The sequence below is a fragment of the Bombina bombina genome, chromosome 4 (genome assembly GCF_027579735.1).
Source record: "Bombina bombina isolate aBomBom1 chromosome 4, aBomBom1.pri, whole genome shotgun sequence".
Classification (NCBI taxonomy): Eukaryota; Metazoa; Chordata; class Amphibia; order Anura; family Bombinatoridae; genus Bombina; species Bombina bombina.
The window spans coordinates 286183439-287298073 of NC_069502.1; the positions used below are offsets into that span (position 1 = coordinate 286183439).

The window sequence follows — 1114635 nt, forward strand, 5'->3', positions numbered from 1 at the left end:
GCTGAACTAGCTGTGCTCCGGAGGGTCGGGGATCCGCTCCGGAGCTGCATAGCAAGAGCTGGGGACAAACACTTATCTGCGTCACGCAGATAGGTCATCGTGAGACCGTTTCTGAACAGCGGCGCCCGGCCTCTAAAAACAACAGCGCACTGGGCACTTGTTGCCTATCACCCAGCTGGTTAACCCAATAGGCGATACAGAGGCTGCCTTGGAGGGTGGCGGTGGCTCTGGTTACTTACCAGCATTCTCCTGAGTGACATTTGGGCCCTGAACCACGCAGATACATTTGTGGCACGAACGGCCGCCATCTTTACCGGGCCTATTTCGGCAGACAAGTAACCTGACAACTTGCACTAGAAGCATCCGATGAGTGGGTAAGCTCGCTTTGACCTTTTGCTACACTTCTTTTTCTTGGCCACTTTTGACTGGGAGAACTTTGAGAGGGGCTAAAGGCTATTCACTAACATTGTGAACAGTAGTAGAGCCATCTTTAGCTACGCACTACACGGATAACTCTTATGCCTACCTTGCTGCTATACCCAATTTATATGATCATTGTGCAGTAAAATTGCTTTATTTACACTACCAAGGAAGCACAGTATATGTGCAGCAGCTGTAACTAACCTATAATTATTCCACTCCTAAACGTCAGGGCTTGAAGTGATCTGGCCTTTGGTGGAGGGCCTAAGCCCACAAATTTTTCATAGCCAGCGGCAAAGTGAATTTCCCCTTACACCCTGCGCAGTGGTGGAGAGGACCTACTTTTGAGTATTTGCCCACCGGGTATGTATGCTGAACTGTTGTCTACGGGGTCCCTTACATGCTGATAGGGGTGACCCAGGCTCCCAGTACATCAATCCAGTGAAACCAAGAAATGCCAACTCTGGAGTACACTCTCTCCTATTAAAAGTGACATCTTTTTCTTTTTTATGGTTTTGTACTTAGTCCTGATACATATTGAAACACCTGCACTGTGGGCCCAAACTAGTCTTATATAAAGAGGGAAAGAGAAGAAGAATCTCTTGCAATTTTTGATGAACATTGTCCTAATCTACAAATGAATTGCTAACTGCACTACATGTGGGGAGGGGGAGATCACAGGTCTCTGGGCCCTACTATATACATATTGCACTGACTTATCTCTCTAGTCTAGCCTGTTCCTTTTTGGCTTTGGCTCTGGTCATTCATTGTGTTCTTCAAATCTATATTAATGGCACAGGCAAATAAAAGAAAACCTAAGCTACCTGTGGGTCCTAAGAGAACGGTGGCGGACCACTTTAACCCTATTTCACCATCTACAAATGAAGACTTGCAGGACAGCTCAATTATCTCTACACCTATGACAGATACGGTGGCCACTACTCTCCGGGCCCTCCAGGTTGCTGCTCCAGCGACTGTGACACCCACGTTTATCCTAACATCACTGCAATCTCTGCTTGAGGCGCATCATTCCTCTTTTCAAACTCAGATAACTGCCTCCTTGGCAGATCTGCGGCGAGATCTAACCTCTACATCTGAAAGATTGGATACTGTTGAGAGGAAGCAAGAGGACATGGTGGTTGAGCAAGCTAATGTTCTTTCATATGCCCAAAGCCTGGCGGAGCAACTTGCTATGCTAGAAAACAAAGTGGCGGATGCTGAGGACCGATCCCGCCGTAATAATTTACACCTGCGAGGAATCCCTGAGAGTGTGGCTCCGGGTGACTTGATTACCTATTTGTCTGAATTCTTTAACCACCTTGCACCACCCTCGAATCCAAATGAGGGGCTCATCGACAGAGCACATAGGGCCTTGCGCCACAGAAGCTTAGCTACTGACAAACCAAGGGACATTATTGTGAGGTTACATTTCTACACCTATAAGGAACGGTTGGTTAGAGCTTTTTTAACTAAACCTACACTGCCAGATCAGTTTAAGGACATTAACATCTTTGCAGATTTATCCCACCACACCCTTCAGCAACGGAAATCATTTGGAGAATTTACTAAATTTCTTAGAGCTCATAACATAAAGTACAGATGGGGTCATCCGACCAGACTTTTTGTTCTAAAAGACAATCAACACTATATTGTCACCACAATAGAACAGAGTCAAGGCCTTTTGAAGTTGTGGAGCTCTACACCACCGCACCCCATCTCAAAGCTCATTGAATCCGCCGGTTCCACAATGGGACCCGCTTCCACAAAGACACTCCAAGGACTCAGCTACTTTGAGCCAAGCTCAAGAGGAGGATGATGGATGAACATGGAGGGTAAGGAGAGTGATGGGCTCACACCCATCTTCTCTCTATCTTGACACTCAAACTGCAAGTCATTTTTTGGCAAATGGAGACCTATTGCTCCTTATTTTTTTTTATGTAATGGCTAAATGAGTCAGTGTAAATGTATCCCCTTTCCTTCCTCTCTTCTCCCCCCCCCCCCCCTTCTTCCCCCTTTTTTTTTTTTCTTTCTGCCCCTAACTATCATGTCCTCTTTCACCTAATATATGTGTTAGTACTATATATGTTACTTTGTGTAGTTGTTATTGTGCCTTGCCCTATCTTGTAAGATTTCAACTTAAATGTGGAAGATGTATATTTGAAATTTACTCGTGTGGTTTGTCAATGGTTTTTTACCTCATTGCCAGTGTTATACTGCTGGCTTTATTTGCCCAATAAATGGGCTATCTGCTGCACATTGTAAGTCATAATGTTATGATACACTTCTATCTTAGGAAGTGTAACTACTGCTCGTGACCCAGTTATTATCATTACCATATTGATGCACTGCAACCACTTTTGTTAATAGCACAATTCTTTCAGACAATTTAACACCTTCTCCCCTCCCCCCCCCCTTCTTTTTTTTTTTTCTCTTCTCTCCACTTGTCCTTAACTGTTATATTTCCTTATATCCAGTTTATGGTTTAGTGATATATTCGTAACTCTATGTCAATACTAGTGTGCTTTGACTTCTACCGATATGGACCTGGGCGTGGAGGATGCATATTTGCAGTTTGCTACCATGTTTATTACTGGGGGTTTTTGTCCTCACCTGCAGTGCTATATTGCTGGTTTTATCCGCTCCACCACTGGTTCATATGCTGTACACTGTGAATTATTATGTATATGTCACTGCTATAATATATAATGTCAGTTACATTGTTATGCTGCTGGTGTTGTCTGCCCCAATTAGGTTCATAGACTGTACACAGAGATTTATATTGTTAAGGTATAATTTTATCCTACAAGTTTATTCGTCATTCCTGTTTTAGTTATCATTGTTATTTTGATGTAATGTAACCATTGTCACTGACATGACTCCTACAACCAACTTTTCTAACATATAGTTTGTGGTTTAGTGCTATACTTGTAACTCTCTGCCAATACTATTGTGCTTTGCCTTTTCCTATAAATGTGAACCTAGATGTGGAGGATGCATTTTTGTAGTATATCTCTATGTTTGCTATTGGTTTTTTGACCTTACCTGCAGTGTTGTATTGCCGGTTTTCTCTGCTCCATAACTGGTTCATATGCTATACACCGCAAATGAATATGTATGTGTCATTGTTGTATTGTATAATATCATTTATATTGCTATACTGCAGATGTTATCTGTCTCTCATAGGCTGCATGCAGCGATCTACAATGTTAAGGCTTAACTTTATCCTACAAGTTTATCTGCTATTCTTGTTCTAGTTATTATTGTTATTTAATGTAACCATCATAATAACACTGCCACGACTTTTACTACCCACCAACTTAATCCCCACTTCCTTTCCCCACCCCCTTTTTTTTTTTTTTCTCTCTCTTCCCTTTCCCTCTTTCCTGGTCCAGAGATTATGCCTCTCCCCTCCCCTTCTCCCCTCTCTTTCTTTTTTTTCCTTTGTGTGTGTGTCTCTCTTCTCCTCTCTTGTTGTTTCTCCTTATCCTTCTTTTTTGTTTCTTTTACTGCTTAACTAATAACTACTACTGATTACTACTACTGGTTACCCCCCCCCCCCCACTTAACGTACTCTGAAATTGTGTTTCAGAGGCTACATACGCGGTTTATCTCTTATTCATACCGCATTCATTTATCCTCCTTATTGTCCATACCATTGTTTTGGAGACTGGGCTGAGTGTATTTTGACTCTCTATTTTTTTTTTCTTTCTCTTCCTCTTCTCCCTCTCCCTCCTTCCTATGCCCCTTTTTCCTTCCCTTTCGAGCCCCATCCCCTGCCCGTTCACCCCCATTCTAAACCCTCCCCACGGGAGGTGGTAACATAAAGAAATCATGCCATATTACTGCGTAACCCATAATGTAAGGGGTCTTAACTCCCCAACCAAATGCAGCATTTTTCTTCGATCCTTAGCTAAATCTAGAACCCATCTGGCTTTTATCCAGGAAACTCACTGGGTGAAGGGTGCAAAGCTACCTATTCAATCTAAACTGTTCCCGGTGGTCGAGGCCGCTAGCTTCTCTCAGAAATCTAGGGGAGTGGCTATTCTCATTCATAAGGATGTCTCCTATGAGAACATTCTTGTTGAGTCAGATCCTCAAGGTAGATACTTAATTCTTATCTGTAGGCTGGATGGTGTTACCTATACACTGGCTTCTTATTACGGGCCCAACAAACAGCATATCCGCTCACTACGTAAATTTCTCCAGAAATTGGAGGCTTTACGCCAAGGTCTCTTGCTACTCGCCGGGGATTTCAATATTGTTTGGAACCCCAATCTGGATAGGCGGTCGGATGTGACTCGTAAATTAGTTAAACCAGCAATTGAACTCTCACATAAATTCCGGAACTTGATCTACCAGTTCAATTTGTTTGATATTTGGCGTGCCCTTAACGCTTCTGCCCGAGACTATACCTATTTTTCCTCGGTACACCGATCATATTCGCAAATAGATTTCTTTTTTTGTGACCCAGGTCTTTTAGATAATGTGACTCGCGCCTGGATTCCCCCATGTTCATGGTCGGATCACGATCCTGTCCACATCACTGTACGTTCTTCGGTGGAACTACAACGTTCCTCTACGTGGCGATTATTTCCCTACTTATTTACATCTCCCGGGACGGCAGTTTCCATTGCCAAAGATCTAACAGAGTTTCTACTGATGAATGACACAAGCGAGGTAGATGATTTTACGCTGTGGGCTGCGCTGAAGGCGTATATTTGGGGTTCATTTATAAAAATAGCAGCAGCAGAGAAAAAACGTAAGGGGGAAACTTTAGCACAGCTCCTTACGAGCCTTCATAAGATATCGGACGAGCATAAAACAAACCCCACAATCACATTATCTAAACAATTAATAGACCTCAAAACGCGGATAGTCAAGTTAGAAAATGAGCGGCCAGCAGCGAGGCTTCTCAGGCTTAAAGAGATTTATTACCATAAAGGCAATAAAGCCGATAGACTGCTTGCCAATAGGTTGCGGCAGAAGACGGCAGTGGCACATATTCCTATGTTGAAAGTAGGAGGACAACATGTTACCAGGCCAAAAGACATTGGGAATGCTTTTGCGGAATATTACACTTCCCTGTACAATCTAAAACAGGATGACTCATTCCCCCCCCCCAACTCCCGATGTCATCGACTCATTTCTTATTACCTTAAACCTCCCCACAGTACCTCAAGACCGCACAGATTTTTTACAAAACCCCATCTCGGCATTAGAGATTAAGATGGCGATTAAGTCCCTTAAAGCTTTCAAATCACCAGGGCCAGACAGCTTTTCAGATCTATTTTACAAAAAAATTCAAACACAACTGATTCCCATCCTAATGCGCTTTTTCACACTGGCAAGTTCCCGGGGGGCTTTTCCGGCTGAATTCTTACAAGCCACTATTATCACTCTCCCGAAACAAGGGAAGGACTCGACGCTTTGCGGGAGCTATAGGCCTATATCGCTGTTGAATCTCGATGTTAAGCTATATGCCAATTTGTTTGATATTTGGCGTGCCCTTAACGCTTCTGCCCGAGACTATACCTATTTTTCCTCGGTACACCGATCATATTCGCAAATAGATTTCTTTTTTTGTGACCCAGGTCTTTTAGATAATGTGACTCGCGCCTGGATTCCCCCATGTTCATGGTCGGATCACGATCCTGTCCACATCACTGTACGTTCTTCGGTGGAACTACAACGTTCCTCTACGTGGCGATTATTTCCCTACTTATTTACATCTCCCGGGACGGCAGTTTCCATTGCCAAAGATCTAACAGAGTTTCTACTGATGAATGACACAAGCGAGGTAGATGATTTTACGCTGTGGGCTGCGCTGAAGGCGTATATTTGGGGTTCATTTATAAAAATAGCAGCAGCAGAGAAAAAACGTAAGGGGGAAACTTTAGCACAGCTCCTTACGAGCCTTCATAAGATATCGGGACGAGCATAAAACAAACCCCACAATCACATTATCTAAACAATTAATAGACCTCAAAACGCGGATAGTCAAGTTAGAAAATGAGCGGCCAGCAGCGAGGCTTCTCAGGCTTAAAGAGATTTATTACCATAAAGGCAATAAAGCCGATAGACTGCTTGCCAATAGGTTGCGGCAGAAGACGGCAGTGGCACATATTCCTATGTTGAAAGTAGGAGGACAACATGTTACCAGGCCAAAAGACATTGGGAATGCTTTTGCGGAATATTACACTTCCCTGTACAATCTAAAACAGGATGACTCATCCCCCCCCCCAACTCCCGATGTCATCGACTCATTTCTTATTACCTTAAACCTCCCCACAGTACCTCAAGACCGCACAGATTTTTTACAAAACCCCATCTCGGCATTAGAGATTAAGATGGCGATTAAGTCCCTTAAAGCTTTCAAATCACCAGGGCCAGACAGCTTTTCAGATCTATTTTACAAAAAATTTCAAACACAACTGATTCCCATCCTAATGCGCTTTTTCACACTGGCAAGTTCCCGGGGGGCTTTTCCGGCTGAATTCTTACAAGCCACTATTATCACTCTCCCGAAACAAGGGAAGGACTCGACGCTTTGCGGGAGCTATAGGCCTATATCGCTGTTGAATCTCGATGTTAAGCTATATGCCAAAATACTAGCTTTGCGCCTTAACTCTCTGTTACCTATATTAGTCGACCCTGATCAGGTGGGTTTTGTCTTAAGACGTCAGGGGCCTGATAACACCAGAAGACTCCTGAACATCTTCTTTGAGGCCCATAGAATGCAGCTACCATGTGTCACCCTGTTGTTGGATGCTGAAAAGGCCTTCGACAGGGTGGACTGGGGATATATGTTCGCTGTGCTATGGAAGTTCGGACTCCCAGGACCTTTTATCACATTGATTGCTGCGCTCTACTCTAATCCATCAGCAGTGGTCAGGGGTCTGGGATTTTGTTCTGAACCCTTTTTAATAACGAATGGTACGAGACAGGGGTGCCCGTTGTCCCAGCTCATATTTGCCCTTATGATGGAACCGCTAGCCGAGGCTATTCGATCTTGTCCCCAGATCAGAGGGGTCGATATACACCATACAGAACAGAAAATAGCACTATTTGCCGATGACTTGACAGTACTTATATCTGACCCTCTTACTTCCCTACCTCAGCTGTTTTCCCTACTGGAGAGATTTGCCTTAGTCAGCTACTACAAGCTTAATGTTCTTAAAACAGAAGCTTATACAATAAATATCCCGGTTGAAACTCTTGACACACTTAAGAATACATACAAGCTTCTGTTGTCCACGTCACACATCAAACATCTTGGTGTCTGCCTGTCTCATAACATACCAACTATGATAGACTTAAATTTTTCCCCTTTGCTATCAGACATTGAAAAATCCACTGAAACATGGAATGTTCCCTCACTGTCTTGGCTAGGACGGATAGCAGCATTTAAAATGAGCCTTCTCCCCAAACTGACCTATCTGTTTCGTTCCCTACCTATCCCAATTCCCAGATCCATGATCCATAAATTCCAACAGCTCTGCAATAAATTCATCTGGCGCAATAAGGCCCCGAGACTCGCTACTAGTATCTTGCAGCAGCCGGTATTGGCTGGAGGGGCGGCTGCTCCCAATATCTTGCGATACCATGAAGCTGCTAGATTATCCCAAGTGACCCTAAGGGGCTCCACTTTACAGAGCAGATGGGCCGAAATTGAACAGGCATCTCTCCCGGTCGGATATGCACTGAGGGATTTGCTGTGGATTCCTAAGCATTCTAGACCACCTACCCTCTTTGTTAACCCTATAATAAAATCGAATTTGAAATTTTGGGACAATATTCACAATTTGCCTTCTGTTGCGCCTCACCCCTCACCAGTCCACTCTCTGAGAGGGCTGCTATTATCTCTGCCTGACACTCACCCGAATCTTTGGTCTTGTTTGGGTTTAACTAAGGTAGTAGATCTCTTCGTAGGAGATAAGTTACTTACCTTTCAAGGTTTTCTCCGGAAGTTCAACCCACCCCTTATCCTTCATTTTGAATTTTGGAGACTACATAGTCTTCTAACATCTTGGGGCTTTGATAAAGGCCCTCTGAGAGCCAAGACTGGGTGGGAAACGAGATGGGATTCACCGTCCCCTCCTGCAAGGCTATTGTCTCTTTCATACCTTGTCATTAAGGACCCCCCGGTTTTCTATAAATCTCCTCCCATTAAGCATTGGGAAGCCTCCTTAGCTATCTTGCATGAACCACAACAATGGAAGAATGCAGCACAACTTACTAAAAAAGCTATCCATTGTACAACCTTGTACGAGTTGTTTCTTAAAGATTTGCTACAATGGCACATGACGCCTATCCGTCTGCCAACTCCCCCAAATGTTGGAGGGGATGTGAGGTGCTGGGGACTCCTCAGCATATTTGGTGGTCTTGTCCACAGATCCAGACGCTTTGGCAAAAGGCACTCCAATATTGCACCTCGAAAGGCATTCAAATACTCACGTCACCAGGCATCTGCCTATTTCACATTCTGCCTCCGCACCTGACTCTACCGCAGAAATTATTCTGTGTCTACCTATTTTTAGCAATTAAATTGGCCATAGCCCAAATGTGGCTTCAGCGGGTCTCGCCCTCTTGGGAACAGGTGGTTGACATTTTAAGTTTTGCAAAGACAATGGAGACATATGTCTCCCACATACATGGGTCGGAAGACCTCCAGATTATGACCTGAGCATGTGGCCCAGAATAAATTTAGCTGTGTATCCCGCTACGCCCCACTTTCACTTTGTATCGTCCCATGATTATATGAATAACCCTGCTCCTCCCTGTCCCTATCCTTTCCCTAATATGAAACCGCCCTCCTTCCCTCTTCCCTACCCCCCCCCCATCGCCCTTTTCCCCCTTTTTTTTTTCTCCTCTCTTCTAATTTTTATACTCGTCACAGATCTCAAAAGAATTTAATAGTCTTTATTTAAAGCATACAATGGTTACCTTATGATGTTGGTAAGAACAACTATGCTATGGTCTTATGTATTTTCTGTTAAATGCTGATCTGCTCAGACAATCGGACATGAGATTGTCTATCCATAGAGGTCCGGTCTACAGCACTCCCACCCGGATAGGTGGGGACAGATTGGAGACTCAAAGACAATAGACCTTATTACTCAGCATTTTCTTCTCTAGATATATCCACTTTACAAAATGTGATACATTGAAAATACTATGTTATGTACCGATGTTATTTATCTGCCTGTTTTTGTTGTTCTCATTGTCATTTACCTAAATAAAAAAATATTTAAAAAAAAAAATTGTAATTAATTGTATTTAGTTTAGGTAATTTATTTAATTATAGTGTAGTGTTAGGTGTAATTGTAACTTAGTTTAGGTTTTATTTTACAAGTAAATTTGTCTTTATTTTAACTAGGAAGTTATTAAATAGTTAATAACTATTTAATAACTATTGTACCTAGTTAAAATAGATACAAAGTTGCCTGTAAAATAAAAATAAACCCTAAGATAGCTACAATGTAACTATTAGTTATATTGTAGCTATCTTAGGGTTTATTTTATAGGTAAGTATTTAGTTTTAAATAGGAATAATTTAGTGAATTGTATTAATTTTATTTAGATTTATTTAAATTATATTTAAGTTAGGGGTGGTTAGGGTTGGGGTTAGACTTAGGTTTAGGGGTTAATAACTTTATTATATTGGTGGCGACGTTGGGGGCGGCAGATTAGGGGTTAATAAATATAATGTAGGGTTCGGCAATGTTGGGAGCATCAGATTAGGGGTTCATAAGTATAATGTAGGTGGCGGCAGTGTCCAGAGCAGCAGATTAGGGGTTAATATTATAATGTAGGTGTCGGCGATGTCGGAGGCGGCAGATTAGGGGTTAATAAGTGTACGATTAGGGTTGTTTAGACTCGGGGTTCATGTTAGGGTGTTAGGTGTAGACATAAAAAGTATTTCCCCATAGAAATCAATGGGGCTGCGTTAGAAGCTGAACGCTGCTTTCTTGCAGGTGTTAGGTGTTTTTTTTTTCAGCCGGCTCTCCCCCTTTGATTCCTATGGGGAAATCGTGCACGAGCATGTTTTACCTGCTCACCGCTACCATAAGCAGCGCTGGTATTGAGGTGAGATGTGGAACAAAATTTTACTCTTCGCTCACTTTTTTGCGGTTAACGCCAGGTTTGTAAAAACCTATAATACCAGCGTTGTCTGCAAGTGAGCGGTGAGGGAAAACTGCTCGTTAGCACCGTACCCCTGTTAACGCAAAACTCGTAATCTAGGTGCCTGTTTGAGAAACCTATTATTTATGTTTTTCAGATTTTCACTCCACTTCTTATTTTCCTTGTAGTGCATCCCAAATATTGGGCCCCACATTTGCGGGTTAACACATAAATTACAAAGCTATTGTTGTAAGTTATATGTCCCAAAATTTTAAAATTTTGTCCGGTCACTGTCGATCTAATATACTGTGCTCTATGTGTAATGTATTTACACATATGACATCTAGGGTGATTACAATTAAATGCCCCATTGTTGCCCATGTTTGTATTCTTAGAGATGTTTTTATTAGAAATGCGTTTGGAAAAAAGGACTTTACTAGGTGCTAGTTTTTGTTTTATAGTGGGTGCTCTTCTGAATGTGAAATGTAGAATGTGATTAATAGTGTTCTTAAGGATTGGGTCTTTAAGAAATAAAGGCCAATGTTTACCTATTATTCTTTTTATTGTTTTATGGTTGGAATTAAATTGAGTAGTGAAACTGGAACAATATTCCTTATTGTTTACCTCAATTGTTTTACTTCTTTTTTCAAACTTCAATGTGCGATCAAGATCTCTACCTCTCTGAAAGCCACTTTCTATTATTTCCAATGGGTATCTTTTATTTATAAAGCTTTTCTTGAAGATCTTACTTTGTTAATCAAAAGATTGTATGGTTGGGTTGTACAATTTCGGCGGATTCTCCGAAATTGGCTATAGGGGATGTTAGTTTTCCGGCTTAGAAGATGGTTGTTGCTATCTACTTGTTTAAAATATGTAGAGGATACAAAGTTTCCCTCTTTATCCTATGAGAGCGTTACATCTAGAAATTCTATGCTCTCCTGTTGGATGTTTGATGTGAAGGATAGCCCTAACGTATTGTTGTTCAGATGTTCAATAAATGATCATCAATATATCTGCCATAGAACACCAGGTTGTGCTCCCAGTTTGAATTATATATATATATATATATATATATATATATATATATATATATATATATATATATATATATATATATATATATATATATATATCTTCAAAACCCATATATATATATATATATATATATATATATATATATATATATATATGCATCTTAAAAGATTGGCAAAACTGGGAGCAAACCTGGTGCCCATGGCAGTGCCCTTAATTTGGAGATAATTCTCATCTGGAAATTTAAAATAATTGTGGTGTAAAATAAACCAAATAGATTCCAATATGAATTGCTTCTGTTGTCTTTATCTAGAAATTAATCTATGGCCATCCCGCCTTCTATGGCCTCTAGTTATCAACGTGTCTACTTACCTGCATTCGCCGGCCCCAATACACTCACCTAAGCTCGCCTAACATCGCCGCCACGGACCTGAATACGCTTGCCAAAGTTTTCAAGAAAGCTGTCAAAAAGCCGCGCACCAAGTATGGTGAGATGAGCAGCGGACTGTTGTTAACTGACAGTCATCGATCTCGCTGCTCATCGGCTTATTCGCAGCTTTCTTGCTAGCCTGTAACTAAGCACCCACACTATACTATACTGTTTTACCCCCTAAACTGCCGCTCCCGGAGCCCCCCGCACCTAAATAAAGTTATTAAAACCTAAACCACCGCTCCAGGACCCCTCCGCAACTATAATAAATATATGAACCCCTAAACCGCCGCTCCTGGACCCCGCCGCCACTATAATAAATATATGAACCCCTAAACCACCGCCCCCGGACCCCACCGCAAATAAATTAATTGTTTATCCCCTAAACCGCCGCACCCGGAGCCCTCCGCCTCCTACAGTACATTTATTAACCCCTATCCTGCCCCCCCTACACCGCCGCCACCTACAGTACATTGATTAACCACTAATCTACCCCCCTACACTGCCGCCAATATATTAAATGAATTAATCCACCTTTCCCGTCAATCTGTATCTGCTGCACCTCTCTGTGAGTCCCTTCATTGGCTCCCCATTCACAGCAGAATCAAATTCAAAATTCTCACCCTTACATACAAAACTCTCACCAACGCCGCTCCCCTCTACCTATCCTCTCTAATACACAAGTATACTCCAGCCCGTCCACTAAGATCCAACAATGACCTGCTCCTTGCATCCGTAACTATCACCTCCTCTCATGCTAGACTGCAGGACTTTTGTCGTGCAGCACCTACCCTCTGGAACACTCTCCCTCGTGCTGTCAGGTTTTGCCCTAATCTTTCTTCCTTTAAATGTTCCCTGAAGACTTTTCTGTTCAGGGAAGCCTACCACCCAACTCAATAATAAATTAATTTCACTTACCTAACATTTTCCTCATCTAACTCTGTATTAACATCTTTCTAAATCTTGCAGTCCTCACCTCCTGTTTCTCAACCTACTACCCTTCTAGATTGTAAGTTCCCACAGGAATAGGGCCCTCAATCCCTCCTGTATGTGTTTGTAAATGTTGTCCTGTATCTTACAAGTCTTGTATTGTTTTATTTAAATGAATTGTATCCATGGACAGCACTGCGGAATATGTTGGCGCTTAATAAATAAAGTATAATAATAATAATAAAATAATAATAATAATAATTAACCCCAAAACCTGAGTCTAACCCTAACCCTAACACCCCCCTAACTTAAATATTATTTAAATTAATCTAAATAAATATTCCTATAATTAAATAAATTAATCCTATTTAAAACTTAATACTTACCTATAAAATAAACCCTAAGATAGCTACAATATAATTAATAATTACATTATAGCTATTTTAGGGTTTATTTTTATTTTACAGGCAACTTTGTATTTATTTTAACTAGGTACAATAGCTATTAAATAGTTATTAACTATTTAATAGCTACCTAGCTAAAATAAAGACAAAATTACCTGTAAAATAAATCCTAACCTAAGTTACAATTACACCTAACACTACACTATCATTAAATTAATTAAATTAATTAACTACAATTACCTAACATTAAATAAAATTAACTAAAAATAACTAAAGTACAAAAAAAAACCCTCTAAATTACAGAAAATACAAAAAAATTACAAGAAGTTTAAACTTCATCCTATCCGGGCAGAAGAGGACATCCGGACCGGCAGACATCTTCATCCAAGCGGCATCTTCTATCTTCATCCATCGGACGAGGAACGGCTCCATCTTGAAGACCTCCGGCGCGGAACATCCTTCTAGGCCGACGACTACCCGACGAATGGCTGGTCCTTTAAATGACATCATCCAATATGGCGTCCCTTGAATTCCGATTGGCTGATAGGATTCTATCAGCCAATCGGAATTAAGGTAGGAATCCGATTACATCAGCCAATCGGATTTTTCCTACCTTAATTCCGATTGGCTGATAGAATCCTATCAACCAATCGGAATTCGAGGGACGCCATCTTGGATGACGTCATTTAAAGGACCAGCCATTCGTCGGGTAGTCGTCGGCCTAGAAGGATGTTCCGCGCCGGAGGTCTTCAAGATGGAGCCGCTCATCGCCGGAAGGATGAAGATAGAAGATGCCGCTTGGATGAAGATGTCTGCCAGTCCGGATGTCCTCTTCTGCCCGGATAGGATGAAGACTTCTGCCGGTCCGGATGTCCTCTTCTGCCCCATCGGATGACCACTGGTGCCCGGCTGGGTGAAGACGGCTCAAGGTAGGGTGATCTTCAATGGGGTAGTGTTAGGTTTTTTTAAGGGGGGATCGGTGGGTTTTAGAGTAGGGGTGTGTGGGTGGTGGGTTGTAATGTTGGGGGGTATTGTATTCTTTTTTTTACAGGTAAAAGAGCTGATTACTTTGGGGCAATGCCCCGCAAAAGGCCCTTTTAAGGGCTATTTGTAATTTAGTATAGGGTAGGGCATTTTATTATTTTGGGGGGCTTTTTTATTTTATTAGGGGGCTTAGATTAGGTGTAATTAGTTTAAACTTCTTGTAATTTTTTTTATTTTCTGTAATTTAGAGTTTGGTTTTTTGTACTTTAGTTATTTTTAGTTAATTTTATTTAATGTTACGTAATTGTAGTTAATTAATTTAATTTATTTAATGATAGTGTAGTGTTAGGTGTAATTGTAACTTAGGTTAGGATTTATTTTACAGGTAATTTTGTATTTAATTTAGCTAGGTAGCTATGAAATAGTTTAATAGCTATTGTACCTAGTTAAAATAAATACAAAGTTGCCTGTAAAATAGAAATAAACCCTAAAATAGCTACAATGTAACTATTAATTATATTGTAGCTATCTTAGGGTTTATTTTATAGGTAAGAATTTAGTTTTAAATAGGATTCATTTATTTAATTATAGGAATATTTATTTAGATTAATTTAAATAATATTTAAGTTAGGGGTTGTTAAGGTTAGGGTTAGACTTAGGTTTAGGGGTTAATTAATTTAATATATTGGCGGCGGTGTAGGGGGGGTAGATTAGGGGTTAATCAATGTACTGTAGGTGGCGGCGGTGTAGGGGGGGCAGGATAGGGGTTAATAAATGTAATATAGGTGGCGGAGGGCTCCGGGGTGCGGCGGTTTAGGGGTTAAACAATTCATTTATTTGTGGTGGGGTCCGGGATCATCAGGATAGGGGTTAATAACTTTATGTAGGTGGCGGCGATATAGGGGGCGGCAGATTAGGGGTTAATAGGTATAATGTAGGTGGCGGCGGGGTCCGGGAACGGCGGTTTAGGGGTTCATATATTTATTATAGTGGCGGCGGGTCCGGGAGCGGTGGTTTAGGGGTTAATAAGTATAAAGTAGGTGGCGACAGTGTAGGGGGGCAGATTACGGCTGTTTAAACTCTGGGTACATGTTAGGGTGTTAGGTGCAGACACTTCCCATAGAAATCAATGGAATATCGGGCAGCAGCGAACATGAGCTCTCGCTGCTGTCAGACAGACCATTGATTTCTATGGGATCCGCCGCCTCCAGGGCGGCGGATTGAAAACCAGGTACGCTGGGCCGGAATAGTGGCGAGCGTACCTGGTTGTTCTTTGATAACTTCCAAAAGAAGTTAGATTGTGCCGAACTTGCGTTCGGAACTTCTGTAGTGACGTAACCATCGATCTGTGTCGGACTGAGTCCAGCGGATCGTATGTTACATCACTAGATTCTACTTTTGCCGGTCTGTAGGGCTTGATAACTATGGCGAATCAGCCTCGCCACAAATACGCTGCGGAATTCCAGCGTATTTGCGGTTGACGGCTTGATAACTAGAGGCCTATGTGTGGGATATTGGAGTATAGGGCTCCCACATCACATGTAATCCATAGATATTCCTGTTTTCTTTTAAAAACAGATCATTTTGATAAAACATCGGTTGTGTCCTTAATATATGACTTTAAATTTACGACATGTTTCTGTAGAAACCTATTGATATATTTGGACAGATGGTCAGTAAGGCTGTTAATACCCGCTATGATGGGCCTACCTGGGGGACTACTAGTACTTTTACGTACTTTGGGTAGATGATAATAGAAGGGGGTATCTGGATATTTAATTGTTAGAAAGTTTTCTGTCTTGTTTAAAATTCCCTCGTTTAAACCCGAATTTAGTAGTTCATCTAATTCCTTGGTGTATTGCAATGTAGGATCCCCTTTTAGTTTAACGTAATAGGTCTTATCCAAAAGGATGCGGTTTGCTTCATTGACATAGGCACAATAATCCTGGATCACAATCCCGACCCCCTTGTCACAATATTGACGTTTGTACTTAAATTCATCAGAGCTTTCCTTTCATTAGGCCACATATTATTTTTACCCATAACGTGTTTCGTAATGATCTCAAACTTTGAAAAAGATCAATATAGGTAATGTCATCTCTATGGGCATTAAAAGATGATGGTGGAGCCAAATCAGTGTGAATATAAGTTTCAAATAAATCTTCTGTTAGATCAGTGGGATCCAAATATATCAGATCTTCCCCAGTACCAAATTTATGTCCCATGGTATCTGTCAATATAGGTACCCCTGTTATTTTCTGGGACTTTACATTTTTACTTGCAAAATATCTTTGTAGAGATAGTTTTCTTGTAAACTTATTTAAGTCAACGAATAGATCAAATACATTATGAGTATTCGATGGACAATAGGAAAGGCTTTTCCCTAAGATTCTCACCTCATCATTAGACAGGGAATGGGAAGATAGGTTAAATATAGCCTCTTTTAATTTCTGCAATTGTTCTTTTTGTGAGGTTTTCCCTCTCCCTCTTCTTCCCCGTCTGTGTATGGTCTTTTTGTGCCAGTGTTTTTCTGGTGTTGGGGGGGATTTTGTTGGTAAGTTTGTTTGTGTGGATTGTGATTTTGGGGAAACATTTGTCCTTTCAGGAGGTGATGGTGATGGTCTCGTCTCCATAATGGAACTAGATTGACTCTAGTAGTGGCGTATATGTGTTGGAGGTATTTATACTCCGATTTCTATCACCATAATGTGTAGAGGTTTGTGTTTCTCTAAAGTTTTGTGCACTATTATTTCTACTCAGAGAATGACTATGATCATCGTTCTGTCTATGGTTATGTCCTATGTGCTCACTCCTATGTCTATGATTGAATTCTGTGTACCCAGTGTGTGTATACTGATTTTTATGGTGGCTGTTCATTTTGTTTTTATTTTTATTCTTATTATTTTGAACAGTGATCCACTCATTTGTATTCATTCTGTTATAGGTAAAGACTTCCCCCTTAGAGTAGTCCTCTTCATCCCTCTTATATTTTTTGTTTTTTCTAGCAATAATCTCCTCCTGGTACTCATCAGTTATTTTTATAGTGTGTTCATTTAATCTGATGTAATCAGTGTGGTCTTTCCAAGTTTCTAGCTCTTTTTGTGTTACCTCAATGTTATTACCAACTTCATCTAAAAGATTTTGTCTATAAGAGATGAGGTCAATTAATCCAAAAGAGCAATAATTTAGTATGCTTTGCCATTTTTCTGCGAGATCTTGATCTTCCTTAAAAGAGCAGTTTTTTAAGATTCGTAAACCTTTTGTATTTATTTCTTTTCCTTGTATTTTTTAAGGGTATCAAGATCCCACCAGAGGCAGTGTTCATTTTTAAGTAAATCTTCTAATTTTAGGAATAATTCTTTTATAGTTTTCTTATTAGTAACAGACCCTGTACACTCATCAGCAATATTGTCATCAGTATTCATAGAGTTCCTCCTATTATTTCTTTCTAAGGTAGATAACATTATTGCTGAAAATGTATATATACAATCAAATACAATATATTGAACAGGTAATAACAGATAATAAAACAAATATAATAATAAGGCAGCACTCCTGTGACTTGACAAGCAAGAAAAACAGCACAAACCTAATTGGTACTATTAGTCCAGATGAACAGGAGGAGCCACAGAGTCCAGCAATATAGTGAGGATAAATGAACCAAATCCAGACGAATGAAAAAAGTCCCAAGCAAAGAGACCCAAATGAATAAGTGGGCAGCTCTCTCCAATCACACAGATATGTGAAGATTTGAAAACAACCTCCTTCTTTTAAGACAAAAGAAGGAGAGGTGCTTCCTTGTGTATATCAGCTGGATACAAACAGATAATAAGCTAAATAGCTATATACTCACAAAATGAGCAGCACCCAATTGTGCTATCAGAGGCAGACTGGAGTCTCACATTGCTCCAGCTAGCTGACACCGTGGCTCATTAGCACATTAGCGAAGTGATAGGTATGTATGTCTGATGAAACGGTCAGTGGACCGAGAAACACATAGCAGATCACACTAATGCACTTTTGAGTGCTACATTGTTTTACAAAATGTTATTAAAGTGTGTTTTTACCTATCACTTGGCACTGTTTGATCTCTATCAACCACCGCTCATCACCCGCCAGCCGGCATTGGTGTTAGGCTATTGGTGACGTTTTCTAGGATCGAGCTGTGTCGCAGCTGTTCTCTTCTGAAGTGTGTTGTGTCTGGATCCTTTGAGCCACGGTGTCAGCGAGCTGGAGCACTGTGAGACTCCAGTTTGCCTCTGATAGCACAATTGGGTGCTGCTCATTTTGTGAGTATATAGCTATTTAGCTTATTATCTGTTTGTATCCAGCTGATATACACAAGGAAGCACCTCTCCTACTTTTGTCTTATAGATGGAGGTTGGTTTCAAATCTTAATGTATCTGTGTGATTGGAGAGAGCTGCCCACTTATCCATTTGGGTCTCTTTGCTTGGGACTTTTTTCATTCGTCTGGATTTGGTTAATTTATCCTCACTATATTGCTGGACTTTGTGGCGCCTCCTGTTCATCTAGACTGATAGTACCAGTTAGGTTTGTGTTGTTCCCTTGGCAGAATGACTGGGGAATGTCTTTTTCTCCTCCTGGTGGCCAGGTTCTGTATTCCCACAAGTAAGGAATGAAGCCGTGGACTCTCCTCTTACAGAAAGAAAGGAAATTATCAGGTAAGCATAATTTATGTTTTAAAGAGATAGAAGATAAGTCATTATTCAAACTGACTTGCAATAAGAAGAAATCTTGGAATTCCAAACGAATGCCAGCTAAACCCTAGTTTTTAAAAGCAGGAAAGAAATAACTTTCCAAATCATTTGAAATAAGGTGTTAAATACAGCATCAATGAAATCTCTTTGTTATAAAAAAATAGCTATACAATAGCTATACAATCTCTAATCATTCAAGATGAAAGACTCAATTTTTGATGATTGGAGAAAGCTTGACATCTGAATCAGTTCTGTGGGGCTTGACTGGAGCATTCAGATTAATGAAGAATGCTCTATCCAATTTGTACTATGACACTTGGAAACAGAGTTAATCAGGTCTATCTCTGGGAAACCACACTGTTCCACAATCTAATAGAAAACTACTTGTAGGAGAAAATGTTGCTGTGGGAGGGATTACGTAATAAGAAAATGTGCAAAAATGTTTTGTGTGCAATCTGTCTTAATACAAACTCAAATACGTTTCTCGTTTCGGAAGTGGACAGCTCTGAAGGGACCTAAAGAGTGCCAGCTAATTATTGGCAATCTCGCCTCCTAAGGAAACAAAACTCTCTGTGATCTGCTGGACCCCCAGACTGAACTCCAATTCCAGAAAATGGTGTCTGCAGACATTATCTTCTAATTTGGGCAAATAAAAGATGCCTCCACTAAATTACTTTGGAAAACTATCCACCAGAACAGAGCTCTTCTCGCTGCAAAATCTAGGAAGGATTCTATGAGATAGTTGAGTGAAATATTTGCACCATTATCAAAGCATGCAAAGTTATAGAGGTCTCCTATGGAACCAGACATGTGGAAGAATATCTGATGTTGCAATCATCAGACCTATAACTTCTATACATAGAGCTACACATGGGTTGGAAATTTAGTGTATTTGTGAGCAAACTGACTGTAACTTTGATTCCTGATCCGTTAGAGAAAGGTGCAAAGTCACTGAGTTTATAATGGCTCCTAGAAAAGAGTAGACAGTTTGTAAAAAATACAGCTGAAGGAAAAAAGGAAGCCTGAACCAATATATTGTCCAGGTATAGACCTACTGAGCTATATTCTTATTACAGATAAAAGAGCACCTAGAACATTCATAAAAATTATGGGAGCTGTAGATAGACCAAATGGAAGAGTCACAAACTAAACATTTTTTCCAGAAAGGCAAATCGTAGAAACTGGAGATGGTCTAAGTATAGGAAGGTAGGCATCTTTCAAATTAAAGGATGACATAAATTGACCATGTTAAATAAGGTGTAGAATCAGTGGTGTATTTAGGTTTTGAGCTGCCCTAGGCACTCACAATTCTGCTGCCCCCTAACCCCCCGCCTCCCCCCAAGTTTTAAGTCTTTTTAGGCCATAATTTTTTTGGACAGGGTGTAATGTGACATGTTTTTTGTAAATCATTTCCATATAAACTGTTCACCAGGGTTTGCAAATATATGATATATATTTATGAAGAATGGAGAAAGTCTGTCACTGTTTATAAACAACCCAAAATAATTGATAACCGCTTATGAGTGAGGAGGGTAGTGTAATTATCAGTATGCCTGTGTCAATTAACTAAAATATATTTTTCCTGATGCAGAGCTATCCCTGATACACTTAAAATAACAGCATTAAAACAATGAAAAAATTGCTCTGCGCCAGAGTAATTAGATGCCATGTTTAAAAACATATCCATGCCATTTGTAGCAAATTCATAATTTATAGAATATATACATAATTTAAAGGGACATTCCTAGCCTCACATGTTTATATTCATGTTAAACAGGTTTACATCTTATATTACTCATTTTAATGTGCTGTTTTTATATTTGATCCAGAACATATTTCCGTTATACCATGAACCTAAACAGAGGACATTTTTTTGCTTACTATCACTAACACATAAATCAGAAATCTAGGTGACATTTTGCATTGAACATAAAATGCCTATATATTTTGGTACAGTTTCTAACAAAACCACAGTAGTATTTTTCAGTTGAAGATATGGGTAACGGTTTACATTGGATTAAATAAAAACTGCTTTTCAAACACAAACATATTTGTCACTATTTTACGGTTTCAAATTTTGATCACTTTTGATGGTGTAAACTGTAATTTGGCATTGCAGGCATGTTAGTAAAGTGTGCCTATGTCTTCCTTATTTATGTAAGACAAATAAGCTACCATAATTAGCCAAAGATACCATAATAATCCAGCAAGAAAATACCTAATGCAATAAGGACACATATGAAGATTGACTAAATTTACAGAATTGTTTATCCATATAACCTAGGTACAGTAGGTTATCAAACAACATTCTCTGTAAATAACTGTTAATAGCAGCAACAGACACAGCATGTACTGGTATATGCAGCAATTAAATCAGCCATTGAACTACATTTTATATATTGCACAGTGTTGTTGGGTTTTGTTTTTAAAGTAAAAAGAAGCTTAAAACATGAAAATATGTAAAAAAACAAACAAACCAAAATGCATAGACAGTCAGACACACACACAACATGGGCTTACTTAGTTTCACAATCACCATTTTTCCAGGGTCCATGTTTTCAGAAGAAATCCCATGAAGGCCTGAATAAGACCCCCTGATGCTGTACACAGACTCCACCCCAGTGCCCAAATTTTAGTCAGAAGTTAAAAGGGGGCTTGTAACAACATGATCATTGTGTACACACATGTCATGCAGGGAAACAAAGGGCAGGTGCCAGGTGGTGTAGAGACAAGCACACAGACTATGGGACTGGGGAAGGGGCAGAGATTATAACATAGATAGACTCTTTAGACATCAAAACTTATAGCCAGGGAGTCAGGACACAAGGTGCACATTATAAAATACTGGGAAATCTTATTAAGACTAAATGAAACGAGACAGACTAGAAGACAGGGAAGCAAAGCTTTAGCGAAAAAGTAAGAGAAAGGGAAAAAACAACAAGCTGACACAGGCTATGAAAAGAGGGGGAAGAAGTTACATTTATGAGAAATTAGATAATAAGGCACTCAAGTGATCAGGACAGGAACTGTTGAGAATTAGCAAAAACACTGACTAAAGCACCGGAGTATAGAAAAGAGAAGCAGTAAGAACAGGCTGGGATGTGCTATAAGTATGGCACAAACTGATGCAGGGGCAGCCGCACAAGATCTGATGCAACAGGGATCACACTCAGGCTCAGCATCAAACGATGGGCAGATGGTGCTGAGAATCTACAAGCAGCAGTCACACCACACACCTGGGAGAGTGCTCAGGTCAGGGCTAAAGCTCATAGATCAACGCTCAGCGAGGGAGGACAGCATACAACCGGCACAGACACAGGGATGACAGACACTGTGAGAAAGTTATTTCCTGCTAACCTCATAACTGCCACGCTAGGCATGATATAGCGCAGGAATTAAGAGATGAGAGCAGCAAATTACTTTCTCACTGAACAAGTGGTAACAGTGATGTGAAAAAGTGTCGCCCCCTCCATCTGCCGCACTAGGCCCGTGCCTTGTTTGCCTAGGCGGTAATACGCCCCTGGGTAGAATTGTCCAGATTGTTACTATTTTGAATATATGAACTCTGAAAAATTTGTTTAAAGTCATTGAGTCCATATTTGGTCCAAAAAATCCCTCTTTCTTGGGAATAATAGAAAAGGATCGAATAAAAACAAACTACAGCTAATTACATTTGGAAAGTATTTTGGAACGTAAGACAGAAAAAGACCTTGATTTGAAACCTATTCAGTAGTCCTGGGTAACAATGTTTAGAACCCAGAGATCTTGGACAGATAGTGGTAAGCATTCTAAAAAAAAAGTGCAAACTTTTCTATACCAGAAAAAAATCTGGATTGGGGCCGTACCTTAATGCTGATTTGGAACAGGAAGAAGGTTTATTGAATGCTTGGCTTTCTTACAAATGGTCAAAAGATTCAGGTCATTATAACAAGGAGGAATATTTTTTTGGTAACTAGACTATTTGTTCTATTTTCCCCTTAGACTTCTTGTCCTGAGGGAGAAAAGTCTTTTTCTCCTCTAGACACAGTGGAAATGAGAACATCAAGGCCAAATCCAAATAAATTCATCCTTGAAAAGAAGAGATAAAAGTCACTCTTTGGATAGCCTGTTTGATAACTATGACTTAAATCAAAAAGCCCTTTTGGTGAGCACTGCTAACTACTTAGTATAAAATCAACTTATGTCAACAATGGGACCACCAGTGCATTAGTCGATTTTAGAAGTTTCAAACAATTTTGAAAATCTTTATCCACCGATTTAGTCCATACGGTTCCTGAAAAATGTACTATCCTCTAAGGGAATAGTGGTGCATTTGACTAAAGCGAATAGCACCATCCACAATTGGAAAGATCAACAGTAGAAGTCAGTAAAGAGAACATCCGATTACATTTAGAGGATGGAGTAAAAGAGGAGGCTTGGTTCCCTCTCTGAAAATGATTCTATGAAGAGCCTCAGGAACAGGAAAAAACTTTGACCTAGATTACAAGTTTTGTGGTATGGTGCGGTACGGCTATACCGCTGAAAAATGGCAGGTCTCCTGTATTACAAGTCGAGGCGGTATAGCTATACCGCAAGCGTTTTTAGCCTGTAACGCAACTCACCATTCCGCACTTTAAAAAAATTACTTTTGAGTGCGGGATTTTCATAGCATTACAGGTTGTGCGGTCCGGCTAAAATGCTTGCATTATGGTCTATACCGCCGCGATCCATGACCAGTAGTTATGGATTTTGTGAAACAAAAATGTTTCACAAAACTCATAACTAAAATGTTACAAAGTACACTAACACCCATAAACACTACCTATTAAACCCTAAACCACCACCCTCCCACATCGCAAATACTATATAAAATGTATTAACCCCTAATCCACCGCCCACCCACATAGCCAACACTATATAAAGCTATTAACCTCTAAACTGCCCCCCCCCACATCGTTACTACTATAATAAACCTATTAACCCCTAAACTGACTGCCCCCACAACGCTAATACTAAACGAAACCTATTAACCCCTAAACTGCCGTCCTTCCACATCGCAAATCACTAAATTAAACTATTAACCCCTAAACCTAACACCCCCTAACTTTAAATTCAATTTACAACATAACTATCTTAAAATAAATAAAAACTTACCTGTGAAATAAAAAAAACTAAGATTAAACTATAAATAAACCTAACATAATTATTTTAATAAAATAAAATATACTACAAATAAAAATAAACTAAATTACAAATTTAAAAAAACCTAACACTACGAAAAAATAAAAAATCTAACATCACCAAAAAAAACAAACACTAAATTAATAAAAAAATAAAAAAACACTAACGGCTAGATTACGAGTTGTGCGTTAGGGTAAAAAAAGCAGCATTAAGAGGTCCTAACGTTGCGTTTTTACGCCCGCTGGTATTACGAGTCTTGAAGGTTTAGGGTCACCGCACACTTCTTTGGCCTTACCGCAAAACTACTTACGTAAACTTTGTAAAGTCTTTTTTCTATGGGACTTCCATAGCGCCGGTATTACGAGTCTGTCCTGGGAGGCCAAAAAGTGAGCGGTACACCCTACCCTGTCAAGAGTCCTAACGCATTTTAAAGTCAGTAGTTAAGAGTTTTATGGTACAATGCCGTAACATAAAACTCATAACTAAAGTGCTAAAAAGTACACTAACACCCATAAACTACCTATTAACCCCTAAACCGAGGCCCTCCCGCATCGCAAACACTAAAATAAAATTTGTAACCCCTAATCTGCCGCTCCGGACACCGCTGCCACCTACATTATATTTATGAACCCCTAATCTGCTGACCCCAACATCGCCAACACCTACATTATATTTATTAACCCCTAATCTGCCGCCCCCAATGTCGTTGCAACCTACCTACACTTATTAACCCCTAATCTGCTGCCCCCAACGTCGCCGCCACTATAATAAACATATTAACCCCTAAACCGCCGCACTCCCGCCTCGCAAACATTAGTTAAATATTATTAACCCCTAATCTGCCGTCCCTAACATCGCCGCCACCTACCTACATTTATTAACCCCTAATCTGCTGCGCCAAAGTCGCCACCACTATACTAAATGTATTAACCCCTAAACCTAAGTCTAACACTAACCCTAACACCCCCTAACTTAAATATAATTACAATAAATCTAAAGAAAACTTACTATTAAAAACTAAATACTTACCTATAAAATAAACCATAAGCTAGCTACAATATAACTAATAGTTACATTGTAGCTATCTTAGGGGTTATTTTTATGTTACAGGCAAGTTTGTATTTATTTTAACTAGGTAGAATTATTACTAAATAGTTAATAACTATTTAATAACTACCTAGCTAAAATAATTACAAATTGACCTGTAAAATAAACCCTAACCTAAGTTACACTAACACCTAACACTACACTATAATTAAATAAATTAAATTAGCTAAAGTACAAAAAAAGTCCACTAAATTACAGAAAATAATAAACAAATTACAAGATTTTTAAACTAATTACACCTAATCTAATAGCCCTATCAAAATAAAAAAAGCCCCCCCAAAATAAAAAAAAAAACCTAGCCTAAACTAAACTATCAATAGCCCTTAAAAGGGCCTTTTGCGAGGCATTGCCCCAAAGAAATCAGCTCTTTTACCTGTAAAAAAAAAAATACAAACAGCCCCCCAACAGTAAAACCTACCACCCACACAACCAACCCCCCCAAATAAAATACTATCTAAAAAAAACCTAAGCTCCCCATTGCCCTGAAAAGGGCATTTGGATGGGCATTGCCCTTAAAAAGGCAGTTAGCTCTTTTGTGGCCCAAAGTCCCTAACCTAAAAATAGGGGCAGCGGTATAGGGGTTAATTGGTTTATTTAGGTGTTAGAGATTCCACGATCGCAGGTGTTAGTTTTTTGCTAATACTTTCTCTCCATTGATGTCTTTGGGGGAAAGCGTGCACAAGCATGTAAAGTCAGGTCTTGGCTTTTGTGCGGTATAGTGCTTATCGCACCATATCGCACAACAAAAGAAGGTTTTTCAGTAACTTGTAATGGCAGCGCTATAGAGAGTGCGATACCGCTAGTGTTTTTGCATTATTTACGCACCCAGTTTAGCACACAACTTGTAATATTGGTGCTTGTGACTTAACAAAAAGTTTAAAAATCAAATACAGTTTTGAAGGTTTTTTCCTCAGATGATTTTAGGCTCTTGGACGCCTAAATTACATAAAAGCTCTTTAAAGGGACAGTCTACACCAGAATTTGTATTGCTTAAAAGATAGATAATCCCTTTATTACCCATTCCCCAGTTTTGCATAACCAACACACAGGGCTGGACTGGGAATAAAAAGCAGCCCTGGAAAATTTTGAAGACCAGCCCTATTTTCTGTTGAGTTTGTAGAATGCACACTCCCATTTTTTTTAAAGGGAATACTGAGGTACTCCTTCCCACCATTCATTTTTTTCAGACATAATTATATTAGTTAAAAAAATAAAAATAAAAAGGGATCTAAGGAATTAACTCGGTTTCCATGTATTCATATTCCTGATATGAATTTAGCATACATATTGCAAGTGAATAAATTATATATATATTAATTACTGTAGTGTATTTTACCACATTTCATCTTTAATTTTCCTATTCACTATCTGTCTCTCATTCTGAGGAAACTATTTACCTACTATTTACCTAAAAAAAGATATTGCAGAACTAGAAAAAGTTCAGAGAAGGGCCACAAAGCTAATAAGGGGATTGGAGAAATTAACCTATGAGGAGAGGCTAGCCAAACTGGGTCTGTTTTCTTTAGAAAAAAGGCGCTTGAGAGGTGACATGATTACTTTATATAAATATATTCAAGGCCCATATACAGAGATGGCAGAAGCTCTGTTTATTCCAAGAAAATTGTTTCTGACAAGAGGTCATAATTTAAGGTCGGAGGAAAGGAGATTTAATCTCCTGCAAAGGAGGTAGTGAATGCCAATACCATAGATACATTTTAAAATAGTCTGGATACATTTCTGTATATAAACAAAATTCATGGATATGATTGCTAGTATTAAATGGGTCACCTTTTAGTGGGGTTATTTAAGCTTAACTGGAGCTTTTTGTAAGTATTTTAGATTTGTACGAGGATGAACTCGATGGACTTCAGTCTTTTTTCAACCTTATCTACTATGTTACTATGTTACTGAATTGCTATTTACCAGTTATCATGCCCCCTAAGCATTTATGTAGCAGCTCCTGGGGTGATCCATACACAAAATATACAAAAAATAGAAGATACTGCTACAAGACTTAATTGCTTTTATTTTTGTACTTAATGCAAAGAGAGCATTTAGAAATAGGGAGAGGTGCAGCCTAACAAATCTGCTGCTTTGAACCTATAGTGCACTGTCAACAGAACGTGTGTTAAGTCATCTGTCAAGAGGCATAGTACTCACTGCTGGCTGTTAATCTCTGTCTGGCTTGGCAATCAAAATCCTGTGCTGCCAGTTCGAGGAGGACCGCTTTGTGGTACAGCTCCCTCCGGTCACGGTCACTAGCGTGTCAGCCGACCGCAGCTGATGACATCACTCTGGGAAACAGTGCACTTCTCCATGATATGACTGTGCTAGCATAATGGCACTGGTTAAGGGTGCCAATAGCAGGGGAGGACAAATAGTTTTCAGCCTGCTTTCCCCATTCTATTACCGCCGGGTTTAATAATCTTTTATTCAATCTTAAAACTTGCAGGGCCAGGTGGTGCAGCCTCTCTGTCTATGTAACGTCAGGTCTTACTTTTCAAACAAATCAGCTCCCAATAGAGAATAAGTTGTAGCATATGAAGTCATAACATAAATAAGTTAAGAACAGGTATTCTACTATTTTGAACCACAACTGCAGAGCCTATAGTTTCTAATGTTGCTTGTGACAAGAGAATATAAAGAATGCTCAGATGAACATCATTTACAGGGAGTGCAGAATTATTAGGCAAGTTGTATTTTTGAGGATTAATTTTATTATTGAACAACAACCATGTTCTCAATGAACCCAAAAAACTCATTAATATCAAAGCTGAATAGTTTTGGAAGTAGTTTTTAGTTTGTTTTTAGTTATAGCTATTTTAGGGGGATATCTGTGTGTGCAGGTGACTATTACTGTGCATAATTATTAGGCAACTTAACAAAAAACAAATATATACATTTCTGACATTCAAAAACAAAACAAAAACAAATCAGTGACCAATATAGCCACCTTTCTTTGCAAGGACACTCAAAAGCCTGCCATCCATGGATTCTGTCAGTGTTTTGATCTGTTCACCATCAACATTGAGTGCAGCAGCAACCACAGCCTCCCAGACACTGTTCAGAGAGGTGTACTGTTTTCCCTCCTTATAAATCTCACATTTGATGATGGACCACAGGTTCTCAATGGGGTTCAGATCAGGTGAACAAGGAGGCCATGTCATTAGATTTTCTTCTTTTATACCCTTTCTTGCCAGCCACGCTGTGGAGTACTTGGACGCGTGTGATGGAGCATTGTCCTGCATGAAAATCATGTTTTTCTTGAAGGATGCAGACTTCTTCCTGTACCACTGCTTGAAGAAGGTGTCTTCCAGAAACTGGCAGTAGGACTGGAAGTTGAGCTTGACTCCATCCTCACCCCGAAAAGGCCCCACAAGCTCATCTTTGATGATACCAGCCCAAACCAGTACTCCACCTCCACCTTGCTGGCGTCTGAGTCGGACTGCAGCTCTCTGCCCTTTACCAATCCAGCCACGGGCCCATCCATCTGGCCCATCAAGACTCACTCTCATTTCATCAGTCCATAAAACCTTAGAAAAATCAGTCTTGAGATATTTCTTGGCCCAGTCTTGACGTTTCAGCTTGTGTGTCTTGTTCAGTGGTGGTCGTCTTTCAGCCTTTCTTACCTTGGCCATGTCTCTGAGTATTGCACACCTTGTGCTTTTGGACACTCCAGTGATGTTGCAGCTCTGAAATATGGCCAAACTGGTGGCAAGTGGCATCTTGGCAGCTGCACGCTTGACTTTTCTCAGTTCATGGGCAGTTATTTTGCGCCTTGGTTTTTCCACACGCTTCTTGCGACCCTGTTGACTATTTTGAATGAAACGCTTGATTGTTCGATGATCACGCTTCAGAAGCTTTGCAATTTTAAGAGTGCTGCATCCCTCTGCAAGATATCTCACTATTTTTGACTTTTCTGAGCCTGTCAAGTCCTTCTTTTGACCCATTTTGCCAAAGGAAAGGAAGTTGCCTAATAATTATGCACACCTGATATAGGGTGTTGATATCATTAGACCACACCCCTTCTCATTACAGAGATGCACATCACCTAATATGCTTAATTGCTAGTAGGCTTTCAAGCCTATACAGCTTGGAGTAAGACAACATGCATAAAGAGGATGATGTGGTCAAAATACTCATTTGCCTAATAATTCTGCACTCCCTGTATATTCAGATGTAAATAGACATTAGTATATCATTTGTTACAGTCACAAACACTACAGCTAGTAATTGTTGGTAACGCAGCTCCAGCAGTGAAGTGAGAAACAGCGTTTCAGGAACAAACCAAAACTGCAGGGAAAATAGTATTTGGTGAAGTATGTGCACAATAAAAGAAACTGTTTAAAAAAGGGATTCCCATAAATATAGAATGTGGCTTACCGCAATCTGAATATCCCTGAGGATGGGGAAATATTAGTGTGGAAGTTTAACAAGCGAGTTGGAAATTGACAGGCAAGAGTCCAAGGCTGCAGATAGAGAGGAAGTGGCAAGCGGCTCGATCTGGTGACATCACCGACTACGGGCGAGATTGAAGTTAGGGCTCAGAGGAATCCAGAGTAATAACAAGCAGGAAGGATCCAACACAACCATAAAAAGGAACAAAGAGGCAAATGTCATCATCATATTTGGAGCCGGAGCACTAAGCAGCCGTGAGCCGCAGCGACACTGCACAGCACTGCCGCATCCTGAGCAAGTGAGAGCAGCTGCTGCCAGCTGCTTGAGTGAGTCTGCCTGCAGCCTGGCTCTGGCTGTATCATCATGATGATGTGTGTCACAACTCAAACTCACTGTGCCCAATAAGCAGAGCGGCCAGCGGCCATTCAGTCTCACTCACCTATGTGAATTTTGATGAATGATGTAGTGACTGACTGTGCTCTCCTCTACTGCTTGTCTGGTGCGGTGCAAGCTGAAGCTGCCGGCCCACCAGTGGGCCCTGATGGCCCGGCAGCCCAATCCGGCCCTGCCAACACAGTTATATTAATATACGTTTTACCTCTGTGATTGCCTTTTATCTAAGCCTCTGCCGACTGCCCCCTTATTTCAGTTCTTTTGACAGACTTTAATTTTAGCCAATCAGTGCTCACTTGTACATCGTATCATGTCCGCTTGCACATTAATAAATTGGCCCCTAATAGTTTAATTTAGTGTTTTGCGATGTGGGGGGCCATCGGTTTAGGGGTTAAAAGGTTTAGTTTAGTGTTGGCAATGTGGGGGGCGGCGGTTTAGGGGTTAATATGTTTTTTATAGTAGTAGCGATGTGGGAGCCAGCGGTTTAGGGGTTAATACGTTTTTTTTTTAGTGTTGGCTATGTGGGTGGGTGGCGGCGGATTAGAAGTTAATACGTTTAATATAGTATTTGCGATGCGGAGGGATGGCAGTTTAGGGGTTAATAGGATAGATTATGGGTGTTAGTTTACTTTGTAACATTTTTGTTATGAGTTTTGTGAAACATTTTTGTTTCGCAAAATCCATAACTACTGGTCTCAGATAACGGAATGGATCGTGGTGGTATAAACTATAATGCTAGCATAATAGCCAGACCGCTCAACCTGTAATACGGACGCAATTAGAATCCCGCACTCAAAAGCCATTTTTTGAGTGTGGAATGGAGCGCAAAGGCTAAAATGCTAGCGGTATAGCTGTACCGTCGCGACTTGTAATACGGACGCAATGGCCAATATTTCTGCGGTAAAGCCATACCGCAACACTTGTAATCTTGAATGTAAGTTACTGGGGTCAAATTTTAGTATGCTCCATGAAAGAGTCCACAAACAGGCAAATAAAATAAATGAAGACAACCACCAATGTATTTATTTTTTACTGTAAATACATGAAAATCAGTAAATAAAACGTTTGGAACAATTTAACTTACATGAGACAAGACAACCTTGGACAATAAGTATTAACCACTTAAAGGGACAGTCTAATCAAGATTAAGCTTTCATGATTCAGATAGGGCATGTAATTTTAAACAACTTTCCAATTTACTTTATCATCAAATTTGTTTTATTCTTTTAGTATTCTTAGCTGAAAGCTAGGTAGTTAGGTAGACTCATATGATAATTTCTAAGCCCTTGAAGGCCGCCTCTTAACTGTATGCATTTGACAGTTTTAACAGCTAGAGGGCATAAGTTCATGTGTGCCATGTAGATGACATTGTGATCACGCCCGTAGAGTTACCTAGGAGTCAGCACTGATTGACTAAAATGCAAGTCTGTCAAAGAACTGAAATAAGGGGGCAGTCTGCAGAGGCTTAGATACAAGGTAATCACAGAGGTAAAAAGTATATTAATATAACAGTGTTGGTTATGCAAACATGGGGAATTGGTAATAATGGGATTATCTATCTTTTTAAACAATATCAATTCTAGAGTAGACTGTCCCTTTAATGTACCCTGTACATCCCTGGTCTTTCTATGGGGCTTGTTTTTTCCAATATTTAATCTTGCTGCTGGTCGGCGAGACCTGCACTATAATAGGCAGAATTGTGGTCGTTAGGGGTTAAAGGGATAACATCCTTGTGTAATAACAGTAAATAATAATAATGCACTGCATAATGATCTAGCCCGGCATAATACTTAATACAAATATCTGACTCTTCAGTAATAAGATATTTGAGAAATGGCAAGTGCACTCAGAAACAAAGAAGCAGTTGAGAAATTTTTATAAAGTGAGGGAAATTTCTCAGTTACTAACTGGGACCAGTCCCTGCGACACCTGTAGCTGGCTTGTGACTAACTCATTTACTGGGAGTGATTGAGTCACTACCTAATACTGGGCCTGAAATCAGTTTGAAGACCCCTCTCAACAAAGAATCCAGAGCACCTCAATTCTTCAACTTCCTCCTGTGAGGCATAGAAAAGACTAGAATATCAGAGAGGTGGGAGGGACTCTCACCACCTTATGAAATAAATGACTACCTAGGTATTGATATTTTCATGTTCATAAAACTAAAGATGCAATCTCCAATAGATTTAAAGGAACAGACAAATAGCAGATAACAGGCCATTGTATTTAACCCCTTAGTGACCACAACACTTTTCCATTTTCTGACCGTTTGGGACCAAGGCTATGTTTACATTTCTGCGGTGTTTGTGTGTAGCTGTAATTTTCCTCTTACTCATTTACTGTACCCACACATATTATATACCGTTTTTCTCACCATTAAATGGACTTTCTAAAGATACCATTATTTTCATCATATATTATAATTTACTATAAAAAAATGTATAAAATATGATGAAAAAATGGAAAAAAACACACTTTTAGAAATAACCAATGTTTACATGTTCTTTGCTTTTTTTGCAAGTTATAGGGCAATAAATACAAGTAACACTTTGCTATTTCCAAACCATTTTTCTCTTGTTAAGTGTATCCAGTCCACGGATCATCCATTACTTGTGGGATATTCTCCTTCCCAACAGGAAGTTGCAAGAGGATCACCCACAGCAGAGCTGCTATATAGCTCCTCCCCCAGCTGTCATATCCAGTCATTCTCTTGCAAGCCTCAACCAAGATGGAGGTCGTAAGAGGAGTGTGGTGTTTTATACTTAGTTTATTCTTCAATCAAAAGTTTGTTATTTTTAAATGGTGCCGGAGAGTACTGTTTATCTCAGGCAGTATTTAGAAGAAGAATCTGCCTGCGTTTTCTATGATCTTAGCAGAAGTAACTAAGATCCATGGCTGTTCTCACATATTCTGAGGAGTGAGGTAACTTCAGAGAGGGAATGGTGTGCAGGTTTTCCTGCAATAAGGTATGTGCAGTTAATATTTTACTAGGGATGGAATTTGCTAGAAAATGCTGCTGATACCAGATTAATGTAAGTAAAGCCTTAAATGCAGTGATAGCGACTGGTATCAGGCTTATTAATAGAGATACATACTCTTATAAAAATGTAATATAAAACGTTTGCTGGCATGTTTAATCGTTTTTATATGTATTTGGTGATAAAACTTATTGGGGCCTAGTTTTTTTCCACATGGCTGGCTTGAATTTTGCCTAGAAACAGTTTCCTTAGGCTTTCCACTGTTATAATATGAGTGGGAGGGGCCTATTTTGCCATTTTTTTGCACAGCAAAAATTACAGACACAGACATCCAGCTTCTTCCTGCATGATCCAGGACATCTCTGGAGGGCTCAAAAGGCTTCAAAGTCGTTTTTGAGGGAGGTAAAAAGCCACAGTAGAGCTGTGGCAGTTGTTGTGACTGTTTGAAAAAAACGTTTTTGTCTTTTATTATTCCGTTTTGGGTATTAAGGGGTTAATCATCCATTTGCAAGTGGGTGCAATGCTCTGCTAACTTGTTACATACACTGTAAAAATTTCGTTAGTGTAACTGCCTTTTTTCACTGTTATTTCAAATTTTGACAAAATTTGTGTTTCTTAAAGGTGCAGTAACATTTTTTTTATATTGCTTGTAAACTTGTTTTAAAGTGTTTTCAAAGCTTGCTAGTCTCATTGCTAGTCTGTTTAAACATGTCTGACACAGAGGAAACTACTTGTTCATTATGTTTGAAAGCCATGGTGGAGCCCCATAGGAGAATGTGTACTAAATGTATTGATTTCACCTTAAACAGTAAAGATCAGTCTTTAAATGTAAAAGAAATATCACCAGAAGATTCTGACGAGGGGGAAGTTATGCCGACTAACTCTCCCCCCGTGTCAGACCCTTCGCCTCCCGCTCAGGGGATGCACGCTAATATGGCGCCAATTACATCAGGGACGCCCATAGCGATTACCTTGCAGGACATGGCTGCAATCATGAATAATACCCTGTCAGAGGTATTATCCAGGTTGCCTGAATTAAGAGGCAAGCGCGATTGTTCTGGGGTTAGGAGAAATACAGAGCGTGCAGATGCTGTAAGGGCCATGTCTGATACTGCGTCACAATATGTAGATCATGAGGACGGAGAGCTTCAGTCTGTGGGTGACATCTCTGATTCGGGGAAACCTGATTCAGAGATTTCTAATTTTAAATTTAAGCTTGAGAACCTCCATGTGTTGTTTGGGGAGGTATTAGCTGCTCTGAATGACTGTAACACAGTTGCAGTACCAGAGAAATTGTGTAGGCTGGATAAATGCTATGCGGTGTGTACTGATGTTTTTCCTATACCTAAAAGGCTTACAGAAATTATTAGCAAGGAGTGGGATAGACCGGGTGTGCCTTTTTCCCCACCTCCTATATTTAGAAAAATGTTTCCAATAGACGCCACTACACGGGACTTATGGCAGACGGTCCCTAAGGTGGAGGGAGCAGTTTCTACTTTAGCAAAGCGTACTACTATCCCGGTTGAGGACAGTTGTGCTTTTTCAGATCCAATGGATAAAAAATTGGAGGGTTACCTTAAGAAAATGTTTATTCAACAAGGTTTTATTTTACAGCCCCTTTCATGCATTGCGCCTGTCACGGCCGCGGCGGCATTCTGGTTTGAGGCCCTGGAAGAGGCCATCCATACAGCTCCATTGACTGAAATTATTGACAAGCTTAGAACACTTAAGCTAGCTAACTCATTTGTTTCTGATGCCATTGTTCATTTGACTAAACTAACGGCTAAGAATTCCGGATTCGCCATCCAATCGCGTAGGGCGCTATGGCTTAAATCCTGGTCAGCTGACGTGACTTCGAAGTCTAAATTACTCAACATTCCTTTCAAGGGGCAGACCTTATTCGGGCCTGGTTTGAAGGAAATTATTGCTGACATTACTGGAGGTAAGGGTCACATCCTTCCTCAGGACAGGGCCAAAGCAAAGGCCAAACAGTCTAATTTTCGTGCCTTTCGAAATTTCAAGGCAGGTGCAGCATCAACTTCCTCCGCTTCAAAACAAGAGGGAACTTTTGCTCAATCTAAGCAGGCCTGGAAACCTAACCAGTCCTGGAACAAAGGCAAGCAGGCCAGAAAGCCTGCTGCTGCCTCTAAGACAGCATGAAGGAACGGCCCCCTATCCGGCGACGGATCTAGTAGGGGGCAGACTTTCTCTCTTCGCCCAGGCGTGGGCAAGAGATGTTCAGGATCCCTGGGCGTTGGAGATCATATCTCAGGGATATCTTCTGGACTTCAAAGCTTCCCCTCCACAAGGGAGATTTCATCTTTCAAGGCTATCTGCAAATCAGATAAAGAAAGAGGCATTTCTACGCTGTGTGCAAGACCTCCTAGTTATGGGGGTGATCCATCCAGTTCCGCGGACGGAACAAGGACAGGGTTTTTATTCAAATCTGTTTGTGGTTCCCAAAAAAGAGGGAACCTTCAGACCAATTTTGGATCTAAAGATCTTAAACAAATTCCTCAGAGTTCCATCTTTCAAAATGGAAACTATTCGGACCATCCTACCCATGATCCAAGAAGGTCAGTACATGACAACAGTGGACTTAAAGGATGCCTACCTTCACATACCGATTCACAAAGATCATCATCGGTTTCTAAGGTTTGCCTTTCTAGACAGGCATTACCAATTTGTAGCTCTTCCCTTCGGGTTGGCTACAGCCCCGAGAATCTTTACAAAGGTTCTGGGCTCACTTCTGGCGGTTCTAAGACCGCGAGGCATAGCGGTGGCTCCGTATCTAGACGACATCCTGATACAGGCGTCAAGCTTTCAAGTTGCCAAGTCTCATACAGAGATAGTTCTGGCATTCCTGAGGTCGCACAGGTGGAAAGTGAACGAGGAAAAGAGTTCTCTATCCCCACTCACAAGAGTCTCCTTCTTAGGGACTCTTATAGATTCTGTAGAAATGAAAATTTACCTGACGGAGTCCAGGTTATCAAAACTTCTAAATGCTTGTTGTGTTCTTCACTCCATTCCGTGCCCTTCGGTAGCTCAGTGTATGGAGGTAATCGGCTTAATGGTAGCGGCAATGGACATAGTGCCATTTGCACGCCTTCATCTCAGACCGCTGCAATTATGCATGCTGAGTCAGTGGAATGGGGATTACACAGATTTGTCCCCTCTGCTAAATCTGGATCAAGAGACCAGAGATTCTCTTCTCTGGTGGTTGTCTCAGGTACACCTGTCCAAGGGTATGACCATTCGCAGGCCAGATTGGACAATTGTAACAACAGATGCCAGCCTTCTAGGTTGGGGTGAAGTCTGGAACTCCCTGAAGGCACAGGGATCATGGACTCAGGAGGAGAAACTCCTTCCAATAAATATTCTGGAGTTAAGAGCGATATTCAATGCTCTTCTGGCTTGGCCTCAGTTAGCAACACTGAGGTTCATCAGATTTCAGTCGGACAACATCACGACTGTGGCTTACATCAACCATCAAGGGGGAACCAGGAGTTCCCTAGCGATGTTAGAAGTCTCAAAAATAATTCCCTGGGCAGAGTACCACTCTTGCCACCTGTCAGCAATCCATATCCCAGGCGTGGAGAACTGGGAGGCGGATTTTCTAAGTCGTCAGACTTTCCATCCAGGGGAGTGGGAACTCCATCCGGAGGTGTTTGCTCAATTGATTCATCGTTGGGGCAAACCAGAGTTGGATCTCATGGCGTCTCGCCAGAACGCCAAGCTTCCTTGTTACGGATCCAGGTCCAGGGACCCAGAAGCGACGCTGATAGATGCTCTAGCAGCGACTTGGTTCTTCAACCTGGCTTATGTGTTTCCACCGTTTCCTCTGCTCCCTCGACTGATTGCCAAAATCAAACAGGAGAGAGCATCGGTGATTCTGATAGCGCCTGCGTGGCCACGCAGGACTTAGTATGCAGACCTAGTGGACATGTCATCCTTTCCACCATGGACTCTGCCTCTAAGACAGGACCTTCTGATACAAGGTCCTTTCAATCATCCAAATCTAATTTCTCTGAGACTGACTGCATGGAGATTGAACGCTTGATTCTATCAAAGCGTGGCTTCTCCGAGTCAGTCATTGATACTTTAATACAGGCACGAAAGCCTGTTACCAGGAAAATCTACCACAAGATATGGAGTAAATATCTTTATTGGTGTGAATCTAAGAGTTACTCATGGAGTAAGGTTAGGATTCCTAGAATATTGTCCTTTCTCCAAGAGGGCTTGGACAAAGGATTATCAGCTAGTTCCTTAAAGGGACAGATTTCTGCTCTGTCTATTCTTTTGCACAAGCGTCTGGCAGAGGTTCCAGACGTCCAGGCATTTTGCCAGGCTTTGGTTAGAATTAAGCCTGTGTTTAAACCTGTTGCTCCCCCGTGGAGCTTAAACTTGGTTCTTAAGGTTCTTCAAGGAGTTCCGTTTGAACCCCTTCATTCCATTGATATTAAACTTTTAGATTGGAAAGTTCTGCTTTTGATGGCTATTTCCTCGGCTCGGAGAGTCTCTGAGTTATCTGCCTTACAATGTGATTCTCCTTATCTGTATTTTCCTGCAGATAAGGTAGTTCTGCGTACCAAACCTGGGTTTTTACCTAAGGTGGTTTCTAACAAGAATATCAATCAAGAGATTGTTGTTCCATCATTGTGTCCTAATCCTTCTTCAAAGAAGGAACGTCTTTTACATAATCTGGACGTAGTCCGTGCCTTGAAGTTTTACTTACAAGCTACTAAGGATTTTCGTCAAACATCTTCCCTGTTTGTCGTTTACTCTGGACAGAGGAGAGGTCAAAAAGTTTCGGTAACCTCTCTTTCCTTTTGGCTTCGGAGCGTAATACGCCTAGCCTATGAGACTGCTGGACAGCAGCCCCCTGAAAGGATTACAGCTCATTCTACTAGAGCTGTGGCTTCCACCTGGGCCTTTAAAAATGAGGCCTCTGTTGAACAGATTTGCAAGGCCGCGACTTCGTCTTCGCTTCACACCTTTTCCAAATTTTACAAATTTGATACTTTTGATTCTTCGGAGGCTGTTTTTGGGAGAAAGGTTCTTCAGGCAGTGGTTCCTTCCGCTTAATCCTGCCTTGTCCCTCCCATCATCCGTGTACTTTAGCTTTGGTATTGGTATCCCACAAGTAATGGATGATCCATGTACTGGATACACTTAACAAGAGAAAACATAATTTATGCTTACCTGATAAATGTATTTCTCTTGTAGTGTATCCAGTCCATGGCCTGCCCTGTCCTTTTAAGGCAGGTCTAAATTTTAATTAAACTACAGTCACCACTGCACCCTATGGTTTCTCCTTTCTCTGTTTGTTTTCGGTCGAATGACTGGATATGACAGCTGGGGGAGGAGCTATATAGCAGCTCTGCTGTGGGTGATCCTCTTGCAACTTCCTGTTGGGAAGGAGAATATCCCACAAGTAATGGATGATCTGTGGACTGGATACACTTAACAAGAGAAAAATGGTTTGGAAATAGCAAAGTGTTACTTGTATTTATTGCCCTATAACTTGCAAAAAAAGCAAAGAACATGTAAACATTGGTTATTTCTAAAAGTGTGTTTTTTTCCATTTTTTCATCATATTTTATACATTTTTTTATAGTAAATTATAATATATGATGAACTGGATACACTACAAGAGAAATAAATTTATCAGGTAAGCATAAATTATGTTTTTTTTTCAAAATTAGCGATAGTTGCATTGTAAAACTGATATCTGTCAGGAATCCCTGAATATACCTTGATATGTACATATATTTTTTTTAGTAGACAACCCAAAGTATTGATCTGGGCCCATTTTAGTATATTTCATGCCACCATTTCACCGCCAAATGCGATCAAATAAAAAAAACCGTTCCATATTTCACAAACTTTAGGTTTCTCACTGAAATTATTTACAAACAGCTTGTGCAATTATGGCACAATTGGTTGTAAATGATTCTCTGGGATCCCCTTTGCTCAGAAATAGCAGACATATATGGCTTTGGCATTGCTCTTTGGTAATTTGAAGGCCGCTAAATCCTGCTGCGCACCACACTTGTATTATGCCCAGCAGTTAAGGGGTTAATTAGGTAGCTTGTAGGGTTAATTTTAGTGTAGTGTAGTAGACAACCCAAATTATTGATCTAGGCCCATTTTCGTATATTTCATACCACCATTTCATCGCCAAATGCGATCAAATAAAAAAAATCGTTCACTTTAACACAATTTTAGGTTTCTCACTGAAATTATTTACAAACAGTTAGTGCAATAATGGCACAAATGGTTGTAAATGCTTCTCTTGGATGCCCTTTGTTAAGAAATAGCAGACATACTGTATATGGCTTTTGCATTACTTTTTTGGTAATTAGAAGGCTGCTAAATGCCGCTGTGCACCACACTTGTATTATGCCCAGCAGTGAAGGGGTTAATTAGGTAGCTTGTAGGGTTGATTTTAGCTTTAGTGTAGAGATCAGCCTCCCACCTGACACATCCCACCCCCTGATCCCTCCCTGGCCCACCTCAAACAGCTCTCTTCCCTCCCACACCTCACAATTGTCACTGCCATCTTAAAGGGACAGTCAACACCAGAATTTTTGTTGTTTAAAAAGAAAGATAATCCCTTTATTACCCATTCCCCAGTTTTGCATAACCAACACAGTTATAATAATACATGTTTTACCTCTGTAATTATCTTGTATCTAAGCTTCTGCTGACTGCCCCCTTATTTCAGTTCTTTTGACAGACATGCAGTTTAGCCAATCAGTGCTCAGTCCTAGGTCACTTTACGTGCATAAGCTTAATGTTATCTATATGAAACATGTGAACTAATGCCCTCTAGTGGTCAAAATGTATTCAGATTAGAGGCAGTCTTCAATGTCTAAGAAATTAGCATATGAACCTCCTAGTTTTAGCTTTCAACTAAGAATACCAAGAGAACAAAACAAAATTGGTGATAAAAGTAAATTGGGAAGTTGTTTAAAATTGCATGCCCTATTTAAAACATGAAAGTTTTTTTTTGGACTTGACTGTCCCTTTAAGTACTGTCAGAAAGTCTGCCAGTACTAAAATTAAAGGCATTTATTATTATTTTTATATTTAGTCTGTTAATCCCCCCTTAGCCCCCAACCTCCCTGATCCCCTCCACACAGCTCTCTAACCCTCCCACCTCTACCTATTTGCCATCATCTTGGGTACTGGCAGCTGTCTGCCAGTACCCATTTTGCCATAACAAAATGTTTTGTTTTTTTATATTATTAAGTATTTTCTGTAGTGTAGCTGCCCCCCGCCCCCTCCCAGATCCCTTGTCCAACATTTATTCCCCCTCTCCCTCCTTCCCATACATTTACAAAAGATGTATGTAAATGTGGCTCGCCCCCCACGTCCACCCGGCCGCACTCCAGCTGCATTGTGCACACGATCCCGATCAGGAACCAAAGATGGGCTACCCACCCGCCACCCTGCTACAGCTCCCACCAATGATAGGCTCCATTGATGGCCGATGCAGACTCTGTGGCCCTCTCTGCATCGTTGGGTAAAAAAGGGTATTGCCGTGATGCCTCAATATCGAGGCATCACTGCAATACCCTGAAAGCATCTGGAAGCGATCACCATCACTTCCAGAGCTTGAAACCCCAGAGGACGTGTCAGGCACGTCCTTGGTCCTTAACTGTATTTTTTTGTAGGACGTGTCTGAAACGTCCTTGGTCATTAAGGAGTTAAAGCTGGTGCAGGAAAACCTTTAATAAGGAACTGGGCTCACTTTCCCATACCCACTAGGAGGCTAATTTCTTCTGATGACCCTTGTTACATAGCTTTCCTGTAGCCATTACTGCAATATTGACATTATTAGAAAAGCTGGTGGTTTCAACAGGAAAATTAGCTGCTACTTCAAATGTCAAAATAAAGGTAAAGGAATTCTGTGGAATTAATTTAAATGACATGGGTTAATGGGAACACATTAAAATGAAAAAAAAATACAGTACGCTGTACTTTTAATTCTATGTGGCTGCTATAAAAAGTAATTGAGAAAACTTCAAAAGAGCAATCTACCCAGGTAAGTAGCTGAATAGAGTTCACTGTATTCCAATAACTGGGAACAAACTCCCACTAGGAGGATGATGATTTTTGTTGCTGTTTCTTGTTTATGTAGCTTTTCTACAGATAATGCTGCAGTATTTTTATTTTTAGCATATAGAATAGTTACAACAGGTAAAAGCAACTATTTCAAATGACAAAATAAGGTAATGTAGTTATATGTAAAGGTCAGCAGTTAAATTTCTTATTGTAACCATATTAAATGGGATTAAAAACTACTATACAAGGTCTCTTTAAGGCTTCAACAATTGCCGGAATTAGATGTACACAAAAATTTGTGCATGTGAAAAATGTGTTCTTGCATGCATATTCATTTTTGTGGTATGAAACAAATGGAGAATATATTAAGAAAGACGAGGCAAATGCCAATGTGTGTTTTTGTGTGCCGACTTGCTTTTTGTATTCAGATATGACACAATTAAGATGGAAATGATTATAAAGCAACTAAATAGGATGGGAAAATTAATTACATACTTCACAGCTTTAAAGTGAAAGAATAAAGATTCTTGAAAATTGCAAGTAACCCTACCAAAATTAGACTATTGAGCACAAATATCACAGTTCAAACAGTAAAATGTTATGATTTACACAAAATAACACCATTCCACTGTAAGTGGGATCTGTCTTTATTACACATAGAAATAAAAATAATATAATAAAATAACATCTTATATAGGGCTTTTCTCCTGGTTGGATTCAAAGCGCTTTACATAAGATACATTTACATATGAGGGTAAAGAGGCTTAAGTCTTGAAAATCTTGTGTAAACAAGTCTTAAGTCTTTGGGGCCGATTTAACAAAGTCTGGCGGACATGATACGCTGCTGCGTATCATGTCCGCCAGACATTGCTGAATGCTGACAGTGTACGCTGTCAGAATTCAGCATTACAAAGGCAGTTCTAGTTAACTGCTTGTGCAATGCCGTCCCCTGCAGATTCACGGCCAATCGGCCGCTAGCAGGGGGTGTCAATCAACCCGATACTATTCGATCGGGTTGATTGCTGTATGCTGCTCATAGGCGGCAGATCCAGTTAAGGAGCAGCGGTCTTAAGACCGCTGCTTCTTAACTCCTGTTTCTGGCGAGCCTGAAGGCTTGCACGGAAACAGGGCGAGTTGGCCCCATTCGGGGCATAGTAAATCGGCCCCTTTGTCTTGAGTCTTTGTTAAAGAGTGTCTTGAGAAGAGGCTTCTTTTACTGCGTTGTGGAGGGTGTTGCATAGAGATAGTGCAACATGGCCAAAACTCAAGTATCATATTTCTGGTGAATTACTGGAACATTTAGCTTCAGGGCATGTGCTGATCAAAGGGTGTGAGTTGGGACAAAGGGCATCAGTAATTTAATAAGATAACTTGGTCCTTGACAGTGCAAATCTTTGTAGGATAGCGGGCCTTTCTTGAATAATATGTCCCATTATTTTGACATGATGGATGGATGGATGATACATGGCAAAATCTTGACTGGCCAGTTAGCAGCGGTGCTGCACCGCTTTGTACCAACTGAAGGTGATTGAGTAGCTTTTCTGGGAGACTATAAAAAACTGCATTGCAATTGTCTAAACAAAATGTCCCCAAAGCATAGAAGATTGTGGAAAGATCCTCTTCAGGAATAAGGTACATGCCCTGGCTCTATTCGTTAAATGAAGAATGATGTTTGGGGGCATATTTATCAAGCTCCGTATTGGCTCGCCGGAAACAGATCACAAGAACTGCTAGTGAAATGATAAATGCTGACAGCGTATGCTGTCAGCATTTATCGATGTGCAGCAGACATGATCCGCAATATCGGATCATGTCCGCTAACACCATATTAAATAGGCCCCATGGACTGTATATAATGTTTCAGGGAAAGTTCACAATTAAACATAACACCAATTTTTCTTACTAGGTCTAAGTTTTAGTTATGTTTTGATCCTCCATGTTCTAGACCATTTTGCTGATCTTGTTGGAGCTTAGTTGTAATCATGCAACCTCTACCCACCATTTTTGTCGTAGTTTAGTTTCAACCAGCTGTCATTCATCCACCCCAGGACTGGAAAATTTTAGCTTGGCTTGAAAAAAGATTTATATTTATGTGTCGTCTACATAACAGTTTTACAGGCCATGTTGCCTTATGATATCTCCCATTGGAAGCATATACACCGCAAATAATATGGGAGGCAAGATGACGCCCTGTGGGACACCGTACCCCAAGAGGACAAGTGCAAAGAAGCATACTCTGGATGACACTCTCTGGGTTCTGTCAGGAAGCATTGATTGGAACCATGTTAGAACTGTACAAACCAGTACACAAAAATCCTGGTGTAGTCTGTTTAGTAAGGTGTCATGGTCCACTGGGTCAAATGCAGCAGAGTTTGAGGATTAGTATTAAGCACTCACCTTTGCCATCAATAGCTTGTTTAGTACCCACACCAGACAGTTTCAGTGCTATGCCTTATCCTGAAACATGACTGGAATGAGTCATTAATGTTGCTTGCTGATAGCCATGCTTCTAGTTGAGCTGCAAAAACTTTCTCTTCCTAGAAAAGGAAGGTTTAGATATACCTGTAATTCTCAAAGCAGCCTGGATCCAGAGAGAGCTTTTTTGCAGGAGAGGAAGGAGAACTGTTTGTTTAAATTAAGTATGAAAGGCCCCTGTCTGCTAAAGATTGTACAATGAATCTGTGTTTACATTTTGTTCATCACAATGCATATTTTAAATGAATGCATGGCATGATACCGTGCCATTGCAATACACCAATTTGGCCTGTTGCTGAGATCTGTGCGCTTTCATGTTGGGACATTATGCTATTGCCACATTGTCGTCTGATCCATAAGCTAGGATTTATTTTTTTTACATGACTACATTTGCACTCTATGGTTATAAACAATGGTTCCTTAAAGGGATATGAAACTTTTTTTTCCTCATGATTGAGATAGAGCATTCAATTTTAAGCAACTTTCTAATTTACTCCTAATGGCCCATTTTTGGTTCAGAGCCCTGGGTAGTGCTTGCTGATTGGTGGCTTCATTTAGCCACCAATCAGCAAGCGCTACCCAGGTGCTGAACCAAAAATGGCCAGCTCCTAAGCTTACATTCCTAGTTTTTTTTAAAAAGATACCAAGAGAACAACGTAAAATGTATAAAACTAGTAAATTAGAAAGTTGCTTAAAATTGCATGCTCTATCTGAATCATGAAAGAAAAAATGTGAGTTTCATATCCCTTTAACAATTCAATTCCAATGAAGCTGTTATACAAGGATTACAAATTAATGCTGAAGCAATCCTCCCCCAGAGTGGAAGCCAAGAAAACCAGATACTAGGTACATGAAGAAGTAGCATATAATAATAAACATCAGAGGATATTTTTGCTTTGGTTAAAGCCATCTTCAGAAAACTGAAATGATAGCTGAGAGGAACTAAGCATGAGCTTTGTGAGCTCATGTGCTGGGCAGAAAGAGCACGTAGAGCTCCTGCCTGTCACATTTCTATAGTTGTGGCCAATAGAATACATTAAAAAGTAAGTACATTTACTACTTGTTGTCTCAACAAAAAAACACTTCTATCCTTTTTATAAATTAATAATCATAACATTATACAAACAAAAAATATAATGTATACTTACCTGATAAATTAATTTATTTCACGGTGGTGAGAGTCCACACACCATTACTCCTGGGAATTCTATTCCAAGCCACTAGGAGCAAGCAAAAATTTCCAAAACTCCAACAGCCCTTAAAACCCTCCCACCTCACTGGTAAACTAGCCTGAAGTATAGCCAAGCAAGAAGAAGAAAGGTAGGAAAGGACAAGAACAAGAAAAAAGAAGCAGGGAAAAAAGAGGTGCACACTTAAACTGCTGTCAGAAAAAATATATAATTAAAATCTAGGTGCGACTCGTGGACCTGCTAAATTAATTTCTTTCATGGTGGTTATAGTCCACATGCCAGTTTTTTTTAATTAAATCAAACCCCTATTTTTTTTTAGAAAAAATAAATAAAATAATATATATATATATATACACATACATACACAGTACTGTGCAAAAGTCTTAGGCCACCATTAGATTTGTGGTTTTAGCAAAGTTTTAATGACCATCCATATATTTTTTTCGGTCTCTTTATTAAGATACAAAAAGAAAATACAGGAAATATGTACACACAATATATTTAAAAAAAAGGGCTTCTTCAAGCAAAATTTTGTATATAGTATGCCCTCCCTTGGCACTAAACACATTTTGAACTCTTTTGGAGAGACTGTCCTGAAGTAATCTTCTGGTATATTATTCCAGGCTTCTTTCAGCACTTCCCAGAGTAAGATTTAGGTTGTCTTTTATTTCTTTCTCTGTCCAGGTGATCCCATACTGTCTCTATAATATTCAGGTGTGGACTCTGTGGAGGCTACTCCATGACTTTCAGTGTTTTATTAGCTGATTTTTCTCCAAATATGATTTTACTGCATAAGCAGTGTGCTTGGGATCATTATCATTCTGAAAAATTAAACCATGCCCAATCAGGCCCTTTCCAGAAAGAATTGCATGATGAATTAAAACCTGTCTGTACTTTTCAGCATTCATGATCCCATCAATTCGGACAATATCGCCAACACCACTGGCAGAAATGTAGCCCCAAACCAGGACAGACCCTCCACCATGTTTCACTGAAGGCTGCAAGCACTCATTTTTCCATCTCTCTCCTACTCTTCTTCTCACATATTGTCGATATTGTTGGACCCCAACATTTCAAACTTAGATTTGTCACTCCATAATATTCTTTTCCACTGATTTTCATTCCAATCTTTGTGAGCTTTAGCATATCTTAGCCTTTTCACCCTGTTCCCCTTCCGAAAAAGTGGTTTCTTGGCAGCTACCCTTCCACAAAGACCATTCCTGATCAAGCTTCTTCGGACTGTAGAAGGGTCAACTTGGCATCCCGATGAAGCTGCCAGATGCTGATAGCTCTTTGCTGGACTTCTTCCAGTCTCTCAAAGAAGAAACTCTGAGAAACTTCTCATCAGATTTTGAAAGTTTTCTTGGCCTTCCAGTCCTTTTTTTCCCCTTGACCTCTCCTGATTCTTCAAATTTCTTTATAACCGCTTAAATACCACATCTTAAATATCCAGTTTGTTTGTTGGCATCCCTTTGAGAGTGGCCTTGCTGATGAAAAAGTGTGATTTTACGTCTGTCAAATTCTGTGATCTTTGGCATTTTGAATGGAATAATGTGATTGAAAATTGGTCTAATTAGCAAGCTTCCAATGAATTAAACTCATAACATATGTGTATGTAATGCTCAAGCATGTCTTGCACAACCCTGGTTTAATAGACCTTTTTCAAAGCAGTCATTTTGACATGAAATAGTAGGACAAATACAGGTGTTAGCAATGACATTAATTAGGGTTAAATCCCATTAAGGTTTATGAGAGCCAGGTTCCTGCTATTGCTGAAGTGTAAGGGGAGGTCACACACTAAATACATGCCACTTAGGCTATAGAAGCAGTTTTTTCTGATTTTTTTTTCTGTTTTTTTTAATACTGCATACAGATATCCTGTATTTTAATTTTGTATTCTAATAAAGAGACAGATAAATAATTATATATATTGTCATCATACCATTGCTAAAACAACAAATCTAATCTTGACCTAAGACTTTTGCACAGTACTGTATATATATATGTCTAATGTCCAAAAACGATTGCTTATAGAACTTTTCTTCCAAAAGCCACTTCAGAAAAAGCAAAAACATGAAAAAGGAAGAATTTTTTAAAAGATATGCAAAAAAGAACCAACAACCATAACTGTGCTCAAGCATGCAACCTTTATATTACCCGCTAGGCAACAATGGCATGGACCCAAGCCCTTGAGACAGAAGGTTGTGGTGCAGAGGAAAAGGCTATGGAGGACAACTGGACATCTTCAACAGATCCGCAAACCAAGTACTGCGAGACCAAGCTGCAGAATTATTAATGATACTTCCTGCTTGAATTTGGCTATCACCCTTGGTAACAGAACAAAGATAGGAAGATGCAAACCAGACAAACCAGACAAAACAACCAAGGAGCTACTAGAAAAAACACAAACTCCCTCTGAGGACCTCTGAACTGCTCAAAATATCTGGGCAGCTTATTATCCAACCAAGAAGCTATCAGATCTATTTCTGGAAGACCTAATTGATCCATAATCTGATCATAATATGTATAGATACAGATACCACTATTCCAGAGGAAAAATAGTCTGAATTGTCTCCATCTTGAAAAAAAGAGAAACTTGTTTAAAGTCTTTAAATCCAGAACTGGCCTGTGAGTTCCTTCTTTCTTGGCAACTATGAAGAGGTTGGAATAAAACCCCTGGCCTTGTTCCAACCTTGGAACTGGGATTATAAATCCCAAATATTCCAGATCTAAAACTGACTAAAAGAAGGCTCTACGGAACAAAAGACAGGAAAATAAACTTTTCCTTGGGGAACTTGATTTGAAATTAAATTTGTATCCCTAGGGAACTATATTCAAAACCCATGGATCTTAACAGATTGAAACCAAACCCCCTGAAAATGGCATAATCTACCCCTATCAAAAGTTCTGTATTGGAGGCTGTACCTTCAAGGTGACTTAATAGAGAAGGCATGTTTCTTAGACTGTTTATAAACATCTGGAAGAGTTCTGTTTTTAGGTGGAAGAGGAGGACTGAAGGTTCCTAGATAGACAAAAGGAACAAAACTGGTTAGAAGAAAAAAGCTCATTTACCTCCAGTGACAGTAGGAAAAATAGTATTCAGAACAGGTCCAAACAAAATTATTTCCTTAAAAAAGGAACAAAAACCTAGACTTCAAAACCATGTCTTATTAGAAATCAGCAACCTTAGCTGGATTTAAACTCTCAACCCTCTGGTTGCTAGGTGCCCCTCCCCCATCCTGGTAAAGACTGCTATGCCATGATTTTGACAATAATCTTAATAATTTCAAAAACAGTGTCACAAATGAAAGTATTAGCTAACCTTAAGTCTTAACTGATTCAAAAACTCTACACCAGCAGAATCATCAGAATACAGCTCAAATAATTTATCACACCAAAGAGTATTGGCTGCTGCAGCAACACAATCAATACTAATTAATGGCCTAAAATGGAAACCCGTTTGCTGAAAAGCCTTCATATGAAAAGACTTTAACTACATATTCATATTGTCTTAAAAAAGAAGTACCATCCTGGAGATGAATAGTAATACTGTAGAAATAGCCACAACTACCTTAGGCATAGTTTCCCAAAGGTCTATGTCAAAAAAGGAAACATTGTTTTAAATATTAAAGGTAGAATTAAAGGGGATACCAGGCTAGACCACTCTTAAAGAATATTTCAGAAATAGCATAAGGGAGCGAACCCCCCGCGACAGTAGGTTTAAAATCAAAATAAAATGCATAACAGTCCTTACCTCAGGAACCTTGAACAGGTTTAAACAGAAAAAAGTATGATTCTGTATCTTGATCAGAGACTCATGATCATCTGAAAATACCTCACCCCCTGAGGACAAATCAGATAAACCAGGGTCTGAAACATGCATCTTAACAGACATTTCTATTAAAATCACATAAGTTAAATGAGGGATTATCAGAAACCAACTAAATATGCTTACTTTGAGAAGGCATAAATGCTAACATTCCAAACACAGTAGAGCATACAAAATCTTTAAATCCTTGAGCGAAATCCAAAGAACTCCCCAGCATATAAAGGACAGATACCTATAGAAGAAAAAGCAGCATTAATCTGATTAGAATGCTTTAAATGATCCATAAAGAATTGTAAATCTGAGCAGGGGGCATACTATCAATAAGCTCAGTGGATCTAGCTTCTAAGGAACTAACATTTAAAGTAGTGACGGCAGAATGCTCCAAAACCACAGAAAATAAAAACAATGTGATAGGCAAATGATATTAAATGATTTACATAGAAAATCCTAAAGGAAAATAGGCAGGTAAATACATAAGCTTAGAACCTTACATCCCAATAATGCAGCTCTTAACAGTATTGAAAATCCTACCCCCTCCACCAGAAAAAAAGCCAAAGCAAATAAAGGAGCATTATGCATCTATAAAGCAATGTGCACTAACCTGACACAACATGATAGCGCAGGGGGCAAAGATCAAAGAGCATATACTAAAAGCTCACAGCAGAAACTGACAAACAGCCGATTCATGCTAACTAAATAGCCTACATGCATGAAAACGGAGCATGCTAAAAAGCAGACACAAGCATGTCTGAGCAGCTCACTAAACAGATAACACTACATGTATGCGTACGCAAACAAGAACTGACATGCATTAAACATTCACGTATGAACAGTGCATAAAACCAATATCGCAAGAGAACCTGCAGTCCGTATTTATCAATCAGTGGTTATCAGACCGCTGCTTTCTTAACCTTTCAACCACCTCTAAGGTGGCTAATTTCAATCTCCCCGGTTTCGTCCGACCGAGGAGATTGACAGCTCCTGCCCGCGTGTGATTGGCTGGGCGCGGGCAGGGGGCGGCATTGCATGTGAGCGCAAAATAGCACTCGTGTGCAATGCTGAATTCTGCCAAAAGCGAGCTGTGGCAGACAGGGGCGCATATGTACGCTCCTGTCTGCATCAGATTGATATATTGACCCCTAATTATCTTGTACTTGAGTCAACCTTTTTTAATTGAGGCAACTGTACTAGTGTAAAATATATACACATTTTATCATTTATTTGTAGACAACCAACAGATTCCGCAGTCAAATAAACATAGCTGCAATACACTATGGTAACATTATTAAGAGGCATTATAAGATCAGATGAACGGGTAAAGGGTCCTACCTGTGTATTGACAGATATTGTAGATCACCTTGCCTGAAGGTGATTTACAGGATAGCTGGGCTCAAGAGCTTACATGCTAAGGAATTCATTTAGACTTCAGCCCATGCCATCCCTACATGATTAGAAGAAAATGTGAAATCACACAACAGCCTTGTAATTTACTGGTACACACTTACAGATCTATAGCTACATCATAATGTACCTTTTGAGCACAACAGTTTTAAACTAGAGGAGATATGACACAGTACTTGTCACGCTGCTACTGGTTTGTGTAGAAAGGGCATTAAAAAAACTGACCACAAGCTCCATTGTATTTGCTTCTAAGATATCAATAACAGTTTTAGGATGTACAGTTATACAAATTGAGCATGTACCTTTATTCAATCTGAAAAAAGGAAAAACTGATGCAGAAAGCAGTTAAGTACCTTCATGAGGAAGTTAAAAGGTGAAATAAAATTACTAAAGCATTTCCAAAAAAATAGATATCGCCGATGATTGATGAGAATGATCTGCACTGGTATTAGAAGTTGAGCGCAATGCAAACGAGACCTCCCGTTTGCATTGTTTGGAAGCTTTGCGCTCATTAGAGCGCACTTCCTTTGGGTCCAATGGGAGACTCTTTTTCATGCCGTTAGTCATGATAGTCATAGAGAAAATAATGCAGTGAAGGGGGAAAGTTGTGCAGCGATGGGCAGCAAAGTTTAAATATATATTGAAAGGGAAAAGCGAAAAACTAACAGAGGGATAGTTAGACTCAAGAATGATGATAGAGTAGTGGAAGAAGATAAACAAATAGCAAACTGTTTAAATGATTACTTTTGTTCAGTCTTTACAACAGATGGTAAAGATAGTGAGATTCTATTAAGGGATGTTACTGTAAATAATAATGTGAGTAGTACTTTTCTTTTTACAGAGGAAGAAGTTTCAAGGGCTTAATCAAAAATAAAAGTAAGTCTGTGCGTCCAGATAATATTCATCTAATGGTTCTAAGAGAACTTCAATCTGTAATAGCTACTCCATTAGCTGATTTATTTAATCAGTCACTTCTAACAGGAGTTGTTCCAAAAAACTGTAAAATTGATAATGTAGTCCCTCTTCATAAAAAGGGTAGTAGGGAAGATTCTGCTAACTATAGGCCAGTCAGTTTGACCTCAATTGCAGGGAAATTAATGGAAACTCTTTTAAAGGAAAGACTTGTATCTTTCCTTCAGACAAACAGCTTAGAAGACAAAGAACAGCATGGTTTAACTGCTGGAAGATCATGTCAGGCTAATCTAATTGATTTCTTTGACCATGTACCTAAAATAATAGACCAGGGAGGAGCCGTAGATGTTGCATATCTAGACTTTAGCAAAGCATTTGACACCGTCCCACACAACAAACTTATTCACAAAATGTATTGCCTTGGAATAGATGCTAAGATTGTTAAGTGGGTACAATGCTGGCTTAAAGATAGACGACAGAGGTTTTCAATTAATGGAGTACATTCAAATGAGGTATCAGTTACTAGTGGTGTTCCCCAAGGGTCAGTTCTTGGGCCTGTTTTGTTTAACATAAGTGATATTGGAAGTGGGCTTAAGGGGAAGGTTTGCTTGTTTGCTGATGATACTAACATTTGTAACAGGGTAGATGTTCCAGGTAGGGTTGATCAAATGAACAGTGATATGAAAAAACTAGAGGACTGGTCAAATAAATGGGATCTGAAATTTAATATTACCAAGAGCAAAATTATGCACATAAGATCCAAAAACCCAAAGGCCAATTATAGTATCAATGGTACATTACTGACTGTAACTAAAGAAGAAAGGAACTTGGGAATTATTATTTCAGATTATTTAAAATTTGGTACACAATGCAGCAGTGCAGTCAGTAAGGCCAGTCGAATACTTGGTTGCATTGGAAGAGGTATTCGTAGCAGAAATAGCAAGGTTCTTATGCCACTTTACAGATCATTAGTTAGAACAAATCTGGAATACTGTGTACAGTTCTGGAGACCATATCTTCAGAAAGATATAAACTAGAAGTTGTCCAAAGGAGGGCTACTAAAATGGTACATGGTCTAAAATATAAAACTTACAAAGAAAGACTCTATGATCTAAATATGTATAGGTTCAAGGATAGAAGGGAAAAAGGTGACATGATAAAAACCTTCAAATATATGAAGGGACTTAAAAATAGAAACCAAAATATGGGGTCACAATCTAAAGTTAGAGGGTAGCAGATTCAGGAGAACCTTGAGGAAGCATTTTTTTACAGAAAGGGTGGTGGGTTCATGGAATAAACTTCCATTTGAGGTGGTAAACACAAAGACTGTAAAGAAATTCAAAAATGCCTGGGACATGCATAAGGCTATCCTAAGGAAAAAGTAACAATGTAATATGGGTAGACTTGATGGGCCTTTTTGTTTCTTATCTACCGTCAAATTCTATGTTTCTATATGTATATGAATATATAAATATATTTGTGTTTATATGTGTATATACACTTTAACACATAAATATATATGTATATAAACATATACATATATATTTAGAGAAATAACAGTTCCTGTAGACCACAATGTAAAGGCACTTTTCAGTGCCCCACATTTGCCCGTTTATGGGCGCACGTTAAATTAGCGCTCCACTTGTAATCTAGCCCAATATGTGGTATGGATTAAATTATCTAAACATTTGGAATTAGCACTATATAAAGCTAATCAGTTTTCAACTTTAGATCAGTTCCTGTGTGAAATGGTGGTTCTGAAACATAGTTCTGTTTTAGCAATCTAGTGAACTTAAAGGGACAGTAAACTTACAAAATAATGTTATATAACTGCACATAGTGCAGAATTATATAACAGTATCTTAGCAGCAGCTTTCTAAATCAAAAGCATTGGGAGATTTTTGCTTTCAAAGTTGGACTTTCCTGGTCTCTGCTCCAGGCTCTACTGAGCAGGTCTTGCTTTTCAAAAGCGCTTCGTGGGCATGAGCTACATTCACGAGAAAAAAGGAGCAAGGAAAACAATGGCACATGTGTTGTTGCCTAAAAAGCTATATCAATGTTTCGTCCAGTACTAATGTTTATTGGACTGTATCTGAATATAGTGTAAAGCTGGTGCTGTACATGGGAAGAAATTAGTTGCAGGAGGAACCAGTGAAACACTGGAAAAGAATGTACATACATAGCACTCAACAACACTTGGATGGAATAAGTACAATAATACCAGTGGAGAAAGGATGTTTATAATATTATCCGGATTAGAGAGGTTAAAACTTAACTTTTATTAATTACAGAAATTAAAATGTAGTTTAAACATAAAAACACAGTGTCGAACCATCCTGTACATCTCAATCATGGCATTGCTGTATTATCAGTTGTAGTAATATTTTATATCAAGATTGAGCTATTGGAAAAATACTAATATTATAATGTCCAATACTGGAGGGTATAGGCTATTGTGAGTTATATTCCCAGAGTTTGGGAGGTATGCTAGCCACAATATTGTGCTCACCTGAGGTGGTACACACACACTCCTAGGTTTGACGGAGTTGATAAATTATTCTATACTAGTCCTAAAGACCATGTACACGGGCCAATTTTTTTAAATACCACGGTTCCAACCCTTGCTCTCTCTCCCCCCTCTCTTTTGAGCTCTCTTTTCCCCCCTCTTTTGCGCTCTCTCTCCCCCCCTTCTGCTCTCTCCCACCTCTTTTGCTCTCTCTCTCCCTCTCTTTTGCTCTCTCCCCCTCTCTTTTGATCTCCCTCCCCCCCTCTTTTGCTCTCTCCCTCCCTCCTTTTTTGCTCTCTCTCCCTCTCTTTTGCTCCCCCCTCCTCTCTTTTTGCTCTCTCTCCCCTCTCTTTTGCTCTCTCTCTCTCTTTCCCCTTCTCTTTTGCTCGCTTTCTCTCTTTCCCTCCTCTCTTTTGCTCTCTCCCCCTCCTCTCTCCCTTGTTTTGCTCTCCCCTCTGTTTTTCTCTCTCACACGACCATGCTGCTGCCACCACGGCTGCTCCTGTCGGCCACGCCCCTTCATGCATGCTCCCGCCTGGCCACTCCCCTCGTCACAACCCTATCATTGCACACCCGGCCACGCCCCCATTATAGCATGCCCGGCCACATCCCCACCAGGCAGCTTCCACAGTGCGCACTCCTCTGCTGCTCAAGGCCAGGTATATTTGTCCTTGTGCAGTCTCTACTGCACATGACTGCATCTGACAAACATACCTGGCCTTTTATTATATAGGATGAGAGTACATGCTCACATTCTAATATTGTATTTATTGGTACCTACTGGATGTAAGTTAAGACCCTGAATATAGGGAAAATAACTGTCGACCAAAAGTACAATACACGTGGCTGTTACATATTAATAGCCTGTATTAAACTAGCACAAGAAATTTATATCAAATATGTTGTTACTCAGTATAGTAGTAGGCCTATATTAGCATATTCGTAATTATCAGGTATGTGTACCACTAAAAATGAAAGAGTTAAATGATTTTAACATATTACTTTCAACACATATATCATGTGGCAGGATTCCCTACTTCGGTATGAAAAATGAACGTTACTGAAAGCAGTATAACGGGGATCTCCCAATATGCGTGTACCAATGTTTGTATTACATATGAAACTGAATGCTATACTGTTCCCAAATGGACACAGAGAGTAATAATATGTATAGTTATTTGTAACATTGTATAGCACTTGGAAAATAAGTAAGGGAGAGCACAGCTAGCAACAATAATGTTAATATCTGAGCTGGGAATGATTATTGTGTGGCATAACCTCAGTTCTATATCTCATAGCTAGTCAGATTGACAGTGAGGGAAGGATCCCAGGATAAGAAATTGCACGTTTTTATAATTATACACAGACTGAGATAATAGGTGGTTCCCTGTTATACAGCGACACCAATTGTCTGCTAGCACTATATTACTGTGGGTAAAAACAGTAATTTATTTGTAAGTATGATTATACACTCTCCCAGGATACTACAGCCAACAGCATAAATTATCACTACAGCAACACCATTAGTCTGCCAATATAAGATTACCATTAACGTTTACAGCAAATTATTTACAACAAAATATTCAGGATGAACTACAACTGCTAGTTACAATTGATTGGAGAGAGACTGCTACGTCCCTACTCCCCCTAACATGTTTTGCACTATGGCTTTCTCAATGGTGGGGCGGCCGCCTCTTCTCTGGACTTTTATAAGCTGAAATGATATTCAGCATCAGCTTGGAAGTGTGCTGGCTCTGGATAGGTCAGTTAAGGGGGCGTGATTGTCCTATTGCGATTGGGCTTTACACAGGGCGATAGTCGGTTGCTTGGTTACCATAGTTATGTAAACATGTATACATTTACAATGTAATTAGAGGGAGATCAAAGTGGTGATCGCCTTATACAAATAAGGATGAATGTTATTAATCATGCGGCAAGAAAGAATTCCCTACTGATCAGATTATAACAACGTAAATGTAAGCAGCACAATACATTTAACACTTCTGCATGATGTTTTACAGGGCATATGTGTTTAGTAAATGCCTAAGATTAGATTACTATAATAGAATGGGATATTTTAGATACATGTGGTGAGTATGAGGGGATATGAGAACCCAGAATAACTCTAAATGAACGGTCATTCTGGGTAAGAAGTAGTGTGAATTACAAGAGACTAATAATACAGTGAATAAGGGAATTGATGATGGTGTAGTACCATAAGATATAGAACTAATAATGCAAGGAGAAAGACCAGTGTGACAGTGGTGGAATGGGCGTACAAGGGTGAATTAGGTGGCAACACATGGGAGGGATGGGAAACAAAATTTAACTAATAATAAGTTTTGTGCTGCAATGTCCAGGATTGGATTGCCATAATTCATCTGGAATGCTGATATAATAAGTGTATGTGGTGAGTGTGTGCCTAGGTGTATGATACGGGAAAACCAAGGTTTCAAAAATGAGAGTCAAAACTGAACAGTGGATGAATGTAACCAACAAATGAAATAGTGGTGTCAATTATGCAAAACAGATGATACAAAAAAATCAGTGAATAGAAGAAAGGATGATGTTAAGATATCAACGTGTGCTTGCAAAATAATATCCAGCACACAACAAATTGTGTGAGGATAAACCAATGTGACAATAAGTGAAGTGGGCGTGTGAGACGCAATGGGGTGACAATGCTTAAGAGGAAAGGGTTAAGCAATTTAACTTATAGTATACTAAAAGCATTGTGCTATCTCTGTATCGGCCGGTACGTATATGTGATTCACTATATTGGTTCCTGTTATGTTCTAACATATCACAGAAAGCAGCAGAAATTGTTTTGCTCATTAAGCCCCTTGTGGTGAACAGAATCCAATAAATAGATCCACCTACATTCAGCCCTGAGGAGGGATTGTTCGAGCTTGCCCCCTCTTATGTCTAACGAGATTTTCTCAATCCCTTGGCATTTAATATCTTGAGGATTGAAATTGTGATACAGTAGAAAATGGGATGCAACAGAGGTGAGCGTTTTGCCCTCTTCTTGGTCTTTAATTGCATTTTTGCACTTCTGACATGTTCTTGAAGTCTGACACGTAGTTTTCAGCTTGTCATACCCACGTAGATCTTGGAACAGGTACAGTATAGTGCATATATAACACTATTTGTAGTGCAACTAATATAACTTTTCATTCTGTGCGTTTGCCCAAAACGGTCTTGAATGCTATTGATCTTTCTGATATAGTTGCAACTGGAACAGGACCCACATGGGAAGGAACCTGGTACAATAGAGGTCTTAGTTTTACCCACTTGGAAGTGGCTACTAGAGACCATATTTTTGATGTTTTGGGTTCTTCTATACCCCACCTTGACTGAATCACCCACAATGGATTTTAGATATTGATCTAATAAGAGTATATTCCAATGTTTGTTCATGATTTCAGTGATTGAGTTAGGGAATTATATGTGAGTATAAGTCTGGTTTGTTCATCTTTATCTTTCTTCTTTTTGAGCAGGTCAATATGGTTGGTATTTAGAGCTCTGGATTTGGCTTTTTTGATCCCTCTTCTGCTATATCCTCTGTCTAGTAGTCTCTTCTCAAGATCTTTAGCTTGTAATTTAAAGAGTGTAAGGTCACTACAGTTTCTCCTAACTCTAAGGAATTCTCCTACCGGCAGGGATTTTGTAGTGCCCGGAGAATGGGCGCTGGTTTTATGTAATAAACTATTAGTAGCTATTAGTAGCAGTGGGGTTTTCTGAAGAGGTCAGTATTAATTTTGCCCTTTTCATCTTTAAATATTGTCAGATCCAGAAACTCTATTTTTGATTGACTCATGGTATACGTTAATTTAATATTCAACGTATTGTCATTTAATTCTCCCCAAAAATGACTCCAATTCCTCCTGTGTTCCCTCCCATAGAAACATAATGTCATTTATGTAGCGAATCCAAAGTGGTATTAAGTTGTTATCATCTATAAAGGTGTCCGAGAATACACATTGTCTCTCCCACCATCCTAGGAAGAGATTGGCGTATGTGGGTGCACAAGCAGTGCCCATCGCCGTGCCTTGTGTCTGTAAGTAGAATTGGTTGGCAAAAGTAAAGAAATTGCATTTAAGTACAAATTCTAGTAATTGAAGAATGAAGTGATCATGTATGGGTTCTTCCTTAGAACCTTCTTCTAAAAAGAATTTTGCCGCTTGAAGTCCTCTGTTATGCGCTATAGATGTATATAAGGCCTCAACATCCGCGGTTACCAACCAAGTTTCTTTCTTAACAGTAATGTTGTCAAGTCTGTGAAGTACTTCCATGGTGTCTTTGACAAATGAAGGGAGGGCCACTACGAATTCCCTCAACCTATGATCGACATACTGGCTGGCACGTTCAGATAAGCACTCATTGCCAGATACAATTGGTCTACCCAGAGGGATATCAATATTCTTATGTATCTTGGGGATGAGGTAAAACGTCGCGACTTTAGGTTCTTTAACAGTGAGAAATTTGGTTTCATCAGAATTAATTATCCCCATATCATGGGCTTCTTTTATAATCTTGTTGTAGATTTCAAGATATGCTTCACTGGGATTGCTAAATAATTTCGGATAGCATTGTTTATTTTTCAAATGCTTCTCAACCTGTTTAATGTACATTATTGTGGGCCAGATAACAATATTACCCGCCTTGTCAGCTTCTCTTATTATTACATCATCCCATTTTTGTATCACTTTGAGTGCCAATTTCTCTTCCGGAGTCAAATTATTAGGTGGGGGTTCAGTTTTAATCTGGGAGATTTCTTGACAAACTACGTGAGCTACATTCACTTCAATGGCACGCTGTGACTAGACAGCATGCCCGCAAAGTGCTTTTGAAAACCAAGACACGCTCAGTAGAGCCTGGAGCGGAGACCAGGTAAGTCCAACTTTGCAAAGCAAAAATCTCGCAATGCTTTAGATTTAGAAAGCTGCCACAAAGATGTTATATAATTCTGCACTATGTGCAGATTAAGCCTGATGAAACAGTCACCGGTTGACTGAGAGACACGTTGCTTGTTTTTATTTGTTTTAAATAAAGTAAGTTTTGTACTTACTGCTTGCTGCTATACCATTTATTCTGATTTACACCTTATTATATGGGGTACCATCTTATGGGATATCGTATCCTGATATTGGAGTTTGGACCACACCGGAGGTCAGTCTGCTGGGTGACTGTTTGATTCCAGCCTGCTCTATTTACACCAAGATGGGTGCTCCACCAAATGTGAGTGTAAACAATCTATGCACCATTTCACACGAATATATTCAGTGATAGGCTATGTGGCGCTTCTGTTTCTTTCTACTCTCTATAGATTGCTGATCCTGGATCTTGGACTTTGATCCTATCACAGACAGCTGCCTGGACCTGGATTTATCACATACACCTGGGTTGTTCTATTAATACCCTGCTCTCTGATATATGGGACTTAAGTTATTACTAGTTTTGTGCCATACACACATACTGTGCATACTTGTACCAGTATTCAAACACCATGCCAGCTCAGAGATTTAACATTGCCTTGTATGATACAAATTAAGTATTCACAGTCACAATAATCACCACAGCCAGTTATCTGAGCTTGAGCTCTGACCTCTTAAGATCATTATTATCAAAGATTTAACAAGTTATAGCTCTTACAAGCTCAACAAGTGAGATCCTAATATAAGAGAAAGCCTGTCTGTGTCTTCCCCACTGCACAGGCATCTAGCAGCACGGCTGCTGACAAAAAATCAGGAGAAGTAAAATTGTAAAAGTTGGTTAAGCAGAGGTATTAGAATCCTCATTTTAGGATTATTAGTACTAATAGTGATATAGTGTGTAACAGCTTAAGGCTATATGTGATGCATAACAGCTTTGTGGAAGCTATAGTAATTAGTAGTCAGTTAGCAAAGATTTGCAATAGTATTGGTCCTAGACCTCTCAATGGATAAATATTCTGATGTAAAACCAGTAATAATAATAGTATAGTACTCTAACTCTCATTTTGCTTATATTATACAAGGAACAATAAATAGGCAAGTGCTAGGCACTCATAAACATAAGGCATAAGAAAACACATCCGGTCTAATGGATAAATAGAAATAGCACTACCGAAGCTGGAACCTGTAGAGACTCTCTGATATATCAAAAATATTGCTAGGTGAAGGGGGGGCGGAGCCAGCTTTGTAGATGGACGGTCGCATACTACAACAGCTCCGGCTGTATTCTTTATAAAATACATTGCTAGCGATCGTCCAGACTTATTCTCACAGATATTTTTGAAGCTCAGAAAGCACGTTTGTCCCTGATTACTTACTTTTACAAAGAGGAACCTCTCTTGGACAGATCCTCACTATCCTGATACGAGTAACAACAGGCTCCTAAGCAGCCATCTTGAGACCTAAGCAACGCACACGGAGGGAAAGGAGACAGGCCAGAAGCTACTATTTTATTCCCTAGCTGGAAGCCCAACACCCTGCCTACTCATGGAGATGGCGGACTGTATTCTGGAGGAAATGCATAGCCTGATTGATGGGTGCAGAGAGATGTTCGAACGCTTCCTTTCTATGCCGCCCCATCAGACCGCAACGGAGGTTGCAGCATGCGTTGCCAACTTACTTACTTCTGCAACTGCTCCAAGGAAAGTGGGCGCCTTAAATGCCAAGCACTCACCACCAGCCTATCATCAGTTGCGGGGTGCCTTTAAAGTAAAGCAGACTTCAGATATGGCCCGCGGAAAAAAGCCGGGCACTGCAGACAAACCTAGTGCGGCAGTTCACCCAAAGATTAACATACCCCGCATCCATGCTGCAGAACGCAGTCTCCTAGCGAGAAATCAAGCTTTCCACACTTTGACCTGCAGCCGCTCTTGCATTCAGCTATGTGAGGATTGGGCTAGTGGGGTGGCACATTTAAATGTCTTAATAGCGGAAGCGGGCTACCTTGGAAGCAGAAGCGACAACTTGACATGTTTAAATTTTTGCCTTAGCCTCTTTGACACAACGCACCATGACACAAGGCGCCTTGAACACATATCAATCTGGGCACAGGAAGGCCTTAAGGTGGGCATTGGTTAAGCTTACTAATAGCCAGCATGGAGTCGGGGGACAGACTTGGGATCCAGGACTGCCTGCTTATATCAGTCTCCCAAGTATGCCCTATGAAGAAGGAGTGGGTTAACTCTACCTCATTAACTATCGCATTGCAAGACTGCATGATTTAAGTTTCTGAGTCTAGATCAAAGACACTGTTTTATGATTCCAAGTTAGCTATATTTCCCAGTTCAGGTTTGCCCTTTACCTTTTTTACCGCACATACTGCAGGATGTATTTAATCGCTGGTTTGCTCAGAGATATTTAGCCATGTTCTCATGTATTTATTCTAGCCGGGGATGTAATCATCTTTTGACTCATTAGCCTTGATCTTATCATAATGCAGTTTCTATAGCGTAGAATGCCTTACTTATATGGATATTTTACAGAATAGTCCCTCCTGCATATGTGCTATGTTTACTAGTATCAACCTCTAAAGAACTGGATGTTTTACTGTCCTGAAGTTCAAAATACTAAAAATATGCTTATTTTTCATTGTTTGCCTGACTGTATTAATGAGCCACATGTGAATGTTTGAAGTTAAGGTGATATAGGACATGTTGATGCTATTTTATTCATGCCTTCAAAAACGTCAGTTGGTGTGTTCCTTTTTAACAGGGAGTTTTGTCTCTAAAGATTTAAATCCTAATGTTTATGATCCCCTTAACCTGTGACTCCTGTAAGAATTCATTCTTATAACTTTTTACAGATGTTTAATTTACCATGTATCTCTATATGCTCTTTGCTTCTGGTTAGAATTAGCTTTTACCAGCAGATTAGAATCTCTCTGCAGCTTACTACCCGTTGATAGCTGGTTTGTAGTAACTGTAAGTACCCAACCGTGCCTTTGGAAACATATTCATATTTTGATATATAGATAGTAGATGTGCATATGCAACAAGTTCTATTTGTGATGTTTAGTGGAATTCTAACGATATGCTTCCCCCTACTAAAATGAGGCCTATTTTCTACTACTATGTCTGCTGTGACTTATTCATTTACTGCAAAGGCGCTGCCTGCGGCCGAGGCAGCTCCCTAATACACACAATGTCCAGCAGTACAGTCACTCTATATCATATACTTTTCTTGGCTCTCTTCCCTTAATGATGATACTCCATTACTAATACCTATGCATGCAGATTGGGTCTCCACTAGGTATCCTCTCTCTTTCATAATTGTATGGACCCTGTGCCCAATTTAAGAGGCATAGTTTGCAATACTCTTCATATGGTGTGGTGGCCATTGCTACATATAGTTTCATATACCTGCTACTGGTGCGGGCTGGTCCTGCCCGACTGTTATTACTCAGTATCTTATTGTACATTATACCTTGAATGAGCTACATACACCAGGTTAGTTCCGTAAAGTTTAGAATTTGGCTCCATTATGCCAGACATACCACTAATCCAATATGTCACTAATCCACCCTTATTTTTCTCTTGCTAATGAGATTTTATGTATGACCATGTCGCCCTGTAACACTACAGCCTGCCTACTTAGCACGTGCTACCTATAACATTTCTTTAACAGCTCTCCCTTAACCCACAATGAGCCTCTTAGTTCCTAAACTATATATTTTACTCATTATATTCACTTTACCACCTCCCCCCCCACTCCCTCCATAATAAACCTCCTTATGTAGGAGGGCTAACTACGTGGCCTATCTTCTATGTGCCGCACCCCAACTATACTTACATACTCTACAATGCTAGTTACAACGCATAATTATATTCTCACTATTGCTATCATTTAAAAAAAAACAACTAACTACTAAACTACTTTAAGCTTATAATATATAGCGCAATAATAATAAAATCTGAGGTTTTCAGTATGAGGCCCATGAGAGGCCTCTTACCTTTGGGGTTACCTTCTGCTATAGTTGCTTAATATTTTTGTTATGAGGTCCAAGAGTGGCCTCTTAGATAAATAAGAAGGTTCTAAACTTTGATTGGCATTTTCTTGAATTGTTGTTTATCTCTTTTATTCTTGCAAAAGGTGATTATATTTTATTTTCTTTGCTCAGCTTAGTGCAACTGAGATCCCGTGTAATGATTGTTAATATGCAACCTACACATTGTACCCTGTTATAAGCAAATTTACATTTTTATTGTGTATTGCTGCAATTTTGTGTTTATATGCCAAATTATTACCTCAATAAAAAATTATATATAAAAAAAAAAAAAAAAAAAATATTGCTAGGTAATTATTGGACAAAATAGCATACTTTAAATACAGTATGAGAAGATAACATATGAATTGTATATATAGTCAAATAAACTATATCAAATAAATTCTAAAAAACTAAACACAGTTTAATATTATATAGCTAAAGAAAACCCATTATAACATAAAATTTGGCAAAAAGGTATCTATCATATCAAGGTGCATACAAGAACACGACTAGTAACCAGGAATATTGATCCAATTCCCCTTCTAATTAAGAGGTTTTGGTATTGGAATCACTTGTAGGCAAATCAGAGTTCGAGGATCATTTGTAGAGCAGACGGATCCTTGACTTTATAATAGGAATTGGTAACATGTGTGACCTCGGATGCTGTTTTAGACTAATGCTATTCTGCAGATTAGTTGATCTTCACCAAGAGCCTCTGATAATGCTGCCATACATGGCCGCCGCCCCTTATAATTCTTTTTTGTCACTAAAATATTATTTTTAACTATTTGCTTTATGATGTATTATTTATATGGCACAATCTTTATTTCACTTTGTTTAAATAATAAATTTTTAATCTCTTTGTTCTGTATTTCAAGTGGCTGGTTCTAGATCGCAGCTAAAATCTGTTTTTTTCTGAGCTATGTATTAGGTGACACTATATAGATATAGGTCTCTATAAAAAGTGCTCTCTACAGAAAAAAATCATCTGTCCTCTTGTTCTACCTATGAGAAAATAAATGTAGTGCCATGGGTGTCCACAAGGGGGGGGGGGGAGAGAGGGCATCTGCCCCCCCCCTCGATATTCCTCCCCACCAGGAGTAAAACTGCAAAAAAACAAAGACAATTTAATGTCCATTTCTATGTATTGTAATCCTCTTAATGTAGTTCAGTTTTAGAGGAAGAAGCACCGCATTCTGGGAGTTACAAAGCATTCTGGAATTTATAGTTCACTATTTCCCACTCAGCATTGTGCCACTGCAGATTTGGACTCTAATTCCCAGCATGCATTGCACAGTTATTTTCTACCCTTGTTTAAACTCTACAGAGAAGGAACACTTCATAGCAAATGGATGTGTAAGCCTGTTCTTATATAACATCACTGACCATGTTGCTCTTTACTTAAAAATAAATTTGCATTTCTGAGATATTGCTGGAAATAAGCATAAATCAGACAAGCAGTCTGTATGTGTAAGGAACATGCTTTACTGTCTTGATTAGTGTTACTTGTCTTGCAGTTTACTTTTAATAGTATTGTTGTGCTGCACTTGGCTTGGTAACTGCTTCATACCTCTGCACATATTTATATGAGTGTTCATGTGTGAAAACACATGTAGTGCCATGGGAGAAGCCAGCAATGGGGAAAGTCAGATAATTTCTAAGTTATAGCTACCCATTTTGTAGTTTTTTTAAAGGAAAGAGAACTGTCTGTGATTGTGACCCTTATTCTAGGCTGGGAATATTGGTCCTCAAATCCTCTTGCCTAGCTTTTTACATACTGTGGTACTCATCTGTGCTCTCTTCTGATATGCTTCCCGTCTTTTTACATGGAGTACTTGTCTTGCACCCTTGCTGTCTCTTTAAAATTTTACTAGTTATACAATCAGGAGGAGCAGCATTCAGCAATGCTGATTGACGCCAATGAACAAGCAAAGTATTGCTTAATACTGCTCCTACCAGTGTAACTGATAACAATAAGCTCCAATCAGGGAGCACAATGTGTACAAAGTATAAGTAGAATGGCAGGCAGCTTGCAAGAGGAAGGGAAACAAAGCCAGGGCTTACAAAAAAAGAAAACTAGGTCTGCCTAGTATGGCTTCTCTTGAGTCCACCATTCTGTGTGTGCATTATCACTTAACCACTTCTTAGACTATACAATTCTGGGACTTCTGCTATTTACAGTTAAATAAAAACATGCTGCAGGCAACAATTAGCAGGCAGTATGGTGGTTGTGATGGAGACTAGGGTGCAAATCCATTCTCCATGATATTTTTTTTTTAAAGCACCACTTGCACCCTGGTGCATATGCGGCTGAGTATAAAGTGAAAGGAAAAAAGGTTAATGTGTCTATATGTGGATTATTTTAGCAGATTACATATTTTCAAGACATATGAGCATGAGTATGTGCTTGTGCTCACAGGATTCTTTAATAAAAAAACAATACATATTTATTATGTAGGCAAATCATTCAAATATTGTCAAAACTTAGCTCCAAGCCAATCTCACAATATTTCCTGCTGCACCAATATAAATTCCCTTCCATTTTTATTTCAGCTTGTGTGTGTTTTATTGTGTGTCAGTATGTGTGAGTGACATTGTGTGTGAGTCTGAATGTGTCTCTGTCAATGTATCTGAGTGCATACAAGAAGTTTATGAAAGTGCATATAGTGACTTCAAAATGTATAGTGTACTCAAACTAGGACTAGTAGTATTTTGGGATAATTTTCAACCCCTGATTTAAATATATATATATAATTGGGGGGGGGGGGGCGGAGCTAACCGTCAAGCAGGCAAGACGTGCTTAGAGAGAGCTCTGCAAGCTATATCATAAGAATAGAAAATATATTTACTATCAGAGCCTGATTTATATAAAAAACAGAACTTTATATACAGCCAGGGATCAACCCTAAAAAACAAGGAAGATTTTTGCTAAAAGGATGTATTAAGGGACTCCCTCGGATCCTCTATCTGAGGTGTGACACACAACTCAACCCGGAGGACACCCATAAACCTACTATCCGATATCTAACTTCAGTGAGCCTCCTATCCCTTCATCACTGCTCTCCGGAAGGTCGGGGCTCCGCTCTGGAGCAGCAGTTTGCCACCGGACAGCAACCAGGAGTCATAGGAGACTTCCCAGATTCAGAGACCCTGCACCTGTGCTGGATCTATTGCCGGGTGGACCCCACCGCAGGAGACCTATCCCACCTAACACCCGGGATCGGCCGGGTCCTTCAAGTACCTTTAGAAGAGGCTTTGGGACTAAAGGGCGCCACTCCGCTTTGGGCGCGAAACTCTTCCATTTTACATACCAGTCCTCCGGCATAGTGAAGGCCTTCACATCAGGAGAGAGCGCAGACACACCATATATGTGATTCAAGGAAATGGAACCCTCCGCTGCAGCAGACCTTGATCCTGTGGCCCCCATCTCCTGTAACAGTTGTGCGGCTGAGGCGGATGGACCATTAACCTCCCGCTAAAGGTATCTGGGGTTTTCTCACTAAGCAGCTTCTTGGTGGGGGCGCGGGAGTCCGCCATCTTAGACCTAGGAACCCTTACACAAAAAGACAGTTAAAAATCTACTTGTGCGCTCCTTTGGTATTGATTGGCACAAAAGACAGGAAAAGGAGCATAGATCAGAGCTGAAAATCTTTATGGTCTATTAGTATATACCCCAGCATATGCCACTAATTAAATAAACATCTTAAACCCCCCGAAATACAGATACAACAACTCAGTGTGTTATTGCAATTAGCTTCCTAAAGGGGTATTGAGTAATAAAATGTGAGACTGTGGCTGAATGAGGAAGGCATCTACGCTGGTATATCGCTGCTTCTGAGACACAGCAGGCCGCAATTTTCTTGGGACTATGGGGGAAGCTATCAGCGCCATGCTACAGATCCTATTTGCTGAATACGAGACACGGATCCTAAACAGATTTGATGACTTGCTCACAAAGATTGAAGCAGCACACCCACCAGGGAAACGTTTACTAGCTGCTAAGATAACCGATGGTGACCTTTGTATTTTACATGACCACCCTGAGTTGGAGCGACTGCAAAATGGAAGTGTGGGAGGTCATGTTGAGACCTGTGAAGAGCCGGCCCTGCTGAAGCGCAATGTGCTGACCCCTATGAGAGCTGACTGTGAGACCGGGAGGCTTCCCTCCGTTAGAGGCGAGTTGGTGAGTCATTCTGATGGTGGCTCCGGGAGGTGTCTCTTGACCACTGCCACGGGGTTTAATGCAGGCGAGAGTACGGCTGATTTCTGTAAGGGCGCTCCTGCTGATACGTGTGGACTACTGGCGGCCTCATATCATAGCACTGCCTTGGAGTTTTTCATTGACTGGGGCTCGGTGAGATTCCGCGCTGGGGTTCTGTCTATGATTCTTACCTCTCTCACGATAACCATGCAGTGCGAAGGTCTCTGGCCCCCTGAGGCAAATATAAAAGCTGGAGTAGGGTGACATTTTTGTTGTGGTGGTGGTTGCTGAGGGCTCACACTGCTATCAAATTTGCTAATGCCTGCAGTTCAGCTCACAGATGTATTCAATAATTCTACTATACCTGTGGCTGCAAAGTCTACACTTATGAAGATCGTTATCGGAGACTGTGTGGATTTTGGGACTGGGACCGTGTGCAGGACTGTGGGACTTATGTGTAATAATTTTTGCGTTAAGTGCTTGGTTAACTAATTACAGCAATGTTTCTTCATGGGTTCACTAATGTTTTTTATCTTTTTTATTTTTTTTTCTCACATTGCTATATGTTTTATGCTATGTTATAAGTTATATGTTGCTATGTGTAGTATGAAGTCCTTGGGCTGATTCAGTAATGTAGCTTTTTCACTGGGTAATATGAATACGACATAATCTAGATCACAGTAACTAAATCTATGAACATAAGGGTCAGTCTAGTGTTTCAGTCACATCCTCATCTCTGGATTGCTTTGCGGTAGAACTTCACTTATAAATGATATGTGTATGTAATTGTACTACTAACTCCCAGTATGTTGTAGGCCTACCTCTTATGATCTTTTAATGTGTGTAACCTGAGCGCTGGAGAGAGCGATGCTTTTATAGCATATAATCTAGCAATATTGAACTACCTAGTTAATTATGCCATGTGCACAGATCACCATTAAACCTATTGACCTTAGTGCCCTATTAAATGTTTATTTGTGATCCCTTCTCCATATATACCCTGTAGAAAGTCTGCCCCCTTATCTCTATTGTGGTCCCCTCCCGAGACTATACACTGGCGAGGAGGAAAGTATATACATCTAAATATAGCTTAAGATCCATTGCTTGCCCACCATGAAAGACTTTGTTTACATTCTAGACTTCGCACCCCCCTCCCTATCCACCCTTCCCCTCTACTTTCCACCTTCCCCCTCCTCCCTTTCCACCCTTCCTTTCCATCCTCCTCCCCTCCCTTTCCATCCTTCCCTCCTACCTTTCCATCCTTCCCCCCTCTCTTTCCATCCTTCCCCCCCTCTCTTTCCATTCCTCTTCTCCCCTTACCATCCTATTTCCCCCCTTTTCTCCCCTCTCCAGTACCCCTCCTTTCCCTTCTCCCACCCTCTCTCCCTTCCCTCTCTTTCTTTTCCCCTCCCCCCCCTGCCCTCTTCCCCCCTTTCTTCCTCTCCCCCCTCTCTCCCTCTTCCATCCCCCTCTCACAAATGTAAGGTAAGGGATAACTAGCTTATCCTCCATACTCCTTTTTGGCAGAGTTGTGTTGTCTCTGCCCTGTTCGTAGAACCAATGTAGTGGTTTCTGTTTATATAAGCGAAAAAAGGGTTCTCCGGATTAAAAATGAAGAGATTTATTATGAATTATCCTGAGTTCAATGTCTATAGACTGTTTATCACCATAATTTTAGTATTGATGTTAGTTCATTTATGTATCATCTATCTGTTTTCCTATGCATGCGTGAAACTGTCTATGGGGTTATTTATCTCTGACACAGCGTTTGGTAATTGTATCTTTAAAGTTCTTATCCTTAACTGCAATATCTTCCCTCAATGTTATTATTAGTCTTAGGGACCTACCCGTGGTCCTAGCTGTCATGGGAAGAAGCCTATAAACTGCAGGCCTTTTCTAGGACTGCATTATTAAAAACCCCTCTAAGTAGTTCTTTTAATACAGGGGTCCAAAAGTGGCCCCAGTAGTATTGGAGGGAAAAATGAGGGTGATATCAGGTTTGCTTTTTAATCTTCACACCTTTGACTACATTTCAATTTGGGTCAGCTATATGAATATTGTGTTAAGGGTACTATCTCTGCATATGTTGTTATGTATCTTTTATTTTTTTCTTAGACATGCGATATGTATCTTACCATGTATTTTGAGCCATATGTTTGTATGCGCAAACTGTATTTGTCTTGGAAATTGTTATTCCCTCAATAAAAATACTCTAAAAAAAAAAAATATATATATATAATTATCTGGGTATACAGTTGTGCTCATAAGTTTACATACCCTGGCAGAATTTATGATTTCTTGGCCATTTTTCAGAGAATGAATGATAACACAAAAACGTTTCTTTCACTCATGGTTAGTGTTTGTCTGAAGCCATTTATTATCAATCAACTGTGTTTACTCTTTTTAAATCATAATGACAACAGAAACTACCCAAATTACCCTGATCAAAAGTTTACATACCCTGGTGATTTTGGCCTGATAACATGCACACAAGTTGACACAAAGGGGTTTGAATGGCTATTAAAGGTAACCATCCTCACCTGTGATCTGTTTTCTTGTAATTAGTGTGTGTGTATAAAAGGTCAATTAGTTTCTGGACTCCTGACAGACTCTTACATCTTTCATCCAGTGCTGCACTGACGATTGTGGATTCTGAGTCATGGGAAAAGCAAAAGAATTGTTAAAGGATCTGCGGGAAAAGGTAGTTAAACTGTATAAAACAGGAAAGGGATATAAAAAGATATCCAAGGAATTGAGAATGCAAATCAGCAGTGTCCAAACTCTAATAAAGAAGTGGAAAATGAGGGGTTCTGTTGAAACCAAACCACGGTCAGGTAGACCAACTCAAATTTCAGCCACAACTGCGAGGAAACATGTACGGGATGCAAAGACAAACCCACAAATAACTTCAGGTGAAATACAGGACATGTGGTGTGGCTGTTTCAAGATGCACAATAAGGAGGCACTTGAAGAAAGATGGGCTGCATGGTGGAGTCACCAGAAGAAAGCCATTACTACACAAATGCCACAAAGTATCCTGCTTACAATACGCCAAGCAGCACAGACACAAGCCTCAAACCTTCTGGCACAAAGTCATTTGGAGTGATGAGACCATAATTGAGCTTTTTGGCCACAAACATAAACGCTACATTTGGAGAGGAGTCAAGAAGGCCTATGATGAAAGGTACACCATTCCTACTGTGAAACACGGAGGTGGATCACTGATGTTTTGGGGATGTGTGAGCTACAAAGGCACAGGAAATTTGGTCAGAATTGATGGCAAGATGAATGCAGTATGTTATCAATCAGAACCCCTCATTTTCCACTTCTTGATTAGTTTGAACACTGCTGATTTGCATTCTCAATTCCTTGGATACCTTTTTATATCCCTTTCCTATTTTATACAGTTAAACTACCTGTCAGTGCAGCACTGGTTGAAAGATGCAAGGGTCTGTCAGGAGTCCAGAAACTCATTGACCTTTTTACACACACACTAATTACAAGCAAACAGATCACAGGTGAGGATGGTTACCTTTAATAGCCATTCAAACCCCTTTCTGACAACTTGTGTGCCTGTTATCAGGCCAACATCACCAGGGTATGTAAACTTTTGATCAGGGTCATTTGGGTAGTTTCTGTTGTCATTATGATTTAAAAAGAGTAAACACAGTTGTTTGATAATAAATGGCTTCAGCCAAACACTAACCATGAGTGAAAGAAAAGTTTTTGTGTTATCATTCATATTCTCTGTAAAATGGCCAAGAAATCATACATTCTGCCAGGGTATGTAAACTTATGAGCACAACTGTATTTCACTTTTTTGCCCCCCTTGAATTTTTTTTGTGGATGCCTATGTTTAGTGCATTTCGATCCATTTGGTTTCTACACAACTTTCTCAATTTCTTCAAATAACAAACAGGTATAAAGAAAGTTAAAGTGTGCAGTTTATCATTTCAAACCCCTCTTTCAGGTACATTTCAGTTTATTCGTGTGTGTGTGTGTGGGGGGGGGGGGGGGATATGTATCCACACCATAGACAACTTATTAGTTGTGTAGTTTATTGAACATCACAACTTTTATAACAATATCTTCATTGTATACCCATTGATTTGTACTAATACTTTTTGGTAACATAATAGTTATGCAAATCAAAAAGAGTTGGCAGATTTTAAGTAAGCAATTTTCTTTGGTTTAGAAGATAAGGCAGGAAAAATGCTGCAGTTCCGTCATCTGGCAGCACATTCAGAAAATCCTGGAGATCTAGTTCCATGGAAATCACATCCAAGGTGTCTAAATAAAAAGAGAATAAAATAACTGTCATTACATACACAACATAATTATAGAAAAAATTGTTATTTCCATAAAAATATTAGCTCTCTCTTATTTGAATGGAAAGTGTTAATTTCAAAAGTGACAAGGTCCGTAGCCAGCAACTCCAGCATACAAACCCCCAACCGGATCCGGAACTTCAACAGGCATCACACCAACAAGCTCAAACTCCTGGAGTGCCGTAGCCAAGATACGGAAGAACCACTCCACTTCAAAGTCAGGTAGGAAGAAAGTAGCAAGCACTGCCACAGGTGCTACAAAAAATCCTTAGTTTATTGAAAAAACGTCCAAATACAACAGAAGTGAGACAAAAATAAACAAAGGGCACAGGAAGTGCAGTTTCAGACAGACATGGGGTGGACAAAGACAGCCGTCTGACGCATTTTGCGCCCCCTACAGGCGCTTACTCATAGACATAACACATGAGAACAATGTAGTGCTATTTATACACCAAAACAAAAATGTTTAACCCATACAGGAGAGAAATAGTGGATTAAAATAGACAGGCTATAATGGCACTATCTGGATATGTTAAAACAGCATGCTAAATGTACATGTGAAGAATGACCTTATAAGATGGAATAAACTGCATAAATACATAAATGTAAACACATATTACAATTGTGAAAATATGTAAAAATGTAAGTATAGTGTAAACATTACCATAAATAAGGAAAATGAATATGGAAAATGATGATCAATAATACAAAGCTCAAACAACAGCATAATAACATAATAAATACAAATGTCAAAGAATATATTGAATGTAACAAAAAGGGACTTAAAGAGACAGCAGCAGAAACAAGTGTGGGAACAGTTAAGGCCCTAGAAAGTTAAATTGGGCATGAAGGGGAAGATAACAAACGTACCTGCCTAGACAAGATATATTTATCAATAAAAAAATTGATGTCACATTCCCTATTCATGTCCAATGGACTGCGGGTCTTTAATTTCAGTATCCAAAAAATTAATTTTCTTTCCAAAATGTTATTTCTGTTGCCACCTCTTGTCGGTCCCACTGCTAAATCTATAACTTGAATGATTACATCAGCAAAACAAGTAAAGTGATAGCTATTGAAATGATTTGCAACCGCAGATTCTTTTACATAGTGAGTGACATCACGTACATGTTCTCCTAAGCGCTTTCTGACCTCTCTAGAGGACTGACCTACATATTGGCTATTGCAAAGGTTGCAAGTCAAGAGGTAAACGGCAAATTTACTGCCACAATTGGCATAGTGGTTGATATCGTAGCTTTGTTTAGTACTGCTACTGGCAAATTTATTCCCTAGACCAGTGCTTTCCAAACTGTGTGTCGGGACACACTAGTGTGTCGGCAGCAGTGTGTAGGTGTGTCCCTGCTTCAGCACAATTTTTTTTAAATTTAATTTTTAAAAATTTTTTTTTGGGTTTCTGACTTTCCGCCTGCCTGCTACGCATATCACATGGTTGACACGTGATTGATACCTAGGGGGTCACAGATCATCTTAACCTATTGGCGCAGCTCAGTAGAAACTGAAACTATTCCCATTAGCAGGTTTGACGGCACATTGGCTCCTGACTGCATGTGTAGTCTCCTTAATTGGCTAGTGACTGCATGTGTAGTCAGTGAGTGGGACAGCAGTGTGTTTGCAGCGTGGGCAGTAGTCAGTCAGACTCGAGGAGCTCTAAGGGCGGCAGCTTAAACACTGAGCTGAAGTCAGAAGTCAGTGGGTTTTTTTTTTGCAACTAGCTCCCAGTAGTGCATTGCTGCTCCTGCTCTTGATATATGGATAGGAAGGGGAAGCTTAAAAATGCTTGATGATGAAATGCGAGCGTCTTTATCTAATATTCCACCAAATATTCAGAAATTGTGTTCATCCCATCAACCTCATACATCCCATTAAAATAGTAAGTAGCTATTGGTGTTATTAAACTTTTTTTAAATTCTGGCACATACTGTACATACTGTTACTTGTAAATACATTTTGTTATTATATAATTTATGTATGTGTCCGTATCTCTTAAAACAAGTTAGTTTAACCTCCTGTTTGCCAGTACAACTGAATTACTGTGTCGCAAAATGATGTAGGTCTAAAAAGTGTGTCACCAACATGAAAAGTTTGGAAAGCTCTGCCCTAGACCAATATGTGCACACATGTGGCAATTTCTACTCATACATTTGAAGTTGCCTACTTTATTTAGCCAAGTTGTGCCCATAGTCTTATCCTTCAAGAAAAGAAAATTGTGTTTGAAACAATTATTTTCTCTCTCCAGTAATGTTGATGGAGATTCCACTGATTTTTCTGATCCTTCTTAAGATACAACACAGCAACCTTTTACTGAAACACATGTTACTTTCAGTGAAGCGTGTTCTGTGGTTAATCTCACTGAATTATATAGTGGAGACAGAAGAGAAACCCTGCCTTGTGAACTATCCAAACCTAATAAATGTGGATCAAATTTATATCCGGTACATTTTAGGGGTCCATATATCAATGCCTACCATAGGATGGTTCAAGAAGACATCCTTAAATTAGAAAGTAATCTTGGTCATGCTGCTGCCACCCTCAATCTGAACTACAAAGAATGAATGGTGGTCAAATCCTATAGGATAATCCCCACATAGTAATCAGGAATTCGGATAAGGTGGTGCTAGATAAGGATTACTATTTCTTGGAAGCAAATAGGCAGTTGTCATATAGTAAAGTCTATCAAAAACTTTCATTTAACCCTACTATGCAATACAAGGTAGAACTCAGAAACATTTTGTTGGAGGGTGTTCACTTAGGGGTGTTTAAGGAATCAGATTTTGATATTCTTTTACCTCAAAACCCCTTAATTCCCATTTTCTACCATGTCCCCAAGGTTCATAAGAATTTACTACACCCCCCAGGCAGACCCATTGTCTCTGGTGTGGGGTCTTTATTTGAACCCTTGGGGGCATGGTTAGACAGTATACTACAATCCTTGGCTATTAAACAGTTGTCTTACCTAAAAGATAGTTCCCACCTATTACAGACTTTGGAAACCCTAACTTGGAAAGTAGAATACAAATGACTTGTGGTGGACGTCACATCCTTGCATACTTCTATACCCCAACATTTGGGTATCCAGGCGGTAAAATTCTTTTAGAAAGAGAACTACACCTGGAACTTGAAATACAGAAATATATCGGAGATGTTCTTAGATTTCTCCTGTCCCATAATTTCTTCATGTTCGATGGTAGTTTCTACCGCCAAATTTGTGGCACGGCCATGGGGGCAAAATTTGCCCTGGTCTTTGCCAATTTGTATGTTTCCTGGTGGGAACTCACTTATATCTATAGTACACTAAATCCATGGCTTGAGGATATACTACTTTTTGTCAGGTATATTGATGACCTGTTGGTCATCATGAAAACACCGATTGATGATGAGATTTTTAATAATTTCCTTCTGTTCCTTGACAATAATTTCATGAATTTGAAATTTACAGGAATATATAATCGTACAGAAGTTTGCTATCTAGATCTGTCCTTATACATAACTGATAATCAGATCATGTCCAAAACATACCGCAAATCCACAGCAGGCAATACAATATTACATGCCACGTCCCAGCACCCCAGTCATCTCATTAAGTCTATTCCAAAGGGACAGTTTAGCAGATTAAAAAGAAATACTAAGTCTGAACAAATATATGACGAACAGTCCATAGATTTGAAAAAGAGATTAATTGCACAAGGCTATGAAGCCAATACACTGGAAACATGTTGTAAAGATGTGAAAACACATACTAATACTCTAGTTACCCAAAAATGTGCTATGGACTCTAATGATGCTTTCAGGAATTCAATAGTGTTTACTACTGAATATTCTAGTCAATATTCAGAAATAGTCAATATCCTTAAGAAGCATTTACACATACTGAAGGGTGATGAAAGTCCTTAAACCACTATTACAATCATGCAAATTTGTACCTAAGAAACCAAAAACTTTAGCAAGGAGTCTTTCCCCTAGTGTTATAGTGAAGGATACGACTATGGGCACAACTTGGCTAAATAAAGAAGGAAACTTCAAATGTATGAGTAGAAATTGCCACATGTGTGCACATATTGGTCTAAGGAATAAATTTGCCAGTAGCAGTACTAAACAAAGCTACCATATCAACCACTATGCCAATTGTGGCGGTAAATTTGCCGTTTACCTCTTGACTTGCAACCTTTGCAATAGCCAATATGTAGGTCAGACCTCTAGAGAGGTCAGAAAGCGCTTAGGAGAACATGTACGTGATGTCACTCACTATGTAAAAGAATCTGCGTTTGCAAATCATTTCAATAGCTATCACTTTACTTGTTTTGCTGATGTAACCATTCAAGTTATAGATTTAGCAGTGGTACCCACAAGAGGTGGCAACAGAAATAACATTTTGAAAAGAAAATAATTTTTTTGGATACTGAAATTAAAGACCCACAGTCCATTGGACATGAATAGGGAATGTGATATCAATTTTTTTATTGATGGATAAATATATCTTGTCTAGGCAGGTACGGTTGTTATCTTCCCCTTCATGCCCAATTTAACTTTCTAGGGCCTTAACTGTTCCCACTCTTGTTTCTGCTGCTGTCTCTTTAAGTACCTTAAGCCCTTTTTTGTTACATTCAATATAAGGCTAACTGTTTCTAATAGTCAAACAACTGTATATTCTTTATATTGGTTAGTAATAAGTTACTCTCAGTCAGATTTGATATTCTTTGACATTTGTATTTATTATGTTATTATACTGTCATTTGAGCTTTGTATTATTAATCATCATTTTCCATATTAATTTTCCTTATTTATGGTAATGTTTACTTACATTTTTACATATTTTCACAATTGTAATATGTGTTTACATTTATTTATTTATGCAGTTTATTCCATCTTATAAGGTCATTCTTCACATGTACATTTAGCATGCTGTTTTAACATATCCAGATAGTGCCATTATAGCCTGTCTATTTTAATCCACTATTTCTCTCCTGTATGGGTTAAACATTTTTGGTTTGGTGTATAAATAGCACTACATTGTTCTCATGTGTTATGTCTATGAGTAAGTGCCTGTAGGGGGTGCAAAATGCGTCAGACGGCCGTCTTTGTCCACCCCATGTCTGTCTGAAACTGCACTTCCTGTGCCCTTATTTGTTTATTTTTGTCTCACTTTTGTTGTATTTGGACGTTTTTTCAATAAACTAAGGATTTTTTGTAGAACCTGTGGCAGTGCCTGCTACTTTCTTCCTACCTGACTTTGAAGTGTTCATTTCAAGCCTACTTGGAAAAAACACAAAACCCATGACTTCCCTTTTACTACATCACTGCATGCTCCAGGTCATGTTTTACCTTTCTGTAGAGTGGTGATTGCTGTAAGTGTAAGTGTAAAAGAAACAAAACCCTGTTTATGCTGTGTGGTATGTCACTGTCCATCAAGAGAGCTGTTGGGTATTGCTTGTCAGCCTGTGAGATTCTATCCCAGTACACAATGATAAACATTCAATTAGTTTCAAAATCAAAATAAAATAGCATTAATGTGACCTTTCTGCACAAAACCTTTCCTATTCATGACAATTCTTAGTAATAACATAATAGATGAGGTTGAAAGAAGACAGAAGTCCATTGAGTTCAACCTTTACAGATCCTACCTGATTTACAATATAAGTTCCAATTGAGCCTAACTTAATCAATTTAAAAAGGTGACTCATTTAACATAAGCAATCATATCGATGAATTCGGTTTCTAGACAAGAAATGTATAAGCCATTTTTATGTTTGAATATTTTTTTATTAATTTTAATAGTAAACTATTACAAAAGTAAACATACCTTTCTCTCCGTTGACCTCTATTATCTGGTGTTTCAGGGAGAAGGTTTACAATATCATATTATTATTCAACTTTTGATTCAAATTAAAAAAATTGTAGTAATCTTATTGTATTCCAGTTGTCTTCACATAAACCTTTTCAAATCAACAACTAGTGGGTAATAACAAAGTCCTGTAGTCACCAAGCTTTGACGATGTTTAGTCCATAGCCCTGCATTACTGCCGGAGCTCCTCTTTATTTTTAAGAAGAATTGTGCTTTTGTAGTGCCTGGTTTTATGGTTATCTCATATGAATATGTAACAAAATAAGACAGTAAATCTAAGAATGACTGCTCCGTCTATAGGCATTCTGGATTAGATGGGACACCATTGAGAGAAGGTAAATTTAAGTAAACTGGGTTAAAGGAGGATACAAAGGGGTAGGGAAGGGGATGGGGAGTGACGACATATCCTTTTTTAGTCTGTGCTATATGTACATTAATAGGTGAAGATGGTTGTAGTTATATTGACCACTTTGGGTTACAATTCCCAATATTCCTGTATATTTAAGGTTCATTTACTTATCCAGTAGTACCATATTGCTTGGACCGTTTCTTTATTATCTAGAGTACTCGATGCCAACTCATACATAGTGTATGTATGTTGAATTTTATTATGTATTTCTGTCCAGGTTGGGCTCCCAGTTTTCCAATGTCTGGCTATGCATGTCCTTGTGACTGTGCATAGGATCTTAATAAATGTGTTAATATGTTTATTGTATGTGCTAATATGTTCATGTAGGAGGGCCTGTTGAATTGTGAGGTTGATATTTTCGTCCAGGATTTGACTGAGGAAGGTAGATAGTTGTCTCCAAATCCCTGTGATTTCCCTACAATCCCACCACATATGCCTGTATGTTCCTATTTCTCCACACCCTCTGTAGCAATATATACTTCCCTGTGTGTGCATATGAGCAGTTCTCGTGGGTGTTAAATACCAGCGATAGATGGTCTTAATAACATTTTCTTTAAGGTCAACACTTATCAGCCCTTTCTCTGCATTTTGAAATATAGTTTCCCATTCTTTGGTGTCTTTATAGATAAGTAGTTCCTTTTCCCATGCCAACATAGTTGTTGTTTTTGTATTGACCTGTGTAGCTTGTATGGCAATATATAAGATAGAAATGGCGTGCTTGTTGCGGTCTGCTGTTTTACAAAAGAGTTCTATTGGAGTGGTGTTGCTTTCTCTCGGGTTTCTCAGGTATGTTTGTATAGCTGACTGTATTTGTAGATACATGTACCAGTGTAATTTCAGTGGGCTTATTTTCATTTGAAGTTGATTAAATGAAAGTGTATTTCCACCCTCTAGATAGTCGGCCACTCTATATAAACCCTTATTTTCCCATTTTTTAAGTTGAGTCCTGAGTTCATTAGGCATTATAAATCTTATCGGCATGTATAAAGAGTATTTTGGGATTAGTTTGTATTTAGTTCTTGCTATTTTCCATGTAGCTACTGTGAGATTTGTGGTGTAAGGCTCAAGTGTCCCTTTATTAGTGTGTGTTCTCTCTGGATCCCAGATGATGGTATCACTCTCACCCCACCCACCCAAATTTGCCTCTAGATTAGGCCATATAATCTCTTTAGATCTCTTCAATAATAGGATGTCTTGTGCCAATCTGGCAGAGTTATAGTAATCTATTAAATTAGGAGCCCCAATGCCTCCAAGTTTCTTGTGTCTATTTAAGATCGATTTTGCTATTCTGTTTGTTTTATTACCTCTAATGAAGATTTGAATCTCTTTTTGTAATGTTTCTAAATCTGCTTTTACGATTTTAATGGGTAGGGTTCTAAATAAATATAATATCCTTGGTAAGGCATTCATTTTTACCGCCGCCGCCACTCTATCCAGCCACGAGAAATTAAAACTTTTCCATTTTGACAAGTCTTTTTTAATTTGTTTAAATAAGGGGGTATAATTTACTCTGTATAGCTGCGTTGGGCAACTTGGGAGGTGAATTCCTAGGTACTTTAGGGATTGTTTCATCCATTTAAAGTTAAAGTTAATGTTTGATTCTAATAGCGTCTGGGTCTTTCTGGGGATCGCAATGGAGAGGGCTTCGCACTTTTCTGCATTTATTTTGAAACCCGAGATGGTAGCAAAGGTCGTTAGGGTTTGGTAAAGATTAGGCAGCAATATCATTGGGTTCGTTAAAGTCAGTAGTATATCGTCCGCGAATAGGGCCAATTTAAATTCCACCTTATTTATCTTAACTCCTGTTATGTCTATCTGCGAGCGAATTTTGGCGGCAAGTGGCTCTATGCATAGGGCGAAGAGTAGCGGTGTCAGGATCTTGTCCCACGTCCTGTGTTGTTACTAGTGAGTAACGTATAATACAGATCACAATTGGAGACTGATCTTATGTTTGTACCACTCAATGATTTACTATCAATATTGAGGATCAATAGCAATTATAGGAGTGGAGTTTATTCAGTAATGGATAGATTGAAATAAGATAGTTATTCAATCTTAAGGCAGGCTGTTGTGGAGATTCATAGAGTTATGGATTCTAGGTGAGAGAGTATCAGAACAAACTTCCGTTATGATACAGAGAATTATAGTTATGTACTCTTGCACAGTTCAACTAAATACTGCCAATAGGTTATTTCACTTGTAAGTATTTCAGCTGAGGCACTTAAGAGTGAAGAAGGAGCAGGTCTTGTGAGGAGAAGAAGTAACCGTGTTGCTTGACTGATCAGCGAGGTGAGAGGCTGTGATCAGTTTAAACCGCTGCTGCAGTTTTCCTATGCAGAGCGGAGGCTAGTGGGCGTGAACCATCTGTGTCGGCTAGAGTGACAGATGAAGTCACAAGCCGAACTTCGCTACAAACCAGGATTAAATGTTGCAAGTACAAAGTCCGGTTTGGAAATAATTGTAATCCAATATTAAATGTAGATGGGGAGACTGCTGAAACGGGAGATGAGTGTTCTGTAATTCAGAGAAGGAAGTTTTTTGGATGATGTGGAAAACAGATTGGTTTTGCAGGCGAGTAATCCACTTGAATCCGTTTCTCTTCAAAGTAGGTTTACTGAGATGATTAGGATAGCAGACAATTGTTGAAGGAATAGATCCAATATTCATATGAGGATAAATGAATGATAGGAATTACATATAGAGAGCTCAGGTACTAGAGACTACTGTGTGCTTGGAGTCTAAATTACTAAGCACTAGGAACAGAGCATAGTTAGTATTTAAAGGGTCAGAATGAGGCTGATGTCATAGGTGGGAGGAAATAGAGAAAAATCCTGCATCCCCCCCCCAGGGAAGACAATAGACGTCAAGGACCCGGCCGATCTGGATGACGCCGATGGAAAAGAGAGACTTTCCGAGGTGCATGCACTTGATCAGAGGGTTCCCATGAGTCCTCATCAGAGGAATAACCAAGCCATCTGACAAGATATTGTAACTTCCCTTTGTGGACCCTTGAATCCAATATTGAAGCTACATCAAATTCCTCAGGAGATGGAATTGAAGGTGGGGGCAGTATCACATCCTGATTCCTCATAGGTCTGTAGGGTTTGAGTAGAGATACATGAAAGGTTGAATGGACCTTCATGATGTCCGGTAAACGAAGGGTAACTGCGTTTGGATTAATGATTTTGATAATTGGGAATGGTCCAACAAATAACCCACCTAGCTTTTTACTTGGAATGCTTAGTTTCAGGTTCTTTGTGGAGAGCCAAACCAAATCTCCAATCGAGTATGTGGGAGATGGTCTCCTGCGTAAATCATAATAATGTCGTTGTTTATCTTGGGAGTTAGAAATGGTTTCCTTCAATCTGTTGGAAATATTGCGATGGTTGGCAGCAAAATCTATAGCACTCGGACCATCTGACGAGGTTGTATCTGAGATGCCTAGAGTAGGGTATGAATTAGGATGGAAGCCATATGTGGCCAAAAATGGTGACATTTTGGTAGTGGAATTTTCTGAATTGTTAAAGGCAAATTCTGCAGTTGGTAAATATGTTAGCCAATCTTTTTGTTGATAAGAACAATAACAGCGAATGTATTGCTCCAGCCATTGGTTCACCAGTTCAACCTGGCCGTTTGTTTGAGGATGAAATGCTGTGGTGAAACGGTGGTCAATCTGCAGAAGTGTAGTAAGTGACCTCCAGAACCGGGAGGTGAATTGGGTTCCTCGATCAGAAGTCATAATCTTTGGTAGAAGGCGAACTACATTTGTGAGGAATAATGTAGCAGTTTCGGAAGCTGTTGGTAACTTATGAAATGGTACGAAATGGGCCATTTTGGAGAAGAGATCTACTACCACCATAACGGTATTCATTCCGGAAGAGACAGGAAGCTCTACGATGAAGTCGAGTGAGATGTGCTGCCAGGGATGAGACGGAATAGGTAGAGGAATGAGAGTGCCATAAGGTGCTGAACTTGCTTGCCTTGGATGTGGCACAAATAGTGCAGGTCTTTACATGATTCTTTATCGATTTTGCCATTAATGGCCACCAATATGACCTGCAAATGGTTTCCCTTGTTCTTCTTTCTCCTGGATGTCCAGCAAGGGGTGTCTCATTATGTAGTTGTAATAGAAGTGATCTTAAACTCTCTGGTACATATAATTTATCATTATGGTAAAACAACCCGTCTGAACTGGGTTGGAGGTTGTGGAGATGGAGATTTCCTTCAGTGATGTAGGAGTCTTTAAATGCTTTTAATAGGTAGGGAGTTAGTCCAATGAATCTATCAGTGGGGATTATTGATGTGGACGCAGGAATTAATTCTGGAGGGTCATCTTTTCTTGACAAGGCATCTGCTTTTCCATTTCTGGAAGATGGCCTGTAAACGATGTGGAAGTTAAACCTAGTGAAGAAGAGATTCCATCGCATCTGTCTAGCAGAGAGTGTTTTATTACTTTGTAGATAAGCAAGGTTTTTGTGATCTGTGAAGATGATAATGGGTAATTTGGTTCCCTCTAATAGATGTCTCCAGTTCTCTAATGCCTTTTTTATCGCCAATAGTTCCTTTTCTCCAATAGGATAATTTCTTTCTGGGGAACTCATGACCTGGGAAAAAAACGCAACTGGATGCATTGGTTCAGTAGGAGAGGACTTCTGGGAAAGTATTGCTCCAAGGGCAAAGTCAGAGGCGTCGACTTCGAGGATATATTGATAATCAGCGTTAGGGAAATGGAGGATTGGAGCAGTTGTGACTTTCTGTTTAATTAGATCAAATGCTGATGATGCTTCCTTGGTCCAATGGAATCTGGTAAGGGTACTTGTAATCTGAGTTAAGGATTTGGCAATCTTAGAAAAGTCTTTAACAAACTTCCGATAATAATTAGCAAATCCCAAGAAACGTTGAAGCTGTTTTCTGTTTTTGGGGGTAGCCCAATTTTTTATGGCCTCGACTTTATCCTCCTGCATACTGATCCCACTTGGAGAGATGTTATATCCAAGGAAGGAGATGGTATCAGTATGGAACTGACATTTTTCAAGTTTTGCATATAATCTATGGGTACGTAGTCGTGAGAGAACGCGACGTACATCTTTTACATGATCGCCTAAAGAAGTTGAGTAAATGAGAATATCGTCAAGGTATATGACTAAACACACATCAAGCAGCTCTCTGAAAACATTGTTAATGAAGTGTTGGAATGTTCCTGGGGTGTTGCAGAGCCCAAACGGCATAACAAGATACTCAAAGAGACCATACCTTGTTCTGAAGGCGGTCAACCATTCGTCTCCTTCACGAATTCTGACGGGATTGTACGCACCTCTCAAATCGAGTTTTGTGAATATGGTGGCATGTTGGAGACGTTCTATCAATTCAGGGATCAGTGGAAGGGGGTACCTGTTCTTTATAGTACGAAGATTTAGTTCCCTATAATCGATGATAGGTCGTAGTGATCCATCCTTGTTTTTTACAAAAAAACATCCCTGCACCCGCAGAGGAAGTTGAAGGACGGATGAAGCCTTTACGAAGATTCTCGTCTAGGTAAAGTTTGAGATGTTCCAGTTCTGGAGTGGATAATGGATATAAGCGACCGTACGGAATTGTAGATCCAGGTTTAATGTCAATCGGGCAATCATATATTCGATGGGGTGGTAGTGATTCTGCCTCTACTTTACTGAAGACGTCTTTAAAGTCAGAGTAAACCTCCGGCAGTTGAGGTTCATCTGGCGTCACCGAAAAGAGGGTGGTTTTCGAAAAAAAAATGTTGTTGACAGAACGCAGAATTTAAATCAACCTTCAGAGTACCCCAATCTATAGTGGGTTGATGTTTTCTGCACCAAGCTAAGCCTATAACAATGGGAAAAAGTGGAGACGGAATAACATCAAACTCAATCAATTCACTATGACCAGTTCATGTGGAAACTAACAAAGGAATGGTCTGATGTGTTATCGGACCACTTGCAATGGAGGACCCATCAATGACTCGAATGGCAACTGGAGAATGCTTAATCACACATGGTATTTTATTACTTTTTACAACAGCTACATTGATAAAATTCCTGTAGGCTCCTGTGTCAATGATAGCTTCAGAGTGTAGGCTTTGTTGCTCCCACTGTAAAAAGATAGAAAGTTTGCAGTAAGTGTGTGTCACTACTGAAGTCTGTGTAGTTGATAATGAAAAACACTTACTTTTCTTTGACTTTAGAAGCAATGGACAGTCCGTAACAGCATGGGAAGCATTGGCGCAATACATACAGAGCATATTTAATCTCCTCCTGGTCCTTTCCTGCAGAGTCAGAGGAGCTCTTGCTAGACCAACTTCCATTGGTTCAGGTCCTGGTCTTGATGAGGAAGAGGAAATTGGAGTTTGTATGGGTTTTGGAATCTGGTCAGCATGTCCCCTTTCTGATCTCCTCTCTCTTAAACGTCTGTCTATCTGGATGACAAGAGTCATGAGTGCTTCTAATGTTTTCGGTAGATCTGTTCGTGCCAACTCATCTTTAATCTTCTCCGCTAAATCGAGACGAAACTGGTTACGGAGAGCTATGGGGTTCCATTGAGAATCCCTAGCATACTGACGTTTCCCTTGTTTCAAGTTTCTCATTGAGGTCTCAGCTGAGAGTTGAGCATCAGAGTCCAGATACAGTTCATCCATCTGAGTGAAGAAATCATCCAATGAAGCTAAGATAGGTTGATTTGTCTCAAAAGAAGCATCTGCCCACACACAGGGTTCACCCCGAAGGAAAGAAATTACAGTGAGGACTTTAACCCTCTCGGTACAATAAGTCTTTGGTTTCAGCCCAAATAAAAGTTGACATGCAGTCTTGAACTGGCGGTACTGTTTCCTATTCCCTGAAAAGGGTTCTGGCATTGAAACAATTGGTTCAGGGATTGGTTCAGGTTTTGGAGCAAATGAATCACGAATGATTCTTCTTAGGGATTGATTCTCCAGTTCAAGTTCTCTTAGTGTTATGCCCATTTGATCAACTCTCTGAGAGAGGGTGTAGACAAATTGAGGTAAGTCTACTGGATCTGTAGTCATTTTGGCTTAGTAATATGTCAGGATCTTGTCACACGTCCTGTGTTGTTACTAGTGAGTAACGTATAATACAGATCACAATTGCAGACTGATCTTATGTTTGTACCACTCAATGATTTACTATCAATATTGAGGATCAATAGTAATTATAGGAGTGGAGTTTATTCAGTAATGGATAGATTGAAATAAGATAGTTATTCAATCTTAAGGCAGGCTGTTGTGGAGATTCAAAGAGTTATGGATTCTAGGTGAGAGAGTGTCAGAACAAACTTCCATTATGATACTGAGAATTATAGTTATGTACTCTTGCACAGTTCAACTGAATACTGCCAATAGGTTATTTCACTTGTAAGTATTTCAGCGGAGGCACTTAAGAGTGAAGAAGGAGCAGGTCTTGTGAGGAGAAGTAACCGTGTTGCTTGACTGATCAGCGAGGTGAGAGGCTGTGATCAGTTTAAACCGCTGCTGCAGTTTTCCTATGCAGAGCGGAGGCTAGTGGGCGTGAACCATCTGTGTCGGCTAGAGTGACAAATGACGTCACACGCCGAACTTCGCTACAAACCAGGATTAAATGTTGCAAGTACAAAGTCCGGTTTGGAAATAATTGTAATCCAATATTAAATGTAGATGGGGAGACTGCTGAAACGGGAGATGAGTGTTCTGTAATTCAGAGAAGGAAGTTTTTTGGATGATGTGGAAAACAGATTGGTTTTGCAGGCGAGTAAGAATCCGTTTCTCTTCAAAGTAGGTTTACTGAGATGATTAGGATAGCAGACAATTGTTGAAGGAATAGATCCAATATTCATATGAGGATAAATGAATGATAGGAATTACATATAGAGAGCTCAGGTACTAGAGACTACTGTGTGCTTGGAGTCTAAATTACTAAGCACTAGGAACAGGGCGTAGTTAGTATTTAAAGGGTCAGAATGAGGCTGATGTCATAGGTGGGAGGAAATAGAGAAAAATCCTGACAAGCGGAGACAGGGGGCACCCCTGTCTGGTCCCGTTACGAATTGGGAAGGGCTGAGATTTATATCCTGCCGATACTTGTGCTCCTGGAGAGGAATAAATAGCTTTCAATGCTTTAATGATTGCTCCTTCAAATCCCATTTTATGTAATATCAGGAAAATATAATCCCAATCAATTCGGTCGAACGCCTTCTCCGCATCCAATGATAGGAGCAGAGAAGGCGTTCGTGTTTGTTTCAGGGTTTGAATTAAGTTGGTGACTCTACATATATTATCTGGGGCTTCCCTACCTTTAATAAAACCCACTTGATCTGGATGGACCAAGTGGGGAAAAATATGATTAAGTTGGTTTGCTATTATTTTCGTAAAGATTTTGAGATCTTGGTTGATTAGGGAAATTGGGCGGTAATTTTGACATTTTTTGTGGTCCCTTCCAGGTTTGGGAATTACTACTATTTTGGCGGCTAGTAATTCAGATGGAATATCCCCTCCCTCCATGACATAGTTACAAAATTTAACAAGGTGCGGGATTAATGCTGCTTTAAAGAGCTTATAGTATTCGCCCGGAAAACCATCCGGACCCACTGCTTTTCCTGGTTTAAGATCTTTGATTGCCCCTAGTACTTCTATAGTGGATATGGGAGCATTTAGTGTTTCCCTTTGTTCGTTAGATATGGTTTGTAGTAAGTTGTGGGTAAAGAATGTTGAGGTGAGTGTTTCCGTCTCCGTATTATGTAAGACCTTTCTCCCGTCATATAGATCGCCATAAAATGTCGCAAAAGTATCTACTATTTCCTGCGGGTGTGAGGTCACTTTGTTGTTTGGTGTTTCAATGAGGGAGATCACTGAGGCCCTGCATCGTTCTCTAATTTTATATGCCATATATCTGTCTGGTTTGTTTGCGAATATAAAATATTGTGCCTGAAGTTTCTGAATGGCTTTAGTGGCTTGCGATTGAAGGAGTGTAGCTAATGCAGTTTTTTTAGATCTAAGCCATTTTTAAATGTATCTAAGTTCCACAATTTGATTGCTCTTACAATGAAAAAAAAAAGTTTATGTTGCTGGAGATTAAATCTCATTCCTCCAGCCTATAAGAGACTGTAAAAAAACTTTCCCGATTCAAATAGGGCATGTATTTTTTCAATTTACTTTTATCACCAATTTTGCTTTGTTCTAGTTATTCTTAGTTGAAATCTAAACCTAGGAGGTTCATATGCTAATTTCTTAGACCTTGAAGGCCGCCTCTGCATTGACAGTTTTTCACCACTAGAGGGCGATAGTTTATGTGTTTCATATAGATAACATTGAGCTCATGCACGTGAATTTACTGAGGAGTGAGCACTGATTGGCTAAAATGCAAGTCTTTCAATAGAACTGAAATAAGGGGGAATTCTGCAGAGGCTTAGATACAAGGTAATCACAGAGGTAAAATGTGTATTATTATAACTGTGTTAGTTATGCAAAACTAAGGAATGGGTAATTAAAGGATTATCTATCTTTTAAAACATTCTGGTGTTGACTGTCCCTTTAAATTGTTATTTCACAAACAGAGCTTCCGCCAACTCTGTATATATTTATATAAAGTAATCATATCACCTTGGCTAACTTTTCCTCATAGTTTAAATTTGTCATTCTCATTATTAGTTTTGTGGCCCTTCTCTGAACTTTCTCTAACTCTACAATGTCTTTTTTTGAGATTGGTCACCAGAACTGCACTCCATTTTCAAGGCCAGGTCTTGACATAGTGACAGAATTATGCTTTCTTCCCTTGCATCGATGCCTCTTTTAATACATGCTAGTATTTTATTAGCCTTAGAAGTCACTGCCCTGCATTGTGCACCAATTGTTAGCTTGTTAGCTATTAGTATGCCCAAATCTCATCCTCCTATGTTTTGCTAAGTCCAGTACCATTTAAATAATAGGTTGTCTGCTTATTTTTACTTCCAAAATGTAGAACCTTACATTTTCCTATATTAAATCTCATTTTCCATTTACCAGCCTATTCTTCCAATTTCTGTAAATCCTCTTGCAAAGCAATTTCATTGTGCACTGACCTAAATACCTTACACAGCTTTGTATAATCTGCAAAAATAGAGATATTGCTATTTAATCAATATACATTAATACAAATATTGAAAAGAACAGTACTGATTCCTGGGGGACTCCACTGATTAACGTAGTCCAATTTGAGTATGATCAATTTACTACTTCTCGTTGCTCCCGGTCTTTTATCCAGCTATTTATTCATGAGCTTTTCAGCTATTCCCAGTCCCTGAATTTTGTACAATAATCCCTTGTGGCACTGTATCAAAAGTCTTTGCAAAATCCAAGTATATCACATCAACTTTAAACATATTGATTAGATTTGATGTCCATGTAACAAAACAACATTGAGGCAAACAGTACTTCTTGTTAAATTGCTTTAAAACTGTTATAGTTTATTGCTTTGTAGCAGCTATTTTTTTTATCTTTATTAAAATTTGACACAATATGATTGAACTTGTTTCTCAGTCAGCAACACACACCAAAGACGGTACTCACACTTTCCAAAGCACTGTCAAGAAGTGCTAATCAGGCAGTCTGGGTAGCTTTGGAGCTCCCCAGCTAGTTCTCTCCAGTCCTTACTGTCAACACCTCAAACAATTACTTAAGCGTTAAAAAATCCAAGTGCATTCAATAAATATAAATCCCAAACATCAATCGGGATATTTATTGAAATAATAAAATGTAAAACAATTAAAAATCACTTAAAAGTTTGCGACGCGTTTCTCAGCGAAGACTTATGTCTCTTGGGGAGAAGACCCAGCCGTTGGTAGTTTTAACATATGAAATACCTGTTGTGTTCAATACCGCAACTTAGAGGCCAGTAACTTATCAGCCCTATTTCCCTTGTTGTAATAAAGTGGTAGAGAGATTGTAGCTTTTCTTGTATCCTCCCTTTTTCTCTAGCAGAGATTTCTTGTATAATATGGACTACCATATAAGCAATAGGTTGTATTGGGTCATTGTAGCAGCTATTTTGTTTTTTCTATTTGGTAAAAAAAAAAAAAAGTTGCAAACTATAGTTTTGCCCCCAATTTGGTTCCATGTGGGTTAAGTATCAGGAATGTTATAATTACTGAACAGTGTAACAGTTTAATCCACTGTAAATTTATATGAATGGCAGCCAAGGGTTCTGTTATAGTGCATACTCTACACGTGTAAAGTGAATTTTTTGTTACATTTTTTTCTCCTAATTTTTTTTTTTTAAATCATCCTTGAGACTTAGTGACATAATAGAAAAAGAAAACTGCGTTCTACCATTTGAAGGAATCTGGAAAAAATATAAGAAAAAAAATATGCAACATCCACCTTGCTTTATCGCCAAACCAAAATATAAGACAATTTGCAGGTTATACTGACTAATTTAAGAAAAAGGAATCATTACCTCTTAAGGATGAGATGAACACTTTGTCGTCTCTTCCAGTCCTTCGAATTCTAACATATAGTTCAGGCAAAAGCTTATTCCACCAAAGAGCCTATCAAATTAGATAAAGAAATTAGAAAGAGAAAAGAATAAAATATGAAATGAAACATATACAGAAGTGAAACTACAGTACACAATTATAGCTAAAAATATATATTTTTTTATAAACAATGGTGACTATAAAAAAGATGGGAAAAAAACTGCATATTGCAAATATAAACAAATAATGAGTTATCTAAGAAGAGCACATTATACAGTGATGATTCATTATAATACGTGGGAAGGAATATTCTAGGCTCCAACGGTATCGGAAGCAACAGAGAGTGACGCAGCAAAATTCACTGACTCAGTCACCAGAGAGACGGCTATTTAGGACTGAAACAATCCTGAGAGCCGAACGGACCCGCAAGTCCTCTTGAGAATGCTTAGCCGAAACTTGTAAACTAAATAACAAGAAAACATAAATAATACTAATAGCACTCGGCACCCCAACCTGACCAGCAAGGTATTATAGGCATCACGTGTCTGAATAAGCCGCGAGACAGAAGATCTGAACCCAAGCAGGACCAGCCTGCAACCAGGGTCATAACTGCCAAGCTCGCTAAATCCGCCCTCAGAGAGGGAGGAAAAAAACAGACAAACATGGGACTAACGTGTCCCAAACAACTTCCGTAGAAGCAAACAGCAAGTATCGATCCCAGAGAAAGTTCCCGCAGGAAACATAGTATGAAAAGGAAAAATAAAATTACTCCTAACTGGATAAAATAAAATAACATAACGCCCAAGAAGAACTGAAAAATCTGCAGGACCAGCCTAACGGAAACCCTGTTTTTCCAACAAAACGGAAGGATCTCAATAACAAGACTTAAAGGAGATTACTTCATCCCCCCACGTCTAACGAGGTGAGCCATTCGACAGAGGAGACTGATGAGTCCCATAACTGAGGATAGGGTCCCCAAACAGCTCAAAAACGTGTCGGAGTAGAACACGAAGGCGGGTCACCCTGTAACGAAAGGAACAACACTCAGGAAGAGTTACACCTGCAGGGAACTGCACATACCCTCCTGTGGCCGAGACACCAGGGGCACTTGGGCACGAACACAATCACAAATAAACATCTGGACTTTGTAGACGCTCAAGCGCCAAACATAGGTAAAAGCGAAAACGTGCCACAACTTCTGGGGGTAACAATCCACCCTCTGAGGAGGAAAAAAACACATAACTTGGGTTACCCGCATGTGTAGTAGTAGGGAGCGGTAGGGAAATCACCTCCCAGAGGACAGGGCCCCCCGAGGCGGATGGCTCAGCAGTCCCTTAAATCCCCGAGCCCGAGGAACAAGGCGCTCTAGAACGGCCTAAAGAACATAACTGACTGACAAGAGTCAATGGGGCCAATTCGCATCCGTCACAGGACGAAAAATCTGAATCAGAAAGTTGAACAAACTCAACATCAGTATCCTCTATAACTGGATAAAGGATAGCAAAAAATGGACTAAATATAAAACAATTTAAACGGCATCTGACACCCACAATGGCTGGGGCACTCACCACCACCTATGAACCAGACACCAGTAGTCTAGAATTCTCCGTCGCCACACAGTCAGGAATGCGGAAAAGGGAGACCAGAACGTAAACATGCCTGGTCACAAGGTGAACCGTACAGTCCAAAAAAAGCGCGCCCGACCGTAAGGTTGCGTCACTTCGAAAAGGCTGTTATGTTCAAAAAGCCACAAGCCCAATTAACACTACACATAAGCAGATTGAATCACATAACAAACATGATTAAAAAAAAACCTGTTCATTAATCCCCCTCAGGAGATATTAACCCTTGATTCCAAGATACTATAAGGAGTCCCACTGAGACCCTTGTATTTTTTATGTAAGTTCGCAGGACAAATGAATTACAGTACATTCATGAAGAAGTAAAATGAAACAATCTTGCCAGAATCTACGCCGTGGAACAGTAACACGGCCCTTCAAGTGTGACGGATAGTAGCATCGCCTCCGCCATGGACTTGAGAGAAGGAAGCAGGCAGCGAAGCGAAGTTCGACAACGCCGATTGCTTGTGGAGTTATTAAAATGAATCGGGATGGTTTCGCAGAAAGACTCTTCCTGCATTTCCAGACTCTACAAAAACAAACTTCTGACACTTCTCTACCAACTTCCTGGGACAAAAGGCAAAGAATGACTGGGGGGGTGAATGAAGTGGGAGGAGTATTTTTTTTTTAATATATATACATAATTAATACACAATAAAAAAAGAGTTTAGACAACATCCATACATTTCGTGTGTTTTATAATTTTGCTTTGCATTTCATTATTTCTGACAGTTGAGGTCTCTTTGTAAATTTATATACCTTATTTTCTATAATTTCTAAATAGGTTTTAGACCTGTCAGCTATTGGGACATTCCTCTTTCTCTCCTCAATTCTAATATATATTATAAGAATAATTAGGCGATGTTACTCCAATCTCCCAATATTTGTGACTCTATAAAGTATTCTGTGTTTTTAAAAGAGTTTAGGATTTCTTTTTGATTAGCTTCAGGCATGGTTTTTATATATTGGGCTCATTTTTCAAAAAAGATTTCAGTTCTGTTGTTAATGTTGGCTAAATCATCCTTTTTTTTTTCTATATTTATCTGATGCCCTATACTTCCCTTTAATGTTCTGATAGTTGTTTTTTCTCTCTCTAGTCATAATTTGAATATAAGCTTTCTTGCCAGTAGGATAATCATTATGATGAATCTTTTTTCTTTCTTTTTAATTTCTCTTGGTAAATCTAAGAGCATAATATTATTCAGTTCTAAGTTGAGTTTTAGCCTTGTGATTTTAGATAATAGTATCAATACCTGGTGCCAAAATTGCCAGATTTTTGGGCAAAGCCATATATAGTGGATTACGTCTGGTGTTGTTTTGTTACATTTTATACATACTGGGTCAATACTATTGTCCCATTTTGCCCGTCTTGTAGGGGTTATATAATCTAAATGTAAAAGTCTCATATAGGATTCCCTTATTGCCATGTCTAAAGTCGTATATTTCACCATTTTAATGCAATTAAGAATCCTATCTTCCGTTATGTATATATATGTTCCTTTATACCAGTTGCCTGATATTTCTCTTAAGCTTATCTTAGATTCCTTTCTTATTAATTGCCTGTATATGACTGCTAATTTATATTTCATTGTTGTGCTTCTCTCAATAATATTCAGGATTATATTTTCTGAATTTAGTTTTTATATCTCTGGTTTTTCAGTTTGAATATAATGCTTAATTTGTAAATATGGAAGAATCTGATCTTTAAAGTTATCAAACTGTTTAGAGTATGTTTGATGACTGGAGTCCCTTCTCGTGATACAAAGGGAAATTGATTCCCTGGCTTAAAGTTTGGGTTGCCTTGTATTGGCAGATGTAGCTTAAGCTCCGATCCTGATTTTAGCAGTTTCTTTACTTTTTTCAATATCCATATTGTATCCTTTATTAAAATGTTATTTTTTTTACTTATAGTTAATTCCTTATGTACTGCGTATGGAAGATAGGCTAGAGCCATGGGACCTGCCATTTTTTGTTCTAGTTCTTTCCAAACACTCTGTCCATTACCCATGATCCATTCTATTGCATAGCGAATCAGTAGTGCCCAGTTGTAGTATTGGATGTTTGGTAATCCTTAGCCTCCTTGTTCTTGAGGGGGTTGTAGTTTATTTAAACTTATTCTGGGTTTTTTGTCTTTCCAAATTAATCTTATTATTATTCTGTTTATACTCTGTAAATCAATCTTTTTTAATAATAAGGGTAACATCTGCATGGGGTATAGTAATTTTGGCAGGACTACCATTTTTATTAACTGGATTCTTCCCGTTAGATTAAAGTAAAGATTACACCAGATCTTTAGATCTCTTTTAATTTGTCTTATCAAGGGATGGTAATTTAACTTATATGTTTTGAATGGATCAATATTTATTTTTATACCTAAATATGTTATGTACTCCTCTTCTACTTCAAATGGGTATTGAACATTATCATTTCCTTTTTGTAGCCAATAAATTTTAGATTTAGTAATATTTATTTTATAGCCTGATATCTCCCCAAAACTTTCTATATTTGCAATTATCTCATTTATATATTTTTGTGGATTTTCAACAAACAACATCAGATCATCTGCATATACAGCTGCTTTTATTTCTAGATTCTCTATTTTAATGCCAAATGGAATTTGTTTCAATAAATAAATGAACGGTTCTAATGATAAATCAAATAATATTGGTGACAGGGGGCAGTCTTGTCGAGTGCCTCAATGCGTCCAGGGACAGCAGGAAGGCCTCCGGCAGAGTCTTGCCACTCTCTGTCCCCTTATTCAGTCTATATTTTTCTATAATTTGTAATATGGTTCTCACATGTGTTGTTGATGATAGGGTCCCCAAACAGCTCAAAAACGTGCCTGAGTAAAACACGAAGGCGAGCCAGCCTATAACGAAAGGCACAATACTCAGGAACAGTTACACACGCAGGGAACTGCGCATGCCCTCCAGTGGCCGAGAGACCTGGGGCAATCGGGCACGAGCACAATCGCAAATAAACATCTGGACTTAATAGACGAACAAGCGCCAAAAATATGTAAAAGCGAAAACGTGCCACAACCTTTGGGGGGGGGGGGGGGGGTGAACAATCCACCCTCTGAGGAGGAAAACACATAACCTGGGTTCCCTTGAATCCCAGAGCCCGAGGAACAAGGAGCTCTAGGACGGCCTAAAGAACATAACTGACTGAGCTGAGTCAATGGGGCCAATTCGCATTCGTCACAGGACGAAGAATCTGAATCAGAGAGTTGAGCAATCTCAACATCAGCATCCTCCATAACTGGATAAAGGATATCAAAAAAATGGACTATATATAAAACAATTTAGACAGATACGGATAGGGTATAGCGCTAGACCAAAACCCTACTTAGCCTCACTAAAGGTTATTGTCTCCTCCCTAGACAATAGAGAATCAAGAATGTAAAATCAGTGGATAAAGGAGGCGCTATAGAGCCGTAGGATATATAGATATAAATAAATGTAAAATTCACTGTATCGTGACCAGTTAAAACATTCAAAAAATTAAAAATCCAAAAATCCCAATGACCCTTAAGGGATACGTTAAAATACTATTTATGTGCAAAATCTGTGATAAAAAATCGGTGATAATTGAAAATAAATGAAAATATCTACGTACATATATATATAAAAACAATTTATCCAAGTGAAAAATCAAAGTGAAATAAATGCAGTATATCAAAGTGCTACCAATGATCAAGTGACAATAATTAGTAAAACACAGATGTGATTTTTAATAAGTCAATGCATAAAAGGTTGACACAAACAATCCATATAACAATCAATCATACATAAAATAACGTGAAACCGGTTTAAACATACACACTATGCATAACCACTCAGATTCCCCAATTCAAATGGGGCTGGCGGAGAACACCTATAATGACTGTGTTCTAATCACCAAGATTAGAACACAGTCATTATAGGTGTTCTCCGCCAGCCCCATTTGATTTGGGGAATCTGAGTGGTTATGCATAGTGTGTATGTTTAAACCGGTTTCACGTTATTTTATGTATGATTGATTGTTATATGGATTGTTTGTGTCAACCTTTTATGCATTGACTTATTAAAAATCACATCTGTGTTTTACTAATTATTGTCACTTGATCATTGGTAGCACTTTGATATACTGCATTTATTTTACTTTGATTTTTCACTTGGATAAATTGTTTTTATATATATATGTACGTAGATATTTTCCTTTATTTTCAATTATCACCGATTTTTTATCACAGATTTTGCACATAAATAGTATTTTAACGTATCCCTTAAGGGTCATTGGGATTTTTGGATTTTTAATTTTTTGAATGTTTTAACTGGTCACGATACAGTGAATTTTACATTTATTTATATCTATATATCCTACGGCTCTATAGCGCCTCCTATATCCACTGATTTTATATAAAACAATTTAAACGGCACCTGACACCCACAATGGCTGGGGCACTCACCACCTCCTATGAACCAGACACCAGCGGACTAGAATTCTCCGTCGCCATACAGTCAGGAATGCGGAAATGGGAGACCAGAACGTAAACACGCCCATTCACAAGGTGAACCGTATAATCCAAAAAAGCGCGCCCAACCGTAAGGTTGCTTCACTTCGAAAGGCTGTTATGTTCCAAAAAGCCAAAAGCCCAATTAACACTACACATAAGCAGATTGAATCACACAACAAACATGATTAAAAAAACCCTGTTCAATAATCCTCCTCAGGAGATATTAACCCTTGATTCCAAGATACTAAAGGAGTCCCACTGAGACCCTGTATTTTTCATGTGAGTTCGCAGGAACAAATGAGTTACAGTACAATCATGAAGAAGTAAAATGAAACGATCTTACCGGAATCTACGCCATGGAACAGGAACACGGCCCTTCAAGAGTGACAGACAGTAGCCTCGCCTCCGCCATGGACTTGAGAAAAGGAAGCAGGCAGCGAAGCGAAGTTCGAGAACGCTGATTGCTTGTGGAGTTGTTAAAATGAGTCGGGATGGTTTCGCCGAAAGATTCTTCCTGCATCTCCGGACTCTTAACTTTCATCCAAGCCTTTACTAAGAGACATACAGGATTACTTAAAACTCCCGTCCCATGTCGAAGAGTACTACCCTCCATAAGAGACGAAAACAAACTTCTGACACTTCTCTGCCAACCTCCTGGGACGAAAGGCAAAGAATGACTGGGAGATGAGGGAAGTGGGAGGAGTATTTAAGCCTTTGGCTGGGGTGTCTTTGCCTCCTCCTGGTGGCCATGTTCTTATTTCCCAAAAGTAATTTATGCAGCTGTGAACTCTTTCCATTTATGAAGAAAAAAAGTTTTATGTTCCAATGAAAAGGGACAAAACACAAATCTGAGCTTAAAATATACTCGGCAACCTAACTCAAGACACCATAGAAATAATGGAAATCCAAAAAAGAACCAAACAAAATCTTTCTCTGTAAAGAAATATATCACAGTTTGGAATTAGAAATCATGTCAGCATGTGGTGGAGACTGTACGCCACGCTTCAGCCCTTGTCTCAAATCCCTCGGGCCGGGCACAACAGCACCCTTAGCACACCTCTGGGCCTCTCTGTTGGTTCTGCAAAGGTAGACGGTGGAGTGCAACACTAAAGGGGGAAACAGCAGTGAGGCCCTATCGCCGGGCCGTGGAGACCCCGTGCTGACTCAGTAGCAGCACAAGGCATTTCATCCTCTCCTTCCCACCCCTGACTTTGGGAGCTACCCCCAGCTGAGTGCTGTAAGCAAGTGGAATTCCACGGCGAAGTCTCTATTCTTCAACTTATGCTGATGTTGTTTGGCTGCAGCCAGGAATTGGCTGTGTTTTCTTCGTCAGCAGACTCCATCTCTGGAAGAGATCTAGGTGAAACCAGCACTTTTTCTTATTTCTATGTTTGCACAGTCGGTTTGCTGGTCAATGAGTCTGGGGAAAGATTGCCTAATTAAGCTATAACATACCCCTCTAGCTACGGCAAGGGACCTTTGGCTTCCAGCTGCACTAATCCATCTACTCCAGTGAAGACACCAGCAACCTAGCATACTGGGACTGTTTAATATCATTAACTATTTAGCCCCACCAATATTGCGGTTCTCTAATAAATGGGATACCATTAATGAAAGAAGAGGAACAAAGTAAAGAAGAAAAGCAGGGGGGGGGGGAAGAGAGGTTTTGCCTTACCTTGAACAGCTCCTTACACACTATTAACTCTTCATTTCTGAAATAACTAAGTTTCCTAATCTTGAAGGATTAACTCTAACCCTGCTTGGAAATTTCCAGCCCTATACGCTTTGCAAAAAAAATCTATATTATGCAAATTAACCCCTAAAGGAAAAAAGGAAATTTTCTAACTCCTATGTCAAGGAAGAGCCCACATGGTTGCTTTATAAAGCCCAACTTATATATATCCCTACTGGTATCACTGGTTTTGAAGCTTGGAGCCTGACCCCCTTCCCTCTGGACCTATATCTCTTACGCATTTAAAAATTGATGCAATTAACACTTTGAGCACTTATATTCTATGGAGAGTTTTTATCTAATTTTTCTATTTACAGCTGTATACCTCTGTGAAGCTCCATCTCCATATTGCTATACCAACAATAAGGCCTGCTTAGTTGTTGGCTTGTAGCGAGAGTAAATAAGTGTTATCACTGCTTAATCTTTGAGTTTGCTTTTTTTTTTTTATTATTTCACATCATTAGTATTTCATAACAGTTGCTGATACAAACCCTACTGCACCTTACTAACTCTGAGCTGATATAGCCTTCTCTAATGTAAAGCAAAGAAAGAGCAAAGGAAAGTGCTGATTTGTGCTTTAATGTTTTTTAAATACTCCATATTATTGATACACCAGAATATGTGCTAACTACTATTCTAGCTTTAGGGAGTATGCTATACTTTTCCTAGTTATACTGAGGCTCTCTACTTCCTAGTATTGTATTGGATAATCCCTATAATAGTGATCTTTTGCTATTTAATATATTCCTGAGATAAAACATATCCCCCTTGTGAAAAGAAAAAAGTGTTATCTTGATTGGTTAGTCAATTATTCACATTGCTCATTGTCTCATATTTCCTGGGCACTTTACAACATTTGCTGACATACACTTACATTATACCTATACACCTATATTATAGGAAGCTTCCTACACGATCGTACCTACTTTGAGGCCTATTATACCTATTTTTTGTCCTGAGAACTACCAGAACAGTGTATTTCTGCCACTACTATATCCATGAGATAAAATTTAATTCCTCCCCCCCACCGTACTCTCACCCTCATCTTTTCCCCCTGTTTTTTTTTTCTGCCACTTCTTAGGCTCTCCTATGGAGAAATGTATCACTAACACTAAACCTAAATCATCCCTAATGGCTGCGAGGGACAGGAAAAGAAAAGCCAAACAGGCTCAAGAGTCTTCACAAAACAATATAGATGATGGTTCCTCATTTCCATATAAAAAGAAGACCAACAAGACTTTATTAAAAAAATCTCAGGAGTTAATTCTATAGGTCAGGAAAGATCTGGCCTCCCTTTCGAGCAATGTCAAACAATACGCCAATAGGCTTACAGAGGCGGAATCACATATTTCTGATCTTGAGGATCAGTTCCTTAATTTCGAATCGCTCCAAAGGGAGGACAACAAATAACTAATTGTGAATAATAGGTCTCCCTGAAACACAAGAATATGATTAACTTTTTCACTTTGTTACTTTAACTCTTCCAAAACTGCTAGACATACCACTATGTGACCCCCCCCCCCACCCTTAGTTGTTGAAAGGGCCAACAGAATAGGGACTATCATGCATAGAAAAGAGGCTAGGCAATGCCCCAGGCTGGTTATCGTAAAACTTTGAAGACAAAAGCAAGATTATGAGGTATTTTAAAAAGAAAAGAGATCTGCCTGTTGCAGACAACAAACAAATCCTTATTGTCCAGGATTTCTCTGCCGAAACCCAAAGTAAAAGAAAGGAGATACAATAACTATGTACACATTTTATTAATAAAGGTATGCAAGCTTTCATAATTTACCCAGCTAAACTTAAAGTTAAAAGAGAGATGGAAGATTTTCTCCTCCCTGAGAGAAGTCCAGGATTTCTCCAAACAAGTACAATAATTCAAACGCTGTTTGTAGAATTTCTCTATGCTGATTTTATTTTCCCTTTTTCCTCCTTTTTTTTTTCTTCCCTCCCTTCCCTGTTACATTTTTGCCCCCCTCAGCAGTCACTGTGCTTAGTAATGTTTGCATTTCCCCCCAGGATTTTTAATGCATGGATGTAACTGGATATTTGAAGTTATTACAGCTGATAGTATAGGGAGGAAGCGAGAAGGTAGCAATTCTAAGTAAAAATCTATCCTACGAACTGAAACATGTTGACAAAGATATTAATGGTAGATATGTTACAATTAAATATTCTAGGCGTCCCCTTTGTAATATGTAACATATATGGACCCAATAATTATGATCTGGATTTCTGGAACTCAATGAAAATTAAACTACTACGATTTACAGATCCAAATGAAATTGTTGTTGGCGACCTGAACATGGTGGCTAAAATCCCGATAGATAGAAGTAAAGTCTGCCCTCATCGAACCCACAAGTATAAGATAGAAACTACCCTTTTTAAGTCATTTAGAGATACCCTTAAAATTAAAGATATATGGCAAAACCTTCATCCTGATATCAAAGCTTATACTTGTGAATTTCGCACATATAAAGGATTTTCTCGACTGGATATGTTCTTGGTCTTGGAGAAAATGCTCTCTATGGATTTGAAAGCTGACATTAAAGACTTTCTTATTTCAGATCATGCCCCGATTACTATTTCTATACACAAAGCAGCTGATAAAAACTGGGTAGCTAACAACTTTTTCTTCATGATAAATAATGAGAAATTCGTACACTGGCTGAAAAATAAATGGCAAGAATACTCATACTCCATCAATAATCAAAATTATATTAATAAACCTGCAATTTTTTGGGAAGCAGCAAAAGTCGTTTTAAAAGGCGAAATTAAAGCATTTATGAATAAATTTAAGAAGAAAATGTTAGCCAGGAAAAAACAGCTTTCTAACCAAGTAGCGAATGCATATAATGCTTACTTAACCTCTTCCACCAGGAGTAACTGGCTCAAATATAGGTCAGCTAGTGAAGAAAAACTTAAATTATGCTTACCTGATAATTTTCTTTTCTTCAGATGGAAAGAGTCCACAGCTGCATTCATTACTTTTGGGAATTCAGAACCTGGCCACCAGGAGGAAGCAAAGACACCCCAGCTAAAGGCTTAAATACCTCTCCCACTTCCCCCATCCCCCAGTCATTCTGCCAAGGAACAAGGAACAGTAGAAGAAATATCAGGGTGAAAAGGTGCCAGAAGAATACAAAACCAGAAAAATATGGGCGGGGAGCTGTGGACTCTTTCCATCTAAAGAAAAGAAAATTATCAGGTAAGCATAATTTAAGTTTTTCTTCATAAATGGAAAGAGTCCACAGCTGCATTCATTACTTTTGGGAAAACAATACCCAAGCTATAGAGGACACTGAATGCTAAAACAGGGGGTATAAGAGGCGGCCCATTCTGAGGGCACCAGGCCTGAAAACCCCTACCCAACAAAAACCCACTTCGTCCGAAGCCAAGAAAACCTTGAAAGAAGGAAGGAGCCCCAATGACTCTGACCCACAGATAGTCCACAAGCCTTGCTAGAGACCGCCCCGACTTGGAGACCTCAACTTCCATAGTTGGAACAGAACAAGCCCCGGAACAGCAGACCGCTATCCCCTAGCACCTGTTCCAACCTCCTGCACACAGGGCAGGTCAACGGCCCTCCCGAGAGAAGAAAATTCCACCTCTTAAGAAAGGCAACTACCCCCTCAAAGGGGAGAGCACAGATAAGGGACAGCGCACATGCCCAGAAGATGTCATGTTCTGCCTCAGGATATTTTGTTGGAGCCTCATTGTCTGGAACATTTGTTTTAAATGAAGATTAGTAGAAGCCATATAGATTGAAAAGATATCAGATTTATTTAATTACAAAATACTTTGAGCAAATACTTGCAGGGTATTTTAAATATATACTATTCAGGTATGCTATTTCCACATAAGCCAGGAGTGGAAAGGAACAAACAAGTAAGCAGAGATACAGATTCAAAAGGAAAGTCTTTCACCTGGTAATAACTGAAGTGCAGGATTTGCACAAAGCAGGAAACAACCTTGTAAACAGGTAACAGGTTTAAAGGTAAAGTCTTTCTCCTGGCAATTACTGAAGTGCAGGATTTGCACAAAGCAGGAAACAAACTTGTAAACAGGTAACAGGTTTAAAGGTAAAGTCTTTCTCCTGGTAATAAATGAAGTGCAGGCATTGCTCAAGGCAGGTAACAAACTTGTAAACAGGTAGCAGGTTTAAAGGTAAAGTCTTTGTTCTGTTAATAACTGAAGTGTAGGATTTGCACAAAGCAGGAAACAACCTAGTAAACAGGTAACAGGTTGAAAGATAAAGTCTTTGTCCTGGTTATAACTGAAGTGCAGGAATTGCACAAGGCAGGAAACAAACTTGTAAACAGGTGCAAAGGTGAAGTCTTCCTCCAAAATGTACTGAAGTACAGGAAACAGGTTCTGACTTGTGACAAAACAGAAACAATGTGAAGACAATGTGCAGCCTAACAGCCAGCCTTAAATAGGGAGGTTTTGCACAGGATTGGTTCTGAGTAAATCCAAAATTGAGAGTACCTGTGTTTTGCACAGGTGTAATTACAAGTAAGACAAATACTCATTTAACAGATATTTTAAGTTGCTTTTGAAACTGATCTGCTAGAACTGGCTGTGGCTCAACATACAAGCAAACAGGATAAATAAGGACAGAGCCACAAGTTCAAATCCCCACACAGCCATTTCGAGCAGAATGCCTCCCAGACCTTTTCTTTTTAGCCTGGAGGTTGGTTCGTGACAGAAGACAAGAAAGTCATAGTCTGATCAAACCATGGACCGAATAAAATTCATCCAGACACCACTGTCGATCCCACAGAGAGAAAACTCCTGAACACACTCCGTAAAAGTCCATGTGCAAACTGATGTATTACAGAACCCACGCAAAGTGAAAGGACATATCAACTATCAGCTTACAAGCCAGCAAAGCCTACAACTAAACCATTGCAGGACCTTTCCAAGGACCAAACAGTCCATAAGGAACATGTCAGCAATCAAAGGTGAACGCAAATCCTGGCTCAGCTGCTTGCAGGCTCAATGAGCTAGTCTTAAAGCCAAAACTTGTGTTCACTGGACCAGTCCGCAGGATCATAGTCTCCAGACATCCATAAGGATCCAAAACAAAAACCCTGGGCCCGGGCCCCAGATTGTTTACAACACCCCAGGGAACACAAATACCTTGTCTGAAGGAATCAAACCTCACAGAGGAAGATAACCAGACTAAACCGGAGAATGGGAACAAGACTCACTCGCAATTCCCAGCCCAAGGGAAGAGACACCCCTAGCAGGAGTCCAACCTCCAAAAATAAGCTAGGGCGCGACAGAGTTGCACAAATACTCTAGAACCCAAGGGCCTCGAGGACAACACACAAGAAATCCAAGACCAAGGGAAAGCAACAAGGACAGAGTCACCCAAAGATAGAGAGTAGAACAAAGGCTAGACTCCATAGTCCTCTTAGGATACATAACCAGAGGACCACACCCAAGGAAAAAGAATGCAGAGCATCCAAACCCCCAGTAGAAAAACCTAGAAAAACCTCTAAGCAAAGCTTGGAGAAGGAGACAACACAGCATATCGTCCCTGATATGGAGACGACTAACTCCCGGAAGTAGGAAAACACGGCCCTGACTTCCTAAATTAAAGTAGACAAGACCAAAAGGGGCAATTTCAAAGAACCCCTGAGGCAAGACCGCTGCCAGAACCGGAAGCAAGGAGGACGGAAGTCCTCCCAACCTCCAACCCACGCAGGGAAGGAGACACTCTAAGACCCGACAGAAAAACGGATCAATTGAGTGTGTCGCAGTAGAAATCCTAGTCCCAGACGACCAACATCAAAGGCTAATGAGGACTGAACCAATCCCCCCTGCCTCACAGACCCTCAGGTCCTCTCAGAATGCTTAGTTGAAACTTGTTAAAAAAACCAAGGAATAACACATATTAATTTGAAGCACTCGGTGCCCTTACCTGACCAGCCAGGCAAAATAGGCGCCACGTGTCTGATTAGGCCTCAGGACAGAATATCTGAACCCAATCAGGACCAGCCTGAAAACAAGGGCCCTCACTGTCAAGGCCACATAGGACTAAAATTAATCCAGAACAAACTTCCTTAGAAGAAACAGTGCAATCAAACAATTGCGAGTATTGACTCCAGATAAAAACCAACATGAGCTTTAAACCAAATAAAAACAATCCTCACTGGATAAAAATAAAAGATAAGGCAACCCGCAGGTTATCGCCTAAGAAGAACAGGCGCACCCACAGGACCAGTTCAACAGGGACCCTATTCTCCCAAGCTCAGAACTGGAAAGGATACTCAATAACAAGACTATAAGAAGAATACTTAATCCCCTTAGGTCTAATTCTGTAAGCTATTCAAAGAAGCAGACTGACAATTCTCAGATCCATAAAGGATGGGATCTTCCGACAACGCCACAACGTGCCTCAATAAAACACGAAGGCGCGCCAGTCTATACTGAAAAGCACAGGATACCCCAGCCGGAACAAAAGAAGACTCCGGCACCGAAGGTTGACCCCCTGAAGTCTTGTGGACAGTCGTTCCACCCGAGAGCTGAACAGGCCATCCCATGTCTGAAGGGCTCTGGATAACAGAACTCAAACAATATCTTAAGCCAACTTCTGGAAGTTGCAGATTCGGCAGTGCCAAAATTATGGACATGCGACATCGTGCCGAACAAGCCACCTTCCAGAGAAGGATAAGCAAAGTCTGGGTTACGTGCATGCGTAGTAAGCGATGGTGGAAGGGAACTCGCCACTCGGAGGACAGAAGCCCCAGAGGCGGATGGCTCAGCGGCCCTTTGATTCCCCGATCCCGAGGAATTGAGCACTCTAAGACGGCATTCAGAACATAACTGATAGGCTTGTATCATCCAGGGCAATACGCATTCAGCGCAAGGAGAAGAAAATGAAACAGAGACGTCTGTCTCCACAATATCAGACTCCTCCATAACTAGGATATTGATACAAAAGATTGGACCAAAAATCTAAAACGGCACCTGACAACCACAATGGCTAGGGCACTCACCACCACCTATGAACCTGACACCAGCGGACCAGAATTTCTCCGTTGCCACACAGTCAGGAATGCGGAAATGGAGGCCAAAAACGTGACCACGCCCGGTCACCAGGAGAACCGTATAGTCCAAAAAAGCACACCCGACTGTAAGGCCACATAACTTTCCAAAAGCCGTTATGTTCCACAGCCATGAGCCAAATACACTACACATAAGCAGGTAGAATCACATAACAAACATGATTAAACCCCCCCTGTTCAATAACCCCCCTCAGGAGATATTAACCCTTGATTCCAAGATACAAAAAGAGCCTGACTGAGACCCTGTGTTATAAGTTAGGCCCGCACGCTGGTAGCCCCTCGGGAAAACATCTGTAATACAGTACATTTCATGAAGAAAGTAAAATGAAATGATCTTACCAGAATCTAAGCCGTGGACTAGGAACACGGCCCTTCAAGTGTGACAGATAGTAGCATAGCTTCTGCCATGGTCTTGAAAGAAGCAGGCAGCGAAAATCGTCAATGCCGATTGCTTGTGGAGCTGTTAATACGAGTCGGGACGGTTTCACAGAAAGACTCTCCCTGCATCTCCGGACTCTAACTTTCACTGAAAGGCTGACAGGATTACTTAAAACTCCAGTCCCATGCTGAAGAGTACTACCCTCCATAAGAGAATAATTCTGAAACTTCTCTGCCAACCTCCTGGGACGAAAGGCAAAGAATGACTGGGGATGGGGGAAGTGGGAGAGGTATTTAAGCCTTTGGCTCGGGTGTCTTTGCCTCCTCCTGGTGGCCAGCTTCTGAATTACCAAAAGTAATGAATGCAGCTGTGGACTCTTTCCATTTATGAAAAAAATGACCTTTTTTTAATCCAAACCTCTTGTAGGGAAGAGTTAAGGAAACAGAGCTTTTTTTTTAAGTTTGGAAATAGATCTGTCAAGAAACTTGCTAATATGACATAAGAAATCTAATTGGATAGACCTTATTAAAATTGGGGCTGTATCTCTTTCTGAGACCCAGGATATGTGTAACAAATTCTATAAATACAACCAGAAAGTATACGAGAAGGATAGAGTTGATACCCAAAATAAAGAGGACCTTTGGCACCAAATTTGTACCCCTAGGATAACTTTACAGGAATGACTAGCTCTCAATGAACCCATCACAGAACTCAAGATAATGACGGCTATTAAGGCTTTATCTCTAAACAGCCGGCCCAGATCAAATACCCAATGGATTCTATAGAATTTTAGTTCCCAATATTGTTCACACTATACTATATTTATTGAATGACTACTACTCTCATGGAAAGATACCATCCTACTATTTCAAGAAAGCTTTCAATTATTGGATTGCGTCTGGGGGGCGTCCCCACAACCTTAGGAACGCCCTCCAGACCGCGATCAAATACTGAAAGCATAGAAGGCTTCAGGACATCCGTTAGCTATGACGTTCTATTCCATCGTAACGGCTTTAAAGCCCAGTGTAATTATGACGGAACAGAACGGCGTAACGGCATTAAAAGGTTAAACTTTCCACGTCAATTGATTAATATTGATTCTAGATCAATTAAATCCTACCAGGATTTAAAAGTAGAATTTGATTTAGAGGACCAGTATTTATTCGCCTTCTTACAAGCCAGGCACTATCTATTGAGTCTCTTCCCTAGAAGTTACAAAGATGACTGGTATCCTTTATACTCCCCTTTATACTCATGTTTAAACATTTATAAACAGGGTAACCACCATCTATCATATTGGTGCAAGACCTTGCTAAAAAAAAGGAGAAGAAAGCATCCAAACCTTAGCAGAAAAGTGGCAAGATATACCCTATTTAATATATAATTTTGTGAAGGCTACCTGCAGAGCAAAAATTTACTCATTAGTGATGTTTTTTTTTTTTATGTGATTCTGCTCTCGAAAATTCATGATTATTATATTTTCTTTTCTATTGTTTTGACAAATTGTATTGTGTCAAATATATACCCATATTACTACTGTAAATCTGATCTATTTATTTTTTTGTCTAAAGATGCCTTTTCTAAGGAATTTCAATTTGTAATATCATCTCTTGCATGAGACCTTGTTTGTTTTAAGCCTCTGTCAAAGTGTATACTATTCTATTATTCTTCAATAAAAATAACAAAGGAAATCATGTCAGCAGACAAGATTCTAATTATAATGCACTTCTAGAAAGAACAGTTGAAGACATTAGTGAGTGACAACAAAAGAAAACTTTTGCACATTTAAACAACATAAGATGCTTAAAAAAAATCCTACTGGAAGAATAAAAAAAAAACTGCACAGAAAGACAAAGTTCAAGCAACAGCCATATCAGCAATATATACTACTGGGCTTAAAATATATCTTGCTTGCAAATAAGCCCTCCTAAGGAAGGAAATAAATGTTCTAACTAAAGGGACTATAAAGGAAGAGCTATCTTCCAGATCTTTAAAAGGAATGCTATAACATATAGCCAGAGTAAAAATTGCCTCAACCATTTTGAGAATATTTTCCAAAAGCTCAATAACAGAAGCATGAAAAGGATACAAATTCTTAAACCTTAAGAAGAAATAAATACAATTCTGGATATAATCTCAGAAACTGCAACAGGGACAAGAAACATACCAAGGGATTAAACAGTATACATAATTTAACTGGTATATCCCCATCTATTTAGGATCATGTAACCTCTAAAGTAAGTAAGAAAGCAAAAATTCCCTTAAAAAGAGAATGAATATGCTTAACATAAAATGAAATAAAAGGATGAAAGTAAAATGATCAGATTAAGACTCTTGATCAACAAAGTAGTATATTCTTCCTGTAAGGAACAAACAAAAGGAGCAATAATACCATTTGAAACAAAAACAGTACTAGTAATGATCAGAATGCATTAAAACAGTAATACATTTATTGCATAAGATTTATGAAGGAAATTTAATACTGGTAGTAAAATGTTCAAATGACCCAGCTTCAAAGGTAGATTAAGAGACAGAATTACAAGGCTCCATAACTGCAAAAAAAACCCTAATAATAAAGACAACTGATATTATCCCCATTAGAAGAGCTCTTGAAGAAAGAGAAAAGCTTACCCCTTATGAAAAACACTTTAAAAAATTGTATGCACACTAACATGCCGATGTGCACAGACCCAAAGGCCAACATACGTCACAAAAATCTACACGCACGGAAAATCTATGTCACTTCCATTATTTCAAATACATCTCTCCAACAAGCAACTTGTACTCTGAGGAGAAATGGGACTCAATTTGATCTGAGAAGCCCTCTATCTGAAGAATCAAATGCACATCTTCATTCTTCGACCACCTCCAGTGTAGGCAAAGACAGGACTGAGGTCTTGGTGAGGTTGGAGTGGTTTTATAGAGTTCTTTTGGTTTTAAAATCTTTGCCTCCTCCTAGTGGTAGGGAAGAGTAATTCCCAGGAATAATGGATTGTAGACTTTCACTACCTGTATGAAAGAAACACAGGCTTGACTAACAGTAAATCGACTGGTATAACTTATAGAAATCTATTATAAAATATAAAGTAATACATAACCAATCTCCAGTCTTGTATTGTTCAAGAAGTAGAAATTGAAATCATCAACTTGGCTTGTTAATGCACTATTCTTATACAAAAATAAGACATCATAAATAAAGTGAAAATAAACTGGTATATTTCCAAATATCAAATGTAAGGTCTGATCCCCATATAAACTGCATTTCCATCTAAAGGGGAGGAGAGTCCACTGCTTCATTCATCACTTGTGGTAAAATAAGAACCTGGCCACCAGGAGGAGACAAAGACACCCAGCCAAAAGCTTAAATACCTCTCCCGCTTCCTTCATCCCCCAGTCATTCTTTGCCTTTCGTCACAGGAGGTTGGCAGAGAAGTGTCAGAAGATTTGGAGTAGTCTCTTATGGAGGGTAGTACTCTTGGCAATGGGACTGGAGTTTTAAGTAGTCCTGTCAGCCTCTCAGTGAGAGCATGGGTGAAAGTTAGAGTCCAGAGATGCAGGGGGAGTTCTTCTGCGAAACCATCCAGACTTAAATTAACAGCTCCTTAAGCAATCAGCATTGAGAGAATAAAAGCAGGCATCGAAACTCATCAAGTCCATGTCAGGAGCGACGCTACTAACCTGTCACACTTGAAGGGCCGTGTTCCTGTTCCATGGCGTTGATTCTGGTAAGATCGTTTCATTATATATATATATATATATATATATATATATGTGATAACGCAAGAGGACAGGGTCACAGTGTGACTCCTTTTATCTGTATGGAATCTAGGGCAATACCCTCGGAAGGGGGTTATGGAACAGGGGGGATTTTAATATACAAAATAAAGTTTATTCTGTTTTTTGCTGTACTTGTGTGAGATGAGGCTCTGTCAGTGTGGAACAGTTAGAGAGAGATTGAGGCGGGCTTTTTGGCGTGTCTCTCGCTCAATGCAGGGGTGGTCCTGCATGGCACTCCATGTGACTGTGTGGGGCCTCAGTAACTTCCTCTTTCTCGACCTGTGTTCAGAGGAGACGAAAGCTGTTTCTTGTAGTCCGGGTCATAGGAGGTGGTGAGTGCCCCGGCCATTGGGATACAAAGGTGCCATTTAATCTATAATCAAGTCCGCAATAAAGGCACAAGCTATGGAGGACTCCGATATGTTGGAGGATACTCCTTCCGTTACAGCTCTGTTCAACATGCTATGACAATATTACTACTTCTAAAAAGAATAAAAGTATATAGTACAACTGAGCCGTCCACCTCTGAGGGTTCTCCGTCCCGCGAGGTGCGTTCCCTACAAGCATCTGCGATTACACAAGCAGTTCCCCAGGGCACTACTAACCCTCCAGCTGGAGGGGCCCTTTGGCGTCCAGACTTCGTCGATCAGTTGCAGACGGCGGAAGGTCTTCGACTAAGCGTAAGCGGAAGGTACGGCACTGCTATTCGTCTCAGGGGTCTTCGACTCTGCTGGATATCTCAGACAGATTATCCGCAGAGGAGGACAAATCCGGCTTATCGGAGGATGTCGCTTCTGAGTCGGAATCGGCTACTTTTAGGCCTCCGTCCGCGGAGGAACCAGATTTCAAATTTAAGGTGGAGCAGTTGCGTTTCCTGCTGAAGAAAGTGCTTGCTATTCTGGAGGTTCCAGAACCGAAACTACCGGAGGAACCTTCGATCCCTAAACTGGATAGGGTTTACAAGGGCAGAGTAGTGCCACAGGCCTTCCCAGTTCTTATCAAAATAGCAAACATTATTAAAAATGAATGGGAGAAACTGGGTTCGCCCTTTTCTCCCTTGTCTTCTTTTAAGAAGCTTTTCCCCATTCTGGACACGCAGCTTGAACTGTGCGGAACTGTCCCTAAGGTGGATGGTGCTATCTCCACGCTCGCTAAGAGAATGACCATTCTGCTTGAGGATAGTTCCTCTTTTAAGGAACACATGGATAAAAAGATGGAGTCCATGTTGCGGAAGATGGTCCAACTGACGGGGTTCATTTTCCAACAGGTGGCGGCAGTCGCTGCGGTGGCTGGTGCGGCTACATATTGGTGTGACGCACTTTCAGCAATGGTCGAGGTGGAGACCCCCCTCAAGGAGATTTTGGATTGAATCAAAGCCTTAAGGGTAGCGCATTTGTTCATTTGTGATGCTAACATGCAGATTATTCGCCTGAATGTTAAGACGTCAGAGTTTTCTGTTTTAGCTCACAGGGCTCTGTGGCTAAAATCGTGGTCTGCTGACATGACATCTAAGTCTTGCTTGCTTTCCCTATAATTCAAGGGGAAAGTTGTGTTGGATTATATCATATCTACAGTCACGGGTGGCAAGGGCGCCTTCTTAACTCAGGATAAGAAAGTCAAACCTAAGGGCTCCAGCAGCCTTCCGCAAAATCTGAGCAATCCAAGGGATCTTGGAAGCCAGCAAACTCTTGAAATAATCCAAGCAGAACAAGGAGCCTGCCGAGTCAAAGTCGGCATGAACGGGCGGCCCCCGACCAGTGTTCCCCCTAAGGCCAGTTTTGCTCTAATTAACTAACTGTTTCACTGCTGGGCCGCTCACAAAACTAGCCTTAGAGGGAACAGTGCCCCCAAACTCTTTTGTGGTCCCAAAGAAGGTGGGCACATTTCATCCAATTCTGGACCTAAAGGCCCTAAACAAGTTTTTGTCAGTCCCATCGTTCAAGATGGAGATGATCAGGTCAATTTTGCCCCTGGTTCAAGAGGGGCAATTCATGACGACTATAGACCTGAAGAATGCTTATCGTCATGTTCCAATCCACAAGGATCACTTCAAATTTTTAAGGTTTGCCTTCCTGGACCAGCACTTCCAGTTTGGGGCCCTTCTGTTTGGTCTGGAGACAGCCCCAAGACTCTTTACAAAGGTTCTGGGAGCTCTTCTTGCAGGGATTGCAGTGGATCCGTATCTGGACGATATCCTGGTCCAGGCTCCATCTTACAGTCTGGCGGAGGATCATTCAAGAGCTCTCCTCCTTCTACTTCGATCTCACGGGTGCAAGATAAATGAAGGAAAGAGTTCATTGGTCCCCAGCAACAGGGTGGTGTTCCTGGGTACTAGATTCTTCTGCGATGAAGATATTACTGACAGACCAGAGACGTTGCAAGCTTGTGTCCCACTGTCTAGCCCTGCAGACATCCTCCAGGACATCTGTGGCCAGGTATATGGAGGTAATCGGGCTGGTAATCTATGCTGGTATCCAGCATAGATGTCATCCATTCGCCAGGTTCCATCTCAGATCTCTGCATGTTGAGACAATGGAACGGCGATCATTCAGATTTGTCCCAACAGATATCTCTGGACAGACTGGTGAGGGAGTCCCTGTCTTGGTGGACCCGACCGGGCTAGTTGTCCCAGGGGACTTCCTTCCTGAGACCATCCTGGGAGATTGTAACCACGGATGCGAGTCTATCAGGATGGGGAGCCGTTTGGGGTGCCAGAAAGGCACAAGGCAGATGGACTCAAGAGGAATCGAGTCTACCTATAAATATTCTGGAACTTTGAGCGATATTCAACACTCTGAAGGCTTGGCCCCCTCTGGGGTCGTCCCAATTCATCAGATTATAATCGGACAACATCACCTCTGTGGCTTACATAAACCCCCAGGGGGGGACGAGAAGCTCCCTAGCAATGAGGGAAGTATCTCAGATTCTGGAATGGGCAGAGACTAACAATTGTTTGCTCTCAGCGATCCACATTCCGGGTGTGGACAACTGGGAAGCGGATTCTCTGAACAGACAGACGTTTCATCCAGGGGAATGGTCTCTCCACCCTGAGATGTTTGTGGAGATCTGCAGCAGATGGGGACGCCGGAAATAGATCTCATGGCGTCCAGACTCAATTGCAAGCTACCCAGATATGGGTCGCGATCCAGGGATACCCAGGCAGAAATTATAGACGCTTTGGCGATACCCTGGGACTTCAACCTAATCTACATATTTCCACCGTTGCCTCTTCTACCTCGAGTCGTGGCCCATATGAAGCTGGAGCAAGCTTCGGCTATTCTGATTGCTCCATCGTGGCCGTGGAGGACATGGTTTGCGGATCTAGTGGCAATGTCGTCATATTCGCCGTGGAAGTTACCTAGTTGCAAGGATCTGCTAGTTCAAGAGCCTTTTCTACATCAAAATCTCGATTCTCTGAGGCTGACTGCGTGGAGATTGAACGCCTAGTCTTAGCCAAAAGAGGTTTTTCAGAAAGAGTGATCGACACTCTTGTCCAGGCCAAGAAGCCGGTCACTAGACGCATCTACCACAAGGTGTGGAGGACCTGCTTGTCCTGGTGTGAGGAATGAGGACACCCATGGCACAAGGTCAAGGTATCCAGTATTTTGGCCTTTCTCCAGGATGGTCTGGAAAAGGGTCTTGTCACCAGTTCCCTAAGGGGACAGATCTCGGCTTAATAGGTACTGTTGCATAAGAAGCTTGCAGAGCTTCCTGACATTCAGTTCTTTGTTCAGGCTCTGGTTAGGATTAGACCGGTCTTCAGGAATCTGGCTCCTCTCTGGAGCTTAAACTTGGTGCTTAAGGTTTTGCAGAGGGCCTATGTATTATTACTATGGACATTAAGATTCTCTCATGCAAGGTCCTGTTATTGGCTATTGCATCAACATGCAGAGTCTCTGAGTTGGCGGCCTTACAATTTGAGCCTCTTTACTTGGTTTTTCATGCTGACAAAGCTGTTCTGCGAACCGGTTTGGGATTTCTTCCCAAGGTAGTGTCGGGTTTAACCAGGAAATAGTGGTTCCTTCCTTGTGTCCTAACCCTTCCTCTTCGAAGGAGAGGTTACTTCATAATCTGGATGTGGTTCGGGCCTTGAAGTTTTATCTTTAAGCCACGAAGGAGTTCAGACAGACGCCGTCTTTATTCGTTGTGTATTCTGGAAGGCGCAGGGGGCAGAGGGCCTCTGCAACGTCTCTATCTTTTTGGTTGAGGAGTATGATCCGTCTGGCTTATGAGACAGCGGAACACAAGCCTCCTTAGAGGATTACGGCTCACTCGACTAGAGCTCAGGCCTCTTCTTGGGCCTTTAAGAATGAGACTTCTATGGAGCAGATTTGTAAGGCAACCTGGTCATCCTTACATACTTTTGCAAAATTTTACACATTTGACATTTTTCCTTCGGCGGAAACAGCTTTTGGGTGAAAGGTTCTACAGGCTGTGGTGCCCTCAGTATAGGGTCCGCCTCCTTTTCCCTCCCGTTTTCTTCATTCAGTGTCCTCTAGAGCTTGGGTATTTGTTCCCACAAGTGATGAATGAAGCAGTGGACTCTCCTCCCCTTTAGATGGAAAACATAAATTATGCTTACATGATAATTTAATTTCCATCATGGGGAGGAGAATCCACTGCACCCGCCCGTTCTCCGGTGGGCGGACCTAAATTTATTTTTGTTCTTCTGGCACCATTTATACCCTGATATTTATCCTACTGTTCCTTGTTCCCTTGGCAGAATGACTGGGGGATGAGGGAAGTGGGGGAGGTATTTAAGCCTTTGGCTTGGTGTCTTTGCCTCCTCCTGGTGGCCAGGTTCTTATATGATGAATAAAGCAGTGGACTCTCCTCCCCACGATGGAAATTAAATGATCGGGCAAGCATAATTTATGTTAATTCTAAAATAGCTCACAACTAAGTATTTGTGTAAAAAAAACAAAAAAAAAACAACAGAACTCCCATGTTGCTAAAAATTCTTCTTTTGATTTTGTATCACTGACTAAGCAAGCTCCCGTTGCTGTACAAACCATGGAACAGGTTTGTTAAAGTTATAAAACGACTGGTGCAATTCTGTGTGTTAGAGGGTAAGAATAATATACTTATTTAGGACTGAACATAATAAGCTAGATACATATCTCCACATATATGATACAATGGGCATCTTTACGGACTGCTCCTGGTCTTGTGTCTTGTCACCAATGTAGTGTACCCTTTCTCTCTGTTATAGCACCATGACCAGATAACTGAAGGTGATAGAAAAAGGGGAGTAAAGCCCATTGAAACAAGTTACCACGTAGATATGCAGATGTGGAAAAACAACAGGACCCAAAGGCATTTATTGGGCTATAGGTGATCGTTTAAAATATCCAAAGAACCCAGTATTTGTGAAGCCTTGTCCTAGAGTGTGTCCCAGAGAAGGACTGGACCATCTGGATGAGCATATAATATACAGTAATGAAATCTTGATGAATAAGCAAGGAGGTGCCTCAACTTAAAGAACAAAACAAATGCTACTGGGAATATTTCTTCAAATATACAGGAGTGTCTATGTGACAGGACCTACATGGTCACCAGAGTCAAGGACAATAGTCAGGAGGAATGAAGCCCTCAGAACAACTAAGCATGCTGCACCAAGATGGGGTTACACCTGCTTTTTTCATCAATACAAAGAAAAAAAAAAAGGGGGTTTCATCAGCAGATTATAAGTGAATATGGCTTTAGTGGATAAGAGAAACAATATTATTTTATACAGAGAATCTATAGAGTCAAAAAAGACAGCCTCATACATATATATTTAAAAACAAATTACAATATTACATTTGGAAGGGCAATAATCAGGTAGTACTGTGGCACAAAGAATGTTAAATTGTCAAAGCATGAACAGTGTTGCTTAAAGGGACATTCTGGTCAAAATTTGAATGCACATAGATTAATTACATATTTGAATAGAAACATATTTGCAATATACATATATTGGCAAAAATGCTTCTAGCAAAAGTTATCCCTGTTTTAGTGTTAACAATTTTCTCTGCACGTGCATGCAAGGCATAGCCAGATATTTTCAGTGCACCAGCATTATAAATACTGCAGCTGTCCAGAGCACCAGTGGGGATTGTTTAATGTTATCCATTTAAAAATGGAGTCATTACCAGTTAGTACAAGCATCTTAGGTTCTACAAAAATGTTTCTATTCACAACTGAAATGCATTCACGTGGAATCCAATTTTGGCTGTGATGTCCTTTTAGGTATATTGCACTGTTGCTTGCATATGACTATTTGTTTAACCCCTGCAAAAGGGTAAACACAGAGCAGCAATGCACTACTGGAACCTGATTGACTTTAACTCTGTATATAACTATTTTTCAGGGGTTAAACACATGGTTATATGCAATCAATAACACTATAATAAGATGCTCTAACACATTAGAGCATTTGATTTTACACTTTTGTGCATTTTAAATACAATGGCAAAAATCTATACATTTTTCTATCAAAATATGTTTTTGTGGTGTCGTTTAAAGTATTTCCCTAAGAAAAAAAAAAAATCTAAAAAAATGAGTTACCTTCCTTCCTTCCTTGATTTCATGCTTTGCGTATGATATCACAGCCTCAGGACACCGATCTAGAAGTGTGTCTATTGATTTCTCATAATCCATCAGACGGGTTGCACATATGATGTGGATGCTTAAGGAGGAGTTGCTATCTTCTGGTATAAAGTTCAAAAAGGGGAGAAATGACTCAACTTCCATAGAAGGCCCACAGAGAAGAGACTGTAAAAAAGGACAACACAGAAGTAAATCTTCTATTGTGTATATGAAATAGCTGAATTAAAGCGCCATTAAATATGAACAGTACATTATTTTCTGACAATTGTCAGTTTTTTTCAATTACCCTGCCCCTTGTATAATGTGACAGCCATTAACCAATCACAGACTGATATACAAAGAAAGTAAGCATATAAAAAGATTGCTAAAGGAAGTAAATTGGAAAGTTTTTTTTTTCTCAATTGCATGAGGAATCTGACTCATGAATGTTTCGTTTTGACTTCAAGTTCTTTGACTTTGCATGTTTCTGAGCAATGATCTTCAATTATTTATTTGCAAATAGAGATAACTCCCTCTCCTCTATTTGTGGTCAGAAACAAACTTTCACATGTATAAAAAAATGTAATATAGTAAAAACAAGGACATTCCATACATTTTAAATACATAAATTATGCTTACCTCATAATTTCCTTTCCAACTGTATGAGGAGAGTCCACGGCTTCATTCTTTACTTGTGGGAATAGAGAACCTGACCACCAGGAGGAGGCAAAGACACCCCAGCCAAAGACTTAAATAACTCCCCCACTCCACGCATCCCCCAGCCATTCTGCCGAGGGAACAAGGAACAGTAGGAGAAATACCAGGGTATAAATGGTGCCAGAAGAACAAACAAAAATTTTTGGTCCGCCAAACGGAGAAAACGGGCGAGGGCCGTTGACTCTCCTCATACAGATGGAAAGGAAATTATCAGGTAAGCATAATTTATGTTTTCCATCTTAATATGAGGAGAGTCCACCACTTGATTCCTTAATGGGAAACATAAACCGAAGCTCTAAAGGACACTGAATGTAAAACGGGAGGGTAAAAGAGAGGCGGACCCTATTCTGAGGGCACCACAGCCTGCAAAACGTTTCTCCCAAAAGCTGCTTCACCGAAGTAAAGATGTAAAGTTTGTAAAACTTTGAAAAGGTATGTAAGGAGGACCAGGTAGCCGCCCTACAAATCTGCTCCATAGAGGCCTTATTCTTGATGGCCCAAGGTGAAGCCACAGCCCTAGTTGAATGAGCTGTAATCCTCTGAGGAGGCTTATGTCCCGCTGATTCATATGCCAATCGAATAATGCTCCTCAACCAAAAGGATAGGGAAGTGGAAGAAGCCTTCTGCCCTCTGCGCTTTCCAGAATAGACAACAAACAATGCAGAAGTCTGTCTAAAATCCTTCGTGGCCTGAAGATAGAATTTCAAAGCCCGAACCACATCCAGATTATGAAGTAATCGTTCCTTCGAAGAAGAAGGATTAGGACACAAGGAAGGAACCACAATCTCCTGATTGAAGTTGCGATCAGACACAACCTTAGGGAGAAAACCCAACCCAGTGCAAAAAAACAGCCTTGTCAGCATGAAAAACTAGGTAAGGATGCTCACATTGCAAGGCCTGCCATCTCAGAGACTCTGCGAGCCGAAGCAATAGCCTATAGTAAAAGAACTTTCCCAGACAGTACCTTAATGTCAACTGAATGCATAGGCTCAAAAGGAGCCCTCTGCAAAACCTTAAGAACCAGATTTAAACTTCAGGGAGGAGCAGAATGTCTAAACACAGGCCTGATTCTAGACAGAGCCTGAACAAAAGACTGTATATCCGGAAGCTCAGCGAGCCTTTTGTGTAATAATACAGATAGAGCCGAAATCTGTCCCTTCAAGGAACTAGCGGCAAGTCCCTTCTCCAGCCCATCTTGGAGAAAGGAAAGAATCCTGGACACCCTGACCTTATGCCAGGGGAATCCACGCTCCTCACACCAGAATAAGTTGGTCGTCCACACCTTATGATAGATGCAACTAGTGACCGGCTTTCTAGCTTGAATGAGAGTATCAATCACTCTCTCAGAAAAACCTCTCTTGGCTAGGACTAAGCGTTCAATCTCCACGCAGTCAGCCTCAGAGAATGCAGATTCTGATGAACAAAAAGGACCCTGTTCCAGCAGATCTCTGCAACAAGGTTACCTCCATGGAGGAGATGAGGACATCCCCACCAGGTCCGCAAACCACATCCTTTGTGGCCACGATGGAGCAATTAGAATTGCCGAAGCTTGCTCCTGCTTGATGTGGGCCACTACCCGAGGAAGAAGTGGTAACAGAGGGAAAATGTAAACTAGTTTGACCCTCCAATGTACTGCTAATGCATCTATCAGCTTCGCCTGTGGATCCCTGGACGACGACGGCGATTGTTGATGTAAGCCACCGAGGTAATGTTGTCAGATTGGAATCTGATAAACTGGGACGAACCCAGAAGAGGCCAAGCCTTCAGAGCGTTGAAGATTGCTCGAAGTTCCAAAACGTTGATCGGGAGAAGAGATTACTCTTGAGTCCACCTGTCCCTGTGCCATCCTGGCACCCCAAACAGCAGCCCATCTTGAGAGACTTGCGTCCGTAGTCACAATCTCCCAGGATGGTCTGAAGGATGTCCCTTGGGAAAAGCGATCTGGACAGAGCCACCAAGACAGCGATTTTCTTGACCAGTTGTCCAGAGAGATCTGTTGAGACAGATCCGAGTGATTGCCGTTCCAATGCCTCAGCATGCACAGTTGAAGAGGTCTGAGATGGAACCTGGCGAATGGAATAATATCTATGCTGGACACCATGAGCCCAATTACCTCCATACACTGGGCCACAGATGGCCTTAAAGAGGTCTGGAGCACAAGACAATTGGAAGTAATTTTGCAACGTCTCTGGTCTGTAAGGAATATCCTCATGGATATGGAATCCATTATCGTGCCCAGGAATTCCACCCTGGTACTGGGCACCAGAGAACTCTTTCCTAAGTTTATTTTCCATCCATGAGATTGAAGAAGAAAAGCTCTGGAATGGTCTTCTGCCAGCCGGCAGGACGGAGCCTGGACCAAGATGTCGTCCAAGTATGGCGCTACTGCAATACATCTGGACTTCGCCACAGTGAGCAGAGCCCCCAGAACCTTTGTAAAGATTATTGGAGTAGTAGCCAGACCAAAAGCAAGAGCCACAAACTGGAAGTGCTGATCCAGAAAGGCGAATCTTAAGAACTTGAAGTGATCCTTGTGTATTGGCACATGTAGGTAAGCATCCTTCAAGTCTATAGTAGTCATGAACTGTCCCTCTTGAACTAAGGGCAGAATAGACCTTATCGTCTCCATCTTGAACGATGGGACCAACAGGAACTTGTTTAGGCACTTTAGGTCTAGAATTGGGTGAAACGTACCCTCCTTCTTTGGGATCACAAAAAGTAGTACCCTAGACCTCTCTCTGATAGAGGTACCGGCATAATTACACCTAGAGAGGAGAGATCCCTCACGCACCTTAAAAAAGCTTCTCGTTTTTCAGGTCTTGAAGACAGGTTTCATAAGAGGAATCTGCCCCGGGTGGATGAGATCTGAAAACTATCCTGTAACCCTGAGCGATTACCTCTAGAACCAAAAGGGTCTTGCACGTCCCCCAACTAAGCCTCCACAAAGAGAGATAGTCTGCCCCCAACACGATCCAATGCCGACATTGTTTTGGCGGGCTTCTTGTTCTGCTTAGATTTATTCCAAGACTGAGATATTTCCAAGTTCCCTTGGACTGATCAGGCTTTGTGAAGGGCTGCTGGTGTTGGGATTTATCCGAACGAAAGGGACGAAAATTAGAACCTTGTCCTTTAGGTTTATTCTTTTTATACTGCGGTAGAAAGGCACCCTTGCCCCCAGTGACCATGGAAATGATAGAGTCCAGGCCTGGACGGAAAATAATCTTCCCCTTGAATGGAAGGGAAAGCAATCTAGATTGTGAAGTCATGTCTGCAGACCAAGACTTCAGCCAGGGAGCCCTACGGGCTATAACAGAAAAACTGATGTTTTTGCATTCAGGCGAATAATCTGCATGTTTGCATTACAGATGAAAGAACTAGCTACACTCAAGGCCTTAATTCTTTCCTGGATCTCGTTGAGGGGAGTTTCCACCTCTATCATCTCTGGTAGCGAGTCGCACCAATAGGTAGTGGCTCCAGCTACCGCAGCAACCGCTGTTGCAGGCTGAAAGCAGTACCCAGTGTGCTGAAACATTTTCCTTAATAGAGTTTCTAGTTTCTTATCCATGGGCTACTTAAACGATGAACTATCCTCAAGCAGGATAGTGGTGCGTTTAGCCAGTGTAGAGATAGCTCCATCCACCTTAGGTACAGACCCCCACAACTCTAATTGAGAGTGTGGAATGGGGAACAATTTTTTAAACAAAGAAGGGAAAAAAGAAGATCCAAGTCTCTCCCATTCATTCTTAATAATATTTGCCATCTTTAAAGGAACCCGGGAAAATCTGTGGCACCACCCTGTCCTCATAAACCTTGTCAAGTTTAGGAATAGAAGGTTCCTCTGGTATTTTAGGTTCCGGAACCTCTAACGTACCCAACACTTCTTTTAACAAAAAGCGTAAGTGCTCGATCCTAAATCTAAAATCTGGTTCCTCCGCAGCCGGCGGTTTAGAGGCAGCAGATTCCGACCCAGAAAGAGCCTCCTCTGAACTATCAGATGCGTCTTCATCAGTGGATAATCTAGTATCAGATAAATCCAACAAATTGGTAGATGACCCCAGGGAAGGATAGCAATATTTAACCTTTTGCTTGCGCTTAGCAGGGCGAGGTAAAGCACTGAAGGCCACAGACACTGCCGTTTGTAACTGTTCAGAAAAGTCTGGCGGTAAAAGGGCCCCTCCCAAAGGTGGATTAGCAGTGCAATAGGAGGCTGCATGTGTAGTAGGAGATGATTGCAGGGAACGCACCTCACGGGACAGAGATCCCTTAGTGGTGGACGGCTCAGTGGTAATAAACATCTTTTAAGATATAACTACCTTATCGAGGCATGTGGAACATAATTGAGCAGGAGTGTATACAGTAGCCTCCTCACAATAAAAACAGGCATTAGCTTTAGGAAAAGAGGGAGTTCCCTCTAACGCATCAGAGTCCTCCATAGCTTGCACTTTTACAATGGACTATAGAAGAAGTAAATGGCACCTTTATACCCCCCAATGGCCGGGGCACTCACCACCTCCTATGACCGAGGCCCCACAGAGAAACTGCTTCTTTTCCTCTTTCCTGACCATGTGGTTTACAGGAGGTCAATGAGACTACACCCGGTCACGTAGAGTGCCATGTAGAACTGCCCCTGCTCCAAGAAATGTACCAAATAACAGACCTCGCAGTTATCTCAAAAAGGAAAGTAAAATGTTCCACACCTGCCTGAGCCCGATCTCACAAATATCGCAGCATAAAACATAATAAAGCAAGTTATGTTTAAATCCCCTCTGTTCAATAACCTCCTTCCAGAGATATTAACCCTTGATTCCATACAGATAAAAGAGTCACACTGTGACCCTGTATTCTTTACGTTATCATATGAGATAAAATGAAACGATCTTACCGGAATCTCTGCCGTGGAACAGACACACAGCCTCTCAAGTTTGACAGTCTTGTAGCATTGCACCTGACATGGACTTGAGTAACAGAAGCAGGCAATGAAACTAATCAACACAGATTGCTTAGGAGTTGTTAATACGAGTCTGGATGGTTTTGCAGAAAGACTCTCCCTGCATCTCCAGACCCTAACCTTCGTCAATGTTCTCACTGAGAGGCGGACAAGACTACTTAAAACTCCAGTCCTATACCGAAGAGTACTACCCTCTATAAGAGACTACTTCCGAATCTTCCAACACTTCTCTGCCATCCTCCTGTGACGAAAGTCAAAGAATGACTGGAGGATGAGGGGATTGGGGGAGGTATTTAAGCCTTTGGCTGGGGTGTCTTTGCCTCCTCCTGGTGGCCAGGTTCTGTATTCCCACAAGTAAGGAATGAAGCCGTTGACTCTCATATTAAGATGGAAACACATTTTAAACACTAGCTCATGGACTCTTGCCAATTACATGAAAGAAAACATAATTTATGTAAGAACCTTACCTGATAAATTCATTTCTTTCATATTGGCAAGAGTCCATGAGCTAGTGATGTATGGGATATACAATCCTACCAGGAGGGGCAAAGTTTCCCAAACCTCAAAATGCCTATAAATACACCCCTCACCACACCCACAATTCAGTTTAACGAATAGCCAAGTAGTGGGGTGATAGAAAAAGGAGTAAAAAGCATCAAAAAAGGAACTGGAAATAGAATTGTGCTTTATACAAAAAAACATAACCACCATAAAAAGGGTAGGCCTCATGGACTCTTGCCAATATGAAAGAAATGAATTTATCAGGTAAGTTCTTACATAAATTATGTTTTCTTTCATGTAATTGGCAAGAGTCCATGAGCTAGTGGCGCATGGGATAGTAATACCTAAGATGTGGTACTCCACAGAAGAGTCACTAGAGAGGGAGGGATAAAAATAAAAACAGCCATTTTCCGCTGAAAAAATTAAATCCACATCCAAAAAAATAAGTTTTTCTCATAATTGAAAAGAAAAAACTTAAAACATAAGCAGAGGAATCAAACTGAAACAGCTGCCTGAAGAACTTTTCTACCAAAAACTGCTTCCGAAGAGGCAAAACATCAAAACGGTAGAATTTAGTAAATGTGTGCAAAGAAGACAAAGTTGCTGCTTTGCAAATCTGATCAACTGAAGCTTCATTCTTAAAAGCCCACAAAGTGGAGACTGATCTAGTAGAATGAGCTGTGATTCTTTGAGGCGGAGCCTGACCCGACTCCAAATAAGCCTGATGAATCAAAAGCTTTAACCAAGATGCCAAGGAAATGGCAGAAGCTTTCTGACCTTTCCTAGAACCAGAAAAGACAACAAATAGACTAGAAGTCTTCCTGAAATCTTTAGTAGCTTCAACATAATAATTCAAAGCTCTTACAACATCCAGAGAATGTAAGGATATCTCCAAAGAATTCTTAGGATTAGGACACAAAGAGGGAACAACAATTTCCCTATTAATGTTAGAATTCACAACTTAAGGTAAATATTTAAATGAAGTCCACAAAACTGCTTTATTCTGATGGAAAATCAGAAAAGGAGACTCACAAGAAAGAGCAGATAATTCGGAAACTCTTCTAGCAGAAGAGATAGCCAAAAGGAACAACACTTTCCAAAAAAGTAGTTTAATATCCAAAGAATGCATAGGCTCAAAAGGTGGAGCCTGTAAAGCCTTCAAAACCAAATTAAGACTCCAAGGAGGAGAGATTGATTTAATGACAGGCTTTATACGGACCAAAGCATGTACAAAACAGTGAATATCAGGAAGCTTAGCAATCTTTCTGTGAAATAAAACAGAAAGAGCAGAGATTTATCCATTCAAGGAACTTGCAGACAAACCTTTATCCAAACCATCCTGAAGAAACTGTAAAATTCTAGGAATTCTAAAAGAATGCCAAGGCAGAACATACAGTGATCCGAGATGTCATCGCAGAAAATGCAGCATGTCTGCAGAACGAACAGAACCCATGAAGGAACTGTTAGACATAGCGCTTTAACTTTGCAGCTCTGTTCTTCAAACAGAGCTGTGTTCTGGCTGCACTGTTTGTGTTCCAGAACACAGTGCATCGATAGCAAAGTGCTGTTTGAAGTTAACAGTCAAATCTGCAGTAGCACTGTAAAGCAGCAATGCATTGATTATTAACTGGCTCTGAGAGTTTTTCAAATCCTCCCCTAGCCTTTCTCAGTCTGCAAAGCTGTTTGTTCTGAATGTAAGACATTCTTATGAGCATTGCACCTTTTTATTACTACATTTACATCTATGTTAGACCAAGAGAAAAGGAAACAAATTTATTCAAGAGACATTTTACAATTTTTTTTTTTTTTTTGTCTGCAGCTAATTTGCAATGCAATTTTCAACTACTGTGCTATATTATAAAACATTAACAATGGTTTTATTCTTTAGTTAACCAACACATTGCAATTAAACTGGTGCTTTAGTGTAACTGCCTAATTTAAAATTTTATTTTATTTAAAAATGGCCTGCAGAAAAGTTTTCACAAAACAAATCTCATCGCAGAAAGTGAAAAAAATTCCTGCCTCCAAGAGCATTTATGAGAACACTATGAAATATAATTCTTCCAAACTCGATAATAAATCTTCCTAGAAACAGATTTACAAGTCTGTAACATAGTATCAATCACTGAGTCAGAGAAACCTCTATGACTAAGCACTAAGCGTTCAATTTCCATACCTTCAAATTTAACGATTTGAGATCCTGGCGGAAAAACGGTCCTTGAGACAGATGGTCTGATCTTAAAGGAAGTGGCCAAGATTGGCAACTGGACATCCGCACAAGATCTGCATACCAGAACCTGTGAGGCCATGCTGGTGCTACTAGAAACACAAATAATCAGTTCAATCTATCCCTGCAGTTTTAACTAAGCTTAAAGCCTATGGCAAATACTCCAATTTTTCTATAAATCATTCGAAATCAGAACTTTTGAATTGCGGACTAGATAAAGATAAAGCTAATCTTCAGTTAATTACTCAAAACACTAATTTAAAAATAACTTCAAATACCATAAAATATTTGGGAATTACCATAGCAAATAATCAAAATGAACTAGTTAAACTAAACTATGACAAATTGTTTCAAGAAACTCAGATGGAAATAAACAGATGGAAAAATAGACCTCTCTCTTGGTTAGGTAGAATCCAAGCCGTAAAAATGACTATTCTACCGAGACTACTATACTTATTTCAGACACTGCCAATCCCTCTATTTACCTCTTATATTACTAAGTTTCAATCTCTATTAAATAAATATATATAGCATGGAACTGCCTCAAGAGTATCTAAAATAACTCTTTACCTAAGGATAAAGGGGGGCTGGGGGTACCCTGTTTATTGAAATATAGGAGGTCATCAATGCTACAAAGAATAGTCGACTGGTGCAAGAATATAAAACAGAAAGAGTGGTTTCAATTAGAGCATAATTTAATAAAAGTTAGACAATTAGGAGGCAACTGCTGGTTACCAATAAAAACATGGCCTAAAATAATGAAAGAATACCCTATTTTAAAAGAACTGCTACGAACATGGAAAACCATTCTTAAATTTAAAAATCCAATTTCAACAACTCCATCCCCACTTACACCTATTATATTAGATGAATCTTTGTCATTTAGTGAATATATATAGGAGAAATCAATATACGAACATTGGAGGACTCATTACCATTTTATGTATTTTTGAATGGAAACACTCTAAAGTCAAAATTAGAATTAACTAATATCGGGGTGTAGATATTTAACCCTTGGTTTAGGTATTTTCTGCTTAAATCTTTTTTTACTACACATCCAAAGAAACAGGATTTAACTAGACAAAGGCCCCCTTTTGAATTATTTTGTTCAGGAAAATAACCAACAAAAGGCAAAATAATAATGACAGCTACAACTTCTGAGTTACCATCATACACTAAAGTATGGTCATGAGAACTTATAATACCCCCTACAAGGAGAGAATAGAATATAATTTTTCAATGTCATGCCAAAGCTTCAATATCAAGAAACAAATTATAATTTATTGATGAGGTGGTATTTAACCCCTAACAGGGTTAAAGCAATATTCCCTAACTCCTTGGAACAATGTTGGAGAGAATCTGGAGAGATAGGTACGTTGTTATACATATGGTGGCTATGCCCAATAATATCTAATTATTGGTCGTTAATAATAACAGAGATAAATAGATTATCATCAATACAACTACCTTTAGAACCGACAACAATTTTATTGTATAAACCAACACTAAAATTATCAACAGTATATGACAGAGCATTGCATATCCTTTTGAATAGTGACAAACAGATAATACCAAGACTTTGGAAACAGAAAAGAGCTCCGACAATAACAGAATGGCAATCACAAATACAATACTCAATATCAATGGAAAAGCTACATTATCAATTGATGGATCAGATGGATATATATTATAATATATTAATGTTTTACAAATAAAAGTATAGGATCACATTAGCGGTATTAGATCAAAATGAGCATAGAGAAAATATGAAATGTGAAGGAGATTAACCCGAGAGTATCCGAGAGTGCTAATGACGGCTCTGAGCCATCACAGACTTTCCCATTTTGGTGCTAATGACGGCTCAGAGCCGTCACTAGCACTCTCCCAACTTGAGGGAGATCTGGGGGCTCCCACCCGCTCCTACCCCGGCAATCTTGCCTGTGAAGTGACAGGCATCGCTGGGGCATCACATTTTGTGCGGTGACGTCACGCGCAATGACGTGATGACGTCACCGCCCAACTTTATTAACAATTTGTCAATACAAAGTATAGGGAAAGGGGGCATGCTGCTTAGAAGCCTGCATCTCAGGCATCTAAGCAGCTACAGACCCCCAAGACCCACCATTGGAAAGATATTCGCCTAACCTTTCCAATGGTCACAAAATAAAAAAATGAATTAAATCAGCTTAGCACCCAGGTGGAAAAGTGCTTAGCACTCAAAGGGTTAATTAAAATTATATATTGCTGAAGATGCTATATTATTAGTTCATTTTTTCTACGATTATAAATATTCAGAGTTATTTTTCGTTAGGCTTTATATATACACTTTATAACAATAATGCATTAATTAGGAATTTAAAGGAAAAGCTACCAGATGACAGCAATGGATTTCATGGAAATTTATGGGGTCTTTTTCTTTTTCCTTTTGTGGACTATCAAGAACTTTAATAATTTAAAAATAAGGAAAGATACCTGGTGGATACCAGAGTTAAATTTGACTCATTATGTTTTGTGCTGTTTATCTCTATTATCTATATGTTAAAGTGTTGAATAAAGCCTTAAAAAAAAAAAAAGAAACACAAATGATTGTTCCATGATGATCTTGGAGACCACTCTTGGAAGAACAATTAGAGGCGGGAAGATATAAACAGGTTGGTAAAACCAAGGAACTGCTAACGCATCTACCGACTCCGCCTGAGGATCCCTGTACCTGTGAAGTTTCTTGTTTAGATGAGAAGCCATCAGATCTATTTCTGGAAGACCCCACATCTAAACAATCTGAAAAAACACATCTGGATGGAGAGACCACTCCCCCGAATGTAAAGTCTGACGGCTGAGATAATCCACTTCCCAATTGTCTACACCTGGGATATATACCGCAGGAATTAGACAAGAGCTGGATTCTGCCCAAGAAAGTATCCAAGATACTTCTTTTATAGCTAGGAGACTGTGAGTCCCACCCTGATGATTGACATATGCCACAGTTGTGATATTGTCTGTCTGAAAACAAATGAATAGTTTCCTCTTCAACAGAGGCCAAACCTGAAGAGCCCTGAAAATAGCACAGAGTTCTAAAATATTGATTGGTAACCTCGCCTCTTGAGATTTCCAAACCCCTTGTGCTGTCAGAGATCCCCAGACAGCTCCCCAACCTGAAGGACTTGCATCTGTTGTGATTACAGTCCAGGTTGGACGAACAAAAGAAGCCCCTTGAACTATATGATGGTGATCTAACCACCAAGTCAGAGAGAGTCGAACATTGGGATTTAAGGATATTAATTGTGATATCATTGTATAATCCCTGCACCATTGATTCACCATACAAAGCTGAAGAGGTCTCATATGAAAACGAGCAAAGGGGATCGCGTCCAATGCTGCAGTCATGAGACCTAATACTTCCATGCACATAGCCACTGAAGGGAATGATTGAGACTGAAGGTTTCGACAAGCTGAAACCAATTTCATTCGTCTCTTGTCTGTTAGAGACAGAGTCATGGACAATGAATCTATCTGGAAACCTAAAAAGTTGACCCTTGTCTGAGGAATCAAGGAACTTTTCGGTAAATTGATTCTCCAACCATGTCTTTGAAGAAACAACACTAGTTGATTTGTGTGAGATTCGGCAGAATGTAAAGACTGAGCTAGTACCAGGATATCCTCCAAATAAGGAAACACCGCAATGCCCTGTTCTCTGATTACAGAGAGTAGGGCACCGAGAACCATCGAAAAAATTCTTGGAGCTGTCGCTAGGCCAAATGGAAGAGCGACAAATTGGAAATACTTGTCTAAAAAAGAGAATCTCAGAAACAGATAGTGGTCTGGATGAATCAGAATATGAAGATATGCATCCTGTAAGTCTATAGTGGACATATAATGACCTTGCTGAACAAAAGGCAGAATAGTCCTTAAAGTCACCATTTTGAAAGTTGGCACTCTTACAAAACGATTCAAAATGTTCAGATCCAGAACTGGCCTGAATGAATTTTCTTTCTGTGGGATAATAAATAGATTTGAATAAAACCCCACACCCTGTTCCTGAAACGAACTGATATGATTACCCCTGAAAGCTCTAGATCTGAAACACACTTCAGAAAAGCCTGAGCCTTCACTGGATTTGCTGGAACGTGTGAGAGAAAAAATCTTCTCATAGGAGGTCTTACTCTGAATCCTATTCGATACCCTTGAGACAATACTCTGAATCCAATGATTTTGGACAGAATCTGCCCAAATATCTTGGAAAAAGTTTAATCTGCCCCCCACCAGCTGAGCTGGAATGAGGGCCGCACCTTCATGCAGACTTGGGGGCTGGCTTTGGTTTCTTAAAAGGCTTGGATTTATTCCAAATTGAAGGTTTCCAATTGGAACCAGATTCTTTGGGGGAAGGACTGGCTTTCTGTTCCTTATTCTGTTGAAAACGATTAGAAGCTTTAGATTTAACATTAGATCTTTTATCCTGAGGCAAAAAAACTCCCTTCCCCCCAGTGACAGTTGAAATAATGGAATCCAACTGAGAATAAAATAAATTGTTACCTTGGAAAGAAAGAGATAGTAATCTAGACTAAGATACAATGTCAGCATTCCAATATTTAAAGGGACACTGTACCCAAAAAAAATTCTTTTGTAATTCAGAAAGAGCATGCAATTTTAAGCAACTTTCTAATTTACTCCTATTATCAATTTTTCTTCGTTTTCTTGCTATCATTATTTGAAAAAGAAGGCATCTAAGCTTTTTTTTGGTTTCAGTACTCTGGACAGCTCTTTTTTATTGGTGGATGAATTTATCCACCAATCAGCAAGGACTACCCAGGTTGTTCACCAAAAATGGGCCGGCATCTAAACTTACATTCTTGCATTTCAAATAAAGATACCAAGAGAATGAAGAAAATTTGATAATAGGAGTAAATTAGAAAGTTGCTTAAAATTTCATGCTCAATCTAAATCACGAAAGAAAATTTTTGGGTACAGTGTCCCTTTAAGCTACAAAGCTCTTCTAGCTAAAAACATAGATTTAACATCAATTTTGATGATATCAAAAATAGCATCACAGATGGGGGGCGGAGCCAAGCTGTGCTGGGACATGGCTGTGAATTTGTAGAGCTCCGGTGATGTTACTGCTCACTTAACATAAGACTCACAGGTGGAGACCCTAACTTCGCTACACTGGATCCCTAAAACCTTCTGACGGGCACCGTGAGCTTTAGGAAGACACTCTTGCACTGTATAAGAGAACGGCTAGATCTTATTCATAACGGAGGTCCGGTCGCCATCTTGGATTTTCCCGGGCAGGTCTGGAAACATTCCTGCTTGTTTGAAACAAGCCCAAACTCTGTAGGAACTGAAAGGAGGTGATTACCTTCGGACCTCCAGCCAACGAATCAGCCGCTGGTGACCCGTTAAGGAGAGGAGCAGACATAGATCGACCGCAGGCTCACTACACCGGGCCACGCGGTACACCCGCTCACATAAGGTAAAACTGCACCGCAACTTTCTATAACTGTGGGAGAGACTGTTCATATAGGAGGCCAGGTCTAGCTTCTAAGACACCCAAATCTGATCGATACCTGGCTGTCCCTGCCTTAGTCATAACATGGGAGAGTGAGGTGCGTGTCAAATCTTGCTAATACCCTATTAACCCCTTAATTGCTGCACGCCAAGCTCCCAGAGGCATCTGATACCTGGGCTACAGGAGGTTCAGCAGGGTGAGATCAGGCCAAAACACAGGGAGGATACTGTAAACTTGGAAAAAGAAAACAGCTTTTCTACCCTGTTCATACCTGTCAATAGAAGTGTTTTTTATTATCAACTGCAGCAATTTTAAAAGCCTGAGAGGGTGCTTCAATTTGGGCATACCGTTGTGGGAAGATCATATTGCCTAAAACTGATCTGTTTGCTTTGGGGGCAGTGATTTCTGTTGCTCCTGCTGGGACTCTGTAGCCATTTCTTTCATATACGGCTGACCATTATCTGACCTGCCTCCATAAGACTTTTGCATAAGAATCTGTCCTACCCTTTTAACACGAACTACCATTATGTCCCAACGCAAGGGTCCTAAGACAGACAAGAGCAATAAATTACCAGTGACCACACCATCTGTGTCTGCATTCTTTCACTCTACAGACTCAGGCCTCTCAGAGCAATTACAATCGCAAGACAAACCTACAACAGATATGCAGGCGGAATCCCTGCCCTTGCAACATAACTCTCTATTGGCCCTGCAGTCACAGATTGCTGAACTCCCTTCCAAGAATGACCTTGAATCCCTTAAATCTTTCATCAAAGGCAAAATGAGGGAGCTCAGGAAGGACATTACTGAAATGGGCTCTAGACTGGACTACCTTGAGGAGGGCCAAGACGCTCTTAACACCATGGTAAGCTCAAATACACAACAACTTTCAATACAGGATTCCATGGTGCAGTCTTTGCAGGAGAAACTTGAAGATCTGGACAATCGTGGAAGGAGGAATAACCTCAGGATCAGAGGTATTCCTGAAGATGTCCCACAGGATCAGTTGAAAACATACATCACAGATTTGTTTCACTTTCTAACACCAAGGTCACCACCACTCCAAAATGATGATATCGAACGGCTCCACAGAGCACTCAAGCCCCCATCTAAACCACCATCTCCACCACGAGATGTGATTCTGAGGTTTCTAAGGTACACTACGAAAGAGGAGCTGTGGCAAGCAGCGAGAGCAAGGAGAACCATCACATTTAAAGGCCACAACATACAAATTTTCCAAGACCTTAACCCGCAAACCATCCAGCGGCGCAAAGAGATCAGATTGCTTACCAAAAGTTTGCAAGAAAATAATATTACATATCGGTGGGGATTTCCATTTAGTTTAATCATCACTCACAATGGTTCCCAGATTATTTATAAGTCCTTCCAAGACCTGGACAACTTGTCCAAGAAGCTAAAGATTAATATTGTTCCTCCTGAAGAGGACGTTCTGGAACTTTCATCTTCAAGACAGGACAATAATCGAGACCCCCCAAGGGAACAGCGACTGCAGTGGATCAAGTCACAGTCCAAAAGAAGGAAAACGGAACCATCTACATCAGACACTCCTTGAATCTATTGCAGATGATGTGTGCTAAGAAGCCTAGACTTTGCTATTTTGGACTAAACCCATTCTGCCTATCAGACTTTAGCTCGATCATGTGAGGTCGTTAGACTTTCAGTAATCCTTTTCTTCCACGAGGACTCTGAACTTAGGTAATGGGTAAGAACCAAATGGCTTACACACAGCTTAATATAGTATTAATAAATATGTTATGATGTATTGCTTGCATTTTAGTCCCTAAATGTTTGGGTCAATCATAGTTAGCGAATTGTATTAGAGATTGGGGTCATGTCTTTTTCCCACCCCCATCCCTGTTTCACACTCACCATAAGTCTCCACTTTGTGTCTTTATATAGCACTTATATTGCTACCAAGAGCGTTAAGTAACACCGTTTACCCCCCTGCCAAGATGTGTTTTCTTTGGAAGATCACAAGATCTTGAGTCAGAAATATATCCCATAACTTGGTCAGACCACTCCATGATTAGTTGTACCTTTAACTTTCATATCAACACCTCTCAGTCGAGGATCTGGAGACTAGACGAATCTCTCCTCAAAGACCCCTTAACCCAGATCCAACTTACTAAGTCCATTGAGGAATATTTTGAACTGAATGCTAACTCCAATAGCTGCCCACAACACATCTGGAATGCCCATAAATGTGTCCTTAGAGGAGAGCTGATAGCAATTAAGGCCGCTAAAATTAAACAAAATCAGAACTGCTTAGCCTCACTGTTAGCAGATTTAAAAAAACTTCAAGATATTCACAAAAGATTTCCCAAAGATCGCTCCCTCCTTAGCAGCTTAGAACACAAGCGAGCACAACTTAACCTGTTTCTGGGGGTTGAGGCCAAGCGCAATGCGCTATTTCTTAAAAAACATTTCTATGAAGTAGCTAATAAACAGGGCAAGCTGTTGGCAAGACAGTTGAGGAAAAAAGTGCTCAACAGGTATATTCTACATATAAAAGATGATAAGAGGAAAGATTGGTACACATCAAAAGACATAACATGCAATTTCAGACAATACTATGAGTCACTGTATAACTTAGACCGGACTACCCCTTCTCCTTCCCTCACAGACATGCAAAACTACCTGAATCAGTTACACATCCCGGGAATATCCGAGGAGCAGAGGGACAACCTAGATGCACCCTTCTCAGCTGAGGAAATTAAGCTAGCAATTAAATCACTTAAAAAAGGGAAGTCTCCGGGTCCAGGCGGCTTTGGTAATGCTTACTATACCACATTCAAAGACCTCTTAATACCACATCTCCTAACATACTTTCAAAGCATAGATGAAAACAAAGCGTTTCCCCCTCTAGCACTACAAGCTCATATAACTCTGCTCCCAAAACCAAATAAACCTACTACATCAATGCCAAACTACAGACCAATTTCTCTGTTAAACACAGACATAAAGATTTATGCTAAGGTCATAGCCAACAGGCTTAATCTGATTCTGCCTGAGATCATACACCAAGATCAGCTTGGTTTTGTCCCTCATCGCGAAGCTAGGGATAACACTGTACGCAATTTACACTTGATGTGGTATGCCAAATTCAAAAATATCCCCTCTATCTGGCTCTCTACTGATGCCGAAAAGACCTTCGATAGAGTCGGATGGACTTTTCTAGAGATGGCGCTACGAGCCTTTGGGCTCAGCGACAAGACACTACATAGAATTTTTGCACTTTACAATAAACCTAGCGCCAGGGTGGTCCTTAACGGTGTCTTATCAGACCCGTTCTGCATCACAAATGGCACCAGACAGGGTTGCCCCCTGTCCCCCCTGTTATTTACATGCCTCATTGAAACCCTGGCGATTAAAATCAGATCAAGCCCAGGGGTACAGGGATTAGTGGTGGGGGGAAAGGAATACAAGATGTCACTCTTTGCAGATGACATTCTCTTTTCCTTAATAAACCCAGTTGCAACAATTCCATCCCTTATGAAAGATCTGGAATCATTCTGTAAACTATCTAACTTTAAAATCAACCATTCTAAATCCGAAATATTAGGTGTGGCCATAGACCAACAAACAGAAACACTCATAACCAAAATATGTCCATTTAAATGGAGTGGGGAATCCCTGGGATACTTGGGAATACAGCTAGCTGATAGCTCTGACAAGTTATTTAAATTAAATTATATCCCAATCAAGAACATTCTCACGAGAGACCTGTCTTCCTGGACTAGAAAACACCTGTCTTGGCTGGGCAGGATTAACATTGTAAAAATGAATGTGTTTCCACGCTTGTTATACATCATGCAAACCCTCCCTATCCAATTACCCAACGCTTACACTTCTCAAATGCAACGGCTATTCAGTTCTTTTATTTGGAATAGACGCCCCCCTAGGATAAACAAATCCACTATGACAAGACCTACAGCCCAGGGAGGCCTAGGCGTTCCTGATATAGATTCCTATCGTAGATCCATATTTCTCCAAAGAATTCTTGATTGGAGAATACACAAAAATCACAAGAGATGGATTCTATTGGAAGAAGACCTGAATCCTGACACTGACCTGCCTTCCGTGTGTTGGCACCCAAATTCCCAAGTGTTGGGTAGACAGGTAACCAATCCAATCACCCGAGAGACCCTTAAAATATGGGACACCTCTAACATAGTGAATCCATACATTTCCTCATGCCCAGGCCCTTTAACATCGCTTTTACACAATAGCGAGTTTTCCCTGCTATCTTTGATTAAACCCACTGAAACACAGGTTAGTAGTTACGAGGTCTCAGTAACACAAATTATAAATAATGAGCGATTACTCACTCGGGAACAATTGGTTGATGGGGGACATGACTGGGCTACTAACTGGTTCTCTTATAGGAGAGTACATCACTATATCACGACACATCACCAACATGCAAACCTGGTACGCCCCCTAACAAACTTGGAACAGCTATACAACTCCTCACCCCCAATCAAACATAGTCTCTCACGTATTTATAATATTATTACTCAAGCACCCCCAGGTAATTTGCCGCGCTCCATGGAAATGTGGGAGAAGGAGTTAGGGATAATTATTACCCCTCAGACTGCAACTAGCATTTTCCACAATACCAAATCTGTTTCTACATCCGCCTCCATCAAAGAAATAAATTACAAAATATTACATGGCTGGTATCTGACTCCTAAAAGGTTATATAAATTGTTCCCAAAGACCAGCAATCGCTGTTGGAGATGTGGACATGTAGGCAGTAATATGAGCCACATGTGGTGGTGGTGCTCTCAGATTAACACGCTATGGCGTAATATAATTAGTGAAATTGAGAACATCTTCCAGAATCTTCTCCCTTTAGATCCCTTGGTTTGGCTGCTGAATAAGCCTATTAAGCTACCGCAGACACACTTTAAACCACTATTGAAAATTATGATAAATAGTGTTAAGGTTTTGATAGCTCAGAACTGGAAATCACACGAGGTTTTCTCTGTGAAACTCTGGCAGAATAAAGTCACAGATATGATAGAAATGGAGGAGTATGGTTCATACTAGGGTTGCACCGATACCGATACTAGTATTTGCATGAGTACTTGTACTCGTGCAAATGCACCGATACTTAAACCGATACCTCCACTTCCTACCCATATGCTATCTTGTGGTGTTTTTTCAAACTGCATGTTGCCATTTCATTTTAAACTGAAGTGGAGACTAAACTAAAAATTGTTTACTACTGTTCTGCCAATACACATTGCTGTTATTTGTATTATTGTAGTAGAGATCACTGTACCTCGTTCAGACAAACCCCTGAAGTACTGGGCAGTTAATAAACAGATTTCCAGATCTTGCTAAAATGGCCCAAAAATATCTTTCTGCACCTTGCAGTAGTGTGGAAAATGAGACTGTTCAACTTAGAGTCGAACCTCCATACAAATGTCAGATTGATGTTATATAACAGCCCTACAACCCAATTGTATCACCCCTTTAAATGTAATATTTTATTGTAATATTTTTTATTTATAAACATGTTCAGTGAACTTTGTGACAAATAAAACTTTTATTATTTCATAATGTATTTTGAATTACAAACCTTTATAATTATAAAGAAGGAATCTTAAATAATTAGTCTGTATTGTGCTTGGTAAACTGTCACAGGACATTAAAAAAAAAAAGTATTGGTAATTGGTATCGGCGAGTATTTGAAAACAAGTACTCGGTCATAAAAAAATGGTATCGGTGCAACCCTAGTTCATACCTGTCTGGCAATAGGGAATGTTTTATTGAAGCTCAACAAACCTGGGAACAATATATTAAGAGAATTACTATTAGAAGTCCTAATCCCCCCCTTGACATTAAATGAGAGCGTATATACCGTAGATCATAGCCATTACTGGCTTACTTTGAAGACTGGTACAGCTATTAAGCTTTCGAATTACTAACACATTGGATTATTTACTAACAGATTAGGTTTATCAAAATGGACAGACATTGAGACACTGAAGTTCTGTTAAAACTAATTTATAAAAGGTTAAAATGAGAATCCGTGATACGTGTTTAATCATACTTGATTGCTTTATTCCTTATAGCAATAATGTGTATTATAATGTTTGCTAGACAAATGTCATTTGTCATTACTGTATAATTATGCATTATCTTGTATGTTGTATTACGGATCCTTAATAAAAAGATTTTGAAAAAAAAAAAAATAGCATCACAGTTAAAATGATTAGCATATTGAAGAAAGCGAACAATGCTAGATAAATCAGAATCTGTTTCCTCTTGCGCTAAGCTTTCCAACCAAAACTTGATGCAGCTGCAACTTCAGCCATAGATATAGCAGGCCTAAGAATATAGCCATAAAATAAATAAGCTTTCCTTAGATAAGATTCAAGTTTCCTATCTAAAGGATCCTAAAAAGAAGTACTATCTTCCATAGGAATAGTAGTACATTTGGCAAGAGTAGAAATAGCCCCATCAACTTTGGGGATTTTTTCCAAAACTCCAATCTAGCAGCTGGCAAAGGATACAACTTTTTAAACCTAGAAGAAGGAATAAAAGAAGTACCAGGCCTATCCCATTCCTTTGAAATCATATCAGAAATAGCATCAGGAACTGGAAAAACCTCTGGAGTAACCACAGGAGGTTTATAAACAGAATTTAAACGTTTACTAGGTTTAGTATCAAGAGGACTAGATTCCTCAATATCCAAAGTAATTAACACCTTTTCTAACAAGGAACGTATATACTCCATCTTAAAGAGATAAGTAGATTTGTCAGTGTCAATATATGAGGTAGGATCTTCTGAATTAGATAGATCCTTTATCAGAGGAGGATAATTCAGTATATTGTCGGTCATTTGAAAATTCATTAACTTTATGAGAAGTTTTAAAAGACCTTTTTACGTTTCTTAGAAGGCGGAATAGCAGACAAAGCCTTCTGAATCGCATCAGCAATAAAATCATTTATATTCACAGGGATATCATGTACATTAGATGTTGAAGGAAGAACAGGCATTGTACTAGTACTGATGGATACATTATTTGCATGTAAAAGCTTATGATGACAACTGTTACATACTACAGCCAGAGATATAATCTCCACTAACTTACAACAGATACACTTAGCTTTGGTAGAACTGTTATCAGGCAGCAGGGTTCCAAGAGTTGTTTCTGAGACAGGATCAGATTGAGACATCTTGCAAATGAAAGAGAAAAAAACAACATATAAGGCAAAATGATCAATTTCCTTATATGGCAGTTTCAGGAATGGGAAAAAAATGCAAACAGCATAGCCCTCAGTGCATAAAAAATGGCAAGAGGCATATAGGAAGTGGGGTTTAAATAATTAAATTATTTGGCACCAAGAATGACGCACGACGCAAACTAAAAAATGTTGGCGCTAACAAAATCCGGAAATGACACAACTCGCGTCATGGCAGACGCAACCTTGTGCAAGGAAACTTGGCGTTAACTAACATGCCAGAAATTACGAATTTGCGTCACCGAACATACCTTTGCTCCAAAAAAATTCTCGCACCAAAAATGACACAATAAATATCAGCATTTTGCGACCTCGCAAGCCTAATTGTGCCCGCGAAATTTAATGAAAAAAAAAATAGTCAATTTGAAGAAAAGACTATACCCCAGGTAAGAACTTTCAAAATATGTTTCCCAATTTTGAAACTGATAGTCTGCAAAAGGAAACATACATAAACCTGACCCATGGCAAATATAAGTACAATACATATATTTAAAACTTTATATTAATACATAAAGTGCCAAATCATAGTTGAGAGTGTCTTAAGTAATGAAAATATACTTACTGAAAGACACCCATCCACATATAGCAGATAGCCAAACCAGTACTGAAAAAGTATCAGTAGAGGTAATGGAATATGAGAGTATATCGTCGATCTGTCTTAAGTAATGAAAACATACTTACTGAAAGACACCCATCCACATATAGCAGATAGCCAAACCAGTACTGAAAAAGTATCAGTAGAGGTAATGGAATATGAGAGTATATCGTCGATCTGAAAAGGGAGGTAGGAGATGAATCTCTACGACTGATAACAGAGAACCTATGAAAAGATTTCCTGTGAGGAAAACCATAGAATCAATAGGTGATACTCCCTTCACATCCCTCTGACAAACAGTGTACTCTGAGAGGAATCGGGCTTTAAAATGCTGAGAAGCGCATATCACAGAAGAAAATCAAGCACAAACTTACTTCACCACCTCCATAGGGAGGCAAAGTTTGTAAAACTGAATTGTGGGTGTGGTGAGGGGTGTATTTATAGGCATTTTGAGGTTTGGGAAACTTTGCCCCTCCTGGTAGGATTGTATAGCCCATATGTCACTAGCTCATGGACTCTTGCCAATTACATGAAAGAAAAATACTTTAATGTTTTAAATAGCCAGGCTTGTTGAGCCTCAAATCTTTTTATTGTTTTGTAGAAGTGTAGAATATCAGATAACAAAAGAATCTTGACACCGTTATATAAAAAAGCCTGAACTTTACAAAGGAGAGATGTATTGTATGTTAAAGTCCCAAACAGTGTGAGGATATATGCTATCTTGGTCACATTTTATGCATTATCTTTGCTGTTAAAGGGACATAATACTCATATGCTAAATCACTTGAAAGTGATGCAACATAACTGTAAAAAGCTGACAGGAAAATATCACCTGAACATCTCTATGTAAAAAAGGAAGATATTTAAACTCACAATTTCTTCAGCTCACCAGAGTAAGTGCTCAAATTTCAAATGAACAGTACATTATTTTCTGCCATATGTCAAAGTTTTCTTCAATTAACCTGTCCCTTGTACAATGTGACAGCCATCAACCAATCACAGACTCATATACAAAGATTGCTAAAGGAAGTAAATTGGAAAGTTGTTGTTTTTTTCAATTGCATGAGGAATCTGACTCATGAAAGTTTCATTTTGACTTTAAGTTTTTTGACTTTGCATGTTTCTGAGCTCACCAGAGTAAGTGCTGTGTAAAAAGTTATACTTCAGCTGCTGTCTCGTTGCAGGTTAAAAAAGAAGAAGGAAGAAATGAACAGCAGCCAATCAGCATCAGCAGTGCTGAGGTCTTGAACTGTTTTACTGTGATCTCATGATTTCACTTAACTCTCGTGAGATTTCATAGGAAACTTCTTTAAACTGAATAGGGTAATAACATGAGTGTGCATGAGGTACGTCCCCTTGCAGGTCCCGGGACAGGCATACTGATTTGCTGCTTAAAGGCCTTTACAATGGGGTGTGAATACTTTTTGAGGTAAAATATTAATATTTTTTTACATAGAGATGTTCAGGTGATATTTTCTAGTCAGCTTTTTACAGCTATGCTGCATCACTTTCAAGTGTTTCAACATTTGGGTATCATGTCGCTTTAATTTAACATAGCGGTCTTACCTGTAATTTTAACAAATCTCCACAAGTCTCACATGACAGACAATCAGATGATGTCATTTTTGTTATCCATGGGCTGATTAATCCAAAGTGGCTGCAAGAATTTCTCTAAAACATAAAATGTTATATCTGATAGTGAACATATGAAATACAGCAATCATTTTTTGTTGTGTACAAATAAATCTCTCAAATTTCAATGACAGCACAAGGTAGTAAGTCCTTACTGATTACACATGAGCCAAGGTATTAGGATTTTTGCAATCAAAGCAATGAACGAAGCTGCTACTGGCAGTCTTGGTATGTAAAGTGGTTCCAGGTGCTAGACCCGTGTGTTGTGAGGTGTGGCGCTGCGACAGATGGAGAAGGCCATCAAAACAATAAACAAATGCAGTGGCACTCACGAGTGACTAAGCACTCGTAACGGCACAAAAAGCATCAGGTGGATTGTCATTTCTCATAAAGTGCTTTTTTAAGAAGCTAAAATAAAGATAAGATTTTTATAATGCTGTTTCATCTCAAACTCAAATCTCTATTACATGGAATGGAAGCTACTGGAGAGTGTTTTGTGAAAAAAACAAACAATGTTACATAAAGCTTGACACATGAATTGATGGCTTTAACTATTAAATGCATTAGTGATGCAAATGTAAAACTTTAAGACAGACAGAACACTTAGCCATTAATCGTAAACGTTAGCAGAGGGCTTTGCACATTTTGTAAGCTAGGGAGCCACTTATTATTCTACATATTTCTTTCAGCAAACACTAGTTTTCATATTAAAATTGTATGGTTGGCTGGTTAGCCTGAGTAAGCTAATATTAAATCTATTTTTTTTCAAAAACTAAATGTAATTCTCCACAATATATGCAGGAACTGGCTTAGCCCCTATACAAATGATAGGCTTAGTCAGTGTGTATTAATAAATACTTTTGGACAAGTTTAGCAGTTTATATATAATATAGATAAAAACTTTTTCTTGCAAACATTTGTTTAACTAGTGCCATTTTACATTTTATTCTTACAGAGAATATGCTGCATATGTCCAGGACAGCGCACATGAACACTCTCCTCCTGTCTTCACAAAACAGCAGCAGTCTTCAAGACCTTTAGAGCTGCTCCTTATACATCTTCCCTATCTTCTCTGTAAAAGCCTGCACATTGGCTTTTAGAGAAAGAGAATGGTATTTTAAAATAAATACTGGTACTTACACCAGTGTTAGGTCGGTCACTCACTGTGCCTGGGTTCAGTGCACCCACAGAACTTGCCTTAGTGCAACCCTGTGCTACTTGCTCAGGAGGCCTTAAAAAGGTTGTGCTAAAAAAAAAATAACTACTGCACCACCTCCCACTTCTCCCGTTACCTGTTCTCGTGCCCTCCCTGGGGAGGCATGGCCCACTTTTTGGTAAATTTCAGGCCACCAAATGCGATCATATAAAAGAAAATTCACAAACTTTGGGTTTTGCACTGAAATTATTTACAAAAAAATACTGCCACCATAAGATAAATTGTTGTAAAAGCTTTTCTAGGATGCCATTTACTAGGGATGGGCGAATGTTTCGCAACATTCGAAAAATGAAACGAATTTTAACACATTCGTTCAAATCGAATTTCGAATGTTTACATAACATTCTAACGTTCTATTATCGAATGTTCGGTTTCGAATTTTACGATTACAATAGAAAATATTTGTTTTGAAAAATTCAAAATTATATTTGTAATAGTATTTCTAATGCTTTCTTTAAATGTAATATTCGAATTATGCAATATTCTAATTCAAATTTATATGTTTGTAATAGTATTTCTAATGCTATCTTTAAATGTAATATTCGAATTATGCAATATTCTATATAGAAACATTTGAAATGATATATTTGTATCTATTATGTATCAATTTACTAGATTCCCTCCCTACCACATGAACTATTGAACTTCTGAATGGTATTTGTTAAATAGAATGTTAAATTCGAAATTTCGAATGTGGACATTCAATATAATTATAAACATTCAAATTCGAAAGTGACATTCGAAAACTGTAAATAGCATTCGATTATAGAATTTTTAAGAATATTCGTTCTTATCAACATTCGGATTTATAATTCGAATTTCGGTAATAACATTCGTTCTAACATTCAAATTCGGAAATTTACACATTCACCCATCCCTACCATTTACTCAGAAAACAGAATTTATGTTTACCTGATAAATTTCTTTCTCCAACGGTGTGTCCGGTCCACGGCGTCATCCTTACTTGTGGGATATTCTCTTCCCCAACAGGAAATGGCAAAGAGCCCAGCAAAGCTGGTCACATGATCCCTCCTAGGCTCCGCCTACCCCAGTCATTCGACCGACGTTAAGGAGGAATATTAGCATAGGAGAAACCATATGGTACCGTGGTGACTGTAGTTAAAGAAAATAAATTATCAGACCTGATTAAAAAAACCCGGGCGGGCCGTGGACCGGACACACCGTTGGAGAAAGAAATTTATCAGGTAAACATAAATTCTGTTTTCTCCAACATAGGTGTGTCCGGTCCACGGCGTCATCCTTACTTGTGGGAACCAATACCAAAGCTTTAGGACACGGATGAAGGGAGGGAGCAAATCAGGTCACCTAAATGGAAGGCACCACGGCTTGCAAAACCTTTCTCCCAAAAATAGCCTCAGAAGAAGCAAAAGTATCAAACTTGTAAAATTTGGTAAAAGTGTGCAGTGAAGACCAAGTCGCTGCCCTACATATCTGATCAACAGAAGCCTCGTTCTTGAAGGCCCATGTGGAAGCCACAGCCCTAGTGGAATGAGCTGTGATTCTTTCGGGAGGCTGCCGTCCGGCAGTCTCGTAAGCCAATCTGATGATGCTTTTAATCCAAAAAGAGAGAGAGGTAGAAGTTGCTTTTTGACCTCTCCTTTTACCTGAATAAACAACAAACAAGGAAGATGTTTGTCTAAAATCCTTTGTAGCATCTAAATAGAATTTTAGAGCGCGAACAACATCCAAATTGTGCAACAAACGTTCCTTCTTTGAAACTGGTTTCGGACACAGAGAAGGCACGATAATCTCCTGGTTAATGTTTTTGTTAGAAACAACTTTCGGAAGAAAACCAGGTTTAGTACGTAAAACCACCTTATCTGCATGGAACACCAGATAAGGAGGGGAACACTGCAGAGCAGATAATTCTGAAACTCTTCTAGCAGAAGAAATTGCAACTAAAAACAAAACTTTCCAAGATAATAACTTAATATCAACGGAATGTAAGGGTTCAAACGGAACCCCTTGAAGAACTGAAAGAACCAAATTGAGACTCCAAGGAGGAGTCAAAGGTTTGTAAACAGGCTTAATTCTAACCAAAGCCTGAACAAAGGCTTGAACATCTGGCACAGCTGCCAGCTTTTTGTGAAGTAACACCGACAAGGCAGAAATCTGTCCCTTCAGGGAACTTGCCGATAATCCTTTTTCCAATCCTTCTTGAAGGAAGGATAGAATCCTAGGAATCTTAACCTTGTCCCAAGGGAATCCTTTAGATTCACACCAACAGATATATTTTTTCCAAATTTTGTGGTAAATCTTTCTAGTTACAGGCTTTCTGGCCTGAACAAGAGTATCGATAACAGAATCTGAGAAACCTCGCTTCGATAAAATCAAGCGTTCAATCTCCAGGCAGTCAGCTGGAGTGAAACCAGATTCGGATGTTCGAACGGACCCTGAACAAGAAGGTCTCGTCTCAAAGGTAGCTTCCAAGGTGGAGCCGATGACATATTCACCAGATCTGCATACCAAGTCCTGCGTGGCCACGCAGGAGCTATCAAGGTCACCGACGCCCTCTCCTGATTGATCCTGGCTACCCGCCTGGGAATGAGAGGAAACGGCGGAAACACATAAGCTAGTTTGAAGGTCCAAGGTGCTACTAGTGCATCCACTAGAGCCGCCTTGGGATCCCTGGATCTGGACCCGTAACAGGGAACTTTGAAGTTCTGACGAGAGGCCATCAGATCCATGTCTGGAATGCCCCACAGCTGAGTGACTAGGGCAAAGATTTCCGGATGGAGTTCCCACTCCCCCGGATGCAATGTCTGACGACTCAGAAAATCCGCTTCCCAATTTTCCACTCCCGGGATGTGGATAGCAGACAGGTGGCAGGAGTGAGACTCCGCCCATAGAATAATCTTGGTCACTTCCTCCATCGCTAGGGAACTCCTTGTTCCCCCCTGATGGTTGATGTACGCAACAGTCGTCATGTTGTCTGATTGAAATCGTATGAACTTGGTCCTTGCTAGCTGAGGCCAAGCCTTGAGAGCATTGAATATCGCTCTCAGTTCCAGAATATTTATCGGTAGAAGAGATTCTTCCCGAGACCAAAGACCCTGAGCTTTCAGGGATCCCCAGACCGCGCCCCAGCCCGTCAGACTGGCGTCGGTCGTGACAATGACCCACTCTGGTCTGCGGAATGTCATCCCTTGTGACAGGTTGTCCAGGGACAGCCACCAACGGAGTGAGTCTCTGGTCCTCTGATTTACTTGTATCTTTGGAGACAAGTCTGTATAGTCCCCATTCCACTGACTGAGCATGCACAGTTGTAATGGTCTTAGATGAATGCGCGCAAAAGGAACTATGTCCATTGCCGCTACCATCAACCCGATCACTTCCATGCACTGAGCTACGGAAGGAAGAGGAACGGAATGAAGAATCCGACAAGAGTCCAGAAGCTTTGTTATTCTGGCCTCTGTTAGAAAAATCCTCATTTCTGAGGAATCTATAATTGTTCCCAAGAAGGGAACCCTTGTTGACGGGGATAGAGAACTCTTTTCCACGTTCACTTTCCAGCCGTGAGATCTGAGAAAGGCCAGGACGATGTCCGTGTGAGCCTTTGCTCGAGGGAGGGACGACGCTTGAATCAGAATGTCGTCCAGGTAAGGTACTACTGCAATGCCCCTTGGTCTTAGCACCGCTAGAAGGGACCCTAGTACCTTTGTGAAAATCCTTGGAGCAGTGGCTAATCCGAAAGGAAGCGCCACGAACTGGTAATGTTTGTCCAGGAATGCAAACCTTAGGAACCGATGATGTTCCTTGTGGATAGGAATATGTAGATACGCATCCTTTAAATCCACCGTGGTCATGAATTGACCTTCCTGGATGGAAGGAAGGATAGTTCGAATGGTTTCCATCTTGAACGATGGGACCTTGAGAAATTTGTTTAAGATCTTGAGATCTAGGATTGGTCTGAACGTTCCCTCTTTTTTGGGAACTATGAACAGATTGGAGTAGAACCCCATCCCTTGTTCTCTTAATGGAACAGGATGAATCACTCCCATTTTTAACAGGTCTTCTACACAATGTAAGAACGCCTGTCTTTTTATGTGGTCTGAAGACAACTGAGACCTGTGGAACCTCCCCCTTGGGGGAAGTCCCTTGAATTCCAGAAGATAACCCTGGGAGACTATTTCTAGCGCCCAAGGATCCAGAACATCTCTTGCCCAAGCCTGAGCGAAGAGAGAGAGTCTGCCCCCCACCAGATCCGGTCCCGGATCGGGGGCCAATATTTCATGCTGTCTTGGTAGCAGTGGCAGGTTTCTTGGCCTGCTTTCCCTTGTTCCAGCCTTGCATTGGTCTCCAAGCTGGCTTGGCCTGAGAAGTATTACCCTCTTGCTTAGAGGACGTAGCACCTTGGGCTGGTCCGTTTTTACGAAAGGGACGAAAATTAGGTCTATTTTTTGCCTTGAAAGGCCGATCCTGAGGAAGGGCGTGGCCCTTACCCCCAGTGATATCAGAGATAATCTCTTTCAAGTCAGGACCAAACAGCGTTTTCCCCTTGAAAGGAATGTTTAGTAGCTTGTTCTTGGAAGACGCATCAGCCGACCAAGATTTCAACCAAAGCGCTCTGCGCGCCACAATAGCAAACCCAGAATTCTTAGCCGCTAACTTAGCCAATTGTAAAGAGGCGTCTAGAGTGAAAGAATTAGCCAATTTGAGAGCATTGATTCTGTCCATAATCTCCTCATAAGGAGGAGAGTCACTATCGAGCACCTTAATCAGTTCATCAAACCAGAAATATGCGGCTGTAGTGACAGGGACAATGCATGAAATGGGTTGTAGAAGGTAACCCTGCTGAACAAACATCTTTTTAAGCAAACCTTCTAATTTTTTATCCATAGGATCTTTGAAAGCACAACTATCCTCTATGGGAATAGTGGTGCGTTTGTTTAAAGTAGAAACCGCTCCCTCGACCTTGGGGACTGACTGCCATAAGTCCTTTCTGGGGTCGACCATAGGAAACAATTTTTTAAATATGGGGGGAGGGACGAAAGGAATACCGGGCCTTTCCCATTCTTTATTAACAATGTCCGCCACCCGCTTGGGTATAGGAAAAGCTTCTGGGAGCCCCGGCACCTCTAGGAACTTGTCCATTTTACATAGTTTCTCTGGGATGACCAAATTTTCACAATCATCCAGAGTGGATAATACCTCCTTAAGCAAAATGCGGAGATGTTCCAATTTAAATTTAAATGTAATCACATCAGATTCAGCCTGCTGAGAAATGTTCCCTAAATCAGTAATTTCTCCCTCAGACAAAACCTCCCTGGCCCCCTCAGATTGGGTTAGGGGCCCTTCAGAGATATTAATATCAGCGTCGTCATGCTCTTCAGTAACTAAAACAGAGCATCCACGCTTACGCTGACAAGGGTTCATTTTGGCTAAAATGTTTTTGACAGAATTATCCATTACAGCCGTTAATTGTTGCATAGTAAGGAGTATTGGCGCGCTAGATGTACTAGGGGCCTCCTGAGTGGGCAAGACTCGTGTAGACGAAGGAGGGAATGATGCAGTACCATGCTTACTCCCCTCACTTGAGGAATCATCTTGGGCATCATTGTCATTATCACATAAATCACATTTATTTAAATGAATAGGAATTCTGGCTTCCCCACATTCAGAACACAGTCTATCTGGTAGTTCAGACATGTTAAACAGGCATAAACTTGATAAGAAAGTACAAAAAACGTTTTGAAATAAAACCGTTACTGTCACTTTAAATTTTAAACGGAACACACTTTATTACTGCAATTGCGAAAAAACATGAAGGAATTGTTCAAAATTCACCAAACTTTCACCACAGTGTCTTAAAGCCTTGAAAATATTGCACACCAATTTTGGAAGCTTTAACCCTTAAAATAACGGAACCGGAGCCGTTTTAAGCTTTAACCCCTTTACAGTCCCTGGTATCTGCTTTGCTGAGACCCAACCAAACCCAAAGGGGAATACGATACCAAATGACGCCTTCAGAAGTCTTTTATAAGTATCAGAGCTCCTCTCACATGCGACTGCATGCCATGCCTCTCAAAAACAAGTGCGCAACACCGGCGCGAAAATGAGACTCTGCCTATGCTTTGGGAAAGCCCCTAAAGAATAAGGTGTCTAAAACAGTGCCTGCCGATATTATTATATCAAAATACCCAGAATAAATGATTCCTCAAGGCTAAATAAGTGTTAATATCAATCGATTTAGCCCAAAAAAAGTCTACAGTCTAAATAAGCCCTTGTGAAGCCCTTATTTACAATCGTAATAAACATGGCTTACCGGATCCCATAGGGAAAATGACAGCTTCCAGCATTACATCGTCTTGTTAGAATGTGTCATACCTCAAGCAGCAAAGGACTGCAAACTGTTCCCCCAACTGAAGTTAATTGCTCTCAACAGTCCTGTGTGGAACAGCCATGGATTTTAGTTACGGTTGCTAAAATCATTTTCCTCATACAAACAGAATTCTTCATCTCTTTTCTGTTTCTGAGTAAATAGTACGTACCAGCACTATTTGAAAATAACAAACTCTTGATTGAATAATGAAAAACTACAGTTAAACACTAAAAAACTCTAAGCCATCTCCGTGGAGATGTTGCCTGTACAACGGCAAAGAGAATGACTGGGGTAGGCGGAGCCTAGGAGGGATCATGTGACCAGCTTTGCTGGGCTCTTTGCCATTTCCTGTTGGGGAAGAGAATATCCCACAAGTAAGGATGACGCCGTGGACCGGACACACCTATGTTGGAGAAATGGCACACATGCATCACCTTGTCATTAGTTTTTTGTAATTAGAAGGCCACTAACTGCAGCTGCGCACCACACTTCTGAAATTCCCAACAGTGAAGGAGTTAATCAGTTAGCTGTTAAAGGGACATTAAACACTAAATATATTTAATAAGCATAGTATCAAGGATAATCACCGCCTCCTGCTAGTCATGGATACTGCCGTGTTGAAATTTACCTTTTAATGCATAATTTTCTTTTCTTCTGACGGGAAGAGTCCACAGCTGCATTCATTACTTTTGGGAATTCAGAACCTGGCCATCAGGAGGAGGCAAAGACACCCCAGCCAAAGGCCTTAAATACCTCCCCCACTTCCCTCATCCCCCAGTCATTCTGCCAAGGGAACAAGGAACAGTAGGAGAAATATCAGGGTGAAAAAAGGTGCCAGAAGAACAAAAATGTACTGCCGCCCCATAGTATAAAACGCGGGCGGGAACTGTGGACTCTTCCCGTCAGAAGAAAATAAAATTATCAGGTAAGCATAATTTATGTTTTCCTTCTTAAACGGGAAGAGTCCACAGCTGCATTCATTACTTTGGGAAAACAATACCCAAGCTAGAGAACACTGAATGCAAACAAAGGGTGGGTACAAAAGAAGGCGGCTCCGTCGAAAGGCACCACAGCCTGAAATTACTCAACACCCTTCAAAAAACTACATATGACAGGGGAAATACCGGTAGCCTGGGTGACCCCTCATCAGTTACACAACCTGCAAGCCGTGCTAGAGACCATTCAGATCCAGAGTCTGCTGAGCACAAGGCCTCCGGGGAGTCAGCCCTGTGGAACTCAACTCCCTAAAAAAAAGTCTCTGACCTAAAACCAAAAAGAAACCCTCTATCAACCCCCGAGAGGGAGAGTAGAGGAATCCATAAGAGATCTGAAGGACCATCCAACACTGGCGTCAAGTCAAACTGGTCAAAAATCCCTATCTACCCCGAGAGGAAGAATAGAGGACCCCATGAGATATCTCAAGGACCAAATCAACTTAGAACAACCCGAGGTTGTCACAGGACCACTGTCCAGGGAAACAAACTCTCTAGGAGGACAAGGACCAGAAGATAAGTCCATAGTCAGGAGAAAACGTCACTAGGATAAAATGAAGGCCACCCTCATCATCCCGACACAGCACCATACCAACTATGGTGTTCCAGAAAACCGTGAGTTCCCCCTTGCAACCTAGACAAGTCAAAACCCATCAGGCTAGACAAGCATAAACAAGTAAGGACCGAAAAACAGCCCTAGCAGCTTAAAAAGAGCTCTCCAAGAGGTCACAGAACCACCTGTGAGCAAAACTCGCGATGACCAATCAATAGGCAGCAAGCTGTCCTAAGCCATCGTAGGACTTATCCCACCGAGAAGTGCCGAAAAATCTTGACAACAGCTCCTGACCAGAAACTTCCGGAAGCCATAGAGCGATCCGTCCCAGCAGCAGCCGACACCAGAATAGAGATGGGAACGAAATGTCCCCCCCATCAAAGGGGAGGACAGATGCAATACAAGTAAATGGTCCATACTGCAAAAGCAGACTAATCCCAGGCCTTCCTTCCAGGATAATCGGTCCCAGCCCAAGGCTAGTGAAAGACCGACGACAAGAGTCTCAGACCTTCGGAAGAAAAAAGGATGGATCTGCGAGGAATTGAAGTCCCAGAGTAGAACTCTGACCGCTACTAAAAAATTGGCATGTTAAGCTGAACCATGACAGGAACCTCATGCTTGGGTCCAAGGACCCCTACACTGCAGCCTTCCATAAGACGACTCTGACCCACAGCATTCTGATACCAGAATTCAACTTTAAAAGTCTGGGAGGCAATCTGCTCGAAAGAGCCGAGTGGGTATTTGAACCTGGCTCTGTGCTTACTACATTGTTTGCTTGTGTGTTGAGCCACAGCCAGTTCTTGAGAATGCAAGAGAGCGAAAGACCCTACGAGGCGAAAAAAACAAGGACCCACAGCCCCTTCACAGATACTGAGGTACCTCCAAATCAAGGAGAAAATGTAAGAACCCCTTCCCCACCCTAGGTGAGAAAAAAAAAGGATTAAGCAAAGGTAACCACCCTACCAATAGAGGCAAAACCCCAATATTATCAGTCCAGTTGGTAAAGCAACAGAAGTCTACCAGGAAGCATCAAATGCCCCAGCAGGCAAGTAGGGATCCGTCAGAAACCTCAAACTGAAGCCTCAGGCTGATATAAATCTCCCCATGAGAGTCAGAAAACCCCGCCCCCGGGGGAACCAAACCCTAAGATTAAGCAGGACCGTCCATACCTGTTCCAGGCAAGAGACATGGTCCTAAACCGGAGTCCTCGAAAACAGAACCGATCTGAAGATCTAAAGTTCCTGAGGAGCCCAGAAGTCCTGTGGTTAGGAGCGCACCCGGACAGTACCTTCCGCCATCTAAAGTCTTCAGATGTAAAGAACCAAGCAACATCCACAACCTCAAGAGTCTGTAAAAAGACTCCCAACCAGTTTAGGAAATGGGCAACCAGTACCCCTGGATCGCAAGGTAACTGGAGAAGATCAATGGTCAATTTCCTGACCCCAGACAGGCGAAAAGACTGTAACTGACCCCAGCCCTCCTACCCTTACGCCAGAAGGGCTAAATCTGCAATAAGATTGACGGCTAGCATCCGCGAGTCTAAAGACCATGAGGTGAAAAGGAGCAGTTCTTATCTTTAAAAGACGACAGTCTCCAGAGATCCTTGCAGGATCGGTCTCCCAACATCCTTGAAACAGGATAACAACAGGAGCCTCCTGCAATCTACGTGCTAGAGCAAACAAAACACTGAGAAAAGGAAGAAGGACATGCCCGCACTTCCAGAACAAACGATCCAACCCAAGGCGGGAGGGAATGAAACATCGCCACCGCAAAAAGGATGCGACTAGACCAGAGTCGTCATCCGGAGATACCACAAGAGAAGACGCAAATCATCCACCAGATACAAGACCTCCGGAAGTCAATTACATCTCCAGGCTCCAAAGGAATGGAAAAATACAGTTCCGAGTCCCCAGGGACCCTAAGAACCACAATGACATCTGAAAAAGTTGGTCACGCATCTCAAGTAATAATGCCAGAAAGAACAAACTTATATCAGAGCTCACAACCTTCCTACCAGAAGCATTGGATCTACGTCCCAGGCCCCATACGTTGTAGAAGGATCCAAGCCGGGAGTCCATAACACTAGGCCATAAAAGACATTTTTTTTTTAGAATCTGACAGGATAATCAGCACCACGAGGGTGACATGAACCCAAGAAAACAGCAGACAGCGCCCGACCATTACCTGCCTGGCACAGGAACACGGTCTAAGGTCCAAGAAAAATCGACCTGAAGGTTCGATAATATGAACTATAACCTTGGTCTTAACCAAAGTGCGCAACTTCCGAGGAAGTGCCCATGCAACCACAAAATCGCAAGTATCAGTTCCAGAGAAAAAACGTTTCCCAAAACGGAAGTTATATCAGACGTGAGCTTATACAAACAAATCAAATACATCCTATTCGGATCAAAAATAAAGTAATGCAGCACCCTCGGGTGAACGCCAAAGGAACAAAGGTACGCCAAGTGGACTAGCCGATCAGAGGCTCCTTTCACCCAAGCTCAGAACTGGAACTGATACCTAAAAGAAAGAAAAAACAGAGACGTCAAGGAGATTACTTCATCCCCAAGCGTCTAACCCAGTTTGCCATCCCGCATCTAAGGCCTCTGATCCCTCGGCCCACTAGGGCTGGGATCCTCTAGCAATGCCAAAACATGTCTTAGTAGGACACGAAGACATGCCAACCTATAACGGAAGGCAAAATTATCCATCGCCGGATCGACAAACGACTCCGGCCCTAAGGTTGGTGCCCCGGAGGCCGAACTGGATCAATCTCACACCCGACAGGCCCTGGTTGACAGAACACGGACAGTATCTTAAAAATATTTCACTTGGGAGATACAGATGAGCCAGCGCCATATATATGGCCATGCGGAACCGTGCCGTAACGTCTGGAGGAAACAAGCCACCTTCCGGAGGAGTAAAGGCCATAGGGACACCTGCCTGCGTAGCAAAGGAATTGTCTGGGACCGGCACTTCACAGGACCTAGAATCCTTGGGGTCGGATGGCTCAACGCACACTGAGGACCCTGGATTGGGAGAAGAGATTACTCTAGAACAACAATCGGAACATAACTGATGGGCATGGATAACCCGGGCCATTTCATATTCATCACAAGACGCATTCTCTGCATCGGAGATATCCGCATCTAAAAAATCAGAATCCTCCATCTTGGGATTACAAAAAAGACAAACAGGCACCTTTGCACACCCCCAATGGCTGGGGCACTCACCGCCTCCTGTAAACCAACGAGCAGACTCTAACTGTCGCCACACAGTCAGCATACGGAAGTGAAAAACAACGTAACCGCACCCGGTCACGAGGTGCACCGTGCAAGTCATAAAAAGAGGACACAAATCTAAAGATCACGCCAATTGATAAGGCCGAAATGTTCTGAAAAGCCATGAGCCTAAAGTATTACTACACATCAGCAGATAGAACCACATAACAAACATGATTAAAGTCCCCCCTGTTCAATAACCCCCCTCAGGAGATATTAACCCATGATTCCTATTTTAAGATAAAAGGAGTCCCACTGGGACCCTACCTTCTCGTTAACATCACATTCTCATAATCTTACCAGAATCTACGCCGTGGAACAGGAACATGGCCCTTCAAGTGTGACAGATAGTAGCCTCGCTTCTGACATGGACTTGAATGAATAAAGGCAGGCAGCGAAACTGATTGCCAAGGAGCTGTTAATCTGATTCGGGAAGGTTTTGCAGGAAGACTCTCCCAGCATCTCTGGACTCTAACCTTCATCCATGCTCTCAATGAGAGGCTGACAGGATTACTTAAAACTCCAGTCCCATTTCGAAGAGTACTACCCTCCATAAGAGACTATCTCGAACTTCTGACACTTCTCTGCCAACCTCCAGTGACGAAAGGCAAAGAATGACTGGGGGAAGAGGGAAGTAGGGGAGGTATTTAAGGACTTTGGCTGTGGTGTCTTTGCCTCCTCCTGGTGGCCAGGTTCTGAAAATGTTAGTTTGTGGATAAATAACTGGATAAAAGATAGGGAGCAACGAGTAGTAGTAAATGGATCATACTCAGATTGGACAAAGGTAATCAGTGGAGTACCCCAGGGATCAGTGCTAGGCCCTATTCTTTTTAATATTTTTATAAATGAGTTGGAGCTAGGATTAAATAGCAACATCTCTATTTTTGCAGATGATACCAAGTTAAGTAAGGTTATTAGGTCAGAGCAGGATGAACTTTTGTTACAAAGGGACCTGCAAAAATTAGAAGTATGGGCAGGTAAATGGAAAATGAGATTTAATACGGGAAAATGCAAGGTTCTACATTTTGGAAGTAAAAATAAGCAGGCAACGTATTATTTAAATGGGACAAGACTTAGCCAAACACAGGAGGAAAGGGATTTGGGAGTAGTAATAGATAACAAGCTAAAGATGGGTGCACAATGCAGGGCAGCAGCTTCAAAGGCTAATAAGATACTAGCATGTATTAAAAGAGGCATTGACTAAAGGGAGGAAAGCATAATTCTGTCACTATATAAAGCCCTGGTAAGACCTCACCTTGAGTATGGAGTGCAGTTCTGGGGACCAATCGCAAAAAAAGATATTGCAGAACTAGAAAAAGTCCAGAGAAGGGCCACAAAGCTAATAAGGGGATTGGAGAATTTAACCTATGAGGAGAGGCTAGCCAAACTGGTCTGTTTTCTTTAGAAAAAAGGCACTTAAGAGGTGACAGGATTACTTTATATAAATATATTCAAGGCCCATATACAGAGATGGCAGAAGCTCTGTTTATTCCAAGAAAATTGTTTGTGACCAGAGGTCACAATTTAAGGTTGGAGGAAAGGAGATTTAATCTCCTGCAACGGAAACGTTTTTTCACTGTAAGAGCAATAAAAGTGTGGAACTCATTACCAAAGGAGGAAGTGAATGCCAATACCCTAGATACATTTAAAAAATATTTGGATACATTTCTGTCTATAAACAAAAATCATGGATATGATTACTAGTTTTAAATGGGTCACCTTTTAGTGGGATTATTTAAGCTTAACTGGAGCTTTTTATATATATTTTAGATTTGTATAGGTTGAATTCGGACTTCGGTCTTTATTCAACCTCATCTACTATGTTACTATGTAAGTAATGAATGTAGCTGTGGACTCTTCCTGTTTAAGAAGAAAATCTATTTAGTGTTTAGTGTCCCTTTAAGGGAAATATTTATTGTAGTGCAAGGATTACCCTTTCACCATACACCTACCACCTCCCTGATCCATCTCAAATAGTTATCCCCTTATTGGTCACTGACAGTTTGCCAGTACCCAGTGTAAGGTCTTTTTATTTATTTTTCTGTACTATAGGAATCCCTCCTTACCCTTCCACTGTCCACGCTGACAGTGAGACCGCAACAATATGCTGGGCAAAGTACTGTGTGATGTAGTACCTACGTCTATTGGGTGCAAGGGGATAATAGCTTACCAGATCCTCTGGGCTCTTCAAGGGTGTAACACATGAATGTTGAGGATTACATATTTTCCACACATAATGGGATGTAAGTTTGAATAGGATGTCCTGTAATATGGATTCAGGAGGATATGTAGAAAGAAGTGCTTCCCAGAAATCAACAAGCAATTGGGGAACATTATCTGTACTGTCTTTTTCGCAAAGAACCTGAAAAAAACCCAACCATACATATCTTTTAGATATTTATGTACCAAGAGTTACAGCTATTGGTAATAATAATTGCTAAAAAAGACAGTAAATGTTACATCACAAGCAAAAACAATTGTATTATATATTGACTACGAAATGTACACATTTCTATAAGGGGAAATTAGCTTTAGTGCTTATAATATAAACGTTTTATAATCCCAGCAAAACCAACAAAATTAACACGTCAGCAGATTTAAAGATACTAGCACAAACTTTATATATCCCACTGCATGAACATATATCACTAATGAAGTCACACAATTTACTACTGTCATAATTCAGATACTAAGAAACAACAAATGAGTCATCTTGCTTGTATCTGCTTACCTCACTCTCCATTATATATTACATATTTTATTATATATACAAAACTAAGAACTATAAGAAAACAAGGCTCAATAGCTGTACAGAGCCCTTTTGGAAATTCTTCCATATTTGCTTATATTGGGAAAAGTATAAGATGTCAAATGTATACTCTCATACAGTGGTACTGAATGAATTTTGAAGCACAACAGAAAATTCCTCAACAACCAATACAATATGCTAAAATTTCTATTTAGATATAAACTAGATAATATTAGGATTTCAGAAACTATAATAAATGAAAAACCTTAAAAAATCTCTCAGCTTCTTGCAGATTAATTTTGCTATTTTCATGCAGGGCCACTACTGAAACTACAAGTAATCCAGGCATAGTATCCATTAAGTGAAAAGCCATCTCTGTTGAAATGACATCTTTGCTTCTGAACTTTATCAGCAGTCTTGGCTCATCCAGAAAACCACATAGTAACTGCATCTGCAATAAAAATAAGTAAAACATTTAAAGCAAAGTGTAACAGCAAAATATTTCTGAAAGTTATTGGTTTATTGATGCACATATCCTGTTAGGGCCTGTGCACCAGTAATCACACACCATAATTGCTCAGAAAGCTGGCTGTGGTGTGTATTGCTTCTGAAGAAATCATTTGTGTTATACAAATCACTGCTGACTCTCTAAAAAGGCATGGTGTTGAATACTGGTGTATGGCCCTCACAGGATATGTGCATTGCTGCAGAAAAAAGTAATAACTTTTACTAGAAGCATTTTGGCTAATGGAAGTATATGGCAAAAATGCTTCTATTTCAAATTGAAATACTCCCATGCACATTTCATTTTTGACCTGTCTTTCCCTTAAAAGGGATAAAATAGTTTAATAATATTTAATGGGCCTGGGGCTTAAATACAGGGGTCTTTACTGATACCAGGGCTGGTTGATGATCAAGCAGAATTAGATTTCAGAGCAGCTTGTTATATGGCTGCAGTTATTATAATCACCTTGCATATAAACTTGTGGTGACTGAGAAACATCAGGGGGAGGTGAGGGTTGAGAAGGCTTTGCCCAGAAAGCTGGCGTAAGTGTTTTAGTGTTTAGTTTTTCTTCTTGTTGTGTTTGTTAGGGTGTGTGCTAGGCTGTGCATCTACTCCCTCTTATTTATTTCACTTTAAATAAATCAGCCTAAGCTCAGTACAGAGTAGCTGATTATGTGTGCATGTTTGTGTATGCGTATGTATATGTGGGTGTATGTGTGCATGTGTTTTTGTGTGTATATGTGTGTGTGCATATGTGTACATATGTGTGTGTATGTGTTTGTGTGTATATTAAGTTTAATAAAAAATACAAATCAATACAAACAAACTGATATTTCCCTAGATAATGTCCTTAAACACAAACTCTCACAATATACTTTGTGATTGGGTAATACACCCAGATATATACTGAGATGGTGACAATTATCTTACAGTAGGAATACGGAATACATATTTGAATGCCAGGGTACTTCTGATTATCATAGTGTCCAGCGAACCTCTAGAATGGGTTGTAGGCTGTGACAACACAGAATATATATACACACACACACATATATATATATATACACACACACATAAACCGGACAACTTAGAAATTTGACTTTATCCTATCTTGAGTGGACAACTAGCTTTTTCCATCTGGGCTGGTAGCTTTTAACCCCTGACTAGTAAGTAAATCATAGTGATATGTATATGTATATATATATATATATATTTTTTTAATAAAATTAACTATGCTTTGAAATGGTGTTGATGGTGCCACTGCCACAGATTTTGCACTGGGGCCCAGTGAGTTATAGTTACGCCTCTGTAATGGGCTAATGTGTTAGTGCTTTTTATTAACTGCACAAATGCTTGCCTCTATGAGGGATATTTATCAAGCCGTCAACCGCAAATACTGTGGAATTCCGCAGCGTAATTGTGGCGAGCCTGATTCGCCCCATTTATCAAAGCCTACAGACCGGCAAAAGTTGGAATTTGTGACGTAACATACGATCCGCGGGTCTCAATCCGACACAGATCGATGCTTAGGACATTACAGATGTTCCGAATACAAATTCGGCACTATCTGACAACTTTTGCCATGTATCAAACTTCTAACAGGTACGCTCGCCACTATTCCGGCCCAGCATACCTGGTTTTCAATCTGCCACCCTGGAGGCCGAAGATGCCATAAGGAATCAATGGGAGTCTGAAAGCAGCGAAAGCTTATGTTCGCTGCTGCCCGATACCCCATTGATTTCTATGGTAGAATAAAAGTAATGTTTACACCTAACACCCTAACATAAGCCCCAAGTCTAAACACCCCTAATCCACTGCGCCCGACATCGCCGCCACCTACATAAAATATATAAACCCCTATCCCGCCGCTCCCGGACCCCACCGCCACCTACATAATGTTATTAACCCCTATCCCGCCGCTCCCCTACCCCACCGCAACTAAATAAATGTATTAACCCCTATTCTGTCGCTCCCGGACCCCTCCGCAACTAAATAAATGTATTAACCCCTATTCCGCCGCTCCCGGACCTCTACGCAACTAAATAAATGTATTAACCCCTAAACCCCTGGCCTCCCACATCACTACCCCTTACTAAACCTATTAACCCCTAAACCGCCAGCCCCCTACATCGCCATAAACTAAATTAAGCTATTAACCCCTTAACTTTACATTATAATTACCTCATCCCAATCTTATAATAAATTTAAACTTACCTTTAGAATTAAAGTAAACTATATTAAACTATTAATTAATCTACCCTAACTATTATCCTACAATTACATTAAACTATATTAAACTACTAATTAACCTACCCTATTATACTAAAATTACATTAAACTAACAATTAAATTAACTATATAACATATTTAAAAACCTAACCCTACTCAAGTTATTTAAATCTACTATAAAGAATTACTAAGTTACAAAAAAATAACAACTAAGTTACACAAAATAAAAAACAATAAGTTACACAAGATAAAAAAGAAATGATCAAATATTTAAACTAATTACACCTAATCTAATAGCCCTATCAAAATAAAAAGCCCCCCAAAATAAAAAAAAACCTAGCCTACAATAAACTACCAATGGCCCTTAAAAGGGCCTTTTGCGGGGCATTGCCCCAAAGAAATCAGCTCTTTTACCTGTAAAATAAAATACAAACATCCCCAACTGTAAAACCCACCACCCCCACAACCAAATCTATCTAAAAAACCTAAGCTCCCCATTGCCCTGAAAAGGTCATTTGTATGGGCATTGCCCTTAAAAGGGCATTTAGCTCTTTTTCAGCTTACAGTCCCTAACCTAAAATTAAAATCCACCCAATAAACCCTTAAAAAAAAAAAAAAAACTAACCCCCGAAGATCCACTTACATTTTTCAAAGACCGGACATCCATCCTCATCCAAGCGGCAGAAGTCCTCAGCGAAGCCGGCAGAAGTCTTCATCCAAGCGGGCCGAAGTCCTCCTCGAAGCCTTCATCCAGACGGCATCTTCTATCTTCATCCATCTGGCGCGGAGCATCCTCTTCTTACGACGACACTTGCAGAATTAAGTTTCCCTTTAAATGACGTCATCCAAGATGGTGTCCCTTACATTCCGATTGGCTGATAGAATTAAGGTGGAAAAAATCCTATTGGCTGTTGCAATCAGCCAATAGGATTGAGCTTTCATCCTATTGGCTGATCGAACCAGCCAATAGGATTGAGCTCGCATTCTATTGGCTGATTGGGATAGCCAATAGAATGCGAGCTCAATCCTATTGGCTGATTGGATCAGCCAATAGGATGAAAGCTCAATCCTATTGGCCGATTGCAACAGCCAATAGGATTTTTTTCACCTTAATTCCTATTGGCTGATAGAATTCTATCAGCCAATCGGAATGTAAGGGATGCCATCTTGGATGACTTCATTTAAAAGAAACTTCATTCTGCAAGAGACGTCGTAAGAAGAGGATGCTCCGCGACGGATGTCTTGAAGATGGAGCTGCTCCGCGCCGGATGGATGAAGATAGAAGATGCTGTCTGGATAAAGACTTCTGTCCGGTTGGATGAAGATTTCTGCCGGCTTTGCGGAGGACTTCTGCCGCATGGATGAGGATGGATGTCCGGTCTTCGTAAACTGTAAGTGCATCTTCGGTTAGTGTTAGTTTTTTTTTTAAGGGTTATTGGGTGGGTTTTATTTTTAGCTTAGGGTTTGGGCTGAAAAAGAGCTAAATGCCCTTTTAAGGGCAATGCTCATCCAAATGCCCTTTTCAGGGCAATGGGGAGCTGCAGTTTTTTAGATCGGTTTTTATTTGGGGGGTTTGGTTGTGTGGGTTGTGGGTTTCACTGTTGGGAAGGGGGGTGTTTGTATTTTATTTTACAGGTAAAAGAGCTGATTTTGTTGGGGCGATGCCCCGCAAAAGGCCCTTTTAAGGGCCATTGTTAGTTTATTGTAGGCTAGGGTTTTTTTTGGGGGGGGGGATTTTTTATTTTGATAGGGCTATTGGATTAGGTGTAATTAGTTTAAATATTTGATCATTTCTTTTTTATTTTGTGTAACAGTGTTTTTTATTTTGTGTAACTTAGCGTTTTTTTATTTTGTGTAACTTAGTTGTTATTTTTTTGTAACTTAGTAATTATTTATAGTAGATTTAAAAAACTTGAGTAAGATTAGGTTTTTAAATATGTTATATAGTTAATTTAATTGTTAGTTTAATGTAATTTTAGTATAATAGTTAGGGTAGGTTAATTAATAGTTTAATATAATTTTAGTATAATAGTTAGGGTAGGTTAATTAATAAGGCAAGAGGGGACTCCAGATAGTGCAGAAAAAAAGCCCTTTAACAGCGGTTGTAACCTCAATTTACCCGGAGTGCCATAGCAAACGGCGGATCAAGCCAGGAGATAAGACAAAAGTACAAAAGATAGCAGGCACTGCTGAGTTAGTAAAAATAAAAAGTATATATTTATTGGTTCCACATAAAAATGAAGAGCTCCCAGACAGGGGACAATACAAAAGGAATGTCTTACGCGTTTCACGCCCCCTAGTGGCGCTTAATCATAGACTGCAGGTGCAGTTATGAGGCCACCTATTTATGCAAAGAGCAGCAACAGGTTAACCCCTAACTGACCACAAAAAAAGTTAAAAGCATACTCAGTGCAGAGTAAGGTATAAGAAAGCAACATTGCTTGTACAATATAATAACAGTGATATGGGGGCGTGAAACGCATAAGACATTCCTTTTGTGTTGTCCCCTGTCTGGGAGCTCTTCATTTTCTGTGGAACCAATAAATATATACTTTTTATTTTTACTAACTCAGTAGTGTCTGCTATATTTTGTACTTTAGGTTAATTAATAATTTAATATAGTTTAATGTAATTTTAGTATAATAGTTAGGGTAGGTTAATTAGTAATTTAATATAGTTTATTTTAATTCTAAAGGTAAGTTTAAATGTATTATAAGATAGGGATGAGTTAATATTTAATGTAAAGTAAGCGAGTTGTTAGGTTTAGGGGTTAATAGCTTAATTTAGTTTATGGCGATGTGGGGGGATGACAGTTTATGGGTTAATAGGTTTAGTAAGTGGTAGTGATGTGGGAGGCCAGGGGTTAGGGGTTAATACATTTATTTAGTTGCGGAGGGGTCCGGGAGCGTCGGGATAGGGGTTAATAACTTTATTAGAGTTGCAGAGGGCTCCGGGAGCGGAGGTATAGGGGTTAATACTTTTATTTAGGTTGCGGTGGGGTCCGGGAGCGGCGGGATAGGGGTTAAACATTTTAGTATAGTTGCGGTGTTTAGCGACAGGGTATAAATAAAGTTGGTGAGATTGATGACTGTTAGTTAACAACAGTCAGCTGATCATCGCCCCGTACTTGGTGCACAGCTTTTTTGATAAATATGGAGAGCGTATTCAGGTCCGTGGCCGCGATGTTAGGCGAGCATATTGGTGCGGGCGAATGCACCATAGTTGACGGCTTGATAATTCGGCCTCTATGTATTCAAATCCATTGAAAGTGGTAAACGCATGGCTAGAGGCTTTAAATGTTTGGCACTCAGAGAGGGCCACGCAGCATTTCTATACAATTTGATGAAAACCTTTACGCAACCAAGTAGGTAATAACCATGCCCATGATTCAATAAAACCCCCCATAAATTATGCTTACCAGATAATTTAATTTTCTTCTGTATAAGGAGAGTCCACGGCATCATTCCCTACTGTTGGAAAATACTGAACCTGGTCACCAGGAGGAGGCAAAGACACCCCAGCCAAATGCTTAAATACCTCTCCCACTTCCCCCATCCCCCAGTCATTCTGCTGAGGGAACACGGAACAGTAGGAGAAATATCAGGGTATAAATGGTGCCAGAAGAAAAATACAATTTAGAGGGCCGCCCATCGGAGAACACGGGCGGGGGCCGTGGACTCTCCTTATACAGAAGGAAATTACATTTTCTGGTAAGCATAATTTATGTTTTCCTTCTCAATATAAGGAGAGTCCATGGCATCATTCCTTACTGTTGGGAAACTTATACCCAAGCTCTAGAGGACACTGAATGATAATTGGACAAAAAGAGAGGCGGACCCTAATCTGCGGGCACCACAGCCTGCAAAAACTTTCTCCCGAAAACTGCCTCAGTCAAAAGCTAAAACATCAAACTTGTAAAATTTAAAAAAAGTATGTAAGGAGGACCAGGTAGCCGCCTTACAAATCTGATCCATAGAGGCCTCGTTCTTGAAGGCCCAAGAGGAAGCCACTGCTCTAGTAGAATGAGCCGTAATGCTCTGAGGAGGTTTATGTTGCGCTGTGTCATAAGCTAAGCGGATAACACTCCTTAACCAAAAAGATAAGGAAGTCTAAGAGACCTTCTGCCCCTTATGTTTCCCGGAATAGACAACAAACAAGGAAGAATATTTTACATGTACCAATTTTATTATGTGCTTGTCAACCCTGTGCAATAAAAGTTTTTAAATTTGTTTTAACCTAACTTGAGCCTGGAGTTTGAATACAAGCATACCACTACCAGACAGTCCATCATACAGGAAAGCCGCCATTTCTAGGAAAGAGCCGGAGAGAGCCAGCTGGTCAGCTCTGAGTACCAGCCCGCTTCCACAAGCACACTGGTGTGCTGTGCTAAATTGTGAGTACCCTGTGCACACAATACTTGGAGTGTATGCCGAGTTTTACCGATTGATACACACATTTGTGCGCCTCTCTTCTTTTATCTCATCTTTCCAGCTAACACGTTTTCCTTCCTGGGATCGTTGTGGAGAGTGCAGCCGTGGGAAAGTTTCCCTAGCCTTGGACCGATTTGGATCTATAGGACCCCTAGGAATCTACATTCAACATCACCAACCACATATGGACATTGAATCTAACGCCATTTAATGAGGTTCCCCTTTCCATTATTATTTATTGTTATTGCATAATTGTTTGATTTTATAGCAGCATTTATACGAACATTATTGTCATAAGTTCATGTTGTTAATTGTTCATTCTATTTCATATGTTGTGCATAGTGAGCGCCCTCTGGTGACCTAGGTCATTTATCTATTTTTAAACAAGGAAGAAGTTTGTCTAAAATCCTTAGTATCCTGAAGATAGAACTTCAAGGCACAAACCACGTCCAAATTATGAAGCAGGCGTTCCTTCGAAGGAGGAGGATTGGGATACAAGGAAGGAAACCCAATCTCTTGATTGATGTTGCGGTCTGACACGACCTTAGGAAGAAAACCTAACTTAGTATGCAGGACAGCCTTATCAGAATGGAACACCAGATAAGGAGGCTCACATTACAAGGCAGCAATCTCAGATACTCTGCGCACAGAAGCAATAGCCAGTATAAAAAGAACCTTCCAGGACAACAATTTAATGTCAATTTCATGCATAGGCTCAAATGGAGCCCGTTGCAAAACCTTAAGAACAAGATTTAGACTCCAAGGAGGAGACTTAGATCAAAACACAGGTCTGATCCTAGTCTGAGCCTTAACAAAGGACTGTACACCTGGAAGATCCGAGAGCCTCTTGTGCAGTAAAACAGACAGGGCCGAAATCTGTCCCCTCAGTGAATAGGCAGAAAGGCCCTTCTCCAGTCCATTCTGAAGAAACGATAGGATCCTGGCAACCCTAACTTTATGCCAGGAAAATACACGTTCTTCACACCAGAATAAGTAGGTTCTCTAAATGTGACGAGTAACCGGCTTACATGCTTGAATGAGAGTATAAATAACTCTCTCAGAAAAACCTCTCTTGGCTAAAACTAAACGTTCAATATACACGCACTCAGCCTCAGAGAATCTAGATTTTGCTGAACAAAAGGACCTTGTTCCAGCAGATCCCTGCGACAAGGTAACTTCCATGGAGGAGAAGACGACAATTCTCTCGACGTGTTGTCCAGAAAGATCTGTTGAGACAGATCCGAATGATTGCCGTTCTACTGTCTCAGCATGCACAGTTGCAGCGGTCTGAGACGTAACCTGGCAAAGGGAATGATGTCCATGCTGGACACCATGAGACCAATTACCTCCATACACTGAGCCACAGAGGGCCTTAAGGAGGTACAGAGGGCAAGACATGCCGAAGCAAGCCTGCAACGTCTCTGGTCTGTTAGAAATATCCTCATGGATATGGAGTCTATTATAGTACTCAGGAATTCTACCCTGGTGCTTGGAATAAGAGAACTCTTTTCTAGGTTTATTTTCCATCCATGAGATCGAAGAAGAGAGAGAAGAGATTCCGAATGGTCCTCCACCAGATGAAAAGATGGTGCTTGTACCAGAATATCGTCCAATTAGGGAGCTACTGCTATACCCCGGGTTCTGGCAACGGCTAGAAAAGCCCCTAGAACCTTCGTAAAAATTCTTGGAGCAGTAGCTAGACCAAATGGAAGTGCAATCAACTGGAAGTGCTGGTCCAGGAATGCAAACCTTAGGAACGGGAAGTAATCCTTGTGGATTGGAACGTGAAGGTAAGCATCCTTCAGATCTATAATGGTCATGAACTGTCCTTCCTGAACTAAGGGAAGGAAGGACCTTATCATCTCCATCTTGAACGAGGAGATGTTTAGAAATTTGTTTAAGCACTTTAGGTCCAGAATCAGGCGGAAAGTTCCCTCCTTCTTTGGGACCATAAAAAGGTTTGAATAGTATCCCAAACCTCTTTCCCCGATAGGTACCGGGACAATGACCCCTAAGGAGGACAGATCCTGCAAGCACCCCAACAGATCCCGCAAGCACTTTCCTCTTTTCTGGTCTGAAAGACAGGCTTGAGAGGAGAAATCTGCCCTTGGGTGAATGAGACTTAAAACCTTAATTCTCTGAGCTATGACCTCCAGGACACATGGATCCTGCACGTCCCTGAACCAAGTTTCTGAAAAAAAGCGATAGTCTGCCCCCTACACGATCCAGCGCCGGATCGGGGGCCGCCCCTTTATGCCGATTTAGTCTTGCCGGGCTTCTTGCTCTGCTTGGATTTATTCCAGGACTGAGCCAGCTTCAAAGTACTCTTGGTTGCTCAGGCTTAGCGGAGGGCTGCTGTCGTTGGGATTTATCAGAACGAAAGGAACGAAAATTAGAACTTTGTCCCTTAGACTTGTTCTTTTTATCTTGCGGTAGGAAGGCACCCTTGCCAGTAACCGTGGAGATAATGGAATCTAGGCCTGGACCAAATAAAATCTTTCCTTTAAAGGGAAGGGAAAGATGTCTGGACTTAGAAGACATATCCGCAGACCAGGACTTCAGCCAGAGCGCCCGACGGGCCTGAACCGAAAAGCCAGAAACCTTAGCATTTAGGCAAATAATCTGCATGTTTGCATCACATATAAAATAATTAGCAATTCTCAAGGCTTTAATTCTTTCCTGGATAACGTTGAGGGGACCCTGCAACTAGATCAATTCCGATAAGGAAACGCACCAGTAGGTAGCTGCTCCAGCAACTGCAGCACCGGTTGAAGAGTTCCATCTTCTTATCCATCGGCTCTCTGAACGACAAGCTAACTTAAAGCAGGATAGTAGTACGTTTGGCAAGCGTGGAGATGCGCCATCCACCTTAGGGACGAAACCCCACAACACCAATTAAGAGTCTGGGACCGGGAATATTTTTTTAAAGGAAGACGAAGGGGAAAAGGAAGATCCAATTCTGTCCCATTCGTTCTTAATAATGTTCGCCATCTTTACAGGCACAGGTAAAGTTAAAGGCACTACCCTGTCCTCGTAAACTCTGTCTAATTTAGGAATCAAAGGTTCATCAGGCAGCTTGGTCTCTGGAACCTCTAATGTAGACAGGACTTCCTTTAGAAGAAAACGGAAGTGTTCAATTTTAAATCTAAAGGCTGGTTCCTCCGCAGCATGAGGCTTAGAGGCAGCAGACTCCGTCCCAGAAAGTTCACCCTCTGAAGCCTCAGAGTGCGACTCATCCTCGGATAACTGAGACAAAGCAGAGAAATCCAATAAATTAGATGATGACCCCTGGGCAGGAGAGCTATGTTTAACCTTCCGCTTGCGTTTAGCAGGGCGAGGTAAAGCACTGAGGGCCTCAGACACCGCCGTTTTTAACTGCGTGGTAAAATCTGATGGTAAAAGGCCCCCTCCAGAAGGAGGATCAAGCGTGCTATGGGAAGCTGCGTGTGTAGAAGGAGATGACTGTTGGGTATGCACCTCACGGGACGGCGAGTCCTCAGAGGTGGATGGCTCAATGGTACTAAAGAGGTTAACCTTCTTTGACCTAATAACGTTGTCAAGGCATGTGGAACATAGTTGAGAGGGCGGGCTTACCAAGGCCTCCTCACAACATAAACAGGTATTACTATTTGGAATAGAGGGAGTACCCTCTAGTATCTCAGAATCCTCCATAGCTTAAGTTAATGACAGTAGGACACAGAAATTAAACGATCTTTATTTCTCAAAAAACGGCACCTTTATACTCCCAATGGCTGGGGCACTCACCACGTCCTAGACACAGACAAAACAGAGAAATAGCGTCTTCTTCCACAGCCAGCTTGGTCAGGAAAGAGGAAATGAAAGCTAGACCAGTCCCGGTCACATGGTGCGCAAGGCAGGACCGCCCCTGCTATGAGAAAAAGCGCACCAAGGTACAAGCTGAGCAACACTCAAAGTGAAAGTAAAAGCCTGTGCTTTCCAGCCCTATAACAAACAGCCTATGAGCCCAATAAAATCTCGCACATAAAGCAGCATAAGATCAAAGCTTCACATTTGATTAAACCCCACTGTTCAATAATCCCCCTCAGGAGATATTAACCCAAGATTCTATTAAGATAAAAGGAGCCACACTGTGACCCTGTCTACTAATGTTTTCAACATATGTAAAAATTGAAACGATCTTACCAGAATCCATGCCGTGGAACAGAAACACAGACTCTCAAGTGTGACAGTCTTGTAGCATCACTCCTGACATGGACTTTAATGAGAAAAACAAGCAGGCAGTGAAACTCGTCAACACTGATTGCTTAGGAGCTGTTAGCAGGCAGTCTGGATGGTTTCGCAGAAAGACTCTGCCTGCATCTCCAGACTCTAACTTTCATCAATGCTCTCACTGAGAGGCTGACAAGACTACTAAGGGCTAGATTTATTAAAGTTGAGGCATACAGGGGCGCGTATACGCGCCCCTGTACGCCTCAGCTCGCCTGTGGCGGGGCGAAAATACCCGCAGGTATTCGGCATTGCACACGAGCGCAATTTTGCGCTCGCGTGCAATCCCGCCCCCTGCCCGCGCACAGCCAATCACGCGCGGGCAGGAGCTGTCAATCTCCTCGGTCTGACTAGACCGAGGAGATTGAATTTCGCCAGATTAGAGGTGGCGAAGAGGCTCAGGAAGCAGCAGTCTGGTGACCGCTGCTTGATAAATGACGGTGAGCAAGTTCTTGAGAGAACTTGCTGCCGTATGGGCTTAATAAATCTAGCCCTTAAAATTCCAGTCCCATATCAAAGGGCAGATACCCCTCCTAAGGAACTACTCCGAATCTTCTGACACTTCTCTGCCATCCTCCTGTTAAACGAAAGGCAAAGAATGACTGGGGGATGGGGGAAGTGGGAGAGGTATTTAAGCCTTTGGCTGGGTTGTCTGTCTCCTCCTGGTGGCCAGGTTCAGTATTTCCCAACAGTAAGGAAGGATGCAGTGGATTCTCCCTATATTAAGAAGGAAATAAATATTTCCAATTTACTTTTTCTTTAAAATTTACTTTATCGTCCTCTTAGTATACATTGTTGTACTTTACATCTGCGCATACCTAGGTAGGCTCAGAAACATGCATGTGTCTTAAGCAATATATGGCATCAGTATTTGCAGCCATGTTTGTAATATTTTTACACATTGTTGCAGAAACCGCAGTCATAGTGCTCAAGAAATGTGCAGGCAGCTGAGCCTACCTCTATTTTCTATTATGGAAAGGGGCTAAATTTCAACATAGGACACTTAAGAGAAAAAAGTAAATTGGATTTTATTAAATAGCATGCATGCTCTATCTGACTCAAATAACTTTTACATTTTGACTTCTATGTCCTTTACATAATTTGATATAAAAATAGCTGTCACCTCTGAATGGCGTTGTAGCTCAGCTTCATAAGTCTTGCAATCCTGCATTTTCAGTGCCATAGTAGCTTTTGCAAGAGAGACTAAGGCTGAAGGCCCGCAAGGATTTAAATTTTGTAGATAGTCCATGGCCTTTTTCGGGCACACATTTTTCATGCAAGGACTGCACAATACATGAGGCAGTTGGCTTTGGTCCATTGTTTTAAATATGTGCAGTACTTTCAAAGCCATTTCCTATAAAAAAGACAAAACAGTGAAAAACAACATTTATGCTTACCTGATAAATTTATTTCTTTTGAGGTGATGAGAGTCTATGAGTTCATTACTTCTGGGACACAACTTCTAACCACTAGAAGAAGGAAAGATCCCTAAAACTCCAAACGTATTATATCCCTCCCAGCTCACTGATTGCCAAGTATTATGTATAGCAAAGTACGGAAATGGAGAAAGGTAGGTAAGGATAGAACAGGGAAATGAGGTGCAAAACTAGAACTGCCGTCAAAAAAATTAAAAATTTAAATATAAAGGGTGGGCGCCACATGGACTCACCACTTCAAAAGAAATTAATTATTCAAGCAAGCATAAATTTAGTTTTCTTCCATACGGTGGTGAGAGTGCATGAGTTCATTACTTCTATTTTATTATTATCAGGTATTTGCTGAGCGCCAACAGATTCCGCAGCGCTAAGAACATAGGTGGTATACAAAATAACATTTACAGTGGTCAAGTGAGTACAGGGCCCTGCCGAGAGTTGCACTGTTGTAGTCGGCTCTTATGAATGTGAACTACAAACACCTGGGCTCGTAGGTGCTATAGAGTTTAAGGGGATAGCAGTGGAGATAGGAAGGTTATTGTAGGTTGTATGCATCCCTGAATAGTAGAGTCTCCAGGGAGCGCTTGAAGCTTTTAAAACTAGGGGAGAGTCTTGTGGAGTGAGGCAGAAAGTTCCATAAGATGGGAGCCAGTCTGGAAAAATCTTGTAAACGGGAATGTGAGGAGGTAACAAGAAAGAAGGAGAGTAGGGGATCATGAGCGGAGCGAAGGGGACAGGAGGGAGAATATCTGGAGACAAGGTTTGAGATGTAGGGGGGGGGGGGCAGTGTAGTTGAGGGCTTTGTGTGTCAGAGTGAGAATTTTGTGTTTAAAGGGCCACTAAACCCAAAATCTTTCTTTCATGAATCAGATAGAACATACAAATTTAAACAACATTACAATTTACTTCTATTATTTATTTTGCTTCATTTTTTAGATATCCATATTTGAAGAAAAAGCAATGCACATGGGTGAGCCAATCACATGAGGCTTCTATGTGCAGCAACCAATCAGCAGCTACTGAGCATATCTAGATATGCTTTTCAGCAAAGAATATCAAGAGAATAACACAAACTAGATAATAGAAGTAAATTAGAAAGATGTTTAAAAATGCATTATCTTTCTAAATCATGAAAGAAAAAATGTGGGTGTCATGGCCCTTTAATTCTGGAGGCAAGAGGAAGCCGGTGAAGGGAGAGAGGTTCAGCAGATGAAGAGCGACGTGTAAGGAAGATGAACCTGGCAGAGGCGTTCATTATGGATTGTAAAGGAGCTAGGCGGCAGCAAGGGAGACCAGAGAGGATGGAGTTGCTGTAGTCGAGGCGGGAAAGGATGAGAGAGTGGATTAAAATCTTAGTTGTGCCTTGTATGTCTAATTTTAGAGATGTTTTTAAGGTGGAAGCGGCAGGCTTTAGCCAAGGACTGAATGTGAGGAGTGAAACATAGGTTTGAGTCAAGTGTGAACCCAAGACATCGAGCATGTGGGGTTGAGGTAATGATGGAGATCAAAAGTTATAGAGAAATGGGGGATGGAGATTTTGGAAGAAGGGAGGAAAATAAGGAGCTCAGTTTTGGAGAGATTTAGCTTGAGGTAGTGAGAGGACATCCAAGATGAGATATGAGAGAGACAGTTGGTGACACGGGTTAGCAAGGAAGGAGATAGTTCTGGTGCAGAGAGGTAGATTTGGGTGTCATCGGCATACAAATGATAATAAAACCTGTGGGACTTTATTAAGGAACCTAATAAGGACGTGTAGCTTGAGAAGAGGAGGGGACAGAAGACAGAGCCTTGCGGTACCCCAACAGAAATAGGTAACGGGGCAGAGGATGTCCCAGAGAAGGCTACACTAAAAGTATGGTTAGACAGATAGAAGGAGAACCATGAGAGAGCTGTGTCGCAGATGTTGAAGGAATGGAGGGTTTGGAGCAAAAGAGGGTGGTCGACAGTATCAAAGGCTGCAGACGGATCAAGGAGGATAAGTAGAGAGAAGTAGCCTTTGGATTTGCTGTAAGTAGGTCGTTGGTAACCTTAACAATTGCTGTCTCTGTGGAGTGTAGGGGGCGAAATCCAGTATGCAATGGTTCAAGGAGGGAGTTTAGTGTAAGGAAATGGGATATATGTGCATATACTAGCTTTTCAAGAAGCTTTGAGGCAAGAGGGAGTAGGGAAAAAAATAGGGCGGTAGTTGGATGGGGAGGTTGGATCGAGAGAAGGTTTTTTGAGGATAGGTGTGACCAGTGCATGTTTAAGAGATGAGGAAAATATACCAGTGCTGAAATCTGCAGAGGTACCATGTCAGAGAAGTATGCCAGGGCTGAGGATGAGTGTATAATTTCCAAGCTATGGTAGATGGGGCGAGATTGTCAACGACCGATGTAAGGGTGGAGTTGTAGTGGCAGATAGATTCATCAGGGCAGGAAAAGGAGGGGATGGAAGAGAGGAGAGGTTCGAGAGCTAGCGAGCTGTTGCTGATCTAATGACTTGATTCTTCTGTGAAGTTTGGTGTGAGGGGTAGCAGGAGGGAAAGTTGTAGGGAGGGAAGTGATGTTACAAGTGAGGAGGTGATAGTCAGAAAGAGGAAAAGGGGAGTTTGTGAAGTTCTTCTAGGAACTAATACCACGAGTAATAAAGGTGGGATAAAATTTTGAAAAGACAGGCACCTAATTTCCAGACACTGCAGCCTGGAGAACTTTCCTACCAAAAGCCCCTTCTGAAGAAGCAAAAGCATCAAAATGGTAAAATTTATTAAAGGTATTAAAGGATTACCATGTTGCTGCCTTGCAGATTTGTTCAATACTCCAGGAAGTAGAAACTGATCTGGTAGAATGAGCCGTAATGCATTTGTGCATTTAGAGGGAAGCTTTTTCCGCCTCCAAGTAAGGCTTGCAAATTAAAGGGACACTGAACCCAATTTTTTTCTATCGTGATTCAGATACAGCATGCAATTTTAAGCAACTTTCTAATTTACTCCTATTATCAAATTTTCTTCATTCTCTTTATCTTTATTTGATAAGCAAGAATGTAAGTTTAGAAGCCGGTCCATTTTTGGTGAACAACCTGGGTTGTTCTTGCTGATTGGTGGATAAATTCACCGACCAATAAACAAGTGCTGTCCATAGCCTGCACCAAAAATTGGCTGACTTCTTAGCTTAGATGTCTTCTTTTTTAAATAAAGATAGCACAAGAACGAAGAAAAATTAATAATAGGAGTAAATTAGAAAGTTGCTTAAAATTGCATGCTCTATCTGAATCATGAAAGAAACAATTTAGGTTCAGTATCCTTTTAAGACTTTTAACCAAGAAGCCAAAGTAACAGCTGTGGCCTTCTGGCCCTTATGTGGTCGCGAGAAATTAATAAAGCTTGAGCCTTTTCTGGATTCTTTGGAATGTTGGACAGTAGAAACCTTCCTCTAGGAGGCCTTGATCTGAAACTTATTCTGTACCCCTGGAAAACAATGTTCAATACCCAGAAAAACTGTTGTAACACAAAGTAAGAGGCTGATGCAAAACATGCAATACTAACAGCTGGTATGAATAAGAAAGGCCTTGTTGAAAGGCCTTTTTGTCAAAAGATTCAAATTGCCTGTCCATGGGATCCTTAAATGAAGTACTATCCTTTTAGGGAATAGTAGTTCCTTTAGCCAAGGTGGAAATAGCTCTGTCTACTTTGGGAATAGTTAGGAGGATGGTAATGGAAACATACTCTTAAATTGTGAAGCTGGATTATAAGGAACACCAGGCCTAGACCATTCCTTAAGGGACACTGAACCCAATTTTTTTCTTTCGTGATTCAGATAGAGAAGGCAATTTTAAGCAACTTTCTAATTTACTCATATTATAAATTTTTCTTTGTTCTCTTGCTATCTTTATTTGAAAAATAATTCAGAACTCTGAACAGCACTTGTTCATTGGTGGATGAATTTATCCACCAATCAGCAAGAACAACCCAGGTTGTTCACCAAAAGTGGGCCGGCATCTAAACTTACATTCTTGCATTTCAAATAAAGATAGCAAGAGAATGAAGAAAATTTGATAATAGGAGTAAATTAGAAAGTTGCTTAAAATTGCATGCTCTATCTGAATCACGAAAGCAAAAAATTGGGTTCAGTGACCCTTTAGTAATTATCTCAGTAATTGACTCAGTTACTGGAAAAAACGCAATAGCTTTAGGGTTTGAAAATTAGATCCAATTGCTTAACTGACTTTTCCTAATTTGGCTTAAGATCCTGAACTCTTAGCGTACATAAAATTTCTTTTTGCAGAGTACAAATGTGTTCCAGCTTGAACATAAAAAAGTAAGAATGTGAGTCTTGTTCAGGGCTGGATCCCTGATCATCAGAAATATATTCATCCTCAGAAGAATGATCTAAGGAGTCAGAATCTAAATCCTTGCAAATATTTTTCAATTTAAAGGGACATAAAACAAGTTGGGAAAGAGACGCAATATAATATGTACTTTATTACTTTACCTGCAAATTTATACTGCAGTGCCTTGCCATTAACCCTTTCTTTTTAGTTTCTGAATGGTAAAGCTCTAAATCCCCCCACACATTTCCTTCTATGGCTGTATCTATATCTATTGTAGTTTTGGTAGAATGCTAAAGTGCATAGGGATTATCTGATGGAGCATGCCTAGAAGCTGTGAACTCATGCACATATCTCAACCTGTTTTATGTCCCTTTAATATTTTGTGAGCCAGAAGGGGAAGACAAATCCCCAGAAGGATACGTCAGACTTAGATCTTTTGTGCTTACTTGGAGGAGGCATTGCCACCAACAATTCAGAAACAGTAGAACGCTCAAAATCTTTGAATCCTGGAGCAAAATCTGACTAACTCCCTTGTACAGTTTAAACAGAGAGAGGACAGACTTCTTTAGAAGCAAAAGCAAAACATTTTTTTGTGATTGGCATGAGTCAGGTGATCCAAGCAAGTGTTGCAAAGCTGTGCTGGAGTACACTAGAAACAAGTTTTCACATTAAACACTTTAAATGTATTGCAAAATCTGCAAATCTACCCTATAAAGGATCTAAGATACCAGACAGTTCCAGTATGCTCCTACTGCAGACACATGAAGTGATAACACAAGATAGTACACCACATAAGATTCAGTATTGTATGCAGAGGGAAATAAATTATTCAGGGATCTTTACAGTAAGAGAATAAGAGGAGCACAAATAGAAAGGGAAAGTATAAGAGTCAACAAAATAGGAGCAGGGGAAAAATAATGTGAGCAAAAAAGAATAAAAACAACCCAGAAAAACAGGATGGGGTGTTGTGGACTCTCACCACCATGAAATCCATTACCCCCTGGGTACTAATACCCAAGCTGTGGAGTCCATGAGAAATAACAGAAAATGATGGGATCTAAGGAACACCTTTGTTCCACGAGAAACTAAATCCTTAACTGGGAGATTCTAACGGCTAGATTTAGAGTTTTGTCGGTAACGACCCGCGTAGCTAACGCTGGCTTTTTTCCCCCCGCACCTTTTAAATAACTCTGGTATTGAGAGTCCACAGAATGGCTGCGTTAGGCTCCAAAAAAGGAGCGTAGAGCATATTTAACGCAACTTCAACTCTTGATACCAGAGTTGCTTACGGACGCGGCCAGCTTCAAAAACGTGCTCGTGCACGATTCCCCCATAGGAAACAATGGGGCTGTTTGTGCTGAAAAAAAACCTAACACCTGCAAAAAAGCCGCGTTCAGCTCCTAACGCAGCCCCATTGTTTCCTATGGGGAAACACTTCCTACGTCTGCACCTAACACTCTAACATGTACCCAGAGTCTAAAGACCCCTAACCTTACACTTATTAACCCCTAATCTGCCGCCCCCGCTATCGCTGACCCATGCATATTATTATTAACCCCTAATCTGCCGCTCCGTAAACCGCTGATACTTACATTATCCCTATGTACCCCTAATCTGCTGTCCCTAACACCGCCGACCCCTATATTATATTTATTAACCCCTAATCTGCCCCCCACAACGTCGCCTCCACTTATTAACCCCTAATCTGCCGACCGGACCGCTCCGCTATTATAATTAAGTTATTAACCCCTAATCCGCATCACTAACCCTATAATAAATAGTATTAACCCCTAATCTGCCCTCCCTAACATCGCCGACACCTAACTTCAAACATTAACCCCTAATCTGCCGACTGGAGCTCACCGCTATTCTAATAAATGTATTAACCCCTAAAGCTAAGTCTAACCCTAACACTAACACCCCCCTAACTTAAATATAATTTAAATCTAACGAAATTAATTAACTCTTATTAAATAAATTATTCCTATTTAAAGCTAAATACTTACCTGTAAAATAAATCCTAATATAGCTACAATATAAATTATAATTATATTATAGCTATTTTAAGATTTATATTTATTTTACAGGTAACTTTGTATTTATTTTAACCAGGTACAATAGCTATTAAATAGTTAAGAACTATTTAATAGCTAAAATAGTTAAAATAATTACAAAATTACCTGTAAAATAAATCCTAACCTAAGTTACAATTAAAACCAACACTACACTATCAATAAATTAATTAAATACAATATCTACAAATAAATACAATGAAATAAACTAACTAAAGTACAAAAAATAAAAAAGAACTAAGTTACAAAAAATAAAAAAATATTTACGAACATCAGAAAAATATTACAACAATTTTAAACTAATTACACCTACTCTAAGCCCCCTAATAAAATAACAAAGACCCCCAAAATAAAAAATGCCCTACCCTATTCTAAATTACTAAAGTTCAAAGCTCTTTTACCTTACCAGCCCTGAACAGGGCCCTTTGCGGGGCATGCCCCAAAGAATTCAGCTCTTTTGCCTGTAAAAAAAAACATACAATACCCCCCCCAACATTACAATCCACCACCCACATACCCCTAATCTAACCCAAACCAACCTTAAATAAACCTAACACTAAGCCCCTGAAGATCTTCCTACCTTGTCTTCACCATGCCAGGTATCACTGATCGTTCCAGGCTCCGAAATCTTCATCTAAGCCCAAGCGGGGGCTAGACATCCATCATCCGACGGCTGAAGAAGTCCAGAAGAGGCTCCAAAGTCTTCATCCTATCCGGGAAGAAGAGTAGATCCGGACCGGCAACCATCTTCTTCCAAGCGGCATCTTCTATCTTCATCCGATGAGGACCGGCTCCATCTTGAAGACCTCCACCGCGGACCCATCTTCCTCTTCCGACGACTTCCCGACGAATGACGGTTTCTTTAAGGGACGTCATCCAAGATGGCGTCCCTCGAATTCCGATTGGCTGATAGGATTCTATCAGCCAATCGGAATTAAGGTAGTAAAATTCTGATTGGCTGATGGAATCAGCCAATCAGAATCAAGTTCAATCCGATTGGCTGATTCAATCAGCCAATCAGATTGAGCTCGCATTCTATTGGCTGTTCCGATCAGCCAATAGAATGCGAGCTCAATCTGATTGGCTGATCGGATCAGCCAATCGGATTGAACTTGATTCTGATTGGCTGATTCCATCAGCCAATCAGAATTTTCCTACCTTAATTCCGATTGGCTGATAGAATCCTATCAGCCAATCGGAATTCGAGGGACGCCATCTTGGATGACGTCCCTTAAAGGAACCGTCATTCGTCGGAAGAAGAAGATGCGTCGGCGGTGGAGGTTTTCACGATGGAGCCGGTCCTCATCGGATGAAGATAGAAGATGCCGCTTGGAAGAAGATGGTTGCCGGTCCAGATCTACTCTTCTTCCCGGATAGGATGAAGACTTTGGAGCCTCTTCTGGACTTCTTCAGCTGTTGGATGATGGATGTCTAGCCCCCGCTTGGGCTTAGATGAAGATTTCTGAGCCTGGAACGATCGGTGATACCTGGCATGGTGAAGACAAGGTAGGAAGATCTTCAGGGGCTTAGTGTTAGGGGGGTTTGGTTTAGATTAGGGGTATGTGGGTGGTGGGTTGTAATGTGGGGGGGGGTATTGTATGTTTTTTTTTACAGGCAAAAGAGCTGAATTCTTTGGGGCATGCCCCGCAAAGGGCCCTGTTCAATGCTGGTAAGGTAAAAGAGCTTTGAACTTTAGTAATTTAGAATAGGGTAGGGCATTTTTTTATTTTGGGGGTCTTTGTTATTTTATTAGGGGGCTTAGAGTAGGTGTAATTAGTTTAAAATTGTAATATTTTTCTGATGTTTGTAAATATTTTTTTATTTTTTGTAACTTAGTTCTTTTTTAGTTAGTTTATTTCATTGTATTTATTTGTAGAAATTGTATTTAATTAATTTATTGATAGTGTAGTGTTAGGTTTAATTGTAACTTAGGTTAGGATTTATTTTACAGGTAATTTTGTAATTATTTTAACTATTTTAGCTATTAAATAGTTCTTAACTATTTAATAGCTATTGTACCTGGTTAAAATAAATACAAAGTTACCTGTAAAATAAATATAAATCCTAAAATAGCTATAATATAAATATAATTTATATTGTAGATATATTAGGGTTTATTTTACAGGTAAGTATTTAGCTTTAAATAGGAATAATTTATTTAATAAGAGTTAATTTATTTCGTTAGATTTAAATTATATTTAACTTAGGGGGGTGTTAGTGTTAGGGTTAGACTTAGCTTTAGGGGTTAATCCATTTATTAGAATAGCGGCGAGATTCGGTCGGCAGATTAGGGGTTAATAATTGAAGTTAGGTGTCGGCGATGTTAGGGAGGGCAGATTAGGGGTTAATACTATTTATTATAGGGTTATTGAGGCGGGAGTGAGGCGGATTAGGGGTTAATAACTTTATTATAGTAGCGGTGAGATCCGCTCGGCAGATTAGGGGTTAATAAGTGTAGGCAGGTGGAGGCGACGTTGAGGGGGGCAGATTAGGGGTTAATAAATATAATATAGGGGTCGGCGGTGTTAGGGGCAGCAGATTAGGGGTACATAGCTATAATGTAGGTGGCGGCTCTTTGCGGTCGGCAGATTAGGGGTTAATTATTGTAGGTAGCTGGCGGCGACGTTGTGGGGGGCAGGTTAGGGGTTAATAAATATAATATAGGGGTCGGCGGTGTTAGGGGCAGCAGATTAGGGGTACATAAGTATAACGTAGGTGGCGGTCGGCAGATTATTGGTTAAAAAAAATTAATCGAGTGGCGGCGATGTGGGGGGACCTCGGTTTAGGGGTACATAGGTAGTTTATGGGTGTTAGTGTACTTTAGAGCACAGTAGTTAAGAGCTTTATAAACCGGCGTTAGCCCAGAAAGCTCTTAACTACTGACTTTTTTCTGCGGCTGGAGTTTTGTCGTTAGAATTCTAACGCTCACTTCAGCCACGACTCTAAATACCGGAGTTAGAAAGATCCCATTGAAAAGATAGGATACGCAATTGACGTAAGGGGATCTGCGGTATGGAAAAGTCCCGGCTGAAAAGTGAGCGTTAGACCCTTTCCTGACTGACTCCAAATACCGGCAGTAGCCTAAAACCAGAATTAGGAGCCTCTAACGCTGGTTTTCACGGCTACCGCCAAACTCTAAATCTAGGCCTTAGTACGTTTTTAAAAAAGGTTTTATACTGGATTTTTATCTGTGCATATTCTTCTTTATAGTAGTCTCTATTACATGCAGTTATATGAAAATTGGTGAATACTGTCCCTTTAACCTTAAAGGGATACTAAACCCACATTTTTATTTCATGATTCAGATAGAGCATGCAATTTTAAACAATTTTCTAATTGACTCCTATTATCAATTTTTCTTCATTCTCTTGCTATCTTTATTTAAAAAGCAGGAATTTAAAGCTTAGGAGCCAGCCCATTTTAGATTCATCACCATAATAAAGCTTGCTTATTGGTGGCTACATTTAGCAAACCAATAAGCAAGCATAACCCAGCTTCTTAACCAAAAACGGCCAGCTCTTAAAGGGACAGTCTACACCAGAATTGTTATTGTTTAAAAAGATAGATAATCCCTTTATGACCTATTACCCAGTTTTGCATAATATAACACAGTTATATTAATACAATGTTTACCTCTGTGATTACCCTGTATCTTAGCTTCTGCAAACTGCCCCCTTAATTCAGTTCTTTTGACAGACTTGCATTTTAGCTAATCAGTGTTGGCTCCTAGGTAACTCCACATGCGTGAGCACAATGTTATCTATATGACAAACATGAACTAATGCCCTCTAGTGGTGAAAAACTGTCAAAATGCATTCAGATAAGAGGTAGCCTTCAAGGTCTAAAACATTAGCATATGAGCCTACCTAGGTTAACTTTCAACTAAGAATGCCAAGACAACAAAGCAAAATTGGTGATAAAAGTAAATTGGAAATTGTTTAAAATGACATGTCCTATCTGAATAATCAAAGTTTATTTTGGACTAGACTGTCCCTTTAAGCTTTACATTCCTGCTTTTTAAATAAATATGAGAACAAAGAAAAATTGGTAATAGGAGTAAATTAGAACGTTTCTTAAAATTGCATGCTCTATCTGAATCATTAAAGAAGAAATATGGGTTTAGTGTCCCTTTAACAGGCATATAAAAGAAATTAAATTCTGGATTGACCTTTTACGCTTCATTGAAAGAGGCATGGCTACCATAATTTCAGCACGGTTGTTGAAATGAAATTCATAATTTCAGGAGAAAGAAGTATATTCTTCCTGTAAGGAACAAGCACAAGGGGCAATAATACCCTTTAAAGCAAGAGCAGTAGTAGTAATGGGCAGAATACATTAAAACATTAATACATTTATTGCATAAGATTGCCGAAGGAATATACCTTAGCATTTAACAATAACATTTTTTATTAATGGTTGTAAAATGTTCAATTGACCCAGCTTCAAAGACTTAGATTAGGTAAAGAATTATAAGACTCCATAACTGCAAAAAAACGAAATCGAATATTGAAGTTAAATGCAGAAAACATTAAAAGAGATCTTGAAGAAAGGGAGACACCCCTTACGAAAAAAACTATTAAAAACTTGCAATTTGAAAAATCCCTAATACAAGACAAGTACATCTTGCATCCAGACAACACACTTGTAAAGGTAAGCGCGCATCAAACTTATGTCATATATAATGGAATATAAAAAGCACACTATATCTAATATATATGCACACTGTGACGCCGACACATGCAGACCCAAAAGCTGGCGTGCGTCAACGTGCATTAAAAAATGTACACACATGGGAAAAAAAACTAGCTTGCATCAAAATATGCACGTGAAAATGCTGAAGCATCAAAAAATGTACGCAAATAAAAATAAACATATTAACACTTCAAAAGGGGAAATATCAAATAACATATATTTAACTGTCCAAGACTATGCACATATATAAAAAATATATATATAGTGATAACCTAAACGGCTTATCGAGTGCCAAGTAGAAAAAATATATAGTACTTACCCAAAGGCACTCTGCTACTGGAGGAAACCAAGACCAGTGTTGAAATATAACAGCAGAGGAACTGGAATAGGAGTATATTTACGAACCAACAGGCAGAGGAAAAGTCCCTGCGACCCCCAAGGTTTGTGACTAAGGGCTCCATGTACTAAGCAGTCAGCGAGCTACCCGCAACAAATCTCGCGTCAAAATTCGCAAACTGATATGTACAAAGCCGTCAATTATGTTAAAACTCGCATCTTTAAAATTGCGAGCGTACTTATCCGCCAAACCTCGCTACCGCTCCATTTTTCACTGTAATTAGACACATTTGACCACCAACTCGCCAAAAACGAATGTACTAAAAAATCTATTTGTCCGCTCGCTACAATTTCCGCTCCCACCTCGTTATTTTTGCCTCGCCACCTTTTAGGTGGCGGGCAAGGTACAAAACAATAGGAAAGTCAATCTAGACGCCAGTCTAGACATATATAAAAGGCAGTAATATCAGCATTGTACAGCATAACTGGCGTCTAATTTGTCTCTCATTTCCATGTACATAAATTGCGCCAAATTTGTCGACTGTAATTAAAGAGTAATCTATATTTTAAATTTGTATTGTATAGTTGTCAATCTTTATAATTATTTTTATATTAATATTTATATATTATCAGATCCAGATGAAGCCATATCCAAATTGTAAATAAATATTACAAAAATAACGCTGTTATCACTCTTCAAAAAATTTAGAACAATAATAAAGTTGTTTAGATAAGTTGAACTTTTATAGGAGCAAAATTCTATTCCCGCGACTACTATGATGTTCGTGACACCTTGCATGTCACGTGTTAATAATTGGCCAGACAATTCAACTGAAAGTTAAAAGTACATCAGCTTAGTCGCGGCGAGCGAGACGTCAAATTTATCAATAATCCGCCACTGCTCGCGGCGGGCTAGACTTGTCTATTTATTGGGGGATTATTAGTACATAGTGACAGCGGACACCATTTCGCCCGCGGCGAGTAACGGCGAGTTTATCCGCGTCTAAAATGACGGATGAATTGACGGCTTAGTACATGGAGCCCTAAATCCCCACTTCCAATATTCCAAAAACATCCCTCTGACAAACACTGTACTCTGAGGGTAAACAGGTCTCAACTCGATCTGAGAACCCCTCTTACTGAAGATTTAAATGCACGTCTTCATTTTTCAACCACCTCCATTGGAGGTAAAGACAAGACTGAGGTACTGGTGAGGTGGGAGGGGTTTTAAAGAGTTTTTGGGGTTTGTGAATCTTTGCCTCCTCTTAGTGGTAGGGAAGAGTAATTCCCAAGAGTAATCGATTGTGGACTCTAACCACCTATATGAAAGGAATAAATCCCACAGTTAAAATTATAATACTTTTATCTTCACCCCAAACGATAATAGAAATAACTCTTGGCAATATTTGGGAATAATGAAAAAGAGATGCCGTGCAGGAGCTAAGATCCAACTGTACTAAACTACCTTACATCATTAGCGTTGTCATCGTGTAGGCGGGCTAGAAGCGTGGGAAATTAAAATTAATTATAGCGCTGCCAAAAATGTATCTCCTAACAAAAGTAACACGCTCCACATGGAAATAAGTTTAAAACACTAAAAGTGGGCTACTCCAAATCGGCAGTGCAGCGCAGTAGCGTGCTTTGTAAAACAAAGCTGCAGGGGGGAAAGGAGCGTGCAGAGGAACTTAAAGAAATAGCACTCCTGCCTTGAACAGTGCTAATGCTATAAAAAACTTAAATTATGCTTACCTGATAATTTTCTTTTCTTCTGACGGGGAGAGTCCACAGCTGCATTCATTACTTTTGGGAAATACAGAACCTGGCCACCAGGAGGAGGCAAAGACACCCCAGCCAAAGGCTTAAATACCTCCCCCACTTCCCTCATCCCCCAGTCATTCTGCCAAGGGAACAAGGAACAGTAGGCTAAATACCAGGGTGATAAAGGTGCCAGAAGAATAAAAAATACGGTCGCCCCATAGATAAAAACGCGGGCGGGGAGCTGTGGACTCTCCCTGTTAGAAGAAAAGAAAATTATCAGGTAAGCATAATTTAAGTTTTTCTTCTTAAACTGGGAGAGTCCACAGCTGCATTTATTACTTTTGGGAAAACAATACCCAAGCTATAGAGGACACTGAATGCAAAACGGGCGGGTACAAGAGGCGGCCCCTTCTGACGGCAACACAGACTGAAATCACCCAAAGCCCAACAAAAAAAACTGCTTCATCAGAAGCAGAAGGACCAAACAAAAATGGAAAGGACCAAGTAACTGCCAATCAGTTACGACCAACAAGGCCCTTGCTAGAGACCTCCCAGAATCACTAGACTCCACTGAGCACAAAGGCCTCTGAGTAGAAAAAGTCCTGCAGGCTCCGAGTCCACACAGAAATGCTCTCTCGACCCGAGGGAAGGGGGGACCTCCCCATTCTCCCAAAAGGGAAGAAGAAGAACTCAGATACAATAGTCCAATAAAGAACCCCGAACATAACTCCCAGAGCGCAACCACGGTTGCAACCAGACAAAAACCACATAGAGAACGAACCCTACCGACCAAGCAGAGATAGGGGAGGAAAAATCCCAGACCCCTAGTAACGCCCCAATTTTGGAAACCGAGAGGGACAAGATAGACCCCATTCCATACATAGGGTGCAAACCCGCACTCAGGATAGAGCGACAAAGGAATAAAACCACCACCAGGAACGGCTAAAAACAGCACCATAATATCTAAGTATACTCCAGGTGAAGCCACAGGCTTCCCTCTGCAAAGAGGTCTCAGTGAACGCGAACCGTCAACACTAGCTAAGCAATGCTAGGAATCTGCACCAGGATTCTACCAGAGGAAAAGGACAAGGGAATGAAAAGTTCCCCGAACCACCAAGACCCTCAGGAATGAGAAGGAGGGGATCCAGACCCCCAAGGATGAGCTCGGGTTCCAGAACTCAGACACAGCTCCCTTCCCAATAGAAGGGGCACTCCCAAAAAGGGAAACCCCATACTGAGACTACAGAAACGGCATGCCACCAGAATCCAACCCGTCACATAACATCCTGCACACAAGACAGGGAGGACCCCCTGAAAAGAGGAATCGAAGGACCTCCGGGGGCCCCAAGCGGATACTGTGGTATGCCCAGTCTTCCCCAAAAGGAGGGGAAACGCAAACATAACCGCTCACCCACCCAAAGGCATGGAGTGTAAAGCTGTAGACTGAAGTCAAAAGGACAATACCGATTGACAGGAACCATCCAGCCACCATAGCCGGCCCAGAAGAATTCCAATTCTCAGTTAAAAGAAGAAAACCCTGCCAAAGATACAAGAAGACATTCTGGAACACGGAAAACCGGCCGTCCAGATCCATCTAAGAGATCAGGACACAGAAAACCCCCAAAACATCCTGTCAAAGACAAGGATCAGGGCCATAAAACTGAACACCCGGATCCCAGAGCCGACTTCAAACTAATAAACCCTGAGGAACCCACGGGTTACCACATCAGGAGAAGAACTTGCACCATAGGAGATACAAGCACAGCCGCATCCAAAGGACCTTGAACACAGAACGTTCACGTAAGTAACCCAGATACAGGGAGCTTGACCCCTAAATGCTCCAGGGACAACAAGTTTTAAGTACTAAGGAGAACAGCGCTCAGAACCTAGAAATCTAGATCGAGAAGATTAATAGTCTCCAAAAATCCTCTCAGGATCAATATCCCGGAAAACCCCTACAGCTCAAGGACTTTACGAGTGAACGAGTATTCCAAATACTAACCATGCCCGACTCTGCTTATCTCCCGAGATAAGACGAGATCGGGCACATTCAGGGTGGAAAGGCCGTAGGCAACCTAAACGCCAAGCAGGGGCAACCGCAGGAAAAAGAGATGACGCAATCTCCAGAGCTTCAAAAATATGGAAGCAGCCGAGATATTGAAGGGGGAAACAAAGGTCCAAAAACCCAAACTTCCAGAAAACAGATGACCAGAAACCCAGCCCCAATGGAGGGGAAAAAAGCGGCACATCAACCTCTATCCCATAAGGAAGAGGTATAGTTGACAAGGATTCACAACAGATAATCCAAAAAAAAAAAGAATACCAAAAGAGGAGACGAGAATCGCCACCTAACCGGGTACCACGGATATCCAAAGAGTCATCTGAACTTGCAACCTATCAGGAAGAAAACCTCAGGAACCCCCAGAGTAAGCCTTAGCAGGATCTGACCTCCGCCAACAATCAGGAACAGGACATTGAGGACTGAACCCAATCCCCTCTGATGCCCCACCCAAAGGAAAAAAAGAGGACCAGCCTAACGTCTAAGAGCAAAAGGCCTCCTATAACATATAAAATCAAGAGAAAAAAAAAACAACTCCTCACCAGAGAGTGAGCAAACTCGGCACCCCAACTGGGCCAGCCAGTGATAACGGGCACCACGTGGTTTATATAGACATCCAGGAACAGAAAAACTAGTGCCCAACCAGGACCAGCCTGATAGTAGGGCACCACGGAACTGTCCAAATCCACAGAAAAGTCGAATCCCTAGTAGGGATAAACAAACAATAGACATAACAATGTCCTAATACAAAATATCAAACTTCTGTGGAAATCGCATGTATCAAATTCCAGAAAAACATAATTTATGTAAGAACTTACCTGATAAATTCATTTCTTTCATATTAGCAAGAGTCCATGAGCTAGTGACGTATGGGATATACATTCCTACCAGGAGGGGCAAAGTTTCCCAAACCTTAAAATGCCTATAAATACACCCCTCACCACACCCACAATTCAGTTTAACGAATAGCCAAGAAGTGGGGTGATAAGAAAAAAGTGCGAAAGCATATAAAATAAGGAATTGGAATAATTGTGCTTTATACAAAAAAATCAAAACCACCACAAAAAAGGGCGGGCCTCATGGACTCTTGCTAATATGAAAGAAATGAATTTATCAGGTAAGTTCTTACATAAATTATGTTTTCTTTCATGTAATTAGCAAGAGTCCATGAGCTAGTGACGTATGGGATAATGATTACCCAAGATGTGGATCTTTCCACACAAGAGTCACTAGAGAAGCAGAAGATTCAAACTGAAACCACTGCCTGAAGTACGTTTCTACCAAAAACTGCTTCAGAAGAAGAAAACACATCAAAATGGTAGAATTTAGTAAAAGTATGCAAAGAGGACCAAGTTGCTGTTTTGCAAATCTGATCAACCGAAGCTTCATTCTTAAACGCCCAGGAAGTAGAAACTGACCTAGTAGAATGAGCTGTAATCCTTTGAGGCGGAGTGTTACCCGACTCAACATAGGCATGATGAAATAAAGATTTCAACCAAGATGCCAAAGAAATGGCAGAAGCTTTCTGGTCTTTTCTAGAACCGGAAAAGATGACAAATAGACTAGAAGTCTTTCGGAAAGACTTAGTAGCTTCAACATAATATTACAAAGCTCTAACAGCATCCAAAGAATGCAATGATTTCTCCTTAGAATTCATAGGATTAGGACATAATGAAGGAACCACAATTTCTCTACTAATGTTGTTAGAATTCACAACCTTAGGTAAAAAATTCAAAAGAAGTTCGCAGCACCGCCTTATCCTGATGCAAAATCAGAAAAGGAGACTCACAAAAAAGAGTAGATAATTCAGAGACTCTTCTGGCAGAAGAGATGGCCAAAAGAAACAAAACTTTCCAAGAAAGTAATATAACGACCAAAGAATGCATGGGTTCAAAAGGAGAAGCTTGAAGAGCCCCCAGAACCAAATTCAAACTCCAAAGAGGAGAAATTGACTTAATGACAGGTTTTATACGAACCAAAGCTTGTACAAAACAATGAATATCAGGAAGATTAGCAATCCTTCTGTGAAAAAGAACAGAAAGAGCAGAGATTTGTCTTTCAAGAAACTTGCGGACAAACCTTTATCTAAACCATCCTGAAGAAATATAAGTCTTCCAGACTCTATAATATATCTCTCTAGATACAGATTTACGAGCCTGTCACATAGTATCAATCACAGAGTCAGAGAAACCTCTTTGACCAAGAATCAAGCGTTCAAACTCCACACCTTAAAATTAAGGTTTTGAGATCCTGATGGAAAAAAGAACCTTGAGACAGAAAGACTGGTCTTAACGGAAGAGTCCACAGCTGGCAAGAGGCCATCCGGACAAGATCCGCATACCAAAACCTGTGAGGCCATGCTGGAGCTACCAGCAGGACAAACGAGCATTCCTTTAGAATATTAGAGAATACCCTTGGAAGAAGAACTAGAGGCGGAAAGATATAGGCAGGATGACACTTATAAGGAAGAGATAATGCATCCACTGCCTCCGCCCGAGGATCCCTGGATCCGGACAGATACCAGGGAAGTTTCTTGTTTAGATGAGAAGCCATCAGATCTATTTCTGAGAGTTCCCACATTTGAACAATCTGAGGAAATACCTCTGGGTGAAGACCATTCGCCCAGGTGCAACGTTTGGCGACTGAGATAATCCGCTTTCCAATTGTCCATACCTGGGATATGAACCGCAGAGATTAGACAGGAGCTGGATTCCGCCCAAACCAAAATTCGAGATACTTCTTTCATAGCCAGAGGACTGTGAGTCCCTCCTTGATGATTGATGAATGCCACAGTTGTGACATTGTCTATCTAAAAACAAATGAACAACTCTCACTTCAGAAGAGGCCAAGACTGAAGAGCTCTGAAATTGCACGGAGTTCCAAAATATTGATCGGAAATCTCACCTCCTGAGATTCCCAAACCCCTTGTGCCGTCAGATACCCCCACACAGCTCCCCAACCTGTAAGACTTGCATCTGTTGAGATTATAGTCCAGGTCGGAAGAACAAAAAAGCCCCCTGAACTAAACGATGGTGATCTGCCCACCATGTCAGAGAGTGTCGTATAATCGGTTTAAAGATATTAATTGAGATATCTTTGAGTAATCCCTGCACCATTGGTTCAGCATACAGAGCTGAAGAGGTCGCATGTGAAAACGAGCAAAGGAGATCGCATCTGATGCGGCAGTCCTAAGACCTAAAATTTCCATGCATAAGGCTACCAAAGGGAATGATTGTGACTGAAGGTTTTGACAAGCTGATATCAATGTTAAACTTCTCTTGTCTGACAAGGACAGAGTCATAGACACTGAATCTATTCTAGAAACCTAAAAAGGTTACACTTGTCTGAGGAATCAATGAACTGATTGGTAAATTGATCCTCCAACCATGAACTTGAAGAAACAACACAAGACGATTCGTATGAGATTCTTCGAAAATGAGAAGACTGAGCAAGTACCCAGATATTGTCCAATAAGGAAATACCAAAAAACCCTGTTCTCTGATTACAGAAAGAAGGGCACCGAGAACCTTTGAAAAAAATTCTTGGAACTGAGGCTAGGCCAAACGGTAGAGCCACAAAACTGGTAATGCTTGTCTAAAAAGAGAATCTCAGACACTAAAAGTGATCTGGATGAATCGGAATATGTAGATACACATCCTGTAAATCTATTGTAGACATATAATGCCCTTGCTAAACAAAAGGCAGGACAGTCCTACAGTAACCATCTTGAATGTTGGTATCCTTACATAACGATTCAATATTGATAGATCCGGAACTGGTCTGAAGGAATTGACCTTCTTTGGTACAATGAAGAGATAAAATAAAACCCCAGCCCCTGTTCCAGAACTGGAACTGGCATAATTACTCCAGCCAACTCTAGATCTGAAACACATTTCAGAAATGCTGAGCCTTTGCTGTGTTAACTGGGACACGGGAAAGAAAAAAATCTCTTAGCAGGAGGCCTTAACTGAAGCCAATTCTGTACCTTTCTGAAACAATGTTCTGAAACCAGAAATTGAGAACGGAATTGATCAAAATTTCTTTGAAGAAAACGTAATCTGCCCCATACCAGCTGAGCTGGAATAAGGTCCGCACCTTCATGGGTACTTAGGAGCTGGCTATAGGTTTTCTAAAAGGCTTGGATATATTCCAAACTGGAAATAGTTTCCAAACTGATACCGCTCCTGAGAATGAAGGATCAGGCTTTTGTTCCTTATTGTGAGGAAAGGAACGAAATGATTATTAGACCTAAATTTACCTTAGATTTTTTATCCTTTGGTAAAAAAGTTCCCTTCCTTCCAGAAACAGTTGAAATAATAATTTATTACCCTGGAAAGAAAAGGAAAGCAAAGTTGACTTAGAAGACATATCAGTATTCCAAGTTTAATCCATAAAGTTTTTCTAGCTAAAATAGCTAGAGACATATACCTGACATCAACTCTAATGATATCAAAAGATGGTATCACCAATAAAATTATTAGCATGTTATAGAATAATAATAATGCTATAAAATTATGATCTGTTACTTGTTGCGCTAAAGCTTCTAACCAAAAAGTTGAAGCTGCAGCAACATCCGCTAAAAATATAGCAAGTCTAAGAAGATTACCTGAACATAAGTAAGCTTTTCTTAGAAAGGATTCAATTTTCCTATCTAAAGGATCCTTAAATAAATTACTATCTGCCGTAGGAATAGTAGCACATTTAGCAGGAGTAGAGACAGCCCCATAACCTTAGGGATTTTGTCCCAAAAAAACTCTAATCTGTCAGATGGCACAGGATATAATTGCTTAAACGTTTAGAAGGAGTAAAAGAATTACCCAAATTATTCCATTCCCTGGAAATTACTTCAGAAATAGCATCAGGGAGATTAAACACTTCTGGAATAACTACAGGAGATTTAAAAACCTTATTTAAACGTTTAGATTTAGAATCAAGAGGACCAGAATCCTCTATTTCTAATGCAATTAATACTTCTTTAAATAAAGAACGAATAAATTCCATCTTGAACAAATACAAAGATTTATCAGCATTAACCTCTGAGACAGAAACCTCTGAACCAGAAGAACCATTATCAGTATCAGAATGATGATGTTCATTTAAAAATTCATCTGAAAAAAGAGAAGTTTTAAAAGACTTTTATGTAAACTAGAAGGAGAAATAACAGACATAGCCTTCTTAATGGATTTAAAAAATAAAATCTCTTATGTTTATCAGGAACACTCTGAAAATTAGATGTTGACGGAACAGCAACAGGTAATGTAACAGTACTAAAGGAAATTTTATCTGCATTAATAAGTTTGTCATGACATGCAATACAAACAACAGCTGGAGAAACAGATACCAAAAATTATAGCAGATACACTTAGCTTGGTAGCTCCAGCAGTAGACAGCGATTTTCCTGTAGTATCTTCTGACTCAGATGCAACGTGAGACATCTTGCAATATGTAAGAGAAAAAACAACATATAAAGCAAAATTGATCAAATTCCTTAAATGACAGTTTCAGGAATGGGAAAAAATGCCAAAGAACAAGCTTCTAGCAACCAGAAGCACTGAAAAAAAAAAAGACTTAAATAATGTGGAGACAAAAGCGACGCCCTTATTTTTTTAGCACCAAATAAGACGCCCACATTATTTGGCGCCTAAATGCTTTTGGCGCCAAAAATGACGCCACATCCGGAACGCCGACATTTTTGGCGCAAAATAACGTCAAAAAATGACGCAACTTCCGGCGACACGTATGACGCCGGAAACGGAAAAGAATTTTTACGCCAAAAAAGTCAGCGCCAAGAATGACGCAATAAAATGAAGCATTTTCAGCCCCCGCGAGCCTAACAGCCCACAGGAAAAAAAGAGTCAAATTTTTGAAGGTAAGAAAAAATGATTAATTCAAATGCATTATCCCAAATATGAAACTGACTGTCTGAAAAATAAGGAAAGTTGAACATTCTGAGTCAAGGCAAATAAATGTTTGAATACATATATTTAGAACTTTATAAACAAAGTGCCCAACCATAGCTTAGAGTGTCACAGAAAATAAGATTTACTTACCCCAGGACACTCATCTACATGTTTGTAGAAAGCCAAACCAGTACTGAAACGAGAATCAGCAGAGGTAATGGTATATATAAGAGTATATCGTCGATCTGAAAAGGGAGGTAAGAGATGAATCTCTACGACCGATAACAGAGAACCTATGAAATAGACCCCGTAGAAGGAGATCACTGCATTCAAATAGGCAATACTCTCCTCACATCCCTCTGACATTCACTGCACGCTGAGAGGAAAACCGGGCTCCAACTTGCTGCGGAGCGCATATCAACGTAGAATCTAGCACAAACTTACTTCACCACCTCCATCGGAGGCAAAGTTTGTAAAACTGAATTGTGGGTGTGGTGAGGGGTGTATTTATAGGCATTTTAAGGTTTGGGAAACTTTGCCCCTCCTGGTAGGAATGTATATCCCATACGTCACTAGCTCATGGACTCTTGCTAATTACATGAAAGAAAGAAATGTTTTCCAAAAGGAAAAACTATAATAGACATAAGCTTCTCAAAATTAAATTAAATACATCCTAACCGGATCAAAGTAAATGAAGGCAGCACCCACAGGTGAATGCCCAAGAAGAATGGACACACTAACAGGACCAGTCAATCAGAGGCCCAATTCTTCCAAAGCTCAGGACTGGAATAAGATACCCCACAAAAAGAAAAATGGAGACAACAAGGATATTGACTTCATCCCCGTGCGCCTAACCCAGCTTGCCGTCCGAAACAGAAGACAGAGGATCTAACGAACCATTAGAACTGGAATCCTCCAGCACTGCCAAAGCATGTCTCAGAAGGACATGAAGGCGCGCCAGTCTATAACGAAAGGCAAGACTTACCTCCAGTGGGGGAACTGATTACCCCGGCCCCGAGGGTTGGACCCCTGAAGCCTCAGAGGAAACCGCTTCCCCAGAGGGCTGATCTGATCCAGACGATCCCACGCCTGACGAGCCCTGGTTAGCAGAACATGGACAGTATCTTCCAGGAATATGTAAATGTGCCAACGCCATAGATATGGCCGTACGAAACCGTGCAGTAACTTCTGGAGGAAACAAGCTGCCTTCCGGAGAAGGGGTAATGGCATTTGGGACACCTGCTTGCATAGCAAAAGAAGGATCCAGGGTGCGCAACCCGTGGGATATGGAATCCTCAGAGGCAGATGGCTCTGCAGACTCTAAGTTCCCCGATTCGGGAGAAAAGAGCACTCTAAAGCGGCATTCAAAACAGAACTGATGGGCATGGATTACCCGTGCCATTTCATATTCTTCGCAAGAAGTAGAATCTGAATCAGAGACATCTGTTTACCCAAAATCAGAATCCTCCATAACTTGGTGATTGAAATTATGGATTAAAAATAAACGGCACCTAACACCCCCAATGGCTGGGGCACTCACCACCTCCTATGACCCAGACAACTAGCGAAACAGACTCACTCCGTTGCCACACAGTCAGTAATACGGAAATGGAGAACAGAAAACGTAACCACGCCCGGTCACAAGGTGCACTGTGCAGGCCAAAGAAAAGGCCGGTATGTTCCGAAATAGCCACGAGCCCAAGCATCACTAAACATTCACAGACAGAATCACATAACAAACATGATTAAAGTCCCCCCTGTTCAATAACTTCCCTCAGGGGATATTAACCCTTGATTCCAAAGAACCGCATTTTGATTGAACGCATTGTTAAAAACAACTGGTACTTATTGAAACAAGATAATGTGTTGGGTGAGAAATTAAGCAATGCCCCTAAATTTATCTATCGAAAATATGAAAATTTGATACTAATATTAAAGGGGAGAGAATGAAAGGGTTCTTCCCCTGTGGATGGTGTAAGGCGTGCCAACATGGGATTAAAAGTGATACGTATAAATCTAATAACAGCAAAGAGGTTTTTAAAATTAAAGATATTATTCGCTGCCAAGACAAAGGGTTCATCTACCTAAGTGAGTTTGGCTGCGGCCTCCAATATGTAGGAAAGACCACACGCAGCGTTAAAGATAGAATTAGGAAGCATCTATTAGCCATCAAACACAATAGGGACGATGTCCCATAATATGAACACTTTCAAGAAAAGCATGGAGGCAAAAACACTAGTCTCAAATATATAGGCATTTGTAAAGTACCAAAACCTTGGAGAGGAGGGGATTATGGTAAAAAACTATTGTAAGCTGAAGCGAAATTGATTTTTTATATAGATTGTGTATATCCACAAGGTCTTAATGCCAATATTGAGGTTTTCCATCATTCATAGCTTTTACTTATAGAATTTTTTTATAAGAATTTTTTATAAGAATTTTATAAGAAACTTTTATAAAAGAAATGTCTTTTTATAAATGTCTTTTAAGAACTGTAAGCAAGATTTTTTCACAAGTGAATAAACTTTTACAATTGAGTATCATTCTTAACATGTACACTGCAAAATCAGTCATCGATACTCTTATTTCCGTTGGTTTTAATCATATATTAATTGCTCCTATTAATGCTTTTATCATATAATAATTGCTCCTACTAATGTTTCTATTGTCTCTTTTTTAAGATGGTTTTAAGATTGCCAATGTCATTAATTACATTTTTTATCTATTAATTACTATAAATATTTCTGTGCCAATTGTTTGCAAATTCATTTTACGTATAAATGTCATATGTTGACACACAATTGTTTATAACATTGCTTAAGACTCGAGCATACTAATAGATATATAATCCCAATAGATACAATGGCCTAGATTACGAGTTTTGCGTTAGAGGCTATGCGGTGCTAACGAGCAGTTTTGTCTCACCGCTCACTTACCTACAGCGCTGGTATTACGAGTTTTCAGAAACCAGTCGTTAAAAGACAAGAAGTGAGCGTTGAGCAAAATTTTGCTCATTACCGCACTCCAATACCAGCGCTGCTTAAGTCAGCGGTGAGCTGGTCATACGTGCTTGTGCACGATTTCCCCATAGGAATCAACGGGGAGAGCCAGCTGAAAAAAAGTCTAACACCTGCAAAAAAGCAGCGTAAAACTCCTTAACGCAACCCCATTGATTCCTATGTGGAAATAAAAGTTATGTCTACACCTAACACCCTGACATGAACCCCGAGTCTAAACACCCCTAATCTTACACTTATTAACCCCTAATCTGCTGCCCCCGACATCTCTGACACCTACATTATAATTATTAACTTCTAATCTGCTGCTCCGGACACCGCCGCCACTTACATTATATGTATTAACCCCTAATCTGCTGCCCCCAACATTGCCGACACCTACATACTATTTATTAACCCCTAATCTGCCGTCCCCAATGTTGCCGCAACCTACCTACATTTATTAACCCCTAATCTGCCGCCCCCAACGTCGCCGCCACTATATTAAAGTTATTAACCCCTAAACCTAAGTCTAACCCTAACCCTAACACCCGCTAACTTAAATATAATTACAATAAATCTAAATAAAATTACTATTAATAACTAAATAATGCCTATTTAAAACTAAATACTTACCTGTAAAATAAACCCTAAGCTAGCTATAATATAACTAATAGTTACATTGTAGCTATTTTAGGGTTTATTTTTATTTTACAGGCAAGTTTGTATTTATTTTAACTAGGTAGAATAGTTATTAGTTATTAACTATTTAATAACTACCTAGCTAAAATAAATACAAATTTACCTGTAAAATAAAACCTAACCTAAGTTACAATAACACCTAACACTACACTATAATTAACTAAATTAACTAAATTAAATACAATTACCTAAATTAATATAAATTAGCTAAAGAACAAAAAAAAAAACACAACACTACATTACAGAAAATAATAAACAAATTACAAGATATTTAAACTAATTACACCTAATCTAATAGCCCTATTAAAATAAAAAAGCCCCCCCAAAATAAAAAAACCCTAGCCTAAACTAAACTACCAATAGCCCTTAAAAGGGCCTTTTGCGGGGCATTGCCCCAAAGTAATCAGCTCTTTTACCGGAAAAAAAAATACAAACAACCACCCCAACAGTAAAACCCACCACCCACACAACCAACCCCCCAAATAAAATACTAACTAAAAAAACCTAAGCTCCCCATTGCTCTGAAATGGGCATTTGGATGGGCATTGCCCTTAAAAGGTCAGTTAGCTCTATTGCTGCCCAAAGTCCCTAACCTAAAAATAAAACCCACCCAATACACCCTTAAAAAAAACTAACACTAACCCCCTTAAGATCGACTTACCAGGAGAAGTCTTCATCCAAGCCGGGCCGAAGTCCTCAACAAAGCCGGGAGAAGTATTCATCCAAGCCGGGCGAAGTGGTCCTCCAGATGGGCGGAAATCTTCATCCAGATGGCATCTTCTATCTTCATCCATCCGACGCGGAGCGGGTCCATCTTCAAGACATCCGACGCGGAGCATCCTCTTCATCCGGAGTCTTCTTACTGAATGAAGGTACCTTTAAGTGACGTCATCCAAGATGGCGTCCCTTAGATTCCGATTGGCTAATAGAATTCTATCAGCCAATCGGAATTAAGGTAGAAAAAATCATATTGGCTGATGCAATCAGCCAATAGGATTGAGCTTGCATTCTATTGGCTGATTGGAACAGTATTTATAATTGGAACCACAGGATACAACTTATGTGGGACTCACAACATTAGGATACTTCATTTGGACACTATTGGAGATAATCATTAAGGACATTTATCACATATCACTGGACACTACTCTTTTGGACACTTGTTATTTAATACTTGAGGACCCAGAGACAGAACTTTTTTTCACTTTCTGCGATGAGATTTTTTTAGTGAAAATCTTTCTGCAGGTCATTTTTAAATAAAATAAAATTGTAAATTTGTCAGTTACACTAAAGCACCAGATCAATTGCAATGTGTTGGTTAACTGGAGAATAAAGCAATATTTAAAGTTGTATAATCTAGTGCAGTAGTTGAAAATTGCATTGCAAATTAACTGCAGACAAAAAAAGTAATTGTAAAATGTCTCTTGAATTAATTTGTTTCCTTTTCTCTTAGTCTAACATAGAACTGTAGCAATAAAAAAGGTGCATTGCTCATATGAACAGCTTACATTCAGAGAAAAACAGCTTTGCAGACTGTGAAAAGCTAGGAAACGAGCTTGCAAAAATCGACAACAATCAATGCACTGCTGCTTTGCAGTACTACTGCATATTTGATTGTTGTCTTCAAACAGCACTTCGATATGGATGCACTGTGTTAAGGAAAACTTATACAATGTAGCCAGAGAACAGCTCTGTTTAAAAAGAACAGCCTAAAGTGGAGCAGCACTGAAAAGTTAAAGTGCTAACAGTTCCTGTTCTTTCTGCAGACATGCTGCATTTTCTGCGATGACATCTCAGATCACTCTATGTTCTGTCTTGGGGCTTGAGGATATCACTCAGTAAACATTGGCCATTTTTTTCTGCTATAATTGAGCACTTTACTCACTCTGAGTTTTGCATTCACTTTGAGTTTAACATTAACTCTGAGTTTTGTATTAACATCTGTGACTTTTGTTTTTTATGACAATTTTTGTTTATAGGGTACCCTGTTATATGTATGTTTATAATAAATGTTAATTTTAACTAATGTTAATTTTAACAGTTTACTATTGATCATACTATATACCTAGATTTTCTTACTATATACCTAGATTTTCTTACAGATTTATTCTGATATTTTACCCACGTAGTCTAAATAGATATTTTAGCTTATAGATACTTTAGCCTATTTGGCGCTCCCTCTTTATATATAACTATAATCATTTTTTTAGTTTTTTTAGGGATCTCATTTTGGGAGCTTGTATCTTTTATGTTGGCGCTGTATATAATCCAATTTCTCTGCAGGAGGAGGCTAAGGGAATGGTCCAAGCTAAACATGTGGCAGACTTGTGACTAACTCCTACACCGGTGGTAATAGTGTCACTACCCTATACTCCAATCTTCCCTTTGACTTTCTGTAGCAGTTCTTAGAGGGAAAAATGGGCCTCAAATCGGTATGATGACCCCTCTCAAGGAAGAATCAGGACCACCTCAATTCTTCATCTATCTCCTTAAAGGAAAAGATTACACTGGCTAATTACTGAGGTGGGAGGGATAGAATATATTTGGAGTTCTAGGGATATTTGCTGAGTGATCAGGAGTTGAGTCCCAGAATTAATGAATGAAAGAAAATATATTTCAATATTTCTACACTAGTTTTAAGAGAAAGCATCAAATATAATTGAATGTGGGCTCACGTTCCATTTTCAGCATAATTATAATACAAAGTTTTGTCCAGCTTTGCATTGTGAAACAACCAATTACAAGCTGCATCCTGCAAGCCATTAAACTAAAGCCTATTAGAGGTCACTCGCAGCAGATCAATACTGTGGGTGGATGGGGCTGCGAGAGATTGAATTAGTTACCTGAACAAAACTGCCAGTTATGTTAACAATTTACAAAAAATGCAAATACATTAAAAAATAAATAAATTGTGAAGTAGCAAGAGATGATAGTCACTGGTCTGGGAGTGATATTACAGTTTAATGGTTTAACGCAATAGAAATCAACATGCTTGAGCACAAATGTTCATCATCTGGTACTATTCCACACCCTCTATCCTCACCAACTCATTTTCCTTAAATCTCAGCATGTTAAAGGGAGCTAAATGATCATTTTCCATTGTTTCCCCTGAAAGGGTGTTTGGTATTCAGCAGTGAAATGGTTGGTTGAAAGTTTTCAAACAGCAATGCTTTAAAATATCTCTTTCAGGGTCGATCCAAAAGGGTTTTATAGCTCAACAATGCCCTATATATGAGCTTCTGGGTATATATATATATATATATATCTTTATGCGACTTGAAGTTAAAGGGACAGTAACGTCAAAGTTGAACTTTAAGGATTCAGTTACAACATTTAATTTTAAACAACTTTCCAATTTACTTGTCTTATCCATTTTGCTTTTTTTATCTATATATAATTTGTTAAAAAAAAGTATACCTAGGTAGGCTCAGGAGCAGCGATGCACTACTGGGAACTAGCTGCTAATTGGTGTCTGCACATATATGCCTCTTGTTATTGGCTCATCCTGTGTTCAGCTAGCTCCCAATAGTGCTCAGACAACGGATACCAAGAGAATGAAGCAAATTTGGTAATAGAACTAAGTAAGAAAGTAGTTTTAAAATTGTATAATCTATCTTTATCATGAAATAAAATGTTGAGTTTCCTGTCCCTTTAAGTACCACATGAGAATAATTTTGTAATTTAGCTTCAGAATTTGTGAAGACTAGGAGGACCCGCTAGTAGGTTTAAACAGTGTGTGCCAATCTTTTTTTTCCTACATAGTTTGTGTTGCCACTGTCAGGTCTATGGGGGGAGAGATGAATCTATATAGTTAATTAGAATTCTGCATGAGAATGCCAGTGAAACTGCCAGTGAGTTTCTGACTGGAGTTTTTAACATATGCTTTTAAAGGGTGTAAGGGGTATGGTGAAATACCTGTAGTATGGGGAGACCTGAAGGAAATGGTGGACTTGAGCATATTTTAGCCATATAGCAAGAATGGCTCCAGTTATTTTAGTCACTACCTCTATTTGTTTGAAGTGTCCCTAATCTAATTGTTTGCATCTAGGTATTACTTATCATAAACCTGTTTCATGGCTAAATTGCATTTCAACCTCACTAGGTATTTAGTGTTGTGTGCAATAGAAAACATGGGAGATTTAAGTATTGATAGACCTTTTGTTGTTTTGATTATTCTATCCGAAGGCCTAAATCTTTGTTTATATATGTTAAATTGAGGTGGCCTGTGATCTTGAGGAACCCAACAAAGCAAGCTCACTTTTGTTATTTTATGTATTTGAGAATCAATTGTGACCCATTGTTTTGTTTTGCTTTCCCTATGCCAGTCAAGCACTTTATAGTAGGAGGCCTGGCTTACTCAGCGCCCTGCCTCCAGCCTATAATACAAGGTAGATCTATTAACTTTGGGTTTGATCCTAACCAATATAAAACAATTTAAACAGGTTTGTAGCTTAAATATGATCCCACCATAAAATAGTGTTTTTATGTATTTTATTAGCCTTTCGCTATGCTGTAAGAGTGGGGCTTTATTCATTAAAAACATAAATTATGCTTACCTTATAATTTCATTTCCATCTGTATGAGGAGAGTCCACAGCTTCATTCCTTACTTGTGGGAATACAGAACCTGGCCACCAGGAGGAGGTAAATACACCCCAGCCAAAGGCATAAATACCTCCCCCACTCCCCTCATCCCCTAGTCATTCTGCCGAGGGAACAAGGAACAGTAGGAGAAATATCAGGGTATAAATGGTGCCAGAAGAACAAACTAAAATTTCGGTCCTCCCATCGGAGCAAACGTGTGAGGGCCGTGGACTCTCCTCATACAGATGGAAATGAAATTATCAGGTAAGCATAATTTATGTTTTCCATCTTAATATGAGGAGAGTCCACAGCTTCATTCCTTACTTGTGGGAAACATATACCCAAGATCTAGAGGACAATGAAGGAAAAACAGGAGGGTAAAAAGAGAAACGGACCCTATTCTGAGGGCACCACAGCCTGCAAAACCTTTCTCCCAAAAGCTGCTTCAGCTGAAGCAAACACGTCAAATTTGTAAAACTTTGAAAAGGTATGTGAGGAGGACCAGGTAGCCGCCCTAGAAATCTGCTCCATAGATGCCTCATTTTTGAAGGCCAAAGAAGAAGCCACAGCTCTAGTAGAATGAGCCGTAATCCTCTGAGGAGGCTTATGTCCTGCTGTTTCATATGCTAAGCGGATAATGCTCCTCAACCAAAAAGATAGGGAAGTGGAAGAGGCCTTCTGCCCCCTGTGCTTCCCAGAATAGACAACAAACAATGCCGAAGTCTGTCTAAAATCCTATGTAGCCTGAATATAGAATTTCAAAGCTCGAACCACATCCAAATTATGGAAGTAATCGTTCCTTCGAAGAAGGATTAGAACACAAGGAAGGAACAACGATCTCCTGATTAAATGTTGGGATCAGACACCACCTTAGGATGAAAACCCAACCCAGTGCAAAGAACAGCCTTATCAGCATGAAAAACTAGGTAAGGAGGCTCACATTGCAAGGCCGCCATCTCAGAGACTCTGTGTGCCGAAGCAATAGCCAGAAGAAAAAGAACCTTCCAAGACAGTAACTTAAAGGGACACTGAACCCAAATTTTTTCTTTCATGATTCAGATAGAGCATGCAATTTTAAGCAACTTTCTAATATATTCCTATTATCAATTTTCTTCATTCTCTTGCTATCTTTCACTGAAAAACAAGAATGTAGGTTGTCCTTGCCGATTGGACAGCACCAATAAACAAGTGCTGTCCAGGGTACTAAACAAAAAGTTGTCTGGCTCCTTAACTTAGATGCCTTTATTTTCAAATAAAGATAGCAAGAGAATGAAGAAAAATTGATAATAGGAGTAAATTAGAAAGTTGCTTAAAATTGCATGTTCTATCTGAATCATGAAAGAAAAAACTTGGGTTTAGTGTCCCTTTAATGTCAATCGAATGCATGGGCTCAAACGGAGCTCTCTGCAAAACCTTAAGAACCAAATTTAGTTGAAATATTTTTTATTGAGTACAAATCATAATAACAGAGAAGTAAGAAACATTTCCAAACATTAACACTTAGTAATTCCCTCAGCGTTGGGTATTCTGAATTAATAAATTTTTGGTCTTGAATAGTCCCATATGCAGCGAGAGGGAGAGATTTCAGAAACATCTCCAAACTCTGTCGCTTGATATTCCCCCCCAACATAGGTCCCAAGCAGAAGATAGTCTCTTTGTGATCTTGGTGGGTCCTTTATGTGGAGTAGTGTCCTATTGGTTCAACTGATTATAACTCATTTTACAGAAAAAGAAAAAAAGAATTTTCAATATAATATCCATAGGATTGTCCATGTAAGAAACCTCTTGTAAGTATATAGTAGCTGGATATATAAAGAAAAAGGGAAAAAAAGAAAAAAAAGAATTGTTCCCAAAAAAAAACAGTACTTAACAATATTGGCCGCTGTGTTCCCAGTCCCCCAGTTCACATTTATGTATTATCTCAATTACCTCTTTCCCCTTATCTACCCAGAGCCCTCAATAATTCCAAACCTAATTGCTGTCGTAATTAGCCCCCTCCATTATCCAATAGAACCATATTTTGCCATAAGCATCCGTGGTGTTTTGTAAGTGGGCCACTGTCTCGTACATTGCACATGTGTGTTTAATTTTAAGGATAATCTCTGACCACTCTGGGGCCCCTGTCTTCCAATATTTAGCGATGGAGGTCCTAACAATAGTGTATATAATCCTAAGGAATGTATTGATAGGTGCATTATAAGTCTTGTTTCTGACGTGCAGTAAAGCTTGAGGGGCCGTAACTCTTACCTGATCTCCCAATAGTCTGGACAGAAGGTCTGATACTCGATCCCAAATCATCTTAACCCTGGGACAGTCCCACCACATGTGCATGTAGGTTCCCTTGTCTTTACATCCCCTATAACAGGTGTTTGATCTTTCTATAGCTGAGTGTGCTGTCCTCTCCGGTGTCAGGTACCACCGGAACGTTGATTTAATACTATTTTCCCTTAAATCTGCGCTTAATAAACCTCTACTGGCCTCATTCGCGTTTGATTCCCATTCTTCCTCCGAGATGTCTAGTTCTAGATCTGCCTCCCACCTATTAATAATAGTAGATTTGCCTTTGATTTTGGATGACTGGATAGCTAGGTACATGTTGGATATTGCTTGTTTGGGCCTAATCCCTGCACTACATTGCTTCTCAAGTGTTGTGGTCTGGGTTCTAGGTCCCTTTTGAATGTAATTACGAACCGCAGACAATAACTGCAGGTACAGGAACCAGTGCAGTGAAAGCGGGTGTATTTTTTCCTGCAGTTGAGTAAAAGTGAGTGGGGATCCTCTATGTAGGAAGTCAGCCACTCTGTAAAGGCCTTTGTTTTCCCACTTGTCAAGGATGGTACAGCTATCCTTCGGTATAATGTATTTTAGTGGTCGTATGTTAGTGTTTGCTGGGATCAGTCTGTCTATAGTAGTTGATCTATTCCATTGCTGGTGTGCTAGTATGAGGGCTCGCGGTTTGTATCCCCCCCCAGCTCCACCCAAGTCCTTCCTCCATAGGACATCCTCTGGTGAAGTAAGTCCTCCCATTGAGGCTTCCAAAGTGGGCCACACTATATCACTACTCCGTCTCCCAAGTATTGAGTTTTGCGCTAGTCTAGAAGCTTGGTAATAATCCCATAAGTTAGGGAATCCCACTCCCCCCAACCTTCTGTGTCGTGTAAGAATTTGACAGGGAATCCTAGCATGTCTATTACCCCGAAGATAAGAAAGGAGCGTTGCCTGCAAGGTATCTAAGTCCTTTTTATGAACTTTAATCGGCAGTGTCCTGAAAAGATACAGCAACCTAGGTAAAAGGGTCATCTTAACCGCAGACAGTTTCCCATACCATGAAAAGTTATATTGTTGCCATTTAACAATCTCTTTTCTTATATTTTTAAAAAGTGCTAAGTAGTTAATTTGGTATAGTTTATCATAATCCGGCGTCAGCTTAACTCCCAAATACTGTATATGGTCTTTCGCCCACCTGAAGTCAAAGTTGGCCTCAATAAGTTTAACCGTATGGTTAGGAATATTTATAGGAAGGGCCTCACATTTGTCTGTATTGATCTTGTATCCTGAGATGGTAGAAAATCTGTCTAAGATGTGATATACTACAGGTAGGGATGTCAGTGGCTTGGTCAAGGTCAATAAAACGTCGTCTGCGAATAGTGTTATTTTATAAGATTGTCCTCCCACCTCTAAACCCTTGATGTCTGTCTCTTTGCGGATATATTCAGCTAGTGGTTCCATCCATAGTGCGAAAAGCAAGGGAGACAGTGGGCACCCCTGCCTGGTACCATTTAATATACTAAAAGTGTGTGATTGGTGACCGATCACTCTGACAAACGCAGTGGGGAAGGAGTACAGCGTTTTAATTGCAGACACGAAAGGACCATCAAATCCCACCTCTCCCAGAACCGTCAACATATAATTCCAGTCCACTCTATCGAATGCCTTCTCCGCATCCAGTGATAGGAGCAGAGAAGGCACCCCATGAGCCCCAAGATAGTCCAATACCGACACCATCCTTCTAATATTGTCTGGGGCCTCCCTATCCTTAATAAAACCCACTTGGTCAGGATGTATAATAGTAGGGAGAATCTGTTTTAGTCTGTTTGCTAATATTTTCGTTACAATTTTGATGTCTTGGTTTATGAGGGAGATCGGTCTATAGCTTGAACAGTATTTCGGGTTTTTCCCCGGTTTTGGGATAACAACTATTTTGGCTTGGAGTAGATCTTTGGGTAAGGGACTGCCCTCTAGGATGTGGTTTGCAAATTTGGTAAGATGTGGGACAAGGGAGGCCTGCAAACAATTTGTAATATTCCCCCGGCAGCCCATCTGGACCCGGTGCCTTCCCAGGTTTAAGGTCCTTAATAGCCTGGGAGACTTCCTTAGTGGTAACAATGGCATTTAACTGATCTCTGTCTGAGTCCGCTATTTTCTTTAAGTTTGCCTTGGCTAGAAAGTCCTCGAGTAAGTCTCTAGTGGATGAAGTGTGGTTTACTTTTTTGCCATCATAGAGCTCTCCATAATATGAAGCAAAGGCATCAACTATCTCTTGTGGGTGGGATGTTTCCACTCCATCTGCTCTGCATAGTACAGGAATGGATGTGGCCATATAGTTATCTCTGATCTTTTTGGCTAGGAATTTGTCAGGTTTGTTGGCATATAAAAAGTAGTGTGTTTTCATTCTATGGGCATATTTTACCGACTGTTCTCTAAGTATCGTGCCAAGCTGTTGTCTTTTTTGTTGTATCTGTTTCAAAATGGGTGGCGCCAGTGTCAGTTTGTGTTGTTTCTCCAGTATCTCAATGTCTTTTGTGAGGGAGTTAATTGTAGAGTTTCTTTTTTTAATAAGTGTCGATTTCTCTTTTATTAGTAAACCTCTAAGTACTGTCTTATGTGCCGCCCATACCGACACTGGGCTTACAGTAGACCCCAGGTTAATATTCCAATATTCTCCCATAGCTTTAAGTGTGTTGGTTTTAGTCTGCGGGTCTCGGAGGCACGTAGGGTCATATGTCCAGGTCTTAGTCCTGTCTCTGTCTTTTACACTTTTGAGTAGAATCTGCGTGATCGAGTGGTCTGACCAAGTGCAAATGTGGATGTTAGCTGATACTAATAAAGGGCATAGAATCTGGCTGATCAGAATATAGTCTAACTTGGAATAGCTGTTGTGTGCCGTTGAGAAATATGTGGTGTCGGATGTGGTACCATATAGATATTTCCATGTATCTGTGAGGGTATGTGGTGAGAGAAGTTGTAAAACTGTATTAGCCATTGTTCTTGCCCGGGTTTGTTTTTTGGATAGGTGCACGTTTGTCCTGTACTTAAGTGCCTGTAAGTCAATGTTGAAGTCCCCGGCTAAGATTATCCGTGTTTGTGACCAGTCTGTTAGCAAGTGTGTGATTTCCCTAAAGAACACGTCTTGTCGGTCATTTGGGGCATAGACATTACAAAATAACACATCCACTCCCTGCATCCGGCCCTGCACCAACAGGTATCTACCCTCCTTGTCTGCAATAGTTTTAGTGTGTGTAAAGTGTAGTGAAGAGTGTAGTAATATTGAAACTCCCCTTTTTTTTGTGTCTGCTGTAGAATGGTAGGACTGCTGAAAGTTCCTGCCCCAATATTTAGGTATGTGTGGCTTGGTGAGGTGGGTTTCTTGCAAGAAGATCACATTTGCCTGTAGTTTTCTATAGTGATTAAATGCGGTGCGTCTTTTACAGTCTGAGTTCAACCCTCTCACATTGTGTGAGACTAAATTAAGTGTTGGGATAGCCATGTACATGTAAATATTTCCCCAGTAGATGTCTTGTACCTGATCTCTGTAATCGAAGTGTGCAAGTACAAAGGTCTTGGCAATATAGAAGCATATACCCGTAGGCATAACCTAAACCATTCACGGGACTGGGCAAGGGAGCAAAGGATGGGGAACTGTTCCCACAGCGACCAATTCTTATACTATAGTAAATCAAAATTAAATAAAACATATATACATATGAAACTGCAGTGCTAGTCCAGGCATCTAACTGCCCAGACATGTAATGAAATTCCATATAAATAAGTGCAGATGATTTAAATAAAACATATAAAGCAACATTTTGATATCAATAATGCTAACAAGTTTAAATCAATGTAAAGACTAAACCCTAGCCTTTAATTAGCTTCTTGGGTTCTTATATTTTTCCACACACAATATTACCCAGAATGAACATTCAGGTCCTGAGTTTTTTCTTGTTTGAGACTCTTGTCCATCTGGATTTCCGTGCAGATGCTTGTGGGCTCCTAGAGCCAAGTTGCGATGGAGGAGAGGAATCTTGTCGAGTCTCTGGTGGTTCGATGTTCAGGTAACTGCAGATCTCCGGGATATCCTTGTCAGATTTGAGAGTGAGTACCCTGTTGTTGTGAGAGATATGCAGGGCGAAGGGGTACCCCCATCTGTAAAGAATTTTCTGTTTCCGCAGCAGAGAAGTGAGAGGGCGGAGGGCATATCTCCGTTGAAGAGTGCGTATGCACAAATCTTGGAAAAACTGGATAATGTTCCCCTTGTATTTGATGGTTTGATGTTTTCTGGCAGCTGACATGATGGTTTCTCTATCTGTAAATCTCAGCATCCGAACTATGACATCCCTAGGTGGGAGGCTTTCTTTTGGTTTAGGCTTCAGGGCCCTGTGGGCTCTTTCTATCGGGAATTCTGGGCCCCCCTCATCTCCCGTGATAGCTCTGAACAGGTGGGTGAGGTAGGAATGTAGATCAGTGGCTTATATAGACTCTGGAACACCTTTAAGTCTGATGTTGTTTCTTCTGTTTCGATTTTCAAGGTCCTCCATCTTGTCTTGGAGGTCCTGAATTTGTTGTTGGTGTTGTGAAACGTTCTCAGTGGTTGTTGCTATGTCTTCTGCCAGGGTTTCATGATCATTCTCCACCGCCTCCACTCTATCCCCTAGATCAGATATGTCCTGTTTAATTTCGGCTAAGCTGTTGGTAACCGAGGTATGGAGGTTATCTATTTTGCTCATTAGCTTTTCGAAGCTGGCCGTCATATCAACCTTTGAAACTAGTGCCTGAAGGTCAGCCTTTGTGACAGCAGTCGAGGCCGCTGCAGCATCCTGCTGAGTGTCAGCTAGTGTATTAACCTCTTCACCTTCCCTCTCCAGTGTCTCTGACATGCTAAAACTTTTAGATTGTTTCAAAAAGTTTTCCATAGCCGTAGTTTTTATCCCTTTGTCTGATTTAGTGTTCTTTCTGGCTGACATATCTGTGATATTATAAGCCTAGTCGCCACGTGTGCCGCAATGTGTGTCCTGATCTGATGTAGAGAAGATATTAGGCCTTGTCCCCAATAAATGCACCTCCTCTTAAGTGGGGAGTTAAAATTCTATCTCAAATATTCCTCAGTCAAGCGGGCCTGGCAGTAGTTAACTCTGCGCAGTATTATATAAGCTACCTCCGTAGTTTGGGGTCTGTTGATTTTAGGTTATTAACCACCTCCCCAGGCCTTTTTTCAAAAATAAAATGTCCGGTAATCTGTTATCTAGCTTTTTGAGATCCGAATAGAAAATGGGAATATTTGTCTATATCAAGTCATGCTGTGCGAGTCGGCTATTATAGTGGTATCAGCACTACCGCACTCATTTCCTCTATCATGGGCCTTTAAGCTTTACTTTGTCACATATGGCTTACCATCTTGTTAATGTCCATCTTCGTTTCTACCACACCGCTTGCCAGCCTTACTGTGTCCCTTACTGACACTGCGTGTCGGTAGCAGCTAGAGGAGTGAGCTTGATCGTGCAGGGAGTGCCTCCTGTTTGGCGCGTATTAACTGCTACGGAGGATTCCGCCGTTGTTAGGCCTCTGAGTCCGGACCTCGGCACTTGCGTGTAATGTTGCACCAAAGTTTGCCATCTGGGTGACCACTGCCTTGTCAAAGGTGTCGCTGCTCAAGTTTTGCTTGTTAGCTGGTTATATGAACAAGTTTTGCTAAATGTAGCTCATATTCTGCACGGAGCTCCCAAGCTAAGCTGCCATGCTGGAGCTCAGTCAGGCTCTGCCCCCTAAGAACCAAATTTAAACTCCAAGGAGGAACGGAATGTCTAAACACAGGCCTGATTCTACACAGAGCCTGAACCAAAGACTGAATATCAGGAAGCTCAGCGAGCCTCTTCTGCAATAGCACAGAAAGCGCCGAAATCTGTCCCTTTAAAGAACTAGCGGCAAGTCCCTTCTCCAATTCATCTTGAAGAAAGTAAAGAATCCTGGACACATTGAACTTATGCCAAGGGAATCCATGTTCTTCACACCAGAATAAGTAGGTCCTCCACACCTTATGATAGATGCGACAGGTGACCGGCTTTCTAGCTTGAAGGAGAGTATCAATCACTCTCTCAGAAAACCTTCTCTTGGCTAAGACTAGGCATTCAAACTCCACGCAGTCAGCCTCAGAGAATCTAGATTTTGATGAACAAAGGGACCCTGTTCCAGCAGATCTCTAAAACAAGGTAACCTCCATGGAGGAATTTTGAAAAGGAGTTAGAATCAGCGCTTATTTCTACCTAAGCCAAATACATAAAAGGTCCCTCTCAAAAAAGACCAAAGGGTGAGGTTAAGAATAAAAGGAATAGTACTGGCGCTTACAGCTGAGGTAAGGTGATCACAATAAAAGAGTAATTCTCAGTATGGTTTAAATGTGGTTTCTTTTTTTAATTATGTTTCTTTTTATTTTCAATTTTCAACAAGGAAACAATGCGAAATGAATAGACGGTTCAAATACAAGACTTAACATAGGCAGATGTGACAGAATGGTACCATGATAGAACAACAACATATGTGAGAAGAGAAAAAACCCTTGTGTCCTAAATAACCCATCAGTCCAATGTTCATATTTGTTTCATCCAAAGCTAAGACAAAAGGGTTCCAAGAAGTAGAGGAAGTTAGAAGAAGTTATGCACATTGGAACCCCAAATTTTCCAAAAACCGGACTGTTGGTGATCTTCTCTCGGTCTGGGTATTTATGTGAGTTCTTCTTTGTAAATTGAATTATTGGCATCATCTGAATCCATGGTACAAAAAGAACCTATCTCATATATAACTTTAAACATATGTTATAGAAAGGGGGAAAGGAAGAAATAAATGGAATAGAGGAGAAATGAAATGGAAAAGAAAAGAAAAAAAAAAAAAGAAAAGGTATCTGTGGTAGTAGAGTGATAAGGTTATGGGGTTTTAGGTTTTATGTTTACGCTCACGCCTCATTTGTATGCAATATACTCCCTTCTCAGGAGAAGTAAACTCAGTTTGGGATCGTATTACGTCAAGGGGGGACTGGGACTACTCCTGTGTAGTACTAAGTGTGAGCCATAGACTGGTTTATGCCTGCCTATCTGTGAATGTGAAGGACTCCCATAAAAACTGCATATCTTGGTATAGGGCGAGTTGGCCTAACTTAAAATAATGCAGTCGTTCTAGGAGGAGGTTTCTGTTCACTAGCGCTTTCCATTCTTGTGTGGAGGGTATCAGCGTGGATTTCCATTTTTTAGGGATTAACTGATTCGCTGCATTTAGCATTAATTGATAGAGGTGTTTTCGTATTTTACAAGTGATATTAGGGGATTGGCGTAGTAGAATCAAGTCTGGGCTGGGAGATATATTTGTGTTTAATACTGTGTTGATGAGTTGGAAGATTACTGACCAGAAAGGTCTTATGAGGTCACATTCCCACCAAATGTGGGAGATGTGGGCTTCTTGCTTACAACCCCTCCAGCATGAAGTTGTTGAGTTTTTATATATGAATTTTAGCCTTGTTGGGGTCAGGTACCACCTCATCATAATTTTAATGTTGGTCTCTTTTGCTTGTATTGAGTGTGCTGAGTTTTTCAGGTTACCAAATCTGTGCGCCCAAGTTTGGGGAGAGGTATTAGTCTTAAGTTCTAGGTCCCATCTTTTCGTGTATGAGGGAAGGAGCGGGAAAGTGTTTGAGAGGATTAATTTGTGGAGTTTAGATATTGTTCCTGGAATAAATTCTCTGGCTATACAAATTTGTTCAAAGGGGGTAGGTGTTCGTGTTAAGTCTTTAATGTGCTTGTGTGTAGCTACATAGTGTCTCACTTGGTGTAACCGCAGCCATGAGGATAGAAATGGATGGTTCAGGGTTTCTAATTGACTTTTGGTTTTAAGAACGTGAGTGGTGTCTGTTAGGAGGTGCATAGGGAGAGCTTTAATGGGGTACAATGTTTGTGAGGGGGCAGGGGTGTAGCCTGGTAGGAATTCTGGATTGTTAATAATTGTGGTTAGGGGAGAGTATTTGGAAGATATTTTGTTTGGGCTTTTACAAATCAGTCTCCAATCTGTCCAAGTTTCATTTGTTATTGAGGAGGATGATATAGCGCATTTATTAAAATGTGCCGGGTTCCAGCAAATATCATCCAATTTATGAGAGAATGATAGCGCATTTTCAATTTGAGCCCATTTTTTGGGGTTTGGCCCTTCCAATCTGCACCACTCAGTAATTCTTTGTAGTGAGATTGCAAGCTTATAGGATCGAAGGTGAGGGACTCCCAAACCACCGTCGCTTGGGGATTTATAAAGCGTGTTCTTATTAATTCTCGGAGGTCTACGTCTCCATATATAGTCATTTATGATTTTTTGCAGTGTATCTAAATCCTTCTGAGTCTCTGGGATAGGGATTGTTTGAAGTAGGTAAAGTACTTTTGGGAGTAGCGTCATTTTTGTGACATGAATTCTACCTAGCCATGATATGTTTTTGGGGAGCCAAGTATATGTAAGGGATCTGAATGCTGATATTAAGCTGCTGTAATTATGCAAGCGAAGATCTGTCATATTGGGGGTGATACGGATGCCTAAATATTTCAAGTATTTTGTCTGTTGCTTAAGGGGGCAGGTTTGTCTTAATGAGTCTAGGGATTGGCTGGGGAGATTTATAGGCAGATATTCTGATTTTGTCATATTAACTAGGAAGTTAGAGACATTACCATAGAGGCCTAGTTCTGAAATGGCTGAGTGGAGTGAGGACAAGGGGTTTGTGAGAGTCAGGAGTATGTCATCTGCGAAGATTGCTAATTTATGTGAATCTTTGCCAATATCAATTCCCTGGATTTGATCATTATTTCTTATCTTAATGGCTAGGGGTTCTAGGGATAGAATAAATAGGAGAGGGGATAGGGGGCACCCTTGTCTAGATCCATTTCTGATTTCAAAGGGTTCAGAGAGTGTGCCGTTCACCCTAACTTGTGCTGTCGGGTTGGTGTATAATGCTAGTATTTTATGAATGAAAGGGTCTGGGAACTTGAATCGGGTCAGGGTTTCTTGAAGGTAAGTCCAGTCAAGTCTGTCAAATGCCTTTTCGGCGTCGGTCGATAGGAAAACAGTCGGGGATTTAGTCTGTGAAGTGAACTCTAAAAGGTTAAGGACTTTAACTGTGTTATCTTTGGCTTTTCTTTGTGGCACGAAGCCTACTTGGTCTTGATGGATCAAAGATGGTAGGAGATGGTTAATTCTAGTGGCTAAGATCTTTGCATATATTTTAAGGTCCACGTTTAGTAAAGAGATGGGTCTGTAACTGGAAGGGGAGTCAGGGGGTTTGTCCGGTTTGGCAATAACTGAGATATTGGCCTGTAACATACTATCAGGAAAGGGCTTCAAAGTCGAAGTTGAATTAAATAGAGTTGAGAGATGTGGGATTAGTAGGCCAGAAAATGTTTTATAATATTGGCCCGTGAACCCATCAGGGCCAGGGGCTTTACCTAGTTTCAAATGTTTTATTGCATTTTGTATTTCCGCTGGTTGAATGGGTTGTTCCAACATCTCCGATTGTTCAGGTGTAATGTGTGGAATTGGAACCTTGTCAAGGTATTGTTTGCATAGTTGAAGGTGTGTTAGTGGATCTCTGTTGGGATATAAATTATAAAGTTTATGGTAGTATGTTTTAAACTCGTTTGCTATGGAATTGGTGTCTTCAATATTTTTACCTTTGGTTGATTTTATGGAATGTACGTATGTTTTTTTCTGTTGCGTTTTTAGAGCCCTTGCTAGGTATTTTCCTGGTTTGTTGCCCTCCCTATAAAAATTTTGTTGAAGAAAAAGCAGTTGCCTTTGAGCTTTAATTTGGAGTATGGAGTTTAGTTTGTCCCTTTTTACTTTAAGTTCTTCTAGTACATCACTGTCTGTCGGGTTGATTTTGTGGGCATAATCTAGGTTAGATATCTCTGTGGAGAGCAGCTCTATTTCCGCTCTGCTTTTCTTTTTGATTTGGGCCTTAGCTTTAATAAATTCTCCTCTTATGGTGCTCTTGTGAGCTTCCCAAATGGTCGCTATGTTCATCTCTGGTGTAGTGTTGTGCGCAAAATAATCTGTAATATATTTCGCAAAGCGTTCAATCTGGGGTGGGTCTAGTAACATAGAGTCATCAAGCCTCCACTGATAGGTCCTAAGGGGGGCTGAAGGCCATTTAATCACGCATGAGACAAGGGAGTGATCCGACCAGGAGGTATGCTTGATCTGCGAATGTTTAGAGTGAGAAAGAATTAAATGGTCAACTAAGATATAGTCTAGCCTAGAGTAGTTGCGTTTGGGATGAGAGAAGAAAGTGTAATCAAGCTTTTGGGGGTTGAAGTATCTCCACACATCATGTAAACCTAGCATTTTAAATTTCCGCCATATTTTGGTAAGGTTTGGGGTTTTGGCTCTAGTTTCTGGATTCGAACAGTCTACTTTGGGATCTAAAGGAAAATTAAAATCACCCGCGACAATGAGTGAGCCTTTTGTTTCTTTCACAATTAAATCTGACATAGAGTTTATAAACTTGTCTTGTTTGGAATTGGGAGCATATGCGTTTACTAGAGTTACAGGCTTACCATATAATAAACCTTTTAGGCAAATGTATCTGCCTTCCCTGTCTGGGATACAGCTTGTCTTAGTAAATGGTATTGATTTATGAATCAGAATGCTGACTCCATTAATTTTCTTGTTGGGATTGGTGCTATGGTAATGTTGTGGATAGTGCGGTGAGAAGTATTTGGGAATATTTTTGGCTTTGAAATGCGTCTCTTGGAGCATCAATATGTGTCCACCTTTTTTTTGGAGATCATTAATGGCCAGTCTCCTTTTATGGGGGCAGTTCAATCCCTTAACGTTTTGCGTGAATATGACTAAGTCTTGAGGTGTGTGGTTACCCATTTAAATGAATTGGAGGTGTAAGCTGTGTCATGTCAAGTGAAGTAGGACAGGTTATATGAATCGAAGCGTGAGCTACCCACAGATAAAAGAAACATGAGAAGGGGAGGAAGTTATAGAAAAAGGAAGGAACAAAGACAAATTCAAAGATAAATAATAAACAGAGTACAATCTTTGCTAGTAACATGTAAAACATTCTTAACTAGAAGGAGATAATCTCCCAACTGAATGAGAACAATAATAACACATGGTGATACTTAACAGTCAACTATCAGCTTTCGACAATCTATCAGGCTAATATAGTTATTGCGACCTTAAGATAAAACAAAAAAAGAATAAAAAAAAAACAACAACATTTCATTGCAAAAACAGAAACAACTTTAGTTATTTTGAACTGAAATACTTGTTGTTAAAGTAGCAAGTGCCACTTCTAGGTATTATGAAAAATTTAACGTGAAACAAGAGGGTTACCAGGACTGTCCAAAGTCATCCTTTGTCGCCCACAGGAAGAAGTTGAGAAGAAGAGGGTTTTTGTGACCTTCTTTGGCGAGCTGGAATCCATTCTTTTCTCTGTGGTAGGGGTAGGGATTCCTTGGATTTTTGTGCTTTGTCATGTGCAGGGGTTGTGTCATCTAATTGAGGTGGTGGCAAGTCCAAATCCCTGCAGATGGGTGGAATATCCTCAATTGAAGAACAGGATAAGCGTCTACCCTGCCACATTATTATCAAGTGGAAGGGGAAACCCCATCTGTAAGGTATATTTCTTTTTCTTAGGAGCAGAGTGAGTGGCTTGAGGTCTCTGCGTTTAGACAGTGTTCTTTGGGATAAATCAGCAAATACCTGGATCTCTACATTTTTGTGCTTGATGGGTTGATGTTCCCTTGCGAGTTTCATCAAATCCTCTTTTACTTGATAATTAGTGATTCGCACAATGACGTCCCTCGGCGGTTGGTCATTTTGTGGTTTAGGGCGGAGGGCTCTATGGGCTCTGTCAATCTCAATTTTCGTTGGGTGTTCTTCACCCTTTAAGGCACTAAAGAAATCCTGTAGGTATTGATCCAAATCTTGTGGAGAGATATTTTCAGGAATTCCTCTCAGCCTTATGTTATGGCGCCTGCTGCGATTCTCTGCATCATCCAGTTTATCTTCGAGCTCTGAAATATTAGCTCCTTGTCGCTGGATAGTGGTGTGAAGTTCAGAGATAGCTTCTGCTTGGGCGTCTTGGGCCCCTTCAAGTGATTCGACTCTGTGACCTATCTCTGATATATCTTTCTTGAGGTCTGAGATTTCGTCCCTAATGCATTGTTTAACTTGAGTTATTAACAAAGTAAAGTCCTTTTTTGAGGGAATCGAATTAAAAAGAGCTTTAGGTATTGTGATGTTTTCAGCCGCTTGCTCGCAGTCAGATTCTGAAGAGCTTTGACATGTCTCCTGCTCAGGTGGGTCAGTTTCCTCAGCAATGTTGGTTTTAGCTTCTAAGGCTTTGAAAAAGGTGTTCACTGTATGTGATGTAGGTTTCAGCTGCTTAATGGTCTTGCTAGGTTTGTTGCCTTTCTTTGGCGACATTTTTATTAGGTCTGAGCCCACGTTCAGGTGTATAGTGGAATACTGACTTTTATGTGAGTAACAGCAAGTAATAAGCAGCTTCCTCCACTCTATTTATTATTTAGCTTTGTCCCAACTCTTTTCTTTATCAGGGAGTTATGACAGTCTCACCCAGGCATATTTGTTTATAGCTTGTTTATGTATAGCAGTTCATATGTATATAGTGAGCTAGGTAGGGCATCTCTATAGCATTTCCTTCATACATGTGCTAGGGGTGGCAGTGTAAGGTCGCTTGCAAGGTGGAATAAATCAGTTTTATTGTGGAATAAACCTGCTTGGTATTTACAGGCAGCTCACTGACAGTTCATTGACCCCAGGGATGTTAGAGTGTTAGAGATGGGCTTTTAACACTGCACGCCTTAGTTGCTATTGTTCGTTACCCCTTATGTGATCTGCGTGATCAACTTTAATGCAGGCTTCGGCCCACGACGGAACTCACCTCCGCAGTTGAATAACGGAGCACTTAGTTTCACTCTGCCTTTTCTCCACCGTATCACTCAGGGTCAGTTAGGCAGCTGGTATGCGCTAGTCCGGTGGTCTCGTTGAGGCATTTCTTAAATGTGCGCTGTAGGTGTCTGTAAGGAGGCCGCAACAACGTGATGCGCATTTAAAATCTAGAAAGCAGCTTGCGATTTGAAGGAGAATGCTCTCCGTGTGTTCCGCTCTAAGTCTCTCACATTATCACCTAATTTTGGCTGTTATTTGATGTTTGGCAGTAGCCAAAAGACGTTCTCAAACAGATAGGGCTCAGGAGCTCTAAGAAAAGGCAGCCATCTCCTAGGCTGGCTAGCTCCGCCCCCCCTAAATGTGGTTTCTATGGTGGCTCATGCACAACAGAAGGTGAGAAGGAAAATATATATCAGGTAACAATGGTCAGATATCTTTGTGATTCAACCACATGTGGTTGCGCTATTACATATGTATAGTGGCTAGTAGATACCAAAATGCAATGAGGAAGCTATATTGTGTTTAAAGAAAGGTAAAGGTCAAATATTTTTTAAAAACATACACATTTATTAAATACAATATGGAGTATAGGTCATAAAATTCTAAATGGTAAAAAGCACAAGTGTACCAGAAAAAAGTATCTAGTGTAGTGTAGTAAATTAATTGATATAACAGCCTAACTCTAAGGATGAGCTCAAATAAGCAAATTACAATAGGTAGGGAGTTAAAAAAGTGTCCTATACACTGATAAAGCAACTTTGTCACTAGGCTAATCCTTGAATCAAATAATTGCGGTAACTGTGCTCTTAGTACAGATAAAAGATAACAATCAAGGTATAAATAGAAGAATAAAAATACAAATAAAATTAAATGCAATGCAAAGAGCTAGCTAACTGGACGTCCAGTATTACCACATACAATTGTATCATTAAAATACAGTGGGTTATTACTGCTAAAAATCTAATACACAAAGGTCAAATGAACAGATAGATCAATTTAACAATAAAACCGGTAAGAGAGGAATTTGTAGTTGGTGATAACCAAAACAATATTGCTGGAGGTAGTGGGAACGTTTCACTCTCATATGAGTTTGATCTTGCTCTCGCGATTATTGGATCACACTGTCATATGAGAGGGGTACCTGCAAGTTGCCGGCTAAATGTCCGTGTGGAGCGGTGGCTACCAGGAGCCGTTTACTCCTCTCTGTAATCAAGTGCTGTGGGTGATTTCCTTGACTTTGCTGGTATCCTCTGGGTCCTTCGGTCCAATCCCAAACCGCTTGTTTTTAGCTGCTGTCTTCTCAGCTATCGAGTGCGGCACAGGTCACTAGTACTGCTCCGATTCTTCTGACTGTGTAGATGACGTCTCTGCTCACGTGTTGTTAATTTACATGCGGACGTCTACAGCTGGTCTCAAAATTGGAGTGTGTCCAAATCTTCCGCTCAAAGTTCAGAGCTCGCCAGGCGTATTAGCATTCACGCCTGGGTTGTGGCAGTTCTTTCTTTTCTTAGAATAAATAAGTGAGTACGTTTGTCGGCCAACTTCAACGCGTTTCCCCCCTTCCTCTGGGCTTTTTCAAGAAGTATCTATTGTCAATCCAGAGTTGTGTTAAATACCCCTCCTCTGGTATGTGATAGGTTGGTCTCAATAAAGGGGTGTGTACATTTCCACACTGACTTCTTAAGGTGGTCCATGTTGATACACTATTTTCATAGCAATAATAGTCCTTTCTTAAGGGGTATTAATGCATTAGATAAAATACAATAACAAAAGAAGCTTTAATATTATGCATTTAGCACATTGCATACATATTTCCCTGCTAAGGAATATTTAAGGTGAAAAAATGTCAATTGGGTTAAATCCAACTCTTTTCAAAAAATGATAGTTATACTCTCTTAAAGGTGGCGGTTTCTGCCATATATAGGGAAATCTGTAAACGAAACCTCTTTCACAGGTGAACACAATACTAACATATTCCTTTGCAAAGGAGCATGTAGGAGTACAATCCCAAACTTGTCTTTAAAGTGAGTTTTTCTTCTTTTATAACACGCTACAAGTCTAAGCCTATATAAGAGATAACAATAATGATCAAAAATAGTGATCAAAATGAGGTCAGCATAAGTGTCTGGACTTTTATACATATGTTAGTATGCTCTAATAAATGCCCTATCAGTCAAACATAAATGGTGTTATATCTAATTCTGAGTTAAGCCCTGAGGGGTGTAATGTTTTCATGTTGTATATTAATTCTGCCTCTTTTTTAAGTAACTTAGTATCAAAATTGCCTCCTCTCCAATCAGGTTTCACTTTCATTATACCTGATTGGAGAGGAGGCAATTTTGATACTAAGTTATCGAGGCATCACTGCAATAACCGGAAAGCAGCTAGAAGCGAGCAGGATCGCTTCCAGCTGCTTTCCACACCGAGGACGTGCAGGGTACGTCCTTGGTCGTTAACTGACTTTTTTTAGAGTACGTACCCTGCACGTCCTTGGTAGTTAAGGGGTTAAATCAAAACAGCCTTAACATACAAATATTCTTTTAAGTCATTGACGTGTATAACATACATTTTATAATTTAAAGTCTTTTTAACGCTCTCATAATCATAAGTCCTGTTTATAGGGAAAGAAAAAAGACAGGTATGTTTCCAGTTTAAAGGGACAGTCTACACCATATTTTTTATTGTTTAACCCTTTGAGTGCTAAGCACTTTCCCACCTGGGTGCTAAGCTTTTTTAAGTTTTTTTTTTTTTTTTGAATAAAATGTTTTTAACTTTTTTTTTTCAGATCCCAAGACTTACACTGTTGGAAAGGTTAGGCGATTACCTTTCCAACGGTGGGTCTTGGGGGTCTGTAGCTGCTTAGATGCCTGAGATACAGGCTTTTAAACAGCATGCCCCCTGCTCCTATACTTAACATTGTTAAGTATAAATAAAGTTGTGCAGTGACGTCATCACGTAATTGTGCGTGACGTCACCGCGCATAACGTGAAGCCCCAGCGACGCCTGTCACTATGCAGGCCGGGGTAGGAGCGGGTGGGAGCCCCCAGATCTCCATCAAGGTGGGAGAGTGCTAGCGATGGCTCTGAGCCGTCGTTCGCACCAGAGTGGGAAACTCTGCAACGGCTCAGAGCTGTCGTTAGCACTCAAGGGGTTAAAAAGATAGATGATTCCTTTATTACCTATTCCCCAGTTTTACATAACCAACAGTGTTATAGTAATATACTTTTTACCTCTGTGATTACCTTGTATCTAAATCTCTGCAGACTGCCCCCTTATCTCAGTGCTTTTGACAGACATGCAGTTAAGCCAATCAGTGCATAACTCCTCGGGAGTGCGCACAATGTTATCTATATGACACGCATAAACTAGTACTGTCTAACTGTGAAAAACTTTCAAAATGCTCTGAGCTAAAAGGCGGTTTTCAACAGTTTAGATATCAATTTGGGCCTACCTAGGTTTAGCTTTTGAAAAATACCACCAAGGGAACAAAGCAAATGTAATGATAAAAGTCAATTCGAAAGTTGTTTAAAATTGCACGCCCTATCTGAATCATGAAAGTTTAATTTTGAGTAGACTGTCCCTTTAAGCATACATACAGGCATTATTTCACTAAACTCGCGAGAGAAATGCCAGAACAAGGAAGGGAAATTTAATGTTGTACAAAGGCACTTAAGTAATGATTCCATTATTTTTATTTTAACCTTCAGTTGTTACTCTACAAAGATATATAAATTCTTGAGAAAACATACAACTTTAAGATTAAAAAAAAAAACACTTTAAAAATTCAGTGGTCTATAGATAACAAATAATGACATTCATACCTCACTGAGCTCATCATCCAGGTCTTCAAAAAGTGAATGCTTGAGGTAAAACATAAACCCCTTGCCGTACTCCTTTAGTAACTCTGAAGGAATGACTCTGTTTATGATGTCAGCCATGGATAGGCAGGACATTTTGTAGTAAGGCAGGGCAAGGTGAGAATGCTGTGTGTCCAACCTAGATGACCATAAAAAATAAAATTTATATCTCTCTCTCACCACTTCCAAAATACCAAACTATCACAAAAAAAAAAAAAAAAAAAAACACCTGGCTGTCGGAAATTCTAGCTTTTTAAAAAGGTAACCAAAACAACCGAATACATAAGCAAAATGGAAACAAAACAGGAAAATAAAACCAATCTAACCGAAGATTACATACAGCTTTATTAAATGGCCATTATAGTAAAAAATTACATGCTGTCATTCATTAGAGTATGTAAGTTTGTCACTATCGATACTGCAAATCTATGAGTTTAACCCTTGCACATAGGTAAAGTACAGCTTGGGAGAACTAGTGGTACTAACTGGGTCAGCGGCAGTTTCTGCTTGGGACCAACGGTTCTCTGTAGCTCCAGAGCGGTGGGGATTAAACACATAGCTTTGGAGGGTGGACAGTGATAAAATAACATGCTCTATCAAATGAGAACTATAATAGCCCTTTAAAGGGACAGTATACACAAAAACGAATATGGGCTAATTTAATAAAGCTTTTGGTTTACATAAAGTTTGCAATTTACATGCATTAATTATTTTGCTTCTAAGTAGTTAAAAATGAGGAATAAACTTGCAATGTATTCACTGCATATAGAGACTATCGTCCTGCTGGAGCGATCTGTGTAATGAGCTATGTGCAGTACTATGTGCAAAGTCATAAACTATGCAGATATACACAGAAGCTGCTAAACTCACATCTTATTCTCCCTTCTGTCCTTCATTCTAACTCTCCAGGAATTCCATCCCCCCCCCCCCCCCCCAGGTTACCAGGAATTTAATTAGGTTGTGCAGAGACTGGAGAATAACTGTTTGTGTTAGAACAAAGGACAGATGGGAAAATAAGCTGTGAGTTTAGCTGCTTCTGTGTATATCTGCACCTTTTCTGACTTTGAACATAGTACTGCACAAAGCACATTAAACAGATCTCTCCAGCAGGAGGGCTGTCTGTAAACACACTAGTTAGGGAGTGAGGAAAAAACTCTAGCTCTCTAACTAGTGTGTAGGATAATAGTCTCTATATGCAGTGAAAGCACTGCAAGTTTATTCCTCATTTTTAACTACTTAGAAGCAAAATAATTAATGCATGTAAATTGAAACCTTTATATAAACCAAAAGTTTTTTTTAAGTTAGCCCATATTTGTTTTTGTGTATACTGTCCCTTTAAATAGATCACAAAGTGGGGGGAAAAAAGCAATTTATGCTTAACTGATAAATTAATTTATTTTATGGTGTTGAGAGTACACGACCCATTACTCCTGGTAATTACTCTTCCTGGCAAAGATTCCCAAACCCCACAATCTCTTTAACCCCTCCCACCTCACTAGTAACTTGTCTGATGTATAGCCAAGCAAGAAAGGTAGGAAAAGAAATAAGAGCAAAAAGGGAGAAGATAACAAAAAAAGAGATGCAAAAAATCAGAAAGAAAATTCATTTATCAGGTAAGTATAAATTATGTTTAATTGCATACAGGTGGTGAGAGTCCATGATCCATTACTCCTGGGGAACTAAAACCCAAGCAGTGAAGTCCACTAGTAATGAGGACAGGAGAAGCATGACAATGGTAAATATAGCAAAAAGTATGCAAAGGCGGCCAGATAGAGGTCTAATACATTTGGTCAACAGAAGGTTAACTCTAAAATATCCAAAGCAACCGACCAGGAAAAAAAGGGCTAGAGCTTTAAAATCAAAAGCTGTCCTGAAAGTCCATTCCCTTTTTTGAACAAATGAGAGATCTGAATGAAATTCCCAACCCAAATTCCAAAACTCAAAACTAGAACAAATACATCCATGGATCTCATATCTGAAATAGACTGATAAAAGACCTTTGCTTTCTTAGGATCCTTTGTAATACAGAACAGAAAAAAAATATTTCCCTCGAAAACCTCGTCCTAAAGCCTATTCAGTAACCCTAAGAAACTAAATTTAGAACCCAAGAGTCATGGACAGAAACAAAGCCTCCTGAAAAAAAACGTAACCTACCCCCTATACCTGAATCGGGGGCCACATGATGAGAGAAAAGGTTACTTAGAACTGAACCAATTTGAATTATCATTCCATCCAAAAAAGGGAAGATCTTTGTTTCTGAGAGGAAAAAAGAGGATTACTGGAACCTAAGCAGCAAGTAAAATCCAAAAGTTAAACAAACAGATATCATCAGAAACCTTAGGATCTTGAAATTCCAAAATACCCAATAACTCTTTTTTTTAAAAAAAAGAGAATGAAGATGTTCATCTTTAAACAAAAAAAGATCAATATTCTATATCCTGACCAGAGACAGACACTAGATCACCAGATAAAAATCTCACCCTCCAAGGATAAATCAGCTGAACCAGTATCAGAAACATTGTATAATACAGACTTAGAATTAGTAAAAAGTAAAAATAGAAAAGCAGGATTAGACTGATCAAAACGTATAATAACATTTTAACAAGGCCTGCACAACTAAGATGAAGGCAAAATATCAGTAAGTTTAAAATATACACACTTAAAATTAGTATGAAAGTCTTCCAAGGATCTAGTTTTTTTTAAATACATTTTTTATTCATTTACAATACTGTGAGATAAATAAAAAGGAGGAACACCCTCCATTGTTGCTCAAAAACTCTGCATATTATACAAGAAAGTGAACATAAATAAATGTACATACATTATACCAGGCCGTGGACATTTTAAACTTCTAAACAACAATTAGAGCAGAAAAAACATATTGGTCTTTTGTATTACAGAGACCTGTAAAAAAAGAAAAAAAACCCCAACATATAACGTCCCACCTCCATATCTCTCGTCTGCTTCCCCCCAACTCCTCAATGTGTTTGTTCTTCTTACAACATTTGGGAAGATAGCCATCGTAGACATTCTGTAGGACATATTCTGTGTTACTGAAAGGTTTAACTATTTGATACTGGACATTTTCTGGAAGTGACAATGACTATTATCCATTTATTAAAAAAGCATTGGATCTGTGGATTAGTTGGATACTGCAAATAAAGTTGTTCCAATGTACATTGTGTTATTAAGGCCTTTTTGAACTCATAAAATGTTGGGGCTCTGTGAGACTTCCAGTTTTTAAGGATAAGATTCATATTTAATAATATAATTGTATTAAATAAATCATTGTTCTTATATTGATTGGAGTATTTAATTAAGAAAATAACATGCTGTGCTGAAATCTCATTTCTTACTTCCAATAATTGTGTTAGCCAATAATTGATTTGAGCCCAAATATGTAATTTTTGGGCATTACCAGAAATAGTGGAGGATGTCTGCTGCCTGTGAACTACATGTAGGGCATAATTGATTCCTCTTATACCATTTCTGAAGATTGTCAAGGAAGTCCTTTTGCCATTTATATTGAATCCCTTCAATTTGCTTATTATTCAAATTAGAATTAATTAAGTTATATAGATGGGAAATCGAATATAATCCCTCCTTATATAATTTGATTCTAGTAATCATTGGTCCCAGCGACCAGTCAGGAGTGTAATTTTTTTGTAATTTATTTATGTAATGCCTAATTTGTAGGAAGGCAAAAAAGTCTTGCTTGGGAAGATTATATTGCGAGGAGATATTTTGAAATGAATTAATGGATAAATCTGGGGATAATATTTGTATAATTTGTGAGAGGCCTTTGTCCTTCCATTGTAAAAAGATCCTTTGTGAAAGACCTGGCTCAAAGTCGGGATTTCCAGTTATTGTTAGAAATTCTGTACAGAAGGGATTAACATTGATTTCCAAGCAATATTTCTGCCAGGCCAATATTATGTTTTTGAAGGAGATCAAATTGATGATTTTATTCGGTAATTTAGAAGGTGGACAATGGAAAATAGCTTTGAGATCAAATGGAGCTATCATAGCAGCTTCAAGTTGAATAAATGAAACATATTCTTGTCCTGTGACCCAATTTATTGCAAATTTCACCAGAGCAGCAAGATTATAAAATTTCACATTAGGGAAAGCTAGACCAGCGGCTTCCTTGGGCCGCATCAATTTGCTTAAAGCAATTTGTGATCTTTGGCCATTCCATATAAACTTTGTACAATTTAGATTAAAACTTGTTACATCTGTCTTACGTAAAACAACGGGATGTTTTGAAGAAGATATAATAATTTTGGAAACAATATTGTTTGAATTAACATTACCCTGGCTGTAATGGAGATAGGTAGACTCATCCAGTCTGCTGTTTTCCTCTTGCATTCTACAAAAAATTTAACAAAGTTCTGATCGTACCACTTTAATGGATTTCTGGTTAGAATGATTCCAAGATATTTAATTTGTTGGACCTCTCTAAAGGGGTGTTTAAAGAATAAATTGGACTGGTTTATTTAACCAAAGCAGCTCCGATTTCCCTATAATAATCTTGTATCCTGATATAGAACCAAATCGTTGGATATCAGCCATCAAAATTGGTAGAGTATCTTGTAAGTTACTTAAATACAATAAGACGTCATCAGCATATAAAGACAAAAACTCCTGGCCGCCTATTTGGATACCTTCCAGATGTTTTCTTAATAAAATGGCCAGAGGTTCCAGTAAAAGGTTGAATAGAAGGGGGGATAGAGGGCATCCCTGCCTAGTACCACGTTGGAGTTTAAAGCTGTCTGAGATCACTCCATTTACTATCACTGCTGAAGTTGGTTTATTATAAATAGATTGGATAAAATTAAGAAAATTTCCTAAAAAGCCATATTCCTCTAAAGTAGTAAACAGGTGGTCCCATTTTATATGATCGAAGGCCTTTTCGGCGTCTACAGTTAGGATTGCTGCATTTTCCCCTCTACGGGGTTTTACCTGTCTATACTTGTTCCAATAAAAGTCTAAGATCAACATTGTTTTACGTACGTTTTTGACCGGATTCCTACCGGGCATGAAGCCAGCCTGATTTTCGTGAACTATTTTATGTAAATGGGGTTTCAATCGATTGGCAATTATTGCAGTTAAGAGTTTGTAATCGAAATTGAGTAAAGCTATAGGACGACACATTTTTGGGGTCTTTATCCTTTTCGAGTATTACAGTGATATTTGACGCTGCATAGTTGGGTGAGGGTAATTTTCCTTTATCAAAATAACTATTAAACAAGTTAAATAGGATGGGAGTTACGTGTTCTATGAGAATTCTGTCAAATTCTGCTGGTAAAGCATCTGTGCCATGTGCTTTGTTTAACTTTGTCGCTTTTATCCCATCCATAATTTCCTGCATCGATATTGTACTATTTAGTTGCTGTATAACCTCGTATGGTAGTCTAGGTAACTTCATGTCTCTCCAAAAAGCTTTTTTAAATTCTAAGGGTGTTTACTTTTGAAAAAAAATTATTTTTAATCTCTATACTCATCGTATATCTCTTTGAGTCTACCTTAATTGCCTCAACGTAGTTATTTGATTTTTGCTTCGTAATTCTAGACAAATATTTAGCTGCTCTTCCCCTATAGCCCCCATATAGTGCTTTTAATCGTAATTCTTCTTGCATTACACTTTGTTTAACAAAAAGATCCCTCTGTGTTTTACTGTTTACATAATTATCCCAATTGCATTTTATTGGAACAGCTAGATATCTATATATATAAAAATGCAATGAAGGTTGAACTCCCAGGGCACCGCTAAGGCATCTATCAGCTCTGCCTGGGGATCCCTGGACCGTGACCCGTATTTGGGTAGCTTGAAGTTGAGTCTGGACGCTATGAGGTATATCTCCGGCGTCCCCCATCTGATGCAGATCTCCGCAAACACCTCAGGATGGAGAGACCATTCCACCGGATGAAAAGATTGTCTGCTGAGAAAATCCGCCTCCCAGTTGTCCACACCCGGAATGTGGATTGCTGAGAGCGAACAATTGTGGTTCTCTGCCCATTCTAGAATCCGAGATACTTCCCTCATGGCTAGGGAGCTTCTCGTTCCCCCCTGATGGTTTATGTAAGCCACCAAGGTAATGTTGTCCGACTTGAACCTGATGAGGGGCCAAGCCCTCAGAGCGTTGAATATCGCCCGGAGTTCCAGAATATTTATTGGTAGAGTCAACTCCTCTCGAGTCCACCTGCCCTGTGCCCTTCTGGCACCCCAAACAGCTCCCCATCCTGATAGACTTGCGTCCGTGGTCACAATCTCCCAGGATGGTTTCAGGAAGGATGTCCCCTGGGATAGTTGTCCCGGGCGGATCCACCAAGAAAGGGATTCCCTCGCCCGGATGTCCAGAGATATCTGTTGTGATAGATCTGAATTATCGCCGTTCCATTGTCTCAACATGCATAACTGAAGAGGTCTAAGATGGAACCTGGCAAATGGAATGACATCTATGCTGGATACCATGAGCCCAATCACCTCCATACACCTGGCCACAGATGTCCTTGAGGAGGTCTAAAGGGCAAGACAGTTGGATGCAATCTTGGAAGGTCTCTGACTTGTCAAGAATATCTTCATGGAAATAGAATCTATTATCGTACCCAGAAATTCCACCCTGTTGCCGGGGACCAGAGAACTTCCTTCGTTTATCTTCCATCCATGGGATCGAAGGAGAAGAAGAAGATCCCTAGAGTGATCCTCCACAAGACTGCAGGACGGAGCCTGGACAAGGATATCATCCAAATAAGGGGCCACTGCAATACCTCTGGCTCTCGCAACCGCGAGCAGTGCTCCCAGAACCTTCATAAAGACTCTTGGGGCAGTCGCCAAACCGAACGGTAGGGCCACAAACTGATAGTGTTGGTCCTAAAATGTGAATCTTAGGAACTTTAAGTGGTCCTTGTGGATTGGCACATGAAGGTAAGCATCCTTTAAATCTATTGTCGTCATAAACTGTCCCTCCTGAACTAGGGGCAGAATCGATCTTATCGTCTCCATTTTGAACGATGGGACTGACAAAAACTTGTTTAGGCACTTTAGATCCAGAAATGGACGGAACGTGCCCTCCTTCTTTGGGACCACGAAAAGGTTTGAATAATACCCCAGACCTCTTTCTGCTAGAAGGACTGGGGCGATAACTCCGAGAGAGGGGAGATACCTCATACAACTTAGGAAGGCGTCTCTCTTCTCTGGTCTTGAAGATAGATTTGGCAGGAGGAATCTGCCTCTGGGTGGATGAGACTTAAATCCTATCCTGTAGCCCTGAGTTATGACCTCCAAAACCCAAGGGTCCTGAACGTCTCTTATCCAGACTTGCCCCCTACACGATCCTGAGATGGATCGGGGGCCGCCCCTTCATGCCGATTTTGTCTAGGCGGGCTTCTTACTCTGCTTGGTCTTGTTCCAAGAGTGAGCTGGCTTCCAAGATCCCTTGGACTGCTCGGATTTCGCGACAGGCTGCTGGCGTAGAGACTTGTCCGAACGAAAGGGACGAAAAGTAGAACCCTTCGGTTTATTCTTCTTATCCTGCGGTAGGAAAGCACCCTTGCCCCCGTAACCATGGATATAATAGAGTCTAAACCTGGACCAAAGAGAACTTTTCCCTTGAACGGGAGGGAAAGTAATCTCGACTTGGAAGTCATGTCCGCAGACCACGACTTTAACCACAGAGCCCTATGGGCCAAAACAGAAATGCCTGAAGTCTTGGCATTCAGGCAAATAATCTGCATATTTGCATCACAGATGAACGAATGAGCTACCCTTAAGGCCTTAATTTGTACCTGTATCTCTTTGAGGGGGGTCTCCACCTCGACCATAGCTGAGAGAGCGTCACACCAATAGGTAGAAGCTCCAGCCACTGCAGCGACTGCTGCTGCTGGTTGAAACACGAACCCCTGTGAGTTGGAATATCTTCCTTAACATGGACTCCAATTTTTTGTCCATGGGCTCCTTCAACAAAGAGCTATCTTCGAGCGGGATAGTTGTTCACTTAGCGAGAGTGGAAATAGCACCATCCACCTTAGGAATGTCCCCCCACAGCTCGAGCTGTGAATCCGGAACGGGGAAAAGCTTTTTAAAAGAAGAAGAGGGGGAAAATGACAAGCCAAGTTTCTCCCATTCATTCTTAATCATTTTAGCCATTTTAATGGGAACCGGGAAGGTCTGTAGTTCCACCCTGTCCTCGTAAACCCTATCTAGTTTAGGGATCGAAGGTTCCTCCGGCAATTTCGGCTCCGGAACCTCTAATGTAGCTAGCCCCTCTTATAGCAGGTAGCGCAAATGCTCCATCTTAAACTTGAAATCTGGCTCCTCTGAAGACGGAGGCCTAGATGTCGCCGATTCCGACCCCGAAAGAGCATCCTCCGAAGAGATGGAGTCGCCTTCATCAGCAGATAATCTGTCAGAGACATCCAGCAGAGTCGATGACCCCTGGTACGGATAGCTATGATTCACCTTTCGCTTGCGCTTAGAAGGGCGTGGATGGGCATTGAAGGCCGCAAACACCGCCGTCTGTAGCAAATTCTGGCGGGCAAAAGGCACCTCCCGCAATAAATTGCGATCGGCCTGGGGAGCTGCATGTGCAATTGGAGATGAATGTACGTAGGGAGCACTCCTAGTGGGACGTAGAACCCTCAGAGGTGGACGGCTCAGTTGTACTAAATGCCTTATTCTTTTAAACTATTGCAATCTTATCAAAGCATGTGGAACAGAGTTGAGCAGGCGGATCAACCGGAACCTCCTCACAATAGACACAGTTGTTAGGTTTAATTAAAGAGGGAGTACCCTCTAACATATCAGAGTTCTCCATAGCTTGCGCCTTTATTACGGACTAGATATAAACTAAATGGCACCTTTATATCTCAATGGCCAGGACACTCACCAACTCCTATGACCCGGACAACAGAGAAAACGCTTTGTCTCCTGCAACCACCGGTCAAGAAGAGGAAGTTGACAAGGCCACACCCGTTCACATGGAGTGCCATGCAGGAACCGCCCCTGCCTAAAGAGAAAACGTGCCAAAAAAAGCTGCGCTGATATCTCAAAAACCTAACTGTTCCACATGATAGAGCCTCATCTCACACATGTCGCAGCATAAACACAATAAACAGTAGACAACATAGTGTACAAATCCCCTCCCCCTGTTCAATAACCTCCATTCCTGGGGTATTAACCATTGATTCTATACAGATAAAAGGAGACACACTGTGACCCTGTCTTCTTACATTATCATATGTATATAATGAAACGATCTTACCAGAATCTACGACGTGGAACAGGAACACAGCCTTTCAAGTGTGACAGGTTAGTAGCGTCGCTCCTGACATGGACTTGAGAGCAGAAACCAGGCAGCGAAACTTGTCAACGTTGATTGCTTATGGAGCTGTTAATCTGAGTCGGGATGGTTTCACAGAAAGACTCTCCCTGCATCTCCGGACTCTAACTTTCACTCATGCTCTCACTGAGAGGCTGACAGGACTACTTAAAACTCCAGTCCTATTGCGAAGAGTACCTCCCTCCATAAGAGACTACTCCGATCTTCCGACACTTCTCTGCTAACCTCCTGTGACAAAAGGCAAAGAATGACTGGGGGATGAGGGGAGTGGGGGGGTATTTAAGCCTTTGGATGGGGTGTCTTTGCCTCCTCCTAGTGGCCAGGTTCTTAATTCCCACAAGTAAATTAAATTACTCTCCTCCAATTCAGATGGAAATACACTGCTTGGAAATTATCCATTTTACAGATATTATTGGGCATACACAAAGAACAGACACAAAAGCATGTCAACCAAATGAACACATTTAAATATCATAATTATCAAGTATAGAACAACTAAGATAATTAATTCAAACCCTTGCAAGTTTGTTTTTGCACATGGGACTCAGTACACATGTACTAAGTAGTGTATTCTGCTTTGGAGCTCTTGCAGTGCTTTGCAACCTCTGCACCTGAGATTGCAGAGATAAATTTCCCCAAACTAGCTTGTTCAGGGTGACTGACAGGTAGCGCAAGATCAAGGGGTGAAAATGCTTGTGCAATTCTACATGTGGGCAGCGGAAGTACAGTGTCCGCTGCAAAGATAGACAGACAAGTTCTGAAGTAGGGAATCTTGTACTCCCAAAGTATAGTACATGGGGCCCATGGTGTTTATATGCCATGTACACACTTCCTAATGATTTTCCTGGCAAACACAGAGGGGGCACTAACAACAGGATTAAAGGTCAAATTGGAAGGACATTATTGCTTTCTGAAACTGGCAATTCACTTCCTGTATAGTTATATGTTATTACTTAAGACCAGAGGTGCCTTTTTGTTCTATTTCACATACATAGGGATTTTTAGTATCCTGGTTTAGCACCACGGTAAGTCATCCCTACAACAGTAATAGTACAGGGCCACTAGAATTAAGTTTTTTATATAGACAGATGCATTCTCAAAAAATATATGGCTTTTATATTATGTGATCTTAAATCGATAAAGCAATGCAAATGAAATAACTCAAGGACTTAAATATAATATTATAGAGAGAGTTCTTTACATAATGGCTGGGGGGAAAACGTGTCTAAATCAACTTTTTTATTGAAAAAATAATAAGGCAGTAAAACTGGCTATTCATTTCACTTGCAGTGTGTACTTCTGAGTGGCTTGGTGTGATAACTTAGTAGCACAGTGTAGTATTCACCAATAGACTCTCTAGTATTGCATAATGACAATGCATCACACAGTGGCATAATTTACCAGTATACAATCATAAAATACAGAGATATCTCAGACACTGGTAACAAGTTATTGCTGCTACATTTTGTTGCTTTTAAAAAATAAACCCAAAACACACTGGCTCATCTTTTAAAGGGTCAGTAAACCCACCAAATAATGTTATATAATTCTGCATATAGTGCAGAATTATAAAACATTAGCTTAGCGCCATCTTTCTAAAGCAAAGGATTGTACAGATATTTTCCTACGAAAATTAATTTTACAGAACGCCGCTCCTGGTTCTACATAGCGGGTCTTTTTTTTTTCTAAGCGCATCTGGCATGCTGTCTAGTCACAGCATGTCCGATCGCGCCATTAAACTTAATGTAGCTCGCTCCCACTACCAGACCAGAGCGGGAGCGAGCTACAGTCAGTTTAATGGGACGATCGGGCGCGCTGTGACTAGACAGCGTGCCCGATGCGCTTAAGAAAAAAACAGACCCGCTCAGTAGAGCCAGAAGCGGCGTTCTGTAAAATTAATTTTCGTAGGAAAATATCTGTGCAATCCTTTGCTTTAGAAAGCTGGCGCTAAGCTAATTTTATATAATTCTGCACTATGCGCAGAATTTTAGAACATTATTTGGTGGGTTTATTGGCCCTTTAAGTCCAATGGGGCACTGCTATTGGTCAGATATTTACTTGCTATAACAGTCTGCCAGGTAGGCACAGCTCTCTCTGAAGGCTGCTTCAAGCACTCCTTTCTCTGGCAATTCTTTAAAGTTTGGATCCATAAGAGCTGCTCTCAGTAATAAGTGAGCTTCACTTAGGAGGTGTATACTGCCCTGGCTCATTACGGTCTCATATCTCTTGCTGTATTCTACCTAGGAAATGAAAGATAAAAAAAGTTAATTATCTGTGTGGTTCACCAAACTCCCAAGTGTTTTAAAGGGACATTAACATCCTTGTTTAATCTACCTGCAAAATGTTTATTAAGGAACACTGAACAACACTGCAGAATAAATTCATTTATTTTGCCTGCTTTTGCTATAAAATATTTCACAAAAAGTGTGATTGTTCCACTTCCTCCAGAAAGGCTGGAGTGTCTTCATCATACTTTAGCATGACAAAATGTATATGACCCTTTAACATTCCACACAAGCTCCTTTATACGTTTACCTAACTTGCCACAGCAACCAGAAACATGGATTACAACAGGCTTTTTACGGGGTCTATCATAAACTGCTCTTGATTTGCAAAGCCTTGTAAACAGTGTTTACAAAATGACAGTGTGAAATTCATTTATAACATTATTTCTGCAATGCAGTGCTTAAAGGGACATTATACACTCATTTTTTTCTTTGCATTAATGTTTTGTAGATAATCTATTTATATAGCCCATAAAGTTTTTTTTTATTTTTTATTTTATTTTTGCTTATTTTTTTAATAAAATTGCTCTGATTTTCAGACTCCTAATCAAGCCCCAAAGTTTTATGAGAATACCGTCAGATACCTACTCCAGCTTGCTCCTGTTTGTGTAAAGGGTCTTTTCACATGCAAAAGGAGGAGGGAGTGTCGTATTTCCCACTTGCAGCGGGCTTTCCAGCTACCTTTTCAAAAGAGCTAAACAGCTTCTAAGTAAGTTTTTAAACAGTTTTATACTGGATTTTTATATAAGTATCTGTGCATCTTATTCTTTATAGTAATATCTATTAGATGCAGTTATATGAAAATTGGTGTATACTGTCCCTTTAAAGGGACACTAAACACTAAACAAAATGCAAGACTAGGCAAGAATAGCTATTGAAGAAAAAGATGTAAAATTTGTATAATTTGTATAAAGAAATGTGCACCTCCACCTTGTAACAAAGTTATCCTAAGTTTAAAAAGCCTGTTTTTATATAATATCACTACTGAAATTAGGGGCACTTATAAGCAAGCTTCCGAAGAGTTCAGCCTCCCTTTAAATTGCTAATATATGCTATGGATTGTATGTCCATTTAAAAGAACATGAAACACATTTCTTTTCTTTCATGATCCAGAGAGAATACAATTTTAAACAATATTCCAATTTACTTGTATTATCTAATTTGCTTCATTCTTTAGGTATCCTTTGCTGAAAAAAATAGCAATGCACATGGGTGAGTAAATCCCACAAGGAATCTATGTGCAATCACCAAGCCTATTTAGATATGCTTTTCAACAAAGGATATCAAGAGAATGAAGTAAATTAGATAATAGAAGTAAATTGGAAAGTTATTTAAAATTACAAGCTTTTTTTAAAACATGAAAGGGAATATTTAGGTTTCATGTCCCTTTAACACTAATAACAAAATAATTACTCCTCCTATCCAACAACAGTACTCCAGAATGATCAGACCAAGAGCACAGCAAAGAAAAAACATAAACTATATACAAGAATTGTATTCTAAGTCAAGGATATTTAAACATTAAAAAGAATACCATTTCTTTGTAGAGATGAATGGTGGGGGTAATGCTCACAGCATACAGATTCCAGCTGGGATCAGTGTCAGCAGGGGGCTTCTTTTTGACACTGCCATAATTTTTAGATCTAAACATAAAAACAAAAACACATTAAGCTCATATGTTTCCAGCATAACAAAACTTAGCAGATAATAGGGTTCAGAGATAGAATAGTGATACAATAAATAAATAGTAGGCAACAAATGTACAGCATTAGTGAACACACACACATATACATATATATATATATATATATATATATATATACATACACACACACACACACACACACACACAGGATAGCACAATCCCACTCGCCAAAGTCCCAAGACCAGGGTGCATAAATCTTCAAATAGAGCACTATGAATATGCACTCACTGGATTTAAAACACAACACTCTTTATTATGTAGTGACGTTTCGGGGCATTCACCCCTTCCTCAGGTGAATGCCCCGAAACGTCACTACATAATAAAGAGTGTTGTGTTTTAAATCCAGTGAGTGTATTTTTATAGTTCTCGTTCTCTCTCTCTCTATATATATATATATATATATATATATATATATATATATATATATATATATATATATATATATATATATATATATATATATAAATATAAAAACACATTTATTTTTTGAAACAAACAAAGGAGGGACAACTTACGTTAACCTTTTGAGATATTTTCCGTTCTCCGGCATATCCTCTATATTTGCCTTTGTAAGAATTATAATGTGATTTTTACAGTAAGCAATAGCTACAAGGCCTATAAACAGCTGCATTCTTAGTGTGCAGATATTCAAGGACACAGGTGGGCATGTCTGCAAATAAAATTAATGTAAAAAGAAAGGGAAACAGAGTCACATTCACCATATAAGAAAGAAAAATCTTTGTTACTGAGTATAACTAGAGTGAGTATTGTTATTAATGACTGACCATTTTGTTTAGATTCACCAGTATCTTATTACTATTAAACATCAGACTATTTGGTACTTATTTTAGATTCAGGGAAATGAAGGAAAGACAGGGAAGGAAGAAAGAGCAAATTTAATGTCAGCATTACACCCTGATTCTGTGACTGGTTTCTTCACCTCATACTAAATCATTTATTTGGTAGTTGCAGAAGAGAGAGAATAATCCCCTGGTCACTGTCATTTAGCAGCTCCAGTGTTTCCCACTCTGAAAATACACACACACAGCAGCATTGACTGTCCCCAAGCTTCAACAACTCGTGGGTATGAACTATTCAACTACCTGCATTGTCACACAATGTGGTTTCATAATAACTGGTCAGAATAATAATAAGATTCCACTGGCTTGTCAAGTACACATTACACTCAGTGTTAATTTGCTGTGCACCAGAAGGTCATTTTAAGTCACTAATATCGCTTTCAGACTGGCATTGGTCAAGCCCTGGCTTAAATCAAAAGTATGAGGTTCCAAGAATGTTTAGCTTTATAGAAGATACAGTTCATAATTTTACTGCCATGATTTATAACACGTAAAGAGCCACTATGATTTTATAACAGACACTTAAAAACCAGAGAGATACAACAACATTACAAAAAAAATAAATTGTAATTTTATCAGAAATTAGTAAAATATTACACTGAAGCTAACACTATGTGCAACAGAAATAGGGAATTCAATAAAAAATTGTTATATATATTTTTTTGCTAGTCAGATATTTTACATTATTACCACTTATCAAAACAATGTTTGATAAGATTATCAGCTGTCTAGAGAAACTTTACCTTCATGGTAGTATCAATATAAGGATCTTCCTCGCGTGCTGCAATGGCACTGCACCTTACAGTGAAACACTGCAAGTTGTTACTGCAAAAGTGGTGAGAGCACAATAGAATTTGTAAGTAATTATTCAGTTTGTCTTCTGCTTCTATACATTTTTATCTATGATCTAAAATCAAATGTTCTTGTAGTATGTATAATAATATCTATAATCTAAAATCAAATCTTCTTGTAGTATGTATAATATGTAGTATGTATAATAATATGTAGTATGTATAATAATATCTATAATCTAAAATCAAATCTTCTTGTAGTATGTATAATATGCAGTATGTATAATAATATCTATAATCTAAAATCAAATCTTCTTGTAGTATGTATAATATGTAGTATGTATAATAATATGTAGTATGTATAATAATATCTATAATCTAAAATCAAATCTTCTTGTAGTATGTATAATATGCAGTATGTATAATAATATCTATAATCTAAAATCAAATCTTCTTGTAGTATGTATAATATGTAGTATGTATACTATTTGGGTTAAAGGGAAATTTAACTCAAGTACCATACAACATAATATTTTTTTATGAAAAAGTGAAATTAATGCTGTTCGTTTTGTCTTTGAAACCAACAGGAAACTTCTCTGTGGGATATGAGTAGATTTGCCGACCCTCCCTTATTTCCAGGGATCTTCCTTACTTTTTTCCTATAGTTTCCCAGGCTCCCTTATTTATCTGCTCTTAGAACATTTTTCTCCCTTATTTTTATAACATATCCAATTTTATTTTAAAACAATTAATATTGTACTCTTATTTATGTAATCATGTTGATGTATCTGACAGTTTAATGTCTTTACCCCACTGAGCCTTAAATGAGAATTAGATTTCATGGATTTGCAGAAAGTTGTTGAATGTATAAAGCTAGACTGTGTGAATGAAGATAATTTGTATGAAGAATTTAGGTGCAACAAACTGTATCAAATTGAAATATAAAGTAATTTTTTCAATAACTACTGTATAATTTGCCTATTTCCTACATGAAATTTGTTGATTCCTTAACCTCACTTACTTACATCAAAAAATGTTGGCAACCCTAGATAGAAGCTCACTATGTTCCTCAAAACATGGATTAATTTTTCATAAAAAATTAAACATATACATTTTTAAATTCCCCGTTTTTTATTGCAAAAATGGAAAGAAAAAAAGCTTTATTTGCGCTTTAAGGTCTGCATTATCACATTACTAGGGGACTTAAAACAATTTTAATTACAAGATTAAGATAATAGAGGATTAATTAAGCTGTGTTTACAGCTTTTCCGGCTATGTAGCGTAGGTTCACATACGTGAGTCTGCTGCCACATATTTAATAAGCAAAAACTGCTTCTTTTTTCCACTCCGCCACCTCAGAAGTGGCGAGAAGAATCACCCTGACACTCGATTGTTTGGGGTGATTGACATTCTGTTCTCTAGAGCAATCGGTTGTGCTGCAGCAGGCGGCGGCATTGTTCAAGAATCATCTTGTGCAATGATAAATTTTGCTGTGCAAGCGGCGATTGCAGACGCACAGGTTCACTACTTGCGAATCTGTCCGCCTGCAGGTATGGTAAATTTACCCTTTACTCTTTGCTTGCTTCAATTGTTTTTTTTTAAATATCCAAGCTTCCCCAACCACTTGCCTTATGTAGAGAATCTAAAGCGGACATGATTTGTTGAAGCCTAAAATAGTGAAAACATGACTCGCTCTCATATCTGTTTAACCCTCCCACAACATATAGCTAATGTCCGACTTGCCGCTGCAAGAACTAGCTCTACCAAGCTGAACACAGCTGGTGATTGACAGGATTGTGCAACACCTACTGCCATTACTCCCAAACAGGACTTAAACTATGTGTGTAACCTTGTTAAATAATGACAGCATGCAGTTTTTGCACTAGAAAATCCCTTTATGTGTTTAATCTCTTTGCAGAGGTCAAGCACAGTTATATGCAAGCAACAACCAATAATAAAATGCTCTAACACCAAAGGGAATTTTCTTTTTTTCTACTTTTATGTTTTGGTTGTGAATCTTATAAAAAAAAATTATTTTGCGTTAGTAAATTGATGTATAGATTATTTGCACTAATAAAATCACTTATTTTAAAAGTAGTTCATTAAAGGGACATGAAACCCAAAAATGTTTTTCATGGATCAGATTTAGCAAACAATTTTTAAAAACTTTCCTTTTTACACCTATTATAAAGTTTGCTTCATTCCTCTGGTATCCTTTGTTGAAGGAGCAGCAATGCACTACTGGGAGTTCGCTGAACACAACGGGTGAGCCGATGACAAGAGGTATATATGTGCAGCTACCAATCAGCAGCTCCCAGTTACACTGCTGCTCCTGAGCTTAAAGGGACACTGAACCCAAAATTTTTCTTTTGTAATTCAGAAAGAGCATGCAATTTTAAGCAACTTTCTAATTTACTCCTATTATCATTTTTTCTTCGTTCTCTTGCTATCTTTATTTGAAAAAGAAGGCATCTAAGCTTTTTTTGGGTTCAGTACTCTGGACAGCACTTTTTTTTTATTGGTGGATGAATTTATCCACCAATCAGCAAGGACATCCCAGGTTGTTCCCCAAAAATGGGCCGGCATCTAAACTTACATTCTTGCATTTCAAATAAATGAGAATGGAGAACATTTTATAATAGGAGTAAATTAGAAAGTTGCTTAAAATTGCATGCTCAATCTGAATCACGAAAGAAAATTTTTGGTTACAGTGTCCCTTTAAACATGCTTTCAAGCAAAGGATACCAAGAGAACAAAGCAATTTAAAATAGAAGTAAAATTGGAAAGTTCTTTAAAATTGCATGATCTATATGAATAATGAAAGTTTAAATTTTGACTTTACTTTCCCTCTAAGCAAGCAGCATATGTGCTAATACACCTTAAATGAAGACGTTAGACTAGTAGTTTGACATCCACAAATGCAGCTATTAAAATGGGACAGTACGATTTCCTCCTAGTAATGACAAAATAGCATGTGATGTAGGAGTTTTGCCAACACAAACATGAAGAATATAATAATAATGACATATGGATAATGAATGGAATCTACCTGGTGATTACATGCAACAACTGAGGAGTCAGGACTGCCTGCTGGGACTTCTCAGGATATTGATAGACAGAGATAAGCTCTGTTCCATTCCCAATTGTGTATAGGAAGCCATTCTGTGGCATTGAAAAGAAACAAAACAAGCTCAGAAATTCTTTGGTGCGAGTTTTGGAATCTGTGGATACATGATTTGCTGTTGGGACAAAAAATAAAAAAACATGAATGTATTTACTATGTTCACTTACATAGTAACAATGAAAAATCACACCAGTCTATAATAATAATAATAATAATAATAATAATGTAAAAGTAAAACCCACATGAACAGACAGACATGGAAAATATACAATTTAAAAAATGATCCCAATCATCAATTTAAAAGCAATATTTCTGTGTATAATGCCCTATTTTAAAGGGACATGATACCTAAATGTTGAAGCACTGGAAAATGATGCAGCATAGCTGTTAGACGTTCCTGAACATCTCTAAATATTCCTCTGTAGCCACATCCCATTGTAAAGGGACTTTAAGCATACAATCAGAATGCTAGTCCCAGGACTTGCAAGGGAGCATGCATCTGGCATGTGCAGGTACAAACATGTTATTTCCCTTCTCAGTTTAAGGAAGTTTACTATGAAATCTCATTCAATTTCAGTGAAATTAGATCACAGTATGTGACACAGCACTGATGAAACTGATTGGCTGTTTTTTCCATCAACATGTAGCTTACAGTAGTTGAAGGGATAACTGTTCATAGAGCACTTACTATTGTGTGCTGAATTTTTTGGAGGTAAAACATCTTGCTTTTTTGCCTAGAGATGTTCAAGTGATGTTTTTTTAAAGTTATGATGCATAACTTTAAAATCATTTAGCATATAAATATTATATCCCTTTAAACAAGAGGTCATCTGCCTCTCTAAGATGTAGCTCCATTAAATCAGTGATCACATGCCCAATAGAACCTACATCATTTCTAATGGTGGGGGAGGGGCTATTATATAGTGCCTATCCCCCTCTTTTTTATTTGAAGGGCATATGACCTTTTATGTGATACAGGGAATTTCCCTCATTTTAAATAAGGGTTTACATCCCCTCTAATTGTCAGGTGATCACTTGACCAAATTAAACTCCAATGCAGTGTTTGATCCCCCCATAAAACACAGAGGTATATGAATCACCTACCTAATGTACCTAAGGGGTGAAATACCTAAAGAAAGCAAAGCAAACAATACCGCTCATGTGAAAGAGAGGATTACGCACTTTCAAATGAGGGGTCACACGCCAAAGTGGCTAATAGATGATTCCCATTGCGCTTTCAAATAATTAGTCCTGTGCCAGTCATAATAATGAGAAACACCTCAGAACATTGGTTCTATTATGGGGGTTTTGACAATTTTTTAGAGACCTTTATTAACACATCACAAAATAAAAGACTTCTCATTTAAAAGAGTCTGGTCCCACAATACAGATAAGGGGTCTGAACTCTGTATAACAGATAGCAATAATAATCACCTAACAGCAACCACTAGTCTCCTTCTGTTAAAGGACCAGAAAACACAGTAGATTTGCATAATCAACAAATGCAAGATAAAAAGACAATGCAATAGCACTTAGTCTGAACTTTAAATAAATAGTAGATTTTTTTTCTGACAATTTTAGTATATTTTTTTCCACTCCCCCTGTACCATGTGACAGCCATCAGCCAATCACAAATGCAAACACGTACCATGTGACAGCCATCAGCCATTCACAAATGCATACACACTTATTCTTGCACATGCTCAGTAGGAGCTGGTGACTCAAAAAGTTTAAATATAAAAAGACTGTGCACATTTTGTTAATGGGAGTAAATTGGAAAGTTGTTTAAAATGGCATGCTCTATCTGAATAATGAAAGTTTAATTTTGATTAAGTGTCCCTTTAATGTCAGGCTTGGAGCCCCATTTTTCTATGAAGTGATAAAACAATAACACAAATCAAAATAAATGGGAACATTGAGTGGGTGTAAAAGAATTTGGTATTTTGTCAAATTCTATATATAGGATGCTTTTTGGTAAACCAATTTTATGTTTGGTTGGGCTTTTTTAATGTATATTTTTGCTATACTGAGCAAGTTTTGACAGTTTGAGTGGTGGGAGCATGAATACTTTGTCAAAGTAGGTTAAAGATCCTGCTGGGAAATCAGAATTTTTTGTAATATAAAAAATGTATCTAACTTTTGTGGTTTGATATTTTATACCTACTCTATTTCTGAATAAACTGCAAGATGGCGCAATAACAAAAAATTAACGCACTTTGTTTTGTCATTTACATTTATAATTTTTTACATAACAATATAGGTAGACAATCCTTTATTTTGGTGTTATAGGAAAGTGAACTGATGCTAAACGTGGGACCATGAGATGTATATTTGTAATATTTAGGAAATGATTACTCCTGTGCTAGCATTTACCATATACTCCCAAGTCGGTTTTTGTTTTTCATATGGTGGGTTTTCCCATATAAAAAGGTATTTTGGTAAACAAGATATTTTGTAAAAATGCTTCTTCTTAAAAAATAAAGAAGTTTAAAAAAACAGCTCTAGCACTTGTCAATTGCAGGGATAGGAACCAGAAGAAAAGGAACGGTGCTTTGTGCTGATTGCAGGAAGTGAGTTGATATGATGAGTGTTTTACCTGTTTTATACATTGGCAGAAGTTGTAGTGAATGTAATCTTGTGTGTTCAACATGGATTCCTTCAGAAAAGTCCGGTGCAAACCGCCTACAAAAATAAATATAAACCTTTGCATTATTCACAAGAACAAATATTTACTATAAATGAAAACATGAGAAATTGTATTTAAAAAACAAAAAAACAAAATTAAAATAACGCTCACATACAGAACATATAAATCTATGTGAATAAATGATGACATAGTAACTAAGGGATTTACGATGTAAAAATACTCATTTTGTTAGAATGGATAGCATGTGGTCTATTTCTACTAAATCTAAATCAGATGTAAAGCAGAGGTCTCCAGCCACATTAAAGGCACAGTATAGTGTAAAATAGTTTTCCCTTAATGTATTTAAACTGACTTGTTATACCAGCTGAACATAAAAAAATATATGAGAAATAGCTTTTTCAGTTTTTTGTGTGTGTATATGACATAGCTGGTTTTGTGCTTTGAAACCACAACCTATTAAAATGTGTTGAGCTTGTAGGTAAAATCAGATCTCTTTACTGCATCACTTTGTGTACACACACATGCTTCCTTATCTTATATATTTCTGTAAACCAAAGCCCAATACTTAGGTGCTGATGGTTGAACATGCCACAAGGCAGCAAAATATTCCAAAGGGATCCTCTGCGATGCTGAGCAAGCCGGCAAAATATTCCAAGCTTCCGTCATCATTGATAAAAGGCCGAATCGCTGAGAAGGGTTTTACTATACAAACAAATGGGTGGCGATGCTGGCAATATATTCCAACTAGTGTCACCACCAACATTGACAATGTATAGTAAATAATTCATTTGAAAAATAACACAGAGTCAAATAAATATACATATTTACCCCAAAGCCGCCACAAGCCCACCAACCACCCCTACTTAACCGCTAAACCGTCACACCGCAATCACTCCTAACCTATTAACCCCTAAACTACTACACCACCAAAAGCCCAATGCCAACATGCCTACTCTACTTAACCCCCTAACAGCAAAAACTAATATTAAAAAAAAAAACTACCAAAAATAAAAAACAGTAAGGCCTATCCTAAAACTAAAGTCTCCTTAAAAAAAAGCCCACCCCAAAATAAAGCCTATACTAACACTATAACCTACTCTAAAAATTGCCCTGAAAAGAGCATTTTGTAGGGCATTAACCTACAGTGATTTAGCTCTTTTACTTGGCAAAAATAAATCCCTATTCTAAAACCAAAGTTACCCCCCAAATAAGATCAAAAGCCCATCTTAAAAAGCCTAAAATAAATATTGCCCTGATAAGAGCATTTGGTAGGGCATTGCCCTAAAGTGATTAATAGCTCTTTTACTTTAAAAAAAATATATATTTTTAGGATATTGTTTTTATTTTAAATTAGGTTTTTTTTTTAGGATAGGGCATTGCTTTTTCTTTCAGGGGTTTAATTACAGTTAGGTATGCATTATTTGAAGTGTTCCAGCACAGAAATCTCTTTTTGTTTCAGTGAATGCACTTTCTGTGCTGTGTACACTTTAAACACAGTCGGCGGACTTTTGATGACATAGTAATCCCCATTATATCGTATGGGAGAAACATTTGGCAGTTCGCATGCCAGCCCCTTTGTTTAGAATATATCGACAGGTCGACAGACTGCAAGCCTGGCGAACCCAAGCAGGCAGTTTCTCATTGGTCTGTCAATGTTTTGAAAATCAGAGCCTAAGAGAGAACAATAGAAAATTAACATTTTCATACTTGCGTCTTCAGCACCCCACAGAGCATGTGTAATTTCTTCTGCTGGTTTTGTCAATAGCCTATACAGTACTTAAGTATAGAAACTTTCAGTATAGGTAGGGAAAACACAGGCTAAATGAGCGGTTTCAAAAAATAAGAGTAAAAGGAGCTACGCTCCAGCAGGTAAAATGGATCATTGGGAACAAATTAAAGCGTTTTCTATTATAAAAAGGCATTAAGTTCATTGCACTCTAGCAGGGAACTGAGCATAGCATATGTAGAATACAAATCCTCTGGCTTTTATGTAAGGTGATAATCTGCATTAAGGTAAACTAATAACATGCACTATAATCAAATGTATTTAACATTAAACAAATGTTCTCTTCCAACTGTGTGTTTAAAGGGAAAAGAACCCCAACATTATTCTTTCATGTTTCAGATACAGTGTAAAATAAATAAATAATAAAAACGTTCAAAACTTATCTTTAATATCAAATTAGTTTAATTCCCTGTACATCACTAGATGGTGCTTGTTTTTTTTAATTGTGCGTTGTCGCAATATTACAGGAGGCCTGTAAGAGGGAGGGAGGGTATAATAGACTTACGCTATTATAGGCAGGAAAGCCCTTAACGACCAGCGATTTACAGGGTACGTTGTGGTCATAAAGGGGTTAAGAGAATGTCTAGGTAGTTAGTGTGTCTAGAACACTATAAGGAAGCAATTTTACAAGAATACTTTAATAATGTTATACATTGTGCAAACACTGCTGTCATCTAGTGCTCAAAAGTGTATAACTGTTAAAACCATTCTTGCAAAACTGCTGCTATAAAGTTTTCCAAACACGTGCACACTGTCTACCTAGGTATTCTCTTCAACAAAAAGTGCCATGAGAACAAAGTGAATGCGCCAATAGAAGAAAGTTTGCATCTTTTAAATTGTATGCTCAATCTGAATCATGAAAATTTTTTTTAGAGTTTCATGTTCCTTTAATCCTGCAAAGAAGATAAATATAAAGTCCTGAACCCGGCTAGCTCTTGAGCGGTTCCTGGACAGGACATGACTGCTGACAGCATCAAGTGTTTGTCACCCTTGATTGCTTCATTGACTGTGTCTTGCTCACAAACAGCAATGCATTGCACCTTCAATTTTATAAAATAAGGATATCAAACCATAGGGCATTATTTTGAATCTGATCCCTAGTAATCATGCATAGAATAGTCTAATGCAAAACATTAAATACCCTAATTTGTTATAGCGTGTTTGTTTTGCATTAGAGTCCATTGCTACTATGTGTTTAACCCCTTTTACTGAAACAGAATATATACTTCAGAACAGACTTCAAATGTGCTACATTTTTCCAGGATACAAATAACTGCTTTTAGGCAGTGCATGAGCATAGGTGTGTCAGAGAATTACAACAAAAATAATTTACTACAAGATCACACAACCTGACACTATGCATATGCCAAGATTGACAGCTACATGTGTATGCCTTACTTTACCTATGTGTTTACGTTTTGTAGGTGTTAAAATACACAGTATGTGACGGTAATGTAAACCTGCATGCTCAAACACAGTGCTCAACAAACTCCGGAGCCTAGGTGCCCATGGCGCCTGGTTTTGTGAGTCCTGAAAGTCTGCCAAAACTGTCCTGTAGTCTGCTATGGTACAATACCAAGGGGGTGTACCTGAAATGACATTAACTGCAAGAGCCGCTATTAAACAGTAACAGGGCCCATAATGCTTTAGAAATGTACAGTTGCTGTTAAACATCAGTGCTGGTGGTCCAGCTTAGTACAGGTCTGCAATGCAATGTACTCAATGTCTCTCTGCCAACAGATCTGGTGCCTTGCGGTACTACTTGGTGCATTATTTTCCCAGCAATGCCAATCTGCCTGAAGTCCCAGTAATATTCTGCTGATTAAGGCCCAGCAATGACAGCAAGACTTGAACACTTACAGACAACAGCTGCTTTCTAGATAATAAGCCTGTTGCTTCATCACGCTACCCACACTATTAGTTTACAGTAAATACAGTAAAGAACAACCTAAACAGAAACATCCAATAGTACAAACAAGCAGTTAACAGTGGCCTGTCAAAAACAACACTGAGCACGTGCACAAAAAACTACCAAGTGAACGGGCACGTGAGCTGGGGCACTGTCGTGCATGCAGACTATGTCTTTGCAAAATTTGGTGTCTTCAGTGTCACCAGTTGTTAAACTTGTTAAACTGCGCTCAATAGCTAGCAAAACCTTCCCCAACTGGTTAAGTACAGTATGTTGTTTTATTGCACTTCGCTTTATTGCTCTTTTTACAAATGGAAGGTTTGTGGCAACCCTGTGTCGACCAAGTCTATCGGTGCCATTTTTCCAACTTATACACATAAATACACAAATATACACACCTATATGTACACTCCACCAGCAAAAAGATTACAACTCCCTGAAGGCTCAGATGATGGTTAGCATTCAATAAAGTATTTTTAATTAAGGTGTGTACAGCGTTTTTTTTAGACATAATGCTACATAAGACTACAATATAGTGTAAATATAACTTTTATATGCTGGGAAACAAAACAAAAACAAATTAGTCTGACTCACTTTATTGCTATATTTGCTTTGTTGCGGTGGTCTGGAACCAAACCTGCAATATATCCGAGGCACACCTGTACATTGCTGAGATGTCTTTTAACCCCCCCAGATTTATGATTTACTGTCCCTACAGCCTCACAGGGTGCATAAACTGCCTCCCTATGACCCAGTTTAATTTTGTCAAAGCTCTGCTCTGTAGCCTTACCAGGTTTATAAATGAACAGACTGCTTAGTACCATGTAAAGCTGTGCATTTTTCCTCCCAGGGTCCCTGTATTTAAAGCCGGCCTGGTGGCTCGGCTGCTTGCTGTGCTCTGCTACCCAGTGCTGAGTGGCACTCTGTGGAATTTTTCTTTAGTCTAATTCTAAGTCCCTGCACGGCCTCTTTTACAGGGACCAACACATTAACTCTTTGCATTAGCTAGCAGCAGAGCTTATTAACCATTTGGTTATACCACACATTTATGGCGTCAATTATTGTAATGTGAGTGACAGAGAAGGGGTTAATAATCACTTTGGTCTATATGGGCGCCATATCTGCATGTAAGTCTATTATATATAATTCCAAACAGAAAAAACAGCAGCACTTAAAGAGGAATCAGAGGGCTAATATAAAAAATATTCCATCTTTATTAGACATCCATTTAAAAGCCGTACAAGGTTAGCAAACACCCTGACTAGTTTTGTGCTCCATTGAGCACTTAATCATAGGGTAAGTTTGCTAGGTGCACACTCCCTATTTAAAGGGAAAGTGCACCTGTTAATAAATCAATTCATCAATTAAAAAAAACAGTACAATAGTATCTAAAAATGTATACAACAAAATTGTTAGTTCTTAAATACAAATGCTTTGACACTGGAAAACAAGAACAATAATAAATAAAAATGAAAACATTGATCATATAATGAAACAAAAACCTATTTAGAATTTATGTGAAGTATGCTAAATATGTTATATATGTTATTTGTATTATTTGTGGAAAAAAAGCTTCTGAAATACCATCATCAGTTATACCAATGACATCAAAAACATCAAAACTGATGTAAAACCAGAGAATATATATACCATATCATCCATATATAAATGTACCCACACTTATTTAAAAAACAAGTGTTACAAAAATTAGATAAAGTAATCATTGGTTGAAAAACATATAATAAATAACCTATAATAATTCATTACTTCATTAACACAAAGAACTAAAAAAAAAAACTAAAAAAAAAAAAAAAATCTATCTATTATATATAAATAAATCATTCTGTGTCCTGAATTTGGAACACATTTTTTTGGTCTACAATGTCCCTTTTACGCCTATGTCTAAAACATGAAATTATTTTTTAATCACTGAGGCTGCATAGCATTCAAACTGCATATAGTATGTGCAGCATGAGGTTGTGTAATCTTTTACAACACATCTCTACCCGTATGCAATACCCATTTAACCCTTCTGGCACTTGTACAAGCAAAAGCAACGTCTTAATCCCTGCTCGATGTCTATTCAGAAGTACTGTATATAATTTCGGTTTTGTTTAATAGGGCTTTCATTCCCCCCCCCCCCCCCCCCCATAGGCCTTGCACTTAATAACCTTTAAAAAAAGATCAGTTGGGCGCACCTAATTTAAGAAGGATAGACACTTCTGTAATACATTTAAGTGACATTTAAAGGGGCAGTGTTAACATCCCAAATTGTCATTTGCATATATTCTAAATGGTTCACCAAAACAGGCAAATAGAGAATATTTTTTTCCATCCTCCCTCTTGTTTATAAAATTGATTTTTGCCAAACAAAGATACTGCTAGGAACTGGGAATAATGTTCTTAAAAAATTTAAATAGAACATATAAAATTCTTTTTTGTTTGTTTTTTAAATTATTTTAACCTAGTGAGAGAATTCTTTGTCTTTCACATCCCAACACAATTAATTTCATCACACTACACTGTTTGAAAAACAAACAGCAATTCCAGAAAAGCACACATTTCACAGCAAACTACAAGATTTTGGTTAACAATTTTACTCAAACATTTTAGTATCTGAAGCTCCCAACGAAACATGATCTGCCTATGGATTATATGCGAGGTATTAAAGGGACACTACACCCAAATGCATGCAATTTTAAGCGAATTTCTAATTTACTCCTATTATCAATTTTTCTTTGTTCTCTTGCTATCTTTATTTAAAAAGCAGGAATGTGGTGCATAGGAGCCGGCCCATTTATGGTTGAGAACCTGGGTTATGCTTGCTTATTAGTGGGTAAATGTAAGCCTCCAATAAGCAAGCGCTATCCATGGTGCTAAACCTAAAATGGGCTGGATGCTAAGATTTACATTCCTGTTTTAAAATAACGATAGCAAGAGAACGAAGTAAAACTGATAATAGGAGTAAATTAGAAAGTTGATAAACATGTCATGCTCTATCTGAATCATAAAAGAAAGAATTTGGGTTTAGTGTCCCTTTAAACAGAATGTTTTATTTTAAAACATATTGTGTAGCTGCTCCCTGAAAAATATGCTAGATTATCCCTAAAAATGTGACACATGACCCATATCATATATCGGAGCAAGTCACATGCCTATGCCTTTGCTGGCTGCATGTGTGGAAAGCTTGGGACAGTAGGTGACCTCAGCATATGGGGTAAATATATTAAGCTGTGTTTGCAGCTTTTCTGACTACGTGGAGCAGGTTTGCATAAGCAAGCCTGCTGACACATATTTAAGAAGCAAAAACTTCTTTTTCATCTCTGCCACCTTAGAAGTGGTGACATCAATCACTTTTAGACACTCGCTCGTTCAGGGTGATTGACAATCCCTGCTCTAGTGCAATAGGCTGAGTCGAAGCAGGGGGATCCATTGCACAAGAATCCTCTTGTGCAATGATAAATTTCGCTAGCTATGTGTCAGATTTGGCTTTTTTTCCTCCACTTTTTTATGTCATACAAATACTAACAAAAGAAATAAACATGAGAATGCCTAAACATTTGTAATTGCAACAATTTTCTGGGCGAAGTGGTGCATTATCTGACAGTAATGCAGGGTGCCAATATTTTTGGCCATGACTGTATGTATGTATCTGTATGTTAAAGCCCTTTGCAGTCTTTTTTTTCTAACACCTGAAATCTCATATGTTTGAGCCCTTATAACTTTTTTGTGCATTATTTTTTTAAAATATTTTTTTATTAGATAGTATTATGAGTGTAACTGTACTTTGAATTATTTTGCAAAACAGTTAACCAGAGATCTGAGGTTGCCGTAATCATTTTAGCTTAAATTGTGATTGCGCTCACGCATTTGATTTAACTTTCAACTTGTAATAGAGGTGCAATTTAACTTATGCGCAAACCCAATAGCGCTCCACTTGTAATCTGGCCCATAGATAAAGCACACTTGCCCCTTACACTATCACTCTTATGCAATCCATCAGCTTAATAAATTCTGAAAACTCTATTCCTTCTGTTTCCAATAATAAAGAAGCATGCTTCTATATAACCAGCAAAATACTTGATTTAAAAAATTTCACATTTTGATCGTTTTCTCTACAATTATCAAACACACAAGCAACGTTACAGTTTAAAGCATCTAAATTACCTATACAGAATATGATGCACTTGTGAAGGATACTGAAAGTCTGTTGAGAGACCAATGGATTCAGTGGTCACTGTGATGCCACAAAAATTACATTCCCCTCCAACTAGTTCTATGGGTCTCAGACACATAACAAAGTCATCAGATTCAGCAGGGTGGGATGATGGTAAATCCATAAAGTCTAAGAAAAAGAAGATACAGTATTTAAGCACCACTTTCATATACTGAGTACAAAAGATTAAAGGGAAAAAAAAAGTACCTTTTTGCTTTGAGGGTTGCTCTTCAGTCTGGATTTGTGGTTCAATAGCATATCCCTCTGATGGTTCTCCATTCAACCTAAGCACAAAGACTTCTAAGTCATTTAAAATGGCAATATAGCCAGCACAGAACGAAACCTGAAGAGGGATAATGCCTGCAACATGAATTATAACGGAACGGTCAAAATCTAAGACTGAAAAATCATTGATGGAAAGGTACTTTAAGCAGAAGATCATAAGTTTAGTTTCACAGCCAACAAGAAGGTCTCCTCGAATGGGACAGCATGAGATACACTGCGGTTTTTCAGAAAGAGGCATTTCTATAATTTCCATCTGATCCTTTGAGGCTACTGTATGAGGTGATTCAATGTTAAGTCCAATCATTCTTACACTGACTCTAGAATTCCCTGAAGACTCACATCTCCAGTTTGTATACGCTCGTAGAGACGAAATGTTGTTTCTTTCCTCAATCGTAACCAAGTAGTCACCTAAGAAAACAAACAGTGTCTGAGGGTATAGGATTGAGTTCAGGACATGAAAAAGTAGACAGAGTATTCGCTGCCTGGGACTTTTAAAAAAGGCCAAATTATATGCACCTAGAGCCCTTGTACAGTAAAAGGAGTTCCATGCCCATTCAATGGGATACAAATGTACACATTTTATTAAAACATTTTCCAGTCCAATTAAAATAACCAAATGTTAGGGAGCATCCAACTAAAAAAATATTATACATTCAATTTATACACATAAAGAATGTTCCTGAAAGATAACAGCTTATCATATATAAATTCATAAAATATGAAACAAGATCAGAGTCTCTCTCTTTAAGGCTATAATCAGTTTATAAACTTAACAGCCAATTAAACAGACATCCATAAATCAAAGCAGAATGAACAGCTTTTGGTGATTAAAAAAAAACAACACAATTGCAGGAAGATGAAATAATTATCTTCACTGATAGTACATTTGTCCATCTTAAAAATACATTTTTTTTTTTCAGGATTTAGATTAGGGGTTTTCACAAACCTGTCCTCAAGCCTCCCTAAGAGGCCAGATTTTTAGGATATATGAACTGAAGCACAGGTGAAATAAATCAGCTGATTAGTAAACATGGTTATTAACTTGCTCTCACCCAAGTTAATCCTGAAAATCTGGCCTGTTGGGGAGTCCTGGGGAAAGGTTTGAAACCCCCTGATTTAGAAAGAACATTACAATTTGAACAACTTTCTAATTTACTTCTATTATCAAATGTTCTTCATTCTCTTGTTATCGTTTGTTGAAAAGCAGGATATGCACATGTATGGAGCACTATATAGCAGCAGTTTTGCAAGAATGTGCACCAAATACCTACCTAGGTATCTCTTCAACAAAGAATACCTGTCAAAATAGTTGCCTTAGCAGAGTTTGACTGGTAGTTTATGCTGCCCACAAGAAGTGCACAATCTTGTGATATACACCCGTGTAGCGGATGGGTGTATATCACAAGATTGTGCAAGCAATTTCAAACACTGCAAAGGCAGGCAAGCACTGTATTACAGTTCTTATTGTCAACTGATTAAAAAAATGTAAAAAATTTGTACGGACATTTATTTTTATTTTGTCTTAAAAGGATGATGTGGGAAATTGCCATGAGTTCTTGAGTTTAAAAAAAAAACCTCCTACCATCAGAGCAATATGAATAGGGCCTGAAGCCAGTCATATGAGCATGCTTTTGAAATTATAAAGCAGTCAAGAAAAGAAAATATTTTCCAAAGTTACCTTTAATGTAACGTTTCGGGGGGATAACCCCCTTCGTCAGACAATACAAAATAACAATGTTATTTTGTATCCCCATTCTTTACTATATATATATATTCCAGCAAGAACGAATCCTCCATTCAGATACAGCCACCTTGGTGCAAATATAGCCAATAGTATACTTTCAAAAAATAATGCACTCTCAGGACTTAATGAACAAAAAAGTCAGCTTTAATAGATGACGTTTCAGGGAACTTAAGTCTCTTTCACCATCAGATCTTTTTGATCTGATGAAAGGGACTTGAGTTCCCTGAAACGTCATCTATTAAAGCTGACTTTTTTGTTCATTAAGTCCTGAGTGCATTATTTTTTTGAAAGAATATTTATATATATGGCAACAAGTAAGTATGGCTGAATTTCTGTGCATACTAAGTGGGTACTTTTACAAGCAGCTTACAAGAAAAATTAACCTCCATTTTTTATACAAAATTAATTATTTATTCTAAAATGCTGACAATACATCAATCATGAGCATCTCTAGACTTACCAACTTCACTGTAGGTCATGTGTACCACTTTGCCCAGTGTGTTAAAACTGCATAAAAGCTGACAAAGATCCTGACACACAGTAAATACTTCAACCTTGCATCCTCCGGCACAAGTCACAAACACACAGTCCTGGCCACAGCAGAACAGCTCGGGCATCTGCTTGGTGGGCACAATACGCTGTGACCCAAATGGGTGGCAGTTATACAGCTGCACCATCTTATATTTCTTTTGAGTGAGCAACCAAAATTCAGTGGTTCGAGTTCAGTATTCTTTTCATTTGTTCAGTTCATAGATTTAATACTCTATAGGTAAATAAGGGAATGATCCAAGTGCCATTACTAAAGGGAGATCCTGTGGTATAGCGAGGCAGGAAGAAGAAGATTCTGCATACAAAAATAATAGCAAACATAATTTATGTTACATTTTTATACCCCAACATTTTATTTTATGATTCAGATAGAACAAACATTTTTAAACAACTTTCCTATTTACTTATATTATCAAATTTGCTTCATTCTCTTGTTATCCTTTGCTAAAGGAGCAGCAATACACTACTGGCAGCTAGCTGAACACATCTAGTCAGCCAAACACAAGAAACAAATGTGTGCAGGCACCAATCAGCAGCTAACTCCCACTAGGGTAGGATATGTGCATATTCTTTTTTAACAAAGGATACCAAGAGAACAAAGCATATTTGAAAATAGGTCATTTAAAAGTGTCTTTAAATTACATGGTCTGCCTGTATCATGCAAGTTTAATTTTGACTTTACTATCCGTTTAAAGTCAAACTGCAGTGATATAACATTAAATCATAAACAATAAATTAATGTAGAAACAACACCGGTAAACGTTATAAATATCAGTTTTAAAATTAAATAGAAACCTTCCCCTTCTGTACACGTTGCCTCTGCTGCTTTTAACTTGCAATTAGAAATAAAACAAAGCCATATAAAACTTCCTTTATATATAAGCTATGTTCTATCACTTGTAAAGGATTTATTACATTATATCAAACAGCAGATTTCAGTGTGCATGCATGTCATGTGCTCTGTAGAGCTGTGATTGCTTATCTGCCTCTTCAGCTTAAAGGGACATGAAACCCAACATCTTTCTTTAAAGATTCAGATAGAATAAACATTAATTGTTCAAATTTACTTCTACTATCAATTGTGCTTCATTTGCTTGTTATTCTTTATTAAAGGGACACTGAACCCAATTTTTTTCTTTTCTGATTCAGATAGAGCATGCAATTTTACACAACTTTCCAATTTTACTTCTATTATCAATTTTTCTTCGTTCTCTTGCTTTCTTTATTTGAAAAAGAAGGCACCTAATCTATTTGTTTGGTTCAGAACCATGGAAAGCACTTTTTTATTGGTAGGTGAATTTATCCACCAATCAGCAAGAACAACTTAGTGTTCACCAAAAATGGGCCGGCATCTAAACTTACATTCTTGCATTTCAAATAAAGATACCAAGAGAATGAAGAACATTTGATAATAGGAGTAAATAAGAAAGATGCTTAAAATTGCATGCTCTATCTGAATCACAAAATATTTTTTTGGGGTTTAGTGTCCCTTTAAAAGGAGCAGCAATGCACTACTTGGGGCTAGCTGAACACATCAGGTAAAACATTGATAAGAGGCATACATGTGTGCAGCCACCAATCAGCAGCTAGCTCCCAGCTCCTGAGCCTACCAAGGTATGCTTTTCAACAAAGTATACCAAGAGAACAAAACACATTTTGGGGTTTCATGTCCCTTTAAAAGGTACCACTGCACGAATCTAGTCATGGCTATGCACTCACATTCAAGCTTTTTTTCTGTCTGTGCCCATCAGTATTTGTGCAAACTGTGCCCTTTTTTTTAGTAACGTGATATTGAGACTGTCTAGCTGTTTAATTGTCATGGTATAATTCAGAATGCCTATATACTTGTCATGTCATGAGTTTCCATCATGCATACCAACCACTTTATGCACCTGTGTCCATCTAGCCTCATTCACTGCTTTTAACTTGTCTAGCTCTATTTCCCCCTCTGCATTTACCTTGGACAACACAATGACCATTTAAAGGGTCAATCTAATGATATAATTACATTAAAGGGACATGAAACTAATTTTTTTACTTTTTATGATTCATACAGAGCATAGGATTTATACAACTTTCCAATTAAATTCTATTTTCTAATTTGTTTTGTTCTCTTGGTATCCTTTGTTGAAAAGGATACCTTGGTAGGCTCTGGAGCTGCTGATTAATGACTGCACCAATATACCTCATGCTATTGGCTCCCCCAATGCATTCAGCTATCGCCCAGTAGTGCTTTGCTGCATCTTCAACAAAGGATACCAAGAGAATGAAGCAATTAAATATAGAAGAAAATAGGAAAGTTGTTTAAAATGCTATTCTCCATTTGAATCATGAAAGAAAATGTTGGGTTTCATATCCCTTTAACATTAACAAATTTGAATATGTATTTTTTTCTATTAGAATAGCCATTGTTTTTGCACTATTGATATAGTTATATGCCAATGTGTGTAGTTTAGTGTTCTTGACTCAGTGTCCCTGTGTCTAATTCCATGTGCCAACAGAGCGCCACTGCCAGTATAACTCTCCGCTTTTCTGTGTGCCTATACACCAGTCTCTTTGAGCTCATGTTCCAGTATACATGGCACTGTGTTCTCATCTAGTTCTGTATGGACTTTTGTCTGTTTATATATGTTTGTTACAGCCTTTTGGTGTTTCCAAGTAGCCCTGAGTGGCACTGTGCCAGTGAAGCATATTGCAGCCACTGTACCATCAATAAGTATTGTATGCCTGGGCAGCTGTGTGCTTTGTCAGTTTATTTGTGGTCATCAAGCAGCCAAGTCTAGCTATTGTTGGTTAATGTGTCTTGGAATTTGGCTGCCTGTCTCTTGAGTGTTCATATCCTTTACCTTCTGTCAAAAGGCCAATTTGTGTATAATAATGTTTCAGTTTCTCTATAACATATGTCAGTGTGATTTATTGGTTGTGTAAATATAGCTGTCTTTATGTGCACACCTATGGTTTACAACTGTGTGTCACACAATCTAGTATGTGCCACTAGGTGAATGTGTAGATCTGCCTTTTAGCTCGGTTAGTTTATCTGTACATCCATTTATCTTCCTGTCTGTGAGATCCTGTGCTTGTGTATCTCGATGTTCTACTACATACGTATTTACCTCTTTGTGTTTCTAGAAAGGCTGTGATTGCTTAGCTCAGCATCTTCTTGTGTCGCTGCTTTTCGACGTGTTGTCTGTGTTGGATCTATACCCGTGTTTGGTCCCTCGGTTCATCGGTGTTGTTGTCTCTACTTTTTTTTGTCCCTATTCATCCTCACCCAGACCGCTACATTCACAGATCACAAAAAGTAGCAAAAGCTTACTCGTTGCCATCGGGACATTGGACAATACAGTGTTATTTTCCTTACAGCACACTTCCTCTTTGCAAAACCATCATGTGACGCTAATTACCAAATCACATGCTACTAGGGACTGGGCGAGTATTGTGGGGAGTCAGTGCTGTGCTGTCCTGTCGCTGGCGTGCTACGGTATAATGTTGTGTGTTGCAGTGTAACTAATGTTCTGTACTGTCTGGCAATTAAAACAAAAAGTTGACCCATAGGCTGACAGTGACCGCCACAACTATATATGCAGCACACTGACAGTCAATCTCAAATGTTTGTTTAATCTCTTATTTGATTTGTGCTTTAAAGGGACATCAAAACATTTTTTTATTTCAAGATAGAACATACAGACCAACCCCCCACCCCCTACCTGATCGTTTCTAAAAAAACAATACAGCTTTTTTTTTTTTCCCCCCACTTTTCACAAGAAATTTGCTGTAGTGTAGCGGTTCCCACTCGCTATCTCCCCGTGCACTGTGCGCCCCGCCCTCGCATGCATGCACACGTCAGTGCGCACCCCGTCTACCCCGCCCACAATCCTGCCCCCCTCAACATCATAGGGCCCATTGATGGACGCCCACCCGCCTCCCATGTCGGCTCCCACCAACCAACGATACCGACCATCGATGTCCGGTGCAGAGAGGGCCACAGAGTGGCTCTCTCTGCATCGGATGGCCAAGGGGTGTTATTGCAGGATGCCTCTATATCGAGGCATCACTGCAATAACTGGAAAGCGGCTGGAAGCGATCAGGATCACTTCCACCGCTTTCCCAGACCGACGACGTACAGGGTACATCCTCAAACCCAAATTTTTTTCTTTTGTGATTCAGATAGAGCATGCAATTTTAAGCAACTTTCTAATTTACTCCTATTATCAATTTTTCTTCATTCTCTTGCTATCTTTATTTGAAAAAGAAGGCATCTAAGCTTTTTTTTATAAGTTCAGAACTCTGGACAGCACTTTATTATTGGTGGATGAATTTATCCACTAATCAGCAAGAACAACCCAGGTTGTTTACCAAAAATGGGCCAAAATCTAAACTTACATTCTTGCATTTCAAATAAAGATACTAAGAGAATGAAGAAAATGTGATAATAGGAATAAATTATAAAGTTGCTTAACATTGCATGCTCTATCTGACTCACAAAAGAACAAATTTGGGTTCAGTGTCCCTTTAACTGTATTTTTTTAGAGAATGTACCCTGCACGTCATCAGTCATTAAGGGGTTAAACAATAAAAATTCTGGTGTAGACTGTCCCTTTAATGTATATATGTTGTCCAGCTATAGAAAGACAAATTTTAGCATGTAAAATGAATTAAAATGTCCCTTTAAAAGCACATCAACCGAAAATGTTTCTTTCATGATTCAGATGGAGCATACACTTTTAAACAACTTCTAATTTACTAATATTAACAAATTAGCTTTGTTCTCATGGTATTCTTTGTTGAAGAGATGTCTAGATAGGTAGCATGCAGATGGATTGAGCACTACATGGAAATAGTGCTCTTTTAAAAGGATAACATTCTTACTAAACTGCTGCAGACAGATGCATGCTTCTGAGCTTATCTCTGGTTTTAAACAAAGAAAATTTGCAACCAGAAGTAAATTGGAAAGTTATTAACATTGCATGTTCTATTTGAATCTTGAAAGAAAAAAAATGAGTTTTATGTCCTTTAAGTTGAAACGTTTCCATGTTAGCTCCTGTTTTATAACATTTATAACTTTGTAATAGTTAAACAAATTTGACATTTTACCATACAAGATTTTTTTAAAAAAATGTGAAAATTGCTGCACCAAGCTTCATGAACATTGTCATGGAAAAAGATTTAATAAGTTTACCCTTTAACTTTAACCCCTTAATGACCACAGCACTTTTCCATTTTCTGTCCGTTTGGGACCAAGGCTATTTTTACATTTTTGCGGTGTTTGTGTTTAGCTGTAATTTTCCTCTTGCTCATTTACTGTACCCACACATATTATATACCGTTTTTCTCGCCATTAAATGGACTTTCAAAATATACCATTATTTTCATCATATCTTATAATTTACTATAAAAAATATTATAAAATATGAGGAAAAAATGGAAAAAAACACACTTTTTCTAACTTTGACCCCCAAAATCTGTTACACATCTACAACCACCAAAAAACACCCATGCTAAATAGTTTCTAAATTTTGTCCTGAGTTTAGAAATACCCAATGTTTACATGTTCTTTGCTTTTTTTGCAAGTTATAGGGCCATAAATACAAGTAGCACTTTGCCATTTCCAAACCACTTTTTTTCAAAATTAGCGCTAGTTACATTGGGACACTGATATCTTTCAGGAATCCCTGAATATCCATTGACATGTATATATTTTTTTTTAGAAGACATCCCAAAGTATTGATCTAGGCCCATTTTGGTATATTTCATGCCACCATTTCACCGCCGAATGCGATCAAATAAATTTTTTTTTTTACTTTTTCACAAATTTTTTCACAAACTTTAGGTTTCTCACTGAAATTATTTACAAACAACTCATGAAATTATGGAATAAATGGTTGTAAATGCTTCTCTGGGATCCCCTTTGTTCATAAATAGCAGACATATATGGCTTTGGCTTTGCTTTTTGGTAATTAGAAGGCTGCTAAATGCCACTGCGCACCACACGTGTATTATGCCCAGCAGTGAATGGGTTAATTAGGGAGCATGTAGGGAGCTTCTAGGGTTAATTTTAGCTCTAGTGTAGTGTAGTAGACAACCCCAAGTATTGATCTAGGCCCATTTTGGTATATTTCATGCCACCATTTCACCGCCAAAAGCAATCAAATAAAAAAAAATTGTTCACTTTTTCAAACTTTAGGTTTCTCACTAACATTATTTACAAACAGCTTGTGCAATTATGGCACAAATGGTTTTAAATGCTTCTCTGGGATCCCCTTTGTTCAGAAATAGCAGACATATATGGCTTTGGCGTTGCTTTTTGGTAATTAAAAGGCCGCTAAATGCTGCTGCGCATCACATGTGTATTATGGCCAGCAGTGAAGGGGTTAATTAGGTAGTTTGTAGGGAGCTTGCAGGGTTAATTTTAGCTTTAGTGTAGAGATCAGACTCCCACCTGACACATCCCACCCCCTGATCCCTCCCAAACAGCTCTCTTCCCTCCCCCACCCCACAATTGTCCCCGCCATCTTAAGTACTGGCAGAAAGTCTGCCAGTACTAAAATAAAAGGTATTAAAAAAAAATAAATTTTTTTTAAGCATATTTACATATGCTGCTATGTAGGGTCCCCCCTTAGCCCCGAACCTCCCTGATCCCCCCAAAATAGCTCCCTCCCCCTCTGCCTTATTGGGGCCATCTTGGGTACTGGCAGCTGTCTGCCAGTACCCAGTTTGCAAATAAAAATGTTTTTTTTATTATTTTTTTTTATTTGTTTCTGTAGTGTAGCTTCCCCCCCACAGTCCAATACCCCACCAGCCAAACCGATCAACAAATAAATATATAAACCCCTTTGATCCCCACTTCTAAGAAAAAACTTTCTGTAGCGTAGTGGTTCCCACCCGCTCCCTCCCCGTGCACGCGCCCGCCCTGCCTCTCCGTGCGCGTCCCCCCGGTCGTCCCCGACCCCGATCCCGCCCCTCTCCGCATCACAAAGGCCATCGATGGCCGCCACCCACCTCCCACACCGGCTCCCACCCACCAACGAACATAGCCGTTAATGTCCGGTGCAGAGAGGGCCACAGAGTGGCTCTCTCTGCACCGGATGGCTAAAAATGGTTATTGCAGGATGCCTCGATATCGAGGCATCACTGCAATAACCGGAAAGCAGCTGGAAGCGAGCAGGATTGCTTCCAGCTGCTTTCCACACCGAGGACGTGCAAGGTACGTCCTCAGGCGTTAACTGCCTTTTTTTTGAGGATGTACCCTGCACGTCCTCGGTCATTAAGGGGTTAACCAGGTTATCACCAGTTTATTTTACAGCCACGTCACTCCAGGCGAGTCTGTGACTTAGTTCAGTGGGTGCAAGGGTTTACAAAACACCCTCTAGTCTGTACTAGTCCCAGAAAAATTCTCAAAACATCCCTTTATTGCCACGCACACTAAGCTATCTCTGCTGCCATCACTTAGAATTATTATAGTTGAAATCCCAGACTAATAGATTACCAAAACCAAAAACACAATTTTGCAAAAATCAGTCTAAAGCACAATACTGTTAATAGTCTCTTTGGTAACGTGGTTCAAATATTAGGCAAAACTTATTAAAGGAATATCTATTTAGAATACAAATAGCCACAGTGTATGTATATATAAAAAAAAAAAAGTAACGCATTTACACAAAGTAAACAGATTTAAAATAAAAGGAAAAAAATAACAGAACATAATAGAGGATGCAGCTACGCACAAGCCTAAAAAAACTAATTAACCCCTTAATGACCACAGCACTTTTCCATTTTCTGTCCGTTTGGGACCAAGGCTATTTTTACATTTTTGTGGTGTTTGTGTTTAGCTGTAATTTTCCTCTTACTCATTTACTGTACCCACACATATTATATACCGTTTTTCTTGCCATTAAATGGACTTTCAAAATATACCATTATTTTCATCATATCTTATAATTTACTATAAAAAATATTATAAAATATGAGGAAAAAATGGAAAAAAACACACTTTTTCTAACTTTGACCCCCAAAATCTGTTACACATCTACAACCACCAAAAAACACCCATGCTAAATAGTTTCTAAATTTTGTCCTGAGTTTAGAAATACCCAATGTTTACATGTTCTTTACTTTTTTTGCAAGTTATAGGGCTATAAGTACAAGTAGCACTTTGCCATTTCCAAACCACTTTTTTTCAAAATTAGCGCTAGTTACATTGGGACACTAATATCTTTCAGGAATCTCTGAATATCCATTGACATGTATATATTTTTTTTTAGAAGACATCCCAAAGTATTGATCTAGGCCCATTTTGGTATATTTCATGGCACCATTTCACCGCCGAATGCGATCAAATAAAAAAATTATTTTACTTTTTCACAAATTTTTTCACAAACTTTAGGTTTCTCACTGAAATTATTTACAAACAACTCATGAAATTATGGAATAAATGGTTGTAAATGCTTCTCTGGGATCCCCTTTGTTCATAAATAGCAGACATATATGGCTTTGGCTTTGCTTTTTGGTAATTAGAAGGCTGCTAAATGCCACTGCGCACCAACCGTGTATTATGCCCAGCAGTGAATGGGTTAATTAGGGAGCATGTAGGGAGCTTCTAGGGTTAATTTTAGCTCTAGTGTAGTGTAGTAGACAACCCCAAGTATTGATCTAGGCCCATTTTGGTATATTTCATGCCACCATTTCACCGCCAAAAGCAATCAAATAAAAAAAAATTGTTCACTTTTTCAAACTTTAGGTTTTTCACTAAAATTATTTACAAACAGCTTGTGCAATTATGGCACAAATGGTTTTAAATGCTTCTCTGGGATCCCCTTTGTTCATAAATAGCAGACATATATGGCTTTGGCGTTGCTTTTTGGTAATTATAAGGCCGCTAAATGCTGCTGCGCATCACATGTGTATTATGGCCAGCAGTGAAGGGGTTAATTAGGTAGTTTGTAGGGAGCTTGCAGGGTTAATTTTAGCTTTAGTGTAGAGATCAGACTCCCACCTGACACATCCCACCCCCTGATCCCTCCCAAACAGCACTCTTCCCTCCCCCACCCCACAATTGTCCCCGCCATCTTAAGTACTGGCAGAAAGTCTGCCAGTACTAAAATAAAAGGTATAAAAAAAAAAAAAAAAATTTTTTTTTAAGCATATTTACATATGCTGCTATGTAGGGTCCCCCCTTAGCCCCCAACCTCCCTGATCCCCCCAAAATAGCTCCCTAACCCTCCCCCTCTGCCTTATTGGGGCCATCTTGGGTACTGGCAGCTGTCTGCCAGTACCCAGTTTGCAAATAAAAATGTTTTATTTTTTATGTTTTACTTTTTGTTTCTGTAGTGTAGCTTCCCCCCCACAGTCCAATACCCCACCAGCCAAACCGATCACCAAAAAAACCATATTAACCCCTTTGATCCCCACTTCTAACATAAACATTTTCTGTAGGTAGTGGTTCCCACCCGCTCCCTCCCCGTGCACGCGCCCGCCCGGCCTCCCCGTGCACGCGCGCGCGTCCGTGCGCGTCCCCCCGGTCGTCCCCGCCCCCGATCCCGCCCCCCTCCGCATCACAAAGGCCATCGATGGCCGCCACCCACCTCCCATACCGGCTCCCACCCACCAACGAACGTAGCCGTTAATGTCCGGTGCAGAGAGGGCCACAGAGTGGCTCTCTCTGCACCGGATGGCTACAAATGGTTATTGCAGGATGCCTCGATATCGAGGCATCACTGCAATAACCGGAAAGCAGCTGGAAGCGAGCAGGATCGCTTCCAGCTGCTTTCCAAACCGAGGACGTGCAGGGTACGTCCTCAGGCGTTAACTGCCTTTTTTTTGAGGACGTACCCTGCACGTCCTCGGTCATTAAGGGGTTAAAGGGACACTGAACCCAAATTTTTTCTTTTGTGATTCAGATAGCACATGCAATTTTAAGCAACTTTCTAATTTACTCCTATTATCAAATGGTATTCGTTCTCTTGCTATCTTTATTTGAAAAAGAAGGCATCTAAGCTAAGGAGCCAGCCAATTTTTGGTTCAGACACTGAACAGCACTTGTTTATTGGTGGGTGTTCACTAAAAATGGGCCGGCATGTAAACTTACATTCTTGCTTTTCAAATAAAGATACCAAGAGAAAGAAGAAAAATTGATAATAGGAGTAAATTAGAAAGTTGCTTAAAATTGCATGCTCTATCTGAATCACAAAAGAAAAAAAAATGGGTTCATTGTTTCTTTAAGCAGCTGCCAACTCTCCATGATGCTATGCAGACAAGGTTCCTGAAAGCAAACCTTGTCCTCCCACCAATTCATAAATGGAGCCCATAGTCTGCTCAAAGTACAGTCAAAAAACATAAATTGTGCTTACCTGATCATTTTCTTTTCTTCTGACGGGAAGAGTCCACAGCTGCATTCATTATTTTTGGGAATTCAGAACCTGGCCACCAGGAGGAGGCAAAGACACCCCAGCCAAAGGCTTCAAATACCTCTCCCATTTCCCTCATTCCCCAGTCATTCTTCCAAGGGAACAAGGAACAGTAGGAGAAATTTCAGGGTGAAAAAAGGTGCCAGAAGAACAAAAATTTACTGCCGCCTCATAGACAAAACGCGGGCGGGAGCTGTGGATTCTTCCCGTCAGAAGAAAAGAAAATTATCAGGTAAGCATAATTTATGTTTTTCTTCTTAAAGGGACAGTATACACTCATTTTCATATAACTGCATGTAATAGACACTACTATAAAGAATAAGATGCACAGATACTGATATAAAAATCCAGTATAAAATGGTTTAAAAACTTACTTAGAAGCTTTCAGTTTAGCTCTGTTGAAAAGGTAGTTGGAAAGCCCACTGCAAGTGGTAAATAAGACACTCCCCCCCTCCCCCTTCTTTTGCATATGAAAAGACCCTTTACACAAACTGGAGAAGGTAGCTGACGGTATTCAAATAAAACTTTGGGGCTTGGTTAGGAGTCTGAAAATCAGAGCAATGATAATTAAAAATAAGCAAAATTATACATTTAAAAAACAAACAAACTTTATGGGGTTTATAAATAGATCATCTACAAAACATTTATGCAAATAAAAAATGAGTGTATAATGGCCCTTTAAACGGGAAAAGCTGCATTCATTACCTTTGGGAAAACAATACCCAAGCTAGAGGACACTGAATGCAACAAAGGGTGGGTACAAAAAAAGGCGGCTCCGGGGGGCGGAGCCAACTTCTGCCATAGCAGGACGCAACTTAGGGGAGCTCCTGAGCTAAACTTGGAACTTTTAGTTAATACCTTGATCTATCTATCCCCTACATGGTACAACTTGCGTCTCAACAACTAGACTTTCTATGCAAGGAGTGAGGGGCTTCTGAAAACGAAAAGTTATAATGCTAGTTTAACTTGAATCTAACTGAACAGCCACGCGGGAGTCTACTACCTCAATATGGCTGCCCTCTTACAAGCCTGACCTGTTAACTCTCCAGTCTTGGAGCTCTGCTGGGATGAACTGAAGATTGCTCATTAAGGACAACTTTGCAATCTGCTAAATAACGGAGATAAGGTACATCAAGCCACTCTATCACTACTTTAACCCAGCGAGAGACACTACCTGCATTACCGAAAGAAGCAACACCTCCCCCTTTAACATGGCCCTAGCGACATATATCCTTGCCGAAATCAGCTCCTTACTTGAACAGTACCAGACCAATTTTGACAACACCCTAAGAGCTGTACATGCCGATCCTCCCAGGGTTAACCTCCCTCAGGATTCCCCAGCAGCGCGTACAGGCACTGAGGACTGGTGTCCGCCACAAGCACTGTTAAGTGCAGCTACCACCGCACAGTATATCACCTCTCCTGAGTGTCAGGAACCAGTGGGGCATAAATGTGAGACCTATGGTGCTATCATGGTTAACAAAGCATGTACCCCGTTCCAGATGGGAACCTGTAGAGGACGCCTGCTGATTGTTAGTGTTCCACATCTTAATGCAGTACCTTTATGGCCTCCATCATGTAAGCTGAGTTCTCCCCTTGCAATACATACGGCTGGGTCCTATTCACCCAGGGGGTCTTTGGGGGCTTTCCCTTTGTTCCGTAATGCAACTACTGAAGAGAGTGAGCCTACATCTCATGTCCTCACTACCGGTCATGAATTGAATGATGACCCATCAGAATGCTCATTAGAGCGGATACTGCAGCTGGACACAGATGTCATGATCCCTAGAGGCATTGGATAAGGGGTCAGCTTTAAATTTTACCAAGTCCATTTCATTTACTGTGGACCTCTGTGTGACTTTGATTATGGTGACGGCGTGCTTGCCTATTTCTGAACTGTCCATCATGAGTCTACACTTATATCTGTTTTGTTCATTATTAAGCAAAGTTTGCTTGTTCATATTGTTGACATATTATGTGAAGGTGATAGTGCAGTTTATTTTGTGCCGATATACTTCTCTGCCTGCAGTTCTCTCCCCACCTGGAGCAATCATATGGAAATTGTCTTTGTTAATTTGCTCTTCCTAGCTTCATAGCCCTTAATCATTTAAACCATCTATATTATTATAATACACTACACTCCGAAATTTTAACTAATATCTTTTTGATGGCTGATGTAGATTCCACTTTCTACCACTGGAGGGGAGTAGAGATTTGCTTTTACTTTAAACACAGCAGATACGTGTCTAATCTTGGTTTAGATTTCATGTCACTTGGGACTGCTTCAAGATGCCTAATAATATATATATCGAGTTACCCCCTGCAGATTTTTTATTTATATACATACAGATCATAACCAGGTAGCTATACATTTTTCTTTTCAGCCTCCTTCTGACTAAAAGAGCTAATGCTACCAGCAGAGGAATGATGACTGTCACTGTCTCTATTATCTATGCTACGCTCTGAGCTTTAAGTGTGTTCACAGATTTAACAGTTAAAAGTGGATGAGACATACTGCAGTCCAGTGCATCTTTTCCTACTAAAGACTTTTTTGCATGTTCAGCGCACGCAGTTTCTAATGTTTAGTTTTACTAGTTTTTTTTTTTTTTTGCTTTATCTATAGTCCAATTTGGCACATATTTTATGTTCCTGTTAATTAGGACACGAGGCTTAAATCCTAATGCATTGCATGTATATCCATATGCATATTGTGTTCTACTGCAGCAATGCGCCTAGGAATGAAATCACTGTTTAATTGCTGGTTACTAATGTATAACTGTATTTTATTCTTACAAGCAACCCTATAATATTACTAGTGAATGCAACTCTGTTCTACCCATATGGTTTAATTAGATTTGTTTTCTCCTTTCTAATGTTCCACCAAACATTTAAGACTATCTCCAATATTTTGGGTGTGAGTAGCTCCTTGGAAAAATTCACAACTTACCACTAGACTAATTTAATTGTTTTGCCCGTCGCCTGGACATAGGGCCCGTGCCCAGGGGGCGGGGATAGGTTACAAGGGAATGTGAAAAACTGTTTACTTCTCATCATAGCTCCGGTCCCACTATGCTCTAGTTATACATTGATAAATATCTGATATGTTAGGTGCTACTTTAGCCAATTCAGATTCATAGATCATATAGAGAGAGAGATCATTCCCATATTTGCTGTGATTCCTACTCATTAGTCTATAGTCATCCTACCATGAATCCAGGCTAATAAAAAATTTTTTTCTGATAGGCTGGTCCTGCGTTCATCTAGATAGGCAAGGCCATAGTATGCGCTACATAAAGATTAAACTAACCGCAATAGAGCAATTTTGAGGACTCCAGATTGGGCATCCTCGCATATAAGAGCCTTCATTAGTTCAGAATACACCTAGCTTACTTCTTTTAGTTATTCGTGTACTCTTTAGTTTATATATTTGGCTCCTAGCTTACTTAATTACCACCTCCCCCCCCCTCTATATAATACACCTCCTATAACAGGAGGGTTAACTAGGCGGTTTCTCTCGCCAATACCGCACCCTAGATATATTCTTCATTATCTATTGCACTATAGCTATATATTTTACCCCACAACTTTACCATATGACAGACTGTTAAAAAAGAGCCTCTAACTCTCATATGCTTATTTTTACTCTTTCCTCTAGTTGTTGAGAGGCCAGAACTCAAAAAAGGGAAAAAAAAAAAATTCAAAATTTGAGGTAAACAGCAATAGACCCACGAGTGGTCTTCCCTATTTCAGGTAGCCTTCTACTATTGCAAAAATCCCATTCGGTTAGGGGGTCCAAGAGTGGCCCTCGATTAAACGAGAAGGCTTCAGCTTGTATTGACGTAACTGAATTATGTTTCTACATAGTATTCTAAGCGTTCCTTAAGTTTGTTATCTCGCTAGATGATGTTATTAATAATGCTCGCATTTATATTAACACTCCTTGTATTTGCAGCTTTGCATTATGTTTCTGGTGATGACATTTATGGTGTGTTTTAATGATATCTCTGTATGCCATCTTTTACCTCAATAAAAAAAAAAAAAAAAAAAAAAAAAAAAGGCGGCTCCTTCGAAAAGGCACCACAGCCTGAAATTACCCGACACCCTATAATAATTACAAACGACACGGGGGAAAAAAACAGAGGCCCAGCTAACTGCACATAAGTTACATAACCTGCAAAGCCATGCTAGAGACCACTCAGACCCAGAGTCTGCTGAGCACAAATCCTCCAAGGAGCCCGCCCTGCGGCTCTCGACTCCCACGAAAAGTACCCCCGACCTAAAGGTCAAGAACCTCTATCTACCCCCGAGAGGGAGAATAGATGACCCCTTAAGAGATCTAAAGGACCATCCAACACGGGTTCAAAGCAAAGCAACCCAAGGACCAGAAAAGAAGTCTATAACCAGGACAAACACGTCACGAAGATAACCCAAGGGCCACCTTCATATTCCTGACACAGCACCATGCCACATAAGGTGCTCCAGAAAGCCATGAGCTCCCTGCTGCATCAAAGACAAGACGAGACCGTCAGGCTAGACAAGCATAGACAGCAGCGACAGGATAACTATCCCAGCAGCTAACAAAGAGCTCTCCAAGAGAACACCGAGCCACCTGAAACAAAAACTCACGATGACCAGCATCCAGGCAGCAAAGCTGACCCTAAGCCATCGTGGGACACAACCCACCAAGTAGCGTTGAACCATCTCGACAACAGCTCCCGAGCAGAATCTAAGGAGTGTCCCCTCCCAGCAGCAGATGCCACCAGAAGAGAGATGGACAGAACCCCTACACAGCTGTCTTCCATAAAGAGGAACACTCCCAAGGGAAGAGAGTACTCAGACCCCCAGCCTCCAAATACTAGAATCCAGCATATAACAGGAGCCTCACCTGGATTCAAACCCACAACCTCCTGCGTCAGGAACGGTGGAGCCAACTACTACTCCACATCTCCCTATCCCAGGATTCTGAGGACGCAAGTAAGTGAAAAAAAACCCTACAAGACAAGAAAACAAGGATCAGCACAGATACCGAGGTATCTCCAAAACACAAGAACCCATCCCCCACCCTATGTGAGAAAAAAGGGAACTAAAGCAACAAAACCACCCTACCAATAGAGGCGAGACCCTTTGGCCAAAATCGCCAGCCCAGTTGAAACGACACCAGGAGTCTACAAGGAAGCATCAGATGCCACAGAAGACAAGTAGAGACCCGTCAGAGAGACCTTAAACCTAAGCCTCAGGCAGATCTGAATCTCCCATGAGAGATAGAAACTCTGCTCCCTCAAAGAGACACGCGGGAACCTAAGCCCTAAGGTTAAGCAGAACTGTCCATGCCCGATCCAAGCAGACACATGGACCTAAGCCAGAGTCCTCAGAAAAACAGAATCGATCGAAAGATCTCTCCTTAAGAACCCTAAGCTGCCTCCTATGATTAGGAGTGCACCAGCTAATGTCCGTAGACTTAAAGAACCTAGCAAACAGTCTCAAACCCAAGAGTCTGAAAGAACTCCTGACCAGTTTAAGAATTCAGCACCCAGTGCCCCTGGAACGCAAGGTAAACCCTCGTAGGCAGGCTAAACTATTTATGAAGGGCTGAATCGGCCCTGCCCGGATTTAAAACTGTGACCTATGGATCTTTGAACAGGCTTTTGTAGTCAGGGTATTTAACCAACTGTGCTACCTCACCGTCCTCCTGATACACCCACTGGTGAGGATAAATGGTCATCTACCTGACCCCAGAAAGGAAAAGTCTGTAACTGACTTCGGACCTCCACTCTCAAGCCCGAAGGCTAGATCTGCAACGAGGTCGAAGGATAACACCTGAACGTCGAAAGACCATGGAATGACCAAGGGTAGGTCCATATGGAGAAGACAACAGTCTCCAGAGATTCTTGCAGGACCGGACTCCCGAAAACCCTTTAACAGGGCAAAGACTGGGAGCCTCGCAGCTCCTCGCAGAAGGCAGGTAAACCCCTGCACTCCACATACTAGAGCAAATGCAACGCTGAGCAAAGAAAGAAGGACATGCCCGCACATCAAGAACAGATGACCCAACCCAAAACGGCAAGGAAAGAGACTCTGCCACCACAAGAAATGCTATTAGGCTAAAAGAGTCAACATCCGGAGAGAGCCTCAAGTGAGGACGCCAAACCGTTCACCACTCAGAAAACTAGACCACGGAGGTCATCACATCTCCCAACTCCAAAGGAATGGAAACTACGGTTCCGAGTCCCTAGGGACCTTTAAGAACTATGATGGTGTTTGAAAAAGTCAGACCCTAATCCCAAGCGAATAGCCAGAAAAGGCCAAGCTAGATCGAAACTCACACCCCTCCGTCCAGGAGCGTTGGATCTACACACTAGGCCCCATACTTCGAAGTAGGATCCGAGCCCGGAGTCCATCTCAATAGGCCAAGTGTGATATACCTTTAAGGTATATCCCGCCTACCTTTCCTCCACCCTATATCAGGCACACCTGAACCATCATTCCTTGCCTGAAAATTGTTTTCTCTTTGCAGCTTATCTGATCGCATCCTACTGCTGTGATTCTACTTTTGATGATATCTAACTTGCGTCAATTTCTTTCTCTCTGAACAGGAGTAGTAAGCTAGGATATTTTGTTGTACACTTTACTTTCAAAGTTACTTTCTCATTCTACCGGAATTCTAATTTTTCTTCAAACCGAATCAAGGAGCACCGGATCTACTTGCAGCGTTCCGGAAGCCGCACTCACACTAACGCTGTATACCGGTCACAGAGGTAAAACCGCACTCTTCAAACTTAAGGTAATATTTAATCCATTTACAAAGGATCTGTTCTTACCTTGTCACTCTCTGGAAAACATCCGCATTACCTTGCTGAAACTACCGGTTTCTACCATAGTCTGTCTGTGCTGTATATATTTTATATATGAGTGTGTGAGTGCGTGAAGTCATTTCTGAGAATTGCTACAACAAGAATCAACTACTGATGCTTTCACAAAGTGTATCAAAATACATATTACCTTTATCATTATTCTGAACTGTTTGCTTTATGCTCCTTACTTATATTGCAACAATTGTTTCTACTCAAATATTCCTTGCTTCTGTTTGGCATCTACGAAGTTTTCTATCAGTAAAAGTCTCACCAATGATCTAACAGGTAGTTCAAATAATACTGCCTGTTTTATTCATTAAAAGAGCAACAAACCCTTAATTTAAGAACACTGCATAAGTTCCTGCATAAAACAGGACATCACATAATTTTCAGGCCACAGTGTTCTAAGGGTTTGTTACTGGTAAACAAAACTTTGTTATCATGGATGCAAATGAAATTAAAACTGAGTTCTCTAACATACAAAGAAAATTAGATTATCTTGCACAAGGTTTAACAGAAGTACAAGCAGATAATACCGCATTAAAAGCTATTGTTAAGGAATATATGACTCATAAAAGTACTGATGTACCGGAACCCCATATTCAATACCCTCAACCTTTCACTGGTAAAAGACATGAATTCAGAGATTTCAAGACTGCTTGTAAACTTCTTTTTACCATGAGACCCCGCACATATTATTCAGACCGCATCAGGGTTTGCACCACTATTTCATTTCTACAGGGAGAGCCTAGAACCTGGGCTAACAGGTTTTATGAAAATAATGACCCAATTTTGGATTCACTACAGGATTTCTTCCAAGCTATGTCTAATTTATATGAAGACACAGATACACAAATCACTGCAGAATCTAAACTACGCGCACTCAAACAGGGTAAGCGCACGGTGGAGGAGTACACAACTGAATTTCAAATGTGGGCAACAGACTCACTATGGAACCAAGTTAGCCTTAAGAATCAGTTTAGGCTGGGCCTATCTGAAAACCTTAAGGATGAACTGTCTCGCCAGGAAATGCCTGATACTCTTCCAGCACTTATAAAATTAAGTACATCCATAGATAGAAGACTCAGGGAACGGCGAGCAGAGAGATTCACTTCAGACACAATACCCAGGCGCCAGGTTACCTATCCTACAACTTCTGAGAAACATCAAGGTAGTGTAACCCCTATGGAGATAGGCACTATCAAGGGGCCACTAAGTAATGAGGAAAAAATGAGAAGAAGATTAGAAAACTTATGTTTATACTGTGGACAAAAGGAACATAACGTCTCAAGCTGTCCTTCATTACAAAGACAAAAGAAGGGTAAGAAAACAGGTTATCAAAACATATATCATATCTCAGATACAATGCAATTGACTTTACCTCTCTCTTTGCAGTGGGATCAGGAAAATATACACTCCAAGGCATTGATTGACTCAGGTGCATCAGGGAACTACATTGATTCTGTATATATTGTAAATAATAAAATTCCTCTGGTTTGCAAGCAGAACCCTGTGTTTGTTAAATCAATTGATGGTACTTTAATAAATAAGGGACCCATTACACACCAAACAATACCTTTACTTACAATGATAAACAATGGGCACGCAGAATATATTACATTTGATGTGATCCCCATATCACTACATACTATTATTTTAGGATATAGTTGGCTGCAAAAACATAATCCCAAAATAGATTGGGAACATTCAAAACTTACACTAGACTCAACATATTGCCTAAACACCTGTTACCCCCATAGTATTTTATCATCATCTGAGACAGGGATACCAGGGATATATCAGGATTTGGCAGAGGTCTTCAATTTGAAAGAAGCAGAAAATTTACCACCCCACAGAAGCTTCGATTGCCCTATAGATATAATTCCAGGGTCACCAATACCACATGGGAAGATCTATCCTCTATCACAAGATGAGTTAGTGTATTTAAGGTCCTATTTGGATGACAACCTGAGAAAGGGATTCATATCTCACTCCACATCCCCTGCTGCAGCAGGCATGTTTTTGGTAAAAAACAAAGATGGCACTCTAAGGCCTATAATTGATTACAGGGCTTTAAACTCCATAACCATAAAAAATAATACCAGAGATAATAGAACGGTTAAAAGGAGCACAAATATTTACTAAATTAGATTTAAAAGGGGCATATAACCTTATCAGAATGAAGAAAGGTGACGAATGGAAGACCGCTTTTCGGACTCGATATGGGTTATACCAATACAACGTAATGCCTTTTGGATTGAGCAATGCTCCAGCCACTTTCCAACACTTTATTAATGAAATCTTCCGAGATCTAATGGATATTTGTGTTATAGTGTATTTAGATGACATTCTAATTTATTCCAAGACAGAACAGGAACACGAAAGACATGTACGTTGGGTCTTAATGCGATTGAAGGAACACAAGTTATATGCCAAACATGAAAAGTGTTTATTTCATGTGAACAAAATCAAATTCCTGGGATACATAATAACTCCTAACAGGATCCAAATGGATCCAGATAAAGTTTCATCTGTACTAGAATGGCCTACACCAAAATCAGTTCGTGCACTACAACGTTTTATTGGCTTTGCCAATTACTATCGAAAGTTTATAAAAAACTTTTCTGATATAGTAAAGCCCTTAACTCAGTTGACTAGTAAGAAACAAAGATATAAATGGACCGAACAGGCCCAATTAGCTTTTGACTACTTAAAGGGGCAATTTTCCAAAGCCCCCATTTTACACATGCCCGATCCTGAGCTGCAATATGTGTTAGAGGTAGATGCCTCAAGTTCAGGTATAGGAGCAGTTCTATCTCAACAAGTAGACAATAAATCAGAATTATTCCCTGTAGCTTATTATTCAAGAAGATTCACACCTGCAGAAAATAATTATAGTATAGGAGATAAAGAACTCCTTGCTATCAAAGTATCCCTCAAACAATGGAGGCACTTACTGGAAGGTACACAAAAACCATTTAAAATCTTCACAGATCATAAGAATCTGGAATATTTGAAGAAAAGTAAAACTCTAACTTCCAGACAAGTAAGATGGTCTTTATTCTTAGATAGGTTCAATTTCTTGATCACTTACCGACCAGGAAGTCTGAATACCAAGGCTGATGCATTATCCAGAGTACAGGAAATGACACCCCAAGAGACCATGACTCCAATAGTACCAATCGAAAAATTTATTGGAGCCCTAACACCTCTAGAGGAAGAGATTAAAAGGGCACAAGAAAAAGAAACCAATACACCTAAATCCTGTCACAAAAACTTAAATACTGGTTTAATAAACCATAAAAATCAATTGTATATACCCAGTTCATTAAGAAAACAAATATTGAAACACACTCATAACGAACCTTTATCTGGTCATACCGGAATACAAAAAAACATTGAAAAAACAAGAAGAAACTTTTGGTGGCCCCAAATGAATCAAACCATTCAAGATTATGTCAACTCCTGTGACATTTGTGCTAGAAATAAAATAGATCATAAAGGGCCCATCGGATTGTTGACCCCATTGCCAGTTCCGGATAAACCCTGGTCCATGATCTCGATGGACTTTATTGTAGAGCTACCAAAATCAAGGAACTTTAACACTATATTAGTTGTCATAGATCATCTAACAAAGTTGGGACATTTTATACCCCTAAAAAGGTTACCTTCAGCTTTTACTACAGCTAATGTTTTTCTTAACCACATAGTGAAACTTCATGGACTACCCACTGATATTATAACAGATAGAGGTACACAATTCACCTCATCATTTTGGAGATCATTATGCAAATTATTAAAAATTACACCAAGATACTCAACAGCTTTCCATCCCCAAACCAATGGGATGACTGAGAAACTAAACCAAACATTAGAACAATATCTTTGTTGTTACATTTCCCATTTGCAAGATGATTGGATAGATTATTTATCAATGGCGGAATTCTCTTACAACAATTCAGTATCATCCTCAACAAAAATGACACCTTTCTATGTAACCTATGGCTATCATCCGACAACTTTGACACTATCTAAAACTGACGTAAACTCACCAGCTGCTAAAGACTATTCTTTACAACTAGAAGCAAGACTAGCCCTAGTCAAAAAACATTTATCTGACGCAAAGAATTACCAGAAAGCTTATTATGATAAACGTCACAGACCCAGTCCAGTCTATAAAGTGGGTGACAAAGTGTTACTATCTGTAAAGAATCTAAAACTTCATGTACCCTCTAAGAAATTGGCAAACCAATACATTGGACCTTTTGTAATCAATAAAATTTTGAACCCTATGACAGTATGTTTAACCCTTCCTGCAGCTTATAGGATTCATCCCACTATACATGTATCTCTGATTAAACCTTATACTTCTACTGTACAATCCGGTCTTCAGACTCCAACTGCGTTACAAATAGATGACCACGATGAATTTGAGGTGGAACATATTCTAGATTCTAGGATCAAGAATCATCACTTAGAGTACTTGTTAAAATGGAAAGGTTTTGGTCCTGAGGACAATTCTTGGCATCGTAGCACTGACATTTCTGCTCCCCGTCTAATTAGATCTTTTCATCGCAGGTATCCTTTGAAGCCATCCCTCTCGTCAATTGGGGGACCCCTTAGTGGGGGGAGTGTGTGATATACCTTTAAGGTATATCCCGCCTACCTTTCCTCCACCCTATATCAGGCACACCTGAACCATCATTCCTTGCCTGAAAATTGTTTTCTCTTTGCAGCTTATCTGATCGCATCCTACTGCTGTGATTCTACTTTTGATGATATCTAACTTGCGTCAATTTCTTTCTCTCTGAACAGGAGTAGTAAGCTAGGATATTTTGTTGTACACTTTACTTTCAAAGTTACTTTCTCATTCTACCGGAATTCTAATTTTTCTTCAAACCGAATCAAGGAGCACCGGATCTACTTGCAGCGTTCCGGAAGCCGCACTCACACTAACGCTGTATACCGGTCACAGAGGTAAAACCGCACTCTTCAAACTTAAGGTAATATTTAATCCATTTACAAAGGATCTGTTCTTACCTTGTCACTCTCTGGAAAACATCCGCATTACCTTGCTGAAACTACCGGTTTCTACCATAGTCTGTCTGTGCTGTATATATTTTATGTATGAGTGTGTGAGTGCGTGAAGTCATTTCTGAGAATTGCTACAACAAGAATCAACTACTGATGCTTTCACAAAGTGTATCAAAATACATATTACCTTTATCATTATTCTGAACTGTTTGCTTTATGCTCCTTACTTATATTGCAACAATTGTTTCTACTCAAATATTCCTTGCTTCTGTTTGGCATCTACGAAGTTTTCTATCAGTAAAAGTCTCACCAATGATCTAACAGGTAGTTCAAATAATACTGCCTGTTTTATTCATTAAAAGAGCAACAAACCCTTAATTTAAGAACACTGCATAAGTTCCTGCATAAAACAGGACATCACACCAAGTGACATTCAGAACCAGACAGGATTTAATCAGCACCACGAGGGTGGCATGGTCCCAAGTGACAGCAGAAAGAGCCCGACCAGTACCTGCTTGGTATAAGGACACTCCAGAACTGTCCTAGGTCCAAGAAAAATCGACCCTAAGTTTCGATAATATGAACTAGAAAACATAACTCTGTTATTCAAAAGTACGCAACTTCCAGGGAAGTGCCCACTCGACCACAAAATCACAAGTATCGGTTCCAGAGAAAGAACGTTCCCAAAAACGGAACTATATCAGACATGAGCTTAATAAAATCAAATCAAACACATCCTATTCGGATCAAAAGAAAAGTAAGGCAGCACCCGCTTTTAGGTGAATGGATACGCCAACGAGACAAGCCAATCAGAGGCCCCATTCACCCAAGCTCAGAACTGGAACCGAAACATAAAAGAAAGAAAAAAACGGAGATGTCAAGAATTAGCTTCATCCCCATACGTCTAATCCAGCTTGCCATCCAGTATCTAAGGCCTCGGATCCCTCGGCCCACTAGGACTGGAATCCTCTAGCACCGCCAAAACATGCCTTAAAAGGACACAAAGACGTGCCAGCCTATAACGGAAGGCAAAATCATCCCTCGTTGGATCAATAAATGACCCCGGCTCCGAGGATGGGGGCACTGAAGCTTCAGAGGCCAATGCTTCCCCAGGAGGCCGAATTAATCAGGCGATCCCACACCTGACGGGCCCTGGTTAACAGAACACGGACAGTATCTTAAAAATATTTCACTTGGGAGATATAAATGGGACAGCGCCATAGAAATGGCCATGCGGAACCGTGCCGTAACCTCTGGAGGAAACAAGCCACCTTCCGGAGAAGGAGTAAAGGCTATAGAGACACCTGCTTGTGTATCAAATGAAGGTTCTGGGGCACGCGCCTCTAGGGACATGGTATCCTCGGAGGCGGATGGCTCAACGCACTCTAAGGTCCCAGATACAGGAGAAGAGAGTACTCTAGAACGGCAATCGGAACATAACTGATGGGCATGGATAACCCGGGCCATTTCATATTCATCACAAGATGCATTCTCCGTATCGGAGACATCCGTGTCTAAGAAATCAGAATCCTCCATAAACTTGGGATTACAAAAATGACAAACACTAACTGGCACTCTTCTTACACCCCCAATGGCTGGGGCACTCACCACCTCCCATGAACCAGACAACCCAGACTCTCTCTGTCGCCACACAGTCAGCATACGGAAGTGGAAAACAACCGCACCCATCACGAGGTGCACCATGCCAGTCACAAAAAGGGCATGCATCTCAAGAGATTGCGCCAATTGATGATAAGGCTGTTATGTTCCAAAAAGCCATGAGCCTAAGTATTACTACACATTAGCAGGCAGAACCACATAACAAACATGATTAAAGTCCCCCCCCCCCCTGTTCAATAACCCCCTCAGGAGATACTATTAACCCATGATTCCTATTTTAAGATAAAACGAGTCCCACTGGGACCCTATCTTCTCTCGTTAACATTACATTCACATATTGAAATAAAATGAAATGATCTTACTGGAATCTGCGCCGTTGAACAGGAACACGGCCCTTCAAGTGTGACAGATAGTAGCCTTGCTTCTGACATTGACTTGAGTGAATAAAGGCAGGCAGCGAAACTTGTCAACGTTGATTGCCAAGGAGCTGTTAATATGAGTCGGGATGGTTTTGCAGAAAGGCTCTCCCTGCATCTCCGGACTCTAACCTTCATCCATGCTCTCACTGAGAGGCCGACAGAATTACTTAAAACTCCAGTCCCTTTTCGAAGAGTACTACCTTCCATAAGAGACTATCTCAAACTTCTGACACTTCTCTGCCAACCTCCTGTGACGAAAGGCAAAGAATGACTGGGGGATGAGAGAAGTGGGGGAGGTATTTGAAGCCTTTGGCTGGGGTGTCTTTGCCTCCTCCTGTTGGCCAGGTTCTGAATTTCCAAAAATAATGAATGCAGCTGTGGACTCTTCCCGTTTAAGAAGATAATATAGCTATAAAATGTAGCCCTTTTTAAGACCTGAAGTAAACCATAGTTATTAATTGTGTAGCACAGGACAACATAAAAAAACTCCACTAGTTGCTCACTATCGGCTTAGCGCTCGAGAGCTATCTGGTATTAATTTCACGGCAAACCCCCAAATATAGGCTGTAAAACTATGAAATGTTAAAGTTTCAATCAAAATACATTGTCTAAAACTTTATCAGCATCCAGGATTATAATAATAACATTTCTATGTGTTTTGTTTTTTGTTTTTGTTTTTTTACATTTTACAATCACCACTAGGGTTTTTCATATAGTGGTAACTATTTCCTGATTTGTTTTTTGTGGGGGTTTTTTCCAATTGTATTTATTAGTGATATAGTTGCAATACAACGATGGAATATAACACATACAGAGTACAATCACCATGCCAAGAGACTTAGGGGCCGAATTATCAAGCTCCGAATGGAGCTTGATGCCCCTGTTTCCGCACGAGCCTTTAGGCTCGCCGGAAACAGCAGTTATGAAGCAGCGATCTAAAGACCGCTGCTCCTAAACTGGTCCGTTTGCTTTGATGCTGCGGTCTGCAATCTGCCCAATCCTATTTGATCGGGCTGATTGACACCCCCGAGATTGTACAAGCAGTTCACAAGAATGCTGTCGGCATTTACCGCTGAGCGGATCCGGTCGGACAGTCCGATGATAAATCGGCCTCTTAGGATCAGCATTGTAAAGAGTCCTGAGGTAAATTATAACAGTAAATAATAGATTTTTCATATCATCCAGGAGGATCATTTCAAATAACAAGTCATGTAGTATTCATTATCTTTACCATCAATCAGTAGATGGATCCATCAACTTATTGTGAGTTGTATCCACTGTGAAAAATAAATCCCAGTCTGTGTCTCCATTTTGTTATATAAATATATGCATAAACAGTAGAAAAAGAACAAGCGGAACTACATAATGCAACATTCAACAAATAAAACTATTCAGCAAAACCATGACTTTTTTGTCTTAATTTAAATGGACACTAGTAGCAAACCACAAAAGTTTGGGGGGGGGGGGGGGGCTACAGTCAATCAAAGAAGCAAAATATACACATGAAATGCAAAAGTAAAACATGGCTGCTAAGTGATTTAATACTGCTGATTACCAACTAAAATGTGTGAAAGCATTGCATTTACAAAGGGATGAAAACCTTAAAGCTCTAATATAATGGACTAGATTACAAGTGAAGCGCAATTATAACCGCTAGAAGCTCAAACACCATCACAAGGTCTCAACGTTTTTACCGCGAGAACCTGTATTAAAAGTAACGTGTGAAAAATATTTGTGACCTCACTTGAGTGAACTTGCATTAACTAACGCTCCCTATACTTTCAACAACCAGCGCAATGTGGAAAATCACGCTTGTATTACAAGTTCAGCCTTCTACTCGAGTGATAATCACATTCATTCAAGAAATATTAACCAAAGTGAAAAGCTGTGATAAAGTCACTGGACTCTTAGGTGTTTACAAAGAACATTCCTTTTGTCCATAGACAAAACAGACTAATGCCATTTTTTTTAGATATAAAGGGACAGTGTACTGAGAAAATAGTTTCCACTTTATGTGGTTACAATGAGTTCTTATACCAGTTGCTTATACCAGTTGCAGAGTTTAAAGGGACAGTCTAAACCTTAGTCATCTTAAATTAAAGTCTTACCTTAGATTAAGCTGTAAATAACCTCCTGAACCCTCTTGTATATCATGCAGCAGGAACAGTAAACAAGTTATTTTAAAATGAATAGTGTTTCTGGATAGTTTGAAATGGCTGCCAAGCTCAGCCCACTGATGACATTATGATATGGGCTGCATATAATGGCATCCAATCACAAAAAGCTCACTAGTTGTAATCAACAGACTGCAGTCCAGATTGTGATGTTATCAGTGGACTGAGCTTGGCAGCCATTTCAAAGTGGCCAGAAACAATATTAATTTTAAAATAACTTTTTAACTGTTACCGCTGCATGATATAGAAAGGGTGCAGGAGGTTATTTGCAGCTTAATCTAAGGTAAGACTTGATGACTAAGGTGTAGACTGTCCCTTTAACTAACGCACCCTATACTTTCATCAACCAGCACAAAGTGGAAAATCACACTCGTATTACAAGTTCATCCTTGTACTCGTGTGATAATCACATTAATTCTGGAAATATAAACCATGTATGGAAATTGCTCATTTTAAGTATATTTCAAATATAAAATACCTGTCTCTGCCTAAGTAAAACCACAACCTAATCTGAATCTTGGCAGACCAGAGAGCTTTAGATAATCAGGCCCTTAGAGACAATATCATTATCATGTATCAAAACTGTTCCATTCTCCTCACTCATCTTCATTTGACTATTCAGGTCCTGGAGAACATTGGGTTCCTTTTCAACAAAGAAAAACCTGTTCTCTCCCACACTCAAAACCTTAAAAATGAGCGTATTAGTCGTGGATCTCTCCCATCCACCTGGTGGTTACCACTTCTGTTAACGGAGTGAAGTGTGATCTTCCTGCTAAATGAGCGCTCTCTGGAAAACTGTGGAGTTGTGCTGAAACAAAGATAGCTTTAGATCGGGCCTGCACGGCCTGCAAATAGACCCCCTTTCTCTTTACAGTTTATAAGGGGCTGAAGGATTACATTGACTTGGGCTGCATACGGTCTTTGCCCTACTGTCAAGTCTATTCATAAGTGGGGTGTCAACAAGCAATTCTGTTGGATTTTATGGCAATTTTCATTATCAAGCTAAGTGTCTTAGCTTAAACTTGGTTTACTATTATTTATTTTAGATATGTAACTGTGTAAAAACTTTCATCTATATCACTGGGTGTAATTTCCTCTATATTGGGAAATATACTATCTGTTCCGTCTCTGTGTTTTTTATAGAGCTGTTTATTTTATAGACACAAGCCCTGCAAATGATAGGACCCAGTGTATATATGCAAATTGCTGGGATGTGCACTCTCACTTATGAACTTGCTGCCAGGGTGCTAGTAGAATTAATAGTAACAATGAAGAGACTTGCACTCACTGGTCCTTTACAAAAGTATTTACTGTGACAAAAGTGTAAAGTTTTGGGGTTAATGTATCTTCCTAAGACCGTCTGAGGAAGGTGATGATACATTATCCCTGAAACGTTACACATTTGTCACAGTAAAGACTTTTGTAAAGGACCAGTGAGTGCAAGTCTCTTCATTGTTAATATATATATATATATATATATATATATATATATATATATATATATATATATATATATATATATATATATATATATATATATTATATAAATATAAGATGCTCAAAAAACAAAGTATTACAGTAGTTAAATTTTATTAACCCCTAATCTGTCATCCCTAACATCGCCGACACCTACCTACATTTATTAACCCCTAATCTGCCGCCCCAACGTCGCTGCTACTATATTAAATTTATTAACCCCTAAACCTAAGTCTAACCCTAAGTCTAACCCCCCCTAACTTAAATACAGTATAATTTAAATAACACGAAATAAATTTAGTACTATTAAATAAATTAATCCTATTTAAAACTAAATACTTACCGATAAAATAAACCCTAAGCTAGCTACGATATAACTAATAGTTACATTGTAGCTATCTCAGGGTGTATTTTTATTTTACAGGCAACTTTGTATTTATTTTAACTAGGTACAATAGTTATTAAATAGTTACTATTTAATAACTTCCTAGTTAAAATAAGTACAAATTTACCTGTAAAATAAATCCTAACCTAAATTACAATTACACCTAACACTACACTATCATTAAATAAAATAAATTACCTACAATTAACTACAATTAAATTAAATAAACTAAAATAATAAAACAAACACTAAATTACAGAGAATATAAAAAAATAATTAAATTTTTTTAAACTAATTACACCTAATCTAATCCCCCCTAACAAAATAAAAAAGCCCCCCAAAATAATAAAATTCCCTACCCTATACTAAATTACAAATAGCCCTTAAAAGGGCCTTTTGCGGGGCATTGCCCCAAAGTAATCAGCTCTTTTACCTGTAAAAAAAAAATACAATACCCCCCCAACATTAAAACCCACCACCCACACACCCAACCCTACTCTAAAACCCACCCAATCCCCCCTTAAAAAAACCTAACACTACCCCCTTGAAGATCACCCTACCTTAAGCCGTCTTCACCCAGCCGGGCACAAGTGGACCTCCAGAGGGCCAGAAGAGGACATCCAGACCGGCAGAAGTCTTCATCCAGGCGGCATCTTCTATCTTCTTCCATCCGGAGCGGAGCGGGTCCATCTTGAAGACATCCGACGCAGAGCATCCTCTTCCATCCGACGGCGACTGAAGAATGAAGGTTCCTTTAAGTGATGTCATCCAAGATGGCGTCCCTTCAATTCCGATTGGCTGATAGAATCCTATCGGCCTATCGGAATTAAGGTAGGAAAAATCCTATTGGCTGATGCAATCAGCCAATAGGATTGAAGTTCAATCCTATTGGCTGATCCAATCAGCCAATAGGATTGAGCTCGCATTCTAAACCGAGGGCCACCTGTACTTATTTTAACTAGGAAGTTATTAAATAGTTAATAACTATTTAATAACTATTCTACCTAGTTAAAATAAATACAAAGTTGCTTGTAAAATAAATATAAATCCTAAGCTAGCTACAATGTAACTATTAGTTATATTGTAGCTATCTTAGGGTTTATTTTATTGGTACGTATTTAGTTTTAAATAGGAATAATTTATTTAATTGTAGTAAATTTAGTTAGATGTATTTAAATTATATTTAAGTTAGGGGGGTGTTAGGGTTAGACTTAGGTTTAGGGGTTAATAAATTTATTATAGTGGCGGCGACGTTGGCGGCGGCAGATTAGGGGTTAATAAATTTAATATAGTTGCAGCGACGTTGGGGGGCAGATTAAGGGTTAATAAATATAATGTAGGGTTCGGCGATGTTGGGGGCAGCAGATTAGGGGTTCATAAGTATAATATTAAGGGTGTTTAAACTCGGGGTTCATGTTAGGGTGTTAGGTGCAGACATAAAATTAATTTCCCCATAGGAAACAATGAGCCTGCGTTAGGAGCTGAACGCTGCTTTTTTGCAGGTGTTAGGTTTTTTTTTTCAGCCAGCTCAGCCACATTGTTTCCTATGGGGAAATCGTGCACAAGCAAGTTTTGCCAACTTACCACTATGGTAAGCAGTGCTGGTATTACAGTGAGATGTGGAGCTAAATTTTGCTCAACGCTCACTTTTCTGAGGCTAACACCGGCTTGAAGAAAACTTGTAATACCAGCGTTGGCTTAAGTGAGCGGTAAGAAAAAAAGGCTCGTTAGCACCGCACAGCCTTACTGACAAAAACTTGTAATCTAGCCGTTTGTTTTTTGAGCATCTTATCTACTGGACTAACACGGCTAATCCAATCTTCACTACTATATAAATATATATTTGTATATATGTTTGCTTCTTTAACAGCTCAATCCTTCATTTGTTAGGCCACAATGGTAATTAATGTTTATGCAGCTATTGATATCAATCCAAAGGAACATATCTGTCAGTAATAAACTACTGGAACTGTTGATGCATGAGTCTGTTTCAGATTATAAGACTTTATAATACCATCTACAGTTTATTTTTTCTAATTGGACTATAATAAGAAGAGAAAAAGTCATTTCTTTCATGTAATTAGCAAGAGTCCATGAGCTAGTGACGTATGGGATATACATTCCTACCAGGAGGGGCAAAGTTTCCCAAACCTCAAAATGCCTATAAATACACCCCTCACCACACCCACAATTCAGTTTTACAAACTTTGCCTCCGATGGAGCTGGTGAAGTAAGTTTGTGCTAGATTCTACGTTGATATGCGCTCCGCAGCAAGTTGGAGCCCGGTTTTCCTCTCAGCGTGCAGTGAATGTCAGAGGGATGTGAGGAGTATTGCCTATTTGAATGCAGTGATCTCCTTCTAAGGGGTCTATTTCATAGGTTCTCTGTTATCGGTCGTAGAGATTCATCTCTTACCTCCCTTTTCAGATCGACGATATACTCTTATATATACCATTACCTCTGCTGATTCTCGTTTCAGTACTGGTTTGGCTATCTACTATATGTAGATGAGTGTCCTGGGGTAAGTAAGTCTTATTTTTTGTGACACTCCTAGCTATGGTTGGGCACTTTGTTTATAAAGTTCTAAATATATGTATTCAAACATTTATTTGCCTTGACTCAGAATGTTCAACTTTCCTTATTTTTCAGACAGTCAGTTTCATATTTGGGATAATGCATTTTAATTTAACATTTTTTCTTACCTTAAAATTTGACTTTTTCCCTGTGGGCTGTTAGGCTCGCGGGGGCTGAAAATGCTTCATTTTATTGCGTCATTCTTGGCGCGGACTTTTTTGGCGCAAAAATTCTATTTCCGTTTCCGGCGTCATACGTGTCGCCGGAAGTTGCGTCACTTTTTGACGTTATTTTGCGCCAAAAATGTCGGCGTTCCGGATGTGGCGTCATTTTTGGCGCCAAAAAGCATTTAGGCGCCAAATAATGTGGGCGTCTTATTTGGCGCGAAAAAATATGGGCGTCACTCTTGTCTCCACATTATTTAAGTCTCATTTTTTATTGCTTCTGGTTGCTAGAAGCTTGTTCTTTGGCATTTTTTCCCATTCCTGAAACTGTCATTTAAGGAATTTGATCAATTTTGCTTTATATATATGTTGTTTTTTCTCTTACATATTGCAAGATGTCTCACGTTGCATCTGAGTCAGAAGATACTACAGGAAAATCGCTGTCAAGTGCTGAATCTACCAAAGCTAAGTGTATCTGCTGTAAACTTTTGGTAGCTATTCCTCCAGCTGTTGTTTATATTGATTGTCATGACAAACTTGTTAAAGCAGATAATATTTCCTTTAGTAAAGTACCATTGCCTGTTGCAGTTCCTTCAACATCTAAGGTGCAGAATGTTCCTGATAATATAAGAGATTTTGTTTCTGAATCCATAAAGAAGGCTATGTCTGTTATTTCTCCTTCTAGTAAACATAAAAAATCTTTTAAAACTTCTCTCCCTACAGATGAATTTTTAACTGAACATCATCATTCTGATTCTGATGATTCCTCTGGTTCAGAGGATTCTGTCTCAGAGGTTGATGCTGATAAATCTTCATATTTATTTAAAATGGAATTTATTCGTTCTTTGCTTAAAGAAGTCCTAATTGCTTTAGAAATAGAGGATTCTGGTCCTCTTGATACTAAATCTAAACGTTTAAATAAGGTTTTTAAAACTCTTGTAGTTATTCCAGAAGTTTTTCCTGTCCCTGATGCTATTTCTGCAGTAATTTCCAAAGAATGGGATAATTTGGGTAATTCATTTACTCCTTCTAAACGTTTTAAGCAATTATATCCTGTGCCGCCTGACAGATTAGAATTTTGGGACAAGATCCCTAAAGTTGATGGGGCTATTTCTACCCTTGCTAAACGTACTACTATTCCTATGTCAGCTGGTACTTCGTTTAAGGATCCTCTAGATAGGAAAATGGAGTCCTTTCTAAGAAAAGCTTATCTGTGTTCAGGTAATCTTCTTAGACCTGCTATATCTTTGGCTGATGTTGCTGCAGCTTCAACTTTTTGGTTGGAAACTTTAGCGCAACAAGTAACACATCGTGATTATCATGATATTATTATTCTTCTTCAACATGCTAATAATTTTATCTGTGATGCCATTTTTGATATTATCAGAGTTGATGTCAGGTTTATGTCTCTAGCTATTTTAGCTAGAAGAGCTTTATGGCTTAAAACTTGGAATGCTGATATGGCTTCTAAATCAACTTTACTTTCCATTTCTTTCCAGGGAAACAAATTATTTGGTTCTCAGTTGGATTCCATTATTTCAACTGTTACTGGTGGGAAAGGAACTTTTTTACCACAGGATAAAAAATCTAAAGGTAAAAACAGGGCTAATAATCGTTTTCGTTCCTTTCGTTTCAACAAAGAACAAAAGCCTGATCCTTCATCCTCAGGAGCAGTTTCAATTTGGAGACCATCTCCAGTCTGGAATAAATCCAAGCCAGCTAGAAAGGCAAAGCCTGCTTCTAAGTCCACATGAAGGTGCGGCCCTCATTCCAGCTCAGCTGGTAGGGGGCAGGTTACGTTTTTTCAAGGAAATTTGGATCAATTCTGTTCACAATCTTTGGATTCAGAGCATTGTTTCAGAAGGGTACAGAATTTGTTTCAAGTTGAGACCTCCTGCAAAGAGATTTTTTCTTTCCCGTGTCCCAGTAAATCCAGTAAAAGCTCAAGCATTTCTGAAATGTGTTTCAGATCTAGAGTTGACTGGAGTAATTATGCCAGTTCCAGTTCCGGAACAGGGGTTGGGGTTTTATTCAAATCTCTTCATTGTACCAAAGAAGGAGAATTCCTTCAGACCAGTTCTGGATCTAAAAATATTGAATCGTTATGTAAGGATACCAACGTTCAAGATGGTAACTGTCCCCAAGGCAGAACATACAGTGATGTGAGATGTCATCGCAGAAAATGCAGCATGTCTGCAGAAAGAGCAGGACACATGCAGGAACTGTTAGCGTTTGAACTTTGTAGTGCTGCTCCAAATTAGACAGTTCTCTTCAAACAGAGCTGTGCTCTGGCTGCACTGTATACATTTTCCTTAACACAGTGCATCCAGGGCAAAGTGCTGTTTGAAGTGAGCAGTCAAATATGCAGTAGCTCTGCAAAGCAGCAGCGCATTGCTTGTTAACGGGCTCTCAGAGATTTTTTTCTCTTAACCTTTCCCAGTCTGCAGAATGTAAGAATGTAAGAGCACTGCATCTTTTTATTACTACATTTCTATGTTAGACCAAGAGAAAAGGAAACAGATTTATTAAACAGACATTTTAAAATGTCTTTTTTTTTTGTATGCAGCTAATTTGCAATGCAATATTCAACTACTGCACTATATTATAAAACATTAAAAATTGCTTTACTCTTCAGTTAACCAACACATTGCAATTTAACTGGTGCCTTAGTGCAGCTGTCTAATTAAAAATTGAATTTTATTTAAAAATGACCTGCAGAAACATTTTCACTAAAAAAATCTCATTGCAGAAAGTAAAGAAAAGTTCTGCCTCTGGGGTAACTGTAAGGACTATCTTACCTTTTGTTCAGCAAGGGAATTATATGTCCACAATAGATTTACAGGATGCATATCTGCATATTCCGATTCATCCAGATCACTATCAGTTTCTGAGATTCTCTTTCCTAGACAAGCATTACCAGTTTGTGGCTCTGCCGTTTGGCCTAGCTACAGCTCCAAGAATTTTTACAAAGGTTCTCGGTGCCCTGCTGTCTGTAATCAGAGAACAGGGTATTGTGGTATTTGCTTATTTGGACGATATCTTGGTACTTGCTCAGTCTTTACATTTAGCAGAATCTCATACGAATCGACTTGTGTTGTTTCTTCAAGATCATGGTTGGAGGATCAATTTACCAAAACGTTCTTTGATTCCTCAGACAAGTGTAACCTTTCTGGGTTTCCAGATAGATTCAGTGTCCATGACTCTGTCTTTAACAGACAAGAGACGTTTAAAATTGATTACAGCTTGTCGAAACCTTCAGTCACAATCATTCCCTTCGGTAGCCTTATGCATGGAAATTCTAGGTCTTATGACTGCTGCATCGGACGCGATCCCCTTTGCTCGTTTTCACATGCGACCTCTTCAGCTCTGTATGCTGAAGCAATGGTGCAAGGATTACACGAAGATATCTCAGTTAATATCTTTAAAACCGATTGTTCGACACTCTCTAACATGGTGGACAGATCACCATCGTTTAATTCAGGGGGCTTCTTTTGTGCTTCCGACCTGGACTGTAATTTCAACAGATGCAAGTCTCACAGGTTGGGGAGCTGTGTGGGGATCTCTGACGGCACAAGGAGTTTGGGAATCTCAGGAGGTGAGATTACCGATCAATATTTTGGAACTCCGTGCAATTTTCAGAGCTCTTCAGTTTTGGCCTCTTCTGAAGAGAGAATCGTTCATTTGTTTTCAGACAGACAATGTCACAACTGTGGCATACATCAATCATCAAGGAGGGACTCACAGTCCTCTGGCTATGAAAGAAGTATCTCGAATTTTGGTTTGGGCAGAATCCAGCTCCTGTCTCATCTCTGCGGTTCATATTCCAGGTGTAGACAATTGGGAAGCGGATTATCTCAGTCGCCAAACGTTGCATCCGGGCGAATGGTCTCTTCACCCAGAGGTATTTCTTCAGATTGTTCAAATGTGGGAACTTCCAGAAATAGATCTGATGGCGTCCCATCTAAACAAGAAACTTCCCAGGTATCTGTCCAGATCCCGGGATCCTCAGGCGGAGGCAGTGGATGCATTATCACTTCCTTGGAAGTATCATCCTGCCTATATCTTTCCGCCTCTAGTTCTTCTTCCAAGAGTAATCTCCAAGATTCTGAAGGAATGCTCGTTTGTTCTGCTGGTAGCTCCGGCATGGCCTCACAGGTTTTGGTATGCGGATCTTGTCCGGATGGCCTCTTGCCAACCGTGGACTCTTCCGTTAAGACCAGACCTTCTGTCACAAGGTCCTTTTTTCCATCAGGATCTGAAATCCTTAAATTTAAAGGTATGGAGATTGAACGCTTGATTCTTGGTCAAAGAGGTTTCTCTGACTCTGTGATTAATACTATGTTACAGGCTCGTAAATCTGTATCTCGAGAGATATATTATAGAGTCTGGAAGACTTATATTTCTTGGTGTCTTTCTCATCATTTTTCCTGGCATTCTTTTAGAATACCGAGAATTTTGCAGTTCCTTCAGGATGGTTTAGATAAGGGTTTGTCCGCAAGTTCTTTGAAAGGACAAATCTCTGCTCTTTCTGTTCTTTTTCACAGAAAGATTGCTATTCTTCCTGATATTCATTGTTTTGTACAAGCTTTGGTTCGTATAAAACCTGTCATTAAGTCAATTTCTCCTCCTTGGAGTTTGAATTTGGTTCTGGGAGCTCTTCAAGCTCCTCCGTTTGAACCTATGCATTCATTGGACATTAAATTACTTTCTTGGAAAGTTTTGTTCCTTTTGGCCATCTCTTCTGCCAGAAGAGTTTCTGAATTATCTGCTCTTTCTTGTGAGTCTCCTTTTCTGATTTTTCATCAGGATAAGGCGGTGTTGCGAACTTCTTTTGAATTTTTATCTAAAGTTGTGAATTCCAACAACATTAGTAGAGAAATTGTGGTTCCTTCATTATGTCCTAATCCTAAGAATTCTAAGGAGAAATCGTTGCATTCTTTAGATGTTGTTAGAGCTTTGAAATATTATGTTGAAGCTACGAAATCTTTTCGTAAGACTTCTAGTCTATTTGTTATCTTTTCCGGTTCTAGAAAAGGCCAGAAAGCTTCTGCCATTTCTTTGGCATCTTGGTTGAAATCTTTAATTCATCTTGCCTATGTTGAGTCGGGTAAAACTCCGCCTCAGAGAATTACAGCTCATTCTACTAGGTCAGTTTCTACTTCCTGGGCGTTTAGGAATGAAGCTTCGGTTGACCAGATCTGCAAAGCAGCTACTTGGTCCTCTTTGCATACTTTTACTAAATTCTACCATTTTTATGTATTTTCTTCTTCTGAAGCAGTTTTTGGTAGAAAAGTACTTCAGGCAGCGGTTTCAGTTTGAATCTTCTGCTTATGTTTTTCGTTAAACTTTATTTTGGGTGTGGATTATTTTCAGCAGGAATTGGCTGTCTTTATTTTATCCCTCCCTCTCTAGTGACTCTTGTGTGGAAAGATCCACTTCTTGGGTAGTCATTATCCCATACGTCACTAGCTCATGGACTCTTGCTAATTACATGAAAGAAAACATAATTTATGTAAGAACTTACCTGATAAATTCATTTCTTTCATATTAGCAAGAGTCCATGAGGCCCGCCCTTTTTTTGTGGTGGTTATGATTTTGTATAAAGCACAATTATTCCAATTCCTTATTTTATATGCTTTCGCACTTTTTTATCACCCCACTTCTTGGCTATTCGTTAAACTGAATTGTGGGTGTGGTGAGGGGTGTATTTATAGGCATTTTGAGGTTTGGGAAACTTTGCCCCTCCTGGTAGGAATGTATATCCCATACGTCACTAGCTCATGGACTCTTGCTAATATGAAAGAAATGAATTTATCAGGTAAGTTCTTACATAAATTATGTTTTTTACAAGCATCTAAGGATCCACAAAGGATACATTGGGTACAGTTTTATCTTTAAAAATAAAAATGTAGCAGGTCTGCATAAAGGAAAAATCTTGCATTGGATGGGGCTTAATTTCTTACAGATACTTAGTGGTTGCTTTTACCTACACTTCTGAAATAGTACTTGATGGATAGAACTGATCTTGAAACAAATTGTGCCTAAAATATATGCTGTTCTTAAAGTCTCTAGGCTCCCATTTCAAGAAATCCAATTTGTTAAATTGGACTGTCTAATATTCAGCCTAATGTTTATTTTTCTTATCTTTTTTGTTGTTGCAATTCTCTAGTCTGCATTAGAGTAAGTCTTTTCCCTTCTTCGTTTCCTCTCTGGTTTTCCTCCATTTCCCCTCTGGCTCTGCTCCAGTCTTTCTGCCCTTACCAGCCTGAGCTGATGTTATCACCAGTCATCTTAGGGAGGTCCTTTATTTTCCCGCCATTTTTCATAATGGCTTTGAAATTTCTCCGCCTCACACAAGTTTTTCTCCTCCTCCAGCAGCTTCTGGTTACTTTGTAAGGAATTGTTTAATTGTTCATTGTTTCTCCCCTGCAATAATTAAAATGGCCTCTTAGTGTCTCCATTGCTTAATTTGTTCCACAGGTTGCTTCAGCTAATAATCTCCACAAAAAAAAAGTTTCTCCAACATAGGTGTGTCCGGTCCACGGCGTCATCCTTACTTGTGGGATATTCTCCTCCCCAACAGGAAATGGCAAAGAGCCCAGCAAAGCTGGTCACATGATCCCTCCTAGGCTCCGCCTTCCCCAGTCATTCTCTTTGCCGTTGTACAGGCAACATCTCCACGGAGATGGCTTAGAGTTTTTTGGTGTTTAACTGTAGTTTTTATTATTCAATCAAGAGTTTGTTATTTTAAAATAGTGCTGGTATGTACTATTTACTCTGAAACAGAAAAGAGATGAAGATTTCTGTTTGTAAGAGGAAAATGATTTTAGCAACCGTTACTAAAATCGATGGCTGTTTCCACACAGGACTGTTGAGAGGAATTAACTTCAGTTGGGGGAAAAAGTGAGCAGACTTTTGCTGCTTGAGGTATGACACATTTCTAACAAGACGATGTAATGCTGGAAGCTGTCATTTTCCCTATGGGATCCGGTAAGCCATTTTTATTACATAAGAAAAAAAAAGGGCTTCACAAGGGCTTTTAAGACTGTAGACATTTTCTGGGCTAAAACGATTGATATATAAGCATATTTTATACTTCATAGCTTTGAGGAATTATTTTATTCTTGGGAATTATGTAAAATAACCGGCAGGCACTGTATTGGACACCTTATTCTCTAGGGGCTTTCCCTAATCATAGGCAGAGCCTCATTTTCGCGCCTCTATTGCGCACTTGTTTTTGGGAAGCATGACATGCAGATGCATGTGTGAGGAGCTCTGATACATAGAAAAGACTTTCTGAAGGCGTCATTTGGTATCGTATTCCCCTTTGGGCTTGGTTGGGTCTCAGCAAAGCAGATACCAGGAACTGTAAAGGGGTTAAATATAAAAACGGCTCCGGTTCCGTTATTTTAAGAGTTAAAGCTTTCAAATTTGGTGTGCAATACTTTTAAGGCTTTAAGACACTGTGGTGAAATTTTGGTGAATTTTGAACAATTCCTTCATACTTTTTCACATTTGCAGTAATAAAGTGTGTTCAGTTTAAAATTTAAAGTGACAGTAACGGTTTTATTTTAAAACGTTTTTTGTACTTTGTTATCAAGTTTATGCCTGTTTAACATGTCTGAACTACCAGATAGACTGTGTTCTGTATGTGGGGAAGCCAAGGTTCCTTCTCATTTAAATAGATGTGATTTATGTGACACAAAATTTAGAGAAAATGATGCCCAAGATGATTCCTCAAGTGAGGGGAGTAAGCATGGTACTGCATCATCCCCTCCTTCGTCTACACCAGTCTTGCCCACACAGGAGGCCCCTAGTACATCTAGTGCGCCAATACTCCTTACTATGCAACAATTAACGGCTGTAATGGATAATTCTATCAAAAACATTTTAGCCAAAATGCCCACTTATCAGCGAAAGCGCGACTGCTCTGTTTTAGAAAATACTGAAGAGCATGAGGACGCTGATGATATTGGTTCTGAAGTGCCCCTACACCAGTCTGAGGGGGCCAGGGAGGTTTTGTCTGAGGGAGAAATTTCAGATTCAGGGAAAATTTCTCAACAAGCTGAACCTGATGTGATTACATTTAAATTTAAATTGGAACATCTCCGCGCCCTGCTTAAGGAGGTGTTATCTACTCTGGATGATTGTGAGAATTTGGTCATTCCAGAGAAATTATGTAAAATGGACAAGTTCCTAGAGGTCCCGGGGCCCCCCGAAGCTTTTCCTATACCCAAGCGGGTGGCGGACATTGTAAATAAAGAATGGGAAAGGCCCGGCATACCTTTCGTCCCTCCCCCTATATTTAAGAAATTGTTTCCTATGGTCGACCCCAGAAAGGACTTATGGCAGACAGTCCCCAAGGTCGAGGGGGCGGTTTCTACTCTAAACAAACGCACCACTATACCCATAGAAGATAGTTGTGCTTTCAAAGATCCTATGGATAAAAAATTAGAGGGTTTGCTTAAAAAGATGTTTGTTCAGCAAGGTTACCTTCTACAACCAATTTCATGCATTGTTCCTGTCACTACAGCAGCGTGTTTCTGGTTCGATGAACTAGAAAAGGCACTCAATAAAGATTCTTCTTATGAGGAGATTTTGGACAGAATTCATGCTCTCAAATTGGCTAACTCTTTCACCCTAGACGCCACTTTGCAATTGGCTAGATTAGCGGCGAAAAATTCTGGGTTTGCTATTGTGGCGCGCAGAGCGCTTTGGCTAAAATCTTGGTCAGCGGATGCGTCTTCCAAGAACAAATTGCTTAACATTCCTTTCAAGGGGAAAACGCTGTTTGGCCCTGACTTGAAAGAGATTATTTCTGATATCACTGGGGGCAAGGTCCACGCCCTTCCTCAGGATAGGTCTTTCAAGGCCAAAAATAAACCTAATTTTCGTCCCTTTCGCAGAAACGGACCAGCCCCAAGTGCTACATCCTCTAAGCAAGAGGGTAATACTTCTCAAGCCAAGCCAGCCTGGAGGCCAATTCAAGGCTGGAACAAAGGTAAGCAGGCCAAGAAACCTGCCACTGCTACCAAGACAGCATGAGATGTTGGCCCCCGATCCGGGACCGGATCTGGTGGGGGGCAGACTCTCTCTCTTCGCTCAGGCTTGGGCAAGAGATGTTCTGGATCCTTGGGCGCTAGAAATAGTCTCCCAAGGTTATCTTCTGGAATTCAAGGGGCTTCCCCCAAGGGGGAGGTTCCACAGGTCTCAATTGTCTTCAGACCACATAAAAAAACAGGCATTCTTACATTGTGTAGAAGACCTGTTAAAAATGGGAGTGATTCATCCTGTTCCATTAGGAGAACAAGGGATGGGGTTCTACTCCAATCTGTTCGTAGTTCCCAAAAAAAGAGGGAACATTCAGACCAATCTTAGATCTCAAGATCCTAAACAAGTTTCTCAAGGTTCCATCGTTCAAAATGGAAACCATTCGAACAATTCTTCCTTCCATCCAGGAAGGTCAATTCATGACCACGGTGGATTTAAAGGATGCGTATCTACATATTCCTATCCACAAGGAACATCATCGGTTCCTAAGGTTCGCATTTCTGGACAAGCATTTCCAGTTTGTGGCACTTCCGTTCGGATTAGCCACTGCTCCAAGAATTTTCACAAAGGTACTAGGGTCCCTTCTAGCGGTGCTAAGACCAAGGGGCATTGCAGTAGTACCCTACTTGGACGACATACTGATTCAAGCGTCGTCCCTTCCACAAGCAAAGGCTCACACGGACATTGTCCTGGCCTTTCTCAGATCTCACGGGTGGAAAGTGAACGTAGAAAAAAGTTCTCTATCTCCATCAACAAGGGTTCCCTTCTTGGGAACAGTAATAGACTCCTTAGAAATGAGGATCTTTCTGACAGAGGCCAGAAAATCAAAACTTCTAAACTCTTGTCAAATACTTCATTCTGTGCCTCTTCCTTCCATAGCGCAGTGCATGGAAGTAATAGGTTTGATGGTAGCGGCAATGGACATAGTTCCTTTTGCGCGAATTCATCTAAGACCATTACAACTGTGCATGCTCAGTCAGTGGAATGGGGATTATACAGACTTGTCTCCGACGATACAAGTAGATCAGAGGACCAGAGATTCACTCCGTTGGTGGCTGTCCCTGGACAACCTGTCACAGGGGATGAGCTTCCGCAGACCAGAGTGGGTCATTGTCACGACCGACGCCAGTCTGGTGGGCTGGGGCGCGGTCTGGGGACCCCTGAAAGCTCAGGGTCTTTGGTCTCGGCAAGAATCTCTTCTCCCGATAAATATTCTGGAACTGAGAGCGATATGCAATGCTCTCAAGGCTTGGCCTCAGCTAGCAAAGGCCAAATTCATACGGTTTCAATCAGACAACATGACGACTGTTGCGTACATCAACCATCAGGGGGGAACAAGGAGTTCCCTGGCGATGGAAGAAGTGACCAAAATCATTCAATGGGCGGAGGCTCACTCCTGCCACTTGTCTGCAATCCACATCCCAGGAGTGGAAAATTGGGAAGCGGATTTTCTGAGTCGTCAGACATTTCATCCGGGGGAGTGGGAACTCCATCCGGAAATCTTTGCCCAAATTACTCAATTGTGGGGCATTCCAGACATGGATCTGATGGCCTCTCGTCAGAACTTCAAGGTTCCTTGCTACGGGTCCAGATCCAGGGATCCCAAGGCGACTCTAGTAGATGCACTAGTAGCACCTTGGACCTTCAAACTAGCTTATGTATTCCCGCCGTTTCCTCTCATCCCCAGGCTGGTAGCCAGGATCAATCAGGAGAGGGCATCGGTGATCTTGATAGCTCCTGCGTGGCCACGCAGGACTTGGTATGCAGACCTGGTGAATATGTCATCGGCTCCACCATGGAAGCTACCTTTGAGACGAGACCTTCTTGTTCAAGGTCCGTTCGAACATCCGAATCTGGTCTCACTCCAACTGACTGCTTGGAGATTGAACGCTTGATCTTATCAAAGCGAGGGTTCTCAGATTCTGTCATTGATACTCTTGTTCAGGCCAGAAAGCCTGTAACTAGAAAAATCTACCACAAAATATGGAAAAAATATATCTGTTGGTGTGAATCTAAAGGATTCCCTTGGGACAAGATAAAAATTCCTAAGATTCTATCCTTTCTTCAAGAAGGTTTGGAGAAAGGATTATCTGCAAGTTCTCTGAAGGGACAGATTTCTGCCTTGTCTGTGTTACTTCACAAAAAGCTGGCAGCTGTGCCAGATGTTCAAGCCTTTGTTCAGGCTCTGGTTAGAATCAAGCCTGTTTACAAACCTTTGACTCCTCCTTGGAGTCTCAATTTAGTTCTTTCAGTTCTTCAGGGGGTTCCGTTTGAACCCTTACATTCCGTTGATATTAAGTTATTATCTTGGAAAGTTTTGTTTTTGGTTGCAATTTCTTCTGCTAGAAGAGTTTCAGAATTATCTGCTCTACAGTGTTCTCCTCCTTATCTGGTGTTCCATGCAGATAAGGTGGTTTTGCGTACTAAACCTGGTTTTCTTCCGAAAGTTGTTTCTAACAAAAACATTAACCAGGAGATAGTCATGCCTTCTTTGTGTCCGAATCCAGTTTCAAAGAAGGAACGTTTGTTGCACAATTTGGATGTAGTTCGTGCTCTAAAATTCTATTTAGATGCTACAAAGGATTTTAGACAAACATCTTCCATGTTTGTTGTTTATTCTGGTAAAAGGAGAGGTCAAAAAGCAACTTCTACCTCTCTCTCTTTTTGGCTTAAAAGCATCATCAGATTGGCTTACGAGACTGCCGGACGGCAGCCTCCTGAAAGAATCACAGCTCATTCCACTAGGGCTGTGGCTTCCACATGGGCCTTCAAGAACGAGGCTTCTGTTGATCAGATATGTAAGGCAGCGACTTGGTCTTCACTGCACACTTTTACTAAATTTTACAAATTTGATACTTTTGCTTCTTCTGAGGCTATTTTTGGGAGAAAGGTTTTGCAAGCCGTGGTGCCTTCCATCTAGGTGACCTGATTTGCTCCCTCCCTTCATCCGTGTCCTAAAGCTTTGGTATTGGTTCCCACAAGTAAGGATGACGCCGTGGACCGGACACACCTATGTTGGAGAAAACAGAATTTATGTTTACCTGATAAATTACTTTCTCCAACGGTGTGTCCGGTCCACGGCCCGCCCTGGTTTTTTAATCAGGTCTGATAATTTATTTTCTTTAACTACAGTCACCACGGTATCATATGATTTCTCCTATGCAAATATTCCTCCTTTACGTCGGTCGAATGACTGGGGAAGGCGGAGCCTAGGAGGGATCATGTGACCAGCTTTGCTGGGCTCTTTGCCATTTCCTGTTGGGGAGGAGAATATCCCACAAGTAAGGATGACGCCGTGGACCGGACACACCGTTGGAGAAAGTAATTTATCAGGTAAACATAAATTCTGTTTTTGTGCTTAAAGTGAAGGTAAACTTTGATAAATGAATATCCGTTTTTTTAAAATTACTATTAAAAACAGGGGCACTTTCATTCATTAAAGTTTACAAAGCCGCCATTTTGATTAAAAACTTACCTTTGTTTTTTTCACAGCCAGAGCAGCTTCCCCCTCCTGGAAATCCTCTCTTCACACGTCAGCAATGACTAATCCGGCTTCCTCCAATCACAGCATGACCTCAGGCAATAACCACCCTGCTGTGAAAAGAAAAAAAGGTAAATTTTTAATCAAAACGGCTGCTTTGTAAACTTTGATGAATGAAAGTGCCCCTGTTTTTAATAGTATTTTAAAAAAACAGGCTTTCATTTACCAAAGTTTACCTTCACTTTAATTGTTCTCAAACTTTTAACAATATATATTTTTTTTCAATATTATTTTTATTAAGCTTAAAAAGTAATGATAACATTACAAACAGTGTTTCAAACATTCACGTCATATTTGAACTAAAGTATACATAAAGGTTATAGACCTTTCCCCTCCTTTTTACAATATATTAGGCCACTTTTGGACCTATGAAACAATGAGAGTCCAATTCCGAGGGGTTATGATTTCAAATAAATATATATATATATATATATATAAACAGTTAAAGAGGATTTCCGTCTAAAGAAAAACAAGAAGAGAGGGGGAAAGAGAGCAAAAGAGAGGGGGAGAGAGCAATAGAGAGGGGGGAGAGAGAGAGCAAAAGAGGGGGTGGGAGAGAGAGCAAAAGAGGGGGGTGAGAGAGAGAGCAAAAGAGGGGGGTGAGAGAGAGAGCAAAAGAGAGGGGGGAGAGAGAGCGAGAGCAGAAGAGAGGGGGGAGAGAGAGAGAGAGCAGAAGAGGAGAAAGAGCAAAAGAGAGGCGGGGAGAGAGAGCAAAAGAGAGGCGGGGAGAGAGAGCAAAAGAGAGGCGGGGAGAGAGAGCAAAAGAGAGGGCGGGGAGAGAGAGCAAAAGAGAGGCGGGGAGAGAGAGCAAAAGAGAGGGGGGAAGAGAGAGAGCAAAAGAGAGGGGGTGGAGAGAGAGCAAAAGAGGGGGGAAGAGAGAGAGCAAAAGAGAGGGGGAGAGAGAGCACAAAAGAGAGGAAGGAAAGAGAGAGCAAAGAGAGGGGAGAGAGAGCAAAAGAGAGGGGGAGAGAGAGAGCAAAAGGGAGGGGGAGAGAGAGAGCAAAAGGGAGGGGGAGAGAGCGAGCAAAAGAGAGGGGAGAAGAGAGAGAGCAAAAGAGAGGGGGGAAGAGAGAGCACAAAAGAGAGGAAGGAAAGAGAGAGCAAAAGAGAGGGGAGAGAAAGCAAAAGAGGGGGAGAGAGCACGCAAAAGAGAGGGTGGAAAGAGAGAGAGCAAAAGAGAGGGGGAGAGAGCAAAAGAGGGGGGAGAGAAAGCAAAAGAGAGGGGGAGAGAGAGCAAAAGAGAGGGGGGGAGAGAGAGAGCAAAAGAGAGGGGGAGAGAGAGAGAGCAAAAGAGAGGGGGAGAGAGAGAGCAAAAGAAAGGGGGGGGAGAGAGAGCAAAAGAGAGGGGAGAGATAGCAAAAGAGGGGGTGGGAGAGAGAGCAAAAGAGGGGGTGAGAGAGAGAGTAGCAGAGAGGGGGGAGAGAGAGGAGAAAGAGCAAAAGAGAAGCGGGGAGAGAAAGCAAAAGAGAGGCGGGGAGAGAGAGCAAAAGAGAGGCAGGGAGAGAGAGCAAAAGAGAGGGGGAAGAGAGAGAGTAAAAGAGGGGGGGAGAGAGAGCAAAAGAGAGGGGTGGAGAGAGAGAAAAAAAGAGGTGGGGGAGAGAGAGCAAAAGAGAGGGGTAGAGAGAGAGAGCAAAAGAGGGGGGAGAGAGAGCAAAAAAGAGGGGGGAGAGAGCAAAAAAGAGGGGGGAGAGAGCAAAAAAGAGGGGGGAGAGAGCAAAAGGGGGGGAGAGAGCAAAAGAGAGGGGGGAAAAGAGAGAGCACAAAAGAGAGGAAGAAAAGAGAGGGCGGAGAGAGCAAAAGAGAGGGGGGGAAAGAGAGAGCACGAAAGAGAGCAAAAGAGAGGGGAGAGAAAGCAAAAGAGAGGGGGGAGAGAGCGCGCAAAAGAGAGGGTGGAAAGAGAGAGAGCAAAAGAGAGAGGGGGAGAGAGCAAAAGGGGGGGGGGGGAGAAAGCAAAAGAGAGGGGGGGGGAGAGAGAGCAAAAGAGAGGGGGTGAGAGAGAGCCAAAGAGAGGGGGGAGAGAGCAAAAGAGAGGGGGAGAGAGAGAGCAAAAGAAAGGGGGAGAGAGAGCAAAAGAGAGGGGAGAGAGAGCAAAAGAGGGGGTGGGAGAGAGAGCAAAAGAGGGGGGTGAGAGAGAGCAAAAGAGGGGGGTGAGAGAGAGCAAAAGAGAGGGGGGAGAGAGAGAGAGCAGAAGAGAGGGGGGAGAGAGCAGAAGAGAGGGGGGGGGAGAGTAGAAGAGGAGAGAGCAAAAGAGAGGCGGGGAGAGAAAGCAAAAAAGAGGGGGAAGAGAGAGGAAAAGAGAGGGGGGAAGAGAGAGAGCAAAAGAGAGGCGGGAAGAGAAAGCAAAAGAGAGGGGGGAGGAGAGAGAGCAAAAGAGAGGGGGAGAGAGAGAGCAAAAGAGAGTGGTGGAGAGAGAGAGCAAAAGAGACGGGGAGAGAGAGCAAAAAAGAGGGGGAAGAGCAAAAGAGAGGGGGGAAGAGAGAGAGCAAAAGAGGGGGGGGAGAGAGCACAAAAGAGAGGAAGGAAAGAGAGAGCAAAAGATAGGGGAGAGAGAGCAAAAGAGAGGGGAGAGAGAGAGCAAAAGAGAGGGGGAGAGAGCAAAAGAGAAGAGGGAGAGAGAGCGCAAAAGAGAGGAGGAAAGAGAGAGCAAAAGAGAGGGGAGAGCGCGCAAAAGAGAGGGGGGAGAGAGCGCGCAAAAGAGAGGGTGGAAAGAGAGAGAGTAAAAGAGAGGGGGGAGAAAGCAAAAGAGAGGGGGGAGAGAGAGCAAAAGAGAGGGAGGAAGAGAGAGAGAGAAAAAGAGAGGGGGGAAGAGAGAGAGCAAAAAAGAGGTGGGAGAGAGCAAAAGAGAGGGGGGAAGAGAGAGAGAGCAAAAGAGAGGGTGGAGAGAGAGAGAGAGCAAAAGAGAGGGGGGAGAGAGTAAAAGAGAGGGGGAGAGAGGGGGGAGAGAGAGCAAAAGAGAGGGGGAGAGAGCAAAAGAGAGGGTGGAAAGAGAAAAAGAGAGGGGGGAGAGAGCAAAAGAGAGGTGGCGGAGAGAGAGAGCAAAAGGGAGGGGTGAGGGAGAGCAAAAGAGAGGGAGGAGAGAGAGCAAAAGAGATGGGGAGAGAGAGCAAAAGAGAGGGGGAGAGAGAGATCAAAACAGAGGAGAGAGAGAGAGCAAAAGAGGGGAGAGAGAGCAAAAGAGAGGTGGAGAGCAAAAGAGAGGGGGGAGAGATAGAGCAAAAGAGAGGGGGTAGAGAGAGAGCTAAAGAGAGGGGGGAGAGAGAGCAAAAGAAAGGGGGGAGAGAGAGCAAGAGAGGGTAGATAGAGCAAAAGAGAGGGTAGAGAGAGCAAAAGAGAGGGGGAGAGAGAGAGCAAAAGAGAGGGGGAGAGAGAGAGCAAAAGAGAGGGGGGAGAGAGAGCAAAAGAGTGGGGGGAGAGAGAGCAAAAGAGAGGGGGGAAAGAGAGAGCAAAAGAGATGGGGTTGGAGAGAGCAAAAGAGAGGGGGGAGAGAGAGCGAGAGCAGAAGAGAGGGGGGAGAGAGAGAGCAGAAGAGGAGAAAGAGCAAAAGAGAGGCGGGGAGAGAGAGCAAAAGAGAGTATGAGGTCAGCAGCATTATTGACTCTCGTATGTCCAGGGGCCGTGTACAGTATTTGGTTCACTGGAGGGACTACGGTCCGGAGGAGCGTTCTTGGGTTCCCTCCTCTGATGTTCATGCTCCCGCCCTCCTCCGTGCCTTCCATGCCTGTTTCTCCAATAAGCCTTTTGTCCTCCCGCGGGGGAGGGGTCGTTGAGGGGAGGGTACTGTCAGAGTTTTTTCCCTGTTTTGTTTGCCATGTGCTGCTGGCAGCCATTTTACTCACCTCTCTTCCTGACTATGGTGCATTGTGGGGGATGCTGCTCATTTCCTGCACTTCCTTTTATGGCCAGACTGGTGTGCATCATCCGTGTGAGACAGGATGCAGTCTCAGAATTGTGATGTCATCATTTATTATTTAAAGGGCCTCTGTTCAGTATGCTTTGCCTTTGCGTTGTCTCAGACCTGTTTGTGAGAGTTCCTGTGTATTACCTGGCTGCCTGATGTCCTTCCTGGTTCCTGATCCCTGGCTTGTTCCTGACTCTGCTGTTTTCCTTGTTCCTGATTCCAGCTCATCTCACTATTCGCTTTGGCTCCTGACTCGGCTCGTCTGACTACCAGCTCTGGTTTTGACTCCTGTCTTGTCATTTGACTTGTGGACTTTTTATTATTTTTTACTATTAATAAAGGTGTGATTATTTTTGCACTTCTCGTCTCAGTCTGATTCCTGACACCCTGACACTGACACACAAGATTCCAAAGACTAGTATAGTATATGGTTTCTATTTTCTTCTTTTTATTTTAACCTGTTTGCTTGTGTGTAATTGTATTTGTAACAGCTTTTTATTAATAATGCATTGTTTATAATATTTTTGGCATAATAAATAATTCCTTTATTAAGCTTTGGCCTTTGTCTAAAACCGGAGTATTAGATCTGTATATTTTAGGTTATTTTCTGCTAAATTGCATTCTGAGAGTTAATGTGTAAGTCTGGGTTTTTCTTTAGGATCTTCCCTTTAATAAATCATAAGTGGTGGCAGCATAGTTAGTTTAGTGTGGGTGGCATTAAAAGGGAGTTTTGGGCATTTCTTTTAAGTCTAGTACAGACTAGAGAGTGTTGTTAACCCTTGCACCCACTGAACTAAGTCATAAGCTTTCCTGACCTGGCCAGATTGTGACATATTAGTGACAGTAGAAGGTGTCTGATAACCCTTTCTGTGCCAAACAAGTGACTGGCACAGGGTTGGTTAACCTTGGTTGTCACGAATTGGTGGGCAGCGGTGTAGATAATTTTTTTATTAGATTTTAGTGCTTGTGGATTTGCTAGTGTGAAAATCCTGGTACTAAAAAGAAATTGTGACTCACAATTTCCAAAGGCTAAAACTCAGTGCAATATATAGTCACATATTGCAAACAGTCCCCTCCCCTATTCTCTGTTTTTCTATTTTATTTTTACTATGGAGGCATATCAGCAGCAGACCAAGGAAATGATCGCACTGATATGCCAGGAGCGAGATATCCCATCTCGTGGAAAGAACAAGGAGGGACTAATACAACTTCTTACCGTATATGATAACAGCCAGGCCACACCAGCTGAAGCCTCAGGAGAGGTGTCTGCAGCTGTGGGCAGTGATTCATCAGGATCTGGGGATCCATTGGACTGTTATTTGCAAACTGTTTTGAAACATATGGGCTCAGCGGATGCAAGTTTGAGCATGGAGCTAATTGCAAAATTTTATGAGAGACAAGCTGCTGTAGCGGAGAGACAGGTTACTGTGGAAACAGCTGAGAGACAGGCTGAGAGAGAGTATCAGCTACAGCTTATACGGTTGGAGAGAGGGATCGTTTCACCTGTTGTTAGTGAACCTATAGACCCACCTGTTCCTAGAGAGCGTGCAGAGAATTTTCCCATGCTGGAAAAAGATGGTGATGTGGATGTATTCCTTTGTAGCTTTGAGAAAGTTTGCAGACAGTTCCAGCTGTCAAGGGAGCAGTGGGCCAAGTATCTTACCCCTGGTCTGAAAGGTCCTGCACTGAAGGCTTTTGCAAAACTACCCCCAGAGGTTGATCAGTACTATGATGCCATTAAAGCTGAACTGCAGAGGAGGTATAATCTTACTCCTGAGGTGTACAGGAAGAAATTCCATTCTCTGCAGAAAGGTAGGTCAGAGAGCTATACTGCAGCTGTTGGAAACCTGATGACAGCCTTTAAACAGTGGGTCAGAGGGATAAAGATTGTTACTTTAGAAGAGCTGGAAGATCTGATAGTGAAGGAGCAATTTATGCAGCTGTGCCCAGCAGAAGTCCAAGAATGGCTTTTGGATTGTAAACCCATAACCGCATTGGAAGCGGGTGAGCTGGCCGATTTTTACACAGCCAACAGGAAATGGGAGAAAATCCTTTGTTAAGGGGGGATCCACCTGGAAAGGAGCTGCTGCACGACCCCCTTCATAAAACCTGTTGTGCCTTTGTTTAATGTGTCTGCTCCCTCTGGGAAAGGAGGGGCAAGTGCTGCACCTGGGCAGGGGGATACCTGCCCAGAGAAGATTAACTTGGTGCAATCAGCTGGAGGGGGTAATCGCTCAGAAGTACCAGCATCTGTTTTGTTCGTTACACGTCCAGAGGAAAGCAACCAGGAGAACTTGCAACCTGTGCTGGTTGGAACTAAGGTAACACTTGGGCTTCGGGACACAGGTGCTGCAGTGACTCTTGTACGCCCAGGGCTGGTGAGCTCTAAGGACATTATTTCTGGAAGGACTGTAGCAGTTAAAGGGATTGGGGGAATGCAACTTGCAGTGCCTATGGCACGGGTATATCTTGATTGGGGAGCGGGAGAGGTTTATGAAATGTGGGGGTATCTGAAAATATTCCTAATGATGTTTTACTGGGTACTGATCTGGGTAGATTGTTATCTCTTTATGTGCCTGACAATTCTATATGTCACCTAGTGACATTAGTTGTGGACCCTTATATGAAAAGGGCTGTGTGTAATAATGCTCAGAGGCATTCTGACCATGAGGGTGGAGAGAGTGCATGTGTGCAAAGTGCTGTGCCTGAACTGGGAGTGTCTGTGCTGTGAACCTGTAAGAGGAGAGACTGACTGGGGAGAAAGATAGATGGTGTGTGTCTTCCTGTGATTGATTCAGTGGATTCTATAGAAGGAAGTGAGGATATGGGGGGAGAGAATGACTGGGTGACTGGGCCGCTGGATGATGTGTGCCAGAACCAATTGAGTCCCCTGTGGAAAGACAGGATATATGGGATAAATGGCAGAATGAAGATATGTGCTTGTCTGCACCAGTGTCAGAAGGGTCCCAAATTCTGTGTGAGGATGTGAAGTGGCAAACTGACTGTGAGAGAGAACGCGGGGAGAAGGTAGCGCCCTCTATAACAGAAGCAGCAGAGCCCCAGAATCCAGAGTGTGTGGGGGAGGAGGGTACAGGATACTATTTGAGGAGCCCCCAGAGTGAGTGTGAAAGATTGTGGGTGACAGAGACCCCAGTAACCTCAGCTGTGACCTATAAACAGACTGCACAGACTAGGGGACAGAGACTGACACAGACTGCAGACACAGGGGGGAGGAGTACAGAGAAGTGCATTTACACAGGCAAAATTTGAGAGATGAGCAATGGCACCACTCATTACTTTGAGGGAACACTTTATTTAAATGTATAGAATATAATCTAATATACTATGTAATTGTGTATAGGTGCTGAGTATCAGAGAGAAACATATACAAGAACAATTCCAGCAAGAGAGCTGGACAGGATACTAACCAGAAAAGCACTCTACCCTCATACGTATGGGCTTAGTGTATATAGGATTTAAAATATATCAACTTTATTAGTTTTATTTAAAAAGGGTTACACACAATAAAAACAGTTGCAGCAAGTAAAAGTGGTTTTCAAACTAATGTAGTGAAAATGGTGGATAGTTACAAATTCTTATCCTGAATTGATATCATGGATAGTAACTCCAACCTAAAGAGGATTTGTGGTAAACCTTAATGGTAAAGGTATGTTTATAATCTGCTGTGGGCTAACACCCCTGCAAAATTGAGGCCAACCTGTTAGGGGCCACTAATCAGTCAAAGTGTGTACCTCACTGAGTGTTATGTGTACCTCACTGAGTGTTATGTGTACCTCACTGAGTGTTATGTGGATACTAAAATAAATTGTACCCATATGTACTCTGTGGTAGAGTACTGCAACAGTAGTAGTATGGCTAGGTATTTATACCTTGTAGTTACGTGTAATTTGCACTTATATATACAAATTACTTGTTAGTGTGCTGTGGGTCACAATTAAAATATTAGTTGCTCCACAGATTAGAGGTATATCTCCGCCATCTGAGATATACCTCTAATCTGTGGAGCAACGTTTTATTTTAACCTGATTGCTTGTGTGTAATTTTATTTGTAACAACTTTTTATTAATAATGCATTGTGCATAATATTTTTGGCATAATAAATAATTGCTTTGACCTTTGTCTAAAAATGTAACCACTTTACTGAAAGAGACTGGAGTATTAGAACTGTATATTTTAGGTTATTTTCTGCTAAATTGTATTCTGAGAGTTAATGTGTAAGTCTGGGTTTTTCCTTAGGGTTTCCCTTTAATAAATCATAAGTGGTGGCGGCATAGTTAGTTTAGTGTGGGTGGCATTAAAGGGGAGTTTTGGGCTTTTCTTTTAAGTCTAGTATAGACTAGAGAGTGTTGTTAACCCTTACACCCACTGAACTAAGTCATAAGCTTGCCTGACGTGGCTAGATTGTGACATATTAGTGACAGTAGAAGGGGTCTGATAACCCTTTATGTGCCAAACAAGTGACTGGTGCAGGGTTGGTTAACCTTGGTCGTCACAAGGAGCGACTCAGCTGCTCTGTGTAGTGTTCAGCGAATTCTCTGTATCATCATCTAGGGAGCTGTGTCGTATACTGGCCTTGCCAGGAACTCCCATTCACTGCTTGGAAGTTGGCTCGGTGTGAAGAAATTTCCAAGACGGCTGTGAGTCTAAGCTCCTCCTCCTGGTTGACATCTGAGAGGTATGGTAGGTGCAGATGTTGCCGGAGGAACACAAACAGGGACGCTACTGTCGGGAACTGGAGCTGGATGCTCAAAATGGGATTCTGGTCCTCAGGGCTGGCTCCAGGGCCGCCACTAGAAATTTTGGGGCCCCTGACCTGACCATTGATCAGGGCCCCCCCCCCCCCTTGACATGTGCAATTTTTGACCAAGTGACTAAAACGTATATGCACTTTATTCTTAAGTGTCTATTTAAACTTGGAAATGTTGTAAAGGTAGTAACATACACACACACAGACACACTCATACACTAAAACACACACTCACACATAAGGATTCACATATAGATACTCTAGCAGACACGCAAAGAAACACACAAACACACTCAGACACAGACACCCACACAGACACTCAGCACTTGATTACATTGACCTGACAAGTAATGAGGTAGGCTACAGTTTTGTAAAAAAAGGAGATTTAGAAAACAAAATATGGAGTTCTGATTATCTTTTTGTAAAGGAAGATACCAACTAAATGATGACAACAGCATGCAGTGGCTGAAAGGAAGGGCCCTGAACTGCCTAAACAATAATTTAAAGGTTAAATGGTGGATTGGTGACTTCCGTAAAGGTCTCATTAGTCTTATAGTCTGTAGAAAGATGTGAATAATCAGTAGTACGGTAAAAATGTCCTAAAAAGGAACAGACAATGGACACACACAAACTCAAACTTGCACATACACTCAAGGAAACACTGACAGAGACAGCCTCAGAAAACACACAAAGACATACAAACACACACACAGAGACAACCACATAAAACACAGAAAGACATGCATACACACACCCTCACTGAGACATCCACAGAAAACACACACCCTCACTGAGACATCAAAAGAAAACACACAAAGACATACACACACCCTCACCGAGACACCCACAGAAAACACACACCCTCACAGAGACATCCACAGAAAACACAGACATACATACATATACACACACACACCCTCACAGAGACATCCACAGAAAACACAGACATACACACCCACCCTCACAGAGGCATCCAGAGAAAATACACAAAGGCAAACATACACATACCCTCGCAGAGACACCCATAGAAAAAACTCAAAAACACACCCACCCACCCACAGAAAAAAATACATACACACTCATAGAGACACAAACCAAAGCACAAAGACATAAACACAGACACCCATAGAAACACTCACAGGAGGAAACATTTATGCACCTTGCGTCCCCTAAATCAACAGTGTGTAACATGCATGATAAAAAAAATTGCAGAAATTAAGAGATCACTTTTTAAAGAATCATTTGTAAATGTGTAAGCAAAAATAATTCTGTGAATTCAAAATTGTACATTAATGATCTGGGTAGATGGCTAGATGAAGAAAAGTACTTTTAAAAGGTTGACATATGTTTGTTTTTTCCCCAACCAAGAGCACCACTTCAAATATAGTGTACAAATGTTCCCATCTGTCAGCTGTACTTATGGATTTTGAAAATGCTGTACTCTATATGATCTTGGTGGAACCATAAGCTGTGGTACTCATACCATTAGATCTGGTTAAATGCATAATTTAGGCTTGTTGGTATGTATTTCAAAATAAAGTCAGCTGTAGTGTAAACTGAACAGTTTTAAGTTAACCTGACTCATTTCAAACACTGAGCAATCTAAGTCTGAGAGTATAACATTTTATGCAGATGTAAAAATCTTAGATGAAATGCCTCCTTGCATCTGGAAAGTCCTTGCATAAAGGGGCAGTAAAGTGTAATGTTTTATAAAATACACTGCTGCTAAAAAAAATGTTTTTATGGACCCCTGGCCCCACCATACAACTACTACCACACTGAAGTTACAATCCGAAATTGCACAAAGAAATAAAAAACATTTGCTAAGTAAGTCATACCTCCTCTGCAAATGAAAGTTATCTGCAGTCTGACTCAGGCACACACTGTACAAACAAAGTCTGTCTCACACTGTGCATAGTGGTTTAGTACACTCAGAAATCCTCTCAAATGCTAATACTTTACTCCTTGTAATACCATTTCCCATGCTCAATTAGCACTCTGCTGTAGTACCCACTGGTGGCTGCCAAAATTTAAAAAAAAAAATTTTTTTTTTTTAGTTCTTGCCTCATGGGGCCCCCCTGGCCCATTGGGCCCCTGACAGGAGTCACCCCTGTCACCCCCTGATGGCGGCCCTGGCTGGCTCAGCCATGAACACTGAAGCAAACAAAGACTAGGACTCCCAGAATCAATAACCATAGGTGGGTTATTCAAGCTTGCAAGTGAAGCACATTACTGTGAACAGGACAGGTGCAGGCGGTCTGATGCGTTTCGCGCATGCTCAAATGCGCTTCATCAGAGATCAGAGATAGGTCTCTGATGAAGCGCATTTGAGCATGCGCGAAACGCGTCCGATCGCCTGCACCTGTCCTGTTCACAGTAATGTGCTTCACTTACAAGCTTGAATAAACCACCTTTGGTTATTGATTCTGGGAGTCCTCGTCTTTGCTTCAATCTAATATATATATATATATATATATTCAGCAAGTCATTCAAAACAATTTATAATCTGCGAAGGTAATGTACATAATCTATTAAAAGAGAGGGGAAATATCTTCATCAGTCAGTATCTGGCTCTTGTATTAAATTATTGAAACCTTGACCTGTAACATTGTTCATCAAATATCAGTAATCCCATACTGTGGGCAAAATTTATCAAAGTGAGAATAAGAAAATTCTCACGTTTATCATCAAAAAAACCCTCACAAATGATATCATCATATTTATGAAAGGTTATGCGCCAATAAAGTCGCAACTTTTCATATGTGAGAACAAATTGACTCATGACCATTCGCAGGTCTTAAATATATGCAAATAAGTTGTCTGGAAATGCCTAATTCTTGTATTAATCTCTCTTGCCATTTTAAAATGCCCATATATATTCGCAGTTCTCATATATTTATTTAAAGTGGTGCATGCAATATTCACTGTTTTTAATCTCGCCAATTTGTAGGTTGTGAGGATTGAAAAATAAAGAGCGATATTGTTGTTTGTCTGGAGGGAAAATGGAAATGTCTTTTTCTTGCTGTATCTAGGGTTAGAAATTGCCCACAACAAGGCACAGAACCTGAATATTAATAATTAAAGGGACAGTCCACACCTGACACAACAGGATTCCATTTTTTTGAAACGCTAACGAAGATCCGGCTGCACCACCTCCCTTCTATATTACCTCTATCCTTGTCCTAGTAATCCTTCCAAATACATTGGTTAATCTCCACGAAATATGGCCGCCAAACTCCCCCCACCGCTACGTACTAACCTTCTCTTTCAAGCCATTCGCCAATCAGAATGTAATCCTCGGTCAGATTCTTCAAACTCGTTCACTGTGTTTAGCCCATGCGCGATTCAATAGGAACCAAAAAAGCAGAACGTTATTCTCCACAATTGTTTTTGAGAGCTAAGAAATGAATTTGCTGCGACAAGTCCGATTGCTGTTTCCGATCTGACAGAATTACAAATGCGCATGCACAATGACGTATCGAGCGCGTCATCAATCCCTACATGAACGAGACTGAAATGGAATAGACATTGGGAAGGAGGAGGACGGGGAGGAGTTTGGCAGCCATATTTCGAGGAGATTAACGGATGTATTTGGAAGCATTACTAGGACAAGGATAGAGGTAATAGAGAAGGGAGGCGGTGCAGGAGGATCTTCGTTAGCATTTCAAAAATATGGAATCCTGTCGGGTGTTGACTGTCCCTTTAAATAACAAAAAGGTATACACAAATTTATAAAAAAGTAAAATAATTCAAGTGCAATTGAAATAAGTGTATTAAAAAGAACAAAGATATGCTCCAAAAAGCAGGCAACTTTTCTCAATGAAAGAGAGCCAAAGAAGGGGCAAAATAAAAATACCTTTAATATATAAGAAATAACATTCTTACAAACGATCACTTGATTAAAACAATAAACCATTTACTGGTGTCTAAAATTAAGATTGATAAATAAAGTGAAAATTATATTTTCGCAAGAAAATTAGGATCAACCATTCGATTGACATAGCAAAAAAGTTTTGCCCCAAAAATGTCTTTAGAATTTTGATACTGGCAACATTTTTGACCACACATTGCAAACTATTGTGGAAATAATCGCGACTTTTTAGGCACATTTTTTCAGGGCTTGATACATTTTGCCCTCTGGGTTACTTCAGATCCATGGTTCCCAAAGATTAGGAACTGACCTTTCATATCTGATATTAAGGGCAAAATGTATTAAGCCCTGAAAAAAATGCGCCTAAAAAGTCGCGATTATTTCCGCAATAGTTCGCAATGTGTGAAGTCAAAAATGTTGCCAGTATTTATCAAAATTCTAGAGACATTTTTGGGGCAAAACTTTTTTGCAATGTCAAGCGAATGGCTGATCATAATTTTCTTGCGAAAATATAATTTTCACTTTATTTATCAATCTTAATTTTAGACACCGGTAAATGGTTTATTGTTTTAATCAAGTGATCGTTTGCAAGAATGTTATTTCTTATATATTACAGTTATTTTTATTTTGCCCCTTTTTTTCTCTCCCTTTTCATTGAGGAAGGTTGTCTGTTTTTTTTTTAGCTTATCTTTGTTCTTTTTAATACACTTATTTCAATTGTACTTGAATTATTTTTTTTTTTTTATAAATTTGTGTATACCTTTTGTTATTTAATTATTAATATTATTCAGGTTCTGCGCCTTGTTGTGGGCAAGAAAAAGACATTTCCATTTTCCCTCCAGAAAAACAATATCGCTCTTTATTTTTCACTCCTTGAAACCTACAAATTGGCGAGATTAAAAACAGTGAATATTGCATGCTCCATTTTAAATAAATATATGAGAACTGCGAATATATACGGGCATTTTAAAATGGCAAGAGAGATTAAAGTGAATGTAAATTTTGATGCTTAAGTGCCCGGTTTTAAAAAATTTGATTAAAAACAGGGGCACTTTAATTCATCAAAATTTACATTTCCCTCCTGTTGTGAAAAAAAAATTACCTTTTAAACTTGAGAGCTTCTCCAGCTTCTCCCGGTCGTTGCAAACCATTTCCGACGTCAGAAATGATGGATCGGTCATTCTCCTCCAATCATGGCTTCCCCCCCGGGGGAATCAGTGTCTGATTCAACGCTGTGATTGGAGGAAGCCGGATTCATCATTTTAGACCCAGGAAGAGGCTTGCGACGGGCGGAGGAAGCTGGAGCGGCTGTCAAGATTAATAGGTAAGTTTTTTTTCACAACAGGAGGGAAATGTAAATTTTGATGTGCCCCTGTTTTTAATCAAATTTTTAAAAAGCGGGCACTTTAGCATCAAAATGTACATTCACTTTAATACAAGAATTAGGCATTTCCAGACAACTTATTTGCGTATATTTAAGACTTGCGAATGGTCATGAGTCAATTTGTTCGCACATATGAAAAGTTGCTACTTTATTGGCGCATAACCTTTCATAAAAAAATATGGTGATATCATTTGTGAGGGTTTTTTTTTATGATAAATGTGAGAATTTTCAAATTCTCACTTTGATAAATGTTGCCCTAAGAGTCCATATAACTGGCCATGTAATGGTGCTTGCTCGGATGAGAGCTGTATTTAGATGGCAAAAACACTGCTAAATAACGGAGATGTATGCTTCCAAATATTTATACATTTACAAGCCCACCACATATGTAAATATGACCAGCTCTCTCCCCAGCCCTGAAAACACATACTACCATTAGGGTTTTTACTGATATGTAAAATCTTTTTGGGATTTAAGTACCATCGGAACACAACTTTTAAATCTCCTTCTAATTAGCGCTATTGGAAAAGGCTCTTGTCAAAGTTTCAATCTATTTTTCATAGGCTTTTAGATATGAAGGCATAGACAGCTGCGCGCTTCAGTGAAGGGTGCAAAATCTGATAGGCAGCGTGTCCCTGTCGGATTTTACAACTGTCTGTTGGCAACTAGCATGTGTCACAAGTTGAAACCACATGTGAATAGCAGAGATGGCTTTAGTATGGTGCGATTCACCCATTCAATTCATGCCGAGACCCTCTCGTTCTTGTACAACGCATATGAGATCGAGATAAGCCGACAAGTTTGACTGACCAGTAGACTGCTACACTCATTCTAATTGGTCACCGTGTGGTAGTGTGTGCTTATTGGCTGACTAAGATGTTGTTTAGCTTGAGCGGCATTTATAGACGGTCTTCTGTGGGTGGGGTAGAGGGCGGGTTAGTGTTAATATTGTGCCGCTATAGGCTTGTTTTGTTTTCGCCGTCATTACCCTTGTGTTTTAGGGGAAAGCGGAAGTTTTTGTAGTAGTGGTCTATTGGTCTTTCTTGGCGCGCGCACACAAGCTCTTAACCCCAGGCCAAGATGTCCTGGATGTTAATGAGGTAAGGGCTCTTGTGTCAAGTCATCCTGTGGTTGTTGCATTAACTGTAATAAAAACATATTTTTTTTCAAAGCGCTTCGTGTCTCTCTACTGGGATGCGTGAGGTTGCCATTTTCAAAATTGGACTCTATACTATGGTGATAAATAAAGTTTGCTGTATTAATAATTTGCTGTATTGTATAATTTGAAGCAGCGGTTTGCGTTTTGATAATTATACATTCGCTTGTGTTTCCAGCATGGTGTTGGGAAAGTTTTAGTGAATATATTTATTAATTTGTAATGTACATATTAATAACCCCGCCCCCAAAAAATAATTAAACGCGGCGACCAAATACTGTATGGTTACATCAAGGCATCCCGGTGACCGATTCTCAAGTGTTCCATAAGTTACATGCAGCGAATTGTACGTAAATAAGTACTAGTGCTACAGTCAGGCATCATTAAATAGCTATTGCGCTTCACGAACAGTCACCTTTTATTTGAATGGAATAAAGCCTAATAGGGTATGTGTCCTAAACGAGTAGCAACCTATCTTCCTATCTCGTTGCTGACAAAAGAGTGAAACACATAATTGTAATATTGTATCAGAAGGGATGCTCAATTTGCTGATCTTATTCCAATGTGAATGCACACCTGACCTGCATAAACCTCATGTTAAAGGGACATGACACCCAAATATTTATCTTTCATGTTGCAGATAGAGCATACAATATTATACAACTTTCCAATTTATTTCTATTTTCAAATTTGCTTCATTCTCTTGGAATCCTTTGTTGAAGGAGCAGCAATGCACTACTGGGAGGTAGTTGAATCCATCGGATGAGCCAATTATAAGAGGCATATATGTGCAGCCACCAATCAGCAGCTAGCTCCTAGTAGTACATTGCTACTCCTGAGCCTACCTAGGTATTCTTTTCAACAAAGTATATCAAGAGAATATATAAAGTTAATGCAAAACTAGGAACAATATAAGAGGTTGTATGCAAAATACTGAGCCATTAAAATTTGAAGGACAAACCAATATATATATTTATTTATTTTCTTTGGCTATTTAGCAATCCCCACCCTAAATAACCCCCCAAAATCCTAAAAGTACCCTTAACAAGATATTAAAGGGATACTGAACCCAATTATTTTCTTTCATGATTCAGATACAGCATGCAATTTTAAGCAACTTTCTAATTTGCACCTATCAATTTTTCTTCATTCTCTTGGTATCTTTATTTGAAAAAGCAGAAATGTAAGCTTATGAGCCAGCCCATATTTGGTTAAACACCTGGGTACAGCATGCTGATTGGTGGTTAAATGTACCTACCAATCAGCAAGCACTAGTCATGGTGCTGAACAAAAAAAATGGTCCGACTCGCAATCTTACATTCCTGCTATTTCAAATAAAGATACCAAGAGAATTAAGAAAATTGACAATAGGAGTAAATTAGAAAGTTGCTTACAATTGCATGCTCTATCTGAATCATGAAAGAAAACATTTGGGTTCAATATCCCTTTAAAGATAACATATAAAGTACATAGTCAGAAAATTTCAAAGTCATAACTCAATCTTAATTTTCATTTAATTTAAAGGGACAGTCTAGTCCAAAATAGACTTCCATGATTCAGCTAGGCTGTGTATGTAATTTTAAATGATCCAATTTACTTTTATCACCAAATTTGCTTTGTTCTCTTGGTATTTTTAGTAGAAAGCTAAACCTTGCTAGACTCATGTTAACTTATTACAACTTGAAGACTATTATCTTTATGCATTCTGATAGTTTTAAACAACTAGAGGGCGTTAGTTCATGTGTGCCATATAGATAACATGCTCACCCCATGTAGTTACCTAGGAGTCAGCACTGATTGGCTAAAATACAAGTCATTCAAAAGAACTGAAATAAAGGGGCAGTCTGCAGAGGCTTAGATACAAGGTAATCACAGAGGTAAAAAATGTATTAATATAACTGTGTTGGTTATGCAAAACTAGAGAATGAGTAATAAAGGGATTATCTATCTTTTTAAACAATAACAATTCTGGTGTAGACTGTCCCTTTAAATTTACAATAAATCAAGAGTGTGTATGTAGTCTAAGGCGGACCATATAACAGGAACACATTGCAGACATACGCCATCAAGATTTTAATTCCTAAAACAGCTTGTAAGACTTCAGTGCCATGAGCAATAGTGACTGTTAAACGGACATTAAAGGGACAGTCTAGTCCAAAATAAACTATCATGATTCAGACAGGGAATGCCATTTTAAACAACTTTCCAATTTACTTTTATCACCAATTTTGCTTTGTTCTCTTGGTATTCTTAGTTGAAAGTTAAACCTAGGAGGTTCATATGCTAATTTCTTAGACCTAGAAGCCTGCCTCTTATCTGAAGGCATTTTGACATTTTTTCGCCACTAGAGGGTGTTAGTTCATGTATGTCATATAGATAACACTGCTCGTGCATGTGGAGTTACCTAGGAGTCAGCTCTGGTTGGCTAAAATGCAAGTCTGTCAAAAGAACTGAAATAAGGGGGCAGTTTGCAGAGGCTTAGATATAAGATAATCACAGAGGTAAAACGTATATTAATATAACCGTGTTGGTTATGCAACACTAGGGAATGGGTAATAAATGGATTATCTATCTTTTTAAACAATAAACATTCTGGTGTAGACTGTCCCTTTAAACACTAATTACATTTCATGCACCTCCCTCTAATCATGGATGCTACCTTTATGGATCATGCAGGTATCTGAAAGAGAGTTGCTGCACATGTGCAAACTTGTCAGAAATGGAATGTAGTGAATTATAGATTTCAACATGGTGGCAGACGTCACTAGAGGGAGGTTGGGAATAACCTCAGTATTATGCTTATTAAAGGGGTACTAAGCCCAAATTTTTTCTTGCATGATTCAGATGGAGCATGCAATTTAAAGCAGCTTTCTAATTTACTCCTATTATCACATTTTCTGTTCTCTTGCTATCTTTATTTGAAAAAGTAGAAATGTAAGGTAAGGAGCCTGCCCATTCTTGGTTCAGCACCTGGGTAGCGCTTACTGATTGGTGGCTACATTTAGCCACCAATCAGCAAGTGCTACCCAGGTTTTGAACCAAAAATGGTCCTGCTCTTAAAGGGACACGAAACCCAAAAACTTTCATGATTCAGATAGAGAATACCATTTAAAACAACTTTCTACTTTACTTCTATTATCTAATTTGTTTCATTCTCTTGGTATAATTTGTTGAAGGAGCAGCAATGCACTACTGGTTTCTAACTGAACACATGGGTGAACCAATGACAATCAGTGTATATATATATATATATATATATGCAGCCACCAATCAGCAGCTAGAACCTAGGTTCTTTGCTGCTCCTGAACTTACCAAGATAAACATTTCAGCAAAGGATAACAAGAGAAGGAAGCAAATTAAATAATAGAAGTAAATTGGAAAGTTGTTTAAAATTGTATGTTTTATCTGAATCATGAAATAAAAATTTGGTTTTCATGTCCCCTTCACCAGACTAAGTAAAAAAGTGAACAACAAACAGTGTATTTAACAAGTGTTAGCCCCACCCCTAATCAGAGAAGAACCGCCCATATAGATCGTCATGTGAATCATGTATACAATACACTAACAAATAATATATGCTTTTTACCAATGAATATAGTACATAGTAGGTGAACAAACTTAAATATATATATATATATATATATATATATATACCTGTATATATATATATACAGGTGGCCCTCGTTTTACAACGGTTCAATTTACACCGTTTCAGAATAACAACCTTTTTTTCCAGTCATGTGACTGCTATTGAAAAGCATTGAGAAGCAGTGCATTTATTAAAATAGCCAGTAGGTGGAGCTGTCCGCTTGTGTTGCAGCAAAGCCAAGCAAGCTGAAATTAATAAGTTTAACCAGACCTGAGCTATCGAGCAGATTTCAAAGGAACAAGATCTTCCTGTCTATAACTCAGTCCAGATTGGAATGCATAGAAAGAACTGTTTGCAGAAAAATGCATGTGAAGTCTGTGTTGTGTGATTATTTTATTAGGTTTATAATGCTGTTTAGCAAATGTTTTTGTTCATTTAACTTAGTTTAATTATATATTCTGTGTTGTGTGATTATTTTATTAGGTTTATAATGCTGTCTAGCATTTAAAGTCTTCATTTCAAAGCTTTAAAAATAATGTATTAGGTGTTACTTATGACAATTTTGAGAGGGGCCTGGAACCTATCTCCCTCACTTCCCATTGACTTACATTATAAACTGGGTTTCAATTTACAACGGTTTCGATTTACAACCATTCCTTCTGGAACCTAACCCCGGCGTAAACTGAGGGCTACCTGTATGTGTATATATATATATATATATATATATATATATATATATAATCCGGCAGCTCATCATAATAGAAATAATACAACTTTCATAGCAAGCCATCATGTATTAATACCAACAAATCACTGGTATCAATATAAAAACAGATATACCAGAGTACCTAGGAAACCTGCAGAACCATATGATGAATATAACACCTGATACTATAAATATTGACAAGAAGCAAATGTATTCTATTACAATAAGAATTTATTGGACTTCTGATTGGACATGGTATTGTGTTAGGACATTGTTATGTGGACCGGCACTGTATAGAAACACTGATATTACACAAAAACAGTACCAGTACTACAGAGAAGAAATCAGTGACCAGTTGGCTGATCCACTGGTCTATCGAAGCTTGGACAGAAATCACACCAAGATATTCCAAAAGACCATTGAGGGGATGTTGAGAAAAGCACTTCAAGAGGGATATATCAATGATAACATCTTCAAATACCTGTATATGGAGAACCCCATTTCCCGATCCTATACACTCTACCAAATATACATAAGTCTTTGGATAGACCACCAGGTCGTCCAATAGTGTCCGCTAGTGACTCAGTACAATGACCTCTTGCCAAATATGTGGATTTCTTTCTGCAACCCTGTGTGACGAGGATGTCCTCCTTTTTGAGAGATTCCTCTCAATTAATTGAAGAGTTGTTAAAGTGTCAGTATACACTGGAATCAAACAGCCTACTTGTAACTGCAGATGTTTGTATACTATCCTCCCGCGGTGCAAAAATCTCTACTTAGAACACCATAAATTGGTCCTCTTATTGATTTCCTCTTGGAGATTATGAGATTTTGCCTACAGATGAACTACTTCAAGTTTGAGACAAAATACTACCTTCAAAACTTGGGAATGGCGATGGGGTCGAACATGGCCCCATGTTACGCTAAAATTTTTATGGAGGAATATGAGGTTGAAATTATGAAGCTCATGGATAAACCACAGGTATCTGAATCGGCGATACATAGGTGACCTGTTTTTCATATGGAATGGGTCTCCCCATGAAATTGGAGAGATGGTTTGAAGAACTAAACGCACTTCAACATCCAGTTAAGTTTAAACTTAAACATCATGGAGAATACATTGAATTCTTGGATCTAGTGATCTATATAGATGCTGAGAAATTAGCTACTACATTATATTCGAAGCCTACAAATAAAAACTCCATACTATATGCTAAAAGTACCCATTCAAGAAGTCTCATAAAATCCATCCCGAAGGCACAGCTATTAAGAACAGTACGCAACAATACAGACCCTAGTAAGAAACAGACCCAGGTGGAAGACATGGGTAAGCGCTTTATTCAAAGAGGATACTCCAGCAAAGAGAATGTTGCATTATGCAAAGAGATGCAGACATTAACACATTTGGATGTGTTATCGGCACAGGTGACAAAGAAGATGGATGCTGATCGTCATGAAAAAGAAGAGAGAGAACATTTATGATGATCTTAAACGCCATTGGACAGTTGTTAATACTGATCCAACACTACCCTTCAATGATTATGGACCGCCCAGGATTGCATTTAAGAAAGGCAGATCTCTTAGGGATCAGCTAATGTTGACAGACCCGGATCATTGCTACCAACAGAAAAATTGGCTACAAAACAAGAAAGGGTGTTTCAAATGCCTAGGATGTACAACGTGCACTTCTATGATCCAGGGAACCCATTTCAGACACCCACACACCAACCGGAGATTTGACATCAAATTCTTCCTCACATGTACCACCACACATTTCATTTACCTTTTTGAACTGTACATGTGGTTTGACTAGTGATACCACCCGTACCCGGATGGCTAACCACAGACATTCGATTTGTGAAACCATTGGCAAACAGAAAAGTGAATTACCTGTGGCCAGACACTTCATGAAACACAAACATTCAGTGAGTGATCTAAGATTTATTCTTATTGATCACGTACCGCCCCTAAATAGAGGTGGGGATAGAAATCAGCGCCTTCTACAAATCAAATCGAAATGGATCTTCAAATTAAGAATTCTATACCCCAATGGACTGAATCACCAAATAGATTGGTAATGTTTTTTTGTAATATCAGTGTTTCTATACAGTGCCAGTCCACATAAAAATTTCCTAACACAATACCATGTCCACTTAGAAGTCCAATGACTTCTTATTGCAATAGAATACATTTGCTTCTTGTCAATATTTATACTATCAGGTGTTATATTCATCATATGGTTCTGCTGGCGTCCTAGGTACTCAGGTATATCTGTTTTTATATTGATACCAGTGATTTGTTAGTATTAATACATGATGGCTTGCTATGAAAGTTGTATTATTTCTATTATGATGAGCTGCCGGATGACCACCCCATCCTCAGTCACTTTGGGGCTTTGGCATTGATAATGCACGCTCCTTAGTTTGGCTTTATGATAGAGAGTGAGAGGGGGTGAGTAAATCTGCACTCTGTATAATAAATATTAGTTGGTGATTCTTTATGACATGGTGTATCACCCTATTTGGTGTATAATTCTCCATTGTAAAATGCACCCTGGTATAGCCCTTTGCCTACCTATTTCCTCACATGTATAATGTGCAGATATTTGACTGATTCAGCTTAAGATGGACAATCTATCATTTTCTATGCATATTTCTCACATGTATTGCGTGCTTGTTATATTCTGTCACCCTTTGTTTATACATGTGACTTATCATCCTTGTGAATGGCCACATCACCTTATGACGTTTTTTGAGCAATGCACACCTTTTATACTATTAACGTCTTTTGCATAACGTAGAGTGGACTGCGTGTGCATGTTATTTATGTATGCTGTTTTTTTTATTTATGCCCAAACACCTTAGACACTGATCTAGTGGCTGACCCATTTGAGGATGTATGACGACCATGCCTGTCACGCTCACTACCCACACTTAGTGCACTGCTATAATCCGTGTAGCGTATCAACACTGTGATTGGCTGATTTAGTTTTTGATGCTTGATGACCCTGTGATGACCATGCCCCCTTTTGCATATGTGTGGCGTCTTCAGCGTTACATGGTGCGGTCGGAGTACGGTAGGATTTCTGTATCTCTCCTATGTAAAGCACATTTTATTGCCTGAATTCTAGAAACAATTTTTAGATAGAAATGTTAATAGCTCAAACTGCTATATATTTGGCAGTTATTATTAATACTGTGAAATTAAACAGGCATAAGGGAGAAAGCTCCTGATTATGGTTTATATGATCACATCAATAATTTATTGTGCACGTATACTGCCCATTCTATATATATCAGGTGGCCCTCGGTTTATGCCGGTTCAATTTGTGCCGTTTCAGAATAACAACCTTTTTTTCAGTCATGTGACTGCTATTGAAAAGCATTGCACTAATTAAAATAGCCAGTAGGGTGGAGCTGTCGCTTGTGTTGCAGCAAAGTTATGCAAGCTTAGCAGGTCTGAAATTAATCTGTGTACACAGAACAGACATTAGCTATCGAGCAGCTTTCAAAGCAGCAAAATCTATCAGCCACTTCCTGTCCAGCTGCTTGAGGTGAGGGTGCATAACTACTTAATCAGTCCAGATTGAAATGCATAGAATAGGTGCAATATTATCTAACATGCTAACAATGCAGAGAACCGTTTGCAGAAAAATGCAAGTAACAAAATGTTTTTGTTCATTAAACTTAGTTTGATTATACAGTCTTTTGTGTGATTATTAGCAAATGCTTTTGTTCACTGTTGTGTGATTATTTAATTAGTTTTATACAGGTAGCCCTCAGTTTACGCCGGGGTTAGGTTCCAGAAGGAATGGTTGTAAATCGAAACCGTTATAAATTGAAACCCAGTTTATAATGTAAGTCAATGGGAAGCGAGGGAGTTAGATTCCAGGCCCCTCCCAAAATTGTCATAAGTAACAAACTTAAATATAAATATATATACAGGTAGCCCTCAGTTTACGCCGGGGTTAGGTTCCAGAAGGAATGGTTGTAAATCAAAACCGTTGTAAATTGAAACCCAGTTTATAATGTAAGTCACATGGGAAGTGAGGTAGTTAGATTCCAGGCCCCTCTCAAAATTGGCACAAGTTACACCTAATACATTATTTTTAAAGCTTTGAAATTAAGACTTTAAATGCTAAACAGAATTACAGGTGGCCCTCGTTTTACAACGGTTCAATTTACACCGTTTCAGAATAACAACCTTTTTTTCTGTTAATGTGACTGCTATTGAAAAGCATTGAGAAGCAGTGCATTTATTAAAATAGCCAGTAGGTGGAGCTGTTCGCTTATGTTGCAGCAACGCCAAGCAAGCTGAAATGAATTAGTTTAACCAGACCTGAGCTATCAAGCAGATTTCAAAGGAACAAAATCTTCCTGTCTATAATCAGTCCAGATTGGAATGCATAGAAAGAACTGTTTGCAGAAAAATGCAAGTGAAGTCTGTGTTGTGTGATTATTTTATTAGGTTTATAATGCTGTTTAGCAAATGTTTTTGTTCATTTAACTTAGTTTAATTATATTTTCTGTGTTGTGTGATTATTTTATTAGGTTTATAATGCTGTTTAGCAAATGTTTTTGTTCATTTAACTTAGTTTAATTATATATTCTGTGTTGTGTGATTATTTTATTAGGTTTATCATGCTTTTTAGCATATAAAGTCTTCATCTCAAAGCTTTAAAAATAATGTATTAGGTGTTACTTATGACAATTTTGAGAGGAGCCTGGAACCTATCTCCCTCACTTCCCATTGACTTACATTATAAACTGGGTTTCAATTTACAACGGTTTCGATTTACAACCATTCCTTCTGGAACCTAACCCCGGCATAAAATGAGGGCTACCTGTATATATATATTTATATTTAAGTTTGTTCATTTACTATGTACTATATTTATTGGTACTAAGCATATATTATTTGTTAGTTTATTGTATACATGATTCACATGATGATTTATATGTGCGGTTCTTCTCTGATTAGGGGTGGGGCTAACACTTGTTAAATACACTGTTTGTTGTTCACTTTTTTACTTAGTCTGATGAAGGGGTGATTGGTCCCCGAAACGTCACTGTTTTTCTGTATGCCAATAAAGCACCTATTTTGCACAAACACGGTGAGTGCATGTCTTTTTTGGAATATATATATATAATATATATAATTATATATAAAAAATACAAATTGAAATCAAACTGAAGAACTCTTACACCTCTTTAGCTGTAGTTGTATTACAAAACAAATTCCTGTCTCTTCATGTTTTAAAATCGTGTTAATGGTACTTTTTTTGTTATCTTTTTTAGAGGCTCTGCTTGGAGATTTTTGCAGTCTGCTCAATATCAAAGAAGTGACAACACATCACAGATTTCTTCCCCTAATATATTTTTCAATTCAGAACTGAATGAAACATTCTCAGGAGATGACTCGTCTTCATCTATTGAGGAGGATATGGATTCTGCAGTTTTATTTGGATCCCTGAGAGGGAATGTTGTTGGCTTACGCTATTATACAGGAGTGGTATGTCTGCTGAAAAGTATAGCACTAAAGAGCTATATTGCTAATGAGTTGGATGTTATAATTGTGCAGAGCAAATTGAGTTCATAATGGTCATTTCTTTTCAAGCATTACTGACACTTGTTGATGTTGGATTTTTATTATAATTTAAAGATACACTAAACACATGCTAGGCTTAACTATGAGTTTGAAACAAATATTAGCTTGAAAATAACTCAGATATTTTTTTATTATTTAAAGAGACAGTAAACACTCCTTATATATTTTCCTTAATCAAAAGTTGTAAAGCTGATGATACGTTTGCAACCTTTGAAATATAATAGTTCCCATCTTATTGTTTTGAATTCTGAGTTAAAATGTTCATCCAGATCGTTAAAAATGTCCCCCAAACTCTGCCCCTAAGGAGATATTTGAATACCTTAATTCCATATGCCCCTTTAGTAAGCAACTCGCAAATCAGTTTACCTTTCTCTGCACAGACAGTTGCACCTACGTGATCATATCAAATCACACGTGACGCGCCAAATTTGCACATGCGCAATGTCTAAGGGGAATGAAAAAATCTGAAACTATTAGATAAAAACCTTTCTGTGCTTTTTTTTTTTTTACGGACATTGAAGAAAAGTACACAGGGTATAAAAGTACCGTTTATTTTATTACATTCTAAAATTAGTGAAGATAAATTTTAGAATGAGAATTACATTGATTTTTAAACAAAGTCCAATTATAGTAAGGGGCTTTTAATATATGAAGAATATATATGTGAACACACTGGAGGCGCAACTGATGGAGCAGGAAGTTTAACGCTTCAGAGTCTGCTACTGAATGCGTTCCCTCTGCTCATCAGGTAATGAAGATCGGGAAATTCATTGCGGTGCGCATGGACATGCGAGTAGCGTTCATATGTCATCTTCACTGTGTGATGAAATAGTTGAAAGCCTTGTGAACGAGCAGAGGTATTGAAAAAAATATTGAACGATGATGAAGAAGGTAAAGGGAGGAGGAGTTGGGGGCCATTTTGGAGACCTATATTTAGATGATTACATTGCCGATATTTATGGCTGATGAATATGTGAATAATGGGGGTATGTGAATAATGGTTGATTGGTTATGTATTTTGGGAATAAAAAGAGTTCTTAGTGGTGTTTACTGTCCCTTTAAGCACTGATATAATTGTAAAAAAGGGAAATTTTTTCTTACCTGATAAATTTGTTTCTTTTACGATACGATGAGTCCACGGATTTCATCCTTACTTGTGGGATATCGCCTCCTGGTCACCAGGAGGAGGCAAAGAGCACCACAGCAGAGCTGTATATATAGCTACTCCCTTCCCTCCCACTCCAGTCATTCGACCGAAGTTAGGAGGAGAAAGGAAAAGCCAAGGTGCAGAGGTGACTGAAGTTTAACAAAAATAAAGACCTGTCTCATAAAAACAGGGTGGGCTGTGGACTCATCGTGTCGTAAAAGAAACAAATTTATCAGGTAAGAATAAATTTCCCTTTTCTTTTACAAGATACGATGAGTCCACGGATTTCATCCTTACTTGTGGGATACAATACCAAAGCTATAGTACACGGATGAAATGGGAGGGACAAGACAGGAACCTAAACGGAAGGCACCACTGCTTGAAGAACTTTCCTCCCAAAAACAGCCTCATATGAGGAAAAAGTATCGAATTTGTAAAATTTGGAAAAAGTGTGAAGAGACGACCAAATTGCAGCTTTGCAAATCTGTTCAACAGAAGCATCATTTTTGAATGCCCATGAGGAAGCCACAGCCCTAGCGGAATGCACCATAATTCGCTCAGGAGGCTGCTGTCCAGCAGTCTCATATGTAAAACGGATGATACTCTTCAGCCAAAAGGAAAGAAAGGTAGCCGTAGCTTTCTGATCCCTACGTTTCCCAGAAAACACAACAACCAGGGAAGACGATTGACGAAAATCATTAATTGCCTGTAAGTAAAACTTCAAGCCACAGACCACGTCCAAATTATATAACAGTCGCTCCTTCTTAGAAGAAGGATTAGGACACAAGGAAGGAACAACAATTTCCTGATTAATATGTTTACTTGAAACCTTAGGAAGAATACCAGATTTGGTACGTAACACCACCTTATCTGAATGAAAAATAAGATAAGGAGAATCACATAGTAATGCCGAAAGCTCAGATACTCTGTGAGCAGAAGAAATAGCAACCAAAAATAAAACTGTCCAAGATAATAACTTAATATCTATGGAATGCATAGGTTCAAACGGAACTCCTTGAAGAACTTTAAGAACTAAATTCAAACTCCAAGGAGGAGCAATTGGTCTAAACACAGGCCTGAGTCTAGGCAGAGCCTAACAAAAGGATTGAACATCTGGAACATCTGCCAGACGCTTGTGTAACAAAATAGACAAAGCAGAAATCTGTCCCTTTAAGGAACTAGCTGACAACCCTTTCTCCAATCCTTCTTGGAGAAAAGACAAAATCCTGGGAATCCATATCCCACTCCATGAGTAGCCCATGGATTCGCACCAATAAAGATATTTACGCCATATCTTATGGTAAATTCTTCTAGGAACAGGCTTACGTGCCTGAATCAAGGCATCTATGACCGAATCAGAAAAACCTAATTTAGATAAGAGTAAGCGAGGCTGGACGGAATGACTCGACATGTATTCAGTATTCTTAACTTTCTGACCTTCAATTGGTCTAAACACAGGCCTGAGTCTAGGCAGAGTCTAACAAAAGGATTGAACATCTGGAACATCTGCCAGGCGCTTGTGTAACAAAATAGACAAAGCAGAAATCTGTCCCTTTAAGGAACTAGCTGACAACCCTTTCTCCAACCTGTCTTGGAGAAATGACAAAATCCTGGGAATCCAAATCCCACTCCATGAGTAGCCCATGGATTCACACCAATAAAGATATTTACGCCATATCATATGGTAAATTCTTCTAGGAACAGGCTTACGTGCCTGAATCAAGGCATCTATGACCGAATCAGAAAAACCTTGTTTAGATAAGAGGTAAGCGAGGCTGGACGGAATGACTCGACATGTATTCAGTCTGACCTTCAGAAAGATCTTCACAGAAATAAAACGAATACAATTCCCAGAAAGGGCATGTTCCAGGTTTACCTTCCACCCGTGGGTTCTTAGGAAGGAAATCACAGTTGTGGTATAGGACCTTGCTAGCAGTATATCATCCAGATACGGAGCTACTGCAATGCCCCATGGCCTTAGAACCGCCAGTAAAGACCCCAGGACCTTTGTGAAGATTCTGGGTGTTGTGGATAGACCAGAAGGAAGAGCCACAAACAAAAAGTGGTAGTCCATGAGTGGAAACAAATATTGCACAATACAGGTGCATTTAATGCATGCATGTATTGGGAACTTGTAAATCACGGCTAATCACCTAAAAGGGTCTCAAGGCGCTGCTCATTTTATCGATCTCAAAAGGATGAAAGGCTGATTGGACCTCGCCGGGAATTGAACCTGCAACCCTTGGGTTGCTATAGAACTTAGCCATAGCGCCTTTAGCATGCTGAGCTATCCGCCCGGCTACTCTCAGGAATTTGAAATGATCACAGTGGATGGGAGCATGAAGGTATGCATCCTTTAGATTCACTGTCGCCATAAATTGACCCTCCTGGATCAATGGAAGAATGGTACGAATAGTTTCCATCTTGAAAGACGGATTTCTGAGTAACTTGTTTAGACTCTTGAGATCTAAGATAGGTCTGAAAGTTCCCTCTTTTTGGGAACTACAACAGATTTGAGGAAAAAACACTGTCCCTGCTCCTGAATTGGAACAGGACGGATTACTCCCAAGGAGAAGAGGTCTTAAACACAGCGTAAGAACGCCTCTCTTTTAATCTGGTCTACAGATAATTCGTGAAAGAAAAAACCTTCCTCAGTGGAAAGAATTTTTGAATTCCAGATAGTATCCCTGAGACACAATATCTATTGCCCAGGGATCCTGAACATCTCTCATCCAAGCCTGGATGAAAAAGACAATCCGCCCCCCTGCTAGATCTGGTCCCGGATCGGGGGCCAACCCTAAATGCTGACTTGGGAGCCACAGCAGGTTTCTTGGATTGTTAATCCTTGTTCCAAGACCGGTTGGGTCTCCAGTCTGGACTTGGATTGCGGATAGTTCCCTTTCTGCTTAGAATACGAGGAAGAGGGAGTTACCTTGAAATTCCGAAAGGAACAAAAGGAACTCTGTAGACCCCTCTGATTGGATCTCTTATCCTGAGGGAGGAGATGACCCTTTCTCCCTGAGAAGTCAGAAATAATTGCCTTCAAGTCAGGTTCGAACAAGGCCTTCCCCTTGTTAAGGGATAGCCAAAAGATTAGACTTGGAAGAAACATCCGCAGACCCAGATTTCAACTAAAAAGGGGGCTGCATGCTAAATGGAGAACCCTGAACTCTTAGCCGCCAATTTGGTAAGTTGCAGGGAAGCGTCAGTAAAAAATGAAGTAGCTGACTTAAAAGCTTTAGTCCTATCGGGTATCTCTTCCAAAGAAGTCTTGGCCTTAAGAGACTCTTCCAGAGTATCAAACCACTTGTACTGTACCAATGCAAACTGCCGGCTGCAATAGCAACCCTTGATGAACAGAGATTGTCATAAAGAGACCCTCTAATTTCTTATTCCTCTATTCTTGAGTACATTTGTTGCATCCTCAGTCACAAAGGCTGAACCAACAAACAAACAGCTGAAAGGCATCTATTCTAATATACACAGAACAAAACGTTACTGTCTCTTTAAATCTCAAAGTAACTTATTTCTCTGTGTTTTTGTACCATCCTATGACACAAAGGATGAAGTAACAAATAAACAGCCTCAATTCTTGTAATAAAGTTTACACAGTAAAAATTTTACTGTCCCTTTAACTTCTCTTCAGAAAAAATCCAATTAGCATGTTAGCCTTGCTGGAAGTAGACGTTGCTATGTACAGTAAAGCAACCATGTAATGTGCCCACAATTCCATAAGAAAAGTGCAAATTTATGCTAGATCAGAACAGCCCTCAGCAATATCCCCTTCTGAGTATGATGTTCAAACCTGGAACCCCACCGCAACAGGGAAAATTAGGACACAATCCGACTCATTTCTGTCAGTAATTAAGCCTACAACATATCAAAATATGTGTTTTAGGACCCTTCCCTTCTGTTATAGAGAAGGGAGAAACAGGACACTCTCAGAATGTATCAAACATATCTCCCGGTTGGCATATAAAAAACCACCGGGAGAGACACTGAGTACGCCATGCACCTCCCAAGGACCGCCCATCATAGGCGGAGACATGACAGACAACTCCCGGGCGGCATGTTGGTGAACCGCCGGGAGATAAAGAGGACGTTGCATCTCAATATACATTTAATATAATGCACACTCTCCACTGTCCCTTTAAGCCTTTTGCGGACATCGCCGCAGCAGACATCTCCCGGCGTCATGTCTATGATGTAGCAAAAAGCCGGGAGATAAATCAGGCGCGCAAACGCACAGTGCGTCCACAAGGACCGCCCTTCGTGGGCGTATGTTCCTAACAGCCAGAATCATACAGTCATCTCCCGGTCGCCATGTTTAATCGCCGGGAGATGTAGCAAAGTGCCCAATACACAGATTGTCAGTAACATGCGAGCTGTATAACTGAGACCTTGATTTCTTTAAATTTTAAAAAGAAATAAACATGCGCTCAAGTAACCCCTTAGCTTTGTAACCTAGAAACATAGGGAAAGGATAGCTGTGACGCACAGGCATCTCCCGGTCGGCATGTCTCTTGTTTTATAAAACCGCCGGGAGATGAGAGTAACAAGAGGAATTCAAAGCAATTACAGTTCTTTTACCCTTAGATGCAAATAACCCTGAGAGAAAACATAAACACAGTCTCCCGGGCGACATTATGAAACCGTTGGAAGAGAAGGTCTTTTTACAGATCCGAGTAGAAAGCCTTACTGTCTATTTCCATGAGCTGTCTAAAATTGTCTCCCCTGAAAGGAGAAAAAAGTATACCTGAATAAAGAGCCCCCTTTCTAAGGGCTGTTATTCCCAAATTGAGTGGCCACATCTTCTGAGCCCTTGTCTTCTTCTTAAGCCCAGGAATAAAAAATGACACTTACCTCCCAGCTGTCGACAGCAAAGGCAGTTCCCAGGCGTGTGAAGTCCTACGGCTCACATGGACCTGAGGAGAACAAGGAAACTCTGAGTAAGATCCCTCAGATTTTTCCCCGAATAGGGCAGCAACAGTATATGGGAGGTGCAGTGAGAATAATGTCCCACCAGTTCTCATTGCTTTAAAGCCACCAAATGCTTCTCTGTTTACTGTAGAGACTGATCTGGTCTAGGCTACACCCAAGCACAAAGTAGCACTCTTTGGCACTACTTTAAAAATAATAAACTCTTGATTGAAGAAACTAAAACTAACACCTCACTTTACCCCTTCCTATCACTATCACAGGCAAAGAGAATGACTGGAGTGGGAGGGAAGGGAGGAGCTATATATACAGCTCTGCTCTGGTGCTCTTTGCCTTCTCCTGCTGACCAGGAGGCGATATCCCACAAGTAAGGATGAAATCTGTGGACTCATCGTATCTTGTAAAAGAAATACAGTTGTAAAATGTTAGTTTCCATAATTTAATGGGCATCATGTTGTAAACAATGTCTGGCTTAAAAAATTGTATCTGCTCTGCTGTGGGCCTTTAATATCTGAAATTTAAATCTAGATTGTTTTATGCAAAACTCATATGTTGCAAATCTATAGTGAAACCATAACTGTTACAAATGTTACATTTAAAGGAATACTAAACCCACATTTTTTCTTTCAAGAGTCGGATAGAAAATGCAATTTTATGGTAAGACAGGAGGGTTTATATTTTGCATCAAATTTTTTCTGAATCCAAACAGCAGCAAAGTAAACATACAGAGAAAAAATAAATAACATAGAAACAAGACTGCACCAATCAGCACACAGCAGCCTAATAAACTGTAATGAACAAGTCCCGCACTTCCTCTTTTCTCTGCTGCTTCCAGACAGCAGGTCATGTTCATTTTTCCCCTCAAATTTTAATGTTTTTTGATTCTTGGATCTGTTTATCTTTGTTTAAGAATACTGTAAATCACTTATATAGGTTTCTTTCCTAAGTTCAAAAACCCTTTTATCATTAACAATTCTTATGTGGTAATCTGTGCTTTCATCTTCTAAAGCAAATAACATTTTACTTTTTTCATTTTCTATCTCTTTTGTTAGTTCTATATTTTAGCTTTGTCTTAGATTGTAAATTTCTGTGTCAATTTGTGTTTCTATACTTTTGTTGATGATATCGTGCGTGCAGCGACTGTATGTTTTATATTGCTGCATGAGTTTTGCTATTTTACCGGTGCGACCCGTTATACTATACAGGCCACTCCGGATCTCTTACATCCTGTTTTCGGAATCGTTAGCATGAGATCTTTGGCCTGTTATCAGATGCATTTGATGCCTTGGCTGCTTTTGGCCTTCTCCTAACAATCCTGGCCTGAACTCCAGGCTGCGCATGTTTCCGGCATGTACTCCAGGCCGCACCAGATCCCTCTCCTCCCACCGCTTCCAGTATCGTTAGGAGGTGTCTTACCCAGCTATCAGATGCATTAACACTCTGGCGTCTCATCCACCTCAGGCGTCCTCCTATAGTTTGTGCATAGCGTGTTGCCCCTCTCTCCTCTGGCTTCGGCAGACACGCATCATGCTGTAGTTTGGTGACAGCAGGCTGCGCAAGTTGCCGGTGGTTGGATTCTAATGTATGTGGATACTTTTTAGGAAATATGAGTTTTCTTCACATTCTGAAAAATCTGATAATTCCCCATGTTACTCGAACATCATCCTAATAATATAATTAAACTTCAATGCTGTACATATCTTTTTAGGATATATTATCCTATATTAGGCAAGTTTATATAATAAACTGTGTTTTAAGGTGATATTTAAAATTATATTAGCCTTCATCGTATATATGAGCCTGGTTTAAGGCTATTTTTTAATATAAGTATTTTTTGCCTACATGAAACTTTTTTATTTTATAAACCTTATAAGTGTAGGTGCATATATGCATGTGCCGTGTATGTGTATATTTACATGTCTAGGTGTATTCATATTCATGTTATGTATGCTTATATACGTGTATGTGTGTGCATGGGTGTATATTGACACTGTGGTGCTTGTTTAGGAATCTGAAAGTCGGCGCAATGTTATTTACCTATAAATTATAAATTTTCTTTAAAATTCTTCCATATGGGCTATATTTATGGATCATCTACAAAACATTTATGCAAAGACAAATCTAGTGTACAATGTCCCTTTTACAGATTTTTCTTATTGACGTCTGTAGAGGAATCCCTCTCTATTCCTTGATCTCTCAGACTGTTACAATTCCCCGTCCTCCTAAAGAGGATTTTTTGCTCATATTAATTTGGCCTTTCCTGTTGCACTAAAGGAATTCTATTCCCCCCTTCTTCTGAGGCAGATCAGAAGCCCACTCTGATACACTGCAGAGCCGTCTACCATGCTTCAGACTCTTTCAACCCAGAATCAGTGTCGCTTTCGCCCACAAGCGGCTTTGGAAGACCTCACGCCCCTCTCCCCCGGGCGTCTCACTTAGGGGTACTGTTTAATCTTTTCTGTAATAACCAGCTTCTTTCTTAGTACTTCTCTGAACTTTGTATCTGTTCTTTTGTTCATCTGAATCTATTTTGTCTATCTCCCTTTGTTTCCCTCTAGTTTTGCATATCCATCTCTGTTATATATTCTCTGGGATTTTTCTTCTATCTCAATCTCTGCAGGTTTCTCCCTTGTCTCAGTGCTTCTAACAGAAGGACGAAATTGTAGCATCCTAGGTCCTGAGTTTGTTTCAGAATTTAATCTGTATCTGTCAGAATGCACAGAGATAAGCGGAAGTTCATTGGCTTAGATATTAGCTTGTAAGCTCTCCTAATTTTGCCTTCCTCTTAGTTTTCCTATTTTAAGCAACTTTCTAATTTACTCCTATTATCATTTTTTCTTCATTCACTTGCTACCTTTATTTGAAAAAGAAGGCATCTAAGCATCTTTTTTGGTTCAGTACTCTGGACATCACTTTTTTTATTGGTGGATTAATTTATCCACCAATCAGCAAGAACAACCCAAAAATAGGCCGGCATCTAAACGTACATTCTTGCATTTCCAATAAAGATACAAAGAGAATGAAGAAAAATTTGATAATAGGAGTAAATTAGAAAGTTGCTTAAAATTTCATGCTCTAGTCTATCTGAATCACAAAAGAAAAAACTTGGGTTCAGTGTCCCTTTAAGCCATCTTCAGAGGTATCCCTTAAAACCAATGAGGCTCGCTGTAACCCTGCCACCCTGACGTCTACCTCTCTAGCTCAGTTTTAGAGTCTCTTATCCTCGTGTTTGACTTGGGAAGGCCCTATCTCAACCAGTCCCACATAGAGGCATAACTTTAGCCCGATGGCCGATAGCCCCTCCCCCGGGCTTTTCAGGGTGATAGAACCTCCTCCACAGAGGTAAAATGGGGTTTAAAGAACCCTCCCCCAGGGTTTTCAAGAGGGACAAATTTTTAAATGAAATATTTTGTTTTAAAGTTCTTCTGTAGGTGCTTTAAAAATGCAAATATGAAGCCTCCTGTCTTACCATTAAATTCAGATTATTTTAGCCTATGATGACTAAATAATCTTGATTTTATTAAAGACAGGAGGCAAATATCCCCCCCCCTTCTGTCCCTTCCCATGATGTGTTAATAAAGATTTTGTTTTCTGGGGTTTCATCTAAATTATGTTATTGCTGTTTTTCTGGTATTAGTTGTTACTTTTTGTTTTTTCTCTTTCGGTGACTGTGGGTTTTATTTCTTTACTTATGTACGGACCATATCATCTGTTGTTTTTCTGTTCCTGGGACTCGCTGTTCATTTTGGTCTATGATGGATATTCAGTGGAGTTTGTTTTCTTCCTGATTGGTCCCGCTGTCTTATGGTCAAAGAAAAGAGGAAGTGCTGGAGTTGTTAATTACAGTTTATTAGGCTGCTGTGTGCTGATTGGTGCAGTCTTGTTACTATTTTATTTATTTTTTTCTCTATGTTTTCTTTGCTGCTGTTTGGATTCAGTAAAGATTTGATGCAAAATATTCATCTCCTGTCTTTTATAAAATCAAGATTATTTAGTCACCATAGGCTATAATAATCTGAATTTCTCCAACATAGGTGTGTCCGGTCCACGGCGTCATCCTTACTTGTGGGATATTCTCTTCCCCAACAGGAAATGGCAAAGAGCCCAGCAAAGCTGGTCACATGATCCCTCCTAGGCTCCGCCTACCCCAGTCATTCTCTTTGCCGTTGTACAGGCAACATCTCCACGGAGATGGCTTAGAGTTTTTTAGTGTTTAACTGTAGTTTTTTATTATTCAATCAAGAGTTTGTTATTTTGAAATAGTGCTGGTATGTACTATTTACTCAGAAACAGAAAAGAGATGAAGATTTCTGTTTGTATGAGGAAAATGATTTTAGCAACCGTCACTAAAATCCATGGCTGTTCCACACAGGACTGTTGAGAGCAATTAACTTCAGTTGGGGGAACAGTGAGCAGTCTCTTGCTGCTTGAGGTATGACACATTCTAACAAGACGATGTAATGCTGGAAGCTGTCATTTTCCCTATGGGATCCGGTAAGCCATGTTTATTACGATCGTAAATAAGGGCTTCAAAAAGGGCTTATTAAGACTGTAGACTTTTTCTGGGCTAAATCGATTGATTATTAACACATATTTAGCCTTGAGGAATCATTTTATCTGGGTATTTTGATATAATAATATCGGCAGGCACTGTTTAAGACACCTTATTCTTTAGGGGCTTTCCCAAAGCATAGGCAGAGCCTCATTTTCGCGCCGGTGTTGCGCACTTGTTTTTGGCATGCAGTCGCATGTGAGAGGAGCTCTGATACTTAGAAAAGACTTTCTGAAGGCGTCATTTGGTATCGTATTCCCCTTGGGGCTTGGTTGGGTCTCAGCAAAGCAGATACCAGGGACTGTAAAGGGGTTAAAGTTCAAAACGGCTCAGGTTCCGTTATTTTAAGGGTTAAAGCTTCCAAATTTGGTGTGCAATACTTTTAAGGCTTTAAGACACTGTGGTGAAAATTTGGTGAATTTTGAACAATTCCTTCATGTTTTTTCGCAATTGCAGTAATAAAGTGTGTTCAGTTTAAAATTTAAAGTGACAGTAACGGTTTTATTTTAAAACGTTTTTTGTACTTTGTTATCAAGTTTATGCCTGTTTAACATGTCTGAACTACCAGATAGACTGTGTTCTGAATGTGGGGAAGCCAGAATTCCTATTCATTTAAATAAATGTGATTTATGTGACAATGACAATGATGCCCAAGATGATTCCTCAAGTGAGGGGAGTAAGCATGGTACTGCATCATTCCCTCCTTCGTCTACACGAGTCTTGCCCACTCAGGAGGCCCCTAGTACATCTAGCGCGCCAATACTCCTTACTATGCAACAATTAACGGCTGTAATGGATAATTCTGTCAAAAACATTTTAGCCAAAATGAACACTTATCAGCGTAAGCGCGACTGCTCTGTTTTAGATACTGAAGAGCATGACGACGCTGATAATAATATTTCTGAAGGGCCCCTAACCCAGTCTGATGGGGCCAGGGAGGTTTTGTCTGAGGGAGAAATTACTGATTCAGGGAACATTTCTCAACAAGCTGAACCTGATGTGATTGCTTTTAAATTTAAGTTGGAACATCTCCGCATTCTGCTTAAGGAGGTATTATCCACTCTGGATGATTGTGACAAGTTGGTCATCCCAGAGAAACTATGTAAAATGGACAAGTTCCTAGAGGTGCCGGGGCTCCCAGAAGCTTTTCCTATACCCAAGCGGGTGGCGGACATTGTTAATAAAGAATGGGAAAGGCCCGGTATTCCTTTCGTCCCTCCCCCCATATTTAAAAAATTGTTTCCTATGGTCGACCCCAGAAAGGACTTATGGCAGACAGTCCCCAAGGTCGAGGGAGCGGTTTCCACTTTAAACAAACGCACCACTATACCCATAGAGGATAGTTGTGCTTTCAAAGATCCTATGGATAAAAAATTAGAAGGTTTGCTTAAAAAGATGTTTGTTCAGCAGGGTTACCTTCTACAACCAATTTCATGCATTGTCCCTGTCGCTACAGCCGCATGTTTCTGGTTCGATGAGCTGATAAAGGCGGTCGATAGTGATTCTCCTCCTTTTGAGGAGATTATGGACAGAATCAATGCTCTCAAATTGGCTAATTCTTTCACCCTAGACGCCACTTTGCAATTGGCTAGGTTAGCGGCTAAGAATTCTGGGTTTGCTATTGTGGCGCGCAGAGCGCTTTGGTTGAAATCTTGGTCGGCTGATGCGTCTTCCAAGAACAAGCTACTTAACATTCCTTTCAAGGGGAAAACGCTGTTTGGCCCTGACTTGAAAGAGATTATCTCTGATATCACTGGGGGTAAGGGCCACGCCCTTCCTCAGGATCGGCCTTTCAAGGCAAAAAATAAACCTAATTTTCGTCCCTTTCGTAGAAACGGACCAGCCCAAAGTGCTACGTCCTCTAAGCAAGAGGGTAATTCTTCTCAAGCCAAGCCAGCTTGGAGACCAATGCAAGGCTGGAACAAGGGAAAGCAGGCCAAGAAACCTGCCACTGCTACCAAGACAGCATGAAATGTTGGCCCCCGATCCGGGACCGGATCTGGTGGGGGGCAGACTCTCTCTCTTCGCTCAGGCTTGGGCAAGAGATGTTCTGGATCCTTGGGCGCTAGAAATAGTCTCCCAAGGTTATCTTCTGGAATTCAAGGGACTTCCCCCAAGGGGGAGGTTCCACAGGTCTCAGTTGTCGTCAGACCACATAAAAAGACAGGCATTCTTACATTGTGTAGAAGACCTGTTAAAAATGGGAGTGATTCATCCTGTTCCATTAAGAGAACAAGGGATGGGGTTCTACTCCAATCTGTTTATAGTTCCCAAGAAGGAGGGAACGTTCAGACCAATCTTAGATCTCAAGATCTTAAACTAGTTTCTCAAGGTTCCATCGTTCAAGATGGAAACCATTCGAACAATTCTTCCTTCCATCCAGGAAGGTCAATTCATGACCACGGTGGATTTAAAGGATGCGTATCTACATATTCCTATCCACAAGGAACATCATCGGTTCCTGAGGTTCGCATTCCTGGACAAACATTACCAGTTCGTGGCGCTTCCTTTCGGATTAGCCACTGCTCCAAGGATTTTCACAAAGGTACTAGGGTCCCTTCTAGCTGTGCTAAGACCAAGGGGCATTGCTGTAGTACCTTACTTGGACGACATTCTGATTTAAGCGTCGTCCCTTCCTCAAGCAAAGGCTCACACGGACATTGTCCTGGCCTTTCTCAGATCTCACGGATGGAAAGTGAACGTGGAAAAGAGTTCTCTATCTCCGTCAACAAGGGTTCCCTTCTTGGGAACCATAATAGACTCCTTAGAAATGAGGATTTTTCTGACAGAGGCCAGAAAAACAAAACTTCTAGACTCTTGTCGGATACTTCATTCCGTTCCTCTTCCTTCCATAGCTCAGTGCATGGAAGTGATCGGGTTGATGGTAGCGGCAATGGACATAGTTCCTTTTGCACGCATTCATCTAAGACCATTACAACTGTGCATGCTCAGTCAGTGGAATGGGGACTATACAGACTTGTCTCCGAAGATACAAGTAAATCAGAGGACCAGAGACTCACTCCGTTGGTGGCTGTCCCTGGACAACCTGTCACGAGGGATGACATTCCGCAGACCAGAGTGGGTCATTGTCACGACCGACGCCAGTCTGATGGGCTGGGGCGCGGTCTGGGGATCCCTGAAAGCTCAGGGTCTTTGGTCTCGGGAAGAATCTCTTCTACCGATAAATATTCTGGAACTGAGAGCGATATTCAATGCTCTCAAGGCTTGGCCTCAGCTAGCGAGGGCCAAGTTCATACGGTTTCAATCAGACAACATGACAACTGTTGCGTACATCAACCATCAGGGGGGAACAAGGAGTTCCCTGGCGATGGAAGAAGTGACCAAAATCATTCAATGGGCGGAGACTCACTCCTGCCACTTGTCTGCAATCCACATCCCAGGAGTGGAAAATTGGGAAGCGGATTTTCTGAGTCGTCAGACATTTCATCCGGGGGAGTGGGAACTCCATCCGGAAATCTTTGCCCAAATTACTCAATTGTGGGGCATTCCAGACATGGATCTGATGGCCTCTCGTCAGAACTTCAAAGTTCCTTGCTACGGGTCCAGATCCAGGGATCCCAAGGCGGCTCTAGTGGATGCACTAGTAGCACCTTGGACCTTCAAACTAGCTTATGTGTTCCCGCCGTTTCCTCTCATCCCCAGGCTGGTAGCCAGGATCAATCAGGAGAGGGCGTCGGTGATCTTGATAGCTCCTGCGTGGCCACGCAGGACTTGGTATACAGATCTGGTGAATATGTCATCGGCTCCACCTTGGAAGCTACCTTTGAGACGAGACCTTCTTGTTCAGGGTCCGTTCGAACATCCGAATCTGGTTTCACTCCAGCTGACTGCTTGGAGATTGAACGCTTGATCTTATCGAAGCGAGGGTTCTCAGATCCTGTTATCGATACTCTTGTTCAGGCCAGAAAGCCTGTAACTAGAAAGATTTACCACAAAATTTGGAAAAAATATATCTGTTGGTGTGAATCTAAAGGATTCCCTTGGGACAAGGTTAAGATTCCTAGGATTCTATCCTTCCTTCAAGAAGGATTGGAAAAAGGTTTATCTGCAAGTTCCCTGAAGGGACAGATTTCTGCCTTGTCTGTGTTACTTCACAAAAAGCTGGCCGCTGTGCCAGATGTTCAAGCTTTTGTTCAGGCTCTGGTTAGAATTAAGCCTGCTTACAAACCTTTGACTCCTCCTTGGAGTCTCAATTTAGTTCTTTCAGTTCTTCAGGGGGTTCCGTTTGAACCCTTGCATTCCGTTGATATTAAGTTATTATCTTGGAAAGTTTTGTTTTTAGTTGCAATTTCTTCTGCTAGAAGAGTTTCAGAATTATCTGCTCTGCAGTGTTCTCCTCCTTATCTGGTGTTCCATGCAGATAAGGTGGTTTTACGTACTAAACCTGGTTTTCTTCCAAAAGTTGTTTCTAACAAAAACATTAACCAGGAGATTATCGTACCTTCTCTGTGTCCGAAACCAGTTTCGAAGAAGGAACGTTTGTTGCACAATTTGGATGTTGTTCGCGCTCTAAAATTCTATTTAGATGCTACAAAGGATTTTAGACAAACATCTTCCTTGTTTGTTGTTTATTCCGGTAAAAGGAGAGGTCAAAAAGCAACTTCTACCGCTCTCTCTTTTTGGATTAAAAGCATCATCAGATTGGCTTACGAGACTGCCGGACGGCAGCCTCCCGAAAGAATCACAGCTCATTCCACTAGGGCTGTGGCTTCCACATGGGCCTTCAAGAACGAGGCTTCTGTTGATCAGATATGTAGGGCAGCGACTTGGTCTTCACTGCACACTTTTACCAAATTTTACAAGTTTGATACTTTTGCTTCTTCTGAGGCTATTTTTGGGAGAAAGGTTTTGCAAGCCGTGGTGCCTTCCATTTAGGTGACCTGATTTGCTCCCTCCCTTCATCAGTGTCCTAAAGCTTTGGTATTGGTTCCCACAAGTAAGGATGACGCCGTGGACCGGACACACCTATGTTGGAGAAAACAGAATTTATGTTTACCTGATAAATTACTTTCTCCAACGGTGTGTCCGGTCCACGGCCCGCCCTGGTTCTTTTAATCAGGTCTGATAATTTATTTTCTTTAACTACAGTCACCACGGTACCATATGGTTTCTCCTATGCAAATATTCCTCCTTAACGTCGGTCGAATGACTGGGGTAGGCGGAGCCTAGGAGGGATCATGTGACCAGCTTTGCTGGGCTCTTTGCCATTTCCTGTTGGGGAAGAGAATATCCCACAAGTAAGGATGACGCCGTGGACCGGACACACCGTTGGAGAAAGTAATTTATCAGGTAAACATAAATTCTGTTTTTAAGCAACTTTCTAATTTACTCCTATTATCAATTTTTCCTCATTCTCTTGGTATCTTTATTTGAAAAAGCAGGAATGAAAGCTTAGGAGCCGGCCCATTCTTGGTCCAGCACCTTGGATAGTACTTGCTGATTGGTGGCTACATTTAGCCACCAATCAGCAAGCGGTACCCAGGTGCTTGTATGACACACATGATATCTTCAGAATTATTACACACCACTGCCACCTCTCTGAGCAGGCATGGTGTTTTGAATACTTGTGCACTGGCTCTCACAGTATATCTGCATATGCCACGGAAAAACAGTAATAACTTTTAATGGACATATATTGCAAAAATGTGTATATTTAATAGTTGACCTTTTTATCCCTTTAAGTGCAATTAGTTAAATCGACTTATTAGTGGTTTTTATTAGCATTTTAATACCATTGCAAGCATTTTGGGAATATACTTAACTTTTTCAATAATTATTTTGTTAAAGTTATGACTGCCAGATTGATAAAATGCATGCAACACTTTGTGTACATTTGTCTGTCATGCATGCTGCATGGTCTTGTGCAGGTTAAAAGTTATCAGTCCAGCGGTAACTAAAACATTTTTTTGTAAACACAGCAATATTGGAAAAAATATTTTAATGGTATCTGAAAATAAAAATAGTACAGAGGACAGACCATGAACAGTTATGTTACTGAAAAAGCTGAAAATCATTTCAGGTGAACAATAATGAAATGGTAGCACTTCAGAGGGAGCCCAGCAATCAATATGATAAAAATGCAGTCAAAGTAAATAATGTCAATGGGGAACAAGTTGGTCACATCAAGAAGGAACTGGCAGCCGCTTTGGCCTACATTATGGATACAAAGTTAGCAAAGGTTGAAGGGTGAGTACATTAATCTTATGCTTGTATCAGCAAATGTAAGAATAAATTCCAGAGGGTGGAGTGGGCACAATGTGAATCGTAGTGGCTATTATATATCATTTTTAGAAGTACGCTTGCTAAATAAACTGTTTGTATTAAGTCCTTGTTTATGAGCTTGGTTAAGTTAACTTAAAGTGATTGTAAAGTTTCTGAATTTAATGCACAGTATATTCAAGTACTCTTCAAAACAGAGGCACTTTCATTGATTAAATGTTTTTAAGACGCTTTATTTGTAAAATATTTACAATTTTGTGATGGTAAGCAAGCGATGCCGAATCCGGCTTCATGCAATTGTTGCATGCACCACAAGCTAGATGCCATGTGGGGCACGCAATGATTGGATGAAGCCGGATTCGGCATCGCTCAGCTAAATGAAGTATGAGTTGTGGGTGGAGGAACAGCACAATGTTTACTATCACAAAACGGTAAATATTTTCCGAATAAAGAGTCTTAAAAACATTTAATCAATGAAAGTGCCCCTGTTTTGAAGAGTAATTGTATATACTGTGCAATAAATTCAGAAACTTTACAATCACTTTAAGTGATTGAACTAGTTTTTTGTACATCTGTTTAGAGATCAATATATCCTGTCCTGTGTGCACCGTTGAAGTCTGTATTTGCACACCTTTGCACTAATCAAATGATTTATTGAAATGGCTGTGAAAATAAGCCTTTTCTTCAGAGAAGTGTAACTCTTATGTTTGCCCCAAATATGGCTGAATTAGGATTGTTTGTGTACAAGCTTCCAGATGTGGATATACTTTGAAAAAACCCCCCTGCAAAACAAGTGGAGTCTTTTCCTGATGCTTTACTTTTACTGCTTGTCAGTGAGTGGAGGTGTGAAAAATTATAGACAACAACAAGACTAGCTGCCTGTCTGCTCTGGCCAGTTACATAACAAGTAACCAGACAGATGCACCTGGTTTTAGATGTGGTAGGAAAAACATGGTGCCCAAATTACAAGTACACTGCAGTTATATATAGGCTGCTTTTTCAGTAAACATTCAATGAAATATTTTCATCTTAATTTACAGTTTTGCTCACATTTTTGCTGTGAGAAACTTTTTTTAAATTAACAATAATAAGTTTTTCTTATTTCTAATCAGTTTATACATAAACTGCAGGCTAGTCTAAACAGATATTTACTTTCTCCTTTTTTAAAATGCCTTAGAAAACACAGACATAACATCTTACATGTTGCTGTTTTAGTGTAGTATGTTAGACCAAGTGGTAACTTTAATTAGGTAACTAAAAAGTGTTAAAAGAACATTTTTTTATTTTAAGAATGTCATTGATTGTTATAAATTGTACATACACCAAAACCGGGAAATTTTGAGGAGGAGAATGTACTGTAGTTTTCTGTTTTTCTTTTTAAAGCCCAGGAATAAATATGTATATTATACACAAATTCACACACACACATATATATATATATATATATATATATATATCTATATCATGATTTTAAAATAATAATTTACAAAGTCTGGAAAAGAATAAATGCTTTACATGTTGTAGGGAGAAGACGATCAGCTTGAACATGAAAACCTTCTCCCGCTCTTATATCCCATCCTTGTGCTACCCTTAGACAGTCAACCACCCTTACCTCCACCTACCAGTCCCTCTTGCACCCTGCAGATGCCATTGCACTTTTATGTGCACCCAGCTCTCCCACTCCTTTATGCACCCATCATTTGGACAAATAAATAGTTTTTAAATTTGCTTACCCATTTGTGAATAATCTTAAACATTAGTGTATTGGAAAAATGAACCATAATCTCTACCTTTAAAGTTGAATAATAATTGCATTTGCATTCAATTTATAATGCTAGCCAGAAGGCATCTTTAAAAATATAATCTTGGTAAATCTCAGACCAGCAGTATTTTAATTGAATCTATTCTATTTATTTCTTAGTGTTGTACCTTATGGAGCTCACAATGCCTTTACTATGCCAGTACAACTGAGTTTCTGGGGAAGAGAAGAAAACAAGCAAACCGTGTTAGACCACATGCTGTTTCATGGATTTAAGCTTGCTCCCCTAAAGAGTGAGTATCGGAGTATTTTGTGTATTAGTTTAAATATCTAACATTGTTTTTGATTATTCTTTCAGTAACAAATACGTTTTAGAAGTTTAGACTTTTCTCACCTAGAAATAAGCCGTGATCCCAAATGTTCTAAGAGCTCACTACTTTGGACAGCTATCTGGGCTCTTTCTTGGTATGACCATTATTTGTAAAATAAATGTATATTATTTATAAGGTAAATTTGTAGTAACAAAACGTTGTAATATACTGCCATTATTTATTTTATCTAAAATTGTGATTTCTTCTGTTAAGTGTGATCAGTCCACGGGTCATCATTACTTCTGGGATATTAACTCCTCCCCAACAGGAAGTGCAAGAGGATTCACCCAGCAGAGCTGCATATAGCTCCTCCCCTCTACGTCACTCCCAGTCATTCTCTTGCACCCAACGACTAGATAGGAGGTGTGAGAGGGCTATGGTGATTATACTTAGTTTTATATCTTCAATCAAAAGTTTGTTATTTTAAAATAGCACCGGAGTGTGTTATTACCTCTCTGGCAGAGTTTGAAGAAGAATCTACCAGAGTTTTTGCTATGATTTTAGCCGGAGTAGTTAAGATCATATTGCTGTTTCTCGGCCATCTGAGGAGAGGTAATCTTCAGATCAGGGGACAGCGGGCAGATGAATCTGCATAGAGGTATGTAGCAGCTTTTATTTTCTGACAATGGAATTGATGAGAAAATCCTGCCATACCGATATAATGTCATGTATGTATACTTTACACTTCAGAGAATTACACTGTAAGAAGTACATAAAGCTGTTTAATAACTAGAAATTATGTTTAACGTTTTTGCTGGAATGTAAAATCGTTTTCATTTGCTGAGGTACTGAGTGAATAAATGTTTGGGCACCATTTTTCCACTTGGCAGTTGCTTAAATCTGTTTTTTTCTGTCAGTTTCTGTTCTCCCTCACTGCTGTGTGTGAGGGGGAGGGGCGGTTTTGGCGCCTTTTCTATGCATCAGTTTTTTTCAGTCAGCAGCTCATTGTATTTCCTGCATGATCCGGTTCATCTCTACAGAACTCAGGGGTCTTCAAACTTATTTTGAGGGAGGTAATTTCTCTCAGCAGAGCTGTGAGAATTATAGTTGACTGTGATAAAAAAAAAAAAAAAAAAAATGTTTATTCTGTAATTGTTTCCTGCTTTCAGAATTTGTTATCTTTGCTATTGGGATAAACCTTTGCTAAAGTTGTGTTGTTTACAAGGATTGAGGCTATAACTGTTTCAATTTATTAATTTTCAACTGTCATAGATTTTCTGTGCTTCTTAAAGGCACAGTACGTTTTTAATTGAATTGTATTCCAAGTTGCAAGTTTATTTGCTAGTGTGTTAAACATGTCTGATTCAGAGGATGATACCTGTGTCATTTGTTGCAATGCCAAAGTGGAGCCCAATAGAAATTTATGTACTAACTGTATTGATGCTACTTTAAATAAAAGTCAATCTGTACAAATTGAACAAATTTCACCAAACAACGAGGGGAGAGTTATGCCGACTAACTCGCCTCACGTGCCAGTACCTGCATCTCCCGCTCGGGAGGTGCGTGATATTGTAGCGCCGAGTACATCTGGCCGGCCATTACAAATCACATTACAGGATATGGCTTCTGTTATGACTGAAGTTTTGGCTAAATTACCAGAACTAAGGGGTAAGCGTGATCACTCTGGGGTGAGAACAGAGTGCGCTGATAATATTAGGGCCATGTCAGATACTGCGTCACAGGTTGCAGAACATGAGGACGGAGAACTTCATTCTGTGGGTGACGGTTCTGATCCAAACAGACTGGATTCAGATATTTCAAATTTTAAATTTAAACTGGAAAACCTCCGTGTATTACTAGGGGAGGTGTTAGCGGCTCTGAATGATTGTAACACAGTTGCAATACCAGAGAAAATGTGTAGGTTGGATAAATATTTTGCGGTACCGACGAGTACTGAGGTTTTTCCTATACCTAAGAGAATTACTGAAATTGTTTCTAAGGAGTGGGATAGACCCGGTGTGCCGTTCTCACCCCCTCCGATATTTAGAAAAATGTTTCCAATAGACGCCACCACACGGGACTTATGGCAAACGGTCCCTAAGGTAGAGGGAGCAGTTTCTACTTTAGCTAAGCGTACCACTATCCCGGTGGAGGATAGCTGTGCCTTTTCAGATCCAATGGATAAAAAATTAGAGGGTTACCTTAAGAAAATGTTTGTTCAACAAGGTTTTATATTGCAACCCCTTGCATGCATTGCGCCGATCACGGCTGCAGCGGCGTTCTGGATTGAGTCTCTGGAAGAGAACATTAGTTCAGCTACTCTGGACGACATTACGGACAGGCTTAGAGTCCTTAAACTAGCTAATTCATTCATTTCGGAGGCCGTAGTACATCTAACTAAACTTACGGCGAAGAATTCAGGATTCGCCATTCAGGCACGCAGGGCGCTGTGGCTAAAATCCTGGTCAGCTGATGTTACTTCTAAGTCTAAATTGCTTAATATACCTTTCAAAGGGCAGACCTTATTCGGGCCCGGGTTGAAAGAGATTATCGCTGACATTACAGGAGGTAAAGGCCATGCCCTGCCTCAGGACAAAGCCAAAACTAAGACTAGACAGTCTAATTTTCGTTCCTTTCGTAATTTCAAAGCAGGAGCAGCATCAACTTCCTCTGCACCAAAACAGGAAGGAGCTGTTGCTCGCTACAGACAAGGCTGGAAACCTAACCAGTCCTGGAACAAGGGCAAGCAGACCAGGAAACCTACTGCTGCCCCTAAAACGTCATGAATTGAGGGCCCCCGATCCGGGATCGGATCTAGTGGGGGGCAGGCTTTCTCTCTTCGCCCAGGCTTGGGCAAGAGATGTCCAGGATCCCTGGGCGCTAGAAATAATATCTCAGGGATACCTTCTGGACTTCAAATCCTCTCCTCCAAGAGAGAGATTTCATCTGTCAAGGTTGTCAACAATCCTGACAAAGAAAGAGGCGTTTCTACGCTGCGTACAAGAGCTCTTGTTAATGGGAGTAATCCACCCAGTTCCACGATCGGAACAGGGACAGGGGTTTTACTCAAATCTGTTTGTGGTTCCCAAAAAAGAGGGAACTTTCAGACCAATCCTGGACTTAAAGATCCTAAACAAATTTCTAAGAGTTCCATCGTTCAAGATGGAAACTATTCGAACAATTTTGCCCATGATCCAAGAGGGTCAGTACATGACCACAGTGGATTTAAAGGATGCTTACCTTCACATACCGATTCACAGAAATCATTACCGGTATCTAAGGTTTGCCTTTCTAGACAGGCATTACCAATTTGTAGCTCTTCCATTCGGATTGGCTACGGCTCCAAGAATCTTCACAAAGGTTCTGGGCACTCTTCTGGCGGTACTAAGACCGCGAGGAATTTCAGTAGCTCCGTACCTAGACGACATACTGATACAAGCTTCAAGCTTTCAAACTGCCAAATCTCATACAGAGTTAGTACTGGCATTTCTAAGGTCACATGGATGGAAGGTGAACGAAAAGAAAAGTTCACTCGTTCCACTCACAAGAGTTCCCTTCCTGGGGACTCTTATAGATTCTGTAAAAATGAAGATTTACCTGACAGAGGACAGGTTAACAAGACTTCAAAGTGCTTGCCGCACCCTTCATTCCATTCAACACCCGTCAGTGGCTCAATGCATGGAGGTAATCGGCTTAATGGTAGCGGCAATGGACATAGTACCCTTTGCTCGCCTACACCTCAGACCACTGCAACTGTGCATGCTAAGTCAGTGGAATGGGGATTACTCAGACTTATCCCCTTCTCTGAATCTGGATCAAGAGACCAGAAATTCTCTTCTTTGGTGGCTTTCTCGGCCACATCTGTCCAGGGGGATGCCATTCAGCAGACCAGACTGGACAATTGTAACAACAGACGCCAGCCTTCTAGGTTGGGGTGCCGTCTGGAATTCTCTGAAAGCTCAGGGACAATGGAGTCAGGAGGAGAGTCTCCTGCCAATAAACATTCTGGAATTGAGAGCAGTTCTCAATGCCCTCCTGGCTTGGCCCCAGTTGACAACGCGGGGTTTCATCAGGTTTCAGTCGGACAACATCACGACTGTAGCTTACATCAACCATCAGGGAGGGACACGAAGCTCCCTAGCTATGATGGAAGTATCAAAGATAATTCGCTGGGCAGAGTCTCACTCTTGCCACCTGTCAGCAATCCACATCCCGGGAGTGGAGAACTGGGAGGCGGATTTCTTAAGTCGTCAGACTTTTCATCCGGGGGAGTGGGAACTTCATCCGGAGGTCTTTGCCCAAATACTTCGACGTTGGGGCAAACCGGAGATAGATCTCATGGCGTCTCGACAGAACGCCAAGCTTCCTCGTTACGGGTCCAGATCCAGGGATCCAGAAGCAGTCCTGATAGATGCCCTGACAGCACCTTGGGACTTCAGGATGGCTTACGTGTTTCCACCCTTCCCGATGCTTCCTCGATTGATTGCCAGAATCAAACAAGAGAGAGCATCAGTGATTCTAATAGCACCTGCGTGGCCACGCAGGACTTGGTATGCAGATCTGGTGGACATGTCATCCTGTCCACCTTGGTCTCTACCTCTGAAACAGGACCTTCTGATTCAGGGTCCCTTCAAACATCAAAGTCTAACTTCTCTGAAGCTGACTGCTTGGAAATTGAACGCTTGATTTTATCAAGACGTGGGTTTTCTGAGTCAGTTATTGATACCTTAATACAGGCTAGGAAACCTGTTACCAGAAAGATTTACCATAAGATATGGCGTAAATACCTATATTGGTGTGAATCCAAAGGTTACTCTTGGAGTAAGGTTAGGATTCCTAGGATATTGTCTTTTCTACAAGAAGGTTTAGAAAAGGGTTTATCCGCTAGTTCATTAAAGGGACAGATCTCAGCTCTGTCCATTCTGTTACACAAACGTCTGTCAGAAATTCCTGACGTCCAGGCTTTTTGTCAGGCTTTGGCCAGGATTAAGCCTGTGTTTAAAACGGTTGCTCCACCATGGAGTTTAAACCTTGTTCTTAATGTTTTACAGGGCGTTCCGTTTGAACCCCTTCATTCCATTGATATAAAGTTGTTATCTTGGAAAGTTCTATTTTTAATGGCTATTTCCTCGGCTCGAAGAGTCTCTGAGTTATCAGCCTTACATTGTGATTCTCCTTATTTGATTTTTCATTCGGATAAGGTAGTTCTGCGTACTAAACCTGGGTTCTTACCTAAGGTAGTTACTAACAGGAATATCAATCAAGAGATTGTTGTTCCTTCTTTATGCCCAAATCCTTCTTCGAAGAAGGAACGTCTACTGCACAACCTGGATGTAGTCCGTGCTCTAAAATTTTACTTACAGGCAACTAAGGAATTTCGACAAACGTCTTCTCTGTTTGTCGTTTACTCTGGGCAGAGGAGAGGTCAAAAAGCTTCTGCTACCTCTCTTTCTTTTTGGCTTCGTAGCATAATTCGTTTAGCTTATGAGACTGCTGGACAGCAGCCTCCTGAAAGGATTACAGCTCATTCCACTAGAGCTGTGGCTTCTACTTGGGCCTTTAAGAATGAGGCCTCTGTTGAACAGATTTGCAAGGCTGCAACTTGGTCTTCGCTTCATACTTTTTCCAAATTTTACAAATTTGACACTTTTGCTTCATCGGAGGCTATTTTTGGGAGAAAGGTTCTTCAGGCAGTGGTTCCTTCTGTATAAAGAGCCTGCCTATCCCTCCCGTCATCCGTGTACTTTTGCTTTGGTATAGGTATCCCAGAAGTAATGATGACCCGTGGACTGATCACACTTAACAGAAGAAAACATAATTTATGCTTACCTGATAAATTCCTTTCTTCTGTAGTGTGATCAGTCCACGGCCCGCCCTGTTTTAAGGCAGGTAATATTTTTTAATTTATACTTCAGTCACCACTTCACCCTTGGCTTTTCCTTTCTCGTTGGTCCTTGGTCGAATGACTGGGAGTGACGTAGAGGGGAGGAGCTATATGCAGCTCTGCTGGGTGAATCCTCTTGCACTTCCTGTTGGGGAGGAGTTAATATCCCAGAAGTAATGATGACCCGTGGACTGATCACACTACAGAAGAAAGGAATTTATCAGGTAAGCATAAATTATGTTTTTCCCAATTCTTGTTAAAGTGCAGACTCTGGACTTAGCATTGTAATATTCTTCACAGTCATTGGCTGCACACTCTTGTGACCTATTTATTAATTGCCCAATTGGGCTTAGCAGAGAAGTAAACTAGGTTTCAACATCTTGACACTCATTGCTTTATGAACTGTAAAACATTACACTTTTAAAGGAACATAAAAGTCAAAATTAAACTTAAAGTGATGGTAAACCCAAGCGTATTACAAACACTAGGATTTACCATCACTAAAAATAAACATTATTTTCTGTCATTGTTTGAAAGTGGGAGGGCATCCTCACTAATGATTGCGGGGAGGTAGGGGGCACCACTACACTATAGAAAAAATGATCAATTAATAAATAAATACAATAAAAAAAAACATATAAACTGGGTATTGGAAGACAGCTGCCAGTACCTAAGATGGCCCCCACTAGTAGGAGGGGGGAGGGTTAAAGAGCTGATGGAGTACTTCAGGGGGGTGGGAGGGTTGAGGATGGATCACTACACTGAGAACAAAATAATAAAAACAAGAATATTCTAAGACTAATCTTTGCTTTTAATACACCATTATATCCATTATTTGTTTGCTGTTTAATATCCATTTACACCCTTCACAATGGCCACACAAACTCCACCCACCATGTACCTTATTTGAATGAACAAATCTGGATTTATTGACAAGACTTGCTGCTATCATTTTCTTAGTAAAAATGGCATTGTTTGCTGTGTGTCTTATCTAATTCCCTCTGTTAAGGGAAACCCACAACTCAGAGTTACAGGAAAACAGGGAGAAATAAAGTGTTTTGCTAAAAGGTTTTTTTTTTTTTAAATAACATTTTATATATATGTTGCTTAATTAGTGATCAAATTATACTAGGGAAGAACCCTTTGGTGTGGATCCCACAACACTGTGTTCCCTCATTGTTTATAGTTTATAAAATAATCAAGGATTGTTTAGATTTGTGGCATAAACTTAGAAATCCTTCCCTGATACACATGGTATTAGAGGCCTTTAACGTGGAGATCAGGAATTAAATCCTAGATATAGTCTACTTAGTCCTCTTATGGGGAACTAGTTCAGTTTTAGACAAAGAATTATAGTGTTCTGCGCCTCGTGACACGACCACACAGGCTCACTAGAGGTGAACGATAGCCCAACACAATTGTTCCTAATATAAATATACAAAGTGCAAAGTAGGAGCGCCGTCTTCATAAGAAGAGTGGCTTAAGTGCGGCGTAGAAGTGTATTATATATGCTGGTGTAACTTTATATAGAACATGCATACATTACCAGGCAATATGTCTGACCATGTGCAGTTACAGGATGCACAAATGTTATCAGTTATATTCAATTATAAGCAAGAGCACGTGCTTGAGAAATTAAAAAAAAAATAAACAATAGAGAAATAAATCATAAAGGCTCCACTGTGTACGATCGTGCACAATGTGCTAGAAATATGTGGTTTGTGAAATAAATGTGACTAATCTAGAAATCAAAACATTATAGCTACTTGTATATAAAAAAGTAACATATATAAAAAGGAAAGAAAGAGAGTGCCTTAAGGCTACTTTGTAGCAATGTGAAAAATGCAACACTGTCTATTGTAGATCACTGCATGTGCTAACAAACATATAATGTTATAAGAAATATAATGTAATAGGAAATAGTGGCTAATAAGACCTGAGATGAGAATAGAAAATCGAAAAATAATAAGGCGTGATGTCTAAAAGAGTGTAATGTCTCTTGATCTAATATTTAATAATTGAGAATATCAGTCTTGGCAGATATCTGATAAACATACATCTAGTAATACAATAGTTTACTCTTAACCCTTTATTGGATAAAATGCAGAATGAGTATGATATATCTCATATGTCTCATATAAACATATTGATGTAGTAGAACGTATTAGAATGTAATAGCGTACAGTTATATAACAGAGCATATAAAAATGTGATAACATATGAATGTATTATAAAATTATTATTATTTTTATTATCAGGTATTTGTAGAGCGCCAACAGATTCCGCATGTATTAAACGTGGTAATTGCTGCAGCTATAAAAACGACTCGGAGCATAAAAAATAAAAAAATGAAAAAAATGCATTATAAAAATGCAAATTCAACAATAAAAAATATAAAAATGCCAAATGGAGAGAACAAAAATTTCTGAACAAATCCAAATGCTGAAGGCTGATCTGTAGTAGAGAATCAAAGGTAATTTGGATCCGGATACCTAAAAGGAAACAAGAAATACAACCAGAAGTCTGCTACTACGACAAAGCTTGTAAATGGAAATGTGCTCACCGTATGTCATTCTGGTATGTCGAATGTGGGTCTGTCTACGCGTTTCGGCCTGGAGGGGCCTTTATCAAGACTATACAAGCGTGCGTATCTTTGAAGTATTTAAAGGCTACTTTAGCCTATCAGAACCAAGGGGAGGTGACAAATTTTGCCGCCCTTAGAAATATGGGTGTGTGAGGTTTTGACCAATGAGTAAGTATAGAGTAATGGCGGCCATTTATAATATGGGCAAGGTTATATTTTAAGTAGTCCTTTAGTGTGGTTTATAATAATATATAGATCTAAGGTTGTGGCGGCCATCTTTAAATGAGATCATAGTGGCCATCTTTGAAATGGGCAAAGTGACATTAGTGTGGGTAGTTTACTGAAATACATATCTGAGAGCAAAGTGTTGGCGGCCATTTTTAAATGAGGTCATTGCGGCCATCTTTGAAATGGGCAAATTGACATTAGTGTGGGCAGTGTACTTAAAGACATGGCTAAGAGCAAAGTGTTAGCATCCATCTTTAAAGTGGGCGAAAAGTTATACTAAACTAAAATTTAAATGTAGAGTGGAAGAGAAGAATATAAAGAATATATATAAATCCTAACATTTAGATATGTGTCCACAATTATGTGGATCAATCTATCATTAAAAATATAGATATATAGCTGGAAAAAGATATTTCTGAAAGAGGATCTTATGACTTACAACTGAAATATCAGATATAGACAACACCCTATATTTTACAAAAAATATATACTACATTCATCTAAGGGGATTTAGATGGGTTTAGATAGATCCATGTATTACGGGCACTTTTTAGACCTAGCCTGAAAGGTGAGACACACTTTTACTAATTATACTGAGCCTTTCATTATAAGTAGAGCATAACACTATGCTATACTTGTACATAAAAAATAATAAATTAAATAAATACATAAGCTGATTACATAAAATAAATACATTGGAGATATGTATTTGCAGACAAGCGTAAATATAATATAAAAATAATTAAAAAATATGTATTTCAAATAAATAAACATATCGATAAACATATTAACCATACTTGATTAAGGATCAAAATGATAGAAATATGTAGAAGAATATATATAGCTGTCTAGCCTAATGCTTGCAAGGTGTATAGGCGTTCTTTCTGAAGTGATAGAGCATTTGATGGTGCTTACATGAAAGGAGAGTATAATAAACCTATGTGTAATGTGAACTGCTTACCATGGGGATGGTTCTAGTAATAGAATAAATAAATAAAAAAAATGAGAAGACAAGGTGTATAGGCGTTCTTTCTGAAGTGATAGAGCATTTGATGGTGCTTACATGAAAGGAGAGTATAATAAACCTATGTGTAATGTGAACTGCTTCCCATGGGGATGGTTCTAGTAATAGAATAAATAAATAAATAAATAAAATAAAAAAAATGAGAAGACTGCCTCTATGCTGATGGTCAATTGCATATAGGTGTTTTTTGTACTTCTATTGAGTGTTACTGAAGATGTGCCACTTCAAAGTCTGCATTTAGACCCTTAGGGTACAGACAGTCTAGTTTGAAGATCCATCTATTTTCATTTAATAGAAGAATTTTCTCGAAGTCTCCTCCTCTCCAATTTTTTTGTACTTTTTGTAACCCTGTATATTTGAGAGCCTTAATATCACCGTTGTGTTCATCTCGGAAGTGTTTATATAAAGGTACTACATCTTTACTGCCTTCTATCTTCAGGATATGTTCTCTGATTCGATCTCTCAAGGGCCTGCAGGTCTGACCCACATACTGCAGGCCACAGGAACATTCTAGTAGGTGAAAAGTACCTTTGTCCTTACAGCGAATCATCTGCTGGATTTTGAACTTTTCTTTTGTGACATGTGACTGTACATTTTAAGAGATCGAATCAGAGAACATATCCTGAAGATAGAAGGCAATAAAGATTTAGTACCTTTATATAAACACTTCGAGATAAACACAACGGTGATATTAAGGCTCTCAAATATACAGGGTTACAAAAAGTACAAAATAATTGGAGAGGAGACATCAAGAAAATGTATCTATTAAATGAATATAAATGGATCTTCGAACTAGACTTTCTGTACCCTAAGGGTCTAAATGCAGACTTCGAAGTGGCACATCTTCTGTAACACTCAATAGAAGTGCAAAAAACTCCTATATGCAATTGACCATCAGCATAGAGGCAGTCTTCTCATTTTTTTAAATTTTATTCTATTACTAGAACTCTCCCCATGGGAAGCAGTTCACATTACACATAGGTTTATTATACTCTCCTTTCATGTAAGCACCATCAAATGCTCTATCACTTCAGAAAGTATGCCTATACACCTTGCAAGCATTAGGCTAGACAGCTATATATATTCTTCTAAATATTTCTATAATTTTGATCCTTAATCAAGTATGGTTAATATGTTTATCCATATGTTTATTTTAAATACATATTTTTTAATTATTTTTATATTATATTTACACTTGTCTGCAAATACATATCTCCAATGTATTTATTGTATGTAATCAGCTTATGTATTTATTTAATTTATCATTTTTTATGTACAAGTATAGCATAGTGTTATGCTCTACTTATAATGAAAGGCTCAGTATAATTAGTAAAAGTGTGTCTCACCTTTCAGGCTAGGTCTAAAAAGTGCCCATAATACATGGATCTATCTAAACCACCCTAGATGCATGTAGTATATATATTTTTGTTAAATATAGGGTGTTGTCTATATCTGATATTCAGTTGTAAGTCATAACATCCTCTTTCAGGAATATCTTTTTCCAGCTATATATCTATATTTTTATCTATATTTTTAATGATAGATCGATCAACATAATTGCGGACACATATTTAAATGTTAGGATTTATATATATTCTTTATATTCTTCTCTTCCACTCTACATTTCAATTTTAGTTTAGTATAACTTTTCGCCCACTTTAAAGATGGCTGCTAACACTTTGCTCTTAGCCATGTCTTTTAGTACACTGCCCACACTGTCACTTTGCCCATTTCAAAGATGGCCACTATGACCTCATTTAAAGATGGCCGCCACAACCTTAGAACTATATATTATTTTAAACCACACTAAAGAACTACTAAAAATATAACCTTGCCCATATTATAAATAGCCGCCATTACTCTATACTTACTCATTGGTCAAAACCTCACACACCCATATTTCTGAGGGCGGCAAAATTTATCACCTCCCCTTGGTTCTGATAGGCTAAACTAGCCTTTAAATACTTCAAAGATACGCACGCTGGTATAGTCTTGATAAAGGCCCCTCCAGGCCGAAACGCATAGACAGACCCCCATTCGACATACCAGCCTGACATACGGTGAGCACATTTCCATTTACATGCTTTCTCGTAGTAGCAGACTTCTGGTTGTATTTCTTGTTTCCTTTTAGGTCTCCGGATCCAAATTACCCTTGATTCTCTACTACAGATCAGCCTTCAGCATTTGGATTTGTTCAGAAATTTTTGTTCTCTCCATTTGGCATTTTTATATTTTTTATTGTTGCGTTTGCATTTTTATAATACATTTTTTTTTTTTCATTTTTTACGCTCTGAGTCGTTTTTATAGCTGCAGCAATTACCACGTTTAATACATGCGGAATCTGTTGGCGCTCTACAAATACCTGATAATAAAAATAATAATAATGTTATAATACATTCATATGTTATCACATTTTTATATGCTCTGTTATATAACTGTACGCTATTACATTCTAATACGTTCTACTACATCAATATGTTTATATGAGACATATGAGATATATCATACTCATTCTGCATTTTATCCAATAAAGGGTTAAGAGTAAACTATTGTATTACTAGATGTATGTTTATCAGATATCTGCCAAGACTGATATTCTCAATTATTAAATATTAGATCAAGAGACATTACACTCTTTTAGACATCACGCCTTATTATTTTTCGATTTTCTATTCTCATCTCAGGTCTTATTAGCCACTATTTCCTATTACATTATATTTCTTATAACATTATATGTTTGTTAGCACATGCAGTGATCTACAATAGACAGTGTTGCATTTTTCACATTGCTACAAAGTAGCCTTAAGGCACTCTCTTTCCTTTTTATATATGTTACTTTTTTATATACAAGTAGCTATAATGTTTTAATTTCTAGATTAGTCACATTTATTTCACAAACCACATATTTCTAGCACATTGTTCACGATCGCACACAGTGGAGCTTTTATGATTTATTTCTTTATTGTTTAATTTTTTTAAAGTCTCTCAAGCACGTGCTCTTGCTTATAATTGAATATAACAGTTATAATTGAATATAACTGATAAAATTTGAGCATCCTGTAACTGCACATGGTCAGACATATTGCCAGGTAATGTATGCATGTTCTATATAAAGTTACACTTGCATATATAATACATTTCTACGCCGCACTTAAGCCACTCTTCTTATGAACTAGTTCAGTTTTGGAATATTCCACCCAGGTTACACTTCAAAGCTCAGATCTTTCTCACTCTACTGCGAGATTGTGTTTTTTTCTTTAAAGAGACACCTAGGTAGCTATCTCTTTGGAAGACGGGGTCCCAGGAAGGGAGACTTCTGAAATTCTCGTTAGTGAAGGGGTTAATTAGTTATCTGGTAAGGGTAAAAGTTTTAATGTAGAGGTTACCCTCCCACCTGACACTTCCCACCTCCCTGATCCCTCCTAAACAGTTCTCTCCCCTCCCACACCCACAATCCTGACCACTATCTTAAGTACTGGCAGTCAGTCAGTCAGTTTTTTCTTGTTGTTTTTTTAAAATAAAATTATTATTTTTAAAACAGCTTTCTAACCCTATTCCTCCTAATGGTGTCCACCAGTAACCTGTTTTTAGATTTATTTAGATTTTTTAAATTTATTTATTAACTATTTTATGTATTTTTCTGTAGTGTAGAGGTCCAACCAACCCCCCTCTGATCGCTAATAGAGGGTCCCCCCCACCCAATTTCATATTTTTTTTCTGTAGTGTAGTGTCCCTTTCTCCCATCCTCACTTATTTTAATTCAGTGTAGGGTCCCGCCCCTTCCTCCCAATCCCTCCCCCACTCCATTGCTGTACCGAACACCCACCTCCCTCCCTAACCTCCCACCTGCACAAACGGATGTTCGTTACAGACAGTGACAATGACTGTGTCATTTTCTGTAACTGCCTTTATATGGAACCAGAGCACCGATCATGTTCCACTTCCATATGCAGACAGATGCCTGCAGCTCAGGGACAGCAGCTTTCAGCTGTAACTTCCTGAAGCAAGGACGTATATATAAGTAATGCGGTATGATCGGCAAAGTACCACATTACGTGTATATATATATATATATATATATATATATATATATACATCCTTTTGGGTCAAGGGGTTAATAAATAAGATAAGGTGGACTTTGTATAAATAATTTGATAAGACAATGAGATATTCTCTCCCTGCATTATAAGCTCATTTAAACTGTAGTTAGTATTATAAGTAATTGGAGACATAATTGGAGTAAAACAATCTTAAAATACGTTTTAATTTTAAACCTTTTTTTTTTTAGGTTCTCCATCTAAATTTAACCTCATATCTGGGAGGGCTGGGCCAAGTTATGCCGCCCCAATACTTCCCGCTGTGCAAATGACAACAGAGCAGGTATGTCCCATTATTTACGACAAAAGAATAAAAATTATAGGGTAGTCATATAAAGATGTGAAAACCTTGGAATATAATTTGAAAAAAATAATTGCTATTGCTTTATCATAAAGTGGCCATATCCCAGGTATGTTCTGTTGCACTAAATACTCTCAAAACACTGAGCCATTGAGGAAATGTCACTATATAGAGTGCAAACTGGCACACAGGTAGTGTAATTTATTTTGCACAATATTAACTAATTAAAACATAACCTTTCATCATCCACCATTAAAGAATGTTGCTAGGAATTGAATAGCTGTACAAATACACATTTAAAGGGACAGTCTACACCAGAATTTTTATTGTTTTAAAAGATAGATAATCCCTTTATTACCCATTCCCCACTTTTGCATAACCAACACAGTTATAATAATATACTTTTAACCTCTGTGATTATCTTGTATCTAAGCCTCTGCAAACTGCCCCTTTATTTCAGTTCTTTTGACAGACTTGCAGTTTAGCCAATCAGTGCCTGCTCCCAGATAACTTCACGTGCACGAGCACAGTGTTATCTATATGAAATACGTGAACTAACACCCTCTAGTGGTGAAAAACTGTTAAAATGCATTCTGAAAAGAGGTGGCCTTCTGGTCTAAGAAATTAGCACATGAACCTCCTAGTTTAAGCTTTCAACTAAGAATACCAAGAGAACAAAGCAAAATTGGTGATAAAAGTAAATTGGAAAATTGTTTAAAATTACATGCACTATCTGAATCATGAAAGTTTATTTTGGCCTAGACTGTCCCTTTAAAGAAGTACACTTCCAATTAATTTATTTTAGCAATATTGGTATTTAATGTAGGCAATAGTAATACAGATTGGATGTATTAAGTTGTACAGGCATTATGAATATATATAATAATTTCCCTTAACCCTTTGAGTGCTAAGCACTTTCCCACCTGGGTGCTAAGATTTTTTAATGTTTTTTTTTTTTTTAACATTTTTTTTTAACTTTGTATTTATTTTTCTCAGACCCCCAATACTCACACTGCTGGAAAGGTTGAACGATTACCTTTCCAATTGTGGGTCTTGGGGGTCTGTAGCTGCTTAGATGCCTGAGATACAGGCTTCTAAGCAGCATGCCCCCTGCTCCTATACTTAACATTGTTAAGTATAAATAAAGTTGCGTGGTGACGTCATCACGTTATTGCGCTTGACGTCACCATGCAAAACGGGAAGCCCTGGCGATGCCTGTCACTCTACAGGCACAATCGCCGTGGTAGGAGCGTGTGGGAGCCCCCAGATCTCCCTCAAGGTGGGAGAGTGCTAGCGACGGCTCAGAGCCATCGTTAGCACCAGAGTGGGAAACTCTGCGACGGCTCAGCGCCGTCGTTAGCACTCAAGGGGTTAATAGGGATTTTCATTGTGAATAATATTAGACCAGACCAGCTTTCCACGTATCCCAATCCCTGTGTATCAGGGTTCCCAGAAAAAGAAAATAAAGGTTTCAACAAATAATTATATTTCATTTTAAAGAAACAATAGTGAGCAGGTTAATTATTTTTGTTTTTAGATTTCTTTTTATTAATACTTTTTCTTTTGACAATACAACAATAGATTTGAGGGAAAAAATTAAACAGAAAAGAAAGAACAAGAATTATAACAATGTTACAATTCGGACAAAACTTATTTCCTTCCAACCATTCGTCCCAGGTGATTTAATAACGCATTAAGTAATCCCTTTGGACATTTCACATTAATCTAATGCCCTTATGATTCATACACTTGTTAATATTACTAATTGAAATAATATATTCTAAACAAACATTGTATGTCACCGACTTAACAGTACATAATCACGATTAAATATTCATTCCATTAAACAATTGTACTGTAGTACATATAAGCTAATACAGAAATTAGTTCGTTCAATAATTATAATCAAATGAATACTCTCAAAAAAAACTCCAGACAAAAAAAATTATTACATCCAGCTAATTAGCCCATATTATGGGGAAATTACCATTGAGAATGTTTAGTTGGAAAAAAATGGATTGACTAAATGGATAAACCAATTGTTTTTGTGCCCGCACTAGCATTGTCTGAATAACCCTACTCCATTTGGCAAAGAAAGATTCTGTTTTTCATTGCAATTCGGTTCAATATATTGTTCTATTATTATTTATGTCTCTATTCGCTTAGAAAACTCACTAATGCTTGGCGCTCATCTAGCTTTCCATGTTTCTAATATCAGAATGCGTCCAATCATAATTGCAGTATTAATTAAAGGAGTATTCTTAAGCTTTTTATCTTGTTTTACTAGAGTAAAAATCTGTTGAGTTTTTAACAAAATCTTAAAATCCAAGGGTCTGTTAAGCAAATAATTAATTTTCGACCAGAAATGCATTATTTTCGGACACCACCAAAAACAGTGCAAAAGATCAGCTTTATTAGAACTATATCTAGAACACAAGTTCCCTTCTAAGTACCAACCTGACATTTTTTTGGCGTAATGTAAGTCATATTGATTAATTTGAATTGTGATTCCTTACATGCGTTGGAGGTTTTTTGTTTTCTTAGTTAATAGGAAACTTGATTGAATATCCTCCAAAGTTACCTCTGGAACAATTTATTCCATTTAATCAATAGAACATTTATATATTGCTGCCCCTTATGATGAACCAGGGTGGCATAAAACTTTAATACCGTCTGCTAAATTTCTGAGTGTCCAGTCCGTGCCATGTTTTGTTTTGTCGCAACTGGAGGTATTAAAAAAAAATCAGATCTCGGAATTCCATATTCTGTCACAATCTGGTAAAAAGGTTTCATGTGACAAGTTAATGGTTCAACCACCTGAGAAATATATACAAGCCCTTGGTTATTCCACTCTAAAAAAATTGATCGCCCTAATTCGGCTAGAAATACATATGGTATATCATTTATTTATGCACATATTTTATGCTAACAAATTATGTCATGCTGATATTAGACAGTAATTTAGATGGGGGGCAGTGTAGAATCGCATTTAAAGAAAATGGAGAAACTTAATCTGATTCTATTTCCCGAAAAGTAACATATTCTTTCTTAGTGATCCAGTCCAATCAGAAACTTAATCTGATTCTATTTCCAGAAAAGTAACACATTCTTTCTTATTGATCCAGTCTACTGCGTATTTTAACAGAGATTCACAGTTATAGTATCGGATATTCGGAAATGCCATTCCAGCAGCATTTTTATCAATAGATAATTTCATCATAGATACTCGTGGTCTTTTGCCTTGTCATATAAAATAAGAAAATAGGCAATTGAACATACTTATATGTTTCCTAGATAATAAGAGCGGCAGATTTTGAAGCAGATATAATAGTTTAGGGAATAAAACTACTTTAATTAGTACAATTTGTGCTGAGAAAGGGAGAGGTAAATTCATATACTGCTCTAATTTTTTTTTACAATATTCAAAGAAACCAGGAAAATTAAGCGCGTACCACTGCGATGGATTTGTACTGAGAATTTTACCTAAATATTTGAAGACTTTTACTTCCTTGAAAGGATGACTTTCTATACTAGAAGGAGTTCTCAGATCCAAAGTAGCTCTGATTTTAATACATTAATTTTATATCCTGAGATAGAACTATAGATGTCTATAATATAAATGAATTGGGGAATGCTCTGAGCAGTATTCCTAAGAAAAATAAGTAAGTCATCTGCATAAAGTAACAGAGTCATAATATTTTTCCCTAAATAAATACCTTTCAATTCCTGTTTTAGGAATATTGCTAACTGTTCCAATGATAAATTGAAAAGTGGCGAAAGGGGGCATCCTTGCCTAGTACCTCTATTTAACCTAAATCATTCAGTTATTTCACCATTAATAATTAGGGAAGAAAAAGGATTCTTGTAAATAATATCAACAAATTGCTGAAATTGGCCTTTAAACCCAAATTGGTCTAGCGAAGTAAACAGGTGATCCCAGATTATCGATTTGAATGTCTTCTCGGCATCAACTGTAAGAATTGCTAAGTCTTTTTTTTTTTATATGATTTCTTGGAATTGAATTTATTCCAGAACCAATCCAGCAATACTGTGAGTTTACGCAAGTTTTTCACCGAACTTCGGCCTGTCATGAAACCTACCTGATCATGGTGAATTAGAGGATCAAGACATTTTTGTAGTCTCTTAGATAGAATAAATGTTAACAACTTATAGTCTACATTAAGTAACGATATCGGCCTATACGAGGTAGGATTTTCTGGATCTTTGCCCTTTTTTAAAATCAGAGCAATATTTGAGGCAGCAAAATTAGTATAACATTCTTTTTTTTTCCTGATAATATTCATTAAACAATTTATGTAAAACTGGAGTTATTTGTTCTTGCAGAATTTTTATAAAATTCGGCTGGGAGAGAATCAGGGACTGGGGCTTTGTTTAATTTAGCGGTCTTAATACTTTCTTTAATTTCCTTGATAGAGATAGATTGATTAAGTTCGGCTAATTGATCCAGAGGTATCTTTGGAATTTTGATATTTTGCCAAAATAAATTTTTATTTTCAAAATGAACCTCTCTTTCTGCATAAAACTTTAAAATCTGAACTTTTAGTAAATCTCTGAGATTTTGACTTAACCGCCAAAATCCTGTTGTCTGATCTTTTCTTAGTGACCCGTGCTATTTATTTAGCTGAGTGTCCTGTATAGCCCCCATATAGTGCTTTTGTCTAATTTCACCAATAGCTGTTTGTTGTTTTAAAAATATCTCTCTCTGACTTTGCTTTGATATGCTTATCCCAATTTTGTTCACTTGATGTTAGGATATATGCTTTATAACTATTCTTGAGACCATTGGCTAGTTGGAGCTCCCTTTGTTTATTCTTCCGTTTCCACTTGCACATAAACGCTTTAATTTCTCCTCTAAAACAACATTTTGCAGTCTCCCAAAAAATGTCTTATTAAAATTATGGAATTCAAACCACTTGGATTGGAGCTAGGTTTTAAATTTAATATTATGTATCAAGTGTTTAGGAAAAATTGTTTGGTTCTTTTCTTAAAGTGAATGTCAATTTTGATGCTAAAGTGCCCGGTTTTTAAAAATTCGATTAAAAACAGGGGCACTTTAATTCATCAAAATTTACATTTCACTCCTGTTGTGAAAAAAACTTACCTTTTAAACTTGACAGCCGCTCCAGCTTCCTCTGGTCGTTGCAAGCCTTTCCTGACGTCAGAAATGGATAGATCATCCTCCAATTACGGCTTCCCCCCGGGGGAATCAGTGTCTGATTCAACGCCGTGATTGGAGGAAGCCGGATTCCTCATTTTAGACCTATGAAGAGGCTTTGCGACGGGTGGCGGAAGCTGAAGCGACTGTCAAGTTTAAAAGGTTTTTTTTTTCTCAACAGGAGTGAAATGTAAATTTTGATGAATTAAAGTGCCCCTGTTTTTAATCGAATTTTTAAAAACCGGACACTCTAGCATCAAAATTGACATTCACTTTAAGTTAGATTTGATAACTAAAGTTAGAATAGCATGATCTGATAGGACGATATCTGCAATATCTGTTGCTACCTCTAACCCACACAGTTTGTCAGAGATCAAGAACAGATCAATTCTTGAGAATGTTTTATGGCTTTTGGATTCACATGTATAGGTTCTTAAATCGAGGTTTTGTATGCGCCAAATATCTTTAACAGCAAGTGAATTACAGAAGTTTTGCAATATCTTGGCTTCTTTAGTTTTCTTATTCTGAGATCCTCTTTCAAACCTGTCAAGCTTAATATCAGGGGCCATATTGAAATCCCCAGCTATAATTACATTTTCCTCTGTATATTTTGAAAGTTTTGCACTAAGATTATCCTAAAATTCCCCATCTAAGGAGTTAGGGCCATTGACATTACATAAAATTAATGGTGAATTATTGATTTTGATTTTTATTATTTGGAATCTTCCTTCGGGATCTCCCTCAACATGTAGAATATTATACGATAGGTTCTTATTAATTAAAATAGCCACCCCTCTCTTTCTTTTGCCATATGGAGTCGCTACAACTTCACCAACCCACTGAATCTTTAATTTAGGTATTTCTGGGGCTTTAAGGTGAGTTTCTTGCAGGCAAACTATATCAGGATTAAATTTCCCAGCCTGTCTTATAATAGATTTCCTTTTAATGGGGGAGGTTATACCTCTCACATTCCAGGATAACATTTTTATATCAGAACAAGCCATATGTTAGAAAGTCAGAGAATAGGAGAATCTTATGTTGATCTATCATAAACTGATATTTTTTCCTATAACATCTAAGAAGATTGATTTTAGCCTGGAATTTTTTTTATTTTATTAAAAATATTTTTATTGAAAATTTTTCAAAATTGAACAGGTGATCAACATATACATATTACATGAATATTCAATTAACAGAAATATAATCATCTAATATATCAGTATATAGAAAATCACATTTAGGTATAGTTCCTTAGGTACTTTTGTCATACCAAAACATTTAGTATTCACCAATGGTATGTCATATTAATTGAAAAAAGTGGTAGCACATCTAATCAAAATACTTCCAATATGTTTTTCAATTGTTTTTACGGTAGTGGCAGTCCAGATTTGCTAAGCAATTAACATTTAAACGATATGGGATCTGTGTCTGAACCATAGGAATAGGGATAAGAGGGAGTGGGTAGCAAAAGCGGGGAGAGGGAGAGTATGAAAGAGGGGAGAGGAGCAGAGAAAGAAAAAAAAAAAAAAGGAGGGGGGATGTAATATTTTTCCCCCCTTTTTCTCCCTTCCCTTCCTCCACTATAAATATTCGTCACCAGTATAATAAAATGTTATACTTCTATTTATAAAGTCTAATGTGGGTTATAAAATAATCATTATTTATGAAGCCATGTGTCCCAAATTAGCCAGTAGATGTCCATTTAATCAACCAAATTGAAAAAATATCTCTCCGTTAGCCATGTAGTCTATTACAGTTTTAATCTCTGAGAGGGGTGGAGGTTCAAGAGTTTTCCAAGCCCTAGCAATGCACAACTTTGTTGCAGTGAAAATATAGACCAGTAATCTCCTCAACATCTGTGGTATGTCAGTTGCTATAACATGTTGCAGTGCATTAGCAGGCGATATATCAGTGATAAGTTTCAGAGAGTTACACATGCTGTCCACATAATGTATTAAGTTTTGGGCATTCACACCAAATATGCAAGTCTGATCTTGTTCCGCCACAACCGCGCCAACATAAGGATGAGATCTCAGGGTACGTTCTGGCAAGCCGTATCTGGGTTCTATGCCACTTCAAGAGTACTTTTATATATGCTTCCAGCATAGTAACACAGTGTATGGTCTTTTTAGTGAGTGTGATCGCGCACTCCCATTCGCTATCCGATATATTAGTGCCTAACTCTCTAATCCATGCTTAATATTGCCATGGAACCCCAGGGGTGATGTCCGACAGTAGTAAATTATAGTGAATTGTGAGGGGTTTGGGGAACTTAATCCCACTTTTCCATCTGGTCTCCCATGGAGTCGATCTCCGAATGGGATTTGTGAGGAATCCCCAAGATTTCAAAAAGCTCTGAACTCTAAGAGATTCAAATGGCAGCCAAACAGGACAAGGCTCGAATTTACTAGATATTAGAGACAAATCAGGGGTTTGATTTTGACCAAAAAAATCTTCAACAATTAAGAATCCCTTCTGTTTCCACTCACTGGAATGAGTATTTTTAAGATCCCAAAATAAACTTGCCATGGATGAGGAGCGATTAGTGATCTATTTCTCAGAGATTCCCATGTTAATAAATGATGTATCACAACATTAGAAATATGAGGGATGAGTTGCCTAACGTTAGGGACCCAAATTAACCCCTTAACGACTGAGGACGTGCAGGGTACGTCCTCAGAAAAAAGGCAGTTAATGCCTGAGAACGTACCCTGCACGTCCTCAGTGTGGAAAGCAGCTGGAAGCGATCCTGCTCGCTTCCAGCTGCTTTCCGGTTATTGCAGTGATGCCTCGATATGGAGGCATCCTGCAATAACCTTTTTAAGTAATCCGGTGCAGAGAGAGCCACTCTGTGGCCCTCTCTGCACCGGAGATCGGTGGCTACCTGCGTTGGTGGGTGGGAGCCGGACCGGGAGGCGGGTGGCGGCCATCGATGGCCATGTGGATGTGAAGGGGGGCGGGATCGTGGGCGGGGGTGGCTGGGGGCGCGCACGGGCGCGCGCGCGTGCACGGGAGGGTGGGGGCGGGCGCGTGCACGGGGAGGGAGCGGGTGGGAACCGCTACACTGCAGAAAATTTGAAAATAAAAAGATAAAAAATATCGAAAATTGTAATAATCAGCAAGGTGGTGGGGGTTTGTCTGTGGGGGGTGGGGGGAAGCTACACTACAGAAAAAAAAACCAAAGACAAAAAAAGCACTTTTCTCCAACATAGGTGTGTCCGGTCCACGGCGTCATCCTTACTTGTGGGATATTCTCTTCCCCAACAGGAAATGGCAAAGAGCCCAGCAAAGCTGGTCACATGATCCCTCCTAGGCTCCGCCTACCCCAGTCATTCTCTTTGCCGTTGTACAGGCAACATCTCCACGGAGATGGCTTAGAGTTTTTTAGTGTTTAACTGTAGTTTTTCATTATTCAATCAAGAGTTTGTTATTTTCAAATAGTGCTGGTACGTACTATTTACTCAGAAACAGAAAAGAGATGAAGAATTCTGTTTGTATGAGGAAAATGATTTTAGCAACCGTAACTAAAATCCATGGCTGTTCCACACAGGACTGTTGAGAGCAATTAACTTCAGTTGGGGGAACAGTTTGCAGTCCTTTGCTGCTTGAGGTATGACACATTCTAACAAGACGATGTAATGCTGGAAGCTGTCATTTTCCCTATGGGATCCGGTAAGCCATGTTTATTACGATTGTAAATAAGGGCTTCACAAGGGCTTATTTAGACTGTAGACCTTTTTTTGGGCTAAATCGATTGATATTAACACTTATTTAGCCTTGAGGAATCATTTATTCTGGGTATTTTGATATAATAATATCGGCAGGCACTGTTTTAGACACCTTATTCTTTAGGGGCTTTCCCAAAGCATAGGCAGAGTCTCATTTTCGCGCCGGTGTTGCGCACTTGTTTTTGAGAGGCATGGCATGCAGTCGCATGTGAGAGGAGCTCTGATACTTATAAAAGACTTCTGAAGGCGTCATTTGGTATTGTATTCCCCTTTGGGTTTGGTTGGGTCTCAGCAAAGCAGATACCAGGGACTGTAAAGGGGTTAAAGCTTAAAACGGCTCCGGTTCCGTTATTTTAAGGGTTAAAGCTTCCAAAATTGGTGTGCAATATTTTCAAGGCTTTAAGACACTGTGGTGAAAGTTTGGTGAATTTTGAACAATTCCTTCATGTTTTTTCGCAATTGCAGTAATAAAGTGTGTTCAGTTTAAAATTTAAAGTGACAGTAACGGTTTTATTTCAAAACGTTTTTTGTACTTTCTTATCAAGTTTATGCCTGTTTAACATGTCTGAACTACCAGATAGACTGTGTTCTGAATGTGGGGAAGCCAGAATTCCTATTCATTTAAATAAATGTGATTTATGTGATAATGACAATGATGCCCAAGATGATTCCTCAAGTGAGGGGAGTAAGCATGGTACTGCATCATTCCCTCCTTCGTCTACACGAGTCTTGCCCACTCAGGAGGCCCCTAGTACATCTAGCGCGCCAATACTCCTTACTATGCAACAATTAACGGCTGTAATGGATAATTCTGTCAAAAACATTTTAGCCAAAATGAACCCTTGTCAGCGTAAGCGTGGATGCTCTGTTTTAGTTACTGAAGAGCATGACGACGCTGATATTAATATCTCTGAAGGGCCCCTAACCCAATCTGAGGGGGCCAGGGAGGTTTTGTCTGAGGGAGAAATTACTGATTTAGGGAACATTTCTCAGCAGGCTGAATCTGATGTGATTACTTTTAAATTTAAATTGGAACATCTCCGCATTTTGCTTAAGGAGGTATTATCCACTCTGGATGATTGTGAAAATTTGGTCATCCCAGAGAAACTATGTAAAATGGACAAGTTCCTAGAGGTGCCGGGGCTCCCAGAAGCTTTTCCTATACCCAAGCGGGTGGCGGACATTGTTAATAAAGAATGGGAAAGGCCCGGTATTCCTTTCGTCCCTCCCCCCATATTTAAAAAATTGTTTCCTATGGTCGACCCCAGAAAGGACTTATGGCAGTCAGTCCCCAAGGTCGAGGGAGCGGTTTCTACTTTAAACAAACGCACCACTATTCCCATAGAGGATAGTTGTGCTTTCAAAGATCCTATGGATAAAAAATTAGAAGGTTTGCTTAAAAAGATGTTTGTTCAGCAGGGTTACCTTCTACAACCCATTTCATGCATTGTCCCTGTCACTACAGCCGCATATTTCTGGTTTGATGAACTGATTAAGGTGCTCGATAGTGACTCTCCTCCTTATGAGGAGATTATGGACAGAGTCAATGCTCTCAAATTGGCTAATTCTTTCACTCTAGACGCCTCTTTGCAATTGGCTAAGTTAGCGGCTAAGAATTCTGGGTTTGCTATTGTGGCGCGCAGAGCGCTTTGGTTGAAATCTTGGTCGGCTGATGCGTCTTCCAAGAACAAGCTACTAAACATTCCTTTCAAGGGGAAAACGCTGTTTGGTCCTGACTTGAAAGAGATTATCTCTGATATCACTGGGGGTAAGGGCCATGCCCTTCCTCAGGATCGGCCTTTCAAGGCAAAAAATAGACCTAATTTTCGTCCCTTTCGTAAAAACGGACCAGCCCAAGGTGCTACGTCCTCTAAGCAAGAGGGTAATACTTCTCAGGCCAAGCCAGCTTGGAGACCAATGCAAGGCTGGAACAAGGGAAAGCAGGCCAAGAAACCTGCCACTGCTACCAAGACAGCATGAAATATCGGCCCCCGATCCGGGACCGGATCTGGTGGGGGGCAGACTCTCTCTCTTCGCTCAGGCTTGGGCAAGAGATGTTCTGGATCCTTGGGCGCTAGAAATAGTCTCCCAGGGTTATCTTCTGGAATTCAAGGGACTTCCCCCAAGGGGGAGGTTCCACAGGTCTCAGTTGTCTTCAGACCACATAAAAAGACAGGCGTTCTTACATTGTGTAGAAGACCTGTTAAAAATGGGAGTGATTCATTCTGTTCCATTGAGAGAACAAGGGATGGGGTTCTACTCCAATCTGTTCATAGTTCCCAAAAAAGAGGGAACGTTCAGACCAATCCTAGATCTCAAGATCTTAAACAAATTTCTCAAGGTCCCATCGTTCAAGATGGAAACCATTCGAACTATCCTTCCTTCCATCCAGGAAGGTCAATTCATGACCACGGTGGATTTAAAGGATGCGTATCTACATATTCCTATCCACAAGGAACATCATCGGTTCCTAAGGTTTGCATTCCTGGACAAACATTACCAGTTCGTGGCGCTTCCTTTCGGATTAGCCACTGCTCCAAGGATTTTCACAAAGGTACTAGGGTCCCTTCTAGCGGTGCTAAGACCAAGGGGCATTGCAGTAGTACCTTACCTGGACGACATTCTGATTCAAGCGTCGTCCCTCCCTCGAGCAAAGGCTCACACGGACATCGTCCTGGCCTTTCTCAGATCGCACGGCTGGAAAGTGAACGTGGAAAAGAGTTCTCTATCCCCGTCAACAAGGGTTCCCTTCTTGGGAACAATTATAGACTCCTCAGAAATGAGGATTTTTCTAACAGAGGCCAGAAAGACAAAACTTCTGGACTCTTGTCGAATACTTCATTCCGTTCCTCTTCCTTCCGTAGCTCAGTGCATGGAAGTGATCGGGTTGATGGTAGCGGCAATGGACATAGTTCCTTTTGCGCGCATTCATCTAAGACCATTACAACTGTGCATGCTCAGTCAGTGGAATGGGGACTATACAGACTTGTCTCCAAAGATACAAGTAAATCAGAGGACCAGAGACTCACTCCGTTGGTGGCTGTCCCTGGACAACCTGTCACGAGGGATGACATTCCGCAGACCAGAGTGGGTCATTGTCACGACCGACGCCAGTCTGATGGGCTGGGGCGCGGTCTGGGGATCCCTGAAAGCTCAGGGTCTTTGGTCTCGGGAAGAATCTCTTCTACCGATAAATATTCTGGAACTGAGAGCGATATTCAATGCTCTCAAGGCTTGGCCTCAGCTAGCGAGGACCAAGTTCATACGGTTTCAATCAGACAACATGACGACTGTTGCGTACATCAACCATCAGGGGGGAACAAGGAGTTCCCTAGCGATGGAAGAAGTGACCAAGATTATTCTATGGGCGGAGTCTCACTCCTGCCACCTGTCTGCTATCCACATCCCGGGAGTGGAAAATTGGGAAGCGGATTTTCTGAGTCGTCAGACATTGCATCCGGGGGAGTGGGAACTCCATCCGGAAATCTTTGCCCAAGTCACTCAACTATGGGGCATTCCAGACATGGATCTGATGGCCTCTCGTCAGAACTTCAAAGTTCCTTGCTACGGGTCCAGATCCAGGGATCCCAAGGCGGCTCTAGTGGATGCACTAGTAGCACATTGGACCTTCAAACTAGCTTATGTGTTCCCGCCGTTTCCTCTCATCCCCAGGCTGGTAGCCAGGATCAATCAGGAGAGGGCGTCGGTGATCTTGATAGCTCCTGCGTGGCCACGCAGGACTTGGTATGCAGATCTGGTGAATATGTCATCGGCTCCACCTTGGAAGCTACCTTTGAGACGAGACCTTCTTGTTCAGGGTCCGTTCGAACATCCGAATCTGGTTTCACTCCAGCTGACTGCTTGGAGATTGAACGCTTGATTTTATCGAAGCGAGGTTTCTCAGATTCTGTTATCGATACTCTTGTTCAGGCCAGAAAGCCTGTAACTAGAAAGATTTACCACAAAATTTGGAAAAAATATATCTGTTGGTGTGAATCTAAAGGATTCCCTTGGGACAAGGTTAAGATTCCTAGGATTCTATCCTTCCTTCAAGAAGGATTGGAAAAAGGATTATCGGCAAGTTCCCTGAAGGGACAGATTTCTGCCTTGTCGGTGTTACTTCACAAAAAACTGGCAGCTGTGCCAGATGTTCAGGCCTTTGTTCAGGCTCTGGTTAGAATCAAGCCTGTTTACAAACCTTTGACTCCTCCTTGGAGTCTCAATTTAGTTCTTTCAGTTCTTCAGGGGGTTCCGTTTGAACCCTTACATTCCGTTGATATTAAGTTATTATCTTGGAAAGTTTTGTTTTTAGTTGCAATTTCTTCTGCTAGAAGAGTTTCAGAATTATCTGCTCTGCAGTGTTCTCCTCCTTATCTGGTGTTCCATGCAGATAAGGTGGTTTTACGTACTAAACCTGGTTTTCTTCCAAAAGTTGTTTCTAACAAAAACATTAACCAGGAGATTATCGTACCTTCTCTGTGTCCGAAACCAGTTTCAAAGAAGGAACGCTTGTTGCACAATTTGGATGTTGTTCGCGCTCTAAAATTCTATTTAGATGCTACAAAGGATTTTAGACAAACATCTTCCTTGTTTGTTGTTTATTCAGGTAAAAGGAGAGGTCAAAAAGCAACTTCTACCTCTCTCTCTTTTTGGATTAAAAGCATCATCAGATTGGCTTACGAGACTGCCGGACGGCAGCCTCCCGAAAGAATCACAGCTCATTCCACTAGGGCTGTGGCTTCCACATGGGCCTTCAAGAACGAGGCTTCTGTTGATCAGATATGTAGGGCAGCGACTTGGTCTTCACTGCACACTTTTACCAAATTTTACAAGTTTGATACTTTTGCTTCTTCTGAGGCTATTTTTGGGAGAAAGGTTTTGCAAGCCGTGGTGCCTTCCATTTAGGTGACCTGATTTGCTCCCTCCCTTCATCCGTGTCCTAAAGCTTTGGTATTGGTTCCCACAAGTAAGGATGACGCCGTGGACCGGACACACCTATGTTGGAGAAAACAGAATTTATGTTTACCTGATAAATTTCTTTCTCCAACGGTGTGTCCGGTCCACGGCCCGCCCTGGTTTTTTAATCAGGTCTGATAATTTATTTTCTTTAACTACAGTCACCACGGTACCATATGGTTTCTCCTATGCTATTATTCCTCCTTAACGTCGGTCGAATGACTGGGGTAGGCGGAGCCTAGGAGGGATCATGTGACCAGCTTTGCTGGGCTCTTTGCCATTTCCTGTTGGGGAAGAGAATATCCCACAAGTAAGGATGACGCCGTGGACCGGACACACCGTTGGAGAAAGAAATTTATCAGGTAAACATAAATTCTGTTTTTATTGTAAACTGGGTACTGGCAGACAGCTGCCAGTACCCAAGATGGCCCCCAATAAGGCAGAGGGGAGGGTTAGAGAGCGGTTTTGGGGGGGATCAGGGAGGTTGGGGGCTAAGGGGGGGATCCTACACAGTAGCATATGTAAATATGCTAAAAAAAATTTCATTTTTTTTTTAAAACCCTTTTATTTTAGTACTGGCAGACTTTCTGCCAGTACTTAAGACTGCGGGGACAATTGTGGGGTGGGGGAGGGAAGGGAGCTGTTTGGGAGGGATCAGGGGGTGGGATGTGTCAGATGGGAGGCTGATCTCTACACTAAAGCTAAAATTAACCCTGCAAGCTCACTACAAACTCCCTAATTAACCCTTTCACTGCTAGCCATAATACACGTGTGAGGCGCAACAGGATTTAGTGGCCTTCTAATTACCAGAAAGCAACGCCAAAGTCATATATGTCTGCTATTTCTGAACAAAGGGGATCCCAGACAAGCATTTACAACCATTTGTGCCATAATTGCACAAGCTGTTTGTAAATGATTTCAGTGAGAAACCTAAAATTGTGAAAATTTTTAGTTTTTTTTTAATTTGATCGCATTTGGCGGTGAAATGGTGGCATGAAATATACCAAAATGTGCCTAGATCAATACTTGGGGTTGTCTACTACACTACACTAAAGCTAAAATTAACCCTACAAGCTCCCTAAAAGCTCCCTAATTAACCCCTTAACTGCTGGGCATGATACACTTGTGGTGCGCAGTGGCATTTAGCGGCCTTCTAATTACCAAAAAGCAACGCCAAAGCCATATATGTCTGCTATTTCTGAACAAAGGGGATCCCAGAGAAGAATTTACAACCATTTATGCCATAATTGCACAAGCTGTTTGTAAATGATTTCAGTGAGAAACCTAAAGTTTGTGAAAAAATTTGTGAAAAAGTGAACAATTTTTTGTATTTGATCGCATTTGGCGGTGAAATGGTGGTATGAAATATACCAAAATTGGCCTAGATCAATACTTTGGGATGTCTACTAAAAAAAAATATATACATGTCAAGGGATATTCAGGGATTCCTGAAAGATATCAGTGTTCTAATGTAACTAGCGCTAATTTTGAAAAAAAGTGGTTTGGAAATAGCAAAGTGCTACTTGTATTTATGGCCCTATAACTTGCAAAAAAAGCAAAGAACATGTAAACATTGGGTATTTCTAAACTCAGGACAAAATTTAGAAACTATTTAGCATGGGTGTTTTTTGGTGGTTTTAGATATGTAACAGATTTTGGGGGTCAAAGTTAGAAAAAGTGTGTTTTTTTCAATTTTTCCTCATATTTTATCATTTTTTTATAGTAAATTATAAGATATGATGAAAATAATGGTATCTTTAGAAAGTCCATTTAATGGCGAGAAAAACGGTATATAATATGTGTGGGTACAGTAAATGAGTAAGAAGAAAATTACAGCTAAACACAAACACCGCAAAAATGTAAAAATAGCCTTGGTCCCAAACGGACAGAAAATGGAAAAGTGCTCTGGTCACTAAGGGGTTAAATCAGAAAGCTCTAAACCGTCCGGTACTCCCGAGGCCTCAAGGCGGTACCAACCTGGCCTACCTTCTCTGACGCCCCATACTGTAATATGTGATAGTCTTGCTGCCTCATAATAAGTAAAAATGTTGGGAACCGGTATCCACCCATGTGAGTATGGTCTCTGTAACGTGTTATAGGCTATTCTTTGTGCTTTGTTTTGCCAAATATAATGAGAAAATAGTTTATGAATTTGAAATAAGATAGAATGTGAAACATTAAGTGGAATACAACGAAATAGATACAATGCCTTCGGAAGCAAGGACATTTTAACTGAGGCGACGCGCCTAACCAGGATTTTAGCCTGGAAATTTAATAGCTTAACTATTACTGCTCTTGGTCTAGAGTTCCCCTCTTTACTTGTACATAATGGGCCCACTCTGTGTGCTCGCTCCACCATTAGTGGACTATTCATTTGCAGATTCAATAAATCTGGAAGTACAGAAGAAGCAAATACAATTAAATCTTGGAACTTATCCGATTCGAGCAGGTTAATTATTTTAAAAAACAGTGGACCCCAAATAAGGAGGGGTCAAAAAGAGCAAGTCAGAAGAGCAAGCCAAATATTATACTCTAAGTACAATAAGTCTAAAATAGTTCTCAGCCCAGATAGTCCATTAAATAGCACACCTAGAAATATAAAATTATTTTCTCCAACATAGGTGTGTCCGGTCCACGGCGTCATCCTTACTTGTGGGATATTCTCCTCCCCAACAGGAAATGGCAAAGAGCCCAGCAAAGCTGGCCACATGATCCCTCCTAGGCTCCGCCTACCCCAGTCATTCTCTTTGCCGTTGTACAGGCAACATCTCCACGGAGATGGCTTAGAGTTTTTTAGTGTTTAACTGTAGTTTTTATTATTCAATCAAGAGTTTGTTATTTTAAAATAGTGCTGGTATGTACTATTTACTCTGAAACAGAAAAGAGATGAAGATTTCTGTTTGTATGAGGAAAATGATTTTAGCAACCGTTACTAAAATCCATGGCTGTTCCACACAGGACTGTTGAGAGGAATTAACTTCAGTTGGGGGAACAGTGAGCAGTCTCTTGCTGCTTGAGGTATGACACATTCTAACAAGACGATGTAATGCTGGAAGCTGTCATTTTCCCTATGGGATCCGGTAAGCCATGTTTATTAAGATAGTAAATAAGGGCTTCACAAGGGCTTATTAAGACTGTAGACTTTTTCTGGGCTAAATCGATTCATATATTAACACATATTTAGCCTTGAGGAATCATTTAATCTGGGTATTTTGATAAGATTATATCGGCAGGCACTGTTTTAGACACCTTATTCTTTAGGGGCTTTCCCAAATCATAGGCAGAGCCTCATTTTCGCGCCGGTGTTGCGCACTTGTTTTTGAGAGGCATGACATGCAGTCGCATGTGTGAGGAGCTCTGATACATAGAAAAGACTTTCTGAAGGCGTCATTTGGTATCGTATTCCCCTTTGGGCTTGGTTGGGTCTCAGCAAAGCAGATACCAGGGACTGTAAAGGGGTTAAAGATAAAAACGGCTCCGGTTCCGTTATTTTAAGGGTTAAAGCTTCCAAATTTGGTGTGCAATACTTTTAAGGCTTTAAGACACTGTGGTGAAATTTTGGTGAATTTTGAACAATTCCTTCATATTTTTTCGCAATTGCAGTAATAAAGTGTGTTCAGTTTAAAATTTAAAGTGACAGTAACGGTTTTATTTTAAAACGTTTTTTGTACTTTGTTATCAAGTTTATGCCTGTTTAACATGTCTGAACTACCAGATAGACTGTGTTCTGAATGTGGGGAAGCCAGAGTTCCTTCTCATTTAAATAAATGTGATTTATGTGACAATGACAATGATGCCCAAGATGATTCCTCAAGTGAGGGGAGTAAGCATGGTACTGCATCATTCCCTCCTTCGTCTACACGAGTCTTGCCCACTCAGGAGGCCCCTAGTACATCTAGCGCGCCAATACTCCTTACTATGCAACAGTTAACGGCTGTAATGGATAATTCTATCAAAAACATTTTAGCCAAAATGCCCACTTATCAGCGTAAGCGCGACTGCTCTGTTTTAGATACTGAAGAGCATGACGACGCTGATGATAATGGTTCTGAAAGGCCCCTACACCAGTCTGATGGGGCCAGGGAGGTTTTGTCTGAGGGAGAAATTTCAGATTCAGGGAAAATTTCTCAACAAGCTGAACCTGATGTGATTACATTTAAATTTAAGTTGGAACATCTCCGCGCTCTGCTTAAGGAGGTATTATCCACTCTGGATGATTGTGACAATTTGGTCATCCCAGAGAAACTATGTAAAATGGACAAGTTCCTAGAGGTCCCGGGGCTCCCAGAAGCTTTTCCTATACCCAAGCGGGTGGCGGACATTGTAAATAAAGAATGGGAAAGGCCCTGTATACCTTTCGTCCCTCCCCCCATATTTAAAAAATTGTTTCCTATGGTCGACCCCAGAAAGGACTTATGGCAGACAGTCCCCAAGGTCGAGGGAGCGGTTTCCACTTTAAACAAACGCACCACTATACCCATAGAAGATAGTTGTGCTTTCAAAGATCCTATGGATAAAAAATTAGAAGGTTTACTTAAAAAGATGTTTGTTCAGCAGGGTTACCTTCTACAACCAATTTCATGCATTGTCCCTGTCGCTACAGCCGCGTGTTTCTGGTTCGATGAGCTGGTAAAGGCGGTCGATAGTGATTCTCCTCCTTATGAGGAGATTATGGACAGAATCAATGCTCTCAAATTGGCTAATTCTTTCACCCTAGACGCCACTTTGCAATTGGCTAGGTTAGCGGCTAAGAATTCTGGGTTTGCTATTGTGGCGCGCAGAGCGCTTTGGTTGAAATCTTGGTCAGCTGATGCGTCTTCCAAGAACAAACTACTTAACATTCCTTTCAAGGGGAAAACGCTGTTTGGCCCTGACTTGAAAGAGATTATCTCTGATATCACTGGGGGTAAGGGCCACGCCCTTCCTCAGGATCGGCCTTTCAAGGCCAAAAATAAACCTAATTTTCGTCCCTTTCGTAGAAACGGACCAGCCCAAAGTGCTACGTCCTCTAAGCAAGAGGGTAATACTTCTCAAGCCAAGCAAGCTTGGAGACCAATGCAAGGCTGGAACAAGGGAAAGCAGGCCAAGAAACCTGCCACTGCTACCAAGACAGCATGAAATGTTGGCCCCCGATCCGGGACCGGATCTGGTGGGGGGCAGACTCTCTCTCTTCGCTCAGGCTTGGGCAAGAGATGTTCTGGATCCTTGGGCACTAGAAATAGTCTCCCAAGGTTATCTTCTGGAATTCAAGGGGCTTCCCCCAAGGGGGAGGTTCCACAGGTCTCAGTTGTCTTCAGACCACATAAAAAGACAGGCATTCTTACATTGTGTAGAAGACCTGTTAAAAATGGGAGTGATTCATCCTGTTCCATTAGGAGAACAAGGGATGGGGTTCTACTCCAATCTGTTCATAGTTCCCAAAAAAGAGGGAACGTTCAGACCAATCTTAGATCTCAAGATCTTAAACAAGTTTCTCAAGGTTCCATCGTTCAAAATGGAAACCATTCGAACAATTCTTCCTTCCATCCAGGAAGGTCAATTCATGACCACGGTGGATTTAAAGGATGCGTATCTACATATTCCTATCCACAAGGAACATCATCGGTTCCTAAGGTTCGCATTCCTGGACAAGCATTACCAGTTCGTGGCGCTTCCTTTCGGATTAGCCACGGCTCCAAGGATTTTCACAAAGGTACTAGGGTCCCTTCTAGCGGTGCTAAGACCAAGGGGCATTGCTGTAGTACCTTACTTGGACGACATTCTGATTCAAGCGTCGTCCCTTCCTCAAGCAAAGGCTCACACGGACATCGTCCTGGCCTTTCTCAGATCTCACGGATGGAAAGTGAACGTGGAAAAGAGTTCTCTATCTCCGTCAACAAGGGTTCCCTTCTTGGGAACAATAATAGACTCCTTAGAAATGAGGATTTTTCTGACAGAGGCCAGAAAAACAAAACTTCTAGACTCTTGTCGGATACTTCATTCCGTTCCTCTTCCTTCCATAGCGCAGTGCATGGAAGTGATAGGTTTGATGGTAGCGGCAATGGACATAGTTCCTTTTGCGCGCATTCATCTAAGACCATTACAACTGTGCATGCTCAGTCAGTGGAATGGGGACTATACAGACTTGTCTCCGACGATACAAGTAAATCAGAGGACCAGAGACTCACTCCGTTGGTGGCTGTCCCTGGACAACCTGTCACAAGGGATGACCTTCCGCAGACCAGAGTGGGTCATTGTCACGACCGACGCCAGTCTGATGGGCTGGGGCGCGGTCTGGGGATCCCTGAAAGCTCAGGGTCTTTGGTCTCGGGAAGAATCTCTTCTACCGATAAATATTCTGGAACTGAGAGCGATATTCAATGCTCAAGGCTTGGCCTCAGCTAGCGAGGGCCAAGTTCATACGGTTTCAATCAGACAACATGACGACTGTTGCGTACATCAACCATCAGGGGGGAACAAGGAGTTCCCTGGCGATGGAAGAAGTGACCAAAATCATTCAATGGGCGGAGTCTCACTCCTGCCACCTGTCTGCAATCCACATCCCAGGAGTGGAAAATTGGGAAGCGGATTTTCTGAGTCGTCAGACATTGCATCCGGGGGAGTGGGAACTCCATCCGGAAATCTTTGCCCAAATCACTCAACTGTGGGGCATTCCAGACATGGATCTGATGGCCTCCCGTCAGAACTTCAAAGTTCCTTGCTACGGGTCCAGATCCAGGGATCCCAAGGCGACTCTAGTAGATGCACTAGTAGCACCTTGGACCTTCAAACTAGCTTATGTATTCCCGCCGTTTCCTCTCATCCCCAGGCTGGTAGCCAGGATCAATCAGGAGAGGGCGTCGGTGATCTTGATAGCTCCTGCGTGGCCACGCAGGACTTGGTATGCAGATCTGGTGAATATGTCATCGGCTCCACCATGGAAGCTACCTTTGAGACGAGACCTTCTTGTTCAAGGTCCGTTCGAACATCCGAATCTGGTCTCACTCCAGCTGACTGCTTGGAGATTGAACGCTTGATCTTATCGAAGCGAGGGTTCTCAGATTCTGTTATTGATACTCTTGTTCAGGCCAGAAAGCCTGTAACTAGAAAAATTTACCACAAAATTTGGAAAAAATATATCTGTTGGTGTGAATCTAAAGGATTCCCTTGGGACAAGGTTAAGATTCCTAAGATTCTATCCTTCCTTCAAGAAGGATTGGAAAAAGGATTATCTGCAAGTTCCTTGAAGGGACAGATTTCTGCCTTGTCTGTGTTACTTCACAAAAAGCTGGCAGCTGTGCCAGATGTTCAAGCCTTTGTTCAGGCTCTGGTTAGAATCAAGCCTGTTTACAAACCTTTGACTCCTCCTTGGAGTCTCAACTTAGTTCTTTCAGTTCTTCAGGGGGTTCCGTTTGAACCCTTACATTCCGTTGATATTAAGTTATTATCTTGGAAAGTTTTGTTTTTGGTTGCAATTTCTTCTGCTAGAAGAGTTTCAGAATTATCTGCTCTGCAGTGTTCTCCTCCTTATCTGGTGTTCCATGCAGATAAGGTGGTTTTACGTACTAAACCTGGTTTTCTTCCAAAAGTTGTTTCTAACAAAAACATTAACCAGGAGATTATCGTACCTTCTCTGTGTCCGAAACCAGTTTCAAAGAAGGAACGTTTGTTGCACAATTTGGATGTTGTTCGCGCTCTAAAATTCTATTTAGACGCTACAAAGGATTTTAGACAAACATCTTCCTTGTTTGTTGTTTATTCCGGTAAAAGGAGAGGTCAAAAAGCAACTTCTACCTCTCTCTCTTTTTGGATTAAAAGCATCATCAGATTGGCTTACGAGACTGCCGGACGGCAGCCTCCCGAAAGAATCACAGCTCATTCCACTAGGGCTGTGGCTTCCACATGGGCCTTCAAGAACGAGGCTTCTGTTGATCAGATATGTAGGGCAGCGACTTGGTCTTCACTGCACACTTTTACCAAATTTTACAAGTTTGATACTTTTGCTTCTTCTGAGGCTATTTTTGGGAGAAAGGTTTTGCAAGCCGTGGTGCCTTCCATTTAGGTGACCTGATTTGCTCCCTCCCTTCATCCGTGTCCTAAAGCTTTGGTATTGGTTCCCACAAGTAAGGATGACGCCGTGGACCGGACACACCTATGTTGGAGAAAACAGAATTTATGTTTACCTGATAAATTACTTTCTCCAACGGTGTGTCCGGTCCACGGCCCGCCCTGGTTTTTTAATCAGGTCTGATAATTTATTTTCTTTAACTACAGTCACCACGGTATCATATGGTTTCTCCTATGCAAATATTCCTCCTTAACGTCGGTCGAATGACTGGGGTAGGCGGAGCCTAGGAGGGATCATGTGACCAGCTTTGCTGGGCTCTTTGCCATTTCCTGTTGGGGAGGAGAATATCCCACAAGTAAGGATGACGCCGTGGACCGGACACACCGTTGGAGAAAGTAATTTATCAGGTAAACATAAATTCTGTTATTTCCAATGCGATTAGTAAATAGAGTCAGGAAATTAAAGGGACATAAAACCAAACATTGTTAAAATAATTCTTGCAAAACTGTGCCATATAATGCTCTAGACATGTTGACACTCCTGAGTGTATGTAGCTGCTTTTCAACAAAGGATACCAAAAGTACAAAGTAATTTTGATAATAGAAGTAAACAGCAAACTTTTTTTTTAAATTGCATACTCTGCCTGAATTATGATTTTTTTGAGTATTATGTCCCATTAAGCAGACTTGCACTTATAAAATTAAATAGCCTTTAGTCAATTTCAATAGAAAAAAGATTATTTTACAGAGGTTACAGTGTTACAAGTACAGCAGCAATTAAAGGGAAATGAAACCCAATTTTTTTCTTCCATGATTCAGATAGAGCATGCAATTTTAAACAACTTTCTAATTTACTCCTATTATTAATTTTACTTTGTTCTCTTTGTATTTTTATTTGAAAAGCAGGAATGTAAACTTAGGAGCCTGACCTTTTTTTGTTAAGCACCCCGGGTGCTAAATCAAATATGAAATTTGTCCCATAAGATATATAGAATATGATCATATAAAGCAATCTACAAGAAATTAAATATGTAAAAAAAACAGTATAAAGAAGTACAAGATTGAAAACTTAAATGTAGTAATGTAATCAAGTCATAAAATACAAATTATGCAAGTTATCATAAGCAAATAATATGTAAATATGATCCTTGCATACATTTTATTAGGTGTATTTTATTTTTAGTTTGTTTCATTGCATTTTCTCAACTCACTCCATTTAGCCTGTTGCATTTGAAGAAACCTTTTAAATAGCTTTGTAACCAACTTTCTTTATTGTTAAATTACTAGGGGCAATTACTGACCTCTACATCAAAAGCAGGTGTGTCAGTCACGTGATTGCCTTTCCTGGTAACAAGCAATAATTCCGATGTACTTTTCAACTTCTGTTAGTGGCCTTTTCAAAGATATAATCTGTTTCCATCTTCAAGTTTAAAAAGACCTGATTGGTTGTTTGCGGTTCATTCTCCACTAACTCTCTATATCGACAAGTATTTTATTTGCCAAAGAGAGGTTAAACAGATAAGATTATTTTTATGCGCTTCATAAAATTTAATTTTTTTATTAATTATTATAATTAATTTTAATATTCAATACAATGTCAAGGAGAGTTGGGAGCTGAAACCCCAGAAGTGTTAATGTAATTACTGTTAAATTATATGATGACATATTTATATCCATGACTTCAAGCTTACATTTTTATATGTAGTATCAAGAGTATCTAGTTTTTTAATTCGTATAAAATGTCTTCATAACACAAATGTCTGAATTTAAACCACCTGCTTATGCTTGTTCTTATTTAAAGTTATTGTAAAGTTTAATGAACAAGTGCCCAGTAACTAAAAGTAATCTTAAATACAGGAGGACTTTTATTTTTTTAAACACTTACCTTTGCGTTATGGTAAACATAATGCCGATCCTCCGCCCGCATCTCCTGCTTTCTTTAGCATATCGATGATAATCTGGCTTCCTCCAATCGTGTGCCTAACGAGCTGAACGCTAAAGGGGGCACACAATGATTGGAGGAAGCTGGATTCATCATCGATCTGCTAAAGAAAGCAGGAGTTGCAGGCGGAGGATCAGCGTTATTTTTACCATAACGCAATGGTAAGTATTTTTAAAAATAAGCATCAATGTATTTAAAGGGCCATGATACCCAAATGTTAAAACTCTTGAAAGTGATGCAGCATAACTGTAAAAAGCTGACCAGAAAATATCACCTGAACATCTCTATGTAAAAAAGAAAGATATTTTACCTCAAAAGTTCCTCAGTAGCCACATCCCATTGTAAAGGACTTCTAAGCAGCAAATCAGTATGTCTGTCCCGGGACAGCTAAGGGATTGAGCCTCGTGCACTCTCATGTTATTTCCCTATTCAGTTTAAGGAAGTTTACTATGAAATCTCATAAGAGTTAAGTCAAATCTTATGAGATCACAGTAAAAGAGTTCATGACCTCAGCACTGCTGATGCTTATTGGCTGCTGTTCATTTCTTCATTTTTTTTTTTACCTATAGCTGGGCAGCAGCTGAGTATAACTTTTTACACAGAACTTACTCTGGTGAGCTGAGGAGATTGTGAGGTAAAATATCTTCCTTTCTCCAACATAGGTGTGTCCGGTCCACGGCGTCATCCTTACTTGTGGGATATTCTCTTCCCCAACAGGAAATGGCAAAGAGCCCAGCAAAGCTGGTCACATGATCCCTCCTAGGCTCCGCCTACCCCAGTCATTCTCTTTGCCGTTGTACAGGCAACATCTCCACGGAGATGGCTTAGAGTTTTTTAGTGTTTAACTGTAGTTTTTCATTATTCAATCAAGAGTTTGTTATTTTCAAATAGTGCTGGTACGTACTATTTACTCAGAAACAGAAAAGAGATGAAGAATTCTGTTTGTATGAGGAAAATGATTTTAGCAACCGTAACTAAAATCCATGGCTGTTCCACACAGGACTGTTGAGAGCAATTAACTTCAGTTGGGGGAACAGTTTGCAGTCCTTTGCTGCTTGAGGTATGACACATTCTAACAAGACGATGTAATGCTGGAAGCTGTCATTTTCCCTATGGGATCCGGTAAGCCATGTTTATTACGATTGTAAATAAGGGCTTCACAAGGGCTTATTTAGACTGTAGACCTTTTTTGGGCTAAATCGATTGATATTAACACTTATTTAGCCTTGAGGAATCATTTATTCTGGGTATTTTGATATAATAATATCGGCAGGCATTGTTTTAGACACCTTATTCTTTAGGGGCTTTCCCAAAGCATAGGCAGAGTCTCATTTTCGCGCCGGTGTTGCGCACTTGTTTTTGAGAGGCATGGCATGCAGTCGCATGTGAGAGGAGCTCTGATACTTATAAAAGACTTCTGAAGGCGTCATTTGGTATCGTATTCCCCTTTGGGTTTGGTTGGGTCTCAGCAAAGCAGATACCAGGGACTGTAAAGGGGTTAAAGCTTAAAACGGCTCCGGTTCCGTTATTTTAAGGGTTAAAGCTTCCAAAATTGGTGTGCAATATTTTCAAGGCTTTAAGACACTGTGGTGAAAGTTTGGTGAATTTTGAACAATTCCTTCATGTTTTTTCGCAATTGCAGTAATAAAGTGTGTTCAGTTTAAAATTTAAAGTGACAGTAACGGTTTTATTTCAAAACGTTTTTTGTACTTTCTTATCAAGTCTATGCCTGTTTAACATGTCTGAACTACCAGATAGACTGTGTTCTGAATGTGGGGAAGCCAGAATTCCTATTCATTTAAATAAATGCGATTTATGTGATAATGACAATGATGCCCAAGATGATTCCTCAAGTGAGGGGAGTAAGCATGGTACCGCATCATTCCCTCCTTCGTCTACACGAGTCTTGCCCACTCAGGAGGCCCCTAGTACATCTAGCGCGCCAATACTCCTTAATATGCAACAATTAACGGCTGTAATGGATAATTCTGTCAAAAACATTTTAGCCAAAATGAACCCTTGTCAGCGTAAGCGTGGATGCTCTGTTTTAGTTACTGAAGAGCATGACGACGCTGATATTAATATCTCTGAAGGGCCCCTAACCCAATCTGAGGGGGCCAGGGAGGTTTTGTCTGAGGGAGAAATTACTGATTTAGGGAACATTTCTCAGCAGGCTGAATCTGATGTGATTACTTTTAAATTTAAATTGGAACATCTCCGCATTTTGCTTAAGGAGGTATTATCCACTCTGGATGATTGTGAAAATTTGGTCATCCCAGAGAAACTATGTAAAATGGACAAGTTCCTAGAGGTGCCGGGGCTCCCAGAAGCTTTTCCTATACCCAAGCGGGTGGCGGACATTGTTAATAAAGAATGGGAAAGGCCCGGTATTCCTTTCGTCCCTCCCCCCATATTTAAAAAATTGTTTCCTATGGTCGACCCCAGAAAGGACTTATGGCAGTCAGTCCCCAAGGTCGAGGGAGCGGTTTCTACTTTAAACAAACGCACCACTATTCCCATAGAGGATAGTTGTGCTTTCAAAGATCCTATGGATAAAAAATTAGAAGGTTTGCTTAAAAAGATGTTTGTTCAGCAGGGTTACCTTCTACAACCCATTTCATGCATTGTCCCTGTCACTACAGCCGCTTATTTCTGGTTTGATGAACTGATTAAGGTGCTCGATAGTGACTCTCCTCCTTATGAGGAGATTATGGACAGAGTCAATGCTCTCAAATTGGCTAATTCTTTCACTCTAGACGCCTCTTTGCAATTGGCTAAGTTAGCGGCTAAGAATTCTGGGTTTGCTATTGTGGCGCGCAGAGCGCTTTGGTTGAAATCTTGGTCGGCTGATGCGTCTTCCAAGAACAAGCTACTAAACATTCCTTTCAAGGGGAAAACGCTGTTTGGTCCTGACTTGAAAGAGATTATCTCTGATATCACTGGGGGTAAGGGCCATGCCCTTCCTCAGGATCGGCCTTTCAAGGCAAAAAATAGACCTAATTTTCGTCCCTTTCGTAAAAACGGACCAGCCCAAGGTGCTACGTCCTCTAAGCAAGAGGGTAATACTTCTCAGGCCAAGCCAGCTTGGAGACCAATGCAAGGCTGGAACAAGGGAAAGCAGGCCAAGAAACCTGCCACTGCTACCAAGACAGCATGAAATATTGGCCCCCGATCCGGGACCGGATCTGGTGGGGGGCAGACTCTCTCTCTTCGCTCAGGCTTGGGCAAGAGATGTTCTGGATCCTTGGGCGCTAGAAATAGTCTCCCAGGGTTATCTTCTGGAATTCAAGGGACTTCCCCCAAGGGGGAGGTTCCACAGGTCTCAGTTGTCTTCAGACCACATAAAAAGACAGGCGTTCTTACATTGTGTAGAAGACCTGTTAAAAATGGGAGTGATTCATCCTGTTCCATTGAGAGAACAAGGGATGGGGTTCTACTCCAATCTGTTCATAGTTCCCAAAAAAGAGGGAACGTTCAGACCAATCCTAGATCTCAAGATCTTAAACAAATTTCTCAAGGTCCCATCGTTCAAGATGGAAACCATTCGAACTATCCTTCCTTCCATCCAGGAAGGTCAATTCATGACCACGGTGGATTTAAAGGATGCGTATCTACATATTCCTATCCACAAGGAACATCATCGGTTCCTAAGGTTTGCATTCCTGGACAAACATTACCAGTTCGTGGCGCTTCCTTTCGGATTAGCCACTGCTCCAAGGATTTTCACAAAGGTACTAGGGTCCCTTCTAGCGGTGCTAAGACCAAGGGGCATTGCAGTAGTACCTTACCTGGACGACATTCTGATTCAAGCGTCGTCCCTCCCTCGAGCAAAGGCTCACACGGACATCGTCCTGGCCTTTCTCAGATCTCACGGCTGGAAAGTGAACGTGGAAAAGAGTTCTCTATCCCCGTCAACAAGGGTTCCCTTCTTGGGAACAATTATAGACTCCTCAGAAATGAGGATTTTTCTAACAGAGGCCAGAAAGACAAAACTTCTGGACTCTTGTCGAATACTTCATTCCGTTCCTCTTCCTTCCGTAGCTCAGTGCATGGAAGTGATCGGGTTGATGGTAGCGGCAATGGACATAGTTCCTTTTGCGCGCATTCATCTAAGACCATTACAACTGTGCATGCTCAGTCAGTGGAATGGGGACTATACAGACTTGTCTCCAAAGATACAAGTAAATCAGAGGACCAGAGACTCACTCCGTTGGTGGCTGTCCCTGGACAACCTGTCACGAGGGATGACATTCCGCAGACCAGAGTGGGTCATTGTCACGACCGACGCCAGTCTGATGGGCTGGGGCGCGGTCTGGGGATCCCTGAAAGCTCAGGGTCTTTGGTCTCGGGAAGAATCTCTTCTACCGATAAATATTCTGGAACTGAGAGCGATATTCAATGCTCTCAAGGCTTGGCCTCAGCTAGCGAGGACCAAGTTCATACGGTTTCAATCAGACAACATGACGACTGTTGCGTACATCAACCATCAGGGGGGAACAAGGAGTTCCCTAGCGATGGAAGAAGTGACCAAGATTATTCTATGGGCGGAGTCTCACTCCTGCCACCTGTCTGCTATCCACATCCCGGGAGTGGAAAATTGGGAAGCGGATTTCCTGAGTCGTCAGACATTGCATCCGGGGGAGTGGGAACTCCATCCGGAAATCTTTGCCCAAGTCACTCAACTATGGGGCATTCCAGACATGGATCTGATGGCCTCTCGTCAGAACTTCAAAGTTCCTTGCTACGGGTCCAGATCCAGGGATCCCAAGGCGGCTCTAGTGGATGCACTAGTAGCACCTTGGACCTTCAAACTAGCTTATGTGTTCCCGCCGTTTCCTCTCATCCCCAGGCTGGTAGCCAGGATCAATCAGGAGAGGGCGTCGGTGATCTTGATAGCTCCTGCGTGGCCACGCAGGACTTGGTATGCAGATCTGGTGAATATGTCATCGGCTCCACCTTGGAAGCTACCTTTGAGACGAGACCTTCTTGTTCAGGGTCCGTTCGAACATCCGAATCTGGTTTCACTCCAGCTGACTGCTTGGAGATTGAACGCTTGATTTTATCGAAGCGAGGTTTCTCAGATTCTGTTATCGATACTCTTGTTCAGGCCAGAAAGCCTGTAACTAGAAAGATTTACCACAAAATTTGGAAAAAATATATCTGTTGGTGTGAATCTAAAGGATTCCCTTGGGACAAGGTTAAGATTCCTAGGATTCTATCCTTCCTTCAAGAAGGATTGGAAAAAGGATTATCGGCAAGTTCCCTGAAGGGACAGATTTCTGCCTTGTCGGTGTTACTTCACAAAAAACTGGCAGCTGTGCCAGATGTTCAAGCCTTTGTTCAGGCTCTGGTTAGAATCAAGCCTGTTTACAAACCTTTGACTCCTCCTTGGAGTCTCAATTTAGTTCTTTCAGTTCTTCAGGGGGTTCCGTTTGAACCCTTACATTCCGTTGATATTAAGTTATTATCTTGGAAAGTTTTGTTTTTAGTTGCAATTTCTTCTGCTAGAAGAGTTTCAGAATTATCTGCTCTGCAGTGTTCTCCTCCTTATCTGGTGTTCCATGCAGATAAGGTGGTTTTACGTACTAAACCTGGTTTTCTTCCAAAAGTTGTTTCTAACAAAAACATTAACCAGGAGATTATCGTACCTTCTCTGTGTCCGAAACCAGTTTCAAAGAAGGAACGCTTGTTGCACAATTTGGATGTTGTTCGCGCTCTAAAATTCTATTTAGATGCTACAAAGGATTTTAGACAAACATCTTCCTTGTTTGTTGTTTATTCAGGTAAAAGGAGAGGTCAAAAAGCAACTTCTACCTCTCTCTCTTTTTGGATTAAAAGCATCATCAGATTGGCTTACGAGACTGCCGGACGGCAGCCTCCCGAAAGAATCACAGCTCATTCCACTAGGGCTGTGGCTTCCACATGGGCCTTCAAGAACGAGGCTTCTGTTGATCAGATATGTAGGGCAGCGACTTGGTCTTCACTGCACACTTTTACCAAATTTTACAAGTTTGATACTTTTGCTTCTTCTGAGGCTATTTTTGGGAGAAAGGTTTTGCAAGCCGTGGTGCCTTCCATTTAGGTGACCTGATTTGCTCCCTCCCTTCATCCGTGTCCTAAAGCTTTGGTATTGGTTCCCACAAGTAAGGATGACGCCGTGGACCGGACACACCTAAGTTGGAGAAAACAGAATTTATGTTTACCTGATAAATTTCTTTCTCCAACGGTGTGTCCGGTCCACGGCCCGCCCTGGTTTTTTGATCAGGTCTGATAATTTATTTTCTTTAACTACAGTCACCACGGTACCATATGGTTTCTCCTATGCTATTATTCCTCCTTAACGTCGGTCGAATGACTGGGGTAGGCGGAGCCTAGGAGGGATCATGTGACCAGCTTTGCTGGGCTCTTTGCCATTTCCTGTTGGGGAAGAGAATATCCCACAAGTAAGGATGACGCCGTGGACCGGACACACCGTTGGAGAAAGAAATTTATCAGGTAAACATAAATTCTGTTTTTTTACATAGAGATGATCAGGTGATATTTTCCTGTCAGCTTTTTACAGTTATACTGCATCAGTTTCAAGTGATTTAGCATATGAGTATTATGTCCCTTTAAGATTACTTTTAGTTACTGGGCACTTACTCATTAAACTTTGCAATCACTTTAAATTGGAACAAGCATAAGCTTTCATGTCTTGTGAGAAAGCAGGTAGTTTAAATTCAGACATTTTTCTAAAGTGTTAAAAGAATAATAAAATAATCACTTACTACACTTTCTGTAATTATTTATTTATTACAGTTAAAGACTGAGTTTGATAAATTATTTGAAGATATGAAAGAGGATGACAAAACTCGAGAGATGGAACCATCAGAGGTAATATTTTGTATTATTATTAACGTCTCCAAAAACAGTACAGTGAAAAAAGACAGTTTACAAAGACACAGAGCATAATTAATACCAAGCAGCAAGTTCTCAACAAAAAAACATTACAAATACGAATACTATGAACAACTAATTGTAGTTGTGGCTTAGAAGGATGTGGAAATTGTGGAAACCAGATTTTGTATCTATGTATTTTCATGTATTTATTTTTGTTTTAAAAAGTAAGTATCAGACTGAAAGGTACTAAATGAAAGTAAATGTCAGCTACTCTATAATACATTAAAAAAATATTTTAAATATCCTTTGCTCTCAATATCTGTATTATAGAAAAGGAGCGAGAATGATCACAGTGCTTAGCTGTGCCTTGGTCAGAAAATTAGGGGGAACTATACTAATTAACCATGGATGCTTTATAGACTCTAACACACCCACAGGGCTGGAAGGTGTGAAGGCAGGGTATTTAAATATCCATCACCTCATTAATTGCAAAAAATATAAACGTTTCGCAAGAAAAGAGTCAGCAGAAGTGGTCAGAGTTCTGTATTTTCCATCTCAATGCTATAATGTTAGGGTGGGTTGTACAATACAAATCTCTTATGGACTCACCAGGAATACAGGATACACAGGATACAAAGAGCCCCTAGCAGCAAACCCCTTTAGTTATGCAGTTTTAAAAGATTTAAACTTTGAAGAAAATATAGTAATAAAGTGGAATATTATAAGCGGTTATGGTACATAAAATATACACTATCAAAGTTAGATACCATACCATGAGACCAACTTCATATATTATGTAGGTACATAAGGAAACAAACATAAAAAGGAAAACAAATTAAATTAATTCTATTTTTCACCCAGTTGCATCCAAATATGGATAAAAAGACTCCTACAATTTCAGTAATAGGACTAAGCTATAGCATATGACAGATTTAAAAACTAAACATATAGTGCAAGATACTAACGCTCTGCCTCTTTGTACTGGGGGCTGCCATCTTGGAGGTTAGGTATTCTCACAGAAGCTGTGCACACTCACAGATCAGTAATATTGCCTATTTTGTTTTAGTTGTTCGTCTTAAACTAATGAAATCACTAACGAAAGTTGGATGACCCAAAAGGGTATAAAACTAATGATTTTGTCTGATGGCCATCTGGTATAAATCTTATATTTTCTTGTTGCACTGCATTATCTGATAATTGTTAGTATATGTTCACACTTAAAAAAAATGTGCAAAACATTTCTTTGTTGAGAGAGTACACTTTAGGCAAATCGAGGGCCAGGTAAAATGCATTTAAAGAGCCACTTTATGGAACACTCTTAAGTTTATAACATAAAAAATATTGAAAAATGTTGTGGTGTGAAATATTCCATTGGAAAGTTACTTGTCTTTTATAACTATTCTAGAGACGTCTTTTTAATATCTTTTGTTCGCTACAGACCAAAGGAAATTTTCTGTACTAAATGAAAGATAACTACAGTTAGATGTTTCTAAATAAAGTTTTCATTTAATTGCAGGCAATGGGAACAGAGTTACTTCCTCACCAAAAGCAAGCATTGGCTTGGATGGTTTCACGTGAAAATAACAAAGATTTGCCACCGTTTTGGGAAGAAAGAAATAACTTTTTTTATAACACACTTACTAATTTTGCTGAAAAAGAGAGGCCAGAAAATATCAGAGGTGGAATTTTGGCAGATGATATGGGCTTGGCAAGTATCCTTAAATTGCAATATAATAAACAGTCTTGCACTGATATATTCTTAAAATGCAAGCGGTTTTAAACTAAGAGAAATGTTATTTAAAAAACACCCTATTGCCTATTGTGAAAATACATGCAGTAGTTGATTAGTTAATTCTACTTAAATTTAGGAATAGTTTTGGCTTATCTGAGCTCGAAAATCTAAGAAGGGGCATTGTACTGTGGGGCCAACTATAAATGGTTACTACTCAAAAAGCGCTGTTGTTTTTCTGTTCTCTGCCTGCAACTCTCTTTAAAGGGATATAAAACCTAAAAAAAAGTTCACCAATGCAGTTTATTAATTGAATAAAATATTGTCAAATACCTTCTATTAAAACTTCTCTCTCCTTTCGCTGCTACATACCCACTGTAGCACTTATTATACGAGTCCTATCACTCTGGGCTAGAAGTTGTGCCATGTTTTCTGTGAGAACTCAAACAAAAATAAAAAAGATAATCAGGGCGCCAACGGTCAAATGACTGTTGTGTATATATAACAAAAATAATAATAACTAAAATAAGTGACTGTCAAAGAACACTTATTATATGGCAGGAACTAAATAGGATTGCTCCTATAAAGATGATTAAAAGGATAAAAAAGTGGGTTATAGAAAACTCATTACCGAATAAGTTGTAAATGGCAATGAGAAACAAAGTAAGAGTCGTATAATAGACAAAGTGTTGTTATAGTATATAAATGAGACAGTCTCAAACACAAAGTCCTAGTATATTCAATGATAATATGGATAGTCTCCAAATCACAGATGGCAAGCAGCTTCTTCAAACGAATGCTTTTGGTGACCCAGGGCGAATAACTAGATAGAAAGTGAGATAAAAGAAGGCGCCAACATAGTGCAGAAATCAATGGGGTAGGACACGCAATAAATGTAAGTCGATAATACTCACAAGATTTCAGACACTTGATAAGTGTCACAAGAGCCTCCTGGACCCTCAGAGTCGTCCAGCTAACTCCCACTCCAACATGGTAAGGTGAATCCGCTCGTATATACCGGCTGTGATGGCTCCAATAGTAGTCTCAGCTTCAGACAGTATTTCAAACTGACAAACCTGTAGCCAGCTCAGGATTCAAATATGCGGTCAGTGGTCACCCATTGAGAGCCAATAAGCAAGACAACTCAAAGAAGGGTGATGAAGTAGTAAAATAAAGGTTACCAGTTAAGAATAAAAGTTTGTGGCTAAAATCTTAATAAAATAAATAAGACTTTATTGGGCACAACGTTTCTCGGTCTGTACGTGACCGTTTCCACTTTTGCACCTGAGGAAACGGTCACGTACAGACCGAGAAACGTTGTGCCCAATAAAGTCTTATTTATTTTATTAAGATTTTAGCCACGAACTTTTATTCTTAACTGGTAACCTTTATTTTACTACTTCATCACCCTTCTTTGAGTTGTCTTGCTTATTGGCTCTCAATGGGTGACCACTGACCGCATATTTGAATCCTGAGCTGGCTACAGGTTTGTCAGTTTGAAATACTGTCTGAAGCTGAGACTACTATTGGAGCCATCACAGCCGGTATATACGAGCGGATTCACCTTACCACATTGGAGTGGGAGTTAGCTGGACGACTCTGAGGGTCCAGGAGGCTCTTGTGACACTTATCAAGTGTCTGAAATCTTGTGAGTATTATCGACTTACATTTATTGTGTGTCTTTTCTGTGAGAACGCACATACCCTCACATGCGCATAATTTAGCTTTTGTGATCACGCATTAGCACTGAGAAAATGATGTATTTACAAACGTCACTGCCATGCCGATACAGCACCTGTGCAATATGCTAATGACAGATCCATAGCTAGTGCGCATATGATTACACGTGTCCACAATGCGCATGCAGTTGGGATTGTTCTTTGGCATAATGAATATGTAAATTTATAGCGCTACCATTGGCCACCTGCTTTTTAAGAGCCAAAACCCTATTTTTCATAAGAAAGAAGCTTCGCTTTGTAAAGAACGTGTGTTTACTTACACTACGATTATCTTTCATATGCAACGGATTTGTTATATGTATTTTTTAATGTGTATTTTCTCTTATTTTCACTCCTTACAAGTACTGGTTAATGAATCTGAGCATCTTCTTAGTGGGTGCTGCTATCTTGGAGCTTCAGTATTCTCGCACCCTGTGACAGCAGTGTCCATACACAGATCAGTGATAGCATTGTCTTTTTGACAAGCTGTATTGTGCAGTTTAGTGTGCCCAGTGCAGAGTATTTCTAAACGCTTAGGAATACATGCCTTCCAAGAAGGCAGCCGCCAGTATGAAGATGTTGACGAACTGGCTCCTGTAATGGATTAAAAAAAGGGTACATAATTTAAGAGAGCTACAGGCACAGGAGGAAAAACTATAGCATGGTGAGTAGTAACCCTGTTAATGTGGTTGTGCCCAGCAGTTTAATTTCCTTTGAAATTTATATGTGGGTTTGCAAGACATTGGTTTATAAACTAGTTTTCTGTATATTTTACTGTAAATTGCTGTTGATTTTATAAGAGCCAATTTAGTATGCAACAGTGGAATAGTACATGGTACGCAAAATGCCAGGAGAAATTTTCTTTCTTAATGTGGTGAGAGCCCACGATTCCTGACTGTTGGGAATTCATTGCCTGGCCACCAGGAGGAGGCAAAGACACCCAATACCAAGAACTTTATTATACCTCCCACTTCCCTGTACCTCCCAGTCTTTCTTTGGCTCTCCAGGATCAGGTAAATATGAAGGTGTTCAGGATTTTATTTACGAAGTTATGGGATCTCTGATCCCATATTCCTTTAATATGGTGAAATTTTGAAGAGAGGGGCATACTGGTTGTGCACTGTAATTCTCCTGTGGGAGTTGTGGTCACAAGCCTCAAGTGTGGTTGGGACTGGACCTTCAGCCCCCTCCTGTTAGGCCATATAAATGCACTCAGAATATCCTCTACTGTTTATTGCAGTACTGGATTGGCTCTCTACTGTATCATCATGTTACATCTGGGCAACCACAGTGGAATGGACATTTGCTGGGTAACTACCTGCATCTCTTACACAGCCCACAGGCTATCAGTAGGTACATATGTAGGTGTACATCATAACCAGAGGTAAGTATGACGATAACACAGCTGAGCTCACAGCCACAACATTGTCATCTCAGGCTGAGCTCCAAGCATCTACACATATTATGTGTACAGTGCCCTCCACTAATAGTAATAATACTAATACTAATAATTGGTACCCTTGGTAAATATGAGCAAAGAAGGCTTTGAAAATTGTCTTTATTGTATAACCTTTTGATCTTTAGTTAGTAAAAAAATACGCACAAATACTCTTCTCTCATGGATATCAAGCAATTGCAAACACAACACAGGTTTATCCAAAAAAAAAAAAATCTTTGTTAAATATATGTGTGGCACAATTATTGACACCCATATGAATTCATATGAGAAAAATATATGTGAAGTATATTCCCATAGATATTTTTCATTTTTAGTATACATGAGTGACTAGGGACAGGATATTGTTCAACCCTGACTTCCTGTTTCTCAGGGGTGTAAATTTGAGGTAATACATAGGCCAAATTCCCTTAGCCATTCATCACAATGGGTAAGACCAAGGTATATAGCTGTGTTGTGCGGCAAAAGGTTGTTGAGCTTCACAAAATGAGATGTGGATATAAGAAAATAGCAAAAGCATTGAAAATGCCAATTTCCACCATCAGGGTAATAATTAAGAAGTTCCAGTCAACTGGAAATGTTATGAATCAATTTGGAAGAGGACGTGTGTCTATATTGTCTCAGCACACTTTGAAGAGGATGGTTCGAGTGGCAAGAATATCTTCAATGATCACAGCTGGAGAATTGCGGAAGTTGGTTGCGTCTTGGGGTGAAAAAGTCCACAAAACTACAATCTGACGTCACCTACATCACCACAAGTTATTTGGAATGGTTTCAATAAAAAAGCCTCTACTCTCATCCAAAAACAAACTCAAGTGTCTTCAGTTTGCCAGACACTACAGGAACTTCAAATGGGATCGGGTTCTATGGTCAAATTAAACCAAAATAGAGGTTTTTGGCAATAAACACCAGGGGGGTATGGCACACACACAGAGTTAGCTGTAAGCAAAAGTACCTCATGCCCACGGTTAAATATGGTAGTGGCTCTTTAATGTTTTGGGGCTTTTTTTCTGTCAGAGGACCTGGACAATTTGTTTGGATACATGGAATCGTTGATAAATAGATATTAAATGAACACATGACTGCCTCTGTGAGAAAGCTTAAAATGGGCCGTGGTTGAATCTTCCAGTAGGACAACGATTCAAAACCTGCATCAAAATCAACACAAAAATGGTTTACTGACCACAAAATCAAGATCCTGCCCTGGCCATCCCAGTCCCCTAACTTGAACCCCATAGAAAACCAGTGAGGTGAACTGAGGAGAATAGTCCACCAGCGGTGACCTTGAGAGATTCTATATGAAGCAATGGTCTCGGATCCCTTGCCATATATTCTCCAACCTCATCAGGCATTATAGGAGAATACTCAGAGCTTTTATCTTGGCAAAGGGAAGTAGCGCAAAGTATTGACTAAAAGGGTGCCAATAATTGTGCCCCACATATATTTAACAAAGATATATATACTTTATTTTTTATAAACCTGTGTTGTGTTTGTTTAATATCCTTGAGAGCAGAGTATTTTTGTGTATTTTTTGAACAAAAGACCAAAAGGTTAAACAATAAAGACAATTTTTATGAGCCTTCTTTGCTCATATTTACCAAGGGTGCCAATATTAGTGGAGGACACTGTATATAGTAGTGCACTGGACAATAGGCTTTAGAGGGGTGCACAATGTTATATGCTTAACTGTTGTGGCCACTTTAAATTGTTGCATCTATGTGAAATTCAAATTTTCTGTGGCAGTTATATGGTTTTTAGTGCATTCCCTCTCTGACTAGATCCAGTAGGGTTCCTTCAGTGTTACAAGGTTTTTATTATTATTATTATTATTATTTATTTATAAAGCGCCAACAGATTCCGCAGCGCTGTCCATGGGTACAAAGATAAAAGTACAGTACAATACAATATAGAAGACACCAAAGTTTAACAAAACAAATACAGGGGGAATTGAGGGCCCTGTTCCAGTGGGAACTTACAATCTAGATGGTAGGAGGGTGAGAAACAGGAGATGGGGACTGCAAAGGTGAGAATGATGTTAGTGTGGAGTTAGATGGGGCAGCAGTTAGGCAGGTAGAATTCATTTTTTACTGATTTAGAGATAGGCTTCCATGAACAGAAAGGTCTTTAGGGAGCATTTAAAGGAGGAAAGGTTAGGGGAAAGTCTAACAGCTCTGGGAAGTGCATTCCAGATGGTTGGTGCTGCACGAGAGAAGTCCTGTAGCCTGGCATGGGAGGAGGTGATGGTAGAAGATGCAAGGAGCAGGTCATTGTTGGATCTTAGGGGGCGGGCTGGAGTATATTTCTTGATGAGTGAGGACAGGTAGGGGGGGGCTACGTTGGTAAGGGCTTTGTAGGTCAGGATGAGAATTTTGAATTTAATTTTGCTGTGGATGGGTAGCCAGTGCAGGGACTCGCAGAGAGGTGCAGCAGATACAGAGCGTCGGGAGAGGTGGATAAGCCTAGCAGAGGCATTTAGGATGGATTGAAGAGGGGAGAGGCGGGAGAGAGGGAGGCCAGTTAGTAGGTTATTACAGTAGTCAAGTCGGGAGATTACCAGGGAGTGGATTAGCTGTTTAGTAGTTTCAGCACTCAGAAATGGACGGATTTTGGAGATATTGCGTAGATGGTTGCGACAGGAGGAAGAGAGCAATTGGATGTGGGGAATGAAGGACAGATTGGAGTCAAGTGTAACTCCTAGGACACGGACTTGGGGTGATGGGGAGATAGTGGTATCACCAACAGTGATTGAAAAGTTAGGAACCCGGGTAGAATTACAGGGGGGGATTAGAAGGAGCTCAGTCTTGGACATATTGATTTTTAGGTGGTGAGAGGCCATCCAAGAAGAAATGCCAGATAAGCAGACACCGATGTGAGCAAGGATAGAAGGAGAGAGTGAAGGGGCAGATAGGTAGATCTGGGTATCATCAGCATAGAGGTGGTAGTTGAAGCCATAGCTACTGATAAGTTTTCCCAGTGAGGATGTATAAATAGAGAAGAGTAGGGGACCCAGAACAGAGCCTTGAGGTACTCCAACAGACAGAGGCAATGGAGAGGAGTCGCCACCAGCAAAGGAGACAGAAAAGGACCTATTAGAGAGATAAGAGTGGATCCAGGAAAGGGCAGTGTCAGAGAGCCCAAAGGAGCTGAGAGTCCGTAGGAGAAGGGGATGGTCAACTGTGTCAAAGGCAGCAGACAGATCAAGTAAGATAAGTATTGTAGTGGCCATTTTTTTTAGCAGAAAGAAGATCATTAGGAACTTTGGTGAGGGCAGTCTCAGTTGAGTGTTGGGAACGGAAGCCAGATTGTAAGGGGTTAAGCAGAGAGTTGGAGGACAAGAAGTGGGTTAAGCGATCGAAGACTAGCTTTTCCAGGACTTTTGAAGCTAGCGGAAGCAGTGACATGGGGCGGTAGTTTGCAGGAGAATTGTTTTTTGAGGATGGGGGTGACCTTTGCATGTTTGAAGGAAGATGGGAATGAACCGGTAGTAAGGGATAGGTTAAATATGTGAGTAAGAGCTGGAGTGAGGGTAGAAGACAGAGACGGTATTAGATGTGAAGGGATAGGGTCAAGTGGGCAGGTAGTGAGATGTGAGGAAGACAATAGGGAACTCACTTCATTCTCAGAGGTAGGGGGGAAGGTGCTGAGAGTGGTGGAGGGGGTTGCCGGGGGCGGAGATGGAAGGTTGCAGACTTGTGTTGGGATATTACTTCGGAGGGTAATTGTTTTGTTGAAAAAGTAGTCTGCCAGGTCTTGAGCACTAAAGGCAGATGAAGGGGGTGGTGAAGGTGGGTAAAGGAGAGAGTTGAAAATGGAGAAGAGACGTTTAGGGTTTGTGGAGTGAGTAGATATAAGAGAAGAGAAATAGGTTTGCTTGGTTAAGTGAAGGGCAGAGGAGTAAGAATAAAGAATGAACTTATAGTGAAGGAAATCTGATTCAGAGCGGGATTTCCTCCAGGCACGTTCAGCAGCACGGGAGCATTTTTGCAGGTAGCGTGTTTGGTTAGAGTGCCAGGGTTGGAGCTGACGACGTGGGGTTTTGCGTATTTGGGGAGGAGCAAAAGTGTCCAGTGCCGAGGAGAGAGTATTGTTATAGTGGGTTGTAGCAAGGTCAGGGCAGGATATTGTGGAAGTGTGGGGGAGGTGTTTTTGAATAAGGTTGGAGAGTTGTAGAGGATCCACAGTGTGCAGATTTCTACAGGTGCGGGGGTGAAGGGGAGAAGTAGGCTTAGCCTGTATATTAAGCTTAAAGGTGAGCAGATGGTGGTCTGAGATGGGAAATGGGAGACAGGTGGCGTCAGAGGGAGAGCAGAGGTAGGAGAATACTAGATCAATAGAGTGTCCGTCGTGGTGAGTAGGGAATATGGTGGATTGTGAGAGACCAAAGGAGTTTGTGAGTGAGAGAAGTTTAGAGGCAGCAGGGGCAGATGGGTTATCAATGGGGATGTTGAAGTCCCCCAGGATTAAAGCAGGTGTGTTTGTAGAGAGAAAGTGAGAAAGCCAGGCAGCAAAGTTATCAAGGAATTGGGAGGTTGGTCCAGGGGGGCGATAGATAACTGCCACCCTGAGGGAGAGGGGGGAGAATAGTCGGATGCAGTGAACTTCAAAGGAGGAAAAGGAGAGAGATGGATGAGGCTGCAGGTGCTGAAAGGAGCAGGAGGGGGAGAGTAAGATTCCAACACCGCTACCATGTCTATCACCTGGCCTAGGTGTGTGGCTAAAGTGGAGACCACCGTGCGTGAGAGCAGCAATGGAAGCAGTGTCAGAAGATGATAACCAGGTTTCAGTAATTGCTAGAAGATTGAAAGCATTAGAAATAAAAAGGTCATGAACAGTTGTGAGTTTGTTACAGACAGAGCGTGCATTCCAAAGAGCACAAGAAAAGAGAGGGGATAAGCGCTGTGTGTTAATAGAGATGAGATTGTTAGGATTGCGTGACCTAGAGTTTTTGCAGTGGGGGACTGAGTGAGAGTGTAAAGGTGTGGTTAATGCTGCAGGGCCAGAGTTAGGAGAGATGTCACCAGCAGCAAGCAGTAGGAGTGTGAGTGACAGAAGGTGAGAGGGGGACTTGTAGGAGCGGGTATGATTAGACACAGGAGAGTTAGATGGGGAAGTATTTCTAATGAGACAAAGTAGTTCATGAGAGGACAGCATAGGGGATGAGAGAAGGGAGGGTGAGATAAGGATAGTGTGTGGGTTATTGTTGCTACAGGGAAGTGCAGGGATTTTTAGGAAAAGGGCAGACAGAGATAGCAGAAAATAAATTGAAAGCATTGTGCAGGTGTATAGTTAGTAGGTTTTACCTGTTAGTGGGACTGCAGTTTCCCCCTCCAGTTTACAACTCCAGTTCTTAACTCGGCACTTGTAACACAGGACACTTAGAAGCACAGGGCACAAAGAGCCAAGGCTTCAGAGAGCCAAGTGTTCACTTATTTCTATATAAATTGTAATGATTTTAATCAGGACAGCTGTGCACAGGCAGACTAGTTAGGAGACTGGAGTTATACACACTTGCAAATTAGATTGGGGGAAGACAAATGGTTGGAAAGCACACAGATATTGTACAAAGGAACTGATAACAAATCTAACAAAAAATCATAAATCCAGACAGCAGGAGAGATGCATACCAGTGTATTTTAGCAAATTAAAGGGATACAGAGGGGCAACCAGGCAGATAAAGGAAGCAGGAGAGATGCATACCAGTGTATTTTAGCAAATTAAAGGGATACAGAGGGGCAACCAGGCAGATAAAGGAAGCAGGAGAGATGCATACCAGTGTATTTTAGCAAATTAAAGGGATACAGAGGGGCAACCAGGCAGATAAAGGAAGCAGGGGAGATGCATACCAGTGTATTTTAGCAAATTAAAGGGATACAGAGGGGCAACCAGGCAGATAAAGGAAGCAGGGGAGATGCATACCAGTGTATTTTAGCAAATTAAAGGGATACAGAGGGGCAACCAGGCAGATAAAGGAAGCAGGAGAGATGCATACCAGTGTATTTTAGCAAATTAAAGGGATACAGAGGGGCAACCAGGCAGATAAAGGAAGCAGGAGAGGTTGCTGGAGTTGAGTTCTATAGAACAGCACGGGTTACATTTCTCTCCGTAATAGAGAACGTTAAGTAGTTCTCTCTCTGTGCTGTCATTTTTGAGTGCTCGCCGATCCTGACAGCCATCGTTGACATCAGAATCGCTGGCTTTCTCTGTTTAGTGGTATCAAGGAGGGGGTAAGGTTCCCTATACCAGGAGCAGGGTTGGTTGTTTTTAAAGGGATACCTTTCATTGCACTTCAGGTTAATTTTTGGAAACATTTAGCAAGCTATCATTGCTCATACATAGTTCACTATGGGCTAGATTACAAGTTGAGCACAAAATATCGCTTTCACAAAAATGTGAGCTGGTAATTACAAGTTAGGTGCAGTGCGAATGCAACTTTGTGTTCACATTGCACGGAAGCTTTGCACTCACGAGAGCGCCCTTCCATAGGCTCCAATGGTAGCCTCATTCTCGTGCCATCAGACACGGCATGAGAACTAAAGCAGCGAAGTAGTAAGTCACACAGTGATGGGAAGCAAATATAAATATATATGAATATATACATATATATTTATGTGTTAAGTCTTTAAAGGGATAGAAAACTCTTTCTTTTCTTCTGCTATCATACTGCATGTTTAATTGAATACTACATTGCCATAGACATCAATTAAATGTAATATACAGTTCTATTGTAATTTAACTTTTAAGATAAATACCTAGCCCAAGCCCCCCAGAATTGAGCGATAACCATCGTACGCACATAATAGCATTTCTAAAGATGGCCGCCTGCGCATGCGCACTTTTAGCTGTACACAGTAATGCTCAAGTAGTTCCAGGCTTGGCATTACTGTGTACCATCATGTCTGCAGGAGGGGCTGTGCTAAGGGGCGGTTACTTGCACAGCTCATCACTCCCTTTTGGTTTACGTAGCTGTGCTATTGATGCCGGAACAGCACTGTTAGTCAAAGCAGTGTTCCAGTACTAATCCATTTGTGACAATTATTCAGGACAATGCACTTAGATTTTTCAACATTTTTATTTTTTAATGTCTGTAGTTTCCTATTTAAAGAAGAGTTTTATTCATTATTTTGCTAATATATATTGCTATTTATTTGTATAATGACTGTTTAAAACTGGAGTAAACTGCATTAAAAAAAAGATCTATGTGTCCTGCTTCCCTAGGAGATACTGTATTTGTAATTAGCATGCTAAGCCACACAGTGACATGGTGGTATGTCTAAACAGTTATCTAGTTTAAAAATAAATGATAAGGACAATGTAAAGTAGGGGTAAAAAGAAAACAAGTATTTTTTGGGGTGCTGTTCACTAAGGCAATAATAAGTATTTGAAGATCCCCCTTCTCCCCTCACCTCCCCCCTCCCCAGCTAAAAATGCAGACAAGCTCCATGGATCAGACCCTTTAGGTAATAAATTAGCTGCCCACACAGACACAGATGAAAAGTTATACTCTCTGCTCTGTGAATTTAACCATATACACTCTGCACAGTTAGTCACAGAGCTGAGAGTGAAACTTTCATCTGCCATTGAGTCTGTGTGTGCAGCTAATTTATTATCTAAAGGATCCTAACCATGGAGCTTGTCTGCATTTCTCAGCTGGGCAGAGGGGAGGTGAGGGATCTGCAAACACTTATGAACAGATCTATGTGATAAATAACAGGGAACTGCTGGAGAATAGAAAACGATTACCTTCTGAAATAAATAAAAAAAATAGTAAAAAAAAAAAAGCAGTTTTAATTAAAAACAAAACAATCTTGGTTTGTTATACGTTTTAGTATCCACATCATAATATGATTCCTTTATTTATCATAAGTTGGATATTAGGCTAGAAATACTTTAAACATTTGTGAAGATTATTTATTATATGTTTTACATGGCTGCATGAATTGTCAGTGTTCTCAGTGGCACTGTGTAACAGCCCTATCAGATGCTATTAGACCGCAAAGCTCTGTCACTCAATTAGGAAAACTAATCCCCATTGTGACACAATCTTGTCACTCAATTGACAAGATTACCGGCCATATTGGCAACGTAATTGAAATAGCTATTGCCCAGTATGCTGAGAGAATTCTACAGTGTGATACGGCTAATGAGGAAGTGAACTTTTATTGGTTAATATACGGAGACTGACAGACAACTGCTTTCTGGAAGGGCGGATCAGACTCTGTAGCGGGGCACTATTTGAGCATAACGACGGTATGATTTTACTGTACTTAGAATATGCAAATTTTATTTTTGACAACGCTGGGATGTTACTCATTTAGAAAGGTTTATTTAGGTATGGAAGTTCAGTATGTTATTTTCTATACCTTTTTTAAGCTTATTTATTTTGTTTTTAGGCAAACGTAAGGGCCAGAAAGCAATATCTGTTTTCTTAACTTCCTGGTTGAAGAGTCTGATTCATAGGACTTACTTGGAGGAGGGTCAGTCTACTCCTTTACTCATTACAGCTCGCTCACTCCACTCGTTCATTGTTTACTTCTTGGGCGTTTAAGAATGATACTTCAGTAGATCAGATTTATAAGGCAGCAACCTGGTCGTTTTTGCATACTTTTACTACAGCTTGTCTATTAGTTCCCAACAGGCAGGAATCATAGACTCTCACCACCTTAAGAAAGAAAACATAATTTATTCTTACATTACAAATTCATTTATTTCTTTGTGGTAAGAGTCCACAAACCCACCCAATTTTCCCTTTTTTTCCTAGTTGGTGGAAGTTCTAATTTACCCTACTGTCTTTCCTACTTACTGTTCTCCTGTTTCTTTGGTATACGATAAACTAGTAGGTACAGGGAAGTGGGAGGGATAATAAAGTTCTTGGTATAGGGTGTCTTTGCCTCATCTTGGTGGCCAGGGGATAAATTGCCAACAGTAAGGAATTGTGGACTCTCACCACCAAGAATGAAATGAGTTTATTGGGTAAGAAGAAATTACAAAGATACCATTCGAAGACTAGAAGGTTTTGAAGCAATTTGCAAACATAATAATAATATTACTCTTTCACTAATAGGTTTATGGGCAAATGCAGTAAGGGAATTGCAAAAAGTCTGATAGGATTAAGGTCATCCTGAAATTAAATTAAAGGGATATAAAATCCCAATATTTTTTTTAACAGTGTTCCAATTTATTTCTGTTATCAAATGTGCTTTGTTCTCTAGGTATCCTTTGTTGAAGATGCTGTAATGTATTATTTGGACATAACTGCACCTAGCTGAACACATTGGATGACCCAATGACAAGAGGCATATATGTGCAGCCACCAATTATTATCTAACTCCCAGTACTGCATTGCTGCTCCTTAGCCTACATAGGTATGCTTTTCGACAAAAGATACCAAGAGAACAAAGCTAATTACATAATAGAATTACATTGGAAATTGTTCAAAATTGCATGAATGAACATTTTTGGGTTTCAATAATTTTGATTAGTTATGCAAAGTATATTACATTACAAAGTAAGTAGATGGATGTAATCATAGTTAGACCCTTCCTTACTCATAGGAGTTCTTTCATATATTTTTCCATATCAATACTAGGCCTTTTTATGGCCTCTCACAACTAGAGTAGTTAGAAATGTTTCCCACAATTTGAAGGTAATTGAAACTCTCGCACCTACATATCCTATTGTACTTCCTGCTTGATTGAGTTTAGTTTTTACCTATGTGGAGTAAGACTAAGCTGGTGCTTAGTCTTCCTACAGAAGTTTTATTTTTCACAGATGAATCAAGAAGTTTTTACCCATCAGCATGTTTACTACTGCAATGGTATAGCAACACTTTCTTTTCTATATTTTCCTCTGCCTTCACTTTTTCAAATGGACACAACATACATTTACCCCTGTACACTTTAGAGCATTATCCTTGGGATTTTCTTAGTGAATTTCTTGAACTGTGGCTAACTCTCAAAGGGTACACCCTGCTTGTTACTGTCACCCATAGAGCATGACCCTGCAGGAGCATGCAGGATATTGTTGGGGGTTCTCCAGATTGTTGGTTAGCAAAATTAATTCTGATATTGTGATTCCTTCATTTGGTCTGAATTCTAGGAAAAATGTTTACATGTTAATAATAATTAAGGTTTTTTATTTGTGCTGATGTCTGTCTGTCTTTTTGGGGCTGGGAGGGTCCAACTACTTTCTTCCTTTCTTCAGAATGTGCGCTTGCCTGGCTTTACATCAACTGACTCAAGCAAGAAAAGGAGTAATTTATGTAGTGGTGGATGTCCACATCCCTCTGATTTTTGGGGGGCATTTGTATTTAATCCCAATCGTTCAATGCCATATTCCAATTAGTCTAATTATGGTTTTAGTGCAAGCATGGAGAAATACGTCTATAAATATAAATCAGCACGTATGACTATAAATACTATTTTTTGCTTTTGTATGCAAAGCTCAGAAATATTTTACATTTGATATTCATTTTTTTTTCTTTCTAATGGTAGTCAACAATTCCTTACTCTTGGGATTACATCACCTGTCCATCAGGAGAAGGCAAAGACACCCTACCAGAGTTCTAATATCCCTCCTACTTCCTCTTCCCTCCCAGTAGTTATTTGCCTTGTGAAGGAGAGGGCAGGTAGAGAGGTGTTTAGCATAAGAAGGTTTTTTTATTGTGTGTCTTATTACTGTTTTTTACCCTCAGTAGATAGTTCCCTGAAGAGAGGGTATGAAGAAACAAGCTGATGCTATGTAAATCCTTTCAGTAAGGTATTTTGCACTATAGCAACCATGTGTTTCCCAAGCCTCCTCCTGTCATGGCTAAATAGTTATGCTTCTCTTATAGGATCCTGCTGCTGTTAGTAATGGTATAGGATTTCAAGGTCCACCATTTCCACTGTGTTTCAGGCTGACTTCGGTAGACAGGGGAAGTATGAAGAGGACCAGGCTTCATTGTAACACGTACTTAGTAAGTACTCTGGTAAGTGGACGTACCAACTTTTATTTCTGCTTGAGTGTTCTTAGATTTGGCAGTATTTGTGTCCTGGATTTGATTTATAGCACATATTTTATTTAGTATATGTAAGGGCTGGTATTTTAACTCCTGGGCAGGGTGTGAGTGTTGCTTTGCTGGTTAATTATCACAAGTCGGTCTACAGACTTGTATTCACTCTGGGCTCTGTTCTCACCAGAATTTTATACTCCGGCTTAAATTTCTTAGATATTTGTTGTGCAATTGCATATCTCTTACTCATAATATCTTTTTCTACATAAGTCTCTGTGTGTGACATAGAGAGGCTTATTGTAGTGTTTACTATAACTGGGGGAAGTTTTAGAAAATGTTATTCTGTTCGTGATCCTAGCACTTTAAAAATCTGAGGATACTCCCTTGGATATTGTTTTTCCAACTAATAAATGTCTGCAATGTCACATTCTCAAGCTCACCTGTAGCTCATTCTGTGGTATCAGGTAATAATGAGGAGTCTAAGTTTGCACCTGGCTTTAAGACTCCTTTGCAATCAGCAGTTTCTGAGGCTCTTGAGGCTTTACTGTCTTCAAGTAAGCGCAATCACAAACAAAAGCATTGCTCTGCAGACTCTAAGGGTAGTGTTGTTTCTGGTCCTGCGCTTATCAGACAACCCCAGGTTTCTGATTTACACCATTCATCTGCCTCCTCTGAGGGGGTGGATTCTTCCTCAGAATCTGATAGAGAACCTGAGGATGTAATCTTTCAGTTTAAATTGGAGCATCTACACTATTTGCTTAAGGAGGTTTTTAGAACTCTGGGAGTGCAAGAATCTAAACCATCTAAGGAAAAACCTCTTCCTAAATTAGATATAATTTTCAGGCCCAGGTCCAAAGCTCCTGAGACTTTTTCTGTACCTTATTTAGTCACTGAGATAATTTCTAAAGAATGGTAGAAACCGGGTGTACCATTCACACAATATAAAACATTTATGAGTCTTTTACCTGTAGCTGATTCAAATTTGGATCTGGGTTACTATCACTAAGGTATATGGAGCTATTTCTTCTCTAGCCAAAATAACTACTATTCCTCTGGAGGATAAAACGTCCTTTAAGGATCCTATGGATAGGAAACTTGAGAGTTTCCTTAGGAAGGTTTTTTTGCAGGAAGGTTTGCTTTTCCAGCCCACAGTAAGCATTGCGCCTGTCGGTAGCGGCTTTTTGGTGTAACTCCTTATCTGATCTAGGTAAAAGGGAATCTCCTTTAGAGGATATTCAGAATCATATACAGGCGTTGAATACTGCACATTCTTTCATTTGCAATGCATTATATAAATTGTCCATATTAATGACAAAAATACAGCTTTGGCTGTCTTAGCCAGGAGGGCTCTTTGGCTCAAGTCATGGTCGGCAGATATGGTGTCCAAATCTAGGCTTTTTTCTCTGGCTGGATAAGACTTTGATCAGCCCTGGCTTAAATTCTATTATTTCCAATGTTACCAGGGGCAAGGGAGCCTTTATGCCCCAGGATAAGAAATCAAGGCCAAAGGGCAAAGCTAGAGCTCATTTTCGTTCCTTTCATCAGAACAAGAATCAAAGATTTTCATTCACTTAAAAGAATGAGTCCTCCAAATCCACTTGGAGACTGAATCCCGTCTGGTCCAAGTCCAAACAGACTGAGGAAGCCCCAATGATGCTGTAGTCACGTGGGGGGTGAAACGCGCGTCGGCAGTGGAGCCTCGAAAAGGAATACATTTTCTATGGAGGACTCAAGGTGGTAATTATACATGCACCTTTCCACAGATGAAACACACAAGTTGCAAATGTTGTGGTGATTGATGGCCTACGATGGAAATATCATCAAAACTTATTTCTGCAGGGAACACTATGCATTAAGTGCCTATCTGTTTACAGTACACTTTATTATCAGCTTATGTCTTATATAGCCTTGTACTGTTAGTTATCTGATAGTATTTGTGGTGCACATAGATCCTTATATTTCTCCAACATAGGTGTGTCCGGTCCACGGCGTCATCCTTACTTGTGGGATATTCTCTTCCCCAACAGGAAATGGCAAAGAGCCCAGCAAAGCTGGTCACATGATCCCTCCTAGGCTCCGCCTACCCCAGTCATTCTCTTTGCCGTTGTACAGGCAACATCTCCACGGAGATGGCTTAGAGTTTTTTAGTGTTTAACTATAGTTTTTATTATTCAATCAAGAGTTTGTTATTTTAAAATAGTGCTGGTATGTACTATTTACTCTGAAACAGAAAAGAGATGAAGATTTCTGTTTGTAAGAGGAAAATGATTTTAGCAACCGTTACTAAAATCGATGGCTGTTCCACACAGGACTGTTGAGAGGAATTAACTTCAGTTGAGGGAACAGTGAGCAGAATTTTGCTGCTTGAGGTATGACACATTCTAACAAGACGATGTAATGCTGGAAGCTGTCATTTTCCCTATGGGATCCGGTAAGCCATTTTTATTACAGACAGTAAATAAGGGCTTCACAAGCGCTTTTTAAGACTGTAGACATTTTCTGGGCTAAATCGATTCATATATAAACATATTTAGCCTTGAGGAATCATTTTAATCTGGGTATTTTGTAAAATAATATCGGCAGGCACTGTTTTGGACACCTTATTCTCTAGGGGCTTTCCCTAATCATAGGCAGAGTCTCATTTTCGCGCCGGTATTGCGCACTTGTTTTTGAGAAGCATGACATGCAGTCGCATGTGTGAGGAGCTCTGATACATAGAAAAGACTTTCTGAAGGCGTCATTTGGTATCGTATTCCCCTTTGGGCTTGGTTGGGTCTCAGCAAAGCAGATACCAGGGACTGTAAAGGGGTTAAAGATAAAAACGGCTCCGGTTATTTTAAGGGTTAAAGCTTCCAAATTTGGTGTGCAATACTTTTAAGGCTTTAAGACACTGTGGTGAAATTTTGGTGAATTTTGAACAATTCCTTCATACTTTTTCGCAATTGCAGTAATAAAGTGTGTTCAGTTTAAAATTTAAAGTGACAGTAACGGTTTTATTTTAAAACGTTTTTTGTACTTTGTTATCAAGTTTATGCCTGTTTAACATGTCTGAACTACCAGATAGACTGTGTTCTGAATGTGGGGAAGCCAAGGTTCCTTCTCATTTAAATAGATGTGATTTATGTGACACAAAATTTAGAGAAAATGATGCCCAAGATGATTCCTCAAGTGAGGGGAGTAAGCATGGTACTGCATCATCCCCTCCTTCGTCTACACCAGTCTTGCCCACTCAGGAGGCCCCTAGTACATCTAGCGCGCCAATACTCCTTACTATGCAACAATTAACGGCTGTAATGGATAATTCTATCAAAAACATTTTAGCCAAAATGCCCACTTATCAGCGTAAGCGCGACTGCTCTGTTTTAGATAATACTGAAGAGCATGAGGACGCTGATGATATTGTTTCTGAAGGGCCCCTACACCAGTCTGAGGGGGCCAGGGAGGTTTTGTCTGAGGGAGAAATTTCAGATTCAGGGAAAATTTCTCAACAAGCTGAACCTGATGTGATTACATTTAAATTTAAGTTGGAACATCTCCGCGCTCTGCTTAAGGAGGTGTTATCCACTCTGGATGATTGTGAGAATTTGATCATCCCAGAGAAACTATGTAAATGGACAAGTTCCTAGAGGTCCCGGGGCCCCCAGAAGCTTTTCCTATACCCAAGCGGGTGGCGGACATTGTAAATAAAGAATGGGAAAGGCCCGGTATACCTTTCGTCCCTCCCCCCATATTTAAAAAAATTGTTTCCTATGGTCGACCCCAGAAAGGACTTATGGCAGACAGTCCCCAAGGTCGAGGGGGCGGTTTCTACTTTAAACAAACGCACCACTATACCCATAGAAGATAGTTGTGCTTTCAAAGATCCTATGGATAAAAAATTAGAAGGTTTGCTTAAAAAGATGTTTGTTCAGCAAGGTTACCTTCTACAACCAATTTCATGCATTGTCCCTGTCACTACAGCCGCGTGTTTCTGGTTCGATGAGCTAGAAAAGGCGATCACTAGTGATTCTCCTCCTTATGAGGAGATTATGGACAGAATCCGTGCTCTCAAATTGGCTAATTCTTTCACCCTAGACGCCACTTTGCAATTGGCTAGGTTAGCGGCGAAAAATTCTGGGTTTGCTATTGTGGCGCGCAGAGCGCTTTGGTTGAAATCTTGGTCAGCGGATGCGTCTTCCAAGAACAAATTGCTTAACATTCCTTTCAAGGGGAAAACGCTGTTTGGCCCTGACTTGAAAGAGATTATCTCTGATATCACTGGGGGTAAGGGCCACGCCCTTCCTCAGGATAGGTCTTTCAAGGCCAAAAATAAACCTAATTTTCGTCCCTTTCGTAGAAACGGACCAGCCCCAAGTGCTACGTCCTCTAAGCAAGAGGGTAATACTTCTCAAGCCAAGCCAGCCTGGAGACCAATGCAAGGCTGGAACAAGGGAAAGCAGGCCAAGAAACCTGCAACTGCTACCAAGACAGCATGAAATGTTGGCCCCCGATCCGGGACCGGATCTGGTGGGGGGCAGACTCTCTCTCTTCGCTCAGGCTTGGGCAAGAGATGTTCTGGATCCTTGGGCACTAGAAATAGTCTCCCAAGGTTATCTTCTGGAATTCAAGGGGCTTCCCCCAAGGGGGAGGTTCCACAGGTCTCAATTGTCTTCAGACCACATAAAAAAACAGGCATTCTTACATTGTGTAGAAGACCTGTTAAAAATGGGAGTGATTCATCCTGTTCCATTAGGAGAACAAGGGATGGGGTTCTACTCCAATCTGTTCGTAGTTCCCAAAAAAGAGGGAACGTTCAGACCAATCTTAGATCTCAAGATCCTAAACAAGTTTCTCAAGGTTCCATCGTTCAAAATGGAAACCATTCGAACAATTCTTCCTTCCATCCAGGAAGGTCAATTCATGACCACGGTGGATTTAAAGGATGCGTATCTACATATTCCTATCCACAAGGAACATCATCGGTTCCTAAGGTTCGCATTCCTGGACAAGCATTACCAGTTCGTGGCACTTCCTTTCGGATTAGCCACTGCTCCAAGGATTTTCACAAAGGTACTAGGGTCCCTTCTAGCGGTACTAAGACCAAGGGGCATTGCAGTAGTACCTTACTTGGACGACATTCTGATTCAAGCGTCGTCCCGTCCTCAAGCAAAGGCTCACACGGACATAGTCCTGGCCTTTCTCAGATCTCACGGATGGAAAGTGAACGTAGAAAAGAGTTCTCTATCTCCGTCAACAAGGGTTCCCTTCTTGGGAACAATAATAGACTCCTTAGAAATGAGGCCAGAAAAACAAAACTTCTAAACTCTTGTCAAATACTTCATTCCGTTCCTCTTCCTTCCATAGCGCAGTGCATGGAAGTAATAGGTTTGATGGTAGCGGCAATGGACATAGTTCCTTTTGCGCGCATTCATCTAAGACCATTACAACTGTGCATGCTCAGTCAGTGGAATGGGGACTACACAGACTTGTCTCCGACGATACAAGTAAATCAGAGGACCAGAGATTCACTCCGGTGGTGGCTGTCCCTGGACAACCTGTCACAAGGGATGAACTTCCGCAGGCCAGAGTGGGTCATTGTCACGACCGACGCCAGTCTGATGGGCTGGGGCGCGGTCTGGGGACCCCTGAAAGTTCAGGGTCTTTGGTCTCGGGAAGAATCTCTTCTACCGATAAATATTCTGGAACTGAGAGCGATACTCAATGCTCTCAAGGCTTGGCCTCAGCTAGCAAAGGCCAAGTTCATACGGTTTCAATCAGACAACATGACGACTGTTGCGTACATCAACCATCAGGGGGGAACAAGGAGTTCCCTGGCGATGGAAGAAGTGACCAAAATCATTCAATGGGCGGAGACTCACTCCTGCCACCTGTCTGCAATCCACATCCCAGGAGTGGAAAATTGGGAAGCGGATTTTCTGAGTCGTCAGACATTACATCCGGGGGAGTGGGAACTCCATCCGGAAATCTTTGCCCAAATTACTCAACTGTGGGGCATTCCAGACATGGATCTGATGGCCTCTCGTCAGAACTTCAAGGTTCCTTGCTACGGGTCCAGATCCAGGGATCCCAAGGCGACTCTAGTAGATGCACTAGTAGCACCTTGGACCTTCAAACTAGCTTATGTATTCCCGCCGTTTCCTCTCATCCCCAGGCTGGTAGCCAGGATCAATCAGGAGAGGGCATCGGTGATCTTGATAGCTCCTGCGTGGCCACGCAGGACTTGGTATGCAGATCTGGTGAATATGTCATCGGCTCCACCATGGAAGCTACCTTTGAGACGAGACCTTCTTGTTCAAGGTCCGTTCGAACATCCGAATCTGGTCTCACTCCAACTGACTGCTTGGAGATTGAACGCTTGATCTTATCAAAACGAGGGTTCTCAGATTCTGTTATTGATACTCTTGTTCAGGCCAGAAAGCCTGTAACTAGAAAAATTTACCACAAAATATGGATTAATATATCTGTTGGTGTGAATCTAAAGGATTCCCTTGGGACAAGGTAAAAATTCCTAAGATTCTATCCTTTCTTCAAGAAGGATTGGAGAAAGGATTATCTGCAAGTTCCTTGAAGGGACAGATTTCTGCCTTGTCTGTGTTACTTCACAAAAAGCTGGCAGCTGTGCCAGATGTTCAAGCCTTTGTTCAGGCTCTGGTTAGAATCAAGCCTGTTTACAAACCTTTGACTCCTCCTTGGAGTCTCAACTTAGTTCTTTCAGTTCTTCAGGGGGTTCCGTTTGAACCCTTACATTCCGTTGATATTAAGTTATTATCTTGGAAAGTTTTGTTTTTGGTTGCAATTTCTTCTGCTAGAAGAGTTTCAGAATTATCTGCTCTGCAGTGTTCTCCTCCTTATCTGGTGTTCCATGCAGATAAGGTGGTTTTACGTACTAAACCTGGTTTTCTTCCGAAAGTTGTTTCTAACAAAAACATTAACCAGGAGATAGTCGTGCCTTCTTTGTGTCCGAATCCAGTTTCAAAGAAGGAACGTTTGTTACACAATTTGGATGTTGTTCGCGCTCTAAAATTCTATTTAGATGCTACAAAGGATTTTAGACAAACATCTTCCTTGTTTGTTGTTTATTCTGGTAAAAGGAGAGGTCAAAAAGCAACTTCTACCTCTCTCTCTTTTTGGATTAAAAGCATCATCAGATTGGCTTATGAGACTGCCGGACGGCAGCCTCCTGAAAGAATCACAGCTCATTCCACTAGGGCTGTGGCTTCCACATGGGCCTTCAAGAACGAGGCTTCTGTTGATCAGATATGTAGGGCAGCGACTTGGTCTTCACTGCACACTTTTACCAAATTTTACAAGTTTGATACTTTTGCTTCTTCTGAGGCTATTTTTGGGAGAAAGGTTTTGCAAGCCGTGGTGCCTTCCATTTAGGTGACCTGATTTGCTCCCTCCCTTCATCCGTGTCCTAAAGCTTTGGTATTGGTTCCCACAAGTAAGGATGACGCCGTGGACCGGACACACCTATGTTGGAGAAAACAGAATTTATGTTTACCTGATAAATTACTTTCTCCAACGGTGTGTCCGGTCCACGGCCCGCCCTGGTTTTTTAATCAGGTCTGATAATTTATTTTCTTTAACTACAGTCACCACGGTATCATATGGTTTCTCCTATGCAAATATTCCTCCTTTACGTCGGTCGAATGACTGGGGTAGGCGGAGCCTAGGAGGGATCATGTGACCAGCTTTGCTGGGCTCTTTGCCATTTCCTGTTGGGGAAGAGAATATCCCACAAGTAAGGATGACGCCGTGGACCGGACACACCGTTGGAGAAAGTAATTTATCAGGTAAACATAAATTCTGTTTTTTCATGACGCCTGTAAACTACTTGATCTTTAGTGGAGCCCTCTGAAATAGTTGTTGTGCATACCCCACATCATTTTGCTCACCATTGATGTTTTGAATATATATTGAACAGTACATCATTGTTTATATCCCAGCATAGATCCTCATGGATACTAAGGTAGCCTGTTTTTCCCTACTGCAGCGAAGCTACCCTCTAGTGGAGGAGTTGCTGGGAATTTCTCTGTGCTTTTGATTTCTTCCTAATCATATGTATTGATACAATGTTGATTTACCTATTAACTCTTTTACACAAGGTACTATGAAATCTAATATAGATACAAGCAGAATACAAAATATGCAATACAAAAGTGTGAGATGGAAACAACACTGAATAACAAAGATAAAAAAACCCAGGAACTAATACTCTCCTTTTAGGTAAGACCGCAGCCTCCTTACAGTCTCTCCTCTATGACTGTCTTAACAAATGGCAGTAGAAAAATAGATGGCGCTGGTCTGTAGAATAATTTTTCTCTAATGAATGAAGAGAAAAAAGGGCTTGAAGTGTATATAGAAACCGATGAATATGGGTGCAGTATACTCACTCCATAGGTTGTAGAAGTTCAGCTGCGATGTAATGTGCCTCCAGGTAATGTGAATCTCCCAGAATGGAGTGTAGGGTTTCAAAATTTCACAAGTGCCTACTGGTGGGCTGCAGATAAATGGAGACTCCAATGACCAAATGTAATCCAGTAAACAAAGAAAACAAAGTGTGCAATGAATTGAATAAAATAAAATATAAAATGTAATCTGTATTGGTGGTAAACTAACTTTGTAACTGAGATATTATAAAATTAAAAATGCTGTTTAAAAAGGTTATTTATAAATTTGACGATTAATTGTATATAGTTTAGCATCAATACGAGTTTTAACCAATCAGAATGTATATTAATTGTATTAGCCAATCAGAAAGATCTCCATAACTAGTCCTCAAACAGGTAGTCCGCGATGTGTAAGTTCCGTTTCAGGTCCGGTGGAGGGTCACGTGATCGGAACCACCAATCCGAGTTGTATTGTAAGGTTGCGAGCTTGTCATCTGTGGGGTAGTTCCTGATAGGTCCATGTCAGTGAGAGGAGTGTCTCTTACAACATTAGGTTAACGTGTGCGTTTCCAAAAATAAGCAAAATTAGATTGTCTGCAAAAAACGGAAAAAAGTGAACAGTATTTGTTCTTCCCCATACGCATTACATTTCAACAAAAATAACGTTCAATATTTGAAATACCCCATTAAGTATGAATATTTGGTAAATCCTGTGCTTAGGATATTGCAGATTTTATTCAGAATATATTATGTTCAAAATAACGAACCTGGGACCCTTATATTAAGTATTTTAAATATTAAACATAGAGACACATCTTGTATGTTTATCATTAAAACAAATTCTGATTACAAAAGACGTGATTAAGGTAAGGGCAATTCTGGATATCCTCAGTATAACCTCTATATTATTGTTTAGTTGTTCTCACTATTAGATGTCACAATGATTAGCCTCTATAATATAGAACCTATTGCAATATCCTCCCTCCCTTTCAAAAAGATATGACAACCTGTTTATTGTAAACTTTATTCTTATCCTCCATATCCAGAATTGCCCTTACCTTAAGCACGTCTTTTGTAATCAGAATTTGTTTTAATGATAAACATACAAGATGTGTCTCTATGTTTAATATTTAAAATACTTAATATAAGGGTCCCAGGTTCGTTATATTTTAAGCATTATATTTTGAACATAATATATTCTGAATAAAATGAGCAATATCCTATGCACAGGATTTACCAAATATTCATACTTAATGGGGTATTTCAAATATTGAACGTTCTTTTTGTTGAAATGTAATGCGTATTGGGAAGAACAAATACTGTTCACTTTTTTCCGTTTTTTGCAGACAATCTAATTTTGCTTATTTTCGGAAACGCACACGTTAACCTAATGTTGTAAGAGACACTCCTCTCACTGATATGGACCTATCAGGAACTACCCCACAGATGACAAGCTCGCAACCTTACAATACAACTCGGATTGGTGGTTCCGATCACGTGACCCTCCACCGGACCTGAAACGGAACTTACACATCGCGGACTACCTGTTTGAGGACAAGTTATGGAGATCTTTCTGATTGGCTAATACAATTAATATACATTCTGATTGGTTAAAACTTGTATTGATGCTAAACTATATACAATTAATCGTCAAATTTATAAATAACCTTTTTAAACAGCATTTTTAATTTTATATCTCAGTTACAAAGATAGTTTACCACCAATACAGATTACATTTTATTTTATTCAATAAATTGCACATTGTAAATCCAACTTCCTGTTTCATACAGGAAATTGGAAGACCAGTACCTCTGTATATAAACCGGCTTGTAGACACAGCAAATATACTCAGCCACTTGCTTTTATTATTCTTATTTTGCTCTTGATAAAGACTTGTTAAAGTTGAAACGCGTTAAGCCAATAAAACATCTTTTTACCAAAGTTGGAAGTTTGTCAATACCCTCCTTTGCTGTGCCAAGCCGGATTCTCCTTTATATGGAGTAAGTTACTACTTTGTTTTCTTTGTTTACTGGATTACATTTGGTCATTTGAGTCTCCATTTATCTGCAGCCCACCAGTAGGCACTTGTGAAATTTTGAAACCCTACACTCCATTCTGGCAGATTCACATTACCTGGAGGCACATTACATCGCAGCTGAACTTCTACAACCTATGGAGTGAGTATACTGCACCCATATTCATCGGTTTCTATATACTCTTCAAGCCCTTTTTTTCTCTTCATTCATTAGAGAAAAATTATTCTACAGACCAGCGCCATCTATTTTTCTACTGCCACTATGAAATCTAAGCATAGATCCTCAAGGATTACTATGGTGTTAATTTTTCGCCTAGGCTATAAAAGCCACCCTCTAGTGGAGGTGTTGCCTAGAATTTTTTTTTCCTGTTCTATGAAGGATGAGCTGCACCACTCTGTGTGCCTGAATGATAGTTCTTTTGTACTTCACAAATTTGGGTCTACTTTCACTACGTATAAACACGAAATGATGTGCACTATATATATAAATCAATTGTGAATTAATAAATGAAATTTGTGTATGCTGAAATCCCTGTCTTTTGTGTAGATACTTAATTTGGTCTCTACTTATTCTCTGTATATGTCAAATAGACAAAGAAGTCCTCCTCTGAATCTAAGACAGCATGAAGGTGCGGCCACTGATCCGGATCTTATTGCGGTAGGGGGCAAATTAAGCCGATTTCAGTAGGCGTGGGTTCAGTCCATTCTGGATTCATGAGTTTTGGAGATCATATCTCAGTGGTACAGAATAGGATTCAAATCTAGGACATCAAGGGGACTGTTTCTTCTGTCACACATTTCCAGAAGGCCTGAAAAAAGACTGGCTTTCTTACAGTGTGTAAAAAAAAATCTAGAGAATATGGGGGTGATTATCCCAGTCCCATTGCAGGATCAATGATCAGGGTTTTATTCAAATCTGTTCATTGTCCCAAAAAAGGAGGGGACTTTCAGACCAATACTGGATCTTTCTTGGGCGGAGATGCATCAATGCACCATTTCAGCCATCCACATTCCAGGAGTGGAGAACTGGGAAGTAGTTGATCTGAGTCGCCGGGCTCTCCATTTAGGGAATTGTCTCTGAATTGGGAGGTTTTTGATACCCTCTTGACTAGGTGGAGTGTTCCAGAAATACATCTCATGGTATCCTATCTGAATCACAAGCTTCCAAGGTACAGTTCGAGGTCAAGGGAACCTCAAGCGGAACTGCAAGATGATTTGACTGCTCCGTGGTGGTATCTTAGAGTCTTACCACATCCTTCTTTTGAACCAATGCATTATTTCGCTGTCAAGATACTGACTTGGAAGGTGTTGTTTTTGCTGTCTATCTCTTCTGCTCGTAGAGTATCAGAATTTACGTCTCTTTCTTGTGACCATCCTTATCTGATTTTCCATCTAGATAAGGCTGTCTTAAAAGGACCGTAAAGTCAAAATTAAGCTTTCATGATTCAGATAGAGCATGCAATTCTAAACAATATAGGCTCACAAGAGCTCAGGAGTGTGCATGTGTCTTTAGTAATCTATGTCAGCAGTGTTTTGCAACATTGTATAACAAATCTACAAATAATGTTGCAAAGCACTGCTGCCATAGAGCACTAAAGACATGTGCAAACCTGAGCTCTTATTAGCCTTCCTAGTTTTACTAAAAAATAAAAGACACCAAGAAAACAAAGCAAATTTGATAACCAAAGTAAATTGGAAAATTGTTTAGCACTGCATGCTCTGTCTCAATCATGAAAGTTTAATTTGGACTTTAATGTCCTTTTAAAACAGCCAACATTGTTGTTCCTTCTTTTTGTCCTAACCCCAGTAATTCTAAGGAAAGGCTTTTGCATAATTTAGATGTGGTTAGGGCTCTAAAGTTTTATTTCCAAGCGACTAAAGATTTTCGTCAGTCTTCCAGTTTGTTTGTGCTGTTTTCTGGTAAGTGTAAGGGCCAGAGAGCTACAATAGTGTCTTTGTACTTCTGGTTGCAAAGTTTGATTTGTGAAGCTTACTTGGTGGCAGGTCAACATCTGCCTTCATGAATTACTGCTTATTCTACATGCTCAGTTTCCACATTCTGGGCGTTCAGGAATGAGGCTTCTGTAGAACAGATATGTGGAGGCTGTTTTTGGCAGAAAGGTTCTTCAGGCGGTGGTTACTAGTAAATAGTTGACTCTTTACTATTTTCCCACCCAAATTTTTTGTAGACTCCACAGCTTGGGTATTGTTTACCATGAGTAAGGAATCACGGACTCTAATTACCATTAGAAAGAAAACAAAATGTATTCTTACCTGATAAATTAATTTCTTTCTTAATAGTGAGAGTCCATGAATCCACCCCTTTCTTCTGGTGGCGGCAGTTCTGGTTTTCACCTCTTTACACTACAGTCTTTCTTACTTTTTTCTCGGCTACAAGCACTCTGCGAGGAAAGGGGAAGTAGGAGGAATATTTAGAACTCTGGTAGGGTGTCTGCCTCCTTCTGGTGGACAGGCGATGTAATCCCAAGAGTAAGGAATCGTGGACTCTCACTAAAAAGAAATTAATTTATCAGGTAAGAATAAATTTAGTTTTTGTATGTGTTGTATAAACTTGGCTTTTGGATATACATGTTTCTATATTTTAATTTCTAATTTTAGGGCAAAACACTCTCTACCATTGCTTTAATTCTTACGAACTTCCATGATGGTCAACCTTTTCCAACTATGAAAATAAAAAGAAAACTGGGAAAGGAGGTAAGGTTTTTAAAATAATCAACATTTTTGTTCTTTAATTGAGTTCCGTGTAAGATTTCACTTCATAGATAACAGGTGCATTGTTATACTGGGAATCAAAACAAGCTGTAGATTATCTTAATTCAGATTATCACTATCTTGCAATTTTCAGTATGATCCCCTGATCTGCCCCCAGTAAGGCACATGTGCAATACGGTTGTTTGCCAGCTTAATGTCAATTTCAATCAAGTGAAGTCAAAAGTCTCCCTGCAAGACCAAGTGTAATTGTTCGTTTCTCATATTTTAAGAGTTCATATCAAACCATATTTTATTGGTTCCAGGGCACCACATTAGACAATGCCTATTAACTGTACACTGTAGGCCTAGATGAGGCAGCATTATGTATTGACAATATAAAAGGGTGGAGCAAGGACAGGGAGGAGGTAGTGAAAGTACATAATTGGTAAATAAAGTGATGATAGCTCAGTCTACTGCAGCACTGTGTACCTTGACCTGACTGTCACATTGTGTTAAGTGTCTCACCAGTAAAGCAAAATATCAAAGAATAACATTTATGCATTGTTCTACGGGGACCAGTGATGGGTGCCGGTACATGAGCTGTATCTTGTAGTTCAGCTTATGGTTCCCTGTAGGGTTCACTGAAGTGGCAGACCTTGGTGTATTTAAAAAGAGATCTGCTATTGTTTTAAATATGCTTTCAGGCATGTGAAATTGGGCCATGTTTCCCTAAGTAGATAAAGTAAACAATATGCATCTGTTTGTCTTTAATACAATTAAGATGCAAACTACTGCATCAAACAGAACTACAATGTGCCCCATGAGATGCATGAAAGCATTGAATTGGAGTCAGAGCTTTAAAGACTACTGTAATTCATTTTGTATTCTGTGTGAAAATTATTTTGTATTGTTAGAATGTGGGTTGAAGACTTTTTTTCTTTCATACAGGTGTTGAGTGTCCACGATCCAATACTCCTTGGGATTACTCTTCTCTACCACTAGGAGGATACAAAGATTCCTAAACCCCAAGAGCCCTATAATACCCCTCCCACCTCACAATACCTCAGTCTTTACATTGCCTCCGCTGGAGGTGGTTGAAGAATGAAGACGTGCATTTGATTTTTTTACAGAGAGGGGTTTTCATTCTATATTAAGGCCCGGTTTTCCCTCAGAATACAGTGCTTGTCAGAGAGATGTATTTGGGGTATGGTTTGCAATTCTTTTTTCACCTCAAATTTTTCATAAACCTTCTATAATTGGTCAAATGGACTTGCTTTTTCCCCCTCCCTTTATGGATCTACAATATACTCCTGTTCCTTAACCTCTGCTGATATGTTTCAGTACTGGTTTTGCCGTCTGCTGCTTATTTGCTGCTGGACAAGTGTCTATTGGCAAGTATCTTTTATTAAACATTTTAGACACTCTATAGCTACGTATTTTATGGGCACTTTTCTAGTTTGAATATATTTGCTTAAATATATGGCCCAGGGACAGAATACTTTACACTATTTTCTTGCTTTATTGTGCACATCAGCCTTTTTTTGCACGCTTAGTTTGAGTTTCGTGCATCGGTTTTAAGGTTTACGTGCATTGCGGTTGTGCATGTAGGGTTAGTGCACGTCCCTTTAGTCTTTCTAGTTCTTTCGAGTGTCAGCATGTACGTTCTCGGCAACGCGGACATCAGGTTTTCGGCGTGCTAAATTCTTTATTGCTGTTAGTTTTTTGGCGCATGTTATTTTTTTCTATTAAGCGTTATCTGCCCTTCAGATGTTATGTTAATGTCTCATGCTTTGTTTTGCAGTTCGGCTTAGCGCACATTGTTCCTTTGAGTTTATTTAAAAAAGATACTTAGAAGTAATTTCCAATCCTCAAGAGCTTTTTAAGGGGGTTATAGTGTTTATTTCATTTCTTTGCCGTATGCTATAACGGACCAGCCTGATTTTGCCCCTAAATATACCCAAGAAACTGAGTCCCCTGAACAGCTTTCTACCATTATTAGGTGTGCTTATTGTAAAAAAAGTTGAGGTGCCTTCTCCAGCTCCTTTATGTGACTTTATGTTTAGAATTATTAATACAATCAGACCGACCTGATGTTTCTTTGGGTATTAATGCACTTTCTGTTTGTTCATTACAGGAGAATACTGACATTATTTCACCTACTCTAAACATGTTTATCAAGGCTGCAGTTTCTGAGGCAGTGACTACTCTCCCGCCTTTAAACAAGCGTAAAAGGGCAGTTCAGATTTACCTTCTACAGGTTCTATGTGCCCTGAAGCCAGGGATACTGTTGTGTCTTCAGATGGTGAAGTTTCCTCTGGTGATGAGGAATCTTCAACTGATGTTGAACCTGATATTTCCTCTGTTTTGTTTAAAATTGAACATATTTGTTCTCTTTTAAAGGAGGTCTTAATTACTTTAGGGGTTGCTGCTGTTTCTACTTACTGGTGGTCTAGCCTTTCAGAACAGTATTCTGATGACTCTGCTAGTGCAAATCTTTTGGGTTTATTCAAGAATGCCAATTCTTTTAATTGTGATGCTGTATTTGATATTATAAAGATTAATGTCAAAAGCATGTATTTGGCAGTCCTTGCCAGGAGAGCCTTATGAATTAAATTCTGGTCTGCTGATATGGTATCAAAATCCAGATTATTATCTCTTTCCCTTCAGGGAAAAAAAGTTATTTGGTTCTGATTTAGATTCTATTATATCTACTGTTACTGGAGATAAAGGGGCTTTTCTTCTTCAGGACAAAAAGTCTAGAAGGAAATCTAAAGCTTCTAATTGTTTTCATTACTTTCATCAGAATAAGGAACAAAAGGTTTATTCCTGTGCTGAGAAGCAAGGCCTAGTCTGGTTCAGTCTGGAGACCTAGTGCTAACTGGAACAAATCAAAGCAGGGTAAGAAATCTATCCTTAGTACCAAAACTGCATGAAGGTGCGGCTCCCAATCCAGAAGTTCTGGTAGGGGGCAAATTTAGCCTTTTTCAGGATGCTTGGTTTCAGTCTGTTCCAGATCCCTGGGTTCTAAATATAGTTTCTCAGGCTGCCAAATAGGATTCAGAACAAGGCATCCCAAAGGAATGTTTTTTCTGTCCAAAGTTCCAAGGGATTCTGTGAAAGCTCAATCTTTTTTTCTAAGTCTATCTCTAATATGGAAGCTATAGCAGTGATTGTTCCAGTTCCTTTGCAGGAACAGGGAATGTGACTTTATTATATCTTCATTGTTCCAAAGAAGGGAGGTACTTTCAGTCTTGTTCTAGATCTAAAAGCTCTGAACAAGTTTGTAAGGATTCCATCTTTCAAAATGGAAACTATTCAGAATATTCTCCTTTTGTTCAGCAAGGTCAGTTTATGTCCACAATTTATCTAAAAGATGCTTACCTTCATGTTCCTATTCAGAGCATTTCCAGTATCTGAGGGTTGCTTTTCTGGACAGGCATTTTCAATTTGTTGCTCTTCCATTTGGTCTGGGTACAGCTCCAAGAATATTCACAAAAGTTCTGGTTCCCTTTTGTCTGTGATCAGGTCTCAGGGTATTGCAGTGTTTCCATACCTGGACGACATCTTTGTTCAAGCTCCATCTTTTCCTTCAACAGAATCTCACACCAACTTACTTGCTGTTTCTTCAACCACATGGTTTGTAGGATCAATTTTCCAAAAAGTTCTTTGGTTCCTCAAACAAAAGTAACTTTTTTTGGCTTCCAAATAGATTCAGTCTCAGTGAGTCTTTCTCTAACAGAGCAGATAAGGTTAAAATTAGTGTCAGCTTGTCTGAACCTTCAGTCTCTCTCTTTTTCCTCTGTTGCTCTTTGTATGGAAGTCTTAGGTGTCATGATTGCAGCTTCAGATGCAATGCCGTTTGCACGTTTTCACATGAGGCCTTTTCAGTTTTATATGCTGCATCAATGGTGCAGAGATTATACTCAGCTGTCTCAAAGATATTTTTGGATCACAGTATAATTCAGTCTCTAACTTGGTGGCTGGATCATCAGTTTATTATTCAGGGTGCTTCTTTTGCTCATCCAAGCTGGACTGTGATCACTACAGATGAAAGTCTCTCAGGTTGGAGAGTTGTTTGGGGGTCTCCGAGAGCACAGGGAGTTTGGATCCTCTGGAGGCAAGGTTACCAATCAATGTTCTAGAACAGACAGGCAATGTGACAGCAGTAGCTTATGCCAACCATCAGGGGGGACGCACAGTTCCCTAGCAATGATGTAGGCGTCTCAAATTCTCTCATTGGCAAAAAACAATTCCCGTCTAGTCTCTGCGATTCATATTCCACGGGTGAACAACTGGGAGGCAGACTTTCTTAGTCTTCAATCTCTACATCCAGGGAAGTGGCCTCTTCACCAGGATGTGTTCAATCAAATTGTGGATCTTTGGGGTCTCCCAGAGACAGATCTGATGGCCTTTCGTTTGAGAAACAAACTTCGCTGGTACTTTGCGAGGTCTAGGGATCCTCAGGCAGAGTTGATGGATGATCTAGGATTATGTAGTTAATTTGTGATTTCAGCTTGCTTATCTGTTTCCTCCTCTGGTTCTTCTTCCCAAAGTGATTTCCAAGATAAGCCTAGAGAAGTCTTCAGTAATCCTGATTGCCCCAACATGGCTTTGCAGAATTTTGTTTGCAGACCTAGTTTAGATGTCCAACTGCCCTCCTTGGCCTCTTCCTCTGTGGTCTGACCTTCTGTCTCAAGGCTAGTTTTTCCATCTGGTACTCAAATTTCTGAACTTGATGGCATGGAAATTGAACGTTTATTCCTTAGACAGGGATTTCTATGATTCTGTGATTGAAAGCTTGATTCAGGTTTGTAAGCCTTTAAAGGGACATTATACACTCATTTTTTCTTTGCATAAATGTTTTGTAGATGATCTATTTATATACCCCTTGAAGTATTTTAAAAAAAAAAAAAGTTTAGTTTTGCTTATTTTTAAATAACATTGCTCTGATTTTCACTCCTAACCAAGCCCCAAAGTTTTATGTGAATACCGTCAGCTACCTTCTCCAGCTTGCTCCTGTTTGTGTAAAGGGTCTTTTCATATGCAAAAGAAGGGGGAGGGGGGAGTGTCTTATTTCCCACTTGCAGTGGGCTTTCCAGCTACCTTTTCAACAGAGCTAAACTGAAAGCTTCTAAGTAAGTTTTTAAACAGTTTTATACTGGATTTTTATATCAGTATCTGAGTGGTGTCTATTACATGCAGTTATATGACAATGAGTGTATACTGTCCCTTTAACTAGGAGAATCTATAAGAAAAGAGAAGATAAAGAGCGCTCAAACTAGATAAATCCTGCTGTTCCTTAGTGACCCCTCTAGATCGACTAAAAAAAGGACAATATCTTAAACCAAGAGTTAGAAACAACGCTAGTATAAGCATGGATTATATGTGTAAATAATGAATATATTAGCAGTATATAAACAATATATTAACAGGATACAATAGCTTAATAGATAGTTAATAAAATAAGATTTATTCTAACAGCATATAAACTCCAACAAATAAGTCATTTGGGACGTCTCCCACATTGCAATATAAAATTACTTCTTACTTGCGTATAAAAAGGCAATAAAAAATGTTTAAAATCACAATATCCGTGTTCCAGCAATGTGATAAAAATAATGTCATAAATGTTTGCAGTGTGAAGATAGCTGATCTTTTCTCTCGAGGGTAAAGTACTGCTTGACTTGATTATTAACTGTAATTTTACCTTGTATATATCAGTTTCCAAGTGGTAGGAACCCTCAGCGGTTATGTACCCGTTTTGGGGAGCAGTGGCCACTCACCGCTCACTTCTCTTTGTTTGGTTCGTCTTTCTCGGCAGTTCCTCCACCTGGACTGGGTTTAGTCTATCAGTGATGAGGGATCTGGTTAGGCTTCAACGGATCTGTATGAATGTGATGCTAGGTCACAGGTCACGAGTGTGATACAAAGTTGCAAGCTGTATCTGCTGATGGTATGTAGCAGCTGGAAATAAACTTGTAAACTTGCATATGTATAGTATGTCCGATTCCAATTGATGCCAATCCTCTATGACGTCTTGATAAAGCCTAGAGGAGGGCGAAACGCGTTGACTAAGACTATTGGCACAACAGCTGCATTCACCTAACTGCCATCTACTCTAACCTATCATGAGGAGTTCAAGTTTAGAACGGAAGGAGGTGAAGCCTTTAACCCCCTAGTGACCACAGCACTTTTCCATTTTCTTACTGTTTTTCTCACCATTAAATGGACTTTCTAAAGATACTATTATTTTCTTCATATCTTATAATTTACTATAAAAAAATTATAAAATATGATGAAAAAATTGAGAAAAAACATACTTTTTCTAACTTTGATCCCCAAAATCTGTTACACATCTGCAATCACAAGAAAACATCTATGCTAAATAGTTTTTGAATTCTGTCCTTTTTTACTAGTTATAGGGCAATAAGTTCAAGTAGCACTTTGCTATTTCCAAACCATTTTTTTAAAAAATAATTTGCATAAGTTACATTTTAACACTGATATCTGTCAGGAATCCCTGAATAACCCTTTACATGTATATATTTCTTTTTTAGTAGACAACCCAAAGTATTGATCTAGGCCCATTTTGGTATATTTCATGCCACCATTTCATCGCCAAATGCGATCAAATAAAAAAAATTGTTAACTTTTTTTAATTGTCGGGCCAGCATCCTACCTTGTTTGTTAGCGCCCTCGTAGTAGATTTTTTTGAGAAACAGGGCTTTATTCTTGTCTTCAGTGCCAAGAAGTAGACGGAGTTGGTCTCTTTTATGTGTAATACTGTCAGTGAGGGATTTATCTGTGGGGTGCGCCAAGTGTAGGGTCTGGAGTTTGGCGATATCTCCCAAAAGGGCGTTGAGGTGAATGTGCTGTTGTTTACGTTTGGCCGTCCTGATTGCAATGAGCTCGCCTCTGAGAACACACTTATGTGCGCCCCAAATATCTTGTATGTCCGTCTCAGGTATGTCATTTCTTTGGAAGTAGTCAAGTAAGGTATTTTGTAATTGTACGATCACCTGAGGGTCTCTAAGGAGGGATTCGTCTAATCGCCATGTAGACTGAGAAGGGTCTGTAGGGCGCCAGCCCAGCTGGCAGCTTATTATAGCATGGTCAGACCATGTTATGGGAAGGATATTTGTAGCAGTGATAGAGGATAAGCTAGGTACATCAGTAAAGAGATAGTCTATTCTCGTATATAACTGGTGGGGGTTGGAGAAAATGGTAAATTCCCTATCATCGGGGTGCTGGAGGCGCCATGTGTCGTGTACGTCCAGGTGTGAGAGGGATTGCCTAACTTGTTGTAGCGTCTTACTGGATGTGGAGGAGGTGCCCGTGGAGCAGTCAAGTGCTAGATTGAAGTCGCCCCCCAGAATCAAGCTACCCCTTGCAATCTCAAGGACTTTGTGACAGAGGTTGTAAAAAAATGGGACAGAATTCACATTGGGGGCATAGAGGTTCACCAGGGTGACGGGTTTGTGGTATAGGAATCCAACTAATATTATATAACGTCCGTCTTTGTCTCTATGGGTAGAGGTCAGGGTGAAAGGTAAGTGTCTGTGGATCAAGATCCCAACCCCGTTGTGTTTAGAGGAATGGGAAGAGAAATAGCCAGTCCCAAATTTCCGGAAGCTAGCTTTGGGTTCAGAGCCCCTGCGAAAATGAGTCTCCTGGATAAAAAGAATGTCCCACTTCTGTCTTTTGTAGTCTCTGAGGGCCATTGACCTCTTTTGGGGACTATTAAGGCCCTTGGTATTATGAGATAGAAACTTAATATGATTTAAGGTATTAGTCATGTGTCTGTGGGGAGAGGATAGCATTAAGTCCACAAAGTTCTGGGTCACCCTGGGTTAGACGGGAGGCAGGAGCCCGCCCCGAGACCGGACAAAGAGAAGAAATAAAAAGGAAATAATGAGGGAACAAAACAAGCACTGTAAACAATACGTTTTGGAAAACATAAAACCAGAGGGAAACAATAACTTTTGTAAGAAGTGTATACATCATTCCGTTGTACACTTTACTAGGGGGGAAGAGTGTCGCCCTTTAAACTCTTAGGTTATAAGTAAATCAAGAAATTATCAGGGGTATATCAAATATAAATTTAAAATTAACCAATGCGGGGGCTGTAAAGGGATGTATGAAATGCCATTTAATTGCGAGATAGTATTAGGTGGCAGCTGGAATACCTCAACCGTGCCCAGCGTCATGAGAGAAAGGCGCGTGGTTTGGGGGGTGGCATTACAGGGCAAGGGGGTTATCTTGTAAGTAGGTACAAATGCTGATACATTACAAGCCCAGGAATTACGCTCTGTTAATGGGTCGAGGCATACACAGAATAATCAACATAAAGATCCAGCCACAGCATCTACTTTTACTGATAATCATAAAAGTAAAAATAACCTGATTATCATCCAGGCTAGAAATAAAGGGGGCCATGGGGATTAATGGTTGTCTAGGACTCATCGAAATTTAATAGGAAATTCTGGTAAAATATCTGGTCGCCTCCCATTGTCATAGTCGAACGGGCAGGCATGGCCTTCGATGTAGGGGATGGATATATGGATTGAGGGGGGTTAACTGGGAGGTAGATCATGGGGTTGTGACACTTCCCACCTTGGGGACATAATATAAAGGGAGGATCATGAGGTATTAAGGGAACACAAATCATCCAAGACAAGCTGCTGGAACAGTTGCATATGTCTAAAAGCCTCGTGGAAGGCAGGCAAAACATTTTTGTACAAAACAGTATAGAATACAGAACATTAAACATAAAGATATTGGCCATATTAGCTCTCTTCTGGATTTAAACACATAAATAAACTAGGTGGCGATTATATTAAGAGAGGCAGGGATAAAAATAAAATTTAACTCAAGGCCCTGAGCGTGATATCTTTGGTATGGAGTAAACAGCAAATCTGACATATAACCTGTAAAGATAGCAGAAAATATACATAACATATGGTGACATAACAATATTAGTAAAGTAAACGAAACATAAGATAAGCGGTAATACAGTAGAACATCTTGCGTCCTGTAATGTAAAGTTCCATAGGGCCCAAAGTGACCGACGGCCACCTAGGGATGAGATATTATGCAAAGCCACTAACTAACTGGTGGGTAGGATGAAAACTGCGTTTAAGGCATGTAATTAAAGTCATATATAACACCATACGTTACCAGCGAGGGGTCAGGAATCTAACATGTCCAGCTGGTGTGGTAGGAAGTGTCTCAAGATCTGCGGTATGAAGCAAATGTGTCGCAAATCAGCCTAGGCGGATGGGCCCGGCCACCATTCAAGAAAAGGGGCGCTCCAACTTTATCAATTGTAGAACAGAAAAGGGAGACCCAGATCTAATTGTGAGGTGAATGGAGCCTCATGAAGACAAAGATTCATTCCTGGGCGGCAAATTGTCCACTTTTCTTCTCTTGGGTTGGACCCTCTGCCACTGTGGTCTTTGCTCCAACGGGCGTGAGGGACCTGGTTCCGCAGCCGCGCGGGGGGGGGGGGTAGGACACCCAGATCCACCGGGTTATTGAATGGAATGTTGAGGGATCTGGATAGCTGGTCAAGGTCGTTGTAGTCCTTGTAGATGATTTGTGAACCATTGTGGTTGATTATTAAACTAAAAGGGAAACCCCATCGGTATTTAATATGATGTTCCTGCAGAGCATTAGTAATGAACTTAATCTCCTTACCCCTCTGAATCGTGTAGGGGCTGAGGTCTTGATAGATCTGAAGAGAGTGACCTCTGTACGATATGGTCTGTTGGGACCTTGCTGCCTGCCATAGGACATCCTTAGTTGAGAATCTTAGAAATCGGACAATGACATCTCGCGGGGGCAGTGGAGGTTTAGGTAGGGGCCGAAGCGCTCTGTGCGCTCTGTCCAGATCTTCAGATAGCAATATCGGTGACTCAGGAGAGAGGTGCTGAGCTAAGCCGATAATATATCTTTTGAGGTGGTCAGGGGTCTCATCTTCTGGGATACCGCGGAACCTCAAGTTGTTCCTACGTCCGCGGTTATCCAAGTCCTCTATTTTATCTTGAAGAGATTGTACTTTTGAATCTTGGATAGAGAGTTGTTGCGTGTTCAGGCTGACCAGGTTGTTCAAGGTCTCCTGACCTTCCTCGAGGTAGTCCATACGAGCCCCCATTTCATTAAGGTCTCTTTTGAGATCCCTCATCTCCTCCTTAATAAAAGATTTAAGAGAGTCCAAATCAGACTTAGAAGGAAGCGTGGCAAGCCTCACTTGAATAGCCTGCAGTGGGTCCTGTTGGTCAATTAGGTTCTTAGTTGGGCTTAGGGGGCTCGACTGTTCCTGCATTGTTTCAGATGTTATTGATACGGTATCTGATGTCTGAAAAAAGGAGGATACCGATGGGGTTTGGGATGACGATTTGGATGGTTTATCAGATCTCTGACCCTTTTTTGAGGCCATGTTGGACATAGATAGAAGGGGGAAGGTTGACAGAGACAGATGTCTTCTGACGTGATAAAAAGGCGGTGGCAGGTAGGCTGAGGTGATTGCTAGCGGGGAATTGGGGTTAACACTATACAGTATGTAAAAACTGTGTAGGGCGTTTCACACACTCAGCAGCAGCTAATTGAGGAGTGGGTGCAATGAAAAAAGGAAAAATTTATGTATATTCTTGTGACCCCTCTATTCTACAGTTGGGAAGAGGTGGTCAGGAGGAAAAACCTTTTGATCAAGTGTGAAAAATGAAAATTGAGCTTAGTTATGTTTTATAGGGAGTCCTCTGGGTGTTTGTTCAAAAGCTCAGTACTAGGTAAAAAGCCACGTGGCTTGCGCAGGCTGAAGGAGCGGTGTATGCTTCTCAATTAAAGTATGGGTATAAAAGTCACTTCCCAGGTTACCCGCAAAAGCCAACCGCCAACCACAGCCCAGCAGAAACTGTAGATACCTCGTTGTTGGGGTCCCGGTAAGGACCGGCGGGCAGGGATGATACTGTGGAAGGAGACTCCCGCCGTGGCGCCAGCTCACGACAAGGCCGCAGCTTTCGGCTGTGCGCAGTAAATTCCAGGCGCACACAAGTAGAAGCAGCCTTCACCGGAGGTACCGGTAAGTCAGTCGGAAGCCCAGGGGCTAGCAGGGTGAGTTTTGAGGGGAGTAAGGCGAACTCGGCTGCTGGGTAAAGTCTGGAGTAGCAGCGCTATGGCTCCAAAGCTGAGGCGGCGGACCCGCAGCTCCCCAAGGTGTTGATTGCGAAGCTGAAGTTAGGGATCCAGAGGCTAGCTTGTAAGAGAGTTTCTCACAGCTCCCGGCATTAGTTAGGTAGAGGTCCTGGTTAAGCTATTGTGGCTAAGAGAAAAGGCCGACACGGAGCTTTACAGAGTTGCGGCCATGTTCCTGCACGGCTTGGCTCCGCCCAAAATCGTTAACTTTTTTTAATAACTTTTTCACAAACTTTAGGTTTCTCACTGAAATTATTTACAAACAGCTTGTGCAATTATGGCACAACTTGTTGTAAATGCTTCTCTGGATCCCCTTTGTTCAGAAATAGCATACATTTATGGCGCATTACATTTTGGTAATTAAAAGGCCACTTAATGCCGCTGCGCACCACACTTTATTATGCCCAGCAGTGAAGGGTTAATTAGGTAGCTTGTAGGGAGCTTGTAGAGTTAATTTTAGCTTTAGTGTAGTAGATAACCCAAAGTATTGATCTAGGCCCATTTTGGTATATTTCACGCCACCATTTCACCCCCAAATGCGATCAAATAAAAAAAAAAAATGTTCACTTTTTCACAAACTTTAGGTTTCTAACTGAAATTATTTACAAACAGCTTGTACAATTATGGCACAAATGGTTGTAAATGATTCTATGGGATCCCCTTTATTCCGTAATAGCATACATATATGGCTTTGGCATTGCTTTTTGGTAATTAGAAGGCCACTAAATGCCTCTGTGCACCACACTTTTGTTATGCCCAGAAGTGAAGGGGTTAATTAGGTAGCTTGTAGGGAGCTTGAAGGGTTAATTTTAGCTTTAGTGTAGAGATCAGCCTCCCACCTGATACACCCCACCCCCTGACCCCTCTCAAACAACTCTCTTCCCTCCCCCACTTCACTATTGTCACCGCCATCTTTAGTACTGGCAGAAAGTCTATTTTTTTAAAAAAATTATATATTTTCTGCAGTGTAGGATCCTCCCTTACCACCCAACCTCCCTGAGCCCCCCAAAACAGCTCTCTAACCCTCCCCCTCTCACTATTTGCCGCCATTTTGGGTACTGGCAGCTGGCACAGTACCCGATATTGAGGTATCCTGCAATACCCTTTCTTAAGCATCCGATGCAGAAAGAGCCACTCTGTGGCCCTCTCTGCATCAGCCAGCGATGATGCCGATCGTTGGTGGGTGGAAACCATTGCAGGGAGGCGGGTGGGCGGCCCATCGCAGGGGAACTTCCGGCCGGTGGGGGATTTCATTCACGGGTGCGGGCGTGACCACTTAACAAGAAAGCAAATTTTATTGAATAACATTTGTAGAGACATTGTTGTTCCTTTGTTATCTCCTAATCCTAAAAATTCTTCAGAGAGCTCTTTGTATTCTTTGGACGTTGTTAGAGTATTTAAATATTATATTGATGCTACTAAAGACTTTAGACAAACTTCTAGTTTTGTTCATTAATTTTTCTGTTTCTAGGAAGAGTCAGAATGTTTCTGCTCCTTCTTTGACCTCTTGGTTGGGGCTTGATTCACAAGGCTTACTTGGAGGCAGGTCAGCCTCCACCGCAGTGGATTACTGCTCATTCTGCAAGGCAGCTTCTTCGTCTTATTTGCTTACCTTTACAAAGTTCTACCATTTTGATGTTTTTGCTTCTTCTGAAGCAGCCTTTGGTATGAAGGTTCTTTAGGCAGCTGTCTTTCTTTGCCTGTTTGATTTATTTTAAGTGCATTTAAAACAAAAAATATTGGGGTTGTGAATTTATTTTCTCTGTAAAAAAACAGGTCTGGTATTAATTCCCAGGAGTAATGGATCGTAGACTCTCACCCACCTTTATGAAGGAAAATATATTTTATGCTTACCTAATAAATTAATTTATTTCATGGTGGTGAGTCCATGGGTTTAATTTTTTATTTAGCACATCTCTTTTTCCTTGCACCTTTTATGGTTCTTATTTCTTTTTCTTACCTCACTTTGCTTGGTTATAAGTAAGACTGAGGTATGTGTATGGTGAGAGGGGTTTTATAGGATTCTTGGGGTTTGAGAATCTTTGTTTCCTCCTTGCGGTAATTCCAAGGTTTAATGGATCATGGACTTTCACCACCATTAAGCATAAATTATGTTTCTCCAACATAGGTGTGTCCGGTCCACGGCGTCATCCTTACTTGTGGGATATTCTCTTCCCCAACAGGAAATGGCAAAGAGCCCAGCAAAGCTGGTCACATGATCCCTCCTAGGCTCCGCCTTCCCCAGTCATTCTCTTTGCCGTTGTACAGGCAACATCTCCACGGAGATGGCTTAGAGTTTTTTGGTGTTTAACTGTAGTTTTTATTATTCAATCAAGAGTTTGTTATTTTAAAATAGTGCTGGTATGTACTATTTACTCTGAAACAGAAAAGAGATGAAGATTTCTGTTTGTAAGAGGAAAATGATTTTAGCAACCGTTACTAAAATCGATGGCTGTTTCCACACAGGACTGTTGAGAGGAATTAACTTCAGTTGGGGGAAACAGTGAGCAGACTTTTGCTGCTTGAGGTATGACACATTTCTAACAAGACGATGTAATGCTGGAAGCTGTCATTTTCCCTATGGGATCCGGTAAGCCATTTTTATTACATAAAGAAAAAAAGGGCTTCACAAGGGCTTTTAAGACTGTAGACATTTTCTGGGCTAAAACGATTGAATATATAAGCATATTTTATACTTCATAGCTTTGAGGAATTATTTTATTCTTGGGAATTATGTAAAATAACCGGCAGGCACTGTTTTGGACACCTTATTCTCTAGGGGCTTTCCCTAATCATAGGCAGAGCCTCATTTTCGCGCCTCTATTGCGCACTTGTTTTTGGGAAGCATGACATGCAGATGCATGTGTGAGGAGCTCTGATACATAGAAAAGACTTTCTGAAGGCGTCATTTGGTATCGTATTCCCCTTTGGGCTTGGTTGGGTCTCAGCAAAGCAGATACCAGGGACTGTAAAGGGGTTAAATATAAAAACGGCTCCGGTTCCGTTATTTTAAGGGTTAAAGCTTTCAAATTTGGTGTGCAATACTTTTAAGGCTTTAAGACACTGTGGTGAAATTTTGGTGAATTTTGAACAATTCCTTCATACTTTTTCACATTTGCAGTAATAAAGTGTGTTCAGTTTAAAATTTAAAGTGACAGTAACGGTTTTATTTTAAAACGTTTTTTGTACTTTGTTATCAAGTTTATGCCTGTTTAACATGTCTGAACTATCAGATAGACTGTGTTCTGTATGTGGGGAAGCCAAGGTTCCTTCTCATTTAAATAGATGTGATTTATGTGACACAAAATTTAGAGAAAATGATGCCCAAGATGATTCCTCAAGTGAGGGGAGTAAGCATGGTACTGCATCATCCCCTCCTTCGTCTACACCAGTCTTGCCCACACAGGAGGCCCCTAGTACATCTAGTGCGCCAATACTCCTTACTATGCAACAATTAACGGCTGTAATGGATAATTCTATCAAAAACATTTTAGCCAAAATGCCCACTTATCAGCGAAAGCGCGACTGCTCTGTTTTAGAAAATACTGAAGAGCATGAGGACGCTGATGATATTGGTTCTGAAGTGCCCCTACACCAGTCTGAGGGGGCCAGGGAGGTTTTGTCTGAGGGAGAAATTTCAGATTCAGGGAAAATTTCTCAACAAGCTGAACCTGATGTGATTACATTTAAATTTAAATTGGAACATCTCCGCGCCCTGCTTAAGGAGGTGTTATCTACTCTGGATGATTGTGAGAATTTGGTCATTCCAGAGAAATTATGTAAAATGGACAAGTTCCTAGAGGTCCCGGGGCCCCCCGAAGCTTTTCCTATACCCAAGCGGGTGGCGGACATTGTAAATAAAGAATGGGAAAGGCCCGGCATACCTTTCGTCCCTCCCCCTATATTTAAGAAATTGTTTCCTATGGTCGACCCCAGAAAGGACTTATGGCAGACAGTCCCCAAGGTCGAGGGGGCGGTTTCTACTCTAAACAAACGCACCACTATACCCATAGAAGATAGTTGTGCTTTCAAAGATCCTATGGATAAAAAATTAGAGGGTTTGCTTGAAAAGATGTTTGTTACCTTCTACAACCAAGGTTACCTTCTACAACCAATTTCATGCATTGTTCCTGTCACTACAGCAGCGTGTTTCTGGTTCGATGAACTAGAAAAGGCGCTCAATAAAGATTCTTCTTATGAGGAGATTTTGGACAGAATTCATGCTCTCAAATTGGCTAACTCTTTCACCCTAGACGCCACTTTGCAATTGGCTAGATTAGCGGCGAAAAATTCTGGGTTTGCTATTGTGGCGCGCAGAGCGCTTTGGCTAAAATCTTGGTCAGCGGATGCGTCTTCCAAGAACAAATTGCTTAACATTCCTTTCAAGGGGAAAACGCTGTTTGGCCCTGACTTGAAAGAGATTATTTCTGATATCACTGGGGGCAAGGGCCACGTCCTTCCTCAGGATAGGTCTTTCAAGGCCAAAAATAAACCTAATTTTCGTCCCTTTCGCAGAAACGGACCAGCCCCAAGTGCTACGTCCTCTAAGCAAGAGGGTAATACTTCTCAAGCCAAGCCAGCCTGGAGGCCAATGCAAGGCTGGAACAAAGGTAAGCAGGCCAAGAAACCTGCCACTGCTACCAAGACAGCATGAGATGTTGGCCCCCGATCCGGGACCGGATCTGGTGGGGGCAGACTCTCTCTCTTCGCTCAGGCTTGGGCAAGAGATGTTCTGGATCCTTGGGCGCTAGAAATAGTCTCCCAAGGTTATCTTCTGGAATTCAAGGGGCTTCCCCCAAGGGGGAGGTTCCACAGGTCTCAATTGTCTTCAGACCACATAAAAAAACAGGCATTCTTACATTGTGTAGAAGACCTGTTAAAAATGGGAGTGATTCATCCTGTTCCATTAGGAGAACAAGGGATGGGGTTCTACTCCAATCTGTTCGTAGTTCCCAAAAAAAAGAGGGAACATTCAGACCAATCTTAGATCTCAAGATCCTAAACAAGTTTCTCAAGGTTCCATCGTTCAAAATGGAAACCATTTGAACAATTCTTCCTTCCATCCAGGAAGGTCAATTCATGACCACGGTGGATTTAAAGGATGCGTATCTACATATTCCTATCCACAAGGAACATCATCGGTTCCTAAGGTTCGCATTTCTGGACAAGCATTACCAGTTTGTGGCACTTCCGTTCGGATTAGCCACTGCTCCAAGAATTTTCACAAAGGTACTAGGGTCCCTTCTAGCGGTGCTAAGACCAAGGGGCATTGCAGTAGTACCTTACTTGGACGACATACTGATTCAAGCGTCGTCCCTTCCACAAGCAAAGGCTCACACGGACATTGTCCTGGCCTTTCTCAGATCTCACGGGTGGAAAGTGAACGTAGAAAAAAGTTCTCTATCTCCGTCAACAAGGGTTCCCTTCTTGGGAACAATAATAGACTCCTTAGAAATGAGGATTTTTCTGACAGAGGCCAGAAAATCAAAACTTCTAAACTCTTGTCAAATACTTCATTCTGTTCCTCTTCCTTCCATAGCGCAGTGCATGGAAGTAATAGGTTTGATGGTAGCGGCAATGGACATAGTTCCTTTTGCGCGAATTCATCTAAGACCATTACAACTGTGCATGCTCAGTCAGTGGAATGGGGACTATACAGACTTGTCTCCGACGATACAAGTAGATCAGAGGACCAGAGATTCACTCCGTTGGTGGCTGTCCCTGGACAACCTGTCACAGGGGATGAGCTTCCGCAGACCAGAGTGGGTCATTGTCACGACCGACGCCAGTCTGGTGGGCTGGGGCGCGGTCTGGGGACCCCTGAAAGCTCAGGGTCTTTGGTCTCGGGAAGAATCTCTTCTCCCGATAAATATTCTGGAACTGAGAGCGATATTCAATGCTCTCATGGCTTGGCCTCAGCTAGCAAAGGCCAAGTTCATACGGTTTCAATCAGACAACATGACGACTGTTGCGTACATCAACCATCAGGGGGGAACAAGGAGTTCCCTGGCGATGGAAGAAGTGACCAAAATCATTCAATGGGCGGAGACTCACTCCTGCCACTTGTCTGCAATCCACATCCCAGGAGTGGAAAATTGGGAAGCGGATTTTCTGAGTCGTCAGACATTTCATCCGGGGGAGTGGGAACTCCATCCGGAAATCTTTGCCCAAATTACTCAATTGTGGGGCATTCCAGACATGGATCTGATGGCCTCTCGTCAGAACTTCAAGGTTCCTTGCTACGGGTCCAGATCCAGGGATCCCAAGGCGACTCTAGTAGATGCACTAGTAGCACCTTGGACCTTCAAACTAGCTTATGTATTCCCGCCGTTTCCTCTCATCCCCAGGCTGGTAGCCAGGATCAATCAGGAGAGGGCATCGGTGATCTTGATAGCTCCTGCGTGGCCACGCAGGACTTGGTATGCAGACCTGGTGAATATGTCATCGGCTCCACCATGGAAGCTACCTTTGAGACGAGACCTTCTTGTTCAAGGTCCGTTCGAACATCCGAATCTGGTCTCACTCCAACTGACTGCTTGGAGATTGAACGCTTGATCTTATCAAAGCGAGGGTTCTCAGATTCTGTCATTGATACTCTTGTTCAGGCCAGAAAGCCTGTAACTAGAAAAATCTACCACAAAATATGGAAAAAATATATCTGTTGGTGTGAATCTAAAGGATTCCCTTGGGACAAGATAAAAATTCCTAAGATTCTATCCTTTCTTCAAGAAGGTTTAGAGAAAGGATTATCTGCAAGTTCTTTGAAGGGACAGATTTCTGCCTTGTCTGTGTTACTTCACAAAAAGCTGGCAGCTGTGCCAGATGTTCAAGCCTTTGTTCAGGCTCTGGTTAGAATCAAGCCTGTTTACAAACCTTTGACTCCTCCTTGGAGTCTCAATTTAGTTCTTTCAGTTCTTCAGGGGGTTCCGTTTGAACCCTTACATTCCGTTGATATTAAGTTATTATCTTGGAAAGTTTTGTTTTTGGTTGCAATTTCTTCTGCTAGAAGAGTTTCAGAATTATCTGCTCTGCAGTGTTCTCCTCCTTATCTGGTGTTCCATGCAGATAAGGTGGTTTTGCTTACTAAACCTGGTTTTCTTCCGAAAGTTGTTTCTAACAAAAACATTAACCAGGAGATAGTCGTGCCTTCTTTGTGTCCGAATCCAGTTTCAAAGAAGGAACGTTTGTTGCACAATTTGGATGTAGTTCGTGCTCTAAAATTCTATTTAGATGCTACAAAGGATTTTAGACAAACATCTTCCTTGTTTGTTGTTTATTCTGGTAAAAGGAGAGGTCAAAAAGCAACTTCTACCTCTCTCTCTTTTTGGCTTAAAAGCATCATCAGATTGGCTTACGAGACTGCCGGACGGCAGCCTCCTGAAAGAATCACAGCTCATTCCACTAGGGCTGTGGCTTCCACATGGGCCTTCAAGAACGAGGCTTCTGTTGATCAGATATGTAAGGCAGCGACTTGGTCTTCACTGCACACTTTTACTAAATTTTACAAATTTGATACTTTTGCTTCTTCTGAGGCTATTTTTGGGAGAAAGGTTTTGCAAGCCGTGGTGCCTTCCATCTAGGTGACCTGATTTGCTCCCTCCCTTCATCCGTGTCCTAAAGCTTTGGTATTGGTTCCCACAAGTAAGGATGACGCCGTGGACCGGACACACCTATGTTGGAGAATACAGAATTTATGTTTACCTGATAAATTACTTTCTCCAACGGTGTGTCCGGTCCACGGCCCGCCCTGGTTTTTTAATCAGGTCTGATAATTTATTTTCTTTAACTACAGTCACCACGGTATCATATGATTTCTCCTATGCAAATATTCCTCCTTTACGTCGGTCGAATGACTGGGGAAGGCGGAGCCTAGGAGGGATCATGTGACCAGCTTTGCTGGGCTCTTTGCCATTTCCTGTTGGGGAAGAGAATATCCCACAAGTAAGGATGACGCCGTGGACCGGACACACCGTTGGAGAAAGTAATTTATCAGGTAAACATAAATTCTGTTTTTTTAACTGCTCCGAGAATATACATTACATCCTTATCTTAGCAAGTTTTATTGACCTGTCTCAAAGATGTAATTGATACATTCTTGGAGACATAGATTATATACCAAAAATACACTTGACCATTTTTTTGAAGTGTTTTTGTTTGTGCAAGAAGTAATAATACTTATAGAAACTGTTGTTTGCCTGCAGCTCAATGGCTAAAAATATTTATCTTTCTTCAGATGGTGAGGGTCTACAAGACATCACATGTGGGAATTACACTGCAGTCCACTAGGAGGATGCAAAAACACCCCTACACCGTAGTTTAAATCCCTCCATAAATCCGCAGTCACATGTTTGCCTCCAAGATGGAATGAGGTGGATTATTAAGTATTAATCTACTTGTCATTGATAGGGGTTCTCTAACTAATCTAAAACCCATTTCCCTCTCAGAAAGCCTACAGGAGTTTCAGCCAGGCAGTGAAAATCGTGCACCAAAAAGTCCACACTAAAATAAAGTAATAACAATACAAAACCTAATAAATAGTGTATACATTGTGCACTTAAAGGGGCATTAAACACCACTATTTTACTTCATAATCATGCTGATCCATTTCAGAGCTGTTAAAATAAAGCATACAACTGTATCACTATTTTAATGGTATCCTTGAAGTGGCTTTCTTCCACTTCCACTAATCATCATATTGTGACTAACTTTCTGACCAATCCAGAGGCCAAGTTGCCTGATGAACCTTTGATTCCTAAATTAGACACTGTGTACAGGGACAGGGTAGCACCACTAACTTTTCCTGTACCTGTAAAAATGGGGAACATTATTAAGAATGAGTGGGATAGAATTGGATCTTCCTTTTCCCCTTCGTCTGCCTTTAAAAAATTATTCCCGGTCCCAGACTCTCAGCTAGAGTTGTGGGGTTCTGTCCCTATGGTAGATGACGCAATCTCCATGCTAGACAAGTGTACTACTATCCCACTTGAGGATAGCTCGTCATTCAGAGAGCCGATGGATAAGCAGATTTTCTCATAAAAATGTTTCAGCATACGAGATACTTATTTCAACTGGCAGATGGAATGAGGTGGATTATTAAGTATTAATCTACTTGTCATTGATAGGGGTTCTCTAATCTAAACTAATCTAAAACCCATTTCCCTCTCAGAGAGCCTACAGGAGTTTCAGCCAGGCAGTGAAAATCGTGCACCAAAAAGTCCACACTAAAATAAACCTAATAAAACAATAAATAGTGTATACATTGTGCACTTAAAGGGACATTAAACACCACTATTTCTTTTGCAAGATGTACCGAGTCCACGGTTTCATCCTTGTGGGATATTATCCTTCCTAACAGGAAGTGGCAAAGAGAGCACCCACAGCAGATCTGTCTATATAGCTCCCCCCTTAACTCCACCCCCCAGTCATTCTCTTTGCCGGCTCTAAGCAGGAAGGGTAAAGTGAAAGAGGTGATAAACTGTTAGTTTTTATTTTCTTCAAGCAAGAGTTTATTTTAAAATGGTACCGGTGTGTACTATTTACTCTCAGGCAGGAGATGGATGAAGATTTCTGCCTGGAGGATGATGATCTTAGCATTTGTAACTAAGATCCAATGCTGTTCCCACAGAGGCTGAGGAGTACAGGAAACTTCAGTGTGAGGAACGGTTTCATGCTATACAACAATGAGGTATGTTCAGTGATTTTTTCTGGAGAGACTGTGATATTTCAGAAAGGCTGACAGTATCCCCATGAGGGTAAGGGTAAGCAGTAATCCTAGACTTATAGTGGCATTACTAAGCTTGCATATAGGGCTAATTGAAATTATGGTTGACACTCAGTTTGAATGATATGAACAAACGGTTGTGTGTACTGGAAGTGCTGTTAATAAACTTTTGAGGGACAACTTTATTGAGGGTACACTTGGCTTTTTGGGGTTTTAGAACCCACATGGCTGGTTAAAACGCTTTGTGGGTTTTTGGAAGGCCTTAGAAACATCGAGTGAGCTTGGCGGGGCCTAATTTCGCGCCTCAGTTGCGCAGTTGTTTTCTCTTGACAAGCAGCAAGCTACAACACCGGAGGGTCCTGGTGAACTTTTTGGGCCAAAACGAAGCTTTAATCCCACATTTCCAATCCCTAAGGGCAGGTAGGCGCCACAGCAGAGCTGTGGCAAGGTGCTGACAGGGTTTTTTTCCGGTTTTTGGCACTTTATCAATCCGGTTTCCATATTTAAGGGTTAAATGTTTCATTTGCTTGTGGGGCAATCTTACTAAAGCTTATTGAATCTGCTGTAAAAAATTAGAAAAGTTTGATGCATTTTTAAGCAGTTTTGCAGATTGTGTATGCCTTTTTTTCTCTTAAAGGCACAGTACCGTTTTTTGTTTTTTTTAAAATTCTTTTTTCACTGAATAAAGTGTTTTCCAAGCTTGCTTGTCTCTTTACTAGCCTGTTCAACATGTCTGACATTGAGGAAACTCCTTGTTCAATATGTTTAGAAGCCATTGTGGAACCCCCTCTTAGAATGTGTCCCACATGTACTGATATGTCTATAAATTGCAAACAGCATATTTTGACTTATAAGAGTTTGGCGCTGGATGATTCTCAGACAGAAGGAAATCAGGTTATGCCATCTAGTTCTCCCCAAGTGTCACAACCAGTAACGCCCGCACAAGTGACGCCAAGTACTTCTAGTGCGTCTAATTCTTTCACCTTGCAAGATATGGCCACAGTTATGAATTCTACCCTCACAGAGGTTTTATCTAAACTGCCTGGGTTGCAAGGGAAGCGCAGTAGCTCTGGGTTAAGAACAAATGCTGAGCCTTCTGACGCTTTAGTAGCCGTATCCAATGTACCCTCACAATGTTCAGTAGGGGTGAGGGATTTGCTGTCTGAGGGAGAGATTTCTGATTCAGGAAAGATGTTCCCTCAGACAGACTCAGATATGATGGCCTTTAAATTTAAGCTAGAACACCTCCGCTTATTGCTCAGGGAGGTTTTAGTGACTCTGGATGATTGTGACCCTATTGTAGTTCCAGAGAAATTGTGTAAAATGGACAAATATTTAGAGGTTCCTGTCTACACTGATGTTTTTCCGGTCCCTAAGAGGATTTCGGACATTGTTACTAAGGAGTGGGATAGACCAGGTATTCCATTCGCTCCCCCTCCTATTTTTAAGAAGATGTTTCCCATATCCGACACCATGCGTGACTCGTGGCAGACGGTCCCTAAGGTGGAGGGAGCTATTTCTACTCTAGCTAAGCGTACAACTATACCTATTGAGGACAGTTGTGCTTTCAAAGATCCTATGGATAAAAAATTAGAGGGTCTCCTAAAGAAAATTTTTGTTCATCAGGGTTTTCTTCTCCAACCTATAGCGTGCATTGTTCCTGTAACCACTGCAGCTGCCTTTTGGTTCGAGGCTCTGGAAGAGGCTCTTCAGGTGGAGACCCCATTATATGATATTTTGGATAGAATTTGGGCTCTTAAGCTAGCTAATTCTTTCATTACAGATGCCGCTTTTCATCTTGCTAAATTAGCGGCAAAGAATTCAGGTTTTGCCATTTTAGCGCGTAGAGCATTATGGCTTAAGTCCTGGTCGGCTGATGTGTCATCAAAATCTAAGCTTTTGACCATCCCTTTCAAGGGTAAGACCCTATTCGGGCCTGAACTGAAAGAGATCATTTCAGATATCACTGGAAGGAAAGGTCATGCCCTCCCTCAGGATAAGTCAAATAAGGTGAGGACCAAACAAAATAATTTTCGTTCCTTTCGAAACTTCAAAGGTGGTCCCGCTTCCTCTTCCCCTGCTGCAAGGCAAGAGGGGAATTTTGCTCAATCCAAGTCAGTCTGGAGACCTAACCAGGCTTGGAACAAAGGTAAACAGACCAAGAAGCCTGCTGCTGCCACCAAGACAGCATGAAGGGGTAGCCCCTGATCCGGGAGCGGATCTAGTAGGGGCAGACTTTCTCTCTTTGCTCAGGCTTGGGCAAGAGACGTTCAGGACTCCTGGGCTTTAGAAATCGTAACCCAGGGGTATCTTCTAGATTTCAAAGATTCTCCTCCAAGGGGGAGATTCCATCTTTCTCAATTGTCTGTAAACCAGACAAAAAGAAAGGCGTTCTTACGCTGTGTAGAATACCTATATACCATGGGAGTGATCTGCCCAGTTCCGAAAACAGAACAGGGGCAGGGGTTCTACCCCAATCTGTTTGTGGTTCCCAAAAAAGAGGGAACCTTCAGAACAATCCTAGATCTCAAGATCCTAAACCAATTCCTTAGAGTCCCATCCTTCAAGATGGAGACCATTTGGACTATTTTACCAATAATCCAGGAGGGTCAATATATGACCACCGTGGACTTATCTACACATCCCTATTCACAGAGATCATCACCAGTTCCTCAGGTTCGCTTTACTGGACAGGCATTACCAATTTGTGGTTCTTCCCTTCCGGTTGGCCACGGCTCCCAGAATTTTCACAAAGGTGCTAGGGTCCCTTCTGGCGGTTCTAAGGCCGTGGGGCATAGCTGTGGCGCATTATCTAGACGACGTCCTAATTAAAGCGTCGACTTTCCAACTAGCCAAGTCTCACACGGACATCGTGTTGGCCTTTCTAAGGTCTCATGGGTGGAAGGTGAACGTAAAAAAAAGAGTTCTCTTTCCCCCCTCACAAGAGTTTCATTCCTAAGGACTCTGATAGACTCGGTGGACATGAAAATATTTCTGACGGAGGTCAGGAAATCAAAAAATGTAGCCATCTGCCGAGCTCTTCATTCCATTCCTCGGCCGTCAGTGGCTCAGTGTATGGAGGTAATCGGACTAATGGTAGCAGCAATGGACATAGTTCTGTTTGCTCGCTTACATCTCAGACCACTGCAACTATGCATGCTCAGACAGTGGAATGGGGATTATGCAGATTTATCTCCTCAGATAAATCTGGATGAGGAGACCAGAGATTCTCTTCTTTGGTGGTTGTCACAGGATCACCTGTCCCAGGGAATGTGTTTCCGCAGGCCAGCGTGGGTTATAGTGACGACGGACGCCAGCCTACTGGGGTGGGGTGCTGTCTGGAATTCCCTGAAAGCACAGGGTTTGTGGACTCAGGAGGAGGCCCTCCTACAGATAAATATTCTCGAACTAAGAGCGATATTCAATGCTCTTCAGGCGTGGCCTCAGCTGGCTTCGGACAGATTCATCAGATTTCAGTCGGACAACATCACGACTGTGGCTTATATCAATCATGAGGGGGGAACAAGGACTTCCCTAGCGATGATAGAAGTTTCCAGAATAATCCGATGGGCAGAGACTCACTCTTGCCATCTATCAGCAATCTATATCCCAGGGGTAGAGAACTGGGAGGCGGATTTTCTAAGTCGTCAGACTTTTCATCCGGGGGAGTGGGAACTCCATCCGGAGATGTTTGCTCAACTGATTCAGCTATGGGGCACACCAGAATTGGATCTGATGGCGTCTCGTCAGAACGCAAAACTTCCTTGTTACGGGTCCAGGTCAAGGGATCCTCAGGCAGTACTGATAGATGCTCTAGCAGTACCCTGGTCGTTCAACCTGGCTTATGTGTTTCCACCATTTCCTCTCCTTCCGCATCTGATTGCCAGAATCAAACAGGAGAGAGCTTCGGTGATTTTGATAGCACCTGCGTGGCCAGGCAGGACTTGGTATGCAGACCTGGTGGACATGTCATCTCTGCCACCATGGACTCTGCCACTGAGACAGGACCTTTTGATTCAAGGTCCGTTCAAGCATCCAAATCTAATTTCTCTGCGACTGACTGCTTGGAGATTGAACGCTTGATTTTATCAAAGCGGGGTTTCTCTGAGTTGGTCATAGATACCTTGATTCAGGCTTGAAAGTCTGTCACCAGGAAAATCTAGCATAAGATATGGCGTAAATATCTTTTTTGGTGCAAATCCAAAGGTTACTCATGGAGTAAAGTCAGGATTCCTAGGATTTTGTCCTTTCTCCAAGAGGGATTGGAGAAGGGATTGTCAGCTAGTTCCTTAAAAGGACAGATATCTGCTTTGTCTATTCTATTGCACAAGCGTCTGGCAGATGTCCCAGACGTTCAGGCGTTCTGTCAGGCTTTAGTTAGAATCAAGCCTGTGTTTAAACCTGTTGCTCCGCCATGGAGTTTGAATTTAGTTCTTAAAGTTCTTCAAGGGGTTCCGTTTGAACCCATGCATTTCATAGATATTAAGCTTCTATCTTGGAAAGTTCTGTTTCTAGTTGCTATCTCTTCAGCTCGAAGAGTTTCTGAACTATCTGCATTACAATGCGACTCGCCTTATCTTATTTTCCATGCTGATAAGGTGGTTTTGGGTACCAAACCTGGATTCCTTCCTAAGGTTGTTACTAACAGGAATATCAATCAGGAAATTGTTGTTCCTTCTCTGTGTCCTAATCCTTCTTCTAAGAAGTAACGTCTGTTGCACAACTTGGACATGGTTTGTGCTTTCAAGTTTTATTTGCTAGCAACCAAAGATTTTCGTCAAACATCTTCTTTGTTTGTTGTCTATTCTGGAAAGCGTAGAGGTCAAAAGGCTACGGCTACCTCTCTTTCCTTTTGGCTGAAAAGCATCATCCGTTTGTCATATGAGACTGCTGGACAGCAGCCTCCCGACAGGGTTACAGCTCACTCTACTAGAGCGGTGGCTTACACATGGGCTTTTAAAAATGATGAATTTTGAACAAATTTGTAAGGCTGCGACTTGGTCTTCGCTTCATATCTTTTCCAAATTTTACAAATTTGATACTTTTGCTTCTTCAGAGGCTATTTTTGGGAGAAAGGTTCTGCAAGCAGTGGTGCCTTCCGTTTAGGTTCCTGTCTTGTCCCTCCCTTCATCCGTGTCCTAAAGCTTTGGTATTGGTATCCCACAAGTAAGGATGAAACCGTGGACTTGGTACATCTTGCAAAAGAAAACAAAATTTATGCTGACTCAGTGATTAATACTATGTTGCAGGCTCGTAAATCTGTCTCTAGAAAGATTTATTATCGAGTTTGGAAGAACTACATTTTATGGTGTTTTTCTCCAACATAGGTGTGTCCGGTCCACGGCGTCATCCTTACTTGTGGGATATTCTCTTCCCCAACAGGAAATGGCAAAGAGCCCAGCAAAGCTGGTCACATGATCCCTCCTAGGCTCCGCCTACCCCAGTCATTCTCTTTGCCGTTGTACAGGCAACATCTCCACGGAGATGGCTTAGAGTTTTTTAGTGTTTAACTGTAGTTTTTATTATTCAATCAAGAGTTTGTTATTTTAAAATAGTGCTGGTATGTACTATTTACTCTGAAACAGAAAAGAGATGAAGATTTCTGTTTGTATGAGGAAAATGATTTTAGCAACCGTTACTAAAATCCATGGCTGTTCCACACAGGACTGTTGAGAGGAATTAACTTCAGTTGGGGGAACAGTGAGCAGTCTCTTGCTGCTTGAGGTATGACACATTCTAACAAGACGATGTAATGCTGGAAGCTGTCATTTTCCCTATGGGATCCGGTAAGCCATGTTTATTAAGATAGTACATAAGGGCTTAACAAGGGCTTATTAAGACTGTAGACTTTTTCTGGGCTAAATCGATTCAATTAACACATATTTAGCCTTGAGGAATCATTTAATCTGGGTATTTTGATAAGATTATATCGGCAGGCACTGTTTTAGACACCTTATTCTTTAGGGGCTTTCCCAAATCATAGGCAGAGCCTCATTTTCGCGCCGGTGTTGCGCACTTGTTTTTGAGAGGCATGACATGCAGTCGCATGTGTGAGGAGCTCTGATACATAGAAAAGACTTTCTGAAGGCGTCATTTGGTATCGTATTCCCCTTTGGGCTTGGTTGGGTCTCAGCAAAGCAGATACCAGGGACTGTAAAGGGGTTAAAGTTAAAAACGGCTCCGGTTCCGTTATTTTAAGGGTTAAAGCTTCCAAATTTGGTGTGCAATACTTTTAAGGCTTTAAGATACTTTTGCTTCTTCTGAGGCTATTTTTGGGAGAAAGGTTTTGCAAGCCGTGGTGCCTTCCATCTAGGTGACCTGATTTGCTCCCTCCCATCATCCGTGTCCTAAAGCTTTGGTATTGGTTCCCACAAGTAAGGATGACGCCGTGGACCGGACACACCTATGTTGGAGAAAACAGAATTTATGTTTACCTGATAAATTACTTTCTCCAACGGTGTGTCCGGTCCACGGCCCGCCCTGGTTTTTTAATCAGGTCTGATAATTTATTTTCTTTAACTACAGTCACCACGGTATCATATGGTTTCTCCTATGCAAATATTCCTCCTTAACGTCGGTCGAATGACTGGGGTAGGCGGAGCCTAGGAGGGATCATGTGACCAGCTTTGCTGGGCTCTTTGCCATTTCCTGTTGGGGAAGAGAATATCCCACAAGTAAGGATGACGCCGTGGACCGGACACACCGTTGGAGAAAGTAATTTATCAGGTAAACATAAATTCTGTTTTCTCATAAATTCTCTTGGCATTCTTTTAGAGTTGCAAGAATTTTACAGTTTCTTCAGGATGGTTTGGATAAGGTTTTGTCTGCAAGTTCCTTGAAGGGACAAATCTCTGCTTTTTCTGTTTTATTCACAGAAAGATTGCTAAACTTCCTGATATTCACTGTTTTGTACAGGCTTTAGTTTGTATTTAAGCCTGTCATTAAAACAATCTCTCCTCCTTGGAGTCTTAATTTGGTTTTGAAGGCTTTACAGGCTCCTCCATATTGAGCCTAGGCATTCTTTGGACATTTAACTATTTTCTTGGAAAGTATTGTTCCTTTTGGCCATCTCTTCTGCTAGAAGAGTTTCTGAGCTATCTGCTTTTTCTTCTGAATCTCTTTTTCTGATTTTTCTTCAGGATAATGCGGTTTTGCAGACTTCATTTAAATTTTTTCCTAAGGTTGTGAATTCTAACAACATTAGTAGAGAAATTGTTGTTCCTCCTTGTGTCCTAATCCTAAGATCTTTACATTCTTTGGATTTGGTGAGAGCTTTGAAATATTATATTTAAACTACTAAGATTTCAGAAAGACTTCTAGTCTATTTGTTATATTTTCTGGTCCTAGGAAAGGTCAGAAAAACTTCTGATATTTCCTTGGTTTGTTGATTAAAGCTTTTGATTCTTCAAGCTTATTGGATTCGGGTTAAGCCCCGCTTCAGAGAATTACAGCTCATTCTACTAGATCAGTCGCCACTTTGTGGGCTTTTAAGAATGAAGCTTCAGTTGTTCAAATTTGCAAGCGGCAATTTGGTCTTCTTTATATACATTTACTTAATTCTACCATTTTGATGTATTTGCTTCTTCAGAAGCAGTTTTTGGTAGAAAAGTTCTTCAGGCAGTTGTTTCAGTTTGATTCTTCTGCTGATGTTTTAAGTTTTTCTTTTCTTTATTAAAATAACTTATATTTTGGGTTGTGGATTAATTTTCAGCATATGGCTGTTGTTGAGTTTTATCCCTCCCTCTCTAGTGACTCTTGAGTGGAGTTCCACATCTTGGACTCTTGCCAATTACATGAAAGAAAACATAATTTATGTAAGAAATTACCTGATAAATTAATTTATTTCATATTGACAAGAGTCCATGAGGCCCACCCTTATTATGGTGGTTATGATTTTTTTGTAAAGCACAATTATTTCCAGATTCCTCTGTTGATGCTTTTTACTCCTTTCTTTATCACCCCACTACTTGGCTATTCGTTAAACTGAATTGTGGGTGTGGTGAGGGGTGTATTTATAGGCATTTTGAGGTTTGGGAAACTTTGCCCCTCCTTCTAGGATTGTATATCCCATATGTCACTAGCTCATGGACTCTTGCCAATATGAAAGAAATGAATTTATCAGGTAAGTTCTTACATAAATTATGTTTTTCCTGCCTCTAGTTCTTCTTCCAAGAGTGATCTCCAAAATCATCATGGAGCAATTGTTTGTGCTGCTGGTAGCACCAGCATGGCCTCACAGGTTTTGGTATGCGGATCTTGTTCAGATGTCCAGTTGCCAACCTTGGCCACTTCCATTAAGGCCAAATCTTCTATCTCATGGTCCATTTTTCCATCAGGATCTCAAATAATTAAATTTGAAGGTATGGAAATTGAACGCTTAGCGCTTAGTCATAGAGGTTTCTCTGACTCAGTGAATAATACTATGTTGCAGGCTCGTAAATCTGTTTCTAGAAAGATTTATTATCGAGTTTGGAAGACTTACATTTCATGGTGTTCTCATATATTCTCTTGGCATTCTTTTAGAATTCCTAGAATTTTACAGTTTCTTCAGGATGGTTTGGATAAAGGTTTGTCTGTAAGTTCCTTGAAAGGACAAATCTCTGCTCTTTCTGTTTTATTTCACAGAAAGATTTCTAAAATTCCTGATATTCATTGTTTGTGCAGGCTTTTTTTCATATCAAGCCTGTCATTAAATCAATCTCTCCTCCTTGGAGTCTTAATTTAGTTTTAAAGGCTTTATAGGCTCCTCTGTTTGAGCCTATGCATTCTCTGGACAATAAACGACTTTCTTGGAAAGTGTTGTTTCTTTTGGCATAGTTTCTGAATTATCCACTCTCTCTTGTGAATATCCTTTTCTGATTTCTCTTGCAAGGTGTATCCAGTCCAAGGATTCATCCTTACTTGTGGTATATTCTCCTTCCCTACAGGAAGTGGCGAAGAGAGCACACAGCAGAGCTGTCCATATAGCTCCCCCCCTAGCTCCACCCCCCAGTCATTCTCTTTGCCGCATTAACGCACTAGGTTCTCTCTCAGGGAGGGTAAAGTGAATGTGGTGTTAGAATTGTAGTTTTATATCTTCAATCAAGAGTTTGTTATTTTTAAATGGTACCGGTTTGTACTATTTACTCTCTAGCAGAAAAGTGATGAAGATTTCTGCTGAGAGGAAAATGATTTTAGCATGTTGTAACTAAAATCCACTGCTGTTTCCACACAGGACTGAGGAGTACCAGAAAACTTCAGTTGGGGGGAACAGTTTGCAGGCTTAACTGCAATGAGGTATGTTCAGTCATTTATTTCTAGACAAGACTGAGATAATGCTAGAAGACTGACAAGATCCCCATGTGGGGAGGGTAAGCTATGTTCTGAGACTTAGTATAGAATTGAATGCTTACATGACAGGGCTAAATAGGCTGGTTGACACTAAGGCAGGGTAATCGATTATTTATTAAAAAATACTCATTGGAGACACCTTTTTAGGCACTTTGGAGTGTTTTACTGGGATTATTATCCACATGGCATAAATTTAGTCACTTAGAAGTGATTTTTGTAGGCCTCACAACTCCGGAGTGAAGTGGGAGAGGCCTAATTTCGCGCCTCAGATGCGTACTTAGAATTGAGAGACTGTTTCATGCTGCTTCACATTGAGGGTCCAGCTGCTGATAGAGGGCCTAGAAGAAGCTTTATTTCCCCAAAACTGATCCCTAAGGGCAGGTAGGGCCACAGTAGTAAGCTGTGGCAAGGTGCTGTAGTTAATTAACCGGTTGTTGGCTTTAGGCTGCTCCGGTTTGGGCATTAAGGGGTTAATCGTTCTGAAACTTGCTGAGCAATCATATTAAAGCCTTAGGTACATACTGTGAAAATTTCAAAAGGATTGGTGCATTTTTCACTGTTTTGTAAAATTGTGTGCTCTTGTTGGCTTTAGGCTGCTCCGGTTTGGGCATTAAGGGGTTAATCGTTCTGAAACTTGCTGTGCAATATTATTAAAGCCTTAGGTACATACTGTGAACATTTCAAAAGGATTGGTGCATTTTTCACTGTTTTGTAAAATTGTGTGCCCTTTTTATTTCTTAAAGGTACAGTAACGTTTTTTTTTTCAAATTGTGTTTTTTATTTGATTAAAGTGTTTTCCAAGCTTGCTTGTGTATGCTTCTAATCTGTTAAACATGTCTGACACTAAGGAAAATCCTTGTTCAATGTGTTTAGAAGCGATGGTGGAACCCCCTCTCAGAATGTGTCCCAATTGCACTAATATGTCTATACACTTTAAAGATCATATTGTTGCTCTTAAAAATGTGGCCCAAGATGATTCTCAGACTGAAGGTAATGAGGATAGTCCGTCTACCTCTCCCCATGTGTCACAACCAGTTACGCCTGCGCAAGCGACGCTTAGTGCCTCTAGTGCGTCTGCCCCTATTACATTGCAACAACTAGTGACAGTTATGGATAATTCCCTTGCGGCCTTTCTATCCAAACTGCCAGTTTTTCCTACAAAGCGTGATAGCTCTGTTTTAAGAACAGATTATGAGCAGTCTGAAGCTTTGGTAGCCTTATCTGATGTACTCTCACAACGCTCTGAAATGGAGGTGAGGGATTTGATGTCTGAGGGAGAAATTTCCGATTCAGGAAAGGTTTCTCATCGGGCAGAGTCAGATTCATTAGAATTTAAATTTAAATTGGAAGACCTCCGCGTTTTGCTCAGGGAGGTATTAGCTACTCTGGATGATTGTGACCCTATGGTGGTCCCAGAGAAGTTATGTAAAATGGACAAGTACCTAGAGGTTCCTGTATACACTGATGCATTTCCGATCCCTGAGAGGGTTGCGGATATTGTTACTAGGGAGTGGGATAGACCAGGTGTCCCTTTTGTTCCCCCACCTATTTTTAAGAAAATGTTCCCCATAACTGACCCTAGGCGGGACTCGTGGCAGACGGTCCCTAAGGTAGAGGGGGCTGTTTCGACACTTGCTAAGCGCACAACCATACCAATTGAAGACAGTTGTGCTTTTTTTTTTTTTAATAACTTTATTTATTATCGGAATCCAATACATACATGGCAGTAGGGCATAAAGAGTCCAATAGAAAAGTACATGAAGCACTACATTGCAAGATCCTTCATACAATCACATAATCAACGACCCGTATGACTCCACCATGTAGAGGTATGGGTTCACATTTTCTTATAAGTAAAATAACAAAAAAACAAAAAACAAGAACAAACAGAAATATAAACAAACAAAAGGTAACGCAGACGCATAATACAAACACATAATAACATACCTGAGCACTCCGGTCTGGTTCACCCCCCATGGACACGCAACAGGAGCAGGAAAGGGAGAGAGAAGTGGTAATAATAGTGACACCATGAAAGAAGGCGTCAGGGTAGGTAAGTTTGTGCACCACCAATGCAGTATTACTGGTTAATTCTGGGGGGCCGGGAAAGACCAATTTCCTTTAAGGTTTTCATTTAAGATAAAAAGACTGTTTCTAAATGGGTAAATGACCCTTTCCCTAACTGCTTCCGGTAAATATAGAAGGTAGGTTCCCCATTTCAGTATGAAACGTTTTACTCGTTTTTCCGGATCACCCTTCACATCTGCCTGTTCTATTAGCATTTGCGTATGTATATTTCTAAGAAGCTTTTGGAGAGGGGGGGTTTTATTACTAGCCCAACCCTCCAAGATCACTTGTTTCGCCAAAACTATTACTGTGGATACTAAGCTGTCATAAGAGGGTGGGTTATCATTAAGGGTTAGGAAAATAATACGTTGAGGTGAGAGAGCTATCTGGGTGTTTGTCGCTTTTGTGAGCCAGTATGATATCTTGAGCCAGAAGCTCTGTAGCTTGGGGCAATTCCAAAGCAAATGCAGCCAGTCTGGTGAAGCCAAACTGCACTTAGGGCAAGTATCACTAGCTCCAGGAACCCATCTAGAGCGTAGGTGCGGGGTTATGTAGGCCTGATGCATGAATTTTAGATGTGACTCCCTCAACTTGGCAGAAATGGTGACTGACTGTATTTTTCTCAGACTTGTGTGAATAAGCTCTTCATTAACTAATAAATCAGTAAAACCGTCCCATTTAGATATAAGCCCGCACATAGCTGAGTTTTCAAAATGTTTTAAGATTAAATTGTATGTGTGTGTGATTTTATATGAACCCTGCCTTGCTAGCGCACATAGGTTATCAACCTGGGTAGGCTCCCTGAGAAGGCGTCCCTCTGTTTTTAACTTAGTGATATAATGTCTGCACTGAAAGTATGCGAAGCGATGGGAGCTTGGGAGACCAAACACATCCCTTAAATCCTGAAAAGGGACAATTTCCAGAGTCAAAGGATTGATAAGCTGTTTAATCTTTGTGAGCTTTTGATCACGCCACTCCTGAAATGCTTTTGTGGTGTATCCAGGGAGAAAATTTAGGTTACCCTGAATCGGCAAGAGCTTACTCACTGATTTGTCTACCCCCCACAACCTGCACAACTTGGCCCAAGCCCTAAGCGGGTCCCTATATAATACGTGAGACTGTATGTGTGAGGGTAGTGAAGTGAAGCTTGCATGGGGCAGGAAGGCCAAGCTTATTGGTTTAACCAAACTATTTTCTAAGGCAGGGACAGTGAATCGATTGTCATCTACAAGCCAATCTAGTATGAGTTTAGTCAGAGTGGCCCAGTTATACCATAAAATGTTCGGGAGACGAAGACCTCCTCTTTCCAGGGGCATCGCTAAGTAATTTTGTCCTATCCTATGTTTCTTGCCCCTCCAGATAAACTGCCCCAGAGCGGATTGTATTGACTTGGTGTCTTGTTTGGTAAGAAGGAGAGGTAACATCTGCAGAGGATATAAGAGTTTGGGCAACGCCACCATTTTAAACAAGTGAATTCGGCCCATAAGAGATAGGGGTAAACTACACCAACCCGAGAGTAAAAGTTTTATGTTGCTTATAGTATTTGACAGATTTAACTGGTATAATTTATTGGGATTCACATGTATATGAATGCCTAAATACTTAAATGAGCCATCTGTCATTTTAAGAGTGGTGTTTGTCAAAGTGGTGTTTTGCTTATTTTGCAGCCACGTGACTTCAGATTTGTTGACATTAATTTCTCCAACATAGGTGTGTCCGGTCCACGGCGTCATCCTTACTTGTGGGATATTCTCTTCCCCAACAGGAAATGGCAAAGAGCCCAGCAAAGCTGGTCACATGATCCCTCCTAGGCTCCGCCTTCCCCAGTCATTCTCTTTGCCGTTGTACAGGCAACATCTCCACGGAGATGGCTTAGAGTTTTTTGGTGTTTAACTGTAGTTTTTATTATTCAATCAAGAGTTTGTTATTTTAAAATAGTGCTGGTATGTACTATTTACTCTGAAACAGAAAAGAGATGAAGATTTCTGTTTGTAAGAGGAAAATGATTTTAGCAACCGTTACTAAAATCGATGGCTGTTTCCACACAGGACTGTTGAGAGGAATTAACTTCAGTTGGGGGAAACAGTGAGCAGACTTTTGCTGCTTGAGGTATGACACATTTCTAACAAGACGATGTAATGCTGGAAGCTGTCATTTTCCCTATGGGATCCGGTAAGCCATTTTTATTACATAAAGAAAAAAAGGGCTTCACAAGGGCTTTTAAGACTGTAGACATTTTCTGGGCTAAAACGATTTATATATAAGCATATTTTATACTCCATAGCCTTGAGGAATTATTTTAATCTTGGGAATTATGTAAAACTTATTCTCTAGGGGCTTTTCCTAATCATAGGCAGAGTCTCATTTTCGCTCCTCTATTGCGCACTTGTTTTTGGGAAGCATGACATGCAGATGCATGTGTGAGGAGCTCTGATACATAGAAAAGACTTTCTGAAGGCGTCATTTGGTATCGTATTCCCCTTTGGGCTTGGTTGGGTCTCAGCAAAGCAGATACCAGGGACTGTAAAGGGGTTAAATATAAAAACGGCTCCGGTTCCGTTATTTTAAGCGTTAAAGCTTCCAAATTTGGTGTGCAATACTTTTAAGGCTTTAAGACACTGTGGTGAAATTTTGGTGAATTTTGAACAATTCCTTCATACTTTTTCACATTTGCAGTAATAAAGTGTGTTCAGTTTAAAATTTAAAGTGACAGTAACGGTTTTATTTTAAAACGTTTTTTGTACTTTGTTATCAAGTTTATGCCTGTTTAACATGTCTGAACTATCAGATAGACTGTGTTCTGTATGTGGGGAAGCCAAGGTTCCTTCTCATTTAAATAGATGTGATTTATGTGACACAAAATTTAGAGAAAATGATGCCCAAGATGATTCCTCAAGTGAGGGGAGTAAGCATGGTACTGCATCATCCCCTCCTTCGTCTACACCAGTCTTGCCCACACAGGAGGCCCCTAGTACATCTAGTGCGCCAATACTCCTTACTATGCAACAATTAACGGCTGTAATGGATAATTCTATCAAAAACATTTTAGCCAAAATGCCCACTTATCAGCGAAAGCGCGACTGCTCTGTTTTAGAAAATACTGAAGAGCATGAGGACGCTGATGATATTGGTTCTGAAGTGCCCCTACACCAGTCTGAGGGGGCCAGGGAGGTTTTGTCTGAGGGAGAAATTTCAGATTCAGGGAAAATTTCTCAACAAGCTGAACCTGATGTGATTACATTTAAATTTAAATTGGAACATCTCCGCGCTCTGCTTAAGGAGGTGTTATCTACTCTGGATGATTGTGAGAATTTGGTCATTCCAGAGAAATTATGTAAAATGGACAAGTTCCTAGAGGTCCCGGGGCCCCCCGAAGCTTTTCCTATACCCAAGCGGGTGGCGGACATTGTAAATAAAGAATGGGAAAGGCCCGGTATACCTTTCGTCCCTCCCCCCATATTTAAGAAATTGTTTCCTATGGTCGACCCCAGAAAGGACTTATGGCAGACAGTCCCCAAGGTCGAGGGGGCGGTTTCTACTCTAAACAAACGCACCACTATACCCATAGAAGATAGTTGTGCTTTCAAAGATCCTATGGATAAAAAATTAGAGGGTTTGCTTAAAAAGATGTTTGTTCAGCAAGGTTACCTTCTACAACCAATTTCATGCATTGTTCCTGTCACTACAGCAGCGTGTTTCTGGTTCGATGAACTAGAAAAGGCGCTCAATAAAAATTCTTCTTATGAGGAGATTATGGACAGAATTCATGCTCTCAAATTGGCTAATTCTTTCACCCTAGACGCCACTTTGCAATTGGCTAGGTTAGCGGCGAAAAATTCTGGTTTTGCTATTGTGGCGCGCAGAGCGCTTTGGCTAAAATCTTGGTCAGCGGATGCGTCTTCCAAGAACAAATTGCTTAACATTCCTTTCAAGGGGAAAACGCTGTTTGGCCCTGACTTGAAAGAGATTATTTCTGATATCACTGGGGGCAAGGGCCACGCCCTTCATCAGGATAGGTCTTTCAAGGCCAAAAATAAACCTAATTTTCGTCCCTTTCGCAGAAACGGACCAGCCCCAAGTGCTACGTCCTCTAAGCAAGAGGGTAATACTTCTCAAGCCAAGCCAGCCTGGAGGCCAATGCAAGGCTGGAACAAAGGAAAGCAGGCCAAGAAACCTGCCACTGCTACCAAGACAGCATGAGATGTTGGCCCCCGATCCGGGACCGGATCTGGTGGGGGGCAGACTCTCTCTCTTCGCTCAGGCTTGGGCAAGAGATGTTCTGGATCCTTGGGCGCTAGAAATAGTCTCCCAAGGTTATCTTCTGGAATTCAAGGGGCTTCCCCCAAGGGGGAGGTTCCACAGGTCTCAATTGTCTTCAGACCACATAAAAAAACAGGCATTCTTACATTGTGTAGAAGACCTGTTAAAAATGGGAGTGATTCATCCTGTTCCATTAGGAGAACAAGGGATGGGGTTCTACTCCAATCTGTTCGTAGTTCCCAAAAAAGAGGGAACATTCAGACCAATCTTAGATCTCAAGATCCTAAACAAGTTTCTCAAGGTTCCATCGTTCAAAATGGAAACCATTCGAACAATTCTTCCCTCCATCCAGGAAGGTCAATTCATGACCACGGTGGATTTAAAGGATGCGTATCTACATATTCCTATCCACAAGGAACATCATCGGTTCCTAAGGTTCGCATTTCTGGACAAGCATTACCAGTTTGTGGCACTTCCGTTCGGATTAGCCACTGCTCCAAGAATTTTCACAAAGGTACTAGGGTCCCTTCTAGCGGTGCTAAGACCAAGGGGCATTGCAGTAGTACCTTACTTGGACGACATACTGATTCAAGCGTTGTCCCTTCCACAAGCAAAGGCTCACACGGACATTGTCCTGGCCTTTCTCAGATCTCACGGGTGGAAAGTGAACGTAGAAAAAAGTTCTCTATCTCCATCAACAAGGGTTCCCTTCTTGGGAACAGTAATAGACTCCTTAGAAATGAGGATCTTTCTGACAGAGGCCAGAAAATCAAAACTTCTAAACTCTTGTCAAATACTTCATTCTGTTCCTCTTCCTTCCATAGCGCAGTGCATGGAAGTAATAGGTTTGATGGTAGCGGCAATGGACATAGTTCCTTTAGCGCGAATTCATCTAAGACCATTACAACTGTGCATGCTCAGTCAGTGGAATGGGGATTATACAGACTTGTCTCCGACGATACAAGTAGATCAGAGGACCAGAGATTCACTCCGTTGGTGGCTGTCCCTGGACAACCTGTCACAGGGGATGAGCTTCCGCAGACCAGAGTGGGTCATTGTCACGACCGACGCCAGTCTGGTGGGCTGGGGCGCGGTCTGGGGACCCCTGAAAGCTCAGGGTCTTTGGTCTCGGGAAGAATCTCTTCTCCCGATAAATATTCTGGAACTGAGAGCGATATTCAATGCTCTCAAGGCTTGGCCTCAGCTAGCAAAGGCCAAATTCATACGGTTTCAATCAGACAACATGACGACTGTTGCGTACATCAACCATCAGGGGGGAACAAGGAGTTCCCTGGCGATGGAAGAAGTAACCAAAATCATTCAATGGGCGGAGGCTCACTCCTGCCACTTGTCTGCAATCCACATCCCAGGAGTGGAAAATTGGGAAGCGGATTTTCTGAGTCGTCAGACATTTCATCCGGGGGAGTGGGAACTCCATCCGGAAATCTTTGCCCAAATTACTCAATTGTGGGGCATTCCAGACATGGATCTGATGGCCTCTCGTCAGAACTTCAAGGTTCCTTGCTACGGGTCCAGATCCAGGGATCCCAAGGCGACTCTAGTAGATGCACTAGTAGCACCTTGGACCTTCAAACTAGCTTATGTATTCCCGCCGTTTCCTCTCATCCCCAGGCTGGTAGCCAGGATCAATCAGGAGAGGGCTTCGGTGATCTTGATAGCTCCTGCGTGGCCACGCAGGACTTGGTATGCAGACCTGGTGAATATGTCATCGGCTCCACCATGGAAGCTACCTTTGAGACGAGACCTTCTTGTTCAAGGTCCGTTCGAACATCCGAATCTGGTCTCACTCCAACTGACTGCTTGGAGATTGAACGCTTGATCTTATCAAAGCGAGGGTTCTCAGATTCTGTCATTGATACTCTTGTTCAGGCCAGAAAACCTGTAACTAGAAAAATCTACCACAAAATATGGAAAAAATATATCTGTTGGTGTGAATCTAAAGGATTTCCTTGGGACAAGATAAAAATTCCTAAGATTCTATCCTTTCTTCAAGAAGGTTTGGAGAAAGGATTATCTGCTAGTTCTCTGAAGGGACAGATTTCTGCCTTGTCTGTGTTACTTCACAAAAAGCTGGCAGCTGTGCCAGATGTTCAAGCCTTTGTTCAGGCTCTGGTTAGAATCAAGCCTGTTTACAAACCTTTGACTCCTCCTTGGAGTCTCAATTTAGTTCTTTCAGTTCTTCAGGGGGTTCCGTTTGAACCCTTACATTCCGTTGATATTAAGTTATTATCTTGGAAAGTTTTGTTTTTGGTTGCAATTTCTTCTGCTAGAAGAGTTTCAGAATTATCTGCTCTGCAGTGTTCTCCTCCTTATCTGGTGTTCCATGCAGATAAGGTGGTTTTGCGTACTAAACCTGGTTTTCTTCCGAAAGTTGTTTCTAACAAAAACATTAACCAGGAGATAGTCGTGCCTTCTTTGTGTCCGAATCCAGTTTCAAAGAAGGAACGTTTTTTGCACAATTTGGATGTAGTTCGTGCTCTAAAATTCTATTTAGATGCTACAAAGGATTTTAGACAAACATCTTCCTTGTTTGTTGTTTATTCTGGTAAAAGGAGAGGTCAAAAAGCAACTTCTACCTCTCTCTCTTTTTGGCTTAAAAGCATCATCAGATTGGCTTACGAGACTGCCGGACGGCAGCCTCCTGAAAGAATCACAGCTCATTCCACTAGGGCTGTGGCTTCCACATGGGCCTTCAAGAACGAGGCTTCTGTTGATCAGATATGTAAGGCAGCGACTTGGTCTTCACTGCACACTTTTACTAAATTTTACAAATTTGATACTTTTGCTTCTTCTGAGGCTATTTTTGGGAGAAAGGTTTTGCAAGCCGTGGTGCCTTCCATCTAGGTGACCTGATTTACTCCCTCCCTTCATCCGTGTCCTAAAGCTTTGGTATTGGTTCCCACAAGTAAGGATGACGCCGTGGACCGGACACACCTATGTTGGAGAAAACAGAATTTATGTTTACCTGATAAATTACTTTCTCCAACGGTGTGTCCGGTCCACGGCCCGCCCTGGTTTTTTAATCAGGTCTGATAATTTATTTTCTTTAACTACAGTCACCACGGTATCATATGATTTCTCCTATGCAAATATTCCTCCTTTACGTCGGTCGAATGACTGGGGAAGGCGGAGCCTAGGAGGGATCATGTGACCAGCTTTGCTGGGCTCTTTGCCATTTCCTGTTGGGGAAGAGAATATCCCACAAGTAAGGATGACGCCGTGGACCGGACACACCGTTGGAGAAAGTAATTTATCAGGTAAACATAAATTCTGTTTTTGTAACCTGTGAAAGTTCCAAAAGTCTTAATTACCTCTAAGAGGGGATTCAAGTTGGTAGCAGGATTGCCTATAAATAACAACAAGTCATCTGCATACAGCGACAGATGTTGCTTATGGTCTAAAACGTCTAATCCCGCACATTTTTGTCGGATGTGACATGCAAGGGGTTCTATGGCTAGGTCGAAGAGCAAAGGGGACAACGGGCATCCCTGTCTGGTACCCCTCTGCAATACAAATGAGGGGGAAAGCTCCCCATTAACTATCAAAGATGCCTTAGGGGCTGTATACAGCCGTTGGAGAAAAGCTGTAAAGTTGCCTGAAATGCCGAATTTTTCTAGTGACGTATGCAAATGATCCCATTCAATCCTGTCGAACGCCTTCTCCGCGTCAAGGGCGAGGAGACAGGCGTCTTGTAGATCTACAGGATTAGAGGAATGGGTGTTATACCAATAATAGGAGGTAATTGCCAATGTTTTCCTGATATTGATCACTGATGATCTCCCTTTTACAAACCCGGTCTGATCTGTGTGTATGATTGAGGGAAGAATCTGGGCCAACCGGTCAGCTAAAATTTTGGTCAGTAGTTTATAATCGCTGTTTAACAGCGAAATTGGGCGATATGAGGAGGTATCTGTGGGATCTTTATCAGGCTTAGGGATGAGACAGATGTTTGCCTCTGTGAATCTGGCATCTATTTGAGAGGAACCCTCCAAGTATGCGGTATATAGGGAGGCAAGAGTTGGGGCCATCTCATTCACAAGAAGTCTATAGTACTCTACAGGTAGCCCATCAGGGCCTGCCGCTTTTCCGAGTTTGGCTCTATTTACAGCTTTAACTACTTCCTGGGGTAGAATGCTGGCGCTAAGTAGTGAGTTATGCTCTTCTGAGAGAGCCGGGATATGTGTAGCATCCCAGAAGCTTTGCTTAGCCTCTAAGCTAATCTCTTGGCTGGTATATAAAGAGGAGTAATATTTAATAAATTCTGACATGATTTCTTTGTTGTTTGAAGTTAGATGTGATTTAGATTTTATGGCCAGTATGTGTGATTTAGGCGTATAGAGTTTGACTAAATTTGCTAGCAACTTACCCGACTTGTTGCCATGCCGAAAGTACCGTCCCTGTCTGTGTATATCAAAATTGATATTCTGCTGAGCTAAGTATGTGTCTCTAGCCATCTTAAGCTCATAATATAGTTTGCTAGATCCAGGAGTGGGGTTAGAGAGGTACTCATTATATGCCTCAGTAAGGTTTGCTAAAAATGTCTCATCAATTTTTTTAATACTTTTATTGTGATGTGCAGCGAAGGAGGTGATAGAGCCCCTCATAACGGGCTTGGAGGCGTGCCAAAACAAGTTGGGGTCCTCTTTGTGCTGGTCGTTATCTGAGGCATAATTTACCCACGCACTTTTCAGATGTTGACGAAAATTCATGTCGTGATATAGATAAGAAGGGAATCTCCAGGATCTACTTGGGGGTCTCATGGGTGTTGGCTGAAGTAAGAAATGAATTGGGGCATGGTCTGAAATCGTTATGTGTTCTATGGTCGGATGCTGGATTTGAGGTGTGATAACAGAGGAGGTGAGGAAATAATCTATTCGTGAAAGGGTGTTGTGTTAGACAGACAGGTATAATCTCTCTCCAATGGGTTTAGTATTCTCCATACATCTACAAGATTTAAAGTAGTCTTTAAGTTATTTATCAATGAGACCTCCCTCTTATATCTTGAGTGTGAGAAACCTGAGGAGCTAGCTGATGCCGGGTCCCTAAACCTGTCCAAAGGGAGGGCCTGGACCAAGTTGTAATCCCCCCCCAAAATGATAGGAGCAGCGTAAGTGGCCAATTTAGCTATTAGAGAGGACCAAAAGAAAGGGCAGAATTCATTAGGACCGTAAACATTACATATAGTATATTCCAGATTCCCTGCTTTTAGAATTGCAATTATATATCTACCGTCCTTATCTATCTCTACTTGTGAAAAAGATACCTGGAGTCCCTTTCTTACCAGGATGGCCACCCCTCTTTTCCTACTTTCAGTAGGGGAATACAGGATATGACCTACCCATCTAACTTTCAGTTTTTCATGTTCTTCAGAAGTCAATTTGGTCTCCTGGAGCAGAGCTATATCAGTATGGAGTTTTTTAAGCTGTTGTAGGATCATACTCCTCTTTGCGGGGGACGTAATGCCCCCAACATTCCAGGAAGTTAGCCTAAGGTTTATGGCCATATGGTATTAGTATAAGGTAAAAGTGGGCTAGTGCAAAAAGTGAGCTGCGCGGTGTGTGTCTTTGCTCTTGGACGACTAGTCTGGGACATATGAGGTCAAAGGCCCTCCACGTGAGATGAAAACCATGTGTGTGGAATTTAAATGGAGATCCAAAAAGTTGGAACCCAAGAGATTGACTCACCAGCGAGAAAGGAACAGGGGCAATGTTCTCTGAATTCGTGCCCATGGGGGGAGAGACCACAAGCGCTCCAGAAATGATCTGAGGACGGATCCAAAAAGAAAACATAGTTATAAGCAGGCACTTTTTGAGATGCAAGATATTATCAAATGAGGCAACCATGTGAATTAACAGATCAGAATGTTTGGTACATAACATGAGTAATTGTAATGAAATTTCAGTAAGATTATACATAACATTGTCTATAGTAAACCAGGAAATCTCTAAGAAATGAGAAAACATGATTGCGTTAATGATACATATGAGGTAGAGGTACATAATCACGGCTGCGCCCATGTCTAGGCTTCCTGTCCTAGAGATAATCTGTTTATAAGGAAACCAGAGGAGTAGTAAGAACACATAACAACAGCAGATATTATGACATCTCAGCTCTAGGAGCCGGCCCATGGGAAGGTGGGAATAGGGTGACAAAGCCATATGAAACCTTAAGGTATATAGTAAAGCTTTAGAGAGAATAATCATACCAATGTTTTGTGCACACAATATGTGCCAGGGAATAGATTGTAGACAATGAGGTAGGGGCGGTGGCGGAGGTGGCGGCGAGTATTGAAGGAATTTGTGCTTGGTATCGATATGGCAGGCCCAAAACAGTACTGCGACATCAACGGCCACTAGTGTCAGAAGGCATGTGGCGAACATAAGGTCCCCACAAAGGTCTACAAGGGGCGAGGCGGGGTTAAAGCACTTAAGGAGGCATAGGAGAAACCAGCAATAACTAAGAATTATCTTGATAGAACCCATACAGAAAACAGGATTAAAGTACACTAAATATTGTTTCCCAACCATAATAATTCTATGTGCAAAAGAACACAAACCTGCATAAACAGTGCAACAGCAAAAATAGCAAATTGTCATTTGCGGGGTCGTGTATCCGGTCTCACACGAAACTGGAGAATACAAGCAGAACCACAGACCCCGCAAGAGCAAGATACACATTATAAGAAACATGATGTGCAATTAAAGAAACTGTGAACATTGATACTTATTAGTGTCTCTTCATCCATTGTCTTGTTTCCGTTCCGATGCCAGGTATGCCTGTGCTGCCGCAGGAGAATGGAAGGTTTTGGGGCCTGACATGCTCTGGATTTTTAGAGTGGCTGGAAACATGAGCGCAAATTTACGCCCCTGGTCATGCAGAGTGGAGCAAATGGAAGCAAAGTCTTTGCGTCTCTTGGTAACCTCGACTGAAAAGTCCTGAAAAAGCAAGATGCGGTGGTCCTCAAAGATAACTTCCTTGGTCGCTCTGTAGGCTCGTAGGATCGCCAGCTTATCCTGGAAATTCAAGCATTTAAAAATCACCTGTCGTGGCCTCTCTCTGGAATTTTCCAAATGCCTGTTGGGGCCTATGCGATGTGATCTTTCTATGTCTAGAGGCAGACAGTCCTGAGGCAGGCCTAAGATTTTTGGAAGGGTCATAGCAGCAAATTCTAGCAGATCCTTATCTTTAATGGATTCAGGGACTCCTATGATTCGGAGGTTATTTCGTCTGCTACGATTTTCCAAGTCCTCCACTTTATCCATTAGTTGCTGATTTTGTTTCAGTAGGCGTTTTAGAGAGATGTCTGATTCATGCTGTCTGTCTTCGACCCCCGAGATTCTTTGTTCCGCAGCTGACATGTGTGCAGAGAAAAGCCTCACTTCGCTGGTCAAGGTGTCAACACCCGTCTGCAAGCTATCCATTTTTGGTAAAAAAAATGCCTTAAGGTCCTGCAGGAGTGAGGAATGGTCTCCTGAGGAGTTGCCTTCAGTATCTGCAAATGGAGGGTTGGCCTGTGTTTCTGATAGAGTCTTTTGTCTTTTTTCCAGGTTTTTTGATCGGTGGCTCATGGTGCTACTTAAAGGCAAGGGCAGCCTGTGGAAATACTCGTCTACTTTCATAGAACAAAATGCAGAAAAGTCTGAAAATATTGTAATATTGTGAAGAATCCACCAGGTGGCGTTGTTGAGCTGTGTACTGCTGCAAATGAGTGGAAGAGATGGAGGGGGAATGGAGTATAGAAGAAAAAGTAAACACAAATAAGATGATTGCAGATATCACATCCCAGGCTGGAGAAGTGAAATGACAAAAATTTAGCTATACCAGCTATGTAGATTGTGTTGCTTCCCTCTCCTTCAAACAGATTTCTCACTCGTAGCTAAGGGATCCCAATTATGATCCTGAAAAAATTGAGCTATACCAGCTGCAAAATTTGAAGTGCTCGGATAGTATGGGATATAGTTGGAGCACAAGTTATTGCACTGCTTAGGGTTCAGACACTGAATATGCACTTAAAAAAGAGAAAATTGTATTGCTTCCTCACCCTCTAGCAGATCTCACACTCACAGCCAAAGAATCCCAATTATGATCTTGAAAGCTTGCACTACAACAGCTGCAAGATTTGAAATACTCAGATAGTTTGAAATATAGCTGTAGCATAGGTTAGTGCACTACATAGAGTCCAGACACTGAATATGCACTTGTTAATGTAAATCACCCCCAGCAGTCACAGGGGCACCAGGAGAAAGTGATAGCTGATGTAGCCCTGGGGAGAATACAACTGCTAGCGGTTTGAGTCCCAAAATGAAGATGTGATGGCTTGAATTATTGGTAATAAGCTGGAGCTAGTTGAAGTGAAAAATGGGTGTACTTGTGTCTGTATTATATCACTCCTTATGCGTGACCAAAGTGGTTAAAAGTCTCTCATGAGTGTGGGGGGAAGTGTCCCTTGGGGTACCTTTTATCCGGGCTCCGGAATGACACAACCTGGGGTGCAGCGGTGCCAAGCGTCAATCCAATCTGCTGCGACGTCCCCACTTCTCATCCACTCCTCCCGGCAGCAGTTCTGAAGGCCGATGTCCTTCTAAGGGCTCCGACTGAGCTATAACACAGAGGAGTCGGGGAGGGCTCCGGCAAGATGGCGCCGACCTGCGCTTGTGTGCGCGCCACGTGGGTCAATTAACTTAGCCTTCCAGGGCGAGGGCGATCTTTCTGCCCTACACGATGCTACTTCGGCCAGCTGGGGTATCTTAAGGGGCTACCCAGCAAGGCAATACCGTGGGATAAGCCGGCCGGCAGCAGTAAATGTCATTTAGGTTAGGCAGATTCACGGAGCTCTTCACTCCTGCTGCCAGCCGCTAGCTCCGCCCACCGGAAGTCGACAGTTGTGCTTTTAAAGATCCTATGGATAAAAAGTTAGAAGGTTTACTTAAGAAAATCTTTGTTCAATAAGGCTTTCTTCTCCAACCTATTGCCTGCATTGTTCCTGTAACTACTGCAGCGGCTTTCTGGTTTGAGGCGCTGGAGGAGTCGCTCCAGACGGAGTCCTCATATGTCGAAATTATGGATAGAATTAAGGCTCTAAAGCTGGCTAATTCATTTATCACAGATGCCGCTTTGCAATTAGCTAAGTTGGCGGCAAAAAATTCAGGCTTCGCCATTATGGCACGCAGAGCGCTTTGGCTCAAGTCATGGTCGGCCGATGTGTCGTCAAAATCCAAATTGTTAAATATCCCTTTCAAGGGAAAGACCCTTTTCGGGCCAGAATTGAAAGAGATTATTTCAGAAATCACCGGGGAAAGGGCCATGCTCTCCCCCAGGACAAGCCTTTTAAGGCTAAAAACAAAGCTAAATTTCGTTCCTTTCGTAATTTCAGGAGCGGTCCCGCTTCAGCCTCTACAGTTGCAAAGCAAGAGGGTAACGCTTCACAGCTCAAGGCAACCTGGAAGCCTTATCAGGGCTGGAACAAGGGTAAACAGGCCAAAAAGCCTGCAGCTGCTACCAAATGACGGGGTAGCCCCCGATCCGGAACCGGATCTAGTAGGGGGCAGACTTTCTCTATTTGCTCAGGCCTGGGCAAGAGATGTTCTCGATCTCTGGGCTTTAGTGATTGTTACCCAGGGATATCTTCTAGAATTCAAGGACTCCCCTCCAAAGGGAAGGTTCCATATTTCTCGTCTGTCTACAGACATGACAAAGAAAGAGGCGTTCTTACGCTGTGTAGATGACCTACATACAATGGGAGTGTTCCACCCAGTTCCAATTGCGGAACAAGGGCTGGGGTTTTACTCAAACCTGTTTGTGGTTCCCAAAAAAAGAAGGAACTTTCAGACCAATCCTGGATCTCAAATTTCTAAACAAATTCCTCAGAGTCTCATCATTCAAGATGAAGAACATTCAGACAATCTTACCTATGATCCAGGAAGGTCAATATATGACTACCGTGGATCTAAAGGATGCGTACCTGCATATCCCAATCCACAAAGATCATCATCAGTTCCTCCGGTTCGCTTTTCTAGACAAGCATTATCAATTCGTGGCTCTTCCATTCGGTTTAGCCACTGCTCCCAGAATTTTCACAAAGGTGCTAGGGTCCCTTCTGGCGGTTCTAAGACCGCGGGGCATAGCAGTGGCGCCTTATTTGGACGACATCTTACTTCAGGCGCCGTCTTTTCACAGAGCCAAGGCTCATACGGAGATTGTATTGGCCTTTCTAAGGTCTCACGGGTGGAAGGTGAACATCAAAAAGAGTTCCCTGTCCCCACTCACAAGGGTTCCCTTCCTAGGAACACCAATAGATTCGGTAGAAATGAAAATATTTCTGACGGAGGTCAGAAAGTTGAAACTTTTAACTACTTGCCGAGTTCTTCATTCCATTCCTCGGCCATCTGTAGCTCAAACTGAGGGCGATATTCAACGCACTTCAGGCATGGCCTCACCTAGCTGCGGCCAAATTCATAAGATTTCAGTCAGACAACATTACGACTGTAGCTTACATCAATCATCAGGGGGGAACAAAGAGTTCTCTAGCGATGAGGGAAGTAACCAAAATAATCAGGTGGGCGGAGGCCCACTCCTGCCATCTCTCAGCAATTCACATCCCAGGTGTAGACAACTGGGAGGCAGATTTTCTAAGTCGTCAGACTTTTCACCCGGGGGAGTGGGAACTCCACCCGGAGGTATTTGCCCAGCTGATTTAGCTATGGGGCATTCCAGAGTTGGACCTGATGGCGTCCCGTAAGAACACCAAGCTTCCTCTCTACGGATCCAGGTCCCGGGACCCCAAGGCGGCATTGATTGATGCTTTAGTAGCGCCTTGGTCCTTCAATCTGGCTTATGTTTTCCCACTGTTTCCTCTTCTCCCTCGTCTGATCGCCAGAATCAAGCAGGAGAAGGCGTCGGTGATTTTGATAGCGCCTGCGTGGCCACGCAGGACTTGGTATGCAGACCTAGTGGACATGTCATCTGTCCCACCATGGACACTGCCAATGAGGCAGGACCTTCTAATACAGGGTCCGTTCAAGCATCCAAATCTAGTTTCACTACTGACTGCTTGGAGATTGAACGCTTAATTCTTTCAAAGCGTGGTTTTTCTGTGTCAGTTTTAGATACTTTGATCCAGGCTAGAAAGCCTGTCACCAGGAAAGTCTACCATAAGATATGGTGGAAATATCTTTGTTGGTGTGAATCCAAGGGTCACTCATGGAGTAAGATTAGGATTCCCAGGATATTGTCTTTTCTCCAAGACGGTTTGGAGAAAGGATTGTCGGCTAGTTCTTTAAAGGGACAGATATCTGCTCTGTCTATCCTTTTGCACAAGCATCTGGCAGAGGTACCGGACGTTCAAGCGTTTGCACAGGCTTTAGTCAGAATCAAGCCTGTCTATAAACCTGTGGCTCCGCCATGGAGTCTAAATCTAGTTCTTTCAGTTCTTCAAGGGGTTCCGTTTGAACCTTTACATTCAATAGATATTAAGTTGTTATCTTGGAAAGTTTTGTTTTTGGTAGCTATCTCTTCTGCTCGAAGAGTCTCAGAATTATCTGCCTTACAGTGTGATTCACCTTATCTGGTGTTCCACGCAGATAAGGTAGTTTTGCGTACCAACCCTGGTTTTCTTCCTAAAGTTGTTTCTAACAAGAATATTAACCAGGAAATAGTTGATCCTTCTCTGTGTCCTAACCCATCTTCGAAGAAGGACCGTCTTTTGCATAATCTTGATGTAGTTCGTGCTTTAAAGTTCTATTTACAAGCAACTAAGGATTTCAGACAAACATCTTCTTTGTTTGTTATCTATTCTGGTAAGAGGAGAGGTCAGAAAGCGACTGCTACCTCTCTTTCCTTTTGGCTGAAAAGCATCATCCGTTTGGCCTATGAGACTGCTGGCCAGCAGCTTCCTGAAAGAATTACTGCTCATTCTACCAGAGCAGTGGCTTCCACATGGGTTTTCAAAAATGAGGCTTCTGTTGAACAGATTTGTAAGGCAGCGACTTGGTCTTCACTGCATACTTTTGCCAAATTTTATAAATTCGATACTTTTGCTTCTTCGGAGGCTATTTTTGGGGGAGAGGTTTTGCAAGCAGTGGTGCCTTCCGTTTCGGGTACCTGTCTTGTTCCCTCCCTTTATCTGTGTCCTTAAGCTTTGGTATTGGTATCCCACAAGTAAGGATGAATCCGTGGACTGGATACACCGCAAGAGAAAGTAATTTATCAGGTAAGCATAAATTCTGTTTTTTCATCAGGATAAGGCAGTTTTGCAGACTTCATTTAAATTCTTACCTAAGGTTCTAAAGTCTAACAACATTAATAGAGTAATTGTTGTTCCTTCCTTGTGTCCTAATCCTAAGAATTCTTTGGAGAGATCTTTACATTCTTTGGATGTGGTGAGAGCTTTGAAATATTATGTTGAAGCTACTAAAGATTTTAGGAAGACTTCTAGTCTATTTGTTATTTTTTCTGGTTCCAGGAAAGGTCAGAAGGCTTCTGCCGTTTCCTTGGCCTCATGGTTAAAACTTTTGATTCATCAAGCCTATTTGGAGTCGGGTCGAGCCCCGCCTCAGAGAATAACAGCTCAATCTACTAGATCAGTTTCCACTTCCTGGGATTTTAAGAATGAAGCTTCAGTTGATCAGATTTGCAAAGCTGCTACTTGGTCTTCTTTGCTTACATTTACTAAATTCTACCATTTTGATGTATTTGCTTCTTCGGAAGCAGTTTTTGGTAGAAAAGTTCTTCAGGCAGCAGTTTCAGTTTGATTTTTCTGCTTTTGATTTAAGTTTTTTCCTCACATTTATGAGAATTAACTTATATTTTGGGTTGTGGATTAATTTTTTAAGCGTAAAATGGCTGTTTTTATTTTTATCCCTCCCTCTCTAGTGACTCTTGCGTGGAGTTCCACATCTTGGGTATTGCTATCCCATACGTCACTAGCTCATGGATTCTTTCCAATTACATGAAAGAAAACAAAATTTATGTAAGAACTTACCCGATAAATTCATTTCTTTCATATTGGCAAGAGTCCATGAGGCCCACCCCCTTTTTTATGGTGGTTATGATTTTTTTGTATAAAGCACAATTGTTTCCAAATTCCTTTGTTGATGCTTTTTACTCTTTTCTTTATCACCCCACTTCTTGACTATTCGTTAAACTGAATTGTGGGTGTGGTGAGAGGTGTATTTATAGGCATTTTGAAGTTTGGGAAACTTTGCCCCTCCTTGTAGGATTGTATATCCCCATACGTCACTAGCTCATGGACTCTTGCCAATATGAAAGAAATGAATTTATCAGGTATGTTCTTAAATAAATTATGTTTTTCTGCATCATGGCTTATGTACCTATATGACATTCACCAACATGAATATGCTCAGATATTTGTCAAGGAAAATAATAGATCACATGCAAAATAAAATCAGAGGCAACATGTGCTGCATTTGAAAGTTGCTTGTTGTGCACAAGCTGTAAATCGTTTTAAGAATGTTTGTTTATTGACATTAAAAAATTGTTTTGGTAGATGCTCATTCTTGGCTATAAAGAGCAAAATTTCAGTTACAAGGGCAATTGGTCCCACCCCCAGGCACCCATACTCACCATGTTCCTCTGCCAATTATGATAAAAAAAAAAAAAAGACAGAAAGACAGGACTTATAGTTTGAGTTTAATGCCCATCCTTTGAATTTAAATCCAATCTTAGTGCTATGTAAAGACACAGACGGAGATATGTAAATGTAGTTTTTACATGTGATTTAATATTTCTTTCTCAATTTCACAGGAAAGTGCTTTGGTTGATAATTCTACAGAAAGGAAGAAGTCAACAAATCAGCATTCCCATAGACAGGGCAAAGGTATGCTTATTTTACTGCAGTTAATAATATATTCTTTTTTTTTGTTTAAGAATAAAAGGGACAGTCTAGACAAAATTTTCATTATTCAGATTTGACTTGTAATTTTAATCAACTTTCCAATTTACTTTTATCTTCAAATTTGCTTTGTTCTTTTGGTATTCTTAGTTGAAACTAAACCTAGGTAGGCTCATATGCTAATTTATAAGCCCTTGAGGACTGCCTCTTATCACATGCTTTTTAAATTGCTTTTCACAACAAGAGACTGAAAGTACATGTGGGCCATATAGATAACTTATTTAACGCCCGGGAGTTATTTAAGATTTAGCACGACACAATACTAAACACAAGTCAGTAGATAATAAACAGTCACTTTCATGTGATCAGGGGGCTGGAAGAAGGTTCTTAGATACAAAGTAATCACAGAGGTAAAAAGTATATTAATATAACTGTGTTGGTTATGCAAAACTGGGGAACGGGTAATAAGGGGATTATGTAACTTTTAAAACAATATAAATTCTATTGTAGACTGTCCCTTTAAAACCATTATTTTCACCATGTTTTAAATCTTGAAGAAATGCATGCATGTTAATTTAGCAATAATTGACACATTAATTTGTCTCTTTTATATTTAAAACAACATGTTTACTGTACTGTGATTTTTTTTTTTATTTCTTGTTCCTGGTTTTTTTTGCTTAAAGGGACACTCTGAAGTCAAAATAAAGCTTTCATTTTTCAGGAAAGCATGCAATTTTAAACATCTTTCCACTACCAAAATGTGCTCAGTCTTTATATTTACACTTTTTTGAGTCACCAGCTCCTAATGAGCATGTGCAAGAAATGACAGAATATACGTATATGCATTTCTGATTGGCTGATGGCTGGCTGGAAATAGACATAACTTCAAAATTTGTCAGAAAAATAAAATCTACTACTCATTTGATGTTCAGACTAAGTACTATCACATTGCCTTTTTATAATGTATTTGTTGACTATGCACATTTATTGTATTTACTGGTCCTTTAAATTAGTTGCACATTTTCCCAAAGTGATAGGCTTTGGATATGTTCTCTGCATCCATCTATTTCTTATTTTTTTCTATTGTAATTTTGTATAAACGATCGACAATAGTAAACCATGAAAGTAAATATGTAATCTGTTATTATGGATTTTTGAAGAGCTGTTTCACTTTGACGCTATATGTAATGGAGCTACGGTACTCAGACTGAATATCTCTGTTAGCAAGGACTTCCTTGGTTACTGCAAGCTCCCAAAAAGTTATTGAAGCTTCCCAAAATTATTATAGCTTTCGGCCAAGCATCAGTCTAGACTCAATGTTTGGTAAAACAGGACTGCTTTATTGAGAACACAGCTCAATATTTTTAAATACACAGGGACCCTCCCCTGGCTCTAGAGACGTGTCCAGGACAGGCAATCCTGGGTCTGTGGACAGTTGCTGTGGACATGTCCTAGTTGGCTGCAGCTATAGCACCGGAGTCCGGGCCTCTTAGCCAGGATCATCAATGGTGTCGAGCCAGGACGACTGTCGTGGGGCAATCGCCAGGGGTCAAGGAATGCTGTGAGGTCCAGCAGGTTCGGTTGCCTAGTGTTGCCGTATTCATCAGCCAGCCCTGCAGCGGCCTCTGCGGTTTAGGGCTGTTTGTCCCGAACCTAGTCCCTCACTTCCATTGACACGCAATTATAAAACTGCTCCAACTGTATTAGCTGCACAGCGGATAGAGTGGCGGCTTGGGACTCCAGCATTTAGTGGTTTGCGGCACCGTGCATTCAGTACACCCACTCGGAATAAGAATCCTGGTCTGCTTTCCTCAGCTCCCGGAATTTGCAATGGTAAGCCTCAGGGGTGATGGCATACCTAAGAGTGCCTCCCTGACCCACTCATAGCACATGCTGTCTTTGTCTGAAACTGCCTGGTATGCCTCTGCTGCCTTCCCTGTCAGCTAGCTGGCCAAGATGGGAGCCCATCAATATCTTCCTCGAGCCCAAAAGTACAGAAGGCCTGAACAGGCAGTTTCTTCTTCTGGCTATTATTATTCTTGGGGTGCCTGCTCTCACTTACCGTTATTGAAGCTCTGCTAGCTGTATCTGATAGGCACGCTCCTTTTCATTTTCTTTCACGCTCTTGATGCTCCCTTTCTTCTCGCTCTTTGCTCTTGCCTCTTCTATTGCTTTTCTCTTTCCAAAGAGACTTCTGCAGATAATTATCGTATCAAATCCAGTGTGGGATGTGCTCATATATGGACTGGTGGTAGGGCTGCACGATTAATCGCATATGCGATTTTAAACCGTGATTAACCGCCGCAATTTAAAAACCGTGAGGGTATGCGATTTCTAACTACGCCCACTATGACATCATTTTGGGATGCGCAATTCCTATGTAGGTAGTGTGAACGAAGTGTGCGAGTGACAACGTAACTTAAAATATTTTTTCCCAGACACAATTGCCCGTATGTTAATATGTGAAGTTCAGAAGTGTTGCCATGTGCTCCTCTATTTGAGGTAATTTATTGGTTGAATGAGTGGGGATAGAAGTTGTCTAATAAAAGTTGTTTTTCAATTATTTAAACCCCAAGTGTGGTATTTAGTGTGAAGAAATAATGATTTTAGTTGAGCAGATTGTTTTGGGTAAATGCATGATAATTATATGGCAGTGTACTTTCTTATTGTTCAGGTTTAAAATAGTTGCTATAGATTCATATGAGCTGAGGCAGAAAGGAAGGAGCAATGTAAAAAGACAGTCATATCTTTGTGGAGATCACTGATCTGCACTAAAACCCACAAAATCTGTTCGCACTTTGTGTATTTTAATGCTCTCAGCCTGTATTGGTCAATGAGAAACATTTAAATTAAAGGGACTGTAAACACCAGAATTTTTGTTGTTTAAAAAGGTAAATAATCCCTTTATTACCCATTCCCCAATTTTGCATAACCAACACAGTTATAATAATATACTTTTTACCTCTGTGATTACCTTGTATCTATGCCTCTGCAAACTGCCCCTTTATTTCAGTTCTTTTGACAGACATGCATTTTTAGCCAATCAATGCTTGCTCTTAGGAGCTTCACGTGCCAGAGCTCAATGTTATCTATATGAAACACACGAACTAACGCCCTCTAGTGGTGAAAAACTGTCAAAATGCTTTCCGATTAGAGGCAGTCTTCAAGGTCTAAGAAATTAGCACATGAACCTCCTAGATTTAGCTTTCAACTAAGAATACCAAGAGAACAAAGCAGAATTGGTAATAAAAGTAAATTGGAAAGTTGTTTAAAATTGCATGCCCTATTTAAATCATGAACAATTTTTTTGACTTTACTGTCCCTTTAAGATTCTGTAGTGTTAAATAAATGTTTTAATGAAAAATTAAGGTGTTATAGTAATTTAAAAGAAAATCAGGATTAAATTGCAATTGCATTTTTTTAAAAAAAAATTCGGATTCCCCCCATATTGCCCAGCCCTAACTGGCGGTCTCTGACCTCCCTGGCAAAGTCACTTTTCCCAGAGGTTATGGAGCTGCAGCTCTTTGAGTGGTTACCAGCCTGATCTCCCTCCATGAGCTCTGCAACTAAGATAGCTTTAGGCTTTTTGCTAAAAAAAAAACAAAACACTTAGGGGGCGCACAGAATAACAATAAAATCTATAATGATATTCTAATTCACAAAGGTGAGAGTCACAATTAAGAACGACTGTCCAAATAGTTCTTATGAACAGTTCATATGTTCCATCAAGGTCGCTCTTCTTAGGGTTAAAAGACTTCACTTCCACTCTGAAATACAGAAACAGAAGGCGCCTCCTAGACTTAGGCTTTTTGCTGGCCACTTGTCCTCTGGATTTCAGCAAAGCTTTGAGGGTGCTTCTCTTTAGAGATGTGTAACGCTGTTCCATCCACCAGACACGAACAGACGAAGACCGAATGCTGCTTTGTTTGTCCCGGTGGTGGTTTGGTAGTTGGCTCAGTTAAGGAAGCAAAACCCCACCCGTTGCCACCAAATGTAATGGAGGCTAAGTTTCTCCGTTAGCAAGGGCTTCCTTGGTTATTGCAAGCTCCCAAAAAGTGATTAAAGATTTCCAAAGTGATTATAGCTTTCCCCCAAGAATCAGTTGTGGCTTGATGTTTGGTAAAACATGACTGCTTTATTGAGAACACAGTATTTATACACACACAGAGTGAGAGACTGGCCCTGATAGCAATCTCCCGCCTTGGTTTTCCTGCCTATAGTGTCCATTGTCCAAGAGTTCCAATGCCCCTATACAATCAGTGTCCCCATTCCTCCTGTCTGCATAGGGACCCCCAAAACCATGGTTTGCCCGGTGCCTCACCTAATTGCCGACAACATCTCAAAAGAGCGACCTGATCCCTTAAACGCTGTTCGATCTGCACCACTTTGAAGATATACAGCACCTAGGCTCACTTCTGGTCTGGCGCTCAATTCCAGAAGCCTGGGTAGGCCGCCGGGGGTGTTACTGGTCTTCCAGCTGCCTGCCGATGGCGTTTACTGCAACTCCCGTGACAATATAGATGATACATTTATGTTGATTTATGTTTGACTTCTTTTGTATTATATATCAACCTCCATCTATACCAGTTTCCCCCTTAGTTTTGCTTTATTTTCACAATTATAATGACATGTTTTCTCACAATTTTGTACAATAATGTACAGAAGGGTTGGGTATGGCTCCTTTCTAGTGTGGGGAAAATTGTATATGTTTTAGGAATGCATTCCCTTTCTCTGTATAAATATCTAAAAAGAAAAATGTGTGTATTTTCCCTGAGCTGATAGAACTTGATATGCTAGTGGGATAAAGGAGGATCCCAAACCTCCAAAAATTGTCAATACTAAATGAGAAAACTAACTAGTAGTAGATTACTCTACCCACAGCGCTAACAGCTTAAATCAGGACACCATAGTGTAAATAAAATAGTGGCAATATGTTGCAAATCAAATACTGCTAGCTCACAGATATAATATGTATCCAAAAATTACAATTTATTAAAATACATAGAATACGCTGATCAGACGTATATAAAAACAAAGACAAAACAAAAATGTGTTAAAAACAATATTGAATAAATGGCAGTAGTGTTGAATATCCCAAAGAACCAATATGGTGATACAAAGTGTAGTATCCAAGATCGTTATGAAGCTGGGATCAAAACCAGAGATCAGATGACTTGCAATACGATATTTCACTTCAACTCAGGATCAGAGCTGGAACACAGATATATTCAAATCAAACGAAGAAAAAGAACCAAGCAAATGGTTTTCACTTTTACTTACACCAGAGGTTCTCTTAGGGCGCAGTGTCTTCTCCTTAAGGCGTATCCCTGTCTGTGCAGTAACCGACTGTGTTAGTGTCCACAGTGATGGTACAAAGTTTGCAGCGGCTGTTAGATCCTTTCTGATACGGATGCCTATGAGGGACAAAATAATGCAACAACAGGAGCAACGCGTTTCAGCCTGTTCCGGCCCTTTGTCAAGCTCCAGATGAGATCAGATAGATGGTTTATAAACCCTAAGAAGGATTTTCATTGGATATTGCGAGAATCAACCAAATAAATTACTAAGTAGATCAAAATTCTGATAGTTATTTAATGATAAAGATAAAAATACAGTTTGTAACTAAAAGTTATAATATATAAGTGCAAAAGGAAAATTCATAATCTTAGAGATTTTTCTTCTATAAGGTACGACGAGTCCACGGATTCATCCTTTACTTGTGGGATATTATCCTCCTGCTAACAGGAAGTGGCAAAGAGCACCACAGCAGAGCTGTCTATATAGCTCCTCCCTTAGCTCCACCCCCAGTCATTCTCTTTGCCTACTCTAAGTACTAGGAAGGGTAAAGTGAAAGAGATGATAAAATATTAGTTTTTAATTTCTTCAAGCAAGAGTTTTTTGTTTTAAATGGTACCGGTGTGTACTATTTACTCTCAGGCAGCAGATGGATGAAGACTTCTGCCTGGAGGATGATGATCTTAGCATTTGTAACTAAGATCCAGTGCAGTTCCCACAGAGGCTGAGGAGTACAGGAATCTTCAGTGTGAGGAACGTTTTCATGCTATACAGCAGTGAGGTATGTTCAGTCATTTTTTCTGGAGAGACTGTGTATTTCAGAAAGGCTGACAGTATCCCCATGAGGGTAAGGGTAAGCAGTAATCCTGAGAGCTATAGACAGGCATTACTAAGCTTGCATAAGGGGCTAATTAAAAAATGGTTGACACTGAGTTTTGAATGTTTGTGGTCAAACGTTTTATGAACTGGGAGTGCTGTTAACGTTTTGTGGGCAATAATGTTTCTCTTGTTAAGTGTGTTCAGTCCACGGGTCATCCATTACTTATGAGATATATTCTCCTCCCCAACAGGAAGTTGCAAGAGGATCACCCAAGCAGAGCTGCTATATAGCTCCTCCCCTCACATGTCATATCCAGTCATTCTCTTGCAACCCTCAACAAAGGAGGAGGTCGCGAGAGGAGCTGGAGTTTTTACTTAATTATTCTTCAATCAAAAGTTTGTTATTTTAAATGGCACCGGAGTGTGCTGTTTTTTCTATCTCAGGCAGTATTTGGAAGAAGAAACTGCCTGCATTTTCTATGATCTTAGCAGGCGTAACTAAGATCCACTGGCTGTTCTCGACATTCTGAGGAGTGGGGTAACTTCAGAACATGGGAATAGCATGCGGGGTCCACCGCAAATGAGGTATGTGCAGTACAATATTTTCTGGGAATGGAATTGACTAAGAAAATACTGCTGTTACCCGTATGATGTAAGTACAGCCTTAAATGCAGTAGTAGTGACTGGTATCAGGCTGATAAATGTATGCACAGTAGAGTTATTTTCTAGGGACTAGAATTTGACTGTGAAAATACTGTTAATACTGAAATAATGCTTAAGCCTTATCTGCAGTGGTAGCGACTGGTTGCAGGCTTAGTGATAACTTTGCATGACATTTAAAGAAGTTTATTTTCAAAACGTTTACTGGCATGTTATTCGTTTTGTGAGGTACTTTGGTGATAAATCCTTTGGGCATGAATTTTTTTCCACATGGCTAACGTATATTTCTGCATAGAAACCGTTATATCAGGTCTCCCACTGTTGTAAATGAGCGGGTGGGGCCTCTTTTTAGTGCCTTGTTGCGCAGTTAAAATTCTAGCACAGTCTTCCTGCTTCTTCCTCCTTGATCCAGGACGTCTCTAGAGAGCTCAGGGGTCTTCAAAATTCGTTTTTTGAGGGAGGTAATCAGTCACAGCAGACCTGTGACAGTGTGTTAGACTGTGATAAAAACGTTTTTATATTAATTTGATATCTGTTTTTTTGGGTACTGAGGGGTTAATCATCCGGTTGCTAATGGGTGCAATCCTCTGCTATTTAGTACATTTAAAGAATTGTTGACTATAACTGAATTATTCTTTAGTTACTCAACTGTGTTTTTTAAAAGCGCTGCAGCGTTTTTTATATTGCTTGCAAACTTATTGAAAGTATTTTCCAAGCTTGCTAGCTTCATTGCTAGTCTGTTTAAACATGTCTGATACAGAGGAATCTGCTTGTTCATTATGTTTAAAAGCCGTTGTGGAGCCCAATAGAAATATGTGTACCAATTGTATTGATGTTACTTTGAAAAATCAATCTGTACCGCTTAAAAAATTATCACCAGACAACGAGGGGGCAGTTATGCCGTCTAACTCTCCTCACGTGTCAGTACCTTCGTCTCCCGCTCGGGAGGTGCGTGAGATTGAGGCGCCAAGTACATCAAGGCCCTTACAAATCACTTTACATGATATGGCTAATGTTATGAAAGAAGTGTTATACAATATGCCAGAGTTAAGAGGCAAGCGCGATAGTTCTGGGTTAAGGACAGAGCGCGCCGATGACACGAGAGCCATGTCTGATACTGCGTCACAATTTGCAGAACATGAGGACGGAGAGCTTCATTCTGTGGGTGACGGTTCTGATTCGGGGAGACCGGATTCAGAAATTTCAAATTTTAAATTTAAGCTTGAGAATTTCTGCGTGTTGCTAGGGGATGTGTTAGCGGCTCTGAATGATTGTGACACGGTGGCAATCCCAGAGAAATTATGTAGGCTGGATAAATACTACGCGGTGCCGGTGTGTACTGACGTTTTTCCTATACCAAAGAGGCTTACAGAGATTATTAGTAAGGAGTGGGATAGACCCGGTGTGCCTTTTTCCCCTCCTCCGATATTTAGAAAAATGTTCCCTATAGACGCCACCACAAGAGACTTATGGCAGACGGTCCCTAAGGTGGAGGGAGCAGTTTCTACTTTAGCCAAGCGTACCACTATCCCGGTGGAGGATAGCTGTGCTTTCTCAGATCCAATGGATAAAAAATTAGAGGGTTATCTTAAGAAAATGTTTATTCAACAAGGTTTTATATTACAGCCTCTTGCATGCATTGCGCCTGTCACTGCTGCAGCGGCATTCTGGTTTGAGTCTCTGGAAGAGACGATTCGCACAGCACCATTGGATGAGTCTCTGAGCAAGATTAGAACCCTTAAGCTGGCTAATGCGTTTGTTTCGGATGCCGTAGTGCATTTAACCAAACTTACGGCTAAAAATTCCGGATTCGCCATACAGGCGCGCAGAGCGCTCTGGCTTAAATCCTGGTCAGCAGATGTAACTTCTAAGTCTAAATTGTTAAACATTCCTTTCAAAGGGCAGACCTTATTCGGGCCCGGCTTGAAGGAAATTATTGCTGACATTACTGTAGGTAAGGGCCACACCCTTCCTCAGGACAGGGCCAAATCAAAGGCCAAACAGTCTAATTTTCGTGCCTTTCGTAATTTCAAGGCAGGAGCAGCATCAACTTCCTCCACTCCAAAACAGGAAGGAACTACTGCTTGTTACAGACAGGGTTGGAAAAGCAACCAGTCATGGAACAAGGGCAAGCAGGCCAGAAAGCCTACTTCCGCCCCTAAGACAGCATGAAGTCAGGGCCCCCTTTCCGGAGACGGATCTAGTGGGAGGCAGACTCTCTCTCTTCGCCCAGGCTTGGGCAAGAGATGTACAGGATCCCTGGACGCTGGAGATTATATCTCAGGGATACCTTCTGGATTTCAAGACTTCTCCTCCACAAGGGAGGTTTCATCTGTCAAGGTTATCAACAAACCTAGTAAAGAAAGAGGCATTTCTACAATGTGTACAACACTTCTTAGTGATGGGAGTGATCCACCCAGTTCCGCGGACGGAACAGGGGCAAGGGTTTTATTCAAATCTGTTTGTGGTTCCCAAGAGAGAGGGAACCTTCAGACCAATCTTAGATTTAAAAATCTTAAACAAATTTCTAAGGGTTCCATCGTTCAAGATGGAAACCATTCGAACCATCCTACCCATGATCCAAGAGGGTCAATATATGACCACAGTGGATTTAAAGGATGTCTACCTTCACATTCCGATTCACAAAGATCATTATCGGTACCTAAGATTTGCCTTTCTAGACAGGCATTACCAGTTTGTAGCCCTTCCCTTCGGGTTGGCTACGGCCCCGAGAATTTTTACAAAGGTTCTGGGCTCTCTTCTGGCGGTACTAAGACCACGAGGCATAGCGGTGGCTCCGTACCTAGACGACATTCTGATACAAGCGTCAAGTTTTCAAAATGCAAAGTCTCATACAGAGATAGTTCTAGCATTTCTGAGGTCGCATGGGTGGAAAGTGAACGTGGAAAAGAGTTCTCTGTTACCACTCACAAGGGTCCCTTTTCTAGGGACTCTTATAGATTCTGTAGAGATGAAGATTTACCTGACGGAGTCCAGGCTATCAAAACTTCTCAATGCTTGCCGTGTCCTTCACTCCATTCCAAGCCCATCAGTAGCTCAGTGCATGGAAGTGATCGGCTTAATGGTCGCGGCGATGGACATAGTGCCATTTGCGCGCCTACATCTCAGACCGCTGCAACTATGCATGCTAAGTCAATGGAACGGGGATTACTCAGATCTCTCCCCTTTGCTAAATCTGGACCAGGAGACCAGAGATTCTCTTCTCTGGTGGTTATCACGGGTTCATCTGTCCAAAGGAATGTCCTTTCGCAGACCAGATTGGCCGATTGTAACAACAGATGCCAGCCTACTAGGCTGGGGAGCAGTCTGGAACTCCCTGAAGGCTCAGGGGTCGTGGACTCAGGAGGAGAAACTCCTCCCAATAAACATTCTAGAATTAAGGGCAATATTCAATGCTCTTCTAGCTTGGCCTCAGTTGGCAACACTGAGGTTCATCAGATTTCAGTCGGACAACATCACGACTGTGGCTTACATCAATCATCAAGGGGGAACCAGGAGTTCCCTAGCGATGTTGGAAGTCTCGAAGATAATTCGCTGGGCAGAGTCTCACTCTTGCCACCTGTCAGCGATCTACATCCCAGGCGTGGAGAACTGGGAGGCGGATTTTTTAAGTCGCCAGGCTTTTCATCCGGGGGAGTGGGAACTTCACCCAGAGGTATTTGCCCAACTAATTCTTCGTTGGGGCAAACCGGATCTGGATCTCATGGCATCTCGCCAGAACGCCAAGCTTCCTTGTTACGGATCCAGGTCCAGGGACCCGGGAGCGGTGCTGGTAGATGCACTAGCAGCCCCTTGGGTTTTCAACATAGCTTATGTGTTTCCACCTTTTCCGTTGCTTCCTCGACTGATTGCCAGGATCAAACAGGAGAGAGCATCAGTGATTCTGATAGCGCCTGCGTGGCCACGCAGGACCTGGTATGCAGACCTAGTGGACATGTCATCCTGTCCACCATGGTCTCTACCCCTGAGGCAGGACCTTCTAATTCAGGGTCCTTTCAACCATCCAAACCTAATTTCTCTGAGGCTGACTGCTTGGAAATTGAACGCTTGATTCTATCAAAGCGTGGGTTTTCGGATTCGGTTATTGATACATTAATACAGGCTCGGAAACCTGTTACCAGAAAAATTTACCACAAGATATGGCGTAAATATTTATATTGGTGTGAATCCAAGAGTTACTCATGGAGTAAGGTTAGGATTCCTAGGATATTGTCTTTTCTACAAGAGGGTTTAGAAAAGGGCTTATCCGCTAGTTCACTAAAGGGACAGATTTCTGCTCTGTCTATTCTTTTACACAAGCGTCTGGCAGAGAATCCAGACGTCCAGGCTTTTTGTCAGGCTTTGACTAGGATTAAGCCTGTGTTTAAAGCTGTTGCTCCTCCGTGGAGCTTAAACTTGGTTCTTAAAGTTCTCCAGGGTGTTCCGTTTGAACCCCTTCATTCCATTGATATTAAGCTTTTATCTTGGAAAGTTCTGTTTTTGATGGCTATTTCCTCGGCTCGTAGAGTCTCTGAGTTATCTGCCTTACATTGTGATTCTCCTTATCTGATCTTTCATTCAGACAAGGTAGTCCTGCGTACTAAACCTGGGTTTTTACCTAAGGTTGTTTCTAACAAGAATATCAATCAAGAGATTGTTGTTCCATCCTTATGTCCTAATCCTTCTTCAAAGAAGGAACGTCTTTTGCATAATCTAGATGTGGTCCGTGCTCTGAAGTTCTACTTACAGGCAACTAAAGATTTTCGACAAACTTCTTCTCTGTTTGTCGTTTACTCGGGACAGAGGAGAGGTCAAAAGGCTTCGGCTACCTCTCTCTCTTTTTGGCTTCGTAGCATAATACGCTTAGCCTATGAGACTGCTGGACAGCAGCCTCCTGAAAGAATTACAGCTCATTCCACTAGAGCTGTGGCTTCCACCTGGGCCTTTAAGAATGAGGCCTCTGTTGAACAGATTTGCAAGGCTGCAACTTGGTCTTCACTTCATACTTTTTCCAAATTTTACAAATTTGACACTTTTGCTTCTTCGGAGGCTGTTTTTGGGAGAAAGGTTCTACAGGCAGTGGTTCCTTCTGTTTAATGTTCCTGCCTTGTCCCTCCCATCATCCGTGTACTTTAGCTTTGGTATTGGTATCCCATAAGTAATGGATGACCTGTGGACTGAACACACTTAACAAGAGAAAACATAATTTATGCTTACCTGATAAATTTATTTCTCTTGTAGTGTGTTCAGTCCACGGCCCGCCCTGTCTATTTGAGGCAGGTTCTAAATTTTAAATTATAACTCCAGTCACCACTGCACCCTATAGTTTCTCCTTTCTCGTCTTGTTTCGGTCGAATGACTGGATATGACATGTGAGGGGAGGAGCTATATAGCAGCTCTGCTTGGGTGATCCTCTTGCAACTTCCTGTTGGGGAGGAGAATATATCCCATAAGTAATGGATGACCCGTGGACTGAACACACTACAAGAGAAATACATTTATCAGGTAAGCATAAATTATGTTTCTCCAACATAGGTGTGTCCGGTCCACGGCGTCATCCTTACTTGTGGGATATTCTCTTCCCCAACAGGAAATGGCAAAGAGCCCAGCAAAGCTGGTCACATGATCCCTCCTAGGCTCCGCCTACCCCAGTCATTCTCTTTGCCGTTGTACAGGCAACATCTCCACGGAGATGGCTTAGAGTTTTTTAGTGTTTAACTGTAGTTTTTATTATTCAATCAAGAGTTTGTTATTTTAAAATAGTGCTGGTATGTACTATTTACTCTGAAACAGAAAAGAGATGAAGATTTCTGTTTGTATGAGGAAAATGATTTTAGCAACCGTTACTAAAATCCATGGCTGTTCCACACAGGACTGTTGAGAGGAATTAACTTCAGTTGGGGGAACAGTGAGCAGTCTTTTGCTGCTTGAGGTATGACACATTCTAACAAGACGATGTAATGCTGGAAGCTGTCATTTTCCCTATGGGATCCGGTAAGCCATTTTTATTCACACAGTAAATAAGGGCTTCACAAGGGCTTATTAAGACTGTAGACATTTTCTGGGCTAAATCGATCATATTTACACATATTTAGCCTTGAGGAATCATTTAATCTGGGTATTTTTTGTAAAATAATATCGGCAGGCACCGTTTTAGACACTTTATTCTATGGGGGCTTTCCCTAATCATAGTCAGAGCCTCATTTTCGCGCCGGTATGGCGCACTTGTTTTTGAGAACAGCATGACATGCAGCTGCATGTGTGTGGAGCTCTGATACATAGAAAAGTCTTTCTGAAGGCATCATTTGGTATCGTATTCCCCTTTGGGCTTGGTTGGGTCTCAGCAAAGCAGATTCCAGGGACTGTAAAGGGGTTAAATATAAAAACGGCTCCGGTTCCGTTATTTTAAGGGTTAAAGCTTCCAAATTTGGTGTGCAATACTTTTAAGGCTTTAAGACACTGTGGTGAAATTTTGGTGAATTTTGAACAATTCCTTCATACTTTTTCGCAATTGCAGTAATAAAGTGTGTTCAGTTTAAAATTTAAAGTGACAGTAACGGTTTTATTTTAAAACGTTTTTTGTGCTTTGTTATCAAGTTTATGCCTGTTTAACATGTCTGAACTACCAGATAGATTGTGTTCTGACTGTGGGGAAGCCAAGGTTCCTTCTCATTTAAATAGATGTGATTTATGTCATAAAAAATTTAGTAAAAATGATGCCCAAGATGATTCCTCAAGTGAGGGGAGTAAGCATGGTACTGCATCATCCCCTCCTTCGTCTACACCAGTTTTGCCCATACAGGAGGCCCCTAGTACATCTAGCGCGCCAATACTCCTTACTATGCAACAATTATCGGCTGTAATGGATAATTCTATCAAAACATTTTAGCCAATATGCCCACTTATCAGCGAAAGCGCGACTGCTCTGTTTTAGAAAATACTGAAGAGCATGAGGACGCTGATGATATTGTTTCTGAAGGGCCCCTACACCAGTCTGAGGGGGCCAGGGAGGTTTTGTCTGAGGGAGAAATTTCAGATTCAGGAAAAATTTCTCAACAAGCTGAACCTGATGTGATTACTTTTAAATTTAAGTTGGAACATCTCCGCGCTCTGCTTAAGGAGGTGTTATCCAATTTGGATGATTGTGATTATCTGGTCATTCCAGAAACACTATGTAAAATGGACAAGTTCCTAGAGGCCCCGGGGCCCCCCGAAGCTTTTCCTATACTCAAGCGGGTGGCGTACATTGTTAATAAAGAATGGGACAGGCCCGGTGTACCTTTCGTACCTCCCCCCATATTTAAAAAATTGTTTCCTATAGTCGACCCCAGAAAGGACTTATGGCAGACAGTCCCCAAGGTCGAGGGGGCGGTTTCTACTCTAAACAAGCGCACCACTATACCCATAGAAGATAGTTGTGCTTTCCAAGATCCTATGGATAAAATATTAGAAGGTTTGCTAAAAAAGATGTTTGTTCAGCAAGGTTACCTTCTACAACCAATTGCATGCATTGTCCCTGTCACTACAGCCGCGTGTTTCTGGTGCGATGAGCTAGAAAAGGCGATTATTAGTAATTCTTCTTCTTATGAGGAGATTATGGACAGAATTCGTGCTCTTAAATTGGCTAATTCTTTCACCCTAGACGCCACCTTGCAATTGGCTAGGTTAGCGGCGAAAAATTCTGGGTTTGCTATTGTGGCGCGCAGAGCGCTTTGGTTAAAATCTTGGTTAGCGGATGCGTCTTCCAAGAACAAATTGTTTGACATTCCTTTCAAGGGAAAAACACTGTTTGGCCCTGACTTGAAAGAGTTTATCTCTGATATCACTGGGGGCAAGGGCCACGCCCTTCCTCAGAATAGGTCTTTCAAGGCCAAAAATAAACCTAATTTTCGTCCCTTTCGCAGAAACGGACCTGCCCCAAGTGCTACGTCCTCTAAGCAGGAGGGTAATACTTCTCAAGCCAATCCAGCCTGGAGACCAAGGCAAGGCTGGAACAAAGGAAAGCAGGCCAAGAAACCTGCCACTGCTCCCAAGACAGCATGAGATGCGGGCCCCCGATCCGGGACCGGATTTGGTGGGGGGCAGACTCTCGCTCTTCACTCAGGCTTGGGCAAGAGATGTTCTGGATCCTTGGGCGCTAGAAATAGTCTTCCAGGGTTATCTTCTGGAAGTGATTCATCCTGTTCCATTAAAAGAACGAGGGATGGGGTTCTACTCCAATCTGTTCGTAGTTCCCAAAAAAGAGGGAACGTTCAGACCAATCTTAGATCTCAAGATCCTAAACAAGTTTCTCAAGGTTCCATCGTCCAAAATGGAAACCATTCGAACAATCCTTCCATCCAGGAAGGTCAATTCTTGACCACGGTGGATTTAAAGGATGCGTATCTACATATTCCTGTCCACAAGGAACATCATCGGTTCCTAAGGTTCGCATTCCTGGACAAGCATTACCAGTTCGTGGCGCTTCCTTTCGGATTAGCCACTGTTCCAAGGATTTTCACAAAGGTACTAGGGTCCCTTCTGGCGGTGCTAAGACCAAGGGGCATTGCTGTAGTACCTTACTTGGACGACATTCTGATTCAAGCGTCGTCCCTTCCTCAAGCAAAGGCTCACACGGACATAGTCCTGGCCTTTCTCGGATCTCACGGATGGTAAGTGAACGTGGAAAAGAGTTCTCTATCTCCGTCGACAAGAGTTCCCTTCTTGGGAACAATAATAGACTCCTAAGAAATGAGGATTTTTCTGACAGAGACCAGAAAAACAAAACTTCTAAACTCTTGTCGGATACTTCCTTCCGTTCCTCTTCCTTCCATAGCGCAGTGCATGGAAGTGATAGGTTTGATGGTAGCGGCAATGGACATAGTTCCTTTTGCGCGCATTCATCTAAGACCATTTCAATTGTGTATGCTCAGTCAGTGGAATGGGGACTATACAGACTTGTCTCCGAAGATACAAGTAAATCAGAGGACCAGAGACTCACTCCGTTGGTGGCTGTCCCTGGACAACCTGTCGCAAGGGGTGACCTCCCGCAGACCAGAGTGGGTCATTGTCACGACTGACGCCAGTCTGATGGGCTGGGGCGCGGTCTGGGGATCCCTGAAAGCTCAGGGTCTTTGGTCTCGGGAAGAATCTCTTCTACCGATAAATATTCTGGAACTGAGAGCGATATTCAATGCTCTCAAGGCTTGGCCTCAGCTAGCGAGGGCCAAGTTCATACGGTTTCAATCAGACAACATGACGACTGTTGCGTACATCAACCATCAGGGGGGAACAAGGAGTTCCCTGGCGATGGAAGAAGTGACCAAAATCATTCAATGGGCGGAGACTCGCTCCTGCCACCTGTCTGCAATCCACATCCCAGGAGTGGAAACTTGGGAAGCGGATTTTCTGATTCGTCAGACATTGCATCCGGGGGTGTGGGAACTCCATCCGGAAATCTTTGCCCAAATCACTCAACTGTGGGGCATTCCAGACATGGATCTGATGGCCTCTCGTCAGAACTTCAAGGTTCCTTGCTACGGGTCCAGATCCAGGGATCCCAAGGCGACTCTAGTAGATGCACTAGTAGCACCTTGGACCTTCAACCTAGCTTATGTATTCCCGCCGTTTCCTCTCATCCCCAGGCTGGTAGCCAGGATCAATCAGGAGAGGGCGTAGGTGATCTTGATAGCTCCTGCGTAACCACGCAGGACTTGGTAGGCAGATCTGGTGAATATGTCATCGGCTCCACCATGGAAGCTACCTTTGAGACGAGACCTTCTTGTTCAAGGTCCGTTCGAACATCCGAATCTGGTCCTACTCCAGCTGACTGCTTGGAGATTGAACGCTTGATCTTATCAAAGCGAGGGTTCTCAGATTCTGTTATTGATACTCTTGTTCAGGCCAGAAAGCCTGTAACTAGAAAAATTTACCACAAAATATGGAAAAAATATATCTGTTGGTGTGAATCTAAAGGATTCCCTTGGGACAAGGTAAAGATTCCTAGGATTCTATCCTTTCTTCAAGAAGGATTGGAGAAAGGATTATCTGCAAGTTCCTTGAAGGGACAGATTTCTGCCTTGTCTGTGTTACTTCACAAAGAGCTGGCAGCTGTGCCAGATGTTCAAGCCTTTGTTCAGGCTCTGGTTAGAATCAAGCCTGTTTACAAACCTTTGACTCCTCCTTGGAGTCTCAACTTAGTTCTTTCAGTTCTTCAGGGGGTTCCGTTTGAACCCTTACATTCCGTTGATATTTGCAGATAAGGTGGTTTTACGTACTAAACAAAAACATTAACCAGGAGATAGTCGTGCCTTCTTTGTGTCCGAAACCAGTTTCGAAGAAGGAACGTTTGTTGCACAATTTGGATGTTGTTCGCGCTCTAAAATTCTATTTAGATGCTACAAAGGATTTTAGACAAACATCTTCCTTGTTTGTTGTTTATTCTGGTAACAGGAGAGGTCAAAAAGCAACTTCTACCTCTCTCTCTTTTTGGATTAAAAGCATCATCAGATTGGCTTACGAGACTGCCGGACGGCAGCCTCCTGAAAGAATCACAGCTCATTCCACTAGGGCTGTGGCTTCCACATGGGCCTTCAAGAACGAGGCTTCTGTTGATCAGATATGTAGGGCAGCGACTTGGTCTTCACTGCACACTTTTACCAAATTTTACAAGTTTGATACTTTTGCTTCTTCTGAGGCTATTTTTTGGGAGAAAGGTTTTGCAAGCCGTGGTGCCTTCCATTTAGGTGACCTGATTTGCTCCCTCCCTTCATCCGTGTCCTAAAGCTTTGGTATTGGTTCCCACAAGTAAGGATGACGCCGTGGACCGGACACACCTATGTTGGAGAAAACAGAATTTATGTTTACCTGATAAATTACTTTCTCCAACGGTGTGTCCGGTCCATGGCCCGCCCTGGTTTTTTAATCAGGTCTGATAATTTATTTTCTTTAACTACAGTCACCACGGTATCCTATGGTTTCTCCTATGCAAATATTCCTCCTTAACGTCGGTCGAATGACTGGGGTAGGCGGAGCCTAGGAGGGATCATGTGACCAGCTTTGCTGGGCTCTTTGCCATTTCCTGTTGGGGAAGAGAATATCCCACAAGTAAGGATGACGCCGTGGACCGGACACACCGTTGGAGAAAGTAATTTATCAGGTAAACATAAATTCTGTTTTTTTGGGCAACTTTATTGAGGGTACACTTAGCTTATTTTTTGGGTCTCAGAACCCACATGGCTAGTTTAAAACCGCTCTAGTGCGGTTCTTTGAGGCTGTAGAGACATCAAGTGAGATGGGCGGGGCCTATTTTCGCGCCTCATATGCGCAGTTGTTTTCACTCAGCAAGCTCCAACTCCTGAGGGCCCTTGTGAATGTTTTGGGCCAAATCGAAGTTTTAAACCCATATTTACTATCCCTGAGGGCAGGTAGGCGCCACAGCAGGGCTGTAGAAAGGTGCTGGGGGTGTTGTTTCCGAATTTAGGCCTCATTTCAATCCGGTTTGCACATTAAAGGGTTAAATGTTAAATTTCCTTGTGGGGCAACCTTAACTACACATATTGAGTCTGCATGCCAAAATTTGAAAAATTTGGTGCATTTTAAAGCAGTTTTGCAGAACGTGTATGCTTTTTTTCTCTTAAAGGCGCAGTACCGTTTTTTTAAGATTGTTATTTTTTTCACTAAATAAAGTGTTTTCATGCTTGTTTGTAGTCATTACTAGCCTGTTAAACATCTCTGACATTGAAGAAAGTCATTGTTCAATATGTTTAGAAGCCATTGTGGAACCCCCACTTAGAATGTGTCCCTCATGCACTGAAAGGTCAATAAATTGCAAAGAATATATTTTAGCTACTAAAAGTATGTCACACGATGATTCTCAGTCAGAAGGGAATCAGGTTATGCCATCTAATTCTCCCCAAGTGTCACAACCATTAACGCCCGCACAAGCGACGCCAAGTAATTCTACTGCGTCTAATTCTTTCACCCTGCGAGATATGGCCGCAGTTATGAATACTATCCTCACAGAGGTTTTATCTAAGCTGCCTGGGTTGCAGGGGAAGCACAGTAAGTCTGGTGTGAGAACATATGCTGAGCCCTCTGACGCTTTATTAGCCATATCCGATGTATCCTCACAATGTTCTGAGTTGGGGGTGAGGGATTTGCTGTCTGAGGGAGAGATTTCTGATTCAGAAAGATGTTCCCTCAGACAGACTCAGATATGACGGCTTTTAATTTTTAACTAGAACATCTCAGGGAGGTTTTAGCGACTCTGGATGATTGTGACCCTATTGTAGTTCCAGAGAAATTGTGTAAAATGGACAGATTTCTAGAGGTTCCTGCCTACACTGATGTTTTTCCGGTCCCTAGGAGGATTTCCGACATTGTTACTAAGGAGTGGGATAGACCAGGTATTCCGTTCGCTCCCCCTCCTACTTTTAAGAAAATGTTTCCCACCATGCGGGACTCGTGGCAGACGTTCCCTAAGGTGGAGGGAGCTATTTCTACCCTGGCTAAGCGTACAACTATACCTATTGAGGACAGTTGTGCTTTCAAAGATCCTATGGCTAAAAAATTAGAGGGTCTCCTAAAGAAAATATTTGTTCATCAGGTTTTCTTCTCCAACCTATAGCATGCATTGTTCCTGTAACTACTACAGCTGCTTTTTGGTTTGAGGCTCTGGAGGAGGCTCTTCTGGTTGAGACCCCATTAGATGATATTCTAGATAGAATTAGGGCTCTCAAGCTAGCTAATTCTTTCATTACAGATGCCGCTTTTCAACTGGCTAAATTAGCGGCAAAGAATTCAGGTTTTGCCATTTTAGCGCGTAGAGCGTTATGGCTTAAGTCCTGGTCTGCTGATGTGTCATCAAAATCTAAGCTTTTAGCCATCCCTTTCAAGGGTAAGACCCTATTCAGGCCTGAACTGAAAGAGATCATTTCAGACATCACTGAAGGGAAAGGCCATGCCCTTCCTCAGGATAAGACAAATAAGATGAGGACCAAACAAAATAATTTTCGTTCAGTCTGGAGACCTAACCAGACTTGGAACAAGGGTAAACAGGCCAAGAAGCCCGCTGCTGCCACCAAGACAGCATGAAGGGGTAGCCCCCGATCCGGGACCGGATCTAGTAGGGTGCAGACTTTCTCTCTTTGCTCAGTCTTGGGCAAGAGACGTTCAGGACTCCTGGGCTTTAGAAATCGTAACCCAAGGGTATCTTCTAGATATCAAAGATTCTCCTCCAAGGCGGAGATTCCATCTTTCTCAATTGTCTGTAAACCTGACAAAAAGAGTGGCGTTCTTACGCTCTGTAGAAGACCTATATACCATGGGAGTGATCTGCCCAGTTCCGAAAACAGAACAGGGGCAGGGGTTCTAATCCAATCTGTTTGTGGTTCCCAAAAAAGAGGGAACCTTCAGACCAATTTTAGATCTCAAGATCCTAAACAAATTCCTCAGAGTCCCATCCTTCAAGATGGAGACCATTCGGACTATTTTACCAATGATCCAGGAGGGTCAATATATGACCACTGTGGACTTAAAGGATGCGTATCTACACATCCCTATCCACAAAGATCATCACCAGTTCCTCAGGTTCGCCTTTCTGGACAAGCATTACCAGTTTGTGGCTCTTCCCTTCGAGTTGGCCACAGCTCCCAGAATTTTCACAAAAGTGCTAGGGTCCCTTCTGGCGGTTCTAAAGCCGTGGGGCATAGCAGTGGCGCCTTATCTGGACGATATCTTAATTCAGGCGTCGACTTACCAACTAGCCAAGTCTCACATGGACATCGTGTTGGCTTTTCTCATGGGATCTCATGGATGGAAGGTGAACGTAAAAAATAGTTCACTTATCCCCCTCACAAGAGTTCGATTCATGGTAACTCTGATAGATTCGGTGGACATGAAAATTTTTCTGATGGAGGTCAGGAAATAAAAGATTTTAACCACCATTCCTCGGCCGTCAGTGGCTCAGTGTATGGAGGTAATTTGACTAATGGTAGCGGCAATGGACATAGTTACCGTTTGCTTGCTTGCATCTCAGACCACTGCAACTATGCATGCTCAAATAGTGGAATGGGGATTATGCAGATTTATCTCTTCAGATAAATCTGGATCAGGAGACCAGAGACTCTCTTCTTTGGTGGTTGTCACAGGATCATCTGTCCCAGGGAATGTGTTTCCGCAGGCCAGCATGGGTCATAGTGATGACGGACGCCAGCCTATTGGGCTGGGGTGCAGTCTGGAATTCCCTGAAAGCACAGGGTTTGTGGACTCAGGAGGAGGCCCTCCTCCCGATAAATATTCTAGAAAGGAGAGCGACATTCAACGCGCTTCAGGCGTGGCCTCAGCTGGCTTCGGCCAGATTCATAAGATTCCAGTCGGACAATATCACAACAGTATCAGTGGGAACTCCATCCGGAGGTGTTTGCACAATTGATTTAGCAATGGGGCACACCAGAATTGGATCTGATGGCGTCTCGTCTGAACGCCAAACTTCCTTGTTACGGGTCCAGGTCAAGGGATCCTCAGGCAGTACGGATAGATGCTCTAGGAGTACCCTGGTCGTTCAACCTGGCTTACGTGTTTCCACCATTTCCTCTCCTTCCTCGTTTGATTGCCAGAATCAAACAGGAGAGAGCTTCTGTGATTTTGATAGCTCCTGCGTGGCCACGCAAGACTTGGTATGCAGACCTGGTGGACATGTCATCTCTTCGACCATGAACTCTGCCACTGAGACAGGACCTTCGGATTCAAGGTCCGTTCCAGCATCCAAATCTAGTTTATCTGCGGCTGACTGCTTGGAGATTGAATGCTTGATTTTATCCAAGCGGGGGTTTCTCTGAGTCGGTCATAGATACCTTGATTCAGACTCGAAAGCCTGTCACTAGGAAAATGTATCATATGATATGATGTAAATATCTTAATTGGTGCGAATCCAAAGGCTACTCATGGAGTAAGATCAGGATTCCTAGGATTTTGTCCTTTCTCCAAGAAGGATTGGAGAAGGGGCTATCAGCTAGTTCCTTAAAGGGACAGATATCTGCTTTATCAATTCTACTGCACAAGCGTCTGGCAGATGTTCTAGACGTTCAGTCGTTCTGTCAGGCTTTAGTTAGAATCAAGCCTGTGTTTCTGAACTATCTGCATTGCAATGCGACTCGCCTTATCTTGTTTTCCATGCTGATAAGGTAGTTTTGCGTACCAAACCTGGATTCCTTCCTAAGGTTGTTACTAATAGGAATATCAATCAGGAAATTGTTGTTCCTTCTCTGTGTCCTAATCCTTCCTGGAGCGTCTGTTACACTACTTGGATGTGGTTCGTGCTTTGAAGTTTTACTTGCAAGCAACCAAAGATTTCCATCAAACATCTTCTTTGTTGTCTATTCTGGAAAACGTAGAGGTCAAAAAGCTACGGCTACCTCTCTTTTTGGCTGAAAAGCATCATCCTTTTGGCATACGAGACTGCTGGACAGCAGCCTCCTGAAAGGATTACAGCTCACTCTACTAAAACGGTGGCTTCCACATGGGCTTTTAAAAATGATGCTTCTGTTGAACAGATTTGTAAGGTCGCGACTTGGTCTTCGCTTCATACCTTTTCCAAATTTTCCAAATTTGATACTTTTGCTTTTATCAGAGGCTATTTTTGGGAGAAAGGTTCTTCAAGCAGTGGTGCCTTCTGTTTAACCATCTGTCTTGTCCCTCCCATTCATCCGTGTCCTGTAGCATCTGTCTTGTCCCTCCCATTCATCCGTGTCCTGTAGCTTTGGTATTGTATCCCACAAGTAAAGGATGAATCCGTGGACTCGTCGTACCTTATAGAAGAAAAGAAAATGTATGCATACCTGATCAATTAATTTCTTCTATGGTACGACGAGTCCACGGCCCGCCCTGTCATTTTAAGACAGATTATATTTTTTGATTTTAAACTTCAGTCACCTCTGCACCTTGTAGTTTCTCCTTTTTCTTCCTGTACCTTCGGTCGAATGACTGGGGAGTGGAGCTAAGGGAGGAGCTATAAAGACAGCTCTGCTGTGCTGCTCTTTGCCACTTCCTGTCAGCAGGAGGATAATATCCCACAAGTAAAGGATGAATCCGTGGACTCGTCGTACCATAGAAGAAATTAATTTATCAGGTAAGCATAAATTTACTTATTTAAAGGGACCGTAAACCTTAAAAATAATGTTATATAATCCTGCACGGCCCGCCCTGTCATTTTAAGACAGATTATATTTTTTTATTTTAAACTTCAGTCACCTCTGCACCTTGTAGTTTCTCCTTTTTCTTCCTGTACCTTCGGTCGAATGACTGGGGAGGAGCGAGCTGCACGTAGTGCTATGGCGCGGTCGGGCCGGGCTGTGACTATACAGCTGGCCAGATGCGCTGACTAAATATTACAGACCCGCTCAGCAGAGAGCAGAGAGCGGGTCTGTAAAAGCGCCGTAATTTTTACATATTAAAAGAGAATAAAGGGTTTTAGAACTATAGCACTTAAATAATGTTATATAATTCTGCACTATGTGCAGAATTATATAACATTATTTCTCTTGTTAAGTGTAGTCAGTCCACGGGTCATCCATTACTTATGGAATATATCTCTTCCCTAACAGGAAGTTGCAAGAGGATCACCCAAGCAGAGCTGCTATATAGCTCCTCCCCTCACATGTCATATTCAGTCATTCTCTTGCAACCTAACTAAAGATAGGTCGTTGTGAGAGGTCTGTGGTGTTTTTTAACTTAGTTTATTTCTTCAATCAAAAGTTTGTTATTTTAAATGGCACCGGAGTGTGCTGTTTGTTCTCAGGCAGCATTAGAAGAAGAATCTGCCTGCGTTTTCTATGATCTTAGCAGACGTAACTAAGATCCACTGGCTGTTCTCATCTGAGGAGTGAGGTAACTTCAGAAAAGGGGAATAGCATGCAGGGCCCCCCTGCAAACGAGGTATGTGCAGTAAAATATTTTTCTGAGGAATGGAATTGACTGAGAAAATACTGCTGATACCAATGTAACGTAAGTTCAGCCTTAAATGCAGTGATAGCGACTGGTATTAGGCTGATGAGTGTGTGTACACTGAATGTATTTTTCTAAGGAATGGAATTGACTCTGAAAATACTGTTAATACTGAAGTAATGTAGGAGCCTTAACTGCAGTAAAAGCGACTGGTAACAGGCTTATTAATAACACTTCATTACTTTTAAAATGTATGTTCAAAACGGTTACTGGCATGTTAATCGTTTTTTGTGAGGTACTTGGTGATAAAACTTATTGGGGCATGATTTTTACCACATGGCTATCTTTGTTTTCTGCATAGAAACAGTTAACTGAGCTTCCCCACTGTTGTAATATGAGTGGGAGGGGCCTATTTTAGCGCTTTTTTGCGCAGTAAAAATTCAGTCACAATCTGTCTACTTCATCCTCCATGATCCAGGACGTCTCTAGAAAGCTCAGGGGTCTCCAAAATTCATTTTGAGGGAGGTAATCAGTCACAGCAGACCTGTGACAGTGTGTTTTGACTGTGATAAAAACGTTAATTATTAAATTGTTATCCGTTTTTGGGTATTAAGGGGTTAATCATCCATTTGTTGGTGGGTGCAATCCTTTGCTAACTTAATACATTTACTGTGAAAGATTGGTTGCTATAACTAATTTGGTTCATTGTTATTTCAACTGTGACAGCTTTTTGTGCTTCTTAAAGGCACAGTAGCGTTTTTTATATTGCTTGTAAATTTATTTAGAAAAGTATTTCCAAGCTTGCTAGTCTCATTGCTAGTCTGTTTAAACATGTCTGACACAGATGAATCTCTTTGTTCACTATGTTTAAAGGCCAATGTGGAGCCCAATAGAAATTTGTGTACTAATTGCATTGATGTTACTTTAAATAAAAGTCAATCTTTACATGTAAAGAAATTATCACCAGACAACTAGGGGGAAGTTATGCCGACTAACTCTCCTCACGTGTCAGTACCTTCGCCTCCCGCTCAGGAGGTGCGTGATTTTGTGGCGCCAAGTACATCAGGGAGGCCCTTACAAATCACTTTGCAAGACATGGCTACTGTTATGACAGAAGTATTATCTAAATTGCCAGAATTAAGAGGCAAGCGCGATAGCTCTGGGTTAAGGACAGAGCGGGCGGATGATGTGAGAGCCATGTCAGATACTGCGTCACAGTTTGCAGAACATGAAGACGGAGAGCTTCATTCTGTGGGTGACGGATCTGATCTAGGGAGACTGGATTCAGAGATTTCTAATTTTAAATTTAAGCTTGAGAACCTCCGCATATTGCTAGGGGAGGTATTAGCGGCTCTGAATGATTGTAACACGGTTGCAATTCCAGAAAAATTATGTAGGTTGGATAGATACTATGCGGTACCGGTGTGTACTGACGTGTTTCCTATACCTAAAAGGCTTACAGAGATTATTAGCAAGGAGTGGGATAGACCTGGTGTGCCTTTTTCCCCTCCTCCCATATTTAGGAAAATGTTTCCTATAGACGCCACCACACGAGACTTATGGCAGACGGTCCCTAAGGTGGAGGGAGCAGTTTCTACTTTAGCTAAGCGTACCACTATCCCGGTGGAGGATAGTTGTGCCTTTTCAGATCCAATGGATAAAAAATTAGAAGGTTACCTTAAGAAAATGTTTGTTCAACAAGGTTTTATCTTACAGCCCCTTGCATGCATTGCGCCTGTCACTGCTGCGGCGGCATTCTGGTTTGAGTCTCTGGAAGAGGCCATTCGCACAGCTCCATTGGATGAAATTATGAACAAGCTTAAAGCACTTAAGCTAGCTAACGCATTTGTTTCTGATGCCGTCGTACATTTGACCAAACTAACGGCTAAGAACTCCGGATTCGCCATCCAAGCGCGCAGAGCGCTATGGCTTAAATCCTGGTCAGCTGACGTGACTTCTAAATCTAAATTGCTTAATATTCCTTTCAAAGGGCAGACCTTATTAACGGGCCCGTCTTGAAAGAAATTATAGCTGACATTACGGGAGGTAAGGGCCATGCTCTACCTCAGGACAGGGCCAAATCAAAGGCCAAACAGTCTAATTTTCGTGCCTTTTGTAACTTCAAGGCAGGAGCAGCATCAACTTCCTCCGCTCCAAAACAGGAAGGAGCTGTTGCTCGTTACAGACAGGGCTGGAAAGCTAACCAGTCCTGGAACAAGGGCAAGCAGGCCAAGAAACCTGCTGCTGCCCCTAAGACAGCATGAAGAGAGGGCCCCCTATCCGGAAACGGATCTAGTGGGGGGCAGACTTTCTCTCTTCGCCCAGGCTTGGGCAAGAGATGTCCAGGATCCCTGGGCGTTGGAGATCATATCTCAGGGATATCTCCTGGACTTCAAAACTTCTCCTCCACAAGGGAGGTTTCATCTTTCAAGGTTATCAGCAAACCAAATAAAGAAAGAGGCGTTTCTACGCTGTGTACAAGACCTCTTACTAATGGGGGTGATCCACCCAGTTCCGCGGACGGAACACGGGCAAGGATTCTATTCAAATCTATTTGTGGTTCCCAAGAAAGAGGGAACCTTCAGACCAATCTTGGATTTAAAAATCCTAAACAAATTCCTAAGAGTTCCATCATTCAAAATGGAAACTATTCGAACCATCCTTCCCATGATCCAAGAGGGTCAGTACATGACCACAGTGGACTTAAAGGATGCCTACCTTCACATACCGATTCACAAGGATCATTATCGGTACCTAAGATTTGCCTTCCTAGATAGGCATTACCAGTTTGTAGCTCTTCCCTTCGGATTAGCTACGGCTCCAAGAATCTTTACAAAGGTTCTGGGCTCACTTCTGGCGGTACTAAGACCGCGAGGCATAGCGGTGACTCCGTACCTAGACGACATTCTGATACAAGCGTCAAGTTTTCAAACTGCCAAATCTCATACAGAGATAGTTCTGGCATTTCTGAGGTCGCATGGGTGGAAGGTGAACGTGGGAAAGAGTTCTCTATTACCACTTATAAGGGTTCCCTTCCTAGGGACTCTTATAGATTCTGTAGAGATGAAAATTTACCTGACGGAGGCCAGGTTATCAAAACTTCTAAATGCTTGCCGTGTCCTTCATTCCATTCCACACCCGTCAGTAGCTCAGTGCATGGAAGTAATCGGCTTAATGGTAGCGGCAATGGACATAGTACCATTTACGCGCCTGCATCTCAGACCGCTGCAATTGTGCATGCTAAGTCAGTGGAATGGGGATTACTCAGATTTGTCCCCCCTGCTAAATCTGGATCAAGAGACCAGAGATTCTCTTCTATGGTGGCTTTCTCGGCCCCATCTGTCCAAGGGGATGACCTTTCACAGGCCAGATTGGACGATTGTAACGACAGCCTTCTAGGTTGGGGCGCAGTCTGGAAATCCCTGAAGGCTCAGGGGTTATGGACTCAGGAGGAGAAACTCCTCCCAATAAATATTCTGGAGTTAAGAGCAATATTCAATGCTCTTCTAGCTTGGCCTCAGTTAGCAACTCTGAGGTTCATCAGATTTCAGTCGGACAACATCACGACTGTGGCTTACATCAACCATCAAGGGGGAACCAGAAGTTCCCTAGCGATGTTGGACGTCTCAAAGATAATTCGCTGGGCAGAGTCTCACTCTTGCCACCTGTCAGCGATTTACATCCTAGGCCTGGAGAACTGGGAGGCGGATTTTCTAAGTCGCCAGACTTTTCATCCGGGGGAGTGAGAACTTCATCCGGAGGTCTTCGCTCAACTGATTCATCGTTGGGGCAAACCAGATCTGGATCTCATGGCGTCTCGCCAGAACGCCAAGCTTCCTTGTTACGGATCCAGGTCCAGGGACCCGGGAGCGGTGCTGATAGATGCTCTGACAGCCCCTTGGGTCTTCAACATGGCTTATGTGTTTCCACCATTTCCGATGCTTCCTCGATTGATTGCCAAGATCAAGCAGGAGAGAGCTTCGGTGATTCTGATAGCGTCTGCGTGGCCACGCAGGACCTGGTATGCAGACCTAGTGGACATGTCGTCCTGTCCACCATGGTCTCTGCCTCTGAGACAGGACCTTCTAATTCAGGGTCCTTTCAAACATCCAAATCTAATTTCTCTGAGGCTGACTGCATGGAGATTGAACGCTTGATTCTATCAAAGCGTGGCTTCTCGGAGTCGGTTATTGATACCTTAATACAGGCTAGGAAACCTGTTACCAGAAGAATTTACCATAAGATATGGCGTAAATATTTATATTGGTGCGAATCCAAGAGTTACTCATGGAGTAAGGTTAGGATTCCTAGGATATTGTCTTTTCTACAAGAGGGTTTAGAAAAGGGCTTATCTGCTAGTTCGTTAAAGGGACAGATTTCTGCTCTGTCTATTCTTCTACACAAACGTCTGGCAGAAGTTCCAGATGTTCATGCTTTTTGTCAGGCTTTAGCTAGGATTAAGCCTGTGTTTAAGACTGTTGCTCCGCCGTGGAGCTTAAACTTAGTTCTTAACGTTCTTCAAGGCGTTCCATTTGAACCCCTTCATTCCATTGATATCAAGCTGTTATCCTGGAAAGTTCTGTTTTTGATGGCTATTTCCTCGGCTCGAAGAGTCTCTGAGTTATCTGCCTTACATTGTGATTCTCCTTATCTGATTTTTCATTCAGACAAGGTAGTTCTGCGTACTAAACCTGGGTTCTTACCTAAGGTAGTTACTAACAGGAATATCAATCAAGAGATTGTTGTTCCATCATTGTGTCCTAACCCTTCTTCAAAGAAGGAACGACTTTTGCATAATCTGGACGTAGTCCGTGCCCTGAAGTTCTATTTGCAGCCAACTAAGGATTTTCGTCAAACTTCTTCCCTGTTTGTCGTTTACTCTGGACAGAGGAGAGGTCAAAAGGCTTCGGCTACCTCTCTCTCTTTTTGGCTTCGTAGCATAATACGTTTAGCCTATGAGACTGCTGGACAGCAGCCTCCTGAAAGGATTACAGCTCATTCTACTAGAGCTGTGGCTTCCACCTGGGCCTTTAAAAATGAGGCCTCTGTTGAACAGATTTGCAAGGCTGCAACTTGGTCTTCACTTCACACTTTTTCAAAATTTTACAAATTTGACACTTTTGCTTCTTCGGAGATTGTTTTTGGGAGAAAGGTGCTTCAGGCAGTGGTTCCTTCCGTTTAAAGTTCCTGCCTTGTCCCTCCCTTCATCCGTGTACTTTAGCTTTGTTATTGGTATTCCATAAGTAATGGATGACCCGTGGACTGACTACACTTAACAAGTGAAAACATAATTTATGCTTACCTGATAAATTTATTTCTCTTGTAGTGTAGTCAGTCCACGGCCCGCCCTGTCTTTAAGGCAGATCTAAATTTTAATTAAACTCCAGTCACCACTGCACCCTATGGTTTCTCCTTTCTCGTCTGGTTTTGGTCGAATGACTGAATATGACATGTGAGGGGAGGAGCTATATAGCAGCTCTGCTTGGGTGATCCTCTTGCAACTTCCTGTTAGGGAAGAGATATATTCCATAAGTAATGGATGACCCGTGGACTGACTACACTACAAGAGAAATAAATTTATCAGGTAAGCATAAATTATGTTTTTTAAGGTTTACTGTCCCTTTAAGTATAAGATACAAAATACAATAAGGTGTACGGATAAAAATGTGATATACTTGATAGAATGCAAAAGTGTAAGATTCAATACACAGACGAGACAGAAATAACTATTAGGGAACGCATAAGAGAACATATTCTTTCAAGAGAACATTCAGAAGAAGAAAGAAATAGGAACCTTCCCGTACCCAAGCATTTCAGAACATGTTACAATAGCAACCCCAAATATTTCTATTTTACTGCCATAGATAAATTCATGAGACACTGTAGAGGGGGTAATCAGGCAAATAACCTATTACAAAGGGAAGCTAAATGTATCTTCCAGCTCCAGACCCTGCACCCTAAAGGGCTAAATATTGATTTTAGCCTTACTAGTTTTTTAAAAGAATAGCTTATCCATTTTTCAGATTTTAGTTTTTAAATTTTGGGGTAGATAAGGAGAAGAGTAGTTTTTTATCATACATCCATTCATTGATTTATGTATTTTTTTCCATGTATTTTTCCATATACTTTTATTATAGACAAGAGATCATAATATATGTTTGTCTATTGTAGACAAAAAATTAGAGTCTCCCTCCATTCATTATGTCTGAAGTAATCAAGGGGACCTAGGGAATCCCAAAACAGAAAGATTTAACACACACTTAAACACATCATCTGACCATGAAAAAGTTAATAGATATATAACACTATATGGAGAGTCTGTGAAAAAATATGTACCTCCAATTATTTTATTTTTACTGTTTAACCTTGAAGGCAGGTGTTTTTATCAATGTTATTTTATTCTTATTCATTATCTATTTTTGGCAATATAATTCATAAATTTTATATGGACATTTTATAATTGGAATAACTCGAGAAGGACACTAATACCCCGCACATCTGTCTTGTATTTAAAAATGCCAAGGGAGTTATCAATCACAGCAGACCAGCTTGAAAAAGGCCGGATTACTCGGCTGAACCGCGTAGTTTATCTGCTGTTCACACTTGGAGGAGGAGATACAGAAACTCTCTGGCTGCATCGAGGACCCGTAGGACCGCAGAGCCAGAAGAATGCCGTAGGAGAACTCTAACCGCATTCTGATACAGACCCATCGAGTTTGGCGGCATACAAGGAAAATAGGGGCTCCAGGACCAGCCTACGAGGTAAAAACTCACGGCAGAAAGTAAGTACAGACAAAGAAGACTGCTTTATAAGACTAAACGGAAAATCCATGGACCGCAGACGGATTACAAAAACTATCAAAGGGGATTTTCCCTAAACAGACTGGATACAGACATCAAAATATAAATAGGGGGCGCCCTTAAGCCAGAAAAAATCAGTATTTCAGGTCTCAATTGTAGGTTAATTAGGACAGTTATATAATATACTGTGGAATAATAAATCTGAAACATAAATATATATAAAAACACTTTACAGATTTAGCTCTATGGCTATATAGTAGCTAAGTGGGATACAGATTTAGCTCTATGGCTATATAGTAGCTAAGTGGGATACAGATTTAGCTCTATGGCTATATAGTAGATATGGCAAGGAATTTTATACTTTTGTATTAAGCCTGATGAAACATTCACTAGTTTACTGAGAAACACTGCTTGTTTTTAATAAAGTAAGTCTGTTACACTTACTCCTTGCCTGCATACCATCTTTATTTGCTGTACACCTGTTGTCTGGTGTGTCCCCTGCTGGGAAGTTTTTCCTGGGACGATAAAACCTTGTGTCACATTCAGCTCCCCTCTGCTGTAATATTGTATCTTGTATCGTATCCTGTGTCACTGGACTTGGAGTCTCACCGGAGGTCAGTCTGCTGGTGACTGTTTGATTCCAGCTTGCTTAATCTGCACCACAGGGGTGCTCTACTAAATGTGAGTGTAAAACATCTTATACACTATCTCAAAACAGTACATACAATGCTAGGCCATGTGGCGCTTCTGTTCCTTTATATCTTCCACTGGATACAGACATCTTAACCAAGTCACAATTTCGAAATAGACCGGTTAACATTTGATTAGGTCAGCTGACTTCTATAGGTTTCAAGCTGTTTTTACTACACTGTTGTTTATAATTAGCACAAGTGCACTTAATCTTTTAATATTATTGTAACAGTACCTGCCATTTTTGTAAAAAAAATCTTCCATTTTATAGAATACGCTACTTTAAGCATATTTTTAATTTTAGCCAAACACGTTTTTTATACGTGTTTATAGGTTATGCATTAGGGATTTAGATTGCTTTATTGCAGATATTGTTCTAGCAGATATTGAACTAGTGGTATATTGCCTTTTAAAATATTCAATAAATATTTTAAACTACTCCTCAGGAGTTTATTTTTAGTTTCTCATCTGGGTTTCAGCTTTTGAGCGCTTGACCTCCACACTTCTTTTTGCCTTACCACACACATTGTTTTTAGATTTTTGAGGGAATATCTCAGGAGATTGAGCTTACCCTATTATCATTGCAGCGCAAGAAAAGATTAGAATTCTTTTTGTATTGTGCCTCTCGTCTATCCTGCACCACTTCCTTTCTCTTACCTAAGGCAGAGAAGACGATTTTTTCTCTAGCTTTGTTAGTTTTTTTTAGAGAATGGTGTTTTATGACTTTTCTAAAGATGAAGGTCATTGCATACCTACTAATCCTGTTGAGAATATTAATGCTAAAGCTCTCCATTCAGCTGATTATTGTTGCCTTTATTAGAGCAAGGCTTATTCTCATATATGTATTAAGAGGCTTCCTCGTGTCTTCCTTGATTCCTATTCTTCTTCTTCAGTCCCTTCTAGCTAGGGCTGTGCAATTAATTGCATGATGCGATTAATCACAATTTTTTTTGTCTTGCGATTTTCAAATTGCAAGAGTGCTATTTTTTTTTTTTAAACTCCATTGAATCATGATTTCTTTCATGTAATTGGCAAGAGTCCATGAGCTAGTGACGTATGGGATATACTAGAGCTGCAACAACTAATCGTCATAATCGATAATAATCGATTATGAAAATAGTTGTCAACGAATCTCATAATCGATTAATCGATTAGTTGGTTTGCAATTAGTTGGTCTGTGCACAACACCAGCTGCTTCACTCCAATGAACTCCTGCATATGGTATTGTGTTTTATGGTTATGTCCTTAGCCTAAAGGACGTCTACAAAGGTCTACTTTTCACTTTTTCAGGACAGTATACGTTTACAACTACCCCTGGCTTATGTGCAACCTAGATATAATAGTCATCATTTGGATTGTTTATATTAAATCTGGTGATTTGGACCTATGCTTTTCATGATATAGTGCCAAGCTTATTGTTTACACCTTGCCCCTAGATTGATGGGAGTTATTTAAATTGATGTGCATTATTATCTGTTTGCACAATTATTAGCGTATTGCTTGCTATTGCTGATTATATGTACTGTATAAATAAATGTGTAAGGCTTTGTCCTGTTATTGATATACAGTCCTTAGCGCTTTTGATTTTGTATTTTATTGTTTTTTTTTATATTTTTAATAAATTGTGATATGTACCAGATTCCACCTTTGTAAGTCTATATTCGTTATTTTTAGAGCGGACTAGATATTTCCCAGAACCTTATAGCTGGTTATTTACCATTGCATATAGATATTCAAGATATTTTTATGTTAGAATGAAGTCAAGGGTTACTTTATTGAGAGGCCCCTTGCCAAGGTAGAAAACACTTAGCATTGGTGAAGAGCTAATAAAGATAAATATCCCACTTTGGTGAAATTTGCAAAACCCTACTTATACACCTCAACAGCCTTTTCTCTGCTGCAGGAAATATAGCTGCAGAGAACCAGACTTAGCCAGAAGCATGTGGACATGTTGAGATTTTTGCATTTCAATGCAAAGTTTCTGAAAGAGTGAATAACAGAATGTTATTAACAGTGATAGTCTCTTTCTAGTTCTACCTCTTTTCAAACAGTTTGTGGGTTTGTTTTGTTTAATTATAAAACTGTGCTCTGCTGCTTAAAAATTGAATAAACAGTTGTGTTAATGTAAAGTTTTAGTCTGAAGTTTATATTTGTAACACTCATTATGTGGATTTTATTTAAAACATAGAAAACTATTATTGATTCTCTTTTTATCCGATTAGTCGATTAATCGAAAAAATAATCGGCTGATTAATCGATTATGAAAATAATCGTTAGTTGCTGCCCTAGGATATACATTCCTACCAGGAGGGGCAAAGTCTCCCAAACCTCAAAATGCATATAAATACACCCCTCACCACACCCACAATTCAGTTTTACAAACTTTGCCTTTCATGGAGGTGGTGAAGTAAGTTTGTGCTTGATTTCTACGTTGATATGCGCTTTGCAGCAGGCTGAAGCCCGGTTTTCCTCTCAGAGTGCAGTGAATGTCAGAGGGATGTGAAGAGAGTATTGCCTATTTGAATACCATGGTCTTCCTCTAGGGGATCTATTTCATAGGTTATCGGTCGTAGAGATTTCTTCTTCTACCTCCCTTTTCAGATTGACGATATACTCTTATATACAATTACCTCTACTGATTCTCGTTTCAGTACTGATTTGGCTATGTAGATGAGTGTCTTTGGGTAAGTAAGTCTTATTTCTCTTGCAAGGTGTGTCATTCTCTTTGCCGCTCTAACAAGTAGCATCTCCACGGGAGGGTAAGGTGAATGTGGTGTTAGATTTATAGTTTTTATATCTTCAATCAAAAGTTTGTTATTTTTAAATAGTACCGGTTTGTGCTATTTACTCTCTGGCAGAAATATGATGAAGAATTCTGCTGAGAGGAAAATGATTTTAGTATGTTGTAACTAAAATCCATTGCTGTTCCCACACAGGACTGAGGAGTACCAAAAAACGTCAGTTGGGGGGAACAGTTTGCAGGCTTAACTGCTTTGAGGTATGTTTCAGTCATCTTTTTTCTAGTCAAGACAAGATAATGCTAGAAGACTGACAAGATTCCCCATGTGGGAAGGGTAAGCCATGTTCTGAAACTTAGTATAGAACTAGAGGCTTATTTAAGTGGGATCAATAGACTGGTTATCACTTTAACAGGGCAATCGATTATTTTGTTTAGAAAAATACTCTTTATTGACACTTTTAAGCACTTTTGATGTGTTTATTGGGGTTTTATTCCACATGGCATTATTTTTAGACACCTAAATTGGGTTCTGAAGGCCCCACAGCTCCGGAGTGGAGTGGGAGGGGCCTAATTTCGCGCCTCAGTTGCGCAGTTTATTCTGACAAGATTTCCATGCATGCTGCTTCACATGGGTCCAGAGACTGCTTGAGGACTTCAGGAGGCTTGATGTTCTCAAATTCAATCCTTAAGGGAAGGTAGGGCCACAGCAGGCTGCTGTGGCAAGGTGCTGTAGTTTATTAACCGGTTGTTTGCTTTAGGCGGCTCCGGTTTGGGCATTAAAGGGTCAATCAGGCTGAAACTTGCTTTGCAATCATATCGAAGCATTAGGCACATACTGTAAAAATTTCAAGAGATTTGGTTCATTTTTCACCGTTTTGTAAAATTGTGTGCGCTTTTATTATCTTAAAGGCACAGTACCATTTATTGCAAATTGTATTTTTTATTACATAAAGTGTGTTTTTCCAAGCCTGCTTGTGTATAATACCAATCTGTTAAACATGTCTGACACTAAGGAAAGCCTTGTTCTATGTGTTCAGAAGCCATGGTGGAACCCCCACTCAAAATGTGTCCCAAGTGCACTAATGTGTCTATACACTTTAAAGATCATATTGTGTCACTTAAAAATATAGCCCTAGATGATTCTTTGACTGAAGGTAATGAGGATAGTCCGCCGTCCTCTCCCCATGTGTCATCACCAGTTACGCCCGCTCAAGCGATACCTAGTACCTCTAGTGTATTAGCACCTATTACATTGCAACAACTGGCGGCAGTCATGGATAATTCCCTTGCGGCCTTTCTATCTAAACTGCCAGTTTTCCCTAAAAAGCGCGATAGCTCTGTTTTGAGAACAGATGAGGTTTGACTTTGGGAGGCTTATCTGATGTACCCTCACAACACTCTGAAGTAGGGGCGAGGGATGTTATGTCTGAGGGAGAAATTTCTGATTCAGGAAAAGTTTCTCAGCGGGCAGAATCAGATTCACTAGCATTTAAATTTAAATTGGAACACCTCCGCGTACTGCTTAGGGAGGTCTTATCAACTCTGGTAGATATCTGTAAGGACAGAAGAAAAAAAGAGGCGCCTTATGGGACAGTATCGTGGTGTCGCTAGGGTGCAAGAAACGACGGGCAGCACACACAGATGGCAAGATACTCACAAGTGAGATGGCATATGCGTATGCCAAACTAGACAGGACGGAACCTTAGTCGTCCGCCAGACGATCCAATAGGAAGAAGGCTCTAACACTCCAACGGTCCAATCCGCAACGGCGGAAGTATACCAACGTCAGAGACCCACAATGTTTATGGGAAGATTAACGGCTCAGAGTCTTAGGTTTAAAAGGCAGGATACCGCACCCAACATAATTTCAGAATGATGGTCAGCGAGAGCGGGGGTATCATAGGAGAGAGTTTTATTTTAAAAAAGGTTATTATTAAAACAGTTTAAAATACAGCAACGCGTTTCTCGACCTTCCGGTCGTTTCATCAGGCTGATGAAACGACCGGAAGGTCGAGAAACGCGTTGCTGTATTTTAAACTGTTTTAATAATAACCTTTTTTAAAATAAAACTCTCTCCTATGATACCCCCGCTCTCGCTGACCATCATTCTGAAATTATGTTGGGTGCGGTATCCTGCCTTTTAAACCTAAGACTCTGAGCCGTTAATCTTCCCATAAACATTGTGGGTCTCTGACGTTGGTATACTTCCGCCGTTGCGGATTGGACCGTTGGAGTGTTAGAGCCTTCTTCCTATTGGATCGTCTGGCGGACGACTAAGGTTCCGTCCTGTCTAGTTTGGCATACGCATATGCCATCTCACTTGTGAGTATCTTGCCATCTGTGTGTGCTGCCCGTCGTTTCTTGCACCCTAGCGACACCACGATACTGTCCCATAAGGCGCCTCTTTTTTTCTTCTGTCCTTACAGATATCTACCATCATCCTTTCTCTGGGAGTGCTGCCGTCAGATTGGGTCACCTGCGGTGGGGAATACCTTGCTTTCCCCGAGACTGTTTTCCTTCCATTGTGTTCTGTTTGTCACATGTGCGCACCTCCATAAGGACTCAATCCTTGTTTTTTCCGACTTATCAACTCTGGATGATTGTGACCCTATGGTGGTCCCAGAGTAATTGTGTAAAATGGACAAATATCTAGAAGTCCCTGTATACACTGATGCGTTTCCGATCCCTAAGAGGGTGGTGGATATTGTTGCTAGGGAGTGGGAAAGACCAGGTGTACCTTTTGTTCCCCCACCTATCTTTAAGAAAATGTTCCCCATAACTGATCCCAGGCGGGACGCGTGGCAGACGGTCCCTAAGGTAGAGGGGGCAGTTTCAACACTAGCCAAGCGCACAACCATACCAATTGAAGACAGTTGTGCTTTTAAAGATCCTATGGATAAAAAATTAGAAGGTTTACTAAAGAAAATATTTGTTCAACAAGGTTTCCTTCTCCAACCTATTGCCTTCATTATTCCTGTAACTACTGCAGCGGCTTTCTGGTTTGAGGCGCTGGAGGAGTCGCTCCAGACGGAGACCTAATATGACGAAATTATGGATAGAATTAAGGCTCTAAAGCTGGCTAATTCTTTTATCACAGATGCCGCTTTACAATTAGCTAAGTTAGCGGCGAAAAATTCTGGTTTTGCCATCATGGCGCGCAGAGCGCTTTGGCTTAAATCATGGTCGGCCGACGTGTCGTCTAAAACAAAATTACTGAATATTCCTTTCAAGGGAAAGACCCTTTTCGGGCCAGAGTTGAAAGAGATTATTTCGGATATCACTGGGGGAAAGGGCCATGCCCTCCCGCAAGATAGGCCTTTTAAGGCTAAAAACAAGGCTAATTTTCGTTCCTTTCGCAACTTCAGGAGCGGTCCTGCTTCAGCCTCTGCTACCGCAAAGCAAGAGGGTAACACTTCACAGCCCAAGGCAACTTGGAAGCCTTTGCAGGGCTGGAACAAGGGTAAACAGGCCAAGAAGCCTGCAGCTGCTACTAAGACAGCATGAAGGGGTAGCCCCCGATCCGGGACAGGATCTGGTAGGGGGCAGACTCTCTCTCTTTGCTCAGGCTTGGGCAAGAGATGTTCCCGATCCCTGGGCATTAGAGATCGTTGCTCAGGGATATCTTCTAGAATTCAAGGACTCCCCTCCAAGGGGAAGGTTCCACATTTCTCGTCTGTCTGTTTGTGGTTCCCAAAAAGGAAGGAACTCTCAGACCAATCCTGGATCTAAAAATTCTAAACAAATTCCTCAGAGTTCCATCTTTCAAGATGGAAACCATTCGGACAATCTTACCGATGATCCAGGAAGGTCAATATATGACTTCCGTGGATCTAAAGGATGCATATCTTCATATTCCTATCCACAAAGATCACCATCAGTTCCTAAGGTTCGCTTTTCTGGACAAGCATTACCAGTTCGTGGCCCTTCCCTTCGGGTTGGCCACCGCTCCCAGAATTTTCACAAAGGTGCTAGGGTCCCTTCTAGCGGTACTGAGACCGCGGGGCATTGCTGTAGCACCCTATCTGGACGACATCTTAATACAGGCGTCGTCTTTTTCCAGAGCCAAGGCTCATACGGAGATTGTTCTGGCCTTTCTAAGGTCTCACGGGTGGAAGGTGAACACAGAAAAAAGTTCTGTCCCCGCTTACAAGGGTTCCCTTCCTGGGAACATTAATAGACTCGGTAGAAATGAAAATATTTCTGACGGAGGTCAGAAGGTTAAAGCTTCTAAGTACTTGCCGAGTTCTTCATTCCATTCCTCGGCCTTCTGTAGCTCAGTGCATGGAGGTAATCGGATTAATGGTAGCAGCAATGGACGTAGTCCCTTTTGCTCGAATTCATCTCAGGCCACTGCAATTGTGCATGCTGAAACAGTGGAATGGAGATTATGCAGATTTGTCTCCTCAAATCCAACTGGACCAGAAAACCAGAGATTCTCTTCTCTGGTGGTTGTCTCAGGATCACCTGTCACAGGGAATGTGCTTCCGCAGACCGGAGTGGATCATTGTAACGACCGACGCTAGCCTGTTAGGCTGGGGCGCGGTCTGGGGCTCCCTGAAAGCTCAGGGCCTATGGTCTCGGGAAGAGTCTCTTCTCCCGATAAACATTTTGGAACTGAGAGCAATATTCAACACGCTCCAGGCATGGCCTCAGCTAGCGGCGGCCAAGTTAATCAGATTTCAGTCGGACAACATCACAACTGTAGCATACATAAATCATCAGGGAGGAACAAAGAGTTCCTTAGCGATGAAAGAAGTAACCAAGATAATCAGGTGGGCGGAGGATCACTCTTGCCATCTATCTGCAATTCACATCCCAGGAGTAGACAACTGAGAAGCGGATTTCCTAAGTCGTCAGACTTTTCACCCGGGGGAGTGGGAACTCCACCAGGAGGTATTTGCTCAGCTGACTGAGCTATGGGGCATTCCAGAGTTGGATCTGATGGCGTCCCGCCAGAACACCAAACTTCCTCTTTACGGTGCCAGGTCCAGGGACCCCAAGGCGGCATTGATAGATGCTCTAGTAGCGCCTTGGTCCTTCAATCTGGCCTATGTCTTTCCACCGTTTCCCCTTCTTCCTCGGCTGGTAGCCAGAATCAAACAGGAGAAGGCCTCAGTAATTCTGATAGCGCCTGCGTGGCCATGCAGGACTTGGTATGCAGACCTAGTGGACATGTCATCTGTCCCACCATGGACACTGCCAATGAGGCAGGATCTTCTAATACAGGGTCCATTCAAGCATCCAAATCTAGTTTCTCTGCAGCTGACTGCTTGGAGATTGAACGCTTAATTCTATCCAAGCGTGGGTTCTCTGAATCAGTCATAGATACTCTGATCCAAGCTAGAAAACCTGTCACCAGGAAAATTTACCATAAGATATGGCGGAAATATCTTTGTTGGTGTGAATCCAAGGGTTACTCATGGAGTAAGATTAGGATTCCAAGGATATTGTCTTTTCTCCAAGAAGGATTGGAGAAAGGTTTATCAGCTAGTTCCTTAACCCCTTAATGACCGAGGACGTGCAGGGTACGTCCTCAAAAAAAAGGCAGTTAATGCCTGAGGACGTACCCTGCACGTCCTCGGTGTGGAAAGCAGCTGGAAGCGATCCTGCTCGCTTCCAGCTGCTTTCCGGTTATTGCAGTGATGCCTCGATATGGAGGCATCCTGCAATAACACTGTCTGGCCATCCGATGCAGAGAGAGCCACTCTGTGGCCCTCTCTGCACCGGACATCGATGGCCGGTATCGTTGGTGGGTGGGAGCCGACTTGGGAGGCGGGTGGGCGGCCATCGATGGGCCGGGTAATGTAGAGGGGGGCGGGATCGGGGGCAGGGCTGATGGGGGCGCGCACGGGCGCGCGCGCGTGCACGGGGGGCGGCGGGCGGGCGCGTGCACGGGGCGGGAGCGGGTGGGAACGCTACACTACAGAAACTATAACTTGTTAAAAATTTGAAAAATGCTGTATTAAAATTATAATATATATAAATCGGAGGTATCTAGGAGGGGGTGGGGGGTTGGTCTTTGCTGGGGCAGGGAGCTACACTACAGAAAAGGGGAAAAAATAAAAAATATCAGTCATTTTATTCTAAACTGGGTACTGGCAGACAGCTGCCAGTACCCAAGATGGCGGCCATTAAGGCAGAGGGGGAGAGTTAGAGAGCTGTTTGGTGGGGGATCAGTCAGGTTGGGGGCTAAAGGGGGGTCCTACAGAGCAGCATATGTAAATATGCCTTTTCTTAAAAAAAAAAACCCAAATATAGCTTTTATTTTAGTACTGGCAGAGTTTCTGCCAGTACTTAAGATGGCGGGGACAATTGTGGGGTGGGGGAGGGAAGAGAGCTGTTTGGGAGGGATCAGGGGGTCTGATGTTTCAGGTGGGAGGCTAAGCTCTACACTAAAGCTAAAATTAACCCTGCAAGCTCCCTACAAGCTACCTAATTAACCCCTTCACTGCTAGCCATAATACGCGTGATGCGCATTTAGCGGCCTAAGTACCAAAAAGCAACGCCAAAGCCATATGTGTCTGCTATTTCTGAACAAAGGGGATAACAGAGAAAAATTTACAACCATTTATGCCATAATTGCACAAGCTGTTTGTAAATAATTTCAGTGAGAAACAAAAAGTTTGTGAAAAAGGGAACTTTTTTTTTTATTTGATCGCATTTGGCGGTGAAATGGTGGCATGCAATATACCAAAATGGGCCTAGATCAATACTTTGGGTTGTCTGCTACACTACACTAAAGCTAAAATTAACCCTACAAGCTCCCTACAAGCTCCCTAATTAACCCCTGCACTGCTGGGCATAATACACGTGTGGTGCACAGCGGCATTTAGCGGCCTTCTATTTACCAAAAAGCAATGCCAAAGCCATATATGTCTGCTATTTCTGAACAATGGGGATCCCAGAGAAAAATTTACAACCATTTATGCCATAATTGCACAAGCTGTTTGTAAATAATTTCAGTGAGAAACCGAAAGTTTGTGAAAAAGTGAACGATTTTTTGTATTTGATCGCATTTGGCGGTGAAATGGCGGCATGAAATATACCAAAATTGGCCTAGATCAATACTTTGGGATGTCTTCTAAAAAAAAATATATACATGTCAAGGGATATTCAGGGATTCCTGAAAGATATCAGTGTCCCAATGTAACTAGCGCTAATCTTGAATAAAATGGTTTGGAAATAGCAAAGTGCTACTTGTATTTATGGCCCTATAACTTGCAAAAAAAGCAAAGAACATGTAGACATTGGGTATTTCTAAACTCAGGACAAAATTTAGAAACTATTTAGCATGGGTGTTTTTTGGTGGTTGTAGATGTGTTACAGATTTTGGGGGTCAAAGTTAGAAAAAGTGTTTTTTTTTCCATTTTTTTCTCATATTTTATAATTTTTTTTACAATAAATTATAAGATATGATGAAAATAATGGTATCTCTGGAAAGTCCATTTAATGGCGAGAAAAACGGTATATAATATGTGTGGGTACAGTAAATGAGCAAGAGGAAAATTACAGCTAAACACAAACACCGCAAAAATGTAAAAATAGCCTTGGTCCCAAACGGACAGAAAATGGAAAAGTGCTGTGGTCATTAAGGGGTTAAAGGGGCAGATATCTGCTCTGTCTATCCTTTTACACAAGCGTCTGGCATAAATACCAGATGTTCAAGCGTTTACACAGGCGTTAGTCAGAATCAAGCCTGTCTATAAACCTGGGGCTCCTCCATGGAGTCTAAATTTAGTTCTTTCAGTTCTTCAAGGGGTTCCGTTTGAACCTTTACATTCCATAGATATTAAGTTATTATCTTGGAAAGTTTTGTTTTTGGTAGCTATATCTTCTGTTCGAAGAGTTTCAGAATTGTCTGCTTTGCAGTGTAATTCACCCTATCTGGTGTTCCATGCAGATAAGGTAGTTTTGCGTACCAAACCTGGTTTTCTTCCTAAAGTTGTTTCTAATAAGAACATTAACCAGGAAATCATTGTTCCTTCTCTGTGTCCTAATCCAGCTTCTAAGAAGGAACGGCTTTTACACAATCTTGATGTGGTTCGTGCTTTGAAATTCTATTTACAAGCAACTAAGGATTTCAGACAAACATCATCTTTGTTTGTTGTCTATTCTGGTAAGAGGAGAGGTCAAAAAGCGACGGCTACCTCTCTTTCCTTCTGGTTGAAAAGCATCATCCGATTGGCTTATGAGACTGCTGGGCAGCAGCCTCCTGAACGAATTACAGCTCATTCCACCAGAGCTGTGGCTTCCACTTGGGCCTTCAAGAATGAGGCTTCTGTTGAACAGATTTGTAAGGCAGCGACTTGGTCTTCACTGCATACTTTTGCCAAATTTTACAAATTCGATACTTTTGCTTCTTCGGAGGCTATTTTTGGGAGAAAGGTTTTGCAAGCAGTGGTGCCTTCCGTTTAGGTTACCTGTCTTGTTCCCTCCCTTCATCCGTGTCCTAAAGCTTTGGTATTGGTATCCCACAAGTAAGGATGAATCCGTGGACTGGATACACCTTGCAAGAGAAAACAGAATTTATGCTTACCTGATAAATTACTTTCTGTTGCGGTGTATCCAGTCCACGGCCCGCCTTGGCAATTAAGTCAGGTTAAAATTTCTTGTTTAAACTACAGTCACCACTGCACCCTATGGTTTCTCCTTTTTCTCCTAACCGTCGGTCGAATGACTGGGGGGCGGAGCCAGAGGGGGAGCTATATGGACAGCTTTGCTGTGTGCTCTCTTTGCCACTTCCTGTAGGGAATGAGAATATCCCACAAGTAAAGGATGAATCCGTGGACTGGATACACCACAAGAGAAAGTAATTTATCAGGTAAGCATAAATTCTGTTTTTATTTATGACACTCTCAGCTATGGTTTGGCACTTTATATGTAAAGTTCTAAATATATGTTTTATACTTATATTTGCCATGATTCAGGTCAATCAGTTTATTTTCCTTCTTTCAGACTGTCAGTTTCATTTTTTGGGAAAATGCATATGAATGAAATATTTTTCTTACCTAAAATTTTCAATTGACTTTTTTCCTTTAAACTGCGGGCTGTTAGGCTCGCGGGTGCAAAAAATGCTAGAATTTATTGCGTCATTTTTGGCGCGAGACTTTTTTGGCGCGAGATTGACGTTTGTCTGACGTCAATGACGTAATTTCCGGCGTCGTAGTTGACGCTGGAAGTTTTCACGTAGTTGCGTCATTTTTGACTCTCGTGTTTGTTACAGACGTTTTTGGCGCCAAAAAATATGTGGGCGTCATACTTGGCGCCAGTTTTTTTACATTATTTAAGTCTCACTTTTTAGTTGCTTCTGGTTTCTAGAGGCTTGTTCTGTTTGCATTTTTTCCTATTCCTTAAACTGTCATTTAAGGAATTTGATAATTTTGCTTTATATGTTGTTTTTCTATTACATATTGCAAGATATTCCAAAAACTGTTCCTGTATCAGAAAATACTGTTGGATTCCTGATGACTGATATCAGTCCTACCAAAGCTAAGTTCATTTATTTTAATGTTATGAATTTTATCTTTAGCTATGGTTTGTAATAAGTTATCATGATAAACTTTTACATGCATAGTCCATTAGTATTTATGCATTATCTATTGCTATTCTTTTTACATCTAATGTACAAGATATACCTAGGAATCTATGAGAATGTTTTTCTGATTCTATCCTAAAGGCTTTGTCTGACACTCGGCCTTCTAATAAAATTTATAGGTCTTTTTTAAACTTCTCATTTAGTTGATTAATTTTCAAATGACTGACAACATACTAAATTATCCTTCTCTGATGATGTTTTTTTCTCATTTAGAATATACTTCATCAGATACTTGACACTAACAAATCTACTTTTTTATTTTTAAATAGTCGTTGTTGAAAAGGTATTGATTATATTGGATATTGAGGAGTCTAGTTCTTTTGATTTAAGACTAGCTAACATTTAAATTCTGCTCATTAACCTCCTATGGTTTCTTCAGAGTTTTTTTCCCAGTTCATGATACTAGGTAATGGAATAGGCCTGGGACTTCTTTTATTCCTTCTTTAAGGTTTTTAAATTGTATCCTTTGCCGGCAGTTAGTTTAAAGTTTGAGGAAAGATCCCCAAAGTTAATTGAGCTATCTCTACTCTTGCTAAACATACTACTATTCCTATAGAAAATAGTATTTATTTTTTCCTTCAGATGGGAAACTTGTATCTTATTTAAGGAAAAATATTTTATTTCAGGTCCTTTTCTTAGGCCTGCAATTTATTTGGCTGATGTTGCAAATGCTTCAACTTTCTGGTTGGATACTTTAGTGCAACAAGTATTGGATTATGATTTGTTTTAGCATTGTTAAGTTGATCAACATGCTAATAATTTCATTTGTGTCGTCATTTTTTTATATTTTCACAATTGAGGTTAAATCTATGTCTTTAGCTTTTTTTAGCTAGAAGAACTTTGTGACTTAATCTTGGAATGCTAATTTGATTTCTAAAATCCATATTTCTTTTTTTCCAAGGTAATCAATTATTTGGTTCACAATTGGATTACATTTTTTCAAACTGTTACTCTGGGGAAGGGAGTTTTTTGTTGCTTCAAGATTGAGTTCTAAGAGTAAATCTTAAGCTTATATTAGTTTGTTCTTAATAAGGAACCGAATCCTAATTCTTCCTCAAGTAACATGTTTATAATTATAAGCTTTCTTCAACATTGAATGAATTTAAGCTATTTAAAAGATCAAAGTCAGCCCCCCATATTTGCATGTAGGTGCCTTTTTTTATTCCAGCTTAGCTGGTAAGGGGCAGGTTAAGACTTTTTTAAATTTGTTTGGTTCAATTCGGACCAAACTTCTTAGATTGGGGTACTGAATAGGACTCAGAGTAAAACCGCATGTGAGAAGTTTTTTTCTCTCTAGCATATTCCAGCTATTCCAGTAAAGGCTCACACTTTTCTGAAGTATGTTTCAGACCTGTATGTGTTGGGTACTTGTGAGGCGCGGCTGGTTACCCGTTGGGGTCTCAAGGCGCTGCTCAGACCTAGAGTTTTCTGGGGTATTCATACAAGTTCCATTTCAGGAACAGGGTTTGGGGTTTTGTTCAAAACTATTCATTGTCCCAAATATAGAAAATCTTTTTGATTTGTCATATAAGAGTTCCTTCTTTCAGAATGGTGTTTATATGGTCTATTCTGCCTTTTTTGGTCAGTAAGGGCATTATTTTTTTATAATAGATACAATAGATGCATATCTTCTTCTGTTTTCATTCAGATTATTTTCATTTTCTGAGATTCTCTTTTTTTGACAAGCATTACCAATTTGTTGCTTTTCCTTCTGGTCTAGCGACAGCTCTGAGAATCTTTTCAAGGTTCTCAGTGTTTCCTTATTTGGATGATCTCGTGGTACTGGCTCAGTCTTTTCGTTCTCCAGAATCTTATACGATTCAACTTTTGTTGTTTCTTCTAAGACATGGTTGAAGGATCTTTTTATCAAAAGATCCTTGGTTGCTCAGGCAAGGGTCACCTTTTTTAGGTTTCCAGATAGATTGTGTCAATGTCTTTGTCTCTAACAGACAGGAGACAATTATATTGGGTTCAGTTTGTCGGAACCTTCAGTCTCTTATTTCCTTCAGTAGCTATATGCATGGAAGTTTTAGGTCTCATGGCTGCAGCATTGGATTCGATTCCCTTTGCTCATTTTCATATGAAACCTTTCAAGTTTTTTATGCTGAATTAATGGTGCAGGGATTCTAGGATATCATTTTTAATATCTTTGAATTCCAATGTTTAACTATCTTTGACTTGGTGGTTAGATCACCATCATATAGTTCTACGGGTCTCTTCGATTCATCCAACCTGGACCTTGATCACTACAGATGCAAGTCTTTTAGGTTGGGAGGCTGTCTGGGGATCTCTGTCAGCACAAGGGGTTTGGAAATCTCAGGAGGCGAGATTACCATTCAATATTTTGGAACTCCGTGCATTCTCAGAGTTCATCAGTTTTGGCTTCTTTTTGAAGAGAGAGACGTTATTGTTTTTCAGATAGACAATATCACAACTGTGGCGTATGTCAATCAGGGTGGGACTCTCAGTCCTTAGGCTGTGAAAGCCTAAGTATCTCGGATACTTGCTTGGGCTAAATCCAGCTCCTGTCTAATTTCTGCGGTCCATATCCCAGGTTTAGACAATTGGGAAGCGGATTATCTCTGTCAATCAAGCTTTACATCCGGGAGAATGGTCTCTTTAACCAGATGTGTTTTTTCAAATTGTTCAGATGTGAGGGTTTCCAGTAATAGTTCTGATGGCATCTCATCTAAACAAGAAAACTTCCCAGGTACCTATTCAGGTCCGGGGATCCTCTGGCGGAAGCAGTGTATGCATTGATACTTCCTTGGAGTTATCAATCTGCCTATATTTTTGCTCCTTCTGGTTCTTCTTTTTAAGAGTGATTTTTCAAAATCATCATGGAGCAATCGTTTGTGCTGCTGGTTGCTCCAGCATGGCCGCTCAGGTTTTGGTATATGGTTCTTGTTCGTATGTCCAGTTGCCATCCTTGGTCACTTCCATTTAGGCCAGACCTTAAAGGGCCACTGTAATAAATATTTTCTATGCCTGTTACTAACTAACTACCCCAAATACGCTTTTTATTAATAGCATTTCATTAACATATCTCTACCGTATATCAGAAATCTTGTCTGCAAATTTAATTGTTTTCCAAACCCACTCCGTGGGTATCCTTTGCTCTGTACCAATCCGTTTACAATACCTAGGTTTCAAAATGGCGCTTTAAACACAAAGTTATTGGTTTAAGTATTTTGAACATGCAGTGCTGAAAATAGTGGGCAGGATAACGTGACATCAGCGGCGAATAAAAGATATAACTTTTAGAACGTTATGAAACTTCGTTTTGGAGAAAATATAGGTCAGTAGGTTTTAATTAATGTTTATTAACTTTAATATGTTAGTTGTTTAGCTTAAAAATTATAACAGAAAGTAATCCTTTAAGATTCGTTTTTTTCCGTCAGGAAATCAAATTACTTTGTGTTTTTCAGAGAATCCATCCTGTTAGCTCGGATGCTCGACTTAGATTTAGCCATCTATGTATCTTTCAGTTCGATGTTCGATTCCAACTGGTTTAAGTAAATTTTTGTTGCCTTGTGGGCTTGCCCTTTGAAATTCCATGTTCTCCGGTTTGTGGGAATTATCCCTGGGTTATAGTCGTTTTTTCTGCAACGCGTGCCTGTTTATTTTTCTTTCCCACTCCTTATGCAGGCGGTGGGGCTTTTTTGTCAGCTGTAAGAGCCTGTTGGTTAGCTTTGCTACCTAGCGAGCGGTAGGTTTGCAGTTTCACTCTGCTGATGCTATTGCACCTTGGTCGCTAGCACACTTTAAGGGTCCGTTAGAGGAGTTTCTTTGCTGCCTCTGGAGGAGTGGGATCCTTAGGGATTCCTCGGTTGTCAAGGGGATTGGTTCTCGGATGAGTTTCGGCTGCTTTGCGGCCTATAGTGGTGTTGTGTTGGTCTACACCGTCTAGGTTGCGAAGGAGTGCGATGTTTTGTGTTCCTTCAGGTAGCGGCTGTTCCTCCTCTCTCACGCCTTTAGCATGATCATCTTTTTCTCGATCTTCTTCGGCTGCAGAAGTTTTTCCTAGCTTGTGAGGCAGTCTGTTGTGGCCTGGGGGTGGGTCTTGGCTGTGGTAAGGGACTTTCCCTTTGTGATCCTGATCGTGGTTGCCGCTCGTCCACGCTGTGTAGCGGTTTCTGCGTCCATCTGTCCTTTGTTTCTCTATGGTCATTTTCCTGTTTTCTGCTGCTGTCTCTTTCTGTCCTGATATATGTTCAGGTGACCCTAGCGAGCAGATCTTGGTTGTCTTCTTGAAGACCTGAGTTGGTCTTCTGTCCTGTTAGTCGGGTTCCCCTTGTCGGTTTCAGGGGCTGTGACTTGGTTTTTGCCCCTGGGAGTGGGGTCTTCAAGGCCTGTGTCTCGGTTGCATCTACTCGTAGTAACTGTCCAGGTCCTTTGGACTGTCGGTGGCCTTGCGTCCCTGGGGTCGTTTTTTTGTTTTTTCTTTAAATTATGTTGTTCTTGGTTTTCGGATGAAACGGGACTTTGTTTTCTGGGAATATGTTTTTTTTCTTAAATGGAAAGAGTCCACAGCTGCATTCATTACCTTTGGGAAATAAGAACCTGGCCACCAGGAGGAGGCATAGACAACCAAGCCAAATGCTTAAATACTCCTCCCACTCCCCTCATCTCCCATTCATTATTCTTTGCCTTTCGTCCCAGGAGGATGGCAGAGAAGTGTCAGAATTTTTAGTTTTTGTTTTTGTCTCTTATGGAGGGTAGTACTCTTCGGCATAGGACAGTAGTTTTAAGTAGTCCTGTCAGTCTCTCAGTGAGGGCTTGGTAAGAAAATTAGAGTCCAGAGATGCAGGGAGTTTCTTCCTGCGAAACTATCCCGACTCATATTAACAGCTCCTCAAGTAATCGGCGTTGTCGAACTTCGCTTAGCTGCCTGCTTTCTTCTCTCAAGTCCATGGCGGAGGCGATGCTTCTATCCTTCACACTTGAAGGGCCGTGTTTCTGTTCCATGGTGTAGATTCCAGTAAGATCATTTCATTTTACTTTATTTGCAATGTACTGTAATGTGAATGTTTCCTGAGAGACTACAACCTTGCGGATCTAACTATACATAAGGGTCTCAGTGAGTCTCTTTGAGTATCTTGGAATCGAGGGTTAATATCTCCTGAGGGGGGTTATTGAACATGGGGTTTTTTATAATCATGTTTGTTATGTGTTTCAACCTGCTTATATGCGATGTTTACTAGGTTTGTGGTTAGAACATTGAGGCCTTTGGAAGTGATGCCGCCTTTTGGTTGTGCATGCTTGTTTGGACTGTACAGTTCACCTTGTGTTTGGGCGTGGCTACGTTCAGTTGTTCCATTTCCGCATTCCTGACCGCGTGGCGAAGGAAATTTTCTAGTCCGCAGGGGTCTGGTCATAGGAGGTGGTGAGTGCCCCAGCCATTGGGGGTGTCAGGTGCCGTTTTAGTTTTCACTACTTTAGTCCATATTTTAACATCCTCTATCCAGCTATGGAGGATTCTGATGCTGAGACTGTGTTAATTTCAGATTCAGTTGCAGAGGATTCTGATACTGAGACTATTTTGATCTGGTGATGAATCCGGAGTGGCCTCAGTTTTGTTCTGTATGCCATTTCAGAGCGCCTGGTTCCTCAGGCTCGGGGAATTAAGCGACTGCTAAACCATCCGCCTCTGGGGGTCCTGTCCTCCGAGAGGCGAGTTCCCTACCAAATCATGCTTCTGCACATGCGGGTAACCCAGTTTATGGTTCCTCCATGCTGGGTGGCGTGTTTCCCCCGGAGGTTGCAGCACGTTTTCGCTTCCACATAATGTTGGCGATTGTTCATCTGCAGAGTCCAGATGTTTCTTTGAGAATGTGCTCGTGCCCTATTGTCCCGGGCCTTCCGCCTTGGGGAGGGCCTCTGCAGTACCCGCGGGGGTATCTGTCCCTGAGTTTTGTGCCTTCCGTTACAGGATTGCGTGCCTTCGCGTGTTGCTCAGACATGTTTTTCAGTTATTGAATGACACTATCGTTACCAGATATGGGGAATTTCAGTCTGATAATTCGAATGGTGCACCTCATTAGACATGTGGGGATGAAGTAATCTCCTGATTGTCATTTGTTTAAATCTTTCCCAGTTTTGTGAGATAGGGCTCCGTTTGACTGGTCCTGCGGGTAGGCCTGTGTCTTTTGGGCGTTAACCTCCTGGTTGCCTTATATTTTATTTATATCTTATGGGATGTCTTTTATTTGTTTTTGTTTCCTTCGGGAACCTTCTGGGATTGATACTCTTTAATACTTCTTCAGAAGTTGTTGGACATGTTAGTCCCCTGTTAAAAATGTCTGTTTTCTGTTTTTCCCCTACAAGGGAGAATTTACGCAGCTTGCCGGTTGGGACTCTAGGTGCAGGCTGGTCCTGTCGGGTTCGTTTGGTTTTGCGGCTGTTCAGGCACGTGGCGCTGTTCTGCTCGGCTGGTTCGGTAGAAGCACCGAGTGCTCAGGTTATCATTGTTTTTCATGTTCAACTAAGCATTTGAGAGGACCTGTGGGTCCGTGAGGTGGGAACGATTGTTTCAGTCCTTATAGCCTTCAGTCATAGATGACCGGGCAGGGAAGTTTTTCCGCTCTATTTGACATCTCATTCCATCAGAACTTAGAGTTTCCTCCCCCATGTGGTGGAGGGTGGGAGGGCTTAATGCCCCTTACCGCTATTGAGTGGTTTGGCCTTCATTTTTAGGCCTCTGTATGTGTCCTTTTGTGCTTGATCCAACAGCTTGTATAGCATAGCTGTCTAGCATGCGGGTGGTTGCAGTTTGAAACCTGTTGCAGCTCTTGACACCTTGCATGTGTACGCGTAGCTGTTTCTAGTATATCTAGTTGCAGTTCTTACTCTTGACTGAGTTATAAGAGGCCTTTGGGTCTTCTTCCATTGCCTCCGGGTGAGTGGATCTCCTTTTAGGGTTCTGTGCTTCTGGGTGATGGTTGTTCCCTGCGGAGACTTTTGTTTAGCTCTGGGTTTTCTGGAGCTGGGTAGGCTTAGTGCCTTCTCTTCCTTGTGTCCTCTGCTTGTGCGGAGGTGTTAGGGAGACTAGTCCTGCTAGTAGGATTTTTTGGACCTCAAGGTATCCCTTGGTTGTCCTAAGGCTCTGAGAAGTATCTTCATACGACTTCTAGCCTTGCTTCTTGGAGCATTGGACTTTAGCTAGGGATGGTTCTTCCCTTTGGTCGGAGCTTTTGAGTTCTTCTCGCTATCCGGATTCTCTGGATATGCATCCATACCCTTGTGTCTGGCTTTTTGGCCGGTTGGGGTGTTTAGTTCTAGGGTAAGGTTTGCCTGAACTATTAGGTGCCTGGACCTGTTTTTTCTCCCTGAGACTACTGGTTGCCTATGCTCTGCTTGGCCTTTTTACTGACCCAGTCTTGAGTGGTTTTGGAAGCTTGGATCTCAGGGCTGTAGTGGGAACTTGGGCTATGTCCTTGCTCCATCTACCTCACCTGGTCATGGTTGGACAGGTTTTCAGAGTATTTTTTACTCTTTGCCACAGAGTGGCTCATGTCATCTGTTGGCTAGCCATGTGGTTTGGGCCTCAAGGGTGGTAGGTTCATACCCAGCTGCTGGTGCTGGATGTCCAATTTCTGGTGCGCCTTAGGGTTGCATTCCCCTGGTCAGCTTGTCAGTGTTCCTGTGGATCTGTTTTAGGAACTTCACTTCCCATTAGCCGGTGCATTTGGGCCTTGAGGACAGTTGTTGCCCTTCCGGCATCATCCCTTTTCTTTAGGGGATATTCTCCTCCCTATGGAGATTTAGTCCTTGGGGCTTCTCCTGGATGGGAGGTGGAAAGGTGGGATTGGTTCCCCCTGTTGTCTTGCTGGCTCCATGCAGGCTTGTTGGGCCTTTCTTTTGATAGATCCTTAGGTCTATGACCTTGTTGTCCGTTTCAGAGTCGAGTTGTACTTGTGCTCTGTGGGGATGGCTGTGCTATCCTTTCGCTCGTTCCTGTATCTGTTTCGGAATTCTTTTGTTTCCTTGTCTTGGTTCCCGGAGGCTGGGTCGGTCCAGCTGAGTGTGGGTCTGCCCGTCATGATGGCCAAGCGGTCTTAGTACCTGCGTTTGCGCAGTCTCCTCTGGATGTGTGAGCTTGTTGAGTCTATCCTGTAAGCTTAGTCTGCTAGGGTATAGATTTTCCTTTCAACTTGCTCCATTGATAGAAGAGGGTTTACTCTTCCTTCGGGTTCTGAGAGTATATTCTTCTTTTCGGGGGGCCTCGATTGAGATTTTTGTGTTCCCCTTTTCAGGGACCTGTGTGTAGGTCCGGCGACTTAGGTTGCCTGGAACGTGCTCTCTGTAAGGGGGTTGCTTTGCGGTCTGTTTCTTGCTTGACTGCTTCCTCTTCCTCGCATGTATCCTCTGTGTCGTCCTGTTGTGGACTCTGTGTTCTCAAACTTGGGGTTTTTCACCTGGGTGTATTACACACTTTTTTCATGGTCGCATACCTTGGTATTCTATGGCCAGACACTGGGAGGACTTGGCCTCTTCTGTTGCATCCGGGCTTGCAGGATATTGGGGAGACGTCTGTTCTGTCTCTGTGCCCGGTCTAATCCCGGGTTTCGCTTGGTATAGGCAAGGCCTCCTTTCCCTGTTTGGGCCCCTTTGGGTCTCTGTGAGCTGGGTTCACTCATGGAGGTGTTCCTTTTTGTATTAGGGGACCTTTCGGTTTCCTTGGTTCTCCTTTGCCTTGTCCCCTTGGGGGTTTCGGCTGGTGTCTCCTTCATTTGTGGATATGAGCGGTGGGGGACCGTTTGTTGGGCGACTGTGTCTCCTGGAGGACTGTTGGCTCAGTTGAGTCTGTTTGCTGTCTCTAGTTTGGCTTCTGGACTAACTGCGAGTCAGTGTCACTGAGGCTTTTCCTCTTAAAATGTTCTCAGCTTCGGACGAAGCAGGGTTTTTTATTGGGTAGAGGTTCAGGCCTGGTGCCCTCCGTATGGGCCGCCTATTGTACCCTCCCGTCTTGGCATTCAGTGTCCTCTATAGGTTGGGTATTGTTTTCCCAAAAGTAATGAATGCAGCTTCGGACTCTTTCCATTTAAGAAGAAAAACTTAAATAATGCTTACCTGATCATTTCTTTTTCTTCTGATGGAAAGAGTCCACCGCTCCCCACCCGTAATTTTATGTGGGGCGTCCTTATATTCTTCTGGCACCTTTCACCCTGATATTTCTTCTACTGTTCCTTGTTCCTCTGCAGAATGACTGGGAGATGAGGGTTGTGAAAGGAGTATTTAAGCCTTTGGCTGGGTTGTCTTTGCCTCCTCCTGGTGGCCAGGTTCTTATTTCCCAAAAGTAATGAATGCAGCTGTGAACTCTTTCCATCAGAAGAAAAGGAAATTATCAGGTAAGCATAATTTATGTTTTTCAGTGGGTGCCTTCATTGGTCCGCCTCTTACCCTCCCGTCTTGACATTCTGTGTCCTCTTTGACTTGGGTATAAATTTCCCATAAGTAATGAATTTAGGAAGAAAAACATAAATTATGCTTACCTGACAATTTCCTTTTCTTCCGTGGGAAAGAGTCCACAGCCCACCGCGTGTTTTGCAGGCATTGTTGTTTCATCTTCTGGCACCTTTTCACCTTGATGCTTCTTCCACTGTTCCTTGTTCCTCGGCTGAATGACTCTGGGATAGGGGAAGTGGGAGGAGTATTTAAGCCTTTGGCTGGTGGGTCTTTGCCTCCTCCTGGTGGCCAGGTTCTTATTTCCCATAAGTAATGAATGCGGCTGTGGACTCTTTCCAACAGAAGAAAAGGAAATTATCAGGTATGCATAATTTATGTTTTTGCCTTCTATTTCTTTGGAAGTCTCTGTAGTGGGCACTGTATTGGCTGTTGTTAGGGACCTGTAGGTTCTTTCTGTACTGTCCATTTGAAGGTATCAAGGATCTTTTACTTTTATTCAATGTATGTGAGTACCCACTCCAATGTGTAGTTGTTCTATCCCTGTTATTATCGGGGGGTGTCTCTCTAAATGTGAAGTGTGTATGTTGTGCTCCAGTGTTGTATCTTTCAGATTTTTGGCAAACATACGTACCCCCCCACCCCCCCCCCCCCCCCCCCCGTTTGTTCAGATGTACTTGATCATATAGGTGTGTACAGTTAATGCTGTGGTGTTGAGCCACCATTATGTTTGAGGTTTGAGCAGAAGCTTTTAGTTGCATATTGACATTTTGGCAATATCACTGTGTATGTCACTCCTTGGTAATAGGCTAGAAGGGATGATTTTTGTTATTGGGAATTTATTTCTTGTGATAGTTATTAGGTCTTCCATTGCATTAATATATTTCCCTGGATCTTGCAGTTCATTTGAGCCAGTGTGGATGATTATATATTTTGGGGAATTCAAATTTATTCCGATATGGGCCCTCAGAAAACCGCCACCAGGTTCTGTTGATGGGAAAGAGGAACTACTTAATGCAGTGTCTACAGCATTATTGCTTAAGAGAATATCTGTTTAGGTTACCTGTCTTGTCCCTCCCTAATTATCTGTGTCCTCTAGCTTGGGTATTGGTTCCCACTAGTAATTGATGATTCCGTGGACTCACCATATCTTAAGAAAGAAAACATAATTTATGCTTACCTGATAAATTTATTTATTTCCGTATATGGTGAGTCCAAGGCCCACCTTTTATTTTAAGACAGTTATTTTGAACTAAAACCTCAGGCACCTCTACACCTTTGTGTTATCTTCTTTTTCCATTTTCCCTTCGGCTGAATGACTGGAGGTTATGGGTAAGGAAAGTGACATATATAGCAGCTTTGCTGTGGTGCTCTTTGCCTCCTCCTGCTGGCCAGGAGTAATATTCCCACTAGTAATTGAATGACGTTGTGAACTCTTCATATCCGGAAAGAAACAAATTTATCAGGTAAGCATACATTTTGTTTTTTATTTTAATCCCTCCCTTTATTGTTACTCGTGTAACAGCTTGTGGACTCTCACCACCTATATGAAAGAAAACATAATTTATCTCTTACCTGATAAATTAATTTATTTCATGGTGGTGAGAGTCCACAAGGCCCCACACGTTATTTTTTGTTTAAAGCATATCTTTTTTTCCTGCGCCATATTTTTTGGCTTTTACTCATTCTTACCATCTCACCTCTTGGCTATACGCCAAACTGAGATATAAGTGAGGTAGGGAGGGGTTTGGGAAACTGTGCCTCCTCCTGGTATCCCATACATAACAGATTGTGGACTCTCGCCACCATGAAGAAATTAATTTATCAGGTAAGATATTGTTTTTAATATTCTTTTGTATTAAACATGCTCTTGCAAATGTAAGTTAACAATTTATTTAATAAAAATATATGATTGTGTATTTATGTTAATGTACCACATTTCTAAAAACATATTTCTGATTACTTTGTTATTGTTGTTTGTGTATAGATGCAGCCAAGAATAAAGAAAGGAAAGTCACCACAAGTGTAAGCAACAAAGTAGAAGCTTATCCTTCAGAAGTGTTGAGCAATTACCCTAAAAGGTACTTTATAGTATGATGTAATGTTTATTATTTTGTGAAAGAAATGCTTTGATACAGATATATCAACAAATACTCAACTGCTGTTGGAATTGACTTGGACATCTTTATGACAAATATGCATTGCTTACAAGAACTGTTTAAAGGGACAAAAAACATTTTTTCCCCATTACTGAAATAGAGCACACATTAAAAAACAAACAACTTTCAAATTTACTTATCTAATTTAAATTGTGCTCATGCTAGGTAGGCGACATGCATGTGTGTGGACCAGTATATATGGCATCAGTTTTGCAAAAAAACTTTTTTGTAAGAAAGGCTTGTCAGTCAGTATTCTGAAGGGTCAGATTTCTGCACTGTCTATTCTCTTGCACAAACGTCTGGCAGATTTGCCAGATGTTCAAGCTTTTGTTCAGGCCCTGGTCAGAATCAGGCCTGTGTTTAAGCCTTTTGCTCCTCCTTGGAGCCTTAATCTCGTTCTTAAAGTTTTGCAACAGACTCCGTTTGAGCCGATGCATGTCGTTGATATAAAATTGTTGTCTTGGAAGGTTTTGTTTCTTCTTTCTATTTCCTCCGCTTGCAGATTTCTGAGCTTTCTGCTCTGTACCTTATTTTTCATGCAGATAAGGCGGTCCTTCGTACTGAGGCCTCGCTTCCATTGAGTCGTAATTCAGTTTGCGTGCACTCGCAAACCGTTAAATATGCTGTCGAAAGCAATATCGTTTATCGACTGTTTCCAATGGCGCGTTATACCTCAATATCCGAAAAAATCTTTGCGTCCCATAGAAAGTAATAGAAGCCGTTAATCGATAAATTATACCAGGTTTCCAATGAAAGCGCAAACCGTTAATATACTGTCCGAGGCAGTCGATACACTGAGAAATATTACACCCAGCTCAACTAGGTGTAAAAGAGGAAAATTGTGCTTTTTGAGACCTATTTTCTATTGAAATTATTAAACTTACAAATAATTAAAGTGTTTTAATGTAGAAATAAATTGTTATAAGTAATATTTATTGTTGTCTCATGTATAGAAATAGTTGAACTTATATTCTAATAGAAATATCAGTATATTTTTTAAATATAATAATATATGCAAGAACATATCTACGGAATGCAAACTAGACCTATGCCTAGGGCAGCAATACATATTACTTATATTTATGAAGTGGCAAGTATAATTATATTAAAAAAATAGTATTTGATTATTAAAAATATGGATAAATGTATCTTTATTTTTCTTGAGAGGTGATCACCGGTAAGGAGCACGGACGTTAAACGTAAATTCTATAGCGTAAGGTCGGGTTACCTTAGCAACTAATTGATTTTCAAGAAATCCGACATCAGATGGAAGCGTTAACACAACGTTAACTTACAGCTACACGAAAAGAGCGACTGCACGCTATCCGCAAAATATTTCAATGGAAACCTAGTACTAAAATGGAGCCGTAAATTACTTTTAGCTGTCGGCCGCTTCGGTAGCTTACGGCTCCATTTTTAACGACTCAATGGAAGCGAGGCCAAAGTTGGGTTTTCTCCCAAAGGTTGTGTCGGATTGAAACATTGATAAGGAAATTGTGGTTCCTTCTTTTTGTCCTAATCCTTCTTCCCATAAGGAACGTCTTTTTGCATAACCTGGATGTTGTGCGTGCTCTTAAATTTTACCTTAAAGCAACTAAGGATTTTTGGCAATCTTCTGCCCTGTTTGTTGCTTTTTCTGGAAAGCGTAAAGGTCAGAAGGCCACTTCTACTACCCTTTCCCTCTTGTTAAGAAGTGTTATACATTTAGCTTATGAGACAGCTGGACAGCAGCCTCCTGAGAGAATTATGGCTCATTCTACTAGGGCTGTCTTCTCTTCCCGAGCTTTCAAAAATGAAGCTTCTGTAGAGCAGATTTGCAAGTCCGCAACATGGTCCTCTTTGCATACTTTTTCAAAATTCTACATATTTGATACTTTTGCCTCGCCTGAGGCCACTTTAGGAGAAAGGTTCTTCAAGCGGTGGTGCCTTCTGTTTAGGTCCGCCTGCCTTGTTCTCCCTCCCTTTTCTTCTACATGATACGACGAGTCCACGGATTTTATCCTTACTTGTGGGATATTATCTTCCTGCTAACAGGAAGTGGCAAAGAGCACCACAGCAGAGCTGTATATATAGCTCCTCCCTTCCCCTCCACCCACAGTCATTCTCTTTGCCTGTGTATACTAGGAAGAGGTAAAGTGAGGTGTTAGTTTTAGTTTCTTCAATCAAGAAGTTTTTTATTTTTAAATGGTACCGGTGAGTACTATTTCCCTCAGGGGGATATGGAAGAAGATTTCTGCCCTGAGGTTGATGATCTTAGCAGCTGTAACTAAGATCCATGTTGGTTCCCACAAGACTTCTGAAGGTAATACAAGAGACATCTTCAGTGTGGAGAACGGTTTCATGCTACAAGCAGCATTGAGGTATGTGCAGCCCTTTATTTCTGAAGAAACTTGGTATATCAGAACTGGTTGACATTTATTTCCCTGCAAGGGAAGGGGTAAGCAGTAGACCTGTAAAAGAAGGGTATTACTGCGTAACCTATGATTAATTTATTGTATATGACATGCTGGGCAGTCATTATAATGGTTAACCGCATTATAAAAGAGACACTGGGAGAGGCAATTTGCTTAACGTTTTTTAATGTTTATAAACAGTTGGGCCACGTTTTAGTTGTACTTAGGTTTTTTTTAGATCCACATGGCTTTTACTTTAAACCGCTTCACCATGCGGTTGTTCAGGCCTATATGATCATCGGACATGATGGGCGGGGCCTAATTTCGCACGCTCAGACGCGCACTTTACTCTGGCTAAGAAGGCAGCAGGCATTAGCTCCGGTTGAGCCCACACTGGTGTTCTGTTAACTGGATCGTTGCAGAGTCATTTTGCAGCACCCTGGGGGCAGGTAGGCACCACAGCAGAGCTGTGGCGAGGATTCAGGGGCTATTTTTGTGTGTATAAATACCTTTTAGACGTTAATTTCTCCCCTTACTCTTGGGGTGCAATAATTTTTGGAGCTATTGGCTAGGTATAGTTAAATTTTATGGCTAAATTAACGTTTTGAAGCAGTTTTGGAAAATTTGTGCGCTTTTTTATTTCTTAAAGGCGCAGTACATGCTTTTCAAAAAAAATTTTAATCAATAAATAAAGTGTTTAACGACTGTTGTGGTTATTACTAGTCTGTTCAACATGTCTGACATTGAGGAATCTCATTGCTCTATGTGTTTAGAAGCCATTGTGGAACCCCCTCTTACATTGTGTACCTCTTGTACTGAAAGGGCCTTACATTGTAAAAAGCATATTTTAGGTCAAGAAAGTGTGCCTAAGGATGATTCTCAATCTGAAGAGAACCAGGATATGCCATCCAATTCTCCCCAAGTGTCACAAACTTTAACACCCACACAAGCGACGCCAAGTACCTCTAGTGCGTCTAATTCTTTTAGTCTGCAGGAGATGGCTGCAGTTATGTCAACTACCCTTACAGAGGTATTATCTAAATTACCAGTGTTACAGGGTAAACAAAGTAGGTCAGGTATTAATGTGAATACTGAATCCTCTGATGCTTTATTGGCTATTTCCGATGTACCCTCACAGTGTTCTGAGTTGGGGGTCAGGGAATTGCTGTCCGAGGGAGTACTTTCAGACTCAGGAAATGTGTTACCTCAAACAGATTCGGACGTGATGTCCTTTAAATTTAAGCTTGAACACCTCCGCCTGTTACTTTGGGAGGTTTTAGTGACTCTGGATGATTGTGAACCTATTGTGATACCACCAGAGAAATTGTGTAAGATGGATAAATATCTAGAGGTGCCTACTTACACTGACGTTTTTCCGGTTCCTAAAAGAATTTCGGAAATTGTAAAAAAGGAATGGGATAGACCAGGTATTCCGTTCTCTCTCCCTCCTAATTTTAAGAAAATGTTTCCCATATCAGACACCATTCGGGACTCGTGGCAAACGGTCCCTAAGGTGGAGGGAGCTATATCTACCCTGGCTCAGCGTACAACTATACCTATTGAGGACAGTTGTGCTTTCAAAGACCCTATGGATAAAAAGTTAGAGGGTCTTCTAAAGAAATTATTTATTCATCAGGGTTTCCTTTTACAACCTACGGCTTGCATTGTTCCAGTAACTACTGCAGCAGCTTTTTGGTTTGATGCTCTAGAAGAATCTCTAAAGGTTGAGACTCCATTAGATGACATCTTGGATAGAATTAAGGCTCTCAAGCTAGCTAATTCCTGTATTACTGATGCCACTTTTCAAATTGCTAAATTAGCTGCGAAAAAAAGAAGCCTCCTGAATTATGGCTCATTCTACTAGGGCTGTGGCTTCCACATGGGCCTTTAAAAACGATGCATCTGTTGAACAGATTTGTAAGGCTGCGACTTGGTCTTCCCTTCATACTTTTTCCAAATTTTACAAATTTGATACTTTTGCTTCTTCTGAGGCTGTTTTTGGGAGAAAAGTTCTTCAAGCAGTGGTGCCTTCCGTTTAGGTCTCTGTCTTGTCCCTCCCGTTTCATCCGTGTCCTGTAGCTTTTGTATTGTATCCCACATCCGTGGACTCGTATCATGTAGAAGAAAAGTAAATTTATGCTTACCTGATAAATTAATTTCTTCTACGATACGACGAGTCCACGGCCATTCCTGTCATTTTTAAGACAGATTATATTTTGTTTTATTTTTACAACTTCAGTCACCTCTGCACCTTTTAGCTTTTCCTTTCTCTTCCTAAAACCTTTGGTCGAATGACTGGGGGTGGAGGGGAAGGGAGGAGCTATATATACAGCTCTGCTGTGGTGCTCTTTGCCACTTCCTGTTAGCAGGAGGATAATATCCCACAAGTAAGGATGAAATCCGTGGACTCGTCGTATCGTAGAAGAAATTAATTTATCAGGTAAGCATAAATTTACTTTTTATTCTGTGTCCTCTAGCTTGGGTATTGGTTCCCACTAGTAATTAGAATGAAGTTGTGGACTCTCCATACCATAAGAAAGTAAACAAAATTGGTGCTTACCTGATAAATTTCTTTCTTTCCGGACATGGAGAGTCCACAACCCCGCCCTCTTTTTTTATTTTAATTCGGCAGTTTTTTTTTTTAAGTAAACCTCAGGCACATCAATATCCTTGTGTTTCTTCTTTTTCCGTTTTCCTTCGACTGAATGACTGGGGATTATGGGTAAGGGAAGTTACACTTAACAGCTTTGCCTGGGTGCTCTTTCCCTCCTCCTGATGGCCAGGAGTTGAATATCCAACTAGTAATTGGAATGAAGTCGTAGACTCTCCATGCCAAGAAAGAAAGAAATTTATCAGGTAAGCATAAATTCTGTTATGGTGGGCTTTCCAAATCCATGTTAAAAGTGGAAGTGCAGACACAGCTGTAATCCACACAGTCATTAGTTGCACACTCTAGTAAGCAATTTATAACTGTCCCTAATTGGCCTTAGCAGAGAAAGAAACCTAAGTTACAACCACTGCTTTATGGACATTAGAATGTTGCCCTTATTTTTTCAATATTTAAAAAACTGTCACTTTAAAACAAAATACATGTATATATCATTCTCTAATACATCATTCTATCAATGATTTATTTTGTGTTTAATGTCCCTATGGCTTTCTTGGAATCAGGAATATTTTTTTCCAGACATCTTGCAACCCATTCTGCTAGTTCAGTTCCAACTTCTTGGGCCTTTTAAAATGAGGTTTCTGCTGTGCATATGAGGTTCCTGCTGTGTGTATAGCACAGAAGCAAATCTGTCTTCTTTACTCACTTTCACAAAGTTTTCCCATTTTGAAGTTTTTCATCTATTATGAGAATGCTTTTGGTAGGAAAGTCCTACGGTCTTGTTGCTTGCCTTAATTCCCCACCCCACCCATTTACTTGTTGGCCAGGAGTAATGGCTTGTGTCAAATTCCTCACGTAAACCATTCAAAGCTTGTTTGATTAAATGGCAAAAGTTGATCCAAAGTTATCCAAATAACTTATACCTACAATTTTTATTGGTGTTCTCTGAGACATGGGAAACGGGAAAAGCCCCATAAAGAGGGAGGGAAGAGAGGAAAAAAAGAGGAGAGTAGAAAAGGAAGAGGCATAGTGATGAGGGCAGAGGGAGAGGGGGGGGGAAAGAAAGGGAAAGGAATAGAGACTTTGTATGTCAGATATTTTGTTGTTGTTGTTTGTTTGTTTTATTTTGGGTTGTGCTCTATAAGTAATCCAACAATGTTACAGTTGTGCTCATAAGTTTAGAGACAAAAGGAGAGAGGAAAACGATGGCACTACATGTGTTGTTTCCTAAGTTCAATGCAAATAACCTGTCAGATAATGGAATATATCTCACTATATAATGGTATGATATAGGACTGGTGCTGTACACAAAAGAAGAAATAGGAGACACAAGGGCCAGTGAACCACTGGTAAAGTGTGTACCTGGGTAGCACTCAACAACACTATGAATAGGTGAATAATACAAATAGTGGAAGAGAAGTTATTATTATTCTTCTCCGGATGAAGGGGTTAAAACATAATTTTTAATATCAAAAACAATAAAAAGAAACTATTATGAACATAAAAACACAGTATGGGCATATCCTGTGCAGCCCAATCATGGGGTAGCTGAATCTCCTGGAGTGGAAATGTATACATTGGTAATAGTGAAATTAGGAAAGCCAGTATCTTAATGTCTTGTAAGTGGAGTTTCTAGCCTTACAAAGTTATCTTGCCAGGACAGGGCAGGGTGTGCCCCGATATTGTGATAAAATTAACCAATTTTGATCACATAATATATAGGAGATCACATATAATAATAAACAATCAGATCCAAGGGTATATCAGAATTGGAACTGGGCTCCTAAGGGCAGTTGTACAAAATCATATATGTAGGGTGGGGTACTCAATGGCAAAATAAAGAGCATACCAAGCTGGTGTAGTAAGTAGATATAAACATAGTAGCAAAATGCACAACTGATACTATAGGTAAATTACTAATGGTCTCTATTTCCCACACTGTCTTCCTGTAATAATGACAGTTATCTGGAGATATAATGCTAATAGTAATGACCCGAGGTACAAACTGACATTGATATTATACATGGAGAGCCTCAATGGCATTTCGTCACAACAAAGTGTTTATATTAATATCAAATGTAGATATGAAATGTATGACTATTGTATCGATACGTAATCTTGCCACATAGCCTGGGGTACAGGGAGTTAGGCTAGTGGGACTAGCCCACTAGTACTGTAATAAACTCCAAGAGGAGGTGGCTAAATAGTATGCTGGTCTAGTATGTAAAGCAGAACACAACACATTAGTATTCCCTAATGTACGGCGACACCAATTGTCAGCCAACAAAATATTATAATAGTAAATGGGCTTGTTCGGCTAACCATAACTTTCTCGCAAATATTCTAGATCAATAGTATCCACAACCAGGGGTTAAACATTAAAGACTACAGTGACAAAATTTGTCTGCCATGAAAGTATATAGTGATAGCAAATGGGTTTGTACAGCCAAACATAACTGGCTCGCAAATATTCTAGGTGACCTTTTGATAAAGCCGTAGAGCGAAACATGTCAGGGGGAGTAGGGATGTAGCAGTCTCTCTCATATTCTCTTTTTTAACTTGCAGTCGTGGTTTATTCTGTGCACGCAGTTTAATTTTATCGTAGCTGTAATTTGTACTGGCAGCCTTTATATTTAACTCCTGGTTGTGGAAATTACTCGCCTAGAATATTTGTGAACCAGTTATCTTTGGCTGTACAAACCCATTTGCTATCACTATATACTTTCATGTTTTTTTTTGACTGCTCTTTAAATGTAGCGTTTATGGTTGTGGCCAAAAAGCTTAATTTTGGTCTCATCACTCCAAACGACTTTGTGCCAGAAGGTTTGAGGCTTGTCTCTGTGCTGTTTGGCGTATTGTAGCGGGATACTTTGTGGCATTTGTGTAGTAATGGCTTTCTTCTGGAGACTTGACCATGCAGCCCATCTTTCTTCAAGTGCCTCCTTATTGTGCATCTTGAAACAGCCCCACCACATGTTTTTAGAGAGTCCTATATTTCACCTGAAGTTATTTGTGGGTTTTCTTTCCATCTCAAACAATTTTCCTGGCAGCTGTGGCTGAAATTTTAGTTGGTCTACCTGACAGTGGTTTGGTTTCAATGCCTTGGAGTCTAAATTGGTCCCAAAAATGCTTTAGGGCCCTCATTTTGAACATATGCATAGTCTGTATCTTCAACTCTGACCTGGAAGGCTCTGTTTATGCTAGCCATTTCTTCGGCTTGCTGTGTATGTTTCTGTCTTGAAAGACTCCTTTGCTAATTTTTTCATTAGGATGAGATGTTTCTCAGAGTCAACTATTCTTTCCTTCTGAAGGTGGTTTCTAAAGACACTATCCATCAGATGTTTGTGTTACTTTCTTTGTATTCAGCTCCTAAGAATTTTTAGTCAAACTTAAACTTGCATGGTTAAGATAGACAATGGATATGTATTAAGGGGGCACTTCAAACCCACTCTTTTGGTCCTCTGGAATTCGAACTTGATCTCAAAAGACCAAACCACAAAAGTAAAATCAACGCATTGCTTTTTACTAAGTGGAAAGTTTGTTTGTTGTATTGTCTAAACATGGTTCAGATCGAGCATGTAATTTTAAGACACATTTAAAATTATTATTTTTTTTTAAAAATTACTTTGTTCTCTTAGTATATGTTTTTTGTGTGTTTTTGGGGTATTAATGTTCATTCAATAAGATTAGAGGCTTCTTCTTGGTCCTTCTGGAATCATTCTTCTGTTAATGGCAGTAACTTATTCTTTACACACTTTTGCTAAGTTTTACCATTTCAACTGTTATGTGGAAAGTGCTAAGGAGGAAGAGGAAAGTGCTAAGGGCCCCCATGGCTGACTAGTCATAGTTCCTGTTTTAACCTTTTCATTACTCTGTGTTGTGGACTTCACTGCTTGGGTATTAGATATCACGTGTAAGTTCCATCATTTGACAGAAAACATTTTTTTTTGCTTACATGATAAATATATTTCTTGATGGTATGAGTCCAAAACCCCACCTATTTCTTGATGGTATGAGTCCACAACCCCACCTATTTTTTGATAGTATGAGTCCACAACCCCACCTATTTTTTGATGGTATGAGTCCACAACCCCGCCTATTTCTTATTACCATGACAACTTCTGTTTTGCACTTTATTTGCTCCACTTGGGTCCTTTCCTATTTTCTAACTTTCCTACTCTGCTTGGCTATATGTATAACTAAGGAATGATGGGAGGTAGGTTAGAGTAAAGCATAAACCTCTGCAAAGTAATGGTGTTTTGCCTGAGTATATCTCATATGTGATGATTCATAGACTCACCATCATGAAAGATAATCATCAACAGAAAGAAAAAAAAATTCCCCTCACTGGGTTCTAAATATTCAACTGGCATCTAAGTTTTATATAAAATTTGTATAAAATGTATATAAAATTGTCAACCCTTGCTATACACATATAAAAACTAATGTCCCTTTAAAAATTTTATTTGGCTATTGTGCTTAATTTCACCAAGCAACACGATATGCAAAATGAGACATGACAGAGAGATTATCATGTCTTCACTGACTATTTTTTTCTACCCCAGGCAACAAGCCAGAAAAGTAAAATATACCTGCAGCAGTGATTCTGAAGAAACTGAGGAGTGTCTTCCACGAAAAGTGAAAGGTAAGTGAAAACTAGAAACAAAATGCATCACAGAGAGTCTGGGTAACTCCCAAGTCTTTATTTGTTAGATTCTAGTTTATAATGTAGCTGTATAGGGTTATTGGTACTACTAAATGTAATGAACTATTGGCAGTATTAAATAGTTTCTTATTTATAAATATCGCCTTACGATGGCTGTTTTATTTTTGAACAACATTTTTAAAAAGTGGCATTAAACACAATTTCTATCATGCATATTTACTATTTCAATGAACATTAAACACAAAATAAATGCTAGATATGTTGTAGCCAAAGAATATGTGCTTTGTATTTGTTTAAATTGTATTAGTTTAAATATTGATGATAGAAGTTTAGCATTTTATTCTTCATAAACTAATGAGTGAGGTCATGTTGTACCATCTTTAACAATCTTTTTTTCCAATACATTTTTAGTATATTTAGCTGCATGATAGATATTTAATTTTAGTGCCATGTCCTATTAATGACATTAATTAATGTTATGGGTTGTGATCATTAAATGCTATACATTTTTTCATATCTCATAAATGATGTTAACAAAACAAATCTAAATATGTGTTGTTACTGCTGTTCAGACTAAAGATACATTTGTAAAGTTTCTTGTTCTTGAACAATAAAAATATGATGAAAGTAAAAACTGCTGTTGTTTAGTTTCTGCAGCCCCGTCATGCAATCTCATGGAGGATTCTCAGTTTGCTTTTGCCCTATCTGGGTTACCTACTGAAACAAAGAAAAAGTCTAAGAAAAAAGGTATCAGCTTACTTATACCCTTTGTTCAAAAACACTTATAGGACTGACTTCCTTTAATGTGCCTAGTAAAAAAACAAAAAAGATTGCTATAAGGTTAATAGTGGTCTAAGGGGCAACAGCTGGGAGAAAAATGTGGACTATTTTTGAAAGATACTACATTATCAGTTTATTCAGAGTTTAAACACAAGCCTATGTACTGACTGGATGCTCAAATATTATGAGAGATGTATTATATTTCTTTCATGTTTTGCTTTTGGTACATGCAGCACATTATTATTATTATCAGATATTTGTAGAGCGCCAACAGATTCCGCAGCGCTGATTTACAGGCAATATAGCATAAGGCTTTTGCAGAGAACCTTTTCCTTCTTTTATTTTTTAACCTCATAATTAAGGAATGCTCCCAGTCTTGGCAGTAAAGTCACAATGGTCTGTAAAAAATAAAACTCACAGGCCTCACTGAGCTTTGAAACTTCAGTATTCGAAAAGAAAAGGGGTCATACCATTGTGCTATGGAAATAATGTCCCTGATGACCCGTTCATCATTGAAAAGTGTACTTAGAGGTGTTTGTGAGCTCTATTGTAACCATAATTGGCATTAAATAAATAATATTTCCATCTAAAGGGGAGGAGAGTCCACGGCTTCATTCATTAATAGTGGGAATTAAGAACCTGGCCACCAGGAGGAGGTAAAGACACCCCAACCAAAGACTTAAATACCTCCCCCACTCCCCTCATCCCCCAGTCATTCTTTGCCTTTCGTCACAGGAGGTGGCAGAGAGGAGCCGGAATATTGGAGGTCTCTTATGAGGGGTTCTACCCTTCGCTATGGGACAGGAGTTTAAGTAGCCCTTTAAGCTCCTCAACTTAAGGGCCTGGGTGAACATTAGAGTCCGCAGATGCAGGGGTAGCTTCCCTTTGCGACACCATCCCGACTCGTCATTGACGAGTTTTGCAGATTGCTTCTCTCAAGTCCATGTCAAGAGCACAGCTACTACTTGTCACACTTGAAGGGCCGTGTTACTGTTCCACGGCGTAGATTCTGGTAAGATCGTTTCATTTTCACATATTGATAACACAGAAGCAGGACACAGTGTGGCGCCTTTATCTTTATAGAATCAAGGGGTAATATTCCTATGAGGGGATTATTGGGGGGGGGGGTTATGTACATGATAAGTTTATTATGTGATGGCTGCGTTATGTGCAGGGACGCGGCTCTGGCATTTTGTGGAACTGACAGGTTCTCTTCCGGGAGTTTTGTGCTGCCTTTTTTGGTGCGTTTTCTCATCGGCAGGTGCGGTCCTGCATAGTTATCCTTGTGACCGGATGGTGTTTCTTCACTTCCGGTCTGATCTGCGACGGAGGAGGAGAAGCGGTTTCTGAGTCCGGTTCATAGGAGGTGATGAGTGCCCCGGCCATTGGTGGTTATAAAAGTGCCTGTTCTAGTCTTTTTTCTAAAAAGCTATGGATGATTCTGACATGTTAGAGGGTACTCCCTCTTTAGCAAAATCTGTGTTTATTGTGAGGTTTTGGTAGACCAGGCTGCGCAACTGTGTTCCACATGCCTTGAGAAGGCTACGACTTCCAAATGTAAGAGAATGTCTAGCACTACTGAGCCGTCCACCTCTGAGGGGTCTCCATCCCATGAGGTGCGTTCCCCATTCGCGTCCCCTATACCACATGCAGCGCTCCAGGGTCCGACTGTTACCTCTTCGGGGGAGATTGCTTGGCCGCCGGATTTTGCGGACCAGCTTAAAACGGCAGTCGCTAAGGTGATCTATGCTTTGCAGCGTTCTGCTAAGCGCAAGCGTAGAGCTTTTCATAGCGGCCCGACCCAGGAGTTGTCTGTCGGACGCCCCAGGGGGTGGTACAATGACGAGTCGGAAGAGGCCCTTTTCGGGGTCGGAGTCCGCATCATCTAAACCTCCAGCAGCAGGGAAACCTGGTTTTCGGTTTAAAATGGAGAACTTGCGTTTTTTGTTAAAGCAAATGCTTGCTACCCTAGAGGTTCCGGAACCCAAACTACCAGAGGAGCACTCCATTCCTAAGTTGGATAAGGTTTATAAGGACAGGGTGGTTCCCCAGATCTTCCGGTTTCTGTCAAGATGGCGAACATTATTAAGATTGAGTGGGAGCGATTAGGTTTTTCCTTTTCCCCTTCTCAATTTAAGAAGCTTTTCCCCGTCCAGGAGGCCCAGCTAGAGTTGTTGGGGACCATTCCCAAGGTGGATGGAGCCATCTCCACGTTCGCTAAACGCACAACCATTCCTTTAGAGGATAGTTCTTCGTTCAAGGAACCTTTGGATAAGAAGTTGGAAACCATGTTGCGAATAATGTTTAAACACACGGGATTTGTTTTTCAACCGGCAACGGCAGCAGCCGCAGCTGCGTCATATTGGTGCAATGCATTATTTGATATGATTGAGGGTGAACCCTCTTTCGAAGAGGTGCAGGAAAAGATTAAGGCCCTAAAGGTGGCCAATTCTTTCATTTGTGACGCTAATATGCAGATTATCTGACTGAATGCCAAGGTGTCCGGTTTTTCGGTTCTAGCACGCAGAGCTCTGTGGCTAAAATCTTGGTCGGCGGACATGACTTCTTAGACTATTGTCTTTGCCTTTCAAGGGCAAGGTCCTGTTCGGTCCGAGTCTGGACGCTATCATTTCCACGGTTACGGGAGGCAAGGGTGCCTTCCTTCCCCACGATAAGAAGGGTGAAGCCTAAGAGTGCTAATTTTCATCCCTTTCACGGGGATAAGGCGCAACGCGCTCAGCCCACCATGAAAGTGGACCAATCCAAACCAACCAAAGTGGACTGGGGGATGAGGGGAGTGGGGGAGGTATTTAATCCTTTAGCTGGGGTGTCTTTGCCTCCTCCTGTGGCCAGGTTCTTAATTCCCACTAGTAATGAATGAAGCCGTGGACTCTCCTCCCCTCGATGGAAATAAAATTATCTGGTAAGCATAATTTATGTTTTATTGACTTTTAAAAATAATAATAAACCCAACATTTATTGAAATGATTTATATATTTAATATTGAAATTAGTTTCAAATTAAATATCTGCTGAAGCCAACCTCACCAGCTTTTTTGAAACATTTTTTTTCTTTGCATAGTAAACTATTATTTAAATTATTGTCATTTATATTATGTTGCTACATACAGTTGTTTGCAATCCAAGAAACATAATGCAAGCAGCTTTCACGCTTTTTTATACAAAAGAATATATTTCCTTCTTAATACAAGGAGAGTCCACAACATCATTCCTTACTGTTGGGAAATACTGATCCTGGCCACCAGAAGGAAGCAAAGACACCCCAGCCAAAAGCTTAAATACCTCTTCCACTTCCCCCATCCCCCAGTCATTCTTTGCCTTTCGTCACAGGAGGATGGCAGAGAAGTGTCAGAAGATTTCGGAGTAGTTCCTTAGGAGGGGTATCTGCCCTTCGATATGGGACTGTAGTTTTAAGTCGTCTTGTCAGCCTCTCAGTGAGAGCATTGACAAAAGTTAGAGTCTGGAGATGCAGGGAGAGTCTTTCTGCGAAACCATCCAGACTGCCTGCTAACAGCTCCTAAGCAATCAGTGTTGACGAGTTTCACTGCCTGCTTGTTTTTCTCACTCAAGTCCATGTCAGGAGCAATGCTACAAGACTGTCACACTTGAGAGGCTGTGTTTCTGTTCCACAGCATGGATTCTGGTAAGATCATTTCAATTGTTACATACGTTGAAAACGTTAGAAGACAGGGTCACAGTGTGGCTCCTTTTATCTTAAAGGGACACTGAACCTAATTTTTTTATTTTGTGAATCAGATAGAGCATGACATTTTAAGCAACTTTCTTATTTACTCCTATTAAATTTTCTTCATTCTCTTGGTATCTTTATTTGAAATGTGGTGTTCTTGCTGATTGGTGGATAAATTCATCCATCAATAAAAAAAAAGTGCTGTCCAGAGTCCTGAAAAAAAAAAAAAAGGTTAGATGCATTCTTTTTCAAATAAAGATAGCAAGAGAACGAAGACAAATTGATAATACGAGTAAATTAGAAAGTTGCTTAAAATTGCATGCTCTATCTGAATCACGAAAGAAACAATTTGTGTTCAGTGTCCCTTTAATAGAATCATGGGTTAATATCTCCTGAGAGGGATTATTGAACAGTAGCGTTTAATCAAATGTGAAGCTTTGATTTTATGCTGCTTTATGTGTGAGAATTTATTGGGCTCATAGGCTGTTTGTTATATGGCTGTAACGCAACGGTTTTTACTTTCACTTTGAGTGCTGCTCAGCTTGTAGCTTGGCGCACTTTTTCTTATAGCAGGGGCAGTCCTGCCTTGCGCACCATGTGACTAGGAGTGGTCTAGCTTTTATTTCCCCTTTCCTGACCGAGCTGGCTGTCAGAGAAGATGCTATTTCTCTGTATTGTCTGGGTCTAGGAGGTGGTGAGTGCCCTAGCCATTGGGAGTATAAAGGTGCCGTTTTTGAGAAATAAAAATCGTTTATTTTCTGGGTCCTACTGTCATTAGCTTAAGCTATGGAGGATTCTGAGATACTAGGCCTTTTACCATCAGATTTTACAGCGCAGTTAAAAACAGCGGTGTCTGAGGACCTCAGTGCTTTACTTCGACCCTGCTAAACGCAAGTGGAAGGTTTAACATAGCTCTCCTGCCCAGGGGTCATCATGTAATTTATTGGATTTGTCTGCTTTGTCTCAGTTATCTGAGAATGAGTCGTACTCTGAGGCTTCAGAGGGTGAACTTTCTGGGATGGAGTCTGCTGCCTCTAACCCTCCTGCTGCGGAGGAACCAGCCTTTAGATTTACGATTGAACACATGTTTTCTTCTAAAGGAAGTTCTGTCTACATTAGAGGTTATAGAGGCCAAGCTGCCTGATGAAGTTTTGATTCCTAAGTTAGACAGAGTTTATGAGGACAGGGTAGTGCCTTTGACTTTTCCTCTGCCTGTAAAGATGGCGAACATTATTAAGAGCGAATGGGACTGAATTGGATCTTCCTTTTCCCCTTCGTTTTCATTTAAAAAATGATTGGAGTTGTGTTCCATCCCTAAGGTGGATGGCGCTATCTCCACGCTTGCCAAACATACTACTATCCCACTTGAGGATAGCTCGTCATTCAGAGAGCCAATGGATAAGAAGATGGAAACTCTTCTAAGAAAGATGTTTCAAAATACGAGATACTTGTTTTAACCGTCAGCGGCCATTGCCGCAGTTGCTGGATCCGCTACCTACTGGTATTGATTGAGGTGGAGGGTCACCTCGACGTTATCCAGGAAAGAATTAAAGCCTTGGAAATTGCTAATTATTTTATCTGTGATGCAAACATGCAGATTATTCACCTAAATGCTAAGGTTTCTGTTTTTTCGGTTCAGGCCCGTCAGGCACTCTGGCTGAAGTCCTGGTCTGCGGATATGACTTCTAAATCCAGACTTATTTCCCTTCCCTTTAAAGGAAATATTTTATTTGGTCCAGGCTTGGACTCCATTATCTCCACGGTTACTGGGGGCAAGAGTGCCTTCCTACTGCAAGATAAAAATAATATGACTAACTGACAAAGTTCTAATTTTCATTCTGATAAATCCCAACAACATCAGCCCTCCGCTAAGCCTGAGCAAACCAAGAGTACTTGGGGGCCGGCTCAGTCCTGGAATAAATCTAAGCAGAGCAAGAACCCTGCCGAGACTAAATCGGCATGAAGAGGGGCCCCCCGATCTGGCGCTGGATCGTGTAGGGGCAGACTGTCACTCTTTTCAGAAGCTTGGTTCAGGGACGTGCATGATCCATGGGTCCTGGAAGTCATAGCTCAGGGATAGAAGATAGGTTTCAAGTCTCCAAGAGCAGATTTCTCCTCTCAAGCCTGTCTTCCAGACCAGAAAAGAGGGAAGCCTTTCTGGGGTGCGTGTGGGATCTGTCCTGCTTAGGGGTCATTGTCCCGGTAGCTATCGCAGAAAGAGGTTTGGGATACTATTCAAACCTTTTCATGGTCCCAAAGAAGCAGGGAACTTTCCGCACGATTCTGGACCTAAAGTGCTTAAACAAATTTCGAAACATCTCGTTCAAGATGGAGACGATAAGGTCCATCCTTTCATTAGGTTAGGAAGGACAGTTCATGACCACTTTAGATCTGAAGGATGCTTACCTTCACGTTCCAATCCACAAGGATCACTTCCAGTTTCTATGGTTTGCGTTCCTGGACCAGCACTTCCAGTTCATTGCAATTCCGTTTGGTCTAGCTAATAATCAAAGAATTTTGACGAAGGTTCTTGGGGCTCTTCTAGCCGTTGCCAGAACCCTGGGTATAGCAGTAGCTCCCTACTTGGACAATATTCTGGTACAAGCACCATCTTTTCGTCTGGTGGAGGACCATTCGGAATCTCTTCTCTCTCTCCTTTGATCTCAGACAATATAACCTTGGTGGCTTACATCAACCATCAGGGGGGAACGAGAAGTTCCCTAGCAATGAGGGAGGTATCTGGAATTCTGGAGTGGGCGGAGGCCCACAGCTGTTCGCTGTCAGCGATCCACATTCTGGGTGTGGACAACTGGGAAGCAGATTTTCTCAGCAGACAATCCTTTCATCCGGGGGAATGGTCTCTCCATCCCGAAGTGTTTGCGGAGATATGCAACAAGTGGGAGACACCGGAGATAGATGGCGCCTCGTCTTAATACCAAGCTACCCAGATATGGGTCGAGGTCCAGGGATCCTCAGGCGGAGCTAATGGATGGATTAGCAGTGCCTCGGAGGTTCAGTCTAATTTACCTTTTCCCGCCGTTACCACTTTGTCCTCGTGTAGTAGCCCACATCAAGCAGGAGCAGGCATCAGTTATACTGATTGCTCCTTCGTGGCCGCAAAGGATGTGGTTCACTTATCTGGTGAGGATGTCATCATTTCCTCTGTGGAAGTTACATGGTCGCAGGGATCTGCTGGAACAAGGTCCTTTTGTTTATCAAAATCTAGATTCTCTGAGGCTGACTGCGTGAAGATTGAATGCTTAGTCCTAGCCAAGAGAGGTTTTTCTGAGAGAGTGATTGATACTCTCATTCAAGCTCGTAAGCCGGTTACTTGTCGCATCTATCATAGGGTGTGGAGAACCTACTTATTCTGGCGTGAAGAGCGCGGATTCTCTTGGCATAAAGTTAAGGTTGCCAGAATTCTATCGTTTCTCCAGGATGGACTGGGGAAGGGTCTTTCTGCCAGTTCCTGAGGGGACAGATTTCAGCCCTATCTGTTTTACTGCACTAGAGGCTCTCGGAGCTTCCCGATGTACAGTCCTTTGTTAGAGCTCTGATTAGGATCAGACCTGTGTTTAGATCTAAGGCTCCTCCTTGGAGTCTAAATCTTGTTCTTAAGGTTTTGCAACGGGCTGCGTTTGAGCATATGCATGAGATTGACATTAAATTGTTTTCGTGGAAGGTTCTTTTTCTACTGGCTATTGCTTCTGCGCTCAGACTATCTGAGATTGCCGCCTTGCAATGTGAGCCTCCTTATATGGTGTTTCATTCAGATAAGGCTGTCCTACGTACTTAGGTTTTCTTTCTAAGGTCATGTCAGACCGCAACATCAATCAAGAGATTGTGGTTCCTTCATTGTGTCCAAATCCTTCTTCTGCGAAGGATCGTTTGCTTCATAATTTGGACGTGGTTCGCACCTTGAAGTTCTACCTTCAGGCTACTAAGGATTTTAGACAAACTTTGTCCTTGTTTGTTGTCTATTCCGGGAAGCGTAAGGGACAGAAGGTCTCTGCGACTTCCTTATCTTTTTGGTTAAGGAGTGTTATCCGCTTTGCTTATGAGACAGCGGGACATAGACCTCCTCAGAGGATTACGGCTCATTCTACTAGAACAGTGGCTTCCTCTTGGGCTTTTAAGAACGAGGCCTCTATGGATCAGATTTATAAGGCGGCTCCCTGGTGGGTGGTCCTTACATACTCTTTCTAAATTTTACAAGTTTGATGTTTTTGCTTTCGCTGAAGCAGCTTTCGGGACAAAGGTTTTGCAGGCTGAGGTGCCCTCAGATTAGAGTCCGCCTCTCTTTTTGTCCCTCCCGTTATCATTCATTGTCCTCTAGAGCTTGAGTATAAGTTTCCCAACAGTAAGGAATGATGCCGTGGACTCTCCTTATATTAAGAAGGAAAACATAAATTATGCTTCCCAGATAATTTCATTTCTTTCTGTATAAGGAGAGTCCACGGCCCGCGCCCGTGTTCTCCGATGGGCGTCCATCTAAATTATATTTTTCTTCTGACACCATTTATACCCTGATATTTCTCCTACTGTTCCTTGTTCCCTCGGCAGAATGACTGGGGGAAGTGGGAGAGGTATTTAAGCCTTTGACTGCGGTTTCTTTGTCTCCTCCTGGTGGTTAGGTTTAGTATTTCCCAACAGTAAGGAATGATGCCGTGGACTCTTCTTATACATAAGGAAATTAAAAGATCTGGTAAGCATAATTCAGGTTTTTATGTTTTTATTTTCACTGCCCTAAAATGTTCTCTTCTTGGAAAAAGGGGTATCTCCTGTTTAAAACAAGGCATCACAGAAATGCAATTTTTATTTTATATATATGTGTATGTATATATGTATATATATATATATATATATATATATCTTTATTTAAATGTATACTTTTACCTATCTTGATATCCAAGAAGAGTATGAAAGAAATAATAAATATAAACTGAATGTGATGAGTATTAAACTACATGATCTATGTTCATGAAACATTTTAAAACGGAATACTTGACAATATTGACAGTAAGTCCTAACAAGCTAGTCTTGCTTTAGAAATTGAACTCCATGAAAATATCTGCAAGAAACCCATTTTTTGTTATTTTCTTTTTTTTTTTCATAGCTTAGAATATTTTCAGCTGTCCATCACAAATTATGGTCACAGGGAAATATTCAGGTCGCCAACTTTAAAAGTTTACTCGTCCACAAGGAATTTTAGCTGCATTTAGAGACTGCGCTAATAGTAATTTTTCTGATCCATACTTTTTCTTTAGTAATTAAACAATATGTCCTTGTAGGGATTCTAGTGATTAAAGAACAGAAATCTAAAAAGGAGCTACTAGAGCATGTAATTTGTAATTAAATAATAAAATAGATCAACTTTTTTATATTTTTGTTTCAGCAATAGAACAGGTTACATTTTTTGTAATTAATACATTTTTTAACCACAAGGGGTCATCCTTCCATGTAAAAACTCATACTTTGAGGGCCAGATAACAAGCAACATGCTAAATAACCTCTGTTCTTCACATAGAAGAAAATTTTATTTTTATTTTAAAATGTATAGATATGTTTTATATTTTAAAAGAAAATGTTATATATATATATATATATATATATATATATATATATATATAAAAACTATATCTGAATATATATTCCTATAAATATAGATATATATTTTACAAAAAATAATCACACATCTAAATATATATATATATATATATATATATATATATATATATATATATGTGATTATTTTTGTAAAATATATATTTCTCCAACATAGGTGTGTCCGGTCCACGGCGTCATCCTTACTTGTGGGATATTCTCTTCCCCAACAGGAAATGGCAAAGAGCCCAGCAAAGCTGGTCACATGATCCCTCCTAGGCTCCGCCTACCCCAGTCATTCTCTTTGCCGTTGTACAGGCAACATCTCCACGGAGATGGCTTAGAGTTTTTTAGTGTTTAACTGTAGTTTTTATTATTCAATCAAGAGTTTGTTATTTTAAAATAGTGCTGGTATGTACTATTTACTCAGAAACAGAGAAGAGATGAAGATTTCTGTTTGTATGAGGAAAATGATTTTAGCAACCGTTACTAAAATCCATGGCTGTTCCACACAGGACTGTTGAGAGGAATTAACTTCAGTTGGGGGAACAGTGAGCAGTCTCTTGCTGCTTGAGGTATGACACATTCTAACAAGACGAAGTAATGCTGGAAGCTGTCATTTTCCCTATGGGATCCGGTAAGCCATGTTTATTACGATAGTAAATAAGGGCTTCACAAGGGCTTATTAAGACTGTAGACTTTTTCTGGGCTAAATCGATTCATTATTAACACATATTTAGCCTTGAGGAATCATTTAATCTGGGTATTTTGATAAGATTATATCGGCAGGCACTATTTTAGACACCTTATTCTTTAGGGGCTTTCCCAAATCATAGGCAGAGCCTCATTTTCGCGCCGGTGTTGCGCACTTGTTTTTGAGAGGCATGACATGCAGTCGCATGTGTGAGGAGCTCTGATACATAGAAAAGACTTTCTGAAGGCGTCATTTGGTATCGTATTCCCCTTTGGGCTTGGTTGGGTCTCAGCAAAGCAGATACCAGGGACTGTAAAGGGGTTAAAGTTAAAAACGGCCCCGGTTCCGTTATTTTAAGGGTTAAAGCTTCCAAATTTGGTGTGCAATACTTTTAAGGCTTTAAGACACTGTGGTGAAATTTTGGTGAATTTTGAACAATTCCTTCATATTTTTTCGCAATTGCAGTAATAAAGTGTGTTCAGTTTAAAATTTAAAGTGACAGTAACGGTTTTATTTTAAAACGTTTTTTGTACTTTGTTATCAAGTTTATGCCTGTTTAACATGTCTGAACTACCAGATAGACTGTGTTCTGAATGTGGGGAAGCCAGTGTTCCTTCTCATTTAAATAAATGTGATTTATGTGACAATGACAATGATGCCCAAGATGATTCCTCAAGTGAGGGGAGTAAGCATGGTACTGCATCATTCCCTCCTTCGTCTACACGAGTCTTGCCCACTCAGGAGGCCCCTAGTACATCTAGCGCGCCAATACTCCTTACTATGCAACAATTAACGGCTGTAATGGATAATTCTGTCAAAAACATTTTAGCCAAAATGCACACTTATCAGCGTAAGCGCGACTGCTCTGTTTTAGATACTGAAGAGCATGACGACGCTGATAATAATGGTTCTGAAGGGCCCCTAAACCAGTCTGATGGGGCCAGGGAGGTTTTGTCTGAGGGAGAAATTACAGATTCAGGGAACATTTCTCAACAAGCTGAACCTGATGTGATTACGTTTAAATTTAAGTTGGAACATCTCCGCGCTCTGCTTAAGGAGGTATTATCCACTCTGGATGATTGTGACAATTTGGTCATCCCAGAGAAGCTATGTAAAATGGACAAGTTCCTAGAAGTCCCGGGGCTCCCAGAAGCTTTTCCTATACCCAAGCGGGTGGCGGACATTGTAAATAAAGAATGGGAAAGGCCCGGTATTCCTTTCGTCCCTCCCCCCATATTTAAAAAATTGTTTCCTATGGTCGACCCCAGAAAGGACTTATGGCAGACAGTCCCCAAGGTCGAGGGAGCGGTTTCCACTTTAAACAAACGCACCACTATACCCATAGAAGATAGTTGTGCTTTCAAAGATCCTATGGATAAAAAATTAGAAGGTTTACTTAAAAAGATGTTTGTTCAGCAGGGTTACCTTCTACAACCAATTTCATGCATTGTCCCTGTCGCTACAGCCGCATGTTTCTGGTTCGATGAGCTGGTAAAGGCGGTCGATAGTGATTCTCCTCCTTATGAGGAGATTATGGACAGAATCAATGCTCTCAAATTGGCTAATTCTTTCACCCTAGACGCCACTTTGCAATTGGCTAGGTTAGCGGCTAAGAATTCTGGGTTTGCTATTGTGGCGCGCAGAGCGCTTTGGTTGAAATCTTGGTCAGCTGATGCGTCTTCCAAGAACAAGCTACTTAACATTCCTTTCAAGGGGAAAACGCTGTTTGGCCCTGACTTGAAAGAGATTATCTCTGATATCACTGGGGGTAAGGGCCATGCCCTTCCTCAGGATCGGCCTTTCAAGGCCAAAAATAAACCTAATTTTCGTCCCTTTCGTAGAAACGGACCAGCCCAAAGTGCTACGTCCTCTAAGCAAGAGGGTAATACTTCTCAAGCCAAGCAAGCTTGGAGACCAATACAAGGCTGGAACAAGGGAAAGCAGGCCAAGAAACCTGCCACTGCTACCAAGACAGCATGAAATGTTGGCCCCCGATCCGGGACCGGATCTGGTGGGGGGCAGACTCTCTCTCTTCGCTCAGGCTTGGGCAAGAGATGTTCTGGATCCTTGGTCACTAGAAATAGTCTCCCAAGGTTATCTTCTGGAATTCAAGGGGCTTCCCCCAAGGGGGAGGTTCCACAGGTCTCAGTTGTCTTCAGACCACATAAAAAGACAGGCATTCTTACATTGTGTAGAAGACCTGTTAACAATGGGAGTGATTCATCCTGTTCCATTAGGAGAACAAGGGATGGGGTTCTACTCCAATCTGTTCATAGTTCCCAAAAAAGAGGGAACGTTCAGACCAATCTTAGATCTCAAGATCTTAAACAAGTTTCTCAAGGTTCCATCGTTCAAGATGGAAACCATTCGAACAATTCTTCCTTCCATCCAGGAAGGTCAATTCATGACCACGGTGGATTTAAAGGATGCGTATCTACATATTCCTATCCACAAGGAACATCATCGGTTCCTAAGGTTCGCATTCCTGGACAAGCATTACCAGTTCGTGGCGCTTCCTTTCGGATTAGCCACTGCTCCAAGGATTTTCACAAAGGACAAAGGTACTAGGGTCCCTTCTAGCTGTGCTAAGACCAAGGGGCATTGCTGTAGTACCTTACTTGGACGACATTCTGATTCAAGCGTCGTCCCTTCCTCAAGCAAAGGCTCACACGGACATCGTCCTGGCCTTTCTCAGATCTCACGGATGGAAAGTGAACGTGGAAAAGAGTTCTCTATCTCCGTCAACAAGGGTTCCCTTCTTGGGAACAATAATAGACTCCTTAGAAATGAGGATTTTTCTGACAGAGGCCAGAAAAACAAAACTTCTAGACTCTTGTCGGATACTTCATTCCGTTCCTCTTCCTTCCATAGCGCAGTGCATGGAAGTGATAGGTTTGATGGTAGCGGCAATGGACATAGTTCCTTTTGCGCGCATTCATCTAAGACCATTACAACTGTGCATGCTCAGTCAGTGGAATGGGGACTATACAGACTTGTCTCCGAGGATACAAGTAAATCAGAGGACTAGAGACTCACTCCGTTGGTGGCTGTCCCTGGACAACCTGTCACAAGGGATGACCTTCCGCAGACCAGAGTGGGTCATTGTCACGACCGACGCCAGTCTGATGGGCTGGGGCGCGGTCTGGGGATCCCTGAAAGCTCAGGGTCTTTGGTCTCGGGAAGAATCTCTTCTACCGATAAATATTCTGGAACTGAGAGCGATATTCAATGCTCTCAAGGCTTGGCCTCAGCTAGCGAGGGCCAAGTTCATACGGTTTCAATCAGACAACATGACAACTGTTGCGTACATCAACCATCAGGGGGGAACAAGGAGTTCCCTGGCGATGGAAGAAGTGACCAAAATCATTCAATGGGCGGAGTCTCACTCCTGCCACCTGTCTGCAATCCACATCCCAGGAGTGGAAAATTGGGAAGCGGATTTTCTGAGTCGTCAGACATTGCATCCGGGGGAGTGGGAACTCCATCCGGAAATCTTTGCCCAAATCACTCAACTGTGGGGCATTCCAGACATGGATCTGATGGCCTCTCGTCAGAACTTCAAAGTTCCTTGCTACGGGTCCAGATCCAGGGATCCCAAGGCGGCTCTAGTGGATGCACTAGTAGCACCTTGGACCTTCAAACTAGCTTATGTATTCCCGCCGTTTCCTCTCATCCCCAGGCTGGTAGCCAGGATCAATCAGGAGAGGGCGTCGGTGATCTTGATAGCTCCTGCGTGGCCACGCAGGACTTGGTATGCAGATCTGGTGAATATGTCATCGGCTCCACCATGGAAGCTACCTTTGAGACGAGACCTTCTTGTTCAAGGTCCGTTCGAACATCCGAATCTGGTCTCACTCCAGCTGACTGCTTGGAGATTGAACGCTTGATCTTATCGAAGCGAGGGTTCTCAGATTCTGTTATCGATACTCTTGTTCAGGCCAGAAAGCCTGTAACTAGAAAGATTTACCACAAAATTTGGAAAAAATATATCTGTTGGTGTGAATCTAAAGGATTCCCTTGGGACAAGGTTAAGATTCCTAAGATTCTATCCTTCCTTCAAGAAGGATTGGAAAAAGGATTATCTGCAAGTTCCCTGAAGGGACAGATTTCTGCCTTGTCTGTGTTACTTCACAAAAAGCTGGCAGCTGTGCCAGATGTTCAAGCCTTTGTTCAGGCTCTGGTTAGAATCAAGCCTGTTTACAAACCTTTGACTCCTCCTTGGAGTCTTAACTTAGTTCTTTCAGTTCTTCAGGGGGTTCCGTTTGAACCCTTACATTCCGTTGATATTAAGTTATTATCTTGGAAAGTTTTGTTTTTGGTTGCAATTTCTTCTGCTAGAAGAGTTTCAGAATTATCTGCTCTGCAGGGTTCTCCTCCTTATCTGGTGTTCCATGCAGATAAGGTGGTTTTACGTACTAAACCTGGTTTTCTTCCAAAAGTTGTTTCTAACAAAAACATTAACCAGGAGATTATCGTACCTTCTCTGTGTCCGAAACCAGTTTCAAAGAAGGAACGTTTGTTGCACAATTTGGATGTTGTTCGCGCTCTAAAATTCTATTTAGACGCTACAAAGGATTTTAGACAAACATCTTCCTTGTTTGTTGTTTATTCCGGTAAAAGGAGAGGTCAAAAAGCAACTTCTGCCTCTCTCTCTTTTTGGATTAAAAGCATCATCAGATTGGCTTACGAGACTGCCGGACGGCAGCCTCCCGAAAGAATCACAGCTCATTCCACTAGGGCTGTGGCTTCCACATGGGCCTTCAAGAACGAGGCTTCTGTTGATCAGATATGTAGGGCAGCGACTTGGTCTTCACTGCACACTTTTACCAAATTTTACAAGTTTGATACTTTTGCTTCTTCTGAGGCTATTTTTGGGAGAAAGGTTTTGCAAGCCGTGGTGCCTTCCATCTAGGTGACCTGATTTGCTCCCTCCCATCATCCGTGTCCTAAAGCTTTGGTATTGGTTCCCACAAGTAAGGATGACGCCGTGGACCGGACACACCTATGTTGGAGAAAACAGAATTTATGTTTACCTGATAAATTACTTTCTCCAACGGTGTGTCCGGTCCACGGCCCGCCCTGGTTTTTTAATCAGGTCTGATAATTTATTTTCTTTAACTACAGTCACCACGGTATCATATGGTTTCTCCTATGCAAATATTCCTCCTTAACGTCGGTCGAATGACTGGGGTAGGCGGAGCCTAGGAGGGATCATGTGACCAGCTTTGCTGGGCTCTTTGCCATTTCCTGTTGGGGAAGAGAATATCCCACAAGTAAGGATGACGCCGTGGACCGGACACACCGTTGGAGAAAGTAATTTATCAGGTAAACATAAATTCTGTTTTCTACCTATATATATATAGGAATATATACATATATAGTCATTTATATATAGATATATTGTATATATAGAACATTTTTAAAATATAAAGAACATTTTTTATATGTGAAAAACAATGGAATTTCAAGTATTTCTATTTAAAACATGTTAAAAATTAATAAATATATTGCATGTTTCAAGGTATTTGACTGGAAAGGGCTAAACATTTTATAAATATGTCTTATATACAGTGTGTACACGTGTATGTATGTGTTTGTATGTGTATGCATGTGTGCACATACATATTCACACATATAAACACATACATATACACGTGTAAACACATACACACATTAAGAATATATATATATATATATAATAGAGATTGTAGAGATCAGCGCTAGAAGTGTATGAGTATGCTGTTAATCTTAATATATCTTCCCATCCACTACTGGAAAATATATGTGTACACAAGACACTTGCAGGTTAAACAGAAAACAGTCTCATTCAGTCAAATGTGGCAAGTCTATGGATATGTATTGTTCATTAATATCCACAATACTGGTTCCTGTGTGCTATGGAGAAGTAGGCTGCTCGTCTGAGAGAAGAAGAATGATCCCCCGCGGGGCGAGGTTCCTCTTAGAAATCTGAAAGAGTATGAGACAAGACAAGCGCCCAGGGGCACACTTCGTGTAATACGTTCAGATCATTTACTTATAATATAGCAGTGGGAAAAATCCACTCTCACCTGGTTCAACCTCAACTTATGAGGTATGCAAAAAGCACTTCTGTTAGTGTACTCTCAGCTCTTGTAGTCCTCCTGCGTGTCCTCAGGTCTCCAGTAAATCCGTGGAGTCTGCAGCGTATCCCTGGAACTCTGCAACCTTTATTTAAAGGGGACTAGGGCATAGGAGTGAGGTGAAGTGTACTGATTTGAAATATACACAACTACCAATTGATAAAGATAAAAACAGGTGTTTATTTATATGCATAAAATAGCGTTTAGCTGTGCAGAATAAAAAACCCCTACAAGAGTTTGTTTTGTAGGCAGAGAGAAAATGTTCCTCGTATTGAAGAATATCACTATAGAGCTGTAGTCATACAGGTGTTTAGTCCAGCATGCAAGGCTAGAAACACGAGTGGCTAATGCGCTCTACTATACATAAACATAAAATCAAGAAAGGAGCACCAAAGGATATTCGCAGATCTGCTTTATATAAATTCGTTATAAAGCAGTCCAATCCTTTATGCAGCTCCGTGTAGATGTGTGAGCACAGCGTGCAATGTCAGCGTGTGGCGGGGGGCGGAGCCTAACGCGTTTAGTAACCAATGGGTTACTTCATCAGAGGTATAGGCCGCCCCCCAACCTAGATATATTTATACGCATTAGTGAGGCTGATTTGCCTCTTGAGTGCCCCTCTATCGCCATTTGAATGAGGGCAAATGGATTTACGTTCCTGTTGTATGTGCAAAAGTATGTGATATTACAAAGCCACATACAGTATCAGGATCATTTCCTCAGTTGTTTACATGCTTTGGGTATTATATCAGAATGTGCTAAAGATTTTTGTGTATATATTTCTATAGTTTTTACACATTTGTATACCAAATTGTCCCCAGAGGTCATGCTAGCTGGTGTATAGACATAAGTACATATTATCATTACAACACAGTTTGAAACTTCACACAGACAAATAAATAAATAAATATATATAACATTTAAAACCTTTAAAAGTACGTTATAAAGGAACATAAGCAAGGTAGTTCATTTAATAGAGTTACCTGTTATTGCAGCAGGACCTTTTTAAAACCGCTGCTAAACTTGTGGATTTTTTAAAAAGTTTTTTATTTTAAGATTTAAAATTTAAAGCAGTTTTTCTATCTATCACACCCTTTGTATATAAAAACAGATCTTATTCTAGTTTTATTATCTTATTGTTTCTAATGGTGCATATATAGGATGGAACCAACATACTGATATCTTGGGCTTTACAGAAAGGCTGCAAGATCAATATCTCTGTTTAACCCTTTGGGTTCCAGAGTTCCTAGTTTGTGAATCCACATAGTCTCCCGTTTGCGTAATTCTAGGAGTCTACTACCCCCTCTTTTTCCTGGTAGTATGTGATCTATTGCTTTAATAAAACATTTGTTTCTTCTGTTATGTGTGATCAGTCCACGGGTCATCATTACTTCTGGGATATAACTCCTCCCCAACAGGAAATGCAAGAGGATTCACCCAGCAGAGCTGCATATAGCTCCTCCCCTCTACGTCACTCCCAGTCATTCTCTTGCACCCAACGACTAGATAGGATGTGTGAGAGGACTATGGTGATTATACTTAGTTTTATATCTTCAATCAAAAGTTTGTTATTTTAAAATAGCACCGGAGCGTGTTATTACTTCTCTGGCAGAGTTTGAGGAAGAATCTACCAGAGTTTTTTTACTATGATTTTAACCGGAGTAGTTAAGATCATATTGCTGTTTCTCGGCCATCTGAGGGAGGTAAAAGCTTCAGATCAGGGGACAGCGGGCAGATGAATCTGCATTGAGGTATGTAGCAGTTTTTATTTTCTGAATGGAATTGATGAGAAAATCCTGCCATACCGTTATAATGACATGTATGTATACTCTACACTTCAGTATTCTGGGGATGGCATTTCACTGGAATTACTCTGTTAAAAGTACATTAAACCTTTTAATAGGTATTTATTATGTTAAACGTTTTTGCTGGAATGTAGAATCGTTTGCATGTTCTGAGGTACTGAGTGAATAAATGTTTGGGCATTATTTTTCCACTTGGCAGTTTGCTTGTTTTAATTGTGACAGTTTCGTTTCTCTCTCACTGCTGTGTGTGAGGAGGAGGGGCCGTTTTTGGCGCTCTTTGCTACGCATCAAAAATTTCCAGTCAGTTACTCTTGTATTTCCTGCATGATCTGGTTCATCTCTAACAGAAATCAGGGATCTTCAAACTTCTTTGGAGGGAGGTAGATTCTCTCAGCAGAGCTGTGAGACTTATTTATTGACTGTGATTAAAAGACGTTGTTCTGTAATTTTTATGTTTCAAATTTAATTATTGTTACTTTACTAATGGGAACAAACCTTTGCTAAAAGTTGTGTTGTTTTTCAAGGATTGATGCGATAACTGTTTTTCAGTTCATTATCTCAACTGTCATTTAATCGTTTAGTGCTTCTTTGAGGCACAGTACGTTTTTGTTAAATAAGATTGTAACCAAGTTGCAAGTTTATTGCTAGTGTGTTAAACATGTCTGATTCAGAGGAAGATACCTGTGTCATTTGTTCCAATGCCAAGGTGGAGCCCAATAGAAATTTATGTTCTAACTGTATTGATGCTACTTTAAATAAAAGCCAATCTGTACAAATTGAACAAATTTCACCAAACAGCGAGGGGAGAGTTATGCCGACTAACTCGCCTCACGTGTCAGTACCTGCATCTCCCGCCCGGGAGGTGCGTGATATTGTGGCGCCTAGTACATCTGGGCGGCCATTACAGATAACATTACAAGATATGGCTACTGTTATGACTGAAGTTTTGGCTAAATTACCAGAACTAAGAGGCAAGCGTGATCACTCTGGGGTGAGAACAGAGTGCGCTGATAATACTAGGGCCATGTCTGATACTGCGTCACAGCTTGCAGAACATGAGGACGGAGAGCTTCATTCTGTGGGTGACGGTTCTGATCCAAACAGATTGGATTCAGATATTTCAAATTTTAAATTTAAATTGGAGAACCTCCGTGTATTACTAGAGGAGGTTTTAGCGGCTCTTAATGATTGTAACACTGTTGCAATACCAGAGAAATTGTGTAGGTTGGATAAATACTTTGCGGTACCGGCGAGTACTGACGTTTTTCCTATACCTAAGAGACTAACTGAAATTGTTACTAAGGAGTGGGATAGACCCGGTGTGCCGTTCTCACCCCCTCCAATATTTAGAAAGATGTTTCCAATAGACGCCACCACACGGGACTTATGGCAAACGGTCCCTAAGGTGGAGGGAGCAGTTTCTACTTTAGCTAAGCGTACCACTATCCCGGTGGAGGATAGCTGTGCTTTTTCAGATCCAATGGATAAAAAATTAGAGGGTTACCTTAAGAAAATGTTTGTTCAACAAGGTTTTATATTGCAACCCCTTGCATGCATCGCGCCGATTACGGCTGCGGCAGCATTTTGGATTGAGTCTCTGGAAGAGAACCTTAGTTCAGCTACGCTGGACGACATTACGGACAGGCTTAGAGTCCTTAAACTAGCTAATTCATTCATTTCGGAGGCCGTAGACATTTAACCAAACTTACGGCTAAGAACTCAGGATTCGCCATTCAGGCACGTAGGGCGCTGTGGCTAAAATCCTGGTCAGCTGATGTAACTTCTAAGTCCAAATTACTTAATATACCTTTCAAGGGGCAAACTTTATTTGGGCCCGGTTTGAAAGAAATTATCGCTGACATTACAGGAGGTAAGGGCCACGCCCTGCCTCAAGACAAAGCCAAAGCTAAGGCTAGACAGTCTAATTTTCGTCCCTTTCGGAATTTCAAAGCAGGAGCAGCACCAACTTCCACTGCACCAAAACAGGAAGGAGCTGTTGCTCGTTACAGACAAGGCTGGAAACCTAACCAGTCCTGGAACAAGGGCAAGCAGGCCAGGAAACCTGCTGCTGCCCCAAAGACAGCATGAATCGAGGGCCCCCGATCCGGGACCGGATCTAGTGGGGGGCAGACTCTCTCTCTTCGCCCAGGCTTGGGCAAGAGATGTTCAGGATCCCTGGGCGCTAGAGATCATATCTCAGGGATACCTTCTAGACTTCAAATTCTCTCCCCCAAGAGGGAGATTTCATCTGTCAAGGTTGTCAACAAACCAGATAAAGAAAGAAGCGTTTCTACGCTGTGTACAAGATCTGTTATTAATGGGAGTGATCCATCCGGTTCCGCGGTCGGAACAAGGACAAGGGTTTTACTCAAACCTATTTGTGGTTCCCAAAAAAGAGGGAACTTTCAGGCCAATCTTGGATTTAAAGATCCTAAACAAATTCCTAAGAGTTCCATCGTTCAAAATGGAAACTATTCGGACAATCTTACCCATGATCCAAAAGGGTCAGTGCATGACCACAGTGGATTTAAAGGATGCTTACCTTCACATACCGATTCACAAAGATCATTACCGGTATCTAAGGTTTGCCTTCTTAGACAGGCATTACCAGTTTGTAGCTCTTCCATTCGGATTGGCTACGGCTCCAAGAATCTTCACAAAGGTTCTGGGTGCCCTTCTGGCGGTACTAAGACCGCGAGGAATTTCGGTAGCTCCGTACCTAGACGACATTCTGATACAAGCTTCAAGCTTTCAAACTGCCAAGTCTCATACAGAGTTAGTTCTGGCATTTCTAAGGTCGCATGGATGGAAAGTGAACGAAAAGAAGAGTTCTCTCTTTCCTCTCACAAGAGTTCCATTCTTGGGGACTCTTATAGATTCTGTAGAAATGAAGATTTATCTGACAGAAGACAGATTAACAAAGCTTCTAAATGCATGCCGTGTCCTTCATTCCATTCAACTCCCGTCAGTAGCTCAATGCATGGAGGTGATCGGCTTAATGGTAGCAGCAATGGACATAGTACCCTTTGCACGTCTACATCTCAGACCGCTGCAATTGTGCATGCTGAGTCAGTGGAATGGGGATTACTCAGACTTGTCCCCTACTCTGAATCTGGATCAAGAGACCAGAAACTCTCTTCTATGGTGGCTTTCTCGGCCACATCTGTCCAGGGGGATGCCATTCAGCAGGCCGGACTGGACAATTGTAACAACAGACGCCAGCCTACTAGGTTGGGGCGCTGTCTGGAATTCTCTGAAGGCTCAGGGACAATGGAATCAGGAGGAAAGTCTCCTGCCAATAAACATTCTGGAATTGAGAGCAGTTCTCAATGCCCTTCTGGCTTGGCCCCAGTTAAAAACTCGGGGGTTCATCAGGTTTCAGTCGGACAACATCACGACTGTAGCTTACATCAACCATCAAGGAGGGACAAGAAGCTCCCTAGCAATGATGGAAGTATCAAAGATAATTCGCTGGGCAGAGTCTCACTCTTGCCACCTGTCAGCAATCCACATCCCGGGAGTGGAGAACTGGGAGGCGGATTTCTTGAGTCGCCAGACTTTTCATCCGGGGGAGTGGGAACTTCATCCGGAGGTCTTTGCCCAAATACTTCGAAGTTGGGGCAAACCAGAGATAGATCTCATGGCGTCTCGCCAGAACGCCAAACTTCCTCGCTACGGGTCCAGATCCAGGGATCCGGGAGCGGTTCTGATAGATGCCTTGACAGCACCTTGGAACTTCGGGATGGCTTATGTGTTTCCACCCTTCCCGCTGATTCCTCGATTGATTGCCAAAATCAAACAGGAGAGAGCATCAGTGATTCTAATAGCGCCTGCATGGCCACGCAGGACTTGGTATGCAGATCTAGTGGACATGTCATCCTGTCCGCCTTGGTCTCTACCTCTAAGACAGGACCTTCTGATACAGGGTCCATTCAAACATCAAAATCTAACTTCTCTGAAGCTGACTGCTTGGAAATTGAACGCTTGATTTTATCAAAACGTGGTTTTTCTGAGTCGGTTATTGATACCCTGATACAGGCTAGGAAGCCTGTTACCAGAAGGATTTACCATAAGATATGGCGTAAATACCTATACTGGTGCGAATCCAAAGGTTACTCCTGGAGTAAGGTTAGGATTCCGAGGATATTGTCCTTTCTACAAGTAGGTTTAGAAAAGGGTTTATCGGCTAGTTCATTAAAGGGACAGATCTCAGCTCTGTCCATCTTGTTACACAGGCGTCTGTCAGAAAATCCAGACGTCCAGGCCTTTTGTCAGGCTTTAGCTAGGATCAAGCCTGTGTTTAAAACTGTTGCTCCGCCATGGAGTTTAAACCTTGTTCTTAACGTTCTACAAGGAGTTCCGTTTGAACCCCTTCATTCCATTGATATAAAGTTGTTATCTTGGAAAGTGTTATTTTTAATGGCTATTTCTTCGGCTCGGAGAGTCTCTGAGTTATCAGCTTTACATTGTGATTCTCCTTATTTGATTTTTCATTCAGATAAGGTAGTTCTGCGTACAAAACCTGGGTTCTTACCTAAGGTAGTCACTAATAGGAACATCAATCAAGAGATCGTGGTGCCTTCCCTGTGCCCGAATCCTTCTTCAAAGAAGGAACGTCTTCTACACAATCTGGATGTAGTTCGTGCCCTCAAGTTCTACTTGCAGGCAACTAAGGATTTTCGACAAACGTCTTCCCTGTTTGTCGTGTACTCTGGTCAGAGGAGAGGTCATAAGGCTTCGGCTACCTCTCTCTCCTTCTGGCTTCGTAGCATAATTCGTTTAGCCTATGAGACTGCTGGACAGCAGCCTCCTGAAAGAATTACAGCTCATTCTACTAGAGCTGTGGCTTCCACTTGGGCCTTTAAGAATGAGGCCTCTGTTGAACAGATTTGCAAGGCTGCAACTTGGTCTTCGCTTCATACTTTTTCCAAATTTTACAAATTTTACACTTTTGCTTCTTCGGAGGCTATTTTTGGGAGAAAGGTTCTTCAGGCAGTGGTTCCTTCTGTATAATGAGCCTGCCTATCCCTCCCGTCATCCGTGTACTTTTGCTTTGGTATTGGTATCCCAGAAGTAATGATGACCCGTGGACTGATCACACATAACAGAAGAAAACATAATTTATGCTTACCTGATAAATTCCTTTCTTCTGTTGTGTGATCAGTCCACGGCCCGCCCTGTTTTTTAAGGCAGGTAAAGATCTTTTAAATTATACTCCAGTCACCACTTCACCCTTGGTTTCTCCTTTCTCGTTGATTCTTGGTCGAATGACTGGGAGTGACGTAGAGGGGAGGAGCTATATGCAGCTCTGCTGGGTGAATCCTCTTGCATTTCCTGTTGGGGAGGAGTTATATCCCAGAAGTAATGATGACCCGTGGACTGATCACACAACAGAAGAAAGGAATTTATCAGGTAAGCATAAATTATGTTTTTTCTCCAACATAGGTGTGTCCGGTCCACGGCGTCATCCTTACTTGTGGGATATTCTCTTCCCCAACAGGAAATGGCAAAGAGCCCAGCAAAGCTGGTCACATGATCCCTCCTAGGCTCCGCCTACCCCAGTCATTCTCTTTGCCGTTGTACAGGCAACATCTCCACGGAGATGGCTTAGAGTTTTTTAGTGTTTAACTGTAGTTTTTATTATTCAATCAAGAGTTTGTTATTTTGAAATAGTGCTGGTATGTACTATTTACTCAGAAACAGAAAAGAGATGAAGATTTCTGTTTGTATGAGGAAAATGATTTTAGCAACCGTCACTAAAATCCATGGCTGTTCCACACAGGACTGTTGAGAGCAATTAACTTCAGTTGGGGGAACAGTGAGCAGTCTCTTGCTGCTTGAGGTATGACACATTCTAACAAGACGAGGTAATGCTGGAAGCTGTCATTTTCCCTATGGGATCCGGTAAGCCATGTTTATTAAGATCGTAAATAAGGGCTTCACAAGGGCTTATTAAGTCTGTAGACTTTTCTGGGCTAAATCGATTCATTTTTAACACATATTTAGCCTTGAGGAATCATTTAATCTGGGTATTTTGATATAATAATATCGGCAGGCACTGTTTTAGACACCTTATTCTTTAGGGGCTTTCCCAAATCATAGGCAGAGCCTCATTTTCGCGCCGGTGTTGCGCACTTGTTTTTGAGAGGCATGACATGCAGTCGCATGTGAGAGGAGCTCTGATACTTAGAAAAGACTTTCTGAAGGCGTCATTTGGTATCGTATTCCCCTTTGGGCTTGGTTGGGTCTCAGCAAAGCAGATACCAGGGACTGTAAAGGGGTGTGCAATACTTTTAAGGCTTTAAGACACTGTGGTGAAATTTTGGTGAATTTTGAACAATTCCTTCATATTTTTTCGCAATTGCAGTAATAAAGTGTGTTCAGTTTAAAATTTAAAGTGACAGTAACGGTTTTATTTTAAAACGTTTTTTGTACTTTGTTATCAAGTTTATGCCTGTTTAACATGTCTGAACTACCAGATAGACTGTGTTCTGAATGTGGGGAAGCCAGAATTCCTATTCATTTAAATAAATGTGATTTATGTGACAATGACAATGATGCCCAAGATGATTCCTCAAGTGAGGGGAGTAAGCATGGTACTGCATCATTCCCTCATTCGTCTACACGAGTCTTGCCCACTCAGGAGGCCCCTAGTACATCTAGCGCGCCAATACTCCTTACTATGCAACAATTAACGGCTGTAATGGATAATTCTGTCAAAAACATTTTAGCCAAAATGAACACTTATCAGCGTAAGCGCGACTGCTCTGTTTTAGATACTGAAGAGCATGACGACGCTGATAATAATGGTTCTGAAGGGCCCCTAAACCAGTCTGATGGGGCCAGGGAGGTTTTGTCTGAGGGAGAAATTACTGATTCAGGGAACATTTCTCAACAAGCTGAACCTGATGTGATTACGTTTAAATTTAAGTTGGAACATCTCCGCATTCTGCTTAAGGAGGTATTATCCACTCTGGATGATTGTGACAAGTTGGTCATCCCAGAGAAACTATGTAAAATGGACAAGTTCCTAGAGGTCCCGGGGCTCCCAGAAGCTTTTCCTATACCCAAGCGGGTGGCGGACATTGTTAATAAAGAATGGGAAAGGCCTGGTATTCCTTTCGTCCCTCCCCCCATATTTAAAAAATTGTTTCCTATGGTCGACCCCAGAAAGGACTTATGGCAGACAGTCCCCAAGGTCGAGGGAGCGGTTTCCACTTTAAACAAACGCACCACTATACCCATAGAGGATAGTTGTGCTTTCAAAGATCCTATGGATAAAAAATGAGAAGGTTTACTTAAAAAGATGTTTGTTCAGCAGGGTTACCTTCTACAACCAATTTCATGCATTGTCCCTGTCGCTACAGCCGCGTGTTTCTGGTTCGATGAGCTGATAAAGGCGGTCGATAGTGATTCTCCTCCTTATGAGGAGATTATGGACAGAATCAATGCTCTCAAATTGGCTAATTCTTTCACCCTAGACGCCACTTTGCAATTGGCTAGGTTAGCGGCTAAGAATTCTGGGTTTGCTATTGTGGCGCGCAGAGCGCTTTGGTTGAAATCTTGGTCAGCTGATGCGTCTTCCAAGAACAAGCTACTTAACATTCCTTTCAAGGGGAAAACGCTGTTTGGCCCTGACTTGAAAGAGATTATCTCTGATATCACTGGGGGTAAGGGCCACGCCCTTCCTCAGGATCGGCCTTTCAAGGCAAAAAATAAACCTAATTTTCGTCCCTTTCGTAGAAACGGACCAGCCCAAAGTGCTACGTCCTCTAAGCAAGAGGGTAATACTTCTCAAGCCAAGCCAGCTTGGAGACCAATGCAAGGCTGGAACAAGGGAAAGCAGGCCAAGAAACCTGCCACTGCTACCAAGACAGCATGAAATGTTGGCCCCCGATCCGGGACCGGATCTGGTGGGGGGCAGACTCTCTCTCTTCGCTCAGGCTTGGGCAAGAGATGTTCTGGATCCTTGGGCGCTAGAAATAGTCTCCCAAGGTTATCTTCTGGAATTCAAGGGGCTTCCCCCAAGGGGGAGGTTCCACAGGTCTCAGTTGTCTTCAGACCACATAAAAGGACAGGCATTCTTACATTGTGTAGAAGACCTGTTAAAAATGGGAGTGATTCATCCTGTTCCATTAGGAGAACAAGGGATGGGGTTCTACTCCAATCTGTTCATAGTTCCCAAAAAAGAGGGAACGTTCAGACCAATCTTAGATCTCAAGATCTTAAACAAGTTTCTCAAGGTTCCATCGTTCAAGATGGAAACCATTCGAACTATTCTTCCTTCCATCCAGGAAGGTCAATTCATGACCACGGTGGATTTAAAGGATGCGTATCTACATATTCCTATCCACAAGGAACATCATCGGTTCCTAAGGTTCGCATTCCTGGACAAGCATTACCAGTTCGTGGCGCTTCCTTTCGGATTAGCCACTGCTCCAAGGATTTTCACAAAGGTACTAGGGTCCCTTCTAGCTGTGCTAAGACCAAGGGGCATTGCTGTAGTACCTTACTTGGACGACATTCTGATTCAAGCGTCGTCCCTTCCTCAAGCAAAGGCTCACACGGACATTGTCCTGGCCTTTCTCAGATCTCACGGATGGAAAGTGAACGTGGAAAAGAGTTCTCTATCTCCGTCAACAAGGGTTCCCTTCTTGGGAACAATAATAGACTCCTTAGAAATGAGGATTTTTCTGACAGAGGCCAGAAAAACAAAACTTCTAGACTCTTGTCGGATACTTCATTCCGTTCCTCTTCCTTCCATAGCGCAGTGCATGGAAGTGATAGGTTTGATGGTAGCGGCAATGGACATAGTTCCTTTTGCGCGCATTCATCTAAGACCATTACAACTGTGCATGCTCAGTCAGTGGAATGGGGACTATACAGACTTGTCTCCGAAGATAGAAGTAAATCAGAGGACCAGAGACTCACTCCGTTGGTGGCTGTCCCTGGACAACCTGTCACAAGGTATGACATTCCGCAGACCAGAGTGGGTCATTGTCACGACCGACGCCAGTCTGATGGGCTGGGGCGCGGTCTGGGGATCCCTGAAAGCTCAGGGTCTTTGGTCTCGGGAAGAATCTCTTCTACCGATAAATATTCTGGAACTGAGAGCGATATTCAATGCTCTCAAGGCTTGGCCTCAGCTAGCGAGGGCCAAGTTCATACGGTTTCAATCAGACAACATGACAACTGTTGCGTACATCAACCATCAGGGGGGAACAAGGAGTTCCCTAGCGATGGAAGAAGTGACCAAAATCATTCTATGGGCGGAGTCTCACTCCTGCCACCTGTCTGCTATCCACATCCCAGGAGTGGAAAATTGGGAAGCGGATTTTCTGAGTCGTCAGACATTGCATCCGGGGGAGTGGGAACTCCATCCGGAAATCTTTGCCCAAGTCATTCAGCTGTGGGGCATTCCAGACATGGATCTGATGGCCTCTCGTCAGAACTTCAAAGTTCCTTGCTACGGGTCCAGATCCAGGGATCCCAAGGCGGCTCTAGTGGATGCACTAGTAGCACCTTGGACCTTCAAACTAGCTTATGTGTTCCCGCCGTTTCCTCTCATCCCCAGGCTGGTAGCCAGGATCAATCAGGAGAGGGCGTCGGTGATCTTGATAGCTCCTGCGTGGCCACGCAGGACTTGGTATGCAGATCTGGTGAATATGTCATCGGCTCCACCTTGGAAGCTACCTTTGAGATGAGACCTTCTTGTTCAGGGTCCGTTCGAACATCCGAATCTGGTTTCACTCCAGCTGACTGCTTGGAGATTGAACGCTTGATCTTATCGAAGCGAGGGTTCTCAGATTCTGTTATCGATACTCTTGTTCAGGCCAGAAAGCCTGTAACTAGAAAGATTTACCACAAAATTTGGAAAAAATATATCTGTTGGTGTGAATCTAAAGGATTCCCTTGGGACAAGGTTAAGATTCCTAAGATTCTATCCTTCCTTCAAGAAGGATTGGAAAAAGGATTATCTGCAAGTTCCCTGAAGGGACAGATTTCTGCCTTGTCTGTGTTACTTCACAAAAAGCTGGCAGCTGTGCCAGATGTTCAAGCCTTTGTTCAGGCTCTGGTTAGAATCAAGCCTGTTTACAAACCTTTGACTCCTCCTTGGAGTCTCAACTTAGTTCTTTCAGTTCTTCAGGGGGTTCCGTTTGAACCCTTACATTCCGTTGATATTAAGTTATTATCTTGGAAAGTTTTGTTTTTGGTTGCAATTTCTTCTGCTAGAAGAGTTTCGGAACTATCTGCTCTGCAGTGTTCTCCTCCTTATCTGGTGTTCCATGCAGATAAGGTGGTTTTACGTACTAAACCTGGTTTTCTTCCAAAAGTTGTTTCTAACAAAAACATTAACCAGGAGATTATCGTACCTTCTCTGTGTCCGAAACCAGTTTCGAAGAAGGAACGTTTGTTGCACAACTTGGATGTTGTTCGCGCTCTAAAATTCTATTTAGATGCTACAAAGGATTTTAGACAAACATCTTCCTTGTTTGTTGTTTATTCCGGTAAAAGGAGAGGTCAAAAAGCAACTTCTACCTCTCTCTCTTTTTGGATTAAAAGCATCATCAGATTGGCTTACGAGACTGCCGGAAGGCAGCCTCCCGAAAGAATCACAGCTCATTCCACTAGGGCTGTGGCTTCCACATGGGCCTTCAAGAACGAGGCTTCTGTTGATCAGATATGTAGGGCAGCGACTTGGTCTTCACTGCACACTTTTACCAAATTTTACAAGTTTGATACTTTTGCTTCTTCTGAGGCTATTTTTGGGAGAAAGGTTTTGCAAGCCGTGGTGCCTTCCATTTAGGTGACCTGATTTGCTCCCTCCCTTCATCCGTGTCCTAAAGCTTTGGTATTGGTTCCCACAAGTAAGGATGACGCCGTGGACCGGACACACCTATGTTGGAGAAAACAGAATTTATGTTTACCTGATAAATTACTTTCTCCAACGGTGTGTCCGGTCCACGGCCCGCCCTGGTTTTTTTAATCAGGTCTGATAATTTATTTTCTTTAACTACAGTCACCACGGTATCATATGGTTTCTCCTATGCAAATATTCCTCCTTAACGTCGGTCGAATGACTGGGGTAGGCGGAGCCTAGGAGGGATCATGTGACCAGCTTTGCTGGGCTCTTTGCCATTTCCTGTTGGGGAAGAGAATATCCCACAAGTAAGGATGATGCCGTGGACCGGACACACCGTTGGAGAAAGTAATTTATCAGGTAAACATATATTCTGTTTTATTTTTTCCATGAATCTGAGAGAAATGGGTAATTAGTGGGTTTTTAAGAATACCGGCCTCAATATTTTTCATATGCTCAAGGCAACGGATTTTGAGACCCCGTGTCGTGCGCCCAATGTACCTTTTGGGATTGCTGCATGTGCATTCTAACATATAGACAACAAAGTCTGATTTGCAGTTTAATAAACCTTTAATGGGGTAGTTATCTCCCTTGATCCCACTGTCAATATACTTATTGTACTTTTTCTCCTTATGTGTGTGTGCACAGCAGACGCAATTTTTTCTATAGCACTTATAAAAGCCTTGTAGATTCGTGATCTTACCACTACCTTTTTTCTTTGTCAGTTGTGTGTAACTGGGTGCCAGAAAATTCTTCAAGTTTTTGTTTTTCTTATATGTTACATTTGGTCTGTTTCCTATAGTATCCTTAAGTATAGGGTAATTTTTCAATATTGACCAGTTTTTCTGTAGTATATTTTTAATTTTCCAGTGTCCTTCATTAAATGTAGTTACAAAGTTAATTCTATTGTCCCTTTTATGTCTGGCAGTGTTTTTATTTTTATTGTTATTGTTGTATGAAGCTGATTTTTCCAGACTAGTATCTTTTCCTTGTATAAGTGTCTGTCTGTCCAGTTTGATTACTTTCTCATAAGCACCCTGGACTGTCTCTATAGGATAATGTTTCTCTACAAACTTATCTTTCAGGATTTCTGCTTCTACTTTAAAATTATTGATATCGGTGCAATTACGTCTCAGCCTTTGAAACTGTCCGAAGGGGATGTTTTCTATCCACTTCGGGTGGTGGCTGCTTCTTGCATCTAGATAGCCATTTGTATCTGTAGATTTCCTATATAGCTTACTACATATCTTTCCCTCAGAAATATATAGTGTGACGTCCAGAAAATCAATAGAGGACTCTTCTAGTCTTTGGGTGAACTTGAGGTTCATACAATTTGTATTCAACTCTTGCACAAAGGTGTTCCATGATTCTACTTCACCATCCCAAATAACTAGAATGTCATCTATGAACCGATGCCATCGGATTACGTTTTTGTATTTAAACTTAGAATCTTCATAGATCATATCCTCCTCAAAGACTCCCATGTACAGGTTCGCAAAATTGGGCGCAAATTTGGTGCCCATTGCGGTCCCTGTGCACTGAAGGTAGTAATTTCCTTCAAATTTGAAGTAATTGTTTTTTAGGATATACTGAATGGACTCTAGTATAAAGTTTCTCTGTACTGGTGCAATATGATTTGTCATATTTAGAGATCTTTTGATAGCATCAATCCCACATTCATGTGGGATTGATGTATACAACGCCGTTACGTCTAAGGTAGCCCATTTATACGTGGGCTTCCATTCTAGGGCCTCTATGATTTGTAAGAGGTGAGGAGTGTCTCTCAAATATGACTTTAAATTTACAACCATAGGTCTAAGGAATAAATCCACATATTCTGAGAGTCTAGTTGTGAGAGAATCTATTCCCGAGATAATAGGTCTCCCCGGTGGTTTCTCTAGACTCTTGTGGATTTTCGGCAGATAGTAAAATATTGCCGTCTTTGGTTCGTCATTGGCTAAATATTTCCTCTCTCTTTCAGACAGTACTCTATTTTGATAGCCACTATTGATAAGTTCTGTATATGATCTTATAAAAATGGAGGTAGGGTCAGTCCTCAGTGTTACATATGTGGTGGTGTCTGACAACTGACTTATTGCTTCCTCCAGATAGTCTATCCTATCTAGGATTACAATCCCTCCTCCCTTATCAGCTTCACGGATTATAATTTGTTCATTGTCCATTAATGCTTTTAGGACATTTTTTTCTTTTATACTTAGGTTATAGTTATGGATTTTATAGTTATTGCACAGGTCCATACAGTCTTGAGTAACTTTGTCTTTAAACTGACTGATATATTTACCCTGTGATTGAACCGGGAAAAATATGGACTTTGGTCGTAAGCCACTATTAATTATTTTAAGTTCTTCTAATATTTCAGAATCCTTATTGGGTTCTAGTTGGGTATGATAGTTATTCCCACTCTCATTTTCTAAGTCCATTAGGGCTTCTAGTGTTTCCATGTCTGTCTGCGTTAGGCTATCAGAATTTTGTATCCTCTTTTCTTTTTCAAAGTGTCTGACTAGTGTGAGTTTTCGTATGAATTTGTTTATGTCAATGAACAGCTCAAACGGGTTAGGTTTCTGAGTAGGTGCAAAGGATAAGCCTCTTTTTAGTAGGCTTGTCTCCTCTAGGCTTAATGTATGTTTGGAAAGATTAAAAATTTTAATAGTATCTTCTTTTATAGCTTTTATCTCATTTCCCTGCGTCTTTTTAAGCTGAGATTTTCTTCCAGCCCTGCACCCTCTTCTTCTTCCATTTGTCTTTTTCCCCTTCTCCCTTCTGGGGGTATATTTGGTTGTCTCCACTCTAGGGGTGTGTATTGTGTCTCCCTTCCTTCTCTTTGTATCTCTATATTTCTGGGTCTGTCTGTCAAGTGTCTTTCGTGAAAATCCTTTTCTGGATGATTATTTCTATTTCTGTAATTACTTTGGGTGTATTGTTCTTGGGGTGTCCCTGTTTTATCCCATGTGTCCCTCCATTCATGACTATAGTTCCTCATCCTGTGTGAATTTTGATTATTCCTGTTTGAATTATAGTTATACATTCTTCTACCTCTCGTGTAGTGATTGTTTCCTCTATAAGAGTGGTATGATTCATTTCTTCTGTATCCTTCATCCCTATAGTATTCTTGTTTGTAGTTTATGTGTTGGGATGGATACTCTCTATTAGAGGAGTCATATCTATTTAGTCTTGGAGTTTGTTTTCTAGGTGGGAATTCGAATCTGATATTAGATGGTCTAGGAGTTCTTAAATCAAATCTTTTATTTTCTTTTATGTGATTGTTTCGAATAATATCACTGCACAGAGTATTACCAGTAGTGCTAGGTACTATGAGTGGTGAATTAGGTGTATCATTGCCTCCTGGTGTAATGGGTGTAAATGGTACATCAGTTTCCACTTCAATGTTTCCTGTTTGTTCACTAGCTTTCCTTTGGATGTCTCTTTCTTTCTTTTTCTTAAGTTTTAAATCTCTTTCAAGTTTGCTCATTCTTTCTCTTATATCACTATCTAGTTTGTCATAGTGTGTGTCTCCTTTAAAAGGTAACAGTAGGGTTCTTATTCTTTGTAGTTCAGCGGTAACTTTGTCTAGATTTGCTTCTCTAAATCTGATTATAATTCTTATTAATTTGGTTGAACATTCTTCTAAAACAGTTTCCCATTCAGTAATCAGTTCTATGTCTGTGCTGTTAAATATAGCAGTTTTACTCAGCATTAAACCTTTAGGTATAACACCTGCTTTCAAATAGGTTTCTAATCCTATTATGTCACACCAGTTTTTTATCTGTATTCTGCTTAATTTCTCCACCTGTTTAAACAGTTCTTTAGGATTTACTGGCTTTTGTACATTACTAGTATTATTATCACCTTGTAAATCTACAGATAGAGTTCTCTTTTTACTGTCACGGTCAAAATAGACCCCAAAATTGCATATAGAGGTGGATGATTCTTCAGCTGCTGATGACATGATATACAATATAGGTCACTAGTGACCTTAGAGGATACCCAAAAGAAGTAATAGAGATTGTAGAGATCAGCGCTAGAAGTGTATGAGTATGCTGTTAATCTTAATATATCTTCCCATCCACTACTGGAAAATATATGTGTACACAAGACACTTGCAGGTTAAACAGAAAACAGTCTCATTCAGTCAAATGTGGCAAGTCTATGGATATGTATTGTTCATTAATATCCACAATACTGGTTCCTGTGTGCTATGGAGAAGTAGGCTGCTCGTCTGAGAGAAGAAGAATGATCCCCCGCGGGGCGAGGTTCCTCTTAGAAATCTGAAAGAGTATGAGACAAGACAAGCGCCCAGGGGCACACTTCGTGTAATACGTTCAGATCATTTACTTATAATATAGCAGTGGGAAAAATCCGCTCTCACCTGGTTCAACCTCAACTTATGAGGTATGCAAAAAGCACTTCTGTTAGTGTACTCTCAGCTCTTGTAGTCCTCCTGCGTGTCCTCAGGTCTCCAGTAAAACCGTGGAGTCTGCAGCGTATCCCTGGAACTCTGCAACCTTTATTTAAAGGGGACTAGGGCATAGGAGTGAGGTGAAGTGTACTGATTTGAAATATACACAACTACCAATTGATAAAGATAAAAACAGGTGTTTATTTATATGCATAAAATAGCGTTTAGCAGTGCAGAATAAAAAACCCCTACAAGAGTTTGTTTTGTAGGCAGAGAGAAAATGTTCCTCGTATTGAAGAATATCACTATAGAGCTGTAGTCATACAGGTGTTTAGTCCAGCATGCAAGGCTAGAAACACGAGTGGCTAATGCGCTCTACTATACATAAACATAAAATCAAGAAAGGAGCACCAAAGGATATTCGCAGATCTGCTTTATATAAATTCGTTATAAAGCAGTCCAATCCTTTATGCAGCTCCGTGTAGATGTGTGAGCACAGCGTGCAATGTCAGCGTGTGGCGGGGGCGGAGCCTAACGCGTTTCGTAACCAATGGGTTACTTCATCAGAGGTATGGGCCGCCCCCCAACCTAGATATATTTATACGCATTAGTGAGGCTGATTTGCCTCTTGAGTGCCCCTCTATCGCCATTTTGAATGAGGGCAAATGGATTTACGTTCCTGTTGTATGTGCAAAAGTATGTGATATTACAAAGCCACATACAGTATCATGATCATTTCCTCAGTTGTTTACATGCTTTGGGTATTATATCAGAATGTGCTAAAGATTTTTGTCTATATATTTCTATAGTTTTTACACATTTGTATACCTAATTGTCCCAGCTAGAGGTCATGCTAGCTGGTGTATAGACATAAGTACATATTATCATTACAACACAGTTTGAAACTTCACACAGACAAATAAATAAATAAATATATATAACATTTAAAACCTTTAAAAGTACGTTATAAAGGAACATAAGCAAGGTAGTTCATTTAATAGAGTTGCCTGTTATTGCAGCAGGACCTTTTTAAAACCGCTGCTAAACTTGTGTATTTTTTAAAAAGTTTTTTATTTTAAGATTTAAAATTTAAAGCAGTTTTTCTATCTATCACACCCTTTGTATATAAAAACAGATCTTATTCTAGTTTTATTATCTTATTGTTTCTAATGGTGCATATATAGGATGGAACCAACATACTGATATCTTGGGCTTTACAGAAAGGCTGCAAGATCAATATCTCTGTTTAACCCTTTGGGTTCCAGAGTTCCTAGTTTGTGAATCCACATAGTCTCCCGTTTGCGTAATTCTAGGAGTCTACTACCCCCTCTTTTTCCTGGTAGTATGTGATCTATTGCTTTAATAAAAAATTTGTTTTTATTTTTTCCATGAATCTGAGAGAAATGGGTAATTAGTGGGTTTTTAAGAATACCGGCCTCAATATTTTTCATATGCTCAAGGCAACGGATTTTGAGACCCTGTGTCGTGCGCCCAATGTACCTTTTGGGATTGCTGCATGTGCATTCTAACATATAGACAACAAAGTCTGATTTGCAGTTTAATAAACCTTTAATGGGGTAGTTATCTCCCTTGATCCCACTGTCAATATACTTATTGTACTTTTTCTCCTTATGTGTGTGTGCACAGCAGACGCAATTTTTTCTATAGCACTTATAAAAGCCTTGTAGATTCGTGATCTTACCACTACCTTTTTTCTTTGTCAGTTGTGTGTCACTGGGTGCCAGAAAATTCTTCAAGTTTTTGTTTTTCTTATATGTTACATTTGGTCTATTTCCTATAGTATCCTTAAGTATAGGGTCATTTTTCAATATTGACCAGTTTTTCTGTAGTATATTTTTAATTTTCCAGTGTCCTTCATTAAATGTAGTTACAAAGTTAATCAGCCTCACTAATGCGTATAAATATATCTAGGTTGGGGGGCGGCCCATACCTCTGATGAAGTAACCCATTGGTTACGAAATGCGTTAGGCTCCGCCCCCGCCACACGCTGACATTGCACGCTGTGCTCACACATCTACACGGAGCTGAATAAAGGATTGGACTGCTTTATAACGAATTTATATAAAGCAGATCTGCGAATATCCTTTGGTGCTCCTTTCTTGATTTTATGTTTATGTATAGTAGAGCGCATTAGCCACTCGTGTTTCTAGCCTTGCATGCTGGACTAAACACCTGTATGACTACAGCTCTATAGTGATATTCTTCAATACGAGGAACATTTTCTCTCTGCCTACAAAACAAACTCTTGTAGGGGTTTTTTATTCTGCACTGCTAAACGCTATTTTATGCATATAAATAAACACCTGTTTTTATCTTTATCAATTGGTAGTTGTGTATATTTCAAATCAGTACACTTCACCTCACTCCTATGCCCTAGTCCCCTTTAAATAAAGGTTGCAGAGTTCCAGGGATACGCTGCAGACTCCACGGATTTACTGGAGACCTGAGGACACGCAGGAGGACTACAAGAGCTGAGAGTACACTAACAGAAGTGCTTTTTGCATACCTCATAAGTTGAGGTTGAACCAGGTGAGAGCGGATTTTTCCCACTGCTATATTATAAGTAAATGATCTGAACATATTACACGAAGTGTGCCCCTGGGCGCTTGTCTTGTCTCATACTCTTTCAGATATATATATATATATATATATATATATATATGCTGTATATGTATATTTACATACACACACATTGGAGCCCTTTATAGTCTAACACTTTGGCATATACCATATCACGTTTAATCCCAAATTTCAGCTTTTGCTTGAGCGCAAACTATAACTTTCAAGTTTTAGTACCAGAGCAAATTAGAGCGGTCATAATATCCACTGAAAATATATGTCACATCTCGGCAAAGTCTGATGTGCTAAACGTTCTCTGGTTAACAGTCTTTACCACGGACTTGTAATATCAAGAGTAGCGCAGTCCAGCGATATTGGTTATCATGTCTGCACTATTCTTAGCACACCACTTGTAATCTGGCCTTGTATGTGACTGTCTCAAAGAAATCCTTTATGTGGATTCAGTAGAACATGTAGTCTGTCTTTCGTAGCACATTTCATAATTTTTATATTTTAGGCTAAATACTTGTAAACTTTGTTTCATAATGCAAATCTTTGTGTGTACATACACAATATACATATACACGACAATAAAATTACAGTATGTTTAAATGGAACAGCAGCAAATGCAAAAAAAATATATTGTAATGAAAAGTTAAACATACCATATCTAATTTTATCTGTTAGCTAATGAAATAAAGATCAAGCTAAACACCTTGTTAACAATACTTTAAATAAAACAAAATGGTTGCAAGGGATTATTGTCATTTGGTCTTACATGCTTAAAATTGTTCTGAATATGTGTCTTTATTAATATTTTTTATTGATCATGTTAATGACTGTTTTTTAAAATAAATGGTAACGGAAATACAATTGTATACTTTTTGTCAGGATATGGTACAGTATTTACTAAGTAAAAGGGACATGAAACCCAAATTTTCTTTCATGTAATTGGCAAGAGTCCATGAGCTAGAGACGTATGGGATATACAATCCTACTAGGAGGGGCAAAGTTTCCCAAACCTCAAAATGCTTATAAATACACCTCTCACCAGACCCACAATTCAGTTTTACAAACTTCACCTCCTATGGAGGTGGTGAAATAAGTTTGTGCTTGATTCATTTTATTTTTCTTCTATGATAAGCGCTTCTAAGCATTCTGAAGCACAGTTCCTCTCAGAGTACAGTGTTTGTCAGAGGGATGTGAAGAGAGTATTGCCTATTAATTTTTATGGTTTCTCTCGGGGGAAATCTTTTCAAGGGTTCTCTGTTATCGGTCGTAGGGATTTATCTCCTACCTCCCTATTTAGACTGACAATATACACTTATACCATTACCTCTGCTGATAGTTTTCTGTACTGGTTTGGCTGTCTGCTATATGTCGATGGGTCTCTTTCGGTAAGTATGTATCATTATTTAAGACACTCTGAGCTATGGTGTTTACTTGCCATGAGTCAGGTCTATGTATATTTCCCTTTGCAGTCTAGCAGTTTCAGTATGGGAATCATGTTTTAGGAAGTTATTTTTTTAATATTTTCTTACCTGGGGTTAGTCTTTTTTTCAAATTTGACTTGTTTCTTTAAAATTTGCGGGCAAATTTAGGCTCGCGAGGGCGCAAAATGCTGTTATTTATTGCGTCATTCTTGGCGCGAGAATTTTTTGGTGTGAATGTGCGTCTATGATGACGCAAGTTCGTCATTTCCTGCTTCTTAGTTGACACCAGGTTGTTTAGTGCAAAGTTGCTTCTGTTATGTTGTGTCATTTCCGGATGTTTGTTGGCGCCAAAAAAGTTTATAATTCCTTTTGAGTCGTGCGTCATACTTGGCGCCAAACATTTTTTGTTTTATTTTACCCCACTTCTTATATGCTCCTTGCCTTCTTTATGCTCATAGGGCTATGCTATTTGCTTTTTTGCCTATTTTAGCATTTGCATTTTTTCCCATTCCTGAAACTGCTATATGAGGAAATAAGATATTTTGTTGTTAAATATTATTTTTTTCTTTTACATTTTACAAGATGTCACAATCTGATCCTGTCTCAGAAGCTACTGTAGGAACCCTGCTGCCTGAACACAGTTCTACCAAAGCTAAGTGTATCTGTTGTAAGCTAGCTGAGATTATATCTCCGGCTGTAGTATGTAACAGTTGTCATGAAAAGCTTTTGCATGCAGAAAATGTTTCTATTAGTACTAGTACAGTATTTGTTGTTCCTTCAACATCTAATGTACATAATATCCCTGTTGATATGAAAAATTATATTGCTGATGCAATACAGAAGGCTATGTCTGCTATTCTGCCTTCTTATAAACGTAAAAGGTCTTTTAAAACTTCTCATGATATTGATGAACTTTGTAATGACCGACAACATACTGATATATCCACTTCTGATGAGGATCTCTCTGACTCAGAAGATCCTGCTTCAGACATTGACATTGATAAATCAACTTATCTTTTTAGGATTGAGTACAGGTAGCCCTCAGTTTACGCTGGGGTTAGGTTCCAGAAGGAATGGTTGTAAATCAAAACCGTTGTAAATTGAAACCCAGTTTATAATGTAAGTCAATGGGAAGTGAGGGAGATAGGTTCCAGGCCCCTCTCAAAATTGTCATAATTAACATCTAATACATTATTTTTAAAGCTTTAAAATGAAGACTTTAAATACTAAACAGCATTATAAACCTAATAAAATAATCACACAACACAGAATATATAATTAAACTAAGTTAAATGAACAAAAACATTTGCTAAACAGCATTATAAACCTAATAAAATAATCACACAACACAGACTTCACTTGCATTTTTATGCAAACAATTCTTTCTATGCATTTCAATCTGGAATGATTTATAGACAGGAAGATCTTGTTTCTTTGAAATCTGCTCGATAGCTCAGGTCTGGTTAAACTGATTAATTTCAGCTTGCTTGGCTTTGCTGCAAAACAAGCGGACAGCTCCACCTACTGGCTATTTTAATAAATGCACTGCTTCTCAATGCTTTTCAATAGCAGTCACATGACTGGGAAAAAAGGTTGTTATTCTGAAACGGTGTAAATTGAACCGTTGTAAAACGAGGGCCACCTGTATATTAGTTCTTTGTTGAAAGAAGTATTGATTACTTTGGATATTGAGGAGTCTGGTCCTCTTGATAACAAATCCAGTAAACGTTTAAATTCTGTTTATAAACCTCCTGTGATTACTCCTGAGGTTTTTCCTGTTCCTAATGCTATTTCTGATGTGATTTTTAAGGAATGGTCTAAGCCTGGTACTTATTTTGTTCCTTCTTCTAGGTTTAAAAGGTTGTACCCTTTGCCATTGGCTAATTTAAAGTTTTGGGGAAAGTCCCTAAGGTTGATGGGGCTATTTCTACTATTGCCAAGCGTACTACTATTCCTATGGAAGGTAGTACTTCCTTTAAGGATCCTTTAGATAGGAAAATTGAATCTTATCTTAGGAAAGCTTTTGTACACTTTGGCTATATTCTCAGGCCTGTCATTTCTATGGCGGATGTTGCGGCTGTATCAACTTTTTGGTTGGATATCTTAGCACAACGGGAAAAAGATTCTGATTTGACTAGCATTGTTCGTTGGCTTCAATATGCTAATCATTTTCTCTGTGATGCTTTTTTTTTATATCATTAAGATTGATGTTAAAAATATGTCTTCAGCTAGAAGAGCTTTATGGCTCAAGTCATGGAATGCTGACATTGTATCTAAATCTATGTTACTGTCTCTATCATTCCAAGGTAATAATTTGTTTGGTTCTCAGTTGGATTCTATTATTTCCACTATTACTGGGGGGAAGGGAGTTATTTTGCCCCTGGATAAAAAATTTAAGGGTAAAGCTAGAGCTTCTAATCGGTTTCGTTCCTTTCGTCAGAATAGAGAACAGAAAACCACTCCTTCCCCTAAAGACTCTGGCTCCAATTAGAAGCCATCTTCTAGTTGGAATAAATCCAAGCCTTATAAGAAACCAAAGCCAGCCCCCAAAATTGCATGAAGGTGCATCCCTCAATCCAGTTCTACTGGTGGGGGGCAGATTGAAATTATTACAAGACGTTTGGGCAGGTTCCATTCAGAATAATTGGATTCGGAATATTGTCTCTCAAGGGTATCGAATAGGTTTCCAAATAAGATCTTCTGTGAGAAGGTTTTTTCTCTCACATTCCAACAAATCCTGTGAAAGCTCAGGCCTTTCTAAAGTTTGTTTCAGATCTGGAGCTTTCAGGGGTAATTGTACCAGTTCCACGTCTGGAACAGGGTCTTTGTTTTTATTAAAATCTATTCATTGTCCCGAAAATGGAAAATTTATTCAGACCAGTTCTGGATCTGATATTTTTTAATCGCTTTGTAAGGGTCCCAACTTTTAAGATGGTGACTATAAGGATTTTTCTGCCTTTTGTTCAGCAAGGTCATTATATGTCCACAATAGACTTAAAGGATGCACATCTTCACATTCCGATTCATCCAGACCACTATCGGTTTCTGAGATTCTCTTTTCTAAACAAGCATTACCAATTTGTCGCTCTTCCATTTTGCCTAGCAACAGCTCCAAGAATCTTTTCCAAGGTTCTAGGTGCCCTTCTATCTGTAATCAGAGAGCAGGGTATTGCAATGTTTCTTTATTTGAACAATATCTTGGTACTGGCTCAATCTTTTCATTTAGCAGAATCTCACACAAATCAACTTGTGTTGTTTCTTCAAAAACATGGTTGGAGGATCAATTTACCAAAGAGTTTCTTGTTTCCTCAGACAAGGGTCACCTTTTTATGTTTCCAGATAGACTCTGTGTCCATCACTTTGTCTTTAACAGACAAGAGATGAATGAAATTGGTTTCTGCCTGTCGAAACCTTCAGTCTTGATCTTTCCCTTCATTGGCTATGTGCATGGAAGTTTTAGGTCTCATGACTGCAGCATCGGATGCAATCCCTTTTGCTCGTTTTCTTATGAGACCTCTGCAGCTTTGCATGCTGAATCAATGGTGCAGGGATTATACTCGGATATCACAATTGATATTCTTAAATCTTAACACTCAACTCTCTCTGACTTGGTGGTCAAACCATCACCTTATTGTTCAAAGGGTCTCCTTTGTTGGTCCTTCCTGGACTCTGAGTTCAACAGATGCAAATCTCACAGGTTGGGGAGCTGTCTGGGGGTCTCTGACTGCACAAGGGGTTTGAAATCCTCAAGAGGGGTGGTTACCAATTAATATTTTAGAACCTAATGTTATTTTCAGGGCTCTTCAGACTTGGCCTCTACTTAAGAGAGAACCATTGATTCGTTTTCAGACAGATAATATCACAACTGTGGCATATGCCAATCATCAGGGTGGGACTCGCAGTCCTTTAGCGATGAAAGAAGTATTTAAAATACTTTCTTGGGCAAAATTCAACTCCTGTCTAATTTCTGATACATATCCCAGGTGTAGACAATAGGGAAGCAGATTGTTTCAGCTTTCAGCCTTTATACCCAGGGGAGTGGTCTCTCCATCCAGATGTATTTTGTCAGATTGTACAGATGTGGGGTCTTCCAAAAATAGATCTCAGGGTGTACCATCTAAACAAGAAACTTCCCAGGTATCTTTCCAGGACCAGGGATCCTCAGGTGGAGATGGTAGATGCGTTAGCAGTTCATTGGCCATACCAACCTGCTTACATCTTTCCGCCTCTAGTTCTTCTTCCAAGGGTGATCTCCAAGATCATAATGGAACAATCACATTTGTTTCTGATAGCATCAGCATGGCCTCACAGATTTTGGTTTGCAGATCTTTTCCGGAGGTCAAGTTGCCAACCTTGGCCACTTCCTGTAAGACCAGACCTTCTGTCTCAAGGGCCATTGTTTTCCCATTAGGATCTCAAATCGCTAAATTTGAATGTATGGAAATTGATCGCTTAGTGCTTAGTCATAGAGGTTTCACTGACTCGGTGATTAATACTATGCTACAGGCTCATAAGTCTGCTTCAAGGAAGATTTATTATTGGGTTGGGAAAACCTATATTTCATGGTGTTCTTCTCATAAATTCTCTTGGCATTCTTTTAGAATTCCTAGAATTTTACAGTTTCTTCAGGATGGTTTGGATAAAGGTTTGTCTGCAAGTACTTTGAAGGGACAGATCTCTGCTCTTTCTGTTTTATTTCATAGAAAGATTGCTAATCTTCCTGATATTCACTGTATTAAATCAATCTCTCCTCCATGGAGTCTTAATTTGGTTTTGAAGACTTTGCAGGCTCCTTCTTTGAGCCTATGCGTTCTTTGGATTTTAAACTACTTCTTGGAAAGTGTTGTTCCTTTTGGCTATCTCTTGAGCTAGAAGAGTTTCTAAATTGTCTGATCTCTCTTGTGAGTCTCCTTTTCTGATTTTCCATCAGGATAAGGCTGTTTTGCGGACTTCGTTTAAATTTCTTCCTAAGGTTGTGTATTCTAACAACATTATTAGGGAAACTGTTGTTCCTTCCTTGTGTCCTAATCCTAAGAATACTCTTGAAATATCTTTACATTCTCTGGATGTTGTAAGAGCTTTGAAATATTATGTCGAAGCTACTAAAGATTTCAGTAAGACTTCTAGTCTGTTGTTTTTTTTGGTGCTAGGAAAGGTCAGAAAGCCTCTACGATTTCTTTGGCATCTTGGTTAAAGCTTTTGATTCACAAGGCTTATTTGGAGGCTGGGCAATCTCCGCCTCAGAGAAAGCTCATTCTACTAGATCAGTCACCACTTCTTGGGCTTTTAAGAATGAAGCTTCGGATGATCAGATTTGCAAAGCAGCAACTTGGTCTTCTTTGCATACATTTGCTAAATTTTACCATTTTGATGTATTTGCCTCTTCTGAAGCAGTCTTTGGTAGAAATGTTCTTTAGATTGTACAAATAGAGATTACCACTGGTGCTTATAAAATAATAAGCTAGGAATTATACTACCGTAAGAAAGTGTGACTTATCCAAGTGTATTTGTATAAAGAATTTCTTGCGTGAATCAAATAAGTCTCAAATAAGTATGTATATAGAATAGGTTAAAAAATATATATAGAAAAAAATGTCTATGAAAGTGTATCAATGTATTCTTATTTGCCCAGCTGACTCAGCTATGGGGCACACCAGAATTGGTTCTGATGGCGTCCCGTCAGAATGTCAAACTTCCTCGTTACGGGTCCAGGTCCCGGGATCCCCAGGAAGTACTGATAGATGCTCTAGCAGTGCCCTGGTCCTTCAATCTGGCCTATGTATTTCCACTGTTTCCTCTCCTCCCACATCTGGTTGCCAGAATCAAGCAGGAGAGAGCCTCAGTGATTCTGATAGCACCTACGTGGCCACGCAGGACTTGGTATGCAGACCTAGTGGACATGTCATCGGTTCCACCGTGGACTCTGCCAATGAGGCAGGACCTTCTAATCCAAGGTCCATTCACGCATCCAAATCTAATTTCTCTGCATCTGACTGCTTGGAGATTGAACGCCTGATTCTATCAAAGCGTGGTTTCTCCGAGTCGGTCATTGATACCCTGATTCAAGCTAGAAAGCCTGTCACCAGGAAGATCTATCATAAGATTTGGCGCAAATATCTTTATTGGTGTTAATCCAAGGGTTACTCATGGAGTAAGATTAGGATTCCTAGAATATTGTCCTTTCTCCAAGAAGGATTGGAGAAGGGATTATCAGCTAGTTCCTTAAATATCTGCTTTGTCTATTCTTTTACACAAACGTCTGGCAGTTGTTCCAGACGTTCAAGCATTTGGTCAGGATCAAGCCTGTATTTAAACCTGTTGCTCCACCATGGAGCCTAAACTTAGTTCTTAAAGTTCTTCAAGGGGTTCCGTTTGAACCTATGCATTCCATAGATATTAAGCTTCTATCTTGGAAAGTTTTGTTTAAGGTAGCTATCTCTTCGGCTCGAAGAGTTTCTGAGCTATCTGCTTTACAGTGTGACTCACCTTACCTTGTTTTCCATGCAGATAAGGTGGTTTTGCGTACCAAACCTGGGTTTCTTCCTAAGGTTTCTAATAGGAATATCAATCAGGAGATTGTTGTTCCTTCACTGTGTCCTAATCCTTCATCAAAGAAGGAACGTCTGTTGCACAATCTTGATGTGGTTCGTGCTTTAAAGTTTTACTTACGAGTAACTAAAGATTTCCGTCAAACATCTTCATTGTTTGTTGTTTATTCTGGTAAACGGAGAGGTCAAAATGCTACGGCTACCTCTCTTTCCTTTTGGTTGAAAAGCATCATCCGTTTGGCTTATGAGACTGCTGGCCAGCAGCCTCCTGAAAGAATTACTGCTCATTCTACTAGTGCAGTGGCTTCCACATGGGCTTTTAAAAATGAGGCTTCTGTTGAACAGATTTGTAAGGCGGCGACTTGGTCTTCACTTCATACTTTTTCCAAATTTTACAAATTCAATACTTTTGCTTCTTCGGAGGCTATTTTTGGGAGAAAGGTTCTACAAGCAGTGGTGCCTTCCGTTTAAGGTACCTGTCTTGTCCCTCCCTTCATCCGTGTCCTAAAGCTTTGGTATTGGTATCCCACAAGTATGGATGAATCCGTGGACTCTATACATCTTACAAGAGAAAACATAATTTCTCCAACATAGGTGTGTCCGGTCCACGGCGTCATCCTTACTTGTGGGATATTCTCTTCCCCAACAGGAAATGGCAAAGAGCCCAGCAAAGCTGGTCACATGATCCCTCCTAGGCTCCGCCTACCCCAGTCATTCTCTTTGCCGTTGTACAGGCAACATCTCCACGGAGATGGCTTAGAGTTTTTTAGTGTTTAACTGTAGTTTTTCATTATTCAATCAAGAGTTTGTTATTTTCAAATAGTGCTGGTACGTACTATTTACTCAGAAACAGAAAAGAGATGAAGAATTCTGTTTGTATGAGGAAAATGATTTTAGCAACCGTAACTAAAATCCATGGCTGTTCCACACAGGACTGTTGAGAGCAATTAACTTCAGTTGGGGGAACAGTTTGCAGTCCTTTGCTGCTTGAGGTATGACACATTCTAACAAGACGATGTAATGCTGGAAGCTGTCATTTTCCCTATGGGATCCGGTAAGCCATGTTTATTACGATTGTAAATAAGGGCTTCACAAGGGCTTATTTAGACTGTAGACCTTTTTTGGGCTAAATCGATTGAATTAACACTTATTTAGCCTTGAGGAATCATTTATTCTGGGTATTTTGATATAATAATATCGGCAGGCACTGTTTTAGACACCTTATTCTTTAGGGGCTTTCCCAAAGCATAGGCAGAGTCTCATTTTCGCGCCGGTGTTGCGCACTTGTTTTTGAGAGGCATGGCATGCAGTCGCATGTGAGAGGAGCTCTGATACTTATAAAAGACTTCTGAAGGCGTCATTTGGTATCGTATTCCCCTTTGGGTTTGGTTGGGTCTCAGCAAGCAGATACCAGGGACTGTAAAGGGGTTAAAGCTTAAAACAGCTCCGGTTCCGTTATTTTAAGGGTTAAAGCTTCCAAAATTGGTGTGCAATATTTTCAAGGCTTTAAGACACTGTGGTGAAAGTTTGGTGAATTTTGAACAATTCCTTCATGTTTTTTCGCAATTGCAGTAATAAAGTGTGTTCAGTTTAAAATTTAAAGTGACAGTAACGGTTTTATTTCAAAACGTTTTTTGTACTTTCTTATCAAGTTTATGCCTGTTTAACATGTCTGAACTACCAGATAGACTGTGTTCTGAATGTGGGGAAGCCAGAATTCCTATTCATTTAAATAAATGTGATTTATGTGATAATGACAATGATGCCCAAGATGATTCCTCAAGTGAGGGGAGTAAGCATGGTACTGCATCATTCCCTCCTTCGTCTACACGAGTCTTGCCCACTCAGGAGGCCCCTAGTACATCTAGCGCGCCAATACTCCTTACTATGCAACAATTAACGGCTGTAATGGATAATTCTGTCAAAAACATTTTAGCCAAAATGAACCCTTGTCAGCGTAAGCGTGGATGCTCTGTTTTAGTTACTGAAGAGCATGACGACGCTGATATTAATATCTCTGAAGGGCCCCTAACCCAATCTGAGGGGGCCAGGGAGGTTTTGTCTGAGGGAGAAATTACTGATTTAGGGAACATTTCTCAGCAGGCTGAATCTGATGTGATTACATTTAAATTTAAATTGGAACATCTCCGCATTTTGCTTAAGGAGGTATTATCCACTCTGGATGATTGTGAAAATTTGGTCATCCCAGAGAAACTATGTAAAATGGACAAGTTCCTAGAGGTGCCGGGGCTCCCAGAAGCTTTTCCTATACCCAAGCGGGTGGCGGACATTGTTAATAAAGAATGGGAAAGGCCCGGTATTCCTTTCGTCCCTCCCCCCATATTTAAAAAATTGTTTCCTATGGTCGACCCCAGAAAGGACTTATGGCAGTCAGTCCCCAAGGTCGAGGGAGCGGTTTCTACTTTAAACAAACGCACCACTATTCCCATAGAAGATAGTTGTGCTTTCAAAGATCCTATGGATAAAAAATTAGAAGGTTTGCTTAAAAAGATGTTTGTTCAGCAGGGGTACCTTCTACAACCCATTTCATGCATTGTCCCTGTCACTACAGCCGCATATTTCTGGTTTGATGAACTGATTAAGGTGCTCGATAGTGACTCCCCTCCTTATGAGGAGATTATGGACAGAGTCAATGCTCTCAAATTGGCTAATTCTTTCACTCTAGACGCCTCTTTGCAATTGGCTAAGTTAGCGGCTAAGAATTCTGGGTTTGCTATTGTGGCGCGCAGAGCGCTTTGGTTGAAGTCTTGGTCGGCTGATGCGTCTTCCAAGAACAAGCTTCTAAACATTCCTTTCAAGGGGAAAACGCTGTTTGGTCCTGACTTGAAAGAGATTATCTCTGATATCACTGGGGGTAAGGGCCATGCCCTTCCTCAGGATCGGCCTTTCAAGGCAAAAAATAGACCTAATTTTCGTCCCTTTCGTAAAAACGGACCAGCCCAAGGTGCTACGTCCTCTAAGCAAGAGGGTAATACTTCTCAGGCCAAGCCAGCTTGGAGACCAATGCAAGGCTGGAACAAGGGAAAGCAGGCCAAGAAACCTGCCACTGCTACCAAGACAGCATGAAATATTGGCCCCCGATCCGGGACCGGATCTGGTGGGGGGCAGACTCTCTCTCTTCGCTCAGGCTTGGGCAAGAGATGTTCTGGATCCTTGGGCGCTAGAAATAGTCTCCCAGGGTTATCTTCTGGAATTCAAGGGACTTCCCCCAAGGGGGAGGTTCCACAGGTCTCAGTTGTCTTCAGACCACATAAAAAGACAGGCGTTCTTACATTGTGTAGAAGACCTGTTAAAAATGGGAGTGATTCATCCTGTTCCATTGAGAGAACAAGGGATGGGGTTCTACTCCAATCTGTTCATAGTTCCCAAAAAAGAGGGAACGTTCAGACCAATCCTAGATCTCAAGATCTTAAACAAATTTCTCAAGGTCCCATCGTTCAAGATGGAAACCATTCGAACTATCCTTCCTTCCACCCAGGAAGGTCAATTCATGACCACGGTGGATTTAAAGGATGCGTATCTACATATTCCTATCCACAAGGAACATCATCGGTTCCTAAGGTTTGCATTCCTGGACAAACATTACCAGTTCGTGGCGCTTCCTTTCGGATTAGCCACTGCTCCAAGGATTTTCACAAAGGTACTAGGGTCCCTTCTAGCGGTGCTAAGACCAAGGGGCATTGCAGTAGTACCCTACCTGGACGACATTCTGATTCAAGCGTCGTCCCTCCCTCGAGCAAAGGCTCACACGGACATCGTCCTGGCCTTTCTCAGATCTCACGGCTGGAAAGTGAACGTGGAAAAGAGTTCTCTATCCCCGTCAACAAGGGTTCCCTTCTTGGGAACAATTATAGATTCCTCAGAAATGAGGATTTTTCTAACAGAGGCCAGAATAACAAAGCTTCTGGACTCTTGTCGGATTCTTCATTCCGTTCCTCTTCCTTCCGTAGCTCAGTGCATGGAAGTGATCGGGTTGATGGTAGCGGCAATGGACATAGTTCCTTTTGCGCGCATCCATCTAAGACCATTACAACTGTGCATGCTCAGTCAGTGGAATGGGGACTATACAGACTTGTCTCCAAAGATACAAGTAAATCAGAGGACCAGAGACTCACTCCGTTGGTGGCTGTCCCTGGACAACCTGTCACAAGGGATGACATTCCGCAGACCAGAGTGGGTCATTGTCACGACCGACGCCAGTCTGACGGGCTGGGGCGCGGTCTGGGGATCCCTGAAAGCTCAGGGTCTTTGGTCTCGGGAAGAATCTCTTCTACCGATAAATATTCTGGAACTGAGAGCGATATTCAATGCTCTCAAGGCTTGGCCTCACCTAGCAAGGACCAAGTTCATACGGTTTCAATCAGACAACATGACGACTGTTGCGTACATCAACCATCAGGGGGGAACAAGGAGTTCCCTAGCGATGGAGGAAGTGACCAAGATTATTCTATGGGCGGAGTCTCACTCCTGCCACCTGTCTGCTATCCACATCCCGGGAGTGGAAAATTGGGAAGCGGATTTTCTGAGTCGTCAGACATTGCATCCGGGGGAGTGGGAACTCCATCCGGAAATCTTTGCCCTAGTCACTCAACTGTGGGGCATTCCAGACATGGATCTAATGGCCTCTCGTCAGAACTTCAAAGTTCCCTGTTACGGGTCCAGATCCAGGGATCCCAAGGCGGCTCTAGTGGATGCACTAGTAGCACCTTGGACCTTCAAACTAGCTTATGTGTTTCCGCCGTTTCCTCTCATTCCCAGGCTGGTAGCCAGGATCAATCAGGAGAGGGCGTCGGTGATCTTGATAGCTCCTGCGTGGCCACGCAGGACTTGGTATGCAGATCTGGTGAATATGTCATCGGCTCCACCTTGGAAGCTACCTTTGAGACGAGACCTTCTTGTTCAGGGTCCGTTCGAACATCCGAATCTGGTTTCACTCCAGCTGACTGCCTGGAGATTGAACGCTTGATTTTATCGAAGCGAGGTTTCTCAGATTCTGTTATCGATACTCTTGTTCAGGCCAGAAAGCCTGTAACTAGAAAGATTTACCACAAAATTTGGAAAAAATATATCTGTTGGTGTGAATCTAAAGGATTCCCTTGGGACAAGGTTAAAATTCCTAGGATTCTATCCTTCCTTCAAGAAGGATTGGAAAAAGGATTATCGGCAAGTTCCCTGAAGGGACAGATTTCTGCCTTGTCGGTGTTACTTCACAAAAAGCTGGCAGCTGTGCCAGATGTTCAAGCCTTTGTTCAGGCTTTGGTTAGAATTAAGCCTGTTTACAAACCTTTGACTCCTCCTTGGAGTCTCAATTTAGTTCTTTCAGTTCTTCAGGGGGTTCCGTTTGAACCCTTACATTCCGTTGATATTAAGTTATTATCTTGGAAAGTTTTGTTTTTAGTTGCAATTTCTTCTGCTAGAAGAGTTTCAGAATTATCTGCTCTGCAGTGTTCCCCTCCTTATCTGGTGTTCCATGCAGATAAGGTGGTGTTACGTACTAAACCTGGTTTTCTTCCGAAAGTTGTTTCTAACAAAAACATTAACCAGGAGATTATCGTGCCTTCTCTGTGTCCGAAACCAGTTTCAAAGAAGGAACGTTTGTTGCACAATTTGGATGTTGTTCGCGCTCTAAAATTCTATTTAGATGCTACAAAGGATTTTAGACAAACATCTTCCTTGTTTGTTGTTTATTCAGGTAAAAGGAGAGGTCAAAAAGCAACTTCTACCTCTCTCTCTCCTTTTGGATTAAAAGCATCATCAGATTGGCTTACGAGACTGCCGGACGGCAGCCTCCTGAAAGAATCACAGCTCATTCCACTAGGGCTGTGGCTTCCACATGGGCCTTCAAGAACGAGGCTTCTGTTGATCAGATATGTAGGGCAGCGACTTGGTCTTCACTGCACACTTTTACCAAATTTTACAAGTTTGATACTTTTGCTTCTTCTGAGGCTATTTTTGGGAGAAAGGTTTTGCAAGCCGTGGTGCCTTCCATTTAGGTGACCTGATTTGCTCCCTCCCTTCATCCGTGTCCTAAAGCTTTGGTATTGGTTCCCACAAGTAAGGATGACGCCGTGGACCGGACACACCTATGTTGGAGAAAACAGAATTTATGTTTACCTGATAAATTTCTTTATCCAACGGTGTGTCCGGTCCACGGCCCGCCCTGGTTTTTTTAATCAGGTCTGATAATTTATTTTCTTTAACTACAGTCACCACGGTACCATATGGTTTCTCCTATGCTAATATTCCTCCTTAACGTCGGTCGAATGACTGGGGTAGGCGGAGCCTAGGAGGGATCATGTGACCAGCTTTGCTGGGCTCTTTGCCATTTCCTGTTGGGGAAGAGAATATCCCACAAGTAAGGATGACGCCGTGGACCGGACACACCGTTGGAGAAAGAAATTTATCAGGTAAACATAAATTCTGTTTTATGCTTACCTGATAAATGTATTTCTCTTGTGATGCATCGAGTCCACGGCCCGCCCTGTTTATTTAAGACAGTCAGTATATTTTTATTTAAAAAACTTCAGTCACCACTGCACCCTATGGTTTCTCCTTTTTCTTCCTAGCCTTCGGTCGAATGACTGGGGGGTGGAGCTAAGGGAGGAGCTATATAGACAGCTCTGCTGTGGGTGCTCTCTTTGCCACTTCCTGTAGGGAAGGAGAATATCCCACAGGTATGGATGAATCCGTGGACTCGATACATCACAAGAGAAATACATTTATCAGGTAAGTATAAATAATTTTTTTCCTCGTGACCTTCGGGTCTAGATGTAAGGAGCGCTTGGGCTGGCCATGTCAGTCTGCTCCAGAGACATGGGCTGGTGGATTCCCGCCGCATCCCCGGCCTGAGGGGTGCATTCTTTGCTGATATTGTGCGGTTCTGGCCTTTTTGGGCTGCCCTTGGTGGTTCTCCTAGAGTCTAAGTGCCTTTGGTGGCTAGTATAGGTCTAGTCCTGCTGAGGTGGCTGGTTGCTCCTACCTCCGCTTATGGGAACGTTTGATTCTCTGATGGGATCTTGGAGGTTGCAGCTCACCCTGGTTTCTTCGGTGTTGCCACTGGTGTTTTGGTCGTTTCTGCCGCCCCTTAGGGGTCAGGAACCGAGGTGTGCTCCTTTCTTGGTATCACCTGCCTTGTGACTGCTGCCTCTGGGTTTTTCTTCTTGGATTCGAGCTGTGTGTGTTATTGCAGTATATATCCTGGGTTCTTCTGTACTTGCTGTTCGAGGTCTTTCTTTTCCTCGACGAGTTAGTCTGCCAGCTGGTTGGGCCGGTTTGGGGCGCGTGGCTAGTGAAATCTGATCCCTTCTTCTCGGATCTCATCGTAGGTTTGGGAGGGGATTCTAGGGTTCTGTCGGTCCAAGTTCTGGCTATCTCTCCTTAAGTCCCTGTTATCCTCTTGAGTGTTAGGGGTTGGTTCAGGATGGGTTCCATTGTTCTCCTTGGGGAGTTTGGAATTATTGGCAGATTGGGTACCTGTGGACGGGCTTCTGGGCCTTCTTTTCTTAGGGGTTTTTTTTTGCCCTATTGTCCTCATTAGGTCTAGGATTTGACTCTAGACTGTTTGCCCTTTCCCTTTTTCTCTTGCAAGATGTATTGAGTCCACGGATTCATCCAATACTTGTGGGATATAAGAGAGCACCCACAGCAGAGCTGTCTATATAGCTCCTCCCCTAACTCCACCCCCCAGTCATTCTCTTTGCCGGCTCTAAGCAAGAGGAAGGGTAAAGTGATTGTGGTGACAAAATGTTAGTTTTTATTTTCTTCAGGTGGAGACTCCATTAGATGATATTCTGGATATAATTAAGGCTCTTAAGCTGGCTAATTCTTTCATTACAGATGCCGCTTTTCAACTGGCTAAATTGGCAGCAAAGAATTCAGGTTTTGCCATTTTAGTGCGTAGAGCGTTATGGCTTAAGTCCTGGTCAGCTGATGTGTCATCAAAATCTAAGCTTTTGACCATCCCTTTCAAAGTAAAGACCCTATTCGGGCCTGAACTATAGGAAATTATTTCAGACATCACTGGAGGGAAAGGCCATGCCCTCCCTCAGGATAAAACAAATAAAATGAGGACCAAACAAAATAATTTTCGTTCCTTTCGAAGCTTCAAAGGTGGTCCCTCTACCTCCTCCCCTGCTGCAAAGCAGGAGGGAAATTTTGCTCAATCCAAGTCAGTCTGGAGACCTAACCAGACTTGGAACAAAGGTAAACAGGCCAAGAAGCCTGCTTCTGCCACCAAGACAGCATGAAGGGGCAGCCCCCGATCCGGGACCGGATCTAGTAGGGGGCAGACTTTCTCTCTTTGCTCAGGCTTGGGCAAGAGACGTTCAGGACTTCTGGGCTTTAGAAATTGTGACCCAGGGGTATCTTCTAGACTTCAAAGATTCTCCTCCAAGGGGGAGATTCCATCTTTCTCGATTGTCTGTAAACCTGACAAAAAGAGAGGCGTTCTTACGCTGTGTAGAAGACCTTTATACCATGGGAGTAATCTTCCCAGTTCCAAAAACAGAACAGGGGCAGGGGTTTTACTCCAATCTGTTTGTGGTTCCCAAAAAAGAGGGAACCTTCAGACCAATTTTAGATCTCAAGATCCTAAACAAATTCCTCAGAGTCCCATCCTTCAAGATGGAGACCATTCGGACTATTTTACCAATGATCCAGGAGGGTCAATATATGACCACCGTGGATTTAAAGGATGCGTATTTGCACATCACTATCCACAAAGATCATCACCAGTTCCTCAGGTTCGCCTTTCTGGACAAGCATTACCAGTTTGTGGCTCTTCCCTTCGGGTTGGCCACAGCTCCCAGAATTTTCACAAAGGTGCTACGGTCCCTTCTGGCGGTTCTAAGGCCGCGGGGCATAGCAGTGGCGCCTTATATGGACGATATCTTAATTCAGGCGTCAACATACCAACTAGCCGAATCTCACATGGACATCATGTTGGCTTTTCTAAGATCTCACGGGTGGAAGGTGAACATAAAAAAGAGTTCACTTATCCCCCTCACAAGAGTTCCATTCCTGGGAACTCTGATAGATTCGGTAGACATGAAAATTTTTCTGACGGAGGTCAGGAAATCAAAGATTTTAACCACCTGCCGAGCTCTTCATTCCATTCCTCGGCCGTCTGTGGCTCCGTGTATGGAGGTAATCGGACTAATGGTAGCGGCAATGGACATAGTTCCGTTTGCTCGCTTGCATCTCAGACCACTGCAACTATGCATGCTCAATCAGTGGAATGGGGATTATGCAAATTTATCTCCTCAGATAAATCTGGTTCAAGAGACCAGAGACTCTCTTCTTTGGTGGTTGTCACAGGATCATCTGTCCCAGGGAATGTGTTTCCGCAGGCCAGCATGGGTCATAGTGACGACGGACGCCAGCCTATTAGGCTGGGGTGCAGTCTGGAATTCCCTGAAAGCTCAGGGTATGTGGACTCAGGAGGAGGCTCTCCTCCCGATAAATATTCTAGAACTGAGAGCAATATTCAATGCGCTTCAGGCGTGGCCTCAGCCGGCTTTGGCCAGATTCATAAGATTCCAGTCGGACAATATCACGACTGTAGCATATATCAATCATCAGGGGGGAACAAAGAGTTCTCTAGCGATGATAGAGGTTTCCAAAATAATTCGATGGGCAGAGACTCACTCTTGCCATCTATCAGCAATCTATATCTCAGGAGTGGAGAACTGGGAAGCAAATTTTCTAAATCGTCAGACTATTCATCCGGGGGAGTGGGAACTTCATCCGGAGGTGTTTGCAGAATTGGATCTGATGGCGTCTCGTCAGAATGCCAAACTTCCTTGTTACGGGTCCAGATCAAGGGATCCTCAAGCAGTACTGATAGATGCTCTAGCAGTACCTTGGTCGTTCAACCTGGCTTATGTGTTTCCATCATTTCCTCTCCTTCCTCGTCTGATTGCCAGAATCAAACAGGAGAGGGCTTCTGTGATTTTGATAGCACCTGCGTGGCCACGCAGGACTTGGTATGCAGACCTGGTGGACATGTCATCTCTACCACCGTGGACTCTGCTACTGAGACAGGACCTTCTCATTCAAGGTCCGTTCCAGCATCCAAATCTAGTTTCTCTGCGGCTGACTGCCTGGAGATTGAACGCTTGATTTTATCCAAGCGGGGATTCTCTGAGTCGGTCATAGATACCTTGATTCAGGCTCGAAAAGCCTGTCACTAGGAAAATTTATCATAAGATATGGCGTAAATATCTTTATTGGTGCGAATCCAAAGGCTACTCATGGAGTAAGATCAGGATTCCTAGGATTTTGTCCTTTCTCCAAGAAGGATTGGAGAAGGGGCTATCAGCTAGTTCCCTAAAGGGACAGATATCTGCTTTATCAATTTTACTGCACAAGCGTCTGGCAGATGTCCCAGACGTTCAGTCGTTCTGTCAGGCTTTAGTTAGAATCAAGCCTGTGTTTAAACCTGTTGCTTCGCAATGGAGTTTGAATTTAGTTCTTAAAGTTCTTCATGGGGTTCCGTTTGAACCTATGCATTCCATAGATAATAAGCTTCTATCTTGGAAAGTTCTGTTTTTAGTTGCTATCTCTTCGGCTCGAAGAGTTTCTGAACTATCTGCTTTGCAATGCGACTCGTCTTTTCTTGTTTTTCATGCTGATAAGGTGGTTTTGCGTACCAAACCTGGATTCCTTCCTAAGGTTGTTACTAATAAGAATATTAATCAGGAAATTGTTGTTCCTTCTCTGTGTCCTAATCCTTCCTCTAAGAAGGAGCGTCTGTTGCACATCTTGGACGTGGTTCGGGCTTTGAAGTTTTACTTGCGTTTTTGTCAAACATCTTTTCTGTTTGTTGTATATTCTGGAAGATGTAGAGGTCAAAAAGCTATGGCTATCTCTTTTTCTTTTTGGCTGAAAAGCATCATCCGTTTGGCATACGAGACTGCTGGACAGCAGCCTCCTGAAAGAATTACAGCTCACTCTACTACAGCGGTGGCTTCCACATGGGCTTTTAATAATGATGCTTCTGTTGAACAGATTTGTAAGGCTGTGACTTGGTCTTCACTTCATACCTTTTCCAAATTTTACAAATTTTATACTTTTGCTTCTTCGGAGGCTATTTTTGGGAGAAAAATTCTTCAAGCAGTGGTGCCTTCTGTTTAGCCATCTGTCTTGTCCCTCCCGTTCATCCGTGTCCTGTAGCTTTGGTATTGTATCCCATAAGTAAAGGATGAATCCGTGGACTCGTCGTATCTTATAGAAGAAAAGTAAATTTATGCTTACCTGACAAATTAATTTCTTCTATGATACGACGAGTCTACGGCCCGCCCTGTCAATTTTAGACAGATTATATTTTTTTGATTTAAAACTTCAGTCACCTCTGCACCTTTTAGTTTCTCCTTTTTCTTCCTGTACCTTCGGTCGAAGGACTGGGGGGTGGAGCTAAGGGAGGAGCTATATAGACAGCTCTTCTGTGGTGCTCTTTGCCACTTCCTGTTAGCAGGAGGATAATATCCCAGAAGTAAAGGATGAATCCTTGGACTCGTCGTATCATAGAAGAAATTAATTTATCAAGTAAGCATAAATTTACTTTTTATCACCCCACTACTTGGCTATTCATTAAACTGAATTGTGGGTGTGGTGAGGGGTGTATTTATAGGCATTTTGAGATTTGGTAAACTTTGCCCCTCCTGGTAGGATTGTATATCCCATACGTCACTAGCTAATGGACTCTTGCCAATATGAGAGAAATTAATTTATCAGGTAAGTTCTTACATAAATTTTTTTTTTTCTTTCATGATTCAGACAGATCATGTGATTTAAAACAATTTTCCAATATGCTTCGATTGTCTAAATTGCTTCATTCTCTTGGTATCCTTGGTTGAAAAGCATATCTAGATAGACTCATGAGCGGCAATGCATTACTGGAAGATAGCTGCAATACTGTGCATACTAGTTAACTTGTTTTCAGCTTTGGGGACTGTTCAACACGCGAGGAATCAGGGGGTTGTTTATTTTAAGACTCTGGGTATTTTGCACGCTTGAGAGGGTGGCGCAGTTCAATTCGGATGCGGTCACCTTAACGACTGCGCGTCTTCTTTCCGGCTGCAGCGCTTGTAGTGCAGCATTTAGCTCCACAGTTCTTTTTGTGTGAGATGCATCGGAGAGCGTTTTTTCCCGCTTCAAGAGGTGGTAAAAAATACTCCAGCATACGCTGAGAGTATAGAGGTGACTTACTCTTTTCCTCATTATACGTTTTCCTGTTTCCTTTTGTTTTGTTTTTTTGCTTCAGTGGGCAATTGTTTTTACAAGTGGGTTGTGTTTAAGTTATAGTGTGCCAAATTTTCTTTTATAGTCCCCAGATTTTGGATTTATTTATTTTAATCTGGGGATTGTGGTAGTTTTTTTCCCCTAGGATGGAAAGGGAACTAGATTTATTTGATAATGTTTCTAAATGTCTGTATTGTTTAGAAACCCAAGTGATTCCCCCTGTGCAACTTTGCTCTACATGTTTAACAAATATGTTACAGTCAAATAATAAAGATGTTCCTATGCTTTAAAAGGTTAACCCCTTAGAGCCTGCTGCCTCTCAGGATTCTGTTCTCATTGACATGCCTCAACTTTCTTCTCAGTCCCCGTCCCTAGCTGTATCACAAGCAGTGCCCTGCGGCTCCACTCAGTCTACATCTTGGGGTGTATTTTTACCCAGTGATTTTGCCTCGCATCTTATTTCAGCAGTTTCTGTGGCCCTGAGTGCTTTACCTATCTCAGGTAAAAAAAACATAATTTATGCTTACCTGATAAATTTATTTCTCTTGTAGTGTAGTCAGTCCACGGGTCATCCATTACTTATGGAATATATCTCTTCCCCAACAGGAAGTTGCAAGAGGATCACCCAAGCAGAGCTGCTATATAGCTCCTCCCCTCACATGTCATATTCAGTCATTCGACCAAAACCAGGCGAGAAAGGAGAAACCATAGGGTGCAGTGGTGACTGGAGTTTAATTAAAATTTAGATCTGCCTTAAAGACAGGGCGGGCCGTGGACTGACTACACTACAAGAGAAATAAATTTATCAGGTAAGCATAAATTATGTTTTCTCTTGTTAAGTGTATTCAGTCCACGGGTCATCCATTACTTATGGAATACCAATACCAAAGCTAAAGTACACGGATGAAGGGAGGGACAAGGCAGGAACTTTAAACGGAAGGAACCACTGCCTGAAGCACCTTTCTCCCAAAAATAGCCTCCGAAGAAGCAAAAGTGTCAAATTTGTAAAATTTTGAAAAAGTGTGAAGTGAAGACCAAGTTGCAGCCTTGCAAATCTGTTCAACAGAGGCCTCATTTTTAAAGGCCCAGGTGGAAGCCACAGCTCTAGTAGAATGAGCTGTAATCCTTTCAGGAGGCTGCTGTCCAGCAGTCTCATAGGCTAAATGTATTATGCTACGAAGCCAAAAAGAGAGAGAGGTAGCCGAAGCCTTTTGACCTCTCCTCTGTCCAGAGTAAACGACAAACAGGGAAGAAGTTTGACGAAAATCCTTAGTTGCCTGCAAATAGAACTTCAGGGCACGGACTACGTCCAGATTATGCAAAAGTCGTTCCTTCTTTGAAGAAGGGTTAGGACACAATGATGGAACAACAATCTCTTGATTGATATTCCTGTTAGTAACTACCTTAGGTAAGAACCCAGGTTTAGTACGCAGAACTACCTTGTCTGAATGAAAAATCAGATAAGGAGAATAACAATGTAAGGCAGATAACTCAGAGACTCTTCGAGCCGAGGAAATAGCCATCAAAAACAGAACTTTCCAGGATAACAGCTTGATATCAATGGAATGAAGGGGTTCAAATGGAAAGCCTTGAAGAACGTTAAGAACTAAGTTTAAGCTCCACGGCGGAGCAACAGTCTTAAACACAGGCTTAATCCTAGCTAAAGCCTGACAAAAAGCCTGAACGTCTGGAACTTCAGCCAGACGTTTGTGTAGAAGAATAGACAGAGCAGAAATCTGTCCCTTTAACGAACTAGCAGATAAGCCCTTTTCTAAACCCTCTTGTAGAAAAGACAATATCCTAGGAATCCTAACCTTACTCCATGAGTAACTCTTGGATTCGCACCAATATAAATATTTACGCCATATCTTATGGTAAATTCTTCTGGTAACAGGTTTCCTAGCCTGTATTAAGGTATCAATAACCGACTCCGAGAAGCCACGCTTTGATAGAATCAAGCGTTCAATCTCCATGCAGTCAGCCTCTGAGAAATTAGATTTGGATGGTTGAAAGGACCCTGAATTAGAATGTCCTGTCTCAGAGGCAGAGACCATGGTGGACAGGATGACATGTCCACTAGGTCTGCATACCAGGTCCTGCGTGGCCACGCAGGCGCTATCAGAATCACTGATGCTCTCTCCTGTTTGATCCTGGCAATCAGTCTAGGAAGCAACGGAAATGGTGGAAACACATAAGCCATGTTGAAGACCCAAGGTGCTGTCAGAGCATCTATCAGCACCGCTCCCGGGTCCCTGGACCTGGATCCGTAACAAGGAAGCTTGGCGTTCTGGCGAGACGCCATGAGATCCAGATCTGGTTTGCCCCAACGATGAATCAGTTGAGCGAAGACCTCCGGATGAAGTTCCCACTCCCCCGGATGAAAAGTCTGGCGACTTAGAAAATCCGCCTCCCAGTTCTCCACGCCTGGGATGTAAATTGCTGACAGGTGGCAAGAGTGAGACTCTGCCCAGCGTATTATCTTTGAGACTTCCAACATCGCTAGGGAACTTCTGGTTCCCCCTTGATGGTTGATGTAAGCCACAGTCGTGATGTTGTCCGACTGAAATCTGATGAACCTCAGAGTTGCTAACTGAGGCCAAGCTAGAAGAGCATTGAATATTGCTCTTAACTCCAGAATATTTATTGGGAGGAGTTTCTCCTCCTGAGTCCATAATCCCTGAGCCTTCAGGGATTTCCAGACTGCGCCCCAACCTAGAAGGCTGGCGTCTGTCGTTACAATCGTCCAATCTGGCCTGCGAAAGGTCATCCCCTTGGACAGATGGGGCCGAGAAAGCCACCATAGAAGAGAATCTCTGGTCTCTTGATCCAGATTTAGCAGGGGGGACAAATCTGAGTAATCCCCATTCCACTTACTTAGCATGCACAATTGCAGCGGTCTGAGATGCAGGCGCGCAAATGGTAACTATGTCCATTGCCGCTACCATTAAGCCGATTACTTCCATGCACTGAGCTACTGACGGGTGTGGAATGGAATGAAGGACACGGCAAGCATTTAGAAGTTTTGATAACCTGGCCTCCGTCAGGTAAATTTTCATCTCTACAGAATCTATAAGAGTCCCTAGGAAGGGAACCCTTGTAAGTGGTAATAGAGAACTCTTTCCCACGTTCACCTTCCACCCATGCGACCTCAGAAATGCCAGAACTATCTCTGTATGAGATTTGGCAGTTTGAAAACTTGACGCTTGTATCAGAATGTCGTCTAGGTACGGAGTCACCGCTATGCCTCGCGGTCTTAGTACCGCCAGAAGTGAGCCCAGAACCTTTGTAAAGATTCTTGGAGCCGTAGCTAATCCGAAGGGAAGAGCTACAAACTGGTAATGCCTGTCTAGGAAGGCAAATCTTAGGTACCGATAATGATCCTTGTGAATCGGTATGTGAAGGTAGGCATCCTTTAAGTCCACTGTGGTCATGTACTGACCCTCTTGGATCATGGGAAGGATGGTTCGAATAGTTTCCATTTTGAATGATGGAACTCTTAGGAATTTGTTTAGGATTTTTAAGTCCAAGATTGGTCTGAAGGTTCCCTCTTTCTTGGGAACCACAAATAGATTTGAATAGAATCCTTGCCCGTGTGCCGTCCGCGGAACTGGGTGGATCACCCCCATTAGTAAGAGGTCTTGTACACAGCGTAGAAACGCCTCTTTCTTTATTTGGTTTGCTGATAATCTTGAAAGATGAAACCTCCCTTGTGGAGGAGAAGTTTTGAAATCCAGGAGATATCCCTGAGATATGATCTCCAACGCCCAGGAATCCTGGATATCTCTTGCCCAAGCCTGGGCGAAGAGAGAAAGTCTGCCCCCCACTAGATCCGTTTCTGGATAGGGGGCCCTCTCTTCATGCTGTCTTAGGGGCAGCAGCAGGTTTCTTGGCCTGCTTGCCCTTGTTCCAGGACTGGTTAGCTTTCCAGCTACTTCCTGTTTTGGAGCGGAGGAAGTTGATGCTGCTCCTGCCTTGAAGTTACGAAAGGCACGAAAATTAGACTGTTTGGCCTTTGATTTGGCCCTGTCCTGAGGTAGAGCATGGCCCTTACCTCCCGTAATGTCAGCTATAATTTCTTTCAAGCCGGGCCCGAATAAGGTCTGCCCTTTGAAAGGAATATTAAGCAATTTAGATTTAGAAGTCACGTCAGCTGACCAGGATTTAAGCCATAGCGCTCTGCGTGCTTGGATGGCGAATCCGGAGTTCTTAGCCGTAAGTTTGGTTAAATGTACGACGGCATCAGAAACAAATGCGTTAGCTAGCTTAAGTGCTTTAAGCTTGTTCATAATTTCATCCAATGGAGCTGTGCGAATGGCCTCTTCCAGAGACTCAAACCAGAATGCCGCCGCAGCAGTGACAGGCGCAATGCATGCAAGGGGCTGTAAGATAAAACCTTGTTGAACAAACATTTTCTTCTTAACCTTCTAATTTTTTATCCATTGGATCTGAAAAGGCACAACTATCCTCCACCGGGATAGTGGTACGCTTAGCTAAAGTAGAAACTGCTCCCTCCACCTTAGGGACCGTCTGCCTTAAGTCTTGTGTGGTGGCGTCTATAGGAAACATTTTCCTAAATATGGGAGGAGGGGAAAAAGGCACACCAGGTCTATCCCACTCCTTGCTAATAATCTCTGTAAGCCTTTTAGGTATAAGAAACACGTCAGTACACACCGGTACCGCATAGTATCTATCCAACCTACATCATTTTTCTGGAATTGCAACCGTGTTACAATCATTCAGAGCCGCTAATACCTCCCCTAGCAATATGCGGAGGTTCTCAAGCTTAAATTTAAAATTAGAAATGTCTGAATCCAGTCTCCCTGGATCAGATCCGTCACCCACAGAATGAAGCTCTCCGTCTTCATGTTCTGCAAACTGTGACGCAGTATCTGACATGGCTCTCACATCATCCGCGCGCTCTGTCCTTAACCCAGAGCTATCGCGCTTGCCTCTTAATTCTGGCAATTTAGATAATACTTCTGTCATAACAGTAGCCATGTCTTGCAAAGTGATTTGTAAGGGCCTCCCTGATGTACTTGGCGCCACAAAATCACGCACCTCCTGAGCGGGAGGCGAAGGTACTGACACGTGAGGAGAGTTAGTCGGCATAACTTCCCCCTCGTTGTCTGGTGATAATTTCTTTACATTCAAAGATTGACTTTTATTTAAAGTAACATCAATGCAATTAGTACACAAATTTCTATTGGGCTCCACATTGGCCTTTAAACATAGTGAACAAAGAGATTCATCTGAGTCAGACATGTTTAAACAGACAAGCAATGAGACTAGCAAGCTTGGAAATACTTTCTAAATAAATTTACAAGCAATATAAAAAACGCTACTGTGCCTTTAAGAAGCACAAAAAACTGTCACAGTTGAAATAACAATGAACCAAATTAGTTATAGCAACCAATTTTTCACAGTAAATGTATTAAGTTAGCAAAGGATTGCACCCACCAGCAAATGGATGTTTAACCCCTTAATACCCAAAAACGGATAACAATTTAATAATTAACGTTTTTATCACAGTCAAAACACACTGTCACAGGTCTGCTGTGACTGATTACCTCTCTCAAAATGAATTTTGGAGACCCCTGAGCTTTCTAGAGACGTCCTGGATCATGGAGGATGAAGTAGGCAGATTGTGACTGAATTTTTACTGCGCAAAAAAGCGCTAAAATAGGCCCCTCCCACTCATATTACAACAGTGGGGAAGCTCAGTTAACTGTTTCTATGCAGAAAACAAAGATAGCCATGTGGTAAAAATCATGCCCCAATAAGTTTTATCACCAAGTACCTCACAAAAAACGATTAACATGCCAGTAAACGTTTTGAACATACATTTTAAAAGTAATGAAGTGTTATTAATAAGCCTGCTTCCAGTCGCCTTTACTGCAGTTAAGGCTCATACATTACTTCAGTATTAACAGTATTTTCAGAGTCAATTCCATTCCTTAGAAAAATACATTCAGTGTACACACACTCATCAGCCTAATACCAGTCGCTATCACTGCATTTAAGGCTGAACTTACGTTACATTGGTATCAGCAGTATTTTCTCAGTCAATTCCATTCCTCAGAAAAATAATTTACTGCACATACCTCGTTTGCAGGGGGGCCCTGCATGCTATTCCCCTTTTCCGAAGTTACCTCACTCCTCAGATGAGAACAGCCAGTGGATCTTAGTTACGTCTGCTAAGATCATAGAAAACGCAGGCAGATTCTTCTTCTAATGCTGCCTGAGAACAAACAGCACACTCCGGTGCCATTTAAAATAACAAACTTTTGATTGAAGAAATAAACTAAGTTAAAAAACACCACAGACCTCTCACAACGACCTATCTTTAGTTAGGTTGCAAGAGAATGACTGAATATGACATGTGAGGGGAGGAGCTATATAGCAGCTCTGCTTGGGTGATCCTCTTGCAACTTCCTGTTGGGGAAGAGATATATTCCATAAGTAATGGATGACCCGTGGACTGACTACACTTAACAAGAGAAAGGGAAAGGCTAAAAATATTTCTTCTAAGTCTGGAATATCTTCTAACGCCAAAGCTGTCTTAGTCAATTTATCCCAATTTTTTGAGGATGACAATTCTTCGGCATCCTCTGAAGGTGAAATTTCCGACTCAGATTCTAATGTGGTCAGTACTGTAGAACCTGAGGAGGTTAGTTTTAGATTTAAGCTTGAACACCTCCGGCTACTTCTTAAAGAGGTTTTGGCTACTCTGGAGGATTCAGAGATTTTTGGTCGCAGAGATTTTTAAGGTCAATTAACTGAATATAGTTTTTAATGTCAAACCCAAGTCTGTGAAATTATTTCCTATTCCTGGCTTTATGTCAGACATTATTTCACATGAATGGGAAAAACTGTCTCCTCCTGTCTTGAAGAAAATGAAAGAGTAATGGAGTAAACCAGACGTGGACTCCTTGCACTAGGCCCTTAGAGAGATGCAACTGCACCTCACTGACGAGGCCCACAGAAGGCCGAAACGATCGTCTGTTGTGGTTGTTTCTCTTGTTCAGAGAAGAATTGCCTGGTATTTCGGCGCTGGACTGTCATTGGGCAGAGACAGACTGATATGCTACAGGATATTTTTTCTCTGTGTAAAGGCATAGTGTGCTAAAAGACTATGCACCCTGAGTGGCACTGAAACTAAACAGGCATGGAAGTTATTCTAGCTTTTGTTCTGTCTCAGCTGAGTGCGTTATATTTATGCAAATTGCTCTTAGGTCTACCTAAGAGTAATGGGGGAAACCAGACGTGGATTCCTTGCACACATGCCTTTAGAGAGATGCAACTGCACCTCACTGACGAGGCCCACAGAAGGCCAAAACGATCATCTGGGGTTGTTGTTTCTCTTGTTCAGAGAAGAATTGCCTAGTATTTCGGCACTGGACTTTTATTGGGCAGGGTCAGACTGCTATGCTACAGGATATTTTTTCTCTGTGAAAAGGCATAGTGTGCTAAAAGGGTATGCACCTTGAGTGGCACTGAAAATGAACAAGCATGGAAGTTATTCTAGATTTTGTTCCTTCTCAGCTGAGTGCGTGTCTCTCTCTTTTTATATTTAAGAAAATGTTTTCTATTGCAGTCTCTGTAATGGGTAATTGAGCTTTGGCGTATCGTTCCTAAGGTGGATGAAGCTATATCCACATTCGCCAAGAGAACTACTATTCCCCTAGAGCAGAGCTTTCCAAACTTTTCATGTTGGTGACACACTTTGTAGACCTACATTATTTTGCGACACAGTAATTCAGTTGTACTAGCAAAAAGGAGGTTAAACTAACTTGTTTTAAAAGATACGGACACATACATAAATTATATAATAACAAAATGCATTTACAAGTAACAGTATGTATGTGCAAGAATTAAAAAAAGTTTAATAACACCAATAGCTACTTACTATTTTAATGGGATGTATGAGGTTGATGGGATGAACACAGTTTCGGAATATTTGGTGTAATATTAGATAAAAACACTCACATTTCATCATCAAGCATTTTTAAACTTCCACTTCCTATCCATATATCAAGAGCAGGAGAAGCAAGGCACTACTGGGAGCTAGTTGCAAAAAAATCCCACTGACTTCAGCTCAGCATTTAAGCTGCCACTCCCAGAGCTCTGTGAGTCCGACTGACTACTGCCCGCGCTGCAAACACACGGCTGTCCCACTCACTGGCTACACTTGCAGTCAGGAGCCAATTAAGGAGACTACACATGCAGTCAGGAGCCAATGTGCCGCCAAATCTGCCAATGGTAATAGTTTCAGTTCCCATTGAGCTGTGCCAATTGGTTAAGATGATCTGTGACCCACTAGGTATCAATCACGTGTCAACCATGTGATATGCGTAGCAGGCAGGCGGAAAGTCAGAAACCAAAAAACTATTTAAAAAAAAATAATTTAAATTTAAAAAAATTTGTGCTGAAGCAGGGACACACCTACACACTGCTGCCGACACACTAGTGTGTCCCGACACACAGTTTGGAAAGCACTGCCCTAGAGGATAGTACCTCATTCAAGGACCCAATAGACGGGATGAAAGGGTATTTGAGAAAGATTTTCCTTCACCAAGGACTGCTATGGCAGCTAGTTGCTAGTATGGTGGCAGTTGCAGGTGCAGCTTCTTACTGTTGCGGCTTCTTACTGGTGCGACTCCTTATCGGACCAAATTTTGGAGGAGACTACCGTGAAGGAGATCCAAAACAGGATCAAGACTTCTAGTCTTGCTATTCTATCTCGCAAGGCCTTGTGGCTTAAGTCTTGGTCGGCAGTCTCTTCATGCCAGGAAAGAAAATAATTTATCAGGTAAGCATACATTTTGTTTTAATTGGTTCACCAGGTGTCTTCAGATAGCTCCCAGTAGTGCATAGCTGCTCCTTCAAAAAAGGATACCATCAGAATGAAGCAAATAGGAAAGCTGATTAAATTCACATGCTCTATTTGAAGCATGAACAATAAGAAAAAGAAAAATGTTGGGTTTCAAGTCCCTTTAACATTTATTTTTAAAAATGCTATTAAAGGCAAGGTCTAATGTATTTTTTCTCTAAATTTTGATATTGTTTTTCTTTCATAGGTAGTTCCAATTTATATAGTAATTCAAATTGTCATTCAGTAGCTGTTTCAGAAGGGCTCCCAAGAACATCTTTGGTCATCTGTCCATTATCTGTACTGAGCAACTGGGTTGTAGGTATCATTTTGTGAAAGTTTTCTTATCTTATGAAACTGTATCAATTTTATTGACCGAATGTTTTTTTAAGAAAATATTTGCGTCCTACTGTATTTATCAGTTATAGTGGTTGTGTAGCTTTCGTAAAATAAATGTTAATGTATGAGGGTTTTTCCCTCTAGGCAAACAGTAGATGTCAGTTTCTTGTTTTTAAAGCTGGTTCAGAAACACTCTTTAGAAGGATTATGCTCTCTACCACCCCAACTGGAAGGTTTAGTTATTCATGGCTTTTGATTACATAGCTTTTCTGTAGCCATTACCGCAGCACTGACATTTTTACTATAGTTGGAGGTTTTAATAGGAAAAGCAGCTCTTTCAAATGATAAAGATATATAATATATTTCTAAACAAATGAATGCACTCTTACAGGTAAAATTGATAGCTGAGAACACATTAAAGAGGAAAAAAAGATTATATTGCACTGTCCCTCTTTATTTGGCGTACACTAGATTTGACAAAAAAAACTTATTGGATTCCTTTGCAAAGGTGCTCAAAATGTTACAATTTGTTTCAGTAGTGTTATAGCTGTCTTTATGGCATATTTTCTTTCCAGGATCAGCTTGAACAACATGTGAAACCAGAGGCAAATTTGAATACATATGTTTACTATGGTCCTGGACGCAGCAAAGACCCAGCTGTCCTTTCTGCACAAGATGTGGTGCTTACTACATACAGTGTTGTTACTTCTGACTATGGTGTAAGTAAATCTGATTATGAACGTCTTCACATTGTTCATAAACAGTAACCGTTTGTTGCATGGACTAGTTTATGTTATCTGAAAAATCTATACACTACTGGTCAGTAGTGTTAGGTCACCTACATTTTTCCAGTTTTTATTGAAATGTAAGCACTTCAAGTACAGTAAATAACCTGAAATGCTACTAAGAAAAGTGATAAACTGCCAGAGGTTAAAGAAACAAGTTTAGGCTACCAAAACCTGAAAAATAAAACGGACAGAAAGTTGAAAGCAAAGCAACCTACAAGTGCAACACATTTGTGTTAACTCTGCAACAGTGTTGGAAAGTACTTTCTGAACAATATTTCATTTCCATTACATAAGGAATGTCACAAGTATGTTCAATTGTTATATCTACAAAAGGTGGCTACTTTGATGAGTCAAAATGTACATAAAAAATTTTTTTCCATGGTTTATTTTTTAACTACAATTGCTTTTGTTCTAAGCTTTAATATCAAAGTAATTAGACTGTATATGTTTTAATAAAAACTGGGAAATTTGAAGTGGTAAAAACTTTTGACTTGCAGTTTAAGGTATTTGTGAGCGTTTATGAAGAAATAAAACATGCCCTAAGAGGATTTCTTGTTTGTTCTTTTTGACAGCTCATGAAGCAGGAGATTATTCATTACCATTGGGTTAAATGTTTTAAATATTACCTAGTAAATAGCGGTTAATAATTTTAAAGATGCATAATTCCTCTTTGCGGTATCATATTAGTTGTTGGTTTGGAATATAGCTTCTTAGCTTATTGTCAAGGTGACCATAGAGAAGCAATCTGATATACTATATGTCATACCAGTAGGGCAAGTGTCCTTATGTGTTTTCACATAATAGATTACTTGTCAATAATCAACTATACATTTTAGTTAGGATTATGGCTGCACAACCTCTGATGAGCTGTCTCACCCATGCTGTAAGAATTTAAGAGAAAACAGAAAGGGGACCATCTTAGTACCTGCATTATTTGCAAAGTACCTTTTTAAAATTGCAAAGAAGAAACGGGCATGTGAACAATTACTCTCCTCATTTAACCATGTATTAAGAGTCCATTGTCTCTTTAAAATTGTCACCACTTGCTGAGATACAAGAATATCAAAAGCTATTGAACAGGAAGCCCATTCTACTCCGGACCCACTTCACACATCCTACATTTCTTTCCTAAGATATTTAATTTAATTTTTATTCAACAATGTTTTATTCTCCAGCCCCTTGCATGCATTGCCCCTGTCACTGCTGCTGCAACCTTCTGGTTTGAGTCTTTAGAAGAGGCTCTACAGGTAGAAACCCCATTGGATGATATCCTTGACAAGCTTAAAGCTCTTTATCTAGCCAATTCATTTGTTTCTGACACCGTTGTTTATTTAATCAAACTAACGGCTAAGAACTCAGGTTTTGCTATTCAGGCGCGTAGGGCGCTATGGCTTAAATCCTGGTCAGCTGAAGTTATTTCAAAGTCTAAGCTTCTCAACATTCCCTTCAAGGGGCAGACCCTATTCGGGCCTGGACTGAAGGAGATCATTTCTGATATTACTGGAGGAAAAGGTCACGCTTTTCCTCAGGATAGGTCCAACAAATTAAGGACCAAACAGACTAATTTTCGTGCCTTTCGAAACTTCAAGAGTGGCGCAGCTTCAACTTCCTCTAATACAAAACAAGAGTGAAATTTTGCCCAGTCCAAGCCGGTCTGGAGACCTAACCAGGCTTGGAACAAAGGAAAGCAGGCCAAAAAACCTGCTGCTGCCTCTAAGACAGCATGAAAGATCAGCCCCTGATCCGGTAACGGATCTAGTAGGGGGCAGACTTTCTCTCTTCGCCCAGGCTTGGGCAAGAGATGTCCAGGATCCCTGGGCGTTGGAAATTGTGTCCCAGGGATATCTTCTGGACTTCAAAGCTTCTTCCCCAAAAGGGAGATTTCATCTCTCACAATTATCTGCAAACCAGATAAAGAGAGAGACATTCTTACATTGTGTTCAAGACCTCCTAGTTATGGGAGTGATCCACCCAGTTCCAAAGGAGGAACAGGGGCTAGGGTTCTATTCAAATCTGTTTGTGGTTCCCAAGAAAGAGGGAACCTTCAGACCAATCTTAGATCTCAAGATCGTAAACAATTTTCTCAGAGTCCCATCCTTCAAGATGGAGACTATTCGAACCATCCTACCTATGATCCAGGAGGGTCAATATATGACTACCGTGGACTTAAAGGATGCTTATCTGCACATTCCGATACACAGAGATCATCATCGATTTCTCAGGTTCGCCTTCCTAGACAGGCATTACCAGTTTGTGGCTCTTCCCTTTGGGTTAGCTACGGCACCAAGAATCTTTACAAAGGTTCTGGGGTCACTCCTAGCGGTCCTAAGGCCGCGGGGTATAGCAGTAGCCCCTTACCTAGGCGACATTCTAATACAGGCGTCGAATTTTCAAATCGCCAGGTCCCATACAGACATTGTTCTGGCATTCCTGAGGTCGCATGGGTGGAAAGTGAACGAAGAAAAGAGTTCTCTATCCCCTCTCACAAGAGTTTCCTTCCTAGGAACTCTGATAGATTCTGTAGAAATGAAGATTTACCTGACAGAGACCAGGTTGTCAAAACTTCTAAATTCATGCCGTGTTCTTTATTCTACTTCTCGCCCTTCAGTGGCTCAGTGTATGGAAGTAATCGGCTTAATGGTAGCGGCAATGGACATAGTGCCGTTTGCCCGCCTACATCTCAGACCGCTGCAACTCTGCATGCTCAGTTAGTGGAATGGGGATTACACAGATTTGTCCCCTCTACTAAATCTGGATCAAGAGACCAGAGATTCTCTTCTCTGGTGGCTATCTCGGGTCCATCTGTCCAAGGGTATGACCTTCCGCAGGCCAGATTGGACAATAGTAACGACAGATGCCAGCCTTCTGGGCTGGGGTGCAGTCTGGAACTCCCTGAAGGCTCAGGGCTCGTGGACTCAGGAGGAGGCACTCCTTCCGATAAACATTCTGGAACTAAGAGCGATATTCAATGCTCTTCAGGCTTGGCCTCAGCTTGCTGCGGTCAGCTTCATCAGATTTCAGTCAGACAACATCACGACTGTAGCTTACATCAACAATCAAGGGGGAACAAGGAGTTCCCTAGCAATGTTGGAAGTTTCAAAGATAATTCTATGGGCAGAGGTTCACTCTTGCCATCTATCAGCTATCCATATCCCAGGACTAGAGAACTGGGAGACGGATTTTCTAAGTCAACAGACTTTTCATCCGGGGGAGTGGGAACTCCATCCAGAGGTGTTTGCACAGTTGATTCAACTTTGGGGCAAACCAGAACTGGATCTCATGGCTTCTCGTCAGAACGCCAAGCTTCCTTGTTACGGATCCAGGTCCAGGGATCCCAAGGCAGCGCTGATAGATGCTCTAGCAGCGCCTTGGTCTTTCAACCTGGCTTATGTGTTTCCACCGTTTCCACTGCTCCCTCGTCTGATTGCCAAGATCAAGCAGGAGAGAACTTCGGTGATTTTGATTGCACCTGCGTGGCCACGCAGGACTTGGTATGCAGATCTGGTGGACATGCCATCCCTTCCACCATGGACTCTACCGCTGAGGCAGGACCTTCTACTTCAGGGTCCTTTCAACCATCCAAATCTAATTTCTCTGCGTGTGACTGCTTGGAGATTGAATGCTTAAATCTATCAAAACGTGGTTTCTCCGAGTCGGTCATTGATACCTTAATTCAGGCTCGAAAGCCTGTCACCAGGAAAATCTATCATAAGATATGGTGTAAATATCTTCATTGGTGTGAATCCAAGGGTTACTCATGGAGTAAAGTAAGGATTCCCAGGATATTATCTTTTCTCCAAGAAGGATTGGAGAAGGGATTGTCAGCTAGTTCCTTAAAGGGACAGATTTCTGCTCTATCTATTCTTTTGCACAAGCGTCTGGCGGATGTTCCAGGCGTTCAGGCGTTTTGTCAGGCTTTAGTTAGAATCAAGCCTGTGTTTAAACCTGTTGCTCCGCCATGGAGTTTAAATTTAGTTATTAAAGTTTTTCAAGGGGTTCCGTTTGAACCTCTACATTCCATAGATATCAAGCTTTTATCTTGGAAAGTTCTGTTTTTTTTGTAGCTATCTCTTCGGCTCGAAGAGTTTCAGAGTTATCTGCCTTGCAGTGTGATTCCCCTTATCTGATCTTCCATGCAGATAAGGTAGTTTTGCGTACTAAACCTTGGTTTCTTCCTAAGATGGTATCTAATAAGAATATCAATCAGGAGATTGTTGTTCCGTCACTGTGTCCTAATCCTTCTTCAAAGAAGGAACGTCTATTACACAATCTTGACGTGGTTTGTGCTTTAAAGTTTTATTTACAAGCTACTAAAGATTTTCGTCATTGTTTGTCTACTCTGGACAGAGGAAAGGCCAAAAGGCTTCAGCAACTTCTCTTTCTTTTTGGTTAAGAAGTATAATCCGCTTAGCTTATGAGACTGCTGGCCAGCAGCCTCCTGAAAGAATTACAGCTCATTCCACTAGAGCGGTGGCTTCCACATGGGCTTTTAAAAATGAGGCTTCTGTTGAACAGATTTGTAAGGCGGCGACTTCGTCTTCGCTTCATACTTTTTCTAAATTCTACAAATTTGATACTTTTGCTTCTTCGGAGGCTATTTTTGGGAGAAAGGTCTTACAGGCAGTGGTGCCTTCCGTTTAAGCGCCTGCCTTGTCCCTCCCTTCATCCGTGTCCTATAGCTTTGGTATTGGTATCCCACAAGTAATGGATGAATCCGTGGACTGGATACACCTTACAAGAGAAAACAAAATTTATGCTTACCTGATAAATTTATTTCTCTTGTGGTGTATCCAGTCCACGGCCCGCCCTGTCATTTTAAGGGCAGGTGTTTTTTATTTTTAAACTACAGTCACCACTGCACCCTATAGTTTCTCCTTTCTCTTGCTTGTCTTCGGTCGAATGACTGGAGGTGGCAGTTAGGGGAGGAGCTATATAGACACCTCTGCTGTGGGTGATCCTCTTGCAGCTTCATGTTGGGAAGGAGAATATCCCACAAGTAATGGATGAATCCGTGGACTGGATACACCACAAGAGAAATAAATTTATCAGGTAAGCATAAATTTTGTTTTCTTCAGGATGGTTTGGATAAAGGTTTGTCTGCAAGTACTTTGAAGGGACAAATCTCTGCTCTTTCTGTTTTATTTCACAGAAAGATGGCTACTCTTCCTGATATTCACTGTTTTGTACAGGCTTTAGTTCGTATTAAGCCTGTCATTAAATTAATTTCTCCTCCTTGGAGTCTTAATTTGGTTTTGAGTGCGTTACAGGCTCCATTTGAGCCTATGCACTCTTTTGACATTAAACTACTTTCTTGGAAAGTGTTGTTCCTTTTGGTCATCTCTTCTGCTAGAAGAGTTTATGAGCTATCTGCTCTTTTTTGTGAATCTCCTTTTCTGATTTTTCATCAGGATAAGGCAGTTTTGCGGACTTCATTTAAGTTCTTACCTAAGGTTGTGAATTCTAACAACATTAGTAGTGAAATTGTTGTCCCTTCCTTGTGTCCTAATCCTAAGAATTCTTTGGAAAAATCCTTACATTCTTTGGATGTGGTGATAGCTTTGAAATATTATGTTGAAGCTACTAAAGATTTCAGAAAGACTGCTAGTCTATTTGTTATATTTTCTGGTTTTTGGAAAGGTCAGAAGTCTTCAGCTATTTCCTTGGCTTCTTGGTTAAAGCTTTTGATTCATCAAGCTTATTTAGAGTCGGGTCAGGCCCCGCCTCAGATAATTACAGCTCATTCTACTAGATCAGTCTCCACTTCGTGGGCTTTTAAGAATGAAGCTTCAGTTGATCAGATTTGCAAAGCGGCAACTTGGTCCTCTTTGCATACATTTACTAAATTCTACCGTTTTTATGTATTTGTTCTTCAGAAGCAGTTTTTGGTAGAAAAGTTTTTCAGGCAGCTGTTTCAGTTTGAGTCTTCTGCTGATGTTTTAAGTTTTTCTTTTCTTCATGAGAATAACTTATATTTTGGGTTGTGGATTAATTTTTCAGCATATGGCTGTTGTTTATTTTTATCCCTCCCTCTCTAGTGACTCTTGCGTGGAGTTCCACATCTTGGGTATTTGATATCCCATACGTCACTAGGTCATGGACTCTTGTCAATTACATGAAAGAAAACATAATTTATGTAAGAACTTACCTGATAAATTAATTTCTTTCATATTGACAAGAGTCCATGAGGCCCACCATTTTTATGGTGGTTATGATTTTTTTGTATAAAGCACAATTATTTCCAGATTCCTTTGTTGATGCTTTTTACTCCTTTCTTTATCACCCCACTGCTTGGCTATTCGTTAAACTGAATTGTGGGTGTGGTGAGGGGTGTATTTATAGGCATTTTGAGGTTTGGGAAACTTTGTCCCTCCTGGTAGGATTGTATATCCCATACGTCACTAGCTCATGGACTCTTGCCAATATGAAAGAAATTAATTTATCAGGTAAGTTCTTACATAAATTATGTTTTCACTCATTTTCTTCAAATACCTTTTAATCTTCACAGCCGCTCCAGCGATTCCCCCGGCCGTCGGAAGCCTCTTCATACGTCAGAAATGACTAATCTGGCTTCCTCCAATCACGCCCCCCCCAGGGGGAATCATGGCCTGAGGCAACGCCTTGATTGGAGGAAGTGGCTGCCAGGATTAAAAGGTAGGTATTTGAAGAAAACAAGTAAAATGTAAATTTACTTCTTAATACAAGGTGAGTCCACAGCTGCATTCATTACTTGTGGGAAATACAGAACATGGCCTCCAGGAGGAGGCAAAGACACCCCAGCTTAAATACCTCCCCCGCTTCCCTCATCCCCCAATCATTCTTTGCCTTTCGTCACAGGAGGTTGACAGAGAAGTGTCAAAAGATTTTGGAGTAGTTCCTTAGGAAGGGTATCTGCCCTTCGAGATGGACTGGAGTTTTAAGTAGTCTTGTCAGCCTCTCAGTGAGAGCATTGATGAAAGTTAGAGTCTGGAGATGCAGGGAGAGTCTTTCTGTGAAACCATCCAGACTCATATTAACAGCTTCCTTAAGCAATCATCGTTGACAAGTTTCGCTGCCTTCTTTCTTCACTCAATTCCATGTCAGAAGCGCTGTTACAATCTGTCAAACTTGAAGGACCGTGTTACTGTTCCACGGCATAGATTCCGGTAAGATTGTTTCTTTTTTTACACACATGTTAACGATAGAAGACAGGCTCACAGTGGGACTCCTTTATCTTTATGGCATTGAGGGTTAATATCTCCTGAAGGGGATTATTGAACAGTGGGGGTTTTAAATCATTTTTGTTATGTGATTTTGGCTGCTTTTGTTTAAGAGACTTTTTGGCTTATAGGCGGATAAGGAACATACAGGTTATTTTTCATTTTGAGAGCTGCGCAGTTTTCAAGCTTTTCCTTAGCAGGGGTGGTCCAGCATGATGCACCATGTGACCGGGAGTGGTCACGCTTTTTTTGATTTCTGATTCCTGACCGAGTTTTCTGCGGAGAGGAGCCTACTTCTCTTCCTGTGTGGGTCATAGGAGGTGGTGAGTGCCCCTGCCATTGGGGGTATAAGGTGCCAGTTGTTCTTTCTATAATTTAATTTAGACGAGTTATGGAGGATTCTGATTTTTTAGAGGAGGATCCCTCTGATTCAGATTTTTATACCTATGTATATTGTGAGGAGGCCCGGATAGCCCTGCCCTTTCAATTATGTTCCGTATGCCGCTATAGGGAGTTGAGATGTTAGAGACCACTGAGCCGTCCGCCTCTCAGGATTCCTCGTCTCATGAGGTGTGTTCCCTAGAATCTTCCTACACATGCATTTTCCCCAAGTACCACTGCTCCTTCGTCTGAAGGGGGCTTTTTTTCCACAAGAGGTTACTGCGCAGTTCCGCATGGCCATCTCTGTGGCCTTAGCGATTTTGCCTCTTCCAGCTACGTGCAAGCGAAGGGTTAATCCATGCACTCCTGCCCAGGGACCGTCATGTAAAATGACAATTGTATCCGATCAGTCATCTGGAGATGCAGTTCCCTCTGAGGCTTCAGAGGTAGAACCTCCAGGGTCGGAGTCTGCTGACTTGATTCTTCAGAGTGAGGAGGATTTAGCATTTAGATTTAGAATGGCACACCTGCATTTACTTCTGAGAGAGGTTTTGGCGATGTTAGATGTTCCCAGTACTGATCCGTCAGTTGAATCTTAGTCCTCTAAATCAGATAGTGATATTGACTAGACAAGTGGAGAGGGATGGAGTTCCTATTCCTTGTCACCTAGATATATATAATTTATTTTATTTTCATTTATTTTTTTATAATCCCAGTTCAGAGCTCTATGGTGGGTTTGTGTCATATGACAGGCTGGACCTGTTTTGTTTGCACACTTCCTTGGCTTTCTCTTTTGTGTGCTTGCCTATTTCTTTTTATCCGTTTCGGATAGTTTTTTGTTTTTAGAGCTATGGGTTGTGGTAGAAACTCTTTTTAGGAAAAGGTTTCGTCACGTTTTTTTTTTTGGTACTATCGACTTTGATGGTCGCGATTGTTGGAGACTTCCGGTGGAAGATTCTAGGTCTCTGCTCGTGGTGATGGTTCCCCCAATAAATTTGAGACAAAATTTAAGCCTCTGAGCTTATATTACTTTATTTGGATTATTCTCAGTTTTTCTAGCATTGCTGGAAATTTTGAATTTTATGTTTTTCGCCCTTGAGTGGTCTGGGTATCCTAGATGACAGGCAGGACCTGTTTTGGGTACTAGTCAAGTCTGCTCTTTCTTTCTACACAAGAGAAGGAGTTATTTCGAGCTTCCGGTCCAGGCAGAGCAAGTCCGTCTATCCTAGATGACAGGCAGGACCTGTTTTAGGCACTATCTTGGATCGACGCTGGTTGTTGGATCATATTGGATCCAGGAGTCCTAGAGGCCAGAGCTAGGCTTCACATTCTGTTTCTCTGGGCAAGTTTTTACTCTCTTGAATTTGTCTTTCGGCAGAGAGAGGATAGTTTTTCGTGGAGTCATTGTCCCGGTACCTTTTGCCCTCCGGTCCTCCTTCTGGCCTTCGATGGAACTGTTGTGGAGGGTGATGTATTCAGCCGAGGCCGAGACTTCGGCATGGCGTTGTGTTTTTAATCTATTTTAGCAGAAGGGTCTTTTCCCTTTCGGGGAATCTTGCCTTGATGTTCATTTCAGACTACATTAGAATAGACAGTTTGTTGTCTCTTGTATATTCGTATCTGGGAAGTGCAAAGGTTTGGAGGTTACTTGATTTCCTTATTGTTAGGGGAGGTGTGTTTTTCTCTTGACCTAGGAGTCAGCGGGACACTAGCCTCCTCAGAGGCTTATGGCTCAGTTCGGGAGTAGTGACGCCTTCTTGGGTCTCTGGCATGAGATCTCTAGGGTTCTGATTGTTGGACGGCTGCTTAGTGAAGCAGCCTTCGGGAGAATGGGTTTATAGCAGTCTGTGGTGCCCTCAGATTTGGGCCGCCTCTTCTGTTTTCCCTCACGTTAGCATTCAGTGTCCTTTGTAGCTTGGGTATAATTTCCCACGAGTAATGAATGCAGCTGTGGACTCTCCCTGTATTAAGAAGGAAAATATATTGCTTACCAGATAATTTCCTTTCCTTCTGTACAGGGAGAGTTCACAGCTCCCTCCCGTGTTCTCCGATGGGCTGCCCTAATATTTCTCCTACTGTTCCTTGTTCCCTCAGCAGAATGACTGGGGGATGAGGGAAGTGGGGGGGGGGGGGGGTATTTAAGCCTTTGGCTGGGGTGTCTTTGCCTCCTCCTGGTGGCAAGGTGCTGTATTTCCCACAAGTAATTAATGCAGCTGTGGACTCTGTCTGTACAGAAGGAAAGGAAATTATCTGGTAAGCATAATTTATGTTTTTGATGAATTAAAGTGCCCTTGTTTTTAATAGGATTCTTCTAAATTAACATTCACTTTAAGCATGAGAAGAACAGGATTTTATAGTAACTATAAATGTTCTCTTTAATACAGTAGAAAAAGTCCTTTTGGTAACAGGGACTTGTCCTCAGAATTTAAGAACAATCATTTTACTCTGCTGACTAGTATGAATTTTACCATATTTTTATTTCAGAGTAAGGCTAGAAGTCCACTACACAGCATAAAGTGGCTGCGGGTTGTGTTGGATGAAGGACACACAATTCGAAATCCAAATGCACAGCAGACAAAAGCTGTCCTTAGCTTAAAAGCAGAAAGAAGATGGGTACTAACAGGTAACCTAAATTACAGAAACAAATATGATTTTTTTAAGCTGCTTATTTCTGTAGAGAAAACTATGGATAAGTACACATTTGTATTGATAAATAAATGCTATACCATAACCACTAAGTGCATATCTATAAACAAGCATTTCAAACATTTTCTTGTGCATTATGATAACTGTACTACATTTGTTTTTTTTATATTTGCATTGATGTTTTAAATTACACGGGAAAGCTTATTGATTCTGCATCTTAATTGCATAGCATCAACCATTATTGAGAATCGTTCCTAAAACTCAGATTCTGAGAGCATTAGAGAGAAAAAAAAGAAATTAAAAAGAAAAGTATTTTGTTGCATGTATTTATTTTCTCTAACTTTCTATTTTGACAGCACATGCAACTAGTGCATTCAGGATGATAGTTTCTCATGAAGAAAAAAAAAATATGCAAAAATAAAATAGAAAGAATGGTCCTCCCTCTCTCCAGCAAAACAGTTTCAAAGTTTTTCTACAAATTTAAAAATATACAGATTAGGAGAAGCGCTCCTAGAAGTGTTCCTTTGATTCATGATGACTTATATTCATAGTGTTGCATTTATTTATTTGCTTGCAGCATTTACTTTTTACTTTGATCAGATCATGTATGATGAGCCATATATTTTTTTTAAAAAAATCCTAGACTTTCCAAAGGAATATTTAATTTTTTTGAGAATATTTTCTTGCAATAGATTGATCTATTTTGGGTCTTGCAAATTAAGTTTTGGGTTCTTCTTTTAGAGCTGTCTTTGTTACCAGAAGTGCAGGTAGCATTGTTAGTACTAAATACCATAATAAAAAATTAGACATTTAAAATTAATCATTCTTTCATCAGGTGGTGAGAGTCCACAAGTCATCACATTTGAAAATTCACATCCTGACCAAAAGGAGACTAAATAAACACCAACACAACAGAGCTTAAAATTTCTCCCACTTCCCATTATCATCAGTTATTTTTCTTCTTGATGAAGATTTAGGTGGGAGTGAAGTGAAGATCTGAAGTTAATAGGAATAATTTTGCTGCAGTTCCAATTTAAAAATTAACCAGGGGTTTTATTCAAATCTATTTATAGTACCAAAGAAAGAGGGTACTTTTTGGCCTGTTTTGGATCTAGAAATTTCGAACAGATTCCTGAAAGTTCCTACTCTCAAGATGGGGATTTTTTTGTAAATTATCTCTTTTATTTGCAGGAGGGTCATGTTATGTATACCATAGACTAAAGATCCATATTTGCATATCCGTATTTCAGGGATCATGTCAAGTTTTTGAGATTTGCTTTTCTAAGCAAGCATTATTAGTTTGTGCGCTATCAAAGCTCTACCAGGAATTAAAATTTTAAAAATTAGTACCAAGATCTTACAGCTATAAACCCCAATAATGCATAAGTGATGTTCGAAGATATTTGAAAGTCGAGTGTGCTCCTTGGCACGGTAGATAAAGAGTCTAGTATTAGTGGTTGATTTTACTCCGATTTGAGTTTTTTTGTAAAGTACTCAGCAGAAGAACACTAGTGTGTTAAAAGTACCTTGTCAGGTTGATGTCCGGAGGATCCTACTCACTAGAATACGAAAGCTAAGTTATACAAAACTTTCTCTGACCTTACTCTCTTAGTTGCAGCGTGTATCTGTTCGGCTCGGCGTTTTCACAGCCGTTTCCAGCCCTCTGATGTGTTAGTATCACGTGTTCGGGTTCTTATCCAATCCAGGGGTCAGATTACCGGCACTTGTAGTTCCAATCCTCATATGTAAAAACACACTTTCTTAATTATTCCTTTGTGTTGGTATATCCTCATTGGTATCCAAAGGAAAGATATCAATGTCTTTTCATGTGATTAAACTCAGAGCGCTCATGAGTTTTAACACTTGGAACACTGTAAAATGGTAGTGTCAATTTGAGTGACAAAAGTCCAAACGAAATCCAGTGGGATGCTGGCCAGCGTTTACACAGGACTGCTTATCTATGCATTTCAGCACAACGTTTTTTTTTTATAGTGTGATAGAGGGATTATCACTCTTTAAAATTGCAATTTCTACCCCTGGGTACATTCTCTTTAACTTGATTATTAGTTTGTGGCCCTCCCTTTTGGTCTGGCTACAGTTTCCAGAGTGTTTACAAAAGTGTCAGGGAGATCTGTTGTTTGTAGTTCATGCTCAAGGAATCTCTGTTGTTTCTTATGTTGATGACCTTCTAGTTCAGGCTCCCTCTTTTCTTCTGGCTGTGTCTCACTTCATCTTTAGCTGCTTCAGAGTCATGACTGGAAGTAAATCTTCCTAAAAGCTCTTTAACTCCTCAGACCCACACGTCTTATCTGGGGTTCAGTAACTATGCATCATTCCTTGACAGATTAGCGCTGACAGAAGCTGTATCAGATCTGTCCCCTCCTGCAGCAGAATTTTCTCCCTTAAGGGGTTCACTGCATGGATGTTATGGGTCTCGTTATAGCTACCTCAGATGCAGATCAATTTGACCAAGTCGATGGAATGGGGACCGCAAAGATTTGCCTTAGATGATCCTGTTAGTCTTTTCCTTAGTTATAGATTCACCTTTTTTTTTTTTTTTCAGGGGACCTTTTTTTTATTTTTATTTGGGGCAGTGTGCGTAGTCATTTCCACAGATGCCAGTCTGCTAAATTGGGGCACAATCTGAGGGTCTCGGAAAGAGCAGGGAGCTTGTTCTCATCAGGAGACAAGGATACCCATAATTTTTTTTTGGAACTCCTTGCAGTTTTCAGAGTTCTCCAGAGTTGGCGCAACCTGTGATAGTTCTCAGTCGTCCGGCTCTTTACCCAGGGGAATGGTTTCTGAATCAGGAAGTTTTTGACCAGATTGTGAGGTTTGCTAGGGATAGATTTAATTGCCTCTATCTTGAATTACAAATTGCCTCAGTTTTGTTCCAGGTCTCAAGCCCCTTAAGCATGTCTGATAAATGTCCTTGTGGTTCCCTGGTCATTTAGCCTGACTTCCTTTTTTTCCTCTCTGTTACTATCTAGAGTGATAGCAAGAATCAAGCAGGAAAACGATGTCCTTGTGCCGGCTTCCTATAAAAAGGGGTCTCTTTCTCAAGGTCTTTTCAGTTATGAAGATTTCAAAACTCTGATTTTGATGGCATGATGTTTGAACGTTTAATTCTGCCTCATAGAGGTTTTTCTGACAAGGTTATTGTTACCTAGATTCAGGCTTGGAAACTTATTACCAAATATATTTTTCATAGGGTTTGGAAAACCTTTTATCTTACCAGTGAGAAATACTCCCCTTAGGGGTGTGGACAGAACTGCCCAATACCCTGGTTAGCTGTATATAAGTAATACCTCAGGTGCTGCCCCCTCCTCCTTGCTCTGTCCAGCAGTTAGGTGGACAGGACTAGGAGACTCTCTCCACATGCATAAACTTTCCTGGATTCCTATGGGCAAATTCAAGACTGCTTTCCCAATAAACCTGGTGAGGTTCCTCCATCACTTATATACTGATACGCAACTGGATCTTTGTCGTTGAAGGACTGGTGTGGTATCTAGGCGGCTGGTTATTTTCCTCCTATCCACAAAGATTGTCTGACTACTTTGATAAGGAGATTTTTCATTTATAATCAATTGTGACTGCCCAGAAAGCTTCTGACATTGTTTTAAGATATGTATGCATATTTATATGCCTATGTTACACATTCCTTGCTTATCATTGCTTTATTTTAGCCCCGAGCTCAGGCCCATTTGCTAACTTTGCTCCAATCCCTGCTGGCAAGATAGAAAATTGTGCAAAGTATGTATTGAACACATTTATGGTGGTTGTTTTGCCATAAATCCTGCACCTTAGGGTTATGTTGAATACTTTCACATTTCTGAGACCTTTTCTGAAGGGGGGGATTCATTCTGATTCTGATGTACCAATTTCCTATGACTCTGCTGTCTTGTGTGACTTTTTATTAAAACTATTATAGAGACTTTGGGAGTATAGGATGAGCAGCCCCAAATTTCTTCAGATTGGTTCAAGTCTAAGCCAGAATCTGATAATACCTTTCATGTATCTGAAGCTATTAAGTCTATTTATTTATCTGCCTTTGCTAAAAAGGAAAAGCAGCTTGATGTACCTGAAAATGTTTTTAAACTGTTCCCATTACCTGTTCCTTTGCATACTCAGATTTCAAGTCAAAATCAAGGTCTCCTCCACAGAGAGATATTCTACTGCAGTTTCTTCAACATCATTGCTGGCTCTAAATCTTCAGAAAATACATCTTTGCCCCACTCAGAATTTAGTGTTTCTAGGAGGTCAATTCAACCCATTGAATGGTCTGGTTCCCCTTCCTCAGTTAAGGATTCTATACCTACAGAGGTATTTCTTAGACCTACAATGTCACAAAGATGTCAGCACATTGGTGGATGAAGATATTGGGGCATATGTCTTCAATAATCCTCTTGGTGAGTTAGGCAAAATGGAGGATATATCCTTTCCAGTGCATTTTCTTCATCACTTTAAAAGACTCAGTCTCTCTTGTCAGATTCATTTTCCAGTACAGCTAAAAGAGCTCCTTAATTGGTGTTGCCAAGTTCCATATCTTTCAAGGGTTTTTTGCCTCGCAGAGCCAGAGCGAGTCTTCAGACCGATTACAGCAAACATGGATGGGGTGCTGTGTGCAATGGCCTCTATGCTCAGGGAGTTTGGGACATTCCCACTCAGAAGCTGTCCTCAAATCTTTTGGAGATCAGGACCTTTTGTCGCCCTCTAGTTCATTTCCAAGACTTTTTCTCAGGAAAAATTGTAAAGGTTGTAATAAACAACATAATACCAACTGCATACATTCGGTTTCAAGGAAGGACTAAAATCTTGACGGTCCTGAAAGATTTTTTCCAATGTTTATGATGGCTCAACACGATCTTTAGCTGTTGACAGCTGTCCACATTCCAGGTTCTTTGAATGTCAGCATGGACTTTCTCAGCAAAAAACTAATTTCATCAACAGAATGTCAGCTCAACAAGAAGCTTTATAAGTTGACTGTGGACAAATGGGGTTTTTAGAAGTGGATCTAAGAGCCTCCAGTTTCAATGACTAGGTTCCACAATATTTTAGCCATGTCCCAGTCGCTCATGCTCTGGGAGTGGATGCTCTATCTCAGAGTGGGAATTAAATTTATGTGTTTCTACCCTTCCCTCTCATTCATCTGCTAAGATGAATTTTGAAGGAGAAAGTGACATTAATTGTGATTCTGTATTTTTGGCCTTGCAGACCTTGGCTTTCCTTTAGGCTTGCAATCCGACCTCTGTGGATTCTTTCTGTGTCACAGGACATGCTGCTTCAGAGTCCATTGTTACAAACAGAGCCTCAAGTTGACAACATGGTTACTGAGATCATCCATTTACAACAAATTAATATTTCTGTTCCAGTAATGCAAACACTTCTAAAAGCGCACATTAAATCTACATGTAATGTTTATTGCAGATTTTTTGATACTTTTTCTTCTTGGATGATTCAAAATAATGTGTCCACAGCAAATATTCAGCTGTATCTGTTACTTGAATTGATATTATGGCTTTCTGAAAGGCCTTAGTGCTCAAATTCTGAAGAAATGGTCTCAAGATCCCTTGGTAATGCAATACTTTCAGGCCTTGGCCCATATCCATCTTAACAAAAGGTCTACAGTTCTATCTGGGATCTTTCTTTAGTATGGGAAGCTTTATTGGATTACTCCTTTTGAGCCTCAAAGTGAAGATTCTCTCTGGTTCCTTACCTTAAAAATCATCTTTCTGGCAGCTATCACATCAGTAAGATGTGTGTCAGAATTGCAAGAAATCTCTGTGAAGCAACCATTCCTTGTTTTTCTTCAAGATAAAGTTATTTTACAATACAAATTATTCAGATACTACTTTCACATACACATCAAGTTGTGGAAATGTAATCAATTTCTGCCTAAAGTTGTGTATGATTTTCACTGCTTGAATGCCTCTCTCGTGTTTATTTGACGTATATAGTGATTCCACATCACAGCTAATTTGCAAAGTATTATAATCAACACAGACACCATCAGTCTTACTTAATACGTCCATTGTGTCCTTAACAAAGGTTAGATTACAAGTGGAGCGCAAAATATTGCTTTTGCAAAATCGATATTTGTGCTCCAAAAGCGCTTCCATAGGCTTCAATTGGAGCTTCGTTCTCATGCAATGACATGAGAACTACAGCAAATTGTAAATATATATGTATATGGCTATATATTTGTTTTTATATAAATGTATATTTACGAGAAACACACAGTTCCCATAGACCGCAATGTAAAGGCACTTTTCAGTGCTGTTTTTTTCTAACGCCCCACAGCCGCTAACTTTAGCCCCCAAAAACTGCTAAATGCAAAAAATAAAGGTGCTACTATCTTTATTTTTTAATAAAGTATATTACACTGTATTTTGGGGGTATTTAGAGGACATTTATAAATTTAACCAGAGATCTGATCTCTGGTTAATGTTATAAGTGCTAATTGCTACCGCAAGCTTGTGGTAGCAATAACCAGCCACTTGTAATGGCTGGTTAGTTATTCCGCGCCCCTGCAAACTGGTAAATTTGCGGGCGCGCGATAAATTAGAGCTCCACTTGTAATCTAGCCCTATATCTCTTAAATATAGATCCAAAAATGTACTTACTGGTTCACACAAACTTCCTATGCTAGTGTCTATTGGACGTCCTGGGGGTTTATCCCTGTCCTTATGTACCTTTGGTAGTAGGTAAAGGGTAGATGTCTTAGGATATTTTACTTGCAAATACTTCTATTCCTTTTCTCTAATCAACCTTTAAAGGGACAGTCAACACCAGAATTTTTTTTGTTTAAAAAGAAAGATATTCCCTTTATTACCCATTCCCCAGTTTTGCATAACCAACACAGTTATAATCATACATGTATTACCTCTGTAATTACCTTGTATCTAAGCTTCTGCTGACTGCCCCTTTATTTCAGTTATTTTGACAGACTTGCATTTTAGCCAATCAATGCTCACTCCTAGGTCACTTCACGTGCATGAGCTCAATGTTATCTATATGAAACACATTAACTAATGCCCTCTAGTGGTCAAAATGCATTCAGATTAGAGGCAGTCTTCAAAGTCTTAGGCCTAGATTTAGAGTTTGGCGGTAGCTGTGAAAACCAGCGTTAGAGGCTCCTAACGCTGGTTTTAGGCTACCGCCGGTATTTGGAGTCAGTCAGGAAAGGGTCTAACGCTCACTTTGCAGCCGCAACTTTTCCATACCGCAGATCCCCTTACGTCAATTGCGTATCCTATCTTTTCAATGGGATCTTTCTAACTCCGGTATTTAGAGTTGTGTCTGAAGTGAGCGTTAGAATTCTAACGACAAAACTCCAGCCGCAGAAAAAAGTCAGTAGTTAAGAACTTTATGGGCTACTGTTCTCTAAAGTACACTAACACCCATAAACTACTTATGTACCCCTAAACCGAGGTCCCCCCACATCGCCGCCACTTGATTAAAGATTTCTTCTGTTAAGTGTGATCAGTCCACGGGTCATCATTACTTGTGGGATATTAACTGCTCCCCTACAGGAAGTGCAAGAGGATTCACCCAGCAGAGTTGCTATATAGCTCCTCCCCTCTACGTCACCTCCAGTCATTCTCTTGCACCCAACGACTAGATAGGATGTGTGAGAGGACTATGGTGATATATTTAGTTTTTATATCTTCAATCAAAAGTTTGTTGTTTTATAATAGCACCGGAGTGTGTTATTCCTTCTCTGGTAGAATTTGAAGAAGAATCTACCTGAGTTTTTTTCTATGATTTTAGCCGGAGTAGTTAAGATCATATTGCTGTTTCTCGGCCATCTGAGGAGAGGCAAACTTCAGATCAGGGGACAGCAGGCAGATTAATCTGCAAAGAGGTATGTAGCAGTTTATTATTTTCTGACATGGAATTGATGAGAAAATCCTGCCATACCGTTATAATGTAAACCCAGCCTTGAATGCAGTAGATGTAGCTGATATCAGGCTGTCATGTATGTATATTTTATACTTCTCTGGTTTTTAGACTGTATACATAGACTTAACCTAATTTGCAGGGACTTGCAATAGGTTTTAAATGACAATTAATTATTGAGGTAAAACGTTTTTTTGCTGGCATGTAAAAACGTTTTTTTCTCTGAGGTACTGGGTGAAAAAATGTTTTGGGCACTATTTTTCCACTTGGCAAGAGTTTTGATTTAAATTAGAGCAGTTCACTGATCCCTCTCACTGTTATGTGTGTGGGGGAGGGGCCATTTTGGTGCTTTCACTATGCATCAGAAAAAACTCAGTCAGAGATTCATTTTCTTCCTGCATGATCCGGTTCATCTCTACAGAGTTCAGGGATCTCCAAAGCCTTTTTTGAGGGAAGTAATCATTACAGCACAGCTGTGCTGATTGTATTGACTGTGATAAAAAAAAACAAAAAAAAAAACGTTTATTTGTGTATTTTTTTCTGCTGCCTGGGTTAGTTATCATTTGCTGAGGGGAACAATCCTTTGCTAAAACTGTATATTCTGACAAAGATTGATGCTATAACTTAATTATTTTAACTGTTATAATATTTTTCTGTGCTTCTTAAAGGCACAGTTCGTTTTCATATTATTTGTAAATTACTTTGTAAAGTATTTCCAAGTTGCTGTTTATTTGCTAGTGTGTTAAACATGTCTGATTCAGAGGAATATCTCTGTGCTATATGTGTTAATGCCAAAGTGGAGCCCAATAGAAATTTATGTACTAAATGTATTGATGCTACTTTAAAAAACAGTCAATCTGTACAAATTGAACATATTTCACCAAACAACGAGGGGAGAGTTATGCCGGCTAACTCGCCTCACGTGTCAGTACCTGCATCTCTCGCTCAGGAGGTGCGTGATATTGTAGCGCCGAGTACATCTGGGCGGCCATTACAAATCACATTACAAGATATGGCTACTGTTATGACTGAAGTTTTGGCTAAACTACCAGAACTAAGAGGTAAACGTGATCACTCTGGGGTGAGAACAGAGTGCGCTGATAATGCAAGTGCCATGTCTGATACTGCGTCACAGTTTGCAGAACGTGAAGACGGAGAGCTTCATTCTGTGGGTGACGGTTCTGATCCAAATAAACTGGACTCAGACATTTCAAATTTTAAATTTAAGCTTGAGAACCTCCGTGTGTTACTAGGGGAGGTATTAGCGGCTCTGAATGATTGTAACACAGTTGCAATCCCAGAAAAAATGTGTAGGTTGGATAAATATTTTGCGGTACCGACGAGTACTGACGTTTTTCCTATACCTAAGAGACTTACTGACATTGTTACTAAGGAGTGGGATAGACCCGGTGTGCCTTTCTCACCCCCTCCTATATTTAGAAAAATGTTTCCAATAGACGCCGCCACACGGGATTTATGGCAAATGGTCCCTAAGGTGGAGGGAGCAGTTTCTACTTTAGCTAAGCGTACCACTATCCCAGTGGAGGATAGCTGTGCTTTTTCAGATCCAATGGATAAAAAATTAGAGGGTTACCTTAAGAAAATGTTTGTTCAACAAGGATTTATATTGCAACCTCTTGCATGTATTGCGCCTGTCACGGCTGCAGCAGCATTTTGGTTTGAGTCTCTGGAAGAGACACTTCAATCATCCACACTAGATGACATCACACACAAACTTAAATTCCTTAAGTTAGCTAATTCATTTATTTCAGATGCCGTAGTACATTTAACTAAACTTGCGGCTAAAAATTCAGGATTCGCCATTCAGACACGCAGAGCTCTGTGGCTGAAATCCTGGTCAGCTGATGTTACGTCTAAATCTAAATTGCTTAATATTCCTTTCAAAGGGCAGACCTTATTCGGGCCCGGCTTGAAAGAGATTATTGCTGACATTACAGGAGGTAAAGGTCATGCCCTGCCTCAGGACAAGGCCAAAGCCAAGGCTAGACAGTCCAATTTTCGTTCCTTTCGTAATTTCAAAGCAGGAGCAGCATCAACTTCCTCTGCACCAAAACAGGAAGGAGCTGTTGCTCGCTACAGACAAGGCTGGAAACCTAACCAGTCCTGGAACAGGGGCAAACAGGCCAGAAAACCTGCTGCTGCCCCTAAGACAGCATGAATTGAGGGCCCCCGATCCGGGACCGGATCTAGTGGGGGGCAGACTTTCCCTCTTCGCCCAGGCTTGGGCAAGAGATGTTCAGGATCCCTGGGCGTTAGAGATCATATCTCAGGGATACCTTCTGGACTTCAAATCCTCTCCCCCAAGAGGCAGATTTCATCTGTCAAGGTTGTCAACAAACCTAACAAAGAAGGAAGCGTTTCTACGCTGCGTACAAGATCTTTTATTAATGGGAGTGATCCATCCAGTTCCGCGGTTGGAACAAGGACAAGGGTTTTACTCAAATCTGTTTGTAGTTCCCAAAAAAGAGGGAACCTTCAGGCCAATCTTGGATTTAAAGATCCTAAACAAATTCCTAAGAGTTCCATCGTTCAAGATGGAAACTATTCGAACAATTTTTGCCCATGATCCAAGAGGGTCAGTACATGACCACAGTGGATTTAAAGGATGCTTACCTTCACATACCGATTCACAGAAGTCATTACCGGTATCTAAGGTTTGCCTTTTTAGACAGGCATTACCAGTTTGTAGCTCTTCCATTCGGACTGGCTACGGCTCCAAGAATCTTCACAAAGGTTCTGGGCACTCTTCTGGCGGTACTAAGACCGCGAGGAATTTCAGTAGCTCCGTACTTAGACGACATACTGATACAAGCTTCAAGCTTTCAAACTGCCAAATCTCATACAGAGATAGTACTGGCATTTCTAAGGTCGCATGGATGGAAAGTGAACGAAGAGAAAAGTTCTCTCTTTCCACTCACAAGAGTTCCCTTCCTGGGGACTCTGATAGATTCTGTAGAAATGAAAATTTACCTGACAGAGGACAGGTTAACAAAACTTCAAAATGCATGGCCACGCAGGACTTGGTATGCAGATCTGGTGGACATGTCATTCTGTCCACCTTGGTCGTTACCTCTGAAACAGGACCTTCTGATTCAGGGTCCTTTCAAACATCAAAATCTAACTTCTCTGAAGCGGACTGCTTGGAAATTGAACGCTTGATCTTATCAAAGCGTGGTTTTTCTGAGTCAGTTATTGATACCTTAATACAGGCTAGGAAGCCTGTTACCAGAAAGATTTACCATAAAATATGGCGTAAATACCTATATTGGTGCGAATCCAAAGGTTACTCTTGGAGTAAGGTTAGGATTCCTAGGATATTGTCTTTTCTACAAGAAGGTTTAGAAAAGGGGTTATCCGCTAGTTCCTTAAAGGGACAGATCTCAGCTCTGTCCATTCTGTTACACAAGCGTCTGTCAGAAGTTCCAGACGTTCAGGCTTTTTGTCAGGCTTTGGCCAGGATTAAACCTGTGTTTAAAGCTGTGGCTCCACCATGGAGTTTAAACCTTGTTCTTAACGTTTTACAGGGTGTTCCGTTTGAACCCCTTCATTCCATTGATATAAAGTTGTTATCTTGGAAAGTTCTATTTTTAATGGCTATTTCCTCGGCTCGAAGAGTCTCTGAGTTATCAGCCTTACATTGTGATTCTCCTTATTTGATTTTTCACTCGGATAAGGTAGTTCTGCGTACTAAACCTGGGTTCTTACCTAAGGTAGTCACTAACAGGTATATCAATCAGGAGATTGTTGTTCCATCCTTGTGCCCAAATCCTTCTTCGAGGAAGGAACGTCTTTTGCACAATCTGGATGTAGTTCGTGCCCTTAAATTTTATTTACAGGCAACTAAAGATTTTCGACAAACGTCTTCCCTGTTTGTCGTTTACTCTGGTCAGAGGAGAGGTCAAAAAGCTTCTGCTACCTCTCTCTCTTTTTGGCTTCGTAGCATAATTCGTTTAGCTTATGAGACTGCTGGACAGCAGCCTCCTGAAAGAATTACAGCTCATTCCACTAGAGCTGTGGCTTCCAATTGGGCCTTTAAGAATGAGGCCTCTGTTGAACAGATTTGCAAGGCTGCAACTTGGTCTTCGCTTCATACTTTTTCCAAATTTTACAAATTTGACACTTTTGCTTCCTCGGAGGCTATTTTTGGGAGAAAGGTTCTTCAGGCAGTGGTTCCTTCTGTATAAAGAGCCTGCCTATCCCTCCCGTCATCCGTGTACTTTTGCTTTGGTATTCGTATCCCACAAGTAATGATGACCCGTGGACTGATCACACTTAACAGAAGAAAACATAATTTATGCTTACCTGATAAATTCCTTTCTTCTGTAGTGTGATCAGTCCACGGCCCGCCCTGTTTTTTTAAGGCAGGTAAATATTTTTTAAATTATACTCCAGTCACCACTACACCCTTGGCTTCTCCTTTCTCGTTGGTCCTTGGTCGAATGACTGGAGGTGACGTAGAGGGGAGGAGCTATATAGCAACTCTGCTGGGTGAATCCTCTTGCACTTCCTGTAGGGGAGCAGTTAATATCCCACAAGTAATGATGACCCGTGGACTGATCACACTACAGAAGAAAGGAATTTATCAGGTAAGCATAAATTATGTTTTTAACCCCTAATCTGCCGACCGCCACCTACGTTATACTTATGTACCCCTAATCTGCTGCCCCTAACACCGCCGACCCCTATATTATATTTATTAACCCCTAACCTGCCCCCCACAACGTCGCCGCCAGCTACCTACAATAATTAACCCCTAATCTGCCGACCGCCACCTACGTTATCCTTATGTTCCCCTAATCTGCTGCCCCTAACACCGCCGACCCCTATATTATATTTATTAACCCCTAATCTGCCCCCCTCAACGTCGCCTCCACCTGCCTACACTTATTAACCCCTAATCTGCCGAGCGGACCGCACCGCTACTATAATAACGTTATTAACCCCTAATCCGCCTCACTCCCGCCTCAATAACCCTATAATAAATAGTATTAACCCCTAATCTGCTCTCCCTAACATCGCCGACACCTAACTTCAAGTATTAACCCCTAATCTGCCGACTGGAGCTCACCGCTATTCTAAGAAATGTATTAACCCCTAAAGCTAAGTCTAACCCTAACACTAACACCCCCTAAGTTAAATATAATTTAAATCTAACCAAATAAATTAACTCTTATTAAATAAATTATTCCTATTTAAAGCTAAATACTTACCTGTAAAATAAACCCTAATATAGCTACAATATAAATTATAATTATATTATAGCTATTTTAGGATTTATACTTATTTTACAGGTAACTTTGTATTTATTTTAACCAGGTACAATAGCTATTAAATAGTTAAGAACTATTTAATAGCTAAAATAGTTAAAATAATTACAAAATTACCTGTAAAATAAATCCTAACCTAAGTTACAATTAAACCTAACACTACACTATTAATAAATTAATTAAATACCTACAATTATCTACAATTAAACCTAACACTACACAATCAATAAATTAATTAAATACAATTCCTACAAATAAATACAATTAAATAAACTAACTAAAGTACAAAAAATAAAAAAGAACTAAGTTACAAAAAATAAAAAAATATTTACAAACATTAGAAAAAAATTACAACAATTTTAAACTAATTACACCTACTCTAAGCCCCCTAATAAAATAACAAAGACCCCCAAAATAAAAAAATTCCCTACCCTATTCTAAATTACAAAAGTTCAAAGCTCTTTTACCTTACCAGCCCTATCCGGGAAGAAGAGGCGATCCAGACCGGCAACCATCTTGATCCAAGCGGCATCTTCTATCTTCATTCGATGAGGACCGGCTCCATCGTGAAGACCTCCAGCGCGGATCAATCTTCTTCCGACGGCGTCCAACTGAAGAATGACGGTTCCTTTAAGGGACGTCATCCAAGATGACGTCCCTCGAATTCCGATTGGCTGATAGGATTCTATCAGCCAATCGGAATTAAGGTAGGGAAATTCTGATTGGCTGATGGAATCAGCCAATCAGAATCAAGTTCAATCCGATTGGCTGATCCGATCAGCCAATCAGATTGAGCTTGCATTCTATTGGCTGATCGGAACAGCCAATAGAATGCGAGCTCAATCTGATTGGCTGATTCCATCAGCCAATCAGATTTTTCCTACCTTAATTCCAATTGGCTGATAGAATCCTATCAGCCAATCGGAATTCGAGGGACGCCATCTTGGATGACGTCCCTTAAAGGAACCGTTATTCTTCAGTTGAACGTCGTCGGAAGAAGATTGATCCGCGCTGGAGGTCTTCACGATGGAGCCGGTCCTCATCGGATGAAGATAGAAGATGCCGTTTGGATCAAGATGGTTGCCGGTCTGGATCGCCTCTTCTTCCCGGATAAGATGAAGATTTTGGAGCCTCTTCTGGACCTCTTCAGCCGCCGGATGATGGATGTCTAGCCCCCGCTTGGGTTGGATGAAGATTTTGGAGCCAGGACCGATCGGTGTGATACCCGGCGAGGTGAAGATAAGGTAGGAAGATCTTCAGGGGCTTAGTGTTAGGTTTATTTAATGGGGGTTTGGGTTAGATTAGGGGTATGTGGGTGGTGGGTTGTAATGTTGGGGGGGGGGTATTGTATGTGTTTTTTTTACAGGCAAAAGAGCTGAATTCTTTGGGGCATGCCCCGCAAAGGGCCCTGTTCAGGGCTGGTAAGGTAAAAGAGCTTTGAACTTTTGTAATTTAGAATAGGGTAGGGCATTTTTTTATTTTGGGGGTCTTTGTTATTTTATTAGGGGGCTTAGAGTAGGTGTAATTAGTTTAAAATTGTTGTAATTTTTTTCTAATGTTTGTAAATATTTTTTTATTTTTTGTAACTTAGCTCTTTTTTATTTTTTTGTACTTTAGTTAGTTTATTTAATTGTATTTATTTGTAGGAATATTGTATTGTATTGATTGTGTAGTGTTAGGTTTAATTGTAGATAATTGTAGGTATTTTATTTAATTAATTTATTGATAGTGTAGTGTTAGGTTTAATTGTAACTTAGGTTAGGATTTATTTTACAGGTAATTTTGTAATTATTTTAACTATTGTAGCTATTAAATAGTTCTTAACTATTTAATAGCTATTGTACCTGGTTAAAATAAATACAAAGTTACCTGTAAAATAAATATAAATCCTAAAATAGCTATAATATAATTATAATTTATATTGTAGCTATATTAGGGTTTATTTTACAGGTAAGTATTTAGCTTTAAATAGGAATAATTTATTTAATAAGAGTTAATTTATTTCGTTAGATTTAAATTATATTTAATTTAGGGGGGGTGTTAGGGTTAAAGTTAGACTTAGCTTTAGGGGTTAATAAATTTATTAGAGTAGCGGTGAGCTCCTGTCGGCAGATTAGGGGGTTAATACTTGAAGTTAGGTGTCGGCAATGTTAGGGAGGGCAAATTAGGGGTTAATACTATTTATTATAGGGTTATTGAGGCGGGAGTGAGGCGGATTAGGGGTTAATACATTTATTATAGTAGCGCTCAGGTCCGGTCGGTAGATTAGGGGTTAATAAGTGTAGTTAGGTGGAGGCGACGTTGGGGGCGGCAAATTAGGGGTTAATAAATATAATATAGGGGTCGGCGATGTTAGGGCAGCAGATTAGGGGTACATAGGGATAATGTAGGTGGCGGGGTGTACGGAGCGGCAGATTAGGGGTTAAAAATAATATGCAGGGGTCAGCGATAGCGGGGGTGGCAGATTAGGCGTTAATCAGTGTAAGGTTAGGGGTGTTTAGACTCGGGGTACATGTTAGAGTGTTAGGTGCAGACTTAGGAAGTGTTTCCCCATAGGAAACAATGGGGCTGCATTAGGAGCTGAACGCGGCTTTTTTGCAGGTGTTAGGTTTTTTTTCAGCTCAAACAGCCCAATTGTTTTCTATGGGGGAATCGTGCACGAGCACGTTTTTGAAGCTGGCCGCGTCCGTAAGCAACTCTGGTATCGAGAGTTGCAGTGGCGGTAAATATGCCTGTACGCTCCCTTTTTGGAGCCTAACGCAGCCATTCTGTGAACTCTCAATACCAGAGGTATTTAAAAGGTGCGGCCAGAAAAAAGCCAGCGTTAGCTACGCGGGTCGTTACTGACAAAACTCTAAATCTAGGCGTTAGAAATTAGCATAGGAACCTCCTAGGTTTAACTTTCAATTAAGAATACCAAGAGAGCAAAGCAAACTTGGTGATAAAAGTAAATTGGGAAGTTGTTTAAAATTGCATTCCCTATTTAAATCATTAAAGTGTTTTTTGGACTTGACTGTCCCTTTAATCTTTGCTTCATCAATTTGATTATTATATTTTTTTTAGAAATTATGTTGTATTTGGGAATAAATGTTTATAACATTCTTTCGGCTAGATTACGAGTTTTTCGTTGTGAGCTGTGCGGTGCTAACAAGCAGTTTTCTCTCACCGCTCACTTACATGCAGCGCTGGTATTACGGGTTTTTATCAACCCGGCGTTAAAAGGCAAGAAGTGAGCGTTGAGCAAAATTTAGCTCCTTACCGCACTTAAATACGAGCGCTGCTTAAGTCAGCGGTGAGCTGGTCGTACGTGCTCGTGCACAATTTCCCCATAGGAATCAACGGGGAGAGCCGCCTGAGAAAAAGTCTAACACCTGCAAAAAAACAGCGTAAAACTCAGTAACGCAGCCCCATTGATTCCTATGGGGAAATAAAAGTTATGTTTACACCTAACACCCTAACATGAACCCTGAGTCTAAACACCCCTAATCTTACACTTATTAACCCCTTATCTGCCGCCCACTATATCGCCGGGCGGCAGATTAGGACATGAAACCCAATTTTTTCTTTCATGATTCAGATAGAGCATGCACATTTTCTAATTTACTTCTGTTATCAAATTTTGTTTGTTCTCTTTGTATCATTTGTAGAAAAGCAGGTATGTAAGCTCAGGAACGTGCATATATCTAGAGCACTATATGGCAGCAATTTTGCTAGAATGTTATTTATTTGCAAGAGCAGTAGATGGCATCACTATTTTCTGCCATGTAGTGCTCCAGACACCTACTTTGGTATCTCTTCAACAAAGAATACCATTGGAATGAAACAAATTTGATAATAGAAGTAAATTGGCCAAACTACAACATTGAGACACAGATTGCACTGTAATGCTGTAAACAGTGAACTGTGCATAACAAAATGGTGCCAGTCACTTTTTTTGCAATCTCACAATGAGTACAGCACTGTTTCAAAATCCTTGGAGGTTGAAGCGCTGTAAAGTGAGATATACCTGTACATATTGTGACAGAAAAAAGGGAATTATAAGTGACCAGGTTTATATTTCTAAACCCCAGGAAAATGTATTTTATAAAATAGCTGAATGGCATGAGCGGCCACCTTCATCCACATTCAGAAGTATCAAAAACCTCTGAATGCACATATCTAATGTATTTATGTGTAAAAATGTATGTACACACAAACAAATATTCACGTGTTAACATACACACAAACACACACACACACACACACACATATATATATATATATATATATATATATATATATATATATATATACATACACACACACGTTTGAGCCCTTCCCAGTCAAATACCTTGAAACATGCATATAATTTCTAGTAAATTTGAATGATTCTTGAAAAGAAATACTTTACATTCCTATATTCTTCACTAAAGCCAAAGGTGCGTTAGAAATACTTTACATTGCTGTTTTTCATATAGAAGAAAATGTACCAGAAATGGTAAGAAGACCATGTGGTGTCATAAAACCAGAGAATTTATCCCTAGAATTTTCAAGTAGTTAATTTTTATATTATACTGTGATTTAAAATATAGACTAGCCTTTGACCTAGTCTTTGTCTAAGAAGGACACTCCCATGCAGCTTTTGATTGGTGTATAGTAGGAAACACCTTAAGTATATGATGGGAGTCAACAGCTAGTATACACACTTTTTATCTTCCTCACCTCCTGGAAGCAACTGATGAGACAGGGAGAGAGCACACTAGAGGACTGAACTTGCGGAGTATATTAGCATTCTTGTGTATTTTTCTTGGGATAGATTCTCTGGTTCACTATGTTTAGTTAATATTGCTTAATCTGGCTTTATTTGCAATAAAGTGGCCCTGTATAATTTGGACTGGATATTGTAGCTTTTGGTATTTTTCTTGATGCTTGTTTTATACTTTTGTAGCTTGTAGATAATTGTTAAATTTTCATACCGATATTATTTGTCTTCCAATAAAATAATTTTAAAAAGTGGACAACCTTTTTTGTTTTAATATTTTGATACTAATTACCACCATAGACCATTCATTCTGACCAAATCCCCAACTCCATGTGCAGAAATTCAGCCCCAAACTTGCAAGGAACACTCACCATGCCTCACTTTTCTCTTGCAAGATGTATCAAGTCCACGGATTCATCCAATACTTGTATATTCTCCTTCCCTACAGGAAGTGGCAAAGAGAGCACCCACAGCAGAGCTGTCTATATAGCTCCTCCCCTAACTCCACCCCCCAGTCATTCTCTTTGCCGGCTCTAAGCAATAGGAAGGGTAAAGTGATTGTGGTGACAATAATGTTAGTTTTTATTTTCTCAAGCAAAAGTTTATTATTTTAAATAGTACCGGTGTGTACTATTTACTCTCTAGCAGAAAGGGGATGAAGATTTCTGCATGGAGGATGATGATCTTAGCACTTTGTAACTAAGATCCGCTGCTGTTCCCACAGAGGCTGAGGAGTACAGGAAAACTTCAGTTGGGGGAACGGTTTGCATGCTAAGCTGCACTGAGGTATGTTCAGTCATTTTTTCCTAGACAGACTGTGATAATTCTAGAAAAGGCTGACAATTTCCCCATGAGGGAAGGGTAAGCTGTATTCAGAGACTTAGTATGGAATTACCAGCTTGCATAAAGGGCTAAGTTAATACACTTATAGAAAGGCTAAAGTTTTTTATTAAGGAATTAACGTTTTGAGGGACTTTGGAGGTTCATTTGGGCTTATTTAAGGGTTATTAACCCACATAGCTAGTTTAGAAACACTTTAGTGTGTTTCTTTTAGGCCCCACAGACATCGAGTGAGGTGGGAGGGGCCTAATTTTGCGCTTCAGATGCGCAGTTGTTTTTACAAGACAAGACTTCAAGCTACTGCACCGGAGGGTCCTGCTGTATTTGAGGGCCTAAAGGAAGTATTTTCCCCACAAAATCTATCCCTATGGGCAGGTAGGCGCAGAGCTGTGGCGCGGTGCTGAGCGTTTTTTTTCTTTCATGTAATTAGCAAGAGTCCATGAGCTAGTGACGTATGGGATATACATTCCTACCAGGAGGGGCAAAGTTTCCCAAACCTCAAAATGCCTATAAATACACCCCTCACCACACCCAAAAATCAGTTTTACAAACTTTGCCTCCTATGGAGGTGGTGAAGTAAGTTTGTGCTAGATTCTACGTTGATATGCGCTCCGCAGCAGGTTGGAGCCCGGTTTTCCTCTCAGTGTGCAGTGAATGTCAGAGGGATGTGGAGAGAGTATTGCCTATTTGAATTCAATGATCTCCTTCTACGGGGTCTATTTCATAGGTTCTCTGTTATCGGTCGTAGAGATTCATCTCTTACCTCCCTTTTCAGATCGATGATATACTCTTATATATACCATTACCTCTACTGATTCTCGTTTCAGTACTGGTTTGGCTTTCTACTCCATGTAGATGAGTGTCCTGGGGTAAGTAAGTCTTATTTTCTGTGACACTCTAAGCTATGGTTGGGCACTTTTATATAAAGTTCTAAATATATGTGTTCAAACATTTATTTGCCTTGATTCAGGATGTTCAACGTTCCTTATTTGGGATAATGCATATGAATAAATCAATTTTTTTCTTACCTTAAAATTCGACTTTTTCCCTGTGGGCTGTTAGGCTCGCGGGGGCTGAAAATGCTTCATTTTATTGCGTCATTCTTGGCGCTGACTTTTTTGCAGCAAAATTTTTTTCTTTGTTTCCGGCGTCATACGTGTCGCCAGAAGTTGCGTCATTTTTTGACGTTTTTTTGCGCCAAAAGTGTCGGCGTTCCGGATGTGGCATCATTTTATGCGCCAAATAATGTGGGCGTCTTTTTTGGCGCTAAAAAATATGGGCGTCACTATTGTCTCCACATTATTTAAGTCTCATTGTTTATTGCTTCTGGTTGCTAGAAGCTTGTTCACTGGCATTTTTTCCCATTCCTGAAACTGTCATTTAAGGAATTTGATCAATTTTGCTTTATATGTTGTTTTTTCTATTACATACTGCAAGATGTCCCAGATTGACCCTGAGTCAGAATATACTTCTGGAAAATCGCTGCCTAGTGCTGGGTCTACCAAAGTTAAGTGTATTTGCTGTAAACTTGTGGTATCTGTTCCTCCAGCTGTTGTTTGTAATGAATGTCATGACAAACTTGTTAATGCAGATAATATTTCCTTTAGTAATGTTACATTACCTGTTGTTGTTCCTTCAACATCTAATACTCAGAGTGTTCCTGTTAACATAAGAGATTTTGTTTCTAAATCCATTAAGAAGGCTATGTCTGTTATTCCTCCTTCTAGTAAACGTAAAAGGTCTTTTAAAACTTCTCATATTTCAGATGAATTTTTAAATGAACATCATCGTTCTGATTCTGATAATGATTCCTCTGGTTCAGAGGATTCTGTTTCAGAGGTTTATGCTGATAAATCTTCATATTTATTCAAAATGGAATTTATTCGTTCTTTACTTAAAGAAGTCTTAATTGCATTAGAAATAGAGGATTCTGGTCCTCTTGATACTAAATCTAAACGTTTAAATAAGGTTTTTAAATCTTCTGTAGTTATTCCAGAAGTTTTTCCTGTCCCTGATGCTATTTCTGAAGTAATCTCCAGGGAATGGAATAATTTGGGTAATTCTTTTACTCCTTCTAAACGTTTTAAGCAATTATATCCTGTGCCATCTGACAGATTAGAGTTTTGGGACAAAATCCCTAAGGTTGATGGGGCTATCTCTACTCTTGCTAAACGTACTACTATTCCTACGGCAGATAGTACTTCCTTTAAGGATCCTTTAGATAGGAAAATTGAATCCTTTCTAAGAAAAGCTTACTTATGTTCAGGTAATCTTCTTAGACCTGCTATATCTTTAGCGGATGTTGCTGCAGCTTCAACTTTTTGGTTAGAAGCTTTAGCGCAACAAGTAACAGATCATAATTCTCATAGCATTGTTAATCTTCTTCAACATGCTAATAACTTTATTTGTGATGCCATCTTTGATATCATTAGGGTTGATGTCAGGTATATGTCTCTAGCCATTTTAGCTAGAAGAGCTTTATGGCTTAAAACTTGGAATGCGGATATGTCTTCTAAGTCAACTTTGCTTTCCCTTTCTTTCCAGGGTAATAAATTATTTGGTTCACAGTTGGATTCTATTATCTCAACTATTACTGGAGGGAAAGGAACTTTTTTACCACAGGATAAAAAATCTAAAGGTAAATTTAGGTCCAATAATCGTTTTCGTTCCTTTCGTCACAATAAGGAACAAAAGCCTGATCCTTCACCCACAGGAGCGATATCAGTTTGGAAACCATCTCCAGTCTGGAATAAATCCAAGCCTTTTAGAAAACCAAAGCCAGCTCCAAAGTCCACATGAAGGTGCGGAACTCATTCCAGCCCAGCTGGTAGGGGGCAGATTACGATTTTTCAAAGAAATTTGGATCAATTCAATTCACAATCTTTGGATTCAGAACATTGTTTCAGAAGGGTACAGAATTGGCTTCAAGATAAGGCCTCCTGCAAAAAGATTTTTTCTTTCCCGTGTCCCAGTAAATCCAGCGAAGGCTCAAGCATTTCTGAAATGTGTTTCAGATCTAGAGCTGGCTGGAGTAATTATGCCAGTTCCAGTTCTGGAACAGGGACTGGGGTTTTATTCAAATCTCTTCATTGTACCAAAGAAGGAGAATTCCTTCAGACCAGTTCTGGATTTAAAAATATTGAATCGTTATGTAAGGATACCAACATTCAAAATGGTAACTATAAGGACTATCCTGCCTTTTGTTCAGCAAGGGCATTATATGTCCACAATAGATTTACAGGATGCATATCTGCATATTCCGATTCATCCAGATCACTTTCAGTTTCTGAGATTCTCTTTCCTAGACAAGCATTACCAGTTTGTGGCTCTGCCGTTTGGCCTAGCAACAGCTCCAAGGATTTTTACAAAGGTTCTCGGTGCCCTACTATCTGTAATCAGAGAACAGGATATTGTGGTATTTCCTTATTTGGACGATATCTTGGTACTTGTTCAGTCTTCACATTTAGCAGAATTTCATACGAATCGTCTTGTATTGTTTCTTCGAGATCATGGTTGGAGGATCAATTTACCGAAAAGTTAATTGATTCCTCAGACAAGGGTAACCTTTTTAGGTTTCCAGATAGATTCAGTGTCCATGACTCTGTCTCTGACAGACAAGAGACGTCTAAAATTGATTTCAGCTTGTCGAAACCTTCAGTCTCAATTATTCCCTTCGGTAGCCTTATGCATGGAAATTCTAGGTCTTATGACTGCTGCATCGGACGCGATCCCCTTTGCTCGTTTTCACATGCGACCTCTTCAGCTCTGTATGCTGAACCAGTGGTGCAGGGATTACACAAAGATATCTCAAATGATATCTTTAAAACCGATTGTACGACACTCTCTGACGTGGTGGACAGATCAAGGGGTTTGGGAATCTCAGGAGGTGAGATTACCAATCAATATTTTGGAACTCCGTGCAATTTTCAGAGCTCTTCTAAAGAGAGAATCGTTCATTTGTTTTCAGACAGACAATGTCACAACTGTGGCATATATCAATCATCAAGGAGGGACTCACAGTCCTCTGGCTATGAAAGAAGTATCTCGAATACTGGTATGGGCGGAATCCAGCTCCTGTCTAATTTCTGCGGTTCATATCCCAGGTATAGACAATTGGGAAGCGGATTATCTCAGTCGCCAAACGTTACATCCGGGCGAATGGTCTCTTCACCCAGAGGTATTTCTTCATATTGTTCAAATGTGGGGACTTCCAGAAATAGATTTGATGGCCTCTCATCTAAACAAGAAATTTCCCAGGTATCTGTCCAGATCCAGGGATCCTCAGGCGGAAGCAGTGGATGCATTGTCACTTCCTTGGAAGTATCATCCTGCCTATATCTTTCCGCCTCTAGTTCTTCTTCCAAGAGTAATCTCCAAGATTCTGAAGGAATGCTCGTTTGTTCTGCTGGTGGCTCCAGCATGGCCTCACAGGTTTTGGTATGCGGATCTTGTCCGGATGGCCTCTTGCCAACCGTGGACTCTTCTGTTAAGACCAGACCTTTTGTAACAAGGTCCTTTTTTTCCATCAGGATCTCAAATCCTTAAATTTGAAGGTATGGAGATTGAACGCTTGATTCTTAGTCAAAGAGGTTTCTCTGACTCTGTGATTAATACTATGTTACAGGCTCGTAAATCTGTATCTAGGAAGATATATTATCGAGTTTGGAAGACTTACATTTCTTGGTGTCTTTCTCATCATTTTTCCTGGCATTCTTTTAGAATTCCGAGAATTTTACAGTTTCTTCAGGATGGTTTGGATAAAGGTTTGTCTGCAAGTTCCTTGAAAGGACAAATCTCTGCTCTTTCTGTTCTTTTTCACAGAAAGATTGCTAATCTTCCTGATATTCATTGTTTTGTACAAGCTTTGGTTCGTATAAAACCTGTTATTAAATTCAATTTCTCCTCCTTGGAGTTTGAATTTGGTTCTGGGGGCTCTTCAAGCTCCTCCGTTTGAACCTATGCATTCACTGGACATTAAATTACTTTCTTGGAAAGTTTTGTTTCTTTTGGCCATCTCTTCTGCTAGAACAGTTCCTGAATTATCTGCTCTTTCTTGTGAGTCTCCTTTTCTGATTTTTCATCAGGATAAGGCGGTGTTGCGAACTTCTTTTAAATTTTTACCTAAGGTTGTGAATTCTAACAACATTAGTAGAGAAATTGTGGTTCCTTCATTGTGTCCTAATCCTAAGAATTCTAAGGAGAGATCATTGCATTCTTTGGATGTAGTTAGAGCTTTGAAATATTATGTTGAAGCTACTAAGAATTTCCGAAAGACTTCTAGTCTATTTGTTATCTTTTCCGGTTCTAGGAAAGGTCAGAAGGCCTCTGCCATTTCTTTGGCATCTTGGTTGAAATCTTTAATTCATCATGCTTATGTCGAGTCGGGTAAAACTCTGCCTCAAAGGATTACAGCTCATTCTACTAGGTCAGTTTCTACTTCCTGGGCGTTTAGGAATGAAGCTTCGGTTGATCAGATTTGCAAAGCATCAACTTGGTCTTCTTTGCATACTTTTACTAAATTCTACCATTTGATGTGTTTTCTTCTTCTTCTGAAGCAGTTTTTGGTAGAAAAGTACTTCAGGCAGCTGTTTCAGTTTGATTCTTCTGCTTATAATTTCATTTTTTTTCATTATAAGATTTAAACTTTATTTTGGGTGTGGATTATTTTCAGCGGAATTGGCTGTCTTTATTTTATCCCTCCCTCTCTAGTGACTCTTGCGTGGAAGATCCACATCTTGGGTAGTCATTATCCCATACGTCACTAGCTCATGGACTCTTGCTAATTACATGAAAGAAAACATAATTTATGTAAGAACTTACCTGATAAATTAATTTCTTTCATATTAGCAAGAGTCCATGAGGCCCACCCTTTTTGTGGTGGTTATGATTTTTTTTGTATAAAGCACAATTATTCCAATTCCTTATTTTTTATGCTTTCGCACTTTTTTCTTATCACCCCACTTCTTGGCTATGCGTTAAACTGATTTGTGGGTGTGGTGAGGGGTGTATTTATAGGCATTTTGAGGTTTGGGAAACTTTGCCCCTCCTGGTAGGAATGTATATCCCATACGTCACTAGCTCATGGACTCTTGCTAATATGAAATAAATGAATTTATCAGGTAAGTTCTTACATAAATTATGTTTTTCCGGTTTTTGACGTTTTGTCAATCCGGTTTTTGCATTAAGGGGTTAATCGTTTATTTGACTGTTGGGGCAATCTTACTAAAGCTTTAAGTATCCACTGTAAAAATTTCGAAAAGTTTACTGCTTTTTTACACTGTTTTGCAGAATTTGTGCACCTTTTTTTCTCTTAAAGGCACAGTACCGTTTTTTTCTAAGTGTTGTTTTTCTTTGAATAAATTGTTTTCCAAGCTTGCTTGTTTCATTACTAGTCTGTTTAACATGTCTGACATCAAGGAAACTCCTTGTTCAATGTGTTTAGAAGCCATTGTGGAACCCCCTCTTAGAATGTGTCCCACTTGCACTGATATGTCTATAAATTTTAAAGAACATATTGTAGCACTTAAAAATATAGCGCTAGATGATTCTCAAACAGAAAGAAATGAGGTTATGGCATCTAGCTCTCCCCAAGTGTCACAACCAGTAACGCCTGCACAAGTGACGCCAAGTACCTCTAGTGCGTCTACTTCGTTTACCTTACAAGATATGGCCGGAGTTATGAATACAACCCTCACAGAGGTTTTATCTAAACTGCCTGGGTTACAAGGGAAGCGTGATAGCTCTGGGTTAAGAACAAATGCTGAGCCTTCTGACGCTTTAGTTGCTGTATCCGATATACCCTCACAATGTTATGAAGTAGGGGTAAGGGATTTGCTGTCTGAGGGAGAGATTTCTGATTCAGGTAAGACGCTCCCTCAGACAGATTCTGATATGACGGCCTTTAAATTTAAGCTTGAACACCTCCGCTTGTTGCTCAGGGAGGTATTAGCGACTCTGGATGATTGTAACCCTATAGTGGTTCCAGAGAAATTGTGTAAAATGGACAAATACCTAGAGGTTCCTGTTTACACTGATGTTTTTCCGGTCCCTAAGAGGATTGCGAACATTGTTACTAGGGAGTGGGATAGACCAGGTATTCCGTTCGCTCCCCCTCCTGTTTTTAAGAAAATGTTCCCGATATCTGACACCATGCGGGACTCGTGGCAGACGGTTCCTAAGGTGGAGAGAGCTATTTCTACTCTCGCCAAGCGTACAACTATTCCTATCGAAGACAGTTGTGCTTTCAAAGATCCTATGGATAAAAAATTAGAGGGTCTCCTAAAGAAAATTTTTGTTCATCAAGGTTTTCTTCTCCAACCTTTTTGCGTGCATTGTTCCTGTAAACAGGCCAAGAAGCCTGCTGCTGCCTCTAAGACAGCATGAAGGGGTAGCCCCCAATCCGGGACCGGATCTAGTTGGGGGCAGACTCTCTCTCTTCACTCAGGCTTGGGCAAGAGATGTTCACGATTCCTGGGCTTTAGAAATTGTTTCCCAGGGATATCTTCTATACTTCAAAGATTCCCCCCCAATGGGGAGATTTCACATTTCTCAGTTGTCTGCAAACCAGACAAAGAGAGAGGCGTTCTTACGCTGTGTAGAAGACCTACATACCATGAGAGTGATTCACCCAGTTCCAAAAGCGGAACAAGGGCTAGGGTTTTACTCAAACCTGTTTATGGTTCCCAACAAAGAAGGAACTTTCAGACCAATCTTGGATCTCAAAATTCTAAACAAGTTCCTCAGAGTCCCATCTTTCAAGATGGAGACTATTCGGACTATTCTGCCACTGATCCAGGAGGGTCAATATATGACCACCGTGGATTTAAAGGATGCATATCTGCACATCCTTATTCAGAGATCATCACCAATTTCTCAGGTTCGCCTTTCTGGACAGGCATTACCAGTTTGTGGCCCTTCCCTTCGAATTTTCCACGGCTCCCAGAATTTTCACAAAGGTGCTAGGGTCCCTTCTGGCGGTTCTAAGACTGGGGGGCATAGCAGTGGCGCCTTATCTAGACGGCATCTTAATTCAAGCCTCGACTTTCCAGCTAGCCAAGTCTCACACGGACATCGTGTTGGCTTTTCTGAGCTCTCATGGGTGGAAGGTGAGCATAAAAAATAGTTCTCTCTTCCCTCTCTCAGAGCTTCCTTCCTAGGGACTCTAATAGACTGAAATATTTCTGACGGAGGTCAGGAAATCAAAGCTTGTAACCACCTGCCGAGCTCTTCATTCCATTCCTCGGACGTCAGTGGCTCAGTGTATGGAGGTAATCGGACTAATGGTAGCGGCAATGGACAGTTCCATTTGCTCGCCTACACCTCAGACCACTGCAACTATGCATGCTCGAACAGTGGAATGGGGACTATGCAGATTTACCTCCTCAGATACATCTGGATCAGGAGACCAGAGATTCTCTTCTCTGGTGGTTGTCACAGGTTCACCTGTCCCAGGGAATGTGTTTCTGCAGGCCAGAGTGGGTCATATTAACGACAGATGCCAGCCTACTGGGCTGGGGTGCAGTCTGGAACTCCCTGAAAGCACAGGGTTTATGGACTCAGGAGGAGGCTCTCCTCCCGATAAACATTCTAGAACTGAGAGCGATATTCAATGCGCTTCAGGCGTGGCCTCAACTGGCTGCGGCCAAATTCATCAGATTTCAGTCGGACAACATCACGACTGTAGCTTATATCAATCATCAAGGAGGAACACGGAGTTCTCTAGCGATGATGGAGGTGACCAAAATAATTTGATGGGCAGAGACTCACTCTTGCCATCTTTCAGCAATACATATCCCAGGGGTAGAGATTTCCTAAGTCATCAGACTTTTCATCCGGGGGAGTGGGAGCTCCATCCGGAAGTATTTGCCCAACTGACTCAGCTATGGGGCACACCAGAATTAGATCTGATGGCGTCCCGTCAGAACACCAAGCTTCCTTGTTACGGATCCAGGTCAAGGGATCCCCAGGCAGCACTGATAGATGCTCTAGCAGTGCCCTGGTCTTTCAACCTGGCTTATGTGTTTCCACCATTTCCTCTCCTTCCTCGTCTGGTTGCCAGAATCAAGCAGGAGAGAGCTTTGGTGATTTTGATAGCACCTGCGTGGCCACGCAGGACTTGGTATGCAGATCTGGTGGACATGTCATCCGTTCCACCGTGGACTCTGCCAATGAGGCAGGACCTTCTAATTCAGGGTCCATTCAAGCATCCAAATCTACTTTCTCTGCGTCTGACTGCTTGGAGATTGAACGCCTGATTTTATCAAAGCGTGGTTTCTCTGAGTCGGTCATTGAGACCCTGATTCATGCTAGAAAGCCTGTCACAGGAAAATCTATCATAAGATATGGCGAAAATATCTTTATTGGTGTGAATCCAAGGGTTACTCATGGAGTAAGATTAGGATTCCGAGGATATTGTCTTTTCTCCAAGAAGGATTGGAGAAGGGATTATCAGCTAGTTCCTTAAAAGGACAAATATCTGCTTTGTCTATTCTTTTACACAAGCGTCTGGCAGATGCTCCAGACGTTCAGGCGTTTAGTCAGGCTCTAGTTAGAATCAAGCCTGTGTTTAAACCTGTTGCTCCGCCATGGAGTTTAAATTTAGTTCTTAAAGTTCTTCAAGGGGTTCCGTTTGAACCTATGCATTCCATAGATATTAAGCTTCTATCTTGGAAAGTTCTGTTTTTAATAGCTATCTCTATTTAATAGCTATCGGCTCGAAGAGTTTCTGAATTGTCTGCTTTACAGTGTGACTCACCTTATCTTGTTTTCCATGCGGATAAGGTGGTTTTGCGTGCCAAACCTGGATTCCTTCCTAAGGTTGTTTCTAATAGGAATATTAATCAGAAAATTGTTGTTCCTTCTCTGTGTCCTAATCCTTCCAAGAAGGGACGTCTGTTGCACAACCTAGATGTGGTTCGTGCTTTGAAGTTCTACTTACAAGCAACTAAAGATTTTCGTCAAACATTTTCATTGTTTGTTGTCTATTCTGGAAAGCGGAGAGGTCAAAAGGCTACGGCAACCTCTCTTTCTTTTTGGCTGAAGAGCATCACCATTTGGCTTATGAGACTGCTGGCCAGCAGCCTCCTGAAAGAATTACTGCTCAGCAGTGGCTTCCACATGGGCTTTTAAAAATGAGGCTTCTGTTGAACAGATTTGTAAGGCAGCGACTTGGTCTTCGCTTCTTACTTTTTCCAAATTTTACAAATTTTATACTTTTGCTTCTTCGGAGGCTATTTTTGGGAGAAAGGTTCTACAAACAGTGGAGCTTCTGTTTAGGTACCTGTCTTGTCCCTCCCTTCATCCGTGTCCAAAAGCTTTGGTATTGGTATCCCACAAGTATTGGATGAATCCGTGGACTCGATACATCTTGCAAGAGAAAACAAAATTTATGCTTACCTGATAAATTTCTTTCTCTTGCGATGTATCGAGTCCACGGCCCGCCCTGTCAATTTAAGACAGGTAGTATATTTTATTAAAAAACTTCAGTCACCTCTACACCCTATAGTTTCTCCTTTTTCTTCCTAACCTTCGGTCGAATGACTAGGGGCTGGAGTTCGGGGAGGAGCTATATAGACAGCTCTGCTGTGGGTGCTCTCTTTGCCACTTCCTGTAGGGAAGGAGAATATCACACAAGTATTGGATGAATCCGTGGACTCAATACATCGCAAGAGAAAGAAATTTATCAGGAAAGCATAAATTTTGTTTTTTCTTGTACCTCTTTCCAGCATATTTTGAATCATCAATCCAGAGCACCTGCTGCCATTTTTCCTGCACCCCAGTTCCTGCATTGTTCTGCATAGTTAGTTGCTTGGCCTTGTTTTCACATTGGAGGTATGGTTTTTTGACCACAAGTCTTCCATTAAAGGGATATTAAACCAAAATTTATTTCATGTAAGTGGCAAGAGTCCATGAGCTAGTGATGTATGGGATATACATTCCTACCAGGAGGGGGCAAAGTTTCCCAAACTTCAAAATGCCTACAAATACACCTCCCACCTCACTCATACCTTAGTTTTACAAACTTTGCCTTCATTGGAGGATGGTGAAGCAAGTTGTGCTTGATTTCTTCTGTGAAAGGCACTTCTAAGCATTTTAAAGCCCAATTCCTCTTAAAGTACAGTGTTTGTCTGATGGATGTGAAGGCAGTATTACCTGATGATGCCATGTTTTAACCTATGGCAAATCTATTCTAAGGCTCTTAGTCATCGTGGGGATTCATCTGCCACCTCCCTTTACAGATCGACATTATATTCCTCTACCATTACCTCTGCTGATATGTTTCAGTACTGGTTTGGCTATCTGCTATATGTGGATGGGTGTCTTCAGGTAAGTATATGTCTTTTGTTAAGGCACTCTCAGCTATGTTTGGCACTTTATATTTTAAAGTTCTAATATATATTGCATATATTTGCCATGAGTCAGGTCTATGTTTATTTCCCTTTGCACTCTAACAGTTTCAGCATGAAAATTATGTTTTGGGGAGAAATGTGGTAATTTTTTCTTACCTGGGGTTCCAGCTAGTTGTAACTTCTGACTTGTTTTTTCAAATTTTCGCGGGCAAATTAGGCTCGCAATGACACAAAATGCTTCTATTTATTGTGTAATTCTTGGCACAAATATTTTTGGTGCTGAGGTTGCGTTTGTTGTGACATGAGTCACGTCATTTCTTGCGTCTTTGTTGATGCAAATTTTTTGGGTGCGAAGTCACGGCTGTTATGACGCGAGTCGTGTCATTTCTTGTTAACTTTGGCACCAAAAGTGTTTTTTTTTCTCTGCATTTGCGTCATCTTAGTTTGCATCATTGTTGGCGCCAAAAATTTGTTATATTAAGTTTCTCTCCCTCCTTTTCTCTCTGCTCTCATTTGTTTACAGAGGGCTATGATGTTTGCTTTTGATTTTATTTTCATATAACTATTTTATCATAAGCATTTTTTCCCATTCCTGAAACTGCTATTTTGAGGAAATTGGATATTTTGTTTAAATGTTTTTTTTCTTTTTTTGTTTCATTTTGCAAGATGTCTCAAACTGATCCTGTCTCTGATGTTACTGTAGGAACCAAGTTGCCTGAAAACAAATCTACCAAAGCTAAGTGTGTATGTTGTAAATTAGCTGATCTTATTTCTTTATCTCAAATATGTGGCACTTGTTATGAATAATTATTACATGCTGATAATGTTTCTATAAGTACAAAGACATCTAATGTTAAACCTTCACAGTCAAATGTACATGATATTCCTGTAGAATAGAGAAGGCTATGACTGCTATTCCACCTTCAAATAAACGTAAAAGATCTCTCCTAACTTCTCATAAATCTGATTAAGTTTGTATTGATTGACAGCATACTGAAGTATCTCACATTCCTCTTGCATCAAAAGCCACTACCCCTTTCACTTGCGCACTCTGGAACTTTTGTTCTGTTTGCAACAAGCTCACTTCTATACATGACCTCTTCATCTCCTGCTCCCTCATCCTTCTGGCCCTAACAGAAACCTGGCTCTCTCCCCTAGACACAGCATCCACTACTGCTCTGTCACATGGGGGTCTCCACTTCAGCCACACTCCTAGGTCTGGTAATAGACAAGAGGTGGTGTAGGTATTTTACTTTCCTCTTGTTGCCCCTTTCAACAAATACATCCCATCTCTTTCCTCACATTTCCCTCATTCAAAACCCACATGATTAGCTTATTCTCCCCTCTCTCTGTACGTGTTGCAGTCATATACCGACCGCCTGGCTCCTCAACTCAATTTCTAGATCACTTGGCTGCCTGGCTACCTTGTTTCCTTTCCTCAGACACCCCTGCCCTCATTCTTGGTGACTTCAACATCCCTCTTGACAATCCCACTGCCTCATCTGCAAAACAACTTCTGCAACTCACTTCCTCTTTCAGTCTGTCACAATTGACTGATTCTCCCACTCACAAAGACGGTCACTCTCTTGACCTGATCTTTAGCTATCTATGCACGCTCTCAAACTTCACAAACTCCCCCTTTCCTCTTTCTGACCACCATCTCCTTACTTGCAACATATCAGCCCTTCCTACAACTCTCCCTCCTTCTACTCCTCACACCAAACTTCACAGAAGCATTATGTCTTTAGATCAGCAACATCTTGCTAATTCCCTCAAACCGCTCATCTCACCCTTCTCCTCCTTTTCCTGCCCTGAACAATCTATCTGCCACTATAATTCCACCCTTATATTCGTCCTTGACAATCTTGTGCCTCTTACCATTGCTCCGAGATCACACAGCCCTGGCATTCTCCTCTGACACGGTACCTACGCAGATGTTCCCGTACTGCTGAACGGCACTGGAGAAAATCTCGGAGTTCAGCTGATTTTCTTCATTACAAATTCATCTTGAACTCCTACTATTCTGCCCTTAATCTCCATAAGCAACACTACTTCTCTACTCTTATCTCTAATCTTTCTTCAAACCCAAAACGTCTGTTCTCCACTTTCAATATTCTACTCCGCCCTCCCCCACCTCCTAATACAACTTATCTGTCAGCTCAAGACTTTGCCAGCCACTTCAATAACAAAATTGACTCCATCAGAAATGAAATCAGCTCTCAATATAATTCCATTCTCTCCCCCCTCAAATGCCCTCACTCAACCACAACCCACATAACCTGAAACTTAGCTCATTCTCCCCTGTTACGGAGGAAGAAGTTTCGGCCCTTATACTGCGCTCTCACCTCACTACCTGTCCCCTTGACCCTATCCCCTCACAGCTACTCCCCTCCCTCTCTGCTACCCTTACCCCTATACTAACACACATTTTTAACCTCTCCATCAGCACCGGTATATTTCCCTCATCGTTGAAACATGCACTGGTAACACCTATCCTCAAAAAACCTTCCCTTGTTCCTACCTCCCCATCCAACTACCGGCCTTTTTCCCTCCTACCTCTTGCCTCAAAGCTTCTCGAAAAACTAATATATGCACGCCTATCCCATTTCCTTACATTAAACTCCCTTTTTGACCCACTGCAATCTGGATTTCGGCCCCATCACTCCACAGAGACAGCTATTGTTAAGGTTACCAACGACCTATCTACAGCAAAATCAAAAGGCCACTTCACTCTGCTTATCCTCCTTGATCTGTCTGCAGCCTTTGACAATGTTGACCACCCTCTTTTGCTCCAATCCCTCCAGTCCTTCGGCATCTGTGACACAGCCATTTTGTGGCTCTCTTCCTACCTGTCAAACCGTACTTTTAATGTAGCCTTCTCTGGGGCCTCCTCTGCCCCATCATCACTTTCTGTCGGAGTACTGCAAGGCTCTGTTCTCGGTCCCCTTCTTTTCTCAATCTACAGATCATCACTAGGTTCCCTAATAAATTCCCACGGTTTCCAATATAATTTGTATGCCGACGACACCCAAATCTACTTCTCTGCACCAGACCTATCTCCTTCCTTGCTAACTCGTGTCACTAACTGTCTTTCTCACATCTCTTCCTGGATGTCCTCTCACTACCTCAAGCTAAATCTCTCCAAAACTGAGCTCCTCATTTTCCCCCCTTCTTCAAAAATCTCTACCCCCAATCTCTCTATAACTGTCGACAACTCCATCATTACCTCTACCCCGCATGCTCGATGTCTCGGGTCACATTTGACTCAGATCTTTCTTTCACTCCTCGCATTCAGTCCTTGGCTAAAGCCTGCCGCTTCCACCTTAAAAATATCTCTAAAATTAGTCACTTCCTTACACAAGACACAACAGATTTTAATCCACTCTCTCATTCTTCCCGCCTCGATTACTGCAACTCTGTCCTCGCTGGTCTCCCCAACTGCTGCCTAGCTCCTTTACAATCCATAATGAATGCCTCTGCCAGACTCATCTTCCTTGCACGTCGCTCTTCATCTGCTGCTCCTCTCTGCCAATCCCTTCACTGGCTTCCTCTTGATTCTAGGATCAAACACAAAATTCTCACTCTGACATACAAAGCCCTCAACTGCACTGCTCCCCCCTATATCTCAGACCTTGTCTCCAGATACTTTCCCTCCCGCCCCCTTCGCTCTGCTCATGACCTCCTACGCTCCTCCTCTCTGGTTACCTCATCGCACTCCCATTTACAGGACTTCTCCAGACTGGCTCCCATCTTGTGGAACTCTCTGCCTCGCCCCACAAGACTCTCCCCTAGTTCTGAAAGCTTCAAGCGCTCACTAAAGACTCTACTGTTCAGGGATGCATACAACCTACGCTAACCTTACTTTATACCAGTTCCACTCCTCCATTGCTATCCCCTGAACCCCCTTAGCATGTAAACCTAAGAGTCCAGCTGTTTGTAGATCACCTTCTTAAGAGCTGACAACAGTGCAAGTCTTGGCAGGGCCCTCTACCCATTTGTTCCCTATAATTGTTTTGTTGTACTCCCCCTTTGTTTATAGCGCTGCAGAATCTGTTGGCACTCTACAAATAACCGATAATAATAATATCTTCTGCTGATGACGATTTCTCTGGCCTCAGAGGATCCTACTTTAGAGACTGAAATTGATAAATCAACCTTTCTTTTTAAGATTAAATATATTCGTTCTTTATTAAAGGAAGTATTGTTTACTTTGGGTATTGAGGAACCTAGTCCTCTTGTTTTTAAGACTTTAGAGGTTACATCTGAAGTTTTTCCTATTCCAGATGCTATCTTTAATATGATTACTAAGGAATGGTCTAAGCCTGGTAATTCTTTTAATCCTTCTTCTAGGTTTAAAAAATTGTATCCTTTACCTGTGTCCAATTTAGAGCTTTGAGAGAAAGTCCTTAAGGTTGATGGCGCTATTTCTACTCTTGCTAAACTTACTACTATTCCTATGGAACATAGTACTTCTTTCAATTTTCCTATCTAAGGGATCCTTAAATCTTATCTTAGGAAGGCATATTTACATACTGACTATATTCTAAGACCTGCTATTTCTATGGCTGATGTTGCTGCTGCTTCAACTTTTTGGTTGGACAGTCTAGCACAGCATTTATCAGATCCTGAAATGTCTAGCATTGTTCTTTTACTTCAATATGCTAATCATTTCATTTGTGATGCTATATTTGATATTATTAAAATTGATATCAAATCTGTGTTGTTAGCTATTCTATCTAGAAGAACTTTATGGAATGCTGATATGGTGTCTAAATCTAGATTACTATCTATCTTTTAAGGGTAATAATTTATTTGGTTCTCAATTGGATTCTATTATCTCCACTATCACTGGGAGTAAGGGAGTTTTTCTGCCCCAAGATAAGAAATCTAAGGGTAAATTCAAAGCTCCCAATTTTTGTTCCATCGTTTTTGTTCCTTTTGTCTGATTAAAGAACAAAAATCCACTCCTTCCCCTAAGGCCTCTGGTCCCAATTGGAGACCATCTACACATTGGAATAAATCTAAGCCTTATAAGAAAACAAATACAGCCCCTAAGACTGCATGAAGGTGCGGCCCTCAAACCAGTTCTACTTGTGGAGGGAAGATTGAAATTATTTCAAGACATTTGGGCAGATTCTGTCCAAAATCAGTGGATTCAGGATATTGTTTCTCAGGGGTATCGAATAGATTTCAGAATAAGACCTCCCATGGGAAGAGACTTTCTTTCCCATGTTCCAACAAACCCTGTGAAGGCTCAGGCTTTTCTGAAGTGTGTTTCAGATCTAGAGCCTTCAGGGGTGATTGTTCCAGTTCCTCAACAGGAACAGGGTTTGGTTTTATTCACATCTGTTCATTGTCCCAAAGAAGGAAGATTCATTTAGACCAATTCTGGATCTGAAAACGCTAAATCGTTTTATAAGAGTCCCAATTTTCAAGATGCTGACTATAAGGACTATTCTGCCTTTTGTTCAGCAAGGTCATTTCATGTCCACAATAGACTTACAGGACGCTTATCTTCACATTCCGATTCATCCAGACCACTATTATTTTCTGTGTTTCTCTTTTCTAGACAAGCATTAACAATTTGTCGCCCTTCTGTTTGGCCTAGCAACAGCTCCGAGAATATTTTCAAAGGTTCTCAGTGCCCTTCTATCTGTAATTGGAGAGCAGGGTATTGCGGTGTTTCCTTATTTGCACAATATCTTGGTACTAGCTCAATCTTTTCATTTAGTAGAATCTCACACGAAACAACTTGTGTGGTTTCTTCAAAGACATGGTTGGAGGATCAATCTACAAAAGAATTTCTTGATTCTTCAGACAAAGGTCACCTTTTTAGGTTTCCAGATAGATTCAGTGTCCATGACTCTTTCTCTGACAGACAAGAGACATATGAAGTTGGTTTTAGCTTGTCTAAACCTTCAGTCTCTATCATTCCCTTCAGTGGCTATGTGCATGGAAGTTTTAGATCTCATGACTGCAGCATCGGACGCAATCCCCTTTGCTCATTTTCATATGAGACCTCTACAGCTTTGCATGTTGCACCAATGGTGCAGGGATTATACTCAGATTTCAGTTGATATACTTAAATCCCAACATTCAACACTCTCTGACTTGGTGGTTAAACCATCACCTTATTGTTCAAGGGGCCTCCTTTGTTCGTTCTTCCTGGACTGTGATCACAACAGATGCAAGTCTTTCAGGTTGGGGAGCTGTCTGGGGGGTCTCTGACAGCACAAGGGGTTTGGGATCCTCAGGAGGCGAGGTTACCAATCAATATTTTAGAACCCCGTGCTATTTTCAGAGCTCTTCAGGCTTGGCCTCTATTGAAGAGAGAACTTTGCATTCGATTTCAAACTGACAACGTCACTACAGTGGCATATGTCAATCATCAAGGGGGGACTTGCAGTCCTTCAGCAATGAAATAAGTATCTGATACTTTCTTGGGCGGAATCCAACTCTTGTCACATTTTTGCGATTCATACCCCAGGAGTAGACAATTGAGAAGCGGATTATCTCAGTCGTCAGACTTTACATCCGGGAGAGTGGTCTCTCCATCCAGATGTGTTTTTTCAATTGGTACAGATGTGGTTTCCTCCAAAAATAGATCTGATAGCCTCGCGTCTGAACATTTTTCCGCCCCTGCGTCTTCTTCCAAGGGTGATCTCCAATATCATAATGGAACGATCTTATGTGTTTCTGATAGCAACAGCTTGGCCTCTCAGGTTTTGGTATGCGGACCTTGTCAGGATGTCCAGTTGCCAGCCTTGGTCACTTCCTTTAAGGCCAGACCTTTTGTCTCAAGGACTGTTTTTCCATCAGGATCTCAATTTATCAGGTAAGTTCTTATATAAATTATATTTTTTCTTTCATGATTCAGATAGGGCATGCATTTCTATGCATACAAAAATAAAGCAGCTCGATCCTCCTTTTCCTACAGAGCACCACAATTATGTAACAACCTTCCGCACACTTTCAAACCTTCCCAAAGCCTTATATCCTTTAAGAGATCCCTCTCTACATATCTCAAAATAGAATACACCTGTCATGGTTGATTATATATTTCCTACCTGTTCTATGTTAAATTTTTGCATATATTGTGTATTATTGTTTTTGTATTTTATTGTACCCTTTTGTATCAATGCAATTTTTTGTGGACCCAGGATATACTTGAAAACGAGAGAAATCTCAATCTATCCTTCCTGGTAAAATATTTTATAAATAAATAATAATAAATAAATAAATTTGAAGGCATGGAAATTGAACGCTTAGTGCTTAGTCATAGAGGTTTCTCTGACTTAGTTATTAGCACTATGATACAGGCTCATAAGTCTGTTACAAGGAAAATATATTATCGGGTTTGATAAACCTATACAGGTGGCCCTCGGTTTACGACGGTTCAATTTGCGCCGTTTCAGAATAACGCCCTTTTCTTTGCTATTGAAAAGCATTGACTGCTATTGAAAGCATTAGCACATGCATACATTAAAATAGCCAGTAGGTGGAGCTTTCCGCTTGTGTTGCAGCAAACACATGCAAAGAAAAGCAAGCCAGACATGATCAATGGATCAGCTTTCAAATGAACAAGATCTAGCAGCCACTTCCCTTAGATGCAGACTCAATGCAGAGAACTGTTTGCAAAAAAAAGGCAAGTAAAAAACGTTTTTTTGTTCATTAAACTTAGTTTGATGATGATACAGTCTGTTGTGTGATTAAACACAGGCAGGCTAATCAGTGTATAACCAGACCTGAGCAATGGATCAGTTTTTAAAGGAACAAGATCTAGCAGCCACTTCCCTTAGCTGCAGAAAAATGCAAGTAAACAAACGTTTTTCTACATTAAACTTAGTGTGATGATGATACAGTCTGTTGTGTGATTTTGTTTTTGTTCATTAAAGTTAGATTTATGATGATGATACAGTCTGTGTCTGTGTGATAATTTTATTAGGTGCGGTTTAGCAAATGTTTTTGGTTATTGAACTTAGTTTGATGATGATACAATCTACAGTATATTTTTAGGTTTATAATGCTGTTTACTATTTAAAGTCTTCATTTCAAAGCTTTAAAAATAATGTATTAGGTGTTACTTATGTCAATTTTGAGAGGGGGCTGGAACTCCCTCATATCCCATTGACTTACATTGTAAACTGGGTTTCAATTTACAACGGTTTCGATTTACAACCATTCCTTCTGGAACCTAACCCCGGCGTAAACTGAGGGCTACCTGTATTTCATGGTGTTCAGCTCATGATTATACTTGGCATTCTTTTAGAATTCCTAGGATTTTAGAATTTCTTCAGGATGGTTTGAATAGGGGTTTGTCTGCAAATACTTTGAAAGGACAAATGTCTGCTCTTTCTGTTTTATTTTATAGAAAGATTGCTAAACTTCCTGATGTTCACTGTTTTGTTCAGGCTTTGATTCGTATTAAACCTGTTATTAAATCTATTTCTCCTCCTTGGAGTCTAAATTTAGTTTTGAAGATTTTACAGGCTCCTTTTGAGCCTATGCATTCTCTGGACATTAAATCACTTTCTTTGAAAGTGTTATTTCTTTTGTCTATCTCTTCTGCCAGAAGAGTTTCTGAATTGCCTGCTCTCTCTTGTGAGTCTCCTTATCTGATTTTCCATCAAGATAAAGCTGTTTTGCGGACTTCATTTAAATTTTTGCCTAAAGTTGTGAATTCTAACAAAATCAATAGGGAAATTGTTGTTCCTTCTTTGTGTCCTAAGCCTAAGAATACTCTTGAAAGGTCTTTACATTCTTTGGATGTGGTAAGAGCTTTGAAATTTTATGTTGAGGCTACTAAGGATTTCAGAAAGACTTCTAGTCTATTTTTTTTTTTTTTTCTGGCTCTAGGAAAGGTCAGAAAGCCTCTGCTATTTCTCTGGCTTCTTGGTTGAGACTTTTGATTCACAAAGCTTATTTGGAGGCGGGGCAGTCTCCGCCTCAGAGAATTACATTTCATTCTACTAGATCAGTTGCCAGTTCTTGGGCTTTCAAGAATAAAGCTAGCGCTGCGGAATCTGTTGGCACTCTACAAATACCCGATAATAATAATAATAATAATAATAAGTTGATCAAATTTGCAAAGCAGCAAATTGGTCTTCTTTGCATACGTTTACTAAATTTTACTATTTTGGTAGAAACGTTCTTTAGGCAGTTGTCTCAGTTTGATTCTAGTGCCTTTGATTTGAATCAACTTGATTATTTTTTATTTATTTTTTTTGGATTTAATTTATCAGCAGATTTAGCTGTTGTTATTTTATCCCTCCCTCTCTAGTGACTCGTGGATTCCACATCTTGGGTATTATATCCCACACGTCACTAGCTCATGGACTCTTGCCACTTACATGAAAGAAAACATAATTTATGTAAGAACTTACCTGATAAATTAATTTCTTTCATAGTGGCAAGAGGTCCATGAGACCCACCCTATTTTTTGTGGTTATGATTTTTTATATAAAGCACATTATTTTTATTTTTTTTGTATGCTTTTTACTTCTTTTTTTACACCTCACTTCTTGGCTACACGTTAAACTAAGGTATGAGTGAGGTGGGAGGTGTATTTATAGGCATTTTGAGGTTTGGGAAACTTTGCCCCCTCCTGGTAGGAATGTATATCCCATACGTCACTAGCCCATGGACTCTTGCCACTATGAAAGAAATTAATTTATCAGGTAAGTTCTTACATAAATTATGTTTTTACTTTCATGATTCAGATAGGGCATGCCATTTTAAGCAACTTTCTAATTTACTCCTATTATCAATTTTTCTTTGTTCTCTTGCTTTCTTTATTTAAAAGACAGGAATGTACAGCTTATTAGCCGGCCTATTTTAGGTTTAGCACCCTGGATAGCACTTGCTTATTGGTGGCTACATGTGTCCACCAATAAGCAAGCATAACCCAGGTCCGGAATCATAATGGGCTGGCTCCTAAGCTTTACATTCCTGCATTTGAAATAAAGATAGCAAGAGAACCAAGAAAAATTGATAATAGGAGTAAATTAGAAAGTTGCTTAAAATTGCATGTTCGATTTGGATAATTAAATAAAAAATGTGGGTTTAGCATCCCTTTAAAACCACTTCTGACCAGACTTCTCAAGACAGTAGATAGGTGTACCAGGTTCCCACTGGTTTCTGCCAATTCTGAGCTGATGGCACTGCAGGACATCTTCCGAATGCAAAGGGGAATATGATGTGTCTTTTTATGTGCTGCACTATGTTTCCTTAGCCAATCACTGCATCTATGGTCCTCAACGTTTCCTGTTTCTTTGTGCTTCTTGAGAAAAGCTTGGACAGAACATCTGGATACCCCTGTCTACCTTGAAATTTCTGCCTGGGAGAGATCTTGCTCATGCAGTATAACTACCTTGTGTCTTGTTGTGTTCAGTCTGGCCATGGTGTATGACTTTTGACATTAATCTGTCATCTTCACCTTGTGAGTTTGGCTGTTTCTCACCAGTTTTTTTCCTCCTAGACAGCGTTTTCTGTTTCAATCGATTGTGTTTCAACTAGACATGTGTGGTTGTTGCTTTTGGGTAACACTGAATACCGAATATGGCGGCTGCCAGCAGAATGCATCTCTTTTTGAAACCGGATATCTTTGTGTTAAAGTGCAACATATAAAGATTTGAATTTTCACAGATCTTTGTGTGTAGCACTTTCACATGAAGATTTCTTGCTCCGAAAAGAGTTGATTGCTACAGGCAGTTACCATATGCCCGACCTAGAAGAATTGATGCTGTTTTGAAGGCAAAGGTTGTGATTTGATTTAGATTTCTCTTCTGTTTACTCGCTTTGCATTTTATTAATTGATAAAAATAAACTATTAATATTCCTATTTTTTAAAGCATTCTTTTCAGCATTTTTTCACTCCGGCCTATAACTTTTGCAGTGTAGTGTAGTGTGTGTGTGTGTGTGTATGTATATATATATATATATATATATATATATATATATATATATATATATATATATATATATATATATGTGTGTATATATATGTGTGTATATATATATATATATATGTATGTATATACCAATGAACAAATGGCTGCACTCACTGGTCCTTTAAATAAAAATATTTATTTATGTGACGTTTCGGGGACCGTATCCCCTTCCTCAGACAGACCTGTCTGAGGAAGGGGATACGGTCCCCGAAACGTCACATAAATAAATACTTTGATTTAAAGGACCAGTGAGTGCAGCCATTTGTTTATTGGTATTATTCACTTTTTGCATGCACCCTGGCAGATTGAATTTTGAAGTGAGAGTACTCTCCTGCTGTTTATATTTATATATATATATATATATATATATATATATATATATATATATATATATATATATATACACACACATACATATATTATTATATTTTCCTATTTTATTATTTATTATTTTTTATACCTAATGTATTATTTTGGTTATGCAGGTACTCCCATTCAGAACTCTTTAAAGGACTTGTGGTCACTTCTATCTTTCTTAAAACTGAAGCCATTCACTGACAGAGAGTGGTGGCACAGAACCATACAGAGACCAGTTACCATGGGTGACCAAGGTGGACTTCGGTAAGGAAAACAGATATAACAACTTTTCTTAGTTTCCTACAATATTTCTGCTACAACTTTATAAATAATGTTTCTCCAATACGTTCTCAAAATAAACAAATCAGTAATGCAAACCCGCCCCCTGCCCGCGCACAGCCAATCACGTGCGGGCAGGATTTGTCAATCTCCCCGGTCGGAAAAGACCGGAGAGATTGAATTTTGCCAAACAAGAGGTGGCGAAAGGGTAGGGAAGAAGCGGTCTGATGACCGCTGCTTGTTAAATACAGCGTGCAAGTTCTCGTGTGAGAACCTGCAGCCGTAGGGGCTCAAAGGCTGGGGAAAGCCTTTGATAAATCAACCCCTTGGTACACTGTGCTTCTTCTGACCATTGTCTTAGAACCCAGCATGTGGCCTTAAAGTGATCTTATCATATAAGCAAATTATTCTCCTCCAGCAATTCCTCACTGCATTTATGGTCTGTTGCTGACTCTAATAAGGTCCCCAACCAGCTACCCTTACTTATGTAGCACAATCCTGTGGAAGCAGACAGGAAATTGTCTGGGTTTCTCAGCCTTTGTTTCCTGTCTTCCGAACACTGTGCTTATCTTGAAGGTCCAGTTTTGCCCCAGAATACACCTAGAAATCAGATTGTATTTCTGTTTGTGGTAAATGTGGAGAAAATTTGTATGGGTGCCTCAGTTTTCTGTGTTGTATCTAATTTATGTATGTGCAGTTTTACTCAGATGCTAATGTTACTGTTCTATTTTATTGTGGGTTACTTACTATTTAAATGCTTTTTTCAACTACTTCCTGTACAGAAAAATGTCTGGAGAGTTGTTATAGCAGTTCAATTTTCTACGTGGTTTAAACCTGTTGTATTACATCAAGGAATTGCATAAAGTTGTGGTGGGGCTTAAGGCATCATCAATGATGCCCTATGGGCACCATGTTTTGTTCCCACCAATTTGTTCCTTTATATTAGTCACAGAATTACAGATGACTACAACAAGCCCCTCCTTCACACTTATTCCGTGTGCTATATTTACCTTATTTTACAAATAGTCCAGAACTCATGTATATAAATTGTGCAATCTGCTATTACAGACACTATACTGTAATATAAATCTGTGAGTTAGTATCTACACTAAGCCCTGTACTTATATTTTACAAAGCAGGGCAAATCATGTAAAGACTTACCCATAGTCAGTTTGGACATACATTGTGAAATAACATACTTCTAAAAACCAGCATGAAAGTCACAACTAAACTTTCATTATTCAGATACAGCGTACATTTAGTTTTTTTTTAGCTGTGCAATTTACTTCTTTTATCAAATTTACCTCTTTGTCTTGGTTCAGTAGCCTCAAGAGCTGACTGGCAGGTAATGATAATAATGTGGTAAACTGTTAAAAATATTTTTTTTCTTGAAATACACTTGCACTGGGACTTGTGATCTTAATAATTCCTGATTAAAGGGACATGAAATCCATTTTTTTTCATGATTCAGAAAGAGCATGTGATTTTAAACAACTTTCCAATTTACTTCTATTATTTCATTTGCTTCCTTCTTTTGTTATCCTTTGCTGAAAGATTTATTTAGGTAAGCTCAGAAGCAGCAAAGAACCTAGGGTCTATCTGCTGATTTGTGGCTGCATATATATATATATATACAGTTTTGTCATTGGCTCACCCATGTGTTCATTTAGAAACCAGTAGTGCATTGCTGCTCTTTCAACAAAATGATACCAAGAGAATGAAGCAATTTTGATAATCAAAGTAAACTGGAAAGTTGTTCAAAATTGTATGTTCTACCTAAATCATGAAAAAAAGTTTCTGAGTTTCATATCCCTTTAATAGAGTCCAAAATATTGTAAAATAGTCCCAAAACAAAAAAAAATTCAATTATATGCTCAAATCAAGATTACTAATAGTTTCTCCTGCAACAGAGCAGTGTCTACTCAACAGGTGATGCTATTAAAAATCTAAAGTTTTGCAGGTGATAGCCTCCAGTTAGTCAGCCATTTCTAGGGTAAATATTAATTATGACATTAAAAAATTATACTTATAATTATACTTTCTATCTTGGGCGCAGATGGAAGGTGCCTGTCTTGGAGCATTCCTAGCTTCTGATTGGTGCTTTAAAATGTCCCTTTAACATTACATGGCTCACTTTACTGACTTACAGGGTTCCTTTAGCTTTCGGTTTCCAATTTATTTGATCTATATGAATTCCTTGTGAATAAATCCAGATTGTTTGAATTTTTAACTATGCTTTCCACTGATTAATAAATACTTGGGTTTGACATACTACTTGCAATATTTATTGATTAATGCACAATTTTCTCCTAGACGTTTACAATCTCTCATTAAAAGTATTACGCTGAGGAGAACCAAAACAAGTAAAATCAAAGGAAAACTTGTGCTGGAACTGCCTGACCGAAAAGTTTTTGTTCAGCACATTAAACTCTCAGAAGAAGAAAGACAAATATATGAATCTGTGAAGAAAGAAGGGAAAGCTGTTATCAGCAGGTGAGATCTCATAGGCTTTTGTTACGTAAGTGGGTACATACAGTTTGAAACAGTTTTGATTTATCCTTTGTTTCAGCTATTGAAATTGCAGCTTTGATTTTTTTATATCAAAATGTTGTATTTTGTAAGAGCATTTTAATTTTAAATACATTTTCTTTTTTTACAGTGTGTTTAACTAATTTAAAAGGGTTAAATGTGTACTCAAGTTGCACATCTGGAACATCCCCATTATACTCAAAATTAGGATGCAGTCAATAAATGGAGCATAGACATTTATACATGCTTCTTGTGTGCTAACCACCTGGAGGGGCACATGAGCAAAATGATGACTGTATTTAAAACTTGCTGGCATTAAATACATAGTAAAATAATTTGCTTAAAAATAATATATATATATATATATATATATATAACAATAGACCATTTCCTTTTCACTTTTGAATGCTCCTTTAAATACATTTTCCATCTTAATGGGAGGAGAGTCCACTGCTTCATTCATTACTTGTGGGAATTAAGAACCTGGCCACCCACCAGGAGGAGGCAAAGACACCCCAGCCAAAGGCTTAAATACCTCCTCCACTCCCCTCATCCCCCAGTCATTCTTTGCCTTTCATCACAGGAGGTTGGCAGAGAAGTGTTGGAAAATTCGGAGTAGTCTCTTATGGAGAGGTAGTACTCTTCGAAATGGGACTGGAGTTTTAAGTAATCCTGTCAGCCTCTCAGTGAGAGCATGGATGAAGGTTAGAGTCCGGAGATGCAGGGAGTGTCGTCTCTGTGAAACCACCCCGACTCATGTTAACAGCTCCTGGGCAATCAGCGTTGACGAGTTTGGATGCCTGCCTTTATTCTCTCAAGTCCATGTCATGAGCGATGCTACTAACCTGTCACACTTGAAGGGCTGTGTTCCTGTTCCACAGCATAGATTCTAAAAAGATTGTTTCATTTATACACATATGATAACGTAAGAAGACAGGGTCACAGTGTGTCTCCTTTTATCTGATAGAATCATGGGTTAATATCCCTGGAACTGGATTATTGAACGGGGGGGATTTATGCATAATATCTTTATTGTGTTAATGCTATGTCATGTGTGAGATGAGACTCTAGCAATGTGTGAACAGTCAGGTGAAGATCGGCACAGCCTTTTTTGGCACGCTTTCTCTAGTGCAGGGGCAGTCCTGCATGGCACTTCATGTGACCGGGTGTGGCCTCTTCAACTTCCTCTTTCTTGATCGGCATTTGCAGGAGACATAACGGTTTCTATGTGGTCTGGGTCATAGGAGGTGGTGAGTGCCCCGGCCATTGGTGTATAAAGGTGCCATTTAATCTATCACAGTCCGTATTAAAGGCGCAAGCTATGGAGGACTCTGATATGTTAGAGGATACTCCCTCTTTAATTAAATCTAATACCAGTGTTTACTGTGAGGAGGTACAGGTTGAACCACCTGTTCAACTGTGTTCCACATGCTTTGATAAGATTACAATATCTAAGAAGAATAAGATATTTAGTACTACTGAGCTGTCCACCTCTGAGGGTTCTCTGTCCCGCAAGGTGCGTTCCCAACCTTCATCTCCGATTACATATGTAGCTCCTAAAGGCCCTACTAATCCTCCTGCGGGAGAGGCCTCTTTGCAGCCAGATTTCGATGCCCAGTTGCAAGAGGCGGTTTCTGCGGCCTTCCATGCCCTACCACGCCCTGCGAAGCGCAAGCAAAGGGAAAGACATAGCTTTCCGTCCCATGGGTCATCTACTCCGTTGGATGTCTCTGAGAGATTATCCGATGAGGAGGACGCCTCCGATGAGGAGGAGGGCGCTCTCTCTTGGACGGAATCGCGTCTTCTAGACCTCCGGCTACAGAGGAGCCAGATTTTAAGTTTAAGATGGATCATTTGCGCTTTTTACTGAAAGAAGTGCTTGCTACGTTGGAGGTTCCGTAACCGAAACTTCCGGAAGAACCTTCGATCCCTAAGCTAGATAGGGTTTACGAGGACAGGGATGTGCCTCAGACCCTCCTAGTTCCCATGAAGATGGCTACGATTATTAAGAATGAGTGGGAGAAACTGGGCTCGTCCTTTTCTCCCTCTACCTCTTTTTAAAAAGCTTTTCCCCATTCCGGACATTTAGCTTGAACTATGGGGGGCTATTCCTAAGGTGGATGGAGCAATCTCCATGCTTGCTAAGCATACGACTATTCCACTCGAGGATAGTTCGTCATTCAAAGAGCCCACGGATAAAAAGTTGGAATCCATATTGAGAAAGATGTTCCAACTCACGGAGTTTGTTTTCCATCCGGCAGCGGCGATCACTGCGGTGGCTGGAGCGGCTACCTATTGGTGTGACGCACTGTCAGCTATGGTCGAGGTGCAGACTCCCCTCGAGGAGATACAGGATAAGATTAAGGCCTTAAGGGTCGCAAATTCTTTTATCTGTGATGCAAATATAAAGGTTATTCGCCCGAATGCCAAGACATCAGGTTTATCTGTTTTAGCCCGTAGGGCTCTGTGGTTAAAGTTATGGTCTGCTGACATTACTTCCAAGTCTAGACTACTATCCGTTCCGTTTCAGGGAAAAATTATTTTTTGTCCAGGCCTGCACTCTATCATATCCACGGTCACGTAAGGCAAGGGTGCTTTCCTTCCGCAGGATAAGAAGAATAAGCCTAAGTCTTAATGCCAGCAGCCTGCTGCAAAGACTGAGCAGTCCAAGGGATCTTGGAAGCCAGCTAACTCTTGGAACAAGACCATGCAGAGCAAGAAGCCCGCCAAGACAAAGTCGGCATGAAGGGGTGGCCCCCCATCTGCCGCTGGATCACGTAGGGGGCAGACTATCCCTGTTCGCAGAGGCTTGGATGAGAGACGAACAGGATCCTTGGGTTCTGGAGGTTATCACCCAGGGTTACAGGATAGGGTTCAGGTCTCATCCGCCCAGGGGCAGATTCCTCCTGTCAAACCTATCCTCAAAACCAGAGAAGAGAGACACCTTTCTAGAGTGCGTGAGGGATCTCTTCTCTCGCAGTAATCGTCCCAGAATCTCTAGCAGAAAGGGATCTAGGGTACTTTTCAAACTATTTCATAGTCCCAAGGAAGGAGGGCATGTTCCGCCCAATTCTGGACCTAAAGTGCCTAAACAAGTTTATGTCACTCCCATCGTTCAAAATGGAGACGATCAGATCAATTCAGCCCCAAGATCAAGAGGGGCAATTTATGACGACAATAAACTTGAAGGATGCCTACCTTCACGTGCCAATCCACAATGACCACGTCAGGTTTCTAAGATTCGCGTTTCCGGACCATCACTTCCAGTTTGTGGCCCTACCATTCGGTCTGGCGACTGCCCCAATAGTCTTTACGAAGGTTCTGGGGGGACTGCTCGCGGTAGGGAGAGCCAGAGGTATTGTGGTGGCTCCTTATCTGGACGATATTCTGGTCCAGGCTCCGTCCTGCAGTCTCGCGGAGGACCACTCAAGGGCTCTTCTTCTCCTTCGTTCCCATGGATGGAAGATAAACGAAGGAAAGAGTTCTCTGGTTCCCAGCAACAGGGTGCAGTTCCTGGGTACGATTATAGATTCTATATCAATGAAGATATTCTTGACAGAGCAGAGACGTTCCAAGATTGCGTCCAGCTATCTTGCCCTTCAGACCTCCTCAAGGCCATCTGTAGCCAGGTGTATGGAGGTGATTAGGCTCATGGTATACAGCATAGATGTCATTCCATTCACCAGGTTCCATCTCAGACCTCTTCAGTTATGCATGTTAAGACAATGAAACGGTGATCACTCAGATCTATCCAAACAGATCTCTCTGGAAAACCTAGTGAGGGAATCCCTCTCTTGGTGGATCCGTCCGGAACAGCTGGCCTAGGGGACATCCTTCTTGAGGCCATCCTGGGAGATTGTGACCACAGACACAAGTCTGTCAGGATCGGGAGCTCTTTGGGGTGCCAGAAGGGCACAGGGCAAGTGGACTTGAGTGGAGTCTACTCTACCAATAAATATTCTGGAACTTTGTGTGATATTCAATGCTCTGAGGGCTTGGCCCCACCTAGGGTCGTCCCAATTCATCAGATTCCAGTCGGAAAACATTACCTCGGTGGCTTACATAAACCATCAGGGGGGAACGAGAAGCTCCCTAGCCATGAGGGAAGTATCTCGGATTCTGGAATGGGCAGATACTCACAATTGTTTGCTCTCAGCGATCCACATTCTGGGTGTGGACAACTGGGAAGCAAACTTTTGTCAACAGACAATCGTTTCATCCGGAAGAATGGTCTCTCCATCCTGAGGTGTTTGCAGAGATCTGCAACAGATGGGGGACGCCGGAGATAGACCTCATGGCGTCCAGACTCAACTTCAAGCTACCCAGATACGGGTCGCGGTCCAAGGACCCACAGGCAGAGCTGATAGATGCCTTAGCGGTGCCTTGGGAGATTTTAGACAGACTTTGTCCTTATTTGTGGTGTATTCAGGGAAGCGTACGGGGCAGAGGGCCTCTTTCACTTCCCTGTCTTTTTGGTTGAGGAGCATTATCCATTTGGCCTATGAGACAGCGGGACATAAGCCTCCTCAGAGGATTACAGCTCACTCAACTAGAGCTGTGGCCTCTTCTTGGGCCTTTAAGAACGAAGCCTCTGTGGAGCAGATTTGTAAGGCAACTACTTGGTCCTTCTTACATAGTTTTACAAAGTTTTACAAATTTGATGTTTTTGCTTCAGCAGAAGCTGTTTTTGGGAGAAAAGTTCTGCAGGCTGTGGTGCCCTCAGTATAGGGTCCGCCTCCTTTTACCCTCCCGTTTGTGTTCATTCAGTGTCCTGTAGAGCTTGGGTATTTGTTCCCACAAGTAATGAATGAAGCAGTGGACTCTCCCATTAAGATGGAAAACATGAATTATGCTTACCTGATAATTTCATTTCCATCTGTGGGAGGGGAGTCCACGGCTCCCGCCCGTTTGCTTCGGTGGGCGGACTTAATTTTAATATTATTCTTCTGGCACCATTTATACCCTGATATTTCTCCTCCTGTTCCTTGTTCCCTTGGCAGAATGACTGGGGGATGAGGGGAGTGGTAGAGGTATTTAAGCCATTGGCTGGGTGTCTTTGCCTCCTCCTGGTGGCCAGGTTCTTAATTCCCACAAGTAATGAATGAAGCAGTGGACTCTCCTCCCACAGATGGAAATGAAATTATCAGGTAAGCATAATTCATGTTTTTTTTTCCATACAGGTGGTGAGATCCTTTACTCTTGGGAATTACCCCACCTCACATATACCTCAGTCTTTATTTTGCCTCCACTGGAGGTGGTTGAAGAATGAAGATGTGCACTTGATTCTTCAGAGAGAGGGTTTTTCAGTCTATATTGAGGCCCAATTTCCCCTCATAGTACAGTGCTTGTCAGAGGGATGTATTTGTGTTATGGTTTATGATTTTTTTTCCCCCCACTAAATGGGAAATTTTTCATATACCCTCTATAATTGGTTGCAGGGACTTGTCTTTTGCCTCCCTTTATGGATCTACAATATACTCCTATTCCTTAATTTCTGCTGATATGTTTCAGTATTGGTTTGGCTGCCTGCTGCTTGATTGCTAGTGGACGAGTGTCTATTGGTAAGTATCTTTTTATTAACATTGAGACATTCATTTAGCTATGTTTTGGGCACTTTTTAAAGTTCTTTATATATTTGCTAATATGTATGGCCCAGGGACTGTTTCTTTTCACTATTCCCTTGCTGTTTGTGAGCATCAGCTTTTATGTTGCGCTTATTTTTTGTGTTTCGGCTTCTGGTTTACACACGTTGGGGTTGCTCAGTCAGGTTAATGCTTGTCGGGTTAGGGCAAGTCCCTAGTCTTTCTCTAGTTACCTGCGTGCCAGTTTCTGCCTGTCGGGTTAGTGCTCGTCCCTTTAGTCTTTTTATTCCCTTTGTTTTACGCAGACGGGTTAGCACACATTTATGCACGTGCTGTGTTTTGGTGTGCAAAATCTCATTTTAGTTGTAGTTGGATTTAATGTTTATTTCTCCTGCTTTGTTTTGCAGTTTGGCTTAGTGCGCATTGTACCTGTTGGTTTTTTTTTTGGTTTTTTTTGTAAAAGCTGTTTAGGAGGTTGTAGTTACTATTCCTCAAGAGCTTTTTAAGGGGGTTTTTAGTGTTTATTGCATTGCTTTGCATATGCTATAATGGAGCAGCAAGATTCTGTCCCAAAATCTACTGAGTCTCATGTTTAGAATTGTTAATACAATCAGACCAATCAATTGCTGTTTCTCTGGGTAATAATGCACTTTCTGTTTGTTCATTACAGGATAATGCTGATGTAGTGCCTCCTGCCATCATTTTTTCTTTATCAAGGCTGCAGTTTCTAAGCGTTGGCTGCTCTCCTGTCTTCAAACGAGCGTTAAAAGTCAGTTCAGATTTTACCTTCTACAATTGCTATGTGCCCTGATACCAGAGATTCTGTTTTGTCTTCAGATGGTGAAGTTTCCTCTGGGGATGAGGATTCCTCATCTGATGTTGAACCTGATATTTACTCTTTTTTGTTTAAAGATCATATTCATTCTCTTTTAAAGGAGGTCTTAATTACATTCGGGGGTTAAAGATCCTAAAGTTTCTGATGATAAGCCTTGTAATCGTTTAAATTCCCTCTTCCTGATGCTGTCTCTGACATGATTTCTAGGGAATGGTCTAAGACAAGTAACTCACTCCTCCTGCAAGGTTTAAAAATTATATCCTTTACCTGCTGCTAATTTAGATTTATGGGAAACAGTTCCCAAGGTAGATGGGGTCATTTCCACTCTAGCTAAACGTACTACAATTCCTTTGGAAGACAGTACTTCTTTTAGGGACCCTTTAGACAGAAAGTTACAATCTTTTCTTAGAAGGGACTTGTTCATGCAGGTAATATTCTCAGACCTGCCATTTCTATTGCTGATGTAGCTGCTGCTTCTGTTTACTGGTTGTCAAGTCTTTCAGAGCGGTATTCTGATTACGCTGCTAGTGGGTTTGCTTCAGAGTGCCAATTATTTTATTTGTGATGCTGTTTTTTATATTCTGAATATTAATGTGAAAAGCATGTCTTTGGCAGTCCTTGCCAGGAGAGCATTGTGGCTTAAAACCTTGTCTGCTGATATAGTGTCTAAATCTAGATTATTGTCTCTTTATTTTCAGGGAAAGAAGCTATTTGGTTCTGATTTAGACCACAAGATATCTAACAGCGCTCAGCCTAGTTCCTTATAGCTCCTGGGTAAAGGGTATCTAGCTTACCCTAGTGAGAACAACAGAAAAAAACAAATATTCCAAGAGCGCCAACTATAAGGCAAAGGAAAATTCTAACAAATGAATCAATGATTATCAAACATTATCAAACATTTAATTCAACATATAGTTAAAACATGGATCCATGTAACAAATAAACTGAAAAAATTGGAATTCACAGTACTAACAAAATTGGAATTCACAGTACTAACAAATAAATACTAAAAACACAATGATTGCTAAAAACACAATATAGGGGTATATGGGTATGTCACCAATTACGGGGATATACAAAATTAGAGTCATATATAATTATATTTGAGGATAAAATGGTCCAATATGTTCAAATGTGTCAAATGGAGTCTATGTATTTAAAAAATCCAGTGAATAAATCCAGTGAAAAAATCAAATATAAAAATAAACCGATAATAAAAGAGCTATTGAAAAAAAATCCCTTGAAGAGAGGTCGTGAAAAAATGTGTGAAAAAATGTGTGAAAAAATGATGTAAAAAATATATAAAAAAATAAAATTAAAATAAAATGTATAAAAATATATATAAAAAATATATATTAAAACTTAAAAATGGGGGATCCCCTAAAAATCAATAGGTGTCAAAAATAAGTGTCAAAAATAGGTGACAAAATATATGACAGAATAAAATTGTGTGTGTGAAGAATCCAGGTGAAAAAATATATATGAAATCCAGTTAAACAAAAATATAAATTGAAAATAGTGTGTATATAATATAATCCAGGTGAAAGTCTTAGTTATTAAATATTAGTGAATAATCCTCCTTGTGGCTAAATCCATATGAATGATGGTGATGAACTCTTTGAGATAGATGATTTTACTTTCCTTTTCAATATAAACTCTGGTAATCTCTGTAAATCAAAAGAATAACATAGTGCAATAAAGTTTCAAAAAGCAGGAAATAATGAAATAATGCTCACCAAAAATGTCAACGCGTTTCGGCCTCTTTAACAGGCCTTTTTCAAGACTCTTGATATATTGAATTGTTATATTGAAAAGGAAAGTAAAATCATCTATCTCAAAGAGTTCATCACCATCATTCATATGGATTTAGCCACAAAGAGGATTATTCACTAATATTTAATAACTAAGACTTTCACCTGGATTATATTATATACACACTATTTTCAATTTATATTTTTGTTTAACTGGATTTCATATATATTTTTTCACCTGGATTCTTCACACACACAATTTTATTCTGTCATATATTTTGTCACCTATTTTTGACACTTATTTTTGACACCTATTGATTTTTAGGGGATCCCCCATTTTTAAGTTTTAATATATATTTTTTATATATATTTTTATACATTTTATTTTTATTTTATTTTTTTATATATTTTTTACATCATTTTTTCACACATTTTTTCACGACCTCTCTCCAAGGGATTTTTTTCAATAGCTCTTTTATCATCGGTTTATTTTTATATTTGATTTTTTCACTGGATTTATTCACTGGATTTTTTAAATACATAGACTCCATTTGACATATTTGAACATATTGGACCATTTTATCCTCAAATATAATTATATATGACTCTAATTTTGTATATCCCCGTAATTGGTGACATACCCATATACCCCTATATTGTGTTTTTAGCAATCATTGTGTTTTTAGTATTTATTTGTTAGTACTGTGAATTCCAATTTTGTTAGTACTGTGAATTCCAATTTTTTCAGTTTATTTGTTACATGGATCCATGTTTTAACTATATGTTGAATTAAATGTTTGATAATCATTGATTCATTTGTTAGAATTTTCCTTTGCCTTATAGTTGGCGCTCTTGGAATATTTTTTTTTTTTTTCTGATTTAGACCCTACTATTTATACTGTTAGTGTTAGCAAAGGGGCTTTTCTCTCTCAAGGCAGAAAGTCTAGAGGGAAATCCAAAGCTTCTAATAATTTTCGTTCCTTTTGTCAGAATTAGGAACAGAAAGCTTACTCCTCTGCTCAAGCAAGGTTCTTTTGGTTCAGTCTGGAGAACTAATGCTAACTGGAACAATTCAAAACAGGGTACGAAATCTAGCTCCTACCAAAACTGCATGAAGGTGTTCCCCCCCGATCCAGAAGTCTCTTCAAGATCCCTGGGTTTGGATCTGTATGAGATATGGGAGGGATTTTTCCAGTTCTTTTGCAGGAACAGGGGATGGGATTTTTTTTTCAAATCTGTTCATTGTTCCAAAGAAGGAAGGTACTTTCAGACCATTTCTAGATCTGAAGGCTCTGAACTGGTTTGTAAGGATTCCATCTTTGGAATGGAAACTTTCAGGCCTATTCTGTCTTTTGTTCAGCAAGGTATGTTTATGCCTACAATAGATTTAAAGGATACTTACCTTCATATTCAATATTCAATTTCCAATTTCTGATGTTTGCCTTTCTGGACAGGCATTTTCAGTTTGTTGCTCTTCCATTTGGTCTGACTACAGCTCCAAGGATATTCTCAAAGATTCTGGGTGCCCTTTTGTGTGTGATCAGGTTTCAGGGTAGTGCAGTCTTTCCATACCTGGACGACATCTTGGTTCAAGCTCCATATTTTCCTTTAGCAGCATCTCACACCAACCGACTCTTGTTGTTTCTTTAATAGCACGGTTGGAGGATCAATTTCTTTCCTAAGATATGGTGAGTCCACGATGTCCTCATTTACTAGTGGGAATATCACTCCTGGCCAGCAGGAGGAGGCAAAGAGCACCACAGCAAAGCTGTTAAGTATCACTCCCCTTCCCACAAACCCAAGTCATTCTCTTTACCTTTGTCAATGGAGGAGGTGAAGTTTTGGTGTCTGGAGAAAATTGGATTTCTTTTGCTTCAAGCTAGATTTTTGGGTCTAGCCGTAGTCCACGTTAATCTCTTCAGTAGGGTAGTGGTGACTTTAAAACAGTTAGGAACTTGTAAGGTTGGCCTTGCTGCGTTTACCTAACATATTTGCTGCCCATGGTATAGAAAGCCAGAGTAGGTTTACTCTGTTCTTTCTCTTCTACAGGTCCCTGTGAGGAGCATGTGTCTTTTCAAGCCTGACGAGCTGTCTATATGCCGGACGGCGGATTCTGCAGGTAAGTGCTTTAATGTCTAACAGGTGGGGAGACTTAAGCACTTAGAGGATTTCCTGCAGCAATATATTTGGGACAAATATAATCCTTTGGTAAGGATTGGATTTTGGCATGGGGCAGGCACTTTGTATGCATGTGGCAGAGACTAAATTATCTCCTTTAGGAACTGAAGGGGTTCATTTGTTTTTCTTGGCTCTTATTTATTCCTTGAGGATTTTATTTAATTATCTGGGAATGTATGTGAGAGTGTTTAGACTAGCTGTCGGTTGCAATCCAACTTAGTCTCCTCTGTTTAGGAAGCCATTTCAGGGTTTAACGCTAGGGAAGTGTCTAAGTGTATTTAGACTTATAGCGTAGCCTGGAAGTAGGCGACTCGCTTTTTCGCGCCTTCTGTGGCGCAGTAGAGTATTGCCTGGTCACGTGACGTTCCTCTTAGCTTTACTGGGCTACGGAGAGGTGTCGGCTGCATGGAGGGATTCAGCAGCCGGATCCTGTGTTTCAGACTTTGTTTTTCTTTCAGCTTTCGCTCGGCAAGTAGGCGACTCAGTCAAGGCTGAGATGTGGAGGTTCCCAGAGGGTTTTTTTTTTAGCGTGTCTTCGCTCTGATACCTTAATAAAAAAAATTTCAGCTGCTTCATATTGTGGGAACTAATAAGCTAGGCTGATAGGGCAGATCATTTTGTTGTTCATATAAAATTTAAACAAGCCTATTTATTTTGCATTAATAGTAAAATTCCCTTAAAGTGATATTACAGTTTTTAGTTTTATTTTTTTGGGCCATGTCTGATACAGATCAGGAGTCTGTTCTGATGAATTTGTGCGTTTTGTGTTTAGAAACCCAAATTGCTTCTCCTTTGCAATTTTGTTCTGTATTTGTTAAGAAGACATTGCCGTGTAAAGAAAAAATATTTTTGGTGAGCCAAATGTCTCTCAGGTTAATGCTGTTTAGGTAATGCCACAGCTTTTTCCTGTAACGTCCCAAGCCTCAATGGTGTCACATGCAGTGCCCTGTGGTTCCTCTCAATCTCCTGGGGGGAGTTTATTTGCAAGCAGAAATGGCTGCCCAGGTATCTTCAGCGGTATTTGCGGCTTTAGCTGCTTTTCCTGTGTTAAGGGGAAATCGCAAGAGCAAAATTATAGATTCAGATAGTAAGGTTTCTGCTCCAGCTCTGGCTACCCAAGTTGCCCTTCCTCATAAATCTGATGAGGAAGATACGTTGGTGGCCTCTGAGGGTGAAATCTTAGATTTGGACAGTCTAATACCTTCCTTTGATGCTGAAGTTGTATCCTTCAGATTTAAGCTTGAACACCTCCATATACTGTTAAATTAGGTTTTGGCTACTTTGGACGACACCTATACTCCTGTCGTTGTCAACCCTAAGAAATCTAGTAATCTTAATAGTTACTTTGATGTTCCTTCCTCTGCTGAGGTGTTTCCTGTTCCAGACCGTGCTTCGGAGATTATTGAACAGTAATGGGAGAAGCCAGGGATACCTTTTTCCCCCGTCTCCTCTTTTTAAAAAGATGTTTCCTGTTGCTGACTCCATTAAGGATTCATGGCACACTGTGACTAAGGTAGAAGAGGCCATTTCCCCAGAGGCAGACATTTTTTTTCACTTTCTGCAATGAGAATTTTTTAATTAAGTAGTTACAGAAGTTTTATAATATAGTGCAGCAATTGAAAATGGCATTGCACATTAGCTGCAGAGAAAAAATAAAAAAATGTTCTGGATGCACTTTGGAAAACTTATACAGTACAGCCAGAGCACTGTGCCGCTTGAAGACAACAGCCTGATGCAGAGCAGCACTGCAAAGCGAAAGAGCCAACAGTTCCTGCATGTGCCCCATTCTTTCTGCATACATGCTGCATTTTCTGCGATGACTTCTCAGATTACAGAATGTTCTGCCTTGGGGGCCATTTCTACTCTGGCTAAGAGAACTACTATTCCTATTGAGGATAGCTGCTCCTTTAAGGACCCAATGGACAAAAAGCTGGAGGCTTATTTGAAGAAGATATATGTTTATCAAGGTTTCCAATGAGAACCTGCAGTGTGTATTGCCACTGTGACATGTGCGGCATCCTATTGGTTCAACGCCTTGTCTGATTCTCTTCAGGTAGAGACTCCCTTGGATGAGATCCAAGACAGGATTAAGGCTCTTAAGTTAGGCAATTTCTTTATTTCTGATGCTATCATGCAGGTTATTCAATTGGGAGCCAAGATATCAGGCTTCTATGTGTTAGCCCGCAGGGCATTGTGGCTGAAATCATGGTCAGCTGATGTTTCCTCTAAGGTCAAGCTTCTGGCGATTCCTTACAAGGGTAAGACCTTGTTTGGACCTGGTCTGGCAGAAATAAATTTGGATATAATAGGTGGAAATGGATCTTTTCTACTGCAAGATAAGAAGAATAGATCTAAAGGGTGCCAGAGTAATTTAGTTCCTTTCATAACTTCAGAGGAAAGTCTTCCCCTTCTTCTTCCAAGCAAGAACAGTCCAAGTCTTCTTGGAGACCCAATCAGTCTTGGAACAAGGGGAAGCAATTAAAGAGACCCGCAGCTGAGTCTAAGTCAGCATGAAGGGTTTGCCCCCGATCCGGGATCGGATCAAGTGGGGGGCAGACTTTCTCAGTTTTATCAAGCTTGGCTATGAGATGTCCCAGATCCCTGGGCTGTCGACATAGTATCTCAGGGTTACAGAATAGAATGGACGACCTTTCCTCCTAGGGGCAGGTTCCACCTCTGAAAATTGTCTGCAGACCAGATAAAAAGAGAGGCATTCTTGAAATGTGTACAGGATCTTTTCTCCATGGGAGTGATAGCTCAAGTTTCCATAGAGGGACAGGGCATAGGTTTCTATTCAAATATGTTCGTGGTTCCCAAACAAGAGGAAACTTTCCGACCTATTCTGGACATGAAGTGTCTAAACAAATTTCTCAGAGTTCTGTCCTTCAAAATGGAAACCATTCGTTCCATTCTTCCCTTGGTCCAAGAGTGTCAGTTCATGACAACCGTAGATCTGAAGGACACGTATCTTCATGTTCCCATCAGCAGGTATCATCACAAGTTTCTGAGATTCGCTTTTCTAGACAAACACATTCAGATTGTGGCTCTTCCGTTTGGCCTTTCCACAGCTCCCAGAATTTTCTCAAAGGTTCTGGGGGCTCTCTTGGCAGTGATCAGGTCTCGGGGAATTGCAGTGGCTCCTTACCTGGACGACATATTGGTTCAGGCGCCATCTTTTCAACAGGCAAGCTCTCATAAAGAGATCTTGTTGTTTTTTCTATGTTCCCATGGATGGAAAGTGAATTTGGAAAAGAGTTCCCTTGTTCCAGCTACAAGGGTAGTTTTCTTAGGGACCATAATAGATTGCCTATGTATGAATTTTTTTGTGACAGAGGCCAGAATATCCAAAATTCTTTCCTCTTGCCCCTCTCGGCAGTCTACTGTTCGGCTATCAGTGGCTCAATGTATGGAGGTAATTGGTCTGATGGTCGCTTCCATGGACATCATTCCATTTGCTCGATTCCATTTGAGAGCTCTGCAGTTATGCATGCTCAGTCAGTGGAATGGAGACCATGCGGATCTCTCCCAGAAGATAAATCTAGATCAGTCAACAAGAGACTCTCTTCTGTTGTGGCTTTGTCGGGAACATTTGTCTCAGGGCACATGCTTTCGGAGACCTTCCTGGGGGATTGTGACCATGGATGCCAGCCTACTGGGATGGGGAGCAGTCTGGGATTCGTTAATGATGCAAGGACTATGGACTTGGGAGGAGTCTGCTCTCCCCATAAACATCTTGGAGTTGAGATCGATTTTCAATGCTTTGATGACTTGGCCTCAGTTCTTATCCCAGTTTATCAGGTTCCAGTCGGACAATATCAACTTAGTGGCTTACATCAACCATCAGGGAGGAATTCGGAGTTCCTTAGCAATGAAGGAGGTGGATCGGATTATTCAGTGGACCATCCACATTCCTGGAGTGGACAACTGGGAAGCGGATTTCCAGACAGACTTTTCATTTGGAGAGTGGGCTCTCCATTCGAAAGTGTTCTCCAGGTTTACCCTCAAATGGGGGGTGCCGGAGTTGGATCTGATTGCATCTCGGCAGAACGCAAAGCTTCCAAGGTACGGCTCAAGGTCAAGAGATTCACAGGCTGCCCTGATAGATGCTCTGGCGGTTTCTTGGGATTTCAGTCTAGCATACCTGTTTCCTCCGTTTGCTCTCCTTCCACGAGTTATTGCTCGTGTCAATCAGGAGAGAGCTTCGGTAATTCTGATAGCTCCTGTGTAGCCTCGCAGGACCTGGTATGCAGACCTAGTGAAGATGTCATCTCTTCCACCTTGGAGGTTGCCTCTAAGGAAGGACCTCACGCAGGATCCATTCCTTCATCCAAATCTCGTTTCTCTGAAGCTGACTGCTTGGAGATTGAATGCTTAGTTCTGAGTCGGTCATTGAGCCCATGCTGCAGGCTTGCAAGCCTGTTACTAGAAAGATTTACCATAAGGTATGGGGTAAATACCTTTATTGGTGTGAATCCAAGGACTACTCTTGGAGTAGGGTCAGGATTCCTTGGATTTTGTCCTTTCTCCAGGAAGGTCTGTAACAGGGATTGTCAGTCAGTACTCTGAAGGGTCAGATTTCTGCATTATCTATTTTGTTGCACAAGCGTCTGGCATATGTGCCAGATGTTAAATTTTTTTTGTCAGGCCCTGGTCAGAATCAGGCCTGTTTTTAAGTCTGTTGCTCCTCCATGGAGCCTTAACCTTGTTCTTAAAGTTTTGCAACAGGCTTTGTTTGAGCCTATGCATTCCATAGATATTAAGTTATTATCTTAGAAGGTTTTGTTTCTTATTGCTATCTCTTCTGCTCGGGGAGTCTTGGAACTCTCGGCTTTGCAGTGTGATTTGCCTTACCTTATCTTTCCAAATTTGATACTTTTGCCTCGACTGAGGCTTCTTTTGGGAGAAAGGTTCTTGAAGCGGTGATGCCTTCTGTGTAAGCCTGCCTTTCTTGTTTTCCCTCCCTAGTTTTCTGTGTCCTCTAGCTTGGGTTATTCTTGTTATCCTTTACAAGTTTCAGCTAAGCAGCTGAGGGTCCATAAGGCATGGGGGATTGGTTCAGTCCTCATTGGCCTCTCAAGCTGGTCGACTGGGACTCGGTGGAGTTCTACTGCGACTCTCTCGTTGATTCCGACTTTCTGTCGGGATGTGGAGTGTTTCCTTCCCTGTGTGGGTTGGAGGTTGTGAGGATTTAGGACCTCCTTGCTGCCGGTTCTGGCAGTCTTGCTTTCTGCGGCTCTTGGAATTGTCCTTTTTGGATTTTTCCTTTTGAGGTTCTCTTCTTCGGATGAGATTTCGGGAGCCAGCTGCAGTAGCCTGATGGTTAGCTTAGCTGCCTAGCAAACGGAAGGTTTGCAGTTTGAAACCAGCTGCAGCTATTTGCACCTTGAAGGTGTGCTAGCAAGCTGTTTTAACCTTAGCGGTCTTGGCCGCCTTATGGGAGGGCCTTGTGGCTTTCCTACTTTGGGTATTTAGTCGTTCCCTATCAGGGATGATAGGCCATATAGTCTCCTTCTCCAAGCTTCGCTTTTTTTTTTCTACCAGGGTTTAGGATGCTCTGCATTCTTTTTCCTTGGGTACGGTAGTCTGGTTCTTCTGAGAATATTATGGAGACTAGCTTTTGGTTTTACTCACTTTGTCCTTGTTGTTTCTCTGGGTGTTGTTTTAACGCCTTTTTGGGCTCTAGGCTCTTCGTGCGACTCTGTCGTACTTTAGCTCCTTTAGGAGTGTTGGACTCCTGCAAGGGCTTTTCTCTTCCTTTGCTTTCGGATTTCCGAGTGAGTCTTGTTCCTGTTCTGCAGGTTAGTCCGGTTATGTTTTTCTGGGGCGTCTGTTATTTTTCTTCTGGCACCTTTCACCCTGATATTTCTTCTACTGTTCCTTGTTCATCGGCAGAATGACTGGGGATGAGGGAAGTGGGAGGGGTATTTAAGCCTTTGGCTGGGTTGTCTTTGCCTCTTCCTGGTGGCCAGGTACTGAATTCCGAAAAGTAATAAATGCAGCTGTGGACTCTTTCCATCTGAAGAAAAGAAAATTATCAGGTAAGCATAATTTGTTATTTCCTCCGTTTGCTCTTTTGCCAAGAGTCATTGCTCGGATCAAGCAGGAGAGGGTGTCAGTGATTCTCATAGCGCCGGCGTGGCCTCACAGGATCTGGTATGCAGATCTAGTGGAAATGTCGTCTCTACCTCAGTGGAGTCTCCCTCTGAGGAAGGACCTTCTACTTTATGGTCCTTTTCTTCATCCAAATCTTGTTTCTCTGAAGCTTACTGCTTGGAGATTAAACGCTTGATTTTATCTAAGCTTGGGTTTTCAGAGTCGGTCATTGAGACCATGATTCAGGCTAGTAAGCCTGTGACAAGAAATATTTACTATAAGATATGGTGTACATATCTGTATTGGTGTGAATCCAGAGGCTACTCTTGGATTAGAGTCAGGATTCCTAGGATTTTGTCTTTTCTCCAGGAGAGTCTGGAGAAGGGTTTGTCAGCTAGTACTCTGAAAGGTCAGATTTCTGTGTTGTCTATTTTGTTGCATAAGCGTTTGGCGGATGCGCCAGACATGCAATCTTTTTGTCAGGCTTTAGTTAGGATTAGGCCTATGTTTAAGCCTGTTACTCCTCCCTGGAGTTTTAACCTTGTTCTTAGAGTTTTACAGCGGGCTCTGTTTGATCCTATGCATTCCTTAGATATCAAGATGTTATCTTGGAAGGTTTTGTTTCTTGTTGCTATTTCTTCTGCTCTGAGAGTTTCGGAACTCTCGGCTCTGCAGTTTGATTCTCCTTATCTTATTTTTCATTCTGATAAGGTGGTTTTACCCACTAAATTAGGTTTCCTACCTAAGGTTGTTTCAAACAAGAATATTAATGAGGAGATTGTGGTTCCTTCTTTGTGTCCTAATCCTTCTGCTAAGGAGCGTTTATTGCACAACCTAGATGTTGTGCGTGCATTAAAGTTCTATCTTCAGGCGACTAAGGACTTTAGTCAGTCTCCTGCTTTGATTGTTTGTTTTTCTGGAAAGCGCAAGGGTCAGAAAGCTACGGCTACTTCTCTTTCTCTTTGGCTAAGGAGTATTATTTGTTTGGCCTATGAGACTACTGGACAGCAACCTCCTGAGAAAATCACTGCTCATTTCACGAGAGCTGTTTCTTCTTCCTGGATAGTTTTGCAAGGCTGCAACTTGGTCCTCTTTGCATACTTTTTCAAAGTTTTATAAATTTGATACTTTTGCCTCAGCTGAGGCTTCTTTTGGGAGAAGGGTTCTTCAAGTGGTGGTGCCTTCTATTTGGGTCTACCTGTCTTGTCCCTCCCTTATCATCTGTGTCCTCTAGCTTGGGTATTGATTCCCACTAGTAATTGATGATTCCGTGGACTCACCATATCTTAGGAAAGAAAACATAATTTATGCTTACCTGATAAATGTATTTATTTCCGGATATAGTGAGTCCACGACCCACCCTTTATTTAAGACAGTTATTTTTTCTAAAACCTCAGGCACCTCTACACTTTTGTGTTATCTTCTTTTTACATTTTTCCTTCGGCTGAATGACTGGAGGTTATGGGTAAGGGAAGTGACATACTGTATATAGCAGTTTTGCTGTAGTGCTCTTTGCCTCCTCCTGCTGGCCAGGAGTGATATTCCCACTAGTAATTGATGATTCCGTGGACTCACCATATCCGGAAATAAATTTATCAGGTAAGCATAAATTATGTTTTTTGACTAAACTTCAGGCACCTCTACACCTTTGTGTTATTCATTTTTCCCATTTCTCTTCAGTCGAATGACTGAGGTTTGTGGGAAGGGGAGTGATACTTAACAGCTTTGCTGTGGTGCTCTTTGCCTCCTCCTGCTGGCCAGAAGTGATATTCCCACTAGTAAATGAGGACATTGTGGACTCACCTTATCCAGAAAGAAACAAATTTATCAGTTAAGCATACATTTTGTTTTTCCAAAGAGTTCTTAAGTTGCACAGACAAAGGTAACTTTCTTTGGATTTCCAAATAGATTCAGTATCCATGAGTCTTTTTATAACAGAGCAGAGAAGCTTAAAATCGGTGTCAGTGTGTCTGAACCTTCAGTCTTGTTTCCTTCAGTGGCTTGGTGTACGGAAGTCCTAGGTCTCATGATTGCAGTCTCAGATGCAATTCCATTTGCTCGATTTCACATGAGGCCTCTTCAGCTTTGTATGCTGTGTCAATGGTGCAGGGACTATACTCAGCTTTCTCAAAATTTATTTTTGGATCACAATACAACTCAGTTTCTATCTTGGTGGCAGGATCATCAGTTTATTATTCAGGGGGCTTCTTTTGTTCATCTTTCCTGCACTGTGATCACTACAGATGCAAGTCTCAAATTGGGGAGCTGTTTGTGGCTCTCTGACAGTTTGAGATCCTCAGGAGGCGAGGTTACCAATAAATGTTCTACAACTCCATGTAATTTTCAGGACCCTTCAAGTTTGGCCTATATTGAAAATGCAGTCTCATATTTTTTCAGAACTAACTTATATCAACCATCAGGGTGGAACTCACAGTTCCCTGGAAATTATAGAGGTGTCTCAGATTCTCTCCTGGGCAGAAGCCAATTCCTGTCTAGTCTCTGCAATTTATATTCCAGGAGTGAAAAACTTGGAGGTAGACTTTCTCAGACGTCAATCTCTACATCCAGGGTTGTGGTCTCTTCACCAGGATGTGTGGATCTTTGGGGTCTCCCAGAAATCTAATGGACTCTTGTTTGAACAAAAAACTCCCCCAGGTACTTTGCGAGGTCCAGGGATCCTCAGACAGGTTGGTGGAGTTGGTGGATGCTCTAGTAGTTGCTTGGTCTTTTCGGCCTGCTTATCTGTTTCTTCCTCTGGTTCTTCTTCCAGGAGTGATTTCCAAGATAAGGCTAGAGAAGGCATCTGTAATCCTGATTGTCCCAGTTTGACCTCACAGGATTTGGTGTGCAGATTTTATTAAGATGCCCAGTTCCCCTTCTTGGCCTTTTCCTCTGCAATCAGACCTTCTGTCCCAAGGTCTGTTTTTCCATCCAGATCTCAAGTCTCTGAACTTAATGGCATGAAAATTGAATGCTTAGTCCTTAGACATAGGAGTTTCTCTGATTCTGTGATTGAAAGTCTGGAAGGCCTTTATTTCATGGTATATAAATCATGTTTTTTCCTGATTTTTTTTCAGAATTCCTTGGATTCTGCGTTTTTTGCAGGATGGTCTAGATAAGAGCCTATCTGCCAGTTCTCTGAAGGGGCAGATTTATACGCTTTCAGTTTTGTTCCACAGAAAGATTGCTAGTCTTCTTGATGTTCATGGTTTTGTTCAGGCTCTGGTTCATATTAAACCTATTATCAATCCAATTTCTCCTCCATGAAATCTTAAACGTATGTTTAAAGGGATATGAAACCCAATTTTTTTCTTTCAGGATTCAGACAGAGCATGCAACTTTCTAATTTACTCCTATGATCAATTTTTCTTCATTCTCTTGGTATCTTTATTTGAAAAAGCAGTAATGTAAGCTTAGAAACGGCCCATTTTTGGTTCAGAGCATGGGTAGCACTTGCTGATTGGTAGCTAAATGTAGCCACCAATCAGCAAGCGCTACCCAGGTGCTGAATCAAAAATAGTTCGGCTTTAAGGGTTTTACAGGCTCCTCCTTTTGAACCTGTGCATAAATTGAAACTACTTTCTTGGAAAGTTTTATTTCTTTTGGCTATTTCTTCTAGAAGAGTTTTGAGTTATTTTCTCTTTCTTGTGATCCTCCTAATCTGATTTTTCATCAGGATAAGGCTGTTTTACAGATGTCATTTTATTTTTGCCTAAAGTTGTTTTTTCAGATAACTTTAGCAGAGAGATTGTTGTTCCTTCCTTGTGTCGTAATCCTAAAAAATGCTTCTAAAAGATCTTTGCATTATGTAGATGTTATGGCATTGAAAAATTACATTGATGCTACTAAGAATTTTAGACAATCTTCTAGTTTGTTTGTTCTTTTTCTGGTCCTAGGAAGGGTCAGAAGGCTTCTGCAGTTTCTTTAGCCTCTTGGTTAAAACTTTTGATTCATAAAACGTATTTGGAGGCAGGTCAGTCTCCACCGCAGCGGATTACTGCTCATTGTACTAGGTCAGTTGCCTCTTCTTGGGCTTTCAAGAATGACTCTTCAGTTGATCAAATTTGCAAGACAGCCAATTTGTCTTCTTTGAATACTTTTTCTAAATTCAACCATTTTGATGTTTTTGCTTCTTTTGAAGCAGCCTTTGGTAGAAAGATTCTTTAGGCAGTTTTTTCAGTTTGATTTTTTTAGGCTGTTTGCTTATTGTAGGTGCATTAAAAAAAATATTGGATTTGTGGATTTTTTTTCTCAGTGGAAAAAGATGTTTTTAAATCGCTCCCTTTTTATGCTATGACACCACAGCTTGGGATTAGTAAGAATCATGGACTCACCACCTGTATGAAAGAAAACATAATTTAATGCTTACCTGAGTCCACGAGACCCCCACTTGTGTTTTTTTAGGGTTAGTTTTTTTTCTTCAGCACATATTTTTTCACTGCTCTTTTTATGGCTCTTATTCCTTATTCTTACCTCACTTGCTTGGCTATACTTTCGACTGAAGTATGAGTGAAGTGGGAGGGGTTTTATAGAGCTCTTGCGTAAAATCTTTGCCTCCTCCTAGTGGTAGAGAAGAGAAATTCCCTAGTTTAAAGCATCATGGAATCTCACCACCATGAAAGAAATTAATTTTCTTAATAAACGGAAAGGGTCCACAGCTGCATTCATTACGTTTGGGAATTCAGAACCTGGCCACCAGGAGGAGGCAAAGACACCCCAGCCAAAGGCTTAAGTACCTCTCCCACTTCCCCCATCCACCAGTCATTCTTTTCCTTTCGTCCCAGGAGGTTGGCAGAGAAATGTCAGAAGTTTTTTCGATAGTCTCTTATGGAGGGTAGTACTCGATAAGAATGGGACTGGAGTTTTAAGTAGTCCTGTCAGCCTCCCAGTGAGAGCAAGGATGAAAGTTAGAGTCTGGAGATGCAGAAAGAGTCTTCCTGCAAAACCATCCCGACTCAGATTAACACCTCCACAAGCAATCAGCATTGACGAGTTTCACTGCCTGCTTCTCTCAAGTCCATGGCAGAAGTGACGCTACTATCTGTAGAGCCGTGTTCCATGGTGTAGATTCCGGTAAGATTGTTTCATTTTACTTTCATCATGAATGTCTTGTATATACGACGGTTTCTCTGAGAGGCTACAACCTCGCAGGAATAACCTAAATACAGGATCTCAGTGAGGCTCCTTTTGTATCTTGGAATCAAGGGTTAATATCTCCTGAGGGGGGGTTTTGAACATGGGGGGGTTCATGTTTGTTATATGATTCTGTCTGCTATTGTGTAGTGATACTTGGGCACATGGCTATTTCGAAACATAACGGCTTATTGCGAGTGACACAGCCTTTACGGTCAGGCGCACTTTTTCATGGACTGCACGGTACACCTTGTGACCAGGCGTGGTCACATTTTGGCTCTCGATTTCCGCTTTCCTGACCGTGTGGCGACGGAGAAATTCTGGTTTGCTGGTGTCTGGTGCATAGAAGGTGGTAAGTGCCCCAGCCATTGGGGGTGTAAGGTGCAATTTACATTTTTCTTATTGGTCAATTTTTTTATCAATATCCCAGTTATGGAGGATTCTGATTTTTTGGAGATGGATGTCTCTGATTCTACTTCTTGCAAAGAATATGAATTGGCCTGGGTAATATATATGTCCATCACTTATGTTCCAAATGCAGTTTTAGAGTGCTCCGTTCCTCAGGATCTGAGAACCAGGGCCCGCTAAGCCATCAGCCTTCTACAACCGACTCTGACTACGCATGCAGGTAAGCCAAACACGGCTTATCCTCCAGAGGTTACGACACGGATCCGCATGGCCAAATATTTGGCGCTGGCGCATTTACATCTCCCAGGAGTGTGTTTAAGATATTGTCCGTGTTCCGTTAACCAGGGCTCATCAGGCGTGGGATCGCCTGGTCCAGTTCAGCCCTCTGGGGGAGTGACTGTCCCTGAGGCTTCAGGGGGTCAACCTTCGGGGCCAGGGTCATTGTTTGCCCCAGTGGAGGTAAGTTATGCCTTTCGTAATAGACTGGCGCGCCTTCGTGTTCTACTGAGGCACGTTTTAGCGTTGCTGGAGGATCCCACCCTTAATGGGGTGGTGGACCCTCAGTCTTCCGATGCGGATGACATGCACGATTAGACATAAGCGGATGAAGTAATCTGCAAGACAACACAAATTACTAACCAAAGTAATTAAGTAGCGCAAATTACACCCAATATATTAAATTAATAACAATAATTATAACCTGATAATATAATATATAACACGCTATCTAAAAAATATATATGTGTATATAAAACACCCAATCAGATAAAATTAAAACATATAAAATGAGTGTATGTTTAAAGTGCTAATGCTACACACAAAGCCAAAAAAAATAAAATAAAATAATACATATTACACATAAAAATTATTAAATCAATACAGTGCACAAATACTTGTATATTTCATATGAAGTTCATGAAAATTTGCCAAACTCAGCCGAGTACTGGAAAGTCCTTGAATCCTGCAGCTTCTCTTATAAGGGTATATCCAGAAACCCAAAAACAAAGTGCAGTCTAAAGAAAAGAAGGATAGAAGCGCAGGACACGATTCAAGTGTAGATTTAAACTTTAATGCAGACAACACGCACCATATTGTACTCACAAGATAGACAATAAATAAAAGCGCATCTTGTGTAAGGTATCCTCCGTGATCTCGCAGCTTTAGCCACACTTGTACAGTCTCAAACAGTCATTTGCAACTTGGAGCGTTATTTCCACTGGTTGATGCAAACCAAGATTACCGACAGCATACGAGCCTCTGGTCTCAGCCGCTACGTCAGGAGGACACACACCCACACACACCCTCCGCTCTAACCCAATAGGAAAACCTCCAATACAGTGCGCCCGGCACGAGAGGACCTACGGTGGCTTCACAGGGTAAAAAGTAATAGAGCACCACAGCTACGTTCTACGCGTTTTGTCTCGATGGGAACAATCCTATAAATACACCTCCCACCACACCCACAACTCAGTTTTACAAACTTTGCCTCCTATGGAGGTGATGAAGTAAGCTTGTGCTTGTTTTTTCTTCTATGATAAGCGCTTCTCAGCATATTGAAGCCCAATTCCTCTCAGAGTACAGTGTTTGTCAGAGGGATGTGAAGAGAGTATCACCTACTGATTTTATGGTTTCTCTCATGGAAATCTTTTCAAGGGTTCTCTGTTATCGGTCGTAGGGATTAATCTCCTACCTCCCTTTTCAGATCAACGATATACTCTTATATACAATTACCTCTGCTGATAGTTTTCAGCACTGGTTTGGCTATCTGCTATATGTGGATGGGTGTCTTTTGGTAAGTATGTATCATTATTTAAGACACTCTCAGCTATGGTTTGGTGCTTTATATATTAATATAATGTTTTAAATATATGTATGTTACTTATATTTGCCATGAGTCAGGTCTATGTATATTTCCCTTTGCAGACTATCGGTTTCAGTACGGAAATCATGTTTTAGGAGGTTTATTTTCTTACATATAGTCTTTTTTTTTCTTTAATTTCATGGGCAAAATTAGGCTCGCGAGGTCGCAAAATGCTTTAATTTATTGCGTCATTCTTGGTCTTTGACGCCAGGTTGTTTAGCACAAAGTTGCGTCGGTTCCGGATGTTTGTTGGCGCCAAAAAAAATGTTCTACTTCATTTTGTGTCGTGCGTCATACTTGGCGCCAAAAAATTTGATTTTATTTTACCCCAGTTCCTATATGCCTCTTGCCTTCTTTATGCTCAGAGGGCTAGGATGTTTGCATGTTTTCCCATTCCTGAAACTGCTATATGAGGAAATTGAATATTTTGTATAAATGTTATTTTTTATTTTACATTTTACAATCTGATTCTGTCTCAGAAGCTACTGTAGGAACCATGCTGCCTGAACACAGTTCTACCAAAGCTAAGTGTATCTGTTGTAAATTAGCTGTGATTATATCTCTAGCTGTAGTATGTAACAGTTGTCATGATAAGCTTTTGCATGCCGAAAATGTTTCTATCAGTACTAGTACAGTATCTATTGATCCCTTAACATCTAATGTACATGATATCCTTGTTGATTTGAAAAATTATATTGCTGATGCAATACAGAAGGCTATGTCTGCTATTCTGCCTTCTAATAAACTTAAAAGGTTTTTTAAAACTTCTCATAAAACTGATGACATTTTGTAATAACTGACAACATACTGACATATCCTCCTCTGATGAAGATCTCTCTGGTTCAGAAGATCCTACCTCAGACATTGACATTGATAAATCTACTTATCTTTTTAAGATTGATTATATTCGTTCTTTGTTGAAAGAAGTATTGTTACTTTGGATATTGAAGAGTCTGGTCCTCTTGATAACAAAACCCGTAAACATTTAAATTCTGTTTATAAACCTCCTGTGATTACTTGTGAGGTTTTCCCTGTTCCTGATGCTATTTCTGATGTGATTGCTAAGGAATGGAATAAGTCTGGTGCTTCTTTTATTCCTTCTTCTAGGTTGAAAAGGTTGTACCCTTTGCCAGTGGCTAAATTAGAGTTTTGGGGAAAAGTCCCTAAGGTTGATGGGGTTATTTCTACTCTTGCCAAAAGTACTACTATTCCTATGGAAGATAGTACTTCTTTTAAGGATCCTTTAGATAGCAAAATTGAATCTTATCTAAGGAAAGCTTATTTATATTCTGGCTATATTCTCTGGCCTGCCATTTCTATGGATGATGTTGCGGCTGCATCAACTTTTTGTTTGGATAGCTTAGCACAACAGGAAACAGATCCTGATTTGTCTAGCATTGTTCGTTTGCTTCAATATGCTAATTAGTTCATCTGTGATGCTATTTTTATATCATCAAAATTTATGTTAAATCAATGTCTTTAGCTATTTTAGCTAGAAGAACTTTATGGCTAAAATCATGGAATGCTGACATGGTATCTAAATCTAGATTACTATCTCTATCTTTCCAGGGTAATAATTTATTTGGTTCCCAGTTGGATTCTATTATTTCCACTATCACTGGGGGGAAGGGAGTTTTTTTGCCTCAAGATAGAAAATCTAAGGGTACATATAAAGCTTTTAATCATTTTCGTTCATTTCGTTAGAATAGTGAACAGAAAACCACTCCTTCCCCTAAAGACTCTGGTTCCAATTGGAAGCAATCTTCAAGTTGGAATAAATTCAAGCCTTTTAAGAAACCAAAGCCAGCCCCCAAGTCTGCATGAAGGTGCGGCCCTCAATCCAGTTCAGCTGGTGGGGGGCAGATTGAAATTATTTCAAGACATTTGGGCAGATTCTGTTCAAAATCAGTGGATTCAAAGCATTGTCTCTCAAGGCTATCGAATAGGTTTCAGAATAAAACCTCCTGTAAGAAGATTCTTTCTCTCTCATGTTCCAACAAATCCTGTGAAAGCTGAGGCTTTTCTGAAGTGTGTTTCAGATCTGGAGCTTTCAGGGGTAATTATACCAATTCCACTTCAGGAACAAGGTCTGGGATTTTATTCAAATCTATTCCTTGTTCCAAAGAAAAAAAATTAATTCAGACCAGTTCTGGATCTGAAGTTTTTGAATCGTTTTGTAAGGGTCCCAACTTTCAAGATGGTGACAATAAGGACTATTTTGCCTTTTGTTCAGCAAGGTTATTATATGTCCACAATAGACATACAGGATGCATATCTTCATATTCCGATTCACCCAGACCATTATCGGTTTCTGAGATTCTCTTTTCTAAACAAGCATTACCAATGTGTCACTCTTCCATTTGGCCTTGCGACAGCTCTAAGAATCTTTTTGAAGGTTCTTGGTGCCCTTCTATCTGTAATCAGAGAGCAGGGTATGGCGGTGTTTCCTTATTTGGACGATATCTTGGTACTAGCTCATTCTTTACATTTGGCAGAATCTTGCACAAATCAACTAGTGTTGTTTCTTCAAAGACATGGTTGGAGGATCAATTTACCAAAGAGTTTCTTGATTCCTCAAACAAGGGTCACCTTTTTAGGTTTCCAGAGAGATTCAGTATCCATGACTCTGTCTTTAACAGAAAAGAGAGGAGTGAAATTGGTTTCAGTCTGTCTTAACCTTCAGTCTCGGTCATTCCCTTCAGTGGCTATGTGCATTGAAGTTTTAGGTCTCATGACTGCAGCATCGGACGCGATCCCCTTTGCTCATTTTCATATGAGACCTCTGCAGCTTTGCATGCTGAATCAATGGTGCAGGGATTATACTCGGATATCACAATTGATATACTTAAATCCCAACATTCAACTCTCTTTGTCCTGGTGGTTGAATCATCATTGGATTATTCAAGGGGCCTTCTTTTGTTAGTCCTTTTTGGACTGTGATAACAACAGATGCAAGTCTTACAGGTTGGGGAGCTGTCTGTGGGTCTCTGACAGCACAAGGGGTTTGGAAACCTCAAGAGGCGAGGTTACCAATCAATATTTTAGAACTCTGTGCTATCTTCAGAGCTCTTCAGGCTTGGCCTCTATTAAAGAGAGAACTTTTTATTCGCTTTCAGACAGACAATATCACAACTGTGGCATATGTCATTTATCAGGGAGGGACTCGCAGTCCTTTGGCAATAAAAGAAGTATCATGGATACTTTCTTGGGCGGAATCCAACTCTTGTCTAATTTCTGCGATTCAAATCCCAGGTGTAGACAATTGGGAAGCAGATTATCTCAGTCGTCAGACTTTACATCTGGGGGAGTGGTCTCTCCATCCAGATGTGTTTTTTCAGATTCAATTGTACAGATGTGGGGTCTTCCAGAAATAGTTCTCATGGCTTCCCATCTAAACAGGAAACTTCCCAGATACCTTTCCAGGTCCAGGGATCCTCAGGCTGAGATGGTGGATGTGTGAGCAGTTCCTTGATCTTACCAACCTGCTTACATTTTTCCACCTCTAGTTCTTCTTCCAAGAGTGATCTCCAAGATCATAATGGAACCATCACATGTGTTTCTGATAGCACCAGCATGGCCTAACAGGTTTTGGAATGTGGATCTTGTTCAGTTGCCAACCTTGGTCACTTCCTTTAAGGCAAAACCTTCTGTCTCAAGAGTCGTTTTTCCATCAGGATCTCAAAATAAATTTGAAGGTATGGAAATTGAACTTTTAGTGCTTAGTCATAGAGGTTTCTCTGACTCAGTGATTAATACTATGCTATAGGCTCGTAAGTCTGTTTCAAGGAAGATTTATTATCGGGTTTGGAAAACCTATATTTCATGGTATTCTCATAAATTCTCTCAACTAAATTTTACAGTTTCTTCAGGATGGTTTGGATAAAGGTTTGCCTGCAAGTACTTTGAAGGGACAAATCTCTGCTCTTTCTGTTTTATTTCATAGAAAGATTGCTAAGCTTCCTGATATTCACTGTTTTGTTCAGGCTTTGTTCCGTATTAAGCCTGTTATTAAATCAATCTCTCCTCCTTGGAGTCTTAATTTGGTTTTGATGGCTTTGCAGGCTCCTCCTTTTGAGCCTATGCATTCTTTGGATATTAAACTACTTTCTTGGAAAGTGTTGTTCCTTTTGGCTATCTCTTCAGCTAGAAGAGTTTCTAAATTGTCTGCTCTCTTGTGAGTCTCCTTTTCTGATTTTTTTCATCAGGATAAAGCTGTTTTGCAAACTTAATTTTAAATGTTTGCCTAAAGTTGTGAATTTTAACAACATTAGTAGGGAAATTGTTGTTCCTTCCTTGTGTCCTAATCCTAAGAATGCTCTTGAAAGATTGTTACATTCTTTGGATGTTGTAAGAGATTTGAAATATTATGTCGAAGCTACTAAAGATTTCAGGAAGACTTTTAGTCTGTCGTTTTTTCTGGTCCTAGGAAGATCAGAAAGCCTCTGCCATTTCTTTGGCATCTTGGGTTAAAGCTTTTGATTCACAAGGCTTATTTGGAGTTGGGACAGTCTCCACCTCAGAGAATTACAGCTCATTCTACTAGATCGGTCGCTACTTCTTGGGCTTTTAAGAATGAAGCTTCAGTTGATCAGATTTGCAAATCAGCAACTTGGTCTTCTTTGCATACATTTACAAAATTTTACCATTTTGATGTATTTGCTTCTTCTGAAGGAGTCTTTGGTAGAAAAGTTCTTCAGGTAGCTGTCTGTTTGATTCTTCTGCTTATGATTTAAGTTTTTTTCTTCAAAATTTTGAGAAATTTTTGAGAAAGAATAATTTTCTTGATGGATTTAATTTTTTCCAGCGGAAATAGCTGTTTTAATTTTTTCCCTCCCTCTCTAGTGACTCTTCTGTGGACTTACACATCTTGGGTATTTCTGTCCCAAACGTCACTAGCGCATGGACTCTTGCCAATTACATAAAAGAAAACATAATTTATGTAAGAACTCTACCTGATAAATTAATTTCTTTCATATTGGCAAGAGTCCATGAGGCCCACCCTTTTCTTATGATGGTTATGATTTTTTGTATAAAAGCACAATTATATTCCAGTTCCTCTTTTTGTATGCTTTTTTATTCCTTTTTTTATCACCTCACTTCTTGGCTATTTGTTAAACTGAGTGGTGGGATGTGTATTTATAGGCATTTTGAGGTTTGGGAAACTTTGCCCCTCCTGGTAGGAATGTATATCCCATACTTCTCTAGCTCATGGACTCTTGCTTATATGAAAGAAATTAATTTATCAGGTAAGTTCTTACATAAATTATGTTTTTTTTCGTATCTTTTGTTGAAATGCAGGGGTGTAATGCTTAGGAGCCGGACCATTTCTGAGCACTATGTGGCAGCAGTTTTGAATGTTATCCATTTGCAGGAGCGCTAGATGGCAGAAATATTTCCTATCATGTAGTGCTCCGGGTGCCTGATTATGTAGCTCTTCAACAAAGGATATTATGGGAAAAAAGCTAATTTGATAATAGAAGAAAATTGTAAAGTTTTTTTTTAAATGGTATGCTCTGTCTGAATCCTAAAATAAAATTTTTGGTTTCATATCCCTTTAAGCCATAATTAATAGTTACAATTTGTTGCAGATATCTGCCGTGTCTTCCAACATCTTTGCAGGGTTCTTTTTAGTAGGTGGATAGGCAGCAGTGGTTATAATATGTAGGGTGTAGCTGTATTTATTAATTTAATTGTGTATATTATACATTCATCATACCTGTTCCTTTTTTTAGATTGGGGGTTACCAAAGTATTTTATTTGTTATAGCCATGTTCCAAAGCTTGATAGTTGTTTTTATGGTTTAAGTAATAAAGGTTTTGTTTTTACTGTTCCCACATGCTGTAGGAAGTGTCACTGATTTTGATAGTGTTGCAAATATTTTTAACTAGATATTTAATTGAGTGCTAAATAAGGATGCTTCTTCTTTCTTTTTTTTTTTGTAGAAACATTAAACAGCTTCTAGGGCCCCACCACCACACACACCATTATATTTGTATGAATAGTGTGACTTTTACATTCAGAGCTAGATTGTAGAAGTGGGTGTTATATTTTTAATTTGTTATTAATCTGACCTCCATCTTTTTTTTACAGTAACAGTAGGCAAACTAATGAATGCATATACCATTTGTTGTTCTATTTCTATTCTTAAGCTTTTTCTGGAGGACTTAATTTTCAGTTTAATTTTACTATATATTTTTTTTTCTAGGTACTTTAATGAAGGAAGTGTGCTCACACATTATGCAGATGTTCTTGCTGTATTGGTCAGATTAAGGCAACTTTGCTGTCACCCCCATCTTGTATCAAATAACTTCTCTTTAATTACATCTACAGGTTAGTGAATATTAAATATAGTGATTGGGCAACTCCTGCTCTGGAGTAGATGACATATCATTTTTTTAAAATATCTTCATATAAAACATATTACTTAAAAAAAGCATATAAAACAATCAGAGACTTGTTTTCTTTCTTAAGATAGTGACTGTCCACGATCCATCACAGAAGGAGGAGGCAAAACACCATTAACAATTCCAGAGCTTTGCTCCTACCCACACAAAATACGCTCCCACTCAGCCTTTACAAGCAGAAGGTAGAACCCTAAAGTGTTCAGTGAATATTTGAAGAACGAAGATTGATAGGGGTTCTTTATCTAATCTGAGGCCCATTATATCCCCCTTACAGCCAGCTCTCAGAACATAGGGGTGACAGGAGTTTGGCTGGGCAGTGAGAATCTTCTCCAAATGTGATGTTGCAGGCCCTTTGGGCAAAATATAGATCTGTCCTCCAGTTTTGTATTCCTTGCAGATCCTATGTTTACACTTCCTCAGAGGGGCCAGTTACTCAGATGTAGTTTGGAGTGCTTCTGTGGTGAATAATGATAGGTGTTTAAAGTAAGTGTATATGCTCAGAGTCATACGTTCAGACACATCGACCCCCTGTCCGCCCTGCATTGCCTCTGGCGGACAGCAAACCGCTGCCAGCATTTATCATTGCACACGTGCTCTTGTGCAACCTTGCCCCCTGCCCACTCACAGCCAATTACTTGTGGGCAGAGTGCAACCCTGCCTCTGATGGACAGCAAACCGCTCAGTATACACAGACACTTTTATGCCCTTGACAGAATTTTACTTTTTTGTTTTTTTACTTTAGCCTGCTGCAGAATTGATTTATCACTTTCTCTTGTAAGGTGTATCCAGTCCACGGATCATCCATTACTTGTGGGATATTCTCATTCCCAACAGGAAGTTGCAAGAGGAAACCCACAGCAGAGCTGCAATATAGCTCCTCCCCTAACTGTCATAGCCAGTCATTCTCTTGCAACTCTCAACAAGCAAGGAGGTCGTAAGAGAGAGTGGTTAAATATAGCTAGTTTATTTTCTTCAATCAAAAGTTTGTTATTTTTAAATAGTACCGGAGTTGTGCTATTTTATCTCAGGCAGTAAATAGAAGAAGAATCTGCCTGAGGTTTCTATGATCTTAGCAGGTTGTAACTAAGATCCATTGCTGTTCTCACTTATGTCTGAGGGGATTACACAGATGAGGTAAAACTTCAGCGAGAGAATGGCGTGCAGTTTATTCTGCTATCAGGTATGTGCAGTTATAATTTTTTCTAGAGATGGAAAACACTAGAAAATGCTGCTGATACCGGATTAATGTAAGTTAAGCCTGAATACAGTGATTTAATAACAACTGGTATCATGCTTACTCCCAGGGGTAATACCCTTATGATATTTACAATATAAAACGTTTGCTGGCATGTTTAATCGTTTTTATATATACTTTGGTGATAAAACTTTATTGGGGCCTAGTTTTTTCCACATGGCTGGCTTAAATTTTGCCTAGAAACAGTTTCCTGAGGCTTTCCACGGTGTTACTATGAGTGGGAGGGGCCTATTTTAACGTTTTTTTTGTGCAGTTAAAATTACAAACTGTGACATCCAGCTTCCCTCAGGAGTCCCCTGTATGCTATAGGACATCTCTAAAGGGCCCAAAGGCTTTCCAAAGTCGTTTATTGGGGAAGGTAGGGCTACAGATTGCTGTGGCAGTTGCTTGTGACTGTTAAAAAACGTCTATTTCGTTTTCCATGCTTGCTAGTCTCATTGCTAGTCTGTATAAACATGTCTGACATAGAAGAAACTCCTTGTTCATTATGTTTAAAAGCCATGGTGGAACCCCCTCTTAGAATGTGTACCAAATGTACTGATTTCATTTTAGGCAATAAAGATAATTTTCTGTCTTTTAAAAATTTTTATCACCAGAGGAATCTGACGAGGGGGAAGTTATGCCGACTAACTTTCCCCACGTGTCAGACCCTTTGACTCCCGCTTAAGGGACTCACGCTCAAATGGCGCCAAGTACATCTAGGGCGCCCATAGCGTTTACTTTACAAGACATGGCGGCAGTCATGGATAATACACTGTCAGCGGTATTAGCCAGACTACCTGAACTTAGAGGTAAGTGAGATAGCTCTGGGGTGAGACAAAATGCAGAGCATACTGACGCTTTAAGAACCATGTCAGATACTGCCTCACAATATGCAGAAGCTGAGGAAAGAGAGCTTCAGTCAGTGGGTGATGTTAATGACTCAGGAAGATACCTGATTCTAATATTTCTACATTTAAATTTAAGCTTGTACACCTCCGCATGTTGCTTAGGGAGGTTTTAGCTGCTCTGAATGACTGTGATTCCATTGCAGTCCCAGAGAAATTGTGTAGACTGGATAAATACTTGCAGTGCCGGTGTGTACTGATGTTTTTCCAATACCTAAAAGGTTTACAAAAATTATTAATAAGGAATGGGATAGACCAGGTGTGCCGTTCTCTTCCCCTCCTATTTTTAGAAAAATGTTTCCAATAGACGCCACCACACGGGACTTATTGCAGACTGTCCCTAAGGTGGAGGGAGCAGTTTCTACTCTAGCAAAGCGTACTACTATCCCTGTCGAGGACAGTTGTGCTTTTTTAGATCCAATGGATAAAAAAATTAGAAGATTACCTTAAGAAAATATTTATTCAACAAGGTTTTATCCTACAGCCCCTTGCATGCATTGCCCCTGTCACTGCTGCTGCGGCGTACTGGTTTGAGTCTCTGGAAGAGGCTTTACAGGTTGCGACTCCATTGGATGACATACTTGGCAAACTTAGAGCACTTAAGCTAGCCAATTCTTTTATTTCTGATGCCATTGTTCATTTGACTAAACTAACGGCTAAGAATTCTGGTTTTGCTATACAGGCGCGCAGAGCACTATGGCTTAAATCATGGTCAGGTGACGTGACTTCAAAATCTAAGCTACTTAACACTCCCTTCAAGGGGCAGACCCTATTCGGGCCTGGTTTGAAGGAGATTATTGCTGATATCACTAGAGGAAAAGGTCATGCCCTTCCTCAGGACAGGTCCAAATCTAGGGCCAAACAGTCTAATTTCCGTGCCTCTCAAAACTTCAAGGCAAGTGCGGCATCAACTTCCTCTAATAATAAACAAGAGGGAACTTTTGCTCAATCTAAGACGGTCTGGAGACCAAACCAGACCTGGAATAAAGGTAAGCAGGTCAAAAAAGCCTGCTGCTGCCTCTAAGACAGCATGAAGGAACGGCCCCCTATCCGGTAACGGATCTAGTAGGGGGCAGACTTTCACTCTTCGCCCAGGCGTGGGCAAGAGATGTTCAGGATCCCTGGGCGTTGGAAATTATATCCCAGGGATATCTTCTGGACTTCAAAGCTTCCCCCCCAAAAGGGAGATTTCACCTTTCACAATTATCTGCACACCAGATAAAGAGAGAGGCATTCTTACACTGTGTATGAGACCTCCTAGTTATGGGAGAGAACAGAAACAGGGTTTTTACTCAAATCTGTTTGTGGTTCCAAAAAAAGAGGGAACCTTCAGACCAATTTTGGATCTAAAGATCTTAAACAAATTCCTCAAAGTTCCATTGTTCAAGATGGAAACTATTCGTACCATCCTACCACTGATCCAGGAGGGTCAATATATGACTAAAGTGGATCTAAAGGATGCTTATCTTCACATTCCGATACACAAAGATCATCATCGGTTTCTCAGGTTTGCCTTCCAAGACAGGCATTACCAGTTGTAGCTCTTCCCTTTGGATTAGCTACAGCCCCAAGAATCTTTACAAAGGTTCTAGGGTCGCTTATGGCGGTCCTAAGGCCGCGGGGCATAGCAGTAGCCCCTTATTTAGACGACATCCTGATACAGGTGTCAAACTTCCAAATTGCCAAGTCTCATACGGACGTAGTACTGGCATTTCTGAGGTTGCATGGGTGGAAAGTGAACGAGGAAAAGAGTTCTCTATCCCCACTCACAAGAGTTTCCTTTCTAGGGACTCTGATAGATTCTATAGAAATGAAAATTCACCTGACGGAGTCCAGGTTATCAAAGCTTCTAAATTCCTGCCGGGTTCTTCGTTCCATTCCGCGCCCTTCTGTGGCTCAGTTTATGGAAGTAATCGGCTTAATGGTAGCGGCAATGGACATAGTGCCGTTTGCACGCTTACATCTCAGACCGCTGCAACTATGCATGCTCAGTCAGTGGAGCGGGGATTACACAGATTTGTCCCCTCAACTGAATCTGGACCAAGAGACCAGGGATTCTTTTCCCTGGTAGCTATCTCGGGTCCATCTGTCCAAAGGTATGACCTTTCGCAGGCCAGATTGGACAATTGTAACAACAAATGCCAGCCTTCTAGGTTGGGGTGCAGTCTGGAACTCCCTGAAGGCTCAGGGAGCGTGGACTCAGGAGGAGTCTCTCCTTCCAATAAATATTCTGGAACTAAGAGCGATATTCAAGGCTCTTCAGGCTTGGCCTCAGTTAGCAACTCTGAGGTGCATCAGATTTCAGTCGGATAACATCACGACTGTAGCTTACATCAACCATCAAGGGGGAACAAGAAGTTCCCTAGAGATGTTAGAAGTTTCAAAAATAATTAGCTGGGCAGAGATTCACTCTTGCCACCTATTAGCTATCCATATCCCAGGTGTAGAGCACTGGGAGGCGGATTTTCTAAGTCGTCAGACTTTTCATCCGGGAGAGTGGGAACTCCATCCGGAGGTATTTGCACAACTGATTCATCGTTGGGGCAAACCAGAACTGGATCTCATGGCGTCTCGCCAGAACGCAAAGCTTCCGTGTTACGGATCCAGGTCCAGGGATCCCAAGGCAACACTGATAGATGCTCTTGCAGCGCCCTGGTCTTTCAACCTGGCTTATGTGTTTCCACCGTTTCCTCTGCTCCCTCGACTGATTGCCAAGATCAAGCAGGAGAGAGCATCAGTGATTCTGATAGCACCTGCGTGGCCACGCAGGACCTGGTATGCAGATCTAGTGGACATGTCATCCTTTCCACCATGGTCTCTGCCTCTGAGACAGGACCTTCTACTTCAGGGTCCTTCCAACCATCCAAATCTAATTTCTCTGCGGCTGACTGCCTAGAGATTGAACGCTTGATTTTATCAAAGCGTGGCTTCTCCGAGTCAGTTATTGATACCTTAATACGGGCACGAAAGCCTGTCACCAGGAAAATTTACCATAAGGTATGGCGTAGATATCTTTATTGGTTTGAATCCAAGGGTTACTCATGGAGTAAGGTCAGGATTCCTAGGATATTATCTTTTCTCCAAGAAGCTTTGGAAAAAGAATTGTCAGCTAGTTAAGCGTCTGGCAGATGTTCCAGACGTTCAGGCATTTTGTCAGGCTTTAGTTAGAATCAAGCCTGTGTTTAAACCGGTTGCTCCACCATGGAGCTTAAACTTGGTTCTTAAGGTTCTTCAAGAAGTTCCATTTGAACCTCTTCATTCCATAGATATCAAACTTTTATCTTGTTAAGTCCTTTTTTTGGTAGCTATTTCCTCGGCTCGTAGAGTTTCCGAGTTATCTGCCTTACAATGTGATTCTCCTTATCTGATTTTTCATACGGATAAGGTAGTCCTGCGTACCAAATCTGGGTTTTTACCTAAGGTGGTATCTAACAAGAATATCAATCAAGAGATTGTTGTTCCATCCTTGTGTTTCACAATCTGGACGTGGTCCGTGCTTTAAAGTTTTTACTTACAAGCTACTAAAGATTTTCGTCAAACATCTGCTTGGTTTGTTGTCTTTTCTGGACAGAGGAGAGATCAAAAGGCTTCGGCAACCTCTCCTTCTTTTTGGCTAAGAAGCTTAATCTGCTTAGCCTATGAGACTGCTGGACAGCAGCCTCCTGAAAGGATTACAGCTCATTCCACTAGAGCTGTGGCTTCCACTTGGCCTTTAAAAATGAGGCTTCTTTTGAACAGATTTGCAAGGCGGCGACTTGGTCTTCACTTCATACTTTTTCAAAATTTTGCAAATTTGATACTTTTGCTTCTTCGGAGGCTATATTTGGGAGAAAGGTTTTACAGGCAGTATTTCCTTCCATTTAAGTTCCTGCCTTGTCCCTCCCTTCATCCGTGTACTTTAGCTTTGGTATTGGTATCCCACAAGTAATGGATGATCCGTGGACTGGATACACCTTACAAGAGAAAACACAATTTATGCTTACCTGATAAATTTATTTCTCTTGTGGTGTATCCAGTCCACGGCCCGCCCTGTCATTTTAAGGCAGGTAATTTTTAAATTTAAACTACAGTAACCACTGCACCCTATGGTTCCTCCTTTCTCGGCTTGTTTTCGGTCGAATAACTGGCTATGACAGGGGAGGAGCTATATTGCAGCTCTGCTGTGGGTTTCCTCTTGCAACTTCCTGTTGGGAATGAGAATATCCCACAAGTAATGGATGATCCGTGGACTGGATACACCACAAGAGAAATAAATTTATCAGGTAAGCATAAATTGTGCTTTTTAACCCTTTAAGCTTAAATTTTGCACTTATTTGGCTCTGTTAGGCTCACAGACATAGCAGGGTATTATTCTTATTCTTTATTTATAAAGCGCCAACAGATTCCGAAGTGCTGTCCATGGGTGCAAAGATATAACCAAATTTTAAACCAAATTTTAGATTCTTGTTTATTTAAGAAACAATAACATTACTTTTAGGGATAAGACTTTGAATAATGTAGGCAGGGGTTGTATTGACCATGCAAAAGGATTTGAGAATTCTAGATATATTCTACGTGCAATGTGCACAAATGCTCGCAGTTTAGTAAGTAAATTACCTGCACTTAATGCAATAATGATTTAAGATAAATTGGATTTAGTAGCTATAACAGAGACATGGTACAATGACTGTCACGATTGGGAAACAGTCAAACCTGGTTACATCTTGTTTAAAAAAAAAGTAGGAAAAAAAAGGGGGCGGAGTTGCTCTGTACGTGAAAGACAATATTAAAGTAACTGAAATTGTAGAAAAAAATGATAATGTAGAAAGTGTTTGGGTAACTGTAGAAACTGAAGGGAAACAGGTGTTTAGAATAGGAGTAGTATATAGACCACAATTACAGAATGAAGTATCAGACAATTTATTAATTGATGAAATAGCCAAAATTACAATGAAGGGCAATGTTATTGTAGTGGGGGACTTTAATATGCCTGATGTAGACTGGGAAGTACCTGTTGCCAAATCAACTAGAAGTAAATATATCTTGGAATCTTTACAAGGGGAATCTCTTGAGCAACTAGTAAAAGAACCAACACGTAAAGGAACTATATTAGATTTAGTACTTACAAACAGTGATATAGTATCTGAGGTGTCTGTGGGTGAGAACTTAGCTCTAGTGATCATAAGTCTGTATGGTTTAATATTCAGGCAAAGGTACTGAGAAACCATAGTAAAACAAAAGTCTTAGACTTTAGATCAACTGATTTTTCTTACATGGGCAGATACCTAGATGAATCCCAAAAAGGTATAGCACAGATTACAGGCGTACAAGAACAGTGAGAATATTTTAAAAATGCTATTCTAGATGCAACTAAACACTGTATTAGGCTTGTTTGTAAAAGAAAAAGAAAACCAATATGGTTTTCAAGAGAAGTAGCACATGCAGTTAAGACAAAAAAGACAGTCTATAAAAAATTCAAACTCACTGGCTCAGAAGAGGATAAAGAAAAATGGAGAACCCATCAAAAGATGACAAAGCAGTTAATCAGAAAGGCTAAAGCTGATGCAGAAGAGAAAATAGCACAATCTGTAAAAAACGGTGACAAAACCTTCTTTAGATATATCAGTGAAAAGAGAAAAACTAACAGAGGGATAGTTAGACTCAAGAATGAGGATAGAGTAGTGGAAGAAGATAAACAAATAGCAAACTGTTTAAATGATTACTTTTGTTCAGTCTTTACAACAGATGGTAAAGATAGTGAGATTCTATTAAGGGATGTTACTGTAAATAATAATGTGAGTAGTACTTTTCTTTTTACAGAGGAAGAGGTTTCAAGGGATTTATCAAAAATAAAAGTTAATAAGTCTGTGGATCCAGTAATATTCATCCAAGGGTTCTAAGAGAACTTTGATCCATAATAGCTACTCCATTAGCTGATTTATTTAATCATTCACTTCTAACAGGAGTTGTTCCAAAATACTGGAAAATTGCCAATGTAGTCCCTCTTCATAAAAAGGGTAGTAGGGAAGATTCTGCTAACTATAGGCCAGTCAGTTTGACCTCAATTGCAGGGAAATTAATGGAAACTCTTTTAAAGGAAAGTCTTGTATCTTTCATTCAGACAAACAATTTAGAAGACAAAGGACAGCATGGTTTCACTGCTGGAAGATCATGCCTGACTAATCTAATTGATTTCTTTGACCATGTAACTAATATAATAGACCAGGGAGGAGCCGTAGATGTTGCATATCTATACTTTAGCAAAGCATTTGACACCGTCCCACACAACAAACGTATTCACAAAATTTATTGTTTTGGAATAGATGCTAACGGCAAGATTACGAGTTGTGCGTTAGGGTTAAAAAGCAGCGTTGAGAGGTCCCAACGCTGCTTTTTAACGCCCGCTGGTATTACGAGTCTTGCAGGTACAGGTGTACCGCTCACTTTTTTGGCCAGACTCGAAAATACCACAAATCCACTTACGTCAATTGCGTATCCTATATTTTCAATGGGACTTGCATAACGCCGGTATTACGAGTCTTCCAAAAAGTGAGCGGTAGACCCTCTCCTGTCAAGACTGGTACCGCATGACCGATAGAACTAGCCACGGGGACATTAATAAGTTTTTGGAGAGACTCACTCTACCAACCCTGCCTGAGGAGGCCAGAGGGGAACTGGAGAGGCAATTTACTCTAGCAGAGATTAATGCAGCCATAGACGACCTAGCCCCACACAAAGCCCCAGGACCAGATGATTTCACAGTGACTTTCTATCGACTTCTTTGTCAGATTCTATCTCCGATCCTACTTCGGCTATTCAGAAGTGTAGCAGACAAAGGTAGTTTTCTACCTGAATTTCTTGAGGCAAACATTTCCACGATCCATAAAAAAGAAGGCAAAGACCCACTACTCTGCTACAGCTATAGACCTATCTCACTTATCAATGTAGACGCCAAGATCTATGCCAAAGTGTTAGCGAATAGATTAGGAAAACATTTACAGACACTCATCCACCTAGATCAAGTGGGATTTGTTCTTGATAGGCAGGGGTCTGACAACATTCAACGCCTTCTAAATATATTTTCGGAGGCTGCATACATTGGGCTCCCCATGCTCACTCTGTCATTTGATGCCGAGAAGGCTTTTGACAGGGTGAGATTGGATTATCAGTTCCGGGCTCTTTATTACAGCGGTTAAGGCACTATACTCAGTCCCCACGGCAGTAGTGAGGGGCCTGGGATTTTGCTCACCCAAAATTGAAATTAGAAATGGAACTAGGCAAGGCTGCCCCCTTTCTCCGCTTCTGTTTGTCCTTGCGATTGAACCTCTAGCAATAGCCATTAGAGAATCTGTAGATATCCAGAGCCTGCAGATGCACGATGCTATTCAGAAACGGGCGTTGTTTGCAGATGATCTTACGGTCTTTATTACTGAACCCCTAGACTCTCTCCCTCCATTGATGCGTCTCCTTAAGCAGTTCAGCGACATCTCTTACTATAAGGTCAATGTGGCCAAAATGGAAGTATACTCCATTAACATCCCACAAAATGAATAAGAGGACATTCAGCTTGTTTATTCTTTTAAGTGGTCCACCAGAGGAATTAGCCATTTAGGGGTTTTTCTTTCCCATGCAAAATTCATAACCATTAGAGAGAATTATGAGACCCTTCTCACAGGAATTACCTCTGAGCTCAAATCGAAGAGATATGATGATATATCTTGGATGGGGAGAGTAGCGGCACTCAAAATGATGATCCTCCCCAAGCTTACCTATTTATTCCGCTGCATCCCTATCCCTATCCCAATCCCAGTATCCCTGACTAGGAAGTTTCAGACCCTATTTAATTAATATACTTGGCATGACAAAAGACCTTGAGTAGCAGCACATATACTCCAAGCGTCGGTAGAAAAAGGAGGTATAGGTCTCCCCAACATTAGGAAATATCATGATGCAGCAATGATAACCCATGCCACTGCTTGGGGAAAGGATCTGCCCCCAACAAGATGGAGAGACTTGGAGCAGGCATCACTGCCAGCATCTATCATCTTAGAGGACCTCCTTTGGCTCCCCCCACACTGGCAGACTAAAATCCATGTTGCCAATAGTATAGTAAAGGGTTGCCAGGAGACCTGGCTCAAATTGCGACATAATAAACTCATTGCCCCGCACCCCTCACCCATACACCCTGTGCTGGGACTCTTGCTGGGACTACCAGACACACATCTTAACATGTGGACTAACACTGACATAAACACATTAAACAACTTCTACTGTAACAACCAACTGAGGCCACACACAGATATGCTGCAACTCCCCACTTTAACTCCCAGGCTCCAGTTCGATTTGATGAGGCTGCGAACTCTGATGAAATCCTGGGGCTTCTTGGAGGACTCTTTACGAGACTTTACCCCTTGGGAAACACGATGGGTCACTAATTTCCAACTGGCTAAACCCCTGCACACTATAAGTGTCTGGCTGGAGAAATATCTTTATTAAAAACACCAGACATGGATGCCTGGGAGAAGGACCTACAACTAACATTTACACCAGAGACATGGGGCAAGGCCATCAACCTAACTAAAAAAGCAACCCATTGTATAACCCTCTATGAGCTATACTTCAAAGTAATCACAAGGTGGCACTTAGTGCCCACTAAACTACAGAAGCTCTTCTCTAGCCACTCACCGCTGTGCTGGAGGGAGTGCGGGGAACCAGGGTCCCCCTCCATGTTTGGTGGACATGCCCAAAACTGAATGACTACTGGCACAAGGTAGAAAAGATTTGTGAAGATCTAAACTTAGTGAAAACCCTAACCCCGGCTCTCACAATACTACACCAAGAAATAGACAAGCTCCTTAAAGTCAAACAAAATCTCCTGCTATATATCCTTATCTCTGCCAAGTTACTTATTGCCAGGAATTGGAAAAAGAGCCAACCCCCTAGATTCCAGGGAGTAGTAGACTGTGTTAATTACATAAAGAATATGGAAAATTATGTTGCCAGAGACCGAGAGCGTAGACAATTAAATGATTACTGTCTCATATGGGAGCCTTGGGAGTTACTGTGGACCCGTAAAAATTCCCTAGACTGACCGGCTGGTAGAAATGGAGTAATAACCAATATCTGCGACCCCCCCACTCCTTACACCTTACCAGCGGTTTTAATGCCCCCCTCAATGATAAGCCAGGCGCTGGGGAAACCGGACTGACACATGAGCTGATTAAACAGCAACAGAGAGGGGTCCTAGCCCCCCCACACACAGAAGTCTGTATCACGCAATCTTATATTTATGTAATGCCTTAACAGACTAAATCACTACTTGATAGGTCACGCCCTTGTAGATAACTCTAAAACAACTTGTAAAAGTACAGAAAGATAATGTTTTTAAAGCGTGACCTCTGTAAAAACGAGTTTTGAGGAGAGGAGACAGTCTCAGCCCCCTCTCGCAGAGCCCTTCCTTTCTCCTTGTATTTTGTCTTTTTTTGTTTCTTTTTTTGTATACAACTTTAAGCACTGATACTTTGTATTTGCCTTATAACGATAAAGCTGTATGTTGACTTTGTAACCTCACTAAAAATTATTATTTAAATAAAAAAGACTGGTACCGCATTTAAAAGTCAGTAGTTAAGAGTTTTATGGGCTAACGCCGTAGCATAAAACTCTTAACTTAAGTGCTAGAAAGTACATTAACACCCATAAACTACCTATTAATCCCTAAACTGAGGCCCCCCACATCGCAAACACTAAAATAAAAATTTTAACCCCTAATCTGCCGAACCGGACATCGCCACCACTATAAAAAAATTATATTAACCCCTAAACCGCCGAACTCCCGCATCACAAACACTAGTTAAATTTTATTAACCCCTAATCTGCCATCCCTAACATCGCCAACACCTACCTACATTTATTAACCCCTAATCTGCCGCCCCCAACATCGCCGCAATATAATATAATAATAATATAATTAATATAATATAATGTATTAACCCCTAAATCTAACCCTAACACCCCCTAACTTAAATATAATTTAAATAAATCTAAATAAAATTACTACAATTAAAGGGACAGTCTAGGCCAAAATAAACTTTCATGATTCAGATAGAGCATGTAATTTTAAACAATTTTCCAATTTACTTGTATCACCAAATTTGCTTTGTTCTCTTGGTATTCTTAGTTGAATGCTTCACCTAGGAGGTTCATATGCTAATTTTTTAGACCTTGAAGCCCACCTCTTTCAGATTGCATTTTTACAGTTTTTCACCACTAGAGGGTGTTAGTTCACGTATTTTATATAGATAACACTGTGCTCGTGCACGAGAAGTTATCTGGGAGCAGGCACTGATTGGCTAGACTGCAAGTCTGTCAAAAGAACTGAAAAAGGGGCAGTTTGCAGAGGCTTAGATACAAGATAATCACAGAGGTTAAAAGTATATTATTATAACTGTGTTAGTTATGCAAAACTGGGAAATGGGTAATAAAGGGATTATCTATCTTTTAAAACAATAAAAATTCTGGTGTAGACTGTCCCTTTAACTAAATTATTTCTATTTAAAACTAAATACTTACCTATAAAATAAACCCTAAGATAGCTACAATATAACTAATAGTTACATTGTATCTATCTTAGGTTTTAAACTAATTACACCTAATCTAATCCCCCTAATAAAATAAAATGCCCTACCCTATACTAAATTACAAATAGCCCTTAAAAGGGCCTTTTGCGGGGCATTGCCCCAAAGTAATCAGCTCTTTTACCTGTAAAAAAAAAAGTACAATACCCCCCCAACATTGAAACCCAACCCTACTCTAAAACCCACCCAATCCCCCCTTAATAAAACCTTACACTAACCCCTTGAAGATCACCCTACCTTGAGAAGTCTTCACCCAACCGGGCCAAAGTCCTCAAGGAAGCCGGGCAAAGTGGTCCTCCAGACGGGCAGAAGTCTTCATCCAAGCCGGGAAGAAGAGGTCCTCCAGACGGGCAGAAGTCTTCATCCAGGCGGCATCTTCTATCTTCATCCATCCGGCGTGGAGCTGCTCCATCTTCAAGACATCCAACGCGGAGCATCCTCTTCAAACGACGTTCAACTGAAGAATGAAGGTTCCTTTAAATGACGTCATCCAAGATGGCGTCCCTTCATTTCCGATTGGCTGATAGAATTTTATCAGCCAATCGGAATTAAGGTAGAAAAAATCCTATTGGCTGATGCAATCAGCCAATAGGATTGAAGTTCAATCCTATTGACTGATCCAATCAGCCAATAGGATTGAACTGGCATTCTATTGGCCGATTGGATCAGCCAATAGAATGCGAGCTCAATCCGATTGGCTGATAGAATTCTATCAGCCAATCGGAATTGAAGGGACCCCATCTTGGATGACGTTATTTAAAGGAACCTTCATTCTTCAGTTGGACGTCGTTTGAAGAGGATGCTCTGCGTCTGATGTCTTGAAGATGGAGCCGCTCCGTGCTGGATGGATGAAGATAGAAGATGCCGTCTGGATGAAGACTTCTGCCCGCCGGGAGGACTACTTCGCCCGGCTTCGTTGAGGACTTTGGCCCGGTTGGGTGAAGACTTCTCAAGGTAGGATGATCTTCAAGGGGTTAGTGTTAGGTTTTATTAAGGGGGTATTGGGTGGGTGAGTGGTGGGTTTTAATGTTGGGGGGGGTATTGTACTTTTTTTTTACAGGTAAAAGAGCTGATTACTCTGGGGCAATGCCCCGCAAAAGGCCCTTTTAAGGGCTATTTGTAATTTAGGATAGGGTAGGGCTTTTTATTATTTTGGGGGGCTTTTCTATTTTATTAGGGGGATTAGATTATGTGTAATTAGTTTAAAAAACTTGTAATTATTTTATTATTTCTGTAATTTAGTGGGGGTTTTTTCGTACTTTAGATAATTGTATTTAATTGTATTTAGTTTAGGTAATTTATTTAATTGTAGTGTTAGGTGTAATTGTATCTTAGGTTAGGTTTTATTTTACAGATAAATTTGTCTTTATTTTAACTAGGTAGCTATTAAATCGTTAATAACTATTCTACCTAGTTAAAATAAATACAAAGTTGCCTGTAAAATAAAAATAAATCCTAAGCTAGCTACAATGTAACTATTAGTTATAAATAAAAAGAGAGAAGCGCTCAACCAGGGAACGAACAATAGCATAATAGCTTGCTCTATGGCTAGTTACCACCCAAGAAGCAATTAGTTATATTGTAGCTATCTTAGGGTTTATTTTATAGGTGAGTATTTAGTTTTAAATAGGAATAATTTAGTTAATTGTAGTTATTTTATTTAGATTTATTTAAATTCTATTTAAGTTAGGGGGTGTTAGGGTTAGACTTAGGTTTAGGGGTTAAGAACTTTAATATAGTGGCGGCGACGTTGGGGGCGGCAGATTAGGGGTTAATAAGTGTAGGTAGGTGGCGGCAACATTGGGGCCGCAGATTAGGGGTTAATAAATATAATGTAGGTGTCGGCAATGTTGGGGGCAGCAGATTAGGGGTTAATAATATAATGTAGGTGTCTGCGATGTCGGGGGCGGCGGATTAGGGGTGTTTAGACTCGGGGTTCATGTTAGGGTGTTAGGTGTAGACATAAAATGTATTTCCCCATAGGAATCAATGGGGCTGCGTTAAGAACTGAACGCTGTTTTTTTGCAGGTGTTAGTTTTTTTTTTTTCAGCGGGCTCTGCTCCATTGATTCCTATGAGGAAATCGTGCACGAGCATGTTTTGCCAGCTCACCGCTACCGTAAGCAGCCCTGGTATTGAGGTGAGATGTGGAGCTAAATTTTGCTTTACGCTCACTTTTCTGCGGCAAACGCTGGGTTTCTAAAAACCCGTTATAACAGCGTTGTCTGTAGGTGAGCGGTGAGCATAAACTGCTCGTTAGCACCGCACCCCTGTTACCGCAAAACTCGTAATCTAGGTGTAAGATTGTTAAGTGGGTAGAATGCTGACTTAAAGATAGACAACAGAGGGTTTCAATTAATGGAGTACATTCAAATGAGGCATCAGTTACTAGTGGTGTTCCCCAAGGGTCAGTTCTTGGGCCTGTTTTGTTTAACATGTTCATAAGTGATATTGGAAGTGGACTTTAGGGGAAGGTTTGCTTGTTTGCTGATGATACAAAAATTTGTAACAGGGTAGATGTTCCAGGAGGAGTTGATCAAATGAACTGTGATATTAATAAACTAGAGGACTGGTCAAATAAATTGGATCTGAAATTTAATATTACCAAGAGCAAAATTATGCATATAGGATCCAAAAACCCAAAGGCCAATTTTAGTCTCAATGGTACATTACTGACTGTAATTAAAGAAGAAAGGGATTTGGGAATTATTATTTCAGATGATTTAAAATTTGGTACACAATGCTGCAGTGCAGCCAGCAAGGCCAGTCAAATGCTTGGTTGCATTGGAAGAGGTTTTAGTAGCAGAAATAGCAAGGTTCTTATGCCACTTTACAGATCATCAGTTAGACCAAATCTGGAATACTGTGTACAGTTCTGGAGACCATATCTTCAGAAAGATATAGATAAACTAGAAGCTGTCCAAAGGAGGGCTACTAAAATGGTACATGGTCTAAAATATAAAGAAAGACTATGATCTAAATATGTATAGTTTAGAGGATAGAAGGGAAAGAGGTGACATGATAGAAACCTTCAAATATATGAAGGGACTTAATAAAATAGAAGCTAAAAGCATTTCTCCAACATTGGTGTGTCCGGTCCACGGCGTCATCCATAACTTGTGGGAATATCTCTTCCCCAACAGGAAATGGCAAAGAGTACAGCAAAAGCTGTCCATATAGTCCCTCCTAGGCTCCGCCCACCCCAGTCATTCTCTTTGCCGTTGCACAGGCAACATCTCCACGGAGATGGTTAAGAGTATGTGGTGTTTTAGTTGTAGTTTTTTGTTCTACTATCAAGAGTTTGTTATTTTAAAATAGTGCTGGTATGTACTATTTAATCTGAAACAGAAAAAGATGAAGAGTTCTGTTTGTGAGAGGAATATGATTTTAGCAGAAGTAACTAAAATCGTTTGCTGTTTCCACATAGGACTGTTGAGATGAAATAACTTCAGTTGGGGGAAACAGTTAGCAGACTTTTCTGCCTAAGGTATGACTAGCCATATTTCTAACAAGACTGTGTAATGCTGGAAGGCTGTCATTTCCCCTCATGGGGACCGGTAAGCCATTTTCTTAGTCTCAAACAGAATAAAGGGCTTAATATGGGCTATAAAACTGGTAGACACTTTTATGGGAAAGATCGATTGCTTTATTTGGGCATTTTATACAGATTGAGGTTGAATTTCACACTTATAAACTTTGGGGAACGTTTTTTAACGTCAGGCACTGGTTTAGACACCTTTTCAGTCAGGAAGGGACTTCACTGTAGTAGGCTGAGCCTCATTTTCGCGCCATTACTGCGCAGTTACTTTTGAGAGCAAGACATGCAGCTGCATGTGTGTGGATCTGAAAGTAGTTGAAAAGGTTCCTAGAAGGCTTCATTTGGTATCGTATTCCCCCCTGGGTTTGGTAAAGTCGCAGCAAAGGCTGTAGCTGGGACTGTAGAGGGGTTAAATCTGTAACCGGCTCCGGTTTCTTCATTTTAAGGGTTAAAGCTCTGAAAATTTGGGTGCAATACTTTGAATGCTTTAAGACACTGTGGTGAAAAAAAGTAAAATTTGAACAATTCCTTCATTGTTTTTCACATATTCAATAATAAAGTGTGCCCTGTTTAAAATTTAAAGAGACAGTAACGGTTTTAATTAAATTAAATTATTGACAAGTTTAAGCCTGTTTAACATGTCTGTACCTTCAGATAAGCTATGTTCTGTATGTATGGAAGCCAATGTGTCTCCCCCTTCCAAATTGTGTGATAATTGTGCCATAGCGTCCAAACAAAGTAAGGACAGTACTGCCACAGATAGTAAGGTTGCCCAAGATGGTTCATCAGATGAAGAGAGTAAAGATAGTTCTACTTCATCTCACTCTGTGTCTACACCAGTTTTGCCCACGCAGGAGACGCCTAGTACTTCTAGCGCGCCAATGCTTGTTACTATGCAACAATTGGCGACAGTAATAACTCCATAGCTCATTTTTTATCCAAAATGCCTGCATTTCAGAGAAAGCGCGATTGCTCTGTTTTAAACACTGTAGAGCAGGAGGGCGCTGATGATAATTGTTCTATCATACCCTCACACCATTCTGAAGGGGCCATGAGGGAGGTTTTGTCAGATGGGGAAATTTCAGATTCAGGTAGAATTTCTCAACAAGCAGAACCTGATGTTGTGACATTTAAATTTAAATTGGAGCACCTCCGCGCACTGCTTAAGGAGGTGTTATCTACTCTGGATGATTGTGACAACCTGGTCATTCCAGAAAAATTGTGTAAGATGGACAAGTTCCTAGAGGTTCCGGTGCACCCCGACGCTTTTCCTATACCCAAGCGGGTGGCGGACATAGTGAACAAGGAGTGGGAGAAGCCCGGCATACCTTTTGTTCCCCCTCCTATATTTAAGAAACTATTTCCTATGGTCGACCCCAGAAAGGACTTATGGCAGACAGTCCCTAAGGTCGAGGGGGCAGTTTCTACACTAAACAAGCGCACTACTATTCCTATCGAGGATAATTGTGCTTTCAAAGATCCTATGGATAAAAAATTGGAGTGTTTGCTTAAAAAGATTTTTGTTCAGCAAGGTTACCTCCTACAACCTATTTCGTGCATTGTTCCTGTCACTACAGCAGCGTGGTTCTGGTTCGAGGAACTAGAAAAGTCGCTCAATAGAGAGACTCCGTATGAGGAGGTTATGGACAGAATACACGCACTTAAGTTAGCTAATTCCTTTATTTTAGATGCCGCTTTGCAGTTAGCTAGATTAGCGGCGAAAAATTCTGGGTTTGCAATTGTGGCGCGCAGAGCGCTCTGGCTAAAGTCTTGGTCAGCGGATGTATCTTCCAAGACAAAATTGCTTAATATCCCCTTCAAGGGTAAAACCCTTTTTGGACCAGAGTTGAAAGAGATTATCTCAGACATCACTGGGGGTAAGGGCCATGCCCTCCCACAAGATAGGCCTTTCAAGGCCAAGAATAAGTCTAATTTTCGTTCCTTTCGCAATTTCAGGAACGGACCGGCCTCCAACTCTGCAGCCTCTAGACAAGAGGGTAATGCTTCGCAGACCAAACCAGCTTGGAAACCGATGCAAGGCTGGAACAAGGGTAAACAGGCCAAGAAGCCTGCTGCTGCTACCAAAACACCATGAAGGAGCAGCCCCTGATCTGGGACCGGATCTAGTAGGGGGCAGACTCTCTCTCTTTGCTCAGGCTTGGGCAAGAGATGTTCAGGATCCCTGGGCACTAGAAATAGTTTCTCAGGGTTATCTTCTGGAATTCAAGGAACTACCCCCAAGGGGAAGGTTCCACATGTCTCACTTATCTTTAAACCAAATAAAGAGACAGGCATTCTTACATTGTGTAGAAGACCTGTTAAAAATGGGAGTGATACACCCAGTTCCAATTGTGGAACAAGGACTGGGTTTTTACTCAAATCTGTTTGTAGTTCCCAAAAAAGAGGGAACCTTCAGACCAATTCTAGATTTAAAGATTCTAAACAAATTTCTCAAAGTACCATCGTTCAAAATGGAAACTATCCAAACGATTTTACCCTCAATCCAGGAGGGTCAATTTATGACTACCGTGGATTTAAAGGATGCGTATCTACATATTCCTATCCACAAAGATCATCACCAGTTCCTAAGGTTCGCCTTTCTGGACAAACATTACTAGTTTGTGGCTCTCCCTTTCTGGCTAGCCACTGCTCCAAGGATTTTCACAAAGGTACTCGGGGCCCTTCTAGCGGTTCTAAGACCAAGGGGCATTGGAGTGGCACCTTACTTGGACGACATTCTGATACAAGCGTCGTCTCTTGGCAAAGGCTCACACAGACATCGTTCTGGCCTTTCTCAGATCTCACGGCTGGAAGGTGAACATAGAAAAAAGTTCCCTGTCTTCGTCGACAAGAGTCCCCTTCTTGGGGACAATAATAGATTCGTTAGAAATGAAGATTTTCCTGACAGATGTCAGAAGGTCAAAGCTTCTAAACGCTTGTCAAGTTCTTCACTCTGTTCCTCGACCTTCCATAGCTCAGTGCATGGAAGTAGTAGGATTGATGGTTGCAGCAATGGACATAGTTCCTTTTGCGCGAATTCATCTAAGACCATTACAACTGTGCATGCTCAAACAGTGGAATGGGGACTATACAGACTTGTCTCCAGTGATCCAAGTAGATCAGAAGACCAGAGACTTACTTCGTTGGTGGCTAACCCAGGATCATCTGTCCCAGGGAATGAGCTTCCGCAGACCAGACGCCAGTCTAGTGGGCTGGGGCGCGGTCTGGGACTCCCTGAAGGCTCAGGGTCTATGGTCTCGGGAAGAATCTCTTCTCCCGATAAACATTCTGGAACTGAGAGCGATATTCAATACTCTCAAAGCTTGGCCTCAGCTAGCAAAGGCCAGATTCATAAGATTCCAATCAGTCAACATGACGACAGTTGCTTACATCAACCATCAGGGGGGAACAAGGAGTTCCCTGGAGATGAGAGAAGTGACCAAGATCATAAAATGGGCGGAGGATCACTCCTGCCACCTATCTGCGATCCACATCCCAGGAGTGGAAAACTGGGAGGCGGATTATCTGAGTCATCAGACATTCCATCCGGGGGAGTGGGAACTCCACCCGGAGATATTTGCCCAGTTGACACAATTATGGGGCATACCAGACATGGATCTGATGGCGTCTCGTCAGAACTTCAAAGTTCCTTGCTACGGGTCCAGATCCAGGGATCCCAGGGCGACTCTAGTGGATGCATTAGTAGCGCCTTGGACCTTCAACCTAGCTTATGTTTTTCCACCGTTTCCTCTCATTCCCAGGCTGGTAGCCAGGATCAAACAGGAGAGGGCCTCTGTGATTTTGATAGCTCCTGCGTGGCCACGCAGGACTTGGTATGCAGATCTGGTGAATATGTCATCGGTTCCACCATGGAAGCTACCTTTGAGACAGGATCTTCTGGTACAGGGTCCATTCGAACATCCAAATCTAGTCTCTCTCCAGCTGACGGCTTGGAAATTGAACGCTTGATTTTATCTAAGCGTGGGTTTTCGGATTCTGTGATACATACTCTGGTACAAGCCAGAAAACCTGTAACTAGAAAGATTTACCATAAAATATGGAAAAGATATATCTGTTGGTGTGAATCCAAGGGATTCTCATGGAGTAAGATTAAAATTCCTAGGATCCTTTCCTTCCTACAAGAGGGTTTGGATAAGGGATTATCAGCGAGTTCTCTAAAGGGACAGATTTCTGCTTTATCTGTCTTGTTACACAAACGACTGGCAGCTGTGCCAGATGTTCAAGCCTTTGTTCAGGCTTTGGTCAGGATCAAGCCTGTTTACAGGCCGTTGACTCCTCCCTGGAGTTTAAATTTAGTTCTTTCAGTTCTCCAAGGGGTTCCGTTTGAACCATTACATTCCATAGATATTAAGTTGTTATCTTGGAAAGTTTTGTTTTTAGTTGCTATTTCTTCTGCTGGAAGAGTTTCTGAGTTATCTGCTCTGCAGTGTACTCCGCCCTATCTGGTGTTCCATTCAGATAAGGTCGTTTTGCGTACAAAACCTGGTTTTCTTCCAAAAGTTGTTTCCAACAAGAATATTAACCAGGAAATAGTTGTGCCTTCTTTGTGTCCGAATCCAGTTTCAAAGAAGGAACGTTTGTTACACAATTTAGATGTAGTCCGTGCTTTAAAGTTTTATCTAGAAGCAACAAAGGATTTCAGACAAACATCTTCTCTGTTTGTTGTCTATTCTGGTTAAAGGAGAGGTCAAAAAGCTACTGCTACCTCTCTTTCCTTTTGGCTGAAAAGCATCATCCGATTGGCTTATGAGACTGCCGGACGGCAGCCTCCTGAAAGAGTCACAGCTCACTCTACTAGGGCTGTGGCTTCCACATGGGCCTTCAAGAACGAGGCTTCTGTTGATCAGATATGTAAGGCAGCGACTTGGTCTTCCCTGCACACTTTTGCCAAATTCTACAAATTTGATACTTTTGCTTCTTCTGAGGCTATCTTTGGGAGAAAGGTTTTGCAAGCCGTGGTGCCTTCCGTTTAGGTAACCTGATTGGCTCCCTCCCTTCATCCGTGTCCTAAAGCTTTGGTATTGGTTCCCACAAGTTATGGATGACGCCATGGACCGGACACACCAATGTTGGAGAAAACAGAATTTATGCTTACCTGATAAATTACTTTCTCCAACGGTGTGTCCGGTCCACGGCCCGCCCTGGTTTTTTTTAATCAGGTTTGATAAATTTATTTCTTTAACTACAGTCACCACGGCACCCTATAGTTTCTCCTGTTTTTTCTCCTGTCCGTCGGTCGAATGACTGGGGTGGGCGGAGCCTAGGAGGTTACTATATGGACAGCTTTTGCTGTACTCTTTGCCATTTCCTGTTGGGGAAGAGATATTCCCACAAGTTATGGATGACGCCGTGGACCGGACACACCGTTGGAGAAAGTAATTTATCAGGTAAGCATAAATTCTGTTTTTTCACAAAAAAATAAATGCCAAAACAAGGGGTCACAATCTACAGTTAGAGGGTAGCAGATTCAGGAGAAATTTGAGGAAGCATTTTTTTACAGAAAGGGTGGTGGATTCATGGAATAAACTTCCATTTGAGACTGTAAAGGAATTTAAAAATGCCTGGGACATGCATAAGGCTATCCTAAGGAGAAAGTAACATGTAATATGAGTAGACTTGATGGGCCTTTTTGGTTCTTATCTACTGTCAAATTCTATGTTTATAAGTACAACGGTGAAACAATAAAATATAAGACAACATTTTTCAGACAGATTCAGGGGGAATTGAGGGCTCTATTCCCATGGGAATTTACAATCTAGATGGGTAGGAAGATGGGAAACAGGAGGTGGGGACTTCAAAGGTGAGAATGATGTTAGTGAGGAGTTAGATGAGGGCAACTGTTGGTTAAGTGAAATTCATTTGTTAGTGAGTTAGTGGATAAGCTTCCCTGAACAAAAAGGTCTTTAGGGAGCGTTTAAAGGAGGACAGGTTAGGGGAAAGTCTGACAGCTCTAGGAAGTGTGTTCCAGAGAGTAGGTGCCGCACGGGAGAAGTCCTGTAGTCTAGCATGGGAGTAGGTGATGGTAGAGGAGGCAAGGAGCAGGTCATTGTTGGATCTTAGGGGGCGGGCTGGAGTAAATTTGTTGATGAGGGAGGACAGGTAGGGTGGGGCAGAAATGGTGCGGGCTCTGTAGGTCAGGGTGAGAATTTTGAATTCAACTCTGCTTTGAATGGGGAGCCAGTGAAGGGACTCACAGAGAGGTGCAGCGGATACAGAGCGTCGGGAGAGATGGATTAGCCTGGCAGAAGCATTTAGGATGGATTGAAGGGGGGAGAGGCGGGAGAGAGGGAGGCCAGTTAGTAGGTTATTACAGCAAATTACCAGGGAGTGGATTAGCTGTTTAGTAGTTTCAGCACTCAGAAACAAATGAATTTTGGAGATATTGTGTAGGTGAATGTGGCAGGATGAAGTGAGCAATTGTATGTGGGGAATGAAGGACAGATTTGAGTCAAGTGTGACTCCAAGGCAGCGGACTTGGAGAGATGAAGAGATAATGGTGCCACCAACAGTGATAGAAAATTAGAACCTGGAGTAGAATTAGAGGGGGGGATTAGAAGTAGTTTGGTCTTGGACATGTATATTTTTAGGTGGTCAGAGGCTATCCAGGAGGAAATGCCAGATAAGCAGTCGCTGATGTGAGAATTGACAGAAGGAGAGAGAGTGCAGGGGTGGATAGGTAGATCTGGGTATCAGTATAGAGGTGATAGTTGAAGCCATAGCTGTTGATAAGTTTACCCAGTGAAGAAGTGTAAATAGAGAAAAGTAGAGGGTCCAGAACAGAGCCTTGAGGTACTCCAACAGACAGAGGCAATGTAGAGGAGGAGTCACTAGCAAAAGAGACAGAGAAGTGTCGGTTAAAGAGATAAGAGTGAAACCAGGAGAGGGCAGTGTCACAGAGCCCAAGAGAGATAAGAGTCCTTAGGAGGAGGGGATGGTCAATAGTGTCAAAGGCAGCAGAGAGGTCAAGTAAGATGAGTATAGAGTAGTAGCCGTTGTTTTTAGCAGAAAGAAGATCGTTAGTAACCTTGGTGTTGGCAGTCTCAGTTGAGTGTTGGGGATGGAAGCCAGATTGCAGAGGGTCAAGCAATGAGTTAGAGGACAGGAAGTGGTTAAGGTGATTAAAAACTATTTTTTCGGGGGGCGGAGTGAAGAGCTGAACCGGCAGGATGCACTTTGGGGAAGCTCCTGACCCACATTTGGAATATATGTGCTTTTTGGGTGTTTCTAACAGTTATCTGTGATTTTACAGTGGATATAACTACAAAGGACCATAAAGGAGAGTGAAGGTTGCTTTGAGTGTATTCCAGCCTATGCTGTTCAGCCAAACCAAACGTTTCTGTTTTACAGGCTGTGGAGTTTTAAGCTGCCGCATATTCCCCCCCCCCCCCGGACACCGGGTTACAGAGTAGTCCTACTTGACTACACATATTGCATGAAGATGGATACCAAAACAATCTGTGCTATGCTAGAAGACCATTATGCTGGACTGAGAATCTTGATAGCGCAATCTTTAGCAAGCTGGTCTAATCCACGTGGCTACCAAGATGGCGTCTAGGAACCAGAGACTCTTAATGATCGATTAGGATCTCATGAGTGTAAGAGTTCAAATGAAAAGGCGGAATCTATTATGGCATTAAATCCAGAAATAACTTCCCTTCCTGACACTGTAAGTGATGCCATGCATGCTGCTGTGAGCCTAGATGTGGATGTACAGGGTGCTGCTCCCTTGTGCGGGGGGAGACTGCTCAGATCCCTTCACCTCGGGATGCAATTGACAGGGAGCACAGAGATTTGGTGATTTTCAACGAAATTCCTACACCAGAAATCACCCCATGCCACATAGGAGCACCTCATCAAGCTCTACATCGCCAGCGTTTTGTATTCAGGATCTCCATTTTCACTGAATATGGCGATCAGAAGAATAGTATTACGGCAGAGAAGGAGGCTGATCCTAATGGATCACTAGCGCCCGATAGAGAAATTAGCGTCCTTCCAGCGCTAATGAGAGGGACATTTGTCACAGTTAAACTCCTGTCACACTAGAGAGCCTTAAGTGAGCAGGTAATTTCCTCCTGCGGAGACATGTTGGCGCCGAGAGCGGAGATGTTTGCGACTGAAGGTGAAGGACAATGTACGACAGACTCCCGCACAACACTGAAAACTGGAGTGGGTTAATCATCATGCCTCTAATATGTCTGGACTGGTCAGAATCTCAACTTGCAGATCTAGCCTAATGTAACATTAAATGTGTTTTTCTTGTGAGTAAACTTAGCACTACGAGCCCCCTTTTACCCACACATTATTGACTTGTGAGTTTCATCCTAAAATGACTGCAATTTGTTATCCACTCATGTTGGACTTTCGGGTCATTATATGTGATTGCTGTCCCTTTAAGCTTTAAGTTAGTTATCCCATAGGGACGTTTTTAGCACCGTAACTGCATAAGTATCTGCTACTTTTTTCTATATTGTATGTTGCTAAATATTCATTTTTTTATATACAGCTTGCATGTTTATTTCTACCTGCTTTATTAAGAGGGAAGTGTAATATGTTAGCTCTATTCATATTGTTCAATTTGGAGGTACATCCCATAACGCTATTTATCTGTTTCACATATAATATTCAGGTGTATTGTATTTTTATTCCCCTACTAGTTACTTGACAGGGACTGCTAAAACTTCTTGTTATTGGGACTAGCTCTAATATCTAAGAATTATTGCAATATGAGCCCTCTAGGTAGATAAAATACTTATAGCTTGTATGCTGTTAGCTAATCACTCCTTTATATACAGCTGGGTCATTTACTCCATATATCTGTTATGTGCTGCATGCAATGTGGTGCTCCATGACTGCTGTTGAATTGGGAAATATTTTTTGTAACAAGTTTATACATCTCATATGACCTGCATGCAGATTGCTATACTATTTCTCTTGTTAAGTGTATCCAGTCCACGGATCATCCATTACTTGTGGGATATTCTCCTTCCCAACAGGAAGTTGCAAGAGGATCACCCACAGCAGAGCTGCTATATAGCTCCTCCCCTCACTGCCATATCCAGGAGAGTGGTGTATTATAGTTAGTTTTTTAACTTCAATCAAAAGTTTGTTATTTTTAAATGGTACCGGAGTGTACTGTTTTATCTCAGGCAGCATTAGAAGAAGAATCTGCCTGCGGTTTCTATGATCTTAGCAGAAGTAACTAAGATCCACTGCCGTTCTCACATATTCTGAGGAGTGAGGTAACTTCAGAGGGGGAATGGCGTGCAGGTTATCCTGCAATAAGGTATGTGCAGTTAACATATTTCTAGGGATGGAATTTGCTAGAAAAATGCTGCTGATACCGGATTAATGTAAGTTAAGCCTAAATACAGTGATTTAATAGCGACTGGTATCAGGCTCATTACCAGAGATGCATACTCTTATAAAAGTGCAATATAAAATGTTTGCTGGCATGTTTAATCGTTTCTATATATGCTTGGTGATAAAACTTATTGGGGCCTAGTTTTTTTCCACATGGCTGGCTTGATTTTTGCCTAGAAACAGTTTCCTGAGGCTTTCCACTGTTGTAATATGAGTGGGAGGGGCCTATTTTAGCGCTTTTCTGCGCAGCTAAAATTACTGAGAGAGACATCCAGCTTCCCTCTGCATGATACAGGACATCTCTGAAGGGCTCAAAAGGCTTCAAAAGTCGTGTTTGAGGAGGGTAACAACCACAGTAGATCTGTGGCAGTTATTGTGACTAGTTTTAAAAACGTTTTTTTCATTTATTATTCCGTTTTTGGTATTAAGGGGTTAATCATCCATTTGCAAGTGGCTGCAATGCTCTGCTAACTTGTTACATACACTGTAAAAATTTCGTTAGTGTAACTGCCTTTTTTCACTGTTATTTCAAATTTTGACAAAATTTGTTTTTCTTAAAGGCACAGTAAAGTTTTTTATATTGCTTGTTAACTTGTTTAAAGTGTTTTACAAGCTTGCTAGTCTCATTGCTAGTCTGTACAAACATGTCTGACACAGAGGAAACTACTTGTTCATTATGTTTAAAAGCCATGGTGGAGCCCCATAGGAGAATGTGTACTAAATGTATTGATTTCACCTTAAACAGTAAAGATCAGTCTTTATCTTTAAAAGAATTGTCACCAGAGGGTTCTGTCGAGGGGGAAGTTATGCCGACTAACTTTCCCCACGTGTCGGACCCTTTTCCTCCCGCTCAAGGGACGCACGCTAATATGGCGCCAAGTACATCAGGGACGCCCATAGCGATTACTTTGCAGGACATGGCTGCGATCATGGATAATACCCTGTCAGCGGTATTAGCCAGATTGCCTGAATTAAGAGGCAAGCGCGATAGCTCTGGGGTTAGACGAGATACAGAGCGCGTAGATGCTGTAAGGGCCATGTCTGATACTGCGTCACAATATGCAGAACCTGAGGACGGAGAGCTTCAGTCTGTGGGTGACATCTCTGACTCGGGGAAACCTGATTCAGAGATTTCTAATTTTAAATTTAAGCTTGAGAACCTCAGTGTATTGCTTGGGGAGGTGTTAGCTGCTCTGAATGACTGTGACACAATTGCAGTGCCAGAGAAATTGTGTAGACTGGATAAATACTATGCAGTGCCGGTGTGTACTGATGTTTTTCCAATACCTAAAAGGTTTACAGAAATTATTAGTAAGGAGTGAGATAGACCCGGTGTGCCGTTTTCCCCCCCTCCTATATTTAGAAAAAGGTTTCCCATAGACGCCACTACACGGGACTTATGGCAGACGGTCCCTAAGGTGGAGGGAGCAGTTTCTATTTTAGCAAAGCGTACCACTATCCCGGTTGAGGACAGTTGTGCTTTTTCAGATCCAATGGATAAAAAATTAGAGGGTTACCTTAAGAAAATGTTTATTCAACAAGGTTTTATTTTACAGCCCCTTGCATGCATTGCGCCTGTCACTGCTGCGGCGGCATTCTGGTTTGAGGCCCTGGAAGAGGCCATCCATACAGCTCCATTGACTGAAATCATTGACAAGCTTAGAACACTTAAGCTAGCTAACTCATTTGTTTCTGATGCCATTGTTCATTTGACTAAACTAACGGCTAAGAATTCCGGATTCGCCATCCAGGCGCGTAGGGCGCTATGGCTTAAATCCTGGTCAGCTGACGTGACTTCAAAGTCTAAATTACTCAACATTCCTTTCAAGGGGCAGACCTTATTCGGGCCTCGTTTGAAAGAAATTATTGCTGACATTACTGGAGGTAAGGGTCATACCCTTCCTCAGGACAGGGCCAAATCAAGGGCCAAACAGTCTAATTTTCGTGCCTTTCGAAATTTCAAGGCAGGTGCAGCATCAACTTCCTCTGCTTCAAAACAAGAGGGAACTTTTGCTCAATCCAAGCAGGCCTGGAAATCCAACCAGTCCTGGAACAAGGGCAAGCAGGCTAGAAAGCCTGCTGCTGCCTCCAAGACAGCATGAAGGAACGGCCCCCTATCCGGCAACGGATCTAGTGGGGGGCAGACTTTCTCTCTTTGCCCAGGTGTGGGCAAGAGATGTTCAGGATCCCTGGGCGTTGGAGATCATATCTCAGGGATATCTTCTGGACTTCAAAGCTTCTCCTCCACAAGGGAGATTTCACCTTTCAAGAATATCTGCAAACCAGATAATGAAAGAGGCATTCCTACGCTGCGTGCAAGACCTCCTAGTAATGGGAGTGATCCATCCAGTTCTGCAGACGGAACAAGGACAGGGTTTTTATTCAAATCTGTTTGTGGTTCCCAAAAAAGAGGGAACCTTCAGACCAATTTTGGATCTAAAGATCTTAAACAAATTCCTCAGAGTTCCATCATTCAAGATGGAAACTATTCAAACCATCTTACCCATGATCCAAGAGGGTCAGTACATGACCACAGTGGACTTAAAGGATGCCTACCTTCACATTCCGATTCACAAGAATCATCATCGGTTCCTGAGATTTGCCTTTCTAGACAGGCATTACCAATTTGTAGCTCTTCCCTTCGGGTTGGCTACAGCCCCAAGAATTTTCACAAAGGTTCTGGGCTCTCTTCTGGTGGTTCTAAGACCGCGAGGCATAGTGGTGGCTCCTTATCTAGACGACATCCTGATACAGGCGTCAAGCATTCAAATTGCCAAGTCTCATACAGAGGTAGTTCTGGCATTTCTGAGGTTGCATGGGTGGAAAGTGAACGAAGAAAAGAGTTCTCTATCTCCTCTCACAAGGGTTTCCTTCCTAGGGACTCTTATAGATTCTGTAGAAATGAAAATTTACCTGACGGAGTCCAGGTTATCAAAACTTCTAAATGCTTGCCGTGTTCTTCACTCCACTACGCACCCTATGGTGGCTCAGTGCATGGAGGTAATCGGCTTAATGGTAGCGGCAATAACCATAGTGCCATTTGCGCACCTGCATCTCAGACCGCTGCAATTATGCATGCTCAGTCAGTGGAATGGGGATTACACAGATTTGTCCCCTCTACTAAATCTGGATCAGGAAACCAGAGATTCTCTTCTCTGGTGGTTATCTCGGGTCCACCTGTCCAAGGGTATGACCTTTCGCAGACCAGATTGGACAATTGTAACAACAGATGCCAGCCTTCTAGGTTGGGGTGCAGTCTGGAACTCCCTGAAGGCTCAGGGATCGTGGACTCAGGAGGAGAAACTCCTCCCAATAAATATTCTGGAGTTAAGGGCAAAATTCAATGCTCTTCTAGCTTGGCCTCAGTTAGCAACCCTGAGGTTCATCAGATTTCAGTCGGACAACATCACGACTGTGGCTTACATCAACCATCAAGGGGGAACCAGGAGTTCCCTAGCGATGTTAGAAGTCTCCAAGATAACTCACTCTTGCCACCTATCAGCAATCCATATCCCAGGGGTAGAGAACTGGGAGGGGGATTTTCTAAGTCGTCGGACTTTTCATCCGGGGGAGTGGGAACTCCATCCGGAGGTGTTTGCTCAATTGGTTCATCGTTGGGGCAAACCAGAACTGGATCTCATGGCGTCTCGCCAGAACGCCAAGCTTCCTTGTTACGGATCCAGGTCCAGGGACCCAGAAGCGACGCTGATAGATGCTCTAGCAGCTCCTTGGTTCTTCAACCTGGCTTATGTGTTTCCACCGTTTCCTCTGCTCCCTCGACTGATTGCCAAAATCAGACAGGAGAGGGCATCGGTGATTCTGATAGCGCCTGCGTGGCCACGCAGGACCTGGTATGCAGACCTAGTGGACATGTCATCCTTTCCACCATGGACTCTGCCTCTGAGACAAGACCTTCTCATACAAGGTCCTTTCAATCATCCGAATCTAATTTCTCTGAGACTGACTGCATGGAGATTGAACGCTTGTTCCTATCAAAGCGTGGCTTCTCCGAGTCAGTCATTAATACCTTAATACAGGCACGAAAGCCTGTCACCAGGAAAATCTACCACAAGATATGGCGTAAATATCTTCATTGGTGTGAATCCAAGAATTACTCATGGAGTAGGGTTAGGATTCCTAGGATATTGTCCTTCCTCCAAGAGGGTTTGGACAAAGGATTATCAGCTAGTTCTTTGAAGGGACAGATTTCTGCTCTGTCTATTCTTTTACACAAGCGTCTAGCAGAAGTTCCAGACGTTCAGGCATTTTGTCAGGCTTTAGTTAGAATTAAGCCTGTGTTTAAACCTGTTGCTCCTCCATGGAGCTTAAACTTGGTTCTTAAAGTTCTTCAAGGGGTTCCGTTTGAACCCCTTCATTCTATTGATATCAAACTTCTATCATGGAAAGTTCTTTTTCTGATGGCTATTTCCTCGGCTCGAAGAGTCTCTGAGTTATCTGCCTTACATTGTGATTCTCCTTATCTGATCTTTCATTCAGATAAAGTAGTTCTACGTACAAAACCTGGGTTTTTACCCAAGGTGGTTTCTAACAAGAATATCAATCAAGAGATTGTTGTTCCATCATTATGTCCTAATCCTTCTTCAAAGAAGGAACGTCTTTTACATAATCTAGACGTAGTCCGTGCCTTGAAGTTTTACTTACAAGCGACTAAAGATTTTAGTCAAACATCTAACCTGTTTGTTGTTTACTCTGGACAGAGGAGAGGTCAGAAGGCCTCGGCAACCTCTCTTTCTTTTTGGCTTCGGAGTATAATCCGTTTAGCCTATGAGACTGCTGGACAGCAGCCCCCTGAAAGGATTACAGCTCATTCCACTAGACCTGTGGCTTCCACCTGGGCCTTTAAAAATGAGGCTTCTGTTGAACAGATTTGCAAGGCTGCGACTTGGTCTTCGCTTCATACTTTTTCCAAATTTTACAAATTTGATACTTTTGCTTTTTCGGAGGCTGTTTTTGGGAGAAAGGTTCTTCAGGCAGTGGTTCCTTCCGTTTAAGTTCCTGCCTTGTCCCTCCCATCATCCGTGTACTTTAGCTTTGGTATTGGTATCCCACAAGTAATGGATGATCCGTGGACTGGATACACTTAACAAGAGAAAACATAATTTATGCTTACCTGATAAATTTATTTCTCTTGTAGTGTATCCAGTCCACGGCCCGCCCTGTCCTTTTAAGGCAGGTCTAAATTTTAATTAAACTACAGTCACCACTGCACCCTATGGTTTCTCCTTTCTCGTCTTGTTTCGGTCGAATGACTGGATATGGCAGTGAGGGGAGGAGCTATATAGCAGCTCTGCTGTGGGTGATCCTCTTGCAACTTCCTGTTGGGAAGGAGAATATCCCACAAGTAATGGATGATCCGTGGACTGGATACACTACAAGAGAAATAAATTTATCAGGTAAGCATAAATTATGTTTTTCCTTGCAGACAATTAACAGAGACAGTTTAAAACCCTATCTTGCATTTAGCACGGTAGATTGTTTCACCTCTTATAGATCATCTTAGACTGTTATATAGGTTTATGGTAAAAGTGAAAAGTGAGGCTTGTCAATCGAGACCCAAAAGAGGTCTCTTGGGTCGGACACAGCCTCCTGTACTATGATTATACTTTTGGGGTCCAAAAGTGACCTCCTGAGTCAATTCGGAGGTGTACTGAGCATTAAGCAGACTACATAATTCTTTGCCCTTGGTTTTCCCTTAGAAATATGGACTGTATGTTTTTGCAGTACGATTTTTGTATATCGTTGTTGTGTTGTATGGAATTCATTTAACATGTATGCCTTATTCCAAACCTCAAATAAAAATGTTTTTTTTTTTTGTTTTGTTTTTTTAAACTATTTTTTCAAGGACTTTTTAAGCTAGTGGAAGCAGTGATATGGGGCGGTAGTTTGCAGGAGAGTTAGGGTCAAGGGAAGGTTTTTTTGAGGATGGGGGTGACTTTTTCATGTTTAAAGGAAGATGGGAATGAACCGGTATAAAGGAATAGGTTGAATATGTGAGTAAGAGCTTGATTGAGGTTGGAAGATAGAGAAGGTATTAGATGTGAAGGAATAGGGTCAAGTGGGCAGGTAGTGAGGTGTGAGGATGACAATAAGGAACCCACTTCACTCTCAGTGGTTGTGGGGAGGTTGCAGAGGGGGTGACTGGGAGCGAAGTTGGGAGATTTCAGGCTTGTGTTGGTATGTTGCTTCGGATGGTAAGTGTTTTATTGAAAAAATAGTCAGCCAGGTCTTGAGCACTAAATGCAGATGAAGGGGGTGGTGCAGGTGGGTGGAGGAGAGAGTTGAAAGCGTAGAAGAGTCTTTTAGGGTTTGTCAAGTGAGTAGATATAAGAGAAGAGAAGTAGGTTTGCTTAGCTAAGTGAAGGGCAGAGGTGTAAGAATAAACTTATAGTTCAGCGGCACAGGATAATTTTTGTAGGTGGCGTGTTTGCTGAGAGTGCCAGGGCTGGAGTGGACGACATGGGGCTTTGCATATTTGGGGAGGAGCAAAAGTGTCATGTGCAGAGGAGAGAGTATTGTTATAGTGGGTTGTAGCAAGGTCGGGCAGGGTATCTTAGAAGTGTGGCTGAGGCATTTTTGAATAACGTTGGAGAGGATCCACAGTGTTCAGATTTCTACAGGTGCGTGGGCGAGGGGGAGAAGTCGGTTTAGCCTGTATATTAGGATTAAAGATGATCAGATGGTGGTCTGAGATGAGGAATGAGTGGCAGGCAACATCAGAGAGAGAGCAGAGATAGGAGAATACCAGATCAATAGTGTCCATCGCGGTGAGTAGGGAATAGGATGGATTGTGAGTCGCGGTGAGTAGGGAATAGGATGGATTGTGAGAGGCAGGAGTTAGTGAGAGAAGTTTAGAGGTAGCAGAGGCAGATGGGTTATCAATGGGGATGTTGAAGTCTCCCAGAATTAGAGTAGATGTATTTGTAGAGAGAAAGTAAGGAAACCAGGCAGCAAAGTTGTCAAGGAATTGGGAGATGGGTTCAGGGGGGCGATAGATAACTGCCACTCTGAGAGAGGGGGGAGGGAGAACAGGCGAATGCAGTGGACTTCAAAGGAAGAAAAGGAGAGAGATGGAAATGGAGTTAGGTATTGATAGGAGCAGGAGGGCGAAAGTAAGATCCCAACACCGCCACCATGTCTCTGACCTGGCTTAGGTGTGTGGCTGAAGTGGAGACCACTGTGTGTGAGAGCAGCAATGGAAGCAATGTCAGAGGAAGATAGCCAGATTTCAGTAATTGCTAAAAGGTGGAAAGCATTAGAAACAAACAGGTCTTGAACAGTTGTAAGTTTGTTACAGACAGAGCGAGGGTTCCAGGCAGCACAAGAAAAGAGGGAGGATAAGTGCTGTGGGTTAATGGAGATGAGAGTTAGTAATGTTAGTATTGCGTGTCCTAGAGTTTATGAAGTGGGAGACTGAGCGAGAGTGGGGAAGTTTGGTGATCGCTGCAGGGCCAGGGTTAGGGGAGACATCACCAGCAGCAAGCAGTAATAGAAGTTTGAGGGACAGGAGGTGAGAGTGAGACTTGTAGGAGCAGTTGTGATTATACACAGTAGAGTTAGATGGGTGGGGGAAGTGTTTATAAGGAGACAGAGTAGTGCATGAGAGGACACCATAGGGGGTGTGATATGGATAGTGTGGGTGTTGTTATTGTTATAGGGACATGCAGTGAGTTTTGGGAGAAGGACAGACGGAAAGAGCAGAATAGACATAGAGATTATTGTGCAGGTGTAGAGAGAATGATCTTTACTTTTTAGTGGGACTGCCGTTTCCCCCTCAGGGTACTGTATAAAGTGGGCGGGGTGTCTGGGAAAGCTTACAAGGTGTAACAGTATGATTAATTCCTCTTTCCCTTTTTGGTGAGGTGCTGGCAAAATGCTGTGAGAGCTCTGTGAGGGTGGGCAAACTTCTCTAACCATTGCTAGTTAATCACACAACTTGGCAATTATTGTCCATTTGTTGCTTCTGTGTTCTAAACTACTACTGTCTTTTCTGTGATGTTTATTTCCCACAGGGGAGACATGATACACAGAGAGAAGTACACTCTCAGCAACAAACAACCAGCTGAATAACTTGTTAGCTTGTTCTATGGTAATTTACCACCTGGGTTTATTTCCCACCTTAAATGTTTATCTATAGGCGGTGAAGACAATGCAGGCTTGGATCTGCGCCGGTTACTACTTCAGGCTCTTAAATATGTTTTTACTGTAGTGGTGTTGCGTGCTTTCCCTGTCCCAGTTATGCCAAGCATATATCTTATTTAATGGTTAAGAGGTCTAACCCACATGTTTTGTTTTTTTAACTTTGCTGCTCCAGTGAAGTCAGTGGAATGAATATGAAACTGCAAATGCGTTATCCTATGGTTAACTTTTTGTGTGCGTCGGTTTTTGTGCGAGCGTAAGATTTTTACTTTCAACTTGTAATATGTGTGCTACCTGATCCGTGCAAAAAGTTAACCTCTATTGAAGTTATAACGCTAGCGGGAGTGCTAAATAGCACTCCACTTGTAGCACATAACTGGAAAAGTTATTCTAAAAATGAAACCTTTATGTAGAAATCGTTATTAAAATCAATTTGATTTAAGCCAAATCCAGCCTGTGAGTGAGTAACTTTTTTATTCTGCCACATCCCCCATTGCAAACTACCCCACAACACAATTAACCCCATCAATATTAATCCCTAATCTGCCAAATCCCCTTTAGAAAACTACCCCGCAACATAATTAACCCCATTGGTAATAACCCATAAAATGCTACACACTCCACCACAATAAACCCCTAATCCACCACAACTCCCACCGCAATACCCCAACACTACTTAATCCCCCGCCACACACACACATTTTTATTAATGTTTTTTAATGGTAGTGGGGCTTTTTTGTAACTTAGGGGGTCTTAGGTGAGGGGTTGAAGCTTGCAAGTAAAGTTTTAACCGTTGAATGCAACTGCGTTTCAGGGATCGCATTTACTTTCAAATTGTAATATAAGTGTAAGTTAACACATTCATGATATTGCAATATCGCACCCGCGTTAACATTACCGCTCCACTCGTAATCTAGCCCTATATTGCAATATCGCACCCGCATTAACGTTACTGCTCCACTCATAATCTACCCCTATATTGGAATATTACTGATTTAGTTATATACCATTAGAAATACATTTTATAGTTGTGAAATTATTGGGAGGTAAACTATATCTAGTTTAATAGATCAATCATTCATATTTGATCAACGTTTCTTTCATACAGGTGGTAAGAATACATGATCCATTACTCCTGGGAACCACTCTTCCTGGCCAGCAGGAGGAAGCATAGATTCCCAAACATCAAGAGCTCTATAAAACCCCTCCCTCCTTACTGGAAAGTATTCTTGTTTTTGCCTCCGCTGGAGGAAGGTGAAGAATGAAGATATGCTTGTTATTCTTTAGTGAGAGGGGTTCTCAGAGTTTAGGCCCATTTTCTCCTCAGAGTACAGTGTTTGTCACTACCCATACTCCCAATACATTCCTCCATCACACATTTCACCTCATGGGAATTGTTCACAAGCCTTCCACAGGTGTCACAGGGACCTGTCATTTGCTTCCTCCTGTTGAGTATTCAGTATACTTTTATTCCATATCCTCTGCTGATATGTTTCAGCACTAGTTTGGATTTATACTGGTTCTTTCCACTAGTTGGGTGCCTATTGGTAAGTACTATTTTTTTTATTATTGGGCACTCTATTAGCCTTTTTAGGTCATTGAGATATATTTATTTTTAAATAAATATTTCCCTACCCTCTTCTCCACCTCTTAGGTGGAGAATTTCAATCTCCCTGATAACATCCGACCAGGGAGATTGACCGCTCCTGCCCGTGCGTGAATTGGCTGTGCGCGGGCAGGGGGCGGGATTGCACGCAGATCTATTAAATGGTATGTTACTGTCATAAGGGTTCAATACAAAACTTAAAATATTACATTATGTAAGGCTATAAACTGTGCATTACTACACTTACATTGACAAACATGAGTAAAATGAGAGGCGCACCCTGCCCTTAAGCACAATCAGTTGTAGATTCACTTTTATACAAAGTGATCTACAGCAGGGGTGCCCAGTTGTAGATGCATTTTTATACAAAGTGAGCTATAGCAGGGGTGCCCACACTTTTTTGTGTTGGGACATACTTTTCAAATGAGCAGCTTAACGAGATCTACCCACTTAAAATGGGCCGGCTCCTAAGCTTACATTCCTGCTTTTTCAAATAAAGATACCAAGAGAATGAACAAAAATTGATAATAGGAGTAAGTTGGAAAGTTGTTTAGAATTGCATGTTCTATATCTGAATCATGAAAAAAAAATGTGTGTTTTATATCCTTTTAAGGTAACATGATTTAGCAACACGTGGATGTGCAAAAGCATAAAGATACAATAGATCAATACAGACAACAAAAGTAGCACTGACTTTAATTCGGGTTAACAGGAGCAACACCTTGTGCTATGTTGCAAAACACTGCATTCAAATTACTGCCACTGACCCCTTTACTTTGCGCCATGGGCTTGGCCTGATATGACCAAGTGAGGCTTAAATAAATACATTTAAATAGTGCGCCATGCAGACCATTTATTACCGGGTCAACACGTTCATTTGCCAGACTTCAATCAGACTTCTTCCTTTTAGAATAGTACAGCAGCCTCCACCTTTACTTTTTATTTCTATTGACGCTTACCCTCCTAACTTTACTCTACCGCCATATCTATTGGGAGAGTACTCACTCAACCATGCTTTTGATAGGCCAATTGTGTTGTTGTTTAAAAATCTACATTGATTGGTTGAAATCGATGTCCCTCAAGATCCAATCCTGTAGCACTTTTCGTGTCCGACCATCAGACTTAATCTACCTATTGGGTACCCCTGAGCTTCAGTTAAGCTCTCAAGCTTACAATCTAAAGGATGTAGCAGTGATAATTTGCCAAAAGAAGGCACTGGTGATTCTCAATGCAACAGTTTGGCAACGGAGGTGATGGTATGCGGACCTGGTAGATAAGTCAACTAGCCCTTACATGCTTCTTCCTCCCTGACAAAATCTGTTGTCGAAGCAGGGTCCTTTTCATAATTTGGACCTGTGGTTTCCAGCTTTGACAGCATGGCACTTGAAACTTCTTATTTATCTGACAAGGGCCTTTTGCACACAGTGACTGATACTTTGATTCAAGTTAGGAAGCCTTTTACAAGGTTAATCTACCACAAGGTTTTGCATACCTGCATGTCATGGTGCTATGCAAGAGCTTACCGTTGTGGTCTTTTAGAATTTTTTGTTTTCAAATTTTGGAATGTTGGTTTAGACAAGGGTTTGTATGCCACATTTGTAAAGGTTCATATCTCTATTCAGGATTTGGCCAGTGGTTTGACCTTTGACTCCACATTGAGTCTTAATTTCGTGTTGTAGGTACTTCTCTCCTGGCCTTTTGACCCAATGCATTTTTGGACCTATAGTTATCCTGGGAGGTTCTGTTGTTGCCATATCCTCATCTAGGAGAGTTTCAGAGTTGTTGGCTCTAACTTGCAAGCCACCTGTGCTTTATATTTTTATGAGCATAAGGATTGGATTTTTTTTGAACACTTAATATTCATTCTTCCTATTCTAAGGCTATTAATCTGGAAACGTCCCTTCTCTTTGTGCAGATCATAAAAAAAAACACCTCATCACACCAGCAATTTGAGCTAAAATAGGGAGAGCTGAAACTTGAACTTTTGTTTAAGAACATTTTCCATCTAAAGGGGAGGAGAGTCCACGGCTTCATTAATTACTTTTGGGAATAAAGAACCTGGCCACCAGGAGGAGGCAAAGACACCCCAGCCAAAGGCTTAAATACCTCCCTCACTCCCCTCATCCCCCAGTCATTCTTTGCCTTTCGTCACAGGAGGATAACAGAGAAGTGCTGAAGATTCGCAGTAGCGTTTTATGGAGGGTAGTACTCTTCGGAATGGGACTGGAGTTTTTAGTAGTCCTGTTAACCCCTCAGTGACAGCCTGGGTGAAAGTTAGAGTCCGGGGATGCAGGGAGAGTCTTTCTGCAAAACCATCCCGACTCATATTAACAGCTCCACAAGCAATCTGCGTTGACGAGTTTTGCTGCCTGCTTTCTGCTCTCAAGTCCATGTCAGGAGGAGGACACGTGTACCTGTTCCACGACATAGATTCTGGTAAGATTATTTCATTTTTTTATACATGATGATAACACAGAAGACAGGGTCACAGTGTGGCACCTTTTATCTTATGGAATCAAGGGTTAATTATTATGGTAAGGGGATTATTTAACCGGGGGGTTTATACATATTGTATAATATATACATATTTTTTATTGTGTGATTGCTGCGTTATGTGCGAGATGAGGCTCTGGCAATGGTGAAACTTTCAGGTTGTCTTCTGGGAGTATTGCGCGGCCGGTTTTGGCGCGTTTTCTCCGTAGTGCAGGGGCGGTCCTGCGAGGCATCCCATGTGACCGGGTGTGGCGGTCTCCACTTCTGCTGTTGATCTACGGCGCAGGAGACAAAGCGGTTTCTGTAGTCCGGGTTACAGGAGGTGGTGAATGCCCCGGCCATTGGTGGTATAAAGGTGCCTGTTTATTAAGTTAATCTAGTCCATAATAAAAGCGCAAGCTATGGAGGATTCTGACGCGTTAGAGGGTACTCCCTCTTTAACAAAGTCTCATTCTAGTGTTTATTGTGAGGAGGTTCTTGTAGATCAGCCTGCTCAACTATGTTCCACATGCCTTTATAAAGTTGCGACATCTAAAAATAATGGGATGTCTAGTACTACTGAGCTGTCCACCTCTGTGGGTTCCCCGTCCCTTGAGGTACAACCATTACTCCTACGGGAGAGATTTGTTGGCCGTCAGATTTTGCGGATCAACTGCAAACCGCGGTATCAAAAGTGATACATGCCTAACCACGTTCTGCTAAGCGCAAGCGTAGGGCTTATCATGGCGGTCCGGCCCAGGGGTTGTCTACGCCTATGGAAATATCAGAGGTGTTATATGAGGACGAGGCCCACTCCGATTCTTCGGAGGAGGCTCCTTCTGGGTCGGAGTCCGTGTTATCTCATCCTCCGGCTGCAGAGGAGCCTGACTTTAGGTTTAGGAAAGAGAATTTGCGCTTTTTGCTGAAACAAGTGCTTGCTACTCTGGAGGTCCCGGAAACAAAGCTTCCGGAGGAACCTTCAATTCCTAAACTTGATAAGGTATACAAGGACAGGGTGGTGCCTCAGACCATCCCGTGTCCTGTTAAGATGGCTAATATTATTAAGAATGAATGGGAGCGAATAGGTTCTTCCTTTTCCCCTTCTTCTTTTAAGAAACTGTTCCCCGTCCTGAACTCTCAACTCGAGCTGTGGGGGACTGTCCTTAAGGTGGATGGTGCTATTTCCATGCTCGCAAAGTGGACAACTATTCCTCTTGAGGATAGTTAGTCGTTTAAAGAGCCCATGGATAAAAAGTTGGAAAACATGTTAAGGAAAATGTTTCAGCACACAGGGTTTGTTTTCTTCTTAAATGGAAAGAGTCCACAGCTGCATTCATTACTTTTGGGAAATAAGAACCTGGCCACCAGGAGGAGGCAAAGACACCCCAGCCAAAGGCTTAAATACTCCTCCCACTCCCCTCATCCCCCAGTCATTCTTTGGCTTTCGTCGTAGGAGGATGGCAGAGAAGTGTCAGAATTTTTAATTTGGGTTTTTGTATCTTATGGAGCGTAGTACTCTTCGGCATCGGACAGGAGTTTTAAGTAGTCCTGTCAGTCTCTCATTGAGGGCTTGGATGAAAGTTAGAGCCCGGAGATGCAGGGAGAGTCTCTCTGCAAAACCATCCAGACTCATATTAACAGCTCCACAAGCAATCGGCGTAGTCGAACTTCGCTCCGCTGCCTGCTTTCTTCTTTCAAGTCCATGGCGGAGGAAATGCCACTATTCGTCACACTTGAAAGGCTGTGTTCCTGTTCCACGGCATAGATTCCGGTAAGATCGTTTCATTTTACTTCATCATCGATGTACTATAATGTGAATGTTTCCCGAGAGGCTACCACACCTTGCGGGTCTAACTATATAACATAAGGGTCTCAGTGAGTCTCTGTTAGTATCTTGGAATAGAGGGTTAATATCTCCTGAGGGGGGTTATTGAACAGGGGGGTTTATAATCATGTTTGTTATGTGATTCAACCTGCTTATGTGTGATGTTTACGGGCTCGTGGTTTGGAACTTTGAGGCCTTTTGGAAGTGACGCAGCCTTTTTGGTTGTGCGTGCTTTTTTTGAACTGTACGGTCCACCTTGTGTTGGGGCGTGGTTACGTTCCGTTTCCAACTTCCACATACCCGACCGTGTGGCGAAGGAGATATTCGAGTCCGCAGGGGTCTGGTCATAGGAGGTGGTGAGTGCTCCAGCCATTGGGGGTGTCAGGTGCCGCTTTTGTTTTTATTACTGTAGTCCATATTTATATATCCTCTGTCCAGTTATGGAGGATTCTGATATTGAGAGAGGATTCTGATACCAAGACTAATTTGATTCAGATTGTCCGGTGACGAATCCGGATTGGCCTCGTTGACACATGTCAACCAGTTTTGTTCCGTATGCCATATGAGAGCGCCTGGTTCCTCGGGCTCGGGGAATCAAGGGACTGCTGAGCCATCCGCCTCTGGGGGTCCCGTCCTCCATGAGGCGAGTTCCCTACCAATTCATACTTCTACACATGCGGGTAACCCAGCTTATGGTTCCTCCATGCGGGGTGCCGTGTTCCCCCGGAGGTTGCAGCGCGTTTTCACTTCCATTTAATGTTGGTGATTGTTCGTCTGCAGAGTCCAGATGTTTATTTGAGAATGTGCTTGTGCCCTATTGTCCCGGGCCTTCCGCCTTGGGGTGGGCCTCTACAGTTCCATGCGGGTGTAACTGTTCCTGAGTGTTGTGCCTTTCGTTACAGGATTGCGCGCCTTCGCGTATTGCTCAGACGTATTTTTCAGTTACTGAATGACCCTATCGTTAAGATACGGGGATTTTAATCAGTCTGATAATTCGAATGGTGCACTTCATTAGACATGTGGGGTTGCGGTTATCTCCTGTTTGTCATTTGTTTGAGATTTTTCCCAGTTTTTGAAAGATAGGGCTCCATTTAGCTGGTCCTGTGGTTAGGCCTGTGTCTTTTGGGCGTTAACCTTCGGCTTGCCTTGTATTTTATTTTCCTTCGGGAACCATCTGGGATTGATTCTCTTTTGTTACTTCTTCAGGAGTCGTTTGGACATGTTAGTCCTATGGTTAATAATGTATGTTTTCTTTTTTCCTCTATGAGGGAAAATTTATGCAGCTTGCCTGTTAGATCCCGGGGTACAGACTGGTCCTGTCGGGTTCATTCGGTTTTGCGGCTGTTCAGACACGTGGCGCTGTTTCTGCTGGACTGGTTCGGTAGTAGCGCTGAGTGCTCAGGTTATCATTGTTTTTCATATTCAACTAAGCATTTGAGAGGACCTGTGGGTTCGTGAGGGGGTAAGGATTGTTTCAGTCCTTATAGCCTTCAGTCAGAGATGACCGGGCAGCGGTGTGTTCCGCTGCGTCACTCTATCTGACATCTGATTTCATCAGAACCTGGATTCCTCCTCCATGTGGGGGAGGGTTGGCGGGCTTAGCGCCCTGTAACAGCAGTTGAGTGGTTTGGCCTTAAGTTTAGGCCTCTGGATGGTCCTGTTGGGGCTTGATCCAACAGCTTGTATGGATAGCTGTCCAGCATGCAGAAGGTTTTGCAAATTTGAAACTTGTTGCTGCTCTTGGCACCTTCAAGGTGTGCGTGTAAGCTGTTTCTAGTGTATCTAGATACAGTTTTTACTCTTGGACGTGTATGGTCTTACTAAGTTATGAGACCTTTGAGTCTTCTTCCATTGTCTCCGGGTGAGTTAGATCTCCTTTTAGGGATCTACGTTCCGGATGATGGTTGAGCGCTGTGTGCTTGGCGCCTTTCTTTTCCCTGTGTCCTCTGCCTGTGTGGAGGTGGGGAAACTAGCCCTGCTAGTGGGATTTTGTGGACCTTAACTTAATAAACAGGCACCTTTATACCACCAATGGCCGGGCACTCACCACCTCCTATGACCCAGACTACAGAAACCACTTTGTTTCCTCCGCCGCAGATCAACAGAGGAAGTGGAGTCCGCCACAACCAGTCACATGGGATGCCTCGCAGGACCGCCCCTGTGCTAAGGAGAAAACGCGCCAAAACTGGCCGTGCAATACTCCCAGAAGTCAACCTGAAAGTTCCACCATTGCCATAGCCTCATTTCGCACATAACGCAGCAATCACACAATTAACAATATGTATATATTTTACAATATGTATAACCCCCCCCGTTAAATAATCCCCTTATCAGAATAATTAACCCTTGATTCCATAAGATAAAAGGCGCCATACTGTGACCCTGTCTTCTGTGTTATCATCATGTATAAAAAATGAAACCAGAATCTATGCCGTGGAACAGGAACACGGCCCTTCAAGTGTGGCAGGTAGAAGCATCGCTCCTGACATGGACTTGAATGCAGAAAGTAGGCAGCGAAACTTGTCAACGCTGATTGCTTGTGGAGCTGTTAATATGAGTCGGGATGGTTTTGCAGAAAGACTCTCCCTGCATCACCGGACTCTAACTTTCACCCAGGCTCTCACTGAGAGGTTGACAGGACTACTAAAAACTCCAGTCCCATTCCTTAATGGTCCGTCCGTTTTGCGGTCTCTAGTTTGGCTCTGTACTTGCTGCGAGTCAGTGTCATTGGGGCTTTTCCTTTAAAAAGTTTTCTCGGCGAAGCGGGATTTTTTATTGGGTAGAGGTTCAGGCCTGGTGCCCTCAGTATGGGCCGCCTATTATAACCCTCCCGTCTTGGCATTCAATGTCCTCTATAGCTTGGTATTGTTTTCCCAAAAGTAATGAATGCAGCTGTGGACTCTTTCCATTAAAGAAGAAAAACATAAATTATGCTTACCTGATAATTTCCTTTTCTTCTGATGGAAAGAATCCACAGCTCCCCATCCGTAATTTTATGTGGGGCTTCCTTATATTCTTCTGGCACCTTTTCACCCTGATATTTCTTCTACTGTTCCTTGTTCCTCGGCAGGATGACTGGGGGATGAGGGGAGTGGGAGAAGTATTTAAGCCTTTGGCTGGGGTGTCTTTGCCTCCTCCTGGTGGGCAGGTTCTTATTTCCCAAAAGTAATGAAAGCAGCTGATAAAAGGAAATTATCAGGTAAGCATAATTTATGTTTCTTCAACCGGCAGCGGCTGTGGCCGCGGTTTCCAGAGCTGCAGCATATTGGTGTGAATCCCTCTGTGATATGGTAGAGAGGGAGACTTCCATCGACAAGATACAGGATAAGATAAAGGCGTTGAGGGTCACCAATTCTTTAATTTGTGACGGCAATATGCAAATTATTTGCCTGAACGCAAACGTTTCAGGATTTTCTGTTTTCGCTCGCAAGGCACTGTGGCTAAAGTCTTGGTCTATGGACATGACCTCTAAGTCAAGGCTGTTGTCTCTGCCTGTTCAAGGAAATATTCTGTTTGGTCCAGGATTGGATTTGATCATATTCACGGTTACGGGAGGTAAGAGAGGTTTCCTACCGCAGGATAAGAAGGCTTAACCTAAAGGATCTACTTTTCGTCCCTTTCGTGCGGACAAGGCCCAGCGCCAGCAGCCCGCCGTGAAAGCGGATCAGTCCAAGGGAACTTGAAAGCCTGCTCAGTCTTGGAACAAGTCCAAGCAGAACAAGAAGCCCCGCCGAGACAAAATCGGCATGAAGTGGTGGCCCCCGACCGGTCTCCAGACCAGGTAGGGGGCAGATTGTCTCTCTTCTACGAAGCCTGGTTGCAGGACGTTCAGGACACTTGGGATAGGTTACAGGATAGGATTCGGGTCCCATCCGCCCTGGGGCAGATTTCTCCTGTCAAACCTGTCTTCAAGACCGGAAAAGAGAGAGGCCTTTCTAGAATGTGTGAGGGATCTCTCCCCTATCGTACCAGTACCCCAAGCAGAAAGATGTCTAGGGTACTATTCAAATCTTTTTGTGGCTCCAAAGAAGGATTTCACGTTCCACCCGATTCTGAATCTAAAGTGTTTAAACAAGTTTCTGGATGTTCCATCTTTCAAAATGGAAACGATCAGATTGATTCTGCCCTAGTTCAAGAGGGGCAGTTCATGACGACAATAGACTTGAAGGATGCTTACCTTCATGTTCCAATTCACAGGGACCACTTCAAGTTCCTAAGATATGTATTTCTGGACCAACACTTCCAGTTTGTGGCCCTTCTTTTCAGTCTGGCGACGGCCCCGAGAGTCTTCACAAAGGTTCTGGGGGTGCTACTTGCAGTGGCCAGATCCAGGGGCATTGCTGTGGCGCCCTATTTGGACGACATCCTAGTCCAGGCGCCATCATTCAGCCTCGCAGAGGATTATTCGAGGGCTCTTCTTTTCTTGCTCCAATCTCACGGTTGGAAGATCAACTCAGGAAAGAGTTCCCTGGTTCCCAGCAACAGGGTGGAGTTCCTGGGCACGATAATAGACTCTATGTCCATGAAAATATTTCTCACAGATCAACAACACAGGAAGATTGCGTCCACCTTTCTTGACCTTCAGTCCTCCTCAAGCCCTTCGGTGGCTTAGTGTATGGAGATGATCGGTCTCATGGTTTCCAGCATAGACATCATCCCCTTCGCCTGATTCCATCTTAGACCTCTTCAATTGTGCATGTTGTGACAGTGGAACGGCGATCATTCAGATCTATCACAGCGGATATCCATGGATCCACTCTTGGTGGATCCGTCCGGAGCATCTGTCCTTGGGGACATCCTTCTTGAGACCGTCCTGGGAGATTGTGACCACGAACACGAGTCTCGCAGGATGGGGAGCTGTTTGGGGTGCTAGGATGGCACAAGGAAAATGCCCCCCCGGGAGGAGTCTCTCCTTCTGATAAATATACTGGAACTTAGAGCAATTTACAATGCTCTGAGGGTGTGGCCTCCTCTGGGGTCCTTCGGCCTCATCAGATTCCAGACCGATAACATTACCTTGGTGGCTTACATCAACATCAGGGGGGTACGAGGAGCTCCCTAGCAATGAGGGAGGTGTCTCGGATTTTGGAGTGGGCGGAGTCCCACAGCGGCTCGCTTCAGCAATCCACATTCCAGGTGTGGACAACTGGGAAGCGGACTTTCTCAGCAGGCAATCCTTCCATCCGGGGCAATGGTCTCTGTTTGTGGAGATTTGTCTTAGATTGGGAACGCCGAAGATAGATCTCATGGAGTCCAGACTCAATTGCAAGCTACCTCGATATGGGTTAAGATCGAGGGATCCCCAGGCAGAGCTGATAGATGCCTTAGCGGTGCCTTGGGGTTTCAGCCTAACTTACATTTTTCCACTTTTATCACTTCTACCTCGTGTAGTGGCACGCATCAAACAGGAGCAAGCTTCGGCCATCCTGATTGCTCCATCGTGGCCGTGGAGGACGTGGTTTGCGGATCTGGTGGGGATGTCATCCTCTCCGACATGGAGGTTACCCTGTCGCAGGGATCTGCTGGAACAGGGTCCCTTTCAGCATCAAAATCTCGTTTCTCTGAGGCTGACTGCGTGGAAATTGAACGCTTAGTCTTAGCCAAGAGTCAAGTTTTTCTGAAAGTGTAATTGACACGTTCAGGCAAGGAAGCCAGTCACTCGTCGGATCTACCATAAGGTGTGGAGGACTTACTTGTCCTGGTGTGAGAAGCATGGATAGCCTTGGCACAAGGTGAAGGTTGGGTGTCTTTGCCTTCTCCTGGTGGCCAGGTTCTTTAGTCCCAAAAGTAATAAATGAAGCCGTGGACTTTCCTCCCTACGATGGAAATGAAATTATCAGGTAAGTATAATTTATGTATTTATTCTAGCCGATCCATTCTTGGAAGTCTAATGCACCTTTTAACTAAGGAATACCAATAACAGTAGAACAATGATTGACAGACCTGGATGAATTCCTGGACACTGTGAATATGTACATCCATTAAATGTTTGTTTGTTTTTTGTGGGGGGTTTTCACACATAACTGTAACTATAGAGGCAACCTAAGTTACCTATGTTTAAATTGTATCTGGACATTCTTATTTACATGTGTGGCTTCCATGATTGCTACTACCAATAAGATAGATTTGAATTGTAATTATTTATTTTTTTCTGTACTTTTTTTTAGCCAGTTCTACACCAGAAGAGTTACGTGAGAAACTGATGAATAAAATAAAATTAGTTCTGACCTCTGGCTCAGATGAAGAATGTGCTATTTGCTTGGATTCTCTAAATATGCCCGTAATAACACATTGTGCACACGTGTTTTGCAAACCATGCATTTGCCAGGTTATTCACAGTGAACAGGTTGGTTCTCCACTACTTAACCCTCTCAAGATTCATTGGAACTTGTATCTTATGATCAAATATTTTTATAATTCTTATGATTGTTTTTATTTAAACCATCCAAGATAATGTAAGCTTATTTATTTAATATATCATTATCACCCCAAGGGATAACTACTTTATTTAAAAGTTAGGAATCATTCAAAATATTTAGGAACCAGCACATTATTTTATAAAGAGCCACAGTCCGAATGATTATATGGCTTAACTTCTGTTTCATTCTTCTTTTGAACTTATTTTTTAAAGCCTACACAATTTCCATTTTCCCTGCACACTTTGACTGTTATAATACATAACTTAGCTCGATCCCTGTGCCATTTGACTGCCTGATCTTAACATTACTATTACACAAAAAAAGATAATCTCATCAGCATCTCAACTTCAGGTCTGAACTGTTTGCCAGCGGGGATCATTCATTTGTTTTTACCTATATTTCATCAGCCTGTTCTCTGACTGGGCATTCTAATAAAATGTTCTGAAGGTTTTACAGGTTGGGATGTCTCTTAATAGATTAAGGTGAAAATACAATATTTGGTCTGTTATTTTGCTGATGATGGCATGATCTGATTGAATTAGCCTCTCTGTTCCTAAACCATTTTATTATTTTTTTTAGGAATTGTAATATCTAATATCCCCCCCCCCTCCCAAAAAAACAGATGCTTATCACTCTGAGAAGAGACACATTTCTTCTGTTATGTGTGATCAGTCCACGGGTCATCATTACTTCTGGGATATAACTCCTCCCCAACAGGAAATGCAAGAGGATTCACCCAGCAGAGCTGCATATAGCTCCTCCCCTCTACGTCAGTCCCAGTCATTCTCTTGCACCCAACGACTAGATAGGATGTGTGAGAGGACTATGGTGATTATACTTAGTTTTTATGACTTCAATCAAAAGTTTGTTATTTTATAATAGCACCGGAGCGTGTTATTACTTCTCTGGCAGACTTTGAGGAAGAATCTACCAGAGTTTTTACTATGATTTTAACCGGAGTAGTTAAGATCATATTGCTGTTCTCGGCCATCTGAGGGAGGTAAAAGCTTCAGATCAGGGGACAGGGGCAGATGAATCTGCATTGAGGTATGTAGCAGTTTTTATTTTCTGAATGGAATTGATGAGAAAATCCTGCTATACCGTTATAATGACATGTATGTATACACTTCAGTATTCTGGGAATGGTACTTCACCGGAACTACTCTGTTAAAGGTCACTAATCTTTTTAATAAGTATTATATCATGTTAAACGTTTTTGCTGGAATGTAGAATCGTTTACATTGCTGAGGTACTGAGTAAATAAATGTTTGGGCTTTATTTTCCACTTGGCAGTAGTTTGTTTTGAATTGTGACAGTTTCGTTTCTCTTCACTGCTGTGTGTGAGAGGGAGGGGCCGTTTTTGGCGCTCTTTGCTACGCATCAACAATTTCCAGTCAGCTATTATTATTTTTCCTGCATGATCCGGTTCATCTCTGACAGATCTCAGGGGTCTTCAAACTTCTTGAAGGGAGGTACATTCTCTCAGCAGAGCTGTGAGAATTTTTTATATTGACTGTGGATAAAGACGTTACTCAATAATTTTTATGTCAAATTTAGTTATGTTATCTTACTAATGGGAACAAAACCTTTGCTAAAAGTTGTGTTGTTTTAAAGTTGATGCTATAACTGTTCTCAGTTCATTATCTCAACTGTCATTTAATCGTTTAAGTACCTCTTTGAGGCACAGTACGTTTTTGCTAAAAAAGATTATAACCAGGTTGCAAGTTATTGCTAGTGTGTTAAACATGTCTGACTCAGAGGAAGATATCTGTGTCATTTGTTCCAATGCCAAGGTGGAGCCCAATAGAAATTTATGTACTAACTGTATTGATGCTACTTTAAATAAAAGTCAATCTGTACAATGTGAACAAATTTCACCAATCTGCGAGGGGAGAGTTATGCCGACTAACTCGCCTCACGCGGCAGTACCTGCATCTCCCGCCCGGGAGGTGCGTGATATTATGGCGCCTAGTACATCTGGGCGGCCATTACAGATAACATTACAAGATATGGCTACTGTTATGACTGAAGTTTTGTCTAAATTACCAGAACTAAGAGGCAAGCGTGATCACTCTGGGGTGAGAACAGAGTGCGCTGACAATACTAGGGCCATGTCTGATACTGCGTCACAGCTTGCAGAGCATGAGGACGGAGAGCTTCATTCTGTGGGTGACGGTTCTGATCCAAACAGATTGGATTCAGATATTTCAAATTTTAAATTTAAATTGGAGAACCTCCGTGTATTACTAGGGGAGGTCTTAGCAGCTCTCAATGATTGTAACACCGTTGCAATACCAGAGAAACTATGTAGGTTGGATAAATACTTTGCGGTACCGGCGAGTACTGACGTTTTTCCTATACCTAAGAGATTAACTGAAATTGTTACTAAGGAGTGGGATAGACCCGGTGTGCCGTTCTCACCCCCTCCAATATTTAGAAAGATGTTTCCAATAGACGCCACCACTCGGGACTTATGGCAAACGGTCCCTAAGGTGGAGGGAGCAGTTTCTACTCTAGCTAAGCGTACCACTATCCCGGTGGAGGATAGCTGTGCCTTTTCAGATCCAATGGATAAAAAATTGGAGGGTTACCTTAAGAAAATGTTTGTTCAACAAGGTTTTATTTTGCAACCCCTTGCATGTATCGCGCCGATTACGGCTGCGGCAGCATTTTGGATTGAGTCTCTGGAAGAGAACCTTAGTTCATCTACGCTAGACGACATTATGGACAGGCTTAGAGTCCTTAAACTAGCTAATTCATTCATTTCGGAGGCCGTAGTACATTTAACCAAACTTACGGCTAAGAACTCAGGATTCGCCATACAGGCACGTAGGGCACTGTGGCTAAAATCCTGGTCAGCTGATGTTACTTCTAAGTCCAAATTACTTAATATACCTTTCAAGGGGCAGTCCTTATTTGGGCCCGGTTTGAAAGAAATTATCGCTGACATTACAGGAGGTAAGGGCCACGCCCTACCTCAAGACAAAGCCAAAGCTAAGGCTAGACAGTCTAATTTTCGTCCCTTTCGGAATTTCAAAACAGGAGCAGCATCAACCTCCACTGCACCAAAACAGGAAGGAGCTGTTGCTCGTTACAGGCAAGGCTGGAAGCCCAACCAGTCCTGGAACAAGGGCAAACAGGCCAGGAAACCTGCTGCTGCCCCAAAGACAGCATGAACCGAGAGCCCCCGATCCGGGACCGGATCTAGTGGGGGGCAGACTTTCTCTCTTCGCCCAGGCCTGGGCAAGAGATGTTCAGGATCCCTGGGCGCTAGAGATCATATCTCAGGGATACCTTCTAGACTTCAAATTATCTCCCCCAAGAGGGAGATTTCATCTGTCAAGATTGTCAACAAACCAGATAAAGAAAGAAGCGTTTCTACGCTGTGTACAAGATCTGTTATTAATGGGAGTGATCCATCCGGTTCCGCGGTCGGAACAAGGACAAGGGTTCTACTCAAACCTGTTTGTGGTTCCCAAAAAAGAGGGAACTTTCAGACCAATCTTAGATTTAAAGATTCTAAACAAATTCCTAAGAGTTCCATCGTTCAAAATGGAAACTATTCGGACAATCTTGCCCATGATCCAAAAGGGTCAGTACATGACCACAGTGGATTTAAAAGATGCTTACCTTCACATACCGATCCACAAAGATCATCACCGGTATCTACGGTTTGCCTTCCTAGACAGGCACTACCAGTTTGTAGCTCTTCCATTCGGATTGGCTACGGCCCCAAGAATCTTCACAAAGATTCTAGGTGCCCTCCTGGCGGTACTAAGACCGCGAGGGATTTCGGTAGCTCCGTATCTAGACGACATTCTAATACAAGCTTCAAGCTTTCAAACTGCCAAGTCTCATACAGAGTTAGTTCTGGCATTTCTAAGGTCGCATGGATGGAAAGTGAACGAAAAGAAGAGTTCTCTTTTTCCTCTCACAAGAGTTCCATTCTTGGGGACTCTTATAGATTCTGTAGAAATGAAGATTTACCTGACAGAGGACAGGTTAACAAAGCTTCAAGATGCATGCCGTGTCCTTCATTCCATTCAACACCCGTCAGTAGCTCAATGCATGGAGGTGATCGGCTTAATGGTAGCGGCAATGGACATAGTACCTTTTGCACGCCTACACCTCAGACCGCTGCAATTATGCATGCTAAGTCAGTGGAATGGGGATTACTCAGATTTGTCCCCTACTCTGAATCTGAATCAAGAGACCAGAAATTCTCTTCTATGGTGGCTTCATCGGCCACACCTGTCCAGGGGGATGCCATTCAGCAGGCCAGACTGGACAATTGTAACAACAGACGCCAGCCTACTAGGTTGGGGCGCTGTCTGGAATTCTCTGAAGGCTCAGGGATTATGGAATCAGGAGGAGAGTCTCCTTCCAATAAACATTCTGGAATTGAGAGCAGTTCTCAATGCCCTTCTGGCTTGGCCCCAATTAACAACTCGGGGGTTCATCAGGTTTCAGTCGGACAATATCACGACTGTAGCTTACATCAACCATCAGGGAGGGACAAAAAGCTCCCTAGCAATGATGGAAGTATCAAAGATAATTCGATGGGCAGAGTCTCACTCTTGCCACCTGTCAGCAATCCACATCCCGGGAGTGGAGAACTGGGAGGCGGATTTCTTGAGTCGCCAGACTTTTCATCCGGGGGAGTGGGAACTTCATCCGGAGGTCTTTGCCCAAATACTTCGACGTTGGGGCAAACCACAGATAGATCTCATGGCGTCTCGCCAGAACGCCAAGCTTCCTCACTACGGGTCCAGATCCAGGGATCCGGGAGCGGTTCTGATAGATGCTTTGACAGCACCTTGGAACTTCGGGATGGCTTATGTGTTTCCACCCTTCCCGCTGCTTCCTCGATTGATTGCCAAAATCAAACAGGAGAGAGCATCAGTGATTCTAATAGCACCTGCATGGCCACGCAGGACTTGGTATGCAGATCTAGTGGACATGTCATCCTGTCCGCCTTGGTCTCTACCTCTAAGACAGGACCTTCTGATACAGGGTCCGTTCAAACATCAAAATCTAACTTCTCTGAAGCTGACTGCTTGGAAATTGAACGCTTGATTTTATCAAAACGTGGTTTTTCTGAGTCGGTTATTGATACCCTGATACAGGCTAGGAAGCCTGTTACCAGAAAGATTTACCATAAAATATGGCGTAAATACCTATACTGGTGTGAATCCAAACGTTACTCCTGGAGTAAGGTTAGGATCTCTAGGATCTTGTCCTTTCTACAAGAAGGCTTAGAAAAGGGTTTATCGGCTAGTTCATTAAAGGGACAGATTTCAGCTCTGTCCATCTTGTTACACAGGCGTCTGTCAGAAAATCCAGACGTCCAGGCCTTTTGTCAGGCTTTAGCTAGGATCAAGCCTGTGTTTAAAGCTGTTGCTCCACCATGGAGTTTAAACTTAGTTCTTAACGTTTTACAGGGTGTTCCGTTTGAACCCCTTCATTCCATTGATATAAAATTGTTATCTTGGAAAGTTCTGTTTTTAATGGCTATTTCCTCGGCTCGAAGAGTCTCTGAGTTATCAGCATTACATTGTGATTCTCCTTATCTGATTTTTCACTCAGACAAGGTAGTTCTGCGTACTAAACCTGGGTTCTTACCTAAGGTAGTTACTAACAGGAATATCAATCAAGAGATTGTTGTTCCATCCTTGTGTCCAAATCCTTCTTCAAAGAAGGAACGTCTTCTACACAATCTGGATGTAGTTCGTGCCCTCAAGTTCTACTTGCAGGCAACTAAAGATTTTCGTCAAACTTCTTCCCTGTTTGTCGTTTATTCTGGACAGAGGAGAGGTCAAAAAGCTTCTGCTACCTCTCTCTCTTTTTGGCTTCGTAGCATAATACGTTTAGCCTATGAGACTGCTGGACAGCAGCCTCCTGAAAGAATTACAGCCCACTCCACTAGAGCTGTGGCTTCCACTTGGGCCTTTAAGAATGAGGCCTCTGTTGAGCAGATTTGCAAGGCTGCAACTTGGTCTTCGCTTCATACTTTTTCCAAATTTTACAAATTTGATACTTTTGCTTCTTCGGAGGCTATTTTTGGGAGAAAGGTTCTTCAGGCAGTGGTTCCTTCTGTATAATGAGCCTGCCTATCCCTCCCGTCATCCGTGTACTTTTGCTTTGGTATTGGTATCCCAGAAGTAATGATGACCCGTGGACTGATCACACATAACAGAAGAAAACATAATTTATGCTTACCTGATAAATTCCTTTCTTCTGTTGTGTGATCAGTCCACGGCCCGCCCTGTTTTTAAGGCAGGTAAATATTTTTTTAAAATTATACTCCAGTCACCACTTCACCCTTGGTTACTCCTTTCTCGTTGATTCTTGGTCGAATGACTGGGACTGACGTAGAGGGGAGGAGCTATATGCAGCTCTGCTGGGTGAATCCTCTTGCATTTCCTGTTGGGGAGGAGTTATATCCCAGAAGTAATGATGACCCGTGGACTGATCACACAACAGAAGAAAGGAATTTATCAGGTAAGCATAAATTATGTTTTCTTTTGCAAGATGTACCGAGTCCACGGTTTCATCCTTACTTGTGGGATATTATCCTTCCTAACAGGAAGTGGCAAAGAGAGCACCCACAGCAGAGCTGTCTATATAGCTTGCCCCCTTAACTCCACCCCCAGTCATTCTCTTTGCCGGCTTTAAGCAGGAAGGGTAAAGTGAAAGAGGTGATAAACTGTTAGTTTTTATTTTCATCAAGCAAGAGTTTGTTATTTCTTTCATGTAATTAGCAAGAGTCCATGAGCTAGTGACGTATGGGATATACATTCCTACCAGGAGGGGCAAAGTTTCCCAAACCTCAAAATGCCTACAAATACACCCCACACCACACCCACAAATCAGTTTTACAAACTTTGCCTCCTATGGAGGTGGTGAAGTAAGTTTGTGCTAGATTCTACGTTGATATGCGCTCCGCAGCAGGTTGGAGCCCGGTTTTCCTCTCAGCGTGCAGTGAATGTCAGAGGGATGTGAGGAGAGTATTGCCTGTTTGAATTCAATGATCTCCTTCTACGGGGTCTACTTCATAGGTTCTCTGTTATCGGTCGTAGAGATTCATCTCTTACCTCCCTTTTCAGATCGACGATATACTCTTATATATATACCATTTCCTCTGCTGATTTTCGTTTCAGTACTGGTTTGGCTTTCTACAAACATGTAGATGAGTGTCCTGGGGTAAGTAAGTCTTATTTTCTGTGACACTCTAAGCTATGGTTGGGCACTTTTTTAATAAAGTTCTAAATATATGTATTCAAACATTTATTTGCCTTGACTCAGGATGTTCAACATTCCTTATTTTCAGACAGTCAGTTTCATATTTGGGATAATGCATTTGAATCAATCATTTTTCTTACCTTAAAAATTTGACTTTTTTCCCTGTGGGCTGTTAGGCTCGCGGGGGCTGAAAATGCTTCATTTTATTGCGTCATTCTTGGCGCGGACTTTTTTGGCGCAAAAAATCTTTTCTGTTTCCGGCGTCATACGTGTCGCCGGAAGTTGCGTCATTTTTTAACGTTCTTTTGCGCCAACAATGTCGGCGTTCCAGACGTGGCGTCATTTTTGGCGCCAAAAGCATTTAGGCGCCAAATAATGTGGGCGTCTTATTTGGCGCTAAAAAAATATGGGCGTCGCTTTTGTCTCCACATTATTTAAGTCTCATTTTTCTTTGCTTCTGGTTGCTAGAAGCTTGTTCCTTGGCATTTTTTCCCATTCCTGAAACTGTCATTTAAGGAATTTGATCAATTTTGCTTTATATGTTGTTTTTTCTCTTACATATTGCAAGATGTCTCACGTTGCATCTGAGTCAGAAGATACTTCAGGAAAATCGCTGTCTGGTGCTGGAACTACCAAAGCTAAATGTATCTGCTGTAAACTTTTGGTAGCTGTTCCTCCAGCTGTTGTTTGTATTAATTGTCATGACAAACTTGTTAATGCAGATAATATTTCCTTTAGTAATGTACCATTACCTGTTGCAGTTCCATCAACATCTAATGTTCAGAGTGTTCCTGATAACATAAGAGATTTTGTTTCTGAATCCATCAAGAAGGCTATGTCTGTTATTCCTCCTTCTAGTAAACATAAAAAATCTTTTAAAACTTCTCTTTATACAGATGAATTTTTAAATGAACATCATCATTCTGATTCTAATGACTCTTCTGGTTCAGAGGATTCTGTCTCAGAGGTTGATGCTGATAAATCTTCATATTTATTTAAAATGGAATTTATTTGTTCTTTACTTAAAGAAGTACTAATTGCTTTAGAAATTGAGGATTCTGGTCCTCTTGATACTAAATCTAAACGTTTAGATAAGGTCTTTAAATCTCCTGTGGTTATTCCAGAAGTTTTTCCTGTTCCTGGTGCTATTTCTGAAGTAATTTCCAGAGAATGGAATAATTTGGGTAATTAATTTACCCCTTCTAAACGTTTTAAGCAATTATATCCTGTGCCGTCTGACAGATTAGAATTTTGGGACAAAATCCCTAAAGTTGATGGGGCTATTTCTACCCTTGCTAAATGTACTACTATTCAGATGGTACTTCGTTTAAGGAAGCCTGATCCTTCATCCTCAGGAGCAGTTTCAGTTTGGAAACCATCTCCAGTCTGGAATAAATCCAAGCCTTCTAGAAAAGCAAAGCCAGCTTCTAAGTCCACATGAAGGTGCGGCCCTCATTCCAGCTCAGCTGGTAGGGGGCAGGTTACGTTTTTTCAAAGAAATTTGGATCAATTCTGTTCACAATCTTTGGATTCAGAACATTGTTTCAGAAGGGTACAGAATTGGTTTCAAGATAAGACCTCCTGCAAAGAGATTTTTTCTTTCCCGTGTCCCAGTAAATCCATTGAAAGCTCAAGCATTTCTGAAATGTGTTTCAGATCTAGAGTTGGCTGGAGTAATTATCCCAGTCCCAGTTCTGGAACAGGGGCTGGGGTTTTATTAGAATCTCTTCATTGTACCAAAGAAGGAGAATTCCTTCAGACCAGTTCTGGATCTAAAAATATTGAATCGTTATGTAAGGATACCAACGTTCAAAATGGTAACTGTAAGGACTATCTTGCCTTTTGTTCAGCAAGGGCATTATATGACCACAATAGATTTACAGGATGCATATCTGCATATTCCGATTCATCCAGATCATTATCAGTTCCTGAGATTCTCTTTCCTGGACAAGCATTACCAGTTTGTGGCTCTGCCGTTTGGCCTAGCTACAGCTCCAAGAATTTTTACAAAGGTTCTCGGTGCCCTTCTGTCTGTAATCAGAGAACAGGGTATTGTGGTATTTCCTTATTTGGACGATATCTTGGTACTTGCTCAGTCTTCACATTTAGCAGAATCTCATACGAATCGACTTGTGTTGTTTCTTCAAGATCATGGTTGGAGGATCAATTCACTAAAAAGTTCATTGATTCCTCAGACAAGGGTAACCTTTCTGGGTTTCCAGATAGATTCAGTGTCCATGACTCTGTCTTTGACAGACAAGAGACGTCTAAAATTGATTTCAGCTTGTCGAAACCTTCAGTCACAATCATTCCCTTCGGTAGCCTTATGCATGGAAATTCTAGGTCTTATGACTGCTGCATCGGACGCGATCCCCTTTGCTCGTTTTCACATGCGACCTCTTCAGCTCTGTATGCTGAATCAATGGTGCAGGGATTACACAAAGATATCTCAATTAATATCTTTAAAACCGATTGTACGACACTCTCTGACGTGGTGGACAGATCACCATCGTTTAATTCAGGGGGCTTCTTTTGTTCTTCCGACCTGGACTGTAATTTCAACAGATGCAAGTCTTACAGGTTGGGGAGCTGTGTGGGGATCTCTGATGGCACAAGGAGTTTGGGAATCTCAGGAGGTGAGATTACCGATCAATATTTTGGAACTCCGTGCAATTTTCAGAGCTCTTCAGTCTTGGCCTCTTCTGAAGAGAGAATCGTTCATTTGTTTTCAGACAGACAATGTCACAACTGTGGCATACATCAATCATCAAAGAGGGACTCACAGTCCTCTGGCTATGAAAGAAGTATCTCGAATTCTGGTTTGGGCGGAATCCAGCTCCTGTCTAATCTCTGCGGTTCATATCCCAGGTATAGACAATTGGGAAGCGGATTATCTCAGTCGCCAAACGTTGCATCCGGGCGAATGGTCTCTTCATCCAGAGGTATTTCTTCAGATTGTTCAAATGTGGGAACTTCCAGAAATAGATCTGATGGCGTCTTATCTAAACAAGAAACTTCCCAGGTATCTGTCCAGATCCTGGGATCCTCAGGCGGAGGCAGTGGATGCATTATCACTTCCTTGGAAGTATCATTCTGCCTATATCTTTCCGCCTCTAGTTCTTCTTCCAAGAGTAATCTCCAAGATTCTGAAGGAATGCTCATTTGTTCTGCTGGTAGCTCCGGCATGGCCTCACAGGTTTTGGTATGCGGATCTTGTCCGGATGGCCTCTTGCCATCCGTGGACTCTTCCGCTAAGACCAGACCTTCTGTCGCAAGGTCCTTTTTTCCATCAGGATCTCAAATCCTTAAATTTAAAGGTATGGAGATTGAACGCTTGATTCTTGGTCAAAGAGGTTTCTCTGACTCTGTGATTAATACTATGTTACAGGCTCGTAAATCTGTATCTAGAGAGATATATTATAGAGTCTGGAAGACTTATATTTCTTGGTGTCTTTCTCATCATTTTTCTTGGCATTGTTTTAGAATTCCGAGAATTTTACAGTTTCTTCAGGATGGTTTAGATAAAGGTTTATCCGCAAGTTCTTTGAAAGGACAAATCTCTGCTCTTTCTGTTCTTTTTCACAGAAAGATTGCTAATCTTCCTGATATTCATTGTTTTGTACAAGCTTTGGTTCGTATTAAACCTGTCATTAAGTCAATTTCTCCTCCTTGGAGTTTGAATTTGGTTCTGGGGGCTCTTCAAGCTCCTCATTTTGAACCCATGCATTCATTGGACATTAAATTACTTTCTTGGAAAGTTTTGTTCCTTTTGGCGATCTCTTCTGCCAGAAGAGTCTCTGAATTATCTGCTCTTTCTTGTGAGTCTCCTTTTCTGATTTTTCATCAGGATAAGGCGGTGTTGCGAACTTCTTTTGAATTTTTACCTAAGGTTGTGAATTCCAACAACATTAGTAGAGAAATTGTGGTTCCCTCATTATGTCCTAATCCTAAGAATTCTAAGGAGAAATCGTTGCATTCTTTGGATGTTGTTAGAGCTTTGAAATATTATGTTGAAGCTACTAAGTCTTTCCGAAAGACTTCTAGTCTATTTGTTATCTTTTCCGGTTCTAGAAAAGGCCAGAAAGCTTCTGCCATTTCTTTGGCATCTTGGTTGAAATCTTTAATTCATCATGCCTATGTCGAGTCGGGTAAAACTCCGCCTCAAAGGATTACAGCTCATTCTACTAGGTCAGTTTCTACTTCCTGGGCGTTTAGGAATGAAGCTTCGGTTGATCAGATTTGCAAAGCAGCAACTTGGTCTTCTTTGCATACTTTTACTAAATTCTACCATTTAGATGTATTTTCTTCTTCTGAAGCAGTTTTTGGTAGAAAAGTACTTCAGACAGCGGTTTCAGTTTGAATCTTCTGTTTATGTTTTTCATTAAACTTTATTTTGGGTGCGGATTATTTTCAGCAGGAATTGGCTGTCTTTATTTTATCCCTCCCTCTCTAGTGACTCTTGCGTGGAAAGATCCACATCTTGGGTAGTCATTATCCCATACGTCACTAGCTCATGGACTCTTGCTAATTACATGAAAGAAAACATAATTTATGTAAGAACTTACCTGATAAATTCATTTCTTTCATATTAGCAAGAGTCCATGAGGCCCGCCCTTTTTTGTGGTGGTTATGATTTTTTTGTATAAAGCACAATTATTCCAATTCCTTATTTTATATGCTTTCGCACTTTTTTCTTATCACCCCACTTCTTGGCTATTCGTTAAACTGATTTGTGGGTGTGGTGAGGGGTGTATTTGTAGGCATTTTGAGGTTTGGGAAACTTTGCCCCTCCTGGTAGGAATGTATATCCCATACGTCACTAGCTCATGGACTCTTGCTAATATGAAAGAAATTAATTTATCAGGTAAGTTCTTACATAAATTATGTTTTTTTCAAATGGTACCGGTGTGTACTATTTACTCTAAGGCAGCAGATGGATGAAGACTGCTGCCTGGAGGATGATGATCTTAGCATTTGTAACTAAGGTCCATTGCTTTTTCCACAGAGGCTGAGGAGTACAGGAAACTTCAGTGTGAGGAACGGTTTCATCCTATGCAGCAATGAGGTATGTTCAGTCATTTTTTCTGGAGAGACTGTGATATTTCAGAAAGGCTGACAGTATCCCCATAAGGGTAAGCAGTAATCCTAGAGATAAAAAGAAGGGCATTACTTAGCTTGCTTATGGGGCCAATTTCATATATAGTTGACACTGAATGTAAAATGTTTGTGTGCAAAAGTTTTTTGGATGGGAGTGCTTTAACATTTTTTGTGGGCAATAAACGTGTTGGGTAACTTTATTAGGACACACATGGCTTATTTTAAGGGTCTTGGAACCCACATGGCTAGTTATAACCGCTCTGGTGCAGTTCTTTAAGGCTCAGGGAACATCGCGTGAGATGGGCGGGGCCTATTTTCGCGCCTCAGTTGCGCACTTAGTTTTGACCAACAAGCAGCAAGCTAACTCCTGAGGGCCCTGGTGTATGTTTGGGGCCAAATCAAAGCTTTTACCCCACACTTTCTATCCCTGAGGGCAGGTAGGGCCGCAGCAGGGCTGTGGCAAGGTGCTGAGGGTTTTTTTCCGGATTTGGGCCTATTTTCGATCCGGTTTGGACATTAAGGGGTTAATTGTTAAAAAAATTTGTGGTGCAATCTTAACTACCTATTGTGTGCCTACATACAACATTTTGAAAAATTTGGTGCATGTTTAGGCGTTTTTGCAGAATGTGTATGTTTTTTTCTCTTAAAGGCACAGTACCGTTTTTTAAGATTGTTATTTTTTTCACTAAATAAAGTGTTTTCATGCTTGTTTGTAGTCATTACTAGCCTGTTCAACATGTCTGACATTGAGGAAAGTCAATGTTTAATATGTTTAGAAGCCATTGTGGAACCTCCACTTAGAATGTGTCTCTCATGCACTGAAAGGTCAATAAATTGTTTTAGCTACTAAAAGTATGTCACAGGATGATTCTCAGTCAGAAGAGAATCAGGTTATACCATCTAATTCTCCCCAAGTGTCACAACCGTTAACGCCCGCACAAGCGACGTCAAGTACTTCTAGTGCGTCTAGTTCTTTCACCCTGTAGGATATGGCCGCAGTTATGAATACTTCCCTCTCTGAGGTTTTATCTAAGCTGCCGGGGTTGCAGGGGAAGCGCAGTAGGTCTGGTGTGAGAACAAACACTGAGCCCTCTGACGCTTTATTAGCTATATCTGATGTACCCTCACAATGTTCTGATGTGAGAGATTTGCTGGCTGAGGGAGAGATTTCTGACTTAGGAAATATGTTCCCTCAGACAGATTCAGATATGACGGCTTTTAAATTTAAACTAGAACACCTCCGCTTATTGCTCAGGGAGGTTTTAGCTACTCTGGATGATTGTGACCCTATTGTAGTTCCAGAGAAATTGTGTAAAATGGACAAATTCCTAGAGCTTCCTGCCTACACTGATGTTTTTCCCACTAAGGAGTGGGATAGACCAGGTATTCCGTTCGCTCCCCCTCCTACTTTTAAGAAAATGTTTCCCATATCAGACGCCGTGCGGGTCTCGTGGCAGACGGTCCCTAAGGTGGAGGGAGCTATTTCTACTCTAGCTAAGCGTACAACTATACCTATTGAGGACAGTTGTACTTTCAAAGATCCTATGGATAAAAAATTAGAGGGTCTCCTAAAGAAAATTTTTGTTCATCAGGGTTTTCTTCTCCAGCCTATAGCGTGCATTGTTCCTGTAACCACTGCAGAGGCTCTTCAGGTGGAGACCCCATTAGATGATATTCTGGAAAGAATTAGGGCTCTTAAGCTAGCTAATTCTTTCATTACATATGCCGCTTATCATCTGGCTAAATTAGCAGCAAAGAATTCAGGTTTTGCCATTTTAGCGCGTAGAACGTTATGGCTTAAGTCCTGGTCGGCTGATGTGTCATCAAAATCTAAGCTTTTGACCATCCCTTTCAAGGTTAAGACCCTATTCGGGCCAGAACTGAAAGAGATCATTTCAGATATCACTGGAGGGAAGGGTCATGCCCTCCCTCAGGATAAGTCAAATAAGATGAGGACCAAACAAAATAATTTTCGTTCCTTTCGAAACTTCAAAGGTGGTCCCGCTTCCTCTTCCCCTGCTACAAGGCAAGAGGGGAACTTTGCTCAATCCAAGTCAGTCTGGAGACCTAACCAGGCTTGGAACAAAGGTATACAGGCCAAGAAGCCTGCTGCTTACCACCAAGACAGCATGAAGGGGTAGCCCCCGATCCGGGAGCGGATCTAGTAGGGGGCAGTCTTTCTCTCTTTGCTCAGGCTTGGGCAAGAGACGTTCAGGACTCCTGGACTTTAGAAATTGTAACCCAGGGGTATCTTCTAGATTTAAAAGATTCTCCTCCAAGGGGGAGATTCCATCTTTCTCAATTGTCTGTAAACCAGACAAAAAGAGAGGTGTTCTTACGCTGTGTAGAAGACCTATTTACCATGGGAGTGATCTGCCCAGTTCCGAAAACAGAACAGGGGCAGGGGTTATACTCTAATCTGTTTGGGGTTCCCAAAAAAGAGGTAACCTTCAGACCAATCCTAGATCTCAAGATCCTAAACCAATTCCTCAGAGTCCCATCCTTCAAGATGGAGACCATTCAGACTTTTTTACCAATGATCCAGGAGGGTCAATATATGACCACCGTGGACTTAAAGGATGCGTATCTACACATTCCTATCCACAAAGATCATCACCAGTTCCTCTGGTTTGCCTTTCTGGACAAGCATTACCAGTTTTTGGCTCTTCCCTTCGGGTTGGCCACGGCTCCCAGAATTTTCACAAAGGTGCTAGCGTCCCTTCTGGCGGTCCTAAGGCCGCGGGGCATAGCAGTGGCGCCTTATCTAGACGACATCCTAATTCAAGCGTCGACTTTCCAACTAGCCAAGTCTCACACGGACATCGTGTTGGCCTTTCTAAGATCTCATGGGTGGAAGGTGAATGTAAAAAAAAGAGTTCTCTTTCCCCTCTCACAAGAGTTTCATTCCTAGAGACTCTGATAGACTCGGTGGACATGAAAATATTTCTGACGGAGGTCAGGAAATCAAAGATTTTAGCCACCTGCCGAGCTCTTCATTCCATTCCTCGGCCGTCAGTGGCTCAGTGTATGGAGGTTAATCAGACTAATGATAGCGGCAATGGACATAGTTCCGTTTGCTCGCTTACATCTCAGACCACTGCAACTATGCATGCTCAGACAGTGGAATGGGGATTATGCAGATTTATCTCCTCAGATAAATCTGGATCAGGAGACCAGAGATTCTCTTCTTTGGTGGTTGTCACAGGATCACCTGTCCCAGGGAATGTGTTTCCGCAGGCCAGCGTGGGTTATAGTGACGACGGACGCCAGCCTACTGGGCTGGGGTGCAGTCTGGAATTCCCTGAAAGCACAGGGTTTGTGGACTCAGGAGGAGGCCCTCCTACCGATAAATATTCTAGAATTAAGAGCGATATTCAATGCTTTTCAGGCGTGGCCTCAGCTGGCTTCGGCGAGATTCATCAGATTTCAGTCGGACAACATCACGACTGTGGCTTATATCAATCTTCAGGGGGGAACAAGGAGTTCCTTAGCGATGATAGAAGTTTCCAGAATAATCCGATGGGCAGAGACTCACTCTTGCCATCTATCAGCAATCTATATCCCAGGGGTAGAGAACTGGGAGGCAGATTTTCTAAGTCGAAACAGGATATTTCAGCACTTACAGGCTTATGTTGCACGCCACCCAAGGACCACTGCCTAGGTCCTAAATTCATAAGTAGAGAAAGAGAGCAGGCGGGTGACAGCAAATAAAATAACAATTTATAGTGGAGATAAAAAGGAAGGCAACGTTTCGGGATCAATCTCCCTTATTCATGACATACCTGCTACAAACAATAAAGTGACATATACATGTATACCACTAGGTGGCGCTCAAGTACAGTTAACCCATTCCTATTCTAAACATTTACTTATCAATTAATTTATATTACAACAATATGCTTCTTATTATGTATATATAGCAGCAGAAAAAACTATTTTATAACTTAATTAAACTTGAGTTATAATTATATCAAATTCATCATAGAAAAATATCATCATACATATTCAATACAGAAAAAATATTCATCATAGAAAAACAGTGAGGTCCCAATCCCTGTTTAACCCCTTGGGTTCCAGGCATTCTAACTAATATATCCAATATGATTCTTTCTGTTTCAGCAAAACTTCTCTATCTCCTCCTCTACGTGGGATATTAATGTTATCAATAATCTGAAATTTCAACTGACTTATAGAATGGCCAGCTAGTGGGCAGCCAGGGGTGCTTTTAATAACAATCAAATAATGTTATTAATATCTCTAAACATGAACTCTCTGAATCTGAATTAGAACTACTTATCAAAGGACTTTCATTCTGCCCAGATAAGAACTGTAATTTTTTTCAGCTACAAAAAAACCTGTTTAGGTTTATAAGGACTGAAATTAAAGACTTTGAATTGGGCTGAGAATTTAACTTCAAATAATGAGAATCCAACTATCCATTTAAAACAACTGGGGCTTAGGAAAAAAGTAAATATAATCCTAATGTTAATAACCATAGCATAGGAACATATACAACTTTAGTTCAGAAAGATATTGCTAAACTTCAAACGCAAGTTGAAAAATATAGAAGGGGAATAATTATAAACAGAGAGGTACAAATATGTCAGCTAATCATCGTATAGCTTTAAAGAACCTGCAAGATCACCCTGATATTATTTTAAAAAGGGCGGATAAGGGAGGTGCAACTGTTGTGCTTAATAAGGATGTCTACATTAAAGAAATTAGAAATCAACTAAGCAATGGTTCAGTGTATAAAAAACTTAATTATAAACCCCTATTTAAATTACAAAAAGAAATTAATATGATTATTTCAAGAGCAGAAAGTAGAGGGTTAATAGGTAAAGATGTTGCATCTTTTCTGATAGTAGATAGTCCCTGCACACCAGTGATGTATGTTCTACCCAAAGTACACAAAGATGCAAAAAAAAAAAACCTGGGCGCCCAATCGTTGCAAGTACCAACTCAGTGTTCACAAATATTTCAATATTTTTAGATAAAATCGTACGCCCTTATGTGGAGCGTTCCAGTTCCTTTATTAAGGATACAGGTAATTTTCTATGTAAACTAGACTCTTTAGACCTCCCTACTAGTAAATTTATTATGTTTAGTTTAGATGTGGAGAGTCTCTATACTAACATTAAACATTCAAGTGGGATTGATGCTGTATATGCTGTAGATATCAAACTTTTATCTTGGAAAGTCCTTTTTTGTAGCTATTTCCTCGGCTCGTAGAGTCTCCGAGTTATCTGCCTTACAATGTGATTCTCCTTATCTGATTTTTCATACGGATAAGGTAATCCTGCGTACCAAATCTGGGTTTTTACCTAAGGTGGTATCTAACAAGAATATCAATCAAGAGATTGTTGTTCCATCCTTGTGTTTCACAATCTGGACGTGGTCCGTGCTTTAAAGTTTTTACTTACAAGCTACTAAAGATTTTCGTCAAACATCTGCTTGGTTTGTTGTCTTCTCTGGACAGAGGAGAGATCAAAAGGCTTCCGCAACCTCTCCTTCTTTTTGGCTAAGAAGCTTAATCCGCTTAGACAGCAGCCTCCTGAAAGGATTACAGCTCATTCCACTAGAGCTGTGGCTTCCACTTGGGCCTTTAAAAATGAGGCTTCTTTTGAACAGATTTGCAAGACGGCGACTTGGTCTTCGCTTCATACTTTTTCAAAATTTTGCAAATTTGATACTTTTGCTTCTTAGGAGGCTATATTTGGGAGAAAGGTTTTACAGGCAGTGTTTCCTTCCATTTAAGTTCCTGCCTTGTCCCTCCCTTCATCCGTGTACTTTAGCTTTGGTATTGGTATCCCACAAGTAATGGATGATCCGTGGACTGGATACAACTTACAAGAGAAAACACAATTTATGCTTACCTGATAAATTTATTTCTCTTGTGGTGTATCCAGTCCATGGCCCGCCCTGTCATTTTAAGGCAGGTAATTTTTAAATTTAAACTACAGTAACCACTGCACCCTGTGGTTCCTCCTTTCTCGGCTTGTTTTCGGTCGAATGACTGGCTATTACAGTTAGGGGAGGAGTTATATTGCAGCTCTGCTGTGGGTTTCCTCTTGCAACTTCCTGTTGGGAATGAGAATATCCCACAAGTAATGGATGATCCGTGGACTGGATACACCACAAGAGAAATAAATTTATCAGGTAAGCATAAATTGTGTTTTTTCCTGTTCTCATCATTTTGACATATAGGGACTGTATTAATTAAGCGACCAGGCACTTACAAGCAAAATTTTAGAATACTATTCTTTTAATATAAAGCCTGATATCTACACATTTATATATGATTTTAAAAACTCATAAAATAATAATCTAAAAAGGAAGGTATAAATATCTAATGTTGCAAATTGTTGATTTGACAAGTAAATAAGCTTAGTTTCTTTATGTTTGCCATAATGCCTAAAAGGGAAGTAGACCAAATAAACACATTTCACGGGCCCCTTTTAACTCACAAGGGGAACATAAGCCAGACACTTCTACCTCAGAGCTCCTAACCCATAACCCAGATGCACCAATTGTGACTGTTAATATTGATTGTGTGTCTTATGTAAAATAGAGGTGTGTGTCCTGGTGATAAACCTGGGACATCATGTTTTATTCAACAGCTAAATCTGAAACCCTTCCAATGGTGGATGCGGCACATTGTCAACTAAGTTTCTATATATGACCCTTAAGATATATATACTGTATATAAAATAGCAATATAAACAAGAGCAAAAGGCTCTCGGCTAAGAACAAAGCTATAATTGTTTGTTCTGTAATATGATTCTCATCCATGAGATGCCAGGCAAGCCATGCATTACAGCTAGTGCCTGTTACCATGTTTGTGTAGTTTCCAGGTCTTCCAGATCACAAGGACCTGTATGTCATGGTAACGTGGCAAGAATGGTTTGCCTGTAATATTATGCTTTCTCAGGGAACTATGTTATCTTTGTAAAGGAAGGAGCTTTGATTTGATTGCACATTATTTCTTTTTAATGCCATGGTCATTCATTAGCAGTCAAACTAATTTAAATTTTCCAATGACATTCTGCTTTCCAGTGAGATCCAGAAAGTATTGTGGATGTCTGCCGTGGTGGTGATCTTTTGGACACTGATGTAGGATCACCTGGTAGCAGGGTGATGTCCTGAATGCTTGAGACATAGGTTGGGGGGAAAAGTGATGTTAGCCTAAACTTTTCATATAGCAGCAATCTTCAAACTTTATATATATATAAACCTACAATTAAAATAGATCATTATTATCTATTGTAAAAAGGTGTACAAAAATATGAAAAAAAGCTGACACCCCAGGCTTAGATAAGAGAGTAAATATTTGATTTAGCTTATTTCTATTAGGACAGTATCCCGTTTATTTGCGCAAACATCATCAGTGTTACCAATGTCTTTCTCTTCTAAACCTGAGAAGAATATGACAACTCCTACATTGCACGTGTGAGGAATCCCTGACTTTTGTTAGTACTTTCATCAACATAAGGCCTTTATGCAAAATGCTTAACTGTTGGAGGCTTTTGTCCACAATGATATAGGCATTTAGCACCTGAGCCAAAAAAGATGCTAAATGCCTATATCATTTATAGCATATTTAAAAACTGTTAATTTGCTCATCTGTTGTTTAAAAAACACTGATTTAGGACCATTTTAACTGAGTGATAATGGCAAAGGACAAATATATATTTATATTAAAATGAAGTGTGAATTTGGAATCATGTAATATTCATGTAGAATGGTTGAGGTACTGCTGCCTATAGTTTTTAAATTGGGATGAAATCTATTTACTACCCTTTAAGTACATACCTGCACTTACAGTTCTCTTAATTGTTAATTGCTTATGAAGCTCTCTGCCTTTGTGTCTTATAAGAAATCTAAACTTCTAATCAGAACTTGCCAATATTATCGTAATAATGCATGCAACGTTGAGTTAACCCCCATCTTATGTTATAAAGACTATCTCAGCATCATCCTGATTTTTTTTATACTATGAATACTACTCTCAGCTACATAGTTCCTGCATTATTTAACATCACCTTCAACAGTCCATAAACTCAGGAGCCAAACATAGAATTCTGACCTTTATCATAAAAGCCTTAAAGTGAATGTAAATTTTTATGCTAAAGTGCCCCTAAAAATTCGATTAAAAACAGGGGCACTTTAAATTCATCAAAATTAACATTTCACTCCTGTTGTGGAAAAAAATAATACTTACCTTTAAATCTTGACAGCAGCTCCAGCTTCCTCCACCCGTTGCAAAGCCTCTTCCTGGGTCTAAAACGAGGAACCGTGATTGGAGGATGACCGATCCATCATTTCTGACATCAGAAATGGCTGCAACGACCGGAGGAAGCTGGAGCTGCTGTCAAATTTAAAAGTTAAGTTTTTTTTCACAACAGGAGTGAAATGTAAATTTTGATTAATTAAAGTGCCCCTGTTTTTTGATAGAACTTTTAAAAACCGGGCACTTTAGCATCAAAATTTACATTCACTTTAATAATTTACCTCTGTATTTATACCCAGTTTACAAATAATTCCACGTAGTTATCCTTTGCTATGTTTGTCAAACATTTGCCCTGTGTATGGATTGCGAAATACAATGCTTTTTTCCATCAGACTAAAAATTGTTATAGCCTAACATTTTTGTAGAAGGTAATGAATCACCCTATTTCCTGCTTAATTTATATCTACAACCAATATACCCTAATAACGCTATTTTTGTTTTATCCAGATTAACCAATTTATTTGATTCAGCCTATTGACAAACTCTGTTCTCCAATTATAATTCTAGATTTGTAGCAGAAACCACACATCTACTGAAAATGCTTTTTAAAATGTGGGCCTTTAATTTATTTTATTTTTAATCAAAATAAGCCATATGCCAAGTGCCCCCTGTGCAGAGGAGACATATGCCTAGAACATTTGGTGGAGTGTCCTCAGGAAGAGTTTAACTTGGATCAGACACAAGACAAAAAGTGGATGTCGAGTTCAAAGGTAGGAAAGACAGTAGACAATAAACAAGATGTTACTTAATATTTACAATTTTTTTCTTTTAAATATGCAATCAGTCTAATATACCATTCTCTTTTTATTTATTTATAAATACATATAGATAAACGCTCTCATGCATGCGTTGATAGGCCAACGAACCAAGGATCCACGTACAAAAAGTATAATCGTATCTCAATTCACTGCTTTCTTGACTTTGATTGAAACAGCTCTTAGGTAATAAAAACATAGTATTTTTATTAAAGTGATTATATGTAAATTTGACAAAAGATAGAAGTAGATAATATGCCCCAGTAAAAGCTTTAAATACATTAAGATATTTGGCAAATAAGAGGGGGGGGGTTAACCACATTTTATTTCATGAATGCAAAGTGTTCCATCATTATAAAATGTATAAAAAAATTAAAATACACAGGGATCCTTCAAAAACGCCTCTTTATTATTCTCCTCCAGCAAAAGCAAAGTTAGGCAACATGCCTTAAAAACAGTTGTACAGATATATCATGGCAAAGGTCCAATCTGCCCTACATGTTTCGGTTGTTCCTTATTCATGGACATAATTGGCTGCCATTTACCCTACCTTAAATACCTAATGCAATATTCCTATTGGTCTAAACCATCCCTAACATGTTAACCTCTTCAGTACCTTGTAAATAATAGCATTATATTAAACCTATGTGATAAAAAAGTTTTCTATGTTATTTGTTATAAGGTCATCACCTTAAATGATAATAACTTCGTATTATACATAAAACATTTAATTATTTATGTGATAGTTAGTTATATGTACTCTTTTTTAATTATCACAATTTTAATTTTTAATATGCAGACCTCAAATTTCATAACATAGAAGTGTTAACGTTATCCCTGTTTAATCATCTTCAAAAACAGTATGCGCATATACCCCATTGTTAAATCTATGTTGTTATTATGTAAATCTGGTAAATCCTCAAAATACTGTAAGTTCCATAGTATATTAATACTTTGCCATCATCTATATAAAGTGAGAGGAGTAACATTTAATATTATCTTAGGGAGACATTGGAGGTTTAATAATTCACTACATTAAGTTTATTGATTATTCACATATATACAATGGGTAATATGCGCACTGCTTTGAGTGCCGCCCACTTATGTCTACAATCAACCCTTTGGCCAAAGGCACTCTTTTGTGTGCTTAAATGTTTGTCCTATAGTTTAGAGTGCAATTAGTGTCTCTTCCAGAAGTTGATGACATCCCCCTCTATGTTGAAACCCTGGGCCTCCTGGTTTTCAGTTTGAAAATCCAGAACGCTTCATGTAGAATTAATCCTGCCGTTCTATCACCCCCTCTTGGGGGATTCCGGACACACTCGATCATTTGCCATGACAGTGATGTCACGTCACCCCCATGTACAGATATAAAATGCTGTGAAAGTCCAGAGCATTCATTATTGTGGGAGATGTCATTCAAGTGCTCCCTTATTCTGGAGTGTACTTCCCTGGCCGTGCATCCAACGTACTGCCCATTTACATAATGAGCACTCCACCAAATAAACCACAAAAGTGGTCCTACAATTGGTGCAATTGGCAAGGTCAATTTTAAAAGAAGGGGCACTAGATATTTACAATATTAGAAGAATAGAAAGAAATATAAGCCATATTTAAATGTGGCTGGATATAGTACAACAACTTATCTGTTGTGTTTGTTTGCTTTTAAACTAAGGCATGTTTAATTTTCATACATAGTAGAATCATTCACTGCTATGAAAGTGTGACATTATCCAGTGCACCAAAAGCAGACTAAACTGTAAAGCATTTCACAAACAGGTTTAGCTTTTTGGCCAGCTGCCTCCCCCTTCCACAGTTATGTAACCTAGATTTTATGCTACAAAGGGATTTGTGTCAAGTCAGAATTTTTTTACCCATGTAATGTCGGTTGGCATAGAAACTGTATACTGTCCTAATTTTTGTGTGTAGAGAGTCTGGCTTCACGTTTACACGCTTGGACGGTTCAATGACACAGAAAAAAAGAATAGAAGCAATTCAGTGTTTCCAAAGTGATGATGCAGAATCTCCAACCATAATGCTTCTGTCACTGAAAGCAGGAGGAGTTGGTCTAAACCTGACAGCAGCTTCACGAGTATTTTTAATGGATCCTGTAAGTTATTTTTACAACACGAAAAAGGGATTTTTTTTTTTCACGTTATTTTTAGTCTAAGAATATTATATGGTTTCTCACTGTTTTAATATTTATAATGAGGGTAGACATAAAGGGACATAGAAGACATTTGAAATGCACATTAGTGCATTTCGGGTGCATTTAAATGCGTTTGCACAATATTTTTATTCAAAAGAGTGATATCTTTTAAAGTGGTTGTGAAACCCGCTGCCGATACAGCAGTAGACCACACGCACCGACATTTTTCTCCCATGCATAATCATAGTGCCACTGATGTGACATTATATTATCAGTATTTGGAATGTGCATTGCAAGCAAATAGACATGTACCTGGTGTACAGGCAGCAGGTTCCATGCTCATTTAAAATGATCACTCAGTGCTAATAATTACATTTGTAGTTTACTGTTGCTCATTTGAAATATGACTTTAATGCCCATTTAAATGTTGTCTTTAGGGATTATAAAGTGGAAGCTCACAAAACCTGTATGGAAATAAAACCATTTATGACTAATTTGTTTTAGGCGTTTATGTTAAAGGGAAAGCCTACTCTAGAATTTGTATTGTTTAAAATGATAAATAATCCCTTTATTACCCATTCTCCAGTTTTGCATAGCCAATACACTTTTTATCTCTGTGATTACCTTGTATCTAAGCCTCTGCAGACTGCCCCCTCATTTCAGTTCTTTTGATAGACTTGTATTTTAGCCAATCAGTGCTGACTCATAAATAACTCCAGGAGTAAGCACAATGTTATCTATATGGCACACATGTACTAGAGCTGTCTAGCTGTGAAAAACTACATGTCCTATCTGAATCATGCAAGTTTACTTTTGACTAGACTGTCCCTTTAATTGTAGCAAAAAATACCTTGAATTGGATTAAATGTTCATGTTTTTATTATCTTCTACCCCAATATGCATCTATTTTTTGTGGGGTCCATCTGTAAACTTAACTTGTGAAAACACGTTTTGCTGTTTGTTTATAGGCATGGAATCCTGCTGCAGAAGAGCAGTGCTTTGATCGGTGTCACAGACTTGGTCAGAAGAAAGAAGTCATTATTACCAAGGTATTTATCATATATTTATAACACAGTTCTTGATTCTAGCAACATATACCAAACAATCGTAGAAAAACTTTATTGCACATAATTTTCTAAAATGTTACAGATTTTTGCACTTCTCACTACCTGAAAGCACAAGGCTCCTGTATGTAGTGCAGCAAAGGCATTGTCGTATGCCGTTCCAACTGTGACAAGCATATATAATATGGGTCTCATAAAAAGTATCACCAGTGGTTTTCAAAGTGTGAGGCGGGCCTCCCCAGAGCATATAAGGGGAGGCATGGGAGCAGAGACACTTTTTTGCACTATCCTATGGAAACCACAAGCAGCAGTTGACAATGGCACTTGCCATGGTGGAATAAGGCAAAGGGCAGGATGTAAGTGGAAGAAAGGCACTGAGGTTGAAATCAAGTAGAGAAAAAAATGAGTGAAACACTCTTTTGGTTGAGCAGAATCAGCTCTTGAGAGCAGTATGTGAGTCTGGATCTGATGTAACTTCCAAAAGTTAAAACTGAAAATAAATTTCTTTCATGTAATTGGCAAGAGTCCATGAGCTAGTGACGTAGAGGATATACAATTCTACCAGGAGGGGCAAAGTTTCCCAAACCTCAAAATGCCTATAAATACATCCCTCACTACACCCACAATTCAGTTTTACAAACTTTGCCTCCTATGGAGGTGGTGAAGTAAGTTTGTGCTAAGATTTCTACGTTGATATGCGCTTCTCAGCATTTTAAAGCCGATTCCTCTCAGAGTACAGTGAATGTCAGAGGGATGTGAAGGGAGTATCACCTATTGAATGCAATGGTTTTCCTCACAGGAGATCGATTTCATAGGTTCTCTGTTATCGGTCAAAGAGATTAATCTCCTACCTCCCTTTTCAGATCGACGATATACTCTCATATTCCATTACCTCTACTGATAACCGTTTCAGTACTGGTTTGGCTATCTGCTGTATGTGGATGAGTGACTTTTTTTTTGTATTTCTTACCTGGAGTATAGTCTTTTTTTCAATTGACTGTCATTTTAAATTCGTGGGCAGAATTAGGTTCGCGAGGGCGTAAAATACCAAAGTATATTGCGTCATTTTTGGCGCAAGATTTTTTGCCGCAAAGTTACGTTTGATGACGTAAAATTCGTTATTCCAGCGTCTTAGTCGACGCCGAGTCCTTTCACAGGGTTGCGTCTTCAATGACGCGAGTATGTCATTTCCGGATGTTGTTAGCGCCAAAAAAAAATTCTGTTGTTGTGCGTCATACTTGGTGCCAAATATTTTAATTATTTAAAACCCCATTCCTATATGCCTCTTGCCTTTTTTCTCTATCAGAAGGCTATGCTGTTTGCATTTTTTTCCCATTCCTGAAACTGCCATATAAGGAAATTGATAATTTTGCTTTATGTGTTGTTTTTCTCTTACATTTGCAAGATGTCTCAATCTGATCCTGTCTCAGAAATCACTGTTGGAACCCTGCTGCCTGATAACAGTTCTACCAAAGCTAAGTACATTTGTTGTAGACTTGGGGAGATTATATCTTCAGCTGTGGTTTGTAATAGTTGTCGTGATAAACGTTTACATGCAGAGAATGTGTCCATCAGTAATAGTACATTGCCTGTTGCTGTTTCTTCAACATCTAATGTACAAGATATATCTGTGAATTTAAAAGAATGTATTGCTGATTCTATTCAGAAGGCTTTGTCTGCCATCCTGCCTTCTAATAAACGTAAAGGTCTTTTAAAACTTCTCATAAAGTTAATGAAATTTCAAATGACCGACAACATACTGAATTATCCTCCTCTGATGAGGATCTATCTGATTCAGAAGATCCTTCCTCAGATATTGACACTGATAAATCTACTTATTTATTTAAAATGGAGTATATTCATTCTTTGTTAAAGAAGTGTTGATTACTTTGGATATTGAGGAAACTAGTACTCGTGATACTAAAACTAGTAAACGTTTAAATTCTGTTTATAAACCTCCTGTGGTTACTCCAGAGGGTTTTTTTTCCAGTTCCTGATGCTATTTCCGATATGATTTCTAAAGAATGGAATAGGTCTGGTACTTCTTTTATTCCTTCTTCAAGGTTTAAAAAATTGTATCTTTCTCTTGTTAAGTGTATTCAGTCCACGGGTCATCCATTACTTATGGGATATATTCCCTTCCCAACAGGAAGTTGCAAGAGGATCACCCAAGCAGAGCTGCTATATAGCTCCTCCCCTCACATGTCATACCCAGTCATTCTCTTGCAACTGACATAGTAGGAAGGTGTGAGAGGAGTGTGGAATTTTTATACTTAATTATTTCTTCAATCAAAAGTTTGTTATTTTAAATGGCACCGGAGTGTGCTGTTTTTTTCTCTCAGGCAGTATTTAGAAGAAGAATCTGCCTGCGTTTTCTATGATCTTAGCAGAAGTAACTAAGATCCACTGGCTGTTCTCGCACATTCTGAGGAGTGGGGTAACTTCAGAAAGGGAATAGCATGCGGGGTCCCCTGCAGATGAGGTATGTGCAGTAGAATATTTTTCTAAGGAATGGAATTGACTAAGAAAATACTGCTGATACCGATGTAATGTAAGTACAGCCTTAAATGCAGTAGCGACTGGTATCAGGCTGATGAATGTATGTACAATAAGTAATTTTCTAAGGAATGGAATTTGACTAAGAAAATACTGTTAATACTGAAGTAATGTATGAGCCTTAAAGGGACATTCCACCCACATTTTTTCTTTTATGATTTAGAAAGAGAATGCAATTTTAAACATCTTTCTAATTTACTTATATTATCTAATTTGTTTTATTCTCTTGATATTCTTTGATGAAAAGCATATCTAGATATGCTCACTAGCTGCTGATTGGTTGCTGCACATAGAAGCATCGTGTGATTGGCTCACCATGTGCATTGCTTTTTCTTCAACTGAGGATATTTAAAAAATGAAGCAAAATAAATAATGGAAGTAAATTGTAATGTTGTTTAAATTTCTATTCTCTATCTGAATCATGAAAGAAAATTTTTGGGTTTAGTGGCCCTTTAACTGCAGTAGAAACAACTGGTAGCAGGCTTATTAATAACACTACCTAACTTTTAAAGTGCATGTTTAAAACGTTTACTGGCATGTTATTTGTTTTTTTGTGAGGTACTTTGGTGATAAATCTTTTGGGGCATGATTTTCCACATGGCTGTCGTTTATTTCTGCATAGAAACGGTTAACTGAGGTTTCCCACTGTTGTAATATGAGTGGGAGGGGCCTATTTTAGCGCTTTTTTTTGCGCAGTAAAAATTCAGTTACAGTCTTCCTGCTTCTTCCTCCTTGATCCAGGACGTCTCTAGAGAGCTCAGGGGTCTTCAAAATTCATTTTGAGGGAGGTAATCAGTCACAGCAGACCTGTGACAGTGTGTTTGACTGTGATAAAAACGTTAATTGTTAAATTGATTATCCGTTTTTTGGGTATTAAGGGGTTAATCATCCATTTGCTAGTGGGTGCAATGCTTTGCTAACTTAACACATTTACTTTGAAAATTTGGTTGCTATAACTGATTTGGTTCATTGTTATTTCAACTGTGACGATTTTTTGTGCTTCTTAAAGGCGCAGTAGCGTTTTTTATTTTGCTTGTAAACTTATTTGAAAGGATTTTCCAAGCTTGCTAGTCTCATTGCTAGTCTGTTTAAACATGTCTGACACAAATGAATCTGTTTGTTCACTATGTTTGAAGGCCAATGTGGAGCCCCATAGAAATATGTGTACTAAATGTATTGATGTCACTTTGAATAAAAGTAAATTTTTATCTGTAAAGAAATTATCACCAGACAACGAGGGGGAAGTTATGCCGAGTAACTCTCCTCACGTGTCAGTACCTTCGCCTCCCGCTCAGGAGGCGCGTGATATTGTGGCGCCAAGTACATCAGAGAGGCCCATACAAATCACTTTGCAAGACATGGCTGCTGTTATGACAGAGGTATTATCTAAATTGCCAGAATTAAGAGGCAAGCGCGATAGCTCTGGGTTAAGGACAGAGCGCGCTGATGATGTGAGAGCCATGTCCGATTCTGCGTCACAATTTGCAGAACATGAGGACGGAGAGCTTCATTCTGTGGGTGACGGATCTGATCCAGGGAGACCGGATTCAGAGATTTCTAATTTTAAATTTAAGCTTGAGAATCTCCGTGTATTGCTAGGGGAGGTATTAGCGGCTCTGAATGATTGTAACACGGTTGCAATTCCAGAGAAAATATGTAGGTTGGATAGATACTTTGCGGTACCGGTGTGTACTGACGTTTTTCCTATACCTAAAAGGCTTACAGAAATTATTAGCAAGGAGTGGGATAGACCCGGTGTGCCCTTTTCCCCTCCTCCGATATTTAGAAAAATGTTTCCAATAGACGCCACCACACGAGACTTATGGCAGACGGTCCCTAAGGTGGAGGGAGCAGTTTCTACTTTAGCTAAACGTACCACTTTCCCGGTGGAGGATAGTTGTGCTTTTTCGGATCCAATGGATAAAAAATTAGAAGGTTACCTTAAGAAAATGTTTGTTCAACAAGGTTTTATCTTACAGCCCCTTGCATGCATTGCGCCTGTCACTGCTGCTGCGGCATTCTGGTTTGAGTCTCTGGAAGAGGCCATTCGCACAGCTCCATTGGATGAGATTATGGCCAAGCTTAAAGCACTTAAGCTAGCTAATGCATTTGTTTCTGATGCCGTTGTACATTTAACCAAACTAACGGCTAAGAACTCCGGATTCCCCATCCAGGCGCGCAGAGCGCTATGGCTTAAATCCTGGTCAGCTGACGTGACTTCTAAATTATTATTCGGGCCCGGCTTGAAAGAAATTATTGCTGACATTACTGGTCATACTCTTCCTCAGGACAGGGCCAAATCAAAGGCCAAACAGTCTAATTTTCGTGCCTTTCGTAACTTCAAGGCAGGAGCAGCATCAACTTCCTCTGCTCCAAAACAGGAAGGAACTGTTGCTCGTTACAGACAGGGCTGGAAAGCTAACCAGCCCTGGAACAAGGGCAAGCAGGCCAGAAAGCCTACTTCTGCCTCTAAGACAGCATGAAGAGAGGGCCCCCTATCCGGAAACGGATCTAGTGGGGGGCAGACTTTCTCTCCTCGCCCAGGCTTGGGCAAGAGATGTCCAGGATCCCTGGGCGTTGGAGATCATATCTCAGGGATATCTTCTGGACTTCAAAGCTTCTCCTCCACAAGGGAGATTTCATCTTTCAAGGTTATCAGCAAACCAAATAAAGAAAGAGGCATTTCTACGCTGTGTACAAGACCTCTTAGTAATGGGGGTGATCCACCCAGTTCCGCGGACGGAACAAGGGCAAGGGTTTTACTCAAATCTGTTTGTGGTTCCCAAGAAAGAGGGAACCTTCAGACCATTCTTGGACCTAAAAATCTTAAACAAATTCCTAAGAGTTCCATCATTCAAAATGGAAACTATTCGAACCATCCTACCCATGATCCAAGAGGGTCAATACATGACCACAGTAGACTTAAAGGATGCCTACCTTCATATACCGATTCACAAAGATCATTATCGGTACCTAAGATTTGCCTTTCTAGACAGGCATTACCAGTTTGTAGCTCTTCCCTTCGGGTTAGCTACGGCCCCGAGAATTTTTACAAAGGTTCTGGGCTCACTTCTAGCGGTACTAAGAACGCAGGATAGCGGTGGCTCCGTACCTAGACGACATTCTGATACAAGCGTCAAGTTTTCAAATTGCCAAGTCTCACACAGAGATAGTTCTGGCATTTCTGAGGTCGCATGGGTGGAAGGTGAACGTGGAAAAGAGTTCTCTATCACCACTCACAAGAGTCTCCTTCCTAGGGACTCTGATAGATTCTGTAGAAATGAAAATTTACCTGACGGAGGCCAGGTTATCAAAACTTTTAAATGCTTGCCGTGCCCTTCATTCCATTCCACGCCCGTCAGTAGCTCAGTGCATGGAAGTAATCGGCTTAATGGTAGCGGCGATGGACATAGTACCATTTGCGCGCCTGCATCTCAGACCTCTGCAATTATGCATGCTAAGTCAGTGGAATGGGGATTACTCAGATTTGTCCCCTCTACTAAATCTGGATCAAGAGACCAGAGATTCTCTTCTCTGGTGGCTTTCTCGGGTCCATCTGTCCAAGGGAATGACCTTTCGCAGGCCAGATTGGACAATTGTAACAACAGATGCCAGCCTTCTAGGTTGGGGCGCAGTCTGGAACTCCCTGAAGGCTCAGGCATTATGGACTCAGGAGGAGAAACTCCTCCCAATAAATATTCTGGAGTTGAGAGCAATATTCAATGTTCTTCTAGCTTGGCCTCATTTGGCAACACTGAGGTTCATCAGATTTCAGTCGGACAACATCACGACTGTGGCCTACATCAACCATCAAGGGGGAACCAGGAGTTCCCTAGCGATGTTGGAAGTCTCAAAGATAATTCGCTGGGCAGAGTCTCACTCTTGCCACCTGTCAGCGATCTACATCCCAGGCGTGGAGAACTGGGAGGCGGATTTTCTAAGTCGCCAGACTTTTCATCCGGGGGAGTGGGAACTTCATCCGGAGGTCTTCGCTCAACTGATTCAGCGTTGGGGCAAACCAGAACTGGATCTCATGGCGTCTCACCAGAACGCCAAGCTTCCTTGTTACGGATCCAGGTCCAGGGACCCGGGAGCGGCGCTGATAGATGCTCTGGCAGCCCCTTGGGTCTTCAACATGGCTTATGTGTTTCCACCATTTCCGATGCTACCTCGACTGATTGCCAAGATCAAACAGGAGAGAGCATCGGTGATTCTGATAGCGCCTGCGTGGCCACGCAGGACCTGGTATGCAGACCTAGTGGACATGTCGTCCTGTCCACCATGGTCTCTACCTCTGAGGCAGGACCTTCTAATACAAGGTCCTTTCAACCATCCAAATCTAATTTCTCTGAGGCTGACTGCATGGAGATTGAACGCTTGATCCTATCAAAGCGTGGCTTCTCGGAGTCAGTTATTGATACCTTAATACAGGCAAGGAAGCCTGTTACCAGAAAGATTTACCATAAGATATGGCGTAAATATTTATATTGGTGCGAATCCAAGGGTTACTCATGGAGTAAGGTTAGGATTCCTAGGATATTGTCCTTTCTACAAGAGGGTTTAGAAAAGGGCTTATCTGCTAGTTCGTTAAAGGGACAGATTTCTGCTCTGTCTATTCTCTTACACAAACGTCTGGCAGACGTTCCAGACGTCCAGGCTTTTTGTCAGGCTTTGGCTAGGATTAAGCCTGTGTTTAGGACGGTTGCTCCTCCGTGGAGCTTAAACTTGGTTCTTAAAGTTCTTCAAGGGGTTCCGTTTGAACCCCTTCATTCCATTGATATTAAGCTTTTATCTTGGAAAGTTCTGTTTTTGATGGCTATTTCCTCGGCTCGAAGAGTCTCTGAGTTATCGGCCCTACATTGTGATTCTCCTTATCTGATTTTCCATTCAGACAAGGTAGTTCTGCGTACAAAACCTGGGTTTTTACCTAAGGTAGTTTCTAACAGGAATATCAATCAGGAGATTGTTGTTCCATCATTATGTCCTAATCCTTCTTCAAAGAAGGAACGACTTTTGCATAATCTGGACGTAGTCCGTGCCCTGAAGTTCTATTTACAGGCAACTAAAGATTTTCGTCAAACTTCTTCCCTGTTTGTCGTGTACTCTGGTCAGAGGAGAGGTCAAAAAGCTTCGGCAACCTCTCTCTCCTTTTGGCTTCGTAGCATAATACGTTTAGCCTATGAGACATTCACTAGAGCTGTGGCTTCCACCTGGGCCTTTAAGAATAAGGCCTCTGTTGAACAGATTTGCAAGGCTGCAACTTGGTCTTCGCTTCACACTTTTTCAAAATTTTACAAATTTGACACTTTTGCTTCTTCGGAGGCTGTTTTTTGGGAGAAAGGTTCTACAGGCAGTGGTTCCTTCCATTTAAGTTCCTGCCTTGTCCCTCCCATCATCCGTGTACTTTGGCTTTGGTATTGGTATCCCATAAGTAATGGATGACCCGTGGACTGAATACACTTAACAAGAGAAAACATAATTTATGCTTACCTGATAAATTTATTTCTCTTGTAGTGTATTCAGTCCACGGCCCGCCCTGTCTTTTTAAGGCAGATCTAAATTTTAATTAAAACTCCAGTCACCACTGCACCCTATGGTTTCTCCTTTCTTGTCTTGTTTCGGTTGAATGACTGAATATGACATGTGAGGGGAGGAGCTATATAGCAGTTCTGCTTGGGTGATACTCTTGCAACTTCCTGTTGGGAAGGGAATATATCCCATAAGTAATGGATGACCCGTGGACTGAATACACTACAAGAGAAATACATTTATCAGGTAAGCATAAATTATGTTTTTGCCAGCAGTTACATTGGAGTTTTGGGAAAAGATCCCCAAAGTTGAGGGGGCTTTCTCTACTCTTGCTAAATGTACTACTATTCCTATGGAAGATAGTAATTTCTTTTAAAGCTCCTTTAGATAGGAAATTTGAATCTTATCTAAGGAAAACCTATTATATTCAGGCCTGCAATTTCTTTGGCTGATGTTGCAGCTGCATCAACTTTTTGGTTGGAAAATTTAGCGCAACAAGAATTGAATTCTGATTTGTCTAGCATTGTTTGCTTGCTTCAACATGCTAATCATTTTATTTGTGATGCCATTTTTGATATCATCAAAATTGATGTTAAATCTATGTCTTTAGCTATTTTAGCTAGAAGAGCTTTGTGGCTTCAATCTTGAAATGCTGACACGACTTCTAAGTCTAGATTGCTATCTCTTTCTTTACAAGGTAATACGTTATTTGGTTCTCAGTTGGATTCGATTATTTCAACTGTCACTTGGGGGAAGGGAGTTTTTTGCCTCAGGATAAAAGACCTAAGGGTAAATCTAAAGTTTCTAACCATTTTCGTTCCTTTCGACAAATTAAGGAACAGAAACCTAATCCTTCCCCCAAGGAATCTGTTTCCAGTTGGAAATCTTCTTCAAATTGGAATAAATCCAAGTCATTTAAGAAACCAAAGCCAGCCCCCAAGTCCGCATGAAGGTGCGGCCTTCATTCCTGCTCTGCTGCTAGGGGGCAGATTAAGATTTTTCAAGGATGTTTGGACCAATTCTGTCCAAAATCAATGGATTCTGAGTTTTGTCTCTAAGGGGTACTGAATAGGATTCAGAGTAAGACCTCCTGTGAGAAAATATTTTCTCTCACGCATGTGAGCAAATACAGTAAGGCTCAGGCTTTCCTGAAGTGTGTTTCAGACCTGGAGTTTTCAGCGGTAATCATGCCGGTCCCATTTCAGGAACAGTTTTTGGGATTTTATTCAAATCTATTCATTGTCCCAAAGAAAGAAAATTCATTCAGACCAGTTCTGGATCTGAAAATTTTGAATCGTTATGTAAGTGTATCAACTTTCAAAATGGTGACTATAGGGACTATTCTACCTTTTGTTCTGCATGGGCATTATATGTCCACAATAGACTAACAGGAGGCATATCTTCATATTCTGATTCATCCAGATCATTATCAGTTTCTGAGATTCTCTTTTCTAGACAAGCATTACCAATTTGTTGCTCTTCCTTTTGGCCTAGCGACAGCTCCAAGAATCTTTTCAAAGGTTCTCGGTGCCCTACTCTCTGTAATCAGAGAGCGGGGTATTGCGGTGTTTCCTTATTTAGACGATATCTTGGTACTAGCTCAGTCTTTACATTCTGCAGAATCTCACACAAATCAACTAGTGTTGTTTCTTCGAAAACATGGTTGGAGGATCAATTTACCAAAAGTTCTTTGATTCCTCAGACAAGGGTCACCTTTTTAGGTTTCCAGATAGATTCAGTGTACATATTTCTGTTTCTAACAGAGAAGAGACGTTTAAAATTGGTTTCAGCCTGTCGGAACCTTCAGTCTCAGTCATTCCCTTCAGTAGCTTTGTGCATGGCAGTTTTAGGTCTCATGACTGCAGCATCGGACGCGATCCCCTTTGCTCGTTTTCATATGAGATCTCTCCAGCTTTGTATACAGAACCAATGGTGCAGGGATTATACAAGGATATCACAATTAATATCCTTAAATCCCAGTGTTCAACTTCCTCTGACTTGGTGGTTAAATCACCACCATATAGTTCTAGGGGCCTCTTTTGTTCGTCCAACCTGGACTGTGATCAACAGATGCAAGTCTTTCAGGTTGGGGAGCTGTTTTGGGATCTCTGACAGCACAAGTGGTTTGGAAATCTCAAAAGGCGAGATTACCCATCTATATTTTGGAACTCGATTTTCAGGGCTCTTCAGATTTGGCCTCTGTTGAAGAGAGAACCGTTCATTTGTTTTCAGACAGTCAATATAACAACTGTGGCATATGTCAATCATCAGGGTGGGACTCACAGTCCCCAAGCTATGAAGAAGTATATGGGGTACTTGTTTGGGCGGAATCCAGCTCTTGTCTAATTTCTGCGGTTCATATCCCAGGTATAGACAATTGGGAAGCGGATTATCTCAGCCATCAGACTTTACATCCGGGGAGTGGTCCCTCCATCCAGATGTGTTTTCTCAGGTTGTTCAGATGTGGGGTCTTCCAGAAATAGATCTGATGTCTTCTCATCTAAACAAGAAACTTCCCAGGTACCTGTCCAGGTCCAGGGATCCTCAGGCGGAAGCAGTGGATGCATTAGCAGTTCCTTGGTGTTACCAACCTGCTTATATTTTCCTGCCTCTAGTTCTTCTTCCAAGAGTGATCTCCAAAATCATCATGGAGCATTCGTTTGTGTTGCTGGTGGCTCTAGCATGGCCTCACAGGTTTTGTTCGGATGTCCAGTTGCCAACCTTGGCCACTTCCATTAAGGCCGGACCTTCTGTCTCAAGGTCCGTTTTTCCATTAGAATCTCAAATCATTCAATTTGAAGGTATGGAAATTGAACGCCTAGTGCTTAGTCATAGAGGTTTCTTTGACTCAGTGTTTAATACTATGTCACAGGCTTGTAAATCTGTTTCTAGAAAGATTTATTATTGAGTTTGGAAAACGTATATTTCATGGTGTACTTCTCATAAATTCTCTTGGCATTCTTTCAGAATTCCTAGAATTTTACAGTTTCTTCAGGGTGGTTTGGATAAGGTTTTGTCTGCAAGTTCATTGAAGGGACAAATCTCTGCTCTTTCTGTTTTATTTCACAGAAAGATTGCTAAGCTTCCTGATCACTGTTTTGTACAGGCTTTGGATTAAATCAATCTCTCCTCCTTGGAGTCTTAATTTGGTTTTGAAGGCTTTACAGGCTCCTCCATTTGGGCCTATGCATTCTTTGGACATTAAACTACTTTCTTGGAAAGTGTTGTTCCTTTTGACCATCTCTTCTGCTCGAAGAGTTTCTGAATTATTTGCTCTTTCTTGTGAATCTCCTTTTCTGATTTTTTTCATCAGGATAAGGCAGTTTTGCGGACTTCATTTAAATTCTTACCTAAGGTTGTGAATGCTAACAACATTAATAGAGAAATTGTTGTCCCTTCTTTGTGTCCTAATCCTAAGAATTCTTTGGAGAAATCCTTACATTCTTTGGATGTGGTAAGAGCTTTGAAATATTATGTTGAAACTACTAAAGATTTCAGGAAGACTTCTAGTCTATTTGTTATCTTTTCTGGTTCTAAGAAAGGTCAGAAGGCTTCTGCCGTTTCTTTGGCATCGTGGTTAAAGCTTTTGATTCATCAAGCTTATTTGGAGTCGGGTCAAGCCCCGCTTCAGAGAATTACAGCTCATTCTACTAGATCAGTCTCCACTTTGTGTGATTTTGAGAATGAAGCTTCAGTTGATCAGATTTGCAAAGCAGCAACTTGGTCTTCTTTGCATACATTTACTAAATTCTACCATTTTGATGTATTTGCTTCTTCAGAAGCAGTTTTTGGTAGAAAAGTTCTTCAGGCAGCTGTTTCAGTTTGAGTCTTCTGCTTATGTTTTAAGTTTTTCTTTTCATTTATGAGAATAAACTTATATTTGGGTTGTGGATTAATTTTTCAGCGAAAAATGGGCTGTTTTTATTTTATCCATCCCTCTCTAGTGACTCTTGTGTGGAGTTCCACATCTTGGGTATTGCTATCCCATACGTCACTTTCTCATGGACTCTTGTCAATTACATGAAAGAAAACATAATTTATGTAAGAACTTACCTACAGTTTTGGAGAGATTTAACTTAAAGGGACACTGAACCCAAATTTTTTTCCAGTTCTCTGGACAGCACTTTTTTTATTGGTTGATGAATTTATCCACTAATCAGCAAGGACAACCCAGGTTGTTCACCAAAAATGGGCCGGGATCTAAACTTACATTCTTGCATTTCAAATAAAGATACCAAGAGAATGAAGAAAATTTGATAATAGGAGTAAATTAGAAAGTTGCTTAAAATTTCATGCTCTATCTGCACCACAAAAGAAAAAAATCTGGGTTCAGTGTCCCTTTAACCCCTTAACGACCGAGGACGTGCAGGGTACGTCCTCAAAAAAAAGGCAGTTAACGCCTGAGGACGTACCCTGCACGTCCTCGGTGTGGAAAGCAGCTGGAAGCGATCCTGCTCGCTTCCAGCTGCTTTCCGGTTATTGCAGTGATGCCTCGATATGGAGGCATCCTGCAATAACTGTAGATGGCCATCCGATGCAGAGAGAGCCACTCTGTGGCCCTCTCTGCACCGGACATTGATGGCCGGTATCGTTGGTGGGTGGGAGCCGACTTGGGAGGCGGGTGGGCGGCCATCGATGGGCCGGGTAATGTAGAGGGGGGCGGGGCCGATGGGGGCGCGTGCACGGCGGGCGGGCGCGTGCACGGGGCGGGAGCGGGTGGGAACCGCTACACTACAGAAAAGACAGCACTAAAAATGTCAGAAAAAAAGTGTATATTTAAAAAAAAATAACAATCAAAGGTATCTAGGAGGGGGTGGGGGTTTGTTCTTTGGTGGGGGGGAGCTACACTACAGAAAATGGGGAAAAAATAAAAAAGCAACTATTTTATTCTAAACTGGGTACTGGCAGACAGCTGCCAGTACCCAAAATGGCGGCCATTAAGGCAGAGGGGGAGGGTTAGAGAGCTGTTTGGTGGGGGATCAGTCAGGTTGGGGGCTAAGGGGGGCTCCTACACAGCAGCATATGTAAATATGCTTAAAACCCCCCCAAAAAGCCTAAATATATATTTTATTTTAGTACTGGCAGAGTTGCTGCCAGTACTTAAGATGGCGGGGACAATTGTGGGGTGGGGGAGGGAAGAGAGCTGTTTGGGAGGGATCAGGGGGTCTGATATTTCAGGTGGGAGGCTGAGCTCTACACTAAAGCTAAAATTAACCCTGCAAGCTCCCTACAAGCCCAGAGGCAGAACTTTTTTTCACTTTCTGCGATGAGATTTTTTTTAGAGAATTTTTTTCTGCAGGTCCATTTTTAAATAAAATTATATTTTAAAATTGGCAGTTACACTAAAGCACCAGTTCAATTGCAATGTGCAACTGGAGAATAAAGCAATATTTCAAGTTTTATAATATAGTGCAATAATTGCATTGCAAATTAGCTGCAGACATAGTCTAACATAGAAGTAGTAATAAAAAAACGTACACTGCTCATACAAACGTACATTCAGAAAAAAACAGCTTTGCAAGCTGTGAAAGGCTAGGGGACGGGCTTGAAACAATCTCTAAGAGCCAGTCAATCAATGCACTACTGCATATTTGACTGTTAAAGGACCAGTCAACACAGTAGATTTGCATAATCAACAAATGCAAGATAACAAGACAATGCAATAGCACTTAGTCTGAACTTCAAATGAGTAGTAGATTTTTTTTCCCTGACAATTTTAAAAGTTATGTCTTTTTCCACTCCCACTGCACCATGTGACAGCCATCAACCAATCACCAATGCATACACCTACCATGTGACAGCAGCCATTCACAAATGCATACACGCTGATTCTTGCACATGCTCAGTAGGAGTTGGTGACTCAAAAAGTTTAAATATAAAAAGACTGTGCACATTTTGTTAATGGAAGCAAATTGGAAAGGTTTTGATTGAGTGTCCCTTTAACTTCTAACAGCACTTTGCTCTGGATAAACTGTGATTAAAAAAAAAACTTTCACTGTGCAGCCAGAGAACAGCTCTGTTTGAAGAGAACAGCCTAATGTGGAGCAGCACTGCAAAGTTAAAGAGCCAACAGTTCCTGTTTGTGTCCTGTTCTTTCTGCAGACATGCTGCATTTTCTGCGATGACATCTCAGATCACTGCATGTTCTGCCTTGGGGCCTACAAGCTACCTAATTAACCCCTTCACTGCTAGCCATAATACACGTGTGATGCGCAGCGGCATTTAGCAGCCTTCTAAGTACCAAAAAGCAATGCCAAAGCCATATATGTCTGCTATTTCTGAACAAAGGGGATCCCAGAGAAGCATTTACAACAATTTGTGCCATAATTGCACAAGCTGTTTGTAAATGATTTCAGTGAGAAACCTAAAATTGTGAAAAATTTAACTTTTTTTTTAATTTGATCGCAATTGGCGGTGAAATGGTGGCATGAAATATACCAAAATGGGCATAGATCATTACTTGGGGTTGTCTACTGCACTACACTAAAGCTAAAATTACCCCAAAAATCTCCCTACATGCTCCCTAATTAACCCCTTTACTGCTGGGCATAATACACGTGTGGTGCACAGTGACATTTAGCAGCCTTCTAATTACCAAAAAGCAACGCCAAAGCCATATATGTCTGCTATTTCTGAACAAAGGGGATCCCAAATAAAAATTTACAATCATTTATGCCATAATTGCACAAGCTGTTTGTAAATAATTTCAGTTAGAAACCAAAAGTTTGTGAAAAAATTTGTGAAAAAGTGAACGATTTTTTGTATTTGATCGCATTTGGCGGTGAAATGGTGGCATGAAATATACCAAAATTGGCCTAGATCAATACTTTGGGTTGTCTTCTAAAAAAATATATATATACATGTCATGGGATATTCAGAGATTCCTGAAAGATATCAGTGTCCCAATGTAACTAGCGCTAATCTTGAAAAAAACTGGTTTGTAAATAGCAAAGTGTTACTTGTATTTATTGCCCTATAACTTGCAAAAAAAGGAAAGAACATGTAAACATTGGGTATTTCTAAACTCAGGACAAAATGTAGAAACTATTTAGCATTGGTGTTTTTTGGTGGTTGTAGATGTGTAACAGATTTTGGGGGTCAAAGTTAGAAAAAGTGTGTTTTTTCCATTTTTTTCTCATATTTTATAATTTTTTTATAGTAAATTATAAGATATGATGAAAATAATGGTATCTTTGGAAAGTCCATTTAATGGCGAGAAAAACGATATATAATATGTGTGGGTACAGTAAATGAGTAAGAGGAAAATTACAGCTAAACACAAAGACCACAAAAATGTAAAAATAGCTTTGGTCCCAAATGGACAGAAAATGGAAAAGTGCTGTGGTCATTAAAGGGTTAAGGTAGTGAGAGGACATCCAAGATGAGATGTGAGAAAGACAGTTAGTGACACTGGTTAGCAAGGAAGGAGATAGGTGTGGTGCAGAGAGGTAGATGTGGGTGTCATCAGCATATAAATGATATTGAAACCCATGGGACTTTATTAAGGAACCTAATGATGACGTGTAGATTGAAAAGAGAAGGGGACAGAGGACAGAGCCTTGAGGTACCCCAACAGAAAGTGGTAACGGGGCAGAGGATGCTTTATTACTGCAACTTTGAATAAAATGTTGAACTTTTAAACTTTTACTTCCAAAGCTCGAACTGTCTCAGTCATTTTTTCTATTGTGTACATTAACATGTGTTGGGATTAATGATTTTGTTATAATTCTTAGTGTAGGGTGTGCTTTTGGCCATGTTCTATCCCAGGCACTATACTTTTCTTGATTATTTGTCTATTGTAGTGTTGCCACAGATTTATAATTACTGTATCATTCAAGTAATTTCACATTTTTCAGTATAATTTTTTACTCAATTAACCAATACTTATTTCATTCAGTTTATTGTGACAGATTCAGTTGAAGAAAATATGATAAAAATTCAGAAAAAGAAGAGAGAGATTGCAGCAGGAGCTTTTGGAACGAAAAAGCCTAATTCTAGTGAAATCAAACAAGCAAGGATAGATGAAATACGGACTCTTGTTGATTTGTAAATTGATGAACATGTAATGGAAAAATTACAAGCAGAATTTCATTATTCTACACAGAAAGGTGTGCTGTACTACACTTTCATTTCAATTCTGCTTTTATGTAGCATCTCTTTTGAAAGCTCTTAATAAAGGGATGTAAAGAAAAAAATCATCTACTTTAATGATCTTTTTTTGTTTACCAGTGTTAGTAAACACCAGTTCTTTCCGATAAAAAATAATAAATGCAAGTTCTAAAATAATACAAAGTAAAAATGATGACTATTGGGACTATGGCTATCACGTGGCAAGGGTCTATATATCTGATTTCCTCTTTCAAAAGAGGGCTCTACCAAACAAAACCAAGGGTGGGGTCTGACATTGCTGTGACAATATAATTGAATCTGTTGGAGCTCATGATCATGGTGTATGGTGTGGACAACATAATAGCCCTTGCAGAGCAATGAGGGAGCGCCTCTGTTTTCAGGCACTTCCCCACTAATGTGGCATCGTTATGTATCTCTTCCTTCTGGTGAAACAAATGACAAGGACCCAGCATGTGGGGATAGGATGCACGACACCATCAGCACACTTGAGGATGTTCTATGTTAACGCCCACAGCTAATAGTCAAGCTTTAATTTATATTTTCATTTAAAGAGACAGTCTAGATACAATTAAAATGCATATCATTGTGTTTAAATAAAACGTGTTTTTGTAATATACTTTATATAAGCAAAACATCTTGTTTTAAAATGTATTGTTTTACTGCTTTTATTTATTTATTTATAAAATATTTTACCAGGAAGGATACATTGAGATTTCTCTCGTTTTCAAGTATGTCCTGGGATCACAAAACATTGCATTGATACAATAGGGTACAATAAAATACAAAAACAATATTAATACATAACATATGCAAAATTTAACACAGAACAGGTAGGAAATATATAATCAACCATGACAGGTGCATTATGTTTTGAGATATGCAGAGAGGGATCTCTTAAAGGATTTTAGGCTTGGGGAAGGTTTTAAAGTGTGTGGGAGGTCGTTCCATAATTGTGGTGCTCTGTAGGAAAAGGAGGATCGAGCTGCTTTCTTTTTGTATTGAGGCAAGCTAAATAATGTGCTGGTACTGGATTGGAGGTTATAGGAGGTGGGAACAGCCGGGGAGAGCATTCTGCTCAGGTAGGGTGGGAGCTTCCCAGAAAGGCTCTTAAACACAAAGCTGGAATGATGGAGGGTGCGTCTGGATTCCAGAGACACCCAGTTTAGTTCTTTTAGCATGTCACAATGGTGGGTCCTGTAGTTACATTGTAGCACAAAGCGGCAGAATGAATTATACAATGTATTAAGTTTATTAAGGTGAGTTTGCGGTGCAGGTGTGTAAACTACATCCCCATAATGCATGATTGGCATCAGCATGTGCTGTACAATCTTTTCCTTTACTGTAGGGCTGAGGCAGGATTTGTTTCTGTACAGGGCACCTAGTTTTGAATAGAGTGTTGATGCAAGTTTTTCTAATGTGGAGGCCAAAAGATAGATTGGGGTCTAACAACATGGAAGTGATCTGCAGGAACCTGCACTCGATTGTAGTGTGTTGCACTTTTCCACAAGAATAAATGCAGCTCTGCTGAATTTGAATGCTAACAAAGCATCCGAAATCCCACATCTAAAACATAACTAAAGATTTTTCTTTGACATTCCTCCTTAGTGCCCCACCTCAACCATCCTCTAATTTTTACAATTTCTACCTCATTACAGAAAAAAATCTGCCAACTACGTTATTTACAGTCCCTCCCTTTCATGTCCCTTCTGTTTTAGCTTACTGTACAACATGGACACTCAAGTCAAAATAAGCTTTTATGATTCAGAAAGAGCAGGAAGTTTTAAAGCACTTTCCAATTTACTCCTAATAACAAACTTTGCACAGTCTTTTTATATTTGCACTTTCTGGGAAACAAGATCCTACTGAGCATGTGCACAAGCTTTCAGCACATGAAAATGTCAGCACTCAGGGATAAATGCACGTCACCAACAGGACCTCTGCTCACAGGTCCAATACATTAACAAAGAACAGTCAAGAAGGTGACAGCATACATCTAATATTTATTAGATAAGACAGATAATGGGCAACGTTTCAGGATGTTATCCCTTATTCATGTGCACAAGCTCACAGGGTATATGTATACTAGTCTGTAATTGGCTGATGTCTGTCACATGATACCAGGGGTCAAAAAATGAGAGAAAAAATAAATTTTTCAGAAAACAAAAACTACTGCTTATTTAAAATTCAGAGTAGGTGTTTTTGTATATGATGTAATTCTACTGCATTGAGTGGTCCTTTAATCACTTTCTCAGATAAAACAATGGAATAAGAGAGCCAATCAGACCTAAGCACAGCTTTCACTATGCAATCAAACCAGATCTCTTCTCTTTTCTGCCTCCTCTATCAAGTGTCAGAATAGTCACCAATTAAAACAGATGTACTTAGTGATAAATTATTGCAGATTTCTTTTTAATGCTCTATAGGGAGTATGTTAATAATTTCTATCAGTATCAGTTGCTAAATGAAATTAATTAAATCAATTATAAAGTATGTTGCATCTTTCTTAGGAAACAAGTTCTTTTTTTAATGACGGTGCCTAATTTTGTCTAATTGCTTTATCTTATGTCTTTAACAGATGCTTTTGTAATTAAGAGAAATCATCCTGTAAATTATATGTTTTATGGATGCTGTGAGGAACTTTGGTGAAAGTTTAGTTTTTAAAGGAAGTCCTTTTATCCTTCGCACTCGTATCTTTGGAGAGGAATGGGTATATTTAGTATATGTACAGTATGTTTAGACAGAAATGTGTATTTGTGAAAAATAAGCACGCACAAATGCTTAGTTATATTCATCATATCCAGGGAGCCACATCTCATTTTATTTCTCTCACTATTTCATGGTTATACAGAGGTTCCGATTTGTGTCTCCCCAGAAGAAACCATTCTACTTTTTATTCTTTCTTTTGGCTTTATTCAAGTCTTAGCATTCTAAAACTACTGAACGGTATAATTCCAAACAAGATGATAATAATCGCTATTTGCAGCTGGAATGTATAAGCACTCATTTTATCCACCTTTGTAGATCAGAGACCTTGAAATGTTTCTATTATTTGGATGCAAGAGTTGTGGAAAGGTTAAAATACAGAAATGATTTGCTGTGTGTGTTATAGAGCTTATGGTCTCAGCAAAGAAATAGAAGAAAGCTTTGGTGGGGGATCTAAACCCATTTATCACCCCTTTGAAGAGAATTAAAATACATTTGTAGATACATATATCAAAAAACCTTCAGAGATCCTGATTATAACACACTATAGGGGGAGAGCTCAAGCCTCTTAACAAAAGGACACATTTTCTTAATATGGGGCATGAAATTAAACTAGTTATCTCAATCCAATAAGACATATATTTGGAAACATACACATAGAAAAAGTATAACTTTTAACACCCTGTTGGTTGTTCAACAAAAGCATCTCTGATAACATTATTAAAATAATGGTAAACAGTTTTGTTAACAAGGCGTACATTAACCCTTTGAGTGCTAAGCACTTTCCCCCCTGGGTGCTAAGCTGCTTAAAGTTTTTGTTGTTTTTTCTTTTTAATGACACGATGAGTCCACGGATCATCATTAATTATGGTTGGGAATATCATTCCTGCCCAGCAGGAGGCGACAAAGAGCACCACCGCAAAGCTGTTAAATATCACCTCCCTTCCCTCCCACTCCAGTCATTCTCTTTGCCTACGTTAGAGCAAGGAAGTGGTAAAGTTAGGTGTTAGTAAAAGATTATTCAAGCAAGATTTTATTATTTCTTTCATGTAATTGGCAAGAGTCCATGAGCTAGTGACATATGGGATATACAATCCTACCAGGAGGGGCAAAGTTTCCCAAACCTCAAAATGCCTATAAATGCACCCCTCACTACACCCACAATTCAGTTTTACAAACTTTGCCTCCTATGGAGGTGGTTAAGTAAGTTTGTGCTAAGATTTCTACGTTGATATGCGCTTCTCAGCATTGTTGAAGCCCGATTCCTCTCAGAGTACAGAGAATGTCAGAGGGACGCGAAGGGAGTATCACTGAGATATCTCTGTTATCGGTCGTAGAGATTCATCTCCTACCTCCCTTTTCAGATCGACGATATACTCTCAATTTACCATTACCTCTACTAATAACTGTTTTAGTACTGGTTTGGCTATCTGCTATATGTGGATGGGTGTCTTTTGGTAAGTATGTTTTTATTACTTAAGACACTCTCAGCTATGGTTTGGCACTTTATGCAATTATATAAAGTTCTAAATATATGTATTGTACTTATATTTGCCATGAGTCAGGTTCATGTATTTCCTTCTGCAGACTGTCAGTTTCATATTTGGGAATGTAAACACTTTAAGAAATGTATTTCTTACCTGGGGTTTAGTCTTTTTTCAATTGCGGGTGTTAGGCCCGCGGGTGCGTCAAATGCTAGACTTTATTGCGTCATTTTTGGCGTGAAAAGATACGTTTATGACGCAGCTTCGTCATTTCCGGCGTCATACGTGGCGCAGAGACCTTTCACATGGCGGCGTCATTAGTGACGCAAATGTGTCATTTCCGGTCATTTTTGGCGCCAAAAAAAGGTTTACGTTACGTTGTGCGTCATACTTGGCGCCAAATTTTTTTCATTATTTCAATACCCCATTGATGTTTGCCTTCTGCTTTCTTCTCTATCAAGAGGCCTATGCTTTTGCATTTTTTCCCATTCCTGAAACTGTCATTTAAGGAAATAGATCATTTTGCTTTATATGTTGTTTTTTCTCTTACATTGAGCAAGATGTCCCAATCTGATCCTGTCTCTGAAGTTTCTGCTGGAACATTGCTGCCTGACATCGGTTCTACCAAAGCTAAGTGCATTTGTTGTAAAATTGTAGAAATTATTCCACCGAATGTCATTTGTAATAGTTGTCATGATAAACTTTTACATGCAGATAGTATTTTTATCAGTAATAGTACATTGCCAGTTGCAGTTCCTTCAACTTCTAATGTGCATGATATACCTGTAAATTTTAAAGAATTTGTTTCTGATTCTATTATGAAGGCTTTGTCTGCATTTCCACCTTCTAATAAACGTAAAAGGCCTTTTAAAACTTCTCATTTAGCTGATCAAATTTCAAATGACCAACAACATAATAATTTATCCTCTTCTGATGAGGATCTATCTGAAACAGAAGATCCTTCCTCAGATATTGACACTGACAAATCTACTTATTTATTTAAAATAGAGTATATGCGTTCTTTATTAAAAGAAGTGTTAATTACTTTGGATATTGAGGTAACCAGTCCTATTGACGTTCAGTCTAATAAACACTTAAATGCTGTTTTTAAACCTCCTGTGGTTTCCCCAGGTGTTTTTCCCATTCCTGAGGCTATTTCTGATATGATTTCTAGGGAATGGAATAAGCCAGGTACTTCCTTTATTCCTTCTGCAAGGTTTAAGAGATTGTATCCTTTACCAGCAAAATCTATACAGTTTTTGGGGCTATTTCTACTCTTGCTAAACGTACTACTATTCCTATGGAAGATAGCACTTCCTTTAAGGATCCTTTAGATAGGAAGCTTGAATCTTATCTAAGGAAGGCCTATTTATATTCAGGTCATCGTCTCGGACCTGCTATTTCTTTGGGTGATGTTGCGGCTGCATCAACTTTCTGGTTGGAAAATTTAGCGCAACATGAATTGGATTTTGACATATCTAGCATTGTTCGCTTACTGCAACATGCTAATCATTTTATTTGTGATGCCATTTTTTATATCAAAATTGATGTTAGATCCATGTCTTTAGCTGTATTAGCTAGAAGAGCTTTGTGGCTTAAATCTTGGAATGCTGATATGACATCTAAATCTAGATTACTATCTCTTTCTTTCCAAGGTAATAATTTATTTGGTTCTCAGTTGGATTCTATTATTTCAACTATCACTGGAGGAAAAGGAGTTTTTTTGCCTCAGGATAAAAAACCTAAGGGTAAATCTAAGGCTTCTAACCGTTTTTGTTCCTTTCGTCAGAATAAGGAACAAAAACTCAATCCTCCTCCCAAGGAATCTGCTTCCAGTTGGAAGCCTTCCTCAAATTGGAATAAATCCAAGCCATTTAGGAAACCAAAGTCTGCCCCTAAATCCGCATGAAGGTGCGGCCCTCATTCCAGCTCAGCTGGTAGGGGCCAGATTAAGGTTTTTCAAGGATTTTTGGATAAAATCTGTCCAAAATCATTGGATTCAGAGCATTGTCTCTCAAGGGTATCGAATAGGATTCAAAGTAAGACCTCCTGTGAGAAGATTTTTTCTCTCACACATCCCTGTAAATCCAGTAAAAGCTCAGGCTTTTCTGAAATGTGTTTCAGACCTGGAGTCTTCAGGGGTAATAATGCCAGTTCCTCCTCAGGAACAAGGTTTGGGGTTTTATTCAAACCTATTCATTGTACCAAAGAAAGAAAATTTGTTCAGACCAGTTCTGGATCTGAAAATTTTGAATCGTTATGTAAGAGTACCAACTTTCAAGATGGTGACTATAAGGACTATTCTGCCTTTTGTTCAGCAAGGACATTATATGTCCACAATAAACTTGCAGGATGCATACCTTCATATTCCGATTCATCCAGATCACTATCAGTTTCTGAGATTCTCTTTTCTAGACAAGCATTACCAATTTGTTGCTCTTCCATTTGGCCTAGCAACAGCTCCAAGAATCTTTTCAAAGGTTCTGGGTGCCCTACTATCTGTAATCAGAGAACAGGGTATTGCGGTGTTTCCTTATTTGGACGATATCTTGGTACTAGCTCAGTCTTTACATACTGCAGGATCTCACACGAATCAACTAGTGTTGTTTCTTTGGAAACATGGTTGGAGGATCAATTTACCAAAAAGTTTCTTGATTCCTCAGACAAGGGTCACCTTTTTAGGTTTCCAGATAGATTCAGTGTCCATGACTCTGTCTCTAACAGACAAGAGACGTTTAAAATTGGTCGCAGCATGCCGGCACCTTCAGTCTGTCATTCCCTTCAGTGGCTATGTGCATGGAAGTTTTGGGTCTCATGACTGCAGCATCGGACGCGATCCCCTTTGCTCATTTTCACATGAGACCTCTACAGCTTTGCATGCTGAATCAATGGTGCAGGGATTATACAAAGATATCACAATTAATATCCTTTAATCCCAATGTACGACACTCTCTGACATGGTGGATAGATCACCATCGTTTGGTTCAATGGGCTTCTTTTGTTCGGCCAACCTGGACTGTGATCTCAAAAGATGCGAGTCTTTCAGGTTGGGGAGCTGTTTGGGGAGCTGTGACAGCACAAGGGGTTTGGAAATTTCAAGAGGCGAGATTACCAATAAATATTTTAGAACTCCGTGCAATTCTCAGGGCTCTTCAGTCTTGGCCTCTGCTAAAGAGAGAACCGTTCATTTGTTTTCAGACAGACAATATCACAACATGGCTTATGTCAATCATCAGGGTGGGACTCACAGTCCCCAAGCTATGAAAGTATCTCGGATACTTGCTTGGGCGGAATCCAGCTCCTGTCTAATCTCTGCGGTGCATATCCCGGGTGTAGAAAATTGAGAGGCGGATTATCTCAGCCGCCAGACTTTACATCCAGGGGATTGGTCACTCCATCCAGATGTGATTTTCTCAGATTGTTCAGATGTGGGGTCTTCCATAGATAGATCTCATGGCCTCTCATCTAAACAAGAAACTTCCCAGATACCTGTCCAGGTCCAGAGATGTTCAGGCGGAAGCAGTGGATGCACTGACACTTCCTTGGTGTTATCATCCTGCTTACATCTTCCCGCCTCTAGTTCTCCTTCCAAGAGTGATCTCCAAAATCATCATGGAACAGTCTTATGTGTTGCTGGTGGCTCCAGCATGGCCACACAGGTTTTGGTATGTGGATCTGGTGCGAATGTCCAGTTGCCCGCCTTGGCCACTTCCGTTACGACCGGACCTACTATCTCAAGGTCCGTTTTTCCATCAGGATCTCAAATCATTAAATTTGAAGGTATGGAAATTGAACGTTTAGTTCTAAGTCATAGAGGTTTCTCTGACTCAGTGATTAATACTATGTTACAAGCTCGTAAATCTGTTTCTAGAAAGATTTATTATAGAGTTTGGAAGACTTACATTTCATGGTGTTTTTCTCATAAATTCTCCTGGCATTCTTTTAGAATTCCTAGAATTTTACAGTTCCTTCAGGATGGTTTGGATAAGGGTTGTCTGCAAGTTCCTTGAAAGGACAAATCTCTGCTCTTTCTGTCTTATTTCACACAAAGATTGGTATTCTTCCTGATATTCACTGTTTTGTACAGGCTTTAGTTCGTATTAAGCCTGTCATTAAATCAATTTCTCCTCCTTGGAGTCTTAATTTGGTTCTGAAGGCGTTACAGGCTCTTCCATTTGAGCCTATGCATTCTTTGGACATTAAACTACTTTCCTGGAAAGTGTTGTTCCTTTTGGCTATCTCTTCTGCTAGAAGAGTTTCTGAGCTATCTGCTCTTTCTTGTGAGTCTCCTTTTCTGATTTTTCATCAGGATAAGGCAGTTTTGCGGACTTCTTTTCAATTTTTACCTAAGGTTGTGAATTCTAACAACATTAGTAGATAAATTGTTGTTCCTTCTTTATGTCCTAATCCTAAGAATTCTTTGGAGAGATCCTTACATTCTTTGGATGTGGTAAGAGCTTTGAAATATTATGTGGAAGCTACTAAAAATTTCAGGAAGACTTCCAGTCTATTTGTTTTATTTTCTGGTCCTAGGAAAGGACAGAAAGCTTCTGCTATTTCCTTGGCTTCTTGGTTGAAACTTTTGATTCATCAAGCTTATTTGGAGTCGGGTCAAACCCCGCCTCAGAGAATTACAGCTCATTCTACTAGATCAGTCTCCACTTTGTGGGCTTTTAAGAATGAAGCTTCAGTTGATCAGATTTGCAAAGCAGCAACTTGGTCCTCATTGCATACATTTGCTAAATTCTACCATTTTGATGTATTTGCTTCTTCGGAAGCAGTTTTTGGTAGATAAGTTCTTCAGGCAGCTGTTTCAGTTTGATTCTTCTGCTTTTGATTTAAGTTTTTTTCTTTCAAAAATGAAAAAACTTATTTTTTGGGTTGTGGATTATTTTTTCAGCGGAATATGGCTGTTTTTATTTTATTCCCTCCCTCTCTAGTGACTCTTGAGTGGAAGACTCCACAACTTGTGTATTGATATCCCATATGTCACTAGCTCATGGACTCTTGCCAATTACATGAAAGAAAACATAATTTATGTAAGAACTTACCTGATAAATTCATTTCTTTCATATTGGCAAGAGTCCATGAGGCCCACCCTTTTTATGGTGGTTATGATTTTTTGTATAAAGCACAATTATTTCCCAATTTCGTTTGTTGATGCTTTCTACTCCTTTCTTTATCACCCCACTACTTGGCTATTCGTTAAACTGAATTGTGGGTGTGGTGAGGGGTGTATTTATAGGCATTTTGAGGTTTGGGAAACTTTGCCCCTCCTGGTAGGATTGTATATCCCATATGTCACTAGCTCATGGACTCTTGCCAATATGAAATAAATAAATTTATCAGGTAAGTTCTTACATAAATTATGTTTTTTTAAGTAGTGCAAGATTGTGCTGCTTTGTCCTAGGGTGTAGCCGTAGTCCATATCAGTCTCTTCAGTAGAGCAGTGGTGGCTTTAGAGCAATGGGAACTTGTTCTCACTGTGCCTCCCATATATTTATGCTGCCCTAATCCTGATAACCTAAGTAAGATTACTCAGGCTTTATCTTTTCTTCACAGGGCTATGTGAGGGAGAGGACCTCTCAAACCTGCTGAGCTGCCTTGCTGTCTGGCAGATTTAAAAGGTAAGTGACGACTTTTTATTCTGGGTCTGGGAAAGAATAGAAGGATCTAGAGGAAGTGGAGCACTTTATTTACAAGGGAGAGGGGATTTATAGACAGCACCTTTTAAGCAGGCACTGGGGCTAAGGAGATAGTCTCATGATTAAGTGATTTTTCACTGCTCCCGGGGGTTTATATCACTGGGACTTAGGAGATAGGCTCATTAGAGGTGGCGTTTCACTGTTCACAGGCTAAGCAGTGGTATAGAAACTGAAGACTCAATTTACTTCCAGGCTTTGCAGATAATATCTCCTGGTGTCTTAACTTTAAGCATTAAAATGGCGACCGGGAGATTGCCTTTGGAAACGCTCACGATGGGCGGAGCTATGTGTGGTGCCAATTTGGGTTGTGCACCACTTCCTTTACACTTCCTAACACTTCCTGCTATCAGAAGGATCAAACAGTTTGAATTTATAAATAGAGCCCTCATTATTTAAACATACGTTAGGACCGAACAGCGCTACAGCTGAGTTCCGGTCCTTTTTTTCTGAGGGAATGTATCTGGTGTTAGAAAGCCAAATGGGAACCTCAGCAAAGTTAGTTGAGGGTTAGAAGGGTTCTACAGTATTTGTGTACCAATTTAGCCTATTTTCTGCACAAAAAATAAAAGCTTACGTTTTAAAATTTAAAGAGACAGTACCGTTTATTCTGTGTAAATTTTTATTAAAAAATGTAAGCCTTTTATTTGATTAATTCATCCATTGTAAGTCAGTATGGATCAAGAGGTCCTGCATAGTGTCTCTTGTACTTTATGTTTTGATACCTATATGGAACCACCATTCCCTTTCGTTTTCTCATGTGGTCAGAATATTTAAAAAATAGGGATAGTCTTTTCTGAGCCAACTTCTTGTAAGGCGGATGTTGTTCAGGAGTCTAATAACATTGTTCAATATATGCCGCATCTTTTTCCTCAAATGTCCAAAAAAATGTATCGCCCACAAATGCAGTGCCCTGCGCTTCCTCAAACTCCACGTGGAGTTACCTTGCAAGACATTGCTTCTCTAATGTCATAAAAGAAAAAAAAAAAAAGAAAGAACGGCAGTATCTGAGGCATTGTCTGCTTTCCCCATGCTGCAGGGAAAACGTAAGAGGAAATGTATTCAAATAAAGGTTTTTGATACAGTAGTGGCAATCCTGAAAGTCTTCTTCCAGAAGCTTGAAGAGGAAGATACTTCGGTAGTATCTGAGGGGGAAAACTCTGACTCAGACAGTGTAATACCTTTATCTGATACTGAAGTTGTTTTCTTCAGGTTTTGGCTTGTACACCTCCGTTTGTTAATTAAGGAGGTTTTAGCTACCTTGGACGACTTTGAGACTAACTGCATAGTCAATCCAAAAAAGTACAGTAAACTAAACAAGTATTTTGACGTACCCCCCATGTTGGAAGTATTTCCTGTACCAGTAAGAGCTACAAAGATTATTGCTAGGAATGGGAGAAACCGGATATCCCTTTTTCTCCATACCCTATTTTTAACGGGATGTTTCCTATAGCGGACTCTATTAAGGAGTCTTGGCAGAAGGGGCAATGTCCACACTAACCAGAGACCTACTATGCCCATAGAGGATAGTTGTTCCTTTAAAGATCCTATGGATAAGAAGTTAGAGGGGTTGCTCAAAAGAATGTATGTACATCTGGGTTACAATGGTAACCTGCGGTGCTAATGTCACTAGTTGGGCAGCATACTAGTTTCATGCGTTGTCTGATTCTATTTAGACAAATACTCCCCTCGAAGAAATACAGGATAGGTTAAAGGCCTTTAAGTTAGCCAACTCCTTTATTACAGATACTTCCCTTCAGTTTGTTAACAGGGAGCTACGCTTTTAGTCTTGCCATATTGGGACGCAGAGCGTTATGTTTAAAATCTTGGTCTGCGGATGTCTCCTCTAAGTCTAATCTTTTGACGACTCCTTTCAAGGGTAAGACCTTGTTTCGACCGAGATGATTTCTGCCATTACGGGAGTTAAGGGACATCCCTCCCTCAGGATAAGAGAAATAAATAAAAGGAACGTCAGAGTAATTTTAGTTCCTTTCGAAAATGATAGGAAACTGTTTTTCACTCCCTTTTCCAGGTGTGAGCTGTCCAGGCCTTCCTGGAGACCCATTCAGTCTTGGGCTAGGGGAAAGTATTCCAAGAAGCCTGCTGTTGCATTAGAGACAGCATGAAGGGCATGCCTCCGATCCGGGATCTTGTAGGGGGCTGGCTTCCTTCTTCGTTCGGGCTTAGGTTAAAAATGTTCTGGATCCCTGGGCGGTGGACATTGTGTCTCAGGGATACAATCTAAAGTTCGGACCTTTCCTTCCAGGTGCAGGTTTTCTGTTTTCAAGATTATTTGTAGACCAGACAAAGGAGAGGCATTCTTACATTGTGTGCGGGACCTCTCCGACCTGAAAGTGGTTATTCCTGTTCCAATGCGGGAACGAGGTCTGGAATTCTATTCCAATCTATTATTGGTTCCCAAGAAGGAGGGAACCTTCAGATCAACTTTAGATCTTAAAGTCCAAACAAGTTTGTCAGAGTGCCGTCCTTCAAGATGGAAACTGCTAGTTTCATTCTTCCTTTTGTCCAAGAGGGTAAATTTACGACCAGGGTGGATTTAAGGGACGTTTTCTTCCATGTTCCCATCCACAGGGACAATCACAAGTTTCTAAGACAAACACTTCCAGTTCGTGGCTCTTCCATTCGGCTTGCCACAGCTCCCAGAATTTTCTCAAAGGTTCTGGGATCCCTGCTAGTGGTGCTCCGATCGCGGGGCATTGCAGTGGTTATTTATCTGGACGACATTCTGGTTCAAGCACCTTCTTTCACAAGCAGGATCACACAAGGAAATGTTATCCTTCCTGCGGTCTCACGGATGGAAGGCGAATTTGGAAAATAATTCTTTAGTTCCATCTACAAGGATAGTTTCCTTTGGTATCCATAATAGACTCTTTGTCAATGAGAGTTATTTTAACAGGTAATCAGGAAATCAAAGATTTCGATTCTTGCCTAGCACTTCAGTTCTCTCCTCGGCCATCAGTGGCTCAGTGCATGGAAATTGGGCTTATAGTTGCGGCAGGGAACATCATCCTGTTCGCTCATTTCCACCTCAGTCCTCTGCAGTTAGGCATACTCGGGCAGTGGAACGGAGATTATGCAAATCCGTCTCCGCGATAACAGCTAAGAACAGGAGACAGGGATTCTCTACCTTGGTGGTTGTCTCAGGATCATCTCTTCCAGGGAACCTGCTTTCGCAGACCCTCTTGGGTGATTGTGACTACAGACGCCATATTTCTGGGAAGGGGAGCAGGGGGCTCCCTAAAGACTCATGGAACATGGAAGTTCCAGTAGGTCGGCGATACACATTCCAGGAGTGGAATTCCAGCCGGTTTTGGACCTCATGACATCTCGGCAGAGTGCTAGTCTTTCAAGGTACGGGTCGAGGTCATGGGACCCTCAGGCTATTCCTAAGGATGCTCTGGCGATACCTCAGAGTTTCAGTCTTGCATTTTTTTTTTCCTACGTTTTACTCTTCTTCCTCGAGTCATGCTCGAGTCAAGCAGGAGAGGGCGTTGGTGATCCTTAACCCCTTAACGACCGAGGACGTGCAGGGTACGTCCTCAGAAAAAAGGCAGTTAATGCCTGAGAACGTACCCTGCACGTCCTCGGTGTGGAAAGCAGCTGGAAGCGATCCTGCTCGCTTCCAGCTGCTTTCCGGTTATTGCAGTGATGCCTCGATATGGAGGCATCCTGCAATAACCTTAAATGGCCATCCGGTGCAGAGAGAGCCACTCTGTGGCCCTCTCTGCACCGGACATCGGTGGCCGGTAACGTTGGTGGGTGGGAGCTGACTTGGGAGGCGGGTGGGCGGCCATCGATGGGCCGGGTAATGTAGAGGGGGGCGGGATCGGGGGCGGGGGCGATGGGGGCGCGCACAGGCGCGCGCGCGTGCACGGGGCGGGAGCGGGTGGGAACCGCTACACTACAGAAAAGACTGTTGTAAAAGTTTGTGTAAATCTTTTTATTTTCTAAACAAACCCAGTCAAAGGTATCTAGGAGGGGGTTGGGGTTTGTTCTTTGGTGGGTAGGGGAGCTACACTACAGAAAATGGGGGATAATAATAATAAATAATAAAGCAACTATTTTTTTTTATAAACTGGGTACTGGCAGACAGCTGCCAGTACCCAAGATGGCGGCCATTAAGGCAGAGGGGGAGGGTTAGACAGCTGTTTGGTGGGGGATCAGCCAGGTTGGGGGCTAAGGGGGGCTCCTACACAGCAGCATATGTAAATATGCTTAAAAAAAACCCCAAAAAGCATAAATATATATTTTATTTTAGTACTGGCAGAGTTGCTGCCAGTACTTAAGATGGCGGGGACAATTGTGGGGTGGGGGAGGGAAGGGAGCTGTTTGGGAGGGATCAGGGGGTCTGATGTGTCAGGTGGGAGGCTGATCTCTACACTAAAGCTAAAATTAACCCTGCAAGCTCCCTACAAACTTCCTAATTAACCCCTTCACTGCTAGCTATAATACACGTGTGATGCGCAGCGGCATTTAGCGGCCTTCTAAGTACCAAAAAGCAACGCCAAAGCCATATATGTCTGCTATTTCTGAACAAAGGGGATCCCAGAGAAGCATTTACAACAATTTGTGCCATAATTGCACAAGCTGTTTGTAAATGATTTCAGTGAGAAACCTAAAATTGTGAAAAATTTAACTTTTTTTTTAATTTGATCGCAATTGGCGGTGAAATGGTGGCATGAAATATACCAAAATGGGCCTAGATCATTACTTGGGGTTGTCTACTACACTACACTAAAGCTAAAATTACCCCAAAAAGCTCCCTACATGCTCCCTAATTAACCCCTTTACTGCTGGGCATAATACCCGTGTGGTGCACAGTGGCATTTAGCATCCTTCTAATTACCAAAAAGCAACACCAAAGCCATATATGTCTGCTATTTCTGAACAAAGGGGATCCCAAAGAAAAATTTACAATCATTTATGCCATAATTGCACAAGCTGTTTGTAAATAATTTCAGTGAGAAACCAAAAGTTTGTGAAAAAATTTGTGAAAAAGTGAACGATTTTTTGTATTTGATCGCATTTGGCGGTGAAATGGTGGCATGAAATATACCAAAATTGGCCTAGATCAATACTTTGGGATGTTTACTAAAAAAAAATATATACATGTCAATAGATATTCAGGGATTCCTGAAAGATATTAGTGTTCTAATGTAACTAGCGCTAATATTGAAAAAAAAATGGTTTGGAAATAGCAAAGTGCTACTTGTATTTATGGCCCTATAACTTACAAAAAAAGCAAAGAACGTGTAAACATTGGGTATTTCTAAACTCAGGACAAAATTTAGAAACTATTTAGCATGGGTGTTTTTTGGTGGTTGCAGATGTATAACAGATTTTGGGGGTCAAAGTTAGAAAAAGTGTGTTTTTTTCCATTTTTTTCTCATATTTTATAATTTTTTTTAAAGTAAATTATAAGATATGATGAAAATAATCGTATCTTTGGAAAGTCCATTTAATGGCGAGAAAAACGGTATATAATATATGTGGGTACAGTAAATGAGTAAGAGGAAAATTACAGCTAAACACAAACACCGCAAAAATGTAAAAATAGCCTTGGTCCCAAACGGACAGAAAATGGAAAAGTGCTGTGGTCATTAAGGGGTTAATGCACCAGTGTGGCTACGCAGGATTGGTATGCAGACCTGATGGTCATGCATATCTTCCATTTTGGAGACTTTCGTTGAGGTAAGTCCTTCTCCTTCAAAGTCCTTCCTTCATCCAAATCTAGTTTCTCTGACGCTGACTGCTTGGAGATTGGACGCTTAGTTTTATCCAAGCATGGATTTTCGGAGTCGGTCATTGAGATTATCATTCAGGATAATAAATCTATAACTAGAAGGATTTACTATAAGATATGGCATAATTATATCTATGTTTAAAGTCTACTCTTGGAGTAGAGTTAGGATTCTTAGAATTCTGTCCTTTCTCCAAGAAGGTTTGGAGAGGGATTTATCGGCAGTTCCCTAAAGGGTCTATTTTCTGCCTTGTCTTTTTTGTTACATATACGTCTGGAGGATTTACCAGGCTTACATTAGTTTGGTCAGGATTACGCCTGTATTCTTGCTATTTGCTCATCTTTATAATCTTAATTTAGTTCTTAGGAGTATTCAGGGGGCTCTATTTGAGCTGATGCATTCCTTAGATATTATCTTGGAAAGTTTTGTTTCGTATTACTCTGTCCTCTGCTCGTAGAGTGTCAGAGCTCTTGGCATTACAGTGTGAGTCACCTTGCCTTAGTTTTCTTCAGTTAAGGTGGTTTTTATGTACCATTATGTTATTTTTGTCTGGAGCAATAATCAGAAGACTGGTGCTCCTTCCTTGTGCTCCTTCCTTGTGCCCTAATTTTTCTTCTCGGGTGGAAGGGTTTTGGCACTATTTAGACAAAAAAATTTACTTGCAGGCGACTAAGTCTTCTTCCTTATCTGTGGAGAGTATCTTACATTTTGCCTAAGAGATTGCTGGATAGCAACCTCCAGAGAGAGTTATGGCTCATTCCATGAGGACTGTTGTTTCTCATGGGCAGTCAGAAATGAAGTTTCTGTGGAACAGACTTGCAAGGCTACATCTGGTTCTCTTTTCACTCTTCTTCAAAATTCTATAAAATTGCACTTCTGGCCTCTGTTGAGGTCGCTTTTGGGAAAAAGGTTCTTCAAGCAGTGGTGCCTTCAGTTTAGGTTCCTGTCTTGTCCCTCCCTTATCATCTGTGTACTCTAGCTTGGGTATTGAGTCCAAACAGTAATTAATGATGATCCGTGGACTCATCGTGTCATTAAAAAGAAAAGAAAATTCATGCTTACCTGATAAATTTATTTCTTTTTTGACACAATGAGTCCACGGCCCGCCCTGTTTTTGAGACAGGTTGTTGATATGTTACAAACTTCATGCACCTCTGCACCTTGTTGCTTCCTTTCTCTCCTTTACTTCGGTCAAATGACTGGAGTGGGAGGGAAGGGATGTGATATTTAACAGCTTTGCTGTGGTGCTCTTTGCCGCCTCCTGCTGGGCAGGAGTGATATTCCCAACAGTAATTAATGATGATCCGTGGACTCATTGTGTCAAAAAATAAATAAATTTATCAGGTAAGCATAAATTTTCTTCTTTTTTTAAAATTTTTTTCCACAGATCCCCAAGTCTTACACTGTTGGAAAGGTTAGGCGATTATCCAATGATGGGTATTGGGGGTCTGTAGCTGCTTAGATGCCTGAGATACAGGCTACTAAGCAGCATATGTCCCCTTTTCCTATACTTAACATTGTTATTTTTAAAAAAAAGTTGCGCTGTGACGTCATCATGTCATTGCGCGTGATGTCGCTGCGCATAACGTAAAGCCCCGGCGATGCCTGTCACTATACAGGCCCGATCCCCGGGGTAGGAGCGGTTGGGAGCCCCCAGATCTCTCTCAAGGTGGGAGAGTGCTAGCGACAGCTCTGAGCCGTCGTTAGCACCTGAGTGGGAAACTCTGCGACGGCTCAGAGCCATCGTTGGCACTGAAAGGGTTAAAATCTATACAATACCTTAATGCAGGGTGTGCCCCCATAAAAAAAAAAAATCCCCACTGGCATGGCCAGTATGATGTCTTGCTGCTTGTTTAATTGATTACAACAAGGCATGTTTCAGAATCTTTTTTAGAAAGTCTGACAAGCATGCAGTAAAATGGGGCTTCCCTAAATAATCTACCATGCTTGCACCGTTTGTCCTATTTGTTCTACATCTCCCTTGATTTTTCAAGCTCTAAGCAAGCTTTACCACCCTCCCCATTTTAAGGATTAGACAGCAGATTAATTTGAGTGAGGTTAGATTCTCTGAAAGAAATATTCCATATAACATAAAGGGATACTTTGTTATTCAGATAGAGCATACAATTTTAAGACACTTTCTAATTTACTCCTATTATCAATTTATCTTTGTTCTCTTGCTATCTTAATTTAAAAAAGAAAATCCAGAACCCTGGACAGCACTTGTTTATTGATGGATGAATTTATCCACCAATCAGCAAGAACAAACCAGGTTGTTTACCAAAAATGGGCCGACATCTAAACTTACATTCTTGCTTTCAAATAAAGATACCAAGAGAATGAAGAACATTTGCTAATAGGAGTAAATTAAAAATGTGGGTTCAGTGTCCCTTTAATAATAAAAAAGAAAAACTACCAGATTACTTACAAAATATTGTTTGGTAGGTAATGGCAATGTCTTTACATTTGCTTTAACACAAATAGGAATTGCTTGCTTGATTGTTTTAAAAAACATTTCTCTGTACTAGGGCTGCAACAACTAATCAATATAATTGATAATAATTGATTATGAAATCTCTCAATTGATTAGTTGGTTTGCAATTAGTTGGTCTGTGCACAGCACCAGCTGCTTCACACCAATGAGCTCCTGCATATGGTATTGTGTTTTATGGTTATGCCCTTAGCCTAAAGGACGTCTACAGACGTTTACTTTTCACTTTTTCAGGACAGTATAAGTTTACAACTACTCCTGGCTTATGTGCAACCCAGAAATAATAGGAGTCATCATTTGGATTGTTTATATTAAATCAGGTGATTTGGGACTATGCTTTGCATGATTTAGTGCTGAGCTTGTTATTTACACCTAGCTCTAGATTGATGGGAGTTATTTGAATTGATGTGCACTATATTAGCGGATTGCTTGTTGTTGCTAATTATATGTACAGTATAGATAAATGTGTAAGGCTTTGTCCTGTTATTTATATGTAGTCCTTGGTGCTTTTGATTTTTTTTTTGTTTATATTTTTAATAAATCAATTGGACAAACAGTTGTGTTAATGTAAAGTTTTAGTTTAAAGTTTATATTTGTAACACTCAGTATATGTATTTTATTTTAAATATAGTATTTTTTTTTTATCCGCTTAGTCGATTAATCGAATGAATAATCGGCTGATTAATCTATTATGAAAATAATTGTTCGTTGCAGCCCTACTCTGTACATTGTAAAATGAACATGAATTGGGCTAGGAAGTGCTAACAACTTAAGTGGTAAAAAAGGTCACTTACTATGTCATTACAGACATAGGGGCATATTTATCATGCTTCGTATGGAGCTTGATGCTCCGTGCTCTATAACCTGTCCGCCTTCTTAGAGGTGGCGGACAGAAATCAACCCGATTGAATACGATCGGGTTGATTGACACATCCTGCTAGGGGCCGATTGGCCATAATTCTGCAGGGGGCGGTATTGCACCAGAAATTCACAAGAACTGCTGGTGCAATGATAAATGCTGAGAGCGTATGTTGTCGCCATTTATCGATGTGCAGCGGACATGATCCACTGTATCAGATCATGTCCGCTCACACCATTATAAATAGGCCCCATAGACATGAGAAAGAAAAATGCCCTCGTTGAGATCACATTTCTTCAATTCAGACCATACCAAAATTTTCCTGCACATTGGCAAATACAAATAAATTACAAAAAACAAAGCCATTAAACATCTGTATAGCATGCAAACAAAATATTAATATAAATATACAGTCAGTGTCAATTATCAATCATAGAAAAGTGGTACATAAGTTATATAACCATGATGCATTGCGAACAAAGTACCAAAGAAGTAGGGAGAATATTAAAGATCACCAAACATATCAGTACCAGCTCTAGGGGAGCACGGCTATGCCGAAGTACTGCCCCACAGGATAGACAAGAAACACTTGACTGGATAGGAGCAGACAATGATAATGTCAATTTTAGTAGGGTGTATATGGGAGAGTGCAGATCAATATAAAACCTTACCAAGTAATCTGTTGCAAAGTAGTAACAATCTTACCGGTCTACTTACAGTTCCCAGCAGAATCCAGGTCCGCCTATAGTGAGCTTGATAAATTTCAGCAGTGTAGACAGCAATTATACTCTGTACAAGGAATTTATCTTAGTAAATGAAGCCTCAGTGCTCCTGCATGATAGAGCCGTCACTTTCTGGTGGTCCCGGTGCACATTTAAACCTCCTGGGCATGCAGACATTCTCAGCCCCCAGCAGAATTCGAGTCCGTCTTCAGGGGGAGTGGTCAACCCCGGCAAAGGAATCGACCGTGACGTCACTCGTGAACCTCCTCAGGTAAATAGCCTGTCAGGCAAGAGTTGCTATTGGCTCCTCAAGTCTCCTTCCCATACACCTACTGGCTCCACAGCAACCAGTAGGAACAGCTCCATACAGTGCTTCTCACATATTAATTCCTCGTATACTCCCGGAGCTGCAAATAACATCAAAGGGACCGTATATACGGCAGTGTGCTAAGGCTATATCAGGCAAACGGTCCAGTCCAAACACAGTAAGTAATGATAGCAGTAATTTATATAAAACGTAGCGTTTATTCCAAAATATCCATAAAAACAGGACTGTCAAGGTGCAAGGGTCCTCTGGCTGGCTTGCTTATGCGTTTCGGCATAGAGCCGTAATCAAAGCATGTTGAAAGCCAGTCACAGGTGATACTTATATACAAATTGCACACAATATTATTGGCTAAAAAACAGGTAATTAAAAACATCACACCCAGAGCATATAACCCTTGATCTACCTGAGAGTAACTGGCCCTAAACAAAGTAGATACATATATGCAGGTATATATATATATATATATATATATATATATACAGGGAGTGCAGAATTATTAGGCAAATGAGTATTTTGACCACATCATCCTCTTTATGCATGTTGTCTTACTCCAAACTGTATAGGCTCGAAAGCCTACTACCAATTAAGCATATTAGGTGATGTGCATCTCTGTAATGAGAAGGGGTGTGGTCTAATGACATCAACACACTATATCAGGTGTGCATAATTATTAGGCAACTTCCTTTCCTTTGGCAAAATGGGTCAAAAGAAGGACTTGACAGGCTCAGAAAAGTCAAAAATAGTGAGATATCTTGCAGAGGGATGCAGCACTCTTAAAATTGCAAAGCTTCTGAAGCGTGATCATCGAACAATCAAGCGTTTCATTCAAAATAGTCAACAGGGTCGCAAGAAGCGTGTGGAAAAACCAAGGCGCAAAATAACTGCCCATGAACTGAGAAAAGTCAAGCGTGCAGCTGCCAAGATGCCACTTGCCACCAGTTTGGCCATATTTCAGAGCTGCAACATCACTGGAGTGCCCAAAAGCACAAGGTGTGCAATACTCAGAGACATGGCCAAGGTAAGAGGCTGAAAGACGACCACCACTGAACAAGGCACACAAGCTGAAACGTCAAGACTGGGCCAAGAAATATCTCAAGACTGATTTTTCTAAGGTTTTATGGACTGATGCAATGAGAGCGAGTCTTGATGGGCCAGATGGATGGGCCCGTGGCTGGATTGGTAAAGGGCAGATAGCTCCAGTCCGACTAAGACGCCAGCAAGGTGGAGGTGGAGTACTGGTTTGGGCTGGTATCATCAAAGATGAGCTTGTGGGGCCTTTTCGGGTTGAGGATGGAGTCAAGCTCAACTCCCAGTCCTACTTCCAGTTTCTGGAAGACACCTTCTTCAAGCAGTGGTACAGGAAGAAGTCTGCATCCTTCAAGAAAAACATGATTTTCATGCAGGACAATGCTCCATCACACGTGTCCAAGTACTCCACAGCGTGGCTGGCAAGAAAGGGTATAAAAGAAGAAAATCTAATGACATGGCCTCCTTGTTCACCTGATCTGAACCCCATTGAGAACCTGTGGTCCATCGTCAAATGTGAGATTTACAAGGAGGGAAAACAGTACACCTCTCTGAACAGTGTCTGGGAGGCTGTGGTCGCTGCTGCACGCAATGTTGATGGTGAACAGATCAAAACACTGACAGAATCCATGGATGGCAGGCTTTTGAGTGTCCTTGCAAAGAAAGGTGGCTATATTGGTCACTGATTTGTTTTTGTTTTGTTTTTGAATGTCAGAAATGTATATTTGTGAATGTTGAGATGTTATATTGGTTTCACTGGTAAAAATAAATAATTGAAATGGGTATATATTTGTTTTTTGTTAAGTTGCCTAATAATTATGCACAGTAATAGTCACCTGCACACACAGATATCCCCCTAAAATAGCTAAAACTAAAAACAAACTAAAAACTACTTCCAAAAATATTCAGCTTTGATATTAATGAGTTTTTTGGGTTCATTGAGAACATGGTTGTTGTTCAATAATAAAATTAATCCTCAAAAATACAACTTGCCTAATAATTCTGCACTCCCTGAAGAGAGAGAGAGAGAGAGAGAGACCCATTGAACTCATCAATATTACTATTTGATACATTAACCCCCAATATGCTTCTTTTACCAAGAAAGCAAGGGTAATAAAAAAAAAACATGTACATAAAGTTGGGATGGTAAACATATATGTGATTTCAATGGGACATTTCTGCTAATTATCTGTCCCTAGTGGCCCCTTCGCTATTGCGTAAGGCACATGTTTTGGATGGCAACTTTTAGCATGGAGCAAGGAATTGCCAGATATATTCACTGCTTAGTTTTGGTACTTTTTGGAAATATACTAAACTAATAATAATATACTCTGTATGTAATATTGCTCATAAGATGCTTGACATTATCTTATCCATCCTTATTTACATTCTATTCCAACTGGATGTGTATTATTACTAATATATATATATATATATATATATATATATTCTATGTTTGCAGATAATTAGCAGAAATGTATTTGCATATAGACATGTAATGAATAACCCAAAAACATATGTGCCATGTGTAAAATTCTAGTAGCCACTGGCTCCCAGACTACTGGGTTTGTCAAGCCCTCCAGCTTCTGTGAGCTATATAAAGGCAGAATCCCCATGAGGAATTAGTTTCTTTACCTAACAAATCCTGTTGTTCCTAATGCTGGTTTTCTCAGTGAACTTGGCTATACAAACAGACACTTCGATAAACAAGATTACTTAACATGGTTATTATGCAGATATTCACAAGCTTAGACCTCAAAAGTTTATCAGGTTTTATAGGATCATGTAACATTTTTGGGGCTTTTTTTGCAAGTTCTAAATCTTGCATTAATAGCGTATAGTTTAACAGGCTATTGTTTTAAAAGAAGGTAGAAAGCGTCCAATCTCCTTGTAATTGTAATGTTCCAGTCCAAAATTGTTAGCATTTTTGCTATAACGACACAGGTAGACAAGGTGTTAATCTAGGACTCATGCCATCATTTCACTGCCAAATGCGATCATGTAAAAAAAAAGTTAACTTTTTTACAAACTTTTGGTTTCTTACTGGGATAACCTTTGTTCAGAAATAGTAGACATACATGGCTTAATTTTAGCTGTAGTGTAGAGATTACCCCTCCCACCCACTGATCCCTCCCAAAAAGCTCTCTCCCTCCTCCCTGCCAACACTCAACCCCATCATCTTAGATTCTGGCAGATAGCCTGCGAGTATGCTTTCATTATTATTTTTTCTGTAGTATAGTGATCCTCCTCAACCCTCTCACATACCTGATCCCTCCCAGACAGCTCTTTAACCCTCTCACTAATGGTGGCCATCTTTGGTACTGGCAGCTGTCTCCCAGTACCTAATTTATACATATTTTTTTCCCACTTTTATATTTTTTAAAACGTTTTCTGTAGTGCAGCGGTCCCCTTCCTGGCGATTGTTACGCATGGACCCCCCCCCCCCCCATTCCATCCCTTTTCTGTAGTGTAGCTCCCCATCTCTCCCTTTAATTTTTTTTTTTTTTGCAGTGTAGGGCCCATTCCACTATCCCACACACACACACAATCTGATCGTGCTCCGTTACCATATGAAGGAAGATGTCTGCAGCAGCTCAGTAACAGCAGCTCTCGGCTGTCACTTTACAGCAGAGGCTGCTTTAACTTCTTGGGCTTCGTATCACATGACTTATATATACGTCATTTTGGGTTAAGGGGTTAAAATTCACTGGCTTATTTTCTGAGTTGTTACAATTTTTCCCTAAAATAAAAAATGGATTCTAATGGATCTTGGAAATAACAGAAAATGGTTCCAAACAAAAATTGTAGAGCTTTGAGATATTCTGTCTGCTATTTAAAAGCTCACATAACACAAGTAGTGTGATGTCATTTTTTTTCTTCCTTTTTGCTAGTCCTGGTTATAAACTTGATAATGGAATTGTTTCTACACTTTTGCAGACCCAAAAACCTTTTGCAGATAAATCTTATCACTGTATTTGGGTTATTTTCTCTAAATGGGTTTAGGGGAACTATCTGTTTCAGATTTTGGGGTTATTTCAATATGTGTTTATAAGGATCTGTCACTGCACTTTTATTTATTTCATCAGATGATGAGAGTCCATGAGTTATCATGTGTGGGAATTCTATTAGTGACCAGTCCACTAGGAGGAGGCAAAAAATACCCTAACCCACACACCAAAGCCACACCAAAGCTTTAAATCCCTTCTACTTGATCCTTAGTAACTTTCTTTGCCTCCTTGATGAGATGTAAGGATGAAAGTTGAAATGCAGACCTACACGCTGTTAAGCTGGGTCCTCTTACAAATCTGAGGCCCATTTTCTCACAGTATCCTGTTGATCAGAGGGGTAGACAAGGTGTTGTCAGCCAGGCAGTGAAAGATCTTTTCTCAGTGAGAAATGTCACATACGTTTCAGGTGAAATGTGGACTTTTCCATCAATCCCCTGGTCTACAGTGAGCTGCTCCTTGTTGGGTCCACAGCCCTCCCCAGTTAAAATGTGGACTTGTCCTTTAGTCTCCTTGGTTGCAGATGCTGTTACTGGTTTAGATCCTTGGCATCATGCTTGCATTGTCTAAGGTTCTTCTACTGGAAGAAAGTTGCTGCAGCTGATATGAGCACAGTAGACGAAGGTGCTGATAGGTAAGTAATTGGCACCTTCATAGCCCACCGGGTATTAGTATGAACATGTACACATGCTTCACGTTGTATGGTGACATATATTTGTACACCATACACATTATATTAGCTTTGTGGCTTAAGGTTTAGTCTACTGATTTTAAGCGCATACTTCTTTCTCTTGTTAAGTGTGTTCAGTCCAAGGGTCATCCATTACTTATGGAATATATTCCCTCCCCAACAGGAAATTGCAAGAGGATCACCCAATCAGAGCTGCTACATAGCTCCTCCCCTCACATGTCATATTCAGTCATTCTCTTGCAACTGAAAAGATAGGACGTTGTGAGAGGTTCTGTGGTGTTTTTATACTTCAATCAAAAGTTTGTTATTTTAAAATGACACCGGACTGTGTTGTTTATTCTCAGGCAGTATTTGGAAGAAGAATCTGCCTGCGTTTTCTATGATCTTAGCAGCAGTAACTAAGATCCACTGGCTGTTCTCGCATATTCTGAGGAGTGAGGTAACTTTCAGAAGGGAATGGCGTGCGGGGAACCCTGCAAACAAGGTATGTGCAGTAAATTATTTTTCTATGGAATGGAATTGACTAAGAAAATACTGCTGATACCGATGTAATGTAAGTAAAAGCCTTTAATACAGTGAGAGCGACTGTTAACAGGCTGATTTAAATATATACAGTAAAGTAATTTTCTAAGGAATGGAATTTGACTGAGAAAATGCTATTAATACTGAAGTGATGTTATAAGCCTTAAATGCAGTAGGAAGACTGGTATCAGGCTTATCAATAGAGATACAAGCTCATTAAAAAAGGGATGTTAAAACGATTTTACTGGCATGTTTATTCGTTTTGTGAGGTACATTGGTGATAAAACTTGTTGGGGCATAACATTTTTCCACATGGCTGACAATATTTCTGCATAGAAACAGTTAACTGACACTCCCAATATTGTAATATTGAGTAGGAGGGGCCTATTTTAGCGCTCTTTTAACGCAGTAAAAAATTCAGGCTCTGTCTTCCTGCTTCCTTCTGCTTGACCCGGGTCGTCTCCAGACAGCTTAAGGGACTTCATAAGTCATTTTGAGGGAGGTAATCAGTCACAGCAGACCTGTGACAGTGTTTTTTTTGACTGTATTAATAAACGTTTTTTTTTGTTTTTTTTTTGCTTATAAAAACCGTTTGGGTTTTAAGGGGTTAATCATCCATTTGCAAGTGGGTGCAATGCTCTGCTAACTTAATACATTTACTGTGAAAATTTGTTTGCTATAGCTGATTTGGTTCATTGTTATTTCAACTGTGACAGTTTTCTGTGCTTCTTAAAGGCACAGTAGCGTTTTTCTTTATTACTTGAAAAATTATTTACAGTGTTTTCCAAGTCTGCTAGTCTTATTGCTAGTCTGTTTAAACATGTCTGACACAGATTAATCTGTTTGTTCACTATGTTTAAAGGCCACTGTGGAGCCCCACAGAAACATGTGTACTAAATGTATTGATTTCACTTTAAATAATAAAGGTCAGTCTTTATCTATAAAGGAATTATCACCAGACAACGAGGGGGAAGTTATGCCGACTAACTCTCCTCACGTGTCAGTACCTTCGCCTCCCGCTCAGGAGGCGCGTGATATTGTGGCGCCAAGTGCATCAGGGACGGCCATACAAATCACCTTACAGGACATGGCTAATATTATGAATAATACCCTGACAGAAGTATTATCTAAATTGCCAGAATTAAGAGGCAAGCGCGTTTGCTCTGGGGTAAGAATAGAGCGCGCTGGTGCTACAAGAGCCATGTCCGATACTGCGTCACAGTTTGCAGAACATGAGGACGGAGAGCTTCATTCTGTAGGTGACGGATCTGATCCAGGGAAACCGGATTCAGAGATCTCTAATTTTAAATTTAAGCTTGAGAACCTCCGTGTATTGCTAGGGGAGGTTTTAGCGGCTCTGAATGACTGTAACACAGTTGCGATTCCAGAGAAATTATGTAGGCTGGATAGATACTATGCAGTACCGGTGTGTACCGACTTTTTTCCTATTCCTAAAAGGCTTACAGAAATTATTAGCAAGGAGTGGGATAGACCTGGTGTGCCCTTTACCCCACCTCCTATATTTAGAAAAATGTTTCCAATAGACGCCACTACACGGGACTTATGGCAGACGGTCCCTAAGGTGGAGGGAGCAGTTTCTACTTTAGCCAAGCGTACTACTATCCCGGTGGAGGATAGTTGTGCTTTTTCAGATCCAATGGATAAAAAATTGGAAGGTTACCTTAAGAAAATGTTTGTTCAACAAGGTTTTATCTTACAGCCCCTTGCATGCATTGCACCTGTCATTGCTGCTGCAGCATTTTGGTTTGAGTCTCTAGAAGAGGCCATTCACTCAGCTCCATTGGATGAAATTATGGACAAGCTTAAAGCACTTAAGCTAGCTAATGCATTTGTTTCTGATGCCATTGTACATCTAACTAAACTAACGGCTAAGAATTCCGGTTTTGCCATTCAAGCGCGCAGAGCGTTATGGCTTAAATCCTGGTCAGCTGATGTGACTTCTAAATCTAAATTACTTAATTTTCCTTTCAAGGGGCTAACCTTATTCGGGCCCGGCTTGAAAGAAATTATCGCTGACATTACGGGAAGTAAGGGTCATACCCTTCCTCAGGATAAGGCCAAATCAAAGGCCAAACAGTCTAATTTTCGTGCCTTTCGAAACTTCAAGGCAGGAGCAACGTCACCTTCCTCCGCCCCAAAACAGGAAGGAACCGTTGCTCGTTACAGACAGGCCTGGAAAACTAACCAGTCCTGGAACAAGGGCAAGCAGGCCAGAAAACCTGCTGCTGCCCCTAAGACAGCATGAAGGGATGGCCCCCTATCCGGAAAAGGATCTAGTGGGGGGCAGACTTTCTCTCTTCGCCCAGGCGTGGGCAAGAGATGTCCAGGATCCCTGGGCGTTGGAGATCATATCTCAGGGATATCTTCTGGACTTCAAGGCTTCTCCTCCTCTAGGGAGATTTCATCTTTCAAGGTTATCAGAAAACCAAATAAAGAAAGAGGCATTCCTATGTTGCGTACAAGACCTCCTAGTAATGGGAGTGATCCACCCAGTTCCGCGAACGGAACAAGGACAGGGATTTTATTCAAATCTGTTTGTGGTTCCCAAGAAAGAGGGTACCTTCAGGCCAATTTTGGACCTAAAGATTTTAAACAAATTCCTAAGAGTTCCATCATTCAAAATGGAAACTATTCGGACTATCCTACCCATGATCCAAGAGGGTCAGTACATGACCACGGTGGATTTAAAGGATGCCTACCTTCACATACCGATTCACAAAGATCATCATCGGTTCCTAAGATTTGCCTTCCTAGACAGGCATTACCAGTTTGTAGCTCTTCCCTTCGGGTTGGCTACGGCCCCGAGAATCTTTACAAAGGTGCTGGGCTCTCTTCTGGCGGTTCTAAGACCGCGAGGCATAGCGGTGGCTCCGTATCTAGACGACATCCTGATACAGGCGACAAGCTTGCAAATTGCCAAGTCTCATACAGAGATAGTTCTGGCATTTCTATGGTCGCATGGGTGGAAGGTGAACGTGGAAAAGAGTTCTCTATCACCACTCACAAGAGTCTCCTTCCTAGATTCTGTAAAAATGAAAATTTACCTGACGGAGGCCAGGTTATCAAAACTCTTAAATGCTTGCCGAGTCCTTCATTCCATTCCACGCCCGTCAGTGGCTCAGTGCATGGAAGTTATTGGCTTAATGGTAGCGGCAATGGACATAGTGCCATTTGCGCGCCTGCATCTCAGACCGCTGCAATTATGCATGCTAAGTCAGTGGAATGGGTTTTTCTCAGATTTGTCCCCTCTACTAAATCTGGATCAAGAGACCAGAGATTCTCTTCTCTGGTGGTTATCTCGGGTCCATCTGTCCAGGGGCATGACCTTTCGCAGGCCAGATTGGACGATTGTAACAACAGATGCCAGCCTCCTAGGCTGGGGCGCAGTCTGGAATTCCTTGAAGGCTCAGGGATCCTGGACTCAGGAGGAGAAACTCCTCCCAATAAATATTCTGGAGCTAAGGGCAATATTCAACGCTCTTCTAGCTTGGCCTCAGCTAGCAACGCTGAGGTTCATCAGATTTCAGTCGGACAACATCACGACTGTGGCTTATATCAACCATCAAGGGGGAACCAAGAGTTCCCTAGCGATGTTGGAAGTCTCAAAGATAATTCGCTGGGCAGAGTCTCACTCTTGCCACTTGTCAGCGATCCACATCCCAGGAGTGAAGAACTGGGAGGTGGACTTTCTAAGTCGTCAGACTTTTCATCCGGGGGAGTGGGAACTCCATCCGGAGGTATTTGCTCAACTGGTCCATCGTTGGGGCAAACCAGATCTGGATCTCATGGCGTCTCGCCAGAATGCCAAACTTCCTCTTTACGGTTCCAGGTACAGGGACCCGGGAGCGAAGCTGATAGATGCTCTAGCAGCTCCTTGGTTCTTCAGCATGGCTTATGTGTGTCCACCGTTTCCTCTGCTCCCTCGACTGATTGCCCAGATCAAACAGGAGAGAGCATCGGTGATCCTGATAGCGCCTGCGTGGCCACGCAGGACCTGGTATTCAGACCTAGTGGTCATGTCGTCTTGTCCTCCATGGACTCTACCTTTGAGGAAAGACCTTCTAATACAAGGTCCTTTCAATCATCCAAATCTAATTTCTCTGAGACTGACTGCGTGGAGATTGAACGCTTGATCCTATCAAAGCGTGGTTTCTCCGAGTCAGTTATTGATACTTTGATACAGGCACGAAAGCCTGTTACCAGAAAAATCTACCATAATATATGGCGTAAATACCTGTATTGGTGCGAATCCAAGAGTTACTCGTGGAGTAAGGTTAGGATTCCAAGGATATTGTCTTTTCTCCAAGAGGGTTTGGAAAAAGGCTTATCAGCTAGTTCTTTAAAGGGACAGATTTCTGTTTTGTCTATTCTTTTGCATAAGCGTCTGGCAGAAGTTCCAGACATCCAGGCTTTTTGTCAAGCGTTAGCTAGGATTAAGCCTGTGTTTAAAACTGTTGCTCCTCCGTGGAGCTTAAACTTGGTTCTTACAGTTCTTCAAGGAGTTCCGTTTGAACCCCTTCATTCCGTTGATATTAAACTTTTATCTTGGAAAGTTCTATTTTTGATGGCTATTTCCTCGGCTTGAAGAGTCTCGGAATTGTCTGCCTTACACTGTGATTCTCCTTATCTGATTTTTCATTCAGACAAGGTAGTTCTGCGTACTAAACCTGGGTTTTTACCTAAGGTAGTCTCTAACAGAAATATCAATCAGGAGATTGTTGTTCCGTCATTATGTCCTAATCCTTCTTCAAGGAAGGAACGACTTTTGCATAATCTGGATGTAGTCCGTGCCCTGAAATTCTATTTACAGGCAACTAAAGATTTTCGTCAAACTTCTTCCCTGTTTGTCGTTTTCTCTGGACAGAGGAGAGGTCAAAAAGCTTCGGCAACCTCTCTCTCCTTTTGGCTTCGTAGCATAATACGTTTAGCCTATGAGACTGCTGGACAGCAGCCCCCTGAAAGAATTACAGCTCATTCCACTAGAGCTGTGGCTTCCACCTGGGCCTTTAAGAATGAGGCTTCTGTTGAACAGATTTGCAAGGCTGCGACTTGGTCTTCGCTTCACACTTTTTCAAAATTTTACAAATTTGACACTTTTGCTTCTTCCGAGGCTGTTTTTGGGAGAAAGGTTCTACAGGCAGTGGTTCCTTCCGTTTAAGTGCCTGCCTTGTCCCTCCCATCATCCGTGTACTTGGCTTTGGTATTGGTATCCCATAAGTAATGGATGACCCGTGGACTGAACACACTTAACAAGAGAAAACATAATTTATGCTTACCTGATAAATTTATTTATCTTGTAGTGTGTTCAGTCCACGGCCCGCCCTGTCTTTTTAAGGCAGATCTAAATTTTATTTAATACTTCAGTCACCACTGCACCCTATGGTTCCTCCTTTCTCGTCTTGTTTTGGTCGAATGACTGAATATGACATGTGAGGGGAGGAGCTATGTAGCAGCTCTGATTGGGTGATCCTCTTGCAATTTCCTGTTGGGGAGGGAATATATTCCATAAGTAATGGATGACCCGTGGACTGAACACACTACAAGAGAAATAAATTTATCAGGTAAGCATAAATTATGTTTTCTCTCCCCATCCAGGATAAATCTCAGTTTAAAGGGACAGTCTACACCTTAATCATCTTAAAGTCTTACCTTAGATTAAGCTGCAAATAGCCTCATGCAGCATGAACAGTAAATAAGTTATTTTAAAATGAATATTGTTTCTGGCCACTTTGAAATGGCTGCCAAGCTCAGCCCACTGTTGACATCATGATCTGGGCTGCATCTAGGCACTCTGCTGAATAGCATTGACAGTCTGTTAAATCCAACTAGTGAGCCTTTTTTGTGATTGGATGCCATATGCAGTTCAGATCATAACGTCATCAGTGGGTAGAGTTTGCAGTCATTTCAAAGTGGCCAGAAACCATATACATTTTAAAATAACTTTTTTACCATTCCTGCTGCATGATATAGATAAGGTGCAGAAGGCTATTTGCAGCTTAATCTAAGGTAAGACTTTAACATGACCAAGGTGTAGATTGTCCCTTTAAGCCTGGACTGGATGCTAGTATTGCTACAGTCACTGGGTAAAGGGAGCTTTTCTGCTCCAGAATAAGAAATCTAAGGATAAGCTTAGATCTGCAGGATGTTTTTGTATATTTTGGCAATCTAAGGCTCAGAAAGATTTTCCCTCTGCCCAGAGTTCTAAATACTCAAAATCCCTCTGGAAGTTTAACTTCTTGGTACAAAAACAAACATTCCCAGAAGTCTATCCCAGCTCCCAAGACCACATGAAGGTGCAACCCCATACCAGACCGCAGAGGGATCTGTTCAGGATTTCTGGGTATTGCAAATCATTTACCAGGGGTATAGAATAATATTTTGTTCAAGCCATCCTCAGAGCAGATTCTTTCTGTCTTGAGTGCCTCGAGAACCTTTAAAGGCCCAAGCTCTCTTGGCTTGTGTAAGGATCTGGAATTAATGGGAGTGTTAACTCCAGTTCCAACTAGATAATTAAATCAAGGGTTGTTTAAATCTCCTTATGGTACCAAAGAAAGACGGTACTTTTTGGCCTATTTTGGATATCAATATATTGAGCAAATTCCTGCAAGTTTCTACTTGGAGACACTTTACACTTTACTTCCTTTAGTGCAGGAGAGTCAGTTTATGTCTATCATAGACTTAAAAGATGCTTATTTGAATGTCACGTTCCTGAGATTTGCTTTTCTGCACAAGCATCAGTTTGTGGCCCTCCATTTTTGTCTAGCTACAGCTCCCAGAGTGTTTACAAAAGTAATGGAAATTCTGTTGTCTGTAGTTCGAGCTCAATTAATTTCTGTAGTTCCTTCCTTGGACAACATTCTGGTTCAGGCTCCTTCTTATCAACTGACTTTGTCTCACACTCAAATAGTTCTTCAGTTGCTTTGTCTCACACTAAAATCAATCTGCCAAAAAGCTCAATAGCTCCTCAGACCTGTGCGTCTTTTCAGGGGGTCATAATTAATTCTGTGACTATGGCCCCTATTTAACAAATGTCTTGCGGACCTGATCCGACAGTGCGGATTAGGTCCGCAAGACATCGCTGAATGCGGAGAGCAATACGCTCTCCGTATTCAGCATTGCATCAGCAGCTCACAAGAGTTGCTGGTGCAACGACGCCCCCTGCAGACTCGCAGCCAATGGGCCGCCAGCAGGGGGGTGTCAATCAACCCGATCATACTCAACCGGGTTGAATTGTGGCGATCTCTGTCTGCCTGCTCAGAGCAGGTGGACAGGGTTATGGAGCAGCGGTCTTTGTGACCACTGCTTCATAACTGCTGTTTTTGGCAAGCCTGCAGGCTTGCCAGAAACACGGGGCATCAAGCTCCATTCGAAGCTTGATATATAGGCCCCTATGTCTTTGTCTCTGGCAGATCAGTGTAAACTGAAGCTGCAACAGGGCTATGCATGGAAGTTGTAGGTCTCATGGTGGCTGCCTCAGATGAAGTTCCATTTGTCAGATTTCATCTTCAGGTCCTTCAATTGCAGATGCTGCATCAATGGAATGGGGACCACAAGGATCTGTCTCAGAGGATTTTGTTAGATCACAAGACAAGATAATCCTTGGTTTGATAGCAGACTCACCAGACTTTGGTTCAAGGAGCCGCTTTTGTTCGACCAGTGTGGATAGTAATCTCCACAGATGTCAGCCTATTAAGTTGGGGTGCAGTCTGGGGGCCTCTGAGAGCTCAGGGAGTTTGGTCTCTTCAGGAGGCAAGGTTACCAAAAAATATTCTTTAAACTTCTTGCAATTTTCAGGGCTCTCCAGAGTTGGCCCGACCTCTGACTAAAATATTTTCTGAGATTCCAGTCAGACAACCTCACAGCAGTGGCTTTTGTCAACCATCCCGGAGGAACACGCAGTTCTTTAGCGATGAGGGAAGTGTCCCACATCACGAGTTGGGTAAAGCACCATTACTGCAGTATTTATGTCATACACATTCTGGGTTTAAGCAATTGGGAGGCAGAGTTTCTCAGTTGCCAGTCTCTTCACCCAGAGGAATGGTCTCTGAATCAGGAAGTTTTCAACCAAATTGGTAGACATCGTGGTCTGACAGAGAATAAATCTTGTCTTCTCATTTGAATCACAAACCGACTGTGCCAGATCCCCGGTACACTCAAGCGAGTCTGATACCTTAGCGGTCTTTTGGTCGTTCAACCAGATTTAAATTTCTAAGCTCTTAAAGGCTGCCTCTTATCTTATAACATTGTACATTGTGCTCACACCCGTGGAGTTATTTATGAGTCAGCACTGATTTGCTAAAATATAAAATTTGGGTGTAGTCTGCAGCGGCTTAGATACAAGGTAATCACAGAAGTAAAAAGTATATTAATATAACCATGTTGGTTATTCAAAACTGTATAATGGCTAATGAAGGGATCATCTATCTTTTTAAACAATACAATTTTTGGAGTAGACTGTCCCTTTAAGCCAAAACATGGTTTAGACCTTCAGCTTTTATTCTGGAAGGTTTTTCTTCCAGCTATCTCTTTAACTAGAAGGGTCTCTGAGCAGGTTTATCATGCAAACCTCCTTTTCTGACTTTTCATCAGGACAAGGCTGTTCTTTGCACTAACTATTCTAGTCTTCCTAAGGTGGTATCTATAGATGATATCAGGAAATTGTGATTCCTTCTTTTAGCCCAGCTCCAAATAATTTTAACCCCTTAACAACCACAACGTACCCTATACGTTGCTGGTCATTAGGGGTTTATCAGCCAGTAATAGTGCAGGTCTCGCTGTTGGCGGCAAGACTGCACTATTACAACCTTCATCCTTCCAGCAGGCCTCCTATAATAGCACAGTCTCACTGCTGGCAGCGAAAGCAGTGTTATTTAAAAATCAAGACCCAATGAAAGACCAGCGACATAACTTGGATGTTATAAGAGATCTCAAATATTATGTGGAAGCCATAAGAGATTTCAAACATTCTTTTATTGTTTATTAATTTTTCTGGGCCTCTCAAAGGTCAGAAAGCTACAGCTGTTACTTTAGCAGCTTGGCTTAAACCTTTAATTTGCAAGGCTTACTTAGATGTGGGGAAAACTGAGCGAATTTAGTTAGAAACGCAAGGATCCTCGCTAAAATATGTTAAAAACAATGAGGTCAAAAACAATATCTATAATCTTTACAATCTTACACTTTCTACAGGGTAATTATATAAATAAATTCCAACAATATTGTTTGTGAGTGAGAGCTTGCGCTCCACACTGTGGATATGGACTTCGTCCAAGTGATATAGGTGTGCTTAAAAATGAGCAAAAAATAAGCAAAAAATAAGCAAAAAATATATATCTCAAACTGTGTAAAGCGTGTAAATGCGGCAAGAAATCAACCACATTTTGCAGCTTCACAACTAAAGAAGAATACAAAGTGAAAGAGCTAATTAGATGTCAAGACAGCGGAGTGATATACATGCTACAGTGTTCATGTGGCCTCCAATACGTAGGCCAGACGTCAAGAGTCCTAAAAGACCGGATTCGCGAACACCTACTACTGATAGAAAAGTTAAATATGGACACAGCCCTGTATAGACATTTTTCAACCAAACACAAAGGGAACACCAAAGAATTAACCTACATGGGCATCCAAAAAATCGGAAAAGATTGGAGAGGAGGAAACTATACAAGAAAACTATTATCCGCAGAATCAAAGTGGATTTTCAATCTGGATTGTCTCCATCCGAAAGGATTGAATAATAAAGAGGATTTGTCCCATCTAATCTAATTGAGACCAGACTGGACCATATATCCATTATACTCTCTCTAAATTAAGCCCAATGAAAATCATGATTCTCTCCCCTCTAGGTATAAGTCCTTATGGGGCTAAAAAACGATCTATCTTCATATCATTATAAAACAAGTTACGTCCATAACAGTAAGATGCCTCCACATAGAATATTTAGAGGCCAGCCGATAGTCTCTACCAATAGGTATATAATGCCCTTCCCTAATTATAACAGCTCTCAACACTCTCCCCCACACATTTATTATAGCTCTTACAATTTACAAATGTATGGCAGTTACACAACTTGCGGAATCAAGGATATACTGCAGTTAAGGGTATTCCAGCCACCTATAAAATCAATAATCCCTCTATTAACAGCTATACAATTTATATATTTAATGACAAATTAGAATTATTGGCACTCCAGCCGCCCCTTCGAAAATCTATAGTCATCTATAGATAGTAAGGGAAAAAGGAATTGAAGAGTCCCTATATAGCCTTTTTTCCAACAGTAAGGCAGGACAGACAACCCAGGATGATGACAGAGATATGGCCAAGTCAGCATCACTTGAAAGAAGATAACCCCTATTTTCTCCATAGTCATAGTTACTGTCACTAAATAGCCCTGAAATAAAAATAAAAATAATGTTTAAACTAAGGAATAGCCCAACCTCCCATCTATAGTCGAATATCAAGGACAACTAGCAGACTAATCTCCCCACTTTCACTAAAGGATATGCAGTATGCCCCTATACTGTTTTAACCCAAAGAAACAACGTTATTAATTAGATATGTAAACAAGTAACATATCGCTGCCACCTTCTAAAATTATCGATAATAGGAGGTTAGCATATCTCCATAACTATTATAAATATAAATAGTTAACATGAATAAACTGACAGAGAAGAAACCATATAGATTGAGACAAACAATAAGAAGTCTTTATTTTATGAACATAAATTCAGACACAAAAGACAAAACCTCACCCTTCAACAGAAGAAATCAATCAATTATTTAAAAGCATGAAAGTATTTATAAGCATAGTACCAATGTACATGAAAGTACATAATAATTTATACATTTTTTATACAACTCTCTTAAAATTTTATTCCTGTCAAATATCACTATCTATTAAGAGTCATGTAAAATAAGGATCTGATCACCAAACTAAATTAGAATCTAACAGCTATATTCCTTCTATTTTCACACACTAACCCCTCGTTATTAAAGTCTATCACTAGCGCTAATTAGCGATGACGTCACCACCAATGGGGACTTCCGAAAATCGGAACCAGTACTAACCAACTTAAAATGGATTAAAGTAAATAACTATTGATCAACAACTATTAAACCAAGTTGACCAAACTATAAGCAACCAGATATAAATCATTATAGGCTTATAGTAATAACAAATTGATCATCTATTCCCCACCGGAAGTGACGTAATCGTGAATACGGAGGCCAAGGATATATCCAATAAACTTCAATATTTTACCCCTTAAGATTCAACCCCTATTGATATTTCATACTATCACATACCAAAAGATATCTAAGAAAATAGAACCATAGTAATCACACATATTTATTTAGAAAATTATCGTAACGGTAAACCGGAAGTCATTGATTAATGATACTTCCGGTTATGAATTGAATCCCCTATATAAGGCCCAAATCAATAGCTTACCATTAGTCTTGATAAAGGCCTAGGCAAGGCCGAAACGCGTAGACCTGGTAAGCTCTATTCCACTAGGAGGGTATATTTGAAGAATTTTCTACACATTGTTATTATTTTTTCTCCACAGGTTTTTTATCGTTGGGCAGCATTTGTTTGTTATTCTTAGTGTACTGTTTTCATTTTTTGCTTGGGGCATAGTCCCCAAAGAACATTACTTTTATTATTTGTATTTTTACTTTTACTTTTGCTTATTACTTAGAGCTCAGTCTCTAAAGAGCATTTTTTCTTACATTTTTTCTATATTTTTCTCATTTTTTTGTTTGCAACACATATCACGTTGTTCTGGAAATCTTTCACACAAGAACTGATTGTTATCTACACAGGAGTGGAGTTTCTCAATTGGATTGACTCTCATCTCACAGTTATTTCTTCACAGGATTTTTTTCTTCACAGGATTGACATTTAATTTGTTCACAGGACTGTTGTTTTATTTTTCACAAGATTGAGATATATATTTTTTGCTTATTTTTTGCTTATTTTTTGCTCATTTTTAAGCACACCTATATCACTTGGACGAAGTCCATATCCACAGTGTGGAGCGCAAGCTCTCACTCACAAACAATATTGTTGGAATTTATTTATATAATTACCCTGTAGAAAGTGTAAGATTGTAAAGATTATAGATATTGTTTTTGACCTCATTGTTTTTAACATATTTTAGCGAGGATCCTTGCGTTTCTAACTAGATTTTAACCTGTATCTGTTATTTAAAGTGTTTTAATACATTTTAATTATTTTTTAACATTACAACCACATCAGCATTGTCTAGAATAAACATAATATTTTAACCTTAGCCTCCATTGTTGGCGCCTGGATACAACATTCTTACTAGATTCACCCTAGGTGGCAGCTAGGTACCACCAATCCGGGCACATAAGGTTTAGTCGGCGCTGAGATACACATACACATACACAAAACTGAGCGAATTGCTGCTCATTCCACTAGAGCAGTTGCTAATTCTTGGGACTTTCCTAATGAGGCTTCTATTGATCAGAATTGTAAGGCAGCTGATAGGTCTGTATTCTTAAGAGTGGATGCAAGTTGACTGTTTATGGTGGAAGTGGAGCATTAACCCCTTAACGACCAAGGACGTACGCCACACGTCCTCAAAAAAAATACAGTTAATGACCGAGGACGTGTGGCGTACGTCCTTGGTCTGGAAAGCAGCTGGAAGCGATCCTGCTCGCTTCCAGCTGCTTTCCGGTTATTGCAGTGATGCCTCGATATGGAGGCATCCTGCAATAACCCCCCTTGGCCATCCGATGCAGAGAGAGACACTCTGTGGCCCTCTCTGCACCGGACATCGATGGCCGGTATCGTTGGTGGGTGGGAGCTTATGTGGGAGGCGGGTGGGCGGCCATCGATGCTCTGTGTGGAGTGGAGGTGGGCGGGATCGTGGGCGGGACCTACGGGGGCGCGCGTGCCCAGGGGTGGTGGGCGGGCGCGTGCACGGGGCGGGAGCATTAAATCTAAGGGAGCTGGAAGGGGTTGGTCTTGGTGGGGGGGGGGGGAAGCTACACTACAGAAAAGGGCATTTTTTTTTTAAAAAAAGGCACATTTTTTACTAAACTGTACCCAAGATGGCGCCCATTAAGGCAGAGGGGAAGGGTTAGAGAGCTGTTAGGTGGGGGATCAGTGAGGTTGGGGTCTAAGGGGGGATCCTACACATCAGCATATGTAAATATGCTTCTTTTTTTAAAAAAAAAAAGGCCAAATACCTTTTATTTTAGTACTAGCAGAGTTTCTGCCAGTACTTAAGATGGCGGGGACAATTGTGGGGTGGGGGAGGGAAGAGAGCTGTTTGGGAGGGATCAGAGGGTCTGATGTTTCAGGTGGGAGGCTGAGCTCTACACTAAAGATAAAATTAACCCTGCAAGCTTCATAATTAACCCCTGCACTGCTAGCCATAATACACGTGTGATGCGCAGCGGCATTTAGAGGCCTTCTAATTACTAAAAAGCAATGCCAAAGCCATATATGTCTGCTATTTCTGAACAAAGGGGATCCCAGAGAAGCATTTACAACCATTTGTGCCATAATTGCACAAGCTGTTTGTAAATAATTTCAGTGAGAAACCTAAAATTGAGAAAAATTTAACATTTTTTTTAGTTTGATCGCATTTGGCGGTGAAATGGTGACATAAAATACACCAAAATTGGCCTAGATCAATACTCAGGGTTGTCTACTACACTACACTAAAGCTAAAACTACCCCAAAAAGCTCCCTACATGCTCCCTAATTAACCCCTTCACTGCTGGGCATAATACATGTGTGGTGCGCAGTGGCATTTAGCGGCCTTCTAATTACCAAAAAGCAACGCCAAAGTCATATATGTCTGCTATTTCTGAACAAAGGGGATCGCAGAAAAGAATTTACAACCATTTATGCCATAATTGCACAAGCTGTTTGTAAATAATTTAAGTTAGAAAACAAAAGTTTGTGAAAAAATTTGTGAAAAAGTGAACAATGTTTTGTATTTGATCGCATTTGGCGGTGAAATGGTGGCATGAAATATACCAAAATGGGCCTAGATCAATGCTTTGGGATGTCTACTAAAAAAATATATATATACATGTCAATGGATATTCAGAGATTCCTGAAAGATATCAGTGTTCTAATGTAACAAGCGCTAATTTTGAAAAGAAATGGTTTGGCAATAGCAAAGTGCTACTTGTATTTATGGCCCTATAGTTTACAAAAAAGCAAAGAACATGTAAACATTGGGTATTTCTAAACTCAGGACAAAATTTAGAAACTATTTAGCATGGGTGTTTTTTGGTGGTTATAGATATGTAACAGATTTTGGGGGCCAAAGTTAGAAAAAGTGTGTTTTTTTTCCATTTTTCCCCATATTTTATAAAAAAAATTATAGTAAATTATAAGATATGATGATAATAATGGTATCTTTAGAAAGTCCATTTAATGGCGAGAAAAACGGTATATAATATGTGTGGGTACAGTAAATGAGTAAGAGGAAAATTACAGCTAAACACAAACACCTCAAAAATGTAAAAAATAGCCTTGGTCCCAAACGGACAGAAAATGGAAAAGTGCTGTGGTCATTAAGGGGTTAAAGGGAGCCATGAAATGCAAGCTATGCTTGGTGTGCTATGGAATGCACAAGGCTTATGACACAATTCCTTTATGAAGCTTTTTTCGTCTTGCTCCTTTCCCACTGTTCTCTTGCTGCCATATCTTCTGCTGGATTGCATTAATAAGCCGCTCTTACCCTGACTGCTTCATACTGCTACCACAGCTTATCGACAGTAATTTACCGGCTACTTTATCTGGCGACTATACTAACCTTCTACTTTGTGGCTACTATTTACTCGCAGAACTTTTGGATATTAATTTAGACTGGTGCTATTATATGTACATAGAGCCCATTCAGTAACCTGCCCAGACGTGTCCTGCTCCTCATGGTCTGGTGCAGCAGGGTGTTGTACAAATAACTTGATTATTGTTATTTAAGCATTGTGTTGTTACACATGTTTTTTTTTTTTATTCTTTGATTTTGATTTAGTTATTCTCACTTTTAGTATGCACTTTGCGGGTACATGTGTGGAGGGTTACTGATACTAACCTGTGATGAGCAATTTTTACCTTGATTCTAAATATAGTAATGAATTTGAATTCTAAAAGAGTGCTGAACTCCCTTTCTTTTAAACAGTGTAGACATGAACACTGTTTCTCTCTTTTTTAGTACTAGAAATGTTTTTAAAGGGTCTGCACCATATTACTCTGAAAATGAAAAACATTTCAAAAGGTATTAAGTTTGATAAGTGCTGCTACTTGTGCAGTAACCGATAGGTCTGTACACACTTTTTCTAAGTTTTATCACTTTGATGTGTATGCTTCTTCTGCCTTTGGCAGGAAAGTTCTGCTGGCCATAGTGCCTGAATAGTAATGTTCTGCCTTCACTGGTTGTCTCCCCCTATTCACAGTGGTCACGTGGTGACTTGTGGACTCTCACATCTGATGAAAGAAAACTAAATTTATGCTTACCTGATAAATTAGTTTTTTTTGTGATGTTTAGATGGTGGAAGTACTTGTTTTTGCACTTCTTCGCCCCTCTTTGTCTGACTGAGGATCATGAGAAGTGGGAGAGATGTAAAGCTCAGATATGTTGGGGTGCCTTTTGCCTCCAGGAGGGGAATACTCCCATGTGATGACTCATGGACTGTCAATGTCATGAAAGAAATTAATTTATCAGGTAAGCATACATTTTGTTTTTGACCTCTTTATTATGCCATCCTGTACCTGAAGGGGACAGTAAACTTACAAAATAATGTTATATAATTCTGCACATAGTGCAGAATTACGGTATATAATATCTTAGCGAGAGCTTTAAAATCAAGATTTCCTTCTTAATATGAGGAGAGTCCACGGCTTAATTCATTACTTGTGGGAAATACAGAACCTGGCAACCAGGAGGAGGCAAAGACACCCCAGCCAAAGGCTTAAATACCTCCCCCACTTCCCTCATATCCCAGTCATTCTTTGCCTTTTGTCACACGAGGTTGGCAGAGAAGTGTCAGAAGATTCAGAGTAGTTCCTTATGAAGGGTATCTACCCTTCGAAATGGGACTGGAGTTTTAAGTAGTCTTGTTATCCTCTCAGTGAGAGCATTGACGAAAGTTAGATTCTGGAGATGCAGAGAGAGTCTTTCTGTGAACCCATCCAGAATCGTATTAACAGCTCCTAAGTGTTGACGAACTTCACTGCCTGCTTCCATCACTCAAGTCCATGTCAGGAGCAATGCTAGAGGACTGTCAAACTTGAGAGGCTGTGTTTCTGTTCCACGGCAAAGATTCCGGTAAGATCGTTATATTTATTTACACACATGATAACGCAAGAAGACAGGGTCACAGTGTGGCTCCTTTTATCTGTATGGAATCAAGGGTTAATATCTCCTGAGGGGGGGATTATTGAACAGTAGGCTGAGGTTGGAACATACAGGTTACTCTAGAGACGCAGCTTTACAAGGTTGGCACGCTTTTCCTTAGCGGAGGCAGTCCTAGATTGCACGCCATGTGACCGGGTGTGGTCGTAGTTTCACTTCCTACTCTCTGACCGTGCTGGTTATCAGAGAGAAGCGGTTTACTCTGTGTGACTGGGTCATAGGAGGTGGTGAGTGCCCCAGCCATTGGGGGTATAAGGTTGCCGTTTTTATATAACGTCCGTTATTGTTATATTATGACATAGCCCATAGCTATGGAGGACTCTGACGTTTTAGAGGGTACTCCCTCTATACCTAAGACTAATGCCTGTTTATATTGTGGGGAGGCCGATGTATAACCGCCCTCTCAATTTTGTTCCACATGCCTAGAAAAAGTGATTATGTCAAAAAAGGTTAACATGTTTGATACCACTGAGTCTTTTACCTCTGAGGGGTCCCCGTCCCGTGAGGTGCGCACCCTGCTTTCATCTCCTAATACACCTGCAGTTTCCCATAGCACGCCTGATCCTCCATCTGGAGGAGGCCTTTTACCTCCAGACTGCGCAGTTACAAACCTCACTGCGCAGTTACAAACGGCAGTGTCTGCGACCATTAGTGCTTTACCTCGCCCTGCTAAGAGCAAGCGAAAGGTTAAATATTGCTATCCTTCCCAGGGGTCATCATCCAGTTTATTGGCTATAGCTGATAGACAGTTATCTGATGATTAAGTTCTTTCTGATACTTCAGAGTGTGAATTTTCTGGGTCTGAATCAGCTGCCTCTAAGCTCCAGATTTTAGATTTAGGATGGAGCACTTGCGCTTTCTTTTAAAGGAAGTTCTGGCTACCTTAGGGGTTCCAAACGCCAAACTGCCTGAAGAACCTTTAATTCCTAAACTGGATAAAGTTTACGAAGACAGGGTTGTTCCTCAGACTTTCCCTGTTCCTGTAAAGATGGCAAACATTATTAAGAATGAATGGGAGAGGATTGGTTCTTCCTTCACCCCTTCGTCTGCCTTTAAGAAACTGTTCCCAGTTCCGGACTCTCAATTGGAGTTGTGGGATTCCCTAAAGTGGATGGGGCTATCTCCACGCTTGCAAAACGCACTACCATCCCACTGGAGGATAGTTTGTCATTAAAAGAGCCAATGGATAAAAAGATGGAAACTCTGTTAAGAAAGATGTTTCAACATTCGAGATATTTATTTCAACCAGCGGCAGCAGTTGCCGCGGTTGCGGGAGCAGCTACCTACTGGTGTGATAAAATGTTTTTATTTTTCTATTTTGTTCTTAACACAATATTTGTATTTGCAGGATGAGATCATGAAGCTGTATCCAGAGAGTAAAAACACTAACTAAATTATTTTTGAGTTTTTTATATTTAGGTAAAAAATCTGTACAGATAAAATTCCATAGTGCACTCTCCAAAAGATTGAATATTGACTGCAAGTAAACCTTTTAAATAAAGAAATCCCTGGTGTCTAGGTGAAGAAAAGAAAAAAAGAAGATAAAAGACCTTTTGTCAAGTTTGTTTAAACCACCATACTGCAGTAAAAGTTGCTGAACTATCTTTGGATCCATTCTTTGCTTTGCATGCTGGTACCAGTCCCAGAACTGGACTCTGAGTAATCTATGACTGTTTCCTATGATGTGTGTCTTCAGAACATAAAGACTATCCTTCTCTGGACTGTGCCTTGTTGCCTGTTGGAATTGAGGACCTGTTACGCTGTTACAGAGTCATCCACAGTTAAATTGGGGGAATATTGTTTTATCTTGTTTACTTATATTGCTTGTTTTGTATTCTCTTGTAATTGTGTTATTTTTGTTGATCATATTAGTTATAAGAAGTCATATAGCTTTGTTTGCAGAAGTATGCCTTATTTGTATTAGTACACATTGTAGTTTATGTGCTTAAACAAAGTAACCCTCTAGATAAGTGTAACTCTAAACCTTGCAGTATTGTAACCTATTGAATGAGTATAGAGAATATGTTTGCACCTTTATAGTTTAAAGAAAATGCTGCAATATCTCAGAATATTTTAGACCCTTCACCCTTGTGGAACACAGTGAGGACACGTCTCAGCTAGACATTTATATTAATTATACAGAGAAATATTTGTTTAGGGAGTAGCATAATTATAGTTATATTGATGGTATATTTTCTACCTACAATGGTTCTTATTGGAGCTGTGTTATGAAAGCAAAAGTATGTTTCCCTTTTATTAACTGGTATGGTATCTGCAATTTGAGTTTTGTAAATGTTTGTCAATGAAAGGAATTATCTTACCATAAGGATGTGTTTACCTTTAAAAGATTTTGTAGTTTTAATAATGTTATGATTGTAATCTTTCCTCATACAGGAGTGCGAGATAATTTAGGTTGCATAAAATAATTAGTAAACTAGTAGTGTTTATATCAGATGAGACTGCTGACTATTAAGATCATAGTTGGAGAATTATAAACATTACATATAGTAGCTTTGCAGAATAAAGAAACACTAGTTTATTTTATTTTTAGTAGTTCAAAGAGAAAGTGTGAAGAAATTAATTTTAAAGAAAATATTTTTATTGACTGTTTTACTTTTCATTTTGGTTGCAGGGCAGGCCTTAGCATAAGTTACTTAGCATAGCCATTCAGCCTCTTGATGAAGTCTAGCAGTTTTTACTTGCTTAGTATTCATGAAGTATCATTTAAATTGTATAGAGAAGCTGAGAGTTATTCTCTGTAAAAGTTTCAATGTATTTAGTTTGTATTATATATTCACAATGTTTTCCTGGTTTTAAATTACATAGGATAAGTTAAGCTATTAAAGGAATTGTGATGCTTACAAAAAGGTGAATTACGTTTTATTTGGACATAATTGTGATTGTATCAGTGTGTGTGTTCATCTTGTGCTGTTTTGTTTCCTTCGGACTCAAGTGTCTGCTTGCTATTAGGATCCACTGGCTTTCCTTGTCTACCCCATGAACAAACCATCGGACTTCCAGCATCTACCTGCAGAAGAACACTGGATAAGCACCCCTACTGCAAATGGACTATGGTATTGAAGCAGAGTGTCTGAGGAAGGTGGAGCTCCAAGAGGACAAGGACTATTCTTAAAGTGATCAGAGGCCACCCAGAGACACTTGTGCTTTTCCCATGTCATGCTTCACTGTGGAAAATGTACAGAGCAAGAAACTGTCGGAAATATTGGGGGGTGCTAGCAATGCAGGTGGAGAAATAAAGATGCAGCGTTGTTGAGGGGCCACACCTATGTGCAGTGACAAATTGTGCCCTATTGGCCTATAAAATTACAGCAGTAAATGTGAATACATTTCTCTACAGTATTCTCACATAGATTCATGTTATACTGAAGAATTAGGCTTATATTGTTATTAAAGGATTTACTAATTTTCTGTGCTTTTCTATTTTATGTTATTCTGTTAGAATAAAAGGGTGGTATGTTAGCCTTACCGACGCCATCTTGTTCTTAGTTGCCATTTTGTCTTAGGCATCCATCTTGACTAAGAAGTGTTTATTATGTAGTAAGAAATATGTTGATGTTAGTGAGACTTGCATAGCTAGAATGGCCCTGACGATGTGCTTGGATGCACTGTTATCTCTACAAGATGTCAAACGGCCTTGATTTGTGCTGGGCTATGTAGCTCAGATTTACTGTTATCTGAAGTTAGGTATTTCTGTAGAATTGACTCCCTAACACTCCTTTTCTACCAATTATATTTTAAATGAGCTTCTTTTTTCTTGCAGAAATAATATGTAAGATCATGAAGTTATGAACATGTCACAGTGTTAACCCTCTATGCTGTAACCACTGCCTATAAAAAGTGTTGTTTGTCTTCTAATAAACAGAACAGATGTTAGACTGATTGCTGCGTGGTCTGATTCCTGTTCTCTGGGATATCCCATCAAATAACCCATTCATTTGCAGGTGACAGTGTATGATCCAGGCCAAGTGCTGACTGACACTCTCCCCCCATGAAAATAACAGGGGCAGACTTTCGCTCTTCTGAGAAGCTTGGTTCAGGGAAGTGCAGGATCCTTGGGTCCTGAAGGTCATTGCTCAGGGTTACAAAATTAGGTTCAAATCTCTTCAACCAAAGGGCAGATTCCTTCTCTCAAATCTATCATCAAAACCAGAGAAGAGGGATGCTTTTCTGGGGTGTGTTCGGGACCTGTCCTCCTTAGGAGTCATTGCCCCAGTTCCCATGGAGGAATGAGGCTTGGGATACTACTCAAAGCTTTTCGTGGTCCCAAAAAAGAATGGAACTTTCCGCCCGATTCTGGACCTAAAGTGCTTAAACAAGTTTCTGAACGTCCCCACGTTCAAGATGGAGACGATAAGGTCTATCCTTCTCTTAGTCTAGAAGGGACAGTTCATGACCACTATAGATCTGAAGGATGCTTACCTTCATGTCCCAATCCACAGGGAACACTTTCAGTTCCTAAGGTTTGCCTTCCTGGACCAGCACTACCAGTTTATTGCTCTTCCATTTGGCCTAGCTACTGCCCCAAGAATTTTCACAAAGGTTGGACGATATCCTGGTACAGGCACCATCCTTTCGTCTAGCGGAAGAACATTCGAAATCTCTTATCTCTCTTCTTCGATTCCATGGATGGAAAATAAACTTAGAGAAGAGTTCTCTTATTACAAGCACCAGGGTAGAATTCCTGGGCACTATAATAGTCTCACTAGTCATGAGGATATTTCTTTCAGACCAGAGATGCTGCAAGCTGGCTTCGGCATGTCTTGCCCTCCGGACCTCCTCAAGGCCCTCTGTGGCGCAGTGTATGGAGGTGATTGGTCTCATGGTGTCCAGCATGGACATAATTCCCTTTGCCAGGTTCTATCTCAGACCGTTACAACTGTGCATGCTGAGACAGTGGAACAGCAATCATTCAGATCTGTCTCAACAGATATCTCTGGACAACCGGTCGAGAGAATCGCTCTCTTGGTGGCTCTGCCCAGATCACCTTTTTAAGGCCATCCTGGGAGATTGTGAATACAGATGCGAGTCTCTCAGGATGGGGAGCAGTTTGGGGAGCCAAGAAGGCTCAGGGCCTTTGGTCTCGGGAGGAGAGCTCTCTTCCGCTCAACAATCTGGAACTTCGAGCAATTTTCAATGCTCTGAAGGCTTGGCCCCGTCTGGGTTCGTCCCAGTTTATCAGATACCAATCAGACAATATCACCCACCATGGAGGAACAAGGAGCTCCCTAGCAATGAGGGAGGTAAATCGGATTCTGGAGTGGCCAGAGGCCCACAATTGTTCGCTGTCAGCAATCCACATTCTGGGTGTGGACAACTGGGAAGCAGATTTTCTCAGCAGACAATCCTTTCATACAGGGGGAATGGTTTCTCCATCCCGAGGTGTTTGCGGAGATATGCAACAGGTGGGGGAATAGATCTCATGGCTTCCTGTCTCAATACCAAGCTACCCAGATATGGGTTGAGATCCAGGGATCCTCAGGTGCAGCTAATAGATGCATTAGTGGTGCCTTGGAGGTTCAGTCTCATATAGCTTTTTCCGTCATTACCTCTACTTCCTCGAGGAGTGGCCTGCATCAAGCAGGAGCGGGCAAAACCTTCAGAACCAGATTCAAACTCCAAGGAGGAGCAGAATGTCTAAACACAGGCCTGATCCTGGACAGAGCCTGAACAAAAGACTGTATATCAGGGAGCTCAGCGAGCTTCTTGTGTAACAACACAGATAGTGCCAAAATCTGTCCCCTTAGGGAACTGGCGGCAAGTCCCTTCTCCAAACCATCCTGGAGGAAGGAAAGAATTCTGGATACCCTGACCTTATGCCAGGAATATCCACACCAGAGTAAGTAGGTCCTCCACACCTTATGATAGATGCGACGGGTGACCGACTTTCTGGCTTGAATGAGAGTATCAATCACCCTCTCAGAAAATCCTCTTCTGGCTAAGACGAAGTTAAATCTCCACTCAGCCTCAGAGAATCTAGATTCTGATGCACAAAGGGACACTATACCAGCAGATCACTGCAACAGGGCAACCTCCATGGAAGGGATGATGACATCCCCACTAGATCCGCAAACCATGTCCTCTGTGACCACGACGGAGTAATCATAATAGTTGACGCTTGCTCCTGTTGATGCGTGCCACTACACAAAGTAGAAGTGGTAACGGTGGAAATATGTAAACTAGGTTGAATCCCCACGGCACTGCTAAGGCATCTATTAGTTCTGCCTGGGGATCCCTGGACTGCGACCCGTATCTGGGTGCCATGAGATCTATCTCCGGAGTCCCGAACTGTTGCAAATCTCCACATACACATCAGGGTGAGGAGACCATTCCCCCAGGATGAAACGACTGTCTGCTGAGAAAATCCGCTTTCCAGTTGTCCACACCCGGGATGTGGATCGCTGATAGCGAGCAGTCATGGGTCTCTGCCCACTCCAGAATCGGATAAACTTCCCTCATGGCTAGAGGACTTCTCATTCCCCCCCTGATGGTTGATGTAAGCCACCGAGGTAATGTTGTCCGACTGGAATATGATGAACTTGGACGACCCCAGGAGAGGCCAAGCCCCCAGAGCATTGAAGATCGCCCGAAGTTACAGGATGTTGATTGGGAGAAAAGACTCCTTCCGATTCTACCTGCCCTGTGACTTCCTGGCTCCCCAAACTGCTCCCCAACCTAAGAGACTCGCGTCCGTAGTCACAATCTCCCAAGATGGTCTGAGGAAGGATGTCCCCTGGGACAGCTGATCTGGAAAGAGCCACCAAGAGAGGTTCCCTCCACCCATTGTCCAGAGAGATCAGTTGGGATAGGTCCGAATGATCACCATTCCACTGCCTCAGCATGAATAGCTGAAGAGGCCACAGATGAAATCTGGCAAATGGAATGACATCTATAGTGGATACCATGAGCCTAATCACCTCCATGCACCGGGCCACTGATGGCCTTAGATGATTGAAGGGCAAGACAGCTGGGGACAATCTTGCAATGTCTCTGGTCTGTTAGGAATATTTTCATGGCTATGGAGTTGATTATTGTGCCCAGGAACTCCACTCTGGTACTAGGAACCAGAGAACTCTTTCCTGAGCTTATCTTCCACCCATGAGATTGCAGAAGAAGGAGCCTGAACAAGGATATCATCCAGATAAGGAGCTACTGCTATCCCTCTGTATCTCGCCACTGCGAGCAGAGCTCCCAGAACCTTTGTGACGATTCTTGGAGCAGTAGCCAGCCCAAAGGAGAGCGCTACAAACTGGAAGTGCTGATCTAGAAAGGCAAACCTTAAGAACCTGAAGTGATCCTTGTGTATCGTCACATGAAGGTAAGCATCCTCAAGTCTATCGTAGTCATAAACTGACCCTCTTGAACTAGGGGCAGTAAAGACGTTATCGTCTCCATTTTGAACGATGGAACTGACAGAAACTTGTTTAAGCACTTTAGGTCCAGAATCGGGTGAAACGTGCCCTCCATCTTTAGTACCACAAAAAGGTTTGAATAGTACCCTAGACACCTTTTTACTAGAGATACCAGTAAAATTACTCCCTCACGCATTCAAGGCATGTTTTTATGATAGATTTGACAAGAGGAATCTGCCTGGGAGGATGAGTTTTGAACCCTATCCTGCAACCCTGGGCAACAACTTCCAGTACCCAAGGATCCTGTATGTCTCTTATCCAAGCCTCCACGAAAACAGATAGTCTGCACCTACGAGATCCAGAGACAGATCGGGGGCCGCTCCTTCATGCCGATTTTGTCTCGGTGGGCTTTTTGCTTATTCCAAGACTGAGGTTTCCAAGATCCCTTGGACTGCTCGGGTTTTGCGGCAGGCTGCTGTCATTGGGACTTGTCCGAACAAAAGGGACGAAAATTAAGACCCTTAGGCTTATTCTTCTTATCCTGCGGTAGAAAGGCACCCTTGGATATGATAGAGTCCTCCATCCTAAACCTAAAGTCTGGTTCCTCCACAGCCGGAGGTTTAGAGGCTGCAGAATCCAACCCAGAGATAGAGTCCTCCGAAGTATCGGAATCCTCTGCATCAGCGGATAATCTAGTCTCAGATACATCCAATGGAGTAAATGACCCCTAGGAAGGATAGTAATGTTTAACCTTTCACTTGCGCTTAGAATGGGAAGATAAAGCACTAAAGGCCGCAGACACCTCAGTTTGCAACTGCTCAGCAAAATCAGGCGGCAGCATGGCCCCTCCCACAGGAGGATTAGAAGTGCACTGGGGAGCTGCATGTGTATTCAGAGATGAATGTAGGGAACGCACCTTGCGGGACAGAGAGCCCATGTGGAACATAGTTGAGCAGGCGAGTATATCCAAGCCTCCTCACAGTAAACACAGGCATTAGATTTAGGTAAAGAGGGAGTACCCTCTAACATATCAGAGTCCTTCATAGCTTGTGCCTTTGATATGGACTTTAACAAGATTAAATGGCACCTTTATATTCCCAATGGCCAGGGCACTCACCACCTACTATGACCCAGGCCCACAGAGAAACTCGCTTTCGTCTCCTGCAACTGACGGTCAGGAAAGGAAGAGGATGAAGCCACACCCGGTCACATGGAGTCCTGTGCAGGACCGCCCCTGCAGCCAAGAAAAAGCGCGCCAACTAAACAGGCTGCACATTAATCCAAGGAAGGAAAAACCTGATTGTTCCACATTGCCCAAGCCACATCTCACACATGTCGCAGCAAAAACACAATAAAGCAATTATGTATACATCCCCCCCCCTGTTCAATAATCACCTTCCGGAGATATTAACCCTTGATTCTATACAGATAGAAGGAGCCACACTATGACCCTGTCTTCTTGCGTTATCATTACATATATAAAAAAATGAAACGATCTTACCAGAATCAACACCGTGGAACAGGAACACGGCCTCTCAAGTTTGACAGTGTGTAGCATCACTCCTGACATGGACTTGAGTGAAGAAAGCAGGCAGCGAAACTCGTCAACGCTGATTGCTTAAGGAGCTGTTAATATGAGTTGGGATGGTTTTGCAGAAAGACTCCCTGCATCTCTGGACTCTAACTTTCATCCATGCTCTCACTGAGAGGCTGACAGGACTACTTAAAACTCCAGTCCCTTCTCGAAGAGTACTACCCTCCATAAGAGACTACGCCAAAATCTTCTGACACTTCTCTGCCAACCTCCTGTGATGAAAGGCAAAGAATGACTGGGGGATGAGGGGAGTGGGGTAGGTATTTAAGCCTTTTGCTGGGGTGTCTGTCTCCTCCTTGTGGCCAAGTTCTGTATTACCACAAGTAATGAATGAAGCCGTGGACTCTCCTTGTATTAGATGGAAATTGTTATCTTGGTAGGTTCTTTTTTTGTTGGTTATTGTCCCTGCGTGCAGAGGTTCTGAGATTTCTGCCTTGCAATGTGACCCTGCTTATCTTGTTTTACATGCTGATAAGGCGGTTTTACGTACTAAAATAGGGTTCCTCCATAAGGTGGTGTCGGATCGTAACATTAATCAAGAAATTGTTGTTCCTTCTTTGTGTCCTAATCCTTCTTCAGCGAAGGAACTCTTGCTTCACAATCTAGATGTGGTTCGTGCCTTGAAGTTCTATCTTCAGGCTACTAAGGAATTCAGACAATATTGCTCTTTGTTTGTCATCTATACGGGGAAGCGTAAGGGGCAGAAGGCTACTACGATTTCCCTATCTTTCTGGTTGAGGAGTGTCATCAGCTTAGCTTATGAGACAGCGAGGACGACAGCTACTACGATTTCCCTATCTTTCTGATTGAGGAGTGTCATCCGCTTAGCTTATGAGACAGCGAGGATGACAGCCTCCTGAGAGGATAACCTCTCATTCCACTAGAGCAGTGGCTTCCTCCTGGGCTTTTAAGAACTAAGCCTCTATGGATCAGATTTGTAAAGCGGCTACCTGGTCCTCCTTACACACTTTTTCTACATTTCACAAATTTGAGGTGTTTCCTTCGGCTGAAGCAGCTTTTGGCTGAAAAGTTTTGCAGGCTATGGTGCACTCAGAATATGGTCCGCCTCTTTTTTTGTTCCCTCCTGTTATTCCTTCAGTGTCCTCTAGAGCTTGGGTATAGTTTCCCAACAGTAAGGAATGAAGTTGTGGACTCTCCCTGCCTTGTGGAAGGAAAACATAATTTATGCTTACCAGATACATTCCTTTCCTTCTTAGCAGGGAGAGTCCACGACCCCACCAGTAATTTATTTTTGTTTATACCCTGATGTTTCTCCTACTTTTCCTTGTTCCCTCTTCAGAATGACTAGGGGAAGTGGGAGGGATATTTAAGCCTTTGGATGGGGTGTCTTTGCCTCCTTCTGGTGGCCAGGTGTTGTATTTCCCAAAAGTAAGGAATGAAGACTGCCAGGAAGTAAAGGAATTTATCTGATAAACATAAATTATGTTTTTGTCAGCCTTAATGCAGTTAATTACCTCAAAAGGCATAAGTAATGCCAGAACATGCCTCCTTTGTAGAATGCTTGAATAATCCACTGTGTCTTTTTCTAAGGCTTCTTCCGGGTTTGTATTCAGTCACATGACAAGTGCTTCCTTTTAAAGGAAAAAAACTGTGTGTTGCCCTCTGGAAGTTAATTCCGGTGAATATTAGTTCCCACTAAACCAGAGAACTATTTAGCCTGTTTGTCCCGGTTTCCGGAGTAGTTTGCGCTCACTATAAGCTGTGTAAGTTCCAGGATTATTAGGTTATTAGAGCATCAAAGAAGGAGTCTACTATTGGACTACAATACATGAATCAAACCGGAGTCCTTTAAAAATTAAAAGTTTAAGAATGGGAGTAGTTCTTGACAACATATTAGAGCTGAGCCAGGAATCCAGTGAGTTATATGTCTTGATAAAGGCGCATTATCGTGCCGAAACGTGTAGACAATCTGCTAAGGATTTTGCTGGCTCTAAAGGATTATACAGAACGTCTAAACTACCAAAGCGATAGAGATTCAAACTACTTCCTCTAGACTGTTATCAGATTGGTGGTCCGGAATCACTTGACAGAAGGAACACATGTGATTAAAGGTGTTGTCAGGGAATTTGAGAATGCTGAGACCACAGACGGGTAATGTACCAGTCTCTCCAGCAAAAGCTAAACCGGAACGCAACCCTTCCATAATCCAGGGAGAAGAGGCAGAAACCATCGGAGGTTCAGTAAGAGGAACCAGGTGAGCCCGGTAGGGATACTTTTTTTTTTTACGAACTGCTGTATACCAAAATATTAACTAAACTCTCCAGGGAGCAGCTTCAGCTCTGTCTTGGAAATTACAACACTGGATTGGAGACATTGTAGAAACTTTTTAGTTGTGGCCACAACCTTTAGAATTAATACCAATTTAGAATAATTTAGGATTGTATCCATTTTATAGATTTTATATAGGGATTGATACGACAATAACATAACATGTTTTTATATGAATAGTAAAGCATATTTTTTCCCCACACATTTCTATGGTTAAAAGCATATTGCATCTAGAGTATAATATACCCAAACCCAAGTTTCCTTAGCGCTTCCCACCCCATTCTACACATACATTTCCGTTTTTGGGAAAAATAACGGTCATTTTGGGATAGCATTTTTGGGATTAACCAAGGGATGTTCCATATACTTTTTTTGCGTATAACTATTTAGCCTAAATAAATATAATAAATATGACATTATTGAAGCTAATTACAGAATATTTACAATGTGTTATGACAAACCACAGCAGCATTTATTAAATACAGGGACTAATTATGCTATATTTACAAAAAATTACCAAGATTAAATTCTTCATTTAGGCCAATTGGAGCAAGAGTCTCAAGAGAAAACATCTACCTGCTTTCATGTTGCAAGAGGATTCTGTCAAGGTCACCTCCTCATATTCCCAAGTTAACCCCGTCAATACCAATTACTTTAAAGTGTTCCTATACTTGAATCTTTATTCTTCTTTTCTATGTCCCTCAGGTGTTCTAGTACTCATCACGTAGGTAACATGTAGTTTTTCCTATATAGAATAGGAGACAACTGCATTTGGCTAGATAGACTACACCTTCTGTTATGCATGTAATTTTAGCTTGTATTGAATATACTCACCATTTCTAGATGCAAAATATTTAGCTTTTTCTATATGGTTACATGCTTTACATAGCATGCATGGATAGCAGCCAGGTTCAACAGATTATTTCTGTAGCCAGTTAGTCATTTTGTAAACATAAAAGATTCATCTATGTACCAGACTATCACGTAGGTTTGGTGCCCGACGCGGAGTCATTTTAATTGGCGTTTAATTATTTTTCTTATGTCTTCCCAAGATTAATTAAATTGTGTGATGTACCTCACCATATTTTTAAAGATAGATTGTTCTGTTTATCACAGAAAAAAGACAAATATCAACAATCTATCCCTAAAAATATGGTGAGGTATATATAGTTGGATGTTTAATCTTGAGACTCTTGCTCCAATTGGCCAAAATGAAAAATTTAATCTTGATAATTTTTTGTAAATATAGTATAATTAGTCCCTGTATTTAATTACTGCTGCTGTGGTTTGTCATAACACATTGTAAATATTCTGTAATTAGCTTCAATAATGTCATATTTATTATATTTATTGAGGCTAAATAGTTCTCTGGTTTAGTGGAAACTAATATTCACCTGCAATAACTTCCGGTGGGCAACACACATTTTCTTCTATAAAGGTAAGACGAGTCCACGGATTCATCCTTTACTTGTGGGATATTATCCTCCTGCTAACAGGAAGTGGCAAAGAGCACCACAGCAGAGCTGTCTATATAGCTCCTCCCTTATCTCCACCCCAAGTCATTCTCTTTGCCTACTCTAAGTACTAGGAAGGGTTAAGTGAAAGAGGTGATAAAATATTTGTTTTTAAATTCTTCAAGCAAGAGTTTGTTATTTTAAATGGTACCGGTGTGTACTATTTACTCTCAGGCAGCAGATGGATGAAGACTGCTGCCTGGAGGATGATGATGTTAGCATTTGTAACTAAGATCCAGTGCTGTTCCCACAGAGGCTGAGGAGTACAGGAAACTTCAGTGTGAGGAACGTTTTCATACTATGCAGCAATGAGGTATGTTCAGTCAAATTTTTCTGGAGAGACTGTGTATTTCAGAAAGGCTGACATTATACCCAGGAGGGTAAGGGTAAGCAGTAATCTTAGAGCTAATAAGAAGGGCATTACTATGCTTGCATAAGGGGCCAATTACAAAAATGGTTGACACTGAGTTGTAAATGTTTGTGGGCAAACGTTTTTATGAACTGGGAGTGCTGTTAACGTTTTGTGGGCAATAACGTTTTGGGCAACTTTATTGAGGGTACACTTGGCTTATTTTTTGGGTCTCAGAACCCACATGGCTAGGTAAAACCGCTCTGGTGTGGTTCTATGAGGCTGTAGAGAAATCGAGTGAGATGGGCGGGGCCTATTTTCACGCCTTAGATGCGCAGTTAATTTCTCGCAGCAAGCTAACTCCTGAGGGCCCTGGTGGATGTTTTGGGCCAAATCGAAGCTTTAACCCCATATTTACTATCCCTGAGGGCAGTTAGGGCCACAGCACGGCTGTGGCAAGGTGCTGAGTGTGTTTTTTCCGGATTTAGGCCTAATTTAAATCCGGTTTACACATTAAAGGGTTAAATGTTATAATTCCTTGTGGGGCAATCTTAACTACATATATTGTGTCTGCTTGCAAAATTTTGAAAAATTTGGTGCATTTTAAGGCTGTTTTGCAGAACGTGTATGCTTTTCTTCTCTTAAAGGCGCAGTACCGTTTTTTAAGATTCAATATATGACCACCGTGGACTTAAAGGATGCCTATCTACACATTCCTATCCACAAAGATCATCACAAGTTCCTCAGGTTCGCCTTTCTGGACAAGCATTACCAGTTTGTGGCTCTTCCCTTCGGGTTGGCCACAGCTCCCAGAATTTTCACAAAGGTGCTAGGGTCCCTTCTGGTGGTTCTAAGGCCGCGGGGCATAGCTGTGGCGCCTTATCTGGACGATATCTTAATCCAGGCGTCGACTTACCAACTAGCCAAGTCTCACACGGACATCGTGTTGGCTTTTCTAAGATCTCACGGGTGGAAGGTGAACATAAAAAAGAGTTCACTGATCCCTCTCACAAGAGTTCCATTCCTGGGAACTCTGATAGATTCGGTGGACATGAAAAATTTTCTGACGGAGGTCAGGAAATCAAAGATTTTATCCATCTGCCGAGCTCTTCATTCCATTCCTCGGCCGTCAGTGGCTCAGTGTATGGAGGTAATCGGCTTAATGGTAGCGGCAATGGACATAGTTCCGTTTGCTTGCTTGCATCTCAGACTACTGCAACTTTGCATGTTCGAACAGTGGAATGGGGATTATGCAGATTTATCTCCTCAGATAAATCTGGACCAAGAGACCCTCTTCTTTGGTGGTTGTCACAGGATCATCTGTCCAAGGGAATGTGTTTCCGCAGGCCAGCGTGGGTCATAGTGACGACGGACGCCAGCCTATTGGGCTGGGGTGCAGTCTGGAATTCCCTGAAAGCACAGGGTTTGTGGACTCAGGAGGAGGCTCTCCTCCCGATAAATATTCTAGAACTGAGAGGGATATTCAACGCACTTCAGGCGTGGCCTCAGCTGGCGTCGGCCAGATTCATAAGATTCCAGTCGGACAATATCACGACTGTAGCATATATCAATCATCAGGGGAGAATAAAGAGTTCTCTAGCGATGATAGAGGTTACCAAAATAATTTGATGGGCAGAGACTCACTCTTGCCATCTATCAGCAATCTATATCCCAGGAGTGGAGAACTGGGAAGCGGATTTTCTAAGTCGGCAGACTTTTCATCCGGGGGAGTGGGAACTCCATCCGGAGGTGTTTGCACAATTGATTCGGCAATGGGGCACACCAGAATTGGATCTGATGGCGTCTCGTCAGAACGCCAAACTTCCTCGTTACGGGTCCAGGTCAAGGGATCCTCAGGCAGTACTGATAGATGCTCTAGCAGTACCCTGGTCGTTCAACCTGGTTTATGTGTTTCCACCATTTCCTCTCCTTCCTCGTTTGATTGCCAGAATCAAACAGGAGAGAGCTTCGGTGATTTTGATAGCACCTGCGTGGCCACGCAGGACTTGGTATGCAGACCTGGTGGACATGTCATCTCTTCCACCATGGACTCTGCCACTGAGACAGGACCTTCTGATTCAAGGTCCGTTCCAGCATCCAAATCTAGTTTCTCTGCCGCTGACTGCTTGGAGATTGAACGCTTGATCTTATCCAAGCGGGGTTTATCGGAGTCGGTCATAGATACCTTGATTCAGGCTCGAAAGCCTGTCACCAGGAAAATTTATCATAGGATATGGCGTAAATATCTTTATTGGTGCAAATCCAAAGGCTACTCATGGAGTAAGATCAGGATTCCTAGGATTTTGTCCTTTCTCTAAGAAGGATTGGAGAAGGGGCTATCAGCTAGTTCCTTAAAGGGACAGATATCTGCTTTATCAATTCTACTGCACAAACGTTTGGCAGATGTTCCAGATGTTCAGTCGTTCTGTCAGGCTTTAGTTCAGTGACGTGCAGTAATAGGAGGCAGGGTCAAAGCATAAAAAAAAAGTTTTTAAAGATTTAAAAAATTAAAATGGAGTGATTTTTCAGTGTTAACTTTTTTGACCATGCCCTCCAGATACCCCCCCACCCCCTCCTTCCGCCTGCACCACCAGTCCAGATGTGATCCATATCATCCCATAAATTCATCATCCATGTTTCGCAATCAAAGAGGAGAGGCAGTGAGACATTCAGCTGCCCTCCATTGATTGTGCAATATGGATTCTTCCTAGTGTTACTAGCCTAGCGCCACCCAGTGGTATCTCACCGGGTCCATACGACGCTCCAATAGAGGCGGTTCTTCAAACCGCCTCTATGATGGAGCTAATCAGGGCAGCCAATCAGATTTCAGCACTGCCGGGGAGGCGTGCTGGGCTTGGTGAGTGACGTCGGATTGATACTGGCGTTGGTTGGCGGGAACGAAGCAGGAGGGAGCTGCTGCGAATGCCGAGTCCTCATGTGTCACTGTCAGTGTGGCCTGTGTCATTGTCGGTCGGTCAATAGTGACTCGTGAGTGAGAGTAGACCCGTCACCGTGTTGTTGCAGCAGTACTGGAGAGAGCTGACTGAGAGCGAGATGAGGGTGCCACTGCCAGTTGCGGACTTGTGGTGTTTAAATTAGTTAAATCAGGAGCTCAGCTGCCCACCCAGTGCCCAGCCCATTACCAGCAATTTAAGTAAAGTATGACTATGCTATGCCTGCCTTATTGCCTTTTAATCACTCAGTCTTAGCTGTTAGTGTTAGCATTAGCAAGCAGATTGCTTAACATTAAAATTATATAAGTAAAGCAGCCACTGGATATCAAAGGTTAATGCTGTGATGTTAGACGAATATCTCACATGACATCACAGCATGAATCTTTGATATCCAGTGGCTGCTTTACTTATATTATTTTATTAAGCAATGCAATCTGTTAATGATTTACTTATATAATTTTATTAAGCAATCTTCTAATGCTACTAACAGCTATTATTAGAGAGTAGAGACCATAATTTAAATGTTAGAATATCTCACATGATGTGAAATATTCTAAAATTTAAATTATGGTCTCTAATAATAGCTGTTAGCATTAGAAGATTGCTTAATAAAATTATATAAGTAAATCAGCCACCATTTTATGGATATCAAAGATTCATGCTGTGATGTCATGTGAGATATTCTAACATCACAATCACAGCATGAACCTTAGATTCCAATATAATGGTGGCTGCTTTACTTATATAATTTTATTAAGCAATTTAAAGGTTAGAATATCTCACATCACACTACCCAACAGTCCTAACTGATGTATACAGATAGCATCTATGTGCACATCCTATTAACTACTTAATATGTAGAACTTTCATGCTTACTCCATCGATCAGCAAAATTAGAATTTCCCATATAGGAAATTATCTAAGATAAGTCACAAACATGCCCCCCTCTCCAGAAATGTGCAGTTATCAAGTAGGTTCAAACTTCCAATTCATAGTAATGAAATATACCAAAGAAAACCAGTTCAGCAAGACAAGGGCACCGCGCATGACATATCTTGTGAATTATGTAGTATAACAATTATTTACAATATTGGCTGTACTATTAGAGGGCATTAAAGTCATTTTTTTTTCTGTTATGAATCTTAGAGGGGTTATTTTAAAATGTAATACATGTATTGTATTTTCTTTCTGTAAGACATGTTTCTATACTGAGGCTGTCTGTCTGTATCAACCTATATTTATGCAAAACAATATTTTAATAAAATTCATTTTTTATATACATGATAGAAATTTTAAATTTAAAGGTTAAAGTAAATTCAAATATTTTCTTTTATGATTGAGACAGAGCATGGAATTTTAAACAACTTTCCACTTTACTTCTATTATTTATTTTGCTTTGCTCTATTGTAGTCCTTTGTTGAACAGCATACCTAGATAGGTTCAGGAGCAGAAATGCATTACTGGAAGCTAGCTGCTGATTGGTGGTTGAAGATATATATCTCTTGACATTGGTTCACCACATGTCATCAGCCAGATCTCAATGGTGCATTGCTGCTCCTTCAACAAAGGATACCAAAAGAATGTAGCAAATTTAATAAAAGAAGTAAATATGAAAGTTACTTAAACTTGTATGCTCTATCAGAATCACAAAATAAAAACAGTTTCATGTCCCTTTAAATTTCTAGATAGCATAAGTAGGCATAGTCATGTCAAATAATAACAAGATATGAACAGTCATGTACCTTGTAGTATACATTTCAGAAAATACACAATACAAAATACATTATTAATTACAAACATTAAAAAAAATGCATATAAAAAACTTTAAAAAAATTACACATCTTGTCCTTACTGATTCATATCAAATGACCATAATAATGACAAAAAAGTACATGTTTAATTTGCATTTAACTCCTGCAATGGGGTTAAATACATACTTAAAGTTCTGCTCAAAAGCCGCAGAGCACTGCTGGTGTCAAGAAGAAACTTCTCTGTGTGTGGCATTGAAATCTTAGCATCTTCAAGTCCTTTAATTAAACCTGACCTATGTTTTCAAGTACACAAACATAAAAATATACAGTAGTTAATAATAATGACACACTGAACTTATCAATATATCTGTGATAATTACAGTAAGTGTGCTAAACATTTTTCCTCCTAAATTTGTTTCCAATTAATTTTTAAACCAGCTGTAGAGTGTTAACTGTATAGGAAACATTTTAGGTTTATTTTTGTTTATACAATAATGGGTTTTGCTAATCAAAACCACAACCCATTTTAATGGGCTGAATTTTCAAGGAGAGCATAAGTAGATAAAGTGTGAGAGATAGAGTGTGTGTGTGTGTGTGAGAGAGAGAGAGAGAGAGAGTGTGTGAGCGAGAGTGTGTGTGAGAGAGAGTGTGAGAGAGAGTGTGTGAGAGAGTGTGTGTGTGACAGAGAGAGTGTGAGAGAGAGGGAGTGTGAGAGAGAGGGAGTGTGAGAGAGAGGGAGTGTGATAGAGAGGGAGTGTGTGAGAGAGAGGGAGTGTGAGAGAGAGGGAGTGTGAGAGGGAGGGAGTGTGTGTGAGAGAGAGTGCGAGAGAGTGTGTGAGAGAGAGTGCACTGTGAGAAAGAGAGAGAGAGAGAGAGAGTGTGTGAGAGAGTGCACTGTGTGAGAGAGAGTGTGCAGAGAGAGAGAGTGAGAGTGTGTGAGAGAGAGTTAGTGTGTGTGCATACATATATATATATATATATATATATATGTGTGTGTGTATATATATATATATATATATACATATATATATATGTGTGTGTATATGTTTCTCTGGCGTATCACAGCCAGTGCCTCACCAGCCACTGACCTCACCGCACGTCACTGCTTTAGTTACAATCAAGCCTGTGTTTAAACATGTTTCTCCGCCATGGAGTTTGAATTTAGTTCTTAAAGATCTTTAAGGGGTTCCGTTTGAACCTATGCATTCCATAGATATTAAGCTTCTATCTTGGAAAGTTCTGTTTTTAGATGCTATCTCTTCGGCTTGAAGAGTTTCTGAACTATCTGCATTGCAATGCGACTCGCCTTATCTTGTTTTCCATGCTGATAAGGTGGTTTTGCGTACCAAACCTTGATTCCTTCCTAAGGTTGTTACTAATAAGAATATTAATCAGGAAATTGTTGTTCCTTCTCTGTGTCCTAATCCTTCCTCTAAGAAGGAGCGTTTAGTGCACAACTTGGACGTGGTTTGTGCTTTGAAGTTTTACTTGCAAGCGACCAAAGATTTCCGTCAAACATCTTCTTTGTTTGTTGTCTATTCTGGAAAACGTAGAGGTAAAAACCTACCTCTCTTGCCTTTTGGCTGAAAAGCATCATCCGTTTGGCATACGAGACTGCTGGACAGCAGCCTCTTGAAAGAATTACAGCTCACTCTACTAGAGCGGTGGCTTCCACATGGGCTTTTAAAAATGATGCATCTGTTGAACAGATTTATAAGGATGCGACTTGGTCTTCGCTTCATACCTTTTCCAAATTTTACAAATTTGATACCTTTGCTTCTTCGGAGGCTATTTTTGGGAGAAAAGTTCTTCAAGCAGTAGTGCCTTCTGTTTAACCATCTGTCTTGTCCCTCCCGTTCATCCGTGTCCTGTAGCTTTGGTATTGTATCCCACAAGTAAAGGATGAATCTGTGGACTCGTCTTACCTTTATAGAAGAAAAGTAAATTTATGCTTACCTGATAAATTAATTTCTTCTATGGTAAGACGAGTCCACGGCCCACCCTGTCATTTTAAGACAGATTATATTTTTTTATTTAAACTTCAGTCACCTCTGCACCTTGTAGTTTCTCCTTTTTCTTCCTGTACCTTCGGTCAAATGACTGGGGGTGGAGCTAAGGGAGGAACTATATAGACAGCTCTGCTGTGGTGTTCTTTGCCACTTCCTGTTAGCAGGAGGATAATATCCCACAAGTAAAGGATGAATCCGTGGACTCGTCTTACCATAGAAGAAATTAATTTATCAGGTAAGCATAAATTTACTTTTTTTCCTTTAAAAGGAAGCACTTGTCATGTGACTAAATACAAGCCCAGAAGAAGCCTTGGAAAAGGTGAAACGATGGTAGGCAAGCTCACTACACTGTGGATTTTTCAAGACTTCTACAAAGGAGGCATGTTCTGGCATTACCTATGTCTTGTGAGGTAACTAACCGCATTTAGGCTGACAAAAGGGAGAAGGCGTTTGGTTAAGACACTGGACATCTCCGTAGCTCTGACAAGGGGCAACTCTGATATAGGCTATGTTAGAGATTCAGCACACTCCTTGATCTTCAGACCTAGCGGTTCTGACCTTATATGTTCTGAGCTCCTTGCTTTGAATAGTTTGCCCGCAGTGGGAGAAGGCGTCTGTTTTACCTTACCGGCATCTCCGTGGTTAGGATTGGTTGGTCTACTGCAGCTACCGACCATGTTTGAGATAAAGTCACTAGAGATGTCGCGAACTGTTCGCCGGAGAACAGTTCCCGGCGATGTTAGCTTGTTCACATTCGCCGCAGCGGGCGAACATATGCGATGTTCGATCCGCCCCCTATTCGTCATCATTGAGGAAACTTTGACCCTGTATCTCACAGTCTGCAGACACATTTGAGCCAATCAGCAGCAGACACTCCCTCCCAGACCCTCCCAGCTCCTGGGCAGCAGCCATTTTAGATTCATTAAGATCCTGCATTCTTAGTGAGAGGAGGTTTAGTGCTGCTGCTGGTGATTTTATAGGGAAATAGATAGATAGGATAGTGTATTCAGTGTCCACTACAGTCCTGAAGGACTCATCTAATCTCTGCTGTAAGGACAGCACCCCAAAAAGCCCTTTTTAGGGCTAGAACTTCAGTCTTTTTTTTTTGTTTTTTTTGTAATTTTATTTGCATTTGCCTGCCTGTCAGCCTGTGTGTGAGGCTCACAGCATATACTGTGATTAATTCTTCTGTGCCACCACTGATATCTGGTTAACATTAGTGTAAATTTAAAAAAAAAAAACTTTTACATCATTTTGCTAGTGTAATCTAATTTCATTTTCCATCAAGCCTGTGTGTCAGGCCCACATCATATACTGTAATTAATAGCTCTGTTTTCCACCACTTATATCTGGTGTAACATTAGTGTAAATTTTTTTAAAAAATCTTTTACGTCAGTTTGCTATTGTTATTTAATTTTAGTTGCCAGGCCAGCGTGCCACTAGTGCCAGCCTGTTTAAGGGCCTAAGGGAACATTTGTGTAAATTTAAAAAAAAACAAAAAACTTTTACATCAGTCTGCTATTGTTATTTAATTTTAGTTCCCAGGCCAGCGTGCCACTAGTGCCAGCCTGTGTAAGGGCCAAAGGGAACATTTGTGTAAATTTAAAAAAAAAAAACTTTTACATCAGTCTGCTATTGTTATTTAATTTTAGTTCCCAGGCCAGCGTGCCACTAGTGCCAGCCTGTGTAAGGGCCTAAGGGAACATTAGTGTAAATTTAAAAAAAAATCTTTTACATCAGTCTGCTATTGTTATTTAATTTTAGTTCCCAGGCCAGCGTGCCACTAGTGCCAGCCTGTGTAAGGGCCAAAGGGAACATTAGTGTAAATTTAAAAAAAAAAACTTTTACATCAGTCTGCTATTGTTATTTAATTTTAGTTAAACAAAACAACAGGGTAGGTATAAGATACAACGCTCAAATCTCAAATGCTGTTCCCAAAAGGTAAGTGCACCTCCTAACATCAAACCAAAATAGAAAAAGAACAAGGGGATATGGGAACGCGCTGTACAAAACAGCATATGAGAGGTAAAGAAATATATAAGGAATGTGGATTACACAAGAGTATAATAAAAAAGTTTATATTTGTTTATAATTGTATTACAATAAGCGATGCCGGCATCTGTTGCAAAGTAAAATAGTACAATTAAAATAGGATAAGAATCAACATAAAATATAAAACATCAGTGTGTACTGCTGTAAGTAACTATAAAAATAATAATATGTTGCAAAGTAACACAATGTTAAAATTTAAACAGAGTCAATGTTACTGTTCTTTCACAATCAGGCCAGTGATTAGAGTGTCTGATCCAGCTGTTTATATGAATGCAGGTATGACTTGGAAAATTCCCTCTGCGTTGTTTTTAAAACAGCGAAAGACTTGCAAGAATCTTCTGGCTTGTATCCAATGACTGTGAGTTAAATTTCAAAGACACATTCACAGCCGTATTTGCGGGATGTCCCGTGCTGTGGACCGGTTCCGGTGAGGAGGTCAAAGTGCAGGAGTAATTATAAGCAACGACAGACTTCGTTTCTTTGAAGTAAAAATGAATCAGACTGCTTTTAACGAATGTGGGTCATGGGTGGGAATTACGCATATAGAGTCAATTCATATATTAAAGAGGCTCAATGCACCGCACCTACCGCATATGTAAGTCAAGCAGTTGTATTTCAAGTGAAGTTTGTAACAGTGTCCATATTATTCAGATTCCAGTGCTGGACAGAAGAAAGTAGATCATGGGTATGATGGTATTTCCAGGAAAAAACAACTCTGTGAATTAGAGTTGGTCTCAAACACCTTACCTACTACTTAATTTCACAAGTTATGAGCAAATTTCTACGCGTTTCAGCCTAGTCAGGCCTTTATCAAGATCTTGATAAAGGCCTGAGAGACAGTGAGTACTGTATAGGGATTACATATATGTGGGGAGAGATGTGAAGTAACCTGAGAGGGAGAAAACATGTACTGCATCCAATAAAATGCTAGCATAGTCCTGGATATTCATGTATGCTGTTTGCTAAACCGCTGCACAGATGATATAAAACCCTGTACAATGCAAAAGTTGTATGGGAATTAGCAGCATCCTTTGCACAATAGGCTGTTACTTGCTATAACTCGGCTACGATGTGCTGGAGCCAGAATATTTATAGAATGTATAGCGTTACCGGTTTATTGAAGACTGCGAGTGTCAGATTCTTGAAAAAAAGTAACAGGTAGAAAAAGGATATCTGTGTGTGCAAATTAACTTATAAATGTAAATATATTGGGGAGATCAAGAACCTACAAAATAAAACATTTTGTAAAACATTGTGTGTCCTGTGCTCAGTTTTACAGATGATATCACTATCAGTTAGGTCATATTCTGCATCATATAACAATAGTTTATTTAGAGGTAAATGAGCTAGATGGGGATAATAATGTTCAGCATTACCAAGTAGTCAGGTGGCCAATGGGTGATGTGAGGGAAACTGCAGATCTTAGTATAAATTCTATACAAAATAACATGTAGCTGCTGCCTGTGTAATTGTAACAATATGACGGTGGTGCATGGGCTAATCACAAATGAGAGAACAGGTGTAACTTACAGTATAAACAGAAGCTCATTATGTCCTTGTGACAAATATTTATTGAATATCAAAATTACAGCTGCTCACTAAATGACTAAATCTCTATGTATCAATAACAAACACGAATCTTCCAAGAATACTTTTCATTGTTATGACATAAATAAGCTTAAAAATAAGACAGGGAATACTCATTACAGTTTATTGGGCATTTTCCATAAAACGTTCTATTCATGCTAAAACAGTTGTAGGTTTTACTCTGACCAGTGCACAATGTCTGTGCTGCAAATAAACTGACGTTTTGTTGCTATAACTCGGCTACGATGTGCTGGAGCCAGAATATTTATAGAATCTCTATGTTTTTTTATATTTTGAAATAACCAATATCAATAGTAATAACAAAACCGTTTGCACAACTTCTTTACAACCATACAAACACAGAACTGTATAATAACTTTTTAAAACAACACCATATTTCCTATGTTGCACGATGAGCACCTGTGCGCTAACAGGCTAAATGTCATTATGTGCCATAGTTTAGATGTCGGAGTAGATGTTTTGGATATTTGCTGAAGATAAATAAAACAGAGAGACAGTGAGTACTGTATAGGGATTACATATATGTGGGGAGAGATGTGAAGTAACCTGAGAGGGAGAAAACATGTACTGCATCCAATAAAATGCTAGCATAGTCCTGGATATTCATGTATGCTGTTTGCTAAACCGCCGCACAGATGATATAAAACCCTGTACAATGCAAAAGTTGTATGGGAATTAGCAGCATCCTTTGATTATTTTTTTGTTCACTTGTTATATGTGATACCAATCCTCAGCTGCAACTTCATGCACTCTTCCCTCTAGATCAGATTAGCAGACAAGGCAGAGGAAGACAAGTCTTTACTATAACCCCTCTGTAAGCTTTATATAGGAGGCAGTGAGCAGTTAGTTCTCAGATCAAAACACTCCAGTAACAGTGGTTGGAACATTTCTAACCCATATGTAACCTCTGTGTTTTAAATAATTATATTTGCATGCAGGGACTGATTCATAAATATGTCAGGGTGGTGAAATATAGGCAGGCATTTCAAGTTTACCATTTAAAAACATGAATTATGACCACGAAAAATGTGTTCAGAGACCAATCCATCATGCATACAATAAAGAGTTTTTACCTAACGCTGGAAATTTATGGCTGCCCCCTTATCATCTGTAGTAAAATGACACATTGTGAATATACAATGCATTGTAATGCTGCAGGATCGTACAACAGGCTTTCAACAAAAAGGTGTTCCCAAGCATGCAATGACCAACAACAATAACCTATATATGTTTTATTAAAATCATCTACATATATACCTATGCAAACACATACAGAAAAGATATGCATACTTGATCAAGTCTGAGGAAAGTTCCTGAGGGGGAGGGAAAACACGGAGGAAATGCCATAGCAATGAGTAAACTAAAGGACTAAGAACACTGTCTAGGTTCATGATGTATTATACATGGAGGGGGATTTCATACTAAGATAGGAACGAAAGCAAAGAAATCTCATCAGAAAGCCTAGAAGTGTGATAGGATCAGAGACACCCCGGCAAATGAGTGTTTGGTAAAATTGAATAGGTGCATTATTGCAAAAAGTGGGAAAAGCTAGAAATGCCATGATAAATCAGCAAGGCAAAAATAGCAGAGATGATTTGATCTAGAGGGAAGAGTGCATGAAGTTGCAGCTGAGGATTGGTATCACATATAACAAGTGAACAAAACAATAATCAAAGGATGCTGCTAATTCCCATACAACTTTTGCATTGTACAGGGTTTTATATCATCTGTGCGGCGGTTTAGCAAACAGCATACATGAATATCCAGGACTATGCTAGCATTTTATTGGATGCAGTACATGTTTTCTCCCTCTCAGGTTACTTCACATCTCTCCCCACATATATGTAATCCCTATACAGTATTCACTGTCTCTCTGTTTTATTTATCTTCAGCAAATATCCAAAACATCTACTCCGACATCTAAACTATGGCACATAATGACATTTAGCCTGTGAGCGCACAGGTGCTCATCGTGCAACATAGGAAATATGCTATGAATATTGCAGAGCCATGCCCCTTGCCCACTAACCATGCTACCATATATATCTATATGTGTATGTGTGTTGTATGTACGTGTGTGTTGTATGTGGGTTTGTATGTTTATGTGTGTGTTGTATGTATGTATGTGTATGTGCGCAGGGTGTATCTGCTTGTGTGTGTTTGTATGTATGTTTATGTGTGTGTATGTATGTATGTGAATGTGTGCAGGGTGTATCTGCTTGTGTGTGTTTGTATGTATGTTTATGTGTGTGTATGTATGTATGTGAATGTGTGCAGGGTGTATCTGCTTGTGTGTGTTTGTATATATGTTTATGTGTGTGTTGTATGTATGTATGTGTATGTGCGCAGGGTGTATCTGCTTGTGTGTGTTTGTATATATGTTTATGTGTGTGTTGTATGTATGTATGTGTATGTGCGCAGGGTGTATCTGCTTGTAAGTGTGTGTTTGTATGTATGTTTATGTGTGTGTATGTATGTATGTGTATGTGCGCAGGGTGTATCTGCTTGTAAGTGTGTGTTTGTATGTATGTTTATGTGTGTGTATGTATGTATGTGTATGTGCGCAGGGTGTATCTGCTTGTGTGTGTTTGTATATATGTTTATGTGTGTGTTGTATGTATGTATGTGTATGTGCGCAGGGTGTATCTGCTTGTAAGTGTGTGTTTGTATGTATGTTTATGTGTGTGTATGTATGTATGTGTATGTGCGCAGGGTGTATCTGCTTGTAAGTGTGTGTTTGTATGTATGTTTATGTGTGTGTTGTATGCATGTTTGTATGTATGTGTATGTGCAAAGGGTGTATGTGCTTGTATGTTTGTGTTTTTTTATGCATTTTTATGTGTGTGTTGTATGCATGTTTGTATGTGTGTGTGTGTGTGTTTGTAGATAAAAGTGTTCTTTAGCAGACAAGGCAGAGGAAGACAAGTCTTTACTATAAGCTTTATATAGGAGGCAGTGAGCAGTTAGTTCTCAGATCAAAACACTCCAGTAACAGCGGTTGGAACATTTCTAACACTGTCTAGTTTCATGATGTATTATACATGGAGGGGGATTTCATACTAAGATAGGAACGAAAGCAAAGAAATCTCATCAGGAAGCCTAGAAGTTGCAGTGACACAAATGTGATAGGATCAGAGACACCCCGGCAAATGAGTGTTTGGTAACGCTATAGATTCTATAAATATTCTGGCTCCAGCACATCGTAGCCGAGTTATAGCAACAAAACGTCAGTTTATTTGTAGCACAGACATTGTGCACTGGTCATAGTAAAACCTACAACTGTTTTAGCAAAAGAACAAAACTTCAAAAGTCTGAACGTAGGGTGATAAATGGCAGCGTATAATTTTATGTTTAATTTTTTTTTCCCCTTCAGCTGAGATCCTCTCACAGGTCAGCGCTCACTGCCCCATCTTTGATTATGTGCCCCCAGAACTTATTACCCTCTTCATCTCCAACACTGGGGGAAATGCCCCATCCTACATATACCACCTGATGAGTGAGCTCTAATAATAAGAAGAGGTATATAACGTGTCACACCTGTGTTTCCAAATCGCGAAAACTGAAGGAGCACAGGAGAGTTAAGTTATAGATTTCCGGTGCAGCACTAAAACGGATCCCCACTGCATTCACTAAAAAAAAAAATATATATATATATATATACCACTTTGCACATGCGTTAGGCTAAAGGCTCGTTCAAGTTGAGCGTGCATGATAAATTTTGAAAAGAAGCTACGGGGGAAGAAGACAATGGGAGGAGGAGTTAGGCTTCCATGTTTTGGTGTGAACGGCAGTGTTTTTTTTTAAAAAAAATGGATAAACACTGAGGACTGCAGCACAGGCAGAACGATGTCCCCCATAATCGTGTAGCAAGTAACCTATTGGTTAAAGATTATTTTGAGTCTTAACTGTCCCTTTAATTTTAGTTGCCAGGCCACCGTGCCACTAGTGCCAGCCTGTGTAATGGCCTAAGGAAACATTAGTGTAAATTTAAAAAAAAAAACTTTTACATCAGTCTGCTATTGTTATTTAATTTTAGTTGCCAGGCCAGCGTGTCACTAGTGCCAGCCTGTGTAAGGGCCTAAGGGAACATTTGTGTAAAAAAAATTTTTAAAAAAACTTTTACATCAGTCTGCTATTGTTATTTAATTTTAGTTGCCAGGCCAGCGTGCCACTAGTGCCAGCCTGTGTAAGAGCCTAAGGGAACATTAGTGTAAATTTTTGTTTAAAAAACTTTTATATCAGTCTGCTATTGTTATTTAATTTTAGTTGCCAGGCCAGCGTGCCACTAGTGCCAGCCTGTGTAAGGGCCTAAGGGAACATTTGTGTAAAAAAAAATTGTAAAATTTTTTTTACATCAGTCTGCTATTGTTATTTAATTTTAGTTGCCAGGCCAGCGTGCCACTAGTGCCAGCCTGTGTAAGGGCCTAAGGGAACATTAGTGTAAATTTAAAAAAAAAAAACTTTTACATCAGTCTGCTATTGTTATTTAATTTTAGTTGCCAGGCCAGCGTGCCACTAGTGCCAGCCTGTGTAAGAGCCTAAGGGAACATTAGTGTAAATTTTTTTAAAAAAAACTTTTATATCAGTCTGCTATTGTTATTTAATTTTAGTTGCCAGGCCAGCGTGCCACTAGTGCCAACCTGTGTAAGGGCCTAAGGGAACATTAGTGTAAATTAAAAAAAAAAAACTTTTACATCAGTCTGCTATTGTTATTTAATTTTAGTTGCCAGGCCAGCGTGCTACTAGTGCCAGCCTGTGTAAGGGCCTAAGGGAACATTAGTGTAAATTTTTTAAAAAAAAACTTTTATATCAGTCTGCTATTGTTATTTCATTTTAGTTGCCAGGCCAGCGTGCCACTAGTGCCAGCCTGTGTAAGGGCCTAAGGAAACATTAGTGTAAATTAAAAAAAAAAAACTTTTACATCAGTCTGCTATTGTTATTTAATTTTAGTTGCCAGGCCAGCGTGCCACTAGTGCCAGCCTGTGTAAGAGCCTAAGGGAACATTAGTGTAAATTTAAAAAAAAAAAACTTTTATATCAGTCTGCTATTGTTATTTAATTTTAGTTGCCAGGCCAGCATGCCACTAGTGCCAGCCTGTGTAAGGGCCTAAGGGAACATTAGTGTAAATTAAAAAAAAAAAACTTTTACATCAGTCTGCTATTGTTATTTAATTTTAGTTGCCAGGCCAGCGTGCTACTAGTGCCAGCCTGTGTAAGGGCCTAAGGGAACATTAGTGTAAATTTTTTTTTTAAAAACTTTTATATCAGTCTGCTATTGTTATTTCATTTTAGTTGCCAGGCCAGCGTGCCACTAGTGCCAGCCTGTGTAAGGGCCTAAGGAAACATTAGTGTAAATTTAAAAAAAAAAACTTTTACATCAGTCTGCTATTGTTATTTAATTTTAGTTGCCAGGCCAGCGTGCCACTAGTGCCAGCCTGTGTAAGGGCCTAAGGGAACATTAGTGTAATTTTTTTTTAAAAAACAAAAACTTTTACATCAGTCTGCTATTATTATTTAATTTTAGTTGCCAGGCCAGCGTGCCACTAGTGCCAGCCTGTGTAAGGGCCTAAGGAAACATTAGTGTAAATTTAAAAAAAAAACAAAAAAAAACTTTTACATCAGTCTGCCATTGTTATTTAATTTTAGTTGCCAGGCCAGTGTGCCACTAGTGCCAGCCTGTGTAAGGGCCTAAGGAAACATTAGTGTAAATTTAAAAAAAAACAAAAAAAAACTTTTACATCAGTCTGCCATTGTTATTTAATTTTAGTTCCCAGGCCAGCGTGTCACTAGTTCCAGCCTGTGTAAGGGCCTAAGGGAACATTGGTGTAAATTTAAAAAAAAAAACTTTTACATCATTTTGCTAGTGTAATCTAATTTCATTTTCCATTAGGCCTGTGTGTCAGGCCCACAGCATATACTGTGCCTAATTGCTCTGTTTTCCACCACTTATATCTGGTGTAACATTAGTATAAATTATTTAAAAAAAAACTTTTACATCAGTCTGCTATTGTTATTTAATTTTAGTTCCCAGGCCAGCGTGCCACTAGTGCCAGCCTGTGTGTCAGGCTCCCAGCATATACTGTGCCTACTTCCATCCTCAGTGCCACCACTCCTATCTGGTGTAACAATAGTTTAAATTTTGTAACAAAAAATTTTTTTTACATCAGTCTGCTACTGTTATTTAATTTTAGTTGCCAGGCTAGCCTGCCACTAGTGCCAGCCTCTGTGTCAGGCTCCCAGCATATACTGTGCCTACTTCCATCCTCAGTGCCACTACTCATATCTGGTGTAACATTAGTGTAACTTTAAAAAAAAAAAAACATTTACATCAGTCTGCTAGTGTTATTTAATTGCAGTTGCCTGTCTGCCAGCGTGTGTGCCAGGCCCACTTTCCAACTATTGCCACGAATCATATTTGTTATAACAGTAGTTTAAATATTTAAAAAAAAAAAAAATTTGACTGTGAAACATCAGTCAGCTAGTGCAATCTAATTGCAAGAGAAAAGAGAGCAGCGGAGTCTCTATAGAAGTGCGCAAATGATAACAGCATGTATGGCGGATTCAGCAACCAGCAATCCAGGCAGCTCTCTTAGAAGTTGTAGATGAACGTCGGGAACCTGTGGATGACAGATAGAAGAGGCGCCTCATGGGACAAGTATCGTTTTGAGCAACAAAGGAGAACAAAAACAACGGACCCCCACAGAGTATTACTCACAAGAGCGGCGGTACAAATGTGTACCCAGACAAACAGGACGGAACCAAAAGTCGCCCGTCAGACAAGCGCAAGCTCAGTACGCTACAGCAGACGTCACTCAGCAGACAGCGTCAGAGTCGACCCAGCAGAGGAACCAATAGAGTAGATGGAAACTCGGCACAGCGGACCTCCAAGAAGAAATCAGGAACAAAACCAAATTGCATCAACGGCAACAATAATAGAAGTCAGGCAGGTGTGATATACTCAAGGATATATTTATTGAGTATAAACAGATAAAAACATGCGTCCAGCAACGCGTTTTTCAACATATAGAAGGTATACTCCATAAAAAGAGAGGGATTTCTTGGTACCTGACGAGCCCAATTTGGCATTTTATTACCATTTGCCAAAGATACACAAAAACTCCTCATGCCCACCAGGTCGACCAATTATAGCGGGGATAGGCAGTTTAACTGACAACGTATCCTCATACGTTGATCACTTTCTGCAGAAATATGTCCGGGTCTCGAATCTTATATTCAAGATTCCACAGACCTCCTCAAGAAATTTGAGGGACTGAATATCACACCTGACTTGGTATGGATCACCTGTGATGTTCAGGCTCTGTACTCAAATATTGCACATAATTTGGGTATGGAGGCAGTGTCTGAATTTCTGGACCAAGATTTTTATCTTTCTATCAACCAGAAAGAGTTTCTACTACAGCTAATCTCTTTCATCCTGGAGCACAATTATTTTGTGTTCCAGGATGAATTTTTTCTTCAAATCAAAGGTACTGCCATGGGTACCAGGTTCGCCCCTAGTTATGCGAATTTGTTTATGGGTCAATTTGAAAACCGTTTTATTTATGACTCCCACTTTGCTATTCTATGGCAGATACATTGACGATCTGATATTTATATGGAGGGGTAATGAGGATTCAGCCACTTCTTTTGTGGAACACCTGAATTCCAATGACAGGGGCCTAACTTTCACTAGTTCAATAAATAATAAATCAATTGTATATTTGGACCTGAACTTAAGCTTTAATGAAGGTAAGGTGACTAGTACAACCTATTTTAAGATGGTTGATTGTAACAGCTATTTGGATTTCAAAAGTTGTCACTTTCATGCTTGGAAACAAAATGTACCATATGGTCAGTTCAAACGTATTCCCCGTAACTGCAGCACGTTATCTGACTATGATTCCCAAAGTCATGTTTTGAAGGAACGTTTTTTGGAAAAGAACTATCCACTTAGTATTATAGAGAAAGGTTACAGAAGGGCTAGATTAGATGATAGGAACGGGTATTTTACCAATTCAAACAAACATTTGGGAAAAGTAACTAATAATTTTAATGAAAATCCTCTTTTATTACGCAATATAACTCTAATCATGAACTGATTAGCAATGTGCTGGCTAAACACTGGGACATTTTGACTAAGGATCCCATTTTGGGCAAGTCGATAGGTACCAAACCAAAAGTTGTCTACAGGAGAGCTCCTACTCTAAAGACCCTGCTAGGTCCTAGCAAGATAGTTAAACATAAGAGACAACCAGTTCTCACAACACCTAAGCCCATTGCACCAATTTTTGGTCCTTTTAGATGTAGAGCGAGCAGATGCAAGATGTGTCATTCGATTGACACCAAACAAAAAACTTTTCGATCTACTATTACCAATAGATCATATTCTATTATTGGACACATCTCCTGTGCATCAACTTATGTTGTATATCTACTCACCTGTTTGTGTGGCATTCAATATGTGGGCCGAACCTGTAGGCGGTTCAGCATAAGGTGGTCTGAACATAAACGTAATATGAGGAAGAATTACAAGCACCATAGTGTCTCTAGACACTGTAACATCATGCACAATGGTGATACCAATTGCTTCTCTGTGACCCCTATAGAACATGTACCTAAATCCTATATCTATAATAGGTATTTTAGATTAAGACAAAGAGAAACATATTGGATCCATGTTTTGAAATGTATGCATCCAGATGGGTTAAATTTGTATATTGACCTAGCAGCCTTCCACTAACTAGGGCCAACCACTAGAGCTGTTTCCAGTTTCCTAACCCACATTTTTTTCTTCCATCCTAGCACCTAGTTTAGTCAGCGAATAGTGACTTTTAACATTGTCAGATTTAGTATCTTTTGTTGAGTTTAGTTACATAAGTAGCAGGTTCTCTATAGAATTCCAAATTTATTGGACCTGTAAATTGTCCTTTTTATGCCCTTCTAACTTTATGTTGGTCTCTCTAGTTCTATCCCATTTCAATTTACCTCCCCTCCATTTATTGTCCCTTTTTAAACCACCCCCCTTTTTAGCAATTATTATTTAGACCATTGGCACCTACTCCCGATATTTTAACAGTACCTTTCAAGTTATTTATTACTTCCCTGATTCAAGTTTTTTACTGATACTCGGATATTATGATATATTGTTACTTTTTTAATATTCATGTCAATTGATTTTTATATTAAATTATGATCTTAACTTTTGAACGATCCAATTTTATATGTTTTATGTTGTTATAGGAATATTCATTATATGTATGATATGCATGCTAATTACTTCTGTATGGATAGATTAAATATGAACAATTATTATTGATCCAGAATGTTACAAATGTATCTCCATTTTTTGAGCATGTCAATTGTTGTTCCCAGTCCATCCTCAGCTCCGGCTCCTTAGACACCTCACATTATGATTAACATCCTATCACTAAGCTATCTTCACATGGAGGTGTGTTAGCAACTGGAGCTTTGTGATTGGCACAGGTGTGTTATAAATAGAGCAGGTACATCCATGTATTAGTATCAGCCTGATGAAACAACTATATGTTGAGAAACGCGTTGCTGGATGCATGTTTTTATCTGTTTATACCCAATAAATATATCCTTGAGTATATCACACCTGCCTGACTTCTATTATTGTTGCCGTTGATGCAATTTGGTTTTGTTCCTGATTTCTTCTTGGAGGTCCGCTGTGCCGAGTTTCCATCTACTCTATTGGTTCCTCTGCTGGGTCGACTCTGACGATGTCTGCTGAGTGACGTCTTCTGTAGCGTACTGAGCTTGCGCTTGTCTGACGGGCGACTTTTGGTTCCGTCCTGTTTGTCTGGGTACACGTTTGTACCGCCGCTCTTGTGAGTAATACTCTGTGGGGGGTCCGTTGTTTTTGTTCTCCTTTGTTGCTCAAAACGATACTTGTCCCATGAGGCGCCTCTTCTATCTGTCATCCACAGGTTCCCGACGTTAATCTAATTGCAGTTGCCTGCCTGCCAGCGTGTCTGCCAGGCCCACTTGCCAACTAGTGCCACCACTCATATTTGTTATAACAGTAGTGTAAATATTTAATAAAAAAACTTTTTCGACTGTGAAACATCAGTCTGCTTTTGTAATCTAATTGAAGTTGCCTGCCTGCCAGTGTGTGTGCCAGGCCCACTTGCCAAGTTAGTGGCACCACTCATATTTGTTGTAACAGTATTGTAAATATTTAAAAAAAAACTTTGACTGTGAAACATCAGTCAGCTAGTGCAATCTAATTGCAGTTGCCTGCCTGCCTGCCAGCATGTTTGCCAGGCCCACTTGCCAACTAGTGCCACCACTCATATTTGTTATAACAGTAGTGTAAATATTTAATAAAAATACTTTTTTGACTGTGAAACATCAGTCTTCTATTGTAATCTAATTGAATTTGCCTGCCTGCCTGCCTGCGTGTGTGCCAGGCCCACTTGCCAACTAGTGCCACCAATCAGATTTGTTGTAACAGTAGTGTAAATATTTAAATTAAAAAAAAATTGTACTGTGAAACATCAGTCTGCTATTGTAATCTTATTGCATTTGCCTGCCTGCCAGCCAGCGTGTGTGCCACACACAGCATTTTTTTTTAATTTCTGCCTCTGACAACAGCGATGCCATTTGCAACCTGCTGCAGCCACATCAACCACTGCTGTCCTCCTTGCCCCCTCTCAACCATCCGCCACTCAGTCTCTCTTACGTAGCAGTTCCTGGTCATCTGCCCACAGTCAGATGTCTGTCAAGGACATGTTTGAGTGTAAGAAACCAATTTCCCAAAGTCACCCCCTTGCCCGGCGTCTGACAGCTGGCTTGTCTGAACTCTTAGCCCGCCAGCTTTTACCATACAAGCTGGTGGAGTCTGAGGCATTAAAAAAATTTGTATCTATTGGGACACCGCAGTGGAAGGTACCCGGACAAAATTTCTTTTCACAAAAGGCAATCCCCAACCTGTACTCGATTGTGCGAAAGGAAGTAATGGCATGTCTGGCATTGGGGCAAGGGTCCATCTGACCACTGATAGCTGGTCTGCAAAGCATGGTCAGGGCAGTTATATCACCTAAACCTGCTGACGGCTTACAAGCATGGAATGTGTGGCTATGCAGAGGAGTTGGTGACACCGCCACGACTTGCAGGCAGGCCTGCTGCTACCTCCTCTACTCCTCCTACTCCATCCTCTTCCATAACCTCTTCCTCGGCTGAGTCCTCTTCTGCTGCTGCATCTTGCTCCTATCAATGGCACCCCCCCCCCAGCTCTCCAGGTACTATTCAACATCCCGGATACGGTAGTGTCACGCCGTCTTGGGGTTGACTTGCCTGAAAGCCGAGAGTCACACCACACCAACACTCCTGTCCGCCCTGAACGCACAGGTGGATCAGTGGCTGACTCCGCACCAACTGGAGATTGGCAAAGTTGTTTCTGACAATGGAAGTAATTTGGTGGCGGCATTGAAATTGGGCAAGATGGCACATGTGTGTAATCTGATTGTACAATGCTTTGTGCATAAGTACCCAGGCTTACAGGACGTCCTGAAGCAGGCCAGGAAGGTGTGTGGCCATTTCAGGCATTCCTACACGGCCATGGTGCACTTGTCCGATATCCAGCGGCGAAACAACCTGCCAGTGAGGCGCTTGATTTGCGACAGCCCGACACGGTGGAATTCAACACTCCTAATGTTCGACCGCCTGCTACAACAAGAAAAAGCTGTTAACGAGTATTTGTATGACCGGGTGCTAGGACAGCCTCTGGGGAGCTTGGGATTTTTTTGCCACATTACTGGATGCTCATGCGCAATGCCTGTAGGCTTATGCGTCCTTTTGAGGAGGTGACAAACCTAGTCAGTCGCACCGAAGGCACCATCAGCGACATCATACCATTTGTTTTCTTCCTGGAGCATGCCCTGCGAAGAGTGCTGGATCAGGCCGTAGATGAGCGTGAAGAGGAAGAGTTGTGGTCTCCATCACCACCAGAAACAGCCGTATCAGCATCGCTTGCTGGACCAGCGGCAACGCAGGAAGAGGATTGTGAGGAAGAGGAGTCAGAGGAGGAATGTGGCTTTGAGGAGGAGGAGGAAGACCAAGCACAACAGGCATCCCAGGGTGCTCGTTGTTGTCACCTATCTGGTACCCGTGGTGTTGTACGTGGCTGGGGGGAAGAAGATACCTTCAGTGAGATCAGTGAGGACGAGGAACGGGACATGATTAGCTCGGCATCCAACCTTGTGCAAATGGGGTCTTTCATGCTGTCGTGCCTGTTGAGGGACCCTCGTATAAAAAAGCTGAAGGAGAACGACCTGAACTGGGTGTCCACGCTACTAGACCCCTGGTATAAGCATAAAGTTACTGAAATGTTACCAAATTCACGCAAGTCGGAAAGGATGGAGCAGTTCCAAAATAAATTAAAAATTATGCTTTACACAGCGTATAAGGGTGATGTCACAGCACAATGTGAATCTAACAGGAGAAGAGATGAAAGTAATCCTCCTCCTCCCACGACCAAGCCAGCAAGGACAGAACGCTTTCCAGACGTGTTGTTGATGGAGGACATGCGGACCCTTTTAACTCCTATGCATCGTCACAGCCCTTCGGGATCCAGCCTCAGAGAGAGACTCAACTGACAGGTAGCAGACTACCTCGCATTAGCTGCGGATCTTGACACTCTGAGGAGCGATGGACCCCTTGACTACTGGGTGTGCAGGCTTGACCTGTGGCCTGAGCTATCCCAATTTGCAATCGAACTTCTGGCCTGCCCCGCTTCAAGTGTCCTGTCAGAAAGGACCTTCAGTGCAGCAGGAGGTATTGTCACTGAGAAGAGACGTCGCCTAGGTAAAAAAAGTCTTGATTATCTCACCTTTATTAATATGAATGAGGGATGGATCCCGAAGGGACTGACATTGTGCGATACATTAGAGTAAAAAAGCCTTGATGAGAGGAGCTGCCTTGGGCTACAAATGGTACACACGCTGCTGTATTCTATCTTCGAATGGTGGATGATTTGCGTGACTTACCCGCCAACAACTATGGTTCAAGCCGCAATGTTTTAGGGCACTTTCTAACTGTCAAACAAACATCAATTTTTCTAGCCGCTGCTACAGCAGCGGATGCAACAATACCTAATTTTTCAGGCAGTTTTACATGCCTAATTTTTCTGGCCTCTGGTGCTGCACTGTGGCTACAAAACTCAAACCAAAAAAAAGGCACATAGTGATTAAACTGTTAAGAATAGTACTACTTAACACACCACTCATATCTGGTGGCACAGTAGATTACATACGCAGTGCCCCAAATTTGAAGTAGGAGGACTGACCAAGCATCTTTTTCCATCTCCTGGTTCCTAAAAATGATCTCCGGGTTCCTAAAATCAATGCCATACCTGTACTCTATTGTGAAAAAGGATGGCATATGTGGTATTTCATGCTGTTGTGCCTGTTGAGGGTCGGGGACCCAAGTATAAAAAGGCTGAAGGAGAACGACCTGTACTGGGTGTTCAAGCATCTTTTTCCATCTCCCGGTTCCTAAAAATGATCTCCGGGTTCCTAAAATCGATGCCATACCTGTACTCTATTGTGCAAAAGGATGGCATGTGTGGTATTTCATGCTGTTGTGCCTGTTGAGGGTCGGGGACCCAAGTATAAAAAGGCTGAAGGAGAACGACCTGTACTGGGTGTCCAAGCATCTTTTTCCATCTCCCGGTTTCTAAAAATTATTTCCGGGTTCCTAAAATTGATGCCATACCTGTACTCTATTGTGCAAAAGGATGGCATATGTGGTGTTTCATGCTGTTGTGCCTGTTGAGGGTCGGGGACCCAGGTATAAAAAGGCTGAAGGAGAACGACCTGTACTGGGTGTCCAAGCATCTTTTTCCATCTCCCGGTTCCTAAAAATTATCTCCGGGTTCCTAAAATCGATGCCATATCTGTACTCTATTGTGCAAAAGGATGGCATATGTGGTATTTCCTGCTGTTGTGGCCACCGGATAGTGGGACCAGAGATATAGTTGCTAAGACCGGGGTCAAGCCAGCGGGTGTATCTCCCCCAGCTGGGCTGGTCTCAGTGGACTCCCAGTCAGGTAGCGTCCTCTCTGCCTGCAGCTCTTTCTTGGCAGGTATCGTCCCCTCTGCCTGTCTGCTTCTAGGCAGGAATAAATCCCCCTGCCAGGCTGCTTCTTGGCAGGAATAGCTCCCTATGCCTCCAAATAGTGGGACCAGGGCTATTGTGGCTGAGACCAGGGTCAAGCCAGCGGCTGTATCTCCCCCAGCTGGGCTGGTCTCAGTGGGCTCCCAGGCAGGTAGCGTCCCCTCTGCCTGTCTGCTTCTAGGCAGGAATAGATCCCTCTGCCTCACTGCACACTTCCAGCAGGTAGCGTGCCCTCTGGTTTCTTATAGGCAGGAATCGATCCCTCTGCCTTGCTGCTCCTTTCAGGCAGGCCAGCTCTTTGCATACAGGCCCACAGACTCTGTAACAGAATGCAGGGTCAGAACCTCAAAACTGGTATACCTGATCCATGTAATTCGTATCTATCAAATGTATATTGCATCTTTTGATCTATGTAATTCGTATCTATAAAATGTATATTGCGGGGGGCGTGTCTAGGCGGCGTCCATGGCAGGACGTGTTATCAGGAGCTCTGGGAGAAGATCTGTATAATCCGCTGATTATATGCAGTTAATTGCAGCATCTATGGGAAAAAATACTGGATGTGCCTGCAGTATAACCTACTGAACTGATTTGTACCAAAATTGCTGTCATAATGACCCTGGAGCGATGATCTAGACCGATGTGGCCTCTGGCGGCGGCCTCCTCGTGGGACCTCAGCAACCCCCCGGTTATCCGGGTAAGGTATTTCCTATTGGATTGCAATATTCTCACTGCAATAATTCCCTGAATCACTACAGCGAAATTATGGTACTCCACCCACGGGACTTTGAGATCGCTATTTGTGCCCTCCTTGAGGAACATTATGGGAGACTACAGACCCTAATTGCTGAGGGGTTTGGTGCCAGACAACAGCCGTATGTAACTCTTGCTGAAACCAGTGCCCCTGCGCCACCAGCACAAGTGCAGCTGCCAGATGAAGGAGCTAATACTCCAGCGGTGACGGAGTTTGAGGATCCCCCTTTGTTCCCCTCCGCTCTCCTAGACAAAGTGTGTCCGCTTAGAAGTGAAGGGGTAGACCCAGCAGTTGAAGTGTCAGAGGCAGAGGGACCCTACCCTAAGTGGCGTGATGACCCAGGTAAGCTGATAGTACTCAACAGGGTTCTTACCTATGAGCGGAGGTCTGCAGTTTGCTGTCACTCTCATCTTGGTGCGGAAGCCCCAGGTCCGGTGCTTTTGAACTTGCCTGTTGATCGGAGGTCCTGCAGAGATCAGGCACAGCTGTTTTTGGGGTCTGCACAGTTGCGGAGCCGTGTTACTCCATATAGGGTAGTACCTGACACAGGCTGTGTGGAACGGCCCTCACTTCGCACTCTGCAATGGAGAAATGGTGGCGCGATGTGGCACGTAATAGATGGTCACCGTTTGCCTAGGTTGACTTTCCCTAAAGTCGGAGTAGGCTAAACAACTTTTCCTCCCTCAGCTGCTGTTTGGCAATAAGGTCAAGAGTACGGTTGTTCATGATCAAGTTGCCTTTGTATTAGACTTTTGTTTGTTTTTGGGACACATCAGCTAATAGCTTATATATTCATTATCTGTCTGCTTTGTTATAACAGCTCCTCTAGGCATATTTACTGATTTACAGAAGCTTCCTTACATTCATTTTACAACAGGAAGGAAACGCAATGCCACTTTCTCTCTGCATATGGGTCAGAGTGCTGGATATAACCTCATTTATTTAAGTTCTTTCAGGGTGTAATTTACATTTTGCCTATTACCCAAACTCATGCTTCCCCAATATGTCCTTTGTGCAGGGTGATATGTTCAGATTAAGGGTTAACCTGCACAACAACTGTCGTAGATAGTTCTCACTGATTTTATGTTTACTCTGTACAAATAAGTGATTTGGCTTTCGCAAAACAGAAGGGGGTAAGGGAGATAAGGAAACAGAAAGTAAGAAAAGGGGTCAGAATGATAGTTATTGTTTATTTGTTGCTGGGTTGCTATGCAAAACTATTCCGTATGTGCCTCAGTGTTTTTCTTTTTAATGTGATCTCTATGGAGAGCAGTCATACTCCATTTTATGGGTCTGGAGGGCAACAGTAATTATATAATATAATATGGGTACTATAGTCAGTTCTCCTCTATAAATATAATATGGGTGGGACACCTCTCCTGTCTCTCACCAATTTAAAACAGTTGGTCTGTCCACTCATTGCCTTATAACTTAATTTAGATAAATTCCCTATATATCCCAACTCACTTTATTTGGGTTCACAACTATATAGGATATATGTTTTCCTAGTTAAATGCAATCCTAGACACTACACAATATCTTTACTTCTTGCTGAAGGGGTGTATGGGTACATACGCCATCTTGTATGGCTATTGTGATCTTCTCAAGGGGTTTTCCCATCAGTGCCTCATACAAAGTGTTGGTCTCGCTCTGTCTGCGGCCGAGACGGGGTGATACTTCACTTTATCAGAAACTACTGGGAAGAAATAACTGAACATTTGGTTATATACTGGTATGGGTTTTGGGTTAAAAAAATATCCTACCCCCTGTCCAATATTATATAGCAGCCCTGTTTGTGTTATGCGCCATAATAAGAACATAAAATTACTGAGTATCACGATTCCTAGTGCTAGTTGGGTGGAGTTTAGTTTTCATCAGGGACTCCTTACTAAACCAGAAATTTATTTTATTCATTATTATGGAATCTTCTTATACATTTGGTTGTTGTTATGTACATTTATTGTGTTATGCTCTTTCGAGCCCAAGAGCGGCTATAGATTACCTTACCTCCATCAAATCTTATTATTTTCCTGAGGTCCAAGAGTGGCCTATTATTTCCAGAGGAGGATTATATTATTCTTTTTCAAAAATGAGGTTACAGTTTCCTTTGCCTACTTAATTTCTAAATTTATATGTACTTAAGACCGTACACAATTTTATCAATGTGATCTTTACATTAACGTCTGTAATTCTCCAGTTTTGGTAATTTTGTATGTTCTGTATATGTGTATATATACCTCAATAAAATATTTAAAAAAATAAATAAAAAAAATAAAAATGTATATTGCATCTTTTGATCTATGTAATTCGTACCTATCAAATGTATATTGCATCTTTTGACCCATGTAATTTGTATCTATCAAATGTATATTGCATCTTTTGATCTATGTTATTCGTACCTATCAAATGTATATTGCATCTATTGATCTATGTAATCTATGGATCTATCTATCAAATCTATCGATCTCGTGGCCGGACTGTTTTGTGACAGCAACTTGTGTTTCGGCCAAATTTGAAGTAGGAGGACAGACCAAGCATCTTCTTCCATCTCCCTGTTCCGAAAATCCGATAGGGGGAGTAACAGGTATTAAACTGCTAAGAATAGTACTACTTAGTGCTTAACACACCACGGGTCCCAGACCTTATGTTTTATTGTTATACTCTGTCAGGGAAATTATATAACTATCAATCGTATCAATCAAATATATATTGCATCTATTGATCTCTGTAATTCGTATCGATCAAATGTATATTGCATCTTTTGGTCTATGTAATTCGTACCTATCAAATGTATATTGCATCTTTTGATCTGCCTTGCTGCTCCTTTCAGGCAGGCCAGCTTTTTGCATAGAGGCCCACAGACTATGTAACAGATCTCTCTTGCAGGGAGAGGTGCAGCCAGAATGCAGGGTCAGAACCTCTGCAACTGGTATACTCGATTGTGCAAAAGGAAGTAACCTTACCATGGGTCCCAAACCGCATGTTTTATTGTTATACTCTGTCAGGGAAATTATATAACTATGTAATTCGTATCAATCAAATGTATATTGCATCTATTGATCTATGCAATTCGTATCTATCAAATGTATATTGCATCTATTGATCTATGCAATTCATATCTATCAAATGTGTATTGCATCTATTGATCTATGGAATTCGTATCTATCAAATGTATATTGCATCTATTGATCTATGCAATTCGTATCTATCAAATGTATATTGCATGTATTGATCTATGGAATTCGTATCTATCAAATGTATATTGCATCTATTGATTTATGTAATTCATATCTATCAAATGTATATTGCATCTTTTGATCTATGTAATTCGTATCTATCAAATGTATATTGCATCTATTGATGTAATTCGTATCTATCAAATGTATATTGCATCTATTGATCTATGTAATTCATATCTATCAAATGTATATTGCATCTTTTGATCTATGTAATTCATATCTATCAAATGTATATTGCATCTATTGATGTAATTCGTATCTATCAAATGTATATTGCATCTATTGATCTATGTAATTCATATCTATCAAATGTATATTGCATCTTTTGATCTATGTAATTCGTATCTATCAAATGTATATTGCATCTATTGATGTAATTTGTATCTATCAAATGTATATTGCATCTTTTGATCCATGTAATTCATATCTATCAAATGTATATTGCATCTTTTGATCTATGTAATTTGTATCTATCAAATGTATATTGCATCTTTTGATCTATGTAATTGGTATCTATCAAATGTATATTGCATCTATTGATCTATGTAATCTATCGATCTCGTGGTTGTGCAAATGGACTGTTTGCGGTTGTTTGTGGTGCGTTAAACGGGGAGTTTGGTCTGTCACTGTGAAGCGGGCGTAACCCTTACACTACCTGATCGATATAACATCATACCTGATGTTTTAAAGCAGGTTGTTCCAAACAATTTAGGAATGTTAGGTGATTTATGCCCTTTATGGATTAAAACCAGACTCTGCATCAACTATGTAATTTTCCGTGGGAGTTTTGCCATGGATCCCCCTCCAGCATGCCACAGTCCAGGTGTTAGTCCCCTTGAAACAACTTTTCCATCACTATTGTGGCCTGTGGGTCTTAAAGTTCACCTGCCTATTGAAGTCAATGGTGGTTCGCAAATATTAGCGGAAGTTCGAGTCCGCCGTTCGCGAAATTTTTAGGTTCGCGAAATCGCTATTTTCCCCTAGGGCTAATTTCAATTCTGTCTGCTACTATTGGAGTTACAAATCACAACCATTATTGTGCTATATCTCTGGAACATTTAAGCAATCATTAGAGAGGATCTGTCTACAAGCAACTTTTTGAGGATTTTCACAGGACTCTTTTCAGTGATATTATCTTGTTGCCCTCTGTGATTGTGATCTATCTGTTGATTGTCATATTACACGATTGCTACATTGTGCCTCCTATTTAGCTTTTATTAGCAGGATTTTAGGTTTTGCTACATATGGTAAATTGTATCTATTTTATGTTACTTTGTACACAGAATATACACTTTCTTTTTTATTGTAAAAAATTATTTTCATCATTTGACAGTGCTTTGTGTTCACTTTTAGAGGTATATTTTTCCCTAGTGATTAAATTGGTTCATATAAGATAAGAGTGCTATTGTGAGTTAGACCATTCTTTAGCAATCACATTAGAGATAGCGTCTGGAATAGGAAACACTTCAGGAGTAATAACCGTAGTCTTACAGAATTTAGACAGCTACTAGCTTTATCATCAGGAGGTTTAGACTCCTCAATAATCAAAGTAAACAAAACTTCCTTTAAGAGAGGGCGAATATATTCTATCTTAAATAAAAAAGAGGATCTGTCTATATCTGTCTCTGACATGTCATCCTCTGAATCAGAGGAAACCTTATCAGTAGAGGATAAATCAGTATACTGAAGGTCAGAAATTAAAGGGACACTGAACCCAAATTTTTTCTTTCATGATTCAGATAGAGCATGCAATTTTAAGCAACTTTGTAATTCACTCCTATTATCAATTTTTCTTTGTTCTCTTGCTATCTTTCTTTGAAAAAGAAGGCATCTAAGCTTTTTTTTAGGTTCAGGACTCTGGACAGCAATTTTTTTATTGGTGGATGAATTTATCCACCAATCAACAAGGACAACCCAGGTTGTTCAGCAAAAATGGGCCGGCATCTAAACTTACATTCTTGCATTTCAAATAAAGATTCCACGAGAATGAAGAAAATGTGATAATAGGAGTAAATTAGAAAGACGCTTAAAATATCATGCTCTATCTGAATTACGAAAGAAATTTTTTGGGTTCAGTGTCCCTTTAATTCACTAGGTTTAGGAAAATGTTACAAAACCCTTTTACGTTTATTTGAAGGCGGAAAAGCAGTCATTGCCTCCTCTATAGCTGCAACAATAAAATCTTTCATTTCTGCAGGAATGCTATGTACATTAGACTGATATGGAATAACACTGGGTGCATTTGTACTCCCAGATATATTATCAGAATTTAACAAATTGTCAAAACAAGAGCCACATAATTGAGCTGAAGAATTTAGATCAGCTTTTTTTACAACAAACACTTAGCTTTGGTAGATACGTGTTCCAACAGCTCAAATCCTATGGTAAGATCAGAGGCAGGTTCAGTTTTAGACATAATTGCAACAACAAAAAAATTTGAAAAAAAAATAATTATTTCTCCTATATATATGAAATCTACAACAGGCTTGAGAGAATGGGAAACCAGAGCGAATATTCATAAAAAATGAAGACTGATTCATAAAATGCTGCTGCATTAAAGCTCTCTAACCGTTTTCTGAAAGCACTGAATGAGCTGGGGTCGTAACGAATAACGGCAAATTTTGGGGGAAATTTTGGCGGCAAAAAAATGGTGAGAAATGAAGATGCATCACGCATGACGTCAATAGCGTCATCACATTTGCGCAAAATTCTAATACACCTATCAGTCTGAATAGCAGGTAGGAATTTGGTTTGTATATACAAAAAAAAAAATGTACCTAAATAAAGCCTAATGGATACTTCTATTATACGGCATAAAAATGTTTTGATTATCAACATTCAATGAGACTAACATAATACCTAGCATCCTAATTTATAAATAAATAACTAGCTCCAAAAAAAATCTGTATGTTTTACAGACTCTATTTGGTAGCTAAATATTTGTCAAGGTTGGTAAAGTCGCTAAAAAAAAAAAAAGAAGAGCACTGAATTACTCAAGGCATGTATACAAACAATATATAACAACTTTACTTAAAGGGATAGGAAAGTCAAAATTAAACTTGCATGATTCAGATAGAGCATGTCATTTTAAGACACTTTTAAATTGACTTCAATTTTCAAATGTGCTTCATTCTCTTAATATCCCTTGTTAAAAAATGAATACGCACATATCTTACACTAGTGGGAGCTGCTGCTAATTGGTGCCTGCACACATTTGTCTCTTGTAAAGGAGGCAGAGTTTTTAAAACTGAGGTATGAGGTATATTTATAGGCATTTGAGGTTTGGGAAACTTTGCCCCCTCCTGGTAGGAATTTATATCCCATCAGTAACTAGCTCATGGACTCTCGCCACCTATATGAAAGAAACCAAGTTTACTGTCCCTTTAAGGGAAAATATATTTATATAGAGCTCCAGTGGCCCTTTAACAGTTTTGTAAAATTTTGAATAAACTGTCCCCAAAGAGGCTCAACAACTTAAATAGCCTCCTATGTTACCTAAAATAGCCACATGAACTGATGTTTAACCCCTTAATGACCGAGGACGTGCAGGGTACGTCCTCAAAAAAAAGGCAGTTAACGCCTGAGGACGTACCCTGCACGTCCTCGGTGTGGAAAGCAGCTGGAAGCGATCCTGCTCGCTTCCAGCTGCTTTCCGGTTATTGCAGTGATGCCTCGATATCGAGGCATCCTGCAATAACCATTTTTAGCCATCCGGTGCAGAGAGAGCCACTCTGTGGCCCTCTCTGCACCGGACATTAACGGCTATGTTCGTTGGTGGGTGGGAGCCGGTGTGGGAGGTGGGTGGCGGCCATCGATGGCCTTTGTGATGCGGAGGGGGGCGGGATCGGGGGCGGGGATGACCGGGGGGACGCGCACGGACGCGCGCACGTGCACGGGGAGGCCGGGAGGGCGCGTGCACGGGGAGGGAGCGGGTGGGAACCACTACGCTACAGAAAGTTTTTTCTTAGAAGTGGGGATCAAAGGGGTTTATATATTTATTTGTTGATCGGTTTGGCTGGTGGGGTATTGGACTGTGGGGGGGAAGCTACACTACAGAAACAAATAAAAAATAATAATAAAAAAAACATTTTTATTTGCAAACTGGGTACTGGCAGACAGCTGCCAGTACCCAAGATGGCCCCAATAAGGCAGAGGGGGAGGGTTAGGGAGCTATTTTGGGGGGATCAGGGAGGTTGGGGGCTAAGGGGGGACCCTACATAGCAGCATATGTAAATATGCTAAAAAAAAATATATATATATATTTTTTAATACCTTTTATTTTAGTACTGGCAGACTTTCTGCCAGTACTTAAGATGGCGGGGACAATTGTGGGGTGGGGGAGGGAAGAGAGCTGTTTGGGAGGGATCAGGGGGTGGGATGTGTCAGGTGGGAGTCTGATCTCTACACTAAAGCTAAAATTAACCCTGCAAGCTCCCTACAAACTACCTAATTAACCCCTTCACTGCTGGCCATAATACACATGTGATGCGCAGCAGCATTTAGCGGCCTTATAATTACCAAAAAGCAATGCCAAAGCCATATATGTCTGCTATTTCTGAACAAAGGGGATCCCAGAGAAGCATTTAAAACCATTTGTGCCATAATTGCACAAGCTGTTTGTAAATAATTTTAGTGAGAAATCTAAAGTTTGAAAAAGTGAACAATTTTTTTTTATTTGATTGCTTTTGGCGGTGAAATGGTGGCATGAAATATACCAAAATGGGCCTAGATCAATACTTGGGGTTGTCTACTACACTACACTAGAGCTAAAATTAACCCTAGAAGCTCCCTACATGCTCCCTAATTAACCCATTCACTGCTGGGCATAATACACGTGTGGTGCGCAGTGGCATTTAGCAGCCTTCTAATTACCAAAAAGCAAAGCCAAAGCCATATATGTCTGCTATTTATGAACAAAGGGGATCCCAGAGAAGCATTTACAACCATTTATTCCATAATTTCATGAGTTGTTTGTAAATAATTTCAGTGAGAAACCTAAAGTTTGTGAAAAAATTTGTGAAAAAGTAAAAAAAAATTTTTATTTGATCGCATTCGGCGATTCATTCGGTGGCATGAAATATACCAAAATGGGCCTAGATCAATACTTTGGGATGTCTTCTAAAAAAAAATATATACATGTCAATGGATATTCAGGGATTCCTGAAAGATATTAGTGTCCCAATGTAACTAGCGCTAATTTTGAAAAAAAGTGGTTTGGAAATGGCAAAGTGCTACTTGTATTTATGGCCCTATAACTTGCAAAAAAAGCAAAGAACATGTAAACATTGGGTATTTCTAAACTCAGGACAAAATTTAGAAACTATTTAGCATGGGTGTGTTTTGGTGGTTGTAGATGTGTAACAGATTTTGGGGGTCAAAGTTAGAAAAAGTGTGTTTTTTCCATTTTTTCCTCATATTTTATAATATTTTTTATAGTAAATTATAAGATATGATGAAAATAATGGTATATTTTGAAAGTCCATTTAATGGCGAGAAAAACGGTATATAATATGTGTGGGTACAGTAAAGGAGTAAGAGGAAAATTACAGCTAAACACAAACACCGCAAAAATGTAAAAATAGCCTTGGTCCCAAACGGACAGAAAATGGAAAAGTGCTGTGGTCATTAAGGGGTTAAATGCTGACGGTCATTCAGTGTGCAAGACTTAGAGACCCTACACTCCATTTAATCAGAGACTAGATAATGCACTCCCTCATTTCCATTATAAAATAACAGATTGCAGATGCTATAACTACTTATTTTGAGCTTAATCAGTAAAATAATTCTAATGCCTAGTTACTGTGGGAAGTTCATAAGCGTTAAACAAGAATCCATTGTAAAAATGCAATATACATGCAAGCTCTCGGGCCTCACTCATAAATTGCAGACATCTGAACAAAACCACAAATACAATCAATACAATGAAGAATCTATCAATTAGCAAATTAACACCAGCACAAAACGAGTATTGTATCAACAAAAAGTCTACTTTGCTGAAGGTAATAAACCAGGTACAAAAAATACTAGAACTCTTAAAAACATAACATTATTAGAAGACACCAGCAGTTTGACACAGTACAGCAGTTACACCATACTTATATATAACTTGCCAACCTCCACCAACAATACACCATACTTATATATAATTTGCCAACCTCCACCAACAATACACCATACTTATATATAACTTGCCAACCTCCACCAACAACACACCATACTTATATATAACTTGCCAACCTCCACCAACAATCCACCATACTTATATATAACTTGCCAACCTCCACCAACAATCAAAGGTCCATTGACAGGGACACACATAGACAAAGCAGATCTGCTATAGATTTCCAGTACTAATAAGGGATAAAATAGATGCCCCTCAGACAAAGCCCAGGCTGATTCTCAAATAAATATGCATCCTTTAAATACTTTCTACCACTTTTTTTGCAGTCTATAGACCAGGAATAATTTTCTAAAGCTATGCTGAGAGTTCTATCTGCGTTAATGTCCAAGTAAGGAAAGTCCCCCAACACTACTAGCAATTCAACACATAAATCACTAATAAAGTATATAGATACCATATTGCTTTCTGTTATTGATATGAAGCAGTTGGGATTGCTTTCAAATCATAAAGCTAGGTACAACACAATTAGCACTAAAATTCATACAACACATTCCTCTTACCAATGTGCCCACTATCCTTGTCTCAACAGAAAACAAAAGCGTATTTTATTACTTTAGTTGGGAATGTTTAGACTTCCCAATTTAAACATATTGTTTTGACCACAAATGGATGCATCATATTTTCAGCTTATATATTCCACACTCATGTGTGACAGGTAACTATTAAGGACATGCTTGCCATCTTATGTAAAGTTTTACTTATATTGACAGTATACACCGATTTTCATACTGCATGTTATAGACACTACTACAAAGAAGAATATGCAGAGATACTGACCTAAAAATACAGTATAAAACCTTCTAAAAACTTACTTAGAAGCTGCCAGTTTAGCACTGTTGATGAGGTTAGGCTGGGAAAACCAGTGAAAGGGGCTGAGAAAACAGGAACAGAAAACCCTCTCCCCTCCCTACATGAAAAGACCAATTACACAACCAGGAGTCTGTAGGCATCAGAATACATCTAAAAGTTTGGGCTCAGTTAGAAGTCTAAAAATCAGCCCAATGTTATTAAAAAATATGCAAAACTATACATTTTAACAAAAACACTTCCAGATGAGCTATATAAATGGATTAACTTCAAAACAATTATTTAAAGAAAAATCTAGTGTGCAATGTCCCTTACGTTTTCATCATACAGAGGGGAAAAAGAACAAAAGGTCTTGTTTAAATTATTTCAAAGTACATGTAAATTTTAGAATTCAATACAGTTCATTTGAGGTGGTATATTGTGCCAAAAACTGCATGATATGGGAGCATAGAACATAATTATTTATGTTAGAAGAATATGGCTACTATAAGAAAAAAATAAAATTAACCTACAACCACCATCGTAAATAGTCTTTGGCAAACTCACTATCTATTGAAATGTGAATGTATTTGCTTAATGGTGTGCAATCAATAACATCAGCTGATGAGATATAAGGTCTTGAGTGTGCTTTAATGACCTGGCAAAGGACTGCAATGCAAAATATCAAGTTGTAATTCAGGAGGTACAGATGCCCTGTTGCAGGGAAACACAATGCCATCTGGGTATTAACAAATGTTTTGTTAATGTTTAGTAGGAAATATGGACTTATGTGAAAACTGACTACATAAATCATCCACCTAAGTATATAAAGATGCTGGATAATATATGACAAAGCTAAATCTAGCAAAATAAAAAAAATGCACTTTTGGAATGTCTTTTAGCCTTTCCATTATTGATATTTAGCACTTTTCAATTATCTGTATTTTTGTGGTTGGTCAGTATAATACAGGGACCAGAAGCTCCCTCTCATGGGTTTCTCAATTCGTAACAGATAAAAGTACATGACTGCCAATGTCATGTCAGAATATTTTCTTTTAGACGTAAGGAAATAGTCTCCTCTCAAAATAGTTTCTCTTAGAGAGTATAGCTCCAATATCAATACCATCATCTTAAAGGGACATAAAACAGTATGAACTAACATAAGTTTCTAAATATATAATGCAGTCAAAGCTAACCTGCAAAACGGTTTCTGTTTTAACCCCATTAAACCCCTTTAATTCAGGCACAGTTTTGTTTGCCGCAAGCTCCACCCTGGGCATTTACATATATGGAAAGTGTTATCCAGGTCATAGCTATGGCAGAATTCACTCGTGCACATGCACGGTAGGGGGCACAGTCACATGACACAGGACTAAAGCAGTGTGCATTTTAATGCTGAAGCTTTCACAAAGCATATGACATTATCCCCATGGAAATAAGCAAGTCCCTTGGCAATAAACAATAGCAGTACCTGCTGTCCCTCCTCACCCCCCCCCCTCTTAATTGCATAAGTAACTATCCTCACTTGCACACTTTGTTAGATGACACCACAAGGTGGAGCAGGCTACACTTGGAAACACTTAAGTGCAAGTAATTTTGAAGATTTTGGAAATTTTAATAAAATACTTATAAGCTTTTTTTTGTTTGAAAACACTGTTTTACCTCAGTTGATCTTTTTATAATATGCACGTGATTTAAAATGTTTTATATCACTTTAATAACAAAGACTAAGCAGCAATGCACTACTGGAAGCTAGCTGAATGTATCAGGTGAGCCAATAACAACAGGCATATAAATTTAGCCACCAATCATCAGCTAGCTCCCAGTAGTAAGTGCACTGCTGCTCCTGAGCCTTCTTATGTATGCTTTTTAACAAAGGTTACAATTAGGACAAAGCAAATTAGATAATATATGAAAATTGAAAATTATTTAAAACTGTGTTCTCTATTTGAATCATGAAACAAATTTTGTTGGGTTTCAAGTCTCTTTAATGGGCTTACAAACAGAAGTGTATTGTTAAAAAAATTTAAACAAAAAAACATAATTTATGTAAGAACTTACCTGATAAATTCATTTCTTTCATATTAGCAATCCAGTCCATGAGCTAGTGACGTATGGGATATACATTCCTACCAGGAGGGGCAAAGTTTCCCAAACCTCAAAATGCCTACAAATACACCCCTCACCACACCCACAAATCAGTTTAACGAATAGCCAAGAAGTGGGGTGATAAGAAAAAAGTGGGAAAGCATATAAAATAAGGAATTGGAATAATTGTGCTTTATACAAAAAAATCATAACCACCACAAAAAAAGGGCGGGCCTCATGGACTCTTGCTAATATGAAAGAAATGAATTTATCAGGTAAGTTCTTACATAAATTATGTTTTCTTTCATGTAATTAGCAAGAGTCCATGAGCTAGTGACGTATGGGATAATGACTACCCAAGATGTGGATCTTTCCACGCAAGAGTCACTAGAAAGGGAGGGATAAAATAAAGACAGCCAATTCCTGCTGAAAATAATCCACACCCAAAATAAAGTTTAATGAAAAACATAAACAGAAGATTCAAACTGAAACCTCTGCCTGAAGTACTTTTCTACCAAAAACTGCTTCAGAAGAAGAAAATACATCAAAATGGTAGAATTTAGTAAAAGTATGCAAAGAGGACCAAGTTGCTGCTTTGCAAATCTGATCAACCGAAGCTTCATTCTTAAACGCCCAGGAAGTAGAAACTGACCTAGTAGAATGAGCTGTAATCCTTTGAGGCGGAGTTTTACCCGACTCGACATAGGCATGATGAATTAAAGATTTCAACCAAGATGCCAAAGAAACGGCAGAAGCTTTCTGGCCTTTTCTAGAACTGGAAAAGATAACAAATAGACTAGAAGTCTTTCGGAAAGACTTAGTAGCTTCAACATAATATTTCAAAGCTCTAACAACATCCAAAGAATGCAACGATTTCTCCTTAGAATTCTTAGGATTAGGACATAATGAGGGAACCACAATTTCTCTACCAATGTTGTTGGAATTCACAACCTTAGGTAAAAATTCAAAAGAAGTTCGCAACACCGCCTTATCCTGATGAAAAATCAGAAAAGGAGACTCACAAGAAAGAGCAGATAATTCAGAGACTCTTCTGGCAGAAGAGATCGCCAAAAGGAACAAAACTTTCCAAGAAAGTAATTTAATGTCCAATGAATGCATGGGTTCAAAAGGAGGAGCTTGAAGAGCCCCCAGAACCAAATTCAAACTCCAAGGAGGAGAAATTGACTTAATGACAGGTTTTATACGAACCAAAGCATGTACAAAACAATGAATATCAGGAAGATTAGCAATCTTTCTGTGAAAAAGAACAGAAAGAGCAGAGATTTGTCCTTTCAAAGAACTTGCGGATAAACCTTTATCTAAACCATCCTGAAGAAACTGTAAAATTCTCGGAATTCTAAAAGAATGCCAAGAAAAATGATGAGAAAGACACCAAGAAATATAAGTCTTCCAGACTCTATAATATATCTCTCTAGATACAGATTTACGAGCCTGTAACATAGTATTAATCACAGAGTCAGAGAAACCTCTTTGACCAAGAATCAAGCGTTCAATCTCCATACCTTTAAATTTAAGGATTTGAGATCCTGATGGAAAAAAGGACCTTGCGACAGAAGGTCTGGTCTTAGCGGAAGAGTCCACGGATGGCAAGGGGCCATCCGGACAAGATCCGCATACCAAAACCTGTGAGGCCATGCCAGAGCTACCAGCAGAACAAACAAGCATTCCTTCAGAATCTTGGAGATTACTCTTGGAAGAAGAACTAGAGGCGGAAAGATATAGGCAGGATGATACTTCCAAGGAAGTGATAATGCATCCACTGCTTCCGCCTGAGGATCCCGGGATCTGGACAGATACCTGGGAAGTTTCTTGTTTAGATGAGACGCCATCAGATCTATTTCTGGAAGCTCCCACATTTGAACAATCTGAAGAAATACCTCTGGGTGAAGAGACCATTCGCCCGGATGCAACGTTTGGCGACTGAGATAATCCGCTTCCCAATTGTCTATACCTGGGATATGAACCGCAGAGATTAGACAGGAGCTGGATTCCGCCCAAACCAGAATTCGAGATACTTCTTTCATAGCCAGAGGACTGTGAGTCCCTCCTTGATGATTGATGTATGCCACAGTTGTGACATTGTCTGTCTGAAAACAAATGAACGATTCTCTCTTCAGAAGAGGCCAAGACTAAAGAGCTCTGCAAATTGCACGGAGTTCCAAAATATTGATCGGTAATCTCACCTCCTGAGATTCCCAAACTCCTTGTGCCGTCAGAGATCCCCACACAGCTCCCCAACCTGTAAGACTTGCATCTGTTGAAATTACAGTCCAGGTCGGAAGAACAAAAGAAGCCCCCTGAATTAAACGATGGTGATCTGTCCACCACGTTAGAGAGTGTCGTACAATCGGTTTTAAAGATATTAATTGAGATATCTTTGTGTAATCCCTGCACCATTGATTCAGCATACAGAGCTGAAGAGGTCGCATGTGAAAACGAGCAAAGGGGATCGCGTCCGATGCAGCAGTCATAAGACCTAGAATTTCCATGCATAAGGCTACCGAAGGGAATGATTGTGACTGAAGGTTTCGACAAGCTGAAATCAATTTTAGACGTCTCTTGTCTGTCAAAGACAGAGTCATGGACACTGAATCTATCTGGAAACCCAAAAAGGTTACCCTTGTCTGAGGAGTCAATTAACTTTTTAGTGAATTGATCCTCCAACCATGATCTTGAAGAAACAACACAAGTCGATTCGTATGAGATTCTGCTAAATGTAAAGACTGAGCAAGTACCAAGATATCGTCCAAATAAGGAAATACCACAATACCCTGTTCTCTGATTACAGACAGAAGGGCACCGAGAACCTTTGTAAAAATTCTTGGAGCTGTAGCTAGGCCAAACGGCAGAGCCACAAACTGGTAATGCTTGTCCAGAAAAGAGAATCTCAGGAACTGATAATGATCTGGATGAATCGGAATATGCAGATATGCATCCTGTAAATCTATTGTGGACATATAATGCCCTTGTTGAACAAAAGGCAAGATAGTTCTTACAGTTACCATTTTGAACGTTGGTATCCTTACATAACGATTCAATATTTTTAGATCCAGAACTGGTCTGAAGGAATTCTCCTTCTTTGGTACAATGAAGAGATTTGAATAAAACCCCACCCCCTGTTCCAGAACTGGAACTGGCATAATTACTCCAGCCAACTCTAGATCTGAAACACATTTCAGAAATGCTTGAGCTTTCACCGGATTTACTGGGACACGGGAAAGAAAAAATCTCTTTGCAGGAGGTCTTATCTTGAAACCAATTCTGTACCCTTCTGAAACAATGTTCTGAATCCAAAGATTGTGAACAGAATTGATCCAAATTTCTTTGAAAAAACGTAACCTGCCCCCTACCAGCTGAGCTGGAATGAGGGCCGCACCTTCATGTGGACTTAGAAGCTGGCTTTGCTTTTCTAGAAGGCTTGGATTTATTCCAGACTAGAGATGGTTTCCAAACTGAAACTGCTCCTGAGGATGAAGGATCAGGCTTTTGTTCTTTGTTGAAACGAAAGGAACGAAAACGATTATTAGCCCTGTTTTTACCCTTAGATTTTTTATCCTGTGGTAAAAAAGTTCCTTTCCCACCAGTAACAGTTGAGATAATAGAATCCAACTGAGAACCAAATAATTTGTTACCCTGGAAAGAAATGGAAAGTAGAGTCGATTTAGAAGACATATCAGCATTCCAAGTTTTAAGCCATAAAGCTCTTCTAGCTAAAATAGCTAGAGACATAAACCTGACATTAACTCTGATAATATCAAAAATGGCATCACAGATAAAATTATTAGCATGTTGAAGAAGAATAATAATATTATGAGAATCATGATCTGTTACTTGTTGCGCTAAAGTTTCCAACCAAAAAGTTGAAGCTGCAGCAACATCAGCCAATGATATAGCAGGTCTAAGAAGATTACCTGAACACAGATAAGCTTTTCTTAGAAAGGATTCAATTTTCCTATCTAAAGGATCCTTAAAGGAAGTACCATCTGACGTAGGAATAGTAGTACGTTTAGCAAGGGTAGAAATAGCCCCATCAACTTTAGGGATTTTGTCCCAAAATTCTAATCTGTCAGACGGCACAGGATATAATTGCTTAAAACGTTTAGAAGGAGTAAATGAATTACCCAAATTATTCCATTCTCTGGAAATTACTTCAGAAATAGCACCAGGAACAGGAAAAACTTCTGGAATAACCACAGGAGATTTAAAGACCTTATCTAAATGTTTAGATTTAGTATCAAGAGGACCAGAATCCTCAATTTCTAAAGCAATTAGTACTTCTTTAAGTAAAGAACGAATAAATTCCATTTTAAATAAATATGAAGATTTATCAGCATCAACCTCTGAGACAGAGTCCTCTGAACCAGAAGAGTCATTAGAATCAGAATGATGATGTTCATTTAAAAATTCATCTGTATAAAGAGAAGTTTTAAAAGGTTTTTTATGTTTACTAGAAGGAGGAATAACAGACATAGCCTTCTTGATGGATTCAGAAACAAAATCTCTTATGTTATCAGGAACATTCTGAACATTAGATGTTGATGGAACTGCAACAGGTAATGGTACATTACTAAAGGAAATATTATCTGCATTAACAAGTTTGTCATGACAATTAATACAAACAACAGCTGGAGGAACAGCTACCAAAAGTTTACAGCAGATACACTTAGCTTTGGTAGTTCCAGCACCAGACAGCGATTTTCCTGAAGTATCTTCTGACTCAGATGCAACGTGAGACATCTTGCAATATGTAAGAGAAAAAACAACATATAAAGCAAAATTGATCAAATTCCTTAAATGACAGTTTCAGGAATGGGAAAAAATGCCAAGGAACAAGCTTCTAGCAACCAGAAGCAAAGAAAAATGATACTTAAATAATGTGGAGACAAAAGCGACACCCATATTTTTTTAGCGCCAAATAAGACGCCCACATTATTTGGCGCCTAAATGCTTTTGGTGCCAAAAAATGACGCCACTTCCGGAACGCCGACATTTTTTGGCGCAAAAGAACGTCAAAAATGACGCAACTTCCGGCGACACGTATGACGCCGGAAACAGAAAAGATTTTTTGCGCCAAAAAAGTCCGCGCCAAGAATGACGCAATAAAATGAAGCATTTTCAGCCCCCGCGAGCCTAACAGCCCACAGGGAAAAAAGTCAAATTTTTAAGGTAAGAAAAATAATTGATTCAAGAGCATTATCCCAAATATGAAACTGACTGTCTGAAAATAAGGAATGTTGAACATCCTGAGTCAAGGCAAATAAATGTTTGAATACATATATTTAGAACTTTATTAAAAAAGTGCCCAACCATAGCTTAGAGTGTCACAGAAAATAAGACTTACTTACCCCAGGACACTCATCTACATGTTTGTAGAAAGCCAAACCAGTACTGAAACGAAAATCAGCAGAGGTAATGGTATATATATATAAGAGTATATCGTCGATCTGAAAAGGGAGGTAAGAGATGAATCTCTACGACCGATAACAGAGAACCTATGAAATAGACCCCGTAGAAGGAGATCACTGCATTCAAAATAGGCAATACTCTCCTCACATCCCTCTGACATTCACTGCACGCTGAGAGGAAAACCGGGCTCCAACCTGCTGCGGAGCGCATATCAACGTAGAATCTAGCACAAACTTACTTCACCACCTCCATAGGAGGCAAAGTTTGTAAAACTGATTTGTGGGTGTGGTGAGGGGTGTATTTGTAGGCATTTTGAGGTTTGGGAAACTTTGCCCCTCCTGGTAGGAATGTATATCCCATACGTCACTAGCTCATGGACTCTTGCTAATTACATGAAAGAAATAATAAATTGTGAAGACATTCTTGGTTAAATAAATTTTTGAACATAAAATATTGATTACTAGTGATGAGGTTTTCCTTCTCTACAACAAACAGGATAGTTCAGGAGAAAAAAAATCTGATAAATACAATCACATTGGCCTCACGTAATTTGATATCAAAAGGATGGAAAGCACAAAATGGTCCCAGTATCACAGAGGTAATTAATAAAAAATATTTACAAATGACAATAGAGAAGCAGCAGTCCTTCCTCTAATGCACATATAAAAAGCTTTTTCAACAAATGGAAGAGGATTATATTGGCCTGGCCAGTAACAGTACAGTTACAATTTGTAGAATCAGTTACCCTTCCATGGTATTGGCTGGACATGAGAAGATCCCCTACTTTGGTATTATAGAGGGATTGGGGAGAGAGAAAGAGTGAAAATTGATTTATATTCATTGATTGAAGATTTTTTTTTTTTTTTTTTTTTACCAACGTATGAAATTGAATTTTGGTTAAATTAAAATGTTGAATGAAAACATGTTAGTGGACGCTCCATTTTTTTATGTTGTATATCATTCGAGATGTCTAATCTTTGCATTAATATTTGGATCAAGAAAAGAAACTATGATCGTTTCTTTTTTTAGTTTATTTCTTGAGCTTTCAGAAAAAAATATATAAAAGCACCAATATGACTGTATAAGATGACAGAAATTGAAATGCATTTGTACTATAAAATAATTATTATTTTGTTAAAATATGCATATATGTGTTGGTGTCAATAAAGAGATATTAAAAAAAAATAAAAAAAAATTGTGAAGACAAACAGAATCTCCACAGGACTTGCATATTGTATGGTTTTGGCAACTTCATCGTTGCTGTAACCTTTTCTGCCTCTTCTGCCTCCATTTGAAATCTCTGAGAATTTTTTTTTTTAGTCATTGCATATATAAATGGAGAATCCACAGCATCTGAGAGTGATATATTACTACAATCGTTATGGCCCTGGACAAATTAATAGCTGGATCATGTAAACAAAGTTAGAACCTATATAAAAAATTATAATTGCCTATCATGATAATCTTTTATTCTATAACAATGTATAATACAAATAATGTAATTGGTATCATTACAGTTTATTTACTTGTCACCTATTTAGTTCAACAAACTATGAATATTTACATGCTGGGGGTTAGTCAGCAATTCTCCCTTAAGAAGAAGAGGCTGCAGAACGTATCCAAACAAACAAAACACAGGTTTATGCAAGTGATACAACCTGGACAGACATGGACAAGTAAGTAGGTAGGCTGACGCATTTCACGCCCTCTAGTGGCGCTTCATAAGAGACTCAACTACTGTGTAAAACAACAAAAGAAAAGGGGGCGCCCTTGAGAGTATCTATAAATGGTAATATGTAGTATATGAGGTAGCTTATATGTTACCAATAGAAATGCACTTTTCAGTATAAATGATGATACACTGATTCAGTAGTAACTAGTATATATGTTGTGGACAGAGTAAATAGATGTTAACCTATACAATTTGATAATCACAATGTTAATAGGACAGTTGTATCTCACTCAAAACTAGTATATACGTTGTGAACAGAGTAAATAGATGTTAGCCTAAACAATTTGATAATCACAATGTTAATAGGATAGTTATATCTCACTCAAAGATAGTGGTTAATGGGTGACAATGATCACTATATTGTCCTTTATAAAGGTCTTGATAGTAGAATACCAAGGCAGCAATCTGTAGTGGTCCAGACCAGGATCCAATTAAGCAATCTAAAATATCAAACAGAGACAGATGCGCCACATGGCCCAATATTGTAGTTTCCAAATTTATGTAGATTTTACTATATAGTTGAACTCACATGTATTGGAGCACCTCAATTGGTGCAAATGACACAGTCTGGGATCTATAACAGTCACCCAGCAGACCGGCCTCTCGAGTTGTTCAGGGTCTGTGTAAAATAGAAAACACAAAAAAGCCTATATGGCCTAGTATTGTATGACTAGAGTGATTTCACACCAGATAGTAGTATAAGATTTTGAACTCACATTTGGTGAAGCATCCCCAATGATGCTATAGAGACAAGCTGGGATTAATTCAGTCACCCAACAGACTTAGCTCGTGGCATACAGCATGCAATAGTCCTCTCAGTGGTCTTTAGGTCAGTGATATCCTCAGATAAAAACCAGTTCATAGGCAGCAAGTGTTTATAGTAAAAGTTAAAATCACTTTAATAAAATAATATTAAATTGCGACGCGTTTCTCAGTCTCAGACTGTTTCCTCAGTCTGAGACTGAGAAACGCGTCGCAATTTAATATTATTTTATTAAAGTGATTTTAACTTTTACTATAAACACTTGCTGCCTATGAACTGGTTTTTATCTGAGGATATCACTGACCTAAAGACCACTGAGAGGACTATTGCATGCTGTATGCCACGAGCTAAGTCTGTTGGGTGACTGAATTAATCCCAGCTTGTCTCTATAGCATCATTGGGGATGCTTCACCAAATGTGAGTTCAAAATCTTATACTACTATCTGGTGTGAAATCACTCTAGTCATACAATACTAGGCCATATAGGCTTTTTTGTGTTTTCTATTTTACACAGACCCTGAACAACTCGAGAGGCCGGTCTGCTGGGTGACTGTTATAGATCCCAGACTGTGTCATTTGCACCAATTGAGGTGCTCCAATACATGTGAGTTCAACTATATAGTAAAATCTACATAAATTTGGAAACTACAATATTGGGCCATGTGGCGCATCTGTCTCTGTTTGATACTGTGTAAAACCACCATCTTTAAATAGTTCTACCCTTACCCTCAACCATTTGCCCATACATAACAAAATAACAAGTACATACAGACAATTTTAAAAACATTAAGTGATACACAACATAAACAGTGTTATCTGCTATTCATTTATGCTAAAGGCTGTACTTAGAGTGATATATTAATCATTTGCTTAGTTATCTCTTAGAATTTATCTAATTTAAAAAAATAAATTATATTACAAATATAGTCATCATTCTAAGTCGTTGCAAATACTACGGGTCAAATCCTACAAGGAATTACTTACTAGATCCTAAATACTCATATCCACATAAGGTGTAAGCTCAGTAAGTTGAACGATACTTGTGGTATACTTTCACGTAATTGAAACTAAGTGTCCCATTCCCATATTTTATATAACAACTCTATACCTCATATCTGGAAAATGGTAATAGACAAATTCAATACATTACCCCATAAAAGTTAGTGTGAAAACACATACCCTATGACGGTATTTATAATGAATATAAACATATATGCATAAGTCACAATACGTTTTGACAAAGTGTGTTCCCTCAATATTCCAGCTCAACAGACAATCACACAAGACAAAATAACTTATGTCCCATTCTTTGTTCAATCCTAGTGGGACTCTCGTTTTTAATTTGAAAATACGATAAAGTTCTTTTTTGTCTAGTATCTTGTATTTATTGCCTTCTCTAATTGGCATCTGTGCAAAGTCTATGGCTTTGATTGAAAATTTTCCCACATTAGTTAAGTGTACACTATTGACTTGTTGAGCCACACTCAAATCTTTGTTGAAGTTTTTAACATCGTTGAAGTGCTCACGTGCTCTTGTGCTCAACTGTCTTGTCAACATACTGACTGTGGCAAATCATACACTCCAATAGGTACACTACAAAAGTGGTTTTGCAGTTTGCATAAAATTCTATATTATATGTATGATTATCTACTGATGATCTAAAGTCACTGCTCACTTCTATCATGTGACAAGTAAGACAACCTCTGCCACCACATTTATAATTACCAATTGTATTTAACCAAGTCCTTTGGTTTTTTATCTTAATACCATACTAGATGCTAATGTGGTGGCTAGTATAACTGATTTTTTTTTTAAAACAAACTTACAAGAACCTATAGATTCCTTTAATATATCATCAGTGGATAATATAGGTAAATTGTTCTTAAGTATTTGTACAATTTGTGGGAATTGTTTTGTATATTCTGTTGTAAATAATATATCCCCTTGCTGTACCCCTTTACTCTTAGGTTTAACTTGATGTGTATATTCTTATGACTGACCAATTTCAATTCTTGCCGAATTCAATATCTCAGGGTTGTAGCCCCTAGCTTCTAACCTCTTGCATAATTCCATAGACTGTTCCAAATATACACCATAATTCTTAGTGTTCCTCTTTAACCTAATGAGCTGACCCCTGGGTATGGCATGGATTATCATGTCATTATACACAGTTATTCCACACTCTAACGGCATCATAGCAGTAAAGTATTTCTTAACTACGTTCACAAGTTTTAGCTCTGACGTTATTTGCTTTATATGTCTAGCATTGGAATTATTTTAAAACATAATTTATTTTTATTTGATGGTTCTTATTATTTACAATGCTGCGGAACTGCAATGTGGGCAAAATATGCCCCCTCTTTCGCAAATATTTATGTTGGTTTCTGGGAGCTTAACTATATCTATGATGCTCATAATCCTTTTGTAGCTAACATATTACTCTACAGGAGGTTCATTGATGGTGTAATTTTGATTATCGGTGGACCTCTTGGGGATGATGGATTTGAGGGTGGACTCGTCTATCGTAAAAGAAATAAATCAGGTAAGCATAAATATCCTTTTCTTTTACAAGATACGACGAGTCCATAAGACACGGATGAAAGGGAGGGACAAGACAGGAACCTAAATGGAAGGCACCACTGCTTGAAGAACCTTTCTCCCAAAAACAGCCTTGGACGAGGCAAAAGTATCAAATATGGAAAATTTGGAAAAAGTGTGAAGAGACGACCAAGTAGCAGCCTTGCAAATCTGTTCAACAGAAGCATCATTTTTAAATGCCCATGAGGAAGCCACAGCCCTAGTGGAATGAGCCGTAATTCGTTCAGGAGGCTGCTGTCCAGCCGTCTCTTATGCAAAACGGATGATACTCTTCAGCCAAAAAGAAAGAGGTAGCCATAGCTTTCTGACCCCTACATTTCCCAGAAAAAAACAACAAATAATGATTGACGAAATTCCTTAGTCGCCTGCAAGTAAAACCTCAGGGCAAGGACTACGTCCAAATTATGTAACAGACGCTCCTTCTTTGAAGAAGGATTCGGACACAACGAATGAAACAACAATTTCCTGATTACTATTTGTGTTAAAAACAACCTTAGGAAGAAAACCAGGTTTGGTACGCACACTACCTTATCGGAATGAAAAATAAGATAAGGAGAATCACATTGTAATGCCGAAAGTTCAGAAACTCTGCGAGCAGAAGCAATAGCAACCAAAAATAAAACTTTCCAAGATAATAACTTAATATCTATGGAATTCATAGGTTCAAACAGAACCCCTTGAAGAACTTTAAGAACTAAATTCAAAATCCAAGGAGGAGCAATTGGTCTAAACACAGGCCTGATTCTAGTCAGAGCCTGACAAAAAGATTGAACATCTGGAACATCTGCCAGATGTTTGTGTAGCGAAATAGATAAAGCAGAAATCTGTCCCTTTAAGGAACTTGCTGATAACCCTTTCTCCAATCCTTCTTGGAGGAAAGATAAAATCCTAGGAATCCTAATCTTAATCCATGAGTAACCCTTGGATTCACACCAATAAAGAAATTTACGCCATATCTTATGTTAAATTTTCCTGTAACAGGCTTACGTGCCTGAATCAAGGTATCAATGACTGAATCAGAGAACCCTCGCTTAGATAAAAGCAAGCGTTCAATCTCTAAGCAATCAGCTGCAGAGAAATCAGATTCGGATGATGGAAGGGTCCCTAAATGAGAAGGTCCTGCCTCAATGGAAGCTTCCACGGTGGCAGAGATGACATGTCCACCATATCGGCATACCAAGTCCTGAGAGGCCACGCAGGAGCGATGAGAATTACTGAAGCCCTCTCCGGTTTGACTCGAGCAAACACCCGAGGAAGAAGAGCAAACTGAGAGAACACATAAGCTAGGTTGAACGACCAAGGCACTGCCAAGGCATCTATCAGTTCGGCCTGACGATCCCTGGCCCTGGATCCGTATCTTGGAAGCTTGGCATTCTGACAAGATGTCATAAGATCCAGCTCCGGCCTGCCCCATCTGAGAATCAGGTTGGCAAAGACCTCCGGATGGAACGTCTGTCTGCTCAAAAAATCCGCCTCCCAGTTGTCCACTCCTGGGATGTAGATTGCTGACAGACAAGAGTGAGCTTCCGCCCTACGAATTATCTTGGATACTTCTGTCATCACTAAGGAACTCCTTGTTCGTTCCCGATGATTGATGTAAGCCACAGTCGTGATGTTGTCCGACTGGAATCTGATTAATTTAGCCCAAGTCAACTGAGGCCAAGCCTGAAGCGCATTGAATATTGCTCTCAACTCCAGAATACTGATGGGAAGTAGAGACTCCGACTGACTCCACACACCCTGAGCCTTCAAGGAGGTCCAGACTGCACCCCATCCTATCAGGCTGGCGTCCGTTGTCACTATCACCCATGAGGGTCTGCGGAAGCACGTCCCTTGGGACAGATGATCCGGTGACAACCACCAAAGAAAAGAGAGTCCCTTGTCTCCTGATCCAGATCTATTTGAGGAGAAAAATATGCATAATCTCCATTCCATTGTCTGAGCATGCTCAATTAGAGTTCCCAGGAAAGGAACCCTTGTCTGTGGAATTAGTAAACTCATTTCTAGATTCACCTTCCACCCGTGAGTCCGTAGAAAGGACAGAACAATGTTGGTATGAGACTTCGTCAGCTGATAAGACGACGCCTGGATCAGAATATCGTCCAGATAAAGCGTCACTGCAATGTCCCGCGGCCTGAGAACCGCCAGCAGAAACCCCAGAACCTTTGTGAAAATTATGGGTGCCGTAGCCAGACCGAAAGAAAGGGCCACAAACTGAAAATGTTTGTCCAGAAAGGCAAACCTTAGGAATTTGTGATGGTCTCTGTGGATTGAGATATGAAGATATGCATCCTTTAAATCCACGGTAGTCATATATTGACCCTCCTGGATAGACATGTGCATGGCGAAAAAATTCGGTTCGGTTCGATTTGGATTTTTTCTAATTTCGGTTCGGAGCGATTCGAATTCGGAAAAATTAGAATCAATTCGGTTCGGATTTGTTTCGGATTTGAATAAATTTGGTTCGGATTTGTTTCGGATTCATTCGGATTCGAATAAATTCGGCTGGATTCGGTTCGGAAATTTGGTAAGTGTTAGGTGGGATTAGACTAGTATTATGTACTGTACATTAGGTGTTACCCATAGCAGAGTGATATAACCTAATATACTGTACAATACTAGTGTAATACATGGCCATCCAAATCTACCGAATAAATCCGAAGTAATTCGGATTTATTCGGTAGATTCGGCACTTTTTTAATTCGGAGATTCGGTTCGATCCGAATCTCTGAATTTGCCGAATTTTCCGAATCGAACCGAATCGCACATGTCTACTCCTAAATCAATGGAAGAATTGTCCGAATAGTCTCCATCTTGGAGGATGGAACTCTGAAAAACTTGTTTAGACATTTGAGATCTAAAATGGGTCGGAACGTTCCCTCTTTTTTGGGAACAACAAAGATTTGAGTAAAACCCCTGCCCCTGTTCCTGTATTGGAACGGGACAAATTACTCCCATGGAGGAGAGGTCTCTTACGCAACGTAAGAACCCCTCTCTTTTTATCTGATCTACAGACAATCGTGAAAGAAGAAACCTTCCTCTGGGGAAGGAATTTTTGAACTCCAACTGATACCCTTGAGACACGATTTCTAGTGTCCAGGGATCCAGAACGTCTCTTATCCAAGCCTAAACAAAGAGAGAAAGTCTGCCCCTACTAGATCCAGTCCCGGATTGGGGGCCGCCCCTTCATGCTGTCTTGGTAGAAGCAGCAGGCTTCTTGGGTTGTTTACCCTTGTTCCAAGACTGGTTGGGTCTCCATGTGAGCTTGGTTTGTGAATAATTCCCTTCCTATTTAGTGGAAGAGGAAGAGGGGACTCCCTTGAAATTTTGGAAAGGAACAAAAATTACTCTGTCGTCCCCTTTGCTTAGATGTTTTATCTTGAGGAAGGAGGTGACCCTTACCTCCTGTAATGTGAGAAATGATTTCTTTCAAGGGTCTTTCCCTTGAAAGGAATAGCCAAAGCTTGGATTTAGAGGACACATCCGCAGACCAAGATCTTAACCATAAGGCTATTTGTGCTAAGATGGAGAATCCCAAACTCTTAGCCACCAATTTGGTGATCTGAAAGGAAGCATCTGTAATAAAAGAATTAGCCAGCTTAAGGGTCTTAATTCTATCCTGTATTTCTTCCAAAGAAGTCTCAGTCCTAAAAGACTTTTAGGGCATCAAACCAAAAAAACAGCCGCAGTCATGACTGCTACAATGCAGGCCGCCGGTTGCAATAAGAACCCTTGATGAACATAGAATATTTTGAGAAGACCCTCCAACTTCTTATCCATGGGGTCTTTGAAAGCACAACTGTCCTTGATAGGGATAGTTGTACGCTTCACCAGGGTGGAGATAGCTCCCTCCACCTTAGGGATCGTCTGCCAATAATCCCGAATGGTGTCAGCTATAGGGTATAGATTGTCAGAAGGAATATCTCTAAATTCTTATTCCTCTATACAAAGGATGAACTAACAACAAACAGCTGAAAAGCATCTATTATAATATACACAGAACAAAATGTTACTGTCTCTTTAAATCTCAAAGTAACTTCTTTCTCTGTGTCCTTGCACCATCCAATACCACTAAGGATGAAATAACAAACAAACAGCTTCAAGACTTTTAATAAAGTTTACACAGTAAAAATATTACTGTCCCTTTAACTTCTCTTGCGTCAGAAAAAAATCCAATTAATATGGTAACCTCGCTGGAAGTAGATGTTGCTATGCACATTAAAGCAACCATGTCATGAACCCAAAATTCCATAAGAACAGTGCAAGGAACCGCAGAGCACCGCATATGGGCCAAATTCTTTATTTTATGTATGTACTTGATTTGAAATACAAAGTTGACTTTCAAATAAAAGCAACCCCACCAAAAACGGTACTGACACTTAAAGTATTGAGCACAGGACGTTATCTGTGTGGTGTGTTACTGTCTCTTTAAAAGTGAAAGAGAGAAATCTTTTAATGTCTTGCACACAATCGTCAGAGTTACTACGGGCATCTCAGATGATCTTGCTGAGATGATCCCTCGCATCATACTTAAGTTAGAATGATAACGACATGTTCATAGTAAAAATAAGTGTGTGTACTTGTAACATGATGATCGTCACATGTCACACATGCAGTCAATGCTATTGGGACTTTGAAAGGATTACACATTGTGCAAATAATCCACCACATCTTGTGCGCTTTACTTGCTTATCCTGCGCAACAAGTTCATAACACCCCGTGAAGGGGAAGAAAAAAGGGCGCGCTAGGAACAGGGCCATAAGACTGCCCATCGTGGGCGTAACCAACACATAGAAAAATACAACGCCATAATTACGCTTGAAGAGAGCAATGTGAGCCCTGATATGTCACTGTGTAAACAGATAGACAATAGTAACCACCCGGTCGGTTTGTCTTTTTATAAATAACCGCCGGGAGAACATGCCCCATGATTGACTAAAATAAGCCCATGCTACATGTCACAACGCTATAATAAAACAATCGCTGTGCCACAGACAAAGTACAGCAAACTCCCAGGCGGCTTGTCTTTGTATAAAAAACCGCCGGGAGAACATGCCCTATGTTTGAATAACATAAGTCTATAACCATATGTCACAAATCTATGACAGACGTTGTGCCACAAGCAAGATATAGCAAACTCCCGGTCGGCTCTAATTAGTACAAATAACTGCCGGGAGAACATGCCCCATGTGTACTAACAACGATAATTTACAGTTGCCATGCCAGTGGGTTGTGAAATAAAAACATATTTGCTGTCAGTATATTCTCCTAAAGGGACAAGAGAATGCATACCTGGAAAGAGCCCATCTAACAGGTGAAGGGCTGCTGAAATATAACGTGAGAGGCCAAATCCTTCTAATGTCTTCTGCTATTCTTCAGAAACAAAAATGGCACTTACCTCATAAGCTGCCGACAGCAAAGGCAGCACTCAGGTGTGTGAAATCCCACTGCTCACATGGACCTGAAGAATACAAGAAAAATACTGAGCAAAAGACTCTCAGATTTTTTTCCCAGATAGGGCAGCAACAGTATATGGGAGACGCAGTGAGAATTATGTCCCACAAGTTCCCATTGCTTTGAAGCCACCAAATGCTTCTCTTTTTGCACTGAAGAGACTGATTTGGTCTAGGCTAAACCCCAGAACAAAGTAGCACACTGTGGCACCACTTTAAAAAATAAAAAACAGGGGGCGGAGCTTAGCTGTTCAGGAGAATGGCCGCCTTTTGCTAGAGCTCCCGAGCCGACAGCCAGCCCTAACGAATTTAATGTTATAACTTAGGCTACAACTACCCCAATAATCACTCCCATGACCGGGACCCCCTACCGCACACTTCCCTTCTAATTTGTGAGCAGTGGCGATAATTCTACCCCACAGAAGAAAGCGCTGGTGTGGCTGGGCCGCGGACCTGGCTCGCAGTACAGTCGGAGCATATCTCATAACTTGCTTTGTGCAGGATCCACTTTTGCCATGTGCCCCTGTCATCTTCCACACAACACTCTGTTAGAACACCGGTTGGGGCCCGACGCTGTTAGATACTTACATGTGGACCGGGAGCTGAGCCGCCACGTGGTCCCAGCTGGGAGAGTCTTTGTGACTGCTGGGACTGAAATCCTACGCTGTAAGGCCTTATCAGACTGACCGGTGAAGTGAGCGGAACGGCTGCGGGTCCCCCCCCCCGATTGCATCGGAGTGCTCCGTTTGTCTCCCGACCGCTGCCTGTGTTAAGAGGAGGTTTGTCTGCGGGCCGGGCACGGTCGCGCCATACTGTCTTTAGCCCGAAAGGAATTGGAGGATGTGAGGTGAGCAGCAGACACTGGTTGCCCAGCCCTGCTAAGTATATGTGAGCCCTTGATGTATTCTAGGTCACCGGTTGTTTAGCATAATACTGATCCGGTGAACCTGTTAAACCACATATTATCCGGCACAGGCCGCATATCTCAACTGTCAGGAATTAAAGCATACTAACAGTGGTGTTGGGCCCTTACCTGAAAAACTGAGACCCAGTGGCTAAGGCCCTTTAACATTGCTCTGGGGAAGGTTTTCTGTTTCAATAAAAAAGGGAAAGAAAAATAAAAACAAAGAAAAAGAAAAAAAAAAAAGGGAAGAAAAAAAGCAAAAAACAAAAGTTGCAGCAATTATAAACAAAGTGCATTTTGAGCACACTGTACTTAAAATCATCAATAATACCTGATATCAATATGTCGCAGAAGAAAAATAACTTGCCAGACAAGGGAACCAAGACTAGAAACATGGTGCACTATCTTAAGGGCATAGACTCCCCTATGAATGAGGACAGCAATTCTAGCAGTGATCCTAGAACAGAGGACCTGGGTTGTAGCCAGGCAAATTCTCAGCAACTGAGCTATGTCACCAAAGAAGATCTTAAGCATTTATCTTCTAAAGAGGACATTAAAGGGGTAGTTGCAGAGATAAAGAGTTTGTTTGGCGAATTGCGTAGAGAAGTTAGTGACCTCACTCAGAAGGTTTCCGCTGTGGAACACTCGCAAAACATATTACAGGAGAAAGTTAAGCAAAATGTCATCAATACTCAATACAACACAGACATGGTACAGAGCATGTTGGAACGCATTGAAGACCTTGATAACCGGAGCCACCGGAACAATCTCCGTATTAGGGGAATTCCGGAGTCTGTAAATCCTACGGCTCTATTGGGATACCTACAAGACCTGTTCCGAGTGATCAAAGGGACCCCCATGTCCCCTGAGGTGACAATTGAAAGGGCCCACAGAGCCCTCCGCCCAAAGCCTTCCCCGAAAGCCCCACCAAGAGATGTCATCCTGCGTATCCTAAACTACAAAGAGAAGGAAGAGATCCTGCGCCATAGCAGGAACAAACATCCCCTCACATATGCCGGCACCAACCTGCAAGTTTTCTCCGACATCTGCTCTACAACGCTGCAAAAACGCAGGGAGCTAAAATTCCTTACTGCAGTGCTGCAGGAGAACAAAATACCATATTGTTGGGGTTTTCCAACGTGCCTTATTGCCACTTCGGGAGATAAAACTGCCTTGTTCCGATCTATGGAGGACATGGAATCATTCTGTTCCACACTGCACATTGCAGTACCCAACCAAGAAACCTCACTGCCATCAGCCTTGGGCCACGAGACCGCTGGCCCCTCAACCTGACATCCTTGCGGAAGGCCCTGCCTGGGGCGTGGTGGCTGGATCCTAACCATGGACATGTCCTGAGCTCCATGAGCAATTACCATGCTTCAACAGGGCATCATCCTTGTCCTCCCAGGTTTGACTTATCATAAGTTACTCGACAAGTTGTATAATGTTTACATTTTTTCATACGTTTAATATGTTATGTTATACCCTGCATGGGAGAGCTCTTTGGAGCATATATGTTGGACTCTATTTGAAGAGGTACACTGGACTTTGTGGACAGCTGATGTATGTCTCCAGGGTATAACATTATCTCTCTGACCTAGACACAGTGCAGGACATCTGTCTTGTCGCACACTGTTAAATTATGCACTTATAATATGTATGTTAAGTAGTCATTGCAGTCTACCTCTCCTTGAACATATCAGGCATGACCCTTTATATTCTCCATTAGTCAGGTTCGTATTATTTTAACCTACTAGTAAGGGTTGCAAATCCCCCCCTTCCTCCCCCTCTTTCTTCCCTTCCCCCCATCTCCCCCCCTTTCTTCTCCCCCCTTTCTTCTCCCCCCCTTTCTTCTCCCCCCCCTTTCTTCTCCCCCCCTTTCTTCTCCCCCCCTTTCTTCTCCCCCTCCTTTCTTCTCCCCCCTCCCCCCTTTCTTCTTTTTTTTTTTTCTCCCCCCTCCCTTTTTCCCTCCTTCCCTCCTCTCTTCCCCCTTCCTCTCTCCCTTCTCCCCCCTTCCTCCCTCTCTGCCCCCCCTCCCCTCTCGGCCCCTCCTTTTCCCCTCCCTCCCCTTCTCCCTTCTCCTCTCTCCCTCCCTCCCTCTCCCCCTTCCCTACTTGCGCCCTTCCCCCTTTCCCTTCTCCCTCTTCTCTAACCCTCCTTCCCTTCTTCTTCTTCCCCCCCCCCCCCCCTTTTTTTTTTTTTTTTTTTTTTGACACCCCTTGCTAGGACATTGTCCTTATTCACTCAGGACCGACTCAGTAATGTTTATTTGTTTAAGTCATGCTCTGTTATTACTTGTATCTATGTTATCCATATTATAATGCAATCTGGTCTAGAGTCTTCCTTATACCATACATTCTGGACTCCTTCCTGGAGAAGCGCACGTTCTTGAGGGGAAACCTGTCATGTGATGTCAGACCTTGACCCTCTCCCCCTGGGAGGGGTTTATTACAAGAAGCAAGTCTTGACTCATGTTATTGCAAAGTGCATCTAGGTTATATTTGTTGAGTTTCATGGTTATCAATCCTACTCCTAATAACTCGGAGATGTCACATTACACCTCCTACTAACCAGGTCTGTGATATTGTGGTTTACATATTGAATTGTGTTTTCCTAATGCTTGTTTTTCTTCCAGTGATTTTGTTAGATCTCTGTTCACAAGATTTTTCTTGTGTCCCCCCCCTCCCCTCTTTCTTTTTTCCTCTTGCTCTCTTTCCCTCTACTCCCCCTTCCTTCCTTCCCCTCCTCCCCTCTCTCTTTTCTTCTCTCCTCCTCCCTCCACACACTTCCCTTTCCTTCCCCCCTACGATACCATCACCTTTCTCACTCTTTCCCTATTCCCTTTCCCTTCTCTTTCTCCTTCCCCTATAAAACCCCGGTCCATATATAACAACTTACAAAGCACTTTTAGTAGTGCTCACATATCGCTATAGCTATAAAAATATTCACAACTCTAATGTTGCAGTGTTGTAAAATTGTTTTGTTCACAGTTATGTTATTACTGTAGGGGATAGTGCAGCTTAGCCTACACTCTACATTCCACCTCTTAGAGCGGCCTTTAGGCATATACCCTCTCAAGCGACTAGTTTAGCTTTGGCTGCTGGTTCAGCTGTCTAGAACCGAAATTTCAGGCCCTCTTTTTCCCTTCTGATAGAGAAGAGGGAACCTTTTATTTTATACTACTTATTTGTTTAAAGGGACACTGTACCCACATTTTTTCTTTTGTAATTCAGAAAGAGCATGCAATTTTAAGCAACTTTCTAATTTACTCCTATTATCAATTTTGCTTCGTTCTCTTGCTATCATTATTTGAAAAAGAAGACATCTAAGCTTTTTTTTGGTTTCAGTACTCTGGACAGCACTTTTTTATTGGTGGATGAATTTATCCACCAATCAGCAAGGATAACCCAGGTTGTTCACCAAAAATGGGCCGGCATCTAAACTTACATTCTTGCATTTCAAATAAAGATACCAAGAGAATGAAGAACATTTGATAATAGGAGTAAATTAGAAAGTTGCTTAAAATGTCATACTTAATCTGAATCACGAAAGAAAATTTTTGGGTACAGTGTCCCTTTAACTTTTTCTTCTTTTCCATGTGGGCCAGGGGCGGAGGCCTAACGCTAACTTGCTTGCTTCCCTTCCCTCTGGGGAGGCGGGGGTCACTAGGCCTGTTGTGGCCTGTTTTTCTTTTTTCCTCGTTTTTTTACTTCTCCCTGCTATCTTTCGATCCCCTATTGGAGGTAGCAATGATCCCCCCACAATACTTGGCCACTAACCACCCCCTCAAATTTATCACAATAAACGTGAAGGGCCTAAATAACCCCGGGAAGAGATCTATTGTTTCCAGGGAACTACAGCAGCTGCGGGGAGATATAATCTTCCTGCAGGAAACCCACTTTAAGAAGGCTAGCGAACCAAAGTGGCATAACCCTACATACCCCACAGCTTTCTTCACTTCAGGACCCTCTAAACATAATGGGGTGGGCATCCTAATACACCATAGGGTCCATTTCCAGCCATGGGAGGTCGAGAGAGATAGAGAGGGCAGGCTGCTTTTATTGGTTGGTCTCTTGTACGGTAGGGAGATCACCCTGTCTAATATATATGCCCCCAATGCTGCACAACACAGATTTTTCAGAACCGTATCCAACAAACTTTCAGAGTTGTCCAGAGGAGTGGTCATCCTTGGGGGAGATTTTAATGTCCCGTTGTGCCCAAAACTGGACACCTCTAACGGGGTGTCCAGTGTCTCCAACACCGTTCTGAAACAGGTTACCACGGTTTTGAAAAAACACCTTTTACATGATGTTTGGCACACTTGGCACCCGACTGACTTAGACTATACGTACTATTCCAGCCCCCATAAAAAGTACTCGCGCATTGACTATCTCTATACAGACTCACAAGGCATCGCGTATGTTACGCGAAGCGACATCTCTGCTATCACATGGTCTGATCACGCAGCAGTCTCCTGCGAGATGGTTTGGCCTGACAGACCAGATACCCCGTATATCTGGCGCTTGGACGAGGCGCTCTTGAGTAATCAACTAATCACTGACGACATTGAGACGTTGCTAAGTGAATACTTTACTCTAAACGCTTCAAAGGACGTCGGGCAGAGTACAACCTGGGAGGCTCATAAGTGTGTGATGAGGGGCCACTTCATTAAGCATAAGGCCAGACTGGTTAACCCCTTAAGGACCAGCGACGTACCCTGTATGTCACTGGCCTTTTTTTGGGACTTGATTGTTTTATAGTGCGGTCTTGCCACCAGCATTGAGACTGCTCTATTCCACAAAGCCTGCTGGAGGGAGGGCATTGATAGCGTGTTCTTGCTAGACTTGTGCTATTATGTCCTGAAAAAACCCTTAACGACCAGTGACATACAGGGTACATTGTGGTCATTAAGGGGTTAAACAGAACCGTGAAAATTATCACCGTCTACTACAGAACATTTCTAGCTTAGAGACACAACATAAACAGAGGCCACGCGATTCCGACCTTGAAATGCAACTGACTCAGGCTAGACTTGACTTCAGACACCACTTGCAGGAGGATGACCAATGGAAGGCCTTCCGTCTTAAACAAAAATACTATGAGGGAGGTGACAAGGCGGGCAAACTGTTGGCAAGGGCACTACGCCAAGCTCAACTCAAATCACACGTACACACTATAGTGGACAGTAACAATAACATTCACAGAGATAGCCCTAAGATAGCGGAGGCCTTCAGGTCTTACTATAATACTCTTTACAATCTTAAAGAGACACTGCCTACCAATCCAGGTGAGTGCCCTGGTAATATGCCCGGCGTTCAAAATTACCTGCGTCAAGTACACCTACCAAAACTAGAGAGTGACGCTTCAGACTTTTTGGAGTCCCCCTTGTCCTTGGAAGAGGTGCAGAGAGCTTTAGCTGACCTGCCTAATGACAAGTGCCCCGGCCCTAACGGGTTTGGGGCTTAGTACTATAAAAAATTCTCACCTATACTGTTGCCACATCTCCAAAAACTTATTTATGAGCTGCCTGAGACGGGGGTCCTGCCGGCCTCCATGCTCGCGGCCTACATAACGGTGATACCGAAGACAGGAAAGCCTCCCAGCAGACCGCAGAGTTATCGCCCAATCTCACTTCTCAATACGGACGTCAAGATTATAGCAAAAGTTCTAGCCAACAGGGTAAACAGATTCCTCCCCTCGCTGTTATCACTAGATCAGGTGGGGTTCGTACCCAGGAGGGAGGCGAGAGATAATACCATCAAAATCTTGCAAATTATGTCATACGCCTCAAGTAACAAAATCCCCCTAGCCCTACTATCGACGGATGCCGAAAAGGCGTTCGATAGGGTGAATTGGCAATTCCTTAAACAAACACTGGAGGAGATGGGCTTCGGCGATAACTTTGTGAAGACGGTCTTTGCCTTATACTCCGTGCCCACAGCACAAATTAGAGTAAACAATATTCTCTGTAAACCCTTTTCCATCACAAATGGTACTAGGCAGGGGTGCCCGCTCTCGCCCCTGCTATTTGCCATCTCAATAGAGGCATTGGCTAGTAACATCCGAGCAAATGGCTCGATAAAGGGACTGAGACTGGGGCCAAAGGAGCATAAAATTGCTATGTATGCTGACGATTTGCTGTTTACTCTGACAGATGTAGAAACATTGATACCGGCCCTTCTGGACGAATTTAAACGGTATGGGGAGGTTTCCCACTTTCTTCTGAACAATACTAAATCGGAACTGTTGGGAATTGATGTGCCCACTACAACCATGGCTTGGTTGCACAATCATTGCCCCTTTATGATAAAGTCAAATTCCCTGAAATACCTAGGCATCACTATTATGGTGTCTCTTTCTGACTTATTTGAGGCCAACTATGCACCTCTCGGAGCGGAAATTTCGCGTGATTTCTCAGCCTGGAGACACAAAACGATCTCCTGGCTGGGAAGAATAAATGTGGTGAAGATGAATGTCCTACCCAGGATTTTGTACCTCTTTCAAACGATTCCGATTGCTCTCCCCCACTCTTTTCTCCCGAAACTTCAACAGCTGATCGAGGAGTATGTCTGGAAGGACATCAAACCCAGAGTGAATAGAAAGACTATGTACCTGCCCAGAGAGGGTGGTGGACTGGGACTCCCCAACCTGTTCCTGTACAGAAGGACTGTCCTGCTCCAGAGAGCGGTGGAGTGGTGCCGGAGTAATGTACAAAAGGACTGGATAAATATTGATTCCTCTATCCTTGGTAGTGGGGGTTTAGCTGCCCTGTTATGGGGACCCGCTCCACACAGGCCAAAATGTATCCCTAGATTTCCGCTGATAGAGGAGCTGTTTCATGAGTGGGATAAAGTGACTCGTACTGAGTCACACATCACCACTAACTACTCCCCGTTGACACCGGTTTACGAAAACCCGGACATTCCTCTGCAAGTCAGGGCCGAGACCCTTGAGCAACAACTATATCCACTCTTTTCTAGACAATGGGGGACTTAGGGCGAGGCAGGAGATTCTGGAGTCCTATCTGGACCGCCCGCTGTCCTGGTATATGTATCTACAGATACGTCACTTAATTTCCTCTCATAGACATAACCGACAATTTCTTAGGGAACTTACCCCCTTCGAATCTTTGTGCACACAGCCAACTACTCCACGACACCTGACCTCCAAGATCTACAAATTGCTTTTACTTCCCAGAGACAGTCCGCCCCCGACCTTCGTTGGCATGTGGCATAGAGAGTTAGGCACTGAACTGACAATGGAAGACTGGCGGCGTGTGTTTAGGGCGGCCCGCAGGGTTTCTGTCTCTGCTCATGTACAGGAATCACACTACAAGCTGCTATCCAGGTGGTATCTTACACCGACCCGACTTAAGGGGTCTGCGGGGGGGGGGGGGGGTGGGCTCGATTCTGCATATTTGGTGGGATTGTCCTCTCGTCGAAAATTATTGGAGAGATGTCTGGGGAGAGATGTCACGGATACTGGAGATGGATATTCCCAGAGCTCCGGAGTCCTTGCTCTTCCATTTTCCGTATAGCATACAAAACCCAATAAAAAAGACCCTACTCATGTATATGCTGCTGGGTGCGAAAGCTCTGATCCCTGCCCACTGGAAATCAACAGTGGTGCCCTCACTGGATGACTGGAGACTGAGAGTCCATGACCTCCTGCGGCTGGAGAGATCATTACATGCTTATAGCAAAACTTGACGTACACAAAATTTTACTCCAGATGTGGAGTGGGGGAGCATCTGCCCTTTAGATAAGTGTCCGGCTCTCCTGGGCTGACATCGAACGGCTTTTTGTGACCCCCATTCTTCCTACCCCTGTTTTGGGGACGGCCCCTTCCCTAAATGCCTAACACGCGGGGCCCCGCCCCTGACCTGATTCACTCATTGTTCTTTTCCCTTTTTTCTTTTTTGTTTGATACCAACATAACTATATAATATGTTGCTTCAATTTAATAATAACTATTAATTATACACCCCTCCAGATTTAGTGGAATGCAGAGTGGTAAGGAAAATTGAAAAAGATAGAGCTTACACTTTGATTATTATCTTGCACCTTGACAAACGACCACGACTAATAATTAGGTCACATGTGCCTTCTACCTGTGTGTGAATTTATTCCCTGCCTTATGTACTCATGTATTGTAGGTTGTGGTGGAAACTGTATAATTTGAACTGGCACTTGTGGTGCATATATCTTTGTACATGTTTGTTTTCAAATAAAGCTCTTAAAAAGTAAAAAAAAAACAAAATAAAAAAAAAAACACTTGATTGAAGAATCTATAACTAACACCTCACTCTGCCTCTTCCTATAACTAACGCAGGCAAAGAGAATGACTGGGGGGGGGAGGAGGGAGGAGCTATATATACAGCTCTGCTTTGGTGCTCTTTGCCTCCTCCTGCTGACCAGGAGGCGATATCCCATAAATAAGAATGAAATCTGTGGACTTGTCGTATCTTGTAAAAGAAACTTACTTAGAAGCTCCCAGTTTTGCTCTGTTAAAAAGGTTAGGCTGGGACACCCACTAAAATAGGCTGGAAAGTAAAAAAGAGCAGACACTCCCCCTCCCCCGCATATGAAAAGACCCTGTACACAAATGCAAGCAAGCGGGAGTCGGTAGACAACACTCTACTTCTTAAACTTTGGGGGTTGGTTAGGAAGTCTGAAAATCAGTACAATGTTATTTAAAAATAAGCAAAACTATACATTAAAAAAAAAAAAAATCTCTGCAGGGGATTGTGGGAAAAAAAATATATATATACCGGTATATCTTTATTTATTATAGGTAAAGTCAGATATTGGGTAATCCTATGATTACCCGGGTAAAACTGACATTATCCAAGCGGCTTTTGGTAAAGCCTGATGGAAGATCATAAATCCCCTCAGAGTGCATGTGCACCACATCAAACATATATATGGGGCACGATCCGATATACGGCGTAGGTTTCGGCGCAAGCGAGGGAACCCGCACCGCCCGTAATTTCACCTCGCACATCGGGGTATTACATATACCCCGCCGGCAGTTCCTAAAGTGCCGTAAGTCGGATAAACTAGCGATGTCCAGAAATAAGCGTAACTACAAATTTCTGGAGTCGCTAGTGACTTACGGCACTTTAGAAACTGCCTGTGCCTAAGAAAACTAACTAAAATATTAAATCTCCCGTAACTGTCTAACACGCCTCCTAAAAATAAGCCCGATACGTATACCCCTATATCCGCAATCCCCCCTCTCACTCCTAATAATAAATGTATTAACCCCTAGACCGACAACCCCCCACAACGCAATAAGCCTAATTATTAACCCCTAAACCGCCATAGCCCACACCGCAATAAACATATCCTAGTATTAACCCCTAAACCGCCGTAGCCCACATAGCCTATTAAGTCTATTAACCCCTAATCTGTCGCCGCCACTATAATAAAGTTATTAACCCCTAAACCTAAGTCTAACCCTAACAACCCCCTAAATTAATTATTATTTAAATAAATCTAAATAATATTACTATTAACTAAATTATTCCTATTTAAAACTAAATGCTTACCTATAAAATAAACCCTAAGATAGCTAAAATATAATTAATAATTACATTATAGCTATTTTAGGATTTATTTTTATTTTACAGGCAACTTTGTAATTATTTTAACTAGGTACAATAGCTATTAAATAGTTAATAACTATTTAATAGCTACCTAGTTAAAATAATTACACATTTACCTGTAAAATAAACCCTAACCTAAGTTACAATTACACCTAACACTACACTATCATTCAATTAATTAAATGAATTAACTACAATTAGATAAATTTAAATACAATTAAATAAAATAAATTATAGTACAAAAAATAAAAAACACTAAAATTACAGAAAATAAAAAAATATTAAAAGAAGTTAAAACTAATTACACCTAATCTAAGCCCCCTAATAAAATAAAAAAGCCCCTCAAAATAATAAAATGCCCTACCCTATACTAAATAGCCCTTAAAAGGGCTTTTTGCGGGCATTGCCCCAAAGTAATCAGCTCTTTTACCTGTAAAAAAAGAAATACACCCCCCCAACATTACAACCCACCACCCACCTTACTCTAAAACCCACCCAATCCCCCCTTAAAAAAAAAACACTACCCCATTGAGCTGTCCCTACCTTGAGCCGTCTTCACCCAGCTGGGCACAAGTGGTCATCCGATCCGGGCAGAAGTCTTCATCCGATCGGGGCAGAAGAGGACATCCGGACCGACAGAAGTCTTCATCCTATCCGGGCAGAAGAGGACATCCGGACCGGCAGAAGGCTTCATCCAAGCGGCATCTTCTATCTTCTTCCATCCTACGAGGAGCGACTCCATCTTGAAGACATCCGGTGCGGAGCATCCTTCCAGCACGACGGACTAACGACGAATGACGGTTCCTTTAAATGACGTCATCCAAGATGGGGTCCCTCGAATTCCGATTGGCTGATAGGATTCTATCAGCCAATCGGAATTAAGGTAGGAAAAATACGATTGGTTGATTTAATCAGTCAATAAGATTGAAGTTTAATCCGATTGGCTGATTGGATCAGCCAATAGAATGCGTTCTATTGGCTGATCCAATCAGCCAATCGGATTGAAGTTGAGTATAATGTCCCTTTAAGCACAGGTGTTTGATTTAAATATTAAAATATTGATTCCTTATCCCAGCTTTAATAAAGGACACTGATTGGCTACATATTTGATGAGTGGACTTACAGGCCCATTTATCAAGCTCCGTATGGAGCTTGAAGGGCCGTGTTTCTGGCGAGTCTTCAGACTCGCCAGAAACACAAGTTATGAAGCAGCGGTCTAAAGACCGCTGCTCCATAACCCTGTCCGCCTGGTCTGAGCAGGCGGACAGAAATCACCGGAAATCAACCCGATCGAATACGATCGGGTTGATTGACACCTCCCTGCTGGCGGCCAATTGGCTGCGAGTCAGCAGGGGGCGGCGTTGCACCAGCAGCTCTTGTGAGCTGCTGGTGCAATGTTAAATGCGGAGAGCGTATTGCTCTCCGCATTTAGCGAGGTCTTGCGGACCTGATCCGCAGTGTCGGATCAGGTCCGCAAGCCCTTTGATAAATGGGCCCCCATGTGTTCACTATAGGCAGATGTAGGACAGCTTCAGCAGCTTGATTCTAGGATCTAAAGAAATCAGCTACTTCTGAAAAAATAAGTGCTTGCTTCACATCTGTTTTAAACACTACAATCAGATTTAGTGGTCAATTTACCTTAAGTAATATGCTCCTTTGCAATGCAGTTTAATTAAAATAGAAGCATGATAGGTACAAATAATTCTGACTTTACTGGGTATCTATGCATTAAGTTTACTTAAAGGGTCACTGAACCCAATTTTTTTCTTTTGTGATTCAGATAGAGCATGCAATGTTAAGCAACTTTCTAATTTACTCCTATTATCAATTTTTCTTAGTTCTCTTGCTATCTTTATTTGAAAAAGGCATCTAAGCATTTTTTTGGTTCTGAACTGTGGATAGCACTTTTTTTATTGGTGGATCAATTTATCCACCAATCAGCAAGAACAACCTAGGTTGTTCACCAAAAATGAGCCAGCATCTAAACTTACATTCTTGCATTTAAAATAAAGATACTAAGAGAATGAAGAAAATTTGACAATAGGAGTAAATTAGAAAGTTGCTTAAAATGTCATGCTCTCTCTGAACAATAAAAAGAAAAGATTTAGGTTCAGTGTCCCTTTAAGCTGCTGTAGTCAATGCAAGGAAAAAAAAATCCCTCTCCAACATGTTATGTCCCTTTCTCAACATTTTCTTTAATATACGGTTTTATGACTAAGGTGTCAGAAAAAGACCAATGCTAGATTTAGTCAAGGGAAGCAGTGGTGTCAAGTAGGTAAAAGGTTAGTGACAGATGAGGTGGCAGAGTGTAAGCCTTATGTTCAGAAACACACTGGTAAATTCTGTCCGTTGTAATGGAAGCTCTCAATGTCAGATGTAGTATTTTCTAGACACATGCTTTTTTTCCATATTCAGGATAGGATTTGATTAAGGAACAAAATTAATACGGCTGCAAGCAGCGTCATTCAGCTTCTTTAGGTCCTGGCAACACACAAATATCTTAGTTTGCACATATACATTATTTATGATAAGTGTTGAATGACACTGCATGCAGCCATATTCTGCAATTATCTCAAACAAATGCCAAATAAAAAAAAATCCTAGACATAGATATGTATTACTTCTGATGCATGAGACCCCAAAAAGATTTGTTCAACTAGTCAATCTGTGGCTGGATAGTGGTCATTAGGCATTATAAAAATAAGCTTTATTATATTAAATTTTTGAAGAAACAAAATAATGAAAAAGTCTAATTTTAGTTATTGATACAAGGGAATCAACAGTAACTTGACATCTATGAAAATTTCCAGCAGTTCATGAGTCAATACAAGGTTGGGTTGTGGGAACATGGAACGAGACATTTCCTAAAAGTTGCTCCCAAAAACCCTTAGGCTCTGTAATATTTTGGACTGTTTGAAGTTTCTCGTCTCTTAACTGAATGTTTTTATGATACAGAAGGTCTACTGGAACACTAGAAGAAATAAGCTCCTCCAAGTTATAAGATGTCAGTGTAAAGAATTGGTCATTGAATTTTCCCACAAAGTCTTCTTACAAATCTATGCTACTATGGAACAAATCAATAAATCCAAGAGATCTGTTCTTTGGCAGAGGTTACACAAGTTCCATGGCTGTATAGGAGAATTTACCAGGAGCATCAAATGCCAGCCTACTCAATGAAAGCCTTAGAATGGTCAAGCACGGTTGACAGCCTTGATTGTTGAATCCAAAGAAGGCTTTGTCACCATTTTTCAGTGACAGTGCTGTCCTGGTCTTTCACACAAAGTTTATGTTCCTTAACTGCTTTTGGTTCTCCATATTTTGATCAGGAGTTTCTCTATTTTATAAGCAATATTTTGTCAGTACAACATGTGATGTAGTTACATGCTTTAATATCAATGTCACCATATTGTCTAATGCATCATTTAAACCCCCCCCCCCAATCTGTACTTTGGACTTTCTGGTGAAACAATGTTTTTTTAATGTAAAAGTATAAAGTGAAATAGCACACAGAACTGCTAAAAGCAGAAAAGTAATTCTGGCAAGCAAGAGCGAGACACTTCACGGAGAGCCACCAACAGTAAACGGACATTAGCAACAATGTTTCAAAATATTTATCCTGAGGATTTTTTTTTAAGTCTGTTCTACAAGCTTTAAAATGGCTCCAACACAACATCTTTGGTAATTTAAAGTGAAACTCAATCCTAGCGTTTGTGAAATGCTAGGATTGACTATTGAAACAAAAAAAGGGGTCTTTCATTCATGAAGTATAAGATACTTCATGTAAAAAGCTCCTTTAATTGTTTCAAGCGATCTCCGGTTTTAGCTGCTCAGGCAGCCCACAGCAGATCGCTGTTTGGCTTGAGGTGACATTTTCACCTCTTAGCCAATAGCGGTGTGGTAAATCCAGCTTGGCGCCCTTGGGAGCAAAATTTACCACACGGCTATTGGCTAATAGGTGAAACGTCTTTTTTGACGTGATCGATTGAAACAAATAAGGAACTTTCTACATAAAGTATCTTATACTTCATTAATGAAAGTCCCGTTTAAATGTTTCAATAGTCTATCCTAGCGTTTCAAAAACGCTAGGATTGACTTTCACTTTAAGCTAGGGATAGCCAACTGGTGGCCCTCTGCTTTAGATTGTGGCTCTAGGAAAAAGCAGAGCTAAAACTTTTTCATAGCCATAAATTTATATGAAACCCTTAAGGCTTCTAAAATATTGTTCTGTGGCCCCTCAAGCTGGCCATCACTGATTTAAGTATTCTAGTTGGTTAAGCAAGCAATCTATTACAGTCAAACTGGAAATGAAAGGGTATAATAGCAAAGCTCATGTCTGGATGGATAATAAAACATCTTAGACAGCGTTCTAATTCTACAGAAATAAGGAATAAAGTGCTATTTAAAAAAAAAAAAAAAAAAAAAATACATGGTTTGGCTGTTTGATATCCATTAATGAACAAAATACTAATTGCTCCAAACAAGAATGGCTTGAGTACATAGTAAGTCTTCAACCAACAGTAGACAAAATTATAGCCTTAAAACACAAACAGACGTCTGCACACCAATGCATTTGTTCAGTACAGAAACATTTGCCATATGCAAGTTTTAAAGGTCCACTAAATGCATAAGACAATGCAAGTAGCACTTACTCTGAATTTCAAATTAGATTTATTTTTTCTGGCAAGTTTCCAGCTGCCTGTTTCATATGACAGCCATCAGCCTAGTATACACTGAGCTTGTGCACATGCCCATTAGGAGCTAGTAACTCAAAGTGAGCACATTAAAAAAATAAAACAAAAAATAATGGGCATCATTTGGAAAGTCTTACAACTGCATAAATAATGAAAGTTTATTTTGACTTTAGTGTCCCTTTAACAAATACAGTTGACTGTTTCAGTGATCACTTTCACATATTTACAGATTCAGAGAGCAAAATACAATGTTGTCATTATGAGATATGATGTGACCGCACCACCCAATTATTAGAAGATATGCTCAGGCACGGGATGAAGTCCGGTCCCAGACTATATAATAATAAAAATCAAGAATCCCAGCCAATGAGTCTTAGAATAAAGAAGTTTTTATTTTTCAACAAAGGATATGTTCCAGTGTGATCTTTCACACTATGCAATCATAACAAACATAGGGGGGAAACATCTGATGTAAGTTCATTCAGATCCACACATACCCCATCCACCAAACACATCCGTATCCAACAATCAGCACAAAAAATAAAACGTAAAAATCAAGAAAAAAACAATAATAGTACCAAAAAGTGAAAAACTTCACTATCACTCCCAGGGCGTCCCCAGGGAGTGTGAATAGACACCACCAAACCAGGACTCTATTAATGTTAGAACCCTAAAGAGTGTCCGCTAAATCTATAACTCTATGATATTATATAGAACAAGAATGTCTCGTTATGTTTCGGGTACTCCTCGAACAAGAATGTCTCGTTATGTTGCAAGTACTCCAACTGTAACAGTGTGTGATCACTTAAAAGCATAGGCAAATATCTTGTTGCCAATATATGAGGACAGTCACAGGAAACACAGCGTGTTACAGCAATTGTAATCCATAATAGGTAATTCCTACAGAAACCTCAGTGACATATCTTGTAGCTGTGTCAATGTTATGGTTCAAATGTCCCTCCAACCTGCCCTGCTTCTGGCCACATAGCGTATAGTGGGGAGCTATGAACGTAACTTCGGCCCAAACACACACTCTCTTAAAACTTCACTCACGGTATCATATAATATAGCCAAACATTAGCTTCCGCAAAAGCTGCGAGTATCTCATACCCTCATGGCAGCTTATAGCCTTTGGCTTGTTCAAATCAGGAAAAATACATGGATAACAGTGTTACCTCCTTCAGTGTATGTGCACTTTCTAGATGATACCGTGAGACTCGGATCTCGCCGTGTATCTTCAGTGTGGTTATTAGGACCCTCCAATGCAGAATTATAGTCTCACCTCACAATTTCTGTGGCTCGGACAGCAGGATAAACAGGTCTCAGCGGTGGCGTCTGACCGTTCCGACGCGCGTTTCGGGACTCCGCCCCTTTCTCAAGGAATTTGCAGGTAATGGTGGGGAGATGCAACTTAAACAGAATCGTATGTATCCCTATTGGCTACTTGCATGCACACCTCCACTCTGACATCACGCTATACACATACGAATTTGTTATCATTGCCTAGTTTGAAAACGAATATATCTAAGACTCACAAATAGCTGCTAAGTATAACGGAATGAACATTATGATTGTTGAAGAACCACAGTACTGCAAAAACCGCCATTCAGTGCCAAAGCGCAATATATTTCAAGGCAAAACCTCTATATATAACCGAATATGTACATAAAAGAAACAAACATAAAACGAATACTAGAATTTAGATAATTGCTCATAGTACCAATACAGAAACTCTCAATGTCAATTCAAGATCAATTCTATGATATCTATCATGAGACGCAATTTAATAAATGATCTCCCTAACACTGGTATTCTAAGCATAGAATACCAGTGTAAACTAAATTATATCTGCTGTCATAAGTAGCGACTCAGTAACGGGGATCCCCATACCGGATACCCTTTCTTCAAACAGATTCAAAAGTAAACTTATATAAAGTTTAAACCGGAATTGAACTGAAATATATCCCCCATACAGAAAGACGTCTCCCAAGGGTCTCAAAAGAACTCTTTCGTACCTAATTTAATGTTAGTTCGCGAAATCATATCTCATTTGACAAATGAGTCACACAGAGGTAATTCGTCCATTTACAGTCAATAATATTTTTATAAGAAAATTAACAGATTTCCGTAATTGTTTAATCTTTAAATCCAAAAATGAGAGTGTTTGAATCCACTTCTTCTTCTCCTTCACTGTCCATACTTAGAAGAAGAACACATTCTATTAATACCTACAAGGATTAGAGTAGAGAAACTCACCAATTAGAGAATGAAAGCATTATAGCTCAAATGAAATTTCCCCAAGAAATATCTCTATTCAAGCCTTTGGGGACCATGGTATCTAATTGTCTAATCCACTGTGCTTCTTTTCGAAATAATATTTTTTGTCTGTCCCCTCTTCTACGCAAAGGGGGGACCCCATCAATAACTTGAAACCGTAACTGACTCTTGTTGTGTGCCAATCGAGTAAAATGATGGGCCACAGGTGCATCTTCGTCATCCTTACCTATAGCTGCTTTATGTTGACGTATCCTATCACGGACAGTCTGGGTGGTCTCTCCTACATATGCCAGGCCACACGGGCACTTAATGACATATATGACATATTTCGAATTGCAGGAGAACCTGCCATTAATTGGAATCCTTTTACCCGAAAGTGGATGGGTAATGTGATCCCCTTGTAACATAGAGTGACAAAGAGCACAATTCATACAAGAAAATTAGCCTTTCTTAGCAATTGTAATGGGTTTTCTCATGGTACCCCAATCAGCACGTATAAGTTCATCTTTCAAGTTTCTATTTCTCCTAAAAGAAAATAATGGAGTCTCATTGAAAATCTTGCCCACGTGTATATCCTCTCTCAACAGGTGCCAGTGTTGTAGTATTACCCTTTTTAAGACTTTACTGTGTAATTCAAAGTGGCTCACAAAGGGCACCGAAAAGTTTTTAGGTTCACGAGTGGTTTTATTCAATAGGCTAGCCCTATCAGTTACAGGATACAACTGATTTTTTGTGCAAAATATCATCGCTGGTAGTTCCTACCAATAGTCAGCTAGTAACGATGGATATAGCTAGCTTATATACTTCGATTCCTCATGAGTTAGGAATCGAGAGTATATTTTATTTCTTAGACAAGGACAATCTATATTCCCCTAGTGAAAGAAGGTTCATCAGGGATCTTTTTAAGATCATTCTTTATGAAAACTTCTTCTTATTTGAAGACACATTCTATGTCCAAAAACAAGGTACGGCAATGGGCTCAAATGTAGCACCTACCTATGCGAACCTCTTTGTAGGAAAGTTCGAGGAGGATGTGGTCTTCAGGGATGAAGGTTATAAGAAGTCCATTTTGGGCTGGTATCGTTACATAGATGATATCTTCTTTGTTTGGACTGGTAGTGATGATGGTCTGACACAATTTGTATCAAAACTTAATTCGGCTCATGAATCATTCAAATTTACCATAGAAGCAAGTAAGTATAAAGTAAGCTTTTTAGATACTATGATATCGATTGTAGATCACAAACTCAGAAGTGATTTATTCTCTAAAGAAACGGATAGGAATAACACTTTACGTTATGAAAGTTTCCATCCCCCCTCTCTGATCAAGAACCTTCCATTGGGCCAATTGTTGCGGACCAAAAGGATTGTGGATGATCCAGTCATTTGCCTACAGAGATTGGATGAAATGTCCAAAAAAATTTTGGATAGAGGTTACCCAATGCAAATTCTGAAAGAGAATATGAATAAAGTATTGAATACTGATAGGGCTAGCCTATTGAATAAAACCACTCGTGAACCTAAAAAAAATTCGGTGCCCTTTGTGAGCCACTTTGGATTACACAGTAAAGTCTTAAAAAGGGTAATACTACAACACTGGCACCTGTTGAGAGAGGATATACACGTGGGCAAGATTTTCAATGAGACTCCATTATTTTCTTTTAGGAGAAATAGAAACTTGAAAGATGAACTTATACGTGCTGATTGGGGTACCATGAGAAAACCCATTACAATTGCTAAGAAAGGCTCCTTTTCTTGTATGAATTGTGCTCTTTGTCACTCTATGTTACAAGGGGATCACATTACCCATCCACTTTCGGGTAAAAGGATTCCAATTAATGGCAGGTTCTCCTGCAATTCGAAATATGTCATATATGTCATTAAGTGCCCGTGTGGCCTGGCATATGTAGGAGAGACCACCCAGACTGTCCGTGATAGGATACGTCAACATAAAGCAGCTATAGGTAAGGATGACAAAGATGCACCTGTGGCCCATCATTTTACTCGATTGGCACACAACAAGAGTCAGTTACGGTTTCAAGTTATTGATGAGGTCCCCCCTTTGCGTAGAGGAGGGGACAGACAAAAAATATTATTTCGAAAAGAAGCACAGTGGATTAGACAATTAGATACCATGGTCCCCAAAGGCTTGAATAGAGATATTTCTTTGGGAAATTTCATTTGAGCTATAATGCTTTCATTCTCTAATTGGTGAGTTTCTCTACTCTCATCCTTGTAGGTATTAATAGAATGTGTTCTTCTTCTAAGTATGGACAGTGAAGGAGAAGAAGAAGTGGATTCAAACACTCTCATTTTTGGATTTAAAGATTAAACAATTACGGAAATCTGTTAATTTTCTTATAAAAATATTATTGACTGTAAATGGACGAATTACCTCTGTGTGACTCATTTGTCAAATGAGATATGATTTCGTGAACTAACATTAAATTAGGTACGAAAGAGTTCTTTTGAGACCCCTGGGAGACGTCTTTCTGTATGGGGGATATATTTCAGTTCAATTCCGGTTTAAACTTTATATAAGTTTACTTTTGAATCTGTTTGAAGAAAGGGTATCCGGTATGGGGATCCCCGTTACTGAGTCGCTACTTATGACAGCAGATATAATTTAGTTTACACTGGTATTCTATGCTTAGAATACCAGTGTTAGGGAGTTCATTTATTAAATTGCGTCTCATGATAGATATCATAGAATTGATCTTGAATTGACATTGAGAGTTTCTGTATTGGTACTATGAGCAATTATCTAAATTCTAGTATACGTTTTATGTTTGTTTCTTTTATGTACATATTCGGTTATATATAGAGGTCTTGCCTTGAAATATATTGCGCTTTGGCACTGAATGGCGGTTTTTGCAGTACTGTGGTTCTTCAACAATCATAATGTTCATTCCGTTATACTTAGCAGCTATTTGTGAGTCTTAGATATATTCGTTTTCAAACTAGGCAATGATAACAAATTTGTATGTGTATAGCGTGATGTCAGAGTGGAGGTGTGCATGCAATTAGCCAATAGGGATACATACGATTCTGTTTAAGTTGCACCTCCCCACCATTACCTGCAAATTCCTTGAGAAAGGGGCGGAGTCCCGAAACGCGCGTCGGAACGGTCAGACGCCACCGCTGAGACCTGTTTATCCTGCTGTCTGAGCCACAGAAATTGTGAGGTGAGACTATAATTCTGCATTGGAGGGTCCTAATAACCACACTGAAGATACACGGCGAGATCCGAGTCTCACGGTATCATCTAGAAAGTGCACATACACTGAAGGAGGTAACACTGTTATCCATGTATTTTTCCTGATTTGAACAAGCCAAAGGCTATAAGCTGCCATGAGGGTATGAGATACTCGCAGCTTTTGCGGAAGCTAATGTTGGGCTATATTATATGATACCGTGACTGAAGTTTTAAGAGAGTGTGTGTTTGGGCCGAAGTTACGTTCATAGCTCCCCACTATACGCTATGTGGCCAGAAGCAGAGCAGGTTGGAGGGACATTTGAACCATAACATTGACACAGCTACAAGATATGTCACTGAGGTGGAACGGTCAGACGCCACCGCTGAGACCTGTTTATCCTGCTGTCCGAGCCACAGAAATTGTGAGGTGAGACTATAATTCTGCATTGGAGGGTCCTAATAACCACACTGAAGATACACGGTGAGATCCGAGTCTCACGGTATCATCTAGAAAGTGCACATACACTGAAGGAGGTAACACTGTTATCCATGTATTTTTCCTGATTTGAACAAGCCAAAGGCTATAAGCTGCCATGAGGGTATGAGATACTCGCAGCTTTTGCGGAAGCTAATGTTGGGCTATATTATATGATACCGTGAGTGAAGTTTTAAGAGAGTGTGTGTTTGGGCCGAAGTTACGTTCATAGCTCCCCACTATACGCTATGTGGCCAGAAGCAGGGCAGGTTGGAGGGACATTTGAACCATAACATTGACACAGCTACAAGATATGTCACTGAGGTTTCTGTAGGAATTACCTATTATGGATTACAATTGCTGTAACACGCTGTGTTTCCTGTGACTGTCCTCATATATTGGCAACAAGATATTTGCCTATGCTTTTAAGTGATCACACACTTTTACAGTTGGAGTACTTGCAACATAACGAGACATTCTTGTTCGAGGAGTACCCGAAACATAACGAGACATTCTTGTTCTATATAATATCATAGAGTTATAGATTTAGCGGACACTCTTTAGGGTTCTAACATTAATAGAGTCCTGGTTTGGTGGTGTCTATTCACACTCCCTGGGGACGCCCTGGGAGTGATAGTGAAGTTTTTCACTTTTTGGTACTATTATTGTTTTTTTCTTGATTTTTACGTTTTATTTTTTGTGCTGATTGTTGGATACGGATGTGTTTGGTGGATGGGGTATGTGTGGATCTGAATGAACTTACATCAGATGTTTCCCCCCTATGTTTGTTATGATTGCATAGTGTGAAAGATCACACTGGAACATATCCTTTGTTGAAAAATAAAAACTTCTTTATTCTAAGACTCATTGGCTGGGATTCTTGATTTTTACAATGTTGTCATTAGTTTGCATTGTTAAATGTCAATGTATAAATACCACCAGCTGCCTGAGCAGTTTTATGGTTACACCAGAACAGCACTGAAACTGTGGTACTTTACCACAGTGATTTTCAACCTTTTTTTTGCTGTGGCACACTTTTTTGCATTAAAAAATCCTGCGGCACACCACCATCCCAAAATTTTACAAAATCACACATTATATATATAAAAGTTATTTCACAAAAGGCAAGCGAGTGAACATGTCTGAGGACGGGCGTATGCCCGAAAACATTCACTGATTTGCTGTACAGTAAATACTGTTGTTTAAAAAAATACCAGCGAGTGCTTGCCTTTTGTGAAATAACTTCTCTATGTACGGATTTGGTGGGTACCCTGGGAGTTGGTAAGTTATGAGTGTGCTGGGTTCTCCTGGACTATGGTATATTCATAGTTTGTGATAATTTGCTGGCAAGTATATACAGTATGCAATGTGAGTAAACCCCTGTGTAAAAACTCACTTAAAATGTCAAGATTCAAAATTGTATAACATTACAGTAATATCAACCCCTTAAGACTGGGCATTTCAGACAAAAACTTCCCTAAAAGACCAGAGCATTTTTACCATTACTACATTTAAACAGAAATAGAGCCTTTTTTTTTTACCTGTCAAAACTATATATATTTTTAGTAGACAACCCAAAGTATTGATCTAGGCCCATTTTGGTATATTTCATGCCACCATTTCACCGCCAAATGCTATATAAAAAAAAAAAAAAATAGATGACTTTCACAATTTTAGGTTTCTCACTGATATTATTTACAAACAGCTTTGCAATTATGGCACAAATGGTTGTAAATGCTTCTCTGTGATCCCCTTTGTTCAGAAATAGACATATATGGCTTTGGAAGGGCACTCAATTCTGCTTCACACTACACTTGTATTATGCCCAGCAGTGAAGGGGTTAATTAGGTTGCTTGTAGGGTTAATTTTAGCTTTAGTGTAGAGATCAGCCTCCAATCTAACACCTTACCCCAATCCCTCCCTGACCCCTCTCAAACAGCTCTATTCCCTCCACCACCTTACAATTGGCACCGCAATCTTAAAAGGGATACTAAACCCATTTTTCTTTAATGATTCAGATAGGAGTAAATTAAAAAGATGCTTAATATTGCATGCTCTATCAATTTTTCTTCGTTCTCTAGCTATCTTTATTAAAAAAAAAAAACAGGAATTTAAAGCTTAGGAGCCAGCCCATTTTAGGTTCAGAACCCTGGATAGCACTTGCTAGCACTAGCAAACCAATAAGCAAGCATAACCCAGGTTCTGAACCAAAAATGGGAAGGCTCTTAAAAGGACCAGTCAACAATACAGTACACTATAATTAATAGATGTATCATCAAGAAATTAGTATATCTAACTGTACCTTTCTAATTTTCTTCAAGTATTCGCCATAAACTATTGTTTTGAGCATTTGTGTGTTTTTCCTGTCCTCCAGGGTCATGTGGGCGAGAATACCGAATGAAAATTGCATATACGTATATGCATTTTTCATTATCTGCGCATGCGAAACCGGAAGTCGTGTCGTCACCGGCACATTGACATTGCGCTTCTATGGTGGAGCAGTGCACATAAAAGGTTTTGCACTGTCAGAAGAGCGCCTGCGTGTCCAGAAGACAGAGCCTGCCATTCTGTCACAGGTATGGTTTATTTTTGTGCTGCTCTGTGTTAAAAAAAACACACAGTATTTATAGGGAGTATAATAATAAATGAAATTACATTTGCATTAAAGGGCCACTAAACCCAAAATCTTTCTTTCATGATTCAGATAGAACATACAAATTTAAACAACATTACAATTTAATTCTATTATTTATTTTGCTTCATTTTTGAGATATCCTTATTTGAAGAAAAAGCAATGCACATGGGTGAGCCAATCACATGAGACTTCTATGTGCAGTAACCAATCAGCAGCTACTGAGCATATCTAGATATGCTTTTCAGCAAAGAATATCAAGAGAATAGAACAAATTAGATAATAGAAGTAAATTAGAAAGATGTTTAAAATCGCATTCTCTTTCTAAATCATGAAAGAAAAAATGTGGGTATCATGGCCCTTTAAGTACATAATAGTTTGTTGACTAGAATTTTTGCTTAATTGAAAATCGATCTGTGCCAATGTTAAAGGGTCACCCAAATTTTTTCTTTTGTGATTCAGATAGAGCATGACATTTTAAGCAACTTTCTAATTTACTCCTATTATCAATTTTTATTCATTCTCTTGCTATCTTTATTTGGAAAAGAAGGCATCTAAGCTTTTTTAGGTTCAGGACTCTGGACAGCACTTTTTTTTCTCAGCCTACAAAGGCTGAGGAAACAGCCTTTGTAGCTGAGAAACTAGTTGCAACTGTTTTTAAACAATTGTTTTTATATTTGGGTGTTGTCAATTCACATCCCTTGAATTTTTAAATAAATTGTTATTTTTATGGAAGTCTAAGCCTGATTGTTTGGAGATATTGGTAACCAACATCCTGCTGCAGGATCAGTGTAGCTGGGTCACTGTGATACCCCAGCCTGCATCAATCAGCACATAGGTGCTGCTCCCTTTGGGAGTATACAATCTTCAAGTTTGTCCATTTGTGCCATTTATGTTACATTATTGCACTAGGAGGTGCTCCCCCATCTCTTTTTTGATTTCTTGTTCAGATTGTACATTTGTTTCCATTCAAGCTCCATCATCCAATCGCTGGATCAGTGTAGCTGGGTCACTGTGATTCCCCAGCCTGCCCCAATCAGCACATAGGTGCTGCTTATTTTGTGAGTATTTTTCTTGCTCAAATTCTATTTTTTGTTTATTATCTTGCAATATTGCACTAGGAGGCGCTCTCTTTTCTTTGTGATTAATTTCCACAGATGTTCGGTTGCTTTGTTTGTTATAAGAGGAGCTGCCCATCAAGCCTTCTATCAAGTGTGAATATCATACTACCAACCATACCTGGACTTTACCAAAAGAATTTCTTAAAGATTTCAGGACTATATTGAGTATCAGTACATGTTACATAGCTGAGGCCAAGAATCCAGCTAAGTTATTTCCACTAAGTGTATGGTTTGAGATTTATAATTGTTTTGTTGCACATCAAATGTTGTTAACTAACTAATATATGTGAATAGAGCCCCCTACAGTTGGATACCTAGGTATCAACAGGTTTGGTTATTTTGAATGCTTATATAAATTATAAACTTTATTATCTATGTGGCTGTATATTTATTTTGGTTCTGTGTTGACTGGTGCATTAAGCTTTACATTACTGCTTTTTAAATAAAGATAGCAAGAGAACAAAAAAGATACATTCAAAAGTTGCATGCTCTGAATCAGGAAAGATTTTTTTTTTGAAAGTGCCAGTATGAATGAATATATATTCATTAAAGTATTTGCTGCAGTGTAGGTACCCCCTAAACTCCCTGATCCCCCCACCACAAAAGAAAATTCTCTACCCCTCTACCTATTTGCCACCATCTTAGGTACAGACAGCTGTCTGCCAATAACCAGTTTGCTGCAAAATTGGCAAAAAAAATAAGTCCATTGTTTCCTGTAGTATAGCTGCCCCCCTCAATACACTACCCCTTCCCAGATCCCTTTCTGTTAACGGATCCCACATGACAGTGACAGTTTTGAGGGTTTTTTGTTTTTTTTTTGTTTTCAAACAAGCTTTATTGAAGAAAAAAAATAAGGTAACATACAGACAACGTGGAAGCTTCACGTTTGAGTAACAAATGAAATTGTACAATCATGGTATACAATATAACAAAAACATTGAGATCAAAACTTCATAAGAAGAAGTAAAAATGAGCATAATAAAGCTTTGGGCTCCTTTTAACACGTATGGAGCACGAAAAGCAAGGGAGCCAGAGGAGTTAGTAATATAGAAGGGGGAAGAGAAAAGCGGGGAAGGGGGCAGAGGAGGGGGGGGAAAGAGGATAAGAAAGAGAGAGGGAGGAGAGAAAAAAAAAAAAAAAAATTTTGGGGAGGGGAAGGGGGATAGGAATGCATATTGGGAAATTAAATAGATCTATTCCAGATAGCCAGGATCATCTCGTGGGTGGCTAGGTTATGTGTTTGAAGATAATGAAATTTCTCAAGGGCGATGAGGTCTGAAACTTGGGTTTTCCAATCCAAGAAGGTGGGGATGTTTTGTGTTTTCCAATGTCTGGGGATTAATTTTTTAGCTGCATTTATCATTATTAGCCAGAGGGCCTTATGAGCCGTAGTGCTGGTTTTAGGAACTGATCTAAAGAGAAGAGACTCGACATCTATTTGGATATGTGTGTTTAGCAATGCAGAGGCTTCATGCGAGATCTCCTTCTAGAAATCTTTTAGTTTCGGGCAAGTACACCATATGTGGTGTAGGGAGCCTTCATCACCGCAACCTCTCCAGCAAAGATTTTTGAGTTTGGGGTAAATCCTGTGAAGCCTAACTGGAGTTAAATACCATCAGCAAAGAAATTTTAAGTGCATTTCTTGGATTTGAGCGGAGACCGATGAATTTTTGGTAATAGCGAAGGCCTTTAGCCATGACTGTGTGTCGGTGTCTACATCTATATCACTGTGCCAGGCTGCAATGTAGGAGGGAAGGGTGTCTGTGTCTGGGACTCCTAAGATTTTATAAAGTAAGGAAATGAGCCGTCTGGGGGCGGTGGCGGAGGAACAGATTTTCTCGAATTGTGTCAACTCTCTAATGAAATGTTTTTTGTGTTTGTGGTGGGAGATGAAATGAAGGAGTTGGGAGTAATGGAGCCAAGAAGAGAAAATTTCACCGTGTGTATCCTGTAAATTTGGTAGGGATTTAAGCTTTCCTTTGTCTATGAGGGAGTGAATTGAGTTTGATAGGAGGCTGTGGGGATTTTTAATTTTGGAACCTGTCCTGTGGTATGGAATATCAGGGTTTTCCACGAAAGAAGTAAGAGGGCTGTGCCTTGACGAGATATGGGTGCTGGTGGCTATTATTTTGTCCCATTCTGAGAGTGTTGCAGCGGCAATTGGAAAATTGTGTAGATTTTTGGGTCTGTGATTTGGGGGGAACCACGCCAGTGACCCCACATTGTTAAGTTTAAGTATCTGTCTGTCTAGGTCAATCCAGGCCTTGTCACTAGAGTTGTGGGACCATTCAACAATATGTTGGAGCAAAATAGCTCTTCTGTAATTAACCAAGTTGGGGACTCCCAGGCCGCCCCTGTCTCCTGGGAGGTACATAGTTTTTCTAGGGATTCTCGGCCTAACCCTCGCCCAAATGAATTGCTCGATTAACCCTTGGAGTTGTTCTAGATAACCTCTTTGGAGGGGGATAGGGAGCGTTTGGAGGATATACAAAATCCTGGGTAGGACATTCATTTTAACCACCCCTATTCTCCCTAGCCAAGTGAGTGGTTTATTTTTCCAGGTAGATAAATCATTAGCGATTGTTTGTTTTAGGGTGAGGTAATTGAGTTTAAATAAGTCTTGTGGGGAGGCTGAGAGGAAGACACCTAGGTATTTGATTTTCTGATGTGCTATTGTGATATTAAAATTGTTTTTGAGGAATTGAATGTGATGATGTGGGGTGTTTATATTAAGGAGTTCGGATTTGTTGAGGTTGAGACTGAAATTGGATACATAGCCGTAATCTTTAAGTTCTTTAAGCAAGGCGGGCACGGAACTCTCTGCCTCAGTCAGGGTGAAGAGGATATCATCAGCAAAAAGGGCCTGTTTGTGATGATTATTGCCTATCTGAAGCCCTTTGATGGCATGATTTTCTCTAACTTTTTGTGCCAGGATCTCTATCGAAATATCGAACAGGAGAGGGGAGAGCGGGCAGCCCTGTCTTGTGCCGTTTTTGATGTCAAACGAGTCTGACAAAGTGTTATTGACCCTTATTCTGGCGTTGGGGTTTGAATAGAGGGAGAGCATCATATTTATAAAGGCCTCGGGAATATTCATCTCTTGCATTGCTCTCTTAAGGAAGGACCACCTGACCCTATCAAAGGCCTTTTCTGCGTCTGTTGCGAACAAGACCATCGGGGACCCCTCAGTTCTGGCATAAGAGATCAGATTTAATACTTTGGTGGTGTTATCTCTTGCCTCCCTCCCTGGGACGAACCCGACCTGGTCGTTGGATATTAAGTAAGGGAGTACTTTGTTGAGCCTGTTGGCTAGGACCTTAGCTAGAATTTTCATATCGGTATTGATTAAAGAAATGGGCCTAAAGTGTTCGGGGCTTGTGTGGGGTTTGCCCGGCTTGGGGATAACGGTAACATGAGCTTCTAGGAGGGATCTAGTTAGGTGGGGGGATTCTCTTAATGCATTAAAGATATGGAGCATGAGGGGGATCAATATGTCTTTAAGGGTTTTATAGTATCTGGGGGTGAAGCCATCGGGACCCGGGCTTTTACCCGAAGGAGAGTCTTTAATGGCCTGGGTTAATTCTTCTATGGAAATGGGGGATTCTAAGCTATGGGCTTGTTCTGAGGTTAGTGAGGGTGAATTTAGTCCCTCAAAGTATCGGTTGGTTGCTTCCAGAAGGGAGGGATCTGTGTTGTCGGGTTGTGGATCTTTGCTTTGGGGGGCGTCTATGTTGTATAGATTAGAATAGAATGAGTGGAAAGCTGCCGCAATCTGGTCGCTGCTCCTAAGGACAGTGTTATCTTTTGTTAAGATAGAGTGGATGTGTGAGTTGAGTTGCTTTCTACGTAAACAACGGGCTAGAATTTTTCCAGGGTTTATTACCTCCATCAAAATAGTATTGCTTTAGGTAGAGAGCTTTTCTTTGGTGGGCTTCTGTGAGGTGTTTTTTGAGGGAGGATCTAGCTTCGAGTAAGCGAGTTTTAAGGGGGACGTTGGAAGGGTCTTTTTTGTGTTCAGCTTCCAGGGAGCTGATTTGGGTTAGTAAAGAGGAATATTTTTCTCTATTCAATCTGTTGATTTTGGCTTTATGTTTAATGAAGCTACCGCGAATGACAGATTTGTGGGCTTCCCACTCTACCAGGTTCGAGCTAGAGGAGTTAGAATTGAGACGGAAATATTCTATCAACTCAGTCTGGATGTCTTTTAAGATTAAAGGATCGTCAAGAAGAAAGTCGTCTAGTCTCCAGATCTTAGAGGTGATTGGGAGGTCGGGCCAAAATACTGTGCATGAGATCGGGGCATGGTCCGACCAAGTGATTGAGCCGATATCACTTTGAGTGGTTATAGAAAGGCCGTTGGAGTCAGTATAAATGTGGTCAATGCGGGTATAACAGTTGTGGGGGGCTGAGAAAAAGGTGTAGTTTTTTTGAGTGGGGTGTAGAGTTCTCCATATGTCATGGAGGGTGAGACTAGCTAGAATGGATTTGATTGTTTTCAAAGTTTTAGGAGGGGTACAGGAAGCACCTTTCGATGAGTCAAGAAGGGGGTCGAAGGAGAGATTGAAGTTGCCTGCTAAGTATGTCACCCCTTTTGCATGTTCTAGAAGTTTGGAGGTAACCTTTCTGAAGAAGGGGATTTGTGTATGATTGGGCGCATAAATATTGGCGATAGTGATTTGGTGGTTGTAGAGAGTTCCAATAAGGATCAGGTATCTGCCTTCAGTGTCTCTTTCTAAGTGGGAGATCTGTAGGGGTAGGGATTTGTGGATGAGAATTCCAACGCCGTTTTTCTTGCGTGGGCCAGACGCAAAGAAGGCAGTGGGGTAGTGAGGATTGTGCCACCTAGGCTCCTTTCCTCTTTGGAAGTGTGTCTCTTGGATTAGGAGAATTTGGCTTTTTAATTTATGTAGATCTTTCAGGGCAATAGATCTTTTGCCGGGGCTATTAAGTCCCTTGGCGTTGATGGATGTTAGTTTGAGAGTGTGATCCTGGAATCTGCTATGTTTAGCCATTTAAGGGGGGGGGAGGTAAGGAGAGAAAAAAAAAAAAAAAAAAAAAAAAAAAAGAGGGAGAAAGAGAGAAAAAAAAAAAAAAGCAGAAGGGAAATATTAACAGAAAGGAGGCAAGGAAGGGAGAGAAAAGGGATGAATAAAAGCTAGGGAGGTTAAGTAGGAAGGAATAAGGCAGTCAAGGTAAGTTACAAGTTAAGAAGAGGAAAATAGAATTGGGGGAAGTAATCCCAAGATCAGTTATACATATCTTAATGATTAAAGAAGGTAATGGTCTACCTGACAAGTTAGAGGACAGGAGAGGATGAATATGGAAGGGAGGGGTGTATGTTGAGGGCTAAGGGAGTGGATGAAGGGGGAGGGGTGAGGAGTGGGGGGAGGGAGGAAGGGATAGATGGAGAGGGAAAAGAAGGGAAGGGTTAACTATATAAGATTAGTGCTTATGTAGGTATTAGGGAAGGGGAGGGAAAAATAAAGAAGAACCAGAGCTGGGGTGAGTAAGATGATAGGATATTTAATACGTTCAATAAGTGAAATGGCCTGTTCTGCAACCCCGCAAGACTGGGGTTGTCAGGTTGTGATACGGAAGGAGTTAAACACATGTGAAGGACTGTGGGCAGGGGAGTGGGTTTTCTTCCGTGTCTTTGGAATTAAGGGGGTATTAGGAGGGAGAGTATGAAGGGGAAGGTTTTAGGGAAAAAAAGGGGGTCTATGGGAGGAGGAGAAAAGTCGACCCTCAAGCATCACAATAAACAATATATACAACAAATATGTACTGAATACAAAAATATAAACATTTGAACATTTGAAGAGGAAGAAGGCATCTGTAATAATGAACACACCAACAATGGCCTAGACTCAGTAAAGAGCTAAGGGGAGGCCCAAGATCGGGGCCTAGCTATGTTCTAAGTAATAGAGCGTTGCCTATGCATTAAAGTGTAAACTAGAAATATTTGTATATATAGAAAAAAAAAGAAAATAATAAATGATGAAGGCATTAGACGTGGGCTAGGCTTGATGATCTAAAGTCTACATTGGTGTGAGCTGGGGCTAGTATTCCAATATGGGGCGTAAGGTGCATAAAGAAAAGGGGAATATATGATCTAGTAGTACATACAATCTTAATTAAACCAGGATTAAACATTGTGACATTGTAAAGATCAAACCTAGTGTTAGTGACAAAATTAGCATAACAATAAGAAAAGAGAATGCAAAAAACAGCTCAGCATTAATGATAACTTTATACTGCACCAATATCAGAGTTGCAATCGTCCTCAGTTCCTATAAGGGAAGGTATTGACAGTTCTCTGAAGAAAAAGGATGGGTCAGTTCCAGGTCTATATGTGAAAATTTTGTTGTTGTAGTTCACAATTATAGAGACCGGGAAACCCCATCTGTAAGGGATCTTGTGTTCTCTGAGCTTTGAGGTAATGGGGGAAAGTTCTCTCCTCTTCTGTAACGTAGATTGGGCTAGATCAGAGTAGATGTGTATCTCTTCTCCGGCATGAAAAATATTCTTCTTGTTTCTTGCAGAGCGGAGGATGTCTTCTTTGTCTTTGAAGCTTGAGAACCTGACAATTATGTCCCGAGGGGGGGCTTTTGGTGGAGGTTTCGCCCTTAGGGCTCTGTGGGCCCTGTCTAGAGGTATTTCTGGGGCCATAGGGTTGTCCTTAATAATTTTGAAGAGGGCTTGCATATACCCTTCCAAGGCTGTAGGTGAAACCGTCTCAGAGACCCCTCTGAATCTTAAGTTGTTTCTGCCGCATCTATTTTCTAGATCCTCTAGTTTATCATTGAGGATAGAGAGCTTGTCGTCGTGATCACTGATGATAGCAGCATTGTTTTGTATCCTAAGGTTGGTGGGATTTTGCTTTTCTTCCAGGGCCTGTACTCTGCGGTCCAGAGCGCCCAGGTCCTTTCTTAGGTCACCAAAGAGTGATCTCATCTCTTGGAGTACCACATTGATGTCTTCCTTGGAGGAGAGATGTTTGATGTCATGTTTGGTGACATAGGAGGAGCAGTCTTCTGAAAGATTAGTGTCCTGATCATCTTTCTGTGTATTGGACATAGTATCGTTGGTTGGCCCAGAGGGGATGTCTCTTGGGGTGAGGTACTGCTTCAGAGTTTTGCCTGTGCTTTGTACGTTAGGCTTGTTGTGCTTCTTGCACGGCATTACCCAGATGGTGGGGGTGATTGAGTGGTCAAGTGAGAGAGAGTTCAAGGGGCCTGCAGTAATTATCTAGCTTGAAGGTTAGATGCTGGTATGCTCCGGCCTGAAGCTGTAATCGCAGCGGGGGTCTCCGGCCTGGAGTTGCCCAGGTGGAGGCTGGTTGTTGTGAGCCGAGGAGGGAGTCCCAGATCAAGGGCAGGGATGAACAGGTGCAGCAGATAAGATTATGACCTAATGGTTATATGTGGCCCAGTAGGTTGTAAGGCTTCGGGAGCACAGGAAATAAAGTGGAAAAGGGAACCAACATACCGTATCTGGCTGACCGGTGTTTGATTTCAGTTCGTAGGTGCAAATCGTACTGATCGCCTCCCTGTTAAAGGCTAGTTGTATTAGAGAGAGTCTTGAAATAGAGCTTAGGCCTAAGATAAGGTGGTGCAGGGGCCCAGCTAATAGCTGTGTTCTCAGGTCAAGTCGGAGACTGCCGCTAGGGTCTGGAGTTGAAGGAGTCTTGGACCGTTGTGAACATACCAGGATTAGATGCAGTTGTTGCGTATTTAGTAATCTGGTTCCTCGCGCTGATGTCTGGAAACGCTTCGCGGCGGGCCCACGTGGCCCGGTGACGGCCGCTAGACAGTGAGTTTTATGTGGCTTAAATGTTGGTCACCGGGGGCTCCGTTTGGATCGGGTAAGCAAGGCGCCCCTAAGGTGGTGAGTAGATGTCTGATAGCTTCTGTTTGAGCGGGTACCGCTATCGCGGTGCTAAGGCGTCAGAGGCCTTAGTGGAGCTCGAGGGTCGTCTGAGATGTTGTGCGGCAGTTAGTCAGGCTTTCCTCCCCTGCCCGAGCTGTCGGGTTATATCGGATACATATGGGTGAGAAGTAGGAAGGGATTGAGGGTAAAAAGGTCAGGTAGAAGGGATAAAACTGACTTGGGATTTGGGAGCCCTCTTAGAATGCGGCCATCTGCAAGCGTGGCCAGACTCCGCCCCCCTTGAGGTTTTTTTTTAATTCCATGTAGCGTTGCAATGCGATCCCACCCACTGCAGAAATGGGCCACCCACCCACCTCCCACAATCAGCACCACTGATTTCCAAAGCAGAGAGGGCCAGAGTGATTGAGCGAGATTGCGGCAGAGAAGAGCCCAGGACTGCGGCAACGTATAGGGTAGGGTGATGGTCATTAAGGGGGCAATACTAGCCCTACAGTAGGAATTTATTACAACAAAAGTCAGTACACCTTTTATTACTGATATTCTAGTCTCAATGCTTCGAATGTCCACCTTTAATTTTAAAAGCAGACTATTCTTGAAATGTATTATACCAGTGTTGCACAAATTTCAGGAGATAATGTTCTGCCATGCAGAACTTTTTTTCAGCTGCCCTTTGCTGGAGGGGTTGTGTTTCTCTTATTTTTAATACCCCAAAGGTGTTCTATTGTATTTAAGATAAGTGACTTTCTTGGCCAGGTCAGTTTTCACTTTTTCTTCTCTAGATATTCAATTTTAGCAGCGTGTGACTATGCCTCTTCCCAGTTTCAGAAGACTGGGTGTCATCTTGTTAACCAGTATTTTGGTATATCCAGACATTCATGGTGCCATCTATAAATGTCATCTCCAACACCTTTTGCACTCATGCAGCCCCATATCACACTCCACCTCCATGCTTCAGTGTAGCGACTATGCAGCCACTGTAACAGTGCTGGCCAGGTTCACTCCAAACATGCTTGATACCATCTGAGCCAAACAAATTTAATCTTGGTCTCATCTGACCAAACAATGTGCTCCAAATATTATCAGGCTTTTCAAGCTGTTTAGCAAAGTTTAAACTAAGTTTTGTGCCTTATTGCAAGCAAGGTTTTTTTTTTCTTGGACGAAAACATTATGCAATGTCTGAGCTGTCAAACTATCCAAGTCTAAAGCACTTTCAAATCTATTTTTCAGAGCTAGATTGTGCACTGTCTGTAGTATAATTTTAAGAAATGCCACTGTGTCTCTTATTAGCCGTACTATGGCTGTTCTATACATAAAGGGAATCATACAAAAAATTTAACATTTCATAAATTGAAGCCATAATCAATACTGGTTGGAACAATGGCCAAGTTAACAGTTTAAAGTCTTGTGAGATTGTAAGCAAGGCATCCATGTTTAAAGGCCTTGAAAAGTGATAAACAGATGACTGATTGTGCAATAAGAACCACTTATATTTGTGTCAAGGCTCTGGTGGTCCATTTACCATTGTGGAATAAGTTGGATGTGATTTAGAGGACATCAAGTTAATGGTTATATTGGTAGATTGGTAGATTTTAGTTACAGCACAAAACATTGCTCCTACTGGTACTGTACACCGGTGTTTTTCAACTAGTGTGCCGTGAGAGATCCTCAGGTGTGCCACGGCAGACTGACAACAGTGTGACATTTTTTTAAACTTTGCTTGTTTTTTACTCCCAGTGCAGGGGTAAAGCACAATACATATAGTATGTGTGTGTTTATATATATGATGTATTAGGCTACAATGTGTGATTTTTTTAAAATTTTTGGGATGGTGGTGTGCCACAGGATTTTTTTAAAAAAGTGTGCCACGGCAAAAAAAAAAAGTTAAAAATCACTGCTGTACACAATGCAGAGTAACCATGAAGTGGCTAAACTGCTTTATAGTTACAGAATAAGCCATGGTCTATAAAGTACAACCAAAAACCTCCTGGATTTTACATTTATGAATTAGGGCAGCTACATGATCCATGTGAGCAGCTCCTTCAAATCCAAAGGAGCAATATAAAGTTTTGTAAAGCTAAACATTTTGCAAAACACCTACAGTAACCACTGGGCAACAGAAGGGCAATCACAGGCACCACACCAAGTTTTAACTTTGTTTAAGTGTTGCTTCTGGTGTGTATCACCCCCCTCCGTAAAGAAACTAGTTAGACCCAGGAAACAAAGCTAGGGGAATGTCATGTACTGGGGCCTCCTGTATGATGTTATCTTGCAGAACAAACAGGTAGAGGGGGAAGCTGTTACTAAATAGTAACCTGCTGACTTCCGTTGGAGGAGGAGCTCGGCTCTAGAGGGTTGAATTAAGATCCATAACCTTTCTCCTAAACGAATAGGCCTGCGGCCGGACCCACACCGGCTATCTGGGCTACCCTGCCGCTGCATATTTGTGTTGCAGCTTTTCGGCGGAAGTTTCAAAACTAGCGGAGGCACCGCTACCTGTGCGCAAAGGAAAAGACCTGGGACCTGCCTTGGTGACCAAGAAAGACCAGTCAAGTACTATAACGTGGATTGCCCGCCTAACTTCTACTCGCCTTTGGGTATCGACCAGGAATCCTGCTAAGGGGCGAAAAGAGAAAGCTCCTGCACCCTCCTGGTAGGGTGAAGCAGGTTGAAGGTGTCGGCTCCCTCCGAAGTATCCGGATGTTGGACCTTCGTTAGTGGCGGAGGGATCTGAGAGTCACCGCTTTGCTGCCGTTCCAGTGGGAAAGACGCACCTGGTTGGCGTCTGTGTTCCGTGACTTGCTGCACTGAAGCCTCGCCCTGCTCATACAGTAGCGGGTAAGAAAGAGAGGTTTCAGCAACGGGCATATTGTCTCCAGACCATTCACTGGAAAACCGGTAAAGTAAAAGGTGGGGAACATTAGTGTGTTTGGTCATCTAGGGCGGCGATCCCCTTGAAGCACTGGTACATGAAACTTTTACATAGTGGGACATCTCTTTTCTATGGGGAATACATTATAGTATCTGTGCCCTGAGGAGGCTAAAAGTAAAGAAGAAATGCTACATAAAAATCACTGATGCGGTGTGAGATAAGGAAAAACAGAATTTATGCTTACCTGATAAATTACTTTCTCCAACGGTGTGTCCGGTCCACGGCGTCATCCTTACTTGTGGGAATATCTCTTCCCCAACAGGAAATGGCAAAGAGTCCCAGCAAAGCTGGCCATATAGTCCCTCCTAGGCTCCGCCCACCCCAGTCATTCGACCGACGGACAGGAGGAAAAAATAGGAGAAACCATAGGGTGCCATGGTGACTGTAGTTAGAGAAAATAATTCATCAGACCTGATTAAAAAACCAGGGCGGGCCGTGGACCGGACACACCGTTGGAGAAAGTAATTTATCAGGTAAGCATAAATTCTGTTTTCTCCAACATTGGTGTGTCCGGTCCACAGCATCATTCTTACTTGTGGGAACCAATACCAAAGCTTTAGGACACGGGTGAAGGGAGGGAGAAAATCAGGTTACCTAAACGGAAGGCACCACGGCTTGCAAAACCTTTCTCCCAAAAATAGCCTCCGAAGAAGCAAAAGTATCAAATTTGTAAAATTTGGCAAAAGTGTGCAGTGAAGACCAAGTCGCTGCCTTACATATCTGATCAACAGAAGCCTCGTTCTTGAAGGCCCATGTGGAAGCTACATCGCTAGTGGAGTGAGCTGTGATTCTTTCAGGAGGCTGCCATCCGGCAGTCTCATAAGCCAATCGGATGATGCTTTTAAGCCAAAAGGAAAGAGAGGTAGAAGTTGCTTTTTGACCTCTCCGTTTACCAGAATAGACGACAAACAGAGAAGAAGTTTGTCTGAACTCTTTTATAGCTTCTAAGTAGAATTTTAGAGCATGGACTACATCTAAATTGTGTAGCAAACGTTCCTTCTTTGAAACTGGATTCGGATACAAAGAAGGTACAACTATCTCCTGATTAATATTTTTGTTGGAAACAACCTTTGGTAGAAAACCAGGCTTAGTACGCAAAACAACCTTATCTGAATGGAACATCAGATAGGGCGGAGTACACTGTAGAGCAGATAACTCAGAAACTCTTCTAGCAGAAGAAATAGCAACCAAAAACAAAACTTTCCAAGATAACAACTTGATATCTATGGAATGTAAAGGTTCAAACAGAACCCCTTGAAGAACTGAAAGAACTAGATTTAAACTCCAGGGAGGAGTCAAAGGTCTGTAAACAGGCTTGATCCTAACCAAAGCCTGAACAAATGCTTGAACATCTGGCACAACTGCCAGTCATTTGTGTAGTAAGACAGATAAAGTAGAAATCTGTCCCTTTAGAGAACTCGCAGATAATCCTTTATCCAAACCTTCTTGTAGAAAGGAAAGAATCTTAGGAATTTTTATCCTATTCCATGGGAATCCCTTGGATTCACACCAGCAGATATATCTTTTCCATATTTTATGGTAAAGCACAAAAACCGTTTTAAAACAAAACCGTTACTGTCTCTTTAAATTTTAAACAGAGCACACTTTATTACTGAATATGTGAAAAAATATGAAGGAATTGTTCAAAATTTACCAAAATTTCACCACAGTGTCTTAAAGCATTAAAAGGTATTACACACCAATTTTCAGAGCTTTAACCCTTAAAATAACAAAACCGGAGCCGGTTACAGTTTTAACCCCTCTACAGTCCCAGCTACAGCCTTTGCTGAGACTTTACCAAGCCCAGAGGGGAATACGATACCAAATGACGCCTTCTAGGAACTTTTCCAACTATCTTCAGATCCTCACACATGCATCTGCATGTCTTGCTCTCAAAAACAACTGCGCAGTAATGGCGCGAAAATGAGGCTCAGCCTACAACTGGGAAGGCCCTTCCTGACTGGAAAAGGTGTCTAACATAGTGCCTGACGTTAAAAAACGTTCCCCAAGTTTATAAGTGTGAAATACCAGCATAAACATGTATAAAATGCCCAAATAAAGCAATCGATTTTGCCCATAAAAGTGTCTACCATATAGCCCATATTAAGCCCTTTATTCTGCTTGAGACTAAGAAAATGGCTTACCGGTCCCCATGAGGGGAAATGACAGCCTTCCAGCATTACACAGTCTTGTTAGAAATATTGCTAGTCATACCTTAAGCAGAAAAGTCTGCTAACTGTTTCCCCCAACTGAAGTTACTTCATCTCAACAGTCCTATGTGGAAACAGCAAAGGATTTTAGTTACTGTCTGCTAAAATCATCTTCCTCTCACAAACAGAATTCTTCATCTTTTTCTGTTTCAGAGTAAATAGTACATACCAGCACTATTTTAAAATAAACTGTTGATAGTAGAATAAAAAACTACAACTAAACACCACATACTCTTAACCATCTCCGTGGAGATGTTGCCTGTGCAACGGCAAAGAGAATGACTGGGGTGGGCGGAGCCTAGGAGGGACTATATGGCCAGCTTTACTGGGACTCTTTGCCATTTCCTGTTGGGGAAGAGATATTCCCACAAGTAAGGATGACGCCGTGGACCGGACACACCAATGTTGGAGAAAAAGGGGGACATTGTAAATTCCTGAACTGGGATATTTAAAAAGTAAAAGAAAGAAAAAAAAGAGAGAGGGGAATAAGGAAGAAAGGGGGAGTAATTCATAATAACCATGTTCACCTTTACACTGAACTTTATTCTGATCCCTGTCTAAAAGAACTTTTGAAGAATACTGGGACTGTGCAATGGTTTCTGATTAACAGCAGTTTGGTTTTGCAGCTAGGAAACTATAATTGTTAAATATTTATGAGTGTTTTTTCCTTGTTGCTACCAGGGATGTTTTTGAATTCATTCTACATTGTCTAAATAATATGTAGGTTATAAGAAGATTGATTGTGTTCTTAGGACCAATAGTTGTATATATATTGTGAGAGGTCATTTTTTACAAGGGTTGCCTCTTGTTTAAAAATAGTGTTGGTTTTCTTGGTTGATTTTCTTTTTGTAGCTTTTGCACGTTACTCACAGCCCAGGAAAGTGTAGGGGCAAAAGGGAAAATAGAAAGGGGGAAGAATTAAATAGGAAGAAAGAAGAAACATAAAAAAGATATATATATATATATATATATATATATATATATATTATATAAAAAAAATATATATATATATATATCTCCCCTCCCTTTACCTGGGAGATATACATACATATAATATACATAATATACACTTTTCACTATATCTTTTTATTGGTAGTAAGAAACACTAGTAAGTCAAGTACAGACTTTTTTTTTGATAAACTTTCAAATCACAAATAAAGGAAAAGAAAAAGGGAAAAAGAAAAAAAAAAGAGGAAAAAAAAAAAAGGGGGGGGGGAAAGGGAGAAGAAAAAGGAGAAATAAGGGAAGGTCTGCACAAGTGGTTATTACCAGAAGACCATAATAGATCTGTAATCTGTTTGGTCAGACTATTTGGTTATTCCGCTTCTTATATATATAAGTGTTTTATCACAGTTTGATTATATCGCACATTGTTTTTTTTTTTCTTTTGTTTTTTAAAATATATTGGCACTTTATTCTTTCATCTGTCTATGGAAAAATATCTCACTCAGGCTAACCAACACTCTTCGAAAATGCCAGCTAAATCTAGAGAGAAAAAAAAAAAAGAAAAAAAAAAGGGGGGCAGATGTGAGTTTTGATTCTGTTGAAACTCCTCTCACTACTAATGATAATCAGTCTCTAATACTACAATTTAGTAATCTATTCTCACCCCAGTTTGAGATTATTAAAAAGGAACTCAAGTGTATTAAGTTCTAACGAAATACTACTAACACAGAAGTGAAACAATTCGCTATCAGAATGTCAGAAGCTGAGGATGGGATATCCGATTTGGAAGATACAATTAATAAACAAGAAAGTATCTTAAGTAAACAACAAGCTAAAATAAAAAATATTGAGGCAAGGTTAGAAGAACAAGAAGATCGCTCTAGACGAAACATTAGGATAGTAGGTATCCCTGAAACCCCAGAATATGACAATTTGATTGAATTTAACTCTTTAATTTTATCCCAAGCTTTAGGATTTCCTCCGCAGGCCTTACCCCTATCTATCGAAAGGGCACACAGAATAGGTCCTAGGAAGCTTTCTGGAAATAGCCATAACAGAGACAGGGTCTGCATATTTAAACTTTTGAGGTTCCAAGATAAAGTTGAATTGTTGAGACTATATAGAAAAGTTGAAACATTTTCCATCAAGGATAAAAAAAATCCTTCTATTTCAAGATTTCTCTGAGACAGTACAAAAAAGGAAAGCCATGTCCCCAATATGTACTTTAATGATAAATAAAGGAATAAAAGCACGTCTCATCTATCCCGCTAAGATTGTAGTAGAGCACAATGGTAATAAAATCCTCTTTTCTGAGGCCTCTAAAGCACAAGAATATATAGACTATAGAAGGTTAAAGGACCCTTATTGTAGTAGTCTGATATATTTGGCAGATTGAGTTTCTATTTTTAAATAATGAAATAGGATTACTTCAAATTGTCTAATTTTAAGGATTTACTCTTCTCGGTGTGTTCCCCCCCCCTTTTTTTCTTTCATATATATATTTTAGTTTTCTTCTCTCCCTTGCCTCTCTCCCCCTTACTTGTCAAAAGTTGAAGTGGTGATGAATTTGTGTTGAACATATTGTGACTTGAGTTTAATGATATGTTTCACGCTAGGTAAAGTCTGATCTTTCACAGAGTTGTAAGAATATATGTTAGCGTCTTTTGTTGAATATGATTTTGAAGGGTTTTCTTTTTTTGCTCTTCTCTAAATGGTTGATACAATAGGGAACTTAAGGATCCTTTCGTGGAATGTGGGGGGTATTAGTAATTCTGTAAAACGGAAACTTATTAAAAAACTAGGATCTCAAAATCCCAGTATTGTATTTTTACAAGAAACCCATTTAAAAAACCTAGAATTATCGAAGTTACTTTTTAAGTGGGTAGGAGAGGTACTGGCGACTCCATGTAAAAACAGGAAGGCAGGGGTCGCTATTCTATTAAATAAGAATCTATCATATCAAATTTTATATTGTGGGGGGGCGGAGCTAACTGCCGTGCTGGAAGGACGCACTTCTGAAGAGCTCCGTGACTAAAACCTTACTAAAAGCTTTTAAAAGTGTTTAAATTTAATCTCCTGGCTGAAATCTTGAGATCTAAGGGAGAGTTTTATCCCACAGGACCCTGTCATCGCCTTATTGCGATCTGCAGAAGATCTTTTTCTGCCTTACAGCCATTGATCCTGTGCACTAAGCGGAAGGTGCAGTGTCTACACTCAGGACCCCGCAGATCCAACCTGCCTGCTAAAGGAGAGACCGGTACCTTGGCTGCGATATAGAACTACTCAAGCTCCGGAGGTTTAGAGATCTACACCGGAGCTGTGAATTAAACCACGCTGTGCAGCGCTGCTGCTCCAGCTACCGGAGTGACTGGTTTCAAACTCGGGAAGTCATAGATACTTTTGGGACATAGTCCCTTGACGACACAACACTAAAATTGCTTGGTGACAGACACGATCGTTTTCCAGCAGAAAGTGAGGTATAATTTGCCCTAAATAGTACCCGTGACACATCGGAGAGCACTATTGAAAAGGAATATATTGCGGTATAGGCTGCCTGCTATTGGGCGCGAATTGCGGCCATCTTGGATTGAGATAAAAACAGCAAGGCGGCCTATATGAAGAGAGGGCTATATTTTAGTACTACAGAGACAACTTATTGCAGGGACTCCCAACGGATTACTTTGGCTATAAAACTCTGTGCTAGAGGTGGACCTGCAGCTCTCAGAAGGAATTGGGACACACAGTCTTTTTGAGTAAGTGCGCAGTGTAAATTCACTTATACCTACGTTTTCCAGCAGTAAAGGCCTCACTTTGGTACTTTTGAAGCACCCATAGTTACAGAGACATAACCTTAAGTGCACTGCAATTGGGGACACAGCGGGTATTAAAAAAGGCCGTCTCACCTTAGGAACATAATACATATATACCCTCTGACAGTGTTCCCCACTACTCATACAGAAATAGCCAACTCTTAGCTGTTACCACACCATTCTCTTGTGCCTTATTTTGTTATAGAGAGTTGTAGCAAGAATCTAGGTGGAGGAATCCCAGAGAACAAATTTCTATATACTGAAGCACAACCACTATAGGAGAATATTATTTGGGCTGAGCAGTGTTGGTGTTTTATTTATGCCCCATCTCTGTTAAACGCTGCTGCCGGCAGCTAAATTGCTAACCTGGATAACATATACAAATGAGTTGCTAATGTGCTGAGGCCAAGGAGGAGGGGGTGATGTGAACCACTGAGCATATTTTTTTTAAAATTTATTTATTTACTTATTCTTTTTGCTCCTATTTATTTTTCAATTTTGCTGCCTGTTTTTATTTACTTCCTACAACCTTATTTGCAGCTTCAGCCTAGCTGTGTTGATAGAGGAGTGGAGTAGAAGGGCGTGAGAGCAACAAAACTCCAATTCTTGTCATTACTAGCCCTTTTCTGCTGCTCAACAGAACTTTACAATTATGGCACAACTGAATAAAAGGAAATCTAAGGCATTAGCAGCTGGGCCTAAAAGAACGGTAGCAGATCATTTCCATACTATATCCCCCGCATCTCCAGATGACCAACAGGAGGATTCAAATATGTCCCAAGCAGAGGGAGACACTGTGGCATCTACTTTTCAAGCACTTCAAGAGGCAGCTCCTGCTACAGTGACTCCTACTTTTATCCTGGACTCTCTCAAATCCCTTCTAGCTGCCCATCATTCAGCTTTTCAATCTCAGGTGACTGCTTCTCTAGCGGACCTTCGCAGAGACCTCACTTCAACTTCAGAAAGAGTGGATACTGTAGAGAGGAAACAAGAGGACATGGCTGTAGACCAGGCTAATGTTCTAGCTTATGCCCAGAGTCTAGCTGAACAGATGATCTGCCTGGAGGACAAACTAGCGGATATGGAGGACCGCTCCCGTCGAAACAATTTGCGACTGAGAGGTATCCCAGAAAGTATAGCTCCTGGGGATCTTACTCCTTTTTTGGCAGAGTTTTTTGAACACCTTGCTCGCCCTGTTGACACGACTGAGGGCTCTTATCTGCCGTCAATATCTATGTTTATTGATAGAGCTCATAGGGCGCTAAGGCCTAGAAGTTTATCGTCTGACAAGCCAAGGGATGTCATTGTAAGACTGCACTTTTTTACATACAAAGAAAGGATAGTCCGCGCATCTCTCACTAGGCCTACCCTTCCAACCAAATTCCAGGATATTGCTGTTTTTGCAGATCTCTCTTACCACACACTCCAGCAGAGGAAGACATACAGAGAGTTCACTAAGTTCCTGAGGACTCATGATATCAAATATCGATGGGGTCACCCCACCAGAATCATAGTCCACAAAGACAATCAGCAACATATTGTTACTACACTTGACCAGAGCCACCGGCTCATGAAATTATGGGACACTCCAGCTTCAAATGATTGTCCTTTGAAAGACTCCCTGAACCCCTCAGCTCCACCTTGGGCCTCCTCTACATCGGGGACCTCAGCTAACACAGACCCTTCTGGCTCTGCACAGGATGCAGAAGATTGAATATGGACTGTTCGCAGGGTAATATGTATACTAACCTTTCTTTGTTTCAGATACCTCCGAGTAACTCCATACTGTTACTAGGCTGTAATGTATAATATGTGATTGTGATTTATTTTTCCCCCTTTTTTTTTTTTTTTTCTCTCCAATAAGGTCTGTTTACGCTTTAGATGAAGGCACTTAATATGGGCGTACAACTATATATTACTGACTATTGTTGTAATGTTGTTTAATCGTTCTCTCAATTGTTCAGTTTAAAATAATAGAAGCACACGTTTGAAGGCTGGTGAAGCCCTGATATGATTTAGTTATGTTTTAGATAAGTTAGCTTTAAATGTGTCTAGTTAGTCACTTGCTTGAATACTCACATTTGATGCTCAGTTTGTATACACTGTTTCTCTTTCTATCCTTAATAGAAGTGCCCACGCTACATTGTTTTCCAAGCCCACTAATTGACCGACCCTTTTCCCACATCTTTCCCTTCTCTTCTTATCTCTTCCCCCTTTTTTTTTTTTCTCTTTCTTCTTCTTTGTGTTTTATCCTTCCTCTCTTCCCCCTAGTACTTAGAAATGAGCTCCCAGTTAAGAAAATGTAGAAGTTCTGTTTCATATGTGTTGCACGTTTCTATGATACTGTATGATTATTATTGTTTTAGGATCCACTTCACTGTGGAGGGGCACACCTGGGACCACTATATATTATCAGTTCACTAAAAATGTCTCATTATGCTCTGGACGAGTTAATTACAAATATGTCTGACTATGTGCCATCCTAGCCTTATTTGTGGTTCTAATTATAGATGTTATGTTTTGTTTACCTTACCTATACTTGAAGTGTTCTGCCCTGCTTTCCTCTACATGTCTACTAGTTGCCTGAATGTGCTACCCTTCTCCCACATCTTTCCCTTCTCCTCTTATCTCTTCCCCCTTTTTTTTTTTTTTTCTCCCCCATAAATGTACATCCCAATGTGGTTCCCCCCTCCTCCTTCTCTTATACCATCTTCTATATCATACCCCATATCATCCACCCTTGATTGTCTGGTAAGTCACGGTAGCTTAAAATCCTCTCCCCCCCCCTTTAAAGTACTCTGAATTCTGTCTTCAGAGGCTATCAAGGCGGTTATCTCTTTTATATACCGCACAACCTTGTTTTGTTTAGTGACATTAGGTTATGACTCTTAGCTGAGGTCCCTATTGTGATATCTGTTCTCTCTTTTCTCTTCTCCTTTCTCTTCCCTTCTTTGCCTCTTCTTCTCTCCTTGCCCCCCCCTTTTTTTTTTTTTTTTTTTTCTCCTACCTCCTCCATTCGTTCCCCCTGCCCCTTTTCTCCTCCCTACCCTTCAATTCATTCACGTATACAGTTACTCGGCACTTGACATCATGCCGTACACTTGTGTCACCCAGAATGTTAGGGGGCTAAACTCCCCGACCAAAAGAAGTATGCTGTTGCGATTTCTACACAAGAGTAGAGCCCAGTTGGTCTTTCTCCAGGAGACCCACTGGCTAAGGGATATGACAGCCCCCCTGCAATCTAAACTGTTCCCCGTTGTGGAAACCTCGAGCTTCTCACAGAAATCGAGAGGGGTTGCTATGCTTATTCATAAGTATATAGCATATGAACCTATTCATTTAGAAACAGATCAGCAAGGCAGATATCTGATTCTCCTCTGTAAATTGGATGGAGTGATCTATACATTAGCTTCCTACTATGGGCCCAACAAACAACATATTGCGACTTTACGTAAGTTTTTACATAAAGAGGAAAGTTTACGGCAGGGTTCCCTTCTTCTTGCAGGGGACTTTAATTCTGTGTGGGACCCTCTCTTGGACAAAAAGATGGATAACTCTCGTAAATGTGACAAGGCCGTGGCGGACTTATCATATAAATTTAAAAATCTTATGTGTCAATTCAATTTATTTGATGTGTGGCGAGCTCTTAATTCGACTTCACGAGATTATACATATTTTTCGTCGGTCCCTCATTCCTATTCACGGATAGATTTTTTTTCTTCTGTGAACCGGGACTATTAGACTGCATTTCTAGATCATGGATCTCTCAATGCCCCTGGTCTGATCACGACCCTGTACATATCATTCTTAAATCCCCTTTAGAATTACAACGTATACCAACATGGCGTCTTTCCCCATCTGTTTTTTCGGACCCTAGTGTAGCAGCTGATATATCTAAGGATATAACCGAGTTTCTCCAAATCAATGATAATGGAGAGGTAGACGATTTCACCTTATGGGCATCATTAAAGGCGTATGTGAGAGGGTCTTATGAAAATAGCAGCGGCTCAAAAAAAAAAACAGAGGTAAATCTCTGGCTCAATTAACGTTATCTCTCCGTAACCTCACTATTGAACATAAAAAGGACCCCACACCACGTCTGTATGAGCAGCTGGTAGCTGTTAGGACGAAATTAGTCCAATTGGAAACGGAACGGTCGGCGACTAGGCTCCTTAGACTCAAAGAGGTCTTCTATTTTAAAGGTAATAAAGCGGATAGGCTCTTAGCTAATCGGCTACGTCAACGCACGGCGGCGGCTCGTATACACTCCCTGAAAACAGGAGGTAAACTTGTAACCCTCCCACGCGAGATAGGGGCGACTTTCGCAAATTATTATTTGTCTCTTTACAACCTGTCAAAGGATAAAGAAACCCCGTCTCCTACCCTAGACAGTATCAATGACTTCTTGTCCAAGTTAGACCTTCCGGTGACGAATGATCTCCAAGCGGAGGCGCTGTTGTCCCCCATCTCTGGTGTGGAGATTAAAACTGCCATTCTCTCTCTTAAAGCCCTCAAATCGCCTGGTCCGGACGGCTTCTCAGATCTCTTCTACAAGAAATTCCAGGCGCAGCTTGTTCCACCTTTGTTGCGTTTTTTCTCTAAGGCTAGTTCAAGTGGTACCTTCCCGGCCGAGTTTTTGAAGGCCACAATTATTACATTACCCAAACAAGGAAAAGACCCTACGGAATGTTCCAGCTATCGTCCAATCTCATTGTTGAATTTAGACGTCAAGTTGTATGCAAAGATTTTAGCTGCACGTCTCAATTCTTTGCTACCAGCTCTGATCCATTGCGACCAGGTCGGCTTTGTCAAGGGTCGAGAGGGACCCGACAACACCAGGAGACTACTGAATGTATATTTTGCTGCTCAGGAACTCAGCTTACCGTGTGTCACCCTGTCGTTGGATGCAGAAAAAGCCTTCGACAGGGTGAACTGGGAATATATGTTTGCAGTCCTGAGGAGGTTTGGCTTGCCGACCTCTTTTATAACCTCTATAGCGGCCCTGTACTCCAACCCTTCGACCACAGTTCAAGGTCTCGGGTTCTGCTCTGATCCCTTTGAGATCACAAACGGAACGAGACAAGGCTGTCCGTTGTCACCGCTCATTTTTGCTCTCGTGATGGAACCGCTAGCCGCCGCCGCCATTCAGCTCCACCCCCATATAATAGGAGTGGACGTATATCATACCACCCAAACTACAGCTTTATTCGCTGATGATCTGACAATACTACTTTCAGTTGGTTCCTTGCCGCACCTCTTTACGCTATTGGAAGTTTGCTTCAATTAGCTATTACAAGCTTAATGTCTCCAAAACGGAGGCTTATGCTATTCATATCCCGACGGAAACGATGATTGAATTAAAGAAGACATACAAATTTCGTTGGTCTACTTCACATGTTAGACATTAAGGCGTCTGTCTGTCCCATAGTATTCCTACTATTCTCTCACTAAATTTCTCCCCTCTGCTGTCTGAAATAGCAAAAGCCACGGAAACATGGAATGTTCCCTCCTTGTCATGGTTAGGGCGCATAGCCGCGTTTAAAATGAGCCTCTTACCCAAGTTGACTTACCTTTTTAGATCTTTGCCCATCCCGATATCCAAGTCTCTAACCCGAAAATTTCAACAGGTGTGTAATAAATTCATTTGGCGACAAAGTCCCTAGAATTGCCACTAGCACCTTACAACAGCCCATACTCTCAGGAGGGGCAGCTGCCCCTAATATTCTCTACTATCATGAAGCTGCTCGTCTATCACACGTGACTCAGTGGGGCTCACCATCGATGGGCAGAATTGGAACAGGCTTCCCTCCCATCGGGGGTCACTCTTGCAGACCTGATTTGGCTCCCGGCGCACGCTAGGCCAACAATGGCTCTACTGATAAGATTCATAATCTACCCACGATTGCGCCTCACCCGTCTCCATCTCATGCAATAAGAAGCCTCCTTCTTGCACTACCGGACACCCACCCACTCCTTTGGGAAGATCTAGGTATTATCAAAGTTTCAGACCTTTATGAAGGGACCCAACTACTTTCCCACCAGGCCTTCCTCCGTAAATATCACCCACCGCTACCCCTCCATTTTGAGTTCTGGAGACTACGAAGTTTCCTTAAATCTTGGGGTTTTGACAATGGCCCACTACGTCCTAAAACTAAGTGGGAGACAAAATGGGACCTCAAACTCCCGTTTAAAAAAATTACTCTCATCATCTTACCAGGACATACTGCGTCCCCCAATTTTTCTCAAATCCTCACCAATAAAGAGTTGGGAGTCTTCCCTAAAAGTAACCCATGAACCACAGGCGTGGCATTTGGCGACCCAATTAACCAGAAAAACGGTGCACTGTACGAGCTGTTTCTCAAAGTGCTTTTGCAGTGGCATCTGACGCCGGTCCGCTTATTTAAGATCTCGCACACAAATTCCCCAAAGTGTTGGAGAGGCTGCGATGCCCTGGGTACCCCAATCCACGTTTGGTGGTCTTGTCCTGTTATTGTACCATTGTGGCAAAAAGCAATCGACTATTGCAATACTAAAGGTATTCTTATACCATCTACACCTAGTGTGGCCTTGTTCCACATCTTGCCTCCTAAGCTGCCTGTCCCACAGAAAAGGTTCTGTGTCTACTTATTCCTTGCACTTAAATTATCTATTGCTAGGATGTGGCTGCAGTCGACCTCCCCAAGCTGGGACCAAATTGTGGAAACCCTAAAATATCTCAAGTCCATGGAAGCCTATGTGTCTCATGTTCATAGTACTGAAGATCAACACGCCCTGATTTGGGAGTACTGTCCTGATTAAAGCTTCTCAGGTTCAATAGCCTCTGTAACTTCTGTCCAAACCAATACACCTAGGGACCTAGTGTCCCTATGATTAGGCCCTCCTGGTCCCTAGGATTATGATCCACTTCCCTCCACTTACCTGCCTTTAAGACAATAATTTCCTATCCCTTTTCCCCTTCCCCCTGCCCATTACCCAGCTCCCCCCCCCTTTTTTTTCTCTCTTGTTGTCCTTCTCTTTTCCTTTTCTCTTCTAATACACTTTTCCTCTTTTCCTCCTCTCTTCTTATCTCGCTCTGGAGATATCATCTATTGTCGAGACCTAGATATAGACTAACTCACAGAACGCTTTACTCTGTTGATATAGCTACATTACCTGTGAGTCAATTTTACAATGTTTGCTAGTTATTTAATGATTATCACACTGTCATAATTATATGTTCATGTTAAATATAGATGCCATTTTCTTATTATGCTATAGGACATTACACTATGTTGAGAACTTTGAGAGCTCAGCTTTCTTGTTATATGCCGTGGCATACGCCTTGTGCGTCCTACCGTCATGTACTACCTGTTGAATATGGCTATTACTCTTGTAACTTTAATGTTTGATGCTCTTAACTATGACTGTATTGTGAATGTTTCAATAAAGCATTTAAAATTAAAAAAAAAAAATTATATTGTGAGTTAGACCCAGAGGCAAGATTTATGATAGTACAAATAAAAATCAACGGAGTTAGATTTGTTCTATGTAATATATATGCACCAAATATATTCTCCAAAGTATTTTGGGAAATGTTAAAGAATAAATTCCCATTTGTAACGGAAAGAATGATAATAGGGGGTGATTTTAATCTCTCGCTCTGCCCGGTGATTGACAGATTTTCAAAAAAAAATTTGGCCTCATAATAAACAAGCTAAATTTATGGAAAATTGTTGTTATCAATTAAAATTAACTGATATCTGGTGACTTCATAACCCTGACCAACGTGTATATATATATACACACACACGTGAATCTAACACATTTAGGACATTCTCCAGAATCGACTATTTTAGTAACAGAATTTCTATCACTACAAAAAATGGAAGCAGAAATTGGTGAGAGTTATTTCGGATCATGCAATTGTCTGTCGTTCCTTTTTCCTTTTAACCCAGCAAGAGGTAATTTAAATTTCATCTTCCCTCGGTATATGTATAAGAATATGAAATTTAGCCTATGGCTAAAACAAAAATGGAAAGACTATTGTACGTATAATATCTCATATTTCAACAAAATTGAAATCTTTTGGGAAGCCTCTAAAACATTAAGGGCCGAAATTAAGGCATATATGTGTAAAAAGAAAAATAGAATGAGAGAAGTCCAATTGGCCAACTTTGTTAGAAATAGTTATAAAAAAAATATATTACTGACCCTACGCTTGTTCACTGGGAATGTTACTCTAGAGCCAGAGCAGAAAGGGATATATTTTTTAAACAGAAATCCTTAGAAGAGGAAACTAAACTTAATATACGTTACAAGGGCTATTATGGATGTTCTGCAAAACACCTAGCAAATTCAATTAAAAGCAGGAAGAAAAAGAATTCTATTCTATCAATTAAAGACCAAGATAGATATACCGAAGTAGCTGATATATTTTTTCTTATATTATAAAAATCTATATGCTCAATCTAGTAAACAAAATCAAGAGAAATTTTGTTCTCAAATAAAAATTTCTCAAGTAACAGATGATTCTCTTGAAAGTCTGAATTCCCCCATTTCGTTGGAGATAGGGGATGCAATTGATAGAACTAAAGTAAATAAAGCTGCTGGGCCCGATGCATTCCCCGCAGAATTCTATAAGATCCTAGCGGATGAGATTAAGCCTACTCTGGAAAACCTTTTTAATACCTATTTTATGGGCGGCAGCCCACTTTCAGACTATTTTGCATCCGCTAATATCTCTCTTATACCAAAAAAAAAAAGATAAAGACCCTGAAGATATGGCTTCTTATAGACCGATCTCGGTACTAAATATAGATTATAAGATTTTAACTTCTATCTTAGCTACTAGACTAATGAAATGTCTTGATAAAATTATACATCAAGTTCAAATGGGATTATACATCAAGTTCAAATGGTTGCTAGAAACTCATCGAAAAATTATCACCCTTATAGACTATATTTGGAATTTAAACAAAGATGTGAGTAAACAATTTAGACATGATATTGTGCTCTTAACATTGGATGCTGTTAAAGCATTCGACTCCATAGAATGGGACTATTTATTTCAGACGTTGAAGAGATTTGGTTTTAAAAACCAATTCCTCCAATTTGTGCGTAATTTATATCATTCTCCCATCTCTTAATGATACTCTTACTTCTGGTATAAGATTGCAAAAAGGCACAAGACAAGGATGTCCCCTCTCGCCCCTACTTTTTAATTTGGTGCTTGAACCTCTTGCGATCTGGTTAAGGCAAGTGATGGAAGGGGTTAATTTTGGTAAAATTACTCTGAAAACCCTATTATATGCCGATGATTTGTTAATTTCTCTTTACAATACATCCAACTCTATTCCTATAATTTTGGACTCTAAGTTTTTTTGGCTCTCTCCGGTTATAAGGTGAATTTTCAGAAAAGTGAAGTGATGTGGATTTCTAAACATAATATTAGGAGAACTAATATTCCGTTTAAAGAAGTGGAGATACTAAGATATCTAGGGATTTTCTTGCACAGAAACCCAGATAAATGGTATGATCTTAATTTTAAGCCTCTGTTACAGAAAATTGAATCTGATTTGAAGTTGTGGACTGCTCTACCTCTATCACTATCAGCCAAGGTTAATCTTAAGACAATCATTTTTCCCCGTTACAGAATCTACCCTTTATTTTTTACAAAAACGGATTTACGGAAATTAAATGCAAAATTCTCAGTTTTTCTGGCAAGATAAGAAAAAGCCATTAATTGCTTTGGAAAAACCTGATGTATTCTCGTGAAGCAGCTGGCTTAGCTTTACCCAACATTAAGTTCTATAACAGTGCTGCCCTAGGGAAAATTGCAATAGATTAGATGAGAACCAATTTGTTTCTGCCAGCCAAAGAAATTGAGAGAAAATGGGTATGTCATAAAACAACTATCTAATAATATCAAGAGCTTAATTTCTATTTATATAATTGCTGCTTGGCAAATTCTTTGTTCGGTATTTGGTATAGAGCACTCCTTTTCTGAATATCTACCGATATTGGGTAATCCTGAATTTTCGCCTGGGATTAATCAAAAAACATTTAGAAGTTGGTCCAATAAGGGGCTTAAAGCAGTCCAATTGTTTGCAGCCGATGGACAAATAGAAGAATTTGATCATTTGAGAAGCCAATTTAATCTACCATGTAATAACTTTTTTTTCCTATTTTCAAATCCTTCACTTTATAAAATCTAAGAAATGGAACGGCAGCTGTATGGTCTGAGTTAAGAGCTTGTATTACTATTCCTAGAATCAAATCCCCTTCCATTTCACTATTATGCTGTCTAAACAAAGCGACTCCTGGTTGGAAAATCTTAGCTCAAAATGGAGGGTTGCAATTCCGAGAATTGACCAAGATAAAATAAGAACTAGTTTTAATTTAATAAACTTCAAATACCAATAAGTTGGAAAAAGAGTCATATGAAGATAATCCATAATGCCTATTACACACTGCAGAGATTGGCCAAAATATACCCTATAGTCAATGGTATAGGCTCAATGTTGGAACACCTCTCTGAGTGGCTAGATGGGATACTACAGCCTTTGGTTAAATCCCTCCCTAGTTATACTAGGGACTCTAAGCAGGTGTTGAATAAAGTTGAAAACATGAGATGGTTGCCGGATTGTGGATGGCTCACTGTGGATGTGGTCTCACTGTACTCTTCTATACCCCATATTTGGGGCCTAAAAGCAGTGGCTTATTTTTTGGAGAGTGGGACTACACAGTGAGCCTTTCAGGAATTTTGTACTGGAGGTGACTCAGTTCTTGCTATCACACAACTACTTTCAGTTTGAAGGAGAGTTCTATCTGCAGAGATGTGGGACCGCCATGGGTGCAAAATTTGCGCCAACCTATGCCAACTTGTTCATGGGTTGGTGGGAGCGGTCCTACATCTATGCAGATGGAAACCCCTTCAGGCCTGCCATTATGCTATACCTACGCTATATAGACGACCTGCTGTTTGTCTGGCGGGGCAAAAAAGAACAGGCTGAATGTTTTGTGGATTACCCGAGGACAAATGTGAACTTACGATTCACACTTGAGTATAATTAGAATACAGTGCATTACCTAGATTTGGAATTGAAGGGGTGGCCAACAGGTAGTGTTACCTCGGAAGTTTACAGGAAACCAATATCAGGTAACAGTCTCCTACATGCTAGGAGCTGTCATCCGAAGCAAATGCCCTATTCAGTAGCTAAGGGTCAATTTGTGCAATTAAAACGCAATTGCACTTTGCCCCTTAGCTATAAGAAACATGCGGATGAATTGGAACAACGCTTATTACAAAGAGGATACAATAAAAAGGTCATTAAAAAGGCTAGATACGAGGTTAATTCCCTATCTAGGGAACAACTTCTTAAAGATAAGCTACCTATTAGAGAGAATCAAGGAAACAAACTGACTTGTCACAGATTACTCAGCTCAATATGGAGAAATCTTTGACATAGTCAGAAACCATTTTCGTCTGTTAGTGGCAGATGGTCTTGCAGTGACAGCTAGAAATGGCTGCAGGTTCTCCTACAGGAGAAACAAAGCCATTGGGAATTCAGTGTCGCCATCTATGCTTAGGAAACCAAATTCAGCAGTGGCACCATCGTCCTCCTGGCTCAGACACGGGGTACTTACAGATGTGGCTATTCACAGTGTAAGGCCTGTGAACATGTCCAAGTTGGGACCAGTTTCTCTTCGGTAGCAACTGGTGAGACCTTTGATATTACCTCTTGTTTGAATTGTAGGTCCTCTAATTGTATATACTTACTCTGGTGCTCAGCAGTACATAGGCTTGACCACCAGGGATGTCAGATCTAGGATCAGAGAACACCTGTCTACCATACGGGTGGGTAAAAGCAGTACACCTTTGGTGTCCCATTTAGTCCAGCGACATGACAAAGACTGTCGCTCTTTGAAATGGATGATTGTAGAAAAGGTTCAACCACAGAAAAGAGGCGGTGACCAATTTAAGATCTTGTCCAGACAGGAAATGTATTGGATTTTTAGGCTCCAAACTTAAAGACCTTTGGGCCTGAACTCCGAATATGATTTCATTAATCATTGGAATTAGATCTTGTTACCTCTGGTATAAGGGTCTCATTATAATAGTAATAAGGAATAATTGCTAAATGATTGTTGGTGACTCTTGGTCTGGAAAATAGGGAATACTGTAACAACAAAAATCAAAAGTTTCTGGAAATCTGTAATGTTTGGTATGGAATCATAATGCACAAACTTACAGCCTCTATGTAATAGATGAGAGAGCTTTAGGTTTTCTGCAAAGCATGTTTTATATATGCTCTACTGTCCTCTTATCTAGAAAGTTAGATTTTAAATTTGAAATTTATATTATATATTTTGGTAATTCACATATTCTTAGCTATACATGTATATATAGTATGTTATTTGTAACATGTAATCTAGTGGTGTTAGGAAACTTGAGTGTTAATGTCCCCTTCTCACGAGCTTCAGATATACATATGTGAAACTATTGAATATATATATATATATATATATATATATATATATATATATAGTTTATTAAATGCTTATGTTTCACAAGCTAGAGCTCCTACCAAATACCTTAGGTACATATACTGTGTAGATTTATATAAGGCACATTAATTAATATATTGGTATCACAATACATGCCCCATCCCCCGTGTGTCTAATTTTTAATTAGCAACCCACCAATAGTATGGGAGTACTGGGTTTATAAGGCATTTGTTTAAGAGTTTTAGGGACTATGATTACGGCGTTTTGTGCCGAAACATGTCAGTCTGTACAACTTTAGGGGTGTTTTATCCCCTCTCTCCATGTTTTAACTTTGGTTCAATAAAAGGTTTAATTTTTAAATTTTGAGGTGCCTGGCGAATTCTCTCTTTTTGCAAAATATACCCTAAGCAAAACTTCCTGTCCACGATGTTGCCACAAATGCTGACAGCTTACATATGTTTGTATATTGTCCTAGAGTATTTCAGTTTTGGAAAAAGGTAGCGTTTTGGTTTAATACTTTGTTTGGAACTAATATTTGTTTTGATTCTGACACTATTTTAGTTTTTGATCAGTCTACCGGGGTGTCTTCTCCATATAGAAAGTGTAAATGTAATCATTCTCCTTGTTAGATATGTTATACTAAAGAACTGGAAAGTCAAAAAAATGCCGGCCTTCTCAATATTCGTGAAAGAAATTCAAATGCATATAATTTTTGAATCTTTCCACGAGAGAAGCTAGGGAAAGAGAAGTTAAGTAAGATGGTTACAGATTATTAAGTCATATCCAGAAGGCGCTCAGAAAGGGATCTTATATCCATTTTTTAGTTCAGATAGTTTTTCTGATCTGGTCCTTCTGGGTGATTCCCCGGCGGAATGGACAGGAGCTATAGAGATTCATAAAACTAAAGCCCGGAACTGACTCAACTAAAAGGTGGAGGAGAGAGGTGGGGGGGGGTATGCTTTTTTCCCCCCCTTACCCTTTTCTGCAGGAAAAAAAGCCAGAAGTGTAAAAGCAGATTTTGCAATTTATGTATTAAATCTAAAGAAAGTGAAAAAGTTATTTCTATGGTAGATGATACGGTCTATGTAGACCTTTTCAGAGGATTTTGTGTTTTTTAAAGATATCTAATGAAAAGGTGGCCCTGTGAGGTCTGTATTTCTCTTTTATATTTGTTACACTGATGGCATGTATAAATAAATAAAAAAAAGTAACCTGCTAGAGACCCATCTTAAATGATAGAACAAATTGCTATATAATCACCATGCTCCTAAAGCATGTCTGAAGTTTGAGTCACTATTACCCAGCTGATGAGGACATTTACACATTAGTCTTTCCTGACATGTTTAGGATTCTGGCTCTACACCAAGGTATTCAGTTACGCTCTGGCTGAGCTGAGACCAAGTCATGTGCTTATGTATAGCAGAGCATAAATCTTATCCATTCGGTGGAAGCAGTGAAGTCTCATGCCATTCCCCAATGAAGTCACTAGCTAAAATATGACTTCTACAGGCCTCTTAGAGCACTTATTGTAACTGCCAGGTTGATCATTTTAACTAAAAACTGCTCACCCCCTACAGAAAGTTGTGGCACAACAGTATTTTAACTTAAGTTCTGAAGTTTCCCTTAGGAATGAGACAAAATTAACTGAATAAGCCTGATTACAGTTTAGAAAAAAAGTTGGGATAACCTTTATGTATTTGAGTTGGCAATTACAGCAAGCTTGAAGACAATGGGGCCGACATGATTTGCTGTAGCATTTAACATTGCACAAGCAGTTTTGGTGAACTGCTTGTGCAATGCTGCACCCTGCAGATTCATGGCCAATCAGCTGCTAACAGGGGGTGTAAACCTGATCGTATGTGATCAGTTTGATTGCTGTCCGCAGCCTCAGAGGCGGCAAACTAGTTAAAGGAGCAGCAGTTTTAAGACTGCTGCTTCACTGCCGTTTCCAGCGAGCCTGAAGGCTCGTGCGGGCATCGGGGCCATTCAGCCCTTGATAAAAATCTGCCCCATTAAGTTTAGTTCTGAGATGAAGCAGTATATGTATTTGTGTATGTGTATTTTGTTTTTTTAATTGGAAAAACACCAAACACAGATCACTCACGATCTTGTTTTTTGTATATCAATTAGCTAAACACTTTGAAAATCCTTAGAGTTAGTGTGATTTCAGCATTTAAACACACCTTGATGCAGAAAAACAAAAAACCCACACAACCCTATTGCAGTAATGAGGCAGATATACTGAACACAACTGATTTATTTAGATTTAGTGCCGTTACAGTTTGTTCAGAAAATGCAGACATCAGTTTGTGTACAGAACTAAACAAGTTGGAGGTATTTACAATTAACTTCAAAGTAGTTTTAAAACCTTGAAGGTTATGGAGGGCAGGAGCAGAAATAGTTTATTCAACCAAAAGTTTGCTCACAGGAGGGACAGAGGGCAACTTGAGGGTTCCTTTATAGAAAGGCAAACTCAACATTGCTCAAAACCTATACACTCCAATACGATCATGGAACAGTGTGGGAGTGGTAGCAAATAATTTAAGCAAGGGAATATTCAACCAAGTATCAGTGTTAAAGTTGCCAACAAGTTCTATTTCAGATTCTGAAGCAGAACTACCTATACCATTCTAAAAAGATATGATCTGCACATTACCTGGATGCTAATAGAAAGGGACCAATGGCACATTAACTGGACTTATAGAATACCGAATTTACATTTCCCACACTCAAGTGTAACCACCTACTGGAGTTTTAGTAAAAGTCACAGCATTTTAATAAATTGCTATAATAACCCAAGGTGTTAAACAGCTCTTGAACAAGTCCTCACAGTTTGTTCTTGTGCAGGAAGATTTCCTATTGGAGATAGGAATCAAGCTTCTTCTTTATGTTGTCATATGAATCTGCTCCCATGTAGTCAACTTGACCTTGTTCCCACCTCTCCCTTCGTTCTTCTTCTGATGAAGATGGTTGACTGGATTCTAATGACAACTGAGACGCTGCTTCTGTAACATCCTCCTGAAAAAGTAGGAGGGGCAGGTTTATCACAAGACAAGTTTAAGGGAAAAAAAAAATATATATATATATATATAAATTATGACACCAATGACGATATCCCATGCAAAGCTGCAGGCAAAGCATAACTGAACGGAGAACCAGCAAAACTAAAATTGAACAAAACTCAGTAAAATGAGAACGGCCATGACTTCTGCAAAAAACATGATTTTAACAAGGTAAGTTCTTCATACCTCTCTACAGAAGCGACAAGAGAAAGCCAGTGAATAGACCAAGCCCGATAGCTGTGAATAGTTTGAGATAAGAAACAAAGCTAACAGTTTAAACCTGATGACACCCTAGGAAACTGCAGCAGTTCATGCAATTGTAGGACTACAAAATTACAGCTCATGCAGTTAAAGCTTACATAAATGTTTTAGCCAGTTTATTTTCATCTAGTACTTAAAGTGCAGTCTCTCAAGGTAAAAAAAAAAAACCCTTTTGCAAGTAGTACCACTAGCTCCCAATTTACTTCTAGCAAATAGGAAGTCTTGTGTTATTCTTTAAGGAGATATCCAGATAGGTAGCGTGCACGTGTCTGGAGCTCTAAATGACACGAGTGCTGCCATCCAATGCTCTTGCTAAATTAGCACAGTTGCAAAACTGCGGCAGACATAAGCTCCTAAACTTACCTTCATGATTTTCATGAGAAAAAAAAAAAAAAAATAGAAAGATGTTAATATATTAAAAAAAAAAATTTGATGTTCATGTCCACTGTCTAGTCCAGTAATTGTGACTCCTGTCGCACCAACCGGCAAACTGAGCATCCTAAGAGCCTTGTTTTATTACAGGAAGTATTGAGGTAAGAAGCCTGATGAATGACTGCAAGCAAGCCATATGGGTCCTGGCTAGTGACCAATAACCACCATTTTGTAATTGTACCATTACTATAATACATCATAATTATTGTGAAGCTTATAAACCAAATCTTCACAATTTAAGTAGCCATAAAAAGGTTTGAAAAAAAAAAAAAAAAAAAAAAAAAAAAAAAAAAAACCTACAATTGTATGCCTTGCACAGAATAAAAATATAGTTCTGCTGAGGACTTTAATAGGCAAAACATGCTAGTTATATCCCAAGTGCAGCAAAAAAGCATGGGAGCCATAGTAACCAGTAACTAAGGATGTCAGATTTAAACCAAGCCTAGACATGCAACTAGCATATTGAAGTACACATACTATCCCCCTGCATAGTTAAAGCTTACACATCATGTAACTTAATGTAGGAAGCTGTTTCTAACACTAAGTCACTTAACAGACTTCAGGACTGTTAAACTAAATTTTACAAAATCAGTTAGTGGTCTAGGTTCTTACAGGGCCCAATTTAAAACTCTACACTGGCATCAGTATTGTGAGGTCACTAAAAATGTTAGGGAAGGCAAGTTTCAGATTGGCGCTCACTGTGCAGTGTTCTGGATGTGAAGGAGAGACTACAATACGCTGGCAAGATGACTTGTTCACTAGACGATCTGAAGATTCAAGTATTAAAAATATGGCAAAGATACTGCTAGTATTTGTTCCTATGAATGATTCAATTTTTAATGTTATATTTTTAGCTTAGAGGCCACACTTGCAAAGTGTAGTTGGATAATCTAAGAATCTTGCATACTTTAAGACTTACCGTTCTTAGGCTAACAGAGGTAGGTTTTGCAGCTCCATGCTCTGTAAACAATGGTTCGATTCTTGTAGTGAATATCTCCCACCATGTGTTAAGGAATTCTGGGTGGGCAAGTGTTGGGTCAAACGCATCACTCTTTACAGTCTTTGTTGTTCTGTCGTATGTGTAATTCCATGGCTTGATTTTTCCTAAAAAGTGTGCTACTTTTGCATTGGCCCCAAAACTTAAATTAAAAAAAAAAAATTCTTATAAAGCAGTAAAACACATTTATAGACACTATTTTTTACTATGCGAACATTTTATATTACAATGTCAATGTGTTTTCTGCCTTAATTTCTGATAAGATACTTACGCTTTGAATGCTGGGAGGTAGGAGTATATGGAAATACTGCTCAGGTTGTAAACAAAGGGTAAATGCTTGTTAATGTCTTTTGTTGCCCAGGTACTGAAAAAGCTGTTTAGCAATCCCTGGTCCCCACCTTAAAATAAAAATTATATAATTAATAAAGTAACAGAATTGTCCCTACAATTCTGTTAAAGGAAACATTTAAGAAAACTATGCAGCCAGTGACAAAAAGGGTTATTAGATCCATTTGCCTGAAAACAGAAATGCAAAGTGACAGCTTTCTCCATGCGTTTAACAGACACCACCCTGTACGTTTTATTACAGAACACCTGACGATAGACACTGATTCATGGTTTATAAAGCAAATCAACCCTTTTGCTACTAAGCTTTTATATATGCCCAGGGCTGAGCTTTCTTGGCTACCTACATTTAAACCCTATTGTAGATCAAATTTCAGTGAGTGTCCCACACAAATTAGTTCTCTTCAGCAGGCCCAGCAGATTCATTGTGTCGTTTTATAATTCATAGAGAGATAGCTGTGGCAAAAAATAGTATTTTAATAAATATTGAAAATGGCCCAGTGACCACCTACCAAATTATCAGCTATGATAGCCACATGTGAAATAGGGACTCATAGGCTTTTGGGGATTATAGTTGCGAGAGGCCCAATTGTGCAGTAAATAAATTAAAGCATTTTTGCAAGGTGTTCACCGTTACTATAGACAATGTTTACATATTGTTTGAGAGTGACTTGTCTACTAGAAATTTAAACAAAAAAAAAAAACCCCACCACAATCCAGTGTAAGACATAACTTATCAGTAGCAAGTAATATTGTGGAAGATATTTTCGCTACTGGACAAAAATCATAATTTTCTTAAAAACTATTGGGACATAAACATCCTTTCAAGGTGCTAGCATTGGTGCTGCAAAGCTTCTAAGAAGATTTAGAATTTTGTATTCATTATGTAAAGTTCTGCCCTCTAGGTTAGAGTTTACCGATACTTGCCATCAAAACTGCCTTTTTCTGCTGCAGACTGTAACAGATTATTATAAGTGACGAGAGATGGCTGGTAAACAAATACTCCAGAGTTAAAGCAGTCAGGCCACCCAGGATCAGGAGCTGCAGATAGTTCTTCCCTCTCAAACAGCTCATCAATATTTGACAAAACCTGTAAACATTTACACAAATTAATCAAAATCTATGTAGATGCAATAAGCTACAATTAAGGGACATTAAACACTTAGAGATTACTTACATGTAATTAAACAAACCCTTGGCAATATAGTTTCATTATTTTGTTTTCCTTTCCTGTAATTTAATATAAGTATTGTGGGCTTTTTCAGTTCATGTTAAACAGAAGTTTATGTAGCTATTCCACACCGTCATTGGTTGCAAACTCTAGTATGCCATTTATAGTCATTCCTAATTGGCCTCAGCTGAAAAAAAAAAAGTAACCTAAGTTGCAATATGGTGGTGCCCACTGCTTTATGAGTATTAAAAGGGATATGAAACCAATGTTTCTTTCGTGAACACATGCAATTTTATGCAACTTTCTTACTCCTATTGTGGTCTCTTGATATCTTTATTTGAAAAGCAGGAAAGTTTAGGAGCTGGCCCATTTTTGGTTCAGCACCTGGGTAGCCCTTGCTGGGGGGAAAAAAAAAAAAAAAAAAAAAAAAAGCCAGCTCCTAAGCTTACATTTGATTTTTCAAAAAAAGATACCAAGAGAATGAGGGAAAAAATTATGTAGGAGTATGTTAGAAAGAAAATTTGAGTTTCATATCCCTTTAACTTTACCCTTATTTCAGCAACTAATATTTTTACAAGCCACAAGATTAGATTGTCAGGCTAATCTGAATGCATCCTTCAAGCAATGATTTAGCGTTTGTCCCTTAAAGTATCCACCTGGGATGTTCTGACCAAAACCAATTATCTAAAGTGATTTTGACTAGTTAGTTGCAATTGTAAATAACACTGCACATCCAGTTTTTCCCCCATATAGACACTTTGTACTATAGGAATGCCCTATGTAAATGCATAACCCATCACTGACCAATGTAAACAAACTTAAGTTTAGAAGCTGTTGGACCCAACTGCATTTAGACATTGCAAATATGCCAGGTTTGAGCTAGGCAGTGTGGCTCACTTTTACTCAGATAATGAAGCCCTGCTCTTTTATGTATAGAAAGCCCAGTCCTTACCATTGTATCTGCATCCATGAACACACATTTTGCATACTCTGTAAGTGTCCAGCAGTGGATTTTTGTCAATGTAACACCTAGTTCTGGACGTTGCATTAAAGTAAGATGCGCAGTATCCTCACTGTCAAGGACATCCACAACTCTGACAACATCGAAGACTTTGTCAAGTGCTTTTCTAAAAAAAAAGAAAAAAAAAAAAAAAAAAGTTGTTACCATTGTAGAATAAGTTACAAGCACTTTAACAACAAGTTATACAAGAATGTTTAATCTAGTAGAATCCTACCTCATGGATTCCGAGACCTGAGGCGTTATGAGTGCCACCAGCTTTCTTGTAGTATGGTACTGTCTCAGTGATGAGGCCAAAACCAGTGCTCCTTTCACATATGGGTCATTTGTAGCCAGGGTCACAAAAGCTTGATCTAAAACAGATTTTTACAGTCATGAAAGGCCAAGTGAGTAATATGAATAGGCAGTGTTACTGCCATGCTTTTTTTTAAAAAAAAAAAAGTTCCGGTGCTGAATTCACACTATGGGAATTGTCCCCCATCAGGCACTGGTGAAAAGATTCCGAAATATCAGATGTGAAACTAAAGTATTTGAAAAACAAACCACACAACAGTTTTAGTACCACCCCTTTTAACATACACTTAAGTCAATAAATTAAAAAAAATAAATTACGATTTAACATATAAAATGAAAGTTGCTATGAAAACTTGCGCACTACTAGCAAATAATGTCAACTCATTTAGTTTGTGCACAACATCTAGAACCTTATGCAAGAAATGTGCCAAATTCTAAGCATTGCGCAATTTTAGATCATGGCACAAGACTCATGAGCTTCAAAACAGTTACACATCAGGAATAGGTATGTACACTATATTATTTATACAACGCCAATAGAACCGAGAAACTGTTTATATCATGCCTGATAGAAAAAAAAAAAAAAGTTGGAATACATGGAGATGGAAAGTGAATAGTTTTTAGCTATAGTATAATAGTATAATTTGTAGTTTTCAGATAGATAAAAGTAAATTCAGCACCCAGATTGAAGGAGCTTAGCAAGGCAGGACATGCTGTTATCCGAGATGTCATTGCAGCATGTCTGCAGAAAGAATGGGACACATGTAGGAACTATTAGCCCTTTTACTTTGCAGCTGTGCTCTGACTCAGGCTGTTCTCTTCAAACAGCACTGTGCTCTGGCGGCAACGAGTACATTTTAATTAAAGGACCAGTCAACACATTAGATTTGCATAATCAAATGCAATATCACTTAGTCTGAACTTCAAATGAGTAGTAGATTTTTTTATAACAAATTTCAAAGTTATGTATATTTCCACTCCTTTTGTACCATGTGATAGCAATCAGCCAATCACAAATGCATATACATATAGTCTTAATTCTTGCACATGCTCAGTAGGACCTGGTGACTCAAATTGTAAATAAAAAAAAAAAATAAAAAAAAAAGACTGCACATTTTTTTTAATGGAAGTAAATTGGAAAGTTGTTTAAAATTACATGCTGTATCTGAATCATGAAAATGTAATTTAACCTGAGTGTCCCTTTAACACAGTGCATCCAGAACAAAGTGTTTGAAGAGATCAAATATGGAGCAGTTCATTTGTTGACTGGCTCTCAGGGATTTATTCCAAAAAAAAAAAAAAAAAATTCCCTGCAGCTAATGTGCAAGACAATTTTATTTCAAAATGACCAGCAGAAAAAAAAAAAAAAAATGCAATTGCAAAAAGTGAAGACAAGTTCTGCCTCTGATGAAAGCCATATAAAAATATTAACGATAATACATGTTCTGTATTTTGTATTAAACAGGTGGATGATATCGGCAAGTACCGTTTGAAAAGTAACCGGCTTCTTGAACTTACAAGGCGCACTATTGACATATGTCTGATTGTTAGGCTATTCTATATCCATGTTTAACTAGCTAGGGATCACATGATTAACTAGACTCCCTCTACATCTGTTCTGCCCAGGACCTTTTAGCAGGTGCACCAACCTGCTAAAAACATTTTAGAAAATATTAAACTAAAATCAGATATTAAGTTACGTTTTTACTGCACAAATTAAACACATTTTGAATTATGCAATTAATTTGCACTTCGTATAGCAGAAGTGTAGAAATTACACTGCCCTCACCCAGTTGCGAAATTTTATGAGAATACACAAATACAAGACAACTCCTAAGGTAGGGTGACCAGATGTCCCCGATTTTAGGGGACAGTCCCCAGAAAGACAGTCTGAGCCCCATGCATGTTAGAGGTGCTCGTGGAACTTGCTAGATTTCGGTTTGACATTTATTTGTTGCGTAGAACTACAGCAGCGGTTCCGATTTCCCTGGATACTTCACCGCTGGCGCTCAGTGCAACTGAAGCTAAAAGGTTCAGACCCCTCTATATAGATTGTGAGGTGCTGCATGGGGTTGCCAGCCCCGCTTTGCAAGGCCTCAAAGGTGCAAGGTAAGCTCTCATTGGTTGATAGTGTTTAGTTAATAGTGGAAGCAGGTTATGTGCCTGCGCAATGGAAATAGAGAGGCCGAGTCCTTGTTAGGTCTAGTATGTTAAATTGGAATGTTTAGAAGTATGTAATCTTTCTAAGATCTTGATTGGTCATCTTCTGGTGATTGATTTTACTAGTGGCCTATTGTGAGGCAATATTACTAAAGCATGTATAAGAGATTTGTATCTTTGGCTTTGATTAATGCATGCGTGTTAAAAACTGAAAAGGTACTGCATTGCTTGTAGGGGTATGTTATAGTATACATTTGACATTTTTACTAGTCTTAAAAAAAAAAAAAAAAAAAAAAAAAAAAAATTCTAGTTCTCCAAAGAATAAGATTATCAAGAAATAACTTGATGTAGGTGTTTGAGCTGGTCTTATACAGGCCTGGAATCCTTGACCTCGATTAGTGGATCACACTGCTTGGACTGGTGGTAGAAGATATGGCAGCAATGTGGCAAACCCCCCGGCTTTCTAAATTTTACTAGGCCTTTTTTTTTTTTTAGGGGAACAAAGCAGGGAATAAACACATAAGCGGGATTTGACCTGGTCAGTTCATTTTGCAAGTAAGGGGTTTTTAAAAAAAAAAAAAAAAAAAAAAAAAAAAAAAAAAACCCCGGCTTTCATTATAAAAATCTTGTCACCTTACCCTAAGGCTCATTTAACTGACAAAACTATTTCCAAAACCTGCTCAGTACTCTGTGTGTAATGAAAGCTGTTTTGGGAGCTTAATAGTCCATCCTATAAAACCATACAATATGAACTATTCACCTGGGTATTCAGAACAAGTCAATCAGTAAAGATGTCAATTAGAAATATCAAGTATGTGTAATATGTAAAATAATCCATTATCTCCATAGATTGGAGACAATTAGTAACTATGCACTGAACAGTATAACTATGAGATTGAAAAGATACACCTAATTGAAGTATGCAATGAGACTTACCCCTTACATATTTATACAGTACACCTGACCATTTCAAGTTGAAACTGAGAATTTCAGTATTTATTTCTATGTCAGAAGTTACCTAGTCCACAGCCCTGATTTTTTACAAGTTTTTATTTTCTGAGAGTCAGCCTTGTTGATGTGAGGCTATCAAACTACCAGCTCAGACATGCAAACTAAGTTTTACACAAAAGCTGCAATTTCCTGTGGTATGCAAAAAGGAAATATTGGTCATAACTTGCAAGAACTTTAAGAATTTGTCAATAACTGATTAACATTTAGCAGAACATAGGTCATTTTATTAGTATGCTTTTGAGATAGTACTAGTTTTGGTACTTGCAGATCTAGCAACAGTAATTTAAATTGAACAAGTACACAGACAGCTGTTATTCTACATAAGCCATATCACTAAAGCATGACATTAGGCTATTTAGACGTTAATCTTCTGCTCTGACCCACTAGCATACCATTCTGTAAATAGTTCTTGTAGCATGAACACAAAGCCATTCTATTTGAAGCAGTGACTTAACTAAAAGTCCAACAAAAGTAAGAATGATAGGCCTCTAACAATGTGTATTGTCTAGTACAGGTTGATCTAAACTAGAATTAGGGCTGGCCATATATACATATATCATAATTTTAAGCACATTTCTAAGTTACTCCTACTATCGAATTTTCTTCATTCTATTGGAATCTTTATTTGAAAAGAAAGAAAGTTAGTTTAGATGCCGGCCCATTTTTAGTGAACAACCTGGGTTGTTCTTGCCGATTGGTGGATTAATTTAACTGACCAACAAACAAGTGCTGTCCATAGTTCTGAACCAAATAGCATGCCTTCTTTTTCAAATAAAAAGCAAGAGAACGGAAAAAAAAAAAAAAAAAAAAAAGTCAATTAGAAAGTCACAAAAGAAAAAAAAAAAAAAAAAAAAAAATTGTGTTCAGTGTCCCTTTAAGTCACAAGTACACACACATTCTGTTTTGAGTGATGCAAATAATGCTGATGTATAATATTAAAAATATGATGCATAATTAAGCTGCCTAGGGTAGTGAGTATTGCTTATGGTTCAGAAGAGCCTCTGAACAGGAGGCAATTTTTTTTTTTTAAATAAAAATAAGATGCTAATGATGGAATTGTGGGTCAGGCTTCACACTATTGTGATGCTAAAAATGTAACTTTTGAATAAGAATAATCAGAGCAAAGCCCCTGAATAGCAGTCAAGTCACCTACATATTTAAAGACGGCTAACTAACAAGTTAGTAAGTTCCAGTACATTTGCAAACCACAGAAATTTTAATGCATTAAGCCTTACCAGTTGAGGTATTAGGCATACTAAAGAGGCAAGCTTAAAGGGACATGAAACAGAATTCATCTGACTCAGTTCATGCAGTCAGAAATAACTTTGTTCAATATTCCTTTCCATCTGGTGGTGACTGAAAATTATTTATGACAGAAAGAAAGAGGGTGTTGAACTAGTATGCATGTGTATCTCTCTTTTTCAGATCTCTTTGCAGACTACTTAAAAAGAATCAAACCCAAATTATCTTGATTCGAATACAGCACGTCATTTTAAACATTCCAGTTTACTTCTATGCTCAAATTTGCTGTGTGCTTTTTGTATCCTTTGTTGAAAAGCATACCTAGGTAGGATTAGGAGAAATTGCTGGGAGCTAGATGAACATATGCCTTTTGTCATTGGCTCACCTGATGTGTTCAGCCAACTCCCAGTTGCTTCATCAAATACCAAGAGAATGAAGCAGATTTACCAATAGTAAATTGGAAAGTGGTTTAAAAATGTATGCTCTGATTCATGAAAAAAAATCATTTTGTTTCATGTCCCTTTAAGTGGGAATCATACTATAGGGTATTCCAGAAAGACTAAACTGGCACAGAAAGTCTCAGAAGTGTACAGCCAGCACATTGCATTTTCCACAAATGGACAGTTTCAAAAAACACAAAATCAGTTTTAAGCCAAAACAATCAGTTCTGGAAGGAGCCAAAATTTAAAAATAAATATAATAATCTACAAGTCGCCAACAGTTTGAAATACTGAAGTTTCGCTTTTAGCATTTGTAATGTTTTACACAATGCAAAGTTAATCAACCTTGTAACAGCTACCTTCCTGTAGTATTAAAGGGACATAAAAGTGCAAAAAGAATGCCCCAGTGTTAAAGCATGTTATTATTGCTCTATTTCTTGTGTATGGAAAATATGCAAAGGGACTAAACAGTCAGTTCCAGAGCAGCAACACGCTACTTTGAGCTAGCTGAACACATCTGTTGAGTCGAGTGTGTAGCCACCAGTCAATAGCTATCTCTGACATGTACAAATTGCTTCAAAGGATACCAAGAGATCAGAGTACATTTGAAAATAGAAGTCAGTTTAAAAGACTCCTAAAACGAAATGCCCTGAAGTTAACAAGTTTAAATTTTGACTTTCCTATCCCTTTAATAACCAACATGTAAATTAAAGGGAATGAAACTAGTATTAACACTAAAGCAAAAACAGAATTTTAAGGTAAGCTTAGATGTCAATTTTTCAGATTCCAACTATTTCAGTCATAAAACCTTTGTGAATGATGCAAGTTAGAGGCAGTGTTGACAGGGTCACTATAGCAGTAGAATGCTTAGAAACCAATACTACACTTTTCAAATATTCAAACAGAAATGTTAGTGTAACAAGTCCTCGAAAGATCTAACCTGGCAAGTGGAAACACTTCATGCACCCTGGCACAGGTCAACATCCTTATACTAAAAATGGCACTAAGGAATATCACTATCGGTTTAACAGCTGGTGCGAAAGGAGACACCATACTGTGAATGGAAACTCATAGCAGTTCTATCACACGATAGAAACCTTCGTGACCAAGGATGTATTATGGGAAGCCTGGGGATAGTATTTTGTAGACACCTTGACCTGAGAGCACTACAGGAATTAGCTGCAGAGATTTTGGGCTGTAAATTATATATATATATATATATATATATATATATATATATATACATATACACACACACACACACGATTAGAATGTGGTGTTCAGCTACAAAATCTGCATTTCTGAATCAAAGAAAAGTTCTTGTTCCATTAAATAATGAAGATTTAAAACCACTTTCTAAGTTTGCTTCATATCCTCTGTTGAAGCAGCAATGCACTAGCTGAACATAATTGGTAAGCCAAACACAAGAGGCATATATACTGCCACCAATTAGCAGCTAGCTCACAGTAGTGCATTGCTCCTCCTGGGCCCACCCAAGTATTCTTTAACAATGATTAACAATAGTACAAAGCAAAGTTTAGTCTAATTTTGATTTTACTCTCCATTTGGCTTACAGTACAGTGACAGTCATACATCCATAGGTTATTAAAACTAGGTTCAGACCTTCAAGGAGGAATATAAAATACATTTCAAGGTCATCTCCAATGGTAGTGTGATCAATCCATAACTGCTAGTCACCCAATGGTTACAAATACATGTGACATATTGCACGGTTAAACCACTGCAGAAACAAACTTGAGTAATTGCAATAGTCTAACTGAACATGACTATTTTATTTTTATGATAACGATGGCCTTGAATTTTAACTTTCAATAAACCTCGCATTTGCGTGAACTATTACTAATGGGGTATTTAAAAACCAACAAAATTTACTAAAACTATGTGACAGACTGACAAGCCACAGCACACTTTGCCAAGACTTATGAATGAAACGTGTAGCGGAATAGCCCTGTCTGACAGCTAGCACTATTTACCAGCGAGGAAGACACACCCCCTGTCATTTTAAAGGAACCCTCATGTTATTGCCAAAACTGCAATAACCCGTTCCTTGACGAATGGGTAGCCATGTAAAGTAACAATTTAGATGAGCCCTGCAGCTTTCCCCCCCCCCCCCCATCAGATGTGAACTTGTGCGGTTCAAGCACGATGCGGATCACTTTCACTTGGAAGCCATCACTCTTCTTGTTTAAGAAGCGTCAGCCAGTGTAAGGAAGCGGAAGGTAAAGCCCAGTATAAGCCACAAGCAGCGTAAGTAAGGACGCCTATTAGTATAACGCTGGCACTCCATAAGCGAATGGTTAAGTGATTAGTATTAGAAACAGCGACTTAACTTGTAATCTGCCAAAGAACTGTAATGTATCGCTGAACTAGCCACTAGACTGGCAGCAGCAGCTCTCTCTGGCAGCCAATGGGGTAAAGGGGAAAGCCAGCATGTCACTGACAAGTCCCGCATATGTCAATGCTCATTTGCTACTGCGCTTTACATACGAACACAACAGTCTAAAACAGTTTACGTGCTGGAAGTTCTTATTCTAGTGTATAATGGTCCAACGCTTTAGCAACAGACCTCGTTAAATATCTTAAACAAAATACAGTAGTATCCTGAGGCTTTAGGGCCAACACTATAGGATCCTACTAGCAGCCTCAGCCAACACTTGCTACTAGATGACTCAGTTATTACCTGCCATGATTAAGGAGCTGCTGCTTGCGTCCAGCACTGTGCAGTTACAAGTAATGATAATGTGATGCAGGCGAACTCAACCACCTCCTCTGACCCAAACGTGCAGATGCTGCTGATCACTGAGTAGAAGGACCTGCCTCTTATACGCGACAGTCACGTGACAAAGCCACGCCCCCACAAGGAGAACCCTAAAGGTGTATGAATTGAAACTCACAAATTAAGACCGCAAACCTTTAAAATTCGATTTATGCTTCTTTTATGTTAAGTAACCTATTCAGTGCCAACAACAAAATATTGTAATTACATTTCTAATTAATCTTTAGTGGTTTGGCAGAGTAAGGGTTTATGATGAAAAGGCGCATAGAATTTACAATTATGTCAATTAAGATTTAGTGCTTGGGGTAGTTCGCAAATACTGGCTAATTCAATGCTTTCCATATAAAACAATTGTTAATGTTGTACAAACATGTTACTGAAAAAAATTGTGTTTTAAAAATAGTTTTACATGCAATTTGCACATTCAATTTAGTTAAAGTCTAAATCTTTTCTCACAGATTAATTTCAAATTTAATTTTAGATCAATTATGCAATAGACAACTCTTCTACAGCATGGTTGGTTGGTTAAGATGTACCTTCATTATCTAATATGTTAATTGCTTCAGCCACTGTAATCCAATCAAGTAAAACAAGCATTGGCTTGTTTTGATTTGTGCTGTGCCTTAGCCTTGTTATTTTATTACTGTATTACTTTCTGAAACCGCAATTCTCATTTTTTTTATCCCACTCCAGTTTCATTGAAAATGATGTGATATCATATGTAATATTCCTTCTGAGAGAGACAAATACAAAATTTAAAGTATTATATTAAAATGATCTGGGAAATAGTGTTGCTAGCCATCCTCCACAAAATTACTGGAAACCAGCAGTTGGTCAGAAGAAAGAGGTAGATAGTGTCATTATTAGGCCTCAGGTGAGACCACTGCATTTGTCAGTTATATATCTAGTTCAGATTTACAGCTGTAGTTGATCGGACATATGTCAAAATAAGGTATCAGATCGGACATCAATATACAGGGTTTTCAACTGGCACCTGACAACCCTAATGGTAAAGCAATTCACTAATATTTTGGATGCTTTACAAATACAATTTGTAATTTACTGACAGTTAATTTGTCATTTGTTACAAACCCCTGCATTACACTACTAGGGAGTAATTTAAAAAAAAAAAAATAGGCGTCACATTTTATAGTCAACTAGGCCAGCTCTCATTAACTAGGCCAGCAGACAAGCTTTATGAATTCTATGTATAGAGAACAAAACATACATTTTTATATCTACAAACCTCAAATAAGCATATTTTTATCAATATAAGTTCTGCAAATCTACAGATACACACAGACCCAGGAAGATACACATGCCATATGAATAAACCAACCACAGAGCAGAGTTATACATTTTGTGTTTCAGATGGAGTGATGTAATGGTGTAAATGTGCTGTATAGCAAAATGGGGGTCAGATAATTTAATAAATGGGGGGGGGTGGCGCACAGGCTTTAGGCTAGGCAAGTCTGTTCAAACAAATATTGTGCAACGTGTCTGTCAGTGGGCTTTAATAATTAACGCATTCTGGGACTAGAAGATGGCAGCCCATAGACCTCTCAGGGGCAGTCTGCACTGAGTACAATAGGAAAAAGGGCAGAATCCCAGTGAGGTGCATCTCAAAGTAAAATTCCAACTAGGACTATTATAGTCTACTCTAAAAAAATTATATGCTCTAATTTTTTAGAACATGTCATTTTAAGACTAGCGGCCCTGTACCTCTATGTGTTTAACCACCGTCACTAATGAATTAGAACATGTCATTTTTTTTACTATATTGGCTCTTAAAGTAGCGTCAGAGTTTTGCAAGCCAGCAGTTCTGTGACTGTAACTTCTTAGTTAAAAATAAAATACAAATCAGACTATGATGTTTTTCACTTAGTTTGTGTATTTGCCTCTAGTTTTGTAAACATTATTTTTTCTATCAGTTGGGACATATATCATATTTCAAAGAAACCTTGCATTGCAACTACACAATATACACACAAGTCCTGCAGGGGCAACTGGCTAAAGCATTTGCTGTAACTGTGAGAACACTTATACATAGCAAGGAATGTCTTTGATCTACACACACTCTCAAACTGCTTAAGCTATTTTACATAGAAAACAATATAACAATATTACATTATATATTGAGTGGGATATATATTTATTTTATTAATGTATAAAAAATAGGAAGTCTGAAGTGAAAGCATGTCTTTAAAGGGACATTAAACACTTTGAGATGGTAATATAAAATGATAAATTGTATATAATAAAACAACTCTGCAATATAATTTCATTATTTATTTTGTCCTCTTTTCCTGTAATTCCATTCTGAAATTGTGAGCTTTTCAGTTCCTGTTAGAAATGGAAGTGCAGAACACTGTTAAATCCAGCACAACCATTGGCTGCACACTCTAGTGACCTATTTATAACTGACCCTAATTGGCCACAGCAGAGAAGGTAACACAAGTTACAACATGGCAGCTCCCAGTGTTTCATAGACACTAAAACTTTACACTTATTTTGTCACTTTTTAAACAACTAATGAAACTTTAAAAAATACATCTACATGTTAGTCATGGGCTAACCTTTTCTTTGAATGCATCATTCTATCTAGCATGTATTTAGTGTTTAATGTCCCTTTAAAGGAATTAAATGGACCTACAGCTCTATCATTCTATTAAAGGGATAGTCTAAGTCTAGTCAAAATTAAACTTTCATGATTCAGATAGAGCATGCAAATTTAAGCAACTTTCTAATTTACTCCTATTATCAATTTTTCTTTGTTCTATTGGTATCTTTATTTGAAATCATTTTTTACCAGGAGAACGAAGAAAAAAATGATAATAGGAGTAAATTAGAAAGTTACTTAACATTGCATGCTTTATCTGAAACATGACAGTTTAATTTTGACTAGACTATCCCTTTAAGTGTGGTATTTTATAGTATAGCATAGGAAAATGCTGTAAATAAATTGTGTTCATGCAAGAGATACTGGTGCATATACAAATGAAATAGTTAATGCTAATTTGCTCAATAGTCAAGAGTTTGAGCCTGAATTTTTAAAACCAACATATTTGATTCTAAAGTGTGATAAGCAGTGTCATGCAGCTGATCCAGAAGTGGTTACAAGAACCCTCCCATCTACTCTCTGCCTATCTGGGCACATGTATGTTTTCTTTTTACTTCGGTGCACTCCTGAGTCTCTCCGCCCTCTGCCTCTGAGTGACTGGCATGCTGATACAAAGCCATTCACATTTATACTTTGGCCTGTATCCAAAAGCATAATAATCCCTACCACAAAAATTCACACCTCAACCCTTGGTTTAGCTGCCAATATCTTCAGAGGGGCCTTATGAATGCCAGCAAAGTATGCATTTGCCAATATGTTCTGTATTGCTTGCAAGACTGACATGCTTTTATTGCTATATATTTCTACATCTGTATTATGTAATAACTATATTGTTAGGAGAGTCTTCTTAGTAAGCTGTAGCATTTTTTATTTTTTTATTTTGGGTTTACAAGTATATAGTCTGTATTGAAATATTGACAGACACATGACTGCTATTAACTGTTGAGATACTGAAAACAAAATTCTTAACGATTCTTGGTTAGCAAAAATTCTGCTGGGAATCACAGTAAAGATTTTTATAAAGCAAACATTGTGCTTTTAAGATTTAAAAATATTGACAGTTGTTTGTTGGTCACTATTCAGAAAAGCAATGCAAATCACATTAAGGGAACCCCTGGGAGTTCGAAGTAACGGGAAGGGGACTTGACCGTTGGAGGAATTAGGCCTTGGGTGTGATTGGTTATTTACTGTAGGGGGCGGGCTTAGCACGCGCTGTTACGCATTTAAAGAAAGAGCGGGAGAATCTGTCATCAGAATAATTAGCAAACCTTTCTAGAAAGTGCTGTGCTCAGTTAGTAATTCTGCGATGTCGCATTTTGATGCGATTTTTGACCAACTTAAGTTGGAAGCTGCAAAAATGGGCCCTACCTGGCTCGAAGAAAAATTACGTCCATTGCTTAGCCCGGTCGTCGAACCCAGAGTGGATATCGTTGAGGTGGCTCCGAAAACATCGAGGCGTTCGAGGCCTCCAGTTCGTTCTGATGCTGAAGGGGGTAATAGCGGTCGGAGAAATCCAGCCCCAGTCCGGGGTTAAAGGCGTCTGTGAGGAAGAAGTCAAGTTCGAGCTCCGGAAGTCGGCAGACCGGAGCGGAGTTTGCTGATAATGTGACGCAGTCCGGGAGCACTTGTTCCATTACGGAACAATTCACTGAGCCTGTAATGAAGGGTGATTCTTTGCCTAAGGGTAAGACGGCCAATTTAGGCCAGAAAGTAGTAATTAGAGGAAAAAAGCAAGCTAGTAAAAGTGACGGCCTGCCGAGGCCTATTTCTCTGTGTGAGGGTAATGAACAAGCGAGTATATGTAGTTTAGGTAGCGCCTTAATGAAAAAGAAAGGTGAGGGTTTGATTGTATCAGGGCCGATTGAAATACCTCAGGCAGTTCCAGAACAGTTACATAATGTTTCTAAGTCGGCTCATTTTTTAAGACCTTGCAATAATACGGAAAATCAGGCTTATCGGGTGTTAGACGAGAGGGTTGAAAGGCCTGAAGCCAGCGATAGTCATCATGATACCGAGGTTGATAACGGTGTGGTAGAATTAGATTTATATTTAGATTCTTCTGAGGAGGATTTTATTCCTCCTTCTCCCAATGTAGTTAACACTATTAGCCAGTTTAATACGTCAGTCAGGGTCACGGGTGATCCAGTTTTAAAGGGCGAGTTAAGAAATTTGAGGGATAGGAATGTTGAAGTAATTAAAAATTTACCTGTCACTAATGATGTTTTTCTTTTAGATGGGAATGAAACTGGGTCACGGCCTGAGAATTCCCAGGGTCTTTTAATGGTGGGAAATGACGGCCTAAGTGGGGAGGCTTATGGCCTTCAGGAATCTTGGACGGAAAATATCAGGCTGGATATTGAGGACGGCGTTCCAGGGGTGGAACGTTTTAATGCAAAGGGAGAAGAAACAAGGGTGAGTACGGCCAACAATTTTAATTTTGGTCTTCAGGGCATGATGGGTCAGAGTATTAATAATACATGTCATAGCTCGGTTAACTCTGTTCAACGTCCAAACAGGTCTGGGATTGGGAGAATACAAGGTAGAGGTAGACAACGCAAGAGGTATGGGGATTTAAGGGGAGAAGGGTTTGAGGTCCCATCAGCTAAGAAGGGTAAGGGTGTTTCAGTGTATAATAGGTTGGGTATGTCTACAGCTAGTAGGGGCATTGGAATTTGGGCACCTTCTGGGGGTTTGTCACATGTTTCTTTTTTACAGACGGAAAAAGGGCAGCAATTAATGACTAACACGGATCCCAGGGCTACTGGTTTCCAGAATACAGAGAAGGTTACGGCTGCATCTCAAAGGATTCAGTCTGCAGTGCCTCAGGACCCGAGTACAGGTAATGAGGGATCCGGTGTTGTGAATCTGAATGTGGGGGTTGATACAGTTGGTGTGCATGCTGATCCCTTATCTATAACTGTTGTAGCAGGTTTAAGGGACTTGTTAGCCAAATTAGAAGGAACAAAAGTCACGGGGGGAGTCGCCAATTCATGGGTTCCCACAGAATTGGTTAACCAAAATAGGGTATTAGGGATTGGTGGTGAGGGAATAAAGGATGTAGGGTCAGTACCCCAATCTCAAATGGTCGGTTTATCTCAGCAAAAGGGGACTAATGTTGATAACAAAACGGATGGGGGTCCTGAGCTGAAGATTGCTGACACGGCTTTGGCCAGGTCTTGTTTGTGTTCTATTGGGCCTTTGGGCATGCATTTGACGGTAGAGTTAAGAGAAAAGATTTACAAGAGAGATTTTATTGAATTATTTTCCCTCCTTCCTCTTGATCAGTCTTTTGAGATACCTGAAGATTCAAAAAAGGATTCGGCCAAGAAGGAAGAGGAGGAAAGGAAAAGACGTTACAGAAAATTACCAAAAACATTTACTAACTGGTTCCAGGCTTTTGTTATTTATGCTAGTGTATTTGCTGTTAAGTTCCCGGATCAAGGAGCGGCCCTCTTTTGTTATTTAGATGAAATTGCAGCTGCTCAGAGAACATATGGTGGTATGGCTTGGTGGTATTATGATGAACAATTTAGACAACGTTTGTCGGTTAAGCCTGAGATGAAATGGGATGATCGTGATATGGGTCTATGGCTAAAAGTGATGACTCCGTTAAGGTCTTCGCAGCCCTTTCGAGGGAGTGCCGGCGGATCTCTTCAAAACGGTTCGTCGGCAACAGCCAAAAAAGGTTTCTGTTTTGCTTTCAATGAAAAGTTCTGTAAATGGGGAGCATCATGTAAATTCAGACATGAATGTTCTGGGTGTGGTGGATCCCACCCTTCCAGTAAGTGTTTCAAAAAGAACAAATTGGGAGGAACACAGGAGCTCCCTGAAAAAGGGACTAACTCCGGTGAGGCTAAGCGGGATGGAGCTGTGGCTCGTACTTTACGCTAAACAGAAAGGTTGTGGTGATAAGGCCTTGTTGTTGCTACATGGTTTTGAGTTTGGTTTCAGAATTCCATCTTCGGGAGGCGTTGTTCATTACAGGGGTAACCTTAAGTCTGCTAGGGAATGGCCTGAGGTTGTTAGGAGTAAGCTTGAGAAGGAGGTTTCTTTGGGTCGAATGGCAGGTCCTTTTAAAATATCTCCTATCCCCCATTTGCGTATTTCTCCTTTAGGAGTGGTTCCTAAGAAAGAGCCTGGTAAATTTCGTTTAATTCACCACTTATCATTTCCAAAAGGTGGATCTGTTAATGATGATATTCCGGATGAATTATCGTCTGTGTCTTATACATCATTTGTCATGGCGGTTAAGTTGGTCAGAGAGGCTGGGCAATTCGCTTTAATGGCTAAAATAGATATTGAGGCGGCTTTTCGGTTACTTCCAGTTCATCCTTCTTCACATTATTTGCTGGGTTGTTGCTTTGAGGGTTTTTTCTACATTGACTTATGTCTCCCGATGGGTTGTTCTATTTCTTGTTCTCTGTTTGAATGCTTTAGTTCATTTTTGGAATGGGTTGTTAAATTCAGGTCTGGATTTTCTTCAGTAGTTCATTATCTGGATGATTTTCTTTTTGTTGGTCCCCATGATTCGGACGTTTGTTTGAAATTAAGGGATTGTTTTTATTCAATGGCATCTGATTTTGGGGTTCCTATTGCAATGGAAAAATCTGAGGGTCCAGTTACGGCCCTTAAATTTCTGGGTATTACAATAGATTCTGAAAGTATGGAATGTAGGCTGCCTCTGGAAAAGATTGTGGATTTGTCAGAAATGATTCAGCAATTTTTGGCGGTCCGTAAGGTGACTTTGAGAAAAATGCAATCTTTACTTGGAAAGTTGAATTTTGCTTGCAGAATCATTCCTATTGGTAGAGTTTTTTCTAGAAGAATGTCATTGGCTACGTCTGGTGTTAGTAAGCCTCATCATTTTGTAAGGATTAAAAAAGGTCACAAGGATGATTTGAAGGTTTGGTTGGAATTCCTTAAAAATTTTAATGGTGTTGCAATATTCATGGAAGCTAGGGTCTCTAATGTTGATTTGGATTTGATAACTGATGCAGCTGGGGGTGTTGGTTTCGGGGCTTATTTTCAAGGGCATTGGTGCGCTGAAGTGTGGCCTCAAGAGTGGGTCAATTTAGGTTTAACCAAGAACCTAGTTTTCCTTGAGCTATTTCCTATTCTGGTGGCTCTGTTTGTGTGGGAAGTGGATTTGATGAATAAATCCATATTGTTTCATACAGATAATATGGGTGTTGTTTCTGCTATTAATTCTTTATCTGCATCATCATTACCAGTTTTGCGTTTATTAAGAGTGCTAGTCCTGAAATGTTTAAGTATGAATGTTTTCGTCAGGGCAAAACATATCCCTGGTAAGCTTAATTTGATAGCAGATTCTTTATCTCGTTCACAGTGGTCTCGCTTTCGAGAGTTGGCGCCTCAGGCGGACGTAGTTGGAGCGACGTTTCCCGTCCAACTTTGGAAGCTTGGGACGGAGGATTGGCTGAATTAATTAAAAAATCTTTGGCTCCAGGTACTTGGACGTCCTATGTATCAGTTTGGAAGGAATGGGAAATGTGGTTATGTCAATCTGAAATTAAAGAAGGGTATGATGATGTCACGGGTTGCTTATTGGAATGGATGTGGCATTGGGGAAATGTGGGTTTGTCACCATCTAATATGGAAAGAAGATTGGCGGCCCTTGCTTTTAGATTTCGCTTATTAGGTTTGTCTGATGTTACAAAGGTTTTTTGGGTCCGTCAGGTTCTTAAAGGCTTGAAGAAAAAGACAAAGGTTAGAGATAAGAGAAGACCTATTACATTTTCTTTACTTCAAAAAGTTTGGGTGGTATTAGCAGAGATTTGTGCATCAAGATTTGAATTAATATTATTTAGAACGGCCTTTGTATTGGCCTTTTTTGGGGCATTTAGAGTTTCGGAATTGGTAAGCCCTAGCAAAAAAGTGTCAGGTGGTTTACAAAAAGAAGATGTATTATGGAATGATAACAGAGTAGAAATATTACTGAGAAATAGTAAAACTGACATATATGGGAAAGGCAAGAACATAGTGCTATTCCCTAGCGGTGGTGAAATATGTCCATGTCAGGTAATGATGCTTTATGGGTCCATACGGCCTTTGCAGGATGGCCCTTTGTTGGTTCATTCAGACGGTTCTTTTTTATCACAATATCAATTTAGAGCCATTTTAAGAGGTTCAATTGTTTTATTGGGTCTTAATCCTTTAGAGTTTGGATCTCATTCTTTCCGGATTGGAGCGGCTACTGAAGCCGCTATGTTAGGTCTCAGAGAGGATATAGTTAAAAAGATTGGTAGATGGGGTTCAAGTCGTTATAAATCTTATGTTAGGCCTGATTTAAGGATATAAAAAAAAAAAAAAAAACCTTGAATAGAATGTATGTTTTGGAATGTTTGAGTTGTAATCATCCTGAACACTCCTTTTTCTCTTATTTTAGGTGTAAAGATCGTATGGGTGATGGGGCATTCGTTTATATACTGGGCCAATGCTGAGGCCAGTAAGAAAATGGGCGGCCTTCAGCTTGGGTGTCCTGTGGATCAATGGGAGGTCAAATGGTTTGGGATTAGGGGGATGTGCTGGGAACTCTTTTTTCCGTTGTTTCTAGATTTTGGCAGAATGTTTCCTCGTCCTCAGGTTTTGATAGTGCATTTGGGGGGAAATGATTTAGGTATGATTCCTCAAAAGGAACTAGTTAGAAGAATCAAAAGAGATCTGGGCAACATAAAGGAACTTCATCCTGAAATCAAAATAATTTGGTCACAGATTACTCCTAGGTTGGTTTGGAGATCAGCGAGGGATTATGATAGGCTAGAAAAGAGTCGTAAAAAAATTAACAAAATAATTAGCTCTTTTGTTAAGAGGTTGGGGGGAGGCGTAGTTTTCCACCCAGATTTTGAAGTAGATGGAGCTGAGGAATTTTATTTAAAAGATGGTGTTCATTTTAACCAATTTGGGCTGCAGCTATTTATTTTCGATATAAAAGAAGCTTTGGGAAAAATATTGGGTTTGGCGGGACTGGGCTGTTCGGTCAGTCCAGTCGGTGGCGGGGGTGCTAGTTCCCAGACAAATATGGTACGCAATATGGCCAAGTGATTTGGAGGATTTTAAGTAGTTGCCTCTCCATGGGGTGAGTGGACAACTGGTTTTATAGGGGCAAGGGGTTCCCTATTAAAGTTTAGGTGTACTTGGACGGACTCAACAGGGATATAGCTGAGTCCAGTTGTTGAATAACGGCCATCTTGTTTTTGTGGGTTTGGGAACTAGCACCGCTGTGGTTTATGTTTTATTTGTCAGTAATGTTATTTATGAACATCAGGTATGTTCTGTGGAAAAATGTTTGAAAATGTTTGAAAATATTTATTACTCAATATTTAAATTGTGTTGTTAATAAAATGGCTGCGGCCAAATTTTATACCAAAGCTGTGTGTAACTCTTTTATTTATGTTATTATTTTAACTTATAATGGTTATAAGATTAAGGCCGGGGATTGACGACTTTAAAGGTCAGGGAACCCCTGGGAGTTCGAAGTAACGGGAAGGGGACTTGACCGTTGGAGGAATTAGGCCTTGGGTGTGATTGGTTATTTACTGTAGGGGGCGGGCTTAGCACGCGCTGTTACGCATTTAAAGAAAGAGCGGGAGAATCTGTCATCAGAATAATTATCAAACCTTTCTAGAAAGTGCTCCCTCCCTCCCTCCCTAATCTTTGTTTTTCCTTCCTTGTTCGTGTTTGTCGCAGCAAGGCGGGGGTGCTAGTTCCCAGACAAATATGGTACGCAATATGGCCAAGTGATTTGGAGGATTTTAAGTAGTTGCCTCTCCATGGGGTGAGTGGACAACTGGTTTTATAGGGGCAAGGGGTTCCCTATTAAAGTTTAGGTGTACTTGGACGGACTCAACAGGGATATAGCTGAGTCCAGTTGTTGAATAACGGCCATCTTGTTTTTGTGGGTTTGGGAACTAGCACCGCTGTGGTTTATGTTTTATTTGTCAGTAATGTTATTTATGAACATCAGGTATGTTCTGTGGAAAAATGTTTGAAAATGTTTGAAAATATTTATTACTCAATATTTAAATTGTGTTGTTAATAAAATGGCTGCGGCCAAATTTTATACCAAAGCTGTGTGTAACTCTTTTATTTATGTTATTATTTTAACTTATAATGGTTATAAGATTAAGGCCGGGGATTGACGACTTTAAAGGTCATGGAGTATTATTGGTATAGTGTGATAAGTCTACTCTGCTATTTATTGTGTAAATAAACATTGTAACAGACTCTATTGATGATTACTACAACTATTTATTTTCTCTGAAACTTGTTTGTCATTTACTTAAAGGGATATGAAACCCACATTTTTTCTTTCATGATTCAGATGGAGAATGCAATTTTAAGCAGCTTTCTAATTTACTCCTATTATCATTTTTTTGTTCTCTTGGTATCTTTATTTGAAAACAGCAATGTAAGCTTTGGACCCAGCCCATTTTTGGTTCAGCACCTGGGTAGTGATTGCTGATTGGTGGCTAAATTTTGCCACCAATCAGCAAACACTACCCAGAGTGCTGAGCCAAATATGTGCCAGCTCCTAAGCTTACATTCCTGCTTTTTCAAATTAAAATTCCAAGAGAATGAAGAAAAATTAATAATAGGAGTAAATTAGAAAGTTGCCTAAAATTGCATTCTCCATCTGAATCGTGAAAAAAAATGGGTTTCATATTTATAAACTTGGCATAGCATATAAGTTATTAATATGGAACAGATACAAAGTGTTTTCTTTTTGTTCCATTATAGTAGTAATAAATATTTAATCAACCCTTAAACCACTGTCAACCACCTGACTTTGCAGTACATAGAGGAGACACTTAAGTTAAACAGATATTTTTATCCTGCTGTTTCTAATAAATTATTTGTTTTATTATTAAAACAATAATTGAAGTAAATTTGTAATGTGAACACTTTCATTTAATGAGCAGTTACACCAAAACTACAATTTGACTGGCACACAAATGTCCATCGTCACATATTGATGCTATTATCAGTCACAATCATTTATTTTCACGCCTAGGGCGTAATTGTTCTGATATTACAGTATACAAACAGGAAGCCAAAAAACTTTCGAGAAGACTTCAAGATAGAGGGTATAGTAAACGTTCAATCAAAAAGGCTAATACACAAGTGTTAAAAATGGAGCATCAAACTCTATTACAACCGCGTCAGAGAAGAACAGATAACATACCCAGACATATCACTACCTATAATCCACAAATTCATCAGATCACCAAGGTGATCAATGATAATTGGCACATTTTATTAAATGATCTTCTTTTAGCTAGCCAAATTGGTAATAGGGTATCCATAGGGTACAAAAGACCGAAGAATCTGAAAGACAGCCTGGTCAAGAGTCATTATGTACATAGACCTAAGAAAATCAGTCAATCCCCCGGCATGTTCCCTTGTGGAACTTGTAGTACATGCCCAAATGTATGGAAAATCAAAGAAATCTATGATAAATATGGTCAAACACATTCATTAACGTCACTCTTTCCCTGCACCACAATAGGCGTAATGTATGCCCTACAGTGTCCATGTCATTTATTTCATGTTGGGATGTCCTCACGACAAATAAGAACACGCATCATGGAACACAGTAGAAACATCCGGAATGCTAATAAAGATCTGGAAAAAAAGAAAACCATAACGAGTAAGGCTAAGCATTTCCATTGCAAACACAACAATAATAATACACTGCTCAAGTTTACAATTCTGCAACAAGCTACCTTAGGAATAAAAGGTGGCAATATTGAACAAACCCTGTTAAAAATGGAATGTAGGTGGATACACTTATTGAAAAGTGTAAAACCACATGGGATGAACGATTACAATAATTATAATGTATATTTGTAATGTACAGAATTATCTGCATATCTCAATGTCACTAAAAATTCAATTTATCCTTAGGGAGTATTACTAATACTCCAAGTTTGAACTGATATTAAACCTTATACGCACTATTATCACTCAACTCCACATACACCCATACGGTATCTATCACAACATGATAATAATCTTTGTATCACATGTTACGTTATCATGACACTATTCACTGTTAACCAATCATCTTTTAGCACTTAATATGTAGTCTTATAAATGCCAAGACACTACTATATCTCTGGTTTATCCTGGGCATAAGTATCCTCTCTACAACACTTGAAGTAAGTCTTATTCACACAGTATATACTGTTCACGTCTCTTATATGAGAATACTAATCACGTTTTCACTCGTTTTATCAATGTTTGGATTGAGCCACTTTTTTCATCTCACACTTCTATTTATTCTATTTTTTATAGATTATTCCTCTTTCGTCACCATTTCGTCACGTTGTTCCTTTGGTTTATTCTTGTAGTATAAACTACTAGACCGATATATACAAATTTTCTGCATTAACTATGTACTAAGTGCAATTCAAAGATCCCATGTATACAACTGCTACATACTAACTTACAGTGATTTTACACCGTCACACATTAACAATGTTGCTAGTTTCTATTCATTGATTTTTCTCAATGTATCAGATATACTCATGGCCGATGTAAGATGTACAATAAGGATGATTGACATTCCCTATAAACAACCAACTCTCTGTCTTGAGAACCAATGATCATAGAGGGGCATGTTCAGAACGTCCTATAAACATACATCTATTGCCGCCTCGTGTACCCCCTCTGAGGAAGCGTAAGAGAAACACAGCGTCAGGAGTTTTCCTATTTTAACCGCTCTCATATTGCTATGAATCTAAACCTATATAATTTTCAAATTATAAGAGTACCTTAATATTTTCCTTTATAGTCTCGCCAGTTTTAGGGCGGGCTAACTCTTATATGGGGAATTGGCAGCAGCAGTGATACTTGCATTCACTGTCTTACTAATGAGGTGCTTTAGATTTTATGTGTCTCTGGCTATGCTGACTGCTACTTTTTGAATAAGAAATGTTGGTTGTGTTATGCAAAATATACTATAATATAACTCAACCTTAAAGTACTATCGAGAATTGCTCTAAACCTATGACCCATACATATGTCATAACTCAGTATTGTAAGTCAACTCTACATATAATATTAAGCAGACTGTTGGTTGCGTTAGGCAACATAGAATCGACTGACGCTTTTGGGAACTGATATTACAAATAATAAGTATGGGGATAACATCGGAGGTATAGTTATACCGGTGCCACTATTATATATGAGTTCAGTCTATACAGACAACTGCATTATACTACATATACTTAAAGGGACATTAAACCCAAAAATTTTCTTTCATGATTCAGATAGAAAATAAAATTTTAAACAACATTCTAATTTATTTCTATTATCTAATTTGCTTCATTCTTTAGATATCTTTTGTTAAAGAAATAGCAATGCACATGGGTGAGCCAATCACATGAGGCATCTATGTGCAGCCACCAATCAGAAGCTACTGAGCCTATCTATATATGCTTTTCAGGAAAGAATATCAAGAGAATGAAGCAAATTAGATAATAGAAGTAAATTAGAAAGTTGTTTAAAATGGTATTCTCCATCTGAATCATGAAAGAAAAAATTTGGGTTAAATGTCCCTTTAATAATATATCTCTATCAGGTAAGAGACAAGCCCAGCGTTTATATGAGCAGCAGCAATATAGCTACTGATCTCTAAAAGATACTGCTACTATTTGTCATACTGCTCTTATGATTACATAGTGTTACTAACACTGGATATAGTCCAAAATATACTGAATTAAGGGATATGACCTGAACACTAGAAGTTACTTTACCAGCTGCTGAATTCAATAGACGCAGCAACGCTTGATATAAAAGCCCACAACAAAGTGGTAGGATATATTGGTAATATCTGTTATGCTAACTCTGTGTTATACGTTAACTCATAGAACCTAGTGGCAATACCGGTTCTGTTAAGATCCTGTCTGATACGTAATACATATCTCAGTCTAAGCACAAAACACCTCATGGTCTGCTCATTTTGTGATATTATACCATGACTGCCGCTGCTAGCAGCACAGCTGTTATTTCCCCATTAGAATATTTAAACTACAAACTTGTACATATATTCCTATCTACGACCTCATTAGATTTCACCCAATCAATAAAGATACAAATTTGTGGAATCTATGATCGTGTGGAGGTACTCTTTTTAATGAGTGAACTTTTTTATCAGCCTTGGATTAATGGACTAAGTAATATTGACCCTCTATATATATAGTTACAATAGATCTAGGCTGACTGGGATATCAAGCCCAAGGGAGGCTAATTCATATAACACCAGCTAATCCTAGACTAGTGTATCTATGATGCATTAAGACGAGCAAACCATTATAATAATCACTGATATCTAAATATCCTCTCTGTGTCGTTATAAGATAAACATATGGATTTCCATACACAGTAGAAGTGTTTTTAATTTTTGAGAGTTGGCAGCAAGATATTCACTAATACCTGCTGTCTTTTAATTATTCTTAAATAAAAGTTACTTTTTATTAAACTTTTTTTCTCTCTTACTATGAATCCTACAATTTAATCAGTGCATAGAAGCAGACTTTTTTGGACGTCTCCACCTCCTGGTTGTCATGCCCTTACAACTATAATTTATTTTCTGTGTTGACATGTTCCACAGTGTTATCATCTATGGTGAATGGAGTAAAATAATCAACAGAAAATAACCCAAACAACAAAGGATACAGGGCCCAGCGGTCAGGCAAAACAAGGCCTAACAGTATACAGGCAAAGTTTGTCAACAAAGTAGACAGTATATAAAAACAACCAGGATACTCACAAAGAGGCTTAGGCCACTGGATGGGCTGTGATATAAACTTAAAGGGTGTCAAAATGGATTTCTACATTGATTAGGAATGTACACCAATGAGGATAAAGTGTGATTAGTGTCAAGCAATAACACATGTGACTGATTAATTAAAGGGACAGTCAAGTAAAAAAAACTTTCATGATTTAAATAGAGCATGTAATTTTAAACAACTTTCCAATTTACTTTTATTACCAATTTTGCTTTGTTCTCTTGATATTCTTAGTTGAAAGCTAAATCTAGGAGGTTCATAAGCTAATTTCTTAGAACTTAAAGGCCACCTCTAATCTGAAAGCATTTTGACAGTTTTTCACTATTAGAGGGCGTTAGTTCATGTGTTTCATATAGATAACATTGAGCTCAGGCACGTGAAGCTCCTAGGAGCAAGCACTGATTGGCTAAAAAGGCAAGTCTGTCAAAAGAACTGAAATAAAGGGGCAGTTTGCAGAGCTATATATACAAGGTAATCACAGAGGTAAAAAGTATATTATTATAACTGTGTTGGTTATGCAAAATTGGGGAATGGATAATAAGGGGATTATCTACCTTTTTAAACAACAACAATTCTGGTGTTTACTGTCCCTTTAACCAAACCAGATGTATCATATGCAGACAAAGTGACACGATCCATATAAAACCCGGAAATCACAGTGGCTTCAGTCATGGTACTGAGCCCTGAATTCCCTATACCACTGTTACCTGCAAAGATCTACAGGACAGGTAGACTCTTACCCTTATGCACTAAAGGAAGACAGAAGTACTTGCAGAGAGATAAGAGGAGGTACCTGAGGGAAAAACAAAGAGATAGGGTAATGTTGGTTGTATGAAACCCTTAACAGGCATTTAAAAAAATAAACACTGAAATAATGAAAGCTGTCATTAAGAATTACAAAGGGAGGCAAAAGATAAATGTCCTGTAGACCTTAAAGGGACATGAAACCCAAATTTTTTCTTTCATGATTCAGATAGAGCACGCATTTTTAAACAACTTTCCAATTTATTAATATTATCTCATTTGATTTGTTCTCTTGGTATCCTCTGTTGAAAAATGATACATAGGTAGGCTCTGGAGCTGCTGATTGGTGGCTGCACATATATCCCTCATGTTATTGGCTCACCCAAAGCATTCAGCTAGCTCCCAGTAGTGCATTGCTGCTCCTTCAACAAAGGATACCAAGATAATTAAGTCAATTAGATAAAAAAAGTAAATTGGAAAGTTGTGTAAAATTATGTTTTCTACCTGATTCATGAAAGAAAATGTTTGGGTTTTATGTCCCTTTAATGTTCCCTTTAGTGTCAAGATTAAATGAAAGCGGCGGAAAGAGGTACAGCACAGGCAGAATTCAGGGGATGGGGGAGAGCACATATCCCTAACTACAGCCGCTATCCCCTTAATACAGCCCCTATACCCCCAATACAACCCATATACCCCACTACAGCCCCAATGTCCCCTCTACAGCTATCTCTAGCAGGCTATCAGTGCAGGTGTGTTTGTCCTTTTCTCATTTTAAGTGTAAGTTGACATGATTAACAGATTATTTTTTACTGTGTTATATGTTGCAAATAAAAAAAAAATGGAAAAATTAAATGTATCAAAATCACACTTTTTGGGGGCGGGGGGGCCTTCATGGATTCTTGCACCGGAGCCCTACGGTTTCTAGTTGTGCCTCTGGTAGCTAGACATATATAAATGAAACCTCCATTTTAACTGTGGTCCTCTATCTGGAGAGGAGACCGCTCATGGACCTACTAATTTTTGTGAAGCCTAATATAGGAGGGGTTTTGTGTAGCATCTGAACATTTGGTTAGTACTGTATGACCGTTTAATTATATGTTGTAGTAGAGGCTATGATTTAAAATCCAATAAAAACTTTTATAACAAATATAATAAAGATAAAGGAGGAGAACTGTACCTTAGAAAAGAGAATTGAGGGTAATGAACCATTTTTATATCCATGAAGGTAAGTCTTAATATATTAAAGACTATATTATTAGATATGCTAAACAACAAGATAATTTGGTCATAAGTGATATAGGAACTTAACAAAAAGCTGGGACAGTAGTGTGTATATATATATATATATATATATATATATTAAAATTATGGGGGAGATAAAAAACTGAAATTAAAATCCTACATGTCTCAAAATAAATTAGTACATCTAGGCAAGTATCCCCGCTTGCTTTTCCCCAGAAATTCTTGTGCATTGGAAACTTTGTATATTAAGAATTTCTGGGGGAAAGCAAGCGGGGATACTTGCCTAGATGTACTAATTTTCTATGCAAATATTTACATTGATATATATATATATATATATATATATATATATATATATAAACCAGTATTAGTGAGCTCAGTATAGAAGAAGATATTACAGAAGCTCGATGTTGAAAAGGATGAGTACATCATATCCCTTACTGGTTCATCAACTTTAGGTATAAATAATAAGAACAGTATTCAGCTTTGAAAGAAAAATGAACAAAACAAAGACATAGCAATCATTCCACGTTCTGCACATATAACATTTATAAAGAGTTACAAGATTAAAGGGACAGTCAAGTCAAAAAAAAACTTTCATGTTTCAAATAGGGCATGTAATTTTAAACAACTTTTCCATTTACTTTTATCACCAATTTTGCTTTGTTCTCTTGGTATTCTTAGTTGAAAGCTAAACCTAGGAAGTTCATATGCTAATTTCTTAGATCTTGAAGGCCGCCTCTAATCTAAATGCATTTTGATAGTTTTTCACCACTAGAGGGCATTAGTTCACGTGTTTCATATAGATAACTTTGAGCTCATGCACGTGATTTTACCATGGAAACAGCTCTGATTGGCTAAACTGCAAGTCTGTCAAAAGAACTTAAATAAGGGGGCAGTCTGCTGAGGCTTAGATACACAGTAATTACAGAGGTAAAACGTGTATAACTATAACTGTGTTGGTTATGCAAAACTGGGGAATTAGTAATTAAGGGATGATCTATCTTTTAAAACAACAAAAATTCTGGTGTTGACTGTCCTTTTAATGTACTCCTCTCAGCATCAGACACATTGAAGCCTATACCGCTGGTTTCTATTATAGAAGATTGTATATGCCTTGTACTCTAGAGTAAAACTATATTCACAAGCAAGCAAGGGCATATCAGCTTATATGTATAAATATACACACCACCATCTGAGTATAAGCAATAGTCATAATTATATTAGCCAGAGAGTAAACTATGCTAAACTAAAAGTGAGCAAAAGAGTCTTTCCATTTTGCGTGTAGTGGCTGGGACCCAGATATCAAACCAATCAGTTCTGTCTAGGGTGACCAATAGTCAAACTCAAACGGGAGTTTAGTATCAATGTGAAGTTGTGAGCCGGACCTAAGCTGCTACTACAAAACATATAGGGCAAGATTACAAGTCACGCAGTATGGGTTTTGCGCGCTCTATATGGTATTTTTGCAATCAATTTTCATTGCGCAGATATTAAAAATCTTGTAAGATCTTGATTGCGCTGTAGTTAACAGTTTTCCGCAACATAAAAGTTTCACAAAACACTTAAAAAACTGTCTATTAAAAATAATTTTAAAAATATATTGCACACAAACGTTATAATTACTCAAAGATAGGAGATCTCAGTTTTAGAAAAAAAAGCAGACAAAGGGATTTTACATTGACATACATACACATACATAGAGAAACATGGATTTATATGTATAGAGATATGTTTAACTATGGGGATAATGAAAATATTTCACATTACAATCTTATGCACATTAAACAATATCTCAGAGGGATTTTCAAAGAGATATTCGCATATAGATCTAGAGATATCTAGACATAAATATATAACCATGTACTCACTATAAATATATGTATATCTGTCCAAAAATCATCACATATATAGAGAAAAATGTATTTGCAAATAAATAGCACATATTTTGTTAAGAAAACATTCTCGCAATTTTAAATATTCGCATTTTCATGTGCACTTTTTGAGGAGAATACGTCATGGGCTTTGCGCAACAGATTTGGGTTTTATTTTTTTCTATTTGTCTTTTCCATTGACTTCTATGGGGGAATATGTGGGAAGTCTCTAATTTGTTCTTCAGAAGCTACTATAACCTCCATTCTCTCAGTCTCATTGGTCTCAGGCTTGCAACATACAGATTTAGTGAGAGATATCAGGTCATTAAATCTTTCATTCATTCTGCGCTCAAAATCTAGCACAGCACTGTGGAGGACAGCACAGAACTCCTCTGACTCAGAGCGGCCATTATAAAACATTAAGTATCAGGATAATATGGTGCAGCAGTTGGTGTGGACTTACCCGGGTTACCAGGGGGGTACCAATATCCGTAGAGAAGGACACCGTCTGAAATTTTGGTGGTCCAGAGCAGAGCTCGTAGATCATGCACGCAGTAAATATTGACTTATCAGACACTCCAAAGTGTGGATGCAGCCAAAATCTTGAGATAGTCAACAAATATCTCAGACTTCACTCAGAGCTTGTGATTTTGCTGCCATTTCAGTCGCTGCCTGGACATGCCCCCCCCCAGATGAAACTTTTTGAGAAGGAGTAGAATAATACAGGAATCATTGTAGTGGGAGGCTTGTTTAAAAGAAAGTTACTTAAGAATATGACCATAGTTTTAAGTGCATGGTTAAATATGTGTGTTGGAATTTGCTATAAGAGTAGGTGAAAGTGAAGGCAGCAGTTTTGAGGTGAATATGACAGGTAGTAAGATTAGAGGATGATAAAAAAAAACATAAATCACTTCCTCTGTAGCAACTTTTGAGTGTGAAAGCTAATTTTTGTTGTTTGTGAGGACTGGATATTGTTGGTGGTGGGACATTGGGGTTGATTTATTAGCAAATCATGTCCGCTCAACATTGCTAAAATTTAACATTGCACAAGCATTTCTGGTGAAATGCTTGTGCAATGCCTCCCCGGCTCACTGTAGGCCAATCGGCCGCTAGCAGTGGCTGTCAATCATCTCGATCGGATCAGATTGAGATAATTTCAACAGATTAAGGAGCATTGTTTTTATGACCGCTGCTTTTTTAACTTACGTTTCAGGTGCGAATGAAACGATGGGCCTCCCAAGCAGCATACGCTGCTTAATAAATGGAGCCCATTGTCTCATGCCTAATGGTATTGGCTTTGTAAAGTACAAATCAAACTTTCATGATTCAGATAGAGCATGTAATTTTAAACAACTTTCCAATGTACTTCTATTAGCTCATTTGCTTTGATTATTAGTATCCTTTGTTGAAAGCATACCTAGGTGGGCACAAGAGCAATGCACTACTGTGATCTAGCTGCTGATTGGTGCCTGCACATAAATGCCTCTTGTCATTGGTTAACCTGATGTTTTGTCTAGCTCCCAGTAGTGTATTGCTGCTCTTTCAACAAAAAATAACAAGAGAATGAAGCAATTTTGATATTAGAACAAAATGGGAAGTTGTTTAAAATTGTATGCAGTATCTCAATCATGAAAGAAAAAAATGTGTTTCATGTCCCTATAAATGAATGTCAAAGTCTTATGCTGAGAGGCAGGTTTTAATAGGAGGGGAGGAGGGCATAAAAACGTGGAGAATAAATCTTTGGGATCAGAGAACAGTTGAAATGAGAGTTGAGAAGTAGTTTTCCTTAGAGAGCGTGAGTTCAGTAGTGTAGGAGTGTAGCATAAATGTTCCACTTAATGCAAACGTGTGAATTTTCCTCCAATACACCTAAGCAGCTTGGCATCATTTGTGCAGGTAGTGTGTGAGTTTAGGATACCATGTTTGGGGACGAGTGTGCAGTAGACATGTGCGATTCATTTCGGATCGATTCGGAAATTCGGCCGAATTCGTAAAATTCGGGATTCGGATCGATCCGAATTTCCGAATTAAAATACTGCCGAATCTACCGAATAAATCCGAATTAGTTCGGATTTATTTGAATTTATTTGGTAGATTCGGATGGCCATGGATTACACTAGTATTGTACAGTATATTAGGTTATATTACTCTGCTATGGGTTACACCTAATATACTGTACATAATACTAGTCTAATCCCACCTAACACTTACCGAAATTCCGAATTTCCGAACCGAATCCAGCCGAATTTCTTCGAATCCGAATGAATCCGAACCGAATCGATTCAAATTTCTCCGAATTCAAATCGATCCGAACCGAAATTCGAAAAATTCCGAATCGATCCGAATCGAACCGAATTTTTTCGCCATGCACATATCTAGTGTGCAGTATTGCTTTGTCTAGTGCAGGGATTGCTTTGTCAAGTGCAGAGATTTCCCAACATCAGAGATGAGCTCAAAACAGCACAAACCCTTTCCAATTTCACGCATACCTTCAGACTGGCACTCATATAGACTCAGGTCTCTCATGCATTCACACGGCCACAAAGACTTCCAGACTCATACCTCCCAAACGACCTTTTAAGGGCAACGCCCATACAAATGCCCTTTTCGGGGCAATGGGTAGATTAGGTTTTTTTATTTTGTGGGTTTGGGGGGGTGGGGGTTTGTAATGTTAGGGGGTGTTAGTTTTTATTTTTTTGCAAAAGAGCTGTTAACTTTAGGGCAATGCCCTACAAAAGGCCCTTTTAAGGGCCCTTGGTAGTTTATCATAGATTAGGTTTTTTTTTTATTTTGGAGTGTTTTTTTTAAAAAAAACGGGGTATTAGAATAGGAATATATATTTTAGTGTTTATTCTTTTTTGTAATTGTAGTTTTAATTTATTTGTAATGTTAAGTTTTTTATTTTTAGTAATGTTAGGTATTTTTAGTTTAAGCTTAGGTTTTATTTTTATTTCACAGGTAAGTTTGTATTTATTTTAACTAGGTAGTTAGTAAATAGTTATATTGTAACTAGCTTAGGTTTTATTTATATTTCACAGGTAAGTTTGTATTTATTTTTAAATAGGTAGTTAGTTAACAATTGTAACTTTTTATTTAGTTCTATTTTAAATATGTTAAAGTTTTTATTAAAGCTTTATTTAGTGTCGGGGAACGGCGGTTTAGAGGTTAATAGGTTTAGTTAGTTTGGCAATGTGGGAGTACGGCGGTCTAGGGGTTAATAGCTTTATTTAATGTCGGCGATGTGGGTGACGGCGGTTTTAGATAATTTTGTTTCGGCAATCAGCGGTTATGTTAAGTTAAATAGTTTTTTCGGATCCTTTCTTTTTTTCGGATCCATTCTTTATTCATATGCATTATTCTATTCTGAAGTTTAGAATAGAATAATGAATTTGAATAAAGAATGGATCCGAAATAACAAACGGATTCGAAAAAATGATTTAACTTAACATAACTAATTTGCCAAAACAATTTTTTTTTAACTTAACTAATGAAAATGAAAAAAAAATGTTAGCTTTGCACATGTCTTGCCTAGCAGAAATAGATAAAGGTTCAAACATCCAAAATTGCTTATGACATTTTCCTTTAAATGGACATTCTGATTAAAAAACTTCATTAGGGCATGCATTTTTTGCATTACTGACCCCAGATAACTATGCAAATAAGCTGAGAAAACACATATGTAAAGTCAAGCTCAGGAGCAACAAGCCTCACAGCTTCTGAGAAGCACATAGCCAGGAAGAAGCATCAGTTGCACAATCAGAAGCAGTGATCACACCATTATTGGCTGTTCAGGATTTAACCCCAAATTAGAGCATGTCATTTTTTACATTAGAATGCCCCTTTAATGAATCAATCCTAAAAAAAGCCTTTAATTAACATATGGCTTGAAAATGAGCCTATATTTAAACATATTTGCAATTTGAAATCACTGTGTTACATAATTGGAAGCCTTGTGGTGTCACAGACGTTTACAAAATAAATGAAGGTTGTCACATGGATTTCAAAAGTACTGTATGCAAAGGGTATCCTAAAGCAACCTTAAGTCACTAAAATTGGGTGATGGTTGCCAGGGTATTTTGAGCAAGAGCCATCCTTTGCTTTTGACTTTAAGACAAAACTAGGTCAGTAGCTTACGAGTGTTTTCTTGCTCCGTATTCAAATAAACTAAAGTGAAGGGCATCATGACAAGCTGCACGGAGGGAAGGCCTAATCACTAGAAAGGCATGTAAGGTAGGCAGGCCTGATCACATGACTAGCTAAACACATATAGAAATGCATGTCAGCTATGCAGCCTGCATTCATCTGCTATCATATAAATATATCCACCATTGTGTGAAGAGATGTTCCTTGATTTAATGAATTTGCTCAACAGAGAAACTCAAGAGTCTTGTCATTCTTGTGTGGCCTCTACACAGTGAATATAAACTATTGAGAACCTACAATAAAACAACTATCTTATTTCTTTTTGCTATATAAGATTTTGTTTTTAACATCATGCAATAATGTAAAGAGAGTCAGAAAAATTATTTCTTGGTTCTGCTGTGTTGATTATAGCCACTGACCTTAGTGGTGTTTAAAGGGACATTAAACCCAAATTTTTTCTTTCATGATTCAGCTGAGAATACAATTTTAAACAAAATTCCAATTTACTTCTATTATCTAATTTGTTTCAATATTTAGATATCCTTTGTTAAAGAAATAGCAATGCACATGGGTGAGCCAATCACATGAGGCAAATATGTGCAGCCAAAAATCAGAATCTACTGAGTCTATCTAGATATGCTTTCCGGAAGGAATATCAAGAGAATGAAGCAAATTAGATAACAGAATTATATTAGAAAGTTGTTTAAAATTGTATTCTCTATCTGAATCATAAAAGAGAAAATTTGGGTTTAATGTCCCTTTAAGAATTCTAGGAGTTCCCAGTCAGCTGTCCTACAGTAACACTGATATAGGGGAGGGCTCTATACCTCAGGAGAGGGCTTGTGTGGAGATATAGTTACTGTTACACAGAATCCCCTTTATGCATAACCCTATCATTTTTTCTTAGTATAACAGACAGTAAATGATATGGGCTGGACATAAGCTCACATTCCGATTGGCTGCTAATACACCAACCAGGGCATAGTTTTGGGGGAATGCCTAGTATGAGTCAACAATCGGCCCATTGAATCAAACCATTCTAAAAAAATAAAGAAATGTGAGTCCTGAAGTTTAGAATGAGGAATGTGTAACTCAAACCTTCAACATATTCCTATTGCAGATATTATTGAGCATTGGTATTTTCTTGTTAATTAAGGTGCCTGAACACAACAGCAACTCAAACAGCTGCAGCTCTGGCACAATGTTAATTAAATCAGAGCTGCCAGTTTGTACCTTACTGCTATTTCTCCCTCTTATATAAATGCCAGTGAGTGCAGGAAAAAGCAGCCTGAGGTTATTTTAACTAATTAGATATCCATTGTGAATAGAAAGGAAACTCAAATTAGTGAATCAAGATACTTGCTATTTCTAAAATGTGCGTACCAAGACACACGTAAACACACAAACACACACACACACACACACATACATATATGTACTTTATATTTATATAGGTATATATATATGTTTATATATATATATAGTTATGGCTGCATAAATATTTATAGGGAGCAGATGTGGCCATGAACCTAAGGGTGTTATAGGACCACCCTCCAGATCCTAAGTAGCTACCCCCACATAGAAGTGGCTCTACCATAAAGGCACAAGAAACCAAAACTTTGACTTTTGTGATTCAGATAGAGCATACTATTTTAATGACTTCCCAATTTACTTTAAGTATCAAATAGGCTTCATTCTCTTGGAATCCTTTGTTGAAGGAAAAGCAATGTGCTACTGGGAGCTAGATGAAGACATCAGGTGAATTAATGACAAGCCGCATATACATTCAGCCACCAATCAGCAGCTAGCTCCCAGTAGTGCACTGCTGCTCCGTAGACTACCTAGGTATTGTTTTCATCATAGGATTTGAATAGACTAAAGAAAAATTAGGAAATCTCAATCAAAATAACTTGTGCTGATACAAACTAATTAGTGTAGTGCGTAATAACATCTCTTGACCCTTGGACGGTCAACATAAGGCTTTAAAATACTCCAGAATCAAACACTCTAGGGCCGAATTATCAAGCTCCGTGAGTTTTGTAGGGTCCTGGGATTTGTACCCAGTTTTAGAGAGCAGTCTATTTCCTTGTTTTGTAAGTGTCTAGAGAAATTACATAGTGCCTGTGTAACCCTTGTTTGCACCCAAGCTTGCCGGGGTTAACTGCCTGAGTTACTGAGTCATTTCCTCGAATATTCATTGGCTGCACTCTGCGGTATTCATTTTGTCTTTGTTAAAAAAAAAAAAAGTTTACCTGTAGCTAATCCTTACCTTCATCATGCTGGAGAGCTGCGCTTACCTGGTCCTCTTCTTCACAGAGCCCCAGCTGAACTAATAGGAGGCATAGAGCAGCTGGCTCCCAGGGCCTTCAAACATAGGACCTTTTCCTTTAGTGCAGGCCCTGGGAGCCACTGTGCTAAACCTCCTTTTAGCAAGGTCGGGGTTCTGTGAAGAAGAGGACTGTGTTAGCGTGGCTTTCCAGTGTGCTGAAGGTAAGTATTAACCTCTAAAAATTCAGTATTTGCTTTTTTTCCATTTCTTTGGTGTATTCATTAAATTTACATTTTGCATTGATTATTTATACACAGTATACAACAGAAGTGAGTACTCCCCTAAAATTGTATCACCTTACAGTAATTGCATAACTTCTAAGTTTAACAGTAGGGTATTTGATCTTATGTAAATTTAAAATCTAACTGTAGGAACTCAATCCAACAAAAGATGAGTACACCTTTCAATACTGAGGTTCACATTTTTTTATTTATTCAATATTTCGTATTTACACCTTTATTTTTGATGACAAACTGAATCCTCTTCGTAATGGAGGATACTAGCATTGCACAAATTTCATATTTACATATTCTGACATTCTTCAAAGACAATTTTTTTCAGCTGCTGTTTGCTGGAGGGGTTGTGTTGCTCTACCTTTCTCTTTAGAATACACCAAAGGTGTGCTATTGGATTCTAGTCAGGCAACATACTTGGCCAGGTCATAGTTTTCACTTTTTTCTTCTCTAGAAACTCTTTAGTGTTTTTGGCAGTTTGCTTTGTATTGTTATCATGCTGGAATATTCATCCTCTGCCAAGCTTCTGGAGACTGGGAGTCATTGTATCAGCCAGTATTTTGGTATATCCACAGGCAATCATGGTGCCATCTATAAATGTCATGTCCCCAACACCTTTTGTACTCTTGCAGCCCCATATCATAACACTCCCACCTCCATGCTTCACTGTTGGGACTATGCATTAATTGTGGTAGTCCTAGCCAGGTTCACACTAAACATGATGGACCCCATGTGAGCCTGAACAACTTTATCTTGGTCTCATCTGAACATAGAATAGGCTCCCAATATTCATCAGGCTTTCGTTTCATGTTGTTTAGCAAAATTGAATATTGCAGTTTTGTGCCGATGAGCAAGCAAGGGATTTTTTTTCATGGAGGTTGACGTTATGCAATATCATTCTCACTGTCTGAGCTGTCACATAAACCCGTCTGTTTTTCAGAGCTAGATTGTGCAAGTAGCGAATTGTCTGTGGGGTCATTGTGGCTCTGATTAGTGGTGCAATGGCTTGTTCTATACCTCCTGATTACTGCTGTACATGTTTTTAGTTGGTCACCAATCATCCTGTATCCTTTTCCATCTTTGTGAAATCTCGCAATCAGATTTTTCAATTCCTCTGGCAATTCTTTTCCTTGTAGAGCCATGATGCAGAAATGCAGATAGAAACAGCCTATAGCTACAAAACTGAGAAAGTTCTGATGTTCACAGGAGGTAATTTTATATCCATGTTCATGCAATGAGGCTAATTGGAAATCCCAGGTGTACTCAATTCTGTTTCAATTATCAAAAGTTTTCTAACTTGTGTGTCAGTGACCACAGGTGTTTTCACTTTTGTTGCATTGAGTTTCTACTTTGGGGCCTGTATTTTCAATAAAGCCTTTGGGCCAGATTACGAGTTGAGCACATACTATCGCTTATGCTAAATCGATATTTATGCTCAACTGAAAAATACCAGGGCACACTTATGTGCGTTGGTATTACGAGTTAGGTGCAATGCGAACGAGACCTCGCGTTTGCATTGCACGGAAGAATTGCGCTCACAAGAGTGCGCTTCCATAAGCTCCAAAAGGCGCCTTGTTCTGATGCAATCAGACATGACACAGAACCTAAGCGCAGGAAAAGGGGTAAGTAGCGCAGCCAGACCCTCTATTTTGGGGGCATTTGGGGCACTTTTAGAAAATTAACCAGAGATCTGATTTCTGGTTAATTTTCTGAGCACTAATTGCTACCTTGTAATGGCTGGTTATTTGCCCGTTTTGGTGCCAACAATAAATTCAGCTTAATCTAGCCCTTTATAAAGTTTTGTTTTTGATTGTTCATAAGAGAAAATACTCTACTTGCCAACTTGGTGATGCAAGTAGAAATACTCTACTTGACAACTGGATGATGCAACTTTGAATCATTTGACATTTAAAGGGATATGAAATCCAACCTTTTACTTTCATGATTCAGATAAAGCATAACATTTTAATCAACTTTCCAATTTACTTCATTCTCTTGATATCCTTTGTTGAAAAGCATACCAAGGTAGGCTCAGGAGCTGGGAGCTAGCTGCTGCTGATTGGTGGCTGCACATAAGTAACTTTTGTCATTGGCTTACCAATGTGTTCAGCTAGCTCCTTTAATAAAGAATTCCAAGAGAATGAAGAAAAATTGATAATACAAGTAAATTGGAAAATTGTTGGAAAATGTATGCTCTTAATCATAAAATAAATCATCTTAATCATAAGAGAAAAAACTGGTTTTATGTCCCTTTAAGTTATATTGCACTGGGGTGTTCTTACTTCTATTGCATACTGTACAGTATGTATATAAAGCCTTCAATCATCTTGCATCATATATGGGACTTGTCTGTAAAGAACCAACGTACTCTTAGTGGGTTGTAAAGGGTAATTTTGTATATTATTTTAATCTGTTCCTATTAATTTTGTGATTTTGCTATACTGTAGCTAATCAGGTCCCATGCTCCTATATAGACAGCAACTGCTATTCTTCTCTTAGAGGCCTATTTATCAAGCCGTCAACCGCAAATATTCTGGAATTCCGCAGCGTAATTGTGGAGAGCCTGATTCCCCTTATTTATCAAAGCCTACAGACCGGCAAAAGTTGAAATCTGTGACGTAACATACGATCCGCCAGTCTCAGTCCGACACAGATCGATGCTTACGTCATTACAGAATGCAAATTCGGCATTATCTGACTACTTTTGCTAGTTAACAAATATCTACCAGGTACGCTCGCCACTATTCCGGCCCAGCGTACCTGCTTTTCAATCCGCCGCCCTGGAGGCGGGGGATGCCATAGGAATCAATGGGAGTCTGAAAGCAGCAAAAGCTTATGTTCGCTGCTGCCCGATATCCCATTGATTCCTATGGGAGAATAAAAGTTATGTTTACACCTAACACCCTAACATGTTCCCCCGAGTCTAAACACCCCTAATCTGCCGCCCCAACATCGCCGCCACCTACATAATGTTATTAACCACTATTCTGCTGCTCTCTACACCGCCGCCACCACCTACATTATACTTATTAACCCCTAATCTGCCGCCCCCTACACCGACGCCAGCTACATTATACTTATTAACCCCTAATCTGCCACCCCCGACATCACCACCACCTAAATTATACTTATTAACCCCTAATCTGCCGCCCTGCCACCGCCGCCGCCACCTACATAATGTTATTAACCCCTATCCCGCCGTTTCCGGAGCCCACCGCAACTAAATAAATGTATTAACCCCTAAACCCCTGGCCTCCCACATCACTAGCACTTACTAAACCTATTAACCCCTAAACCGCCAGCCCCCCACATCGCCATAAACTAAATTAACCTATTAACCCCTAAACCTAACAACCCGCTAACTTTATATTAAATATTAACTCATCCCTATCTTATAATAAATTTAAACTTACCTTTAGATTTAAATTAAACTATATTAAACTAATAATTAATCAACCCTAACTATTATACTAAAATTACATTAAACTACAAATTAAATTAACTAAATTACTTATTTAAAAACCTAACCCTACTCAGATAATTTAAATCAACTATTAAAAATTACAAAGTTACAAAAAACTAACTAAGTTGCACAAAATAACAAACACTAAGTTACAAAAAAAAATAAACACTAAGTTATAAAAAATAAATTATCAAATATTTAAACTAATTACACCTAATCTAAGAGCCCTATGAAAATAAAAAAGCCCCCCAAAATTAAAAAAAAACCTAGCCTACAATAAACTACCAATGGCCCTTAAAAGGGCCTTTTGCGGGGCATTGCCCCAAAGAAATCAGCTCTTTTACCTGTAAATAAAAATAGAAATACCCCCCCAACAGTAAAAACCACCACCCACACAACCAAACCCCCCAAATAAAAACCTAATCTAAAAAACCTAAGCTCCCCATTGCCCTGAAAAGGGCATTTGTATGGACATTGCCCTTAAAATGCATTTAGCTTATTTTCAAGAGCCCAAACCCTAATCTAAAATTAAAACCCACCCAATAAACCCTTAAAAAAGCCTAACACTAATCCCCGAAGATCCACTTACAGTTTCTGAAGAGCCTACATCCATCCTCAACGAAGCGGCAGAAGTCCTCATCGAAGCCGGCAGAAGTCTTCATCAAAGCGGGCCGACGTCTTCATCCAACAAGGCAGAAGTCTTCATCCAGACGGCATCTTCTATCTTCATCCATACGGTGCGGAGCGGCTCCATCTTCAAGACATCCGACGCGGAGCATCCTCTTCTTACGATGTCTTCTTCCGAATGAAGTTCCTTTAAATGACGTCATCCAAGATGGTGTCCCATAGATTCCGATTGGCTGATAGAATTTAGCCAATAGGATGAAAGCTCAATCCTATTGGCTGATTGCATCAGCCAATAGGATTTTTTCAACCTTAATTCCGATTGGCTATCTATCAGCCAATCGGAATCTAAGGGACGCGATCTTGGATGACATCATTTAAAGGAACCTTCATTCGGAAGAAGACGTCGTTGGATGTCTTGAAGATGGAGCCGCTCCATGCCAGATGGATGAAGATAGAAGATGCCGTCTGGATGAAGACTTCTGCCCGGTTGGATGAAGACGTCGGCCACTTGGATGAAGACTTTTGCCGGCTTCGATGAGGACTTCTGCCGCTTAGTTGAGGATGGATGTCGGCTCTTCAGAAACTGTAAGTGGATCTTCAGGGGTTAGTGTTAGGCTTTTTTAAGGGTTTATTGGGTGGGTTTTAATTTTAGATTAGGGTTTGGGCTTTTGAAAAGGAGCTAAATGCCCTTTTATGGGCAATGCCCATACAAATGCCCTTTTCAGGGCAATGGGGAGCTTAGGTTTTTTAGATTAGGTTTTTATTTGGGGGGTTTGGTTGTGTGGGTGGTGGGTTTTATTGTTGGGGGGGTATTTGTATTTTTATTTACAGGTAAAAGAGCTGATTTCTTTGGGGCAATGCCCCGCAAAAGGCCCTTTTAAGGGCCACTGGTAGTTTATTGTAGGCTAGTTTTTTTATTTGGGGGGGGGGTTATTTTCATAGGGCTCTTAGATTAGGTGTAATTAGTTTAAATATTTGATAATTAATTTTTATTTTGTGTAACTTAGTGATTATTTTTTTTTGTAACTTAGTGTTTGTTATTTTTTGTAACTTAGTTGTTAGTTTTTTGTAACTTTGTAATTTTTAATAGTAGATTTAAATTATTTGAGTAGGGTTAGGTTTTTAAATATGTAATTTAGTTGATTTAATTTGTAGTTTATTGTAATTTTAGTATAATAGTTAGGGTAGATTAATGAATAGTTTAATATAGTTTAATGTAATTTTAGTATAATAGTTAGGGTAGATTAATGAATAGTTTAATATAGTTTAATGTAATTTTAGTATAATAGTTAGGGTAGATTAATTATTAATGTAATATAGTTTATTTTAATTCTAAAGGTAAGTTTTAATTTATTATAAGATAGGGATGAGTTGATATTTAATATAAAGTTAGCGGGTTGTTAGGTTTAGAGGTTAATAGGTTAATTTAGTTTATGGCGATGTGGGGGGCTGTCAGTTTAGGGGTTAATAAGTTTAGTAAGTGGTAGTGATGTGGGAGGACAGAGGTTTAGGGGTTAATACATTTAGTTAGTTGCGGCAGGGTCCAGGAGCGGCGGAATAGTGGTTAATAGGTTTATTAGAGTTGCGGTGGTGTTGGGGAGCAGCGGGGTAGGGGTTAATAACTTGATTTAGCTGTAGCGGACTCCGGGAGCGGCGGGATAGGGGTTAATAACTTTATTTAGTTGTGGCGGGGTCCGGGAGCGGCGGGATAGGGGTTAAACAGTTTAGTATAGTGGCGATGTTTAGTGACAGGGTATAAATAAAGCTGTGAAAAAGCTGAATAGCAGCGAGATCGATGACTGTTAGTTAACAACAGTCCGCTGCTCATCGCCCCGTACTTGGTGCACAGCTTTTTGACAGCTTTTTATATAAATATGGAGAGCGTATTCAGGTCCGCGGCCACAATGTTAGGCGATGTCTGGCGAGCGTATTGGTGCCATTGAATGCAAGAAAGTTGACGGCTTGATAAGTAGGCTTCTTAGGGTCTGATGATTAAAAAACTCACTTGCATGGAGAGAAATCTCACAAAGTCTTTAGGATTTTTTTTTGAGCATTATATTACAATGTCTGTATCTCTCCTTTTCAACCATAATCCTGCATAAGGAGATACAGTAAGTAGCTCTCAAGCTAAAATTTGAATTTTAACATTATTCTAGGGACCACACTATACTTAGATCATCTCACCAGAGTGAAAAACTTTAGATCATCTGCCACTTTGTGTTTTGCAAAGGGTCTATTAGCAATCTGTTGCTATTAATTTTGTTATACTGTAGCTAATCCCTTTCTGTTTCCAGCTAAAATTGGTGTGAAGCCTTTAACACTAGCCAAAAACCAAATGTAAACTTAATATAAATGGATGGATTTTGAAAGATTCACAAAAATCCACTAAATTGAGTAAATATTGGAGGTACTAGTACTTCTCCATGCTGAGGAAGCCTGGACACCTTATAAACCTTACATATGAGTCTCCTCACTGCAATTAAGCCTAACCAAGGCTTTCCCATTGTTAACCATAAAACCCTTCTATGATTTACCCTTAATGGCTTAGTCAGTCATCATTGGGTGACCAATAATAAAAGCTGAACGTTTTCTCCAGGTTCACTCTCCTGGAATAAGGTAGCAGGTTTTATGACAAAATATCTTGATAGTTGATTCTATTCATCTGATGACTATCATACTAAAGAATAGGTGCTTTGTTTGTGCCTTTGTGCCAAATGTTTATTTTTGGAATTAAGACTTAACTTTGCAATACTGTTTTGTGAGACTGAACGTTTTACATGGACAAAATCTGTCTTATCAACCTACCACCTATAACTCACACGTGAGAAGAATTTAAAACATGGCTGTCATATGCAGAAGTGGCAATTTATTCCAATAAATAACTTCTTATTTGGTTTCCTAATTACTTTTCCCCATGCCCTGTCATTAATTTTGGAGGAATTGGGATAGCCTAATTTTAGGAATATCTTGCCATTAATACTCTACTTTCTAATGATGGTGTTTACAACACACACACTACAAACACATACACAATCTCCCAAAATCTCCATTTTGGTTTTCCTTAATCACGTGCATTTGTTTTTTGGATTACAAAATCTGGAGATAAATAATGATGAAGATAACAATTTTTGTATTGTTTTTGTGAGGTAAAAACTGTGCCTTTGGAATGCATTGGATCACTGGCAAAACATACATACAATATAGTCAAGGGTTCAGAAATTGTTATCTACTGAAAACAAATGCAAGATAGTGATCCCCTGATCTGTCCTCCTTTAACACTCCCTAAAGACATTTTTGTTCAAGGAAACCTACCACCCAACTCAATAACAAATTAATTCCACTCACCTAATAACTGCCCTCATCTAACTTTGTACTAACATCATTCTCACCCTTGCAGTCCCCACCTCCTGTTTCTCACCCTCCTACCCTTCTAGATTGTAAATTCCCACAGGATTAGGGCCCTCAATTCCTCTTGTATTTGTTTTATAAATTGTGTCTTCTCTTTCAAATAATCATTGCTGTACGTTTGTAACCATGAACAATACAGTATAATAATAATTATAATCAACCCCATTGTTGGCTACCAGGAAGCTGGTGCATCATTTATAAATAATTAAAATTTAAAGCACAGTTGCTTGATTATCAAAAAGTGTTTTGGAAATAATACGTCATATCACAGACAGTTGATAATACTTTCCATCAAAAATGTGTTATTTATCTTAACAATAAATGTTCCTGCTAAGTTAACTTAGACATTACAACCTCAATATTTAATCCCACAAATGGTCTTCTCTATTCCAGTTTATAAAAAAAAGTCAGAACATCTGGATTTTGTACTTTGGACAGCATGAAAAGCCTTTATTATTCTTGAAAAGCGTAGTCTCAATACCTTTTTATGTTACTTTGGCTGAAAATATAGAAATGCCAAATTCAACATGTGACATCACTACACATTGATACACAGACAGTGTAAAGCCTTTAATGAGCCTTTTTCAGTTGTGCTGATGGGTTTAGTGCATTAAACACGTGTTTTATTTCACAAGTAGTCTGCTGAGTGGTGCGATTGAGATGGTGAAGGGGGGAGTGAATATCTATGTGTGAATTGGGGATTTTTTGAATAGTGTGACTGAGGTTAGAGGAAAAGGGAATAAACAGAGGATAAGATGTAGATATTCAAATGTTACATTTAATAAAAGGAAAAAGTACCAGTTATTAACAGATATGAATGCTGAATGTTCTGCAAACATTTGTCATTTACTTACAATGATGGAGTATATATGCATGAGTACAACCAATGATGATCAAGTTGTGGGACTGGCTCTGTAGAGCCCTGAAAGAACTTAGATGGTAGAGTTGAAGAGGCCTATCTATCAAGCCGTCAACTTTGTTGCATTCAACGGCACCAATACGCTTGCCTAACATCCCCTAACATCGCGGCCGCAGACCTGAATACGGTCTCGATATTTATAAAAAAAGCCGCGCACCAAGTACGGGGCGATGAGCAGCGGACTGTTGTTAACTAACAGTCATCGATCTCGCTGCTATTCGGCTTTTTACCAACTTTATTTATACCCTGTCACTAAACACCGTCACTATACTAAAACGTTTAACCCCTATCCCGCCGCTCCCCAACCCCGCCGCAACCTAAATAAAGTTATTAACCCCTATCCCGCTGCTCCCGGACCCCACCGCAACTAAATAAAGTTATTAACCCCCTATCCCGCCGCTCCCGGACCCACCACAACTAAATAAATGTATTAACCCCTATCCCGTCGCTCCCGGACCTCACTGCAACTAAATAAATGTATTAACCCCTAAACCCCTGGCCTCCAACATCACTAACACTAACTAAACCTATTAACCCCTAAACCACCAGCCCCCCACATCGCCATAAACTGAATTAAGCTATTAACCGCTAAACCTAACAACCCGCTAACTTTAAATTAGAATTGCAACATCCCTATCTTATAATAAATTAAAACTTACCTGTAGAATTAAATTAAACTATATTAAACTATTAATTAACCTACCCTATTATCCTACAATTAAATTAAACGATATTAAACTATTAATTAACCTAACCTAACTATTATACTAAAATTACATTAAACTACCAATTAAATTAACTATATTACATATTAAAAAAACCTAACCCTACTCAAATTATTTAAATCTACATTAAAAAATTACTAAGTTACAAAAAACAAACAAACACTAAGTTACAAAAAACAAACAAATACAGTATCAAAAATAAAAATGAATTACACCTAATCTAATAGCCGTATCAAAATAAAAAAGCCCCCCCCCCCCAAATAATAAAAACCCTAGCCTACAATAAACTACCAATGGCCCTTAAAAGGGCCTTTTGCAGGGCATTGCCACAAAGAAATCAGTTCTTTTACCTGTAAAGAAAAATACAACTACCCCCCAACAGTAAAACCCACCACCCACACAACCAACCTCCCAAATAAAAACCCTATCTAAAAAAACATAAGCTCCCCATTGCCCTGAAAAGGGCATTTGTATGGGCATTGCCCATAAAAGGGCATTTAGCTCTTTTACTGCCCAGACCCCACTCTAAAAATAAAACCCACCCAAAAAGCCCATAAATAAACCTAACACTAACCCCCGACAACCCACTTACAGTTCTTGAAGTTCCGCTTGAAGTATCCATCCAGCCGGCAAGAAGTCTTCATCCGGGCGGCAAGAAGTCTTCATCTGGGCGGCCTCTTTCATCTTCATCCAGCCGGCGAAGTCTTTATCCATGCGTCCTCTTCTATCTTCATCCACCCGGCGTGGAACGGATCCATCCTGAAGACATCCGACGAGAAGCTCCTCTTCAATACGGTCTCCGCCGTAAACTGGATCTTGAATGCAAGTGATGTCATCCAAGATGGCGTCCCTTGCATTCCTATTGGCTTAAAGGTTCCAATCAGCCAATAGGATTAGAGCCGCAAAAATCCTATTGGCTGTTCCAATCAGCCAATAGGATGGCTAAATGCCCTTTTAAAGGCAATGTTCATTCAAATGCCCTATTCAGGGCAATGGGGAGCTTAGGTTTTTTTAGATAGGGTTTTTATTTGAGGGGGTTGGTTGTGTGGGTGGTGGGTTTTACTGTTGGCGGGGTGTTTGTATTTTTCTTTACAGGCAAAAAAAAGCTGATTTCTTTGGGGCAATGCCCAGCAAAAGGCCCTTTTAAAGGCCATCGGTAGTTTATCTGTAGGCTAGGGTTTTTTTTTATTTTGGGGGGCTTTTTTATTTTGTTAGGGCTATTAGATAGGCGTAATTTGTTTTTATTTTTTGATACTATGGTTTTGTTTTTGTTTTTTTGTAACTTAGTGTTTGTTTCTTGTAACAGTTTGTTTTTTCTTTGTAACTTAGTAATTTTTTATTGTAGATTTAAATAATTTGATTAGTTAGTTTTTAAAATTTTTTTTTTAATATAGTTAATTTAATTGGCAGTTTTAATGTAATTTTAGTATAATAGTTAGGGTAGGTTAATTAAAAGTTTAATATAGTTTAATTTAATGTAGGATAATAGTTAGGGTAGGTTAATTAATAGTTTAATTTAATTCTAACACGTAAGTTTTAATTTATTCTAATATAGGGATGTTGTAATTTTAATGTAAAGTTAGCGGGTTTTATGTTTAGGGGTTAATAGCTTAATTTAGTTTATGGCGATGGGGGGGGCTGGCGGTTTAGGGGTTAATAGGTTTAGTTAGTGGTAGTGATGTGGGAGGATAGGGGTTTAGGGGTTAATACGTTTACTTAGTTTATGGTGGTGTCCGGGAGCGGCAGGATAGGGGTTAATACATTTATTTAGGTTGCGGGAGGGTCGGGGATGCGGCGGAATAGGGGTTTAATAACATTATTTAGTTGCGGTGGGGTCCGGGAGCAGCGGGATAGGGGTTAATAACTTTATTTAGGTTGCGGCGGGGTTGGGGAGCGGCGGGATAGGGGTTAAACGTTTTAGTATAGTGACGGTGTTTAGTGACAGGGTATAAATAAAGTTGGTAAAAAGCCGAATAGCAGCGAGATCGATGACTGTTAGTTAACAACAGTCCGCTGCTCATCGCCCCGTACTTGGTGCGCGGCTTTTTTTATAAATATCGAGACCGTATTCAGGTCTGCGGCCGCGATGTTAGGGGATGTTAGGCAAGCGTATTGGTGCCGTTGAATGCAACAAAGTTGACGGCTTGATAGATAGGCCTCTTCAACTCTACCATCTAAGTTCTTTCAGGGCTCTACAGAGCCAGTCCCACAACTTGATCATCATTGGTTGTACTCATGCATATATACTCCATCATTGTAAGTAAATGAAAATGTTTGCAGAACATTCAGCATTCATATCTGTTAATAACTGGTACTTTTTCCTTTTATTAAATGTAACATTTGAATATCTACATCTTATCCTCTGTTTATTCCCTTTTCCTCTAACCTCAGTCACACTATTCAAAAAATCCCCAATTCACACATAGATATTCACTCCCCCCTTCACCATCTCAATCGCACCACTCAGCAGACTACTTGTGAAATAAAACACGTGTTTAATGCACTAAACCCATCAGCACAACTGAAAAAGGCTCATTAAAGGCTTTACACTGTCTGTGTATCAATGTGTAGTGATGTCACATGTTGAATTTGGCATTTCTATATTTTCAGCCAAAGTAACATAAAAAGGTATTGAGACTACGCTTTTCAAGAATAATAAAGGCTTTTCATGCTGTCCAAAGTACAAAATCCAGATGTTCTGACTTTTTTTTATAAACTGGAATAGAGAAGACCATTTGTGGGATTAAATATTGAGGTTGTAATGTCTAAGTTAACTTAGCAGGAACATTTATTGTTAAGATAAATAACACATTTTTGATGGAAAGTATTATCAACTGTCTGTGATATGACGTATTATTTCCAAAACACTTTTTGATAATCAAGCAACTGTGCTTTAAATTTTAATTATTTATAAATGATGCACCAGCTTCCTGGTAGCCAACAATGGGGTTGATTATAATTATTATTATACTGTATTGTTCATGGTTACAAACGTACAGCAATGATTATTTGAAAGAGAAGACACAATTTATAAAACAAATACAAGAGGAATTGAGGGCCCTAATCCTGTGGGAATTTACAATCTAGAAGGGTAGGAGGGTGAGAAACAGGAGGTGGGGACTGCAAGGGTGAGAATGATGTTAGTACAAAGTTAGATGAGGGCAGTTATTAGGTGAGTGGAATTAATTTGTTATGAGTTGGGTGGTAGGTTTCCTTGACAAAAATGTCTTTAGGGAGTGTTAAAGGAGGACAGATCAGGGGATCACTATCTTGCATTTGTTTTCAGTAGATAACAATTTCTGAACCCTTGACTATATTGTATGTATGTTTTGCCAGTGATCCAATGCATTCCAAAGGCACAGTTTTTACCTCACAAAAACAATACAAAAATTGTTATCTTCATCATTATTTATCTCCAGATTTTGTAATCCAAAAAACAAATGCACGTGATTAAGGAAAACCAAAATGGAGATTTTGGGAGATTGTGTATGTGTTTGTAGTGTGTGTGTTGTAAACACCATCATTAGAAAGTAGAGTATTAATGGCAAGATATTCCTAAAATTAGGCTATCCCAATTCCTCCAAAATTAATGACAGGGCATGGGGAAAAGTAATTAGGAAACCAAATAAGAAGTTATTTATTGGAATAAATTGCCACTTCTGCATATGACAGCCATGTTTTAAATTCTTCTCACGTGTGAGTTATAGGTGGTAGGTTGATAAGACAGATTTTGTCCATGTAAAACGTTCAGTCTCACAAAACAGTATTGCAAAGTTAAGTCTTAATTCCAAAAATAAACATTTGGCACAAAGGCACAAACAAAGCACCTATTCTTTAGTATGATAGTCATCAGATGAATAGAATCAACTATCAAGATATTTTGTCATAAAACCTGCTACCTTATTCCAGGAGAGTGAACCTGGAGAAAACGTTCAGCTTTTATTATTGGTCACCCAATGATGACTGACTAAGCCATTAAGGGTAAATCATAGAAGGGTTTTATGGTTAACAATGGGAAAGCCTTGGTTAGGCTTAATTGCAGTGAGGAGACTCATATGTAAGGTTTATAAGGTGTCCAGGCTTCCTCAGCATGGAGAAGTACTAGTACCTCCAATATTTACTCAATTTAGTGGATTTTTGTGAATCTTTCAAAATCCATCCATTTATATTAAGTTTACATTTGGTTTTTGGCTAGTGTTAAAGGCTTCACACCAATTTTTAGCTGGAAACAGAAAGGGATTAGCTACAGTATAAAAAATTAATAGCAACAGATTGCTAATAGACCTTTGCAAAACACAAAGTGGCAGATGATCTAAAGTTTTTCACTCTGGTGAGATGATCTAAGTATAGTGTGGTCCCTAGAATAATGTTAAAATTCAAATTTTAGCTTGAGAGCTACTTACTGTTCTCCTTATGCAGGATTATGGTTGAAAAGGAGAGATACAGACATTGTAATATAATGCTCAAAAAAAATCCTAAAGACTTTGTGAGATTTCTCTCCATGCAAGTGAGTTTTTTAATCATCAGACCCTAAGAAGCCTACTTATCAAGCCGTCAACTTTCTTGCATTCAATGGCACCAATACGCTCGCCAGACATCGCCTAACATTGTGGCCGCGGACCTGAATACGCTCTCCATATTTATATAAAAAGCTGTCAAAAAGCTGTGCACCAAGTAGGGGCGATGAGCAGCGGACTGTTGTTAACTAACAGTCATCGATCTCGCTGCTATTCAGCTTTTTCACAGCTTTATTTATACCCTGTCACTAAACATCGCCACTATACTAAACTGTTTAACCCTATCCCGCCGCTCCCGGACCCCGCCACAACTAAATAAGTTATTAACCCCTATCCCGCCGCTCCCGGAGTCCGCTACAGCTAAATCAAGTTATTAACCCCTACCCGCTGCTCCCCAACACCACCGCAACTCTAATAAACCTATTAACCACTATTCCGCCGCTCCTGGACCCTGCCGAACTAACTAAATGTATTAACCCCTAAACTCCTCTGTCCTCCCACATCACTACCACTTACTAAACTTATTAACCCTAAACTGACAGCCCCCCACATCGCCATAAACTAAATTAACCTATTAACTCTAAACCTAACAACCCGCTAACTTTATATTAAATATCAACTCATCCTATCTTATAATAAATTAAAACTTACCTTTAGAATTAAAATAAACTATATTACATTAATAATTAATCTACCCTAACTATTATACTAAAATTACATTAAACTATATTAAACTATTCATTAATCTACCCTAACTATTATACTAAAATTACATTAAACTATATTAAACTATTCATTAATCTACCCTAACTATTATACTAAAATTACAATAAACTACAAATTAAATCAACTAAATTACATATTTAAAAACCTAACCCTACTCAAATAATTTAAATCTACTATTAAAAATTACAAAGTTACAAAAAACTAACAACTAAGTTACAAAAATAACAAACACTAAGTTACAAAAAAAAATAATCACTAAGTTACACAAAATAAAAATTAATTATCATAAATATTTAAACTAATTACACCTAATCTAAGAGCCCTATGAAAATAACCCCCCCCCAAATAAAAAAACTAGCCTACAATAAACTACCAGTGGCCCTTAAAAGGGCCTTTTGCGGGGCTTGCCCCAAAGAAATCAGCTCTTTTACCTGTAAATAAAAATACAAATACCCCCCCAACAATAAAACCCACCACCCACACAACCAAACCCCCCAAATAAAAACCTAATCTAAAAAACCTAAGTCCCCATTGCCCTGAAAAGGGCATTTGTATGGGCATTGCCCATAAAAGGGCATTTAGCTCCTTTTCAAAAGCCCAAACCCTAATCTAAAATTAAAACCCACCCAATAAACCCTTAAAAAAGCCTAACACTAACCCCTGAAGATCCACTTACAGTTTCTGAAGAGCCGACATCCATCCTCAACTAAGCGGCAGAAGTCCTCATCGAAGCCGGCAAAAGTCTTCATCCAAGTGGCCGACGTCTTCATCAACCGGGCAGAAGTCTTCATCCAGACGGCATCTTCTATCTTCATCCATCTGGCATGGAGCGGCTCCATCTTCAAGACATCCAACGACGTCTTTCCGAATGAAGGTTCCTTTAAATGATGTCATCCAAGATCGCGTCCCTTAGATTCCGATTGGCTGATAGATAGCCAATCGGAATTAAGGTTGAAAAAATCCTATTGGCTGATGCAATCAGCCAATAGGATGAGCTCTTTCCTATTGGCTAAATTCTATCAGCCAATCGGAATCTATGGGACACCATCTTGGATGACGTCATTTAAAGGAACTTCATTCGGAAGAAGACATCGTAAGAAGAGGATGCTCCGCGTCGGATGTCTTGAAGATGGAGCCGCTCCGCACCGTATGGATGAAGATAGAAGATGCCGTCTGGATGAAGACTTCTGCCTTGTTGGATGAAGACGTCGGCCCGCTTTGATGAAGACTTCTGCCGGCTTCGATGAGGACTTCTGCCGCTTCGTTGAGGATGGATGTAGGCTCTTCAGAAACTGTAAGTGGATCTTCGGGGATTAGTGTTAGGCTTTTTTAAGGGTTTATTGGGTGGGTTTTAATTTTAGATTAGGGTTTGGGCTCTTGAAAATAAGCTAAATGCATTTTAAGGGCAATGTCCATAAAATGCCCTTTTCAGGGCAATGGGGAGCTTAGGTTTTTTAGATTAGGTTTTTATTTGGGGGGTTTGGTTGTGTGGGTGGTGGTTTTTACTGTTGGGGGGGTATTTCTATTTTTATTTACAGGTAAAAGAGCTGATTTCTTTGGGGCAATGCCCCGCAAAAGGCCCTTTTAAGGGCCATTGGTAGTTTATTGTAGGCTAGGTTTTTTTTTAATTTTGGGGGGCTTTTTTATTTTCATAGGGCTCTTAGATTAGGTGTAATTAGTTTAAATATTTGATAATTTATTTTTTATAACTTAGTGTTTATTTTTTTTTGTAACTTAGTGTTTGTTATTTTGTGCAACTTAGTTAGTTTTTTGTAACTTTGTAATTTTTAATAGTTGATTTAAATTATCTGAGTAGGGTTAGGTTTTTAAATAAGTAATTTAGTTAATTTAATTTGTAGTTTAATGTAATTTTAGTATAATAGTTAGGGTTGATTAATTATTAGTTTAATATAGTTTAATTTAAATCTAAAGGTAAGTTTAAATTTATTATAAGATAGGGATGAGTTAATATTTAATATAAAGTTAGCGGGTTGTTAGGTTTAGGGGTTAATAGGTTAATTTAGTTTATGGCGATGTGGGGGGCTGGCGGTTTAGGGGTTAATAGGTTTAGTAAGTGCTAGTGATGTGGGAGGCCAGGGGTTTAGGGGTTAATACATTTATTTAGTTGCGGTGGGCTCCGGAAACGGCGGGATAGGGGTTAATAACATTATGTAGGTGGCTGGCGGCGGCGGTGGCAGGGCGGCAGATTAGGGGTTAATAAGTATAATTTAGGTGGTGGTGATGTCGGGGTGGCAGATTAGGGGTTAATAAGTATAATGTAGCTGGCGTCGGTGTAGGGGGCGGCAGATTAGGGGTTAATAAGTATAATGTAGGTGGTGGCGGCGGTGTAGAGAGCAGCAGAATAGTGGTTAATAACATTATGTAGGTGGCGGCGATGTTGGGGCGGCAGATTAGGGGTGTTTAGACTCGGGGGAACATGTTAGGGTGTTAGGTGTAAACATAACTTTTATTCTCCCATAGGAATCAATGGGATATCGGGCAGCAGCGAACATAAGCTTTTGCTGCTTTCAGACTCCCATTGATTCCTATGGCATCCCCCGCCTCCAGGGCGGCGGATTGAAAAGCAGGTACGCTGGGCCGGAATAGTGGCGAGCGTACCTGGTAGATATTTGTTAACTAGCAAAAGTAGTCAGATAATGCCGAATTTGCATTCTGTAATGACGTAAGCATCGATCTGTGTCGGACTGAGACTGGCGGATCGTATGTTACGTCACAGATTTCAACTTTTGCCGGTCTGTAGGCTTTGATAAATAAGGGGAATCAGGCTCTCCACAATTACGCTGCGGAATTCCAGAATATTTGCGGTTGACGGCTTGATAAATAGGCCTCTAAGAGAAGAATAGCAGTTGCTGTCTATATAGGAGCATGGGACCTGATTAGCTACAGTATAGCAAAATCACAAAATTAATAGGAACAGATTAAAATAATATACAAAATTACCCTTTACAACCCACTAAGAGTACGTTGGTTCTTTACAGACAAGTCCCATATATGATGCAAGATGATTGAAGGCTTTATATACATACTGTACAGTATGCAATAGAAGTAAGAACACCCCAGTGCAATATAACTTAAAGGGACATAAAACCAGTTTTTTCTCTTATGATTAAGATGATTTATTTTATGATTAAGAGCATACATTTTCCAACAATTTTCCAATTTACTTGTATTATCAATTTTTCTTCATTCTCTTGGAATTCTTTATTAAAGGAGCTAGCTGAACACATTGGTAAGCCAATGACAAAAGTTACTTATGTGCAGCCACCAATCAGCAGCAGCTAGCTCCCAGCTCCTGAGCCTACCTTGGTATGCTTTTCAACAAAGGATATCAAGAGAATGAAGTAAATTGGAAAGTTGATTAAAATGTTATGCTTTATCTGAATCATGAAAGTAAAAGGTTGGATTTCATATCCCTTTAAATGTCAAATGATTCAAAGTTGCATCATCCAGTTGTCAAGTAGAGTATTTCTACTTGCATCACCAAGTTGGCAAGTAGAGTATTTTCTCTTATGAACAATCAAAAACAAAACTTTATAAAGGGCTAGATTAAGCTGAATTTATTGTTGGCACCAAAACGGGCAAATAACCAGCCATTACAAGGTAGCAATTAGTGCTCAGAAAATTAACCAGAAATCAGATCTCTGGTTAATTTTCTAAAAGTGCCCCAAATGCCCCCAAAATAGAGGGTCTGGCTGCGCTACTTACCCCTTTTCCTGCGCTTAGGTTCTGTGTCATGTCTGATTGCATCAGAACAAGGCGCCTTTTGGAGCTTATGGAAGCGCACTCTTGTGAGCGCAATTCTTCCGTGCAATGCAAACGCGAGGTCTCGTTCGCATTGCACCTAACTCGTAATACCAACGCACATAAGTGTGCCCTGGTATTTTTCAGTTGAGCATAAATATCGATTTAGCATAAGCGATAGTATGTGCTCAACTCGTAATCTGGCCCAAAGGCTTTATTGAAAATACAGGCCCCAAAGTAGAAACTCAATGCAACAAAAGTGAAAACACCTGTGGTCACTGACAACACAAGTTAGAAAACTTTTGATAATTGAAACAGAATTGAGTACACCTGGGATTTCCAATTAGCCTCATTGCATGAACATGGATTAAAATTACCTCCTGTGAACATCAGAACTTTCTCAGTTTTGTAGCTATAGGCTGTTTCTATCTGCATTTCTGCATCATGGCTCTACAAGGAAAAGAATTGCCAGAGGAATTGAAAAATCTGATTGCGAGATTTCACAAAGATGGAAAAGGATACAGGATGATTGGTGACCAACTAAAAACATGTACAGCAGTAATCAGGAGGTATAGAACAAGCCATTGCACCACTAATCAGAGCCACAATGACCCCACAGACAATTCGCTACTTGCACAATCTAGCTCTGAAAAACAGACGGGTTTATGTGACAGCTCAGACAGTGAGAATGATATTGCATAACGTCAACCTCCATGAAAAAAATCCCTTGCTTGCTCATCGGCACAAAACTGCAATATTCAATTTTGCTAAACAACATGAAACGAAAGCCTGATGAATATTGGGAGCCTATTCTATGTTCAGATGAGACCAAGATAAAGTTGTTCAGGCTCACATGGGGTCCATCATGTTTAGTGTGAACCTGGCTAGGACTACCACAATTAATGCATAGTCCCAACAGTGAAGCATGGAGGTGGGAGTGTTATGATATGGGGCTGCAAGAGTACAAAAGGTGTTGGGGACATGACATTTATAGATGGCACCATGATTGCCTGTGGATATACCAAAATACTGGCTGATACAATGACTCCCAGTCTCCAGAAGCTTGGCAGAGGATGAATATTCCAGCATGATAACAATACAAAGCAAACTGCCAAAAACACTAAAGAGTTTCTAGAGAAGAAAAAAGTGAAAACTATGACTGGCCAAGTATGTTGCCTGACTAGAATCCAATAGCACACCTTTGGTGTATTCTAAAGAGAAAGGTAGAGCAACACAACCCCTCCAGCAAACAGCAGCTGAAAAAAATTGTCTTTGAAGAATGTCAGAATATGTAAATATGAAATTTGTGCAATGCTAGTATCCTCCATTACGAAGAGGATTCAGTTTGTCATCAAAAATAAAGGTGTAAATACGAAATATTGAATAAATAAAAAAATGTGAACCTCAGTATTGAAAGGTGTACTCATCTTTTGTTGGATTGAGTTCCTACAGTTAGATTTTAAATTTACATAAGATCAAATACCCTACTGTTAAACTTAGAAGTTATGCAATTACTGTAAGGTGATACAATTTTAGGGAGTACTCACTTCTGTTGTATACTGTGTATAAATAATCAATGCAAAATGTAAATTTAATGAATACACCAAAGAAATGGAAAAAAAGCAAATACTGAATTTTTAGAGGTTAATACTTACCTTCAGCACACTGGAAAGCCACGCTAACACAGTCCTCTTCTTCACAGAACCCCGACCTTGCTAAAAGGAGGTTTAGCACAGTGGCTCCCAGGGCCTGCACTAAAGGAAAAGGTCCTATGTTTGAAGGCCCTGGGAGCCAGCTGCTCTATGCCTCCTATTAGTTCTGGGGCTCTGTGAAGAAGAGGACCAGGTAAGCGCAGCTCTCCAGCATGATGAAGGTAAGGATTAGCTACAGGTAAACTTTTTTTTTTTTTAACAAAGACAAAATGAATACGCAGAGTGCAGCCAATGAATATTCGAGGAAATGACTCAGTAACTCAGGCAGTTAACCCCGGCAAGCTTGGGTGCAAACAAGGGTTACACAGGCACTATGTAATTTCTCTAGACACTTACAAAACAAGGAAATAGACTGCTCTCTAAAACTGGGTACAAATCCCAGGACCTACAAAACTCACGGAGCTTGATAATTCGGCCCTAGAGTGTTTGATTCTGGAGTATTTTAAAGCCTTATGTTGACCGTCCAAGGGTCAAGAGATGTTATTACGCACTACACTAATTAGTTTGTATCAGCACAGTTATTTTGATTGAGATTTCCTAATTTTTCTTTAGTCTATTCAAATCCTATGATGAAAACAATACCTAGGTAGTCTACGGAGCAGCAGTGCACTACTGGGAGCTAGCTGCTGATTGGTGGCTGAATGTATATGCGGCTTGTCATTAATTCACCTGATGTCTTCATCTAGCTCCCAGTAGCACATTGCTTTTCCTTCAACAAAGGATTCCAAGAGAATGAAGCCTATTTGATACTTAAAGTAAATTGGGAAGTCATTAAAATAGTATGCTCTATCTGAATCACAAAAGTCAAAGTTTTGGTTTTTGTGCCTTTATGGTAGAGCCACTTCTATGTGGGGGTAGCTACTTAGGATCTGGAGGGTGGTCCTATAACACCCTTAGGTTCATGGCCACATCTGCCCTATAAATATTTATGCAGCCATAACTATATATATATATAAACATATATATATACCTATATAAATATAAAGTACATATATGTATGTGTGTGTGTGTGTGTGTTTGTGTGTTTTACGTGTGTCTTGGTACGCACATTTTAGAAATAGCAAGTATCTTGATTCACTAATTTGAGTTTCTTTCTATTCACAATGGATATCTAATTAGTTAAATAACCTCAGGCTGCTTTTTCCTGCACTCACTGGCATTTTATATAAGAGGGAGAAATAGCAGTAAGGTACAAACTGGCAGCTCTGATTTAATTACATTGTGCCAGAGCTGCAGCTGTTTGAGTTGCTGTTTGTGTTCAGGCACCTTAATTAACAAGAAAATACCAATGCTCAATAATATCTGCAATAGGAATATGTTGAAGGTTTGAGTTACACATTCTCATTCTAAACTTCAGGACTCACATTTCTTTATTTTTTTAGAATGTTTGATTCAATGGGCCGATTGTTGACTCATACTAGAGCATTCCCCCAAAACTATCCCTGGTTGGTGGTATTAGCAGCCAATCGGAATGTGAGCTTATGTCCGCCCATATCACTTTACTGTCTGTTATACTAAGAAAAAATGATAGGGTTATGCATAAAGGGGAATTCTGTGTAACAGTAACTATATCTCCACACAAGCCCTCTCCTGAGGTATAGAGGCCCTCCCCCTATATCAGTGTTACTGTAGGACAGCTGACCTGGAACTCCTAGAATTCTTAAAGGGACATTAAACCCAAATTTTCTCTTTTATGATTCAGGATAGAGAATACAATTTTAAACAACTTTCTAATATAATTCGTGTTATCTAATTTGCTTCATTCTCTTGATATTCCTTCCGGAAAGCATATCTAGATAGACTCAGTAGATTCTGATTTTTGGGCTGCACATATTTGCCTCATGTGATTGGCTCACCCATGTGCATTGCTATTTCTTTAACAAATGATATCTAAATATTGAAACAAATTAGATAATAGAAGTAAATTGGAATTTTGTTTAAAATTGTATTCTCAGCTGAATCATGAAAGAAAAAAATTTGGGTTTAATGTCCCCTTTAAACACCACTAAGGTCAGTGGCTATAATCAACACAGCAGAACCAAGAAATAATTTTTCTGACTCTCTTTACATTATTGCATGATGTTTAAAACAAAGTCTTATATAGCAAAAGAAATAAGATAGTTGTTTTATTGTAGGTTCTCAATAGTTTATATTCACTGTGTAGAGGCCACACAAGAATGACAAGACTCTTGAGTTTCTCTGTTGAGCAAATTCATTAAATCAAGGAACATTCTTCACACAATGGTGGATATATTTATATGATAGCAGATGAATGCAGGCTGCATAGCTGACATGCATTTCTATATGTGTTTAGCTAGTCATGTGATCAGGCTGCCTACCTTACATGCCTTTCTAGTGATTAGGCCTTCCCTCCGTGCAGCTTGTCATGATGCCCTTCACTTTAGTTTATTTGAATACGGAGCAAGAAAACACTCGTAAGATACTGACCTAGTTTTGTCTTAAAGTCAAAAGCAAAGGATGGCTCTTGCTCAAAATACCCTGGCAACCATCACCAATTTTAGTGACTTAAGGTTGCTTTAGGATACCCTTTGCATACAGTATTTTGAAATCATGTGACAACCTTCATTTATTTTGTAAAGTCTGTGACACCACAAGGCTTCCAATTATGTAACACAGTGATTTCAAATTGCAAATATGTTTAAATATAGGCTCATTTTCAAGCCATATGTTAATTAAAGGCTTTTGTTTAGGATTGATTCATTAAAGGGGCATTCTAATTTAAAAAAATGACATGCTCTAATTTGGGGTTAAATCCTGAACAGCCATTAATGGTGTGATCACTGCTTCTGATTGTGCAAGCTGATGCTCTTCTGTCTATGTGCTTCTCAGAAGCTGTGAGGCTTGTTGCTCCTGAGCTTGACTTACATATGTGTTTTCTCAGCTTATTTGCATAGTTATCTGGGGTCAGTAATGCAAAAAATGCATGCCCTAATGAAGTTTTTTAATCAGAATGTCACCATTTAAAGGAAAATGTCATAAGCAATTTGGATGCTTTTGAACCTTTATCTATTTCTGCTAGGCAAGACATGTGCAAAGCTAACATTTTTTTTTCATTTTCATTAGTTAAGTTAGAAAAAAAAATTGTTTTGGCAAATTAGTTATGTTAAGTTAAATCATTTTTTCGGATCCTTTCTTTTTTTCGGATCCATTCTTTATTCATATGCATTATTCTATTCTGAAGTTTAGAATAGAATAATGAATTTGAATAAAGAATGGATCCGAAATAACAAACGGATTCGAAAAAATGATTTAACTTAACATAACTAATTTGCCAAAACAATTTTTTTTTAACTTAACTAATGAAAATGAAAAAAAAATGTTAGCTTTGCACATGTCTTGCCTAGCAGAAATAGATAAAGGTTCAAACATCCAAAATTGCTTATGACATTTTCCTTTAAATGGACATTCTGATTAAAAAACTTCATTAGGGCATGCATTTTTTGCATTACTGACCCCAGATAACTATGCAAATAAGCTGAGAAAACACATATGTAAAGTCAAGCTCAGGAGCAACAAGCCTCACAGCTTCTGAGAAGCACATAGCCAGGAAGAAGCATCAGTTGCACAATCAGAAGCAGTGATCACACCATTATTGGCTGTTCAGGATTTAACCCCAAATTAGAGCATGTCATTTTTTACATTAGAATGCCCCTTTAATGAATCAATCCTAAAAAAAGCCTTTAATTAACATATGGCTTGAAAATGAGCCTATATTTAAACATATTTGCAATTTGAAATCACTGTGTTACATAATTGGAAGCCTTGTGGTGTCACAGACGTTTACAAAATAAATGAAGGTTGTCACATGGATTTCAAAAGTACTGTATGCAAAGGGTATCCTAAAGCAACCTTAAGTCACTAAAATTGGGTGATGGTTGCCAGGGTATTTTGAGCAAGAGCCATCCTTTGCTTTTGACTTTAAGACAAAACTAGGTCAGTAGCTTACGAGTGTTTTCTTGCTCCGTATTCAAATAAACTAAAGTGAAGGGCATCATGACAAGCTGCACGGAGGGAAGGCCTAATCACTAGAAAGGCATGTAAGGTAGGCAGGCCTGATCACATGACTAGCTAAACACATATAGAAATGCATGTCAGCTATGCAGCCTGCATTCATCTGCTATCATATAAATATATCCACCATTGTGTGAAGAGATGTTCCTTGATTTAATGAATTTGCTCAACAGAGAAACTCAAGAGTCTTGTCATTCTTGTGTGGCCTCTACACAGTGAATATAAACTATTGAGAACCTACAATAAAACAACTATCTTATTTCTTTTTGCTATATAAGATTTTGTTTTTAACATCATGCAATAATGTAAAGAGAGTCAGAAAAATTATTTCTTGGTTCTGCTGTGTTGATTATAGCCACTGACCTTAGTGGTGTTTAAAGGGACATTAAACCCAAATTTTTTCTTTCATGATTCAGCTGAGAATACAATTTTAAACAAAATTCCAATTTACTTCTATTATCTAATTTGTTTCAATATTTAGATATCCTTTGTTAAAGAAATAGCAATGCACATGGGTGAGCCAATCACATGAGGCAAATATGTGCAGCCAAAAATCAGAATCTACTGAGTCTATCTAGATATGCTTTCCGGAAGGAATATCAAGAGAATGAAGCAAATTAGATAACAGAATTATATTAGAAAGTTGTTTAAAATTGTATTCTCTATCTGAATCATAAAAGAGAAAATTTGGGTTTAATGTCCCTTTAAGAATTCTAGGAGTTCCCAGTCAGCTGTCCTACAGTAACACTGATATAGGGGAGGGCTCTATACCTCAGGAGAGGGCTTGTGTGGAGATATAGTTACTGTTACACAGAATCCCCTTTATGCATAACCCTATCATTTTTTCTTAGTATAACAGACAGTAAATGATATGGGCTGGACATAAGCTCACATTCCGATTGGCTGCTAATACACCAACCAGGGCATAGTTTTGGGGGAATGCCTAGTATGAGTCAACAATCGGCCCATTGAATCAAACCATTCTAAAAAAATAAAGAAATGTGAGTCCTGAAGTTTAGAATGAGGAATGTGTAACTCAAACCTTCAACATATTCCTATTGCAGATATTATTGAGCATTGGTATTTTCTTGTTAATTAAGGTGCCTGAACACAACAGCAACTCAAACAGCTGCAGCTCTGGCACAATGTTAATTAAATCAGAGCTGCCAGTTTGTACCTTACTGCTATTTCTCCCTCTTATATAAATGCCAGTGAGTGCAGGAAAAAGCAGCCTGAGGTTATTTTAACTAATTAGATATCCATTGTGAATAGAAAGGAAACTCAAATTAGTGAATCAAGATACTTGCTATTTCTAAAATGTGCGTACCAAGACACACGTAAACACACAAACACACACACACACACACACATACATATATGTACTTTATATTTATATAGGTATATATATATGTTTATATATATATATAGTTATGGCTGCATAAATATTTATAGGGAGCAGATGTGGCCATGAACCTAAGGGTGTTATAGGACCACCCTCCAGATCCTAAGTAGCTACCCCCACATAGAAGTGGCTCTACCATAAAGGCACAAGAAACCAAAACTTTGACTTTTGTGATTCAGATAGAGCATACTATTTTAATGACTTCCCAATTTACTTTAAGTATCAAATAGGCTTCATTCTCTTGGAATCCTTTGTTGAAGGAAAAGCAATGTGCTACTGGGAGCTAGATGAAGACATCAGGTGAATTAATGACAAGCCGCATATACATTCAGCCACCAATCAGCAGCTAGCTCCCAGTAGTGCACTGCTGCTCCGTAGACTACCTAGGTATTGTTTTCATCATAGGATTTGAATAGACTAAAGAAAAATTAGGAAATCTCAATCAAAATAACTTGTGCTGATACAAACTAATTAGTGTAGTGCGTAATAACATCTCTTGACCCTTGGACGGTCAACATAAGGCTTTAAAATACTCCAGAATCAAACACTCTAGGGCCGAATTATCAAGCTCCGTGAGTTTTGTAGGGTCCTGGGATTTGTACCCAGTTTTAGAGAGCAGTCTATTTCCTTGTTTTGTAAGTGTCTAGAGAAATTACATAGTGCCTGTGTAACCCTTGTTTGCACCCAAGCTTGCCGGGGTTAACTGCCTGAGTTACTGAGTCATTTCCTCGAATATTCATTGGCTGCACTCTGCGGTATTCATTTTGTCTTTGTTAAAAAAAAAAAAAGTTTACCTGTAGCTAATCCTTACCTTCATCATGCTGGAGAGCTGCGCTTACCTGGTCCTCTTCTTCACAGAGCCCCAGCTGAACTAATAGGAGGCATAGAGCAGCTGGCTCCCAGGGCCTTCAAACATAGGACCTTTTCCTTTAGTGCAGGCCCTGGGAGCCACTGTGCTAAACCTCCTTTTAGCAAGGTCGGGGTTCTGTGAAGAAGAGGACTGTGTTAGCGTGGCTTTCCAGTGTGCTGAAGGTAAGTATTAACCTCTAAAAATTCAGTATTTGCTTTTTTTCCATTTCTTTGGTGTATTCATTAAATTTACATTTTGCATTGATTATTTATACACAGTATACAACAGAAGTGAGTACTCCCCTAAAATTGTATCACCTTACAGTAATTGCATAACTTCTAAGTTTAACAGTAGGGTATTTGATCTTATGTAAATTTAAAATCTAACTGTAGGAACTCAATCCAACAAAAGATGAGTACACCTTTCAATACTGAGGTTCACATTTTTTTATTTATTCAATATTTCGTATTTACACCTTTATTTTTGATGACAAACTGAATCCTCTTCGTAATGGAGGATACTAGCATTGCACAAATTTCATATTTACATATTCTGACATTCTTCAAAGACAATTTTTTTCAGCTGCTGTTTGCTGGAGGGGTTGTGTTGCTCTACCTTTCTCTTTAGAATACACCAAAGGTGTGCTATTGGATTCTAGTCAGGCAACATACTTGGCCAGGTCATAGTTTTCACTTTTTTCTTCTCTAGAAACTCTTTAGTGTTTTTGGCAGTTTGCTTTGTATTGTTATCATGCTGGAATATTCATCCTCTGCCAAGCTTCTGGAGACTGGGAGTCATTGTATCAGCCAGTATTTTGGTATATCCACAGGCAATCATGGTGCCATCTATAAATGTCATGTCCCCAACACCTTTTGTACTCTTGCAGCCCCATATCATAACACTCCCACCTCCATGCTTCACTGTTGGGACTATGCATTAATTGTGGTAGTCCTAGCCAGGTTCACACTAAACATGATGGACCCCATGTGAGCCTGAACAACTTTATCTTGGTCTCATCTGAACATAGAATAGGCTCCCAATATTCATCAGGCTTTCGTTTCATGTTGTTTAGCAAAATTGAATATTGCAGTTTTGTGCCGATGAGCAAGCAAGGGATTTTTTTTCATGGAGGTTGACGTTATGCAATATCATTCTCACTGTCTGAGCTGTCACATAAACCCGTCTGTTTTTCAGAGCTAGATTGTGCAAGTAGCGAATTGTCTGTGGGGTCATTGTGGCTCTGATTAGTGGTGCAATGGCTTGTTCTATACCTCCTGATTACTGCTGTACATGTTTTTAGTTGGTCACCAATCATCCTGTATCCTTTTCCATCTTTGTGAAATCTCGCAATCAGATTTTTCAATTCCTCTGGCAATTCTTTTCCTTGTAGAGCCATGATGCAGAAATGCAGATAGAAACAGCCTATAGCTACAAAACTGAGAAAGTTCTGATGTTCACAGGAGGTAATTTTATATCCATGTTCATGCAATGAGGCTAATTGGAAATCCCAGGTGTACTCAATTCTGTTTCAATTATCAAAAGTTTTCTAACTTGTGTGTCAGTGACCACAGGTGTTTTCACTTTTGTTGCATTGAGTTTCTACTTTGGGGCCTGTATTTTCAATAAAGCCTTTGGGCCAGATTACGAGTTGAGCACATACTATCGCTTATGCTAAATCGATATTTATGCTCAACTGAAAAATACCAGGGCACACTTATGTGCGTTGGTATTACGAGTTAGGTGCAATGCGAACGAGACCTCGCGTTTGCATTGCACGGAAGAATTGCGCTCACAAGAGTGCGCTTCCATAAGCTCCAAAAGGCGCCTTGTTCTGATGCAATCAGACATGACACAGAACCTAAGCGCAGGAAAAGGGGTAAGTAGCGCAGCCAGACCCTCTATTTTGGGGGCATTTGGGGCACTTTTAGAAAATTAACCAGAGATCTGATTTCTGGTTAATTTTCTGAGCACTAATTGCTACCTTGTAATGGCTGGTTATTTGCCCGTTTTGGTGCCAACAATAAATTCAGCTTAATCTAGCCCTTTATAAAGTTTTGTTTTTGATTGTTCATAAGAGAAAATACTCTACTTGCCAACTTGGTGATGCAAGTAGAAATACTCTACTTGACAACTGGATGATGCAACTTTGAATCATTTGACATTTAAAGGGATATGAAATCCAACCTTTTACTTTCATGATTCAGATAAAGCATAACATTTTAATCAACTTTCCAATTTACTTCATTCTCTTGATATCCTTTGTTGAAAAGCATACCAAGGTAGGCTCAGGAGCTGGGAGCTAGCTGCTGCTGATTGGTGGCTGCACATAAGTAACTTTTGTCATTGGCTTACCAATGTGTTCAGCTAGCTCCTTTAATAAAGAATTCCAAGAGAATGAAGAAAAATTGATAATACAAGTAAATTGGAAAATTGTTGGAAAATGTATGCTCTTAATCATAAAATAAATCATCTTAATCATAAGAGAAAAAACTGGTTTTATGTCCCTTTAAGTTATATTGCACTGGGGTGTTCTTACTTCTATTGCATACTGTACAGTATGTATATAAAGCCTTCAATCATCTTGCATCATATATGGGACTTGTCTGTAAAGAACCAACGTACTCTTAGTGGGTTGTAAAGGGTAATTTTGTATATTATTTTAATCTGTTCCTATTAATTTTGTGATTTTGCTATACTGTAGCTAATCAGGTCCCATGCTCCTATATAGACAGCAACTGCTATTCTTCTCTTAGAGGCCTATTTATCAAGCCGTCAACCGCAAATATTCTGGAATTCCGCAGCGTAATTGTGGAGAGCCTGATTCCCCTTATTTATCAAAGCCTACAGACCGGCAAAAGTTGAAATCTGTGACGTAACATACGATCCGCCAGTCTCAGTCCGACACAGATCGATGCTTACGTCATTACAGAATGCAAATTCGGCATTATCTGACTACTTTTGCTAGTTAACAAATATCTACCAGGTACGCTCGCCACTATTCCGGCCCAGCGTACCTGCTTTTCAATCCGCCGCCCTGGAGGCGGGGGATGCCATAGGAATCAATGGGAGTCTGAAAGCAGCAAAAGCTTATGTTCGCTGCTGCCCGATATCCCATTGATTCCTATGGGAGAATAAAAGTTATGTTTACACCTAACACCCTAACATGTTCCCCCGAGTCTAAACACCCCTAATCTGCCGCCCCAACATCGCCGCCACCTACATAATGTTATTAACCACTATTCTGCTGCTCTCTACACCGCCGCCACCACCTACATTATACTTATTAACCCCTAATCTGCCGCCCCCTACACCGACGCCAGCTACATTATACTTATTAACCCCTAATCTGCCACCCCCGACATCACCACCACCTAAATTATACTTATTAACCCCTAATCTGCCGCCCTGCCACCGCCGCCGCCACCTACATAATGTTATTAACCCCTATCCCGCCGTTTCCGGAGCCCACCGCAACTAAATAAATGTATTAACCCCTAAACCCCTGGCCTCCCACATCACTAGCACTTACTAAACCTATTAACCCCTAAACCGCCAGCCCCCCACATCGCCATAAACTAAATTAACCTATTAACCCCTAAACCTAACAACCCGCTAACTTTATATTAAATATTAACTCATCCCTATCTTATAATAAATTTAAACTTACCTTTAGATTTAAATTAAACTATATTAAACTAATAATTAATCAACCCTAACTATTATACTAAAATTACATTAAACTACAAATTAAATTAACTAAATTACTTATTTAAAAACCTAACCCTACTCAGATAATTTAAATCAACTATTAAAAATTACAAAGTTACAAAAAACTAACTAAGTTGCACAAAATAACAAACACTAAGTTACAAAAAAAAATAAACACTAAGTTATAAAAAATAAATTATCAAATATTTAAACTAATTACACCTAATCTAAGAGCCCTATGAAAATAAAAAAGCCCCCCAAAATTAAAAAAAAACCTAGCCTACAATAAACTACCAATGGCCCTTAAAAGGGCCTTTTGCGGGGCATTGCCCCAAAGAAATCAGCTCTTTTACCTGTAAATAAAAATAGAAATACCCCCCCAACAGTAAAAACCACCACCCACACAACCAAACCCCCCAAATAAAAACCTAATCTAAAAAACCTAAGCTCCCCATTGCCCTGAAAAGGGCATTTGTATGGACATTGCCCTTAAAATGCATTTAGCTTATTTTCAAGAGCCCAAACCCTAATCTAAAATTAAAACCCACCCAATAAACCCTTAAAAAAGCCTAACACTAATCCCCGAAGATCCACTTACAGTTTCTGAAGAGCCTACATCCATCCTCAACGAAGCGGCAGAAGTCCTCATCGAAGCCGGCAGAAGTCTTCATCAAAGCGGGCCGACGTCTTCATCCAACAAGGCAGAAGTCTTCATCCAGACGGCATCTTCTATCTTCATCCATACGGTGCGGAGCGGCTCCATCTTCAAGACATCCGACGCGGAGCATCCTCTTCTTACGATGTCTTCTTCCGAATGAAGTTCCTTTAAATGACGTCATCCAAGATGGTGTCCCATAGATTCCGATTGGCTGATAGAATTTAGCCAATAGGATGAAAGCTCAATCCTATTGGCTGATTGCATCAGCCAATAGGATTTTTTCAACCTTAATTCCGATTGGCTATCTATCAGCCAATCGGAATCTAAGGGACGCGATCTTGGATGACATCATTTAAAGGAACCTTCATTCGGAAGAAGACGTCGTTGGATGTCTTGAAGATGGAGCCGCTCCATGCCAGATGGATGAAGATAGAAGATGCCGTCTGGATGAAGACTTCTGCCCGGTTGGATGAAGACGTCGGCCACTTGGATGAAGACTTTTGCCGGCTTCGATGAGGACTTCTGCCGCTTAGTTGAGGATGGATGTCGGCTCTTCAGAAACTGTAAGTGGATCTTCAGGGGTTAGTGTTAGGCTTTTTTAAGGGTTTATTGGGTGGGTTTTAATTTTAGATTAGGGTTTGGGCTTTTGAAAAGGAGCTAAATGCCCTTTTATGGGCAATGCCCATACAAATGCCCTTTTCAGGGCAATGGGGAGCTTAGGTTTTTTAGATTAGGTTTTTATTTGGGGGGTTTGGTTGTGTGGGTGGTGGGTTTTATTGTTGGGGGGGTATTTGTATTTTTATTTACAGGTAAAAGAGCTGATTTCTTTGGGGCAATGCCCCGCAAAAGGCCCTTTTAAGGGCCACTGGTAGTTTATTGTAGGCTAGTTTTTTTATTTGGGGGGGGGGTTATTTTCATAGGGCTCTTAGATTAGGTGTAATTAGTTTAAATATTTGATAATTAATTTTTATTTTGTGTAACTTAGTGATTATTTTTTTTTGTAACTTAGTGTTTGTTATTTTTTGTAACTTAGTTGTTAGTTTTTTGTAACTTTGTAATTTTTAATAGTAGATTTAAATTATTTGAGTAGGGTTAGGTTTTTAAATATGTAATTTAGTTGATTTAATTTGTAGTTTATTGTAATTTTAGTATAATAGTTAGGGTAGATTAATGAATAGTTTAATATAGTTTAATGTAATTTTAGTATAATAGTTAGGGTAGATTAATGAATAGTTTAATATAGTTTAATGTAATTTTAGTATAATAGTTAGGGTAGATTAATTATTAATGTAATATAGTTTATTTTAATTCTAAAGGTAAGTTTTAATTTATTATAAGATAGGGATGAGTTGATATTTAATATAAAGTTAGCGGGTTGTTAGGTTTAGAGGTTAATAGGTTAATTTAGTTTATGGCGATGTGGGGGGCTGTCAGTTTAGGGGTTAATAAGTTTAGTAAGTGGTAGTGATGTGGGAGGACAGAGGTTTAGGGGTTAATACATTTAGTTAGTTGCGGCAGGGTCCAGGAGCGGCGGAATAGTGGTTAATAGGTTTATTAGAGTTGCGGTGGTGTTGGGGAGCAGCGGGGTAGGGGTTAATAACTTGATTTAGCTGTAGCGGACTCCGGGAGCGGCGGGGATAGGGGTTAATAACTTTATTTAGTTGTGGCGGGGTCCGGGAGCGGCGGGATAGGGGTTAAACAGTTTAGTATAGTGGCGATGTTTAGTGACAGGGTATAAATAAAGCTGTGAAAAAGCTGAATAGCAGCGAGATCGATGACTGTTAGTTAACAACAGTCCGCTGCTCATCGCCCCGTACTTGGTGCACAGCTTTTTGACAGCTTTTTATATAAATATGGAGAGCGTATTCAGGTCCGCGGCCACAATGTTAGGCGATGTCTGGCGAGCGTATTGGTGCCATTGAATGCAAGAAAGTTGACGGCTTGATAAGTAGGCTTCTTAGGGTCTGATGATTAAAAAACTCACTTGCATGGAGAGAAATCTCACAAAGTCTTTAGGATTTTTTTTTGAGCATTATATTACAATGTCTGTATCTCTCCTTTTCAACCATAATCCTGCATAAGGAGATACAGTAAGTAGCTCTCAAGCTAAAATTTGAATTTTAACATTATTCTAGGGACCACACTATACTTAGATCATCTCACCAGAGTGAAAAACTTTAGATCATCTGCCACTTTGTGTTTTGCAAAGGGTCTATTAGCAATCTGTTGCTATTAATTTTGTTATACTGTAGCTAATCCCTTTCTGTTTCCAGCTAAAATTGGTGTGAAGCCTTTAACACTAGCCAAAAACCAAATGTAAACTTAATATAAATGGATGGATTTTGAAAGATTCACAAAAATCCACTAAATTGAGTAAATATTGGAGGTACTAGTACTTCTCCATGCTGAGGAAGCCTGGACACCTTATAAACCTTACATATGAGTCTCCTCACTGCAATTAAGCCTAACCAAGGCTTTCCCATTGTTAACCATAAAACCCTTCTATGATTTACCCTTAATGGCTTAGTCAGTCATCATTGGGTGACCAATAATAAAAGCTGAACGTTTTCTCCAGGTTCACTCTCCTGGAATAAGGTAGCAGGTTTTATGACAAAATATCTTGATAGTTGATTCTATTCATCTGATGACTATCATACTAAAGAATAGGTGCTTTGTTTGTGCCTTTGTGCCAAATGTTTATTTTTGGAATTAAGACTTAACTTTGCAATACTGTTTTGTGAGACTGAACGTTTTACATGGACAAAATCTGTCTTATCAACCTACCACCTATAACTCACACGTGAGAAGAATTTAAAACATGGCTGTCATATGCAGAAGTGGCAATTTATTCCAATAAATAACTTCTTATTTGGTTTCCTAATTACTTTTCCCCATGCCCTGTCATTAATTTTGGAGGAATTGGGATAGCCTAATTTTAGGAATATCTTGCCATTAATACTCTACTTTCTAATGATGGTGTTTACAACACACACACTACAAACACATACACAATCTCCCAAAATCTCCATTTTGGTTTTCCTTAATCACGTGCATTTGTTTTTTGGATTACAAAATCTGGAGATAAATAATGATGAAGATAACAATTTTTGTATTGTTTTTGTGAGGTAAAAACTGTGCCTTTGGAATGCATTGGATCACTGGCAAAACATACATACAATATAGTCAAGGGTTCAGAAATTGTTATCTACTGAAAACAAATGCAAGATAGTGATCCCCTGATCTGTCCTCCTTTAACACTCCCTAAAGACATTTTTGTTCAAGGAAACCTACCACCCAACTCAATAACAAATTAATTCCACTCACCTAATAACTGCCCTCATCTAACTTTGTACTAACATCATTCTCACCCTTGCAGTCCCCACCTCCTGTTTCTCACCCTCCTACCCTTCTAGATTGTAAATTCCCACAGGATTAGGGCCCTCAATTCCTCTTGTATTTGTTTTATAAATTGTGTCTTCTCTTTCAAATAATCATTGCTGTACGTTTGTAACCATGAACAATACAGTATAATAATAATTATAATCAACCCCATTGTTGGCTACCAGGAAGCTGGTGCATCATTTATAAATAATTAAAATTTAAAGCACAGTTGCTTGATTATCAAAAAGTGTTTTGGAAATAATACGTCATATCACAGACAGTTGATAATACTTTCCATCAAAAATGTGTTATTTATCTTAACAATAAATGTTCCTGCTAAGTTAACTTAGACATTACAACCTCAATATTTAATCCCACAAATGGTCTTCTCTATTCCAGTTTATAAAAAAAAGTCAGAACATCTGGATTTTGTACTTTGGACAGCATGAAAAGCCTTTATTATTCTTGAAAAGCGTAGTCTCAATACCTTTTTATGTTACTTTGGCTGAAAATATAGAAATGCCAAATTCAACATGTGACATCACTACACATTGATACACAGACAGTGTAAAGCCTTTAATGAGCCTTTTTCAGTTGTGCTGATGGGTTTAGTGCATTAAACACGTGTTTTATTTCACAAGTAGTCTGCTGAGTGGTGCGATTGAGATGGTGAAGGGGGGAGTGAATATCTATGTGTGAATTGGGGATTTTTTGAATAGTGTGACTGAGGTTAGAGGAAAAGGGAATAAACAGAGGATAAGATGTAGATATTCAAATGTTACATTTAATAAAAGGAAAAAGTACCAGTTATTAACAGATATGAATGCTGAATGTTCTGCAAACATTTGTCATTTACTTACAATGATGGAGTATATATGCATGAGTACAACCAATGATGATCAAGTTGTGGGACTGGCTCTGTAGAGCCCTGAAAGAACTTAGATGGTAGAGTTGAAGAGGCCTATCTATCAAGCCGTCAACTTTGTTGCATTCAACGGCACCAATACGCTTGCCTAACATCCCCTAACATCGCGGCCGCAGACCTGAATACGGTCTCGATATTTATAAAAAAAGCCGCGCACCAAGTACGGGGCGATGAGCAGCGGACTGTTGTTAACTAACAGTCATCGATCTCGCTGCTATTCGGCTTTTTACCAACTTTATTTATACCCTGTCACTAAACACCGTCACTATACTAAAACGTTTAACCCCTATCCCGCCGCTCCCCAACCCCGCCGCAACCTAAATAAAGTTATTAACCCCTATCCCGCTGCTCCCGGACCCCACCGCAACTAAATAAAGTTATTAACCCCCTATCCCGCCGCTCCCGGACCCACCACAACTAAATAAATGTATTAACCCCTATCCCGTCGCTCCCGGACCTCACTGCAACTAAATAAATGTATTAACCCCTAAACCCCTGGCCTCCAACATCACTAACACTAACTAAACCTATTAACCCCTAAACCACCAGCCCCCCACATCGCCATAAACTGAATTAAGCTATTAACCGCTAAACCTAACAACCCGCTAACTTTAAATTAGAATTGCAACATCCCTATCTTATAATAAATTAAAACTTACCTGTAGAATTAAATTAAACTATATTAAACTATTAATTAACCTACCCTATTATCCTACAATTAAATTAAACGATATTAAACTATTAATTAACCTAACCTAACTATTATACTAAAATTACATTAAACTACCAATTAAATTAACTATATTACATATTAAAAAAACCTAACCCTACTCAAATTATTTAAATCTACATTAAAAAATTACTAAGTTACAAAAAACAAACAAACACTAAGTTACAAAAAACAAACAAATACAGTATCAAAAATAAAAATGAATTACACCTAATCTAATAGCCGTATCAAAATAAAAAAGCCCCCCCCCCCCAAATAATAAAAACCCTAGCCTACAATAAACTACCAATGGCCCTTAAAAGGGCCTTTTGCAGGGCATTGCCACAAAGAAATCAGTTCTTTTACCTGTAAAGAAAAATACAACTACCCCCCAACAGTAAAACCCACCACCCACACAACCAACCTCCCAAATAAAAACCCTATCTAAAAAAACATAAGCTCCCCATTGCCCTGAAAAGGGCATTTGTATGGGCATTGCCCATAAAAGGGCATTTAGCTCTTTTACTGCCCAGACCCCACTCTAAAAATAAAACCCACCCAAAAAGCCCATAAATAAACCTAACACTAACCCCCGACAACCCACTTACAGTTCTTGAAGTTCCGCTTGAAGTATCCATCCAGCCGGCAAGAAGTCTTCATCCGGGCGGCAAGAAGTCTTCATCTGGGCGGCCTCTTTCATCTTCATCCAGCCGGCGAAGTCTTTATCCATGCGTCCTCTTCTATCTTCATCCACCCGGCGTGGAACGGATCCATCCTGAAGACATCCGACGAGAAGCTCCTCTTCAATACGGTCTCCGCCGTAAACTGGATCTTGAATGCAAGTGATGTCATCCAAGATGGCGTCCCTTGCATTCCTATTGGCTTAAAGGTTCCAATCAGCCAATAGGATTAGAGCCGCAAAAATCCTATTGGCTGTTCCAATCAGCCAATAGGATGAGAGCTAAATGCCCTTTTAAAGGCAATGTTCATACAAATGCCCTATTCAGGGCAATGGGGAGCTTAGGTTTTTTAGATAGGGTTTTTATTTGAGGGGGTTGGTTGTGTGGGTGGTGGGTTTTACTGTTGGCGGGTGTTTGTATTTTTCTTTACAGGCAAAAAAGCTGATTTCTTTGGGGCAATGCCCAGCAAAAGGCCCTTTTAAAGGCCATCGGTAGTTTATTGTAGGCTAGGGTTTTTTTTATTTTGGGGGGCTTTTTTATTTTGTTAGGGCTATTAGATTAGGCGTAATTTGTTTTTATTTTTGATACTATGGTTTGTTTTTGTTTTTTTGTAACTTAGTGTTTGTTTTTGTAACAGTTTGTTTTTTCTTTGTAACTTAGTAATTTTTTATTGTAGATTTAAATAATTTGATTAGTTAGTTTTTAAAATTTTTTTTTTAATATAGTTAATTTAATTGGCAGTTTAATGTAATTTTAGTATAATAGTTAGGGTAGGTTAATTAAAAGTTTAATATAGTTTAATTTAATTGTAGGATAATAGTTAGGGTAGGTTAATTAATAGTTTAATTTAATTCTACACGTAAGTTTTAATTTATTCTAATATAGGGATGTTGTAATTTTAATGTAAAGTTAGCGGGTTTTTATGTTTAGGGGTTAATAGCTTAATTTAGTTTATGGCGATGGGGGGGCTGGCGGTTTAGGGGTTAATAGGTTTAGTTAGTGGTAGTGATGTGGGAGGATAGGGGTTTAGGGGTTAATACGTTTACTTAGTTATGGTGGTGTCCGGGAGCGGCAGGATAGGGGTTAATACATTTATTTAGGTTGCGGGAGGGTCGGGGAGCGGCGGAATAGGGGTTAATAACATTATTTAGGTGGCAGCGATGTTGGGGCGGCAGATTAGGGGTGTTTAGACTCGGGGCTTATGTTAGGGTGTTAGGTGTAAACTTTACTGGTTTTCTTCCCATTGATTCCTATGGCATCCGCGGCCTCCAGGGTGGCGGATTGAAAACCAGGTACGCTGGGCCGGAATAGTCGCGAGCGTACCGGTTAACTATTTGATAACTTTTAAAAAGTGTCAAATAGTGCCGAATGTGTATTCGGAACATCTGTAATGACGTAAGCATCGATCTGTGTCAGATTGAGACTGGCGGATCGTATGTTACGTCACAGATTTCAACTTTTTCCAGTCTGTAGGCTTTGATAGCTAGGTCGAATCAAGCTTGCAACAATTACGCTGCAGAATTCCAGCGTATTTCAGGTTGACGGCTTGATAGATATCCCCTATAGAATATCAGAAACATGTAACAACAATGACTGGGTTTGCTAGTATCTGGTAAAGCTGCTAGTTATTGAAAATACTTCTAAAACCACTATTTACTAATTCCTTGTGCCTCATTGCCTCCACCCTCTGCCATTTACAAGGTTTCGCTTGTGTGGTCTCTATTATTTGGAGAGCACTACCTCGCTCTTTGTTAGCTTGTTGCCCAACTTTCCAAACTTCAAAAAGTCTTTGAAAACTCACCTATTCAGAGAAAGCTTCCCTAAAAACTTATCATCATACCCTACCAAAACAAATTTACAGTTGCCTCTTCTCACTGTTGCTAAAAACCATTCTGCAGGCTAAGGCAATCACTGCACCTTTATTTCTAACTAGTAACCTACAGGGAGTGCAGAATTATTAGGCAAGTTGTATTTTTGAGGATTAATTTTATTATTGAACAACAACCATGTTCTCAATGAACCCAAGAAACTCATTAATATCAAAGCTGAATAGTTTTGGAAGTAGTTTTTAGTTTGTTTTTAGTTATAGCTATTTTAGGGGGATATCTGTGTGTGCAGGTGACTATTACTGTGCATAATTATTAGGCAACTTAACAAAAAACAAATATATACCCATTTCAATTATTTATTTTTACCAGTGAAACCAATATAACATCTCAACATTCACAAATATACATTTCTGACATTCAAAAACAAAACAAAAACAAATCAGTGACCAATATAGCCACCTTTCTTTGCAAGGACACTCAAAAGCCTGCCATCCATGGATTCTGTCAGTGTTTTGATCTGTTCACCATCAACATTGCGTGCAGCAGCAACCACAGCCTCCCAGACACTGTTCAGAGAGGTGTACTGTTTTCCCTCCTTGTAAATCTCACATTTGATGATGGACCACAGGTTCTCAATGGGGTTCAGATCAGGTGAACAAGGAGGCCATGTCATTAGATTTTCTTCTTTTATACCCTTTCTTGCCAGCCACGCTGTGGAGTACTTGGACGTGTGTGATGGAGCATTGTCCTGCATGAAAATCATGTTTTTCTTGAAGGATACGGACTTCTTCCTGTACCACTGCTTGAAGAAGGTGTCTTCCAGAAACTGGCAGTAGGACTGGGAGTTGAGCTTGACTCCATCCTCAACCCGAAAAGGCCCCACAAGATCATCTTTGATGATACCAGCCCAAAGCAGTACTCCACCTCCACCTTGCTGGCGTCTGAGTCGGACTGGAGCTCTCTGCCCTTTACCAATCCAGCCACGGGCCCATCCATCTGGCCCATCAAGGCTCACTCTCATTTCATCAGTCCATAAAACCTTAGAAAAATCAGTCTTGAGATATTTCTTGGCCCAGTCTTGACGTTTCAGCTTGTGTGTCTTGTTCAGTGGTGGTCGTCTTTCAGCCTTTCTTACCTTGGCCATGTCTCTGAGTATTGCACACCTTGTGCTTTTGGGCACTCCAGTGATGTTGCAGCTCTGAAATATGGCCAAACTGGTGGCAAGTGGCATCTTGGCAGCTGCACGCTTGACTTTTCTCAGTTCATGGGCAGTTATTTTGCGCCTTGGTTTTTCCACACGCTTCTTGCAACCCTGTTGACTATTTTGAATGAAACGCTTGATTGTTCGATGATCACGCTTCAGAAGCTTTGCAATTTTAAGAGTGCTGCATCCCTCTGCAAAATATCTCACTATTTTTGACTTTTCTGAGCCTGTCAAGTCCTTCTTTTGACCCATTTTGCCAAAGGAAAGGAAGTTGCCTAATAATTATGCACACCTGATATAGGATGTTGATGTCATTAGACCACACCCCTTCTCATTACAGAGATGCACATCACCTAATATGCTTAATTGGTAGTAGGCTTTCGAGCCTATACAGCTTGGAGTAAGACAACATGCATAAAGAGGATGATGTGGTCAAAATACTCATTTGCCTAATAATTCTGCACTCCCTGTATTAGATTGTAAGATCTCTGTATCAAGTTGCACTGTCAAGTTTAATTGTATTGTTCTGAATACATAGATCATGTACTCAGCATTGGTAAATAATGCTCAAAACTCCTGGTAAGAAATGTATTTAAAATTTTATCAATTCTTTAAATTGACACAACATTCAGCTAGATTACGAGTTATGAACGCTATAGGGAAAGTAAAGAACGCAACAAAAGTGGTTTGAAAAACAATGCTTGCGCGTGCGATATGGAGATTTTAAGCTCCATACCACACACAAAACAAGCAGTGTTTTGACATGCGCGTGCACGCTTTCCCCATAGACATCAATGTGGAGAACCGGCAAAAAAAAAAAGTCTAACACCTGCGATCGCGGAAACAAAAGCTCCGTAACGCAGCCCCATTGATGTCTAGGGGAAAAAAGAAAAGACAGTTTAAAACTAACACCCTAACATAAACCCCGAGTCTAAACACCCCTAATCTGCTGCCCCCGACATCGCCGACGCCTGCCTACAGTTATTAACCCCTAATCTGCCGCTCCCGATATCGCCTCCAACTAAATAATATTATTAACCCCTAATCTGCCGCTCCCGATATCGCTACAACTATACTAAAATTATTAACCCCTTATCCGCCGCACCCCAACATCGCTGCAACTATATTAAAGTTATTAACCCCAATTCCACCGCTCCTGATATCACCGCCACCTAAATAAAGCTATTAACCCCTAAACCTCTGGCCTCCCACATCACTACCACTAAATAAAGCTATTAACCCCTAAACTGCCAGCCCCCTACATCGCAACAACCTAAATTAAACTATTAACCCCTAACCCTAACGTAACCCTTACCTAACCCTAACCCTAACACCCGCTAACTTTAACATAATTAAAATAGATCTAAATTAAACTTACAATTATTAACTAAATAAACCTATTAACCCTAAATTGCCAGCCCCCCACATCGCAGCAACCTAAATTAAACTATATTAACCCCTAAACCTAACCCTAATGCAACCCTATCCCTAATGTAACCCTAACCCTAACACCCCCTAACTTTAACATAATGAAATTAGATCTAAATTAAAGTTACTATTATTAACTAAATAATACCTATTTAAAACTAAATATTTAACTGTGAAATAAAACCTAAGCTAGCTACAATATAACTAATAGTTACATTGTAGCTAGCTTAGGTTTTATTTTTATTTCACAGGTAAGTTTGTATTTATTTTAGCTAGGTAGACTAGTTAGTAAATAGTTATTAACTATTTACTAACTACCTAGTTAAAATAAATACAAACTTACCTGTGAAATAAAACCTAAGCTACCTTACACTGAAACCAACCATTACAAAAAATAAAAAAACACTAAAATCGCAAAAAATAAAAAAACCTACCATTACAAAAAAAACAAACAAAATTATCCAAAAAAATAAAGATTATTCCTATTCTAATAACCTTTTAAAAAAACAAAAAATAAACCCCAAATAAAAAAGAGTATCTAAAATAAACTACCATGGGCCCATAAAAGGGCCTTTTGGGGGGCCTTTAAAAGGGCCTTTTTGTAGGGCATTGCCCTGAGATAAACAGCTCTTTTGCTCCAAAAAAATACAAACACTCCCTAACACTATACAAACCCCCACCCCCAAACTACCAAGGGCCCTTAAAAGGGCATTTTGTAGGGCATTGCCCTAAGTTTAACAACTCTTTTTTTAAAACAAAAACAAAAAAAACACCCCCTAAAAATATACATTACACAAAATAACAAACAAATTATCAAAAATAAAAAAAATATTCCTATTCTAATACCCATACAAAAACCCATTTCAAAATAAAAAACCTAATCTAGAATAAAATACCAATGGCCCTTCAAAAAAAAATAATACAAATACCCACTAACTTTACAAACCCCCACCCCCCAACCCACAAAATAAAAAAACCTAAGCTATCCATTTCCCTGAAAAGGGCATTTGCATGGGCATTGCCCTTAAAACGGCATTTAGCTCTTTTACTGTACAGACCCTAAACTAAAACAAAAACCCTGATCCAGGCGGCGCGAAGGCAAAGCAGAGGTCAAGTTACAGTTCAGACAGGCACAGGGTAACATAGAATAGAACGTACCCAGGATACAGATGAATTCAACAAATGGGCAGTAAGGATCTGAGATGCAGGGAATTTAAAGACCCGCCTGACATCATCAAAATGGGCCAGCACAGAGAGACTGCATCACGTCACTAGGAAACATGACACAGCAAGCAGGAAAACAGATCTGAGAGCTGCAGCAGCATGGTTGAAAACAGCGGATTGTGACAGTGCCCCCTCCTCAATGTCCCCTCCAGAGACCAGGACAAGGTTTAGATGGATGAGCCTTATGGAAGGCCCTGACCAATGTAGGAGCATGGACCTGGGTGACCGGTTCCCAAGACCTCTCGGTAATGGGATAGCCTTTCCAATGGATGAGATAATACAAGTTCTTGCCACGAAGCCTGGAATCCAAGATATGGCTTACCTCAAACTCTGCTTGTCCATAAATCACCAGATATAATTTTTCTGAAATTCTTATTGTGGATAACAGGTTTGAGAAGAGAGACATAAAAGACTGGATGAATCTTGAGATTTCTGGGGAGGGCTAGATGATAGGCAGTAGAACAGACCTGACTCATAATATGAAAAAGGCCCACATAGCGAGGGCCTAACTTTGTTGAAGGTTGCTTGAGATGTAAGTGTCGTGTGGAAATCCAAACCTTCTCTCCACAACGGTACTTGGGTGCTGCCTTATGTTTGCAATCAGCATAAAACTTGTACCTACTGGAAGCTTTAGAAAGAAGTAGATGAATCTTCCGCCAATGGTAAGAAAGTCTTTTAGCAGATAGATCAGCGGCAGGTACTCCAGTGGTTGAGGAAGAAAGAGAAAAGGTTCTGGGTTCAAAACCATAAGCCCCTTAAATGGTGATGTTTTCAGAAAAGCATTATACCGGGAATTGTGAGCTAACTCTGCGAGAAGCAGCAGCTGGGCCCAATTAAAATGGAGATGGTTCACATAATGTCTAAGGTATGTTTCAAGACACTGGTTAACCATCTCAGTTTGTTCATTAAACTGAGAGTGATGAGATATAGATAGAGATATGGTGGTACCAAACTTTTTGCAAAGGGATCTCCAAAACTGACAAACGAACTGTACTCCTCTGTCTTATACAATGTCGAGTAGAATGCCATGTAATCTCACAATATGTTGAATAAAGAGTTCAGAGAGTCTTTTGGCTGATGGTAGAGCAGGTAAAGCAACAAAACGAGCAGATTTGGTGAATCTGTCAACGGTTATCCAAATAGTACTGCATCCGTCTGAGAGCGTTAAGTCTGTGATAAAATCCATGGACAAATGAGTCCAGGGTTGATGAGGAATGGGAAGAGGTTGAAGAAAACCAGTAGGAAAGTGATGAGATGCTTTATTGGAAGCACAAACTGTCCAGACAGAGACGTATTCCTTAACATCCTTTGCTGAAGAAGGCCACCAGACATGTTGTCTCAATTTCCACAAGGTATTGTAGATTCCTGAAAGTCCAGAAAGGACATTATCATCTGCCCAATGCAGCAGTTTAGAGCGGAGACATTCAGGAACAAAGAGGAGGCCAGTGAGTGGTTTACAAGTGGAGGGAAGAAGTACTTAAACCTTCTGTAACTCTTGCAGAGTAGAGACTGAGAGTTAAACTATTATCTTATGAGGATGAAGGATGGTCTCTGACTACTGTTGTATAAAATCAACTGGCAGAAACTGTCTAGAAAGAGCATCAGCTTTGATATTTTTTTGTACCAGGCATGTAGGAAAGGACATAGTGAAATCTGGAAAAATACACCACATGTCCTGACGGGAGTTTAGATGTTTAGCACTTTGGAGGTAGAGCAAATTTTTGTGATCAGTCAGGACAAAAAAAGGGTTGAGTCATTCCTTCTAACCAATGCCTCCACTCGTCCAAAGCCATCTTAATAGCTAATAACTCCTTATTTCCTACATCGTAATTTAAACTCAGATGGATTGAATCTTTTAGAGAAGAAACCCACAGGATGGATCTTACCAGATTCAGGGTTACATTGAGAAAGAACCGCTCCTGTGGCTACAGAGGAAACATCGACCTCCAAGATAAATTGGAGGTCAGGATCGGGATGTGTAGTATAGGAGCAGAAGAGAATGCTGCTTTAAGAGTGTTAAAGGCATCAATGGATTCAGCAGACCAGTCTTTACAGTTCTGTCCCTTCTTAGTTATGGAAGTAAGAGGTGAAGAAATAGTGGCAACACCTTTTATAAGCTTCCTATAGTAATTAGCGAAACGGATGAACCTTTGGAGTGCTTTAAGGGAGATTGGCCTGGGCCATTCGATACTAGCTGATAGTTTAGTGTGATCCATTTCAAAACCAGACTTGGAAATTATGTAACTCAAGAAGGGGATGGAATCCTGATGAAAAGATCACCTCTATTTTGGCAAACAGGTGATTATCTCTGAACCGTTGAAGAACCATTTTGACATATGATATGTGATCCTGAAGAGACTCGAAGAAGATGAGGATGTCATCCAGATAGATGATAACAAAGTAGTTTAAGTAGTCACAAAATATTTTGTTCATGAAATGTTGGAATGCTGCGTGGGCATTGCAGAGCCCGAATGGCATGACCAGATATTCGTAATGTTCGAATCGAGTATTGAAAGCTGTCTTCCATTCATCTTCTTTGCGTATTCTAATGAGATTATATGCACCCCCCAGGTCCAATTGAGCGAATATAGTAGCACCTTGAAGATAGGTAAAAAGCTCTGTAATAAGCGGAAGGGGATAACTGTTTTTGACCGTTATCTGGTTCAAACCCCTATAGTCTATACAGGGAAGAAAGCCACCGTCCTTCTTTTCCACAAAAAGAATACAGCCCCAACTGGGGAAGGAGAGGGACATATTAAACCTCTAACCAGAGTGTCCTTGATGTATTTCTCCAAGGCGAGATTTTCTGGTCTAGACAAAGGGTAGGGCTTTCCACGACGGGGTAAAGGTGAACCAAGAAGAAGATCTATAGTACAATCGAAGGCTCGATGAGGGGGAAGGTGTTCAGCCTCCTTCTTAGAAAACATATCTAGGTATCCCTGGTAAGGTACTGGCAATGATTCATGTATGTCTAATGCAGCGACTGTGGTAACAGGTGGTTTGGAAGGACATTGTAGCCAGTGGTCAAAACAAATGGAGCCCCAGGAAGAAAGTTCACCTTGAGTCCAACAGAATGCTGGGTTGTGTAACTGAAGCCAGGGAAGACCCAGGATTATGGGAAACTGTGGAGCTGATATCACATCAAAGCTAATCAATTCATTTTGCAATACTCTTACAGAGAAAGGTAAGGGTTTAGTGGAGAATAAAATGAGTCCAGAGCCCAATGGATCACCGCTGATAGTAGAAACTTTGACAGAATGGACTTTGGAACAGAGAGGTATACCTTGGGATGATGCAAACGAGGAATCAATGTAAAAACACCGCCTACTCTTGAATCAATAAGGCCTTGGAAATTAATTTTGTGATTTTCCAGATGGATGGTTACAGGTACAAAGAGTTTATTATTGAGGGAAGGGAGTTTGGTGAGGAAAGGTTTGTTTTTTTAAGTTGCTTTTCTTAAAAATCAAAACAAAAAAAAACCTTGCATTTGCAAAGTTCTCTCAGGCAGGGTGTTTTGGTAATCTGCCCTGTTTGATAGGACTTGGCACACACTTTGTCTGTGCCTTTAAGAGTTTTCTGACATCACCCATCTGTTAGCATAGGGCCGTCTAGGCACAAACACTCTTCTAAGCTCCTATTGGCTGAAAGGAGCATGTGGGGGGCCCCAAATGCTCCTTCCAGCCAATAGGAGGGGGCCTGGGGGAAGTCTACACAGAGCAGATCAGCAAAGGAAATTAGATATGTTCACAGGCAGAGTGAAGAAACAGTGACAGGTATGAGAAAACAGTTTTTTTATACTTTATTAATAATAAACACATTTGTGGGGGCATTGGGCGTATGGACCATTGACTCCAGTCTACACTTAGCAGCACTGTGCAAACTGGAAGGTAAGAATTGGCACTTGTCTGTTCTCTTTTGGGAAGCATTTGAAAATGTTTATAGCCCATTGCAGGACTGAGGATCGATGTACCCAGGCTGACTGTCTATGTTTTTTTCCTTCCCATGTGGATGCCTGTTGATGTAAGGAGCCGGTGCACAACACGCTGTCAGCACACATGGGAAGTTCCAATGTGTGCTGACAATGTGTACCGGCTCGTCACGGCAACAGGCATCCACATTGAGCCTTATGGTAAGGTGCTCACACAATCACACTCCCTTCTCTGCCGCCTAAAGAAAAGGACCTGGGCTCCGGATGAGCTGCACACTCTCTGCTATTGGCTTTTTACTGTCTGGAGGCGGAGCTCCTTCATCTGGCGCACTGTGCAGACCGCGGATGCTAGAGAAAAGGAGCTGGGTGGCCCTGGAAGCTAAGCCGTGACCTGTTCATTGAGTCTATATATGCGGGAGTCAGGTTCTTGTCCTGCAGCTGCCGCCACTTCAGGAGTATACTATACTGAGAACTGAGTTCTGAACTTCTGAAACAGAGTGGTGGCAGCTGCAGGACAAGAAACAGTACTGGAGAAACGGGGAGCAAGGTGGAAAGATGTCCTGGACATAGGTTTTCATTTCTGTCCCTTTCATGTTGTCATTCACTATACCAGGTGTCAAGTATGATGCAGAGATTAATTAGGTCTTCTAGGGATGTCCTTTAAATGATCATTGTCTAAGGGCTCCCTGATTCCATGAGGTCTCAGCAACCAGAGTACGAAACTCAATGGCATATTGTGCTACAGAAAGAGTTCCTTGACAAACGTCTAGCAAACTAGCCACGGCAGCAGCGGATCTCCCAGGTTTGTCAAAAACAGAAGAGAATATGGAAATAAAATAATCTACATTATGGAGGATTGGGTCATCCTTTTCCAACAGTGAGGAAACCCAGGCCAGGGCTTTTCCTTTTATCAGAGAGATAAGAAAGGGGATCTTTGAAGAGGGAGTAGTAAACAGCACAGGACTGTTTAGAAAATGAAGTCAGCATTGGTTCAAAATCTGATCTAATTTGAAATCCAAGGAAGGTAAATGGGCAGCATGGGAACCCAGACGTTGTCCTTGGTGGGTCATGGCCCTGGCCAGCTCAGAGTGTCCATATTATGACCCGTTTGTACTGTCAGCCATTTGAGATCAGTCTAGAATTAGACCCAATAGCTAGAGTGAATGTAATACACAAACTAGCACACTGAGAGAAACCCAAGACGTGACCCACTCTGAAAGTAATGTGGTGCAAAATAAACAGAATAAATTACTCACAAAGAGGAGCTGCGACTGGATGCAGAGCTGTGGTCAGGTTGGCTTAAAGGTAGGTAAAGGAGTGTCCAGGAGAATGATCAGGTAAGCAGAGATCAGTAATATATTCAGGCAGGAATATATGAATCCATAGAATACATAGAATAGAAAATACCCAGGATACAGATGAATCCAACAAATGGGCAGTGAAGATCTGAGATGCAGGGAATTTAAAGACCTGCCTGACATCATCAGAACGGGCCAGCACAGAGAGACTGCATCACGTCACTAGGCAACATGACACAGCAAGCAGGAAAACAGATCTGAGATCTGCAGCAGCATGGTTGAAAACAGCGGATCATGACAGTTCCCCTCCTCAATGTCCCCTCCGGGGAACAGGACCAGGTTTGGATGGATGAGCCTTATGGAAGGCCCTCACCAATGCAGGAGCGTGGACCTGGGTGGCCGGTTCCCAGGACCTCTCGGTAATGGGACAGCCCTTCCAATGGATGAGATAATACAAGTTCTTGCCATGAGGCCTGGAATCCAAGATATGGCTTACCTCAAACTCTGGTTGTCCATCAATCACCAGATATAATTTTTCTGGAATGCTTATTGTGGATCGGAGGTTTGAGAAGAGAGACATGAAAGACCGGATGGATCTTTAGATTCTTGAGGAGGGCTAGACAATAGGCAGTAGAGCAGACCTGACTCATAATATGAAAAGGGCCCACATAGCGAGGGCCTAACTTTGTTGAAGTTTGCTTGTAAGTGTTGTGTGGAAATCCAAACCTTCTCTCCACAACAGTACTTGGGTGCTGCCTTATGTTTGCGATCAGCACAAAACTTGTACATACTGGAATCTTTAGAAAGGAGTAGACAGAGAAAGTCTTTTAGCAGATAGATCAGCGGCAGGTACTCCAGTGGTTGAGGTAGAAAGAGAAAAGGTTCTGGGTTCAAAACCATAAGCCGCTTTGAATTGTGATGTTTTCAGAAAAGCATTATACCGGGAATTGTGAGCTATCTCTGTGAGAGGCAGCATCTGGGCCCAATTAAAATGGAGATGGTTCACATAATGTCTAAGGTATGTTTCGAGACACTGGTTAACCCTCTCAGTCTGGTCATTAAACTGAGGGTGATGAGATGTAGCTAGAGATATGGTGGTACCAAACTTTTTGCAAAGGGATCTCCAAAACTGACAAACGAACTGTACTCCTCTGTCTGATACAGTATTGAGTGGAATGCCATGTAATCTCACAATATGTTGAATAAAGAGTTCAGAAAATCGTTTGGCTGATGGTAGAGCAGGTAAAGGAACAAAACGAGCAGATTTGGTGAATCTGTCAACGGTTACCCAAATAGTACTGCATCCGTCTGAGAGCGTTAAGTCTGTGATAAAATCCATGGACAAATGAGTCCAGGGTTGATGAGGAATGAGAACAGGTTGAAGCAAACCAGTAGGAAGGTGATGAGATTCTTTATTGGAAGCACAAACTGTCCAGACAGAGACGTATTCCTTAACATCCTTTGCTAAGGAAGGCTACCAGACATGTCGTCTCAAATTCCACAAGGTATTGTAGATCCCTGGATGTCCAGAAAGGACGTTATCATGTGCCCAATGCAGCAGTTTAGAGCGGAGAAGTTCAGGAACAAAGAGGAAGCCAGTGGGTGGTTTAAAAGTAGAGGGAAGAAGTACTTGAGCCTTCTATTATCTTATGAGGATGAAGGATGGTATCTGACTCCTGTTGTATCAAATCAACTGGTAGAACTGGTAGAAACTGTCTAGAAAGAGCATCAGCATGTAGGAAAGCATCTGTAGCAAGACAAAAGAGGAAAAGGGCAAGCCCACATCAAGGTAGAAGATTTAACTTTATTATGCACACTGCATACGGTTAAAAACACTTAGAAGATAGATATATAAACAGGCATATATCTCAATAAGGGAAAAAAAGAAGACCTCATTCTGTTTCACTTGTTTCTTATGTAGTCCAATATGTGGATACCAGTGTCAATCTTCGTTGTAGCTTTGTTTCACCAGGAGCAAACTAAGCTCTGCCCTCAATGCGTTTCGTTCGCCCTAAGTGAACTTTCTCAAGAGGATTACAGTTTTGTGGTCATACTGCATTCTACTTAGCGTCTCCTTAAATATCTAGTGCCTGAATCCCATTAGTTAGTTGTCAGCCAATCCGGTAAGTCAATCTGGACCGGCCTCTCTCCTTCTGACGTCATTATGGGCGTATCTATACGGATCATCATCATGACGTGGCCCAATCACCATTTACAAACGGCTCCACCTCCTATTAGTCACATCTATGCATGCAACTTAAACAGTGCTAAATACGACAATAACTCAGACCTAACGTTGACTATTGATAAAGGATTTACCTACACCAATACGCTAAAAAATATCTTAACCTCCTTGGTCATATTAATCCTAGTGCATATTCAATCTAAATGAATAGTTCTGTTAAAACCAAAAATTCAATTCATATATGTACATAAATCCCTATATGATCATATTATAAAAAATGTCTTAAAAGTAATTTGCACCATTAAACATACATTCATTATAGCCCTTTACACTATTTATACATATCTAACAAACCGTAATTGAAAACCTACACAAAAATTTATACAAAATTCATAATAGATACTAAAAAATTCATAAGACATGCTAAAGAAATTCAGAAAGTTCATAAAATAATTCATCATATATATTGTTTTTAAAACATTTAAAAAAAAAATAATAATAATTAATTAATACCATTTATCCTGCCCACATGTATTGGATTTATATATATATTATGACTGATTTTAATGTTTTTATGTCATAAAAGCCTATAGGTCAAGATCTACTGTATATTTAACCCTTTGGGGGACATACAATCTAGCAAGTGTATCCATTTTGTTTCACATTGTCTTAGTCTCATTAGCCTCTGATGTTCGTTACCTACAGAAGCAGGTATTACTTCTAAAATTCGAACTGGCTTTTGGGATCCTGTCCGTGTGCTATTTTGAAGTGTTCTGGTACACTATGGTTCTCATAGCCTTTCTTGATATTTTCTTTTTTTTTTTTTTCTTTATTATTTTTTTTTATTAGATTTTCATAAAGAAATTCAATACAAAGTAAAAAAATATACAATATCAATGCAGTTATTACAAGTTATCTGACACTTCAATAGAAGGTGATACAAACTCAATGCTATATGACCCAGTTGATATTTAAAATATTATAATCTGAGTCTTTTTACACATTCCATCAGGTGCTTTGCTTCTTGCATCTTATTATATATACTGCTTTGAAGTGATGTTGAAACTTGGCTCAGTCCTGAACACAACGTTGACATCAACATTATATGTGATAAACTTAATTACCATAACATAGACATAAACAATAACATGAACAAAAAACAAACAAAAAAAACAAACAAAAAGGAAATACATCTAACTAACTCCTGCAGAGAGCATCTATTCTCAATCTTTACCTGACTATTTGTTCGGGACAGCTGAACCAGAAATTATAGAACTTCTTGTCTTCGCTAAAGGTAATTAATGTTGTTCAATGGCTCCTACATATGACTCCCAGTAAAACCACATATCGTTGTATAATGCTATTTGATTTGTTTTGAAATAGTGGTATCTTTCTAGCAGTATGACTCCCTTCACCTTCTCCCTCCATTCCTCTAATGTAGGGATACTGTCAGTTCGCCACTTGGCTGCAATGAGCTGCTTGGCTGAGTTAAGCATGACGTGTCCGAGGTTCCTTCTTATTTTACATTTAATATTACCTATCATATTAAATAGACAACTCTGGGGTGAAAAGGTAATATCGCCAGCTAGGGCCAATTTTATTTCTTCAATTATCTTCCCCCAGTACGTGTTTATCTTAGGACAAAACCACCAAATGTGGCCCATTGGTGCCTTCCTCCCTCCTACATCTCCAACATTTTTCATTAGCTGAGGGGAAGAGATGTTTCATTCTATTTGGTGTTAGATACCAACGAAACAGCACTTTGTAATTTGTTTCTAACGCTGCAGCTGTGTGTGCTGAGTGAGCTATGGTCCTAAATGTGTTTTCCCATATCTTTGGGTCTTGCGGCCCCAACAGGTCTCTTTCCCAGCCTTTCACATAGTTATGGGGACTGGGTATTGTGGCTGAGAGTAGTAGTCTATAGATAGAAGAGATAATCCCTTTTGATGGAGAATTAGATAGACACATTTGTTCAAATATCGTCAAGGGCCTTGTCATCATTGTTCTATTCCTTTGTGTCATAATGTAATGGCATGTCTGGTGATATCTCATCCATTTACCGAAAAACCTGTCACTCACTCCTTCTAAGTCTGCCCTGGGCAGCAACTTCCCTGCCTTGAGTAATGTTGGGACTGGGATGTCCCTGTAGGCTATTGTTATCTTCCGTATTGTAATTCTGGCCTTCTAAAAACTCCGGGTTAGCTAGAATCGGGGTCAAGGGTGAATAGGCACTAGAGATACCCCTATACTTATCCCGAATATATTTCCAATCTGACACAGTTGCCATTACTGTGGCCGTGAAGGTGTTCTGAGATTTAGATAAAACCCTAGGTAGCCAGCACATGCCCCCTAATTGGGGGACCCATGAAATGTCGTGTTCTAGTTGAATCCAGTGTTTAGGATTACTATCAGTGTTTCTACTCCATTCTAGAATTCTTTGTAGGGAGATAGCTTGCTTATATAATAATAAATTAGGGACTCCCAGTCCTCCTGATTCTTTATTAGCATACAGCGAGGCCTTAGCTACTCTTGGTGGTCTCCCCCTCCATATAAAGCTATGCAACATTCTTTGTATTTTTTGTATGTATGTGATAGTGTGTGGTAGGGGTAAAGTTTGTAATATATACAAGACTTTTGGCAAAAATACCATCTTGACTGTGTTCACTCTCCCTATCCAAGATATATTCTTAGACATCCAAGACGAGGCCTGGTTAGAAATTGTTTTTGATAGCCTGGTGTAATTGACTGATCGAATTGAGTCCAAACTATTAGTTAGGTGTATACCCAGGTATCTTATGGCTTTCGTCTGAATTGCGAAGGCACATTTATTTTGTATAATGGTGATATCACTGGGAAGCACATGCAGTGGCAAGAGCTCTGATTTATTCGTATTTACTGAGAAGTTTGATACCTCTCCGTACTCTTCCAATTCTTTCTGCACCGCGGGGAGAGACCCCAAGGGATCCGACAGAGACATCAAGACGTCATCTGCAAACATGGACAACTTATATTCTCTGTTTTCAATGGCTATGCCTTTAATGTTTTCATTTAGTCTAATTTTGCATGCAACAATTTCCAATGATAGTATAAATAGAAGGGGGGATAATGGGCAACCCTGCCGGGTACCATTTCGGATCTCAAATCGTTCCGAGAGAGTACCATTTATTCTGATCTGGGCTGTGGGAAAGGAATATAGGGCCATAATTTTGTTTATAAATGCTGTGGGAATTTTAAATTTAGTGAGTACTGATTCCAGAAAGGTCCAATCTAGTCTATCGAACGCTTTCTCAGCATCCGTAGACAATAACACTGAAGATATTTTATTTTTATTGATAAATTCTATAATATTTAAAAGTTTCACGGTGTTGTCCCGTGTCTCCCTCCGCGGCACAAAACCCACCTGGTCTGGGGAGATTAAGGATGGGAGAAGAACATTCAGACTAGTGGCCAGAACTTTGGCGAAAATTTTTAGATCAAGGTTCAATAAAGAAATAGGTCGAAAATTGGCTGGGGTGTTGGGCTTTTTCCCAGGTTTGGGAAGGACTGTGATGACTGCTTGTAACATTGTTTCTGGCAAAATGTCCCCTTTATCAATTTGGTGAAAGGTATTTAAGAGATGAGGAATTAATAGGTGTCAATATAGTTTATAGTATGAACCCGAGAACCCGTCTGGGCCGGGGGCCTTTTCAGGTTTCAGTGATTTTATTGCCTCATCAATTTCCTTGTAGCTCATTGGGGCCTGCAACAACTCACTATCTTTTCCTGAAATGGTTGGAACTTGAACTTTCTCTAAATACTCATCGCATTTGCTTTTATGGTCTACTTGGGACCTATTAGGGAAGAGGTTATATAGTGTGTGATAATAATGTTTAAATGCGTCTGCTATCTGTTTGGTATCTTCTACCTTCCCACCTCTGGAGTTATTAATTGTATGGATGTAGGTTTTTGCCTGTTTGGTTTTAAGCAGTCTAGCCAAATGTCTGCCAGGTTTTCCAGCTTCGCCATAGAATTTCTGTTTAAGTTTAAAAGCTATTCCTTGGGCTTTAATATGTAGATGTGAAGTTAATTTAGATCTGTAAAATTTTAATTGTTGAAAGATAGAATCATTTTGTGGGTGAAGTTTGTGCAGGTGATCCAATTGTGTGATTTCTCTGGTAATGTGTAAGTATTCCTCTCTCTGTTTTTTGAGTTTTCTGGCTCTAATTTTGATTAGTATACCTCTTATGTAGCTTTTATGTGATTCCCACACTGTTGATGGTAGCATACCTACTTGAACATTTCTATTGAAAAATTTTTGTAATTCATTTTCTAGAGTCTTGTTTGTCTCTGGGTCTAGAAGCAAGGATTCATCTAATCTCCAGCTAAATTCTCTGATTGGGGCTGAGCGCCAAGTGACAGAGCACCTGACCATAGATTGATCTGACCATGCCGTATGTGAGATGTTCGTTGTGGTTGCATGAGATAAAGTGATATGATCTAAAAAAATATAGTCAATCCTTGAGTAGGATTTATTCGTACTGGAGAAAAAGGTGTAATCTCTCCTTTCAGGATTGGCAACTCTCCATGGATCATGTAAACCTAGTGTCTTTGCAAGATTCCACATGGCTTTAAGTTTGTTGTTTGCAATGTGTATGTTTTGGTTGGAACTGTCTAGTTTAGGGTTAAAAGGCAGGTTAAAATCTCCCATGACTATCAATTGGCCCTTTCGTATATCTTGTATCAGGGGTAGTATTGACTTATAAAAGGCTGTTTGTTTTTGATTGGGAGCGTAAATATTAACAAGAGTGACTACTTTGTTATAAAGAACACCACACACTGCCAGGAACCTACTGTCTGAATCTTTTTTTAGATCTATTAATTGGAAGGGAATGGAGCTATGTATGAGGATGCTAACTCAATTTATCTTTTTCTTAGGGTGAGAACTGTGATAATGTTGAGGAAAGTTGTTATGTATATATTTGGGAATGGAGCCTCTTTTGAAGTGTGTTTCCTGCAAACCTATAACTTCCCCTCCCTTTTGTGTTATGTCTCTCATAGCTAATGATCTTTCATTAGGAACATTAAAACCCTTTACATTTTGCGTTATAAATTGAACATTTTTGTCTACCATAGTATTACCTTACCAGCGCTTACTCTATTCATGGGTAGCATATTGGTCTCGAACTTGATGGTTCGTCTCTTCAGAACAAAACTTATAAACATTCTAACTATAAAAACAATAAGATCATAATAGAACATACAAACATAGAAAACATGAACATTTTTAACTCTATATAAACAATAGAGGGAAATGGCAATGAATTCCTAGAAGGAAAACATTCAGCCCTCGAAGTGCAGGTATACATATAAAATTTTAGTAACCTGTTAACTTTACATCTAATGTGAGATCTTAAGATACAGATACCTAGCTTCTATGATAATGCCATAGAAGTTCTCTTGAGGTCTCTTATATTAGTGTCTGTGGGGTCTTTCTCATATTGGGCATTCAAGTCCCACACAAAAAAAACCTGTTATAAAAGGATACTGTTCACCAGCTTAATCTTTGAGATCCGATGAAGAAGGGTTCTTTGTCCATCCACTGCGAACCATCTGCCACTCTTTGCGTTGCGGAAGGGGAGAAGCTTGTGAGTTAGAAGTGACCGTAGAGTTTCGGTCTTTGACATTGCATACATCTGGTGGAGGAATTTCCAGCTTCCTGCAGCAATCTTCGATTTCTTCAGTGGATGAGCAACGCGCTCTCCTATTTTTCCAGATGACTGTAAGTTGGAAAGGGTGACCCCATCTGTAGGGTATGTTTCTGGCTTGAAGATGCTTTGTGAGGCTTGAAAGTTCTTTTCTCCTGGCTAGGGTTCTAGCCGATAGGTCAGCAAAGAATTGTATAGTAGCTCCATCTTTTTGTATAGGTCTCTTGTCTCTAGCTGCTGTCATGAGGTGTTCCTTCATTTGATAATTTGTTATTTTTACAATCACATCTCTGGGTGGTGCCTCTTCAGGGGGTCTTGATCTTAGGGCACGGTGTGCTCTGTCAATTCCTACTTCAGAGTTATCTGTGGGGTCTCTAAGTTGAGAGAACAAGGATTGTAGGTATTCTTGTAGGGTTGAGGCATCGACTGTTTCTGGGATACCTCGTATCCTGATATTTTGTCTTCTGGACCTATTCTCTAGGTCTTCAAGTTTATCTTCTAATTGACGAACTGTTTGGTCTTGAAGGTCTAGATGATCATTTACTTTTGAAATACATAGATCTTGTTCCTGCACATGTTCTTCTAGAACGTTAACTCGATTCCCTATTTCCGTGATATCTCTTTTCAACTCGGATATTTCGTCTTTGATACACTGCTTTACTTGGGTAATGAGTGATGAGAAATCTTGCTTTGAAGGTATGGATGAGATCACTGATTGTGGAACAGAGACCATGTTCTCCTCTCCATCCGATTCAGAGTCAGAAGAGCTAGATGAGTGTAGACGTTGGGATATGTGCGGAGTGGAAGGATCCTCTAGGGGTGTAGGCAGTGCTGCTGCTTTAAGATATTTATCCATGCATGGGTTGTTTCTGCCCCCATTTTTATTTTGCTTGATTTTTGGCGGATTTTTCTTTGGTGACATCTTGACTGTAGATATTGTTGTGATACCTGCAGATTGCTTGAGATATATATTGATTTCTATAAAGAGTACTACAGGTGACAGTGATTAAATATATGGATCTTTAGGCAGTCCTGAAAAACCTGGAGCAGAATATTTGTATTGAGATTGTGTTGTAACTCACAGATTGCACCTCAGTATGTTACTGTTAGAGATTGCTTGTAATTTCCAGCCTTGTTAAAGGCATAAAATCCCCCTTTGACAAGATGTATCGGATTCCAACCTCAGTGCTGGTGTTGTTGTGGATCAGACACAGCTATTTAACAATTAGATCTGCATACCCATGTTGATTCTTGTAATGTTCAGTTTAGTGCAGCTCCATCCTTATGCTACCACAACCGGGAGATCATAGGTTAATTTATCACATATTCTAGGTTTTTATAAGAGGGATCTGTTTATAGGCTTATATAGCAGAATAGGTATCTTTTCATTCCTAGCTATAATGAGTGTGACAGGGAGCCATCCAAAAGAAAACAAAAAAACTCTGTTTCTAGCAAATATATGCCGAGTGTCTGAGTCTCTATTAGATTGCTGTCGGAGTTTGTGTCTTTAGTTGCAAACGGCCATAATGCTTCCTACTCTTTCTCTAAGGTCCCCTTTGTGTATCACGCTACAGGGTAAGCTGGTCTCCCTGTCTTCATGCCTTTGGTCTGCCTTATGTTATTTTAGGTATGTGTTACGCCAACTTCCTTGCATTAATAAGTGCGTGTGACTCACCAAGATGGCGCTCGCCAGCGGCGTTCGGAGCGCGACGGTATGCAACAGAAGGCCAACTTCTCACGGCATCTGCTCTCACCCGATATGGGTCATCTTTCGTGACTGCGGCACAGGCGGTAACGATCCGCGATTTGTGAAAGCCCTTTATGCCGATTACTCTTGCGATTGTCAGAGCGGGGCCTGTAGTTGTGGGGACTTGCCTGCTGAGTCGCGTATCTCCCAGGAGCGATCTTTTAGAAATGTACCCCTGTTCAGATTTAGGTATAGCGCAGTAGAGCAATGTTTAACCGGCAAAATGATCAGGTTTTAAGTGTTTGCATTGCACTTTTTGGACTGAGGCTCCGGAGCTCACCTAATGTGCGGCCATCACTATCCAGTGCCGGCTCCGCCCCCCCCTTTCTTGATATTTTCTATGTGTGCAACGCTTGACCTTCCTTTTGGTCCTGCCAACATAGATTTTGTCACACTTGCAGGTCAGGCAATACACCGCATACAAGGACACACAAGAGGCCTTATCTCTAATTTTAAAGTCTTTTGTTTGATCCCAGTTGCTGATTATGTCCCCCCCTTTTTTTTTTTTTTTTTTTTTATTGAAGTCATAAACAAATGTAACATAAGAAATACGTCCCAAAACAATGACAGACAAGAAGGTATACAATGCTATTAAAAAGATATTGCTAAGTCCAATAGTACAGGTTATGCCTACCTACAATACAGTTGTGAGATTCAAAGATGGTACACGCAGGTAGTTGTTATCGAAGTGATGAGACAATATTTAGCTGTAGAAATGGGGAGACAATGAGGTCAACTTAGACTAAGGAGACAAGTAAAAGGGATAATATGGACCCATGTATCTAAAGTGCTAGGAAGGTATTTGGACTGTCTATAATAAGACTTTTGTTTTGTAGTGTGATATCATAGAAAGAGTAACATGGTCCCAGCATTGCAGTAGAAAATATGTATTAGGTTATCTATTCAAGTAGATTTAGTGCAAGGGGGGGTTGGCTTTAAGGTTTTTTAGGGAGAGGGAATTTCAGCGGGCGAGATCTGCTCTAAATATGGTGAGGGGGAGGGTGGGAGGGCGGAGCCAGCTAAAACGTTAAACTAGTGGACACTTTCGGGCCTCAGAGATTTTGAATAAAATACAAGAAAGGATATCTCCTATTTATGCTATGAGTATAAGTGGAAAACTGAGATATGTGTTGGTTAATTTCTGAGTATAAGGATTGAGGCAACATGTCATTTATTGATTAAGCAAGTAGTAGTTTGTGCCTATGTGAGATATAATGGAGCCTTACACTCTAGGATAAGTTGGGTAGCATATACAGCTTATATTTACCGCTGCAGTTTCTTTGGGGGTATACTCATACCGTTAAGATGTAATAATAAATATAATTGAGAGAGCTAAGGGTTCCTCACACTGTACCTACATCTCTACCCCGGCCGCTGGCAGTGCGCAGGTATTAACAGTAGAAGGGAAAAAACAGGGCTCCCTCATTCATACAGTATATAGCCCACAGAGTTGAGACTAATAATATTCAAAGTGCAAGGCTCCAATAAACCAAGTATCTATCCTATACCAGATTTCTATACATGTGATCATGAGGCTATTTGACAGCTAATAAGACAGCCTGCTGGATATCAGACATGCCAAATAATTTGCAAAACTATATAGGTGTAAAATAAATACAAGTCTGGTTATTAAGTACTACTAGCTACCACTATAGTAGGTGAACTGAACATAAAATTTCGGGTGAGTAAGCATTAGAACTAATCTAAATAGAGTAAGTAAATACACGATTAAATACACATAAATCCATACACCTATACATACATGTACATATAAAGTATTAATCCACACTGAGTCTGCTTTCTCTGAAACATATATGGGTACATATCAAAGCCTAACGCAGCTATAAAAATAAAACTTGGAAACATAAACAGATCAATGTAGGCTCATGCTAAAACGTAAAGTAGGAAAGACATGAGGGGTCTGTACAGTAGTGATTCAATAATAGAGCACGAGAAGCCCAGGTATTTGACTCATTAATGGGTATGGGAGATATGAAAATGTGTCACCAAACGGCATGTCTGGTACGAGTTTGTATAAACAGCATTACTCTGTCTAGTTTCTAGTAGATATATGTGGAAGGATAGAGTGCTTCAAGCAAACAAATATAGTCTAATGCCATAGAGTAGAATCATGGGAGATCTAATACGGGCTAATGTAATAGGGCTGAGATTGCACAGTCATGTAACAAAGTAATTACTCCCAGTGGGGAGAAACAGTGTATATGCAGGGGAAACCAGTTAGCAATATTTCCCAATAGTATAGGTAATGGTATATAGACTATGGTAAGATGGGAGTATTTACATCTTAGTGTCAGAGCCTAACCAGCCCAAAATGAATGGATTCCAATAAGAAATGAGGAAAAGAAACCAAACAGCCCAACATGACAAACAGTAATGTCTGATAGTAATCAGACTGTCTAGCAACCATAAGTCTTTCATAATTGGAGCCCTTATCTAATTCTAATGTTACTCTACTTAGTTACTATAGTTACTAAGAGGTAGATATGAAAGAACAAAGTACACCAGACAAGTAAATACATTCTAGTTCTGTAGAGTAGTCCCATGTTGGATCTAGTATGGGTTGCTGAGGTGTAACTAAAGTTTCCCAGTCATCTAATATAGTGATTACACCCAGTGGAAGGAAACAGTAAACAGGCAGAGAAAACCAGTTTGTGCTGCAGAAGAGCCTCTAAGCTATTAAATACTGTGCAAGCTACATTAAAGATATAAAAAATAGCCAATGATGAGGGCTAAATACAGGGAAATATAATTAGAAAATAATTGCAACCAGCTAGTATAACTTTGCAGATACTATAGTGCCTTTGTATGTAGTTTAACAGGTTGCCTGAATGCTTACACATAACAGGGTGGGAGTGTTTAATAAGATATTCAAATTCAAACTATAACACAAATAAAACCTTATGAAGTGAGTCATTTTATAGCCCTATATTATGATATTAACACATAGAAAAATATCCCAATTTTAGCCAACACCATAGCGGTTCTGTCTCTTTACCGGCTCCTGTATCAGTCTGTCAATTGTGAAGTAGAAAGAGCTGTCAAAAATCAGCGTGTCACTCTCACAGAGGGGTACAATCAATGTTGTACTTAGGGATCTGTATTGCTCAGAGATAATCTCTTGGACCCAATGTTCATGTGCTCTCCCATCGATATCAGGGCAGTATAGCTGAATCTCCTTGAGATTAACCCCACACTCTGTAGCATGTTCTTGACACCAGATCATATGAGGAGGATTGTGCCGTGTGCAAGAAATTCCCGATGCTGTGACCTCCTGTATGTGAGATATATTGGAACTTAGGGCTTCCTCTGTTTTTGACTCCACTGCTATGTCTCCCAATACCAGAGGGCTTACATCTGGTGACCGTTGAAGCCGAGAGCACGGGTAATTGAGCACAGGCCTGGTTAGGGGAGTTCCTTGGTTCTCAGTGGTCATGAGTGCAGGCTTAGTGTAGATTTCAGCACCTTGTCCGGTGAAGGCATCGTCGGCTGTATATTCCGGTGGGAATGAGAAGCAGGACAACATGGATGTAAAGTGCTATTTTAGGCTCTGAAAATGCCCATCTATAAGTTGTTGGGTACGTTGTTCCCAGGCTTCTAGTGCCTCCATATTGAGGATGCCAATTAAGTATGAATGTTCACTGTGTATCCTATCTAGGTAGCTTCAGTATATGTGTCTTTTAGTGTAGCCGGTATATCCCCAGATCCTCTCTTAGTTAGAATATGTTCAAGACAGTTTTTGGAGCCAAGGATCCTCGTAGGGGAAGGGTGCAATAGCCCCAGGGATATAGGTAAAATGACGGATCTCACCACATGGCGTTATTGAGAGGTGTATGCCGAAAGCATATTCTCCAAGTAAGGCAATCCTATATCTTCAGTTGATTAAGAGTGTCCCTGAAGCTTTTCAGTATGGTAGTAGGGATTTTAAAGCTTATATTGATGATTTGGCCTAGTATTATATTAGGAGCTCCACAGGAACACGTCTGGTTGCTTCGATAGCTAGCTCCGCCCCCCCAATGTCTTCCTTTTTAATCAATCCACACATACAGCAATTTAATCTTCCACATTTAAATGCTCCTCCCTTATTTATGCACCAAGCTGAAAGATTAACTTTATTTGTTTCCTTTTTATACCTTAATTTTGAAGGAGCTAATATATTTTTAATACTCCTATTCTTCTTAGAAAAAGTAACCGGATTTTTATCCAAATGGGGCCCCAAAATAGGATCAGTTAATAGGATATTCCAATGTTTATTTAAGGTAGATTTAATAAAACCAGTCCCCAGATTATATGTTGTAATAAACTTTGCTCCCATTTTTCCTTTATTATCAATACCTGATATTTTAGTCTTGTTAGTCAACAAATCTTCTCTTTTTCTACCTCTACTATTTTCTTTAGCTTTCTGGATTAAGTTTTCATCATACCCTTTCTGCAATAATTTTTGCTCAAGAATTTTTGATTCTTCCTCAAAATCCTCTAAAGCTGTACAATTCCTACGGATCCTTAGGAATTGACCCAATGGTATATTGTTCTTCCATTGGGGCAAATGTCCACTTTCTGCGTTTAAAAAACCATTGCTGTCAGTGGGCTTTCTGTAGTTTCTGACTGCTGTTTTATTAGTAAAATTATCTACATATAACAGTAGATCTAAAAATTCCATCTGCTCCTTGTTCACTTTCCCAGTAAACTCAAGATCAAAACTATTTTGATTCATATGATTGATAAATTTCAGGGCATCATTTTCTTCCCCCTTCCAGATAATAAGAATGTAATCGATGTACCTGCGGTACACCATGACATTCTTCTCAAAGGGATAATTGTTCCACACATACCTCTCCTTGAAGGCTGCCATATAAATATTGGCATACAAGGGGAACATGGATGTCCCCATGGCAGTTCCCTGTATTTGTTGATAAAACTTATCTTCAAAAGAGAAATAGTTGTGGAACAAAATAAATTCTATCCCCTTGGCTAAAAATTGTATTTGGGCAGACGGTAAATCACTACATTTATCAAAGAATTCCTCAAATGCCTTCACACCCTGTACATGTGAAATATTTGTGTACAGGGATGTGACATCACAAGAGATCCAAAAGAGGTCCTTATCCCAATTGATTCCTTCAAATATCTTTATAGTCTCGGTGGTATCCTTCAGATATGATTTAATCAGTTTGACTGTAGGTTGCAAGAACCAATCTAGATAACATGACAAATTGCTTGTCAATGAACCCACCCCGGAAATGATAGGTCTCCCCGGGGGTTCTGCATGTCCTTATGCACCTTTGGTAGATGGTAAAACAAAGGTGCAGAAGGACATGAAATCAAGATGGTTTGCTTCCTCTGTATTGAGGATGCCTTCTTCTCTTCCTTTTAGAACAAATGTATTTAATTCTAGGCTGTATTGGGGTGTTGGATCCTTATCAAGTTTTTTATATGTGGTCTCACAACTCAATAACCTATAAGCTTCTAATAAGTAAGTATCTTGGTCTTGTACAACAATTCCTCCTGCTTTCCTGATGGTTATATTTAGATCCGATTTGAGAGAATCAAGGGCCTTTCTTTCTTGATGTGTTAAATTGTCCCTATATTTAAATTTTCCATTCCTAGGTTGAGACTTAAAAAAGTTCCTAAATTCCTCTTTCACTATTTCGTTGAATACAGGGATATAGTCGCCCTGGCTATGTGGAGCAAATTTTAGTCCTTTACCCAGTAATTTATATTCGTCATTCATAAGGATTCTCTTAGACAAATTAAACACATCCTTCTTCTCCTTCTCTAGTACCTGCATCTTGTTCTTACATTCCCTGACTCGTAACCCTGCTCTAGATCCCCGTCTTGTTCCCACCTTCTTTTAATGCCCTGTTTCTTCTCCTCCCTCCTTTCTGATGGATAGTACTCCTGTTGTGGGCCCCATTGTCTCCTCTCCTCCCTCTCCTATTGTTGATGGTAATTGTATTGGTATTTTATAACCAAGTTTGTTGAGGCTTCTCTCTCCATAACAAAAATGAGGAGGAGGAGGAAGAGGAGGGGGGGGGGGATTCCTTGTGGGTGGTTAGGCTGTCTATTGAGTTGCTGTTCCTTGGATCTATAGTTATTATACCTATTACTATTATCTTTCTTATAATGTGGTGGAAATTTTGGTTTAGCCCCTTGTTCATTGCACCTAGGTGGTAGGGGGGAATTCATTCAGAACCTGATACTGGTTTTGGATACTAATCTCATGATCCTTTTTGGGTCCCATTCTACTTTGATCTGGTCTATCTCTGGTATCAACACCATTCTCTTTATCAGGAATGGATTTTTCCCCTCCCATTTTATTAGTTTATCTTCTATAGTTATATTCTTGATTCCGAGTTATTCCTGTATATGTTGTTTTATGGTTAACTGTATGTAATTTGGGGTTCCTATTATAAACCTTGTCGTTTTTATAATCATCCTGTTCTCTTTTAAGTTTCGATTTCTTATGAACCACCAGTTCCTTTTCTAATCTGCCAATCCTGGACATAATGTTACTATTGATTTTCTTCCATTTTTCATTCTCCTTTAAATGTTTGATTTTCACAGATAGTTCCTTTATGTCTTAATTTTTTCTAGTTTAAATTCCCTATATTTAACTAATATTTTAATTAAGGTCATAGAGCATAAATGTAGTGAATTATCCAATTCTGTTATAAACTCTATTTCGTGCAAGTCAAAAGCTGGATATTTTTTAATCCTAAAACCTCTAGGTATGATATCATGCAGTACATAATTATCAAGTAGGATTAAGTCCTGCCATTCTTTTACATCCTGAGTTAATCATTTTTCTAGTTGTCTGAAGAGTATATGTGGGTCTTCATCTACACTAGCAGTGTCACTTAACCAATTTAGATTGAATATGCACTAGTATTAATATGTCCTAGGAGGGTAAGATGTTTTTAGCGTATTGGTGTATGTAAATCCTATAAAGATAGTCAACGTTAGGTCTGAGTTATTGCCGTATTTAGCACTGTTTAAGTTGCATGCATAGATGTGACTAAAAGGAGATGGAGCCATTTGTAAATGGTGATTGGGCCACTTCATGATGATGATCCATATAGATACACCCATAATGACGTAAGAAGGAGAGAGGCCGGTCCGGATTGACTTACCGGATTGGCTGACAACTAACGAATGGGATTCAGGCACTAGATATTTAAGGAGACACTTAGTAGAACGCAGTATGACCACAAAACTGTAGTCCTCTTGAGAAAGTTCACTTAGGGCGAATGAAATGCGTTGAGGGCGTAGCTTACTTTGTTCCTGGTGAAACAAAGCTAGAACGAAGATTGACACCGGTATCCACATATTGGACTACATAAGAAACAAGTGAACTGGACTGAGGTCTTCTTTTTTTTCCCTGACTAAGATATATGCCTGTTTATACATCTATCTTGTAAGTGTTTTTAACCATATGCAGTGTGCACAATAAAGTTAAATCTTCTACCTTGATGTGGGGTTGTGCTTTTCCTCTTTTGTCTTGCTACAGGATTGTTCTTTTGAGAGTGTTAAGTGACACACCTCTGAGTTTAGCAGCACCCCTCGGATAAAGGAGATTGGGAGGACCCTGTAACCTTGCAAACTAAAGGCACTATTGGGAATACCTGGACGTTAAGGACTATTCAGTTCCCTTAAGCTGAAGTCAGTAAACATATTGCTCTTTTGATTTATAGGTTTGATGTATGCTGCTAATCTGTAACTGCAAATTGCAAGCATTTCAATACTAAATATTGTAATGTTCAAATTTTAAATTTTTTATTGTTCAAGCTAGCAGTGCAGGCAGTGTTGCCTTTTGGTGAATTTTGAACTACTAATTCTATTTTTTAGGTACCGTTTTAATATCAAATTTTTATCTTTTTTGATATATTAATTTTTTGATATAATAATTTATTATTTTAATCTATCGTGTTAATTGTTGTATTATAATCTAGACTACCAATGCTACCTCAAGTCACACTAATAACAACATACATCCATATAGTTGCGCTGTTAATACTTCTCTTTGTTTATGTAGGAAAGGACATAGTGAAATCTGGAAAAATACACCAGCTTGCCTGATGGTAGTTTAGACATTTAGCAGTTTGGATGTAGAGCAAATTTTTGTGATCAGTCAGGACAAAAAAGGGTTGAGTTGTTCCTTCTAACCAATGCCTCCACTTGTTCAAAGCCATCCTAATAGCTAACAACTCCTTATTTCCTACATCGTAATTTAACTCAGATGGATTGAATCTTTTAGAGAAGAAACCCACAGGATGGATCTTACCAGATTCAGGTTTACATTGAGAAAGAACCGCTCCTGCGGCTACAGAGGAAACATCGACCTCCAAGATAAATTGGAGATCAGGATCTGGATGTTGTAGGGTAGGAGCAGAAGAGAATGCTGCTTTAAGAGTGTCAAAGGCATCAATGGATTCAGCAGACCAGTCTTTACAGTTTTGTCCCTTCTTAGTTAAGGAAGTAAGAGGTGAAGAAATAGTGGCAAAACCTTACATTTCCTATAGTAATTAGCAAAACCGATGAACCTTTGAAGTGCTTTAAGGGAGATTGGCCTGGGCCATACAATAATAGCTGATAGTTTAGTGTGATCCATTTCAAAACCAGACTTGGGAATTATGTAACCCAAGAAGGGGATGGAATCCTGATGAAAAGAACACCCCTATTTTGACAAACAGGTGATTATCTCTGAGCCATTGAAGAACCATTTTGACATGTGATATGTGATCCTGAAGAGACTGGGAGAAGATGAGGATGTCATCCAGATAGATGATAACGAAGTTGTTTAAGTAGTCACAAAATATTTTGTTCATGAAATGTTGGGATGCTGCGGGGGCATTGCAGAGCCTGAATGGCATGACCAGATATTTGTAATGTCCGAATCGAGTATTGAAGGCTGTCTTCCATTCGTCTTCTTTGCGTATTCTGATGAGATTATATGCACCTCGCAGGTCCAATTTAGTGAATATAGTAGCGCCTTGAAGATAGGTAAAAAACTAAGGAATATGCAGAAGGAGATAACTATTTTTGACTGTTATCTGGTTCAAACCTCTATAGTCTATACAGGGACGAAGGCCACATTCCTTTTTTTCCACAGAAAAGAATCCAGCCCCAACTGGGGAAGGAGAGGGACATATTAAACCTCTAGACAGATTGTCCTTGATGTATTCCTTCACAGCAAGATTTTCTAGTCTAGACAAAGGGTAGGTATTTCCATGGGGTAAAGGTGCCCCAGGAAGAAGATCTATAGTACAATTGAAGGCTCGTTGAGGGGGAAGGCGTTCAGCCTCCTCCTTAGAAAACATATCTAGGTATCTCTGGTAAGGTACTGGCAATGATTCAGGTATGTCTAATGCAGCGACTGGCGTAACAGGGGATTTGGTAGGACATTGTAGCTAGTGGTGGAAACAAGTGGAGCCCCAGGAAGAAAGTTGACCTTGAGTCCAAGAGAATGCTGGGTTGTGTAACTGAAGCCAGGGAAGAACCAGGACTTTGCACATGCTTTGTCTGTGCCTTTAAGAGATTTCTGACACCCATCTGTTAGCATAGGGCGGTCTAGGCACAGACGGTCTTCTAAGCTCCTATTGGCTGAAAGGAGCATGTGGGGGGCCCCACATGCTCCTTCCAGCCAATAGGAGGGGGCCTGGGGGAAGTCTACAAAGACAGATCAGCACAGGAAATTAGATATTTTCAAAGACAGAGCGAGGAAACAGTGACAGGTATGAGAAAACTGTTTTTTATACTTTATTCTATTAATAATAAACACATTTGGGGGGTGGGGACAATTGGCGGATGGACCATTGACTCCAGTCTACACTTAGCAGCACTGTGCAAACTGGAAGGTAAGAATTGGCACTTGTCTGTTCTCTTTTGAGAAGCATTTGAAAATGTTTATAGCCCTTTGCAGGAATGAGGATCGATGTACCTGGGCTGACTATCTATGTTTTTTTCCTTCCCATGTGGATGCCTGTTGACGTGAGGAGCCGGTGCACAACACACTGTCAGCACACATGGGAAGTTCCAATGTGTTCTGACAATGTATACTGGCTCGTCACGGCATCCACATTGAGCCTTAAGGTAAGGTGCTCCCACAGTCACACTCCCTTCTCTGCCGCCTAAAGAAAAGGACCTGGGCTCCGGTTGAGCTGCACGCTCTCTGCTATTGCTTTTTTACAGGCTGGAGGCAGAGCTCCTTCATCTGGAGCACTGTGCATACCGCAGAAGCTAGAGAAAATGAGCTGGGTGGCTCTGGAAGCTAAGCTGTGACCTGTTCATTAAGTCTATATATGCGGGAGTCAGGTTCTTGTGCTACAGCTGCCGCCACTCTGTTTCAGAAGTATACTATACTGAGAACTGAGTTCTGAACTTCTGGAACAGAGTGGCGGCAGCTTCAGGACAAGAAACAGGTTTGGAGAAGCGGTGGAAAGATGTCCTGGACATAGGTTTTTAGTTTCTGTCCCTTTCTTATTGTCGTTCACTATACCAGGTGTCAAGTCTGATGCAGAGATGAATTAGGTCTTCTAGGGATTCCTGAAGTTCCTGAAACACAAGTTTGTCCTTTAAATGATTATTGAGTCCCTTACAAAATGATGCTCTTAGGGCTCCCTGATTCCATGAGGTCTCAGCAGCCAGAGTACAAAACTCAATGGCATATTGTGCTACAGAAAGAGTTCATTTACGAAGGTTTTGCAAACTAGCAATGGCAGCAGCGGATCTCCCAGGTTTGTCAAAAACAGAAGAGAATATGGAAATAAAATAATCTACATTATGGAGGATTGGGTCATCCTTTTCCAACAGTGAGGAAACCCAGGCCAGGGCTTTTCCTTTCATCAGAGAGATAAGAAAGGTGATCTTTGAAGAGGGAGTAGTAAACAGCACAGGACTGTTTAGAAAATGAAGTCAGCATTGGTTCAAAATCTGATCTAATTTTGAATCCTAAGAAGGTAAATGGGCAGCATGGGAACCCAGAAGTTGTCCTTGGTGGGTCATAGCCCTGGCCAGCTCAGAGGGTCCATATTATGACCCGTTTGTACTGTCAGCAGTTTGAGATCAGTCCAGAATTAGACCCAATAGCTAGAGTGAATGTAATACACACACTAGCACACTGAGAGAAACCCAAGATATGACCCACTCTGAAAGTATTAGGTAATGTAGTGCAAAATAAACAGAATTAATTACTCACAAAGAGGAGCTGCGACTGGATGCAGAGCTGTGGTCAGGTTAGCTTAAAGGTAGGTAAAGGAGTGTCCAGGAGAATGATCAGGTAAGCAGAGATCAGTAATATATTCAGGCAGGAATATATGAATCCAAAAGTGTAGTATAAACAAAGCAGAGGTCAGATACAATTCAGGCAGGCACAGGGTAATCCAAAAGAGTTGTCAGGAAAAGCAGAGGCCAAGTTACAGTTCAGGCAGGCACAGGTTAATCCAAAAGAGTTGTCAGGCAAAGCAAAGGTTAAGTTACAGTTCAGGCAGTCACAGGTTAATCCAAGAGTCGTCAGGAAAAGCAGAGGTCAATCCAAAAGAGTTGTCAGGAAAAGCAGAGGTCAAGTTACAGTTAAGGCAGGCACAGATTAACATAGAATAGAACATACCCAGGATACAGATGAATCCAACAAATGGGCAGTGAGGATCTGAAATGCAGGGAATTTAAAAACCCGTCTGACATCATCAGAACGAGCCGGCACAAAGAGACTGCATCACGTAGCTAGGCAACATGACACAGCAAGCAGGAAAACAGATCTGAGAGCTGCAGCAGCATGGTTGGAAGCAGCGGATTGTGACACTTAGATTCCTGCTTTTTCAAATAAGAGAATAGCAAGAGAATGAAGACAAATTGATAATAGGAGTAAATTAAAAAGTTGCTTAAAATTACATGCTGTATCTGAATCATGAAAGAAAAAATTTGGGTTTAGTATCCCTTTAAGTACTTGTTATCGGGATAGAAACTGGGAAGCCATCTGAAACTGACATATGCAAAGGCCCATTCAAACCACTTAAGGTTACAGTAAAGTTCTTTTAAATTAACCCTCTGTTCAGTGTGTAAGGGAAATACTTATTTACATGTGTAACCTATGTAATCCAAATCCATCCTAATCACTGCTAAACAATCTGAATGCCATTTGTATATAGGTATGATGGGTATACTGAACATGTTTGCTATATTGACAATGTTAGTATTTTAAATGTATTGTTTTTTTTTTTCAGTATTTACATTTATTGATTTTAAAAGAACCGTTTTCTGATTTGGCAAGATATACATCTGAAATCAAGAAGAAGACTACAGGTTTGTGTCATCTAAAACTGGATTTTTAACAACACACTGTGAAACTGCTCCTTTGCAATATTGTAGCTGCAAAAATTATGTTCAAATTAGACATGTGCGACGCTAAAAAATTTGTTTTGTTTTGTTTTCATTAGTTAAATAAATAATTTTGTTTCTGAAAATTAGTTATGTTAAGTTAAATCGTTTTTCCGGATCCATTCTTTATTCATATGCATTATTCTATTCTCAAGTTTAGAATAGAATAATGCATATCAATAAAGAATGGATCCGAAAAAACTAAAGGATCCGAAAAAATGAAAGGATCCGAAAAAACAATTTAATTTAACATAACTAATTTGCCAGCGATTGCTAAAACAAAATTATCTAAAACTGCCGCCGCCACCTACATCGCTGACACTAAATAAAGCTGTTAACCCCTAAACCATCGTCCCCCCACATCGCCAACACTACCTAAACCTATTAACCCCTAAACCGCACCCCCCACACTTTGCCGACACTAAATAAAGCTATTAACCCCTAAACCGGCGTTCCCTGACATCGCCAACACTAACTAAACACTAAATAAACCTATTAATACCGAAACCGCCATTCCTAAACATCGCCAACACTAACTAAACCTATTAACCCCTAAACCGCAGTTCCCGGACATCACCAAAACTAAATTAACCTATTAACCCCTAAACCGCCCTTCCCAAACATCGCCGACACTAACTAAACCTATTAACCCCTAAACTGCAGTTCCCAAACATCGCTGACACTAACTATACCTATTAACCCCTAAACCCCTGTTCCCAAACATCGCCAACACTAACTAAACCTATTCACCCCTAAACCGCAGTTCCCCGATATTGCCAACACTAACTAAACCTATCAACCCCTAAACCGTCGCCCCCCACATCGCAACAACCTAAATTAAACTATATTAACCCCTAAACCTAACACCCTCTAACTTTAACATAATTAAAATAGACAAATTAAAGTTACAATTGTTAACTAACTACCTATTTAAAAAGAAATACAAAAACTTACCTGTGAAATAAAAATAAATCCTAAATTAGCTACAATATAACTATTTACTAACTTCCTAGATAAAATAATTACAAGCTTACCTGTGAAATAAAAATAAAACCTAAGCTTACACTAATAAAACATAACATTACAAAAATAAAAAAACCTAACATTACAAAAATAAAAAACCTAACATTACAAAAATAAAAAATGAAAAACCTAACATTACAAAAAAAATTAAAACTACAATTACAAAAATAAGAAACACTAAAATTACAAAAAATAAAAAAAAACTACCATTGCAAAAAATAACAAACGAAATGATCCAATACATTAAAAAGTATTCCCATTCTAATACCTAAAAAAAACACCCCCAAAAAACACCCCATAATAAAAAAAACAACTAATCTATAATAAACTACCAAGGGCCCTTAAAAGGGCCTTTGGTAGGGCATTGCCCTAAAGTTAACAGCTCTTTTGCAAAAAATAAAAACAAACACCCCCTAACATTACAAACCTCCACCCCCCTAAACCCACAAAATAAAAATAAACATAATCTACCCATTGCCCATTTCTATGGGCATTGCCCTTAAAAGGGCATTCAGCTCTTTTTTGGCCCATTAAAAATTAAAAATGCCTAATCTAAAAAACAAAAAAAAAAAACAAAAAAAAAAAAATGCCATTACAAAAAATAACAAACAAAATGATCCAAAATAATAAAAATTATTCCTATTTTAATACCCCGTTTTAAAAAAAACCCCACCCCAAAATAAAAACCCCCCTAATCTATAATAAACTACCAAGGGCCCTTAAAAGGGCCTTTTGTAGGGCATTGCCCTTAAGTTAACAGCTCTTTTGCTAAAAAATTAAAACAAACACCCCCTAACAGTACAAACCCCCACTAATCTAAAAAAATAATAGACAGCAGGACTTCCCAGTCTGGACCTCTGAGTGTCCCTGGCGGCTCCTAAGGAGAGGGATCTCAGCTCCCCCCCGGGGAACCGGGTAATCAGAGAATACAGTGATCCTCTGCCCAATATTTACAGCATGGAGGAGGACTTTTACTCTAGGATACAAGCCCTATTCGCTGAGTGAGAGGCAGATGCACCGCAGATTTGACCGCCTCATGAAATTAATTGAGGCTCCCATGACGCAACCTTGCAGGCTCAATATGGTGGAAGTGAGAGCTACATGCACAATGAGCGGCGATCCACAGCTGCGGGATGAAAGCATACTTACCGGAGCCAATTTTCTGGAGAAGGGACAGCAGGATGCTGGTCCTGGAGAAGACGGGTTAAGAGACGTCAGCAACCTGGGAACTCCTAAAGTAAATGACCCACCTGAGATGGAGACAGCTGCGACGGCAGCGGTTATCGACACTGCACAAGAAACTGCAGAGGCCCATGACGGTTGCTCTGTTGCAAACATCCAGACTACTGCCGCTTACCTGGACACGTGGGGGAGACCGGCCGGCTCCCCTACGAAAGGCTCTACGGAGGAACGTTTGGTGTTGGTGGCCCACTATTATCCCGCTGCTCTGGATCTCTGCAAAGGCTGCGGCCTAGGGTCGTGGCACATGTTGGAGTGTATGATAGATTTGGTTCCCGAAGTGATGCAGCGGATATCCGGAGGCCTTCTGGATCTCAGTGTTGATATAAGAGTCAGGGTGGGTAAAGTAAAAGGCATAAAGATAACTTTTGGACTGCTAGGCTGGATCTAACCCCACCCCAGAACTGCTCCTCTCCTGAACTTGGAGTTTATACACTGCCCAGATAACTGCTATACCTGATGCCGAGACGTTATTAATATACTTAATATTGTTGTGTCCTTGGGTCTGATGTTAGATTGGCTTATATCTACATATTGATTACTACCCCATGAGACAAGGGGAAAGATGGCTAGCCGAAATAGATCTGCCCAAACCCCAGTCTTATTAGGAAGAAAGCGACATGTAATTGAACCTGGGATTCTATTAGGAGATAAGGGTGCTGTGTTTGTTTGATGAAGAGTAGTCCTCCTCCTCTAATTCACATTCGTCATATTGCAGGTCCGACAGAGGCCTGTACCCCGCAGATCAGAAGGTAGCGTTTATTGAGACCCTGATGTAGCTATATTAGACAAAGGGAAAAATTTATATTTGTAAGCTCCTTCTAGCTATGATAATTCACTTTATTTTCATTTTCTCTTGCTTTTGAGAGAAATATTTAGCCAGCTATATAGATATAGTACCATAAAAGAGAGTGTGTAATATATACAGTTTTCTAGAATTTGAAATGTCTTCTGTGTATTATTTAATGTGGGGTTGCATGTGTAAAACTACTACGCTATTGCTAGGATAAGCATGTTTAGATGAAGCAACATAGTCTTAGTATAAAGTTATAAGTTACCTCACTAATTAGAGATCTCTGTAAACAGGTTACCTATTGTGGTGATGCTCTACATTTGGTTTGCAACTAGTATATTCTATATGGATATGCCCTGATGTTTCACCCATAATATATAGGGCTCCTTCATCTATTTATCTAATGGCCAGGGAAACCTTCCATAGATTACATTATACATTATGAGGGGCTATATACTGATATCCATGTGCTGTTTGCTCCCCTTGTAATTATGGTGCCTAGAGATTATATAACTAAAAGCTTACTGCAGTTACTTCTTGCAGTTTAACCTCAACATCTTGCAGCTTAATGTGCCATATTAATATGATTATTTTTTTTTATGAACCTTAGGCAGGTGTCTTGGACATAGCATATTTATATATTCCAGATTCTTAGCTATACTTCAACTCTTAGGAAGCCTTTGTTTGGCACCCACAAGTACAGTTTATTTACTGCAGCTCTTATTATGTTGAGTATAAGGTCTATAAGGGGCCTATTAGATTTAGAAACAATTTAAAAAAGTAAAATAAGGTTCTACATTTTAGATGGGGCCCAAAAGGGCTCCCTTATTCATAAGTTGCCTTCTTTAAGGTGTAGATGTGGGTAGAGTCTAGGAGAGACCCTCAATATTAGTTAGAAGGCATGCTATACTGCATTATTAAATGTGCTGTAATGGGATGTGGTGCTTAGTGTTTCTTACTGTGTACAAATGTACATTTTTGCATCAATGTCTCATGCAGAATTCTGTTTCCTCTGTATTGCTTGATGAACCTTAATAAAAATTATTTAAAAAAAATAAATAAAAAATAATAACCCCCCCCCCCCCAAAAAAAAAACTAACACTAACCCCACAATCAGTACTTACAGTTGCTGAAGTCCGGCGAAAGATCTTCATCCCAGCTGCGAAGCATCTTCATCTAAGCGGCTCCATCTTCATCCATCGTGGGACTGGGCATCTTCTTTACGGAGATGGAGGTCCAGGTGGAGGTCCATTGGTCCGACGTGGAGGTCCTCTTCATGCGATCGTCTGCCGCACACTGAGGATTCAATGCAAGGTACCTCTTTTTATAATAGGGGACTGTTGCATTCATATTGTTTGCAAAATGGCTATTAACTTTAGGGCAATGCCCTACAAAAGGCCCTTTTAAGGGCCCTTGGTAGACTATTATAGATTAGTTTTTTTTTTTTTTTAAATGGGGTATTAGAATAGGAATAATTTTTATTATTTTCGATAATTTCGTTTGTTATTTTTTGTAATGGTAGTTTTTTTATTTTTTGTAATTGTAGTTTTAATTTGTTTTGTAATGTTATTTTTTTTTATTTTTGTAATGTTAGGTTTTTTTATTTTAGTATTGTTAGGTTTTAGTGAAACCTTAGGTTTTATTTTTATTTCACAGGTAAATTTGTATTTATTTTAACTAGGTAGTTAGTAAATGGTTATATTGTAGCTAGCGTAGGTTTTATTTTTATTTCACAGGTAAGTTTGTATTTATTTTTAAATAGGTAGTTAGTTAATAATAGTAACTTTAATTTAGGTGTAATTTAATCATGTTAAAGTTAGGGGGTGTTAGGTTTAGGGGTTAATATAGTTTAATTTAGGTTGTTGCGATGTGGGGGCCGGTGGTTTAGGGGTTAATAGGTTTAGTTAGTGTTGGCGATGTGCGTGTACGGTGGTTTAGGGGTTAATAGGTTCAGTTTGTGTCGGCAATGTTTGGGAACTGCGGTTTAGGGGTTAATAGGTTTACTTAGTTTTGGCGATGTTTTGGAAGGGTGGTTTAGGGGTTAATAGGTTTAGTTAGTGTCGGCGATGTCGGGGAACGGCGGTTTAGGGGTAAATATGATTATTAGATTAGAACAATGAAAAATTCTGAATATGAATTAAGAATGTATCCGAAAATTATGAAACTGATTTATTCATTTTACAAATTTTTTGGGCATTTAGTTATGGAAATTCGGCCGTTTAGTTATGGAAGTTTAGAAATTCGGCCGAAACGAAACGCACATTTCTAATTCAAATGTGATGGTGCTTTTGTGACTGTTTTTTAGAAGGAAACATGCTTTCCTGAAGAGTTTTTAAATTGCACCTTCATGACCACAAAGTTAAAACACATTCAAACAGTGTGTTTTCCAGTTCCTGCGCCTACTTTATTGAACTATCAAGTGGGACCACACCATTAGTTCAATGATTTATCTGCAAGAACTGGAAATGCACTGTAGTGAACATGTTTTGAATTTCTCTTTGCTGTCACTAAGGAGTGATCCCATTTGAAAGCCTGCCACAAAGGCGCAACTCCTTAAAACCTGCTCATGAAAGCGTGATCTCATTTGATCATTGTTGCCACTACAATATTGCAATGAAGTGATTTCACGGTTTATAGTGTGTGAACTGTTCAAATCCAGTTTTAGAAGTCCTATTAATAGAAACCTGTAGTCTTCTTCTTGATTTCAGATGTATATCTCAACAAACCAGAAAATGTTTCTTTCAAAATCAAGAAATGTAAATATTAAAAAAAATCAATACGTATAAGTATAAAAGTGTCAATATAGTATTTGAGAATCATATTTAGAGGCCCATTTATCAAGCTCCGACTGGAACTTGAGGGCCTTTGTTTCTGGTGAGTCTTCAGACTCGACAGAAATGCAAGTTATGGAGCAGCGGTCCATAACCTGTCCGCCTGCTCTGATGAGGCGGACAGAGATCGCCACAATTCAACCCGATTGAGTACGATCGGGTTGATTGACACCCCCTGCTGGCAGCCGATTGGCCGTGAATCTGCAGGGGGCGACGTTGCACCAGCAGCTCACAAGAGCTGCTGGTGCAATGCTGAATACGGAGAGCGTATTGCTCTCTGCATTCAGCAAGGTCTGTCGGACCTGATCCGCGCTGTCGGATCAGGTCCTACAGACCTTTGTTAAATAGGCCTCTCAGTATGGCCATCATGCCTATATACAAATCGCCTTAAGAATATTTAGCAGTGATCAGTATGGATTTGGATTATAATAGGTCCATTTTGAACTCCCGGTCACAAATGTATGATCCTGTACTTATAGTGACAATCACAACAATGTGAGTATGAAATAAACATTAACTGCAAGTGATTGCTAAACACAATTTCTAGATTTTGGGGGCCTGATCTCACCTTTTCCTGAAGATCCCTTTAGCTGTACATATGTAAATGTGTGTCCTACACACTGCAGATGGACTATACAATTGCTATGAATAGAGTTTAATGAATCAATATCATAGTATGTAAATACACCTCTAAAAAGTATCCTGCAGCTATTTCAGAGATTCTTGCACAAGTGCAACATAATATAATTATTCCACATTGTCTTGGAAAATTGCAAAGGTGTCAAAAAGACCATGAGCTAGAGTGGAGCGGTATTTTGCGCTCCCGCTCATGTGTTAACTGCACTAGAAGTAAGCTTTTTGCACGCATCGTACAGCGCGCGTATTACAAGTTGAAAGTAAAAAAAAAATTGCACTAGCTCACTCGACGCATAGCAGAATATGTTTTATTTATTCATAAATAAATATTTCTATATATATTGTATGTTTATTTGGTAAAATATATATATCTCTACCTACCTTACTAAATTAATTCAAATGAATAGCTGTATATTACACCTAGTAGGAAACTCTGGGCTACAAGTAAAAATCATGCAAAAGCTTATGGGGCCCCATTTAACAATATCCTGAGGGACAAGGTTCACTTCCGCGAACCGGCTTGCCTGGCATTGTGGCCTTGTTGCCCCGTATTTAATATTACACAAGCAAATTGCTCATGAGCGGCCAATCACGTGCAAGCAGGGGCTGTCAATCATGCAGGTTCGACTTGTCCAGGGTGACTTTAATCCAACCACTTAGAGCTGGCCTGGAGGCTAGGAAGCAGCTGTCTGACTTTTGGGGGTTATAATATAGATTAGAGAGGCCCTATTGTACAGTACAGAAATAAAAGCACCTTTTTCTTACCACAGTAATCACCTGACTGTGTAGACAAAATTCATATATATATATATTAAGAGAGGGACTTGTCTACTAGTAGAAATAAACTTTATTAGGGGTCTCTGTAACATTTGTGGGATGTTTCTTTATCAGTCCAATCCTGGCTAGTAGTCTTCTTATCCCGGCGTCAGGTGGAAAGATAAATGAAAATCCCAGAACTAAATTTAACAGTAAAAGGAATGAGGTAAGCCAGGCACAGTAGCCATTAGGTAGCTCAATGTAACATGCATGGAATATTTCTTTATCAGTGCAATCCTGGCCAGTAGTCTTCTTATCCTGGCGTCAGGTGGAAAGATAAAGGAAAATCCCAGAACTAAATATAACAGTAAAAGGAATGTGGTAAGACAGGCACAGCAGCAATTAGGTAGCTCAGAACTCCGAGAAAGAAGGGGCAAGGCAAAGGAGTAAGCCACACACGCAAAACAGAAGACAGTAGCAGAAAGCTTAACCAGTAATTCAGGCACCAAGGAGTTAAATAATATAGAAAGTTTCTAGGCAGAGCAGGGTTCAGCAACACACTGATAGTTCAATCTTCCTGAGTACAAACGGAATAAGCAGAAGAGTAGTCACTTAGGCAGAGCAGGGTTCAGCAGCAGGTAGTATTGTCCAATCTTTCAGAGAGCCAAAGGATTAATCAAAAGGGTAGTCACTTAGGCAGAGCAGGTTTCAATAGCAGGTAGCCAGTCCAATCTTTCAGAGAGCCAAAGGGTTAATCAAAGGTAGCCACTTTGAAAGATTGGACTGACTACCTGCTGCTGAACCTTGCTCTGTCTAAGTGACTACCCTTTTGATTAACCCTTTTGGCTTTCTGAAAGATTGGACTGACTACCTGCTGCTAAACCCTGCTCTGTCTGAGTGCCAAAGAACATAGTAAGAGGTTACCTTAAATTGGTGCCCTCTAGCTGAGAGAACCGGAGCAGCAGTCGTGGTGATGATGTCACCGCCATACGCAGCACAACAACCTCATGCGGCTATGGCAACGACCGAGGACCGGAAGGCGGCAGAACAAGGGAGCGGAGGCGTCGGTAATGGTATGACAGTCTCTAGACATGCTAAATTTGTTTTCTTGCACATATAACGAACCATTCCCAAGTAAATCTCCATGTGTTTTTTTTACTTTATTTTTAAATCATCTACTGTGTGATACTGAGCAGTTGATTCTCTTGGATATTTTAAGTCCTTTGCCTTTTTTATTCTTTCTAACACCTGAGATCTCATATTTTTGAGCACTTATAACTTTTGTGTGCAATATATACAGTATATATATTTTTTATTAAATAGTGTCATTATGAGTGTAACTGCAGTTTGTAATATATTTTTGATGTATTTTGTGAAACATTTTATTTTCACTAAACAGTTAACCACAGCTCTATCATGCGATCAACTTGTAATATGAGCGCAATTTCGCCTGCTAGCAAATTATCGCCAAAACGTTTGCGCATACATTTGTGTGCCTCTTGTAATCTAGCCCACAGTGTTGAGGTGTTTACCTGCAAGGGGTTAATAGGCATTTGATTACACCTGTGAGCTTTGTATAAAAGTGTGGAGTTTCCACACTAGATTAAGGGCTACTGAGCCTGAAATGTTGTTGATGTTGTACTTCCTTGAGCTTGATAAATGACTATTTTGAGGATTTAATGACAGTGCTGCTGTACTTTTTGAAAATTGTATGTTTGGAGTTTTAACAGTACCTCTAGCAGCTTATAGACCTTCCATACAGACTTGCTTGTTTGAACTTTGCCAAATTATTACAAACAGTGTGCACACTGCTCACTGAGTAAGAAATTAATTATCATTTCTGTAAAGGGCTTCTAACTTTGCCATGCAATATATATTATCCAAGTCTATGCACACTAATGGGAAAGCTATGCCACACTGTTTGTTATATATGACATGGTGTTTGTCATTGACGTAATAAAACTCCTCATCACAAGCTCTCTCAAATTCACAATAAATTGTATCTCTCTGTCAGGCCTTTTCTCTCTCTCATGGTTATACTCTCTCATATTTTCTCAATCAGTGACCAAATGTATCCATATGTGTATTGATTTCTATTTTGCTGGTAACAGATATTATACTTTGGGTGCCAAAATAGTTAACAGTACTTACCCCCAAAAATTGTTAAATTAAAGTAAACATAAAAAAGAGAGGTTGTGTTTAAAGTGACAAACACTTTTCTTGGAAAATGAGCCCTTAGAAATTCTCAGTGTAGCCACTGTCTTTAGTAAGATAAGGGAGCTACCATTAAAAAAGTTCTACTGTCACATGATTTTTGCAACCAAACAGATAGATTAAATTAAGTTTTGTGGTACGGATATACCGCTGAAAAATTGGCCTTTGTGCGCGGAATATTAATCTCAACTGTATTACAAGTCGCAGCGATACGACTTTACCGCTAGCGTTTTAGCCTGTACCGCAAATCTCTATTCCGCACTCAAAAATTGGCTTTTGAGTGTGAAGATGTTGCCGCCTGGATGAAGACTTCTCGCCGCCTGGATGAAGATGGATGTCCGGACTTTGAGAACTGTGAGTACATTTTTTGGGGTTAGTGTTAGTTTTTTTTTTTGGGGGGGGGGGGTGTTTTTTTTTAGATTAGGGCTTTTTTAATATTTTTATGGGCAGCAAAGAGCTGTTTGCCCTTTTAAGGGCAATGCCCATAAAATGCCCCTTTAGGGGCAATAAGTAGCTTATGTTTTTTTAGACTTATGTTTTTTTATTTTGGGGGGTTGGTTGGGTGGGGGGTTTTTACTGTTAAGGGGGCAATTGTTTTATGTAAAAGCTGATTGCTTCAGGGCAATGACCTACATAAGGTCCTTTTAAGGGCTATAATGTTTTTATTTTGGTTTGGCTTCTTTTTTTATAGTGGTAGTAGATTAAGTTTAATTTTTATTATTTTAGATAATTTCGTTTATTATTTTTTGTAATCTTATTTATAGTTTAAGCTTATTTTTTTATTTCACAGGCAAGTTTTTTTTTTATTTAAAGGTAGTTATAGTGTAACTTTAATTTAAAGTTAGGGGCTGTTAAATTTAGGGGTTAACAGTTTAATTTAGTGTGTTGCAATGTGGGGGTCCAGCGGTTTAGGGGTTAATAGATTTATTTAGGTGTTAGCGATGTGGGTGTGCGGCGGATTAGGGGTTAATGATATTAATTAGTGTTGGGGATGTCGGGGGGCGGCGGAATAGGGGTATTTAGACAAGGGGTTTATGTAAGGGTTTTAGATTTAAACAAAACCTTCTTGTCCCCATAGACATCAATGGGGATTGCGTTATAGCGATCGCCATTCCGCAATTGCAGGTGTTAGTTTTTTTCTAACTTTCTCTCTATTGATGTCTATGGGGGGATATATGCACGAACACGTCAAGTCAGGCCTTGGCTTTTGTGCGCTATGGAGCTTAACGCACCATAACGCACTACACAAGAAGGTTTTTCTGTAACTATCATGAGCCTGTACCTTTAAGGAAGAGAGGGTTTATCCTAAGTCTTTGCTGTATATATTCCCTCCCCTTCCAAACTCGTAATACCGGCGCTATCAGAGTCCCATAGAAAAAAACCTTTACGAAATTTACGTAAGTGGGTTTGCGGTAAAGCCAAAAAAGTGTGCGGTGCCCCTAAACCTCCAAGACTCGTAATACCAGCGGGCGTGAAAAAGCAGCGTTAGCACCTGTTAACGCTGCTTTTTCCCCTTACCGCAGAACTCGTAATCTAGCCGAAAATAAATTAACTAAAAACAGAATCATCAGAGAAAAAAAGAATACAATTACAAGCAGAGAAAATCTAGTTATTTTTTAGTTTTTTTTAAGGGGTATTAGAATAGGATTAAATATTTTATTTTTTGGATAATTACTTTTTTATTTTCTGTAAATTTAGACTTTTTATTTTTGGTAACTTTAGTTTTTTTAGTTTTGGTAATGTTAGGGTCTTTTTATTTTTGGTAATTTCATTTTTTTATTTTTAGTAATGTTAGGTTTTTTTTTTAAAGGTAAGTTTAGATTTTATTTATTTTTACAGGTAAGTTTTTTTTAATGGTAATTAGGATTTATTTTGTAATTTTTGTGTATTTTAATTTGGGTTAGGGGGTTTCAATGTTAGTTTATAATTTTGCGTTGCGCTGGCGGTTTAGGGGTTAATAGTTTATTTAGGTACTTTGCAATGTGGGGGCTGGCGGTTTAGGGGTTAATAGTTTATGTTGGTACTTTGCGATGTGAGGGATGGCGGTTTTGGGGTTAATAGTTTATTTAGGTACTTTGCGATGTGTGGGGATTGTGGTTTAGGGGTTAATAGTATTATTTATTTAATGCGATGTGAGGGGATGGCGGATTAGGGATTAATAGGGTAGAGGCTTATGGTAGGGTTTTTTCTCACTTTTTTCTCTCCATTGACTTCTATGAGGAATTCGAAAATGCAAGGTCGTTTGCATGAGTAGGGTGTTAGGGTTTTTTTCAACTTTTTTGTCCCCATTTATTTCTATGGGGGAATACATGCATGCGCATGCGAAAACTCCGCTTAGGATTTTTGCGCTTTTTGGGTTACCGCTGGTGCAAAATAAGTTTATTTTTCAACTTCTAATACCAGTAGAACCCGACTTGCGCAAAAAGCCTAACGCTAGCAATGTTTTCACTAACGCAATAAAACTATTTACGGCGGCACTTGTAATCTAGCCCAAAGTGGCTTCTCTAACTTTTGTGAAGTTATTCTCAGGGAAAGTTTTAGATATGGGGGCATATTTAACAATGTGTGAGCGGACATGAGGCGTATCATGTCCGCCATACGCTGTCAGCATTTATCATTGCACCAGCAGTTCTTGTGAACTGCTGGTTCAATGCCGCCCCCTGCAGATTCACGGCCAATCAGCCGCTAGCAGGGGGTGTCACTCAACCCGATCATATTCGATCGGGTTGATTTCTGTCCGTGGCCTCAGAGAAGGCGGACAAATTATGGATTAGAGGTCTTTAGACCGCTGCTTCATAACTTCTGTTTCCAGCGAGCCTTAAGGCTTGCCGGAAACAAGGGGCATCAAGCTCCATACGGCGCTTGATAAATGGAGTTAAGTCTCACGTCTTTAGTCTAGAGGTTTTGCAAGGATACAGAGTTAGTGTGCTACTATCAGTCTATATACGTGTATGATTGATTATGAACCTTGGTTTGCTATGATGCATAGTCTATCTATGTTTTCAACTTTCTTGGTGAGCGAGGCATTAATTAGAAGCTTCTGTATATAGTGCCGGTACTGAAAGTAGGTGAATTTATGTGAACTGGGCAGGTTGTATCTTTCTTTAATCTCTTGGAAGGGGAAGATTTGAAGCTTGTCAGGGTGGATAAGCTGAGTCACAGTGGAGAGTCTTTGGCTATTCCAGTATCTAAAAGCAGCTATAGTGAACTCTGTCAATAAGTCAGGATTCCCTTTAATAGGTAGGTACTTGCTTCATTCGTGCTGTACATCCCACAACCTGCACATTCTGGCCCAGGCCCTCAGCAGGTCCCTATATGAAACAAAAGCAGGGAGGGACGCAAATTTGGTATGAGGCCAGTAGGCTAGGCGTATTGGGTATAACATAATATTCAATGGGTGCTGCACTAAAGCAATTGAATCCCCATAACCAATGTACAATTAATTTAATCAGGATTGACCAGCTGCACCTTAGGATGTTGGGGAGGTGTAATCCTCCATTCTCTAAGGGCATGACCAGGTACATTCTAGGCTTAGTGCTTTTTAATTACAACGATGAAACAGACTGGTTGATGTCTATTTAACAGACTAAATATGCATCTTTTTAACCACTATCAATGCTTTACAGACACATTACACATTGTAATAAAATTTACAATTATATAGGTAATAAATAAATGAATACATAACACAAATGCCTAGATTATGATTATTTGAATAACCTTATACAGGTATAACTGTGTTATCTAAAGAAAACTTACATAGTTTAACCATTTCTCATCAGCAACCAAACACTCTTGTTGACTGTCATTTTATTTTTAGATTTGTTTATTGTAATATTTTACTAACTCACTGCTATGTTTTATACTGGATCACAATCTCTTCTAAATTTGCCTATCTATTTACACTCACAGTTATATCAATCAATAATACAAACACACCTACATGTCTGCCATTATATATTCAAAATCCTTCAAATGACTCCCTGTATCTCTGTATGCACTATTCTTCTTCCCTGGATTATTATTATAATGACAGCATTTAGGACAGGATGTTTTTCATCGTAATCTGAATCTTTTGACTAAGAAATATAAAATATTTTTATTCTCACGTTCCATATTTAACTTATAGACCAATTCAAGGGTTCATAAACAAAAAGAATGCACGTTTTAAAACAGTTGCCATAATTTCAGTCCATCAGAATTCCTGTGCAAAGCAAATACATAATAACAAGAAGATGCAATAGCACAGACTTTGAATTTCAAATGAGTAGTTGATTTTTTCTGGCAAATTTAACGTTTAATTGTGATTTTCCTCCTCTCACATTATGTGACAGCTATCAGCCAACCAAAAAATTTATAAATGTATATACTGTGGACTCTTGTACATGCTTGGTAGTATCTGGTGCCTTAGAAAGTATGCATATAAAACGATTGTGCACATTTTAATAATAGATGTGAATTTTTTTTTAAATTGTATGTATCTGAATTATGAAAATTTAATTTTGACTTTAATGTCCCTGTAAATTCAAAGCTATTCCAATCTATCAGAAAAAATTATACGTATCACAAGCTTATCAACAGCCTACTCTGTACATGGCTTGGGGATCCATTGCATATTTTGGCCTACCCCAGCTAGAATTAGGCCTAAACCAGCATGATTTGGGAAGCAGCATATTTTGAGTAGCTCTAAGGCATTAAGCATCCCCCATGCACTTAAAATGCTTTGTTTATTAGTTAAATTACAAACCACTGATCCCAAGTTGTGTAGCGCGAGTGAACCCACCAGGCATCTCTGGTTTTTAGAAATATATGAGGTAAAATTGTTGTAGTGGGAGTGTTTGAGAGCAGCAGATTTATCGGTGTTTAGGGCAGCACAAAAACTAAATACATCCCTGATGGGGACAAATGGACAGCAATATTCCAGTCTACTGGAAAATATTAGTTTAATGGCAAGTTAAAAAAAAATCTTCTCAAATCACAAATACATAAGTTGTTTGAACAATTAAAAAATGTGTTTGCTTTCATGTAAGTGGCAAAAGTCCACTAGCTAGTGACGTATGGGATATACATTCCTACCTGCAGGGGGCAAAGTTTCCCAAACCTCAAAATGCCTATAAATACACCTCCCTCCTCACTCATACTTCAGTTTTACAAACTTTGCCTTCGTTGGAGGATGGTGAACAAGTCGTGCTTGATTTTTTCTGTGAAAGGCGCTTCTACGCATTTTGAAGCCCAGTTCCTCTCAAAGTACAGTGTTTGTCTGAGGGATGTGAAGGGAGTATTTTCCTAATGATGCCATGTTTTCACCTATGGGAAATCTATTCTAAGGCTCTCTGTAAACTCGGTCATGGGGATTCATCTGCCACCTCCCTTTACAGATCGACATTATACTCCTCTACCATTACCTCAATATGTTTCAGTACTGGTTTGGCTGTCTGCTATATGTGGATGGGTGTCTTCAGGTAAGTATATATCTTTATTTTTAAGACACTCTAAGCTATGTTTGGCACTTTATATTTTTAAAGTTTTAAATATATATTGCATATATTTGCCATGAGTCAGGTCTATATTTATTTCCCTTTGAAGTCTAACAGTTTCAACATGGAAAATTATGTTTGGAAGAAATTTAGTAAATTTTTTCTTATTATTATTATTATCGGTTATTTGTAGAGCGCCAACAGATTCCGCAGCGCTAATTCTTACCTGAGGTTCCAGCTAGTTGTAACTTCGGTGTTTTTTTAAAATTTTCGCGGGCAAATTAGGCTCGCGATGACGCAAAATGCTTCTATTTATTGCTTCATTCTTGGCGCAAATTTTTTGGGCGCGAAGGTTGCGTTTGTTGTGACGCGAGTCACATCATTTCTTTCGTCTTTGTTGAGTCGTGTCATTTCCTGTTATTAAGTATCTCCCTCTTTTGCTCTCTGCTTTCATTTGTTACAGAGGGCAATGATATTTGCTTTTGTTTTTCATATGAGCATTTTTTCCCATTCCTGAAACTGCTATTTTGTGGAAATTGGATATTTTGTTTAAATGTTATTTTTTCTTTTTTGTTACATTTTTCAAGATGTTTCAAACTGATCCTGTCTCTGATGTTACTGTAGAAACTATCCTGCCTGTACACAGTTTCTACCAAAGCTAAGTGTGTATATTGTTTAATTAGCTGATTTTATTTCTTCAGCTCAAATATGTGGCACTTGTTATGTTTTATTATTCATACTTATAATGTTTCTATAGTACATATACATCTACTGTTTTACCTTCACAGTCTAATGTACATGATATTACTGTTGATATAAAGGTTTATATTTCAAGGATATAGAGAAGGTTGTGACTGCTATTTCACCTTCAAATTAACGTAAATGATCTCTCCTAAATTCTCATAAACCTATGAAGTTTGTATTGATCGACAGCATACTGTAGTATTTCGGCTGATGTGGTTTTCTCTGACTCAGAGGATCCTATTTCAGAGACTGATTTTGATAAATCAAACTTTCAATTCATTGTATTCATTCTTTATTAAGGAAGTATTGTTTACTTTGAGTATTAAGTAATCTAGTCCTCTTAATAACAAGAATAGCAAATGTTTGAATTCTGTTTTTTAAAGCTTCTGAGGTAACTCTTGAAGTTTTTCTTATCCCAAATGCTATCTATCATATGTTTAGTAAGGAATCTCAACTTTGTACTTCTTTTTACCTTTCTTCTAGGTTTTTTAAGCTATATCCTTTACCCATGGCTAATTTTTTGCGTTTTTAGGTAAAAGTCCCTAAAGGTGGGACTATTTCTTCTCTTGCCGAACGTACTTCTATCCTATGGAAGATATTTCTTCTTTTAAGGATCTTTTAGCTAGGAAGTTTGTTTCCTATCTTAAGAGAAGCATATTTACATATCTGATATATTTTTAATCTGCCATTTCTATGGCTAATGTTGCTGCTGTTTCAACTTTTTTGGTTGGACAGTTTAGTTATCAGATCTTGATTTGTCTAAGCATTGTTCTTTTACTTCAACACGCTAATTATTTAATTTATGATGCTATATTTTATGTAATTTTAACTGATATTAAATCTTGTTTTTAGCCATTTTTACTAGAAATGTTTTATGTTTTAAATCTCTGATATGGTGTTTAAATTTAGATTACTATCTTATTATTTTAGGATAAGTCATTTTTTAAAATATTTTCTATTGGATTTTATTATCTGCTCTATTACTCGGGTAAAGAGAGTCTTTTCTGCCCCAAGTTAAGAAATCTAAGGGTAATTTTTAAGCTCCAAATTATTTTTTCATTCCCTTAACTCTGCCTCTGATTTTAGATTTTTTTCTGAATTTGAATAATTCCAAGCCTTATAATTAAACAAATTTCAGCCCCTAAGACTGCATGAAGGCGCAGCCTTTTAACCTGTTCTACTGGTGGTGGTGGGGGGGGGGGAGGGGGCAGATTGAATTTATTTCAACACATTTGGACAGTTTCTCTTCAATTCAGTGGATTCAGAATATTGTTTTCTCAGTGGTAACGAAAAGGTTTCAGAATAAAAACCTCCCATGGGAAGATTCTTTAGCATGTTATAACAAACCCTGTGAAAGCTCAGATTTTTCAGAGTTGTGGTTCCAGTTCCTCTGCAGGAACAGAGTTTGGGTTTCTATTCAAATATATTCATTGTCCTAAAGAAAAAAATCGTTCAGACCAATTCTGGATCTGACATTTTTATATAATTTTGTAAGAGTCCCAACTTTCAAGATGTTGACTATAGGGACTATTCTTCCTTTCTGATTAGCAAGGTTACTTCATGTCCACATTAGACTTACAGAATGCTTATTTTCAATTCATTCAAACCAGTTGTTTTCTGAGATTCATTCTTCTAGATAAACATTACCAATTTGTCGTTTATCCTTTTGGGCTAGCGGCAGCTCAGAGATTCTTTTCAAAGATTCTTGGTGCCCTTCTATCTGTATTCACAGAGCAGGGTATTGTGTTTTTTCCTTATTTGGATGATTTTTGGTACTAGCTTTAATCTTTTCATTCAGCAGAATCTCACTTGAAACAACTCCTGTGGTTTCCTCAAGATATGGTTGGAGGATAGTGTTTCTTGATTCCTTAGACAAGGGTCACCTTTTTAGGTTTCCAGATAAGATTTAGTGTCTATGATTCTTTCTCTGATGGACTAGAGACGTATGAAGTTAATTTTAGTTTGTCTAAATCTTCAGTCTCTATTTTTTCCTTCAGTGGTTATGTGCATGAAAGTTTTTGGTCTTATGACTGCAGCATCAGGTGCGATCCTCTTTGCTCCTTTTCATTTGGTCCTCTAAAGCTTTGCATGTTGCACCGTAGGTGCAGGGATTATTTTCAGTTATTACAACTGATATACTTAAATCCCAACACGTTTTTCTCTCTGATTTGGTGGTTGGACTATCACCTTATTGTTCAGGGGGCCTCATTTGTACGTCCTATCTGGACTGTATTCTCAACAGATGCAAGTTTTTTCAGGTGGGGGAGCTGTCTGCTGAGAGTCTCTGACAGCACTAGGGGTTTGGAAACCTCAGGAGGCGAGGTTTCCAATCAATATTTTAGAACTCCATGCTATTTTCAGGGCTCTTCAGGCGTGGCTTCTTTTGAAGAGACATCTTTTACATTTGTTTTTTAAACAGACAATATCACTTCAGTCGTATTTGTCAATCATCAAGGAGGGACTCGCATTCCTTTAGTTATGGAGGAAGTATCTCGGATACTTTCTTAGACGGAATCCAACTCCTGTCTATTTTCTGCAATTCATATATCAGGTGTAGACAATTGGGAAGGTGATTATCACAGCTGTCAGACTTATTTTCTTCTTGTACAGATGTGGGGTCTTTCAGAAATAGATCTGATATTCTCTCGTCTAAACAAGAAGTTTTCTAGATTCCTTTCCAGGTCCAAGGATCCTCAGGCGGAGATTGTGGATGCTCTAGAGTTATTTGGTTTTTACCAACCTGCTTACATTTTTTCCACCTCTGGTTCTTTTTCCAAGGGTGATCTTCAAGATCATAATGGAGCAGTTTTTATGTGTTTCTGATAGCTCCAGCTTGGTCTCTCAGGTTTTGGTATGTGGACCTTTTCAGGATGTTCAGTTGCCAGCCTTGGCCACTTCCTTTAAGGCCAGACCTTCTGTTTCAGGGGCCGTAATTTTCCATAGGATCTCGAATTTCTAAATTTGAAGGTTTGGAAATTGAACGCTTAAGTGTTTAGTCATAGATGTTTCTCTGACTCAGTTATTAGCACTATGACACAGGCTCGTAAGTCTGTTTCTAGGAGTTTTTATTTTCGGGTTTTGAAAACCTATATTTCATGATGTTCAACTCATGATTATTCTTAGCATTCTTTTAGAATTCCTAGGATTTTACAGTTTCTTCAGGATGGTTTGGATTATTGTTTTGTCTGCAAATACTTTGAAAGGACAACTTTCTGCTCTTTCTATCTTATTTCATTGAAAGATTGCTGAACTTCCTGATATTCACTGTTTTTGTTCAGGCTTTTATTCATATTAAACCTGTTTTTAAATCTATTTCTCCTCCTTGGAGTCTCAATTTTGGTTTTGAAGATTTTCCAGGCTCCTCCTTTTGAGTCTATGTATTTTTTTGGCTGTTTCTTCTGCTTGAAGAGTTTCTGTATTGTCTGCTCTCTATTGTGAGTGTCTTTATCTGATTTTCCATCAAGATAAAGCTGTTTTGCGGACTTCATTTAAATATTTCCCTAAAGTTGTGAATTTTATCAGTAAGGAAATTGTTGTTCCTTCTTTGTGTCCTAATTTTAAGAATACTCTTGTAGGGTCTTTACATTCTTTGGATGTGGTAAGAGCTTTGAAATATTATGTTGAGGCTACTTAAGATTTTAGAAAGACTTCTAGGGGCATATCTATCAAGCTCTGTATGGAGTTTTAAGCCCCGTGTTTCTGGCGAGCCTTCAGCCTCGCCAGAAACACCAGTTATGAAGCAGAGGTCTAAAGAATGCTGCTTCATAACCTGTCCACCTGCTCTGAGGAGCCAGACAGAGATTGCTGCAATTCAACCCAATCGAATACGATCAGGTTGATTGACACCTCCCTGGATTGGCCGCGAATCTGCAGGGGGTGGCGTTACACCAGCAGTTCACAAGAGCTGCTGGTGCAATGCTGAATGTGGAGAGCGTATTGCTCTCCGCATTCAGCGAGGTCTGTCGGACATTATCCGCAATGTCAGATCATGTCCGACAGGCCTTTCATAAATAGGCCCCCTAGTCTTTTTCTTATTTTTTCTGTCTCCAGGGAAGGTCAGAAAGTCTCTGTTATTTCTCTGTTTTTTTGGTTCAGACTTTTGTTTCATAAAGCTTAGAGAATTACAGCTCATTCTAGTAGATCAGTTGCCACTTCTTGGGCTCTCAAGAATGAAGTTTCAGTTGATCAACTTTGCAAAGCAACAACTTGGTCTACTTTGCATACTTTTTCATTTTACCATTTTTTATCTGTTTGATTCTTCGGAAGCAGCCTTTGGTAGAAAGGTTTTTTAGGCAGATGTCTCAGCTTGATTCTCATGCCTTTGATTTGAGTTTTTTTTAAATATTTAAGAAAACTTAATTATTGTTTAGGATTTAATTTCTCAGCGGAAATAGCTGTTTTTATTTTTATCCCTCCATCTCTAGTGACTCGTGGACTTCCACATCTTGGGTATTATATCCCATACGTCACTAGCTCATGGACTCTGGCCACTTACATGAAAGAAAACATAATTTATATAAGAACTTACCTGATAAATTCATTTCTTTCATAGTGGCAAGAGTCCATGAGACCCACCCTATTTTTTGTGGTTATGATTTTTTGTATAAAGCACATAATTTTTTCCAGTTTCTCTTTTTGTATGCTTTTTACTCCTTTTTTACACCTCACTTCTTGGCTATACGTTAAACTGAAGTATGGGTGAGGTGGGAGGTGTATTTATAGGCATTTTGAGGTTTGGGAAACTTTGCCCCCTCCAGGTAGGATTGTATATCCCATTCGTCACTAGCTCATGGACTCTTGCCACTATGAAAGAAATTAATTTATCAGGTAAGTTCTTACATAAATTATGTTGCTTGTATAATTACTCAGTGACATGAAATTGTTAATTGTGCATGATATGAATAAAAGGGGCCTCAAACTATTTGAAACTGTAAAATGAAACGTGAGTTTGAGCAGCAAAAACAAAACTTAAAACTAAAGTTTATTTACCCCCCCCCATTTATTGTAATTAAAAATTGTGTGATATTCAGTTCTGAGGATTAGAAGTGCTCAATGCAGACTTCACAGGCCTTACTCTCATATATATGTGTCCCTAACTGCACTCAGCAGAGGTGTTGATAGCATACTGAATGCTAGTGCAAGTTTTGCTAACAAAATGACAATGGCAAACCAATGTTTCTACTCCAATTACAAACCTGGATTGGCTCCTCCAAATAAAGCAAGTGGTAGAGGGAGGGGTTTAGTGATTGAAAAGCAGAGATATGTTAATGTTTTTGGAAAATATTCACATTCAGATGATATGTGAAAGGGCCAACACAGTAGAATTGCATACTCAACAAATGCATAATAAAAAGATAATGCAAATGAGAAGTACATTTTATTCAGACAAATGTCAAAGTTAGTTCAATTTTCTTTCACCCTGCATCATGTGACAGCCATCAACCAATCACAAAATGCATATACGTATATTTTCTTGCACATGATCAGTAGGAGCTGCGGCCTCAGAAAGTGTGCATATAAGAAAGATTATGTACATTTAGATTATGGAAGTGAAGTGGAAAGTTGTTTCAAATTGTATACTCTGAAACTTAAAAGTTTAATTTGGACTTTAGTGTTCCTTTAACATAGTTACAATAATTTTCTGTACTTCAAGTCCCTTTAATAGTATGGTTTAAGTAAAAAACTGAATTCAAAGACATTAGGGGCGCGATCCGATATATAGCGCAGGTTTCGGCGCAAGCGTGGAAACCTGCGGCACCCGTAGTTTCAGCTTGCACAGCGAGCTATCACATATACGGCGCCGGCAGTTGCTAAAGTGCCGTAAGTCGGGCAAACTAGCGATGTCCAGAAATCAGCGTAAGTACAAATTTCTGGAGTCGCCAGTGACTTACGGCACTTTAGAAACTGCCGCCGCCTAAAAAAACTGACTAAAATATTAAATCTCCAGTTACTATCTAACACGCCTCCCAAACATAGCCCGACAAGTATATCCCTCTATCTGCCATCCCCCCTCTCACTCCTAACAATAAATGTATTAACCCCTAAACCGCCGCTCCCGGACCCCGCCGCCACCTATATTAACTGTATTACCCCCTAATCTGAGCCCCCTACACCGCCGCCACCTATATTAACTGTATTACCCCCTAATCTGAGCCCCCTACACCGCCGCCACCTATATTAACTGTATTACCCCCTAATCTGAGCCCCCTACACCGCCGCCACCTATTTTAAATATATTACCCCCTAATCTGACCCCCCTACACCGCCGCCACCTATATTAACTGTATTACCCCCTAACCTGATCCCCCTACACCGCCGCCACCTATTTTAAATGTATTAACCCGTAATCTGATCCCCCTACACCGCCGCCAGCTACATTAAATGTATTAACCCCTAATCTAATCCCCCTACACCGCCGCCACCTATTTTAAATATATTACCCCCTAATATGATCCCCCTACACCGCCGCCACCTATATTAACCCTTTGGCTGCTAAGCCATTTCCCACCTGGGTGCTAATATATATATTTTTTAATTATTATTTTTTAAATTTTTGAAAACTTTTTTTTTTTTTTTTTTTTTTTTACAGACCCCTGTAGTGCCTGTAGTGTTTTTTTTTCTGTAATATAGATTAGTGTATTTAACTGTATTTTAGTTGAGATAATTGTAGTTTATTTAATTAATTTATTGATAGGGTAGTGTTAGGTGTAATGGTAACTTAGGTTAGGATTTATTTTAGGATTTATTTTACAGGTAATTTGGTAATTATTTTAACTAGGTAGCTATTAAATAGTTATTAACTATTTAATAGCTATTGTACCTAGTTAAAATAAATACAAAGTTACCTGTAAAATAAATATAAACCCTAAAATAGCTACAATGTAATTATTAATTATATTGTAGCTATCTTAGGGTATATTTTATAGGTAAGTATTTCGATTTAAATAGGAATAATTTAGTTAATATTATTAATATTATTTAGATTTATTTTAATAATAATTAAGTTAGGGGGTGTTAGGGTTAGACAGGTTTAGTGGTTAATATATTTAATATAGGTGGCGGCGGTGTAGGGGGATTAGATTAGGGGTTAATAATTTTAATATAGGTGGCGGCGGTGTAGGGGGGTCAGATTAGGGGTAAGACATATAATGTAGCTGGCTGCGGGGTCCGGGAGCGGCGGTTTAGGGCTTAAACACTTTATTAGGGATTACGGCGGGGGATTGCGGTTGACAGGTAGCTAGACATTGCGCATGCGTTAGGTGTTAGGTTTTATTTTGCAGGTAGTTTAGGGAGTTACGGGGCTCCAATACTCAGCGTAAGGCTTACTACGCCTGTAATTTGTGGCGAGGTGAAAATGGAGTAAGATTTCTCCATTTTCGCCACGTAAGTCCTTACGCTGTATATTGGATACCAAACTGCGCGGGTTTGGTATATCACTCTATGGGCTAAAAAACTACAGCCGAATGGTGAAATATACGAGCATAACTTCTAGGTTACGCTGTATATGTGATACTAAACAGGCGCAAAATTTGGCGTCGCCGGATTTTGCGGGCGACGCTGCATATCGGATCGGGCCCTAGGTTGTTATCATCTGTACAAAATGAATTAGACTTCAGGTTTTATTTAGTTTTGGGCACCTACGTCTTGCACTTATGAAAGTCTGTAAAACTCTGCAGAAATCCCCTTGAAAAACTGAATTGAATGGCTTAGAAAATCACCTGAGCTACCACAATGTTCTCACACAAGAATTGTTATAGGTTGGATCAAATTATCTTCCAAGCCAAAGCTATATTGTACTGATAAACAGAGGTTGTGTGTGGCACCTTTAAACAAAATAAGGCTATAACAGTGTCTTAACGTATACTTACAGGCCCATTTATCAAGCTCCGTACGGAGCTTGAAGGGCCGTGTTTCTGGCGAGTCTTCAGACTCGCCAGAAACACAACTTATGAAGCAGCGGTCTAAAGACCACTACTCAGAGCAGGCGGACAGGAATCACCGGAAATCAACCCGATTGAATACGATCGGGTTGATTGACACCTCCCTGCTGGCGGCTGATTGGCCGCAAGTCAGCAGGGGGCGGCGTTGCACCAGCAGCTCTTGTGAGCTGCTGGTGCAATGTTAAATGCGGAGAGCGTATTGCTCTCGGCATTTAGTGAGGTCTTGCGGACCTGATACGCAGTGTCGGATCAGGTCCGCAAGACCTTTGATAAATTGGGGCCTTAGAGTGTGTACCGTAGAATGTGTGTACTGTGTAAGTAGTGTGTGTGTGTGGTGTAGTATGTAGTAGCTTATTATGTGTGTAGGCTTTACAATTCTCACAAATATCTGCTGTCATTGGCTCACCAGATGTGTCCATCTAGATCCCAGTTGTGATTTTGCTCTGGAATTAACTTTAACTATGTGTTAACCCCTTTTGCATGGGTTAAACACACAGATATATGTAAACAATATTGTAATAATGAAATGTTTTAACACATAGTTTTTTTTTTCTTTATACAATTTTATGTCCCTTTAACTATAATACAAAGCTTGAATAGGGGGGCCGGCTCAATTACCTATGATCTTTGACAGATCACATCTTCCTGTTCTGTGCCAAGCAACAATAATTACATTGAACGAGCACTCACTGTGCCTGAAAATAATTTGGCATAAAGTGTACAATACAACAATGAGAATTTTCTACAAAAACACAGGGGAATCTGAAAATAGGCCGTTTAATCTCTTGGCTATCAGTCAATTCAAATTTATAATGAATATTTCAATATCCACTTTCATTACAATGATTAACTATTTAGAGGTTATTATTTGCAGAGAAAATATCGGTATGGATTCTTAACTCTTGAAAAGTCATGTAAATAAATCTGTATGTAGCATATCAGAGAAAATGTTAAATCACATTTAGGACTCTATTCAAAAGAACTCACTGTGTTTTTTGAGGCGGTTTGCCTACAAATCCGCTTCCATTAGTCTGAAACCACCGCATATTTTCTCACTTATTCAAAGAGAAATGCAAGATTTGAAGGGATATGAAACCCCCAAAAATATTGTGATTCAGACAGAGCACACCATTTACAAAAAAGTTTCCAAATTTACTTCTCTTATCAAATTAGCTTTGTTCCCATGATATTCTTTGTTGAAGAGATACCGAGGTAGGCATCTGGAGCACTACATTGCTGGAAACAGTGCTGCCATCTAGTGCTCATGCAAATCGATAACATTCTTGCAAAACTGCTGCCATATAGTGCTCCAGAAATGGGACTGCTCCTAAGCATACATCTCTGCTTTTCAACAAAAGATACCAAGAGAGCAAAGAAAATGTGATAATAGAAGTCAATTAGAAAGTTGTTTAAAATCACATGTTCTATCTGAATCATGAAAGAAATGTTTTGGGTTTCATATCTCTTAAACATATTCTCTTCGTAAGAAATACCTATATATGGCTACAAGAATTATTCAAATTCATAAGATGTAGTTTGTTGCCCTCTGCTGTTTGTGTCTTATAAAAACATCAGACCACTTGCTTTCAATTAAAAGGAATGTGAAGTAGTAGTTAAAGCATGCTTAGCTTTTATTGCTTAATACCACAATAATTAGCCAGTCAAACAGAATCAGTTACCCCCCCAAAAAAAGTCACATTATGTTTTGTGCTCAAGCAACCCCCTCTATCTACACAATTGTGGAACCAAAGTTTATATAATATACATACTATACATACTGTATATATACACATGTATGTCTAAATATGTTTTTAACTTGTAAATCTTGCAAATCCTTTTTAAATTGAGTAAATGTGTTTAATTATTTGAGTACATTCTAAACATTGTTTTGTAGGCAGTTTATGACACTCATCTGTGCCAACTGTGACAGTTTGGTGACACTAATCCTTAGATAACTGGATTCATATTACAAAGCCATTGAACAGCTGCAAGTTAATAAAGGTCTTTGATTTATACAGTCAATAAAGCGTCATATTAAGCCACTTAGTCTAAACTGCTAGGATACAAAAACTATGCTAAACAAACATCACAAAAAATATGTTTTTCTTTTTTAAAAATGTATTTATTTATTGAGATCCAGATTACGAGTGGCGCGTTAACAGCTACACGAGAGCGTAAGGAGTTTATTGAAACTCTTTGCGCGCATCGTGTTTTCAGCTCGTATTACAAGTTGAAAGTAAACGCAATCGGCTAGATTACGAGTTTTTGTCGGTAAGGCTTGCAGGGCTAACGCTCCTTTTTTTCTTACCGCTCCCTTAAGCCAAAGCTGGTATTACGAGTTTTCTGCAAGCCGGCGTTAGCCTCAGAAAAGTGAGCGTTGATCAAAATTTAGCTCCACATCTCACCTCAATACCAGCGTTACTTATGGTAGCGGTAAGCTGGCTAAACGTGCTTGTGCACGATTTCCCTATAGGAAACAATGGGGCTGAGCTGGCTGAAAAAAAAACCTAACACCTGCAAAAAAGCAGCGTTCAGCTCCTAGCGCAGCCCCATTGTTTCCTATGGGAAAAAAAAAATATGTCTACACCTAACACCCGAGTCTAAACACCCCTAATCTTACACTTTTTAACCCCTAATCTGCCGCCCCCGACATCGTCGCCACCTGCATTATACTATTAACCCCTAATCTGCTGCTCCGGACACCGCCACCACCTACATTATACTTATAAACCCCTAATCTGCTGCCCCCAACATCGCCGACACCAACATTATAGTTATTAACCCCTAATCTGCCCCCCCAACGTCGCCACAACTATAGTAAATTAATTAACCCCTAGTCTAAACACTCCTAATCTTACACTTTTTAACCCCTAATCTGCCGCCCCTGACATCGTCGCCACCTGCATTATACTATTAACCCCTAATCTGCCGCTCCGGACACCGCCACCACCTACATTATACTTATAAACCCCTAATCTGCTGCCCCCAACATTGCCGACACCAACATTATAGTTATTAACCCCTAATCTGCCCCCCCAACGTCGCCGCAACTATAGTAAATTAATTAACCCCTAATCTGCCGTCGCCAACGTCGCCGCCACTATAATAAAGTTATTAACCCCTAAACCTAAGTCTAACCCTAACACCCCCTAACTTAAATATTATTTAAATTAAACAACATTAATTTAACTTAATTAAATAAATTATTCCTATTTAAAACTAAATACTTACCGATAAAATAAACCCTAAAATAGCTACAATATAACTAATAGTTACATTGTATCTAGCTTAGGATTTATATTTATTTTACAGGCAACTTTGTATTTATTTTAACTAGGTAGAATAGTTATTAAATAGTTATTAAATTGAATAACTACCCAGCTAAAATAAGTACAAAATTACCTGTAAAATAAATCCTAACCTAAGTTACAGTTACACCTAACACTACACTATCATTAAACTAATTACCTAAACTACCTACAATTAATTACAATTAAATGAAATAAACTAAATTACGAAAAAACCCCACTAGATTACAGAAAATAAAAAAAGAATTACAAGAATTTTAAACTAATTACACCTAATCTAATCCCCCTAATAAAATAAAAAAGCCCCCCAAAATAATAAAATTTCCCTACCCTTTACTTAATTACAAATAGCCCTTAAAAGGGCATTTTGCGGGGCATTGCCCCAAAATAATCATCTCTTTTACCTGTAAAAAAAAATACAATACCCCCCAACATTAAAACCCACCACCCACACACCCCTACTCTAAAACCCACCCAATCCCCCCTTAAAAAAACCTAACACTACCCCCCTGAAGATCACCCTACCTTGAGCCGTCTTCACCCAGCCGGGCACAAGTGGTCCTCCATACGGCAGAAGCCTTCATCCGATCGGGGCAGAAGAGGCCCTCCAGATGGCAGAAGGCTTCATCCAGGCGGCATCTTCTATCTTCATCCTTCTGGAGCGGAGCAGATCCATCTTCAATCCAGCCGACATGGAGCATCCTCTTCAAATGAAGTCCTGGGAATTCAGAATCCCAAATTCACATTTACATTCATCAAAGGTTTTCACTCTGTTTTCCTCTATGTTAACCAGCTGAATCATATAGCTAATCCCTGCCTCCGTCCAACTTCCAAATCTTAGCGAATCATACCCTGCCAGGAAATCTGGGTTCCCCCTTATAGTTAAATAGGGGGAGGCCCTAAAGTCAAAGGCTATTTTTGCGCAAAATTTCCTACAAGCTTTAATTGGCTGATTTATAATTGTTAATTGTCTTAAATCTTTAGGGATCCTGGATATAGGCATATGAACAAGAGCTTTGAGGGAAAAAGGTGCAACCAGCCCTTCCTCAACATCATACATCGAGAAATTATTTGTTCCTTGGAACCAGTCAAAAACATACTTTATATTAGCCGCTATGTTATATGCCTCTATATCCGGAATGGCTAGTCCCCCCCCTTCCTTTCTTGCACACATACGTTTAAACGCTATTCTGGACCTTCTATCCTTCCAAATAAATCGTCTTTTATTTTTGTTGATTATCGCACTGTCTTTCTTCAATAATAATAGTGGCAGTGCTTGAAATGTATATAAGAATTTGGGTAGTGAGATCATTTTGATTAGCTGAACTCTACCGGACAGGGATAGGGGTAAGTTCATCCACTTCTCTATATCTTTCTCGAGGGAACTAATAAGCGGTGGAAAATTTAATTTATACCAATTCCTCGGATCTGATGCAAACTTAAGTCCTAAATACGTAATATACTCCTTTGCCTCTTTGAATCCAGTTTGGTCTGGATGTATGAGTGAACCAATAGCCAATTGCAATCTATTGGCCAGTATGTGTGTCAATATCTTATAGTCCACATTCAATAATGATATAGGCCTATACGATTCCATCCTGCTTAGATCTTTCCCTTGTTTTGGGAGTAAGACTATCCTGGATTCATTAAAGTAACTGGAGGGGGACTTCCCCTCATTAAGAAATGAATTATATATTCCACTCATTGTTGGGGTAATTTTATCCTCAAGAATTTTATATCATTCTCCTGGGATATCATCAGGGCCAGGGGCCTTGTTGAGCTTCAGATTTTTAATGGCTTTTTGGACTTCTTCATTAGTAATCCGGGCATTTAATTTTTCTAATTCTTCCTTTAGTACCTGAGGTACCTTAATGTTATCCCAAAACACCTCCTTTTCCTGTTGGTCTACATCCCTCTCCCCATACAGCTTTTTAAAATACTGTTGAAATTCCTGGATAATTTCTAAGGGCTGACTAACTATACTGTCCTTTACTTTAATCATTGTTATAGGCTTACATCCTTTTTGAGACTTAACCATATTGGCCAGAAACTTCCCAGTTTTATTACCATAGGACATAAATTTACTATTCCGTTTAATTTCGGACTGTGTCTCTTTTAAAACACACCAAGCATCTCTCTGTTTTTTGGCATCTAAATATTGCTTCCAATTCTCATTGCTATTATTTTGCAAATACTTTTGATATTTATTCGCTATTTGATTAGTGAGTTGCATCCAATACTTGTTATTGATTCTCTTTGTTCTAACAAGAAAGGCCAAAATTTCACTGCGAATCACGGCCTTAAAGGCCTGCCAAAATGTTTCCTTATTCTTAACTGAATCTTTATTGTTGAGAACATATTCATCCCATTTACTACATAAAAAATTTCGAAATCTCAGATTTGTATATAAATATTTCGGAAACATTTTTTTGTTACCAGGTGAGATGTTGCCATTAGCTACTAAACATAGCAGTATTGGTGCATGATCCGATATTGTAATTGGGGTAATTGTTGTCTTTTGAACTATAGAGAATAGGTTTTTACTAATTAAAAACATGTCGATCTGGGGGGCGGAGTTAGCTGCCAGCAGAGCCAGACGTGCCTAAGGAGAGCTTTACTGTCCACATTGGGGGGCATCAATACCTGCTTCTGGGGGTACTTGGACACACTCAGACCCATAACACCACCCTCTAACCCCACATATAAAAATTGGGGGCTTTTCTGAGAATTTTGGATCGCAGCTGCCCTAGCTGTACCGTAGCTGCCGTCCCATCCTTACACAGTGCCTCCCGCTTGCTCCAGAGGGCCGGGGATCCGCTCCGGAGCAGAGGACTAACACCACCCTACTTCCAGAGGACTGGCTAACTAATTACTCCCAGGACCGGAGCTCAAGCCACACTGCCTTCCTTATCGCACTGATATTGGTGCTGCCTTACCGGAGGAGTGCCTTGCCCACGGACTGCTTACCCAGCTCTGTTACCAATCCGGATCCTGTGAGTCCCTTAATGCTGCCCGGACACACCGGGACCCTGCGCGCCTAAAAGGTCTAGGGCGCGAAGATCCGCTATCTTGGTTGCGGCCTCCATTCCCTGTAGTGGCGCGACCTGCCCGGGGAGATCCCAGAGCCTCACTTACCTGGCCACTTGCGGCCCCGCCAGCCTCCGACCTTCCGGACCTGTTGTGTCCCTGAACAAGAGATCATTTGCGAGGGTGGCGGCATCTGTGACGGCGGACCCTGGACCTGGACCGCTTCAGATCAGCACAGAGGGTAGGTGAGTTGACCCCTTCCTAACCACTTGCTGTTTTGGGGTTATATACGTTATTTGCTCGCCTAGCCCTCCTGCCCTCCTTCTGCTAGCCCTGCGGGCATTCATAAATCTGGGTATGCACCACCACTCTATCTAAAGGGCCAAAAGACCTATTCAATCTAACCTCCACAGGCCCATTTGCAGCCTCACAGGGTCAAAAGGGCTAGAGCCCCCCCCCCTCTACCTTCACTATTTTGCAGTGACCCTATCTATGCAGGCCAAGTTATCATACCGCCAGCGTTGTTGCAAATACCTCTAGGAGTACAGGGGTGACTTTCAGTTTAAACAGCTCCTTCTACTTGAGCAAGAAATCATTTACACCTGTCTCCCTTGGACTTTGGAGTCTCTCAAAGCAAAGTGTGGAAAACAGCACCAACAGATATGTGGCTTGTGGGGCACGGAACCCAGGATCTGCCTTATCCTGCAAATACTTCAAGTAGCAAAAAAGATTTGTTCCAGCCACCAATAGTTAAAAAACCTTTATTCCTTCATATAGGGTCTTTTGACAAACATACAACGTTTCAGACCTGCTATAGGTCCTTAGTCATGTACATGACTAAGGACCTATAGCAGGTCTGAAACGTTGTATGTTTGTCAAAAGACCCTATATGAAGGAATAAAGGTTTTTTAACTATTGGTGGCTGGAACAAATCTTTTTTGCTACTTTGGAGTCTCTAACAGTCATATACTACAGCAGTTATACAGAGCTGCTAGAAATCACGCCTACACATAGGCGTCTCTTATCTAATTATACCCAGAGAACAGATCCCTATGTACACTTGCTGGTGTCCTTAGAAGGGAATAAGAAAGCAGAATATAGCACCCTTTTCTGTACTGTACACCTGGATTGACCCTAGGTTTGCTCCATATTTGACCCACTTGTTTCAGAACGCTTGCCACAGGTCCCAGCTGGACCCTCACTAACTGTGGACTTTGCTCTCTCTAAAAAAATTAGCAGGTGGAATTACCAACATTTTCTTTACCACCCTCAGACTTTAAACCTACTCCATATACCACAGCTTAACAACCCCCTGTGGGTACTCCTGAGCCCTGTCTCTCTGCCCCAGGTGCACAGATATTACCACAACTACTACTTCTGTTACCCTACCTGGACCTTATAGTGCAATAGCTTGATCATTTCGTTTGCAATCTTTGGCTGCTGCGTCAGTATCTGTGTCTTTGGGCCTCCAACCCAAAGTGGAGTGTTATTTTGTCTTGTTGCCTGCTTAACCATACTTTTCCTTTTCAGGTACCCCCTGCAGTAGAGGTCATAGATACTAAATTGATAAATACACATATTAGGTGTAACCACCTAAGACTCCCCCCTGCTTAAGTCTGGTATTCCCCCCAAGTTACATTAACCACCTGCAGGGCCTATAATATCCAGTATTGACCTAATATCAGTATATATTTTTCACCATTCTTCCTATACTCTGTTTATAGGGGTATATCTACAGGTCTCGCCGTACGAGACTGGCTGCCTTGGTCCCCCCCTCGCTTCCCCCTTTCCGGCCCAGCTCGTCTGGGTTGGTCACTTCCACTCTCCTTTTTCCCTTCCTCCTGGTCGTATCCTCCCTCCCTGAGGCGCGTGGGGGCTCTTGGGAACCGTCACAATCATCAGCACACGGTCCACTTGTTAGGCCTCCTCCATCCTTAATGTAAAGGTTTAATATTATGTGCCTAGTGTAATTCAAACCGAGGGCTGTGCTGGCCCCGCTCTTACAGTGTAACATTTACTACAAATGCTCTAACTAAGTGTTGAAGCCTAACTTATGTGATAATCTAGGCATCCTTTTTTTTTTTCTTTGTGATTAGCCCAGTGGTCTAACGACTCCTCTGTGTGTAAGTGGTCAGGGCGGGCCTCCATTACATCCTACCAATCCATTCCTTGGTCTCCCTACATAACCAAATATGTCACACTCGGCCAGAAAAAATACCAAGTCTCAAGCGGCCTCAAAACAGACTGTTCTTGACCATTTCTCTTAACCACGCAAGATACCTACCTCAGTGAACAAGGACATTAGCGACCCCGAATCTCAAGATGAGGGTTCCCAGTCCAGCTCTCAGTCTGTTGCACATCTCAATCATTACATCACTGAAAGCACTCTACAGAAACTTCTTATAGCTCAGACCAAATCTATCACCACAGAGATCCAGAGAAGTTCAGCTGAACTTAAAAAAGAAATTCAGGAAATAGGCGATAGGGTTGACTCTCTCGAACGACAACAAGATGATTTGGCTACTGACAACTCGAACCTTCTAGCCGACGCAGAAAATCTGGCCGAACAAATTTCCCAACTTGAGCAAAAACTTGCGGATGTGGAGGACAGAGCTAGGAGGAATAATATCAGGTTCAGAGGCATTCCTGAGACGGTTAACACAGGTGGCGTGCAGGAGTACCTCATCTCTTTGTTCATCGCATTCTTAGGCCCTTTGGAAGGCAACATGCATGCTATGGAAAGGGCCCACAGGGCTCTTAGGCCACGTTCAGTATCATCAGACAAGCCGAGAGATGTGGTCGTCTGCTTCCACCATTTTACCTTTAAAGACCGGTTGATGCAAGCAGCATATAGCAAACCCACTCTGCCTGATAATTTTAAGGATATCCAACTATTACCCGACCTCTCCTCACATACTTCACAACAACGAAAGCTCTACGCCCCAATTACTACTCAGCTGAGGAAAGCAGGGATCAAATACAGGTGGGGATTCCCCACTAAATTGATTGTGACCAAGGATAACCAAACCCACACAGTCTCCTCACCCTCTAGGGGAGGCACTCTATTAGCTAACTGGGGCCTCCAAGCCTCTCCTGACAACCAGCAGGAGGTCCGCTCCAGATTGCGGGTCACAGCCCCAGAATGGTCCATTAAAGAACAGAGACCAAAGCGACCAAAACTCAACCCCCCTGACCACACTTTGAGGCCTCAAGCCTCACCCACTTGAGGATGTTGAACTGCACTTCAATACCAATGTCATTTCCATGCATTGTTATTTGTTTATCTGTTTAATGTTATTGTAACTAGCTCTAGTTAGAGTTCGAGTATTTATATGTTTACTTAGTTACTTTGTTTCTTTCTAGCAGAAGAGCGGGGCTACTTGCACTAGTCCCTCTGCCTCTCAGGCAAGGTTAACTCCCCCCCAATTTCTGGTGCCCACTCTAGGGCCCCACATAGGTGGACTACTTCCACTTGCTCCCCCCTATTCCCCATCCCCCCTACCCAATCCTTGATCCCTACCCTTCCCTCCACCCTCTCACAAGATTTCTAAATGGCCTCCCTCAGGTTCCTCACCCATAATGTTAGAGGCCTTAATACTGTGGGCAAGAGATGCCTCCTGTCCCGGTCCCTACGCCATCATGGGGCGGATGTAGCCTTCCTCCAGGAGACGCACCTGATAGCAGACTCCCCCCCCCTCCACACATCTCGGGATTACCCAGTATTTGAGGCGGCTTCCTTCACTAAAAAATCCAGAGGAGTAGCCATCCTAATACACAAAAGAGTGGCTTATGAGCCCCTCTTCATATTCAGAGACCCTCAGGTCAGATACCTCATTCTTATTTGTAATCTAGACCATGTCACATATACTCTGGTCTCGGTCTATCTTCCGAACGCGCTCCAACCTAGGTACCTCAGGAAAGTTCTCCTACATGTGGAAAAAGTTAAACAGGGCAGGGTAATCCTCGCAGGTGACCTGAATATGGTGAGGGATGAGAAGATAGATAGAAAAACCAGCCCTACTAAGAGACCCCCTCCAGCCATGACCCCACCTGTCGTAGATTCAGGGAACTTATGTGCCAGTTTACTTACTTTGATATTTGGAGGTCCCTACACCCTCTAGACAAGGACTTTACCCACTACTCCCATCCACACGCTACATACTTTAGGTTAGATTATTTTTTCTGCCACCCCACAGATCTGGATCTGATCCGCTCCGCGAGCATTCACTCCTGCCCATGGTCTGATCATGACCTTGTCACCCTAGACATAGAATCCAGCCACACTACCAAGACCAGGGCCCCTTGGAGACTGCCGCACCATCTCCTTTCGGATGTCCCATTTAGGGAGGAGATCAGGAAGGAGATCTGCTTCACCCTCCAGACTAATGATACCCCAGATGTTAGCAAGAACACAATATGGGGAGCGTTTAAGGCTACCCTCCGAGGCCTCTTCATCTGCAAGCAGGCTCACCTCAGGAGGCAGGCAGGTCTCTCCCTATCCCAGGCACACTGTAGACTGTGGGTTCTTGAAACCCAACGACGGACCTCAGATCCTGTAGCCCACAAATCTGAGGTGGAAGACCTTAGGCGGCACAACTGCCAGCTGGAATTCCGTAAGACGCAATCTAATCTCCTTAGTTTAAAACACCTCCTGTACTCCAAAGGCAATAAAGCAGACTCTTTACTTGCAAACAAAATTAGGCAACGTACAGTTGCCACCCGCATCCACGAAATTAAACAGGGCACACAATCCTTTAGACTCCCCTCCCAAATTGGCCGACAGTTCAATAAGTTTTACTCCGAGCTCTACAATATAGGCGACACTGCGACACCCGGGAAAGCTCCCTCGGAAAACATTAGTCCATTCCTTCAATCCCTAAAACTCCCCACCCTTGACAAAAACCATATAGAGTGTATTGACTCACCGATCACTAGCCAAGAGGTTAAGTTGGTCATTAAAAAGCTGAAGTCCCTTAAAGCCCCCAGGCCAGATGGATTTATGGCTATTTTTTACAAGACGTACCTGGAGGAGCTCGTCCCTATGCTTACCAGATTCTTTAATAAGGCAATGTCCGCAGGGAAATTTGATAAGGAATTTCTAGAGGCCTCCATCATTACCATCCCTAAACCCAATAAAGACCCAACCCTCTGCGCTAATTACCGACCCATTTCGCTCATCAATACTGACGTTAAGATTTACGCCAAAATCTTAGCTAACCGGTTAGCAATGTTGCTACTAGCGCTTATTGACCCAGACCAAGTTGGGTTTATTCCAGGGAGAGAGGGCCCAGACAACACCAGGCTCCTTGATATCCTCCTAGAAGCCTCCTAGAAGCCAAGAGACTGGATAGACCACTTACGGTGCTTTCTCTCGATGCTGAGAAGGCCTTTGACCGCGTCAGATGGGAGTACCTCTGGCGGGTCTTAGAAAACTTTCAATTCCCCACGCAAATTATACTCGCAATTAAGGCCCTATATTCCTCCCCAACAGCCTCAGTAAGAGGAGTGGGGTTTGACCCCACCCCCTTCTCTATCTCCAATGGCACCCGACAGGGTTGCCCCCTCTCCCCGATCCTGTTCGTGCTAGCCATGGAGCCTTTGGCTGCGGCTATTAGGGCAGATAAAGAGATTTCGGGAATCACCCTACAAGGTACGGTTCACAAAGTGGCCCTCTTTGCCGATGATACTACCCTGTTCTTCTCCAGACCCTTGAGCGAGATCCCGAGACTCCTGTCCCTCCTCGAGACATTTAGTACCATGTCGTACTATAAATTAAACCACTCAAAATCAGAATTATTTACATCTGGGTTCCCCGAGGAGGTCTCCAGAAGCCTATGCGAAAATTATAAGTTTATCCCTAGTCATAAGTATATCTCTCACCTTGGTGTTAAATTGTCCAACTCTCTCCCCCAAATTATTGAAGATAACTTCAAACCCCTTTTGACCGAACTACGGTCCCTGCCTTTGCGATGGAACTTCAAATGCGTCTCTTGGTTAGGGCGCATAGCGGCCCTAAAAATGAGCTACCTTCCTAAATTTACATACGCCCTTCGCTGTCTCCCAATCAGGGTTCCCAGAACCCTTCTCATACAATTCCAGAGCGCTTGTACCAAATACATTTGGCAGGGTAAGCCCCCTAGAGTTGCCCATAACATTTTACAATACCCTAGAATACACGGTGGGGTCGCTTCCCCTTCTATCTTTAGGTATGCGGATGCCGCTATGCTCACCCATATCTCCCAATGGGGAGTTAAGGATAAGGAGTCAGTTTGCAAATGGAGGACAATTGAACAAGCCTCCCTACCGCACAATCTTGCCCTGAGGGACCTAATATGGACACCACCTCACTGTAGAAGGAACCTGGGCGCCTTTAACCTGATTATTCGGGAATGCTTGTCCGCCTGGGACCATTTACGACATAGCCCTAAGGTAGCCCCCAACCCGTCCCCAATTACTTCCATAGCCGGCCTCTTGTCCAGTTTACCTGATTCACACCTGATTGCTTGGGCTAGACTGGGTGTCACGAGAGTGGTGGACCTTTGGTCTACCTCGCCTCCCATAACCTTCTCCTCCTTCAACCAACTTGATGTTTCTCCGTCCACACCCCTGTATATGAAGTTTGAATACTCAAGAGTTATTAGCCTCTTGTCAAGGTGGGGTTTCAAACCCTCTTCCCCTCGGCAGCTCACCATCTGGGAAGCTCGATGGCAAGAGGGACTCAGGCTGGGCAAACCACTATCCCTACACTACACCCTTGTGGAAGGTGCTGCCCCAGTTGATAAAGCTCAACATATCCTAAAATGGGAACGGAAGTTAGACTTCACGAAACCCCTCACAGAGTGGCAAAGTACGCTCTTATTGACAAAGAAAACCCTCCATTGCATTACCATCCTTGAAACCTACATTAAGGTACTCACGCATTGGTACTACGTCCCAGCTAGACTTGCAAAGAGCTTCCCTGGAGCCTCCCCCACCTGTTGGAGAGACTGCTCACATATAGGGGACATGATCCATATCTGGTGGAGCTGCCCCAGACTCAAACCTGTATGGAACAAGTGCTTCTCTACGCTATCCAGCTTAGGTATCAACCTACCTAGAACACCCGAGACGGCTTTATTCCATTTAGGCACATGCAAATTGCCCAAACATTATGGTTCACTTAGTATTTACCTTTTGTCGGCAGTTAAACTTAATATAGCGAGATCTTGGAAAAGATCCCTCCCCCCAGCCTGGTCGGATATTATATCCACTATGGCCTACATATACTCCATGGAGAAGAACATTTATTATGCCTCTGGTAGGACTGATTTCTTTGAACTAGTATGGTCCGATTGGAAAAATAGGTTTAACACTCCCTGGCTCCCCAGCTTTGACACCTAGGTGAAAGTACACCCCCAATCACTCTGGCAGAATACCTGGCCTTACCCTTGTGTATCTGAACTGGCTCCTACTATGACCCCTTCCCTCCCCTTAAAGGCCTCTTAGCATACCCCTCTCCCTTCCCCCCTTCTCCCCCTTCCCCACCACCCCCTCTCGACGTTACTCTACGTCCTTTTGGAATGATGGTATCCGTTTTTTAATAGGTATTAACGTCATGACTGTATTGCTTACTTTTTATGTCCTGGTGTATTTGTATTTGTTGTACGATTGTCTCGTACAGTTGTTTTATCTCCTATTCTCTTGTCACAAAAAACTAATAAAAACTACAAATTAAAAAAAAACAAAAAAAAAACATGTCGATCCGCGAAAGAGATTTGTGTGCTTTAGACAAACAAGTGTATTCTTGGGTATCCGGAAAATTGTTTCTCCAAATATCCAGTAAGTCCAAATTATAACACAGTTTTTTAAAGAATCTAGAATCCCTATTTCCCAATTGTTCCCTATTCCCCGTCCTTTTCCTATCGATAATCTCAGATGCCACCATATTTAAATCTCCTCCTATTACAATATTCTGTACTAATCCTGCCAGTTTGGCTTGCAATGAGTCCCAGAAGGGACCCTTCTTTTCATTTGGGCCATATACGTTACACAGTATGATTATTTTTTTCCCAATTTCCACCTTCAAAATAATGAACCTGCCCTGAGGATCTATTTCCTTTTTATGAATCTGGTATTGTATGTTTTTCCTAAACAATATAGCCACTCCCTTCTTCCTCTGGTTACCCGGGGCGCACACTACCTCCCCTACCCATCCCCATTTTAATTTCTGACTCTCTATATCGTTCAAGTGTGTTTCCTGCAATAAGCCTATATCTACCTTTAATTTATTCAAATAATGTAAGACCATTTTCCTTTTAATTGGTGAGGTAAAGCCCCCCACGTTCCATGAGCCTATATTATACTTCCCAGTCATTATTACTTACACAGTGGAGGTAAAGCTGTGAGCGAGAAAGAGAGAGAAAAAGAAAAGTGAGGAAAAAAAAATGTAACCTACACACACATACTTTATCACGCATCCACACCTCACCCTCCCACCCCCTCCGTCCCTATCTAACAGTTCCATATTCAAATTATCTTATCCTTTAATTTCCTCCTTGAGGAAATGTTCTGCTTCTTGTGGGTTCTCGAAGGTTTTGAACCCTTCCTGAGTTTTAATACTAATTTTGGCTGGATAGAGTAGCCTAACTGATCTGCCTTCCTGTATTAGGCGAGAGCATAGGGGCGCGCACTGTTTTCTCCTATTGGAGGTCTCAAGCGAGAAATCTTGGAATATAAGAAATTTCTTGTTTTGATACATAACATTCTTTTGAAGCCTAAAGGCTTTTAATATCTTAACCTTGTCCTGAAAGTTTAAATACTTAATAATAATGGGTCTGGGTCTGTCCTTACCTTCCTCCTGCTGCCTGAAGACCCCGATCCTATGTGCCCGTTCAACTAATAAAACTTGCTCTCCCTCTGATATTCGTAATATAGAGGGTAGCTGAACCGCTGCAAAGTGTAACAAATCCTTTTCTAGAAGGGTTTCGGATATACCAATTACTCTCAAATTATTTCTCCTCGATTTTCAAGATCCTCCACTTTATCAGTTAAAAATGTAACTTGCTTCCGTATTCCTACTAATTCTTGGTCTTTCTCAATGTCCCTATCTTCTAGGTCTGAGATGCGCTGTTCCACTAGGCCTAACCTAGCCAATATTTGTTTTGTTTCCTGCGATATTACCTCTATAGTGTTCTGTATAGCATCAAATTTGGGCATAAAGAGTGCGCTCATCTGTTTCAGCAACTCAGTATTTGTTATCAAATCAGGCCCAACCTCCTGCGAGGTTTCTGACCTTAGTTCTGTACTTCGTCTGAGTTGCTTTTTTTCCTGTTGCCTTCTCCCTGTCATAGTTGCTGCTTTAATGCCGGAGGTTACTGAAATGTATTTATCCATAAGAAACGTGGCACAACTATTCCTACCTTCCCTATATGACTTCCTGGTTCTTATGTCTTCCCTCTATCGCTTTCGCTATCCCCCTTATCATTAGCCCTTTAGCAAGCTTCAGTACTTCTGCTACCCTCTCCTCTTTATCCTCAGAGTTGCTATATGTATTTGTGTTACAAGCTCTGATGTTTTAACAGAGCTTAGAGAAAAAGAGCAAACATTTTTTATGTTCAACTTGCCCCAATATACTATCCTCCTAACTAACATATATAGTGCATTAATCAAAATCGATATGTGAACAGATACAGTAGATATAACAGTCCCTCAGTACGTGTACCGCACAAAATAAAAAAGTGTGATACTTAATTAGGTTCCATGCAAATTCAATCCAAAATGTCCCACTATTTCCAATAGCAAATAGTTACTATATGTGTTTGTGCTACACATTCTAATGTGTTAACAAAACTTAAAAAGAAAATAACAAAAAATGTAATATTCAACTTACCCCATTATACTATCTTCCTAACTAACATACATTAATTATATAGTGCATTACTCTGAATCAGTAAATGAACAGAGACAAATAATATAACAGTCCTTCAGTACGTGCATAAAAGAAGTGTGATACTTAATTAGGTTCCGTGCCAGCTCAGTCCCAAATGTCCCAATAATCCTAGTAGCAAGTAGATATTCCTAAGCACCTAAGCTAAGGCCGTACAGGGTACTCACATGTTCCAGTGGCACCCAGGTGTGCCAGTAGATACGGGCTCATTGGCGGATCCGGGGGGGGGGCAATGGGGCAATTGCCCCCCCAGAGAATATATAGTGAGAGAGGGCTTCCCTATTCCCTATTCCGCTGCGCCGCCGCCAGGGTAACGTGCGGGCTGTCAGCTATCGCGGCACTGCTGAGCGCCGGTGACGTCACACGCCGGCGCTCAGACTCAGCACGGTATATATTAGTGGGGGGAGGGGAGCTGCATGCGGAGTCGGAGGAGCCGCGGAGACCGGAGACAGTACTGTGACTGTGTGTCCTGAGCACAGCCACAGCCAAGCCACAGCAGCCACAGCGCTACTAGCCACGACTAGCCCCTGAACCCTAGCCTGGATTCCTGGACCAGCGACCAGGTAGTGTAATTTTGGAACATAAAAATTATTATTAAAATGCCTGCATGGTCAGGGTCTGTGACTATAAACCAAATAAAAAAAAGACCCAACCACTATTCACTTTATACCCCCAAACATTAGCCACAATATCTCTCTTTCTCTTTATATATATATTGATTGAGCTGGCCATGGGGCAGTGGTCACAGCAGGGGAAAGCTTAATGACACCCTTATAGTGATCTATCTCCTGGTCACCCAACCATGCTGCATAGACTTTCACCTCTCCTGCAGACTGCCAGCCACCTATGCACAGACTAGTGCCACCTTTGCTGTTCACCTAGCCCTGCATAGACTGCCACCTTCCCCTGCAGACTACCAGCTACCCAATGCATAGACTGCCACCTCCCCCTGTACACCCAGCCCTGCATAGACTGCTACATCACCTTGCAATTTGAAGATTATTTTAATAATTTACAGGTTGGAAACAAATTAAGATATTATTTGTTTTGTGTATATGCTATAAAAAGATGTATAACAGGTTTATTAAATTAACACTGTACTCACTATTGCAACTGCAGTTGTTATAGTGCCTACAGTAATTCCAACTCGGTCCCAAGCTCAAAAAATATATATTTTAATATTTCAAAGGCTTGGAAGTCGCCTCTCATACCACAGCATTCTGTGATGTCAGATGCACATGCCCCTGCTCAAATCCATAATTTGGAAAGACAAATGTGACTGTTTTTAAATAAGGTTAGAGCTGTACGATAGGTTAAATAAAATAGTCTGTTCTATAAGCACTCATTATTTTCTGTCCGCCGCCACAAAAAAATCTGGAAGTGCCCCTCCCGAGACCAGGCTCTGGATCCGCCACTGTACGGGTTGAACCTTTTGCAGCAGTTCAGCATGCTGGCTTTTTCCTAGGTATTGTTGGCGCTCTTCCAGTAGTATGAGCGAACATACAAGGGGGACAAGAAGACAGAGCCCTGTGTAAATCCGATAGAAAACAGTCATAAAATATGTACAAAACAGCTACAGGGGACTCACAAAGACAGCGGCACTCTCTTGTGCCAATTGTTGCAGTCTAGACCTTTTACAGCAGTCTAGCACGCTGACCTCAAACGCAATGTATCTGTGTTCCTCCAATACATAAAAGAGAGAGGGAGACAAAAATACAGACCACACATGTGTGACTCTATCATAACCAATAAATATATCCTTAATTAGCCTTCAGAGTGGTACTCACAAACATAGCGGCACGCCAGTGTGCCTTTGGGAGCAGGCTGGACCTTTTAACAGCAGTCCAGCACGCTGATTTCTGTGGTAGCAATGTGTCTGTTCTTCCAGTATGCTTTCTGAGCTATAATATACTAGTAATTTTTCTGATGTTAACCCTTGGCCCAGCTTCTAAGTTTAAACTTATAGATGACGGGGGAGGGGGGGGGGATATCCCTTGTACTGCCACAGCCCTAAATTCCTGGGGCTTTGCAGCCATTGATGTTATCTATGGCTCTAGTCCTAGCTAGTCGCCTTATTGGTGACCACTCTCGCGGTACGGGGTGTGAGTGCTAAGGAGAGCAATAGCTGAGCAAAAGTAACCCCTTCCCCCAAAGATAGGCCAGCAAATTTTGGGAGGAAACAAATATTTACTGCTGCCTATCAGGGAGGGGGGTACAGGTACGCCAAGCCAATAACCACTACCTTGTTTTCCTTCTCAGCCACCTCTCCTCACCCTCCCATCCTGCCTAGCGAGAGATCTGAGCTGCTTGTGGGGACCAGGGAGTGAGACTGTCTGCCGTCGGCTGTGGATTCCAAACGCCGCTTCCGTCTCCTCTACTCTGGTCTCTCGTCCCTCGATCTCTTCCGCAGGTTCCGCTGACGGCGTTCTCCTGCATATCCCTCGCCTTGGCGCTCCTTACGTGCGCCTACGCCAAGCGTGCAACAATAGATCCTAGGACCGCCCGAGATGTATACATGTCTAAAGATGTCTATGTATGTATGTGTATATATATATCTATATATATCAGAAATATTAAAAAAGAAAGAAATTCAAAATGAGAGGGGCAAAGGGAAAAAAAAAGAGGGAAAGAATAAAGAGTACCCTAGCCAGCAACCTCCTATAAATAACAATAAAATGGAATAAGCACAGTCCCTAAAGAGACAAGGGCAGTTGGAGAAACATCCCAGTCTAAAAACTTAAAGTGATAAGAACCTTTTATTACAAAGCAAAATATAGAGTGGATTCAATTAATAACCCACAATTACCACCTTAAAGGGATAGTGAACCCAATTTTTTCTTTCATGATTCAGATGGAGCATGCAATTTTTTTGTTGTAATTTTTTCTTTATTTTTAATCCATTTTAATTTAACAGCAGTATATGAAAGAAACAAACAGAAAACATAATAATATCCTGCATTTCATATCATTAATACCAAAAGAAGGAAAGTTTTAAATCCATTTTCATTTAACCGCTGTATATAACAAAATTAACAAAAAAAACAACAAACAAAAAAAACCCAGAATAATATCATACGTTTCATATCACTAATATCCATCTTAGAGAAAAATAATAATAAATAAATAAATTTAAAAAAAAATTCTTCCCTTCTCTCTCCTTTTTCTTTCCAATCCATACATATTCCTAGAAAAACATTATACCATTTGGCAATGTATCATATTATTAGTCTGTCTTTTTGTATCATATCCCCTCATTAACCAATCCAAAAATGGATACTTATTTTGCTTTTCCGTCCCCCTACCCGTACCCAACCTAATATCCCAATCAATTAGATCAAAAACAACTGAACAAACAAAAAAAAAAAAAAAGAAAAAGAGAAAACAAGGAAAAGAACAATTCTCCTCTCTCCTCCCTCCCCCCCCTCCATTAAGTTGGGGCCCAATCAGAACTGACTACCACATCCCCAGCAACACTAACTCTGAGTTCCTGAATGGATATATCATATGATCTATCTCATTTGATGGCAGTGTTTTAATGAACACTGACCATTTTTTAAAAAACCCTGCAATATCCTTTTCTTTTTCTATATTAGTATCCTTCTGTTCTAATATACATTGTTTCTTTAAGCAGTTTTTGAGCTTGTTAATGCTGGGGCTTGCACGGCCTTTCCATTTTTAAAAAATTAAGTATTTTGCTGCTAAAATGATCATATTGACTATTTTATTATGCCTCTTAAGATCTTTTATTGCTTCCCACAGGAAATTTATACAGACCACATCTAATCTCAGGGGGGAGCTTTTCATCACGCGATTAATCCAATGTTCTATCTTTAGCCAGAAATTTTTGATCCTAGGGCACTCCCATATCATATGGATAAGATCTGCCGAGGGAAATTAACATTTTGGACACTTACAAAAATTAATGTTTCCATCTCTAAACCCCTTCTTCGGAGTATAATAGACTCTGTATAATAGCTTGAGGTGGGATTCTCTCCATGTGGCCGATAAAATAACTTGTGATACTTTTAAAATAGACACATGAATTTTGTTTACATTTATGGGGTATTGAGGTATAATCAAATTCCATGTAGATACTAAATTTTCTATGTTTTCCTCTCCATTTTTAGAAATCAACATTTGATAGCATGGCGAGATTGACATGAACCCATTTCTTACCAGCACAAGCCATTTCTCCAATTTCCCCAGAGACCAGTTCTAGCCATATTCATTTACCATCTTAGTAATAAAGTGTCTTATTTGTAGATATGCAAAAAATTCTTTATTACAGAGATTGAATTCTCTTCTTAATGCCTCAAATGTTTTAATACAATGTGTGTTCCAATCTACCATCTGACAAATATTATTCGGCCTAAAGTATGCCATTTCTGAAAAGGTGCCAATTGTAATCCTGCCTGAAATTTAGAGTTTCCTTTGATTGGCATATAATCAGAAACACTACCTTCAATAGATAATATCTTACAAATCTTCCACCATGCTCGCAAGGGGCACATTAATGTTTTAAATGTTTTAATTTTTTGAGGAACTGATTTAGCATTACAATGTATTAAAGCTGTGGGAAGATAGGGTAGGCTTACATTTTTTTCAAGTTCATTATTTGTTACATAGTCTTTATTGAGTATCCAATCGATTACTATTCGAGCAAGAAAAAACAGATTATACAATTGTATATCTGGTAACGCAAGTCCCCCGTATTTCTTAGGTAGTGAAAGTTTTGTTAGTGAGATTCTGGGTTTCTTATTCTGCCATATAAAACCTCTTATCATACTATTAATTTTTCCAATATCCTTCCGTTTAAGAATTATTGAGGTATTCTGCAAAATATATAATAATTTTGGGAGAAGAATCATTTTGAATGCAGCAATACGACCCGAGATTGAAAGTGGAAGTTTTTGCCATAACTTCATACTAGTCCCAATGTCACTGATTATTGGTGTTACGTTAAGGCTATAAAAATTATCTAAGTCTACCGTAATCTCTATCCCCAAATATCTAAAGGATTCGGAAACTCCAAAGGGTATATCTAGTAAAGAGTCAGGTTTCCTCCTAATCCATAATAATTCCGATTTTGACGCATTGATCCTGTATCCCGAGAAGGATCCGAATTGTTCTTTAGTTGAGATAATTATAGGTATATTATTTCATACGTTAGAGACATATAGCAGGATATCGTCCTCATAGAGCGCGATCTTAAGCTCTTTCCTTTCTATCCTAATACCTTCTATTTTCTTTCTTATTGCTATCGCCAGAGGTTCAATTGAGAGGTTGAAGAGGAGAGGAGAGAGAGGGCATCCCTGCCGTGTTCCTCTTTCCAATAATATCTCCGGAGACAGTATATTGTTAACAATAATTCTCGTAAATTCTTTTTTGTACAAGTTCTCCACAAATTTAAGCAAGTTCCCTTTAAAACCAAATTTGTACAGTGAGCAAAATAGATGATTGTGGTGAATTGAATCAAATGCTTTCTCTGGATCAATTGAAATGATTGCTAGATCTGGGGAGTCCCCCTCTCTCCTCTGCCCCGTCCACTCAATAGATTTAAAATAGTCTATTGTTACCAGAACTTCCCTGATTTTTGCTGATGAGTTACGCTTCTGCATGAACTCTGCTTGATCTTTATGAATTACTTCAGAGAGTACTCTTTGTAATCTCCTAGCTATGATAGAAGTCAAAATCTTATAATCGGAATTTAGTAATGCTATGGGCCTATAAGATTCCTTTTTAGTCGGATCCTTCCCGGGTTTAAGAATCAAGGTGGTATATGATGCACAAAAGTGGGGGGAAACTACATTCCCATCGACATATATATGGTTAAAAAGGTTACTCAGAGGTGAAGCAATAAGTGGTGTAATAATTTTATAAAATTCACTAGGGAGTGCATCCGGACCTGATGCTTTATTTAATGGAAGGTCCTGGATAACCTTTAGAATTTCTTCTTCAGAAATTGGAGCATTCAAGGCTAACATTTTTTCACTACTAAGTATAGGATAGGTAATTTTACTCCAAAATTCATCCGATTTCATCTTATCTGAGTTTTTTTAAGGAATACATTTCCTTGAAATAATCTGCAAAGATATTAGCAATATCTCCTGTCTCTATGTAAGTTTTCTCTTTGTGATAAAGTTTCTCAATTAGTGGGGATCTTTCCCTTTTCATCAAATTGGCTAATAATTTTCCTGCTTTATTACCATAATGTTAAAGTCTTGACTGGAACTTAAGATCCTTTTGTGTTTCTTTATAAATTAAAAACGTATCCCTTTCATTTTTTGCTCTAGTATATTTAGCCCAATTTTCCGGAGAGTTATTAAGTATATAAGAATTATATGAGTTAATTACCGATTTTATCACTTCTGTTTCTCTTATTTTTAATGTTTTAATTCTATTGGCACTATATGAGATTATTTCTCCCCTGAGAACTGCCTTTGCAGCTTCCCAGAAAATATCTGGGCGATTAACATAGGTTTTATTAAACTCGGCATATTCTTCATATCTACTTTTCAACCAGTTTTTAAATTTTAGGTCATTCATCAGCCATGTGGGGAAGAAAAAGCGAGAAGATCTTGATCTGAACTCATTATTATGTATTTCTATTGTGAAAGGGCTATGATCTGATATGGAGAATAATGCAGAATTTTCGCTCTAATTCGCATTTTACACAGTCTTTCATCAATAAGAAATACATCTATCCTAGATAGAGTTTTATGAGCTCTAGATAAACAAGTGAAATCTCTTACATCTGGATTCTGTACTCTCCAAATGTCCCTGACCAACAGGTTTTGGTATATATTCTTATACATCTTAGCTTCTAAACTATCTCGCTTATTCTTCCCCACCATAGGCTTCTGTCTGAGCCTGTCCAGGGGATAGTGTGGAGCCATATTATAATCCCCCCCTAAAATTAGATACCCCACTGATTCAGTAAGGATTTTGGACTGCAAAGTGTCCCAGAAAATTGGGTCAAACACATTCGGTGCATAAAGATTACAAAATGTATACAAGATTCCTTCTATTTTTAATTTTAAAATTAGAAATCTCCCTTCTGGGTCTGAGATATGATGCGAAATTTCATAGTTAATTCTTTTTCCTAACAAAATTGCGACCCCTCTCTTCCTCTCTATACCTGTGGAGGCAAACACCTCCTTAACCCATGAAGACTTTAATTTTATTACTTCTTTTAAATTTAAATGTCGGTATCAATTTTTCGTAAATGAGCTAGAATTAATTTTCGTTTAATGGGGGAAGTGAGACCTCCAATATTCCAGGAAGTTATTTTACATTTATCTACTTTACTCATTTCTCAACCAGCAAAACCCGGGCACCAAGAAGCGAGAAGAGGGGAGAGAGAGGAGGAGAAGAGAGAAAAAAAAACCAAAACCCCCCCCCCAAATTAACCGTATAGAAAAAAAAATTCCCTCCCCTACTGCTCTGGTGCATGGAAGGGTTTCTAAGACTAAGTACTACCCCAATGTGGGGAAGCCCGCATGGCCCCTTGATCACCCTTATACCTTGTATCATCCGTAAAACACTGGTTTCTGAAATAATACAAAAAAACAACAAATGTTTTTTGACAGGAGTTAAGGTAGGAAAAATCTGATTGGCTGATCCAATCAGCCAATCAGATTGAGCTTGCATTCTATTGGCTGATCGGGACAGCCAATAGAATGCAAGCTCAATCTGATTGGCTGATTGGATCAGCCAATCAGATTTTTCCTACCTTAATTCCGATTGGCTGATAGAATCCTATCAGCCAATCGGAATTCGAGGGACGCCATCTTGGATGACGTCACTTAAAGGAACCACCATTCGTCGTTCAGTCGTCAGTGGATGAAGATGGCTCCGCGTAGGCTCGTCTGAAGATGGCTTCGCTCCGCTCCGGATGGATGAAGATTGAAAACGCCGCCTGGGCTGGATGATGACTTCAATCGGATGGAAGACTTCTTCAGCGCCCCTTGGATGATGACTTCTGCCGCTCTGGATCTCCTCTTCGGTTGCATCGGTGGTCGGCTGGCTGAAGACGGCTAAAGGTAGGATGATCTTCAGGGGGGTAGTGTTAGGTTTATTTAAGGGGGGTTTGGGTTAGAGTAGGGGTATGTGGGTGGTGGGTTTTAATGTTGGGGGGGTTGTATTTTTATTTTACAGGCAAAAGAGCTGTTTTCTTTGGGGCATGCCCCGCAAAAGGCCCTTTTAAGGGCTGGTAAGGTAATAGAGCTGGTAACTTTTTAGTTTTCAAAATAAAGCTTTATTGGCGAAATGTGAAAAATACAGGGCATTAATATGCATACATTGCAAAGTCAGTTGTACATAATTTCAAATACCTGTACAGTTAAAGTTTGTTTATATCATTTCGCAGATAGGAATTAGTTCAAATCAAACAGCATAAGAAAAAACTTCGTCAGATACTACAGAAATGTATACTGACCATATAACAAAAACGTCTAACATCAGCTGCTTAGTGATACAGATTATAAATATATAGTAGACATCGGGAAGAAGGAAAAGCGTAATTCCTCGGGTACAGATCACATGGTATTTGTCTCTTTTCAGCAGCTTAATCACATCACACTGCAGCTTATAATACTGTACTCTTTAGAAAAGTAGATGTCTAGAAAGGTAGAATAAGTGGGTTAGGGTTACAGGGTGTAGAGGTGGGGGAGGGAAAAGGGAGGGTAGGAGAAAAAAAAAAAAAAAAAAAAAAGGGGGGGGGGAAGGAGACTCTTCCCCTTTAAACTGTGTCCCAGTTCAGAACATTGCAACACCTCGTTAGTTCACAATCCTCTTCCCTCCCAGATCATAAGCATCATCTCATGTGTACCTAGTTTTCCAATTTTAAGGTAGTGGTATCTTTCAAGTCTCAGCAGGTCTGCCACTTTAGCTCTCCACTCTTGAACATTGGGGGTGGTCTGTTTTTTCCAATACATGGGAATCAAGCTTTTTGCTCCATTGAGCATCACCAGAAGAAGCCTATACTTATCTTCCCTTGCGATCTTAGGTAGTTGATGATATAGTAAATAACTTGGATTGGGAGGGATGATCACCTCGAGGACCCTACTCATTTCGGCCATTATGTCGTTCCAATAAGGTGTTAGTAGGGGACAGGTCCACCAAATATGTAGTAGGGTGCCATTTTCTCCGCATCCTCTCCAGCATCCCCCATTTGTGTGGGGGTATATGTGTTTTAACCTTTGGGGGGTCAGATACCACCTGCTCATCAATTTGTATTGTGTTTCTTGAACCCTAGCCAAAATTGAGGCTTTCTTTGTTTTGTCAAATATCTTGTTCCATTCCCTAGGTCCTATATCTAAGCCCAGCTCAAATTGCCACGTCTGTGTAAAACCAGGAAGGTAGTCTTCACCACCTTGTTGTAGTAATCTATAAATCTGAGAGATCAAATGAGACGGGGTGTGGTCATTGTGCACAGAGTTTCAAAGTAAGTTCTGCGTCTTGTCAGATCTGTCTTAGCTTTATGAGTGGTAAAGTAGTGCAAAGTCTGTGTCACTGTGAACCATGAGGTAAATGCATCTCTGTTCCACTCAACTAGTTCTTCTTGTGACTTCAATTTATCCCGACTGAGTATATTATATATTGCTGCTTCGCTTAAACTATAAGTCTTGTTCGGGAGATTGAGTCTGGACAGAAATTCCATCTCAGGATTTTCACTGAGAGATGTAATCGGTGAGGGTAGCGTCGAGACATAGGCGGCTTTTTTAAGTAGTTTATCCCAGATCGAGAATACCTCCTCGATCATTGGGTATAGACTGATCACTGGGGGTCTGTCATTGGCAGGGGTCCACGCGAGAGCTCCCACATTGCCCCTCTTCAGAATTACACCGTCGATCTGTACCCATGCCTTTTGGGCCGAGTTGTGACACCACTCCACTAATCGCTGGAGGGATATAGCTGTGTGGTACAATCTTAAATCTGGTATACCTAGTCCGCCTCTATTCCGAGGTAGGAAAGTAGTTTTCCTGTTGATTCTCGGTTTCAAATCTCTCCAAATATAGGACTCTAGAGCAGACTGTATCTGATGAATAATGTGAGAGGCCATCGATAAAGGGATGGTTTGCATGACATATAGCACCCGTGGTAGCACATTCATCTTGACCACCCCGATGCGCCCCAACCAAGAGATGGTTTTATTTCTCCAGGACGATAGGTCCTTAAGGATTTCGTCTCTGATGTTTTTATAGTTCATATCCACTATCTCTTTTATGTTTGGTGTTAGATGAATACCAAGATATTTCAGTTTGCCCTGCGCTATTTTTATCGGGCATGAGCTCTCCAACGCCTGAAAATCGGTGTGTGGAATTGTAACGTTCATAATCTCTGATTTGGTAGGGTTCAAAAGGAAGTTTGATACTGTGCCAAAGAGTGTGAACTCTTCTAGGGCCGCCGTCAAGGATCCCTTTACATCCGATATCATAAGTAAGACATCGTCTGCGTACATGGCGAGCTTATGTTCATCGCCTCCCACCGAAATACCGTGTACATCTGGGTTATCCCTGATCCTACTCACCAAGACCTCAATTGTCAATGCGAATAGGAGAGGGGACAGGGGACACCCCTGCCTAGTCCCGTTGCGAATTGTAAAGGCGCTAGAGAGCACTCCGTTCACCCTAACTCTAGCGTTCGGAGACGAATACAAGGACATGATCCTGTTTATAAATTTGGAACCTAGGCCAAATTTCTCCATAAACACCCAGCTGACCCGGTCAAACGCTTTTTCTGCATCTGTAGAGACCAGGGCCAGCGGGGTTGTGGTGAAATGGGCATGTGTTATAATCTGGAGGACCTTAAGGGTATTGTCCCTTGCCTCACGTTTTGGAATAAAGCCCACTTGGTCAGTGGAGATCAGCTGCGGTAGGTATTTGTTGAGACGATTGGCTATAACTTTCGCCAGTATCTTGATATCTGAATTTAGTAATGAGATAGGGCGGAAGTTCTCTGGTTTATTGTCAGGTTTGTTGGGTTTAGGAATGACTGTGATATGCGCTTCGAGCATAGAATGGGGTAAAACCGGGGAGTCGGACAGTTGATTAAAAAGAGTCAGCAGTTCTGGTGCTAATATATCACTGAATGTTTTATAGTACTTAGTTGCAAATCCATCCGGGCCTGGGCTCTTCCCGGCTGCCAGATCTTTAATGGCTTGTTTAACTTCTGACAGCGTGAACGGAGTCTCCAACGCTTCAGAATCCTGATCAGAGAGCTGAGGGATCTCCACCCCTTCTAGATATTCCAGAATCTGTTGCGATTCTCGTGATCGGAGGAGGGGCTCGTCTCCTACATTAGGTACTCTCTGTATGTTATATAGGCCATCATAATAAGATCCAAAGATCTCAGCGATTGACTTGCCATCCTCTTTCGATTCCCCATCTGGGTGAATCATACTATATACATAGTGCTTGGTTTTTTTCCTCGCTATTGCTCTGGCCAGTAAGCGTCCAGCTTTATCACCTTGTTCGTAAAACTGTTGCCTTAGAATTAAGGCCGCTTTTTGATAATCTACTTGAAGGAACTTCATAAGTTCCAACCTCTCCTGAGCTAAGGTCTTGGTTAATGCGATATCAGTTGGCGTTCTTTTATGTGCTTGTTCAGCTATTTCTACTGCATCAAGCAATCTGCGATATTTCTCTCTCCTTCTCCTGACTAGTCCAGCCTTTTGTTTGAGAAAGAGGCCTCTGATTGTGCATTTATGAGCCTCCCAGACCACTGTGGTCTGGGAGTCCGAGTCTCTATGTATTTGGAAATATTCCTTTAGAGCCCCTTCGACTTCCAGTTTAAATACTGGATCCTCCAGGAGAAGGTCATCCATCTTCCAGATGTAGGGTGTGGCCGGGACATTAGACCATAATACGGTACAGGTGACCGGGGCATGATCTGACCATGTAATGGGAAGTATGTTACTATTGGTGGAGAGTGTGAGTCCGATAGTGTCCGTAAACCAGTAATCTATTCTGGAGTATTTTCTATGAGGATGGGAATAAAATGAATAGTTCTTAGCTGAGGGGTGGTGTATCCGCCAAATGTCATGTAGTGCTGCGTCCTTAAGAGTAGTCAGTAACCGTTTAAGCGATTTATGGGGGACGCTGTAAAGTCCATCGGAGGTGTCAAGGGTTGGGTCCAAGGAGATGTTTAAATCCCCACCCAAGAATAGAATACCAGATTGGACCTCAAGCATTTTGTGGATTACTTTCTGAAAGAAGACCTGCTGAGATTGATTCGGGCAGTAAACGTTAACTAATGTTAGAGGCCTGTTGTATAGTGAACCTGTGAGGATCAAGTATCTACCTTCCGGATCTCTATATATTTGTGCAAGTTTGAAAGGTATGTCTGCACTGAAAAGGACACCCACCCCGTTTTTTTTCTGGGGGCCTGAGGCAAAAAAGGCAAGCGGATATTGTCGGCTAAACCAGCGGGGTTCATGACCTACTGCAAAGTGTGTTTCTTGTAGATAGATGATGTTACCTCCCTGTCTATGTAAGTCTCTCATTACCATAGAGCGCTTAGCTGGGCTGTTCAGGCCTTTTGCATTTATAGAGATTAATTCTATGGGACGAGACACAATTCCTAAGCGCTGGTTCGCCATTTTTTCTTATTCTTTTCAAGAGGGAAGAGAGAGGAGAGAAAAAAAAAAAAAAAAGGGGGAAGGGGGGGGGAGAGGGATGGGGTAAGGGGGGGAGGTAAAGAGAACAGGGGGGTAGAGGGAGAGTAAAAGAGAATAGATGAAAGTTAGAAGGATGAAAACGTACTATCAGGAGTCAAAAGATAATGAGTTACGTCACTAAAAAAAAAAGTGAAAAAAAAACAAACCTCTTTGTGACAGTGCTCTGAGTGACTGACTCTGTGATCTAGGAAGAAACCTTCTCTGATATTGTACAGAAACCAATCTGTTAAGAAAGAACAGATAACAACAATAAACAGTAAAAGCAGGGGTAGTGTTCCCCGTCTACTTACACTACATATATATTCCTTTGAAAAGATAAACAACAGTAATAAGTGCATTTAATGATTGCATTTTCACGACCTACCCTCCATATCTCTATGTGTGAACTCTTGTGTCGAGTCTCCTGTCAGATGTCAGGGGGGGACCTAATATGGAGTCAGTTTTCTATGTGTTAAAGAGGTCCTTGTCCCTTCTGTAACTTGGTGATTTGGGTGATTGTTTTTAGGTGTTCTCTAAACCTGTGACCAACCATGTTATTCTTGTCTAACTATGCGCTTATTGGGTGCTTTCTGTTTCGAGTAGGCAAAAGGCGTAATTTCTGTAGCGCCTCTGCTCACCTCTGATTGATCGTAGGAGCTTGATAGCAATATTATACTAAGATATCATCTCTCTCTACCCTAGTCTATTAATTTAGGGATCTGAGGCACATTTTCCCTTTTTCTCACAGCTCCTAATAATTATTTAGATAAGCATGAATATTACTCCACATATTTAGAAAGAGACTTAGATTAAGGGCTTCTGGAGATTGCTCCTGAAGGATCTTACTGCGGAACCGGTGATTTGTAACCCAATGTGTTTTCATTGACAGTGTAATTTCTATTAGTCTCATGCTAGCTGGTGTGTGCCCATTAGACTTTGTGTGTTGAACTGTCTGAGTCAAGTGAGCCGTGTTTCTTACTAATATACGGGGGTTGTGTGAATATAACTCCAGACTATAGCTTAAAATCGTGAGGCAATAACAGGCAATAATTCAAACATGTATGAATACAACAGAACGTTATTAGTGCAAGAACCACTTACATTTATCTAGTACCGCTATCAGTATAATTCTTTGGATTGATCACATGGGTTATGGTCAGGCTAGTCTTGAAACAGATCCAAGCACCTCTGCTCCTAACTGATTAGTCTTATGGACTTGATAGAATTATTTATACTAATATATTCCACTCTAATTTTTAGATCTGAACCATGAGCAATAAAATACAATTATTCATACATGTGCAGTCATAACAGAACATCCTAAATATAGGGAATACATGCATTCATCTATCATTGTTACCAGTATAGTTCTAAAGGTTGACCACAGGGGTTACAATCAATCAAGTCGTGAGGGAAATTAAAACACCATGAGGTCATAACTTATCTGAGACGATTCTCAATGTCCAGGAGATTGCAGCCCAAGTTCAGGACTGGTGCTAGGATAGGTAGGTCACAACATCAAAATGTTAAAGAAAAAGTATGTTCCTTATAATCCTTCAGTGGATTGTTACAAGCCGCTGGGTTCTCCATCAGCTGGGCCCTCTGGGGCCGCGGGAGCCTTCACAGGAAGTCTTATGTTAAGATCCAGTGCCTGATTGAAGGAGGGAAGGTCAGCTGGGTTCTTGAGGACATGTGTGACATTGTTTTTTGTGACCATGAGGCTGGTAGGAAATCCCCATCTATATGGGATTCTGTTAGCTTTCAAGACAGAGGTAACAAATCTGAGGTCTCTCCTCTTTTGGAGAGTAGTTGGGCTTAAATCTGAGTACACTTGTAGCTCCACGCCTCTGAATTCTATATGTTGCTTGTTTCTAGCCAGTCTAAGCACGTCTTCTTTTTCTTTAAAGGATAGCAATTTTAAGATGATGTCTCTAGGTGGAGCCCGTCCAGGGGGTTTAGGGCGCAACGCCCTATGTGCTCTTTCAATCTGGATCTCAGGGCCTACTATTTCATTTCTAAGATATTTGACAAAGTCTTGAATATATTCCTGAATAGCAGGGGGTTCAATTGACTCTGGGACTCCTCGCAGTCTGAGGTTGTTCCTCCTACTGCGATTCTCAAGGTCTTCAATTCTGTCTAATAACGTGTGTACAGTGCTCTCTTGTGCTTGTAGAAAGCTGGCTTGATGCTGGAGGTCAGAACTGAGTGCCTCATGTTTTTCCTCTACTTGAGTTACTCTGCGGTCAACAGCTGTAATGTCTTGTTTAAGTTCATGAAACATAGATTTGAATTCCCTCATGGCCTCTTTTATGTCTGCTTTGGAAGAAAGAAGCTTTATATCCTCTTTAGTCACACAGTTTTGGTGGGTAGACATTGTTTCAGAATGATGAATCTGCGCTGTTACTCCTTTCTGGTGTGTCTCAGGCCTCCCTAGGGGGGTTGCAGGTTCATTTGCTATTAAAAAGTTGTCCATCACTGTAGTTTGGGAATTCTTAGGCAGTCTGGCTTGTCTTCTATTAGACATTACATAGGCACCCTTAGACTGAGCTTTATGTGTCGAGAGTGGTATGACAGGCCCAGCAATAGGTGTTTACAAACAAGGATATCCCTGTGAAGTAGCAGTGTTAAATTGTATACTGCCTGTGTTTTACTATAAGTAGTTATATTTCTTTCTTCAGATTCAAGGCACTGAAATTGTTGGGAAGATTTGGTGGTTAGGTCCTGTTCTGTGCTGTATATGGTTTATCAGATTTCCTATGCGCGTGGTGCGCTTATCAATTTTGCGGCCTACACAGATATGGCTGTGACAACTCCACTGTTCCCTTGTAATAAGCCTCCCTCACAGGGCCCACACAAAAAAAAAGGATCCGGTAAGGGTAATAAAGTTCAGTACCTTATTAATAGAAAGCAGCGGTCCCTTCTACCACGTGGCCCTTCACAGAAGTCTGGCGAAGCGATCTTGCCTGGGCCTGTTCTGCTCTCAGACCATGACACTGTCACATTTGCTGCTCAGGATCACCGTTAAGGAGGCTGGTGTCCGGTGAGTGTAACCTCTTAATCGCGGCTTGTATTTAGGCTCACCTGACTCAGCCGTTGTATCCCACTCTGCCTATGTACAGCGCATAGGCTCACCTCCGCTTAAGACAGCTCCGGGATTGCGATAGTACCGTTCGGTCCCGGTGCTATACTGCTCCGTTCTTGATCCGCTGCCAAATCGGTAAGGCTCAGAGCTGTTCAGGGGTGTCTGAGTGTAGCCACTACCTCCGTGTGCGTTCAGGCCCAGCAATGGCGGCGCCGCGATCAGGTGCGGCTAAGCGGTGTTATAAATAGCCACAGAGTTATTGAAGGTGTCTCAAATTAGAGTATTAGTATTAGGATGGTAGAAAATGCTAATTTCTGCTTAAGATTATGAAGTATATGCACTTATTTTAGTGTAAGCTCGGCAGGGACATCAGAGCTTTTTTAGAAAGCAGCCATGTTCAGCTATGGCCAGGCTCCGCCCCCAGAGCTGGTAACTTTTTAATGTAGAATAGGGTAGGGCATTTTTTTATTTTGGGGGGCTTTGTTATTTTATTAGGGGTCTTAGATTAGGTGTAAGTAGCTTAAAATTGTTGTAATATTTTTAAAATGTTTGTAACTTATTTTTTTTTATTTTTTGTAACTTAGCTTTTTTATTTTTTGTACTTTAGCTAGTTTATTTAATTGTATTTAATTGTAGTTATTTGTAGGTAATTTATTTAATTAATTTAATGATAGTGTAGTGTTAGGTTTAATTGTAACTTAGGTTAGGATTTATTTTACAGGTAATTTTGTATTTCTTTTAGCTAGGTAGTTATTAAATAGTTAATAACTATTTAATAACTATTCTAACTAGCTAAAATAAATACAAAGTTACCTGTAAAATAAATATAAATCCTAAAATAGCTACAATGTAATTATTAATTACATTGTAGCTATCTTAGGGTTTATTTTACAGGTAAGTATTTAGTTTTAAATAGGAATAAATTATTTAAGTATAGTGTAGTGTTAGGTGTAATTGTTACTTAGGTTTGTTTTTATTTTACAGGTTAATTTCTCTTTATTTTAACTAGGTAGCTATTAAATAGTTAATAACTGTTTAATAGCTATTGTACCTAGTTAAAATAAATTGAAATTTGCCTGTAAAATAAAAATAAATCCTAAGATAGCTACAATAAAATTATTATTTATATTGTAGCTATATTAGGGTTTATTTTAAAGGTAAATATTTAGTTTTAAATAGGAATAATTAATTTAATAAGAGTTAAATTTATTTAGATGTATTTAATTAATATTTAAGTTAGGGGGGTGTTAGGGTTAGACTTAGGTTTAGGGGTTAATAATTTTATTATAGTTGCGGCGGTGTAGGGGGGGCAGGATAGGGGTTAATAAATTTATTATAGGTGGCGACGGTGTAGGGGGGGGGCAGATTAGGGGTTAATAAGTTTAATATGGGTTGCTGCGGGGTCCGGGAGCGGCGGTTAAACAATTTATTTAGTTGCGGCGGGGTCCGGGATCGGTGGGATAGGGGTTAATAAATTTATTATAGGTGGCGGCGGTATAGGGGGGGCAGGATAGGGGTTACTAGGTATAATGTAGGTGGCGGTGGGCTCCGGGAGCGGCGGTTTAGGGGTTAATACATTTATTATAGTTGCGCCGGTGTCCGGGAGCGGCGGTTTAGGGGTTACTAACTTTATTTAGTTGCTTGGGGCTCCGGGGGCGCCGGTATAGGGGGTAGAACAGTGTAGTTAGTGTGGGTGCTTAGTGACAGCTTGTCAATAAAGCTGTCAAAAAGCCGAAGAGCAGCGAGATCGGATGAGTGATAACTATCACAGTCCGCTGCTCATCGCCCCGTACTTGGTGCGCGGCTTTTTGACAGATTTATTGATAACTTTGGCGAGATTTTTCAGGTCCGCGGCGGCGATGGTAGGCGAGCTTAGGCGGGTGTATTGGCCCGACGAAGGCAGGTAAGTAGACACGTTGATAACTAGAGGCCTCTGTATTCAGGTAACACTGGGTAACGAGAAATGAGAAAGCGTTACATTTGACATGGAGAAGGACGCCAGCAATTCCTGCTGAATGGTAAACTCAGCCCCTTTGGCATTTGATCAGCTCTCTCTGGAATTTAGTGAGTGGTGGGGATAAAGTACAGGGACTATTGGTTTCAAGTTTGGCCCCTTATGTGTCATTAATATCTGCAAATACGCTCATAACCACAAGGAATTTTTCTACATTGGTTTTAATCAGAAGTATACATCAGGAGGACTGTGCTTATTTGGCTTTATGTTATTGCCTGCAATTATACAATAGTACAGATTTACTCTTTATTTATTCAGTGGATGCACTGTGTAACTGGACTTTTGAGATCCCCTGTTTGTATGATGGGTAATGAATGAATCGCATATGCTTAGGATTATTTTTGGATGACGAATAGTGTTATCCTTATTTACTTTCATGCACATTGTTTCATTTTTTGACAATTAAATTATTTTGTTGCATCATACCTGACATCTGTGTTTGTGTGTTTGTTTTGAGACTCTCACAGCTCCTACTTTATTATTATTATTATTTTAGGCTATATGTGGGAGTGCTGGATAGGGTTTACATTATTTCTCTCTCTCTCTCTCTCTCTCTCTCTCTCTCTCTCTCTCTCTCTCTCTCTCTCTCTCTCTCTCTCTCTCTCTCTCTCTCTCTCTATATATATATATATATATACCTGTATATATCTACAGTATACCTATATATAATCATGTATATATGTATAGGTATAAATATATATTTTACCAACAAAACATCAGATATATGTAGAAATATGTATTCTATGTGAAGGTTAGTGCACTTGAGAATATGCAACTGGGTTTGTGCGCAAGTAGGTGTGTTTTTTTCTTTGCTCCATTGGCTTCTATGGGGGAATAGGATATTAAAGATCCTGTAAAAACAGAAGAGGAGGTGCCACATGGAACAGTATCGTCAGATGAAATGGACACAAAACATCAGACAATTGCCAACTCACATAGGAAGTGGCACTCGTAGTGCCAAATTCAGCAGACCGGGACCTCTTAGTTGACAGACAGACTCAGCCGCAATGTGTGAGATCCAATCACGTGGGTACGTCTCGCCAATCAGAAGCAGCAAACTCCCGACGCCTTCAGATGGTAGTACCAATCAGCAGAGCCAAAAGAGAGGGTGTGTGTGAGAAAGGTTCAGCAATCACTCGTGTTAGTCTAAATGCTCAAACAACTCAACAACTCCACACCACCAATGGCGGCTATAATACACAGAGCAAGGGTGTAAAAGCTTATAACAAGTTTATTTTAAAAACACAGCAACGCCTCTGTGTAGCCGAGAAACGCATTGTGCAAACCGACATGCGCAAAAAGCTTTGTTCTAGCACAGTTAACGCTCAATCTGGAGCGTTAAATAGCACTCCACTTGTAATTAAGCCCTAGATTTTTTGCAGAAAATAGAGTTAAAATACACTTTTCTTTTGCTGCACAATGAGAATTTTGTTGCACCTACAGCAATATCTGCCTAATAAGATTTGGTGGACATTCGGCTGGACATTAAAGACTAGTTGGTGCAGTTGTTGTCAAAACAAATAAACACATTAATTACTTCCATAGATTGTTAGTTGGCTTCATTTTTTTTAACAAACACAGGAGCGGCGTTCCAAGCAGCAACCACGGGCCCGGCAAAGGAATCGGAAGTGATACCGGTCTGTGTGAAATCTTCCCATATAGATCCAACGGAGTGCCGTAGCAGTGACGAAACCCAGCCACTGTATATAAACAGGAACAGAGAGAAGCAGGCACTACATCAGGGTATCCATAAAACTTGAATCCTTTATTGAAGCAAAGTTTAAAAAGGTGAACAGCTACATCCGCTGTATGATACGCATAAAAGGTGCAAAGTACAAAGTACTAGGCAGTCTGACTAGTTTCGAGTCCCTACAGGACTCTTATTCATAGATGTCTATGAAATAATTAATATTACGCACAATGATTCTAATAGGCTGGCCAACCATACTGTATATTCCTTATAGTCTTATATTGACGCCAAGATCTCGAGGAACACCCACGAAGCACACTAGACAGAGATCGGCTACCGGTAAAGTGTCACCATAAATGTAAGACGTTTTAACTTGTTAAATCTCAGATAAAGTGCAGATGGTTATACCTGCAAGTGTAATATAGACCGGCTATCAAGAGTTTTTGTAGACCTGACATCTGAGACTAAATATAGACATTATCCGATAAACGGCAATGTCCTAAGGAGTGAACTATTTCGAAATATTACAGTATCTACCACTATTGCACTCTGGTACTCTTTTATATATTGATTTTATTGATACAAGTGTATTTGAGAAATTATAGGGAGACGTCCCTTTTTAAAATATTTTTTGTGTCGTTTTTTAATTTTGTGTTTGTTCATTCTGATATCTATAAAATATAGATATAATTTATCTAAATCCCTGGTCATTTTTTTTTTTTTTTTAACCAATTGTCAAGCTTTTAAGGGGTATTTTAAGCTGTTTTAGCACCCTTACTTCTTCTCCAGAGTTTGCCTAATTTCCATTGTAACAGTCTGAAGGATCTGTTATTTAGTTAAGGTGTCTGATACCCTACACTTAGCGCACTTCAATTACCCACCACCACACACTTTTTCACTTTCCTTCATTGTTAGTAGCGGCTAGTGAAAGCATGGATGACATATTTGACTTTAGGGACAAAATTTTCTTAGGTATGAAAGATGATAATATCCCACACACTGACACAATTTCATCTGATAATACTTCAGATCTTATGCAAAGTTTGGAATATGCACTAATTAAAGAACTTAAGCAGAAAATGGAATTAGTTTTTTTAAACAGATATACACAAAAAAGAATTATCCCAAGAGGTTTACAAATTAAGAAAAATTGCACCTTTCCTTTAAAAGAAGATTTACAATTAGAATGGAAGGACACACTCACAAAGGCTTCAAACACTTTAATAGATATATTAAAAAGATCACGAAAAAGGACTTTAGCAGAGATTGAGAAGAGTATTTTGGAAATGAAAGAAAAACTTATAGATAGAAAAAATGAGAATGAATATAAAGAAAGACAGAGAGTAATTATTGGGAAATTAGATAATTTAAATAAAGATCTTCTAAGGACGAAATGGGGTAAAATGGAAAGGGACACTAAAGACAATCTTGCACAACAAGACATAACTAACGAAGATGTAATGGAGATTACAGATAAAAGCACTAAGAATGAAAACACATATGAAAAAAAGATTAAGGAAAAAAAATCACATAAACTCGAACACCTACGAACACAGAAGTAACCAACAATATAGAAATGAAAACATGCACAATAAAACACAGGGATATAATCGACAAAACGAATACGGTACAAATCGCAACTATAGTCAGAATGTTAACAATGAAAGACCATGGTATCCAAGATATGGTAATAGAAATTACCAAAATTGGGAACCAAGGTCATACAACAATTATAACACCAACTATTATCATAGAACTTCATATAATAGGGAAAAGGAATGGCAATATCCAAGAAGGCCCTACAGGGCTGAGAATTTTAGAGAGGATAGAAATAATCAATATGAACAGTGGAGGACCCCTATCTATAATTGTTTCGATGCCTTTAGAGAAGCAGAAGGGAGGGAAGACAGAAATACTAATACCAGTCCCCTTTTTTTAGAGAAGAGCCCTCTAAAGGAGGGCAATCAAATGTTTCCGATCAGGATAGAAAAAGAACTAAACCAAAAGAAAAAAAGAAGTTTAGAGGAAAGAGAGGAAGGGGGATGCTCAAACGAAGCAAAAAGGCTGCGATAACTAAAGGTCAGCAGGGAATTTTTAATCTAAGCAATATTCACCTAAAAACAGAGGAAGAGAAGGTTCTAGGTCTAGGTTTATCCTATGCCCCCACAACTAGACTTAATAAATTCAACACATATTAATGTTAAAAAATTCGTAAGGAATCTAACCCTCAAAAGATTTTATTTAAAAAATCCTGCTGAGAAAGAGCTTATTGCCCAACCTGTAAATACAGAAAAATATATACATTCCAACTTAAAACCGAAATCTTATTTTAATCCTATACATTCCAAAGGTAATTATCTGGACACATTCGAAAAACTGGTCTTAAGTGATTTAAAAAAGTGTAATCCACCCAAATTAAGAAAATATAATATGACTAAAAAAGAAAGAACCGTACTTGATAATCTGAAAAATAACACTGAGCTGACTATTAAATCAGCTGTTAAGGGCGGAGGTATTGTCTTTATGGACACACAAAATTACCTAAAAGAAGCACACAGATTACTCAATGATAATAAGACTTATAAAAAACTAGACTTTGATCCAACCACAAAGTTTACACAGACACTGAATAAAATTTTATTAGAAGGTAAGAAATCACAGATACTTAAAGAAAAGGAATTTCAGTTTTTAACTCCAAAACACCCAAGAATCCCAATTTTTTATTTCCTCCCAAAAATCCACAAAAGCCTAATTAATCCACCGGGGAGGCCTATAATTTCAGGGATTGATTCCCTATCAGCAAATTTGTCAAAATATGTAGATGGGTACCTGCAGAAATATGTTAAAAAATTGGACTCATATCTTAGAGATTCCACACAAGTTCTAAATTTATTAAACTCCCTGAAATGGGAGGATGACATGTTTCTAGTGACTTGTGACGTTTCGTCACTTTATACCGTAATCAATCATACTAAAGGTATTAAAGCAGTAGACACTTTCCTAACATCAGATAGAGAAATGACCGAAATACAAAAAAATTTTATATTAAAAATTATCAAATTTATCTTAGAAAACAATTATTTTTCGTTTAATGACACTTTCTACATACAAGCGGAGGGTACAGCTATGGGTACAAGGTTTGCACCTAGCTACGCCAATTTATTTATGGGAGCCTGGGAGACTCATTTCTTTGGCAGGGGTAGCTATGGTGCAAACGTTGTACTCTATAAAAGATATATAGATGACCTTCTGCTTGTATGGAAAGGACCAGAATCTGGTCTTCTAGCTCTCCTTAATTAAATGAATAATAATACGTATGGTTTAACTTTTACTCATAATTATAGTAAAACTGCTATAACATTTTTGGATTTAGAGATTATGTCCATTAATAACACCATAGAAACAAAAACACACTTTAAAAAGGTAGACTGTAACACATATATTCATGCTGAGAGCTGTCATTTGAATACTTGGAAAGAGAATATCCCCGTGGGACAATTTCTAAGAATTAGGAAAAATTGTTTGAGACTAATGGATTTTGAACAGCAGGTTGAGATTCTAGAAGAGAGATTCAATTCTAGAGGTTATAATAAAGAACACACAAAAAAAGCTATACAAAGGGCCAAAAATACTGAAAGGGAGACTCTTTTAACGTACAAAGAAAAAACTAAAAATACTGATGATGAACAGATTAAGGTACCTTTCATTACAGAATACAATGTGGATAATAATTTGATAAAGAGAATTGTAAAAAGACACTGGCACATCTTAAAAGAGGACAGTATTCTAGGAGAAAAAATTCCTAATAATCCTACCTTCATTTTTAAAAAAGCTGCAAATCTAAAATCACTCTTAGCACCAAGTGAATTAAAAAGACAGAAAGGTAATAAAAGATTAACAATACAACATTTTTTATTTGGGACAAAACCAATGGTTTTTTGTCCATGCTATTCTTGCAAGGCCTGCGGTCACAGCAAAAAAATTAAAGAAATTAAGTTTAATAATTCCCAAGATAATTTCCAAATAAAAGAGCTAATTAGGTGTACACATACCTGTGCAATATATGTTTTAAAATGCACGTGCAATTTGTTCTATATCGGAGAAACAAAAAGAGCGATAAGGGACAGAATTAGGGAACACTTAAGAAGCATAGAAAAAGGGTTGGAGGATACTTATTTCTATAAACATTTTAAATCTATTCACAAAGGGAGAACAAAGGACTTAACATACTGGGGAATTAAAACCATAAAGAAACATTGGCGAGGGGGGAACATTGAAAAAAAGCTGCTAATAAAGGAGGCAGAGTTAATATTCAAATATGATACTCTGAACCCTAGAGGTTTAAATTCTGAACTAGATGTATCCCCATTTATTTTAGACTAAAAGTTATAATTCTAATAATTTTTTTCTCTAATATCTTTGTGGGATTTATAAAATAGATACCTGTCTATTTTAATTTTTGTTTAATTTAATTTATGTCTAGTTTAACTTATTTTTGTATATATATAATTATTATTTTTCAATAAATTACCAGAGAATATCGGACAAAGTGGTTAAAAGATACTGTAAACGTTATGCCGATATCATTAAGAAGGGAATATAAGCTTTAAAGAAAGTGAAATTTCCCTTTAAGAACAAATGGATAAAATGACTCTTCCACCAAAGACAAAAAAGGAACAAAGTTTGAAATGTCAGAAGAAATACCACCTTTAATCTCCATGAAGTATTGACCAATGGAAACAAATGGATCTCTTTAAAAGGAGTAGGATAATGTGGGCTAGTCATTCTTGATAAAGCTCTGAAAGGAGTGAAACGCGTAGAAAACACTAGTACCACATATTGAACTACCATCAGACAGAGGAAAAGTTATCAACCCGGGTTGTAATTCTATCCTTTTCTATCCCCTGGCGGATAGCACCAACAGAGGTTGCATGCAGAGCATTAAGAGCAATCTCCAACTATTATCCAAGCATTAAGAAACGGACCGGACAACAACAGATAAATAGACCGGAACCCACAGAGGTTCTGGTTGGCTGGGTAGAGACGAGCCCCTGATCCGGAAACTGTGACGTCAGCCGCCAAGATCTCTAGCAACACCCACGAAGCACACTAGACAGAGATCGGCTACCGGTAAAGTGTCACCATAAATGTAAGACGTTTTAACTTGTTAAATCTCAGATAAAGTGCAGATGGTTATACCTGCAAGTGTAATATAGACCGGCTATCAAGAGTTTTTGTAGACCTGACATCTGAGACTAAATATAGACATTATCCGATAAACGGCAATGTCCTAAGGAGTGAACTATTTCAAAATATTACAGTATCTACCACTATTGCACTCTGGTACTCTTTTATATATTGATTTTATTGATGCAAGTGTATTTGAGAAATTATAGGGAGACGTCCCTTTTTAAAATATTTTTTGTTTCGTTTTTTAATTTTGTGTTTGTTCATTCTGAAATCTATAAAATATACATATAATGTATCTAAATCCTTGGTCATTTTTTTTTTTAACCAATTGTCAAGCTTTTAAGGGATATTTTAAGCTTTTTTAGCGCCCTTACTTCTTCTCCAGAGTTTGCCTAATTTCCATTGTAACAGTCTGAAGGATCTGTTATTTAGTTAAGGTGTCTGATACCCTACACTTAGCGCACTTCAATTACCCACCACCACACAATATTCCTTATAGTCTTATATTGATTTCAAGAGCACCAATAATATACTATAAATATTTAACAAATCTCAAAGTTTAATTTCCATAAATTCCACACTGCTACTTCCAACTGGACGACTAAAAAGTTAAACAACCCAAATAACAACAATCATATGATAGGCTGTTTATCTTCTCCTGAATATAAAATGAGGTACTTATTAAAAGTTCATTTTTAAAAAACCATCTTAAAATTACCCTTAGGTAATACCCAATATAGAAGTCTAAGGTATCTATGTGCACTTTTCTCGGCTGCAGCCTTAAATTATAGGAGGTAGTAATTGTGCTACTGTGAGCCTTTAGCAATTGTGGTATAATAAGCAAGTGTGTAAGTCTGACCTTGTTTAAAGACACTTGGATGGTGTGTAGTTTGGGAAACAAACTTTCCTTCTTTCTCTGTAAATGATGCGATTTTCCGGGTTTTAAATCTACCCCAAGTATCCTTTAGAAGCCGTGTCTTTGAAATCTTTTTTGCGGGTGTGGGACTTCCGCGCTCCTACTGTTCTTTCTTTTGTTTATATCCTATAGGGCTTTTGGCTGCCCGTGGTGATGAGTAGATAGGTAAGTTAAAAAGGTTTACCACTTCCTCAAACACCGGTCCTGGAGCGTGTTGGCAGCGTTTTCACAGCGTGGCCATCTCTAGTGTTGCTGCTCTTATTTAGCTCTGCAGCTCTTGTGGAACACCACTTTATCAGACGCCGGTCCTGGAGCGTTTTCACAGTGAATTTTACAGCATGGCCATCTATGGTATTTCTGCTCTTACTTTGCTCTGCGGTTAGAGTGGAACACCTGTTGTGAAGGTGAAGGATCAGTGCAACGCGTTACAGCTGTAATTACCAGCCTTTCTAAAGTATATCCTTCACGGCTCAATAGAGTCTTTTTAAACTGTATTTAATTGGTTAATTGTTTGATCCAATTGTCCAGTTCTTTCATCAGAATTTTAAGTGAAAGAGCATTTGAGGTTTTCATTTCTTTTTTATTTATTTGAAGATGAGTAATATGTTTAAAGACCTAATAAAAATAACTTAATCTATTTGGTGTATAGTATTTAAAAGGTATACAGTGGGGTAAAAGAGTATTTAGTCAGCCACCAATTGTGCAAGTTCTCCCACTTAAGAAGATGAGAGAGGCCTGTAATTTTCATCATAGGTATACCTCAACTATGAGAGACAAATGTGGAAACAATTCCAGACAATCACATTGTTTGATTTGGAAAGAATTTATTTGCAAATTATGGTGGAAAATAAGTTTTTGGTCAATATCAAAAGTTCATCTCAATACTTTGTTATATATCCTTTGTTGGCAATGACAGAGGTCAAACGTTTTCTGTAAGTCTTCACAAGGTTGTCACACACTTTTGCTGGTATGTTGGCCCATTCCTGCATGCAGATCTCCTCTAGAGCAGTGATGTTTTGGGGCTGTCGCTGGGCAACACGGATTTTCAACTCCCTCCAAAGGTTTTCTATGGGGTTGAGATCTGGAGACTGGCTAGGCCACTCCAGGACCCTGAAATGCTTCTTACAAAGCCACTCCTTCATTGCCCGGGTGGTGTGTTTGGGATCATTGTCATGCTGAAAGATCCAGCCACGTTTCATCTTCAATGCCCTTGCTGATGGAAGGAGGTTTGCACTCAAAATCTCACGATACATGGCCCCATTCATTCTTTCATGTACACGGATCAGTTGTCCTGTTCCCTTTGCAGAGAAACAGCCCCAAAGCATGATGTTGCCACCCCCATGCTTCACTTCACAGTAGGTATGGTGTTCTTTGGTTGCAACTCAGCATTCTCTCTCCTCCAAACACAACGAGTTGTGTTTCTACCAAACAGTTCTACTTTGGTTTCATCTGACCATATGACATTCTCCCAATCTACTTCTGGATCATCCAAATGCTCTCTAGCTTCAGACGGGCACAGAAATGTACTGGCTTAAGCAGGAGGACACGTCTGGCACTGCAGGATCTGAGTCCCTGGCGGCGTAGTGTGTTACTGATGGTAGCCTTTGTTACGTTGGTCCCAGCTCTCTGCAGGTCATTCACTAGGTCCCCCAGTGTGGTTCTGGGATGTTTGCTCACTATTCTTGTGATCATTTTGACCCCATGGGGTGAGATCTTGCGTGGAGCCCCAGATCGAGGGAGATTATCAGAGGTCTTGTATGTCTTCCATTTTCTAATTATTGCTCCCACAGTTGATTTCTTCACACCAAGCTGCTTGCCTATTGCAGATTCAGTCTACCCAGCCTGGTGCAGGTCTACAATTTTGTTTCTAGTGTCCTTCGACAGCTCTTTGGTCTTCACCATAGTGGAGTTTGGAGTGTGACTGTTTGAGGTTGTGGGCAGGTGTCTTTTATACTGATAACAAGTTCAAACAGGTGCCATTAATACAGGTAATGAGTGGAGGAGCCTCTTAAAGAAGAAGATACAGGTCTGTGAGAGCCAGAAATCTTGCTTGTTTGTAGGTGACCAAATACTTATTTTCCACCATATTATGCAAATAAATTATTTCCAAATCAGAAAATGTGATTGTCTGGATTTGTTTCCACATTTTGTCTCTCAGAGTCATAGTTGAGGTATACCTATGATGAAAATTACAGGCCTCTCTCATCTTCTTAAGTGGGAGAATTTGCACAATTGGTGGGTGGCTGACTAAATACTTTTTTGCAAATTCGGTATGATTTAGCCTGAATGATTAAGGAATGAACACAGTATGTATTGACTTAATAGTATGCAGGAAAAGGAATTAGATTGAGACTAGTTTTAGAATTCAATTGTTATGATCATTGGTAAAAGATGTGATAAGTGGCGTATTAGTATGCACCTGTGTGGATTTAAAAAGGTGAAACACCGGAAAGTAATACAGAAAAAATGAGAACAAAGTGTATGTGTAAGAGTTTTGGAATCGGTGTCAAATTCTATTTTATTTTTTAATATATTTATAGTTTTTATCAATGATAGGAGATTAGTTATATAATAACTAAATTTTGTGCCAAATTGAAAAATATATTAATAAATTCATAAAAATAATAGAAATAAAAATAAGGTATTTTAAAATTTTTTTTTTTAGATTTTTCGGATTTGTTATGGACAGGTTATATAACTTGGAAGCCATCAAAAGTTTGTTTTAAGTTTAATGTGTTTGCACACAACATTTGGAGAGTCTTACAGACTGTATTATTCACTCTATGGCTTGGGATTGTTATTTCCATCCATGCATTCACATAGTTCTACTTGATATTTACTTAATATGCAGTCATGAAAATTTTAGACAAAATCATTTTAATCATATTACAATCATGAAGGGCCAGTTAGGGCAATGGTTTGGTGCCAGCTGCCCATTATGTTTCCTGAGCTATTGTTGGGTCATTTCATTCTCTTAAATTATTCCCAGGTGAACTATAGTGAGCTTAAGCTTGCAGTAAAGGAAGTGTATTTACAAGCCAAACACTCTTGTGAATTATACCCTTAAATAGCATGAATCTAAGAACTCAATTGCATATATAGTTTTTGCTTTTTATACAATTATACAAATTGTTATCTAACATGAACCCTAGATCTCCTTATTCACTATACATTAAAGCACATGCAACACATATGCACTTTTACATGGGAAGATATGCAAAACAGACACATTTTTTATACCTCCCAAGTGCATATTAATGTACTGAAATTGTGGAAATTTTTTGTAGACCTGACAGAGCTAGTGTATCTCTTTCTTGCTCACTTGACACATCCTCAGCAATAAAGAATAGCAGAGAAGAAAGCTACAGATTTTGGTTCTGGTGTCAGATATTATTTTATGATATGAGACTGAACAAATTGGCTTCTAAATTTCCAAGATGCCCACAAATTCAGTAGAGTGTAACTTTCCTTAGAAAATGTAAAAGGTAAACTAATACTTAACTGAAAGCAAGTTGATTAATAAAACAAGTTCAGGATATTGTGTAGCGTGCTTGTTATTGTCTTTAGTAATTAGACTGTTATATTGACACCAAGTGGTGCTATCAATCCTGTTGTTATGGCAGCTGCTGGATTATGCAGAGCTGAAATGTAGCGCAAAGACACGTAGGCAGTTTGTACCCAAGGGGCACATGAATCCTCAAATGGAACACTCAGTGCTTTTCATAACTATTTGTTTATTTACATGTATGTTCAGGTGAATATCTTTACATGTATGTATGTGTATATGTGCGTGTGTGAGTACAATTATTTACATGTATGTGTGTGTGTATCATAGTATATTTGCATGTGAGTGTGTTTGTTATGTGTGTATGGGTGTATGTGTATGTGCATGTGTGTATGTGCATTGTGTGTATGTGTTTCTATGTGCATGTGTGAGTGCATGTGTACTTGTCCGTATGCATGTATTTGTGCGTGTACGAGTTTGTGTGGGAATGTGTGTGTGTATGTATGTGTATGTACCTGCATGTGTGAGTGGGTGTCTGTATGTATGTGTGTTTATGTGTATATGTGTGACTGTTCATGAGTGTGTGTGTGGTTATATATGATCTGGAATATACTTACTTTCTCTAGTAAACGGTATAGTGGCCCCACATATAGCCTATGAGCCTACAGTTGCCCACCACTGTCTTATTGCAAGGTTGCTTGTATATAAAGTTGTCCTTATCTTTATTGTATGAGCAATAGATATTATGGATAAATATGGTTACATATGGTTTGTCTAATAATATTTAGGTGGCCAAGCAATGTAGTTGCTGGTCAACCTATTGTTATTGTCAGGATTTTTCTTTTCTTTAGTTGCCCATAACTCATTAACTACTTATGCTAATCTCTTTAAATCAGGTATGCTAGTACAGACTAATACTGAGCTACCTCTCATGCTACATAAAAGTCATGTCACGTGGTCTAGCAGCCATATTGCTTTTTGCAACTGATTTCAACAAACTTTTGAAAATCTTTTTCTCTGAAACTGCTTATGCTACAGATGTGAAACTTGCGTTGTTAATTGCTTCTGTGACCTATATTTATCTTCATGAGAATTGCCTTGGTCACAAGGTCTGGGTGCTATCTTAGATTGTACAAAACGCTTCAAAGTTTTTCTTCTCTGAAACTTCTTAGAGGAATGAAGCACAATTTTGCATATATGCTGCTGGCAAGGTCATCTACCATGGTTGTTTAAATTGCGATTGTTCCAAAATCAACAATCCGTTAACCTTCTTATCGTCACTTAATTGCTTAATTGTGCAGTTTTTGCACTATTCTTACACTGGTAAACAGTGTAGTAGACACATGATTATGTACAGACATGACCTCTAAAGGCAATACTGCGGTCAAAGTTTGCACGCAGTGGCCACCATCTTGAAATCAAATTGTAATACAGTTTTAAATAACTTTAGCAAATTGTAAAAATATATTAAAAATACTACAAAAATCTTCTATTAAACTGCTTATGAGACAGATTTGAAATTATTTTTATTTATTTCCACACCTTTTGTTTCAATTGCCCATTAAAGCCAAAACGTTTTATTGAAAACTCTTAAAATCAGGTATGCTGATGCTGGTATACACTGATATTGTGCTACTTTTAATGCAACATAGGGTTTATAGGTCATATGGTCTGGCACCCATCTTTGTTTAAGTGACAGATTTTTGACACTTTTCAAAATTATTTTTCTCTGTAGTTGCTTAAAGTACAAATGTGAAACTTGCTGAGTGAACTTATGCTGTGATTTAGATTCACGTTTGTTCAATAGAAGGGGACCAGTCACATGGTGCGGTAGCCATATTGGAATATGTGTAAATCTTTGATTTTGTTTTTATTAATTAACTTCTTCAATTGCCATAAAATTAAATCAATTTTCATTCGGCTAGATTACGAGTTTTGCGTTATACTGAAAAAGCAGCGTTATCAGGTTATAACGCTGCTTTTTGACTACCGCTGGTATTACGAGTCTTACAGATTTAGGGGCACCACACACTTTTTTATTCTTACCGCAAATCAACTTACACAAATTGCGTATAGTCTTTTTTCAATGGGACTCACATAGCGCTGGTATTACTAGCTTGTCCTGGGAGGCCAAAAAGTGAGCAGTACACCCTATACCGTCAAGATTCCTACCGCATTTTAAAGTCAGTAGTTATGAGTTTTACACTACAACGCTGTAGCATAAAACTCATAACTAAAGTGCTTAATAGTACACTAACACCCATAAACTACCTGTCAACCCCTAAACCGAGGCCCTCCCGCATAGCAAACACTAAAATAAAAATATTAACCCCTAATCTGCCGCTCCAGACATCGCCGCCACTAGAATAAATATATTAACCCCTAAACCGCCATACTCCCGCCTCACAAACACTAGTTAAATATTATTAACCCCCTACCTACATTTATTAACCACTAATCTGCCACCACCAATGTCGCCGCCACTATATTAAATTTATTAACCCCTAAATCTAAGTCTAACCCTAACACCCCCTAACTTAAATATAATTAAAATAAATATAAATAAAACCTACTATTAATAACTAAATAATACCTATTTAAAACTAAATACTTACCTGTAAAATAAACCCTAATCTAGCTACAATATAACTAATAGTTACATTGTATCTAGCTTAGGGTTTATTTTTGTTTTACAGGCAAGTTTGTATTTATTTTAACTAGGTAGAATAGTTACTAAATAGTTATTAACTATTTACTAACTACCTAGCTAAAATATATACAAATTGACCTGCAAAATAAAACCTAACCTAAGTTACACTAACACTACACTACAATTAAATACAATTACCTAAAATAAACACAATTAACTAAATTCAATAAAATTAGCTAAATTACCCAAAAAAAAAACAAAACACTAAATTACAGAAAATAAAAAACAAATTACAAGATCTTTAAACTAATTACGCCTAATCTAATAACCCTATCAAAATAAAAAAAGCCCACCCAAAATAATAAAACCCCCTAGCCTAAACTAAACTACCAATAGCCCTTAAAAGGGCCTTTTGCGGGGCATTGCCCCAAAGAAATTAGCTCTTTTACCCATAATTTTTTTTACAAACAACCCCCCAACAGTAAAACCCACCACCCACACAACCAACCCCCCAAATAAAACCCTAACTAAAAAAACCTAAGCTCCCCATTGCCCTGAAAAGGGCATTTGGATGGGCATTGCCCTTAAAAGGGCATTTAGCTCTATTGCGGCCCAAAGCCCTAACCTAAAAATAAAACCCACCCAATACACCCTTAAAAAATCCTAACACTAACCCCCGAAGATCCACTTACCGGGAAGCGGCAAGATGTCCTCAACGAAGCCAGCAGAAGTGGTCCTCCAGATGGGCAGAAGTGGTTCTCCAGATGGGCAGAAGTCTTCATCCAGACAGCATCTTCAATCTTCATCCATCCGGCGCGGAGCGGGTCCATCTTCAAGACATCCGACGTGGAGCATCCTCTTCTTCCGACGGACTAACGACAAATGAAGGTTCCTTTAAATGGCGTCATCCAAGATGGCGTCTCTTAGAATCCGATTGGCTGATAGAATTCTATCAGCAAATCGGAATTAAGGTTGAAAAAATCCTATTGGCTGATTGGATCAGCCAGTAGGATTGAGATCGCATTCGATTGGCTGATTGAAACAGCCAATAGAATGCGAGCTCAATCCTATTGGCTGATTGGATCAGGCAATATGATTGAATTCATCGTTAGTCCTTCGGAAGAATAGTAGGCTCCGCTTCGGATGTCTTGAAGATGGACCCGCTCCGCCCCGAATGGATGAAGATAGAAGATGCCGTCTGGATGAAGATGGGGGGTTGGTTGTGTGGGTGGTGGGTTTTATTGTTGTGGGGGTTGTTTGTAATTTTTTTTACAGGTAAAAGAGCTGATTTCTTTTGGGCAATGCCCCGCAAAAGGACCTTTTAAGGGCTATTGGTAGTTTAGTTTAGGCTAGGGCTATTAGATTAGGTGTAATTAGTTTAAAGATCTTGTAATTTGTTTTTGATTTTCTGTAATTTAGTGTTTGTTTTTCTGGTAATTTAGCTAATTTTATTGAATTTAGTTAATTGTATTTAATTTAGGTAATTTATTTAATTGTAGGGTTAGGTTAGGTGTTAGTGTAACTTAGGTTAGGTTTTATTTTACAGGTCAATGTTTATTTATTTTAGCTAGGTAGTTAGTAAATAGTTAATAACTATTTAGTAACTATTCTACCTAGTTAAAATAAATACAAACTTGCCTGTAAAATAAAAATAAACCCTAAGCTAGATATAATGTAACTATTAGATATGCTATCTTAGGGTTTATTTTACAGGTAAGTATTTCGTTTTAAATAGGTATTATTTAGTTATTAATAGTAGGTTTTATTTATATTTATTTTATAGTATTATTATTTAATTATATTTAAGTTAGGATTTTTTCTACCTTAATTCCAATTGGCTGATAAAATTCTATCAGCCAATCGGAATTGAAGGGACGCCATCTTGGATGACGTCATTTAAAGGAACCTTCATTCATCTTTAGCCATCGGAAGAAGAGGATGCTCCGCGTCGGATGTCTTGAAGATGGACCCGCTCCGTGCCGGATGGATGAAGATAGAAGATGCCGTCTGGATGAAGACTTCTGCTCGTCTGGAGGACCACTTCTGCCCGGTTGGATGAAGACTTCTTCCGGCTTCGTTGAGGACTTCGGCCCGGTTGGGTGAAGACGTGTCCCGGTAAGGTGATCTTCAAGGGGTTAGTGTTAGTTTTTTTTAAGGGGGATTGGGTGAGTTTTAGAGTAGGGTTGGTTGTGTGGGTGGTGGGTTTTAATGTTGGGGGGTATTTGTAATTTTTTTTACAGATAAAAGAGCTGATTACTTTGGGGCAATGCCCCGCAAAAGGCCCTTTTAAGGGCTATTTGTAATTTAGTGTAGGGTAGGGCTTTTTTTATTTTGGGGGGGCTTTTTTATTTTATTAGGGGGATTAGATTAGGTGTAATTAGTTTAAAAATCTTGTAATTATTTTATTATTTTCTGTAATTTAGTGTTTTTTTCTGTACTTTCGATAATTTAATTTAATTAATTGCATTTAATTTAGCTCTGCATCGGATGTCTTGAAGATGGACCTGCTCCGCGCCAGATGGATAAAGATAGAAGATGCCATCTGGATGAAGACGTCTGCCCGTCTGGAGGACCACTTCTCCTGGCTTGGATGAAGACTTCTCCCGGCTTCGTTGAGAACTTCTCCCTGCTTCGTTGAGGATTAATGTCCGGTCTTCAAAACTGTAAGTGGATCTTCAGGGGTTAGTGTTTTTTAAGGTTTATTGGGTGGGTTTTATTTTTAGGTTCGGGTTTGGGCCGCAATAGAGCTAAATGCCCTTTTAAGGGCAATGCCCATACAAATGCCCTTTTCAGGGCAATGGGGAGCTTAGGTTTTTTTAGTTAGGGTTTTATTTGGGGGGTTTGGTTGTGTGGTTGGTGGGTTTTACTGTTGTTTGTATTTTTTTTTACAGGTAAAAGAGCTGATTTCTTTGAGGCAATGCCCCGCAAAAGGCCCTTTTAAGGGCTATTGGTAGTTTAGTTTAGGCTAGGTTTTTTTTTTATTTTGGGGGGCTTTTTTATTTTGATAGGGCTATTAGAGTAGATGTAATTAGTTTAAATATATTGTAATTTGTTTTTTATTTTTTGTAATTTAGTGTTTTGTTTTGTTATTTAGGTAATTGTATTTAATTTAGGTAATTTATTTAATTGTAGTGTAGTGTTAGGTGTTAGTGTAACTTAGGTTAGGTTTTATTTTACAGGTAAATTTGTATTTATTTTAGCTAGGTAGTTAGTAAATAGTTAATAACTATTAAGTAACTATTCTACCTAGTTAAAATAAATACAAACTGGCAGATTAGGGGTTAATCATTTTATTTTAGTGTTTGCGATGCGGGAGGGCCTCGGTTTAGGGGTTAATAGGTAGTTTATGGGTGTTAGTGTACTTTTTAGCACTTAAGTTATGAGTTTTATGCTACGACTTTGTAGTGTAAAACTCATAACTACTGACTTTAGAATGCCTTACGAATCTTGCGGGATAGGCTGTACCGCTCACTTTTTGGCATAAAAAAAAAAGCTTGTAATATCGGCGCTATGGAAGTCCCATTGAAAAAAGTCTATACGCAAATTGCTTAAGTTGATTTGCGGTAAGGCCAAAAAAGTGTGTGGGACAGCTGTACCTACAAGACACGTAATAGCAGCGGTAGTAAAAAAGCAGCGTTATGAGCCTTAACGCTGCTTTTTTACTCAAATCACAAGACTCGTAATCTAGCCGATAGAAAACAACATAATAATAAAGTATAACTCTAACAAAAGGAAGGGGAGGGATAAACGATACAACTCACAACCAGACATTGCATTGTCACCCTATGCACAATATATGCAAATTAGTGATGAACCTTCTACCAATAGATGGAGCTGTGTTACACAATGTCAAGGAACTTTCAACCAATAGATGGCGCTATGGCGTATTACACAATGTTCATGTATGTGACGGGAACAGTTACAATTTGATTTTATTACAAGACCAGAGACTCCTATTTTGCATTCTCTTTCTTTACTACTCCAATGCAGCATTTAAAAGTACAAGAATAACATAAACATAAGATATTAAAACAGCATAGAAATTAAAGAGCAACAATAAGTAGCTAAGGAGAGAGCTAACTTATAACACCAAGAAAAAAGGGACCAATCAGAGAAAGAATAGTGTCCATAAACTGTCAAATAAGCAGCCAAACCTCCTCTTTCTTTTGCTGCTCAGCTAAAGATAAGTAGTGAAAATTTTGTCTCCCTAATAAATATTTGCTTTTTATTTTTTAATGTATATCTTTATATGCCATTTCGTTTTATTTCAATCTGATATATATAACTTTTTTGTCTATGTCTAGTTCATATTTGTCATAGTTAATTTTTTGCCTCTGTTTTTTTGACAGTTTGATATTCTGATAAATATATTTATTACTGTTTTTCATCTAGTTTCATTAGCGTGTTTTTCTTTCCTATCATCCAGCCCCTATTTTGGCTTAATTTACCTTATAATCGTTGTGTTTTTTCAAACTCCGTTTCTTCCCTCTAACTGACTTCTGCCCCTCCATCTTCTCTGTCTCGCGCTTCCGGTCGCCATTTTGTGGGCCGGACTTCATTTCCCGCCCACTTGCTCTGACGCAGCTGTTTATTCAGTCAGCCTTGCTCCTCCTGACCGGTAACTTTGTTGACATCTGCTGCATTTTCGGCATATTAACATATATTGTTTAAGCAATCCTCCATTATTTAGCCTTTATTGCCATCTTGTGGCTTCATTTATATTAACAAGTTGCCAACAAATTGTTTATTTCTAATATAATTACAAAATTATGAGAATATTTATATTTCCAAAATATATATATTTTAATTATTGGATTGATTTCTTTAATTTTGTAAGTATTTAAGGGAACTTTATCATAAGTTATTTGTTTAAATATTTTATATAAAAATATATATTTTAAAGAAATGTCTGAAAACCCAGAATGCACTCCTCCTTTGACAGTTCAGACTGTACAAACTATGATTGATTCTTCAATGAACAATCTATATAACAAGATGTCTTCTCTAATGGGCATTAAAGAGACTAAAAAATGTTTAAAAATAAAAAATCCTTCCATTGCTATAAAAGCCAGTAAAAAACTTGTTTCCAAGTCTCGTGAGCTTTTATCTGACGCAACAATTCCTCACAGCAAGGGAACTAAAAATGCTGTTAAGAGAACCCTGAATCCCAAGTGTATCCAAATGGGAGAGTCTAGCTTAAGTTCAAAATCTAAAGAAAAAATTAAATCTTTTGATAAATCATCCTCTGATTTTAACAGCTCTGATGATTTTAACTATACTGATGTTAATTCAGATTCTATTTATGTTGATTCTGAAGATTCAGATTATTCCCCTGCTGTTAAAAAGCATAAAAAAATGTCCAAAAAATTAAAAGATTTCATTGAGGAGGATATAGAATTGACTGACTGCCTGGGTATTCCCAGATTCAATCCTGATGAGTTACACCACCCTCGCTCCACTGAATGGTGTCCCACTATTGGCGTTGCAAAATGTATTGATTATAAACTTAGAAAACCCTTAAAGAAACAGACCCGCAATAAAATGAGGGCGGAGTGCCCTCGCCCTTTACTCCCCAAAAATGCCTCTTTTACCCCTGAGGTTGACCCCAAAATCCTAAAATTCATTGGTGCTCCTGGTTACAAAGTTAAGAAAGGTATTGACAGATCATGGAAGATCTGTCAAGATAAATTACTTGATTCTATAGGTCCTTTGACCAAATTATTTGAATTATCTGAGCAAGGAGTGGCGGTAAATTTCCCTCTTGACCCTTATGTTGTAAGAGAATGGGTCCAATGTTTCGTAGGTAATACTAATTCGGCCATGACCCTGGAAAGATGGCGCAACATCTTGCGCAAAATTGACCCAAAAATATCCGACTTTGCTTCCAATAATATGTCTCCTGATGATAAGGGTCTGTTATTTGGAGACTCTTATTTAAAGGAACTTAACCAATATTTAAATACCTTTTCAAATCTTAACAAAGTAAAAACCTCTGTTAAGAAGATTTTCTACCCCAACCAAAGTTTCTCTGACAGGGCTGGGAGAGGCAGAGGCTGCTTTCCCGGCCGTCAGCCATACTTATCCAGGTCTCATTATTACCAGTCCCAATCAATCCCATTATCCTGCCCAGTATCAATCTCAGTTCAACAGGAACTTCCAAGAGCCATCAACCTCATCCTTTTTCCCAGCAAGAGGACGCCCTTGGAATCAAAGAATCTTCAGGGGTAGAGCAAGAACAAGACAAGCTCCATGTAAGATTATTAATTCCTTCTCAGGTTCTTTCTTCCCAAGACAGAATTGGTGGCAGAATCGCCTTGTTTGCCCAAAACTGGATTTCAATCACTTCAGATCCTTGGATCCTACAAGCTGTGTCAGGGATTTACATAGAATTTATTTCCCAACCTGTTCAAATAAAACTTCCTCAACCCATTCATTTTTCCCAAAAAGACAAAATTCTGGTTCAAAACTAAATTTCTTCCCTTTTTTCCAAAAAAGCAATTCTCCCCGTTCTTCAACCTCACAACATTTATTTAAGCAACCTATTTCTGGTCAAAAATAAAAATAATCAGTTCAGACCAGTCATAAATCTAAAATCCCTAAATGCTTATGTTGCTTACCATCATTTCAAGATGGAAGGCATTCATTTACTAAGAGAATGTTTGAGAGAAAACGATTGGCTAGTTCGTCTAGATCTCACAGATGCTTACTTAACTGTGCCGATTGCCCAAGAGCATTGGAAATTTCTAAATTTCCGTTGGGAGGATCAGTTTTGGAATTTCACCGGTCTCCCTTTCAGTCTATCCTCTGCTCCTTGGATTTTCACCAAATTACTCAAACCAGTGATAGCTTGGTTAAGACTTCGGGGTGTTCGTCAAATAATTTATTTAGACGACATACTTATTATGGACCAGAATTTTCTCTCGCTTCAAAATCATCTATCTTCCACAATCTCCCTATTGGAATCTCTAGGTTTCATTTTAAACAAACAAAAATCAATTCTATCCCCTACCAAATCCTTAATTTTCTTGGGTTTCCAGATAGACACAATCCTTTCCACTTTGAGTCTTCCGTCAGACAAAGTGAAGAATATAAAGAAAGAAATTTCAAAAACTTTATCCAAAGATTTGGTTCCTATCAGAACTATAGCCAGAATAGTAGGTTTACTATCATCCTCTATTCAGGCTATATTTCCTGCTCCTCTACATTATTGCGAACTCCAGAGATTCAAGATCCTTCATTTGAGAAAAGGTTTTTCTTACTCTCATTTGATTCCTATATCTTCAGAAGCCAAAGACAAACTTTCCTGGTGGCTTTCTCATTTAGAAGCCTGGAATGGGAGAGCCATTTTTGGCAAAACTCCAGATTTCATCATCGAATCCGACGCCAGTCTTTCAGGCTGGGGAGCTCGTTGCGGTCCTTCCATAACAGATGGCAAATGGACTCTGGAAGAGCAACGCTTTCATATAAATTGCTTAGAATTATTGGCTGTCTCATTTGCAGTCAAGAGTTTTGCAAAGTCTTCTTCTCCAGTTTCTATTCTCCTGCGTATGGACAATATTTCTGCGGTGCAGTATCTCAATCGTTTGGGAGGCACCAAGTCCAGAGACTTGTCCAATATCACCAAAGATTTTATTCATCTTTGTTTGGACAGGAATATCTCAGTCAGAGCAGAATACATTCCAGGTTAATCGAATTCGGCTGCGGACTGGGGATCTCGTCATTTGACAGATTTCAGCAACTGGAAGTTGGACATGAGTCTTTTCCTCTCTCTCCAATCTCTAAGGGGTCCATTTTGTTTGGATCTGTTTGCATCAAGTAGCATTTTTCAGATTCTTCCTTACTTCAGCTGGTGCCCAGACCCAGAGGCAGCAGCCATAGATGCTTTTCTTCATCCATGGCCGTTCCAGGGAGTTTATGCGTCCCCTCCTTTTTGATGATTCTGAGGACAATTTCAACTGTCCGCAGAGATCACCTATGTTTAACGATTGTGACTCCTCTTTGGCTGACACAATCATGGTATCCCTCCCTCTTGGAGATATCCATCAATATTCCAATTCTACTTCCTTGTCTTCCCCATCTTCTCACAGATCCGGAAGGCAATTATCACGATCTAGTTCTGCAAGGTTCTCTTCTCCTGGTGGCATGGATGATCTCAGGGGACCCTGGACTCTCCGAGGCCTTTCGGATGGAGCAAGATCTCTCATTCAAGAGTCTTGGGCCCTAGGTACTCGTAGATGCTACTTTGCTGCTTCTTCAGATTTAACTGACATTATTAATTACTTGTCTCATCTTTTTGATTCAGGTTTAGCTTATAGAACTATCAATGTTCATCGCTCAGCCATTTCTGCCAGACATAATTTGATTAATAACATTTCTGTAGGTAAACACCCTTTGGTATGTAGGGTTCTCAAGGCCATTAGATTGAAACGTCCTCCAGTCCCTAAACATGAGTTTTTCTGGGACGTGGATCTGATTTTTTTCTCTTTTCATATCTTGGCCGGAAAATATTTAGTTATCTCTAAAACAACTTTCGTCTAAACTCGCTACTCTTCTTTGTCTAATTTCTTTCAGAAGAGTTTCTGATGTTAAGGCTTTAGATTGTAATTCTAAACGTTTTTCTCCAGAAGGTGTTACCTTTTTTCTTTCACGTAGAACTAAGACTTTTTCCACATCAATATTCTATCCTTATCTTCCTTCTGAGTCTTCCCTTTGTGTGGTTGAATGTTTAAAATCTTATGAATCTAGAACTTCACCTTTTAGAAAACCTTCTAATAATCAACTTCTGATTTCTTTTATTCCCCCTCATGCTCCTGTCACTTCTACTTCCATAGCGAGATGGGTTAAATGGGTCATGAAAGAAGCCGGGATTGATATTTCTTTCTCAGCTCATTCAGTTAGAGGTTCTGCTGCTTCAAAAGCCTTTTTAAAATCTGCTCCTCTCCAACAATGGCAGATTGGTCTTCAGACTCCACGTTTAAGCAATTCTATTTCAGGCCCATTCAACATGCCTCGCTTAACTTATTTTCTTAAATTGTTTTATTTTTTCTTAATGTGCTTTAAACTTGCAAAATAGGAGTCTCTGGTCTTGTAATAAAATTCTGATTATCCTAGTATTATGAAGGTATAATCTAGATTTTATTAAAGACACAGAGATGAGTATTTTCCCACCTCAAATATGTATGATACCCTCCCGTTTAGAGGATTATATATTATTAATATTTTTTGTTTTGACAGTTTGCATCTGAACGGAACCCTTTCCTTATGTCCTGATTTCTGCCTTCTGTTCAAGAAGATTCCCACCTTTCAGATACCCCTAGACCAAGTTCATCTTCTACAATCAAGTTCTTCTCAACCAAGTTTCTCTCCAATCAAATCTACAGTTTTTACATATATTTCTTGATTTGTTGTTTAGGACTTTTTGGATTCTTCATGGTTCTAAATTTTTTTCCCTTTGTGAGCATCAGTCAAGAAAGAGGAGGTTTGGCTGCTTATTGGACAGTTTATGGACACTATTCCTTCTCTGATT

At 40.2% G+C, this 1114635-nt stretch overlaps 4 protein-coding genes across 8 annotated transcripts; 2 read left to right on the plus strand and 2 right to left on the minus strand.

The window, feature by feature from the left end:
* Positions 1-70681: 70681 nt before the first annotated feature.
* Positions 70682-249055, minus strand: HPS3 (HPS3 biogenesis of lysosomal organelles complex 2 subunit 1). Of its 2 annotated transcripts, none has more exons than XM_053709994.1 (18): positions 248763-249055; positions 245358-245741; positions 243076-243561; positions 242820-242997; positions 234907-234992; positions 232236-232425; positions 229139-229220; positions 228051-228205; positions 227365-227473; positions 225604-225785; positions 214169-214343; positions 165410-165640; positions 153140-153325; positions 152296-152487; positions 137675-137779; positions 114319-114525; positions 88670-88760; positions 70682-70930 (listed from the first exon to the last, which is right to left on the minus strand). In XM_053709994.1, exons 2-18 carry the CDS (start codon positions 245572-245574, stop codon positions 70809-70811), a joined length of 2994 nt encoding a protein of 997 aa, XP_053565969.1. In that variant the 5' UTR covers positions 245575-245741; positions 248763-249055; the 3' UTR covers positions 70682-70808. The 2 variants fall into 2 exon arrangements, with proteins under 2 accessions (XP_053565969.1, XP_053565968.1); XM_053709993.1 differs by having other exon boundaries at positions 248560-249055.
* A 54992-nt stretch (positions 249056-304047) lies between these two features.
* Positions 304048-806221, plus strand: HLTF (helicase like transcription factor). 3 transcript variants are annotated; one of them, XM_053709998.1, is made up of 24 exons: positions 304048-304159; positions 313808-314021; positions 330795-330961; positions 332916-333046; positions 347073-347164; positions 377829-377903; positions 379426-379617; positions 406850-406945; positions 457296-457368; positions 512299-512392; positions 522037-522116; positions 522786-522884; positions 588025-588134; positions 588731-588874; positions 599005-599143; positions 640717-640852; positions 643181-643360; positions 673443-673567; positions 719542-719720; positions 741013-741132; positions 741251-741363; positions 743107-743287; positions 744295-744375; positions 805275-806221. In XM_053709998.1, the coding sequence occupies exons 1-24, from the start codon at positions 304140-304142 to the stop codon at positions 805320-805322; spliced, it is 2889 nt and encodes a 962-aa protein (XP_053565973.1). In that variant the 5' UTR covers positions 304048-304139; the 3' UTR covers positions 805323-806221. The 3 variants fall into 3 exon arrangements, with proteins under 3 accessions (XP_053565973.1, XP_053565972.1, XP_053565971.1); XM_053709997.1 differs by having other exon boundaries at positions 805292-806221; XM_053709996.1 differs by lacking the exon at positions 805275-806221 and adding an exon at positions 760373-760670.
* Positions 806222-925382: 119161 nt separating this feature from the next.
* GYG1 (glycogenin 1) lies at positions 925383-938420 on the minus strand. Of its 2 annotated transcripts, XM_053709999.1 has the most exons (8): positions 938278-938420; positions 930647-930782; positions 930364-930538; positions 929168-929330; positions 928167-928293; positions 927818-928037; positions 926392-926442; positions 925383-926161 (listed from the first exon to the last, which is right to left on the minus strand). In XM_053709999.1, exons 1-8 carry the CDS (start codon positions 938282-938284, stop codon positions 926000-926002), a joined length of 1041 nt encoding a protein of 346 aa, XP_053565974.1. In that variant the 5' UTR covers positions 938285-938420; the 3' UTR covers positions 925383-925999. The 2 variants fall into 2 exon arrangements, with proteins under 2 accessions (XP_053565974.1, XP_053565975.1); XM_053710000.1 differs by lacking the exon at positions 926392-926442.
* A 4402-nt stretch (positions 938421-942822) lies between these two features.
* Positions 942823-948056, plus strand: LOC128656213 (uncharacterized). The gene is made up of 4 exons (XM_053710001.1): positions 942823-943405; positions 943709-943832; positions 946341-946460; positions 947400-948056. Exons 1-4 carry the CDS (start codon positions 943274-943276, stop codon positions 948053-948055), a joined length of 1032 nt encoding a protein of 343 aa, XP_053565976.1. The 5' UTR covers positions 942823-943273; the 3' UTR covers position 948056.
* The last annotated feature ends 166579 nt before the right edge of the window (positions 948057-1114635 follow it).

Bases quoted from the DNA above. Each gene is read 5' to 3' on its own strand.
- GYG1 (XM_053709999.1), bottom strand. The intron at 929,331-930,363 runs GTAAGGACTGGG...AAATGTTTACAG, and splicing joins TCATGGATGCAGATACAATG to GTTTTGTCAAATATTGATGA. The intron at 926,162-926,391 runs GTATGAAGAACT...CTACTTTTTCAG, and splicing joins CTTGTCGCTTCTGTAGAGAG to GAGGATGTTACAGAAGCAGC.
- HPS3 (XM_053709994.1), bottom strand. From the start codon at position 245,574: ATGGTGCAGCTGTATAACTGCCACCCATTTGGGTCACAGCGTATTGTG. The intron at 229,221-232,235 runs GTAGATTCCATT...CCACTTTTGCAG, and splicing joins TTGTTGCATGTAATCACCAG to TAACAACTTGCAGTGTTTCA. The intron at 153,326-165,409 runs GTGACAGCTATT...TTTTTATTGCAG, and splicing joins AGCTACAACGCCATTCAGAG to ATGCAGTTACTATGTGGTTT.
- HLTF (XM_053709996.1), top strand. From the start codon at position 304,140: ATGTCCTGGATGTTAATGAG. The intron at 304,160-313,807 runs GTAAGGGCTCTT...TATCTTTTTTAG, and splicing joins ATGTCCTGGATGTTAATGAG to AGGCTCTGCTTGGAGATTTT. The intron at 643,361-673,442 runs GTGAGATCTCAT...TTTTTTTTCTAG, and splicing joins GGGAAAGCTGTTATCAGCAG to GTACTTTAATGAAGGAAGTG.
- LOC128656213 (XM_053710001.1), top strand. From the start codon at position 943,274: ATGGTGGGAAATGACGGCCTAAGTGGGGAGGCTTATGGCCTTCAGGAA. The intron at 943,833-946,340 runs GTAATGAGGGAT...TCTCGTTCACAG, and splicing joins GCCTCAGGACCCGAGTACAG to TGGTCTCGCTTTCGAGAGTT. The intron at 946,461-947,399 runs GTACTTGGACGT...CTCTTATTTTAG, and splicing joins TAAAAAATCTTTGGCTCCAG to GTGTAAAGATCGTATGGGTG.